This window comes from Megachile rotundata, chromosome 3, assembly GCF_050947335.1.
Source record: "Megachile rotundata isolate GNS110a chromosome 3, iyMegRotu1, whole genome shotgun sequence".
NCBI classification, from domain to species: domain Eukaryota; kingdom Metazoa; phylum Arthropoda; class Insecta; order Hymenoptera; family Megachilidae; genus Megachile; species Megachile rotundata.
Window position 1 is genome coordinate 11,712,886 of NC_134985.1, and position 1,091,691 is coordinate 12,804,576.

The 1,091,691-nt window shown below is 33.4% G+C and overlaps 15 protein-coding genes and 5 long non-coding RNA genes across 45 annotated transcripts; 11 read left to right on the top strand and 9 right to left on the bottom strand.

The window, feature by feature from the left end:
* Positions 1-24,770: 24,770 nt before the first annotated feature.
* On the bottom strand, positions 24,771-518,640 carry LOC105662131 (UPF0489 protein C5orf22 homolog). 7 transcript variants are annotated; one of them, XM_076529248.1, is made up of 4 exons: positions 518,301-518,602; positions 517,938-518,083; positions 517,108-517,257; positions 24,771-24,793 (listed from the first exon to the last, which is right to left on the bottom strand). In XM_076529248.1, the coding sequence occupies exons 1-4, from the start codon at positions 518,361-518,363 to the stop codon at positions 24,790-24,792; spliced, it is 363 nt and encodes a 120-aa protein (XP_076385363.1). In that variant the 5' UTR covers positions 518,364-518,602; the 3' UTR covers positions 24,771-24,789. The 7 variants fall into 7 exon arrangements, with proteins under 7 accessions (XP_076385363.1, XP_012137831.1, XP_076385362.1 ...); XM_012282441.2 differs by lacking the exon at positions 24,771-24,793 and adding an exon at positions 146,719-146,741; XM_076529247.1 differs by lacking the exon at positions 24,771-24,793 and adding an exon at positions 232,225-232,248.
* LOC143264131 (uncharacterized) lies at positions 411,783-422,712 on the top strand. Its single transcript, XR_013037645.1, has 4 exons — positions 411,783-411,906; positions 415,612-415,928; positions 418,085-418,388; positions 419,936-422,712. It is a non-coding gene; the product is annotated as an uncharacterized LOC143264131 (long non-coding RNA).
* A 344-nt stretch (positions 518,641-518,984) lies between the features above and the next one.
* Positions 518,985-523,820, bottom strand: LOC100882286 (uncharacterized). Of its 2 annotated transcripts, none has more exons than XM_012282444.2 (7): positions 523,352-523,820; positions 522,993-523,198; positions 522,750-522,923; positions 522,464-522,665; positions 522,195-522,390; positions 522,028-522,113; positions 518,985-521,906 (listed from the first exon to the last, which is right to left on the bottom strand). In XM_012282444.2, exons 2-7 carry the CDS (start codon positions 523,177-523,179, stop codon positions 519,269-519,271), a joined length of 3,483 nt encoding a protein of 1,160 aa, XP_012137834.2. In that variant the 5' UTR covers positions 523,180-523,198; positions 523,352-523,820; the 3' UTR covers positions 518,985-519,268. The 2 variants fall into 2 exon arrangements, with proteins under 2 accessions (XP_012137834.2, XP_012137832.2); XM_012282442.2 differs by having other exon boundaries at positions 518,985-521,948; positions 523,352-523,819.
* Positions 523,821-525,398: 1,578 nt separating this feature from the next.
* LOC100882397 (MAPK regulated corepressor interacting protein 2) lies at positions 525,399-527,129 on the top strand. The gene is made up of 4 exons (XM_012282446.2): positions 525,399-525,608; positions 526,507-526,619; positions 526,703-526,825; positions 526,899-527,129. Exons 1-4 carry the CDS (start codon positions 525,604-525,606, stop codon positions 526,973-526,975), a joined length of 318 nt encoding a protein of 105 aa, XP_012137836.1. The 5' UTR covers positions 525,399-525,603; the 3' UTR covers positions 526,976-527,129.
* Positions 525,840-526,510, bottom strand: LOC143264207 (uncharacterized). The gene is made up of 2 exons (XR_013037753.1): positions 526,067-526,510; positions 525,840-525,981 (listed from the first exon to the last, which is right to left on the bottom strand). It is a non-coding gene; the product is annotated as an uncharacterized LOC143264207 (long non-coding RNA).
* A 1,331-nt stretch (positions 527,130-528,460) lies between the features above and the next one.
* Nmdar2 (glutamate ionotropic receptor NMDA type subunit 2) lies at positions 528,461-951,966 on the top strand. Of its 12 annotated transcripts, XM_012282447.2 has the most exons (21): positions 585,958-586,405; positions 626,776-626,826; positions 689,334-689,401; positions 780,577-781,107; positions 788,540-788,711; positions 874,329-874,507; positions 875,385-875,799; positions 883,231-883,417; positions 884,360-884,498; positions 900,324-900,553; positions 920,332-920,479; positions 921,301-921,484; positions 922,034-922,173; positions 923,467-923,579; positions 926,227-926,511; positions 927,708-927,889; positions 929,367-929,602; positions 930,217-930,410; positions 934,596-934,712; positions 941,057-941,158; positions 941,664-951,966. In XM_012282447.2, the coding sequence occupies exons 4-21, from the start codon at positions 780,802-780,804 to the stop codon at positions 941,719-941,721; spliced, it is 3,387 nt and encodes a 1,128-aa protein (XP_012137837.1). In that variant the 5' UTR covers positions 585,958-586,405; positions 626,776-626,826; positions 689,334-689,401; positions 780,577-780,801; the 3' UTR covers positions 941,722-951,966. The 12 variants fall into 12 exon arrangements, with proteins under 12 accessions (XP_076386332.1, XP_012137837.1, XP_076386334.1 ...); XM_076530217.1 differs by lacking the exons at positions 585,958-586,405; positions 941,057-941,158; positions 941,664-951,966 and adding exons at positions 528,461-529,511; positions 939,291-939,810; XM_076530219.1 differs by lacking the exon at positions 934,596-934,712.
* Positions 531,051-557,981, bottom strand: LOC100882508 (uncharacterized). 2 transcript variants are annotated; one of them, XM_076530227.1, is made up of 6 exons: positions 557,876-557,981; positions 556,433-556,624; positions 554,997-555,123; positions 534,148-534,318; positions 531,477-531,621; positions 531,051-531,414 (listed from the first exon to the last, which is right to left on the bottom strand). In XM_076530227.1, the coding sequence occupies exons 2-4, from the start codon at positions 556,617-556,619 to the stop codon at positions 534,219-534,221; spliced, it is 414 nt and encodes a 137-aa protein (XP_076386342.1). In that variant the 5' UTR covers positions 556,620-556,624; positions 557,876-557,981; the 3' UTR covers positions 531,051-531,414; positions 531,477-531,621; positions 534,148-534,218. The 2 variants fall into 2 exon arrangements, with proteins under 2 accessions (XP_076386342.1, XP_076386343.1); XM_076530228.1 differs by lacking the exons at positions 531,051-531,414; positions 531,477-531,621; positions 534,148-534,318 and adding an exon at positions 554,855-554,939.
* LOC143264133 (uncharacterized) lies at positions 730,980-732,850 on the top strand. Of its 2 annotated transcripts, XR_013037647.1 has the most exons (3): positions 730,980-731,308; positions 731,459-731,703; positions 731,773-732,850. It is a non-coding gene; the product is annotated as an uncharacterized LOC143264133 (long non-coding RNA). The 2 variants fall into 2 exon arrangements; XR_013037646.1 differs by having other exon boundaries at positions 731,459-732,850.
* Positions 951,967-953,339: 1,373 nt separating the features above from the next.
* LOC100882618 (murinoglobulin-1) lies at positions 953,340-980,398 on the top strand. The gene is made up of 25 exons (XM_076529348.1): positions 953,340-953,603; positions 954,885-955,039; positions 958,053-958,294; positions 958,401-958,517; positions 958,706-958,869; positions 959,285-959,393; positions 959,608-959,841; positions 960,708-960,950; positions 961,616-961,944; positions 963,348-963,703; positions 963,782-963,924; positions 964,080-964,182; positions 965,051-965,192; positions 966,335-966,563; positions 966,638-966,843; positions 968,249-968,598; positions 970,148-970,380; positions 972,649-972,900; positions 973,558-973,950; positions 974,620-974,851; positions 976,205-976,377; positions 976,873-977,181; positions 977,717-977,771; positions 978,018-978,242; positions 979,172-980,398. The coding sequence occupies exons 1-25, from the start codon at positions 953,512-953,514 to the stop codon at positions 979,348-979,350; spliced, it is 5,265 nt and encodes a 1,754-aa protein (XP_076385463.1). The 5' UTR covers positions 953,340-953,511; the 3' UTR covers positions 979,351-980,398.
* Positions 980,399-982,069: 1,671 nt separating this feature from the next.
* LOC105662133 (ovostatin-like) lies at positions 982,070-994,396 on the top strand. Its single transcript, XM_012282450.2, has 22 exons — positions 982,070-982,337; positions 982,651-982,805; positions 983,679-983,920; positions 984,196-984,312; positions 984,639-984,802; positions 985,271-985,373; positions 985,447-985,680; positions 985,754-985,996; positions 986,290-986,621; positions 987,187-987,545; positions 987,619-987,716; positions 988,155-988,254; positions 988,680-988,767; positions 989,075-989,303; positions 989,375-989,577; positions 989,821-990,170; positions 990,736-990,968; positions 991,130-991,366; positions 991,441-991,830; positions 992,213-992,435; positions 992,900-993,072; positions 993,177-994,396. Exons 1-22 carry the CDS (start codon positions 982,255-982,257, stop codon positions 993,315-993,317), a joined length of 4,497 nt encoding a protein of 1,498 aa, XP_012137840.2. The 5' UTR covers positions 982,070-982,254; the 3' UTR covers positions 993,318-994,396.
* A 2,201-nt stretch (positions 994,397-996,597) lies between these two features.
* Positions 996,598-1,011,366, top strand: LOC105662132 (alpha-2-macroglobulin-P-like). The gene is made up of 26 exons (XM_076529349.1): positions 996,598-996,874; positions 997,190-997,344; positions 998,221-998,462; positions 998,891-999,007; positions 999,270-999,433; positions 999,902-1,000,004; positions 1,000,074-1,000,169; positions 1,000,255-1,000,332; positions 1,000,406-1,000,639; positions 1,000,711-1,000,953; positions 1,001,247-1,001,578; positions 1,002,147-1,002,505; positions 1,002,577-1,002,677; positions 1,003,117-1,003,216; positions 1,003,625-1,003,712; positions 1,004,883-1,005,114; positions 1,005,186-1,005,388; positions 1,005,577-1,005,932; positions 1,006,498-1,006,730; positions 1,006,873-1,007,121; positions 1,007,188-1,007,580; positions 1,008,033-1,008,255; positions 1,008,723-1,008,895; positions 1,009,001-1,009,150; positions 1,009,594-1,009,825; positions 1,010,110-1,011,366. The coding sequence occupies exons 1-26, from the start codon at positions 996,792-996,794 to the stop codon at positions 1,010,286-1,010,288; spliced, it is 5,118 nt and encodes a 1,705-aa protein (XP_076385464.1). The 5' UTR covers positions 996,598-996,791; the 3' UTR covers positions 1,010,289-1,011,366.
* A 2,106-nt stretch (positions 1,011,367-1,013,472) lies between these two features.
* LOC143264052 (pregnancy zone protein-like) lies at positions 1,013,473-1,029,209 on the top strand. Its single transcript, XM_076529350.1, has 22 exons — positions 1,013,473-1,013,700; positions 1,014,006-1,014,160; positions 1,014,852-1,015,090; positions 1,017,040-1,017,153; positions 1,017,645-1,017,808; positions 1,018,018-1,018,108; positions 1,018,174-1,018,407; positions 1,018,998-1,019,240; positions 1,019,879-1,020,189; positions 1,021,078-1,021,436; positions 1,021,551-1,021,642; positions 1,021,712-1,021,760; positions 1,022,020-1,022,122; positions 1,022,879-1,023,104; positions 1,023,207-1,023,412; positions 1,024,667-1,025,016; positions 1,025,197-1,025,429; positions 1,025,609-1,025,860; positions 1,027,036-1,027,428; positions 1,027,876-1,028,110; positions 1,028,587-1,028,759; positions 1,028,827-1,029,209. Exons 1-22 carry the CDS (start codon positions 1,013,639-1,013,641, stop codon positions 1,028,881-1,028,883), a joined length of 4,341 nt encoding a protein of 1,446 aa, XP_076385465.1. The 5' UTR covers positions 1,013,473-1,013,638; the 3' UTR covers positions 1,028,884-1,029,209.
* Positions 1,029,210-1,030,261: 1,052 nt separating this feature from the next.
* Positions 1,030,262-1,033,103, top strand: LOC105662134 (uncharacterized). The gene is made up of 3 exons (XR_001095513.2): positions 1,030,262-1,031,147; positions 1,031,381-1,031,426; positions 1,031,518-1,033,103. It is a non-coding gene; the product is annotated as an uncharacterized LOC105662134 (long non-coding RNA).
* Positions 1,031,417-1,042,609, bottom strand: LOC100879224 (uncharacterized). Of its 4 annotated transcripts, none has more exons than XM_012282451.2 (13): positions 1,041,867-1,042,609; positions 1,040,161-1,040,222; positions 1,039,911-1,039,984; positions 1,039,668-1,039,752; positions 1,039,499-1,039,590; positions 1,039,119-1,039,399; positions 1,038,743-1,039,042; positions 1,038,394-1,038,522; positions 1,038,102-1,038,171; positions 1,037,730-1,038,020; positions 1,037,520-1,037,659; positions 1,037,077-1,037,444; positions 1,031,417-1,036,994 (listed from the first exon to the last, which is right to left on the bottom strand). In XM_012282451.2, the coding sequence occupies exons 1-13, from the start codon at positions 1,041,936-1,041,938 to the stop codon at positions 1,036,349-1,036,351; spliced, it is 2,610 nt and encodes an 869-aa protein (XP_012137841.1). In that variant the 5' UTR covers positions 1,041,939-1,042,609; the 3' UTR covers positions 1,031,417-1,036,348. The 4 variants fall into 4 exon arrangements, with proteins under 4 accessions (XP_012137841.1, XP_003702016.1, XP_012137842.1 ...); XM_003701968.3 differs by having other exon boundaries at positions 1,038,102-1,038,258; positions 1,041,867-1,042,608; XM_012282452.2 differs by lacking the exon at positions 1,038,394-1,038,522.
* A 321-nt stretch (positions 1,042,610-1,042,930) lies between these two features.
* On the top strand, positions 1,042,931-1,044,449 carry LOC100882949 (uncharacterized). The gene is made up of 5 exons (XM_003702086.3): positions 1,042,931-1,043,406; positions 1,043,545-1,043,690; positions 1,043,834-1,043,990; positions 1,044,088-1,044,207; positions 1,044,274-1,044,449. Exons 1-5 carry the CDS (start codon positions 1,043,256-1,043,258, stop codon positions 1,044,447-1,044,449), a joined length of 750 nt encoding a protein of 249 aa, XP_003702134.2. The 5' UTR covers positions 1,042,931-1,043,255.
* LOC100883170 (intraflagellar transport protein 22 homolog) lies at positions 1,044,308-1,048,385 on the bottom strand. The gene is made up of 4 exons (XM_003702088.3): positions 1,048,215-1,048,385; positions 1,047,835-1,048,004; positions 1,047,552-1,047,751; positions 1,044,308-1,047,478 (listed from the first exon to the last, which is right to left on the bottom strand). Exons 1-4 carry the CDS (start codon positions 1,048,383-1,048,385, stop codon positions 1,047,309-1,047,311), a joined length of 711 nt encoding a protein of 236 aa, XP_003702136.3. The 3' UTR covers positions 1,044,308-1,047,308.
* Ppat-Dpck (Bifunctional Phosphopantetheine adenylyltransferase - Dephospho-CoA kinase) lies at positions 1,045,039-1,046,967 on the top strand. Its single transcript, XM_003702087.3, has 5 exons — positions 1,045,039-1,045,639; positions 1,045,726-1,046,069; positions 1,046,129-1,046,383; positions 1,046,450-1,046,632; positions 1,046,713-1,046,967. The coding sequence occupies exons 1-5, from the start codon at positions 1,045,039-1,045,041 to the stop codon at positions 1,046,914-1,046,916; spliced, it is 1,587 nt and encodes a 528-aa protein (XP_003702135.2). The 3' UTR covers positions 1,046,917-1,046,967.
* A 58-nt stretch (positions 1,048,386-1,048,443) lies between the features above and the next one.
* LOC100883280 (uncharacterized) lies at positions 1,048,444-1,055,045 on the bottom strand. Of its 3 annotated transcripts, none has more exons than XM_012282461.2 (6): positions 1,054,794-1,055,045; positions 1,053,962-1,054,008; positions 1,051,026-1,051,551; positions 1,050,479-1,050,648; positions 1,049,540-1,050,098; positions 1,048,444-1,049,210 (listed from the first exon to the last, which is right to left on the bottom strand). In XM_012282461.2, exons 1-6 carry the CDS (start codon positions 1,054,831-1,054,833, stop codon positions 1,049,095-1,049,097), a joined length of 1,458 nt encoding a protein of 485 aa, XP_012137851.1. In that variant the 5' UTR covers positions 1,054,834-1,055,045; the 3' UTR covers positions 1,048,444-1,049,094. The 3 variants fall into 3 exon arrangements, with proteins under 3 accessions (XP_012137851.1, XP_003702137.1, XP_076385479.1); XM_003702089.3 differs by having other exon boundaries at positions 1,051,026-1,051,575; XM_076529364.1 differs by having other exon boundaries at positions 1,051,026-1,051,600.
* A 506-nt stretch (positions 1,055,046-1,055,551) lies between these two features.
* Positions 1,055,552-1,058,329, bottom strand: LOC100879449 (uncharacterized). The gene is made up of 7 exons (XM_003701970.3): positions 1,058,109-1,058,329; positions 1,057,892-1,058,017; positions 1,057,722-1,057,819; positions 1,057,361-1,057,532; positions 1,057,032-1,057,285; positions 1,056,414-1,056,954; positions 1,055,552-1,056,096 (listed from the first exon to the last, which is right to left on the bottom strand). Exons 1-7 carry the CDS (start codon positions 1,058,170-1,058,172, stop codon positions 1,055,654-1,055,656), a joined length of 1,698 nt encoding a protein of 565 aa, XP_003702018.1. The 5' UTR covers positions 1,058,173-1,058,329; the 3' UTR covers positions 1,055,552-1,055,653.
* A 19,025-nt stretch (positions 1,058,330-1,077,354) lies between these two features.
* LOC143264098 (uncharacterized) lies at positions 1,077,355-1,077,809 on the bottom strand. The gene is made up of 3 exons (XR_013037595.1): positions 1,077,753-1,077,809; positions 1,077,608-1,077,665; positions 1,077,355-1,077,506 (listed from the first exon to the last, which is right to left on the bottom strand). It is a non-coding gene; the product is annotated as an uncharacterized LOC143264098 (long non-coding RNA).
* Between the last annotated feature and the right edge of the window lie 13,882 nt (positions 1,077,810-1,091,691).

Sequence of the window (1,091,691 nt, forward strand, 5' to 3'; positions counted from 1 at the left end):
TAGAGATATAGGAATTTAGTGATATAGTAATTTGGGAATATTGAAATGGGGGAACATAAATATTTAAGAATTTAGGTATTTAGGAAAGAATTATAAGAAATGAACAGCAACAATTTAAAAAAACGCTTCATAACGTTATTATATACCTTTTGAACTCATATTTACAAATTCTAATTAGTCAAAATATTTGTTGTTTACGAAAGTGATATGTACATGGTGTATTTTTAGAAAATACTTTGTATAAAGAAATGATATAAAAAACATAGATGGACTTGAAAAACTTGAAGCTGTGAGATAAGAATGTATTTAGGGTGAAATTGTGAAATATGTAAAACAAAATTAGTAATGAAAAAATAAACATCGAATGAGTTGCCCCTTCCTAAATTATGTACAGTAACATCAGAAAAATGAAAATAAATTTCTTTCATACGATAAAGTAAGTAAACCTGCGGATACAAGCAAAAGTTCCTAAAGTACTCTTCAGTAGAATTCTCACGGCACCACCTGCATGATTTCGTGCACTGTACTCATTCTTCATTCTCTAAATCGGAAAAAAATAGACTACCAGAGGAGGAACACGTAGAGTCTTATTTTTATCTTCATTAATCCGCGAGGGAACGCTATCAAGAGCCTAAATCATTTTTAACGCAAACCCATTACCGCGATAATATACAACCCTACAATCTGACAAAGCATCGTCTTATAAATTTAAAGTTTACCTTACGAAACGAAGCAATTCTACTTTTTCTATTATAATTCATACTGTTGTTATTCTTAATGACCGTCGGTGCTAAAATCTACAGTGATATCAAATTATAGTGAATTATCAATGATTATCATTTATTATTCAATTATACAATTTTTTGATAACTTAATAATGGACGCTAATTTAATTGCAGCAAATAAAGAATGTTTTCTATGAATAATATTTGCATACTTAAATTTATAATTCCTTTGTTGAAACTTTTAAATTTTGTATTAAACGCTTCTTAAGAAATATGTATGTACAAGTAATATAACTTATAACGTATTTAGAAATAAAGTAACAATAATTTTTAAGATGTGTTGCAATTACAATAAATGCATTTTCATTAAACTTTCTACTAACTTTATATTAAAATATATGTATATATTATATATAAATTAATACGTTTACTACAAGTACAAATGAAATATATATAATAATATAATAATATAGAATAGTTTATTTATACAACAATGTAATAATATATAGATATTTAGTCATATAATAAAATAATATATAGTCATACATTTATATAATAATATACATATATTTATATATATATATGATAACACAATAATATATACTTACAAATTCCTATAAAATATGACACATACTCCCATATTTATACAGCTACACAAATAAAAAATAATAAAAAAGAAATAATATCACAGCACGTAACACAGCAAACATCAGTTAAAACTCCACATATGTAGATCCACATATGTATAACATCACAGTATGTTAAATCACTAGTGTACATTTAAAAGTAAACGTCGAAACATTACACTCGCACGATTAACGTACCATGAAACAGACGAATCGAGAGCAATCGATATTTCCGTTGGTAAAAACTGTGGACTTGTGAAGTCGGCTAGGTGTCTCTTTCAAAAATTAGGCGACCCTCTGTTGTGCATATTTAAACCGGCGCGACGCGTCAACGAACTCTTTGACCGCTTGCAATTTTTACGCAGATTGTACACCAGACTAAACAAACGTATTGGACAGCAGTCGCTAATATAGTGTGTTCGAAAAAAATTGTGTCACATTTTATGAACATACTGAGTATGTGAAAATGTTATGACAGAATAAAACGATTATGTAATTTAAATTCTGTTTATTGTGTGTGAAAGAAACAGATTTCTAATGGGGCATAGAAATTTAGGGATTTAGGAACTTAGGAATGTAGATATTTGGGAGTTTGGGGATTTGGAAATTTCAGGATTCGAAGGCAAACAAATTTGAGAATATAGAAATTTGGGGATTCTGAGATTTGAGAATTTGTGGATTTGGGGGTCCAGAAATTTGGAAATTTAAGAACTTGGGAAAGTAGAAATTTGGGAGATTAGACATTTTGAAATTTTAGAATTTGAAGGCAAATTTGGGAATATAAGAATTTGGAGATTCTGAGGTTTGAGAATTTGTGGATTTGGGGGCCTCGAAATTTGGGGATTTAGGAACTTGGGAATGTAGGTATTTGGGAGTTTGGGGATTTGGAAATTTCAGGATTCGAGGGCAAACAAATTTGAGAATATAGAAATTTGGGGATTCTGAGATTTGAGAATTCATGGATTTGGGGGTCTAGAAATTTAGGGATTTAGAAACTTGGGAATGTAGGTATTTAGGAGTTTAGGAATTTGAAAATTTTAGAATTTGGAAGCAAACAAATTTGGGAATATAGGAATTTGGGGATTCTGAGATTTGAGAATTCATGGATTTGGGGGCCCAGAAATTTGGGAATTTAGGAACTTGTAAATATAGGTATTTGGAAGTTTAAAAATTTGGACGTATAGAAATTTGAGAACATAGGAATTGAGGGATTTAAGAATTTGGAAATCTGGGTATTTGGGGATTTAGGAATTTCAGAATTAAGAGAATTGGGGGCTTAGAAAATTGAGAATATAGAAATTTGGAACTCTAAGAATTTGAGGACTTAGGGATTTGGAGACAACTACAAATTCTGGAACATATAAATTTGGAGATTTAGACATTTGGGAATATAGGTACCTCGAAATTTAGGGGTCTGGGAATATAGATGTATGGGACTTTAGAAACTCTAGAATTTATAAATTTGAGGACTTAGAAATTTAAAGATTTAGGGATGTGGTACCTTAGAAATTTGGAACTATGGGAATGTGGGAATTAAAAAATTTGAGAATATAGGTATATGAAGATTTATAATTTTCTTAATTTAAGAATTTGAGAATGTTGGGATTTGGTGGTCTAACAATTTGAAGACAAAATATTTGAATACTCAACTTGGAAATCTACCAATTCAGAAACCTAAGTATTTGGACAATCAAAGTTCACTTAAAAAAACTAGAAGTGCAATTGTAAAACAGAAGTATACTAAATCCACATAAATCCTTCCAATATTCCTTCTCCATTAACCATCATCCACATGTTCCTTTCATATCACATCCTCACATGTCTTCTCTTCGAACACCAACTCAAAACTTCACTAAACCATATTTGAAATAACAAGAGCTCAACTATAGAGCTCAGATCATCTATTTAAAAACATACTGTAAACACAGTGCAAATAGCGTTTCACTTCACCACAAAATTGACCATAACTTTTTTGAACACCCCATATAAATTCGCTGGTCTCCCGAACGACACGTGTGTACGCATCCGGCAATGTCGAGAGAGGCAGGCAATAATCCATCATTTATATTAATTGCGCCCCGCGGTACGTCGAGCCTCTGCATAAATGATATCATTGTGTTTATACGGGTGGGTCGCTCTAGCCTGGTCGCATTCTCTTCATAAATTCTAATTAAGTTCGCGCGATCGAGTCGCGGAATCACGTGTGCCCGCTGCTTTTCCGAACGATGCATCCCGTTTAGAGAATTAAAGGGATTCGAATGGATCATTTACTGACTATAATTTTGAACTAGTCTAATTCGCGATTATGTAGTAGTTTAACAACTGTGTCTCGCACTGTGTTTGTTGGAGGAATCGGGGGTTTTGGCCTTATATCACCACGTGGTAGATCGCCACGTGGTTTCGAGTTATACTGCAAGATACCTCGTTTTGTTTGGCCATGTGTTAATATAATACGATACAATAAATAATCTCAATATCTTCAAGTACATTTTGCTATTTACTTTAACTACTTCTGCTATCCACTACACGTTTTTGTTCGTTTTTAAAAATTTTTAAAGCAAAATCCGGCTCTATACGATTCTTAAATATAGCCTAAAGAATATCTCTGAAAAAGAAGTATGACAAAATATTTTTCGCTTCAAACCACTGAAATTACGAAAACGCATTTTGCACATTTTTAGAAAGCACATCCCTGTCTCTCTTGACCAAAGCATAAGATGAACAAGGACCACACCAAGTTTCCACCATAAGTCCCAAAAATCAGTCCAAACTTTCCTTGTCACCGGACTTGACACTTAAAAGCCACCGAATTTCTCCATCTCTCCAATAACCTTTCACACTCGTTAAAATCGCCCGCCGTGATTTCCGATACTACAAATACCATCATGCAACGTCGTATCGGAAAGCAAACATTGGCCCGGGCACAACGTCACTTCCAGGCAAAAATGTTAACCCGAAGAAATGAAGGCATGGGCACGAAAGTGCAGGCGCACTGGAAGTTCGCAATTTAGTCATTACGGTTCCCGATGCCTTCAGTGTGATGTATAGCTTCCCTTCCACCTATGCAGGTTCTAAACGGCCCCTCCTATCCGTGATCGCCTTATCAGCTTCTATATCGGCTTAATAAAGAGGACGTCGTTTAGTCCCCGGAATAAATCGATCGGTGATTATTTCTATCCTTTTAGATCGATTTCTGATACGTGCCCCGAGAATGAGCGCGCGTTAACACTTGCAAATTTTACCTAGACCTGATCTACATACTCGGAACGCTTACGGAACGATGCATATTCGATTTGTTTTAAATCACATGTATTTATTGGAATGTATCGAGATGGGTGATTGAAAAATTTTATCCTTAGCCAATATCGTGACGCACTCGTGACACACTTTAGTTTATATGGGATGAGATCCGAATTTTCATTGTGATTAAATCTTGGGTTCATGATTGAAAAATTTTACCGTTAGCCAATATCATGACGCACTCGTGACGCACTTTAGTTCATATGTGTTGAGATTCGCATTTTCGTTGCGATCGAATCTTGGATTCATGATTGAAAAATTTCACCTTTAACCAATGTCGTGACGCACTCTAGTTCATATGTGATGAGATTTACATTTTCGTTGCGATTGAATCTTGGGTTCATGATTGAAAAATTTCACCTATAGCCAATATCGTGACGCACTCGTGACGCACTCTAGTTCATATGTGATGAGATCCGAATTTTCATTGTAATTGAATCTTGGGTTCATGATTGAAAAATTTCACCCTGTGCCAACATTGTGACGCACTCGTGACGCACTCTAATTCATATGTGATGAGATCCGAATTTTCATTGTAATTGAATCTTGGGTTCATGAATGAAAAATTTCACCCTGTGCCAACATTGTGACGCACTCGTGACGCACTTTAGTTCATATGTAATGAGATTCGCATTTTCGTTGCGATTGAATCTTGGGTTCATTTACAATTATGATCTTCACTATCGAGGATTATTATAAATGTACCTAACCTTTTAACTCAAAGAGGTAATTGTCAAGGAGAAAATTTATGTTACATCCCCTATGTATTTATCGTTGTTATTCACCATGTAAGTTAATATGTGATATACACTTTTCTGTTACAAACCACCTAGTTCCTCGAGACACATAAATGCAATCTTTAAATTATTTTTCACACAAGTGACTTTAAATAAAAGGTATCAAATATAAAATGAATGTGACATGAAATTCTGTTTCATTCTCTACCGTCCACTTCATAAGAAATTCTTCGGACGAATGATCCTCCCGGCAATCGCCATATGCCTGATGCAAGATTCGAAGTTTGAATTTTTGTCACGTATGTGAAGCCCATCATTATGAGTCGTATCAGTAATCGCGTTCCTTGGTATCGATACACACAGAGATAATTTGATGCTTCGTCGCAGGACGATTTATCAAGTTCGTGAACGGGGTTGTCGCTAAATGAATGAATAAGCGACGACAATTAGTAACGTAAGACAGTCGGGCACGCGATTAATGCGTGCAGAATAAAAATAAATAAATATATGTAAATACTAATTGATGACTATCAACAGGTTACGGATGCAGGAATGATAATGACGGTTCGATAAAATGGTTGTATGACATATGTCTATATTCATGTCACTGATTCATGTGAACGTGATATTTTAACTGAGATATATTTATAATTAATTATACACTTACTGCGATAACTGTAATGCTAATTATTTTTGGGATGTACCACACAAGGAGTTTCGATAGAGCGGCAAGACCGTTATTCGGTTTTTTAATTCGTGACGGACTAATTAGTTTAATTAGTGTACTCGATTCAAATTTCAGCGCCTCATTCAGACTTCTCAGACTTATTAATGTAGAAGATATTTGTTAATTTTTTTTAATAGTTCGCATAAACTGGAAGTTATATTCAATAATTATTGTTACAATTGATTTGACTGCGCGTTGAAAAATTATTGATACAATTGATAGTACGTTGACAATTATTGGTACAATTGATTGTATGTTGAGCAATAGTTTTAACTGTTTCGATTGTACATTGAAAAATAATTGTTACGATTCGAGTATACATGGAAGGACAACTTTTATCAAAAATTAATTTAATTTCATTTATAATTGTAATACAACTTTCATCCACATTTATCAAATCTTCCAACTTCGAGAACTAAGTCGATAAATGTCTCAAATTCGTTAAATCTATTATTTAAGATAGATAGTCCAGACGAATAACTGAATAATTAAATGAATAATTAAAATATACAATTCCCTCTATCTTTCACATCAAAAAGTTATGTACACTACCGTCCATAAGTATCCGGACACAAGCGAAATATGCATTCGCGTTGCATGAAAGTTACTCAAGTATCTGCAACAGTAACTAAAATCGATTTTTTTTCTGCGAAGGTCAGAATACTGGAACGTTTTTCGATTGATAATTCTCGTTTGGAACTCATATCTCGATGGAAAAGAAGCTACAGACGAACTAAACCGAAACTGTCGAGTGCGTACCGTTACCTCCATTCCTATCTCCATTGAGGGAACCTAAACATCTACCAACAGTTTACAAACAGTTGAAACATATCGAAGAACCCTTTGAATACGTTCTGCACCATAGAAATGAAACACAGTAGAAATGAAAATTTTTTTAGAATCGAAAGCGTTTCATTGGATTCACAAATTTGGACTTTGTACTTCTGGACATGAATTTTACTTTCACACTTTCATTGTATAATTTGTACTTAAAAATTAATTCTATTACGTTATGACACCTCAAAAAAGATAATAATAATTATTACAAATGATATGATAACCCTAAATACCTTTCGTACAAAGTTGAACTATGTTTTATGTAACGAAAACAAGTGTCCGGATACTTTTGGACGGTAGTGTAGCTTTTGTCTTCTAAATTTCGAAGCGTTACGATATATAACCTCAATTTTCAACGTAAAAATCGTTTGAACACGACGCAAACAAGAATGATGTTCGCGATTTATCGTGAACACGAAATATTCTATATCGAATCAGTGTCTCCTCGACCCTTTCGAATCCTTTCAATGTTGCTTAAATACAATGTTTTCCGCTCTTGTAACGCAAGACCGCATTAACTCGACACTTGAGCAACAGATGTTACGGATGTTGTCTGCCATGTTTCAGAAGAGCACGAGTGGCATTTGCGACTCGCAATGTATGTATACTTTGAATCATATATCCTATCCCGTATACCTTTCAACGGCCGTCTTAGCTGTTATTAAACTCTTTTCAGTGTCCCTTTAACGTACGTTTTTCATGTACGGGAAGCATAAGTCGAGGCTAGACGGATGTTCCTCATGAAAGACAGAAGAACCGTGAACGGTGTCATCGAAAGCGGGAAAAAAGAAACCGGGAGAAGAAAGGAACGTACAACTGAAGACTACATTTGTTGCGTTGATGCTTTCGTACTGTAATACATTCTTAGAGGAGATGGAATTAACTTTGCGGGCTTTTAACTGTGCGGAAGTTAAAGTGACGACGTGTAATTCTAACACTTATACGAAATGCGAAGTACTTAGCTTTTGACTTTGGTAGAGTAACCATTATTTGATTCCGAAAAGATTACTGAATGTAAACACGCGACTAGAATGTAAGAAAAATACACTTTATTTAATTACATGTCCAAAATGTATGCCGCCTTCCATCACGTAATATTCCGGTCTTTTACTTCACATTTCCTCTTCTGTAAATCGAGTAATATGTTAATAAAAATATCATGTAATATGTGTTTTGAATTCGTCTCGATGTCCTCTAAAGCTATGAATAAAAAAAATGTATGTTTCTATTTAAAAAACCTAAGGTGACCTTGACTTTGCCAAGAGAACAAACTGTTTTCAAAATTTGCTTTACTAATATCTATTGTGCACTTCATACCCTGCAAATATTATTCTAAACTTTTTTTCGTAAGGTGGCTGTAAGTGGGAGAAAAATCCTGAGTAGCGTTACAGGTAATACCCTGCATAATAAAATATACTGAAATAATAAATTTCAATTACAAAACTACACAATATTACAATATTTGCTATTATACAATTTACTATAATATAATTTAAATAATCTCATTATAATATCATAATTTACATAATCTCATACAAAATAATTAAAATTTGCATAACACTATTTAAATTTAACTTTTATCTTAAAACTAAATCAAACATGTTTGAACATCAAATAGACAACTTTATTCGAAATGTACTTATAGACCAGTACATCCTCATCTTCTTCGATATAAAAGAAAATAGTTGGCTAATAATACACCGGTAAAACAAGGATCCGTAAAAAATAAAAGCTGTCGATAATGGAAAACGAAAGCCATGATTTCCCCCGTTATGGCCGGAAATCTTAGTACTTATTTCTACGATTCCGCTTATTACTACTTCTGAAGTACCTTATAGTAATAAAACTGATTTTACCGAAGTCGATGGTTGCAGCTCTTCAGAAGCAGCAATCAATACGTGTGCAGATGCCTCATCAATTCCATGATTTATACTTTATGAACTGGATTGTAGCAGCAACAGCTTTATGGGAGTAAAATGGCGATCTTGAACGGAATCGGTACTCGAAGGTTTGCACTTGTGTAATAAAAAATCTTTAAAAAAATTCCGTTTCACTTAGATATACATATAACTCTTGTTAAGGTGTTTATATATAGTCTTTTTGTATATTATACAATTTTTAAAAAGATAAAACTATGCATTACAAGGCATCACTTATACGTTGCTTCTAATATTTTTAATGATTATTTATAATTTCGATTATGTGTAATCGTGTGATTTATTGTAATTTTATTTTACAGAAAGGATCACTAATAACACATTTACGATTATTTATAAATATGTTTAATTGATATTAAAGTGATATTAAAGGGCTTGTAAAATATATAATAAACTTAAATCTAAAAAATTTTCTAAATTTCTGAACTCCTAAATTCCCAAGTCTCCAAATTCCCAAGGTCCTAAATTCCCAGGTCCCAAAATTCCCCAGTCTCCAAATTCCCAAATTCCCAGGTCCGCAAATTCCCCAGTCTGCAAATTCCTAAATCCTCAAATTCCCAAGTCTTCAAATTCCCAAGGCCCCAAATTTCCAAAGTTCCAAATTCCCAAGTCCCCAGATACTCAAGGTCCCAAATTCCCAAATCCCCAAATTCCCAAGCCCCGAAATTCCCAACGTCCCAAATTTCCAAGCCCCCAAATTCCCAAGCTTTCAAATTCCCAAATTCTCCAAATTCCCAAGCCCCCAAATTCCCAAGTCCCCAAATTCCCAAGGTTCCAAATTCCCAAGTCATCAAATTCCCAAGTCCCCAAATTCTCAAGGTCCCAAATTCCCAAATTCCCAAATTCCCAACCCCGAAATTCCCAAGGTCCACAATTTCCAAGCCCCCAAATTCCCAAGCCTTCAAATTCCCAAATTCCCCAAATTCTCAAGCCCCCAAATTCCCAAGCCTTCAAATTCCCAAATTCCCCAAATTCCCAAGCCCCCAAATCCCCAAGTCCTTCAATTCCCAATTCCCGAAATTCTCGAGGTCCCAAATTCCCAAATCCCCAAATTCCCAAGTCCTTAAATTCCTAAATCCCCAAATTCCCAAGTCTTCAAATTCCCAAATCCCCAAATTCTCACCTCCCCAAATCCCCAAATCCACAAATTCTCCAATTTCCAAATTCCCAAATCTCCAAATCCCCAAATACACAATTCCTCCAATTCCCAGGTCCCCAAATACCCAAATCTCAAAACTCTCCAAATCCTCAAATCCCCGAATCCACAAGTCCTCCAATTCTCAAGTTCTCAACTCCCCAAATCTCAAAACTCTCCAAACCTCCACGTCCCAAATCCCCAAAAGTCCCTTCAATACATCAAGTAGAAATCCTCTCCCCTCCTATCAAATTTCCCCTAGAACCGTGCAGAATCCCAACCTGTCACAAAGTTGTCAGCACTCAAACTCCACGAGAGTGCAGCATTCACCACAATAAAGATGAACATAGGCGTAACCCTTCCGAAGCTCGGGGTTCAGGATGTATCGTGAACTTGAGAGTCGCTGCGATTGCGTCGGCGAGCGAGTCACAATGCTGAGAAAAATAAAGGGAAGGAGGAGGAGAGAAGGTGGAAGAGGTTAGAAGGAAGAGAAAAAGTGTCGCGTACACCGCAATTCCCACGGGGCAAGGACCGATTTAAACTACACACCTCGTGAACGTAACCGATGAAACCACGGGCACGGGCCTTCTTAATCCCTTCTCCCTTGTAATTTGGCCGTAAAAAAGGAAGGCCTGGTTGCCCTCGGAGGCCCCGCGGGTCGTTGCACGATCGCTCGGCCTCATTATGATAAAACACGCCATAGAAAATAGTTGTGTCCTGTTAGGTGGCTGCGAAATGATCGATGGCGTGGCGCGCCGCGCCAACGGCTTGTTGCCTCTTTAATTAGCTAATGTATTGTTGTTGGATTACGTAAACGACACGGTAAGAACTAGATTGTCCGAATAAAAATGGCGGAAGATTATGCTGGCTGATCCGTGGAACTGGAACCAGTTATGCATCCTCATTAACTGCGATTCAAAAACGAATGGTTTGAGTAGATGTTAAAATAGAAAAGGTGGAAGATGGTGGATGAGAGGTAGTCAGAATCATATGTTTATTATAACGATAAGCATTTTGTAGTAATTTCTTTTAAATTTAAACTTCTGTGAAAGTAATTGTGGTACCAGGAGGTTTCTGCTTAAAAAGACAGGTAGCAGAAAATTTGTTTATAATAATTTTGGAGAAAATTGAGTATTTTTGATAATTGGAAATAGGAGAAACCATCCCTGTAATTGAGAGAACAGATCTTTTCGAGGACGTTCTTCTTCTATATCACCTTCATATAATTATGCAAGCCGGTACTTTGCAATTCTCAAAATTTTATCAAAAATTCAAATATTTTTATAAACAAAATTCTCTGTAAACCCGGAGAATTAAACCCAGTATAATTATGCAAAGAATACTCTTAAAAAGAAAGCGCGAAAATGTTTCTTCAGCGAAATTGTCCCCTTTCCTAGCGGGAGAGACAAAGATCGTAGCTTCTCAACATCGCCAGCAGATGTCCATAATTCGGTGTACTAGATTCTTAACAAAGGCGGAGAGAAGATCGACTGAGAACCACTATAATACTCGCGCTAGAAGGCAACGAGCGAGTCTACGCCAGGTTGTTTACTACAAAGAAGGCGAGGCGTGTCGTTGAACCTGGCCAGGCATGCTTCTCCGCTCGTCTTTGCTATCTCGCTCGCTTTCAACGATCCGTTCCTCGCCTCCTTCTCTTCTTGAGCCCTTCCTTTCTTGCCACAACAGCATCCAGGAACCCCCGTTCCCATCTTTCATTGCCAAAGCTGCTGGCCAGATTTCTGCTTGTTAATATCGGCCGAACCGATAAAGTGATCGCGATTATTCGCTCGCTACGCGATATCGATGGAGATATGCGCCTTCCATTTTGGGACTGGACTCAACGTTGCACCTCCGAGCAACTTGTACGGGATCTTGATGAAACAAACCGTTTGGTAACTCTTTTTGTACAGTTTAATAAACCAGATTGGTTAACGTGGAACATTTCGAGAAATATTTTCTGATTCGTGGAACGCTTGGCCTCGGGTTATTGCGTTTCGAGTAACTGATATTTGGGCTTGAGATTTTGTTATATTAAATGAATGGGATGATCGATGATATATGTTATTTATGTAGACAATTGTTCGGATGGCTTAGGATTTGTAGTAGGAGTTCAGAAATATTTTGATGCGGGTATTCGGTGATGAGTTTGATTAAAAATACTACGCTAGTTTAAAAGTGGGAAAGGGAATGTAACATGTGGACTTGAAACGTTTCAATTTTTTAATTTCCATGTTATTGAATTGTGAAGTTTGCAAATTATCGAATCAAGCTTAAATTACCAAAACAAGGTTCAAAATTTTCAGATTACCAAACATCCGATTGTCGAAACTTCCAGGTTGCTAAATCTTTAATTTTCTAAATTCTTAAATTCCCAAGCGTCAAAATAGCCAAATGAGATCTCACGCAAACTTCCCACATCCTGAATCTTCAAATACCCTCACGCTAATTTCTCGGTACATGTGTTACCAATAGATCTTGACACTTTTCTGATTAAAATGAGACCAAACAATTCGAAAGATATTTACTTGCAACACCTCATTAGTGTAAAGTCTCAACCTTTGAAATTACAAATAAATATCTTACAAAATACGTCGTGTTTCATTTTAATAAAAAAAATGTCACAAAGTCGATAAATATTCCCTAAGAAAAAAATGAAAACTAAAAAAGTTTTATTCTTCAATTAAGATTGTTCCATCGATATTGTTTACGTTCCGTTTAGTCATATTTTTCGCTCGTACGCTAACTTCACACAATGTGGTACCTGTACGATGTAAGGGAAAGTTTATGCCCGAATTCGCTTGCATCAAGTCTCGAGTGTATTTGAACCGTGGCCGACCGGTGTGAAAAGTTGAAACCGAACGTAGGGAATCGAGGATGGAATTTTACTAGACGTCTCCGTCGCAACAAGTGCAACGTTCATGCAGATGGGCTGACTGGCAAGTTTCCAGGCCGTTTTCGTGCACCGACCGTGATATCGTTGCCATAATTTTGGCCATCCTCCACGAGTGTCGGCCCGCTCTTGCGTCCGCATTCGAACGTACGATTTGTTCAAAAGCGACGCTCGTTCCCCTGCTAAATTTACATTTGGAAGAAACTTTATGGCTTTTTGGCCAATGAGAACGACCCTTCTTGGTTGGTCCCATGATAACGAATGAAGAGGAACGCTGACGGTAATTGGTGATCCCATTGAATCGAACAGACAAGCAGCACATAATTAATTCGCGCGAATATTTAGACGCGGCCATCCGATTGTTCGGTGAATACAACCGCTGTCGGGACTCTACATTGTCTACCAAATATTTTGTCTGAAATATGCAGGAAATGATAACAAGAATAGCGCGCTTCTCGGACAACTGCATTTGGGTTGTTGGAGTCTTGCAGAGGAATGTGGCTGATAATATTGGTGGTTTTATGAGTCATTTTACAACGGTTAATTTTTACACTGGACATGAATTCACTCTTCTAGAATTCTAAACTCTTATATTATTTTCTAGCTATGACAATACCTTTCAAAGCGTCATCGATGTTCGAAGATTTCGAGTTAGCGTCATATTTTATTTTTGTGATAAACAACTAGTTTCAAACCAAATAGCAGTCACCACGCGTTTACGTGTTCGATCAAAAGAAAACGAATGTAAGCCGTCTTGTAGAAACTTACGATGACTATGTCCTAACGCGATACGAATGTTTTGGTTCTACTTTGGCACCCAAAACGCAAAAAGTCATGGGTTGACGCAACCATCAATGTCGACCGCAAGAATCACTTCGGAAGGAAGACAATGCTATTTGGTGGGATCAGGTGTCATCATGAGCTGAAACCACGCGAAAACAGTTAATACCGATCGCTACCGTCAACGAATAATCAGTTTAAACTATGCATTGATCGAAAAGCGTCCAGATTGGGCTAGAAGACACGGAAAAGTGATTTTGTAACACAACGCTGCATCACACACAGAAAACGGTTAAAGGCACAATTTCTGTGCTTGGTTGATACTCTTGTCTCCCGCCATACTCATCAGACTTGGCCCTTTCGGACCACTTGTTTTCATCAATGGCTCACGTACTTTTCTAGGAACACAACAGTTAAGACGTCGAAAAATCGATGACTGGTTCCTCTCAAAATGTGAATAATTTTTTAGGGAGGACAATTTCAAGGGCAGATGGTAAAATAGCGATGGTTCTTTGAATAAAGCATCTTTTTCCAAGTTTGTATAATAATTGAACCAATAAGAAATTGTTGTATACTTGGTATACTTGAGTTACTTCAAGGTGCAATTGCTTCCATCACAAAAAGGGTTAAATTCATTTAATTCCAGTTAGTTTAACACGACTATCTTGCTTGCTAAAGTCATCAAAAGGTCCCAAAAACAGACGGGCCAGGAAGTAAATTTATTCCTTATCTTCGCTGCCCTGTCTCTTCCCGGCAAAACAGCGAACTTACAAGACACGCACATGTCGCGCACGAATCAGTGAGTTCACGACGTGCAATTACTCTTCTCCCATTTGCCTTCTTTCTCAGATCCACGAACTTTACGCACACGCGTTCACTCGGCAAGCAGCTCGCCGTAATCGCCGATGATTGCCCTTTATTACAGCAACGGTCAAAGCACCGCCCGGAATCCGGTCCACTCGGTCCGTTCACAACGAAACGATGGATTCGTCGATCCACGAGGATGCGCCGCGAAACTCATGGCGGTCTGACCGTTACCTGGCCATGCGTGCGCCACAATGCACGCGTTTCGCCGAAATCGGCCAAAGACACGCGATCCACTCGTTCCCGGCTCGCGATCAATTGTTTCCAGGAAAATTCGACCGATCCGAGATGCTTCTCGTCGATGATAAACGGAATCTTGATTAATCGCTTCGACTCTTCCGCCATCATGGAACCGGCGAGATCAGGCGAATCCGTGTGATATAGCACACGTATTTTTATGTTTTGACATTTATACATTTGTATTTAAATATAGTTTATGTACAAGTTCTTCCACATTTTATATATATTTTAAGTTATTCTACATTTTATGAACATTTTATGTTCCTTCCCATTTTATGTACGTTGTACGTTTTTCCATATTTTATATACATTTTATGTCATTACCTACTAGTTTATCTACATCGTATGTTCTTCCACAATTTATGTAAATAATATGTTCATATTGCATACAGGTTTTAATCGTCTTAACTCTTCGACAAAATATGTGTTCACAGAATTTATGGAGTAATTATTAAACTGTAACTGATAAATTACAGAATTGTAATTATGTAAAATTCGTATATGTATATGAATACCTGATTTAGTTTCTGGTTTTTACAATATATTATAAGGAGGTGAGTAATTATGGTAATTCTGTGGGTAATTTTGGTACACTTAAACAGGGGTGGTCAGGAAATCGGTTTCTACAGGTAGATGATCGATGAGAAATTAAACGGAAGAATATAAAGATGGTTTTGGTGACATTCCTCTGTAAACGTTTAATGATAATAAAAGTAACAGCTATTAATAAATTTTTTAGAAATACTGAAGTCTTTTATTGTGGAATACTTGTTAAAGCACTATTTTATGTTTATTTGTATTCTGTCGTTCGGTTAAGCATGGGTGTAAGAATCATAATTTTTTAAAATGTAGGTCCATGTACGTGTTTGTAGAATTTATGTAGCAATCATTAAATTTCTTGTAATTATTTAAAATTCATATATGTATACAATTATTTAATTTGGTTTTTGGAATTACATTATAAGAAGATATGTAATTATGGTGGTTATGTGGGTAATTTATATCTACATGATTGAACTATAATTATTTTGAAAATTTAAGACCATGTATACGAAATAAAAAACTTAGGTTATGTTCATCAATTTAAAAATAAATTATTAATTTAGTATAAATTACTTATTTAGTATATGTAATTTAGAAGTAATATTTAAGTTCTGATTTTTGTTATATACAATGTAAATAATTATTAAGAAGAAATGTATAAAATTTTAAACCAATTTTGCGTTAATGGACAACATTTAACATACGTAAATCAAAACTATACATTACTGAATATTTCAACGTATAATCATCTTACATAACATGTTAATAAATTTCATTTATAAGCTGGTCCATTCATAAACGTCATGAATACCTCTTAGCAATTTAAATATGAGGATAAAATTGGCATTTTTAGCAAAAATATAATTTAAATTTAAATTTCGATTTAAATTTAGATCCCTTCGAAAATTTATATGCAAATTCAATGCATAATAAATAATTAAGCCGTGAAAGGATGAGTTAAATACTCATTCTTCTTCCGTATTAAATCAGTCGATATTTGGTGATACCTACACTACCGTCCATAAGTATCCGGACACTTGGTTTCGTTACATAAAACATAGTTGAACTTTGTACGAAAGGTATTTAGGGTTATCATATCATTTGTAATAATTATTATTATCCTTTTTGAGGTGTCATAACGTAATGGAATTAATTTTTAAGTACAAATTATAAAATGAAAGTGTGAAAGTAAAATTTATGTCCAGAAGTACAAAGTCCAAATTTGTGAATCTAATGAAATGCTTTCGATTCTAAAAAAAATTTTCATTTCTACTGTGTTTCATTTCTATGGTGCAGAACGTATTCAGAGGGTTCTTCGATATGTTTCAAGTGTTTGTAAGCTGTTGGTAGATGTTTAGGTTCCCTCAATGGAGATAAGAATGCAGGTAACGCAATGCACTCGACAGTTTCGGTTTAGTTCGTCTGTAGCTTCTTTTCCATCGAAATATGAGTTCCAAACGAGAATTATCAATCGAAAAACGTTCCAGTATTCTGACCTTCGCAGAAAGAAAAATCGATTTTAGTTACTGTTGCAGATACTTGAGTAACTTTCATGCAACGCGAATGCATATTTCGCTTGTGTCCGGATACTTATGGAGGGTAGTGTATACTCTTATTTGTAATAATGTAACAAAATTGAAGGCAATTATTATTTTTTTTTAATTAACTTATATACACATTGTGGTTTTCATGTGTATTGAGTTATTCAATATTCATAGTTAAAATTGCTTATAGCTCAAAATTTTATGAAATGAAACAAAATTCATGGTGCTCTAAACACGCAAACTACATATTTTCTTTACATATTAATTAATGAAATGCATCAAAAATTATAAATTGTTAAAGTACATTTTTTAAATATAAATTAAACGTAGATTAATTCTTAAACGTAAGTTTAATTTATGCAAATAAATTGCAAATAATATGCAAAAGAAAATTTCCCCCAAGAAATTAATCAAAAATAATTGTGAAGTCAAGGTGAAATTACTTCAGTATATTTTTCATGAAATATCGAAGTACGTTTCACATCCTGAAAATTCCATACTTCAGGCATGATAACGAAGTGGCAAAATACGAATGAAAGGAGTAACCAGGTTTGATGTATTTTTCTTCAGGGAGCCTTCGCGTGGAATTGTCAGTTGCCAAAGGACTGATCATCCTTCTCGTCCTCAGCCCTATAATTTGCCGAAGCACTGATTGATTCGCGTCAATACCGATTTCAATCATGCTCGAATTTGTTATAAGAATTTTTTAATCACCTGGCAGCACGCAACGATGTAGCTCGTGCATCCGGTACCTTCATTAAAACGTGCCAAAAGGAACGTTAAAAGTATTCGTATATTCTTTCTCGTGTTTTATCAAGAAACGATTTCTTGAACGTCCATTGCTGTGCTTATGCAAAACTGATCTTATCCCGGAGCCTCGTAAATCGAACAACTGCCTCAACAGATTTACGACGTACAAATTCATTAAATTTCGTAAACATTGAACTTAACGATGAATGCGCTTAAACGTTATTACGATACGGAGATGACTTTCAGCGATTGTAATTTAAAATCACTATAATTTAAGGGTTCAAGATAAATGAACGCGAGGAAAATGCCTTGATTACGTAATTGAAATATATAAAATTCAATCGCACGCCACTCGATGAGCCGTTTGCATGCATTGTATAAATCTTTTGCCAAGAAGGTTAAATTACCTGATACGTACTTACGAGATTCAGAAAATCCATTAAAATTCGCTTAAGAGCGAAGGAATCTACTTTGGCAGGAAAATTGCCGAACGAATATCGCGTGGATTATGCTTTTGATTATAGTTCACAAATTGTTCGGAATTGTACGAAATCAACGGACGAGTGTACAAACATTTTACTGAAACAATTACACTTTTTATTAAAAACAGGTAAAAAATAATTTTACTCATATAATACATACTGTAGCATAAATATATAGATTTATGTAAAAATATTAACATAAGATTTTTGGAATTTTTCTAGTTTTCAAATGGGTATCTGAATCACGCTGTATACTTATAGGTTAGTTTAATACTATAGGTTATAACAGCCGAAATAATAGATCTATGTCAAAAGTGTATAGAACCTTTTCTGTAGAGCGTTTAGAAAGCTTTATTTTTTGTTTGAAACTTTTTTCGCTAGGATTAATATTTTTAGAGATATACAGTTTAAATGTTTGGAACTTTGAAAGGGGGTGGAGCGCGGTTCGTTTAATACTACAGGTTATAATAGCCAGAATAATAGATTTATGTAAAAAGTGTATAGAATCTTTCCTGTAGAGCAGTTTGAGAGCTTTATTTTTTGTTTGAAACTTTTTTTGCTAGGATTAATATTTTCAGAGATATACAGTTTAAATATTTGGAACTTTGAAAGGCGGTGGAGCGCAATTTTTAGCCTTGTCGCCAAAAGTCCTTTTAGATTTTTTCTTATCTAATCTTTGCACAAGATTCTTTAATCCACTTGATTAAAATTTCATTGCACTCGAAATTTATCCATGAAGAACACTATACCTATTCCATGCGAAAGAATAAATTAACCCACTATAAAAATGTTTCAAACACATACAAATTGTAATAGAAGCGACAAGTTTGACCCTGCATTAGCACTCTCTATTCAGAAGTTAATAAAAAATAATATCCATTCACTATATTCACCTACGTTTCCCAAACTCGAAATTACCTCGAATGATACAACTATTTAACCACCCAGTTCAATCATACTTTCCGCCGAAAGATCGTCTCTTCCAAACATCGTCCGATATGAAAGCATCGGTGATTCAACAACGGCGACCAGCGGATCATTCATCCCCGATCAAAACAAATACGAGCAGCCGCTCTCATCCAAGCAGACGATCGGCTCGTTGCTCCTGGCGGGATCATTTATGCATCGGGTATCGTCCTGTACACTCTGTAATTACCCCGAATAACGTAATACCAGACAAATGTAAACATTCGTGTGCGTTCTATGTATTCGCAATTAGGGAAATAAAATGCACGCATCGTTAATTATACCGCTGTGTACATACCAGCGTAGAGAGGGTTAGGAATGAAAGGCAATATAGGTGGGGATGTACACTCTGGTGCAACGCTTCTTTGCATAACGCGTATGGAATTTTTTCTAATCTTTTAGTAGATGAATTTTGAAATTTTTAATTTTGTGAAGTTTGGGAAGTGGGTGATTCTAAATTTTTTGGATCTTGAAGATTATATATACATACCGAAATTTACGTAAACCTAACCTAACTGAAATACATGTGTTCCGAAATATAACTCGAAATCTGTATGTCTCGAAATTTCTATATCACATTTCCTATGATGTAAAATTTCCGGGTTCGAAATTCATATATTCCATAATTCCTACTGCCTAAAACTGTAACTCGAAATCTCTACGACTCGAAATTCTTACATCTCGAAATCTATGACTCGAAATTCCTATGTTCCAAAATTCCTGTATCCCAAAATCTCAACATCCCGAAAACTTTACGTCTTAAAATTCTTATGTCCCAAAATTTCCACATCTCGAAATCCCTGTGTCCCAAAAATCTAACGTTCTGAAATTCTCATGTCCCAAAATCCACACATCTGAAAATACATCGTCTCTAAAGTCCCATATCCAAATGCCCAAATTTCAAAGTCCCCATCTACCTCCGAAGTTCATCCAAATTTGAAAAAATTCATAAAAATCAACGAGAAAGACTTTCTTTCCCGTCAGAATTCTTCAGAACAGGTGGTCTTTGCCGATGACTGTACGCATGCACAGTGAACCTGTCAACGATGCACGTCGATCCTGTCACCGTCTCTTCGAAGATCGTCAATTTTCACAAGGCTGATATGCTTTTACCGCGTTCTGCCGCGCCTACCAGGCCGATATTAAATGTTTGCAGGCAATTTCAACGTAATCGGTACCCGCGATCCCGTTTTGCTGTTATTACAGCCGCCTGGAGCTGACGTGTCCCGTGTTCCATCGTGGATATCGAGCGTTATTAAAGCGCCTCTCTGTGCCTTTGTGAAACGGACGCTTCCGTTCAAGCAGCGCAGAAACGACTGCGATCATGCATCGCTCTTCCTTGCCACAGATCAAGGGCTACCGTTCAAGTGAAACGAGAACCACTGATGTGGTAAACTGACAAGAAAACATATCGTGCCTTCCATTTTGATGAAAGCGTTGGATTTTTCGATGGACGTCGTGTTACATTGTTCGAACGGTTTGTATTCACGATTTGTTCAGTATCGTTCAATGTTAAGGGTAAAAGTACTGAATAGGCTTTCACGAGTTTCTTAGCTTAAACAACAAAATCTGTTAAAGCAGTTGACTAACAAACTTGATATTTTAGAAGAAATAATTTCTTACGATTATTCAATACAATTTTCTTTATATTCTTTGAAAGTATAATAGCTTCCAAAAGAAGGAGCTTCCTAAATAACCAGTAGTTGAACATAATGGCTCTCCAAGTAAAACTTCACTAACCTTCGATTCTACAAGGGTCAATTTCGAAATATGAGTATAACCGTAATAAAGTATTTAAATTACCTGTATGTTCTCTAGGCATAAAAGTTCCCCGACAAATGGCTACACGTTGAATATTTTGACACGTTACAGACATGCGACATCCTGTGGTAGCGGCGCTTATATTACGCGTTGAACATCAATAAACTCGGTTCAAAACACTCTCCTTCCGATCATAATTTCTACGGGTCCAGGTTCGTTCATAAATTACGTTCCTAAGCTTATCCGAGGCGAGGCTTCTAACGAGCTCCACCAAAACGGCCTACATCCTCCATCGATCACGACCAAGTCAAACACAACCGGGAAAAGGGACATTTTCGTAAACAGCCAGCGCTCGCTTAGTTAATACGAGCAATCAAAAGGAAGCATGCCACTTCTATTCGCGAACGGGTAATTACGCGAAACGGTGAAACATTTTCGTAACGAAATTAACAGGCTACCGTTCGAACATCCGTTCTGAACGGCGATAAACGTCCGGCTGTACTTAACACGATGAAATATCAGCAATGGGAGATCATTACGCGCGATCCTCGTGAAAGCGTAATCTCTCCGACTAGGAGATATAACGATCGACAAGATTTACATTGAGCTGAGTCGAAATGGTGTTATTTATCGAGTATCTAGATTTTACGGAATTAGAATTCTTCGCGCGAAATCGAGGGTGGTGAACTGGGAGAGAAATCGGGGCGGATTGATGCAGTTTGGGATTGTAATAGAAACGGAATGTTGAAGTACGGAAGTGGAGATGAAAGTATTTTTGTTATTTGGTTTGTTTGATCCGATGATCGATGTTTTTGAGAGTACTCGTTTTTAAATCTCTAAATTCCTGATATCAGAAGTTAGTAAATTTTTTATGTTCACATATTCTCAAATTTCCACATTGCTAAATTTATATGGTCCTAAGATCACAAGATTTCAAATTTTCATCTCCAAATTTCCCGATTCTCAAATATTTCTGAATTCAATTCTTGAATTCAGAAAATATCAAGTTTCCTCATTTTCTAATTTTTAAATTACTAAAGTCTCTCCTTTCTATGTTCCTAGAATGCCAAGTTCTTAAGTACCCAGGTTCAAAAACATCTAAGTTCTCACATTTCAAAATTGTCAAGTTTTCAAACTTTCTAAATTTCTAAATTCCTAAATTCCTAAATTCCTATATTCTTATATTCCTATATTCCTAAATTCCTAAATTCTTAAAACTTTTTAAATTCCTGAACTTCCTAAAATCTCAAAAATTTCTAAATATCCTAAGTTTCTTATAATTCTTAAAATTCCCAAAATTCCTGAAATTCCTAAAATTCTTGAACTCCATAAAATTCCTAAAATTCCAAAAATTCTCTAAATTCCCTAAATTCCCGACATTCTCCAAATTTTCCGAATTCCCTAAATTCCTAAAATTCTTGAACTCCATAAAATCCCTAAAATCCCCAAAATTACAAAAATTCCTAAAATTCTTGAACTTTCAAAAATCTCTAAAATTTCTAATATCCTTAAAATTCCACAAATTTTGCAAATTTCTCAAATTCTTAAAATTCCAAAAATTCTTTGATTACCTAAAATCCATAAAATTCTTAAAATTCCAAAAATTCCAAAAATTCCAAAAATTCCAAAAATTCCAAAAATTCCAAAAATTCCAAAAATTCCAAAAATTCCAAAAATTCCAAAAATTCCAAAAATTCCAAAAATTCCAAAAATTCCAAAAATTCCAAAAATTCCAAAAATTCCAAAAATTCCAAAAATTCCAAAAATTCCCAACATTCCTAAAATTCCTAAAATTTCCAAACGTGTGCCTTAAAATATCAGAATTCCCTAATATTTAAAATGCACCTCAAAATCGATAAAAATGAATTCACCAATATATAACATGATATCATATTTCCATCTTCGCTAATCGTTTAGCCAGTGCACCATTACGTTTCTCGCCGGTTAATGTTCCTTTTAGCGAAATCCAGCAATGGGAATAAACGTTTCTCAGCCGATCGAGCTTCCATGAAGCGGCTTTCCTGGGAACATTTGCGCGCTGCTATCCTGGAACCGCATATAAATACACATCGGCCAGTGTACATAAATATCGCGAGATAAACGCGCTTGGAAAAATTCGACGCCGATGCGTGCGCGCTGAAAATTTGTTGCTCGAACGCGCACTGACCGTTAATTTATGCGCAAAAAACGCGCCGGCCAATCGACGTGCAATTTTTTCACCGAAAGATGGCTGATTAAACAGTTCTGCTTCCTGATACGCGTTGAATATGCGAGCCTTGATTCTGGTTTAGAGAGGGTACTTCATAATTCTGATACGCGCTGAGTGTTTCATGGCCCATGCCGGACATAGTTGCTATTCAGTTGGAATTATCGCTGGAGTTTATGACTAAAATGGGGATAAATTAGTCGAGGATATCGTCTTTGCTTCCCGTGGCTAATGAAAATTTGTGTTACGTTGTGATGGACGATAAGCTAAGATTACGTGTAAAATACATATATGAAATTTGCTCGTGTTGGAAATTGTATATTCAAAATACTTGCGGTGATGAATTCAATTTTTTGGAACGATTATGGGCTTTAGATGTGGGTTTGAAAGGATTTTTAGGTGTAACATTTTAGGGGAAGAGAAATTTTCTTGAATGATACTCCTTTTTTTCTTTCGAGATTATTTATAGTTTCTTGTGTGGATATATAGGGTGACCCAAGTAGTATAAAGGGGATGTAGATGGGACGATTGTGAACAACTTGTGAGACAACCTGATTGGATGTTAATGTCATTCTCTATGACCCGGAATTCTCTAATGAAATCTCTATGACTCAGAATTGCTACATTTCCAAATCTCTATGACTCCAAATTCCTATATCTCAAATTTCCTACGTTTCGAAATTTCTGTATCTCAAAATCTCAACAGCCCGAAAACTTTGTCTTGAAATTCCTATGTTCCAAAATTTCCATATTACGAAACTTCTGTATTTCGAAATTTCTACATTTCAAAATCCCTATGTCCCAAAATTTCCATATTACAAAACTTCTGTATTTCGAAATTTCTACATTTCAAAATCCCTATGCCTCAAAATTTCCATATTACGAAACTTCTGTATTTCGAAATTTCTACATTTCAAAATCCCTATGTCCCGAAATTTCCATATTACGAAACTTCTGTATTTCGAAATTTCTACATTTCAAAATCCCTATGTCCCGAAATTTCCATATTACGAAACCCCTGTATCTCGAAATTTGCACATTTCAAAATCCCTATGTCCCGAAATTCTCAAGTCTCAAAATTCCTACATTTCAAAATTTTTATATTCCAAAATTTCTACGTCCCGAAATGATAACACAAAATAAAATATATTCCATAAAATATACAAATGATACATAATATAAAATCGTAAAATATATGTATAAAGTTTCAGGTCAATAATCTCCATTAGTCAATTTGTCAGGTCAATAATCTACTAAACTGTAATAGTCAATTTATCTTTGTCTCGTTGAATATTTCTTATTTTCTTCTCTCCGAACGATATATTCGGGATTTGAGAAAAGGCGCGCTTAAAATAAACGGGCAAACACCGGAAAGCAAATATTAAACTCCGTGTGTATTCAACACCAATTTTTGGGAATTTATAAACCAGAAAACAAGAAGAGTGCTAATCCGCTGTTCATCAAGATTTGCGAAGCTGATCTCTGTTTATTGTGTGACTTACTGCTACTGTGGCGGAATATCTAGTGAAACGTTTCTATCAAATACCGTTTTTTTTTAGTAAAGTGAAGAAATCCGTAAATATTTGAAGTTTTAAATAAAGATATTTTAAGCTAGTTTATAATTTACTTCGTTTAATAAATTACAAGTATTTTTCTTTCTAGAATTGTATTCTGCAGTGTGTTTTGCTTACTTACCACATAGTTCATGAAAAAACTTGATGTCAATGTTTTCCAAGCACTTACCTACAACATACAAAATTATTATTATAAAAATATTTGTACAGTAATTGATATAAAATATAATCGTTAAGTTTCATTTAAATAAAGTCGTTTAGCAGACATTCCATTGTATAACGAATAATCTTTATTGCAAAATATTTTAAGTACACCCAGTAATTTTTAGGATGTAAAATAATAAATAATACATGACAGAAATGTTGGGATTAATAAATTGAACGTGACAGTAATTTGAACTTGTTGATATCACACCACCATACATAACATCAATTTTTATATGGAGTCATAAATAAAATACCTTTACAATGTTAAAAGTTATATTTTCAAGAAGTTCCATAACGAAGGGTGTTTGTAATACACCAAAGTATATTTGTGCAAACCTATTTTACGGAACCCTCTTATTAACCTAAAATTTTCCACACACAAATCTTTTAAACCACAATTTTCCAAACACTCAATCTCTTGATCTTCAATTTTCTAGACAACTGCATCACAGCTAATGAATTACACAGTAACAAGAAAAATAGACGGCAAAATTTTGCATATAATAATTCGCGATATAGATGATAATTTAAATATGATTCAAATTGAATTCAAACTTGAATTGCGGTGAAAGTATGAATCAGCCACATTTGAACTGCAGTATCGCAAGTGTGACAATATTGCACAGCAACGAGCGAATAATACTAGATTAAATCAAGATTAAATCTAGATTAAAGCTAGATTAAATCAATCAAGATTTCCGAAGACTTATCAGAGTAACTCACCAAGTGTTAGGTCTTAGAATACACGATTATTGATGCAAGCTACCATCGATACAATAGTTGTTCAGTTTAGAACATCCTTAAAAATAAATAACATAAGAAACATCGATGCTATACTCATCCTACTCATCTTAATTTATAAATATTAGACCTTCAAACGACATAAAGTTCTCCAGTCCTAGATATTGCCAACTCCGTCGAGTTGCACTCTGTGCATTAGCAAAATGCACGCATCGAGCATCTCCGTGGATCGATAACAAGGATCGCATACTGATCTGTCATCGGTCGAGATTTATAGGAGTCCTCGGTAGTTTACGGGGAAGCTGATTTTCCAGGAATACGATCGCCATACCGCTCCCACACCCCTCTTGAGCAGTCCCGGTGACCAGTACACGCTCGATGCCTTTGTGCGAGAAGTAGAAGGCGTTTACTCACTTCTGGCCTTGTCCTCGCTACGCTTTTGTGTCCCGCTAACGCGATTAATTATTGATAACGCGTTATGAATCGTGGGAAACGCGAACCTCGTGCTTTCTAGACAACCGTCGCGTCGCCACGAATAATTCATGCTTCGCGCTTCTGCGTTTCGTCTCGCACATTCTCCTTGGCTGCCTGACAGCATGGCGCACGTTTCGCTTTCGTTTTTTCCCGCTTTCGTTCGCAGATTCTTCGACGAACGATAGATTCGAATCGTGAAACAGTGCGTTCTTGCGACTCCTTGCTGTCTCAGCTTTTTCTATTCTTGCATGTCCTCTGTTTTTGTTTATCCGAGCTTTCGGCTGAAAATTGCGCAAAGTTTACAAAAATTAACCCTTGACTAGAAGATATTTTTCATGTTGACAGAAATTTATTAGTTGATCAGTTTGATGAATTGCTTTGAAGTTATTTCTCTATTATTAATTTTTAGTGTTGTCTGTTTTACTTCGATACATCCCATAACAAGAGTTAAAAATTGGGTTAAGAAATTAATTAAAAAATGAGTTAAAAGTGAGATTTAACTGACTCGTATAAAAACTAATTTTCAAGTAAATATAACAAATTTATTGTGTTTCACAAGTCTTAATAATTTATCCCGTTCCGCCATAAATTCGATTTCTTCGCAAGAAATGTAAATTTTCTTAATAAAAATTTGTGTAATTTTCTTAATAAAAGCCGACGAGATATTTGATAAAACGACCGAACATATTTTCGTTCTCGAAAATTTGTTAACATGTAAAATCTTGCAAGTTAAATCTCGGTACACATGGAACCACGATATTTGACTTTAATGAAAATCCACTCAGCACTCTCTCAGTACGGAAACAGCTGGTAAGAAGCCATGAGTGAAAAGCAAATGAAATGTCGTCGACTGGCTCAAGAGTATTCGCGAAGGACGATGGAGTTAATGCGCCGTTGTTTCGCGGAGTGATTCAATTAAGAGAACGTTAATTAATTAATGCGACGAGACAGACGGGTTAGGAGTTTACTTAAGCCTTAGACCCCTCGAGTCGACTCGTCAGTCGAGAGGGATAAAAAGATGAAAGCAGAAAACGTACTTCGTTTCGTACAATGAAAAGTTTAATACAACGATGAAAAGGATTAATAAAATGTTTAAACCCGATGGTGAAACAGCGTTTCAATATTTACTGTAATTTTTAGGAGTTGAATTTTAAACTGGGATTTATTCGGGCTTCGTGTTTCTTTGGTTTGTTTGAGGAGATAGAGGAATTCGTTTTATTGTGACAAATATATTGTTAAGTTATATTTGTAATATTGCATTATTGGAATATTGCAATTTTAGGTTCTCGAAGCGGATGGTGACATAAAAGAATGGTAACATATTGCAAAAATTGAAATTTATTATATTTGATTATATTACTTTAATATGTGTAAAATATGTATAACAAAAATTATTAGTAGTGGATTTGTAAAATAATATTTCTTATTTTGTCTTATGCATTTTCTATTACCTTACACTATCATCACATGTACATTCACAAAGATTCACAAAAGTTCATTCACAAAAATTGCAAATTAGTTGATAAATTTCCACATAACAAAAGCGATAACGTAAAAGGGAAAGGAATGCAAATTTTCGTACGCGCAAAGGAAATGAAAGTTAATTCAATACAATAAGTTCACATTTTTAAGTACATATTGAACTTGCACGCGAACGTTTTCAAGCGATTCTTTTGATTTTATCCAGCAGAAAATCCCCTCGATTCTGGAAGACCAAGAGGCTTGGCCAAGCCGCATCAGCTTCCTCCGCAATTACGTGAATTAATTTTAGCAGTTTTAATCCCTCTTCGTGAAGTTTCCACCGCTTAATCCTCGAAAACTCTACTCGGTCTGTAACGCAGCTTTCGTAAAAGCCTTTCGAACTTTTTGTGTCTACGGAAAAAGAACGGGGACCTGAAGAGATGGGTCGCGAAACCCTACTGCTACAGGTAGATCGATCAGTTGAACGAACATAAATATTGGGCATTCTTTAAAAGTAGTTAATATTCGAACATCGATCAGTTGCTACTGTGTATATTCTGTTAATTTTTTTTTTTTTTTTGAAGCAATTTATTTTGTAGTCATCGTGTGTAGTTGTTAATGGTACTATAAACTTTATTCAAACTCTATAAATAGTTCTGTAGAAAATATAGGGTGTCTCAGAATTAGTGTAGGTCCCTGAAATGGTAGCTGACGTGATTCTGAATAAAATTTCCCTTTGCAGAAATTGGGTTTGAAGCTTCGTTTTTGAATTATTAAGGAAAAACACGGACCAATTGGAGCGCGAGGATTATTACGCGTTGGACTACTACGCGTCGAATATCCACGCGCTGGATTACTACGCGTTAGATATTCACATGCTGGATTACTATGCGTTAGATTACCACGCATTAGATTCCTACGCTTAGAATTATCACGCGTTGCATTATTACGCGTGGAATTGCTACGCGTTGAGTATGCACGCGCTAGATTACTACGCGTTGGATATCCACACGCTGTTTTACTACGCGTTGTATTACTACACGTTGGATTACTACGCGTTGGATTACTATGTGTAGGATTACTACGCGTTGGATTATTACGCGTTGAATATCCACGCGTTGGACTACTACGCGTCGAATATCCACGCGCTGGATTACTGTGCGTTAGATATCCGCACGCTGGATTACTACGCGTTAGATTATCACGCATTAGATTCCTACGCATAGAATTAACACGCGTTGCATTATTACGCGCGGAATTACTACACGTTGGATATCCACACGCTGTATTATTAACGTGTTGGATTACTACGCGTAGGATTACTACGCGTTGGATTATTACGCGTTGCATTACTACGCGTTGGACTAATACGCGTTGAATATCCACGCGCTGGAGTACTACACGTTGGATATCCACACGCTGTATTACTACGCGTTGTATTACTACGCGTTGGATTATTGCGCGTTGCATTACTACGCGTTGAATAACTACGCGTTATCCGAAGCTGCCGCTCTCGCGTCTGCGCATGCGTAATCCTTGCGCTCTGATTGGTCCGTGTTTTTCCTTAATAATTCAAAAACGAAGCTTCATATCCCATTCTTGCAAAGGGAAATCTTATTCAGAATCATGTCAGCTATCCCCCATTTCAGGGGCCTACACTAATTGTGAGACACCCTATATTATTCTCACGTCGCAAAAATAGTCGAACGTTCTTCAATTTTATAACCCAGCTTCTTAACATAGAATTAGAGGAAGGAATTTTTCACACCTGCAAAATATAAACGATATCAATTTCACAATCGAGATCCTAACATGAAGTAAAAGGTTAAAACTTCTGCTAATATAATTTGAAAGTGTGAATTCTAAAATGTAACTCCCAGAATTCTCACCTTCAGACAACTGGATGCAAGAGACCTTCAATAATAACATCATTTGCAATCAATCCATTAATAAATTACACATTCCAGCAGCCTCTCGAATTATAAACGTAACCCGATCCTCGTCAACCAACAGGTGCAACGCGAACTGCGACCGATGGACTCCATAGCTGCACCAGCACATGTTCCGCACACAAATTCCAATCTCTCTAAACGTTTTTCCCTTTGATGCACAGATATACATTTCCAACCGCGGCTAATCGTGCTATGAGATACGTGTGACCTTTCTCCATACCGCGAGACGTATATTTACCTGAATGGGCCATTAAACGAAGGTAATTACAGCGTTTAGCGTACGGTAGTTCGCAATCGTAACGAATCGTTTCTCGCGATTTCAAAGATACAAGTCGAGTTGCACGGATCCTTATCGGTGGGATCCAAAGCAACGATGTCCACGTGAACGTTATCTCGATCACGAATCCAAGACATTCAACGAAATTCTAGCGAATCCGTGCACCGTTAAGGTTATCGTTGTCTCCGCTATCTTACCGGCACTTAATCACGTTCTAATTGCACGATGTTGAAGACGTATTACGACCTCCTCGTTAGTTACACTGTTTTTCGCTTAGTTCTGTCTGGTGGAGCTTTGATGAACGCCAGATTTTAGAACCTGCTTTTATGAGTTCTAACTTACCGACATATGTGTACTTAATTGGAAATTAAAAAATAAACAAACGACGAAACATAAATTAGGAGCACATTTATTCTTTATTTTGATGAAAATCTATGGTGATTTTAAGGAATGTATTTTAACAAAATGTGCACCTTATAATAAGAAAATGGTGGACCGGTTTGGTAGATTCAGTGTTAACCTAACCTATAATTTCTTCGGCAGTTGTGTCTGTCAGAGCTGTAATATTAAAAGAAATTAGGAAAATTGAACTGTTAAACATATTTTGAATTTATGGATTCCTGACTATGTAAATTATAATTTATATCAAACTCCAAACTCCATCGTGTGACATAGTATTATAAGTCAAAGGCCTCTGATGTTTGTTAAATTCACTGTGTATAAATGAACAAATGAATATTATATTTCTAAACGATATCTGTAGTCCTTTTTTAAATATTACAAGAATTTTGAAATATTTAATATTGTTTAATAATTTTAACATTATTTTGACATTTTAATAAATTGCGATTAAGTTCAGATTACGAGAAAGGTTAAATAAAAATGATTCTGCATGATGTACAAATTTAAAACCACATCTCTGAATTTTCAAATTTCCAAATTTGCAGCAATTATCCAAAAGAGCTGACTCCTCGCTAAAACAGACAATGAATAAATTTACAGCTCAGTATTCTTAGATTATCAAGAACCCTCCGGTATGTAAAATATGTACGAAGAGCTAAAATATCACCTGTAGGTGATGCTAAACTTCAGATTGATATATAAGTGCAATTTTGTCGTACTTCTACGTCCTTAAATCATGTCCGACTTTACGTTCTTCAAAATTAATTATAGTTACTTGTAACTGGCAACCAGCCATTTTGTATCGAGATTATTAACGTAGAATTGTAGAGTTGCGGACGCATTCATGCAACATTAAATTCTAAATTGATACGTCACAGCTGCTGTCTTCTAATACTCAATTATCCAATTATAAATTCTCTACATTTTGAAATTCTTCTAGCGTGGAATCTTAGTTATTGTGTTTTCACACAAGGTAGATATGAGGAGATCGAATACGGCAAAAGTCTTTAAAATGACTGTATTTTATAAAAACATCTATTGCTTATATTTCAACTTTTAATAATTTTGATTAAACTTTGCGTAAAAACAGAAGAAACTATTTTCTTTTTAAAAGCTAAATATTTTATTGACATTTGTTTGTAATCTATCGAAGATTCTGTAGTTGGTATTGCATCAACGACCACCATATTTATGGCGTGCCATGGCGGCAAATTTAAACTGTTTAAACGTACTCCATAACCGAACGTGCTTTGGTATTATACACATATAATAAATTTAACTTATATTTAAATTTTATATGCATATGAACTTTCTTGTTTGTAAGTATTAGGTCACTTATTAATTTCAACTCTATGTTCACTTAATAATATTATTTAATATTTCAAAAATTAGATTAATGAATTTATTACTTTCTTACACTGCTTCTTTTAAATACTGAAGTATATTGAAAATTGTATGACACTTTTTTTCTTATTAATTAGTTGTAGTAGGTCATCTTAAAAAAAAATAAAATTTTATAATTTTATAGAAACATGAGTAATATTTTGAAGTGTCTATTTTGTACATTCACAAGTAGTATTTTTAAACAAAATTCAAAAGTTTCACGTATAAAATACCAGTCAATTAACGTGGATATCTATAATATTATTCAAGCTATATTTTTTAAGCAAAAACCAGCTCTAAATTTTTAATGTCCACAGCTAGAATAATTTTAACAAACAAAATATCAGTATTTAATTCTGGAAGTTGCACAAGTAAACAAAGAGCGATTTGCATAAAATAAATTTGTCGGAACTTATGGACATAATTTATGAGAACGTTATAAAGAAGAGCGAAGGGTCATTAAAACCATTGTTCTCAAAGAACTGTCCTACGACAGGTCCATTGTAAATTTGCGGAAAAACTGCGTACGTCCATTGTAAGTTCGCTCCATTGTATTATTGTAATACTAATTTCCTGAAAGGACGCATACAGTGCGTCACCGGTGACCCCCTCGATGCGTGGTGCATCTCGAACGCGTTAATTAGCAAGCCAACAAAAACTTAAGTACCGTTTATGAACTCGACGACCCTCGACCCTCCGCAGCAACTATGAGAAATTTCGCGCAAAGAACATAAGCGAAGGAGGAAGACTCAGTGATTATTATTGGCGCGAGCAACGGACAAGAGAAGTAAGAGTAAAGAAAAGCATGGAGGAAGAGAGGGCAAAACGACGTTGGGACACGAGAAGTAGAATGATGAATTGCAAGGCGCGGCAATGAATCAGAGCCCAGCGACAGGCGGTACACCTACAAACAATGCGGGGCCCCTGTTCTTCAGGGCCCACCAAGGTTGTTCTCGAACACCTTTCTCCGTGTACGTTCAAAGCTCTGCTTGAACAATCGCCGACTATTTCCTGCTTTTGCAATTTCCTATAGTTATCGCGAGTGTGGTGGCAACGAGCTGTGCAAATGAAAACAGAACTTTTTTTTTTAGAATATTTGTCGAATGTATTAGGTTGGGGAATAAGTTCGTAGCGTTCAGTTCGTGAGGCACCCAGGCTCCCAATTTTTCGACAAGTCCCATTGAATGGAGATGATTGAGAATAGTTTTGTGGTCATAGTTCATTTTTTCAACCAATTCACGACTAGTTTGGCGACCGTCCTGCTTCGCAAGTGCTCGGAGACGCTCTTCGTCGAACTTAGAAGGTCTTCCGCTGCGGGGCGAGTTTTCGAACGTTAAAATCGCAATTTTTTAATTTTGCAAACCATTTCCGTGCTGTCGACTCACCTATGACACCTTCTCTGTATATATTGCAAATAACCCGGGCTGCTTCAGCAGCTTTTTGGTCGCGATGGAAAGCGAAGAAGAGCAGGTGTCGAAAGTGCTAATTTTTACCTCCTGGATATTCCATTTCTGAGCCTCAATAGTAATAACGAATGAAACTACTGAAAAAAACGATTAACACAGTTTTGTAGAGCAGAAAGAGCTCTATCGAATGAATATTATAACCCCTTGCAAATTGCAAAATGTCGCTGTAAAAAAAAGAAAATGTCGAAACGCTGCGAACTTATTTCCCAACCTAATAGTTAGGCTCCTGTGACGAGTCGATATTTGTTTATTTATCTGTACGACGATATAGGTTGCAATTTTGGGTCTTCTTCCTTGAAATCTTAGGGTTAGTGGGACACATATGATAATTTAAGCAATTGTGGGACATCTTAAATTTGTTTTATAGATTTTGGCAGCAATCTGAGCACAGAACTTGTCATCACCATCGATCGTCGTCGAATCGAAAACTGTGTTTTGGTATCGTGTTAAATGATGCAGAATTGAATGAAAGCACGTTGAAAGCTCTATAACTCATCGTTGAATACTTGGTCCTCGTTAACCTGAGTGAAATCTCCAATAATTATACTTGATATCATTTTCAATAATTTCAGACACGTTTTGGAATTCAATCATTTGGAATTTAAAATGAAATGTCTACCTCACATTCTTGTTCTACCTATACCTATATGTATACAAAGAAATAGTAGGTATTCGAAATTTGTAATACATGTTCGAATTTGTAAATTAAAAAATTTGATTTGTTCTGGGTCTACGTGTCTTTTATACGTTCTCCATTTAGCACCATTGGTGGTCAAAACAAGTTATTACATACTGTATCATTTCTCGCTACACGTGAACAAATACAAATTGATATGTCATGATAACCATCGGAACAATAAATTCCTTTTGAAACACGATATTTATGTTTGAACTACTTCGGAATTATTAATGGTTTGGGGTATGTAGAATGAAAGTTATAATAGGTTGTAAATATAATAAAATACTTGATACAGAAGAAATAACAAATTCATTATTTATAATTGTGATGGTAAAAACAATTTGAAAATTCATTTCGACACTAAATTTATTACAAAATTTCTATTTTTATTTTTTAGTCTAATTTCAAATATAATAAAAATATATTTTAAAACTGTAAAAATGTTACAGTTTATAAATGTATAAATTTGTAAATATATCAGAATATATTGAAATGTACTGTATTTTTATTTTAAAAATTTGATATCTATATATAATAAATTTTCAAGCTTACAAACATAGTTAAAATTAATATTGTAGGTGATCAGAAATGGTACAAAATAAATTCTTTAGTATTCATAAATACACTAATTATTAATCTTATATGTAATAGCAAGTTGAATTCACAATTTTTTAAAATATGAATGAAAACTCATTAGCAATTTTTTTTATTGAAATATCTTCTGACACAAATATAATTAAAAATAATCTACAAATACCCAGTAATTTTTCCATTTTTACAAATATTGTAATGTGTGACTCTTTAATAATTTTAACTCTGTATATTTAGTAACAAAATACCAAATAATTTTTCAATTTTTAAAACTATTGTAATGCATAACTTTTTAATAATTTTAACTCTGTATATTTTACAGCAAGTACCAAATAATGTTTCAATTTTAAAAATATTATAATGCATAACTTTTTATATAATTTTAACTCTGTATATTTAGTAACAAAATACGAAATAATGTTTCAATTTTTAAAACTATCATAATCTATAAGTTTTTAATAATTTTAATTCCGTATGTTTAATAACAAGTACCAAATAATTATTCAATTTTAAAAAATGTCGTGACGAGCAACTTTTGAATAATTTTACCTATGTACAACAAAATTGACACAATGTGATACCTCGTCCCAATAATGATTGAACCATTCTGTCAAAATAACAATAGTAGTTCGATGGGAACGAAATATCGGTTTACTGTGGTTTTCCTTTCCGCGTGCACCAAAGATTCCAACGCGTTCATAATGTGTAAATTACGTACTATCGATAACCATAATTGCACGGTGGTCATTTTGTGGCAACCGTTTGCGTCATCGTTTTCAGCATAACAGTGGTTTCCTGTTAATTGCACAAATTACACCACTTCCGTTCGTCGATTGAAAACGAACGTCGCAAAGCACCGTTTTCCGCTTTCTCTTTCTTTCTTTTCTCGTTCGCCAACGATCTCTCGTTCGCCGAGATGGGACCAGTTTCCATTCAATTTTAAACCGAACTTCCATCTGTCCTTGTGGTTGTGGCCGTCAAATGACGCAGCTACAATGTGAAGGTCGAATTTTTCAGCAACTGCATCATCCTGTTGACACTCAATGCTTAAGGATTACGGTGATAATATGAGGATTGCATGGAATTCTAAAACAGTTCACTTGGATGCATTTTCTCCTTCTGTGACATTTTTGTTATTGTCTCATTTGTTATTATTTTCGTGCTTTGAGTATTAATCTCTCAATCCTAGATGAAAGCAGATGACGCAAATTAAGGTTTCAATATTTTAATTTGGTTTTTGTTTTTTTTTTTTTTGACGCAGACATAGATAGAGATTTGAACATTTCAATTTTTGGTCAAATTTATTAGACTCTCAAATGTCAAAATTTGTCAGAAAAATATTGAACTCAAGATGTTTGAGACTGACTCGAGACGTAGGTTCGATGTTCAGATAATTTAAAAATTTTTGATACTTGAGAGTATTTTAAATTAAAAGGCAGTAAAGGATGAGAAGTTTTAGAATATCTAATTTATTGATATGTTAGTCAATATATCATTTCATAATCAAATTCATAGTCATTATAACAATCATTATTTATAAACATAATTATTTAAATATCGTATTCAGAACAATTCATAATCATTTAAAAGTCATATTCATTACAGTCCATAATCATTCAAAAATCATGTTTAGTAGAATTTAGAATAATTATCATAATAATTACTCATAATTATAATCACTTAAAAATTATGTTCAGTACAATGCATAATCATTTAAAAAACATGCTCAGTACAATTCATAATCATTAAAAAATATTCATTACAGTCCATAATCATTTAAAAATCATGTTTAGTAGAATTCATAATAATTATCATAATAATTACTCATAATTATAATTACTTAAAAATTATATTCAGTAAAATGCATAATCCCTTAAACATCATGTTCAGTAAAATTCACAATCATTCAAAAATCATGTTCAGTAAAATTCATAATCATTCAAAAATCATGTTTAGTAGAATTTAGAATAATTATCGTAATCCTTACTAATAATTATAATCACTTAAAAATTATGCTCAGTACAATGCATAATCCCTTAAAAATCATGTTCAGTAAAATTCACAATCATTCAAAAATCATGTTCAGTAAAATTCATAATCATTCAAAAATCATGTTTAGTAGAATTTAGAATAATTATCATAATCATTACTCATAATTATAATCACTTAAAATTATGTTCAGTACAATGCATAATCCCTTAAAAATCATGTTCAGTAAAATTCACAATCATTCAAAAATCATGTTCAGTAAAATTCATAATCATTCAAAAATCATGTTTAGTAGAATTTAGAATAATTATCATAATCATTACTCATAATTATAATTACTTAAAAATTATATTCAGTACAATGCATAATCATGTAAAAATCATGTTCAGTAAAATCTATATTGATTCAAAAATCATGTTCAGTACAATTCATTATCATTTAAAAATCATGTTCAGTACAATTCATAATCATTCAAAAATATTCAGCACAGTTCATAATCATTTAAAAATCATGTTCCATACTATTCATAATCATTTAAAAATCGAGTTACTACAATCCACAAACGTGAAAAATGATCATTAAATGATCCCATTCTTCCACGTCCACTAACAGCATCGTTAACCTGATTCCCCGGCATAATTCAATTCGCAGATACCGATCGTCGATCCTCGCCCCTTATTATTTAGCGAGTGGTGATCGAGCAAACGCTCCGCGCACGAACAATCGATCCATCGCAATCGGCAGCGGTAACGTGGTCGACTAATCGTAAACCGCACAACAGGTGCCGAGGATGCGCTTTATCGTCGCAGGGCCTCGGCGGGCGATTCGAGCGGGTGGGAGGGCAAATGGAACAAGACGAAAGGCAGAGAAGAAGAAGAAGCAGGAGCAAAAAGACGTAGCTGGCGTACAGCCACGAGAGGAACGTAAACTGATCGCGCAATCTGCCGGTGCGCGAGGCAAGTCAACTCCAGCCACGAAGAATTTCAATCAGTAATAATATCGCCGTGCTTTCTATCTTCCCTGCCCTCCCCCGCATGATCGTCCACCCTTTCGCCCCTCCCATCCGCCGCTCGTTTCCTCGGGGCTCTTTTTTGCCCCCGTCTCGCTTCCTCCATGCCCACGACTCTCTTCTCTAGCCGGTCCTCATGCCGGTTACAAATGGCATCATTATTCCTTAATAATTCGAGATACCGAGCGACCCGACATTTATTGTCCGCCGTGTGTACCGGCCACGGTTGAAACGGCGATAGCTCTCAGCGGTCAGCAGCTTTTTCCAATGTGCCCGGGCCTATTGGCGCGTATTTATTAGCGACCGTCCGAGCCGAGAAACGAACGATTTACGAGCAACGGAATAGACAGCCTCCAAGGGCTTCTGTGTTAGGTTCAGGGATTAAGGCAGTGTTTACATTATGCTGGTAACTGCGGTAGTCTTGGCAGTAGATTTCTACGTTTCTTGCTTTGCCTGTACCATGTATGTTGTTAGAGAAAGAAGGAAAGTAAGGACAGAAATTATTTTCTTTTAGGGTCTTTTGAGAATGTTGGAAGTTAGAGGTGTGGAAATTTAGGATTTGGGGATTTAGGAAGGTGGTAATTGAGTGATTTGAGCATTCGGCTATTTGGGGGTCTAGGAATTTGAAGGTTTGGAGATATCAGGATTTAGGAATTTGGGAATTTAGGGATTAGAGGATGTAGGGGTGTAGGGATTTACAAATTGGAGATTTAGCGATTTGGGGACGTAGGAATTTGGGGATGTGAGAATTTGGGGATGTTAGAATTTGGAATGTGGGAATTTGGGAACGTAGGAATTTGGAGATGTGGGAATTTGGGGATGTGGGAATTTGGGACCTTGGGAATTTGGAACCTCGAGAATTGCAGGAATTGGGAATTGAAGGACTTGGGAATTTGGAAGCTTGGGAATTTGGGGAATTTGGGAATTTGAAGGCTTGGGAATTTGGGGGCTTGGGAATTTGGGACTTTGGGAATTTGGAGGCTTGGGAATTTGGGGAATTTGGGAATTTGAAGGCTTGGGAATTTGGAGATGTCGGAATTTGGAGACGTAGCGATTTGGGAACGTAGGAATTTGGGGATGTGAGAATTTGGGGATGTTAGAATTTGGAATGTGGGAATTTGGGAACGTAGGAATTTGGGGATGTGGGAATTTGGGACCTTGGGAATTTGGAACCTCGAGAATTTCAGGAATTGAGAATTGAAGGACTTGGGAATTTGGAAGCTTGGGAATTTGGGGAATTTGGGAATTTGAAGGCTTGGGAATTTGGGGGCTTGGGAATTTGGGACTTTGGGAATTTGGGGGCTTGGGAATTTGGGACTTTGGGAATTTGGGGGCTTGAGAATTTGGGGAATTTGGGAATTTGAAGGCTTGGGAATTTGGAGATGTCGGAATTTGGGGACGTAGCGATTTGGGAACGTAGGAATTTGGAGATGTGGGAATTTGGGGATGTGGGAATTTGGGGATGTCGGAATTTGGGGACGTAGTGATTTGGGAACGTAGGAATTTGGGGATATGGGAATTTGGGGACGTAGCGATTTAGGAACGTAGGAATTTGCGGACGTAACAATTTGGAGGTGTAGAAATTTATGGATATAGCAATTTGGGTATGTAAGAATTTGGAATTGTAGGAATTCGGAACTGTATTCAAAAGTTAATTGTTATACTTTATAAAATGCAAGAATTCGGAAAAGTAGGGACTCAGGAATATAGATATTCAATTACACAGAAATTCGGAGATATGGTACCTGAAGAATATAAAAACTCATGGTCATAGAAATTCGAAAATATGTGTATTTAATAGTATAACAACTTCGATACGTGTTCTTCTAAACACCTAGATCACCCTTCACGCACCAACTGGTTGACATGCGTACTCTAAGAGCACGACAATCGCACGAAATTAATGAATCAGTATCACAGTCAGTGATGCTTAATGGATCAAGTAGGCTAATCTCGTTAGCATCTGAAATAAAATCCTGTCTTTGGCGCCGGTCTGTCACGTGATCTCGGTCTCACACGCTCCGATGATTTCTTATTGATTCACACTCGGGAAACTCGTTTGCTCTCTATCTGATCTTTCGAGTGTGCCGTGAATAATAATATCGAACAATAAGAAGTTTTCCGTTCCCGACGCCCACCAACGGCCCTGTTTACCGCTCCAAAACACATTCGTGTCAAGGAAGTTAATTGCAACACATTGTGACACTTTTCTTGCCTCCACGTCGTTTGATTTTTTTATCGACGCCAGTCTTTTAGGACCCGAACAATCGTGAAGCCGTATGTTACATTTCAGATTCAGATTTATTTTCGTGCTTAATATTTTGTAATTTTGACTCTAATGCCCTACTAATTTGTCACAATTTGGAAAGTATGTACTTTTTATAGGAACATTAACCCCTTACCGTACTTCGACGAGTCTCACTCGTGACGTACTTACAGCTCAAATGTGATAAATCTTACTCAAACTTTGAACATTCTTCGACTTGAAATTTATGTCTAACTATAAGTTGCATTATCAAGGATCCCTGAATGTAAAATACTCACAACATTTTAATTTTCTTTGTTCGTTTTAATGTTATAGTCCTAAGTAGTTCATTTTGACTGACGCATCCGTTAAATAAATGGCACGGGAAAGGGTTAAAAACTGCACACATGTGTTATTTTAACTAATCATGTGTACAGGACCAGTGGTTGTTCACAAGTTGGAAGAAGAAATTAGGAGGGTAGTTTGGATATCAACGTGTAGACTACTGTAGACTACACTACATATACTTTTCTTCCCAAATTATATGCAAGAATCAAAATATTCAAAAATCAAGAATTTTACCTCTGCTCCTTTTCTCTTCTCTCTTCTCAGAGACGTATTCTGCTTTGTGTTTGCGCACGTTCATAATCGTTGACTTTTGACGAAAATATTTGCGCAACGATGTTTGTACGTTTAGGGGACCGTTTCGTAGGCGCGTTAATGAGTTAATATTGGACATTTCGTTTCCTCTGAAACGTGTTTGAGTAACGAAATTCGAGGTATCTTTTGTGTGAAAAGGTTTCAGTGACGAAAGTTATGAACTGTTCTTTGGAAATGATTTTTAACTCATAATTTAGTGAGTTGTTCACATTGAAAGGTACAAAATTTAGTATGTTGAATAATAAATCAGTTTTAATTAGTTTACAAAATTTAATTCTTTTTAGGAACTAAAATATCTTGTATTTCAAATTTTACTTGTGTAAGGTTTATTTATTTTATATAGATATAAATATTTTATTATGATTGAACAAATTAATATTTTCAAAATTTAATATCCGACCTAATATCTACACATCAAGATTTACAAATGGTGTTGCAAGATTTACACTTGTATTTTTAATTTTTGGAACTCAGAGCAGTACAGTCTGACAGTGTACAGTCAGTGAATTCGGTAAGTTTGTTGTATTCTCTTCATATTATATTTAGGACAAGTTATACACTACCCTCCATAAGTATCCGGACACAAATGAAATATGCATTCGCGTTGCATTAAAGTTATTCAAGTATCTGCAACAGTAACTAAAATCGATTTTTTCTTCTGCGAAAGTCAGAATACTGGAACGTTTTTCGATTGATAATTCTCGTTTGAAACTCATATCTCGATGGAAAAGAAGCTACAGACGAACTAAACCGAAACTGTCGAGTGCGTAGCGTTACCTCCATTCTTATCTCCATTGAGGGAACCTAAACATCTACCAACAGTTTACAAACACTTGAAACATATCGAAGAACCCTCTGAATACGTTCTGCACCATAGAAATGAAACACAGTAGAAATTAAAATTTTTTTTAGAATCGAAAGCGTTTCATTAGATTCACAAATTTGGACTTTGTACTTCTGGATATGAATTTTACTTTCACACTTTCATTGTATAATTTGTACTTAAAAATTAATTCTATTACGTTATGACACCTCAAAAAGATAATAATAATTATTACAAATGATATGATAACCCTAAATACCTTTCGTACAAAGTTCAACTATGTTTCATGTAACGAAACCTAGTATCCGGATACTTATGGACGGTAGTGTATGTATTCTATATTATTTTGTGTCTCACAAATATCACAGATATTAAAAGCTTCTTCTTTTGTGATTAATGTAATTATATTTTCACAAAAGGAGCCTAAAATTTTAACTGCACGCTGTGTTAACTTTTCCCGAGAGGTAATTAATTCATTTAACAAATAGAGCGCCTATCTTTACACTCATGAGAACTTTGATAACATATGTGACGGTCAATGACATCATTATATCCAACTACCAAGAATTTATATTAGACAAGAGTCTTTAAAATTCCACCCGCTTTGTGAATCTATTTTAGAGGATCCTTTGCGTACACCATATATTAAAGCGTAGATGTTCACCGTGGATCTCCAACGAACAATAAAAAGAGTGAACAACAAATAAACCGAATAAGACAAGTAGAAGACATGACCGAAGGGAGAAAGAGGCGTTGAGGATTCAGTAACGGGGAGAAGAAACGGAAGACGAATCCTTACCGAGGACGAGCAAACGGTATAAATTCACGATTTTACAACTTCGCGGACTGACATTTATGGTTACGGGACGGCTGCATCTCGTTGGATCATTGATTAATATCGATCGACCGGCAATAAGAATCTCTTTTCAATCTGGCACCTGTTACGCACTTCCTTTCGCCTCCTTCTTTATCCGTGGATACTTGTTTTTCCACTCATTTCGCAATGCACTGATAATTCACTGCAGCAGTTGAACGATGCTGCTTTACGAGTGCTGATTATTATTCGAAATAATTGGATGAGATATTTCTTACACTGTGGCAATAAAAGGTCTCGGATAAACAGTATGGACGCGGTTTCCGGTAGAGGGTTCGATAAATACTTTTGTGGGTACTTTACGACTTGTCTCAATTGTATGTTAAATAATTAAAATACGAATAGTCAATCAATTTTAGAAATTAAATCCGTAAAACAATTTTAAAACTTGAATCTCTTAACCAAATTTAAGAATTGAATCTCTAAACAAATTTTATAAATGAAATTTCTAAATCAATTTTAGAAACAAAATTTTTAAGATGAATTTAAAAATAGAGTTTTTTGAGATGAATTTAGAAATTAAATTTTTAAGCAAATTTTAGAAATTAAATCTCTAAACCAATTTTACAAATGATACTCCTAAAACAATTTTAGAACTTGAATCTGTAAACCAATGTTGAGAATTAAATCCTTAAAAGAATTTCATAAATTGAAGTTGAAAATCAATTTTAAAAATCAAATTTTTAAGATGAATTTGGAAATTAAATTTTTAAGCAAATTGTAGAAATTAAATTTCCACACCAATTTTACAAATTTCATCCCTAAAACAATTTTAGAACTTGAATCTCTAAACCAATTTTACAAAATGATTCCTTAAAACAATTTTATAAATTAAATTTGTAAATCAATTTTCGAGATCAAATTTCTAAATAAATGTACAAAATGATATTTTCAAACAATATTTCAAAACTAATTTTTGAGTGCTGTATTACTTCAAATGAAAGAAAGATTCAACACCTAACCTAAAAACTCGACAAAACATTTGCAAGATTTCAGACAATTTAATCATAACAATCTAACTCTTAACACTCAAATTTCTCGTTTGAGAAATTTAACCTAACCTAACCTAACCTTTTACTATTCCGTTAAAACAGAGAATCCTTTCAACTTTCTAGTCGACAGAAACTCCATTCGCGTGTCATCGATAAATTCCATTCGAACGTTTCCTTCCGTCGGATAATCCGAACTTTATTTCCCAGCTTCTCCCGAAGAAAAGTTTACAAGTAAAAAAAAAATGGCGGGAAACGTCGCGATGATAAATATCCCGACGTTTCATTTCCTCCCCGTAATGGGTCCTCCTCTCGCAAAAATCACGAAAGATCTTTCAACGAAGAAACAAGGCGAGTATCTTGACGTTGGAAGACCCGTGAGAAATAGTTTGGTGAATCCTGTTCTACAAAAACGAGCTAATTACATTCCTCGTAGCAGCTTGTGGTAGAAGAAGACCCTAGAGAAAGGATATAGGCAACCCTAGAGGGATCGATTGGCGTTCAACGTCGATAAAAAAGTTTTAGATCAGGGGTTCTCGTCTCATTGGTGTGAGAGAGACGACTCGATTTTCGTAGATTCGACTTTAACGCTCGAATATTGCGAAAATGAAGTTTTTATGAGTACAGCACCCATCAGTGGACTTCAGGGTCGCTTTAGATAGTAATAAATACTCTATACAGAATAAAGTCGAATTTTCGAAGGCGCATGAGTGAGACAGACGCTGATGTACATAAACAAGATGGCCGCCGCGGGACACTCGCCTATTTAGAAATATGAAGTTATCGTTTCCACGATTGTTCGACATGCAAAGATTTGTCGAACAGATGTCAAACGTCGATATTAAACCTTTAGGTCGAGCAATGTCAGCTTGAAAACCCGTTCGAATATCCTGTTCGAGCCTGGGAACAGGTGGCGAGCCTAAATTTGAATCGTTAGATTAGAATACTAATCGAACGTCAGTTATCTCGTTTCTAGCATGCAATATGGAAGAAGAAAAAGAAGGAAACGAATTAGCGGACAGGGTAATCGACGATCGGTGATTGACGATCGGTTCACTCCTTTCTATATACCTCTCTCTAGCTCGGAATGAAAGGTAATGATAGTGCCACATAAAGAATCAACATTTAACTTCAACTGGCTGATGAATATTAATGAATAGAGGGAGCCTGACACCTCCTCGCGCGAACGTGCTGCGAAGTTAGCAGGAAAAGTTTCCCGGGTTCTTTCTCTGATGATTTATTTATTGCTGCGTGATTAAGGTATAACTAGTGTTGATCAATGTAGTCTATATCGTTTCATGTAACCTTTAACCATGTTACAGCTGAGTTACATGCTGCTATCGTAATAAATTTATTAATGAATTATTTGCGCATTTTTTAAATCGAATGTTTCATTAACCTAAGTAAATAGTGATTTGTGGAAGGTGTACGATGAGAAAGTAAAAAGTCTGTGAAATATGGCGTGGGACGGGCGAGATGGTTGATTGGTTTTGCTTCTTCTGATATCATAATAATTTCTTGTTATGCATATTTTATTACTCTTAATGGCTTTTGGGGTGTTGCCAATTAACTCGGAGTTGTTTAATAATTTAAAACTGTCGTAAATTATTGAAGTTCTCTTTTAATAATATGTACAGGAGATTTGATCATAGGTGTTCGCTTGAAGGTCTTTCAAATCGAATAGATATTTTAAAGTAAATAATTTTCAGTGCGATTCGATTAAATTCAATTAAATAGTCGACAAGATGAGTTTTCATAACAGTAGCTAAAAATAATGAAAAAGAATTAAATTTAAGAACCTAACACAATTTTGTTTTTTACAAAAATTTGAAAGTGAAATTAGAATTTAAATGTCATTTCTACAATTTCATATGTACATCAACTTTCGTTTGAATCATGGAATAAACTCAATTACATTGAATTCTTTAAATGTAAAAATTAAATTTTTAAGCAAAGTTTAGAAATTAAATTTCTAAACCAATTTTACAAATTAAATCTCTGAAACAATTTTAGAACATGAATCTCTAAACCAATTTTAAGAATTGAGTCTCTAAAAAAATTGTACAAATTCAATTTGTAAATCAATTTTAGAAATCAAATTTTTAAGATGAATTTGGAAATTAAATTTTTAAGCAAATTTTAGAAATTAAATTTCTAAATCAATTTTACAAACTAAATCTCTGAAACAATTTTAGAACATGAATCTTTAAACCAATTTAAGAATTGAATCTCTAAAAAAATTATACAAATTCTAATTTGTAAATCAATTTTAGAAATCAAATTTTTAAGATGATTTGTTTTATTTTTAATTTTTAATTATGCATTATTTGTACGTTTAGTGCTAAAACAAAGAAAAAATAAATACTATACAATTGTTTTGTGAAAACAATAAGTCAGCTAAGCTGATTCATTCAGATAATTCAGAAATGAATTAAGTTTAATGCGATGTTTAAATTTCTGCTTTAAAACACAAAGCTCATCGGTCTGAAGCTAACTAACCAATCAATACCCGACTACCTCAAGGTAACTGAAAGCCTAATTGCTCATAAGACTGATTAATCGATCTTGAGGCGACTATACAATGCTTGATTGCTTTTGAAACGCTTGACGTTTTGCTGATGACCGATAACTGGCATCCAATTCACTGGATGATTCGACTCATTGTCAATCTGTTAAAGTTCATTGCGATCATATGTTGCTAATTAAATTGTATACTTCTGTTAAATATGTACTAATTACTGAACTACTGCTTCTCTCACAAGAGATATGCTTCAGAAGCTACTATATTCTTCTTTGGGAATGAAATTAATTTCTTGTAGACGGTCACAAATTTTAGTTATAACAAAATCTTAGGTAGATTATAATTTTTATATAATCTTGTGAATTTTTATATCTTAGGCAGAATATAAGATTTTTTTATATAACCTTGTGAAAATCTGATGTATTTTATATTTTACATAGAAATATACAGTGTTATAATAAATGATAGAAATGTAATTAAAGTCATTTAAATATTTACTTAACCCTTTGCACTCCTTAATTTCTATTACTTCATTCATTTACAAAATAGATCAAAAAGGGTTCTCTATAAAATATATAGCAACAGTATGGAGTATATGACAAATACATTTTCCATTTATTGTAAATAGTAAACAAATGAAAATATATATATTCAATCTAGAAATATCTAGTGTTACAATAAATGGTCGAAGTGCCTTGAGCTCACTTAAATATTTACTTAACCCTTTGCACTCCTTAATTTCTATTACCTCATTCATTTACAAAATAGATCAAAAAGGGTTCTCTATAAAATATATAGCAACAGTGTGGAATATGTGACAAATACATTTTCCATTTATTGTAAATAGTAAACAAATGAAAAAATATTCAATCTATTTATCTGAATTATTTATAAGATCCAACAGAAATGTGATGTCAAGCCACACAGTGGTTCAAAGGGTTAACACTAGTTTGGATGTTTTAATTTTAGGTTAGAAATAAAGTACAATGAGTAAATGAAGACTGAATCGTTAAGACAAAAGTAATTTATACAATTATTCTTTATATCGATCTCAAAAAATCAGAATTGAAAATTTAAGTCTTGAAAGCTTGTACAAGAAGACAGCTAAGCAGAAACTCAATAAGACAATTTGAAATTCTTCTTTTAGAAGAATGTTCAGCAAGTCCGAAGTTTCAAAGCATCAACGATGCAGCATCTTTTGTTCGTTTTCTTCCTCGCTAGTAGAACTCGTCTGTTAGGAATTTTTATTTCGACCAGCATAGGAAGTTTTTCTTTTCTATCTTTCTCGTATTCGCGCCTAACAGCTCCGTTGAACCGAAGGTGTACCTACGCCCTCGCGATTCAGGATCCTACACGCGAGCGGAACCTTCGATGTACAGTCAACAGCAAATCTGCCTTTTCTATTTATTGGAATAGGGAAAATAAGGAATTTGGATTTTTAGAATTGTGAGAATTTTGGTATTTTAAATTTTTGGAATTTTGACATTTAAAAGTATGGAAATTTGAATATTTAAAATTATGGAAATTTGAATATTTAAATTATTGAAATTTGGATATTTAAAATTATGAAAATTTGGGTATCTAAAATTTTAGGAATTTGGATATTTAAAATTGTAAGAATTAAGACACATGAAATTTTAGAAAGCGTATCAGTATTTATAAAAATTTTGGAATGAGAAACTTGAAAATTTAGAAACTCAGAAATTTAGAAACCTGCAAACTAAGAAACTTGAAAATTTCAAAAGCTTGAAAGCTGATAGATCAGCAATTTTTCAAATTTGAACATTTAGAAACTTGGAACCTTAGAAGTGTGAAAAACATAGAAAAACTTGGAAATTTGAATCCTTAGAAACTTGGAAATTTGAATCCTTAGAAACTTGGAAATTTGAATCCTTAGAAAACTTGGAAATTCGAATCCTTAGAAAACTTGGAAATTTGAATCCTAAAAAAACTTGGAAATCTGAATTCTTAGAAAACTTGTAAATTTGAATCCTTAGAAACTTGGAAATTCGAATCCTTAGAAACTAGAAAATGTAAAAACTTAAGAGCTTGAAATCTACAAGAATAAAAAAATATTTAAACTTGCAAGGCTGGTAATTTGAAGACTAGAAAATTTCCCAACTTGCAAATAAAAAAATTAACGAATTTCAAAATGATCAAGTTTCCATACATTTATCATCCGTTTTTATATCACGAAAGTGTACACTGCGTTCGAGTGTACAGGTGCTATCTTCTCGCACTATCCAGCCGCTCGAATCCATGGCAAGTACGCCACGACAGTAACCGTGTATCGACGATTTTATCGGAACCGGAAACTGGCAGATTTTCAATAGCCAGCCTCGAGTATACCGTTCCGCCTGCAACAGGTTTAACCAATTCCTCCGACGCACCCATTGCTACCTGTGTGGATGTTATGATACTGCTTACGAGTTCTTGAGATTTTCTGACAAGAGAACACTGCGAATACTTTCTCACAGATTTGAATAGCTCTGTGGATTTATAGAATGATCCGTGATAAGCATAACGGTATGCTTCGCTCGTATCCGGCCACCCTTTTAGAACGTAATCTCGAAATCAAATTAGTACTTCCACTTATTATCGTATAATTATAACGAACAGAACAATTTTGGGAACAAACGTTTAATGGCGCAATTTACGTTCTTAAATATACAGGGGTTATTTTTCAAGTCATTTTAATTCACTTGATTTATATCGTATTTAGATTGCTGATAAGTCCACATACGTTGATTGTGGGGTTAGTTAACATTTTAAGCACTTCAATTATTTAAGTACCTGAGAAGATGGTATTAAACGTTTATTTATGTGTTGTAGATTTATAAGTCATTTGAGTCACAATTAAAATACGGAATGTCGAGGTGATTTATTTGAGCCCATTGACTATAACGTGTGACCAATTAACGTTATTGTACGGTTCTTGCACACCAATTATTATATTTTATAGTCTGAATTTGAAAACGAAGAATTAGTTATACTGTCAGATATCAGTTGAATTATAGAAATGAATAAATAATTGATTATACGTAAACTGGGTCATGCATTCTGACAAAGGCTTTCTAATTTTTATAATTAAAAATGAGAAAACAACCGTTATTTTGACGGGTTCTGTAAATCTAGTTAAAGACTAGTTTCCTAGAATTCTTAATATTTTTTGAAATCCTCTCGCTGTAATAACCTAACAATCACGAAGCAGATCGAACGTGTTCTATTTGCATTCCTACGTTACTGCGAACACGCGTGCGTTCGCGAGGAATGACGGTGCGATAATCGCAACGCGGATTCATGGGTTCGCGAATTCTTCGCTTTGAACTTTCGATTGAGCCGGAAACGCGAGTCGTCTGCTATTCCCGTTTGACGTCTATCACGCGTTTATTGCGTACTAGTGCGAATCGCACGTGACAGCGTGAGCCGTGCCAACGGAAATTCGACTCGTCACGGCTGAAGTGTCATTCTTCCGAGACTTTAAGGTTTGAAGAAACAGGAGAGGAAATTCGTTACTGAAACGTCAAGACACGGTTAAGCGTGCACGAAGTTAACGTACTTGAAACGAAGTTAAGAATCTTTCGAGATTTTGTGCTTTGATACACTCTCGAGCGGTTCTCCTTTTAAATGTTCAATTTGTAAATGTAAATGTGCTAGGTAAATGTGTGATATATGTGTAACATGCGTGTATGATTCTTACACTGTTTGTCAAATTAATACAGAATTATTGATTGGTGCACAAAAATTATTACTGTACATTGTCAATTTGGACACTTCAGTAATTCTACGTATAATACCTTGCTGATATTCCATTTTATTTTTGCAACGTATTATACACGTTTTTAATTATGACAAGCATTCCTTATTATACAAAGTCATTATACAGAGTGACTCTAGTTATACTTTATCCAAAGTTATACAGGCAACTCCATTACCAGTTTTGCTACAGAAAAACGAATGAATATTGAACCAAGTTTTCAGAAGTAGTTCTGCTAGTTTCAGTCTCGATATCGAGATGCATTTGAACAATTAAATCCTCCAACTTTCTATTTCGCTGAAGTTTCAAGCACCAAAATTCCATGGATAGCGAGGACGAACGAGCTATAAGTCAAGGCGTTAACAAGACGATACCACAGAGTGGTTTCCGCGGTTATTTGCATCGTGTTCCTCTTGTGTGCTTCGACCACGTTTCTCGTTTTTTCCCTCGCGTGTGCGCGCCTTTATGACGCGTCAGATGCTCTTAACGAAGTGAGACCCGACCGCTTTTAATTAATAGGCAGCCCACTGATCGAACGTTTTCAAGCTACTTGCTCTGTTTATCGAACAAACGAGCTTATTCACTGCAACAGAACCAGGCGAGTATCTCTACCATGTGTTAGCTGGCCTGCTTGTTAATGCAAGTATTATGTCTAGTAGAACAATGCGTTCTGTATGAGACGTCTAATTTATACAAGCCAGAAACAGTTCCCTTTGAATCTCTAGTTCAGAGATAGTACACCATTTCTAGCGTTTCGTGGTAGTGTAATTCTTGTATGAACAAGAAATGCAATAAAATCTGAATAAGTTCCACGTTTCTTGGGGTCTTCATGTTGATTGAATGCTTTGAGAACTTGATTTGTATACAGAAAGTAGAGAACGTTGTTACAAAATTGGGGGTATTAAACGAAGATTGTTTGGCTGAAATTATATCATTTGGTTTAGGGGTGACTGTTTGTGGTTTCTTGTTTATATAAATTTAAACACAAAACGAAAGAAAATTACAGCTGATACAGCTCATGCTTTCTTTACAAAAGTCGATATAATAATTGCATTAAGGTTTGATAGAATAAAAGTAGGTTTGCAGAGAAATAGCATGAAGTATTTTAATTTTAAATACAAGAAAATTAGGAAGACCTATCAAGTCTCTGTTCATGGTTTCCCCTTTATAAAAATACTAATACACACTTACATAAAAATAGTATAAAGGAAAACAAAATAAATTACAAAGATCTGCAAGTAACGTTAAAGTAAGCAGTATAGAAGACTCTAAGTAATGATTTCTTCAGATAAATAATTCAAGCATTTAAAAACAGTAATTTAAAACTATTGAGTCATCAAAAAGATCATTAAAACAACTAAGCCATTCAGAAGATCAATTCCTCGAGTTCTATTCGCTAAAGTTCAATGGCCGCTTCATAAAAGATAAATAAAAGCTTTGCTCGGTCAAAAATGTTCTGCAGTGTACTTTTGCGTTTCAAATTAACCCCCAACTTGCACCGTGAAATTCGCGTTTCAAATATTTTGTAATATTTTAGGAGCCACGTTATTATCGCGTCGACTCTAATTTTTTAAAAAGGAATTTCATAAACGATGTTTCGTTTCAAAAATGTGAAGATGGAAAGAAAATAAGGAAGCGACATTATGGTTCTAAAACCTTGGTGCTAAAACCTTGCTTCGAGATGTATCACACGCAAAAATATCTTTTATCATTTTTTAATTAAATAGTCGCGTATTCTGTATGTATAACAATATATACCGATGAAATCTTTTATAATTTAAAAAATATTAGTTTCCCTTTTTGTATTTAACATTTGATACCCTTTTTATATTTTTGATATTTGTTCCCCTTTTTTGTATTTAATATTTGATATCCTTTTTATATGTTTAATATTTGATAACCTTTTTATATTTTTGTAATTTATTTTTATTTTTTTATATTTAATGTTTGAGATCGTTTTCATATACTTAATATTGGAGATCCATTTTATATATTTATTATTTGAGATCCGTTTTACATATTTAATATTTGATAACCTTTTTACATTTTTGATATTTGCTCCTCTTTTTTTATATTTAATACTTGAGATCGTTTTCATATACTTAATATTGGAGATCCATTTTATATATTTATTATTTGACATCCTTTTTACATATTTAATATTTGATAACCTTTTTATATCCTTGATATTTGTTCCTCATTTTTTATATTTAATATCTGAGATCCTTTTCGTATACTTAATATTTGAGATCCATTTTATATATTTAATATTTGACATCCTTTTTACATATTTAATACTTGATAACCTTTTTATATTCTTGATATTTGTTCCTCATTTTTTATATTTAATATTTGATATCCTTTTTATATGTTTAATATTTGATAACCTTTTTACATTTTTGATATTTGTTTTTATTTTTTTATATTTAGTGTTTGAAATCCATTTTATATATTTAATGTTTGAGATCCATTTTATATATTTAATATTTGACATCCTTTTTACATATTTAATACTTGATAACCTTTTTATATTCTTGATATTTGTTCCTCATTTTTTATATTTAATATTTGATATCCTTTTTATATACTTCATACTTGAGATCCATTTTATATATTTAATATTTGACATCCTTGTTATAACTCTAATATTTATTTTTCTTTTTAACACAATCAAAACTTGCAAAAACGCTAGAAAACAGACGAACGAACAAAGGTAAAACACGGCCAGAATAATCGAGATTCAGAAAGGTGACTTCTAGCTTCCGGCACGAGTACCTGTTGCCACGATCCATACCGTGGACGTGTCTGAGAAACGATACGTCGACGTTACGTGACGATTATTTCTGCGTGTCCTGACAACGATTTCCTGACGGTGACACGGAATGCAAATCCCTAGCTGGCTCAACGAACGCCATCAATTAATATTGACGACGACCAAGATAGCCGAGTCACGATTTCACCTGCCATTAAACGATCTAATCCAGCTCGCGACGATCTAACCTTTTGGGATCACGTGTCGCGAACTGACGTCCACGTCGTTTCTGCCACGTGAAACGTGTTGTGTGTGTGAATTAATCGTTTGACCGATAGAACGTCGTTGAATCAGGATTTTCGTTTAATACGACGATTATCGTCAGACGGTTTATTACATATTCATTATTATCTATTAAGTTCAATAATAAGGATAGTATAATTTGCATACTTTGTAGGGTAGTTTTGATGGTATTTTTAATTTTTCTTTATTCAAAATGGGTGACTATCGTCAGTGTTGGAGACATGTCTGTAATATGTCTCATGTGGTTTTAACGTAAAGTTGCTTTCAAGATGGCGGCAGAGTAATCAGAATCGCGTTACAGCTTTATTTTACCAAACAAAATTAGCACAATTTTTTTTGGATAATTAACACACTATTTCCATAGCACTTCAACACATGTGTACATGCATTTATACATGTGCTAATAATGGCCAGCCTTCTTAACGGCGATATTTATTAAAACATTTCTCACTAGCTATAACGATGTATATTCCCAAATATTCTCATGATTTTTTCACATAAATAGATTAATACTTTTCCGTAAAGAATATGAAGGAGTGTCAGCTGATGTAATAAAAAATATATGATTCTATTTAAAAAAACATTAATGACCTTCATATGTCCTTTACACGTTCACCTACACAAAAAATTTACCACCAGCATATGCCCCTCTCAAAACCATTGAACTTCATCTAAAACATTATTTACTATGAGTAATAATAATGACGCAAATCTAGATGTCAAAATGTGGTGCACCACCCTGTATTTTCATATGACAACCCCACATCAAGTTTCAATAAATTACATATTCTGCCATGTTATTTTCAATAAAATATCTTTGAAGTTTGAAACATTTTCTCAACACAATATAAACTTTAAGAAGATTAGCCCACAACTCGACAATATCATCGATTACAGGATTCATCCATAATTATTAACAAACTTATGGCTAGATTACGCGGTTGGTCGAAAATTCACCTATTAGTTCCACGCTGGGTTTATCGGGCAGATATTAATTACGCGACGGAATTAATAGCCGTGCAGCCAGAAAGTTATAATCCAGGATTCTCGCTCCTAAACGGACGATGGATACCGGTGGAGAGCTTAAAAGTTTCAACCTTCATAGAACTTTCCTCATATCCGAGTTGGCTGGCGATAAAGAGTGCAGCTCCACGGGGTGGGCATTCTTAATTGTTGCGCGAAGAATCTTTGTATTAAAAGAACCAGATCGTTCCGTGTACTTGGCGCGTTATAAAGTTACGCGAAAACGACATGGCGCCTGTTAAGGACACCATAAACGTCGACATTGGTGTCTTTGCTACGTGATCATAAACTTTCGAGCTGCACGAACTTCGTGCCGTGATAATTTCATGCAAAATATCGTCGTGGTATTGCGTAAAGATCTTCCTTGTTTTATGCTTTTGTTTTATTCTGTTAGCTGATGAGTTGAACAGCAAGTGGCAAATTTAGAGACGTCGTAAGGTCGTAACATAATATTTATGGCATTTTAAGTTGGGGTTTAGTGTTTGGTGAGTGATAAATTTGACATGTGATTGTGTTAATTTGTGACGTGGTTGACTTTCATTAACTAGAGAATTATTAATTTTGAAAACTTTGATAAAGTTTGTTATGAGTGGTAGCTGATTTTTATTTATTGCATAATTGATACTGAAATACAAAGCTTGAAATACAAAGATTTGGTGATATATTGCTAAATTCATTTTGATTTACAGTAAATAGTGATTAATAATTATAAAATTTTACATGATATGATATAAAAGTAGGGTGGTAATGTTTGATATTTGAAGCTTAATAAAAATTAATACATAAATGTTTTTTTGATATTTTATAGGAATCTGAAAATTTCAAAATTTGGGAATTTAATTATTGGTGAATTTGAGAATTTATAAAAATATATAATTGTAAAATTAGAGAATTTGAATATTTGCAAATTTGGGAATTTAAAATTTAAAAATTTAAGAACCTGACAATTTGGGCCAATATTTATTGAAAATTCTGGCATATTAATATCACAATTAATGTCGTAACATATTATTTTTATTGTAACATAAAAAAATGAAATAACATAACCTTTTAACTTATTAATCTATTAAACTATTCACTTTTTTTTTATTAAACCGAAGAAGTAAATGTTACAAAAATAAAAGCACAAACATCTCACGAGAATTTATTTGCTAATCGAATTTCTAACTGCATATATTAACTAGATACCGCTAGAAATTATTTAATCAATTAATCCTGTTAAGGGAACACAAAAATGAAATCGTTAACGCTGTTATCAGTGGCGTTTTACTGCAATTATTTTATTAATTTGAATAGGGAAGTACAACCGAGTATGCGATTCCCACCGGATATCGGTTCTCGAAGATAAGGGGTAACAGATATCTACCTGTTTGCTATAAATACATATTATAGCCATATACATGGCGTCTCAAACGCGACACATAATTTTCCACCCACTTCCATTTGATTAAAAACATTTAAAACTAATGTTTCCGCTACTGTAAATTGAATAATACGTTAGTGAAAATGTCATGTAACATTTTGAATTTTCAGTGATTGTAATCTCGATATTCAGTATGGAAAAGATATGTATAAATCCTAAGGTGTTTTTGATATAAACGCAAACTGTTCAAATTGTTCCTTCACAGTGTCTATAGTACTTATACCCTGTAATTCTTGTCATAAACTTTTTCTCAGCTAATAGCAGCAAGTTGGTGAATCGCACATCAATTTAAAAATAACACCCTATATATAAATTTCCCAGTCGTTTATCAAGTGATTTTTCACCGAGTCTCACAAGAAAATGATTAAATCCACAAATAAAAATAAATCATGAAACAAAAGAAACTCTGTCAAAGAGGGTTAGTTGCTTTAATACGCAGCATAAAGCTGCCAGGAATGATCGATGAAGTTAAGCGAACGTCAACAGGTTCTTTGCAAACGAGCCAAATCGAAGAGAAACGACGTCGTGGATTCTAGCGTCCGACTGTTCAAGGATTTCTAACATTCTCGAGTATGATGGGAATAGGATATTTTCAACAACGTATCCTTATCGATGTCGTGATCTTCAACCTAAGAATCCTTCGACTTCTTTTATTGGCATATTGACAACTCATTGGGCCGGACAGGAGGCACAACGAGAACTTAACGACCAATAAAAGCCAGGATACGGCTGTCTGTAAAGTCTCCGAAGGAATTCCAAGTGCTGTTCGAGCCTGCCTTGCAGAAACTCTCGAACAAGTACACCCTTGCTGGTTCGCACGGCCTAACCCATCGATGGGAATGGCAATTATTATTAAAGCCGGACAAATCTTTTATAGCACCTGGGAACCATACCGATTATCGGTGGAATCGATAGCGTAACTTGCAATACGAAATATTTCTCATAAAACACAAAATCACAAGCGAAGTAAACAAAAAAAAAAGAGATCCATATCATTAAACATGCAAATTGCGTTAGTAAAAGTCAAAAAATAGATTTATATACAAATATACAATATAGTAATTAATAGAGTACTGCAGCAGTATGAAGTTATTGTAACTATAATAGTTACCCAAAGTAACTATAACCTGTAATTACAATTAGAAATTCACCCCAAAAATATGAGAAAGTTCCACATAAACTATAAACGATTAATGAATAAAATAAAATTAATTCTCAAAATAGAACTGATTGATACACCCAGAACGTTGATAAACATTCTCGTTCCGCGCGGATCTGTCCAATCAGATCGAGCGTTCGTTTCGTAGCAAATGCCCCGTGAAACGCGCGTGCACCGAGGTCTGCAAATTAAACAGTGAAATATGTTAATGGAGTTCACGAAGAGGAGGACGCGGCCGGATGGTATCTTGATTGAGGTGTCTGCTAGACGTTAGTCACTCCAGACGACCACCGGTAGGACCGCGAAAATCTAATTATCGCCGGTTTACAGCCGAAAAAACCGGCCGAACGCCCCATCCTCAATCTTTCATGGCTCGCCAGGAACGCGTCGCGATATCGCGAGGGTAACCATCTTTGTGTTCGTGCCCGAGGAAAGGAGTGGTGCCCGATGATGAAAGCCCCACCGTCGGAGAAACGCTCGAGCGACGCTAATGCGGCGTGCAGTTGGAAGCACGATGGATCAACTGGCAGTATCATGACGCAGATTAACGCCTGACCGTCTGTTTGCTTGGGAGGATCTGTTAGCTAGCCATTTTCCACAGGACGACTCGAAAATCCTATGTATAATAGCAAGTTTAATTGTAGTGGGTTCAGTAGGTCAACATTTTCATATATGACCAGGTTGGGATATTGACCTCTAATGTAGAAAAATGTTAACTATCAAATTAAGCAGCAGTGGAGTTGCTTTGTTAGATTAATAATTCTTAACCGGTTAATAATTCTTAATTTCTGGATTGCACTAGATGCAAGATTCAGTCTAAGATTAGTTCACTCTTAAATTAGTTTGTTGTCATGACATTTCAGAACATGGTGAAGTATACTTTGAGTTAAGGACTTTTTCCCCAGATGTAAATTTTATCAACAAAAATTACGAATTATTAATTGGTACACGTGATGAAAATAAAGAGGTCCATGACAATTTACTTTGATCCTGCAATCGTAGGAATTCGCAGATTCCGTTAATACTTTGTACCAAACGACACGGGATTCTTGCACCCTTTTGTGCGCCACCGTGTGACGTGCCGAAGCATTTTCAATTAGCGAGCGATAACGAAGAGTATCTCTAATACGTTGCCAATTAGCAGGCAGGTAGCGAACACCGCTCCGAAGGACAAATTGCCTTCAGTGCTTCACAATATATCCCATCCACGTATAATTGTACGGATCGAAGAAACATAGGCCATTTACGGTTCAATTAAAATGCCATCGGTCTGTGGTATAAAATCATATCCGCCGATATGAGAATACGTGTACGCACAATTCACCGTTTCTCCGGCACAGAAAATCGAGTACGATTTTGCATGGGGAAAAACTTGCGCGTTCCCACGGTTGAAAACAATTAAATTGACTGTCTGATAATTTTCTATATTCTGTTTGAAAATTTGCCAAACTGATCTGGGTACTGTAAGGAGTATTTTACATATGACACGTGTCTTGCTATTCTTATAGTCACTTATGCTATTGTTGTACAGCCATGTCTTACTATTATTCTGTGTTTATATCGTCACGTCTATTGTAGCTAACTTCGTGTTATGTTGTCACACGTTATCCTGCGTGTTTCTACCACATAACTATGAATAGCGTTATGCATTATATTATGTATACACGTCAAACATACGGACACAATATCTGTGTCAACTTCAAGATTTTGCCACATTATCTTAAGTTTGAAGAATAACGAAAAATAAAGAACCACTACATTATCACTTGTACTTTGAAAGAGATTTATAAAAGCTTATATTTAACAACCGATTTCATATTTTCCGTAAAATCACAATAAATATAATTTGCAATGATTTTCGTAAATCCGAAAACCAACAACATTATACCGGAACACCGTGAATTACCCCTAACGTATTCAACCCTCTGACCACAAGCAACCGCACACGGTAATCGACAGACCAAGAGCAAAGCCTTTAAGCCAAGAAGAGCTTAACTCATCAGTGGCATGCAGCTGCCTGCTAAAGGAGAATTTCTGAATGTCACATAGGTTGACGCATCTTAAAGCGAAGCGCTAAAGTATATAACCCTGCGAACGTTTGCCAAGTTGCCGCACTTGATGGAGTTACGAGGTTATATAGCTTCTCTTTCCAGCGCGCTCTCCAGTTTCACCAGAGGAAAGCCAAATGTGAGCCCAGATGTTTAATATGATGTACTTTACACTTGGCTGCTGAGTTACAAGACTCCGATGTCCGAGTGAAAAGCACTGACTGAGAAACGGCGTTTAGATCACATAGAATTGTTTCCGTACTGTCAACGCTCCCGGAATAGCCATTGTCTATCGTTCGCTAATGGCTTTACTGCTGATGATGAAAGAGATGACAGATCGGTCATATTTTGTTTACTATATTCGTTGCTTTTGAGAAGTTTGTGCTTTGGGATTTTGAACTAAATTTGTGAATTATCGTAAAGATGTACTTGTATTTCAATTGGTAGAGAGGTTCAATTATATTCACTTTAAGCTGAAATTCAAAGTTGCGATAAATTCAGTTTTGAACTAAAAATTGAACTGAATTCAATGTTAAACTAAAATATACCGCTTTACAATGGATTTTAATAGTACTTATACAAAATGGTAACAGTGAATGTCAAAATATTTTTAAAAGTTTGATAACATAGTATCTGATCATATGTGAAATGAGTCAGACTGTTGTCGTGTGTGATCTAATATCAACACTCGTTTATCTGTATTCAACTGAAAAGTGACAAAGTTAACATGCAACGCAATGATCTACTTCTATAAACAACGAAATAAATTGATAGTATTTCACACATAAAATGATAAGTTTCAACAATGGATTCGAGCATGTAAATTTCGTGATAGATCAAAGCGATCAAGACGCAGACACGAGAGCGGCAAATGACGGTGTAAATTATGTTTTATGGGTACGGTAAATTGTAGTTTATCGCTGGGAATAAACATGGAAGCGAGATCAATGAAATTTTTTAATTGTCCGTGTAATCTGCAAATCATTAATTATTGCTTATCACGACCGGATCAAATTTATGGATCGCGTCGAGACTGCAAATTCGTTGCAGTCCGTAACTTATTTTCTGCGGCTACGATTTGATTTCTTCGAGGGAAATGTAACAAGTGTTGGACGAGAAGCGTGTAATTTCGAAATTTTGCTCTTTTGAACGTCATGGCTTATTTGTTGAAGAGATATTTATTGTAGGTGTCTTGCGAACTCTGAAGAAAAGGTTTAAAGTTCATACAAGGTTTAATATCAAGACTTTTCTTAATACGAGATTTTTAGCGAGTTTTTGAACGCTGTTTTATTTCATAATTAATCATGTTTATACACTTTTTGTAATTTTTAAGAATCACTTTTATCACTTGTTTACTTGATAGTAAAATACATAAATAAATTTTAATAATTAAAAATTTTACTCCTCCACGTTTTTACAATTTCACTCAATGACTTTTCATATAAAATGACTTTGTTTAGTGTGAAAGTATAAATAACAGAAAATCGTCAGATAAAGGTAAAGGTAATATACAAACGTGCAATCACTCGTTTAATAATATTAATGAAAATATACATATAATTTCAACAACAGAGAAATCGATTCTATTTCAGCATTCATAATAACCACTAGCTTTCCAATGCACAAAATATCGCTTAGATCGAAACCAATACCAATTAGTATCAATTAAAATCACACCGATCCTGTTACAATTATCACTAGCAATTAAATTCGATATCAATTAAAAGTTTTAACAATTCAGCAATCACTATTTCAAATTAAAGATCATTATTAGTGGTTGCGATATCACTGTTCAATTAAAATAAATAAAAATAAAGACTCTAATAAAGATCTGCAAACAGTATCATGCACGTGCAATTTCAGAATGATGAAAAATATAGAGTGATTTTTCTTGAAACCCATTTTTCATCTGCAATGTTAAGTGATTTTAAAGTCACAGATACACTAAAAAGTTCCCTTTATCTTCTTTCGTTTTTTATTTATAAATTGAATAGCAGAAGTAGATTAACAGCATGGATTCGTAATTAAGGTTTATTGAATTGTATACATAATTATAAATAAAGTAGAATGATCGTGTTAAATAAAATTACTCAAATATGTGTATTAGATCAATATTATTAGATCATGTCTACTGATAATACTTTGAATCATGCTAACAAATTTTATGAAAATCTCAGTTTATTGAAAAAAAATCTTATAACGACTTGTAGGATTTAATTAATTTTACATGTCTAAGAAATTTTAATAATTTACTGCATAATTTGAGAAATAAAATGAAACCAAAAGGGTAAGTCGATAAACTTACTATATTCATTTTTTGTTTATTTTATACGAAGGGTAAATTTTACTCACTTTGCATTAATATAGGTTATACATCCTACACGTCTTATAAAATTAATATAGAATTAATATATTAGAAATTATTTCATATTAAATAACAAATATTATTTTATATTAAACATTAAATTCTGAATAGAATACCCTTACATTAAAAATGATATTAAAAATAATACCCTACAACCAATTCTTAGCCGAAATATCTTCGTCCACCACATTTATCAACGTACCAACTTTTGAATATGACTGTCGCACCCATTTTAAAGAGCCAAGAAAAACGTGTACGTAGAGAAATAAATCGCGAACGGTTTCCTTAGTGTAGTTTGCAATTCAATTAGCATCGAGTATTTTGCTCTGAGAGCGAAACGCATAATAAAGCCCCCGCCCTGATACGTCCACGGCATTCGACAAATCTGTTCTGCTCAAAGAGGCCGCGGAACCCTGTTAAGCTCTGATTTACAAACCAAAATTTAGTGCGTCCTAAATTAAAGCGGCAAAACAACAGTATTTATCGTGTCATCGTTTCCATCAATGTCAGAGAGCCACTTCGTCCGCCAACTGGATTTACTAAATCTTTGTGACAGTGAGTTACAAAGGAGACAAACAAGAGGACTGCTTTTCAAAAGCATTCAACTATGGCGGAAATCGGTCTTTAATTTCTTTAACTCCTTTTATTTCTCGAATTTTTTACTTTATTTGCAAATTTATAAACTGTTCTTAAATTTCGTATTTCATTTTGGAAGTTGTTCTTCACTTTTAATGTTAAATATGCATTTAACACGCAATATTTAAATATGGATTACTTGAATATATGTTCGAAATATTCTGTGACTTTAAATATTCGTGTACCTTAAACATTTCCTTATATTTAATGTGCATACATTTAACAGACATTAAATGTAGTTAAAAGTAGACATTTTGCATGTGGTACGTTGACAATTAAAATTGAAGATGAAACTGGTTCGGAAGACATGATAGGTTACGTTACGTACAAGTGATAGGTTATGCCACGTGCAATGTAGTATATGTATGCACATGATTGCCGAACATTTTTTAACAGTTACAACTGCTGTCTTATTTAGCGAAATGTGACTTATTTGTCACTATTACAGTTTATTGTAATACCACTTTTTACTTGAAAAACGTGTGAAATTGCTACGAGAAGCGAAGGATTGAACAACAGTAGAAAAATTGTTCATAACACCACTGTTTTAATTGAATTTCTAAGACTGCCATATTAGCAGCGTCGAATAATATACGTAATAAATAAATAATTACATTTCTTTTCGAATCGTGTAAATATTCTGACTAACCTATTCACACTTCTTCCCCCCATTATATTCTTTACTTTTCCCCGTTAAATTCGTCCCGTTTCTTTTATGAAGTCTTTCGGCGCTAAAATGGCTAAGAAACGTCAAGCCTTCGCGATGTTAATACCTCAAAAATTTCACCTAAAGCTGAAAAGAATTTTGTAACGGTTTATCCTGATATTTTATGCACTCAATTAGTAAATATTCCACGGACTTCGCAGGTATTGCAAAATGGCTGGGTTATTAGGTGTTAATTGTGTCTAGTTGTTGCTTTGGAATCACGCGGTTCACGTGTCTTCTTTATCCCCGACGCAATCGCTTGCGTTAATTCCAGCGGGACATCAAGAAGGGACGAGGGGGCAGAAAGTGGACCGACTGCGTAACTCGTCGCCAAGAGCTAATTGAGGGGAAATTACGAGCTGACTTATTATGAGGGAACTATTCGGCGCGCTTCGATGCGAGCCATTTCGCACTCTCTGTCAGACAAAATTATTCAGGCCACCATGCCTGGATGTTCTTGGTGCGTTCATCGTTTCCAGCCTATGCGGTGAGTTTCGTGTCGGGTATCTCCTAGACAGGAAATTGATGGTATCTTGAAACTGCGTAACGCCGGGTAGCCCGATCTTGACGAGCGGATAATCTCGTCGGGGCTGTTGACCCTTATCTTAAATGAAAACCACGCGTCCGACGGTTCGATCTGCTTGATTGCAGATTCCACGCGATACCCTGCAATCCACTTACGAGATACCAGTTGGCTCCAGGGCCTCGTTAATGTTACACGTCGCTCGTAATTGATCGTTTTGTATTATATTGTTTTGTGGGTTTTATTGCGAAGGTGTTATACAGCGCGGATGAATCGTTTTATCGTTGCGTGTATACAACGGTTTAATGCGCTACAGACGAATGTGCGCGTACCAGGTTGCTTTGTTCGGTAGCCAGCTTGGATGTAGATACGATGTTTTAAGATTGTATCTGGTAGCCTGTTTCAACGCATCTTTGTAAAGCTGACAAAATGATACTTGTTTCTGTAAGGGCGGGTCTACATTAGGAGCGTACGCATTATGGTAGGAAGATGAATTTTTTAGACTCTTGGTTTGTGGCAGGTGTATGGAACAAGAAGGCGAGAACGGGAGGAAATGATTTTCTTTTAGGGATTCCTGAGAATTTTGGATTTTGAGGTGTGGAAATCTAGGAATTTAAGGACTTGGAAACTTGGGAATTTAGCTATTTGGGAGTTTAGAGGTTTGAGAATGTGAGGATTTGGATATGTAACGATTTCAAAGGTTAGAAGTTTGGGAATTTCACTATTAAAAGGTTTAGAGATTTGGGGATTTAGGGATTTAAAGATGTAGGGATTTGGGGATGTAGGAACCTCAGAATTTAGAAATTTGGGAACCTGGAAATTTGGAAATTTAGCTATTCGGGGGTCTAATGATTTGGGGATGTAGAGATTTCAGTATTTAGGAATTTAGCTATTTGGGTATTTAGAGATTTCAAGATTTACGAATTTGGAAGCCTGGGAATTTGGGAATTTAACTACGTGGGGGTCTCAAGGTTTGGAGATGTAGGGATTTGAGGATGTAGAGATTTCAGTATTTAGGTATTTGGATACCTGGGAATTTGGGAATGTAGCTATTTGCGAATGTGGAGATTTCAAAATTTGGGAATTTAGAAACCTGAGAATTTCGGAATTTAACTATTTGTGGGTCTCAAGATTTGGAGATGTAGTGATTTGGAAATATAGGGATTGGGGGATGTAGAGATTTTATTATTTAACAATTTGGAAACTTGGGAATTTAGCCATTTGGAGGTCTCAAGATTTGGGGATGTACCAAGATGTTCCAAGGATGACCTTGTACAATCAGAAACCCAAAAATTCGACTATCTGCTAGCAAGTTTAATTGTATTAGATACTGTTAATTGTATTAGATCCATCATTTATATTTCTCGCAAACTCTTAATAATTTATCATTCTTGCAAGTAATTCATAACAATTTATAATTCATGCAAGTAATTCTTAATAATATATAATTCTTGCAACTCTTAATAATTTATAAATCATGCAAATAATTCATAATCACTAGTAGTTCCTACAAATCATTCCTAATAATTCATACTTCTAATAAATAACTAACTTATAATTTGGCTAAATAATTCCAACTACAATTCCACCAAATAATTACTAATCCACAATCTTAATAAAAATCGTAATTCTCCTACTAAGAGTTGACTGAACTTGACTGAAATTAATGAAGAATTAACTGAACGCAAAACCATTGAAAAATTCGCCGCGTCGAATCGTGCACGGAAAGTGTCGCAGGCATTTTTCCAGCCCGTCCGATCGGTCGGCATTGAAGTGAGAAAACGTATCTGGGCCGTATTAATCGCGCTGTTCAAGCGCATTAATTTTAAAACGTCCGTGCCCGATGCAACCCGGTCTCGCGATTATTTGTACACGTCCAATCGGCCACGTGATCAGCATTTTTGAAATGGTCGTTTTGCCGAAAAGGCTGGTCGGCTGCCAAGTAGCCGCTATTGGGACGGGTTCAACAGCCCCCGCTGCTCGTCCGGACCCGTCTGATTTGGCCTCATTTACGACGAGGCACAAAAATTCTTGTAAATTGGCCGTAATTTAGCGTACAATGGGACGAGTTGCGCCAGTGGTTAAACGCTCGGCCCTTCTCCTCCACGCTCGGCCTCCGCGCCGCGTTTGCAACGAGAAATTTTAGGCTGACGTACAACACGACATTCATAATGTTCAACGCTGGCTCCTTCCATCCTGCGAATCTTTGCGTTCGAAATCGACGATTTTACTCGCCTTGGTCGATTTTTATCACGACGTAAATCGCCCGAGATGAAGACGCATAAAATTATAATGGGGGTTGTTTGATGAAAGACGATGACCCTTTGCGCTCCTACGTCGAGTCACACTCGACATTACATTTATTTTGGATATTAGTAATTCTTAATAAATCTTAATAATAATAGATAAATAGATTGGGTGAATGTTTATTACTTGTAATAAATGAAAAATGTATTTGCTACATACTCTGTTGCTATACATTTAATACCGATATTACATGGTAAATCACCATAGCACCTTGTGTCATTGTCGAGTGACATATGTATCTGCCCTAACATTACCCCATAAATAATGTTTATATGTTCTAGATATTTGGTCATATACACACAACTAATTTTACGGATTCTTTTAACGGTCACGCGATTGTTCTCCATTTTTTTGGTTCGATTAGGTACGTAATCAAACAACACTGACAACTTTCTACCGGTAATGTTACAGTCTAACAATGAATATGCTGCGATATCTCAATCTATTGTTTATGTATCTCAGGACGTAGAAAGGAACGATTGCTATAAATCATAACATTGTTATACGCTTGTGTGATTAATCATGTGCATATCTAATCGGATATGCGGGAAAAATGTGTGGGTGCAAAAATTCGAAGGAAATGCGAAGATATTGCTGATAATGTGTTAGTCTTTTTTACGAATACGCAAATGATTTTTCTATCAGTAGAATATAATTAAAAACGTATAAACACGAGTGGATCTGATACAATATAAAGTAATTAAATGTAATTACAATGTGAAATTCTTTATATAAATGTAGCAATTAAGTATACCCGTTCCAATTTAATTAACCGAATGAATTAACTCGTCATGCTCGGTTAATAGGTCAATTACCTGTTTGATTTAATTCACTCACCGAAATAATCAACGATGTAATTTCGTTCGAGAATATTGTTTAACAGGTACCATCGCTCATTTTAAGAAAACAGACAAGTAGAGCGGGAAATTACAGTTTTCCATAGGAAAATAGAGATGCCAAAGAAGCAACGATAATTAATAGCGACAAAATGTAACGGGTTCACGAGCGATTACCTGGATACACGATAATCCAGGATGATCGAGCGAAAATTCATGGTTCGCGTGCGAAACGAAGAACAAACGGTCGTTGTTACGGTGAAAGCGTCGTGATTACTATTAATTAAGAAATTAATAAGCTACGTAGGTAACGGGTTGGGAACACGAAAAGATATTCCCGACAGACTCTGATGTTAGACACGCCTGAGCAGCATATCTAACGCGGATTAACTACGTGCATTCGTCTGCGTCTTGCCTTCCTCTTCCGGCTTGACCCAAATAATTTTCTCATTGGATTTTTCAATTGTTTTCTTAATAACGCAATTCTTATCAATATAATCACTCGTACTTGGAGAAATGTGTGTTCTGATGAAATACTGTTTATTTCGCTTTGGGGATTTTTGGAAAAATATTTTTTCAAATTTAGGGTAGGATAAATTAAGATTTAGGTGCAAGAAATTACTAATGGAAATTATTATTAGTAATTGTTGTTAATAGTGTACTATGATTAGTATTAATACTAGTAGTCACTAGTAAAAATTATTAGTAGTAATTATTACTGTAAATTACTATTAATAATTACTACTAATAGTACACTATAATTAGTACTACTACTAGTAATCCCTAGTAAAAATTATTAGTAGTAATTACTACTGAAAATTAGTATCTGTAATTATTATTAATAGCATATTATAATTAGTATTACTACTAGTAATTACTAGTAAAAATTCATACTTTTGAATGACTTCAGTGCTAAGATCATATATATTCATTTTCGACAAGTTTTAAAAATGTCTCACATAGATGCAGCAATCATACACATATTCTATGTAATATACAATAATAATCGTATCAATTATTTTGTGATATTTTAACAGAATTTAATTGCAAAGAAGTGCATCTATCACTTTCGGAAATTTAAAAAATGCATTCTTTCCCATTAGGTACAGTTACCGCTTCGATAACACTTCGAAAGCGCGAAATGTAAACACCATTTGGCAGGCTCGTTGATCCTAATATTAACCAAAAGATTTATCTTCCGTGGCACGCAGCGATCGTAACAGCTCGAACATCACGAAACTTTCAACAAATTCCCCGAACGCATTTCACGGGACAGAGGCCCCCATGACCGTGCAAACGATTCACGCCATTCAATGGAACGGTTCCACGATTTAATTGCACAACGAACGCGAGCCATTCGCGGGGAACGATTACGACGAAGCCATGGCGAGGGGTCGAGGGTGCCGGCAGCATTTCGGCAGCGACAAATTGAAAACACGTGTAAACGGACGGTGGCGCAAACAAGAGACACGTGTTCCACGCTGGCGTAGAAAGACGGCGGTGACAGCAGCGAGAGTTTTGTTAATCGACGCGGAGTAAGTAGCGCGTCGCCGCGCCGTCGAGATAATAAGCAACCGGGACCGAAGGACGAACAAGACCAAAGGTACCCGCCATAGGGACCAGATTCGCGAACGCTAATTGGAAACGAGCTAATTTCGCTTTCCGACGTAACGAAGCCGACGTTCTTAGTTCACTGTTGCACCCTGTACCGGGTCGATCCTTTGTTAACCCCTTGACGACTTCTGGAAAAACGTAGTATTTTTCGATGAGTCAAAATTTAATACTTTTGGTCGGTAGTAAAAAAGTATGGCGGAAAGCTAATACTGAATTGGATTTCAAAAAGATGCAACCGACGACGAAACATGGAGGTGGAAGTGTGATGGTGAGGGGATGTATTGCTGCTTCTGGAGACGACAATTTAGTAATAATAGATAAAATAATGGATAAACATTTATATTTAAATATTTTAAAAGAAAATTTACAAAATAGTGCAGATGATTAGAATGAATTAGATTTATGAATTAGATGAATTTTATTTTCAGCAAGACTGTGACGCGAAACATACAGCCTATATGTATAGTGCGTCAGTGGTTAATACCAATACTCCCCACAGGTTAGCAACTCCACCACAATTGCTCGTCTTAAATCCTATCAAACATGTATGGAAACTAGAAAAAAATGTGCGAAATGATATAACGTCGAAAGAACACTTGAAAGAAATATTAAAAAGAGAATGGTGTAGTAGAACCTGACTTCGTTAAAAGTTTGGTGTTGTCAATGCCCGATATATTGCGTGAAGTGATTCGCTGGAAGGGTTATCATACAAAATATTAATTTATAAAATTCCGGCTAAAATAATTGTAGCGATAATTAAGTGTACGAATACTTTTGTCCCGGCGATTTTTTACGGTCTCGTGAATTTCAAGTCATTTCAAGTTACTATATGACGTTGCCTTCGGTTTTGGGTCATTTGTTGTAAGTGTAATATTTAATATACAGCTATATATGATTAAACATATATCATAATACAGAAAATATTGTTCTTTTTACTTTTATATTTCAAGTGTACGAATACTTTTGTCCTTCACTGTATATTTTGAGAAAATAGAATAAGAAATTATAATTGCTAGAATAAAAGTCATCATATGATCATCAAATTTCTTGCTCTAATATTCAGTGAATACGTCAAACTTGTCACAATGAAAATTCAAATTTCATGCTAGTTTTGCATTTAGCGCAAATATCGTATATAATATAGACTAACTTCTATGAATCACTGCTAATATTATTAAAAAGAATAATAATAATAAAAAATAGATGTGGACCAATGGTTTACCCGGCCAGATGAATGCAATGCCTGTGGACTACCGGTGGTCCATGCCGGTATTAAGACAAAAAAAGTTGAAATGTTATGTATCAAGTTATTAGTGACTCATACCATATACAGTCACGTAACTCATCTTAGCATGTTCGCAAAATATATTATTTCTTAATTTTTACTTGTCATTTTGAGTTTCATTTGAAGTTTTTTAATTGTTGATTTAAAGATCTATTGTCATTTTATTTTAAATTTTTGTTACCTTAAATTTAACTTAAAATTGTTAACATTCATCTAAATGTCCAATAACACATTTTTAACATTTGACATTTTATGACATTTTATATTTTACTTTCATTTTACATTTGATTGAAAATTGTAAACTTCCTCATAATTTTCAGTTTTTTAATTCGCATAAAAAATTGTTAATTTTATTTTAATTCTCATTTGACTCAACTTCGATATTTTAATATACATTTCACTTTCTATGATAATTAATGTCTTCTCGACTCGCAACAAGAAAATATTTGCACATTAATTATAAATATTACTATCATAAATAAGAAGTATTTCATTACTCAAAAACCAGTAAAATCCCTGGCATAAACATAACTTTATCAAGAACATTCGTTCTTTCCTCACGAAACGTCTTCATCATCGCATAAACGAAACTTCAAATGCTCCATCCTATCTCGCGTCTTCACGTGATCGTAAACCGTGCACCGGAGACAGGAAAATACAAAACTGTTAATGATTATCCGTAACACCTGTAACATCGCATTCGTTACTCTGAAATGGCTCGCATAATTTTTGGTATCAGCATGGATTCGCGTGATTCCGTGTCATAAAAGATGATGCTGCTGGTTCATCCGCGTTGCAGTGTCTGCAAACCGGAAGACAGCCGATCGCGTGGAAGTATGTATCTCGTAATCGTGCGTCCTTGAAGCCAAGAAATGCACGCGGAAGTTTCTTCATGGTTCATAGGATAGGTAGCAATCGCCTATTTAACGCGCGATTTTCGATCGAGTGAAAAAATAAACTGACAGTTTCAGTTCGTTGAAAATTAATACCTGATAGTGAATATCGTTTAATTTGCAGGTACGATCCAGTTTTCCTGCTAGGTATAACACGTATGTGGTACGAACAGAGAGGTTTTGTGAATATTCATTTTGAATAAGTTAATGAATTACCTAATTGCAAAATTTAGAATTTTTATATTGATGAGTTTTAAGATGGCACAATTTTTAAATTTGAAATTTTTAGTGTAATGAATTGATAAATTTTCAAATGTTTGAGATAACAAATTATAGGATAACCAAATTACTAAAGTAGTACATTATCAAATTACTGAATTACTAATTTGCAAAATCACCAACTTCCTATATTCCTAAATTCAAAATCTGCATTTCAAGTACCCACCATTTCCAAATACCACTTAAATCACAATATTCCAATATTTACAATCCACAATTTTCTATATTTTAAAAAGCTACCTATCCATTTAAAAAATACCAGAATATTAAAAAACCAGCAAGAAAAATTCCCTCGATTATTTCCCAAGTGATTCACAGCAGGCTAAAACTCCCGCGTGAAAATTGTTCCGAAACGAGATAATACTGGCGCCAAGTGAGCTCCCTTCTTTTTCTCTTTCAACCGGCGTAGCAGCTTTAGACTTCGCCGTCTTCTTCTTCTTCTTCATCCCGTTCGTCCGTGCAATGGCATAGCGACACGCATTCGTCGCATATAATTGTCCGCGGTGCACATTGTCTCGTTCCTTCACCCTCCGCTGTTCTTCCCTCCATTCGTTTCGGATTCTACCTCGGGCTGCGAACTCGTTCGGAGAATGCCCGCTCGCTCGCTAGTGATATTTTCGGCTACGCTATTTATACCGAGAGACTGTCGGTCCTCGGGTCTTGTATGTAGGTGCCACGAGGTACGGGTCAGAGGACACGCTCCGGGAATTGCGAAAAAACGAAGTGGAAATAAAACGTGGATTTTGACGTGCCTAGGTCAGCCTGTCTTCGTTAGGCGGCTGTCGGCTTGTGTAAACATTCGACCGACGAACTTGATGAACTACTTGCACGAGTGGAATTAATTGAGTGGGCTGCTGCTTCCTCCTGGGCGCCACCGAAGAACGCCACTGCTTTCTACTCGTCTGATTGCTTCTGATAAAACGTACGACTTCTCTTTTCTGACGCGACTTAACACTGACGTATCAACTTTCTCTCTTACCTGGCACAACTAGAATTATTCAGGAATCGTTGATTTAAAAATCAATATTTTGTAATTTCACTTTCAGTTCACACCTTTGTTCGATATTTACCCGGTAAAATTATTTCTTTTACATTACGAAAGATTTTGAGCTTTTGGCGAAATTTTGTTAACCTGAGAATCGTTAACAAGTTGAGTAGCGTTGAGTAGCTGCGTATCGTTGTATTAGCTAGTTTACGTATTATTATTTATTTATTTTTTGGTTCTGCTTCAGTTAAAAATGTGGTCATTAAACGTCCGCAAATTTAGTGTTGATTAACTATGTTATATACACAGAATAAATAAATTGGTTTGAAAATTACTAATATCTCAGGTTGATGTTAAATTAATTTGTGAAATGTACGATGAAGGTAGACATTTATCCCATATGTTCATTATGTGGATGATGCACAAAAAATAAATACCCAATTGAAATAAACTGTAATTGTAACGAATTTATTAAATAATAAATGACCAAATTTAATAAATATTAAATTACCAAGTTTCCAAAGTTCCTAAATACGTAGGTCAACAAATTTCAAAGTTCCTGATTACTAAGCTCCCTAAATACCTACATGTATAAATTACAAAGTTTCAAGTTGCCACCCCGATCTCTAAATCCCAAAATTCAGACCCTCAAATCCCTATATCTTCAAACTGAAAGTATTACCAGTATCCCCAAATACTTGTTTCTAATTCATACCCAACTCCTAGATTTCCATACTCATAAATGTCTAAATTCCTCTATCAAATTACAAATTCCTCAATTACCACATGTCCCTAAGTCCCTAACTTCTTAACTCACTAATAGTTAATCCCATGAAAGAGTAACGCATTCAAACTATTCAGTCTACCAAAGATATCTAGTCTAGATTCTATCTCTGATTTCTAAGATTATTCTAACTGAACGGAGCTAGATATTTCTTTATTCAAAACCTTTATCCAGATCTAAGAACTAGATGACATGATAGAGAACTTTGAACCAGAATTCGTAATTTTACCACACTGTGAAAGGGTTAATCCAGATCCTCAAAAGTCCATAAAACTGAATGAAAGCTTTTTTCCCCTAATCTTCCGTAGGTTCTACCTGCGTCAAAAGCGGGTTAGATCGAAGTCCAAATAGCTGAGGGGTTTCCTAGTGGCACCGTGCTGCACCGAACGCTAATAACTTCCTAGGAAATTTACGATTATGATGGAAGGCTGGTTTTCGCGGCCCCGCTAGAAAGGCTGGCTACCGGCTTCGGTACCGGTAACGCTTATTATTCGTTTCAGCAAATGCGTATCTAGGAATAGCCTTAATGGTATGACGCGTACGCGCGTGAAGAATCTCGATACTTTATGGCAGTGATTATCGTTTAGCCCGTCCGTCGCGGAGAAATCGCACTACCGGCTGCGAACCGTCGCTTATTTTCGTCATTAAGCTGTGACTAATCTGCCATATTACCGTGACAGAACCGGTGGCCAACAGCCGGGACAAAGTGACAGAACTAGCGAGAGCTGGAAAAACTCTCGTTACACGGCCAATGACGAATTCGGGGTGCGAACATCTTCATGGTACGTTGCTCGAAGAGCTCCGCACCGCTTGACCAGTCTGACAGAAAAGCTTTATTCTCTCGACGCGGACATTTGTACGTCGCGAACACCGAACCGAGAGACGGACAACTCGAGACGACGATTTTGAACCAGCTGCACCTTCGTCTCGCATCCTTCTTCTTTGAGACACTCTGATTTCCTGGCTCGACGCTGCTCAACCGAATATATGCGAAAGTTTATGGGCCACGAGTTTGTTTTATCGATGTTGATGAAAACGTTGCTTTTAGCCCGCTCTCTGAAGTATGGTTAGCGCGATATATGTCCCTCTAGATTGCGGTAATTAATTTGAAAGAAACGCCCGACGAGTATCTATGACTTCCTTTATGCGATGATATATCAAACAAGGGGAAATGTAATGCTCTAGCTGGAGATTTAATACTTTGTCACCTTATTTAAACGCAGGTACTGTGCAAACGAAATGTCTATTGTAACACAAATTTTTTATAACTGATCATTAACACTTTGCTGTACTTTAATGAATCTGAAGCACTTGCGGTTCAAATGTAACTTTTTTTATATTTTTCGATATGTTGAACTGAGTCGCGTATTCGAACAGTTTGTTCATTTATTTTAAGATTGTAGCAGTAAATTATGTCTGACGCATCTGCCGAATAAATTGCAGTGCAAGTTTCATATCTTTCGGTATAACAAAAGTCAACAAGTCAAATTCGATGTAACATCGAGTTACACGAAAAGTATTAATCTCGCAAAGACACAGACCTGATTGAACCATAGAATTCAGCATGAAAATTTCATGATGAAAATATACGCAATTCCGTAGCACATATTTGCCAATTATCTGAGAGGTACACGGATGATCTCAATCATAACTTCATTCAACTTCACGGCGTCTTCTGATTTGAATAGCGCGTCGCTGGTTAACGAGCAACGAAGTCGCTGGAAAGGGTTGATGTAAACGATCGAAGAAAATGAAGAGCGATCGCGACAGCAGCCACTCGTGATTGGAGAGTGAATACAAGCAACGACAACGTCACTTCGAAGGAAATAAAAAGGGAAACGCGTTACAACGGCTGCTGCACGTGTTTGCGCTTGGCGAACGAACGAGCCTGTCCTGTTGAAGAAGGAAGGGTCGAGAAAAAGGGGTAACGAGAAAACGAAAACGTGTCGGTAGACTGCGTAACGACTTTTGCTTCTGGACGTTTTGCCCGGTATAACGGGCACGAACTTCCTTCATGGTTGCGGGGATCTTCATCATACGCTGGAATGTAAACACGGCAGGAAGCCCGGCAAACGAAGACTAATCACCCGGCCTTCCGCCATTTCGCTTCATTTTTCTTCCAGCTCTGAGTCGTCGTTTCGTTGAAAACTATGATTTGATAGTAATTGAATTAATTGCCGACGGCTTCCCGGAGTGGATCTTTAAATTAATCATCCAACTCGTTGATCCTCCTTGATATTCTTGTTTGCCTCGTCTGCTTTCGTGATACAGGGATCATCTCTGCTGTAATTTACTTCGAACGATTCGCGAAGATCTGCCTTTAATGGGACGGACTTCTTTGAATTCCTCGATAACAGTTTCTAAATATACATTCGTGGAGGAAATGCGATAAATCTCGACGATTATACACGTTATCGTCTATTAGCCACTGCAACGGTTCTCGCTTCTGTTTTGACGTGTCTCTTAGTCCTTGAGAAATGTTTGCTGCTGGTAATTTAATGTAAATTGTTATTTATGTTCTTGTTTCTCATACCTTTACTAGTGGGGAATTCTATCGATAGTTTTTTAGCGAATAATAGAAATCAAGGGTGAAATAAATGATCAGAATTTTGAAGTTAACATATCTTAACCTGAATTAATCTTCTTGCAAATGTGTAAGATACATGTTTCTTAGATTACATGAAATTCGCATTTGAAGATATTGACATTTAACTATTTTCAGCACTAGTAGATTAATTGAAATTTTCAGTACAAGTAGATTCATTAAAATAACTATGTGTTACAGAGAATACCAAACTTTCAAGATAAATTTAGATATCAACTATTTCTAAACATTTTCATCAGTATATTATTATAAAAGAAAATTTATAATATTCGTTATCCAAACAACTAAGCTAAATAACTAAATATAACCCCAAAAGGAGTATCAAAATTGAATAGCAGAATATAAAATTTGAAAATCTAATTTATGAAAATAGATTTCATTAAAACTTGCACGTAAATACTTATAAAGGAACCAACACAAAGAAATGTTACGTTTCGGTAGCATTATCATGACTTCAGTATTAAATTTCACCTTGTAACACCGTTACTAATCGTAAGTTTCACGATTACGAAGTTGACGCAAAGTGTCACGACTCAAGAGGAATTAGTATCGAATTTCTACAACTGCAATGTCGTTGGTGTTAGGTTTTACGACCCCGAAGTCGTTGATATCGAATTTCACAATATCAAGGTCGTTCGTGTCAAATTTCATGACGACGAAGTCACCGGTGTCGAGTGTCACGATTTTAGGTTCCTCGTACGTTTACGATTTCAGGGACTTCACTGTTGACTTTTACAATCTCGGTGATCATCACGTTTTACAATTTCAGGCTCATTAACTCTTTCGTGCTAAATATTTCTCATTCTAATTTATTTCTGTTTCTTGAATTAAATGGCACTTTTTTTTGTGTTATAAAATAAGTTATGTAACTCTTATTCAAGTTTTTATTGTAATTCTTTTTCAGCTATTTATATTTAACGTATAATGCACATTTGATAGAAAATAAAAAATACAGCAGATAGATAAATAAATGATAAGTTATACATTAATTCTTTATTTCGTATAAAAATTAAAGCAGATTTTAAGAATACTACTTCAACAAATTTTGATTTAACTTAATAAGAAATTTATAAAAACTTGAAATAAGAAATTTATAAATATTGATCTTCTAGTAATTTTAGTGTTAAACGTCAATTATGAATCTATAATAATTATTAATCTGCAATATTATCAGTAATCTCTTACAAGCCTATAACAATAAATTTAGTGTCATCCAAAATAATTTCTATTCTTTCAAACTTAAATTTGAATTTTTCAAAGTGGCTTACAAAGACAGCATACGATCTTGACTAAGTCGATAATATATTACAAAATTTTGTAGAAACGAATTTTATAAGTGGAGTAATATTAGCTTGAAAAGTGCAAATATTTTGGAATCAGATTGTACATGTTCGGTTTGAACCCCATTTACTGGAAACAATACGTTCCTTGCGCTTAATGAAGTGATTCCAACCATTTTACTTCCTGCTGTTCTATTTCATTCGTGTCTCTTCTATAGAAAGAGGCGTTACTAAAATAGTCGTATTACGATGCCAAAATAATTTCTTAACCCTTTCGGCTGTTCACCTTATACTAACTCAAGAGAATTCTCACGAAATTCCAATGATCTTTAGATCGTTTTCACTGTGACAAATGTCAGCACGTGTGTGTAAGTTTATACTGAACAATTGTCGTCTTTTATCAAACATTTGTTGACCAATTATCGACTTTCGTCAAATACTTCTGAATCTAAATAATCGTTTTTCTATATTATCGTCTATTTTGTCCAGAAATTGTTTAACTTATATTATCCTCTTTTGTCAGAAATTTCTTAACCTGCATTATCGTCTTTCGTCAAATATTCTGTAATCTATTTTGTCTTTTGTGGAATATTTTTTAAACTGAATCATCTTTTGTTAGACATTTAAACTAAATCATCGTCTTTGGTTAAACATTTTTTGACCTAATTGGTTTTCGTTAAATATTTTTTCACCTACATTGTCGTTTTTTGTTAAACAAAACTAAACCTATCACTACTAACACTAAAACTACCAAGACAGTCAAATGATCGATTCACAAATTTCTTATCATAAGTTACATAAAGTGTTTAAGTGATTTTCTTGAAATATTAATTTTCATTGAAAACAAGCTGAAAACTTACCAACTCAAATTGAAATCTTACAAAGCAGACAAATTACACTTTTATCTTTCCTTAAAACACTTTATAAGATAGATAAAATTTGCCATAAACAATAAATATAACTAAAGAAGCAATGAAAACTATTTTTAATTGAACAATCAGAATTATCATATGACTCACTTTTCAATAACAACAAAAATAACATACAGCTCTACGTAAGTACTTGATACTTATATTTTAAATTTAAAAACTTTTAAATAACACATCAGCGTAATCGCTAATCGATGAGTCATCGATCGATAATTCCCCCAATCCACGAATCCCTACAATCAAATTCTGCACCTTAATTTTTCAATAAAAACAGGTATCAGATAACGTCGATCAATCGTTAGCAATTCATCAATCCAGCTATATGCCCATAAAACCAGTTATATATTCCAACATCTCATAGTCACAGTGTCTATCAGTGTAATACTAGTTAGAGAATGTAAAGTTTATAAATACCCCGGGTCAAGTTACACATTTCTCATTCGGGGATACAGATGCCAATAAATCTAAATTATCCTATATTTATACCCTTTCAACGTCATCCGCAAAAGGATCTCGACATGTCACGCTACTTTCCCTACACATGTTACGAATAACGGAACCGAAGATATCTGGCGTTCTGCCTAATTGCTGACACATCGACTCGCAACGAATTACCTGACCGATTTTATGAATGCCTATTTGACATTGCGTAATTCTTTGTAAAGATGTCAACCCATGAGATGGCGCTTGACTGACCCAAAGTAAAAGAAGCTTTACGTCCATCGTGAACAATATTAGTGTAACATATAGGAAAATAAGAATAATAATGACAATAACGACTGCTGAACGCGAGTAGCACTATCTCACTCACTTCAGAGACGTTTGACTGTCATTATTTTTGGACTAATTGGTGTGCGATTGCTCGAGTCAATTCCTATAGCTAAAAATATGTCGGAGACATCCATATTTCTATTCTGATTGGAGCCGAAACGATGTGGGGCGTAGGGATATGGGAACGTGGCGATTTGGGGACGTAGTGATTTAGGGATATAGCGATTTGGGGATGTGCTGATTTGGGGACGTAGCGATTTGGGGATATAGGAATTTTGGGAATGTAGGAATTTGGGGACGTAGCAAATTGGGGGTGTGAGAATTTAGGGACGTAAAAATTTGGAAACGTAACGATTTGGGGACGTGAGAATTTGGGGATGTGGGAATTTGGGGACGCAGCAGTTTGGAGACATAGCGATTTGAGGACGTAGCAATTTGGTCATGTAGGGATTTGGAAACGTAGCAATTTAGGGACGTAGCGATTTGGGACCTAGGAATTTTGAAACGTAGCAATTTGGGGATGTAGCGATTTGGGGACGTAGCGATTTGGGGATGTACCGATTCAAGATTGTAGGAAGTCGATCATGTAAAGATTTGAAAATGGAGGAACTTGGAAATGTAGATATTCGGAAATGCAGGGATTCAGGAATATAGGGACTCAGGAATATACTAACAATATACACTACCGTCCATAAGTATCCGGACACCAGCGAAATATGCATTCGCGTTGCATGAAAGTTATTCAAGTATCTGCAGCAGTAACTAAAATCGATTTTTTTTCTGCAAAGGCCAGAATACTGGAACGTTTTTCCATTGATAATTCTCGTTTGGAACTCATATCTTGATGGAAAAGAAGCTACAGACAAACTAAACCGAAACTGTCGAGTGCGTAGCGTTACCTCCATTCTTATCTCCATTGAGAGAACCTAAACATCTACCAACAGTTTACAAACACTTGAAACATATCGAAGAACCCTCTGAATACGTTCTGCACCATAGAAATGAAACACAGTAGAAATGAAAATTTTTTTTAGAATCGAAAGCGTTTCATTAGATTCACAAATTTGGACTTTGTACTTCTGGACATGAATTTTACTTTCACACTTTCATTGTATAATTTGTACTTAAAAATTAATTCTATTACGTTATGACACCTCAAAAAAGATAATAATAATTATTACAAATGATATGATAACCCTAAATACCTTTCATGCAAAGTTCAACTATGTTTTATGTAACGAAATCAAGTGTCCGGATACTTATGGACGGTAGTGTAGGTATTCGAAGACCTAGAAATCTAGAGATATGGTACCACAAGAATATGAAAACTCGGGGATATTGAATTTTGCAAAATAGGAATATTATAACGATTTCGATACGCGTTCTTCCAAACACCTGGATCACTCTCTTCATGCGCCAACTCGTGGGTTGACATCCGTACACGAACAGAAGCGCGTTCGAGCGAGCTGCGTTCGCAGGAATGATCGCTTGGTATGCTGGAAACGTTAAATGTGAATTTAACCATGACACGAACCGAATCACTAAATAGTATCTAATATCTAAAAATATGCTCGATTTAATATCCCTGTTATCTAATCCTTGGGAACAGGTTGTGGATGGGTAAATAACAGCGGGTTGGTTTTTACTTTCGAGATGCTCATTGGATAACTTCAGGTTTATTAACAAATTTTACAAGTTTAATATGTGGTGTGATTATTATAATCATACTGATCGCTGGGGAAGTTAAATTTTTTCTGGACAGAAATTGTAGAGGTAGGTTGCTGTTTACAATGTAGAAATAGTGATTATTATAAATTTCCATACTACCAAATTTTTTTAGTTTTATTCGAAACACGTTGATCTTCAAATTACAAAATTTTTAAATTTGCAATATATTAAAAATTTAAGTTTCATACTTTCTAAATTCTTAAATTATCAAATCTTCAAATCCACAGATCATCAGGCCCTAAAATTCATGAAATTTGAAATTCCTAAAATTAAAAATTTTCAAATTTTCAATTATCCAAACACAAATTCATATATTTCAAAATTTTCCATATTCTCATAATTCAAATTTCCAAATTTCCAAACTCTCCAATTACCAAATAACCAAATTTAAAAATGACCAAATCCCTAAATCATCAAATTCCCAAATTTTCCATACTCTCATAATTAATATTACCAAATTTCCAAACTCCAAAATTACCAAATCCATAAACTGAAAAATAACCAAATCCCAAAATTCCCAAATTAAAAATTTTCCAACTCTCCAAATTCCCAAATGTTCAACTATCCAAACCTCTAAAAACATACACATCCAACTCCACATTCTCACGCTTCAAGTTTCCAAGTATCCTCACTGAAGTCCCCAAACGTCCATATTCCCAAGCCCCGAAATTCCTAAATTCCTAAACCTCACACTCGAGAAGAATTTATTCCGCCTCATATACATTCCGTCCGCAACACATGTATATTCAAACAGCTGCTGTTTCCCCTCCCACTTGACCCTCCGTCCATTTTCATGGATCGAAATCAACGATTCCCAGCATTTCATTTGTCCCTAGCGACATTGGAATATTGTTGATTCTGTCGGATCTATGAAGAGATCTATAGCGGTCGCCGCGTCCGCTCTCGGTTGACATTCTAATGCAGCACAGATAAATTGGATTGACATCTCGGATAGGCGGGATTGGCCTGGCTCCAGCATCGTATACCTTGATTAATATGCCGGTAATTAGTTAGCGGTGCAACCGCGAGTTACAGATATTATTATGCTAATTACGCCGCCGACGTTGAGTAATAGGCTGCACGTGAAGCAAACGGAGACGAGTGGACCACGTTTCTGTCGACGGGCAGTTCAACGTTCTCGAACGAATGGAAAAAAACGACGATTTTGAAAGAAGAATCGATACGTACGTACAGTCACACGCAAATCCGATTACTGGGAGGAAATATATGGTAACTGAGGAGAGGTTAATCGATTTTTAGGGTTATTTCAGGAGGGGATTCAGGAGAGAATTTAGGGATGAGGTGACAATTTGGGGTATGGGGATTTGAGGAGCTTGAGATTTCATGGTTTAGGGATTTTGGGAGTTGGGAATTTGGGGAGTTAGGAATTTGGGGAGTTAGGAATTTGGGAGGTTAGGAATTTAGGGACATAGGAATTGGAGTATTTAGGGATTTGGGAGTTTGAGAGTGTGGAGCATAGAAATTTGTGGATTCAGAAATTTTGGGACGGTTTTGGGAGATTTAGGGATGTGGGAATTTGGGGATGTGGGAATAGGGAGATGTGGGAATTTAGGGATGCGAGAATTTGGTGATATAGCGATTTGGGGATGTGGGAATTTGAGGATATAACGATTTGGGGATGTGGGAATTTGGGGATATAGCGATTTGGGGATGTGGGAATTTGGGGATATAGCGATTTGGGGATGTGGGAATTTGGGGATATAGCGATTTGGGGATGTGGGAATATGGGGATATGGCGATTTGGGGATGTGGGAATTTGGGGATATAGCGATTTGGGGATGTGGGAGTTTGGGGATATAGTGATTTGGGGATGTGGGAATTTGGGGATATAGCGATTTGGGGAAGTGGGAATTTGGGGATATAGCGATTTGGGGATGTGGGAGTTTGGGGATATAGCGATTTGGGGGTGTGGGAATTTGGGGATATAGCGATTTGGGGATGTGGGAATTTGGAGATATAGCGATTTAGCGACGTACCGTTTTGGGAATATAGCGATTTGGCGACGTGGTGATTTTGGGAATATAGCGATTTGGCGACGTGGTGATTTTGGGAATATAGCGATTTGGCGACGTGGTGATTTTGGGTTGTATCGATTTGTGGATATATCAATTTGGGGACGTACCGATTTGTGGATATAGCGATTTGGGGACGTGGTGATTTCGGGATATACCAATTTGGAGATATAGCAATTTGGAGTCGTAGTGATTTTGGGATGTACCAATTTGAGGATTTAGCAATTTGGAGACGTAGTGATTATGAGATGTATCGATTTGTGGACGTACCGATATGAGGATATAGCAATTTGGGAACGTGTCGATTTCGAGATGTACTAGTTTGGGGATATAGCGATTTAGGTATGTAACAATTCGCAAATATAGAAATATAGGAATGTTGAGATTCAAGAATGTAGGGTTTGAGAAATGGTGGCGAGTAGAAATACACGAATTTGAAAAGGTATTCGGAAATGTACGGATCCGAAATATGACTCAGAAATAGAGGTATTCGTGGCAATTTGGAGACATGGTACCATACAGCAATTTGGAGATATGGTACCCCAAGTATATGAAATAGAGGATATTCGGAAGTATAGGGATTTAGGAATAGTACAACAATTTCGATGACTCTTCTTGTAAACATCTGGTTCACCTTACTCTCGCGCCAACTGATGGGTGAACATCGGTGGGATTCAGGAATGTAGGGTTTGAGAAATGGAGGCATGTGGGAATATAGGAATTTGAAAATGTAGTATTCGGAAATGTACCGATCCGGAATATGACTCGGGAATATAGATATTCAAGATAATTTGGAGACATGGTACCATACAGCAATTTGGAGATATGGTACCTCAAGTATATGAAATTTGTCAGGTATATGAAAACTTCAATTGTTCGAAAATGTAGGAATTTAAGAAAAGTATAACGATTTCGATAGGTTCTCATGTAAACCCCTGGTTCACCTTACTCTCGCGCCAACTGATGGGTCGACATCGGTACACATCGCGACCTCAGTTCGATTAACCATTTTGTTCGTCCGTTAGCACAGGACAGGCTCGGTGAAATCGTCGGTAGCCAAGTTAAAAATCAATCGCAACAAACCTGTCGCAGAAGAAGCCGGACCCAATCGTTCGAACGTTCCGAACGTAAAAGAACGAATCGTCCGCAGAGACCCGGTAGGGCCAACGTGGAACGACTCTCGCGTACAGGGCAGGGGGCAACAAAAATGAGCGGAGTCGGAGGGACCGCGAGGCTCGAACTTCTTACTCGAGTTCCCGCCAGTATTTACGATCGCGTCGACGAGGCATCGTCGAGAGGCGGCGTGGAAACGAACAAACAGCGAGAACGAATGAGCAGCGAGCAACAGGGTAAAAAAGGGAGGAACACGAGTTGACGGCTTCGAATATCGAATGGACAGCGAGGAAGCGCGAAGATTTCACCGAGTCGAGGAACCGACCGGGACAAGATTAAAGAGGAAGAACGAAAGAGGAACGAAAGGAGGAAAGGCGATGCAAAAAGGCGACGCAGCGATCGATGAACGGGGGCTGCTTCACGAAAATTCTGGATTGTAACCGCGAGATCGAATTCCATCGGATGGGTCCCGGTGAGATTCAGCGGTAATCATCGACCGCAGCCCTCGTTTCTTGTCCCTTGCGCCGCCTCTGATCGAATTTCGAGCTTCTTAGAAACTTCGCACGAGTATTTTCACCCGCGGTGCTCGGACGCGGACACGGAACCCATGCACTCCGCTTAACCGCTAATCAAACGGTAATCACGTGATTTTCATTGAGAAATTATGAGAGCCCTTGGATTACTGTCACTGTGTACTGATTTTTAGCGATGTTGATTTGCAAAAAATCGTAGAGAATTGTTTTGATAGTTGTGAAAAATTACTGATAGGTGGTAACACGTTTGGGTTGATGCTTGGTTAATTTGGTTTTTAACTTGCTTAGTTTCTTACAATACTTGAAATATCTGAAATATTTGATGTATCTGAAGTACTGAAAATAGTTGGAATACTTGAAATACCAGAAGTACTTGAAATACTTTAAACAATTAAAATATTTGAAACACTTAAGATACTAAAAATACTTGAAATACTTCAAACAATTAAAATATTTGAAACACTTAAGATACTAGAAGTACTTGAAATACTTGAAACAAATAAAATATTTGAAACACTTAAGATACTAGAAGTACTTGAAATACTTGATACAATTAAAATATTTGAAACACTTAAGATACTAGACATACTTGAAATACTTCAAACAATTAAAATATTTGAAACACTTGAAATACTAGAAATACTTGAAATACTTGAAACAAATAAAATATTTGAAACACTTGAGATACTAGGAGTACTTGAAATACTTGATACAATTAAAATATTTGAAACACTTAAGATACTAGACATACTTGAAATACTTCAAACAATTAAAATATTTGAAACACTTGAAATACTAGAAATACTTGAAATACTTTAAACAATTAAAATATTTGAAACACTTGAGATACCAGGAGTACTAGAAATACTTGATATAATTAAAATATTTGAAATACTTGAAATACCTGAAAGAATTGAAAGAATTGAAAAAACTGAGAAAATTGAAAAAATTTGGAAAAATTGAAATAATTGAAACACATCGTGTATTTAAGAAATCTTAATAGTTTTCACGTGTGGATATCAAAATTTTGGAACTTGAGAATTTCGAAATTTCGAAATTTGGGAATTTAAGAATTTAGAACTTTGGGTATCTTAAAATTTGATAATTTGGAAATGTGAAAATTTAAAAATTTGGGAATGAGGAAATCTAGAAATTTGAAAAATAGTACAAAATAATAAAAACACAAAAAGTGTTAAGTACAAACAAGTCTATAACTTGTCTATAACTCATCTATGCAATAATGCAAAAATATAATGTTTTATTGTGTGCAGTTTTCTATAACTCACCCGTATAACAACACAAAAATCTAATTTTTGATCGAAAGTAGTCTATAATTCACCAGTACATTTCCCTTCCTTCAACCAGTTCCGAAGGAGTTAAACGACCTTTACACGTAGCAGCATTGAAAATATCGGCCACATCGAAGAAAACACACAAGACCGGTATTCACCGCTCCAAGCCGGGGATGTTCAATTAATACTTCCCAAGAATTAATATCATGTACCTATACCACTTTTGTCACACTTCATTGCTTGACGCATTTATAGAACCATTTCTACGATAAATCGTCCTCCAGTAAATGCTACTCGATGCATAATTCATGCATTTGTAACTTCCTGGAAATAACGATCACTAGTACTCGACTTAACTCGATTGCTCTTAGATACAATTACGATATCGATGATGATATTAGCTGACGAATAAATCGACACCACCGGTTAGGACTTCACACTCCAATGGACTAACGACGTTTAGAAAGATATTGGTAATAGACGAAATAAGCTGCGTGTTATATTCACGGATATTCGAAAATATTGTAAATAAGATTATGTTGGATTATTTAGATTATGTTGGGTTGCTTGATATAGAACTTGTTTCTTTGATATGTTGTCAGAGTATTGAGAGTGCAGAAGGATAGGGAGGTAGTCGTTTAGAGATATGCTGATTTGGGAATATGGAGATTTCAGAAGATGGAAGTTTGAAAATTTTTGAGAGAATGGAAAATTTGAGGAAATGGGGATTTGGAGATGGTAAAAATTCGGGGAGTATATTTTTAGAATATAAATGTTTCGAGATATAGAAATCTAGGAATATGAAAATTTAAGAATATAAAAGTTTATAAATATAGAAATTTGTGAAAATGGAGATTTGGGGTGGTAAAATTTGAATAAGTACATTTTCAGAATATGTACATTCAAACATACAGAAATTTTGTTATAAAAATATTTAACAATGTAAATATATGTTGAACACATAAGAATATAAAAGTCTATAAACATAGAAATTTGAGAAAATGGAGATTTGGGGTGGTAAAAATTGAACGCATCCATTTTCAGAATATATATATTCAAACATACAGAAATTTTGTCACAAAAACATTTAAAAATGTAAATATACGTTGAACACATAAATTAAAAACAATGAAAGAAGAGAAGAAATAAAATTGAATAGAAAGTCCATCACAAAGTACATCTACCGTTTTTACCCCCAATAATCCATCAAAAAAAAAGATAAGAATAATTTGTAAGATTACACAATATTAAGATTGATCTTTTAAATCCGATCGAACATTCCCCTCGATCGGGAAGAAGAATCGGACGGACGTGAAGAATCGCTGTCTCTTCAGGAACGTCACGTCCTCGTTGGCAATTCATTCGGATGCTTTTCTCGCGTCTGCTGCTTTCTTGTTCCGTTTAGTGTTCCGTCTTGGAGCTGTTCGTCGGCGGCGAAGACAGGCACACGTGCAAGTTTTGCGCGATCCCACGGATCAACAAGAAAAGCACCGAAGTTATCTTCGAGGTGATCGAGGCAGACATGCCGACACGTACGAACGACGACATTTTTCGTTGTTGCGCGTTCGCCTGGTTCCCGATTGCCTCCTTTCATCTTTTGGCGGATTTTCTGCACGTGTAAACGCGTCGGTGAACACGAAAATTGCAGTCGATTGCTTTCACGGCTCTAGGACACTGATTTTTCTTTTCGCAGTACCTAATGAAGACTATTTATAAAAGTAGTCTCTTAAAATAATATCAGGAAACGTTTTATTTTAAACTATTTTTGAAAACAGTCTCATAAAATAATAGTATTAAGACTATTCTTTAAAAGAGTCTCATAAAATAGTAATAGTAAGACTATTTTTCAAAAGAGTCTAATAAAAGTCATAGTAAGTCTATTTCTAAAAATAGTATCATAAAATAGTCATAGTAAGATTAGTTTTAAAAATCGTTACATAATATAGTAGTAAGAAAATTATTTTTAGAAATGGTATAAAATAGACGTAGCACGACTATTTTTAAAAATCGTCACATAAAGTAATCGTAAGAAAATTATTTTTGAAAATAGTCTCATAAAATAATCTCATGATATAGTACTAGTAAGACTATTTTTGAAAACAGTCTCATAGAATAGTAGTATTAAGACTATTCTTTAAAAGAGTCTAATAAAATAGTAATAGTAAGACTATTTTTCAAAAGAGTCTAATAAAAATCATAGTAAGTCTATTTCTAAAAATGGTATCATAAAATAGTCATAGTAAGATTATTTTTAAAAACGTCACATAAAATAGACGTAAGAAGATCATTTTTTAAAATAGCCTCATACAATAATCATAATAAAACTATTTTTGAAAACAGTCTCATAAAATAGTAATATTAAGACTATTTTTTAAAAGAGTCTAATAAAATAGTAATAGTAAGACTATTTTTCAAAAGAGTCTAATAAAAATCATAGTAAGTCTATTTCTAAAAATAGTATCATAAAATAGTCATAGTAAGATTATTTTTAAAAACGTCACATAAAATAGACGTAAGAAGATCATTTTTTAAAATAGCCTCATACAATAATCATAGTAAAACTATTTTTGAAAACAGTCTCATAAAATAGTAATATTAAGACTATTCTTTAAAAGAGTCTAATAAAATAGTAATAGTAAGACTATTTTTCAAAAGAGTCTAATAAAAATCATAGTAAGTCTATTTCTAAAAATGGTATCATAAAATAGTCATAGTAAGATTATTTTTAAAAACGTCACATAAAATAGACGTAAGAAGATCATTTTTTAAAATAGCCTCATGCAATAATCGTAGTAAGACTATTTTTAAAAGTACATTGAAATGGTTTTCGAACCTAACGTAACGTGGTCGTTACTGAAAAGAAAATTAAACTGAAACTAGAAGGACGCGTAAATATAATGCAAGAGTGTTCCCGATTTATCAAAGAATATTTCAAAGAACCATTCCAATATTATATTATATAATTGAAAACACTTGTAACAAATTTATTACCATAAACAAGTATATCTGTCATATCAAATGTAATATAAAGTGACAGCCATTTTAGTTGATACGCTGACGTTAGTGTGGCATGTGAACGTCCTAATAGAAAATGTTATAATCTATGACAAAATCTAGTGTTAAAATGTACGACATAAGTGCACATAAAATATGTATGTAAATACGTAACAAGTTCCTCTCCAACAAGATCCACAACAAGATATACACATGTGAAGGATATGTGCATGTATGTAGAAAATAATCCGAAACGGTATAAGTTAGAAAAAGAATTAAGAACATACTCGAGTTACCATCGATCCAGAACACCTCACCTACATGGTAATTTAATTTATATTTATCTACCAGTCTATTCCCGCTTCTTTTCTTCCAAACACGTTTCACATTATCTAAAATTAGCCGTCCGTAAATAATTCACAGCTTCGCCTGGTAGATAATATTGGAATATTTCCTGAAATAAACGACGAAAGAGTTATAGACTCAGAAGACGCAATTTCGAGGTAAACAGGATGCGATAACGTTATTTTTCGAAAGTGTCTGAGGACGTTCGTTAAACTTGCGATACGGTAATTGACCTGTAATTGGTCCCAATAATTGCATACTGAAATAAGTTCCGCAAAAATGAAGCGATAAGCTCGCTTGATATTTATTTGCGATTAGCATCTTCCCCATCACCACCAACAATATTATGCTCATCGTCATCATCGTTCGCGTGATCATCGTCATTATCAGAATTCCCTCGTCTCTTCCGCCTTTTTTCGAACGAAATTGCATTGTACTCGAAAGCCACGACAAATTATTTGTACCAACGTAATAATTTCGCCTAATCACGAGAACAAAGGCGACATTCGTATCGGATCCATTAAGTCTAACAGTTCTTACTTTCTACGAACGCATGTTTCATTACTTAAGTAATTAATGATTAAAATAACTTCATTTTTATCGTACATCACATACACATGTTATTATGTACTCTCATTTTTACGTTACTTATCCATGGGTTTATCATACATCTTTAAAATTGAGTGAGAGAAGCTTGATATACACAGTTGTATGTGGATATGTAGGATTATTATTATCTGATATACTTTTATATTTTCCACCTAACACAAACAAGAATCGTATGTTGTATAGTATGTTCATAAACGGTCACACACATGAACCTAGTGAGACAATCTTCATTTTATCCATAAAAATAATTATTTTTACACATATAAAAATTTACACATATCAATGCAACATGTCTGCTTCTACTAAAGTATCAATAAAATATGACTAGTGTTGTCTATTTCTAAATGAACACTTAGATAACAGGTTACAGTATGAACGCAAGTTAATTTTGAAGATAAGTGTAAATCGATTAAACCGTAATACATCGCGAAATGAAGCGAGGACAGCAGGACCAACAAGTAGTAATGCTCGAAGAGTAGCCAGCTCTTGAACGTGTTCCGGGAGCAGAGAAACCGATGATGCTGACTTCTCTGAACAATCAGAAACCTGTTTCCAGAGTGGTACCTCCGGCTGAATCCTCTTTCTCTCCATCCCTTCGTTTCGCTCGTCTTTTTCAGCCTCTATCCTCCTTTCTCCTCCGGGAAGAGGTTAGATGAGGATCGCCGTGCGTTCATCAATCATCCATTGAAACGTAACCCATGGCGTTCCATAATTAACGACTCCACCACAAACCTCGAAAAGGTCCCACGCCCAAACGAAACTCGGCCTCTTCTGTGTATCCACCATTTTGATACGCGCATGGACAATAAGTTCATGAACCCTTCTATCGTTAGCTTTCATCTCGGCACGAAACTGAGATGTAAACTTGGAACGTAGGTAGATCATAAATTAAACTATAAACTGTCGCTATAGCTAGTCTTCATTTACTGGCTGAGCGATAGTCTATTTGTTTGGAACAGTTGGGAAATGTCGGAGATGGAAACTTAATTTTAGATTCTCTTTCGTGTTCGTCTCATACAATTCCTTCAAATATTTTTCTAAACGTCAAGTTTTATATTAAACTGTTTATATTAAACATCAAGTTTTGAATAATCATCTATAAAATTAGCAAAGAAGTAAAATGAGTTAGTGTACAAGTTGGTTAGATTTAATACAGCTTAAACAAAATTTATATTGAAATTTATGCTCAAACAAACTGAACGGAATTTTTCCATGCATTCAATATGATATAATTCATACTACCCATTTCAGAAGACATTTGAGTAAATTTTGCTGTGCATTGTTTTTAACCAGAACTCAGCAGAGTAATATATCTAGGTACGTTTGATTGACTAGGTATGATTTCCAGTGACCAGAATAGAATGTTGTAGTTGATGAAGGTTAACCGATGGATTGATGGTAGGATGATTGCCTGCATAGGTGATCTCTTTAACAGAGCATCCTACACAACAAGATGGATGACTGTAGCTTTTGCATATTTTACAAAATACTCGTTCTTCAGCGGCTGTTGGCTCAATTAACACGTCTACATAAGCTATATCTCTCGCACGTTTGATGCATCTAAATTTAAAGCAAACTGACTCAAACTTTAATAACAATGAACATCAAAAAATCTCTGTGTCCGAGTTCCAATGAATTATTGAATTGTATGCGCAGCCTCAGCAGTGACGATTAAACGACGCGGAATCGCTAGGATTCCCAATAAGTGAACATAAGTGGACTGTATCCAAATGAATTTGACTTCGCACGACTAGAGTTTATTTTCCTACGTACTTGATGACTTCGAGTGTCTCTTCGAAGAATTTTTACGTTTTACAAAAGCTCGGAGTGGGCGTATTTTTGCGACATTGGAAAACAGTTTCTAATTTTCTATTGGTTCAGCTAAAATTCGGGTGGAGATGGAAATACAAATGACGTATGAAGTGGGTCTTTACCCAAAGTGACCGTAACAAAACCAAACAGTACCTCGATATGTATAGAAAACTGCGAGCAAGACTACTGCTAAGGTTAAGGGACAACCAGATGTGACTAACAATAAAAAATACTCGCTAGAACTCCTTGGGTCTTATCGCTGCTATGGGTAAAGATTTTGAAACTACAAACGTGAAGGAACAAAAAATCGTTAAAGTATCGCTACAAACTTGTACTGTAATCCTCTCTCTGTAATATGCATTCGAGGACCTAATATGAATATTTACGGTAATTAATGTCGTTGAGTAATTGAATATCGAGATCCGTTGAAAATTGTATTAATAAGGAAAGCAGTGTGGATACTAAGTAGCGAGAAAGCTTGTTAAATCGTGCTGTTGGTTGGCAGAAATGTGATGACAGTGAAATAACGTCGACAATATCCTGTACGATAAGCGAGTCCAAAGATCGGAACGAAATCGAAGGATCGCCGTTTCAGAACTCGTGGAATTTCTTAATTAAGCCCGATTCAACTTTGGGACCGCCTAATCAGATCGGTCGATAAAAGAATTTTAATGGAACTTGCAGGTCGTGTTTTCTGGGATTGGAACAATTAACGTATGTAACTTGCGTTTTTAGTTGGCTGATCTTTGGCAAACCCGATTTATTAAGCCGATTTAAAGAAAGGTCTTACTGAAATATATGTACTGGTCCGTACCAGTGATTCCTGTGCTTCCCGTTGCTATGGTTCTTCATATTTTAATTCATTTAAATTACTGTGACCGTAATTATGGTTATTGAAAATTGCAGCTGCGGGATTGCTAGAAAATAAAGAAGAAAGTAAAGAAATGATTAAAAGCAAAAAATTGTTCAATGACTTTGATGTTTCTAGGTTTTTTAATAAAAAAAAAATTGTGAATTTCGGAAAGAATTTCGAAATCTTTGAACACTCAAACTTTTAGGGTTGCAAGTTTCTACATTCATAAATCTTCTAAATTTTCAAATTCATGAAGAATTTAAGAGTGGTAGGATGGAAGAACGAAAGAATTGAATCTTCAATTGAAGAATTGAAGAATTGAAACCATAAAACTTGAAAACTTTAGAGTTTAAAAACTCGAAACTTGAAACATGAAACTTGAAACTTGAAACTTGAAACTTGAAACTTGAATCTTGAAACTTGAAACTTGAAACTTGAATAATCTCAAGTATTGACTCATCTCAAAATCTGAAAATCCACAAATCTAAAAGTTTAAAAATGTGAAAATTAAAAAAATTTAAAAGTTTAAAAATCTAAAAATTCAAATATCATAAACCTAAAAATAAAAAACGAAAATTTCCAATTTTCCAGAAGCTGATCCGGCTTTCGCATTTAATACTTTATTAAGCAATAATCCGTACCTTTATTTTTCATGCTAATTACTCGTGATTACCGAGCAACATATAATTACAAAAGGAAAAATTACTCCAGTTTCATCGCGCATCAGACTGTAAAATGATCAGACGTTCGGTATCATACGACCGTTGTACGATGAGTTTTATGAAATTAAGAGAACTAAAAAGAACCGTGAATAACTTGCCTATGAATCGTAAATGAACTCGTTGCAAATAAATACGCCTCGGGTGAGAAGATTGCAAACATCTCGTTTACGATGAAACTTATCATAAATAAATCCCGCGAATAGACTTACTGCAACTCAAATCGTACAACAAAAATGATAATTGCTCGTATACGGATTACAAGCACAGTTTATAGTTAATTACATATAGTGCAAATGAAGCACACGCGAATGTGCCTGGAACACGAACCAAATTACTCTAGATCGAACAATTATAAGTGCAATTATTCCAACATGAGCGATCGCGGATGAAATAAATTCAAATGGAGTTATAACGCATGAAATAATTACGAACGACACGATTTTAAATGGAACATAATTCCAAACGGAAATATTGCAGATTAGATGCAGCCAAGTTATTACTGGAATAATTGTGAGGTAATTTAATTACTTACTTAAAACGAGGCTGATTGCAAATTACAGGGGTTTCGATTTAAACAGAAACTGTGCGAGTAGAAGTATTTCATATGAAACTATTACGAATAACTGAATAAGGGTTTGGTGACAAATTTAACATTTTTGGGGCCTCTGGAAAATTGATGTTTATCTTATGTTTTGGTCAGGAAAGACAGGTTTACCTTTTAAAAATGTGCAAAATTTCGTAATTCTGAAGCCAAGAATAAATCGAATCACAAAACGATTATAACTTCGAATCCTTTCAGGAAACGTTTTGCAGAGTTCTAATCGCTAGTCATGAAAATAAATGTCGAACAGGGTGCTATTAAGGAGAATAAATACAGTTATTAGTCGAATTCTGGTGTACAAAGTATTTTTATCGTATGACATTAATCGAGCGAGAAATGAAATTGCTGAACTATAAGTAAAATTGTTGCAAAGGAGAATGCTACTAAAACAACTACCGTGGATGAAATTATCATGAGTAGTTACGGCATGCTGATGGTAATATTACTCTTAATTGAGATAGTACCGCAAAGTTATTCTGTCGAATTATTCATGAATCGAAATCCATATAATTACAGACGTGTTGCAGATATAAATAAAATTGAAATTCTTAAAAATGTGCGGCTGATAACAGTTATTTACTGAAGTTCGTTTATGAACTGCTTAATCATAGATGGGACAGAGCATTCTTATCGTAATTTCATGTGATTTAAGTTTGTGTAATTATTAACATACGAATGTTAATTTTGCTGAAAGGTATTTACAAGTATACAGGTATATTTATAAAGTAACAGGGTTGAGCATTATTTCGAACCTTGCGATTTTCGAGATATTTTGGCAATCTATAAAATTTGGATAAAATGAGAATAAAATCTGAAGACCAAGAATTTTTTCTTTAAATCAGACTTGAAGAATTTTAGATTATCTTAAATTATCAAATCTTAGATTATCAATCAAAGTATTGGGAAACAGATATTTCGAAGTTTTTATTCGAAGTTTTTATCTATCATTTTCCAATAACTTGTTTTAATTATTCCTACAAGATTCCATTCGAGATAAAAATTTATTCCCATAAATAATCATTTATCTCTAATTCATGAGTACCTCCATTCGAAATTTAGATGGGACGATTAGTAGAATTAATTACTTTGATTTATAACTGCATAGTCGTCGTTAGAGTACCCGAAACCTGAGGCAGTCGTTTCCAGGTTTTAATGTTTCCAATAGAGCAGCATTTAACTTGTAACTACCAACGATAAAAATGAAACTATCTATTTACTAAATCATAAAATTTCTTCGTTGACTAGAATGGTCATAGATTAATAGAAATCTTAATAAAACGTGGACAATAAAATTAACCCTCTGCAGTCGATAGCTGACTTACTGCTCAATTTAATACAAGAATTTGAAATAAATATTTTTTAACTGAATTTATAGTATTACATATAGTGTATAAATATAGTGAAGCAGGCAGTAGTGGCAATTAATAATCGAGAAATAATTTTAAATAAATTTAGTAAACTTTTCGTTTTAAGGTTAACATCCAAAATAATATTAAGCTTAAAAAATGTTAAGGTTAATATCTGACAACAGCAAAAGCTGAGTGGTCAGAAAACAAGATTGTAATTAATATCTCATTAACGAAATACTGGAATATTATTCAAATTTAGTGATAGCTATAAGCGGACAAACAGAAGTAAGGTTAACCTCAAAGATAATGTTCTCCTCAAACAAACAAAAAAAATATACTGATCGAATTGAGTAACCTCCTCCTTTTTCGAAGTTGGTTAAAAATAGTGTTCTACTCAAAAATAATATTAAACTTAAAATGTTTTAATGTTAATATACGACAACGGCAAAAATTGTGTGGTCAATGAGAAGAAAAGACTGGTATTAATATCTGATTAACGCAATACTGGAACATTATTCAAATTTAGTGATAGCTATAAGCGAACAAACAAAAATAATGTTCTCCTCAAAAATAATATTAATCTTAAAAAGTGTTAAGGTTAATATCCGACAACAGCAAAAGTTGAGTAGTTCATGAGAAACCCAGACTGTGATTAATATCCAATTAACGAAATACCGGAGTATTATTCAAATTTAGTGACGGCTATAAGCTGACAAATAAAAGTAAGGTTAACCTGAAAAATAATATTAACCTTAAAAAGTATTAAAGTTAATATCCAACAACAGCAAAAATTGAGTAGTTCATGAGAAACCCAGACTGTGATTAATATCTAATTAACGAAACACTGCAATATTATTCAAATTTAGTGATAGCCAACACAGCACTAATTACGAGACATAAGCAAGACGATCGCAGAACCAGAATACCGCGAATCAGGAAAAGCGTTCTAGGAAATAAACCATCTGAAGAAATACTTGAGCGATTAAAGGTCCCTGCACCTTGCATACTGATCTCCCTGATTGAAGATACTGGAAAATAATCCCGATAGCGTCATGTGTATACTTTCTCCGATATAGGATGCGTTGCCCGATCTCCCTCGCTGCTTTTCTTCTTTCTTTTTTCTTTCTGTGTTAGCTGCGATCTGTTAAACATTATCATCGTATACGGAACTCGGTGGGAAGGGGCGGCATATATTACGAAACCGGTAACAGACTAATGTCATGAAAACTGGCCAAACGGGTTAAAAACCGGCCGGTTGACCGTCCGGGACTAAACCGGCGCCAAACTGGGCCCCGAACTCGTTGTTCTTGGAAAACGAAGTCTCATCGGCATCGAATTAAAAATTCCTTTAGCGCCCTCGCAACCTGGACATCTTCTTTAGTCGACTTTTTGCGATATACCCTTATGAATATTGCTTGAGGTGGAAAAAATTCGAGATATGTGATCCGATTTCTTTTGGGAGATTCTCGTGTTTAATTGATTCTTCTGATGATTGTATTAATATTAGATTTACCCGTCAATTTTAAATGACAAAACTCAATTTTAAAACAAAAAAATTAAGTTAATATTATATGTTATCTTTATATTATCTGAACATTATCAATATTATCTCTATATTATCTAGACATTATCTCGATATTACCGGTATATTATCTTAACATTATCTTTATATTATCTCTATATTATCTAGACATTATCTCGATATTATCTGTATATTACCTTAACATTATCTTTATATTATTTTCATATTATCTAGATATTATCGGTATATTATCTTAACATTATCTTTATATTATTTTTATATTATCTTCATATTATCTTTGTCTTATAATATTTATATTATCCTCTAATGTACATTACAAATTTCCCTTATCTTTACATTAAATAAATTTGTATTTACATCATATTGTCTTTCAGGGGCCAAAAATTATGTTACACCTGCGCTACGAAAAACTAATAAAACACTCACCGATACGAAAAAATATGTGAACAACAATTCATAATTCAGCATACTACTAAAATCGAAAAGAAAAAGATTAATTTTTTCATCAGAATGCTCCTAAAATACGGTAGAATTTAATTGAAAGAATATTAAGACTTGTTCAGCTCATTTTAATTCGAGCTCAATTTACTTATTTAAATTAGAGTTTCTTCCTTATAAACTGAACATTACAGAAGAACTCATAAAATATCGCACACTTAACCTTCTGCCGCACTAAAGATATAATTGGACCAGCTGAAACCTTAATTTATGATACAGATGTTTCAGATAGAACGACTTCTGTTTCTCTGATTTACGAAGTTACTCAATAACCAGTTTCCGATCATCTGTTTATCAGCCGGTGGTACACTTGGTATCGAATTATATCGGGTATTTCTGAAAAATTATGCGACAGGAAATACAGCGTCTGTATTTATATTGACTCTGTAAGTTTTCTATGGACGTCAATTTTGTTCCTCTGCGATCTACAAGAATACATGTATATTTATACCTTTTTAACTCGCTGCCTCAATTTACATGTATTACGAATTTTACCTCGTCCTGAGATAAGCTCTACATCTCTGTCGATTAAGCTGACATTAAGAAACTTCTGCACATTACGAAAATATTTTTACTTTTATTTTAATAATCCACAAAAATGCACAATAATCCATGCGTCACAAAAATATTTTTCTCGGCTGACATATTTTCGGTACACATATGTTGGAATATATTATATGCGAAAGACAAATTAATGAAAAAGATAAGAAAGCTAAGGTCAAGTGTATGAAAAATACATAATAGTCAAGTTTATGATAAAGTCAAGTGTATGATAAAATAGTAAAAGAACACTTTCCTAAATTTATGTAACTGTTTCAATTATTTGTTAATACAAAAATCTGCAGTAGATCTGTTCTCATTAAGTGCACAAAAGAAAATTTGTTTGCACTCTGACAAAGGAATTATCTCCATGACATTAAAGATCATCCCCCAAAATCTTCGACTTTGATCCTACATCCTCGACTTCTGTCGAAACACGAAAAGATCTCTAACCCTCAAAGCTTTATAACGTCATAGAATCGAAGAAGGCACTTGTGGCTTGAAGAGGTCGAAAAATCAGGCTTTCGGATGAACTACAGCCATTGTAGACCCTTCACCCCATACTAACCCATGGAACTGACCGATATTTGGCTGAGCCTCTCTAATAGGGCGGATTAATGGTCCAGGATGTGGAACGAAGGGTAAACGACACGCTGGACCTGCTGGAACACGCAGGTGGCTGGAAAGAAGAAAAAAGGAAAATCGGGTTCCACTCGACGAAAGGATTGGGGAAGAGAAGAGCTTCTCGAAAGCATCGTCCATTTCGAATGACAATGGTTCGACTGATATCAGGGGGGCTCTTTGTGACTATACTGGGTGAGATATTTGAAATGTGAGTGTAAAATGTAAATGGAAAAATGACTCTGTTGGTGATCGAAATAAATGGAAACTTGTTTTGGTGGCGCAATATTATGGTAATTTTTCGTGGGTGAACGCGTAGAGGTATGAATGTCAACGTTTCCTTCAAAGTAAATTTTATGTTTTACTGCGTACTATCTATTGTATAGGGTGGCCATAAAAATGTACTATTTTGGGTGTTATACACATAGTACATATATGTTAATATGTACTTAAGGCATTATAGATTTGAGCTATTGCATATATATTTGACACATGTATGTGTAATATGTATATATGTAACTATGTATGTATATATTTTATTTATAGTTACTTTATTATATGTACAACATGTGTACATTGCTCACAGTTACATTTATATATAACATGTGTTTATTACTTATAGTAACTTCAATATACAACATATATACATTACTTATAGTTATATATTTATAGAAATAGATCGGCACACCCGGTATGCAATGAACCGGATACAAGTATCAGAGAAGCCAAAGCCCGCGAGGTATTATTCCGCAAATCGTTTGTAAGATGTTTGAAGAAACGATTGTTTCGAATCGATTCTTCGCCGGAGGTTCGAGTGTCGAAATGAAACTCTCGACGTCTGATCGAGTCTCCGTCGAGAAGCACCACCTCATCGGTACTTCCAAGTCTCTCCACAATAGTATAATAGAGCCCATTCAAGTTAAAAAGGTTCTTCACTATTCTTACGCGATTCCGCTTTAAGTCTTACCCGACTCGGTTTGAATACTTACTCGTCGTGTCTCTTTTGCTCGACAATTCCAAGGAAAAAGAAGAAAACGTTCCTTGCGTCCGCCTCGATACAACGAATTCACTGAATAAATAAATATCGAATTCGCGACAAAAGATTTGATGCTCCCTTTTCTGTCGTTTGTAAATTTTAATCGGACAACCGTGTCAAACGGTTCGTGTCGAAATTGTACGACGCGAAGAGAACACTGTTTCTTCGAATGTACTTTAAATTATAAATTATGGTGCATTTTTACTGTAAGGTAATTTTTTGGTATCCGATAGCAATGTTTGATATCAAATTTCATTTGTGTCAAATCTGGTATCAAATAGCAAGGTTTGATATTAAATTTCATTTGTGTCAAATCAGGTATCAAATAGCAAGGTTTGATATCAAATTTCATTTGTGTCAAATCAGGTATCAAATAGCAAGGTTTGATATCAAATTTCATTTGTGTCAAATCAGGTATCAAATAGCAAGGTGTGATATCAAATTTCATTTGTGTCAAATCAGGTATCAAATAGCAAGGTTTGATATCAAATTTCATTTGTATCAAATTAGCTATTCAACAGCAAGGTTTGATATCAAATTTCATTTGTATCGAATTAGGTACCAAGTAGCAAGGTTTGATATCAAATTTCATTTGTGTCAAATCAGGTATCAAATAGCAAGGTTTGATATCAAATTTCATTTGTGTCAAATCTGGTATCAAATAGCAAGGTTTGATATCAAATTTCATTTGTGTCAAATCAGGTATCAAATAGCAAGGTTTGATATCAAATTTCATTTGTGTCAAATCTGGTATCAAATAGCAAGGTTTGATATCAAATTTCATTTGTATCAAATTAGGTATCAAATAGCAAGATTTGATATCAAATTTCATTTGTGTCAAATCAGGTATCAAATAGCAAGGTTTGATATCAAATTTCATTTGAGTCAAATCAGGTATCAAATAGCAAGGATTGATATCAAATTTCATTTGTATCAAATTAAGTATTAAACAGCAGCTGTCTTGCAAAGTTTGGAAATATAGGAAGATCAATACAAGTTAGTGACACAAAAATAACATGTGTGACGTTTTCAAAATCGCAGCGTGTTAATATTCTGTTAAACACAATTTTTCAGTATTTGTCTTTTTATATTTCAAAATCGGTCATTTAACCTAAGCTCACATTTCCGAATTCAACGAACAAAGTTTACTTCGATTTTATCGAATGTGTTTGATCATGAAATCGAACTGGTTAACAAACATTTCGCGAGTTTTCCCTTGAGCGGCGTAATATTATTGAGGACTGCGACAAAAATTGAAACATGGTTTCAATTTGTTCGTATAGTCCCGTTGAGGACTGTACATTTCAACGATGAATATTTTCGTCCGATCGAAATTCATCGAATTCAATCAACACGTTACTACCGACAAGAGAATGTCGATGTTACCGATATTCAATATTTGTAATTAAACATTCGCAGCTACTAGTTTCAAAATTTTAGTACTCATCAGAGTCCTATGATCTTTATTCCTTGAAACAGTACACATCAGACGTATTTTTGTTTCAATTTCAAGCAAACAAGGTTTGAACAATATTAAGAACAAAAATTTATATAAAGGCTTTTATATAGACTTGAATTATTATGTGTGTTGAAATTGGAGATTTAATTATTTTCATTTAAATGATTAAATAGTATGTATTTAATTTTCTGTAGATTTTCAGTGACGGTTACATATTTTTACAGGAAAAAAGAAATTTTTAAAAGAAAAATGAAAAGAAAAGTGCAGGAAAATGTACAAACTTGTAAGTTGCAAAAAGTACAGAAAAGTATAGAAAATTATGAAAAATTCTTCGATAGACAAAAATACGAAAGAAATATTTTTTAACTAAATTGTCTTTTCACCTTCGACTAATAATATAAACTTGTCAAATCAGTTCACCAGTCTTGTGTTTCATACTTATTTTAAAAAGCTGTCACTCGAAGCTTTCGATTTTGTTTGCGCGAAATGAACCTTTTCGGTCGGTGTCATAAGCCTTGAAGTATAAACGAAAGATCAATGAAATTCAACAATAGGCCAAAAGATGTTGCTTGGAATAATATGAATCGTTGTCGAGACACAATCATTCCTTGACGCGTTACCTGCTGTATGCGAACCCATCGACGACCTCCTCCCCATTGTCGTCGCAAGGGAGAGGCAAAGGGGCTCACAATGGGGTCCCATTGATACGCCATCGATACCTGTGGAGCACTGATTCACGTTCGTGCTCGTGCGTCGTTTACGAGTATCTATAGATCGAATGGGTACGAGAAAATAGAATCAAACTGACATCGATGACTGTTAACCACTTAGGGGAGAGTTTCCCAAATCGGATTTAGCATAGTTTATTTCCCATAATAATACACGGTATTAATTCATATTGCTGCTTTATACTTGACACTTATTATATATTGCAATATGTAACAAATAATATTACAATATTTCAAAATGTTAATATTACGTATTTATTATTTAAATAATAAAATATTTAGTAATTAGTAAATAAGATTTAATAAAAATAAAAAATTAATACTTTCAACAGTTTCAGCGTAGCAGTCATTTTCTAATATCAAACTGAATTAAATTAGAGTATTAAGAGAATGTTAAGAATATTTGAGGATAAATTACGAACCTGTTAAATTATATTTGAACTCAAACTTTGACAGAATTTTTAAACCACTAATTTTTTAGCGGGTGAGGAAGAAAAATAAATTTTTTCGAGGCATCCTAACCTCGAATAAAAATAATATGTCACGAATGAACGTGTATGTAGCAACAATTATTGAAATATTGTTGCGCGAATATCAATGCGGTGCACCGCAGTATTTCGCTGAACGAAAACATTCGATCGAATAATTACCATCCCCTTTTCGCGTGGAGCACACGTAAATGAATATTGCAGCCCCAATCCGTGATTACATTTCAAACGGCCTCGCCTCGATTCGCGTACAAGTGTCTCGCGTGCTGGCCGCGTTAAAAAATGCGTTTCCTGCCCTCCGCGATTTCCTATTGCGAGAAACGTCCATTAAAACGAGGCTATTGTATCAAACAATGCGCGTTCCCGTTCGTACGTCCGCCAAACACGCACAAACAACGACGAGTGGCCGCAAACAACCCCCCTGCTCGTCGAACAGCACGGCAGGTATCATCGAAGTCGGAAAGAGAGGGAATCGAACGGGGAAGAAGAGTGGAGTTGCTCGATACACGGGACCCTTCCTGATCGATTAATATCAATGCAATAAATGTCAGTATCCGTCGAAGGGGAGGATTCGACCCGTGATCAGGTGTAGAAAAAATACACACCTCTTTATCCTGTGAAAACATGCGACATCTCCCTGTTACCTCGTGGCCGACATCGATGGTTAGGTCTTCTTTGTGTACCAGAGGGGTTCACGTTATATATTGATCTTTTTTGCAGTTTTATTTCTGTGGCGGTTACTTTTTTGTGTGCTCAGATTACTTAATATGAATTATTTGTCGAATTTTAGATCAGCTAATTTCTGTGTTTGCAATTTTTTGAATATCGAATTCATGATTCGGAAGAGTGGACATTTGGACATGTGAGATTAGAGAATTTGAACAATTGGAAATTTGAAAGTTTGAGTGTTTGAGAATTTAAGAATTTGAGAATTTAGGGACTTTGAAATTTGAACATTTGAACATATGAACGTATGAACGTATGAACGTATGAACGTATGAACGTATGAACGTATGAACGTATGAACGTATGAACGTATGAACGTATAAACATATAAACATATGAACGTATGAACATATGAACATATGAACATATGAACATATGAACGTATGAACATATAAACATATAAACATATGAACGTATGAACAAATGAACGTATGAACATATGAACGTATGAACATATGAACGTATGAACGTATGAACGTATGAACGTATGAACATATGAACATATGAACGTATGAACGTATGAACATATAAACATATAAACATATGAACGTATGAACATATGAACGTATGAACATATAAACATATAAACATATGAACGTATGAACATTTGAACATTTGACCATTTAAACGTTTGAACATTTGAATGTCTGAGCATTCGAGCATTTGAGCATTTGAACATTTGAACATTTGAACATTTGAATGTGTGAGCATTCGAACATTTGAGCATTTGAACAGTCGAGAATTGGAGAATCGGGGAATTTGAGAATTGAAGAACTGGAGAATAAACATTTGAGTATGTCAGCAGTTGAGAAATGAGGAACTGGAGAATTGAAGAATTGATGAATTGAAAAATTACAAAATGGAAAAATTACAAAATTGAAAAATTAAAAAATTGGAAAATTGAAAAATTGAAAAATTGAAAAATTGAGAAATTGAGAAATTGAGAAATTGAGAAATTGAGAAATTGAAAAATTGAAAAATTGAAAAATTGGAAAATTGAAAAATTGAAAAATTGAAAAATTGAAAAATTGAAAAATTGAAAAATTGAAAAATTGAAAAATTGAAAAATTGAAAAATTGAAAAATTGAAAAATTGAAAAATTGAACTCTCACCATTTCCATTGTTGACCATAACAGTGATGCACAGAGACCAGATTTGTGACATTAATGACTTTTTTGGTTGGAATAGTACAGAAGACTGATGTGATCCATGTACAGCATTTGTCACGACTGAATAATTCAGTTCGTGAAAACGTTTAGGAAACGTAGGAGTGCTTTTATCGTGAATTAATACCGAAGCAATCGTCCGCTTGAAACGTAAGGGTTCAATATCTTTATTGTCAGCTCGAAAGCTTCTCGAGCGGATGTATTAAACGGGTCTCTACGGAATGAAGTACGATAAAAGAGGCATAAAAAGACGAAGGACATGGAGGTCTGATACGTTTGAAAGGCATTAAACGTTCGATGCTACATTCAACCGTAATGTATTCTTAAATGCGTTCAGATAAAATAGATTTCAGTCACGCGCATATTAAATTTACTTTGTACAAAGAACAAGTAGCGAAAAAATCAGTTTATTCGTAGTAATTTATACGAACCTTCTACTTCTTTATTCAACAATGACAAAGGGTGTGTTTACCGTACAAAGAAATCAATTTTATAGAGATACGATGAAAGAAATAAAGATACTGTATTTATTGCAAATTCAAGAAAATTTTAAAGAACACGTAATAGATCATTTTAGTAACAGATAATTCTTCAATTATACACAGAAGTATTGTAGAAATAATTTGATTTCATTTATTTTTATTTTGTACGTTTTATTTTATTTTTAATTTAACTCTTGGGTTTTGTCCTTTAATATCGAGGTTTCAGTTAAAATTAATTTCTCCCAAAAATAAAACAGAGAAAATACTGTGCGGGTTGATAAAAAATTAAATAAGCGAATATAACTGAAAATTCAGCGATACAAAATGAAAGAACAGAACATTTTAATTTGCCATTAATCTTTTACCCGGTAGCGGCATTAAATAGTAACGAAGTTACTTCATTTTACGAGCGAGTCGCAGTTTTCATTTTGCAGTCGGCCGTTCAATCGAAAAACAACATTCACGAAAAATAAATTATTGCCAGGTGCGTAATATACGATTCGGTTTTTTACGCACCACCGTTATTTACGACATAAATTTGTCCGTCGAGTCGGTTCAATTAAGATGGGTACACGCGACAGTGTAGTTTACAGTGCGCTGTAATTGACAAAGTTTGTTAGGGAATTCGACGGAAGCCAAATCCAACGTATCGGTGACAAATCGTGGGCCCCCGGGTCAGAACGTTGTCCTCCGTGATTGGAAAACGTGTATTTGCCAGTGGAAATTCTATATTCGATCAAAGCCTACCAGCCGTGAGACAGGTGTTCGAGAAATTCGATTAAAAGGTGATCGAATTAACGTTGCTCTCCCTCCTTCTCTTTCTATCGGACGATTAAAAATCTATGCCAGAAGTAGGCTGGTTCAAACGTGGTTGGATTAAGCGGATCGATTTTATTTATCTTTTGCGTTCGTGAATTTTTATGGACCAAACATGGTTGGCTTTTGAAATAAAAATTACGACATAGATTTCATCTTTCAAAATTTAGTACCGGTGTTAAAACACAGTTGGCGTGAGAAGAGGCTAACTCAGGTGTTTAGAAGAGCTGCTATTGGCTTCAGTTTATTCTTATATTCAACTTTTAACTTTTAACTGTTAACCTTAATTTTTAACTTTGGCTTATAACCTTAATTTCTAGCTTTAACTTTTAACCTTAATTTTTAATTAAGTTTAACTCTTAACCTTAATTTCTTACCTTAACTCTTAACCTCAACTTTTATCTTTAACTCCAAACTTGAATTATTAACTTATAGCTTCTAATCTTAACTTTTGAACTTAAATTTTAACCTTAACTTCGAACTTCCACTCTTAACTTTAAGTTATAATTTTTATTTTCATCTTTAAAGTATTAATTTGAATTAACTTTATCTTTTAATCTTAACTTCTAACGGTATCAATTAACTTCAATTTCTAACCTTAAATTTTAACTTCAATTTCTTACCTTAACTTTTAACCTCCACTTCTAACTTTACCTATTAACCTTAATTTCTAACCTTAAATTTGAACTTTAAATTTGAATCTTAACTTCGAACTTCAACTCTAAACTTCAAGTTCTAATCTTAATTTTTATCTTTAAAGTATTAATTTGAATTATTAACTTCAACTTTTAACCTTAACTTCTAACTTTATCAATTAACTTCAATTTCTAACCTTAACTTCTAACCTTAAATTTTAACTTCAATTTCTTACCTTGACTTTTAACTTCAACTTTTAACTTTACCCATTAACCTTAATTTCTAACCTTAAGTTTGAACTTTAAATTTGAATCTTAACTTTGAACTTCAACTCTTAACTTTAAGTTCTAATTTTTAAGGTATTAATTTGAATTATTAACTTCAATTTTTAACCTTAATTTCTAACTTTACCTATTAATCTTACCTTCTCACCTTAACTTTTAACTCTAACTTCTAACCTTAATTTATAACCTTAACTTTTAACCTCAAATTTTAACCTTAACTCTAAAACATTAAATTACACAAAAAGTTATAATACAAGTTTCAAACATCTTCAGTACACATTCTCCATTTAGTATCCGTTATACCAGAAATAACTTTCGCAACTTTGTAACCAGATATTATCAAGATTCCTTAATTGAACGTTCATTAAGAAAATACGCTTACAAATTCGTGTTGCACTATTTGTGAATAGCACTTTAAAGCTCATTTCAAAAATCCTTAATTACAGTTGGAATCCAGTATATGTAGTAACTGTCACATTACTTTCCGCTTTCCATTTTGTTGCAACGGTCAGTGTAATCTACCGACTTGGTGGAATCCACCTTTTCAGTCCATAAACTGTTATCTAAATTGCGATTTATAAATACGTATGTACGAGAGAATGAAGTCTACGCACGATATCCGTGCTAATTTTCGTTTCGTTGATAAGTTTGTAGTTGCCGAGTTGATCAATTACAAACCGCGGAAGAAGACTTGCTCTAAATGGATACGATATGTTAATTTCTTAACATGGATGATGTGATTACGGTTCTGTATTTCTTTGGGGTTTTTCAAAATATTGTTGAGGAAGATCGTATTGTTGTTTGAATTTGACGGTGTGGGAATTGTAGAATAAGGAAATTGGGGATTAGAGAGGTTATGTGGAAATTTGGGGGTAAGGGAATTCGGAGATAAGGGAATTTGGGGATAAAGGAATTTTGGGGATATAGAAATTTGGGGGTATAGAAATTCAAGGATAAAGAAATTTGGTATTCTAGGAATTGGGGGATATAGAATTTTAGGGATGTGGGAATTTGGAAATGTTAGAATTTGGAGATGTGAGAATTTGGGAATGTGGAAATTAGGGGATGTGGGAATTTGGGAATGTGGAAATTTGGGGATGTGGGAATTTGGGGATGTGGGAATTTGGGGATGTGGGAATTTGGGGATGTGGGAATTTAGGGATGTGTGAATTTGGGGATGTGGGAATTTGGGGATGTGGGAATTTGCGGATGTGGGAATTTGGGGATGTGTGAATTTGGGGACGTGGAAATTTGGGGATTTGGGAATTCAGGAATGTGGGAATTTGGGGACGTGGAAATTTGGGGATTTGGGAATTTGGGGACGTGGAAATTTAGGGATTTGGGAATTCAGGAATGTGGGAATTTGGGGATTTGGGAATTTGGGGATGTGGGAATTTGGGAATGTGGGAATTTGGGGATGTGTGAATTTGGGGATGTGGGAATTTGGGGACGTGGAAATTTGGGGATGTGGGAATTTGGGGATGTGGGAATTTGGGAATAAAGGAATTTGGGGATGTGGGAATTTGGGAATAAAAGAATTTGGAGATAAGGACATTCAGTATACATAATATGCGAGCAAGAAAACCTTCCAGCCAGGTATCTATTTAACCCGAAAATACCAAACTTCAATAATAAATAAATAATAAATCAATCTCAAATGTCACATATCACTTGAAACACAAGAAACCATCCTTAAATCCTATCCCAATTATATGATCGCCAATTTTTAAATAACATTAACAATATTCCACAGGTCAAATAAATGACAGTCAAGGTCAACATCCGATCTCACATAACAGCATATCTAACATAGTCATAAAGCAACATGCACAGCTACTTCCACGGCCCCTGGAAGGGGTATTCAGCAACCCCTCGTACCTTCGTCGTTCGATCAACGCAATTAATGTGGTTACCTTTAATTATCCTCTTCTCGTTCGGGTGAACGTAGGCGGGCAAAGAGGGAACAGCGAGAAACAGCACGAGGGGGGAAGAAGAGCTGGTCTGGCAGAGACGTGTAAATAAAGAGGTTTATTTATACGCATGCAATTAACCGGTGAACAGATCGGCAGTTGCAGATGCAACTCGGCTCGAAGTGCATCAAGTAGCTGCTTATCCTGGCTGCAACTGCGCCACCGATATCGCCTAATAGCGGCGCGAGTATAGTATAATAAAGGCCGTTAATACGACGTTATCCAGAAAATAGGGCGGTCAACTTATCGTGCCGGCGTTTTGCCACGTTTCGGTTTGTTTTATCGGAGAGTATAAAATGCGATCGGAAAGTAATGTTGGTTTCGCGAGATCTTTGAAAGGGGATGCGTGTTACGGTGCCGTGCCGTTCGGGTTTGTTGATAAGTGAAGCGCGGTTTTTTGGTGAAATATGTTGATGCGTTCAGGGAGAAGGCTTCCTGGATACCTGAGGCAGGTGAGCGAATAACCTGCAGATCGGGATGAGTTTGGGGAGGAAACTGGTTAACTCGAAGGCCATCTTTGTGGACTTCATGCATCAACTTTTGATTACGGAACCTTACGGATTCCACGTCTAATAGATTATTTTTAGACGTCACCATCTTGCTCTAATCAAAATATGTCATAGTCCACGTAAAATTAGGGGGGGTTTAAGTCATCATTTTACCGGTTTCGAATTTGTTAAGAAATAACAAGCCTTCGAAGTTCGCAATTTTTGCCCATTTTTGCGAAAATAGGTTTCATTCACGAATTTTTTTCTCGGAAACTGCTGAACCGATTTTTCTAAATTCTTCTTTGTTTTACTCACCAAGGATTGGGCTATTTTAAAATATTTTTTTTAACTCTTTAAACTTGTTATAAAATATCGACAAATTTTAACAAACTCTTTGTTTATGTTTTTCTTCTCAATGTGGGACGTATAGGATTTAAATTAAAAACAATATAGTCATATTGGACAAAAATATGGACCCTATGTAACATTTGGACATAGTAAAGCAGACAACAATAGCAATAATAATGAGTAATAATAATGTTTAGCGTTAATAGTCAAAGATTTATGAAATTTCTTAACTAGGAAGATGCAAGACTTACTAGTCAGTAACAAAAATTCTTTCAATTGCAAAAATGAAAATTTATAAATCATTACTGTAAACCTTGCCTCTTCACACATAATAAAAATATAAAATTCGAATAAATCATTATATTTATGACGGACGATAAACCTCACGTTTTTACCTCAAGGCTTGATATTGCAATCGTTAAAAACTAATTTTATTTCATTTCCCCGCTTTCACGACTAAATTGATAAATTAACATCGTCGTATATTTTAATAACGTCATCGATTAGCAAGTAGAGGTTAGATCGTTAATTCCGTATCCAAGGAAATCACTCTTTTCGTCACCTTCGCATTCATACGTGTACCACTCGCTGAAGAAGCGTTGATTATAACAGAAAACATGTTTAAATGCGATTAGACGTCGTGTTCAATTAAAATTAATGTGATGGGCTCATTATCCATGGAAAAAGTTTACTGCTTCTCCGGCGAATGCTAAGTAGCGTTTATGAATACGTAATTATAGTGATTGAAGCAGACACCGTTGGCATGTTTCAATTAACAAACAGGCGTTAATCATTATTATTTAATGACGAAACATTAACACGTTGGCTTCTCAAATTCTTTGGAGTGTACTACAAAATGGCGTAAATGAAAATACTTCTCCTGCAAGAAAAGTATTACATAGTTTAATTGACCATTTCACAAATTTCTTATTTTAAGTTACAAAATTTGTCAAAATTGTTTTTTTAAGTTTATCGAATTTCAGTGAGATTTGTTGAATTTCATCAACGTACACAATTAATACGTATAGTAACTAATGTTTTATCATTTGTATATTTTTTAATTTTATTTTTAATAAAACTACCAAATCAATGAAATTTTAGAAATTTCGTTTAAAAATTTGTTAAAATGGTTTTCTTGAAATTCGTGTTGATTTTCATCAAGATAATTGATGTCTAGACTAACTTATATTTTATGGTTTGTTTATTTTATAACTTCATTTTTAATTTTAAAATAAGTGGTTTTAGTGTTAATTTCAAAGTGAATGTGTACCGTGCGTAATAGTCCAGAAGGTATAGTAATTTCAAAATAAATGTGCATTTCACACTCATGTTTAGAGTTAATTTGAAAATGAGTGTCTATTATGGCCCAGTAGGTATAGTGTTAATTTCAAAATAAATGTGCATTATGCACTCACGATAGGTTTAGTGTTAAATCGTAAGTGAGTAGACTCACACGTATCCTCAGTTTATCCGAACGATTTGAAAAACAGTAGCCGCGATAAAAAAAGCATCAGCAGCAAGATGCAACGGATCCCATCGATGTACCGTGACATCGGCAGCTTCACGCTTTCATTGACCAGTTTAGCTCGCCTTTCAACCGCGAGACAGGTGGTAAAACGGTCGCGTAACAAGAGGAAAATAGTATCCGTTATCGATTACACCTGGAGCTGGAGGGCTTCGATTTTCCCAAACGGGCGACGCACGATTTCACGGGCGTTAACTCGAATCGAATCGAAGCCGAACCGTCGATGGCCGCTCGATCGCAACAAGATAAATGACCGTGTGTCCGGTCGACCAGCAAACCGGCACTATTCTCCCAATTATGTGGGGTCTCCATCGACCCCGGTGTCCACCTGTCGCCGGGAACAACGTGATTGATGGACCACACGCGAGCGGTACGTGCCTGCCGTACGTTCCTCTTCGATTCTTCCTCTTCTATCCTCTTCGCTGTCACCGGCTTGAAATTTCGCGATGTCCGAGCCGCGTGACGCTTTAATTGTCTTAATGTCCTGTGGCCTTTGATCGCGCGGCTACTTTCAAGCACCTGCCTTTCATCGACCTTCCGCGAATCGCCGGATTCTGGCGAACTTCTCTTCTCGCGAAGCCTTTTGCGATTTCACCGCCTGACGTGTTCGAGCATTCTGATCCGACTCGTTGCATGCGGCGCATTTTATTCTGGGGAATTACGGGTGATGGATATGAGCAAGGTGGTCTTAAGATATTTGAGATACTCTTCGAATAACCTCATTTATGAAATTATGTCACCTTGTGGAGTTCACTCTTTAAATTTGTAGGTATATCACACTGACATACAAATAACCTATTTGTTTTCATGAGTATTTTTTTTTAAAAGAGGCAATGGTCGCATGGATATTCAATACAACTTTATTGAGCAAATAAAACCTTTTGTTGTAATAAAAATAATAATACATGTGTTCATTTTACAAACTTCAGTACTGTACTCATATCAGTACACATGTGTGATCTGGGAACACACGTGTATATTTCGTTCTATGAAAGTCAATATATGTACTCAAATGAACTGGTGCAAAATAGATTAAAAATATTAGCAATATGAAAAGATCTCTTTATATTACAAACTTTAGTACTGTACTCATATGAGTACGCTGGAAACACATATCTGTACATGCCATGTTTTATGGAAGTCCATGAATGCAATGTCAAATGAGTACACTGGGGCAAAATGGATTAAAGGTATTATTATCAGTATGAAAAGATTTCTTCATATTACAAACTTTAGTACTATACTCATATGAGTGCGCTGGAAACACATATGTATACATGCCATGTTTTATGAAAGTCAACGAATGCAGTGTGAAATGAATACACTGGAGCAAAATTAAAAGTATTATTATCAATATTATCATTTCACGTTTTATGAAAGTCAATGAATGCAGTGTCAAAATGGGTTAAAAGTATTATTAATGTGAAACGATGTTTTTCCACACAAAATCATTTCCCTATTTCCCTATCTATCTATTTCCCCATTTCCTAACGAAGAACTGCCACGATGAATCGACTGTTCTCACGCCATTCGTTATCTCTACTGACACGGGACAAATGTCCATCTGCGAGAACATCCCGTCGCATTTACTGCTAATAGCCAGAAACTATTCCCTTCAAGATTTAATACTTTGACCACTACGGTAAAAATCTTAATGGAGTCCTCTGACGATAAATGTACGGTAATTGCTGCATATTTGCGACGTAAAAATCTAACCTAACATATTAGTCGCGTCGCAAATAATGGGAAAACTTGTTGTGACTTTCGTAGATAAACACTAATTTCGATATTTTAGCTTGAAGGAGTGAAACATTAATTTTCAAAAACTCTTCAAAGAAAATTTTGTCAAAGTAGATCACAATTATTTAATTTGTATATTAATTCTGTAGTTTCATGTCTCGATGTACATGTTTAAATCCCAGTAACCGAATTCGAAATATCGAAGAGTAATATCAATAGAAATATTATACAGTGAATCGAAGTTTTGTTTCATAACATCAAAAAAAGAGAATAGTAAATTAACAACATGACTGCAACGCAAAATCTAAAAAACTATACCCTATCATGACTTCAGAAACACCTGTAATTATCTCGCGCAAATTGTAAGAATCTCAGAATTTATGTTAAAAGTTTTTTAATTTATATTCAATGCTGACATAGGAAACAAGTTCCTGAAAGAAGTCTTACATGAATGATTATTATTCCATGCTCGCGACTTATCTTGTTATCACCGATTACATGGTATCCCGTATATCTAACCAACCCAGAAAGTTTACCCGTTTCTAATTAAAGAAAGAAAAAACACGAATTACACCGAGCAAGCTAGCTTGACCAACAGGAAACACGATAAATTACGTAGATCAGTACAAACCGTTATCTGTTAAAAATCAAAGATCTAAACGAACCAATCGTAGACGCGGACATACTTCCAGCAATTATCAGCTCGATCGTACGAAGAAATGCGACACGTGGAAGACGAGACCGGCATGGTTGTTCAATTAATTAGCTGAGCCGTTAAGGCTGGAACGTCTGATGGTAGCCGGGTGTGCAATATTTCCCTTTGTTTACGATTTTCTGCAAACGCGGGGTATACAGGGTGGTTCACGCAATCAAGTCTTACTTTTATCAAGTTTTATGCTGTCAAGTTTTAGGCTATCAAGTTTTTAGGCTGTCAAGTTTTAGGCTGTCAAGTTTTAGGCTGTCATGTTTTACCTCTATCAAATTTTACGCTGTCAAGTTTTACCTCCATCAAATTTTAGGCTGTCAAGTTTGACCTCCATTAAATAATAGTTCATCAAGTTTTATGCTGTCAAGTTTTACCTCCATCAAGTTTTATGCTGTCAAGTTTTACTTCCATCAAGTCTTATGCTGACAAGTTTTAGGCTATCAAGTTTTTAGGCTGTCAAGTTTTAGGCTGTCATGTTTTACCTCCATCAAATTTTAGGCTGTCAAGTTTGACCTTCATCAAATTTTAGTTCATCAAGTTTTATGCTGTCAAGTTTTACCTCCATTAAATTTTAGTCCATCGAGTTTTATGCTGTCAAGGTTTACCTACATCAAATTTTAGGCTGTCACGTTTGACCTCCGTCAAATTTTAGACTGTCAAATTTGACCTTCATTAAATTTTAGTTCATCAAGTTTTATGCTGTCAAGTTTTACCTCCATCAAGTTTCAGGCTGTTAAGTTTTACCTACATCAAATTTTAGTCCTTCAAGGTTTGTGCTGTCAAGTTTTACCTCCATCAAATTTTAGTCCATCAAGTTTTATGCTGTCAAGTTTTACCTCCATCAAGTTTTAGTTCATCAAGTTTTATACTCTCAAGTTTTAACTCAATGTGTAGATACAAAAAAGTGTAAAAGATGAATGATACGAAGATATTGCTTATAAAATGTAAACGCCCATTTTTTAGTGCACCTCTTTTTACGTACAACAGCAAGAGAGCTGTCTAAAACAATTATTGATTTCTGCTTACAAAAGTAATTAAATTCTTGCACTGAATTTTTAAAAGAAACTTGGTCCCATGTAGTACCTTTTGAACCTACCTCTTTTGGTAACGTGATAAAGTTGCACGAACCACCCGGCATAGTCTTGAGGTGAAAAAATATAGCATCGTAAGGTAGCAACGGAACTAGGCTATTTTTGGGCCCGGTCGAGAGCCCGTAGCGTAAGATGGGTCACAGCGTGGGGTGATTTCTTTTTGGTCGGTGACACTAGATGCCGTCTAGGGGAGGTCCTCTTCGACGACGAGCGTAAAAAAAGATCGGGACCGCGGTTAAAAAAAACAGGAAGATTCGGCGAGAAAATAAAGTGAGGAGGACGTGGTTCACATCGGGTGTTGGATTACCACGGATCTACGGGTGCTGTTCCTTGAAAAGTGCAATCGAGGCCCGCGGGATTCGACGCTCTTTCTTCCCTAATTATTTCGTAACGAGAATTCGGCAGGCTGGAAAGGAATGGTTTACTTTTACGGTGTTGAACCTTTGTTCTTTTATGACAGAACTTCGTTAATTAAGGTATTAAGTGAAGAAACGTGGATCAATTTTGTCTAGGATAGTTTCTAAGATTTTTGCACAATTAATGAGAAAATTTGATTCTTCTTTGGAAACAATTTTGATATGGAATTTTTGATATAGTAGACTTTTGATGTGGACATGTTTTGTCCACATTATATTTGAAAGCAATTGTTGTTAACATTATTTTATATTTGGAAGCAATTGTAAAAACTTCACCTTCCATAATTAGAAAAAGAAGAATGTGTAATCCCTAAGCAATTTTATATATATGAAAAATGCATTGTGTTTATATTCTCCTATGCTTGTGGATAAATCTAAATGTTAAGAATCCTGCACCTCCGAACATATTTGATACTCGATCTCTATAAAATAGTACTAAGGTTATGCAACAGTCTAGCAACAAAATTCAATCGACTTTCAATAATTTGCCTAATTAAAATCGCAAAAGAAATCGGACGTACCGAATGTTTCAAGTAAGAGATGAGGTGTCATAACGAGGCTTCGATGATCGTCGGTAGCCAGACTGTTTATACACGTGCGACTAGAGCGATGCGTTGAAATATAGTAAGCAGGGGGTTAAAATAATGTTTACGCAGAAAGGAAAAAAAGAAAGCGGCCACCGATGACCACGAACAGGAGAGAGTACGTTTTTAGCTGACGTAATGCACCGTGGAAGGTGCGGGATTATTTTTGTAAGTGGTACGTGTGGTTGTTGAGTGCCAAGGAAGCTGGTTCGCGTAAGTTCCTTTTCTTTCCCGTGAGACGCTGTTGAAGGTTTCAGCTTGTAGTTACCGGTTAATGACAGCGTTATGTAAATCCCGCGTTTGACTTGTCGACAAATAATTTGGCACGCTGTTAGCGAGTACGATGATTTCGTGAGAATTGACCATTTGTTTGCTTAGTTGCTTGTATATCGAACAAGACAACTGGAGTGAAAGGTACATTAGGGAGCGTCTGCATTGTGTCAGTAACTGATGCCGGTAGCCTTGATAGTAGGTAGGCCAATTTTTGCGCTTCTTGATTTGGATGTACTGACAGATACTTGATGTGTAGGTATGTCGATGGGAAAAGAAGGTGAGGGGTATTATTTTCTTTTGGGAATTTTTGAGAATTTTCTGAATTTGGAGGAGTGGGAATTGGGGGATTTGGAGATTTAGGCAGTTGATAATTCTGGGAATTTTGGAGAATTTTCTGAATTTGGAGGAGTGGGAATTGGGGGATTTGGAGATTAGGCAGTTGGCAATTTTGGGAATTTTGGAGAATTTTCTGAATTTGGAGGAGAGGGAATTGGAGGATTTGGAGATTAGGCAGTTGGCAATTTTGGGAGTTTTGGAGAATTTTCTGAATTTGGAGGAGTGGGAATTGGGGGATTTGGAGATTTAGGCAGTTGGCAATTTAGCAATTTGGGGATTTAGAGATTTGGGTGTTTAGGGATTTCGGGACTTAAGAATGAGGGAGCTGGGAATTTGGGAATTTAGCTATTTGGGGATCTAGGAACTTGGGAGTGTAGAGATTTCGGGATATATGGATTTGGGATTGTGAGAAATTAAGGATACAGAGATTTGGGAATGTAGGGATTTCAGGATTTAGAAATTTGGGATGTTGGGATTTGGGGATGTACAGATCTCAAGGTTTAGGAATTTAAGAGCTTGGGAATTTGGGAATTGAGCTATTTTGGGATTTAGGAATTTGGGAATATAGAGATTTAGGGATAGAGGAATTTGGAGATGTGGGAAATTGAAAAAACAGAAATTGGGGGATGTAGGGATTTCAGGATTTAGAAATTTGGGATGTTGGGATTTGGAGATCTAGGTAGTCAGAATATTGGGATTTGGGAATCTACAGATCTCAGGGTTTATGAATTTGGACCCCTCGAAATTTGGGAATGTAGCTATTTGGAGCTGTAAGGATTTGGGGATGTATGGATTTGGGGTTGTAGATATTTAAGGATATACAGATCTCAAAATTTAGGAATTTGGGGACGTGGGATTTTGAATATTTAGCTATTTGAGGATATAGGAATTTGGGGATGTATGGATTTGAGGTTGTAGGTATTTGTAGATCTCAAGATTTGGAAATTCAGAAACCTGGGAATTTGAGTATTTAGCTATGTGAGGATATAGGAATTTGGGGATGTATGGATTTGAGGTTGTAGCTATTTGTAGATCTCAAGATTTGGAAACTCAGGAACTTGGGAATTTGAGTACTTAGCTTTTTGAGGATATAGGAATTTGGGGATGTATGGATTTGAGGTTGTAGGCATTTGTAGATCTCAAGATTTGGAAATTCAGGAACTTGGGAATTTGAGTACTTAGCTTTTTGAGGATATAAGAACTTGAGAATGTAGATATTTGGGAATGTACAGATCTCAGGATTTGGGAATTAGAAAACCTAGAAATTTGTGAATTTAGCCATCTGAAGCGATGTGAGAATTTGAGATTGTAGGGATTTATGGCTGTAGGGACTTGGGTATGAAAGGACCTGTCGATTTTGCAAAGAAAATTACTGTTTTCTTTTCTTGTCTTCTTTCTCCAACGACAGATCTAAATCAAAGAACGATTTGACGTTATATACAATGTTATTTATAAAATTCGACTACTGGCAAGGTTACATCAGTTACTATTATAATGTGGATGCTACCTTAGACTAGTGAGCAACTGATCAGTCAGCAAGAATATGACACATTAATGGTCAAATGGAGTCCACTAACACTAAAACTACCAAACCGGTAAAATAACCGCTCCACAAGTTTCTTATTATAAAGTACACATTTTGTTAAAATACATTTCTTGAAATAAGAATTGGTTTTCATCAAGACAAAGAATAAATGTGTGTACTGATTTATGTTTCGTCGTTTGTTTATTTATTTTTTAACTTCATTTTTAATTTCAAATTAAGTACACATTATACGTCGGTTTAGTGTTACACTCATGGAAAATTAGTTATATTAATTACCTCTCACTACTAAACTCACCTACCAAAATTCTAAAATTTACTTAAAAACAAAAACAGTCAAAATCGTTCCATTAAAATAATCTCAAGATCTAAATCTCAAGAATCTTCCAAGTTAAAAATGTTTATACTCCTCAAGAAAATCTCAGCTATTCCTAATCAAGAATCAGATCTCATATTCCTCCACACATAAAATGATCGCTATTTCGTTTTCAAATTTCATCCATGTCTTGAAAGATATTCTTATCTACGACATCCGCAGTCATCGACTCGAACATTTCCGTCGGCAAGGATTTTACACAGGATCGACGATATTTTTCTCGATTTCCTCGTCTACGTGTTCTCCGTTTATCGTCCCGATAAGAGTACCCAGAGGAGATAGTGATCTTCCCGAGCAAGAAAGTATTCCTCCGCTTCAAGAAGCAGCTAGCATTCCTCCTTCCGTATCGGTTTCAAAGAACAATGATCCAGCAGTGTCTTTGTGCGATCCGCAATGGAGTGGTCGGATTGTCGTTGATTACTGGCAAGAAACGCGGGTGAAAAGCAATGGCGAGGGAGAATACAGGGGTTGGGGTTGTCGGGGGCGCTATCAATCACAGGGTGGATGAAAGCCACGTGTTCGGGCTCTGTGACATGCCGTTCATTGCGAAATACCAGCCGAAATTCGAATCGGCCGAAATTTTGGAATTTTAATTTAACGACGCAAAAAATCGTTGTATTCGTTGAATTGCGCTGTTGTCCATCGTACACGGTAATGGAACGGAAGGTATTATTTGTCCATCGTATCAAGTATCGATTACATGCGCAATAAAAACATGCGAACGGTCAAAAGATTTTATTGCTACGCATTTAAATTACAGTTACCTATTTCGTTATTGCTTTGGGTGATGGATAGAAAACGGGATTTTTATTGGATTTTTCTTTTCGTATGAGAGCTTGTGTATTTTTGAAGATGTGATGAGGATGTAGGGAGGAAGAGATTTAAGAAGGTGGAAGGATTTGGGGAATTAGGAATTTGGGATGTGGAGATGTGGGGATGTATTTGGAATTATGGGATTTGGGGATGTAGAGATTTTGAGATTTGGAAATGTGGAATGTGGGGATTTGGGGATGTGGGTATTTGGGATGTAAGGAGTTGGGTATGTGGAGATTTGGAGATGTGGGGATTTGGAGATGTGGGGATTTGGAGATGTGGGAATTTGGAGATGTGGAAATTTGGACATGTGGAGATTTGAAGATGTGGAGATTTGGAGATGTGGAGATTTGAACATGTGGGGATTTGAACATGTGGAGATTTGGACATGTGGAGATTTGGGGATGTAGGAATTTGGGGATGTGGGAATTTGGAGATGTGGGAATTTGGGGGCGTGGGAATTTGGGGGCGTGGGAATTTGGGGACGTGGAAATTTGGGGATTTGGGAATTTGGAGATGTGGGAATTTGGGGACGTAGGAATTTGGGGACGTGGAAATTTGGGGATTTGGGAATTTAGGAATGTGGGAATTTGGGGACGTGGAAATTTGGGGATTTGGAAATTTGGGGATGTGGGAATTTGGGGAAGTGGGAATTTGGGGAGGTGGAAATTTGGGGATTTGGGAATTTGGGGACGTGGAAATTTGGGGATTTGGGAATTTGGGAATTTGGGGATTTGGGAATTTGGGAATTTGGGAATTTGGGGATTTGGGAATTCAGGAATGTGGGAATTGGGGGACGTGGAAATTTGGGGATTTGGAAATTTGGGGATGTGGGAATTTGGGGAAGTGGGAATTTGGGGAGGTGGAAATTTGGGGATTTGGGAATTTGGGGACGTGGAAATTTGGGGATTTGGGAATTTGGGAATTTGGGGATTTGGGAATGCGGGAATTTGGGGATGTGGGAATTTGGGGACGTGGAAATTTGGGGATTTGGCAATTTGGGAATGTGGGAATTTGGACATGTGAAGATTTGAAGATGTGGAGATTTCGAGATGCGAAGATTTGGGGATGTAGAAATTTCAGAATTTACAAATTTAGGGCCCTGGGAATTTTAGAATGTAGCTATTTGGAGCTGTAACTATTTGAAGATGTACCTATTTGTAGCTACATTGATTTGGAGTTGCAGGTATCCGCAGATATACAGATCTCAGTATTAAAAATCTTATTAAACTTGAGAGTTCAAAAATTCAGCTATTTAGAAGTTTGAGTATACATAAACTTCAAACAATAAACATGAAAACAGTAACACTATTAATCTTGAAATATTATTATTGATACGTGAAAATATCTTGAGATCTCACATAGCTACCACATTTTGACTCATCTTTGACAGGTGGTTCATATTTTTTTTTCGAAATCTCATCAGCACCTAGTCACGAAGGTATCTAATACCGGCTGCTAGATTTTCACGTGGATACAATGGAGCCACGTTCGGAGAACACGTGCAGCCGAATATTATTTTACCTGGACGTCGAGGTGGGAAACGAATTAGATGTCCTGGGGCGAACAGCGACCGGTTTCCGGTTACATATGGACCTCCTGAGGCTGTCGTGGTTAATAAAACATTGGTATCTACGACAGTAGTCCCTTTACTAGCTGTCCTGTAGAGGACTTAGAAAATTAAAAAAGGAAAACAGACGCTCATAAATTGTCACATATGGTATTTTCAGTGTGGGGACGCTTCGTTTTGAATTTATTATCATTATTCAAACTTCGGTTGATACCGTTTCGTTTTATTCATAGTCTCTTCGTTATATATTCGTTATGAATTCTAATTTTTTGACAGTTTATATTCAATTATTAATGCATATACTTAATTGTATATATTATACATATATTCAATTATTAAGCAATTAATATATTGAATTATGTGCAATTAGCAATGTTGTCTGAAGTACTTAGCCTTTGATTTTGGTAGTGTAACCATTATTTGATTCCGAAGAAATTACTGAATGTAAACACGCGACTAGAATGTAAGAAAAATACACTTTATTTAATTACATGTTCAAAATGTATGCCTTCCTCCATCACGTAATATTCCGGTCTTTTACTTCACATTTCCACTTCTGTAAATCGAGTAATATGTTAATAAAACTATCATGTAATATGTGTTTTGAATTCGTCTCGATGTCCTCTAAAGCTATGAATAAAAAAATGTATGTTCCTATTTAAAAAATCCAAGGTGACCTTGACTTTGCCAAGAGAACAAACTGTTTTCAAAATTTGCTTTACTAATATCTATTGTGCACTTCATACCCTGCAAATATTGTTCTAAACTTTTTTTCATAAGGTGGCTGCAAGTGGGAGAAAAATCGTGAGTAGCGTTACAGGTAACACCCTGTATATTAAAATAAAATTAAATATAACACTTGACACGATGCATATCATTTCACTGCAAGTATAATTACGACAATAAAAGAGAGCACAAGAAGTTATGCAAATGTGCACGATCAAAACACCATCCAATTACTCGACGTATAGGAAGACATTTATGAATGAAATTAAATTTTCAACGTATTGATAAAAAAGACTACTTAATACCCTTTCGTTAAGTTTATAACCACCGATTAAATTTACCAAGCTTTTAATTGTTCAGTCCATTTAACGACTTCCTTATTTACATGTGAATAGATCCCGATCATTAAAAAGAGCTACAACTGAAAACTGCTCGAAATGGAGATAAGGGAGGCGAGATACGAGGGTGTCGAGATCGAGAACAATTTATACTGACTCATGGTAGTCGATCGATCGATAGTTCACCACCGATCGAACCCTTTTCACCGGTGAGAGCTGAAATAATTGAGCTGTAGGTGCGAACATTCGAATGGAACGATATAACTATCTTTTATCAGAAGTTAATAAATGAGAAAGCAAAATTGTTTGTGGAATCGTCACTGGTGTTATTAACAGACGGTATCTGTAACATGAGAGATTAATAGGAACGCAATTTTATCACGGGGTGCGGAACTGTACATGGTGAAACATGATGTGGAGATATGTGATGTGCGCTTAGGGGCAATGGGTAGTTTTGCAATTTAAAAAATTTTGAGCTTGTTAATTTGGGGATTTGGGAATTTATGAAATTATGAACTTTTCAATTTCTTAAACTCCGACCTTATAAAATTTGAAATTTCCAAATTTTTGAATTTCTGAATTTCTAAATTTCTAAATTCTCAACTCTTCCAATCCTCAAATTCTCAAATCCTCAAAATTCCCCAAATTTCCAAATTTTCAAATTTACGAATACTCAAATTTTCAAATTCCCAAATTCTCAAATTCTCAAATTCTCAAATTCTCAAATTCTCAAATTCTCAAATTCTCAAAATTCCCAAAATTCCCAAATTTTCAAATTTACAAATACTCAAATTCTCAAAATCTCAAAATCTCAAAATTCCCAAATTCCCAAAATTCTCAAATTTTCAAATTTACAAATACTCAAATTTTCAAATTCTCAAAATTCCCAAATTCCCAAATTCTCAATTTCTCAAATTCTCAAATTCTCAAAATCTCAAAATCTCAAAATCTCAAAATTCCCAAATTCTCAATTTCTCAAAATTCCCAAATTTCTCAAATTCTCAAAATTCCCAAATTTCTCAAATTCTCAAATCTTCAAACTCTCAAATATCCAAGTCTTCAAATTTTTAAATTCCACAATTTTTCAATCCCAACCCCCTCACTTTAAATTTGCAAATTTATAAATCCTCAAATTTCTATATTTCCAACCTTGAAAAATCTCCAGTCCCTAAATTCTGATCACTAGAAACTTCCCAATCACTAAAAACCTCAAAACCTTCAAATTCTCAATTTTTATTAAACATTATAAAACCCTTACTCTTTCAAACCAGAATTTCTAATCTTCTGCTATTATAGTATTCAATATTTCAAAAATCAATTTTTACCCTCAATATGAAAAGAATCGTCCCAAATTAAATTTTAAATCAACAACACATAATTTCAGCATATATCCACTTAACAATTAACATTTCTAACTAACATTTAATATTAATCTTTTTTTATTCGAACATCAGACAATACTAATTACCTGTCTCCATTTACCATTTTTATAAATCATTTTTCTTTTATTAATTATTTCAATTTGATCGTTACTTGTTATTTTTCAATGTCAATCTCAATTGTTATAAATTGTTTCTCAACTTCAATCTCCATTGTTATAAATTGTTTCTCAACTTCAATCTCCATTGTTATTGATCGTTTTTCAATTTCAATCTCCTATGTTATTCATCATTTTTCAATTTCAAGCATCGTTATTAATAACATCTCTACACGTTGTTGAAACCACAACAGAAATTGCAGTCGATAAAATCTGTTAGTCTTTTGCCCTCTGTTTCTTTTCAACTTTTCAGGTTACAGCGTATGAATCGTCTCGATTGCAATTGATATCCATGACGATCCCTTGACTCCTTATAATCTAGAACTTACACGCTATTATTCGAGAGATAAATAGATGCATTCAGTGAAGTCCATGATGCTGACGATATTCGATGATCTTTAAATCTCGTGACTGCATCGACATTGCACGGCTCCGTCAATTCAAATCCAAGGTTAACGTCGCTTATTTCATTCGATGACTCGCGTGCACATCATGAAATGAAATGCATTGTTATTTAGAACGTATTCGAAGCGTCGCTCATAACAATCATGCGCCAAGGGGAATTTATCACGCGTCTCATTGCAGGAATCTGCTGCCTTTTCGAACGTGTTTTTATCAAAATATTATAAAACCCCGACCATTTGTGTACTGTAGTGAGATGGAAGTTCTGGGCTCAAATGGTTGGAATAGAAAAATGGTCTACCATAGACACCTACACTTACATGTACAGATCTCATGCAGACCTCATGTGTACATATAAGGCTATGGATGTTGACACTGAAGCAGCAAAATGTTCAGAAGTTTGTTATTATAATTATAGCAATTTGTCGAGATGACTTTCTTGAAATGTGTGCCGATTCTCATCGCAACTAAAGAATTAGCGTGTACGTTAAATTAAATTATGCTCTGTTGTTTGTTTGTTTATTGTGCAATTTTATTATTAATTTCAAATTAAGTGTAAATTATACACTGGTAGATTTAGTGTTAATAGGAACTACATCAGTGATCTTTTTCAAACTTGTTATTGCAAAATTACGAACTTTCGATAACTGATATAATTTACCCCAAGAAAGTACTGGACAAGGTAAATTTTTTAAGCGACAGTAAATTGTAAATTGCAGGTATTTTTGAAATAAATATTATCAATTTATTAATTTAGAAGATTGAAGTCACTAATTTGAATTAGTTATGTAATTTCAATATTCAAAGTGAATATTCATTTTATTTATTTGAAACAGTCACTGTACAGATTTTTGTTCAATTCTGAATAAATAAAAATTCGACAAACATTGCCTTCTGAACGTGATAAGTTAATGTTTATGTTCTTATTTGTTTCGCAGGTGTAGGAAAATGTGAAGACTTATTGTTAGTTACTCAGAAATTTTTAAATTTGAGAAAATTTAGAGATATGAAAATTTGAAAATAAAAACACTTAGAAAATTAGAAGAAAAATTGAAGAATTGGAGAATTGAAAAATGGAAAAATGGATGAATTGAAGAATTGAAAAATGGAAGAATTGAAGAATTGAAGAATTGAAGAATTGAAGAATTGAAGAATTGAAGAATTGAAGAATCGAAGAATTGAAGAATTGAAGAATTGAAGAATTGAAGAATTGAAGAGTCGGAAAAATGGAAAATTGGAAATTGACTGAGACATTTTTAAACTGAACAATTTAGAAATATGAAAACTTGGAACATTGAAAATCTGGGTATTAAGAGATTTAGAAATCTCAAAAAGTTAGAAAACTGAGAAATTTGGAATACTAATAAACTGAGGAACTGAGTAATTGAAAAGTTGTGAAATTGAGAAATTGAACAATTTCGAAGTTCGTCAAAATTCAGCACTTTGAAGGTTTAAAATTTAAAAATTTTGCAACTTTAACAATTGAAAATTTGCAAAATTAGACAGTTGGAAAATTGGGAATTCGAAGGATTGGAAAATAAGGTAATTGGTAAACTGGAAAATCGATGAATCGTAAGTCGAGAAATTAAAATGCTAAAAAATTTGAAATTTTCAAATTGAAAATAAGAAAATCCTCTCAAAACTACGTAATTCGAAAATGCACAAATTCAAAGATTTGCGAACTTTAAAATATGCAAGTTTAAAAATTAAAAAATTCCTTAAATTATTGACACTTTAAATAACTTATTAATCCGACTACTCTCAAGACTCCTCTCAGAGTTCAAAGCAGTTCCATTCCAACAACGAATTCCTCGATTAATATTCTCGATGCGTTGAAAACATTGGTCCATCGTCAATCTTAACTGTTACTAGAACACCTCCAGCCACAGATCTCCATGCGCATCGCGACGATGGCAACAATTGAAAAACGGATTCATTTCTCAGTCGGTTGTCTGAAACACCAGCATTAGACGAGCCCGTAAAACCTTCTTGAACGATTTACGAGGCAGCCCTCGTTCCACGTCTCCGTTTGCCCTGCCTTTTGGCGTGTACGTGCATCCAGGTACAGTTATTTCCATCGGCGCTTTTGTGCGGCGAGCTGCAACTTCATCTTCGAGGACGAAGCCTGCCAGCCAGAAGAAACCGTGTATTTTAATTGTTTACAGACACACGGGGTCTCGTTGTTTCTTCGTTCGGCCAACCAGTCTCGTACGATTTTGCGTGGATGCGTTTCGGTGCCCTAGAATTAGCCCGGCGAAAGATTGCAGGGTAGAAAAGAACATCGATGAAACAAAACGGGGAAGAGAAACGGCCGCTGGTTACAAAGTGTGGGAAAGGCGAGGCTGGCCCACATGACGCGAGAAAAGTAGTCCTCCGGTTTCTTTTATTTCACAAATATTATCGAGACTGGGCCCATCCGGTGATTTTACCAACTGCTACATTTTCTTGTCAACCGTTTAACATTCTTGACATCTTTGACGCTCTTGGCTGTATTTTCAATTGGTGCTTTAATAGTTCTGAGATACTTGCTATTTTTTATATCTACACAAAATTATAATCAAATGTGTTTAGGGAGGACAAAATTTAGACTTTCGGATGGATAGGAATTCATTTGGAAGTTTTAATTTAGTTAAAAATTGATGTTCATATGATGGGCATGATACACTTTCATGTGAGTAATATGTCCACATATGACAAATTTAAGGAAGACATTTATTTGCCCATTTATTTATTTTAATAATGTTTCTTTAGTTTTCTTCTGAAATTAAAATTTGATGATGGCATAGGTATGTCTATCATTGTGATACACTCTCATGTGAGTAACATGTCCACATATGACAAATTTAAGGAAGACATTTATTTGCCCATTAATTTATTCTAATAACGATTCTTCAGTTTTCTTCTCAAATTAAAATTTGATGATGGCATAGGTATGTCTATCATTGTGATACACTCTCATGTGAGTAACATGTCCACATATGACAAATTTAAGGAAGATATTTATTTGCTTTAATAACGTTTATTTATTTTAATAACGTTTCTTTAGTTTTCTTCTCAAATTAAAATTTGATGATGGCATAGGTATGTCTATCATTGTGATACACTCTCATGTGAGTAACATGCTCACCACATGTGACAAATTTGAAAAAGACATTTATTTGTCTATTTTTTATTTCCAAGTTCCTTCAGTTTTCTTCTTAAATTAAAATTGGATGATGGCATAGGTATGTCTTTATTATTAATTATTATTACCCCTAATAATAGCAGTGGCAAGTGAGCATGATACTCACATGTGTTCAACATATGTGACAAATTTGAAGACGTTTGCCTCTTCTATAAAAATAAATATCTGTCATAATAAACGTTTTCTCAGTTTTCTTCACTAATTAAAATTTGAAGATGTTTATATGGTCTAGATATATCCTGAACATGAATAATTACTGTTTAACAATAATAGAGAACAAATGAGAATACACTCACATGTGAATAATGTGTTTAACATTTGACGAAATTTAAAGAAGTCTTGCCTTGTTTATTATTTTAAAATTCATCTTTCATAATGAACTTAATATTTATCTTCCTCAGTTTTCTTTTCAAATTTTATACATAGTAACGTGTTTAATGAAATATAAAAATTTACACACGCGATCAAACCTGACAAAAATGGTTAAATATGGTACGATATATTTTTTCCCCAGGATGTCTAAAAAAGGTTATACGAAGATTGATAAAATGACTGTCCCCTTATGGCTGATTGCTGGATATCGTGAGATACACTCTTTCGAAGGTTTGCATAACACGAAATTATCGGCGAAAAGTGACCACGCTTTCTCGCGGTCACACGGACATGACCCAGTTTCGGTTACGCGTGAAAAAGAAGAACAAGAGAGGGTGAAACGCTCGTCAATGGCCCATCATCTTTATACCAATGACGATTTCACTTCCATCAGCAATTATTGAGAGGTTGCGGTAAATCTCGCGTGACTGCTACCGTTTGTCGACGTCGTGGTTTGCGCGTTTTGATTAATGAAATGTGTTGGGGATTTTTCAATCGTTTCTGCTATTCTTTTTCTCGTCGCGGCACCCTTGCGAAAATTATCAACGATATCTTGATGATGAATCTTAAGGGTGAAATGTAGGGTAAAATTACAATAACATAAATAATATTAGGATATAACGTTAGGATAAAGAAATAAAAATTATAGTAAAATAAATATTACAATAGTGCAAACAATAGAGTAGACACTATAATAGTAATAGTAGAATTAGAATATTAAATGAGGATAAATAATAGGATAAGCAATACAATAATAGGACAAACAATATGATATATAGTACAATAAATATTAGGATAAGATAAATAATGGCATGAATATTGCAGTAAAATAAAAAATAGGACTAAAAATTACAAGAGAAAGAATGGAATAAAAAACAGAATAAACAACATTATAAATATTACCATAAGATAAACAATAGGATGAAGATTAAAATCAGATAAATAGTAGGAAAAACATTGCAATAGAATAAATAATAGAATGAACATTGCAGTAGAATATATAATAAGACTAAACATTACAAGAGTAACAAAGGGACAAATAACAGGATAAGCAGCATAATAAATATTACCATAAGATAAATAGTAGGATGAAGATTAAAATAGGATAAATATTGCAATGGCATAAATAATAGAATGAACATTGCAGTAAAATGAAAAACAGGACTAAACATTACAAGGGTAACAATGGGATAAATAATAAGATAAATAGCATACTAAATAATCCATAAAATAAACAATAGGATGAAGATTAAAATAAGATAAATAGTAGGATAAACACTGCAATAGAATAAATAATAGAATGAGCATTGCAACAGAATAAATAATAGAATAAAAATTACAAAAATAACAATGAGATGAATAATACAATAAATGTTATTTAATATTGCAATAAGATAAATAGGATAAATTGCTATAATAGAATAAATAATAAAGTGAAAATTATAATACAAACAACCCCAAAGATATAAAAGAAAATGAATATTTTGTTTTTTATGAGAAAATTAAGTTTTAAAGTATTAACCCTAGGAAGGTGGATACAACTGAAACATTATTAAATGTAGGTTTGAAGGCTGAATTCTGCGTGTCTGGTAAGTTGACATGCGAGCGACTAAAAAGAATGAGCGACATGGTTCTTTTGATTTAATACACCAAAGGTAATTTGCATACTAATTATGAGCGAGTTAAAAATCTCATCAAGTCTTTATTCATTTTCTCATGTGGTTGTTTTTACCGAGTGTCGTTTAAAAATTTAATGATATAATCATTTTTAATTGTGGAAACATAGAAATGTAAGAATGTCTACAAATATAGAAACATGTAGAAACTTTTTGTCATTCTAAAATTTGAGGAATGGAAAGAAAAGGTGCAAATGTGGAAAGTAAGAAGTTAGAAAAAGTTAGAAATTTCAAAATGGTAAACTTATAAATTTTCAGTGAATTTGCAAACTTGATAATCTGTGAATACTTGGTTTATTTAGAAATATGGTGATTTTAGATGTTCAAACTTTTGAATCTTCATGCTTTCAAATTTGAAAATTTGGAAATTAAGAAATTCTGTAATTTAGTAGTATAGTGGCTTAGAAGTTTAAAAATTTAGAAATTTGAAATATTAGAAATTTAGAATATTAGAAATTTGGAATATTAGAAATTTAGGATATTGGAAATTTAGGATATTAGAAACTTGGAATATTAGAAATTTGGAATACTAGAAATTTGGAATACTAGAAATTTGGAATACTAGAAATTTGGAATACTAGAAATTTGGAATACTAGAAATTTGGAATACTAGAAATTTGAAATACTAGAAATTTGGAATACTAGAAATTTGGAATACTAGAAATTTGGAATACTAGAAATTTGGAATACTAGAAATTTGAGATATTAGAAATTTGGGATATTAGAAATTTGGAAACTAAGACTTAAAAATTGATAAATGCAGAATATTAGGAATTCAGAAATTTAGAAACTGAGGAATGGAGAAACTAAGAAATTCAGAAATTCAGAAATTTAGAAAGTCACAAACCTGGAAACTTAAAAGTTTACAAACCTACAAACTTCCAAATTTACAACCCCCAAACTTCTAACTGTATTTTAGTACATCAAAGATTTATAAATATAGTGATACAGAAACGGCAGTTTGAAAAATTGATCGGCCATCAGCGAGCAATAAAACCGTTAACACGTCCATGGACCGCGTTCTTGCGGGCTCAATTGGCCATCACTGTTCAGAATCATCATGAACAAACAACAAATCCTGATTCAACCTGTGACGAGTGATTCCCACTGACGATACGGGTAATAGTCGATCCATAACGCGAGCACCGCAGTTTCCTGAATGCAGCAACGGGTCCTGGTGACAAATGGCCGCGATCAGGGTCGCCAGCGATAAATTCCAAGCGGTATCGTTGCTCGGCCACGACGTGCAACCGGTTCGACCGATTCCGGATCACGATGGTCTACGGTTTACCCGATCGCGGAAGATCGATCGATATTAGCTGATAAATCCCATTATTAATGCGGTCCGAGCAAAAAGCTGATAAATTGCCGACGAAGGGCGAACGCTGAGCCGCGTCGGTCTCGCGTTACAAAACGATCCTTCAGCCTCTCCTCGAGCACAAATTTATCACCGACGATTGTCCACGATTTTCACCATTCTAGATACATTTTTGTCTTCAAGAAACTGCATCAGAGAACGCTAGACACATTGTTTCTTTGTACTTAACACTGAATCTACCAAACCAGTCAAATGACCGCTCCACAAGTTTCTTATTATAAGGTACACATTTTGTTAAAGTACATTCCTTGAAATCAGCATTGATCAAAATAAAGAATAACTGTGTGTACTAGTTTATGTTTCGTCGTTTGTTTACTTATTTTTTAACTTCATGTTTAATTTCAAGTACACATTATATATCGGTTTAGTGTAAATCAGGTGCAATCTAAATATATCTGAGCTTTCGAATTCTTTGAAGATTCGATACATGAAGAAAAGTGTGAAGAACTTTCAAAGATTGTTGTACTTCTCGTTTACCTACATATGGAATTCCCCCATAAATATTTCATTCTTCAAACAGCAAAGGATGCATTGTTCAGCACGTTTAACCGCACTCCTCCCACTCATTCAACCTCCCCTTTCAATATCCGATCGAAAGAATTCCGAAGCGAAAGGGCTGCACGCAACCCTTAGCCGCGTGTTCCGAGCAACAACGATCGAGGCACACGTGTCAACAAGACAGAATCGACGGTACACCGTTATTACCTACCGCCCTGAACGGCTATAGTTTCCCCTCTAAAACACCTTTCTCCCTTCTTTCGAAACGGAGACTTGACCTGAATCGCGGCATATCGCATCTATCACGTCGAGGAATCGCGACGAGACACGGTACGTACACGTGTGGTGCACGCACACGGCCATTTTGTGTCGTCGGTGTGTTGGCCGTTGTGTGTTCTCGTTGGCGTGTTGTTATTGCATGGCGCAAGTCGAAGCTGCAGCCGGCTGCAGGTGCACCGCTTCTCCACGCTCGATCCGGAGACGTTTCGGTGTGCATTGTGATCGAATGATATAATAAAGGCTGAAGCCCGTGGGAAACGGAGAACAGAACCACCTGACGCACCGTCGCCACCGACGTAGAAAGCCATCTACAACGATAGTCCATGTGACTGGGACTGCTGCTGTAATAACTCCTTTTAGACAACGAGTCCGTTTGGAAAAGTGCTTGAGGAGAATGAACAGTTTGGAAGTTAGCGTGTGAGAAACCTTGCTTTCATCCTATTAGCTGCTGATACTTTTGCAGAACACGAATAGATCTAAATTGATAATAAAATACAATAAATGAGGAATGAAACATTTATTGGTGAACTCGAAAGAAGCTAACATGTATTTGAACAAAAGCTTTGGTTCTATTTCTTAAGCCATTTTGATGCGTTCTATAATTCTCTTAGGTATCAGAAAAAGTTCTTCTTAATAACAATTTTACTGGTATAGTATTATTAGTATTTTTAGAGAAACTTAAAATCAGTTTATTCATTTTGAAAAATAGTACACTCAAAAAATCGTACGTATATCATTATTTAATTAGAATTTAAAAAAGTAAAAGGGAATAGTTGCGGAAAGATACAATATGGCGTCCACCGTGAACGCTGCGCGGGAAATTTAAATATAATAGCTCAGTTGTCTGGATAGTACAGATATTTACATATAGAAGAATCTAAATTTTCTTTTAATTATTTTTTCTGTTTAATAAACCACAGTAAAGATCATCTACAAGAAAAAATAATGTTATATTAAGAGTTTCTATTTTATTAATAGAGTAATATGAAACAACATACATCATAACGTCTATTTAACGATTTGACTCTGATTGGAATAATTACTTCATCGAGTACTTGTTCTTAGCCGTTCAATTTTATGGGTAATGTTGAATTTATGTTTTTCGTTTTCGTGCGATGTTTCGAGCAAACAGGCTGGTCCCCTTGAAGCTTTTATTATAGTAATTATTGTATTACATCATTACGTCGGATGTGGTAATATATTCATGTGTGTGCTCTTTTTAAGGTCCTGTTTCTGGTAATTATAGATTCAGAAATGAGTTCGTATCACGTACACACGCATGTCGCGAATAGTAATTATAATTTATAAAGGAATTCAAATTTAATTTCCATAACCATCGTATATTATGTGTCAATTTTTATATCATACGTTCGAAAAACTGCATATGCGAATATAATACCTGCTTTAGCCGGTGTAATAATGTGATCGAATAATTAGGGTAATAAAAAGACTGAAGAGCATATGTAATCGAAATGACGCACGATAACGAACAATTAAATTTCTTTTCCACCTTCAACGTAACTGTTCATGAAATTTAATAGAAAAGAAAAACGCAATCAAATGAGGTAATTTCCTTTATTAGGTTATTTCGGTGGAGATGAATGCAATAATAATTTATAAAATATACTCGTAATATTTTTAAATGTTAACGTATGGTAAAGAGAAAAATTATGTTTGATTAAATTGTTCTGAACTGTTTCTACTCAAAAAATGAACGACATGTGTGCTCTACAGTAATCTTTCTGATTTTTGTCTACAATGTTTCTACAAAAATTATATTTCAATTTCTGCGTAACATTTTGCCTCACCAAATTAAAATTCGATGAATTTTCATGGAAACACCACGCAAGAAAAATGAAAAGCACACGTGTCACATGATTGAATGATATTAACAGACAGATGATACTCGTCCCTCGCTGCATTATGAATTAGAGATATTATTTTCGGAGGGGGTGAAGGAAGATTACGGGTATACACCCACAAATTAAGGTCACTTCCATTGTCATTTTTACTTGATGAGCTCTCGAAATACATAATTGAACTCATAACTGAATATTACCGTGACCATAATGACATGGAAACGGATTGCAAGGACCACCGTAGTTGTACCAGAAAATCGACTCTAACTTAATATAATTAAATAATATTATTTAATCTCCTGTCATATATCCTATGAGATATCCTCCTAGGATAAAAGTGATAAATTTTAGGGATTATTTTTTGGATACGAGAGATCTCTAAAAGTACGAAAAACAAATCACGATCATACTCATAGATCTAACGAACAACCATGCAAAATCGATTTGCAAAATTGATTTTGTTTCACCAAAATATTTTTGCAAATCAATATTATCTAATACGGTCAAATATTATCTAATGAATGTTACCTAACAACCCGCGTTATCTAACAATAAAACGTTAGCACACAATCGTTACGAAAAACAAATACTCGAAATCGCAAACAGTCGTTTCCAGCTTCGGTCAACAACAGATCCATATTTTCATGGAAATACGCTTGCAGAAGTGGAATTGTGCATGAATTTTTGTCACCTCCCACGATCGATATACGAGGAAAGCAGCGGTATAATCTCGCGAGTCAAAACCTTCAGGAGTTATTCGAACCGTTTGCTCGCAACGGGATATCGAGGTGGTATCCTGCGGGGCACTGCGTGGTGCCGTTGCGCTATCATCCGGAGCTTTCACCATCGTCATCATCATCGTCATCTGGCAGCTCCTATTCTTACGGCCGCTGCTCTTAATGGGTCGATTCGTCATAAGTCGTTTCAACACCTTAACCGACCCGAGTATCGATTCGGACGAGATATCGCCAGATACCTTTTTCACCGAACAGAAGTTATTGTAACCTTCACACTTGATGCGATACGTAGTTTCTTTCTAGCTACATCTGTTGTATTATAGTCTTGTAGTACATCTAGTATAGTCAGCATATGCTGATAATTATATTGGATAATTATTGATAATTATATAGGATAAATATACTGTGTGACTTTCCTCAATTTGATATGGTAACAATATCCCTAAATTCCTGATTATGACACTACTCTAGGTATACTCTAGGTACACTCTACTTTGTACATTAGTACAAACTTCCTCTTGTACTTAGAAAATGCGACTGACTTATATCAAAGGCTGATTCAGAGGCTAATTTCAAATATGCACATTGGTTCCAATATTTTCTTTGCAAAATCATTTGTATATCCAGTAGCATATAAACTTCCAAACCTAGAAAATGAAGACTTTGAAACAGATCTACCCACATTCAGTATTTCAGCTCCACAGCTTCGAACCACTGAACCCTCCAGCAGGTCCCCGCATTCACTTTCCCAGATTAGACATCATCGAGATAGCCGTCGATTTCCTCTTCCACGAAGCGTGTAAGATAGCCAGTGGTTTCCTAATCCAGAAGAATGGCACAGCCGAGTGGCACAATAGCCCCGGTAATTTCTACGAGTAAACCGCGTTTACATATGCATACAAAGCCGTGGCCGCGGTGCGACAATGCCGGCACACAGGCAGGGCATCGATTTGAGAAAATAAAAGCTCTCTGTCGGAGGACGAGCTGCAGGAACGACGACTATGACACAGCGCAGCGTGCACGTCCATAGAAATGTCGCGTCCCCGGGGCGGATAGCAGCGGCCGTTTGTGTAGCCGCTTCGGGGCCGGATTAATAGCCCTTGTACTTCTCCTTTAGGCCGAGATACCGTTCCTTGCACCTCAAGTTTGCCGCGTAATCGAACCTCGTATCCCGTTCCTGTACGCGAACGCTGACAATTTGCAACGCCAAATAGGGCCGCTCATTTAACGAGCCCGCCTCGATTTATTTGCTATTTCAACGAAGCGTCGATACTGACGATCGATTCACCGAGAGCGCGGGGATTAATCACCTGGATGTATGGTTAAAATGGAAATTATTAACTTATGTAAGGGATTTTTGTTTAATAGGGATGTATAGGGTGTTTCATTTTTATAGCACTGGATTATGTGATGGGTTTTTAGTGTGGTTGAAAACGAGAAGAAAATGTATATAGGGTTGTAACTGCTGTGTTGTAAGATTATAACAGGATCAGAAATGGGATTGTTGAAAGAAAATATACAGGCTGTTTCATTTTTACCTACCTGGGTGATATAATAAGTTTTCCTTATGGTCGAAAAGGAGAACAAAATTGTATACACAGAGTCGTAACGGCTTGATTACAAGGTTTAATACGATTAGAAGTGTGATGGTTGAAAGAGAATATACAGGGTGTTTCATGTTTATCCACCAGAATGATATGATGAATTCTTACTAAGGTTGAAAAGGAGAAGAAAATGGTATATATAGGGTTGTAACTGCTTTGTTGCAAGGTTATAACAGGATTAGAAATGGGATTGTTGAAAGAGAACATACAGGGCGTTTCATTTTATCTGTACAGACGTTTATTACTACATATTAAAATAAGAACGAAATGTCATAAACTCATGGTTACGAATGCTTTGTTACAAAGATACAACAAAATTAAAGGTAGGAAAGCTGAAAGAGACCGAATAATAATCCAGTTATTTTAGTATTTTTGTTGTAACTTATGATAAAACATGTACGGTTCTATATTTATATTGTTAATCATAGAAGATACCGTAAAACGTCTTCTACATTCTTTATATAACGCTATCTGGATATATGACCGCCTGATGTATCCACTTACATAACCTCAAGCTGTAGAGAGATTTATAATGCAGCGCCGTGTAGCGGTCGTGATAGCAATTACAGTGTTATATTGTCATACATTTTATTTGTAATTTGTGGCTCTATGAAGAGTACATTCTGCTTTATTTAGAGAAACATAAGCGCAGAACAAAACTAAACAAAATATATTTAAACATTAAACGCTTTACATTCCATTAAATAATTTTCATTTCACCCCATCTTTTTCTGAAAAACACATCATCCCTCAACTTGTCACATCTCAAACTATATTTCCCCAAAAACAAGTACCTCCTAAATCAACTAAGCAAATAATCTACTGGTCCAGCTCCTAATCAAAGCAAATGATCTACTGGTCCAGCAAATTACAAAAGAATAATCGTGACAAAAACAAGAAACAATTTCGTTAGCCCAACCCATTGTCCAGCAACTGTTTACACGTGCGTTAGCGAAAAGCAATTTACAGTTGTAGATTTAAACACGCCAATTACGGATCTCTTTCACATGCAGCGAACATTCGTTATTCCAAGTATGCACAAGGCGGCGCGACCTTATGTATCGTTCCCAAGTTGGCAGCGACAATTCGCAACGCCAAATATGGCCGGTTGTTTAATGCTCGTCGGGCTTGTTTATTCGATCCGTGGCGTACAATTGAATTGCGGCCATTAAATCGAGCCGGTAGGACAGCGAGATTTCCACGCAGTGGCGAAGCAAAGGGCCGCGAACGTGAAAATTCAATATTTTACAGGAGCCGATAATCTGCTCGGATACGAGGCTCTTTATTTTCCCTCCAAGCGGAATGCTGTTCGTTCTGCGTGTACCATTAGCCCATTACCAAGCCCACGAAGACGTATGACTCTATTTTCCAGGCTGAAACTGAAGGCACAATTTGCCCTGTCAATGAAACTTATTATACGGCCGCTGTTGAAGAACGTTGCCCACGATTTAGCGGGAATTACTGACGAATTATTATTGTTTAGAGAAGCAATGATCTTGGCTGTTGAAAGCGGAGCTGTTCAAAGCTGTATGGGTGCATCGGAATAAAGTGATGAGAGTAGTAAGGATGGATGCAGACGGTTTTTTGGAAATTTTTTTGTAAAGTAGTGAGTGGTATGCAGAGGATCTTTTGGAAATTATTTTGTAAAGTAGTGAGAGGTCTGGAAATTTTGAGATTAGAAAATTTAAAAAATTGTGAAATTCACCATTTCGAAGTTTAGACATATACAAATTTCATGAATTGCAAGATATACAAAATGAAGGGTGAAGATTTGGAAATCTGTAAATTCTTTATGTTTGAATATTTGAGATTTCAGAAAATTTGGAAATTTCAAAATTCATAAATATAGACATTTAGAAACATGGGAATTCAGGTGTTCATTAAATTGCAAATGTGGAATTTGGAGGTTTGGAAATTGAAGGAATATAAGAATTTAAAAATCTGATGATTTAAATACTTATAAATGTACCAATGTCCAAATTTCAAGGGTTAAAAATTTTCAAATCTCAGAACGTGAAATTTTTTAATTCATAAGAATTTATAAGAATCCATAGAAATTCATAAAAATTCACAAAAACGTCAAAAGAATTTTGAAAATGCTGAAAAGTTCATATATTTGATAAAAGTCATAATCATAAGAATAACAAAATTACAATTAAAAAAATGATACAATCACAGAAATCATAAAATCATAATCTTACAATCACAATCACAAAAATTATAAAAATCAAAACCACAAAAAAGATAAAATAACCTTCCTAATAATCATTACAAAAACAAAACCCCCATTAAACGTCATCACTCAGCACATTAAAAGCACTAATAGATCCATAAAGAAATAAAAAAGAAGGGAAGCATCCTACCGAGAATAAACTCATCATAAATGTATCCTCGCGTCTTATGGGATATCAATTACACCCTATATTGCCGTTGGCGCGAAAATATCATTAGAATCAATAACAGCAAACCACCCTGCCCGAGGCCATCCCTCTCAGCTCGCGTACTCGCGATTCAACCCCCTAATATTTCCCTTCGAGGAGTTTCTGTGATGGCGCTGTCACTCAATGCCATTGTGTTCTCTGTTTGGACGTGCAACGAAACTTTTTCTTGTCCTCTTTCCGCCGTTTGCTTCCCTTCGCTAGCGGAAAGGAATACGGGCTAAGATCTACCCCAGGAATTTTACACACTCGGAACAAGCTTTTCATTAACAGTCAGGGGTTTTAGTTTCGAAGAAATGAATTAGTTTAAACGAAAAGGTTTTGAAATGCTGAAGGATTGATATTTCGTTGAGGAATTTAGGGGGTAGTTTCTATTTTATTGGAAGTGGAATAATATTTTTTGTAGAATTTGAAAATCAGAGATGAAGAACATGAAAAATTTTGTGTGAAGATTTTGAGAACTGAAAAAATATAGAAAAATAAAAATCTCAAGATTTAAAAGTCTAGAAATTGAAAATTCGTATATTTGCAAATTTAAAAATTAGAAAATATAAATTGAAAAACTTGAGAATTTGAAAATTTAGAAAGAATTGATTGAGTGATTAAAGAACGTAGAAACTCAGAAAAGTAAAAAAATAATTCACGAATCAAAAGATTTGAAACTTTCATTACACGATACTATAAATGTGAAGTAGACAGCAGTATTCAGCCCCATTCCCTTTTCCCTCAAGACGCAGATCTTCATCCCTTTATTTCGCTCTCATCACTCAGCCATAAAGCAGAAGCTCATATTTTCCATATCTGTCGTCGATTTCAGAGTAATATTTTTCCCGTTGCAATGACCCTCAGGACTTCTCGGTCTTGTCAAGTCGTTGGAAGAAAACGCGAAATCCAACGACACGGTCGCATCCGAGGATTCAGTTCAGGAAGGGTGGAACGAGAAATTGGAGACGTGTATACGAGAAAAATATACGTGGCCTCAAGGTCCAAGGGGCTGCGATGTTGTCTTCTGCAAGGAGGATTTGCCTTCGAGGAGGTTATGGTGGCCAGAAGGGGGAAGAAACCACCCTGCTAAGCCCTCATGATTCCACGAGATAAACCCCCATATTATGTCGCCCGAGATAATACGAAAAACCCACTGTCAGATGTGCTTCCTTGTGTACGTACATAAATGTCTACGTATACTGGGTGTCATTAAATAAAAAAGTAATCATTTAATACAAAAATATTACAACTTTTATTAACGAGTCTTAAATTTTCACTGACGAATATTCGAAATACTTTCGGTGATTTTTATGTTATTTTTATGATTTTAAAGGATTTATTTTATTTTATTATTATTACAAATAAATATTAATTACGAAAACCTTAAAATATTGATGATACGTATTAATCGTTTGAAACTTTTGTTATTTATTTTTAGCACGATGCTGAATTTTAACTTAACAATTTAGTAACAACTGAACTTAATAAAACATCACTCACATGAAAATCCTTTGTCACATAAAAATCCTCGACTCATATAAAATAAAATCAACAACATTTATACATAAGTACTAAAATTTTTCATCCCCTCATTTGTAGAATAATAAAAGAGCTCGAGCAATTTGAAGAAATGAGACAAACATCGAGTGAAAAGAAAAGGGTGCATTTTAAGCAATGAACTTCAATTTTTTAGAGTATCACGCACATCAGTATATTACAACAGCTCTCGAAAGCACCCTTCAACAAAAAAGCTACGCGTCTTACCCCATCTAGTTCTTTTGTTTCCGAACACCCTGTGCGTATACATGTACATGCACAACGATTTCACGGATGGTATGTTCAGGATAAAAATCTACGGAAAGAAAAGACCCGTCTCGACAAACAAAAATAATGAACAAACATAATCGCACTCTATTCGTGTTCAACGTGTCTCCGAAAATAATTTTCGTTTTATTACAGATATATTTTATGGACATATATTTTATCAGTCTTGTATTTTGCTGGGGTTTGTTTTTTGATGGAGTTATTCTTTACAGATTTCTATTTTGTCGAAGATTTACATTATACGGGTGTAAAATTGGTAGACTTGTTCTTTAGAAAGGGTTATTTTGTTACAGATTTATATTTTGAAGTTGTTTGTTTTATCAGAGACTTATATTTTGCAGTCGTTTATTTCATCACAGATTTATATTGTACAGTCGGCCATTTTGTCATGGACTTATTTCTCATTGACGTCCATCTTGTGATCATCTATCTTCTGACAGACTCGTATTTTACAGACATTAATGTTATTTACAAAATTATAATTTGATGACATATTGAAAGTAGAGTTCTTTAAGAATTTTGTCAAGATTAGTGCGATATTATTATTTTCGAAGACTCCGGCATAAGAGTATCTCTTTCTCAATTTTAACAATAAAAATTTCATTTGTATGAATCATATAACAGCCGTCCTTAAATTTTCAAACACTGTAAATAGACAGTGTAAGATATAGACAGTATAAAATAATTTATTCAATTTTTCTGTCTCAATATTTCATGATAAAATAAAAATTGTATTACAAATGCAAATGCAATAAAAATAACTTTGGATAAAAATTAAAAATTAGGAAGCTGAGAAGTTTAGAAATTTAGAAATACAGAAATATGGAGATTGGGAAATTAGGAAATTGGGAAGTTGCGAACTGAGGAAGTTGGGAAACTGGGAAACTGGGAAACTGGGAAACTGGGAAATTAGGAGATTGAGAATTTCGGAATTTGGAGAATGGTGAAATGGCAAAATGGCAAAATTAGAAAATTGACAAACGAAAAAATTAGGAAACTGAGAAATTGGGAAACTGGGAAATTGGGAAACTGGGAAACTGGGAAATAAGGAAACTGGGAAATGAGGAGATTGAAAATTTCGGAAATTGGAAAATGGCAAAATGGCAAAATTAGAAAATTGACAAACGAAAAAATTAGGAAACTGAAAAATTGGGAAACTGGGAAATTAGGAAATTTGGAAACTGGGAAATTGGGAAACTGGGAAATTGGGAAACTGGGAAATGAGGAAACTGGGAAATGAGGAGATTGAAAATTTCGGAAATTGGAAAATGGCAAAATGGAAAAATTAGAAAATTGACAAACGAAAAAATTAGGAAACTGAAAAATTGGGAAACTGGGAAATTAGGAAATTTGGAAACTGGGAAATTAGGAAACTGGGAAATTGGGGACTGCAAAATTGGGAAATTGGGAAAGTAGGAAATTGGGAAATTGGGAAACTGGGAAATTGGGAAATTGGGTAATTAGGAAACTGGGAAATTGGGAAATTAGAAAATTCTGAAAATGGAATATCGACACATTGTGAAATTAGGAAATTGAAATACTGCAAAATTATAAATAAAAATTAAAAATTCACCGTATTCAAAAAATTTCATAATAAAATTCCGAATAAATTTTTACAGTCAAACAAAAGTCCTCACACTAAACCTCAACTTAGCAACGTGACACCTGATGTTGAGAAGAGTATAATTTACTGAACGTATATATACGCTGTTTATAAACGGCCATCCGTCTATAAGACGGATAGAAGTGCCTCAGCTTTAGCAAAGGGGTTGAATATAAGATTACTGCTCAATAAAAGTTTCAGTTGGTTTAACGTGCCACTCACCGTGCTAAATTTACATCGAAAAAAAAGGTAGAAATAAATGATGGACATAAAACGAAAACAAGAAATACAAATAACGCGATCGTAGAACCACTCGAATTTACGACAGAACGTTAATCAGCACGAACGATTCGCGCGAGCTGCGTTAATCGAAAAATAATTTTGCGTGCAATTTCGCTGAATTAGTAATTTATTTTATAGCCGTCTGGGAGACACGCGGGACCTCGTAAAATGGCCGCAATAAAAATCGAGCGCGAACCCACGCGAAAACAAGGAGCGACGTAAGCGGATCCGAAGTCGTCTAATCGTTGCTTTCGGCGATAAAATTTCGAGCTTAGACATCGATCTTGATCTCGGTCTTAAAGAAGATTCCACGACATTAATATGAAGAAATTATAGGCGCGATATTTTGATCTTCTTTCTTTTCAAGAATTTTATTTCAAACACTGAATATTTTTCATAGCAAGCATTTTTTAAAGAGATTCAGTATGATTTTTTGAGTTTATGCGATATTTCGTGTGAACGATTTGTAAAAGACAAGGAGTTTGTGGTAGTTGCTTTTGTTTTCATTAACAATTTTATTAATACGGCTTTTGTATTTTTGAATCGTTTTCAAATTGGTTTAGTGTAATGTTTATTTGAAACTTGAAAATATAGGAATTTGAAGATGTAGAAGAAATACCTTAGAAATCTATAGAAATATGGCATGTCTATAGAAATTTGAGAATTTGGTAATATGAAGGGATAGGGATTTTTAAATTTAAGAATTTGATAATATATAGGAGTTTGGAGACATGGAAGATTGAAATTTTAGAATTTGAGTAACTATACATTTGGAAATTTGGAATTTTGGAAATTCAGCGCTAGAAGAATTTGGAAATATGGGGATTTGGGGATATGGGAGTTTGGAATTTGATAATTTCGGAATTAATACATTTTTAGATTTAGAAATTAAGAAACTTAAAAATACGAGGATTAGAAAATTGGGAAATCAGAAAACTAGGAACTTAGGAATTTAGGAATATAGAAATTTAAGAATTTAGAAATTTTGGACTTTAAAAATTTAATAATTTAAGAATTTAGGAAATTAGGAAATTGGGAAATTAGAAAATGGAAAAATTAGAAAATTGGGAAATGAGAAAATTAGGAAACTAGGAAACTGGGGATTGTGAAATTGGAAAATTAGGAAATTATGAAATTGGAAAATTGGAAAATTGGAAAATGAGAAAATGACAAAATGACAAAATTGAGAAATGGTGAAATTGAGAAATGGTGAAATTGGTAAATTGGGAAATTGGGAAATTGGGAAATAGGGAAATAGGGAAATAGGGAAATGGGGAATTTAGGAAATTAAGCAATTATGAAATTGGAAAATTATGAAATTATGAAATTAAGTAATTAGGAAATTCGGAAATTAGAAACTTAGAAAATTGCGAAATTAGGGATTTGGGAAATTGGGATATTGAAATATGGGAAAATTAGGAAATTAAAAAATTGGAAAATTACAAAATTGCAAAATTGCAAAATTGCAAAAGTGAACAATTGAAAAATAAAAAAATTGAAAAATCTCGCGTTTAATCGCCAAACATCGCCAACTCCGCGATGCAGTCAATAAAACGTGTTCGACAACCCCAGGTCCAAGGACCTTCGAAAAATCTCCACCACCAAGAATAAACGACATAGAAATAAAATTGTAAAAGCTGGTCATAAGAGCGCAATTATTGGCGCGAAAGCCGTATACGAGGCAGAAACGCGAAAACTCGGACGTTACGGTCGCGATACAACAAACGACGATTTTGATTGTCGCGTTAATGATAGCCTCACGTGAGAATAAGGGCCAATGAAACGCGGGACGTTAAAGTTTAAGCGTGCTGACACGGGGCCAAGCGAAGAAAGGGCCGTGAACGAGTGATCCCCGAGGACCACCGTGATCACGACCCTGTTTACGAGGTTCTTCGGTCATTAACAAGCAGGGCGAGAGGGGGCAGGATCGCGAGGGTGGTTGTCGAGATAAAAACGGGCCGTTCCACCGGAAAGGAAAGGGAAACGGAAAGAGGGGAGGAGAGCAAAAATCGTAACGAGGAACAAGCTGGTGGGCAGCGGTGCAATCGGCTGGTCCCGTTGAAATTCAACTCGCCTTTTTATCCTTTCCCGACGCGACTGATATAGTTTAGGGCCGCAATAAAGGTGGGACCGGGCCGCATCGATTTACGGCTTAATTAAACGCACCACGTCCGACGAAAAATCGTCGAAACGCCGCTGTTTCCTTAAAGTTCTTTAAATACGAGCCACCATGGGATCGTTTATGGCTATGAGCCGGTCCCTTTTTTCCCGTTTGCCACCGATAAAAATTTCTTTACTTCTGGCTACCCGATGCCGGAAAGGATTCTTCGCTTCGTTGATTGTTTGGGTATTCTGCAATTATTGCGGATGCTTGGATATTTTTGAATCGTAAAATTAATTGTATGGCTACAGTTTGTCAATATTTTGGTTTTATGTTTTACATTGTTAGCTCAAATATTTTTGGGAAATATTTCGGGTATTATTGCGGATGGTTGGATATTTTTGAATCGTAAAATTAATTGTATAGTAATAGTTTGTCAATATTTCGTCTTTATGTTTTACATTGTTAGCTCAAATATTTTTGGGAAATATTTCGGGTATTATTGCGGATGGTTGGATATTTTTGAATCGTAAAATTAATTGTATAGCAATAGCTTATCGATACTTCGTTTTTATGGTTTACATTGTTAGCTCAGATATTTTTGGGAGCTTTATAAACAGTGTAATTTATATTTTATTAACTTTGTGATTCCATTGAATTAAAAATCTCTCCTTCCCAAAATCATAATTTCGGACACGTAAGAATAAATTCTCGTTCAAAGAAAAAGTTACTCCCGCTTCGAAAATATCTGGAATTTATATGCAAAGATTCTTCGAAATAATATCGAAGAGGTAACCGCCATCGATTACGCAAAACAAGCATCCACCCACTTCGCTTCCGCAAAAGTAACCAGTTTTCTCTCGGTCTCGAAACACGTTTACCATCTTCCTTATAAACGGTGCCGCGGAAGCGAACGGAGAAACGAGCGAAAACATAAAGGAGGAGGGTTGGCCGAGGAGGGGGAGGGCATAAAAAGCGAGTCGCAGAGATGCAGGTCGCATCCGGCCCAGCTCGTCGCCTTCCACTCCCATTTGAATAAAAGCAACGATAAGCACATTCTTAGAGTCACTCGCAGTTCTGAATTGTTTCCGCTTCTTAAATCCCCGACAAATTTATTATAATAACTACCCTTAGCCGACGGATCTCGCGGCTCTCCGCCTCCTCGCCGCTCCGGTAGCAGCTCGTTCTCCGCTTTCGTCTTCGCGAGAGATACACTTCCGTCTTCGTTCCGCTTCCCACCGTCCCGGTAATCCTCTCCTCCTCTTCCAGCTTTCTTTTTTCGTTTCTTTTTCTTCTCGTTGCCGAGAGAACTCCCTTTTCTTCGTGGCCGCGAGGCGAAAGGAAGGATCGTTTCCACGAATAATGCGTTCGTTCTCCGCCACGCGGCGGAGGAACTCGGGATAACGGGCCGAGGCGGAGAAGGGAAGGGCATCACTTGCAATATTCCCGGTGAAAACATTACGACAACGAGTTTCGGCCTTTTTACGCGGGGCTATTCTAACGGCGCGGTGTTCAGCGGCGCCGGGAACGACGCTCTCTGTTTTCCGCAAAGACGCCCGGTTTTTTGTCGCGGATTACGCTCGCACTTCGCGGGAAACACGAACGACCCGCTTTGCAAAGCACTCGTCGAAGCGTTAATAGAGTCCCGCACGGTTTTTAGACAGCGATCGTTTGCGGAGAGGAAGAGTGGAATAGCGATGCTTGGATTCACGTTTCGCTTTTTGAAACTGAAAGAAAGCCTTTGCGGTGCGCGCTGGTTTAACGCGGTAGCAGTTTTAGATGACTGAGCTCGTACGGGTTGTATTGAATACAGCTGTTAGTCATTGTATCTTAAATAACCTGTAAATTATATAAAATAATAACATAATCTATTTATTTTCTTAAAATAAGATAGTAACAAATATGGCTGATAATTGATATAGTAGATACAGATTATAGTTGACGCAGTTGATGGTTGATATAATTGATAGTTGATGTAGTTGATAATTGATACAGTTAACAATTGACACAATTGATAGTCGATACAGTTGACTCCTGACAAAGCAAATAGTTGATATAGTTGATAGTTAGTTGATGCTTGATATAACTAACAGTCAGTATAGTCAGTAGACACTACTGTTAATAGTTGGTATAGTTGATAGCTAATATAATTATTACAATTAATGGTTGCTACAGTTAATATTCGATATAGCCAACAGACGAAATAGTTAACATTTAATGTAAGCAATGGTCAATATAGTAGGTTGTTAATATAGCCAATAATTAATATAGCCACTAATCAATATAGCCAATAATTAATGCAGCCAATAATCAATATCGCCAATAGTTAATACAGCCAATAATCTATATAACCAATAATCAATATAGCCAATAGTCAATGTAGTCAACAGTTAATACTGTAAATAGTCAATATAGTGAATAATCAATACAGTCAATAGTCAATTTAATCAATAATCAATAAAGTCGATAATCAATATAGTCAATAGTCAATACAGTCAATAGTCAATAGTCAATAGTCAATTTAATCAATAATCAATATAGTCGATAATCAATATAGTCAATAGTCAATATAGCCAATAGTCAATATAGTCAATAATCAATATAGCCAGTAGTCAATGTAGTAAACAGTTAATATAGTAAATAGTCAATATAGTCAATAATCAATATAGTCAATAGTCAATATAGTCAACCATCAATATAGTCAATAGTTAATATAATCAGTAGTCAATCTAGTCAATAGTCAATACAGGCAATAGTTAGTACAGCCAATAATCAATATAGCCAATAGTCAGTACAGTCAATAGTTAATATAGTCAACAATCAGTATAGCTAATAGTCAATATAGTCAATATTTAATATAGACAATAACCAATATAGCCAATAATCAGTATAACCAATAGTCAATATAGACAATAGTTATTATGGCCAATAGTCAATATAGACAACTGTTAACAAAACCTATAATTTATAGAGTCAATAGCCAATACAACCAACAGCATATGTAGTCAATAGTCGATACAGTTAATACCTAATATATCCAATACTTAATAAACTTAAATTTTTAATATACTCAATAATTAACATAGTGAATTTTTAATATAGTCATAATATATTACGTTAAGCATTTAGCTTGAAAATATTTTTAATTAAAAATTAATAATGCAACTTTGGAATATTTAAACTGTTAATGTACAGAAAGTATTTATACCTTATTATTATTCATTCATGTAAAATAATTTGACAGAATTATGGACAAATAACTAAAAAGAAATATAACGATAGTATACAAAATTAAAGGTACTGAAAACGTAATTGCATAACTAAGAACCAGTTTTATATTAATGTTTTAAATTCATTTATGCAAAATTAGCATCGTATTTCATTCCAGAATCAAGTTACAGTGCCACTCGGTATTTGGCCGATAGAACCGTCTCATAAAATCTTTTAATTCTACCTCTTTTATTCTGTTCTATCCACTTCCGTTCCCCTTAAAATACGCTCGTAATTCGCGCGTAAAATATTCCCTAAAATTTTCCCTCGAGAAGGGAACGCCCCGCCGGAAAATGAGGACGCTTCCGCGAAAAATAACGAGCCAGCCTCTTTTCAGTTTACGCTTGTCGACCAAGAAAAAACCAGCGTTTAAAGCACCCCGTTCAACAATGTTCCATTTGCGGCCTGAAAGATCGGTCGAAAGAGAAGTTAAATAATCCACACGACAATCGTGAACGTTGAGATGCAGAAAAGTTGTTCTACAACAACGGTCAACGGGGAACTGCACGTTTCGCTAGCAACAACGATAACTCCTTACGAGATACTTAATGTAAAACTTTTCGTAGTTTACTCTTAATATTTTGTTCACTTTTAGTATTCCGTTTTCCTTTCATTCTTTTTTTTTTAATGTTCTATAAACGTTTAACGCGTTGGTTAAACGCTTCTTTATTTGTAAGGTTATTGTTTGGATGTGTTATATTAAGCTAACAGTAAATTTGAAAAAAATTAATAATTAATATTTTAGGAAATTTGATAAAAATCAGTAATAAATGTTTGAGTAGTAATATTTTAGATTTGATGAAGTTAGAAGCTAATATTTTTTGAGATAAGTATAAAATTACTTCAAATGGATGGTCTAATATTATTTCATTATAAACAGTGTCATATACAAGTTGAATATGTGAGAGGTTTAATATGAAGACATTATACAGTCATCTGTACTAAAAAAATTAATATGAGGACTCTCGAAGATCATATGTGTTTAAAAAATTCATATGAGGACACTTCAAGATCATATGTGTTTAGAAAATTGGTATGAGGACATTTCGAGGTCATCTATGTTTAAAAAATTGATATGAGAACATTTCAAAGTCATCTATGTTTAGAAAATTCATATGTGGACCCTTCAAGATCATATGTGTTTAGAAAATTCATATGAGGACACTTCAAGATCATATATGTTTAGAAAATTGATATGAGGACATTTCAAAGTCATCTATGTTTAGAAAATTCATATGTGGACCCTTCAAGATCATATGTGTTTAGAAAATTCATATGAGGACACTTCAAGATCATATGTGTTTAGAAAATTCATATGAGGTCATTTCGAGGTCATCTATGTTTAGAAAATTGATATGAGGACATTTCAAGGTTATCCATATTTATAAAATTAATGTGAGAACATTTCAAGGTCAACTTTGTTAAAAAATTAAGTTTAAGGAAATAATGAATAAAATTGTGCTACGTAAAAACTGCTTAAATAAAATCGTACATTCACGTCTTCACATATCTATCAATATATGCTAATTCGCACATATCTTGAAAACAAAGCTGCAAATTACAGAATGTTCAAAAACATCTCTTTTGACCTAACACACATAGTACCTTTTTTATTTAGTATAATATACTGCAACGTCCCCACATATTGATTTCGTAAAAAAGTACGCAGTCAAAGGGTTAAAGACATCCAACTAAATCCCCGTTCCAGAAAGCTCCTAAAAATAAAGGGAAGCACGTCTGTCTCGTTAGTCCCCGTAAGAAAAAATCCCCCAGAAGACAAGAAGAAGCAACGTATCGAATCAATTGGTGGCCAAGGGACGAGGAAGGAAGGCGCGAAGGAAACAAAGCAGGAACGGGATTACGCGGGAAGAAACGCAAGAAGGTGGCGCCGATGGAGGTCGTGAAGGGTTCGGGGGCCTCCGACGTGGTATTTACGACGTCATTTCCTCGCTGACTGTCAATAATTTCCCTGGGGGATGTGGAAGACACCGGGTCTCTCTCGTATGCCGGCTTGCTTTCTTTCTTACCCGCCTTCCTCCTGCTGACGTCGCCGCATCCCCTTTCCACCATCAGAAGCTTCCACCTCCTTCTCACGCAAATTGAAAAGCCACACCGGCTAAAGCCGAGACGTTCTCGAGATACTGTTTCGCGGAAAAGTAATATCGCGCAGATGGAATGAGATTGCGACGGATGCTACGCGATACATACATTTTTGATAATTTGTCTTATACATCTCATACATTGTTACCCACGGCTTACGTACATTAAACGTAAACGGAAACATTAATTTATATTACTCTTCGTTTCGACAAAAATGCAAGTCATCAATTTAACCCTTGACAGGTGTGATACTCACAGTTCACATGCGATTTTAATCAAATTTTAAATGTATAGCAATTCGAAGTTTAAGTCCAATTATAATCTGCAGGGTTGCTGATTAATTGACAAAAGATTTTCACTTTATAAATCTTTGTGACATATTTGAACCTTATTAATATTGTAGCGTTGTATACTTAACAACACATATGTCAAAGGATTAAAACAAATGGTATCATGCACGTCATATGTACGTAGCGACAGACAGTAAAATAATTTAAAAACTTATTAAAGCTAATTAAAAATCAACTACTTATTAAAAATAAAATTTTTCAAGTGGATTTCAGAATTACTTGAAGTACACAGAATTTTCAGAATTTCTTAACTTTTATAATAAAAAGAAGAAGGTGGCGTGTTGCAACGTTAAAATTGAAGAAAGCAGCTGATCCTAATGAGGCATCTCCTTTAACTAATTTGCAATCAGCGCCCTCGTGGCCGACTCGCGAGGGTCGAAGGAGAACAGAAGCACCTAAGTTTCCGCACTTTCGCTGTCCCGAGGGTTGGTTTCATGACCCAGAACTCTTTAATTTCTCCGTCCCTTGCTACGGCGGTATCCCCTTTAACTCATTAGACTCAATCAATTATACGAGCGTACGGTTACAGTAGCCTCTTTTCCTTTTCTCCTTCGTAGCTCCGTCTCTCTCGTTCTGATTCCAGCAGCCCTCTGTCGTCTCGCTCAACAACCCTGTCTTAATCCCTCGACCGAGACCCCGACTGGTATCCCGAGATACCAGGGTTTACCAAGGTAAACCTCTTAGCGTCGCGACGCCTGCGAGTCAAGGTCACGAGCACCGCGAACAGAGAAGTTGGCGAACTCGATGAATGGCCCAGCATTGATCGATCATACGAATCTTACCTGCAACAGAAAACGTGTCTCGAGTTAAGGGGTGCAAACAATCTTACTTGCAAAAGCAGAGGAAAATAAGGGTAGCAAATTGATACGGTTGTATTGATTTCAAAATGTCACATTTTTGTTAGGGAATATTTATTCAATTTATGTGTTAAAGACCTTTCTCATTGTAGTAATAACTGGTTAACTCTGATAGCGGTGTTATCGACATCGTGCAGCAATTATGATGTAACCGCAAGATATCTAAACTTATTTACCTACATTAAACTATAAACATGTATAAGATACTGTGATTAATCAGTAAGTTTCTTAGGTAAAATCAATTACAACCGGCGGTCACGTAATTTCGAGCGCTTACGACGATCACTACGACCTGTATTTCACGTCGAAAAAAGAAACAATCGAATAAGAAGGAAATGGGGTTGAAGAACATGCGACGAGCCAGCAGAGTCTTACAACCTTCGTTATCCTAATCTACCATAAGCACACACGCACACACGCACGAGTCTGGCACAGAAAGGGGGACGCATTATGGCAGGGTGGGCCATTCGTTTTCTCCACGACCAGGTTCGTAATGTCGGCCGATAAGGCCCCGATAATCCACGGTCGCGTAGTGTGTTAGCCGGCAGTTAAAACGTTATCGTCCTGCATCTCGTGTTATTCGTCAGGGCGTGACGAGTGGGTGGAATTTTACGTCCGGAGGTCTCCTCTCGGTCTCCACCGTTCTATGCTGAAATAAACTCGATAATGTGAGCTTATAACGCTGGATATCCGTCCCCGATCGGCATTACGATCGACTTAATGAATCGAACGCGTGTCATGGCTCGCGACCATCGTAATTATACGTAACACACGGACAAATTAATTTGCCTGGACGCTGATCACACAATGCGATACGACGGAAACGTGATACTGGATAACGAGGGTGCGATTCCGTTGTGTGCGTTTGCATTTGCATCGAAAAACGTGTGCTGCTTGGCCAAATTGTTGGAATAAGATCGTCGGTCTTGTTAAATTGATATTAATTGTTTGGGACAGTTGCTTCTGTTTGTGATGGTAATTCAGAGTTAATATTGTGCGATTTAATTTATTTATTAACACTAGACTTACATGGAATAAATACTGAGTGACTTTTGGTGCTATTTAGATTATTTATGCAGCAACTGTAAAAATATGTTAAACGAAGCAATTCATGTATACAACCGTTCAAAATATGGCAGACATATCCACATTTTGATTGCCTAGCTCTAATATGGATTCTGTATACATATTTGTATTAAAATCTAAAATAACACATTTTTATTATCATGAAATATGTATTCTTCTTCATAACACTTTTATATTTATTTTTTATATAACACGTGAAATAAAAAATGTTAACATGATAATCCTTTTTTTTTGTTGTAACATTAAACCACTAATTTCTATAAAATTTTCAATCATTTTTTAATATCACCTTTGAATCATGTCTTAAACATTGAACTACTAACTGTAACCGCTTTTCACTTACTAAAACCATAATTTTGAATTAATTTTTAGTATCATTTCTTTTGCAAGAATTGAAATTAAAATTAAAATTTCTAGTAATCTATTATTCATTCAAGGCAATTTGAAATTCCAACGAAATACTGAATTCCAACAAATCTCGTTGAGGTACTATTCAATTTCAGCACGGAATATCTTAATCTCGGCTGCACGTGAACGTATTCGTTTTCGTAGTAAAAAATTAGGGGTCGTGTTATCGGCTTGTTAATTCCGATAAGCGTTCCTCTTCTTTATCGTCCGCCATTATGGAGAACGATAGCGACGCGACGAGGTTAGTGGCAGGAACGAAGAACCAAGGGTGAAAGATTAACGAAATAAATATGACATCGTTCTGAGGCTTGAGCCGCACGCGTTGTTTCACGCTCGACGCGATAACAAGGCGTTCGCCATTAATTACCGTGCTCTGAAATTATTTAACGACCTTCCTGAACCGACGTCGGCACGCAAACCACCGACACCGCTATGAATTGATCGAACTAATTCGTCGACGATCTGTCTGTTTATGAAACTTCCGTGTATTCCGACGGAAGTTTTAATGGAAACCACTGCTTTTTCACGATAACAATTTTGTTGCCTTTTGTATCGATGTAAAACGGGATATTTATATATTGCAAGAGATGGTTATTTTGTAGGTTAAGTACCAAATTTTTATATTTCTAAATTTTTTAATATTCGCTTAGAAGCACATTCAAATGGATAAAGATTCATTTCAAAATTCTATATTTTTTAAATATCAAATTTTTTTTATATTTGTGACTGTTAGAGTTCTATATTTCCAAATCAATGGTACAACAAAATTAATATTTTCAAACTTTTATATTTTGAAATTTGAATATCCTTCAATTTTTGTCGAATGTAGAGATTTGGAAAGTTGGAGAAAATTTAAATTTAGAGAAATAAAAATGTGAAATATTAATTACTTGTTCTATTGATTTAGAAATATGAAACCCTAAAAGTATAGAAGTTTTGGGAATGTAAAAATTTGAATAGATAACAAGTTGGATCTTTTAAAATTGCAGTATAAGTTTAGAGATATAGTAATCTAGAAATGTAGGATATAAAAAATATGGAAATATAAGAATATAGAAATATGGAAACATGGAGATATGGAAAATAAAAATATAGAAATATGGAAATATAAAAATGTATTAATTAAAACTAAAAACGAAGAAACTAAACCTTCATCTCCAGCAAAATATTACACCTCAAATTATCTATAATTTTATCAATTTTCCATTTTATATCATTCATAATACTATTAATTAAGAGCAAATGCTAATAAAGAATTAAATGAACGACTCTAAAATTAATAAATTAAATTTATACCAATTCACTAGTACATTAAATTAATTAAACGATTGAAAAAACATCTTGTGAAACAGCATAGTGAAGAAAGGTTGTTCAGAATTTCGAATTCTAACGTCGTCACTTGAACGGAAGAAACGGCAAGAAGAAGAAGAGCTGAAAGGGAAGCAGAGGGACTGTCAAGTCTTCAGGAACGCGGCTAGTGATATTATGCAGGATAGGCAGACAGGAAACGGTGTAACGTTGGTCGTAGACCCTGTATACGAGGGTGGAATATGCTTAACGTTAATTTGTACGATAAAGGAATTATTGATTTTTACTTAGGTGGCTCAGTTAAGGGTGAGAGAGGTCGGAGGGGGTGATGAAACGCCGCTTTAAAGCAGAGGTACTAATGAGATGTCTTCAACGCGACGTTCACTTCTTCCTTTCACCCATTTTCATCTCCATAATTCTTTAAACGAAACATCTTCTCGTAAATATATTGTTTTACAATACTCTAAGCTATTATAAACTGAATGCGACCGAAACATTTTTAATTATTCATTTTTTTTGTTATTTCAAGATTACAGCAGCAAAGGTTTAAAACACATTTTCTGTTTTATAATAAATAATAAAATATTCGCGTTTATTACCGAATATCTTCTTGTCAAGATTTCTTGCAAAATATATTAATAAAACTGTTTCTTTGAATTTTGTTGAATTATGTAGAAACTCTAGTTTTTTAGAGATTTAGATTTTTGAAATATTTTCTTCATATTTTTTATATGTTATTTTTTCTGCAATATATCATATGTTTAATATATAATCATATATTTGACCATAATTTATTACTAGTAGTGACACAAGCACATTTATATTTGAAAACCCGCTTTTTCTTTAACAATCACATTATTCTTTATAATTTAATGAAATTTAACAAATCTACACCAACAAAAAAATATTCAGAATTCAAAATTTATCACTCTAAAGAAATTCAACTTATAAATATCTCGAAATAGGAATAATCTTAAAAAACAGCTAATATCATTCATCTAACAATTAAATAAAAGTAATAAAATTTAATAACAAATTGAAAAAGATTACCCGAATCTCTCCCAATATTTTTCAAACAATTCTTAGATATCTCCAAAGTAGAATCTACGCCGTTTAGAAAACAGCTGACGCGCAAAATAAAGGAAAATTTGATTTATGTCACATGTACTGCATGCGGTAAGGGTTTAACCGGGTAGCAAATATGTGCATGTTCCTAATAAATTCAATTTTTCCCTGGGCGATAAAGCGTACGGGTTCAGTGCACTCTTGGCCAGCGTGTTCACCGATGAAAAGAAATTTCCTTCGCGATACGACCGCAAGCAGCCCGGTAAACCACCCTCGTAACACGGCCGGGCAAACTTTCGCCACGCGCACAGTGGCGTTGCCCGCGTGTGAGTGTGGTTCGCGCTCGCTGGCTTTGCCGCGGCTGGAAATTCGGAGTAATAGGAAAACTCCGTGAGCGGAAAAGAAGTTCAATCTAGCCGGCCGAGGGGGAAGCCTGGAAAAGCTCTTTTGACTCCTTTGATTCCGACTCGACCACCCCAACCACCTTCTAAATCTTTCTACCCTCTTCGCCGGCGTCGCCAGCGACGTCGACTCGCGCTTTACTCCAGAACGTTTCCCAACGATGCCAAGAGGATTCCAAAAGTTGCTTTGCCAATCTACCCTGCGGCCGTGAACGACGGGGCCAGTCTCGAAAAATCTCGCTACACCAACCCCCTTTCAACCACTTCTGAGGCGGCCGACCAAAGACTACATTTTCTGCTCGCGGTGTTTTGACGCCATCCTGATGCACCTTCTGCTCCTTTAGGGTTGCAAATGATGGACGGAGGGACAGAACGTTTGAACAACTTCTAAGTTCGTGTTTTGAAGGTTGTCAAAATCGTACTACTTAAGAAGTTTATGGCAGTAAAAGGTACATGCATTAATTGCTTGTTTCTTTCGATTTAAAGTACAAATATGTTATCTTTAATGAAGACCCTTAAAACGAGATTCATAAGTACTTGCTGTGAGTTAAATAAAAATAAGAAGAATTTTATACTGGTCTCTAAATTTGATTGTCATTTTGTATATGTATGAGAATTTTTGAACTTAGACACTGTCATTGATATACGAAAGATCTGTTAATAAAATTAATTATTAATAAAACTATAATGGCTTACGCAGTCAAATGTCGTCAGAACTTGGTAATATTTTTGGAAAATTAATTTCAAAGTACTTCATGTAAATTCACGAAATAATTCAACATGAATATACGAAACGAAATGAACATAATAAACAAAAATAATTATGATACGTTTAATATTTTTCTCTGTGTGATAATTATTGAAGCAGCATACGTTCATCAATACGCATACATGAGCGGCCATTAAAGTGATAATATTTTGATATGAAGCTTAACTGGGACCTTTGTTTTTTTCATGAAAGTAGTAAATCTCTTAACAATCTCGATTAGAAATAGGGTCATAGATTACCATAATGATAAAAACAATCAAGTAGCGTATCAGAAATATCCCCCTTTATCGAAACGTTTCGAAGAGCCTTTCAATACGCGTGAAAAGAAAACACACGCCGGCTTCCGCCATTTTCCGAACGGCAATCTTTCCGCGACACGAAGCGTATCCTCTTCCTTTCTTTGGTCCAGTGACGTTCACCTCATTATTTTTCCTTCATTTGTTATGCCTCATTGCCAGTAGGTCAGCGAAATACTAACCAACTTCCCGGTTATCCTTGAAAGGTCACGCGGAGAGGGTGAAAGCAGGGGTGGTGGGTGGCTAGAAACGAGAATGGTAGGGAGAACGAAGTCGATGGCAAAGAAATAATGAAACTCCGTGCCAGGAAAGTGCTCGCTTTATTGACAAGAGGGCCCCGGAGAACGGCCAGGAGGTGCGACGAGGGAAAATATAGTGCTTCCATATCCGTGCGGGGCTGTCTATCGATTCTCGACGAGTATAAAGTACTGCGATTCCGTCCGACGCCATCGCCTACTCGACGGAATAAATTTGCGATCGCCCGGGTAAAACGGGATGAGAGAGTCGCGAGGAAACCCGTGGGGAAGGGGTCGAACGGGACGTGGTACAGGGGAAAAAAGGAAAAGAGGGAGTAGGAGGAAATGGAAGAGGCGTCGAGAAAGACGTGTACGCTGGCGCCTACGATCGAGATGAAATTTTCGAAATCCCTGCTCTTTCGTCGACGTTCGCTCAAACGTTTTACGATAGTTTATGCAAATTATTTAATCGGTCCTTATTCTGAAAGTGGGGCATTTATTGTCGCGACATTTTTAAGGGTTTGATTTCAATGAAGTCTTGGAAGTAGAGAGAAAAGCAACAGAATTATTACATACATGTAGTGAATTACATATTCTGCTGAGTGTATTAAAACACGTACTATAAATTTATCATATTTAAATTTTATTTACTGTCGTATGTAAAAATGATACAACATAATCGAAGAACCTTCGTGTACAAGAATTTTAATTTAACGACAAGTTATGCAGTGGGTTGCATAAATATAACAACCCCTCATATGGTCAATGATATAAACTTGAAATAACAGTCACTATTTCTTAAATATTAATTCGTAGCATATTAACAATAAATTGCTTAAAGGAAAATTAATTTTTATGCAAATCATCTGAATGTTTATTAATATGCCAAACTTATTACATATTACGAATTAGTATTTAAAGAATATTGAACATAATTTTCAGCCAGAAAGATTAATAAAAACAATAGGATTAGTATACTTATGTAGAGTTCCTCATCATAAAAAAACAAAAAAACCTGTTATCCTCAGTATTCATTAACTGCAACTTAAACAATTTGCAAGTTGAAATTAACAAAAACTAAAGCAGTAAATAAATACTCTGTCCATATAAAACCGAGAAGAATAGAATGAAAACGAAAGAAGTGATTTTCCACGCGTGGAACGAAAAGACGGCGGAAAAACCCTTTCCCTCTTTATTCCCTGTAGATCGTTTCTGGACGAGTACGAGGAGGATCTCTTCTTTGACGGGGATCATTATGGGAGCTGATTGGCGGGAATCTTGTTAGAGGTTTCGTTTGAATAATCGCCGCTCGAACCGGCGATTTTCATGACTCGATCATCGCGTAACGACGCGTGGAAATCCGTCACGACGACGCCCCTATCGTTTCTTTCTGTTCGACGAACAATAATTTCGAGGGTCGATTTCTTGTAAGCATCATTGTCGACCATGCTTCTTCCTCGTTACATCGGAAATTCAATTTCACGTTAAATATCCTTAAACGCAAACTGTCTGACTGCGTTTCCGCGTGATTGCAGTCTTTAAATATGATTTTTGAGATTTTTATGTTCCTTATTGTTTTCATTGCTTTAACGAAATATTAATTTATGCCAATAAGTAATTGTATTATATTATTCTACATTTAATCGATGTGCTACCTTCGTATATTATTCTACATATAAAATATGTAGATACATATTTTTTATTCTATTATTGTATTATGTTAAACATATTCTGCATTCATAACGAAGTTAACTCTTACGTAGTTAAAGAAGACTCAGTTGTTCATTTGAGGGTTGGGTTCAGTTGAAGATCAAGTTTTTTCCAAATTTTGATTTGGGTCACTCTTATAGTTTCTACATTCTTAATAACACATAAAATTCCAGATGAAAAATATCATTAAAGAATACCATTAAATCATCAATTTATTTGACAGACAATGGGTTACTTAAAACAGCTAAAAAACATAAAAATTCTAAATTATTAACACTATAACTGCCACAGAGGTGCAAATGAGCTTCAGGTATCATATTTTATACTACAACATTACCTTTTATATAAGTATACATCGAGTTTTGTAACGGTAAATAATTACTATATACGCTAGTTAATGTTTCACTTTATATTCATTCATTTTTCTGTTTAATTTCAACTTAAAAATAAGTGAATATACGCCATTAAATTCTACTCTGCCAGCACATATTAAAAATGACAGTATCAAGATATACGCGCAATTCCTTACCACCCTCTTTCCATTGAAATACATGAGATGGAGGGTTGGTTGATTGTCCTCGCAAGTATCCACGAAAAAGAAAAATACGTCGGCGAGCAGCACCTCAAGAAAAACGACGATCTCTTGAGGAACCCTAAAGAAGCTCCACGAAAGGAGGATATTACAAATACGTTTAAGAGGACCCACAGGTGCGCCGGTTTACACGATCATCCGGGTTCCTTTCCAAACAGCTTCCTCCCTTCTCTGCATCCCGAAACGCCGGCGGGAAAGGTATACAGAGAAAAACCAGGAGGAGGAACGAATAAAACGCGTATCGGAGGTACGCGGCCGGCAGATCAATCTCCGCTTCTTTCCCCGGTGTGTTTGTCTGTGTTTGTTCGTGCGTGTGTGTGGCCCCACCCCCGTACGTTTTCCGATCCAGCCATCCAGCTTCTTCTTCTGGCCACGTAGACGCAGCCTAGCACACGTACAGAACACGCACGCGTGCACGTCGTCCGTAGGAAAAATATATCCGGCGTGGTCCCTCCTACGGGATGCTCGCGAGTAGCAGCCACGTTTCCGGATTTATCGAGCGTGGCCCGTGCCATTATTTCAGGGATTACCACGGGCGGTGCCGGCACAAATTTTTCACCGGCTCGTACATCGTTCTTCGACGTCGCGGAGGCAAGGAAAAATGCGCGAAGAAGGGTCGCGACGCGATCCGAGGATCAGCCCTCGGGGAGAGACGAAATTTCGAGTCCATCGCTCCTACGGATCCTAATCGGCTTTACTTTCGAGTCAATCTTCTCGCTTCTTTCTCTTTTCGCTTCCCATCCTCGTCCGCGTGCTCCTTCGAGCGTGAGCATACGAAATTCCGGCGGGACTCCTTAACGAGCCGCGTGGACCGGGCTGATAAGATTGTTTGCGGAACGGACGTTCGTTCCGTGGTACGAACACCAGATTTCGTAATTATTCGGCAGAAGGTGTAGATGTAGCCGCGTTATCGCTGCCCAGGGTGCGCTACGTGCTCGATCGCTACGTCGTTATATCGAGGATGAACGGTTATGGTTTCGGTGCCAGCTTCGAGTATGCTGGTTCCTGCTACGGTTCTTAAGAACTGCAGGTATTAATAAATAATGAACTATATAGAAACTTAAAATATATGTTTACACTCTTAGAAATTGAAAAGAGTGCTACTTGAAATAGTTGAAAAATGATACATTTTTTTGAAGACTTTAGAGGCATAAAAGCTTTCTTTGAAAGCTGAATTAAATGTGCGAAGTTAGGTTAGGTTGGTTCTCAGACTGCAATGTGTTTATAATACGTATTTATTGTCGTTTTGAATTTTCAAAAATTTTTATTATATGTGTAATAGTTTAATTATCAAGTTTTTGAAAAATTTGGAACAATAAATATGTTGCGGTTTGAGTTTTTTTCTATACACTTTCAAACCTAACCTAACATATCTTATATTTGATTCAGTTTACCAATGATAGTTGAGCAATGATATTATAATATGTGTAATTAAACTATTACACATATGTGTAATATCATTACATATGTATATAGGCTATTACATATATGTGTGATACTATAATGCATATATATAAACAATTACACATATGTATAATGAAACTATTACACACATGTTATTATACTCATTTGCACTAAATTCATTCATACAAAAGGTTAAATCATACAATATTGTCGATACACATACATGTCGCATATATGTGACGTCCACTTCATATGTGACGTCCACATATATGAGATAATAAATATTTTATACGTTAGAAAACAAATGAAAATTAAATTTTGTTGGATTATCTTAAAAATAGTACGAGGAGAATTTACAATGGAAATTATATTATTTTACAATAAAAAAATAATTCATGACAGACGAATTAAATAGGCTATTTACATAGTTGGTTAGGTTCCTTAAAAAGTTATATCTTTTTTACTAGTAGAACACTTTCTGGTCCTAAAGCATATTATAACCTCGAAGTATATCTTGCAAAATATTTTATTAATAAAATATAATGCTAAGTATAATGCAATTCTTATTAATAAGTAAATTTCGAGACATTTTTTGCAGAGAGTAATTTTAGTAATATATTAAATAATTTTCATGAAGACAAAAATATTTAAACTCGCAAGAGTACATAGTGAGGTTACACTTAATAAATGTGAATGTCAATTTTAATTCAAGAAATTTTGCATTGAAAATATACCTGTGATCAATGATCCATGTTTTAAAAACATATATCCACTAATCAATGATTAATATAGGATCTTGAATATTTCTTATAACTTATTCAAAAAATATTTGGTATATTGTATAGTAAGATTGCAATTACATATGTCAAATTAAATATGACTCTTACGTTAAATATCGTCTGATAAAACACATGCTTCTTTCGTAGTCCTAACAAACACTAGCTCACGTTTCATCTCTTATTTATTTTCCTACTGTATTTTCACAAGTAAATTGCAAAAACTGTAGTTCACAAATAAATCACCATACAATATTCCAAATTCTATAATAAATAATTAAAAACCCCAATAATTTCCAAATGTATGGAGTTCCAGAAATCTACTCAAGTGACCGAAGACACCTTATGTATCAGTCTCCAGGATAATCGGCAGGCGTGGTCACGAAATTCCTTGAAATATTTCTGTAGCGTAGCACGAGAAGGATTCGAAACGAAAAGAGCAAGCGAACGAAGTAGGAGGCCAGAAGCCGACGGAGAAGACGAAGGAGTGCTCGAATAGGAAAAAGAACGAGCTGCATCGAGGGGGTGGATGGATCGAGAGAAGGGTGGTTCGGTGTGTTCCCGGGGGCGAAAGTGGTGCGGCGTCCTAATGCGATTCCGATATCGGCCCGGACATCTCGTGAGCCGACTACAGCTCCTGTTTCCCCACCCCTCGTCGAGCATCCCCTGAACGACGAACTCACCCCGCCGGCTCGTGGACGAGAGCAGATCGGGCTGTGGGTGGCGGAAAGGGGGTGGGCCGTGAAAGCGAAGAGGGCTTCCGTAAGGGCGGGGTGGCTCGTAGAATGGGCCGATATGTATGCCGTGGGCGCACTGCTGCCACTCGGCCGCCATCTTGGAATCGATGTCGATCAAGCGGAAGGAAGGAACTTCTGCGCAGCCCGGGGCACCCGGGGGTGCACCCAACCTACCCCTCTCTACGTGTGTGCGCGCTTCCACGCACATATTCCACCCCCTTGGCAATTCTAGCCGAGAGACCTCCTCTTTCTCACCCCCGCGCCGTAAGCAAGCTCGATTGCCGCGTGCGTGAGAGCACGTACGTCGTCACGGCTCCTGCGTACATTTCTTTTCGTCCCTTCGAAAAAATGGCGTCTTTACTCTCACGGATGGAGAGAAATTTTGTTGGATACTACTGTCAGCGGATCGGGGATAGAGCTGACTTCCTTCGAAGACGGTGGAGGAATTTAAAATTTTTTTCCTTTATAAAGATTTTGGGAATTGGGACTTGAGATTTAAGGATTTTGGGAATTCTGGGGATTTTGAAGATTTGACGATTTGTGAGTGAGGGTGCTTCGAAATTTAGGTATTTCAGAATGTGAAAATTTGAGAATTTAAGAAATACCTATTAGAGAATTTAGATATTAGTGGATTTGATGGATTAAACGGGTAATAATTTCAAAAATACAATGTATAATAAAATTTTATCAAATATCCCCATACAATATTAATAATAAATATGTATCATTACGTCAAATATTTTATACTCTGTAATTACCATATAAATACATGATAAATTAATTATCATATAATTTATATAACCAAAATAGTTAATAGCGATCGAAGAAATCAAATTAATTACAGCAATCTTTTCACAGGGGTGCAAACTAAGTCACGAGTGTCATATTAAAGAGTTAACAAAGATTACTAAAGATTGCTAAAATTGTATCCACCTAAATAGACCTAAACAAAGACAATTCCATCAAATAAAGTTGTTCGTTCGTAACAACCCCTTGGTATCCTAAACGTTCCAAGCTTTCCTTAAAAAATCTCCACCGTTCAGATTCAAGAAATATCGTCGTCTACCACGTTATTTCTGTAAAACGAAAAAAGAATATCACAGGGATAACCTGGATCGTCCACGAAGAATCGACCAGGTTACAAAAGCTGAAGAGAGAAGACGAAGAAGAAGAAGAAGAAGAGGGGTGGCTGATTTATGGGATTGCAGGTTGCCGGTATAAGCGAAAATGGCGTCTCTGCAAATCGATCGTAAAAAGGATGTCGCTTGGCTGTACAATGGCCAGCTTCTCGTTCGTTAGCTCGGCTAGCGAATAAATAAAAACGGAATCGAGAGACGTTCACGGGGGTTGCTGTTATCGACTACCAAAGGGAAGCGCTGGCTGGTGCTCTCCTCCATAACCCATAAAGGATCGAGGTGATTTATAGATTATGGCGGCCGTGCATGCGATCCTCCATGACAATGGCGAAAAAGAGACGAATGACGAACAGACCGTCTTTTCTTCGTCATGGTTAATATCACTGGAACAGGAAATGCGACGTTTGCATACCATCAATCGGTGATTGAAGTTTTTCCTTTGCTTTGTAAATATTGAATCGAATATTCTGGTTTATGGACAGTTTAATACGAAATTGTAGTTGCTGATGAGGAGTACTAGCAATTTTGTGGAATTGGTAATTGGGCACATAGCTAATTATAATAGGAGGTAGACGTCCATTTTGATTGCAAAGTTTGACATCACTGATAGCTGATGTTACGTATTCGTCATTTTGATATGTAACTTCTTGCGCTGTTTTGTTTATTTATGTTTATTTTGTTATGTACCTAATAGTTATTTATCGTGTACTTTATTATGTACATGATACAATTTATCTAATTTGAAAAGTGCTGATTTAATGGATGTTACGGAAAATGAAAAACGTCATTCTCTACAATTGTTACTAACACTTTTACTAGATTTGTAAATTTTTGAATATAATGAAACAGTATAAGATTATTCATATAAGCACCATATAAACCTTTAAAGTGCCTACTAGAAGGAATTTACATATTACACACATGTAAATACTTATACATATATTACCTCGCTATAAAAATTTCCAAAAAGGATCTAAAGGATATTACAAACTGCATAGAAAATTTTAGTATAATTAATATAATAAATACAACAAATTTTAGAACATCCAGGGTCCACCTAAAATCAATACTGATGGTCCACAAAGTATTTAATATGCAATTTGATTGATAAGGACGAAAACTATAAAGAATACTTCAAAGTCATTGTATTTCATACAAGACACATTCACGTTTAATTTTAATTTCAGAAGAGGTCATTTCAAGGTCACATTCTAAATCTTCAAATATACTTGAACTTATTCTATAATTAAAATTGCATATAAACAAAATATCAACAACTTTAAGAACCCCAAAAAAAACAACTTCAACTAAAAAATAACCCCAAAAATATTATTAGCAAAACCTGACTTCCAAAAGCCACAAAAATACAAATATAAAAAATTATTTTATTTTCATCATCGCCAAAAGAGATTTAATCAACAACTAGTTTAAGGGGTTGCATCCTGTACCACTAATTAAAAATAACATTTCATGTAGAAACATTTGGCAGAGGTAAAAGGAGGTCGCGTAACGAAGGAGCAACGGCAGTAAAGTGGCGAGAAATAATCGAAACTCGGAAGCGGGGCTTAAGATTAAATTCGGTCAGTGTGCCCCGTGGGCTGAGGAATACGGAGAGTTGAATGGCTCGTGACCTTGGCCTCGAGGCTGCTAGTCTGGGGTTGGCAAGGTAATTAAATGCCATGGATGGGGTTGGTCGCTATAACCGGCAGGATAGAACGAAGGGTATCCAGGGGGATGAGGCTAATTGCCGATGCAAGGAGAACCATCCCCCTCGGTGGCACGGCAGGATCTTTCAAGGTGCTCATCCTTTGGATTATACCAGCACCTTATTAACGATCCTTTCCATCCAATAACATTCCATTGTCGAATAAAAATTCCTGTCGCGTATAATTTCAATGTCATTGTCATTGTATGACACTCACCGAGTCATTGTAATAATTACTTTTTACTTTGAAAACCTAGCAAAAATGAAGCTCCTAAAAATTTAGCATTAAAAGGATTAATAATTTAAAAATAATTTCTACATTGTAGGATAAATTAAATTAATTCAGTATTAACAATTGAAATACAAAAAATCAACAATCTAAACATAAGAGTATGTAAAATTGGAAGATCAGTATGATTCAAAAAGTTTGCAATATTTGAAGCAAGAAGAATAAAATAGTAATGTACACGAAAATGAAAATTCAGAGCAGATAAAAGTGCTGACGAAAAATTTGCAAACGCGCCGGCTAAGACCGGATTTTCGAACGATGAGGATAAAGTTTCGCGTGATGGGGAACCACTGTTCCGGAAGTAGCCCAGTTACAAATTAGCATCCAAGGATTGCCCTTGGCGTCGTCCTCTCTCTCTTTCGCCGTTCACGAGTCTCTCTCTCTCTCCGGCGATCTTCTTCAGTTGTCGTTCCTTCTTCGTCGCTCGAAACAGACCGCTGCCGGGGTCGTTCTCTTTCTTTCTGGGTTATTAAAGAAAGCCGCCTTCGGGGTCAGGTCGGGTTAGGTCAGGGCGGCAGGGAATAATGAGCGGGGAAAAGTTAAACGAGAGTATTTTTTACCGAGAGGAAAATTACGCTCGCCTCTCTTCTCCTCCCGTTTTCTTTCTCTCTCCATCGTAGTAAAAGCGACTGGAGGAGGATGGCGGATCGCGACCGAGCGATGTGGACGGAGACAGCATCAGGAAAAGGGAACCGGAAGAGCGACGGAGAAGCACGTTCGGAGAGGAAAAGGGGGCAGAACTGAGCGAGAAATCTAGGGGTTGAAGGTCTCCGGGTGGTTGGAGGGGATGTCTTCCATTCATTACCGCCGGTTACCCCTTAATGGAATCTTCGTGTCCTCATCTTTCCACTGTCCTTCCTTGCCGCCGCGCCGTGGTAATTTCTGTTTTGCCGAACAACAAGAAGTCGTTTGTACACCCGACAGGGGTGGCGACTGCCATTCAACAACACCGACGACGACTTGTACCCGCATTGTCCTTAATTTGCCCTATTTTACTCCCTCTACCGATACTATCCAGTTATCCTCCTCGATAATTTAGAAAGCGATGCTTGCGACAGAATTTTCTTTCCCTCTTTTCTTTTTTCGACGTTTTTCAGCAGGATGAAAATATTCTCAGTGATCTTTCTTTAATTGAATGAAGACCGTATGAAATTTTTTTATTATTTTTGTGAAATAATTTCTTTAATTTGTGACATGAATTAAATATGAAAACATATTGCGATGTAAATTTGGAGTTTGATGCATGGTGAATCAATGTTGATGAAGTACTATGAATCTGTTAAACTTCTGAAGTACTGTGATGTGTTAAATAATCGTTTTATATTATCACATATTATTTTCAATGCGGAAATTTTTGTTTCAAATTATTTTCTAATACAGAAAGAAAAAAATACTGTTAATTTCTAATAAGAAGAGGAACCTTGAATTATAAGTCTTTAAAGTATTTTGATAAGTATTTTTCAACTTTGGAATTACAGAAAATATATTTAATGACAAATTTTGACATTTATACATCACTTCAAAAATATAACATTACAGCAACAAAATTCTGTAATATAAAATATGAAACCAATCGTGTTAACTTGTAGTTTCACCATTAAATAATATTATAAAATGTTAAATTCATTCAACTTTCATAAAATATTTTAAAAAATTACATAAGTATAATTTTCACAAGGAGAAAGTGTAATAAAATGATAATTTTAAGACGAGGAAGAGGTTAGGTGCGAAAAGACGTTGCGTGAAAAACGAAAGAAACGCGACAGAGAGGGGCGTTGTTATACCTACTCTTTGAAGCACAGGATATCAAATTATTCTGCATAAAGGATGACACAGGTCGATGGTAATAAACTGACTCGGGAAATAATGGCATAACGAGCATAAAGTGGGGTCCGCTCGTGCAGCCGGCGAGCAAAGAGGCGGAAAAGGGGTTGTAGGACCAGGTAGGCCCATTATCCCTAGTGTGTTCGTGTACACAACAGAGTGTCTATAAATGTTTCAGGGACTCTCGATTCTCGCCGTGGTAATTTATTCGGAAAGTCACTCGCCACCTGAGTAACGTGAGAACCGACCGAGATGCATCTGCATGCAGATGTCGCGATCAGTTGGCACCCAAACGTTGTCGATTCTATACTAATTTTTTCTTTCGATCCACTTTTTTCTTGGTGCATATGGTAATTCAATTTCAGATGTATCGTATTGCCATGACGTAATATACTTACGTAATTTTTACAATTTTAGACTCTTGAATTTTTATATGTTTAAATTTTTAGTTTACATACATTCAAGTATAATATTTCAAAAATAGTACACACGCGTTCGTTATATTTTGAAAATAGTTAACAGCCTTGTTCTGAAATAAAAGCAGTACAGATCACTTGCTCTAATTATTACTTTGACTAATTTGTAAATTGTTGATATGCTGCTTCACATGAAGTGAAGGGTAGTATTTAAGTAATATTTTTATTTCAAACAAATCTTGTCAAATATTTCGTTATCCTTCAGTTAATCCCAGTCTAATAATACAATTGGACAAATTCTTACTAACACAGGAATTTGTGTCGCCCGCTAATTTCCATTGATCTTAAACGCGCTTCAGCAGAACAATCCGAGATGTCTAACGTTCAAAGAGAGAGTTCCACGAAACGAAAGATCAGATTTTGATGGTGACAGGTAACAAGAAACGATATCAGCTGGCCAAAATCTCTGACTGAAAATAAACGTTTGAACATTTGAATATCGCGTGACTAACGTTCTCTCGGAATTTCCCGTCTGCAGGGTGAGGAGATTAGGTTTCTTCGGATGGATAGGCTGCCTGGTGTCCGCGAGATAGGGACATGGGAAAGCACTCCTCCTTTTCGTATGTAGATTTTATGGAATGCCCGAGGGACACGAGGGATCTCGAGAGCAAAAGGGAGCGAAAGGGTTGAGGGAGAGGCTGGATACGGATAAGGGTTAAGATATACGCGTGGGAAGACAGTCGTCTGGAATTTTCAAGTCATGCCACGTGTTCTTTCAAACCCTGGATTGATCTGAAATAGCTTTTTTTCTGTCGTTGTCGTTGTAGTCATTTCCGCTTGCGTTTATTCGCTGTGGAATCGAATTGTGTGGAGACGATGATATTCAAGAATTTCTTTTAATCTTTCAGGATGTTAATCAAGGGTGTAATTGCTACAGGATACCATTGTTTATTTGATGTATACAGGGTACACCATTACTTATTTGATGCATACATGGTGTCCCGAAAATCATGACATGGAGTGATGTCCGAAAATAAGATTAATAATATTTTTTCAGGCTTTGCTTTTAAGTAAATTGGACTAGTAAATTGGACTATTTCAGTAAAAACATGCTTAGCAAGCAATCCATAATAATTTAGACCTGTATGTTTACTAGTAAATAATTAAATTATTTAAACTAACATGTGAGAGACTATTACATGAAGATGTTTTGAAAAGCTACCTATGGTTTTTAAAATAGCTTAAGAATTTGCACAAAAAAATTAACATATTACACTCAATATTTCAGTGTATGTATATGTGTATGCACATGTGTATGTATATGTGTATGTACATCTGTATGTACATGTGTATGCATATGTGTATGCATATGTGTATGTAAATGTGTATGCACATGTGTATGCATATGTGTATGCATATATGTATGTATTACATGCGTACGTATATATGCATGTATAATGTGTACCTATATGTGTATGTATATGTATATGTAAATGTGCATATGTAACACGTAATTATTAACATGTAACATCTAAAACACGTAACACACGAGACCTATCCCTAAAAAAACTTGTTTATTTATCATACGATATTCTTACAGAACTATCTAATAACCCAGTAAAATAAAATGTTTTTCATACAGTGTCACATTACACACAACCGTCAGAAAACTAATAATTCGATACCGACCGAAACGAAGATGAGCAGATACGCTGTTTGGTCATCGGACAACAGTTTCATGCTGGGTTGCGACTGTTTGACGGTCGTGTTTGCTAAAGGTCCGTTTACATGCGACGTAACGTCGTTAGAAAATGTGACAAGGTACACACGAACACGCTGCGAGCCCTTCCTCTTCCAGGACAAATTTACATGGGTACTTAAAACTTCGGACTAAACACGAAACAAAATTGAGAGAGGCGTACTATGATAGCTGTTGTTTTAAACACTGTATCTCTTCAAATATTAATTGCTACAGTTTCAAAGTTGCGTTATGAAAATGTATTTTAGTGTTTCTTGTTTGTGGAAAGAGAAGGAATGTTGTGATTTGTTTGGGTAATCTGCTGAAGAATGGGAATAAAGTTGTTGGGGTTATGGATGGGGAAATAATTGTATAAAATGTATAAAATGTATAAAATGTATAAAATGTATAAAATGTATAAAATGTATAAAATGTATAAAATGTATAAAATGTATAAAATGTATAAAATGTATAAAATGTATAAAATGTATAAAATGTATAAAATGTATAAAATGTATAAAATGTATAAAATGTATAAAATGTATAAAATGTATAAAATGTATGAAATGTATAAAATGTACAAAATGTATAAAATGTATAAAATGTATAAAATGTACAAAATGTACAATATGTACAAAATGTACAAAATGTACAAAATGTACAAAATGTACAAAATGTACAAAATCTATGAAGAATTATAATAAAATTTCCGTTCATATTTAATGACGTCAAGCCTACCCAGAATCATCCCCTTTATAAGCACACAAAAATTTTCTTAAGAACAGTAAGTACTTACAGGCTATTCTATGTTAACCCTTTAATTTTGTCATTTTTCTTTGTATACTTATGCAATCAATTATGTGAAAAAATATATTAACACTTTATGTTCTACATCAAAATAATAAATCTATAAATAAGCTTCCAATAATAAAAGTGATTTAAATCCATTTTATTTTCAATTTAAATTTGTATATATTTTAGTTAACTTGTGTTTCATACAATTACAAAATGTAACAATTATAATTTTCATTTCCATACGCTGAAAATTTAAAATATATCATTTGCCAAATAAATTTATTTTATATAAAAAATTTATTTCTCTGTTATAACTCATAAAAACTTAAAAATTTCTTCTTCTTTAAAATAAAGAGTTATGCAACAACCGATTGAATATTTTTATGACTCGTATTCTTATCGCTTACACGTTTAATTGTCATATCAGTAACGCACTCTTGTTTTTACAGGTGGTCCTTGACCTTGAAGAAAAGCGTTGAAAACAGTTTGCCAGTGTGAAGAACGACCTCCGCTGGTGCAAGCAGGATATGCGGGAATTAAACTTGATGACTCAATATATGGTTCAAATGGAAATTAACCCACTCATGCTCACGACCGGTGGAAATTAGGTTTAACCCTTCGCGGTCAGAAGTCGGGACATTCACAGTTGAGCACTTTTACTGTTTAGGTTATACGTCAAGAGATATTCAGCACGATCGTCGTCAATTCGTTTAATTCAGACACCGACACTTCATGCTTGAATACCCTGTTTTTCTCTTAAAAAGAAAATTTACAGCTTTGCGATTTTTTATCAGAAGCCTTTCATTAAAAATCACAAGCAAATATGACAGTATACTTTATATACTTCATGATTGTATTTAAATAAAAATTGTTTTCAATCTTTAGTTTAAACATTACGTTAAACTAAAAGTTAAGTTGACAAAATTTAATTGTACGGATTTAATAAATTTTTAATATTAACTTTTTCATAATGAAATTTGCAAAATTTTTTATTCAAATTCAACAAATAATTTTTACAAATTCTAATCAAATTAAATGAACAATTATTCCCGACTTTTGCATAACAAATGAAACTGATGATAAAAAGTAGACAATTTTATTATAATTTAAGTAGCTACATTTTAATCTCCATAAAACTACTTATTCAACAGAATCTTTGTGCACCTCATTTTTCTTAGTAGTTACAACAAATATTTTCACTAGAGTATCATAAAAAAAATGATAAATTCTTAAAGTTTGTTTAATTCAAAATAAAGTTATATAAAGTGACAATTTTTCAATAGTAGCAGTGAATATTAAAAATCGTGAGAAATAATCGAATAGGAGACTTCATTCTAATAATTTCAGAGCTCCTCTTGTCTCGAAGCAAGATCGAGATAAGCCATTATCCTTTAAGGAGCTTGCTCCTGACCCTATCTCGATTCAACTTCGATAAATCCGTGATGTAACGTAATAGCGAGAGATTATTGAACACCCTATCATTCCTGTTTCCCGTGTTGGAGGTCAGTCTTTAGTAATCACTATTCCTCCCAGTCACTTGACCCTAGAATATTAAAGCTATTATGTACAATCCTCTGTTTATAAAGCCATGCTGAGTCCGTGAGCAGTCCTTAGAAATGGATGAATGGAGAATAGATGAGTAAACACAGATCAAGATGCCCGAGGAAGAAAGGGAAGATGAATTGTAATCCAAGGTGATTGTAGCAACTCATTGATTTTGTGTTTTAATTTCGAGCAGAGGAACATCAAGTGGACTGTGGAACAAAAGATACTCAAGGCAGTTATTATTTAATACATAGGATGTCATTTTTTAATTTTTTATTTGATAATTTGGGGATTTGGGGATTTAGAGATATACAGATTTGGGGGTTTGGTGGTTTTGTAATTTGTAAGTTTGCAAAATTTGAAAATTTGAAAATGAGAGTATGTGGACATGTGGAAGTATGAACACTTGGGAATTAAGAGATTTCGAAATATGGGAGTTTGAGGATTTGAAAATTCAGTAATTTTGAAAGTTGAAAATTTGGAAATATGGGGAAGTAGAAATTTAGAAATATGGAGGTTTGAGGATCTGTTAATTCAATAATATAGAAATTTGAGAATGAGTGGATATGGACATGTGGACATGTGAACGTGTGGACATGTGGAAGTATGAACACTTGGGAATTAAGAGATTTCGAAATATGGGAGTTTGAGGATTTGAAAATTCAGTAATTTTGAAAGTTGAAAATTTGGAAATATGGGGAAGTAGAAATTTAGAAATATGGAGGCTTGAGGATTTGTTAATTCAATAATATAGAAATTTGAAAATGAGTGGATATGGGCATGTGGACATGTGAACGTGTGGAAATGTAAAAAAAAAGAAATTTGAGGATGTATAAAATCAATAATCCAGAACCCAGAAAATTAAAAAACTTTGAAACGTAAGATTGTAAAAAGTTAGAAATGAATTTAGAAACATACTTGAACTCTAAATTCCAATGTGTTAGTCTTAAATTCTAAAAGTTAATATCCGCTGCAGCCCAATTATCTCACATATCCAGCAGTAAAAGAGCACTCCGCTCCTCGATCGGCTTAAACTGATTAACGATAATCAGCGCAAGAATCACCCTTATACGCAACAGATCGAAATCAATTGCACAAACAGAAGCGAAAGAAGAAAACCGTCCGATCAAGAAGGCAACTGTTCCAACTAAACCAGTCGTCCAGCTTTCCGACTGGTTCGCGTTTGATCAGCGAGTACGAATTATCGAGGTTCGCCGAAAACGGCGTATTTCAACGTTATCACGATCTCTCGGCTCGACCTCTCGGCATCACCGATATCACGAAGATGTACGGAGACACCTGAAACATACGACGAGAGACAGCACACGTTAATGAGCACCAAGTTGAACGGTTTATCGTCAGCCCGATGCTCGTTAGCCTTATCGGCGCGGCCTAATCGAGAAACCGTAGAAAAGTCCTGAAGGAATTCACGGGGCTACGTTGATGGCCAAGCCTCGATATGAAAACGTTGCCGAACGGACGATTCTGACGTGACAGCGTGCCATAGGTCAGATAGAGTCAGCGGGAGGTCTTCTAGTCACACTTTACGACCAGATAAATCTTACCGTCTCTTCCTTTCTTCTGTCTCGAAATATTTCGACAAAAATTTTACGTTTTCATTAGACAATTTCCAGTCATCTATACATTTTCATTAGACAACTTGATCTTCCTTTAATGCGTTGAAGCTGCTGAAAATTTGATTAATAGGTAACTAATTATTGCAATATTAAGATGCATGAAAAAGGTTGAAATATATTTTGCGTTTAGCAAGTTGTGAAGATTGTAATAGGTAGTGGACTTAAAATTTAATCCTTGTAAATTTAGGTTTACCACATTGGGGCTGTAATGTCACGAGTTATGAGCCGAAGGGTTTAGCAGTATTTTTATTTTTAACAAATATTGAAATAATATTTCATCTTATGTCATCTTACTTCATCTCAAATCTTAGTGATCATACCGAGTATGAATAGACCAGAGTCACTCTAACTTCGATACTGCTATGCGAATTGAAGCTTGAAAGAGTTAAAATGAATATAACAAGTCTAAACAATCTAAGCAAAGAATTTAACAATCAAATCTTCTGCTGGTGTGACTCGAAATGTGAATGGTGTGATTTGAAGTTGGATGTAACTTGTTATCTTAAGGAATACAGCACGATAGGTAAAATTATACACCTACTTCTCGTTAGGTTGGTCGATTATGACAGACTCTGACGAGCCACGTGTTTGCCTTTCAACGTGGTAACATGTAATTACAGAGTACCTAGTACATGTTCTTCTACACAGAGGCTAGCTAAAAGCTGATGCTCTCGGTTTATATCCGACGTGCTAATTGCAAAAGATACATACTCCAGATAGAAGTATCGCCGGGAGAAGTTGCAGGGTAAACGAGTTCTCGAACGCTTTGATTCCCTCTTTCCAGCTTTTCCTCTCAGAACCGAGTCGAACAACGATTCAGAATTAACTTAACGATCCTTTATCAGCCGGTGGCTATAATTTCTGCCGTTTCTCCGGTTCCCGGGACCGACTATGCTCTTCGTCTTCCTGAAATTGATCACTGAACTCGAAAACCAGTGTCTGAAGTTTCGCTCTAATACCGTGTCGCTCGAACAGGTGTAGGAACATAATCGCCTTTTCTTCTTCTATTCTTCTACCTTTTCGTAGATAGGAATAATCGAAGTCTAAACGCTTGTTATCTCAATTTTACAACCTTCTTTCTGACCGTTGCGTGCCTTCAGTTTGAGAAACTTTGACTTACGTGTTTTATCGTTGAGACTGTTGATTTTAATGGAGGTTTTCAATTTCTATTCGATGAAATGGATTTCGGAATTAACAAGATGTGTTCTTCTGGTGAGTGGAATAATCTTATATTTCACATTCTTCTACTTGTTTTGGTTTTAGTATGTTTCATTTCTTATCTAACGAAGGATACTGTAGGGAACGATAGGTTTATAGGTTAGGTGTCATGGCTGACAAAATAGGATAACCTTATTTTAACGTAACGTTAGTGCATCAAAATAAAATTAAGTAAATTAAATATTAATATTTGTGTTTGGAAATTTTTACTATTCTTTATATATAAATAAACTAGCGTACTCTTCACAAATTCAACGGGGTATTATAGTAAATTGTGATGCACAGTTGCCACTTTAGGTTCTATGTCCTTGCCATGTTGAGATAGAATTTCATTACTGTAATGACTACACCGACTATTTTTCACCGTTACTATAATACATTATAATACCTCAACCATACTTCCTTTCGTGCGTCCCATTATCGTATATTATGTGTAAATATATTGTAATCTTATGGTGATTCGAAACACATGTAAAAATCATTTTTTATAATAGAGATCAATGTTGAGACTACAAAGGAAATTAGTACATAGTTTTTATAAGTCACGAAACTGTTTAGGTCGATGTACGATACTTCCATGACAACTTCGCCATTTTGTAGCAAATTAAAATTGAATGTAGCCAATCGACCCCGAGAAAGAGCGTGGCAATTTTTCGATCCGCAGAATACCTCCGTGGATGAGGCTTAGGGAGATCTAAACTATGTATTATATGATCACAAATAAATTACTATTATGTTCATAGGTGTAATAAACAATACGTAAGGTTTTATCAAAAGAAGTCACTGAGATTTCCTTGTGAAGATGCTTGAAATTCGGTAGGTGATAAACACGTTTCCCATTTATGTATCCAGCAAGATGGACCTAACGCCACGTACGGTTGTTTCGATTCCCTGACGAACGAAGGACAAAAGAGCAAAAAGCGTTCCAAGGAACAGTAAAAACAGAAAGAGAAGACACGGTAGAGAATGTAAGACTAGAAAGAGAGGGCAAGGAAGGCGCCCTTGAGAGAAATCCCAGGTTCTATGCGCGGGCCAAGCGTGAAAGAAGAAAGAAGCCAGTGCAGAGAAGAGGGCATGATGAAAAGAACGATGGTAGATTGTAGAGAGAAGCTGGTAGCTGGCTGGCTGGGTTGCTCTCGATGTACGTGCAACGTTGGTGGTGGTAAGGACAGTGGTGGTAGTAGCTCAGAGGGAAAAAGAAGAGGGAAAGAGGGTGGAGGTTGTGGAAGCAAGGGTGGTAGCGAAGGAGTAAGGGGTGGAGGAGAGACTGTACTAAGAAAAGCCGACACACGGGGTGGCTGGGAGCAGTGCAGATCAATGCCAGCCAGCCAGCCAGCCAGCCAACCGACCCAACCCTTCCGAGTCTACTGCTCTTCAGTTCCCTAACCCTTTACCCCCTTTTTTCCACCCCGACTTCGGCGGACTCACCCGGAGATAAAACACGAACAGCTCCACGAGCCACCCCCGCCTATCCTATCCTTTCCTCCTCCAGCTCGTTGCTTCTCTACCTCTTTTGCCTGTCCTCCCTTTCGCTCGCTCGTTCTTCTCTTTTCCTATCTGCCCCTTTTTCCTCCCCCTCCCACATTTCGTGAGCCCTCTTTCGACCGTTTCGTCGTACACACACACGCGTTACGGACGCGTACCAACACCGATGAAAAATAATAGCTGCGGCTGTTCCACCCAAGGCGGAAAGGCCGAGGGTGGAGGAGGAGGACGAAGAGGAGGAGATGCATCGGTGTAAACGCACTCGAGACGGAATTGCTGTGCAGCCTGTGCAGCCTCTGCCTTCCCTTTGACGCTTCGAATGCCGTGCATTTCAACGAGTTGCCTTCCTCCCGATTTGTTCCAGGGAAACGATTTTTTCGGGGCAACGACGCCCCATGAATGTATATTCCGACGTGCTTCGGGAGCATCCTTTGACTTGGATGATTCGGTTCCTCGAAATCCAAGGAAAACTTTCGTCGCGTGGGGAGCGAACCTACCCATAGTAATTGTTCTTTTTTTAAGGTTTCATGGCGAAGTACGTTAGTAAGTGCTGTTTGGTCAACTATAAGTAATGTGAATGCTTTTGGTGTGTATATCAAGTTCGAATCGGATGCAGCTTTATTATTGATATCTAAGTAAATCGCATTACTAATTAATGGACAATGATATACAGCTGCGAAACAGGTATTGCTGAGGGTATTAGGGAATGGAGGTCATTATAAATGGCCCAACTATAAGAGCTTTTGAGTTTCAAAATTTTTAAATCAACAAGTTTTAGAATTTCAAAACGCGAATTCCTGCAATTTTGGAATAGATACATTTTTTGAAGTTTAAGGTAGTCATATTTTAGACCCCGTAATACTTAAGTTTTCAAATTTGCAAATTACCAAATTTTGTAATTTTCTAGATTTCTAATTTGGTAATTTGGTAATTTCCTAATTTCCTAACTTTTTTAATTTCTAATTTTGTCATTTTCTAATTTCCTCATTTCCTCATTTCCTCTTTTCCTCTTTTCCTCTTTTCCTAATTTCCTAATTTCCTAATTTCTTAATTTCCTAATTTAATAATTTCCTAATTTCCTAATTTCTAAATTGCCTAATTTTCTAATTCCTCAATTGCCCAATTTCCTAATTTCTAAATTGCCTAATTTTCTAATTCCTCAATTGCCCAATTTCCTAATTCTGTAATTTTCAAATTTCCAAATTTCCTAATTTTTAAATTTTCAAATTTCGGAATTTCCTAATTTCCTAATTGTCAAATTCCCTAATTTTTTAATTTGCAAATTTTCAAATTTCTATAGTTTCTAATTTCATAACTTCCTAATTCTGTATCTTCCTAAGTTTCGTTTTTCCTAACTTCCCTATTTCTTAATTGCTTAATTGTTTGATGTACGAATTTCTCAGTTCACAAATTTCCTGATTTTCCAATGTTTCAATCTCTAAATTTTCAGGCTTGCAATTATTCAATTCCCCAATTCCTCCATTTCACAATTCTACAATTCTTCAATTCCCCCATTCTTCAATTCTTCAATTCTTTAATTCTTTAATTCTTCGATTCTCCAATTCTTCAATTCCTCAATTCTTCAGTTCCTCAAACCGTCAAATCTTCAATTCTTCAAGTCTTCACTTCTTCAATTCTTCGATTCTTCAATTCTTCAATTCTTCAATTTTCCAATTCTCCAATTCTCCAATTTTTCAATTTCATAAACCTTGTTGACTAAAATTTCAATTTTTCAAACGTCCAAATTTCCAGCTTTCATCTTTACAAATCCCAAAATTTATTAATTCCCAAACCTTCAAACTATCAAGATAAAAAATTCGAAAATCGAGTGTTTCATCTCGTGGTAATCTCCCGAAAAGAGAAACGAATTCCCTCATTTTATTTATGTAAATAAAACAAATTGCAATTACAGGAGATAAAAATGTAGCCACAATCGAGCACGTCAATTTCAGAATACTGCGTTTGACGCGTTGATCTTACTCGAAAAGGGATGAGCATCGTCGAGAGGGTCAGAGGTGGTGGGCAGCTCATGAAACGCCTCTCACAATCTGCCAGAAGTTACTTTCATGTTTCTACAGAGTGGCGGTGGCGTGGTCGCATATAAAACAAATTAATCTCGTTAGGGGGAGCGTCTACCTTTCAAAAAGCACCCCTTACTCACCCCGGTGACTCGCCACCCCGACCATTTGCCGGCGAATCCACCGACTTTGCTTCTTTTTTATCTTAATTCGTCGTCTAAATGAGAACGAAGTCGCGGTTATCGTGGTTTCGGAGGAAAAGAGAGAGCCGAATCGGGCTGAGCTTAAAAATCTTGTTCACTGGCCGACTTGGTCGCGTTTCACTTTTCTTCGCCGCCTTTTTCCCCCGTTTTCGCTTTTTCTTTCGAGACGTAGCCACTTCCCGCTTAAGCCGACATCGAGCTTTTAAATGAACACGGTGTAAGAAGTTTACTCGTGATGAAATTAGTAGCGAAATTTGCATAAAGCTCTTAACCGTTCAAGTCTTGTCTTTAAAACGGGACAACCCGTTTTTGCTGGTATCTGTGGACAACCTTTATTGTCCATTATTAGATACAATTTTATTTCAATGAATTTGTTGATACTATCTTCAAATTTTAAATGTATAGACTGATTATAGAACAGCTTTGAGATCAACATTCATTTTGGATTATTTTTTGAAAATATTAAAAAATGCTTTATACATATTCTTGTTCTTTAAACTCTTAAATCTCCAAATTCCTAAATTACCTCAAAAGAGTCCAAGATTAAAAATCAATGAGTGCCTACCTTCACCACATTTTTCACAAATGTTCTGTTCTCAGCTACCTCATAACCTCGTGTAAAGAATATATCCCGCAAGATACCACCGCAAAAGAGTTAATCACGAAGCTCCAAAAACTCTTGTGAAATACCGCAAGAAAGCTGGACGCGGACAGAAGAAGCAGCATACATCCATAGCAAAGAAATTAGAAGTACATTTGGCAAGAAACCGCTTCTGCAGACGCACCGGGTAAAGCATCCGAGGAAAAACGTCTACTCTCCCGGTCGGTCTCGTTGTCATCCTCAGTGAGTTCGCCTTAACGAAAAACAGCCGGGCAGAGATGAAAAACCGGGAAAAGCGATGGGCGGGGAGATGTCCGCGCCGCGAAGAAAACTGCGAGGAGCACACGAGCGTGCACCTCGACCGTGTGGGTGCGTGTGGGTGCGCACGCGAGGGTGGCAGAGGACACCGTGTGCGCATGCGCGTATGTGGGCGTCAATACGAACCGCACACGCTACCCTTTCTCTGTCCTTTGTCACACGTACGCGCGAACACACGCATGAGTGTACCGGTTCACGTGCACCCACACACCGGCAAGCGTGCGCACGTGTTCACCGACGAAAAGAAAATACGTGCCGGGCTTTTACGGGCGTAGCGAGCAACGCGAGCGGTTTTACTGCTCGAATAAACAGCGGTTCGATGCCCGTGCTAGGTAACACCACGGAAATTCGGCAATAGCCCGCTCGATAAACGCCCGCTACTGAAACGATCAAATTGCCGTTTTACTAAATAGTGGAAATCACTTGCTAGTTTTTTATTTTAAGTTATGATGTAGCCACTGAGGGTGGTTTTGTTGAAGTCTGTATTGACTTTCAAACATTATTTCATTTCGATGGACCCATTATGTGATGTGCTAAAGATTTTTTCAAATTTATATTTTTAAGAAGTTTGAAGTTCGACTTCATTTTTTTTTTTAATAGGACATACTTTTGAACATTCAAAGTAGTTGTCGTTCCAAAATAATTTCTTTGAATGGTCATTCGTGGTTATTCTAAATCATTCAAAATCATTCAAAATCATTTAAGGTCATTCAAAGTCATTCAAGATTATTTAAAATCATTCAAAGTCATTTAAGGTTATAAACTTGAAGGAAAATTCAAATGAGATCAGATGTTCAAAAATGCAAGTTTTTAAAAATACGAAGTTAACTTATGGTTCATAAATTATTTAGCACACGTGTACACTTCATAAAATATTTAGCGCACATCCAAACAATTTTCGGCTGGGACATTTCCTAAAAAATACAGAAATTATACCGTGTCTTCCTGTATACATTTCGCACACAAAAAGATAATTTTGGTATATAAATACATGAAGTATTAATAATTAAAGATGAAGTTTTCGTACGAAGGCACCACAGCTATAAAATTTCCCATAAAATCATCTTTAATAATCGCCATGCGCATCAACAACGATCTTCCATTTAATTATCAGAGGAGCGTCATAAAATCTTAATACCCAACATTGAAATTATCGTATAAATACATCATGATCCACGTTCTCGAACCCAACCGTTCCCGCTCCACAATCAAAACATAAAGCGTTTTTTAATCAAAAGCAACGGGAACTTCTCCTGCGGGAGCACGCAAACATTAATGCCATAACCGTGCAATCTGGCAGGACGCGGCCTCGCCTTAAATATAAATGGCCGAAGCACATCCAGGCCGTCCCACTTTCGTATTCATGCGAAAGTTTGCAGGGTCGTCTCGTTAACTTTACATGGGACCACGAGGATTCGGCTCGAACCCGCTCTCGGCCGAGCTGCACACGCGTGTGCTGTCGCGAACACCCTCGTTTCAACTACGGTCATTTGCGAACTGCCCAACTTCCAGGTAATTCGAACCATTTCGTGGAACAGTTTGAACGAGTTCAACGAAGAATCACGGATAACAGCTTAGCGTACCACGGTCAAGGTCAAGCGGATCGAACAAGGAATTTAACTGAACTCTCGAAAGACGTAGATCGTTTGTGTGTGTCAATTTTTAAGGAAACATGGAAGTGTTTTTTTGAAATCGTGTGTTCTCTGCTCTACATTAGGAATTTGAATAATTTAGGGAGCCTTCGGAATTTAATAAAAAGAATTGTACATAATTGTTTTAACGTTATTTGAAATATATAAGAATGTATTAACAGCAAAATTAATTGTTTCGTGTTTGCTTTTTCTACCAATCACTAGACTGATACATTAAGTATTTAGTGTATGTAAAGCACATTGCATATAGAATTTTTCCATGTTCGAGGTTTCTACCCATCACTACACTGATATATGAAGCATTTAATGCATATATAGCACATTGCATATAGAATTCTTCCATGTTCGAGGTTTCTACCCATCACTACACTGATATATGAAGCATTTAATGCATAATAGCACATTGCATATAGAATTTTTCCATGTTCGAGGTTTCTACCCATCACTACACCGATATATTAAGTATGTGATGCATATGCAGCACATTGAACATAGAATTTTTTCAGGTCCGATTTTTCAACCCATTACTACACTGATACATTAAGTATTTAATGTATACCCAGCACATTCTGTATAGAATTTTTCCATGTTCGTTTCTTCTACCCATCACTAGCTTGATACATTAAATATGTTAGACATATGCAGTACAATGAATACACAATTTTTCCGTGTTCGTTTCTTCTACCCATCACTAGCTTGATACATTAAATATGTTAGACATATGCAGTACATTGAATACTCAATTTTTTCGTGTTCGATTTTTCTATCAATCACTATGCTGATACTACACCATTGCCTAGATCGAAATAATAAAAAGGGTATCCCATGCTCGTACTTGCTTCTCTATTATGGTGGGCGCGTTTAACATGGGTCGACGTACGTATGAATTATTGGTTTCATCGCGGTTATATGGGGTGTAATACACGCGAATGTAACGAGATGGTAATTAATATCGGAGTAGATTCGCCGGGGTAGTTGATATTACGTGCAATTGGTGGATAGTGATTGTGCCCAAATGATTTATGCGAAGTTGTAAATATTTGAGGAGGTTTAACAGAGTCGAGATTGAATTTGATTGATTATGATTAAAGTAGTATTCTACTGATTTGTTTAAGGCAGTTGATAATGAAATTTGATAGGTATATTGTTTATATTTACAATTTGAATACAGTAAATATACTTTTAAATAAAGTTCAAAATCCTTAGATCACAAATTTTGTACATCTGATAATAGCTAGATTGCAAAATACTGACATTATAAATTCCAAGATTACAAAATGGCTGAACATCCTTCGATCAAAATCTACATATAAAAGTTCTCATTCATAAAAATTCCTATATTTAAGCTTCCTGAATCTCAAAAACCCTAGCTCAAAATTTAAAATCTCTAACTCCCTATATGACTGAAATCACAAAGTTTCAAAAGTACCGAAATTCAGAGCCCAATCCGAAGTTTGCATATGCATAAAAATTTCAGTTTGTCAAATTCTCCCTAGGGAAGACAGATTTGTCGTTGAGTGTTCCTCTCGAGCCTGCCTTTCATTTCATGAGCATTTTAAACGCACGCTTCATCGCTTAACCTCAACCCTCAACGATTTGTGTCCGACCCTAAACGGTTAAGCGATCAGCGCGAGGAAACCGCTCGGTGCTCGATGAATTGGAACCTTCTCGTTGTATCCGCGTGACATATGCTCGGCGAGCGTGAAAATCGTACACGTACACGTGTACATACGGGTGCACGCGTCGAGTGCAACCCTTTAACGAGGCAACAAGAAAAAGACGCGTTTCGAATCGTCGAACTCGATAATTGCTCCAGAAAGCAATTAGTCTATCTTCCTGATTGATTCTCAAAATGTCTCTTCTGCGCGACAAGTTTCCAATTTTCTGGGAAGCTTGTAATTATCCAGGGATGAAAGAGTGGTTTGAAATTTGTTTACGAAACATCTAAAAATTATGGTTTTATTTTTGAGTCTTTACTCAGTTAGATTTTTTACATTTTTCTGATTGGAAGGGTTAAGGGATTTAAGTGGAATATTTATTGGACTATTTGACGATAATTGAGATTTACTAATTTTTAGATTTTCTAATTTCTACCTTGACTTTTCAGTACCCTAAGAACCTGTTTCAGCACCTGCTGACACCCAGACCTGTTAATCGTATTTTTATTACATAAATTTTGTTATAGAAACGACAAAAGCACGTGGCACCTTAAAAAGTATCCACCTCACAATACCTAATTAAATCCGAACCTAAGAACAAATAACACGCTATTTTTTCACTAGTCATTACGAGTTTCTTCAGTTGCAACCCCAACGTTTTCAATAAGCGTGCAAAGATGCATTCGAAAGAATAACGGTGAACATGTCGGACGTTAATTACCCCGAGGATTTATACATTCTCATTGTTAGCAGGACTTATTCTTTCCATCCGAGAAAAACAGACAAATTTAAGACGGTTGTATGCGTTAATGAGGCAACAGCGAACGCCGCTTGATTAATGTAAATCTTTATCGAGCAATTCCGTCATAACAGAAACAAAAGGAGCACAGGAAGCTCTCCGCACTCTTCCTTGTCCTTTCGTTTACCTTTGTACTCGGCAAGCGCGAATAAATCCCAGCTAACTTGGAACAATGGCTAGTAGGTGTATTTTTACCGGTGCATTACCATAAGTCGATGGTGTCCTTCTTTCTCAATAGGAAGCACGTGGCACGGAGAAAGAGGAAAGTGATGATCAGAAACTGCCTGCCTATTATTCGAAACCGATACGTGGGCATAGGAAAAATTTTTAATCAATTTCACCGTCTTCCAAGAACAATAGCAGACATTTTCTGTTGATATCAACCCCTATCGACCAATAGGCGAGCTGCGTGGTAAGTGGACCGAACGTGAGATATGTACCCCGCAGTATTACCATAAGGAAGTGTTGAAATATGTATTATGGCTAGAGAACTACTGGAACACGTGGCGATCACCAGGTTGCAGTTCGCGTGAAACAATCGTAGAAGCTTTAGATGAACAATCGTACTGCTAATACAATGGTCGTTCGATAATTCCCCGCTCTCGAGGGGCACAGAAATTTTCACCGTCAACGACAATGCATTGTTTGCTTAAATGAGACATAATCGTACGTTCATTGTGTACATGGAGCAATGCGTGAAACGAGGCGATTCTAACAGGAAATTATATGGCGAGGAATTATGACTACTGTGTTACTCTATAGGTTCTTAGATACTGGGCTAGCGTGTTCACATGTGTGCTTAATTCCGGATTAGTAGATTTAAAGAGAAAATGTGAATAGTCAATTTTAATGGAAAATGTAATTTCCTGCTGCTGTAGAGCTTCTTTGTAGGATGTCAGAGTTTATGCATTTCGCAGAATTTAAAATGAAATATCGCATAAGCTAACTGTTAAATAGTTTGCCGTTTCATGTAAAATATCGATCCGCACGGAAAAATGTGTACAATGTGGTTTTGATTGAAATAAAGCTGCTGTGTTTCACAGAACCCCGAACGCAGGGAAATATCGAGACTAAATTTTATTTTTACTCAAAGTAGTCCAAACTTGATTTTTATAAAAAACACCCCAAGTTTGATTTCTAACAAAAATAATCCAAATATTTATTTTTATCAAAACTTTTCCAAATTTAGGTTTTTCTCTAAAGTAGTTCAAAGTAAATTTTTAACAAAAATAATCCAAGTAACATTACAAAAACATAAAATGGACAGCACTTCCCTATAAATAAAATGGACAAAATTCTCTCCTATAAATAAAATATAATATTGATTAAAAACCAGCATTTCCCGCAGTCAGCGAATTTTTCGAATTCCAAACAGGAAGTTTACTAACTTGGGAGTTCGCGTGTTAGACTCGTGCGAAGCAAAAGCAAAATCAACGAAGAGAAAGTGGAAGGAAAGAGCGATAGAGGAGAAAAAAAGAAGAAAGAGGAAGCAAGACGGAACACGGCGGTGCAGCCAGAAACTTTTTAAGCAAATTAATCAATATCAACGAGAACGGAAGTTTACGCAGGCTACGGTAGAAGAAAAAAAGGATTCCGCGAGGGAACATCCGGGCGGACCTCGCTAATTTCTTTAAAGTAGTTTGGCAATTTATTATTTTCCAATTTTCCGCAAACTTCCGGCTCTACGCCTTTATTCTATTTCGCTCCTCTATTTTCTTCGCCGACAACGGCGATAGAAAAATCTGCTTCTGTGACAACGAAATTTTCGAATATGCGAATCTAAACTTTACTTTAAAACTTGATATCTTATAATATAATATAGTTTCTTTAATATATTCACTCTTTAGATTTATTTATTTCAGTTTAAATTTTATTGGTAATTGCAATTTGATTGCAATAATGTTTTTCAACCTCACATTGTAATATAAAATAATTTAATTTAGTCTAACAATAAGTTGAGCTACCCTTAAGAGAGTTAATAATGAAATCAAATTTAATTTTATTTAAATCAAACCTAAGATTAAATTAAACTGATTCTACCTGAGATTTAAATTTAGCTAAGCAAATCTTATGATCTACATAATTTAAACTAGTAACCTAATTTTAACTTTACACAATTAAACTGATAATGTCACATAACCTAAATTAATAGATTTGTACGATAAAATTGGACCTAACATAATTTAACCTGATATAAAATTTTATTATTTAATAATAATTGAATAATAATAATTTTATTATTCAATAATAAAATTTTAATTTTATAATTAAGTGAGGTTATGTTCTAGTGATTGATTATTGAGTCATATCATTATTTTAAATTTTAAATATAATTTAACCTAATTTTATTATTTAATAATTTATTAGATTAAATAATAAAATTATAAAATTTATTATATTGAATAATAAAATTAAGTTAAATTATATTTAAAATTTGAAATAATGATATGACACGATAATCAATAGCTAGAACATAACCTCACTTAATTATTAACCTAGCAAAGTTCGACTGAGCTCATCGAAATTTAATGTAACATCAGATTTGAATAATAAAATTGAATTTAATTTAACGTAACTTACTAATTAAATATGACTGAAGTTATTAACCTAACATGATCTGGGATATTAACCTTACATAATTATTTCAAGCTCCTACATTTTCCCATTTGTATAATAGCAAAGTGCTTATTTTCCAAATATTTAAACTTCCAAATTTATACATTTCTTATTAATATTTCGAATTTCTAAATTTAAAATTCTTCGAATTTCTAAATTTTTAGATTTGTAAATTACAAAATTATATAACTTTCAAATTTTCATCTTTCATTTCCCATATTTCCAAATGATCAAATCTCCAAATTCTCAAATAGACAAATACCAAATTTTCTATTTTTCGAAGATGGAAATGAAGTTTCTAAATTATTAAATTTCTAAAATCAAAATTTTTGCGATTCCAAATTTTCAGATTTTTAAATCTTTAAATTTAATCAGTATAAAATTACTATATTTCCATGCTCCCTAATTATTAAGCAGCCTAATCTTCAAATTTTTTAATTCTCAAATTTACAAATTAATAAACTCTGAAATTCGAAGTTTTCCACTTCCCAAAAACCAAAAATTTTTAAATCGTCAAACTCCTCAACTTCTCCGTTCACCAATAAGAAATATCTAGATTCCTCAAACACTTCCAATCTTAAATTCCCAAATATCCACTCCCAGAATCCCGAAATCCTTCAAAACACCAGAAACCACCTCCGTCCGCACCGATAACAGACAGCCCCCTCAACGTACGAAAAATCACAAAATGCGTTATATTTCGTTGGAAGTTCTGAACACGAGACCCGCCAAAATTTCGCCCGGTTTGACTGTGACTCGGTACGGGCCAGGAACTTCCATTCCCAGCGAGTTTTTAACGACCGACGATGTTTGAGCGGGTAAAAGGCAACGCGGGATCGCGCAGACGAGGCAAGTTTCGGCTAACAAGGGGCTCCCTGAAAGAGTAGGCACCACGGCTAGGTATGTAAATCTCGTTTCACCGAGGTCGCACCGCCTCAACCTCTTTCCTCTTCCTCGTTCGCCTGTCTCCCCACCTCCTTCGCCAGTCCACCCCTGAGTCAGGTTCTTTCGCGGACCTACGCCGGCACAGGGGTGGATTTTAACCCTTTTTCCAGCTATCGATTTTCAGCTCGAGACGGATGAGAGGAGGGCTCGGCCGTGTGCCTTCGGCCACTCTGCTTCCACACTCGACGCCACTCGACTGCTTCAACGGCGAGACTTCTACCTGGCCACTTGTACCCTCGCTTTTTTCCTCCTTTTCGCCTACCCCGGACCGGCTCGAGTGCTTGCCCCCAGGTGAGATGGCGACTTTGTGCTCGCGAAAACGACCGTCTTCGATTGAGCCACTCGGGGAAACGCTTGCCCAAGCGGATTCTGCCACCCCAAATACCTGTTCCGTTATATCAGTGCGTTGCATACCCTTTCATTTTTAATTTCGGATTCTGTTCTTAAATTTTAGAGAGAAAAATTTGCTAGAATTTCGGACTGATTCGTAACCAATTACACTACCGTCCATAAGTATCCGGACACTTGGTTTCGTTACATAAAACATAGTTGAACTTTGCACGAAAGGTATTTAGGGTTATCATATCATTTGTAATAATTATTATTATCTTTTTTGAGGCGTCATAACGTAATAGAATTAATTTTTAAGTACAAATTATACAATGAAAGTGGGAAAGTAAAATTCATGTCCAGAAGTACAAAGTCCAAAGTGAATCTAATGAAACGCTTTCGATTCTAAAAAAAATTTTCATTTCTACTGTGTTTCATTTCTATGGTGCAGAACGTATTCAGAGGGTTCTTCGATATGTTTCAAGTGTTTGTAAACTGTTGGTAGATGTTTAGGTTCCCTCAATGGAGATAAGAATGAAGGTAACGCTACGCACTCGACAGTTTCGGTTTAGTTCGTCTGTAGCTTCTTTTCCATCGAGATATGAGTTCCAAACGAGAATTATCAATCGAAAAACGTTTCAGTATTCTGACCTTCGCAGAAAAAAAATCGATTTTAGTTACTGTTGCAGATACTTGAATAACTTTGATGCAACGCGAATGCATATTTTGCTTGTGCCCGGACACTTATGGACGGTAGTGTATATAGAAAATTTGACTGTTGGAGACTAATTTGGCTGAAGACTGATTTTTAGGCGTTGCATAATCAGGGAGGTTCCGTAATCACGAATGGCAAGAAAAACTGATTTCTATGTACAAAAATGTGGAACATATTATCGTGTTATCACAGTCAGAAATTATATCAAAAGTTTGATTTGGTATATTAACAAGATTCTTAGTATATCGCCCCTCATGTTGAAGTCAGCTGTTGCTACTACCTTATAGAACATGCTATTACAAGATTTAGTTCATCTACATTTGAAGAGAATTATTTGAAAAATAGTTCATATCAATATTCTTAACAAATTTTTTAATGGAACGTTGATAGAGTTTGCAATTTAATAGGAATATTATTATTGGTAAATCATCTTAATGCATGTGCAGGTATGTGGACCTCTGCATGAAAATTAAATTTTCGTTGCGGTCTTCTGTCTAATAGGATATTAAATCATTTTTCAATGTATATCGTTATATTACTGGTAATTTTATGGGAAATAAATGAAGGTTACGATTCTCGATAATTAACAATCGGATTGGAAGTTTGTTAGTAATAACAATTTTAGCTTATTCTGTTAATAATAACAATTTTGCTTAGTTTGTTAAATTATAAATAATTTTGCTTATTTTTTTAAGTTAATCAAAGTGTATTTTTACATAGATATTTTTTTATAATTCAATGGTTATATTATGCAAACATATTACTATTGTTATTATACAATATTATTATTGTATATTAATATTTATGCAATCAAAGCTTTGTTTAAAAGCACACAAATATTGATAAATTAATTAATGTAATATAATTATCCAAATAGTAAAATTAATTTACTAAACAATGAATAATTTAAATTAATCTTACTTCTTATTAATTTCGTTTCAATATTGAAATGAAGTACAGTTTCTCCAGTAGTACATTAAAACACGATACAAATCAGTCATTAAACTCAGACAGACGAGATTTCGCGTGGGACAAGTAATCGCCCTGTGATTTTTGCTCGGGTCATTTAGTCCGAAAGATGTACGGGGATTTTTGGGGTTGTGAAGTGTTTGCTGTGGAAGGACTGTTTTGTTGTTGAGTTAAGAAGGTCGAGGGATGAAATGATCCTTGTTAGGTCGCGGCTATTGTGCTGTGCAGCGTTTGTATGTAGAATTCGAAGGAAGGGTGGTTTTGCTTCAACTCTTTGCTTCCTATGTCAAATCTTGAAATCCTTCGATATAAAAATTTTTGAGCTATCAAATATAGTTTCCTAAAGTTTATTAAAATACTCCTCTTAAAAATTGTGTTGACATAGTATTAATTGTAATAGTATTAACTGTGATGTTAACTGTGTTATCTTTCATCAAATTGAATAATGTGTATGTACAATAATATTTAATTAAATTATTTCTACACTTTTCTTAAAAAATGTATTGACGTAGTATTAACTATGGTACTATTAAATGTAATATCAACTGTGCTAATATCTTTTACGTGTCGTTATCTTTTATCGAGATGATTGAAACGAATAAAGTGAAGGGGGTAAGTTCGTAAACGGGGCAAGTGGCTACAGGCTATTTTTATTACAATATGACCGAAATTTCTCCATTTAGTGTGCTTGTTTCCTTGTTTTGTTTCACTATATCCCCTTTTATATTTCAGCTAAGAGTACTTGTTTGCAGTATAGAGTACTTGCATAATGCAGTAAAAAGCATTTTATAGCAGATTTCTTAATAATTCTGCTCTTGCCCCATTGCACATGAAATAAAGTTTCAAAGTATTTAACTTCAAGTTACGCTCTTAGCCCATTTTCGGAGAAAGTGCAGAGCAGTTGACATTTTAAACAATTTCCTATCAAAGTCAAAATGTACAAAGAAAATTAAGGTCCTAGTTAACATTAATTAAATAGTAGTAATTGTGCAAATCGTTCGATATCGACAGAATTAAGTATTTACATAGCAGACTGAAAATACTTACGTTTAAATACCAACTCTACAAAAACCAGTCTGCACTTACCCCTCTTCACCTTATAAAATTATATTTAATCGAATTATTTCTATACTACACTTTTAATTCCAAATCCCAAATTATTGTAAGGATCAGCGTAAAATACCGAACCTCATCGAGAATTATAAGCTGTTCATTCAGGTGTACGTAACCTTCACGTACCCTTATGTAGCCCAATCTCAATTTCCCGAGTAAGGACCTCGATCGGAGTTCAACAACCCGAACGATATCATAACCATAATAACCGAAGAGGTTCGCAACTTATCCAGGATTCTTGAAAATTCGCCGAGGTTCGCAGAATACTGCAGATAATCGCGATCAGTCATGCCACACCGTCTCGACGGCCGAATTTTCTTTCTTCCATCGCGCCACCCGCCGCCTCGCCAACCCCCATCGAGATTTATCTTTCGACGATAGAACGTCGCTTCGGTTGGCTGTGCCGGTCGAAGTATCCCGTAGAGGAGCAAGGGGGATTTGATTGATTGCCAGGGTGGAGTCTAACACACGAGGGTGGTTGACTTGCGCAGATTACACACGTACGACTTCCACCCACCCCTTTACTCGCGTACGAAGATTTCGCGAAGAAAAAGAACTCACCCCGCATTTCTACGGCTTCGCGGAATGGTTTCTCAGAAAGGAGATTGCCGATGGAGCCACGGTGATACGCGGTTTTGATGACATTTTTATTACACGTGTCTAAGAATATTATTGTTACATTAGTACTCTAATTTTATTTTGCCACGAAGAGAAAAGGGGTGTTTGTCATGTATAATACAGATTATTGACAAGACTACTTAATCTTTCAATTTCATCTCTTTTTAATGTATATCATTTCATTATTAACCTGTAAAAGTTTCTTTCATAAATAATTTATTTTTCTCGTGACTGTAGCGTTTAAACTTAATTTTCTCAAAAATGTGAAAATATTTTATCATTAAAACATATGCGGTTACAACCCTTCGCTTGCAATATTATCTATCAAATCATTAATTTATAAAATAGATCAAAAAGGTGTGTCTCAATAAAATGTATTGCAATATGACTAATATATGTATTGCATGACCAATATATCTTTCATTTGTATTGTAAGATAATAAATAAATAAAAATATTCACCCAATTAAGTTACACAAATTATATCACTTTGTACAATTTGAATAATGTTCCTTTTCATAATTATTAGTAATTGTGATTTTATTATTATTAAAATAGAATTTATCTTAAGATAATAAGTCAATTTTTAAGAAAGAATTTAATTTCGATTGGAACACACTAGTTTTTACGTGAAAAAATGAAGTGAGTCTACTTTTTACCAACCCCTACAAATAACTGAGGTCCTGGTGTAGTAATAATAGCAACACTATTTACGTCAATTAAATTGATGTCATAATTGAAAGAAGAATCAAATTTGAACATCTTGAATTATTTTACAAATTGCATTGCATCTTGAATTATTTACAAATTGCACATGAAGTCTAACTGTAGAAAATATGATGTCAATACACAGGAATAATAAATGTTAATATTTATTAATTTTATTATAAGAAAATATTCGTATCTAACAGAGGTAGAGGTAAGATCTTAAAATGAAGATAATTACGTGCCAACGCCTTCAAGCCAAAAGGTTTATACCCCGAAGAATTTCGTGTCTCAAGCAAGACACGGGAAACCATACAAACTTTATGGCACACGTATCGCAACGGGGTGCGCGTGCACCCTCACATGTTCAGCCGGCATATCGAGGGGGTGCACGAGGGGGTGGGTGGGCAAAGACCAATCGGAAGCAAGCATTCTTTATCCGACCAAGTATCTTGAACGCATGCCTCACGTACGAGGCGTGGTTTGGGGCTACCCTTGCTCGAACGTCGCCGACTTCTTTCTTTTTTTTCTCCTCGGGTGTTGCATTTTGCTTCTCGCACCGCCACCGCCATACTAATGCCATGAATTTGCACCACGATGTGGACTCGTACACCTTGCTACGAATACGGATTGCCGAGTTGGCTAAAACGTGCGGAAGTTACTTTTAGAAAACTGAGAAACTTCATTTTCTTGAAACCATCTTTTTTGATTTCGTTGACGGACTGAAATATTTAGACGATTCGATCTTTTCATGATGGACATTTGAACGTCTTCGAGTATTTTCAAGGAACTTCAACTTCTACTTTCGATAAACTATACAAAATTAATGATCTTACCTCGTAATAATTAAAAAAGGTTAGAGTCAATAAGAAGTCGAGATAAAATAGTTGAAGTTAATATATTCAAGAGCAAAACTAGATTGTGTTATGTAGATCTTATTACCTGAATGTGTTATCTACAACGGAATGATTAATACAAATTATATTTTTGCCATGGTCTATGTAAATAATATTTTGTCAGAAACAAATTTCATGCAAATGTTTTTTATTCGCTCGTTGAGACGGGAGATGTACGATTCTGTCAATATGATAAATTATAGGATTCACACTTATCAGCTGCTCAGTTGACATTTCAGCATGTATTTCGCACTATTAAGTGTTATTTGCACAGGTGCACAGCGGTTTACATGTGTGTGTTCTTGCATATTTTTCCAAACTTGATGTTTCACCGACTGCATCGAATTCTGGTATTTTAAAGCTCATAATATTCAGAATTACCTAACGTTGAATTTATTTCCGACAATTTCAAGTTATTGCTATAATAAGCAATCATTTACTTATTTGCAGCTGATGAAATTCTCAAATTTAATTTCAAAGATATCAAATTCCTAAACTCTCGAACTTTTTTAAATTCGAAATCTTCTATTTTTTTAACGATGCAATGAATTAGGGCGTGCCGGTAAAGTTTACCGATTAAATGAGTCAGCAAAATTCACCGATTTAATGAGACAGAAAAATACACCGATTGAAGAGCCAAGGTTTAACGCTTTGAGTCGGTGAAATTCAAAGATTTTCTTTGAAGCGTACCGCGTAATTTTCCAATAATTTCAAGAGAAAATTCTTATCGTTTTAGGACGGCGATTTGCTAAGAGTTTAAATTGCGAAAAGAAGCGCGATCAGTGTGCGGTTCGTAACGGAACGCATGAATTCCAACGATGTTGTTAAGGGCACACACGGTTGCACGCACATGCCGCCGCCAAATTGCCGGCCGTTCCTTTTTGCACAGTTGGAAAAATTGGCAAAGGCAGTCGGTACGCCTCGTCCTGCAATATGTAAAATAATGACGGCCGCCTGAAAGGAATGCATAATGAGAGATATCTCTCAACTCGCGCACCCGGTTCGAGGCGCCTCCAACCCTTCGTCACCCACGTGTCTATCAGCATATGAGCATGCATTATCGTTACGCTGTCCACGTTACCACCAAGAAATTTCATGGAAATTTAGAACATCGTCTTCCTTGCATTCGTCTTATCCACAATTTCGCTTCTGAACTTCGTATTTGAGCGCTCATCGGTCATAATTTAAAAATATACTTCTAATTTAAATTGAAACTTTTTAGATCACGAATTAAGTTAAAATTAAAATCCAACTCGTCATCCATGTCAGCATACGAGCATGCATTATTAAAAAATTTGAAATAGCTACCAGAATTTTACTCCTGCAAATAAAATGGCTGCAGCACTTATATTCTACCGAGAACAGCTTCAATAAAATTTGTTTCAATTTATTACCCAAGAAAGAATTTATAAATCTATCTGTATAAAAATGTAGAAATTTTGTAAATTTTATCTAATAAAATATCACATGTAATGATCATCTGAAACTAATGAAAACTTCAGAATAATGTTCAGCTGATATATTCACAATAATGTTCATATTTAAAATAATGTTCACAATTGACTGAAATTAATTTGCACATTAGAGTACATTATCCAAGAACTTTTATTTAATTGTCCCATCGAACCACAGTTAAGTAATTAACGCAGCGTGCACGACGAAATTAAGAGGCGCTCATTAATAATCGCGAAGAGGCTACTTCTTTTCCATGACAACGCGATTTCGTACTGCATGCGACAACACTTTCGCGAAGAACATTCCATGGCAGATAGCTTGATTGATAATTAACCGGCAGACGTAGCAAATGATAGGATGTCGAAGAAACGACAAGATCGTTAAGTTGTCTGGGTATCGGCAAACGAACGAGAATTATGGTCGTGTCGTCGCTGCAGTTTGTGTACCGTGCCATGTGTAATTATTTCCACCGTTTGCTCGACCGGTATTCATTGTTTTTAATTACCACGAAATGAGGAGGTGATTCGAGCCAGATAGGCGCCTCGTTAGTTGGCAGAGCTACTTTTTTTCGCTTCTTGACTTTTTCGACATTTCGTCTTTTTTTTATTTATTGTTTGATCTATCGATATTTCTTCTTCTTAGAATTTTCCTTGATTTCTTCTGTATTATTTCAAGTTATAATAAAATATAAAATTAAACAATTTTATGGATAATATATTGGAAAGTTTATAGAAACTTGGAAGAGATAGATTGTCAGATGGATAGATGTATTAGATACATAAACGGTATATTAGTATATTATAAATACTGTAAATACTATATTAATATAGCCATCTTTATGTGGACATTCACACATACTAGTAGCACTGAACATCCCTCAACAGAAAATGAAATTTTAGTAATCTAGCAGAAAAATTGAATATTCTTAATACTTATTGTCTTCGACATTCTTAATGAATTTGACAAAAAAAAATAGTAATATTATCATATATTATATCCAATAATTATAACACAACAAGAATTTGATAAAACATAATAATGCACATGTAACATACAGTAATAACCTAACATAACATATGTCACCTAAAATCTGATCAACTTCACTGTTACTACAATTTATTAATTTCGTTAAATGACCGTACATCAACACTATAAAACCATACAAAACCGCTAACAATAAAAATTAAAAATATTTAAGAACATTCTGCGGGAAGTATAAAGTGAATAATTTCTAAGTGAAAAAATTTGCTGGCCAATTTCTCAAAAATCATTAAGTCGAAACACGTGTACCGAGAGAGTAATTGTCAGTCCAAGTTGAAATTTCTAACGCATCAAGATCCTACAAGCGACACAATGGAAAACGGAAGAAAGGGAGGAAGAAGAGTCGAAAAAAGCGAGCAGTTCCGAGCGCAATCGTGCTCTCGAGCCAAAAAGCGTCGGCTGGTTAACGATTTCCCGATAGCTAGTCCGCTCGAAACGCATCGATTATACACAAAGGGCGAGCTCGAAGAAATCGTTCGAGGCGAGGCAGCCACCTGTACATGCACGTAAGCCAGATAAATCTCGGGGCGAATCTCGATGCAGGAAGAAGGGAGGGTTGTAACAGGCCGCCCTATATGTATGGTAATATCGACAGGGAGGTCCCAGCGATCCAATAGCTAGCTATCGTACCCGTATTATGCGGTGACGCCGAAAAAAAAAGAACGAGCGGAGAAACGGAAGCGGAGGAAGAAGAGAGACCACGTCACGGGAGAACTCCGAGACAAACGGGAGAGGAGAAGAAGAGAAATCAAGCATGAAGGAAAGAGACGATGCGATCCATTTCTTTTCCGCTTCCGTTCGTGCGTGACACGTCATTGAACTCCGAGGTGAATTATAGAAACCAGCGGTCACCAAACTATGCTCCTCTAAAGATTTTAATCCTGTGCATCAGCCGCTTATAACGTACACTTTTGAAAAAAGGTAATGGTAACAATAGATGAAATTTAATATGAGATTTTTATTTGTAAGCAGTTTATAGTCCATAATCTTTCACCCTTACTTTTAGTTTCAAATTAAGTGTACATTGTACGTCTGCATGTTTAAGATATCTTAAGACATCTTAAATATAATTAATATGTGAAATAGTGTCTTAAAAATTATATATCTTGAATGTGTAAGTATTTTAAATACTTTAAGTATATTATATTTGTAAGATATTTCACGTACTTAAAATTAAGTCTATCAGTAAGTTGAAGGTATCAAAACAAACACATTTTAACAGCAACTAAATTGTAGTCTTTCCACATGAAACCCGAAAAGAACGTACCTGAATAATCGCTTAAAATTGGAGGCGAACGTAAACCTTGCGACTCGAATTAAATCGTTCCTTAAATAAGAACGAATTACCCTTCCTCCACCCCATTCATTCCGCAGCCCCCTATCGAGTTCGAATCCATCCGAACGCAGGAGCGTTTCAGCAAGACAAACGTCCGTCTAACCAGCCAGCCAAAACACATCGGCCTGCAGGATGTCTGAAAGGCGTCGCGCGATCGAAGGAAAGGACAAAAAGGGGGAAAAAAGGAAGAAAACAAAGAAAGTCGTCGAGAAAGAAAAATAGAAGAAGAATTCCATCGGCGGTGCCGGAGCAACAGCCGCGTTTAGAGGAAAGAAGGAGGCTGTCGAGAAACAGCAAGGGATGGCGGGACAGGGGTTGGTACGCGGTTACCGTGGCTTTATCCTCATTCCGGCAGTGGCGTAAAAATAACGAACGAACTGTCTAGGTGAGCGCTTTCGCGGGTGCGGCCCCGGGGGCTATGGGAATCGGTTGTGCAGCCCGACCGCCCCGACTCAGCCCACCCCCTTGAAGCCGTGTACGCGGCCCGGCATGAATATTGCCAATTTACGGGTGGAGGAACGTACGGTTCTCACCTAACCTCCTCGCTTCGTTCTCCGTTCGAAGCTACGTTAGCGGGGTAGCTCTTCTCTCGTCCCCATCGCAGCCCGGCCAGCTTCGCCCCCAGCCTCTCCTTCTGCATCCCCTTTTTCTCGTTTCGTGCCTTTCGCTGCATTCTCTCTTTCTCCCGGCGAGAAAAGAGCGAACGAGCGAGACCACGAGATGCGAGAGATGAAACGAGGCGAGACCAGTCCAGACCAGACCAGACCAAACCAGACGAGACGAGACGAGACGAGACGAGACGAGAGCCGGAGAAGGAGAAGGAGGAGACGCGAGCGAGCAGGCGAGCGAACGCTTGACGCGATATTGGAAAATGGCGTCGATGTGTGCGCGGAGAGTAGTAGGTGGAGGGTGGTGGTTCTCCCCCAAACGTTCTTTCCGTCCTTCTTTCTCCCTTTTTCCGCGTCTCGTGCCCTCCAATCCAACCCCCGTGCCGCGGGAGAGTGGGGAAAAATAAAATAAATTGCTCAACATATCCAATAAGGTGGCAGAGCCGTTGCCCGGGCGACGCCGACTCACTACTCTCCTCTATGCTTTCCAGAGAACCGAGAGATGTTCTTTCCCTCCCCCATACACCCTCACCCCTTTCCCGTGCACCGCTCTCTACTCTTTACCCTCTTTCTTTTTCTTTCGAACACCGCTCCCGACTTTACCTATTCAACCCCCATATCTGTTTCTTCTTCGCTCTCTTATGGTTTACGTGTCCATCTGATGCCTCTAGATTGCTCGCGAAAGTACTGCCAAATTGAGAGTTCGAGTACTCCCAAATTCGGAGTCCCAGACTCCCAAATTGGGCGTTCTAGAGTACACCCAAATTACGAGTTCGAGGGTACTTCACAAATTGTCTACTTTCGTTGACTTCTGTCACCTCTTCTGTCTTCTCTTATGAACTCTCAATTTGGTACTTGAGCATCCTTGGTTCGCTGCAGTTTTCTGGACGCTCTCTGACGAATTTTAGTTGAAAGGATACTCTCGAATGACTGGAGGACTGCTACATTTGTTATAATATATTTATTAATTAAATAGAAATGAGAGCTAGTTCATTTAATCATCATGGTTACTCTCGAGGGTAGCTTCAAATTATGGGTTTGACCTGGAAACTTTTCAATTTTCATAGGAGGACATCATAGAAAAATCATATCACAGGACATCATATTAAAAAGGAAAAAGAATAAAATTCTTAATGCTGTCTTACATAAAATTGGATTAAATCTACGTCTTCTTCAACTTATCGTACTCAACTGTTAATTTTACCTGAGTATGTTGATACTTCCTAAGCGGGCTCTTCTGCAATTAGAACGTTATTTACCATAAAAGGCCACAAGAAAAATAGTTTTATAACCGCACCTGTTGCACGAAAACATACACACAACTATTTAATTAAATACGTTATCCATAACTTCAATAATTAAAAACTTTTTACCGACATATTTTGAAATTAACACAGAGATATAAAACCTGTGGAATTCGGAAACAAATTTCAATAGAAACTTCCAACATATTTTCCTTTGGAAAAAAAATTCATTTTATGTTCGTGTTTAAATTCCGGTCTATACAGTGAAGCTTTAAATTAGTCTCACAGTTCTCAACTTCGTCGTAGCGGAATTAACAGAAGTCCGTAACAAAGGTGATCATTACATGATCAGTACAAAAGGGAAGCGGGTTTTCGGTAAGCCTTCAATTAATGCAAACTTCCTTCGGTAAAAATCGCTTTAAAATTACTTGGCACCATCGTGCTCGAGTTGTAGCACCCCCTGCCGCGACCTCGTCACTCTGCCACCCTCCGCTGAGCCCCGGGAGCGAAGAAGCTGAGGGCGGCTTTAGAAGTTCGAGCGGTATTCCAACTTTTAAAATATGTCAAATTATTTTCCTTTCAGAATCGCCTGTCGTCTAAATACATTTTCATCTTTGCCGATGTATTTAAATACACGGGGCTCGAACCGCGTCCCGGTGAATACGCCCGTACGTAAAACCCCCGAACCGCTGTCGAAGCGAAATTATTTGAAATTATTTCGTGACTGACAATCGACCGAATGCCCGGAAAACATCGGAGATCGCTGATTTTCCTGCGCGTTCGAACGAAAAATTTCGATGAATCTGAACTTTTTCAGGGGTGAGTATTGAGTTTATTGTTTGATAACAATGTTTTTTAAATTTATATATTGTATGATATTATAGGTTATATTTAACACACATATTGTACTTATTATACATATTATACATTGCATTTTATTTATGTTTGTATTTATTATACTTTCATTGGCTTTTTATGCAATTTTCTGTAATTGCGTGAATATTAAAAAATAAGTAAATTAAGAATAAACATTAATAATAAATAACAGAAAATTTTCTAATTTTTTTTGTAGATAAATATACATATATTTCAGTAAAAATTCCATAATGATTCCACCAATATAAAATTTGAAAGATTTTGAAAGGCCGTTATTTGAACAAGTTTGATTATTCTACCGTGAAAAAATTAAAATTGCAGTATTGAGAATACTGCTCGGTACCGAAACACAATTTGATGTACCACAACTTCGGAGTATGCAAGATACAATCAATCATTTTAATATTGGTGATGTAAGTTGGCCGATAAAATGAAACCACTTAACAACCTAGAGTTTGTTATCGAATTGAAAATATTTCATCAAAGCAGATAAAATGGCTGATTTAATTTCGAAACTCCTAACAGTAACTTCGTTCAAGAATAATATTTAATGTTCATAATGTACAATAGCGAACGAAGTTGATGATTACTGCACAAATATCAATTCTTAAGTGTGATGGTAATTAATATTGGTATTTATGCAACAATAACAAATTGTTCTAAAATGTAATTTTTTATATAATCAGTGATCTAGAAGTGGGAATTATAGTAGCTATAGTGAAATTGCTATATTTAGTTCCACCCTTGTTGAAACATAATAGACGCAATTTATGTACCGATGTCAACCCATGAGTTGGCGCGTGAAGTGGCTGACCCAGGTATTTATAGAAGCACATATGAAAATTTATACTATGTCTAAATTAAGTTCATATATTTCCAAATTTTTATCAGTCTACCAATGCCTATATTTCCAAGTCATATTCCCGAATCTTTGAATTTGCGAATATCTACATTTCCAAATTTCTACATCCCCAAATCCCTACGTTCCCCAATCCATATATTTCTAAATCCCTATATTTCCAATTTCTCACACGATCGAATCGCTATAGCTCCAAATTAGCTGTGTCCCCAAATTCTTACGTTCTTAAATCGCTACGTCCCCAAATTCTTACATTTCCAAATTGCCACGTCCCTAAATTGCTACGTCTCCAAATCGCTACGTCCCCAAATTCCTACATTCCCAAATCGCTACATCCCTAAATTCCTACATTCCCAAATTGCTACATCCCCAAATTAGCTATGTCCCCAAATTGCTACGTCCCCAAATTCCTACATCCTCAAATCGCTACATCCCCAAATTGATACGTCCCCAAATTAGCTACGTCCCCAAATTGCAACGTCCCCAAATTGCTACGTCCCCAAATTCGTACATTCCCAAATCGCTACGTTCCCAAATTCCTACATTCCCAAATCGCTACATTCCCAAATTGCTACGTCCCCAAATTGCTACGTCCCCAAATTCGTACCTTCCCAAATCGGTACGTCTCCAAATTAGCTACGTCCTCAAATTGCTGCGTCCCCAAATTAGCTAAGTCCCCAAATTGCTACGTCCCCAAATGTCAACGTCCCCAAACTCTTACATTCCCAAATAGCTGCACGCCCCTAAATTCCTACATTCCCAAATCGCTGCGTCTCCAAATCACTAAATCCCCAAATCGCTGCGTCCTCAAATAGCTACGACTCCAATTGGTCAGAACAGAATAGCAGCAATGACAGTCAAACCGCTACGTCCCCAACGTCCCTCAAATAAGTCAAATAGTGTTTCTTGCGTTCAGCACTTGTTATCGTCATTATTATTCCTATTTACCTATATGTAACGCTGGAAGTGTTCACAGTGAAGATATAGCCTCCCTTCGGGTCAATCACGCGCCAACCCATGGGTTGACTTCAGTACACAATTACACATGAAATAAAAACTCTTCCTGCAACGTTAGATATCAAAGCCCCACACCTTACTCTAAGAATCTCTCTCCACATAGCCAAGAGTCCTATCTTGCTTTCCGTCACTTTATATCCGCCACTGTTCCGGCGCTGAAAGTAGCCTCCACCTCTACACTTTTTCTTTCCTCTCTTCGACAGATCCTTCCGTCGTTTTCCAACGAGATGAGAGAAAGACAATTTCTCCCGGCGCCTTTCTTCTCCCTTTCGATCTCCGTTTTATGCGAAAGACGGAAAGAGAAGCATCGCTGGCTGCGTGCACGGCTTCAGGCCACGATAATAAATTGTTCGAGAACAGAACTGTCCCTTTGTAACGCGAGTAGTTTTTATAGACGCTGCTTTTTAAATATAAGGTAGGAAATATTGAGTGTCCGTGTAGGTGTTGGGTTATTAACGTTTTGTTGAGAGATAGGCTTGCTCTGACTGTGTTAAATGAAGATCTTATGGCGGGTGTAGTTGATTATTGTAATTTGATTAAGGTTGTGGAGGGTGGGATCGTGATTACTATTACAATTACAATATTATTGATTACTGCCGATTGTTGGGTTAAAAAGAGGTAACTTTTCAAGTTCGATACAAACTTTCATTTAAACTTAATTTAAGTACACCAATTTGGAAATAATATTTTAGACAAAATATCTTGTTACCAATATCTTAGACAAAAACGTAGTGATATAAGTCATATCGAAGAAAATTACGTAGATATAATTCGTAAGTGCAGTTCCCACATTTCATTATTCGCCGCGACATAAGAAATCGCGTTAAACGAGAACAACGATATCCCCAGCGCATTCCGAAAAAGAAAAATACTAACGAAAATACAGAGGGAAAGGAAAAAGGATCGTCGGAAGGAGTCGAGGCGAAGAAAAAGGGGGAGAAAATCAGCGCCCCGTAACATCGAGAGGAGCCCATACGCGAGAGAAGCAGTTAGCTTTATTGCAGCGGGCGCGCGCGGCAGTTTTTAATATCGCTTTGGCGCGGCCGCGTCTGCCAACTGACAAAAGGAGGAAAAAAGAAAGAAGAGGCGTTAATGGAGAACGTTTTCGCTCTAACGACCATGGAGAAAGAGAAGGGGGTGAAACGGGCCAAGACTACACCGGTCGAGGCTGCGGAAAGGGGTGGACCCTGGCGCCTACTCGCTGCCCACCAGACATGCTCGCCAGACCGTATGGTTTTTGTGCGAACAGAAGCGGAAGAAGGAGGTGCAATAAGAATGCAGGGAACTTGCTCGTCTCGAGGAAGTTTGGCAGAGGGCGAGGACATAGTCGTTTATCGTTCCTCTAGAAAGAAATTGCTATGGTGAGTCACGACATCGTTCGACTACTTCTTATGGGTCACCGAGCAAACTTATCGGCGATTCTTTTATTTCGTAGTTTGTTCAAGATGGTAATGAACGGTTCAGGATTCGTTTAAAATTTGGTTAGGATAGTGCAAAAGAACACAGAGTATTGAAGATGGTAATGGGTTTGAGATTGATTTATAATTTGGGGTAGACATCGGTTACAATAGGGCTAAGAATGTGGTGCTGAAGACGTTAATGAACAGTTCAGAACTGATTTAGAATTTGGTACAGACGTTACTTACTGCAATACAACAAAGAATGTAGTGTTGAGGACAGTTTTTAGATGTGTAGGTAGCTAAATATTCAAATTGTCAAATTTATCAAATCTCTAAATAAAAATGTTCGCACGTTTGAAGTTTCTTAATTTTTAACTTTTTAAATATCTACATGTCTAAATATCTAAATATCTAAATATCTAAAAATCTAAAAATCTAAAAATCTAAACCTCATATAAAATAATACAAAATAATTATAAAATTAAAGTAAAACTTGTGAGAGTTTTATGGATTTTAATGAATTCTCTGTTAATAAACTTCCTCTCGTGTCGTGCATCATTACTGATATTAATCAATCACTGTAACTTCTTACACTTCGAAATAAATATCCATTAATCATGAATGCTTAGCCATCTGTTCTTACGTGCGCATAGTTCATTGATCTTAAAACTGATCGATCTAATATAGGTATATAAATTCAATTATTAATTATCGATAGGTAATTTTTGATAATTTCGATAGCTCTTTGATAATTGAAAAACTAGAATCATTTAAAGAATGTAAAAGCTTAAGTTTCTAGGTTGAAATATGAAACAATTGACTAATTATTATAAAAAATAATTTATATAGTAGTTCTATCTTAATTACTGATGTATGTATAGTTTCATTTCAATTATTCATATAATTTTAATTTTATTTTGATTATTTATTCATTATCGTAGATGAGGGTTGTTTTGATTGATAAGGAAAATGACCTAATTGTATTTGGTTTATTTAAGAAACACATTTTTGTTTCGCTTTTTATTTGTAAAATGTGAAGATACGAATACTGATATGATATGATATAATATGTACTGCATTTTATATTTTTATGTTTAGAAACATTTCGTTGAAAGGCAAGAAACAGTGTATGCTTCAATGTATGGTACAAATGCAATAATCTCCCATAATTGTATTTCCACATTATTACTGCATCACGAAAGTTATAGTATGATAATTAATTACCCATAAGAAAAATAACTTTCTCACAAAATTTCTATATTTCTATTTCTTATTTATGATGCATTTATTTATGCAACGCAAGATTATTCACACCATTTTGCACAGAAACTAAATATTACAAAACTAAATAATTATTCAAAATACATACGTGTTCATTAGACTGCACATATATGTTCTCGGAAAAATAGGATTTATTAAATTTTGATTAAATAGGGACTAATACACAAGAATATTATTGTGCTTAATTACTTGTTGCAGATTGTGTTGTGCAATAGTGTCAGTATTATATAACATGTTTGTGTTATACAACAATAACTACTTGTACAATTATCATAAATATAACATATAATATTATTACAAATATAAATATTATATATTAAGCTAGAATTATAATATATTTATATTAATAATAATGATAGTATAATACTATTGTTAGACAATAACGTCAATAATTTTTCAGTCGCACTCATGCATCCAATTTAAAGTACGGTTACGATGCATCTTCCAAGATCTCCAAGAAATATACGGAATATCGTGTCCCTTTGTCAGCGTAAGTCATCGTCCTCGAGATCAAAGAAATGATAAATGGGTTCTGTGCTCTTTTGAACAAGAAATTTCTTGCATTATCGTTCGATCTTCTTTCATTCCATTTTATAGAAAGACCGTGCGTTCGAGCGAAATGTGTGCTGAACGTTGAAGGACGTCCGTGCACCCGTTGATCTTTGATCAAATATTAAGAATTAATATCCTGTTCCCGTTCGAGTATTGAATTTAAATCGACAGAATTTCAGTTTCGAATATAGCTCACAATTAATTGCAAGTGTCAATGTAGTCTATTATCTGTTACATAAAAACGAAAACTTTCAATTATGTTGCAAATGAATTTAGCTCAAAGTGCTTACTATATGAAAATATTCAAATCTTAAAATATTCAGGTAAATAAAAATATTCAGAAAGTATATTAGATTCAGTAAATAAGGATTGACAACTTTATCTATCGAAAAGATGAGATTCAGCTTGGAAACTGATTTTACAATTGAAATAACTGTAAGGATCAATATTTTCATTTTATACTTTTTAATGAAAGCTTGAACTATTATAATTCATGAAATAATTTCACAATGATCTTGTATCGTTTATTATAATTCATGAAATAGTTTCACAATGATCTTGCATCGTTTATTTTATCAAGTGACTAAAGTATCTCATACGTAATTAGGAAACTAATATGGCGTGGAGCACAGAAGCGCAGAAGCGCACTGCGCATGCTACGTAAAGTACCGCGAATTTTAAAAGAGCGTCTCGCTTAAATCGAACATCTACATCATTTTAAAAAAAATAATTGCAGGAAACATATAATTTTTCAATCTTTCATCTCTACCAAATATTCCAAAACCATATACAAGCTTCCATCAATTATTTTTTCCATTTTTAATAACAATGAAATAATTTCTATATTAAATGAGTTATACCTAATGGCAAGTCACCTAATGGTGATATATATTAACTATGTTGAAACAATATTTTTCGATACTGAGAGAGAAATATTTTCTAACCTAAAAATTTTTCTTAACAATCTCAACTAAAAATATATTTTAATCTAACAATTTTTCGTTATAAATTCAAGTAACACTTTTCATAAAGAATAACATATATCAATTGATGAATTAAAAGCTACATAATTTCATTTGAAAAACAAGGTTGACCTATCATATAAATATTTAAAGACGAAAGATACTTTTACCTAACAATTAACCTGAAAAATCTTTAACCTAATAATCCTATTTATCAAAAATATTTTACAACGAAATTTTCCCTAATATTTCCGTAGATCGATCTAAGCGGAACACCCAGTATAAATCTCGTCGATAATCGAGTGCGTGCATCTTTGCTCCTCAGGTCCTTCGGATTCTTGTACCTCGAAGGGATGAGGTCTACAGGGGTCGTCGAAGGCTTTAAATCCAATCCCGCCACGCGGATTAATAAAAAGGATTCACGGAGTTTAGGCCGCTTTTATTACTTCGGCTTTCCTGGGCCTGCTCTTGCAAAGAACGTTCGTTTCACCCCCTCGCCCTGTCTTTATCCGTCAATATTAGTAACAGTGCCGTGTACCGTATTTAAGGTCGTGTTTACAAGACCTTCGAGCTTGTCCTTCTGCTGAACAAAGCCGGAAGTTACATTATTAAAGTGATATTAGCCGCGGATATTGGACAAGAGGTTACGGCAGGAATTCAACTGTATTTTCGATAATAAAAACTGCATTCCTGGAGAACTTTTTAATTACGTGACCCCACGGTTCTCTGGTTTATTTTCCATTCTCGTGGGGACGGGATTCTTCACCTCAGAATATTCATTTTTATAAGGAATTTCGCGTTATTTCGCTGGTTATGTAAGAGGTAAAGAATATGTTATTGGTCAATAAATATCGTTTAAAATATAGAACTGTTCAGAGTGAAAATATTTGGCATTAATTTTATAAGAACGTATTATAACATTCGTTTTATTAATTTAAAATAGGATTCAATACTTTATTGTTCGATAAAGAAGGTTTAAAACAAAGAATAACTTAAAAGTATATATAAACTAAAAATACTTTAAAATAAAAATATTATGAAATTCATTTTATTAATAATTTTAAAACAGAACTTAATACCTTATTGTTTAATCAGCATTTAAAATATAGTACTTTAATAAATACCTTGAATAGAAATATTTACCATTAGATTCTGTACAAGGATATATTACAAAATTTATTTGAATAAAAAATTTTTGACAAAATTTTAATATTCTGTTTTACATTAATTTTATAGCATTTTAAAATAGAATGTAATATATTATTGTTCAATAAACATTGTTTAAAATATAGTATTTTACTCAAGTCCTTAAATAGAAATATGTAATATTAATTTATTAACAACGATATATTATAAAATTCCTTCTCGCAATAACTTAATATAGTGTTTCAAATAAATACTGAACTAATAAAAGTTATGCAAATGAAGTTTTAATGACTTCTCTTCGAAAAATCTGTTCTTAACCTCTTCAATCATAATTACACATATGTGGATGTTTAATTCATTTTTAAATTCATCAACCATAGGTCACCCATTGCTCTTGTTTATTATAAAATGTTTTAAGATTTATTTATATAATTGCTAGAAATTTTATAATCGTTACAGATTATTTATATAATTGTTACAGATTTCATAATCGTTATAGGTTATTTATATAACCGTGACATAGTCGTTTAAAACTATTTATAGAATTATTACCCGTTCTTTATATAATTATTATTACCTGTAAAAATATTACATTATATAATTATACAAAACATCGAATCATTCAATTACAAAATATTAGACTTTCCTAACCTCAAAATATTAGACTTTCTTAACCTTAACTTCCTAATCCGTGTAGCGGTTAAAATAACCGAAATTAAACACCTTTTCCCTCAAACAATCAATAAATTGGTCATAAAAAAAAATCTCGACGAATCTAACTTTCCCCAAACCTCGTGCCAGTATTCGGCGAATCGATTAAGGACCGATTAAATTCAATTTAGCCGCGTTACGAAAACGGAGTGAAAAGGCTCGCTTAGCGGTCGATCGACCGTGCGATTCCCTCGAATCGATTAAACGTTCACGGTGCACCGTGAACGGAATACTTGCGAGCAATTAGCCATAGCGTTAAATGCCTCCTAGTTAATCCAACAGTCGCAAGAAATCGACGTCGTCGTCGAGGAAGTAGGAAAAGAACGAGGAGGCTCCTGTTAATGGCTGTTGCCCTGTCACTACCGGTATCCGAGCGAATGAAATTCGTTCTTTCGCGTCGCATTCTCACGATCGGTCGAACAACCTTGCTTTGGAGACATCGACCGATTGCCAGATTAAATTCTGATAACTGTACTTACTCGATCGATGAAGCGAATTATTTTGTGAATTAGTTCGGGAGTTTTAGAATTTGCTGATTGGAAGAGTTTGGAAGTTGCAAACGATGGGGATTTAGACTTTTGTGGGGATGAAGGTTTTAAAATTTGAGGAGAGGGTATTTTAAGATTTGGGGATTTAGGGATTTGTGAGTATTTGAGAGGTAAGGGAGATGAGTGTTTTGAAGATCTGGAAAATGGGAACTTGAGAATTTGGGTATTAGGAAATTTGAGGGGTTGAGAATTCAGGAATTTGAGAATTTGGGTGTTTGAGTAGTTGGGGAATTTGGAATTTGGGGATTTGGGGATTTGGGAATTTGGGAATTTTGGCAATTTGGGGATTTGGGGATTTTAGGGATTTGAGAATATGGGGTTTGGATATTTTGGGATTTGGGAATTTGGGAATTTGGGAAATTGGGAATTTGGGGATGTGGGAAATTGGGAAATTGGGGATTTGGGGATTTGAGGATTTGGGGATTTGGGGATTTAGGAATTTGGGAATTTGGGAATTTGGGAATTTGGGAATTTTGACAATTTGGGGATTTGGGAATTTTGGCAATTTGGGGATTTGGGAATTTGGGAATTTTGGCAATTTGGGGATTTGGGGATTTTAGGGATTTAAGAATATGGGGTTTGGATATTTTGGGATTTAGGAATTTGGGAATTTGGGAAATTGGGAATTTGGGGATGTGGGGAATTGGGAAATTGGGGATTTGGGGATTTGAGGATTTGGGGATTTAGGAATTTGGGAATTTGGGAATTTGGGAATTTTGACAATTTGGGGATTTGGGAATTTTGGCAATTTGGGGATTTGGGAATTTGGGAATTTTGGCAATTTGGGGATTTGGGGATTTTAGGGGTTTGAGGATATGGGGTTTGGATATTTTCGGATTTGGGAATTTGGGAAATTGGGAAATTGGGAATGTGGGGATTTGGGGATGTGGGGATTTAGGGATGTGGGGATGTGAGGATTTGGGGAATTGGGAATTTGGGAATTTGGATATTGGAGAATTTGTGTATTTGGATAATTGGATAATTAGATATTTGAATATTTGGACGTTTTGACATTTGGAATTTGTGTATTCGAGAATTTAGGCATGTAGATATTTGGATATTTGGGAATTTGAGTATTCGCATATTACCATATTTTGTCATTTGGACATTTAAACATTTAAACATTTGAAAATTTTAAAAGTTGGACATTTAGACATTTTAACATTTGGACATTTAAAAATTTAGAAATTTCAGAGTTTGAATATACAAAAACTTGATAATTCGAAAATGTACACCTTCCGAAATACCTGATCCTCAAAATCAAAACTAAATATTAAATATGATAAAACTTCATCGTGCTCTACTTCCTATTATATCTGATATTCGAATACCCAATTACATAAAATTAATTAAAGTTCACCTATTTAATCTTTTCAATTATAACACAAATCATTGGAAAAATTGTTCTTATAAAATCAGCACTTAAAAACTTAACTCAGATAATAGGTCTTATTGACCCTATTCACCACTTCATTCTCCAACTCCACTTATACTATAATATTAATACAATAACAATTTTCATATTAATACCAACAAAGCATGAAAGAAAACACAACAAGCTCCCCTTATTAACTTGCAACGGCACTATCCTCAGATTTCGCATTATCAAGGTTGACCCGAAGATCATTCGTATCGGGAGATGAACCCACATAAGCCTCGATGAAACCAGATATGGTAGCGGTGTCCTCGAAATTTCATTAACAAGTTGCAAGAATAGAATATTATTCAGACGTGGCAGAGGTATCATAGAAATTTCGCCAAAGAATATCAAGAAGAGAAAGAAAGAAATCATCGAAGCATTGGTCGCAGCAGAATCCGCTTATTCAGCTCGACCCACACGCTCGGATCTCTAAACACGCAGCCGGACCGCGATATTCGCCTTGTAATTCGCTCGGTCAGATTTACTTCGTACCCTTTACTTCGGCTTTCGTTTACATCTCGTTATACGTGCCTGAGAATATTTATTTACTCGTTCCTTCTCCGACCAACGTTCTGTTCTTTGTTTCTGACGTTTCTCGGAAATGCTCGCATTGCAGCTCGGTACCCTCTCGTACGGCCGACACGAAGAAGCTTCTCCCTCGAACTCTGCCTCTTTCCACCTTCATTACTGTTATCCACCGGAGACCGCAGAACTTCGAATGAAAATTTTCGCCTCGGACCAAGCTGCTTCCGGCACGAACCGATACCATGCTAAAAAGTACCGCAGCCGTGACCTTTCCCACAGAACGGACCGCTTTCAAGCTTTTCGATAAACGCTGCTGACCCGCCAACATTTTGCTAATGGCGCCGATGAGTTCTCGGAACTGCTTACTCGGCAGTTGTAACCTTAACACGTTGCTGGCAACACTTACGAAATATTGTAGTCAGCCATTGAATTAGGACCACTAGTAATTTTCAGAATTTTTCACGGTTTTAACCCTTTGCACTCGAAGATAATTTTACTGTTTGCAAACAGCAACTTTAAAATATTAATTAAAATGTTAAATGACTTCTTTGGAAGTTATGATTTCTCTACTAATAATTTTCATTATTGTCTATTTCACTATGTTTATACATCACGTAAGTACTATTATAGAATTAATTAAATAATGCTTCTTTTAAATTATTGTATCAAATCGAATGGCGCCTAAGCGGCGCCTCTCGAGCGCAAAGGGTTAAAATTGATATTAACCCTTTGCAGTCGAAGTTAATTTTATTGTTTGCGAACAGCAACTTCAAAATATTAATTAAAATGTTCAATGAGATCTTTTGAGGTTAATTTTCACTATAATCTATTTCACTATGTTTATATGTACATCACATAAGCACTATTATAGAATTAATTAAATAATTCTTATTCTAAATTATTGTATTAAATCGAATGACTCCTGAGAGGCGCCTTTCCAGTGCAAAGGGTTAATTGAAATATGTTACCATTTAATGATCTTGAACATTGTAATATGTTCCATTTGGAATATTTGATACTTTTTTCACCTTATTGAATTATGATAAATCGGTATTAGTTGAGGTATAAGTAACAACGATGCAATTCGAATTTACTCATTTTGTAATATATTCCACTCTGAATTTCGTATGTTTACATGACACACAAATATGGTTGACATGGCGGCCATAGTGTTAATAGAATAGAATTAACCGTTTGGTCTTGAATAATTATGGCGTAATTACCAGCAGTAACAATCACTATATCACTAAACCTATTGGCGGATGAGGGCTAATTTAAAATGAATAACGAAGTCGAAAAATAAATAAATAAACAACTAAACGTAAAATTGTGTGAGTATTAATTCCTTATCTTGATGAAAATCAATCAAGAAATCCTCAAATTCTCAAATTTCCAAATGTACAAATCTACAAATTTCCAAATCTCTAAATTTACAAATCCTTAAATCAATATATACCCAAAATTATTAATCCAGAAACTCACAAATTTCCAAATTCACAAATCTTCAAATACCTAAATGTCTACATCCACAAATTCACTAATTCCAAATACCTAAATCCTTAAATCATAAATTCTCAAATTTCCAAATACCCAAATTCCCAAATTCCCAAATTCCCAAATTCCCCAATTCCCAAATTTCCTAATTTCCAAATTCTTAAATTACTAAATCCCCATATCCCCAAATCTCCAAATCCCCAAATTCTCAAATTCTCAAATTCCCAAATTCCCAAATTTTCTAATTCCCAAATTCCCAAATTCTTAAATTTCTAAAGTCCCAAATCCCCACATCCCTAAATCCCCAAATTCTCAAATTTCCAAATTCCCAAATGCTGAAATCCCTAAATCTCCAAATTCCTAAATTCCCAAATCCCCAAATCCCCAAATCCTCAAATTCCCAAATCCCCAAATCCCCAAATTGTAGAATCCCCAAATCCCCAAATCCCCAAATTCTCAAATTCTCAAATTCCCAAATTCCCACATGCTGAAATGCCTAAACCCCAAATTCCCAAATCCCCAAATCCCCACATCCCTAAATTCTCAAATTCTCAAATTCCCAAATCCTAGAATCCCTAAATCCCGAAATCCCGAAATCCCCAAATCCCCAAATCCCGAAATTCCCAAATCTCAAAATTCCCAAATTTCCAGATACCCAAATCTCCAAATTTCCAAATCCCAAAATCCCAAATTCCCAAATCCCAAAATCCCCAAATTTCCAAGTCCTAAATTCCGAAATTCCCAAAATCCCAAATTCCCAAAATCCCAAATTCCCAAATTCCCAAATTCCCAAATTCCTAAAATCCCAAATTCCCAAATCCCAAAATCCCCAAAATCCCAAATTCCCAAAATCCTAAATTCCCAAATTCCCAAATTCCCAAAATCCCAAAACTCCCAAATCCCCATAACCCTAAAACCTTAAAACCTTAATTACCAACGTAATTACTATCAATACCAATATTAGAAACAATGCTGACTCTCGAATCTCTCGTACCTCCCGCAACTTCAAATTCATTGAATTTCAATTAATCCTTAGATTCTATCATCCCCGCGCAATAAACAATCCGATAATTGACAGACGGTAATTATTAAGGTCTGTCGAGGGCGTGTTAGAAATGGCCACTAGACGGAAACATTAATCTGCATCGCGGGTTTCACAAGACAGTTGCCAAAGGACAAAACCAGCCCTGGATCATTAGAATTTCCACATCGTCGCTGATGCAAATAATTGACAGCGAGATAATTACGGTTCCTGGTCGCGGCATAATGCGTACGAACAAAAGGGCGAGGACAATTTATTGCGCACTTATCGCGTTCGCTTACGGGCGCCTACCCGATCGATTCGGAAAAATAAGGCCTGGCCTGTTATGCAAACTGTTATCCGAACGAATATGATTTATGGCGTCGGTGTGCTGATATAAAGCGATTGTCGCGTCTGTACGGTAATCTTATCGCGATCAATTTCGATACCGGTGTGCTGTACCTTCGTAATTATGAGAGAATTAATATATTTATTGTGACCGCGACCGATTCGAACGATGCTGACTTAATGCGGCAATTTTGATCGTACTTTATGGACGATGGTAACATGGTTCATGTAGACGATTGAAAATTGTTGATAGTCGATTTATTGTATGCCTCGCAAGCAGGTGCGTGAAAATACACTGTTGTTACGTTGAATTGCAGTAGTAATATCTCTTAATGTGATCTGTTTTGCAGAAATTGATCATCGATTGTCTTGAGAACTCCCACTTCAAATTTTATGTTTCAGATGTTGCTTCAAATAATTTATGTTACATTTAATGATAATAAATTGAAGTCAATTTATTTTATAATATTGCATAGTTGGGTTATTTTGTAAATTATAAGTGAGTCGTATTTAAAAATCATGTATAAATCATGTTTCAATTTAATTTGTATAATTATTTGAAATTATAATATTAACTTTTTAAATGGTAAATAGAACATCAATTTTGTCATTAAATTTCTAAATTTACTAAAATAAATTTTCTAAATTCTTAAATTTCCAAACCTCCAAATTTGTAATAATTTTCTTGAATTCTAAAATTTCTAGGTTTCTAAATTTTAAGATTGATAAGTTTACAAATCCTTAAATTTGTAAACGGTTCAATTGAAAAATTTACAAAATTACAAAACTTACAATCTATAAATGTACAAAATCCTTAAATTTTGATATTTACTTTACAAATCGATAAATTTAAAAATTCTCAAATTTATATATTAACAAATTTGAAAATTCTTAAATTATATAATTACGCATTTGCTAATCCTGAAATGTATAATTCCTCAAACTTGCAAATCTTCAAATTAAAGGATTCCTAAATTACCAAATTTACAAATTTACAATTCCATAAATTTACAAATCCACAAAATCCTAAATTACCAAATTTCCAAATTACCAAGTTACCAAGTTATCATTCTTCCAAATTCATAAATTCTCTATTTCTTAAATTCCCGAATTCCCAAATTCCCAAATTCCTAAATTCCCAAACTCCCAAATCCCCAAATCCCAAATTCCCAAATCCCCAAATTACCAAATTCCCAAGTTCCCAAGTTCCCAAGTTCCCAAGTTCCCAAGTTCCCAAGTATCCAAAATTCCCAAATTCCCAAATTTCTCAGTTCCCAAAATCCCTAAATCCCAAAATCCCCAGATACCAAAATTCCCAAATCCCCAAATCCCTAGATCGCAAAATCCCCTCAACCCAAAATCCCCTGATCCCAAAATCCCCTGATCCCAAAATCCCCTGATCCCAAAATCCCCGGATACCAAAATCCCTAAATCCCAAAATCCCAAGATTCCAAAATCCCAAAATTCCTAGATTTCAAAATCCCCTCAAACCAAAATCCCCAGATTCTAAATTCCCCAGATCCCAAAATCCCCAAATCCACAAAGTCCGAAATTTCCAAATTCCCAAATTTCAAATTTGCCAAATCCCAAAAACCGAAATCTCCAAATCCTAAAATCCTCAAATCCCCAAATCCCCAAATCCTCAAATCCCGAAATCCCCAAATCCCCAAATCCCCAAATCCCCAAATCCCCAAATCCTCAAATCCCCAAATCCTCAAATCTCCAAATCTACAAACCCCAATCCCACAAATCCCCAAAATCCCCACTTTGCGAATCTCCCAATCCCCACAAAAATCCTGAAATTTCCAAATAAATAATAAGAAAAAGCCCTCAGCGTTTGAAGATTTACCCAGGGACCGGACGCGCGTTAAACGCTGAAACGAAGCGAGCATTATATTCTCGCGACAGAAAGTTCCTTTTAACGCGGCTCGGTAGAAAGTAAAACGATTCCGCAACTTCTTGGCGAAGGAAATAGTCGAGGCAGCCGTTACGACAAAAAGCATTTGCGACCCCGTGGATACGTGCGGCATGAAAGAAAAAGAGACAGCGTCGTAGACGTTCGAGGAACGATGAAGGATGGAGCGAGGGCCATTTGTATTCATATGAAAATATTATCTCGCCGCGCGTCCTGCCTCTTCAGGATCGCTATTGGGTTTGCATAGATACTTATGCATGAAGGTAACATTGCCCGGCATTGTTATGCAACCCGCTGTAGATCCTCAATATAGATCCCCGGCTCGCGGTTCCATTCGGATTTCAAGAGCTTCGTCCTTCGGAGGATTCATCGTCCGGGACGAACTTCTAAATCGAAACTCTCTTTCCGTGCAACGCGTTGCTCCGCAGATTTACATCCTCCTTTTTTCCTTTTACGGCAACCGTGAGCGCGACTTTAAGAGCACCGCCGGATGTTGTGATGGTAATTGCGATTGGATGTACAATCGCGTTCGGAGGAAGACATTTTACGGCTACGGAATATGAACGTATTACGCTCAGATTGTTTCGTTGAAAGAAGTGATGTAGATATTGCTGAAGAATTGCGTTTGGTGCTCTTTTAGGTTAGAGTTGCGGTTTTTAGAGTAGGAGAGAAGTGGGATTCAGGAAGGAAGATGTGATAGGTAGGGTTGTAGTGAGGGATAGCTTTTTAGGATTTGAAGAGAGTTTAAAAAGGGGATTTTGGGACTTAGAACGTTGGTAGTTGAGAGTTTGGGGATTTGCGGATTGGGGAATATGGGAAGGTGGGAATTTTGAAATATGGGGATGTAGAAGTTTAGCAGTTTTGAAGTTTAGAAGTTTAAGAATTTAGAAATTTAGAAGTTTAAGAATTTGGGAATTTGGGAATTTGGGAATTTGGGAATTTGGGAATTTGGGAATTTGCGAATTTGGGAATTTGGAAATTTAGGAGTTTAGGAATTTGGGAATTTAGGAATTTAGAAATTTAGAAATTTAGAAATTTAGAAATTTAGAAATTTAGAAATTTAGAAATTTAAAAATTTACAAGTTTAGAGATTTGGAGATTTAGAAATTTAGATATCTAAAAATCTGGAAATTTAGAAATTTAGAGATCTGAAAATAAGAATCTCAATGTCATAACATTAATATCTCTGAAATAATTTAAACTCTATTTACATTTTCCTGTTTAATTTAAATTTAACCCAAACATAGTACATTTATATTTCTTTCAAGAAGTATACATATAAATAACAATATTTATTCTTAAATGGAACTAATAGTTTTCTTATTTTTAAATTTAAAAATTAAAAACTTTTTAAATTAATATTAAAATTAGAAAATTTTGCAATTTATATTAATATAAAACTTCAATGAATTAAATCTTGAATTTTTAAATTTTTAAATGGCGAAAATAAGTAGTTTTCGTGCAACTTTCATTTCATAAATTCCAAAATGTTTCTTTCACAAGAATTTCAACAGCAACCGTACAATGCACGCACAAAACAAAAACATTGAAAGGAAATTGAAACTTCAATACACCGCCACTATAATACAACAATTTTGACTCCAAGGCCTTTTGTCGCACCAATGTCTTATTTCCAACCCAATCACATCAATATCCTGTGTTACCACTCTCATGATCACCTCGTTCCCATAAATAAGAAGCGAAAAGAATGTAATTTCAAAGGGCGCATAATTTCATTCCGAAAAAGTCTCCATAATGTATGCCCTGCTCCTGTAAATGTCTTACTTTCAATCTAATTGTACACCCCATCGCAATTACAATCACGTTAACATCCTCTGGCAATTTTAAAATCGAGCTCTTACCACGATTATTGGGAAAGAAAAGAAAGGAGACTAAATCTTGACTGACGTGTTACTGATTCGTTTTATTGGAACAATTTTTCTGTAATACGTACTCGTGTTCTGTTTCATTAAGTATTCTACTACGAATATAATTGTAAGTACATTATAATACCGCACGGTGCTGTGAAAATCCTAACCTTGAATGAGGAAAATGGCGGATTTATTACTCGTTTCAATAGTTGTAGGGATCAAAATAAACTGTTATAAAAATTGGAACAAAATTTACACAAATTAAAAAAAAAAATGAGATATATTTTTTTAAATTTTGGGTATACATATGTATATTATTTTTGAGAATTTTAATATTAAAATTGTCATAATGGTCATTTGTTGACAAGTTTCTTATTTTAAATTATAAAACTTTTTAAAACACTTTTCTTGAAATTCATGTTTAATAAATTAATTATATACAGTTGTTACTTAAATATACATAATTCATTATATTTCGTTGTTTTTATCATTTATTATTGTATATATTTCTTTTATTTTTATATAATGTGTGTATTACATGATCATTGGTTTAATGTCAGTCTATTCATTTTTGTAACATTAAAAAACCTTGAAAGTACCAGAATTCTGAACTCTCAAATTCCTAAATTTATAGATTTCTATATTTCTAAACTTTTTAGTTTCTAAATTCCTAATTTCACAAATTCCTAATTTCCCAAATTCCGAATTTCCCAAATTCCTAAATTCCTAAATTTCCAAGTTCTTGAATTTCTAAATTCCAAATTACCAAATCACCAAATCACCAAATCACCAAATCACCAAATTACCAAATTACCAAATTACCAAATTTCCAAATTTGCAAATTTCCAAATTTCCAAATTTCCAAATTTCCAAATTTCCAAATTTCCAAATTTCCAAATTCCTAAATTCCTAAATTCCTAAATTCCTAAATTCCTAAGTTCCTGAATTTCTAAATTCCAAATTACCAAATCACCAAATCACCAAATCACCAAATCACCAAATCACCAAATCACCAAATTACCAAATTACCAAATTACCAAATTTCCAAATTTGCAAATTTCCAAATTTCCAAATTTCCAAATTCCTAAATTCCTAAATTCCTAAATTCCTAAGTTCCTGAATTTCTAAATTCCAAATTACCAAATCACCAAATCACCAAATCACCAAATCACCAAATCACCAAATCACCAAATTACCAAATTACCAAATTACCAAATTTCCAAATTTGCAAATTTCCAAATTTCCAAATTTCCAAATTCCTAAATTCCTAAATTCCTAAATTCCTAAGTTCCTGAATTTCTAAATTCCAAATTACCAAATCACCAAATCACCAAATCACCAAATCACCAAATCACCAAATCACCAAATTACCAAATTACCAAATTACCAAATTTCCAAATTTCCAAATTTCCAAATTTCCAAATTTCCAAATTTCCAAATTTCCAAATTTCCAAATTTCCAAATTCCTAAATTCCTAAATTCCTAAATTCCTAAATTCCTAAATTCCTAAGTTCCTGAATTTCTAAATTCCAAATTACCAAATCACCAAATCACCAAATCACCAAATCACCAAATTTCCAAATTCCTAAATTCCTAAATTCCTAAATTCCTAAATTCCTAAATTCCTAAGTTCCTGATTTTCTAAATTCCAAATCACCAAACCACCAAATTTCCAAATTTTCAAATCCCCAAATTTTCAAATTCTCAAATTCTCAAACTCCAAAATCTCAAATCACTAAATTTCCAAATTTCCTAATGTCTCAATTTTTTGTATTTTCGACATAATTTTAAATCAATGGCGCCCTATATATCGGTTGACTTAATACTAATCTAGCACTCTCAAATGAGAAGCTGTTAATTTAAAAATACATAAAATTAATACTGAAATTCCCAAATTCTCAAATATCCAAATTCCAAAATTTTCAATATTATATCTCAAAATATGTTCTTCTCTGAATTCTGTAAGTACTCTTCCCATTTTTGATCTCTTCCTTACATCTTGCATCTCTTATTACCCCTCATGTCACCACAATGTTTATCCCAGGATATCCCACTTTGCCAAATCAGAATTGCCAATCAAAATTTTAAATAAATCTCCCCTCATTTACAGAAATGACAAACATCGATAAAAGTAATTTTATATCAAATGTCCAACCAATTCCTCGACGTTTATCAAGCATCAAAACCGGCCGATTTTTCCAAGAAGAAGCGGAGAAAGCGACCCTCGGAAGTTCCGAACCGATCAGTAACCGGTTTAACAACACGGAAATCTTTGTCGCCGCGAATGAAACGATTCGCGAAGCGGATATTAACGCGAGTAACCGTCGATCGCACCTCATCGCCCCGCATTATCGTGCGATCTTGCGTAAGTTCTTAATATAGACCGTTACAAGCCGAGGGTCAGCTTCGAGGACCGCGGAACGTTCGTCTTTGAAGAATCCGTTCGCCAGAAGAATGTTCAACGAACACAGGGCACACTTTTTGCTCTTGTTGCCGTACTCACGGGCAAGGTGTGATCGAATTTCCAGTTGTCGGAACGCAGAATTCCACTTTGATTCTTCAACGTGACGTCGACTTAATCGCGTGCACAGACCCGGCTTGGCTCCTGATGGAAGCGCACCCTGTTACCTTTCAGATGGATGCTGCCTCGTCAGACACTTATTGCGATTTTCTAATACTGTGATCTCGTTTCTTTGGTTTATTTTTATTTTTATAATGAAGGAAAATTTTAGGTTTATTTTTGGTGGGGGAGGTAGAGTGGAGAAGTGTAGATGGGGTTATTTGAGGGAGAACTTAGTAGTTAGCGCTCGATAGGGCATTTGTTGAATTTGCAAGATTGCAAGTTGAATTTGAAAAAATTGAAAAATTGAAGAATTTAATGGGCTAATGACCACGGTAGTCGACGCCCTCAATAATGATATTCAACAACGACAACAACATTCAAGAATTTAAGATTTTTAAAATTTGGAAATTGGAGAAATTGAGAACTTGAAGAAATGAAGGAAATTGATGAAATTGAGAAAATTGAGAAATTAAGGAAATTGGTGAAATTGAGAAAATTGAGAAATTAAGGAAATTGATGAAATTGAAGAAATTGACAAAAATGAGAAATTTGTAAAAAATTAAATAAGACTTTTGTTTTAAGAATTTGGATACTTGAGAGCTTAGGAATTTTGGAATTTGGAAATTTGAGAAATTAAGAACATGATGAATTGATGAACTGAGAAACTGAGGAAATTATGGAAATTGAGGAATTTGAGGAAATTGAGGAAATTGACAAAATTGAGAAATTTGTAAAAAATTAAATAAGACTTTTGTTTTAAGAATTTGGATACCTTTTTGTTTGTTTAGAGCTTAGAGTCGCATCAACTTTGGATACTTGAGAGCTCAGGAATTTTGGAATTTGGAAATTTGAGAAATTAAGACCATGATAAATTGATGAACTGAGTAGAAAAAAGTAGAATTAAGTAGAATATTAAATATTTAGAAATTTAGGAATAAATTGATCTTCAAAACATTTAGATATGTGGGGAATTTGATATGGCAGACCATAATAATTATAATATTTTCAAATGCAAAAATTGTTTTTAAGAAAGTTTACAAATTTCCGAATACCTAAATTTCCAAACTCCCAAATTCCGAAATTCCCAAATACCCAAATTCTCAAATCCCTAAATTCCTACATCTCTAAATCCACAAATTTACAAATTCCGAATTCCCCAAATTCCTAAACTTTCAAACTCCCAAATTTTCAAAATCTCAAATCTCTAATTTCATAAATTTGCTAATTCCCAAATTTCTGAACTCCCATATTCCGAAATTCACAAATTCCCAAATCTCCAAATTCTCAAATTCCCCAAATCGCCAAATGTCCAAATCCCCAATTCCCCAATTCCTCAATTCCCCAAATCCCTAAATACCCAAATCCTCAAATCCCCAAATCCCCAAATCCCCAAATCCCCAAATCCCCAAATCCTCAAATCCCCAAATCCTCAAATCCTCAAATCCCAAAATCCCCAAATTCTACAATCTCGAAGTTTCAAAATCCCTAAATTCCTAAATTTAAAAATTCCCAAATTCAAAAATCTCCAAATCCCCGAATCTCCAAATCCCCAAATCCCCAACTCCCCATCTTCCCAAGTCTCCAAATCCCCAAATCCCAAAATCCCCAAAACCTACAATCTCGAAGTTTCAAAATCCCTAAATTCCTAAATTTCAAAATTCCCAAATCCAAAACTCTTTAAATCTCCAAATCCCCAATCCCCAACTCCCCATCTTCCCAAATTCAAAAATTCCCAAATCCCCAAATCCCCAAATCTTCAAACCACAAATTCCCAAATTTCTCAGATAATCCCGCCCTTCCCCCGACCATCCCAACATTTATCTTATCACCATACGAAAGAAAATGTTTCCTTCCCCGCAATTTTCCACCCTTTCCTTTTTCACGTCCAGCTGCGTATTCCATTCCGCTGCAAGAGTCCGCGCGATCAATCAACCTCGGCTAACAGTCAGCTTCGTTTCTACATCCGTTGTACAACAATAGACAAGCAGGCTGCGTTCGCGAGCATAGGGATGAGACTCAGGTACGAATAATCTCGCGTGTGTCTGTATACACGCGATCTCTCGTGTATTCGTGTGTCTGTGAGAGACGGCAACATTTATTGGACCCCCGTATGCTACTATGCAATCAATAATTACGTGGAGCTGGATTAATGCACAGGCTCCGACGAAAGCACTTGTCGGTGTTTGCGATATGAATACGGTGGTATGATTTAGTTCGCTCCCCGGGACGTTTCTAGTGGTCGAATCAATAAATGACTGTGCTGTGCTGTTGGAAAAGGATAATTAGAAGTTCGAATAACCAGGGAATAATGAATTCAATTGGTCCATGGCTGCGAATTATGTACAGTACATTGAACTTTCGAAAAGGGTGGATTCGTCTCGTGACAATGACTTTACTTTGCGCGTATTTTTGCCGAGCGATGCTGATTAAATTCGATAATGATCCGAATCGTGACGCTGTCGGAAAGGGATAATTAGAAGTTTGAGTAATTACGGAATAATGAGTCCGTTCATCCCTGCTAATTATGTGGAGTACGCTGAATTTTTAAAAGGAGTTAATTCTCGCGATAATAACCTTCGTTGCACATGGTATTTTTGTGAGAACCGATGAAATTGTTCTATTGACGTATGTTGTTATTTAAAAATAATTCGAGCAAGGTTAGGAACTATAATTTCGATTTGATGAAATAAAACAATTTTTGACAGTTAAATACTTGTGACAGTTTCAATATAAACAAATTATTTTGGTATGAAGTAGTGAATGAACTAATTGCTTGCAGCTGATGAATTATGTGAAATTTTGTAAAATGCCAGTGTAAGTTAAAAACCCGATTAGAGTTAGATACAAGTGATGTAGAAGCAGCATAAAGGGGATGAAAGGTGGCGAACGAATATAGAGCAAGAATGGGAAGATGTTACACTCGAGGTGGAAGAAACGAGAAAGATTCGACCGAAGTATGAGATTACATTACACCCGTGTGGTCTGCGAAAGAAATTCAAGCCGGCAATTTCGATTAAATTTAATCTTGCGCAGGTTTCGAATCAGACGCAGTGGCGCAATGAAACCGGAGGGCAGTCTCTGGTATTCCCCCATGTAAGTTACCTCATGGGCCTCGTGGACCCCGGCTGAAGTTACCTACGATCATCTTAAAAGGGCGGCCCCTCTCCGAAATCTACGGTTTCACATGGAACTTCCGATTAAAATTCTGCCCGTCGAGGTAACGTGTCATTCCGATTTCTGTTAAACGTTCGCTCAGGAAGCTGTTCTTTTTCGGTTCACTAGAGCTGGCAAGGTTGTTGCGTGCCAAATTCACATATTGTACTGGGTGTTCCATAAATCTCTCCACGATTGATGCATGATATAAGAATTTTTATACCTCAGATTCTTGCACATTCCTTGTTTTTTAGAAAAACTATGTTTACGTCCTCGAAAAATCGACAGCATCTTCATTTTGCACAGGAATTTTATTAATCTGGTGTAGTAAGAATTAATTTGATGCAATAAGCTTTGAGCTAACCTAATAAATCTCATTAATCTAACCTAATAAGTTCCATTATTATAATCTAATGAATTCCATAATTTAGTCTATTAGGTTTAGTCTCATTAAGTTTCATTAATCTACATCAAGTGTTAATCAAATATCAGATAACATATAACGAATGTTAGTCAAATAACGTCGAATGTCAAAATGTGTTATAAATCATTTTTTTTGTAATAGTATTACAAAGATCATATAAAATATACTGTGTAATAATGTAGCTGCAATTTTATAATACCGCACTAATTGTATTCATTAATTTATAACATTCAATAGTTAAATATCATTGTACATTTTTCGAGGTAAACATAAGGGATGCAACTACCCTTTCCAGTATTTCCAAACGATCACACGTGTCTAACAATGATCATCATTAATCGTTCAATCCACAACCTCCCTTTCCATGAACCGAAAAAATTCTCAAGTCGTTAGATGCAAACGGAAGTCATACATCATGTAAGCTTCTGCGAAGAAACTTACAAAAAAGCAGAAAGAATCTGATACAAGAAATTCGCGATGCGTGGACGCAGTTGAGGCACGTATCGATTTAACTCGATGCCAATAAATTCTGGTCGACCAGCGACAAGATACGTAATCACCTGGGCGCAAATGAATCGCGAACGAGAGAAGAAAAGGAAAAAAAATAAAATAGTTGGCTGGAGTGTAACCCGCGCTATTCATTAGCCATCTGTTCGCTGGTAAATCCATAATGACAGGATAAACTAGCTGTTTACAGGTGATTACGCCAATTATCGACGATGCCGAGCGTCCGTGGTTGTTTACATTTCGCGCAGAGTTCTACGTACGCGCCGCGTGTGCACGCACAAACCGTGCGTCTCGCATAATGGCAAATGTGTGCGCGGCGCAATGTGCATCCTGGTGCAGACTGACCGCGTGTTCGTGGCAATTTATTGCTAGCACGATACACTAATCGGGAGACAGAAGGGAGATAGCTTTGACAGCAGGGAGACCAAAGACACGACCGGATGTGTCATGGGGGCCTGCTTCGCAGTGGATCTCCAGTCCCGCTTCGAAGGTCGCTGAACAGACGCTAATGAAATGCTAACTCGGCCTCAAATCTCACTGGATCGCGACAAACGATGTTATTAACCCTCTTGGGACCGTACTGGAAAACTTGCAGTGCGTCTGCGCATGCTATGTAAATGAAAATAACCAAATGTGGAATGGTATACTTGATATGGAACAGTGCTACTCTTTCAAATCTGATAGACGAGGTAAATGACCTGGCAGACAATGATACAGTCGCTCATGCATATACAGGGTGGTATTAATAACATTTTTTATTCATTTCGCAAAGAAAGTTTATCTTCATTATCATTGATATTACAGTCATCATTAGGTGATACATTTTTGTACATTTAACTTTTGAGACAATAGTTTTCAACTTGGTAAGGGATGTGAACATTGATATTTTTTTTCTTCAATAAATTCTTAATATTTTTTAACCGTGTTAAATAGCTGTTATGTGTATGTTATTATATGTCATTTGTTATACATATGTATGTGTCATGTGTATGCTATTATATGTTATCTGTTACACATATGTACGTGTTACGTGTATGCTATTATATGTTATATGTTATACATATGTATGTGTCATGTGTATGCTATTATATGTTATCCGTTATACATATGTGCGTGTTACGTGTATGCTATTATATGTCACCTGTTATACATATGTATGTGTCATGTGTATGCTATTATATGTTATCCGTTATACATATGTACGTGTTACGTGTATGCTATTATATGTCACCTGTTATACATATGTATGTGTCATGTGTATGCTATTATAAATTATCTGTTATACATATGTATGCGTTATGTGTATGCTATCATATGTTATCTGTTATACATATGTATGTGTCATGTGTATGCTATTATAAGTTATATGTTATACATATGTATGTGTCATGTTTATGCTATTATAAGTTATCTGTTATACATATGTATGTGTCATGTGTATGCTATTATATGTTATCTGTTATACATATATATGTGTCATGTATATGCCATTATATGTCACCTGTTATACATACATATGTGTTACGTGTGCTCTCATATGGCCTAACTCTGAAAGTTGTAAAATAAACAGAAAAAAATATTGGATAAAATTGATCGCGTCATATTCGGTTATATTGGATCATTATATCGATTGTATCGTTAGTAATTTTGATTGAAGTATATCAGACCGTTAATTTCAAGTGTGGCGAACGCGTTAAAGCAAATATCAGGTCCCGTTCAAATTGCAAAATTGGCGTCCATAAAGTACGTCGAAAGTAAAAAGAACGAGTGAACCAAGATTGCGGAAGCGAGAAGACAAGCGGCATTCACTCACGTCGCGGCTAAATTATAATACGGTAATTATTATATTTCACGGAGGCGCGTTATTAACGCTACTGTACGATCCATGTTACAGTCGCAGTACATGCGAAGGCGTGGCATCGTTTCAAATTATACTCGATTCCCTTATCGCCAGAAAGAATGATCAGGAACAGTCAATTTTGCATTTTATGGGACACTGATGTTCTTTCGTCCTTTGGGTTAATGAATCGTTATCGATAATCGCGTGGTCTTGTATAGTGACGCGATTGAAATTTTAAGGAAACTTCCGTATTTAACTTATTAACGATTAAGCGGTAAATTAATATGCTGCGTACAGAGGACTAATTCTAGCATTACGGATAATTTTTAGCTATTATTTTTAACTTATAAATTAAATTTCGATTATAACTGTCAGTATTATTATTTAAATTTCAATCATCTTGAAATTATTTAAAAGAAAATTTATTAGGAACATTCGTGTTTAGGTGCAGAAAATTCAATTGAGGCACAAATCAAAGTTCTTCATCACTCTGTTTAATTAATAATTGAATTTCTATTTTTAGTAAGTTTTAAGGAACATCAGAAAGTCATTAATGGAAGAGGACTTTATTAAAATTCTTAATTTTTAATTTCAGAAATTTTCATTGAAAATTAACTTTGACTTTTTATCAGAAAATTGGTTGCTAATTGTTGTAGTTATTAATTAATAACAATCATGATGATTAGTAATTACCAAACGATATAACAAAATCTTCTTAAAATTATTCCATCAAATATCAAAAATCAATTTAACCAAAGAAATTACGTATAAAAAATTGTAACAAAAATTTACAGTTTTCGTTCATAAATACTTGAACACCCCACGTATCAATTTAACAGCACAATTTTCCGCCATACATTTTGTACTAAAAAAGCTGCGTACGATAAAGTAAATATTCACAAAAGAAACCTTACCAGATGGCGTTAACCCGAAGAGCGGTTATCGCGAACTCAATTAACTTACCGCAAAAGAACTTTATATCGTTCTACTTTGATCGCGTTCGTTACTGTTTGAAGATTACTCGCGCGACAACGTCAAATTGCGCCAGTATCTGTTACCAGTGTAACATACTTTTTGCAATTTTATAACTCCTCTTAACGAACCTGTAAATTAATAACCGTTTAAGTTTTCCTGAAAAAAATGGACTAGCAATTAATATCCATTCCGTGGTTGAGGAAAGTCATGAAAGATTAATTAATTGCTGGGTGACAAGTTCTTGAACGTCTTCATTTCGGTACGCAAATTAGGGCAGCTTGATAAAATTCGATTGAAAATTCGGTAGTCATCGACGACTGCAATAAACTGACAACTAAATTTAGAAAAGGAGAAAGTATAAAATTTAATTTTAAAAATTTACTTCGTTTCTTTGTTATAAAAATTCCTGATATTAAGCTATGTGAGGAGGTAGCTATTTTTTAATTTTAGTCGTTAAAAATCAGAAAACTTGTGCAACAAGTATAACAAGCAACCTTATTACAAGTTATAATATTTATAATTTATATATAAATATTGGTCTTGTAATAAACAAAGATAAATAATAGATTTTAAATCATACTACACAGATTAATCATACATGTATTATATTAGAATATAAAGACAGCTATTTCAAAATAATTATTATCAAGCAAGCAGTGTAATTATAGTAGCTATAATACGCAGTGTGCTTCTAATATAATATACCCAAAACAATTATTACAATTATTAAAATTATCATCAAGCTATACTTGATAAATAAATAATTAAGCTTACTAAAATTACTATTGAGATGTAATTATAATTGTTCATTTCTTTGAGAATAGTAGCAAGTCTACATTTCTCCCTATCAGAAAAATGGTTCCTCAGCTGTTAAACAATCGCCCGGCGCGTGAAACGTTTTGTATGCAAAGGTCTTTGCTTCCCCGGTCACCGTAGATGGACACGCGAGTTAGCCAGAAGATAGTCAGACAGTTTCATGGCAAAATATAAGAGGACGCGCCTTCATTGGTTTTAATGGGACGGTAAATAGGCGGGCAGGAAATTTGCGCTTTCGAGGCGCCTTCGAGCGCGCGAGATACACAGGAAAGCATGCAGGAAATTCTAAGCAAAATGGCCGGACCGGACGAGATCCGCTGATTCAATAGAAACTATTTACACTGCCATTAGACGGCCCAGCTCGCGTTACTTTGGCGCCTGTAAACACATCAGAAGAGTTCGCGAAACAGAAAAAAAGGACGTTGCTTTAACGGGCTACGAAACATCCCCAAATAAAGTTTGCACATTTTTACAGAAATATCTCGACGAAGGCTTCTTTATAATTTCTGTCATTTAAAATTAAGGGTAAGGCTCGAAGTGTAAAATGAAGATCATTCTAACGAGTTTTGTAAACCTGAAGACAATATACATTTTTGCTATAATAAATCATTTATCTACATACCACATTTTTCCAACACTCCACCTTAACCAAATAAAACACCCCGTAATAAAAATATTTCCCTATACCATGTAGCTTCCAGTCGACAAGGCGTAAAAGTTATTTATAATTTGAAAATTCGCAATGCGCAAGGCAAACAGCTACTGTCCAAACAGCGTCCAAACCAAACACTCGGTTTCATCACTATCGCAATATCCCGTAGGAAAAAGTTCGCCAAGAAGGCGTATCTTGTTCGACATTAGCTCACGGATGTAACGAGCTGTTAAACAGCGAGTTCTTTATTCTCACGAGAGCGACACACGAAGAATGTGAGCTTTTTTTTCAATGGTAGACAAAGGACCGCCGCCGTTGGCCAGCCTCGAAGTTTGCATAATTTATTCTCATAAACTCGGAAGCTTGCTTGTGTGGCCTTTTAAACGAAATAAAGACATCGCCGGTGTCTTTTTAGCCACGACCGTATGCACACGTTCGTGTTCACTCGCGTACGCGCATAAAGCTGCACGAGCATTGCCGCGTGCCATTTATTAGCAATTGTAATGAAATGCCTGTTGCGACGATAATTTAGAGTTTCTCTCGCAACACCGACAACCATTAACCTCTTGAGGGATACTGGCATGTACCTTTGCTTTTTCTTTAATTCTATTCTCACTTGGCAAAAAGATTGCTGATCAACTTTGCTTTTTCGTGAGCGCTGTAATGAGTTCTTAGGTCGTGTACAGTTCATTATTATGTAATTATTCGTGGAGTAATGCTATTTTTGTAGGACTGTTCTCACTTGGTGAAAAGATAACTTTGTTTTTTTGTTGATGTAATAGTGATATTTTAGGTTATAGTTTATTGGTTATGAGAGGTTTCATGAAATGTGCAGGTTTTGTGATTTTAATCCTGTTTTTAGTTAGTGACAAGGGGTTAAGGGGTAATTTGATTTTTTTAGTAAAAAGGGGTAATTTTGTAATTTGAGAATTTGAGAATTTGGGAATTTGGGAATTTGGGAATTTGGGAATTTGGGAATTTGGGAATTTGGAAATTTTTGAGAACTTGGGAATCATCTAGAATTTATGAATTTTTGAGAATTTGAGAATTTGGGAATTTTGGGGAATTTAGGAATTGTTAGGAATTTTCTGGAATTTGGGAATTTTTGAGAATTTGAGAATTTTGGAATTTTGGGGAATTCGGGAATTTTGGAATTCAGGAATTTGGGAATTTGGGAATTTGGGAATTTGGGAATTTGGGAATTTGGGAATTTGGGAATTTAGGAATTTGGGAATTTGGTAATTTAGGAATTTGGGAATTCGGGAATTTGGGAATTTGGGAATTTGGGAATTTGGTAATTTGCTCATTCCTAATTTGTCAATTTAGTAATTTGGTGATTTGGTAATTTGGTAATTTGGTAATTTACTTATTCCTAATTTGGTAATTTACTTATTCCTAATTTGACAATTTGGTAATTTGGTAATTTGGTAATTTGGTAATTTGGTAATTTGGTAATTTGGTAATTTGGTGATTTGGTAATTTAGTAATTTAGTAATTTAGTAATTTGGTAATTTGGAAACTTGATAATTTGGTAATTTGAGAATTTGGTAATTTGCTCATTCCTAATTTGACAATCTGGTAATTTGGGAATTTGGTGATTTGCTAATTCGTAATTTGGTAATTTGGTAGTCTTGTAATTTAGAAATGCAAATGACAAGTATAATCCGCGATACCTGATTAAACACAATATTTGTCCTACATAGTCTCCCTAACCTCAAATTAACTAAAATTAGAAACATTTAGAAATCTTTCTAAAACAACCAATCTCTAATAAAACTGTACATACTTGTGCTGCAGATTCGTTCAGTAAAGAAAGTAAAAGTACATATTTCCTTTAAAAAGTACAAAAATTCCAGCATCACTTGATCGCATCTCAATTTTGAACCCCATACACAAAACAAATCCCTGCCCATATCAATTTTACACCCACAAAATCCACACCATAAAAAGTCAAAATCGTCAAATATGTCAAAAAGTGCAACAAAAGCTTTAAAGTCACATAGAAGAAATAAAACAATATTTGAAAAGAGTCAAAATCTGAGCTAACACTGCACCCAAATGAATATATGAATGGACGTTTATGATTCGTATACACGCTATTTTCCTTTCATTCTATATTTCGTACATTCCCGCATGACGTGCAGTGTAAATGTTCCCATTTATCTCAACAATTTTAACTTTATCTAGTTTGAGTATACGACCGCAGTCTGAATCAGGTTTTAGTTAGCTAGTAACTCACCAACGGACGCATGCATGTAAAATGACACGCGGAACAGCGATATATAGAGGGTGAGACCATCGATGAATAATTTCTGTCCGACTTGGACGCTCCGAGCTGCCGCGTTGATAAATTAAGGAACAAATTTATGAATGTTGATGGCCAAGGTTTTGCGCTGTTCCAGCTCGCTCGAGAGACATCAAGGATAGCTTCGAGGGATACGTCGGTTGACTGATGGTCATTGGGTGGTTCACGTGGAAGATTTGGAGAAATTACTATGTACATAATATGCTAACTGAAATATGTACACATATTTTCAACGTTTCTTGCTTTTATTTAATTATTGCGATCGTTAACCTGTTTCGGTGAATCTTCAGTTTCCACTGACTTTTTTTATGCTATTTTCATAAAAAGCGACTTGTTTTATTTGTTAAGACTTAAAATGATTTTATATTTTAAAACTTGTTAAAATTTCATAGCATGTTGAAATGAACTGTTTTAGAGTTATTCCAAACAGTGAAAAATACACTTTGAGCTAAAATAGCCTCGCATAAACTGAAATGGTATTGAATAGAGCTGGATCTAACTGTAAATTATCAGATGAACATACCCAACATAAAATTATTTCCTTTTTCATGTCCACAGTTATTGGTACAGAGAACATAGAATTTATATTTGTTCTACTAAATCATCAACCTAATAGCCAGATCCAAATCATCGCGATGCACGTATACATCCGTACGCACGCATGTACACGAATCGTATTCAAGGTTCGAACGGTCATCGATGTGTTGGTGAATGCGTAGTGTACGGTTTGATGCATGCGAATGCGTATCCGGATCATGGGTAAATTAGCGCGAGAATTAGTGTGAGAATTAGTGCGGTACGCGCACCGACGTATACGTATGCAAGTAGATAGCAGCCGGGTCGTTGCATAACGTTAACCCCGCGTGTCGTGACTTGTAAATGCGGTGTAAAGACTGACGTGAATGTACGCACTAATGGAGGCGTTGCGGGAGTTCGTAATGGAGAGACCGCGCTGGATTAATGAATTAAAGAAGATAAGGGACGCGTGTTTCCGCGCAGAACGCATAAATACGTGCGGAATGATGCTGTTCGAGAAGTTGTGGAGGATCGATCTCCTTTCGATAATCGACTGTGTCATGAAAACTCAACGTTAATTCAGGGTGAATTCAGGATGATTTATACTGATTTAGGTGGGGTAAGGTAGCTTAACGCTAATCCTACGTATTATGCACTTAACTTGAAATGGACAATCAAGTTAAAAAATAAATAGACAAATAACAAAACGTTCTGGAATTTGGAAATTTTCAGGAATTTTTGAGAATTTGGGAATTTTGGGAATTTGGGAATTTGGGAATTTGGGAATTTGGGAATTTGGGAATTTGGGAATTTGGGAATTTGGGAATTTGGGAATTTGGGAATTTGGGAATTTGGTAATTTGCTCATTCCTAATTTGTCAATTTAGTAATTTGGTGATTTGGTAATTTGGTAATTTGGTAATTTGGTAATTTGGTGATTTGGTAATTTGGTAATTTGGTAATTTACTTATTCCTAATTTGACAATTTGGTAATTTGGTAATTTGGTGATTTGGTATACACATTAATTCTTTATTTTGATGAAGACCAATGCAGATTTCAAGTAAAGTACTTTAATGAACTGTGTGAATAATAGGAAACTTGTGGAGTGGTCATTTAACTGGTCCGGTTTTAATGTCAACATGGAGACCTGACGTCCTAAGTTTATATCAGTTACTAAAACTTGAACATGTCCATAAGGATGTTGCTTTATTCTGTGATCACATATAATCAACAATTTTCTTGTTTTATTTTATTTTTTATTATAACCATTTTGCTGTTGTTTTATTTTGTGATCACTATAAATGTTTGACTTCGTACTAGCTTATCTTCGTTACAGAATAACCCTTTGCACTCGAGAGGCGACTCATCATTTAGTTTCATACAATAATTTGAAAGAATTATTTTTAAACTAAATCTACAGGGTGGCTCACCACATTTTGCCATACAAATTTGCGTCATTATTATTACTCATAGTAAACAATGTTTCAGATGAAGTTGAATGGTTTTGAGGGGGGCATATGCTGGTGGCATATTTTCTTTTTTAGGTGGACGTGTAAAGGACATATGAAGGTCATTTATGTTTTTTTAAACGGAATCATATATTTTTTATTGCATCAGCTGATACTCCTTCATATTCTTTACAAAAAAGTATTAATCTGTTTATGTGAAAAAGTCATTAGTTTAGGAGATATTTTAATTTTAATGTCTATTTACAGAAAAGGTTCAATGCGGCGACCATTTGCATCAGAACACTTTCTGAATCAGGAAATTAATTAACATTCCGTAGTGTATAATCTTTCTGCATGTGTATACAAACATAAAGTGATATACAAACATACAAAAATTATTCGTTTAATAATATTAAATAGACCGTAACATTATGTACTCAATATTTATTGCAATATAATATAACATTCATTAGTTTTCGTTTGTTATTTATGAGAAATACACATCGTAAAATAGAAAGTGTACACATCATTTGACTAATGAAGTACTTGCAGCTTTAAAAAATCAAGTACATTATTAAATTATAGATAATTTAAGTATTGTACATATGATTAGACAGAACACGTGTTTCCTCATGTGTTATTTATGGTAATCAATTGCAAAATTATATGCCTGGAATTAGCGAGTTTCTAAACGTTCTTATGAAATTTAATATTCTATCAAACAGGTATTTCAGGGATTAAATAGTCGTTTCAATTATAACTAAGTATTATTTAAATACAGATTTATTTCTTAGATTATGTAGAAATTGAAGTAAGTCCTTTTTAAGTATGAATGAATTCTAGAATTTCACACGGATGATGAACTTCCTGCAAGTATGATTGCGGAGTAAATACTAGAAGAGATGCATTTATTAATGAACGATAATTTTCAAATGTGTAATAAAATTACTTAAAATTTATTAAAGCGGTTATAATGTAGAAAATGCTTAAATAAATGAGAAATTATGAATAATAAATGGATATATATAGGATAAGCAGAAACCAAAATTGGAAATATAAATATGGAGTTTCTGTGAAGAATAATATAGTAGAATAACATTTTTTAATGAGTTTACAATGATTCTACTCGAGAGTTCTCTGACAAAAATTGTGTATATGCTCTGAAATAATATTCAGAAATATGTTAATTGAATCTATTGCATTTCTGTACTATAAGTACCAAAACCATTCGTATCAATAATTTTGATACAAAATGATATCTTATATACTGAAAAATTTTCTTACCACTTGTAAGGCTATATTTATATCGAAAATGCATATGAAAGTGTTATATTAAACAAAAATATTTACGTCTGTATTCATACTAAATAAAATTTACGCCAGAAGATAAAAATATCAAAGCAATTTTCACGTTAAATAAAAATGATAGTTATGTCGAAGAATTTCAGAAACAAGAAGTATAAAATTGCTTCATTAAAAACACGAAGTGATTTCAAATTCAGTACGCAACGTTTGTAACATATGTTTTTTTTAAATCCACACGTATTACCATACACGACTTATTTAATCGTTATGTTATAACTTTTATTATCCACAGAATTGATTGTCGATAATATCGTTCGCACGTTATTACCGCGGCTTATAAATCGCTCGCAACCTGCGCGGCACTTAGCCGCTCGTTTGAACATGTTTAGCAGATCCGCTTGCTTAATATGCAAAGTAAAGTGAAATTTATGGAATGAGAGCAAAATGAAAGGAAAAACAGTGTTCAAGCTTTACGTAGGAGTGACTATAATACAATATACGTTATTACACGAAAGTAGTTGCCCATCTACTCTTCTTCATTCTTATAATAAACTTGTGTACCTCTAATGTTTCTCTGTAACACTTAAAGTTACAGAATCTAATGAACCTTGTGAACCTTGTGAACCTTGTGAACTTTGTGAACCTTGTGAATCTTATGAACCTTATGAACCTTACTGAACCTTGTGAATCTTATGAACTTTATGAACCTTATGAACCTTACTGAACCATATGAACCTTACTGAACCATATGAACCTTACTGAACCATATGAACCTTACTGAACCATATGAACCATATGAACCTTACTGAACCTTATAAACCTTATGAACCTTACTGAACCATATGAACCTTACTGAACCATGTGAACCTTATGAACCTTACTGAACCTTATAAACCTTATGAACCTTACTGAACCTTGTGAACCTTGTGAATCTTGTGAACTTTGTGAACCTTGTGAATCTTATAAACCTTATGAACCTTACTGAACCATATGAACCTTACTGAACCATGTGAACCTTATGAACCTTACTGAACCTTATAAACCTTATGAACCTTACTGAACCTTATGATCCTTATGAATCTTACTGAACCTCATGAACCTGAATTTTGTAAATTTGGAATTTAAGTATTTAAAGATTAAGAAACTTGGGGATTTATGAATTTGAGAATTTGGGAATTTGGGAATTTGAGAATTTGGAAATTTAAGAATTTGGAAAATTGAGAATTTGGAAATTTGAGCCTTTGGAAATTTGAGAAATTGAAAATTTGAGAATTTGGAAAATTGAGAATCTGGAAATTTCAGAATTTGGAGATTTAAGAAATTGGAAATTTGGTAATTTGAGAATTTGGAAATTTCAGAATTTGGAGATTTAAGAAATTGGAAATTTGGTAATTTGAGAATTTGGAAATTTAAGAATTTGGAAAATTGAGAATTTCGAAATTTGAGGATTTGGAAAATTGAGAAATTGAAAATTTGAGAATTTGGAAACTTGAGAATCTGGAAATTTCAGAATTTGGAAATTTAGAATTTGGAAAAGTGAGAATTTGGAAATTTGAGCCTTTGGAAATTTGAGAAATTGAAAATTTGAGAATTTGGAAACTTGAGAATCTGGAAATTTTAGAATTTGAAGATTTAAGAAATTGGAAATTTGGTAATTTGAGATTTTGGAAACTTGAGAATCTGGAAAATTGAAAATTTGGAAATTTGAGGATTAGGAAATTTGAGAAATTGAAAATTTGAGAATTTGGAAACTTGAGAATCTGGAAATTTCAGAATTTGGAGATTTAAGAAATTGGAAATTTGGTAATTTGAGATTTTGAAAACTTGAGAATCTGGAAAATTGAGAATTTGCAAATTTGAGCCTTTGGACATTTGAGAAATTGAAAATTTGAGAAGTTGGAAACTTGAGAATCTGGAAATTTCACAATTTGGAGATTTAAGAAATTGGAAATTTGGTAATTTGAGATTTTGGAAACTTGATAATCTGGAAATTTAATAACTTGAGAATTTGAAAATTTGGAAAGAAAAAAAATGTGTACTACATTTACGTGTAAATGAAATTGAAAAAATTGATTATTTCTATAATCATATAGGATTACATTAAATTTTATTTCAATTGCTCCAACCTCTTCAGGCGCCAACTCTCGGGTTACCATCGGTAGAAATATTTCCAAGCAGCGCCCGTGGTACACGCGGGTGGACGTATCTGCGTGTCATGCATAAATGATATATGCATACCATCGCGAATAACTGTGTTCCCAACACCCAAACGAAGATGTTCAATCCCTCTGTCCTCGTTTCCCATCTCCCTGTTTCGTGTCATTCTTTGCTCGCGTAATTAATAACTTCTGTTGGGCCGAGTATCATTCGGCTCCCCCATAGTATGAGTAAGTATTAATTTCGCCACGTGACACGGCCGTCTAAACTGCTTAAACGAGGTCAGCTATAAATCATTCCCGTAAATTATTCCACGGTTCATTAGGAGATGTATGGAAAAGAAATCGAGCAATCGGAGATACTCGGATCGAGACGAAAATAATTAGCGTGAAGAGGGCTGCGAGCGGAAACGTCGCGCGTGCTACTATCGCGAAGGGTGCTTCGGTATTTCTGTGTCGCGCATAAATAGCCAGCGAAAACGCCTCCGTTTGTTTGTCATTTGTACCGGTACAAACGAGCGCACGCGTGTATACAAATTGATCTACCGGCGATTTTTCGTGAAGGCATCCGGACGAGAATACTCGCGTCCGACGATACCTGTCGAGCGGAATGTTTAAGCGAGCGGATGATTAATGGAGCCGTGTATATGCCACTATCCTCTTCGTTTTTAACCGGACCCAAACTAGCGAAGCAGTTTAAACGACTGCCTGGTAAATGGTAATTTATAACGATGCGTTTTCTTACGTTTCGGATACTTCTTATTGCAATACTGTCGCAGATTGAAAGTCTACGTTATTTGATTGAATAAAAATATACGGGGTGTGCCGTTCCAATTAATCTAAGATAAACATATATGTAATAGTCACATAACGTCTGTTGATATTTTGAGGACACTTTTAGATTTGATGTTATATGTCTCTATATGGTATTTGGTGATAGTAAAATAAACATATAATATGTTACAGTTATATATAATATAATATAGGATATAATTATAAGTAACTTGTGTACTGGTTACAACTGCACTCTCACAGTGGAATAAAAGCTACATAATTTAATTTAATTTTAGAAAACAAGGTTTACTTATCACCCTTACGTGTTTATATACAGGGTGTCTAATAATTAGTGTAGGTCCCTGAAATGGAGGATAGCTGACGTGATTCTGAATAAGATTTCCCTTTGCAAAAATGGAGTTTGAAGCTTGGTTTTTGAATTATTAAGGTAAAATAAGGACCAATCAGAGCGTGAGGATTACGCGTGCGCAGACGCGAGAGCGGCAGCTTCGGATAACGTGTAGTTATCCAACGCGTAATAATGCAACGTGTGGTAATGCAACGTGTGGTAATGCAACGCGTGGTAATCCTATGCGTAGTAATCCAACGCGTACTAATACAGCGTGTGGATATCCAACGCGTAGTAATCTAGCGCGTGCATATTCTACGCGTAGTAATCCAACGCGTGGTAATTCAAAGCATAGGAATCTGATGCGTGGTAATCAAACGCGTAGTAAGCCAGCGTGTGGATATCTAACGGGTAGTAATTCAGCTCGTGGATATTCAACGCGTAATAATGCAACGCGTGGCAATTCAAAGCGTAGAAATCTAATGCGTGGCATTGATGCGTGATTCTAATCGACAATTAGAATTTAGTTTTTACTTCTCCCTTGTCCAATTAAAGACCATTTAACTTCTCAAATAACAATTAACTTTTAATCGTTATGAAAAACATCAACACTTTCTCAATTAGTTCTGCGATTTTGTTCAGGTGGAACAATGGATACAAGAATGTTGGAGTGATTAAATTAACGAGTCGTTTCATATAATTGTTCGTTAATTGTTGAATTAAACAGATATATAATGTGCTAACATATTTTCGAAATAATTATTACCGTTCCATTAAGCTGTATCAACGAAACCGTGGAAAATTATTTTTAGAATTAATGTACATCTTCACTGTACAAGTCGTTAATTGCTTTATTTATATCTAATTAATGTAAGTCTTGGATACTGTTTTTCATATAATTTTACACTATATTATTTACATAATTAGAATTATAGAAGCTAGGTTGCTGCGTGGCAGGATTAAAATTCTATCGAGTACAAAGGTTCAGAATTCATATAGTAAATTCAATTTATACTCTCAACTCTTTCAAAAAACAAAATAAGTACTGTTAAATACAGTGTCAAGAAATTGCTATATTATAACGTTAGTTATGTAGATATTATTATTTATATTATTTATACGGATATTATTATTTATATATACTATGTATTATATACTATATTATTTATAAATCATTGTAAAGACGTACGTAAGAATTCAAATTTATTTTCTGGTGAAATAATTCGATAGCTGTCACCCTTGATCGAAGAAAGTTGAGTTGCAACTTTGAAATAACCTCCGGGCTCACCTGAAATCAGAGGTAGAATTAATGTATTACATATCGGTGAACAAAGAATGTACAAAAATATATGTAACACAAGAAAGTATAATTTACATTCTCAGATAGTGAAACAAACTTTGTAACACGAAGTACATAATCCTTGTCAAATAGGTAATTTTACATGTAACAATAAACTGTCTATGTCGAATCACAGTTTTTTTGTGATTTTAGGAACATTGAGATTTGGTTTAAGAATTTGAGGATTTTGTGATTTGGGCGATTAAAAATTAGGGGATGTAAAAATTAGGGAATGTAATCTTGGAAATTTGGAATTTGAGGACTAGGATTTAAGAATTCATGGGTATATGAATTTAGGTATGATGGTTTGGGAATTTGGAAATATAAAGACTTGATGGAGTAAAAGTTTTGAGATCTAGGACTTAGATATTAAATAAGAGACGTAGATATTTCAAAAGTTTAGAATTTGAAGACTGTAAGATTTGGAGAACTATGAATCTCCAAGATAGACATAGAAATCTAAAGATTCTTGGAGTAGATTTGGTACATCAAGAATTAGTTGAGGAATGAAGGAAAACATAAAAGTTAAGGAATGTATTTGACGAAATAACGGTTTTGGAACTTTAGGATTTGAGTACCTCGAGATATGGGAATTCTAAGATTTTAGGACCTAAGATGATCCAGAAATTTGGAGACACTCGCCAGTAACCCAGTAATTTGAAAAACATGAGATGTGAGGACATTTGAATTTCCAGACCTCCACATATGAGAACCTATCAACTGAACCCTGCTAAAAAGCACCATAAATAATTAACAATCTATCGATTCAACAGATAAATCTATAAATTGAAACACTGAAGTTTGCATACAGCTGTTATCCAAGCTCACGTCGCACAATGTACGACTATCACGGTTTCAGTTGGACAAGGTTAGTATACACGTGATAGAGCAACGGTACGTAGAGTCATGTAGATAGCGTAAGCGTAATTATCGTACGTAGACAAGGGAGAAGGCAAGTCACGATCGCACCTGCTGCTCGCACTGACAGCAGGCATCCTATTGGAGGAAGCACCGGTCAGAGAACGAACAGACGGACGCACATCGATTATTGTTCTGTCTACGGCCAGGACATGTTTTGCCCTATTGACTTCGCTAACACTCGATATCTATCGAAAGGTGTTTCCTGCACGGACTCGATCACTGTCACGCACCACATCCCTGTCATTCGATCTGTCATCGTTAAGTCGAAAGGCCGGGACGCAATTGTTAATAAGATTTAAATTAGCGTGAACGATAACGGTGACATTGTAGACGAGTACATCGATGACTTGTCGATTTTCGTTATTAACTACGATGATTCGAACGGGAGATTTATTATCATTCGAAAGGAAATGTATTACACGGTTTTGCGCCACTTGCTGCACCTCCGGACAGAGGTCTGAGAGATTTTGTGGCATTACGGTTGGATGAAATTTATGCCGAGGTTATTTGAAGATTAATACGCCTGCTATCGACTGAAAATTATTAGTGCAAGGGTTTGTCGATACTTTTTACTGTTGTTTATTGTAATCATTTGGAAACCTTCATTTGGAAAGGGAGAGAAGTGGATTTAGGGAGATATGGAAGGCTTTTGGATATGAATCTGACACTATAATTTGGGAAGCTGCAAATTTAGGAGCACAGATATTTGAAGATCTAGGAATTCAACGTGCAAAGTTATTTGGAAAGTTCAGAATCTAACTTGTGGATTTTGAGGTCTTCGAATATGGATATCTATGGATTTGACGTTCCACAGTATTTACGAAGCTATGTATTTAGAAACCCAAGTATCTGAAGATCTAATGATTTAACGTCCCAGAAATTTGTTAAGCTTGGTATAAGAGAACTTTTGGATTTTGATGTCTTCGAATATGGATATCTATGGATTTGACGTTCCACAGTATTTACGAAGCTATGTATTTAGAAACCCAAGTATCTGCAGATCTAAAGATTTAACGTCCCAGAAATTTGTTAAGCTTGGAATACGTGAACTTTTGGATTTTGAGGTCTTCAAACATGGCAATCTATGGATCTGACGTTCTAATTTACGAAGTCAGCAATTTAGGTGCTGCGGTATCTGAATATTCAACATCGTAAAAATTTGTCAAGTTCGTATGAGAATTTTTGAATATTTTGATGTAAGAATTTGATTGTCTAATGTTACACTCGAGTTAATTACGAAAGTAATTAAAATTCGTAACGCGTGTGTCCTGCGTGACGGCGAACGTGTTAATGGGCATCGCTCGACGTCTCGAGATCCTCTTTCTTTCCGACAGCAGCAGCAGAGCGGAAAACAAATTGAGCTAGCGGTCGTAAAGTGTTTTCGCGATACAGAAATAGAGACGCGAGTGGTTGGTGGAACTTGATTGCGAATTTATATGCGTAGCTGTAAATACGAGCACGAACGAAACGGGTTACGACGATCGACACAGGCTTCTTATACTCGACAGACACCAGGATCAAAGAAAATATAGACAGGAGTGTCGTGTTATCCACTCGAGCGTACCGATCCTCGCCTTAATTCACAGTTTAATCGATAGCGTCGTACTTGTACGCTGTACTTTAATGACGCCATTAGAGAATTGTCGTGATTTTTTCTCCTTCTTTCGTTTTTTTTCTTTCGGTCTTTTTATTCTGTTTCTCCTTCCATTGCTATTATTGGAGTTGACCATTCTGGTTAGAGCGTCTGTCGAGAGCCATGCATCGGTAACATGCGAGAATAGCCACGGGGATCGTGTTTTTCCTTGGCCGGTTTAGTATCGAGGGAGCACGTTTCGTTTTCAGGGCAAAAAACTTGAACATGTGACGTTCAGCTTTGTTCCTTTATAGTAGACTGATCTACTACTTTCTCTAGGAGACTGTATTGTAATCGATGTTATTAAATTAATTTGATGAATGGTATAGAGTTTCTTATTATCTATTTTTTAGACGTGTTGGTGTTAATGTAGATTCAGTTACACATAATACTGTATAAATAGAGTGCTGATATTTATACATTTATTACATCGCTGTAAGGCATAAATTATGAAATTTGAGGACCATACGAATATTATGGATTACCGGTTTATTTGTGTTTTGCAGACTTTGATGTTACTTAAATGTCTGCGTAATTATAAATTACGAAGATATATTTTGAGGATATTAATTATAATTTTATAATTATTGCTAACGAACTGATAACTATTTCATAATTTTTACTGATGAATAAATAATTTTATAGTTTTTGTTCATGAATGAATAATAATTCTACAATTTTTGCTGGTGAATGAATAATAATTTTATAACATTTATTAATAAATTAATAATAATTTTAAAATCCTTGCTGATGAATGTATAATAATTCTACAATTCTTGCTGATGAATGAAAAATAATTTTATAATTTTTGCCGGCGAATGAATAATAATTCTACAATTTTTACTGGTGAAGAATAATAATCTTATAACTTTGGTAATAAACGAATAATAATTTTACGATTCACGATAACGATTTAATAATAATTTTATAACTCTGCTAATGAATAATTTCATACTCTTTCTAAATCAAATATGGAACCTGAGAATACATCATCATGTGTACGGCTGAGTGATGTAGTACATGATAATGCATGTTTACTATTGCGACATGGTCCAAATCATACGATGCAAATTACACATTGTAGCACAGTGCCAAACACGATAGACTTCCCTGGGGAAAATGACGAAATAGGGAAATCTAAACAGTTCGTTATGATACTCAAGAGTTATTGTGTATTAGGTAGTTTACTCGAGACATTTTAATATTCAGGAATTAGTTAATAATGGAAAGCAATTTATACAATTTTTGGTTATTAGACATTGTGAAACATTATGAGACATTATTATACATTACAGAATTTATTTTAATAGGTAAATAATAAACATTAATAGTGAGATAAATATTCAATAATTTTTTTCTGTAAAAATGTTTAGTGGGGTTCCCTTTCCTTATATTGCAATTATTGGTATGCAGTGTAGATTATTTAGAAATTTGGGAATTTGGGAATTTGGGAATTTGGGAATTTGGGGAATTTGGGGAAATTGGGGAAATCGGGAATTTGGAGAATTTGGAGAATGTGGAGAATTTGAAGAATTTAAGGAATTTGGGGAAATTGGGAATTTGGGTAATTTGGGTAATTTGGGGAATTTGGAGAATTTGGAGAATTTGGGGAATTTGGGAATTTGGGAATTTGGGAATTTGGGAATTTGGGAATTTGGGGAAATTGGGGAAATCGGGAATTTGAAGAATTTGGAGAATGTGGAGAATTTGAAGAATTTAAGGAATTTGGGGAAATTGGGAATTTGGGTAATTTGGGAAATTTGGGGAAATTGGGAATTGGGGAATTTGGGAATTCGGGAATTTGGGAAATTTAGGGAACTTGGGAAATTTGGGGAATTTGGGGAATTTGGGGAATTTGGGGAATTTGGGGAAATTGGGAATTTGGGAATTTAGGAGTTTGGGAATTTGGATAATTTAGGGAATTTGGGTAATTTGGGTAATTTGGGTAATTTGGGTAATTTGGGAAATTTGGGGAAATTGGGAATTTTGGAATTTGGGAATTTGGGAAATTTAGAGAACTTGGGAAATTTGGGGAATTTGGGGAATTTGGGGAATTTGGGGAATTTGGGGAATTTGGGAATTTGGGAATTTAGGAGTTTGGGAATTTGGGGAATTTGGGAAATTCAAAAATAGGGAATTTGGTAGTTTGGGGACTTGGCAATTTGAGAATTTGAGAAATTCAGAAATAGGAAATTTGGTAACTCAGGAAATTGAGGAATAAGTAATTTGCGAATTTGGAAATTTCAGTATTCAGAAATTTGGAAATTCAGAGATTTAGGAATTTAAAAATTTAGGAGCTTAAGTATTCAAGAATTTAAGAATTTGGAAATCTTAAAAATGAAAAATTGATCTCACAAAAACCCAGCTTACAATTCTAAAGAATATTAAAAAAAAGTACTAAAAAAGTTAATCTAAACAGAAAGTAATTGTATTTCTAAAAATAACCGTACCTACCCCTTCCCCTTTTATTTTACAACAAACATCCACTGCTTCTTACGCTCGAAACTGCTATAAAACACATCCAGGAATGTTAATTCATAAAAGAAACTAAACTGTCTTAAACTCGACCATAATTCCTTCAATATACAATTAACTGAAATCAGGTTTCGTTTATCGCATAGTGTATCACAATTATTTTCCTAATACCGAAAGACTGGCGCTCAAAATAAATCTCAAAAGACCATTAATAAGATAGGAATTAATCACCGCGTGTCCGTTGAAATGAATAGAACAAGATTGCACTCGAATTTCATATCGCAATAAAATGTCCGTGTATAAAATATCACGTGAATATAAGAATTTCGTCTCGCATCTTTCAATTTCTGCCTATATAAATATATCATAATTGCCTCCATCGACGCACCATTATCAAGTTACAGCCACTCCCATTGGCCATTTATTCCAAAGCAATTTCCGTTCAAATCTTTACCGGCGCATACTTGCCGGCCATTTTCTTCCAGGCGAAGATTTACACCGGATTCACTTTCATGGGGATACAGAACGTTAGATGTCGGGAAGAGTGCTGCCCTTGATATATGTTAATCAAGCTAATAATTTTGTGGTTAATTTATTGTTGATCCGCGAGCCGCATACGAAATATCAGAAGGGGCGGTTCAGCGACAACCTCGCTCGTTTGCAACGAAACTGGTTCGAGAACGGGAATCGATACCTTACAATAACGACAGGACATTTGAACGTAATTAAAGGATCGATTAATGTTAATGAGTAACTTCCACCGTTTCGCTAAAAAAATATTCAAGAAAAGAACCACCGCGTCATCCCGATTTCTTGCGCCATCTCCTCGAACCTCCGACGAATAAGGAATACGTACATATATGGCCGTTCGAGTCGTTAGTCAATTCGCTGACGGATGTTACAGTCATTAACGTCGATAAGTACTACTTCATTTTTTTCTGTACGGGCATTTTTCTTTTTTCGGTTTCTTTTACCTTGAACGAACAAGGGATATATTAAATAGCAATCCATCATGCGATAATAATAACCGATGCAGTACAGATTTAAGAGTGGAAAGAAAAATATCTAGGAAATTATACCTTTACCTGATAGCCTTTTATTGGACGAGCGTTAATTGGGGGCAATTATACTGATTAAAAATCGCGGATTTCATTAACGACTTTTTCGTCGTGATTTTTGAAAACGGTATTCGAATTTAATCTTCGGCAAAACTTTCAGAGAACGATATTATTAGGACTCAGTTACGTGGTGAATAAAATCAACTTGAACTTTTGTGAATAAAATGCATTTTTGGAAATAGGACAGAAAATTATTAACATTCAAAAATTAGACAATTAGATAGTTAGATAGTCAGTAAGTTAGGTAGTTAGGTAGTTAGGTAGCTAGGTGGTTAGGTGGCTGGTGATTAGGTGGTTAGGTGGTTAGGTGGTTAGGTGGTTAGGTGGTTACGAGTTTAGGTGGTTAAGTAGTTATGTGGTGGGTAGTTAGGTGGATTGGTAGTTAGGTAGTTGGGTGGTTAGATGGTTAGGTAGCTAGGTGGTTAGGTGGTTTGTGATTAGGTGCTTACGTGCTTAGGTGGTTAGGAGGTTAGGTGGTTAGGTAGTTATGTGGTGGGTGGTTAGATAGTTAAGTAGTTAGGTGGATATGTAGTTAGCTAGTTGGGTGGTTAGGTGGCTAGGTAGTTATGTAGTTATCTAGTTAGGTGGTTAGATAGTTAGGTAGTTAGGTAGTTAGCTAATTAGCTAATTAAGAAGCGAGCTAAGCAGCCAGTTAGCAAATTAGATAAATAGATAGTTAAATACCTAAATAGATAGTCAGATAATTAAATAGTTAAATATTTATATAAATAACTAAATAATTAATTAGATAGATAGTCACACAATTAGCTAATTAAGTAGTTAGACAGTTAGATACATAATTAAATAAACAGTTAGATAGTTAAACAAACAGTTGTCTCGTCTTCAAAAATGATTAATTTACTTTGCTTCATATGAACATATTACATATACACATATCATATACGTATCATGTATGATATCAGTTCATGACATATGAACATGTGCAAATGGTTCAAAATGAATTTCCTCAAACATAACAAATCATAGAAACAATCAGATTCTCTCATCGTCCACAACGATTTATCCATTTTCACCCAAATTCATTTTAAAAACAAACACGCACATATTGCTAACTAATTTTCGATAAGAGAAGTTATCATTCAGGCAAATTCGAAAGAAAAAATGAAGCAACTTGCCGAGAGAACTCTTTTCTCCAGGGCTTTTCTGATCTCCTCGATCAGATAAGGGACAGACTCGTTAGCGATTCGTCGTGCAGAATTACGCCGGTCAACCGAGGAAAAAGGAAGCCTCCGACAAGGTAATTATCGCCCCGTCTAGGGCCACCTTGCGATCATTGCATCCTTGCACCCAGTCGCGCAGCTAACAACGACCGCTACAAATTACAGTTTTCGAGCTGGAACGGACGATCACCGGCTTTGCATAAAAAATTACACGCCGTTTCGGAAGTGGGCCACTTCCGTTCACCTTCACGAACTGTCGCGTTTACATGGACCTGCCTTTACGCTTGCAGAACAACAACCTTTATCTCTCGTTAACGCATCGGGCGCAGAGCTTTTCTGACGCACACTAATGATATCAACTCTACTGATCTACGAATATTCATCTGCTTCTTTATTCCTCTCGAGGCACCTTGGTCGAATTAAACGCGCACGCTTAACAATTATTCTTTTAAATGTTCTTTTATGAATTCGATATATTCCGAAAATTTCGTTGCAGTTAATAAAGTTCATAAAGATGGCTAAAGTCTCCGAACATAAACTGTACATAAAAATTATTTTGAATACATTATTTTGTAAAAATAAAATATTTTCTGTGAAGCTACTTTGCAGATCCCTAATTTTACTTAAATGAAGGAATCATAAAAATGTACGACTGTTTGTAGACACATCTAGTGTCCAGTATTCAGACAACAAAATAAGAATCCACAGAACTTAATATTCCGTAATTTACGAACTCGTAGTCTGGTGCCAAGTTAAATCGCTCTGCACATGGATGTATGAGTATAGTTACACGTTTATGGTTCCCTTCATCTCTCTTTAGGACGACAAACGATGATTCACGATCATCTAAAATCTAGCCTACGGAGAATCGGGAACGGTTCCGTATATTCTGCAGGTGGACCAAGTGGTTCGCCTAACAGGAATAGATCAAAGCGTCTTCAACGAGACCAAATTGCTGCTCGCAGATGTACGTGCGATCTCAGCTACCATTCGCCTATATTTATTGCAACGCGGTAGACTTGTTGTCGCCTGCATTTAACGGCGGAAACAGTGGAAACTGGGACGTTTGTCATATTCGTGGTATTTGTGGATTTCGTACATCGATTCTGAATGTCTAACATGTTAATCGAGTGAGAAGAACGAGTTCTAATGATGTCAATTTGAAGATGACTTATTATCGTTCGTAATTATTGATAATCTTTATAAACGTCATAAATTAGCAAAAACTTACTGAACAATTGAAATGTTATTTAATGTCATGTGAAGTAACATTTGATCTCTGGGTTAAACATTACAGTCAACTAACTTATGGTGCTAAGTGCAGACATATACGACACATATGTGCATGTGTAGATGACATGAAATGAAAGAAATGCATGCTTTTTTACGTCAATACAGTGTACACACGTGCAAAAATATTTGATAAATATTTATATATATTTTTTAATATATGGTGCAAAGTGCAGACATATGTGACACATATGTACATGTGTAGATATGCAAATCATTTAACCATCTACAAATCATAATTTACAGAAACAAAAATTAGAAATTAGAAATATATAACAGTAGCAAAAAATTGGATAACAAACAAATTTTTAACAAACGAAATCTTTGTAAATAATTATGAACCGTTTTGAGAACGATACAAAGAAACGAATAGAAATCTCGAATAGACATCGTCAGGAAAACTGGAGTGCAATCGATTGATATGTTCGTACATACACCTTTTTCTGTCCGAGCAAAACAACTGTCTCCCGCTAAAAATTCAATTAATCACAGAACCGTCGATATTTCATCTGCAACAAGATGGACAGGCACAATTTGTACGTATCAGGAGCGATAAATTATTGGCCAGATACTGAATCACGACTGCAATCGGAAGCTTTGTTCTCTGTGTGTCAAAAATGAAAAAAAGGTAACACTTTCGAACATGACTGAACTACTTCATAAGTTCTGTAATGAGCGATGCTTATTAGATTAATATATGTGCAAGTTCAAAGTTTCTGAAATATGATTAACAGATATTACTCACATGTAAATTAATAAACATTATCCAACATCACAAAATACAACTTTGTGTATAAATTACCAATATTTTAAAATTTTAGATGCAAATTTAAAATTGAGCAAATTCTAAAATATCTCGCAGTAACAAAAGGCGAGCTCGTTCTTTCAGAATAAACAGCTCAATTATATCTTAAGTACATTTTTGACGACCCTATTCTGAAGAACGCACGGTAGCATTTCACGGCAGCATATACCGGTTATTTCCTCGAAAATGTACCAGTAGTCATAACGTTTTACAGAAACAACTTCAAAATTGCTCCGCTCTCAACAATGGCGGACAGCCTCGACACACGAATTCGTAGGTGAACGGACCGTGAATCGCACGAAACGAGTTTTCTCTGACGGCCGCGAATTTGTCGCGATCGCGATGCCGATAAAATTGCCTACTCGGCAGAAAACGGTGCTTTATCGCTGCCCGGAAGAGCGTCTCGAGGATAAACCCGCGAAGTTTCGCTGAAACACGCGACAGGTGGAGACGAAACGCGACAAAAAGGGACGAGAGAAGAAGAAAACGGTTATCTGGTGACGCGAGTCACGAGGAGGGAAATAAATGAAGCTGCTCGGAAAGTATTTTTGTCCGAGGCGACGATCTATTTTAAATTTCGCGCCATAATAAATCCCAGACTCACTCGCTTAATCTCTATGGCCGATAATTTCGCTATCTCTCGTCCGACGACGAGACACGATCAAAGCAGAGCAAATTAATATTTTATTTGCCGCGTGTGCGTCGATCGCGTACACGCGTTGGGCGTTCACGAACGGCAACCGAGCGAACACGTTCCAGGATAAATTCAACGCACCGAGCAGAACGATTATTTACGTCGTGAGTCGAGTCGACTTAATTAATTTTATGGAAAAATATGTTTCCTCGCGATCCGACAACCACGGTACAACGCTCGCTCGATCGAAACATTCGGCTAGAGAAAAACGTCTTTGATTAAGTATTATCCGGTGAACGCACCTGCCGACATACGCCTTTCGAATCGACTGAATACTTTTCGGACAGGGATCTGTTTTTACAAGAAATTAGTCGGAATATTGTTTTAACACTAAAACTACCAAACCGGTCAAATGACCGCTCCACAAGTTTCTTATTATAAGGAACACATTTTGTTAAAATACATTTCTTGAAATCAGAATTGATTTTCATCAAGATAAAGAATGAATGTGTGTACTCATTTATGTTTCGTCGTTTGTTTATTTATTTTTTAACTTCATTTTTAATTTCAAATTAAGTACACATTATATGCCGGTAGTGTTAAAGATCTCTCATAAGATACGTAATTAACGTACACTATGTGCGTCAGACGTATCAGACTATTATCTGTCACAATATCAAATTGATACAGAAAATTAAAATCCCATACCGATGCTGAAACACGCAAATTATAATTACACCTAAACTGAAAATTCACATACTGAAAATATGAGAAGAGTTTACCATATTTAAACTGCAAGTGCGCCAGAATAGTCACTGTAGAGGTTATGTGATATGTTGATATACGTATCTTTGAGTGTCACAATGAATTCGACTGAAAACAAATGCTATTCATTGCTATTATCTTTAGTTGAATTGTGTGTTGCAACGAGACAAACGTAACCCACGTCTCTCTATGTCTTATCATTTCCTCATCGACCCAAGTAATAATCATGTTACCTCCAAAAAAGGCACGGAAAGTATGGGCCTGGCAATAACGCTGTTCGGTAATTTTAATTAATAACCCACGTAAAATCGATAACCACAGGCTGTTAAATAGCGTGACGTATGCGTGATAAGGTTCGTCACGCTGCTTAAGATATTTCTGAGAGAATAACCGTTTAACCGTTGCTTTCTGAACGGACGTCGTTTACAAAACGTTGCAAGCGTGCGCGAGTTTTATTAACGTTTAACGCCCCAGTGTTCCTTTCTATTGATTCTTTACGACGACTTTTATCGACGATTAAGTATTACTGGCGACTCGGTGATTTCACAGGATATACCCGTTAGCCAGGCCTTGGAGTGCTTTTTTCCCCTTCTGTTCCTTTTGCGTTTAACACTCAACAAGGAAACAGCCGAGTCAAGAATTGTGTCCCGTTAGCTGGGTGTTGTTTCGTTCCTTTCGTAATGGTTTAATTGATTTCCTGAAGGAGTTTCAGTCTTAATTGATAGCGCCGAGGCAGACTGATCTCATCGTTGTTTTAGAATATCGTAACCAATCAATTACACTGGCTTAATTTATTGTTCTACGACGTTTCGTTCCTGTGATTAATTTTCTACGGTCCGATCGGACTGGTTGGACAAGTATTTATTTTAATATTAAACGTGTTCGTACAGTAATTCCATTCTGCAACTTTTATCTACGGTAATCGTACTTTATTGTACGATAACATATGCACTTTTATTAGGACACCGTATACCTAACCTAACCGTATAATGTAAATAAACAGAGTACAGATAAAGAATTGTGTGAAAAAAAAAATATTATTATTCTTTCTGACGTTAATCCGATTTGATGAAAAGAAACCGCCTTCAGAGTGATAACACGTGTGTGCATGCGCCCTATGGCACGCATGTCAGCGAAGAAGCGAGCAGGGGTTGGTCGAAAAGAAAGGGGATCTTGCGTAAAGACTTTTCCTTGAACGGGAATGCGTGAAAAGCTGGAAAAGAAATCCACGAGTCGCAGGCTGATTTCAGGAAGCTATCTCGCCACACCCAGACCCACCTCCTCCGCATCCATCAAGTCGGAATCTTGATTTCCAAATCCACCCTCTCGCGGCTGGTTGCCTTTCCGCTCTCGTCCGGACGTTTCTTCTCTTTCAGAATGCCACCACTCGCGTGACCTGCCGTCTAAACGGGCTTCTGCCATGGATGCGAAAGTCACGTTTTGCGTTTACTGATTGCCAGATGGAATTCGGTTGCTTGGGAATGCTCCTTCGTCCGTAATGACGTGGACAGATTTGGTTGATCGTTGCTGTTTTATTAGCAAAAACGTCCACAGATATCTGCTGCTTTGTGAATAGAAATATCCGTAGAACAAAGTTTTGTTGCTGTTTTATTAGCAGAAATGTCTACGGATTTTACTTGCTCTTTTATTAACAGAAGTGTTCACGGATGGACATGTTTCCAGCAATTTTGTAAAACGTATTCATAAATTAAGACTTTTCTTGCTGTTTTATTATAAGCATACGTAGATCGAAATATTTGCTGCTATTTTATTAGCGGAAATGTCTGTAGATCGAGATTTATGTTACAGTTTCATTCACACAAGTATTCATAAATCAAGAATTTTGTTGCAGTTTTATTAGCAGAAACGTAGATCGAGATATTTGCTGTATGTTTATTAGTAGAAGCATCCGCAGATGGAGATTTATGGTGTAGTTTTATTAACAGAAGTGTTCATAGATCAAGATTTTTGTTGGAGTTTCATTAGGAAAATCACTTAGCGATGTTCAAGCCATTCATAAAGGTGTGATAAATAAATCTAGAATTGAGAAGCTTGCAACGGGAAGGATGCAATTTTGTTTTTGAAAGACTGATGGATATAATATAAACCAAGAGCAGATTCCGAGGTTCAAATAAGAAATTATAGAATTAACAGTATAATTTTCTACTAAGAAGGAGAGGATTATGTACGACGAGAGTTCATTGCTCTGTAACAGTGTATGTGCTTCTGTTTATTTGCTAGATTATATTCATGTATGAATACGCAAAGTCAGGTGTACGAAAGATGGTAAATCAAGTATAAGATTTCTGAAGTTACGAGATAAAATTATTCGAAACTATTCTATAAAATAGTTAGTGCTTTACTTAATAAAAAGGTTTAATGAGATACTCAATTATAAGGTACACATTAATAAAATTTGGAAGTAAAACAATTGATACTGGGCTTATTTAGATAGAATTGCGCAGTCGCGACTAATGAGATCTGCGCAGATCCGTGCGCATGCGCAGATCCGTAAACGCATGCGCAGATCACACCAAAGTTGCATCTGCGCATTAAACATGATTATTAATCAATTAATCTTTATTCCGGTATTCATAAATAATTTACATAACCTGTAATCACACATAAGTAATCCTATAATAAAAAATTAATTTATATTTTACGTTTTAGAGTCAGTAATATTATATTTGTTCCAGTCCTTATATAATAATGATAAATGCACTGGAGTCACACAAATCAAACTGTTCGAAATAGCAGTTATGTTAATTTCATCGCAATGAAAACAATAACCACTGCATGATTAATGATAAGTTTCGATTGAGTAATTGATTATTCTCCTCATTCATTAATCATAGATTACTGATTATTCAGTAGTCACTAATCATCGAGTGTTGACTGGATTTCACTTAATAATAATCTCTAATCATTAATCAGTATTTTTTCCCGTTTCTGTCATCAGAGAGATAGTATCGAGTTGAATTCAGACGTGACCTCGAAATTACCTTCGATTATAAACATCACATACGATTAAAATAGAAGTTCACATATCGAGTTACATAACAAAAATAAACGTTGCAAAATTTATTATTTTTAATTGTTCTAAATCTTCTAACTCGTCTAACTGAAGTCATTTAATTCTAATAATGCAACAATATCTACACAGTTATATTCAAAGTTATATCACACAACTTTTATAAAATGTCCAATCCTACGCATCACCAGATTCTACGTTCTCCTGGAAACTTTCGAAATGAGACAACGCTCAGTCATGTCCCGAGGCAAGTAAATCGAGCTAAAATGGAACTGTACAAAGTACCATTTCATAAATCTTGCCCGGAAAAGCGTGCACCGTGGAGAGAGCACGGAGGGAAAAGAAAACTGTTGATAGATGAGAAGGACGAAGAGCGAGATCGAGGGTGTACCAGGACCATGGTTTGGTAGAAACATTATTTCAGACTCGGTGTATGATATTATAAACCGAGAAGGGATACGTCTGAAGAAAGATCTCTCAACGCTTTGTGCGTATAATTTCAAACCTGAGTTTCGTTAAAAATATTTCTGTTATATATCAAATTTGATATTTAAGTTTGATATTTAACTTTGATATTTAGATTCGATACGTAAATTTCTATAGTACTCCTACATTTCTATATTCCATCTAAATCTCCATCTTTCTTCCACATACAAATTAACAAGTTCATTCACAAATCTGAAGATTTAATTCGGTTTTCACACACACTGTCCTCAGAATTTAATCATACTCTAAAAGCACCTTCGCACAGAATTAAACTGTTGGTACACGAACAACCATAATTTTAACAGTGTTTACCCACAGATGAAAACAGTTATTCGAGGACGCACAGTGGATGGATAATGCAAGGAATGGGAGTTAGAAACAGAAAAAGTAAAGAAAACTAGGGATGAGCAAGCAATATATCAACGTGGGTTGGCAGAAAGACGAAGCCTTCTCCGAAGAACTACCGAGGCACGTCGTCTTCGTTCCTTTTTACCCTACAGCCAAGAAAAATCCCGAATAATCCGGCTGTACGGATTATCCTGCTTCTCACCGAACTTCCCTTGTTTTATTATAACTCGTCGGATACCGTGAACCCCGCGTCGCGTCTGGGCTTCGATTCAATTCGACCCCTGACACGAAATTTCGATGATCTATTTGTGTTGGAAAATAGATTAAACACGGTTCGATAGTTGATTTTGTGCTTCATGGTCAAAGTTTGTTATTTGGGAAAATTGAATAATAAAGTCTAATACGAGCGATTTTGTAGTGTATCATATGCATATACATACATACAAGTATGCATGGTTTTGAAATATATCATATGTATGTGTATATGGTTTTGAAGTATATCATATGTATATGTGATCTTGAAGTATATCATATTTATGTAATATTTAACATGTGTGTTTGAATAAATAATTCTACACACACCAGAATATGAATAAAGACGGTTATATATTTAACAAAAGACGATATACAATAAATACAAGATTTGAAAAGCCGATGGAGTGTTCACGAAAACAATACTGATACGTGCGACAGTTCGAGACTAACAACTTTTAAAATGCGGACGGTTTCAAAAGGTGACCCGTCGTTTGCTTCGTGCAAACCGTTAACTCACGACCTTCGACCTCGACAATATGAATATAAACCAATATAAACTAAAAATATATATAATATGTGCACCAATAATAACTAGACAATAAATTACAGAAATAATTCAAACTTAAAAACTCCACATTCCATCACTTTCATAACATCCTCTCACTTCCATAAATATTTCCCAAGATAAATACGAAAATTTCATTTTAAAATTGATACGTATGCCTCTGAGTTACGTAGGTGCAATAAACAAGGTACCAACATTTATTTGTCGCAATAAAAGCAAAATTACTCGCATAAAGATCCGATACTCGAGATAATAGAGATTCTACAGTATTTTGTCGCACTTGGATCAGAATTTATAGCCCGAGTACGGCTCGTCGACATAAGGTAGAAGATTAAAAACGATCGAGGTATCAAATCACCGTGCAGTAACATTCGTGACAAAGTTTAAACCTTCCTATCGTTCGTTTCGTCATAGCGCAGTCATATTCATCACGAGAAATGGTCAGATAGGCAATAAACTCCGAGTCGCTATAAACCGTTCGCGCAATCGTTGCAGAACGAAGAAATCCGGATTGTAAAATCTAAACATAGAATAGACAATCTTGAATTCCCGTTGGCGTTTGCTAAGCGGATTATATGGATTTGGTTGTTCGTTCTTTCAGCGGACCGACTTTGGCGCGTTTTATTACGTTAGGGATCGATAGCTCGCCGGAAATGTGGAATTTTTGCGCCAAAGCAGGATATGTAACGCGTTCGATGGTTGAGAAAGGAATTATGGGAGGACTGTTTAATGAGAGAGGAATTTTTACCCGGTCTTAATTAATTCTCCGTTGAAATCGCGTAGAAAGAAAGTCAATTTCCTTGGTTTGTGCGGTAAAATATCATTTATTAGTTGATTTCGAAACGAAAATCGAACAAGGTGATCGGTATGCAAGAATGCGATCGTTATTATCGTATCTCTTGCTTAAGATAGAATGTTCATTTAGATTTCTAAGTAGACTTTTTATTGAGCAAAAATGCAAATTAAACGATCACATTCTTGCATGAATGATAATGAGATTAGTCAAATTTGCAGTTTAACATAAAAATTCACTGAACGTTTACCTTGACACCCTCGCGAATCCCATCAACCTATCCATAGCGTAATTATCCCTAAATTCTTGCAAGAGGATTAGTAAAGTTCGGTACGTCTCTTTAATTCCGAGCGAATCAAGGACATCGAAAGAATCCGGGAACAATATCAAGGTATCCGAGAAAGCTAAATGAATTCGCGCGACTCAATTGTCCTTTCCGAACCGACTAAGCGCGATCGAAACAAAAGTTTCTCCCATTCCCGATTGTTTCCTCGTCGTCCACGAGCATTTCTTACTTCACGTTTACCCGCTTAAGGCGCTCGTTTAGGGCAAGGGCCACCCTTGTGTTCCTTCTTCCCCATTCTCATGCCGACACTCCCTTTATCGATCCCACTCCAGCGTGCCTCTCCCTCACGCTCTGCCATCCCTCCATACTCCCTCGCTCTTCTTCGCCCCTTTTCTTTCTTCCCCACGCTTTTTCTCTACCTTTCTCCGTCTACCTTATCCTTCTCCGTCCCTCTTCACCACCTAGTTACCCCGGGGAAAACCTAGAACCGGTTCCATCACCCTCCTCCTTCGCAGACGCCGCCACCATCGCAGCCACTGCCACTCGCCTCTATAAACCCGACCAACCAGGAAGCACGTATCTGCCCTTTCGAATTATCCGGCTGGCTTGTCGCCCTTTGTTGCACGCGGAATTTCGTTTAATTAAAATGAGACTGTAGGGCCGAGCAGAGGGAACGTCTTCGATTGTCGGAACGCCGCGGAGACGGTTAAATGTCTGACAATGAATATGGTCGCTATATGGTATCCGAAAGTTGGTCAAAAATTTTGCTAATTTCTAAATTTTACCCTTTCAGTTACGTACACGTCTTAGGCACTTATAACAAAATATGACGGAAAACTTAAATATATTTTAATTTTTATACATATCATGAGTTATATTTATTTTTATCGTAAGGTAAGTTTATTTTTGAACAGAAATTTTGATAAAATTTTATAAATGTTATTTGACTTCCTTTGATATTCGTATTTGACTGCGATTAGGCCAAAGGATGTAGCAAGCAAAATTTGTTTGAAAATGGGGTGGTTTCATTGTTAATGATTTTGGGGTAAGATACGATCGATTTTGGTGACAAAAAGCAAATTTGAAAATGATTGAATTTTATCGTGATTTGTAGAGAAACATCATTTGAATCCCTATGGGTTCAGTAGTTAAATTTAAGTTTCTCTTGTAAAATATTACAAAATTCTGAGACAATTTTTCTATTAATATGTATCACTTTTTGCAGACCCCTTAGAACTTTCCCTCATTAACAAATTTTTATATATAACATTTTTATCGTTTCTTAGAGTGTTTTACTCTAAGGGTGGTTTTTGACAATTCAATCAAATAAACTGTGTTTCTCCTTCTTTGTTGTTATTTGTAAAACAAATATAATAAAGAAATGTATCAATTTCAATTTGATATCATGTACACATACACGTAAGAGACCACCCTAATAGTAAACAGGTTTCGACATCAACTAGAGATTAAATCTCACGTCGATCTAATAGATGAACATTGGACAGGTAAAGCAACATAGTAAACCAAAGCAAAAAATTAACAACAATGAAAAAATAATTACACGATCAACGCCGTTTTCTCTCCCTCCCTCTTTTGATCGTGGCAGAAATTCTCATGTGACCACGCGGAAATTAGCTCCGATTACGATCTTGGGAGGTGTAAACTGGCAAAATGGCGGTGCTGCAAGAAGGAAATACATTGTTCGGGGCGGAGCGAAGCCACTGGAAAGGGCAGACCGGTGTTAATCACGTTATCAAGGTGAGGGATCAACTAATTAACACCGAGTTAATCGTTCGCTTCGCTACTCGAACCTGCCGACGTTCGATCACGTTCATTGCTCTTCATCATGTGAAATTTTGCAGAAGAAATAATTTTCATACGTTGGAAAACGTGCAAATAGATATTTTCAACAGGATTGAAAATCTAAATAGTATTTTTGGTAATGGAATACTCGATTGTGTGAAAAGTATTTGTGCAGTTCATTTCACAAAAGTTTTTACAAATTTTATAATTCTTTTTGGGTTGTTTTTTAGTGATTTCTTTGTGGACGTTACGGTCTTGTGTCTGACACGTTTTTATGAAAGAAATTTTCGTGTTCTCAATATGTCCTTAAATCTTTAAACAGTAGGTTTAGGAATAATAAGTATTACTATAATAGTAATATTTTAAAATAGTTTATGTAGCTTCATAACGTTAAAGCATATAGTTTTCAGTTGACGTTTGAAACGAAACATAATTATTGATAATTTAATAATTTAGATAGAATACATAACTGGATTAGTGAATATAAAATAAATTACCTGGATTAGAGAGCATCGAAATCATAATGGAAACACCATCGTTATGTAAAATTGAACAGTCAACAATTTGTGATAAGAAAAGACTAAAATATAAAATTATAAATTACAAGAATTTGCGTGCAAATTGTATAAAATCTGTGGATAATTAAATTCTTTTTATGACATCGCATGAGTTGTATTATCGAAAGATTGATAAAAGAGATTTATAGTTAACATGTACTTAAATGACATTTTTATTTAAAAATTTTATACCAATATAATCAACAGCTTAACTGTAAAAAATTACCATTCAATAAGAAGTATCATATCGTGAAACAGTTAACTTTAAAAATTCAATCTAAATTGTTAAATTTTAATTTTAACCTGACAAAATTACCTGTAGTGATCCCCAAAGTATCCTCAAATTAATCTGTGGATTACAACTGTGAAAAGCTACGTTACAATTTAAACATTTCATTTACTATCTTTTCAAATGAATATAATACTAATTAGGATTTTGCTCAACTTTTTTTTTAATTATTCGATGATAATAAATACGTGCTGGCGGTTAGCGGTAAATGTCGGATATAATGTTGAATATATTATTACATGTTATATAATAACAGATCAGGTAACCGAATATCGAGAATTTTTAATGTTTTTTATATGTTTTCAGTACCTTATCACATCGTTTCCTTCATACAATACATTTATTAATTTAAACTTCTCAATTAGCATGTCGAATAATTGATATATTCATACTAAACAAGATTATTATTTTTTAATTATTTAGGTACATTAAATTTGTGGCATTAATAATGATGACTCAAAATATTAATAATGGGGGACCTCGGTTAACATATTGACAAGTGTATTCAGTATTAATTATATAAGTTATTAAGAGATAATTAGTAAAGTAATTAACATCTAATCCACTCTAACCCTTTCCTTTTTGTTGCTTAGAATGCATTAGAATTTGCTTTATTCTTCAATTTAGCACTCTGACAAAACTAAGCAATAACAAAATAATTGACATATTATTTAAAGAAAATTAAATATAATTACCAAAATAAATCATTAGCTTACAAATAGTACAAATAAACCTTGTTCAAAAATAAATATCTCTGTTTGAAACTGTACAAACCACACTCAGTAAAAAGAGAAAATATAAAACTTTATAAAATAGCAGCAGTGATAATTACAGTTTCTCAATAATATATTCTATGCTCCAGCCAAAAGCTAGAGAAAGAAAATTTTTCCAAATAGATCCTTATCCGAAGAAAACGATAAACACAGAAATATTGCTTAGAAAATTCTGAATAGCCTTAATTACGCAAATATTGCACCGCACAAACGCTGACTGATCGGTGAACACAAACGAAAAGCATGATCAAGATGCAAAAACAACATCATAAGCGATACCGATCGATTCGCTGATCGATACGGTTCACCGCGATCAAGTATCTTTTCAACAACAAAGCTCACAAATATCCAAGCGTGTCTAGCAGAAATCTTTGAAAAGTTGGACCAAACCAGCATCCTCTCGTTCGCTCGCGCATGAACGCATTGTTCAGAGCTGGAAAGATGGCTCGCCTTCTATAGGGGGTGCTTTGTTCACCAGTATCCGGCAAGTTACACGAATTCATTATCGGACGTATTCGAAATAACGAATGCATATCGCTCCATTGAAAACCGCTAGGTACCGCATCCACAAGCGATCGCATCATCGAAAAGAAATCGAAACAAATACGACCCGTTCACTGTCACGGCCAAGTATCACCGTTAAGGTACGTTCACACTTCACCGTGCTCGTGAAACTCTCCCTCCACGTGTATTAGCCTCTCTAACCGATTGATCCATTATGCCTGGTGCACACTCTCTCACTCTCGGACACGCGTCCAGACCAATTAAACTAACTTGTTTCTCATGGCGAAATCCTGAGGAACGAAATCGAACGACGATGCTCAGAGGACAAGAACAAGAACGACGAAGACGACAAGGAGGACGACAACGACGACGAGCTGAAGAGGAAAGACACAGAGGAGAGGATTGCAAGGCGTCGCGGCGCTGGTCGGTACTAGACTTGGCGTTGGTTCGTTCGTTAGCTGGACCCTCTTGCTCGCCCGTATTAATTTGCTTCCTCCTCCTCTACCCCCGCCGACACCGCTCTCCCCCTTAACGGTCCCTTCCTCGGTCATCCCCCCACCTCCCCCCTGAAACGAAAAGGGGGACTTCGGGTCGCCCCTGGTCTTAGCTGCTGGCTGCTGCCAACTGCGAGAATCGAGCCATCGCGCATGCGGACTACGCTAATCACCCTTCGTCCTCTACCCCCCTTGGACTACCCCTAACCCGCACCCCGAACCACCACGTTGCGCTTTCCACAGCGGCCCCGGCTCGATGAAGGTGAGCCACCAGAAAATTAACTGGAACTACCGGCTGTCTTTGTCGACCTTGCTGGATACCGTTCCTGGCCCGTGTTACAGACCTACTTCGACCTCGTTTCTCGCGACCGTGACCTCCATCCGTTCCAAGGGATGAAGGAGATGGAAATGCCGGATGAATTGCTCCTCTTAAACGGTTCACTGCGTTTAATAGTGCTTAGAATTTGGGAGCACTGTTGTATATTTTTGGTGATTGTATTATGGAAAGGTAATTGTACAATGGAAAGGTAATTGTAGAATAGGGTAATTTTAGTAAATGACGTTTCTGTATGCGGATTTGGAGTTATAAGATTGGGGGATAGCAGAGGAATAGAGATTTGAGGATATAGGTGTCCTACTTCAGATGGGGATTTGAGAATTTGGGGTTTGAGAAGTTGGGGATTTAGGAATTTGGATACTTGAGATATTGGAATTTGAGAATTTGGGAATTTGGAAAATTTGAGAGTTATAAAGTTTGAAAATTTGGGGCTGAAAAAATTTGAAAATTTGAAGATTTGAGTTTTTGGAGTTTGAGAATTTGGGAATTTGAAAATTTGGAGATTTGAGAATTTGGGGATTTGAAAATTTGGGAATTTGAAAATTTGGAGATTTGAGAATTTGGAGATTTGAGAATTTGGAGATTTGAAAATTTGGAGATATGGGAATTTGGAGATATGAGAATTTGGAAAATTTGAGAGTTATAAAGATTGAGAAATTGAAAACTTGGGAATTTACAGATTTGGAAATTTAGACATTTGAGACTTTGGGGATTTGAAAATTTGGGGTTTGAAAATTTGGGAATTTGAAAATTTGGAGATTTGAGAATTTGGGAATTTGAAAATTTGGAGATATGGGAATTTGGAGATTTGAGAATTTGGAAAATTTGAGTTATTAAGTTTGAAAATTTGGGGCTGAAAAAATGGAAAATTTGAAAATTTCGAGATTTGGGAATTTGGACATTTGAGAACCTGGGGATATGGAGATTTGGAGATATGACGATTTGGGAATATAAAAATTTGAGAATATCAGAATTTTGCGATTTAGAAATAAAAAAATCAAGACATTTGAGAATCTATGGATTTGGGAGTCTATAATTTTGAGAATAATCAAATTTGAAAATTTTGATATACAGAAATGTAGTAATTTGTGAACTTTTAAATTTGAAAATGTGAAAATCTAAGAAATTAAAAATTTGAGTGCTTAAAACTTCGAAAATTCGACAACAGAGATTAAAAATTTAAAAATAGAAATATTGATGAATTCAATAGCTCTGTCTAAACTATTATATTCTTAGTAATTATCAGATTTGCGTAACATTGTCAAAATGAAAAAATCATGCTACAAGATCTTTGTTACTAATATGACTCCAGTGTTAAATAACTCAAAAATCCCTGTATAAAATTACACAAAATAGAAAAGCCAGAAAACTTAGTCAAAATTAAGAATTAACGAAAGATACTTTAGATAAAGAAATAAAGAGTGCGATATTTCGCACCATGCACAATAAAAATCAGTCTAAACTCCGAAGGACTACAAATCCCTGCATTTTCATCTTGCCAAGCGGATCTCGGAAGAAAATATTTCACTCTGAGCAACGGTATATAGACGTCGTGTCAGCGATTGAAGGGTCGATGACGTGATGAGACTGGCGAAGAGGGTCTGGCAGGAAACGTGGGATGGAAGCAGTACGGTAGTAAACGAGTTATTGGAAAATCGTGTGAGGGGTGTAGCGAGCTAGGTGACTCGCAACGAACTGGGAAAGAAAGGAGAGGTCAGTAATTTTTCGCCTCATTGCTCGTAAAAAGGAGACGCTTTATCGTTCCGCCGTTGAACACCGATCACGTAACCGTACGACGGACTTACGACCTTCGACTGGGAAGTTTGAAGGTGGCCCGGAGGGCATTAACACTGCACCAGCTCGTTGTAGATGTTGATCAGGGCCAATTTGCCGAGGATGAAGCTCGCGTGACATTCGCTCGATGCTCTGTCCACGACCTGATGAAATATCACCTGCTTCGAAAATTCGCATTGTCTGAATATTGTTTTTATGTTCAATATTAATATTGAATTCTGTCCGATACATTGTGGACACGCTTTTCGTATTTGAGTAGTTTGCTATTTTTTGTAGTGTAATGTCATCGAGTTACGTTTGATAATTATTGGTAAAACTGAGGTAAGGGAACTTATGGTTAACATATTATGTTCTCGACAAAGGTTCACGTAGGTTTCGATAAATACTTCTTCACAATTTCTGTAGTTTAAAATAAGTATGGAGGAGTCTACTAGGAAGGATGTAGCAACATCACGTTGACGTTATGACATAGCAAAACTAGTTTATAGTAAAACTAGCTTATGGTCCTTCATTTCGACAGAAGTTAACATACACTTCGACAAAGGTTCTATAATTTGAAATAACAAATCTAAAGTCTGTCGTTATGTGGAGTTGCACAAATCTACTATCGAGCAGCAAATTTGCTATAATAAACAGGGTGATTCCAAAAAATTGAGACACATTACCACCCCCTTTTAAACCTGTCCCATCTACCAAAGTGTAGGTAAAATGCAAAATACAGAAGATATTAAACAAATCCCACTTGAACAAAAATTTTGTGCAAATACAGAATAGAGTACATAAAGTATAAATACGAAAGATATAATTAAAGCACGGAATAAGGTTAAAATACAGAAGCGAAGGAGAAAAGGTGCACAAAGAATCGAGAGGTCGAAGATTCAGAAGTGTAGCGTGTTCGCGAGTATAAAACAGCGAAACGCTTAGCATAGTAACATCGCGGAGCGGGGGCGTCATTACTGTATTGATCGTGGGGGAGGTTCCTCTCACCCCTTCACTCCACTCTTCTCATCCCTCTCGCTCCTTCTTCATCCCGTTATGATTCGAGGATCACGAGGGTAAGGGCCGAGTAGAGAGATTCCGAGGCACAACGTTCGGAGAGGGTTGAAAGTAGGACAACGAACTTGCCGGAGTAACGAGTCTCAGATCAAAGGACCCGACGTGAACGATCCGATAATTTGGAATCGTACGCCATTACGCCTCTATCGATCGCTATTACCTCCAAATGATTCCAGAGTTGCGCGTTCCACGATGACGCACTGTGTACCAGACGTGCACGATTTTTCATTTATTTTGCGTTCGTGGTAATTAGAATTCCAGTTTATGTGTTTATGATGCATTGGGGTGTATAGGGTGGGAATTATTTATGTTAAGTAATTCATGTAAGTGATCTATGTATATAATCTATGTAAATAATCCATGTATATAATCTATGTAAGAGATAATTAAATATTATTGCTGTTTTAAGTATCTATTATGTATCTTTGTTTAAATATACATATTTTACGTTAAATGACTATAATCACGCATATATTGATTTTTTAATATATTACATTCGTTCACAACGTCAAAAAATTGATTTTAAACCTACCCAACTTAACTTCGAATTATAACTAAAATACAAACAAAAATCTATAAATATAAATTGTTTACCTCTACAATATTTAAAGAAAAACTTCTTAACAAATTTTCTAATTAATCTTTAATTTAATTGAAGAATTTAGATTAAGTTTAAATTCTTAATTGAGCATTACGACCGGTATCGTAGCATTAACCATTTGATTGGTGCAGACGATGTTGACCTCCAACGTGACGTCAAAGTTCGAAGATACTTTTTTCTTTGCTTGCAGTAACTCGCTCCTTTACATCCTCGCCGATGGTCCAGGACCCGTTGCAGGACCGGTTTGGTAAGAATCAACCGATCACGAAGGCAAGAAGCAACTGAATCACTGTGGCTTCGACCCTTGGATCGAGGCACGAGTTGCTTCGTCAGGACGTGGAATATTCAAAGAATTCGAGGGGAACAATGTGCGCAAACAATCACCGAGAGTGCATTCATTGTCGTTTAATCGGCAACAATTATGAAACTTGCACGGCAGACATTCTGTACATATACCTTCCATCAAAAAAAAATGGATGGTTTCGTTACATAAAACACAGTTGAATTTTCTACGAAAGGTATTTAGGGTTATCATATCATTTGTAATAATTATTATTATCTTTTTTGAGGTGTCATAACGTAATAGAATTAATTTTTAAGTACAAATTATACAATGAAAGTGTGAAAGTAAAATTCATGTCCAGAAGTACAAATTTGTGAATCCAATGAAACGCTTTCGATTCTAAAAAAAATTTTAATTTCTACTGTGTTTCATTTCTATGGTGCAGGACGTATTCAGAGGGTTCTTCGATATGTTTCAAGTGTTTGTAAACTGTTGGTAGATGTTTAGGTTCCCTCAATGGAGATAAGAATGGAGGTAACGCAATGCACTCGACAGTTTCAGTTTAGTTCGTCTGTAGCTTCTTTTCCATCGAGATATGAGTTCCAAACGAGAATTATTAATGGAAAAACGTTCCAGTATTCCGACCTTCGCAGAAAAAAAAATCGATTTTAGTTACTGTTGCAGATACTTGAATAACTTTCATGCAACGCGAATGCATAATTCTAAAATTTTTAAATCGCCAAATTTCTAAATTCTCAAAATCCCAAATTTCCAAGTCCCCAAATCCTCAAATTTTCAAGCCACCAAATCTTCAAATCCCCAAATTCCCAAGCCCCCAAATTTCCACGTCCCTAAATCCTCAACTCCCTAAATTTCCAAGCCCTCAAATTTCAACGTCCCCAAATCCTCAAATCCCCAAATTTCCAAGTCCCCAAATCCTCAAATTTCCAAGCCACCAAATTCTCAAATCCCCAAATTCCCAAGCCCCCAAATTTCCAAGCCCTCAAATTTTAACGTCCCCAAATCCTCAAATTCCCAAATTTCCAAGCCCTCAAATTTCCAAATTTCCAAGTCCCTAAATCCTCAAACCCCCAAGTTCCCAAATCTCCAAATCCTCAAATATCCAAACATCCAAATGTCCCTCAGAAATCTCCTTTCCAGCTACTCACGTCCACCTATTCCCAACAAACTCCTCCCAACACCTCCCCTTTTTCAAACTAAACAACGTCCTTCTTTCAATCTCCTCAATCCTCCACATCACCATTCTTCTACCACGTATCTCCACAAGAAAAAAAAACGAAACCTAGTAAAAGAAGCATCGAACGTTTCAGAATTCAAGAACGAAAACCAATAAGATTGTATAATGCGACGATGAAAGAAACGCAGAAGAAGCAGAATAATTCGAAGAGACCGATCGATATCGAACTCGCCCGGATAAAGAAATAAAAATATGTTCGGTAACTTCGTGTGTGGCCGTTATGCGGCACATCGACGATCGGTTTACCGGGACACAATGAGCACGAACACTCGGGACCTGTACCAAACAGGTTGCAAAGCAGTGGGTTACGTGAATCACGGTTGTGTCGCGTGCAATGCAACCGGAGCACCGGATCCTCACACACACAGGGACACAAATGGTTGCACACGATCGTGTTCACCATGTGTGGACACCCTGACAGCTAACACGCTCGAGCATCACGGTTAATCGGATACAGGAGACATCTGGATTTAGAGACATCTACTTTGTGCTTTATTAGTTTTCTTTAGAGTAATTTGGTTGCTTCGTTTCTCTTTGCTTTTATTTTATGTTCCTATTTTTCGGTGCTTTTGTATTATTTATGTGAATTCTTTATAGAGCACTTTTTTCATCTTTTGACGTATTTAATCCGTATTTTTTTGAACGTGGAAAGATTTCGTTTTTGAAATTATTGTTAGAAGATAATGTGTTTTAAATTGGTTCAATGTTTAAAGTCAAAGAAATTTATTTGAAGAAGTACAGTGAAATGTGACATGAATAAATAGAGAAGACCTAAAGAAACAGTATAATTTTTGTTTAAGATGTTTTCTATCTTTCTTCGTTTACAATTTAAGCAGTTATGTAATTGAACCACTTCAGTGGTTTTTTAATTGTCTTTTTAACTATACAATTTCAGTTCCTAATTTTCCTTGGTGAAGTGCAATGTTAGTATAATTCATCATTGTTAAATCTTCATACAAATTCTTCGTACAAGAAGTGTATTATTGCAAACACATTTCTAGCTAGATATTGCATGTGTTAATACAGTACATTTGTATTATTATATTCAATATCCTTGAGCCCTCCTGATCGACTCACATCACCAATTCTGATCAAGAGATTACTATAATTCGCCAATTACGTAAGCAGTCGAAAGAAGTACTTGATACAAAACGGAGGACGAAAATTTCAAAATTGCATCGGTAATGATGAATTTAATAGAACCTAAATAACAGTCTACAATAAAATTACCTTTCAATCATCAATCACGATAGTTGTTAAAACGATAAATAAAGAAACTGAAGTTAGGTATTTTCGTATCAGAAATTTTAGGTTTACCTAATGTGACATGGGAATGCACGAAAGAAATGACCACAATTGTTAGCATAATAAGAGCAACAAGTAGAACTGGAATGATTTAATGTAGCACATGATTACACAGGAAATTTGCAATTTCCATACCGTACAAAAGAAAGTAAATTACTATACGGGCACACATCTTGTACGCTCGCGTTTTTTTTCTCTCTTTCGTTACGAAGGAATAGGGTCGTCAGAAAATGCTACAGTCGTCATTTCGATCCGAAATTTCCATAGGGCGAAACGACGTAGCAATTTTACGAAGAAGGCAAAAGAGAAAGAAGGGCTGATAATGCAATTACAACGAAACGCTGCACTGCGTATGACGAATGCGATGTAAATTATCGTTTCCCGTGATTATACGGGAACTCTATAATATCTCGGTAATTTTCGTTTCTCGTTCAACTGGAAGAAATTATAGACATGTATAAATCAACAGGCATGCCGACCAGGGGGAAACAGGTACGAACACGCGTAATTATTATCTTCATAGCGGGAAACAATAAGCTGGAACCGAATGCACGGAACGTGAACATCTCTGGTGACCGATGTTTCGTTTCCAGTTTTCGAAATTACTCACCTACAGAAATATCGTTTTTAACGAAATCGAAAAGCCACCTGTCGTAAGACTTTCTTCGACCTTCACTTTTTCGATCAAACATCTGCATTTTTGTTCACACTTTTTATCCTCTACAGTGCTAAACGATATTAAAAAGATTTCATCTTGAATTTCTAGGTTGAGGTTAATTTTGCAATTTTCTTTTAGAGATTTGCACTGATATGTAACGTCCTGATATAAGAAGTTAGAGTGATTAAAAGAAGAATAGTATCAATCCTTTGAGGTTAGGTTTTCGTTAGGCTCATCCATCGAACAATTAATGTTATTCCCAACATTTGAAAGAAGGTTACTCTACAAGACATTAAAATAATTAAATATAAAAATTAAGATAAAATTTACTTATATTATATGTGAAAGCGTTTGAGTATTAAAATAATATTAGACATTACCTTATTTAATACGTAATATTAAATATTGAACACATTAAATATGTTTTGAAGTTACTTTTGGAATTTAAGAAGCTTCACATTTTGCAAATGAAAATACTATGCACAATGTCTAAATATTATAGACATAGTATATAATAAACGATGCCTACACAGAACTTAAATATACCCACTTATATTCTTTTCCGACTATAAATAAAATTACATCACAAGATAAAAATGTCGTATCCGAATATTAACCGTATTTTTCCTGTACGAAGCTTCTCAGAACAAACGACACTGGAACAAATCAGCCATCTCACGAAATTTCTCGTAATAAGACCGATAAACTGTAGAGGAACATACGGAGGTTATGCATCTTCGCAGCTCGACAGATCTCCGTAACAGATCTGCAATATCGTTGTCGTGGAAAAAGGAGCAACGGAGCACTCAGAATCGTACTTGCAACGAACCAAAGACTCATCTCAGAATGCTAAGAATGCGCGCCATTGTTCTCCAAAGAGGAGAGCGTCATTCCTATCGAACGGCGAGTACCATTACCGAAGACGTTCGATAAACGAGTCGCAAGAAACGTCCCTATCGTCGGACGTGCTTCGAGCTCGTAGCTAGAATCAAATCGTTAGACATTCCTCCGCGTGGTCCTCGTGAACGAACGATTGAGACGTTGAACGCGACGACGAAGAGGACGACTCGTGTGGCGCATACAAGGGCAGTCCTTGTTACCGAGCCCTCCTCGGCTACGGTATGCTCTTGCATCGCTAACCTTTCCTCGAGAACCACCAGGCAAAAAGTAGCAGCCATTTAACCTGTTAGAGAGTTCATCTACCAAATGAGCACCCTGTTCTGTTGCTGCGGCGAGTAACGAATTGTGGATCTTAACCGGTTACAACAAAATGAAATTAGGGGTTAAACATTTATGGATTAACAATGGAACTACTGACCAGTGACAATTTCACATTATTACACAATTTTATTGCCTTTTTGTTGACATATCTGTCACATCTTTTCCACTTCATTTTCAAGGTTGAATAATTTTTTTTCATCCATATAACATTTTTTTAATTAATAACAAAGATTAATACTGAAACTTTTGCATTCACAGGACGCAGAGAATAAAATAAAAATAGAGAAGAATATTTAATTTTAGATTGAACAGACGAAAATATTTAATTTTGAATGAAGATTGAGAAGACAAAATTATTTAATTACATAAAAATATTGAAAGGACAGAAGTGTTTAATTTTGCACAAAGAATGTACAGACAAAAATACTTAATTTTGCATAAAAATTAGACAGACAAAGATACTTAATTTTACATAAAGAATGAACAGACAAAAGTACTTAATTTTGCATAAAGATTGAAAACCCAAAAAAGACACCTCTGCGTCTCACAAACACTAGAATTGTGATAGCTATGATTCGCTCTCGAACTCTTCGGTTAAAATCGATTTTTCCGAACTTCGAAGTTTGCCCTCCAGTAAGAGCAAATCTCCGTACATTTCTCGCGTTTTCATCCTCTACCTTTCTCGTGTACTTCATCGTTTTTCTGGACACGGTAGCAGACACGCGAAAGAACGTATCACAATGCCTAACGAGTACCCTGGTGCTTGATGCACCTCGCGCCTAGAGTACAGCATGTTTCTAAAGATATCCGGTGCTTGTTGTGCAAAGTACTTCTCTATTTTACCGTTTCTCCCTTTGTGCTGGTACTTTGAGCCTTGAACGTTCGCTCGGGTTCCTTTTGTATTCGTTTTATAAGATTAAAGTAAAATTGTTCCCTGCTCAACGTGCGCCATTAGCGACACATCGCAACGGGCGCAGCTTTTGCGTTCTCGCTTTGTTAATTCTTTAATTGTCACGGTGAAAATGATTGTATCTGTTATGATATATTTTCCTGCAATCATTTTAACCCCATGTTGTATTGTGTTGCAAATATTTCATGAAGCACGTATTTTATTAAACCTTATTAATTTAGTTTTTAACCGAGTTCAATGGTTTATAAATAAATTGACAGATTAATAGAAAATATTAACCCTTGAGAACTGGAAAAATCATACAAGTTAAGATAAAAAATATTTACGACAAACAAGAAATAGAACCCGATACAAATGCAAATGTTCTTTTTCTCAAAATAACTTGGCACATATCGACCCATAAAGATTACAGAGTTGTTTATACCCCGTCGTGTAAAGAGCTTTCAACATTTCATAATGTTGTAACAGGATGCGTTTTAAGAAAAATGCGAGATATAAAACGAAACCAGTTGCTATTAATTCAATAAAGGAAAGCAGGAAGAAAGAGTACGGGATACCTACAGGCTTGATATCAAGTAGCCAGACTGTTAAATCAAGATTTGAATCGAGATGCGTTAACCACTTAGCTATCCAGGCCATTGAATTCTTTCGTCCTAAGCCTTCGAAATGGCTGTCGCCCACGTAATAAACCAAGTAGCAAGAGAGTTCGTGTTACGTGGTTTAACACGTAGGCGATAGCATGTTTCGACATTAGCATGGGCAAACCGCTTGGTTCCTTGTGGATCTAAAACGCAACCTTCTGGATTTAATTACGTTAGTAATTCGAAATATGATACCGGGAAATTTTTTCATCTGTCATTTTTTAATTAGGTTTTAGAATGAACATTGCGTAATTTTGTATGTTAAACAGGTTCGAATATTAGAATTTGATGTTTGACAAAAGAGGACACTCTGTAAACAGTTTTGCTAATACAGAATGGGTTGGGACAATTAACGAGTGGTTTTTCAGTATACGCAATTTGTTATTCCACGAAGAATTTGTAATTGTGGGCTAATGACCATGGCAGTCGATGCCCATAACATTAATCATCATCATCATCATCATCATCAATTTGTAATTTTCAGGTTATGTTCAGAATGGGGTATTTTCAGGTTATGTTCATGATGGGATTATTTTCAGGTTATGTTCATGATGGGATTATTTTCAGATTATGTTCATGATGGAGTTATTTTCAGGCTATGTTTTCGATTACATATTGCTTCGTCATTTTTCCCTTTTACATTTCAATTTTCTATCAATCGATAGTACATATAAAATATCACTGTCTTCGTATAAAATAATTGTTTGCATTGTTGCATTTTCCGCATGTATCGCTATTTTCTTGTTTATACTACTGCATCCTGCAATCTGTGATGCTTTAGAAATGTTTACAAAATTTCCAGTTAATAAAACACAGCCTGACAATAAATTACAGCAGTGTTGTTGAAATTACAATTCTTGTCAACAGTCTCTACATTAAAAAATTGTTCAAATTCAATTTCTTTGCAAATAGCGCAAAAATGTTATTCTTCTTTTCTTAGCATAAAATCACCTAGTTGTTTGCACCACTATTTTTTATTATAATTAGCACTATCTTTCAACCATTCTTTTATTACCATTAAGCTATGGATGTTTATACATTGATACGTCAAATGTCCATATATGTATATAATCTACAAAGTGACACAGTAACAAAATGAACAGATCAATTCACAATTGAGTATCCCACCGATTGACTTATTTCACAGAGCTCAAAATGCATAAATACATGAAAGAAGCCCTGAACCCTCCAGAGCAATTAAATGTTTAAGAAACGTTCCATTGACCGAGCAAAAGGTAAAAAATGTTGAGAACCGGTGCAAAGAAATTCGAAACGCAGCACGCATCCCACGTTCACGGTCAGTAAGAAGTGACTACATCGGTGCCGTGGCAAAATTTCACCACAAAAACATCTCGCGGGAAAACTGACTCATCGGAGCGTGGAAGTCAAGGAACCACGGTTGCCTGCGAACGAAACCACGCCAGGGAAATGATATTTCTCGGCTATGAGAGCGAACGAAATGCTCGCGCAACGAACGGTGCACCATAAAGATATCTAAGATTTCCATGAAACAGAGTTCCTCGTTATCTCCGACAAGGCCGCCTCCGGCCATCTCTCGATCTCGCGTGATAAATTGCGCACGAATGTACGCGCGCGGAATGCACGCTTCAGAGTCACCCACGCAAATCGTGCTGCAACGATCCCGCTAAAAAAACGATCGAAACTATCCGTGTCGACAGCACGGCCAACTCTCTAATTAAATATCGAAGTTACTACGAGTCGTGTCGAGTGCCTTGCCGAACGAGGACATCAAAGTTGATCTGCTCTCTTTGCCTCGGAGCATTGTGGAGGTGTAGCTTTCGTCACTTTCTTAGGGTAGTTAGGATCGGGATGACTCTATTTGTCGGACGTTGATCTTGAGTTCGGACGCTAGCATTTATTGTTGATCTTACTGGATACGGAATTACCTGATCCTTTTTTCATCGTATGGGACATGTGACGGAACTTGCGAAAGTAACGGCTGAGGGGGTTATTTCATTGGTTTTTTAGAATATAAGACTTCTTACTTTATGGACTGCTCACTAACAAGCCTTATTAACAAACAGAGTTTTATGGAACTTTGTTCATTAGATCTGTTGAGATTTGTCGTGCATGACACGTGTGTGTGTGACTGGTGCGAAGTTTGCCTCATGAGTCCCCCTTTTGTCTTCAGCTCTTGGTTGTTTCTACGTGGTTCTGCCTTACTACTACGTAGGCTGCCCTACGTGGTTTTTACTGTGATATAATATGAATAGTGAATAAAAAAGTGACTTTATATCGTCCCATATTTCTAACAAGATCTGAGTAATACGTTGGTGCCTTCACCCCCGCATCATTACCTATGTGTGCACTACACAGATTAAGGGGTAATCTCTGAATTTCATCTTTTAATCCGTTAATGTATATCATTGTTCCAACGTTAGCTTACTTTTTGTTTGCTTTTTCTGTAAATAATTAATTTAGCTGAATTGCAGCGTATGCAGGGTCGATTAAAATCAACCCTTTTATCCGGATGGGTTCGTTTACGTATCTGCCTGCAAATCGTTAACGATATGAGGTATTAAAAAATGTTTGTAACGAAAGTTATATTGTTTAGACCTACGAAGTGTAAAATTTTGGAGAGAATTATTTTTTATTAATATTTGCATTTGCATTTTTTATTAATCTTTGTAATACATGCATATCGAAAGTCCTACAATTCTATCTTAGATTTTACTTTGTACAATTTGCACTCTTCTGCAATTAAAAGTCTATAGTTTTTACTTTGTACAATTTGCACCCTTCTGCAATTAAAAGTCTATAGTTTTATCTTAGGTTTTATATCTTGAGTCACATCTTACTCTGTAACCACCCTTCAATCACTATAATTAAAAATGTCGTTCTTAGATTGCAGCATTTTATCTTCAGTAGCATCTTACTCTAATTTACACCCTTCAATCACTAGAATTAAATGTTCTACAGCCATCTTAGATTGCTTTGTTACCCTAATTTGCGTTTAATCATTTACGATCGACTCTATTTTTCTGATAAATTCCTACAATAACTGCGTCTTGTCGATATGATAAAATATGCTAAGGTATTTTGTGTATCATCCTGTCTCATTCTCCACTCCGTAACGGAACTCGCCCTTTTCCGCTCGGCTTCATCTTGCATCTTCATAATTCATACGTTCCGCCTAATGGAGATTTAATTTCGCCCAGTTATCGTTGCCCAAGGCACTGTTTTCATGGACGTTTTTCAATTCCTTTCTTCGAGGATTTTAATATACCTGCCTGATGTCTGAACTTAAACTTGCTTGTACGAAATACTTCATTCTAGTATTCTCGTGTGAAATCATTCTATTTTAACTAATCGTTTACACTATTTTTCAAAGGAATTCATTTCACATAGAGCAATCTTTCAAAGTCTACATAATTTAAGCTCGATTATCCCCGCTTATTCCTCAATTAATGTCAGCTGCAAAACATTCTAAATTCTTAAAGTCTACAAAGTCGTCAATAACTCGTTTGATCTTACCTATAAACGTTTAAAAAACGTTACAATGTTCTAAATCACTGTACAGTAGTCTTAAATCAAATCTTTATTGCTCGCTGGGTAATCATTGCAATATGGAGCCTTGTGTTATCACGATTGAAACAACATTCCATTCCTATTCGCTAAACTGGATTGTTTGGTTTCTTAAATTCCTGAATACCCATAACACGTTGCAATCGTTAACTATTACAATAATTACATTTTCCATGGAAAGTAAGGTTACAAAAATACAATGATAAAAAAATCAAAATTAAACTGTTTTCTGTTTAAAGTTTGAATATAGCTTTATAAGGTATCTGGCTACTTATGAGCACTTTAATCTTAAACACTTTAATAATTATTTCAATAACGAACGTGTTTATATTATTCTTAAATGAAACATATTGTTCAAACTTGTATCATATGCTCTTTGTATATATTCAAAATTTTATTCATATGTAAAGTGTATATTAAAAATAACATGTCTCTAATTATTTCACTGAAGTGCAAAAATTTTGCAAGTTAACAAAAGTGCTTCTCGCCATTTACCAAACTTACGCTATTATATTTATTTATTAAAGTAACCTAATATAGTATAATCCATCAAATAGAATATCGGCAAACGTTCCAATACTTTGCAATCGCATACAGTATTGATGGTTCCGTGCGAAAGTGTACCGCAGTCAAAGGGTTAAACTCGTTTCTGTTCAATTACAGCCGTGCCAGCTTTATATTTTCTCTTCATTTTCAAGAATCGACTGGCGTCCATTGAATTACGATTCACGGAACACCTCTTCCGCGTTCGAACCGAGAGAGAGAAGTGTTCTTATACAACGTCCACGAGTCGCCATGCTCGACCAACTTGATCCTGGCGTTCAGTTAGTAACTCAATCCTCACCGAGTAAGGCTTTTTCCGGTGAGGCTGACTCGGTTTATTTGCTTAGGAGCTCGTTAAGGCTAATCCACGTCTATTTACGCCGATCGATAAGCGATCGAACGGTAACTACCGGTGTCGGCGATACCTCGAACACCTCTCGACGACGAGAACAGCAGTTGCTTCTCCGTACAGCGATTGAATGGGAGCGGGACTTCTTTCGAAACTGACTTGGGTACAGTAGAACCTCGTTATATTGCCGTACTGACGCTGCCTATGCGCTATCTCACAAATTGCGAAAACAATAACATACGTGATTCTTGCATTTTCTATAACCTAGTCTGGTAAGAAATTATGGATACTCATATACAATAATTCATAGTGAGTACATAATAAATTGTACGTAAAAGAAAATTGACAAATTAACGTCGGCTACAGTAGAATCTCGTTATATTGCCGTACTGACGCTGCCCATACTTTATCTCACAAATTGCGAAAACAATAACATACGTAATTCTTGCATTTTCTATAACCTAGTCTGGTAAGAAATTATGGATACTCATATATAATAATTCATAGTGTGTAAATAATAAATTGTACATAAAAGAAAATTGACGTATTAACGTAAATATTAAGCTGGGTTTAAAAGCTGAAACTCAAACATTTCATAAGTATATTAAGCTTGTATAATTTTGTATAAACATGTTCCCTTCGTGTTACCCAAAATCGAGCTGCATAAATAAATTCATTTAGTTCAATTTTTCTTTCATTTTATATTCGTAAGATTTGTTTAGAAGTGTTTAGGGAAGAATTTTCAGAAAAAATGCCATGATGCTTTTAATATTAAAGGTGAAGGTTATGTTACACATCAAATAGGTTCAGAAAGAACTAATGCAGGCTATGACAGTAAAAGAAAATCATGTTGAAAATTATTGATTATGTGTTTGTCTATTGCCTACGTCAAAGAAAGAAATAACCACAGCCTTACACTAATATTTCAACATAACTTTTAATATTGAAGATAAAGGTTATGTTACACAACAAATAGGTTCAGAAAGTACTAATGCAGGCTATGACAGTAAAAGAAAATCATGTTGAAAATTATTGATTATGTGTTTGTCTATTGCCTACGTCAAAGAAAGAAATAACCACAGCCTTACACTAATATTTCAATATAACTTTTAGTATTGAAGATAAAGGTTATGTTGCACAATGAATAAGCTTAGAAAGTACTAACACAGGTTATGTTACTAAAAGACAATCATGATGAGAATTGATTGTATATTTCTCTATTGCCTACGTCAAAGAAAGAAATAACTACAGCCTTACACTTAATATTTCTACATAACTTAATACAGAGTTTCACAAAAAGATTCGAAAAAAACAATTGAAGAATTGAAGAAAAAATTGTTCCACTGCTTTCGACGTCAAATAAAAAGTACGACCAGACATTGTGAACATCAAGAACGTTGCCACACCCTGTCAATGACAATATATCAAGATCCTACTGTACATACGAGCACACTATGATTTTCAAGGAAAAAATAACGACGCAGGCATACAGTTACGCCAATCGACTGTAACTTGAATTCAAAATTGTTACCTCGGTCGTTTGTATTTTATTGTGGATAATATAACATTGTAATATAGGACTCCTGTTGACTACCGGTTTGAAAACCTGTTCCTCGTCACGATGAAGAACCGAAGGGTAGAATCTACATTCCATTTTATCGCGTTGCAAAGTGCATATTTAGGGTACGTTTTCACGTGGCGGTAAATTGCGACACTTAATACCGTGATACTAACGATAATCGTCACGATTTTTGTTAGCGTAAAAGGAATTCTACGGTTACGGTAATGGATTTGGTATCGTGATACTGGTATCGGGATAACAAATCTTTTTGATTGTGGAGACGTTTTGTGATAGTGTTGAAAGTTTGTTGTTGTGGCAAAAAGTGTGTTGTACATTTTTCATTTGTATTGCTGTAAATTTGTCATTTAGTATTTTTGTAAATTTCTCATTCGTATTTTTGTAAATTTGTCAGTCGTAATTTTTATAAATTTGTCATTTGTAATTTTTATAAATTCGTCATTCATACTGTTGTCAATTTGTCTTCCATACTATTGTAAATTTGTCATTCAATATTTTTGTAAATTTCTCATTAGTATTCTAGTAAATTTGTCAGTCGTAATTTTTATAAATTTGTCATTTGTAATTTTTATAAATTTGTCATTTACACTGTTATAAATTTGTCTTCCATACTATTGTAAATTTGTCATTCAATATTTTTGTAAATTTCTCATTCGTATTTTTGAAAATTTGTCAGTCGTAATTTTTATAAATTTGTCATTTGTAATTTTTATAAATTCGTCATTCATACTGTTGTAAATTTGTCATTTGTAATTTTTATAAATTTGTCATTCATACTGTTGTCAATTTGTCTTCCATACTATTGTAAATTTGTCATTCAATGTTTTTGTAAATTTTTCATTAGTATTTTAGTAAATTTGTCAGTCGTAATTTTTATAAATTTGTCATTTGTAATTTTTATAAATTTGTCATTCACACTGTTATAAATTTGTCTTCCATACTACTGTAAATTTGTCATTCAATATTTTTGTAAATTTCTCATTCGTATTTTTGAAAATTTGTCAGTCGTAATTTTTATAAATTTGTCATTTGTAATTTTTATAAATTCGTCATTCATACTGTTGTAAATTTGTCTTTCATATTATTATAAATTTGTTGCATTTGATGCCTTAAACCTTGTTCATATTTATAGTCCACGTAAAAATATGGACGAATTAATCTTTCACTTCACTAATTAATTATTTCAACAATAATTGTGATCTGCATTTGCTCTTCAATTTATAATACATATTTCTTATTTCACAGACATTTTAGAATTATCATAAAGTTAGGTTATAAAACAATGGTTTTCAAACCATAACAACCTTCATTACATAAAGTTTATAGGTATTTTCACACAGGTAAATGTAATAAATATTCCACAATGAACAAAAATATTTTGCACTGTATGTTTAGTGTCATTGGCGAAGATTAACTGAATAAATAAAATTATGCAATAAATATGTAGACTGCAAAAATTCCGTTAATAACAGAAAAGTGTGCGATAAGTAGCAAAATCATCTAATAGGCAGCAATCAAGAAATAACCTATTTTTAATACTTTTAAATTAATAACATTTACAGCTTACTTACACAACTTGTACATAAGAAAATCCTTTGACAGTGGAAGTAATTCAATCTCCAGGAAAGATCCATGATACCTCAAAACTGTATTTAAAATTTCATTTAAAACAACATTGAAAGGAATATCACGTTCACATTAGCTCACTAACAGATAGATCTTCTCTTAATCTACTTGTTATTATTTAATAACTCCTTTGAATTAGTGAACTTATTTCACTTGAATATTTTTGTTTATTTTTTATTTTATATTTAATTAATTTTCAGCCACTGGAACATTAAGAACAAACTTCAATTTTCACTCATTCCAATCTCATTTTCTAAATATCGCAAAGAAAATAAAAACACAACAAAAAACTCTTCAACAGACAAAAGATTAAAATCGAATCTCACCAAACAGAAGAAACGCACTTCAGAATGAACTTATATTTTTAAGAATGAACTTAAATGTAGAGACATAAATTTGATAAAGATCGAACGCCCATAAATGGCAAAAAGTCTAATAAAAATGAAAAACACAAATCACAGGAATTAAACTGGAAACCGCAACTAGTCGATTCGCGGAGAGCGAAACACAAGGAGATTCGCACCAGTGTGACCGAAAACTGATCGAGTGGTCGATCTTCGAGTCAGCCTTCCACCTGGACAACCTGAGAAGGGGTTGCAAGAAACCCGCCCTTTGGGTTTAACGTGCCCCCCTGTTCGTACACGCCAGTAGAACCTGCGCCATGGCCCCCCTTTTCTAAATCGAAACCAAGCCGAGATCCTATTCACCCTGTCCCAATGCTCTCGATCGGTGATCTATTGATCCCCACTCGACCTCTACACGCGTAATCGTATATTTTTCATTTGCTATAAGAGCGGCTCTCTGTTTGCTCAAAGGGACGATTGTCGTCGTAAGTCACATTGTCGAGGAGCGGCTTCACGCAGAGTGGTGCGGGTAGGGGAACCTGAAGGAACTTGCGATATCGGGGATCGAAATTAGGAATCTTTGCGAACTTGAAATTTGTGTAGTTATGATACTCATTTAGTTATGATACAACAATTAGAAATGATATGTTTGATAATAATTTGATATTTGATACTGACTTCACTTGTTATGTTACTTGCGTTAGTTTGAGGAATTTTGGATCTATCTGGTGTATTGGACTCGTTCTAATACTTTTTAAGTTATTTGTGTTAATTTGAGGAATTTTGGGTTTTATCTGATATGTGAACTTGATCAAATACTTATTAAGTTAGATGTATTAATTTGATGAACTTTAGCTCCTATATTGTATACAGACTTGTTCAAATATTTATTAAGTTAGATGTATTAATTTGATGAACTTTAGCTTCTATCTTGTATGCAGACTTGTCCGAATACTTAATAAATTAGATGCATTAATCTGATGAATTTTAGGTTCAATATTGTAAACAGACTTATCCTAATACTGATTAAGTTACTTGTACTGATCTGGTGAAATGTAGGTTGCATCTTGTGTATGGACTTGTGTTAATACTTATTAAATTAGATGCATTGATCTGATGAACTATATGTCGTACATTGTATGCAGGCTTGGACTAATACTGATTATGTTACTTATATTGATCTAATGAACTTTAGGTTCTATCTTGTGCATGGACTTATTCCAATTCATCTCTGTAACTTCACCATATCGTCTCAAGATTAGATCTTACAATGCGAAACGCCTACATGTCCTAATCTCTATATCTTCAAATCTTTACATCCAAAAATCCACATGTCTCAAAATTCCTAGATACCCAAATTCCTATTCATATTTCTCCAAATCTCTGTACCCCCAAATTTTTGCATCCCAAAATTTTTATACCTCCAAATCTCTATATTCAACTATGTAACTTCACCATATCGAGTTTAAATTTTGACGGTGTGATCGTACAGGTTGGGTTAAGATTATTAGATTAGTTTACCCATAATCCTATATGTCATATAACCTACAATAGTTTATAACTTAATCTAACCTATACGATTTCACCGTAAAACCGAATCTTGTGAAAATACAATGAAGTTACAAAGCTTCCAAAAATAAAAATACTATTATAACCTACAAGTTTACATAACCAATAATGCCTCATTTTATGTATAAAACTATCTATCTTATTTTATTTATAAGAGTATCTATCTTATTTTATTTATAAGACTATCTATCTCTTCATAACACATTGTACTTTTTCCTCTTTCTTAACTTTGTTTTGAAGCAAATGCACAATTCGCAGACTTCTCCGTAAGATACACGCGAGAATAGATTTGCAGGCTTGGTGGAGATCAACGGAGCGCGATCTAATGATCCATGATCGATTACCAGACATCGATCGTGGTAATAGGTATAATGACGGAGCGATATTACGGTGTAACGATAGTAATCGACGATCTTCAAAAATTTTACTGGCCAATGGTAAACACAGGGTTCTACCCGATGTAATCGTAGACTTGTGTCTGCATTGACATGAGGTAGAATGAATCTGTCTGATACTTGAATTGTTTCGCAATGTACAGTAGACTATCGTTATATCGCCACAGAGATGCTTAAACTCTATTTCCAGCTTGATATCTTAAACAGTATATTGGTGAAAAAATTTCTTGTTTTACTATTCATGTAATCTTAGAGAAAAGAGTTCGAATTTATATGAGAATCACTTATTAACATTCTGTAACTTCAGGTAAAGTAATATGAAAATTACAAGTGAATTACAATAGATTAGACTTTTGTGTTCTTTAAATAGATTTAACATTGATCTGATATGAAATAGATAGAATCATTGATCTTTTAGGTAGATCTCGCAGATGTTGAAGTAGATCTTGCAGATTTTTAACATGGTTCTTGTAGATTTTTTACGTAGGTCCTAAATCTATAACGTGTAAAATTTTCTTTTAGATCTCATAGATTCTTTTACATAGAATTCATAGAACTTTCACATAGTTCTCAGAGATTCATTAAATGAGTTTCATAAATTTTTCACATAGGTTTCATAGATTTTTTGCATTGGTTTAATGGAGACTTTACATAAATGTGACAAATATTTTATATAAATCTCACAGATTTTTTATATCAATCTCATAGATTGTTTACATATACCTCATAAATTTTTCACATAGATTCATAGATTTTTTGCATTGGTTTAATAGAGTCTTTACATAAGTGTGACAAATATTTTATATAAATCTCACAGATTTTTTATGTCGATCTCATAGATTGTTTATATATACCTCATAAATTTTTCACATAGATTTCATAGATTTTTTGCATTGGTTTAATAGAGTCTTTACATAAGTGTGACAAATATTTTATATAAATCTCACAGATTTTTTATGTCGATCTCATAGATTGTTTACATATACCTCATAAATTTTTCACATAGATTTCATAGATTTTTTGTATTGGTTTAACAGATTCTTTACATAAGTCTCACAAATATTTTACATAAATCTCACAGATTTTTTATACTGATCTTACAGATTGTTTATATGTATCTCATAGATGTTGTACATAGATGTAAATCAATTCTTTGGAACATCTTTAAACTTGAATAAAAACGTTTCTACTGTACACGCATAATGGAAAAAACGTCAAAATATGGAACAGCATACTTAATACGAAATAATGTATCCTATACCAGCGTCATTATTAAGAATCTGTTGTGTGATTCCCGTAACATCATTTTACTGTACAGCATAATAAATAATGGCTACATTTTCAAAGGCAACTAATGGCAAAACAGATGTCCGTTTAAGTTCTTCATTTCAAGCTGTACAGGTAGCAAACATGTTCTTCAGCGTTGGTCAAAAGTACTGCTTCAATCGAACATAAAACGAAACTGCGACTTCATCGCAACTCATAAACCGAACATAACGGTCTACCATATGACGATGATTAATATGGCGAACAAACGAGAGAACGTACTGATAATTCTTGCACCGTTATGGAAGCACAATATGCCATTTTCATTCATTTTACGATCGTACACTTCGCCTTTCTCGTTCCACAAATCACAGTGATTCAGCGAATTTACAAATCGCGAAACGAGCATCGCCTTTTCATTCCTTTGCGCCGTTATTTCAGGATTATCTCCACGAAACGAAATTAACTCATTAAAAAATACTTGGCAATTTACAGTCACTGATATTCTTAGAAATGTGTATCTGTCAATCTGGAACTATTCAATTTTATTGTGGTGAGATTGTTAGATTTTATTTCGAATGTTTAGTGTTTTTCGGTTCTGATGTCTAATACCTTCACATTTTCTTATTCACTATATTCTGAAATAAAAGTACGCTTAAAGTCACATGTGGGAATATAAGATTGATAAAGGTGCATATAAATTATGAAATTGTATGTGAAGTTGCAAATGAAATTATAAAATTATATACAAAGCTCCATATAAAATTATGAAATTACATATGAAGTCACAATTTGTAATTATGAAATTATGTATCTTTAGTTGCATATTAAGTTGCATATGAATTATGAATTTGTATGTGAAGTTGCAAATGAAATTATAAAATTATATACAAAGCTCCATATAAAATTATGAAATTACATATGAAGTCACAATTAGTAATTATGAAATTATGTATCTTTAGTTGCATATTAAGTTGCATATGAATTATGAATTTGTATGTGAAGTTGCAAATGAAATTATAAAATTATATACAAAACTCTATATAAAATTATGAAATTACATATGAAGTCACAATTTGTAATTATGATATTATGTATCTTTAGTTGCATATTAAATTGCATATAAATTATAAAATTATATGTGAAGTTGCAAATGAAATTATAAAATTATATACAAAGCTCCATATAAAATTATGAAATTACATATGAAGTCACAATTTGTAATTATGAAATTATGTATCTTTAGTTGCATATTAAGTTGCATATAAATTATATAATTGTATGTGAGGTTGCAAATGAAATTATAAAATTATATACAAAGCTCTATATAAAATTATGAAATTACATATGAAGTCATAATTTGTAATTATGAAATTATGTATCTTTAGTTGCATATAAAGTTGCATATAAATTATATAATTGTATGTGAAGTTGCAAATGAAATTAATATTATATACAAAGCTCCATATAAAATGATAAAATTACATATGAAGTCTCAATTTGTAATTATGAAATTATGTATCTTTAGTTGCATATTAGGTTGCATATAAATTACAAAATTATATGTGAAGTTAAAACTGCAATTTTGAAATTTTGTATACAATTGTAAAATTATATATAAAGCTGCATCCACAATTATAAGATTATAAAATCACATCTATAATTATAAAATTGTATATAAAATTACATCTACAATGACAAAATTCTGTTTGAAATTCCTTTCTTCAATAAAAAATGGAATTATAAAATAAATTATAAAAGAGAATAAAACTGCAAATACAAAAAATCCTCAAGTCCCAAATGTAAAAAATTATAAAAAAAAAGCCTCAAGTCACTCAAGTATAAAAAATGTTGAACTTGTAAAATACTTATTTGAAAGAAAATTTTGTTCTAAAGAAAATTCTGTGTTTATAATGCTAATGTTAATAAACATAAGCTTATGGTTACTAATGTTTCATTCGGTGGTAGAAGATCATGGTAATATACCGTAAAACACCTTCCCTATGTACAGCTTTTATGGAGCTTAATGGGTATCTCATGTTGATGTCTAACATCTAATAAGAGCTGTGTTCACAAACACGACCTAGCTTCGTACAGACACAGACTTAAATTCCCTAATCCCTATATTTACAAACCACTAAATTTCCAAACCCCTAAATTGCCAAATCACAAAATTTTTAAATCCCTAAATTACCAAATCTCTAAATTGATTAATCACTAAATTAAGTAGTAACTTCTAGTTACTACTTAAAGAATAAGATACACCTTCGAACAAAACAAACGAAAAAAAATGCAGCAGTAAACTAGAAATTAAAAGAAAATTTGCAAATATCAACTAAAAATGAAAAGAAATATTTGCAAACATAAAAATGAAAATAAAAATCTGAACATGCCATTTAACCACCGAAATAATTTACAAACAGTATCTCCATCCGACTAACATTAAAAGAAACGCGTTTAACCCGAACCGCTCCAAAGGGTTCCCCCGTCGAATTTTTTCGTATGCCCAGCTGCAGAAAAACGCGAGACGAGCCTGAGAAAGTGTGGCTCCCGAAAGAAGTTCGACTCCGCGCATACGTTGCACCGTCACTCGACATGCAAATTAGAGGAAGGGTGTCGCGAGCGCTCGGGGTGTCTCCTTTGCTCGCAAGTCGAAAGATCGGGTGTAGAGAAAAAAAAGTTATTGCGTAACCCCCGAGAGAGAAAGACCCTCGGTGCATAAAAAAAGCGACGCTAATTATGCGAGAACATATACCTGGGCCGTGAGACATTAATGCTAAAGTTAGCGGCATTATGCGCGTGACAGGCCGGTACACGTTAGGGACAATGTTCGGGGAGGTGGGTCACACGCGTACCTGAAGTTGCGGGAATGTCACAGACAATGCCGAGCGTTAGAATATACAGAGAAAATTCTGTTTCCGCCTGTCAGCCATCAACGTCGTTATGGTTCGTTAGTTCCTGCATTTATATTAATCACGAGCCGTCCGACGGGGTTGTGCGTCCCTGGCCGCGAAGAGCAACGCGCTCTCCGCTTTGCCCCGAGCCATTCCGATTTACTTGCAACTCGCTTATCTAAACATCTCCGAACGTCGATCCACCTGAAAATTTATAATCTCTCGACGTACCGTAAACCTCTAGAGATACCTCGTCGCGATCTTTTTATTATTGCTGTTCTCCGTTAACACGTTAATTGCCATGGGGATCCTTCGAGAGTATACTGGGTGTTTTCTGCAGTTATCCCTATACTCGAACGCGATATATACCTTTCGTTCGCATGATAATATCGAAATTTGAAATACAATTTTTGAAATTTAGGTTTATAAATGACGAGTTTGGAATTTTCGAAGTTTCGAATATTCAACTGTAGAAATTTTCAAGTTATCAAGATTCGAAGTTCTCGAATTTTCAAGTTATGAAGATTTCTAATTTGACAATTTTTTAATTTGCAAAGTTTCAAATTTCAAAGGCGCTAAATTTTCAGACTAATAATATATGAATTTCTAAATTTACCATCTCCGAATCCCCAGATAATATTTGTGGATTATCATATATTTAGGTCCACACGTGTACAGATCCGTATATTCGGATATTCCCACATACCTAAACACAATACCTCCAAATCTCTATGTGACCAAGTCCCTATATTTCCAGATGTCTACATCCTTAAATGTTTATATGTACGAAACTCTATACCCCCGAATTTTTATACCCTCAAATTTCTATATCTCTAAATTTGTATACCTGCAAATCTATACTTTCAAATTTCTATATCTCCACATCCATATGTCTCTATTTCTATGCCCCCCTCCCCCCCCCGCCCTTCCAAATTCCTATATCTCCACAATCTCTACACCCCCAAATTCGTATATCTCCAAAATCTCTACATCCCCAAATTCCAATATCCCTAAATCTCCATATCCCAAAATCTCAACACCCCTAAATTTCTACATCCCCTAATTTCTACATCCCAAAATCCATATCTCCCCAAATTACAAGATACCGAAACTCCTATGTCCCCAAATCCCCATACCTTCAAATCTCCACATCCCAAAATCCATATCTCCCCAAATTCCAAGATACCGAAACTCCTATGTCCCTAAATCCCCATACCTTCAAATCTCCACATCCCAAAATCCATATCTCCCCAAATTCCAAGATACCGAAACTCCTATGTCCCCAAATCCCCATACCCTCAAATCTCCACATCCCAAATTCCAAGATACCGAAACTCCTATATCCCCAAATCCCCATACCCTCAAATCTCCACATCCCAAAATCCATATCTCCCCAAATTCCAAGATACCGAAACTCCTATGTCCCCAAATCCCCATACCCTAAAATCTCCACATCTTAAAATCCGTATCTCTTCAGATTCCAAAATACCTAAAAAATTATATTTTGAAAAAAGCAATCGAATGACAAAACTCGACTCTGGTTCTACAAAGGCTAATCCACAGGTCATCAAGCACCCCCTATATAAATTTAATTTCCCTAATTGCCGGAATAACGAGAACTTGTCAAAGCAGGAATTATACGTGCAATTCCGCATTACATACCACGGTTATTATTTTCTTCGATTTAATGAGATGCTACGTGTAATTACACGCGGACCAATATCATCCGAATAATGAAGTCATGGCATTCACCTGTCACTTCATAACAGTCATTTCATGCAGCTTCCACTTCCACGAAATAGTTCGTAAATCAGTATGCGACAATCTCGATAATAGCCGTATTCGACCCATAAACAGAAGATTAAACCGGTTCTATACTTCGTTTTGAAGCTTGTTTTTCGTTTTTTAGTTCGGACGTTCATTAGCGTGGAATTAATAGATGTTTCTGCGGATTTCGATGGATGTTACTGTGTGCAACATGATATCGTTATAGTTTTCTTGCTTTTTTCACGGTGACAGAGAATTCTTATCTGAGAATCAAATCTAGGTTTTTTTATTCTTTAAGTCTCTAATACCCAAATTTATGAAGTCTCGAGATGTATTTGAGATTTAGAGATTTTGAGATTTTCAGATTTTCAGATTATTGTGGTTACAATTTTCGGCATTTTAGTATTTTAAGATTTTTAAATTTTCAAATTTTTCAATTTTTTCAATTTTTCAATTTTTCAATTTTTCAATTTTTCAATTTTGAAGTACTGAGATTTGCAGATTTCCAAATTACCAAGTTACCAAATTTTTAACTATGTCTATTCTCTTATTTCTCAAATTCCAAAATTCTAAAATTCCAAAATTCCAGAATTTCAAAATTCCAGAATTCCAGAATTCCGAAATTCCAGAATTCCAAAATTCTAAAATTCATAAATTTCTAAAAAATGAAATTTCTTATATTCCTAAATCCGTAAATTCCCGAATTTTCGCATTTCCAAATTCCAAAATTTCCCTAAATTTTCTAAGTGACAACCAATCAAATTTCTAGACCTTGAAATCTCGAAATTCCTATATTTCTTAATTCCCAAATTCCCAAATTTGCTTAAAATTTCACAGTATCAACCACACAAACTCCTAAATTCCCAAATCCCTAAATTTCCAAATGCAACTCCTCAATTTCTATGATCTTCAGAAACCACTATTAATCTAGTCAACCACAAACCAAACTCTTTTAACCCTCAATCTCCTCTGAAATAATAAAATCACCCTATATATCCGTACGAAATAAAAAATCACAGCTTGCTTCTGAAGCACCGTTCGACAAGGAGTTCTCTTTCCCTGTAAAAAGAACGCTCCCTTTCTCATGCAAACTCTCCTTGATGGTTCGAGCGGAGGCACGAAAGGAGGAGCACTTTTCAGTTTTAAATCGAGACCGTACGTACGTAGCCTAACGTGCGATTTGCATCACACTAGGTCAAAATGCGAGTACGGTTCCTGGTGCACGAACACATCGCCGGTTAAGTTTCAAGTATGTTCATTGTTACCAGAAAAGGGCTACCTGCTCCAACGTTAACTCTACACGGAAACTCGAAAATAGCTCACTTACGTCAGTTTCTTGGAAAATGCTTTAAATGCGTTTTTATTTAGGTTTAAAAATGAAGCTACCGGGGTGTAATATTTACTTCATTTGAAATAAAAGGTAGGTGAACAAATGATAAAATATAAAATACTTGTAGTATATTAGTAAGTAATTGGTAATAGTACAATTAGTACAATATTATTACAGTCTAGTTTATTAGTACAATATTATTAGTACAATAGTAATTCTTTATCTTGATGAAAAGCAATGCAGATTTCAGAAGAATCATTTTAACAAATTGGGTAATTAATAATAAGTAACTTACGAAGCGTCCCCACAAGTCATTTTACTAGTTTAATGATCTTACAATTAGTGTTAAAAATTCAGATGCTCAGAAGTCTGAACATTTTGAAAATTTGAACACTTACGAATTTCATGTTGTGCATATTTAGAAATTCATCAAGGTTAAATCTAACAAATAAGAATATGTCAAATCAAGTTTAGGAATTAAAAAATTAGTTATATAGTGCTCACAACTATCACTTTTGTAGACGCAATAAATGCTATCTATTCAGATGAAATCTATAACTTGACTTTCTAAACAAAGTCTTCTAAAGCATTATGTACTGTTCCTAAATCCTTATAATTCAATATCCGAATTCTAATAACACTGAGGTTTCATATTCTTGAGGTACCATATCTCCAAATTATTATATCCTCGAATGCCTATATTTCTGAGTCCCTACATTTCCGAATCCCTACATTTGCGAATACCTACATCCCCAAATCGCTACATTTTCAAATACCGCCATTTCTCAATCCCTACATTCCCAAATTCTTATACACCCAAATCGTTACAGCCCGAAATCGCTATTTTCTCAAATTCCTATATCCCAAAATCGGTACATCCCAAAATTGCTATGTCCCCAAATTCCTAAATTCCCAAATCGCTACGGCTCCAAATCGCAACACCTCTAAATTGCTACGTCACCAAATTGATAAATCCCTAAATCGCTACGTCCCCGAATCACAATATCCCCAAATTCCTAAATCTACCAAATCGCTACGCCTCCAAATCGCTATATTCCCAAATTCCTACATCCCCAAATCGCTACATCACCAAATCGATAAATCCCCAAATCGCAGTATCCCCAAATTCCTAAACCCCCAATTCGCTACGTCCCAAAATCGCTGCGTCCCAAAATTGCTACGTCTCCAATTCGCTACATCCCCAAATCGCTACGTCCCCAATTCGCTACATCCCCAATTCGCTACATCCCCAAATCGCTGCGTCCCAAAATTGCTACGTCCCCAATTCGCTACGTCCCGAAATTGCTACGTCCTGAAATCGCCACGTCCCCAAATCACCGCGTCCCAAAATGGCTACGTCCCCAATTCGCTACGTCCCAAAATCGCTGCGTCCCAAAATTGCTACGTCCTCAAATCGCCACGTCCGCAAATCGCTGCGTCCCAAAATTGCTGCGTCCCCAATTCGCTACGTCCCCAAATCGCTGCGTCCCAAAATTGCTACGTCCCCAAATCAATACATCCCCAAATCGCCACGTTCCCAAATCGCTACATCTCCAATTTCCTACGTCCCCAAATTGCTATATCCCCAAACCACTACATCCCCAAATTGCAATATCCGCAAATTCCTACATTCCCAATTTCCTACGTCCCCAAACTCCTATATCCCCAAATCACTACACCCCGAAATTGCAATATTCCCAAATTCCTAGAGCTTCTGTTATTTTACTCCAATAACGCGCCACCTTATGAATCGACGTCCGTACCCTACCTACCTACCCTACGTAATTAAACCAATCCCGACTCCCTCCCAATAAAATACCCAATTCACTCCACATTCAGTCCATAAAAACAAGCAATTGATAATTCAACTCGTGCGACGAAAAATCGTCGATAAGCAGGGTTTTTACGAAAACACTCCACGGCTGGATAATTATCGATCTTGGCGATAAATGTTGGTTTACATCGCGATCGCGTTTAATGAATTTTCGCTGTAAAATGCTTCTACCGGGACTGTTAAAAAAAAAAAAAGATGAAACGGTAATGAAGAGCAATTATAACGACGCTCGCTTATAATGCCGGCGATGCTGAAACACGTACACATGTACACATTCTCGCGCGCAGTAATTGCATTTCTTTCCATGCATTAATTCGCGATTCGCGTACGCACGCGTGTGACTGAAATTTCATTTAAAAAGCTCATTGTCTGTAACACGCACAGACTCACAGACACATTGTAACGTTGCCAACAATGATCATGAAATGCTTTCCAATTAACTGGCCATAACGAACCGGACCGACGCGATACTTTCTCATGATTTTCGAGCCTTTCGATAATCGCACGCTCACCTGGAAGATAACGTGTTTGCATATGTGCTATGCAACGTGCGAACGCAACTTTCGACGTTGATGGTCTGTGGATTATAGAAGTGAATTTTGGTATTTTCATGATTATGTGTACCCAAATTTTCAAGTTTAATTATTTATACAGTGCTTGTCTAGTTGTAAAATTTTTCAAATTCTTTGAGAATCAAGAATTTTGAGATTGTCAACTTTTTTAATTTTTCCAAATTTCCAAGATTTCCAAATGATCAATTTCTAAATTTTCAAGTTTTATTTACTACCAGAAATTTTCGAAGTTAGTATTACAAATTGTTAACTTTGCGTATTACTAAATCCCTAAATTTTGATTTTGTTAGCTTCCAAAATTTCTTAGATTTTTAAGAACCAAATGTTAAATTTTCGCATTTTAATAATTACTAAAAATTTCTGAAATGTAGTTAAAAAAACTTCATAACATTATCAAAAAATTATCCATAGTTTTCTTTCATTGTCGTTTTGAAGGGGGTTGAAAATTTCATACTCCTTGTCTTTCACTATACATTTTTAATTTTTATATTAGGAATTATTCTTTTTTACTGTAACACTGAATCTGTTAATTACTCGTTTACTTCATAATTTAATAGAGTTTCAACACTTTCTTTATGGTGTAAGTTCGTACACCAAATCGCTCATATTTCATTATCTACAACTTTTTTGCAGAGTATAACTTGATTACACGGTGCAGTGAATCTTATATGGAAATTTGCTACATCATGGTGAAGTTGCGTGCACGATGTATGCAATTTCACCAAATATAACCTTTCACTACTTTTGTTATAGCGTAATAAGAAATCACTTGTTGCGACTACTAATTCATTTCATGCTTTACATGCTACTTGATTCGAAAATTTTCACATTGATTTAATACCATCAGTTAACGTATTAATTAACTTTAATCTTTAATGTTATATATTCCATTCAAAATTTTTCTTTAAATAGATTTTGCATCACGTACAATCAATATATGTATACATTAGAGTGGCTCAAAGAAATATTTCATTCATTCTCATCCTATAAAAAATATGGTATAAGAATATCTCCAATTTTGTGCTCAAAGAAATTTACTTTCGTTTTCATGCTCAAAAAAATGAGTACATGGTATAAAAGACTCCTCTCAAACTTTGAGTTCAAAGAAATTTCTGTTCTTTCTTACTCTTTAAAAAATTAGTATGTGATGTGAAAGAAATTCTCTCAAATTTTAATCTCAGAGAAATTCACTTTCATTCTCACCCCTTAAAAAATTATTATATGGTGTAAAACAATCCTCTCAAACTTTGAGTTCAAAGAAATTTCTGTTCTCTCTCCTCCTTTAAAAAATTAGTATATAATGTGAAAGAAATTCTCTCAAATTTCAATCTCAGAGAAATTCACTTTCACTCTCACCCCTTAAAAAATTATTATATGGTGTAAAACAATCCTCTTAAACTTTGAGATGAAAGAAATTTCTGTTCTTTCTTACTCTTCAAAAAATTAGTATATGATGTGAAAGAAATTCTCTCAAATTTTAATCTCAGAGAAATTCACTTTCATTCTTACCCTCTAAAGTTGCTAAAAAGCTGCTCCAAAATTAGTATACATACAAGTAATTAGTATAGTGTAAAAAAAATCTCCCATTTAACTAAAAAATTAAAATTAAAATTTGTATGCAAAATTAATAATTTTTGAGCGTTATTAATATAAAATTCTCAATTTCCCAAGTTTCCAAGTATCTAAATTGCCAAATCCAAAAATTTTCAAATTCCCAACTTTCAAAATCCCAATTACCACACCACTATTATTATCCCCTGAAAAAATACAGGTTGCATTACTCTTATGCCTAATGATCTTAGATAAAAATCTTTCAGTATCATTACCCGTCGTTCACTACGATGATGAATGTCACGATATTTGCATTTTTCTCAGTTATTCGTACACAGAGATCATACTGATTAACCAGATCATTCTTTCCCTCAAGCTCTCCTGTTGTATGACCTTTTCGCTGGTTGTTTCTCTCCTCGTTCGTCCAACACCGACCGGCTTAATTACATTATTCAAGTGAATCGTTACTTGCAATGCAATCAGTTTTGTTTGCGTGCAGCGAACGTATTAATTTCCGCGCATTCAGAACGAGGCGGGGACACCTGCTTCCGCAATAATTCGTCTCTGTATAGGCACAGGAGTGCAGATGACGTCGAATTATAGAAATTCGTTTCAAAGATTCCCGGTCTAAACGCAGATGTGTCCGCCCTACGTTTAACAAAGTCAACTCGTGGAACGATTTCTTCGAAACGGGGAGAAAGATCGAACAAAATTTACGATTATTGCTAATTGGTCAGATTCTTGGTCATTTGATATCGTACAGGTGCATTTTTATATACGGTGGGACTCTTTTTAATTATTTTACAAATTAAGGTATGGTGATATAAAGGGAAGTCAAAATGAAATTTCAATGATAATAGACTTGATGTATAAACGATCGATTCTAGATTGTAATGAAAATTGATGTTTTAATGTATTGATTTAATTAATTACGTATTCCGAGTATAGTTAGATGTTCGGAGGTACCACTGTTGTTGTTTTTTATTTACTCGAAGAAAATTTTCAAATTTTTGAATTTTTAATATTCGATATTTCTAAGTCTCTTAATTTTTAGATTTCTACATTCAAAAAATTTTCAAATCCCTACATTACAAACGTGCAATTTCCAAACCCTACTTTACCTAAGTGTACAATTTCTAAATTCTAAGGTTTCGAATTCCTAATTTTCAGCTTGTAATGTTTCTAAATTCCTAAATCCGCAAATCCCTAAATTCATAAATCTTGAAATTTCAAAGTCGCGTTTTTTCTAAAATCCCTAAATTTCCGACTTTCTATGCTTCAAAATCCCTAACTTTCCAAATAACTTCCCCTATATCTCGAAATCCCTAAATTTCCAAATTCCCAAATTGCCAAATCATGAAATTTTCACATCTCGAAATTCCCCAAATCCCTATATTTCCAAATACCTAAATTGCCAAATCACTAAATTTCCAAATCTCTAAAATCCTAAATCCTTAAATTGCCAAATCTCTAAATTACCAAATACCTAAATTGATAAATCTCCAAATTTCCAAATCCCTAAATTCCCAAATACCTAGATTCCCATATCTCTAAAATTCCAAATCACTAAATTTTCGAAATCTCTAAATTCCAAAATCCTTAAATTCCCAAATCTCTAAATTCCCAAATCCCTAAATTCCGAAATCCCTAAATACCCAAATCCCTAAACTCCCAAATCCCTAAATTTCCAAATCCTTACTTTTCCTCAAAAATAGTAACTAAACATTTAAAAACTAAAAATTCACACCATCACTTATATACAAAAATAATATCTATTATTAGTATTATTATTAGTATTATTATTTGTAACGTAACGTTGTACTTACGTTACGTTTCCACACGACGTAATGACACAATTGATTTACCTGAAACAAATAAGCATTATGAGAAATGATTGTAGAATAGTAACATGAATTCAGAAAACAAGAGATATTAATACAGAATTGTGAATTCTATTTCATCCGCAAAGACAGCGCAAACTTCCGATCTACCTAATGGGTTGGAAACCAAGTGATTTCATACTTGGTAATGATCGAACTTCTTGGCTTGATGTATGACCGCTACGATGAGACATTACACATTCCAGTGTCTTTATTACGACACTATTCGTGAGATATGTTATTGCGTAAGCTTGCAATAAAATGGTTGTTGAAATAAAAGTACATTTCATGAATATCGAGATTTCGAAGGTAGATACATGATCTTCGAAAAAGTGAATATCAGTGAATAAAAGTGAATGAGTATGTCTAATACCACGTGGTATGTCGAATATGATGTCTTATACGTTGCGTAAATACATATGTGTATGTACACTACCGTCCATAAGTATCCGGACACCAGCGAAATATGCATTCGCGTTGCATGAAAGTTATTCAAGTATCTGCAACAGTAACTAAAATCGATTTTTTTTTCTGCGAAGGTCAGAATACTGGAACGTTTTTCCATTGATAATTCTCGTTTGGAACTCATATCTCGATGGAAAAGAAGCTACAGACGAACTAAACCGAAACTGTCGAGTGCGTAGCGTTACCTCCATTCTTATCTCCATTGAGGGAACCTAAACATCTACCAACAGTTTACAAACACTTGAAACATATCGAAGAACCCTCCGAATACGTTCTGCACCATAGAAATGAAACACAGTAGAAATAAAAATTTTTTTTAGAATCGAAAGCGTTTCATTGGATTCACAAATTTGGACTTTGTACTTCTGGACATGAATTTTACTTTCACACTCTCATTGTATAATTTGTACTTAAAAATTAATTCTATTACGTTATGACACCTCAAAAAAGATAATAATAATTATTACAAATGATATGATAACTCTAAATACCCTTCGTACAAAGTTCAACTGTGTTTTATGTAACGAAACCAAGTGTCCGGATACTTATGGACGGTAGTATATGTAATAGGATTAAATTAAGTATTGGTTAAAAATAATGTAAAAAACTGTTTCAAGTTAAACAAGTTTCTAGTTAAATATACTACAAGTGATGTGACAAAAAGATGGTGGGCTAATAACAGCTGCATGACTGTATGATGGGTTTAACATAACCTTTCTTACATTTTTAATTTAACCTGGTCTTTTAGACATGTTCAAAATGCATCAATTGTATGAGGTACAAAAAATAGTAGGATCAGTCTAACATCAATTACGTATCATTCTGTATGTTTAATTTATCCTAACCTTTCTCACTGCAACCATAACCTAACTATTTTAATAGTTACAAAAATACATTAATTGTATGAAGTAAAAACTAATGAAAGGATAGTAATCTCTAATTAGTCTAATCAGTTTAATACTAGTTCCATACGTGACACTATGTAACCAATCAAAAGCATTCCAAACCGCAATAACATACCAATGTCGAAGTATTAAAAAATATAATTAAAATGAACGTATCGTTCCGAAGCGCATCGATCAAATATCAATTTCCTGCATCGATTTCTCGTTTTCCACGCACGTTCTTTGTACGTTGAGCGAACGAATCACCTGTGATCTACCCCTTGCCTCATTGTTACACAGAATAACACACAATCGACATCTTAATCAGGCATCAGCCTAATTACAATGCCATCTTGCACGGCAGCGACGCGCGTAATTTTCCGTCCGCCAATGATAAGCAACTCGCGTCTTTCCCTACGAAATGCAAATGATTGCACCCAGCAGTTAGAGGGCTCGCCCGGCTACTCTCGAGATAGCGCGGTACGATTAAATTGCTATTGTAACGTAATCGATATCTCGATCGGAAATCGTAATTACAGTACCACCCCGTTGGCTACTTGTTTCTCGATGAACCGTCTATGCACGCGCGTTACACGCTTCGCTGTCCGTCGAAACTGCAAATCACTTATACCAACACACTCGGACAACGTGTTCACGATTAAAATGCTGGCTCCGATGGTCTTCCTGCTGTTTCTTGAAAATTGAAAAAATTGGAAATGTACGTGAGTGGATACATAACCATACGTATATAATACTTCTATGGGTACATGTATGTAGAGATAGATACTTAAGAAGGTGGAAGGATGTGTCATGGGTGGATGTGGAGGAGACAGAAATTATTTTCTAAATCAGCGATGAGTAGGTGTGATATTAGGGACGTGGACGTGGGGGTGCTATAATATTTTCTTTATTTTTCATTCTTAAATTTGGGGATGTTATATTATATCAAATTCCAAAATTCTAAAATTTTTAACGTTTTAAATTTCTACACCCCCAAATTCCTAAATTCCCAAATTTTCAATGTTCCAAATTTCTACATGGCCAAATTCCTAAATTTCTAAACTTCCAAATTCTCCAAATCTTAATTTTGCACATATCAAAATTTCAAAATTTTAAAATGTCCCAATTTCTCAATTTCTCCACTTCTCAATTTCTCAATTTCTCAATTTCTCAATTTCTCAAATTCTCAATTTCTCAATTTCTCCATTTCTCCATTTCTCCATTTCTCAATTTCTCAATTTCTCAATTTCTCAATTTCTCAATTTCTCAATTTCTCAATTTCTCAATTTCTCAATTTCTCAATTTCTCAATTTCTCAATTTCTCAATTTCTCAATTTCTCAATTTCTCAATTTCTCAATTTCTCAATTTCCCAATTTCTCAATTGCCCAATTTTTGCATTTCTCATCTTGACAATTCCACAATTCCACAATTCCACAATTCCACAATTCCACAATTCCACAATTCCACAATTCCACAATTCCACAATTCCACAATTCCACAATTCCACAATTCTACAATTCCACAATCCCATAATTCCACAATCCCATAATTCCACAATCCCACAATTCCACAATTCTACAATCCCATAATTCCATAATTCCACAATCCCACAATTCAACAACTTGACAATTCCACAATTCCACAGCATCACAATTGTATAATTTCATAATTCTCTATTATCACAAACCTACAACTTCACAACTCTGCAATATCACAAATCAACAATATCACAATTTCAAAATTTCCCAGATCTACAATTTCACAATTCTGTAGCTTTCCATTTTCATAGTGCTACAATTTCTCAATTTAGCAAATCAATTGTCCCATAATACCGCAGCTCCATAAATTAGAAACCTTGTAATTCAACAATTTTGTGACTTAATGATTTTCCAATCCTCCCATCCCATAAATCCAAAATCCTTCTATCCTCGAAATTCCATAATTTGCTTCTAAAATTAAAAACTACCGAAATTCCAATATTCTACAAATCTAACTTCTCAAAGCTCAAAACCACCGTACTTCCAAAGTTCTATAAAATAAAATATTCTAAAATATGATAATTTCAGTGTTGAAATATTTGAGAATGAAAAAAACATTCCGGTGTAACAAAAAGTATGATGAATTATAAAAGTATTTGAACAGTGTTCATAGAGATCGTAACAAGAGTTCCCTGTGCGTGCTACGTTCAGTTCATTCTAATCTGATTCAACCACGGTATCATAATTTTTCTTTGTTCAAGATGAAAGGTATATATATCAGCCTGTTTCAAATGCATGTGCATTTCGTGGAGAAAATGAGTAGTGGATATTGTGGCGTGATATCTCTCGCAAGAAACAGTGGATAAACATTGAAGATACGACTTGACCCAACGCGAAACAAGAGTTGCGTCTGAAGAAAATCATGCGATGCATATTGCCAGATAAGAAAGGGATCATTTATCGAGAACTGTTTCCACCCAGTCAAATCATCGCGGCGAATCTTTATTCGAATCACTTAACCGGTTCAGGCTTGCTTTAAGAATTAAACGACCTAGCTTGGTAAATAGAAAAGACGTAATCTCACGGAATGACTGCGCTAGACGTATTGTATAGGTAAGATTTTGGATTATAGATAATGTGTTTGGATTCTTTTGGGAATTATAGAAACTTGGGAAATTGGGGATTCATTTTATTTAGGGATAGACAAATTTAGAATCTTGGAAATTTAGGAACTTAGATTTCGACTTAAATTTCAATATCGTAGATTTGTGATATTGCGGATTGCGAAGTTGTAGGTTTGTGGTACTCCAGAGTTATGAAATTATACAATTGTGATCTTGTGGAATTCCAGAAATGTGAACTAGTAAACTACTAAAATTATGCAATTGTGTAACCACAAAGTGCATAACTATCAAAATCCAAACAAAATTTCAATATTTAACCTCAACCTTCTAACTGCCCCTACCATCTAAATTTTCTAAACCCTCCTTCAAAGCCCTCTCTGCAAAACCCTACTTCACAAGATTCCAAACCTCACCACATCCAAAAGTAAACCACCTCGAAAAGTAAAGATGCACCTTAACAATCCAAGAAACTGATTAACCCAAATCACCGCCTAACCACACAAACCTTAATACCCAACCGCAAAGACTCCCGATCATTTTCGATGATTCTTCCAGCAAACAGGAAGCGACGAAACACGAGGAAGCGTGGAGAAGTATCAGCAACAGTGTCGGCAGAAGAAGAAGCATCGTCGCGAGGAGTGGCGGACTAAATTACCCGGACGTGCCCGGGCAGATAAGGCTCCCTGTGTACGCGCATAATGCGCTACGTAATGCGTAGTCCACAGTGAGCCAGCACCCTCCTCCTCATCCCTCAGCTTCTATGTTGCTCATCCTCCTCCTCATCCCTCAGGTTCTATGTTGCTCATCCTCCTCCGCCAACACCGCTATCACGCCCGGAGGAAGAGGCAGGAACCTATGTACCTACGTATGCAGTCTGTGTACTCAGAGGCTAGGCACATATTGACCGATACGTACTGCCGGTAGCAAGATAAACAGTCCTCTCTCCATCTGTTCTCCTCGTTTCTCTATCCTCTTCTTCTATGCCCACTTTTATACTACTCTCTTCGACGGGAATCGTATGCATGTTCGCCCGATGCTTCTTACCGATTTTCTTTAGTCATTCGTTCGTTAAGTGTGTTCTATACTGTTTATTTGGATAAACAGATTTTTTGAGCTTGATGCAGGTACTGGTATTTGTTAGAATTATAATCGCAATGTCAATTTTAGAGTGTTATTGGTGTCTGCACTGTTCAGGAATGATTATTTGACCAAAAAAATTTTGTTCTAGTTTCCTGTAGGTTTCAATATTATGTTGTACGATATAAATTACTATTTGTTAAAATTATAATTATAATGCCAATTTTAGACTATTACTGGTGTGTGAAGTGCACTATTGAGGAATGATTATTTGACCAAAAATATCTGTTGCATTTTTTACAGGTACTAGTATAAATTAATACTGGTATTTGTTAGAATTATGTTACAATGTCAATTTTAGACGGGCACTGGTGTGAGAAGTGCACTGTTGGGGGATGATTATTTGATCAAAAAAATTTTGTTCTAGTTTCCTATAGGCTTTAATATTATGTTGTACGATGTAAATTACTATTTGTTAAAATTATAATTACAATGACAATTTTAGACTATTACTGGTGTGTGAAGTGCACTATTGAGGAATGATTATTTGACCAAAAATATCTGTTGCATTTTTTACAGGTACTAGTATAAATTAATACTGGTATTTGTTAAAATTACAATTACTATGTCAATTTTAGATGGGTACTGGTGTGTGAAGTGCACTGTTGAGGGATGATTATTTGACCAAAACAATTTTCTTCTATTTTCCTACAAGTTTCAATATTATATTGGTGTACGATATAAGTTCCTATTTGATAAAATCATAATATTTTAAAATAATCTTATCCTTCATTTAATATTAATATACAATGAAATAATCATTTAGAAAATTTTACTACTTTTATTTTTACTGTGGTATTAATAATTCATATAAATTTTAATCAATTACTATCCTTTGTAATTCTGATTTCATCAATTGATCGCATAATAATTAAATTTGATTACTTCTTCAGGTTAATAAGAAATTTTTGTAGAGCGTTCATTGGACCCCTTTGGTAATTTCAGTGTCAACAATTTGTTTACCATATATGGCGTTGAAATTTTCACACGAATCTCACGAATTATATCAATAATTTTACTAACAAAATTAAAAATATTCGTATTAACTATTCGAAACTTCGGATAACATAAAAAAGTACTGTGAAAATAAATTTTGTACAATAAGCAGTCTTAATATAGAAGAGTCCTGCCTCACCAAACGCGTTAAAACCGTAATTATCTCGCGACACGCACCCATAAAAGTAAAATGTAAAAAGAAAAAAGTACCGTGTCAGGGAAATGATTCAGTATTCAGGCCACCAACGCGGCTTTCTCAAGACTATGTACGCTTTCGAGGCGAATAAGGAACGCGATCCCACAGGGTTAGGAAGCAGCACAGGATACTAGTGTTACATGCACGGTAATTCTAAACTAAACTAAACGTGGATTCCCTGCAGCGACTAGATACCCTTGGCTGGAAAAAAAATCGGAGTGAAACAAAACAAGAAGAAAACCGCCGGATCGCATAAATTGACAATGGAGGGTGTCCGTGAGAATCGCAGTTTTCGTCGAATCGACGATGGCAATTCACGTTGGAAAGCGATCGTTAAGCGGAAGCGGCCTCAGGCTCGGTGTTTCAGTATCCGCTTTAAGTGGCATGGCGGACTGACCGCCGCGAGTTTACCCTCCGTTTACAATCGACGATTTTATTCGCGTGTCGCTCGATTTTATGTGGATGTTCGCGCTTCGAGCGAACGTGGATTCTTCCGAATCGATCGCTTCTGCACGTGACGCCCGATTTCGATGTCATTGAATCGGTATCCCTCTTCGGAGAATCGCAACCGACAATTTCAGAAAGAACAGGTTGATGGGTGCACATTTCGATGGAACGGGTATACATGATGATGATGGATCGGTTAAAACATTTCGACCTGGATGTTATAGCTTTTTGATGGAGAGGTAAAATCGCTCAGCATGAGACCCATCTTCTTCTTAGGTAAATATTACTTGACTTTCGTTGGAATTTGGAGCGCATGAAACCGTGTTGTAAAAGTTAAAATTGTGGTTTCGGTATTTTTTGGAATAAACACGGTGACCAATGTAATCTAAAATTTTATGGTAATTTGAAGGTTGAAGTTTAAAAATTTTTAAATAATTTTATTCTATCAAATTGTGTTAGATTTTAGAGGTTATTGGTACAAGTGGTAACCAATTACTCTATCTTCAAAATGTTAATAAAACTATGGTTATTATTGTTATACATTTTTAGTCAAAATTAGTAGTCAAGAACAGTAAAATAGGAAAGTGTAAAAACCTAACCTAAAATCACCAGTATAAGAAATTCATATAATTCGCATATAAAATGTATGAAATAACTCATATGTAACATGTATGAAGTAACTCATATGTAAAACGTATGAAATAACTCATATATAACATGTATGAAGTAACTCATATGTAAAACGTATGAAATAACTCATATGTAACATGTATGAAGTAACTCATACGTAAAACGTATGAAATATATAAAATGCATATGATCTCATATATAAATGTAAATACTTTTAAACTCGATTATTAATTTCGACTTTTATTTTTCCATTTCCCATAATTTGAAACGATCAACCTTCCATCGTAATTAATTAAATGTATGCAAGTTTCGCGTGTTTCAAAATGACCAGTAATCTAGCACATTTTCTATCAAAATATTACCTCGAAATAATTATATACAGATAACAGCAAACCGCTCTGTAATAATAATCGCAACAGAAACGAGCAATAAAGCTTTGGAGCCCAAAGAAAATTAAGAATTACACGATGTTATCCTGTATTCCAACGAACGTGAAGTGGTTCATATGTGGACACGAACGTACCAGCGGAAACGCATGATAAGCATATGCGCGTTAATGGTTCCGCAGTTTGCATTGCGAAGACAATGATAACGACACGCTTGGTCGGACGAGACACACACATATGAAAGACAATCGCACACTAGTTGAAAGTAATCTCTACGAGCTCCAATTAGTCTCTTCAACATTTATTATTTCCTTAAAAACCTGTAATCGCAATCAAATTTGTTGATACATTCATTTACTAGATGTCTCTATTTTGTACCTACGTATTACACATACACGCGTAGTCGTGTTTCCACACATGTTTCATATGTTCACATACTCTATTTTATATACGTTCATATGTTCACATACTCTGTTATGTATTTTATGTAAGCTATGATGCATGGAAAATTTGTGTTTTGTTGGAGATGTATTTGCATGTTTATAATATTTATAATATGAATGTTTTTAATAATTAATATATGCTTATATGTTAATATGTTTATAATGTTCACATGTTTATGACGTTTATATGTTTATAATATATTATAGTCGTTTAGAATTATTATATTATATATCATTTATAATATCAGTCAAACAATTATTATACTTTGTAACATTTATAATAATTATGTAGTCAGTGTTGGCTATCAATGTCAACAACCGTTCAGAACGAAGTTCGTGAATATAATTTAGCACAACGTTTGAAAGAGATTTAGTCTCCCAAATCGAGTTCCACAAGTATAGTTTCTAAAAATGCCAGAGTTTAATTTTCTAAACATGCCAATATTCATAAAGTATGATCTGACGTCTCGTAGTACTTGTGCATGAACAGCCATTTTGTGAATAAATTGTATAAAGACACATATCCGAATAAAAAACTAAAAACTTGTCTACTTACCGATATTATTAATATCGAAATATAACCTATCTCTAAGAAATGGACCATTTTGAAAATGAACTGCTGATCGAACGATAATTCGACCGATAGCGTTTGATCGAAAGGGTTTTTTTCCCCTGCGCCGACAGAAAATGACGCGGAATGGATGCTCGAAAATCAGACAGGAAAGTAACGGAGGGACGCAGAGAGAAGAAAAGGGAAGAGGTCAGAGAGGAAGGGTGCAGGTCTGCAAATTACATTGTGAAGTGCCATTAATGGCGATGTAATAGCCACAATAGCTGGCACATAACGATACGTGAACGTGCACACGCGCGCACCACCGACGTCCACCAAATGTTGCTGACGGACTAGAGCAAGGAAAGAAAGGAGGAAGAGGAAAATACAATGCCTGGTTTCGTTCATTGTAACCAATAATTACCATGTCTATATGCCGCGTACGCTGGCTTATTGTAATTAAACAAAAGCAGCTAGCGCGTGTGCTGCAACTGTTGGCGTTACGGTAACGTACGATGTATAGGGTGTTGAGAAAGTAATTTCGCGTTGGACGGATGTTTGGGAAAAAATAGCTGTCGGGAAATTAATTAAAATTCGGAAATTAGAGACGTGTCTACTCGTTAATCAAGGCATGTTATTGTTGGAAAAAATTTTATGAAGGCAGCTTGTAGATCTAATTGCTACGAGAAAGGATATGTTTCTATGTTATAGGATATTTAGAAATCATTTAATGATTCAATATTTTTCTTGTGAAAATTGTTTTTCGTGAGGTTTTACAGGTAAGGAATTTCACAAGAGTATAACTACTTTTGCCATTTTGATTAAATGTAATTTATACTTAAATTGAGGAATGAAGCTTGTGTGCACTCAAATTCATGTTCTTTTCGTGCTGTAAATTATTTTAATAATTTGTATCTGACTTTGCAAAACTTGCTCTCAAAATTTATCGTATGGTTATGATCATAAATTAATAAATTAAGATAAATTAATAAACTGGTGTATAAGCACAGCATTGCAAGCAAATTTCAGAAGATTAAATTCTCTACATACAAATCCCAAATTATGTTCAAAAATCACTCCATCAAATATACATAATGAACTTATATTTATAATAAAATGTAACACGTATGAAATACAGCACAACACAAATGTTGTATGAATAATAAAATTCATAAAATACCGATGAACTCATAAACTGCAATAGTATTTTACAAAGTGCATGAAAAATAAATAAAAATCTGACTGATGGCGTCATAAATAAATTGTAAATTAGAATTGCAGAGAATTCTTCCGATTCCTAACCGAATCAGCATCCACAGGAACCCGTATCCTGATGGAAAAGAAGATTCCTGTTCAAAATATCCTTCGAGCGAGGAATTTCACATTTTTCAATAAATTTTGTTTATATTCAACGTCGATTTAACAGAAGAATTTTTTCTAAATATTTCCAATTGTTTCGTAAATATATATACAAAATTATAGAATATTTTTTGTTCGTCAAAATCGATCGTTTCTGTTGGAAAGAAGGATAAAAAGGACATTCCAGGATACGTGACCAAAGATGAGTACAAGTACGATATTCCACCATAGAGGGAACCACTTGCTAAGCGGTGTCTTCCGAACTCAGCGCCAAATATGAAGAGAGGGAAATAGTGAAAGCTCGAATTCCTACCTTTTTCGTCCTCTGACGATAAGGCAGTAGCTTTACTGATAAGAGTGATATGAAACACATTTGGCTATCGTTGGTGAAATATCAATATTCGGTTTTGAATCTGAAATCGATTGCTCTTATGGCAATTTAGACTTGACCCCCGATGACTGGTCGTTTGGACACTTTATAGATGAATACGAAGATATTTTGCATTTTTTATTATCAAGTTCGTTGTTAATATCTTGAAATTTGTACTAAAAATTGGTTAGTGAGCCGAAAGTTTTTGGTTGTGAATTTTGTGGTTTTAAATGGGAAGAGAGGATTTGAACATGGATCTAGTTTTATGTTTTTGAATATAGGGGACTTAAATATGCATTTAGTTTTATATTTTTAAATATAGAGGATTCGAATATGGATCTAGTTTTGTATTTTTTAATATAGAGGATTTAAATATGCATTTAGGTTTGTATTTCACATCAAGATTTCTTAAAAATCAATTTAACCTATTATTATAAAACTTCTACAACACGAGTACCAGCATAGCATAACAAGAAACATAATATCATATCGTTAAATAAAACTTAAATAAAAATTGTTAAATAAAATCATATCGAGCTCCGATTACAAATAACATAAATTTAAATAATTTAACACCAAGATACAGAACCTCTGAAACAGCAAATAATTTAACAAAATTTATATCGGTCCTCATAATTATTTACGATTATCCAAATGAGTCGTAACTTCGCAGAATTCCGTGCACTTTTTATCTCCGAATATATTCAAATGTTTATATCGACCGAAAGAGGTACGGGCATAATTGCGACCGTTCAAGAGTTTACGAGCGAGCATATTACGCCAGATGATTCGCCAGCTTGAAAACCACACGGGAACGAAAAAAAGTAGACGCGAAGAATTAAAAATCACTACAATTTATACGTACAGCGAAGCATGAAATTTTTAACTGCGCCCAGATATGTTATTACACGTAATATTATATTATTGCATATTAAATGGCGAATGTCGAAACATCAGAAGCTTAACACGATCTTATTACTTATATCAGAGAAGTTTCAGTATTTGATGAAAGTTTGTGTAAAGGTTGTAGTTATAATTTTGTTTCACTCGACAATTTTATTTAGGCTAAATTTTGTTCAAAAATTTTAATCAAGAAGAGTAATGATTATAGAAAAGTTTCGATCAAATCTTGAACTTGCTTTGTGATACTTTTATGTCAAACTTTCTGTTTTTAATACACAACAACGTTAATATTTAAGAGTAAAATAAGAATTTGGATATTCAAGAATGTAGTAAAATAAGAATTTTGAAATACAGTAACATAGTAGGATAACAAGTTTTATATACAGCAGTATATTAAATAAAAAATTTGATATATAATATAACAACAAAATTTGATATTTAATAGTATAGTAAAATAAAAATGTTTAAATGCAATCGCATACTGAAATAAAAATTCTAACATGCAAAAGTATAATATAAAAATAAAAATTGAAATTACAGAAAGAATAAAAATAAAATAAAAATTGGTATATAGAATTTAGTAAAAAAAATCATATTCAATAACATAGTAAAACAAAAATTTTCATATAATAATAGTACACTGAAATAAAAATTTTAATATACAGTATACTAGAATAGAAATGTCGATATACAATATAGCAAAAAAATTTGATATTCATTAACGCAATAAAATAAAAATGATGATATGCAATAGTAAAATGAAAACCTTGTTATACGTTCAAATCATCACATATCTAATTAAACTCTAACGTAATCAATTTTTACCATTTAACATTCCCTAAAACAAATTAATCCTCTATACATACATTTCTCCCATAATAAAATTCTTATAAATATATTTCATCCGACAGAGTATAAAATAAATAAGAGCATCGCACTTAGTGTCTAACCTAACAATTTAAGAGACATTCTCCAAAGAACATTAATAATTTTGTATCGAAGAAGCAATACCAAAGTATTAAAAATTTTATTGTCATGAAAGTATCACTTTATTCCACACATGTTCCGCGTATCCAAACATTTTATTCCCTATTAGTTCTCCCATAAACCTAAACGATCGTAGAAAAACACGGAAGCCATCCGATACGTTGCCTCGGAAAAACAATAAACGTTTAGAGACAGATCGCGATAATTTTCAACAGTCCCAAGATTTCACGGTCAATTTGATCGTGACGGTTCTAAACGCATGGCAAGTGGTTCGGTAACAAAACGCGAAATTATCCGCGATTAAATTAGGATCGTAAAGGCAGAAACGGGGCTGTCTGTGCGCGGTCCGTTCGGTTTTACTGCGCGTAAAAGCGTTCGCCGCGCGGCAAACGTAACGAAACGAAACGCAACGCGTTCTCGCTCGAGAAGCCAATGGGAAGAACGTAATTAGAAGCCGCCATGGTGCAACTGACAAGAACACGTCAATTAGGCGAACGATACGAAGCTTCGTTGTTTACGGACAGCGAAAACAGCAGCGAGAACGAAGCCGTAACAGCGCTGTGTGCTCTTCCTTTTTGTTGTTGCCCCGTTTTCTTTCGGCCTATTGGTTCTCCAAATTTCGTAATCACGGCTTTTAACCCCTTTCCTTAGACTGTTGTGACGCAACTTACAATTTCAAGCGACTTTTTTTCAAAAGTGCTGTTTTGACGAGTCGTGACGCTCTCGTCAGAAGCTTCTGACACACTCGTGACGCGCTTTTGACGCATTTATAACGCATTCGTGACGCACTCGTGAGAAGCTTGTGACGCACACGTGAGAAGCTTCTGACGCACTCGTGACGCGCTTTTGACGCATTTGTGACGCACACGTGACGCACTCGTGACACGGTTTTGACGCATTCGTGACGCGCTTTTAACGCACTTGTGACGCACTTTTGACGCAGTACCTTTTGGGTTTTTGTTACAGCAGAAAATAATACGAAAAATGATTGTCTAAGACGTTTAATAACTTCCATTCCTTCAAATAAACATAATTCACTTCTGCTGCTGGTAACAGCTGAAACCATATGTTAATCGTACGTATTTTCAAAAATGTACTTTCCATGGAACACGAACGAAATGTAGTATTATACGGTAACTTTTCAGTAATTGCGATAGTGGCTGTATTATTGAAACAGTTAAATGCAACATCTGTGAGAAAATCATACCCTCATTCTAATTTACGGTGAAAATATGGGCAAACTTTTGCAAAGAAAGTAATTAAAATTCAAAAGTTAATTACATGTAAATGTGTATGTCAATTACATTTAAACGTCATGAACATGCTTATTTCCATTTCAGCTTTTAACTCACAAGCTGAGGTGATTAACTTCGCTTTCTGAATTTTTTGAAAGTATTAAATTACATGTGAAACGTTAAGAAAATAAAATAAAATATTTGTTTCATGAAATTACCTATGCGGGCGGTAATTAAGAAATTAATATTCATACTGTACAGCTTGATAATTATGCAATTACTAAGTTAATCAAATTCAATTAAATTTCATTATTAATTATTCACCTGATGTTAATACTTCGTATTACCATATATTATAGTTACTATTATTTACTAATAACGAGCAATTATTTATTATTCACGAATGCAATTTAACTGTATTGTACTTTATCAGTTATATTTCATTTTGTATTGTATTTAATTTAGATATGTTATGAAAGATGCGACAAAACTAATTTATAATTATTACAAATGATATTATAACCCTGAATACCTTTCATACAAAGTTCAACTGTGTTTTATGTAATGACCCCTAGTGTCAGGATACTTATGGACGGTAGTGTATATTCTTGAGTCCTTGCATTCCTGAATACCCACATTTTCAAATCCCTACATTCCGAAATTGCTACGTTCTCAAATTCCTACATCACCAAATCACTACGTCCACATATCACTACGTCTCCAAGTCACTATGTCCTCAATTAGCTACGGTTCCAATTAGTCAGATTAGGTCAGCAAGCGTCTGGAAAGTGAGTGAGATAGTATCTCTTGCGTTCAGCAGTAATTATTGTAATTATTATTCTTATTCGCCTAATGTAACGTTGGAAGTGTTCACCGTAGCTATAAACCTTCTTTTACTTTGGTTGAACTTTGGCCAACTCGTTGACACCTGTATATCATTTCGAAACTCAAATTATAATTAACCTCCAAATGTATCTAATACCACACCGCTGTATATCATATACAAAGTCGAAAGAAACTATAAGTGACGTAATTTCGAAGAAAACGCAAACAAGCTCAATGCACAGTATGAAAATCCGTAAACAGCATCAGATCAATCAGTGTTCCACGTAAGTACAATTACAAGGGTCGATACAACCCCCGTGAGGCAGACTTGAACCACGGAAAGGTTAACTACTCGAGAGAACATTCCTCTTCGCGTATTCCTCTTTACCGGAAGACGAAAGCAAGCGGCGGCAACGAGCACGCGCTTGTTTACACGCGCGAGCGTAAACCTCGCGGCGCGGTGATTTATCCCGCGATCGCAGCAGATTTACCGCCGATAGCTCTCATAATCGATCCTTGGCACGCAGTCGACCTTTGCTATTTGACTTCGCACACCTTCTAATCGAGCCCCCAATTTCACGGGAATAATTCCGCGCGTAGAACACGCCCGTGTAATTGATTGATTATCTTCGATCGATACTGAACGCGTGACTGGCGGAAATTGGATTCGAGGATCTTGCAAATAATTGGATAATTTTCAACTGGTCGTGAGTAAAGGACGAGCAATACTTTTGTAAAATATTGTAATAACTGTATACTTTATACTTGTATACCTTGTACTATAATATACTATAGTAAGTTTTGTATGAAATAATATATTATAGCAGTATAGTAGTATATTGTGAGAATTGCATACTTTATACTAGAATAATATATTATAAGAATAGACTTTATACTAAAATAGTGTATTGTAATAGTATATCTTGTATAATGGTGTATTGTAATAACAGTATGTTTTATACTATGATCGTATTTTATAAAAACAATATACTTCTTACTAGGATAGTATATTACGATAGTACACTCTGTGCTAAAATAATATATTGTAATAATTTTGCATTTAGTGTTAGAACAATATCATGCATCAACATGTACTTTGTACAAGAATAGTACACAGGGTGATTTTGATTTGCGTCATTATTATTACTCATAGCAAACAATGTTTTAGATGAAGTTGAATGGTTTTGAGAGGTGAGCCACCTTGTATACCTATACATAGCACTGTAAATTCAGTTACTTCAAAAACTAAGCTGAATATGAACAAATTTTATTTTATGTAAAATCGCCATTGTGATTCCTGTCACATTTTGTACTCTACAACATGGTTGATACCGTTAATATTTACTAATAATCTGCACTTAAACGTTCACCAATTATAAACAGTACATTTACTTTTGACGTACACCGATATTTACAATTGTTAGTCAAAAGAATTGTAAGAAAATAAGACAAGAACAAATGAAACAGTGAAAATTAATCACGTTCGTTAAACAGTGAAATACTGATCACTCAAGTACCCCAAAAACTTCAAATATTTCCTGAGATATTAATATTTTTCTCCCTTTCCGTATAATTCATAAAATTAGCCACCGTCAGAATGCTCAATGGTTTCCCTTCCGTATTCAACCAATATAAAATGACGGTTTGAGTCACTTGCTAAGTCCTTGCATCGTGGTAGTAGAAACCTAAATGTTTCTAGCGAGAAGTCGTTGTTGGCACAAGCTAAACGTGATCACAGGAACTTGTTTCTACGCCTAATAATAAAGAGTTCGTTAGCCCACGTTCGCACAACACGTTCCAGTCGTGTAACTGGTTGAGATCTCCCTAAATACTTGTCCGAGTATTTTAATAAACATTTCTAATTTTAGATCATCGATAGCTTGCAGGAATTCTTAATTCCCGAAGAAAACTGCTCTATCAATTGACCAGCACGCCTACGGATTTTTTCGAGGATTATAATATTCCTGACATTCTCTGCTCAGACGATAACCGTCCAATTTCCATTTATCCTCGACTTGGACGATTACCGGTGTCTAATCGTGCCGTCATCGTGGTTCACTCCCTCGGAGAGCCTTCTCGTACGCGGGGTCCTGTTTACGGCTCGAATGCCAATTAACTCTATCCACGCAACAAACGTTCTTTTTTCTCCACGTTGCGATGTTTTTTATCGCGCCACGCTAATAATGGCGTGTCTCCAGCCGGTGTCGTTAGCTTGTATCTCCATAAAGTACACGCTGGAATCCTAGTTTACATCATTCCTCTGTGGCGAGCAACCGCGCGCTGGAATCCACACGCGTCTGTCGGCTCGCGTGTTGCCAAGCCCCCATTGTATTCGAACCATACCACCAGCCATCACATCTTCTTCCATCTGAATAGAACAGTCACCTGTGTGCAATGGATTCGAATAATTGTGCACCGACACTCGATAAGGTCATCGAACGCTCGCCAATTTCCGTTAAACTCGCGAGCTTTGCTAGAAAACGAAGGTTCATAAAAGCAATTTCGAAGTTATTCCAACTTTCTGGGTAAATCTCAGATTTACGTTATTAAAGTAAAAAAATAACGTTAGAATTGAGAGAAGGTTGGGACAAAATTTTTGATGTCACGTTCTTGATTAATGTACTTCTCAGACAAACCTCACAATTGAAGACGCACTTTAAAGTTTTGATCTGGACGAAACTTTTGTTTACTTGCAGTTGGTATTTTAGTTGATCTAGATTAATGTTCTTAGGTAAACACAATTCAATAATTCCAAAATAGAAGTTGAAACAGTAGAAGTTCCACAAACGAGATTGCAAAATAAAAAAAAGCAGTAAAATTATGTAAATGAAAGACAAAGTAGCACAAGTATTTCGCAACCGCAAAATGCACAAAAAAATATTACTCGAAAAACGGTGGTCTGCCTCGAACGGAACTCCAGCACATAAATCACTTCGGACACCTTTTCCAATATTAGCAATCTGAGATCTGAGAACATTACACCTTGCTAAAAAAAAACTTTCTCATACATACACGATCAATCTGGTGAATACTATCTGCCGGTATCTATCCGCTGGCATCCTTGTCACCGTTAAAAATATTAATCGTTTTGACGCGAAGGACAGGATAAATCCCCGACACGAATTAAGTATCCGTATCCGTTCACGACTCGCCTTTCGGACACCATGATGTCCCTCGATTCCTTGCTGCCTCACTTCCGCTTGTAATTTTCTTTCACGCTAGAGAATTATGACGGGGGGATTTACAATCGTTGATCGTGATAGCGATTGATGGAACATTCTCTTTATCCGTCTCTCTCTGTTGACTTATCGCGAGGACGAATAACACAGGATTCTGATGCGCGACGCGATTTGTTATGTCGTTTAACGGCTTGTTCTACGACCCCTCGTTATCACGTTATGCCACGCTAATGCTGAACGCCTTGCGAAATGTCTTCGATGATATATACAACGTGCTTTGTTTATGAATACGCGTGCAAGCGTTCTTCAGCCGTGTTGGAAAAATTCTATGTGCTTTCCCTTTTGTAGAGAGTAATCTGCGTTTCGAAATGCAGATTATGGTGATACCAGTGATCATGAATAATTCATTGTTCGGTAACGAAACGATTGTAAATTAGATAATTATGTGCCTCTCGACGTTCTGATGTACCTCTGAACCACTGCTGACCACTGGCGCACAGATCTTCAGATTTTATTCTCATATGAGGAATGTCGACAATTTTTTATTCTAAGTTACTTGACTACATTTTTTATATAGAAATGCTAGAGTTACTTTATAAATATTTTTGAAGTAATAAAACCAGGTACAATAATTCATTCCTCAATGATATTTTAAACTCTTCATCCCTTAACCTATTACTCTTTAGCAGTTGCGTCAAAAATAATTAATCGCAATCGTAATATTAAAATAAATCATAAAACGTCAAATATTAAACATATTTTGAATTTAGTTATATTTAAAAATTGCAGCTGGTACTCAAATCTTAGTTGCAAAGCAAATACGATTTTTGTCTATGTTTGAACTATGTGTGTCATGAGTGCGACTTAATGTCATGAGCTAAGAGTTAATATTTTACATTTTTCCTTAACGATATTCTAAATCATACATCCCTTAACAATATTCTAAATTATAAACACATTAACATTATTCTAAATTATACATCCATCGACAATATTCTAAATTATTCATCCCTCAGCGATATTTTAAATTATTTCCTCCCTTCCAGGAACATTATCCAAATACTTCACAGAAGATCCTCTCCCCGTTCGAAGAAACAAGGAAGCCGTTGTGTACGATTAAAGGACTCACCGTTCGAAGCAATAGAAAGAAGAATGATTATAGAAAATATTCGTGTGTGTGCACAGGCGTGATAATTCGATGCGGTTAGGGGTTCCAGGCAAAGGCACGGAATGTAGAAATTTCTGCATTCCAAGGATACGTTCCAGCGAACAATTTACTCGATTTCTTGTAGTTTATTTACAATTTCCCTGATCCTTCTTCGTTAATGTAATTCCTCACATTCCCTCGGCCTTCACGTAGTCCCGTGTCTAATGAACGTTAATTGCGCGTACGCATAATACGCGCAACTATGCGTTTAATAAAAGACCTTAACACCGTATAAAACGTTCGTGATCCTGTTTCTCTTCGATTCCGCTTTTTAGTACTTTAATCCGGCTTTAATGAGGACCGCAACTTCGTGATAATAAAAAATGTGACAAGAATACGGAGGTCGGCGCATATCGTTGTAAATATCGTTATTAATATCGCGATGAGAGACATGCGCGAATGGTGGTCCGCGACTTGCTGGAATCGAGGAAATGTTTAAATAACCATCGTTTAGACTCGGAGGAATTTTAGAATCACAACTCTACAGGATGTAAATAATGGACTGGCTAGAACATCGTTTCATGGTAACGTGAATGCCGTTCACATTATAAAGCCGTTAATATTGTGGAAGATTGTACATTTTAACGATTATAATGCTTATTTCACTTGAGAGTGTACTCTCATTTTATCCCAAGCTTAGGTGCAGTTAATACTGTATTTCATAATTTCAGAAATATTTTTGCATGATTTTAGATTAAAAAAAAAAATTGTTGATAACTTCAGATAGCTTTAAAAATTCTACTCTTTACGTATGAAGTTGGTAATTGTTTGTATCTATCACAAAGTAATTTTATTCATACAATAAAAAAATAAATAGTCATTAAATATTGTATGGTAAATGTATCACAATCTATAAATTCAGTATGCAGTTATTTTTGTCATTAACTCAACTTCTCCCAAAAATGAAATAACTTTAGAAACTCTCATTCATTATGTAAATCAGTAAACTACTAATATTCATCAAAGAGTAATTTTACCCTTATAATATGCAAATAAATAAAGTAGTAAGAAATGGATTAAAAATTACATGTAAATATAATACGATCAATAAACTTTTGTGCACCACTTTCCATGTCTCCCATTTTTGTCTATAATTTATATAACTTTCGTTACTCCATTCTATCAAAGGGTATATTCAGACAAACACTCTCCAGGAGCATCCCCAGTCTGTTAGCCACCTTTCAGCAATTTTAATAATTTTCCTGTTGTTCTTGTCCCATTTTAAGAAAGTTTGATTCTCTGACAAAGAGTCTTATCTCGCACCGTTTGTCTTGTACATACGAAAGCGATCTTTTCACCATAAATTTGCAAAAGTGTACAACCTTACACCTAATAATCTTGTTTACTCGGATGTTATCCGCAAGGAAGTCGTATCGCGTTCGAAACAGATCGAGTCTGAAATTTTTGCGGAGCCACACTACCGGTCTAGGTAAGCTATCTAAAAGGTGATCTAAGCGGTTCACCGCGGCACGAACCGTCGAGCTTCGAGCACGGACTAATTTATTCCGCGACCATCGTGATAGCTCATTAAACTCGCAACAAGAAACGATTCGCGAGGCGGCGAGTTTCAAGAGCTCTCGGTTTCGTTGCGTCGTCACTTTTCTGCTCCCAGGATCGCGAGCTGCCCGGCGCGACGCCCTTTTCTTGGAAGCACGCAATGGGAAAGAAAATATGGAAATGGACGGGCAAGACAACGAGCTTAATTGCGCGAGATACGCAACGAACCGACGCCGGGGACGGCTTGGAAACAGTTACAAAGAAATACAGTATACCGGGACTATTGTTCCGGTAATTGCGAGAGGCTACGCTACGCTCCTGGAAGAACTGATTAACGGTCGGCTGTGATTATACCGTGAGCATAAATTTCTCCGCCAGTCTGGTATTAATAATACTTTCTGAGGCATAGGAGAGCGATAAACGTTCCTCGCCGCTCTTAACCCTTTCGTGCTGCCGGACGACGTATTCGTCGCTGAGAATCGAGAATTAACGGCCGGTGTGTATGCGCTATCGTACAGAAGTGTTTATGATACCAATTAAATTTCGAATTTTTACCCCTGTAATAATTGTGAACTTGTCAACTGATATACAGTGTGCTACATGCTGAAACCGAATATCGTTTACGACTTGTAAACTGCTGGGCTGCAATCTTTTAGCGGACTGTTTTTTGCCGAACGGTGTTAACAGGGTTTCTTCTCTTTTTCCGAGAAATTTTTTGGAGAATTAAATGAACACATGATTTTAAAATGTTGCGTTTTTCTGGTTCAATGATTTACATGAAATTTTACAAATTTTATTTACATGTATTTCTAGTATCCGCTTACATGATTTGGTCGGTGGATGTCATACTATTTATTGCTACAATTTTAAAACGAACAAAGTGTCCGTATTTTATATTCAACGACTGAATACATGAGTTGTGATTAATTTAGTTTAAAAATTCAAGCGTATGATAAATATAAAAAAGTCACCATTTGCAAGTGTAACTCAGACTCAAAGTACAGCATAAAATATTCCAGACGAGACTAAAATAAAATATAATATAAAGTTTCGAAGGAAGCCATAACGTTGAAACTTTCGCAGATGAAATGCGAATTACGCAAAAATCACGGTTAATAAATCACTGCGGTTCAAAGTATTTTATCCGAGCAAAACGGCTTCCGCCATAAACATCAAAGAATAAAAACGACAAAACGATAGCAGTATCGTACGCAACAGGGTGCGCCATAAGGGCTAATGGTCATTATTTTTGTCGGGACCGAAAAGCACGTGAGCAACGAATTTATCAGCAACGGTAATTAAACGAGTACCACCACGTGCGTGTGCTTAAATATATACATGGTTAGAGCGATTTAATATGTCGTGTGAATTGCAACAGGTTTAACGAGACGAAAAATCGTCGCGTTTGCTGTACAGACCGAGCAATTAAATGTTGTGCAACGTTTTATGCCGACGTGACTCCGTTAGGCAAACGACCAGAGAAAGAAACAGGCTCGACGTGCAAAAACGAGGTAATTAATTCGGATATTTAACTATACTTCGGCCAGTATATTTTTTGACGTTCGTATGATTATTTATTTTCGATGAAAAAGGTCGTTCTGTTTGTTCCTAGGGCTGATAATATTAAGATATGTGAAATAGAAAAGATATCTTGGTTTTTATTTTCATACTCTGATAAAATTGAACAGATAAATATTTTCTATTTTGTTGAGCTTATAAATGAAAGTGGATGATACTCAAAGAAATGCATCACATTGTAATACTTTGAAGAAGTATAAGAAGTTGGATATACGAAGGATCATATTTTAGATTATTTATATTGCAATGCCTTAAATTTCATTATAATTCATTTGCATTTATTTGGCAAAATAAAATAATTTCATTACTATTCTATACAAAAAAAAATTGGATATACGAAGAATTATATTTTAGATATTTATATTGGAATGCCTTAAATTGCCTTATAATTCATTTGCATTTATCTGACAAAATAAAATAATTTCATTACTATTGTACACAGAAAAAATTGGATATACGAAGAACTATATTTTAGATATTTATATTGGAATGCCTTAAATTGCCTTATAATTCATTTGCATTTATCTGACAAAATAAAATAATTTCGCTATTGTATACAGAAAATGCGCCGTTTCATTCGAAAAGTGCAACGTTTCGTTCAAGAAAACTGCAAGTACAAAAGACGCTCATCTCACGGAAAGATGTAATGTTAAACCGCACAACAATATCCACTTTTCCCATATCATATTGCCTCCCATTCAACGTAAATGCATTCACGGAACGCGATTCGATTCTCTGCCAATTAGTGCATAATAAGTTAAACAGTTACAGACAATTAAGCCCGATATGCCGTAGCAATTAAAATCGGCCATTCCTTTTAAACCGGCACATTTGCCGCGCTAAATAAGCAGTTAGAAAAAAGAAGCCCGAGTCGCGGAAACGGGCAATTAATTCGAGTATTTAGCCCGTGCCTTTGACGGTTCGTTTCCCGCCGTCCTGACAAATTCCACGGAATAATTTCCCTCGGTCTGGTCGCTCGGAAAAGCGAAGGAACCTCGATCTCTGCTCTCACAATCGTCGCGCGGTTGTGCACCCCTCGTTTCAGCCATTTGCATGTCTTTACGTGCGCTCCCGGAATGGCGGCCAAACGCCATGGCTGCCAGGCAAAGCGGCGCGAGGTGAGACTCGTTGTTTTCGTCAGGGTGCTTTGTCCGACGTTTCTCGACCATAAAACTCATAACGAGCGAATGAGCATCGATTGTCGCCGGATTATGCCGACAGACCTTCGCCATCGAGTACGAAATTCTTAACGAGTGCTTACGCCGGCATTTTGACTTCTGACAAAGTAAAACACTTTTACTTGGTTTTTCTTCTATTTTCTTCTATCTATTTATAATCCATAACGATCTTTTCTTTTTTGTATATTTAAGCAGTAGAAATAACATATAACAGTTTCATTAATTATAGAGTAAGGCTGTAAGTGGCTGAGGAACCCTTTTTTTATTGAAACGTTATTTTTTGATAGATCTAATTGTAAAACTATTTCTCTTTACTGATATTAGTTTTTGAAAATTTTATTAGAGAAAACGCGGTTTAGAATTTGAGTGAATTTTGTGTTATTGTGAAAGATGACTTATTGAAAGGAAATTCTAAGATTCAGAGTATAGTCAAATTTTCTCATATGTAAACCAAATGCTTCTAAAAATTAGGGTCATATGTAAGCTCATATACATATGTACTATTCATATGTAAGCTCATATATGTAAGATTGCAATATTTCCATCAACTTCTACTATTGACGATGTACTTACCTAGTTAAATATGAAAAATGTTAGCGATATCTTATTGATAGTTGATACCTAAGTTATCGATCGAGCTAACGATAACTTATGTATCAACTATCAGACATCACTAACTATTAATAAGACATCGATAACACCTCCAAGGGCCAACTAGCGATATCACGATGAGTCCGGCCATTGCAAACGAGACGAGCCGTAAGGATAACTTCCGCGAACAAACGACATTCGCCACGATATTGTTTCCGCGCCGATGTGCACGGTGAATAGTTAATTATTGCAGGCTTCTCGGCCCGCGGGACCGCTTTTGTGACGATTTTACGCCGGCACGAGCAGCCATGCCCTCTCCAGTTTGCCCGAGACGCTGCTCTCGTCGACGAACCAGCTCCGCCATTGTCTCGACATAATTACCGGGTCGAAAGGTGTTTCGCGGTTAAATTAAGCTGGAGAACTGCGTTATGAAAAGGGGAGACGAACGAGACGCCAGGGAGAACTCGTGATCGCGAATACTGACGGTCTATGTTCATTGTTGGAAATGTTTTTGACTGCTTTCGACGAAAAGGTGTCTGCACGAATTTCGGCTTTTGACGGCACAGTTGAATTTGCACGGGAAACAAGCTATTGGACTAGCTATCAGACTGCATACAGAGAGTATCATGTAACTGATAGCATGAATCAAAAGAGAATCCAAAAGGGAGATGCGCCCTTGAAGTCCACATGGGGAATTCACTGTATTCAGATTATTTGTACTGAAGCAAGATACAATTGTACAAATGGAAGAAGATACGATAAATTACAATTTCTTCGTTCATTCGAATTTCATTCCAGTCTTCAATACTTATCGTTCGACTGTTAAATTACTATAGCAAATCTGAGAAAGTAACAAAATTTGTGCTAATAACCTTCAGGTGTCTACCTAGTTCCGAATGTGGACGTGCTCTCCAATATTTTTGTCAATATTTACCACAATTCGAGTCTGTTAGACTATTATAGCAAATCTAAGAAAGTAACAGGTGTACATTTGCATCACACGTTTGTTCATCACATGCGGGTGCATTTTAATAGTTACAAGTCTAGTCACTTAGCAAAACGGTCACAAAGAGATCTATTAGAAAATCCAATTACCCAGAATTAGAATAAACCAGCAGAAAGTCATAGTCGAAAAGGTGATCGGTTCGTTTAAACCGTGTGTACAGTGACGGGAGCAACACCGAGAGAGGGGAGATCCTTGGATGGGTACGAATAATGGCGCGACATATTACGCCATTTTGTAAAAGGGGGCCTTGAAGAGCGTGAACTCACAATGCAACGGTGGGCCGTGTTTCCTCGTCTCTTTCTATTCTATTCTTTCAAGCAGTGGCTGCATCCTCGTCGTGTGGGTGCGCCAGGTAATGTCGTAAAAGCTGCTGCTGGGATAAGCATCGAAGCATTAGAGAAGATGACTTCATTCGCGCCCGCGCCCTTAGTAGCCACGGCTTTCGTCGAGCTCGTTCCGTAAGTGGCCAGAAGAATGATAATAGTAATGAGGATGATGACGACGATGATGATGATCGCGATGATGCTGTGCTCCACTCGCGGCTATTATTTCAACGTCTAAAGCTCAGTTTATACGCTCGTACCACTTGCAACCACTGATTCGTGCAATCGAATTTGTGCGAGTGGTTACTTAAGCAGACACGTCTACTTTTATTCGAATTGTAATTTTAATCATTCGGTAATTTTATTCAAGGTCCTTCTCAAACTTATGCTGATATGGGTTTTGCTGGTATGACTCATTTTTTCTTTTGCATAGTATTTTGGAATAAATTTCATTTTAATAGCTACAAGTCTAATCACTTAGCATTTTTTTTAAAAAATACATCGTAGTCGAAGGTATTTTTGCTTTTGGTAATAACTTGAAACTTTTTAGTTTAGAACTTTAATAAATATTTTTTGTTATCTGTCTATTAATTGTTACTATTGTTTGTTCATTGTGTTTACACATCATATGTATAACTCTGTAGATTTAGGTAGAAAATACATATTCCAAATTATTGTATGAATCAGACTAATGAGTGTGTCATCTTTCGAGTGCAAGGGGTCCATACTTTTTTAATTTTGCACGTAGAATCATCAGCTTGAATTGCAATTTTGGAACACTCTGTATAAAACATACATGAATACTGATATGATAAGTTTATTTATAGAAATTATATGGTATCGCACTGTTTACTATCATCTACCTTGCAGACTAACTATACCGTTTACAGGCGAATAAGTAATAATTCTCCAAAAAAAAGAACTGATTTATCAAACTCTGTTTTCCCAGCAAGACCGAAAAAATGCTCGAACATTTAATTCAATGATTCTGAATTTTTCCAGCCTGATAATCACAACAGGTAAACAACTCAGCCTCTGCAAATCGAAAGATTTACTATCGCGTCAACCATTTGCAAGCAGCCAACGTACTTCCACCACGCCGGTTGTATCGTTCTCCGCGATAAGATCGATCGTCCACGCCGCGGAAAAAAGGCCGCGAAACCCACGCGAAACACGATCAGAAAGCAAGCAAGGCTGAATGGGAATCGGTCGGCTGTAAAAGCAAAGGAAAATCGTGGGAAGTGGTGTGCGAAAAATAAGCGGAACGTGCCTCTTATTTGCTTAACGCTCGTCCGCGGATCATTAGAGGCGCGCGTTCGCCTATCAACTTAATAAGCGACGCTGAAATGCGCGAGTTTACGGGAATATGCAAATGAAACTTACGAAGGAAACGCGTTTTCTCCACTCCCACGATACCCTATACTCGTGTTACTAGAAAACGAGAAACAAGCGTGCGATGTCGAACGCAACCTGTGCACGTTTTACACGATGATTGTTGTACGCTACATCGGCGATCGGAGGGAAAGTATCAGAACCGAGATACACGAACGATATTTTTCTTGTACTGCACTTTTTTTATTGAAAATGAATATAAAGGAGTAAATGCGAGATCGTGGAAGGTCGCATCTTAACCCCTTAACCTATCATTTTTTTTGCAGTGCGTTAGATAATTACTGCAATGTTAAAATTGTCACGTTTAACAAGCTATGTTAATTATTACTCAATGTGATATTTAATGATTACTCAAACGTTGTCATTATTCTTTTGATTTCACATATATTCATATGTACCTATACTTAGCACTAGCTTTACGGAACACATCAAAATGGCGGGTCACAGATGTCTTATGTTACATGACAAAATTTACTAAGAAATTTTTGTAAAAATATATGTCAAGCTAAAGAATATGTGGAACAGTCCACATGTCATACCCAATTTATTTATTTTTCTACTTTAGTTCAAAAATATAAGTGACGACGTCCGTAAACCTAGTATTAATACCAAAAATGAACACATATGGTTTATCTACATATGTATGGAATACATATTGCTTATCTACATACGTATGGAATACATATGGAATATGAAGAGCTTAGTATTATTTCATAACCCTATAATACAAATACTCTAATCGCCCTTAACATTCAGACACATGGAATAAGACGTTAGACCCTTCCTCGAATCGCCGTATCGAAGATCGCGTCACTCGTCCCATGAAGGTTACCCATTTACAAGCCGATAAATTCGAAGAGCCGTAAACCTTCGTAACGAACAAAATACCCACGTCCATAATCCCCGCTCTAATGTAATTAATTTGTCGTAAAAGGTAGCGCTTGTCGAGATCCACATCGAGCCGCGTAACCTATCGAAGATTCGAAACGCGTCGTATCCGTGCCACGATCTTTTTTTTTCCACGAACGAGCTGATGCACCAGCATTTTTGCCTCTTCCGGCTAGTTATGGCACTGGCGTATAATAGTGGCTTTAACTGCGTTCACAAAGTGGCGTAATTTATTGCGCCATTATGCTCGGCTAAGGAGCTGGCTTGTTGCGAGCGACGACGACGGGACGCGGCGAGTCGCGTGCATGCGGACGTGATTTAAGTTAAGGAGGATGACTACCGTGTCGCTGTTACGCGGCCACGGGTTCGACCAAACCGGGATTTTCCATCGACGTTACGAGGATTACAAATGCCTCGTTTATACTTTTGATACGCCCTGTTCGCCGATCGGTTAGGGATCCATCACATTTTATAGCCTCAAGTCACATCTCACGATTTTATAGACCAAGCGATGTGGTAAAGTACAGCTTCACGTTCGAGGGTACTAATTTTCTGGAGACGTTATTAATTGTTATCGTGGGTTATAGTTCGGGGTAGACGCTTTGAATTATTGATCAGATTATAGGTACGATTATAGGGAAACTAGGTACTTATGAACTAATTGCTTCCAGGATAGTTGGTGGAAATTTGATAAAAGGAAGAGTGAACGTGAGGTGCTTGGTGTAAGGTAGATATTTGGGTACGGGTTTGGAATATAGGATTTTAAAACACTTTGAATATAGGATTTGTACATTTGGTAACTTAAGAAAATGCAATATTTCTACATTCTTATATATTTTTTGAGAATATGGGAACTTTGAAATTTGGAGATTTGGAAAGTTAAGAATACATTTTTAACTTTTGAAGTTTGGGAATTTACGAACTCGATTTGGGGACTTGAGAAATTGGTAATTTCGCATTTGAGAATTTGGGAATATATAAATTCGGTATATGAGAACTTGGAAATATAGAAATTTGGTATATGAGAATTTGGGAATGTAAAGATTTGGTATATGAGAACTTGGAAATTTAGAAACTTGGTATATGAGAAATTGGGAATTTGGAGGTTTGGTATATGAGAATTTGGGAATTTAGAAATTTGGTATATGAAAACTCGGAAATTCAGAAATTTGGTATATGAGAAACTGGGAATTTGGAGATTTGGTATATGAAAACTTGGGAATTTAGAAATTTGGCATATGAGAATTTGGGAATTTAGAAATTTGGTATATGAGAATTTGGGAATTTAGAAATTTGGTATATGAGAATTTGGAAATTTGGAAATTTTGTATACGAGAACTTGGAAATTTAGAAATTTTGCATATGAGAACTTGGGAATTTATAGATTTGGTATATGAGAACTTAGGAATTTATAGATTTGGTATATGAGAACTTGGAAATTTTGGAAATCTGGTATATGAGAACTTGGGAATTTAGTAATTCGGTATATGAGAACTTGAGAACTTGGAATCGCAGCATTCAGAAATTTGAAGCGTTCAGACCTTGAAAATTTAGAAATTTTGGACCTCTGAAATTTGAGAATGTATCGATTTGAGGAAATGAAGATTTTGAGCAATGATACTCTTCAAACATGAAAATATAGTAATTTGTGAATTTAAGGATCTGAAAGTTTGAAAATGATCGAATATTGAAATTTATTAATTAACTTTGGAGGAAATCAATTGATGAAACATTCTTAAATTATATTTTACAATTAATCATCTCTCGATGCAATTTTCTGACTGAACAATCTCAAAAAACATTGACAGCTCTCTTTCAACTTCCGTCAGTCAACTTTTCCACAAATTTCACACGAACCCAATTCCCCCCGTGTCATTTTAGTATCGCATCCATCAGTTGCATACAGACAAACCATTCACACTCTACAACCTTGAGATTTGCTTATAACGACATCGATCATTAAAAATTCCGAAATCCATCGTCGAGGTCTCCACAAATACACAAATGCAACGAAGCTTAAAAACATAGCCATTCTCATATAATTCGCCGAAGAAACGAGGTTAACAGAATGTACAGAGCATGCAACGGTATTTTCAGTAATTCTGAATGAAACGAATACCTCCCGATGGTATCTTTGACTTTCGTAGGATCAGCTCAGGTTTCGTAGCTGGTCTCGGAACTCGAAGAAATTAAACTTCACCACGGTACGTTATATCCGTTAATTTATCAACAGCGATGATCTTGTGGTCAAACATACGCAAACGAAGAAAGTATTAATCATAACTCGCAATCAGATATTCGCATGTTGCTCGTGAAGTGTTGACGTGTAATCTTTATATAGCGCCTAACTGTTTCAATGTATGAAGCTGTCACAGACGCAGATGTTATCCAGACGAATGTAACCTGTCGGTGAAAAATCAGCTGCTCAGAAAAGGGGTTGATTAATTTCTCGATCCCGTGCACCTCGTAACCGCGTGTTTCCGTATTTTGATAATTAAGTTAGCTGTCATTGTGCGATAAAAAATTCATTTAGATGTACATTAACCTTTTTTTTTTATATCAAGATTTACAATTTTTGTTTACCTTGCAAATATTGCATTTTTTAGCAAAAATATTGATATGCAGTAAGCATATTTTCATGATTTTCAAATATTGTATATATTTTTATGAAATTTATGGCTTGATTATTTTTATTGGTAAAGTAGGGCAATATTTTAATTGAATAAATTTTCTGCATTTTTGCGGTTTCATTAAAATTTCCTTCCCTCATCAAATTTTAATTAAAACATGATAACTGGAAATTAATTCTTAAAAATATTTATATTTTTACTTACAAACTAAGCTAATATTTTAACTGAATAAAATCAAATTTTAATTAAAACTTGATAACTGAAAATAAATTCTTAAAAATATTTATATATTTACTTAAAAAATAAGCTATTACTTTAATTGAACAAAATCAAATTTTAATTAAAACTTGATAACTAAAAATTAATTCTTAAAAATATTTATCCTCTTTGTATATAAAGTAATACAATATATTAATTAAACAAAAATTCTGTACTATTAAATTTGAATTAAAATTTCGTTTAAATTTAAATTATATAGTCTTACAACTATTTTATTAATATTTCAACCTTCTTCGTTATATGAAATAATTATTTCATGTGACATGTATGAGGATTATTTTAAATTCGATACTCAATGGTCAGACATTATTTTCACATTCTGTAAACGTATTATCAAAACTTATCGAATCACTTAATTAATATCCACTTAAAATAAATAAAATGTAATTGCATAAAAAGTTACATCGTACCCCAACTTGAAAAAAATCATGAAGAGGTTAGGTTCTTAAATTTTGTCCCAACTAGCAATCAGTCATATTGGCAAATTAAATCACGTCGAACTTATAGTCCACTTATCGTTCAACAAAACCTCGGAACATTTACAAATTCAGCGATTAATGAACATTCGTATTATTCCGACAGGTAACCACGCCTCTCCGTGGAATATCCGAAAAAAGAGCGAAATATTGCGAGCACTCGTATCAAAGTTAACGTTCGAGAAGAAAGATGATCAAGAAACGTTCCAGCAATCCCGAAAGCGTAATCCGTCAACTCTCGAAACACAATTGCCGTGCATTAAACGGCGAGGATCAGTTGCGCCCAATGTTTAACACGTCCGACGCGAGAATAAATAAAGCCCTTTGCTCGGTTATTTCTCGAAACGGAGAGAGACTAATTGCCGTCGTTTCGCCCGAACAAACGGAATAGTATCAACGAGCAAACGCGATAAAAAGCAGCGTGTAGAACGTACGCTTGTCAGAAACGTGGCCGGAGATAATGAGAATCGCAATCAGGCTGGGGACTGGATTATTCAGTTGGATGATCACACGATCGCCCTGGGCCTCGGTTTCGATTGCAAACAATTTATCTTTGACATGGACCCCATGGCAACCATAATCAAGGAAACATCACTCCAGAGGACAGACTTCGAAAAGAACCACGGATGAAGCATGGTTAATGCTTGGTCACCGGAAATGACGGATAACGTCACGCCTTTCTGCGAAGTCTCGCACCGGCAACGGTCTTCCTCGAAAGTCCAGAGGAACGACTTGACTTCATGATCACGGTCCACCGTGTGTGCTGTACGTGTGCGTGTGAAGGAAAGAACGGAGGTCTTATTAAGAGTAATTATGCGATTAAAGAGTTCTGTACTGGATGCGGATGAAATATTAAAACTAAGTATACAGCGCGAGAGGCCATCGCTCGCTGGATTATGATCTTAAGGCGGTACCATTGCAAGCGACGTTTACCTAATTAGTTGAAATATCGTAATGTTCGGGCAAATTTTGAACGATGCCAAATCATCGATAAACGACAGATTCCTATTAAATCTCTTGTAAATCAAATTTGTCTTGCGTTACAAATTAATCGTTTAGTTTTTTGCGAATCAAGTATTGCGTGTCGAACTCGCATTCTCGTAAATCAAATTGACTTTTAGTAAATTCATCTTCTTGCACATTCAATGTACCCTTTTACACTTTGAGTTCTTATACAGTTTTATACACCAAATTCAATTTTTTGAAAACCAAATTCATCTTCTATATGTCACCCTTGCATATTTATTTTTTTATTGATTTTTTTGGAGGTTTGGTTACAGAATTTTTAGCTTGTTATTTGTTGTGCAACTGCAGTCGTTAAATTTTATTCAGAAGAAATTGCGTGCTATTTAAAAAAATAAAATGATTCAAATTTTTGAGTTTCATAGCTCAAAAAATTATTGAAATAATATCACATTTTATTTTTAAAAAATTACTATTCATACATAAAATGTATTTTAACTTTACTAAATAATATGGTTTAGTTTAAACCATAAAGTTTAACAGTATTTTTAAAAATAATGGAGGCGATGAAGGTTATCGGGTCATTTTACGTAAACGTTGGATGGCTGGAAGGACGCTTAAAAAAGTTCCATCTCCGTGAATCGATAAAATCTAGTACATAATTTAACCAGTAGAAACTACAAGGAATCTCACCTTTCGAGGACCACAAGTACTATTATTGCTTCCTTCTAAGAAAGTTAATAATAGCGGTAACTCGTAACTCGAAACCTGACAGGAATACTCGCCAAAGCCTGTCGTATACAAAAAGTCCTTAACAGCGCATCAGCTTTGACGCCACGATGTTCGTGTGTAATAAAACCATCGGACAAAAGCATTCCACATAAAATTCTCCGAATCTTCACGGTAAATAAACTGAGTATAATAAATTCAATTTCAGGGCTACCAGACGAAGTCGATTATTAACCTACTTATTTAAATAATTATATGTAAACATTTCTTTGTATTAACATGATTGCGCACCCTTCATTACCGACACCGCACAATGAATGCAATGCGTGAGCATGATTGAATATCGATTTTGTACATCGATTGGACATTGATGCATTTTGTTTTGGAGCGAGCGCGAATGTGGTAATCGCTGAAGCTGGTTGCGAGGACCGTTGTTGTAAAGAATTATTCATTCGTTATTTAGATTTGAGGAATTACGGTTGTATTTTTCTGAACATTAAATTATTATATTTTCAGTTCCGTTTTCTATTCATTCTTCGCCGTCTTCTTACATATAGTGATTTGGTACAGCATACTTGAGGTAGCTGATCAAGTTGATAATATTTATATTTATAAAAATATATTTTGGCGTGTATCACTAAATATTCTAAGTTGTATTTTCATAGTATAGGTTTGTTTGAAATGTTTGGTAAAATTTATACAAAAAGCTGCTACATTCGAAGATTCAAACCCACTTTTCAGCTGAAACATCGTCCGAAGTATCAAAAATCATAAAGTTATGAACAAAAAAATTGTTAACAGTATAATGGGTGGTCCAACCCCTTATAAATCAAGAAAAGAATGTAGCTGCGAAAGTTCAAACCCACTTTCTGAAATCACAAAGTATATTTTAGCAAAATTAATTATTAACTTCGGTAAACGTCTTGGATCATTTAAAAGCATCGTCCGATAATTTCCGGCGATGTTCAGTCCGGTACACCAATAAACAGCACATTTTGGGCCAATAATAAGGGTTCGCGCAGTAACGGTGCACGAAATGAAAGAAACATCGAAACGATCTCGTTAAGATTGGCCCGGGTTGCCAGGTGTACGGTGTATTGACATTGAAAATTTACGGTGTGTCAGGAGGACCACTCATTACAGGGGCACCTGGGGCGGCTTAAGCACGATCATTTCTCGATCAGCGAAATTTCTTTTTTCGAAAACCGTGACTGTCGTGCTCGGACGTACGCGAGCACCGTCATTATCCTCCTCCTTCCTGCCTCGTGTCAACGCGCACGCATATTCGAAACACGAGCGCGCGTACCTCGGAGCTGAACAAGGTTAATCTTCGTGCCGGGATCTACTGGTTCGTTTAACTGGTGGCCAACTCGATCGCAATTTTCGATTGTGTCGCCCTAGACCAGAGACCACGTGTCCTGTCAGCGTCGTTTCTTCCTCGTGCACGCGACGCTCCCTCGAAAGACAGTGGGCGTGTCGATCAAATTTTCAATAGAAATCCTCGGTTGCGGCATACATCTCTTGTACAGTCAATAGAAAAGCTTCACTAGGGAAAATATTGTGAACTAGTAGAGAGAAGTCTCTTTCTGATTCTTTTTTGGAAGAAGCTTTTAGGGACTTGGTGATCTGAAATTTGGGGGATAGGTTATATATTTGAGCTAAATATTTAAATATTGGATTTTTGGGATTTTGGAAGATATGCATCTAGGATTATGTCTGGGATCTTGGAATGTAGGAGTCTAGGAATGCGGAGATGTAAGGATTATAAGGGAAATTTGAAAACCCAAAAATATGGTGATATGGGAATTTGATGAGTGAGGGATTTGAGGGTCTACGAATTTGAGGACGTAGGAATTTGGGGATCAAGAAATTTTGGTATCTGGATATTTGCTAATAGGTTACAAATTTGAGATGTGGGGATTTTGAGGATTAGGTGTCTACGAAGACGGAAATCCAGTGAACAGATGATAAGGGAATTTGGAGACCCAGAAATTTAGTGATGTACTTTTTAGTGTTTGGTGTAAAGATTTCATGATGGTGGAATAGAAATCTGAGAGTTTAGAAACTTGATGACATGCAGATTTGTGCATCAGAAATTTGAGGACGTAGAAATGTACAAATTTGGTGATTTAGAAATCTGGTGTCACAGGAATTTGAAGACAAGAAATTTTAGTAATTTTAATAACATTGCTACTCAGAAATTTAAAAGTTAAATCCAGGAACTTGATCATACAAGAATGAAACATTTGAAACCACAAAAGAAACCATGAAAAAATTGTCAAGTTTACATGTACCTCTTTGTTCACAACCATATATTGCCCGAGAGTGTACATTCGCGTGACCCTAGGTCACAATTGAGCGCCGTTTCGCAAAGACCTCCTTCAAGAACCTCGATCCCTCGCGATTACGCTGATCGGCGATCGATTAACGCCATCGCATTCGACGGTGTCGAACGAAGGCGACCCTTTAATGATAGTCTTCGAAAACGATCACGAGGAACAGTTAATCTAGATGGAGCGATGCACAATTGAAAGCTGACAACTGCGAGGAAAGCTAGAATCGTTCGGGGTTGGTTCGTTCGTTTATGGATCACCTGCGTCGATCGGTGTGTTCAATTGTTCGTAAAATGTGGACATCGTGAGCTCGATCATCGTTCGACTGATGCAATCTGTTATCGAAATTGTTTCTTTGGGAAAGGTAACCCTTATTCATTCATCTAGATTGCTAAGTATTTAATAGTTACTGCAATTATTACTGTTATGTCTATGCTGTTTGGTTCGTAAATCATTTAACGATCAAATAATTTTCTTGAAGATACTTCTTTTGTTTGAGGTACTCGTGATTTAATGGTTAATTTAATAATTGCTGGATATATGTAGTATTTAATGTATGTAATATTCATATGTAATATCTATATGTAATATTCATATCTAATATCTATATGTAATATCCACATGTAATAACTATTTCAACGTTCTTTACTAATCTTAACATTACAGTAAAAAGAAGATTAGACTATTACACACTGTTAAACTATTGAAGAAACTTACTGAGTAGCAAGTAGCAGAAACTATTAAGCAACTTACTACTATCAGTAGAAGTTTACTAACAAGTAAAGTTCTAAGTAAAGTTGTAAGTTCTAAGTTCTGAAGTCTAAACCTCAGTAATAAGCATTTCATGACTCAACACCATCAAAAGCTTAACACCAGTAATATTGCTTAAAATTTTCCAAAAGCATCTTTCCACCGTCACAAAACCCAATTACAGACCTCTCTACCAGTAAATAATTCAATATTTCGTAATAACCGTTCCTAATTACCCTAAACGATCATACTCGACGAATCTGCCAATTAGCTCAATTAAAACGTACGATTCCCTTCAGCCGAGTTACGAAACGATCTTTCAGAATCGGCTCCACTAGAAGCTCGATCGACAAAAGCGGTTTAAACGATCCTCGACGACGATGCGAGAATCGATCGCTCGTTAGGCCCGGTTTCCACTACGCAATCGTATCCGGAGTACTCTATGCTACTTGGTCGAACAAAGCGTCGGTGTTAATTGGGTCGTCGCCGTTTACCCAATAATCACGAATGATCACTCGACGAGATCGTAAATTGCTTGGCCTCGCGAGCTCATAGAGAGAGCTGGCCGACTGTTAGGTGACCGGCTGATCCAGGACAACCATAGCTCCATATTGAAACGAGCACCTGTACCGATCCATCAGGAAGAACGATCACCGCGAGATAGGAAACGATTGGACGTCAGCCACCAACGTGCCTCGGGCTAGCTTGAAAATTTGTTGCTTTAATTACGTCGAATCGACGATACATATCGTCCGGTGCTGACGAACGACCTTTTCACTGCTCCTGTGATAGGTGACCGGCAATGCATGGGAACTGTGGACAATGTGTGGAGTATTTAATACACTACCGTCCATAAGTATCCAGACACTTGGTTTCATTACATAAAACATAGTTGAACTTTGTACGAAAGGTATTTAGGGTTATCATATCATTTGTAATAATTATTATTATCTTTTCTGAGGTGTCATAACGTAATAGAATTAATTTTTAAGTACAAATTATACAATGAAAGTGTGAAAGTAAAATTCATGTCCAGAAGTACAAAGTCCAAATTTGTGAATCTAATGAAACGCTTTCGATTCTAAAAAAAATTTTCATTTCTACTGTGTTTCATTTCTATGGTGCAGAACGTATTCAGAGGGTTCTTCGATATGTTTCAAGTGTTTGTAAACTGTTGGTAGATGTTTAGGTTCCCTCAATGGAGATAAGAATGAAGGTAACGCAATGCGCTCGACAGTTTCGGTTTAGTTCGTCTGTAGCTTCTTTTCCATCGAGATATGAGTTCCAAACGAGAATTATCAATCGAAAAACGTTCCAGTATTCTGACCTTCGCAGAAAAAAATCGATTTTAGTTACTGTTGCAGATACTTGAATAACTTTCATGCAACGCGAATGCATATTTCGCTTGTGTCCGGATACTTATGGACGGTAGTGTACGTGAAACTTTATCTAAATTACCAAATTACCAGATTTTCAAATCCAAAAGTTACCAAATTCCTAATTTTTCAAATTGTCAAATTGTCAAATTGTTGAATTGTCAAATTGTTGAATTGTCAAATTGTCAAATTGTCAAATTGCTAAATTCCCAAATTGCCAAATTCCTGAATTATCAAATTGCCAAATCTCTAAATTGCTGAATTACCAAATTACCAAATTTCTAAATCTCCAAATTCCCAAATTGCTAAATTAGTAACTTAGCAAATTACCAAATTACTAAATTTCCAGATCTCCAAGTGTACAAATCTCCAAATTCCCAAATTACCCAAATTGCTAAATTATCAAATTATCAAATTACCAATTTACCCAAATTGCCAAATTGCCAAATTATCAAATTACCAAATTACCAAATTACCAATCTACTAAATCTCCAAATCTCCCAATTTTCAAATCTCCTAAATCTCCAAATCTCTCAAATCTCCAAATCTCCAAATCTCCAAATCTCCAAATCTCCAAATCTCCAAATCTCCAAATCTCCAAATCTCCAAATCTCCAAATTTCCAAATCTCCCAATTTTCAAATCTCCTAAATCTCCAAATCTCTCAAATCTCCAAATCCCCAAATCCCCAAATCTAAAAAATTGTGCAATTCCCAAACTTGAAATATTCGAACTTCCACCTTCACAAATCCCAAATTACCCGATCTCTGCCTCAATAAAAAATCAGCTTCGTCCAATATAAAACCTGCTCCCAAAAGACAGGTTTCTATATTACATTTGATCAGCGGTAGTACGACCGACGATTCCAAAACCGATACGACTGTTCGATATAGGCGATGAAAACGATATAGCAAACTTTCGAAACAGATTATCGTCCAGGTGGAGCTATCCGAGCCGTTGTCCGCGTTAGATTTCGAAAATACGATAATGACTTAATTGGTATAGATTCAGTATCGAAGTTGTATGAAAGGGGAAATTCATATTTCAAAGGATACCGTGTCGACGAGATAGTTTAAATGTTAATTATAATCCGGTCGATATCATCTGATACTCGTGGTCTGAGATACCTGAGATTCCGAAAATACGATAATGAGTTAATTGCTGTAGATTCTGGATTAACGTTGTACGAAAGGGGAAATCCGTATATCAACGGATACTGTGCGTCAATGAGATAGTTTGTATGTTAATTATAATCCTGGTAGCATTATCTGATGTAACACCTGAGGTCTACGATAACGCTTTGGATTATGAAAATAGAGTAGCGTTGAATTCAGCGAAGCTTCTGCGTCAAAGGTGTACGGATTTTTAACGATGCAATGTGTGAATTAGCCCGTTTAAATGTTAATTGCTACGTCGATCTGATGCAGAACGTGGGGTTTGAAGCATCATAAAGATGTTTGTTAAACACTTGTAGATTCAGCGTGAAATTTATATTTCATACGGATGCTGTGCATCAGGATAGTCTAAATGTTAATTATAATCCGATAATATTCCCATATTTTGTGGGATTTAGATTTTAAAGGAAACGAGAATGAGGTAGTAGAATGTTAAGCCTCATCTTTGAACTATCTACAGGATGTGGGATTGAAGGCCGGAAATAGTGATAATGTTCGAAACGTTGTAAGATAAGAGGTACGGGGAAAATATTTTAAAGGATCTAGTACAGTTTTAATTACCGTCTTGATAAAATTTTATGACTGGGTTTGAGATACGTTGAACTACGAAACTATGAAGCTGGTTGTGGCACATGTTCACGTATGAAGGTGTATTTATACATGAAATTAGCGATCAAATACATTTCTATGCAAAAGTTGATCACTAATTTATCAATTAAATAGTTCATCACTTTATCCATTCATTGATTCCTCAATTCACCAATTTATGACTTCGTCAGTTTTTCAACTTATCGATTTATAAAACTTGCAAACCTCAAAATTTGCAAATCTAAAATTTTTCTCATCACTAATACAGAAAATAAAAAATAAAAAAAATGCACAAGAGCACCACTATCACGTGTACACAATGAAACTTCTTTTTGTTACATCTAATCGTTTAAACAAAGTAACTAAACAAAAAAATCAAACAACTACTGAATTAAAAACTGCATGTGTTCTTCCTAACATCTCACCAATTATTTCCACATCAGCACTTCAACATCCAATCAATCTCCATCATTCCATTAAAAAAAAAATCTTACAGAACGGTAATATCCAAAACGTTTCAAAACTTCACGCATACATTTACTTCGAATTTTGTGATACGATAATTTCACAAAAGCAAAACTTCAAAAATGAGCTCCAGGCGTTCGAAACGTTCCATTAGCATAAAAGTCTCCTCTCGCAGCTTTCGTACCATCAGCGAATTCCTTGCAAAAAGTATCAGCAAAAAGGACAGGAAGAAAATAAACTAAAAACGGCATGTTAAACTCTGGCCGGAGTGATTCATCATCCACCTTCCACAAACACGCTCGTCCAAGCGGCGGGCATCCGCCTCAAACAAATTGATTAATAACGCTCGGTTTCCAAGCGGACACGGAATTACAGCCCCTGTACGAGGGCCAACGAATAAAGTTATTAACCGAACGAATAATTGAGGGGTAGCGTAATGGCGCCAGTGTACCTTGACATTTCCAACTGTTCCATATTTGTCTTGAGCTTTCCATCGACAGTTATTCGGCGACGCATTAATGGAGAAATTGCACCTGGAGGATGCAGGAGCCGCCCGTATATGTAGCACGAGGCGAATTAGCATTCGATATTGCCGTGCGATAACGGGAACCGTCGTCCCACAGCGTTCCATGTCCGCCCAGCGCTGTTCCCGGCGAAACGTTGTCTCTCGTACTTGATTTCACCAACGCGCGAAAAACGGCTGGTAGCTACGTTGAAAAAGTGTCCCTTTTATCGTCGTAAAGTCCTCTCGCAGCTGCCGCGCGATCCGCATTCCTTGCTTCTACACGGTAGCACGCTGTGGGTTCACCCTTAACGAGCTGCCCACCGACACGTGCGTGGAACCTGTACGGATGCTACCACTACGGATAAGGATTCGTATGCAAATTTTGCCCATTTTTTGTTTCAGCTTGGCCAGTTTCGACGACTGATCAATTCAATGATTCCTTATTGTCAAATTATTTAATTCGTGGATTTATAATTTGCCTAATTTCTGTTTTATAATTTTCTAATTTGACCAATATATGAATTTTTCAATTTCTCCAACTTTATAGAGTTATAAGCTTCTGGATTCCAAGATATCGAATTTTCCTAGTTTTCAATGAATGGTTTCTGATTTGTCAATTTTTCATAATTTTCAATAAGTAGGACCATATTGTGCTTATAACTCCCCAAAATCCCAAATTCCCAAAATATCAAATTTTCAAATTCTACAGTTACCATATCCCTAAATTCCCAAATCTCCCAATTCCCAAATTCCTAAATTCCCAAATCCCTACATTCCCTATTGTCTAAGTTCACAAATCCCTAAATTCCCAAATCCTTTATTCTCAAATCTCTAATCTCCCAAATTCTTAGATCCACATATATCAGCATTCCCAAATACCTAATCTCGAAGTTCCGACATTCCCAAATACCTAATCTCGAAATTCCAATATTCCCAAATCCCAAACCTCCCAAATCCCAAATCTCCCAAGTCCCAAATCTCCCAAATTCCAAGTCTCCCAAATCCCAAATCTCCCAAATCCCAAACCTCCTAAATCCCAAACTTCCCAAATCCCAAGTCTCCCAAATTCCTAGTGTCCCAAATCCCAAATCTCCCAAATCCCAAATCTCCCAAATCCCAAATCTCCCAAATCCCAAATCTCCCAAATCCCAAATCTCCCAAATCCCAAATCTCCCAAATCCCAAATCTCCCAAATCCCAAATCTCCCAAATCCCAAATCTCCCAAATCCCAAATCTCCCAAATCCCAAATCTCCCAAATCCCAAATCTCCCAAATCCCAAATCTCTCAAATCCCAAATCTCCCAGATCCCAAATCTCCCAGATCCCAAATCTCCCAGATCCCAAATCTCCCAGATCCCAAATCTCCCAGATCCCAAATCTCCCAGATCCCAAATCTCCCAGATCCCAAATCTCCCAAATCCCAAATCTCCCAAATCCCAAATCTCCCAAATCCCAAATCTCCCAAATCCCAAATCTCCCAAATCCCAAATCTCCCAAATCCCAAATCTCCCAAATCCCAAATCTCCCAAATCCCAAATCTCCCAAATCCCAAATCTCCCAAATCCCAAATCTCCCAAATCCCAAATCTCCCAAATCCCAAATCTCCCAAATCCACAGATCCCCGTATTCCTTGCCAAATTCCTATACCAAAAAATCTCTCCAAATTCCTATCCACATCCAAACAATCCTTTACGTCCTCATATCCAAAAATCGTTTCCAACGAAACAACCCTGTCAAGACCTCGGTACCCCAAGGAGCAACGGTTTGTGCATCGATTCACTCGAGTAAAGTGGTAAAGGATCGATTCACGTAGCTCACTACCGGCGATAAATCGCAACGTAATAAAATTCCAACCACGACACCATCGTACCTTCGGGCGAATACTTGGTCTTATCGTTTACCGGCACTGACCCCTGCGTAGTCCATTTCGTCCCTAGCCTCTCGCTCTGTCGCCAGCCAGTATCAGAATGCACCGGGAATGTTGTCTTGACGTGGCTTGATGGCGGTTTTCAATAATAAAACGAACGAGCAGCAACCGTTGCTCGTTCGCCGCCGGCGGACCGGCATGACGAAGCCTTCTATTACAGAAAATTTTATTAACGAACCGATCCCGGAAGACAAAACTCCCTGCGCCGTGAGTCGCAGTGCGTAAATCAACGCCGGGTGCCTTGATCATTAAGGCAGTTTCTCAACACCAATACTGCTGAGGACGCTGTCCTTTACTTTAGCCTTTGTGCATTTGGGTGATGGGTGTTTGATCAAGCATCAATTTTATTTCTTTTTTGTGTTATGTTACTGTCTTTATCTTTATTTTGATATGGTTAGATTAGGCTTTTTGGATATGTTTTTTAGGTACATGTGAAGGTTACGAAAAAAGTTGAATTTATACATGAACACTAATACACATACGATACACTTCAACAATTTCTTCAATTATGTTATATGAGTTTAAGTTTTATATTAATTTTCATGTTATACCTCTTGTTTATAACATAAAGAGGGTTGACAGCTTTCTGTAACAGTTTATGAATTGTTAATAAAATGTAACGGTTTGCGAACTGTTAATAAAAAAAGATACTTCAATCCACTAAAATTATATCAGTTCAAGTTTTATATTAATTTTCATATTATGCCTCTTGTTTATAACATAAAGAGGGTTGGCTGCTTTCTGTAACGGTTTATGAATTGTTAATAAAATGTAACAGTTTACGAATTGTTAATAAAGAAAGATACTTCAATCCACTAAAAACGATGTAAAAATATAACAGTCAGAAAATGGACACTTTCAGCACTCGAAAACAAAATGGACACTTTCAGCAAACAAGTACCAATCCTTTTCAGGAATTCCCCTCTCGAAGGAATCCCCTCACACACTAAGCATCCATTTAAGATTCTTCCATTCGTCACCTTTAATTATCCACTCGTCCGAATTCCCGCTTAAATCCCCCACGCAAAAAGAGTATAATAATTTGATAGGCGCTACGCTGGTAACAGCAACCTGTCCATCAGTTCAGATCATTTCGGTAGCGAGATTCTCTTCCCTCTTCTTTCTCTTTTTTGCCTCTTCTTCTTCTGCCTCTCATCCTCCGCACTCATCCTCGCAACGATAATTACGTGTAATTAGCCGGATGGCGTACCTACCCGCGGTGATACCTGGTTTCGTATGTAGTCATTACGCCTTGCATGTTCCTATGCGTAAGAATATATTTCTTGCGTACTGACAGTACCAGGACTACCCACCGAGTCCGATCCTACGAAAGATACCAGAGACCCACATACAGAATTCTCGTGAAAATTCCTTAACACTGGCCATAACTTTACGATAAAATCGATATTAGTTTCGATATTCGATTTTCGATTACTCATTTTCTTGTACAGAACCTCACAGAAATTGTTACTTCGACTGTAGGACTCTCGATTTTAAAGATAAAGTACAAGTCACACAGAATCATTAATATAACAAATTTAATGTAACCATATTTTTATAGAAAATTCGGTTCAATGATTTAACACAAGAAGGTATTCGATTTTAAGTAAAATGAAAATCCAAGGTTTGTTAAATTTTAAAGAATGAACAAAATATTCATTACAGTTGTTCTACAATTAGGTCAGAATATATTAAAATATATTTTAGCTTGTATAAAAGGGTAAGGCAAAGTGAGACAGTTTTTAACTCACATAACCTCAAAAGGTCAACATGTTATTAAATGACGCCATCATACGTGTATATTATGTGTATAACACATCATTTACGAAATTATATTAGAATACATGTAATATACTATTTAAGAAATTACTTTGTGTAAAATACATGTAATATATAATTTAAGTAATTATTTCAAGTCAAATATGTATAACCTGTACACATTAAGCAATTTCCTTTAATACAATATATGTAACAAATGCAAATAAAATTTGAGTACGGTAATATTTATAATATTAATGTAACGTACTATTTATAACATTAAATTATTTATAATATTTATAACGTATAAATAAAACATAAACTTATGTCAATATTATACCCAATACAAATGACAAACAATGTTGTACATAATATAACCCATTCCCAAGCTACACCTTGTAATGCACCTCTCAGAAATGGCCTATCAATTAAGAAAACGACATTTTATGAGCCTATCTCTTACTTTTATGAAGCTCTCAAGTGTTTCACGAAGAAAAGACACAACTGATGACGATCTTCCCACTATGCAAAAGGATCGAAGTGAATTCCTGTAACCTTACCCCCCAGGTGTTTAACAATAACGACTAATCAATGTCAAGCTTACGGAGAAACTGACAAAAATTTTGTAATGAATATACTGTTCTGTCTAACGTTGCACAGTATCGTTTACTAACAGTACTTGTCTACTAACAGTACTGGCTACACAGGTTGTTCAATGTAGCTACATGTGTATTTACATATTTGTACCGTTTATTATTCTGTTTGTGCTTACTTCCTTGGCTATTTTTCATATTTTGCCTGTCATTTTTTGGTTTTTGGGATAGCTTTAGTACTTTTCACTTATTTCTTCGTTATTTTTTTAAAAGTGTTTATAGCATTTGGTAGTTGCTTTGTCATTTTTATTTTGAGAAAATAATTTTAGAGGTGTCAATACAGGAGTTGATGTATGATGGATGTAGTGAATTGGGGATACAGGAATTTGGGGATATAGCGATTTGAGGGCTGGGGATTTAGGGATGTAAGAATTTGGGGATATAGCAATTTGGGGACGTAGAGATTTGGGGATGTAGAGATTTTAAATTATTAAATTATTAAATTATTAAATTATTAATTTACTAAATTATTTTGATTTAGTTGAATTCTTAAATTTTTAAATTCTTAAATTCTTAAATTCTTAAATTCTTAAATTCTTAAATTCTTAAATTCTTAAATTCTTAAATTCTTAAATTCTTAAATTCTTAAATTCTTAAATTCTTAAATTCTTAAATACTTAAATTCTGAAATTCTGAAATTCTGAAATTCTGAATTTCTGAAAACCTGAAATTCTGAAATTCTTAAATTCTGAATTTCTGAAAACCTGAAATTCTGAAATTCTGAAATTCTGAAATTCTGAAATTCTTAAATTCTTAAATTCTTAAATTCTTAAATTCTTAAATTCTGAATTTCTGAAAACCTGAAATTCTGAAATTCTGAAATACTGAAATTTTGAAATTGTCAAACTGTTAAATTGTCAAATTGTCAAATTACTAAATTACTAAAGGTCTATGTAAGGAATGTAGACACTCAGGAATATGGTATTCGAAGATATAGAAATTTGGAGGTATGGTACCTCAAGAATATGAAAACTCGGGAATACAGGAATTCAAAAATATAGGGATTCAGGAATAGTTCTACAATTTTGACACGTGCTCTTCTAAACAGCTGGGTCAGCCTCTTCATGCACCACCTCATGAGTTGACAGCAGTACACCTTTCACACATAGCTCCTCGTAATTTTTCTCTCTCAACATTAGTTTTTTCATACCTATCAATTACTTCTTCGTCATTTCTCTCTTGCTAAAATATCTCTGTTACATCTTTAACACGTCTGTGAAGTTTAATGAAACCCTCAATATTTACCTTGACACGTCCATTTCATTTTACAGAATTTTGTATAAAATACAAATTATTACCCAAGGAAATGATAAAAACATCATTTAAGGTATGATATATGAAACGCAATGTATCTTGGAAAAAGCAGAATCACGAAGTTCATCGGGTTAAATCCTTCACCGAACACCGAATCTGTAGATTTGTGAGTTGGAAATAAGACGCGCGTATAATTCTTCCGCAGGGATTTCTAGAGAAATCTGACATTCTTACCAGATGTCCCGAAGGCTGTGACCGTAAAATTTATCGTCGCCAATAAAATTACGATTCAATGGTGTTGCACGATGTTTCGCGTAGACAAGGCATTCCAATCAAATGTCTGCGACTTTCGTTGCGACGCAGGACATAAATTCCTGTCTACATTTACAATTACAAACACGTTGGCGAAAATAACTTATTACTTGTCGCCTATCAGCTCACAATAGAAACGTTACGCGTATAACATCGATATGAAGATTTATGTCGCTGATAGATCTTACTAGCCTTCGAATGTGAAATAACCTTTGCGATGAAATTACATGCGATTATTGCCTAGTTCTGTTAGAAAAAATATGTACATGTATGTACTTCATTTGTAGCTGTTGTAGCACGTGTCTATGGCCTAATTTTAATGTAGCGTATCGATCATTCTAACGGTTGTTCTATCGTGTTGTGGAAAATAGTGAAATTTTGTGGAAGTAAGTCATGAATGGTTAGCTTCATGTTTTATGGGGTTAGGTTGTGTAGTATGTGTATGACAGACTTTTAATTATTTAATAATTTGACAATTTGACAATGCAACCATTTTACAATTTAACAGTCTGACAATTTAATAACTTAATAATTCAATAATTTAATAATTACAAAATTTGACAATTTGACAATTCAATAGTTCAATAATTCAATAATTCAATAATTCAATAATTCAATAATTCAATAATTCAATAATTCAATAATTCAATAATTCAATAATTCAATAATTCAATAATTTAATAACTTAATAATTTAATAATTTAATAATTTGATAATTTGACCATTTGACCATTTGACCATTCGACAATTTGATAAATTGATAATTTGATAATTTGACAATTTGACAATTTGAAAATTTCACAATTTGATAATTTGATATCTCGTCTATGCAGTAATTCGACAATTCGATAACTCGATAACTGGACAACTCGAAAATTCAAAAATTCGATAACTCGATAACTGGACAACTCGAAAATTCAAAAATTCGATAAATCGACTATTCAGCAATTCGACAATTCATTAATTCGATAATTGGTCACTCAAAAATTTGACAATTCGACAATTTGAAAACTTGAAAACTCGATAATCCCTAAATTTTGAAGTAGTGAAACTTGCAAATTGCGGAATATAGAAACACCAAAAATTGCTACCTACAAATCGAGAAAACCAAAAATTTTAAGACTGAGAAATCTCAAAGTTTATCAATTTAAAAATGTATAAATTTGAAAATATATAAATACAAGCCACTTATATAAATATACAAGGTTCAACATACACATCTGAAAATAAAAATCCTCCAACATATAAATTCCTCAGCATTTCAAAGACTTCTCCAAAATGATTCACGAAAGACAAGCCAATAACTAATCTAACCTAACCTAACCATTAATTTCCCTAGCAGTTAGACGTTAACCTTCGCCTCTAAAACTGCTTCATTCGAGTGTTTTAAAGCTTCAGTAAAATCACAGAGGAACGACAAGACATTGGTCAGAGAGCAGCAACTCATATCCTGTACTTCCCAGGTGGAAGTAATTCGAGGTCAATTCGATATCGTGGAGAATTCTCGATCTTAGTCCTAGCAAGTCGAGTGTCGTATTCTTCATCGACCACTCGTGGCTACAAGTACCTTTGCACAAGATATTATTTACTGCACACCACACGCGTACTCGTACAGCGAAAATATATACGAACTCTGGCGAATGCTCCCACCCAAACAGGGAACTTTATTTATACTGAGGAAGCGAGTACTTATCCGGTGAGAAGTTATTTGACACCGTCGACGTACACGCTCGAATATTCCTGGCATATCCTCGCAAATCCGCGCGGAAATTTTTCCTTACCTCGTAGAGTTCGATCGTTTCTCATATGTTACGACAATTTTTCTGAAATTCTAACCGTGGGGATTTCGAACTTAACGTCTTTCTCGATTTTTAATGCATCGTTATTGATATCCGATGATTGGAGGATGAATTAAAATTGAAATAAGGAGACTCCACATTTGTTGACATATTTTGGGAAGGAATAGAAGTACGAAAGTTTTTGAAATATTGAGATGTGGATGGTAGACGTAGAAGTTATTTTCTGTGGCTTAGTAAAAACACTTGTGGATAGTTTGTTATAATTCGTGAATAGTTGTATTTTGAGCAGTTAGGCTTGCTGAGAATATGCAGGGTGTGGCTGATGCTGGGTATAAATGAGCACTATGTGTATACAATGTGTTTGTATACCTGAAGCTTTCATGAAAATTAAGAGCAAAAATCTGCTATATAGGATGTACATATGCAACAGAACTATTTAAACTGTTAAATAAACTTGAAACATTCTATCCTAATATACTGAGTGTCCAGAGAACCATCTACCAGAATCAACCTAGCTGTATCAACCTAACCTCTCTACATAAAATCCTATTATATTCTTTTTTGATGAATATTCAATTATCATCAACTTAACTTAAACTAACCTACATATTAGGTTATGTGGCTCTCTTTAGATAGTATGCTATTATATTCTTTTTTGATGAATATTCAGTTTTCATTAACTTAAACTAAACTAACCTACCCTCTCTCTACATAATACACTATTATATTCTTTTTTGATGAATATTCAATTATCATCAACTTAACCTAAACTAACTTACATATTAGGTTATGTGGCACCCTCTACATAGTATGCTATTATATTCATTTTTGATGAATATTCAGTTTTCATCAACCTAACCTAAACTAACCAAACCTTTCTCCATACAAAATCCTATTATATTCTCTTTGGATGAATCCTCGATTATTATTAACTTATCTTACCCTAACCTAACTTCTCCACATAACATTCTATTATTTGCTGAACAGCCCATGCGTGAACAAGAGATTCTACCTGTGTGTCATCGAACGAATAACAGAATAGAAGCAAAGATAAGCTAAATAAATACACGAAGAACACTGGCGCCAAGCAGAAAGAGCAGAGCTTCAAAGAGTAGTGCCCGTTTTTGTGCTCGTTAACCAGCATTCCTGTTCCTAATTCGACCACCCGTGTTTCAACGCATGATTCTGCATAGCACCGCCATTAAAGACGAGACTCTCGTCATGGTTCCACGGCAGAATGGTGGACGAAACGTCTTGAGACGGCGTATTCGAGGCACGCCTCTGTCCCGTTGCTAGCTGAACGGATTCCAGACGGTCAGGTTAAGGATCTAGCGAAACAACGAAACCATCTGTGAGTCGGACCTCGACGAAATACTATGATCTTTGTCTCTCTTGTGTTCATGATGGAGAGGACAAAAATTTTGATGCAAAATTTTCTTGTATCTTCTTTTTCGAAATATTTTTTACGCCTTTATGAAGATTATCCTTGAATTTTTGAACCTTGAAATTTTATTTAAAATTAAAATTTATTTCTGTAGCACTTGGCTTCTGTATCTTTTTCGCATTTTAGACATCTTTGAAGAGAATACATATGATGTCTGAAGCGTTAGTGTTTTAGTAAATTAACATAGGTGTTGATAGAATTTTACGGAGTTATTTATTTATATGTTTAGTGTTACTTATGAATGTGATATTTGGTGAAACATTTATTTTTGTAAAATAGACAGACGTTCATGAATATTTGTACACAGTAATATTTCTGTGTTTATTGTTTCATATAAAAGTTAATTTACTTATCGAGTAAAGAGATTATTTACTGAATTTACAGAACGAATTCACCATAGATTAAATGTACGTCATTCTTTGGTATTTTTACTTAATAATTCAAAAACGAAGCTTCAAACCCCATTTATGTACAAGAAAGGTTCTGCAGAATGCACCTTAGCTACTTCTGTACGTGACACCAGTTATGAAACACCCTATATAAATTATCCTTTTCTACACATAACAACAAATACAGAAACTATCATCCGAATATTAACGTATCAAAAGATTTCGAAACTAAACTTCCTAGATAACTTAATTTGGAACCCTAAGTTCTTGCCTTTCGATGTACCAACGCCTGTAACAACCCACTGGAATGTACAGCGGTTTCCGATATGCATCTCGTGCTATCCCGTATGCTGATCTTTGTCCACCGATGAAGATGTTGAAACCTAAAGATGTTGAAAACATCCTACGATTCGCAACAATTTACAACCAGGATGAACACTGGGCCAATCACTCGGAGTAATGTGATAAGGTGTGCTTCGAAATGCTAATGTTTGAAGAGGATGATGCAGCGACATACGATATGTCCACATACGAACGTCACATGTGCGACGTCTCCATTGTATCGGGAGTTCAATCTTGATATCCTAATCTCTTTGATGGCTGGGATTAGACTGCGGATATTTACGCATTTATGATATCGAGGTCTATGATATAAATAAATCAATTGTTAACTAAATCATGCATGAATATAATCATGTAATTTATATATAAATCATGTAGTTTAATTTGTAGTTTATGTATTATATGATTTATGTTTATTTTGCAGATCTTAATGTGGAATAAATATGCAGGGTGTCCCGCAATTACTGTAAGAACCACCCCTTTTCAGTTCATTGTTTATTTACAGTCCTTAGTTATAGAAATAAATATACAGGGTGTCCCACAATTACTGTAAGAACCGAAAAAGGGTGGTTCTTATAGTAATTGTGGAACACCCTGTATAATGTTTATAGACTTGTTAAAAAAAAAATTCGATGGTTTTATGTTATGATAATAGTGATTTACATTTTGAAGGTCTAATGCTTTTAACACTTTGAACGTTGTACATTTTGTAGATCATTATTCTTGTAATTTTGAGATTCGCTGTAGAGCATTTGAAGCTTGCTGAGTGACGTATTCACACGTCCATGTTTATACAAATTTGAAATTAATAAACTTGAAATTTTGAAATCTGTGTGTTTCTATCATTGAATATCTAGCGTTTAACTTGTAAATTTAATTTTCTAAGAAATTTTATTTGTTGACTTTATAAATTTGCAAATTTTATAGTATCAAAGTTTGCAACTAAACAAATTACAAATTTTACTTTTTCATTTTATAAATTAGAAACTGTGAACCCTTGAAAACATGAAAATTTGAAACTTCTTTTTCATTGATAATTTGCATAACTCCAATTTTATGAAACTAAAAGAATTATCCATAAAAAATTACCATTTAAAAATTTTTCAAATCCACCGGGACTAAGTGAATAAAAGAAAAATTGAAAATTTCTATTAACACAAAAATTGATATAACGGAAAATGCAAATACCGATAATGGACTAAAAGATAGCCTGTAATTTATATTTACGAATAACTTCCATCAGTAGATAATTATGTTCGTTCTTTTAACGCGTTACGTCGTATTCTGTGAGCAGAATGAAAAATTGATGTAGTCCTACCCTTTTGCGGTTAATTACATTTCTCAACTCACGGCCAGTTTGCAAGTTGCGTTGGTTATTTTATAAATTTTCATAAGTCTGGTGTTTCATTAACCCTCGGGCGAGGATTTAAGTGACTGTTAAACGATACTTTGTACGGAAACACATAAATCACCTTTTACCTCTCAAGTGGATCGAGGAAATGTCGTGTTTCACGGTTTCACACAGTTTAAAATGTACACGGCATAAATTCAAGTGGAATTCTGTGTAGGGTTAAAAGTTCGAGCGAGGTCTGATGACTTTTTAGACGCATGGTATTTATACGTTAATGTGTTTATGTTCGTTTCGAGTAAACTCGAAACGCTTCAAACGGTTAAATGTTTATTAAGGTTAAAAGAATTAATTTTATAAAAATAAAACTTCAAACGACTAAATGTTTGTTAAGGTTAATAGAATTAGTGCTATAAAAATAAAACTTTAAATGGCTAAATGTTTGTTAAGCTTAAAACAATTAATTTTATAAAAATGAAACTTCAAACGACTAGATGTTTGTTAAGGTTAAAAGAATTAATTTTATAAAACTAAAACTTTAAACGACTAAATGTTTATTAAGGTTAAAAGAATTAGTGTTATAAGAATAAAACTTCATCGTGATGCATTCTTGACGCAATCGTGACGCACCCTTGATATACTGTTGATGTACTTGTGACGCACTCGTGACGCACCCTTGACGCATTCTTGACGCACTCATGACGTACTTGTGACGCACTCTTGACGCACCATTGACGTACTGTTGATGTACTCGTGATGCAGTCGTGATGCAGTCGTGACGCATTCTTGACGCACTCATGACGTACTTGTGACGCACTCGTGACGCACCATTGACGTACTGTTGATGTACTCGTGATGCAGTCGTGATGCAGTCGTGATGCAGTCGTGATGCAATCATTACACAGTCGTGACGCACCATTGACGTACTGTTGATGTACTCGTGATGCAGTCCTGATGCAATCATTACACAGTCATGACGCACTCTTGACGCACTCGTGACGCAATCATGATGCAGTCGTGACACGGTTGCAACGTAATCGTAACGCACTGCTATTTCAGCTGTGATCAATGTTACTCAAATTTTTGATATGCTTCAATTTAGAGTTCGAGTCCAATTATAATTTGCATGGTCAACGATTGCATAATGCTATACTGACATAACATTTCAAGTTTGTTTGTCTGTTTTAATACTGTAGCTGTGAGTAGTTAGTTCTGACACTTTGACGAATAAATCATAGTGCAAGGAGTATTATAGTGTCTGACCACAAACGTCAGTTTCCACTGTAGCGTTCGAAGCAAAAGAACATTAAACTTACATTCCTAAATAGATCCACCGAATAATTCCACAGAAATGAAAATCAATCACCTTCCTCGCAAATCAATAATCTTAAGCAGTCCTAAAAATCCACGTAAATCCACGTAAGTAGACTCAAAGAATAATTCCGCAGAAATGAAAATCAATCACTTTCCTCGCAACTCAATAAGCAGTCCTAAAAATCCACGTCAATAGAATCCACGTAAATAGATCCAAAGAGTAATTCCGCAGAAATGAAAATCAATCACCTTCCTCGCAACTCAATAATCTTAAGCAGTCCTAAAAATCCCCGTCGTACCTAATCCATTATAAGCCACCCGTGTGAAACTTTCGAACTACGACTAAGTCATTCAACGGCAGCCGCAATGAATCTCAATTAAAACAACATTTCTCGATAGCAATTAAAATTTCACGACTCACCGATAGATCGTCCGCGATTCTCAACGGAAAAGTAATTTAATATATTTCAAGCGTGAACCATTCAACCGTTCTCTAGCCACGTAACCTTAATGGAACAATGAATGGTGCGCAGAGTCAAAGGTGGACACCATAACTTTGCCTTTAATTTATCACGGTCCGTGATCATCGGGAATTAACTCCGTGGTTGACCCACATATTTCCAAGCGGTTGATGGATAGTCATTGAAGGAAGCATGGCAGTCATCTGCTACCAATAATGGACAACCCCATAAATGGTCCTCCATGGAATTGTCATTCTTCGCCAAGACCGTATTGTGCGTAGTTTCACCTTACCTGCAACAAAAAGATGTGACAAGTTAGCTTGGGAAAGCGTGACAACTATCAGAAATTAATAGACTTTCGTTCGATGAACGCTGTGCGAACGAGGTGCCACGGAAGAAATAGCCCCCAAAAATGAAACGAAAAACTCGAGGAGAAAGCACGGGTCTGACGAGTAACGTCGCTTTCTACTGGGAACGCGATGGTCAAATTGATAGGACGTGAGGGTATTTGTTTAAACGGTGGGATAATTATACAGTAATTCGCTTGAAAGGTGGACGGTTTTCTTCTACTTTTATTTTATTGAGTTTTATGGAAGACGTGTGTGTGATTATGTTTTTGTACTTTTTTGGTGAAGCAAGGATTTGGGTGAATATTTGGGTAGAGAATGAAAGATGATAGTGGATAAATGTGTTTGGTTGTAGATTTATTATTTAAAACAAAGCTGATTTAAAGACTTTTAGGTGAAACTTTTATATGTTTTATTAGTACAAATATTGATGGGTAAATATAAAATTTTCATTTTGATAGTAGAGATAACGGAGGTTTTCTTCTTTAAAATAAAAATTTATAAAATTTTTTACATTTTATTTAAAGTTTCAAGTATATGTATTTATGGAGGGGTAAATTTACAAACTTACTGGTAATAAATTAAGACGTTTTTGAATGATTAAATTTCGAGCTTTGTGCATCTATAAAATTCCATATGGCTAGATAATTTTTCAAATTTAAAAATCTTTGTATTTTCAAGTTTCTTTGTATCTTCAATTTACAAATTTTTGAAATCGTATATTTCCAAATTTCTCTGTCTCCAAATTACCAATTACTGAATTTTTTAATTCCCTCAGATTTTAAATTTCCCAACTTTTTATGCTATTCAATTTTTAAGTTTCCAAATTGTTAAATTTATATATTTGCAAATTTTTAATTTACCAAATTTCTAAATTTCTAAATTATCAAATTACCAAAACATCAAGTTTATAAATTTCTACATTCCCAAATCACACATTTTTGAACTTCCAAATTTTCAAATTTCCAAATTACCCAAATTTTCAAATTCAGAAATTTCAAAATCTCCCAATTTTTAGAATTTTTTCTAATTTTTAGAATTTAAAATTTCCAAATCCTGAAATACCTAAATCCCTAAATCTATAAATTCCAAAATCCCTAAATTCTCAAATCCCTAGATTCCAAGATTTCTAAATTCCTGAATTCCAAAATCCCTAGATTCCTAAATTCCTGAATTCCTAAATCCCTAAATCCCTAAATCCCTAAATTCCTAGATCCCTAAATCCCTAGACCCCTAGATCCTCAAATCCCCAAATCCCCAAATCCCCAAAATCCTAAATTCCTTTATTTTAACATTTTTTATTTTCCACATTTCTAAATGTTTTAATGCACAAATTTCCAAATTCTGACATTTTTCAATGTCAAATTTCCAAATTTCTAAATTCCTCATTTTTTAATATCCCCAACTTCCAAATTTCTAAATTCCTAAATATCAGATTTCTCAAATTTCTAAATGTCCAAATTTCCAAATTCCTTAATTCTCACATTTTTAATTACTAAACTCCTGAATTTTAAATTTCCTAAATTTATAAATTCCCAAATCTCAATCTTGTTATAACCTATTAACAAAATAGTAAACGATTCCACCCTAGCCAATACCTAACCTAACCTAACCAGCACTCGAATAACCCCATAAGGTTCAACGTAACCCTACTTATACATAAATAACACATAAATAAGTAAAATGTCACCTCTCCTCTTATATACAAAATAAATTATCACTAAACAACATATCAGTACCTAACCTCACCTAACCAGCACTCGAATAACCCCATAAGGTTCAACGCAACCCTACTTATACATAAATAATACATAAATAAGTAAAATGTCACCTCTCCTCTTATATACAAAATAAATTATCACTAAACAACATATCAGTACCTAACCTCACCTAACCAGCACTCGAACGACCGCATTAGTTTCAACGTAACCCTATTTACACCTATATAATACATAAACAAGTAAAATGGCACCTCTACTCTTATACAAAATAAATTATCACTAAACATATCAGTACACATAACCATCTCTCCCATATTTCACATTCCCCTCTTAAAATCGTTCTCACGTTACGTAACACCATAACTCGGTCGTCTCTCCCAGAAATTCCTATCGCTTGAAATGTTATAAATGTAATCGTTGAGTAACGTCTCAATACCCGCGCCATTCGTCCAGACATTCATCATAAAACCTCGCATAATCCAACGCAATTAATAATTAAAATATAATATCCCTCGACGGCATACGTCTCGGTTCTATTCATTCGCGAGCGACGATTAAATCAAAATAAAAGAGCGGCCGACCACGTACGGGTTGATTCGATCGTTAAGATCGTACGGCAGCTTCTTGTACAGCTTTGAAATATGATATTTTCTAGATTTTATGCAACCTTTCCGGCTGCCATGGGACGAGCGATTTCTCTCGCTTCGTCGAGTGCTCGTTCGCATCATAATTCTCGCCAACTTAGGAGCTGTTCACCGAAATGGATATTCCGTTGCGACAGAAAATAACAACGTGTTCGCGGACAGATTAATCACAGGGCGATAATTAATTAATTTCCCGGTCGATCGTGAAAAAAGACGCAGCCACGAGTCAACGGGGAATTACAAATAACTATACCCGCTGAGACGGCAACGGGTGCCTTGGCAGCCATTAATGTATACGAGAGTTAGGTCACATGCATTCCGCGTGTAAATCATCCCCGGGACTTTTGCTCGTGTCGCTAGTGCATTAATTTTCTGCGAACGAGAAAATTATGAGGATTAAATTTGAAGGAACAGGTGTTCATTATTAGGGAAATTTAAACGGGTTGGGAAGGTAGGGTTATAAATCTGATATTGTTCGGTATAAATAGTCGACTTGAAGGTATTAGCGGATTAGAAATGATAACGTTATTAGGGGTAATTGATTTATGGCAGATGTAATTGTTTGAATGCGATAAATAAGGTGGAGAGTAAATTATTGGGTGAATCTTTTTCAGATGTGGAAAACTTGAAATTTAGGTATTTGGTGATGTAAATATATTGGAATATTAAGTTTTTAATTTATACTTGATTTGCAGATTTAGATTGTTGAAGATGTGGATATTTGAGAATGTCAAGATTTTAATTTCTGAATTTTAGTTCCGATTTTGGTAATTGATGCATTTAGTGTTTTATGGGTGCAGTGATATGAAAATGAAAATATATCAAATTTCTAGTTTGAAATTTTTTAATTTCTACATTAACAAATTTATAGATTTATTAGTTTGCAAACTGTTAAGTTCACAAATTGTAAAATTGTGAAATTGTAAAATTGTAAAATTCTTCAATTCTTCAATTCTTCAATTCACCAATTCACCAATTCACCAATGCACCAATTCACCAATTCACCAATCCATCAATCGGCCAATCCACGAATCCACCAATTCATCAATTCACCAGTTCACCAATTCACCAGTTCACCAATTCACCAATTCACCAATTCACAAATTCATAAATTCACCAATCCACCAATTCATCGATTGATCGATTCACCGATTCACCGATTCACCGATTCACCGATTCACCGATTCACCGATTCACCGATTCACCAATTCACCAATTCACCAATTCACCAATTCACAAACTCAACCATCCACCAATCGACCAATCCACCACTCCACCAATTCATTAATTCACCAGTCCACCAATTCATCAATTCACCAATTCACCAATTCACCAATTCACTAATTCACCAATCCGCCAATCCACCAATCCACCAATCCACCAATCCACCAATCCACCAATCCACCAATCCACCAATCCACCAATCCACCAATCCACCAATCCACCAATCCCCAAATCCCCAAATCCCCAAATCCCCAAATCCCCAAATCCCCAAATTCCCAAATCCCCAAATTCCCAAATCCCCAAATTCCCAAATCCCCAAATCCCCAAATCCCCAAATCCCCAAATTCCCAAACTGCAGTTAAATATAAACTCACATAAAATATAACATCAAAAAAAATCCAAGTAAAAATAACAAATACTAAACGAGCGTTAAAACATAAAAATTCACATTATCCTCCATTTTACATAATTGCCCGCCAAATAAATTGCCACCCAAATAAATCACAGTCCCTTTCAATTAACCGTCTATTTTTATTGTACCTTTTTATCAATTTATGGAATGTCGACTTACAAACTATTACTACACATACGTTGACATTATGAGTAAAATTAACAGAAGTAATTTTGTGTATTCTCTTTTTCTCAAGGAAATGATGGTTCCTATGACCGATTGAAATGATTACCGATGATTGTAAGATAGATTGTACTTCGTTATCGCAGCACTTATTTCCCATGCTCGTTTATTAACTAGCGTGTCCTTTGCTAAGTTTAATCAACTAGAACGATTTCCGTTTTACGATCCAGAAATCGACCAACATCCATTACCGCAATGGTCGATTGATCAATTTTGTAACTGTTAATGAGCAACGAGATAAAACAGGAACATATTTATCAACCGTAGGCAACGTATCCTAAATTGTATTCGATAAATAATGTTGCAGGTATATTCGAAGTTTTGTATGAAAGATAATTAAATTTGAATGAGGCGGGAAACAAGTCATAATTGATAACTTATGAAATCTATGTATTTCGCAATGTATCGTGACATTTGAAAATTTATGTTAGTTAATTTTATGGTCTGAAGTTGAAAGCAAAAATTCAATTTTTCGTTTTGTAGAAAGGTAACGAGAACGGAAATTTATAGATCTGTACTTTCAAATATTTAAGCGGTAAAATTGCAAATTTCAAAAGTAAAATTTCAAATATTCATGTACTGAATTTTCCTAACAAATTGTTTATTAAGTAGTTGATAAAGAATGTTAGATATTCATGAATTTAGTGTTAGTCAATTTAAAATAAAATTACAGCAATGAGAAAAATTCAGAATTTAGTTATTATGCTGTAGGAATTCAGTTCTGTGTATAAAGGAATTAATAAATTAATAAAATGCTACAATATCATCTCGTACAGCATATAACCAAAAAAAAAACAATGATAACCGTTTTGCCTACGGAAAGACCAATAAAATTGTAAGTTTCGTTAAGTATTTCACTCGGAAATACAGTCAGGTTTCATAAAATAAAAGACGAAAATGCATTTCGATAACAACCGATACTAGTGCGTAACAAGCACGGACCATAACGAGATTCCTGGTCTCGTAACTCATTAACAGGATCGATTATTTCGGTGGTATAATCGCGCGTCAGGACGTCGAACCAGTTTAATATGCACGCCGGGCATATACAGGCGGACTGGCGCAATTTCAGCTCGTAAACGTAAAATATAAACGCCAGTTAAGTTTTTACGATCGCAGCCGGGGATTTCACGCGAGTAAATGCTCCGCCACCTGTGGATATTGTAAAAATTATACAACCGGTATGTCGAAACGAATATGTCTGTTACACCTTACGGCTCAACGACATCTTGTTTTGGCACCGATAAATTTGATCGATTTAGCTGCCGGTATGAATATAATTAAATTGGCCGCTGCGAAACGGGATATTGAGATGTCCGAAAATTTATCAAGCAGGTCGGTTAGAAAGTTCTGTCACTTTTTATATAAATATTGTGGTGAAGTATCAATATTTTGTGTCGGATATGTAACTCTGTTTAATACTGATACAACGATGATATTTAATTAAAAATATTAAGATAAATATTTTAAGAATACAAGATATGTAGCTCAGTATAATTCTGATACAACGATGATACTTAATTCAAAATATTAAGATTAATATCTTAAGAATAAAGGATATGTAGCTCAGTATAATACTGATACAACGATGATATTTAATTCAAAATATTAAGATAAATGTCTTAAGAATAAAAGATATGTAGCTCAGTATAATACTGATACAACGATGATATTTAATTAAAAATATTAAGATAAATGTTTTAAGAATAAAGAATATGTAGCTCAGTATAATACTAATACAACGATGATATTTAATTCAAGATATTAAGATAAATATCTTAAGAATAAAGAATATGTAGCTCAGTATAATACTAATACAACGATGATATTTAATTCAAGATATTAAGCTAAATATCTTAAGGATACAAGACATGTAGCTCAGTATAATACTGATACAACAATGATATTTAATTCAAGATATTAAGATAAATGTCTTAAGAATAAAAGATATGTAGCTCAGTATAATACTGACACAACGATGATATTTAATTCAAAATATTAAGATAAATGTCTTAAGAATAAAAGATATGTAGCTCAGTATAATACTGACACAACGATGATATTTAATTCAAAATATGAAGATAAATGTCTTAAGAATAAAAGATATGTAACTAAGTATAATACTGATACAACGATGATATTTAATTCAAAATATTAAGATAAATGTCTTAAGAATAAAAGATATGTAGCTCAGTATAATTCTGATACAACGATGATATTTAATTCAAAATATTAAGATAAATATGTTAAGAATAAAAGATATGTAGCTCAGTATAATACTGATACAATGATGATATTTTATTCAAGATATTAAGATAAATATCATTATGTGTAGAAGTACCAATATTTTGAATCAAATATAATACGAAAATCAGTACAGTACCTGTTGTATCAACACCTAACCTAACTCAAAGTATTAAGACACAGATATCATGTTGAAGTATCAATATTAGAATATAAATATCGTTACGTGTATGAATGTTACATAAATGTTATTGAGTGTAAAGGTATCAATGTCTGAATTGAACATAACATCGATATAACACTGCAAATCGTTAAAAAACAAAAAAGATTATTCCCATCGCTACCACGAACACCTGTTCAACCATTTTTCTCGAAGTAACGATTGGAAACCAATCCGGTTCCTGTTTAAGGATAAAAAAATCGAATCGTTCCGCGCATAACGAGCTCACAGGGGGGCTGCTTAATAATTGCTACGTTCCTTGAACGCGAAAAATGCAAATCTCAGGAATTCATTCTGGAATTGTTGTACGGTGAAAGAGAGTAAATATCACCTTCTGTTGCATTGGTTACGGTAACTGCATCTGGTCTGATTTAGATATCTTTGATTCAGATATCTTTGATCGTTTCGACAGAGAAATGTGGCTACTGTTAGATCCAACGCTTTATGCGTTATATCAGATCGAAATCCGCGATCAGGAAGCAGAGAACTTGCAGATAAATGTGATAAATCTGAAGATTGATTGAGGTGTAATAAAATTAGAACAGGCATTTGAGAATTTACATCGGGAGCATTGCAATGATTTGTAGCTATTAGATTTAATACATATGCATATTATAGGTTATGTTATCGAACATCGAAGTTGATTTATTTCTGTTGTGGCAAAGCTACTTCTACATTTCACTACTACATTTCACTTTTTTAAAACAGTTAATCAAATGGTTAGTTAATAATTGTTACAATTATTGCAAGTAATGAAATCTTGAAATATTTCTGTTATTGAGAGATCGACTGAACAGAGGTAAAAAAATTCAATGATGCGATAGAATGACGTTAGTTAGTGATTATTGCTATTAACGATATTTCTATTAATAACAACTCAGGTATTTGGAGATGGAGGGATTTGGGAATATAGGCGTTTCGGGATTTTGGAATTTGGGAATTTAGCTACTTGGGGGTCGAGAGATTTGGGGACGTAGGAATGTAGGAATTTTGGAATAGGTAACCTGGGAATTTGGGAATTTAACTACTTTGGGATCTGAAGATTTGGAGATGTAGTAATTTGAAGATGTAGGGATTCCGGGGTTTTGGAATTTGGGAATTTAACTATTTGGGGGTCTGGAGATTTGGAGATGTAGGAATTTCGGAATTTGGGATTTGGAGAAATTGGGAATTTGGGAATTTAACTATTTGGGGGTCTGGAGATTTGGGGGTGTAGAGATTTGGAGATGTAGTAATTTGAGGATGTAGGGATTCCGGCGTTTTGGAATTTGGGAATTTAACTATTTGGGGGTCTGGAGATTTGGAGATGTAGGAATTTCGGAATTTAGGATTTGGAGAAATTGGGAATTTAGCTGCTTCAGGGTCTAGAAATTTGGGGATGTAGGTATTTGGAAATGTAGGAATTTGGGGATGTAGGAATTTCGGAATTTAGGATTTAGCGAACATGGGAATTTGGGAATCTAGCTGCTTGGGGGTCTGGAGATTTGGGGATGTAGTGAGTTGCAGATGTTGTAATTTGTGGATACAGGGATTTCGGGATTTTGGAATTTGAGAACCTGGGAATTTGGAAATTTAGCTACTTGGGGATCTGGAGATTTGGGAATGTAGGGAGTTGGAGATGTTGTAATTTGGGGATGTAGGAATTTCGGAATTTAGGAATTGGAAAACCTAAGAATTTGATAATTTATCCACTTGTAATCCAGATATTTAGGGAAAGGAAATTGTTTCTTCTATTTCTTACCACCTGTTTTCAACGACAGACCTGGTACAACCAAAGCAAGAAATTCAAAAATTCAAATACCTACTGGCAAGGCTACCAGTACCTCCCATATCAATAAACAGCGTCCGGGAAGATCAGTATTATCGTCATTAGCTATTGAAGGCGTGCCACTACAAATTCCTCAAAATTTCAACCTCCAGATTAAAAAAGAGTATTCTACTTGTACCTCGAACGTATATAAAATAAATTAAACAAAAATCAAGGATATTTTTGCACATCGCAACAACGTAAATTTAGAGGAAAGAGGAAAAGCAAAAAGAATTTAAGAAAACAGAAAAAGTATGTGGTGCATATGGCATATGTGGTGACATAAGTGCTACTTAAGAACGCCACATTTTTTGGAACAACCTGTACTGTGACACGCGAATATAAGTAATGCAAGTAGCCCCTGGCTGAAATATAGCAAATATATACTGCCATTTGTCGGAAATATACCGTTGGAATGATCGTTTTCGAACTACTCGAATCGTGTATGCAATAACAGAATCGATATTTCATCGTCGAACATGCAGTACATGCCAAATGTACTGTCGATCGATTGAAACGGTGGAATTTTTTAATTCCGGTTTTAATCCGATAATCGTGAAAAATTGCGGAGGTAAATAGGAATTATCGAGATTGTTACTGTAATGAAAGTGCGTTTATCAGGATTATTGTTAATGTAATGAACTCTGAGGGTTTCTTGAGTAAAAGACGTTTGCTTAATAACATATGTGTTTTATTATTAAGAGAAATAATAATTATTTTTGATATTTATTATTCATTTAATAATCTAATTTGGAATGGGTTGGATTTAATAATAATTACTTTGAATAATTATTATTCATATAAGAATCTAAGTTAGACTGGATTTAATTCTTATTTAGATTAAATTGTGTCGTTATAATTAGATTATGTAAATCTAATTTAATCTAGTTTATTATCTTCGTTATTTTTATTCTTTATGTTATTCAAATTTAATTTAGATTATAATCTAAGGGAAGTTACAATTTTTGTTTTTAATCCACAATTTTTTTATTAAGTTTTGACTAACACTTGTAATATTTTCAGAGCAACTTATAAATATAATTTAACTCTTTTATAAATATAATTTATCTTTATAATTTTTACCAAAAAAATATAATAGAATTTCTTGAGAAATTTATATTAATCTTTAAGCTTCATGGTGTATATTATGGTGATTATTGTATCAGTGCAATTCACTGTAATGATTATATATTTTTTTAACAAGTAATCAACATTATTTAGTCACTGTTATTACGATGTATTTGTCAAGACAAACCTTAGTATAAAGAAAAATTAATATCTTTCTGATTAATTTACTTTTTTATCTAGATTTAAAATAGCTTATCTATAAAATATTGATTTAATTTTTATAGGATTAAATTTAAGTGATAATTTTTTTCAATATTAAAATTCATCTACTGATAATTTCTTCCAATGCTAAAATTCATTTATTGAAAACGTCTTTCAATATTAAAATCCATCTATTGATAATTTCTTGAAATAATAAAATTCATCCATTGATAATTTTTTCCAATATTAAAATTTATCTATGAACACTAAAATCCATTTATTCATAATTTCTTCCAAAACAAGAACTCATCTATCAATTAATTCCTTCTAACACTAAACAGGCGGATATCCTTAATTAAATTGAAGCTATAAGTGTTTAACCGGTTATTCAAATACCTTGAAAATCAATCTTTTACTAAAAGAATGTTTAAAAGCCTACATCGCATTTTCATCCGATTTTATCAATATAGCATTGCCTGTAATAAAACATTAATAAATTTCTTGCAATCCGTATAATTAAGACACACGTAAGTATATCATTTAATCCAGCCATAAAGTTGCAAGCAGGTTTTGCAATCGCATTCAATCTTCCAGAAGCTGGAAGTGTAAATTGTTCAACATTAGCATCGATCTACTTTGAACCTGCTGCTACCGCTTACATTAAAATTAATCACACAGTAAAACCCAACAGGTTCAATGCTTCAGTGGTTATCTGAGGACAGCATTATAAATTTATACAAACATACCGCAAGATTAAAAAAAGGTTGATTAATAAAAATAATATGGAAATTGCTGTGTACTTTTCCTGTGATTGGTAGCGTAAGGTATGTTAACACGTAATGTGAACGTATAACTTGTTTCTAAATGATACAAAGCTATGTATGTGGATATTAATATTGTTTCTATGTATTATAAATTATTTTGAGATTTATTTTTATAATTGTCACAAATTTAACACGAATAAAATATAATTGTTAAACAAATTTAATACGAGTTAAATATAATTGTTAGACCAATTTAATACAAGTAAAATATAATTTTAAATATAACACTTAAAATTAAACGATTTTTTTTTTTTAACATTGGAAAGTTCATTTTTGAGGAGGTTGACAGTGAAATACAATATAAAAAGGTATTTTGAACAATGGAGAATTAAAATATTATACCAAAGAACAATAAATTATGTTACAATTTGTAAATTTGAGTATCTGAGGACTTGGATATATATGATATTTAGAATATTAAAGATTTAGAAATTTAGGAACATGGCAATTAAAGAATTTGTGGATTTATAAACTTAAAAATTTAAAGATTAGAATTTTGGAATTTTAACAAATTTGAGAATTCAAAGATTGGAATTTTGGAATTTTAGAAAATTTGATATTTAGAACTTTAGAAATTTGAAAATTTAGAAATTTGGAGATTTAAAAATTGGAAAATTTATGAATTGAAAAATTTTTTAATTTGAGAATTTGTGGATTTCAGGAATTACAAAATTTTGAAATCAGGAAATTTGACAATTTTGGGATTGGAATTTGAGACCCTAGAAATGCAGGGATGTGGGGATTTGAAAACTTGAGAATGTGGTAATTTATGGATCTAAAAATTAAAAAATTTGAACCTGCAAAGATTTGGATATTATTGTACTTAAAAATTTCGTGATTTCAAAATTTAGAAATGTGGGAATTTGCAAAAGAAACTTGCAAGAAACTTAAATTTGACAATTTAAGAATTTATAGATTTGTGAATATGAGATTTTGAATTCGTGAAACAATTATTCCTTACATATCTCCTACCTTTGAGTACAAAAAAAGAATAATACATAACAAACTTGAATAAAAATAGAACATAAACTTAAATTCCATAAAATTAATTTACACGAAAACCTCGATTTATTAATAGTCGATTTAATATCTTTACCTTAGAGAAAGGGTTGAACTTTGCATCTATGTGTCACAAGCTATTTTACGGTAATTTTATGACAACCACTCGAAACTTTCTACGTTTCGAAATCCGACATTTGATATGCAATAATCCAATACATACATTACTCTCAACTTTCTAACCAACTGCATAACATTTTCATCGTCCAGTAGAATCAATTGTAGAAAACACGAATGATATCCAAGGAGATTACTTACTTACTAAATTGCTTGTAGAATATGCGTTGTTTAAACGAATAATTTCATCGAATAAAGTACCATGTGTCTTTCCCATGAAACCTAATCCTTCCAACGTTTTACCTTCTCGATTCCAACATTATTAACCGCGATCATTTTCAAATTACTCTTTTAGCATTCGCAGTACCCGTATGAATTATAAACGCGAATGATCCTTTTTATTACCATGGATCGTATACCTATGGCGGCAATTTGAAAGATAAGCCTCGAAGCCACCTGTAACCTTTCGACACGCAATAGATGCGCATTTCCCTATTGCCCAAGGTTACCAAACGTAATCTAACTTTTCAATCTACGCATCTGTTTGAAATAATACTTTGTCACTTTTAGAAAATAAGTGATTAAGTAATGAACGTCGTGTTTTAATCGTAAGACGTTTTTGATCGATCGGTTGCCAATAGTTTTAGGTTATGTGCGTGGATATGAAGACCACAATTTTTTAAGTCACAAGTTTATCAATTTTCAGTGTTTCTAATTTTTAGATAAATTTTATAAATTTTCGACTAGGTAATTTTTCATGCATTGTCATTTTCTGATTTGTGGATCAAAATATTTGCTTAAATTTCTAAAACTGTAAATTTAATTTTTCAAACTTTGGAAGTTGTAAATTTACAAAGCATTTAATTTCTAGATTTATACAAATTTTGTGTTTGTAAATTGACAAGATTATAAATACCCACAATCTCAATATTTACATTTCTAAATTTCTGTATTTCCATATTATCAAAATTCTAAATTTTCACATTGCCAAATTTCTGTATTTGTAATTTATCAAGATTTTTAGTTTCAAAATAACCTAATTTTCAGATCTGAAACATTGCTGTATTATCACATCATCAAAATTCTAAATTTCTGACAAGATTTGTAAAATTTGTAGAATTATGCATTTACAGTCAGTGTAAAAAGTATTCGTACAGTAATTAATTTCAACAAAAATGTTGTGAAACGTCATTTATTAACAAAATTTGAACAAATAAAAAATACATACACATTCTTACATAGAATACATAGACATCTAAGAATATGTATGTATTTTTTATTTGTTAAAATTTTGTTAATAAATGACGTTTCACAACATTTTTGTTGAAATTAATTACTGTACGAATACTTTTTACACTGACTGTATATATTTCTGAGCAATTAATCGAACTTTGTATACGCTTCTTGCTCAATAAAAATTTTCCCTCCAAGTAAATTTCTTAACAATAAAATTTGTTTAAAGATCATATTAAAATTTCATGTAATCATCTCATTTGCAATAAAAATCAGAACGACCGTAACCCAGAATTAAATTCCATCGCAAGTAGTTAATGACAGTACAATTTCCCTTAAGACTACGTGAAACATAAAGTCCACCGTACTTGCAAGGGGTAGTGTGTACATCAGAAGAGTTAAGTACCAGGAAAGAAGTTGAATTTGCGATTCCGAGAAATCAAGAACGATTCCCGTGTTCAAGATATTGCATTCCGTGCGCTTGTTGAACCCGTACAATCCGACTGCCGTTGTTTCTAATTCACCGGCGAGTAAATGGCATGCGGCCGCGGCTATTTACTGTTTGTACCACTGCCGCAGGAAATTGAAGTTAACGATTCTAATGCGGATACTGCTGTACGACCTTTTAAGTTCAACTTATCATTCCACGTAACAGAGGAAGATGTTTAATAGGGCATTTTTCGATCAGGATTAAAATTGCAAAATGCAGAACAAAGTTATAATTACTGTTTGTCTGCCAATTGGAATCTTTCGGTATTTCATCGCGTAATTCTTATGAATCTTCATTAAAATTGCATGTGGCAGTATTAAATTTAATCTTATAACTTATCCGACTTAAACATGAGATCAAATTCAATTTCTGTTGAAAGAAAAAACTTTTATAAGAATTCTATTTCATACATTCATTCTATGTGTACTTCAAATTCATTCGCGCACTCTGCGCATGCGTGTATCGGTCTGCGCATGCGCGTAGCAATCTGCGCAGATGTAGGCGCAATACCGATGCTTGAATGCGCATGTTCATTTCTACAAACTCAAGATTGACTATTCTTCTTCGAAATTCTATTAATTTATACCTTATTATTAACATCTAATTAAATCTTTACTGTAATACATATATAATACATATAATATTGTGTGATATAAACTTCTCTTGAGAGAAATATTAATTCAATAAATTTTATTATCATTTTGAAGCGTGAATTCGACCTGAATCAACCTGTTCTTATATTCTGATGTAGTACAAAAATGAATGTATTGTCCATAACAGTAACCGAACCAAAGATAAAATAATATGTTCAATAACTTAATAATTTCAAAATAAAATAAACTCAGCACTTTTGCAAGTAGCGTAGTATTTAAACTGGAAGAATTTTAAAACAAAAGAACTCACGAAGTGGTTATAGTACGCAATAAATTTGATTATTCGCGATTAGCGATTGTCAGTGGCCGATTTCAATCGGCCAATCCGTTACATAAAATCGACACTGAAATATATCACGTCACCGACAACGAGAGCTTTCTCTGTAACTCGCTCGCGGATTCACGCGTAAAATTATGATGAATCGCTCTCATTATGCCGTCCATTGAAATTCATCGCGACGCGTAAGTAGACAAAAGAGGAATTCGTTTCTTCGCGAATTTCCATATAGGCAAGCATGCTTATGATTTACCGGTGATTTATCGACCGGCCGCTGCCTACGATCCTTCAAAGCGGGTATTTACATAATCCATTCTCTGCACCGGGAATGACACACAATGGCAAACAAGAACACTGTATGTAAGTGAAACGAAGGGAAAAGACTCGCAATAAAGCGGCACGATACATCAAACCGTCGTAAATTATCCTGCGTTTGGTAATTTTATAACGACTTGCGATTTCAGTTTCCTTTTTTCTCGCATTTCAACCCTTGCTCCAATAAATATCCCGGCATTTTATTCGACTTCACTGGCGATCTTTTTGTGACCCAACTAATTGCAGACTCTTTATACCAAATCTTTAAAACTCAATTTTTTAAGCAAATTTAACTTTCACGATTTTTTTAAATTTTGTGCCCTCAATTTTTGAGATTTAAGTCACAGATAATTTATGTTCCCAAAACTAAAATTTATGGATTTTTTTAAACTTTGAAGGTCGTAGAAATGAGAGTTAAATTTTTGTAATGATTTCTTGCTTCAAAAATTTTTTCAATTTCTGTGTCTTCATCTTCCATCTTCGATTTTTGATAATTTCAGAAGTTCATAAATTTGACCTCTAATATTTTCACGTAAGAAAATAAATTTTACGCGATTTGAGCCCACGTCCGATTAGATTCTAATTTGCATCCACGTTCGATCGCTAATTGGCCTCCGTAATTCTCACAGATGATTAATTACATCAAGCCATTATTTTTGCCTTCGAATCATTTCCCTGTAGCAATTTACTTACGTATGATACTACACAGTCGTTCGCCGGACATGGGGTCGAGGTAACAGCGGAAACGAATTACCTGAAATCCATTTGATTTGCCTACACGGAGTTTCCTCTGTGAAAGGCACATTTCCCGTTTTGCTAACGGTGAATGGAACGAAAAAGAGCTTGCGAAAGAGAGAACGAAGAGTCGAAAATGTTAGAACATTAATCGATGGAGTGTCACGGACGACTTCGGAAATAGTTTTTGATACATAATTATCCTGTATTTCATCAATTATTTAATGACTAATGTTCTGTGTCAATATAAATTATTTTGAATATAACCGAGGGAGGTCATGACTGGGATCGATTAATTTTACAAGAAATAACGTGGTTTCACTTAAAATTACTAGCAAATCGTTTGTAAGAGTTAATTGGAAAATTGAAAATTAATTGAATGGTCTGCAGTTTAAATACATTTTGGAGATCGTAAAAATAGGAGTTAAAGATCAGTAACGTAAGAACAAAACTTAAAAATTTAACCAGAATGTAAAATTGTAAAATGTGGGATGTGAAACTGTAAAATTTTAAAAATTGTAAAATGCGAGATGTGAAATTGTGAAATTTATAAAATTGTAAAATGTGAGATGTGAAATTATAAAATTTATAAAATTATAAAATGTGGGATGTGAAACTGTAAAATTTTAAAAATTGTAAAATGTGAGATGTGAAGTTGTGAAATTTATAAAATTGTAAAATGTGATATGTGAAATTATAAAATTTATAAAATTATAAAATGTGGGATGTGAAACTGTAAAATTTTAAAAATTGTAAAATGTGAGATGTGAAGTTGTGAAATTTATAAAATTGTAAAATGTGATATGTGAAATTATAAAATTTATAAAATTATAAAATGTGAGATGTGAAATCTATAAAATTGTAAAATGTGAGATGTGAAATTATAAAATTTAAAAAATTGCAAAATGTGAAATTATAAATTATAGCAGTTCATCACCAAGATTCATAATTTGCATCCTCCATTTATACATCATTTCGACATCTAACATGTTCCAATCGAATTTGACAAAACTTCAATCCGTCACGTTAATAAAAGGCGTGTAGGCAACCGATCATACATCTCAAGCATTGTTTTATTCGCTACCTACAGTTTGTATACCAACTGACGGTTCAATATAACCGAACAGTATTGATTAATGAAGTAACAATAAAACGACTGCCTACCTGAATCACATACATAGCTACATAAAAGATTGGCCCACGCGTGATTCCGGTTGCTACCTGTCCTCCGATTTTTCGCACTCTGGACAGCTTTGATACTGTTTCAAATGATTATTCTGCAAAATGTCCGACGACTACTAATTTATAGATTAACATATCTATGTATTACGTTTTTCATGTAAGTTGGAGAACGAATTATCAGATCGTTGGTTTCTTTTCTTCTATGCATTTCTGTCGACATTTTAAAATTGTCTAAAACGAGACAAAAACGCTTTCAAGTTTCGAGACAATTTTCATAATTGCATGTGTATTTTGTTCCATTGACACCCGCCCATAACATGAATCACACGTGTTTAAGAAGTCAGATCATTCGCGTTTTCTACCGTCTTGTTAATATTCATAGTTAAACTATTTGTATTAACACTACGTTTACGGACATTTCTTACATACCTATTTCTACGAACACTCGTCAATTTGACGCATGAACGAATACATATATTTAAAGAAAAACAACCCCTTAGAAAGCAATATAATTAAACACTACAAGAAATGAAAATGTGAGATATTTATAGAAAGTTTTTATTATTCAACGATATTTTAGTACATTGCTTTAATATTTTACATTCATATTTTTACGACCCTCTACCCTGCGAACTGCGATTTGTACTGCGACGCCGAGTCCGAACCCGGCATACCGGCTGAGCCTCGTGCGACTTCGGACTAGCGAAGTCCGTCGTTTATAAGGTATAAACTTTAGTTTCTAAACTTTAAATGCTGATAAGTCGAAAAATTTTAGTCGAACCAAATCCCATAAGTATACAAAGTATACAAGGTCCTAAAAAGCTAAGAGTGATCAGTGAAAATGAAGGGTGACCATTTTGTATAAAATCCCATGTGTCTTAAGTAGGTGTCCGTAGGTATTCCATATTAATACTTCCATATTAAAAATGAAACGAGCTTACAATTTTGAGAAGCAGCGTTTCAATTGAAACTGAACTCATCGACAGACAATAGGTGCATTTACCCCGACGTTATATTTACCCTAATTGAATAATCGGAAAAGAATCGATGCTTCCACGATGTAATACGGTTGCTCGACTCTTTTATTCACGGTATTACGCCAAGCAAGATAATCAAAAGGCTACGAGGTGCGCGTAGGTTAGGCCTTAATTGCTCATCCCGACGTGAATTATCCGGCACACTCATGGTTGAAAGCCTTCCATTGTCAGCTGAAGGAAGTGGAAGTGTTTCTGTCTATCTGGCCACCGACTGAAAAACCAACTGCCTCGCATGGGAAACTCTTTGTCTTGGGGTACATACATGGCCGCTTATCGCGGTGCATTTTAGAAAATTTCTTTATGCAACCACGTGTTTCATCGAGGCCTTTAATTACCTACCCACATAACGATACCGTTCAAGATCATCGTTAGATATGTGCCTGTTGTTCATCAATATTTAACGTTTCAACTACTTGCGATTAATATTAACGCATACGCAGCTGCTGACATAAATTTACGCAAGCTACTTCTGGTTAAACATTTCCCAGTTTTATGTGCCTGTATGAATACTTTGGCTTTTCTTGTCTCTTTTGTTTTAAATATTCATTCATTTATGGAAACTATAATTATTGTCGTTTTGTAATTATTGGGGCGTAATTTTATAATTATTGATAGGTTCATCATTCTGTAATTATTAGGTTCATAATTTTGTCATTAGGTATAGTTAATAACTCATAATTATTTATGGGGGTAGTTAGTCATTTTGTAATTATATCTAGGTGTGGGTAATCATTTTATAAATATTATTGGGTTCATAATTTTGCCATTATTATTAGGGGTAGTTAATAACTCATAATTATTAATAGGGGTAGTAAATCATTTTAGAATTATATCTAGGTGTGGGTAATCATTTTATAAATATTATTAGGTTCACAATTTTGCCATTATTATTAGGGGTAGTTAATAACTCATAATTATTAATGGTGATAGTCAATTATTTTAGAATTATTTCTAGGTGTTGATAATCATTTTATAATTATTATTAGGTTCATAATTTTGCGATTATTATTAGGTGTAGTTAATACCTTTATAATTACTATTAGGGGTGGTTAATAATTTTATAATTATTACTAGGTACAGGTAATAATTTTATAGTTATCATAAAGTACAGTTAATAATTTTGTAATTATTATTAGACACAGTTAATAGTTTTACAATTTTTATTATGTATAGTTAATAATATTGTAGTCATTATTACATATACAATTCTTATTTGTAGTTATACAAATTTTTAATCTAAAGAGAACTTTAAACCTTGTTTAAAACTTTTGTAACAATAAAACTTGCATGGCAACCAACTTTCGATTTTCTTTATTTTAAACAATTTGCAGTGAACAACTAAATATTAAATATTAAAACTAGTTTAATAAAAATGAAACTATTGAAACAGACAAAATCTTTCTCCATTCAGAACTAACCAATCTAAGAAACGTTAAGGATTTGTTAACAGATCTCCAACCACAGAAGCACCGAATGCACACAAGAAGCTCGAATGTAACATAAGAGTTAATCAGTCACTAATACAGCAATTATGTACCGATAAAAATGCCACTTTCTCTTGTCAACCCGTGAGCAACACTGAAGCACTATGTCGAAAACCGGTCAAACATGGTTTTACAACAAGGTTGCTTCGATCCGGTTGTTTAACGTGGTAGCAAAAGTTTTACGAAGAGGATTATGTTACAGAATTCCCTGCTTCTAAGAGCACTACTTTGTTCTCGCGATTTTTGCAAAAAGACCACCCAAGATCTTTAACGGAACATGTTATGAAAACACATACTGTCCTATCACATTATGGATGGCTCTTACGGATGATTTGCAATTATTGTCCGAACTTTCTGCTTTCATAAGCATGCAGCCATGTTGTTTGACGATCTTAAAATACGGAGATTCAACGGAAAGATACTGTGTCAGCAATATTATAAATTTCAGTGAACAACGTGTGAATATTTTTCTATTGTAATATAATTCTTGGGTATTAACAGACTTAAACGAAGGTTGAATTATTAATAGTCTACGTTCGTGATTATCTATCTACTTTATTTCTGCTCGGTTCACTTTCAGTTTCAACATTTCTGCAGATTCTTAATTGATCTGTTTAAGCAGTATCACCGTATCTAATGTTTTATGTATTTCTTTTGAAATAGCATCTATTACATTCAATTCACGTCAACAGTTCATACTAATTACCCGTATTTGAATTCAATGGTACATTTCTGGTTTTAAAATTAATCATTTGCATAAATGAATGTGCAGTGCTGGTTCAGAAATGTTTGCAAATTATAAAAAAAACTGAAGTACTCAGAATTTAGAAACTACGAGAATAAACTATGGAATTTTTTAAATTTATAGTTTAGAACTTTGGAATCTCGACATAATTTCAGTACCATTTTGCAATTTGTTGATAACGACTATTAAAGTACATTTTAGATTATCTTAATGATCATACTCCATCAGAATAACATGTCTGACACACTCAGACGTTTAAGACTCCAGGTAAAAATGTTTCTTACAAGCAGGCTACTCATGTTAACTAGAGCTACTCATGTGAACAAGTTACTCCTATTAAAATGTTATAAACAACCTTCGAAAGCTATTCCATCATATTTCTGATTAAATCTAAACGTTGAATATGAACAAAAATTCAGAAATAATTAAAAAAAAAATGTTCACAGAGAAATTCGAAACTTCTTTCGATTTTAATATGAAGAGCTACAATTTTAGCTGAACACTCTTGACATACCAGGAAATGTGAAATACTGAGCTTTTGACTTTGGTAGTGTAACCATTATTTGTTTCTGAAGAAATTACTGAATATAAACACGCGACTAGAATGTAAGAAACATACACTTTATTTAATTACTCGTTCAAAATGTATGCCTTCCTCCATCACGTAATATTCCGGTCTTTTACTTCACATTTCCACTTCTGTAAATCGAGTAATATGTTAATAAAAATATCATGTAATATGTGTTTTGAATTCGTCTCGATGTCCTCTAAAGCTATGAATAAAAAAATGTATGTTCCTATTTAAAAAAGCCAAAGTGACCTTAACTTTGCCGAGAGAACAAACTATTTTCAAGATTTGCTTTATTAATATCTATTGTGCACTTCATACTCTACAACTATTGTTCTAAACTTTCTTTCGTAAGGTGCAAGTGGGAGAAAAATCGTGAGCAGTGTTACAGGTAACACCCTGTATTTTACATTAACTTCTTCGTTATATGAATTTTTAATTTATTATACTTTTGTAAAGTCTTATTATTCTACGTCTGCACAGTTTCGCACATTGTGCCTACAATTTTAGATACAAAAAATTCCAATAAACTATCCCATCCGACAAAGTTAATTTACCGCATTTCCATGACGAATAAATGAACAGAAAAATCAATTAAAGACCGTAAAATATAATCGGATTACACCGAAATGTTTCCTCTAAACATGTATCTTAATTTCTCCGTAACAGGTTCGTTTGAAAAAGTAATTAGTATCATTAGCTGTGCGTTAGTTGCCTCGAATTACGTTTCCTTGCCGTTAATTAATTACCCTCTCACGAACTTGCGCCTCGAACGATCCCTCGATACCATCTCCACCGAACAATTAAATTAAACGACTCCAAAAAAAAGTACACGACAGCTCCGTGCGACATTTTTATCATCAACGAATTAACACTAGCCTCTTTTTAGGTTATACCCGATATACGATCGTGTAAACACAGAAAATTGGCCCAGGTTGCAAGTAAAAAGATCTCGAAAAAACGATAGCTCACGCTGTTCGTTCGTCGAGTGTAACGTCAATGTCTCGGTTTATTAATTTTTACGAGCATTCGTAAACGCGCATCTTCCCGTTCATGCACTCGGTTAATATTATGCGGGAACAGTTGCAAGAAAGTTCTCCGCGAATGGTACTAGGAATCGACCATTTTAGACAACAATGTGATTTAATTGCTATCCGTTCGTGATAACAGACATAATACACCACGCGTAACGAGCCGTGCCACCAACCGACAAATTAAACACGTTTTTGTTGAAAATTTGTAACAGTTGCAGGATGTGACTAAAGTAGATGAGCATTGTTGCGCTTTGTTGCGATAACTGTGCGTGAACGTTCCAATTATGGTCGTTCAATAACTAATTCAGTGGCGTAAAAGCGGTCTGATTATTTGCATTATGTGTTTACGGAGTGGGTAATACGTTATCTACTGATGTTGATGTACAAGATGGCGCGTGATCGACACAAAGTAAAGGAAGCTCTTTCTCAACCGTGAACACTACTAGTTACATTTTGGTGAATGAAAATAATGACAGTAACAACTGTCATGGAGGACTATCTCACTGAGTTGAGAGACGTTTGTGTGTTATTGTTTTTGGTCTAATTGGTGTGTGACGGCTCGAAACTACCTTCGAAAATACATAAGAGGCGGCCATTTTCCTACTCTAACTAAATGGAGCCGTAGCTGTTTCGGGATGTAGCGATTTAGGGACGAAGTGATTTGAGGACTTAGCAATTTAGGGACGTAGCGATTTAGGGTTTTACTGATTTCGGAATAAAAGGAATTTGAGGATGATCCAACCTGGGAATGTAGGAATTTGGAGACGTAGCAATTTGGGAACGTAGCAATTTGGGAATGTACCGATTTCGAAATGAAGGAATTTGAGGATGAATCAACCTGGGAATGTAGGAATTTGGGAATATAGCGATTTGAGAACGTAGAAATTTAGAGATGTACCGATTTAGAAATTTATAAATTTGGGAGAGTAGGGATTTGGGGATATAGCGATTTGGAGCTATAGGAATTTGGGAACGTAGCAATTTGGGGACGAAGCGATTTGTGGATGTACCGATATAGCAATGTGAGAATTTGGGGATATAGCGATTTGGGAACGTAGCAATTTGGGGACGAAGCGATTTGTGGATGTACCGATAAAGTAATGTGAGAATTTAGGGATATACCGATTTGGGGATGTAGGAATTTGGGGATAATCCAATTTCGGGATATAGGAATTTGGGAACGTAGGAATTTAGGAACATACCGATTTGGGAATGTACCGATTTGCGAATGTAGGAATTTGGGAATGGAGCGATTTGGGCACGTAGGGATTGAGAAATGGTGAGATTTGGAAATGTAGGCATTCGGAAGAGTAGGCATTCAAAGATACTTAAGGACAAAAGAAATTGAAAAATTTAAGTACTTTGAAATTTAGAAATTCAGAAATTTAGAGTTTGAAAATTTAGTATTCGGAAATTTAGTATTATTGGAAATTGAAAATTTAGAAATTTGGAAATCTGAAAATTTAGAAATTTGGAAATTTGAAAATTCGGAAATTTGGAAAATACAACTAATTGAAAATATACAAATTAAAAAATTTAAAAATGACAAAATCTGAAATTTGTCTAAATTTTAAGCATATAGACATTTATATCACATTCCTGTTCAAACTCAATCACCCTCGAACTTCTACCAAATTTTCCAGTCTTGCACCTCCCTTTAATTACAATTTTGTACCAAAGAATTATTCCAACGCATAAATTTCCTTTTTCATTAATTCAATTGCGTCACCACTTTCATGAGCAATAAAACAATGCTTCCAAAAATATTACCCAACTTATGAAAATTAACCACACATCTAAATACACCACATCAATTTTCAGAACACCTAAATAAAGGACTGAAATAAAGGACTGAATTATACAAACGCATAATTGTCACTTGCCCATGCAGACTACTGGTTACAAGGATATACAGGGTAACATTATTACACGGTTTCTGCACTGTTGCACAATCAGCAAGATAGAGTTGCAGCGACTGCAAATACATGATAACAAATGCAATTATGAGTAGCAAGTAGCACGCGTTAAAATGCTAAAACAGGGTAGCATGACACGACCACGGTTAACCACGGCTAATTTCTATTTACTTTTTTCTTCATTTTTTCCCCTCTTTGAAAGTGTTCGCCACGTCGAATGCTTTTCACAACGCATGACGACCGAATTAGCAAGACTAAAGGAAACTAAGATGCTTCCTTTGATGTCCGAGATTTCCGGGTGCAAAACCGCGTCTTTAAAGAACCTGAATACTTCAGTGGCTGTGCAACTATTTCCAACGAGTCTGTTTTTAATAGCACATTAATGCTGACAACGTTTCTTGCCTAGGGAACATAGCTTTTCCTTCGGAAGATTGAAATATTAGCCATGAACGCTGCTTTGCTCGCTTCTTGCTACATTTCGCTGAACACTGAATACGAAATGAAGACAGGAATCCTTAATGACAGTGAAATTATTATCAGTCTCTGCATTATTTTTACATTAAGCAGAATTATAACGGTTATCAGCTTATTTCGAATTTGATCGGACGTACAAAACTGTTGAAAATGAAGGTAGATAACTTATGATAATTAATGACCAGTTTTTTATGCAACGATGAAAAATGCAAATACTGCTTTTTTTAATGGGGTTGCATATTTTTACTTGTACTAACTTATTGGGGGATTTGTAAAAGACATTTATTAGGGGTACCGAAAAGTATTCAAAATTTCTTCAATGACTTTAAAGTTTTTCAATGAAAAATCGAAGGACTTTTTTTAAGAAGGGAATCGAACGATTGCCTTTACGCTGGCAAAAAGCGTTAGAAAATGATGGAAATTATTTTGTTAATTAGCATTTAAGATTTCTTTAGTGAATAAATGTTTTTTGCCAGTAAACAAAATTTTGATTACTTTTCGGTAACCCTAATATATTATTAAACACTTACATTTATGTTATCAGAGATTTTTATATTTATACTCATAATATGTATTATTAAGAGACATTTATATTAACCTATGATGCATAAAAAGGTTAAGATGCAATTAAGAAAATCAATATTTTCATGTGTGATGTTTCATATTTTTTATAAGAACTATGGAAGATGTGCACTTGAAAACAATGCAAGAATCGAAATTATTTATAAATAAACATTGTGATGAATAGGTTGAAGTAAATAGCTTGAATAGTTCACCACAGATCAATATACTCATTTCTTTTCATGAGGTTATTTCAAAAATTAAATTCGTATTCATCTGATTTTGTGAAAGACATGAAGAAGCGAATGAATTTATATTGTTCAAACATAAACACTGACTATATTTGATTCTGTTACGAAGAACATAAAATGAAGCGAATTAAGAGAAGGTTTGAATACCTTGTTTAGAATGTTTGAATATCTTGTTTAGAATGTGTGAAGATCTTTTTTGGACTGTTTGAATATGTTGTTCAACATGTATGAATGTCTTGTTTAGAGCGTTTGAATATGTTGTTTAACATGTTTGAAGATCCTGTTTAAAATGTTTGAATATGTTGATCAACACGTTTGAAGATCTTATTTAGAATGTTTGAATATGTTGTTCACCATGTTTGAAGGTCTGGTTCAGAATGTTTGAATATGGCAATGAAAATGTCTGAATATCTTGTTCAGAAAGTTTGAATATCTCATTTAGAATGTTAGAATATCTCCTATAAAATGCTTGAATATCTCATTCAGAATATTGTAACATCTTCACAATATTTAAAACCCTTATCCAATGAGAACGCACGATTCCCAAAAAATGTAAAATGCAGCAAATAATATTAGTTTCCGAACATTGTAGCTTAATACTTTTTTCTTAGAATGTTCCAATGAGTTGATACGTATAAGAATAAATATGTAATTCTATTAAGTTAGAAGTGCATTTGCATTATGTTGTATGCTTCGTTGCGTTCACAAAGGAAATGAAGATATAGAAAAATCAACATCGTATCCCTTAACTTCCTCAACATTTTATTCCTATCTCGTAATAAATTTAAGTAATTGCTTGAAGCACTATGTAGAAAATGAACTTCATGGTTTTCTTATCGTTCTTTTTTTACCCATAAAATACTATTATCTTTTTTATTTTGAATTTAAGAAAGAAAATTAGTAACACGTTTATTAATACTTGAGCTGTAGTACACAAGTGTTAATAATTATAAATTTAATACAGGAAATTCTTGTTGTAGAGACAATTTATTATGTTACAAAATAATTTTGCTATTTTGGAGATACATAAAAGTATCAAAGAAATAAATTGTTTAATTTGGACGAACAAATATTATGGTAAAGAAGAACTCTTTCTGACGACTACATTTTTCGAGATTTGAAGCTAATCGATTTTTTCTTTTACTATCACAATATATATATAATTACTAACGGAATTAACCAAAATAATTATTAATATAATTACAAACGAAATTAACGAATATGATTAAAAACTGTCAATGAAAATTTAAAATCTGTCAATGATACAACTGAAACAACTAATTCCATCTAACAATACTATTTGCAAATATAGTCCAAGAGTTCAAACTACGAATTGAACGAGCATTCTACAAACAAGTATTATCAAGAAGATTTATGGTACATTTGAAACAAACAGAGATTAGAAAGTTGGGTGTTCCAAATTTTTATAGAAAACTGAAATTAGCACAAATTTCATAACGACGCATACATATTAATGAAAGAAGCGTGCTAGCAAATTGCAACGCAATTACAGGCCGAGTGAAACAATTTCATTCAATGGAGATCTTGAAGATGCTACATTGCTATACGACCTGGTGGTCTCACAGTTATGCAGAAGATAGATAAAAGTATATTTGTAACATTTTTTTTCTTAACAATTGAACATATTGTGCTGGGATAGCGTCAAAATGCCATTAGGTTAGATTATAATCCGGCAATAAAATTATCGCCATAAATATTCGCTCAGTCGTAGTGCACTTTCATTACTGTGAAAATGTCCTCTTCTCACCCAGTCTTTTGCAGCACGTGTGACTCCATTTTTTGAATATGCCTGTCGTCGCTAGCTAACACATTAAATTTCATTTAGTTAAAGTTTTATCAAAATTTCGCCGTGATCCGTCACAAATTCAAAGTAAATGCCTACAAACTCATTACCGCGATTAACACTCTTACGAATATAGCCTGCTGCATCGTCCTATGTAATTTTTGAAACATTCGTATAAATTTCACTTGCGATATTAACGTGTTCCTTCATAACCGATAGTATAGTACGCCTCACGATTCTCGATCACAATCATACGACATACTCGTGTTAGTGTCGATCCCAGCACCCAACCGTCCACTTTTCTGACTCGATTGTATTTTCATTTACCTAATTTCTCTTCGTCGATCTTTAAAACCGTGTAACAATACGAATTGATCGGTGAAACGTTCTCAGTACGCCTGCATATTTAGCCTAACTACTCGCATTTTTCTATACTTAAATTATGTACCTGGATCGGAGAACCAGACTCTGAGACTCCTGATGAACCACTCTCAAAATCATATTTCGCTTATATTTATCGTACATCATCTCGTATACTGTCTTATACAAGAAAAAGTTGCAAGACCGTGCCTCGAAGTATAGTAAAATTGCAAATTTTACGATGATCGTTTAAAATCGCCGTGCGTATGATGGTTGGCGGGCGACAGGACTCGCAATTTATTATGCGCCACGCACCTGGCTGATTTAAGTGGCCCTAGATGTACGCGCGCTTATGGCAATAAGTCCTGGCTCAGAAACGAACACGGAGAGGAAGATGAACACGACGTCGCTTTGCTCTGGGAAAGTGCATGTACGTGTCGCTCTTCGTAGCGAGTCAGTTTCTTGAGTTTACAGGTGCGTCGACGTTACGCGAGCAAGCAGAAATTACGTGAATTGAATACGTTCGCGGGCAAACGTAACTATGAACAGGTAACATGCCTTACTACGAGTGTCCGTAACGTTTAAGAATATATTGCGGACGAGATATCTCGTGTTTCGCCTCTCGTCTCGCCAGGAATAATGATGAGTGCTAGGCGATAGTAGGCTTTTTTTAAACAGCTTACTTGGAAAATTCGTCTTCGTTGTCGACTGAACATCTGTATTATTTTCAGTTCTAACTCAATTGTACCGACTGCCTTTTTAATTTTCTAATTCTTCATTTTTACTTATTATTTTTCTTTAATTTTTGGGTCATGAAAATTAGCTTGGAAGCACCATGAGATGTGAAAGTTTAGATCTTGTGCCTCACAACGTCGCAACCTAACTCAGCCAAAACTCAGTTGAACCAACTCTCAATTTTTCTTAAAAAAATCTGAAACTGACTGTACACATCACATTTGAGTCCACACTTCAATGTCTCAAACTGCACCGAAGTCCACAAAGAAAGAACCGAAAGTCTTACACGAAAGCAATCTCGAGAGTCTACAAGGAAAGTCGCGGTCACATAACCGATCTGCTATCTATCGGTTGTGTTTAACACCTTTCGTACAGGAAAATAAGCCGTTGAATAAATTGTTCCAAGCGACCAGCATCTGCAAATCGAATGAGACGCAACATGTCTCTGAACAGCCGCGACGTATCGTTACACGTGTAAAGTCAATTACATAGCCGTTGTTGTTGCACGGCGTCGAGATATCGGCGATCTTATTGCGATGCAAAAAAAAAAGGAAAAAGGATCGCCGTCTGAAACAGCAGAAAATTACGTCGGGCTGCGACCGGTGTGAAACGTTAATCGCGATTCGATCGAGTATTTTGCGTGTACACGTCAGGCACGGGAAACAGAAGCCCTTAACGATTCGGGTCATCTATCGCATAACGATCGTCGATAGGCTCGTTTACGATTTCATCGATGCGGTCGCGGTATTGTCCAACGATCGGTCGACTTATCGAACTGGGTATCTCTCGGTCACTCCCACACCTGGCCCGTGAAAACGAGAACGCGGTGCCAGAAGGCCTGAACCTGGCTACACGCAGGCGACTCGACCTTATGTCTCCTCCTTTTTTTTCGCTTTGTAAATTATTGCCTTACATACGTCGATTAATTCTGTCGTTACCATAATGTTCAATGGAAAAACGATTAAGGGAGTATATATCTCAAACGTGACACGACTTGAACAAGTGTTTTGTGGGAGACAAGGTACCGGAGCAGCGAATTTGGACGTGTACCAAGGTGGAGTATAGGTGTCTTGTTTCAAAATTTGATATATTGTAATGTGATATATTAGAAATTGGTACGTTATAATATACCATAATGAAGAATTGATATATTGTAACGTATCCTGATATATTACAAACTGGTACACTTTAATATATACGTAGATATGTACCAAACATTGATATACTGTAACATATTAAGATATTAATATAATTAATGTAACAAAAAATTAATATATTATAACACATCATGACATATTACAGACTGTTATATTTTAATATATCGATATATATCAGGCATTGATATATTGTAACATGTTATAATGTAACAAAAATTACCATATTATAACATATCATGACAGATTACAAACTGACATATTAAAATGTATCGGAATGTATAAAACAAATTGATATGTTATAACGTATAATAATGTACCCAAAATTAATGTATTATAATATATAACATATGACAAATTGACTTATTTTACTATAATATATCATAATGTGTCAAAAATTAATATATTATAACATATCATAGTGCAACAAAAATTAATATATTTTAATTGATAACATGACACATGCAGACGGTATTTTACTATATATCATAATGTATCAAAAACTGATATATTATAACATATTATAACGTATCAGAAATATAAATGTAATAATTTGACACTGAACCTATAAGACAGCCAAAATGATCGTCTAACAAATTTCTTGTTTCAAGTTGAAATTTAATGTCAAAAGTGAATTTGTAGTCAATTTATAGCACTGTCAACAAGCCAGCGTTTTAAGTTATAAAACAGAGGAAATAATTCTATTGTTGAATAATAAGCTTCATTAAATAAATTCGTGTGATTACACCCACTCTACCATAATTATATAAAATATCTTTATAATAACATACGAGATATTTTTATACCATTTGTAGCCACTAGAGTCCTACTTTTGACCAATCGAGCTGTTTTGAAGTCGATTTTGTTTTAAAAATTAAAAAAATTTGTAAAAATTTGATATTTGTTCGTTATCAAAAAATGTGTCTAAAACAATAACTAATTGTAAAATGTTATTGAGTATTATTAATTATGACGATGTTCATCTTTCTTTTTTAACCGGATGCGTTTGAAGGTTATCGAACAGCAGTCCACAAACCCGCAAGGAGAATAACAACTGATCTCGAGATCCAATGGCCATTTTCTTGTGTTCTTCTACCTCTATCACGACAACAATCAGAATTGAAGCTACTTGCGGGCTGTAACTTGCGACACAATAAATAATGGACGTTCTTGTACATCCTGTCCTGTATAGAGCATCGAATGGCTGCATCTGGGGATTGTGCAAAGATTAGCTAACCAGAGGTTTGATAGTTATGATGAAATGCGAGAGAAACGTTTAATGTCTTAACCGAATGATATTCTGATGGGAAGATGGTTTCAGGAAGTTGGAAATGTAATTTGGGGATGTGAGACTTTGGAAATTTGAGAAATTTGGGAGACTTGGGATTTGGGGGGTTAGGGAATAAGGAATTTGGGAAATTTTAAATATGTGAAGTTGGAGATTTGAAAAATTTGAAATATGTGAACTTGGAGATTTAGGAAATTTAAAATATGGGAATTGGGAGATTTAGGAAATTTGAAATATGTGAATTGAGAGATTTAGGAAATTTAAAATATGTGAATTGGGAGATTTAGAAAATTTAAAATATGGGAAGTGGAAGATTTAGGAAACTTGAAATATGTGAATTGGGAGATTTAGAAAATTTAAAATATGGGAATTGGAAGATTTAGGAAACTTGAAATATGTGAAATTGGGGTCTTCGGGAATTAGAAATTTAGGAAATTTGAAATATGTAAATTTGGAAATTTGGGAAACTTGAAATGTGAACATTTGAATTATGGGAATCTGGGATTTTAAGGAATAGGAAAATTAGGAAATTTGAAATTTGTGAATTTAAAGACTTAGGGAATTGGGAATTCAGGAAATTTGAAATGTGTGTATTTAAAGATTTGGGAAATTTGAAATATGTGAATTTGAGGATTTCTGAAATATTTCCCGCCATATTCTTTCCAATCCCACCTCTGATTCCTGCAAAATCTTGAGAACCCCTGTCCTAAGATGTCCTACGACTTATGTCTACATAAGTACACGCAACAATTACGATATAAATTATTCCTATCTCCCAAAGAAACTTACTACAGAAAAATCATCTGAAGCAAACCCACGAAGTATTACGTAAAGTTTGCAGAACATGATCGCATAAAGCGACGTCAAAACGTTTAGTCATCGCGGAGTATTGTTAATGACGGACAGCTTGAATAACAACGCGAGATCGTGTCTTTTTTTCCGTCTTTTAAATGAAAAACTCCGCTCATTCGTCAGGTTGTCGACGAAACGCATTATCCATCACTGTCCAGATGGAATTTTGTTATTCAAAAGCCGATGCATCGTTAACGGTCGTCGTTTATAGTTCAATCTCGACAAGTCTCGATATTCAACGTGCTCCGATTAGCACTACTATGTTCATTCAGTCGAGGCGTGATAAAACGAAAGATCGAATCTAAACAGTCCTTCACGAGCCATTGGCGACCATTGAATTCTGGACAATCGTGTCGATATAATCTTTATATCGAAGGTCGATGCATTCACGATGGCAAACGGTATTACTTATTCGATCGATTAACACGTTCGCTGGGGCCACGTCCGTCAATTATGAAGAATTTTATCGAAACCGTACGGCATGAAAGGAGCTAAATATCGTTCAGATCGGATTTGATAATACTAAAATTACTGTCTGATCCGAGTGTTAAGGAATTTAATGTGGCAGGCGAAGAAAATTCATTCGATAGGTAGTATTTCGATAAGTTGTAACAGTTTTATTTTGCTTATCTTTCATCTCGGCGTGTCTAATGGCTACTTTCGAAATATTTATGCTAAAGTAAATTAGCTGTACGGATATTGATTTGAAGATTAAAAATTTGTAGAAACAGGTATGTGTTTCGTTAGCATTTTAGCGGGCGAAAGAGGATTTACACGTATGGGTGATACCGGTGGATGGCAAATTTTAGATTTGATTGCATTAAAATATTGCAAAATTATCTGATAAGCTGTAGCTTGTAGTAAAGTGTATGATATGTATAGTAAATTATACTATAATATGCTATATGATATGGTATATGATATGACATATGATATGGCATATGATATGACATATGATATGACATATGATATGACATATAACATGACATATGATATGACATATGATATGACATATGATATGACATATGATATGACATATGATATGACATATGATATGACATATGATATGACATATGATATGACATATGATATGATATATGATATGACATATGATATGGTATATGATATGATATATGATATGACATATGATATGGTATATGGTATGATATATGATATGATATATGATATGGTATATGACATGATATATGAAATGTTATATGATATGATATATGGTATGGTATATGGTATGGTATATGATATGATATATGGTAAGGTATGTGATATGATACGTGATATGATATGTGATATGTGATATAATATAACATTATATCATATCATGTACATATTAAACTATAACATATAGTACACGTGACAATTAATATGTTAATGTATCATGTGTGATTTAAAATCACAAGTGATTTTATTACTTAAATTTTCACATTGTTTTTCTTTGTTTTATTTACATTTAATGTATCATGTCATACAATAATTTGACATTTACTAAACGTGAAGGAACAAAACATATTTTCATTTAAACAATAAATTTTCAAATAAAAGAACAAGTGATCAATTTTAAAAATGCTAAATCTTGAAATTATAAAATTTACGTATATTAAATTTCTCTTAATTTGAACCCATACAAATATACAACTTTTACCATATATATAATATGAAAAATTTGTAAACTTTTAATTCTACAGTTTGACAAACCATCAAATTTTCTAACATCATAAAATAGAAGAACATACTGAATAAGATAGAACAATTAAAAGAAAGAATTTAAAATAAAATAGCAGAAAGATCACGTTTAACCAGGATCGCGTCATTAAACTCTTAAATCGTCAAGTTTCCTCGAAGAAGAGGAAGTTGCGAAGAAAAATGTTTCACGGAGCAACAAGAACAAGCAGCCGTAATTAAATAGGAACGGGGTTAGTGTAAGTCGGTAGTAACTCAAGCAGATTAATCTTTCCTCGAATTAACCGTAGTCGTTGAGATACCTTCATCACGAACGATTCTAACGTCCACCGGTGCCTTCTCTTCAGCATCGACGATTTTACGCGAGAGAACAGATGTTCGATGCACAGAATTCCTGTATACCATAGAAAAAAAGTGGTTGATTGCCCGCAAGGATACGCAGACTAAATAAAACTACGGCGAAAGCTATAAACTGGTATACATAAATTATGGCTACGAATGGAAACTGAATTAATTAAACGCTGAAGATGCAGGCGCACCGAGTCCACAGATCATTATATCCAACTTACCAGTATTCGTCCTGCTTATTTTATTGTACTTGCACTTAATTTGCTATCGTTCGGAGTTTATGATTTAGAATTTAGAGTAACCAAGGCAAAAAATAATGGCTCGTTAAAATTTTATTATACCCTTGAATGTCGAAAGGCTCCGCTGTGAAAATGTCAGACTTACACTTGAGAAAATGAAAGGCTATACTAAGGGGAGTGGAAAGAATTTCGTTTAAATTGCGATTTATTTGGCAGAGCTGTAATCATTCGTAATTAAGTATGGGGAGGATAAGTATACGAATCACTGGAGATGTGCTGGGTGCGTGACACATATGTGTTGATGTGAGACATCTGCTTACTTTGCGAGGGATGCAGGATGTAGGGTACTTTGTACTGTTTAGGAATTTTGAAAATTCCAAATTTCTGAATTTTAAAATTAAGGTGATTCTGTATTTTTATATATAGCTTTCTAGGTTTAAAATATGTAATTTCTACGTTTGCAAGTTTCCAAATTTTCCATTCTCAAATGCCCAAATCCTTAATTATTAAAATCCCAAGCTCCCAAGTTTGCAAATCTCAATTTTCTAAATTTTCAAAGTTTCAATCTTTCAATTTCCAAGTGCCCAAATCCTCAATTCTCAAATTCCTAAGTTTCCAAGCTTCCAAACATGAAATTCCCAATTTTCTAAATGTTCAAACTTCCAATTGCCAGATGTCCAAATGTCCAGTTGAAGTTGAAAGAACCAACAGCATCCAAGTATTCACACGTGCTCTTAAAGCTGTAACCTAGCCTCGAACCGAGATTAGGCGTCTCACATTAGGTTATACCACCTTAAAGTTCACCTTTATATATTATACCCTTCACCAACATTTCCAGGCACGAGGTCATGCATCGAAGTTAAATCATAATCGCGATGAACGAACTTTCAGTTCGCAAGAAACCTCGCAAAGAACATAAAATCCGCGTAGCCGCGTGTAAGGTAAACAACGAAAGGGTTAAAACGATAATTCACAAGATCGGTTTAAGAGAAGCTGGCGATATTTCTACAAAGGCTCTGGTGGGCCTCGTTGGATCGATAGAAATGCCGAAAGATTCTAATCGGCAGGCAAACAGAAGTCGTGACTTGGACGTCCGTCGCTACCTCTTTCGCGGCGAACGTCTCTCATATGCATCGAGGCTTCTATCGATGATCTGCGAAAAACACTCGGACTTTGCATTGACGCGGATCAAGCATCGTTCGATGTTTCGCAACGTCACGATTTTCTGTTGGTATCGAGCGCGGCGATCTATCGAAAAGCATGCGAACGGCTCACGACTTTCCATCGATAGATTCCTGTGCGGTCTGTAACGCAACCGTGTAACACGGAACTGTCAAAAACTTTTGACTCAACTTTATTTTAGATCATCACTTCTTACTATTTTTGTCATTTATGGATTAGATTTACGGACGTAAGATGGTCACTTTAAAAACTAAGATAGGAAAATGAATAAGATGGGTATGAGTTGTGAACTGTCTAAGATGATGACTCTTTACCTTGACGAAAGTTGACATACAATTTTACAAACATTCTTCATTAAGTTTTGTAATTTAAAATAAGAGATCTATGATCCGTAATTTTCACGGATTCCATAAATCTGGCCCGCCAACCATCATACACACGGCGATTTTAAACGATCATCCCAAAATTGCAATTTTACTACACTTCGAGGCACAGTTTTTCATCTTTTTCTTGTATAAGACAGTATATGAGATGATGTACGATAAATATAAGTGAAATACGATTTTGAGAGTGGTTCATCAGGAGTCTCAGAGTCTGGTTCTCCGATCCAGGTACATAATTTAAGTATAGAAAAATGCGAGTAGTTAGGCTAAATATGCAGGCGTACCGAGAACGTTTCACCGATCAATTCGTATTGTTACACGGTTTTAAAGATCGACGAAGAGAAATTAGGTAAAAGAAAATACAATCGTGTCAGAAAAGTGGACGGTCGGGTGCTGGGATCGACACTAACACGAGTATGTCGAATGATTGTGATCGAGAATCGTGAGGCGTACTATACTATCGGTTATGAAGGAACACGTTAATATCGCAAGTGAAATTTATACGAATGTTTCAAAAATTACATAGGACGATGCAGCAGGCTATATTCGTAAGAGTGTTAATCGCGGTAATGAGTTTGTAGGCATTTACTTTGAATTTGAGACGGATCACGGCGAAATTTCGATGAAACTTTAACTAAATGAAATTTATTGTGTTAGCTGGCGACGGCAGGCATATTCAAAAAATGGAGTCACACGTGCTGCAAAAGACTGGACGAGAAGAGGATATTTTCACAGTAATGAAAGTGCACTACGACTGAGCGAATATTTATGGCGATAATTTTATTGCCGGATTATAACCTAACCTAATGGCATTTTGACGCTATCCCAGCACAATATGTTCAATTGTTAAGAAAAAAAATGTTGCAAATATACTTCTATCTATCTTCTGCATAACTGTGAGACCATCAGGACGTATATCACATTGAAGTAAGCTATATCTCCAAAATTATCTGACTTTAACGACATACAGTCAGTGTAAAAAGTATTCGTACAGTAATTAATTTCAACAAAAATGTTGTGAAACGTCATTTATTAACAAAATTTGAACAAATAAAAAATACATACACATTCTTACATAGAATACATAGACATCTAAGAATATGTATGTATTTTTTATTTGTTCAAATTTTGTTAATAAATGACGTTTCACAACATTTTTGTTGAAATTAATTAATGTACGAATACTTTTTACACTGACTGTATGACGTTTAATAATAGATATGGACATTCAAAATCACTATACTTCATTTATATTTATTTAGTACCCAATAATGCGAGAAAGATTAAAATATGGCGTTGCAAGATGAATTCTAACCCGCAGTTTTACGAATTCTAATATGAATTCCAGCAAAATTCTGCAGGTTTATTAGTCAAAGTTTAATCGCGATAATTTCGCCACGAATACCTGATCGTCAAAGTACTAATTCACGTTCTAAAATATCACAAGAACTCAATAATTCGAATACCGACTTCCCTTTCCGTTTTTACATCGCGTTATCTGAATAGAATTATCGTATCCTCAATTTCCATTCCTGAAGGTATCTCAATCATCGACCAACAGTAATCAGCTATTATTTCGCTCGCACAAGAACGGGAAATATGCATTAATTATCGTGAACATTCTCAGCAGTCTTCGCAATTTGCGAACCATGCCCCCAATTTTTTGTGAGGACGAAATAACACATCGTCGATCAAACATCTGATCGAGCTAATCAAGCTTGATGTGAACAAATGATCAGTTTCAAGATCAAATCGAATGCTAGAACGCATGCCTTTTGCAACCTTTGAGTGATGATAGAGTATCAGACCTGTAATTGCTTAATGGATGTAATTAGGAAAGGTAATCGGGTATCTCGGGTTTTGAATGCCGGAGATTCGATGACTTTCCTGATTATTTCCTTCGACCGCCATTTTGGGATGTAGTGGAGTGCGCTACGGAGCGCGCGAAAATTTGATTTGATATTTTTATGTTTGTATATTTCTACATCTACGCTTCTACTTATTACTGTATTTCTATAATATATTTTTATATTTTTATATTTCTGTGTTTCTGTATTTCTAAATTTCTGTGTTTATGTATTTCTAAATTTCTAAATTTCTGTGTTTCTATATTTCTATATTTCTATATTTCTATATTTCTATATTTCTATATTTCTATATTTCTATATTTCTATATTTCTATATTTCTATATTTCTATATTTCTATATTTCTATATTTCTATATTTCTATATTTCTATATTTCTATATTTCTATATTTCTATATTTCTATATTTCTATATTTCTATATTTCTATATTTCTATATTTCTATATTTCTATATTTCTATATTTCTATATTTCTATATTTCTACATTTCTATGCTTCTAATTTTTAAAACTTCCAAATTCCAAAAATTGTCCAATTATTATACTTCCTCACTTCTCAAACTCTTATATTTCCAATTTCTTAAATTTTCAAATTTGCAAATTCTCGAATTTACAAATTATTTTTCCACACTTTCGAGTTCTAACACATCAAAATTTTCCAATCTCGATTGCTAACATTCTCAAGTTTAAAAATGTTCAATCTCTCAAATTCCTCCACATTGAAATTTTCCAATCTCAACTTCTCAATTCCTCAAATTCTCGAATTCCCACACATTAAAATTTCCTAATTCACAAGTTTACAAATTCCTAAATCTCCAAACTTCTAAATTACCAAATCCACCTTAACTTTCGAAACGTCTAAACTTTAAAGTACTTAAACTTCCATTTCTCTCAATTTCCAAACTACCAGACAAAAATTTCGCAACCACAAAATTTTCAAATAAATTTCCAAATCTTGTAAATTCTCAAATTTCTAAATTATTAATTCATCACGCGGCTTCGCACTTGATCTGCTCCCGATTGCCCGAATCGGATTACGCGTTTGAAACGTGAAATTTTTCTTACTATTGCATACACGTTGATGATCCATCAACGGCGCTTCACTGACGGATTCAATAACTGGATGAGATATGCTCGTTCTTCGTCCACTAATTGCGATGTAAATCATCGCCGGATGGAAATGATTATCGCTAGAAGGACTTCTGAAATGACTGCACGTGTTTTCTGTCTCTCTTCGTGCATAAACATTCGCAGTCTAATTACATCGTGGAATAAATAACCGTTTTCGAGAATTGAAACATTTCATATGTATTTCACATCAGAAAATTAAGATGCTTAATCACGGTGATGCTTTTTGATGAACATAATAACAGTCCGTGTTTTAATTATATAAGGTAAATTAACGTACAATTATTTAATAATAAAAAACTTGTTTTAATTATTGAATGTAAATATTTTCTTAACAATGTATACAAGCACCTGTTAAAGGGGAGGTTCGTTCAGGGAGATAAGTAAATTTAATGACTGCAATTATCAGAATTAAACTGGGATCCTACATCATCTAAATGACGATGATAAAGAAAAAAACGTGCAGATTTGCAAAGAAGTTAACAAAATTAATGCTTCTTAATTAAATTCTTGGAACAGCAGCAACCATGACTACATTTGATATTCTGTAATTAGTAATCCGTAGTTTGTAATCAACGAATGAATGATTAATTTATCGTTTGCTAGAATTAACGTAGTTAACGTGTACTTACTCTGAGTACTCTGTTTCGCAGCTGAATTATTCATTAAACGCAATTTTTTGAAGAAGCTTTTTTAGTTAATAATAATGATACACGTAATCACTTGGTGATTAATGATTCTTGAGTTAATCGTGCTCGCTAATCAGCTGCACTCGCTTTTATCATTTCAGTTATTCATTAATCATTACTGCTGGATTGTATGGTAATTGTAATCATTAATCACGAACATCAGCTGACATTAGATGGAATCACAGATCACTAATTAAATTACTTTTCGTGCAATAATGGATTCAATGTTTGTAGACTTCGTTTGTGTTCTTTGAGTAAAAGTGTGCAAGTTTGTTTGTTTATATAAGACAGTTGAGTAGAGGAATGGTAAAACGAATGAGTATTAAAGCATTGCGATAGTGAAATGATTTAAAAAATAATTTTTAAATGGCAGACTGTTAAGAGAGTAAAATAGTGAAAACAGAAAGTGAAATTATAAAATGGTTCAATATTAAAATAATTCAATATTGAAATGATACAATGCACAATTTTAAAATGGTAGACTATTAGGATAGCAAAATAGTGAAATAATAAAAAAGGGAGATGTAAAATGGTAGAACATCAAAATAATAAAAATGGAATTATAAAATGGTTCAATATTAAAATAGTACAATAATGTAATGACAGAAAAGAAAACTGTAAAGTGGTAAAATATTAAAATAATTCAAAACTGAAATGACATAAAAAAAATTTTTAAACAGTAGACTATTAAAATTGTAAAATAATAAAATAACAGAATATAAGAATGAAAAATGGTAAAATATTAAAATAATAAAACAGTGAAAACAGAAAGTAGAATTATAAAATTGTATAATATTAAAATAGTGCAATAGTGTAAGGGCAGAAAATAGAATTGTAAAATAGTAGAATATTAGAAAGTAGGTATAGTAGTGGGTTCGAGGAAAATACAGTTGTCGAGTGGTAGAAAATTAGAACAGTAAAATTGTGAGATGATAAGAGATGGTATTGTAAAATGGTAGAATATAAGAATATTATAATATTGTAATATTACAATGGTAATATAGTAAAATAGTTAAATAAATAAACCGTAAAATAGTAAAGTTGTAAAGTAGTAAAGTAATAAAGTAGTAAAGTAGTAAAGTAGTAAAGTAGTAAAGCAGTGAAATAGTAAAGTAGCAAAGTAGTAAAATATTAAAGCAGTAAACTGGGAAAGTAGTAAAGTAGTAAAGTAGTGAAATAGTAAAATATTAAAGTAGTAAACTAGTAAACTAGTAAAGTAGTAAAGTAGTAAAGTAGTGAAATAGTAAAGTAGTAAAGTAGTAAAGTAGTAAAGTAGTAAAGTAGTAAAGTAGTAAAGTAGTGAAATAGTAAAGTAGTAAAGTAGTAAAGTAGTAAAGTAGTGAAATAGTAAAGTAGTGAAATAGTAAAGTAGTAAAGTAGTAAAGTAATAAAGTAGTAAAGTACTAAAAATGGTAAAATAGTAGAATACTAAAATAGTAAAATAATGGAATAGTGAAAATGTTAAAATAGCAGAATACTAAAACAGTAAAATAATGGAATAGCAATAATGCTAAAATAGTATAATACTAAAACAGTAAAACAATGAAATAGTAAAAATGCTAAAATAGTATAATACTAAAGCAGTAAAGTTGTAAATTATTAAAATAATAAAACAGTAAAACTATAAACTAAAGAACTGGCCCTCAAGCAGCTCCTAACAACTCAATCAAAACACCAACATCCAGGCATTCACATCCCCAAAACAGTACACCTTCCAATATCCAAAGTATCGCAAAAAATCTTCCTAGAATAATGTAGCAGTACTTTTTCACTCAGTTTACAAGTACACAATACACAGTACCTACACCCTATCGACCCTACAAACATTCAACACTAACATCCCAAAACATCCTTCAAAAGCCACCAGAAAGCATATTTTACAAATCGTTTCAAGAAACTAAACAAGTTGTTTCCAAAAATCAAACCAATCATCAAAACTAACAGTAAACCATAAAAATCCTCCAACGATCAGATAAAATAAATTTGGTTGAATTTTGTCTAGTGGCAAGAAGTTCGCCCACCGTGACAGGAACTCGAGTTAGAAAGGGAGAATGGTAAGAGCACAAATGCGAAACGAACGAGTGATTCGAGTCCAGGAAACCGTTTGCGAAGCACGAGTGGCAGCCGAGCAATACGTGCCCGTTCATTGTCCGTCCTTCCGTCCGTCCTCGCAGTCTTTCACGTGATTATTTTTGCCGGTTTCAGGGCACAATGAGCGATTTCTAGCCGGCCCCATTGTTCCCCTTCGAGACGCGCCGCGTTTTGTACCGATGCCCGGCCCTAGCGCCCACTTGCATGGACAAGTTAGCTGGAATTTATTTCCTAACTCTCTGTTCCCAGCAACACGTTCGCCACCGACCGTTCCAGCTGATTTTTTCATCGGGAAACAGTAGACGTGCGAACTTCATTTGGATTTCAAATATTTGGCTTCCGTTCAGCTAGATGTAGGTAAGCGCACTTCGCTAAGGTGGACGTACGGTGTATTGATGCGGGAAGACATATTTTTTTGCAATGTTAATCGTTTGCGTTTCAAAATTCGTTAGGTTACTGTAGGTAATGCAATAATTTGGTTAGGTTAAGTAATGCAATAATTTCAATGATAATTAGATCACAGATCTGGGGGTTTCTTAATTATATTTTTGCTGACTTGGGAATTTAGGAATTTAGGAATTTAGGGGGTAGGGATTTAAGAATTGGGGAATTTAAAAATTGGGACATTTAGGAATCGGGTAGTTTAGGAATTGGGAAATTTAGGAATCGAGAAATTTAGGAATTGAGGAATGTAGAAATTGGGAAATTTTGAAATTCTGGAACTCAGGAATTAGGGGATGTAGAAATTGGGGAATTTAGGAATTCTGAAACATAGAAATTGGGGAATGTAGAAATTAGGAAATTTAGGAATTGGGAAATTTAGGAATCGGGGAATTTGGGAATTGTGGAATGTAGAAATTGGGAAAATTTGAAATTCTGGAACTCAGAAATTAGGGGATGTAGAAATTGGGGAATTTAGGAATTGGGAAATTTAGGAATTCTGAAACTTAGAAATTGGGGAATGTAGAATTTGGGAAATTTAAGAATTGGAGAATTTAGGAATTTGGAAATTTAGGAATTCTGAAACTTAGAAATTGGGGAATGTAGAATTTGGGAAATTTAAGAATTGGAGAATTTAGGAATTGGGAAATTTAGGAATCGGGGAATTTGGGAATTGAGGAATGTAGAAATTGGGAAAATTTGAAATTCTGGAACTCAGGAATTAGGGGATGTAGAAATTGGGGAATTTAGGAATTGGGAAATTTTGAAATTCTGAAACTCAGGAATTAGGGAATGTAGAAATTGGGGAATTTAGGAATTGGGAAATTTAGGAATTCTGAAACTTAGAAATTGGGGAATGTAGAAATTGGGAAATTTAGGAATTGGGGAAATTAGGAATTGGGAAATTCAAGATATTAGGTGAGGTAAAATAAAGAGTCCATGCAACTCGCAGTATGCACCTAACAATATGAAACCAAACCTAACCTAACAAAACCTAAAATCTGCCATTTTGACGAGTCAAATCTATCGATCATAATTAATAAAATTAAAGAGTCCATGCAACTCGCAGTATGCACCTAACAATATGAAACCAAACCTAACCTAACAAAATCTAAAATCCGCCATTTTGACGGGTGAAATCAATCGAAGGATCATATTAAAAATAAAGAGTTTATGCAACTAACAGTATGCAACGGTACATTATTTCCATGATTCGCGGTTCACCTTGTCAGCAGGTACTTTTACCACGGCGAAGTGAAAGGATGAGTAAACGGTGTCCTTGCCTTTTGGAAGGAAACCGTTTCACGGATAAATCGCGGGCTCTTTTGATACAACTCGATTATTGCGATCGGCGATCTCGAGATCGTGATTCGTTCTCTTTTGACGCGATATTAAACTGCCTTTCTTGAATCAGTGCCGGGGATATTGTTGGAGTGGCGTCGTCGTTAAAGTCTCGCAAGAAAATGCTAAATAGGTCTTTGAACCGGTATAAACGAGCTCTAGAGATCCGATAACAGTCCTCAAGCTCGGAGCCGTGAAGTGGACTCGCGGATGCGAGAAATCGTCTTGTTGGCGTGCGCTTTTCTACTTTCATCTTCGAGTGGACGACACTATGGAAAAAGTCGCACCGGGCTGCCATGTACCTCCATTATAAAACGCTGTTTCAACCTCGCGATTTGCATCCGCGGCGTTTTCTGATGTCGCAACCACTCTGTCGATTACTTTAAGAAGTAAATCGTCCCATTCAATGTGCTCGTGTGAGCTTTTCTGTTTTTACAGACACTTCGTGATGTTATGTTGGTTATTCTTTATTTGGAGGATGTAGTATGTGGAGGGTATAGTATGTGTTAGCGTGTATTTGCTGTTTCGGTTTGTTTGAGCAGTTCAGTTAAGGCTGGTTTCGATTTTCGGTGATTTCTTGCAGAATTAAATTTAATCCTATACTCTAGGATGTACTCGTATGTATTTACTTGTTTGGTTAAATTAACTAATTAGGAAAATTTGGAAAGCTGCGAATTTGGGGAATTTGAGGATTTGGACATTGAGGAATTTTACAATTTGGAGATTTAGTAATATAGGTATTTGGAAAATTTAGTGATTAAAAATTTTGTAATATAGGGGGTTGAAAATTCACTAATTGAAGAATTGTGAAAATTTAGGGTTTGAAGATTTTGGGAATTTCGGGATTTGGAAATTTGGGAAAATTTAATAATTGAAAAATTTGATAATATAAGGGTTTGAAAATTCGCTAATTGGAGAATTGTGAAAATTTAGGGTTTGAAGATTTTAGGAATTTCGGGATTTGGAAATTTGGGAAAATTTAATAATTAAAAAATTTGATAATATAAAGGTTTGAAAATTCGCTAATTGGAGAATGGTAGAAATTTAGGGTTTGAAGATGTTGAGAATTTGGTAATGTAGAAATTTAGGAAACTTTAACAATTAGAAAATTTGTAATATAGAGATTAGAAAATTTATTAATAGGAAAATTGTAGAAATTTAGTGTTTGAAAATTTTGGGAATTTGGAGATTTAGAAATTTTGGAAAATTTAATAATTACAAAATTTGATAACACGGGGGTTTGAAAATTTACTAATGAGAAAATTGTGGAAATTTAAGGTTTGGTATACATATTTTCTACCAATCTTTGAAAACTATAGCCTTGAAAAAGAATTGAGAAAAATTCAGTTCATTTTTGAAATAATTTAAATTATGTAAAAACTATTGATGTTATTATAAAATTTATTATTTTTTATTATTATTAAATTACTATAAAAATAATGATGGTTTTTAGCAAAACTCCCTGTGTATATGAAAGATTTATCGTCTAACTAAATGATTTAATATCAAAATAATTGCCTTAATAAAAAACTGCGCTAACTTTTTAATTGCCTCGTCTCACTGATATTCTTACATTCTATTTTTAACGAGTGCCGTAATTGAGTGTTTAATTCTACGTAACAAAGGTCGATTTTAATAAAAGTCAATTTGAATAATGTTATGAATTATAATATCTTCGGTACGTGTTTGTACTAATCGTTACGTTCACTGCTTTTTTTTAGTACATGCTGTAATGCACATTTAATTTGTGTTTGAATGGTATCTTGATCTATTATCATATAATTGTTCTATTATGGTATCTCTGTCTTACTAATCGTACCAGCCAATAGAACCATTATACTGTCAATTATACGTTTCACACACTGTATTATTTTACTTTTACGCGATCGTATCTCTTCGAAGAGAATAATTGATATTAATTTCTGTGCAAGATGCATGTAGGTTCATATTCATATTACAAACTTTAGTACTGTACTCATATGAGTACACTGGGAACACATGTGTACATTTCATGTTTTAAGAAAGTCAACAAATACAGTGTACTTGTAGAGCAAAATTAAACACTTACACTGGAACAAAATTAAACTATCGTTAATTGTAGTAAACTACCATTAAAATTCGCTCGCATCGCACACTTTCACCAAACAAAAAAAATCGAAAATGCTAAGCAGTTCCAATTCGATGGCCAAGGTTCGTGACAAAGGTAGAATAAAGTATAAAGGCAACAGAAACACGAAGAGGAGAGAATAAAAGTGACACCCGAACTTTCGAAGCATAGAAACGATTGTGCCAACGGACTAGAACCAGGACACAATAGGCAAACAATGGCCGCTCGTTACCAGAATGAATCGTGCCAAACGTTTACATAATAGATATTAATGAATAGACGGCTGACCGACAGCCTTTGAATTCGAATTCGGCTGTAAAATTAATTATGATAATTCGATGGAACGGATCGGTCGCGTTCAACGATCCGTCGGGTCGATGTCCATTCTGTTTTATTCAATTCGATATTGTTGGCCCTGGTCAACCTTAACCCGAAACGTCATCTGCTTTATTTGTTCCTTGATGGAAACTAGTAAAAGTGAACAATACTGTAAATTCTGGCAAATGTTCTTAGATAATAAGATTAGATAGAATATTAGAGACAGAGATTCAGATAGAGCAAGTATTATTATAAGCTGTATTATTATTTAGATAATAATGAAATGTTATTTCAATTTCATGATATAAAGTTACTAACCTGAATAGGTTACATTCTGGTATAAACAGAATTTATAGATTAAAGAATAGGTTAAAGAATAATAGGTTTTCTAGTTAAATAAGAGATGGATGTTGTGATATATATTCTGTGGTTATACATCAGGGGTCACTGTGTTTATGTAGAGGTTATGGTATTGTAAATTTGCAAACCTATTTTGTATGCATCGATCACATTCGTTTTCTAGCTGAATATGGATACTATTGTGAGTAATTATATTTTGTCGTCATACACCTAGTCAGAGGTTATTATACTGTATTTATGTAGAGGTTATAGTATTGTGAATTTACTAACCTATTTGCATACATCGATCACATTAGTTTTTTAGCTGAACATGGATACTGTTATCAGCAATTATATTTTGTAGTTACACATTTAGTTATTATATTTGTTGTTTTATTTTTCAATAATTCTAAATTATTTCTTATGGCATTTGGGTGGAGTGATACAAGTTTATAGAAGAAAAGTGAAGAAGTTTGATATTTGTTGATCACTAAATCAATCAAAAAATCATAATTATCTTCCTCGTTATTTTGTGGACATACATCTAGTTAGAGGTGATTGTATCCCTTGTTTTATCGTTCAATAATTTTTTATTATTTCTTACGGTATTTGGGTGGAGTGATACAAGTTTATAGAAGAACAGTGAAGAAGTTTGATATTTGTTGATCACTAAATCAACCAAAAAATCATAATTATCTTCTTCGTTATTTTGTGAACATACATCTAATTAGAGGTGATTGTATTCCTTGTTTTATCATTCAATAATTTTTTATTATTTCTTATGGTATTTGGGTGAAGTGATACAAGTTTATAGTAGAACAGTGAAGAAGTTTCATATTTGTTGAGTACCGAATTATAATAAATAATGAAGATCCCTTGTTATTTTGTGGACATACATTTAGTCAGAGGTGGTTGTATTTCTTCTTTCACTGTTCAATAATTTTTGTGTTCTTTCTTATAGTACTTGTAAAGTGTTCCAATAGAAAGAGTCCTAATTTCCACATCGTAAATCATTTAACAAACACAAGTACCTCGAAAACCAACAAAACAAAATTTAATCACATCGCCCGATTTTTTCGTATAAAGGCCACCATTCATTTCCACGACTAGCGCCCAGTATATGCAGAAGAAATTGATATATCCGGTATTATACATATTTATAGTACGCAATTAGTAAAACGACACTTTCAAAATTTATTACATTTCCGAACGCAATCTGTCTCCATGGTTTATATAATCATGCATAATCACTGGTGACTTTAACGCGATTGGCTATTAGCTGAATTTCATTAAGATCACATGTCCCGAGAAAATCGAAAGCAAACGCATTCCGTCGACTCGAAAAATGTCGCTAGAAAAAAAGACAAGGGTTCGCGAAAAACGAGGAAAGAGAGAAAGATCGACGTGACTAGCGTGCAATTAGGAAGAAAATGGACGCTGGCCGCGTCGGGAACGATTAAATCAAGCCAGACGTTTACGAGCGGCGATTACGCGAAAGAAAATTCTTTACTCGGTCACCGGAGAATAAAACGGAAAACGACTATGGGTGCTCGCGGATTTTGTAGAAGACGACCGTTAATATTAATACTGTTGACTTATGACTCAATCAAGGAATTAGTTATTGGACTAGTAGTTTGGGACATTTTTGTTTATTACTGTTAACCCCTTCAGATGCGTCAGTCAAGACCAAGTATTCAGCACTATAACATTAAAACGGATAAAGAAAATTAAAATGTTCTGTGTATTTTATATTAAGGAACCCTTGATAATGTAACTCGTATTTGCATCCCTAAATTTCAAGTTGAGTATTCAAAATTTGAGTGAAGTTTGTCACATTTGAGCAGCAAGACATTTGATTATTTATTCTTAATGTTTGGGGGTTTGAACATTTGGAAATTTGGAAATATGGCAATTTAGAAAGTTGAGAATTGAGGGTGCAAAAAATTGAGGAGTTGAAAATTTGGAAATTTTGTTATTTGGAGATTTGGAAATCTGAGAATGTGGAACATATGAAATTGAAAAAATTGAAATTTGTGAATTTGTAAATTTGTAAATTTGTAAATTTGTAAATTTGTAAATTTGTAAATTTGTAAATTTGTAAATTTGTAAATTTGTAAATTTGTGAATTTGTAAATTTGTAAATTTGTAAATTTGTAAATTTGTAAATTTGTAAATTTGTAAATTCGTAAATTCGTAAATCCGTAAATTTGTAATTTTGTAAATTATTAAATTTAAAAACTTGCAAATCTATAAACTTGTAAACTTGCATATTCACAAATACAATAATTCTCAAACTTACAAATTCGTAAATATTCGCAATCTTCAATTCCTAAATCCTTAAGAATAGACAATCCCCAAAATTCAACTGCCTGAAACCCTACAAACCAATCCCCGAAAACACAAACAAATAAATAAAAAATATCCACAATTCAAATAAATGTCTAAATTCCAAAATCTAACAATTCATAAATCAGAAAGATATTAAAGCACGAAACATTAAAGCAAGTTCACGATACTCTTTCTACGACCCTAATCAATCACAAACCCCGATCGATTAATAGAGCAGTACATCCAAATGTCCATCAAGGAACAAAACAGAACAAGTGAAACGAGAACGAAAGAGCGAAGTTTCGCGACATCTTTATTATCCGACGCGAAAAGGAACGGTCGGCGCGGATATTTTACAACGCGGTTTTCTGTCGCTGTACAATGCGGATATAGAGAACAGATTGCGTTGCAACGGTGATATATCGACGCGTTCGTAATAGTGATAAGTTAGCCTTGCTACGGTCCATAAATTGGAAATCGTAGATACTAATTTCGTGGCTCGGTGTACCGTGTGTTTTATTAGTACCGCCTTCCAGCCACCAAGCTGGTTATCCTGAATATCGTTAATGCCGATAAGCTATCGATTTTCTGCTATCACAGAACCGACCTAGCGTGTATTCTGGCTTGTTTTCGTGTTTTTCAATTGCCTACAAGCTCGATAGGAATGTAGTAATTACGATTACGAACGATTGTTTCTATCGGATATACAGACCGAGTCAATTCATTCCGCCATCTTGCATTTCTTGTAAGCTGCTGGATAGTTGCGTGGAGGAAACAATGTTTGCGCGGTTGATACATGTGGTGGGAATTTAAGGTACTTGGAAAGGAATCTGGGGGTTTTTTTATTATATTTTTACTGACTTGGGAATTTAGGAATTTAGAAATTCAGGAATTTAGGAATTTAAGAGGTAGGGATTCAGGGATTTAGGAATTTAGGAATTTAGGAATTTAGGGGGTAGGGATTTAGGAATTTAGGAACTTAGGGAGTACGGATTTAGGAATTGGGGAATTTAGGAATTGAGAATTTAGGATTTGGGAATTTAGGATTTGGGAATTTAGGAATTGGGAAATTTAGGAATTGTGGAATTTAGGAATTGTGGAATTTAGAATTTTGGGAATTTAGGATTTTGAGAATTTAGGAATTGTGGAATTTAGGAAATGAGGAATTTAGGAATTGGAAAGTGGAGAATTGGGTATTTTAGAAATTGGGGAATTTGGGTATTGGGAAATTGCGAAATTGTGGAGTTTAGGAATCGGGGAATTTAGGAATTGAGAATTTAGGAATTGGGGAATTTAGGAATTGAGAATTTAGGAATTGTGGAATTTAGGAATTGGGAAATTTAGGAATTGTGGAATTTAGAATTTTGGGAATTTAGGATTTTGAGAATTTAGCAATTTAGGAATTGAGGAATTTGGGAACTGGGAATTTAGTAATTTGTGAATATGTTATGTTGCAAGTTAAAGAATTTGGGAATCTAAAAATTTGGAGATTTAAAAATATGGGAATGTAGAAATTTGTGGATTCGTGACGTTAGAAGTTAAAGAGTTTAAAAATCTGGAAATGTGAAAATGTGAAAATCATGAAATTTAGCAATTTAAACATTTAAGTATTGTTATTTATTTTAGTTAAGAATTTATAGAATGAACTATACTTGAACGTAGTCATTTTCATAAAGAACCCTAAATTAATATGACAAGCGTTTTTTCGAATGCTTTCATATCATAAAATCAATTTGAACTTACATTCAGAAATGACCACCTCAATCAAATAGTTTTATCATCCTTCTCTCTTACATTACTTTCATATTAAGAATAATAAGCTACAATTTATACAATCAATTTCATAGAACGTTAAGCTCCAAATTGATGTACCATACCTAACATTTTACGATAATTTCATTTCATAAAATCTTAGTATCAGATATCGTTTTATTGACCAATAAACATCTTATATTACAAATATTTAATTATTTTCTACAAATTATGAGCTAGATGTAACATAAATGCTAAATTAGTGTTAAATTGATATAAATGGTAAATTAATTTAAAATTGATGTAATATGAATACTATTTTACGACTGTTTTGTGTCTGGCTACGAAAGATTTCAGAGTCCAATGGTCTTAAAATTAATCGTTATTTACTATAACTGACACATAACTATTTTGTAATTAGAATATTAATAAAACGTTCATGTAATAACTTTTGTGGAAACTTCACCTTCGAATTGATATTGCATAAGTATTATTTTATGGTGATTTTATGTCATGAAATTAACGCAAATGTCATATATTTCCACAATAAATATTGTTCACTATGATGTGAACTCTGACTAGAAACCATTTTATATTACAAATATTTAGTTATTTTTAACAAGTTTTAAAATTGCTGTAATATAAGTGTTAAATTAATTTAAAATTGTATAACATAAATAGTATAATGTGTAATATCTAAATTAGTTTATCATTATATCTGACTAGCAACCATTTTATATTACAAATATTTAGTCATTTTTAATAAATTTAAAAATTGCTATAATATAAGTGTTAAATTAATTTAAAATTGTATAATATAAATAGTATAATGTATAATATCTAAACTAGTTTAAGATTAATTTTAAATTAGTGTTATGTGAAACTGCATCCGACTATAAGGTCTTAAAATCAATCATTCTTCACTACAACTGGCAGCCATTTTGAATCGCAAAAATTATTAAAATATGCAGGAAATTTCGCGAGAACTTAACCTTCAAATTGACATGGCATAAGTGTTATTTTACGATGCTCTTACGTTATAAAATTAAAGCAGATGTCATATGCTTACTAGATTTGCTGTGACTGAGCAACCATTTTGTATTATAAATGTCCAGTAATGTTCAACAAATTTTAAGCTTGTAATATAAGTATTAAGTTAAATTAAAATTAATATAAATGCCAAAGTAGTATAAAATTAATATTAAAGTTTCGTGACATCAAACTCTAAAAGACCTGAAAGTCTAAACATCGATCATTGTTCGCTGCAACTGGCAGCCATATTCAATCAAATATACCAATAGACTACGCAGTAAATTTCGAAAGCTTCGAACTGACAAGGCGCAAGTGTTATTTTACGACGCCGTTATGCCACAAAATCGTGATAGAATTTCCACATCGGGCACCGATCGCCACAGCTGTCAATTAGCCATTTTATATTAAAAGCGTTAACGATGATTCCGCGCGGACATTTTCACCAACTTCAGGGCTTCAAATCGCAAGTGCCTTTTTACGTTCCTCTTACTTCGTTTTACGGTACTTTTATGTCATCGAGCATCACGCTTTCCATGTTTCGAAATCCGCCATTAAATATAAAGTAAGGAAAAAAGTCACGGAAACTGTCCGATATTCGTATAAAACGAAACACCGCATAATTCCCGAGAAAATACCGCTCGGTACACTTGGCATATCCGTCGTTACTTTATCTTCAATTATATTGCCGAATATAGATTCAACGTTGTGCAACAACGTTTCCTGCTAGTTAGATCTACCATCGCGGCGCTAAACATTTCGCAATAAAATGACGTGCCTAGGGATATCGTGGTCAGTCGATATTCAGCACGCTCTGAAAAAGTCTTATCTCTAGACTCCGACTGTTCGTTGCTCGAACATCGCCGATATGGCCGTGCAAAGTTGCCAACTCGTCCAACTAAAGTGCAAAGCTCGTAAAGGAACCGTAAGAAGCAAGGCGAGTTTACGGCCAATGGTAATTTTCGCAGTCAATGTGAACTAATATCATAAACAGCCACAACCTCTTCGCGTTTTACGATAATTCGCCGGGCAGTTGCTATCGTCATGGGACACCGTGGCGCGAAACATGGCGCATCTGTGCGAATAGTACTGCGTATCAGTCGAATTGATACTTTTTAGGTTTGCGATGAGTTATCTGAGCGATTATTTCTGTGCATCGGTGAGTAGGATTTTTGTTTGAGAGACTGCTTCTTTAAATTGTCGGTAGATCACCAAGGGGAAAGATTATGGGGCTTTAGATAATGGCGCATTAGATAGCTACGCGTTAGATAACCGCGTGTTAAATTGCTACATACTAGATTACTATGTACTAGTTTATTACGCGTTAGATAGATGTAAGTTAGATTATCTCGCATTGGATTGCTACACGTTAGATTACCACGTGTCCGATAGCTACACGTCAGATTACCACGCGATGAATCGCTACAAGTTAGATTATCACGCGTTGGATTGCTACAAATTAGATTACCACGCATTGGATCGCTACAAATTAGATTACCACGCGTTGGATCGCTACAAGTTAGATTACCGCGCGTCCGATAGTCACACGTTAGATTACCACGCGGTGGATCGCTACAAGTTAGATTACCACGCGGTGGATCGCTACAAATTAGATTACCACGCGTTGGATCGCTACAAGTTAGATTACCACGCATTGGATCGCTACAAATTAGATTACCACGCGTTGGATCGCTACACGTTAGATTACTACGCGTTGGATCGCTACAAGTTAGATTACCACGCGTTGGATTGCTACAAATTAGATTACCACGCGTTGGATTGCTACAAATTAGATTACCACGCATTGGATCGCTACAAATTAGATTACCACGCGGTGAATCGCTACACGTTAGATTACCGCGCGTCCGATAGTCACACGTTAGATTACCACGCGGTGGATCGCTACAAGTTAGATTACCACGTGGTGGATCGCTACAAATTAGATTACCACGCGTTGGATCGCTACAAGTTAGATTACCACGCATTGGATCGCTACAAATTAGATTACCACGCGTTGGATCGCTACACGTTAGATTACCACGCATTGGATCGCTACAAGTTAGATTACCACGCGTAGGATTGCTACAAATTAGATTACCACGCGACAGACTATCATGTGATAATCCATCATGCGTTAGATAACTACACGTTGGATCGCTACAAGTTAGACTACCACGCGTCCGATAGTTACACGTTAAATTACCACGCAGCAAATCGCTATACGTTGGGCTATTGTATGTTAACTTACCACGCGCTAGATAACTACAAGTTAGATTACCACGCGATAGATTGCTACAAGTTAGATTACCACGCGACAGATTATCATGTGATAATCCATCATGCGTTAGATTCTCACGCGTTGAATCGCTATAAATTAGATTACTACGTGTTATGTAGCTACACGTTAGATTATCACCCGTTCAATTATTATGCGTTCGCTTATTACCCGTTCAATTATTACACATTTGATTACCACGCTTTAAATAACTACAAGTTAGATTACTGTATATTACATCACTACTAGTTAGATTATCACGTGTTAAGTCATTATGTGGTAGATGACTGCAAATCACATTTTCATGCGATAAAGCACGAGGCGTTAAATCGTCATGCATTAGATGACCAGCACATAAGATCATCGACAAATTAGATAAATATACATAAGTTTACCACGTCTTTGATCGCCACGCGTTAAAGAACCATACGTTAGATCACCACGCGTTAAATTGCAACGAATTGAGTCCCCAGAATATAAGAATCCTAAGAATAAGATCGTCAGATATCATATCGGCAGTACATTACCTCGCATTAGATCACCGACGCGTTAGAGTACCACGTGCAAAATTACCAAGAGTAAGATCATCATCAACGGGTCCAATTACCACGCATTAGATCACCAATGCGTTAAATCGGCGCGAAATAGATTATCACGTGTTACACCATCAATGCGTTAAAACGATACGAGATGGATTACCACGTGTTACATCACCACACATTAGAGTACCGTGTGTTACATCATCACGCATTAGCTTACCTCGCGTTTGATCACCAAAGGGTGCCACATGCGAAATTACTAGGAGTAAGATCATCAACGAGGTAAATCACCAGGTATTAGATCAACAATGCGTTAAATCGACACGCGTTAGATCACCGTGTGTTAGATCGCCACGCTTTAAATTACCGGGTGATAAATCACTATGTGTTGCACTATGTGTTAGATCGATATTTTAGAGTGTCACGTTATATCACCATGCACTAGCAAATTTTCATATATAAGGTTGAAATTGATTATTTTAATTACGAAAGAGTAAATAATTTTTAATATAACTTTTTGAGGAAGTAAAATATATATTAATATTTATAATAAATATCCTGATGAAATAAAATGAACATGAAATAAATATTTTTTCGGTAAATCATTGATTATGAAGTATCGAAAAAATGTGTTATATTTTTACGCACGAGAAAACTTTAATAAATAAGGTTATTAATAATGGTTCATCTTAATTACGAAAATCTAAATAATTTTTAAAATAATTTTGAAGTAAACAAAATATATATTAATGATATTTGTCAGGTAAATTAGGAAAATATCCTAATGAATTAGAATGGACACAAAATAAACAATTTTTCTGTAAATCATTGATTATAAAATATTGAAAAAAATGTGTAGTATTATCACTCAAGAATAAACTTTAATAAATAAGGTTATTATAATTGAACTTCTTAATTATGAAAGGGTAAATAATTTTTAAAATAAGTTTGAAGTAAACAAAATATATATTGATGATATTTATCAGGTAAATTAAGAAAATATCCTAATGAATTAGAATGGACACAAAATAAATAATTTTTCTGTAAATCATTGATTATAAAATATTGAAAAAAATGTGTAATATTATCACACAAGAATAAACTTTAATAAATAAGGTTAGTATAATTGAACTTCTTAATTATGAAAGGGTAAATAATTTTTAAAATAAGTTTGAAGTAAACAAACTATATATTAATGATATTTGTCAAGTAAATTAGATAAATATCCTAATGAATTAAAATGGACACAAAATAAATATTTTTCCCGTAAATCATTGATTATAAAATATTGAAAAAAATGTGTTATATTACCACACAAGAGTAAACTTTAATAAATAAGGTTATTATAATTGAACTTTTTAATTGTAAAAGTGTAAATAATTTTTAAAATAATTTTTAAATGAACAAACTATATATTAATGATATTTGTCAAGTAAATTAGATAAATATCCTAATGGAATAAAATGGACACAAAATAAATCATTTTTCTGTAACTTATTGATTATAAATTATTGAAAAAAATATGCTTACCCATTTGAGTTTTATTTTTGAAATTGTACGGTGAATTACACACACGTGGTAATGGGATAATTTACACTATCGATCAAGGTTCGATCGAAACAAGTAACTGAGAAAACGATCAGATGAAGACGTTAGACGTTAACTATTTATTAACTAATTAATAAAGGAGTGAACGGAGAACATGCAATTTATAACAAATAGACTGCGTGTAACCCTTTGACCCCGTGCAAGAATCCAATTAGTGAAAACGTACATTATATGATAACGCGAGTTTCTTGCATTATCGTGGAGAACGGAGAAAAGAATGAGTTAGAATGTACCATAACCTGGTGATTTACGGTAACATGGCGATAAAAAATTGTAATTCGTAATTAAACGCGGCAGTTTTAGTTTGACTTCGAAATTAATGGTCTCTGTGCGTGAACGTCACCAATTTACTAGAAACCTTGTATTATGATGAGAATCGTATGGGATGAATTATGTTTCCGATTAATAAGAGTCAAATTACCAATTATGTTATTGTAAAAATTGTTTCAAACGTGTAGGGTTGAATATGGTATTATGTCTACTTGTTTTTGATTTTATGGAATCAAGAGTGGGAATTTAAAACTTTTTTTAGTTGGGAATTTTGAAATTTGCGAATATGCAAATTTTCAGTGTTTCAAATTTTTAAGGATTTTGGGATTATTAAATTCCTAAGCTTTCCACTTTGTGAATTTTCAAATTTTTACGTGCTTAAGCTTCCAAATCTTCAGATTCTCAAATTTTCTAAATCTCAAATTTGGGGATTCTTAAATTCTCAAATTTTCCACTTTGGAAAATCTCAAGCTCCCAAATTCCCAAGTTTCCAAATTCCCAAGTTCCCAAATTCCCAAGTTCCCAAATTCCCAAGTTCCAAATTTCCAAGTTCCCAAATTCCCAAGTTCCCAAATTCCCAAAAACCCTAATCCCCAAATCTCTAATTTCCCAAATCCCTAAATTCTCACATTCCCAAACTTCTAAATTACTAAATTCCCAAATTTCCAAATTACTAGATTCCCACATTCTCAAATTCTCAAATTCTTAAATTTCCAAATACCCAAATTCTCTAATTATCGAAATCCTAATCCTCAAATTTTTAATTTCCCAAATTCCCAAATCCCCAAATCCCCAAACCCCCAAACCCCCAAATCCCCAAATCCCCAAATTCCCAAATTCCCAAATTCCTAAATTTCCAAATACCCAAACCCCCAAATCCCCAAATCCCCAAACCCCCAAATCCCCAAATTCTCAAATTTCCAAATTCCCAAATTTGTCATATACTCCACACTGTTACAATACGTTTTACTGAGAACCCCATTCTGATCTATTTTGTAAATGAACGTGTTGGTGGGTAATAAAAATTAACTACACCGGGTTAAAACCAGGATACAGAAAAATAGATTCAAAAAAATTAATAACACCTTTGCGATCCACTCTGATCGACTTCACAAGTAAAACTTCCAAACGATAAAACTTCTAAACGAGAAGTACTTTCCTTTTAATAACAACCCTACGTTCTATTATTGCGCGTAGTCGGTCGAACTATCGATTATTACCGTAGATAACAATCACTCCTGACGAATCCTCGTTAAGCAATAATTAATCGTGTCGAATGTTTAAGCAAACAACAAGGAAAAGGAGGAATCGAGATCGCGATCTTTCTTCGTGACCACGAAACGTTTGATTAAACTGATTAAAGGGAACTGATTTCCAGCGTCGATTGCACGTTTGAGAGAAACAAATGCCTCGGCTCGTTTGATGAAACAGAAACACATTCGCCGTGTTGCAATTCTTTTAATGTACGGACATGTAATTAAATCGCGTGCCGTGAATGTTGCGAAACTTCACGTTCTCTGTATATATTACCGGCGAAGTGTAAAATACCGCAATGAGTGTCTAAACTCGCCAACTCCCGTAAAGTCGATTCAATTATCGATGGTACTGATAAATATTTAGGGAAAAGGATTGATTTTAATTACCTCAATGTACGTTTCAACGTTTTCGAAATTTAGGAAATTTTCAAATTGAATGGTTTTTGAAGTGGAAGTTTGATCACGAGAATGTTAATTTTTTAATTTTGGTCAAAAATATAATTTTGTATTATTACAGATAAACTTTTATAAAAGCCCTGAATATATGGCCTTAATAGTAAATGAAGCAAGATGACATTTTTATCAAAACTGAGTCAATTCATCTTTCTCACAATTTCACCATTTTGTCATTTTTCAAAAACTATTCCATACAGAAGCATATCTCAATTAAGCATAAAAATTTTAATATTTCAAGCAAGCATAAAATATCTCTTACAAGTATAAAAAATTTCAAAGTACGACAAACATAACCTCAAATAAAGAATATAAAACCGCAGCTTCTGTATTTACAGAAATACAGAAGTGGCGGGAAATACGAAATATTTCACAGAAGACAAAAAGGGAAGTCATCCTTCCGAGCGAATTAAAATGTATTCAATTTATTTCGATGAGTAAGTAATTTACAAACAGCGAACGTAAACTATTTTTCGCAAAAGGTATGCGAAAACGCGCGTTACAAATGGCAGGGAAAAAAGCGCATACGTAGCGTTTATAATTGCAACTTTCACAGAACTCATTTCATTGCATTTGTTCCCGAACATTAAGTCGCTGATTGCACTGTTGGCCGGGGAAAATAATCTAAAAAAGTTGCGTCAGAGATAGGAAAAACAGCGATCCGGTTCGTTATTAACTTTAATGGCTGTTGCCACGTGTGAATCGCGATTAAGCTCGCGGGTATAAATTGATCGAGCGTTTCGTAGAGAACTCGATTTCGCATAAACGAGATACGAAACAGCGAAACATGATATAATAACGTGGCATGCATAAAAGTCATTAAAGAAACGCACGATAATCTCGTTGCTCTTAAAACGGGGAAAATATGGGAGGAACCTGAAATTCGAATGCCACGTGGCTGATCGAACGTCGATATCCTTACAACTTCATTTCGGAAGTTAACCCTCTTATTCATCAATTAACGGGACTTCCTTTCAGAAAATTCTTTCATAAGTCTTCTGCGGATAAATTGAAAAATTTCGGTCAAGAGATAAATTTAATAAAATTTATCAAAAATTGTTACAAAGGCATCTTAATATTTCTTTAGTTACTTTGTTATTTTTGTTTGATTTAATGATGGTATCCTTATGAAAATTCTTTCAAAAGTCTTCTATGGATAAATTGAAAAATTTCGGTTAAGAAACAAATTTAATAAAATTTATCAAAAATTGTTACAAAGACATCTTAATATTTCTTAAAGTACTTTGCTTTATTTCTTTAATTTAATGATGGTATCCTTATGAAAATTCTTTCATAAGTCTTCTATGGATAAATTGAAAAATTTCAATCAAGAGACAAATTTAATAAAATTTATCTAAAATTGTTACAAAGGAATCTTAATATTTCTTTAGTTACTTTGTTTTATTTCTTTGATGATGGTATCCTTATAAAAATTCTTTCATAAGTCTTCTATGGATAAATTGAAAAATTTCGGTCAAGAGACAAATTTAATAAAATCTATCAAAAATTGTTACAAAGGCATCTTAATATTTGTTTAGTTACTTCGCTATTTTTGTTTGATTTAATGATGGTATCCTAATTTCACGGATGTTGAATACTTTTTTTTTTTAGAGAGGGATGAGAGTTTTTTAGCATGTTGGTCAAAATGATTTGAACTCAGTGCAAATTACTTCCTCTAGTTCTTTTCTTGGAAGCATTTGAATTTTAAATTTTGTGAAACAAATGCCAGCAAACGGCTGATGGAATGAATTTTAATATAAATATTAGTATCCTTGCGACTGGCAAATTACCCGGTGTACGTTTAAATATACCGGCGGTATTCATAAATGCGGATTACGTGCATAATGGACGTTCGAGTAACAATTTCTTTCTACCTGTTTTGTTCATTTTAATAAACAAGAAGAAGCAAATCTAAATTATTATCATGCCAGAATGTTGCAGCGTAGCGTGTCTAACGGCCATTAAAACAGTATACTTCCGTGATGCTCGTTTCAAGGTAAACGGTCTGTAGAATCGTTACAAAATACGATAAATTTACTCTCACTAATTAGGTATTAATAACTACGTGCATCGATGGAAAGTGCTATTTCTCCCATAATTCATGCAATTGCGCCAGGTGAATATAGTCGCAATGCTCGTATCTGCATAATTCGTTGAATTTGCACGTGGCATGTTATAAGTCTAAGCAGTCTCTCGTAAAATCACTACGTCGAGCGTGAATCAATCATTTTCTACGTTAACGCGAGAAAAATTGGACAACTCTTCAAAAACGTAATTTCATTTCATTTTTCCTTAGCTCCTGTTTCGCAGAAATTTCATTTTGAATAAATTATTATGGACTTACATATCGAATAAATTTAATGTGAACTAAATTATACAATTATACATCGAATAAATTCAATGCAAAGTAAATTAGAAAATTATACTTCGAATAAATTGATGTGAATTATATTATACGCTTACATAATAAGTAAATCCAACGTGAACTAAATTATACACTTGTACATCGAATAAATTAATGTAAGCTATAGTATACGCTTCTTTATTGAATAAATTAACGTAAGAAATATTTAATGTTTGAGTTATGTTCAAAAAATAGTTACAAAAAATATTGTACATATCAATCATTTTATTGGAAAAAATAAGGTAGAAAACATATACCATGGGAAGTATTTTTCTCGCAATTTTTAAGACTAAAATAAAGATATCTCGTCAATTATCAATTAATAATGTACACTAATAGCAATGTTTGTTAATAAAAACAGAGGAGGTTGATTTGTTTGTGCAACTGTATCAGCTTCAGCAGTGTGTTTTAAAATAAACCAAACACCCTATACATGCTTTTTGTCAAAAAAGATTAAAATGTTCATATAGAAATTTTGTCTATTATTATCAGTTAACAATGTACACTATTAATAATGTTTTAAAATGAAACCAAAGAGGGTTGATATATTTATGCAAATATATCAGCTCCATCAAAGTGTTTTGAAATAAACTGATCACCCTGTAAATAATTCTTCTTAAAAAAGTCTGAAATGTTCATAAAGAAATCTTGTCTATTATTATCAGTTAATAATGCACATTAATAATGATGTTCGTTAATAAACACAGAAGGGGTTGATATATTTCTGCAACTGTATCAGCTCCATCAGAGTGTCCCAAAATAAACCAAACACCCTGTTCATACTTTTTGTCAAAAAAGACTAAAATGTTCATAAAGAAATCTTGTCTATTATTATCAGTTAATAATGCACATTAATAATGATGTTCGTTAATAAACACAAAAGGGGTTGATATATTTATGCAACCATATCGGCTTCATCAGAGTGTCCCAAATTTAACAGAACACCCCATACATTTTTGTCATAAAGAAAAGACGAAAATAATCATAAAAAAAATCTCGTGAATTATAATCAGTTAACAATGTACACGTACCGAATTCATTTAAGATTTTAATTTCGGCCCAATTTCGGTAGTAAGCACGTGCTTAAGCTTATTACCCCTGGATCGAGGCTCGCGACTCGTTAACAAGCCCATTTTGCTTGAAAAATCAATCTGCCGACACTGAAAGGCCCTCGTTCAACTCGTTGATTACAAAACGGGCAACATCGGCAACGGTAGGAAGGGACGTGATCGATATCTGAACGATCATCTCGGTGTTTCAGCGCAACCCGAAGAATTCCAACGCAACCGGCCATTTCATTATCTCGTTGCACTTACAAACGAACGAGTCAAGGTGGATAGGAAGGTCGTGGAACGCGTGTACTTTCCGCGACACGAGAGCCGGGTCCACGTGTTCAATCCGCCTTAATTAAAGGTTCTCCGTAGGAACTTCATTTGTTGAACTCTGTTCGAGCTGCGAACTTGTAATATTGCCTTTATGGCCGATGAAAAGGGTGAAGGAGTCGAAATGAGAGAAAAATCAAGGGGAATGGTTCTTGGGTTTAATGAGAATTAACGGCTATTGGGGTCGGAGTTCACCCCCATCACATTTGAAGCTTCGTCGATCGGGAAGTTATTTTTACGACTATCAGAATGTTAATTTAGTTTATCGGTTTTCTCTGTTACGAAGCTACGAATTTGGTCATGGGTTTATAGTAAAAAGTGGATCAATCAGAATATTGAAATATGTTGCTCTGATGTGTAAGTTGGTGGTATCAGAAGATGCTTGATTATTGTAAATATATAATTATCAATAATTCTGTTGTAGTGAATAATGAAGTGTTAAAATGGTCTCAGAACTGCACGTGACACGTCTAACACTAACATTCTCAAATTAAATAGAATTGTATTGCATAAATTATATTGTTAAGTAGTCCATTGGATGAAATACAAAATACCTAAAATTTGAAATCATTGAAATATAAAAATTACACCTGACCACAGTGTCAATTTAATTATATATTATTATACGACTATCTCCATCATGTTTACCCTTACGTCATATTTACCCTCCACAAAATTTAAATATCCCTCAAATTTACGAATTTAACCCTTCGTTACATGCTGTTATAAATCCACACATCAGATTATCAGGGGCGGTAAAAGTAAATTTCATATTTTTAATGGATTTTAGATTTATTTCTGCACGAATTAATTGTTAATTACCGACTGCTGTTATTTTCATTTTTTCGTTTAGGGAGGGGCAAAATATACCGTACTCCCTTTAGGGTAGGAGCAAAAGCCACTTTTTCCCTGCAGAAGGGGATAACTGCCCCTCCCTGCCCCACCTCCTTCCCCCTGGCTACGCCCATGATGCTACATAAAATAATGTCCTGTGAAATTCTCGTGTTCTGACGAACGGAAATAAACTGCGTATTTCATTACGAATGAATTTTCGTCTTTCGTTATTATAATTCTGCATTTTACCTATTTAATGGAAATTGAAAAATTAGGAAATTGGGGAAATGGAAATTGGAAAATTAGGAAATTAAGAAATTAGAAAATCTTCTAGAATTTTGGTATTGGAAATTTGAAATTTTAACTCATGAAAATACGTAAATTTCGAAATCTGAGAATTCAGAAAATTTGCGAATTTGGAAATTAGGAAAGAGTTGGAATATTAGAAAATCATAAAATTAAAAAAATTAGCGAATTAGAGAATTAGAAGAGCTTAAAACAAAACAATTTAAACAAATTTCAATACACTTTATTTGTACATAACAAATTAAAACGAAATTTCGTTCATATCTTCTAAATACATAACCTCTAATTTTTGTTCGCAAGATGAACCTTACAGCAATCAATATTTGTCATTAAAATATTTGTCATCATGACCCATCACGATCGAAATGCTTATAACCCTAGAACTATTACGAAAATCCAAATACCAAGTAATTCTTTTAATAATAAAACGAACCCGACTGAAGCTTTCACTACATTGATCTCAGTTGTAAAATTTGAAAAGGTTAATACAAATACACGAGTTCACTCGTGATCGGTCAACGGAGCATGAAAACGCAAGTCAACTCATGTCACCATCATGTCAAAATATCCTATTAATTTCTAGAGTCAAACATAGAGACATAAAGATAGATCTCTCTGCGTGCTATAAAAGTATAAAAGTATTGAGCTCAATCGCTAATTAAACCCAGTACCCTGCATGTACATTTTATCTGACATACATCAAACACCTCAAAGCGATCGCAAAGTGTTACACATCCTACAAGATAATTCGCCATAAATTAAGTCATCGACACCCGGCCAAGCGCAACTTTTTACCCCTATTCGAGGCAAGAAATTTTCGCTCGATCGGAAGAAAACGCTTCAAGGTCGAACGAGCTCGGTAAATTCTGCCGACGACGATCGAACAACCATGATTATCGACTGTGCCAAATATTCAGGCCGACTGCAACGTGTCCGCATACCTTTCCTACCAGTTTCGTCGATACATGACAGACACTATACCTGTACGCAGGTAATATAATACCTGGGCCGTGACAAACGCAATAACGTAACGCCAGTTACCTTCTAGATCGCGTTCTCGATAAAATAGCGATCGATTAATTATCGCTCGCTGTGTTACTTTGCACCTGAGATCTCGGAATTGACCGTGAATGCAAACACTCTTCGAATGATACCTGATTTTGCGTTATTTGGGGAGTTGGAGATTGATTTGGGAGAAATTTCTGTTTTTCTTTTTGGGCGAAAATGTATGTTAAATGAAATAGTATTGTTAGGTGAATTTAAGGGTAGGTTAAGTTATTGTTTCACGTATTTAAGGGATTTAGTCATCTGGTATTTATTTCGGGAATTTATTCATTTATCACGTATTTTGCGGATTCTTTCATCTTGTATGTAACTTAGGGGATTTGGTCATCTTGTATGTAATTTAGGGGATTTGGTCATCTTGCACGTATTTTGAGAATTTGGTCATCTTGCACGAATTTAGGGGATTTGATCACCTAGTACGTATTTAGGACATTTGAACATTTTATACAGAATTAAGGGATTTGTTCAGTTTGTACCTATTTAGGGGATTTGTTCAACCTGTACGTATTTAGGAATTTATTCATCTTTTACCTATTTTGGGGATTTATTCATCTTGTATTCAGAATATTTCTTCTTCTACATATTTAGAAGAACACACAGTCAAAATTAAAGTTACCTAACTAATAACCTAATAACCAATTCACAAGTAGAAGTGGAAGTGTTATATATAAAAATAGAATATATGGTACTGAAAATGTTATCACATGAAATACAAATTGGTGATATGTTACTACGCTCACAAAAGAGAAACACGTAACCGAAACAGTTATCATACTCAAAAACAGTGGATATGGTACTGAAATTATTAGTATGGTACTGCTAGTATGTCTACACTAAGAAATGAGGAACATGTGACTGTAAGAGTCATTATGCATAAATAAAAATTCCAGATATGATTCTCAGTGTTATTACAACTTAGAAACAGAAGACATGGTACTGACAGTACACCTACACTGAAAAGTGAGAAATATGTCAATGTGAGAGTCATCATGCTTAAATAAAAATTGTAGATATGATTCTCAAAGTGTTACTACAACTTAGAAACAGAAGACATGGTACTGACAGTACACCTACACTGAAAAGTGAGAAATATGTCACTTTAAGAGTCATCATGCTTAAATAAAAATTCTAGATATGATTCTCAAAGTGTTATTACAACTTAGAAACAGAAGACATGGTACTGACAGTACACCTACACTGAAAAGTGAAAAATATGTCTCTTTAAGAGTCATCATGCTTAAATAAAAATTCTAGATATGATTCTCAAATTGTTGCTACAACTTAGAAGACGTGGTACTAGTTATACTATCAGTATACCCACACTGAGAAACGAGGAACCAGTCACCATAAGAGTCAGCAACTTAAAAATGGTAGACACGGTAAAGTGTTGCTACAACTCAAAAATAGAATACACGATACTGAATATGTAACCACAAATAAAAACCATAGACACGGTACTAAAAGTGTTAATACCGAAATGTTAATCAAATACGAATGTAGGTATGTCGCGTTAGTTGGCGTTCGCGACGCTCATAACGCATGTGGAACAGGAAAGCGACGGCAACGAGCGATTCCATTTTAATGAGAAAATTGCCGACATTAAACGAGCGGGTTAGCTGTCGCTGGCATTCGTCGTCTAATAACGAATTGCAGGAGTAATGCTCGCAAAAATTGTCCGTCGCGATAAGATCGAGCGTTAGCAAACCGATTTGTAGGAGAAAGAAGGATTTCTCTGGCTATCATCGATCAAACCACGACGTTCAACACGAGCAACACCGCGAGAGGACCTGTACACGTTCTCCGCGTGTGTCTGCGCCAAACAAATTCGCTCGATTTACATTTTAATTGAACAAACGAAGCCAAATGATTTATCTCGATACCGAGCTTGCGAAGCTGCAAATTGAAATCAAAGTAAAACGACCTGTGTAAATGGGAGCAAGGTGTAGCCCCCTAATTGCTTTGCGAATTTACGTATTTCCACGGGGCTGACAACCCGATGTCGCGGACAAGGATTACAATCTTCCCGCAGGATCGTAGGACGTATCTCTTCTTTCCTCGTAATTGGACACACGCGTGTTAAAGCGAAAAATAATCGAGCGGAAGCCGCCTGTTGCGAGTAATTGCAAAACAAGAATCAAACGAGAGTTATTGCGATTCGCTACGGAACGAGCTACGCGTTCTTTTCTCTTTCTCCGGCCTTTTTTCTTTCTGTTTTCGCGACTACCGCTTTCTGATTAAGTCTTCCCTTTCTGCGTTTCTCTTTCGTGCGCTCCGTGTCTGGCAGGAAATTCGTTATTCAAAACGGAGCACGTGCGCTGATTAATCGTCGACGCGTAATTCATTTACCGAGCTGCCCGAATCGTGGAAACAGTGGTTCCCATCTTACAGACGTTAGAATTATGCTGATGAAATGTGGGAATATCTTCAAACGAAATATGGACTTTTCAAATTTCTAATGTAGATAATTTTTCGAAATTTTTTATGTTGCAGTGCATTTTTATTTGAAGACAAAATTTCAATGTCTTTAAGTTTGGACGATTGTTAAAAAATATATTATCAACTAAAATTATGAGTTAATTTTTTGTTATCATTTTTAAACAATTTCCTTGCGATTTAATAACAAATAGGAGCTATTTTGTATTTCACGAAATTTAGCAGAAAATTTTTTACGTTGCAGTGCATTTTTATTTGAAGACAAAATTTCAATGTCTTTAAGTTTGGAAGATTATTAAAAAATATATTATCAACTAAAATTATGAATTAATATTTTGTTATCATTTTTAAACAATTTCCTTGCGAATTAATAACAAATAAGAGCTATTTCATATTCCACGAAATTTAGCAGAAAAATTAGAAAAATATTATTTGATGAAAATTAGAAAAATATGAGTCTGAAAATGTTACCAAAAAAAGGAAATATTACTAATATAATACAGCTTTATAACATACACTGTAATTTTGCGTAAATTGATTAAATTTGTACATTAAAAACAGAGATCACCCAATTACGTTTAACACTTAATTTGTATTATATGGAGCACAGTAATCAGATTCATTTATCAACGACATTTGCAGCGACACAACTTTCACTAATTTCATTGGAATTAAGACTTATCGATTGAACGAAGCTAAAATGCTTAATTACAACATTATTTGAAACGTATTTATAACATGTTCCAAGATCTTTTTCGCATACAACTTAATGGAATTATACATAAGATTCTTCCTTATATAGTTTTAAACGTATCAAGAGATAGGGATCAAATCAGATAAGCGAAGAAAATGCAAGGAAAATCAGTAGTCGATTAATCAAGATCTTCACATACACATCTTTCATAATCTAAGAATAGGTACACCTGAGACTAATAAATTCTTATTGTTATTCGTCTTTAAAATTCATTAATCGCAATCTGATATTACTTCCTGCTAGACTGTTAGATTGTAAGATTGAAAACAATGTACTTACTAAATACCTACCATAAAAATAAGCTGAATATATTTAGTTAGCCTTCTGTTTGAACATTCAAATATTCGGACGCAAAGAAGCGTTAAAAAATGCAATTAAAGAAAAAGAACATGTACACTTTTTTCTGTTAGAGTGAACATTCTTCGTATAATGAGACAATGCGGTACTGTGTGAAATTTATAAAACTATGGGGTGAACAATTTTAACTGAACAAGGTTTACAAGTTTGAGTTGGTTCATTTTGTAATGGATATTCAAATTTTGTTGTTGCAATATATGTTATGTGTTAGTGTTAACTACTTTAACAAACATTAATTGCAAATTTCGTAATTAACAAAATTGTTGAAAATATTTCTTATCTTTCGTAATTAAGAAAATTGTTGAAAACATTACTTATCTTTTGTAATTAAGAAAATTGTTGAAAATATTACTTGTCTTCAGTAATTAAAAAGATTGTGAAAATTATTTCTTATCTTCCATAATTCACAAAATGGGCAAAAATATTTCTTATGTTTCGTAATTAACAAAATTATCGCAGCATTTTTTACTTTTCGTAATTAACAAAATTGCAGAAAATATTTTTTGTCCTTCATAATTAACAAAATTGTTGAAAATAATTATCCTTTGTAATTATGAAAATATTCAAAAATATTCCTAACCTTACATAATTAACAAGAATGTTGAAAATATTCCTTATTATTCATAATGAATAAAATTTCTTACTGTTTGTAATTAATTAAATTGTCGACAATATTTCTTATTTTTCGAGATTAATAAAATTGTGGCAAATATTCGCATCTTTTGTAATTAACAAAAATGTAGAAAATATTTCTGAACTTTCGTAATTATCAGAACTGTAAGTACTTCTTATCGTCCATAATTAACAAAATTGTCGGAGATATTTATCTTTCGTAATTAACAAAAATGTCGAAAGTATTTCTTTCAACTTTCGTAATCGACAAAAATGAAAATATTTCTCATTTTTCGTAATTACCAAAATATTCAAAAATATTTATCTTGCGTAAGCAACAAAATTATAAAACATCCAAAAATATTCAAAAATACTTCTTTTACGTACCGAACCAAAATTAGCAAAAACATCAATAAGAAAATGTTCAAACTCCTTCTCTTACGTAACTAACAAAATTATAAAAAAAAATTAATAACAAAATATTCAAAAATATTTTTGTCTCGCATTCCTAAAAAAATGATTGAAAACATCAATAACAAAGTATTGAAAAATATTTCTCTTACACAACTAACAAAATTATCGAAAACGTCTCCTCCATAAAAAACACCAAAATGAAACTTGCAAATATAAAAAAAAGCTATATCCCATTATTCCATGCTCAGTAGCAATAACATTTGAAACTCTATCAAGAAAGCAACGACAAACTCCATTTCCAGGATAAAAAAATGTAACATCAAACACGTTTCAGTTTTACATCTCGATCCATTTACAGAGTGGGTTCGATCAGCGGGCTCGATTTCTCGCGTTAATTAAGCTTCAATTTACGCGGTATCATTGGATGGTCTCCGAATCGCAATACGCTCGGCTCCGTCGCATAAACGAGGTTCGTCCGTGTGTGCGTGAAACGCGTCAAAGCACTGTGCACGCGTAAAAAGCTTTTTTTCCCGGCGTACACGCATGAAAAGGGAGGCCCTGACGGCCATGCAGCCGGGACGAGGGGCGCAGCGGCAAAAAGAGAGGCAGAGGGTGCATTAATTAATTACAAATTCGTTAATTGCTACGAAAATGGCCGACTGGGCGTGTCCAATCGATCGGGCACCACCTCGAAAAAGCCAGCTCCCTCTCCTGCTTTTTCTGCACCCTTCGCGAGAAGGGGTGCATCCGTGGCGGGGTTGCAGAAACGCCAGGGGAGGGGAACAGACTCGAGCCACCAGAGTACGACTGTGTTACTTAATTTAATAATTACATGCTCTCGGTTTTTACGACTTAATTACCGGCTGCGAGGAACTGCCACGGACCGGTGAATGCAACTTTCATGCACAATGCAACTCCGGAATTATGCGACGGGAAAGCAATATTTCTTGAAAGGCAGACCGAAAGAAAGGATAACGTCTGCTGCCACGGAGCTGAGCAAAGCGGACCAAAGACGAAACCGGGTTCGCGTGAAAACGTAACTTTATAAGTAACGAATCGATGCGAGTAACATTTATTCAACTTCCGACGGAATTATATTTGTCGATGCGAAAAATTTCATTCTTTAAACGGTTTTTATTAGTCGAGGAACGGTGGAGAGTTCTGGGGGAGGCACGAAGAATATGGCTGCCGGGAACGAAATGGCAGTTTAGTCGTTCATTTTTAGGGAGTTTGGAGTATTTTGTAAGGTGCATAATTGAGGATTTGGGGAAATTCTTTCGGTTGCGAGCTTGGGGCTTGGGGAGGTGGGGTTTATGTATATGAGAATTGAGGAATTTGGGAATTTGGGAATTTGGGTAGAGGGGAATAGGGGAATTTGGAATTTGAGAATTTTAGGAATTGGGAAATTTAGGAATTGGGGAATTTAGGAACTGAGGGATTTTGGATTTGGGAAATTTTAGAATTAAGGAATGTAGGAATTTGGGAATTTGGGAATGGGGGAATTTAGGAATTGGGGAATTTGGAAATTGGGAAATTAGGGAATTGGGAAATTTAGGAACTGAGGGATTTTGGAATTGGGAAATTTTAGAATTAGGGAATGTAGGAATTTGGGAATTTGGGAATGGGGGAATTTGGGAATGGGGGAATTTAGGAATTGGGGAATTTGGAAATTGGGAAATTAGGGAATTGGGAATTTTAGAAATTGGCAAATTTAGGAATCGGGGAATATAGGAATTGGGTAATTGAGGAATTGGGGATTTTAGAAATTGGCAAATTTAGGCGAATTTGAGAATTTGGGAATTGGGGAATTTAGTAAATGGGGAATGTAGGAATTTGAAAATTTGGGATTTGGAAAATTTAAGAATTGGAAAATTTAGGAATTACAAAATTTGAGAATTGAGGTGTTTAGGAATTTTGAAAGCTAGGAATTTTTAGAATATTGGAATTGGGAAATTTGGGAATTAGGAAATTTAGGGACTTGACAATTTGGGGATCTAGGAATTTAAGTTTCTAGAAAGTCACCCTAAAATTTCCAAATACCTCCTTCAAAAATTTCAAAATTTCCAAGTTTAGAAATTCCAATATTCAAAAATCTTGAACACTCTAAAATTCATAAATGTGAAAACCGATAAATTCAAAATCTTTCACAATTACAACAATATAAAAACAGTCCATACTAAAATTTCTCTGAGTCCATACTTAATCTTTTCTAACCATTTCACCTTTCGGAATCGTTAAACTATAATCACAGAAACTTTCGAATTTCCTTTTCAATGGAACGAAACTTGTTCAACAGCGATTAATTCGGCCTCCTTAGTCGAGTATCTTGACTATTCACGTAGAAAATAATCTATGAAAAATGATCTCTCTTAATTCCTGCATCAGCAGTGAAACAAGAAAACGGGAAGGAACTTGAAGCTTGTACTTATGGAGCTATGCTAATAGCATGATATCAGCGAATTAGTATACAGCATCTTGTACATGCCTCGTGGAATTTTGATTCTTTAATCTTGATAACTCGCTTTAAGTGCCACGTAAAAGCAAACGGGGTTAACAGTTGTTTTAACATCATTCACCTTGTTTATGAGTGAATAAGAAAATATTCGATGCGCAATATATTGGCGAAAATATGGCAGCAGTAAAATAGTTGGTTACTTGTTCGGAAAATGTAGCTATTTCGGTTCAGTGGGTATTTTATCAGTGGCGAGATAAAGAGAAATTAGAGCAAATTATTTATTACGATGGGATATAAAAGAATATTAAATTCTATCGATAACGGTTCACTTATCTGCACGAATAGGTATAATGATCGTAAAATATGCTTTCTGGGAAGATACATGTTTAAGTGTCTTGTAACACGCTTCGTTTATACTTTGGAGGGTAAAAAGTATTTAGATCGATCAATGTGATATTTATTTTTATTTATTTGTTCATTAGTTTCATCAGTTTTATTTATGAATTTTATGAATTCATTTCGACATAACTGACATTTTTCATTGACTGTATATGCTAACCTTTAATTTTCTCAAAACAAGTGGACTTACACCACGTTCAAAATAAACGATCCACATACAGCTAATACACACTGCAAAGACTCACTTCAATACGCATTCACTAAAAACTCACTCTATAAACAGTCTACATTCAGAATGCATTTATGAATTTAAAATAATTACGCAAAAAGCACCAACTGCTTTAATCACCAATTAAATTTTGCACCCAGCCTTCTTTTAAAAGGTCACCTCGCAAAGTTTCTCCTCAAATGACAAGCTACCCAGCAATAAAACACGACTCAAAGACCTCCAGCGTCCAAACCGGAAGCCTCAAGCAAACAAACTAATAAACTAAACACGCAGTTCATAAATCTTCAAGAACTTTTCATTAATACCTGTAAATCACGTAGCGCGACCGATTCTAAAAAGAGTCAGTTATCTCGAACAAATTAATCTTTTTTTTATTATTTATTTTCAGGTCCGGCCGGTTGTTCCGCGTGCGCGTTACAGATCCTAATCGCAACACTTATCTTGATAGATGCGACTCTCTCGTTAGCGTTAGGCGAACGCGGTTCGTTGTTTGAACTTTACGAGCTGTAAAATAATTTAGCGAAGTATGCGTGGCCACAGGCTTGCACGTGCAACGAGTTGCGTGCCGGCGCAGCGTGTATACCGTTACTCCTGATACCGCTCCTGTGTCCAGGATATTTACGCGTGCCGCGATGAAGTGGTTCTACGAAATTCTACACGCGAAGGAAACGAGCCCGATCGTGCGACATTGCCCCAACTCGGGCGAAACTTATCGATGGAAGACAGGAAGAGGCACGTTTTCCAACTGGCATACGAGACCTGCATCGGCGCTTAAGCTGATCGTAAGTCATCGTTAGGTGTTCCGACGCTGTCCATCGGTAATCTCACTGATCTTTGGCTTCGTGGGTGGTACCGTTAGAGCTGGAATACGCCTTGCTATTTACCTTTTCGATTTTGTTGCGGTTTTGTATATTTACGATTGTACAACTTCATATCTTTGGAGTGCTAATTTATAAGTGGAGGTTGAATAACTGCATAACACCGATATACCTAACCTAACCGATATGTGCTTTTTACTTATTTTTAACGGTGTTACAAACTGAACGTTTATATGTGTCAGATGTTCCGAAGCGACAACCTCGTGTCATGCAAAGCCATGACATTCTAACTTTACTCTTAATACTGTACTCTTATACTTACTCTTAATATTGTATCAAAATGAAAGAAAAATATATGTATTTTAAATTTTCAAATGTGCGGTTTCATTACTCTTAAGTAGTATAAATATATAACCTTAAAAATTTAGAAACTTGCAGATTGTCTGATGGATATAAATGTGGACACCTTATGTGTCCACATGTGGTGTCCAGACATATGGTGTCCACGTATGTATCCTTATAAATATATAAATATTGTATAATAGTATAAATATATAACCTTAAAAATTTAGAAATTTGCAGATTGTCTGATGGATATAAATGTGAACACCTTCTGTGTCCACATGTGGTGTCCACACATAAGGTGTCCACATGTGTATCCTTATGTGTAGTTGAACTCTCCAAACACGACCCCAACACTGATCTTATCTATGTATTTATACATAACAATGTTATATTACAATTTAAAATGGCAACTGCTGGAATATATTTTACTACATTGTTAAATAACAATATGTCATCAAAGTTCTTACATAAGCAATATTTTAAAGTTCTCAAAAACCTGAAACCTAAATTATGAATAAATACAAATATCATTACTAAATGGTTGAGCACATAATTTTCTATTACAAAGAAATTTAATACCGATTTCATAAAACCAATTACCAAAACATTTAATTAAAGTAAATAGTAAATTACAATAGTTACAATGAAATTAAAATAATAGCTAAATAGTTGAATAATTTTCTGTCACAAATTCGACACTGTTTCCCGGAAACCTATTAAATTATTGAAAACAAACTTCATCACGAGCTAATATTTCATCAGTGAACATTTCACTCTGAACATGTAATTCTCTGGCACAAAAAAATTTCATACAAGTTTCCACAAAACTATCATCCTACCACGAATGTGTTATACATGAATATGCATCATATGCAGAATGAAAAAGTTTTTAAAATCGCCTGAATAGGGGAAAGAAATCTCTAACCAACCATTTCTCTACAAAAACATGCATTTGCATAAACATCCAAGTCTAGTTATCAAGTTGCGCCGTTTCTTCTTTATCTTGTCATTTACATAATTGTTTCCTACACTAGGCGTATCGTTTATCCTAGCCTTCGTTAAAAGGCTGTTCATTATCTGACCGACGCGTTGATGGAAACTGCAGGTACACCCGCTGCCCGATTAGTTAGTTGATTTTATGCTGACAGCGTTTGTGGATCGCGTGTTAAAACGTACTGTTGCACCATTGTGTATTTCATTCGTAGTACGCAGTGTTTTCGATTTTATCGATCCACTTATCCAATGGCTACGAATTCGATTCGAACGTTATTTTAGTCTTAAATTACGGGTAAGATGTCTTTTAATAATTCACGACGGTCGAGGAAACAAGGCTGCGCCTACGTTGTTGTTCAACGGATATATTCCAACATTTACGTAACAGAAATTCAACACGGTGAACGTTGCACATTTGTAGCGAGACAAATGGATATTTGCAGTAAAACGCGATGAAATTTCAATTATTAATGCTACGAACACTGACTGACTGCTTTTTTCTAATGATATACAGCACATTAGTGTTGGTTCGAGTTGAGATATCACAAATTCCTGAAATGTTTAGACATTCGAACGAGAGTTAAATCAAATTTTATTTTTTCGAATATAGCTTTAGTATTTTTAATATTTGGAATTTACAGAATTTGGAATCTTTAGGTTTTCAGAACTGCAAATTTTAGGATTTTGGAAGTTTGGGACGCTGAAAATCAGTTTTCGAAACTTAGGGTATTGCAATTTAGAAACTAGTATTGAAATGCTGGAAGTTTCTAACTTTACAAATTTTTTAGTTTAATAATTCGAATATTTGGAAATTTAGAAAATCGGTAGTTTAGGTATTGGAGGTTTGGGAACTAGAAAATATGAGAATCTCAAAAGTAGTGTAATTTGGAAGTATTTGGAACTTTGGTGTTTCAGAAATTTGCGAATATTTACAAATTTGAAAATTTAAAAATTTAGGAAACTTCCAAAATCCGATAACGCAGAAATTTGAAAATTTAATGAACCAAAAATTTTAATTTGACTTTTTAAATTCGGAGATCTGCAAATTCCCAAAAGAAAATATCTCTTGCAAAATCAAAAAGTACTCCTTAATGAAATCGTGAATTATTATCGAATAATAAAAGGTTTACAAAGAAAGACTGATAACAAATTAGTTGTAGCTTTCAATGAATAATTTCAAATCCCCTAAGTAGTCTCCGTGATAAACAATAACATATCAATTACAACGAGACACGAAATCCCGCATTCAGCCCGCAACAAGATCAATGGAGGTTAAGTAAATCGCGGTAACAGTAGGTATTAGTTGGTGGGTTCTTAACAAAAGACGGCCATTTGCGTCAAGCAGATACACGCTAATGCACTTATACAAAACCTATGATTAAAGCTGCCGAATGATCGCGGTCCGTAGTAGCTCGCGAAACGCAGTGCACCGCGTGCACATAACAGTGCAGTGTATGCACCCGGCAACAAAGGAGACAGCATCGCGACGTTGTGCAGCGTACAACACGCGTGGTACTGTCTGGGTGTGTGTTTGTCCTCACACACGAGCGAATATACTCGTCCCGTGTGCGGTGTGTGTGCATGCGTGGCCGACATCGTCATCGATCATCCGGCGTCACGGTAGGGTGCGTACCGTAGGTATATCCAACAGGGGATCGCATCTTTCTTCCTCATTTTTTGCCAGTCGACCATACTACCTCCCCCTACTCCGTTGATGTGTTTCTTCTTTCGGCTGCCACCACTCGGCTTCCGGTTGCCGCGATTTCCGGTTGGTGGCCGAACAGCACCGCCTCGTGCCACATCGTTTCCGGTCGGTCGGGGTAGAACGACGTCGTCATGGAGACCGACCTGCCGGCTACACCCCCTGGGCACACCCTCCACAAACATGGCCGCCTGCGCGTTCTACCCTCGATGTTTCGCCCACCCCTCTCGGCGAGCTCGTGTCAAGGATCCTAGGGGCTGCTTTTAACCGGAGGGCGGAGGCGAGAATGCCCACAGTGGCCCCAGAAACCCCATGGGCCATGGCGTACTCTGCGAGGACCCTCGACCCTACGAGTGCCACTCGTCTTCCACTGTGTCGGCGATATATAGCCCGGTATACGGGCGCTGTGTGCGTGTGCACACGGGATTCTACAGGAACCTTCATGGCCGGGGCGACGGCTGGCAACTTTGGCCCTATGGGACGTCGATTTTCGCCGTCGGTGTACACCGCGCGCTAACCGATGCTCCCTTTCGAGCGTCTGCTTGTGGAGACGCGAGACGGAGAAACGAAATCGTCACTATTCTCTCGCGTTGTTCGATGCCGGGATAAAAAGACCCGGCTCGCTTCTGAAAAGGCTCCAAAGGAGGGAGCACGACGAACGGTTCGAGCAGAGCGGATTAATTAAATTTACATGCTGCTCGCAAGCTGGCCGGGAACTTTGTTGTACGGCGTTACTGAAGCGTATTTTGCGGATTCTTTTTTTTTCGATGCTTCGTTATAAATCATTCACACTCGGCCACGCGAACGCCGTGCGTTGTAGTTTCAATTACGAACAGATTCTCGCTGCGATAATTCACAACAACGCGTTGTTGAAGTTCGCGATACGTTGACGTAACTTTTGCGGAGTTTCCGCCTTTTTTTTAGCGGAATCATTTCGCGAACACCCGGTGCGGGGCAGACGGGTCTGCCCGTTTGAATCGGCCTGCGCACACAAACGCGGGAAGCTTATATGTATCGATCCGTTCAAATCCCCATAGAAATTAACTCGAGAACACTCGGCTGCCCCTTTCGCCGAGCCACCGGTTCCAGACACGAGCACTCGTTAGAACATTCATTAATTAGCCGTAATCGAAGCCGGTTTTACTGACGCGGAATAGAAATTCGCCGGTACTGTCGGGATTTCCCTCCAGAAATTACAGGGGAAAAAGGTCAGGGAGGAGGGGAACGAGAGGGAGAGAAACTTAGTCATTCTCCTGTAAAACCATTCTTCCAACTGGCGCGTTTCGAGACTCTAACGCACTTAATTATCTGCGTGGATTGAACCGGAAACCACGGCTTTGATTCCGATTGTATTTTTCTCTCGAGCACCGTGGATTAACCCTTCGTTGCATTCCAGTGCAAATATGCTACATAAAATAGCACTTGGAAGAGATTCGAGGTAATAAAGTAGCGAATCGAAGGCAATTTAAGATTTATTGTTTTAATAGAGATATTTAGTGTGTTTCTCATGTTTATTTACAAATCGAAACATTAATATTCCAAATGTCTGTATGTCTCAACTTATACATATATGGAAACTTATGTACATATGTACCACAAAATTTTATATTCACAAATCACTGTACTCCCAAATTTCCATAATGCAAATGTTTATATCTTTGAATTTCTATGTTCTCAAAATTCTATGTTCCCGAACATATTCCTCAATTTATTAAAATCCACAATGTCTTCAGTCCATTGAATGCAATGACTACATTGAGACCATAGAATTACTTTCCATGTTATTTCATCAGTAGTGTACATTCCTGTATTACCATATTTTGTTACAAAAGATAAATATTCATTACTGTATGCATTTTTACTATTGAATACGAAATGAATTTTTTACATTGAGGTCTCCAAAAGACCTTGAATAAGCATGCAGGACAATGCTCATTAAAATTCACCTAAAAAAGGCAGGCATTCAAAAGTATTGAAGTCTTAGAAATTCCCAAAAAATACATTTCGCATAACGGGTAAATCGGTCTGAAACATTTATTCCCTCGAAAGATTATTCAAGTAGCTCGTCTTAGATTCACCCTGTATACAGCATTCAGTGGAATCAATTCATTAAAGGCGGTCACGCGATCGTCTTGGAAGAAGAGAAACGGCTTTAAATGCATTCAGCGATCGCTGAAACCCCCGACCCTTAACGTCACCCCGTCCCCAGCGTTTCCGTCAATAACGGAACGGAAAGTTTTCATAGAAGAAGGTATTTCGTCGCGGCTGCTTAAGATTCATCTTGAATTATGATCTTAGCGCCGCGGAAGGATCCAGCCGAGCAGCTGGAACCCTTGAAAATGTCGGGGGTTCGGATACGGGGTTCTCAGGCGTCGCGACGCCGACGCCGGGCCGACGAGTATCAACCGCGTCGACAGTAACGACGTCGTCGTGCCAACCATCCGTAACGACAAAAGAGAGGCGAAAAACCGGTGACAAAAGGTCGTCGCTGGGCGCACTCGAGAAGAGGGAGAGAATCCATCCTCGTAGGGAAAAAAAATTCGGGCGTCGCGCCGCTCTCAAGTGGACGCCGACCGAGAAAAAATCCATACCGGGGCACGAGGGGGCGGAGTCAGGTACGCGCTGGAGAGGGTGCGACTCCCTTTTTGGGGTGCACGGGGGCGAAAATGATAATTCGTCGGCATAGCAACGCCCGTCCTACCCTCTCGTTTCGATTCTTCACCAGCCCGTATACAGGGTGTACGAACTTTATCCACCATTTTTCTAACATTCGCGATTATTTTTAGTAACAAAATTATTAGTCGAACAGAAATTATTCAATATTCAATATTTATGATAAGTAACCTTATTGGACACGTGTTATTGTTTATATGTAGGTTTTTTGAGTGATGTATGAAGATTTAAATGTAGTCATTTTTATTGACAACATGGTTTAAATACAGTCATTTTTTAAGGACCTAAATATTTAGATGTAGTCATTTTTATTTATATGTAAATGTTTAGGTACAGGCATTTTTAGTGACTTACATAATTAAATATTTTACATATATTTTATACATATTTTCTAGTGTGATATACATACTTAAATTCAGTCATTTTTATTGATACGTGATAGTTTAAATATAGCCATATTTTACTGACATGTAAATGTTTAGATACAAACATTTTTTAGTAACATATAAATAGTTTTATATAGTTATTTTTTAGTGACGTGTAAATATTTAAATACAGTGATTTTTCAAACACGTGATGGCTTAAATATAGTCATGTTTTATTTTAGTAATTTTTAAATAACATATAAATAAAGGTTTAAATATATTCATATAGTATTATTGATATGTGCATGTTTGAATATAATCATTTTTTGCTGACACAGGAAAGATTTTTGCATGAAACTTTCAAATTAGTAATTTTGCTGAAATATCAAGAAAATACGGTAGAAAATTATTTTATTTCAATCCAATTACATATTCAACACTGAAAATTTCAGACTAGCTAATCTATCACATGAATAAAATTATTGAAGGAATGCAGCGATAGCAATAATACCATTTGCATATGTTATTAATCATATTAAACGTGGCATGCATGAATATGTCGTCGATCATATTAACCACGACATGTTTGCTCGATATGTTAGATATTATACAAAACATTGTATGTTCTAATATGTTAATAACGTATTTACATAATGTGTTTCTAATCGTATTAAACGTGACATGCTTGAAGAATATGTCATCCATCATATTAAACACGACTTGCATATGTTACTAATTATATGCAACGTTGTATGTTTTTCTAATGTGCTAATAATGCATCCACATTATGTGTGATTAATGATATTCAACGTCACATATTTGATATATCAATTATCATGTAAAATGTATAATTACTAACATATCGTGTAAACTTGTTACGTTTAATATGATTGATATTCTTCAAACATGTCACATTTCATACTATAAACACGTTATGCAAACTGTATGAAACATGACTATTGATATATCAATGATCATCGATATACTGATATGTCATGTGTGCTGTGTTACATAACACATATGTGATGTGTTAATAATCATATGAAGAATAATTTACATAATTTCTTATTAACCATACTGATTACATCTCTACATTTTTAATTATATTAACAATGATATATTTACCACAAATAACACGACAATAATAATTATAATGCTTTACACAAAATATTGCCATAGGTCTATTTGTTTTTTAACTATATTTATCACTTAAGAAATATATTGTACTACAATTTCAGCTTCTAATTTCACAGTATGTATGAATCAAACCCTGACACAGTGTTAATAAACCTACTAATTGAACAACCCTAATATTATCATAAATATGACTTAAACTAAATCCTCCACATTAAATATCTATTTATCTATTTATCCACCCAAGGATGGATTGAACCCTCCAGGATAGTTTGCTTCACTCATATCAAGGTCACAGCATAATCAAATTACCATTGAATGAAGATCTGAATTAAAAAACCCTACATAAACAAATAAGGGATGAATTTTTGTTCGAAACATTTTTAGATTAGAGACGCGACAAAAATGGTGGATGTACCAGATTGTACACCCTGTATACATGTATATGTATATATTCATTTCACCCTACCTGTCTCGACCCGCCAACCCTCCTACCCTTATTTCCATCCCCTCACACCACGGATCCAGACTCTCTACCACCTAGTGTTTCGGGGCCGAACGAATGGCGCTCGTGAAATCGCGTTTTCTTCCTTTTGAAGATCTTCCGACGGGCGCACTTGCCACCCTCGATCCCTCCATTAGGAGAGAACACAGGGGTGAAACGCGAACGAAGAACGGGCAGAGTGAAGCAAAGGGTGAACGAGGAAGATAGAACGATACATAGGAAAAAGCTGGTCTGGTTGGCATAGCAACTGCTGCCTCTGGAAACCCTCTATTCCAAAGAGGACACTCGGCTGCTTGCTTCTTCGGCAAGGATAGGAAGAAGGCAGCTGGATAACCTTGAAAAGCACCTCCTTTAAGGCCGCCGCATTCGAGGGAAGCATGGCTGGGATTATGCAGAGGGTACAGTATCGACGTACTATCACTGTGCTGGCCTATGAAGATCTTTTGGAATTTCTTTTTTTGATGTGGATGGACGAGGTTTATCATGTTGTCGCTGACTGTTATTTTATATTTTATCATCGGTACAATTTCAGGAAAATATATTCACATATTTTTAAATTTTTTTAAATTAGTATAGTCACATTTTTAAGTTTCGAATTTGTGAATTATGAAGTTCTCAAATTTCTAAATGAGGAAATCAATGAAGTGTCAAATAGTTAACAAGCTTCCAAGTTGACGAGTGACTACTTCTCTTTCTATTTCTGTATTCTGAAATTTCTGAAATTTACAAATTCGCGCCTGAAGTTCACAAATATTAAATTCTCACATGCCCGAGTTCTCAAGTTTCTAAATTCCTAAATTTCCAAGTAGCTGAATTTATAAATTTTCAATATTCTGAATTTCTACATCCTCGAATTCTCATATGGGCAGATTCACATATCTCCGAATTCTCATGTGTGCACATTCTCACATCTCAAATTCGCAAGTTTCCAAATTCCTAGACTGTCCAATTTCCAAATTCCCAAAAATCTAACCCTCAATTTCCCACATTCCCAAATTTTTACATCCCTAAATTCTCACATATCCAAATTCCCACATCCCCAAATTCTCACATATCCAAATTCTCACATATTAAATTCCCACATCTCCAAATTTCCAAATTTCCAAAACTCTAACCCCCAAATTTCCCAAATTCCCAAATTCCCACATCCCCAAATTCTCATATGTCCAAATTCCTACATCCCCAAATTCTCACATGTCCAAATTCCCACATCCCCAAATTCTCACATCTCCAAATTCCTACATCCCCAAATTCTCACATGTTCAAATTCCCACATTCCCAAATTCTCACATCTCCAAATTCCCAAATTTCCAAAATTCTAACCCTCAAATTTCCCAAATTCCCAAATTCCCATATCCCTAAATTCTTACATACCCAAATTCTCACATGTCCAAATTCCCACACCCCCAAATTCTCACATATGCAAATTCCCACATCCCCAAATTCTCACATATTAAATTCCCACATCCCCAAATTCTCACATATCCAAATTCCCACATTCCCAAATTCTCACATCTCCAAATTCCCACATTTCCAAATTCTCACATATTAAATTCCCACATCCCCAAATTCTCACATCTCCAAATTCCCACATTTCCAAATTCTCACATATTAAATTCCCACATCCCCAAATTCTCACATGTCCAAATTCCCTGATCCCCAAATTTCTAGCCTCTCAAATTCCCAAATTCCCAAAACTCTAACCCCCAAATTCCCACTTCCCCAACTAAAATTCTAACCCTAAATTCCTAAAATTCTAACCCCAAATCTCCCAAATTCCCAAATTCCTAATACTCAAATATTATACCCAAATACCTAATATCTTAACTTTCCAAAATACTTAAAACTTATCTCCAATATATCGCCACAAGGAATACGTTGCTAAATATTTGAATTAACCGAGTCGCCAAAGACTCCTAACTGTTTTTTCATTTTTTCGCGGAAGTTCAAGCCTCGGTTTTTCCAATTAAGACGCAAACGGATCTCCGTTCTCGGATTGTTCGCGTTAAAAAAGGAATGCGCATCGTCACGGCGGCAATTTGCCGTATAAGGAAATAACATCCCTTTGCGAGAAGGAAGCTTACGCATGGATTACGCGCGAAATATGCAAATACCTGGTCAGACGACGGCGGGAGGATGTCGAAGATCGGCGCTTGTGCGAGTATAAAATTTAATGAACATTCCTTCTTGAATTGAATTTCTCGGTACACGCCCAAAGAATCTACTAAAGAGAGTCAAAGAGAAGGGATGAAAGAGGAGGCGGAGGAGGAGGAATTGTAAGGAGATCCTCAAGACAACTCTTCGCTTCCTTTTAAGCACGACACCTTTGAATCGCGGCAGATAAAGAGGGAAGAGGGAAGGGAGGACAAAGAAAGGAATGCTGGCCGAGAGGAGGAAGAGAGAATAAAAAAAATGGAAGAAAAGAGAAGTCCTTTTGGTGACATACGTTTGAGCGGCATAACGAGCCGTCCACGTAATAATAATACTGGCCTGAATAATGGAAACGCGGACAGCCATGAATGTCACGTTGTACGGCCACTTAAACGGATCGTATATATACCGTTGAAAATTCAAATTTATTGTAATACCTCGTGAACCGCTTTTACGATCGGTACAATTTGTATGCGCAAAGTATCTCGGATAAACGCTCGAATGAAATATCAATAAAGACGAGAATTTAATTACCAAATCAATGGTGTGTTGACAAGGTAAGGATTACTTGAACGTTGCGCTGTTACAACGTTAAAACTACAAATTATTTTTTACAAGTTCCCTTCGATATTTTTTATGGTTCACTTCAAGAAATGTTTATGTATATTTTTTTATTCTGGGTACGTTTGAAGGATTTTTGTATTTATTTATCTAAATATCAAAGTGATTTTTTGATACCTGCTACATTATTTGATAAATACATTTTTATGCTAGCTGTTTCATTGTTTGATAAATGATTTTCTATGGTGGCTGTTGAAATTTTTTTTGTGAGTATGTTTTGAAATTGTAGTAAAATAAATTTTCAAATTTCTATATTTTAGAATTCTCATATACTCAAATTTCCATATCCCTAAATTCACACAACCCCAAAATCCCACATCCCCAAATTCTCACATATCCAAATTCCCACATTCACAAATTCTCACATCTCCAAATTCCCAAATTTCCAAAACTCTAACCTTCAAATTTCCCAAATTCCCAAATTCCCACATCTCTAAATTCTCACATCTCCAAATTTCCACATCCCCAAATTTTCACATATTAAATTCCCACATTCCCGAATTCACACAACCCCAAAATCCCACATCCCCAAACTTCTATATCCTCAAATTCTCACATCTCCAAATTCCCATATCCCCAAATTCCTACGCTATCAAATTTCCAAAACCCTAATCCCAAAATCTCCCAAATTCCCAAATACCCAAATTCCCAATACCCTAATCCCCAAATCTCCCAAATTCTCAAATTCCTAAATTGAAAAATTCCCAAATCCCCAAAACTCTGATCCCCAAATCTCCCAAATCTCTCAAATCTCCCAAATCTCCCAAATTTCCCTAATCTCCCAAATTCCTAAGTTGAAAAATTCCCAAATCCCCAAAACTCCCAAATTCCTAAGTTGAAAAATTCCCAAATCCCCAAAACTCTGATCCCCAAATCTCCCAAATCTCCCAAATCTCCCAAATTCCCCAAATCTCTCTAATCTGCCAAATTCCTAAGTTGAAAAATTCCCAAATCCCTAAAACTCTGATCCCCAAATCTCCCAAATCTCTCAAATCCCCCAAATTTCCTAAATCTCCCTAATCCCCCTAATCTCCCAAATTCCCAAATCCCCAAAACTCTGATCCCCAAATCTCCCAAGTCCCCAAATTCCCACATCCCCAAAATTGCTACTAAAATCTCTTACAACAAACTAGAAAAGCAAAAAATATTTGCAGCAATGCAGCAAAAGTGAGTAGATTAAGAGAACGCATAAAAAGAAGACAATTATAGTTGGAACGTAAACCGCGGTCGTATTTAGCCACAGGTATAATTAAAACGTTACTACTCGTTACTATGCAAAAAAGGTGCTCATGCATATGCAAATTCGCATAAAAACTTTCATTCCATAGTTGCTCATTTCAGTCCATAAATATGAACGTGTATCTATTATGTGGTATGTTGACGACTGCCTCTACTTAATCAGACCAGACATATCTTCGAAACCAGACTAAAATTTTCACATTTGTATGCAACATTTAGTAGCAATGTTTTTTTCATATTTTTTATTATTAACGCGTTCAAATAAAATATATGAAATATGCTTTAGAAAAAATTGTTTTTAAAAATGTATAATTAAAAGTTATACAAGATATTCAGTTTTTATAGTCGAGTTAATATAATCAAAGTTAAGTTGCAAAATTGGGTAGAATTTATTAGTTTCCATATCACGATTATTAATGATATAGAAGATGAAATAAAAATTCATCATAATAGGCTTTAGCAAGTAAATACATATTTAATAAATATGTTAAGGACTATGATTTATATATATATTAAAAATATAGAAAAGGTCGTGAAACGCAAATATAAAATTGTTATACGCAGAAGTGTAGTCGACGCGTCCGATCCGCGTGATCGCCAGGAAGAGAAGAAGGAACCTATGCAACGTGCATCGACACGAACGCCAAAAAACAAATGAACAACGCAATATCGTTATTAACTTTACCACGCGATGATTGCCGCGTATTTTGAACGAACATACTAACAAAATAAATAAATATTCTTCTTTAATGTGATTTGGTATTTATTTGACTTGCTGGATTGTAAAGACTATTAAAACAATAATAAATCCTAATAAGTCTTTAATATTAATTACGATGACTATCAAACTTCATCGTACTGAAAATATGACTCAGGTTCACATTTAAATCGCAACCATCAGCACATGATGATTATCACAAATGTGACCGAACATTAATCAAGAAGTTAAAATGAATTAACCCTTTGAGGATATTTTTGCGTTTGCAGATAGCAACCCTAAAATGCTTTCCTGACAAACTTAATAAATAGTCTTGAAGTTATTATTCCAAGTTTCCATTGCTATTTATATATCACATAGCACATTTAATTAAAAAATACTTATTTCATATTTTGTTGTTTTATATCTATTTCAAATCGCTGAATTGAATTGAAGCGTGAGTCACCCTTTGAAGGAGTTAAGGAAATTAAGAATGAATTATCGATATCGTTACCTAATGAACGTTAAATTTTCTATTCGGCGTCGAAATGATCGCACTCATGAATAAAACAACTTTAATATCAGGGGAAATGAAATATAGATGGACAGGTGTGGATGACCCTGCTTCTTGCTTATCTTAATTGTCAATTAAGTTTCGGGTCGCATGTACGGGGCTAATGACACGCCCACTCAGCTCGATACCGTCATCGTCCTCGTCATCGTCTTCCTCGTTGTCTTCTTGCCGGTGGATCGTTCGCTGCTTAGACCGATGCCACCCCGATTACGTATTCTGGACGTCTTAATTAGTCCGACGTGTAATTAGTCGAGCACCGCGCATCTATCAGCTCTGTTCGTTCACGATCCAATACCCTCCGCTATTCTTAGCTCCTTTCGTAGTCGCAATTTGTTTTGCGGACGGTTCACGCGTGCACGAATTATTTTTTATCGTGTTAGCCCTTTCGCTACGGTTATCTTCTTGATACGTGCTTGTGTGGTAGTTTCGTTTAACACTTTGACGTGTTACGTGACTGGCGTTATGTCATTTTAATTACGATTAATACAGTATTCTGATAATTAGGATTGACACGGGATTTTGTAACGATTGATACGTGATTTTATCACAAATACAATTTTAATGGTAGATGTCATTTATTTTCGTGTAATTTGTCGATATTATAATTTGTAAGCTTTTATTTATCGTTATTATCATTCTTCTATAAAATTGCACTTTAAACTTATTTTTATTTATCGTTATTATGAGATAAACTACTGTAAAATTACAATATAAAATTATTAGATTATATTTGTAATTTAATGAGTTAAGTGTGTTAGTCTATTGGACTATCTTTAACACTACACCTACCAATGTATATATATTTGATTTAAAATTAAAAATAAAATTGAAAAATAAACGATAAAACAAATATATTCTTTATCTCAATAAAAGTCAATATAAATTTTAAAAAATTAGCTTGACACATTTTGTAACTTGAAGTAAGAAAATGGTAGAATGGTTATTTGACCAGTTTGGTAGTTTCAATGTTAAGTATATGAGAGTTGAATGACAATAATTGTGTATTTAAAAACAATTTCTGTATTTATTAGATTATTGGACTACCTTTAAGCACATGGGGGTTAAATGACAATAATTGTGTATTTAAAAACAATTTCTGTATTTATTGCATTATTGGACCCATTTATTGCATTATTGCATTATTATCCTTAAACACATGAGGGTTGAATGACAATAAATGTGTACTTAAAGATAATTTCCGTATTTATTACCTTATTAGACTACCCTTAAACAGACGAAAGTTGAACTTTCAAATGCGACATTATATATAAAAAAATTATTAATGAAAATTGCAGTCTGACATTGCTCATCACGACATTTCGTAAACATATAAATAAAAATGAATGTTTTCTTAAGCATCAACATTACTATACTATTAATTTCAAGTTTTTTTATTAATTCGTACAAATTAACATGTTGTTTGTCAATGTGTACAAATACACATTTATATTATTCATTTTATGAAATTATACTTTGAGGTTCATAATTATAATATATAATGAAATGAAATAAATAATTAAACGCCTCGAACACACGTAAAGTACGTTTTCTTCACAAAGTCCCACAAGAATTTACAACATACAGTTAAAAATCGCGCCAATATATTTTCATGTCCAGAAAACATGTAACCCAACGCACGATCTGAGAAGTAAAATTACAAGGTAGCCAAAACTAATCATAAATAAAAAATCTCTCATTGTCAACGGTATGTAATATTTAATTTATTCCATTAATTTCTTATCGACGAACAAGCATCGTGAAAATCCACGACATGGTACGACGAAAAGCAGAGTTATTAGTACCTGTCGCGAGTCCAGCACTTTTTATCTGAAAAGTTCAACATTTATGCTCACGCGACTTGCATCGAAGCAAAAAACACGAGCAAGACGCCGGTTAATTAGCGTGTCGGTACTTCGAAAGAGCGATAAATCATGAAAGGGCTCCGCTAGAAGGAACTTCGGGATCTGCATACTAAACGGTAGCAAAGATATATGACCTACTTTATGACACCTTCGACCGTGTGTGCGTGAAGACGATAAATTTGTGTACGTGCGTACGAGTTGCCTCGTGACACGCGAGGAGGTCTTTTTGCTTCAGAAAAAAGGAAAACGATTACCGAGATTACTGCTACCTGGTGCAGGGACAAGGTGATCCGCCGATGCAACTGTGCATGAAGGTGTTGCACGATTGCATAACCGCTTACTCGTATAACTGTATAATTAATAAAGTTGTTTGGAATCCCTGCTGTTTGCGAATGAAAACATACCATTTATCTTGTAAGCTGTGTATCAAGCTTGTTGCAAACTTGGAAATTTATGACCTTTAGGATCAATGAAATGAATTTGTGAATTATACTAGTTTTAAAACTTCTGAATTAGAAATTTTTAATTCTCTCATTCTGTCGTTTGAAGTTTTGGAAATTTTGTACCATGCAAAATCTGATGCTAGTTCCAGCGTTAAGAATCGATATTTTTGAAATAGTGACAGTAAGAGTGACAAGAAACACCTCATTCGCACGAAGTGCATAATTATTCAGCTTTTAACTTAATTAGACGTTCCTCATCATTTATCAAGCAATGCAAAGAATCGTATCGTTAACTGTTCGCCATAAGTTTTGCGAGGCCTGATGTATGGACGTAATACCGTGAAATAACACTGTGGTGCGTAGCAAGGTCCGTGTGCAACTACGAGCATAATAGCCTCTTGTAAGCGTTATCTTCTAAACATTGAACAATCTTATTAAAATTAACGACGCGAAATTGCTGCTTAAATCACCCGTAACAACGGTAATCAAGCATGGCTTGTTCCGAACGCAAATACTTGAGGAACGCAGCGCAATCGAGCTTTCGATCACATGCGAACCGCTAATGAAAGGTGAGTACGGATTTTCACTCGCGGAAAAATGAAAATATTTCGCAATATCCAGGTTGGTTTTTCTTTAGTTTGCAAATCGACTGATTTTAATTGTAGTATGCATAATTTTAGTTCTGTAACGAGTACTCAGAGAGTAAGTTACGTCTGAGGTACACGGAATAAAGTGCTCCGAATTCATTTATATGCAAATCGCTTCGCTTTATGAGGACCATTAATGCATATTCACGTGTTTCTGCGGGCAAATAAATATTACTGAAACCCATGAAATTTCAGATTGTCTTTCTCGTATTTTACTTTCATGTCATTTTTGTTGCGACAAGTGTTGCTCGTTAAATTGTTGGGAAAGGACGAAATTATTCACGCATCTATTTTCTACGATAGTTAGTTCCTGGATAGGTTACTATGCATACAAATACGTTTATAATGCAAAACAGTCAACGAGCAATGTGAAATTTAATATTTTAACAGAATGTTTAGGTTAATATTATTTAGACACTTTCTGAAAATTCTTCACTTTTTGCTTGTCAGATTCATCATAATTCATATGTGACTCGTATGGTTTACATTAGGTCCCAGTATGTAGTTACTTGTCATAATTACATATTAAAGTATGAAAAATGTAACATACATATAGGTACATATCGTGTAGGTACATGTGTGGCAACATATTAGCTAACTACATCGTTTGTGCACATATGTAGGTACTGTTATCTAACTATATCATTTATGCACATATGTAGCTACATATTATTTAGCTACACCATTTATATACATATGTAGCTACATATTAACTAACTAAATCATGTATGCACATATGTAGCTACATATTATTTAGCTACACTATTTATATACATATGTAGCTACATATTATCTAACTAAATCATGTATGCACATATGTAGCTACATATTATTTAGCTACACCATTTATATACATATGTAGCTACATATTATCTAACTAAATCATGTATGCACATATGTAGCTACATATTATTTAGCTACACCATTTGTATACATATGTAGCTACATACTATCTAACTAAATCACGTATGCACATATCTAGCTACATATTATTTAACTAAATCATGTATACACATATGTAACTATATATCATCTAGCTGCACGATTTATGCGCATCATACATGGCTACATATTGTATGGATGCAGTACATATGAGCATATGTAGTAACACATTATGTAAGCACATAATTTATGCACATATGTAGCTACCTAGTATGTGAATGCATAATTAATGCACATGTAAAACTACATATTATATAATTGCATGATTTATACACATATGTGGATGCATAGTATATGAATACATCATAATGCACATATACAGCTACATGTGTAAGTACATGATGTATGTGCATATGTAGCTACATAGTATGTAAATGCAGGATTTATACATATGTAGATACATATTATGTACCCATATGATTTATACACATATGCATCTGTATGTGTAGGTTCATTATTTAGGTGCATATGCATTAACATATTGTTTAAATACGTGATGTATGCATATGTGTAGTTACATATTTTGCAAGTATATCAATGATACTTATATGTAGGTACATAATTTACGTGCATGTGTAGCTACATATTATATAACTACATAATTTACACACGTATGTAGCTACATATTGTACACGTAGAAAGCGTTGAGCATAAAAAATAGCGTGCATGTAGATACAATGTATATGTCGTTAATAACCGTAACAGTCGACGCGACACTATAAAAATTTGCACGAAGAAAGAACGCAGAAGAGATCTGATATCGACGCGAAATTCCTAACCACACATTTCTGTGTAAAATTACAACTAATTAAATGTCTGACTGCGCGACACGGTGATCAAGCCGTGAAAATATGTCCGATCGTTACGATTGTATAAATCTTCAAAGTTTCACTTTGAAATTGCCAAGCTAACAACCATTCAATCGTCACTCGAAAATAACATCCTATTACAACATCAATATCTGTTGAATCAAGCGGAGCCGGTATACGCGAGAAATTTACGAGCCGATAGCCATCTCCGCGTGTTAACGAATTAACGAGGAACATTAAATTCGCGTCTCTTGTTTCGCCGTTAAAATACACCGGAAATATCTTGAATAATGGCCGCTTCGTTTCCTTACGAGTCGAATTATAAATATTAAAATGACCTCCGAACAGAGTAGCTCCTCCGCTGAATTAGAATTGATAATTAACTGCGAACTGGAACATGTAAGGGAACGAAGTATTAAATAAACGCGCAATGATGTGCAAATACTTGATCATTCCTTAAAACAACTTCCTACCATCGTACTTCAGATCTCGTAATACGTCTCAGATATTAAAATTGTATGTACATTAATTGGTTTTAAAGACAGTTTTTAAATTGTGAAAATACCTTCACTACTTGTGCAAATTTATCCACATACTCAACTTTCATAAATGAAAACCGATGTTTCAGAAATATACCAGATACTGATCAAATCTATAAGATCAAACTAAATCCTATAAATCTCATCGATAAAATTCGTGATGAAACCTTCATCAAGTAATATCCGAGTAAGATGGAATAGGTGGCCACTCCCAAAGAGAATTACATAAGTAAGCCCTGCACATGCATTTCCATCCGTTGATGTATTACGTGTACCTGCGTGAACACCTACATACTAAGAGGACCTGGGACCAGTCAAGCCGGTCTCGCTCGGTTCCTGGTTCCTGGTTCCCGGTTCCCGTCGCATGCAAAGACAATCCTCTTCCGAGAGGCTCGTTCCCGCCCCGTTCCACGCTCTATCAACATTTTGCGTGACAACGAGCTTCCTACATACACGGTGTTCGTAAAAACATTCAGTGTTTATACGGTGCTTTGAATACACTTTGGACTCAATCCTTCTAAGTCAATGTTGTGACTTGGCAAATAAATCGTTGTGGAAATAAACATTCATTAGAAGAGGAAATACAGAGATTCAATCGTTATGAGGACTAGCGAAAGAATTTTCGTAAAAATAGAGGAGGTCCTGTTTTCAAGAGTTTGGTAAAGTTTGCATCTTAAGATGACACATGTTGGGGAACTTTCAGGAGAAACTTGGCCTACTTGAGGTGTTCATGAGAAAAATCAAACATTTTCCTAACTTTTTTGTAGTTATTTACATTTGAAAAATTTTATCTTTTATTTAGATGTGAACTGCTAAGTGTGATATGAAGTATCGGATTTGGAACATATATTAGTAGTCACTGAAAATTCTATTGAGTGTTTGCACTTGTCAGGCATGTTATGGTTATAATTATGAAACACTTTAACATAAGAATAGTAGGAAAATAGTACTTCTACAGCATCGAATGTTATGCCGATATTTTTTTTCAAAAATTCAATGCAACTCTCGTACTAAGTGTAAATACAGATCTCCATCAGTTTTGATGACGAAGTATAAATGTCCGATCTGCAACGATTTTGAAACAGCGTATGAAATTTCTATTTAAAGACATGCAGCAAAACTTTCATTAGCACATATGAAATGCATATCTGGTATTTCTTCGTTAAAGTAATAGGCTGACATTTTCAATACGTGTAATAGTAAATAGATCCGCAATCTTTGATTAATGACAACTGACTGAATGCCGATGAAATCTTGTGCCATACAGCGTGTATGATTATTGTGAGGTGATATTTAGAACGCGGTGGCAGACATCTTGTGAGATGAGAAAAATTAGTAAATTGATGATTATACTGGTGGACAAAATTGTTTATATTTCAGCAAATGTGATGTTACTTAATATAATGTATCTTTGGAATGGATAATATAATGTATCCTACAATGTATCCCACAATGTAACCTGTGATGTATCCTATAATGTACCCCACAATGTAACCTGTGATGTATCCTATAATGTATCTTACAGTGTAGCCTATTATGTATCCTACAGAGTATGTATCCTACATTATGTATCCTAGATTGTATCCCATAATGTACCCTATAATGTATATCACAATGTATTCCGCAATGTCTTCTATAATGTATCTCACAAAGTATCCAATAACGTATCCTACAATATATTCCATATTGTAGCCTATAATGTATCACACAACGTATCCCACAATGTAGTCTATAATGTATCTCACAAAGTATCCAATAACGTATCCTACAATATATTCCATAATGTAGCCTATAACGTATCACACAACGTATCCCACAATGTATTCTATAATGTATCTCACAAAGTATCCAATAACGTATCCTACAATATATTCCATAATGTAGCCTATAATGTATCACACAATGTATCCCACAATGTATTCTATAATGCATCTCACAAAGTATCCAATAACGTATCCTACAATATATTCCATAATGTAGCCTATAATGTATCACACAATGTATCCCACAATGTATTCTATAATGCATCTCACAAAGTATCCAATAACGTATCCTACAATATATTCCATAATGTAGCCTATAATGTATCACACAACGTATTCCACAATGTATTCTATAATGTACCTCACAAAGTATCCAATAACGTATCCTACAATATATTCCATAATGTAGCCTATAATGTATCACACAACGTATCCCACAATGTGGTCTATAATGTATCTCACAAAGTATCCAATAACGTATCCTACAATATATTCTATAATGTAGCCTACAATGTATCACACAACGTATTCTACAATGTAGCCCATAATGTATATCATAATGTATCCCACAATGTCTCCTACAATGTATCCCATAAAGTATCCTATATCGTATCCTATAATGTAACCCACAATGTATCCTATAATGTCTCGTATAATATATGGTATAATATATCTCAGAATGTATCCTATAGTGTATCCGATAATGTATCCTATAATATCTCCTATAATGTAACCCACAATGTATTCTCTAATGTCTCCTATAATATAATCGACAATGTATCCTATAATGTTTCCTATAATATATGCTATAATATATCCTGTAATGCATCCTATAATGTATCCTGTAATGCATCCTATAATGTATCCCACAATGTATCTTATAATGTCCTATATAATACAACCCACAATGTATCCTATAATGTTTTCTATAATATAACCCACAACGTATCCTACAGTGTAACCTATAATATACCCTAAAGTGTATCCTACCTGCAGTGTACCAAACAATGTATACTACAACGTACAATACAAATATTGAACGATGATTCTTTGTACACCATATATATCGAGAAAGAGGAAATACACTTGGAGCAAGGCAACTCGAGATAAACACGACTGTCTCGTTTGAAATTTGTTCTCAACCGCTACCGGTTTATTGCTTTATCTATGTGGACGTGTACTTGAAATCTCACACGACAGACTGTGAAAACAGTTACGTGCCAACGTGCAATTATCGAAGAAGAAACGATGAAAAGAGCGGAACATTTCTTTTTTCGAAGGAAGCACCTGCTGAATTTAATGAAAAGAACGGGTTGAGGCGCTCTATAAATACTCCGCGATCGCGATTGACGCTGACCAATGAGTTTATACTGGCTAGGAGGATTTCATGACGGAGGCGAATTAATTGACTAATTAATTGGGTTTTTGGTGTTGAAGTGTTGTTGAATTTAGGGCTTGGGGATATGGGAATTTGGAAATCGGAGGATTTGAGAATTTGGGGATTTAGAGATTTTGAGATTTGGGGATTTAGTGATTTGGAAATCTGGGAATTTAGAAATTTAGGGGCGTGGCAATTCGGAGATGTGAAAATTTCGAGATATAGGAATTTGGGAATCTAGGAATTTCGGGGTGTAGCAAATTGGAGATATGACAATTTTGGGATGTGAGAATTTGGAAATGTAGGAATTTGGAGGCGTGGAAATTTGGAGATGTAGCAATTTGGGGATGTAAAAATTTCGGGATGTGGAAATTTGAAAATCTAGGAATATGGGAGCGTGTTAGTTTGGGGATGTGGTAATTTGAAGATGTAACAATTTCGGGATGTGGAAATTTGGGAATGTAGAAATTGGGAAGTGTGAAAATATGAGGATGTAGAAATTTGAGGATGTGGGAATTTGGAAGTATAGAAATTTGTAAATTTGAAAATTTAAGACCTTGAGAATTCAGAAAGTTGAAAATTCGAGTTCGTGAAAATCTAGAAATTTGGAAAGTTGACACCTTGGGAATTTGGAAATTTAGGAATATGGAAATTGGGAATTTTAAAATTATGAGAATTTGGAATTTTGAGACAAGAATTTCAAAATTTATAAATTTTCTAAGTAACAAATTTTCTATTCTCAATTTCCCAGATGTTCAAACTCTCAAACTTCCAAAGCATACGACCAACATTTTACGAATCACCACAAGTGTAATAACATACGAGTTCATTATTAGCAACAATATGTGATCAACAATCCCACCCATCTCATACTAAAAATACTCCAACAAGTTTATCTACATAATTCTACCGGTTGTCGAACCTCTCATTATTCAGACTACTAAGTAAAAAGATGCAACAGCACTTGATATAATTACAGGACGGAAATGATGCGATTCAAAAATGACAGGGTAACAAAATGGACGCGTAATAGTTAATGCTGCTCGAGGCGTTCGGATATAAGCCGTGTCCAATAGGAAAGTGTTCTTCACGTTTCTTCATCATTGTAGCTAGCTTCATTAAGGTTCAAAAGACTGTATTTCTCGACGTACGTTAATATCATTTAGACCTTTTATAAAACTGCCATGATGGCACCTAAGAACACTTTTTTATTAAACACGGTTTATAGAAGCTTCAACGTTAAAACAGCAATAGATTCAGTAATCTATCCAAGTAATAGATTCAGAAATTTATGTCTTTTTTGTCAGTAGATTAAGCGATGTATGTCTATGTTTATTTTCTCTTAATTGAATGCGTATAACCTCAAAACTTAAAGCTTCATATCAAACATTTTATAGTAAGATTCTATAACTTAACATTTTATAGTTAATAAAAAAAGTTAAGTATGATGAAGTTTCTCATTTGTTAAAATGGTTAAAAATGATACTAAGTCTGTTTTTATATTATATAATTTTCATGAAGGTGAAAAAAATAATAAATTTGATAGAGACATGTATGACATATAATAACGTTAGATTAAAGTATTACAGCAGATTCGTGAAAGAATGAACAAAACTGTCTAAATTATTAAATTTGCAAGGTTTCTACCACTTCAAAGAGGTGTACTCCATCAAAATTATTTTTATGTCCTACTATCCTTACTATATCAAGTTTGCACCAAATTTCCGATCATGTGTTCTTTCAAAGTACAGTCACATTAATGTTTAGACATTTTATAAAAAATAAAGAATATACAGGGTGGCTCACCACATTTTGCCATCTAGATTTGCGTCATTATTATTACTCATAACAAACAATGTTTTAGATGAAGTTGAATGGTTTTGAGAGGGGCATATACTGGTGGTATATTTTTTTTTGTAGGTAGACGTGTAAAGGACATATGAAGGTCATTAATGTTTTTTTAAATGAAATCATATATTTTTTATTGCATCTGTTGATATTCCTTCATATTCTTTACAAAAAAGTATTAATCTATTTATGCGAAAAAAACATTAGTTTCATCTAAACTTCATCTAAAACATTGTTTGCTACGAGTAATAATAACGACGCAAATCTAGATGGCAAAATGTGGTGAGCCACCCTGTATAAAATATCGACATCTAACTGTAATATTGACAGCTGTAACTCTAACGAATAAAAGCAAAGATATGGGTGGAAAGCATTGAAAGATGGCGGGTTAAGAAAATAGACACATAACGCATGAAATGTATGTAAGCAAGAACGATCGCAAGAAAAGAAGGCGAAGAGAGTGTCGTTTGATTCCTAGATCTAGATGGCTACATCGGCCACCTACGGTTCTTGTAATGATATCGATAATGTACGTACCTAAAAACCCTCGACCACTAGGAACATCGAGATGGAAACAGCTGCTGATTGCATTCATCGTAATGGATCTCTGATCAAGGTACACGGCAAATGGAAGCAGCAACGGTCTGTGTTTTCCGTTGGCCCACCTACCGTTCCAAGTAATGATACCGATGCTGAGTCAGTAGAAACATACCTGAACAAACATAAGCCACGGTATATAAGCTATGTGAAGGATGCGAGGCTTCCTGAATGAGTCGCGTGCACGCACGGTACGTTCTCTTTATAAGAGCAAACGAATTGCGACAATGTCCTGTCGTGTGCTGCAACTCGCTCGTATAATTTGTCGTTAAGTGACGTTATCGCGAAACGAAACGGTGGATGTGCTTCCGATATGAAATTAACACATTGCAGGGCGGAAATTATTGAACGGTAATCAATTAAACGCAGTCGTATTTCGATGAGGTGACTTTTGATCGCTTGACGTTCGACGTGACTGATTATGCAAATTACAGCTGGTACTAATTAGCTACTTCGAAGGGTTATGCTCTTGTAAAATATCAAAATTGAAATATGTTTACGGAAATGAAATATGCGAGTGAACCTTGTAGAATAGGTTGAATTGAAATGTGAATATTGATATAAATATAAATGATGTATTTTGTACATTTAAATTGAGCTTGATAAATTTAGTGATGAATATTTAAATTCTGACGGGTTTGTGGCATGAATAGAGTAAAATTATTTCAGACAAACTTATGACAGAAATTTTGAATAAAATATGTTGAAGTGTGGTAATAAATTAAGCATATTTCTGAGTAAAGTGAAAATAAAAATTGTAAAATATGTTAAACTAGTAAATTTGCTAAAGCAAAGCTATTATTTTGAATAATCTTGAAATATAAATTTTGAATGAAATATAGGAATAAAATAATAAAAAAGTAAAAGAATATTAGAACAATACATTGTAAAATATTAAGTTTGAGAATATTGTAATAATTTTGTAAAATATCGGAATAAAATATTACAACAAACGTTGAACTCGATGTTTTCAATGTGTAATTTTTGTTTGCATAATAAAATTAAAATAATTTATAACGTTGCAATTGTAGATCTTATCTTTATAAAAAATTTAAAGATTTTTTGAACTTCCACAATGATTTTCATAGAAATAAAGATTAATTTACAAGGTTTCTTTTTATACATAAAACCATTACGAATTTTTAGAGCATAATAAATGCGCTAAAATCTAATTACTCGTGTAATAAAATCTAACACGCAGACAATATTTAAACATCTTTGTAACAAGTTGTGTCACAAGCTCATTCGCGCCGTCGGCAAACGCTAAACATTAGAAATTTCAACTTCCAAGATAAAATAAGCTAATAAAAATTAATAACAGTGCTTTAATAAAAATAGTCGAATAAAATTAAAATTATCCAAAATGTGTAATTATCAAACTATTGAAAATTTTCTATAAATGAGTTCCTTTGCATTTAATAGAAACATAAAATTATTAACAAGGAATTTTTTAGTGCCACAAGAATTAACAATATTCATTACATCCACCTTTTTTTCATTTAATTTCATCATTGCAAAATTCTGTGAACGATAAACGCAACAATTGCAGAAAAAAGCAAACACAAGTCCAAACTTTTTTAATAATCAATGAATTTCAAGCTAATAATTACATCATTTATTAGATATGTTCTTTAAATTTGTAACGAAGCATAATACGGGTAATGGAATTTTAGAACTCTAAAATTTAGAAATTGTGAGGTGATCAAATTATGGAATTCTGGAATTTTAGAATTCGGGAATTACGAGATGTTAAGGTTTTCAGATTCGGAATTTAGGAATCGTAAAATGTTAAGATTCTGGAATTTTAAAGTTTAGAAAATATGAGGTGTTGACATTTTGGAATTTTGATACTTCAGGATTTAGGAATTGTAAGATGATGAAACTATGGAATTTTGGAATTTTAGAAGGACTTCAGAATCTCAGAATCTAGAAACTTCGAGAATAAACTATGGAATTTTTTAAATTTATAATTTAGAACTTTGGAATCTCGAAATTGAAGCATAATACGACATAACATATTTTACACAAATTAAGCGCGAAATTAGTAACTACGAATCAAGCAGAGGCAAATACGTACAATATAAAATAATTTCAGCACAATTTTACAATTTCTTGATAAGGACTCATAAAGTACATTTTAGATTATGTTAATGATCATACTTCGTCAGAATAACATACATGGCACACTCAGACGTTTAAGATTCCAGGTAAAAATGTTTCTTACAAGCAAGCTACTCATGTTAACTAGAGCAACATATATGAACAAGCTACTCCTATTAAAATGTTATAAACAACCTTCAAAAGCTATTCCATCATATTTCTGATTAAATCTAAACGTTGAATATGAACAAAACAGAAATAATTAAAAAAAAAATTTTCACAGAGAAATTCGAAACTTCTTTCGATTTTAATATGAAGAGCTACAATTTTAGCTGAACACTCTTGACATACAAGGAAATGTGAAATACTTAGCTTTTGACTTTGGTAGTGTAACCATTATTTGATTCCGAAGAAATTACTGAATACAAACACGCGACTAGAATGTAAGAAAAATACACTTTATTTAATTACATGTTCAAAATGTATGCCTTCCTCCATCACGTAATATTCCGGTCTTTTACTTTACATTTCCACTTCTGTAAATCGAGTAATATGTTAATAAAAATATCACGTAATATGTGTTTTGAATTCGTCTCGATGTCCTCTAAAGCTATGAATAAAAAAATGTATGTTCCTATTTAAAAAACCCAAGGTGACCTTAACTTTGCCAAGAGAACAAACTGTTTTCAAAATTTGCTTTACTAATATCTATTGTGCACTTCATACCCTGCAAATATTCTTGTAAACTTTTTTTCGTAAGGTGGCTGCAAGTGGAAGAAAAATCGTGAGTAGCCTGTATATTTATAGAGTATATTTTATTAATACTTCGATTTCTGAATCAGTAATCCCTGCAACGTTAAAATTGAACACCGACAATATGAAAGAAATTCTGAACGGAAAATTGAGATATGAAAGGCTGTTTCTAAATAACGATAATTAACACAATATTCTGCAGAAATACATTTATAGCTACATAATAAATAGATAACATCGAAGAATAAAGCAGCTGACTTTGCAGACAAATTACTGTTTGCCATTACCACATAGCACCGTCTGCAATCCGTGAATAATATTCTCCAGATTTATTCTTCTTTGATTTATTCGCCAATAACGAAATAAAGTTTATCTATTGCCAAGGAAGTCAGTTATATTCGTTTCTGAACAGATATACGCCTTGGTTTTATCGTGAGCTACGATCATAAATGACATGTAGACTCCTTTATTTATTGTTCAGCCATTGCATAAAATACGAAATATTACCAAATCGTTTCTTCCATCTTTGAGTACACAAGGTCGTACACGGGGTATGTTGGTATTTTATTTTTAACTGGATAATATTTCGGTAAAAAAGTTTCACATTTTCTTTAATTCTGTTCATTTTCAAATATTTATATTGCAAAGATTCATAAACTTGTAGAGTTTTAAGTCATCATATTTGTAAATTTGTGAACTTAAAAATGAATTCGTAAAGATTTGAAAAGGTTCAAATTATACAATATTTTAAATGATCAAATTCATAAGTTGTCAAATTGGAAAAGTTTTAATACTTTTAAAGTTGAATATTTTTAAACGTTTAACTTTGAAAATTTTCAAATGTTCCGAATTCTGAGACTCTCAAGTTTTCAAATCTTAGGACCCTTAAGTTTTGTCATTTACAAATCCACAATCTTTCTATATGTAGATAATTTACATTATCTATAAATTTTTAAATTCCAAAACATTAAAGTTACTTCACTCCTAAACTCCTAAATGTCTAAATTCTCAAATTCTTAGACTCCCTAATTTCCATATTCATAGATTCTTAAATTTTCGAATTACTAAATTCTCAAATTTCCAAATTTCCATATTTCCATATTTCCAAATTTCCAAATTTCCATATTTCCATATTTCCAAATTTCCAAATTCTCAAATTTCCAAATTCTCAAATTTCCAAATTCTCAAATTTCCAAATTCTCAAATTTCCAAATTCTTAAATTTCCAAATTCTCAAATTTCCAAATTCTCAAATTTCCAAATTCTCAAATTTCCAAATTCTTAAATTTCCAAATTCTCAAATTTTCAAATTTCCAAATACCCAAATTCCCAAACCCTAATCCCCAAATGTAACAAATTTCCTAATTTCCCAACTTCTAAATGCTCAAATTTCCAAAACCCTAATTCCCGAATCTCTAATTTCCTAATTTCCTAAATTCCCAAATTCCCAAATTCCCAAATTCCCAAATTCCTAAATCTCCAAATTCTCCAACTTTTCAATATTCATACTACCCAAATATCAAAATTCTAAAATTTGCGAACCAGGGAATTCTCATACCTACTACATTTTCGTCAACATTAAATTAAGAAATAAATACCTAAAAATAGTATTCAACATTAAAAAGACAGAATGCTAAAACCCCAGTAATAAAACAGGTAACAAAATGCGTTAAAAACTTGTAAAAATATGAAAAAATAATGTATTGTTATACAGTAATATTTTGACAGTTTCATTAACTTGAAAATAATTATTTAAACGCGTAAAATAATCAACGAATGATTACCGACGGATAGGATGCGTGATTTAGGCCTAAAAAACGAGGCTACTGCAACCAAATTTGTCTAACACCTTGTCACTTTCGTTCACAAAATATTTAATAGTATTTCTTTTTTTACTCAAATTTTCTATAATATATAAATTATATTTATTTTGATGCAACATGTAGAGAACATTTATTGTGTGCAATGTATAAATGATTTATAAAAACATTTTACTAGTCTAAAGTTTCTATGTGCAATTCGCTACTGTTAAATTTCAACAAATGATAAAAATACAGTAATTTTTAGAAATCAGATATGAAAATATTAATAATTTAAATGAAATTTTACCGAATTATAACAGTTGAGTAAAGAAATTTTGAATTTAATTGTGTTACTAAATTAAACGATCCAAAAAGTACATTTAGAATCAAATTTAATAAATAAATTTAACAGTTCACCAAATCAATTCAGAATTTGAGAAATTAACAAAATATATTCAGAATCTAATTCAGTTGTTAAATTAAAACTAATAAACACGAATAGAATTTAATTAAGTAATCTAGCAGATGAATTTAGAACTTAATTTGTCAATTAAACTAAACAATTCAACAAAAAATATATTAAACAATTTAGCAAATAAGTATAAAATCTAATTCAACAGTGAAACTAAACAATACACCAAATTAATTCAAAATCTAACTGAACAATTAAATAAAATAACCAAACATATTTAGAATGTAAATATTAACCCTTGCATCTTATATTATATCACAGTGTAACATGACAAAGTTACATTATAATTTTATGTATCAATAAAGGAGTGAAAAATATTTACATGAAATTTGATATTATATCACAATGTAACATAATAACTTTAAATCTTGATAAAAAGATGGAAAATATTTATATAAAATTTTATACGTTACATCATAATGTAACATAACAACGTTAAAAGGATGAAAAATATTTATACATATACAAAAGAATAATGATAGAAAATATGAAGTCAATTTTACCAAGTAACATTCTTTTTATCACAAAACATGATCACACAAGATTCCTAATTTCCACGTTTCAAGTACTCATAACAAAAAAGAAGAAGAATGAACATTTTCTAATTTGCACGCAACAATTATTCGTCGAATTTATCGAATTCCATGAAACAAGAATGTTACCAGAATATGTACACCGTACATGCTCGAAGATGATCTTTAAGACATCCAATTTAATCGCTAATTGGATATTGATTTCTTGCAAATGATACGCCCGTTCTCATCGCAAACAGGATCTTTTATGAGCATAAATTTCTAGCAACATCGAAATTCCATTTGAACGACGACCATTCGTGAATCGTGAACGATCGATTTGAGAAAAATTTTACAGCGATAAGGCAGAAGAAACAGTCTGAATCCTCGGTCGTAAATGGATTTCGTTCGTAAAATAAGTATTAAACGAATTTATCAAATTTCGATAATTACCTCGCGATTAGTAACACTGTAACTAAACGGTTGAATGAATTATATCTTTATTCTTATGCGCCGACATTTTGACGACCACGTGTCTCGCGAAACCTACGCGCCATTTTAATTTCGTTTTACACTCCACGGTTGATTGCTAATAAAATTGTATTGGAGAATCTCTGTTTAGGTATGTAGTTACGTTATATTAATAGTTACATAAACAGTACTATGTTGTGTAACGAGTTATTTAATTAGCGTTCGATGGAACTGGAGGGTTGAAATTTTATAAATTTTAGGACTTTGATAGTTTGGAATTCGAGAAATTAGGAGTTTTGCTAGTTTCACGCTTTAGTATTCGGGAATTGTGAGATGTTAAGATTTTCAGATTTGGAAGTTTGCGACTTTGAAATTTACGAATTGGGAAACATTGAGATACTGAAGTTTTTGAATTATTGAACTTTAGAGGTTAGAAAATATGAGATGATGGGATTTTGGAATTTAGGAAATGTGAAATGATGAGACGATGGAATTTTGGGACCTCAGAATTCGAGAATTACTAGATTAAACTATGGAACATTTAAAATTTTGGGATTTGGAACTTTAGAATCTCGAAATTGAAAAACTTGTAAATTGAAAAATTTGCATATACATAAATTTAGAAATTTGAAAAATTGGGGACTTGGAAGATTGAAATTAGGAAAAGTATAAAATTCAGAAATTCGTTAATTCAGAAATTTAGAAATGCAAAAATATTGATATTCAAAAATTCAGAAATACAAAAATACTAAAATTCAAAAATTTAGAAATCCAGAAATTGAAAAATTCAAAAATGCAGAAATTTAAACTTCCAAAAAATCAAACATTCCAAAATTGCAAAATGCCAAAATTTCAAAATTCAAACATTCAAACATCAGAAAACTCGAACACACGTCATCACACAAAAGAAGCCACCGATACACAGAAAACAGTGTCCCAAATCGCAAGGGTTAAAGTGCAAACGTGTTAAATACATTATCGACATTCTCGCAAAAATTGTACCGACGTAAATATACACGGCATCGGCAGCCGTGTGGAAACTTAGCAGCAAACATAGTAAGTAATCGCGCATAAATCCGTACCGGACAAAAGATTCGGAGCGAAAGATTCAATTGCAAGCACACACCAACTCCGGGAGAAAAGAAAAAAAGAACGTTGCTCGGCTTAAGACAGATAGGATCTTTCGGTTGGGTAGTAGCCACGTTTCAGAAACGATAAGTTCTGGTTCTCGTTCGGCCAAGATAAACGAGACGATAGTAATAAACGGTACGCGGTTACGCTACTATAAGGGGGAGGCTAAATTATTGCAGCCTGTCTCGCGTTATCATTTCGTATCGCTTTATCTATTACGCTATTGTGGCGGCGTTGCTTGGGTGGCAGGTCCTTTTGCTAAATCGACCTATTATCCAATATAGGAATTATTGTTCTTGCTGTTGTGTGGTCCGTGCCTGCAGAAATTTTATCGGAATGCTGAAAATATTTTACAGTCGCTGAGGTTTTTTCTTTTGTTTCGATGCTGGATGTACTAGCAGTTGGATTTTAAACGCAGTCGAAATGGTAGTAGCGGAATATTTTTATTACTGTCTTACTAAAGGAATTCTATGTTATAAAATTATACCTGTCATGATAATATGGTTAGGCTTTTTTAGAGATTCTTTTCCAACTGGTCTGCAATTTCATTTTGATCTTGTATACTTAGATTTCCATCTTCAGAACTTGAAGGCAAGTTTCAATGATTTTCAATTCGCTTCTTTTACAATGATAGTAAATTCCAACTATTTTCTAATTCACTTATCGAGGGATCCTGAAGACTTTCTTTGTCTTTAACACTTTGCACTCCTTAATTTCACCTACCAACTCTTTAAATCACAAAATAGATCAAGAAAGAGTTTCTCAATCAAATACAACAGTGCGAGTATGTGACAGTGAATATGTGACATGATCATTTATTATAAGTAGTAAAAGAATGAAAATATATGTATATATATTGAACTAATCTGTTTATCTGAATTATTTATAAGGTCCAAGAGAAATGTGATGTTGAACCATACTTGACATAGAAGTAAGAAGGATTAATCTCATTAAAGTAAAGTAAAGTTCAACTTCATCTTCTAATTCACATTCTTCGAGCTTATGCAGTTGCTGGCCATTGAATTAGGATCACTATAATTACACGTTTTTCGTAAAATTAAAGGTCTGTTCAAATTATAACAATATTTACTAGCTACCAATATAACTACTACAATTTTTCGAGTAAGCTGATATTTTCTATGGCATTCAAATTATACCTGACGCGCTATCGAACCTAACCTAAACGGACGGCCCTTAATCACTCATCATATAATTTATCACGATAATAACAAACTGCTATGTATATATTGTTGACAATGTATTTACTAATAATTTACATGACCTAAGACAACTTTCCATATGTGACATAATATTGTGGCCATAAAAGTGTAATTTTCGTACGTGATCCTAATTCAATTGCCACGGATCATATAATTCATTATTCTCAATGGCAGAGCACTCCATTGATACATTTTTCACTTGTTGCAAAAATTCAGAGATTCGCAATAATCTTCCCATTTTTAAAGCTTGTAAAATATTCTTATATGAAAAAGAATCCGACCCCATTTCAACGACTGTAGTATACAAAATGGCCGCGTGAATATATCGATGACTATGTCACATCGCGGCCATATTTATGTGACTCCAGATGACGCGTGTCAAACTTCATAAAATATCGAGAAATCTGTCTAAATATCTAACAAACGATTTCGGGATCACTAAACAAATTATAGAACACTCCACTTTCGCAATTATTTAATTTGGTAAGTATTAAAGCAGCCATAATACAAAATTTCTTCGATTCCAAATAAATGAAACAAAAATCATTATAATGTATGTATGACATCGTTAGTTATCAAAAGTCATCACATAATTGCGAAAAATAAAGTATGAATTTTAAAAGGAAATTATAAAACCAGTCATGCACGGTTCTAGTATTAAAATGACATCTACCTTGTTGCAGTCACCATGATTGGGTAATCTACTTTAATCGGTCATACAGTTACTCACATTAAAGTAAATTTGGTACTAAATCAAGTAGTCAAACCTCAAATTATTCAGTAAAATAATAAGTAAAAAGATGCAACAGCACTTGATATAATTGCATGACGGAAATGATGCGATTCAAAAATGACAGGGTAGCAAAATTGATGTGCTCGAGGCGATTAGATATAAACCGTGTCCAATAGAAACTTGTTTTTCACGTTTCTTCAACATTGCAGCTACCTTCATTTAAGTTTGAAAGAATTACAAGTGTATGTAGTTATCTTTAAATAATATACCTATCACTCAGATGTTTTTATAAATATACAATAATACAACTTTGAAACGATCCTCAAACCTAAAATTAAATATAATTTCTCGTTGAAAGAAACTTGATATACCTTGAAAATACATTGAAATATTTTTGAAAATTTCAAGAAATGATTTTTAATACAAAATCGTTCTTTTTAATTTTTGTTCGACACCATTCAAATTATATTAATTATTTATGTCTTCATTATAGACGTAGCTGAATGAGAAACTTAATTCTCAAAAAAGATTTTCAGATCTTAATTTTGTGTACACTAAATGTACGCAATTATAAACAATGCTAATACAGTTTTAAAAAATATAAACTGCAAAAACTAAGACGTATTTTTGAATGAATACCAATTTTTAATTAGAGAAACTGTATTAAAAATATACTATTAATTTTTAAGTCTAGCTGAAGCTAAATCTAGCTTATGGCTTTTGCTTTATACATCTCGTTACGCTTTCTAACAAAAACGTAAAGATTTAGTGAACAAATAGACCAGCGTAAGAAAAATTTAGCTGTCCATTAAGAAAATTGCCTTTCAAATTTAGAGAACAAATTACTGCTAAATAATACGTGAACGTTCGTAGAGCAGCTGCTTCGAACAATTAACTTGTCGAACAGTTCGACAGACTCTGATTCCCTAAGTAATACTTGAGCACACATAATAATCTATATTTTCTATGACTGGAAGCAGGTTGACGTGAAAATTATAGGATGAATCGGAATCAGGTGATCGAACTGCCGCACTGAATTGCATTAATCGAACTATCCTTCATAGATTATACACGTTGGTGAATGTGCCAACATTCGAATCTAATGTACCCAAAATAAAGGCATAAATGTGAATTTCATTTGAGAAAAACTTGACCAATCTTAGCCAATTACCACATCCATTACTGACATTATGTGGCCACTGTATATTTATAGCAAGTGTCTATAAGGCCACCACTTCGTGTTTTATAAGTTTCTGTTCAAACGTGCCTTACAGATGATATTCATATATTTCGAGGCTTTTAGTGCTTTACACGTTTTTTAATTATAAACACTTTTTTAATAATAAACGTAACCAGTCGAATACTGTAGCTAAGACATCAAGTCCACATCTGTTTCCCTATCTAATCAATTTTCGTACAAGAATTTCTCCATCCTGGAAAGTAACAAACGTGGGCTGAAACTAGGGAACTACGTTTGATATACACAGCAAAATTATCAATTTTGAAAGTGCAATTAGCACTCGAAAGAATGCGTGAAGATAAGGCGAAATAGCGTAGAAAGCGGCGAGTGAAAATCACGAACGTCAAAATGATAAGAAGCGAACATTGCATCCGACTGTCCGTTTGAAACACCGTTGAATCGGTCAGGCCGATCGAGAGACAAAGTGCAATTAATTAGAACGGCGTATCATTAAATTACACGTTGCCGCATTGGCAAGTACCGACGTATCTCCATATTTCAAAATGTTCCGATAGGCTGGCAGCGAGCGCGGTACCTATCGACGTCTAAAGTGCGCCCTCTCATTATAAGGTAGCTCCACTTATCTCGATGACGCAGCTCTCTTTTTTAATCGACCACTAACCGATCGATCAGCTCGCGCAAATCATGCCAAGAACACCTTGCGACTGACTAGGTAGCCGGTCATCGACGCCTCGCGCCGCGCCGCAGCAATTTGTTTAATCAGCGCTGTAGATTAATGACTTCGGCAGGCCAGTCCCTTTTCCCGGGCAAAATTACTGATTTACGATTACATTTATTACGCCAATTTTTATTTTTTTCTGCCTCTAATGGTTAATTTCGTGGATAACGAGCTCAAGGAATTTTCGTGCCTATCCACCGTTCACACCTTCGGGACACATTTCGGTTATGGCTAAATGAAGTTTTTAGATCTGCTTATCTCGACTGGTTGTATTAACGTTGCATTCTTCTGTTAATTCCACCGGTAATCGAAAGATCCGGTTTATGCCGTAAGCTGGCTTCTTTCACTTTGATCGAATCGCGAAAATCATTTAGCGAACCCTACCGACAAATTGTTGCGATTAATCACGAAATTATCGAACGTTGGCATTTCAGTCGGATTATGTGGAGACCTGGAGATTTTACTATTATTAGGAACTGAACGATTTATCTGCAGTTGAATTAGAGTTTAACTTTCGTACCCTCATTCGATTAGTGAATCCACGAATCTCTCCAAATTAATCCAAATTAATTTTGCTTATTAACTTCATTTAAGCAAGAACCACATAGGGTAATTTTAGCACTAGTCGTTTACCTCTTAGCCTCCTGCTCTGAAATATCGCGTCACTCACAATCAAAACTTCATACGCGACAAACCAGGTGCCTGGAATTAAGTTTTCAGTTCAATTCCGATTATAATCTACACGGTCAAGAATTGCTGAATATATAATGCACCAGTAGATCAACTTTCTTTACTTGTATGCACATTGTAGCAATAATTGGCTAGCTGTGCACGACGCAACTACCCAGAAAATTATAGGTTAACTAGTTGGCGTTCAAGATATACACGTTGTTTCAAAACTAGTTCAGTTGACATCGTCGTATAAAAGTACTGTTTAATACAAAATTTTCGTAGAATGTAAAACAGCATTTGTTGGATGTAAATAAGTTTGATGAAAACTTATAGTTAAATATATAAGCATTCTTCATAGAACTTATAATATAAGTGTCCTTCCTGCGTTCGACCTGTGTACATGTTGATTCAAAATTTCATTTCAGTTGACATCTGTCGTAAAGTACAAAATTACCGCTTATTCTGTAGAATTTATGATAGAATTAGTCATCACTGTACAATGTTCATCGCGCATCCGCAAAAGATTTATAAAATGAAATGCCTAACCTCTGAAAAGAGGACTACCCCCTTCACTGATCAACCGAGTAGCTGACTAGAACAGTGAACCGACTAGAAACAGAGTCATTCAAGTAGGTGACTAGAGTGCTCCATCAAATAAAATGGCGTAGACAGGTTTCAGGAATATCCGATTGGTTTATTCCCAGGGAGATAAGATCGAAGGGGAAAAAAGCGTTGTCCAGCACAAAAGGCACCGGCACGCTCGTAAAATCAAACGGCAAATCGGCTCGTATCCAGGTGTATTTGATAGCGGGCTTATCAGGCACGCGAACAACATATACGGTGAATCTGCTTTCCGTGATCGGTAGCAAGATAACGCGGAATATTTCAGGCGTTTAGGGGGCGCATCGAGCGCGAACGATCGACGGATTTCGCGGCGAGCATCTGGCCAGGCTATCTTCTCCACGGCAGAATTCTTCTGCTCCGAAGCTTTTTTCCGCCGTTGACCCGATAAAATCACGAACACGTACCGATTTCTCTCCATGGCCGGGAATATCCTTCGACGAGCCGGCGTTCGAGGAGCCGCGGATTCGGCGAACGACTCGGCGAAAGAATGCAACGAGAATGCAACATTGTTGGTTGCCGGATGGTTTGCACGTGACAGCAGGCCAGCAATCCGGGAAAGGAAGTTTCTTAACGGCACGTACGTGCCAACATACGCTCACGTACGTGCCGATGAGTACCCGACAACTTACGTGCCCTCGGGATACCATCCTTCTTGATGCGCTCCTGCTCTCGGACTCCTTATCGATGCGGTAAGAAAGAAAGTTTCGAGCTTAATGGAACATGCCGCCGATAAAAAAACAATATGATACCTTTATTGGTTACGTTTCAAGCGCGCTGGCTGTTTTTGAAATACAGTCCGCTTGGTAAAAGCATGTACGCTAAAGGAGGATTGCAAGAACCATCCGTTTCTAGACGTTCTTCCTTCCTACATCTTTACCCTACTATGGTCTTTCGGCTCTTTTTCGACATGGTCAGATTTTATACATTTCACCCTTATGTGGACTCTTAGAATATGGTCGATGGCACACGTGATAACGCGCGCACTTCTTCATGCGAATCGATCGATCGAGTATCATTAGCTCAATAATGGTTTCAATCGAACGAAAGGTTCGTCATAGGTAACGAAAATAGGAAGGGAGATTGAAATTTATTATTTAACATTGGAAAAGATCAAAGATGGCTTCAGATAAATATTCAAATTCCTCCGTAAAATAAATGAAGAATAGCAATAAATAAGGCTGAAGCTGTAAACACTGAGAAAGTTTCTAACGAAAATATTATTCATCGTCAAAATATGTTAAAACTGACGAATAATTGTAAAACTACTTCCATCATCAAACACCATAAAATGTGATGTCCCATCATCTAACACTCGTTCCCAATAATATTTTGAAATTTATTGAAATGCAATCTCGTAATAAAAAAAGGACTTGTCCCACTTTCAAAACAAACGTCTGAAATGTTCTACAAACATCTGAATAGCTCGTCCTTTCTCCGCATGCCACAGCTCTCAGTTCACCTTTCCTAAGTGCAACTGTCATTGGCGATGATCGAATGAAGAAATCAATGGCGGAGGCATAAAAAGGCGGGAAAGAAAGGCAAAGAGCTTGTAACGAGGCGAGAAGAGCCGTAAGGCACGATAATATAGATTAAGTGCGCATTGATTGGCTCAATAACGTCGTTCTCATTGCGCGAAGCGTTATTATCGGTGGCTAAAGAATTAACGCGTGCATCGTCAGCAGCAGCAACAGCATCAATGGTCGGCCATTAACGAGCGGAGTGAAGCGTACGCGCGAAAAACGGCATGCTACGTGTGCTGGCTAATAGAAAAAAAAAGTTCTTGTTAACAGAGAGCGGAGCTGGTGCAACCACGGAGCACGGTACGAGGAAAATTAAGGAGCCATTTACAATTACGATGAGAGGTTGATGGTAGCAACAGTACCTAAAGCTCATTAAGGGGATACGGCGACTGTGCAACGTGATTATGAACGTTGATTGCGTATGTGTAACTCAGTCGCCGGCAGCCGACCTTAAGAAGCACGGTTAATTGTAAATGAAACACGCTGCAATTTACCATGTTTAATTGAAACTACGCGCAACAAGTGCCGCTGATTGGTTTCTTTGAGGGACGCGAATGATTAATGCGTCTAGTTCGATCGATACTTACCAACGGAAAAATTAAATGGGACGAGTATCTTCGGTTCATCAAAATACCAAGCTGCAATTGCGCTTTCATGTATTTTTCTTTTCTGATGAATAACGATGAACCGGTTCTACGTATTTTGGTAATTGTCGAAACGATTTGTTCCAGGAACTTGGAATTATGTTAATTCACACGAAATTAGTATGTGAATTAATCTGATAAGCGCTTACGGTGACTGGCGTGCGAAAGTTGCATTAAACATTTTTAATGCCGTGGTGTTCGCGTTTAGTGCTTCTTTGAGGAATTCTGCTTGAGATTAAGACGTAAGACGAGCGCTTCATAGTTTGAATTGAAAAATTACTTCGTCGGATATTTTGAAATGAAAAATTGCCATCTTGTAAGATATTTCGGGTTGAGAAATTAATTCGTCGGATATTTTGTATTAAGAAATGAGTATTTCATGAGACACTGAACTGAAAAATTTTGGGAGATATTTTGAACTAAAAAATGAGGTACTTCATGAGATAATTTAAATTAAAAAATGAGATATTTCATGAGATATTTTGAACTAAAAAATGAGGTACTTTATGAGATAATTTAAATTAAAATATGAAATATTTCATGAGATAGTTTGAACTAAATAATGAGATATTTCATGAGATATTTTAAATTCAAAATTGAGATATTTCATGAAATATTTTAAATTAAAAAATAAATATTTAATAAAATATTTTGAACTGTAAAATGAGTACATCTCGAAATATTCTAAATTTTGAGTACGTCACAAGATTTCACATTAAAAAATGAATACTTAATAAAATATTTTGAATTGACAAGCTACCTCATCAAACAGAGAATTTAGTCAAATATAATACATAATTCTTACAATATTTCGAATAAAAAGTTTTAACAATTTCGCAAATCATTTTCATTCCTCTAAAATTTGAAAATTTCATTTTAAAAAATTTCTATAGCTTTAAATTAACATTTTATGGGTGCTAAACTACTTGTAAAGAAACTTGTCTCCAATTAAAACGTGTACCGCAATAAAATTATAGTAACGTGATCTTAAAATGGATGTAGTCATGTATAAATCGTCGACAGTTATCGATGCATCCTGTATAATGCATTCTAATTTATCCCATAATTTACTATATCTGTTGTAACTGAATACTGTGGAATTTAGCTATCTGTTGCTTTTATCTGAAGAACATACACCTTGCTAATGGCATTTGGAATTTTAATTAACACATTAACGAACGCAATGGATTTGTCCGTATGTAGAACAGAACTACTTTATTTTCAATTATTAACGATCCTTCTATTTTTCGATTTAATTTCTGCACATCATATCCTGCGTTATTAAGATGATATTAATAATCTCAGTTTATTATAATTCCTTAACACAACTGTCAAAAATCACATTTTATTACAACTTTTATTACGAGCAATTAACAATTAGTAAAGTAATAACATTTCACACCTAGGCAGAATAATAAATAATTTATGAAAGATTTCATCGTTTGTACAATAGCAGAAGATTATTTATTAACAATTAAAACTCGTGCACAAACAACCAACAATTAGCTTAAACTTTGATGAATGATATACCAAATAATTAGTGATCCAAATTACTCTTACCTTGGTGTACCTCATAATTATCTAAATAAATTTCGATCTCTTTAAATAGCAGCAATAGAATAAATTATGCTTCTTATAAAATGGTAGATAACTCCATTGAGCAATTTGTATTTACACAGCGAACACAGGCAGTTGGCTATAATTTTCATTGTTTAGATAAAATTACGGTATATAATTACAGAAACAATAAGTCGTTAAAGCTTCTCATGCTATTCGACAACAATTTGCAATGCATTGTTCGAATTTATCTGGATCATCAAAGAACCTGAAGTAAATCAAGTTTCGTAATTAACCCGCACAGAAGAAGATACGATGAATAGATATTAAGTGATCTAAGAAAACATGCCTTTCATTCCTGAAAGAAGATAAAAAAAAACGGCAGAATAGCAGATTGAAAAGAAGAGAAAAAGCATGGCCTCCTTGGCCGTGTTTCAATTTCAACGTAACGTTTGTTTTAAACGCAACTTAAAAAGCTTCATAAAGAACCGTCTTCTTTGTTCCCTATCACGTTTCCCATAAAAATGGAAACAAGAGAGGTACAGTTGCAACGATAATTGCACGGTTGCTTACTAAAAACAGACAGATTAATTACCTCCGGTAAATACAGCTGGCGAACACTGAGGTCGCATACTTTCAGTCACAATCAAGTATAAACTCAATGCAAAAATTAAATACGAGGATAATAAATATTCCGCGAAATTGCCAGCACTGAAGAAAGGCTGTTAAACCGTAACCATGAGCATACCTAGAAAATTGCAACCTGATTCACGGGTCTTATGACCATTTTAAAATTCTAAAAAATACAGAGATAATTGATATAAAACTCGAATTGTTATGAAAAACAAATAAAAGTTAAATATATACAATTTAATCTGTCTAATGAATTAATACGTAATCTAATGTAGTTTGTATAATTTCAATATTTTTATTGTACTCTATAACATCCACCATTTAGCAAATGTTCACTGTCGTTTTAATTTTCAGGATCATCGTCATGTGTAACACATGAGCCACAACTTTTGGAATATCCTGTATGCGTCTGCTTTTATTGCATGTTCCTAACATATTCGAGTATACAATATTTCAACGTATCACTATATTGTCATATGTCATAGGTCACACATGACGACACATGTCACATATGATTTGGCACATATGTGATAACAGAAAATGGGGCATAAATAAATATACTCTGGTACATATGTGATAACAGAAAATGAAGAAATATAAAATATAAAAAAATATGGTGTACGATATTCTTAAAAAAAATGAATGAATATAGTGAACATGTAAGATCAGTATCAGTCAAAATATGTTTGAAGCTTCCTGCCTATTTCCCTAAAATGAAGTGTGGTTAAACACGTATAAGTGATTCAGAACAGTGTACGTCAATAAGATAAAAATCAGCGAGGTGCGATTTTTTCTACATAATTATCACATTCAGTTTTTCAAGCTATCAGTGCAGAAAGGCTGTTGAAAGAATGAGCGTCACACCTCGGGACGTCGGGTTAATCCGCTGACGAATCTTCGGATCCTATCTGGTACGATGTCGGACAACGAATTTCTAAAATAAGTGCATCTTCGTTACCCGATGGCAGATAGAGGGAAAAAGAACCGACGAAACAGGAAGTAGCCTGTAATATGGAGGAAGGGTAACGGAGGAGGGAGACAATAAAAGTGATTATCCTTTGAGTGGAGAAAGGAAAGGAAAGAAAACGCGCGCTGAAGATTCCGCAAATGGTAAATGGGAAGCTTGTTAAATTTTATTGACATTGCTGAGCCAGCACATTCGGAACAAGAAGCATCCGATTCCATTAGAGGTGGGTGGGGGAGCAGGAGAGAGAAGAGGGACAGAAGTGTCCCTTTCCTTCGATGCTGACTGAACCAACGAGACAAAGAAGCTCGCAGAATCCCAGAAAAAGCGTAGAAAGAGGATTCGGGGAAAGGGTGCATTCCGTACTTGTACCGATCCAATTATTCCGAAGTTCCGACGGGATATTCGTCGGGTTACACGAAGAATATACACCGGACAGATACCGTAAAAAGTAATCCGCGAAGAAAATGGCGGACGAACTACGATTATGCCCTCTGTAAATGTCCGCAACGCTGCGACGAAGCATCGGGCAATTAAAACCGACCGTATTCCGCGAGGAGAATTGAATTTAATATTCAAAGGCCTGTACGTATACAAAAGGCCATTCGGTTACACGAGCAACGATTAAAAATCGCGATACCATCTGCGTTTAAGGCGTGCATCGCGGAGAACGAAAAAACGAAACTGAAACGCGAACTTAACACGCGAGCCAGGTAACGAGATGGTTCGATTCAATCCCTGAGGTCATGGCTGGGGCGATATAGAACCATGAGAAACTGAATAGATTGGACTCGTTATGCAGTAATTAGTGATTCGTTATTATTTAAAGACCGTCGTTACGTACCGATGTCAACCCATACGTTGGCGCGTCAACCCAGCTGTTTACGAGAGCTACGATTGTATTGGACTACTTTACTACGATTGATTTATAAGTAAAGAATGTAGTGAAAGAGTGTTATTGCCGCAAAAATAAATTTGAAGAATTCAACAGATAATATAAATATTAGAAATATTGTAAGATTGATCGTTTCATGGAGCTTTGTCAACCTATGAGTTGGCACGTGAAGAGGGTGAACCAGGTGTTTAAAAGAGTACGTATCAAAATAGGTATACTATTCCTCAATTCCTATATTTTCAAATTCCAATATGTCTGAGTTTTCATATTCTTGAGGTACCATGCCTACAAATTTCTGTATCCTTGAAAATTGGTATTTCCGAGACCTTACATTCTCAAATTAGTACATGTTGAAATACCTACACTTTCTTCAATTCCGAATACCTACATTTTCAAATTTCTATATTCTCAAATCCACCCATTTCTCAATTTCTAAACTTCCAAATCCCTATATTCCCAAATATCCAAATCTCTATAACCCCAAATTTCTACATTTCCAAATCAGTACATTCCCAAATTGCTACGTCCCCAAATTCCTACATCTTCAAATTGCTATATCCCCAAATTCCTAGAATCCGAAATCGGTATATCCTCAAATTGCCACGCCCCCAAACCGCTATGTCCCTAAATTGCCACACCCCCAAATCGCTATGTCCCTAAATTGCTACGCCCCCAAATCGCTATGTCCCCAAATTGCTACGCCCCCAAATCGCTATGTCCCCAAATTGCTACGCCCCCAAATCGCTATATCCCCAAATTGCTACGCCCCCAAATCGTTACGCCCCTAAATCTCTCCATTCCCAAATTCTTACATATCCAAATCACTACAGTTTCAAATCGCTATATCCCCAAATTCCTACGTTCCCAAGTCGGTACAACCCCAAATTCCTACATTCCGAAATCGGTATATCCCCAAATTGCCACGCCTCCAAATCACTATGTCCCCAAATTGCTACGCCCCCAAATCGTTACGACCCCAAATCTCTCCATTCCCAAATTCTTACATATCCAAATCACTACAGTTTCAAATCGCTATATCCCCAAATTCCTACATTCCGAAATCGGTATATCCCCAAATTGCCACGCCCCCAAATCGCTATGTCCCCAATTTGCTACGCCCCCAAATCACTACGTCCTCAAATCACCGCATCCCTAAATCGCTCCATCCCCAAATAACCACGACACCAACTGTCCAAAATAAAAAAACAGAAAAATGGACAGTTCAACAATTGCTATCATCAACTCCCAACTTACCAAATCTCTAAATTTTCTAAATAAACTAAAATCGCTAGAAGCTTGCACCAAATTTCCCTCGCTGTAATAAGCATTCTAGGACCTAACATCATATTTAAATTACAAATACACCTGGCAAGGGGTAATTCCGATATATAAACAAGTTTCGTTTGATACACGCAATTGATGTGCAAACTTTCTGAAAATTGTCCACTTCGTACCACCATTCGCCAACAAGCCACGCATACGGGTATCATTTGAAGATCAAAGACCATCTTTGAACGCGAATGCACAAACATTCGCAACGTAGAGAGCTCGTCACCCTAATTGCTGTCCATTACAGACTATATGCAGTAATTTTTCAACGCGTATTTACCTTTGTCACAGAGAAGTTTCAAATGGTACTTTTACCTTTCCTTCGTTCTTTCTGCGGCGCGTCGATATCTGGTCAAGCTTCTTTGAAAAGCTGGTACCTAAAGAGATCGTTACCTCTGCAACCTTTTGCTTATAAAAAGCTTCGGATACTCGAGATCTCTTCAACTTCTGAATGGTGCATCTGTCGTACGCCTTGAAGCTCGATCGGCAACCGCTGTTATTTGCTTGCTTATAAATTCGCAGTTAGCCATTAAGCGTGTAACAGACGTTCGATGCTTTGTCACACAAAGAGCCTTTGTTTGACCGGGTTCCTTTGATACTGCAGATTCAAACAAGTGTGCACCGGCGAACTTTTATCTTTCTTCAAAAATTCAACGCGGGTAGCGGAGGAAGCACGGAAACGTCGGTAATTATTCGGTTGTTAATAATTTATGGGGTTCTGTAACTGTGGCGCGTAACTGCATTCGAGGAACAGGGAACGTTTCATTTCTGGGGTTTATAGTTTGTCAATTTGCGGAGTTGAGATATTAAAAGCAGAAGTTATCGAATTATTGAATTTAGGAATTTGGAAGAGTGGAAATTATCGAGTTGAAGTTGGGAATTTAGAGGTAGAGCAATTATGAAATTATTGAATTTAGAGGTTTGAAAATGTAGAAATTATTAGATTACTGTATTTTTGAATTTAGGGATTTAGAATTATAGATATTATCGAATTATTGAATTTGGAAATTTGGAAATATGGACATTGTCGGGTTGTTGAGGCTGGGATTTTAGAAGCAGGGAAATTATCAAATTAGGTCATTTAGGGATTTGGAAATCTAGAAATTATTAGATTATTGAATTTTAGAATTTAAAGGTAGAAAAATGATGAAATTACTGAATTTAGGGATTTGGAATTAGCAAATTAGCAAATTAGTAAATTAGTAAATTAGTAAATTAGTAAATTAGTAAATCAGTAAATTAGTAAATTAGAAAGTTGGTAAATTAGAAATTGGTAAATTGGTAAATTAATAAATTAGTAAATTAGTAAACTGGTAAATTAGAAAGTTGGTAAATTATCAAATTGGTAAATTAGTAAATTCCTAAATTCCTAAATTACTAGATTACTGAATTTCCGAATTACTGATTTACTGAATTACTGAATTACTGAATTACTGTATTACTGAATTACTGAATTACTGAATTACTGAATTTCTGAATTACTGAATTACTGAATTTCTGAATTACTGAATTACTGAATTACTGAATTACTGAATTACTGAATTACTGAATTACTGAATTACTGAATTACTGAATTACTGAATTACTGAATTACTGAATTACTGAATTACTGAATTACTGAATTACTGAATTACTGAATTACTGAATTACTGAATTACTGAATTACTGAATTACTGAATTACTGAATTACTGAATTACTGAATTACTGAATTACTGAATTACTGAATTACTAAATTACTAAATTACTAAATTACTAAATTACTAAATTACTAAATTACTAACTTAATAAATTAGTAAATCAATAAATTTGTAAACCATTAAATTACACTATTTTTCAATAAATAACACTACTTTAGTTCAAAATCATTACACTTTAAGTAAATAGATAAATATAATTATATTAGAATAAATCAAATATTTTTCTAATTCACTGAACAGAACACATTTATTAAATTTCATAATAAAATTCCTATTGCGTTCACTCCTCATTCCGATCCCCTCAAAATTTTTCTACATTTACGTATTTCTGAATTATCCATCAATAAACGAATCCTACAAATCAATAACAAAATTACATGAAAAATTATAGCCGTCGAAACGTAAGCAAAGAATCAAACACATCGCACAGAAACGGCGAACAAAAGAGAGAGGACAAAAGTTTTCCACAAACACCTCGAACAAAAATCAAGCTGCCGGTCGTTCCTCTTCCTTCCAGCTATCCACACATTCGCGACCTCTCAAAAAAAGCAGACGTACTATAAAGGGTACGGTAACAAGCTTTCTGCTTTTCGCATTCACAGCGCGTTAATTAATTTTCGTGGTAGGCCAAAAGCTCCGGTAATTGGTGGCGTAATGACGTTTTCTCTAATTATGCAACACCGTTGCAAACACACGAGGGAAACTCGCGCGTCCTCGACATCTCTGCCTCCCCGTTTTTTTCCTCTCTCTCTCGTTTTCCCTCCTCTTTTTTTCTCCCGCCGGGTGCTCTCTTAATCTCGCGAGTCCATTATCATTATTAACGTTAACGCGAGCGTTTAACAACCGTGGATACGTTTTTGTCAGACGCACGGCCAGAAAATCCGCGGTTTTAATGTCGCGAAAGCTCGACAAAAGGAGAACGAAAGAAACAGGAGGAAAGGAGAAAAAGTGTATACACTAGCGTCCCCGAAACACGGCACGTTGCGACTCCGAGAGTCGCGCCGGTTGAAAAGAGAACTCGCGAACAAAAAACGAGGAGAAAAATGAAAAGAAACGAAAGGGGTACAGGAAGAGAGAAAGAGATCCGTATGCTTTGAGTTGCTGGGAGAAAGGTGCTAAAAGCGTCGGCATTTATTCGACAAACGCCTCCGCGCTGCGCGAGCTTTCACCACTTTCTTCGTCTTCTTTTACCTTTTACAGTCGCATGCACTATCCGCGAAACCACCGCCGGAACTGTCGCCATTACCGGAACAGCAATTCTGTTTGCACACGCTCGTTAAGAACCGAGTCAAAACGGACACAATCTGGATATCTTTTTCAAACGATGGGCTCGCTGCGGATACGAAATGCTTTTTCTTTTAAATGATGCGAGACATTGTTTCCGGTGAAATTTTTGCTGGAGTACTCTGCTGGATAAACTTAGGGGTTCGATTGCTTTTATAGTGATTACGTGTGGCTCTCGTTTTGAGAATACTGAAATGAGTATGGTCTGTCACAATGGATGCTGTGGATATTGTTGATGTTGAAGTATTGTTAGTAAATATGGATACAGGAGATTTATAAGTTTAGTTGGAAGCAATACAATTTTCACATTTACAAATTAACGATTGATCGAGTTCAGAAACTTGGAAATTATCGAGAGTTTCTACAAATTCATGTTTCCAAATTAACAAATTTTCAAATCACCAAATCCCTGAATTACCGAACTTCTAAGTAATTACATTCCTGAATCCTTAAATTACGAATTCTGAGGTGGCAATATTTACAATCTGTCAGATTCTCAAATTGCAAAATTTCAAAGCTCCTAAATATCCAAAAATCTGCATCGCCAAATCGGCAAATCTCGAAATTCACACATTCATTAATTTCCTGTAATCAAATCCCTGAAATCGTAAATTACAAATTCTGAAGAAATAATAGTCACTATTTATCAGGTTCTCAAATTACAAAATTTCTAAGTTTCTAAATTTACAAAGACCAAACTCTCCAAGTCCTTGAACCTTCAAAGACCTACATTCATAAGTCCCTAAAACTCCAAATCTCTATATTACAAAATTATATTACAACTATATTAGCAAATCTTCCATTTCTTAAATCCTTAAGTTCCCAAATCTTTAAATTCCCAAATTCGTAAATATTCAAACTCCCAAATCTTTAAATTTCCAAATCAACCAATTCCCAAATTTTCAAATCTCCAACTCTCCAAATTCTCAAATCTTTCAATCCCCAACTCTCCAAATTCTCAGATTTCCAAATTTCCAACTCTCCAAATTCCCAACTCTCCAAATTCCCAAATCTTTCAATCCCCAAATCTCCAAATTCCCAACTCTCCAAATTCCCAACTCTCCAAATTTCCAACTCTCCAAATTTCCAACTCTCCAAATTTCCAACTCTCCAAATTCCCAACTCTCCAAATTCCCAACTCTCCAAATTCCCAACTCTCCAAATTCCCAACTTTCCAAATTCCCAACTTTCCAAATTCCCAACTCTCCACATTCCCAACTCTCCAAATTCCCAACTCTCCAAATTCCCAACTCTCCAAATTCCCAACTCTCCAAATTCCCAACTCTCCAAATTCCCAACTCTCCAAATTCCCAAATCTCCAAATTCCCAACTCTCCAAATTCCTAACTTTCTAAATTCCCAAATCTTCAAATGCCTAAATCTCCAAATTCCAAATCTCCAAATCCCAAATCTCCAAATCCCAAATCTCCAAATTCCAAATCTCCAAATTCTTTAATCCCTAAATCCCCAAATCTCCAAATATCAAAATCTCCAAATTATTAAATCCCTAAGACCCCAAATCTCCAAATACCTGAATCCCTAAATCCTTAGATCTCTAAGCTCCCAAATCTGGAAATCCCCAAATCCCTTAATCTCCAAATTCCTAAATCTCTAAATCTCCAAATTTCCAAACCTCCAAATCCCCAAATCTGAAACCCTCAAATCCCAAACCAGTGTAAATATACACTGATACCTTCCATAATAACTAACCTCAATAATAATAATTAAATTCACTAATAAGTAACATATAATGCGTAACAAATGACGTCTAACGAAATACCGTGTAATAAGCGATGTGTAATGAAATAAGATGCAATAAGTGACGTGTAATAAAGTAAGATGTATTAAGCGACGTGTAATAAGTAACGTGTCAGTATAATCTTGAAGGTTCATTGGAAAACTAAAAACTGCTTTCCATGAAAATAGATTCGGAATGCTCAGGTGTGGAGGCGAGTGCTAGTGGCCTATAGCACCTTTTTTCTTCGACTTCGCGCTCTCACACGTTGGCCGTTAAGGGAGGTTAGTTATACCGGTTGTCGGTGCGGATTCACGAACAAACGGGGACCGGTTCCTTTCCATTGAACCGATCTGTTCAGCGACCGGGGACCAAGTTACGTATCGCAAAAAAGGTACAGACCCGAGAAAAAATTTCTGAGAACAACAACATCCAGCCAGACGCGTAAACTTGAATCGAAGAGTTAAAATGGTAAACGATGTACACCCTCCTCCATAAGTCATGGGACACCTGCTACTCGCGGTTATATATTAACCTTGTTATTTGTACATTTTGTACTATAAATTTAATTCTTTACTTTGGAACTCTCAATTATTTATTAATGCTGTTATTTATAGATTTCATGCGACAAATATAATTTGTTGCAAGATTATGTATGTATGTGGTACGTATGTGACGAATTGCCTAAATATTATAATAGAAAGAGCTATAAATTATTTTTTTGTTGAATAGAATTTTGTGGATTAGTTATAATTTATATTATGTTCACTGAATTCTGGGGAGCATAATATTTTCATATAAATAATAATAATAAATTAAAATAGAGTAAAATTCTACAGATTCTCCCTTATGAGATTAATGTCCATTTAAAAGTATATTTCAAATAAATTAAATAAATTTCAATATGTAAATTGATAAAGGTACAAATGTTTAACAAATGCAACTTGCTACAATTCAACCCAAATGCATCGAACATATAAGTTACTTAACAAAGCCGATCTTTTTCGGAGTTCAAATTTTTATCTAGATACAACGATCGACTAGCGCTAATTCGATTGTAGAAACCAATTTGTGCCAATTGCGCGATCGTGTGAATACAACTGCAAGTTTATCTCAGACGATAAAGCTAAAATCGTAAATGCAACTTTGCTGTAGTGAAAGCAATGGGAGTACCAACAATCTTGATAACTGTAGTTCATTCTAACTTTATCGGATAATAATAGTCTCGTGTGTGCTTTTAGGTGGGGCATATGTGAATTTCTACAGGAGTTTATGAGGAATACGATTTTTGTATGAATATTGTTAGATATTATTAAATGTTATTAAATGTGAATATTATTAAATGTTGTTAAATATGAATATTGTTAAATATTATTGCATGTAAATATTATTAAATGTTATTGAATATGAATATTATTAAATATTATTGAATATGAAATATTATTAAATATTGCTGAATATGAATATTATTAAATATTATTGAACATGAATATTATTAAATAATATTGAATATGAATATTATTAAATATTATTGAATATGAATATTATTAAATATTATTGAACATGAATATTATTAAATATTATTGAACATAAATATTATTCAATGTTATTAAATATAAATATTATTAAATATTATTGAACATAAATATTGTCAAATATTATTGAATATGAATATTACTAAATATTATTGAATATGAATTTTATTAAATATTTGCACGAAAATAAAAATTCATACAGCAAGAACCTTTACAGGATGTCGAACAACACACTGAAAATATAATAAATTCTATACATTCTTAAAAATAAATCCTCAAAATCAATAAAAAGTGGTGACCATTCAGAACCTGAAGAGGATATCGAAAGTACCATAAATTTAACTGATTCAATACGTATTTTACAATTTCTTTCCCTTCTAAACCTGCAGAATATGGAATATTGAGAACCTGAAGAGGATATCAAATATTCTAAAAATTTCACCAATTCAATACATGTTTTACAATCTACTTTCTCTGTAAATCTGCAGAAACGAACATTGAACGACCTGAAGAGAATACTGAAAATATGCTAAAAATTTAACGAATACATGTTTCAGAGTTCCTGTACTAAATCTGTAGAAGCGGTGAACGTTCAGAACATGAAGACACTATGCTAAATATTTCACTAATCCATATTCTACAATTTCTCCTCAATCCATACAGATTTATACCTTAAAAATGTCCAAATCTAAATACGTATTTTAAAATTGCCTTACTAAATCTGTAGAAGTGGTGAATGTTCAGAACCTGAAGACACTATGCTAAATATTTCACTAATCCATATTTTACGATTTCTCCTAAATCCATACAGATTTATACCTTAAAAATGTCCAAATCTGCCTACGTATTTTAAAATTGTCTTTCTAAATCCGCGAACGATGAAAATATGCAATCAAACTAGAAATACCAGAGCGAAGTTCATTCTGAATTACCCTGTCCCTTAATTTTATACGAGACTCCAGTGACACGTCGTCCGAAGACCCTAAAATATTAACAAAACCATAATCTGGCAAGACAGAAGAAGACGACACTGATTTATCGAGTGTTCACTTTGCAATGCAACGATCACAAAAGCAACGAAATAGCTGGCGACAAAATCTTTCACACGTATATACGGTGATGTCCGTGGCCAACGTGAAGGCAGATCGGTACGGGCGACTAGTACGCCAGCAGAAACACAACGAAGTAGAAGAGGAGCATAATGGCACCAAAGGCGAACACCTGGTATCGTATCAAATATCACGGTCACGTATACGCGAGGAGACGAAAGTTTTCGGCTGTTCGCCGTATGATCGCGGAACTTACGATTATCGTTGTGGAATACTGGAGGAATCAGGAGGAGCGGCCACTAATGGCGGTGTACCGACACTGAATCTGGTTCAAAGACCGGCACGACCCACGTCGGTTGCCCGGCGAGCTCGTAAATTCAATTAGTCGGCGAATATCTCCGAGACCAAGGCGAGTACCAGCCTTCTTCTTCTTCTTCTTCTTCTGCTGTTGCTTCTGCTTCTCCTTATTCTCCGTCCACCCTCTCGGGTCCTCCTCTTTATCTCGACCGAACGGGAATTCGCCCACTTTTGTTCTTTGTTCCGTACCACTTCCTTTTGCTCGCGTTACCCTCTCCGCTTCCTCCTTTATGCCATAGCCCTGCCACGTCCACTTCTTATTCTTTGTGCTACCTATTCTTCGTCAACGCTGCGAAAGAGTTCCAGGATAATACTCTTCGTGCGTAGGAGTCTTACGGGGACCTGCTATGGTGCTCGAGATTTCAGCCATCACCTGTTTTCGCTGTTCAAAATCCTCAACCGGCCAATTAGGGACCGTATGTCGGAAAGGTAACGCATCTTTTTTTTAAGGAAAACTAGCGCCATCTATTAAATATGTTATCTGAAAGTATACCTCCCCTACAAAACAATCATTGGAAGCGAGCAACGAATTGTAAACTTATAGCGTTTAATGCGACAGAACCTTTCGTCACCGTGTCACAAAATCACGGGCAAGCTGGAATTGATTGTAACTAGTGATGAGACTTGGTGTTTCAAGTATGAACCTCAAACAAAAAGCCAAAGTGCTACGTGGAATTCTCCAGGCTCTCCAAAATCAAAAAATTGCGATTCCAGAAGTCCCGAGAGAAGTCAATGTTATTTTGCTTTTACGATTCTAGAGGAATTGTATTTCGGGAATTCGTTCCATAGGGACAAAATGTTAATGGCGAATATTATCTGCCGGCTAATATTTAACGATCGGAAGAGGGTAATGATCACTGGGGCTACCGTTGCATTAGCCTGTTACGAATGGTCGATTTGGAAGATAAAATTTGATGAAGTGCAAATGTAGCAAGGTAGCACTTATCATTAGGAAGATAGATTTAGAAGATAAAAGTTGATGATGTGCAAATGTGAAGCAAAGTAGCATTTATCATTAGGCGAATATTTATGCGTTTATGATGTGTGGAAGTCTGTGCAGAGGGGGAAATCAGATTGTTGCATGTCTTGTTTTGGGTTTTGTTACAGGTTGTAGATGGGGGGAGATTTGTTCAAATATAATTTAATGTAAGTTATTGATAATTGATTTTGTTTAAAATTAGTTGTAACGTGTATTAATACTAGTGGACACTATTAATATATGATATTATTGAATATGAATATTGTTAAATATTATTAAATGTTATTAAATATGAATATTATTAAATGTTATTGTATATGAATATTGTTAAATGTTATTAAATATGGATATTGTTAAATATTATTGAATATGAATATTGTCAAATATTATTGAATATGAATATTGTTAAATATTATTGAAAGTGAATATTGTTAAATATTATTGAAAGTAAATATTGTTAAATATTATTGAAAGTGAATATTATTAAATATTATTGTATATGAATATCATTAAATATTATTGCATGTAAATATTATTAAATGTTATTGAATATGAATATTATTAAATATTATTGAATATGAATATTGTTAAATATTATTGAATATGAATATTGTTAAATATTATTGAATATGAATATTGTTAAATATTATTGAATATGAATATTGTTAAATATTATTGAATATGAATATTGTCAAATATTATTGAATATGAATATTATTAAATATTATTGAAAGTGAATATTGTTAAATATTATTGAAAGTGAATATTATTAAATATTATTGTATATGAATATCATTAAATATTATTGCATATAAATATTATTAAATGTTATTGAATATGAATATTATTAAATATTATTGAATATGAAATATTGTTAAATATTATTGAATATGAATATTATTAAATATTATTGAATATGAATATTGTTAAATATTATTGAAAATGAATATTGATAAATATTATTAAATATGAATATTATTAAATATTTGCACAAGAATAAATATTCACGTAGTAAGAACCTGAAGAGTCATTAATAGATTACAAAAATATTATCAATAACACTGAAAATGTTTTATTTGTGATACTTTTTAAGATGACATCAAAACCTGGTTCGGTTGTCGTCTCTTACTTAAGGTACCCAAGTTTATGAATACGAAACTGAATATAATGAACCAGTACTAAATAACATTATATGAGAAATTTTTAAAATGAAGCAAAAATAGAGATTTGACTCTATCTAAAGATTTGAATAATAGAGACGACCAGATTCATCCTGAAATGAAATTTAACCTAGTTACGCCACTGAGTACTCATTTCATAAATCTGTGTCATACGTGCTTTTGCACGGTACAAAATTGTCAGTATCGAAGTACAGTAAAACATTTGCTGGCAATTTCGATAATATAAACCTGGCAGGAGTAAAATACTGTGATTTCTAGGGCAAGAAGTTGTGCATGCCTGGCAGGTGAAAGAATGAGGAGGTTAAAGTGCCGAAGGAACACGATACCGTAGCAAATAGCTAATTCGTACTCTGTGTGAGCACGATCTCGTCTTACCACACAAGTGGAACTCGAAGATCGTTTCGACATCGAGAAATTTTTGCGGAAAATGTTTATCGATTGACACATTTACAATGATTGTGCGATCGATATCTGACATGGGAATTTCTAAACGTTCTGGCGTTTCGAAACGGCTTTTAGAGATGAAAGGGTAGAGAAAATGGCGGAATAACTGCGGTTGGTGAATTTTAATAAATTCTGAAAGTATTAATCATTTTATTCAGGAAATTGTATGGTCAATTTTTTTTAGTAACTTAAAATTCAAAATAATAAAAAATTTAGAAGTGAAAAATAATTACTAACAATTAAACGTACCACATAATACAGACATAAATTGACATAAAATTACATATAAATTATACAAATCGTAAATAAATGAATACACTTATTAACCCTACGATTTAATACAAATAACATGTGATTAAAACCGAAAATAAAATCACCCTTATAATTTAACGCAAATTACGCATAATTTATGCAACGCCTCGACAAAAATTCAAGAGAATAATTTCCAACGCTATATTTACTTTTTAATGACACAGCCTGCCACAGAAAATCAACGGCCTTATATTCAGGCCCGAAGATATAAATCAAAATCCCAATGCACGAGATATAATGGAAAAGCTGCCAATTAATATTTCGCTAAAAATATCGACGAACTATTAGTCAAGCACGCCGAAAAAACCCGACAAGTCATTACTTTCGTACGCCACACAGTCAAGCAATTGCCACTTGAAACATTCTTTACAGTATTTTACGTGAAACTTGTCGGTGCTGATTAAGATAAATGGACTACCCCGGTGTACCGAGTGTACAGGGTGTTTCTAGTAACTAGGACAAGTTATGAAATTGTTAAAATTGTTAAAAGTAGGGGTGGGTTAAGTATAGGATTAAGGAGAAAATAATTGAATAGTATAAGAAAGTTTGTGAGGGTTGAATTTCTGTGAGGGTTGAGGAGAAGGTTGAGTAATGTAGGATTTATAAAGATATTTCTGTAAGGGTTGAAACGAAAAGAGTTTTGTAGTACAAGATCTATGAGGGTTGTGTTTGTAGAAGGGTTGAAGAGAAAATTTAATTAAGAAGATGTGTGGGTCTGTGACTCAACTCATTACAAAATTAATAATGTAGAGTTAATTAGAATTGTATTTTGATTTAATTATGAATTTAATTAGATGGAGTTAATCAAGTTTATACTTTAGTTAGGCACAAAATTAATCAAATTTATATTTGACTTAATCACAAGATTAATGACATCAAATCAATCAAATTCAAGTTTGAGTTAATCACAAAATTAATTATATCAAATCAATCAAATTCAAATTTGAGTTAATCACAAAATTAATTACATCAAATAAATCAAATTCACATTTGCGTTAATCACAAGATTAATCATACTAAATTAATCAAATTAAAATTTGTGGTAATCTCAAAATTAATTACATCAAATCAACCAAATTCACATTTGAGTTAATCACAAGATTAATCACACTAAATTAATCAAATTCAAATTTGTGGTAATCACAAAATTAATTACATCAAATCAATCAAATTCAGGTTTGAGTTAATCACAAGATTAATGACACAAAATTAATCAAATTCAAATTTCAGTTAATCGCAAAATTATTCAAATCAAATCAATCAAATCCACATTTGAATTAATCACAAAATTACTCACATTAACTTACTCAGACTTATATTTGAGGCAATCACAACGTTAATTAAATTTACATTAAAACTAATCAAATAGTCAAACAAACTCTCTCAATCAAAATTTATTGTCCAAGTTAATTACTGTCACAAACATCAATCACCCAATGACAAATAATATTAATAAATATTTGAAGGTATATCTAAAAGTAAGTAAACAATCTCACAACGATCATAACTAAACAGTTATGATGAAACAAACTAATTATTAATTAGAAAATGTTAGAATGAACTTCGAAATATGCGTCCCAGTAACTAGAAGCAGCCTGTATAGGTGTGCCCATCTCGAGGCGGGTTTGCAAATCAATGTTCCACATTGGCTACTGGCAGACTGCAATAAAACGTGACAAGCGACCGATAGCGAGCATCCTGATGGATCTGGCGATGCATTCACGAATGTACACAGCCATCGTAAGGCACAATGCAAAAGTTTTGCATGAAAAGCACACGTCAGCAGAATCATGGAAGCACGAAGCTAGCTCTCTTTCATGGCGTAGGTGGTTCATCGATCATTGCCCTGTACATTCGATGGGTCGAACGATTCCCTTGGTATTGGTTATTGATTACGTATCGGGATGATTACACGATTGAGAAAGAAGGTCTCGTAGAAAAACAGCGGATCGGCTTCGACTTGTAATCTCGAACTTATTTTACTGTTACTTAATGAAACAGTAATCTGTGTGCCTTTCGACCGGTTAACTCGGAATTAGCCACTAAATTCAGTATAAACGTGCCTTACTGTAAGGTGTGTGGTGTAGTGTAAGACTATATATTACAACGCGGACATGCTAGTAATTGCTTTGAAGTGAGTTTATCCCGTTTGAGGGAATTTTAAATATCAGATCGATAGGTGGAAGATGTTTGGGGACCAAAGTCAGTAGGTGTGTGATGAAATTTAGAAATTGTATACAAACCCATATGTAAGTATAAAGTACTTACGTATCTATGTAACTCATATGTGAGTATAACGTACCTACGTATCTAAGTAACTCATATGTGAGTATAAAGTACCTACGTATCTAAATAACTCATATGTGAGTATAAAGTACCTACACATATAAGTAACTCATGTGTGAGTATAAAGCACCTACGTATGTAAGTAACTCATATGTGAGTATAAAGTACCTACGTATCTAAATAACTCATATGTGAGTATAACATACCTACATATGTAAGTAAATCATGTGTAAGTATAAAGTACTTACGTATGTAAGTAACTCATATATGAGTATAAAGTACCTACGTATCTAAATAACTCATATGTAAGTATAAAGTACCCACGTATCTAAGTAACTCATATGTGAGTATAAAGTACCTACACATATAAGTAACTCATGCGTGAGTATAAAGCACCTACGTATCTAAGTAACTCATATGTGAGTATAAAGTACCTACGTATCTAAATAACTCATACGTAAGTATAAAGTACCTACATATGTAAGTAACTCATATGTGAATATAAAGTACCTACGTATCTAAGTAACTCATATGTGAGTATAAAGTACCTACGTATCTAAATAACTCATATGTGAGTATAACATACCTACATATGTAAGTAACTCATGTGTAACTATAAAGTACTTACATATGTAAGTAACTCATGTGTAAGTATAAAGTACTTACATATGTAAGTAACTCATATATAACTACTTATGTTCTTGGTGTGTATACATATGGAATACTCATATGTAAGTATAAGTACATCAAAGGTATTATCAAAGGTATATTTACCCAGTACGTGAGTGCTACTCTACCAAACATCTGACCACAAATGTCAGTGATTTGAAATCGTAAAATTATATTTGAAACGACTGTCACCTCGTTAACTCATTTTTCCATCTGTCCGCACAATTATTCGTATTCCAAGTATCGAGACGCATACGGTGCAATTATCGTCCGTATACGGGCAGTCATTTTGATAATTGAACGTCATTATCTTTAACAGGTCGCGAAAAAATCGTCGCATGTGTAATAAAGCTTCTCGCATTAAACCCACTTACGGTGCTCGTGGACCGAGTTATCTCGATAGTAAAATGAGCGTAAACGTTTATCTGCCTACACGGAGAATTTCGCGGCTTATGGCCACCATTCAACAACGTTGTTTTATACGACTTCCTGTTGTTTCCACTGTTGTTACGTGTCCTTGCTACACCATTCCTTACCGCACGAGCGTCGTTGAACGCCCATCGTCAATGAAGATCTCCGTCTACCGACTAATGAATGCGAATTCAAATCGGAACAGCAACGCTTCGCTCGCCGGATAAATTCCTAACATTTTATTAAAACACTGAATCAAAAATATATTGATAAGGCATTTGATAAGAGTGGAGGTATGGAACCTTAAAAAGTTGTTTTATTACATCGCAGAATGGGGATTATGAGAATATTGAGGAAGGCAAGTATCGATTTACGGAGTATTGATTTACGAAATGGTGGGATATGTGCACAGTGCTTGCATGTATGCTTGCGAGCATGTGACGTTGAATAGAGATTATGACGACGTTGGAGATGCAGGGTTAATTATTTGTTAATTTTTGGGTAGTCGATTTTTACCGTTAGATTGAGAGATTTCTGGATGGAAATTTCGAAGTTTAGGAATTTTGGGATTTGGGAATTTTGAGATTTGAGAATTTTGGGATTTGGGAATTTTGGGATTTGGGAATTTTGGGATTTGGGAATTTTGGGATTTGGGAATTTTGGGATTTGGGAATTTTGGGATTTGGGAATTTTGGGATTTGGGAATTTTGGGATTTGGGAATTTTGGGATTTGGGAATTTTGGGATTTTGGGATTTGGGAATCTTGGGATTTGGGAATCTTGGGATTTGGGAATCTTGGGATTTAGGAATCTTGGGATTTGGGAATCTTGGGATTTGGGAATTTTGGGATTTGGGAATTTTGGGATTTGGGAATCTTGGGATTTGGGAATTTTGGGATTTGGGAATTTTGGAATTTGGGAATTTAGGAATTTTGGGATTTGGGAATTTTGGAATTTTGGTGTTATTGGATTTGGAAATATTCGAATATGGAAATCCTGGGGTTTAGAAATTTTGAAATTTAAAAAGTTTGGGATTCGGGAATTGTAGAATTTAGTAATCTTGATCTTAGAGATCTTCACGAACTTTTAACTTTGAAATTTGAAAATTTTGGGATTTGGAAATCGTGAGATTTACGAATCTTGGGTTTTGAATATCTTGAGGCTTAGAAATTTTAGAATTCAAGAACTTATTTGTTTAGAGTTTGGAAATTTACAAGTTTAGAAATTTAGAAAATTAACAATGTTAGGAATAGAGACAACAATATTATGTGAATTTATACATATATCTTTAACTACAATAATGCATTGTTAACCCACAATTTATAATAAAAGCATTTGTCTTTTCTTCAACGTATATACTTCTCATTGATTGATTTATAATTGTGCATCCTATAATGCTTTTTCAAAATTAAATTCTACAGTTAACTATTTAAAAATACAAGAAACATAACGTGACTTTAACAATTACGCTACATTATTTCTATTAATGTAAAAACGTTGTTTCACCTCTTGCACTATAATGACTATCATCGTGACTCGTTCCTTTCTCACATATTCAATACGTCTGAATATTCCATTCCATTTAAGTCTAATTGTAATTTACACAGTTCAGAGTCACTAACTACAAAGTAAGCATGACATTTCACCCTTCTTCGTCTCAACATTACAGAAATGAATACTTCGTTATGTCTGACGCACCTACCGAACAAATTGCAATGCAAGGGTTTAGACTTGTAAAAGACTCGCACATCGCAAAGTTGCACTAAATGATTGCAAATGTCAGTTTCGGATGACGCAATTTTCTGTTGAAAATGTTGCTATGAATAATGATGCGCATCCTAGCAGAACCAGCATAGTTACAAGACTGTCAGTCATGATCATTAATTATTCTTCAGATACATTGATAAAACAATTTGCGACCAGTATATTTCTCTGTCGAGACTACCTGGACACAGTAAATTTATTTCTTGAAAATTTCCATTTGTGATTCATAGTAAATATATGGACATTAAGAAAACATTTACGTGTGTAAAATTGTTTACATATGTAATTTCACACGAACTTTGCAAAGGGGATTTTAAGTTACGAATTATGAATCAATATTTCAAAATTGATGAAAATAACAGATGTGTAGAGAGAACAAACTTGTGCTAGATTTGAGGATAAATTACAAATGGCGACACTGATTGTAAATGATGTATTTGCAGATGCAAATAGTATTCTAAAGAAGAAAAGATAGACATGTTATCAGTTTATTTTGAAACTGAGAAAAGTGCTACATATGCAGAAAGATTATACTCTACGGAACGTTAGTAAGTCATTAATTTCTCGATTCAGAAAGTGTTCTGATGCAAATGGTCGCCACATTGAACCTTTTCTGTAAATGGACATTAAAATTAAAATATCTCCTAAACTAATGATTTTTTCACATAAATAGATTAATACTTTTTTTTAAAAAACATGAAGGAGTATCAGCTGATGCAATAAAAAATATATGATTCCATTTAAAAAAACATTAATGACCTTCATATGTCTTTTACACGTCCACCTACAAAAAAATATACCACCAGCATATGCACCTCTCAAAACCATTCAACTTCATCTGAAACATTGTTTTCTATGAGTTATAATAATGACGCAAATCTAGATGGCAAAATGTGATGAGCCATTCAGTATATTGATAACTTTTATATCAAGTGTAGAAAATATTTATTTCTTCTTAACAATCTAAAATAAACTCAACTGCTAGCGCCATGTCTATGGTGATATTAGTTAAGGGTTAACTTTAACCGCTATGGCACCCATATGTAGATAATGATTGCAATATAAAATAACTTTTGTATTATTAAGAATTTGGTCATTTATCTGATTAAAAATACTCGTATTAACTTTCTGAAACTATGGAAACTAAGATATTATGCAAATAGTATCGTTGTGCGAAGATTCGTTGAAAATGAAAATACTAAGCATGGCAGTTAATGCGTTAATGTAAGAGTACAAGATTCTAGGTACAGAAACGAAACTTTTGGACCAGCTATTGCTTAGGAAACAATGCGTTAACTTAAGAAGAGTAGAAGATTCTAGGTACAAAAAGCAACAAAACTTTTGGGCCAACTATTGCTGGGAAACAATTGGTTGTCGAGCAATAGCGCCAAAAATCTGAAAGAGAATCACCGACAGCGCGGCGCCCGTGAATGGCGTCGCCCACGTAGCCGACATTACCGAGCGAATGGCAGATTGATGTTAACACTGAAAAATAAGTCTCGTGGGCGAAGAAGTCAGGAGCGGCTCGTGTTATTTCGTGCTGGATTTCGCGACGTTTCTACGATCTTGCGGAGAACCGTGTCCCATGAGTAACCAACGAAACTGCCCTTGTCTGCTATCTTGTCTCGCAGCGATACGGATCTGCCATTTTCTCATGAAGCGTACAACATCTCGGTCTGAACTCCACCCACAAATCTGGCCGTGGTACGAGACGTAATACCAATTGCGAAATTTGCACACGGGTTTTGCGTAACACGCGGCCAACCACCGCTGCACGTTCACGCCATTGTTCTAAGAGCGATCTTGCCGACTGTGCCTCGGCAAGTATATTGTTCGGACAGGTAAATGAAGAGGCTTGATATTTATTGGACGTGGCCGTAACGTATTGCCCACGCGTATTCATAAATTCATTTTGCGCCGCCTTGTGAAACCGGAAGAATATAAGGAATCTGAAAATTTACGATCGGTCGAGTCACGATGAGGCTGTGTTTAAATAAGCTGTTACCATTTTCCTCTCGTTCTTCATAATTCTCGCGTATCGCCGTTGAATGGCGAGCAACGTTGAATACGCGCGGCCTTTTTTCCACCGGCTAAATATGTCCCTGAACGTTTAACGTTGGACGATAATTGGTAACATAAGACCGCGTTGTCCTTTCTCGCGGAAGACAGTCTAGTGATTAACTGTGGTTAGCCACGATGAAAAGACCCCTTTCTTCCTCGCGTCAGTTTCCCCGAGCGAGTATGCTGAATATATAATCCTATTTAATCGGTAATATGACGCTGTTTACGGTGTAATTTACGAAGTCGCAGATTAGAACGCAACCCAACCTGGAGATTGGAAATTGATATTCGATTAATTGGTTCGGGGTTTATGGCGCTATTGTTTGTTTCTTACAGTAGGGGAAAGTAACCGGGTGTCGCACCGGTATATTGTTACAATCGTTACAACAAAAAAGCCGTGAACAATAGGAGTGCAATAATTCATTGCAATGCAAATCACCACCTTCACTTGTTATGCAAAAGAGTCGTTATGCTTTTTTGTGCAGTTCAAGCCAATTTTCGTGGTTTCTGATCAAATAAATTTCTATATCAATACTTTTTATTTAATCTTGTTCTGCAACGGCTGTATACTTTTTACCATTTTGCATTTCCGGGTCTTAACACAACTGGAATCTCCTTAACCTGCAAAAAGGTTGAAAGGAAAAAAACGTGGCAACTATCGCACCTAGCAATCTCTCGCAGAATGATCAGAAGAAGGCAATATGAAGGCGTGAAATACGAAGCCGAAGGAATTTTAATAAGCGAGAAAGTATCGAAAATTTGCTGAGAAAGCGGCAGGTTTGCGAAGAATTTACGAGCGCCGAAGAGGCCAGGGAGAAATATCGATCTTCATAGATCGAAACGAGGGAGATGATAAGAAAAGAGGCACGGGGCGGTGAAAGAAACTGCAATTTATCGAGGAGAAGCCGGTGGTTCTAATATACCTTAATAGATATCCTATCGGCTGATTGGGGTATTTCACGGTTGCTAGCGCAACCCTAAATGCGCAGCTCGGAGCTGGTGTCGGCGGATGCGCGCTATTAGAGGCTCCGCGCATCGTTTTACTGCGCAGTAAATGCAGGTATAAGGCGCGACTTTTAAATTCACTTGTACCGCGCCGTGGCGCTGAATTAAAACGCGAACTTTATTGCTCACGACCGGTTGTTCTCCGTCTCGCTTTGCATCCACAGCCTCGGGCACCAAGCGGAGAGCTGTTCGTCTGGTAGCAAACTTGTAAAACAGCGGACTGGCTTCTGTACGGAAATGATTTGCGTCCCGGTGACACACGCGGAATATCAAGTAACCAGTGTAACTCCTCTCTCGATCGATAATGTTTCGTTAATGTTGCACTCGCAATTAGCCCCTCCAGGGTTACATGAATCATTAATTATGATGTGCCTACCGTTTTGATACATAACGTGGGCCCTTATTTATAGCAGGAGTTCAAAGAGATTTTAAATGGCTAGTTGATTGGGTAAAACACGCGAGATGAGTTAAGTACTGCTGTAACATTGCTCGGAGAGGGTTTAAATTGCTACGAGGAATTTATAAATTTGAAATTGCTATATTTATAAATTTCTTAATTATAAAGTGTTGCACTCTTGAAGGATTTAATTTTAGATTACTTAAATTTTCAAGTTTAAAATTTATTAATCTCTAAATTGAAAAATCGTACTTTTTAGTAAAATTACTTATTGTAAAATAATTATTTACATTCTCATATAAAAGATGTTATACAATAGAGGACACGTAGAGTGCAAAAAATAAATAAAATTTGTACATTCTTATTTTAAATATTTAAAATAATTCAATAATTCGAAAATGAATAAATTAATTTAAAACTAAATAAATACTTATATTTTTTATTTTCGATAAATAGTAACCTTTCTTAAATATAATACTTACATCTAAAATATTCCATTTTAGAAAATTGTCTCATTATTCTTTCGATATTTTGAATCAAACAGAAATTAAAGTACCAGAATTTTCAGTTAGCATATTCAGGACACGCGATAAACATATTGCACCTAATTACCGCCAGAAGAACATAATCGATGGTAAACGATATTCCAAATGAGCGCTATTAACGAATGTAGTCGCACTTGGCAGCAAAATTGAAATTAAAAACAGGTACCCATTTAATTGCAGTCTTGCATCCGATAAACATCGAAGGCCATTAATAATCCACATAGTAGAGACCGTGCTAACCGCAGTAGCCTTTTATTGCTACATGATCGTACAAATTATTTTATATTACATTATTCTCGAAATTTATACTGCAATTTTCACGTTTGCATTACCACTATCATTTCTTGTCCATCTTAATCGTCTTTTTATCTGATTGAAATAAATTCTCGGAGTCAATCGCCACTAATCAACATGTTCAATTAATTATTTTACCATTAATGTAGCGCTTATTCGTTTGATAAATTGTAGGTAAACGTGATATTTGACCTGAGCTTGAAAGTAAATTAATTGTGCAGGTGATAACAGTACTATGCTGTATATAAGATAAATGCGTTGAATAAAATATAACATATTTATAATTGAGGTCGTAGAATTTCAAGATATTGTCAAATTGAATCATTAAAAAATATTATTTATATATTGTTGGTCAGTGTGATGTACTGTTGGAACTATGTGAAAATTATTTTGATTCTGAATGAATAAAACAAAAATAAAATTCATTGTATTAACTTTTTAGTTATTACTTTAAAAGTCATCACATTGTTGAAGAAAAAAATGTAACATGAAGTAAGACTTCTTAATGGAATTATAAAATCTATGAATTTTACTAGTATGGGAGTTGTAGCATTAATAATACTACATTTACCTCCACCCTCTAGTCAAGTATTAATGCAAAAAAATTATGCTGTGAAAAGAAATTTCACAATCTTGATTACAGAATGAACTATGACTGTTTTTATAGAAATTTTCATTTATACCTCTCCAAAGTATAAAACTACAGTTGTTCATTCAACGGTCCATAAAATATTAAAAAAATTATTTCAAAATGAAGTTATGCTATTAGAAAGTTATACAACATCCATCAAATTTATAAACCGATTTTTACAAATATCGATCATGTTTATCGTCTAGATAAGGTCGTGAAACGGGCTTAAGCAGCTGATCTGTGTTGAGTTCAGCATTACAGTTATGTTGGCATATTATGGTACACCCTGCATGATGCATCCATCAGAATTCCAGAAGGGGCAATAAAGTGCATTAGAAAAAGATCGTAAACATATTCGAAGGTTCAGATAAATGTACTGAAGTTAGCCCACGAGATGTAGCAATTTGGAGATGTAGCGAATTGAGGATGAAGGCGATTTGGGGATATAGAAATTTGGGAACGTAGGGATTTGGGGATGCACTAATTAGGGGTGTAGAAATTTGGGGATATAGTGATTTGAGGATGCACCGATTTCAGAATGTAGGAATTTTGGGATATAGTGATGTGGAAACGCAACAATGGGGGTGCAGCGATTTAAAAATGTGGGAATTGGGGAATATGGGAATTGGGGAATATGGGAATTGGGGAATATGGGAATTGGGGAATATGGGAATTGAGGAATATGGGAATTGGGGAATATGGGAATCGGGGAATATGGGAATCGGGGAATATGGGAATCGGGGAATATGGGAATCGGGGAATATGGGAATCGGGGAATATGGGAATCGGGGAATATGGGAATCGGGGAATATGGGAATCGGGGAATATGGGAATCGGGGAATATGGGAATTGGGGAATATGGGAATTGGGAAATATGGGAATTGGGGAATATGGGAATTGGGGAATGTAGGGATTGAGAAATGGTGGGTTAGGTATTCGAGATTATAGGAATTAGGGAATATATTTATTCGGCGATATAAAAATCTGAAGATATGGGACCTCAAGAATATGAAAACTTAAGGATATTGAAATTCGCGAAATATAAGAATATAGGAACAGTATAACGACTTCGATACGTGCCCTTTTAAACACCAGGGTCAGTCCCTTTTCGCGCCAACTCATGGGCTGACACCGGTAGATCAACAAGCACACTGCTGAGGAGCCTAATCTTTGAAAACGACGATCACGGCGGACATAATACGGAAAGATTGCAAAGATTCGTGGTTATAGCGAAATCAATCAATCGAAAGACTTATCCAGCTACTGTGGCTGGATAAGAATAAAACTCGTTAAGCTCTAAGGCGCATAAAAGTACAGCTCGTTGTTACGTTTCATAAAACATGAAATATGTGCCATCAAAAGCGATTTTTCTTACGTTTATTGCACGATGAATTCTATTACGCTAATTAGAACGCTTTCATAATGCCTGGAATTCATGAAGTACAGACTATAAAACACGAATTTTTATTTCTTATTTTCATAGCAATCAACGCGTGCCGACGAATCGTATCGTAAAATTATTATTTACTGCGTTTAAGTCCGCGATCGATACGGAAAAATATTTAAATCGGGTTCAATCTCCTTATTTTTTTTTATTGTGTTTGCTGTTTTATGGCTTTGTGAATTGCATCGAACGTTAAGAAGGATGTGAATAACAAATAGGTCACTTTTGAGCGGGATAGGAGAGGAATATTGCTCCTCTGAGTTATGATTATTGTACTAATTAACACTAATAATTATGAAGTGTAATTATTTCCTAGGGGTATCACTAATTGTGTGAATTTTGTACCGTTCACTTTTTAACCTAGAAATATACGTTCTTTCAAAATAAAATCACGATCTTTTGACTACACAGGGTGGCTCACCACATTTTCCCATCTAGACGCAAATCTAGATGGCAAAATGTGGTGTGCCACCCTGTATATTATTTTTGCTTATTGTAATTGTACAAAGTGAAAAATTGCAAGTGGGAGAAAAATCGTGAGTAGCGTTACTGGAAACACACTATATGTTAAACAACAAATCAGAATCATAACAATTATAATTATAACAATGTAATTCAATGTAATTTTTTAAAATCATAACAATGTTCATTTATAATAATATTATAAACTTTTTAATATTTTGAACTTTAATATTTATAAATATTGAAACGTAACAATGCAGAAATTAGAAAATTTACAAATTCTGTGAATCCTAAAAAAATTCCAAACCTACAACAACCGTATTTGGTCAGGCCTAATGAGTCTAAAAATGATTGCAAAGGTAGCAAACCTATCATTTATGGGTTTGATACGATAAGATCGTCGCCATAAAAAAAATATAGCTATCTATCAAGAATTTCCATCTGCCGTACACCTCTATTTATCGTATTAGCAGTTAATTATTGGCGCTGTACCAGGACGATCTGATATTACGAAATAAGATCCTAAAAGGCAGGTGCGCCACTCGAAGGACATCTTTCCCGTAGGACGAACAACGCGATCGTTAAGATCTGGAACAAGCGTGTATGCACGCATATACCGTTCATATTCGTACGATTCGATATCGATTGCGTAGACAATGAATAGAGAGAGAGTGCGATAAAAGGTGTCCGATGTTTCGTGCATGAGAAAAAAAACAACAAGTATCGTGGCAATTAATCTCGTATTTATGCGAAGTAATGAATGTAGATAACGATCGTATGCGAGAAAAGACCTTTGGGGAGAGATTCGTTTGCGGGAGTAAAGGATAGAAAGGACGCAATTAAAAAGCGGGACGTAAACGAAGGTAAAAGCGGGAAAACCTGCGCTGTAATTCTTAAGTGACACTGTTGCAGGTGAAAAGGGCAAAATGGAACGAAATACGAATTATAATGTGATGTAAATGAATTATAACGATTCAGTTGTACGCAGTTTGTAAAGCAGACATCTTTATCACTGAGTGAGGTGGACAAAATGGCCGCTTCACGCATGCGCAGACGTGAATGCTATAGCTAATTCTCATGCAAAATTACATGAATGCATTCAAATTTTTAGGCGATTATTATTTATTTAATTTTATATAATTTCAAATTTATATAATTATACATTTCGAAGTAATAACCAACTGATTTGTTAGGTTAGGTTTCTGCAGCTCACTGAAATTTTTATTGTTGTGAAAGAGTTAGCAAGTTTAAATTATTTAAGGTAAGTTTAAAACAAGTTTAAGCTGTCTTAAAATCTGTATTGTTTTTCAACGAGATAAAAAATTAATTTTATATAATAATTTAATGTTATAATAATATTTTAATTCTTGCTTTACCGTTCATTTATTTGTGAATTTCAAACTAAGTGAGCATTATGCAGATAGTGTTATTATCAGTCGCCGGTGTTCATAAATGTACACATTTCTAAATTTATCAAATCAACGGACATTTAAAGGTTAACAATTTGTAGAAACAGTTCGTACAAAAGAGCCTAAAATTTGCCCTAAAGGTGATACTGGCAGAGCAATAAAAAAAGGGAGAAAGTGAAGCGATCGGATATGCATTACAGAGGCAAATGAGATACGACTAGGAGCGATAAGATCGTTGACAAAAGAGAAACGAAGATTTTAAGGAAGGAAGCCATAACTCCGCGGTGTAACGAAGTCTGCTAGTCGATACGATACCGTTTATGCTTTGTTTGGCGTGTCCGGTGTAATAAAAGAATGCAAATCTTAGCCGGACGGGGATTTATCTGGACGCTGCCTCCGCCACCGGATCCACGGTATTTCCGGTCGCCAGTGCCGTCGCTTATCGTTTAATTAGGGAGCAGAACGTTTTAGGCGTGCGAATTTTTTTTTCCTCCGGTTTTGCACAAACCGTCCTTGCCTTCTCGAACCGTCCTTTTTCTGCACACGAGGGGAGGGCTCGAACGACCCAGTTAGTAATCGCGATGACGACTCGGATTCACCAAAAATATCGTTTCCTTACGACCTCCGCCCTCTTTTTGTTCGACTCGAAGACGAAACAGATGCAGGTGATAGCAGCGAGAAAAGAGGATCCTCCCAGGATGAGATACGCTTCCTGATAACCGCTATCCGGTTCATACAAATTCGTAGGTGGAGTTCCAGCCTGAATTATCGACAACGAATGTTTCGGGGCTCGAAATTTAACTTATAAGATATATGTACCAATTACGGTGCCTTCGTATTAATATTATCGATGGAGATACGCGCTGTAGGTTAGCTTAAATGAAATATTTTTAATTAAATGTGATTAATTAACGGATGAGATCTGAAACGGGAAACGTTTTATTTTTATGTGATAGAATGTTGTAAGTGTTGATTATAGCGAGGTTTGTAAACATGCAGAAGTACCCATATTTATACATACATGGTACCATATAGGCATATGGTACGAATATGGAGATATGGGGATTTAAAGAGGGGATGTGAAAATTTGGAAATGTAGAAATTTACGAATATGGAAGATAGAGGCGCACATAGGAATTTAGACAGACAGGAATCAGATGATACAGAAACTTAACGGTATTAAAAGCTATTCAGAAATGTAGGAGTATAGGTATCAACAAACCTAGGTATATGGATTTACAGATCTAAAAATCTAAAAGCTTGGACATTTAAGATAAATCTAGAACCTAGATACGATCGAAACCTAGAGTTGTAGTAATCAAGCGATCTAGACATTAAAAAACTAAATGGACAGTTAAGAAAATACGAAATGAAGCTAACACTTGATCTCCAGACGTCGAAGACCACTTTTCATTAAATTTTCAATGTAACCTTTCGCACTCCTTTCAAATCAAAAAGAGTTGCCAACTCTAAAGAAAATATTATTTCGTTGATTCAATGGAAGCTTTACCAGTAAACTCCATAAACTTTCTATAGGATTTAAAGGCGCTGCCATAGAAAGTGATTTTTAAAAAAATCGACAGGCATTCTTCAAAAGTAGCATTCACAATAATTTGAATGCAATTAAAGAACATCGTAGCGAATCGGTTATTCTAGCGATGGTTGGAAATCGGTTAATAGCGCGAATTGTTAAGGATACGAAAGGACATTGAAAGGAACGGCAGTCAGAAAACTAGCGGCAGACCGAAGCCGCAGATTAATTAAGGTGGTCACAATTAACAGTAATGAAAGGGAATGTTTCAACTACCTCGTTTTGAAGAATCCCGCTTCTGCCGGGCACGTTCCTTAATCGCAATTAACCGACTGCGAAAGTAATTAAGACCAAGGACCGTCGCGTCGCCTCGGCGAGTGTAGAAATGAAGAAAAGGTTCGGTCGTGACAAAAAACAAAAAAAAAATAACAGAGTGAATAAGACGGCCGTCCGCAGGAACCCTGTAATTAAGGTGTCTTAATTGGACGCTTTCGCCTGCCAATTATCCTCGTGATTCCCTCGAGGAATAGCTTTGCCTGTTAACCCTATCACTGGGAAGTGGGTCATCTCTGGTTCGATGAATAATCAATGAATAGCCAAGTATTATGCGCACGATGATCGATGTACGTACCTTCTTCATTTTCATTCGACGCACCGTTTAACCTGACACAACGGTATGCGATTACATTCAATTTCAATACGGGTGAATGCAAAATGGTCACCGCTGTTTATTATGGAACATCATTAATCTACGTAACAGTTGACAAGTTCGATTATTGAATTCGATTTCAAATCGGTGGTCGTTGCGAATGAAAGTTTGAGCAAGACTACTAACCTAATACTGAACTGATTCTGAATATCAAAATCGAAAGCTATCTTTAGGTCTACAGTTTTGAAAATTCGAAAGTTCGTACATTCACAAATTTCTAAATTCGAAATTGTTTAAATCTGTAAATTTGAAAATAAGTGATCTTACAGATTTACGAGAATCTGTGAATTTCGTAATTTCTATAACCTCTATTACAGATATAGAGGTTTCATCTTAAAATGTAAACTGTCTACATTTACAGATATCTAAATTTCTACATGTAAGAATTCCTCGTTTCAAAAATCTGCTAACTTGAAAATATCTCAAAATACGAGTTATAGATTTTGAAAATTTATATGACTGAAGATTTATAAATATAATTTGTAATAACGAAGATCAGTTTGATTTATCGATGCGAATTGTTGAGGACACAGACAGGGTCGATCTCCGATAAGAAGCCTTCCCGTTAGTGTAAGATAAAAAAGAGGACTTTCGGATGCCGCAGGAGCCTCGGTGCGAAACAAGGACCGACCTAATAAATTATGCATCGCTCGCCCTTCTGACATTAAGCTGACTTCAGGCATTGTCTTCGACGGCCATTGGAAGCGCACACTTACAAACAGTCCAAGGCTCGCTAACCTAACCTTTGTGTTCGATAATAAATGGCCGCCTCGTGCTGGGAACTAGGTATACCTAACCAGCCGGTGTCTTGCGCTAAACGAACGGAAAAAGGATTTGCTGGTGATTTTGAATTATGTGGATAGCAAAAATTTCTGCTAACCGAGATGTGGGGGTGGGACAACACCGAATGAATGTGTTTACATCAACTTTCTAGGTTCAATATAGAGAGGTTACAAGAATAGGGGTTGATTATAAACATAGGAGGTGTACACAGTTGATTGGAAGAGGTATGTGATCATACGGATGTTATTATTAGTGTGAGGACTGTGTTTATCTGTTTCCTGGGTTCAGATTTTGGAGATTTGAAGATTTGGAGACTTGAGAATTTGGAGATTTCGAGATTTGAATATTTGAGGATTTGAGGATTTAAGGATTTGGAGATTTGAAGATTTGAGGATTTAGAGATTTATGGATGCGGACATTTAGGAATTTGGAGATTTGAGCATTTGGAGATTTAAGGATATGAAGATTTAGAGATTTGGAAATTTAAGGATGTGAAGACTTAGGGATTTAGTGATTTGAGAATGTGGTGATATGAGTAATTAGAAATTTACCTATTTGGAAACTTAGAAATTTGGACATTTAGGTATTTGAAGACTTAGAGATTTGGAGATTTAGAGATTTGAAGATTTAGAGACTTGGAGATTTAGCGATTTGGAAATTTAGGTATGTGAAGATTTAGGGATTTGGAGAGCACTTAGTTAGGTGCCTTCATTTTCCAAAACTGTTACAAAATCATTGCGACTCATATTTTCAATAAAAATAATCTTAAAATATCACCTATCCATATCTCCAAATATTCTTCAATTCCTAAAATCTTGTCTAACTTATCCAACTTTCCAATTTCTAAATTTTCAGTAGTCCAATTTTTCATATCTCCAAATAACAAATAATCTCTCTCTAAGATTAAGGATTCTAATGTCAATAATAATAAACTAAAAGTACTCAGAACCTGAAGACTCCTTGGTTGTCATTGCTGCTACCTGTTGATCTGAACCTATACAAAGTGTCTACAGATACTAAAATCAATATATCAATATCATATTATCAATAATAGCATTGAGGTCCAATTATCTCATATTCTAAATGTACTTCGAATGTGAAGACTCCTTGGCTGTCACTGCTGCTACCTGTTGATTTGAACCTATACCAAGTGTCCGTAGGTAGATAGTGTCTATATTATCAATCATCAGTATATCAAAATTTTAGTATCGATACTAGACTTGATTCGAAGTCTACTTGTCTCAAATTCTAAGACCTAACCTCAAACAAGAATCCCACATACGAATGTTCAAAAGTGCCGTCCAACAGTGGACAAATAAAAAGCAGATCTCGTGTGCGATTGATATTCACACCTGTCGCTTTTTTCAAGTGGCACGAAAGAAGAATTGTCCAGGCGAGAAGAAACGTTGCCGGTTGTTTGCCGAGTTCGATGTCTCGGCAATAGTCGTTCGCGGTAACGAAAAATCATTTGATCGTGCCATAAAATCACGTTGGCATTTATTGCCGCGCGTCTTGCCCTCGCCGTGCGTAGTCCATTTGTAAAACAAATGCGAACTCGTTCCTGAGCTCGTTGCCGCCTAAGGTTGCCGCTCGTTGTCGCTCGTATGTCCCTTTCACAATTGCCAAGACGCAAAAATACCGAGGATATATACGGTTTACGGTCATCCACAAATCGTTTCGACAATGGAGGAAATGCTTCTTCGTTTAAGGCCAACGCGAAACTGCTTTCCAATGCATGAAGACATCACGTTGCTTTGATAAGAGAAAATCATTTTTCACGAGATATCAGGAACTTGTTCACCTTCGATTGCTTCATGGGGTTGTTCGAGCCTTGGATAAAATGAATTGATCAACTATACTGCTCTATCAATTTAACACTTTCATCGACGGGTATATGCGGTATATTCATGACTTCGGTAGTTACGTTTGCGAATGTATGGTTTTTCCGGGTAATCGATGTGTGCGTGATTTGAGCGCTGTGAGTCTTTCGTATCGGGAAAAGGAATATTCGAATTTTTTGGGAGATGCTTTTATGAATTTATAATTCTACGAACTTAGAAATTTCTAAATAGTTAAGATGTCTTTGCAGGAATGTTTGCAAAGGAATTTTAGGAAAAATGCAGGAATTTTTAGGTGAACATTCAACTTTCTGAATTTGCAGATTATTTTCAAAAGTTATAAGTTACTTAATTTTCAAATTTCTAAACCACTAATTCCCTAAGTGTCCAAATCCTGAGATCTCAAATACCCCAAATAGTTAGTTACGTTCCTAAATTTCTACATCCAGAAGCTTGTCGGTTCGAAAATCCTCAATTCCTCAAATCCGCAGATCCTCCAAATTTCTATACCCATTTTCAAGATCTCCAAATTCCTAGGTCCTCAAATCTCCAAATCCTCTAAATTACTATACCCGCTTTCAAGATCTCTAAATTCCTAGGTCCTCAAATCTCCATATCCTCCAAATTATTATACCCACTTTCAAGATCTCCAACTTCTTAGACCGTCAAATCCCTAGATCTTCATATTCACGTGTCACGTATCCCGAGTCCACAAATCCCGAGTTACCGAAATTCATAACCCCCCAAATTCTCAAATCCGTAAAATACCCTAAGAATCGCCATATTGAAGGCCGTATTTTTTCTTAAAAAAAGCATCTTTTAACGTTAACTATACCATCAGCTGTACCATCGCATAAACTCCCAAATGGAAACCTCTCCTTATCGCACCCCATCAACGCTTAAAAATATCTCGAATCTTTAAAAATAATTTATAATCCGTTGCAAAGTACCCAGTCAGATTGGAGGGTACCTGTAATATACTCCATCCGTATACGTAATTGTCCCCAGACAATTAACCGGTGTGGGTAATCATTCAATTAAGATTCTTTGGCACGGAAGCAGCTGCGAAAGAATTTCACCATATGAGAGGATTATTCCCTCACGGGTTTCTGTACGCTGTTATTCCCCGTGCTGCAACGAAACGTCAAACAAGATCCGCGTGTTTTCGCAAACCGACCCGCCATACAGCGCCGCACAAAAACCGCAGCCAGCTCCTTTTAAACCGTAATGCAGTCGCTTAGTAACGGTTGCAGTTCTTCTATAACGTACTGCTCCTCCTGTCATTAGTGTGTTTTCAATGAAAATTAGAAGCGACTCAATCTGTATTCCAATTGTCCGTTAAGGGACAGCCGGCACTACTTTTAAACGAAGCGCGGAGAAAAACCCTTTGCCATCTGTCGCTGAACAACGACAAAAAGTATAAACGGTTCGCTGCTTTGACTGTCATCGGGTTTTTCTTACTCGAACACTGGCCGTTTTTCTCGGTCGGTTCCTACTGTACCCTGTCAAACCATATTCGACACGAACGAGTTCGTCTCGTTTCTTTGAAACATTAGCCTTTTCCGCGGTTTCAGCCACGGTTTTTCCTTCAACCACGGAATACTTCGACCTGTCGCCACGACTAAACAAACGAGCTGATTAACGTCCTCAGACCTTCCTATCGATTCTTGACGAATCGGCTCTCGCCTTTTGCAGAACATCTGGTATTTATCGGCCTGCTATCCGACACGCGATCGCTTCTAATTAATTAACCAAAAAATCACCGTTAATTGGCTGACTTCCTCGCGCGTTGCTTTCTCTAATCTGATCACTTGGAATCTTATCGATGCACAGTCATGTATTATGACACTCGGAATAACACGTTAATGACCAGAACACTGATCGATCCATTAAAACTATTCGCTATCGATTGTCGGATCGGTAGATTGCTTTTCTATTAAGTCTTGCACTTGCTTATTAAATTATTACTGTGAAAGTAGCCATATTTATGTAATAGGTAGTTGCTTAAATAAAATAACTAAGGAATAGCGTAGTGAGGTAATAGAATTACTTATAGTAGTAAAATAGAATATCAGATTAGTAGTAGAACAGAATATTAAAATAATACAATAGTAGAATTTACGTAACTTTGATGACTTAAAAATATAGTATTCGTAATTTCATATTAGCTTCTATTTTTATTTTTGCATACATGTTTACATTTATTGGAGTCCTCAAATAATGGTACCATTAGGTTTAGGTACATATTAAATCCCACCCTAAACTGAAAAGAAAAAACAAACATCAATCACCTAACACTCGTTTAAAAAAATTTAAAAATAATCCCATATTTAAAACAACTCAAGACCAAAAGAGCCCTCCGCACATGGAACGATATAAGCAAAATAACGATATTTTTTCAGAATATTCAATAACAAGTTATCGTTAAAAAAGATCATGCTCCCTTTCAATTTTCAGGCGTTTTCAATTTCCGAACGATCTTTCCGCATCATTGTCTGGTATCGCTCGGTATCAGAGTACCGGGTTGCACCGCAATTTCTCTTTCATGTTCTCGCGTTTCTTTCCCGACAACGTTCCAAGAACGTTTCGCCGGGCTTTTTTTCCTCTCGTCGCAAATAACGAACCCGGATAATTGGTATTCCTCCGTGGCGCTGGTCTTTTCACGTATCGAACAAAAGGTGTGATGAAAAAAATATCATAACGACGATCGGTCCTTCTTTTTCGCGTCTCGAGACCCGATAGTTGCCACCTGTCGGAGTTGGCTTCTCGCCGTTCTGTTCGAGACACGAACAGGCAGAAAACATTGCGATAAAAGCGCCGCGCCAAATACGGCAGAGTCGTCCGGGACATAAAGCTTGTTTTGAGGAATCATTAGAGGCGAAATAAAATGCGGTACTCTCCCTGTGCTACCGTGTCCGGTTCGAACAGGCACGTATATAGCCTTATGGCATCGGTACCTTCCACGGCTGTCGAGGGACAAACGTGTTCCTTGTCGGCACAGACATCACGTAAATACGACATCCGGCCCGTACTCTCTTACAATTTCATCTGATCTAGCTGAAAATTCTTTGGATCCTGCATATCCAATCAACTATTTCGGTACGGCGAGTCTCACGCGATTTCATTGGCCGAATGTGCCACGAAATACTTGTAATTATTTTAGTACATACTTTATACTGTTAATGTACTCGTATTAGCATACTTTAATTGTTAGTATATTTATATTAGTGTATTTTATATTAGTATCTTTATATTAGTACACTTCAACTATTAATATCAGTACATTTAATACATAAGGTACTCTAACACACGGTTTTTTTATGAGCTGTTTGTTTTGAAACTGGAGCTCTATTTTTGCAAAAATTAAAAAGATGGTAGTAGATAAGACTTGATATAATATTCACATCTGTATGCAATCTATCAAAAAAGAAATCACTGACTGTTATAATAACATTTAAGCAGTTCAAATTTGGCGCCATCTTAGTTCAGCAAATGGCGCTATCTTGGCTCAGCAAATGGCGCCATCTTGGCTCAGCAAATGACGCCATCAAGTAAGTTTTCGGATTAAGGAAAAATTCAAATTCAAACATTAAAATATTAAACAATAGTTCAGACATTAAAATATTAGGGAAAAATTAAAATACTAAAACGTTAAACAAGAGTTAAAATTAAAAACTTGTATAATAATATTCATCAATGTCTGTATTTTTATTCTATCATTCTACTCTTCTTAACGTTTTCTTTATGTCTTCGCGGTTGTCAACAAACTTTATAATCCTTGCCACCATAATATACAACTCTATATGTATGCATAACGACGACGCAACCGTAGCATTATGCGCCATAACAAAGTAGAATTTTGTAGATATAATAACAGCACGATAAATTTGAAAGTATAATTTTTAACTGCGCATATCTATAATCACAAGATTTGCACCCATCAAATTAATACATTTTTAAGATAACGCTAAATGAATGGGCGTGACCCGAACAACTCGAACCATTTTTTAATTACCGCTTTCGTGAAATATGAACCATAAACATGACAACGGGTAGCATTTTCGAAAATTTCATCTACATTAATTATATGTTTACATGATCCAAGTTACCTGTGTTCGTATACGGCAAAAGGCAGATGACAAAACTTGCTCGTTCGAACCGTTAACGATCTTGAAGACGATCGTCGATGCTATGCACGTGTGACCCGTTTTATCCCAATGATATCGCGATCGATAACAATCGTGACAACCGTTACTCACGCTCGAATTCGAACGGTTTGTTGGTCGATACGACTGCTGTCTAATTATGTCTAATTAACGTCGTCATCCAGACAGAAAACGCCAAATAAACACAATTTTTACTTTCTGCTAAAATGAATTTTGGCTGAATTTTTCGTGGATAAATTTATTCTTTTACTAATAGTAAAATATTGAAGTGATAAAAAAGAAATTTCAAACAACTGGTTTTAAATAGTAAAACTTGTTTCGTGCGGAGGATAGAAATAACTGAAGAATCGAATAATAGACTACTAACTGTTTCGATAACTGTTAAATTGATTGTACAGTGAATGTTAGCATAACTTTGATCATGTTCAATTCCATAAAAATGCAGTAACCTCTTCCAGTATTAAATAATTGACAATTCCAGATAGTCGTATATGTCCAACACGTGTACCCAGGAAAAAGATGATTGAGAACGGTTTCTAATACTAAAATCTGAATGACAGATTGAACAATAAAGGAACATGAACATAAACAATTAGTTTTCACAATTCAACGTTGAGCATGCAGCTGCATGTGAACATGACAAAACCATCAACCAACGGACAGTTGGTATGTTACGACTCAATATATCAAGCTTTGAAAAAAAATTATACGACTTTAAAGATGTAGGCGGAAGCCATTTCGAACACGCGCTTTAAGGAGAAACCACTCGTCCATAAACCGAATAGCTTTATTACAAAAGTCGTTCTAAAGCTAAGCTCTAAATATTATTACCCGGTTTAAAAGAAAACTATAAACGGTATTAGTGATTGCTAAAGAATTGAAGAAAAAAGTGAGGGCTAAAAAATACCAATGGTGTTTTTATTATAAGAAGGAATAAAATAGACCTCTTAAAAAAATCTGAAAAGTATTTCTAAGTAAACTAAAATGTGAAATGTTGCATAATTAAAGTGAAACGTAAAGCGTTTCTTATCTAAACAAAAACTTAAAGTGTCCTTTAACTAAACTGAAACATAAAGTGTTCCTTAACTAAACTAAAATCAAAATGATTTTCAGCTAAACTAAAACTCAAAGTGACCCTTAACTAAACTGAAATATAAAATGTTCCATAACTAAACTGATACTTAAACGTCCCTTAGCGAAACTAAAAAGTAAAGTGTTCCTTAACTAAACTAAAATCAAAATGATCCTCAGCTAAACTAAAACTTAAAGTGTCTAACTAAACTGAAACATAAAATGTTCCCAAACTAAATTAATATTCAAACGTCCCTTAACTAAACTAAAAAGTAAAGTGTTCCTTAACTAATCTGAAAAGAAAATGATCCTCAGCTAAACTAAAACATACAACATACCTTAACCAAACTAAAATTTAAAGTGATCCCCAGCTAAACTAATACTCAAACGGCCCTTAACTAAACTAAAATAAAAGTGTTCCTTAACTAAGCTAATACTCAAACGCCCCTTAACTAAATTGAAACGTAAAGTGTTTCTTAGCTAAACTGAAACGAAAATGTTCCTAAACTATCCCAAACCGTAAAAATTTTTTAAGTCGATCAATATTTAATGGACGGCGTTACATAAAGTTCATAAAGAAGCATATATTTCTGCCAGCCAACGCACTGGCTACGAACCAAGTTTGAACACATCCGGTTGCATAAAGGTCTCAGCTTATTATTCTTCCTTCTTCGAACGGTCATGTACTCGTGCGGTTTGAAGAGAAAATCTAACAGCTTCCCTAGCGGCGTACGTGGGCGAATGTATACCGAAGATGGTCTTAAGAAGTGAATCGTCGGTGCCTAGGCAAACAATTCAACTTATCTCATGAATCAACGTTGATTCTTGGGAACGGAGTTGTTCATCGAGCATCGGTGCCCTCGCCTCGGTAGTCGGTAGATTCGAGAAAAAAAAGGAGAAACGTTACTTGAGAAAGTAAACGACTACGTGGTTAGCGAGCGGATGCTAAACCGTCTGTGACACGGGTATTCGATTAACCCCGTGAACTCTGTCTAATGCTGTTAAGAAACGACGAATATCTTCTTCGTATTTGGATTTCACCTTCTCTGCTATCATTTTCGCGGTTTCCGTGTCAATAAATATGTGCGAAAAATTATGCTATTGGATTACCGACGCAGGATCGGATTCAATCGCTGCAGGCGCTGCATACTAATTCGTTTAAGAGGAATACACAATTAAGGATAAAGCTATGTACCGTAAAATTACAGTTATGCTATATCGGTTTGGAGCTGAAAGTTCAATATACATTTCATCAATATTCCGAATACTAAATGGATGATTTATAGCAATCAATTATTTTTAAATTTTAATTTTGATGAGAGTCTTTGATGAGAGTCTTTGATCAAATCTGAAATCTGTGCACTTATATCAATTTGAAGTCTAACATTTGTTGAAAAAATCCGTTCGTTTCGACATAAAGTTGATTGATACATAACCTCAATGCGCACTGTGCCGAATAACCTATACAACTTTCATATCAGCCAATTCGAACTACAAATCACAAAAAATTGATACAGTTTTCTTTAGCGAGCTTCAAGCTTCAAGTCGATGTATCGTACGAGTAGTTTCTCGATACTTTTATGTCATAAAATTGTATCAGACTTCGACTGTTTCGAGATCGGCCATTTCGCGTACAACAGCGACAATGGCGTATTCCCATCGGCACACCTTTTCCCGCAACATACGCTGATCGATTGTCGCATTCACTCGTAGCGATACGTCAATGATTAATTGCCAGCACCGTCGATTAACACCGAGTTCCCGGGGTTAAACATGGCCTTCGCGAAAATAGAAGGATGCGTTACCGTGGGAGAAAAGAATTAAACCGGCACCTGGTGAAATAAATATGTCCCGTGTTCGCGGTCGTCGGCTACAATCTTGTCTCGCCGTTGCCTCCGGACGCTTTCAAGAAGCCTGGAAGGCTGAATAGATCCGGAAGATCGCTTAGACGATAATTAACAGCGTACACCGAAGGTCGAGGCGAGCACGACTAATTAACGCTAACCAGAACGCTTTGGAGTAGGCGAGTTGATCCCGGTGGATGAGGCGGATCCCGAGAAAAGACTCCAACTCTATTAAATAAGTAGCCGCGGTAATTAGTCGTTAATTACGATATGCTATCAAGGGAGCAACCGAAAGAAACTAAGTATACGTTCTTTAAATCGCTTGCGTCATTTCGTGGAAATAGTGACGATTCGAACAAGACATATATATTTGGACAAATAAGTTTTTTGACATATATGGAGACAGTACGCGGTTTCTTCGTCACAAACGTTTTTAGGCAATTTCCATAGTTACATACCCATTTTGTTTTCTGTTATATACCCATGCACTGATTGAGTCATAAGAAATGAACAATATGAGCTAGATAAAAATAAAATGGCTCTGTTCATCAGTAATGAGGTTATGTGGTCAATTTCATAACTGTACGATAATTCTTCATCAAGAAATTATCCAACTATCGTGCAGATTTGGATGTTAATATTTCCCAGACGTGAGGAGGTTCATAGATCGTTTCCTAGAAACGAGACGCAAGGTATGGAGGACTAGCATTCCCGGATTCTCGTAGCGAAAGGTTGCTCTCTGAGTTATTGCCCGTGCATCGATCCGAGTTTTCACTTTAACTTGACCGGCTATAGAACCGCGACATTCCGTTGCTCGCGATCGCTGTGCCGGTTGTTTATTATGCGTTTGTCTTACTTACGCATCGTTCGCTATTTATGACCGACACAACTAAGTTTTCCGTAAATTATCTCGCGACTCCCTGCTCGTAAACGCCGACCAACTCGGTATAATGCATACTCTTCAAACGTATTTGGTGCCGTGTTAATCGTCGAGAAAGAAAATTCCTCCTTGTTTTAGATACTATCTTTCTTTTGGTACTTTCGAACAACTGCTGCGGATTTTTATGTCTGGTGAACATGTCTGGTTGATTCGCTGATTGCCGATGAATTTACGGTTTTCTGGGAATGTGTTGTTTCACTTGATAGATTAGGTAATAAAATGTCTAAGTTTAGGTTACTTAGGTATTTAGAGACTTAAAAATATGGACAGTTATTTAGATATTAGAGACTTAAAAATATAGAAATTTCTATTTTTCAAAATTTCAAATCTTTTAGCTTTCAAATTTGGTACTTTAAGCCTCTACCACAAAAAATTGAGAAATCATCAAATTAATAAGTTACAGACATTTATGGATCGCATATCGTTTCAAGTCTTAGCACAGCAAAGTAAGTGTTCCATAATCAAGAATTATAATTTGAAAAAGAATATATTCCATAACAGTCTATTTTATCTAACTTGAATCTCCCATTCGTTTCGTTGTTTGAGGCACAGTCTTTGTCCGACTCTTTGCATAAATAGACAGACATTATAGATCAGTGATGGACAGATGCATGTAACTGTTGTGTCACGTTCAGAACGACGAAGTAGACGTGTGGCATCTTTCCTAATCCATCGGCGTAGAATTTATTCTGGCTGATGTCCTCCTTCATCCACTCTCGGATAAGCATATAATTGATTGTGAAGCGTGTAATTTATTCGTTCGTGCGAGTGAGTTACATTGTACCATGAAACACAAAGCCTCATGGATCTCGAAAGCCATCCCGTTTACCAGTCAGTATTATTAGACCTCTATTTCCAGCGTTGGCGAGTACCACCGGAGAGAATTATCGCCTAAACAGCTCTTGAATTTCACCGAACGACCGTCGCGTAATTATTCAAAACCATTAACACCCACGCGGATTAATTAAGAAGACATTGTTATTCTTGCCTTCGATTTATCGATAATTCGAATGTACCTCGAGCCTCCATTTAATGCTTCATTATATGCAATCTGTTTACAATAAAGCTACACGCTATTAGCTTAATGATATTCGGTCGTGATAAAAGTTACCGTGTAATAAAAGTTAATGTTCATTGTAATATTACATTAAATCTTGAATCCGGTCTTTCGACCGGTTCAGATCTGTCTTATTTATAATTAATAAAGTTAATATGCATTACAGTGCCTATTTTTATTCGGGTAGAAAATTAATATTCATTTATATTTCATGGTTCATTCATTTATTTTTCCACTTGCTTTCTGTCTGCTGTTTGCATAGCAACATTACTGACCTTTTGTCACATAATTCAAAAATAGGCAGCCATATTAATGTAAATCGAATATGAATAAATGTGATGGTAAATGACAAGATAGTCGTGTGACGTATTAAACATTATACGTAAATATTTGTGTTGTTATTTTAGTATAGTTCGTACACGAACATATTTGAATTCGCTGCCATCTGAGACCAACATGGCGGCGAGCAATCGTAGGTACTTTCTGGAGGATCACAGTGGAAGAAACAAACTTTCTCAATAATTTCATCATTCTTACACTTATTTTTTTTAAATACTGCAAGAAATTTGACTTATAACATAAAACCCACATTCCTTTTTGCACCCAGTACCAAGATCTACCACAATTACGAAAAATAACACGATTCGAACAACTCATAAAGTTCACCCTTCCCAATAAATCAAACGATCATCCGCAAGGTTGGAACGCGAAAACCGTTGAAACCTTGAAAATATAAATCTTGCGGAGTCCCTTAATAGCGTTACCTCTCACCACGGTTAATTTTGCATGCTGTCACACGCTAATGGATTCGCTCTAAAGTTCGGCGAAGATTTCGAGGAAACGCATCAAAGTACATCGCGAAGAAAAAAAAAAAGAGTCCTCTCCAGCGCCAGCCATGAATCTCGCATCTTTGAGGCTCGTAATTTCGCGGAAAATTACGCGCTTCTGAAATTACGAGATTGTTGTAGAACGGATAAGTCGACGATCCATCATCGCCTCTCGGGGCTCGTTCAACCGAAATTTCCGCTAAGAATTTTACGTTGGACTCCCCTCCTCCGCTTTTACTCTTTGCCCTCTTGCTTTATCGCGGCTCGTTCCTGGCACCGTTCTCCCTGCCGGCACGTCGCCATTTTTCCCCCGTTTAGCGCGCAAAAATCCGAGATTTACAGCGAGGCCTAATACGCTCGCGACGAGAAGACGATCGTGCATCATCCGAAGCTAGCTGCAATTTATTATATGTATAATCGAGCTAACGCGCACCGACTCCATTATCGTGATGAACTGTACGCCGAAATCCGAACGCCGGGACACAGACTCGTGAATTATGGCCACTTGACCCTATCAACAGTGCACTCGTAGCTTTTGGCCAGCAGATAGCAACGCTAATGGATAACAGCCCTTCGATCCTGGCAATTCTTCAACGCAACTTTGCTTCTTTGAAAAGAAAATATTTTTAACACTTTTATTTTTATGTGGGATTTATGGACCCTCTGATCTGGTCCATATTTTACGCGAAATCTGTACGTGATAGTAAAAGTAATTTACGGATCACATTCTTACGTGATGATGGAGTCATTCGCCTTACAAAGAAATGGTAATCTTATTCAAAAGTATAAACAACGCAATTATTTGGACACTTGTTGACGAATAAAATGTAACAATTATTGTTTCTAAATTCAATAATTTAGTATCTTTGCTGTAATTTAACACTTTAATGGCCGCTCACATGTTTGTGATGATTGATGAACGTAGGTGGTTGCTGTAATAACTATCACATAAAGGAAAATATTAATAATGACGTAATTGTTGTTTTCGTTAGTTTCGTGTGTACGTTCGCACACGTCGAACTGTTTCCTGAATTCACGCAAAGTTTTTTTAAATTAATTCTTCAAAAATATTGCCGACCCCTGGCGACATTTGACTGCGAGGCGGTCATTAAAATGTCAAAGAGCATTTAATCGATTTTAGCATGTCTTTGTTCGTGAAATAACTGTAAAACCCACAAACAAAGCGCAAAGAATTGTACAAAAATCGGTCCTGCGGATCCAGAGAAATTCGCGAACGAACGTGCGACCGAAATTAGGTCAGTAGGTTCGGACAATACATTAATTCATTTGAACAATGCTGCGTACACACGCATCGAATTGAGAACCTCCTCTTTTAAAAGTCGGTTGAAAAACACGACATCGAAGCGTTCATTTTGAACGGATGAACCGAGCGATAATGTCGTGCACCGTTGCAGCCGTGTCTGAACCGAAATAAAAAGAAAAGGAGCACAGCGGCAATTTGGCTATGTAAGAAATTGATTTTAATTATCAAGGGGGTTTCCTGCGAGACGGAGAAGGGAAGAGTTCGCATGGTACGATACGACGAGACGGGAATAATTTGAGGCGACATGCTTACGAAATTCAGGCCCGGACTGATTACGGGACGAGTTAACGAGAAACGCGATACTCCGAGGAAATTATGAATTTACAATTCGGCCGGTATCTTTCTTCCTGCGATCCGATCGGAGATCGAGAAAAAGAAAAGAAAAGGGAAGAAAAAGGGCAAAAAAATTGTAGGATCACCGGGCCCTCGGGGCCGATCTTATCCCTGACGTTGTGCCATCGGCTGCCTACGCACGAACGTCCCCGGTCTTGACGGACGTCTGAATGTGCATGCGCGCAGCTGCGTTTCACGCGAGACACCCACCGGCAATTATGCGCATGGTGAAACGCACCAGGGTGAAAAAGAAATCGCGAAAGACTATGGCGGGAGCCATGTTGGAGAACCGCGGCTGCAGAACGCGACGCGAGTCTCTACAGGGCGGTCCAACTTCCACAACCCTGGTAACTTATGAACTACCCTAATGATACTTGCCAAACGTAGTGAGACTCTTGGGAGAACTCGAATTGCATTTATTCTTAATGTTATCTGTTACAGGTCTTTTGGATTTTTTAACTTGACATTATGAAGAGTAGACTCGTGACACCCAGAAATCATTTAAACATTAAATTTCTAATATGGAGAATTTGATATTTCTTTATTTCTACATTTGTACATATTTAATTGTGTATTACATACTAATTTCAATTTACATTAATTTTATTTATGTTTTGTTATGAAGTATATGAACTTGCCAGTGTCCTTTTAGGAACAAACCTACCACATTTGCTTGGAGTTTACGGTGTCCCTAGGCACGTGGCTTTACCACTATTTTACCTAGTGGTAGCGGCCCTGGCAGTCGTTGTTTTCCCCACGACGAAATTATACGGCGGATTATCTGGTCGCCTGGTTGTCGGCACGGCACTGAAAGCGAACGCACACCGGTTTTTGATCTTACCGCGACGATTTGTACCCGCGATCCACGCTAAGAAGAACGTGCTCCGTTCTCTGGACTGGCGAAGGGAACAGTATCTCTCTTTCTCTTCCTCTTCCTTTCTCTGTCTCCCGTTTCTCTTTCCACCGCTTTTTCTCCAGTTCCACGAGAAGAGAGGAGTCTCCGTTGGGTAAAGATCTGCTGCCGTCTCTCAGCCGTTGACAAATAGTCGTCGTGGTCTTGTCCGCGTATACAGGGTGGTCCACCCAACTTGCACATTCTGAATAATTTCTATTTTGCGTTGTAGACAAGCAACAAGAAGTTCTTTAGAGACACGTATGTACATTTTCGGATGGAGACGATTCAGACAAAGTCAAGTTTTGTAGTTTCACGTTATAGCAATTTAAACGAAATACTTTAGGTAAAATTGTAGACGTAATGTATTTTGAGGGAAATAGTATTATCTTGCTTATTAGGGTATATTAATAGTAATAATTGTTCAGTTGTTAGTTTAGTTGTTAGAGACAGAAATTTGACAGTTTAATGTATAGTCAATGAACAATAGTTTTGAACACTAACTCTTCTGATATATTTTCATGTAAAGTTTCAGCTTCTTGCAAATTCGATAAGTAATGTTAGCAATTTGCAAGTTTGCAATTTCATCTAAAGAAGCGAAGGTGACCACATGTCGGTACATAGGGGAACTAAGAATGTTCCCCTGGAAATTATACAACTTATATTCGTAGAACTTCCTCCTGCAATCAACAATTTACTACTTATTTAGATTCATCACATCGAGGGATTCATCCTGTATAGCCACACATTTTATATCCACCAGTTATGTGCCCGCCCATTATATGTTCACCCGTTATGTGTCCACCTATTATATGTCCACCCGTTACGTACCCACCCGTTATATGTTCACCCACTCTGTATCTACTCATTCTGCATCCGTTATATCTACACGTCATATAGCAACATGTAGATATATCCGCACGTATGTCCACATACTAATATACCCACGTGATATGATGATACGTTATGCAAATATATATCCGTGTTATCAGGATACGTTGTATATCCACATGTCGTATATTTGTAATGCAGAGATAAAAATGATCTACAAAAGTATTAAATTGCAGTGAGACTCATAAATCGTGTGGTCGCAGCGTTAGATAACGGTGCATATCACATCGAGGGTTTATTAGGTTGCATTCTATATAGAATCCACCCTAATCCCTGCCGTAGCGAAATCCCACGTAGTTCATTTGTTGTGCAGAGGTGAATGTGAATCGAAAGAAGTATTTAGGTGTAAAGCAAAACTCGTAAATCTACGTGTGCTGTCGCAGCGTTGTATGATCACACATGTCATATGGAGAGTTTACCAGGTTGCATTCTACATAGAATCAATTAGATTCACTTTAATCTTTAACTAGAAGTAAAAGGTCCTACAAAAAAATTCATTTGTAGTGTAGAGGTGAACATGAACCACAACAAATTATATTAAGTTATAATGCAAAAGTAAATCCACGTGTGGTATCGCAGCGTTATATGATCACACATGTGGTACCGAGGATATATCAAGTTGCATTATACATAGAATCGGTTAGATTGACTCTAAACCCTACCTAGAAACCCTAGAAAAAAATCCCACAAAATAATTCATTTGTAATGCAAAGATAAACATGGTCCACAAAAGGTATGAAGTTATAACGCAAAACTAAATCCACATGTGGTATCGCAGCGTTACATGATCACACATGTCATATTGAGGTTCTGGGGTCGGTGCACCTTGGACCCTAGCTAGTTACGCCAATGTGTCAGCAGTTCCCAACAAAGTCCGATAATGAATACCGGTACTTCGGCCTATGGCGGTTAGAAAAATCAAACGATTATTTCTGCTGGCCGATAGTTGGCCGAGCATCAGATTTACGATGCTCCAAACGGAACGGCGATATTGCACAACGGTGCATTCCAGTTCCAAGCTGTTGCTCGACGGGCCAGTTAGTTTTATTACGCATCTGGCTGATGTAATAATAGAGCCAGGGCCCGAATATGGCCGTCCGGCATTTGAATATGGAGCCGATCGTGAGCGCATGAGCGTGAACGAACGAGCGTCGTTGCTCCATCGCGAAGAAATGTAAAAACGGGGTTGTTCGCCCCCAACTTTCCAGCTCACGTGCAAATCGAATGCCGTGCATTTTCCATTCTGTCTCGAACCGGTGTTCTATAGTGGGAAGCGATTTTTCTCAGGCCAAGCAAAATGACCGTTCTCCGCGTGGGTATGTTGACGCGGTATCAGCCTTGCAAGGCTGCTTCTGACAAAGCGACCTCGCTCCAAGTCAGATAGTAAACTCGTTGTAACATGGCATTCTCGATCGTGCATTGAACGAATCGCAATGCCGGGACAAGCACCAGGGATATTGTGCTCTTATTTTTATTCAGAATCCAGCCGGCTGTTACGCGCGATCATTTGGAAGCTACGAATAAGAGCGAACGGTACATGCACTCGGAGGGCTTTATCGAAAGTTAATATCGTAAAGTTATGGAACCGGTTAATATCTGATAGACTATTGACACTTAACTGACGGATTGATTTTTATCTGTCTTTATTGGTTTTCACGTAATTTTTAAGGAATTAAATAAGCATGTATTTTGTGTTTTGAAGCGTTGCAGTTTTATTAGGTAAACAGTTGTTTATTCAAGTGTATAGTATTTGTTAGGGGTGACATTTTGCTCAATATTGATAACAAAAATAACAAATAAATTAAAATAGCAAATTTACCTTAAAATAGTAAATAAAGTACAAAAAATATTAAATAAAATGCAACATTAAAATGAAAAATTTGTTTAAAAATAATACATACAATACGACCTTAAAATAACAAATATTAAAATAGTAAACTTACTTTAAAATAATAAATTTACCTTAAAATAGTAAATAAAATACAAGTGCTAAAATGCATCTGTTTTAAAATATCAACAAATATATCAACGAACTATTGCATCATACATTCACCATATTATTTCTAAAAAATAATATTTATAAGTGTGAATCGAAATTGCGAGTCGATGAATAGCTGGCTGCCATTATCTATCATATCTCTATTCTAATTTTATTCACTACGATACCTAACATCGTGTACTTACGATAAATATGTTAGAAAAACGAGAAAGTTCATTCGACTATCCACATATTTCAATAGGGTATATATAACTTCCTGTCAGGCTGATACATGTAATCGTGATAAAATGTATAGGTCGATAAACGATAAAATTTTCCGCGTTATTTCGCTGTATTCCATAAATTAAGAGAAGAACGATACTTCTAGTCGATCAATGCTTTAAAGCGTGTGATTTTACTGCATGCAGCGTAGAAAGGTAGAAAAGCGAAGTATATAGGGTGTTTAAGGAAAGTGTATCAACAAGTATCGACCATAAATACAATAATACAATATCGAACTCATTTAGCATATTAATTCTGTTAGCTTCTTAACATTGATGTTCATTTTGTAAAATGCAATAACTATTTCTGAAGGATGTATTACGAGTTGCAAATGATAGGACAATGTTAAATTGGAAATTTGTAAGTATAAGATGGAGGTTTGTAGATTTGTAGAATTGTAGACTTGTGGAATTGTAGAATTATAGAATTGTATCTGAAGAATTGAAAAATTGAGAAATTGAGAACTTGAAAAACTGAGAAATTGAAGAATGGAAGAACTGAAAAATTGAGAAATTGAGAAACTGAGAAATTGAGAAATTGAATAATTGAATAATTGAATAATTGAAAAATTGAAAAATGGAAGAATGGAAAAATTGAAAAATTGTAGAAGTGTAGGCCTACAAATTGATAGATTTGTGGACTCGTGCACTTGCAAGCTTGACAATTTGCAAATTTGTGAGTTTGCAACAATCGAGAGTACAAAATTTGAAATTTTCAGAAGTGGTTATTTGAATATTTAAATTAATACGCATTTACATATCACTACATAAAATAAAAAATAAACAAATCAAAGTAAAATAACAGAAGCAATAACTAACCCAAAATCATTGATTCGAATATCCATATTTATAAAATCTTATTTATTCATTTAAATGAATTTGTAATTCGTACATGTATTTGTAATTTGACTAAAGTACATATGGACACCCTGTAGATATAAATATTTGTTTGTGGGATTGCTTGCTAGGAGTGGATACACGTATTACTGGTACTTGCGCGTAAAAAATACGCAAATGGATGGTTAATACGATTCACTTGTTTTCGTGCCAGTTGGTGCAACGCTGTATTTCATCGAATGGTATGTCTTATAGGCTATCAAGCGTTACAAGTTTATATTTTACACGCGAAAATTGTTACTTTAACGTGTACCTACACGATTCCTTCGAGAAAATGGATTTTTATTTTTATGAGATTATGGGTGTACAGATGTAAACGTTTCCGAGTCAAAGTTCGAAAGTGAGGCAGAAATGATCATTTTATTATTTTAAATTCTGAAGATTTCAAATTTTCAAATTCTCAAAATCTCAAAATTCCAAATTCTAAAAATCTCAAATTCTCAAATTCTCAAGTTCTCAAACTCTCAAATTCTCAAAATTCTCAAAATTCTCAAAATTCTCAAAATTCTTAAAATTCTTAAACTTCTCAAAAATTTCCAAATCCTCAAATTCTCAAATTGCCAAATTCTCAAGTTCTCAAACTCTCAAATTCTCAACTTATCAAAATTCTCAAAATTACCAAATTTGAAAATTCTCAAAATTCCAAATTCTCAAAATTCCTAATTCTCAAAATTCCAAATTCTTAAAATTCCAAATTCTAAAACGCTAAAAATTCTCAAAATTTCAAATTCTCAAATTCTCAAATTTTCAAATTTTCAAATGCTCAAAACCCTCAAATTCTCAAATTACCAAATCCCAAATTTCTATTGTAAATTTTGACAATACCAAATTTCCAAATTTCAAGATAACCCAATTACCAATTTTTCAAATCACGAGTCAACTTACAAATTCATAAATCTAAAATTGCCAAATTGCCAGAATATTAAATTTCAAAATTCCAAATATTCACACCTCAAATACTAAAATTCCAAATTTCAACTTTCCCAACTGCCTAACACCCTAATTCCTCAAATACAAATCCACGATTTGTTAAATTTTGAAATCCCACTTTAGCTACATTACTCAAAATACATCACCTATCCTTAAGATAAAATAAGCAAAATAAAAATGTAATTTCAATAAATATTATGTTGATAATATACCAGGTGTTAAATAACTTAGTTCACAGCTACCTATCCTACTAAAAAAATTTCAAAATAATTGAAGAAGACCAATGTCCATTGAAAGTTTGTTTTAGCGTATCATATAATGAACAACGTAACATGCTATACGTCTCCCTGCAATTATATCCCTTTCCGTAATCACAATTGCAACAGCTGCTTATTTGAAATAACATTTTCTTATTTCGGAACGGTATCCCCGGTGGTTACCAAGATATCATTCACACCGTAAACACAACTTAATTCTATACACCACACTTCTGGGACAGATGTACGTATTTACCGTCCGTCACGATCGCAATTCCCGTCTCTCTCTCATCATCATCATCATCATCATCATCATCATTATCATCATCATCATCATCATCCAGATCAGACCTCCCGGCAATACACGTATCTCTGTCCAAGAATCTAAAAACGAGTCATGCGAACGTATGTAATACCAAGAATCGAATGTAATTGGGGGAGGAAACGCGAGACCACTTCGAGCGCTGCTCATGGCAACGCGGACTTGTGCATTTACTCTTCACCTTAAATGCATCCGTAATTTCTTCGAATTACGTTTACGAAACTTTTGCCTACCGCTTAAGTAACCCACTTAAGACATCTGCTCTAAACTCTGGAAAATTGAAGAGTTTGGTATGCTACTGAGGCGATTAAGTTGTTTCTTGCGTTTGAGGTCTTCACATTTGTACGTTTGAATTTTGAAGTTCTGCAGGTGTCAAGCTCGATAATTGTAAAATTTATGAAGTTCAGTTTACAAATTAGAGGTCTGTGAATTTTTACATTAGCTCTTTGGAGCACGGTGGGATTAAAAGTGTCTCGCTTTTTTTATGTATTTCACGACATAGTGGGACATTTTTAGTCCCTACTGCAAGAAATCTTGCAGTAGCTGCATGTGCATAGGTCAATATTTCGCCTTATTTACGGATTTCCAAACATCCACGCTCTCAAACTCCAAGCCCCTAAATTTCTCAATTGCCCAACTCACAAATCCCCACATACTCACATACGCAATCCTCAAATACTCACATATACAAGCTTCCAAATCCCCAAATTCTCACATCTCCAGATTCCTATATTCCCAAGTTCCCAAATATCAAAATTCCTGTATTCCCAAATTCTCAGATTCCCCAAATCTCCAATTCCCCAATTCCTAAATTCCCAAATATGCAATGCCCAAATTCTCACATATCCTAGTTCACACATCCCTAAATTCTCACACCTCCAGATTCCCATATCCCCTAATTATCTAATCCCGAAATCCTCAAATCCCGAAATCCTCAAATCCCGAAATCCTCAAATCCCGAAATCCTCAAATCCCGAAATCCTCAAATCCCGAAATCCTCAAATCCCGAAATCCTCAAATCCCGAAATCCTCAAATCCCGAAATCCTCAAATCCCGAAATCCTCAAATCCCGAAATCCTCAAATCCCGAAATCCTCAAATCCCGAAATCCTCAAATCCCGAAATCCTCAAATCCCGAAATCCTCAAATCCCAAAATCCCCAAATCCTCAAATTCCCAAATCTCCCAACATCATACACACTCGCAGACAAAACTCTTCAGCCATCACTACACCCCCGAAAAATAAACACATTTCTCAGAAAAATGCTTTCTATAAATTTTGCTAGATTAAATGTATCTCCACATCCACAATTCAATCTCCCTGCACTCCAAATAAAACAAGAACCACGAAACTTTCGTCCGCGACTGTATATCAGTCTACCAGCACACACATTAAATTTGTGCATATCGCCAAGAGTAAATGAGTAAAATACCCGTTTAATTCGTCATCGTTTAGCCATTTGACCATACGGAAGGTAAAAATGCATTTTAATCGGCGTAAGATACCGATGATTAAGTAATTCGAATACACATACGAGGGAGAACCGATTGTTCGGCGTAACGAGCGAAAGTTGCATAACTCATCGAAACTATAGTCAGCAGGCACTCCCCCATTATGAAATTCCAGTTTAATAGGCTTCCGGCTAAGCGTGCGTGCCTGATCGGAGCCAACGGCCTAAATTCCATCCGATCCTGCTCTAATTGTCATTCAAGTTGCCGCGCTCAAGTTTTTCCAGTCGAGTTTTTCAACCATGATCTCGCAACAAGACAGCCTAAGCGTGCTGCGGCGTGCTTGCTAAATTCCAACGAAACAAGTCCACCAACCACGGATAGCGAACGACATTAAAAATAACATTTTATAATATCGGACTATCGGGCCAGTCTATAAATTTATCATTTTATTCGGTCGTACGCTAATCGTGGAATCGATTAACCGCTGTTCTGAAGTAACTTGCATGCGGCGATATTACCGCCGTGGGTTTCCTCTGTGGTACTTGCGGATTTTTACTGTTTCGAATTTTTGAGTCGTTTAGTTTGTAAGACTTTGAGGTTTAGGATATAAAAATATATTAAATTTGAAAATATGAGCTCCTATGATTTTCCAAGAACTTAGGTTTTAAAGTTTCTTAGTTTCAAAAGATACATATGATTTTTATTTGTAAATTATTCAATTTTTAGCTCTACAGATTTTCAAACTTTTTATTAGATAAACTTGTTAACTTCTAAACTTTAAAATTGTCAATTTTCAAAATTTCAAAAGTTTACATTTTTAAGTATCTAAGCTTGGAAACCTCCCAATTCCTAATGTTGCAAATTTACACATTTTTAAATTAACATATTATTCAATTTTTAATTATTAAATCCCCAACTTCCTAAATTCATATATTCAACAAATTTCTAAATTTTCAAATTTAACAATTTCTAAATTTCTAAATTCCATTCCCTAAATTCCCCAATCTCTAAATTTTCTAATTCCCAAATTTTCCATTTCCCAAATTTCCCATTTCTCAAATTTCCCATTTCCCAAATTTCCCATTTCCCAAATTTCCCAATTCCCAAGTTTCCCAATCTCTAAATTCTCCAATCCCTCAATTTCCCAATTCCTACATTTCCCAATTCCCAATGTTCCCAATTTCCAAATTTTCCAATTCCCAAATTTAAGAATTCTTAATTTCCCAATTTCCAAACTTTCCAATTCCTAAATTTCCTAATTTCCAAATTGTCCAATTCTAAAATTTCCCAATTTCCAAACTTTCCAATTCCTAATTTTCTCAATTTTCAAATTTCCTAATTCCTAAATTCCTCAATTCTCAAATTGCCCAATTCCTAAATTCTTGAATTCCCAAATTCCTATATTAACAAATTACTAAATTCTCAAACACCCAAATTTTCCAATTCTCAACTTTCTAAATTTACATTTCCCATATTACTAAATTTCCAAAATTTCAAATTTGCAAACGTTCAATCCTCTATAGTCCCAAATCTCTAAATGTTCAATTGTATAAATAAACGTTAACAAATTCTTAAATTTTATAAATCCTCAAATGTTTAACTCCCCAACATTCATAAACCTTGCAATTTTCCAAATTTCCAACTTCTTATATTCATTAAAAATTTGCAATTTCCCCATTACTATCTAAACTTTCCAAATTACTAAATTTCCAAATCTCCAACTTTCAAAAATTTCAAATTTACAAATTTTTTCATTTTTATCTATGGAAGCCAGATTTGTTGTTGACTGTACGTGCAAACGTGTCACGATACTATCGTATCCTTTTCATCGTATCAGGAAGTTGCAATTAAATACGAGTTCACACGCGATGACCGACAGACGGGATCTGCGGCTACGGTCGTTCGGCTAGATTAGATCGATCTTCCGAGACCTTCGGACCGGTAAGAAACGATCAGCGATCATTGAAATAATTAACTTCCGTCGATATTGTAGTCATTCAATTGAATAAGAATCATGGACTTGACATTTCTAAAATATTTCCAATGGATTATTATTAATTTTCACGTAGTATAAATTTCCCAAAACATCAATTCATAGATGTGCAATCCACAATATCCCAATTTTTCAAGTTGTTATTTTGTTTTTGTTTTGTTCAATTTTTCAAGTTATTTGAGGACTGAATTTCTAATTTTGGAGTTTCTAATGTCAACATTTTTTAAGGTTATGTTTTCAAATTTTCAAATTTGTAGATTATTAAATATTCAAGTCTTAATTTTTCTCAACAACTATGTCCTGAAACTTCCAAATTTCGCTAATTCCCTAGTTTCCTAATTTACTAAATTTTCCAAATTTCCAAGTTTCTCAATTTCCAATTTTCCCAATTTCCAAGTTTCGCAATTTCCAAGTTTCCAAATTTCCAAGTTTCCCAATTTCCAATTTCCAATTTTCCCAATTTCCAAGTTTCTCAATTTCCAAGTTTCCCAATTTCCAATTTTCCCAAATTCCAAGTTTCGCAATTTCCAAGTTTTCCCATTTCCAAATTTTCCAATTCCCAAATTTTCCAATTTCCAAATTTTCCAATTCCCAAATTTTCCAATTCCCAAATTTTCCAATTCCCAAATTTTCCAACTCCCAAGTTTTTCCCATCTCCGAACGTCCCAATTTCTAAATTCCCCAATTCCTAAATTATCCAATTTCCTAATTTCCCAAATTCCCAAGTTTCCCAATTTCTAAATTTCCCAAATCCTAAATTACCCAATTTCCTAGTTTCCCAATTTCCAGTTTTCCAATACCCAAATTTCCCAAATCCTAAATTTGCCAATTCCCTTATTCCCCAATTCCCTAATTCCCCAATTCCTCAATTCTCCAACAGCCAACGTCCCAAAATCATCTGCATCATGTCTCAAACATGGTTCCTTAACACCATTAGACAAACCAAAAACCTACTGTACCTAACTCCAAAGAAAACCCGCACCCACGCCAACGCACACACATGAAATTAACAAACATAAATTCAATGAACATAAAGTAACAGTGGCTGCGCCCATTTTACCCAAACCATAACCAGTGATCAATCTCAAGGTGATACCGAATCATTAATAACAACGACAAAGTAGAGAGTAGGAGGATCTAGATGTCATGTCAACGTTACTAATTTCTCCAGGTCGAATCGTGTCAGGAAGCATTCTGGCGATCGGTCGACGTCGATGTCGGCTCCTTTTAGTCTTTTCTTGAAGAAACAACCGATATGTGTAGAGCAACCTGACGACGATCGTGATATGCCAACTAGCGCCCACGCTCCTGCGACTTGAGACGTGTTCCTGTGCTACGTTGCCGGCCATGACCTGCCATCACCTTCAGCACTCTTTAAAGCAACACCCTTTTATTTCCTCCCGTTGATTATGCTGCCCCGCGTAGAAGAACCGTTGCCATTCCTACCTATTGTCCCTACGTTTCTCAAAATATACTTGTACGCTTTCATCCAGCCACCGCTAATGATGATGGATCGACCGGTTGATGGAATCAGATACCCACCGCTGAGGGAAATAATTGGAACGTGATAGGCGAACGGATAGGGATACAACGATTGCGAGCTGATTGAATCCGAAATGAATTCATTTCTGCCGCAAGTAAAGCGATTATTTCCTCGAAGGCTGACGACTTGTATCTGGCATTATGAGAAACGACAGAACGAATAGAACTTGCAACGCGCACAAGATTGATACTGTGAATTAATCGGAAGAAAATGGAGTGAGATCTTTTACCCTACTTGAACGGTCATTCTTGTATAGGGTGCTCTATGGTAACTTACTGAAGTTGTATGTCATCATTTTACGTCATTAATTTTATCATCATATGGAATCGTTTATGACTGAGTGGAAAGTTCAAAATTGCGAAGAAGAGGAGCAAGAGTTTAGATTCGTTATTAATATTTCGTAGATTAATATCCATATTAATATCCATAATATCCCATTCGTTAGAATATCGACAAGAATTTACATAAGAACATGTTATAACATATGTGTACATGTGAAAGTATATACTTCAAATTAGTAATATAAATATGTTTACATACACTGTAAAAATATATGCTTGAAAATAGCAGACGAGTACAAACAATTTGGAACACCCTGTATATACGGTATGATTAGAGTTATAGATAGCTGAAATGACAGACAGATTCGTAATATGAAAATTGTTCTGTATCTTGATGTACATAGATCTATAACTTGCTGTACAATCAGGTGCAACGATAAATATTTAATGTTTAATATTTTTTTAATTACCAAATACTGAGATTGGTGGGCTCTTTAATTTCTGGATTTTCTGAATTTTTAAGTTATTAAATTTCCAAGTTGTATTTGCAAGCTATCGAATTTCCAAGATATCAAATTTCTAAGGTATCAAATTTCTGAGATATTAAATTTCCAAGATATCAAATTTCTAAGATATCAAATTTCCAAAGTATCAAATTTCTAAGTTATCGAATTTTCATGTTACCAAATTTGTGAATTAACAAATTTTTAAACCTCTAATTCTATACATTTTCAAATCCCTAAATTAAAAAATTTACAAATTACCCTATTTTCATGCGCAAATTTCCAAGATATCAAATTTTCAAGATATCAAATTTCCAAGTTATCAAATTTCCAAGTTATCAAATTTCTAAGATATTAAATTTCTAAAATATCAAATTTCCAAGGTATCAAATTTCTAAGCTATCGAATTTTCATGTTATCAAATTTCTGATTTAACCAATTTTTAAATCTCTAATTCTATAAATTTTCAAATCTCTAAATTTAAAAATTTACAAATTACCTTATTTTCATGCGCAAATTTCCAAGATACCAAATTTCCAAGATATCAAATTTCCAAGTTATCAAATTTCTAAGATATTAAATTTCGAAGGTATCAAATTTCTGATTTAATCCATTTTTAAATCTCTAATTCTATAAATTTTCAAATCCCTAAATTTAAAAATTTTCAAATCCCTAAATTTAAAAATTTCCAAAGTACCCTATTTTCATATGCAAATTTCCAAATTATCAAATTTTTTAATTAATAAGTGTTCAAACCTCTAATTCTATTAATGTTCCAATCCATAAATTTCTAAATTCCTATATACTCACATTTTCAAATCTCTAATTTCATAAATTTTCAGATCTCTAAATTTATAAATTTCTAAGCATTCAAATATACAAATGCTCATATTTTCTGCATCCTATTAATTTTAAATGCTCACACTGCATCCAAAAATTTTCAAATACTCATATTTTCTGCATCCTAAAATTTAAATTTCCAAATTCCAAGTTTCTCAAGTTCTAAACCTTCTCAAATTCCTAAATTAAGGTCTCCAAATATTTCTAATCTCCAAACCTTCAAATTTCCAGATTTCTAAATTCACAAAGCTCAGAATTTTCGCGGAACCCTAAACGATAAAAAAATCAATCCATTCGTTAAGTGTTAAGATGGTAATCGAGAAGTCTCGATGGCTGACTATTGCGTTCACCATCTACTGCAATGTCTCCCACTATACAACCATATTCTCTGCCAGCAATTGGACCACATCTTCCTGGAACGTGTACCATCGTCGACTATTGGATGGCAGAGAAATCAAGGCTACCAATTAAACGACACCAGTCTCTAACGTTCGCTTTAGGATCTCCCGAGCTCACCGAACCAATTCAATGCGTTACACATGCGAATGTAGCTTGATGCAGTCACGAAGTGTTATCGGAACCAATCTGAGACTTCACGCCTTCCACTCGCACCAGGCGTTTATGCTAATTGCGCACGACCTTCGCTGAAACCGATAACTTCACCTGTAAAAAGTGCTCCATGTTCGAAAAATGAAATACCGACATTCATTTTTCAAGGTTCCATATTAGCTAATTATAATGGTGACTAGCGATGACGTTATAAGCTAGCCTAATTCAAAAATGATCACATCACTTTAATACTTAAAAGTTGTAAAACTTTTGTATGCATAAATTTTAATCAATAATAATTTAAAAATTTAATTTAATGAAATTTTAATTTTGTGACTAAATTTTTTTAACACATTGACTGCCACACTGAAACAATTGAAAAGTGCATCAAGTAGTGTTTTAATTTTTAATAAATTTTATCAATTATTTTCACAATATCTTATTATATTTATTTTCCATAGATCCTTCTAATTAATGCGAGAATTTTTTCTGAGGAAAGTGAACAAGTTTTCAATAATTAGATCAGTTTAGCAACTTAAGTGTCACCCATATATGGATCACGTGACAGTCAACGTGTTAAAAATTCGTACACTGAATTTGAAAATTCAAGTCGATACTTTTGAATGATAAAAATCTGTTAATTCGAAAGTTAGCAGCCACTAAAACCGTGGTCAGAGCAAGTGTTTGACTTGTTAAGGGTCGTAATATCAGAAAAGCTGAGAAACGACGAAGGTATAAGCCATAGATAAGAAGGCGAAGAAAAAAGATAGGCTAGCACGAGGTTGAGTTAGAGGTAATTTCACGCGTGAACGTGATCAAGACAGTTATCTACGTAACCGACGTAAACTGCGAATAACTCAGAGGCCAGCCAGTCGCGATACAACATGCACAGACGGTTATTCAAACAGCGTAGCGAGGAACAATTTGTGTTCTACAACCCGTGAACTTTTCTCGGGTGTTCCTAATGCGGTGATAAACGTTCCGTGGAAAAAAAGCAGGAAATATAAGCCGCGCTTACATTACCAGGAACAAGTTATGCGATTAAGACACCGGCTGAAAATCTCGACGTGTTTCAACCATACCGGTATTCAAAGAACCACGTCGAGTCTCAGCCACGGCAGGTATTTACTACTTGCTATGGGAACACATTACGTCGATTGCGTATTCCGTCACATCGGAGCTGTCCTTTTTTCCAGAAATTCGACGAATTCCCGAGATCTCTGAACGTGGACAACGGAAACGGCCCAATTACGCAAGTGTTTTCGTGCGAATCCCCTGGAAAAAGTATCGTTATACTGCGACCTGAGGAATCTCTTACTCGCTGACTCGGTGGCGTTTCTTCGGAGAAAACTCGCGATCACGTTTGTCGAGAAGCTATCGAAGAAAACGATCGCACGTAATTAGCCAGACCACGCCGAACTAAACACTCCCGGGATCCGAAGACACGTGTGGCTGGCGACGCGTGTAATTTGTAGTTGGATGTTTCTTGGGAAGGAACATTGGCGTAACCGGCTACGGATCAGAATGTGCACATGGAGATATAACGTGTGGCCACATTTCCGCGAACCTGAGTAATCTAATTGAATTTAAATCAATTTAAAAAAATTTTTATTGAGAATCACTCGGTCTATAATAAAGAAACTTTAATTTTTTAACCTTAACTTTGTCTTCAGAGTCAGTGGACCTCTGGTTGTATTAACACCTGAAGACCAAATGGGTGAACACTTGCAGGCTCGGACAATCACCAGATTTTCTATGTACTTTGAAAAAGTTCTTTAGTTTGATCATTAAAATGTAGACGTCCTTCCGAGTGACTTTTAATAAATTCATTAGTGAAAATACACTAAACATATTCCAACAAGAACCATTGAATCGAATTACGTGGACACCTCAGTAGGTCTATCATATTTGGTTAAAAGCGAAGGAGATTGGACCAGATGAACTTTTAAATCTAATTGAAACTTGTGAATGAAATTTTTGAATTTGAAACGTGGCTTTAGACAAGTGATGACACTTTTGACAAGTCATAGAACATATGACGACGGCGATATAACGCGTGGCGATTCTCTTCGGTCAGAACTTCTAGTTACGCCGTTGTAAGAAGGAAGGTCGTAGTGTTTCGAGGGAACCCCAGGCGACTTCCTTAGTTAGGAACACTTTCGCATAAACCGGTGATTCAGATTCTTGAGTCCGCAGAAGCACGAAACGTGAAATACGGAACAGAAGAACACGTGGCATGAAGAGAGGGGCGTGCAAGGAAACCGAGTTTACGAGATGATTGTCCTAGAAGCCCTATTCATTCGGCATGGAATCTCCAAGCGGATCTCTATTGTAGATTATTGCGCCATTGTCCATTGTCGCGATCCCTTATAATCGAACTTCCTCGATTCTTTCCTTGGCGACCACGAAAAAGAGAGTCAACGGCGAATGAAAATTCCTTATGACCGAGGGAAAAAACATCCGATCTAAATCACTGGTACATTCGGTCATTCAGCGATACACACTGGTGCGCGCTTTGGAAAAACTTCGCCACAGTTAACTGGTTAAGGGAGTAACACTAGTTATGAAACACCCTATATTCTTGTATACCTAGATACCTAAATTTTGAAATACGATAAGTTGCTAAAAATCAACGAATTCGATTTTGGCCTCCCCAGATTTACTTTCCAGAGTACTTTCCCTAGGGAAGTGAAATTTGCTGATACATCGATATCGCGAAGTGATTAAATAAAGCACGCAAGTATCAAAAACCGAAAAGTAACAAAAGTTGGTGCATCCTGTAGATCGGCGATGCAAATCGATCCGCACCCGATCGACACCTGCGCGTGGGTACACGCGATTACGTATGTATAACTTCGACGAAAAGCGGTCGATGGCATCGTATTTTAGATCTTATCACGTCGATATTCTACCCACGGTGTCCGATCTTACAGCAGGGCAATTATTATTAACCGGCAAATTTTTGTCCCCGTCGTAATTCACTTTAATGGCTACACGTAGGTATACTTAATGATCGAGAACACTAGGGGACGACTTTCCTACATTTCAAGCAATTAGAAATGATACGTATACCATTCCCCGAACAAACATAGCGATTTTTGCCTCGTTAAACAACGTTTACTTCGATACGTGATCAACAATCGATGAACAAACGATATCGTGCAAGAACAATTTAATTGTTTCGTTTACTGCTTCGGGAATATAAATTGCTTTAATCGATCATGAAGTTCTGTAATAATTGCTGTAGGAGCAAATTAATTAACTACATATTTTTCTTATTCTTTGTTTCTATATCAACTTTTAATTTATCGACGACTTGTACTGTGTTTTTCAGTTTAAAATTATTGCGTTGTGCTGAATTTTTAGAGATATCACTGAAATCTAATATGTAATAAATTAAAAATAAGAATGCAACTTTCATGGTTTCTTAAAAAATTTAAAATTGCAAAATTTTTTTTGAGGAATGCATATTAGTTCAGTAATGTAATAAACAATGTAGTCAGCAGAATCAGTATAGTGTGGTCAAAGTGCGAACATACTAAAAGAAGCTATCAATAACAGATTTTAAACTAAATTCTCACATATCCAAATTCACTAATTCCCAAATTTCCTGATTCCTAAATTTCCCCATTCCAAAATTTCCCAATTCCTAAATTTACCAATTCCCAATCTTCCCAATTCCCAAGTTTCCCAATTTCCCAGTTTCCCAATTTCCAATTTTCCAATTTCTAAATTTCCCAATTTCCAAGATTCCCCATTTCCAAGTTTCCCAATTTCCAAATTTCCCAATTTCCAAGTTTCCCCATTTCCAAGTTTCCCAATTTCCAATTTTCCAATTTCTAAATTTCCCAATTTCCAAGTTTCCCCATTTCCAAGTTTCCCAATTTCTAAATTTCCCAATTTCCAAGTTTCCCCATTTCCAAGTTTCCCAATTTCCAATTTCCCAATTTCCAAGTTTCCCCATTTCCAAGTTTCCCCATTTCCAAGTTTCCCAATTTCTAAATTTCCCAACTGCCAAATTTTCCAATTCTCCAATTATCAATTCCCAAATTTCCCAATTGTCCAATTATCAATTCCCAAATTTCCAAATATTCAATCCCCAAATTCCCCTACATTCAAGTTCCCAAATTCCCCTATTCCCTTATTCCCCAATTCTCCGATTCCCCAACTCCCTAATTCCCCTATTCTCCACTTCCCTAATACCCACATTCCCAAAATCCTCTCCATGTTTCAATCATACAACAACCGCATAACGATGAAATAAATATATGCGTACCTGTCTGGGTCACATCTGCATATTTTACAAAAGTATACGCATAAACCTTCGCAGTTTCGCGATGAGCAGCTTGCGTTATACAAATTTGTAAGAGAGTAAATCAAGTGTTACATATTTTATGTAGGACTACCCTAGTAGAGTCCTAGATAATTCAGCAAAACGAAATTAGCATAACACCTGCTTACAGGTGATGTATAGATATACATCATATAGTGCTATGAATATAATACAATAGTCAGTGACCATTTAGAGTCACGAAACGATTTGATATGTATCATATATGTAGATACGCTAAGGAGGAGTTAAGAAGTTAGCACGATGTATTAAAATAGAATAATACTGCTAACAATGTGCTTGGAGTTGGTCCCTGAATATCGCATCTTATTTTGGTTTAGCGTTAAATTTATTTTTTTTATAATTGAAAATCGTTTATAATAAGTTTTTCAAGTACCAAATTTTCAACTAATTCTTTGAATTTACTAATTTTCAAACATCTAAGTCTTTCAGTTTACAAATTTTCAAATATCCAAATTTTCAATTTCAAAATTTTCAAATAAACTTACTAAATAAACATACGTTGAAGTAGATACACGTAGTGAATATATGTAGATATGTGGAACTAGGCACACATACGCGGAAGTAGATACACACACACAAGACTAGGTACACACATATGGAACTAGATATACGTACGTGGAGATAATTAAACATACGTTAAGCAAGGAATACATATGCTGAACTAGGTACACATACATGAAACTAAGTACATATACGTAGAAATAGGTACACGTACGCGGAAGTAACCACACATTCATAGAACAAGTTACACATACATAGAAAAAAGTACACGTACATAGAACTAATGTCCTGGACGGCAATTACTGTCCATAATGGATATAAGCGTCCATTTGACTTATTAAATGTTAAAGTGAATTATTAAACGTTGAAATGGACAGTAATTGCCGTCTGCATGAATTATTGAATGTTCAACTCGAATTCCTTCGAAAAAAAGAAGTAGGGTTACTCATCACTGTTTCAGAATTTCAGCCGACTGTGGCTATCGACGCAATCGAAATGTATGCACGGAACAAGGAATGAACGGAAGCACAGGGGTACAGAGAGGTCTTGACAACGGCATAATTCGCGTGCTTCACTCACGGAACACGGACATACATCCACGATAATTCGAGAAACATAACTCAAGTCCCGGCGGAGCGGTACATCACGGCCATCAGTCTCTTGGCAGATATCGCCGCGGCTCACAGTGTCGGCTTTCCTTTGCTACTTTATCTGCCTCTTTTTTTTTACCCTTCTCGTTCACTCTACCCTTCACCTTCCGCAACTTCTACCCCCCTCCTTTCATTCTACTTTGTAGACTAATCGACTGTGACAACTTTCCATCGACGCTTACTATCTTTCGTGTTTCGACCCTGTAAACCGATACTCGAACACGTTTTAAGTCTACTTTTAGTTTCCGATGACGGCCATCTTTCGCCAAGGCGATTTCAAAATCAACTTTTATTGTATAATGATGGTGATCGTATTATACAGGGTGGCTCACCACATTTTGCCATCTAGATTTGCGTCATTATTATTACTCATAGCAATGTTTTAGATAAAGTTGAATGGTTTTGAGGGATGTGCTGATGGTATATTTTTTTGTAGGTGGATGTGTAAAGAACGTATGAAGGTCATCAATGTTTTTTTAAATGGAATCATATATTTCTTATTGCATCTGTTGATACTCCTTCATATTCTTTACAAAAAAGTATTAATCTATTTATGTGAAAAAATCATTAGTTTAGGCAAAATGTGGCGAGCCACCCTGTATAATCATAAAACTAATTTGCAAATAATTTCACGCAAAAATTTATTTAACAATTTCTCTTAATACATTTTGAAAATTGCTTTTGTATAAAAACACAGTTGGAACTGAAGTTAAAAAAAATATAATCGTATAAAAATTACTGAATATTTTTATAAAACCTATGATACATAAGTTGAGAAAAATCATGAATTATAAAAACAATTAAAAAAAATTAAACAAGTGTTATTTAAATGATTGGTTGTATTGAAGTACCACCATAATTCATACGACTAAATGATTTGAAACGAAATTGCGTTAAGTGAACGTATCGCATCATTGTCAAAACGTAACCCCATTGTGAACAAGATATAAAATACGATGTAACATCTTCATAGATGTAACACGATCCGTCGAGTTTAAATATCTGCATTAGGCTTCGTGTTCAGAATGGAGGAACAATTATTCATATCGCTGAATGACACGCATACAAAGAAACCTGACAGAACAATAAAACCAGTATACTCCATGAATCATGCTCAAACATTATGATATTTTATGTACATTACGGTCGTGCGATACAGTGTTCGAACTTTCAATACCTCTCGAACGTGTTTCACGTAATGGTTCCAGGTGACTTTTATCGCGAAAACAAGTTTCGATTTCAATATTAGTACAGAGTTTGATAATGATGTTGTAACACACGCACGAAACAAACGATGAAACATGAATACTAAATAATGTAGATATGACACAACGAATTACACCGTTTGTCATTGGTTATTAAATGAAATCAACTATTTTTGAGAAGTGTGGACAGGATTGACGTATAATTTTTACTGCGAGAGGAGAAAATTTAGTGGAACAACTTTTTAGTTGTATCATTGAAAAGGGAAATTGGAGAGAAGATGTTGAAGAGCGAATTGAGGATTTGGAAATTTGGAGATCTGGGGGTTTGGGAATGTTGAAAATGAGAATTTAGGAAATTGAAAGCTTGAGAATTTGAAAATTTCAACACTTGAGAATTTGAGTATTTGTAAATTTGAGAACTTGGAAATTTGGGAATTTTGGGAATTTGGGAATTTGGGAATTTGGGAATTTAGGAATTTTTAGAATTTTTAGGATTTGGGAATTTTGAGAATTTGGATTTTTGAGAATTTAGAATTTTGAGAATTTGGAAATTTTGAGAATTTGGGAATTTTGAGAATTTGGGAATTTTGAGAATTTGGGAATTTTGAGAATTTGGGAATTTTGAGAATTTGGGAATTTGGGAATTTTGAGAATTTAGAATTTTGAGAATTTGGAAATTTTGAGAATTTGGGAATTTTGAGAATTTGGGAATTTTGAGAATTTGGGAATTTTGAGAATTTGGGAATTTTGAGAATTTGGGAATTTTGAGAATTTGGGAATTTTGAGAATTTGGGAATTTGGGAATTTTGAGAATTTGGGAATTTTGGGAATTTGGAAATTTTGGAAATTTGGGAATTTTGGGAATTTGGGAATTTGGGAATTTGGGAATTTGGGAATTTGGGAATTTAGGAATTTAGGAATTTTTAGAATTTTTAGGATTTGGGAATTTTGAGAATTTGGGAATTTGGGAATTTTGAGCATTTGAAAATTTCACAATTTGTAATTTAAAATTTCAAAATTTAAAAGTCTGAAAACTTAGACTTTTGGAAATTCACAAAAATACTTTTAATTTCTAAAACTTGAAAATGCAGAAAATCAAACATTTTGATATCCCAAAATTTAAATAATTGAATGCTTGGAGACCACGTATCGCCTATCCTAAGTCTCCCTTCAACATCAAAAAACAAAACTTTATTTGAAAACTTGGAGAACAGTGTATACTCCCTAAAATTTCAATGATTAAGCGTTAAGATAATTAAATTCACAATGATCAAATAAAGCGTTGAAAGCTGGTCTCTCCCTCCCCTCCTTAGGAAGCGAAACACGAAATCGTCGTGTCCCTTGACACGACATTTGCATTTTACACCGTACAAAATAAGACTAGCAAGTATCCATGACGAATCGTAAATTACGTCTTTGAAAGTGAACCAGTTCGATGCTCCATTTTAATTATAATTTGCACGCAACGCATGTAGAATGTGTTAGCTAGCAATTCGTATGTTGCGTTGGTTGTATAGATAAAACGAAAGAATAAAACACACGGTGACGACGATGCGCTCATCGCACAGGCGCAGAGAATTATTTTTCACTTGACGACTGACGAGGGTTAAGTGTCTACTTTCGTGGCGATTAGCATACATGAGCACGCCACCTTCGGTGTACATTTAGGATAGCTGTAGCATAATGTTACATGTGTCCTCTCGTACCGAGACAAGCATCAGAAAATTGTCGACAGGTGGCATGAGCTTTCCAAGTCCTAACATTACCGTTGCGTGATCTCGACTTACGATGACTTATTGCCCGTAAAGAATGAAACGGTGCGATTAATTGAAAAACTACGTATACGCTTTATATCAATAGCTCCGGTGTCAACAACTTATTTCAATGTCAATCTATACGAGCAGTCTGCCATATTTATCAGATTTATTAAATGTTTTTATCCTTGTCGTTATCGTAACTTAATTATAATATTCTAAAAGCGACGTTTAAGATCTGTACGTTTTATATTGAAACATTAAAAAAATAACATCGTATACATATAAAAATAACATGGAAACATATTGGAAATATATAAAAATAAAAATAAAATATAAAAAATATGTAAATACTAAAATAAAAAAAATATATATATTTATTTATTTATTTAAAATATATCATTTAAATTATATGATTTAAAATATAGATATTATACGAAGTAACATGTTTCATTATTTAAATGTTAATTTTTTAATATAAATTTTTCGATAATTAATTTTAATAATCGGTTGTATACGATTCATATTTGGATATTTGTAAATGTGTATAACGTTATTTTAATGACGTTCATTTATAGTGCATGACGAGAATAAAACGGTATTTACAACTTACCTTATTGATCCGTTGTCCTTATGCTTGCCGATGAAGAAGGTTGATACGCCATCAGCCATCTGATTTGCCCACGGTGGTTTGACCCAGATCAAGTGTTTCAAATGTCCCGCGTATGCAGCCGGCAATATCCAGTTCTCGATGCTTATTTCACTGTTACAAAAAATACGTTTATTATCTCAACAAAGTACTTTAAAAACTTACATTTAAGCATTTAACAATTACAACATTATTAATACGATAAATAATCTTAAAATATACTTAAAGCAAAAAATATTACATTTTGATGAAACAATAAAATTAAATTTACATATCATACTTAATTACATGAAATTTTCATTATATAATACAATATAATTTTCATTATATAATGCAATATAGTTTTCAATATATAATACAATATAATTTTTATTCAAATTTCTTAGTAGTACACGCTTTTTATATTATAAGCTATTAGATATAGACAGACTTAGCGACATAAAGATGGCGGGTGTAAGAATCTAGAAATTTCTGGAATACTAGAAAATAATAAATCGAACAAAACTTTTTGTTAGAGAAATTTAGAAAAGAAGATAATACTATTTCAAAAAATAATCAGTATATATCAATTTATATACTTGTAAATCGTTGTAGTATTTTAAATTATACTGCAACAGTTAATTATTGGTTATTTCTACTTAATACAGACTATGATATTTAATGTCATTAATATGAAGAAGAAATATGATGTATCTTTGAACGTTCTTAATAAGTAAAAATATGTACATATACATGACATACAAATTTAGCACAATAATAAAAATCTATTACTTTAAATAATTAATGTTGATTACCTGAATAATTGATCTTTATCCCACACGGTATCCGCCAACATCGTTTTCGGAATAAGCATATCGGGATGAGAATCCAAATGCACGAACACGTTTCCTTCAAACGGAAGATGCTTCGATCCCAAACAACGATAAATAAACGGCAAAACCTAAGAAGATATTGAAAAATTCACGTCTTTCGAAAATATTTGAATTTAAAAACTTTGACAGTTTCAACTTCAATTTGCAACGCACGTTGTCACGTGACCAATACGTCATTGGTAGTTGGAGCGCCGAAAGCGCCCCTAGCGTGCTAACGAAGAAATCTCGACGGAGCAAGTTACAATGTAAACAAACTTGAAAGACGTTAATCATTCAAAAACTTACTTCGTCGTGGGATTCTACGACGTAAATTGGGATCCGTTTGAAGTACTTCCTCGAGAACGACATATTTCTAATCACACACCGAACGAATGTTCACGAATGAACGTAATTTGCAAAGAAAAAGATCGATAAATTTACTAATTAACACCATACAACACTCGCGAACGCGATTAAGAGACTCCTTCACACGAAAGCACGTGGTGACCGACTGAAGTATACTAGGCGGGCTGCTCAAACGATTATTTTGCGAATAAAGGACGGACACAACAAGCGCGTACCCCAAATTCTCACGAGACGAGTTTCGTAAGGTGGTTTTTTTCGTCTCGTTCCCCTCAAAGAAACTCCTTAGAAACCTGATCTACCTAACTCACAACCGGCATATGATATCCAAATAAATAAAACCATTTAACATTTCTGTTTAATACAAACTAGAAGTATTTAATTTGTATTTAACATTTAACTCGACCTTAATTACTTTAACGTCTATTGAGCTTTATTTATGATTCAATACAAAGACAGCAACAAAATTAAGTATCTACTACATGCAAATGTAAAACTTAACTATTTCAAATGAGATGTTTAATTTCCCACTATTTGCAACTAAAAAATGAATCAAATACAAAGATATTCAGAAACACATTCTATATCTCAGAATTTTAAAGATTGTTTAATAAAAAAATTCCAATATAACAGGTTTCATACGAATTTTATTACAAAAATGAATTATACATATTCAAGATATTAAAAAAGAGAACTGTACTCATTTATAGTATTAAAAAGTTGTAGCAGTATTTATGTTATTACAAATGTACATTACTAACCTTTTGTTACGACGTTATCAATTCAAAATTTAATTACTCGGAAATCGAACATGTGCTTAACTGTACAAAATTAAGTTAGACTGTCTCTTAGGAACCGACCGACATTATTACTTTTAACTTATAACTTACAGTTGCTTAATAGCATTAATATTAATTACAATTCCTTGTGCAATTATAGAGCATTTCCGAAGTATACAGCTCTAAATGTAATTGATCAGTCTGAGCTCTCAGAGATGATAAAAACTGATCAATTTCTATTTCACGTTCGTGAATATTTTTATCCAATGAGTAGCGAAGACTAGTTTCATTTTGTACATGAGTAGAATTTGAAAAGTAGCTAGGAACATTTGTACAGTTGTCTGTTTGAAAAGTAGAAGGAACAGTATGCATATAGTTGTAGAAAGGAATATAATATTGTGTATTTAAAGATTGATTCTGTTCAGATTTATGTACGTCATAAGCTCTAGAAACATTCATTGTATCTGATAAATTTTTATCATCTGAATGCTTCTGTGATACATTTTTTGTTAAAGATGTATTAACAGATTTATCACTATTCAATGTATCAAATCTGCAGGATTCAGGAGATTTATATAAATGTTTATTACTTTCCATAGATCTTAATGGCAGTTGTTCTATTTTTACATTGGATGGGTTTTCATGTAAATCAATGTCATTGCATAATCTATCAACATCACGCAAAGTATTGTTTGTTGTAATTTTAGATGAAGTCTTTTCTGTCTTTTTAGCAGCATTCACTTGTGTTCTATTCGTTTTCCATCTGTGAAATTTATTTTTTGAATACACTTTTTTACTCATCTTATACTCCTTAAGATCGTCGGTCTTATTTGAGGAAGTAGAAACGTTATTTTGTAACCTGTAGCATTCTAATTCTTGTGTATTAACATAATCATTTTGTGCAGACTTTGCTAATACTAAATTATTAGAATTATATTCGTCACTTATTTTATTCTGCTCATTTTCATTTATAGTTATGCTTTTCTGTTTAATATCTTTTTCAACGTCTATCTGATTTTGTAAGTCAAATTGATTTTGCATATCTTTTGAATTAGTATCTGCAGCCTGACTTGATTTATCGCTTAAGAATTCATTTTGTACTGTTGATAATAATTCATCAAATAGTACATATCCTATTCTTAACTTTCTTATCAAATTATGTTTTTTAATTTCACTAATAAACGCCACATAATTCACTATTTGCAGTAGTTTCTCTCTAGGATACGGATCTGATTTCAAATATCCTAATGAATCACGATAATTATTTAGATTTGGTTTCAATATCTTCAGATTTGGCATGTATGAATCATGCTCAATCGGATACGGGAAATGTGCATTAAATTTTTGTCCAGATACTCGGTGAGAACTTTTAAAATCCTCCATTTCTTTATACATGTCAACTAAATTTCCACGTAATGTGAATCCAAAATATGAATAAGTGTCATCTATTTCATCATCGTTTCGTATTTCCGGATAGATGCACAAAAGAGCGTGCTTCTGTATTTTGTAGAATATTTGAAGCATTTCAACATGTTCATGATAAACTAATTTTTGAACTGACTCTTTCATAAGTTTCGATGTGGTATTTAATACTTCAATTTCAAATTCTAATTTTTGTTTCCATGCATGTGCTTCTTCCAATGACTTTTCTTCTTCAAAAAGTGACTCATTTTCAGATTTATTAAAATTTTTCATTTGTTCTAATATATAACCATTTAATTCTTTTAAACAATAAGTATCTACAAAATCTGGAATCTCATCTGGAACCATTACTATATTACTAGTTACATTATCATTCTCTACACAATGATCCTTCGGTAATGAAGAACTTTCTTGTAATATTTTATAGTAACGGTTATATTCTAAATGTTCGATAATATTATCAATATCGGAGCTGGATAAATTGTCTTCTTGGATATCAGTCAAATCAACTTCAAATAATGTATTTTCATTAGCTTTTTCCCATGCAGATAAATTGCTTGATAGAAAATTTAATTTAAAATTGTGTACAACTTTTGGTTTAGATGAATTGTATGAACTTGTAAGAACAGTATCCTCTTTATTGCTCTTAATTTCCTGAGATTCATCAATTTTATTCGTGTTTTGTTCAAATAAAGAACTGACTTTTATTTTATGAGGCATGTTAGGTAATATTTTTGAATTAAGAGCATTTTTCTGGTAGTTATCAATATATTTTGATGTAACATTTTTCACTTTATCTCGGTTATAACATTGCGTATTGTCTATACTTTTTTCATTTATATCAAGTGTACTTTCACTATCTTCTGAATGTATATTATTTCGTAATTCCGTATTAACAGGGTCTGAAGATAATTCATTTGTAACATTAACGTCAATCTTATTTTCGAGTTGATTTTCTTTAACAAAATCCGATTTTGCACAAAATTTTTCGAAGAATGTACTGGACGTACTCCAAACGTCATTTGGGTAGCACGGAGGGAGCTTTAAAACGTAAAAATTTGGACCACCAACAGAATTTAACAATTCTTTAAATGTTTCAATTTCATTTTCTGCCACTATTGTGATAGAAATACCGTAAGATCCATAACGTCCAGCTCTTCCTATTCTATGTAAATATGTCGGCGCATCATTGGGCAAATCAAGATTTACCACTAAGTTAACATTATCCACATCTATACCTCTTGCAGTTAAGTCAGTTGTTATCATTATTCTGCATTTAAAACTTTTTAATTTATTAATCGCATCAAGTCTTTTTGTCATATCTTGATTTCCAGCTATATAAGTTGCACTAAAACCCATAGAATTAATTTTGTTACATACCGATTGAGCTCTGTAATCAAATAATTTTCATTTTAAAAGTGAATATTAAGCACAATTCCTTAAACCTACAAAAATGTTATTATGTTTACCTTGACTGATAATTTGAAAAAGCTAAGCACTGCTTAAATGGAACAGAGTTCAATATTTTTGTCAGTTCATCTACTTTTATTTGGACCTAAAATAAAAAATACATGCATAAAAATATAAAAAGATATAGTATGATAACTACAAATATATATTTGAAGTAACACCGAACCTGTTTCATAGCATTTGGATGAAAAGGAACAATCGCTACAAATTGTTTTAGTCCAACAAGAATTGGTTCATCATTATCTGAAGATGTGACAACTGGAGAACACATGTATGTTTGTAAAAATGTTTCCAAATCTCCTAGATAAGTTGCGCTTGATGCTATGACTTGCTTATTTATTGGTAATTTTGAGAAAATAAAACTGAAAATGGTAATGTAATTTTTCTTATCTATGTAATGAATTTAGCCTAATATAATTTTATTAGTGTACTAACTTGATATCTTTCTGAAAACTAGTTTCCATTAATTTGTCTGCTTCATCAAGAACAAATAACCTAATATTTTCGACATTTAAGATTCCTTTATCAATTAAATGTCGAATCCTGCCTGGCGCGCCAACAGCTACATGACAACCATTCAATTTCTTCTTATCTTCATCTATAGCTATACCTCCTATAAACACTTCAACTTTCAAACCTTAAGCAATAAAATATATTAATTTTTTTTTAGCATATTCCACTAATTTTTAATAAATAATTCATTACCATCTGATAAAATTACCTTTCATTTCACAACCTACAGATGAAATCACTTGTGAAATTTGTATGGCAATTTCTCTAGTAGGCGCTAATATTAATACTTGTATAGATAGTACTTGTACATCAAGCATTTCAAGTGCTATTACAGAAAATACTAACGTTTTACCTGTTCCTGACTTAGCACGCATTATTAAATCTGCAATCAATTTTAGTTTAAATTACTGGAGCTAAAACAAATATATACTAAAGTTGAAGCTATATATACCAAAACCGCATCGTCCTAATGGAATAGCTTTTAACTGAATCGGTGATGGTTTTTGGAAACCACAAACTGATAATCCGTCGAGGATTTTCTGCGAAAAGCCCATTTGAAAAAATGTAACATCTTCTTGTATTTTAATATCCTTTGTACGTGGCTTTTTACATATGTCATGTGCAATAATATGGGACATCCTTGTCAGAAAATTAATGCTATATATTTAATGAAATATAAAAAATAAGTTCAATATGTTGACAATAATTAATAAAATAATATAACACATACTTAAAGTGATTAATGATCAATAAAGTGTATAATACTGATTATTAAAACTGTTAATAAAAGTACATGTAAATACTACTTACAAAGTTACTACTAAACCGGCATATACTTTGAATTATATAAAACAAGGTTATGATTTATGTCATTTTCATATAAAGCATATTTCATATAAAATACTTTGATACTTCTTTTTTACGTTTCTGTATTTGTTATTTATAATCCAATCAATTTTATCAAATTGGACAATTTAAATTACAGTAATGCAGTTGTGAATTTACTATACTGTGCATACTCGTGTGAAAATCTAGTTTCCTTAGGGAAAGTGGTTGCCAATAGCAAGGGATTCCCACCATTTACTATAGCACCAGAACATTAGTACGTATTATGCCAAATTCACAAAAATTGACAAGTAACAAAATATTTTGAAATGAATGCTTACTTCTAAAAGCAAGCTGATTTTAACAAAAACCTAATAATAGTTCGCTGTTTAATCTCGAGGGAATATGAATCTGTGGTGTGGATGCTGGGATGATACCACAGTGGCTCGAAAATGAGCGCCACCTACTCTATCTTGGTATAAAATTATGAAACGCTTCCCAGAAGTTAAGTTTAAGGGTAACAGTAGATTGCTTTGATACCGACTATAACGCGATATGAATCGACTACAATATAATTTGAATCGACAAACAGATCATACCACCGATGAAATACTGTTAAAAACTGGTAACCATAGGAAGACCATGTCTTACAAATAATATGGTATTTTCTAACATTCAGTGGAAAAAGAAGATAAATTAGTAAACTGCATTAGTAAAACAGATAGATCTGTCAATATTGATGCTTCCTACTACCTAACAATCTTCACCCTAAGGTCAAGGAACTTCAAAATCTAAATACTCTCGAAAATAAAGGCATGATTAGTCTTGTTATATGTATAGTAAATATTACTATTTTATTAGTTATACCGACCATCGCTAGATGACAACAGCGGTACTGTTTCCAGACTGCGCGTGTATAAATTTAAATTTTTTATAATACATATAAAAATGAGACTTCCAAAATACTTTCTACTTTTTAAATTAATCACCTTACAATAACTCATTTTCTTTTATTTCCTTATTATGTATTAAATTACCACGGTAACGACATGAATACAAAATTCATCTTGTACAAAATCATAAAAAACTGAAATACATCGCATCATGCTGACAGTAAATGATTTTTAAAGATACAAGTTGTTGTATTACGTAAACATAGAAATTTTAATTTAAATTCCTGCAACCACGAGTATTATACTGATATTTCCAGTTCTGGTTGATATAGCAGAGTGTGACGCGCAAATGATAAGGTGCTTTTAAAGACCTGTCAGTATAAAAAAAATCATAAAAATTTGTCTAACTTGTACTTCGTCATGGTCATTAATTCTGCAGAGAAGTATGAAAGTTTTTTACGAATAAGATGTAGCTTTTTTTTTCAATTGATATTTTGTTATTTATTAATAACATTGACAGTGAAATAATTATTAGAGTTAAACAAATATTATGTAAACAATATATTAAACAATATATAAATGAAGTACAAAAATTGAAGGGTATCCCAAATTTAGGAGCGTCAAACGGAGGAAGTCTTGAAGACCCGGAAATTTTTCTAAATTTTTAACTTTCTGAATTTCCAAATTTTCAATCTTCTAAATTGACAAATTTCTAAATTCTCACATTTCCAAAGTTTGAAATAATTAAATTCCTAAATATCCGAATTCGTAAATACCCAAACCCCCACATTCCCAAATTCCTAAATTATTCAATTTTCATACAGCAATATTTCAAATTTGCAAATTATTAAATTTGTATTTCTTCAATTTTTTCTACTGACAATATGTACATCTTTGTGACTATAGCGATGATTTATCAGGAAAATGATAAGGAGCCGTAATTAGACCTTCCTGATTAGACGACTGAAAAATGCATCGCGTGAGTGGTCTATCGCATGCCTCGTCTGTGGACGAGATTTTATTGAATGTCGGTATTTCAGATCGTACGATATGAATTCTCATAAGATGATTGGTCTATCCTATACTTCATTTGTGCCACTGGCCTATCGCCATTGGCGTTACTTTCTACGTTACCAATCGAGCGCTGCATTCGAGCTATTATTGTTGACAGTTCTCGGGGAAAGCTTCTTGCAGTTGTGCGAGAAACAAACGCTTTCTTCGTGCAACTAGTCGACTGTTTATTTTCTCTGAAATACACTCGTAGAAATTGAGTAGATAACCCGCGGAGAGTAGCAATTTCCACAGAATTCCGGTGTTAAAGAAGCTTGACGCAGAAAGAAGAAAATGAGGTATTTATCGAAAGAGTTACTTTCTTCGTTCCCGCGTCTATATTTTGCCGTTTCATTTTAATCTTCATCCTCCATGAAATCGTTTTCCACCTGGATAATCTCATAGCAGCCTTTGGCAGATTGCCAGTCGGTCCATTGCTGTAGCATACAGAAGCAACAGCGTTAAACGAACGAGATAGGAACAGGCGGGAATCACAAAACATTGCATTAGCTGTCATATTGGAACCGCCATTTTTCCCACTGACATTATCTCTTCGAAAGTTAGATGCATATTATTAATTATTTTCCAGCTTTTCTGACTGATCGAGTATTTTGAAATACTTTCATGCGTCCCAGCTTATTGACAGTAATGTTCTAGCCCTGTGTTTTACAGCTGTTAAGAGAAGGAAATGTAATTTGATGTGTAAATTGAAAAGAAATTTTGAGTATACGTGGCTGCTGACAAGAAAGATATATACCCTTGCATGACAGTTATAGATGAATATCATTGAACTTGAGATTACTCATTTTTTTCTATTGCCATATCATTTGTAACGAACAAATATGTATTTACTTTATTATATTGTAATATGATATATGTGTATACGTGTCATTGCATATAACAGAAGGTTATATGCTGTTCAATAAAATGGCGTCCATTTCCTTTCACTGCACAGACTCTAGCTGTTATAGCGCATACGTCAATGAATTATAATTAACGTTTTCCTCATTTGATATTTAAATTTTACATGCATGTTTTAACCTTTTAGGTTAATGGTCGATTTCACATCGATATGTTCCTTGTTCAGTATGCCGCAATTAATTTTAATTGCCTCAAAGGCGTCAAATGCTGGAATTAAGTAAAATATTATATGACAACTTGAACGATTAAAAAAATTTACGAAATGGTTTGTTGCAGCGGTCGATCACAAATGACGGCGATGAATGGGAAGAGACCACCCTCTATCCCATCGCGATACCAATCTGAAATTATAGCTCAACATTTTGATTTAATTAAGTATATTTATGATTGTAAGCACCACGTTTTATTCACTTTCAAATTGCTCCAAATTTATTGTGGTTAATTCAAAAACTTCTTATGGTTATCGTTACAGCATGGAATAGTGTATCCAAGGAATTCGATATGTGTAATCAGCCACACAGTAATTCTTCTAATTATAGAAATGGAGCATCCGTTACATATTACCAGGAACGAGAACCTAATCCACAACTTAAAGGTGAATATTGTTGTTTATTTTTACGTCTGAAACCATATGTTTATAGTAATTGTGATTGACGTTGGAATTGTAGATTTCGAACCTTTCAACCTTGAAGCTTGGTGGGGACAACGAGTTGTTCAAAGTATCACTAGAAGTTCAAATTCCTAGTGCCAGGCTCATCGTATTGATTACAATCGAACATTCTCAAATAGGCATAAGAAACAGAAAAGATAAATTCAGAGCTGCCGGAGAAAAACTTTTTCCATTTCTAGAAACAATTAATTGTATACTCGAATACAAATAATGAGAGGAGGATAGGTATAGGTATAAATAAGTATCTAGCAATCAATTTTGAATCTTTTGATAACAAAGTAGAGTATTAGCGAATAATCAAAGAAGAATATTGAAAGGGAAGAGATAGGGAAAGAGCAGGGTTATGAAATGGCATTCCTCTGACGTTTTATCATATTTTAATATAATATTGCCTCTTCCTGGATATTTTTACTCGTCGCGTTTTTTAAAAGTATGTTACTGGTATAATTGGACATAAGCCTGTTTCTGATATTATCTTTCTACAATTTGAGAATCGATGCATAAATATTAAGAAATATAGTGCATGTCGAAGCTATTTATTTTATTTGCCAAAAAGCAAACGTAATTGTAAGAAATAGTTTGTTACGAATGAAATTTTCGTTGTTACTTAAGGATAAACCTAGTATAATTATTGATCTTTTTATCTGTTTTGTAATTAAAACTTGAACACGGAATGATAAACGGAGAAATTCTGAAAAAATTCCATCTATTTCGAATTAAAGGAATCATACGAGAGACGAGCTGAGCTTTTAAAGTTTATGCATACATGTATTTTTCCAGAGATTGCATTTCAGATTTTTAATAAATTTTTCCATTTATACGTATATAACGAAATCGCACTTCAATGTAAAAGCATAAATATGTTCTGAGATTATCTAAAAGAAAGTTTATTCACGTACAAGAGTGTAGTGAAACGCACCTATATCTTTGACAACAAACGAACAACCTTTAACTTTTACTCAAATAGTGTGATATACATATAAATATATTACAATTTTAAATACAATTAAATATTAAATATTAGTTATGTACATTTATTATATATGTATGTATGTAATGTACAACCATGCGTGTATAACTCTTCTATAAGATCCATCTCATAACGTTTTTTAATGATAAACAACAATAACGACTAACGTTTTTTGTAAACACGTGACATCTTTACCAATTGCTACTAGCGGTATTTTTTTATGTACAATTCAATACCATGAGTATTACTACGGTTATGATAAACCTAGTTCGATACTGTTACGTGTTACGAGCATTGTTGTAATATTAGGAATTCGTGCACCTCGAAAAACAATAGGCATTGTTGTGCATAAGCGTTATTGAGTTAGTATCTTGATATAATCAAATATTTCACTATTATCACAGTATCGTGAGTCTTTACCGATCATGGTTTGAGCTTGATTTATTGCGTTAGATTTTAATATCTTGACCGTTCGTTCCAGGTTCCAGAGATTTCTCTCTATCGCACGTTTTTCACTATTGAGCATCTATATTTGATTAAATAAAGTCTACATTTTGTACCAATTATAATGAAAAAATCATTGTACTTTTCTCGATTGTATTGTATGAAATATAAGAAATATATAAATTAACCAAGCTTTAACATTATTTCAAATAATTGTCAAACTTCTGGATGCATGATACAATCACTAAACTTATAAATTTGTAACTTTTTCAAACTTTGAAATTTACAAATTTCTAAATAAAGTTATATAGGAATCTTTAATTTTATAAAACGAAACAACTTAAAATTTTCAAATTATTTTTTCAGGGCTATATAATGAAATTGTAATATAAAGTATGACTTGTAAATATAAAAATTTGTATTATGTTAAAGAGTTGCATATATAAGTTTAAATCAATTATTTTTTAATATTGTAATATCATAGAATATATCGTATTATAAAATGTGTAGCATTTATACGATTTTCTTTCAATCACTGGAGTTAATAAAATCGCGAAGAGAAGAGCATAAAGCAAAAATCTAGAATTGTGTGCACTCACCGTGACGCCAACGTTCAAACGCGAAAACGAATTTATTCCGGTCATTGCAGTTTGTGTAAAGTTATTGATGGTTTTCACTTTAATTGTTTGCGTGCTGCAGGGTATTCCAGTCTGTTTGATGTTCACAGACGCGTATATGTTTTTAAATAATATTAACATCCTGTCTAACAATGCCTTTTCGTATTCATTTTCGTCATCGACGAGTTCTATTTTAATTGGCATATCAATATTGTTCGAAGAAATTGGATATTTTATTTTCATTTCGCGATCGTTTGATAATCTCAATATATACTCTTCGAAAAGCGCGCCATTTGAATGCGATTCAATGCAAAGCATTTTCCCGCGCTTATCGATCGCGCTGCTGTCGATATCGAACTCCCGCTTTCGATTATCGTTTTCAAGCGCGGTAGACAGTTTGTACGTTTCTACATCGCTCTCCGAGTTACACTTATAATTAGTGCTTTTAATTAACGAATTTGTGTGTGTTTTTGCATTCGAAGCATTGTCTGCGTCCAACGTCGACTGATTTGGGGAGTTCTCCGTATAATTCTGCGAATTTACTTCATTTTCACGAGATGCAACTTCATCGCACCGTTCGGTAAGTCCTTTGCTAACTTCGTTACGAGTTTCTTGCAATATCTGAAACTTTTTAACGAGTTTGATGAGAATTTTCTACTTAAGTTCAAGATTGATGTGAAAATAATTATAATAGTAATGATTTGTTGTCATGAAGTATGAAATGTGTCTTTTTGTTCGTTAGTCTGGAATTTATGGCGGGTTCTATTTTCATGGAAAAATACGTTGTTGTATAATTATTTGAGAGATTCTTTTATTATGCGATGAAAGGTATTATTCATAGTGACTTTTATGTAGAATTATGGTCGTAAATTGTTAGAAAAGTTTTTCACGCTCTTGCTAAAGTATCGACTATTCCTTCATTCTGTTTTCTGAGATTAAAAACAAAATGGCGGACATCAGTCAGGTACAAAATTGATTTACATTGATCGAGAAAATGTGATTTTTTTGAACAATTTATTAAGCTCCTTTATTTTATATTGTTATACTATAAATTTTATTGTATAAAATAGCTTTATATTTATTAATTTTATATTATAATAAATTATAGAATAGTATAATAAATCGTTCCAGAATATAATTTTTGTAAACTGTATCCACAAATGTAATTTTTAATAAGCATAAAATTTGAATTATTTTTAACAACAGATATAGCATTCTATTTGTTTAATTTTAAGCTTTTGATCGATTTACATTTTCGTCTCCAATGTTCATAACATGTTTCATAATTTTGAATATTTCAAGGGAATTATTTTATAGAAGAGAGGGGTGGTTCCACAGAAATCAGATAATTATCCTGAAAATAATCATAGTCTCTTTTTATCGCTAAAGTAATTAATCTTTCACTTTTATACACGTACAAATATAATTTATTCAAAAGGTTCTGCGTCAAAGGGATTGAAGTTAACGTTTTGTTAAATTTATTCACTGCGATATGAAATAATTCTTTCAATACCTCATTGTTAAACTAAAAAGTACATTCGCCTCGTTTAATTAAACTCATTCTGATAATGAACATCGTGGCTTAATGAAGCACACGATACCGAACGTTAAATTACGTGTACGCAATAAAAGAGTACAATTAGTTAAAGTATTTATGAAAGTATAAAAAAATTGTGTTGAGAGGACTTTGTGATAAAGGATATACTAAAATGATATTTTAATGAATCAAAACGAAAATTTATGCCTGAAAAAAGATCTCAAATGGAAAAGAAGCGAAACGGGGGTGAATTTATCTACAGGGTGACTCACCCCATTTTACCATCGAGATTTGCGTCATTAATATTACTCATAGCAAAAAATGTTTTAGATGAAGTTGAATGCAATATTTTTTATTGCATCAGTTGATACTCTTTCATATTCTTTAAAAAAAAGTATTAATCTATTTATGTGAAAAAATCATTAGTTTTGTACCCTGTATACTTAATATCAATTTTATACTTGTTCAATATTACATTTATTTCCAAACGTACTAAATCTATTCTAAATACATGTCCTGCACAAATACACAAATTGTAAAAAAATATTTTACACATATTAATATATCACATGGACAAATAATTACAAGAACTCATTAATACTTCCGAAATATCTTTTCTCTTTCCGATCACTATCAGCAAACCCTTTTGATCAATCATGCTCCCCAAGAGAACAAAAATAATAAAAAACGTGATGTCGGTTCGTAAAGACCCCTGTGTCTACATTAGTTACAAACGTCTACCTCTGTCACGGTTTCCCTTTGAACCAAGAATCAAAGATTCATACTTTCCTTTTGAGGCTTTTCACCAGTTCCCTCAGAACTGAATTCTGCTCCCTTAATAAAACCAGCTCCGGTTCGTCCTTTCTATCCTTAGTCCAAACGAGATGCCTCAAATTCTTCATGCTCTCCTCGTATAAGTTTTCTCGTTCGGTCAAGTTCTTCAGCGCTGTTTCGACCGGATGTGTTTGACTCATACAAACGGATCTTGAAACGGTGAATAACACTCACCTTCGGCCACGAGCTGACAGACGGAACTCACATCCACGTCGAAACATTTGAAAGTTTCGAGCAGGTTCGCAAGTTCCAAACTTCGCTTTTCGTATTCTTGTCGAGAGGATTCGTACGTTCGTATATCCTCCTCTAATCGTGTTTGCTGTTAACAAAAAAGGTTTGTTTCTCAAACTCAGATTTTTGCTGCATTGTTCGGACACCATGGAATTTTACGCTTTTGTTTTGTAATAATTTTTTCTATTTATAGTTATAATTATTTCATCAGGACGAAGTCAACATTTGTCTTTACACAAATTTTAAAGAAATATATTATATACTATTTATTTCTATTATTCTTATTCTACAATTCAACAACCAAAAATAGTATAATTTTTCAGCTATGAAATAGTTTAAAAAATAAGTATTTTCAAGCTTGAAACTTTCAAAGGAACGTAAAAATTTAAATACGTATAAAAAAATGCATGTAAAATGAAACGGAGGTGCTGGTCTTTTGTGAGTTGCTAAAAGTTTAATAAAAAAAATACGGTTTAAGGAGTTAAAGACAGTACTCGGAAATTTTTCTCCGTTAGCCACCCGAGTCGTTTGAAATTCGGAGTTTTCACGGATACTGCATATTCAAAAGGGCCGCAAAAAGAGGTGACAAGTTCGATTTCGCGTATAAAAAAGGCGATGTTTCAAAGAGCACACGTTCTCCAACGTCGAGCCGTCTGTAAAAAGGCTGGCTACAACGGCAGAATGCATATCAATTAAAATAGTACTTTGATGTCGGTTTACGATGCATGTAGCCCCGCTATTGCGTCCTAAACTTTTTGAACTACTGTCCATCCTACCAAGGAAAATTCGAACATCCTTTGTTATTTCACATTTCCGAGGCAGCTCGTTACGTAATTGTAGCCTTTCATTTCGTAACTTAAAAGTTGTACGTAGAAAGAAATTCTTTATATTCTCTCAAAAATAATAATGCCACGAATAAACTGAAATTTCATTCGAATAATGAATCTGACGCTTTCATGTTGAAAAACCAGTTTCGTTTTTTGTTTCCTTACTGAAAATTCTGGAATTGTGTCGTATTAACTCGTTCAGAACCAAAAAATAATGATCTTTATATGTAACATTTTTTACACTTCAGAAAATTGTGTATGACGGAAGCGAGAAATTACTGTAACAAAAACGTTGAATGATTATGGTTTAACAATAATAAAATATTGTATATGTATGCAAAGATGTGTATATAGGGCTTTGCAAACAATTCAGTTACATGTCTTGATATTTTCAAGGTTTATTATGAGAGGCGATATATCGCGCGACAATACTGTGCATGCTAATTTCATGTGTAACGATTTAACATGTGGCAATATAACGCGTAGAGATTTAACGAGTAGCAATTTAACGTATAGATACTTAATACATAGTAATCTTGCGCATTGCAATTTAATGCGTGGAAATATAACACGTGGCGATATAATGCATGGCGATATAATGCGTGGCAATATAATACGTGGCGATATAACACGTGGCAATGGAACACGTGACAATGTAACGCGTGGTAATATAACGCGTGGCAATGCAACGCGTGGCAATGCAACGCGTGGCAATATAACGCTTGACAGTATAACGCGTGGCAATGCAACGCGTGGCAATATAACGCGTGGCAATGCAACGCGTGGCAATATAACGCTTGACAGTATAACGCGTGGCAATGCAACGCGTGGCAATATAATGCGTGACAGTGTAACGCGTGGCAATGCAACGCATGACAATATAACGCGTGGCAATGCAACACGTGGCAATATAACGCGTGGCAATGTAACGCGTAACAATATAACACTTGGCAATATAACGCATGGCGATATAACGCGTGGCATTGCAACGCGTGGCAATATAACACGTGACAATATGACGCGTGGCGATATAACGCGTGGCGATATAACGCATGGCAATGCAACGCGTGGCAATATAACACGTGACAATATAACGCGTGGCAATGCAATGCATGGCAATATAACACGTGACAATATGACGCGTGGCGATATACCGCGTGGCGATATAATACATGGCGATATAACGCGTGGCAACATAACATGTGGCGATATAACGCGATGCAATGTAACGCGTAGTGTTATAACGTGTAGCAATCTAACGCGTTGTAATTTTACACGTGGCGATATAACGCGAGGCAACAAAATACATAGTAATCTAACGCGTGGTAATTTATCGCGTGGCGATCTATCGCGTATCAATCTACGGCATAGTGATTGCACGCGTTGTAATTTAACGCGTAGCAATTATACGTGTAGCAGCTTAACGTGTTGCAATCTAACGAGCGGCGATGTAACGCATTACTGTGCGGTATGTAGCAATTTAACGTGCAGCAATTTAACTCAAGCTCCTGAAACACAACGTTCGTTACGTCGATACAGGTAAACGGAAGTAATAAAAAATTATGAAACGAATTTCTTTTCACGACCGCAACATAAAGAAAAAAAATTACGGAACAAAAACTTTTCTCCCGGAGAAAAGGTTGCAAATGAAACTTTGTATCAACGTAACGTTGGTTCGTAATGGTTTATACGATTGTTTTCTAGCAGTTCGCGTCTGTTCAACGTGTTTCCATATTAAATTTGTAGCAATTGAGATATACACTTTAATACGCTTTTTTACAATGTACCTTCTCTTTGCTTCCATTGTATAACTCGACCAGTTCTTGAAACTGTTTCTCCGCTGTTTCTTCAGTAGTCTTCAAAATATTCTCGTATTCTCGTTTAGCCACAGCCACCGCGTTGTTGCATCCAATTTTGTTGCTGGAAGTAAACCGTACAATCCACCAGAAGTTTTCTTACTATATAGCGAAAGATAAAATTCTTCATTTAATAGCTGTAATAACTTCAATGATGTTGCTGAGATTTTTAATATAGACTTAGGATATTTGATATAAGTAATCCCGAGGAAATTGCTGGTACAATAAAGGCTCATTATAATCCTTTTAGTACATAATTTTTTTTATTGCAAATACAAAATTTTAGGTGAACGGATACACCAATAATTTTTGAAGTACTAGTTTTCTCTTCTTCAAACAGCAATTTTATCCTTCAAAAAATATGACTGAATACTTAAATTTTTTTTTAAATTGTTATGTAAAATAATTTTGATATTCTTTCTTTCCTAATAAATAATTTAATTATTTTGATTTTATGGTAAATAAAAAGCGAAAACTTGTAATATTTGATATAGTTTATAACTCATAGCATTGAATGGATATAATTTGCTATAATTTTGAAGGTGCTACTCATAAGTAGTTTTAGAGTATGCTTTTTTGAAGTACGAGTGCAATAAAGAAAACATATTGATATTCCAAAAGATTACACCGTGAAAATTCAATCATATGTAAATTGCCCGATACGGTTTAACGGACTTCAAGATATCCGATAGATTTATTCAATCGGGTCGTATTGAAATATCTTATTTTCCGCGTGGCAGAAATATCTACCTCTTCTTCCTTCATATAATACAATCTTGGAAATTGCTTTTCACGTTTCAAAATCCGACAGCGAAAAAATTAAATTAGCTTAAGAGCTTACATGTCAGTTGAAGCTTTTTAACATTTTTGCTGTGGATAATTGCTGAACTTCAAAATGGAACTTCATAACGTGACTTCGAATTTCTACATTCTTAAACTGCATAATTTGTTTCGTTCGATTTTTGATAATATACCTTGGTCAAGGTTATTTATTATTTTAAGACAAAAATGTAAACGAGAGATTTTTGTAATTTTTATGAATTCTTTTTTCGAGAGCATATACAAATTTACGAGTAATATAAACTTCATGTTTTGGTATATTTATAAATTTATAAATTAGATAAATTATAATCTCATGTGCTTTTGCAGATTTATAAAATAAATGGTAATTTCATACACATATGTAAATTTGCATGTATACATATGTAGACATATACATGTGTGGACTTAGAGAACAGAATAAATTATAATTTCATATGCGTTTATAGATATATAAATAAAATAAATTATAATCTCATATGCATTTACAGATTTATAAAGCAAATGATAATTTTGCACATATATTTTGCAAATAAAATCAATTGTATTTTCATATGCATTTATAAATTTGTAACATAGTATTGTTTGAATGTATGTTTGCATGTATGAATTTTAAAATAAAAACATTCTTATACATATTCCTGAATTTATAAATAAAATTGTTAAAAAAATGCATTCATAAATCAAATGAATTACATATTTACATGTATTTATAAATTCATAAATAGAACAAAGATCTGAAGACGGTAAAGTAAATCTTGACAATAGTACTAAGAGATGTATTGAAATATAGTAATTGTAATATACACGTATTGATTCGAAAAGTATTACTGGTTGTTGACGATCACGTAGCTTCGTCAAAACTTTCTATCTATTGCGTGCACACATCGGCCACGTTTTCTCAATGAGGAATGAAAGTGCATTATAAAGTTGATAAACAGCAGCGATACTCGAGAAATACTGTAGAGTGCGGCGATAATTTCAGAGTAGGAATCCGGCGTTAAGGAACTTCGACTCTTTCACGGAATATCAATCTTCCGAAACTTTTTGATATCAATATTTTAACGAGTCACGAACATCGATAAAACTGAGGTGCTCAGAAAACTTGTTAAACGAACTAACGAGTGATTCAGTACATTTTTCACTTGAGACAAGTTCAAATTATTTAAATTAATTTGTGTAATTGGATTAGGTTCAAGTCAAATTCAAGCTGCATTATAATTGCATTATAACAAGTTGCATTTTTGATGTGTAAACAGAATTTTTTAAATAGTAACAATATGTTATTTCATAATAAAATATTAAAAATAATTAATATAATTATTATTAAAGCAATATTGTTACGTTATATTGTATTATAATATAATATCATTATACATATGTACACATATGTATATGTATATTAATATAAAATAATAATATATTATATAACATATGTATGTCATTATTATTTTTATTATTATTTATAATAATTATTGCTTAATGTAATTTTGCAATGTTAATCACTCTGATATATGATCTATGATATACGTATGACATACGATATGTGGTACACAACATATGATATATGGTATATGATACACAACATATGACATATGGTGTATGATATACGATATATGATATGCTTTACACGATCTCCAATATATGATATATGATATGCTTTACACGATCTACAATATATGATATATGATACGCTTTATACGATCTACAATATATGATATATGATATGCTTTACATGATCTACAACATATGATATATGGTGTATGATATACGATATATGATATGCTTTACACGATCTACAACATATGATATATGATACGCTTTACACGATCTACAACATATGATATACGATATGTGATGCACGATATATGGTACACGATATATGATGTCCGACATATGATGTACGATATACATGCCACATACGAAACACGATTCTTAAATATTATTTATAATATTTAATATTAACATTATAATATTGGTACATTAGTTCTAAATTAATTAATAGAAATTATATGATAACATGCTATAATACATACGTGAATTCTATATAATATTAAAATACAGTGGCCCGATTTTGTTCTTTAAAATTAATAACTAGTAAATGTGTTTCTAATTTATCAATTTCTTAATGAGACAAAATCCAACAGGGAAAAAAGGGCTAAAAAATGTGGTATATTGATTACGTGAGAAAATATTCAGGAGAGTGATTGAAATGAATTTTACAGTTTAAAGCCATCGATTTACCGGTTTACAGTTTACGCAGTGGTTAAATTGCTTCATTCTGAATTCCGTTTAACATAATGTATTCCTTCGGACACTTGCTCGCTCGGAACAGCGTCAAGTTTTACTAATTTACGCGTATTTGACGGAATTCCGTTTGAAATATTAGTTCATGTCTCGCGAAGATTATTTATCACATTATTCCATACTGCATTCTAGTGTAGCAGGATGCTTTGCTACCATTTCACCATATGCATGTATATTATAGCATTACAGGATTCTATGAATATTAGATCAGAGACTACGAATTAGGGGAAATTTCATTCTTATCAATCTAGTAACATTAGTATCAGTTTGAGAAATGTACAAATATCTACAGTAAAATAAAATTTATAAGATTAGCATGCAAATTGATCTCATTTAATCTGATTTAAACTTAAATGGTCATTCACATAAATAATATATGAATATATTATTTCAATTAAATTATTTTTATGTGATCTAACTGAAAGAAATCATACGTTATACATAATTTAGTATAGAGTGGTATTAACGTAGAATAACATACAGTAATAAACTAATATAATAGATGTTTCAATTATCAAAATTATGAAGTAAAACCTTTCTACACATTTTTCTTGTACGAAATTGAAAGAGAATGGAATTAATGAAAAAGACGAAATTAATTCACATTTATGTGTGGTTTACATACAGGGTATTACTAAATACAGGGTATAACTTAATAGTGAGTAGTGTTACAGGTAACACTTTGTATTCATATGTGCACACACCTGTAGATTCACTTAATTCTTTCAAAATTTTAATACAACATCATTACTTTAATGACTTCATTAACTTGTTAAAGCTCATAAAACATATCCACTCATAAGATAAATACAAATAAAATATAATGTTAATAAATTGATCCTTCAAATCACCTCCCTTATTCTTCGTGTCTCCCCACATCTTTCTATCAAAATTAAAAATCGTCTAAAAAACATCATAATCCCATACGTCGAACTAAAACTACTCCAAAGAAAAAAATTCACCGAGAGATCGTAAAAAGAGCGCAAACTTTGTGGAAGACATCCAACGTAGCTGCAAAAGTTAAAAATAGAAGAGCTCCATCGGGATATCGTTTCTCAGGGAATTACCACGACGAAGATTAATTTGATCCGTGAAAATATAACACGTAGAAACTTTTATAAATATAGTTTCATTAGGTTCGGAAGAGAACACGTAACTTCCTAAAGTAACACGTACAAGACGCGTTCCAGGGAACTCCGGTCTCAATTTACGGTATCTTTGTCTCAATTTCTCAACTGTTCGTGAGCGCGATGTTTCAACTTAATCGGTACGAAGATATTTGTCAGTGTTCCTTACAAGTTTGTCGTTTCCCTTTCGTCAAACAAGCCTGTCGTACAGCCTCCATGCTGACGCAAACACAATCCCGCTTCGAAGCTAATATGCGATGCAAATTTCTCCGGCAACCGAACACAAACTGTATCTATATTTGCTAACCTTAACTGCGAGATGCTCGAGGGTTATGACCGCAATGTGCTTTCTTCATATTTGTTCAACTATTATTTTTTAGTATTTATGGGGTGTTAGAAACTTAGGATTTTTTAAGTTTTGGAATTTATGGTATTTATAGAATTTTTTGAAGTTTTGAGATTTTTGGAATTTTCCTAATTTAGGAAATTTAGGAATTTAGAGAAATGGAAGTTTGAAATTAAATTGTTAATTTTGAAATTAACAATTTGGAATTAGGGAGTTTAGGAATTTGGAGATTTGGACGATTGAATTACTGAACTCTTGGAACTTTGGAACTTTGAAAATTTCAAAGCTCCAAAGCAAGTGATAATATAGAAGTTTTAAACTATAGGAAATACTAGAATTTGAGAAATTAGGAATTTGTACATTTTGTAGATTTTAGAATTTAGGAATTTGGGAATTCAGAAATTTTGGAGTTTAGGAATTTAGAAATATAGCAATTTAGGTATTTGGAAATTTAGAAATCTAGAAATTTAGAAATTTAGAAAATTGAAAAATGGAAAATTAGAAACATGGAAAATGAGTAATTTAGAAATTTAGAAAATGGGAAAATGGGAAAATTAGAAAATTAGAAAATTAGTATTTTGGGAAATTGGTAATGTAGAAATTTGGTAAATTGGAAAATTGGTCATTTAGAAATTTGGAAAATTAGAACGTTGGTATATTGGAAAATTGGAAATTTACAAATGTGCCAAATTGGAAATTCGATAATTCAGGAATATGGGGATTTGGAAAACTTGAGAATTTGAGTTTAGAAATAAAAAAATTTTCAAATTAACTTATATCATCCCCTAAACTCAAAAATAAATGTATGTCTTATACTACTACCCTTAAAATTAAACATTCTACTATTAAACTAAAAATCTTTTCTAAAAAATGACAAATTATTTGAAAAATAATAATTGAAATAAATAATGTCCAGAAGAAATACCAACAAAAATAAAAAATAGCAATTAAAACAGAAAAATTGTATACAAACTCGTCAACAAAATATCGTTCACCAAAAGTGAACAGTTTCACGTTCAGAATCGAAAATAAACGTAAAATTGCGAAAATCATAGATTCCGAAAAATACGGGGTCGTCATATTATTGAGGTAGCTCTGGGAAATCATCGAAACGGCGCGAAACGGAGATCAATTTTGAATAGTTCATTGTACCAGTACCTTCGCTGAATCCAGTATTTATGACATTACGAAGGTGATTCCAGTCAGGATAGCAAACTTGTGTGCATGTAGCCGGTTGTTTCGCTGTTCGTCGAAAGCACAATCGCGTTGATGAACAGGACTCTGGTGTTGATTTGCAAATTATGAATGAAATCGAATTGCTTCCTTAACGAGAACGCTATCGCGTTATTCGCAATAAAATGTTCTGGAGACGGAACAATTTACTGCTCGAGAAAAACGGTATTCAATTTCGAAACTTTACGCAATTCATTCTGCCTGATACAATTAAACGCTTCGCGCCTTTTTACTTCAATTACAAAGTAAATATAAAAAAGGTATAGTTGCTTAATTTTTAGACCGTGACATCCAATTTATCTCCGTCACAGGACTTTTTACAGTCACCAAAATTTTATTTCGTGTACGTTTATTATCGTTGCCTTTCAAATTAATTTATCATATTTGTGAAATATGTGGACAGCTCCTGAATTGATTTTTTTTCAGTTATAAATTTTGTAATGCTACTAAGTGAATTTACTAGACTACATCATTAAAATAAGTTGCAGAAAGTTTTTGAAGTGCGATTAAATTACATATACCGCAACAATATTAATTGCAGGTGTACCACAATTTTCGAATTAAGACTCTACCGTATAAGTTTAATAACTGTTAGTGAATGCTTCATAAATTCTCAAATTTCCATGCTCTCAATTTGCACTTCTCCTAATTTCCAAATTTTTAAATTTCGATTCTTCGGAATTTCGAAGATTCAAAATTCCACTTAAAAGTCTCACATTTTAAAATTGCAAAATTATGCAAAATTTGAACTAGTATTGAAGAAACTACATGAAAATAATGCTACAAATATTTAACTATCAAATTCTTGAGTACCTAATGTACTATTTGAATTTTCTGCGTCTGAAAAATTATGCAATAATTAAAAATGTATGAGAATTTCCAAACGAATCTTCTCACGAAGTTGATCAAAGCGTAACTTCACAAGAGTTTTCATCTTCGTTTCTCTTTGACAATCTTCTAAAGTCTTACATTTTCTCTGTTTGATCCGCTGACAACCTCAATTCTGATTATGTACTGAAAAATGCGGAAGAATTGTGTTACAGCGAAGTAACGTTGATCAAAGGTGTTGCATGTTTAAAAGATTTTTGAATTTCATTTTTATCTTTACTTCACTTTGATGATTTGTCGAAGTTTGGTTAAATTCTCCGCTTCTGCATTTTCTTTAAAGTTCAAGTTTGTTTGCGTAATTAAAAATGTGAGAAGTTTCTGAAGTAGTCTTCTTATAATGAAGTAGCAAAGAAAATATAATTTTAGATGATCTCCGTGCATTTTAAAAGGTGTCAGTTTCTAATTAAAAAAGTATAAAATAATTTGCAATTCTTTGAGTATACGTTTTTAGGTTGGGTTCAATTAACTCTTTGTGTAAGGGAATCTTTCAATTTCTAATGCAAAAATATGACGTTCTGAACAATTTTTTCTAAAATAACGTAACTAAAAATATATTAATACGTCAATTTACTTCATCATGTCAACTGTAAAATTATGCCCTTTTTAAAAATTTCTTTCTTTCATACATATTTCTTTCACATAATTAAACTAAATATCACGTGTCATTTTTTACTACTGCGACAGTGAACAGAATTCTGTAAATTACGAGAATTCTACGACACAGAAAATCTGAAATGAAAATTATGCTATTTAAATATAATCCTAGAACGTACGAAATTTCAGCTTGAGAGACGAATATATGTCATTTTTTTCGAAGAGGTGCAACATTATTTGAAATATTCGCACAAGGTAGCGCCATGCAATTTAAAACGTTGACTGGTACAGTGAAAGCAGACGTGTGTAGCAAGTCACATTAAAAGACTAATTATGAGGCATTAGTAGTCGGACGCGATTAAGGCTGTGGTTACAGTACATGCATTTTCTGACGAATAGTGTAATATCATCGCTCATGTAATTTTTTTGCTTTATTTTTTTTATCTGTCAGGAACTGGCGCCACTGTCACCACGAATTAATTATAGAGTGATTTTTGTAATGGGAATAGATTGCTTTAGGAGTGAATTTTGAATCCCTAAGGATTTATTGGCTTATGTTTAAGATTAAATTAAGATTTAATTTAATTTAAGATTAACTTACTGACCCTTATCGGTCGTGAGTCACCTCTCACGTATCAACACTTCTTTGGCGCTGAGGTCGCACGTTACATGGGAGGTGACAATGATGGAACCTGTCGAAATCCTAATTTTCGAGAAGGTGAAATTGCGCGATATGGAACGTTATTGACAACAGACAATGAGGATAGATTAGATGGAAAACTACATATTTTGCAATTTGATGCTGAAGGAAAACATAACGATTAGTATGTTCTAATCGTAAGTTGCCTGAAGGAGGAGGAGCTACACTTCTGTGAAACGTGCAACCATTCCTTCATTGTTTCAAAAAATATACATTAAAAACTTGTAAATCATTATTCGAAACTCATATATTTGTAATATACCTTAAAAACAAGAATGTTACTCTTATTATACTGCAGATTTTTCACATATTTATCGAAACCAGTTACAACCTACCGAGAATCACATACAAAATACTAGTGACTGTACAAGAAACTAGCGACCGATAAGGGTTAATATTGTAACAATTGGTATTGCTGACTGACGCATTTGACACGTAAACCATATGGCAAACATATACAAACCGAGCAACATGTTTTGATTATGAAACTAGTTTCGTTTTTGCGGTGAAATAAATTTATTTATCAAATGAACGAAACGAATCGAGCAAAGAGAACTCAAAGCGTTCATGTAGATGTCAAACTGGTCGCCCTGGAAATATGCACACATTTGCAATTTCGCACAAACTGTGCGATTAACAAGGGAATTCAATTGGCGCGACAATTTTATTGAGTGTTACGTTACTCGTGACATCGAATAAACAAACGGTTTAAAGAGAAAATCTCGGAAAATCCGATGAAAACGTAACATTGGTAAAAACAAATATACGTTTGTAAATCGCAGCCTGTGTCTCGTCGCGGCAATAATTTTCCACTGCCAGCAGTTTTGTATAACAAATATTTGTATATTCGTGCAAATATTTATATGTCACTGCTTTGAATTAGATAAGTTAATTTCAATAACAAACTTACGTGTTTGTACACAAGTATTCGTTCACTTCTTTTGAAGAAACTTTAAAATTTATTTTTTAAGATTTATTATGACTATTATTTATGATTACACGTACAGAAATATTTGTTTACTGTTTGAAAGCAATATTCTTAAAAATTAATTATGATTGTTATTTGTAAGGACATACTCCTATTATGCATTGAAAACTGCATGTTTTTTCATAAATTTACAAATCTTTCGAATGATCAAAATCGGAAATCTATTTTTTCAGGAACTTGAAAGTAATTTAGAGATTTCCAAAGTTTCAGTATTTGAAATTATACCACTTCAACATCCAAGATATTTCATTAAATATTATCTGTGAGCAATTGATTAACCTAATGAGTTCGTTATGAGTTCATTCTCACTCATCAAAGTCCACCTTTTCGCTTAACACCGAATTTCAATTAAACTACAAATTCAAGAAAGTAGTAGCATCAAATCACCGTCAGAATCAATAACCCAGCAGAGATCGATTAACGAGCAATAAGCTTGCCAATTCATTCATGAAACGTGCAATTTTCGCTCAATCAGTTTCGTTATTCACGGGCAACAAACTCCGTAAGTGTTTCGATACGCACTGAAAACTATAATCGCCGCGGGAAAACAGAAAGTCAGATGATTTAGCTTTGATCGGTGACGATTCATCAATACCGTTACGATTGGTTGGTGGAGTCGCGTAAACGTCCGATTCCGGTAACAGTGAATTTACGGTCATGCAAGCCATGTAAACTGATATTGCCCGGGTGCTTTCTGTAGTCTGTGCTCGACATGTTGAAATATATCCTTACGCTTTTGAATCGGTGTCGAATTTCAAAGCAATTCTCGATTTTTTTGCTACGTGTAATTGTCGAATGCGATTCCTGGAACCACTCGATCTGTATTTGTTCGTTTGTGTGTTTGACTGTACCAACCCAGAATTTTTAGTCTTTTCGTTTGAAATTTTGACGTTAGAGTTGCGAGATACTCTAAATTTGCTGTATAGATTTTGGCGGCGATTCGATGAAAGGAACATGTCAATCAACGTCAATCGACGAATTGATAAAAAACCGTGTTTTGGTACCGTTTTCAATAGCTTTTGATTCGTAGAATCGACTGGAAGCTCGCGAAATTGGTAAATGAGAAAATGGGAAAATCAGTAACTTGGAAAACTGGAAACATGGAAAATGGATAATTTAGAAATTTGGAAAATTGGAAAATTAGTAATTTGGAAAATTGGAAACAGGGAAGATTGGCAATTTAGAAATTTGGAAAATTGGTAATTTAGAAATTTGGAAAATTGGAAAATTAATAACTTGGAAAATGGGTAATTTAGAAAATTAGTAACTTGGAAAATGGGTAATTTAGAAAATTAGTAACTTGGAAAATGGGTAATTTAGAAAATTAGTAACTTGGAAAATGGGTAATTTAGAAAATTAGTAACTTGGAAAATGGGTAATTTAGAAAATTGGAAAATTAGTAACTTGGAAAATGGGTAATTTAGAAAATTAGTAACTTGGAAAATGGGTAATTTAGAAAATTGGAAAATTAGTAACTTGGAAAATTGGAAACATGGAAGATTGGTAATTTAGATATTTGGAAAATTGGAAAATTAGTAACTTGGAAAATGGGTAATTTAGAAAATTGGAATATTGGAAAATTAGTAACTTGGAAAATGGGTAATTTAGAAATTTGGAAAATTGGAAAATTGGAAACATGGAAAATCGGTAATTTAAAAATTTGGAAAATTGGAAAATTAGTAACTTGGAAAATTGGTAATTTAAAAATTTGGAAAATTGGAAAATTAGTCACTTGGAAAAGTAGAAACATGGATAATTTTTGATTTATCAGAAAATTGTACTTGTCGAGAAAAAGTACATGTAGAAATATTACCGAAACGTTACACGAAAATGAAATGTTGATTTTATATACAGAAGTCAATGCAGGTGCACATAAAATTGGATGAAGATGACAAGAATTGTATTGAATGATGCACCAACCACAGTTTATCACATCGAATCGATCGACTTGTGGTGTATTCTTTTTTTTATATCGACTATAATCCAATTCCTGTTCGTCGAGTCGTGGAATGTTCTGTATACACGTTCACCAGCATATAAACTGCAATATCCAGAAGTTTTTCATACTAAAATTGAATAAAAACGCTCGGAAACTCTTCTGCACGTTATTTCTCTTCTTTTTTTTCATCGACGATTGTTCACCACTCTATGACGTAACATTACTACTATATTTATAACATCGATATAAACCACAATAAATTGTTTCATACTTGTTATTTTACTATCTGTCGATCACAATGAAAAACACTGCACTCGTCTTTATTAGCACTTAACGATCACACTGGGATGTGAAACGACCCCAGCCAATTTAGCTTCCATTTTGGTCACTTCATATTCCGGAAATCTGAATGAATAGCTTTTTTTGAAACACTGGTATTTTTGTTGAAACTGTTATATCTCGTGTACATTCAGTTAAAATGTTCTTTATATTAAAATTGAAGGAAGTTTCGAATTTTTTTGTGAAAACCTTCATTGCTTAATTTCTTCATGTTTCTGAATTTTTGTTCGTAACGTTTAAATTTACTGAAGTCAGCTATGAAGTATGTTAGAACAACTTTCAAAGGTTAACGAAGATTGTTTCAAGGTAAAATGAGTAGAGTCTCAAATAAAATGTTTCTTTGTGGGAAATATTTTCATTGATTGGAGTTTTAAACGTTCCAGTGGGGTAGTTATGTTAAGGGTGAATATATTATCAGTTATATTCATTGATTATTGATTACAATAATGCTCAAATTGTGATTGTAAATCCTCCCCTAATAATAAAATAAACAAATCTAATATCTTATTTAATCGAATATCCCGATAGTCACCGTTGATAACGAAATGGTTTAATGGAACTATTTCACCTAAAAAATTTAACAGGAAGATTCACGGCGGGAAATCTGTAGAATTTGAATGAGAAAATCGAGAAGAATTTATTGCAGCGATTCTATCACGAAATTAAAGCACGATCGTTCAACCAGTAGATTTTCATCGATCAACTTTTTCCACTTTTATTTTCTTGTCGCTTTTCCAATTTGGAAACCGATAATAATTTATTGCCAACGTTGTAACTTCTCTCAATATTCTCGCGCACTTTAGCGCGCGTTTTCGCATCGCGTTACGACGCGAATTCAATTAATTTATCGCGACTGAGATGAACGATGGAACAGCACGGCTATCTCTTCAACAACGGGGCTTTCGCTGATAGCGTATTCACACTCGCGAACATCGTGTTACCTGTGAACTAGTGAACCTGGTTTCCATGGTGTTACTTGTTATGTTACGCTGCGGTACACATCGTGTGTAATGTAACGTTAATTTCGAAAAACAGGGGTGATAGAGATCAATGGTTAGGTCAAGTCTGGGGACTGCACCGAGTATTTTCGGGGATTTTTGGGACCTGGGTAGAAAATTAATAATCAGGTCCTTGCTCATCTTATTTTGTTCTTTAATCAGGAGACACATGGGCAAATGAAAATTTCATAATTCTAATAGTTTCAAAAAGCAACATTTTGTCATACTTTTTTTTACAGACATTATTCAGACTATACTTAAGAGTCCTATAGAGTCCGATTTTACAATTTCGCTTTAAAAATTAAAAAAAAGAATGTTTCTATATACTTTCGTCCGTTATGAAGTTTTAAAAAGTTTTAAAGACGAAATTGGACTCCATACGACTCTCAAGGAGAGTCTAAAAATATTGCTTTCTGAAACTATTAGAATTACGAAATGACATTTTGTACATTTTTGGGAAGCAAACATCTGTTTTTGTCTCTCCTGACCAATAGTCAGACCAAAATAAAATAAAATAAAATAAGCAAGGACCGTCGGAGCGAATCAATTTTCCACAAGAGGTCTCAAAAACCAGTCCTCAGTTTGTCGCCATGTTCCATGTTAATATTTTTATCATATTTGAATCTCCGCTTAATTTTTGTTATAATTTTCAAGATACTTAAAACATCTTAATTTGCTTGATTTGTTTTGACGATGTAGTGATAACTAATTAGGGTTGAGGAGACTGTTTAGGAGATTGTAGGTTAAGGGGCTGAAGATGCGAGGATGGTATTATGTACAGGATTTATGTGATAATTGAGTTGAAATTCCCTAAATTGGAGAAAATCTGAAATATACGCGAACACGATATATTATTTCTTTGGGATTAATGTGTCAACGTAACGGTTTTGAAATTTACAAATGTTCGAACTTACGAATTTAAAAATTTTGTATCTCATATTTTCAAATTAGTAATATGAAACAAGCTCGTGAAATATTTCAATTCTTCGAACGAAGTATTCCATTTCTCAATTTAGAATATCTGACGGATTACCCATTCATATTCGGTAATCTGAATTATCGAATTATCGACTTTCATATCGGTTGGCATGGAATGCTTCGAAGAATCACTGAAATGCGTCATCTCGCTTGAAAATTTAAAAATCAGTTCAGTAAATCGCTCAAATTGCAGAAACCTGTAGAAATCCCCTAGATATTATACAAATGATTATTATTTTTGCATATTCTCTCATTTTATGAAAACTAATAAAAACTATGGTGCATGTTTTGTATACTCATGTATTTCATGTATTTATTATTTTGTATACTCATGTATACTATTTTGTATACTCATGTATTTTGTATTTCATGTTAGATTCCATTTTTTTTGGTCGAAATGTCTTTATCAATGATTTTTGCCGGCCTTATGCATAATAGGTAACTTTCCAAATTTTATCATTTTCAAAATACAAAATGAAAATAGTACAAATAATATAGTTAATAGAGTTGATACAGTTAATAGAGTTGATACAATTAATAGAGTTAATACAGTTAATTACAAACAATGCAACTAATACAATTAATACAAATAATACAAATAATATAAAAAGCACATATAATACAAAAAATACAATTAACACAAATGACACAAATAACACAAATAACACAAATAACACAAATAACACAAATAACACAAATAACATAAATAATAGAAATAATACAAATAACACAAAAAATCCAAACAGTCCAAATAATCCCAATAATCCAAATAATCCAAATAATTTCAATAATCCAAATAATCCAAACAATGCAAACAACACAAATAACAACAAATTTGCAAACAGAAGTAACGAAGTATTTCACCAGTTCCAACAGAGTTTTCTATTTCGTATTCAGACTTTTATCCCAGTTTGCCCTCGGTAATTGACAACAATTCACAGTGAGGCGAGCAGACGACGAATTATTTTATATTATTTCCTGTACGATCCGATAGCGGTACGTGCGCCGAGAACGGAAAAAAAAGGAGAAGGAAAGAGTGAGGTCGTGGACCGTGAATCGCGCAAACGAGATCGGTTTATCAATGGCACCTGCTTCGATTCGCCGTTTCCCGGTAAACAACATTGTAAACTGGCGATACGTGGTTGTAGTTGACATGCAAATTGCACAACCCTTTGAGGAATAAAACATGGAATTGGATCCCTTGAAATTAGTTCGCGCGTTAATTAAGAAGCCCCGAATGGGCTCGTTTAGGCGCGAGTGGATCGGCCAGTTCGGCCATAAAAGAGATCGCGTAGAGGCGAGCCTTCGTAGACGTTGTTAATTATACGCGTTTATAATTAAGCGTTTCGAGACATCCGAGATTTTCGCAGTCACGAAACGAAGCAACCAGAAGCCCTCGTAATTAGCGAAACGATACTTGACAATGAAACAGAGAAACCGGGACGGATTGTTAGAGCAAACAATATGAAATTAATTAAGAACTTAACTCTTTGATTAGGAAAATGTAATGTTTGTTATTCCTTGGAAATGCACAAAGTATACAAAACGTCAATTATTAGCTATCCTTGCTAGGATCCATTTTTGAGGTTATGTTTATGACGATGATTGAATTATGTATTTGTTGTATTAAATGCTATATGATACTTTGTGTGATAAGAAATACTAAAATGCTTTTAGTATTGTGAAAAAATAAAAATTATCCATATTCTGTACATACATAGATATGCAGTTTTTATGTACAAAGGAAAAAAATTAACATTAAAAAATTAAAAAATATTTGTTATCTTCTGATAAATTTCGTAAACAACTCCTTGCAAACTCTTCTTCATTATTAAATTCATCGTCCAAAAATTTCATTAATTCACATTTTTGTCTCTAAATAAGTTTCTGAGATATCTAACAAAAAATATTCTGCCCCTTTGAGTCCTGATTTCAACCCCTCTAAGTAAAGTTACAAAAAAGCGTCTATTAAATGTTTAAGAACTACAAAACTGTTCATTGAATTTGACACTTCGAAGTGGTTCTTTGTTAGCTGTGTTTATCTAACAATAAGTATTGAGGGATGTATCGTATACCCTGTATATTTCGCGTTATAGCATCGATAAATTCAAGGAAAGGGGAAAATAACCGTAAACGTAAGACGAGAGAAAGCGAGGATAATACGAAAGGAAAGTTTGAAAAATAAAACTAGTAAAGTCGAAAGTGTCGTGAACAATGGAGAAGGAGGATGCGCTGACTTACCAGAATCGCTTTGTAAAAGTTTCACCGTTGTACGTATAAATCTTCTGGCATTTTGTCGAATTTTAACAACTCCTTTTTGCTTCTTACGTAGATTTGGATAAACGAATTTATATCTCAGCTCGCAAGCCGTCGCCAGATTTTAATAACCATCATAGATCGAAAATGATAATCCTCGTTTCCGATGAAAACTGCCGCCGAATTAATTACTTTCGGCTCAGAGGTCTGTGACGTGAATACGAAATTAAATCGCGATTATTAAAATCACCATTCATCGGATTTGTAATTTAACATGGTAACCGGGTGTTTCAATATTAATTTGCAATAATGAAACTGCAATGCATTTAATGGGTTTTGTGTGTGTGATGTTTGAAGAATCTTTTTTGTATTAGAATACATCTTTGATCATTTTCAGGGAATTGTTATTGTTTCTTTTTAGGAATTTTTGAAAACTCTTGGTATAAGGTTGTGGTAGGTACTTAATTTCTCTTAATAAGGGAAATATGAAATTTTCATGTATAATCAAAATTTTTGATTGTATGCATTTCTGAATTTCTGTTTCTAAATTTCCAAGCTCCTAAATTTGTTAATTTTTGAATTTTTGTATTTGTATATTTTTGAGCTTGAAAGTTTGTAAATTTGTGAATACGATCATTTTTCACGTTTTAAGTTTTTAATTTTCAAAGCTTCAAATTTTTTAATTTCTACATTTCTAAATGTAGAAATCTAAATTTCTAAATTTTTTCATTTTTATGTCTCTATATTTTTAAATTTCTAAATTTCTAAATTTTTAAGTTTCTGTATTGCTACCTTTCTAAACTTTCAAATTTCTAAATTCTAAAATTCTGAACACATTAACAATTAACATACATTAATACATTAACAAGGTTTACTAAAAATACAAATATTTTATTATCAATTACTGACAGCAAATACAATAATGGCTGCCCAGGTGCTTCTTTGATAAAACATTACTAAATATCGAATGCAAACTAACCGTGCAGTCAGTAAATGTCGAATACACAGAGCAAACACTGTCGATAAATATTGACAATATTGACAATATATATTGATCGCTGTAGGACACCTTTTGTGTACTCATTTTTATCAAACTGTAAGCTGCAAGTTGACACGATGTAAACATTTTGAGACATTTTATGTCACTTTAGTCTTTCTACGTTTTCAAATGTACCGCTGTGACGTATGACGACCTTTCTTTTGTCTATAAATTTATTTGAAAATTGAAAATTGAAAAAATTGGAAAATTCAAGAATGAGAAAGTGGGAAAGTTCAAGATTTGGAAAATTGAAAAAATTTAAGAATGGAAAAATTGGAAAATTTAAGCATGAGAAAATGGGATAATTGGATAAATTTAAGAATGGAAAAATTAGGAAACTCAAGAATGCAAAAATGGGAAAATTTAAGAATCGAAAAATTGGAAAATTGGAAATGGGAAAATTAGAAAGTTGGAAAATTGAACAATTGAAAAATTGAAAAATTGAAAAATTAGAAAATTAGAAATTGTATATGTCAAATTTCAAATTCCCAAATTCCTAAATCCCAAATATTCTGTAATACTAAATTCCAAATTCCTCTCTCAAAATGTATTACATTGACATAACATTCAAACTTTTTTTCTCTGTTTTAATATTGCACCAATGATTAGTTAGTTCTGATTAACGCACCAAATAAACTTAAATATCAAAGACAACAGACAAATGTCTATTACATTATTTTCATTAACACAATAATTCAAAGTTACATCATAAAATTATGTAAGTTAAAATTTCTTAAAGATACTCCTTACAAAATCCACTAACAATAAAGCTCCTACAAAACTGAGAAACCAATGGCATTCATTAATATTCTTAAAGAGTTCTGCAGCTAATTAATTCTGCATTTAATATGCACGCAAAGATGCGCTATTACTCAAAGGAAACAATTACTAGATCAAAATTAAAACACGATTTAGTGAGGTACGTGGCACTGAGGAGACATTTCGTGAAGCTGTAAAGTACATCCTGGCATCGAATTATTAATGGGTCTGCGATGCTGCTCTAAGCACTGTGGTATTTAACACTATAGTGGGAATTAGAAGTTCCATGGCCGTGCACACTGGGAAATATGGCCGACCAATTATACCTCTGCTTGCTTGGATCAAACTTTGATGCTTTGTCTTTCTTTGAAATACAGTAAGAGTACTCTTTGTTTATAAAGTAAAATATTCTTTGATATCTTTTGATATTTATGTAAGGTAAAAACTGCATATTGCTGCACATGTTTTATGCTCTTTTTATAATAGTCATTTTTTAATAATACAACAAGATTATATAATTGATTTTGTATTTATATTATACATAAATATTGTACTATATTTATATTATATTTATACTGTAATTATATTATGGTATAATAGTATTTACATGCTACATATTCATTTTTATTATATATTTTTATTATAGTGTATATACTACATTTATTTTATAGTATATTTGATTGTACACATACACTTACATATAAATAAATGAGATTTTCGAGTTGGTCTAAGTAAATCAATTCCGAAATGCAATGTTAAGAAATACTAAATAATTATTAACGAAACTGTTGCTTCGACCATGTTGATTTTTTGTGATTCTATAAATGAAAAGTTTTCTCCTGATTTCATTGGTAATTGTATGTTTCTTACTAATGTGAACAAACTATTATGTAAATCTTGTTTAAAAAAGTATGTCATATTGACTTACACATTTCTTTTCTATAAGATGATTTTAGAAAATAATAATTTATTTTAAACATATAATAATTTATCTACATGAAATCTCTGTTATATGTTAACGATTGGGTTAGGTCTTAGTACAAGAATAATTATTGAAATAGTTAAATAATACATTTAACTTCAATATTTAATGGTTTAGGCTAATAGTACCTTCTGTTTGAAAACATAGTCAAAACAAATCGATCTGATAAACAAATTTCAAAATTTATAAACATATTCAACAAAAACTTGTCGTGTTAACAGCCACAAAATGAGAACCTTGATTTCCAAGCTTCCTTTCCAAGGGGAAGTTACAAATTAGCTGCTAGATCAAGAAAAATACGTAGTTGCATCTAATTATGCACCGAACCGATGTTAGTTGTTCGCATTTCGGTCTAAAGGATCATATACGCGTTTGATATGCGCAATGGTGTCTAAACCACTCGCAAAATTCCAATTACAGCGCGGATCCGGATCCGTGTAATTCTAAATATTCCATTTCCTCGAGCCTGTGGCCGACATGTAATAATCCGTCGATAGCGAATTAGCCGGTGCTCGCTATTGCTATGTGACGTAAATAAGCCATCAAATTTCCATAATTGTGTTAATAGTTAGTTGCTTATTCGTGCGTGACTCATGGTTTCGTTCGAAAACACGTACCAATACATTTTCTCGCATTGTGTCATTACCAGTAACGAAGGTCCAAAAATCTATGTTCGAAGCAACAAACTCGAACAAAATCGATAAAATTGCTCATTTGCTTTGAAACTGTGGGGAACTATTTATATTCATTTTAAAATTTGGTTCGGTGAGAAGAGTTAAAGATAACAAATTGTGATGGATCGTGTCTAATCACAATTCGACAATAGCTGACACACATTCTTCACGATAAAGTGTGTTATTCATTTTTAGACAAATTGTATTTATATAAGAAAATGATGTATGCATAACAAATTATATGTTAATAATATGTACACAATGTGTGTACGTAAATAGTATGTACATAAATTTTATGTTAATAATATGTACACATGTGTGTATGTAAATAGTATGTACATAAATTTTATGTTAATAATATGTACACATGTGTGTATGTAAATTGTATGTACATAAATTTTATGTTAATAATATGTACACATGTGTGTATGTAAATAGTATGTACATAAATTTTATGTTAATAATATGTACACATGTGTGTATGTAAATAGTATGTACATAAATTTTATGTTAATAACATATACATACACTGTATGTACATAGTAAATATATAAATTTTATGTTAAAACATAAATTGAATATTAATAGCATAAACATAAATTGCACATTAATATTTACATAAAGGTGGCACAAAAAAGTTGTTTTCTTCCCTCTCATCTTCCTCTGACCTCGATTTCGTTATGAAAACAAACTGTTTTCGAATGGTTTTTTACCAATTTGCGTGATATGTATAGTATACACCCTGCAGCTCTTGTAGCAAACATTTTTTTATCAGAAAGAGGGTGAAAAATCATGTGTCGCGTTAGGGCAATAACCAGTTCGTTCTTTTTTCCGCGCAGAATTATCTCTGTCGGTTGTATCATTAATATTGGAACAGGGTGTATGCGAAAGGAGTAATCCATCAAACAAAAAAATTGCTGTCTAATCGTGCTTGAAAAGTCCGCTAATGGCACGATCGAAACAAAGTCAGCGTAGCGTTTAAATTCATAACAGAAGATCGAATGAACAATGGCGAGCGAATATCGTTCAGTATATTTTTCACATCGATAATCCGATTGTTTTAGTCGACGATCGCGAATCCGCAATTGAGTTTCCTATAGATTCTCAGCGAATCAAATTGTGCCAATGCTCGTCGATTCTCTCTACCTCGATTCGATTCTTTTCTCTTCGTTCGTGAAAAACGATGGCTCGATTCTTCGGCTAATCGAGATTCATGGAAAACAACGTGTCCCCGTAAACCTATGTGCTGAATGTTAATTAATTTAATCCCCTGTAGGTACGTCCTTCAACGCGATGGAAATCCATGCAGTTTTAAACGAGATTTAATGGATTACCATTAGTGTAATTAATTCTCCAGGTTCATAAAATATACTTCTCACTTTCATTTCCTTTACAGTTTTTAAATTGTATCAATTTCTTAACAACAAACGGTTATCTTATTTTTTTAGCTTCAAATGTAAGTCTCAAAAGCGTCAATTTTTGTACACTTTTAAACTTGCGTAGATATTTTATCACTTTCACGAATTATTTATTTTTCAAGAGGTTGTGCCTTTGCTAAATAGTTGTTTGAATCAAAAATTTTTCACTTGTATAAAATATTTCCGAGATGTTAGAAATAGAATGTGACAATATGAAGACAACTATAATTAGTAAAATTTACCGAAAGATACACCAGGAATTTATTTAACGTGTCCTTATATGAGGCCATGAAACGGTTAAATTAACAATATAGTACAAGTTTATATCCAGGATTCGAACTGTAAATAATGAACGTTCACAAAATAAGCAAGAATCTCGAATTAATTTGCACGTACCTGTTGAAGAGCTCTTTTTGCTGCAAAAAAGCGTTTCGCCAATGATCCTTCTCGATCACTGCGTTCGTTAATCGGGAATTCAACTCCGTTCTCGTCCGCAAAGTATCGTCGTTGATCTTTCGAAGTTCTAGAAGAATCGGTTGATATTAATTTCTTCGCACTCGCAATCTTCATTCAGCTGGCGAGCACCGACGCAAACTCCGTTGTCCAAACTTTCGAATGAACTTTTTCATCAAATTCTCTCTGCGCGTTCGTTTTCGTACGCTATTCTTTAAAATGGCACTTGGCTATGTTTATAAATTTTAATCACGGTGACTGTACATTTTTGATTAGTATTTTCAGTACGAGATGCCTAAATGTCATTTGTAGCAAATAATTGATCACAGTGGAATTGGTGCACTGTTCCTATAGGAATTTCAATTAGGACATTCCACGGAGAACCCGAGATGATGTACAAATTCTACAACAGATACCCTCATGTTTCAGTTTTTTTAACCCTGACATACTATCAAAAATACAACGTTATGGTTCATCTATGTGGAGGCTGATTTTTAAGAAAGATCAAGAAACTTTGATGAATTTTTATGAATTAATAAAAGATCATTTTTTGTTATGTTCTGACGCCTAGTTTAGACATCATAAAACTTGTTTAATACGTATTTCATTAAAATTGTTATTAGTAAATTCTTAGGCTTGAAATAAAAAAATTATAAATCCAAAGACTAAATCCTAGATATCATTCTAGTTAGATCTCCAATAAAGGGTAAAACTTCACTGTCTCTTAATTAAACCTTGATTTCAAAATAATTATCGATTTCTAATGTTTCCATATTTAACTTTCAAAACCTTGCTTGCAGTTCAGGTCGAAATCATACAATTCAGCTTGAATCAAAGATTGCCATTAATTTAATTAAATATTAACACTAGTCTAAGCACACAATGCGCATTGACTTCAAACATAAATCAGAAAACATTTCTAAAATAAACACAGGTTCACTAGAGACCTAATTCCGAATAAATCGCTTAAAAAAATTCATCTCAGTGTAATATTAATCGAAACAACCGCTGAAAATTCGATTTCCTAATTGAATCAATTCGATATCGAATAAAAATAAGCCGTATGAAAACAATTACACATTTCTGACGAGTGGATTAACGAGCATATTGAATTTCATGAATCGATACAAGAAATGTCCCACAGGTATATTCGTATCGATACTTGGAGATAATTTGAGAACACTCGAGATAAACTGCTGGTTTCTTTTAACAAGTATCAAACTTGCCAGCAGTTTACCAAAGTGCTCTCACGATTAAATAATGCCTGTTCGAAACGATTTGATATTCTAATTTAAACGATTTCGCGGTTAAACGTCGATGTTCGCGATAGGTCGGATAATAAGAGAAACAGCAAAGACGTAACTTGTGCAGCTACTTACCCTGATTTTGCAGTTTTACACGATTAAACTCGATTTCTTGGCGGCTCTGAAGTTGCAAGTTGAGTTGAAAAGCTCGCTCGAGCTGGAAAAATTTCGCTCGAAGTTCACGGAAATCCCGACGCAATTCCGAGACTTCTGATTCCCTCCTTTGCAATTGCTCCTCGAGATATCGCTGCTTCTGTTCCATCCTACCTGTAATTACTTTAATTAAGTCACCAATGCCGATTCTGGGAACAGACCCCTTAAGAAGGGTGTTTGCCGCTTTAAGAAGGAAACTTCTACGGGCTTGTCGCGACGTTAAATCACGACGTAATTGAATCGTTGGATCTTATCGTTTGCGATTCCTTTATTCGATCAGATATAATAATGTACATCCGAGAGCAAATCTGGGTTTCGCTGAAGAATGTTTGGAAATTTAATTGTACAAATTTAGAAATTTAGGGGATTTAGGGATTTATGAATTTTAAAAGATGAGAATTTAGGGATTTGGAAATTTTAACAGTTGGGAATTTGGGGATTTATCAATTTTGAGAGATGGGAATTTGGGGATTTGTTGATTTTCAATGATGGGAATTTGGGGAATTATGAATTTGCAAAGTTGGGAATTTGGGGATTTCTGAATTTTGAAACATGGGAATTTGGAGAATTATGGCTTTGCTAAGTTGGGAATTTGGGGATTTCTGAATTTTTAAAGATGGAAATTTGGGGATTTCTGAATTTTGAAACATGGGAATTTGGAGAATTATGGCTTTGCAAAGTTGGGAATTTGGGGATTTCTGAATTTTGATAGGTGGAAATTTGGGGGTGTATCAATTTTGAAAGATGGGTATTAGGGGATTTATGAATTTTGAAAAATGGGAATTTGAAGATTTATGAATTTTGAGAGATGGGAGTTTGGTGATTTGTTAATTCCTAAAGATGGAAATTTGAGGAGATATGTATTTGCAAAGTTGGGAATTTAAGGATTTATTTAGAAAGTTTGGTGTACAAAAATTTTGGAATAGAGAAATTAAGAAATTAGTAAACTTAAAAAACTTGAAAATTCCATATTTCTAAATTAAATAGGTTCTAAATCGTACCTGATGTGTTTAGAAAGTGACGTTGGAAATTTTGAAATTGTTGATTAATTATTCGAAAATTTGAAAATATGGAAATTTAGTAAAAGAATTTGTGAGCTGCGAAAAAAGTTAGTCCTGTCACCAGATTTCACCCTTAAAGTTGGACTTTACCCTTAAAATCCAAAGAAACCATACTGTTAAAGTGTTTAGAACACATAAATAGAAGAAAAGAATGTACGAAAGCCATCTATCGATAAAATCTGCAATCACGTATTTGCTAACCCAATTAACCTAACTTTGCTAATCTAATGCTAACCTAACGCGATCAATCGTATTTATCAAGTATAATATTTCACGAAGGATATAATTAAAAACGTGATATTACCAGTTCGTAATTTCCGTCGATAGACTAAAAACAATTTCAAGTACAGTTGAGATTAAATAGCGATTGATTTTCTGATCGCGTTGACATCACAATCTTTGGTTCGATCATATCTTCTGAGAAGTTAGACAGAATCGTTTTATTAAGATCGATACGGCACATCGATAAAAAAAAAGGAAATACGAGTTCAATGGGCTATGAACGACTGGAAAAAGCATCCTTTTGGCCGAGCGCTTGCGAGTTCGAAGCAATTAATGCCTCTCGTTTAATTTTACGCGAACGTACAGCTTTTTTTTTCATCGAGAACGAATCGCACACGCACCAGCAATCTTTACGTTCTGCGTGTCTCTGTAATTAAAAAGCATGCAATTGCACGCTTTTGTTTTTCTCTTAATAAGAAATCTCCGTGTTTGTCGCATTTAAGGGAATTAAGGCCGTCAAAGAACGAGGTAATGGAACTACGTGTGTTTTAAACGATTTATAATATTCTGCAGATATTGTTGGTAATTGGAAAGAAAGAAACGTCGAAATTTTTCTGTGTGGGAGGAAAATATGGAACACTCGAGATTAATAGAAATGGAAACACTTTTTTTATATTGTAATATGTTTATATTGTAATTCAAATTCCAATTTGTATTTAAGGTATATTACAAATATACGAGTTTTAAATAGTTATTTATAAGTTTTTAATGCACCATATTTTTTGAAACAATCTCCAACATGAAGGAATGGTTGCACGTTTCACAGAAGTGTAGCTCCTCTTCCTGCAGGCAACTTACAATTAGAACATACTAATCGTTATGTTTTCCTTCAGAATCAAGTTGCAAAATATGTAGTTTTCCATCTAATCTATCCTCATTGTCTGTTGTCAATAACGTTCCATATCGCGCAATTTCACCTTCTCGAAAATTAGGATTTCGACAGGTTCCATCATTGTCACCTCCCATGTAACGTGCGTCCTCAGCGCCAAAGAAGTGTTGATACGTGAGAGGTGACTCACGACCGATAAGGGTCAGTAAGTTAATCTTAAATTAAATTAAATCTTAATTTAATCTTAAACATAAGCCAATAAATCCTTAGGGATTCAAAATTCACTCCTAAAGCAATCTATACCCATTACAAAAATCACTCTATAATTCATTAATTCGTGGTGACAGTGGCGCCAGTTTCTGACAGATAAAAAAGAATAAAGCAAAAAAACTACACGAGCGATGATATTACACTATTCGTCAGAAAATGCATGTACTGTAACCACAGCCTTAATCGCGTCCGACTACTAATGCCTCATAATTAGTCTTTTAATGTGACTTGCTACACACGTCTGCTTTCACTGTACCAGTCAACGTTTTAAATTGCGTGGCGCTACCTTGTGCGAATATTTCAAATAATGTTACACCTCTTCGAAAAAAGTGACATATATTCGTCTCTCAAGCTGAAATTTCGTACGTTCTAGGATTATATTTAAATAACATAATTTTCATTTCTGATTTTCTGTGTTGTAGAATTCTCGTAATTTATAGAACTCTGTTCACTGTCGCAGTAGTAAAAAATGACACGTGATATTTAGTTTAATTATGTGAAAGAAACATGTATGAAAGAAAGAAAACTAGCAACTATAACGTGCTAAAAAAATAAATAAAATACTTATAACAAAATTAGGAAGATATAGCATGCATTTATTTCTTAGTTCTTATTAAAATTTAAGAAGTAACAATTGTAACCAACTGCAAGTGCCTCATACATTATTTATAAGTACCGTATTGCATTATAGAGTGTCTAATGTTTTATTCGTGAATCAACGCTGTGCATGGCTGCATCGGGGTAGTAACCATTGTAATAGAAATGTGAATTGTCAAATATAAGTCTTAAACAATTGACAACCAGTTGATAATATTGCTCGTCTTGCAAAGTCCCCATTTTCATCATCAAACGTTAGAAAACTGAATATTTGGTATTTTCGTAAATTCTTGAAAATTCTATTTCTGCAGTATCATTTTCTTTCAGTGACTAATAAGTAAAGAGGAACTCGATGATCGAGTTAAAGTATTTGCAAAATCGACGAAAGGCCGTTCCTGGAAGTGCTCGTTACCACGATAAGTTCGCGAAAGAAAAATGGAGCGTGGATGGAGATGATCTTCTCTGTTTCACACTAACGACTCTTCCATTCTCATTTCTCTGCGTCACGACGTCGGCGTCGTCGACGTCCTCGGGCTTGTTCTCGTTATGAAATATGCGGCTGCGTTGCGAGCACACGGTCACCGCGAAAAAGAACAGAAACTCGATACAATGTCTCGACACGTTAATCCTTCGGGACTCCTTTCTCCAATTTTCTCTTACATTCCGACCATTTCTGAGACCTCATCTCGCAATCTCTTTGAAAATATTTTTTTCTATAAATTGTGCATTCCTTTCTGATTGAAGTACGTTTTATTGGCCAATGAGCACTGTCGGTTCTTAAAGGAGATATTCTGTTATAAATCTGATATGTATAACTGAAATCTTGTTGCATAAAGAAATACGCAAGCGAAATCTTTTTATATAAACATAATGTATGTAACTAAAATCTTGTCATACAAATTTAACATATGTAATATTTTATTATACAAATACGATGTATGTAACGAAAATTTTATTATACACATCCGATTTTTGTGACGAAAATTTTATTATGCAAGTCCAATGTATGTAACGAAAATTTTAGTATGCATATCTAACACATGTAGGAATATTTCATAGCACAAATGAAATGCTAAGAGACGTTGTAAATTATCACTATTGATTATTTATGGTTTACAGCAAATCGCATTCACAACTTCTATTCATGTACACCAATGAAGTTTCCATGAATACACTTTTTCCAAAGCTAAATTAAATTTTTATCTGCAAGTCAATTCCTTAAAAACGTTAATTTAGCTTAGCCACCGTTTATCATAAGTCTAGTTCGTAACGCAAATTTATTTTTACAATACAAATCAAGAGACATTAAAAATATTTTCATTTCGAACACACGTCCTGAAAAATTCTATTATCTGTGACCTATTATGTGACCTCTATTATAGGCTTCCGAACAAGAATTATTAGAAACCTTGCAGTATATTTCTCGATACGGTAGAATGTCTACGCACAAATCTCGTATCGATCCTCGGAGTAATAATGCCAATCCCAAAGAAATATTTGCCCAATTATCCGCTCGCTTCCGCAACGATTCGCACGGTTTTCTGATAAACGGAACAGCTGACGTGGCAATAAAAAGGACACATAACGAGGTAGCCGTGGGCTATCAAATAGAGCTAACATTTCTGCATCGAGATTATTGCACCCGGTAAATTCCTGTACGCGTTCGGGGACAATACAGGGTAGGATTTTATTAAGAACGGAAGAACTGCCGCGTCTCCATTTTTAGACGTTTAGTATTCGCGCGTTGTTCCAGACGGAACATAATCAATGAAAAACTGAAGTATGAAAAATGATCTGTGAAGGGTACTGAAAAGATAATACTAGATGATACTATTGTACGTTGTAGTAATATAATACTGTTATATATTATGTAATAGGAGTATGATTGCATATTGAACATATAGCATATGGGACATAATATGATATCTATGGTATTCATACGAAAATAAGAGATCCATGATGTCTATGACGTTCATCTAGAAATATGAAATTTGTGATATCTATGGTATTCATACAAAAATAAGAGATCCATGATGTCTATAACATTCATCTAGAAATATAAAATATATAATGTCTATGATATTCACAAAAAAATATGAAATATATCTTTCCCTTATAAAAATCTTTATACTCCCAAAAATAGGAAGATGAACATTCTATAGAATGCATTCAGAAATTTGAAAGAGATACTTGATTTTCTCGAACACCACGATCTCACACATTACAGGCACATTGTACAGAATAATCAGACGGACAATTACGAACGCGATCATGTCAGAGCATTCACAACGGATACGTTTCGGGTGTATCTCGTCGGCAATAATTGATCGCTGTCGGTAATTTTCATTAAACGTACGACAGTAATTGCCGCGGGCTACGATCGCTAGAAACGATCGCAATCGATCCGAATGTTCATGTAACAGCATGGCGGCTGCACGCGAAGAAAGAGAAACGCTTCTCTGCTGTTAATTAATTGCTCTTGAAAGTAGTTGAACGACCGTTCTGTATCGAAGAGGAGATTTTTAAGGGAGCAACTAAACGAAATCGTTCCGCAAGAGTGAAGGGTGGAAAAAATGAGACCAAAGCAACGTCGCTCGAAGAAAAAGGAAATAGAAAATATTCGGGTTGTTTCACAGAGCTGGCGTTGGGGTTTGTGGAACCCGGGACAAAAATCGATGTCGTTTTCGACGATGTTTGACGTGAAATATGTATAGTGATTCTTATTAGTACTCCTATTCAGAGGGTTTAATCTATGAAGCAAAAATTATATTAATAGATATCGTGTTTTTTGAAGTGACAAACTATATTTTCTCTTCAATCAGAACGCATATTTTATGAATTTAAATTTAATTATTTATTGCATATTGAAAACTATAATATAATGTAGTAATTCTACATTAATAATGTATATTAAAAAATATTTATAACAATTAGAAAGCTCTGAAAACTTCTTTGATTTGAAACAAAATTTACAAGTCCCTACTTTTAATATCTTTTAAAACATATAAATTTAAATACAAAAATGTTCACATAAATTCTATATAAATTTGTACACAAAAATTTTCATATGAATTCTATATAAATTTGTACACAAAAATTTTCATATGAATTTTATATAAATTTGTACACAAAAATTTTCATATAAAATCTATACAAATTTGTACACAAAAATTTTCATAAAAATTTTTTATAAATATATAAATATATATAGTATACAAATTGCCCTAAAAATTCTATACAAATTGTATATAAATTTTGCTCTCCAACAAGAAGTTCAGGGCAAGTGCTGAATTTTCGCCACACCAGAAACGTCGATACTGTTTCTCAACGATTAGACGAAACAATATTTTGAGATCGTGCAACGATCGTTGCGTTTAAACGTTAACGTGTCGCGTTAAATTTCGGATCAACTATCCTCTAAGGAACTATCGAAATGAAAATAGCAGAAATAGGCGTGGAAGGAAAACCACGAGTTTCCCACGGGAAAGATAAGCGAGAAACTACGGTAAAGGAACGTAGATGTTGGACCAAGGATATCATTTTCGTTTGGGAAATAGAAGCACCATTGACGTCTGTGGAGGAACTTTAAAGTGAGATGAGTTTAACGTATAGCGACAGAAATAAGAAATGGTGCATGTATGCACGGTTGGCAAAATGGTGGGCCAAAATGGACTAGGGATATTGGTGCTAGGGATGATTCAGGTAGGGGAGGATCGACAAACCTTTTGGTTTCTAAATAGCAATTTTTCTTAATTTATGAGTAATACGTTTGGAATTTGGAGATTTGAGAATTTGGGGACTAGCAATTTAGAGATCTGAAAATTTGGGGATTTAAGAATTTGGGAATATGAGAATTTGGACATTTGACAATTTGGGGATCTGACAATATGGGGATTTGAAAATTTAGAGATTCAAGAATTTGGGAATTTGACAATTTTGGGCTGTGAGAATTTAAAGATTTGTAAATTTGAGGATTTCAGAATTTGGGAACTTGAGATTTGGGGGATTTGATAATTTGGGCATTTGAGAATTTGGGTATTTGACAATTTGGGGGTTTGAGAATTTGGAGATTTAAAAATTCGGGGATTTGACAATTTAGGACTTTGAAAATTTGGTGATTTAAGAATTTTGGGATTTAAGAATTTGGGGATATGACAATTTGACGATTTGACAATTTGGGAATCTGAGAATTTAGAGATCTTGAAATTTGGGGTTCTGAGAATTTTGGAGGTTTGGAAATTTGAGAAAATTGAAAATTTGAGGATTAGTATGATTATTTGAAAATTCAGAGACTTAATAAATTAAAATTGAATAGTGAATATTGAATACTGAATAATGAAAATTGAAAATTGAACATTGAAAATTTTAAAGTTTGACAATTTGGAAGTTTGCAAATTTGATAATTCGGTAATAAAAATTTAATCGTTTGATGATTTGGAAGCTGAAAATTTATAATACGAAAATTGAGAATTTAAAATTTTTAGACAAAAATTATGAACGAAACCAAAGCCATACGTAACGTTGTTATCATAATTACAAATTATCTGAAAATTACAACAGAAAAAGCATCATCAAAAAATAAAATATATATCAAAACACGATTTTACATTTATGGGGAATCTCACCAAAGAATTGATCGTTCATGGTGTGAAAAATACTATTTTCGCGCTAGCAAGAAATGGTTTCCTCGGAACGAAAGAAACCTTTTTAGAACAGCTTTATATCTTTTCGTAGAAGGGCCGACAAGAAAGATATATATACATGTTTTGTGATGGAAATGTATCAAAAAGGATCGGAAACAATTTGTCACGAGTGCAGAATTCCTTTATGCATGGGGTACATATATTATCATAATAAGGCTCCATGGAAATTTAAGAAATTTTTAAATTTGCAAATTCGTACAGTTTGGTATTCCTTTGTTTTCGAATTTATACATTTGAAATTTCTAAATTTAATATGTGTATGTGTACATTTCTAAATTCAATATGTGTTTGTTTTTTAAATTTGAAATTTTCTTATTTAATATTCCTAAATTTCTAAATTTACAAATTCACAAGTTCTTAAGTTTCTAAAATTTTCAAAATTAACGAATCTCAAAATTTTCGAAGTTTACGAATACCAAAATTTCCAGTTTCCCAAATTCACAAATTCCAAAATTTCCAATTTTCCAAATTTACTAATCCCAAAATTTCCAATTTTCCAAATTTACTAATCCCAAAATTTCCTATTTCCCAAATTCACAAATTCCAAAATTTCCTATTTCCCAATTTCACAAATTCCAAAATTTCCAATTTCCCAAATTTACTAATCCCAAAATTTCCAATTTCCCAAATTTACTAATCCCAAAATTTCCAATTTCCCAAATTTTCTAATTCCGAAATTTCCAATTCTCAAATTCGGAAGTCTGAAATTCTAATTTCCCAATTTTGCCCAATTTCCCCAAATTTTCCGAAATTCCCAAATTTTTCAAATTTTCAAATCTTTACTTCCAAAAATTCCCTACATACGTTTCCTAATTATCCAAATCTCCAAATTGTAATTCCTACATTTCTTATTTTTAATGTTCCCAAAGTGCCTAATTTTGCAAAAATTCTTTTAATCTCACTTCCTCAAAGAAAACAGCATGCTTACTTATATAAAATCCGTCAAGAAAATTCTGCACCGTTTCATCAGAAGAAAAACTTGAAGTAATTTCCCTCGAATCACCGTTCTGTGTTCTCTAACCGCAGAAATCGATTCTTAAAAGTTTGCGCCTTTTTCAATTATCTTCTGCCCACAGTGCCTTTTAAACTTCTCCCAAGGAGTTGCACTCGTTTACCTTTATTTATTCATCCTGTGTATTCATTTCCCTCGTTGTCCTGACTTGTTTTCCGCTTCCAGAAAATCAGCAGCTGTTTGAAAGAGATGAAAATTTTCTTATCGCTTTGCTATTTTCTTTCGTAAACTCTGGCAATCATTTTGTGTACTCGCTTTATTTTGCATCGTTTTTATTTCGGGGTAATTGAGAATGCTAAATAATTACGATTTTATTTTCAATTAAAGTAAGTTGTTATTTTACTGATTTTTGAACAATAATTTTGTATGTATTATTATTAGTATTAATATTATTTTATGTTTTTGAGAATTTTTATTAGATCAGGTATAAATTGATATTAGTAAAAATGTGTGAACATAAATTTGTATTTTTGTATTCATATATTAATAATACTAAAAATTTATAAACAAAGATATATACCTTTATGTTCATATATTAATATCAATAAAAATGTATGAACATAAATTTTGTACCTTTGTATTCACATATTAATAGTAATCAAAATTTATGAACATAAGTTTGTATCTTTGTATTCGCATATTAATAGCAATAAAAATTTACAATCAAAAGTATGTATTTTTATATATTAATACTAATTAAAATTTATGAACAAAAATATGCACCTTTATACATCTTTGTCTTTTAATATTAATAAAACTATATAAAGATCACTTCGTATTCGTATATGAATATTAATAAGAATATATAATTATAAACGTGAAAATTAAATTAAAATTCCACTTCGTGTTGATATGAAATGAAAATTAATTTCATAAAGACTAATATTACACAATCTGAAACTGAATTTGCATAAAATTTGTTTTAAATTAATTAAAGAAGTTTAAAGTATAATATTAATTACAGTTAGAAGAGAATCAATGTTGCATGTTTTCATTTTATTTTAAGTATTTGACATTTAACGGGACTTAAATATCAGTATAAATATCGGTATAAACATCAGTATAAATATGAGTATGAATATTAGTATAAATAACAGTATAAACATTAGTATAAATATGAGTACAAGTATGAGTATAAATATGAATGTAAATATGAATGTAAATATGAGTGTAAATATCAGTGTAAATATCAGTATAAATATCAGTATACATATCAGTACAAATATCAGTAAACATCAGTAAATATCAGTAAATATCAGTACTGAAATATCACTATAAGTATCAGTAAATATCAGTAAATATCAATACTGAAATAATAGTATAAATATCACTATAAACCTTCAAACATCGACCATAACGAGCATTTCTAATTCTGATTCTGAGATTCTATTCACTGCGTGACACAGCGAAATCAAGATGGCCGCCAGTTTACCGAACTACAGAATGTTCCCATGTAAACAGCAGAGAAACCCTAATAACAGCAACAGGTAATTGCTCCAGAAATGTTTCTCCTTAATTAAATCATTATGTCATAAAAATTAGAAAAACTAAGAGAAACAGTTCTTGCAGCTAATTTAAGGGTGCAAGTGTTTAAACATCAAAACAGAAAAGTTAGTATTTGTTGAAGAGTAATTGCTCGCAACTAGTAACAAGTTTTCGAGACATCGCATTTCGTTGAAATCTCGTGGGAATTCGCGAGCGGAATAACAGGAAGCATCCGAAAGACAAACAAGAAAAATGGTTCGGAAGAGATTCTTATCAAACTACGCGATACCATGAGTTCGTCGCATAATAAAGGAGACTGTGTGCGCAAGTTCGTTCTAGGAAACTTTTAATCTATTCCGCATTGTATCGAAAGGAGAAAAAAAAGATGCAGCCTGAATTCGCAACGCGCTGCGAAACTTGAAAGATTCCCTAGAACGTGTATTTCAAGTGTGATGTTGAACGATTGAAATTGTTTCGAAAGTGTTCCCCTCGACTCTTCCTGGAAACTTCAATTGAAAAGATATCTTCTTGTACGGAAGTACCAATAACATCGCGTCACTTGTAGGAGTAAAGAAATGGAAGTTCTTCAATAAAAATGTTATTTGATTTAATCGAGTACTCGATGTTTCAGTTATTCAGATATGGAGTTAGTATTGGTGATAAAAACGATACACGAATTAACATTTAAATTTTTAATAAACCTTTACATTCTCATAATTATAAGTTTTCAAATATTCACAGTTCTAAGTTTACATTATCAAATTTGGTGTCAACAATTTTCACATTTTTAAATTTGAACTTTTTACATTTTTATATTTCGAAATTTCCGACTCTTCATCACTTCCACCTTTCTAAATTTTCAAGCTTTGATTATTGGCAATTATCCTACACTTCCAAATTTTTAAATTTTCAAATTTCTAAGCATCCAAATATCTTAATTTCCAAATATTCGAATTTATGAATCTCTGAATCTCTAACTATTTAAATCTTCAAATTTTCCAATTTCCAGATCTCCGAATTCCTAAATATTTAAATTTTCAAGTCACCAAATCCTCAAATTTCTGAATTCTCAAATCTCCAAATTCCCAAGTCCTCAAATTTCTGAATTCTCAAATCTCCAAATCTCCAAATTCCCAAATTTCCAAACCTTCAAATCTCTAAATCCCTAAATTCTCAAATCTCCAAATCTCCAAATTCCCAAGTCTCTAAATCTCCAAACCTCCAAACCTCCAAACCTCCAAATCTCCAAATTTCCAAATCCCCAAATCCTCAAATCCCCAAATTCCCAAATCCCCAAATCCTCAAATCCCCAAATCCCCAAATCCTCAAATCTCCAAATCTCCAAATTCCCAAGTCTTTAAATCTCCAAACCTCCAAATCCCCAAATCCCCAAATTCTCAAATCTTCAAATTTCCAAATCCCCAAATCTCCAAACCCCGAAATCTCCAAATCTCCGAACCTCTAAAGCCCTAATTTCCCAAATTTCCATCCCCTAAATTTCCAAACCTCTCAAATAGCATAATTCTCAAATTCCCAAATCTCCAAATCTACAGTTACCAAATTCCTTGCTTCCCTCCAACCATCATGCCCCAATCCTTTCCATCGACAGAACTGTCCAACCGAAATGAAGATAGAACTGTCCGTAAAAATCCCTGTCCCAGATTTTCGTTAACAAAGAAAAAATCTCCTGGTCGTTAAATTTTCAAATAGATAGAAATAATTGAATTTGTAGGAGTAAATATTCCGTAGCAGATTGTCAGTCCAATTTCATCGAGTCCTTGATCCGATTGTTCGTTAGCCCGTAATTCTGTCGCGTCTCCCGTTCTCTCTCGAATTCTCGAGAAACACCGCTAATAGCCGAACGTGACTTCATAAAGCAACCTAATGTTTTGGTATCCGCGTATTTCGAACGTGTCGAGGAGGGATTACGAGTTGTGATCTCCTTAAGGACACGCCAGGAAAACAGATGAATCGCAGGATATCCTGCTTGAACTTAATAATCCGCCGCGATCCGCCTTCAACGCTCGTTCATGTTCTTGTACCAGCTAACTGCTATGGAATAACCGAAATGGCTATTACAACTGGTTAAATGCGAAACAACACTCCTTAAAATGGAAATTAGTGCCTGGGATATCGGTAGAATCGCTATGATCGAAACGTTGCGATGCAGCTTCGAGATTAACGAGGATTAATCGATGATTGTGTTTACTTCCTTAAACGTTTATACGAGTTAAACTGATATTTCGTGTTTACGCTAACGAATTGTGATGGGATTCGTATGCAAGTTGGTCTGGTAACATATGTACAACTAGATGGGGATTATGGGGATCTAGATTCTGATAAATATGGAGTAGTATGTTTCAGCTAATATCTCGTATTTGAAGGTTAGAATTTTCGGTTTCTAGTTGGAAGATATTTCGCTTTCCAAGAGTATGGGATTTCAGATTTCAGGTTACAGATTTTCAGATTTTTTAGCTTACACGTGTTCATGTTTTCAAATTTTCAAGTTTTCACATTTACAAGCATTCAAGTTTCCAAGTCTTCAAATTTGAAAGTATTCAAACCTTTAAACTTTCAATTTTTTAAGTTTTTGAACTAGCAAGTTTGCAAGTATTCGTGTCTTCAAGTCTTCAAGTTTTCAAATTTTTAAGTTTTCAAGTTTTCAAGTTTTCAAGTTTTCAAATTTTCACGTTTTCAAGTTTTCAAATTGCCATGTTGCCAAGTCTTCAATTCTTCAAATTTTCGAGTTTTCAAGTTTTCAAGTTGCCAAGTCTTCAATTCTTCAAGCTTTCGAGTTTTCAAGTTTTCAAGTCTTCAAATTTGCAAGTATTCAAATCTTTAAACTTTCAATTTTTCAAGTCTTTAAATTAGCAAGTTTGCAAGTATTCAAGTCTTCAAGTTTTCAAGTTGCCAAGTTGCTAAGTCTTCAAGTTTTCAAGTTTTCACGTTCGCAAGTATTCAAGTTTTCAATTCTTCAAGTACTCGAGTGTTCAAATTTTGAAGTTACAGGCCTTTAAAAAGATATTGAAATGTTGAAATTTTTATAATATTTGATTTTGAAATGTAATTATATCTGAATATTGACTCCTTTAAATTTCTAAATTTCTAAATTCTCAATTATCAAGTATCCAAATTTTCAGATTTTCAAATATCCCTTTGGCTTTCCAAATTTCTCAATCTCTTAATCTATAAATCTTGAAATTCTAAGATTCTTAAATACCTTAATTCTAAAATTTTCAAATATCCAGATTTTCAGATGTTTTCCAATTTTCGAATTTCAATATTTTCAGATTTTCAAGTTGTCAAGTTTCTAGGTTTTTGGATTTTTAATTTGCTAATTATCAAATTTCTGTAATTTATCAGCTATCCAGACCTTCATATTTTCAATTTCCTTAATATTCAACCCCCCAAACGTATAAATTTTCAAGATTTTTCATTTTGAAATTTCTCAATCTTCCCAAGTTCCGTACGCGATAAAATACAGTTTAGTTACAGTTCGATTAACAATAAGTGGTTGCTGAAACGTGAAGCACGAAATGGCGGGTATAGAAAAAGTTGACAATGGACACATCTGTTGGTACCTCCGATAGAAACTAGAGGAGTAGAAGAAGAAGGCAGAAAAAGAGTTCTCTTTTCAATTTCAAGAGGGGAGCAATTCTCTCGAATGCTTCTTTTCACCATTTGTTGGATTGTGCGCTGATCTTTTGGAAAAATACTACTAAACTAACATCGTAGACAATATACGTTGCTCAATTTATGAAAGGGGATAACATAAGGAGATACCATAACTAACATAAATAACGGAGGGAAATAATAATTAGGGTAACTGGGATGTTCGGATAATAGGAACACAGTGATTTTCCCTTTGGCAATGATTTTTTCTGAAATAGCCGAAGCTCGCGTTTAGCTAAGTGGATTTGATCGTAACATTACATTTATTTCGGTCTGTAGTCGTGATTAGGTCGTTTCGAAGTTTCCTGCTTCCGCAAAACGTTCTTTCGTTTATTTTTGGTATGAAGGACAAATATAATATACGAACAAATACATAAATATATATTCAAATATAAAAACATGTAATTGAATGTACATATAATAAATATAAATATGCAAACGAATGTAGATATACATACAAATCATGTATATTCTAACCTAACCTAACCATGTAGCATTAATCGGGAATATTTTGGGAATGATTTTGATGTGTTTGCAATTTATGTAAAGTTCTAAAAAAATATCTTTTGTTCTTTTTTTATTTAAATACTTAAATATACTGATACAATTTTTGACATATTCTATTAATTCTATAATTTTATGAATTATTTTTTGTTATTTTTCTTGTGTTTTTATTCGACTGCAATTGTGTAATGTACAGGGTAAAAATGATACAATATTGCTTTTATCGTAAAAACAAAATTAACATAACTTGAGTTAGTTATTGTAAATATAACTGATATAACACGAATAAAAGATAGTAAGTTATTAATAATAATTAAGCAAAAAAGGTTTTGATCATTTAGTAGTTTAGTAAACCTTGAAATCAGAATATTCAATTTAAAATATTTTCTTAAATAACGAAAATTGCTAAAAATGTCTAATTTTGTTTTAGATTCAAAAAAATTGTGTCTAAATGTATTACCCAATGATTGGCATGTCGTTTTGTTAAATATAAATCGATTTTTATAAAGAATTTGGAAATAATGAAAATAATCGTTCTAAGGATTATTAAAAACGTTAATATATTTTATTTAACGTATCTCACATACGTTACAGTTTAATTACATTCAACAGATGGCGTTGTCGTTGCTAACCTATAAAATTGATACAACCTTAGTAACAATTATGAAAATAATTAGTTATGCATGATTAGTATCTCTAAATTACCAACTAAATTAAAGCAAATTAAAGCTAATTATCTATTATCTTATTAACTAATACAAATACAATGACCTTAACACAATATTCAAACACACAATCGAAATTAATAGCAAATAATCTTCCCTCTTATTCTATGAGACTATTTACCTAAATACCACCCATCTCCATGAAAATTCCTCTTACCATTACGTTCAGCAAATTCCTTATAATCGTTGCATAGCAAAAGTGTCCGGAAATTTTGTTCCAGCTTCTGTCGGATCGACGAACGAAGCCTGAGCAAAGGCATTATTTGAATAATTCCTTTGTGCCAACGCCAGGAAGCGTTCCTCAAAGGATGAACTATTTTCTTACGACGTTGACGACGAATTTTTTTCTTAGCTTAAGTTTGGCAGTTCATCTTTTGATACTAACTACATTAATTTTGTTGGAATGTTCAACGTTTGTCTGAATTTTAAAGTCGTGCTTACAGTTTCATCTTTTTTGTTTATTTAGAAGGTTTTGGACAATTAACCCTTGACGCTCCAAGTGTGCCTCACAAGCAGCACCTATAAGCGCCACATTATTCAATTATGATTAATATAAATATTGTAATAAAAATTATATTCTGAGATGAATGAAGATTGTTTTGAATAACTTCAACATTATTATTTACATGTCATTGTAGCATTTAAAATTTGACACTTAAAAACTTGCAACTTGTGAAATATGATGAAAATAAGTTGGAGTTACAGGTCGATATTTACAATTAAAATTCGGAGCGTCAAGGGTTCCTTGCATTCATATGTTGAGTGTACCAACATCACATTCCTCGGGCGTTACAAATGGCTTGAATAAGAATTTTCATTTATTTACTATTTATAATAAATGTAAAATTTGTCTGTCAACAGTGTGCCCACAGTTGCAGTACATTTCAATGACAACCCCTTTCTTGGTCGATTTTGTAAATTAGAAAGTTGAGAAATTGAGGAGTGCCAAGGGTTATGATTGAAGTAAATTTTATGGCACCCGAGATTTTTATATTTAAAATACTCTAAACTTCAGTTACAAAATATTAAACAATCTTGATTGGTTATAGTTAGATATTCTACTCAACTTAAAATTTCCATTATTTAACTCTGAAATTACAAATTCATCCGAAGGAAACCTATTAAACCGCCATCGCACTTATACTAATGTACGGAACTTGTACCTAATCTGTAATATTAAACAATCTTGATTGATCATAGTTGGATATTCCACCCAACTCAAAACTTTCATTATTTAACTCTGAAATTACAAATGTATCTAGAGGACCGAAAACCTGTTAAACCGTTAAGATGAAGTGGGGTAAGTTCGTAAACGGGGCAAGTGCGTATACAGGCTATTTTTATTACAATATGATCGAAATTTCTCCATTTAGTATGTTTGTTTCCTTGTTTCGTTTCACTATATCCCCTTTTATATTTCAGCTAAGAGTACTTGTTTGCAGTATAGAGTACTTGTATAATGCAGTAAAAAGCATTTTATAGCAGATTTGTTAATAATTCTGCTCTTGCCCCATTGCACATGAAATAAAGTTTCAAAGTATTTAACTTCAAGTTACGCACTTAGCCCATTTTCGGGGAAAGTGCAGAGTAGTTGACATTTTAAACAATTTCCTATCAAAATCAAAATGTACAAGGAAAATTAAGGTCCTAGTTAATATTAATTAAATAGTAATAATTGTGCAAAGCGTTCGATATCGACAGCGTTAAGTATTTACATAGCAGACTGAAAATACTTACGTTTAAATACCAACTTTACAAAAACCAGTCTGCACTTACCCCACTTCACCTTATCACGCTTATACTAATGTACCTAATTTGTAATATTTTACGACCTGACAATTACCCTACCAAAAATGTTCCGGTTAATCTCGAACAGTCATCATTTCCCGTATTGGAGCTCTAACCGATAAATCCCATCTCTTGAATTAATTAATATCCCATCGCAATATAACTAACGTTTACGAGTCACATCTGGTCTTCCACGGTACCGCGCAATTTCTACTCGAGTCATCGAACGATGATCGATCTCGTCAGTCAATTTCAGTCGAACGAGCCAGCAATAACTAGCCCCGCAGAGCTGTCAATGTACAAGCAGCGAAGATGGAAACGTCCCTGGTCCCTGGTACGCTTATTGACGGCGATTGCCAACATCAAGCAACGCTGTTCGAGTATTCCTATTATAATTGACGCTTTTGATCCCCAAGTGATGGCTCGCCTGTTCATAGATTCACTACACCCAACACAGATAACGCATTTCCGTTTCACGGCTGCCACGACAAGGCTTCTGTAAGCCGTTTGCTTTTCACGGCCACTGGGGAGATGATCCAAATCCGTTATTTGTGACTCACAATTAGTTTCAACACCGTTCGCTGCAACAGATTGGCTGCTTTATCTCAAATTGGCTGATTTTACCGGCCAATTTACCTTTAACTTCTCTGGAAAATCGGGCGATTTGTAACGGACTAATTGTTCTTTAGTTAATTCCTCTTTAGTTTTTGTAGTAATTTATAGTAGCAAGTTTACTTTCGCGGTTTTTTCTTGGCAGTATTTCTTTCGACTATTTAGAGCTACTGCGCATATTATCTGCGCAACGTGTGCCTTTCCAAACCACTTTTTAAGTAGCAATTTATGAAAAGATAAATGTATAGTTTTAAATGCTAAATCTCTTTTTAAGTTTGTATGTTTAAATGTAAACATTATTTATATGTAGAGGAATAATTAATAATCTTTCTCGTTTAAAATATTCAATTTGTATTTGGTACTATGTGACTTGAATTTGGCGGTCAATTTAATTTGTTTATATACAGTTATGTAAGTACGCAAAATATCTATTAAACTTCTTAATTTGCAGCAGTTTCAATACTTTTTATTACGGTTAAATTATGGAAATAATATTCTGACGTAACTTTAAACTAGTTTTTAATTTTATAAAGGTACGCGAAAGCGGTGAATAAGAAGTTAAGAACCCTTCTGGTTCTTTTTTGTAACAGCAGCACGGTGTTAGATGAGGGTTGAAATCTTATTATGATTAACCCTTCACGAGATTAGAGCCATAGGAACGAGTGCATTTTAAACGAATATTAAATGCAAATTTCAATCTTCAAGCTGCTGCCTTATTATTAAAAATCACTTAAGCGTTCCATTGTGAAACGTTCTTGATCATCTTTTTGAATATTAAAGCTAAATAGCGAGACCGTATAACTTAAATGAGCTATCGAAATGTTAAGAAGAAAAGTTTTGCATTAGTTTTTTTATTGGGTGTTAATTCTTAAATTCTCATTTTTTGAGAAGACAAAGTTTATAGATTTTTAAAGGGCAAATGCTCAAATTTTTGAAGTCATTAACACTCATTAAACGTTCCCATTTATAAATTTTTTAATTTCCAAAAATACGAGTTTCTAAATTCTCTACTTTTCAAATTCTGAGATTTCTAAATTTCTAAATTGCTAAATTCCCAAATCCCTAAATTTACAAATTTACAAATTCCCAAATTTCCAAATTTCCAAATTCCTTAATTCCTAAACTCCCAAATTTCCAAATTCCCAAATTCCCAAATTCCCAAATTCCCAAATTCCCAAATTCCCAAATTCCCAAATTCCCAAATTCCCAAATTCTCAAATTTCCAAATTCCGTAATTCCTAAACTCCCAAATTTCCAAATTTCCAAATGTGTAGATTTCTAAATTCCTAAATTTTCAAATTCCTAAATTTCTAAATTTCCAAATTCCCAAATTCCCAAATTCCCAAATTCCCACATTCTCAAATTTCCAAATTTCCAAATTCCTTAATTCCTAAACTCCCAAATTTCCAAATTTCCAAATGTGTAGATTTCTAAATTCCCAAATTCTCAAATTCCTAAATTCCTAAATTCCTAAATTCCTAAATTCCTAAATTCCCAAATTTCCAAATTCCCAAATTCTTGAATTTCCCAATTCCCAAATATCTAGATTTCTAAATTCCCAAATTCCCAAATTCCCAAATTTTCAAAATTCCAAACTTAAATGAACTATTGAAATGTTAAGAAGAAATTTTGTATTAATTTGCATACTAAATTCTCATCTATGTTACTCAAATTTGAAATTAAATTATTTCTTTCTCTTTTATTATTACCAATACGAAAAGTGTTCGGTTTACTGCTCGAACTTTAAACAATCTATGATTTTTGTTACCGATATTCGTGTAATTATAATATTCTGCATAGTTCAATTTTTTATTTCTACATCGTAAAATCTTTATTAGTCAAATTATTTGAAAATAATTTCGCAGACAAATATCTGAAGGATTCGCGTCTGGAGACCTCGATAGCCAACAAACGTTGATTACATCAACAATCAAAAGCGTTTATAAACAAATTTTTACTCGAAACTGTTTACAATTCCTTTTGAAGCTTCCTGTACACTGAAACTTACGAAATATTTTCCAAACGACAAACTCTCACGAAACTTCTGTACTTCCGTGCTCAGCGTTTATTGAAGCATTCAACCAAAATTCTTCCGTCGAAAACGAATCAGAAATTTTGTGGCCCGTAAAAATTCTCGCACCTCGGTAATTCTTCGTGTCTCTTGACATCTTTGTGCATTTCATTTTTGCTAGAATATCCACAGTAACTTGCGTACGCTATAAAATATAGTAGGCGTTTACAATTTTTCTGGCGTTTTTGTGAGTTGGTCAACCGTGGGATATTTATGTACTAAAAATTGTAATCGTTGGGTAATGTTATTGTAGCTTAAGTTCTGTTACTTTGAATTTGTTATTCTTTTAAAAAAGATTAAAACAAATTTTCTTCTGCTTACGAAAAGGGATAACTGTTTAGATAACTAGGAGACTATTGAAATGATTGTTCAAATCAAAGAAACTATTGTTATTTATTTAATGGTCATTTAATTTAGTCGATAGTTAATTCTCTTATTGTTTAATTTTTATTTATTGCATCTATTTTGATGAAAGAAATAGCTATTGAGATAGCTAGGAGATAACTATTGAGATAGTCAGAAGATAACTATTGAAATGATTGTTCAAATCAAAGAAACTATTGTTATTTATTTAGTGGTCATTTAATTTAGTCGATAGTTAATTCTCATATTGTTTAATTTTTACTTATTGCATCTATCCTTATAAAACCGACGTATTATATTACTTACGATATAATTGACCGATTACATCAATTAAGACATAATTAACTAATTACATCAATGATTAATTTATTATTTATCAACCGTAATTCAATTACAAATAAATTATAAATGAATAATAAAATAATTCTTAAAGAATTGTATCACCGCTAACAATTTACTATTAACTTTGTCTCAACATGTAGATCATTTTGAAAAACCCCTTCCGAAATTTTAAACCATTTGTTATATGCAACAACGGAGAATATTAACTCCAGCATTGCAACAGTTGAAATCGGGAGGTTTGCATTGATGATTGACAGTAATGTAGCATTGTTGATCGATATTTCCATAAAGCCAGTTGTGTGTAGCGCGAGATATTCGTGAGGTATCTCGCATTAGGCACATACACGATACCATATGACGCCTCTGCTCGCATTACAGGCATACATCATGGAGGTATCCACACGTAAATATCGCATTTTCGTGTACAATAATCTTTAATCCTTTGATTACCGCGGTAAACGTTCGCCATCAAATCCGCTTTATTTATGTAAGTTGTCTGATTAGTATCTAATATATTAGTACAAATTGCTATAATTTATCACGCTCACTATTACGGAAAATTGTCTTTATCACGTTGCGTATTTATTAATCGTGAAATTACTGATAATACTAGGATGGTTCCATATGAGCGTTTTACGATGAAACTAAAAATTTATACTTTATAACCAGTTAAGCGTGTTTGACAACTATATCCGTCATGGAGATGTAGCAGAATTTTGTGTCATCACGACTATATCCGTCATGCGTAAAATTTTGTTACAATTTGATATTTAAATTGTAACTTTAGCGAAAACTAAATTTATTCGTAAATTGTAATATGTTTAAAATGTTTAGAGGTCAACACGAAATGAAATAAACAAATAAAAAGTGTAAATGATTTGAGATGGATTCATAAATTCTTGAGAGCTAACTCGTCATCGATTGATTATCGCGACACACACTGGTGCGCGCTTTGCAAAAAGGTAACTGGTTAATATACCTTAACATCAAAAACAGATTATTATATGGGTCATGTTAGTATGGACATTAAGGGCGATTATTCTGTTATTAAATACAGTTATTATATAATACTGACAGAGTTTGACGTGCAGTGGAATAATTACATATTTCGAGCACACTTAATAGTATTTCATATATACTTAATAGTATATATTTCATATATACTAAATCTGGAGATATGAGACATCATTAATATGAAAACTCGGGGATATAGGAATTCACAAATATAAGGATTTAAGAATAGTATACCGAACTTGTGTGTTGACATCGGTACGTTTCATTTAACAGACACCAATATACACATAAAATGGTTAGTTATGATTGAAAATATCATTTCTATCACTTTCAAAAGCTTTACAGAGCGCAGCCCTCATATTAAAAAGCTGAATTACTGTAATTTTGTCGACAATTTTTATGCGAATTCCATAATCAATTCAAATGTAAAGAACCTCAAAATGTCTATTCATTTAAAATGGCCTCCAAAAGGCTATTCAAAAATATTAAAATAAATGAATGAACGATAAATTTTACGAAATACAGTGATTCATATTGTTTTAACGCAAAGTGAAGGTTGTTGAAATTTTCCAAGTAAAGAAAACGATGATCCAGCATCCATTATCGAGCAAAACACTTTAAAAGATGGGTCAGCGATGGCGGTATAGTCCGATTACGAAAGTGAGAAGGAGATGAATCGTTCAAAAATTATGGCTCGTTTTAAAGCGTGATATCTCGGTAACGGAATGTCGTATCGACGCGAAATGAAATCCATTTTAAAGTGGAAGACCTTTGGCTATTAAAAATGTCATCGTAGCGTAATAATTTCTTTACTGCTTTGTGGTGGGATATTTAATTTTCTTTATCCGACGTCTACGTTATCGTTAATCCCCCATTGTATTCTGTTATAGATACGCTGCGTTATAACGCTATGAAATTCTTGCACTCCGTCAAACATTAATTAATATCACATTCTATATATTCTTTAATATCATGTTCTAATTATTGAAATTGTTTATTATATGGTCATTATTTCTTGTCGTCCTATTTCAGAATTTTCATTATTTTTACTTTACTATTTAACTATTTTGCTATTGTGTATAAATGTATGTACATGATATATAAATTATTATGTATGGTAATATCTTACTGTTCTGTATAATAAGGATGAGTAACATATAAGTGATACATGAATTATTATGTATGATAATATTGTATTGTTTTGTATAAACCGAATGGTTAATATAATAAATAACGTATGAATTATTATTCATGATAATATTTTGTTATTCTGTATAGGAGAAACATGAAATATATAAATTATTATCCATAACAATATTTTGCTGTTCTGTATAAAAGAAACAGGTAGTATATGTGTAAATAATATATATAAATAATTGTCTATAATAGTATTTTGTTATTTTATCTGAAAGAAACAGATAGTATATAAATAATATATAAATTACTCTCTATGATAAAATTTTGTTATTCTGTATAAAAAAATATAACACGTAGTACATAAATAATATACAAATTTGTTATGTACGATATTATTTTGTCATTCTCGAAAAAAAGTGGATAATATATAAATACCGTACAAATTATTATGCAATGATAATATTTAGCTGCACTAATTTACTTGGGTGAAATAACCACCCTCCGTCAATATATGTTTATATCTGTGCTATAAAGATCAATGACCTCAAATAACTGTGTGCACTGTGTGTTATAGACCGAATGATTAATAGCATTATTTATAATGCTCGACCAGATTTGGTTTGCATTATACATACCGGTAGGCTATTATGAATAATTTTCGTATTAATCACTTCGCCTATAGCATATACATATGATATTCTCTGGATTATGGCTTTGATGGCATACGCAAAACTATTGTAATTTCTCTGCTGTGACAGATTCACAAATTGTGACCATTTTAAGGATTTTTGGTAATTTAAAACGCCAAATTTGACAAACAAATATTTTATAGTATTTTATAAATATTTGATTAATTTCTCAAACTGTAATATTCAATACAAATATCGTTTACGAATTTATTTATTCAGGAATATAATATTCATTTGTTCAGTCATCTACATTTGATACGTTAGGTAATAAAGCAATACGTAATAATAAAGTAAACATAACGTATGAAATAAGAATTATTTAAGATTTTCATATATTTCTTATTACACGATGTGACAATTTGTTGCAACGTTTTTTGTACTTAATGAATGTCTGTCATTTTTTATCCGATGTCTAGTTTCTTCCTATCAGTTTCCTGTCACGTCTCATAAAGTGGTCTGTTATTGTGTGGTGCGATCACGTGTGAAAAGATGAAACATCCAGCCACAATAGACACGAACTGTGCCAAAGAAATATACCGGTGAGTTGTCCTAAAGGAGCTTTGAACCATCCCGACAAAGATGAAAAGAAATTGCATTCTGTGCCCTCGGGAAAGTACGATCTAATCTGTGTAAAACCTAATAATGACGGTAATATAGTTGAAAGAATTATTATCGTTTAAAGTTACAAAATGCCGTAGAAATTACCTCAATTGTTGTAATTCAACAGTGGTTAATCCTGCAATTGTAGAAGCTCAACTTCAACGGCGGTATAAATAATTTCAGGTCTCGGAAATTCCACTTGAACGAAATTAATTTCGCTTTCAAATTTATCTGATATGAAAATCTTCGTTTCTCGAATGCATGGAATTTTGAGAGTAATGAGAAGCTTTAAGGTTTATTATCGTTTCAGTAGAGTTTCTGAAAATTATGATGGTTCTTAAATTTTTTATTATTTTCGATTATTTTAATTTTTAAATTGCGAAATTGTGACATGACACGAAAGTCTGATAGTTCTGCAATTTTTTAGTATTTTGGAATATTTATACTTTTGAACAGGAAAATTGTGAAGACATAACATAAAATTCTGATAGTTCTGCAATTTTTTAATGTTTTGCAATATTTATATTTTCTAATAGTGAAATTGTGAGGACATCACCTAAAATTTTGATAGTTCTGCAATTTTTTAATGTTTTGCAATATTTATATTTTCTATCAGTGAAATTGTGAAGAAATAACATAAAATTCTGATAGTTCTGCAATTTTTTAATGTTTTGCAATATTTATATTTTCAAACAGGGAAACTGTGAGGACATAACCTAAAATTCTGGTGGTTCTTAACATTTTGGAAATTTTCGAAATCTTCATTTTTAAATAGCGAAATTTTGAGAACATAATTTAAATTAACTTCTGTATATTTTTAGATCAATCATTCAATTAAAAAATTAATAAATTTGTTAATTCTGTAATTAGTAAATTTCTACATCTACAAATTTACAAGTTAACAAATTTCTACATTTACAAATTTACAAGTTAACAAATTTCTACATTTACAATTAACAATTAAGAAAATTAAATATTTGACAAATTTCTACACTTAATTACAAACTAAAATACTTCTATATTTCTAAATTTTTAAATTTGACAATTAGAAGATGTATAAATGTACACATTTAAAATGTCTACATTCCTAAATCTCCCTCATCAAAATTTATTAACCCACAAATTAAATGTTCTCATATTTCCAAATTTCTAAATCCTGACATTTTACGTTCCCAAAATTTCAGTGATCATTTATTTCACGACTATTCAAAATTTCACACTATTCCTATAAATATTACTTTCAACTCTTAACACTGTAAAAATAACTGCTCCCAATTCTGTTCCCAATTGCATTCGTAGATCAAGGGTCACGATGAACCGAGCTTCGTTCGAGATTTAATATTTCCGTCGATACTCTTTGATCGTATTAAAATTCCGAGAGTTCTTCAAAATGATTGAAATTTTTCAGATTCCAACAGGTATTTTGAGATGCAAAACCACTGGAAGAGACTGAAATTCCAGGGATTCCTAGCGATCCGTTACAGCACCCGAAATCTCCTGATCTTCACAGTTTTCGAAGACTTTTGTTACTCTTTGCAGAATTTCCAAGTTCCTTTGGACATCTGTGCCATCGAAATTGCCGATGTTCTGTCTAACTAAGTTTATTGACGTCCATATTGTGTCCTTTGGGTGTTTCATCGACCATGGTATATGTACGTGCCACAAAGTTCTACGCATCTCGGATGCAATAGATTTTCATTTTAAACACGGTAGCATCTACCTTACCCGAGTTAATAGGTACAGTGGCGCGACGATATATTGTCACGTGCAATATTTTTGTGTAAAGTTTTTGCACGAGAAAAATTCTTTTATGTCTCGGTGCTAATATTAACTTTCGTATTCTGTATTTTGCATTTTTTATGCGAATCTTGTATTTTGTATTTTATATTTAGTATTTTGCATTTTTAATGCGGGTTTCGTATTTTGTATTTGCTATTCTATTCTGAGGTGTAATTTAATAATTTATGAATTTGAAATTGTACAAATCTCCAATTCTTCCATTTTCTCATTTTCTAATTTTCTCATTTTCCAATTTTTCCATTTTTCCATTTTTCCATTTTTCCATTTTTTCATTTTTCCATTTTTCAATTTTCGTTTTTTCCCATTTTCCAATTATTCAAATTAACAATTTTACAATTTCAGAAATTTTCAAATTCTTAAATTCTCAAACTCTCAAACTATCCAATTCCTTATTTCCCAAATTCCCTAATTTCCTAATTCCCTAATTCCCTAATTCCCTAATTCCCTAATTCCCTAAATCCCAAATTTCCAAATTCCCAAATTTCCAAATCCTCAAATTCCCAAATTCCCAAATTTTCAAATTCTCAAATTTCCAAATTCCCAAATTTCCACATTCCCAAATTCCCAAATTTCCAAATTCTCAAATTCCCAAATTCCCAAATTCCCAAATTCCCAAATTTCCAAGTTTCCAAGTTTCCAAATTCCCAAATTTTTAAATTTCCAAATGCGCAAACTCTCAAATTCTTCAATTCTCCAATTGTCTAATACTTCGATTCTCCAATTTTTCAATTTTCTAATTCCCCTATTCTCCAATTTTACAAATTCTCAAATCTCCAATTTTGAAATTCTAAAACTTTCAAATTCTCCAATTCCAAATTTCTCATAAATGTAGTGGTAGGTTGATGTAAAAATTTGTAAACAAGTAATCTAGAAATAAAAAATATCAAAAATAGAACAATGACATGGGTATTTAAATGACATATAAATTATGGAAAACCATCTTTGAAAGCCATAAAAGTTTGAAATAATCTGAAAAAGATTAATAAATACAAAGATTAAACCCTTGAATAATAAATCATTTGTCAGGTACATCAGAACTAACTATTCGCCACAACAGCCACAATATTAAAAAACAAACAAACAATTAGAAAAACAAACTTGAAATGTTATGCCTATTTAGTATTACACAATCCATGCAAATTAAATTGGACTCGAACTCCAAATTGAAGCACATTAAAAATTCAAATAAAATTGATCACGAAGTACGAGTGCTTCAGACTCGTCAAAACAGCTCAAGGATTTAAAAACTGAAAATCAAACAATTCGAATTTAAAAACTAAAAATCAAACAATTTGAAATGAAAAAATTCAATAATATGGAAATTTCGTACCCACCAGAATCACAAGCAACGATCTCGATCAATGATCAATTGAAGTAAAGTTCAGTTCGATCAGAAAGTTATGATCAGCCAAACTGCTATCAGAAAAGTTGGAACCACCTACCAGAAAGGAGTTAGGTGACAATGACAAACGTTCGGGAGGGTGGTCCATGGTTATTCACACCTATTTCAGGCGATATTTTCTTGATAGGGTGTTCTCCGTGAGGGGAATAAAATAGCTGGAGGACAAGCTTTATCTTTGCATTGGTTTCCGTACACGCCGGAAGCATACTCGTGTCTTTCGAACGGATTTGAACGCCCGCAGAAACTTTCTGCGTGTCGAGAATCGAACTGCGAATCGTGCTAGGAAAAGATTCTGTGTTAACTGTATTTTATTCGTCCATCGCCCGCAGCAAAAGTTCCTGCACTTACCCAGAGATGGTAACGTGATTTTTATACATCGTATCTCGCGATCAGCAGAGCTTATCTGCCGTGTGCTTCAGTATGGCGTGTCATCGAACTCGAGAATACTCGAGATTGCGTTATTAACCCCTTGCACTATTTTCACGAGTTTGACGCACTCGTACCTCGGCCGTGATCAATTTTACTCAAATTTTTAATAAGGTGAAGTGGGGTAAATTCGTAAACGGGGCAAGTGCGTATACAGATTTAGGGAATTAGGGAGTTAGGGTTTTATTCAGAAAAACTAGAGACTGCGCAGTGAATTTCTAGTGGATTAAGTATGTGAATAATGCAGAACAAATGGAAGATTAGTTTGAGGTTCTTTGTTTAGATTTTTCGTTTGTACTTCGTTTAATTAAATATTTTTTTAAACATTTCTTGAATTTATTAAATATAATTAATGATACACTTGTTGCAGATTTTATTCGTCAATAGATTTGATGATTTTTTTTTAATTAAAAGTTCTAATTTATATTTGATACTCATATCAATTATTTGAAATAAAAAAAAACTTATCATTGAATGTTTTTAAAACTTCAAAAATTTTTACTTTCACTTTACATTAAAAAAATTCAAGTTTTTTTCAAAAGTCACTAAATATTAATAATTTTAGAAGAATGATATAGGCAAACAAATTAAAAGACAAATTTCGAAACTTCATCATACATATTTAATCCTAAAATTTCTTCTTAAATAAAACAATTTTAATATTCGTTACAAGGGTGTCAAAATGACGAAACTTGTGTGAAGGTGTAAAAAGGTTTTAAAACGTAATTACGATACACAGATCAAAGATCACATTAGTAGAAATCCAATTTGTATTTTATATAAACTCGTTTTAACTCGGAAGAAGTCACTGTTTAGTTTGTCCCAATTCGATGACTGTTGTTTCAAATCACATAAACTTAATCCTAATGGCAGAAGTTTGTTTTACTTCCCTTAAACTGCTTGAAATTTGTTTCGTATTCTACACACACTAACTTGTAGAAACTCCTTTCGAGATTGTAGATTATAAATTTGGTTTGGTCGTGGAGAAGTTCGTCTCGAATTATATTAGCTGAGGACGCTGTTATTTGTACCGGTGCGGAGAGTTCTATTTGGGCCACGCTCTGTTAATTTGTCCTTTCTGAACGAAATAATGAATAAATAAATTATATTTGATATTCTAGTATTTTTGAAATTATTGGGGATGGTTTTAATCGGAATAATTTTTTGATAAATACTGTGATTATCAATTTGATATGCGTTTGGGTTTTCAAGGATGGGAACAGCAATGTTCTGAAATTTTTAGATGTTTATAGATTTGAATATCGAAGTTTTGAAATTTCCAAATTTATCTGTTTCCCATTTTCCAATTTTTCAATTTTCCAACTTTCAGTATTTCTAATTTTCCGATTTTCCGATTTTTCAATTTTCCGAATTTATGGTTTTTCAATTTTCCTATATGCCAATTTTCCAATTTCTCAATTCTCCAATTTTCCAACTTTCAGTATTTCTAATTTTCCGATTTTCCGATTTTTCAATTTTCCAAATTTAGGGTTTTACATTTTTCCTGTATGCCAATTTTCCAATTTCTCAATTCTCCAATTTTCCAACTTTCAGTATTTCTAATTTTCCGATTTTCCGATTTTCCGATTTTTCAATTTTCCAAATTTAGTGTTTTACAATTTTTCTGTATCCCAATTTTCCAATTTCACAAATTTCCAAATCCCGAAATCCCAAATTTCAAAATTTCTAAATGTACAACGTTCCAAATGTCCAAATCTCAAAACTTCAAAAATTTCAAATTTCTCCAAAATCTGGTAATTTCCCAAAAGTTCCAAATTTCTAAAATTCCCCAAAATTCCAAATTTTCCAAATTTTCAAACTTCCAAAATTCTAAATTTGCCAAAAGTTCCAAATTTCCGAAATTCCAAAATTCTAAAGTTTCAAAACTTCCAAGTTCCCTCTCCAAAACACCTTCCGTTATCCAATTAGTTCAAACTTCACGTGTAGAAAACCGACACGACACCCTCGATACCCCCGAGCCCGAAATCGTAGGTGTTCGTCGTACTTCGTTTGATCTCGCATAAATTCGTTTCGGATCGCACTAATTCACTTGATCCGAAGGGTCTGAGGCTTCAGTTGGAACTTCGCATCGAAGCGTGCGTGTCACCGTGATCATTCCGTGATCACCGTTCTAATTTATTCGGGTTCGATCGCAATTACGGTTTCCTCACCTCGGTACAAGGCATTTATCGTGGCTCCTCTTTGATTGTATCGTTTCGTGTATCCTTCCTGTGTCTGTGTTCCTACACCGAAAGAAGAAGAGGGACGAAGAATGAACGAAACGAATAGGACGACGTCCACCTGACCGACTCCATTTATGCGAGAAAGCGTCTTTCGGTGGCAGGAAACGAGCCACTCCTCCGTGACAAATGTTGATAACGAACGACCAGTACGGTGGTGTCTACTTTCAAAGGATCAGCTTGATATCGAGGCAATTATCAAGGGATTTCTTGCCTCTTTCGGACAAATCGCTTTCTCGGAATGTCTTCCTCTGGCTGTTATGATAATCAGGTAAGATTCTTACTTCCGATTTAATCGTGGATAAATCATCTTGCGAGACTTGTCACTTCTTACTTTATTAGCGAGTGATTATTTTTGAAAAATGATCACTTTTGGATGTAATCAGAGATTAAGCTGCTATGGTAGTAGAAGCGCTGATTAAATTTGGGGTCGAGATAAGTTTGGGTATCCTGGAGAATATATGGTGATGAGAATGGACTTATTGCTTTTTGGGGATTTTGGGGGATGAGCACGTTTGAGATAGTTAGGGAGCTTGAGATTTGAGGATTTTGGGATTTGGGGATATTGGAATTTGGGATTCAGGGGATTTAGGGATTTGGATATCTGGAGTTATGGGGATGTAGGGAGTTAGGGATGTGGGAATTTGGGGATGTGAGAATTTGGGGATATGTGGATTTGGGGATGTGAGAATTTGGGGATATGTGGATTTGGGGATATGTGGATTTGGGGATGTGAGAATTTGGGGATATGTGGATTTGGGGACATAGTAATATGGAGATGTAAGAATTTGGGGATATGTGGATTTGGGGATGTGAAAATTTGGGGATATGGGAATTTGGAGACATAGTAATATGTAGATGTAAGAATTTGGGGATATGTGGATTTGGAGGTGTCAGAATTTGGGGATATGTGGATTTGGGGATGTGAGAATTTGGGGACATGGGAATTTGGGGAGATAGAAACTTGCAAGTATAGAAATATGTGAATGTAGAGATCTGATAACATGGGAATTTGGGAATACATGAACTTGGAATTTGAGGACGTAGTAATTCAGTAACATAGTAATCTACAGTCACAGTAATTTGGGCATAGAAAATAGCGTCTTGAGAACATAAAAATTTGCAATTATAAAATTATAACAATTTAAGAAAATATACCCAAGAAAGAACGTTTAAGATGCAGTACTCTCTCTGTTAATAACCTAGTCAGTTATCAGCAGCCACAAAAATTTCAGCGTTTGGGTAAAGAATGCATCCTTAGTAAAAACTTGAAAATATTTTGCTTCTCGAGTGGAAACATGCATGCACCGTAAAAAGATAGAAAAATCTCGGCGACGGTGAGGTATTCTTGCAAAACGCAAGCGGTCCAGTGGGAAATTAATGTTCTCCGCGTAGAAAAGCATTTTCAGCGACATCGACTACACGTGAATAAAAGATCACAAGTATCGACTACATTTACCCGTTGAAGAGATTAATATTCCTTTCAGAAACTTGAATACGACAAAATTACCGTTAAACTTTTCACTGGAAAAGCTTGCACGGATACTGCTTTTATTTGTTTATTCATGAACAAATATTGATTTCGTACGAAAGTGACTTTAATATGCGTTATTTATCAACGTGTGCACTGGTGTGTACCGAACTATTCAAAACATGTGTACGGTGTAAAATTGATACGGTCTTTTGGGTCGCGAGGGACCCATTGCCATTTTGTCTGCTTAGGAATGTTTGTTGCTGCCAAGGAAGTGCGAGAATAGTAGCGTATACAGCGATTCTTATTGTGATATTGTTATTAATATTTGTTAATTAAGAAATTTTGAACTTTCAAGAATGTCATGTTTCCTAATTTTTTAATTTTCTAATTTCAAACTTTTTAAATTTCTAAATTTACTATTTTTCAAATTTACAAATTTCGAATTTTCCAATTTCCCAGTTTCTTAATTTTCTAATTTCTCAATTTTTCAATTTTCAAATTTTTCAGGTCTCATTTTTCAAATTTTTAAGGTTCCAATTTTCTAAATTTCCAAATTTCCAAATTTCCAAATTTCCAAATTTCCAAGTTTCCAAGTTTCCAATTTCCTAATTACCCAGTTTCTCAATTTCCTAACTTCTCAATTTTTCAAATTTTCCAATTCCCCAATTTCCCAATTTCCCAATTTCCCAGTTTCTCAGTTTCCCAATTTCCCAATTTTCCAAATTTCTAAATTTTGGATTTTCCAATTTCCCAATTTTCAAATTTCCAATTTTCCAAATTTCTGAATTCAAGGTTTTCCAAGTCTCCAAATTCCCAGTTTCCCAATTTTCCAATTTTCCAAATTCTCAATGTCTCATATTCTCAATTTCTCAATTACCCAAATCCCCAAATTTCCATTTCTCCAGCTTTCCAAATTCTCAAATTCTCGAATTTCTAAATTTGCAAATCCCCTAGTTCCCAAATTCCAAAATTCTCAAAATTATGTAAAATTATACTGTAAACAATTTATTATAATATACTTCCATTTCTCTAATAATCATTATCTTAAATCTTCCTTCGAAGTTATTGTTATTTTTTGACCTTTTTTAACCAAATAATTCCATACATTTTCAATTGTATTTAAATCTGGTGATCCAGGTTGTGGATGTGGCACTCAAGGGCAATTAACAGATATTCCAGAATTATCCTGGCTTTATGTTTCGGATTATTACTTCGTACAAATTTTAACGTGTTTTCAGTGTTCATTTCAGTTACATCTGTCATATTCAGAGTATTATATACAAATTGTTTGCTGTTATCTATAATTATACAAAGCAATATTGTAGAACTCTGCGGTGTACGAATATTCAAAGAAATCTCTGAATATGTTTATATTTTTTGGTCCTTTAATAATGCAATTAAATAGTAATATAATATATAATATATAACAGTTATATAAATAGTTATTTATGTAGTATATAGTTTATTTATAAACGTATTGTAAATACAGCTCAAATGCAGGCTTTAACAAGTTTAAAATATAACGTACAAGGTAAAAATGGCGATAATTCTAATATGTTAGCAAAGCTGTTATTGCGTTCAGTGCATAAAGGAGAAAAAGCAAATACACGAATACAATAAATGCACAATTAATAATAATAGAAATTGCATGACACGGTAACTCGTTAGAGCGTATCATAAAATCGCCATTAAACAACTGAACAACGTTAACGATCCCCTTTCTCACATACGTATTACAAATATAATTGTAACATAATATTATTAACTTAATCACGTTTAATGTCAGTATATTAATTATTAAAATTTATGACGCAACTCTGTTAACAAGAAATCCATACAACATACTGTTGTCGACCCACGAGTTGGCGCGTGATCGACCCAAAATAAAAAAACTATGTCTATCCCCACTGTAAACACTTCCAGCGTTACATTTCGGCGAATTAGAATAATAATGACAATAATAACTGCTGAACGCAAGTAGCATTATTTTGTTCACTTTCGAGACGTTTAACTGTTATTGTCTTTATCCTAAACGGTGTGTGCGACTGCTCGAGTCAATTTCTACTGCTGAAAATATATTTGAGGCGTCCAGTTTTCTTTTCTGACCAATTGGAGGCGTAGCACTTCTAAACACCTGCGTCAACTACTTTATGCGCCAACTCGTGGGTTGACATCGGTACAAGGTTAAAATATAGACATTTCTAATATTATTTATTTAGTCACATTTAATGTTGCAGTATATGATTATTATAATGTACTGTATGACATGAGTCTGTTAATAAGAAATTCAGTCAACATACAAGGCTAAAATACAGACAATTCTAATATTATTTATTTAGTCACATTTAATGTTGCAGTATGTGATTATTATAATGTACTGTATGACATGAGTCTGTTAATAAGAAAGTCAGTCAACATTCAAGGTTAAAATACAGACAATTCTAATATTATTTATTTAGTCTCATTTAATGTTGCAGTATATGATTATTATAATGTACTATATGACATGAGTCTGTTAATAAGAAATTCAGTCAACATACAAGGTTAAAATATAGACATTTCTAATATTATTTATTTAGTCTCATTTAATGTCGCAGTATGTGATTATTATAATGTACTGTATGACATGAGTCTGTTAATAAGAAATCCAGCCAACATTCAAGGTTAAAATACAGACATTTCTAATATTATTTATTTAGTCACATTTAATGTCGCAGTATATGATTATTATAATGTACTGTATGACATGAGTCTGTTAATAAGAAATTCAGTCAACATTCAAGGTTAAAATATAGACAATTCCAATATTGTTTATTTAATCACATATTAATGTTTAATGATTAAGTCACATATTAATGATAAATCTACATTAATGTCGCGTTACATTATTACAATGTAATGTACGACACGGCTCTGTTAATAAGAAATCCACGCGCCATTGTTGTTCATAATGGCTCGATATTTTCGCGTGGCATGTTTTTCACTAAATTGAAGGCATATTCTCGAGGTAAAGACGCAACGACCTTATTATTTCTTGAATAAGCTGCTTTGTTCCGTACAGTCGAAGTTTTATTTTTATATACGCCACACGCAAACGTTGGAGGCTGAACTTCTTGAAGTGCATACAGTACTCATTAAAACAAATAAAAAGGTCATCATGAAGACGTTACCAAACATCATTATTTTCGGAGTTAAAAGGCCTCTTCAACTTTGTACTAACAGCGTGTAGTTGCGTGGTAGCGTTCAGAGGGTAATGGCGGGTTTTATGGGGAAAATGTAGGAGAAGAGAAAACACGAGGTTGTTTTTTGGATGACGAAGTTAGAGATTTAGAAGGTTGGTGTGTATGTTGAAGTTCAACATAGGAAATGTAGAGCTTGAAATATATGAGAAATTTTGTAATTTGGGAAATATGGGAGTTTTGGATTTGGAAGATTTGAAGAGTATGGTAATTTGGAAATTTGAAGATTTGAGGATATGGAAATTTGGAAATTTAATTTGGGGATTTGGCAATTTGGGAAAATTAGGAATTTAGTGATAATTTGGTCATTTGACAATTTAGTAAATATAGGAACTTGAATATTTTAATATTTGAAAATCTGGAAATTTCGAAATGTCGAAATATAGAAATTTAGAAATTTAGATACTTAGAAACTTAGAAATTTAGAAATTTAGAAATTTAGAAATTTAGAAACTTAGAAATTTAATAATTTAGAAATTTAGAAATTCACAACATTTACAAATTCAGAAGATTAATAATTCGGTAAGTAGTAAATAGAAAATTTATGTAAGTAGAAAATTTGGGAAATATGGAAATTTGGATAAACTTCCACTTTATTAATTCATAAATTTTTTAATTTCCAAACTTACAAATTTTGAACTTGAACTTAAATTAAGAACCTGAACTCGTACTATTTAAACTTGAAAGAATGTGTGAAAACTTATGAAAATTGATCTGCAACATCAAATCCCTTTTCGCCACGTCGCATTTATTTTTAACTATAAGTGCTTTCTTCAAAAACTTAGTCCATAAAGATTTTTCTCAATTTGGAATATGGCATTATCTCTTTAACGCCATTTTTATACCTCCACTTCATGCAACGACGTCAACGTTCGAACTTCAGTCATTACCATTTTGCAAAATCCAATTTCCCTTTCCTGATTCAGGGTATTCTCCTACTGACTTCTTTCTCCACATTGAAATTATTAGTAAAAACACGGAAACCGCAGAAACTCTCTTTAGAAAAGTAACCATTTACATATATGAACTTTTACCGCATGTTTAACGGTTCTCTGGAGGAATCTGTAGAGGACGGAAAACTAAACTCGGATATAGGAATTTATTCCACGAAAGGAAACTCCACCCATAAAAATTACCAAATAATTTATTCTCTCGCATCAAAAACAGGATTTTTCACATAGTTTCTGTTAAAATTAAATTAAATAAACAGTTTAAGTAAAACAAGTTTAAATCTTAATTTAGATGAGAATTCTTTCACTCTTTCAATTTGTTGTATATTGACCTTTTCTGTAAATAGACATTAAAATTAAAATATCTCCTAAACTAATGATTTTTTCGTATAAATAGATTAATACTTTTTTGTAAAAAATATGAAGAAGTATCAGCTGATGCAATAAAAATATATGATTCCATTTAAAAAAACAATGACCTTGATATATCGAGAACATGGAATAACAATGACGCAAATTTAGATGGTAAAATGTGGTGAGCCACCCTGTACATTCATATTCTGATGGCTGAACTTTATTATATTGCTCAAATAGGAGTTGTAAGACACCCTGTATTCTTTAATAATTTTCCACCGTATATTCTAAGATTTGTAAAAGGAAAAGACACCTGACTAGTTGAGAAAATTTGTAGAAATTAAAAAATTTTTAATTGTTAAGCTCACGTGTCCTCAAGCTCCCATGTCACATCAACCCACATGCAAAATCTACGTTTCCTAGCGATTTACGCGTGCAACCATATGCTTCTGTAAATAAGTTGTAATCTTTCCCAAGAACAAGAAATCGTGGAAACCCATATTAATAAGAGATATTCGAGATTGTTTAATATAACATTCATGAGTATAATAGTATACACCGCGTGATAGGGTGTTTCTCGAGAACATGGAAATATGGAGTGCAAGAATAAGAGGGGTAACTTTGTACCAAGGGCACCATGAATAAGAACTATCTCGCCTGCTAAGATGACACTCCGAGAAAAATATCTTTTGTTGTTTTCCCCGCGTAGAATGTCTTCCACAGCTTTCTTTGCATTTCCGGCCAGACGACCGTATTGTGTGGCGAGTTTACCGAAACATTTCTCTTGCTATACTTTTATAAGAAGCTTACCGTTATGTTTTATGTTTAAGAGATGTACCATTATTTCTTTTGCTCGCCTTTGAGGGTTGTATTACTCCCTTTAAACAAGAAAATTGAATATTGTTTTGTGTTATCAACTTCGATTTTACTTGACATAAAGTAACATAACTGGTACTTGTATTTAGCAGTTGTACTTTAGTTACACTTTTGTGACTTACTAAATCTTTTTGTAATAAATGACTCATGTTTCTATTCTGTCCTTTCTATTATGGAATTCTGTATTTTTAATATTGTATGACTTTTCTCTGTTGAGATATAATAATGGGAATTTTAACTTGTCCAAATTACTGTACTCTTTATCACAAAGCCAGTCGTATATCAAACATTTTTGCAAATTACACAAATTAAATATTTATCTTCTATTACTATAAAATATTCCATGTGAATCTTTGTCCTATGTTTTGTTGTTTTAATATTTTCATGATTCCATTTTATTTTACTTATACTCAATGTCGAGTTTCACTTTACGTCCAAATTATTTTTCCGAACGAAGCAAAAGAGTTTGCAATAAAATAAGGAATGCAACAGAGACAGAGAAACGTTTTCGCTCATAATAAAAGTTTTGGAACTTCCTAGTAAATATGGGCGTGTACGATTGTTTTAAGTTACTGGAATATTAAGAGAGAGCAATGAGCACTGATCCGAAAAAATAGATAAAAGCGTTGCTAGTTTGCGAGGATGAGTGATAGGGAAATCCAGGATTTCCCGAGAGATGGTGAATTGTGGAGAAGCGGACGGATATTGTGGAATATTTGTCATCTGTTTTCCTGCAAACAGTTTCCACAGGCGAATCATCAGCGCCAACCCTGTTCGAGGTCTGCGTCAATCATTTCAAACGATAAAATTAAGAATTTCTATGACGAAAAATTGTGGAGCGAAATTTCGCGGAAATGCGATGCCTGTGTTCCTCGAAATTTTTATCAAATAGCAGACTTTCATGTTACTGTGGTATATTGTTTATGAATTTTAAAATTGATATTACTCCCCGTGTGTTAAAATTTGGAGATTTTCAAATTGATATTTCTGAATTAAGAATTTTGTAAGTCTTTAAAATTGATATGTCCATATTTAGGAATTTTAACATTTTCAAATTGATAATTCTGAATTAAGAGTTTTACAAATTTAAAAATTGATATATCTATATTTAGGAATTTCAACATTTTCAAATTGATATTTCTGAATTAAGAATTTTGTAAATGTTCAAACTGATGATTTTAAAAATGATATTTCTCAAACCAGCACATTTTACAACAAAACAATACAATAATATTTGCATTACTCTATATATTTTATGCAAACTAAATTTTTATTATGACCGTCGCTCCAATTCGTTTCATCAATAAAGAACATAAATTATCGATAAATACATACGCGCGAAATAAACCAAATGCCTTGCTGTTTCTTTCCAAAGCTTAACAAATATTCGCGTATCCGGTTAATAACTGAAAAAACATTTCAATGCACCATTGTTTCGATATATTTGAATTGCATGCACACCACGGCGTGTATTCCACGGCCAACAAAAAAATATTTATTCCAGCCGAGTTTACTAGAAATTTACAAGCACTCGATTGATCCATTTCCCGCCGGTAAAACAAAAGTAAACATTGTTTGTTTCACGTTCATACAAAATGTTTACGTTCTCTTAACAACAACGATACTATTTGTTCCGCGAAAGACTAGTATTTCGGCATGAAAAAATTTTGTTTTGTCCCACGAAATAGTATGCAGCGACTATTTATTGTCGCTTGTTGATATGATTAGTTTCTGGATTAGTAGACTCAAGAGTATTCATAGTCTAAACTTTTAGTTTGTTGCTATAATACTTTTTAAAACGCTGTTGATGACATCTTTCAAAACGCTATTGATTTCGAACGTCATCTTTTATTTTTGTGGTCGTCTAGTTTCAAACTAAATACATAGTTGCAACGCGTTTTCGTGTTCGATCAAAAGAAAAACGCGAGTGTGTCTTATGAAAACTTACGACGACTATGTCCTAACGCAATACTTGTTTTGGTTCTACTTTGGTACAAAACAAAAAAAGTCATGGGTTGACACAACCATCATCGACAGCAAGAATCGATTCGGAAGACAATGCTATTTGGATTCAGGTGTCATCATGAGCTGAAACCGCGTGAAAACAGTTAATACCCATCGCTACCGTCAACGAATAATCAGTTTGAACCACGCATTGATCGAACAGCATCCATATTGTGCTAGAAGACACGGAACAGTGATTTTGCAACGCGACACTGCATCACACACAGCGAAAACGGTTAAAGGCACAATTTCTGCACTTGGTTGGTACTCTTACCCCTCCTTCCACACTCACCAGACTTGGCCCTTTCGTTCCACTTGTTTTCGTCAGTGGCTCACGTACTTTTCCAGGAACAACAGCTAAGATGTCGAAAAATCGATGGTTTCTCTCAAAATGTGAATAATTTTTTGGGGAGAACAATTTGAAGATGGCAAAATGTATAGCTAGCGTTGATACATTGAATAAAGCATTTTGTCCTTTTTCCCAAATTAGAATTATTTTTTTTTAAATTAAGAATTGGAAATTATTAAGTACTCGGTACATTTGATAAACCTGCAAATTTAGATTAGAAGAAATTCTCAAAATTCCAAATGAAAGGCACTCGTACAAATTCTGTGCCACAGCAGAAAATTGATCAAATAGTTCCACGTTTTAAAATCAGGCACCCGGTTATTTTTCATTATGAAATACATACTTTCATCGATAGTTTACAGATTGTTTAGATGCAATATATTCTTGCACGCCGTAATTACTAGCTCGTCGTTAGGGAATTTATCGTAGAAATTCTATTAAATTGGCGATTGAGGTATATCCGTGCACATTCTTTTGAACCTGCTCGAAGCTTAATAGCTATTTGCGTTATAAAATGCCCTAAGTGTATAATTGAAATAAAAGGTATAGCTTCAATATTACGTCAATCTTACATTATATCTCCTCTCCACAGTAATTTACAAGTAGAAATTAGATTTCGTGATGGTTCTTTTAAATAGCATAACGCTTTAACACATACGAAAGTTTTAATTGGAATGTATAAAAAGTTACCGAAACACCCGACCGTACTTTAAAAATTAAAATTCAGCCTGAAGGAAATAGAATAATGAAAAAGTTTGCGCGAACTATTTTTATGCAAATTTTTGAGAAACAACAGAAAAGACGTTCTGGTTAAACAAAGCGGCACAGTTTTCTGTGGCGCAAAGTGGTATAAACGCGGCTAGGGAGATAAACAAAATGTTTGTTATCATTGGCGCTGGAAAGAGTGGCTTCGGGCGGGAATACTTGTGTCATCGTCCGATTTGCAGTATGGCGAATACTAGCTCTTGTACTATTAAGTATTATTGTATCGTTCACGATCCGAAATTTGGAAATCGGAGGTATTGATAATATTTAGTTTGTAGTATATCATTGTCAAATTATTAAATTGTTAAATTGTTGAATTGTCAAATTGGAAAATTGGAAAATTGTCAAATTGGAAAATTGTGAAATGGTCAAATCGTCAAATGGTTAAATGGTCAAATGGTCAAATGGTCAAATGGTCAAATGGTCAAATTGTTAAATAGTCAAATTGTCAAATTGTCAAATTGTCAAATTGTCAAATTGTCAAATTGTCAAATTGTCAAATTGTCAAATTGTCAAATTGTCAAATTGTCAAATTGTCAAATTGTCAAATTGTCAAATTGTCAAATTGTCAAATGGTCAAATTGTCAAATTGTCAAATGGTCAAATTGTCAAATTGTCAAATGGTCAAATTGTCAAATGGTCAAATTGTCAAATGGTCAAATTGTCAAATTGTCAAATTGTCAAATTGTCAAATTTTTAAATTTTCAAATTGTCAAATTGTCAAATTGTCAAATGGTCAAACAGCCAAATTGTCAAATTGTCAAATTGTCAAATCGTCAAATCGTCAAATTATCAAAATGTGAAATTGTCAATTTATCAAATTTATGGATTCCTAACTAAAGTTTTCAAATTTCCATATTCACCAATTCCCAAATTCTCAAATTTTCAATTTTCTAAATTCTCAGGTTCTGAAGTTCCGACACTCCTATATTCCTAGGTTCTCAAATCCCCACATTTTCCAAATCCTAAAACTTTTAATTTTCCAAATTCTCAAAGTCATATTTTCAAATCTGCAGCTTCCCAATATTCCAAGTTTCTCAATCTAAGTATTTTAGCTCTTCATATATTCCTAACACATCACTCTCCGAATAAACATTTATGAAGCTCCCTATTTATTACACCAAAAATATCTTCCTCTATTATCAAAATTTAGCTTTCGCTCTTCCCGTTCATATGTCATCGAACTTCTAAAATTATACCAGCATTTCGCATTTAGACGTGACTCTCGAATCTCATATTTGCATCCGAACGAAGCCACACGTCCCAGAAACGTCAGTTTAAGAACCGCAGGATCCATACTGCTTACATCCATTGACATGTTACGTCGCATATCATCGAACGTATCAATAGTATTTTCATATGCAGGGTGCGTTCGAATGCAAACCTTTGGTCCATGACGTTCCTCCACGCACGATGGATCGACATCGAAATTGAACGTCGAGGTCGATACTCTCCGAAAAGTTTTTACGTCAAAAACCAAAAGATATACGAAGCATGTCACTTCGAAACTGCGCGTTATCGAGTTTTCCGCTACAACTCGAGTACTACCTTGCAGCAACGTACTCACGAAGTTTCTTCGGGAAATTAACGAAATCTTCGAAGTTACCTCGATCGACAAGTTGCTGCAAGTTGATTAAAATGTTTGGGCGAAAGATGTGTCACTTAAGATATATCGCTTAAATCACTTTACTTCGTTAAGGAATTTTTTCCTTTTCGAAGTTGAGTTGCCCTTAATAGCCAAGTTGATTTATCAGGAGCGAGAATTAAACAGTTACGGATGGAAATTGATAGTGCAGGTTTCCTGTAGGGGGAATGAAGTTGAAGGATGGAGTCATGTACCGATGTCAGTTGGCGCGGGAAGAGAACACATGTGTTTAGAAGAGCATTTCCAAATCCTTACATTCTTGAATCTCTATGTTCTTGAACTCCTATAATTCTGAATGCATTTCCAAAGCTCCACATTTCCAAATTCCTTCATTTATCAATTCTTGTATTCACGAATCAATATATTCCTAAATACCTCCAGTCTCAATCATATTTTCAAACTCTTACATACCCAAGTGGCTATATCTCCAAATTCCTATGTATTAAAGACGCCACGTGCTAGAATCCCCATGTCCCCAAATCGGAACATTTCCAAATTGCTATGTCCCCAAATTGCTATGTCCCCAAATTGCTATCTCCCCAAGTCGCTGTCCCCAAACTACTACGTCCCTAAGTCGGTACAGTAAATTAATTATCCTCCAATTTTCTTCTTTACGCAATTATACATTAAAATACAATGAACAGAAACTTTCAATGAAGTGATATTAATAATTGTTTCCGTATCTGTAGTACTTCTTATGTCTTCAACAGAATTCCAGCAATTTTCCAGCGAAATACGCGAAAAGTCACGGATTTGCTTACCAGCGCAATAATTCGCAATAATCAGTGAACGTAGTAAGCACATTAATGCGCCTCTCCAATCTGCTTCTCACTTTATTACTACCTGGAACTAATGATACTAATTCAAAATAAGCATATTAACACATCTCTCCAATTTTACCATTCACCTCTCGCCCCAACAATCCCGAAAGTTCAAAGGACCGTCTAACAACGCACTCCTGGAAACTTGGCTACATTTCTCAGGTGTATTAGTTTCTACTTCCTTTAGCTATTCAGAACACACTACCACCACTGTATTACCATTAACATGAAACATAATTTCCTTTTCATATCGATCAGACTGTGCAATCGTTGCTATCTGTGATCTTCATTCGTGATAAATATTAAATGATAGGAAATTATTTGAATGTTTGAAGATTTGGGATTTTTTAAATTTAAGTTGGGCGATATGGAAATTTAGGAAATTTTGTTCTAGAATTTTGGGGTGTGGAAATTTTGCCCATTTGGAAATTTGGAATTTTGGAAATGTGGAATTCTGGAAATTTGGAATTTTGGAAATTTGGAAATGTGGAATTTTGGAAATTTGGAATTTTGGAAATTTGGAATTCTGGAATTTACAAAATTTGGAAACTTGGAAATTGGAATTTTGCAATTTTGGTAATTTGAAATTTTGGAATTTCAGGAATTTTGGAATTCTGAAGTTTTCGGAAGTTAAAAATTTTGAAATTCGAGGAGCTTAGGGAGTTTGGGGAATTTTGGGATTTCAGAAATTTAGGGAATTTTGGAAATTTGAAATTGTGGAATTTGGAGGATTTGGGGAATTTAGGGAATTTTGGGGACTTAGAAATTTGGAAATTTAAAAATTGGAATTTTGAAAATTTGAAACTTTGGAATTTGGGGGATTTAGGTAATTTATAGATTTTAGAAATTTAGGGAAATTTGGGGATTTTAGAAATTTGAAATTGTGGAATTTGGGGATTTTAGAAATTTGGAAATCGGAATTTTGAATATTTGAAATTTTGGAATTTGGGGAATTTTTAAATTTGGGGAATTCTGGAATTTTGGAAATTTGGAATTTTGGTAATTTAGAATTTTGGAATTTTGGAATTTCTGAAATTTGGAATTTGGGAAATTTAGAGAATTTTGAAATTTGGGGAGTTCTAGAAATTTGGAATTTTGGAATTTTGGAAGTTTGGAAGTTTGGAATTTTCGAAATTTGATAATTTAATAATTTGGTAATTGATAATTTGGTAACATTGTAATGTGGTAATTTGGTAACTCGATAATTTAGGAATTTGGATATTTTGTAACTGGGTAACTTGGTAATTCGGTAATTTGTTACTTTGAGAATTTGAAATTTCCCTATTTTTTGTAGTTAGGAATTTAGGAATTTAAGAATTCAGGAATGTAGTAATTTTGTACTTTTGTAATTTTATAACTTTGTAAAAAAGTTTGTCGAATTTGAAGAAATTAGACAATTCGTGATTTGGTCATTTGGACCTTGCAAAGTTTGAGAATTTAAGAATTCAGGAATAATATTTAAGAGCTTACAAATTTAAAGATTTGAGATTTTTTTGAAATTCTGAATTTAAGAAACTGCTAATTTATAAATATGTGAAATATCAGAAGATTAAAAAGTTGGAAATTCGTACATCAAATCAGCTCTTCACCTTGTTTATCGCTAAATTCCAAAAAGCTCGAAGAGCACTCAGTAGAACGCACTTAAAAACTTACAAACTGCAAATCGCCCAAGGCTGCAGTTATGGCAAAAGCTTTCCCTCTCATAAAACCAGCAAAAATTCTGAATGACGGCTCCAATTTACGATAAATTGTAAGTACCGCAAGTGTATTAACGCACCGGTTCAATTTACCTTTCACCTCACCTACTTTTAGGCGATATAAAGTTCGAGTAAGACCACCTAAGAGCATATCCTTAGCAACTTACAAACTTCATATTATCTCATGTTGAATTCATCAGTGCAAACTTTCCTCTGAACCATGAAACTTGCAAAAATTCGAGCTATCGATTCTTGTAAACACAATAAGTACATTAACGCGCATACTCAACGAACCCTTCACTTTTTCAGTGTACACACGTGTACTTAGTCTGTGTACCTAAAAAAAGTTCAAATAAGACCACTCTACTGCGCAACCCGTAGCAATTTATAAATTTCACATCCTCTCATGCTTGATTTATGATGCTAACTTTTTCCTATAAACATACAATCCGCAAACATTGTAAATAATACTGTGTGTGATAAATTGTGGACATGGTATCTACATTAACACATTTGTTTGGATGAATTTTCAGATACCTTTGAATTTTAGCAAACTGAGGTAAGATCTGATAGTACAATGACAATCCATGTTAAGAATTCATATTTTTACATAATTTGTGTTAGGTCAAAAATTCGTAATAATTTAAAATATTTTTAAATAAATGATAGTTTATAATAAATTGCAAAAATGTGTGTATAATACTTAATGTTTTGTTCAGTCTTTTGTTTAACCTATCTGATGAAATTTGCTGCCATAAATTAAGTAAGATGACTGTGGAAATTTTCAGACGTTAGCATTTTATACAACTTCTTCATCGATAATAAATCGTAACATCTAGAGATTTAACATTCAATCTTTAACTTCAGACTAGCTTCAAGTGTTCAAACAAAGCTGCGATGTACTCATCGAAGTTCCGATAGTGTTGGTTCTATCTGTGCAAACTTATGCTTGATGTAAGACTTGAAAAGATTGTATGCTCAGGTGTTGGACGCAGCTGTAACAATTTTCCTCTACGTAAAAGTCGAACTTCTTAACAATGACAGTTTACATTAATTGCAAGTAGCTTAACATCATGTCTAATTGTTTACTTGATAAAACAAGTGAAAATCTTGTTAAAATTTTTAGATTTTAGAAAGATCAAGTAAGATTAAATTTGCAACGAGACTCAAATACTGAGCACACACAAATAAAGTTTGCAAATAATAAACGTAATCTACAATAAATCGCGATAACATAAGTAGCATATCACTTAACATTATGTCCAAGTTTATATGTAATTCAGCTCCGGACTTATGGAACATCAAACAACTCAATGGGGCAGCCATAACAATAACGTTCTATAAAACTTTAAATCTTTCAAATAACGATTGCTATACTAAATCGTAAACACAATAGTTACTTCAATGTTCACTGTTCACATAGCTGTAAAATTCAGGTAGGTCATCAAAGACACCCAGCAGCGCACCGATATCAATTTATAAATGTCTCATGAAACTTGTGGAACTTAAATAACAAATAACAACGTAAAGTAAATAACAATTACAATAAATTACAAATATAATAAGTAGCACATCACATGCCTTTGTATTAACAAAGGCATTGCATAATATAAGAACATGAAAACATAGTAATTCAATTTTATTTGTCGTTGTAGAGTGGGACTCAAATAGTCCTACCATGTCACATGAGTTCATATGCGCCTGCAGCTATTGCAATATATCAAGGAGGATCTAAAAATGTCCAACTTTTTGATGTACGCTGGGACATTTTTAATTCTACCGTGACCTAAAAACTCAAAATCAGTTTTTGATGTAAGCCTCCTTTGAACCTAGAAAGAATGGAATAGGGCTACCCCTAACAGATACAGTTTTCAGTGTTTTTATCGGCGGAAAGTTTTGTTTGATATAAGAGTTAATAGATTATTAAATGTCCAAGAGTTGTGCTTTGTTTTAGCAGAAACGTGTATACATAACTTATATTTGACCCACTGAAAATTCATCAAGACTACCTCATGAAACAGTCATATCAATTAACATCTCTTAATGTCATGTTCAGCTTCATATTTAATTCAGTTCTCAACCTGTGAGACATCAAAGATAGCCACCCAACGGTGCACACATAACCTATACAGCTCCACTTATAAAACTATGAAATAATCGCAATCGATAATACATCGCAAATATAAGTACCACGTCACTCAACATGATGTCCAATTTTTGATGTAATCAAATCTAGAAAAAATGAAATAGGACTACCATAAGAGTTGCTGTAGTTTGCACAGTCTTTGATCGGCGCAAAGTTTTGTCTGATACAAAGATAAAAAAATTGTTGAACGTCGAGATGTCCAGAGCTTAGATATCGTTTCAACAAGAACGCGTATCCCTAACTTATCTTTGGTCCGTCCTTATCAAGACTATTTAACGGAACAGTCATATCAGTTAACATCATGTTCAATTTCATATCTAATTTAGCTCCGAACTTTCAAAGATCAAAGGCAGGCAACGGGATAGCCATACCATTCCACTTGTGAAACTTTCAAAAAACAATCGCAGTCTATGATAAATCGCAACTATAAGTAATACATCATTTAACATCGTGCTTCATATCTAATTTAGCTCCGAATCTGTGAAAGATCAGAGATAGCCACTCAACGGTGCATCTATAACAGTACATATCGCTGGACTTGTAAAACTTCCAAGTAACAATCGTAATCGATAAGAAATCACAAATATAAATAGCGCATCACTTAATATCATGCTTAATTTCATATTTAGTTTAGCTACGAACTTGCTAAAGATCAAAGACACACAACGTGGTACCCATGACAGTCCATACCGCTCCGCCTGTGAAACTTCCAAATAATCACAACGATGTTAAATCGCAAATATAACTAGCACGTCACTTAACATGCCATTCAATTTTGATCCATCCAAACCCAGAAAAAATGAAATAGGTCTAGCCATAAAGTTGCCGAAGTTCCCAGAGCGTCTGATCTATCGGCGGAAAGTTCAGTCCGAAAAAAGCGGCAGGAATTATAAAATGTCCAGGTGTCGAGGCCGCGGATATCGTCGCGAAGAAAACGCGATCGAGCCCCTGTTCGAGTTGAGGAGTGCAACGCGTGCGCAAGTGGTTGTAATCAGGGGTTGTGGAGGGCGATGGCGGGGGCGCGGTCGCGGGCATAGGAACGTCACACTTCAGTTGGGTTTGGTTCGCGTTTCGCGACTGGCCATCCGCGCCTCGAGGCTCCTTTTCACCGTTCGCGATTTCGTTTTGATCGGCACTCGTGCGTGTTCCGATTTTCCAGTGAAGTTCCAGTGAGGTTTCGTGCAAAATTCAACGGTAGCTGCGTTCAACCAATTACGCATGGATCGCATGTACGTGATCGTGAGTGCACCATTTTAGTGATTAATAAGAGACCTCGAAGTTCAACAGCCCGCGAAAAGTAGCGAGTTTGTCGATCGAACGAGTGAAATCCTTTTAACGTTCGACCCTGGTCTTTGAACAATGCTTTTGTTCGATGACTCGGACCTTTTGCGAACTTCTTTCTGTTCTTTGCAGACTGTCCTTGATGCGACTATGATAGTTCTCGCGCTTCTAGGATGCGACACTGTTTTGTTCGACTGGCGTTGTTCGAACAGCTGTGTGCGGGATGCATACTGATCGTAGGAGCATTACGACGATTTCTTGGCGTTATTTGAGTTCAGGATTCTGTTTAGATCGTTGCTTTTTACAGTTTTGATTGGGATATTATTTTTTAACTTTTTCGAGTAATATTGGGATAATGGGTATATTCTTTCTTGCGGTATATTTATTTGGAAAAATGTTGTTATTGACTTTAACGTGGCAAAGTAAAATAAAAATTAGTTGACAGAAAATGATTTTGATAGTTTTGTTGATAGTTTTATTTATTTTTGTAGAAATACAAGAATTTATAGAATATTTGACATAGAATTTAACGGGTGATTAAGTCTGCAATTTTTAGCCCTTTTATTGCACGATTTTAGGAGTTTTAACTGGAAGATAGTTTTAGACTTTCTTCCAGTAATATTGGAATAATAATAATGGGTATATTTTTTCTTGCATTATATCTATTTAGAATAAACATAGGTTGTTGTTGATTTTTAACATGAAATAAAAATTTGTCACTTGACAGGAAAAGATTTTGATAATTTTGTTAATGATTTTATTTATTTTTATTGGAATACAAGAATTTTGTGGAATATTTAATAGAAAATTTAACTAAATTTTCTAAATAGTTTAACTAAATTATTTAATAGAAAATTTATTAAAAAATTGGAAGGTTAAATTTGCAATTTTTAACCCTCTCGTTATGTTATTTTATCTGTTTTGATTGAAAGAATATTTTTTAACTTTCTCGGAGGATAATGCTAACAGATGAAGTACAATCATACGTTTTATCATATGACTAAAAATTCAATGGATATTATCATATCCATTCAATAATATAATCATTGATATATGAATACTACGATTATTATGATTCTAATATAATATTATACTCTTTAATACTTTTTAATAATTGTTTAACACATAATGAAAGTTCGGTAATAGGAATACGTTAATTTTCAACACAATTTAGATCATAATTAGAATAGATAACGTTTTGAATAATTACTTTCATAATCAATCATGCAGTGTGTTTATGTTTCCAAAAATGCAATAAATTCACAGCATATTCGCTACAGAATGAAACATTTTGTTGTATGAATTTATGAATTTTACAAAAACACATTTTTGCAATATTACAATGAAAATGTATGAATAATAACAAAATTATAACAAAAAAATTTGTTCTGTATTTCAAATTTATTGCAAGAAAAATTTTTAATTATTTTAAATGAAAAATTGTAATTAGAAAAGGGGGAAATATTTTCGATAAATTTAATAATGAAATGTGCAAATGTAATTGCAATTATCATTGAACATTTGTGATTATATTTATGAATGGCACGATACGAACCTTGCATTGTATACCATATTTGTACGATTAACAAAGGATTAATTACTACTATACTTTTTACGGTGTATAAGGCATTCCTCATTGTTTTCATTTCTAATTATCTTCAGAAGTGGTTTCGAACAACCATTCATAATGCATTAATTTGCTATACTTTTCATGGTATACATAACATTCCTCATTGTTTTCGTTTCTAATTATCTTCAGAAGTGGTTTCGAACCATTCCTAATGCATTACTTTGACCCAACAAATTCTAGATATAGATGATACATTTATCGAATTTGAGTTGTGTGAAGTATTATAACCAACCCTAGAGGAAATAAAGTTAGTATAACGCTAAAGATCAGAATCTTAATTAAACTGTACTCCGGAGACAACGGTAACCCTTTGCTACTGTTGATACATTATTAATATAATGTAGCACGTAACATTCTTGCTCATAACTCGGGGTAATTACACGCAGCCAATGTTCAATATTCCGAAACGTATTGGTAATTTGCTGAAGCAAACAGAAGACTATATTAATTATAACTTTCGTCATACCATTACTATTAACATTAATAAACGTTTTCAGATATTAAACTATTACACAAAATTATTCAGTTAGAATTTTAGTATAATTTTATCAAACTATTATATAAAATTATACACTTAGAATTTTAGTATAATTTTATCAAACTATTACACAAAATTATTCAGTTAGAATTTTAGTATAATTTTATCAAACTATTATATAAAATTATACACTTAGAATTTTAGTATAATTTTATTAAACTATTATATAAAATTATTCACTTAGAATTTTCATAGCAATGGTAACAAATTTTTAAATATAATAAAAATGCATTCTAAGGAAATGTAAGGAAACGTGAAAACTTGTAATATATTTTGAAAAAAATTTTGAAAATGTGCTTCTTCTCAAAAGAAAGATTCATAAAGTTTTATCTTCATTTTGGTCACAGTGAACGGTTTCGAAAGAAAATTGTGTTCTAAGGAAATCTAAGGAAATATGAAAAGTATTTCAAACAAGTGCTTTTGCTTAAAAGGAAGAGATTACATCTATTTTGGTTACTATAAACAGTTTCAAAAGAAAATTGCACTAAAATTGTTCTAAGGAAATGTAAAGATATATGAAGATTTCAATATAAACTCACTTTCGAAGAAAATTCAGTAAGGCATAAAAACTGAAAGTACACATTGAAAATTATTTTGAAAGAGTGCTTTTTCTAACAAAAAATACTTTATGAATATTTCCTTAATCTCAGAAATCAATTTCAATATAAACTCACTTTCAAAGAAAATTCAGTAAGGCATAAAAACTGAAAGTACACATTGAAAATTATTTTGAAAAAGTTCTTTTTCTAACAAAAAATACTTTATGAATATATCCTTAATCTCAGAAATCAATTTCAATATAAAGTCCAAGGAAACTCAACAAAACTGAAGCTCATAAAACAGTATCTCATGAAAGGTATCTCAGAAAAGTACTTTTCCTCAGAAAGTGTTTCATGAAAAATTGTCTATTTGCTGATCAAAACGCGTGCATGATCATTCCATCCGATAGGACGCGGAGGCAATAAATGAGCACTATTTCGGTCGCACGATTTCTGCCCACAGGCGGGCAAATAGCCCGCGAGCAGGCGTCCACATCGAAGACGCAGGTTAGCCGAATCTGTGTAAAAAGCAAAAGCGTTCAATAGTCGCAGGTGAAATGCGGGTGAAATCCCGATAAAAACGAAGTGGATACGGTTTTCTAGTGACCAAGTTGGCTTGCACTCGAGCCCTAATGGAATTTTTGTTCGGCGACGCGCTAAAACTCTCGCGATTTTCTGCTTCCATTAATTTTAATCCAGATTTTTTTCATCGGCCTCGTTCCTTTTTTCGTCTCGCTCGAATTGCCGCGGGAAACACCGGGTCGAATGTTGCCGATCGCAGACGAAAGTTCAATCCTTGATTGCCTTAATTGCCGCTGATATTGAATTATTTTTCATTCCTTTCTTTCTATTCCGAACAAACCGTATTTCTCTGGCGCTCTTAAAATAATTACTGACCTGCCGAAGCTTCGATACATTTTATTTCAAACGAGGAGAATCACAGTTTCAGATAATACATTTACGATTAACTTGTTATTTTTCATTTAGAAGTAGAAGTATTTTTTGTCACAGTTCGTTCTGTATTTTAGTAGAGTTGATTGGGTCATTTAATTAGAATAAACGTTAGGACGTTTAATAATTTTAGATAATGTGTGAGCTAATTTATTGTATTCAAGTTTAACACTGAAAGTACCAAACCAGTTACTTCACTTGTTCCGAATTTTTTAATTTCAAATTATAATATTTATGAAGCTTTTCTTGAAATCTGTCTCTTATCGAAGTAAAGAATTATTTTACATAATTATTTACATTGTTAGGTTTGTTTTATTATTTTTTTGTTTTAGTTTTAATTTGAAAAGTGTGCATTAGAGACCAGTAAGTTTAGTGCTAAAGAAATCAGTTTTAAGTAATTCTTGAATAAAGTGATTGAAATAAAATAAATATAAACAGTTATTTATTTGTTGTGTACATTCAGAATTTAACAAACTTCCAATGAAATAAAAAAACGATTTAATCCTTAACGCTCCGAGTTTTAAATGTGAATATCGCAAATCCAACTTATTTTCATCGTACTTCGACTTGCAAGTTTTTAAATTTTTAAATGCAATTATGACGTGTGAAAAATAATATTAAAGACCTTTATTCATCTCGGAAGTAATAGAATTTTTGTGACAATTTTTGTATGGAATTTGAGGCGATCAAGCGTTAAGGGTTAAAATAATAAGTTACTGAATTTGTTATTTTTATTTTAAAAATAATCCAAAGAGAAAATTCGCCTTGTGCGAGAAATATGTACTAATTTTTCATTTAAATTAATCACATGCTTAAAATTAAACGAACAATTTTAGTAATATTGTTATTGTATTTATATTTATTCTTTTGTTAAAAAGAAGAAAATTTTTCTTCTCATTTTAAAGAAATAAAAATAACCTCCCTTGATATACTGTTTCATACAAAATTATGCAATTCACGTAATGATGAACTACGAAGTTGTGTTTGTAATACTGATATGACGAATAACGATGAACCACACGCAACAATTCGCATACCGTGAATTATAATGGAACTGATGAAAACGATATCAATGATAAACCGATGACTGCGTTTTGTATTTACTAGGATTATCGGATTTAATTGATTCGCCGCAAATAATACGGTCAATCCACAGTTATCAAATTAAAGTCAATCAAACATCGATTACTGTAACTTTAATGGAGAGAAAATTTGGTATTTATAACAGTCATTGACACTAGAACAAGCCAGTCAATAAATGTGTATAGACTGCAGTATTTTATTTCAAATTGCTTTCATTTTTTTTATTATCATTTATCTGGTTTTATATTCATTTTTATTGAGATTAAGTTTTCTTTGTTGGTTTGTTAAATTTATGAAACGTAAAGGGTACTTATGTTTATGAAAACATATATTTATGTTTATGATAACTGACTTTTTATTTGTTAAATTATTCTTTAAATTTATACGTTAACAGCTAAATTCTTGTTTTATAATAATTTCTGCAGCAAAAGAGTTGATTAAAACTGGACATGTAACACGTTTCAGTTAGTATAATCATCGATAAAAAATCAATAATCATCTGTTGTATTTTAATCAATTTTTCTAAATGTAACTTATTTTCCACTTGTTCAGTCATTCCCTAAATTTGTTACATTAGCAAATGAATTTTAGTTTCACAATAATTTCTGCAGCAAAAAAGTTGATTAAAACTGGACATGTAACACGTTTCAGTCAGTATAGTCATCGATAAAAAATCAATAATCATCTGTTATATTTTAACCAATTTTTCTAAATGTAACTTATTTTTTATTTGATAGAGAGTTCTTTAGAGTTGAGATTTTTTATGTTTTTATAGATTTGATAGTAGGTTATCAGACATCGAGTCGTTCGCATTGTAAAGCATCATTTTGTTAAAACATAATTTATAATAATCAATAAAACAGTTTATAATATTTCTCATTAAAAAGCATAGGGTTAAAGTTACAACCATTCTACTCGTTTCAATAAGCTTTTTTTAAATAATTGCTGTAGTATAATCATCGATAGAGAACCAATAGTTGTCTGTTATATTTTTATCAATTTTTCTAAACATAACATATTTAGTTATTACATTGACAAATTAATTCTGGTTCCATAATAATTTCTGTAGTAAAATAATTGATCAAAGCTAAGCATATAACAATTTACAATCTATTTAATCAAAATATCAATCGTCTCTTACACTTTTATTAATTCTTTTTCGCGATAGAATTCAAGTGCTCAAACTTTCCATCCGACATTCACAATTCTTTACCTTATTTCTTACCTCACTGACAGTAATGATATTCTACATTTTTCATCTCATTTACCTTTTCTTTTTTAATTATCCCATCCACGTTAAATTTACAGCGACGATGACCCCGTGACCTCCATAGAGAACCTTCGAAAGCGCGAAACCGTGTATTTCCAATTCGCTTTTCCTTCATCGCCACGCGATCTCCTTTCATAAAATTCCAACCGAACTAGAGCTCGCGTCAAATTACCACAGAAAGCAAGTAACGAAAAAAGCTGTGACACGAATTCGCGTAGAAATTAAAGTCGTATTTTGCGATCACGCGTTGCTTATCGAACATGTGAATCAACCGGAGTAAGATCTGTTTCCATCGATTTTCGATGGTTTGCAGTGAAACAGAGTTTTCATAAAACTACGGGGGATTCAGTGAAATTGTCCTAACTTTTGATACGTTATCGTAAACAAGGATTTCAACATCTTCAAATTTTTGTTTGAACAGTTCGAATTCGGCGCAAGATGTCAGATTATAGTAATATTCGGATATATGACACGAATTTGTCCTTATATGACCGCCAGTTATCTTCAGCAATTGTCCGAACTGCTGACTCGGATGAACTATCGATTTATCGAAACAAGAGAAATATTTTTGGATTTTAGAATTGTTGAAGTACGATCGAAATAACATTAAGCACGATTACGTTTAATATTCAGTATTAATTTTAATATCACATTTACTATTACTATTATTATTATTAATTTTAATTACTATCAATTTCACATCTCATTTAATTACTATCAATTTTACATCGCATTTAATTATTATAAATATTACGCTGAACGTGCAAAATTGCAAAAATGGAAAACTTTTAGGGATACCGAAAAGTAATCAAAATTTTATTTACTGGCAAAAAACATTTATTTACTAAAGGAATCTTAAATGCTAATTAACAAAATAATTTCCATCATTTTCTAACGCTTTTTGCCAGCATAAAGTTCGATTCCCTTCTTAAAAAAAGTCCTTCGATTTTTCATTGAAAAACATTGAAGTCATTGAAAAAATTTTGAATACTTTTCGGTACCCCTAATATGTATACGTTGAACTACATTTGAAACTCTCAACAATAAAAATAAAAATATAAAATCATACAATACTAACGATACATCGATAAAAATAATAATATACGATATATGAATTACGAGGTAAAAATTGAAATTTTCTATCTTGCTCCATTTCTCCCATAAATGACATTTGGCTCTGAGAAGCTTCTGTAATATGGGTCTCTAATGTTCCCGAATTTTTCTGCGTCATTAAATAGAAAAAGCAGGGGAAAAACAGGAGTCCCAATTTTTCCCCGTGACCCACTAGAGATAGAGGGTTCACGCGGTGAGCGATGTTTTTTTTGGACACCCTATCAAATGACGTATCGCGAGTTCCATTTGGCTAAAGGGCACATTTGACCTTATTCGCTTGAATTTTCCCCATAAGAAATGTTCTTTTACGTCATTACACGCATTTGCACGACAAATTCAAACGTTTCGGCATTCGAGCGTTCGGTATATTCGACAAGGTATTGCAGAAGGTAGACGAACCGAGAAGCTCGTAATTTCGCTACAAATTTCAGGAATGTTTCGTGATTAACGCCACGCTTCAGGTGTCAAGCGTCATTTAACGGTGCACTGTATTATTAATGACTACGAGAGTCGCTAAATTTTCTCCGCATCTTTGCGAGTAAACTTCGATCCATTGGCCGGAAGTCCCCTTTTAGGCGTTTCGCGTTAAACGGCCGACACTTGAGCCCCGAAAGAGGCATCACCTAAATCCCGTCGTCGCGAAACAAAGCCGATGGGATTCAATCTCAAGGGTGATTTTCAAGTAAGCGTTGCGTTTCAACGAACCGGGAATTTTCCGTCGCGTTTACGACAAACTAACGGAGGCAAGAATAACCGAAGCTGAGCATGTTTGCGACGACACTTGGTACACGTTCATTCTGCTAATTGCATTTTAAACGATAGTGTGCGTGGTGTTTGATAAAATAACGGAGCCGGAGATAGCTCTGTGGTTGAAAAATCAACAGTTGTTTCCGAGATGTGGACTGCATGGGATCGGTATGCATCGATGGGTGGAAAAATTCTTGTTATATTGCTACGTGCGGAGTTTTGTAATTTGCTGAATCGAGGGAGTTATAGTGATACTGGAGGTGGAGAGGGGACTTGTGAATTTGGGTATCTGTACATTTAGAAGTTTAGTAATATGGAAAACTGGGGATTTGGTAATATGGGAACTTGGGACAGAGGGTGCTTGGTAATTTCAAAATTTTGAACGTTTGGAAATTATAGAATTTGGAATATAGGGAATTTTGAATATCGAGAATTGGAAAGCTTAGGAATTTTATAATATTAGGATTTCGGAATATAGGGAATTTGGTAATTTAGGAATTTGGAATATAGAGAATTTGGAAATGTAGAAATTTGGGATATAAGGAATTTGGAATATGAGAAATTTGGTAACTTAGGAATTCGGAATATAGGGAATTTGGAAATGTAGAAATTTGGGATATAGGGAATTTGGGATGTAAGGAAGTTGGAAATTTAGGAATTTCGAATATAGGGAATTTGGAAATGTAGAAATTTGGGATATAGGAAATTTGGGATGTAAAGAATTTGGAAATTTAGAAATTTGGGATGTAGGGAAGTTGGAAATTTAGGAATTTGGAATATAGGAAATTTGGGATATAGGGAAGTTGGAAATTTAGGAATTTGAAATATGGGGAATTTGGTAACATAGGAATTTGGAAATATCAGAATTTGGAATATAGGGAATTTGGAAATCTGCAATAAACATGTACATATAATCTACACACACAGTCAGCATATGTAATTGACGTATATGTAAAATAATCGTATATGAACATATACATATAGTTGACACATATGTATGTATGATCTACATACATAGTCAACATATGTAATTGACGTATATGTATAATTAACATATATCATTAACATGTACAATGAACATATACATATGTATAATCAGCATATATGATCTACATATACAAGATACATACGTACTTGACATATATGTATGATAAACGTATATGATAAAAAATACTATCATTGTATTGAATCGATATATAAAAATTAACATATGAGATCAACATATGTAACGAACATGTATGAGTTTTTAAACCTGGAAATTTTCAAATCGTTTGACTGCAACATCCTGAAATCTATTTGATACAATTAGCAAATAAATGAACGAAAGGCTGTTACAAAATTTATGGCAACGAGTTCAGTTAATTCAGTTAAGGGATGTTACACTACTGGGATTTGTTTCGGCAAATAAAATTACCATACACGTAACGAAGGGTTTATGTCGAACATTTTACAGAATAAAACGTAACATCGAATCCCGTGGTTTTGCAAGTTCGATTTCTTTTCACCTCCAAAGAAAAATAACCTTCGGTCGATGGTTAAAAGTTCTCGAAAACTTTGAATATATCTTGAGAAAGCAGAGAAATTTCTTGCGCGAAAGAGGTAATATTAAACAGCTCTTTTTTCCCTGTTGGCGCGGAGGTATTGCAGCTTTAACGCTGCTTTATCTTCATCGGATGAAAGAAAGCACACGAGATTAATCCGGTTAATTGAAAAATATAAATCAACGGGAGGAAAGAAATCGTCTCGCGGATATAACAGGAAAAGAAAACGGGATACTTATAAATTCTATCGACTGCTCGCAGTCTATGACCTTCTTTTCTCTTTCGAACTTCCTCCACCTGATGAAGGAAAGAGGAAATCTGAGCGACAGAGATCGCGACTCCTGTCACGTATCGAAGGATAAAGGTGCCAGGAAGCACGCAGCTCTTTCACCAATCGATAAAGACATTTTTATCTGTCTAAACCAAGCGAATCTAACTCGACGACGTCACGGAATCAAAACATATACGTATTCGATGGATTTTACCGCTTTGTAAAATATTAGACTTTTTCTGATCCGCTATAGCTTGATGGATACCCAGAAATTTATTTAAGTCGAGTGTCCCTCGTTATTTATGGAGTGATAATTTTCAGCCTTTCGCGGACCATTTTTATTATTTGAATTTGAAATTTTATAGAGGTGAAATAATGTCTCCCTTTCTTCTTGTTAGATCTGGATCAGTGGCGGGTAAGCGAGAGAGAGGGCGGTGCACGGACGTGCAAGTGACGTGCATTCATAGACTGATGGATAGCCAATTTTTCTATTTGAAAAATTGCAGTTTTTCTGCGTTTTATTGTTATAAATCGACGATCCAAATTAGGAATTTGTAAATTATTGGATTTTTACGGTTTTGGATTGATTTATTTATACAATCGAATATTAATGAATTTTGAATCGTGAAATTTACGATGTTTGAATACTTAGAACTGAAAAATTGTAGATTCTTTTGTTTTTGTATTCTGGTGATCAGTACAAGGAAATGGTAAATTAGCAAATATACAGGGTGTTATCTGTAACGCTACTCACGATTTTTCTCCTACTTGTAGCCACACCCTGTACGTGTTTTCAATTTAACCTGTGTAATTGTTGATTAATAAGTTTGAATATTGAAATTTAAAAGTCAAATTCAAATTTATAAATTTACAGCTGTGCTCCATAAATTTTCAAATTCCCCATTTATTAAATACACAAATTTTTAATTTCCAAATGTTCAAGTTTCCTGCACCTTCAATTTTTTAATTTTTAACTTTGTAAATATTTAAATTTCTAAATTTTTAATTTTTGAAAATCTCAAATTGCTGTATTTCTAAATTTCCATTCCCAAATCCTAAAATTAGAATTTGTCAATTTTTCAAATAGTTAAATTCTTGAATTCCTAAATTGTTAAATTTTCAAGTTCCCAAATTTTCAAATTTCAAATTTCCTAAATTTTCAAGTTTTTAAATGGTCAAATTCCAACCTTGCAGATTTCCAATTATATTCCAGTATAATCCAGTTTCCCAAATTTCCATCTACTGATATTCCTAAATTTCCACCATACCACCCGAAATTCCCAATTACTAAATTTTCCAGATACTCAAATTCCCAAATTTTGAAAGAATTCGATAGCTATGAAAGGAAAAATGTATCCTTCATTAACGTGATTGACAACGTCACATTTTTTCTGAACCACACTCTATCTGCGGAATACCCTCTCGAATTTTATCCGAGTGGAATTCGATCGCTTATGAATTGGCAATTTTCAGCTCTCGATGGGTTATTCCATCCTCTAAATCCAAAGTTTAGCACTGACGAGAATAAAATGATATACGAATCCCGCTAGGTTTTGCTGCTTGGTAACACATTGTATTTCTTTTGAAGTACACTTCGCATGAGAGATACTTCAAGCTTATCCAGGCTTGAAAATCGGCCATTTATGGATTGACAGTTTTTAGACTTTTAGGGATTATTTTATCCTGTGAATATTGCTTGCGTATGTGGGTTACATATGTTGATCATATAGGTTGATTATGCATATATCAATTACATATGTTGTGTGTGTATGTAAATCATATATGTTGATTGTATTTTTTTATATGTTGATTACATATGTTGACCACATACGTTGATTATACATACATATATGTTAATTACATATGTTGACTATATATGTAAAATGTTGATTATATATATATATGTGTACGTGGATTATATATGTTCATGACATAGGTTGATTATGCATATAGGTCAGTTACATACATATGTGATTGTACATATATGTATATCATATATGTTGATTATAGATATTAATTACATATATTCATTATATATATTGATTATATTTTTGATCATATACGTTGATTATATATATGTATATGTGGATTACATATGTTGACTGCGTATGTAGATCATATGTGTTGATTATACCTATGGAGGTTACAAAATTTCATTTTCAATTTTATTTCATAAATTTTTCAATTGCTCTGAGGACCTCTTTAATTTTAATTCTTGAGCTCAAACTTTGAAAGCACTTCTTATACCCCATATATGTACTACATTTTTAGAGAGCGACAGTGAAAAAGATTTTCTTTAGAGGCACCCTAACATAATATATACAAATGTAATTTAAAAAAAAGTCGCCATTTCTAACCTTAAATATTTGAGATTAGAATTGATCCCAAAATCCCAAATGCCAATTTTAGAAGCATAAACAAACCGGTACATTTATAACAATTAATAATTGCAGTAAGGGATTATGGACTAAAGGATCTCTGAATATGTAGTGACGTATTACTGAAGCAAAAGTAACAGTGGATTTTACATCAATGATTATTTTTCACGTTTGTTTTTGTTTTCTACGTAAAGCGCTTTAAAATGCTAAACGTGTGAATCACCGTAAATACGTTTTCAATAAGACCGATTTAACGTCGTCGCGAACAACGCGAAACAGCTGATTGATTATGGCTTCCATAATCGCCTCAATACCGTTGCACGCGGAGACAATCGAGTATCGATTTCTTCGTCGTGCTATGTATCTTCGCTGAAAGCCATTCGAAAGGCGACACAATTATCGACTTTGTTGGTAAATCTTGTTATTCCTTATCGACTTGGTTATTGATACGTTCAATGTGGCAGTTTGTTTTGTGCACTTGATGCTACGGGATAAACGAACGCCATATTTGACGATGAGAGATAAATAAACTTTATCGGATTTTTATTTACTTTCACTGCCATGTTACACGTATGATATTTAATTTTTTATGTAGATCTGTTTGTATTGCTACTTATTAATATTAGTAAATTTGATATCTCTAAATTTTCAAAATTTCCAAAATTCAAAAATAAGAAATTCCTAATTTCCAAAATCCCAAACTCACAAGTGTCCATTATTCGAAAATTTCCAAGATTCTAAATTTCCAAAATTCCAAATTTCCAAAATTTCAAATTTCCAAAATTCTAAATTTCCAAAATTCTAAATTTCCAAAATTCCAAATTCCCAAATTTCCAAATTTCCAAAATTCCAAATTTCCAAATTTCAAAAATTCCAAAATTCCAAATTTCCAAATTTCCAAAATTCCAAATTTCCAAATTTCCAAAATTCCAAAATTCCAAATTTCCAAATTTCCAAAATTCCAAATTTCCAAATTTCCAAAATTCCAAAATTCCAAATTTCCAAATTTCCAAATTTCCAAATTTCCAAATTTCCAAAATTCCAAATTTCCAAAATTCCAAATTTCCAAAATTCCAAATTTCCAAATTTCCAAATCTCCAAATTTCCAAATTTTCAAATTTCCAAATTTCCAAATTTCCAAAATTCCAAAATTCCAAAATTCCAAATTTCCAAGATTCCAAATTTCCAAGATTCCAAATTTCCAAGATTCCAAATTTCCAAGATTCCAAATTTCCAAAATTCCAAATTTCCAAAATTCCAAATTTCCAAAATTCCATATTTCCAAAATTCCAAATTTCCAAAATTCCAAATTTCCAAAATTCCAAATTTCCAAAATTCCAAATTTCCAAAATTTCAAAATTCCAAATTTCCAAAATTCCAAAATTCCAAATTTCTAAATTTCAAAATTTCCAGAATTCCAAATTTCCAAAATTCCAAAATTCCAAAATCCCAAATTTCCAAAATCCCAAATTTCCAAAATCCCAAATTTCCAAAATCCCAAATTTCCAAAATTCCAAATTTCAAAGTCCAAAATTTTCAAACTTCTTAATTAATTTTTTAAGTCCATATTCTTGTCTCTCCACCACTCAGAGTCCTAAATTATTAAAATCTCATTATATCGCCAAATTTTGCACGAAATATTACAATTTTACGAAACAATATCTCAAAAGGGAGGAACACTCGCTTTCATTAAAAAAATCACTAATTCTTCGTGTAATCGTAATATTAACAGTGAGTGGTTCTACATTGCTTGTATTTAGCACTGTCTGCAAAATTGCAACGTTAATTAACCGAGTTCCAGGAAGAAGATGCCGGAAGCGTAAACTAATTAACGACGGATCCTTTTTTTCGCCAGCATCCTTTTCACCTATTTCTAGCACGTCCACACGTATCTTAATTCGTAACTTTCTACCACCATCTGCGACTTGCACCTTTGATCATTTTGAAATTCTTCAAAATATCTCGGGTTCGCGAGAAACGTGACGTTTCGTAGAATTTGATCTACGGAATCCTCGAAGCTTAATTCATACTGAGAACTTCCTGCAACGTTATATTACACAGGAAACTTCTGGTGAACGAAATTTAACTGGAATTTAATTCGAAGCGAAAGTCACGCTCCGAATTTGTTCGCACGAATAGGGTACTGTGTCGGGGTCAGTGTCACATGCGTCGAATATGTGGAATGTTTCACATATGAGTCTTTTTTATTATGTTTCACATATGAGTGTGGAAGTTGGTATTTAACAATTTTTACATTCTTTGGTATTTTAATATTTTTTATTTTGATATCATCAGGTTGCGAGTTTTGCAAATAAAATTCCTGGTTACTATATCTCAAAATAAGTTCACAGAATAAATTACTAAATTCTGGTATGTTACAATTTGGAAATTTTTTTAATATTAAAGTTTCAAGTTTTTAAGGATTCACAATTATAAATTCAAAAATTATGAGACTTCCAAAAGTTTGTATTACCAAATGATTAAATTTGCATATTTCTAAATTCGAAAATTTTCAAATCTTTCAGTTTTTAATAAAAATTCTGAATATTCGAAGCAGTAATTTTCTAATTCCCAAGTCTCAAAATTCAGAAACATTCAATTTCCATTTTCAAATGACCAAATTAAAAAATTTTCAAATTTGAAATTCTTAAACTTTTGAGTTCTGAAATTTCCAAATATGAAATTCACCAATTTTTAAAATCTCACGTGTCCAAGTACGAATTTCTTAAATTTTTGCATGTATGAAATTCAAAATCGAAGTTCTCAGATTTTCAAATTCCAAAATTCCAAAATTCCAAAATTCCAAATTTCCAAAACTCCAAAATTCCAAAATTCCAAAATTCCAAATTTCAAAAATTCAAAAATTCCAAGATACTAAATTTTCAAAGTTTTAAAATTTCAAAACTTCCAAATTTCGATAATTTCCAAAAATCAAAAATTCAAAATTTTCGAAATTTTAAAAATTCAAAAATTTCGAAATTTAAAAAAATCCAAATTCCAAATTTCAAAAATTTTCAAATTTCCAGAATACCAATTTTCCAAAATCCCAAATTTTCAAAATTTCTAAAATTCCAAAGACTCGAAATTTTCCAATATCGCTGATTCCAAGAAATTCTTAAATTACAAACTAGTGAAATTCCTGACCTCCAAATCGAAAAGAAATTTACTCAACCCAGCTTACAGATTGAAATTAATGCGTAAATTAACCGAAGTAACACTTTAGCTGGGAATTCTGACGCGGTTAGCCTGCCCGTTCCTCTGGCCGCGTGTTGGTTCAATTTACATGCACTGTTTGTTAAGTTTAAAGCATTCACCGTCCTTCGAATGGTAAATAAATGTTCCTAAATAGCTGTTCATTATATCATTCTCCAATTACTGCAGATGCGTTGCGTTATTTTACTGCAACTGGAACATCTAGTAACTCACGAAACATGAATTATTCTGGTCTGAAATACTATCGATGATATAACAAAGCAGATTAATATTTATCGGTATAAAATGATCGGATTAATAATTATTTATACGTTGTTTGATATTAAATGGGCCATTTACTATCACTGAAAGTGTGATATTGTCCTGTAAATCATTCGGTAATGTGCTTAATATAAAATGGCTGCTTGCCAGTTACAGCATGTGGTAATTAGCTAGAAAACACATGGGATTTAATTCTGTTTGGTTGCAATATTTCGAGCATTCGATTTGGAAGATTGCAACGCACGGTTTTGTGATATGAGTACACTGAGAAATCGCATTTTTGGTAATTTAGTCGAAACTTTGAGTTTAACGAAAGAAGATATATTGTTTAACTTAATGTTTTTGGTATGAAGTGATTGCTAATTCAAAATAAAAAATAATCAAGTTCAAAGTTCTTTAACGAAAGAAGATATAATGTTTAACTTAATGTTTTTAGTATAAACTGGTTGCTAATTCAAAAATAAAATTATCAAGTTCAAAGCTTATAGGCTGGTTAAAATGTTGACGGTCATTTTGTTATCAATGAGCAGAAACTTTTTAGTGACAGAAAAATTGTGTAAGAAGTTGTGAAAATGAATAATAAATGAAAGAAATAATACTTTGGCCAATAATATATTTAATATGTTAGTATAAATAATTTAGAGAAAATTGAATCTTGAGGAACCCCACGACTTTGTGTTATTTACAACACTCGTTTATTAGTCAAACAAATCTTAAATCACATTTACAATTAATAATCTCTCGCACAAGGTAAATACTATATTTGTAATATACATATATATTATTTACTATGAATGAATCGTTTGATGCATAATTTCACCAATTTTGAACGAAAGAAACATCTACATAATAAATTCGTTTCTATATTACAAATTTACTTAAAACAAAATTGTAAAAAACTTTAATTTTCAATACAGTGAAAACTGAAACTGAAAATTGAAATTATGGAAGATAAAAAATGTTTCAAACAATTTAATTAAAAATCAAATACGCAAGTAAAAATACAGGATTTTTGTTGAATATTTGCAAGAGAGTGTAACAAAGATTTAACTCCTGATTTATAAATGAATTTAACCCTTCGTTGCATAATATCATCAATTTTGAATGAAAGAAACATCTTTCAACTTTCATAAAATAAAAATAAATTCGTCTCTATATTTCGAATTTATTCAAAACAAAATTGTAAAAAATTTGAATTTTGAACAAAGTGAAAACTGAAACTGAAAATTGCAATTATGGAAGATAAAAAATGTTTCAAACAATTTAATTAGAAATCAAATACGCAAATAAAAATACAGGATTTTTGTGGAATATTTGCAAAAGTGCAACAAAGAGTTAAAAATAACTATGTAAAAATTGCATTTGACACATATCAATATTTTCCGTCAAGTGACGTCATGTGTGCAGTACATTCGCTGTTCGAAAATTTTCACAATTTTTTCGTGTTTCTGTATGAATTTCCTTTCTAAATATCATAATCACGTTACACGAAAGAAAAATATACCACTTTCAACACACAGCGATTTATTTCTTTCAACGAGTTCTGTAATTACGCTTGTTTTCTATTGTTTCCGGTATAGTGACTCTCAAGCGAGCACAGATTAATAAGAGTTACAGAAAACAAACGAGGCCGTCATTAATTGCGTACAAAAACGGAGCTCACCTTTTAAACACTTTGACCCAATTAATTTTTACCTCTATCTGTGAACTAATGATGATTTACAATGAAGCGTTATTTATATCCACGGTCAAGTGTGAAGAGATATCTGATCTTCAACATTGTAACGAACGTGGAATATTGGAGGACCATCGATGATTGGAGTGAGAATTTTTGAAGCGGTAGAAGACGTGTACTTGTAGCGTGTAGAATTATGAATTGAAAGTGTAGAAGAAATATATTTTTTTACATTTTTTAGTTAGTGATTTTTTGGAATTTATAAATTTTCATATTTTGAACTTTCTATTTTCAAATTTTCAAGGTGTCAATTATATATTTCCGAATTTTGGAGTTTCGAAATTTTGCAGTTCTTCAATATTTAAATTTTCTAATTTGTGAGATTTCGAAATTTCGAAGTTCCAAAATTTCCATATTTCTAAATTTCCAAATTTGTGATTTCCCAAATTTCTACATTGCTCAATTTGCTCAAAGGTAACCAAACTTACCTAACCTCAAAACCTACCGGCAACATATACTTAAAAATGAAAAATATAGTTGAACCAAATAACCAAACTGTATCGCAATAAAAATCAACACACATTTCGAGAAACAGCCTCAACAAATATTCCAAAAGAAAACAAATTTGTAAAACCGCTTTGGTTCCAGCGTTAAAAAACCACCCCTTCAGAGGCTAACCCATAACACTCGCTTCAAAAGCAAATACATACGAAAGATTATTTATTTGAACACACATTTTTAGTTAGGATGTATAAAAATGTATGGCATGCACACTTTTTCATTTTATTTATGGCTCGTGTTGAAACGTCACTCTCAGTAGCGAACCGTTACAAGTTTCGTTCGAAAACATTTCTTTACCCTTTTGCTCGTTTCGTGTGCGTTGGACACGAGATCGGCTTGTTAATTAAACGCGAATCACTGGTGGAGAGGCAAGCACAAAGGGACGCACTAAATAACCTGCTTGTTGCGAGGATTAATTACTTTGTACCCGTTGGAATCTCATCTTCTGAATATCCCCGATCGTGAAAGGGTTCCTCGCACTTGTATCACAGTCGTTTGCCCGCCGATGAAATAAGCGATTCATGAGCTCTCGTAGAACTCTTATGGATATCCTCTTATACTGAACTGATTCCACTGTTATCGGTTCTCTAGCAATTGGATCGCTTTGACATTTGAAAGGAAAGGTTCTTGAAATGTCTGAACACGTTGAGAAAAAAGCAATGGAAATTGACTGACTGGATTTTGCAGATTACGTTCAATTTTTATGGGATTTTTTTAAGGGCTGTTGAATGTATAATTAATAGCGTGAGATTTTGATGTCATGAAAATTCAGAGTGAATTTTAGAATATTTTGGAGATTTATTTGAATATTAACAGATATTGCTTTCATTTTCCTTTTCGAGCTATTCAGGGAAATTTAATTTCTTGTTGTGAGTCCAACGTGATGAGTCTAACGTGACGCACTGACGATGTAAACATTATAAGTTTTATAATAGTCTTATAAATCTTACATCATCAATACATTGTAATTCGAAATTTAATTGTAATTTATGTATATCAATGTAAGGTACTGACAACATTTTTATTTTCTCTGTTTGTTTTAAGATTTTAGCTATGGACAGTTTTGACGTATTTAACACATAAATTGTAGAGCACGGGGTTAATTTAACCTTGTTTCATTTAACTTTGTTAATTGTAACTTTGATACTTTATAATTTAGACGCGGATTATATTTTCATTTGACCCTCATCCCTCTCTTTACATAACAAAAATACGATTTTGTAGCAACGTATTGCATTGCAGTTTTGATGAAGGGTGGGTTAACCCTTTACTGCATAATTTGTGTAATTTTTGAACATTTACAAATCATAGTAACAGAAGATATAATAATAAAATGTTAATCATTAACAAAAGATTAAAAAATTTTTATTGTATACGTGAGATTAATAAATATGAAGATTTTTAAGTTTATATTATTATTCTATACTACAGTATTAAATGTACGACATATGTATACACCTGCATGATATACATGTGATTCGTTTGTAATACATGAAGAATTTACTTGTGCAATATTGTAAAATGAAACTCTACAAATATTTACAAATCATGGTAATACAAAAACTGTAGTAATAAAATGCTAATACTAAAAAAAATTATTTAAAGTATAAAAGAAGTTTAATACTTGTTTAATGAAATATGATATAACATTGTAAATTCGTACATCTTGAAAGTTTATGTAAGCTATTCATTTATTTTGTCGTCAAATAATATTTTCATAAATAAAAAGCTGTCTTCATAATTTTATTGCATTTTCATAATACACTTCATAATATATTGCACTTTTTATACCAAATATGAACTTCGAAAGGTTTCATAATTAGAAGATAGAAGTCAGAAAAATTTCAACTAAGTGAGTTGCAAGTTCACTCATTTTTCACAACTTCATCACCATTTTTAGGAGGAATGACACGTACATTTTTCATTTCACAGAATATGCAGAATCATGTGTAGAAATTTTTCGCTCCAAAAGAAGTGTAAAATTTCCTCTTCTTTAACATTTTCTTCTGGAAATTGATTATTGATCGAAATTATTTACATAATTTAATTTTTTTATAACGAAAGATGTTTCAATATTTTGAGTATAATTTCTACTCACAGAAATCAGTTTTTATTTTAATTTAGATTAAAGTAACGTAATTTTATAAAACTGAAACGTAGGTTTTGCATAACATTCTCATTTTGATTTAATCTTTGAGGGTGTTTTATTTCTGTATTGCAGTCGAATAAGCGGAATTTGTTGCTATGAATATTATACCGTAATTTTAATAAAACGCACAGTTATTTTGCAAGGATTATTCGGTAAAAATTGTCAGTGCTCAAACATTTACTGAATTTGTAATAAAAAAATACCAATATTTGCTGTAATGAAATTTTATAATTTAATATTTGAGTCCATTGCACATATTTTGTTTATAGAAAAGTTAAATATTATTTCAACAAGTTTATCAAATAAAAAAAATTAGATATTAAACAGTATATTAATAATATATTTGTAATTTCATATTAAATAGTGTGTTTCTTATATTATCGCCAAAAATGCCACTTAAGGGAGATTTTTAATAAATATAATTAATCACAAATTGCAAAACTATATTAACCTCAGATAATCGAATATCAACATGGATAAAAATTCAAATATTTAAATACGATTCACAGCTTAATTAAAACTAAACTACTATTTCACATATCATACATTTCTAATTCTAATAACAATCTTCCCCAAAATTAGTTACTACAATTACTATTCAACGCTTTAATAATTGAACTAAAAATTGAATCCTCGTACAATTTAAATTACATCTGTAATGCATTTCATCCTCCAAAGTTACAAAAAATAACCCATAAAAAAATACTCTTTTCAGTTACCAGTATACAACTACTATTTCAAATTTATGCAACAGAATTTATTCGTAAATTCTGTCGAATGGAACAGTTTTTATGCGTTACAGGGAATACGCGTTATTAGAGGTGGTTGAATGCAGTATCGAGCAACTTGTACATTTTGCGGCAAATAAATTCATCCAGTGTGCGTTGAACCAGGTCCACCGAGTCGAGGCTTTTATTGTGACGGTAAAAATTGTCAGCTAACTCTTTTAAGCCCGCCAGTGACGACACCGAGATGGTACAAAAGGGTGAAATGAATATAACCCTGGGTTTGGCGAGGTTAATTGCGCTACTCGCTCGAGAAGCCACGTTTTTACGGTTGTTGGAATGGCTATGCAAGCTTTTTCTCGACGTGCACTGTAACTCACGATAAATAAGTCGAATAGTAAACGAGCCGAGTGCAAAAACGATACATGACACTGTGGATATTTAATGTATTACTGTGCCTTTTCTCTTAGGACGCTTTTAAAGACCGTTTATGCTCGCTGCGTTCGTGTGTATCGTTCTTTTGCGTCATACAGGGCGTTTCAAAGGGCTTGAAAAGTTTCAATGACGGAGAAAAATATACTGTAAATATGCCCTGTTTATTCTTCGTTATGAAGCTTATTCATTCAGTGTAAACGGTTAATCAGAGTTTTTCGAAATATTTGTTTATATGGATATTTTGTGTACTTTATAATTATATGTTTACTTTATAATTTACGTTATTAATATTTTACTGTATATATAATTATAGGTCCACATAATGATTTTTTCACATAAATAGATTAATACTTTTTTGCAAAGAGTATGAAAGAGTATCAGCTAATGCAATAAAAAATATGTGATTCCATTTAAAAAAACATTAATGACCTTCATATATCCTTTACACGTCCACCTACAAAAAAAATATACTACCAGCATATGTCCCTCTCAAAACCATTCAACTTCATCTAAAACATTATTTGCTATGAGTAATAATGATGACGCAAATCTAGATGGCAAAATGTGGTGAACCACTTTGTATATATTAATGTGTGACTACCACATGCTAGATCTCCATCTCAAATCTTCATTTGAAAAATTTAAAAAAATGCGATAGGAGCGAGGTGATTTGTCCGATAAATGACAAATTCGCAGCACACAGATCAGTTAACGTGATCAATAGTGATCACATCCGTTGAAATTTTTCTCACTCACCGCCCAGGCACGTTCGATGCTAATCGACGTTCTTGAGATATAGGCACAAGGCTTTTCGTGGTCGACGCGCCATTTTGCAGTCAATATAAGGAAGTCCGTTGGGGTGAACAGTTGTTAATCAGCGGAAATAGGTCGACACGTGGTTGGAATGCATGCTCCTCGTATCCGGTCAATTTTTTTACCGACAGACAAAAAACGAGATCAAAAGGAGGATACCGAACTGCGCTCTTTCAGACGGAATTCTGTTAGCTGGTTACCAGATCGACTGGACCCTATTACGACATTGTGTGAACACGATAAAAAGCAACTTCGAGAACGGTCAATACGACCCCTTTATCCTGCTGAAATTTCCGAGGCGACTTTTATCGCTTTTGATGGTTTATAATGTTACTTAGCTTTTTCTTTCATGGGCGACTTGTATCTTCGTAATATCTCTGTCTGATCTCGTTTTAATGTCTCTTTCTATGAATGCTAAATGAAATGGGGAGATGAGGAGAGAACGGATAAAGAGGTTTTATAATAGGATTTGTGGAATCGTTTCAGTAATGTTGTTGGGTTGTTATTTTATTTTGGAGAACGTAGAAGGATTTTGGTATCTTTGATGAGATAAAATGACTACCGTAGTGAATTTAATTATAATTAGAGTGATGCACATTATAGACAATAATAACTTAAGTTTTTTTAACTTAATTCAGTGATGTCTCATTTGAATTTATTTAAACCCTTTAATTTCATTTACTCAAATTATTTTATTTAATTGGAAGTATCTGATGTGAACTTATTTTAATTCATTTAATTTATTTAAACTAGTCGAATGAAATTTGTTTAAGATATTTATTTTGTTTCTAAAAAGCCTTTAAACTATTCTATTCAAACTTATTTGAATTGTTTTAAATTATTTTACTCAATTTGCTTAAATTGATTCGAATTTATTTAAATTATTTCATTTAATTTAGTCAAACGATTTAGTTAAAATCTAATTGTTTAATTTTCAAATTGTTTCATCTAATTTACTCAAGTTATATTTAACTTACTTCAAGTACTTGGTTTGAATTATTCGAGTGTTACGCTCAAATGTATTTATACACGAAAATACATATTAAATTTTATGAACACTTAACGACAATGTTCCACGTAAAAGTTAATAACGAAAAACGAATTAAAAGCCGTGTAGGACAATACTAACAAGTTATTTCTTTTACAGACCCCAGAAATGGACTATAGCAGTGTGAACAGAGTCGTCGTTCGAGAACGAGTGAGTCAATGCTTCTACTATTGATTTCTTTTATATTTCGAAATTTCATTGTTCTCGGAGGCAACGGATTTTAAAAGCTTGTCATATTATTCATTGTATTAAAAGTCCATTTAGTTTCTATATATTTGAAGTGCACTTTTGTACAAAGTAATACTAAACGATTCTGGTGAATATAATTTGATATCTAGATAACAACTTTATATTTCACATCGTTTCTGATTTTTATGGAATTATTCCTTTCCTCATTTACACTACCATTTATTTCAAACAAAATTACTTAGACGGATGTTGAATACACATTTTCAATTTATTTTTGAAACGAAAATAAAATGAATAAGTATCGAACTATGTACCGATACTATCTCGATAAAATATGGCGGGCAAGCACGGTAATCTTTTATAATATAAAATATAAAGCTCAAGGGTCAAGAGCAAGCATCTATTACTCGTAGTATGATTTTTGGGACCTCCAGCGGAAAATCAATACCCTCTGGCGGTCCTTGTTTATCCTAAGTTACGCAGACTCCTAAGTATGGTCTAAAGAATATCTACGAAAAAATGTTTTTGACTTAACAAAATGATTTTGGTTTGAAGATATAATACATATACTTTAATCTTGATAATTTACTTTTTTAGAAAATTTACAAAAAATGTAATTTCCAAATGTTTCAAATATCGTATTAGTGCAAAGAGCGCATGGTGCCTAAACTTGGCACCTTTTATTTACGTGTAATGTACTTTTATGGGATTTGTTAATACTCTTATAAAACGTGAAGGCAAAAAAGTGCGAATCAAAATATATGAAAACGATCGTTCAATTGAAACGGTGAGCGAGTAGAGTGAGCCATGGCGCTGATCTACGATGACATTCGCGAAAGCCACTATAGTGGACCGTCGTACAGAGAGATGGTATCCGCGAAAGCCACTGTAGTGGCGCGTCGTGCCTAAAAGGTTAACCCTTTACCCTACAATAGCGTCACACTCATAACGCACGCTACAGTTCATACGTGACAAACCAGACACGTATTTTCATCGCAACTGAATTTTGGATTCACTTCTAATTATAATCTTCGCAATCAAGGATCGTCGATTGTGAAACGTTCCTAACTTTTCAATTTTCTTTATTTGTCTTCATATTGTAGCAATAATTAGTGAGCTGTGAATAACGCAACTGCTTAGAAAATTGTAGGGTAAGAAGTTAAATGTAGAAAAGTTTGATTCAGACTGAAGAGATGAGGTTAGCTTACATTTATTCTATCTTTGAAAAGAGCGCTTATTTAGTAGAAAGCAAAGTAAGCTTAAAAAGTAGAAAGCGAAATTCTGTAATAACATAAAATCATTTATATTAATCATACACATATTTATGTAGGTTTCGTAATAGCATAATCTATCAAGATAAAAAAACTCGTTAAAATCCCAGTCACATTTCAGATGCTATCCCTGCAAGAAATATAGTACAATAACTTAAACATGACCATCTCTATCTCGATCCTATTTAAATATTTTATCTTATGAATAAACCGAGATACGAGAGTATCCTCGTATACGAAAGACACTTAATCGAAATTCATCGAACTTTCGTGACATGGTACGCCAAACGTCTAACGTCGAAACTATTCTATGTACAAAGTCGATTAGCAAAGTTGAAATATTTGTTACCGGATCGCTGTACGGCTTCTAGTCGTTGCGACATACTCGAGTTTCGATTCGAAACGGAGCGCATTGGTTCCGGACGAGTGTTCAAACGACAATTCGTTGCTGTCCAATTCGTTTCTTTTTTTTTGGCTCTTTTTACTTTCGATACGAAACCTCTTTGTAACGCGTTATTCTCCCTCTAAAAAAAGTGCTTTGATATTTGTGCGTCAGAGAAGCAGCGAAATCTAGTTACACATTCGGTCTGTAGGATTAAATCGAAATTATTGGAAATTTTGGCGTGTACGTCGAATTTTCAAATATATAAAAATATGAGAAATTTAGAAATTTAGAAATTGTAAATATTAGGAGGTTAGAGATTTAGATACTTGGGGGGTGCGAACTTCGAAGATTTGGAAATTGTGTAATTTGTAATTTGGTAATTTCGTAACTGGATTTTGAAATTTCGGGAATTTTGGAAATTTGAAATTTTGGAATTTCGGGAATTTTTAAATTTGGGGAATTTTTGACATTTTTGAATTTGGCGAATTTTGGAATTCTGAAACTTTGAAATTTGGGTAATTCTGGAATTTCAGGGATTCTGGAATTTCAGAGATTCTAGAATTTGGAGAATTCTGAAATTTTGGAATTTGGGGAATTCTGGAATTTTAGGAATTCTGGAATTTGGAGAATTCTGTAATTTTGGAATTTGGGGAATTCTGGAATTCTGGAATTCTGGAATTTGGAGAATTCTGGAATTTTGGAATTTGGGGAATTCTGGAATTTTAGGAATTCTGGAATTTGGAGAATTCTGTAATTTTGGAATTTGGGGAATTCTGGAATTCTGGAATTTGGAGAATTCTGGAATTTTGGAATTTGGGGAATTCTGGAATTTTAGGAATTCTGGAATTTGGAGAATTCTGTAATTTTGGAATTTGGGGAATTCTGGAATTCTGGAATTTGGAGAATTCTGGAATTTTGGAATTTGGGGAATTCTGGAATTTTAGGAATTCTGGAATTTGGAGAATTCTGTAATTTTGGAATTTGGGGAATTCTGGAATTCTGGAATTCTGGAATTTGGAGAATTCTGGAATTTTGGAATTTGGGGAATTCTGGAATTCTGGAATTCTGGAATTTTAGGAATTCTGGAATTTTGGAATTTGGGGAATACTGGAATTCTGGAATTCTGGAATTTTAGGAATTTTGGAACTTGGGGATTTTGAAATTTTCAAAATTTGGAAGTTTGGAATTTTGGAAATTTCATAATTACATTATTTAGTAATTTGGTAATTTGGTAATTTGATATGTTGGTAATTTTGTAATTTTGTAATTTGGTAATTTAGAAATTTGGTAATTTGGTAATTTGATAATATACTAACTTAACTTAATAATTTGACGACTCAGTGACTTTAATAATTATGTGCCTTCGTAATTTGTAAATTTAGAATTATAGAAATGTGTCAATAACATATGTTCAAACATTATTTCTCCATACACAAATAACACACACATCCGTACTAAACGATTTAAAAAAAAATGAGATGCATACGTAGCTTCAAAGAAAACAGTACGATATTCCACGTAACCAGCTCCACGTAACATTTCATATTTAAACAACCACATAAATATTTGTCTTAACGCATTCATTCTGTTGCCCATTTAGTGTCTGCACGCATAAGGTAAATTGGCTTTTACGCGTTTAATATATGATTATCGGTTGCTTTAATAAATCAATTCACGGAACACAAACGTTTCGATGATACGATAATAACTCCAGGGAGCCAGAGTTTATCGCGCGAATACTAATTTTCCGAGGAATTAAACTCTCCAAGCTGGAGATGTTTCAAATTTTCACGGGATTTTCGTGAAAGAGATTCGTTTTCTCTTTCTTCTCGCGTAATATCCTTCTTTCGTGATGTTTTTATAGCGAGTTATTTCTTTCAAAACGAGGAATACAGGTGTTGAAGCTGTATGCGCTTAGTTTTTTATTCGCTTTTTATTTCATTACATCAATGTTTATTTTTGTGCTCCTCGTTGGATCAACATTTTTATCGATTATTTCTTATTTGATAGTAAATTATTGATGTCATTATTGATGTTTTAGTATTTTCATAGTGTGCGTACTTGCACAGAATGTGTATTTATTTCGATTAAAGTTTTTAATTAATTTTGTATAAAATTAGTATTTTACATTTTTTAGTGTTAGAAAAAGTTTACAGACTTTTTGATTGGTATTTCATTTGTCTGATTAAAGTTGCTTTGCGAGATAATTAATAATAATAATTGATTGACTAATAATAAATTAACAATAAAAATTACAAGATAATTTCGTACAAGCAAAAATTTTTAATAAATTTGACACAATTACTTTACTTTTTTATTTAATAACAGTAAAGTAGGTTACAGATGTTTGATCAGTAAATTATTTGCTTCATTGAAGTTTCTTCAATTCCGCAATAATTTTCTGAATATACCAGCAAAAATTTTTTAATGAAATTCACACAGTTACAGCTTTCTATTTTTATTTAATAATGGGAGAAAGTAGGGCACCGATTTTTTACTAGTAAATTACTTGTTTCATTAAAGCTTCTTTAATTCCGGAATAAATTTGTGAATATACCAGCGAGAAATTTTTAATAAAACTGGCACAATTACTTTACATTTTTATTTAGTAATAGAATAAATTATGTTATAGATTTTTGATTAGTAAATTTGTTCGATTATATTCAGGAATGTATAAAAAATTCCTGAAAATACGTGTAACTGTTAAAAGAGAAACGAACGTTCTAAATTAATATTCGATAAAAGTATTTGTCCTAGTTCATATTTACCAATGTCATAATTTTTAAACTGTCGCAATTTTAAATCGAGGAACCAATTCAGTCAGAGATTAATAAATAGAATACATTTAAAAGCGTCTCTATACGCCTTTCACAGTCAAAGGATTAAATTAATCCTCGAGATATCGATATAATATTAACAACCAGCAGTTCATGGTTTCACCTCGCTCAAATATGGAAGTAAAATACGTCCATGTATATAAAAATTGAATATCGTGATCGCATTCATGATACGTTCTGATCGTTGTTGAAAGTTCGGTTAAATCTAAAAATTAATTCCACGAATGTTATATTTCGATGCGAATTGAAAAAGCAGATATTAATGAGCAGAGATGAAATGTTGCAAAAGCGCTTGGATCACCTGAAACACTTTTATTCCGCGTAAATAGTGCAAACTGCTGTACGAATTTCTATGCATGGACAAAATTGGCACATTTTCAAGTTAAATACGGGAACAGTATGAAAGCGAATTGCGTTTTATATACTGCTAAAAACGTGGGGATTTTTTAAATCTCATTTCTGATGGTACGAATGAAATTTGATTGAATGAATTTCGTGACATTTTATGATGGATCTTATTTAAAATTTGGGTATATTTTATCATGCGAAGTTTTATTATTGTTTTACATCTTACATAAATTGATTTTTATGTATTGTTATTCCAAAGTCAGAATCTACTAAAAATGTAAATGGTGCTATAGTTCTGCACAATTATTTACAATTAATTAATTAATTAATTAATCTACAATTAATTTTTCTCTAAATTAAATAAGTGAAGCCCTCAGCACACACTTTGTTACACAGTTCTATTTCAGTCGCGTAGAAATACAAAATGGCAGCCGAAGAGCTTGCATTTTTTGAATTTCATTCAAACTCTTCGGCTGCCATTTTGTGTTCCATAACGATGACGGAACTAGTAGAAATGAAATTTCAAAGAATGAAATTCACTGAACGATTGAAAGAATTCTTGTTCAGATCCTAACTTAAAGTAACTTGATGAAAGAGTGAAACCCAATAATTTCATTTCTACTAGTACCATCGTCGTTATAAAACATAAAATGGCAGTCGAAGTTCAATTCAAGAATTAAATTCACTGAACGTTTGAAAGTATTCTCCAAGTTCAGATCTTAACCTAACCCAATCTAACTTAACTTAATTTAACGAAAACGTGAAACCTGACAATTTCACTTCTACCAGTTATATCGTCGCGATAGAACACAAAATGGCAGCTGAAGAGTTCAGTTCAAGAATTAAATTCACTGAACGTTTAAAAGTATTCTCCATGTTCAGAACTCAACCTAATCTAACCTAACCTAACTGAATCTAACGAAAAACTGAAACCTATCAATTTCTTCTATCAGCTTTATCGTCCCAACAGAACACAAACTGGCATTCAAAGAGTTTAATTTAAAGAACGAAATTCGCTGAACGTTTGAAAGAATTTTCCTCGTTACTAACATAATCCAACTTAACCTAACTTAATAAAACAGTAAAACGTCAGTCGAAGAAATGAAATCTATCAATTTCACTTCTACCAGTCACATCGTCACGACAGAACACAAAATGGCAGCCAAAGAATTCAGTTCAAGATTTAAATTCAGTGAACGTCCGAAAGTTTTCTCTGTTCGCAGTCAAAACAAAGGTGACACGTCGAACAAGTGTTATACCATTACCGAATAGCGGTAATGCAATCTCATGATGTTCTTTCGTTGAACGATATCGAGTACCGACACGATGATCGAAGCCTTTTCGCGACACTGTTCAGTGAACCGTATCGGACGGAAGTATTTGGTCCATTAATCTCCCCGGTTGAGTAGGATCGATCAATTAACGTCGATAACGCGTGCAGGATAATTCCGGGTTACCAGAGAAGTGGTCGTTAACTCTACGCGCTTTTTCTATGGCTGCTGCTTTTTGCTCCCGGGAAGAAAGAGACGTGCTTTCGTGTTACGTGCAACCGAGACTGCCTCCCTTGGGAGTCAGTTCTTTCTTTTATTTTTCTTGCTTCTTACCTAGGAAATTGATATACAACCTACGCACCTGAAGATTTTTCTGCTTTAAGGATTTTTACGTACATGCAATGGTATATTCTATGATTTTTTATACACATATTTATTCAGGTGTTGCGATGTACAAGAAGTTGAAGGCAAATTTTGAAAATAAACTTTGTGATATGAGAAATCAGTTCTTTTCTTCCTTCTATCCTTTTTTTGGTTCTTTATCAAAGATAGGAAGTTGACATGAAATCAACGCACCTGAAGGTTCTTCTATTTTTAGGATTATTAGGTACATGAAATGGTGTACTGTTTTGTAGAAATTTAGGAATTGGGGGTTCTATAATTTGGTTATCGGTTTAATAATTTCTGAAAATTCGAAAATATATAAATTTGTGGATTTGTAAATTCGACATACAATAAATTTGTAAATTTGTACATTTGTGAAATCGATAGAGTGTAAATTTGTAAATATGCAATTTTTTAAATTCGACAGAGTTGCAAATAAATTTGCAAGTTTGTAAGCTTCTGAATATGTGAATATATAAGTATGTAAATTTCCACACTTCTACGTTATTAAAATCCACTATGAAAGCCCATATGACCACGAAATTCGCAAACAAAGTTAAATAATTGAAAACCTTGTAAATGTGCAAATATGCTCATATGTCATTTCGGGAATTTGTAAAATGAAAATTATTTCAAAATATTTCCCACAAATTTCCACATTAAAAAAATCCAAATTTTCGAGATTTCTAACTTTAAAATTTTGGCAACTTGAAAAATTCGAAAGTTTAGAAAATTAAGTTGAAATATTTAAAAACTGAAGAAATTGAAAAATTGATGTACTAGAAAATCGAAAAATCCAAGTGCATAGGAGTATGAAAATTTGAAAACTTAGGAGTTTGTAAAAATTTGAAAAGTTGGAAGTTTGCGAATATAGAAATTTGAAAAGTTGGAATTTTGCGAAAATAGAAATTTGAAAAGTTGAGACTTCGCAGATTTAGAAATTGGAAAAGTTAAAAATTTATAAAAACCTTTCGTGTTACGTCGAGCGAAACTACTTTCGTGAGGAGTCAGTCTACTTTTTCTTTTTCACGACGCTTCTTAACGAAAGCTAGAAAATTGATGTACAACCTTTGCACCTGAAAATTCATCTACTTCAAGCCTTGTCCGATTGCCTGTAAAGTGTTGCACGCTCAGTTCTTCAGATGCTCGTATCTTCTTCAAGGAGTTAGAGCTAAATTGCAGCATCGCACAAAAAATTTCTACCTACAAATCGCAATCTTCGAAAATTTAATATTTGGCAGCTTAAGATTGACAAAATTTATAAATTTTAGAAATTCCATCATTTTGGACCTTGTATTCTTTTCCACTTTAAAAATTTGTTAAATTAAAATTTTGTAAATTTGTAAATTTGTAAATTTGTAAATTTGTAAATTTGTAAATTTGTAAATTTGTAAATTTGTAAATTTGTAAATTTGTAAATTTGTAAATTTGTAAATTTGTAAATTTGTAAATTTGTAAATTTATAAATTTGTAAATTTGATCATTCGAAAGTTTGCAAATTTTATTTCTAAATTTTCTAACTGAGAAACTTAAGAATATGATTTTAGAAATTGGAAGGAAGTTTCAAAATTTGCGAACTTGTTTATAAATTTATAATAGTACAAGTTTATAATTTCATCACGTTTTAAAATTGTTCCACTGTTCATTTTCAAAGACGATTGTTCAACAACAAATCAGAATTAATTGATTTAATATTACTTATAATGGTATAGGTTTATGCTAACATCAATCTATAATTTCATCACGTTCTAAAATTGTTTCACTGTTGATTTTCAATGACGATTATCAAACAAGTCATAATTAATTATTCATAATAGAATCAATTTATAATTTCATCACGTTCTAAAATTATTCCATTGTACATTTTGGTGATTGTCAAACAAGTGACAATTAATAGATTTAATATTATTTATAATAGAATCAATTTACAATTTCATCACATTTTAAAATCGTTCCACTGATCCCTTTCAACGTCGATTGCTTAAAATCATTCTATTCTTCATTTTCAATAACAATTGTTAAACAAATGAAAATCGATAAATTTAATATTATTTATAATATTATTAACGATAGTAAAAAGATTACAGAGGACGTTCTCTATTAATTAAGAATAATAGAAAGTGCAATAGGTGCTGCAAACGCATTATTCATTCGTTAAAATCGTTATATCGGAAATATTTGGTTGTATCTCATGGGAAAAGCTGAAACATTTTTCGTTCATATTTCATGCATTATACCAGTGCTACACGTTCGACAACATGTAAATGCAAATTTCATCGAATGGATGAAAGTATACCTTGTTACAATATTGAAGCAACGGGAGTGAGAAAAGAACGAAAGCGCACGAAAAAACCGCACGAATAAAAATTGGATATTAACACGATGATTGCAAAATCGATTATCGATGATCAATATTGGGAATTCAATTTGGTAAAATAATTAAAAGCTGCGCGAAGGAAATTCGGGATACTAGTGAGATCGCAGTAACAATTTGAAATGGTAGATTGAAATGTTGAAATAAAAATATGATACTCGATATCAACGATGTTTATTAATTAATATTGTCAAGCCATGTTTGATATGATTATTTGTATTTTCACTCGTTTATTTTGTAAAGGGGAATAAAAATTTGTTTACTGAAAGCAAAAGTAGTAATAATATATACTTTCAGTATTTCGGAGAGATATTTTCCATATTTTTAGCCTTCAAATATGAACATTTTGTAATTTTTTTACTTTCAACGTTTTCTATTTCGATGTTGTTAAATTTGATACGTATCAAAATATTTAGTTTTCAAATTTCCAACTTTAATGAATCTCAAATTTAAAATTTTTGAACTATTAATATAAATAATGTTAAATCCATTAATTCTGATTTTTTGTCAAAGGCTAAGTACTTCACATTTCCTCTTCTGTAAATCGAGTAATATGTTAATAAAAATATCGTGTAATGTTTTGAATTCGTCTCAATGTCTTCTAAAGCTATGAATAAAAAAAAATGTATGTTCCTATTTAAAAAACCGAAGGTGACCTTGACTTTGCCACGAGAACAAACTGTTTTCAAAATTTGCTTTATTAATATCTATTGTGCACTTCACACCCAGTAAATATTATTCTAAACTTTTTTTCGTAAGTGGGAGAAAAATCTATTAAATCTATTAGTTATTAAACAATCGTCGTTAAAAATGAACAATACGAACATATTAAAAAGCAATAAAATTAATCGAATTTGGTAACACGCCGCGATTTATTTCCCATGTTTCACGCTTTGATTAATCGCTTTGAAGATTAATCTCATTATGGTAAACTATGATCAACAGCGCGTTTGAGCGCCATTTCGGTATTGCAAACAATAAATACAAGCACTCTACTGAATATCTGATTTCCTAATTACAAATTAAATTTGCCACGTTGTTTCCATTAGTTCAATTGACTACAGTTTTGCTGCAATCAGCATTATCACAATTGGCGACATAAAAGGAGGTTTTTACCTACAGTATTTGAGGACTTGAAAACCGGAAAATTCGCATACTTTTCACTTTTTATATTTTATAAAAGTTTGACGAATTTAAAAAAATTTTAATTTATATAAAATCTCATGAACTTGAAAATTTTTAAATTTGGTTTGGAAATTTTTAAATTCAGAAACTAGTTTGTTTTCTAAATATTTTTAACTTTGAAAATTTGTTTTGATAATTTTTAAATTTAGAAATTTGTTTCTTTTACAAATTTCTGAAGTCAAAAATTTATTTGAAAAATTGCTAAATTAAAAAATTTGTTTCAAGCATTCCCATATTCATACATTTGTTCTTTTAAAAATTTAATAATTTCAAAAGCTTGTTGAACTTGAAAACTAAAAAAATGTTGATATTAATAAATTTCTAAGTTTAAAGACCTAAAATATTCTGCCCCTCTCCAATTACTTTCAAAAGTTCCTACCCTCGTAATTTTACAAACTGAATTATTAGCATTCAAAATTAAAACTCTAAAATATGTTCGTTACAAACAAGAAACTCTTCCTCCCAAAGTTTGCAATAGTTCATAAACTACCTGGCACTTCTCCCTTATTTATCCTCCCTTCCTTCCGCATTATTGTTTCACGAAAACATTGAATATAAATTTTTCATGAAGCGAGTAATCAGGACGAGGAACGAATTTTCTCTTTTCACGAACGAAAGCACGTTTCTTTTTCCCATCAAAATGTTAGTCCTCGGTTCCCCTGGAAAATGCTTGCTCGTCTCCCAAAGGGACACCTCCCTTACTTTCGAATTATCCCTTGGTCACTCGTCTCCACCCGATTATATATACCGAACTTGTATTAGCTTCGATGTAGAAAACATTTTCTTTCTCACTTTTTTCTCATCTTTTTGCAACGTTTCTGCGCTTATCTGCTTTCACCCTCGTTGCAAACACCCTTATCTCTTCGTAGCGTGTGTCCACTAGATGAGTTGACGGATCGAATCTTTATAATTCAGTTCCTTCCCCGAATTCCAAAAATATATCAGGACTATATCTAGATATAACATATTTCTGGAAACATTTCTATATTTTTAGAAATTTTTTTAGTCTATATTGTATACAGTTCCTAGCCATCGAACTACCATTATAAAATTTCAGCATTTTTCACGTTTTCCTTAAAATTAAAAGACCTGTTCAAATCGTAATATTTATTAGCTATTAACATAACTACTACTGTACATAACATTAACACATGTTAATATCTTGTATCATCTTTTGCTTTGGTAGCTTTCTGGCATGCTCATACATGGATCATATGCTTTATATCTTCATTATTTTCCCAAATATCTGTAATTCTTTTCAATTCAAATAATGTGGTTGGAGAGTTGTAAACTAGTCTCTTGAGTAGGCAGACATTTTCTATGGCAGTCAAATTTCACCTGATGCACTATCGACACTCCTAACGCAAACGCACGGCCCTTAATCGCTCATCACCCACGTAATTTATCACGATAGTAACAAATTGCTATGTATATATCGTTATCGACGTATTTAGTAATAATTTGCATGACCTAAGACAATTTTCCATATATGCCATAATGTTATAGCCATAAAGTGAAATTTTCCTACGTGCCCCTAATTCGATAGCTAGGGACTCTAAATGTAATATCTCTATGACATAATTAATTTTAACGTACGTGCGCACGCTATTGCATTGATATCGATAACACCTGTGAGTCTAACATTGCCCGTACCTCATCATTTACACAACAAACGTCCGGTCGAAACAATTGCATTCCTCACATATTTTCAGTGGAGATTAATTATCAACATATTAATTTCCATGATTAATTTTAACCATTTTACATGGTTAAGGCCATGACTTTCCTTTCTATTTAAAATACGTTCCTGTGTTTCGCAACTAATCCTTCGAATCGGTAACCGAATTTCGTCGGAGAATTTGCTTCACAATTACGACGACAACCGAGCATTTCAACACAATTCAATTCGTTACCTTCCATCACTTCGTTTCGAGCTGCAAAAAAATCCAATCCTTTGTCGATCTCGGTTAAAACCCTTCAACGGGCGCATCTATTCAATTCCACGAGCACTTCATCTAGTTAACGCAGCGTATATGCCTCTTTAAAAACCTGTTATCTCGCAATTCTCTCAATTTTTAAAGCTTCGAAACTCGTGCAAACGTGCGACGTATAAATAGTGTATTCTGGATCGTTACAAAAATTCTTTGTTAAGTCTTAGTGCTATAGCGAGAGGATTAGACCTTGATGTAAGTTTCTATCGACACAACAATATACCGTGTTTAGTTTCTACGGACATTTTATATAGGTTCAGATCAATATGTTCCTGTAGCAGCAATAACAAGAAGTCGTTACATTCTGTCGAGTATTTTCAGGTTATTATTCACATCTGGTTGCCAGAATTAATCTCTGTAGAGTCCTCTATTCGCAGTTTCCTATTCGAGGTATTGCTCGCTTTTATTACTCGCCACCTTTTGGAGGAATAGACCGCATACGTCACTCGGGTTTTCATTTTCACCAGAATTTGTGTATCGAATAGAAATCAGGAACTGTTTCCCTCAGCCTTGTTCGTAAAAATTGCACGTCCACACCAGGCCTTCATCTTGTGAAATAAGCAATCGAGATAGACACGAAATAGAAAGGAGGTAGCTCCAGAAGATCGGATACATAGACACGAGGTTGTTCGCTTCGAAACATCGGATACAGACACACAGTCGTTCAGTTTGGAACGTCGTTAAAAATAAGTAGAGAGCACATATCGGTGTTATACAATTGTTCAACCTACAGTCCACTTATAAAGGACTTCAAACGATATGAAGTTGCTCGCGTTTAATTGTCGCTAAATATGGCGGACTGCGACGTATATACAAGATCCATAATACGAATTATTTAACGTATTATTTATAACATATATTATTTAACGCGTGATCAATAATGTAAATTATTTATCCTAAAATCGATAACACAAATTATAAACATATGATCAAAAACATAATTTATTTGACATAAGGTCTGTAGCATAAATTATTTAACGACGGATTCATAACACGAGTTTGCCAGTGAAAATGACACCGTAAAAGCTTTGGTTAACATTATTTAAATTATATTAAATTAACGAACGAGATTTTGTAAACAGAAAATAAGTGAATTCGCAGCTCAACTCTTGTTCTACAAAAATCATAACTCGTTCATTGTTTAATCTACAGTTTACTTATGAATATTAAAAGTTCAAACTATATAAACTTCATCGCTAAATATGACCAACGCTGCGACGCATACACTGTTTCAAAAATATATCTCCTCTCGTCATCAACAAGGTAGCACGAGTCAATATCTGTAGGCATGGAAATTAACTAGCTCGGTATTTTTCATTAGAGCTCGGTTACCTGATAAACGCAATTTCCGTGAAAAATTCACCGATAGTTTCACGTGGGTAACGCTTGCCGTGGTTCACCACGGAAATTTCGATAAAGCGTTCTCTGATACGTTCGTGGCCTGTTCTTTACACAAGAATATTGCACATATTATTCACACTGAACTTCACGTACTTAATTACAGCGGAACGTGTTATAATAAAAATCGACATTATGCTTTAATACTTTAATATTACGGTGGAATTAAATCCACTATGGTTAGTAATTTTCTTGTCAGTTCTGTTGGAAGTGTATAACATTTACATCTCATTGTAATTATATTTTTATATTTTCTACAATTTTGAAGACGTACAGAATATAGTAATTTTTCAATATAGTAATGTAGATCATTTTTATACTTGAGGAATTTTTTGATTTAAGAGAAATGTAGAGATTTTTCGATACATGAAAAATTGACAATAAATAGCTGATTAAATGTTACGTAAATTAATAGATTAATTTCATTTAAAAATTATTTAATGCTTAAATTTCAGTCACTTAAAAATTGTGTAAATCATGAATACTGAAACTTCAGTTGCTTAAAAATTATTTAAACCTTGAATACTTAAATTTCAATTGCTTAAAATATGTTTAGATCATGAATACTGAAACTTCAGTTGCTTAAAAATTATTTAAACCTTGAATACTTAAATTTCAATTGCTTAAAATATGTTTAGATCATGAATACTGAAACTTCAGTTGTATAAAAATTATTTAAACCTTGAATACTTAAGTTATAATTACTTAAAAAATAGACCTTAAATAATTAAATATCAGTTGCTTAAAAATTCTTTAAACTTCAAATATTCAAGTACCAGTTACTTAAAAATTATCAAACTGTTCAATACCACCACAAATACCAATATACCAGAATTTTTCCCTCAAAGGGGAAATATAAATCGTCTGAACCGTGTGAATTATTTCCATCGCACAAACGAAAACAGAATTCATTGTATCCATGATAACGGTATAAACGAATGGTTCCATGAATACAGAGCTAAAATTTTATGGTCGCAGCAATCGCGTTTATGATCGGTTGGGCCTGAAACGCGGGCCAAAATGTTCGATCCATCTGTAACAAGGCGACCATAAATAATTGTTGATGGTGTAACCGGTTGACGATGAATCGTTATTGATTCTCAAATGGGCCGTACTCTATGGGCAGTTAAAACTTGCTGCAATAATTCATGTAGCATCAAATGATTTCTCACTGTCGCCATGGGAGTCTTTGTCTTTAAGCGCTATTTGAAGCATTAATCTTCCGGGTGAAAAATGCTTCGTCCTAGAATTCGATTGTACAGGTTTCGCGGAAGTTTGGTCTTGATTAAAGATATTGAACGTGTGTTCGAATTTGTACTATTATTTGTTGATAAATGTAGAATCGAAATAATCGAGGCTGACGGATAAATGTTTTTTGGGAATAACAAAACAATTTAATAATTCAAACAAAAGTACAGAAATCAACTGAAGAAGATTATGCAACAATTTTTCGGACAACGTACTACTTCAACCGTTATGACAAGATTGTGGGTAAATTGAGAGGAGAACCTCTCAGACGCCATCTCTGTTGAGAAAATAAAGTACAATACGACAAGACTGACCCGCGACGCCACGCCGTTTTCCTCATTCTCTCCCGATTCCCGCGTAAAAAGAAACAAATGCCATCCGATCCTTTGTTCGCTAATTTTTCGCGCTAAATCATAGTAACGCCAAACTCTCTTGGCGCCAATTGTCCGAGTCGCCCGCTCGCCCGATCGCGCCCGATCGTACCCGACTACCCCCGAACAAACCGATCCCTCATAAATATTTAAGTAACTTTAGTTAGATCATTATTTGTTAGATAGATAGATAGATAGTTAGATACATAGATGGATAATTAGATAGATAGATAGATAGCCAGTTAACTATTGGAAAAATAGTTTTGAAAATTAAAGTTGTTACGAATTTAAAAATGAATAACGTTTGTATAAATCTGAAAATTTAGAAATTAAGAAGTATGTGGTTTGGTGATTTAGAAATTTGGAAATGAACAAACTCAGAAATATACTACAAATTAAATATCTATCTTTGTTCAGTAAAAAAATTCAAGAGTAAATAATTTCTTCATACATCAAATGCGACATTTATTTTAAGTTTTCTTATAAAACTAAATTGTTACTTCTTATAAATATCGTAGCGTTCCAAACTCGAATATATTAAAATTGTGACATCCTAAGCACTTATTTCAATTTTTCTTATTAAACAAAAATTGCTACTTTCTATAAATAGCGTACAAGTCTCAAGCACGATAAAATTACGATAAATATAAAAAGTGATTTTCCCATTAGCAATAAGAGTAGTAATTTTATCGAAAATCTGGAACAGTACGACACTCGGAAGTTGTTTACCTCAGACATCGTTTGATCGTATCAGACATAAGGGGCTTGTTTAAGATACCAGCAGACCCATGTATGAATTCTAGCTTCCTGTACAATTTCCTGCCGCGAGATTCGATTTAATCGAAGCCCTGTTCGGCGTAGTTCAACGATATCGTAACCACTTTAAGCTGCACGGCACTTTAACGCACTCGTGGAGTAAATCGACCAATAATCAATAACAGCCAGCGAGAAAGCAAGAAAATATCAGTGGTATTTAGTCCAACGTTTGACGAACGTCGCGATATGTCCGACTGAGAGATAAATTGAAGTATTATATTTGATGGCAATTAACGTGAGAGATTTAACATTTAAGGGGTTGTTTTTTCTATATCCTTGATTTTCGAGTATTTTAGAAGAGAATCGAATAAATAAGTACTTCTGGCTTTAAAGTGTTGTGGGTTTAGTAAATGAATGCTATTTTTAATAAAATTTTATGGAATTATTCATTTATGTGTTTATTCATATAAACATTTTATATGTTTAAATGACATGAACATTCATAAGTGATATTAATAAAGGTAGCAATAAGTACATGTTTTCTATAAACAATATGTAGAAAATATGACGATGCAAAATGATGTATGAAAGAGAAAAAGAGAAAATGGTTTTCAGATTTTCATTAATTATGAAACGTGATATTAACTTTGAATGCAAGCATAAAGCATAAAATACGCGAGATTGCATAGTGTATTTTATGTAGCAGATTTGCAATGGGGTACAACGAGTTTTGGAGATTGTGACTCATGTTGATAGTATTTTTAATTGCGATTATATTTCGTACATGATAAGCGAAAAGTAATAGTATGTACGATTTAAGGTAGTGAATAACAAGCAGTAAAAATATAAACCATCTGAGGTAATTAATAACAGAGAGTTATAATATGAATTATCTAAGATAATGAATAACGAAGAGTAATAATGTAAATTATCGAAGGTAATAATTAACCGAAAATAATGATATAAATTATCAAAGACAATAATTTAGAAAAAGTAATATGATTATTTAATTATGATATAAGATTTAATGTAAACAATCTTCATATTTTTTAACGTGTTTTTCACAAAAATAAAAATAGAGATCGACATATGAGTTTTTAGAAAGTCTATTTTATCTTTTTATTACATGTGAAAATTTCTAAAAATTATCTCTTCTACGTCTAAAAGATCAAATTCCAAATATTTGCTTATAATTTCAATGTAAAAATTAAAGTATTCAATTTATATGTACACACAAAAATTCACAGTTTTTTCATCGAAAAGAAATGTAGATTCTAAAAAATATTTCAAAGGAAACAATACCTACGTCATTTTTCAAGTACTTTAATTTTGGCTTCATAGAAACTTGTCAAAAGTTTATTATTCTTGGTAAACAAAAAATCTTACATTTTCCCTCGTCAATCAGGTATCTGATACTCTGTCATTCATTTTTTAAACGCTCCTTTGTAAGAACGTTGTAAGCAAGAATGTAAAACCATACTTCATCCGATTGAGACTTCGACATCATATTCCCCTCAATCAATCACAAGTGTCAGCAAGTTAAAATTGAAAGATACCATCCACAAAGTATACGCAATCCTCGGAGGTATGTGGGAATAAGGTGTAATCATTTATGTTTATCCCCTTTATTGTGTTCGGTAAACATATAACCAAACTTGTTTGTCGTGTATTTTATTTTATGACGATGCTATTTTTCTCCGTCTTATATTTTAGTGGAACCGAATCTCTTCATTTATAGCAAACAGAAGAGTTTCTTAAGTTTCTTCTGACATTTGGTGCAAATGTAAATGTATAATTGTCATGATCATTTTTTTTTAGTAAATATTTATGATATATGGCTTTTGAATTGGTAAAATTTTATATTCAAGATACGTAACATAATTGGTGTGATAATTTTGTTTCGTTGAAATTTCTGGTTTGTTAGTTGACAAATTTTCAAATTGTCTAATTTTTCAAATTTAAAAACTTCCTAGTTTCTCAAGATCACAAATTTTTTACATCCCAACGTCTTAAATCTACAACTTTCAAAGTCCCAAAATTTTATAAATTCTTGAATTTCCAAATTTGCATATTTTCAAATAGGAAACCTCCAGATGTTTAAATTTGCAGATTCTCAATATTACCAAATTTTTAAACCCTCGTATTTTCACATTCAGAAATTGCTTAATTCCTATATTTCTAATTTCTTGAATTTCCAAATTCGCAAGTTCTCAAATATTCCATATTCCCAAAATTCTAAATTGTAAAATGTTCAAAATTTACATATTTTCAAATTACGTATTTCCAAGTTTAAATTTCTAAATGTCAATATTTCAAATTTTAACTTCTAGTTTCTAAAGTGTCACATTTATGAGCTCGCAAATTCAGCTATCAGAAATTGTGATACACCAACATATTTTTCTATCCAGGTTGCAACATTAAAGAATTTATTTTATCAGTTTTTTACTGTTATTTATTTCTATCTATACAGATAGAAATCACTACAATCATTCCGCTAGAAAGATTCATTTCATGACAAACAAGGCATTAAAATATTTGCACGCAGCAAATAGACGTCGCTAGAATATATGTATAGAAAACTAGAGCACGTTTTAAAATTCAAAATATTGACATTAAAATTATTCAGTAAGAGGATATGTATCCGAAACTGGGGAACATAAGTATTTACAAATGTGAACATTGAAAAATATTTGCAATTTAGTTATTATTAACTAAATTATGTATCCGAAACTGGGGAACATAGATATTTACAAATGTGAACATTGAAAAACATTCGCAATTTAGTTATTATTAGCTAAAAAATCAAAATATCAATTTAGTCGTGTTTTGTACGTGGATATATATTTTCTTTGTGGAAATAGACAAGAAAGAAAATTAATATTCAACAAGAAAAGTTAGAAAAAAAAATGTATTATGACTGGAAGGTATTTTTACAGGTAGCAGGTAAAACTTATAAGACAAAAAGTTCTTCAAAAAGAATTCTTTTGAAGTTGTCCTCCTATTATTAATTATTTCTATTAGCTGTTTCATTATGTAATACATCGTACAACACTGTGAATTTAGTTAAGAAATACTTCAAATCATTGTATTAAACAAAAATGTGAGTCACCGTTCGAGTTAAACGATTAAACATGCTTTGTAAACAAATGAAATTTACACAAATCTTGCACTAACAAATTAGTCGGAAACATCAATTCACGTATCTCTAATAATTTCCGTGATATCCAACAAATATTACACTCCTAACATTGATGTCTGATTTTCAACCCCTCAAACATTGGCAGTTACGAGAACGTACGTGTCTAATAAAGCGAGGAATACATGCCGATGTCAACCCACGAGCTGGCGCGTGAAGAGGTTGACCCAGGTGTTTAGAATAGCACCGAAATCGTTATACTATTCCTGAATCCACATATTTCCGAATTTTTGTATCTTCGAGTTTTCATATTCTTGAGTTTCCATATCTTCAAATTTTTGTGGACTTGAATAGCTATACTTCTGAGTCCTTATATTCCTGAATCTCTACATTTCGGAGTACTTACGTTCCCAAATTTCTATATTCCTGAATCCCTACGTTCCTGAATCCCTATATACCCAAATCGCAACGTCCCCAAATCGCTACGTCCTCAAATCGCTATATTCCCAAATTCCAACGTTCCCAAATCGCCACGTCCCCAAATCGCTACGTCCCCAAATTCCAACGTCCCCAAATCGCCACGTTCCCGAATCCCTACATACCCAAATTGCTACGTTCTCAAATTGGTATATCCCCAAATCGATATATTCCCAAATTCCAACGTCTTCAAATCGCTACGTCTTCAAATCGGTATATCCCCAAGTCGCTACATCCCCAAATCGCTATATCCCCAAATTCCAACGTCCCAAAATTGCTACGTCCCCAAATCGCTATATCCCTAAATTCCAACGTCCCCAAATCGCTATATCCCGAAGTTCCAACGTCCCCAAATTGCTACGTCCCCAAATCGCTATATCCCCAAATTCGAACGTCCCCAAATCGCTATATCCCCAAATTCCAACGTCCCCAAATCGCCATATCCCTAAATTCCAACGTCCCCAAATCGCTATATCCCTAAATTCCAACGTCCCCAAATCGCTATATCGCCAAATTCCAACGTCCCCAAATCGCTACGTCCCTAAATTGCTACATCCCGAAATTGCTACATCCCCAAATCGCTACATCCCCAAATCGACACATCGCGAAATCGCTTTGGCTCCAATCGGTCAGAATAGAAATTATAGACGTCTCCTACGTATTTTCAGCTGTAGGAATTGACTTGTGCAATCGCAGACTTATTAGTCCAAAAACAATGACAGTCAAACGTCTCTGAAGTAAGTGAGATAGTGCTACTTGCGTCCAGCAGTTGTTATTGTCATTATTATTCTTATCAGCATGTATGTAACGCTGCAAGTGCTCACGGTGGTGATAGAGCTTCTTTCACTTTGGGTCGACCTCACGCGCCAGCTCGTGGGTTCACATCTGTAACAACTAAGTTTCACCAGAATTAATAATCGATATGATCGCTTGTAAATTATTCACTGTACACACATTATTCACTGTACAAGGTGTCTTATAAGTAGTGTAACTCCTGATAAGTAGCTAAGATAATACTGAACAATAGTTCTTTTTACAGAAATGAGATTTGAAGCTTCGTCATTAAATTATTAACACGCCGACCCATTAGAAAGCGAATAGCATACATAATTGAATACAAAAGAACCTAATTACAGGAAAAAACCTAGTTTCCAATAACGCTGACTCCTAATACATTATTATAAAAAACTAATATTGCTAATTATCAAAACTAAGGTAACTGACCGTGATTAGAATTCGCCAAATCATGATTTAATGATCGACATCAATTAATTAGTTTAAATTGAAATGCCTGCGACACGATGGTCAGAAGCGTTAATGAGCACCGATTGATTTTTCGACGAGATATCGAGTGATGGAATCGAAATTGAACCCGTCCACATTTGCGGTCCGAGTTCGGGGCACGTCGAATCATAAAACGGAGGAACGTGACCGGCGTCCCGACGCTAGAATCTAATTACCGACGCGAAACAGAAAGATCCAGCCGATGTTCGTGACGCGTTCATTGTTATTCAAATTTAATTATCAAACGATTCTTCATGCGATCAGCTTCTCCGCGAGACTGGCTTCGCGCTGTCTGAATTAATAATTTCGAGTGGAGGAAAACGACGACTGTCTCCTTTTTTATTCGTTCCATTATCAATTTTCTATTTTCAATCATTCTTGATGAAAGTCGAACTTGCGTTCCAGTCACGATTTATCGAGAAAATTTTCTGCTGTTTGTACCTTTATTGCAGACTTTTGAATAGCAAATTTTGTGTATTCTTTGGGGAAAACGCAGGTAGATAATTTTGTGAAGATTCTCTGGGGAGGTTTTCTACTTTTGGGAGTTGTTTTTGAAGGGGGATGAGGTAGGTAGCTGGAAATTTAGGAGCTTGGGAATTTAGATATTTGAGAATTTGAGAATTTGGAAGGTTGAGACTTTGACAATTGCAATAATTGAGAATTTGAGAATTTGGAAGGTTGAGACTTTGACAATTGCAATAATTGAAAATTTAGGAATTTGGAAGGTTGAGACTTTGACAATTGCAATAATTGAGAATTTAGGAATTTGGAAGGTTGAGACTTTGACAATTGCAATAATTAAGAATTTGAGAATTTGAAAGTTTCAAGAATTTACAATTTGAGTATTTATAAATTTGAGAATTTGGAAATTTAAGTATTTGTTAATTTGATAATTTGGGAATTTTGAGAATTTGGAAATTTTTGAATTTGGAAACTTCAGAACTTTGAAATGTCAATAATTTAGAAATTGAGTACTTGTAAATTTGAGTATTTGTAAATTTGAGAATTTGGGAATTTGAGAATTTGGGAATTTTGACAATTTTGAAAATTTTGAGGGTTTTGAGAATTTTGAGGATTTTGAAAATTTTGAGAATTTTGAGAATTTTTAGAATGTTGAGAATGTTGAGAATTTTGAGAATTTGAGAATTTGAAAATTTGAAAATTTGAAAATTTGAGAATTTGAGAATTTAAGAATTTGGGAATTTTGAGAATTTGGTAATATCAATAATTTGGAATTTGAGTATTTGTAAGTTTGAGAATTTGGGTATTTGAGCATTTGAGTATTTGAGCATTTGTAAATTTGAGAATTTGAGAATTTGAAAATTTGAAAACTTAAAACTTCCCAAGTTTTTGCTTAAGTTAAGTATTGCTAAGTTAATTGTCCAACAGGAAATTTGTCAATTTGTGAACTTTGTAATTTAAAAATGTTGTAAAATTGAAAAAATTAAAAAAATCGAAATTTCAACAATTTTGTAGTTAGGGGATATAAAAATTGGAAAAGGTGTTTTCTAAAAATTCCAAAATTAATGCATTCCTCGTAACTGCGTCAAAATACTGTTTTTACCTTTCATAAATAAACATTAATATTTCTACAAACGAACGTAAATGTTTCTGTAAGTAAACGCGAATATTTAAAAGCTACAAGTGAAAATAAATATTCCCGTAATATAAATGAACGTAAATATTAAACACGTATTTCTCGTAAAATAAAATAATTTTTAATATCAACAACATAAAATAATTATTTTAATTCCGCTCTTTGTATACATTCAGGACGAAACGCGTTAAAATTGTTTATTCATTAATTGTCAAAGATCAAAGCTATCATTCTCCGGAACGTTAAATAATTTATTTGACAACACAAATTATCGATAGATTTGTCCACGTTCAATTCGCTCCACATAAATATTGTATTTGTGTTTTTAAAAAATACTGGAACCAATCGAATGACCGAACTAATTAAACGCCAACTCGTTGGAATCAATCAAACATCCGTCCGTTTGAACTAAATTTTAAATGGAAAACACCTTCCGTCCGAGTATCGATATTGTCTGTAGTTGAAATACGTGAAAGCTTTCAAGTCTGTGTACTTTGCCGCGTCGGCAATTTTCAGTTGCATTTGATAATTAATTTCACGATTAATAAACGCGTGATCCGTGCAATTTCAAACAGTGTCGAAACCGGCGTTGATTTCAGTGAGCTACCATTTCCTATTAAAAAATCGTCGTTCTTGACTTGTTATTGATTAAATGTCCAACTTGTAATCATAGCCTGTATTGGGAAAACGTAAAGATTTACAAAATCGATAGGTTATTTGGTAAATTTTAAACGTGCGTAGTTGTAGCGGTTATCGTAATCAAATAATCGGTTTTTATTGAAGTTTATTTATGTAGCAGTAAAGAATTTTTTATGCATTTATATAAAGTTTCTGGTTAGTATTTATATGAGTAGGTCTAATTTTAAGACAATTTTATGACGAAACTGAAGGAAAGTTCTTTCTCTATATTTAAAAATCTTGAAATTCCTAAATTTGCAAAATGAAGTGTTGTCACATTTGCAAATCCCCAAACTTTCAAATTTCTAAATTCACAATTTTTCTCCTTTCCAATTTTTTTATTGTAAAATTTCTTGGTTTCCAAATCTTTCAGTCTCCACACTTTCCAATTGTGCAATTCTTCGATTTTTTATATTTTCAATTCTTCAATTCTTCAATTCTTCAATTCCTCAATTCTTCAATTCTTCAATTCTTCAATTCTTCAATTCTGCAATTCTTCAATTCTTCAATTCTTCAATTCTTCAATTCTTTAATTCTTCAATTCTTCAATTCTGCAATTCTGCAATTCTGCAATTCTGCAATTCTGCAATTCTTCGATTCTTCGATTCTTCGATTCTTCGATTCTTCGATTCTTCAATTCTTCTATTCTTCGATTCTTCGATTCTTCGATTCTTCAATTCTTTAATTTTTCAATTTTGTAAGTGTCTAATTCCTCATTTCTTTAATTCTTCAATTCTTTAATTCTTCAATTCTTCCACTCGTTAATTTTTCTATTACCGAGCTTCCAAATTCCTATTTTCGAATTCGTCAGAATTTTTAACCTTTATATTCTTATATTGTTACACTTTTTAAACTTTTGTATTGTCAGTTTCTCAAATATCCGAATCCCAAAATTTTCAAGTTTTCAACCTCCCTATATTATCAATTTCTAAACTTCCAAATCTGCAGACTAGCAAATTATGAAGATTTCTAAATTAAAGAACGTTAAACCCACATGTACATGTTAATGGCTGCGTCCCTTGTGCAGCCCATCGCATGCTCTTCGATGGGCATTCAATCTGCCCATCGCTGGTATACACGATACGAGAGGTAATGAAGTCGAGTATCTCTTCGAATTTTTCTGCTTCACTGACTATTAAACTTCAACCGTATTATGAAGTAGTTCGGAACCCTTATGCCCTTGGTTTAAATACGAAGACCAGCGATCATCGTAGATTGTGAGCATTCCCGGTCGATTTTCCACGTAAGTGCCGTTCGATCGTGCTGTTGCATCCCCTTCCCTTGTTTCTGGCAGAGTTATGCAGGTGAAAACGAGATTAGCCAGAAAATTTTGCGTAATCTCGCTAACTCCTGTCACGTTTCCCTGTTATTTGTTAGAAGCTGCTTACGTCGCTTTAATCTCTGGCTATACTACTAGCTCCGCTCCAGATATAAATATCTCGACTACTGCATTTGCTTATCTCTTTTACATCCTGCGTTATTTTAATACTGTGAGTGTTAGTCTGGACGGTATTGTTGCTCGTTTTATTGCGGATTATAGGATTTTAATTAAGTTATTTCGTAATGATGTTATTAGGGAGAATTAATGAATGATGTATGTTTAATGATATTTGCTTTTGTATTCAACGTTGTGATATGATTTTTTAATGCGCTTGTGGATATTGTAATAGCTACCTTTAATATAATTTTAATTTTGAGTTATTGGATTATTATTGCCATTATTTATTTAAAGGTACGTATTTGCTTTTTGCCTTTCGTATATTTGAAATAAACTTTCACGAGTGAAAGATTAATTTTTTGACGTATAAATTGAAATTTTCTGTAGTATAATAAATACTATTATTCGATATTTAGCTATTGATTGTACATTTTGTAGAAATTTACTAGACTCTAATATTACTGGAATGGAAAATATAAATTTCAAAATAAAATCTAGTTCTTGCATATAACAATTATAAACTTTTGCATGAAATAAATCAAAAGTATGTAGATTAACATCAAACGCTAGCGAAATCAAAATTCTAGTAAAATGAAAATTCAGCAGAACATCCAAAGGATTATCAATCATTTTGCCATTAATTGGACTTTAAAAAGCATAAACGTTTTATCTACTTTTACATAAACAAGTTCTAGAATTAAAAACTAAATACAAAAGTTCGAAACAGTCTGTACATGTGTTTAAAAACGCCAAACTACACGGTTCTGTGTTACATAACGATGCTTACTAACTCCTTGATAGCCAGTATCCAGCCAACCATCGCGGAACTAACTTTTGGTCTAGTAACAACTCCCTTCTAATCAAGTCGAAATTCATCTACACGTGTTGTTCCAAACGTGTTTGCGAATTTTCGCGATACTGGGCGGACTTCCAAAGGATTTTGTATCACAAAATTAGTAGTTGACACTTTAACTACCACATCTATCAAATGACGAATACTACACTTTTCAGATTATCATATTACCTTTTATTACTTTACAAATTATTTTAGTTAATTATCGAATTAAGTTCGTAAATGGTCAAATTGTTAAATTCGCAAATTTTCAAGTTTTTCAGTTTGTAAGACTTTCAAATTTTTGAAGTTCCAAATTATTAAATTAGTGAAATGCAAAATTACCAAAGTGACAAATTGTGAAATTGTTAATTTGTCAACAATGTCAAATTATCATGTTATGGAATTATCGAATTTCCAAATTATATTATGATCTCATGATCTTCGTTTCACAATTTACCATATTCTCATTTTCATTGTATATGTTGGAAGTAACGGACAAAACAAATGAACTGCGCTATGCGCGTCCGAACACGCATCACGATGCTTTGTCCTACAGTTACAGTTTTACCTTCGTCTACGAAGCACCGCGCATTTTGTAAAGACATTTTTATATTATTAAAGTATTTTCCGTTCACCTCAGCACTGCAGTTTATTTTCCTGGAGCTAATCCTAACAGGTTATGGGCCCAGACACATTCTGGTCGCGTGTGGAAAATTAAACGAACATTTTTTAGTACGACGAATTTAATTCGCGATAGTGCAGTGAGTGTGAAAAGTTGTGAAAAGTTAAAGTTTTTGTCAAGATGAGTTCCTCAACTTCAGTGCGCATCGAACCACTCGGAAAAGACAATTACGACACGTGGAAAATTCAAGTGGAAGCTCTACTGATAAAAAACGACAACTGGAAGTACGTTAATGGCAATAAAATACGACCCGACGTAACTCAGGGCGAAGCGGCAACACAATGGGACGAAGCGGACGCAAAGGCAAGATCCGATTTGATATTAGCAATTAGCCCGTCCGAAATTAAACAAATTAAAAATTGCAAGACATCGAACGAGATCTGGAAGAAATTAGAAGGTATTTACCAGTCGAAAGGTCCGGCGCGAAAAGCGACGCTATTGAAGCAGCTTGCTTTGCGAAAAATGGCAGAAGGCGACGACGTGAGATCGCATATGAACTCTTTCTTTGACGCGGTCGACAAATTAGAAGACATGGAGGTTAAAATCAACCCGGATATGCTCGCCGTTCTTCTGCTGTACAGTTTACCCGGTTCGTTCGAAAATTTTCGGGTGGCCATCGAATCCCGAGATGAATATCCGACGCCCGAAGCGCTTAAAATAAAAATTTTAGAAGAGAGCGCTGCGCGAACCGATAAAGCAAAAGAGTCGAGTGATAGCGCGATGTGGGTAAGAAAATTGACCAAGCCGGACAGGTCAAACACAGCGCAACGGAAGCGCCATGATACCGCAACAGAAGAGCCGAATAAAAACGCGAAGGAAAAACTACGTTGTTTCCGCTGTAAAAAGATAGGACATCGAGTTTCGGAATGCCGCGGACTGTTCCGCGGGCAACGGCAGTCAACTGCAGGAATGGCTAAAGAAGATTTTTCCAGTAGCAGTGCACCAGGAGCGAAGGAAGTCGCTTTCCAGGCCGACCAACGCATTCGCGAAAAGGGTACAGAAGGGAAATGGTGTCTCGACAGCGGCTGTTCATCCCACATGAGCGGCGACGCGTCTTCTTTCGTCGAGATGAAAACGTCAACGTGCGATACGTTAAACCTCGCCAGCAGCGCATCAACACAGGTGGAAGGTCAAGGTACAGTGCGATTATCCATAAAAGACTCGAATTCGCGAAAAACTATAGAACTCCGCGACGCGTTGTTCGTTCCCGACCTTCGCATGAACCTTATGTCGGTCGCGAAAATTACCGATAAGGGATGCAGTGTTCTGTTTAGAAAGCATAACGCCACCGTGTTTGCGCCCGACGGGGAAACAATTTTCACCGCTGACCGACGCGATAATTTATATTATGCACAATCCGCGTTTTTTGTGAGCGATGCAAATTTAAAAACGGTAAATGATATGGAATTGTGGCATCGGCGTCTCGGTCACGTTAACGAGGAAAGTTTGCGAAAAATAAATCGCGATAAAACTATACGCGGCGTTTCCTTCGGAAAAGACGAAAAACTACCTACTTGCGAAATCTGTTTGCGATCAAAAATGACAAGATTACCGTTCCCAAAAAGTTCGAACCGTGCCGTAGGTGTTCTCGAGATAGTTCATACCGATATATGCGGACCGATGAGCGTCGAATCGATCGGCGGCGCGAAATATTTTATATTATTCATTGATGATTATACGCGATGGTGCGAAGTCTTTTTCTTGAAACAAAAGAGCGAAGCGTTATCTGTTTTTAAAAAGTTTAAAAATTTCGCTGAAAATCAAACAGGCGCGCGAATAAAGTATTTGCAGTCTGATAATGGTCGCGAGTTTCTCAGTAATGAGTTTAACGAATACCTAAATTCGTGCGGCATTAAAAGACGATTGACCGTAACGCACACGCCTCAACAAAACGGTGTAGCCGAGCGTAAAAATCGAACATTAGTTGAAACGGCGCGATGTTTACTTCTCCAGGCGGGACTGTCGAAGCGATTTTGGGCTGAGGCGATAGCGAACGCGAATTATACGCGTAATAGACTACCGTCTCGCGCTCTCGACGGCGACAACGCTTATTATCGATGGACACATAAAGTACCGGACGCGTCGTATTTCAAGGTTTTTGGTTCGAAGGTCATAACCCGAGTTCGAGACCGTCAAAAGTCGAAATTCGAACCGCGCGCGCAAGAGGGAATATTCCTCGGTTATTCGGATGAAACAAAGGGTTTTAGAATATGGCTTCCCGACGAGAACCGCGTCGATATATCTCGAGATGTAAAATCGGCAGACGAGACGTTAAAAGGGCCACTGAAAATAAATTGCGAAGAGCGAGCGAGAAACGAGAATTCGTATTCCGAAAATAATGTAGAGATAGATATTCAAAATGATAAAACAACCTCGAAAGTCATGGAAAGCAGGGATCAGTTGAGAAACGATAGTCAAACAATCGATCGCGAGAATAGTATCGTTGAAGTGCCCATAAATCCTTCGCAACAGTCCGATTCTATTCCGACACGCGTGAACGAAGTCAGGTACCGGGTAGGTAGGCCACGAATTATCCGGACCGGGAGCCGTGGTAGGCCGAGAAAAGTACGCGGTACGGTCGAAACTCAAAACGATATTCAAAGTGATTCTCAATCTGAAGGAGAGAACGAATTATTCGAAGACGCCGTATCTTCGCATCCGACGGAATCAGCTGGTATGGCCGAGATACCGCTGCAAACCGCGCTTTCCGGCCCGGATAAAACGGAGTGGCGTGTCGCGATTCGGGAAGAAATAGCGGCGATGTTAAAGAACGACGTATGGGAGATCGTTGAACGCCCTCGTGATCGCGAAGTCATTGGGTGTCGCATGGTTCTCCGCGACAAAATAAACACCGACGGACAGGTGACGCGGAGGAAGGCGCGTTTAGTCGCACGCGGTTTTGCTCAGCGCCCGGGTTTAGATTACGAAGAAACGCACGCGCCCGTTACGAGATTGAGCTCGATACGATTGATAATAGCTCTAGCCGTCGAATACGATATGCAAGTCCATCAATTGGACGTGTCAACTGCGTACTTGAATGGAGAAGTCGATAAAGATATTTTCATGACGATTCCGGACATTCTCCCTGACGCGTTGCGCGACATCATATCGGACGGACCCGTAGAATATAGTGATAAGGCGCGAAAAATGCTAAACGAATTATCGAGCGGCGATAAAGTATGTAAAATAAAAAAGGCTTTATACGGTTTGAAACAAGCGGGTAGGCAATGGAATAAACGCCTCGACGAAGAATTGCGAAACATGGATTTCGTCCCCCTCCATGCTGATCCATGCGTGTATATATTGCGAAAGGGGGAGCAATTTCTCGTTCTTGCCGTATATGTAGACGATATAGTAATAGCCGCGAAAGATTTTAAATGGTTAGAACGCATTAAGAAACAACTCATGCAAAAATTCGAAATGACGGATTTAGGGAAGATCGGACATTGTTTGGGTATCGAATTTGAGCACAACGGTACGGAAATAAAAATGCGGCAAAGCGCGTACACGAAAAGAGTTTTAGAAAAATTCGGCATGTTAAATTCGAATCCCGTGACGTCACCGATTGATCCTTCCCAGAAACTAACCAAATGCGAAAAACAAAGCGCCGACGTTAAAAATTTTCCGTACAGGGAACTCGTCGGATCCCTTATGTACTTGGCTACGGCCACACGCCCCGACATCGCTCATGCGGCCAGCAGTCTCAGCCAATTTAATTCGTGCTACGACCGACAACATTGTATCGCGGCAAAACGCGTACTACGTTACTTAAAAGGAACAATTGATCGCGGGATACGATTCCAAAAAGGCGACGGTATATTAAGGGGTTACGTAGACGCCGATTGGGGGTCGAGTTTGCACGATCGAAGGTCATACACCGGATTTATATTTTTGTTAAACAGCGGACCTGTAAGCTGGGAATCGCGAAAACAACGCACGGTTGCGCTTTCCACGATGGAAGCGGAGTACATGGCATTGTCGGAATCGACGAAAGAAGCAGTGCATCTGCAAAGTTTTTTAAAGGCCATAGGAATTTTTAAGCAGAAACATGTACCGATATTCAACGACAATCAGAGTACTATCGAATTGGCCAAAAACCCAACTTTTCATAGCCGTTCGAAACATATAGACATTAGACACCACTTTGTAAGAGAAAAATTAAAGGACGGCGAAATAAAAGTTTTTTACAAAGCGTCAAACGATCAGATCGCGGACGTATTAACAAAAGGTTTAACCGGCCCGCGTCATCAGAAATGTACCGCGTCTTTTATGTATAACGATCGACATTGTAAATAAATGCGTTGTAGTAATTAATTAGCGAAACATTGTATACATCAGCGATAAGCGTACATCCTTGTTTTGAGGGGGAGTGTTGGAAGTAACGGACAAAACAAATGAACTGCGCTATGCGCGTCCGAACACGCATCACGATGCTTTGTCCTACAGTTACAGTTTTACCTTCGTCTACGAAGCACCGCGCATTTTGTAAAGACATTTTTATATTATTAAAGTATTTTCCGTTCACCTCAGCACTGCAGTTTATTTTCCTGGAGCTAATCCTAACAGTATATTCAAAGAAAATTTTTATATACTTAAAACTGTTTCTATTATATATCTTGTAATAAAATAACTAATAACATTATTTCGTATAATAGCAATATAACTATCATACAAAACATACATAACTATCATACGAAACTCATACAATGATCACGAAATATGACTATACCTGAATTAAAAAATTAAAAGAAAATCGTGTAATTTATTAATAGACAGAAATGCATCGAATTCTAATTAGGCTTTGAAGAATTTTGAAGTCTTTTTCCATAGTGATTGATGTGTCGTTAACTCACGTCAAACATCAAGCAGGAACCACTGGAACCACGAATCGATTTTCCGAATAAAGAGCGTATACATCTCCTCACCAAACTACTGCACGATATATTTCGAAATTCAAGAGAAAGCTTAAGTAAATATGGACTGCTGTCTTACTGTTAACTTGTTTAAGTTGAACATTGGAGTACCAGGATTTAAGTTAGCATTAAGTACTTGGACTACTGTGTATATTTATCTTTAGCAAACAAAATAAAAATGTAAATAAATGAAAGGTAATATGTAAAGTAGGGTGTAAGGGAAAGGAAGATACATTTCAAGAAGCGTATTTTAACAAACTAACGTATTTTAAGAACTTACCCCACTTCACCTTATTACTATTTCAATTATTATAATAAATTAGTAAAAAAGTCCGCAATAAATCCAGAACACAAAGTTTCCAGAGCACCCTATAAAAATAACTGAATATTTTTAATGGTTTTACAATTTTCCTCATTTTTCCTCTGGCGCTCATAATCAACTTAACGGCCGCGCGTTCGCGAAGTCTGGGACATTTTATACTAAACGGCTTTTTGGTAACAACTTTTTCCCAAAACGAGGCTCCAGTTTACCGTTGTTCAGTTTGTGCACGTTTCGCTTTAGCGCGTGTCACACGTAATGAAGGATAAACACGGGAAAAGCTGCAAACTGCTTTCATTTCCTGCCATTCATTTCGTGGCGTGCTTCTATTTTGGTCATCAACGCCTCGTCACCTCAAAATCTAACGACTTTAAAAGCGGCGTGCACAATTACACAGCCGCTGGTATACTGACAAACGATATTCCGTCTGATAGGGCCGCTAAATTTCCGGTAATCCTGTTTCCGTCGAGTTAATTGCGTCCGTAGCGGAGGCTGCAATTCGATCTTGCTTCAACGATCAAATCAACCTGCAATTCGAGCGATATTCATAATCCATTCGAGCATGTCGGACGTCGGCTGCCAAACGAACTTTTCAATTAAACGTCCACACCTTTGATTTTTGTTTGTCTCGAGACGAACGGAATTAAACGCGAGGCTGTAGCATTGAACAGGCAACTGCACGGCGCTCCAGTTAATGCCGCCATTTTGTAAACACGCATAATTGCTGTTACTACATTTCATGCTGAATATCTATATTTTTTTTCTGTTTTATGAAAACTGCTCTCGTGAGGCGTTGTAGTTAAATTTTTATTTTTGCAAATACAAATATGGGATACGCTTTATTGTACACACACCATTTTTACAGATTTATTAAAGTGCATATTGCACAGACTATTGAAATTTGTTAATTACTTTATGAGAAGCTTCTGCTTTCAAGAAACTTTGAATGATGAAGTTTGTGTAATTGAGTCAAGATTTTACGTATAGGTTTCTGCGTTAGGTTAGGTTACTGTTCGTTCGAAATACTCGTGTGAGATGTTGCCATTTTATAAACATAGATAACTTTCAGAGATTTCTTGTATAATAAAGAAAATTGTAATATTTAAATTATTTTGAGATGAAACTTCAGATGAATTTCATGCAATTAGATTGTTAAGAGGTTATGTTCTTTTTCCGTATGAAGAACACGTATGAAATCAGATCACTGCTTCTTATAAACACGTAACTGCAAATTTTAAGAGACTTATTAAAATATGTATAGTGGAATTAACAAAGTTGAAATGTTTGAACCGATTTATGAGAAATTTCTATTTTAATGAAACTAGAGCAATTGCATGAAATTAGGCTGTCAATGAAATTCGACACGTCTGACTGAATTTACATTCACATATGAAATACATGAACTGTGGTTGAAATCTCTATTTCAGTAATTTTGCGAGTTATGCAACTAATTTTGAGAGTTACCAAATAGTGTCCTATACAAAATTGAAACTCAGTTTTACAAAATATTTTGAAAAATGTTTATTCAGATGAAACACGTTAGAAGAAGTAACAATATTATTACTGATATTGTCAGAAAAATTGACCGATATAATTGAACGACTTACAATGTTTATTCGATTATGATAAAGTTACATTTCATCGATTTTTGTTGACAAAGGTGATTAAAAATAGAACAATAGTTACTTTCAATTCTGGTACAACAACGGGGTGAGCGATAAGTATATAAAATACGGAAACCACCGTGAGCCAGATAAAGTGTTAAGCTATTTTTAAGCGTAGCTTGAAGCTCTTTCCATCGAGACTGCCGCACGTTTCCTGCGCTGTCCAATTTCCGTTTGGTCTCGAAATGGAAATCTTATTCTCGAACCTTTGATATCCGGCACAGCGGGTGTATTACAAGAACGTCTGTCGCGTACAGATGCAATTTCGAGTACTCTTTTTTGTCGTCAGTTAAATTATACCAGCCGTCGACACGAGGGAAAGTAATTTTATGCTCTCATGTAACGTTCTAGTAGGATCGTCGATCTTTATTTGCCCTCATTGTCGGAAGGATATGTGACGTGTGTGAATTAGTGCAAATTACTGAAAATAAAAATCACATATGTGACACATATGTATATGACAGCAATGCGCTACAGATTATGAACGTTTAAATTAGTTTTTTAAAGGAATTAAATATTTGTCTACATAAATGTGAATTTTATTCAACTACATGTAGGGTAGGCATAGTTTTAAAATACTGCAGCAAAATTTGTTGACAAGGTAGATGTATGAAAAATTGTGTTTCTCTAGAATTTTGTTGTGGATCATCTTCGACACTTTTCATTTAAGAAAATATTTATCCTTGTAAAATTTAAAAAATATTCTCAGGATCTTCACATGGAAACTGAACCGTTCAGTAGAAGAGGTTAGGATTGACACTAGCGCCATGTTTACATATTATAACTCTATAATGTCCTTGTACCATGCTAGTTGTAATGTAATGCAGTATCGTATTTACATGCTTATTTCATGAATGATAAAATCTGAACATAAGTGATTAGTTTAATTTGTGAAGTATAGACAAGGTATAATGCTTGAATGACATCTTGCTATTACTGGAACAAAAAACATAAAAAAATGACAGAATATACAGTTGACCTGTGATTTAAATATAAAAATTATTTATTACTGTTATAGTTCCATTACCCAAATAGTATTTCGTATTTGCAGCAGTGATTCTTAATATTAACATGATGCTTTGGTCAACATATTTCCTCCCATAGAAAAACTCCATTTGTACAAAACAGTTATATTTCTCAAATTAAGTAACATTAAATGAATCTTACGCAATGAACATTAAATAATCGGTTCAGATCCCTGCAGAAGCATCAAAAGAAATTTGCCCGTCAGTTTAAACGAAGTTTACAACACATAAACATCTGGTTTTCAGCTATTTCGTTGTGACGTCAGCTACATGATACTAGTAACGAAATTGCTAGGACTTAATGAATAATTTATTTACTTCTCGCACACAGCGAATTACTAAAAGCAACCGTTTAATAACGTCGGAGTTGACGCAAGAGCCCTATAACGTTCCTTTACTGGTATAAACATTTTATGCTCGGAAAGAAAACACGTTCTGCGTGCCGTAATCGAATGAATCTCTTTCATTTTCAACATAATTAAACTGTGCTTTTAGTCCTTGTAAACATGGGCCCAGAGGTGGAATTAGCTACCTGAGAACGTTTTTGTATTTAAAACAAAATTTTCTGCGTTTACCAGAATGTATCTCGTTTGAATAATTCATAATAATGTTTTTAGGAAGACACAGTAGTACTTTTATACAATTTAGTTTTTCGACGGAAAATATGACGGATAATTGCAGAGGGGATTTTCATTCGATGATTTTTAGAGATTTCAGGGGATTTGTAAATCTGTGTTGGGATTTGGAGATTTTCGGATTTGGGGTTGCACGAATATTCCATTTGGTCCAGTAATTGACTCGAGGACTCGGAGATATGAGGATTTGAGGATTTAGGAATTTCTGCAAGCGAGGATACAGGTACTTGAGAATGGAGGAATGCAGGAATTTGTGGATGTAGAAATTTGAGGACATGGGTATTTGGGGACATTGGAATTTATGGATTAAGGCTTAAGGCTATTTGAGGGTTTAGGAGTTTGTAGAAATTTGGGGAAATTGGAATTTTGAGACGTAAGGATTTGGGGATTTGATGATTAAGGAATTTGAAAATGTAGAATTTATGGATTTGGAAATTTGGGAGCAGAAGTATAGAAAAATAGAAAAACAGAGAAACAAAGAAACAAGGAAACAGAGAAATAGAAAAATAGAAAAATAGAAAAAAAAAGGAAAATAAAATGATAGAAGTTATTCGAAAATTTGGAATATTTGAAACACAGTCCAAAAATTTAGAAAATCTATAAAAATTCTCAAATTTAGGGATTTAAAAATTTGAGAATTTGACGATGTGGAAATTAAATAATTCAAAGCAAATGAAAGTTTGCAAAATCATAAAATTAGAATAAATTGAAATTTAAAAATATAGAAATTCGCAAATCTGAAAAACACAAAGTTTATGTGTCCTAATCTGGAAGAAGCTTAGAACGCAGTCAAGTATTACACGACTTTCGTAAGTTGCTCTTCGAATCATAGAAATTCAAACGTATGCAAACAATGGTAATTTCCGATTAAGTGCTTAGCAGTAAACGGAATGTATAAAGGGATTCAGGAACGCACAAACTTCTGCAATTGCAGTTCCCTTATCTTACAAACAGGGCAATTAAGTTATCATTTTAACGAGAAGCCTCATGAGTATAAGGCTTGTTCTTGTGAACTGCACAGCAACTGTATAAACGTTTGTGTGTATATACACCGTCATAATGTTCAAGGTGAGGAGATCCGTGGTCGAATAAAGTGTCGTAATAAATTAAATATAGAACGAGTAAACTATTTATTCAAGAACGATTACAAAATGCACAATTAAATTACGTGAGGAAGATCCGAGAACAAAATTGAAACGAAACATGCGAATGTAAGAAGAAATATTAATGATAATCAATTCCGTTAGATGGAGACAAATGTAAATGTTAATTCGTGTATCGTTTTTATCACCAATACATAATTCATAGTATCTTGAAAACTCTTCAACCAATTTCATCGTACTGATCTCTGCAGTTATCTTCCTTTCGACTATAATTAACGAAAAATAATAAAAAATAACTAGGATTGATATAGATAGGTTAGGTTAGGTAAATGAGGTCATCTACCTTTTATTTACCTCTCAATAAACGCATAAATATTTTATGAACATTCTCAATAAAAATTCATTCATGTCGTTGGAATAACCAACCAATTTACGCTAACGAACGATAAGCTCCAACAACGTTTCAATTTACGCTAAAAATGTTTATGAAAAATTCATGTAATTATTTTTACAAAATACGAAGGTTGAGATTAAAAATTTTATAAGTATTTTACGTTACTATTGTATTATTGTATCATTAAATTTTTATGCGATTCATTTAATTTTTTTGTGGGATTGAAAATGGAGGATATATTTTTATGTTATTTCATTTTATACAGTGATTTATTTGAAACTTATGTATATTTATTCTATCATTTTTGTCATTTATTTTATTACTTCTATAACTCTATTTTATTCCTATGATAACATGTATTATATTGATTTCTTGATACAATACAAAATTTATATGAAATAAATATAGTATATTTATTCTTGAGATAGAACATTTATTATTAGTACATGAAATTTATAACAACTATGTTCTATTTTATTACTAACATTCAAAATTTATGTAAAATTAGTATGATCTATTTTTTATCACTTTTCAAAATGAATATAAAACAAGCATGATTTATTTTATTATTATTTTAGTCTTCAAAATTTATGTAAAATTAGTATGATCTATTTTTTATCACTTTTCAAAATGAATATAAAACAAGCACGATTTATTTTATTATCAGTCTTCAAAATTTATGTAAAATTAATATGACACATTTTTTATTATTTTTCGAAACATATATGAAACATGTATGGTTTATTATTTATCACTATTTAAAATTCATATTTTAGTATGATTTACTTTTTCGTCCATATACAAAATTTATGTAAAAATATTTTTATTTATTTTATCTATTCAAAATTCATATAAAATAATTTATTTATAGCTGAAACACCAAAAAAGCACATAAATATAAACTAGTTTTAATACTTCACTATTTCATGGAAATTTCGAACAAAATTCCCTGTTTCAAAACAAATACGCGTCGTGCTCTGATATTCTAATACCATTTACCTTCTTTCCGTTCCGTTTCAGTTTTGAAAACTCGTTTCCGATATCTTCACTGCAATCAGTAAAATGTGACCACGCGGTGCTTTGTTCTGTTCGTATTTCGTCTTTTGTTTTTATTTAGAAACGGTACATTTGTAAAACGCGCGTGCATCGTTGCACCTGCGAATACGATACATGTAGCTCTGAAACTGGAGTACACTTTGAGCCACCCACATTGTACCCAGTAACATATCTCTCTAATTGTAATCAGAAAAATGCCGTAACGCGCATTACAATTAGATTGCGAATGGTGTGCATTTACACGCTCTAACAATATATTTTCTTGTGAGCGCGTTGGTTTTACATGTTTTATTATGATAACTTTACTTTATTTTTTGAACATTTTTAGTATAATGTTTTGTATAATTATATTTAGTATAATGATACATGGTACGTATGCGGAATTTAGTACTAAATTTTCTAGGTTAGAATGCATACTTAATTTGAAATTAAAATGCGTGATTTAACATTAAAACTAGCATATAACATATACATACACAATCCAAAAGATCCAATCCTTCAACTACCGTCTCAAAAATAAATCTCCAAGAATCCCCAACAATTCAGCACTCTCCTGTTATTTATCGCGCCGTAAAAGTGTTCAAAAAATGCCGCTCGGTCGGACAATACGTCGATCCGCGATGACGGCCATAATTTTTCGCAACATATTATATACCCCTCGAATCGTCATCGACAAGTGTGCTACATTTTCAAAGAAAAAGTACGACGAAACCAGCGCCGTAAATAACGGAGGGAAATGCAGTTTAAACGACAACGCATTAATCACGAACGAGGACGAAACGAGAAATGCTCGTCGTTCGGTGAACGGGAAAATGTGGAGGGAAAGAAAAAGGGACCCACATTTTTGTTAGCTTTCATGCACGTACACGCGCGATCCTATTCAGGTCACACCCAGAAGCTTTCGCAACAATAATTCTCAAGCTTGTACGGATAAGGACTCCAGGAACAATTATGATGCCACACCGGAAGGATAAAAAAAAGAGAAGAATTTCTGCGCTATGCTCGGAGTCATTTGTGCTGTTTTGTGGAAACGACGAATAATTAACGCAAAGTCCCTCGCTCTCTGCTTCTGGATACGAAATGATAAAAGGAAAAGAGCGGTTGAAAAATATTTGCATAAAAGTTTAAGGAGTTCTTGAATCACGGATTCGCGAAATTTCAAACACACAGCTGCTGTCACGTTATAAAATATTCGGAGGAGCTAGGTCAACTTTTTCCTTCGTAAATCCGTATTCATGAGCTTCTGCTGTATTACGCGCTTTAAAATAATAAGAAATTACGAGTGGCTGTAAGATTTAAGCGCTTCGAATTTGTTTTAGTTCTTTGCGCAGTCGTACATTCGTGATTTAATAATTTCAGAAACGGAACGGGAAAATGTGGAAAATCCTTTAGGTTGTGTGAGGTTGTTTTTGCAGCATAATGGGTTGGTAAGAGTGTTATATGAATGAGGTTGGTAAGAGTGCTGAATGAGGGAATTTAGTATGAGTGAGATATTTTATAGGTTGGTATAAATGTTGAAAGAAGCGAGAATCGGGGATTGCCAGGGTTGAACAGAGTACTATGCATTGAACGAAAAAAATGACTCATTGTTATATTGAGTAAAATGAATTAAATATTGATATTATATTTGTTAACTATTAAATATATATTAATATTATACAAAAGGAAATCTTCAATATTTTTCTCTCACAGCATGAAATTTGGAAGTTTGTGTGCTTTTATGGTAATTTAACGGATTCGTAAATTTTGGAACAGGAAAATGTGGAAGATTGTTGAGGAAGCATGAAAGGGTGCTTTTATGGTAATTTAACAGATTTGTAAATTTTCGAACAAGAAAATGTGAAAAATTGTTTAGGAAGCATAGAATTTCGAAGTTTGTGTACGTTTTGACATCTTAAATTGTTAAATTTGTAGATTTAAAATATTGTAAGTTCGAAAATTTGGTATTTTAAGATCTTTGAATTTGAAATTAGTTAAAAACAATTTTAGACTGTGATTAAAATATGAAATTAGTTAAAAACAATTTTTAGATTATTCACGTAATTTTATAAAATATCCACTGTAAGGGTCAATTAAGTAAAAATAAACTTACAACTATTGTCCAATGTGTATAAACGAGAATAGGTCTGAGAACTCGATCAAAAATTTCCTCCACATCCCTTTGTTCCCCGACTGAACTTCTCTCAATTCTGTCAATTGTAATCCACAGATCCTTACCTTTAACATTCTGTGAAAACATTTCCATTACCATGTAGAACTTCGTACAAAACGATTGCAAAGATAATACGTCTCTCGACAGTTGATCGATTTAATCCTGCGGTGAAGAAACGAACATCGTTCGGTTTTGAACGAAATTTTCTATCGTACTTCCTTCAGCGTTTATTATTTTTTCAGTTTGCTATCCGTAACGATCGTTGTTCTCGGCCAGTGTGTTATTACCGTGGACAACGATTGCGGTTTCATCCGCGATTTCGTTTCCCTCGATCCGTGGAACTGGACCACGTGGGTAAAAAAAAAGAGGCGAACGTCAGATCGTTAGGGGCAATTTGATTGCCCGGGCACGGGGAACACGGGGTTGGCCGGGAAATTGAACCGTGGACGGCTTGAGGGTGGACTTCAATTAACCAGGCCTGCCAAAGACATTTCGAGGTCGACCTTAATTTATTTTGGTTTATTGCACGGATAGAATTGTTTCGCTGTGATTACACCGACGGATGAAATGATAAGAGATAGCTCCGAAAGCTTTTAATTATACACGGACAACAGGGTGTAGTTGATTTTCGACATCGCGATTGTCCGAGGTATACCTTGCGTTATTAAAAGCTAGTTCACGGATTTGGGATTCATGAAATTGGAATTTTTAAATCTTAACTGCGCAATTTTATGAACGTACTAGATTTTCAAATATTTTAATTCTTATTGCTTTATTCATTTATAAATTCAATTCTTATGCAAATTCTTGGGGACGTTTCTGGGATGAGTATAAAAATTGTTCGCCTTTTCGGGTATCATTCTTTGTACTGCTATTATTATTTATTCTTACATCTTTACTGCACTATTCTTACATCATTATTTATTTCAAATGAAATAATATTCATTTAATTATTTATGACTTATATTACGTAGGAAATAAATTTCTGAACTACCAAAACTAATTTAGTTATTAATTGAAATATCTCCTAAACTACTGATTTTTTCACATAAATAGATTCATACTTTTTTGTAAAGAATATGAAGGAGTATCAGCTGATGCAATAAAAAATATATGATTCCATTTAAAAAAACATTAATGACCTCCATATGTCCTTTACACGTTCACCTACAAAAAAATATACCACCAGCATATGCCCCTCTCAAAACCATTCAACTTCATCTGAAACATTGTTTGCTATGATTAATAATAATGATGCAAATTTAGATGGCAAAATGTGGTGAGCCACCCTGTATATCTGAATTACGTTCTCCCAAATTCCTAACCTATAACTCTGCAAACACCACTTCATCTTTCAAGGTATCTAAATAAAGTGTCTGCAAACTTATTTACACAAACTATTTCCATTCATTTGTGAAATTAGGAACTAATTTATGAAACCTCCAAACTCCCAAATATTTCCTAAATTGCTGAATACAATCAAAATTAAATGCTCTTTACATTTAACTCAACATAGCTTCAAATTAATCTGTAAAATAAATTCGATCGTAAATTCCTTCTCCACATTATCGTCGCTGCAAATAGAATTAAATATCCTGCAAACATCGGTAAACATCGAATATATTATATCCGAATACCGCGTTACATTCAATGTATACAAAATCGAAATCGATCGGAAGCATGTCGTACAGCGATTCGTGTATTCTGTCACACTCGTAAAGAGTTTTACGTATAAATCCGTGTTGAAAAATAACTGGTTGCAGTTGTATCTGACACATTTGCGTTGTGTGTTGCGTGTTACAGACGCTCGAAAGTTATTGAATGCATCAAGTTACGTATTATACGACCGAACCGACGAAAGTTTTAATCGATGCACAACACCGTATATTCTATAAACGAAAGGACCGTGATTAACGACTTCGAAACTTATGGTTTTCTGACCTCCTATCGTATATAATGTAGTGGTTAATTACATGCCGCTCTCGCACTGGGAAAATGGAAGGGATTGGAAACCACTGTTAACCTTCTGAACACACTTGGAAATTAATCTTTCGGGTAGATAATTTTTAATTTAAATTCTTACTTCTTTCTGGTTCATATTTAATGCGAGTTATGACTGTGCAAATTTATTTAACAGTGCTGTTAAATATTTAGTTTTGAAGTGAATATAACGTGACAACATAAATAATTACTGAAGATAATGTCTTCATAAAATATGGTAGATAAACTAAACTTTGTAGTAATTTAGTAATTTTGTAATTTAGCTGTGTAGTCATATTTATTGTAATTTAACAGTAATTTAGTAATTTTATAATTTAGCTGTGTAGTAATTTTTGTCGTAATTTAACAGTAATTTAGTAATTTTGTAATTTAGCTGTATAGTCATTTTTATTGTAATTTAACAGTAATTTAGTAATGTATTTAGTAATTAATTATTCATAAAATAAAAATTTTGTTTTCAATCATTTGTGAAATAGAAAAAAATGGAATATTTTACCATGCTAATATTTCCAGCATTTTATTTTCATCTTAAAATCCGAAGGCAAAATTGGTTTTATTAAACAGTATACGTAATACTTGACAACGTGTCGCACGTCATTTGTTCTAAAATCGATCATTGTTTGCTGTCAACATTTAGCCACATTATACTAAAGCGCTAATGAAATGTCATTTATATCAAACTTTAAGCTCGAACATTTTCGCTAATATAAACCCAACTCAAAGCGTTCATATTTCAAAATAAAAGGCACGCAATGGAAATATTCGTGTAATAACTTAAAACAGAAATGCTTCTTGCATATAAAATTTGATTAAATTTATTAAGAAAATTATTATGGGTAGTCAGTTAATTAGATTGATGTTAAAATGCATTAGACTTTAAGAACAGTGACTAATGATATTTTATTATTTAAAATATTTAAAAATTTTCAAATGTATTATTCACTTTTAAAAACGTGTATCTGTGTGTTTTATTATTTTCCAGCGAGACGAGTACACTCGACACAAAAGCATCAAAACGATAAATACAAAATTTTATACAAACATCAAACAAATAAAGCATCTCTTAACCTAACAAAAATAATCGAAATTATCATCCAATAGACTGAAAACTAATTTTCTCACTAACATTTTCAAGAATCTTCTTTCTCAACTACCCAAAAAAGGAATCACATAAAAAAAAATTGTATCCACATTTCCCATTCGATTTTCCAAGAGAAATCCCATTGTCGGTTATACGCTAATTTCAGACACATTCTGTTATTTCTCTATTCTCGCGAAACGCGTCTACCTGTTCATGTATCAGAAACGTTAGTTACTGCACCAAGGTTGAATATTTCAGTGTTTAATCGTAACGGACAGAGTTTGGAGTTACAAAGCTTAACGTTACAGGATTGGGAGTTCAGAGATACCGCTATATAGTACATATCTACTCGCTCAAAGATATACAAGGTTCTGTTATCTCTGTTACAGTGCAATACACTATTTTTTACGAAACACGTGTCACAGAGATTAATTGTGTGGCTCGAGAGACAAATATTTTAGTAAATACGAAGTTATCGAGAAATGGCACCGTTCTGTTCGCTGTTTTATAGTTTGGGATCAAAGATATATTTTGGATGTTTGCGAGGTTGGAAATGAGGAAGATTTCTATTAGCTATTTGGGGACGTAGCGATTTTGGGAAAAAACGACTTGGGGATGTAGGGATTTGGGGACGTGGTGATTTGGGGACGTAGCGATTTGGGGACGCTGAAATTTGGGGATGTGCCGATTTGGGGACGTAGCGATTTGGAGATGCACCGATTTGGGGATGTATTAATTTGGGGGTGTAGTGATTTTGGGATATAGAGATTTGGATATGTAAGAACTTGGGAATGTACGGATTCGAGGATATAAAAATTCGGGAATGTAGGGATTCGGTGCTGTAGAAATTCGGGGATGTAGGGATTTGGGAATGGGGGAATTTGGAAATGTGGGAACTTGGGAATATGGGAATTAGGGAATATGGGAATTTGGAAATGTGAGAACTCGGGAATGTGGGCATTTGGGAATATGGGAATTGGGGAATATGGGAATTGGGGAATATGGGAATTGGGGAATATGGGAATTGGGGAATATGGGAATTGGGGAATATGGGAATTGGGGAATATGGGAATTGGGGAATATGGGAATTGGGGAATATGGGATTTGGGGAATATGGGAATTGGGGAATTGGGGAATATGGGAATTGGGGAATTTGGGAATTTCGGTATTGGGGAATTGGGGAATATGGGAATTGGGGAATATGGGAATTGGGGAATATGGGAATGGGGAATATGGGAATTTGGAAATGTGGGAACTTGGGAATATGGGAATTTGGGAATATGGGAATTGGGGAATATGGGAATTGGGGAATATGGAAATTTGGGAATTTGAGATTATGGGAATATGGGAATATGGGAATTTGGGAATGTGGGAATTTGCTAATGTAGGTATTAGGAATTATAGTAATTGGGGAATGTAGGGATTTGGAAATGTAGGAATTCGGAAATGTAAGGACTCGGAATATAAGTATTGGACGATACATAATCTTGAAGATATGGTAACTCAAGAATATGAAAACTCGCTAACACAGGAATCCAAATATATAAGCATTTGGGAATAGTATAAATAATAATATTGATAGGTGCTCTTCTAAGCACCTCAATCACTCTCTTCAGTTCTTCAACTCATCGACATCTGTAACTTATTATACTTTCTTGCTATTTAAAAATGACAACCAGTGTCAAGCTTCAACTTCAAATTAATTCCCAAATTTCCAATCTTCAATTTTACTTTATTAAAACATGTAAAAAACCTTTTTTGCTGCTCCTAAAAATAGGAATACCAAGACTGAAACATTGATATGTATCATACGTAAAAATTTCAATTTCGAACATTTCACGCAGAAAATTCATTCTCTATGTTTAGAATTCCCGCTGGTCACTCACGTATTAAATAAAAGAGATCGAAAAACGTGGAAACGAAAGAAAAAGGTGTTTGAACGTGGAATCTCTCTTGCGAAGAATTTTTCGTACTTTTTCTGTTCTTCCGGATCTATCACCGTTCATCTTTCAATATTGCCATCATGCTCATTTTCACCGGATCATTATGCAGATACCTTTTCGATCTCTCGCAATAGCTTTCCTTTCATTTGTACCATACACTGTTTCTGAAACGTTGCTCAACACTGTTGCACGAGATTCAGGAACGTGAGTTGAATGATCTAAGAATGCTTCTCCTACGAACAAAGCGATTCTTGCTTCAAAAGATTCTTGATTCACGGTTTTGTTCTCGCGAAACTGCGACGAAACTGTTTTGATGGTAGACGCGCATTGACCTGTGTTTATTTATGTTGTCATAAAAGTGTCTGAAGATACTGTGGAAATTGTGTGAAACTGAGTCAGACGTAGAACAAACGAAATTATATAATAAATACTAGAAAATGTACTATATGGTCATAAGATACAACGTTCTAAAATAACAATTAAATTTTTGCATCGGATATTTTATTTTTGTGTCATTTTTAAAATTAATGCTTTTATATGTATAAAGAAATATTATATATGCTACACGCGACTTTTTGTGAAACAGTAATTACTAGTTAATTACATTAAAATTTCGATTTATGTAATATTAACACTGTCAGGTTTATTACCAAAATTACCAAACTCCAAACGAATATAAATCTTATCAACTTCAAATGTACATAAGTCTCAAAAGCGTCAATTTTTGTACACTTTTGAACTTGCACAGATATTTTAACACTTTCACGTATTATTTATTCCCCAAGAGATCGTGACTTTGCTAAACAGTTGTTTGAATAAAAAATTTGTCGATTGTATAAAATATTTCCGAGGTGTTAGAAATAGAATGTTTGTGACACTATGAAGACAACTATAATTAGTCAAATTTACCAAAAGATACACCAGGAATTTATTTAACGCGTCCTTATATGAGGCCATGAAACGATTAAATTAACAATATAGTACAAGTTTATATCCAGGATTCGAACTGTAAATAATGAACGTTCACAAAATAAGCAAGAATCTCGAATTAATTTGCACGTACCTGTTGAAGAGCTCTTTGCTGCAGAAAAGCGTTTCGCCAATGATCCTTCTCGATCACTGCGTTCGTTAATCGGGAATTCAACTCCGTTCTCGTCGGCAAAGTATCGTCGTTGATCTTTCGAAGTTCTAGAAGAATCGGTTGGATATTAATTTCTTCGCACTCGCAATCTTCATTCAGCTGGCGAGCACCGACGCAAACTTCGTTGTCCAAACTTTCGAATGAACTTTTTCATCAAATTCTCTCTGCGCGTTCGTTTTCGTACGCTATTCTTTAAAATGGCGCTTGGCTATGTTTATAAATTCTAATCACGGCGACTGTACATTTTTGATTAGTATATTTAGTACTAGATGCCCAAATGTCATTTGCAGCAAATAATTGATCACAACGGAATTGGTGCCAAGTTGCTACCGGAATTTCAATTAGGACATTCCACAGAGAACCCGAGACGACGTAGAAATTCTACAACAGTTTGATCCTCTCAAGTTTCAGCTCTTTTGATCCTGATGCACTATCAAAAGTGTAACGTTACGCTTCATCTATCTGAAGGCTAATTTTTAGGAAGGATAAATTTGATGAACAAAGAAACTTTGATAAATTTTTTAGAATTAATAGATGACCAATATTTTTTGTTATGTTCTGACTCGTAGTTTAGACGTCATAAAACTTGTTTGATACATATTTTATTAAAATTGCTATTAGTAAATTAGGCTTGAAATGAAAAAATTATAAATCAAAAGACTACATTTGAAATTTCATAAATTACAGTTAGATCCTCAATAAAGGACACCACGGAATCTTAATTAAACCTTAATTTCTAAATAATTATCTATCTCTAATATTCATATTCGTTCACATGTATGCATCTTTCAAAACCTTGTTTGCAAATGACTAGTAGTTCTTCAGTGACCACAAAGAATTCCGAAACTTATTAATCTCGTATTTTTGGTTAATCTACGTTTAATAGGTGATCAGAAAACAGACCAAATGTATAAAATCTTCCCTTTAACTTTGCTCTACTAGCAATTATAAAATGCAGAAACAACTAATACTTCAACGATTACATTCTTCGAGCACTTTCAATATAAATCAGCAAATTTCATGTAAAACAGAATATTTTATTACGAAAATGATTATTGGATTTTCATTTCGAGGCAATTTAAGCCAACGATGCATGTGAACCGAATTATAAAACAGCTCATAAGTTTTTTATTTTTGAACGAAAAATATTTGCGTAGAAATGAAATCAAGCAAGAAAATATTTTCTGAAAAATACGTTCTTATAAATATTCGTGTTTGATCGGAAGATTATTTGAATCACACGACGAAATTATTTAGATTTGAATTTATTGGCAAAGTAATCGATCGAAAAATTATTATAAATATTATAACGTTTATAGCAGAAATAAATGTTACGATTTGCAGGAATAAATGCATGATTCATTGTACGTTTACTGTAACTACATCGTATAATAGCACTTTAAGAAAGTTTCCCGTGAGTTTGAACCAACATAAAATTGGTTTGAAAGGAATTCTTTAGTGAAACGATTTCAATGGAAATCGATTCGATTACTTGACCAATACCTGATACGTAGTATTAAGGGCAGCATGTCTTATAGGAGATTATCGCGATCGTAATCCTATGAATTACTTCGCTTGAAACTTCCGGAATCCGACTGGAATTGCCATTAGGATGAATTATAGAATACAATACTGGAAATGTTAAACCGCTATCGAGTCGCTGTCGATGTTGTATCGTACATAGTTGGATACAGTTCACGTGAAATTATTGGACTGTTACGTATCAAGTGGTTGGTTTTAGCAATGGAAATCTGGTTATGATTCGATAACGTGCATTTGAGAAATTGGAAAGTTTAGGAATTTCGAGAATTTGTGAAAAATTGAGAATTTTTAACTTTTAAGAATTCCCAGAATTTTAGAATTTGAGAATTTCAATAATTTAGGAATATTGAACTTGAAGAACTTCAGTGATTTGTAATATGATACATTTTTAAATTTACCTGTTTGAAAATTTGAAAACTCGAATATCAAAATTACCTCTCTGATATTATCACAATTTACAAATTTGAAATTTTTTAACTATACCTTCAAACAGCCATCCACTACTTTGTCATCTGCCTTCTCTTACATCATCATTTTCATAAAAAGTACTACCTCGCTCTACATAATGCGCCATATCTTCCCTTAACATCACCATTTTCTCTACCATCACTTACAATACTTCTCTCCCATCTCCGATCACCACTCGTTCTTACATTTCTTACCCTAGATCTTGTCGCATACTCCATCGAATTTCAATTTCAAGATCACAGTTGAACTAATCTCTACTATTAATTAAATTGCTCTCTTAGCATTTCGTGCCTAATTGCGAGACATTCCGTTGCTTTCTATCAACGTTAAAGCTTGATAAGGATCACGAACGACGGAATTAAATGGACTTTCGACCGCATTCTACAACTTTCGGAAGTTCTGTTTTGGGATTCAGTGTACTCTTGGGTTTACATCCTCGATTGAACTTACATCGATTTCTGAATGTTAACTTCCATTACCTTCGGTAGTTTCGGTCCGAAGTAATGTCAGGATAAGCATAACCATCGAATGCTCTTTCAAAATGCACTCAATGGTTAAGATTATTGTAATGAGGTTCGAACGGAGAAATTTTTGCTGGTAGTGAACTGAAATAATTTTAAGATTACTTCAAAAATAATTTTTTATTACTTTCGGAAAAGTTTCATTGCAGTTGTGATTAATATTTTAAAAGCAATTTAATGAGTTTGATTGCGTAAGGCTTCTTTTCGAGTCGCCTGAAATCAAATCCACTTAAGTACAGTTCACTTACACAATGGATGAAAATTTTAATGTTTTTTATATTTTCTTCTATTTTAATTATAGTGAATGCAAAGATAAATATGTGTAGGTTAATAATATAACAGTCTGAATTCGAACAGAAAATTAACAGGTAACTGTGAGACAGTTAATAATTTGAGAGGCGATTATTTAACAAATAATTGTAAAGCAGGCAACTGTTTCACAGGTAATTGTGCGTCAGTTAATAATTGAGCAGGTAATTGTTTAATAGGTAATTATCAGGTAGTTATTAATCGGACACGAAATTGTACAGCAGGCAGTGTTAATAGTTAGAGAGCAAGTTGTGTAATAGGTACTTGTCAGACAGTTATTGAACAATTGTATAATAGGTGATATTAACAACCGGAGAGGTAATTGCTTGATAGGTAATCGCCAGACTTATAAATCAAATTACATACTAGAAAACTGTCAGACAGTTATTAATCTGACAGACAGTTATCTGTCAAGTAGTTGTCAGACTATTATTAATCCAACAGACAATCATCCATCAAGTAATTGTAAGACAGTTATTAATCTAACAGACAATGATCTATCAAGTAACTGTCGGATAATTATAATTTGGACAGGGTCTAGCAGGTAATGTTAATAATTGGACAGGCAATTGTCTAACGGTCATCAATCGGACAATTACCAAATAATTGTCAGATACTTATTAATCGAACAGGCAATTGTCTGGCATGTGATGCTAATAAGAGAGACAATTGTTTAATAAATAATTGTCAGACAATTAATCAAACAAACCAGGTGAAATGCGTATTAATCATACAGGAAATTATTTAGCACATAATGCTAACCGAACAAACAATTATCTGCCAGTTAAGCGTCAGATAATAATCATACAAGCAATTGTTTCACAAGTAATTGTCAGGCAGTTATTATTCGAACAGGCAATTATCTAGCAGTTAATTGTTAAACAGTTAATAATCGCACAGACAACTATTTAACAGGTACTTATCAAACGGTTATTACTGGAAAAAACCATCTACCAATTATTAACTTCCTTAGTTCAATTACACTTTTAATTATTAAATTGTAAGAATAACTCGACAAATTTTTCACCCTCTAAAAATTTAGTACGTGTTACAAAAAATTCTGTGACAGCATCAGATAAAAAATTCAAATTATCAGATTGAAAAATCCGAGTCTTTAAATTATTCCGAACATTTTTATATTTCGACAGCGTGATAACGGAATATGTTTGAAATATTTTTGAATCAGATAAAATTCAATACCAGAAAAGACGGTACTATTATTTCAGTAAAAAAGATTTGTAAAATTTTCATTGTCAGTTGTATAGAAAGGTTCAATTTTTATTCCATGAATTTTTCTTTGTTCTTTTTATGCTTAAATCTATAACAAAATATAGAAAGCCATATGCAGAGTGCGCTTTCACCTCCTAGATCCAAACAGTAGTACAAAAGTTTATGTTTTATTCAAGTTACAAAAAGCTGATCCGAAAACCTACAGAATTGCAAAAACAGTGAGGTTTTTGGATTACCTTCGTTTATTGTACCGTGTTTTTGCATGACGTTATTTTTACAATATTTCGATGCAGTTGTTGCGGTGCGTATTTTGTAACTCGTTAAAAGGTTTCACAATATTTTACTATATTCCATACGTTCAACGCTTCAGCACGATTCCTTTTTTCGGAAATGAAATTTTGCGTGGTCAGAGATTTGCAAGTAGAACGAGTCCGAGTTTAATCCGCCCGGTGCAAGCCTCAATTAGTAGTCAGACATAAAGTAAATTCTGCATAGACTTTCCACCCCCATTATATTTGCATGGTAATCGTTCATAAATTGTTGTAGAAGCGTTAAAAATAACCTTGTTTACGAACTAACTTGTTTGACCATTTTAAAGTGCTAAATTTATGTGTGCTGTTGTGCTGAATTTTTTAACTATGGAGCTGCCTTTGCTTTTATACTTTTTAATCGTTTATTTATTCATTTATTTGAACATTTATATGTTAGTTTAGAACCTTAATTTAATTTTTCTCTCAGTATAAAATCATAACTCAACGAATCTTATATATAACAAAATTGAAATCCTAATTAGTAGAAGGACCCGTCCGAGTCATAAAACTATCTTCTACTTTAAAATTATAAACACAAAGTTTTTATGAATAGCCAATAACACATAACCAGAGTACATTCGATCCAAAAGTGACACAATTTCGTGACCAATCGAATATTTATGCAAAACAGTTCCGACGAGATTTAAATCAAATTTCGTTTTGCTTTAAAATCTACTTTCATCGAAATCACGAATTACAGGCTATTCAGAAATTACGGTTGCGCAAATGCAAATCTGGATTCGTGCTTGATTTGTACCACGGCCGCACAAATATTTCCGCGCAAAATCTGGGTGTTCTCGGAAGAGGTGAGTTTCCACGGAGTTAACTTAAGCGATTATGCCTGAAAAGTAGTTCGCCGGTTTTTCACCCAACCATACAGATTTTAGTATTTCTTTTGGAAATGTTTGAACAAAGAAATGCTGCTTCTTATTTTTACCGGGTATTCGCAAATTTATTTATATTAAAATATAAATTTATTTATCTTAAAAACTATTTTTGCCTTTTTTTAAATTGATAATTTGCACAGGGTCATTTTACATTTTTAAATTTTTAATTAATGAAGTAAATTTTTAATTTCCAAATTTCTAATGAAATATTTATTAATATAATAAATTATTGGAATTAATAATTATCTCAATAAATAATTAACTCAATGCACTAATTCACTCAATATTCTCACAATTACACTTTTCTTAACACTTACACTTTTGTCATTACATTTTTGTCATTACAATTTTCTTAACAGCACTTTTTATGAAACGATTTAACACAATCAAAATATTATTAAAATTTGCAACACGAACGTTAAAGAGATGAAGCTTCTCAGTCATTAAACGCAAACACGTAAATGTAAAAGCAAATACACTTTGGTATCGCACTCCTCTTACCGCTTAACCAACATAAATCCTATTCCAGCGACAAATTGATTCGCAAGAGAAGTAAATACGGCAGCATATAGTTGTTGTTCGAAAAGTTCTGGCGTATTTTCTTTTTACGAGCGAGTAGCATCGGCTCTGTCTTAAAAGGAAAAGCTCGTTATGTACTTTGTCCGCTGTCGGTTGTGGCTTACTCCTTAAAGGAAGAGTAAATACCACGTCGTTAAAGTAGCCAGAAATTCGTCGTGTACTCTGTGTGTGTACTTACGACCACAATGGCGAACTGAATGGAAAGAAAAGTGTAATATAGCTAGAGGTAACAGCGAAAACTTGCTGGAAGTTTGACGATCTAACGAGGTGTCGATGGACCGTTTCGTATTTTCGTGGAACTTGTGATTGCTGGAAGTGCAACTAATTAACAGGCCACCCGCTGCTTGCGTTCCATGCAATTTCACGCGGCGAAGTTTCCCGCTGAAATTTTTAAGAACGATTGAAAAAGTTTTGGTTACTTTGTAACACTCAGTCATGGAATAATGAGGACCAACTTTCATTCCACCGTGTCTTCGTTCCATTTCGATAACGCTTCTTAACACTGGAATTACCAGAGAAGTTAAAATGACTTTCCCGGGGGACCACGTTTTAAATTACTGTATTTTTTAAAGTTACTTCACGTGGAAATATACAGTCCTCGGACCACGTACGAAAATTTCACTTTTATGGCTATAACATTGTGGCATATATGGAAAATTGTCTTAGGTCATGCAAATTATTACTAAATACGTTGATAACGATATATACATAGCAATTTGTTACTATCGTGATAAATTGCGTGGGTGATGAGCGATTAAGGGCCGTGCGTTTGCGTTAGGAGTATCGATAGCGCGTCAGGTGAAATTTGACTGCCACAGAAAATGTCTGCCTACTCAAGAGACTACTTTACAACTCTCCAACCACATTATCTGAGTTGAAAAGAATTACAGATATTTGGGAAAATAATGAAGATATAAAGTATATGATCTATGTATAAGCATGCCGGAAAGCTACCAAAGCAAAGGGTGATACAAGATATTAACATGTGTTGATGTTATGTACAGTAGTAGTTATGATAATAGCTAATAAATATTACGATTTGAACAGGTCTTTTAATTTTAAGGAAAACGTGAAAAATACTGAAATTTTATAATGGTAATTCGATGGCTAGGAACTGTATACAATATAGACTAAAAAAATTTCTAAAAATATAGAAATGTTTCCAGAAGTATGTTATATCTAGATATAGTCCTGATATATTTCTGGAATTCGGGGAAGGAACTGAATTATAAAGATTCGATCCGTCAACTCAGCTTATATAAATAAATAAAACACTGAATTTATATAAATAAAAATTGGGAGCAAGAAAAAATCTATTGAAATATATCTATTTCTTATTAGATACAAAACTATTTATATTATGAAGCTTTTTTTTATCAAATATTGATTAGTAATAGATTGATTTTTGTTAAACATGTAATTCAACATGTTTTTATTTAAAAAGTGAACTGTGAACATCTAGTGTTAAGATATTGAATGTAAATATATGGAAGATATACATTGCGATGTTTGTACAACTGTCGTTTGAAGACGAAGAATTTTTGATATTTTATGCGAATAAGGAAGTCTTTAATTTGTAGACTTGTAGGTTTAATAATATTTCGATTTGAACGCTGTGCATTGTGCATGCAGTGAGGTAGGATAGAGAGAAAGATACACATTGCAGGTACATATTGCCTTTTCATTTATGTTGCCGGTTGAGCGAATTTTCTCTCGTACGGATTTTCCGGTGTATTGCTGAAGCTTCTCTATTATTATGCATAGAGATCTATGGAAATTTCGGGTTTTTTGGTTTAGAAGTTTGGTCATTTGGGAATTCGGTGATTTGGCAATTTGATACTTTAATGAATTGGTGAATTGGTTAATTGAAAAATTGGGAAATTGTAAAATTGGAAAACTGCGAAATTGGAAAATGGGAAGAAAGAAAAATTAGAAAATTGTTAAATTGTAAAATTGTAAAATTGTAAAATTGTAAAATTGTAAAATTGTAAAATTGGGAAATTGGAAAATTGGAAAACTGCGAAATTGGAAAATGGGAAGAAAGAAAAATTAGAAAATTGTTAAATTGGAAAATTGGAAAATTGGGAAATTGGAAAATTGGAAAACTGTGAAATTGGAAAGTGGGAAGAAGGAAAAATTAGAAAATTGGAAAATTGTAAATTGGAAAAATTTTAAATTAGGGAAATGGAAAATGGGAAAATGGGAAAATTGGAAAGTAGAACAATTGGTAATTAGGAAAATTCGGAATTAGGAAAATTAGAAATTTAGTAAGTTGGTAAGTTGCAAAGTTAGTAATTTAATAATTTGGTAATTTACCGATTTGTTGATTTAGTAATTCTGTGATTCGGTAATTTAGCAATTTGGTAGTTTGGAAACTTGGTAACTTGATGATACAGTATTTTCATAATTGGATAATTGGGTAATTCATTAGTAGATACATTTGTAAACTGATCTTTGAAAATGTATTAATTCAATAATATATAGTGCAATAATTTAAGAGTTTGGAAATTGAGTATTTTTCAAATTTATAAAATTCAAGAATTTCAAAAATCATTATCATTTAAAAGTCATGAAACTTGTTATTTTGGTCAGTTAATGAAAAAAAATCTAGTACCTGTTAAAGCAAATTAAAATTTGTGTAAAATATTAATTTGTTAATTTGCGAATTTACAAACTTAAAAACTTGGATATTTCGAATTTACAGACTTAAAAACTTGCATATTTCGAACATTTGGAAACCTGAATACTAAGAAATTTATAAAGTTGGCTTTAGCGTGTGTTACGAAACTAACTCTACGTTAGAAGTAAACATATTAAAGTATATGCACATTTGCACTGCAAATTTCCTAACCTAATCCCGTTTTTATTCTCTCTCTTGTTTCCAAAAGAGTCCTAAATATTACTACGTATTTATTTAGGTCAAACATTCATGCAACATCGACACTTAGTGTCAACCGCAGGTTATAACTAAACAGGACACATCCCTGCATGCTCTTGAAAACGTTCCAGACTGTCTGGAATAAATTTCTACCTAGATGTGCATCGTTCCATCCTCGGTCTAAGTATGCTCTCCAACCTCGAGTTGGTTTTTTATTCGAATCGTTAGAATCATTCTGAAGAGGCGTGTCCTTTCGCCATAAACGCGATTCATGTGTGTAGAAGTTGACAATGAATTTCAATAAACGGAACTTGCGTATCGGGGTTCGATTCGACGAACATGCAGGTTGCCGATGGAGGTCGAGTATCGATGTTTCAAGACATTTCATCTTCCCGAAACAATTTTTCATTGATGACCTGGATTTATGAACTCTTCCTTCCTTTGATACTCGGTTTGTTTTATAGTTTTCGAACTTCTTTTATTTCGCCCCCTGCTGGAATTACTGTTTGCTGCGTGAAATGTGCTGGTTTTGTTGAAGTTTCCTTCACAAGTGGGTCAACTTCATTTTGAACTCTATATAAGCGGTACAGTTGAAATTGTTCGTATAATTTTCGAATACAAACTGTGGGTACATGGACGTTGTTCGTATTTTATTTTGGGATTTTTGGGCAGGGAATTGTGAGATGTAATAATGGAATTGATAATGATTGCATTAATCGATTGAATTAATCAGAATTACACTAACGGATTCAATTAATGAAGATTTTCTTTAATTGACTGAATTAATAAGATTACATTAATTGATTGAATTAATCAAGATTTCTTTAATTGATTGAATTAATCAAGCTTACATTAATTGCTTGAATTAATCAAGATTTGTTTAATTGGCTGAATTAATAATAATTGCTTTAATTGATTGAATTAATAAAAATTGCGTTATTTCATTCTATTAGTAAGAATTCTATTAATTGTTTGAATTAATAATAATTGCTTTAATCGACTGAATTAATAATAACTGCATTAATTGATTCAATTAATAAAGATTTCTTTAATTGATTGAATTAATCAAGACTACATTAATTGATTGAATTAATGGGGATTTTTTTTAATTGACTGAATTAATAATAATTGCATTAATGATCGAATTAATAAAAATTGCATTACTTGATTCTATTAGTAAGAATTGCATTAATTGTTTGAATTAATAATAATTGCTTTAATCGACTGAATTAATAATAACTGCATTAATTGATTCAATTAATAAAGATTTCTTTAATTGATTGAATTAATCAACATTATATTAATTGATTGAATTAAAAAAGATTTTTTAAATTGATTTCATTAGTAATAATTGCATGAATTGATTACATTAATAAAAATTGCATTAATTGATTGAATTAATGAAGATTGCTTTAATTGATTGGAGTAATAATAATTGCTTTAATTATTTCGTATTCCAAAACATTGTAATTGAACAAACTACAACCTCATGTGTTAGTTCCTAAATTCTAATATTTATAATACGAAAATATTAATTAATTAATCATTAATTAACCAGAAATAAAAATATTAAAAAATTTGCAAATAAGAATAACTAAAACCAATTTGAGAACTTGAAAATTTGCAAACATCTCAATTCGAAAATTTTGCCTTTTCTCTAAACACTTGTACTATTGAAACTAAAACCAAATGGAAGCCATTTTTTTTCAAAGTTTCAAAGTTTCAAAGACATGAAAGCTTCCACCTCAACTACTTCATCCATCACAGACACATCGAAGGGTACTTCAGAAATTTGTAAAACCGCTTTGAGAATATTTCAAAGCGCCCGAAAATCGAATAATTCGAAATAAACACAGCCAGAACGCGACGTTGATTTGTTTTTACCACGAAAACTCGTACAGTTTGGTGACAAGCCGCATGCGAAAACATTTTTGAAATAAAACGAACACGAAAAAGGCATTACTCAAGTTGGACGATCTCGAGACAGGATGTCGATGAGCGTAAAATTTGAAGTACACAGCTGGTCGTCAAAATGTTTAACTTTCCTACCCTTTCAACTTTCTATCAAGTTTCATCTTACAGCCGTTTTAGTATCGTGCTCGTCATCTTTTCAAGTGCCGACCACTTCTTGGAACTAGAATGTCACTCTCATATTTTAAACTTCACCGTGCCCTTACCGTATTTTCACTTTATTTCTCGTCAGAATTTCTTCGCTTCGTTCCTTACAATTTCTCTCTCTTCGCGTGAAACTTTTGTGGCTTTCCAGAATGTTAAAGATGTACCTCTATAGCGCATGAAGTGTGTCTCTTTAGGTTCTAGAGCATGCATATACCGGGTGTGCATTATGGACCACTGTTTATCAGATGTAGACGAAAAATTATGAAAACAAATACAAGGGTGTTGTATTATATTTTATTAACAAGGTATCAATTCTTTGTATTTGCAATATTTTTTGGAGAATTGAAGGTGAGTTACTAGCACATAGTATATGTATAGTCAAATACTCTTCCTTTCATATTTCAAGTCATGCAATCTTAAACCCCGTTTACAGTTAAATGTAGTCTCTCACAATTAGAGTAATTCTATCAGTGCTTCTGCAGGGGTTATTGCAAGACTACAATGGTTATGATTAATTGCATTATTTACATTACCACGTAGAGTATTTGGGGACGTCGCGATTTAGAGATGTAGCGATTTGGGGGTGTAGCAATTTCGGGATGTAGCAATTTAGGGACGTAGCGATTTGGGGACGTAGCGATTTGAGGACGTGGCGATTTGGGAACGTGGCGATTTGGGAACGTTGGAATTTGGGGATATAGCGATTTGAGGACGTAGCGATTTAGGAACGTGGCGATTTGGGAACGTTGGAATTTGGGGACGTAGCGATTTGGGGACGTTGGAATTTGGGGACGTAGCGATTTGGGGACGTAGCGATTTGGGGACGTAGCGATTTGGGGACGTAGCGATTTGGGGACGTGGCGATTTGGGGACGTGGCAATTTGGGGACGTTGGAATTTGGGAACGTAGCGATTTGGGGACGTAGCGATTTGGGGACGTGGCGATTTGGGAACGTTGGAATTTGGCGATATAGCGAGTTGAGGACGTAGTGATTTGGGGACGTAGCGATTTGGATATGTAGGGATTCGGGAACGTAGGGATTCAGGAATATAGAAATTTGGGAACGTAAGTACTCCGAAATGTAGAAATTCAGGAATATAAGGACTCAGAAGTATAGCTATTCAAGCCCATAAAAATTTGAAGATATGGTACCTCAAGAATATGAAAACTCGAAGATACAAAAATTCGGAAATATGTGGATTCAGGAATAGTATAACGATTTCGGTGCTATTCTAAACACCTGGGTCAACCTCTTCACGCGCCAGCTCGTGGGTTGACATCGGCATGTATTCCTCGCTTTATTAGACACGTACGTTCTCGTAACTGCCAATGTTTGAGGGGTTGAAATCAGACATCAATGTTAGGAGTGTAATATTTGTTGGATATCACGGAAGTTATTAGAGATACGTGAATTGATGTTTCCGACTAATTTGTTAGTGCAAGATTTGCGTAAATTTCATTTGTTTACAAAGTATGTTTAATCGTTAAACTCGAACGGTGACTCACATTTTTGTTTAATACAATGATTTGAAGTATTTCTTAACTAAATTCACAGTGTTGTACGATGTATTACATAATGAAACAGCTAATAGAAGTAATTAATAATACGAAGATAACTTCAGAAGAATTCTTTTCGAAGAACTTTTTATCTTATAAGTTTCTGGGTTGCTATCTGCTACCTATAAAAATACCTTCCAGTCATAATACATTTTTTTTCTAACTTTTCTCGTTGAATATTAATTTTTTCCTTCTCCATTTTCACAAAGAAAATATATTCACGTACAAAATACGACTAAATTAGAATTTTGTTCTTCTAGTTAATAACACATCTGGATGAGTTCACATCTATACATGACCCTTTTAAATAGAAAACGTCGACTTAAAATAGCCAGCATAAATAGTTCTTTTTTTGCCACAATATTTGCTTCACTTAACTAAACACTTTTTACCTTTACCCTTTTCACTTACTATTAAAAATGGGACAGTTATTTCTTTATGAAAGTTGTTAGGACGGTTTCATTATTATGCAGAGTAGCAACACCCTGTATACGTAATAGAAACGAAATCTGGGAGGAACAAATTTTCCAAGCAGAATCGTCGTGTTTCTGTTGCCAACAGAATTTTTATCGACCTTTTCATATCCGAGACGTATCCAAACTTTAGCTTCTTTCTTCGCAAAAGTTGCATCCCAGTAGCTGGATATTGTTCGTAAAAAAAGTTTCTGACGTAGTAACACATTTCCTTGTAAAAATATTTTTCGAGCACTTTTTCAAATTCTAAAATTAATGTAAATATCTTGGCAAGTTGAGAAGCAAGGAATTTAAGGAATTTGGCTTCTGTGGATATTGAAATTTAGGATTTAGGATTTTAGAAATAGAGAGGTATAGAAGTTTATGAATATGGGGATATAGGAATATAAGGATTTAGGAGTTTAGGAATGCAAGTACTAAAAATGACAAGGATTTAAGAACATAGAAACTTAGAAATATGGAGATTTAGAAATAAAGGGTTTTGAGAATGCAAAAATATAGAATTTTTGGGCTATAAGAATCTAGAGCTCCTAGATGTATAAATTTAGGAATAAAAAAATCAGATAATGTCATGTACATCTCTAACATTGCTCACCTTCATTCAAAAGTAACATCTTCCTATCTTATTTCCACATCTCCATCATCAAACAACCGACAATCGAAATACTTATAAAACTCCCACAAAAATACTCAAATAAGCTTAAAACGATAATCCTTGTAACTAAACTAAGGACAATACGAATAAATTATTAAAAAGCAGCCACCCAAAGTCAGCATCTGCCCCACATTTTAAAAATACACACGAATTTAACAGACACATCAGTTTCATAAATGAAAATTTCCACCGGTTCAGTGATCAGAGTCTATAGGGAGCATAGTGGGGGTTCTAATTACAGTTGCAGTATGTATTACTCTACATATGTACATTTGCGTATTCATTTTCGCAACGGCAGTCAGCGCGTTAACCATTCAGCCGCTATACACACGCAATCAAGCAACGAACCGAGCCATCTACGAAACTTCTGAATGACCCCGGTATGGAACACCACAAACTTAACGGCATTTCAACGGAACACTGGAAGGCTACCCGCGTGTGTTTTCCAAAGGGTTGCACGCGGGAAGGAAGTTAGGCGCGTGTAACGTTTACTCCGGTGTGGCTCGAAAACGGACAGGGAACTTGCTACCTAATGTTCTCTTCATTAACCGGCCGAGTGCATCGCTGAAAGCACGGCTGTGCATTAATATGTACATCCAACGGCAAATCTCGACTCCCTTGGGAAAATGGCGTCGGGAGAGAGGCCTAATCAGCGATTGCCTTTTCCGTTTGTGCGAATTGCAAATTTTGCAGTGTTAGATGTTTTGACGTTGGTAAATGTACGAATTTTTGAGTTGAGAGGATTTGGAGGTAATAATTATGTGGATTTGAAGGTTTTTTAATTGTGGAGGTCACGAATATGGAGATTGGAAATGTGGAAGTTTGGAGATTTGGAGACTTGGAGATTTGGAGATTTGGAGATTTGGAGATTTGGAGATTTGGAGATTTGAAGATTTGGAGATTTGGAAATTTTGAGATTTGGAGATTTAGAGATTTGGAGATTTGGAGATTTGGAGATTTGGAGATTTGGAGATTTGGAGATTTGGAAACTTGGAGATTTGGAGATTTGGAAACTTGGAGATTTGGAGATTTGGAAACTTGGAGATTTGGAGATTTGGAGATTTGGAGATTTGGAAACTTGGAGATTTGGAAACTTGGAGACTTAGAAACTTGGAGATTTGGAAACTTGGCGATTTGGAGATTTGGAGATTTGGAGATTTGGAAAATTGGAGATTTGGAAACTTGGAGATTTGGAAACTTGGAGATTTAGAAACTTGGAGATTTGGAAACTTGGCGATTTGGAGATTTGGAGATTTGGAAACTTGAAGATTTGGAGATTTGGAGATTTGGAAACTTGAAAATTTGGAGATTTGGAGATTTGGAAACTTGGAGATTTGGAGATTTGGAGATTTGGAGATTTGGAGATTTGGAGATTTGGAGATTTGGAGATTTGGAGATTTGGAGATTTGGAGATTTGGAGATTTGGAGATTTGGAGATTTGGAGATTTGGAGATTTGGAGATTTGGAGATTTGGAGATTTGGAGATTTGGAGATTTGGAAACTTGGAAACTTAGAAATTTGAAGATTTGGAAACTTGGAGACTTAGAAACTTGGAGACTTACAAACTTGGAGATCTGGAGACTTGGAAAGTTGGGAACATTGAGATTTGGGAAGTAGAAACTTCACAAACTTTACAATATTCAACTTTACAATGTTCATCAATTTATAAATTTGATAACCTCTACATTTATGAATTTTAGAACTCCCAAACTTAACGATATAGAAATTTTTGAAAATGTAGGAATTTACAATGTCAAGACTTTAAACACCTAAAATCTTGAATATACAGAAAATTTATAACCCGACTAATTTCAAGCCTCCGAAATGATGAAATTGTCTCAGTTTCAAGTTTACACGCTTGATCCCACAGAATCAAAGTGAAATGCTAGAGTGCTATGCTTTCGGTGGTTCCATTAAGAAGAAGGTTACGTTGCATCAAAGTGTACATGTTTTCGAATGATTAACCTAAGATGCAGTCATGCATTGAGTCGCCTCTCTGTGACGGAAGTATTCACGTTTGTAACCATGCATCCCGAATTCTGTTCGTACGAGCGACACAGGCATTTCCTGAATTATTGCTCGCCAATTGCCGGATGACATTCGTCGGTTAGGTTTCCTGCGGGGGTGTTCATGTTTGCACCGTCATGAATGAATAGCGCTACAGGCAATAAATGTGCTTTCCGCCAAGAATCGCAACGCTTATACATTATCTGAAACTTTTGTCATTTATAAATAATTACGTGACATAAAATTACAAATCGTATAATTTCTGAATTTTAGAATCTAATAAAACTGTAAATCGGTTAATTTCATTTTATTGTGATTCATGTGATAGAACGGTTCGGTTTTGATACTGTAGAGTCCCTGGTTGTTAGGACCACATACGAAAATTTCGCTTTTATTGTCTTGGGTCAGGCAAAATTATTACTATAAATATTACTATGTTACTACAAATTTTGAAGAACGATTGAAAAAGTTTTGGTTACTTTGTAACATTCAATCATGGAATAATGATCAACTTTCATTCCTCCGTTCGTTCCATTTCGATAACGCTTCTTAACACTGGAATTACCAGGGAAGTTAAAATTACTTTCCTGGGAGACCACGTTTTAAATTACTGTATTTTTTAAAGTTACTTCACGTGGAAATATACAGTCCTCGGACCACGTACGAAAATTTCACTTTTATGGCTATAACATTGTGGCTCATATGGAAAATTGTCTTAGGTCATGCAAATTATTACTAAATACGTTGATAACGATATATACATAGCAATTTGTTACTATCGTGATAAATTGCGTGGGTGATGAGCGATTAAGGGCCGTGCGTTTGCGTTAGGAGTATCGATAGCGCGTCAGGTGAAATTTGAATGCCATAGAAAATGTCTGCCTACTCAAAAGACTAGTTTACAACTCTGCAATCACATTATCTGAGTTGAAAAGAATTACAGATATTTGGGAAAATAATATCTATTGGTTTTTTGGTTTGAGTAAAAATTTGGTCTTTTATGACCTCCATAGTTAATGTCAGCATACATTAGAAGTAAGTATGTCTTTTCTATACAATTTTATTCAGAATTTTGGCTCTGTTACGTCATGATTTAAACCCGCATTTCGTCCGATGGCCTACTTTTTATATTTATACAGTAGTTGCAAAAGTTTCATGCAGGTACTCCTTTCAATTGTTAATCGATTAGATTGACCTATCGAGTACTCTGACTGGTTTCTTCCGACTTTTTAAATAAATTTTAAATGAACGGAAGATCTTATTCCTTCTCTTTACTAAGTCCTTGGATATATTTGATAGCTGGTACTCGTTATAATACCTGCTTTATTAAAGTATTAGAAATTTAAATCTGTTCTGAAGACAAAGTCTTTTCAAACAAAATCGATACCCAAAGGTTTAATCCATTATTAAGAATTTGTGATTTGTTTTTGAACCAGCAGTAATCAATTCTTCGTTAATTGTAAGTGTTAGTTTTATTATATTCGGTAAATTTTTGTGAATTCGTCGAATATTGTTATTTTTATTCGCGTGTTAAAAATGTATGAATTTTTTCATTTTCAGGTGGCTCCTTAACCGGTGCTTCGTTTTATACCTTGTCCCGAGCAACTTCATTTCGTCCAGAAATTAATGTAAGTAATATATAATATTACATATTATTTCTTATTTTCTATATCATTCTCCTTCAAATTTGCGAAAAAAACTGTCGCAATTTTTTCTCTTAAATTTAAAGCAGAGTGCTACGAGCAAGTCACCCTTGAATTGTTAAAATCGATTATAAAATGCAGTTTATAAAAATAATTAGATTAATGAACGATTAAAATTATATTATAACTTAATCGAACTCGCAATTATCACATTTATATCGTTCGAAATATGAAATACAGTTTGGTTTCATAAATAAAATCACACAGTAATACATTTTTATCGATCGTTAAAAAATTTTCAGTATTAATTACATTATTTTATTTTCTTTGTGAATATTCTACTAATTCAGATGTGCCTACAAACTGTTATACAGATTTATGTTTTATTATAAAGTCAATTTTAATATTCTTATCAGTTACATTTAAAGTTACACTTCATTAAATTCCACTGAATTTATAATTTTTAAATGATCAAGCTTATAAATATTGCATGCAGCTCACACGTCTTTACATCTTTATTCAACCTCAGATATTTTATTTATATTAAAAATACGTATTTATACATAATTATACGTGTTCATATATATTCATTACATGTTTATACATATTTATCCGTATTCATTAACATTTATACATACTTACACACATTTACACATATTCAAAAATATTTATACTTATCCTCACACTTTTATTCATTTATCACGTTTTATTTATACTCCCTTTAATATGCTTTCAGCGCGTATTTTAATTTATTTTAAAATTTCATTGAATTAATGCGATATTTTCTGCAATTATTTATACCCTCTTGCATAAAAGGATTTTAAATTTCATGCATTTCATTAATTAAAAACTGTCGCACACATTTCTTCCAATGAATTATAATATAAAAGTAACAAATAAATATCATACCTTTTTACTAATATATGGTTTGCAAACGCGGTAAACAGGTAATTTATTATCTGTAAAATGAAGAACTCATAGACAAGTGACATTCAATCAATCAATCAAACAATCATTCAAACAATCAAGCGAACATTTAAAACTTCATAACAAACAAAAGTATATAGAAGCATTTTTTAAAACGTTTTTAAAGCGAAATTGCAAAAGTTAAGATTAAATTATAATTTTTCCCAAAGATATATATATACTTTAACTTTGATAATTTATTTTTTTCGAAAATTCACAAAGAGTGAGCCACAGTGGCGATGTGCAATCTACGATGACATGTAAGCCACTATAGTGGTCCATCATGCCTAAGATGTTAATTGATAAAAATAATCATAATGACACACTTCATTTGAAAATCCTTCCATTGCATCGCAAATATTTATTACAATGTAACAGCAATAAGAAGAGTAATAAGAAAAGTCAATGAAGCTTCTCTAAACACCAATAAACGCTGATTTCGCAATTTGCGTTTATTTTGGAAGAAATTGCCTGCAATATTCGTAACTACGTTTGTTCGTTTCCAATCTATTAACGATGAAAATTAAATTCATGCGCAAACCCTACGAGCTAGAAAATTCGATTCCAGCATCGGCCCTTAGAGATACACCTCTATGTAAATAAGTCGCGAAATTGAAATCGAGACGTTGAATTTGAAATCGAGACCGGTGTTTACACGGAACGAACGTTATTCCAAGGAAAAATAAGGCGTTCTTTTAATCGATGACGATTGGTCGGAAGGAACGTGAAAGAGGGCTCAGAGTTTTACTCGTACGAAATTGCTTTCCCGCTACCAATTATTTACACCTGGAAATTACCCGATCGAAGTAGTGCAATTTCATCTTGCAGCTTTTACGATGAAAATGTTCGGAATTTTTCTTTACTTTCACTGCCAGCGTTTGTGACGTTCATTTGCCCGGCAAATATTCGAGAATTTTATAAACCAGGTTAATTCAATTATTTGCAATTCTGGAAGTGTTTAATTAATTTTGTAGAACGTGGTTGTTTCTGTTACGCGAAGTGTTTGTAAATTTCTGAATTCCCATATTTGTAATTTTCAATATTTCTAATCTTTTAAATACGTTACTACTATATAAGCGTTTAAGAAAATATTTCCAATTATATCTTTGAAACTGGAAATTTTAAAGGTAGGAAATATAAGTAAGTTGAAAAATTAATTGTTTCTATTAATTTTTATTGCGTACCATTTCACCCAGTACAATTATAAAGATCCATCACATAAATACGACAGTAAGCTCAGAGCGTCCCAGACATCATGCAATAAATAATCGAAGATATCTAAAACCGTACAATGAATTCTGGATGATAAAGCTGGGGAAGATTCCTGTGACGAATATTTGTCGATGAAAAAGTCATACAGGTCAGTGGTTGACAAGCTTTTACTCGGAAATAAAGTCGTCGAACAGCGTCAAGATGGTTTCAATAATGGAGGCTTCATCTTTTCGTGGCAAACCACGCGGTTAACGTTCTTTCTCCCCAGCTTTTGTCCATCGAACGGTATTCTCGTTTCTTCTTTCATTCCAAGGATATTTCCTTCCTTTCGCCGTTATTTTTCCTTAGATTCGAGCTCCATTGTGAAGATCCGCCCGTTTAGAGAACTGTCGATGTTTTTCCGCATGCGAGCCCCCTTTTGTTTCCACGTGTTTCTCTGTTTTCGATTTTGAGCCGAAGAATATCGTCCGCTTGTGGTTTCCTTAACCTCGTTATCGTCCATATGCATTCAAACGACCCACTTTCCGTGTGATAATGCTTGTTCGCCAACTTGGCGCCGTTAACTCGGGCCTCTATTTCGTAATCCGACGTATCTCTCGCTCCTCCAACGAAATTTTATTCCTTTATCGCTGAAATTTGACTGAGGCATTATTTAAACTAGCGTGAACGTGCATCGCTGTTAGAAACTTTGACACTGAAGTTATTTCTACACTTTGTTTATTATTTATTGACATTAACCTCTTAGGTATGACACTATAGTGACTTTCGGAAATGTCACTGATAGCCACTGTGGTGGCTCACTCTACTCACTTGCTGTACAATGAGCAATAACTGAAACATTTTAACAATACCGAAGAAAATGTTCTTTAATATACGTCAAGGTCATCACGACATTACCACAAAAGTATCACAATATTAACTTGTATGTAGGATGCAATCGCTATATCCTTATCCAGAATAAATATAACCTAACCAAACCACATCACTCTTCAGTCTAAATCAAACTATTCTACATTTAACCCCTTAACCTACAATTTTCTAGGCAGCTGCGTCATTCACAGCTCACTAATTATTGCTACAATACGAAGACAAATAAAGAAAATTGAAAAGTTAGGAACGTTTCACAATCGACGATCCTTGATTGCGAAGATTATAATTAGAAGTGAATCCAAAATTCAGTTGCGATGAAAATACGTGTCTGGTTTGTCACGTATGAACTGTAGTGTGCGTCATGAGTGTGACGCTATTGTAGGGTAAAGGGTTAACCTTTTAGGCACGACGCGCCACTACAGTGGCTTTCGCGGATACCATCTCTCTGTACGACGGTCCACTATAGTGGCTTTCGCGAATGTCATCGTAGATCAGCGCCATGGCTCACTCTACTCGCTCACCGTTTCGATTGAACGATCGTTTTCATATGTTTTGATTCGCACTTTGTGCCTTCACGTTTTATAAGAGTATTAACAAATCCCATAAAAGTACATTACATGCAAATAAAAGATGCCAAGTTTAGGCATCATGGGCTCTTCGCACTAATACGATATTTTAAACATTTGGAAATTACATTTTTTTTGAATTTTCTAAAAAAGTAAATTATCACAGTTAAAGTATATCACATTTTTGAGAAGAATTGTAATTTTCTATTTAAACTGTAATTTTTGCGCAACTTGTATGTTCTTTAATTAGTTTGTTTGTACTGGAATTAATGTAAGACCAGAGCTAAGTTTGATTGTAGATACGTAGTTACGACCGTGCCGATTTTCGTTTCGCGGATTTTGTATACATGTGTAATTAATTGAGGGAACGATTGTACTGTGGAAGTAGAACGAACCAATATATGGTCAGCCATTCGAAAACTAGTACAAACCGATAAAAACGATAAATTCTACCATAGACGTTGTAGAACTTTGATAAAAAAAAGTTACGCAGCAACTATTTCGGGTGAGATGCTCTTTCAAATATTGATTGCAATGATTAATGATAACACAAGGTTATGTAACTTTTTATATAGTTTCACGCGATTACATGAGATTTTGGAATTTTGCGACTTTTGAATTTTCGGGTTCGGATATTGATCTTTTGGCATTTTGGAACTTTTACACTCTAGGAGTTTTGAGATTTCGGATTTTTTACACCTTGGAATTTTATAACTTTGCAAAATCTGAAAATGTACCAATTCTAAAATAATTTCAATTTTATTTAAAATGTATGTAACATATAAATATAAGCATTGTTTATATGCATTTATACATATGTATACATTGCTAAACAATTAATTGTAACAATTCATTAATTAATTAATGATACAAAAATTTTAATGGCGCAAAAAATTGTTTAATGCATGTTATAAATAATATACTATTTAATACATCCAGTATTTGAGAATGTTATATAAACCCTATTTATATCGTAAATATACTGTTATACAAATATAAATATTAACTTCAATCTATTATGTTATGTTACGTTGTTATACACAAAAATTTATATTACAGCTCCTAAACATTTGTGAGTAAAATTTAGATTAAATTATTACATTAAGAGTTAGATTTCAAATAGTACATCATCCGTAATTAAGAAGTCGAAATAGAATGAACAATATAAACTTCTCTCAGAGCTCTGAAACAACTTTTCAATATAAATCGAAAGTAATATCTCATCCCCGAACCGTACAGCAAAGCGATATATCACGCTTCCGAAGCAGAAGTTAAAGTTCCTTCGATTTGAAATCGCAATACACACCCCCGTTTCCCGATTTCGAATCGTTATTAAAGTACGTGAAACGGAGAAATAAGATTCGATACCAGAAGCAGCGATTAATGAATTACGTGTCACGAACGTGATTATGGGATTTGCCGGTTTGCGAACGAAAGTATGAAATCGAAGGGTAGAAATTGCAATCCGTAATCTTCGATTTGATCGCCTCGATTCCCGGGGTGAGAATTTTAATTAAGCGATCCAGCTCCGGGGAAAGGTAAACGGAATGTAAGAGCTTTGGCCACGATCGAAAGTTTGCTCGGAAATTTAACTTGGTTACAATCGCGTTACAACAAACGGAAACAGAAATCGAATATTACGTTGAATCGTTCTTCAACGCTTCGGTAATGTTTATTCGTTCCACTTTCGCGACGGTGTTGTTGTTCATGAAATTCGATCATTTCCCGTGGAACATTTCCAATAGAGTTTTTCAACTACATCGTTGCTCGCAACTTCTGAGAAACTTGCTAAGTACTTTTCGTGATTAAGTATAGTAATTTTCTTGCTTCACTAAATATCTATTTCGTGAACGCATAATGGATATTTATTTTTAGTCTACAAAATAAACGATAGAATTCGTGTACTCGTTCGTTTTGTATCCTGACAAAAATCTAAATTCAGGTAGATTCTAAAAATATATTTTAAACAAATTTTAACAAATTTTGTAATTTGACATTATGTTTATAATTAAATAGTAGTTTAGTAGCTTGTCAGTGGCTCATTGATTATTGATTATTGAAGAATTATTTGATTATTGATTATTAATGATGGATTTTGTTATTGAAGATTATCGATAGATTTGGTTATTGGTTATTAATAATTGATTTGATTATTGATTTTTAATGATTGATTTAATTACTGATTATTGATCTTTGATTTTATTATTGATTAGTAAACCTTAATTTGAATATTGAGTATTAGTGATTGATTTGGTTATTGGTTATTAATAATTCATTTGATTATTGATTATTAATGATTGATTTAATTACTGATTATTAATAATTGATTTTATTATTGATTATTAATGATTGATTTAATTACTGATTATTGATCTTTGATTTTATTATTGATTATTAATGATTGATTTGAATATTGCGTATTAGTGATTGATTTGGTTATTGATTATTAATAACTGATTTGATTATTGATTATTAATGATTGATTTAATTACTGATTATTGATCTTTGATTTTATTACTGATTAGAAAACCTTAATTTTAATGTTGAGTATTAGTGATTGATTTGGTTATTGGTTATTAATAATTGATTTAATTACTGATTATTGATCTTTGATTTTATTATTGATTAATAAAGATTGATTTGAATATTGAGTATTAGTGATTGATTTGGTTATTGATTATTAATAATTGATTTGATTATTGGTTATTAATAATTGATTTAATTACTGATTATTGATCTTTGATTTTATTATTGATTAATAAAGATTGATTTGAATATTGAGTATTAGTGATTGAATTAGTTATTGATTTTTACTAATTGATTTCATTATTAGTATTAATAATTGATTTACTTATTGGTTATTGATATGATATTAAATATTAAATTTTATAATATACAATTTATATGTAATACATATGATATACATATGTATATAAATTTACAAATAAACTATTTTAAACTATATAATAAATATTGACCGAAGTGCCTTATCTGACGTGTAAAGATCAAGTAATTTAAGGTAGGAAACGTGTCTATCTTATAAGTTTTACAAATTCTGGTACGAACAGTCTCGGGTGCTCGAATTTCCGAAAGTAGTATAGTATATCTAAAGTTTCGGAGTACTCGAGGACTTAGGTAAATTCGAAAGTTTTGCAGGTTTCGGGATTAAAGTCAACACCTCTCCAGGATTTTATGACGGAATCTAAATTGTCTACAACACGAGAAATCTTTCTCTTTTGTTCTAGATATTACGTAACATTTCTGAAGATTACGTCGTTGGACGGAACTTCATTAAGAGATGTTGACATTTAGATAAGAAAGTAATTAATTTTATCCGTTTAGAATCTACGTCGATAGTAATTAGCTTTCTCATAAAATATCCTCTGTAATTTCTTCTTCGTTCTCGTGATCAAATCTTTTATGTTTATTTATTGTTGTCTTTACGTAACGAGTTAATTATGAACAAATTTATGTATAGGAAAATTTCTTGTCTTGCAGCAGATTCATTAATTTTTGCCTGCTATTCAATTTATATTGTGTAATTAGTAATTATCAGGAAACTGAGATAAATCTGTTTGTGGAATAAAATAATAATGTTGTACCACGTTCGTGGAATAAATTAGTAAGGCATTAATTAATTACCGATTAAATTAACAAGGAACTGATATTTTTACTTAATGTACTATTACATTTATTTTTATTATTCATTTAGTGTACTATTAAATTTATTTTTATTGTTTATTTAGTGTATTATTAAATTTATTTTTGTTATTCATTTAATGTATTATTAAATTTATATTTGTTATTTATTTAATGTATTTTTAAATTTATTTTTATTATTCATTTAGGGTGTTATTATATTTATTTTTATTATTCATTTAATGTATTATTAAATTTATTTTAATTATTCATTTAATGTATTATTAAATTTATTTTAATTATTCATTTAATGTATTATTAAATTTATTTTAATTATTCATTTAATGTATTAATAAATTTATTTTAATTTAATGCACTATCAATTTTTGTTTAATTTATTCTGTCCTAATTTTAAAATTGGTACCTTCATCGCAGAGATTACAGAGCATCCCAAATATAATTTTCCCAATAACCCTTATCTTACACGAAAAAAATATAAATAATACAAGAACCCTTGATTTCAATACCTCCCTGTTGAAATAACATCATCAAAGCAAACGAGATTTTTTCAGTTTAATTAAAAGGATCCTTGCGTTGTTATTAAAAACGCTTTTCACCTTGGACTCATAATTACAATCAGGCAACGATTAATTATCGTGTCTTCGGAAATCAGTCTAAAATTAAATTTTGTTATGAAAATGTCGTGAAGCTTCTACCATCCACCTCGCATTAATTCTGAATACTTACACAACACTAATTACTTTAAATTATTCCCATTAACAATCTTGCAACACATTTTACGAAAAATCATAATCGTATTCTCCAAAACAAACAAAAATCGATCGAAAGTCATTCGATAAATTGATTAAAAATGACATCAAAAATAAAATAACAGATTATCCTAGTTTAAACTATTTCGTTTTATTTGTCTTCACTCAAGTATTCTTATTCCTAACCTTAAAATTGAAATGCACAACGCCATTTTCTATATTTCATCTCCAGCCATTTTACAGTCAACTGGTGTCAGTTAACTGTATCGAATTGCAATTAAAATTACAACAAACAGCAAACGAATACAAGATTTTCAATTGGTTTTCGACGAAACATTAGACTTTAGATATCGGATCATTACTCTATTATCGGTGAACGATAGGTATCCATTTTCCTTATCCGCACGATTTCTCTCGTCTCTTTCGATGGTTTTTTTCGCTTCATTGCTCGGATTTTTTTCCACGATTTCTCTTTTCGGTACTAAAGTTTCCAAACGAACGTTGAAACGCGTTGACTGGGAAAAGGGAGGCTTCAGATATCGGAATCCGAGGAAATGATCGATCTCGAGCAGCGATTTCAGGAATACCGAAGCGTCTGACAACGGACAACGAGATTCTTGAAATCGTTGCTCCTTTGACATTCGTACCAGAACCATGTTCCATCGATATACCCGGTTCTCCATGAAAATCCGTCTTTGAATAGCTGGGACAATGCTAAGTCATTCGTGCTATCGAAGGACTTAAATATTCGTATTATTGAATTTTCCTTTTCTTTGCATTCAATAACTCAATGCAAATTGCGATTTGGAAAATCCTCGGACACAGATATTTTAAGAGCTGATTTATATTTCACATTAACATGAAGGTAATTTATATTTCATTATTAATTCCGAGGTGACTTATATTTCGTTGTAACAAAGTGATTTAATAACGAGATGATTTATAATTCATTACTAATGAGCTTTTTTTTAAACAAATTAATTCTTATGAATTGTGCTTTGAATTTTAATAAAAATGTATATCCTTGGCAAGTATAAATTAGTATGAGATTGTCCACATTTTCAAAGGTAGCATATTTAAAAAGCCCGCCAAAAAGGACAACCACAGCCTCTAATGGCCACCTAGAAAATCAACAACACAATGAATTGTTTTTTCACAAAATAAATAACTCTTGCACGTTACTGGTACTAGTAAAGTGTTTTAAAATTGTAAAGAAGTTTAATTATTAAATACGTCTATAATTTTTCTCTATAATAATACCAGTACCATTTTCTCTGCAATAACCTTAACATAACTAATGCCTCAAGCCACAATTTTCCCAACTAACGCTATAATTTTCCGAATTCTCCTGCCAAAAGGATACAGGCTGAATTTTCAGCTGCATCGAAATCCTTGAAATTCGAACGTGCTCAGCGCAAGAATATTTTAAACCCGGAATGTGGGTCGAACGTGAAACGAGGACATCGATATTAAACAAAACCGTGGGGGCGATATTCGTATTAGAAACAAGAATATCGATCCCAGGCAACGCTAAGGTACATTTTTACCCTAAGAAATATTAAAGGACTCGAGCTCCTTTATAATCGACGATGGCCCAATACTTCATCCTTAAGCAAGACTTACGCCCAGTTCTCTTAAACGTATGTTTCCTTGGCGTATAACTTTGTACTTTTAAAGATTTACGCGATAATCCGCATAAATCTAAGACCAACAAATTCCCTGTATTTCAGGACCTTAGTTCCTGTAGTAGATTAAGGATTACAAAGTTTATCGCCTCTAAAAGTCAGTAACTAGCGTTATTTGGTTCGTTCGCGAGCTACGCTATTTTTGGGCTACAGGCCAAAGTATTTATTATCAACATCTTTTGGTATATCCAACGGTAAAAACTTGACATAAATATATTCGAGTTATTCTACATTTGATACATTAAATACTTGATGTATGTACATTATCAACTATATATTTGACTTAACAATAGCTTCACATTTTTCCTAACTTTATTCCCTGACAGAAGTTACATGTCTGACGTGAAGAAGCATTTCTGGAAGAGGTCCAGTTTTTAACATCCACAAAATTCTGCCAAACTTCAACAGAAGACGTTTATTTTCTCGTTAATATTAAACAGCCCAGAAACACGCAATTTGTCAGAATTATAAAAAGCACGCATAACCATCATGAGATAGCAATTTTTAACATGCGCCTTTAAAAATGGAGAACGACGCTCGAGGGGCTCATCGTGCTTCTTTTACCGCACTTGCTCCTCTATTACGATCCTTTCGATCCGGACATTGCCCGAAAGTAAAAGCTGCTCGTCAAAATGTAAATCTCTTAAATTTCGCGGAAATATTCCCCACAAACGAATGCTCTTCTCGGAAGAAAAAGTATTCCGGATCCTAATTTCCGCGCGAAGCTTGTTTCCCGGCTAAGATGTGACAGGGCCGATTAACTCGGACGGTTTCGAGACGCGGAAATTATTCGGAGGACCAACGAAAGTCGAGACAACGAAGACGTAGCCGGAAGCTTTCCGCTGTACAGTCGTAATTATATGAAGTCCCGAGGTCCTTCGGGATGGGGAACTAGGACGATACGTTGCAAACGCTGACAGATGTAGCTCGACTTGAAAGATGGGAAGAAACAGCAAGGCTACGGAAACGTTTCCTATGTGACCTTCTGTTGAATTTCTGACAATTTACTGCTGGGATAAAGCGAAACTGTGTTACACGATATTGTACAATCGTGTTCCATCAGTACAAATTTAATCTTTCGATATGCGAGTCTAATTTTGCTAAATCGTTTGTGGCTACATATACTTTTCGGTTGAAAATTGTAGTCTATACAGGGCGGCTCACCACCTAAATTTGCGTCATTATTCTTGAAATACAAATTTGTTGTAAAGAAATTATTTATACATTTGGAGTATTGGCGTAAGAGTATATTTACTCGACGTATATTAATACATTTACGCAAAATATCATATGAAGGTAACGAGAAAATATTGTATTATTGATTTACCAGAAACAAACTGCATTGTTTACAATATTCAGTAAAAAAATATCAGTCTTCTTTAGGAAAGTTCAGAAATTCTTAAAGAAGCTCAAATAAAGTAACCTAACCTAAGTATCAACATTTTCAATTTCATAGAATTATTTCACATTAACTGTTTCTATTATGGCACCATAAAATGCTTATTTAAGAGTGGACAATTATAAACCGCAAAATCCGAAAGAAGCATTCAGTTTGATGAACTCTTGAGAACACTTGTGCGAGATTCATAAAAACTTCCTACTACAATGGGAGTCTAGCTTGACTGCAAAAGGCAATTTTGTACACGGTCTTTGTACTGTAGTATTATTCGTTTTTATTTGATAAAAAGGCGTGTCAAATATACGAGCACCTACGTGTAGTCATTACGAAAGAAAGTCTCGAAAGGGGTTATGTTCGTATCATAATTCTTTGTGGCAGTCCAGTTAATAACAGGGCAGACTTGTTATACTTTACAGGGAAACCTTGAACTATGTGCACTTTATGGAGGTGATTTAAATTCCGCAAAGTTATGAGAACCCCTTTGCATACAGATGCGTTTCTTTTTTATTAAAACAAGTAGCTATTTGAATTAAAACGCAACATGAATATTCAGAATTTGAATAAAAATGAATTTTGAACTTCAATTCCGAATAATTTTACCACGGTTCTACTATTTAGAAAATGACAATAGATAATAATAGAAAATAATTTTCTTATAAATGTACTTTCAAATGCTATCAATTAACCTAATAGGTTATTATACTTAACCTATCAGTATAATCGTATGACTGTTACAGTATGCGACATTTATCACACAAATGAGTTTAATATTGCTGTAAACGGTGGAAGGTTAAGTTACTTTTGAAAAGGTAGGAACAGCAAGATTTTACCTTGGTAGAATTTCGAGATCAAAGTTTTGATTTGTGACGTACGAATAAAAGTTCCAGAAGTCGGAGAAGAATCTCAAATATCGGGAAAGTTTTATCAAATGTTAGAGAGCCAACTGGAAACGAATACTTTATGTTCTGTTGGTATAACATTCTCCAGTTCTTCGATTTCAGATCCTACAGGATTTCATTTTTCAACTCTCAATCAATCACTATGTTTTACTTCTATACTATCAATTTAGTGTCTGAAACTTCTCTTTGATCTTGTTTCAATGCAAATTCTTGTAGTTGACATATATACATTTGTACGACTTCAACACGTTCTGTCTACTATTTATAATATTGATCCTTAACATCGCAACAGAAATTAATTATAAAATTATAGACAACTGCACATTGCAGTGAACGTTTAATTCATCGTCCAGTTTTCCCAAATATCAATGAAGGATTCAAAGACATCACAGCAATCCATTAGACTGTCCTAGAAATTTGACAACGCGACAGTAATCGAACAAACAACAAATCAATCAAAGGACGTTTGTTCTAGGAAAAATATTGCTCGTTTTCGAAACTTTTACGAGAGAAGTTTCGATGACAAACGTCAAACAGCAGTCAAAGGCTTTCCTCGAATGCTTTGGCTAAATCGACACGAACAATAGAAACTCGGCACGATCTGTCGATTTTTACACCCGGTCGTTGTCACCTTTACCGTATAGCCATATTTTCCCGCTGGCGATCCTCAGTGGTGTTGCATTTTTCATGGAGCAACAGATCCAATCGCGAAGATTCAGTCAGAGCGTGACAAGAGTTTCCCGATCGAGCGAGCACTCGCTAGAAATTTTCTGTCACCGGTCGTTCGACCGTGTACGCGAAATCGACGTTGTCGCATGTTTGGAAGAGCGGAAGGGCAATGTGTTTCGGGAAGAAAATATGGCCGGAATGATCGGCGTTTCACTTTTTCTTTTTTCTTGTAACGTCGGGTTGGAGATTACGGAGACCGATAGCGAGGATTATAACGCTGTGGGAGGTAATGAAATTTGGAAATTTTTGTGGGAACATTTGAAATTATTGGTGCTGAAATGATACATTAGATTAGCACGTCTATTCACATCTTATAGAAATTATAATTAATTTTTATATTACTTTTAGACTTCGTTTTGAATTCGTGTATTTCTTTTGAATTTCGGTGTTTCATGTTTTCTGTGTAATTGAATCGTTTATGTATTGCGTTTCTTAAATAAGCGTTTTCTTGACACATTGTTGTCACGTCACTTCAACCACTGATCTCTTTTCCTAACAGAAATTTGGGAATGTGGAAATGTAGTGATTGAACAATGTAGAAATGTAGCAGTGTAGCAATGTAACAATGTAGCTATATGGAAGTTTAGCAATTTAGCAATATGGCAATACGGCAATTTAACAATTTAGCAATATGGCAGTGTAGCAATGTAGCAATGTAGCAATGTAGCAATGTAGCAATATAGCAATATGGTAATTTAACAATTTAGTAATGTAGCAATGTAGCAATATGGCAGTATGCCAATTTAACAATGTAGCAATGTAACAATGTAGAAATGTAACAATGTAGAAATGTAGCAGTGTAGCGATGTTGCAATGTAGCAATGTAGTAATGTAGCAATAGGGCAATGTGGCAGTGTTGCAATTTAACAATTTGGTAATGTAGCAATGTAGCAATATGGCAATTTAGAAATGTAGTAATAAAGCAATGTAGCAATGTAGCAATGTAGCAATGTAGCAATATAGCAATATAGCAATATGGCAATGTAGCAATGTAGCAATGTAGCAATGTAGCAATATAGCAATCTAAAAATCTAAAAATCTAGAAATCTAGAAATCTAGAAATCTAAAAGTTTAGTAACTAACTTGAAATTTGGAAATTTAGAAATTTAAATATTCAAAAATTGACATAATCTAAACTTGAAAAATTCAGAATGTTGAAACCGAAGAACTCAGAAATCTCAAACCATTTCTCTCACCTTCACACAATAACAATACCTACTAATAAAAATGATATTTTCTACTTTCTTGTATCTACTATAACTTAACATTTCTTTCACACCTCAAATAACTATTACAAGTCCTTTATATGTATTACAAAGGCTTTATAATCCATGATATAACTACTGCTACTTTTTCATTTCACTTTGTAAATGTAAAGTCTGGACATCATCGAAGGACGGAAAATTTTCACCCGTAACCAGCCATGAAATTCTGTATCAGTTCAGGTGATGGAAGAACAAAGGAAAATGTGGGTATCTCCGAATAAATTGCATTTAAAAAGTTTCGCTTTGACGTAAAACGAACGGATCGGAACACACCGTAGTCTGCGTGCGTGATTCCCGCGAAGTGATATTAGCAACTTTGATGACTTTTCAATATCGTGGAAAGAAAGTTTTTCTTCGAGTTAATAAACGCGAAACGGTTTAAGTTGTTCGTTACAAATTTTATTAATTTGTGGTGCAAAAGCAACTTCTTGTAATTTCTTGGTGCAAACGAAAGCTTCTTCAAGCGTTTTGGTTCGAAAGATAGCTTCTTGAAGCTTTGTGGTTCAAAAGAGAACTTCTTGATGCTTTTCAGGAAGATTGTAAGCAAAAGGAAGATTGTAGCAAACTTAGATCCTTGTAAATTTATTAAATTGATAGATAATCGCTGTGAAAAAAATTAAGATGTAAGAGTATAAGGAAATCCTAAAGAAATTTAGGATTTCTAAAATTGTTTAAATGGAAAATATTTATTTATTGTTGTACTCTTATTGTTAGGTTATGTTAGGTTCAATAAATTGATAAATAAAGTGTTTGAGTGGTAAATATTTATTTATTGTTGTGCTCTTATTGTTAGGTTATGTTAGGTTAAATAAATTGACAAATAAATTGTTTAAGTGGAAAATATTTATTTATTGTTGTGCTCTTATTGCTAGGTTATGTTAGGTTCAATAAATTAATAAATAAATTGTTCAAAGGGAAAAATTTTATTTATTGTTGTACTGTTCTTGTTAAGTTATGTTAGGTTAAATAAATTGATAAATAAATTGTTTAATTGGAAAATATTTATTTATTGTTGACCTGTTATTGTCAGTTTTTGTAAAGATTTAAAACTACATTCTTTTTTTTCAAAATTCAAAAGATGCAATATTTAAGTGAATGTTTGAGGTTAGAAATATATCTATTTCAAAACAGAATATTGATTCTGTTCTTCCTTTTGAAACAAGTTCAAATTTTATACCTTAATATGAAGTGATAAATATTAACAAATAGTCTTGCAATTATAGTCAACAAATATTTAATACACTTCAAAATATTCCAAGAATGATCACCAGATGTGTGATCACGCTTTCAAGAATAATCGTCTTATATTTAAAAAAAAAATCAATACCGAAAAATGTAAATTTCCTTAAAATTCGATTTTATATAAAAACTGAAATCTACGAACTTCATAAATTACTACATAATTAACTGCATTTTCGTACACGCGCGTCAATCCCAAATTTTACCTCGTTGCAGTTGACGTTACTGAATTAATTTTTGTCGAGCTTCTTCATTTTGCTTCATATTAATAACAAACTTTACAATGCACACAAATCTCTCGCTTGATTTTAATTTCGCAACCCGTGAGAGATTTTTAAAACTAAATTCTGCCATTCATAAGTCCGTAACATAAAACAATAACATTAAATTTCAATGAACAATAACCATCAAACGGAAATTGTCTTCAGTTTATTTCCCAAAACCGTGACAATACAAGAACCAAAATACGACGTTGAAAATTAGGATTTCGTAGAATGCTGGCGCTCGATACCGATATGTGCACGCTCGGTACCCAACCATAATTGGGTCTCGGCGGTCGATTTCCGTGCGTGGTAACTGCCTAATCGCGGACGTATGTATAACCAGGTCTTGTACGCGATTCAGTTTGCGAAACGCAAACGTAACGTCGTCGTATGGAGAGGTGTAGCAGAAAGTGCTCAGCTGTGGAACAGGATTAACATTAATACGACGCTTGCTCGTTGACCCAATGGATGCGACAGGATTGCACAGAGCTACGTGAACCGATTTTCGAACGCGCCGTCCTTGGAGATTGGTCGTTCGGGAATAGTGTTATCTCTAGTTATTTAACACTCTCGTCCGCGCAATAGATATCTCACTAGGGACAGGAATTATAGCGACAGTTCGGTGACTTCTTTGCAGGAACTATGCACAAACTGCAGGGAAAGTGGATAGTGGTATACAGGTCAATTGGAGGACTGTGATATAGTTTACTAAATTTCTATTATTAATTATGATAATGTTGGATGTGAGTAATAGAATGAATACTAGAATGAGTATGTGAGTAATATATAAGTAATAGGTATAGATGACAACTGGTTACAATTTTTAGAGGTTAGCCTACGAACTAAATCAGCTATCGATGTCAATCTTTCAGTTGGTGCGTGAGCGATCCAAAGTAAAAGAAGCACCACCGTGAACACTTCCAGTGTCACATATACGTAAATAGGAATAATAGTGACAATAACAACTATTGAACGCAAGTAGCACTATCTCGCTCACTTGAGAGACGTTGGACTGCCGAAAATTCAAAGAAACTTGGAAATTTAGAAACTTGCAAATTTAGGAATTTAGAAACTTGGAAATTCGCGACTTTGGGACTTGGAAATATGGAAATATGGAAATTTGGGACTTTGGAAATTTGGGATTTTGGAAATTTGGAAATTTGGAAATTTGGAAATTTAGAAACTTGGAAATTTTTGACTTTGGGACTTTGGAAATATGGAAATTTGGAAATTTAGAAACTTGGAAATTTGGGACTTTGGAAATTTGGAAATTTGGAAATTTAGACACTTAGAAATTTTGGACTTTGGGACTTTGGAAATATGGAAATTTGGGACTTTGGAAATTTGGAAATTTAGAAACTTGGAAATTTTGGACTTTAGGACTTTGGAAATATGGAAATTTGGGACTTTGGGACTTTGGAAATTTGGAAATTTAGAAACTTGGAAATTTGGGACTTTGGAAATTTGGGACTTTGGAAATTTGGAAATTTGGAAATTTAGACACTTAGAAATTTTGGACTTTGGGACTTTGGAAATATGGAAATTTGGGACTTTGGGACTTTGGAAATATGGAAATTTGGGACTTTGGGACTTTGGAAATTTGGAAATTCAGAAACTTGGAAATTTGGGACTTTGGAAATTTGGAAATTTGGAAATTTAGACACTTAGAAATTTTGGACTTTGGGACTTTGGAAATATGGAAATTTGGGATTTTGGAAATTTGAGATTTTGGAAATTTGGGACTTTGGAAATTTGGAAATTTATAAACTTGGAAATTTTGGACTTTAGGACTTTGGAAATATGGAAATTTGGGACTTTGGGACTTTAGAAATATGGAAATTTGGGACTTTGGGACTTTGGAAATTTGGAAATTTAGAAACTTGGAAATTTGGGACTTTGGAAATTTGGAAATTTGGAAATTTGGAAATTTAGACACTTAGAAATTTTGGACATTGGGACTTTGGAAATATGGAAATTTGGGACTTTGGAAATTTGGAAATTTAGAAACTTGGAAATTTTGGACTGTGGGACTTTGGAAATATGAAATTTTGGGACTTTGGAAACTTGGAAATTTGTACATCTGAAAATATAAAAATTCAAAAAATTGAGAATTTATAAATTTTGTAATTTCTACATTTCACAATCCACAAATCCAAAAATTAGAACCTTGAAATTTTAAAACCTTAAAAATAAAAAAATTTAATAATTCAAATTGTTAAATGTATTAAAATTTGTGTGTTCAATAATATAGAAATATAAAAGTTCAAACATTCATAGAAGAAGGGTGTACACAAGCACACAAGAAAGATTTTTGTTTAATTTTCCTATAACACTTATTTATTCAGAGTTGCGTGTAGGATCAAGTCATGCAAAATTGCCGTTTGCCACTGCAGTGATGCATTTTTGTGGAAAGTTCAACCACAGAGTGACAGAGCTTGTTACAGAATACAAGGTTTTACTGTCGAGTAAAAAATTCTATTGTTCATTTTTTATTTTCAACAGAGTTATATTTCGACCCAGTTTTTAATCCGACCGTTAATAATTTAATCCGTTCACAGTAAAATGTTGATCTGACCACTAAATTCGTGATTTTATCCTGCACTTTGCTTTAGGGCCACTTGAATTTTATTGTATGAGTACTGAACAGTCATTTTGTGGTTACTGAAACTTTAACCTTTTGTACTACTTAATTTCTATTACCTACCAAGTTCTTTATTTACAAAATTGATCGAAATAGGAGTTCTGAATGAAATTGCAACAATGTGGAGTATGTAACAAATTTTTCATTTATTAAAAATAGTAATAGTAAGTAGTAATAGTACTAATAGTAATAGTAATAGTAATAGTAATAGTAAAATAGTAAAATATCTCCTAAACTAATGATTTTTTCACATAAATAGATTAATACTTTTTCGTAAAGAATATAGAGGAGTATCAGCAGATGCAATAAAAAATGTATGATTCCATTTAAAAAAACATTAATGACCTTCATATGTCCTTTGCAAGTCCACCTACAAAAAAATACACCACCAGCATATGCCCCTCTCAAAACCATTCAGCTTCATCTAAAACATTGTTTGCTATGAGTAATAATAATGACGCAAATCTAGATAGCAAAATGTGGTGAGCCTATTTCCTATTTATCTGAATTATTTACAAGATCTAAGAGAAATGTTGAGCCACACTCGACATAGGAGTGCAAAGGGTTAAAACAATAATATAAAGATTGATATTGTTAAGAAATTTTTATCTGCAGTGGTACATGTATTTCTTACTTTCAGTATGATTCTAATTTCTTGAGAAACTTTTACCTTATTTTCACCCTTACACCGCTTTAAAACATCCAAGCCACTAAAAAAGACTTGAACAACGAACTGAACATTTCAAACAATCCTCACCTGCGAAACACTCGCAACCATACATTAATATTCCGTTCTATATTTCACATCCAGCAGCGCCGAAACCATTTATTATCGCTTCTTTCAGTGAAAGCAGTAATTTTGTCAAAGATTTGCACATTGAACCCGCGCAGGATTTACGAAATGACCTAATAATTCATAACCGAAGCTGGGAGCTAAGCTTACAGTTCCTTAATGGGAGATATAAATTACTTTTACAAAGCGTATTCACGAATGCGATTCCGCGATGTAACGAATGTGTTTGTCGAGACAGTTCATGCATCAAAAATGGATACAATCGTGTAAGAGGATTTATATTTGCTCCTTAAATCACCGATACCGATAGTTCGGATAAGCGAAACCGATTCACGAATGTGATCGTACGAAATCTTAGCGGTGAAATACAGGTTCGAGCATAATACAACAGTAATCTTATGATAGACGTTGAGGACACGAATTGTGCTTCAGGCAAGTGGAATAATAGCGTATCTGGTCAGACATGAACAAGATCGTCGGTGAATACGGTGGAATACAGGCAACCTAGGCTCAGACAACTGGAACATGATCGTTTGTGGTCAGACACGAGCACGAGGATATTCCTTGAGCAAATAAGTAGAATAGGACTGTTCTTGGCCAAACAAATAAGCTCTGCTTGTGTGCATGACCATATGTCCTTTATTAACCACAAACATACTGGGAGATCGACCCGAATGATGCTTGCATTGTTACTTATCAGATTTCAGTGAAACAGGTTATGTTGAATGTATTACGTAATTGTAATGCTCTTTAATTCGAAGCTTGTTAAATTGTCATAATTGGTGTTCGCATTTAAAGATTTGGAGATTGTGAAGTTTGGAAATGTGAAAATTTAGTACTTCCATCTCTCTGTATTTGAAGATTTCGATATTTGGAAGCTTGTTAATCTGCAAATTAGTTAGTCCTCGAATTTAAAGATTTGGAGATTGTGAAGTTTGGAAATGTGAAAATTTGGTACTTCCATCTCTCTGTATTTGAAGATTTCGATATTTGGAAGCTTGTTCATTTGCAAATTAGTTAGTCCTCGAATTTAAAGATTTGGAGATTGTGAAGTTTGGAAATTTGAAAATTTAGTACTTCCATCTCTCTGTATTTGAAGATTTCGATATTTGGAAGCTTGTTAATCTGCAAATTAGTTAGTCCTCGAATTTAAAGATTTGGAGATTGTGAAGTTTGGAAATTTGAAAATTTAGTACTTCCATCTCTCTGTATTTGAAGATTTCGATATTTGGAAGCTTGTTCATTTGCAAATTAGCTAGTCCTCGAATTTAAAAATTTGGAGGTTAGGAAATTAAAAAATGTAATACTTCCATCACTCTGCATTTGAACATTTCTATATTTGCAAGCTTGTTAATTTGCAAATTAGTTTTCGAATTTGGAGGTTAGATTAATAACTATTATTCTATACATCTATATTTTAAAATTGGCATATATTTATATTACTGTATTTCAAAATTTTGTCAATTTGAATAAACAAGTATACTACTTGTGTATAGAAATAAATCAGAAATATAATTTATTTTTCGTCGTTCTAACTTCAGAAATTAATTCTCACCGTTCTCAGTTACAATTTACACAATATGTTAGCTACATCGTTATCAGGGATTGCATGGAATTGCATTTGCAAGTTGTACCTTTCACGTAGAGGATGTTACGCGAGTTCTAAGCTTAGTATTACCGATGGAATTCAATTCACACTTTCAGTTGAAATACAAGTGTGTGTTTCAACGTTACAACCTTCAACAATCGTTCCTCTCCATTTCAAACGAATTTCTCATTTCAAACGAACTTTTATTTAGATTTCATCTAAAAAACAATCTATTTGATTCAGCGATGTGTAATAATAATAATATACCATAGTTTGCAATGAACTTATAATAACAGAAATAAAATACGTTGAATTTTATGAAAGTAAAATAAGTTTCACTGATAACTATGAGATATCGGATTTTGAACTTTGTTTTAACTTTGATCTTGATCTTCTTCATAAGTGTTTAACGTCTTGTTGAATAGAAAGTTTTACTTTTACTTTAATTTTATTTTTGGTATTTCTAATTAAAGTTTAGGAAATATTTGAGAATTTCTACGCACATTAAGAGAAATTCAATATTTTGGCGTTTGAGAAATATGCGCGACATCGGGTACGAAGAATGGGGGCAGAGCTGCAATAAAAATGGTTTGCACATATATATAGCTTATTCAGCACGAAAGAATTCAAATCTTCTCCAATGAATTCATCTCTTTTCTTTCTTCCCCCTTTCGATAGAAAGGTATCTATCAATCATTATCGAGGGACGGGAAATTTTCTGCATTATTAGGTACAAGTTTGAAATCGTTACGTCAATTAGGGAGATATTTTCAATTTAAAATCGCTGAGTTTGGCGATGTGAAAAATTTGCGAATTTAGAAAATTGGATATTTTTGTGGTTTGAGGAATTGTAAGCTTAGGAATTTGAAATTTTGGAGATATGTTCTTTTTTTGAATTTGTTTGATTTGTAAAGGTGGTAATTTTAACTTCACAGATCACTAGATTTTCAAATACCAAAATTTTTAAATGCAAAAGTTGGAATTTATTTAGAAAATTAAATTTCCAAATTTCCAAATTTCTAAATTCCAAAATTATCAAATTTCCAAATTTCTAAATTCCAAAATTATCAAATTTCCAAATTTCCAAATTACAAAATTATCAAATTTTCAAATTTTCAAATTTTCAAACTTTCAAACTCTTAAACACTAAAAATTTCAAATTTCTAAATTTTTGAACTCTCAAACCCTCAAAATCTCATATTCTCAAATTCTCAAATTCCCAAATTCTCAAATTCCCAAATTCCCAAATTCTCAAATTTCCAAATTCTCAATTCTCAGATTGTCAAAATCCCAAATTCTCAAATTCTCAAATTGTCAAAATCCCAAATTCCTCAAATCTCAAATTCTTTATTTATTAAATTTAAAATATCTCAAATTCCCGAACTTCTAATTTCTCAAATTACCTAGTATATAAGTTCGAAATTTTCAACTTTTCAATCATTCAAAAATCTAATTTTCAAAATGTTTGAATTTCAAAATTTTCAGCCATCACAATCCCAAATCTACAAGCTCATATTTTCCAAACTTTTAATCCTTATAGGATCCCAATTGTCAAATCTCAAATTCCTGGAAATTCTAAAAATTCTCAATATTCCATAATTTCTAATAATTCTAAAAATTGTTAAAATTTTCAAAATTGTCAAAATTCGCATGATTCTCCAAGTCCTTAATATTCTCAATATTTCCAAAAGTATAAATAGAATCAAATTTTTAAACTTCTCAATATTCTAGAAATTCACAAAATTCTCAAAATTTTCAAAATACTCAAACTCTCAAAATTCTCAAAACTGTAAAAACTCTCAATTTTTTAAATTCTCTAAATTCTCTAAATTCTTCAAATTCTCCAAATTCTCCAAATTCCTAACCCCGTTTAATCGAAGCATCAAATAATTCAAGACCTAAATCTCCAAATTCTAAAAATTCTCAAATTTCTTCATCCCCAAGTCCACATACACCACACTAAAAGAGTTTTCCACACCATCCTGTCCCTCAACAAAACTGCGCTTTCTTCGACTCTCACATTTCTTTATAAACTCTCGATCATCGACCACGTGTTCATTCTTCTTCCACACTTACAAAGCTTAACGACTTCATTGGACAGCTTGTATTACTGTCTACGAAGCGGCGAGGCGTACCGTTGTTTTCCGATTCGTTGCGATTTCCGATTTCCGCGTGCAGTCCCCTCTTCCGTTTTGCTCTTCGAGTTTCGTTTGTGTTCCCTGGCCGCGCGATATTGCTTTTGCCTGTCGTGTGTCGGCAGGCAATCATTCGGCTTTGTAAGCCACACCGTGGAAAAGTTTCACTTCACCGAGATATCCCTTTCGTACACGAAGGATTCCAAGTTTCACGCTCGAGCCGTCGGATTTTTGGGACGATTTATCAACCATGGGATATTTGAAGCGGGAAACCCTGTTCAAACGTTAAATCTGTCACTTGCATTCGTACGACGCCGCGAAATAAAACGCATTCGGAAAATATTGCTATTTTGACTGATTGCAAACATAGTCATAGATAAAATAGTTGTACGTGATTTCACTGGGAGATCTATGACTTTTTTTCTAGTTGTTAGCTCTTCGGATATGGATGTTTGAAAATTTGTGAATTTGAAAGTTAATAATTTGGAAATGGGAATTTGGTAAAATGATAATTTAAAAATTTAGTGAGTTGATATTTTGGAAATTAAGTGAGTTGGTAATTTGGACATTTGCTGTGTTGATAAATTGGGAATTTCATGAGTTCATAATTTGGGAATTTGATCATTTGCATATTTGGTATTTTGGAAATTTAGTATATTGGTGACTTGCACATTTAGTAAGTTGATAAATTAGGAATTTGATAAGTTTATAATTTGAGAATTTGGAGAGTCGATAATTAGAAAATTTGGTTACTTGATAGTTTGAACATTTCACAAGCTTAATTGCTTAATATTTATATTGCAATATTTACATAGCAATATTTATATTGTTTAATTTGTACAATTCAATATATTCAACAAAAATATTACACAATATATGCAGTACATAATTTGTATAATCTAATACATTTTATAAGAATATCACAGAATACTTCAATACGATCTGTCGGAATAAAAATGTAGGAATGAAGGCAGTACATTAAAAACAACCAGCGCGAACGTGATTTCAAAGTGAATCACAGTTTAATCTTTCGTGAAATGGAGAGATACACCCGCGAAGAAGCTAGACATTTCTTCTTCTGGTACAAAACTCCTTCGTTTCAGCCATCAGAACTCCTTTATCGACTATTTCGGTCCCAACATAATTACACGAAACAGAGAAGCTAGGGGGAGACGACTTCTCAAGAGTTGGCGAGTCGGTGTCCTTTGTTTTCCGAAGCCGTCGCGAACTTGTTCGCCGAAACTTTCCATGAAAAAGTTATATAAACGAAATACGTTATAATGAAACAATGTCGTATAAGAAGAGAGACGAGAAGTGGGACCTTTTCATTGAATTGTGGAAAGGGAAAAAGTAGAGGAACATTTCGATGGCGGAGGATCACCGTCCGCCATAGTTAGTGACGATTAAACGCGAGAAACTTCATATCGTTTGAACTCCTAATATTCATAAGTGAACTGTAGGTTGAACAATGACTAAGTTATCCTAATATTCATAAGTGAACTGTAGGTTGAACAATGACTAAGTTATGATTTTTGTAGAACAAAAATTGTGCTGCGAATTATTTTCTGTTTACAAAATGTCGTTCGTTAATTTAATATCATTTAAATAATGTTAATCAAAGCTTTTACGGTGTCATTTTCACTGGCAAACTCGTGTTATGAATCCGTCGTTAAATAATTTTTGCTACAGACCTTATGTCAAACAAATTATGTTCTTGATCTTATGTTTATAATTTGTGTTATCGATTTTAGGATAAATAATTTACATTATTGATCACACGTTAAATAATATATGTTATAGATCATACGTTAAATAATTCGTATTATGGACCTTGTATACAGGTCGCAGTCCGCCATATTTAGCGACGATTAAACGCGAGCAACTTCATATCGTTTGAAGTCCTTTATAAGTGGACTGTAGGTTGAACAATTGTATAACACCGATATGTGCTCTCTACTTATTTTTAACGACGTTCCAAACTGAACGACTGTGTGTCTGTATCCGATGTTTCGAAGCGAACAACCACGTGTCTATGTATCCGATCTTCTGGAGCTACCTCCTTTCTATTTCGTGTCTATCTCGATTGCTTATTTCACAAGATGAAGGCCCGGTGTGGACGTGCAATTTTTACGAACAAGGCTGAGGGAAACAGTTCCTGATTTCTATTCGATACACAAATTCTGGTGAAAATGAAAATCCGAGTGACGTTTGCGGTCTATTCCTCCAAAAGGTAGCGAGTAATAAAACCAATACTTCGAATAGGAAACTGCGAATAGAGAACTCTACTGAGATTAATTCTAGCAACCAGATGTGAATAAACTGAAAATACTCGATAGAATGTAACGAGCAGCGTTATCGCTGCTAGAGGGACCTATTGATCCGAACCTAAACAAATCGTCCGGAGAAAACCGTATACTATCGATAGAAACTTGAATCTAATCCCCTTGCTATCGTATCCAAAGTATCGTATCCTAAACGAACATTTTATCGAATCGGGTAGAAAGAAAAAAATAGTGGAACATTTTATCGGATCGCGAAGAAAGATCGCATGATCTGTGGGTGAATTTTGGCGTCTCGCCAATGATGCGCATCCAGTTGGCGGGTTACACGGTAATTTTCACCCACCTTGAGGACTTTCGTCGGACTTTAGCCTGCCTTTCTTTCTTATGCGACCGCAAGAAGCATCGGGTTCGAGGCTGAATTCAGTTGAACAGACTCGATGGCGGCGGTAACTTCGTGGTTTCTTTTGATTTAAGACGAACGAAACAAAAGAGTACGGAGAAGAAAGGATGGGCTCGCTACGGCGACGAGGTCTATTAACTTTAAATTGAGCGAAAAAGGGGAACGACTTGGAGAAATCTTGAATGGCTTTAAACTGGGGCATATATTAAATAAGTATATATCTTTGTCGTTGAATTTATATACTGTTGTTATATAAAATTAAAATGAAAGGTTTTGTTTTATTGAATGAAAGTTAATTTGAGGAAGAATCAGTATTCGTGGCGATACTAGTATTCGTCGTATATATCACATTATGTTAAAGGCAGTTACTGAAATAATTAATGTAGTATGATTGAATTGAATACATAACTGTTTAGAAAAACATCTTTGTATTTTCTACAAACTACAAACTTCTTTGCTGTTCAGTTAGGGCAATTCATAATATTGATTTCCTATCACGTTAGATTTCCTAACAAGTTAGAATTAAAATATCTCCTAAACTGATGATTTTTTCACACAAAGATTAATATTTTTATATTTTTTATTCGAAGATTTGTAAGCACTGCATGTTTTTATTCTCCAGATGCTCAGATCTCTGGGTCTACTCTCTTTCCTTTAATTTTTCAAGGTATCTTCCCTTTCATCTTTTTTTTCGGAGGTCGAGGAAATAAGGGAGAAAATGTCTGTATCTGAGTTTGATGCTGAGAAGCATGGGCCGTTGATGCACGATGAATGATTTATTCGAAGAATTTCAGGATACGTTTTGGAAAGGTATATTCAAGGCACCGTCTTTTCGATCTACAAATGGATATCTCGATAAGTATGTTGAGTGGAAAAGCATAATGTCGGTAGGGGTTAAAAAGATGAAACGCAGCTGCGTAAGATAGGATTTCACCCTAAGGGGAAAAAAATCGATGATTCTAGGTAGCCATTTACTGAAGATTTATAACTTTTTTCACACATAAACACGTCCAAATTTATTAAATGTACCAGTCTATTTTATTCTGTTATTAACAATAGTAATAATAATTATATTTAATTTATTACTAATTCAAATTTATTAGCAATAATTAATTTCATGTTAGGGTTTTACGTCGCATCAACATCGAGGTCATTAGCGACGGCTTCTGCATTGATTTTATATTTTAAAGAATAGATCGGTTTATTTGAGGAAATCTATATTATTAATTTACTTAATTTCGAATTTCAATCATTGGCTATAATAAAATCCGTGTTGCTTCATTTCTCAATTTTTTGATAAATATGCAAAAAGACGATACAGTCAAGACAGCTTCATAAACCTATCTAGTTTGAACGAAATCTGCATTGCTTCATTTCTTAATTTTTTACTAAATATTCAAAAAGACGATAAAGTCAAGGCACCTGTACTGTTCGGCCGCGAACCGAAGCCTTTGTCGCGATCAAGGAATTTACAACAGGGTTCAAGTGGTTCGGCGCGCGGACCGCCGTGAACCGTTCATACCTCGAAATACGGGTCACCGAGGACCCTTTTGTCTCTCAAATCCTAGCCGAACTAGTCTTACTGTAAACACGTGCGTGTCATAAATCAGCTAACAGCTGTACCTCTCTCTTTAAACAATTTAACGAACGAAAGCATAGAATTTTTCCTAACCGTTACCTTCGGAAACGCGAGGGTATTTAGGCGATCTTTCGTACAACGAAAAAGACAGTCGAACGTTGAAGCTTACACGGTTCGGATCGAGAGTTGAAGAAGTCAATCGTGACTTAGAAGTTTCCGCGTAACGCGACGTAGCATAGCCAATGCAGGGTGGTTCGGAAATCATTCACGACGCCATTCGAGTGAGACCCTGCACTCCTCGAATGGGCCACGGTAGGGTGGTTAAGTCACACACTGTATACTGTTCGTGCGAGTCCTACACCCTCGAACGGGCCACGGTAGGGTGGTTAACGTACACACACTGTACACTGTTCGGGCGAGCCCTACACCCTCGAACAGGCCACGGTAGGGTGGTTAAACGTACACATCAACATGATCTGAGTGAGTCCTACTTCTCAACTCGATCATCGTGAATAATCTCACGCAACGTGAATTATCACTCAAAACGAACAACGCTGAGCGAGACTCTGTTCTCCTCAAATCGAACGACATTGAGCGAGACCTTGTTCTCCTCAAAACGATTCTCATTCAATACGCAATCAACACAACGTAAACATACTCGTACACATTTTCACCGTAGAATCATTAACGAACACATATTTTTGTAAGGGGTTTTTTATGCCGCAAGGCTTTTTCCCCTAATTCGAATCGCTAGAGCCAATAAACGATCACGATTTGTCAGGCTCAATTGTGTCTAAACAATTTTTATTTACCCTCTTCCTCAATCGAATTCATCTATTCCTTGAAACACGAAATTTCTCCATGTTGGACAGATTTCGACGATACATTTTTTGGTGCCTCCTGTGAGGAATGAGCGGTAAAACGGTGAAAATGTGTAAACGAGTGGGAAAAAGGGTAACTTTCCCGATTTCCTAATCGACGGCCATCAGGCCCAAACCGTTACACGGTTAATCGTTCGGCTCTCAGCCTTCAACAAATTACCATATAGGTAATAGACCTCAGGGTCGCATCATCCAACTAGTCCATACGCGGACTCTCACGCAACCCAATCGGGTAAGACCTAGCAATTAATGGTTCTTAACCTTTTTTGCCACGATGGTCGAACTTCAATATTTTGAAGTAACAATCCGCATCAGCACGCGGAGTGTTATCGTGACAAGCTACACATCAGTGGTCAGCTACACGTCGCACTCTTAAAACATCACCACGCCGGTGAAATCCAAGACGATCATGGACAATCATCACCTGGGAATTCTCTCGCATCTGCTACCCGCTGCTGAAGACGTCCGTCAGTGAAGCTAAGTATTCTCTGCTATATTTCTCGATAGCTGTTAATCTAGTTTCACGCGAATAATTCTGGACGCGATCGTTTGCGAATTCAAATTACAAATCAGAAACGCGCATCGCTTCAGAGACGGCTCATTTCGAATACTGCCTGGCGAATAGAAAATCCGATCAAACGAGTTTAAATTCACGATTGACTCACGTTACCGAATAGGTACAAGAATTCGGAAAATTGCACGACGAGCTCGCGATTATCGACCAACCGAACGATTAAATCAAAAGATTAAATGATATCATTAAGATCGAGAATCAGTATTATGCTATACTAAACAAAATCGGATCGATGACAACCGCCGGGACGTCATCAACGTAAATTAACGATACATTCCGTAACGCGGTATTAAACACAACAATTACCGGTAATTGAATTGCCTGAATTCGACGGAAACATCGATAAATGGATTTCTTACAAAAACTCGTTCACGACTATGACCAGCGAGTATACGGATCTCTCCGATTTAGAGAAACTTTTGTATTTTACGAGCTCTCTCCAAGGCGATGCGCTAAACAAAATTTTGCCTTTTAACGCGAGCGCGGAACACTGTCATAACGCGTGGCGGCTTTAATCGAGCCATACGAGAAACGATGTGTTCTCGTAGTTAATCATTACGACACAATCCTTAAATACAAGGGTTCAATATTACTCGTTTGCGACACAAATGAGGTAATAACGTCAAGCATGTTTCGTTACACATGAGCAACCTTTGGCAATTACGACAATTCACATCATCACGATGTATCATGTTTCTCCTGCAACACATGTATCTGATTTAAGTATTCGACCTTTTCAACAAACGTCAATTCTAATTGTTCCATGGATCTAAACAAACACGCAGTTTCAAAATGCAGGATAATTCGTATACCGTTGTAGGCAAAGTTATATTATTACTCTAAAAGAGTGTCCGACGGGTCCTTCGACCGTCGCTTTAGCGCACTACCTGCTTCACACTTACCTACCCTAATGGTCATAAAACCATTGCAAATGCGTTTACACGTATTTTTCCCGTAAAATGGGCTTATTATCCATTCGTTTTCTTCAACGATTGATCGCAATAAGACTTGCTTTCAGTTTAAAAGTCACGTTCTTTGCAATTGACTCTTTCTAACTCTAGCGCTATCGCATACATTCGAATCAAATACTGTTGGCGCAAATAACGACAGAACATTCATATTATTCTTATAGAATTCTGGTGATATATATCATATCATTTTAAAACATTTTGACACATTGATCAGGATTCGATTATTCAAGAAAGAGTCTGCGGAAGTACTCAATCTCTCGTAACTTCATGAACCAATATTCTTGCACAGTAACGAAATGGTACTTTAACTTCTTAGAACTGAACATAACGTTAACGTTCATTATTTTTGAAAATGAAATCAAACTCTGCATGTCTTAAAAGACAATCACGAAAGACGTTATCTTACATTCATCTTCTTACATTTATTCAAAATCGTATAAATTGATAAAAATCAAAATTGATAAAAATTCAAAAACCATTCTCACATATGGTTGAACAATCGGATGACCGTCAATCATTCTGCAGATCTTAACATCATTGGTCGTAATTACGGATTTGTACCACGAAATATGACTAATTTCATCAGACTGTCAAAACGAAAAACCTCATCTCAAAGTACATCTCATTGATACTATCTCATGTCTAACAAGAAGTTGCCGTCTTTGCAATTGTAAAGATTCTGTTCAGGTCACCTCTTTAATAGAAAATGAACATTGTAAGATACTCCTTGTATCTAGTTTGCTTGGAAATTTATACTCTAGTATTTGTATAAATGAATTTCCGACATTGACTATCAATGACGTCATAATTGCTATTCTGTAAAGGATCATATTCGAATTCATACAAGATTTAATTTCTTATTAATAGCTTTTTCTATTTCATTATAAACGCATCGACAAATGCATTTCGATCAAGTTTCACATAATTAGGATATGTTGACATTTCGAGAGAATCTAAAATTAATGTCTTCATCATCTATGTACTAACAGATAAACCTGTTATGATTGCTCAAAAATTCAGCAAGATCAAGCTCTTTTGCTCGCAGACGTTAACTGACAATAGTATTTGGACGAATATCGTAACAAAATTCTCATACAAAGGATTGCAGCATCTTACAAACAAATATTCTAATCGAATACCGTCCATATAATTCCAGTCTAATAATGTTTCAGTTTTATTAGAATCTTCAAATTCAATGTACATGACGTCACATATTCAATTTTCATGTACTTTCAAGCGAACTTCAGTGAACATCAGCACACATTGAACTCTATGACCATTTTAAGGTTTCATCTAATCTCTAAAATCAACGTATAAATATTCTATTCTTGTTATTCTTAAATAACTAAGGTTAACGAAATCTAAAATTTCATCTTACGTTGATCGAGATTCATACTGGCAAATATCTAACCTGAATTGGCTCATCGGGGGGAGCTCGTTAATTCCCCAATTCATGCAAAATATACTGTATCATGTATAATTCAATTCACTTCAGTTTGTACTGCAACCATACTTCAATTTAGAAAGTAAAAATGAACTACAAGTGTAGCATTTTCCAAAAGTTTTTCGTTTGCCTACCACGTCAAAGACTCTACGAATTCCCACTGAGATTATATTTCAAAAAAATCGTAATTCGATTCAAACGAAACTTCATCGTTTAACTGTTTCTCAAACTATTAGGGATTCTCAATAATACGAGATCGATTGTAAAATTTACTTACAGTTTCCTTTTAAGAAAATCCAATAACGTTTCTCAAAACACGTGGAACAACTATTCATGCTGGTAAAAAGAACAAGACCGATCGCAGGTATACAGATGGTCATAAACGAACTTTTACTCAGTAAAAACTCGGTGTCAACCTATTATCGGCTGGAGTCAAGTACAACACATGGTCATCAACGACACACTATTGTCGTCAGGTTTCGACCCTCGATTTAAAAACTACCTGATGAGACCCTATCCATCTTAATGGGCACGGAGTCCTATTTTTCATCAATCGTACATTCTTTTGTTACGAGATTTACTTTCGTTTAGTTTCATGGAACAAAACATCAGAAATACCTCTATAACGTTATTATCGAAATCTATAATACAGATTGACTTTGGTCATTGTTCATGATCAAACCTCATAGAACATTCCAATTCTGAAGATTTACGGACTTCTCGAATTGTAGATTCTATATAACATGACAACAATTTACAAGTACACGGAATTCACTTTGAAGATATCAAAATATCACAAATTCATGTTAGTAAAACATTTCAAACGATCACAGCGGAGAACTGTGCGCGCAGGAGAAATTAAACGCAAAACGTGTTATTGTACGGGCAAGTCAAAAGAGCAATTTATCGAGGAATTGCAAACGCACTTCGGCATCGGGGGGAGCAAAGGGCAGTCGACTTGCTTCTTTGAATCCTTTCTTCAATGAACACGGATTACTTCGCGTCGGTGGACGGTTTCAAAATGCCGAAAACTCATTCGCAAAACCACACAATTCTTTCAACGTCATACCATTATATTAAAGATTCAATTATTCGTAAAACGCATGAACGTACGTATCATGCTGCTATTCAGTCGAAAATTTATATCATAAGACATCGTTTCTGGTTCCTCGACGGACAAAATCAAGTTCTGAAAACTGTAAGTCGGTGCGTTCGTTGCGTTCGTTTTCGACCATCTCCGTTGCAAGGCAAAATGGCCGATCTACCTAAATCGCGCGTCGAACAAACCGCAGCTTTCACACACACGGGTGTTGATTTTTTCGGTCCGCTCTTCATCAAAGAGAACATATCGAAATCGAAATAGTATAAACGCGTGCGGCTGCGTCTTCATTTGCATGTTCGTTAGAGGAGTATACATTGAAATCGTGAATGACCTTACAACCAAAGGGTCTCTCGGCGCCTTCAGACGTTTCATTGGGCGTCGAGTTATACCGATTCATGTGTACTCCGATAGCGGCACAAATTTTGTAGCGAACTTCTTTGAAAAAGTTAGCACCTGCGCATATACTAGTCGCTCATCCGCTCACAATGCTGCCGAAATATAATCATCTTTTAGTTCCAGAAAATCGTCTAACTTCCTGCAAAGTTATCAGTAAGGCACGACAAAATTTCTGGAACCGGTGGTATCAACACTTAACGAGTAGCAAAAGCGCCAGAAATGGCACAAATCCAGCGGACAAATCAACATCGACGCAGTCGTCATCCTGATGGATGAAAATCAGTGAAGCATACGATGGAGATTGGGCAAAATAGCGGAGATACATCCCAGTAACGACGGAGAAGTCCGAGTCGTCACAATCGAAACCGCTAACGACATCGTCAAACGCAACATTACGCAACTGTGTCCATTACTCGAAACCATTTGAAATCATTGTACCGTTTATAATTAATTATCCATGTGTACAACATACAACACACCAATCGCAACACACAAAAACATTGCTCGTTGCACTCGCAACGGGGGGAGTATGTTCGGCCGCGAACCGAAGCCTTTGTCGCGATCAAGGAATTTACAACAGGGTTCAAGTGGTTCGGCGCGCGGACCGCCGTGAACCGTTCATACCTCGAAATACGGGTCACCGAGGACCCTTTTGTCTCTCAAATCCTAGCCGAACTAGTCTTACTGTAAACACGTGCGTGTCATAAATCAGCTAACAGCTGTACCTCTCTCTTTAAACAATTTAACGAACGAAAGCATAGAATTTTTCCTAACCGTTACCTTCGGAAACGCGAGGGTATTTAGGCGATCTTTCGTACAACGAAAAAGACAGTCGAACGTTGAAGCTTACACGGTTCGGATCGAGAGTTGAAGAAGTCAATCGTGACTTAGAAGTTTCCGCGTAACGCGACGTAGCATAGCCAATGCAGGGTGGTTCGGAAATCATTCACGACGCCATTCGAGTGAGACCCTGCACTCCTCGAATGGGCCACGGTAGGGTGGTTAAGTCACACACTGTATACTGTTCGTGCGAGTCCTACACCCTCGAACGGGCCACGGTAGGGTGGTTAACGTACACACACTGTACACTGTTCGGGCGAGCCCTACACCCTCGAACAGGCCACGGTAGGGTGGTTAAACGTACACATCAACATGATCTGAGTGAGTCCTACTTCTCAACTCGATCATCGTGAATAATCTCACGCAACGTGAATTATCACTCAAAACGAACAACGCTGAGCGAGACTCTGTTCTCCTCAAATCGAACGACATTGAGCGAGACCTTGTTCTCCTCAAAACGATTCTCATTCAATACGCAATCAACACAACGTAAACATACTCGTACACATTTTCACCGTAGAATCATTAACGAACACATATTTTTGTAAGGGGTTTTTTATGCCGCAAGGCTTTTTCCCCTAATTCGAATCGCTAGAGCCAATAAACGATCACGATTTGTCAGGCTCAATTGTGTCTAAACAATTTTTATTTACCCTCTTCCTCAATCGAATTCATCTATTCCTTGAAACACGAAATTTCTCCATGTTGGACAGATTTCGACGATACATGTACATATAAACCTATTTAGTTCGAATAAAATCTGTATTGCTTCATTTCTTACTTTTTCGTTAAACATGCAAAAAGACGATAAAGTCAAGACACCTACATAAACTGTTTACACGTCACAAGGAAATTCAATGAAATTTCCTGGGAAGTTCCTTCAATTAACCCATCGCGAACTAATTAATTTATAGAATTCCGGAACGCCCGTCGAACAAAACATACTCCGGCTCTTTCGATTTCGTTCCGGTCTGAAGCCGTGTTAGAAAAAGAAGGTAATTGATCGTCGTGAGGATCCTCGTATTTTCCGGGAACCGTGGAAAAGGAATTGCGGGAGTATAATTCGCGGAAAATTGCCGGGTAAAGAGCGGAGGGACTCTTAATCAGAGCAGTCGGAACTTAGGTGAACACACGATGTTGACGTCGCCGACAAGCTTGTCTGTCAGCGATTCGAAAGTTCGGCGGATGTCGGGTCATGAACTTTCGCCCGGAGCCGTTTCGTTGGACTTTTTCGTTCGTCGCCTTAGGGATCCTGGGAACTTCGTTATTTCCGTCAGAGCTGCAACTTCTGGCCCGTCGCCTCTGTTCTCTTCGGCACTTGTTAAAACATTTGCACGGGGAAATCGAGCCGGCGAAGTTTGTCAAGGAGCCGGTAACGAGCGAAAAGATCGTCCTCGAAAATTTAACGAAACGGACCGTGTGCCGTGAAATTCGATCTGGAACTCGGGAAAATATTTGCGGACGAGTCTCCGTTATCCGTTTGACCACTGCACTTTGGACAACGTGTAGACAGAGCTGAGTTCACTGTGCGAATCCTAGTCAAATTCGGGGAAAACTCACTTTGTGGAATTTGAGTTATCTTGTGCAAGATGGTTCTTTGTGTATGAGAATATGAAAATGACTGTGGGGATGTATTATAAAGGAGACGTGGTTTTGAGGACTGATATGGAAGGATTTCATTAAGAGCTCATGGAGGACTTATCCTGTAACGTACTGATGTCAACCCATGAGTTGGCGCGTGATGAGAAAATTGTAGGTTAAGGGATAATTTTAAATATATTTATGGGCTTTGAAGATTAGCAAAGAATGATTTCATTAAGAGTTCATGGTGGACTTATGCTTTAGTGTACCGACGTTAACCCATGAGTTGGCGCGTGGTAAGAAAATTATAGGTTAAGGGTTAATTTTAAATATACTCTCGGGTTTGAGCTATTAACAGATTTAATTGACAAGGTTTTATGCATCAGTCTTCAATATAAATCAGGTGATAGATAACTGTATTGAAAATTATTTGTGAATTACAGAAATGAGAGGATGCAAAACTTGATACACTAACTATAATATTAATATCTTTGGTTTAGAATTAAACAGCATTTACAGGTACATCGACCACTGATACTATCTATAGAGTAAAATAAAAAAACTCTAAAAGAAAAACATTGACCGACACAAACGTGTTATATCTATGATTTAATTTAACATATATTCTGTTAATATATCCTTCCTATATTAAATTAAATTATATTTTTTCCTGTATTAAATTAAATTGTTTTCTTGATAAACAGCAGCTATTGTTTATATTACACTTCGAAAATTCTTGAATTATAGTGTCTGTGTTTGAAGTATGGGATGAATATGTATTATGCGCTTCCAGTAAGTTGGCAGCTGAACCAATAGAGTCGGCATAGCTTTTGACTGCCAACTTACAAAGCACGCATGGTACTTGGAAACTTTGAATGTGTATAATCGAGTACGTGTAGATAACCTACGGCTAGAGATAAAGATAGAGGGAGAAGTTTCTCGTCATTTAACTCTGATTTTGAGAGATATGGAAACAAATGTTTTTAGAGTTGAAAATTTCTGATTTTTCAAGGTCGACATTTTGAAAGTCGGTAAATTAGATTCTTAAGTATTCCTTTTTTTTAATATCTAAAATTCGAAACTAGAATTTGTACGTTTGAAGATTTGTAAATTTGAATTTGAAAAATTTAAGAGATTTAATACACTTTCAAATAATTACATTTAACGATGTCTTCATAAATTCAAAAATTAAATAAATCACAAATAGAAAATATTTCGAATTGAATTTACTAACTGTAGTATTTAAAAACGTTTTCCATGTTTTAACACCGTGCGTCGTGTAAATACTTGATTCATAACTCAAACACGATGACAATCAATTGGAATAACGAATGAAGAGAAAAGTTGTGTGTATACAACATTTTTACTAGTGTTACAAAGCAGTATTTATCGCCAATTTTGATACAAAACAATCTGAGAGAAGGTTTACTCGATTCTGCTGGTACATTGTTTAATCCCTTTCCATACCCACATACGTGTCCACAAGCATATCCACATATGTATCCACATGTCCCCACAGATTTTGCATGCTAATATACGCTTTAGTTTATACAATCACAAAGCTTATACAGTTAACATTCTACAGAATTACTAATTTTCATGCACATCAAAGTGCAATAATAACTGCTTTAAAATAATTTTATGCAGTGTAATATTATACTAAAAACTTCGGTTATGTTAAAGAATAAAATGCAGTTGCATTTATTGAATGCATCAACGCATCTATACAAACTGTATCAAAACTAATTGTAAGTAAGATCATATAAACTTAGAGTGTAGTATACCACATTTTTTTCTGACAAAAACTTGTCTCACTTTTCAGAATTTCTTTGTATACTACAGAATTTCGTTATAGCGCCACTGATTGAGCAGAAGTAAAAAATTGGTTGAGATTGCTAAAATATTGGGACAGTCAGAGAATTTTTTGCTTCGATATTACTCCAAGTGTCTCCACTATTAGGTAGATATCTTCGAATATCCAAATAAATGTGGTAATATGACGAAAGTCTACTGTATCTTTTGTTAGAAATCATGATAAACATGCAAGTTCTGTCGATCAAACAAGAATTATAATTTTTACTGCGAAGAACATGAAGTCGAAAGATGTCTGTCGATACCTAAATAGTTTTAATCATAATTGGTGCAGCGACACGAATCGATACAATACACTTGACTCCATGCTTGAAACTTCGAGGAATTCATGTCGATCACAATGCAGTTGCTCGTTCGAGTTTTGCACCTCAATGTACCTATAGGATTATTCAGGAATAATGTTCTTACTTTATTTGAAAGTCTATAGTTGAATTGTATAATCAGTCTGTGAATTCTTCAAATGTTTCCTTGTTAACGAACAGCTTAAATAAAACCGTAATTGTTAAAATAATAAACGAAGTATGTCTCGGATTACAGATTTTTTATGAGCTTTATTTATCGTAATCCTAATATATCACAATTTTATTCGAATAAAGATTCGACCAAACAATTGGTCAGGTTAGGTTAATGTTACTAACAGAAACATGGTTTCCAATGTAATATATCTGATATATGGAATAAGTACATTTATTTCCATAAAGCGTGACAATCAGTTAAAAATAAAATAAGTTAAATGATTTGGAATATGTATAAATATGATTATTTAAACATAGGAATGTTTTATTAGCATTTAATTATTTTGGTATGATGTATTGGTTTCTGAGAATTTCTGAGTAAATTCAATCATCACTGCAGCATCAAATATATTAATGAAAATTATATTAAACATGACATGTTTAATATCTGAAATTTCCATGCGATTTTAAAATTAATTAATAATAAATAAATAATTGCATGTTTCTTGTTAATTTGAACAAATTTATAGGCTCATATACTTCTTTGGCATAAAACGACATTAATAAATGTATTTAGTAACTGATCCCATGAAATTTTTAATTCTATCTCTAAACGGACACCTTACTAGAAACGTAATCTTTTTAATACAAAATACTTTTAACTTCTATTATAGAATTCGGACCAATACATTGTCATTTGTCGTTTCTTGTACAATAATTCATAATTTCTAACAAAATAAAATAAAAATGCAATCATTAAACTAATAATTAATGAGTAGATTCAGCTAGTAATTATTTAATAAAGTGTTATGCATATAATAACATGAAAAATGAATATTGTTTTTGAATAATCCTGTACGTCGAAGGCTGCGACAGGACGTGCAGTTGTAGGGTGGTTATCTCTTCCGTCGAATCGAGTCAAGGGGCCAAGGTTACCTTTATTTCGAGTAGTATTGGCTGCTGGTATCGTTCCTGCTCCAATGATCCAATCCCATTTCCGCCAACGTCGTGTCGCACCCAATACAAGTGGAAAAAATGCAAACTGAGCCAGGGTTCGATAATCACGAACTCTTTATCCTTTTAACTATGGATTTCAGGAATTTCCACTTCACTTTCGTCACGGATTTAAACTCGACCGCGTCAGAACGTGTAAATTATTTACTACAATCAGATTCTACTTTTGTTCACTTTAAATACTCGTACATACTTGCACTATTTCTAAATATACTGATAATTACTTGTCCGATTATTAGTTGGTTGGAAATTACATGCTAGATAATTGTCTGTTCAATTATTGAATGTCTGACAATTTGCTGTTAAACAGTTATCTGTATGACTGTCAACTGTTTAACAATTAACTGGTGGATAATTGTCCCTTGGAATAATAACTGTCTGACAATTACCTGTAAAACAATTGCTAGTATAATTATTATCTGACGCTTAACAGGCAGATAATTGTTTGTTCGATTAACATTATGTGCTAAATAATTTCCTGTACGATTAATAAGTATTTCACCTGGTTTTTTTGATTAATTGTCTGACAATTATTTATTAAACAATTGTCTCTCTTATTAGCATCACATGCCAGACAATTGCCTGTTCGATTAATAAGTATCTGACAATTATTTGGTAACTGTCAGATTGATGACCGTTAGACAATTGCCTGTCCAATTATTAACATTACCTGCTAGACCCTGTCCAAATTATAATTATCCGACAGTTACTTGATAGATCATTGTCTGTTAGATTAATAATTGTCTTACAATTACTTGATGGATGATTGTCTGTTGGATTAATAATAGTCTGACAACTTCTTGACAGATAACTGTCTGTCAGATTAATAACTGTCTTCAGTTTCCTAGTATGTAATTTGATTTATAAGTCTGGCGATTACCTATCAAGCAATTACCTCTCCGGTTGTTAATATCACCTACTATACAATTGTTCAATAACTGTCTGACAAGTACCTATTACACAACTTGCTCTCTAACTATTAACACTGCCTGCTGTACAATTTCCTGTCCGATTAATAACTACCTGATAATTACCTGTTAAACAATTACCTGCTCAATTATTAACTGACGCACAATTTCCTGTGAAACAGTTGCCTGCTTTACAATTACCTGTTAAATAATCGTCTCTCAAATTATTAACTGTCTCATAGTTACCTGTTAACTTTCTGTTGTAATACAGACTGATGGATTATTGAACTACTCATATTTATCTCCATATTCACTATGCTTAAAATAGAAGGAAATATCAAAAACATCCTTGATCATCGAATCTGCAAGGTGTCTCTTTTCTGTAATTTTTGCACATCACTGAACGAAAATAATGTATCAGAAATTGCAAATTTGATTTTTCCGTGTTATCACCCCTTTGAGTTTGCTGTAAGGTATCCTTTGAATGCGATAACTAATTAGATTTCACTCGCTCGCGCGAGGCCTGAATTTTCTTTCCCGTAATCTACCACCAGTTCAGATCGTGATCGTGTTAATTATAAGTTAATTTAAGTTTCATGCACACCTTTGACCGCAATTCTTTGATACATTATGCAACGAAACTTAAAACTATCAAGTATAATATCCATTTATTTTTAAAAACAATAACCCATAATAGCTTTGTGCTTTTACGATTAATTTATTATTTACTCTCGTATCATGGAAGGTGTCGCGCATTTTACGCATGCACAGAAGCGCATAATGGAACAGGTGATAAAGAAAGTAGCAAATTAAGAACAGGAAGTTCCATTGTTACCTCGGTGTTATGCAAATGCACAGAGAGCGAAATTATATTTGAGGCTTAATGGTTTGCTGAACAACCAGGTCGAGTTAAAATTCTGTAAACACCTACATCCTTATATGTTTAAACGTAGTTTAATTGAATTATTACGCGGGGCGTATTTAACGCGCCCTGTGTTGCACTACATTAACCATATCGAAGTCATTTGAAATTCGGAATATTCGCGTGTAAAAGCAAGAGGTTTATCGTATCAGAGCGATCAAACTTTCGATACTGTCTACAAAGGTTTTACATCTAACCTGTTAAAAATTTACAACATATTGCATAGAATTTAAAAATCTGGATCTGTTTCAAACATCTGTGAGAGAAATGTTATTGTAAAGTTGCATTTGAAACTAGTTTCGATAAAAAAAATATGAAAAAATAATTTTGTGGAATTTGAAAGAAAGGCAAATATTACAACGATGAAAGAATAATTCTCAAATCGCAAACGAATTAAGTTGGTACTTTGCTTTGTTTAAAATTCATGTGAACAAATTTATGGCACTTTAAATTTCAGAGCTGCTGCAAATTTAAATGTAAATTTTATGGTACACTCTGTATTAATCTGCGCTATTTGTATTCAATATTTTGAGTGCCATGGCACTCGTGACATATGCATTTTCATTAACATCTATTATTCATTTCAGCAGGAATTTTAACCTCTCCAAACATTATGTACATTGCACTGTACAATTAATTAAATTTACTTTTGCGGTATACATGTCAGAGCATTTTTAGTACCAAATGTAAATGTTGCGACAAAAATATATTGCTTCAACTAAGGTAAGAGCACCAGTAATTAACACTGTACCAGTACTTGACACTTTTTCAAAAAAAGTAAATAAATAAGGAAACCACGAGTTGAAATACATCAAGCCTCATTAATCAGTATACTGTCACGTTTCAGTGGCTTAATTACGAACTATTGTGCATATCCGCCATTCAAAAATGTAATAGCAACTGATTAATCAAACTTGCGCACGGCTCTTACAATTTTTCAGTGTTTTCTTATATAAATCTCTAAGTATTTGGTTGAAATATAAGTATTGTAAGTTCGTATTATTTAATCATTGTGAACAAAAAGATTATTCGTTTATGTTGTTTGAAACTTAGAAAGAGGTTTATTTATTAAAATTGGCAACAAACAATGCTAAATTGTCTAAATACACTCCGTGTCAACTACTGAAACTTGTAATGGTGTATTATTCAGTAGTTGACATGGGGTGTCAACTACTGATTTTGTTCCTCTGTCAATTTTGAGATGTCTCCTATAAAGGGTAACTTCAGAAATTATACAGAAAAGACTGCAAGCGGCTGTGGAAGATGTCCGGCTCCATAAAACTCCGTATAAAAAGGTAGCTAGGAAATTTAGTGTTCCGAGGGTAACTTTAAAATACAAGGTAGAAAGCAAATATCCAATTAAAAGAAACACGGGCCCAGTACTGACTGATGCAGAAGAAAATGCAATAAAAAGCTGATATGAGGATGCCTCCGATATGAGAAGTGTTCGAACTCTTCATATTAAAAATTTATTATTAACTCTTCATATTAACCCGTAAGTAATTATTAAATATTTTTTTGTAAACTTACTCAAGAATAATCTTTTTTAAATGTTCAAAAAAATTCTGTATTCACACATTATCAAGACTAGTTCATTAATTGGATTTTCTTCCTATGTCAACTATTGAAACAAAAGGATGTCAACTATTAAATTTTCTGTTTTCGCTGGGTGTCATCTATTGAATCAAATTTTACGTTTTGAAGAAAAAAAGAAAAAATTAACAACCGCCATCAGGAATGAATACTTGTAATATAATAGAATAGTGCAGCGACTGCTAATCATAAATTTTCCATAAAGTGAACTTAGCCTGAGCCGTGTGTACAAATAAACAAAAAATTCCTTAAAGTGTCAACTGCTGGTACCTTTACCTTACTTTATGCGCCAACTCGTGTTTTGACATTTGTAGAATAACCTTAAAATTTGATATCTTGAAAAATCCTGCAACGTGCCCAAATAGAATATGACAGAAAAATTTCTGCGTGCATTCATACACGACGCACGTATCCACATCGTAAATATGTTATCTCGCATAAAAATTTCCGCTCGTACAACATAAATTTTTACTACTGTGAATCTCTGGTTGGACGCGTTAAACGCGACCATAGAAGCGCTTTTGGTATTAAAAAAATATACCAGTGTAGTTCTTGCTTCCATTTCGCAGGAAAGTGCTGTTCAAACAGGTCCGCATATTTACATGCCTCAAACGGTTCCAGCGAGATTCGACGTACAGTAACATCCTCTGTCCAGAAATTCAAATTCGATCAAGTCGAAGACAGTTTATAGAGAATCGATCTGTTCCGTATGCCGTTTGAATGGCTAACAGATTCCTCGAGCATCCACAAAGGAAAAGGGAAAAGAATGTCGGATGGAGACGTGACTGAAAGTTCGCGAAGATTTCTTACTGCGGTGAGAATTTAGTTCTGAGAGTCGTATAATACTTAATGGAGATAGTAAAAAATTTTATCTTGGCCCTAGAGACTATTTCGAGGGTGTGTAAAACACGACCCTATTCAGTTGTACTCGTTAACTTTTGATCATCACATCGTTCTGGATGGAACATTTTGCTGAAAATAATTGCGCGAAATTGAAATGGATTTATGTGGTAATAGATCATTAAGACGGAAATTGAGAGAGAATTGTAGTGGAAGAAGTTTGAAAGATCTTGGCCAGTTCTGCACGTTTCAGCAATTTTGGGGAAATTAAATTGAACTTCTTTAGGAAATTTTGTGTCGAATATTTTTACTAAAGTCTGAGTACTACTAAGGTATTTTTATATTTTTTGAAATTTTGAAATATTTAATATTTGGAAATTTGTGAATTGAGAATTTTGAATTTTAGAAGTTTGAGAATTTGGGGATTTGAGCATTTGAATGTTTCAAAATTTGAGGATCCTGCGAATTAAGGCAATTTAGTTATTTTCATACTTGAAATTTTGAAAATTTAGGAATTGGGGAATTCAAGAATTTGTAAAATTGGAAATTTGAAATTTTCTGGATTTGTAAAATTGGAAATTTGAGATTTTTAGGATTTGGAAATTTGAAAATTTACCTAACCTCTGAAAGTCTAGCTATTTGGAAATTTGATATTTAGGGATTTGAGTGCTTGGAAAAGTAATTTAATAACAATGTAATGTCAAACAAATTCCGAGTAGTAAAAGATCTAACACACTTTGACAACAAGGTTCCATAAAACAGCACTTACAGCACATCAACTTGAATCTTCAAACTTAACGAAAATTGCTACGCGAACATTTCATCAGTATTCTTAATACAAAATGGCTGGCTGTCAGTTACATCGAACGTTCATCAAATTCGAGGCATATAAAGCCTGACGTGATTTGCTCACATAACCATATTTCAGCCTTTCCATATTTTAACGCTTAAAGTTCAAGATCATGTAAAAACATAACCTCAATTCACATATTATATTGTACATTATTATAAGACTATAACTATACTATATATGTCTGTAACATGTTGCGCCATATTTTTCTTCGAAATTTCGAAGTTTTCGAAGAGATCCCAGAATAAAACCTGTAAAATTGATAACTGTACGACCTCTCATACAAAACAGAAACTTTTTCCAAACTTTCGAAGTCCATCAGAGTCATTAATTCAAACAATTCGGAAAGCGTTCTCGCACTAAAAGGAGCAGAGCTCGGTCTTGTACCTTGACTTAGAGTACCTAGCGAGTGATTTATCAGAATGCAGCCTTAATTTAGATCCCCGGATCCAGGATAATCTTGCTCTAAAACTTTTCTGCAAGTGAAAAACGATGAAGTTTTATTGGAAAAGAGGGAAAAGTGGTAGAAGTTGAAGAAACTCTTTAAAATGGGAGACCCATGAAAGAAAAAAAGAAACGTGTACCTACTTTCGGAAGATTCATTTATCTCCGCTATAACATCGAAACTCTGTCGTAATAAATTGTTTCAATACACGACTGTTATATTTAGTTTTAGTTTAATTTCTTTTTTTACGTAATATGAGAGGTAATAGTGTTTATTATTTAAGCAATGCGATCATTGGAGCTGAAGATAGGGTGGCCCGAGGCAAAAATCAATTTTATTTTCGACGCTATTGGAGACTGCGTCAGTGAGTTCAATTGACTCTCGTTATATTGCTACGGGAGGGCTGCACCAATTGACAATATAGAAAAAGCTCCTTTCATGCAGCTCGGAAGCCGGCAAATTGGAAAATTTCGGAATTGATTAATTCGACGAGTGAACATTTCTAATTTGCCGAATTTACGGATCGGGGAATTTTGAAATTTGATTTTCGTACGTTTTTACGTTCAGAATTTATAGTTGCAAAAATTTTTATATTTGACAATTTAAATTTGAAATCTTTTCAATTTTAGAATTTATAATTGTAAAAATTTTCATGTTTAAAAAATTGAATGTGAACTTTTCGATTTTAGAATTTACAACTGCAAAAATTTTATATTTCAAAATGGAAGCTTAAGAACTTTTCAATTTTAGAATTTACAATTGTAAATTTAAAATTCGAGGAATATAATAATCCCCATAATTAAATTTACTAATTTAAAAATGTCTATCTTGGAAAATTTAGTATTCGATAATTTGAGAAGTTGAATATTTGATAATTTAAGAATTTGTAAATTCGTACATTTTTAAACTCATGAAATTTTAATTTTGAAAATGACTGAATTAATAAATTTTTGTAGTGAAATTTTCTAAATTTTGAAATTCGAAACTTTCAATTTTCAAGTTTTTTTATTTTAAGAATGCAAAAGTTCCAAGATTTCTGAATTGAAAAAATTAAATATGAAACAATTATGAAAACTACACAGAACAAAATAAAAACAAACATTTCCAAATTCATTTTTGGAAAGTGATAATATATAAAACTCCTGTATTTACATTCAACCCCGCTAGTGAATTAAATGATTCGTGTAAATGCGAATTTGGAGATGACATTTTTACAAAGTATAAATGCGTTTAATTTCATAACAGGATATTTGATTATGACGTATTCAATTAAAGCTCGCTGACACATTGACAGAAGCGAATTAATTATGCAAATCTGGAAATGTTTCAGATTTAAATGCAACCACCTAAATACGATATTATTTATTATTTATTAATGTAATACTGATATGGAAAGAAATTCTTAAAAAGTACTTCCTTTGTCATTTTACGAAATTTTAGATAATAAAACGTTAATAATATTTAAATATTTTTTAATAATATTCCTTTTAATTATATTTAAATATTTATGTTCTCTTAACATTTGAACATTTTCGTTCTTTTAACATTCTATTAATATTTTATTCATTCAATAATTAATTTACTAACTTAATTTATTAATAATTAATCACAGATGAGATTTTTTCAATTACATTCTCACTGTTGTAATTATTCTATAAACAAAAAAATAAAAATAACTAACAAAATTTACGAAATTTCATTTAAGCACGTAATTCTGTAACAAATAATATATCTACATAAATTATTTATGTATAACTCTTCCTCGGTTTAAAATTGCATTTTGTGTCGCCATTTTTGTATCTAACGAGATTACATCGCCGTAGTTTTTTAATTACGTGGATTTATAGCTGTTTTAAAAGAGTAAATTAGTTTCTACCTGAACGTGCATAAATCTTCTTGCATTAGCTTCAGTTTTGATTACAGATACGGCAAACAGTGGCTCGTACATGTTTATTTTCATATCATACATTCTCGCTGACAAGACAACGAAATGAACAGAAAGTTCTTCAGCTTTGTTCTCTTCCTCGTTGTTTCTTTCCCTACTTTGATTTCTTCTACTGAAGTGTCTCGTTGTTGTTTTTGTTCCAACGTTCTTCTTATTTGGTCTTCGTTTCCTGGTTTGACTTCCTTGCTCCTTTTACTGTTCGATACCGCTGATTCCGTTTGTACTTCTTTAAATCCCACAGATGCTTGTTTACTTGACTCCTCTTTTCAATTCTTTGTTAATTGTTGTCAGTGAATAATAAAATAGAAGGTGATTTGTTTTGTACATACGCAAATATATGCGTTTCATTATGTATTTAATTATGCATACAAATATGAATGTATAGACATGTTTAATTACTATAACCACACGTAAATATATACATATATTTAATTATTCTATACTCACATATGTTTAACCCTTTGCACTCCGTTGTCCCCTCTGAGGGGACATTTTGAATGACAAAATAAACTTTCGGAGTGGAAAGGGTTAATTGTCATTCACGCATATAAATGTATACACACATTTTATTAATTTTTAATAGAAATTATTTTAAATATATAACATAGATTCTTCCTATTCAATTTAATATTTAATATTTCATTGTTAATTTGAATATTTGATATTTCAACATACATATCAACATTGCAATATCAATTGTAATATTTCATATTTTAATATTTATTTTAACGTTCATGCACCGTTAATTTTAACATTTCGTACTGGAACATCAATTTTAATACTCCCCATTTCAATATGTACCAATATTAAATTTTATAACCTTCACCTTATAATTTAACATTATAACTTGAATTTTCTATATTTATCATATCAATGTTAAATTCTAAATCAATTTTAAGATTCATCACTTTAACATGTATTTTTACATTGAATCTAACGTTCACTTTATAATTTAACGTTACAGAATTAATTTGAATATTTAAAAATACACTATTAATTTCTATATATTCATCATATTAACATCAATTTTAATATTCATCGTTCTCATGAATTTTCATGAACATTCATTTTACAATTTAACATTGTAACATTAGTTTCCAACATTTAATGGTATAAATCAGTTTCAATAACATCAATATTAACATTAATAATATTAATATTACTGATATTAATCAGAATATCAGTTTCGATATTCATCGTTTAATATTGGACATTCTAACATTTACCTCGCAATTTAACACTTAATTTAACATTAACATTCAACAGTATAATATCAGTTTTAATATTTGCCATTTTAACATCATATATTTTATATATTTTTGCTAGAGTCATTATATTTCATTCATATTTCTGCACTACATTTTTTTATTACCGAGTAACGAACAGTTCGTCACAGAAGACGGCGAGGCTGAAATACGAAGCATCTAAAAATAGAGGGACAAATATAAAATCCGGCTTTAGATTAGCTAATTACTTCGCGGCACGGAGCACAGTATAAGGAACGAAGTTTTCCGGATTTACGTTTGAAAAGAGGACTCTAAACAACCTCGAAAGGGATGCAGGAACGCGGAAGAATAAAATTCCACCCCGGAGAAAGGACAATAACCGTTTCGGGCTGAAAGCGCCTCAACCTGCCAGAGACCCTCTCGACTCGAAAATTTCTCAAACTCTTTATACGAACGTTTCTTGCGAGCATCCTCTTTTCCGGTTTACAAAATCTTGTAGTCTACATGTTTCAAACGCTTTTCAATCTAATCAGAATGTTATTTGTCCATGCGATTCATGCGTTGAACCTCCCACCTTTTCGATTGATCGTCTCTGTATGTGCGTCGTCAGCAGTAGTGACGATTAAACAACGCGAATCGTTAGAATTCCCAAGTGAATATAAATTGTCTATACGATTATTAGCTGTTTAACAATTAACCGGTAGATAATTGTCCCTTGGAATAATAACTGTCTGACAATTACCTGTGAAACAATTGCTTGTATGATTATTATCTGACGCTTAACTGGTAGATTGTTTGTTCGATTAACATTATGTGCTAAATAATTTCCTGTACGATTAATACGTATTTCACCTGGTTTGTTTGATTAATTTTCTGACAATTATTTATTAAACAATTGTCTCTCTTATTAGCATCACATGCCAGACAATTGCCTGTTCGATTAATAAGTATCTGACAATTATTTGGTAATTGTCCGATTGATGACCGTTAGACAATTGCCTGTCCAATTATTAACATTACCTGCTGGACACTGTCCAAATTATAATTATCCGACAGTTACTTGATAGATCATTGTCTGTTAGATTAATAACTGTCTTACAATTACTTGATGGATGATTGTCTGTTGGATTAATAATAGTCTGACAACTTCTTGACAGATAACTGTCTGTCAGATTAATAACTGTCTGACAGTTTCCTAGTATGTAATTTGATTTATAAGTCTGGCGATTACCTATCAAGCAATTACCTCTCCGGTTGTTAATATCACCTACTATACAATTGTTCAATAACTGTCTGACAAGTACCTATTACACAACTTGCTCTCTAACTATTAACACTGCCTGCTGTACAATTTCCTGTCCGATTAATAACTGCCTGATAATTACCTGTTAAACAATTACCTGCTCAATTATTAACTGACGCATAATTTCCTGTGAAAGAGTTTCCTGCTTTACAATTATTTGTTAAATAATCGCCTCTCAAATTATTAACTGTCTCACAGTTACCTGTTAACTTTCTGTTGTAATACAGACTGATGGATTATTGAACTCATATTTATCTCCATATTCACTATGATTAAAATAGAAGGAAGTATCAAAAACAGGATTTCCAAGTGTTTAAGTGAACTGTATGTCAGAAATGATTTTGATTTCGTATGACTAGAGTTTATTTTGTTATGTAATTGATGACTGTCTATTCGATCTTTTACGTTTGACAAAAGCTCTGTATTTTTGTAAAGTACATTAGACATATTTTTGTGAAGTACATTAAATCTGTATTTTTGTAAAAATACATTAGACATATTTTTATGACAATGGTGAAGAATACAGTTTCTAACTTTCTATTGGTTTAGCTAAAATTCGGGTGGAGCTGGAAATGCGAGTGACTGCAAGTAATAAAAAGCAATGCCTCCACATGAATAGAAAACTGCAAACAAAAGATTGCTAAGGTTAAGTGACAACCAGATATGACTAACAATAAAAAAAATACCCTTGAACCTTTTTGCTACTGGGAGTAAAAAAATGATTTGAAAGTATAAATGTGAAGGAACGAAAGCACCGTTAAACTATTGTACTGCCAAAACTTGTACTGTTTCTGCGTAATCCTCTCACAGTAACATGCATTCTACGACCTAATATTCTCTAACAACCTAACATCAATAAATATCTTTTTTTACGTGCCACGATTCCTTTCACTACCCTCTTGTCAACCGTTCGTGAAATTTTCGGGCAAACGTTTCGCGGAAAATGGCAGTTACATGGCGGGAAAATTAGTCTCGACGGGCAATTTCGACAGCAAACAACGATGCTCCGCGGTTAACGTTTCGCTCGTTAACGCGTTGCCTCGTTGCTCGCCTGACTCGAAATTAACCCGATAAAAATACCTGCAATTCATTATCTCGGTATTAATCTCGCTTTAACGTGTCGCTGGAGTAACTAACTGACCGGTTAGACGAGGGTAACGCGGATAGATAAGGAATGCAATAAATTATTGTCGCTGTTATGGCTTTCCGTGAGGGATAAACATTAAACATCTGAGATTATATTGCGATGATACGTTTATCTGGACGGGGTGTATGGGGACTTCATAGAGACATTGTGCTTGAAAATTGTTAATTAAGTTTTGGTTAATTGGCTGTGATTGTAAGGGTTAATGACTATCACTTGCGATATGTAAGTTGATACAGTATTATAATAGAGTCGCGTCTGTGGACTGTAGATTTATGTAATTGCATTTGAGATCTGTCAAAGTATGCAAACGTGATGTATAAGCTGATATGCTCGGTCTCTAACCGCGGTTAAATCAATTTTGCATGTGATTTAGGTCAGTTATGGCTGGACGAAATGTTTGACGAGGAGATTAAGATACTTAGAGGCTTAGTGACTTAGTTATTTGAGCGTTTAATCATTTAATTGTAGAGATGTTTACATGTTTGGACGTTTAGAAGGTGAAAAATTTATGAATTTAGTTATTAAGGAATTTAAAAATTTGGATATTGAAGAATTTAAAAATTTATACATTAAGAAATTAAAAATTTTAAATTTTAAATTAGTGTTACCAGATTTCCTAATATAGAAATCTGGAAATTTGGTATTTAGAAGTGTCGAAATATTAAATTTTGATATTTATAAATTTGGTATTTAAAAGTGTCAAAATACTAAATTTTGAAATTTATAAATTTAGTATTTAGAAATGTCGAAATATTAAATTTTCAAACTTATAAATTTAGAATTCTAGAAATTTTAAATTCCAAACTTTTCACAATTCAAAATAAAAATTTCCAAACTTTCATATTTGCAAATTTAGCAACTACTTTTTGGAAATTTTGTAATCTAAAAATTTACAATTTCAATGATTCAGAAGTATGGAAATCTCAAATTTTTAAATTCAAATATTTGATATTTAAGTTTACCAATATGGAATTTTAATTTATAATTTTACTTTTGATCTGCAATTCATAATTAATAGTTTTAATTTGCAATTTTGATTTATAACTTTGCTTCTGACCTACAGTCTTAATTTCTATACTAATTCACTGAATTTATAAATATAAATTATTCCCACAATAGAATCGTATTCTAAACACGATAGAGCTGTTCCTGCAAACGATTTTCTAATTATCGCGGTATCATAACAACAGCAAATTCTCTCGCAGTTATAAGCGTGGTTGCTACTTCAGAAACTATTCTAGCCACCTTCGTTTCAAAACTATCTCTATTAATCACGAAATATTCCATTCATCTTTATCCATCACGCTAACATACCACTTTTCGTTAATTATGCTCGGAGGAGACCAAAATGAAATCACGCCAAGCTCAGAAACAAAATTAATCTGCTAAAATTGATTGTTTCTCAGCATTCTATTATTCTCGCAGTTGTGAGAGTGTTTCGTACAAGGAAACTGGTTGTACATTTTATTTAACGACAATCTACTTCTTTTTCTGTGTGTTTTATGTATATTATGTATTATTTATATTAAATTTAGTATTAAACTATAGCTATGAAGTAGTTGAAACATTCAAATTGAATTTAGTTAAAAAATTCAAATTGAAGTTACTTAAAACATTGAAATTAAATAACCATATCTTCACTAAACGACATAATACATTTAAATACAACCATTTTCTATATGGCGTTTAACCTAAAAAATATTTGCGTAAACTTTTTTATCTTCTTCCAACATTGAACATATATGCTGAAGCGCACACCGCAATAAAGGCGCATAATTTAAATAATCTACTTTTAATCGTTGGGTTTTATGACATTTCCCGAGACGAAATTACACACTCTTCTTCCTAGAATCTCCATGTTCGTGTCCTCAAACACTTTATTCTCTGGAACTTCGGGCTGGAAAATGTCATAAAACTTAACGATCTAGTGTTATTATCTGGGGCAAATGAGTAAAGCAGAAATACATATATTTATCGAATAATTATTATTATTATGCAGGGTGATTCGTTTTAATGTTCCTCTTCAATTACGCGTAAAGGGTTTGCTGTATAAAACCGTTGGGACGAAAATTGTTCGCTTTATGTGACACTCGGTAACAATTATTTTGCTATTTTGTTTTTCAATTATAGCCATTTTCAGTTTTTTTTTTTTTTTTATTAAAATTACTAGGTTTAAGTTTTACATTTTATGTAATAATCTATGTGATAATTATTTTACTATTTTCCTCTTATACTGAATCATGGTCATCTTGAGTTTTTTTAGAAAAATGACTAGGTTCAAGTTTTATATATTATATCACAAAATTTTGTTGCTGTACTTTTGTCGAAATTTCTGTCATATATTATTGAGATCAAGAATAGTAGAGGCTTCAATATTTATTTCATTCTTCATATGCAACAATTTAAACGTAATTTAAAAATTCTTCAAAGTAAACAGTTTCTTTAAATATCACAGTAAATATTTTGAAAAGTACTGTTCAAATATTTAGTATTGCTTTAAATATCTACTTTAGTATTACTCTAAATATTCGAAAGTGCGAAACTGCATCTTTAATCGAAGTACACCCGAACCGATTTTAAAACCACTTTAAAATTCTGCATAATTTTCTGGTTCGGACTATAGAGTCCATAAATTATTCGACGTTTAAGTACGATTGGAGTAAGAAAATATTCCACGATCTTCGATTCGAGAAAGAAAAACGCCGCAGAGAGCTCGAAGATACCAAGATGGCGTTGTCCATTGTCCCCGTCTCTCAATCAACACGAGAAACAATGCGAAAACGTAGAAAACACTTGGCTGCTCAGCATGCCGGTGTCGCCGTGAATGCTCGAGATTTTTTCCGAGCATTTTAAGAGCCATAACGTGGAAACACGAGATAGAGAAGGACGAAACGTTACGACGTCGTTTGCCAGGACGATTCGCATAATCAGCTGGCGCACCGACGCTTCGTCTTCGTTTCACGAAACGAGAACACGCCTCGAAAGCGGCGTACTACGATGCAGCAGACGATAAAATGATGTGTATTAAAAAAGGAGGAGCACGGGGAAAGAAAGAGAGCGGAAAGAGCTGAAGCAGGAGCTGAACAGGGTCAAAATGGAAAACGCCAGCGAAAGGGTGAACAAACGAAGCGTTTTTACTAGAGGAGACCTTCGATCGACCGAATGCAAGCATCTGAAAAGCTCCGGTGATATCCCGACTGGAAAAAGATCGGGAGTTTGTCAGTTGCCTTTGACGACAAGCTAAGTAACGAATCGTTCGAAAAATCGACAGCTAAAGTAACGTCTTTCATGTAACCGGAGAACATGGTGACTTTTCATTTTGAAACTTGTTTTATGAACACGCTGATCTTTGACCGAACCTTTGGAGCGTGACATTCTTTTAAAGTTACAGAAAAGAGAAATGAAGGTTCTTGCTCTGATATCTAATTTAGAAATTTTTATTTACTGAGTTTTTGGTTTTTATATGTTTGGAGAACTCAAACTTTCAAAGTTTGGGATTCTGAAATTTTGAAGATTTGTTAACTTAGGTTTTAATAATTTTAGGTTTTCAAAGATTGGTTAGTAGAGGTTAGGTTAGATTTTAGAAATTAAGAATGCTATTTTTAATAGTTTGAAAATTTGAAAACTTAAAGATTGAATAATGTGAAATCTACAGAAGGTTAGAAATTGAGAAATTTGAAAACTTGGAAACTTGGAAACTTGGAAATTTGGAAATTTGGAAATTGAGAAATATAGAACTCTAAAAATCTAAAAATCTAAAAATTTAAAAATTTAAAAATTTAAAAATCTAAAAATCTAAAAGTCTAAAAATCTAAAAGTCTAAAAGTCTAAAAGTCTAAAAGTCTAAAAGTCTAAAAGTCTAAAAGTCTAAAAATCTAAAAATCTAAAAATCTAAAAATCTAAAAATCTAAAAATCTAAAAATCTAAAAATCTAAAAATCTAAAAATCTAAAAATCTAAAAATCTAAAAATCTAAAAATCTAAAAATCTAAAAATCTAAAAATCTAAAAATCTAAAAATCTAAAAATCTAAAAATCTAAAAATCTAAAAATCTAAAAATCTAAAAATCTAAAAGTCTAAAAGTCTAAAAATCTAAAAGTCTAAAAATCTAAAAGTCTAAAAATCTAAAAGTCTAAAAACCTAAAAATCTAAAAATCTAAAAACCTAAAAATCTAAAAATCTAAAAATCTAAAAATCTAAAAATCTAAAAATCTACGTGCCTAAAAATCTACGTGCCTAAAAATCTAAAAGTCCAGAAATTGAAACTACTTCATAAAAAATCTCCAAAGATAAAACTTCAAAATATAATCTTCCTCTCTCAGTAATATTTCACATGAAACGTGCACTTAAACGATCGTAAAGAAGTCGTGTAAAAGATCGTAAACATGTAATACAAGAAATAAAACTGTAAACCACGTTTTCCTAATGTACCCATAAGTATTTAAGTTGCCTGTATCATTTTTTGCTATCGATTGACTTTTTCTCGTAAACGTACACCCTCGATCACGTTTCATGTGCACAGTCTGGTATAAAAATAGAGAACATCGTCAACTTCTGCAACAAATTACGAAAGCTAAAAAGTTCGAGTGAAAGCAAGTACGTTTCGTAGCAATAAAGTTTCTATGTAATTTACAGAACCACTTGTTCCTGAGATTTTTTGCACTTTGACTTTTCTGTCAGCACTCATTTCAATGGAAGTTTGTAGGTACGTGAAGAATCGAAATAATTTCCACCGCTTTCAATCTACGTGAAAACTCGATAAAAGTATCTATTAAGAAGACGATCTCCGGAACTTTCGGAGTCTAAATTTATGAAGTGGAAGAAACAACAAATCAAAAGTTTAATGTTCACAAATTATTTTAGTTTCAGTATTTTCATCAATTTGGTAGTCAATGGAGGTAGCAAAAATACTTTTTTGTAAAGAATATGAAGGAATATCAGCTGATGCAATAAAAAATATATGATTCCATTTAAAAAAACATTAATGACCTTCATATGTCCTTTACACGTCCATCTGCAAACAAAATATGCCACCAGAGTATGCCCCCCTCAAAACCATTCAACTTCATCTAAAACACTGTTTGCTATGAGTAATATCAATGACGCAAATCTAGATCTAAATGTGGTGAGCCATCCTGTATATTACAAGAATAAAAAGTGAAATTTGTAAAACATGAAAGTTTGATGAATTTTCGAAGAGTAACTTAAAATTGTTCCAAAAAAGTAAAGTGAACTGTACTTGTAAATTACAATATCGAAAAGCACAAACTATTCCTTTGAAATTCATCGGTAACTCGATATTTTTCGATAAATCACGGGCGTATCGTTAAATTGTCACGGTAGAAGAAACTGGCGCACAACGGTTCGTTTTTCAGCGACAATTCACGAGCGTGAAATTTGAATATCTCCTGTGAAACACAAATCTCTGGGGAGTCGTGGGAATAGCATTAACCGATCTTCGCAGCTCATAAAACACGTACGACCGTCTTAAATGGAAATTCCTCTTTCGTATACCATCCTTTCAACCTTGTCGGCTTCTTTCTCGCCCCGTCGGATTCGTATTCTCCGGTAGCGCGAATTCACGTAGCCCGTTGAGAAACGGAATCTCGTCGCGATTGGCTCGAGTTATGCCAGGAATTCGATTATCCTGGCAACGAAAGCGAACGATAGCACGATCGAGAGACTGTGATCGGTTTGTTCGTGTATAACAACGAATACCGTTGAGAGAAACTGACGATTATACCGTGCTCACTAATCGTTTCGAACATTTACGCACGTCACGCTGTCGTGAAATTCACGAACAGTTTTGCTAATATCTACTTTTTGCAAAACTAATTCATTATCGGAGAATAAGATAGGGATAATCAAATATAAATTCCTTTTGTAATATTTACTATATTTAATATATTTAAATTAAAAAAGTTACAAGTTAAAAAAATTAAAAACTTAAATTAGAAAATTCAGCATATTTATGTTATATTTTATTCTGTTGATTTGGTATAGGTTAAGGGGAAGTAACTAAGTGTTTAACTTTTCGGCATTGCGGTTCTCTTCTTTTGAACCCTCTCGTCAGGGCCATATCGAGTGCCTAGAACCATGTTTGGCTCACGAACTACAATTTGGCCAGTGTCGCCATATTATCTTCAAAACTAGAGGACGACGGAATATAGTTAAGATATTAACATTTATCTATTAACACTTTAATGGCCGCTCACACATGTGTGTGACGATGATGAAGGTTGCTTTAATAATTATCACTCACAGGAAATTATTTGTTATATTAAATATGTCGTAATTATTTTATGTGTACGTTCGCACGTGTTGAATTATTTCGAGAATTTACATCCAGTTTTTTTAAATTAATTCTTGAAAAATATTACCTGGCGATGTTCGACTGTGTAGGTGGCCATTAAAGTGTTAACATATGAACATACAGGAAATGCGTATGAACGTGCAGAACCAAAGAAAATGTACTCACGCTTTGACTATTACACATGTTACATATTGTACATATTTAACTTTAATCTAGATGTGATGACGTACAAGTCTAATAAGTTAAGAGAAAATAATGAGTTACTGAGCAGATTAGTCTTTCAGTTCACACATAAAAAAATTATATAAAATATAAATAACTCATGGTACTACAGAACAAACGTTGTATCAATAAACTATAAAATATATAAATCTTGTTATATAAGCTAATCTTGTTATAACAAGGTTTACACGACGAAATGACACTTACTGATTTCTTATTCTAAATTGCTGAAACCATCAATATGTTCTTATTGAAACATTAACTTTCTACAAAAAACAATTTTATGAATTAATTTATGTTTCCCTCCTAACGTATTCATTACACGTTAGAAAGAATTATTTCTACTTAGAAATGATCTAAAATACTCATCAAATGTCCACGGTAATTTTAATTAGAAGTACGGTCTCTGTTGTTCGAAAAACGGTACAATTTCTCCAAGACTCACACGATTAATCGAAATGGATTTCTGCACGAGATGTTTACAGGGAACGCGAACACGCGACACGCAGCATTTGAATCGAGGCGTTCAAACGATTTAGATTGTTCAACGACTACCTCGTTGAATAGGATTCACGGTACTATGCAGGACTTTGGTGTCTTCGAAATACCAGCGTGCATAGGACACTTGACGAATGCCCCGAATGTTGCGAATTGTTGTCTGCGAACCGTGTAGCACAGCTTTGTAATCTAATGCTTCGTTCCTCGCTGAACGCTGAAGACACCGGACATTTAGCAAGCCTGTCTGGACACCGGCCAGACCTTAACTCTTTAGGGTTAAAAACTGTCACACATGGCGTTTTACACATGGTGTAGATTTACCTTTTGTCTAACTTTTTACGCATGGTGAGATATATTTTAACTTTGACTTTTTGGGTGGGCCAAAAACTGGTTCAACCTTTGTCTAGCTTTTTACGCATGGCGAGATTTATTTCAACTCTTGACACTCGAGAGGTTTGGGTTAATACAGCAATTTGAAATAAAAGCTTGAAAATTCTTGAGGATTATTCATTTTTGTAGTGTTAATATTTTTTCAAGGTAAATGTACATCGTTCTTGAAACTACAACCTTAGTATATGTATTAGAATGTTTTGATATTGTATCAATCTTCGAATGTTTTGATATAGTAATAAAGTAAATATTCAGGCGACTGAGCTGGGATATTCTGTGTATTTTGTATGATGGAAAATGTAACTCGACACCTTACTAATTTCTTAAACAAGCTTATGTAATAATAAAAATTCTGCTGCTAATTTTTTCGTCTAAATTTTATAATAATTAAGATTTTTTCTTTGCCATACAATACTGATTATTTGTCTCAAATTGTTTCAATGAATTATTAAATGGTTAAGACTTCTAAAATATTGTTTAAATTTTAAGGTAGTCAATATTCTAAGATAAGGATCTTTAACGTTGTAATATTGTTTTCTTGACACCATCTGAGCAACTAATTCTCGCGTAGATTTTCGAGAGGTAATACTCGTCTCAATAATGAGATTTCAAAAAACGTCGTTGGCATTCGCCGATATAATTCACGCTTGTCGCTATTCCCATCACACGATCAGTTGGATCGACAGTCGCCTGACACTCGACAAATATAAAGTCTAGTGGTGCAGAAAATTAGAATTCCTCGATGCGCCCTTACGGACTCAATGATCCTGCATACTGACTTGCATGCGAATGAAAAAGAATATCAGCACTCAAATATTTCTACGTATTTTTTCGTCAACGAATTTTTAAAATCTTCTCTAAAATCTTATTTCAAAAATTTCAATTAATTTCACTTAATTTGTGAATTTGTTAAAAATATTTGTTAATATGACTTAATTTCAATCTCTCAGAACAATCCGTACGTGTGAACAGTATATTAAAATTTTTCCCTGAAAGAAAGTGACCTTCAATTTCGCAGTTCGTATGAATTTTTCGTGCAGGTTTAGCAGGATCCGAAACTGCTTTTGTGAGCCATGACTATTAGGTTTTTCTCAGCCTGCACGTTTCACAGTTAACCCAAAAGAATCGCATGCAAATGGACACAAATGTATTCTTCAACTTCGTAGCGGTATTTCAATTTTTCATTGACGCAACTGACGGCAAAGAGAGAGCTCGATCGACATCCTTTCCCGTTGGCAATAAAATGTAAATGTAATTAATTTTTTTTCGCGAACACGGAGCTTTGGTGACAGTGGCTGCCGGTATATCGAACCAAAGAGACACTCTGCTGTATGCAAAGTTGCTCGACGCGTGTCTGCCGCGAACCAGATAATGGAATGGAATTACGATTGTCCTGCTGAAGACAATACACCATGTTCTAGACACTGCAACCACGTTCATGGGGCCCCCATCGAATACGACGTAGCGTCTATTAGCCGTAAACAATGCTGTAACGATAATGAAATTCATCGATCTGAAAAATACGGTGCCTGATTGGACTGGCTGAAGGGAATCTAATCCTCTATCGGTTGGTTTAGATTTTAAGGAAAAGGATGAAGAAACCACAGTATACTTTTCATTGTTTATTTGCAGATAAATTGTATTTGACAATGTTTTTTAGAGTGGGGTTGTAGGTGATGTTCGTTATGTGGTATACATATTTATCAATTTGAATTTAATAAAATTTAATATTTATATTGTAAACATTATATTGTAAGCATTAAATTTTATATATGTATGTTGTAAGCATTATATATTTTTATACAGTAAATATTAAATATTATATACATATATTGTAAGCATTATATATTTTTATTCTATAAAGATTAAATATTACATACATTGTATATTATAACATTTACCATATTATTATTATTGTATTACATTATTTAAAATATAAAATTAAGTACATGAATTGTTAACATAATACTGTTCACTGTGTTGAATATCTGTTAATATTAAACTTCCATTTCATGTAAATTCTGACTCGTGACATAGTTTTCAATTTGCAAAATTAAAATAACAAAGAATTAAACAATTGCATTGAAAAATTAAAAATTCTTACAAGCACAGAATTAAAAAATTCAAACATTGAACAACTCTCAAATTTGCAAATATCAAATTGTCTAATGTTATGCTCATCGAGTCCCTAAAATTAAAATTTTGAAAATCTGCAAAGAGCAAAATGCTTTTTGCAAAAAGCTGTAAATCTTCCAGAGTTGTATATTTCTAGACTTTCTTTTACAGATTTTGCAATCGTTGTGATAGTCAATGTAAATCCCAAACCACGGTTACCAACAGAACTGATCGAAATACGAGTCACGGCAGTATCTAAACGCAAAACAGAAGAAAAACTGTTGCCCTAGGCATTCGCGTTTTCAGTGATACAATGGAACGACCCGGTTTTCCGCTGACTGATGACAGCGACAAGCGACAGCCCAGTTTATGGACGATTTTTGCAAATCACGGTAAACTGCGAGCCGTACTACAGCAATAGATCTTTACTGTGCGTTTATGGGAATGACAGACGTTTTTTTCTTTTTATTCGAACTCTCTGTCACGGAGCTATGAAAAGGATATTGCAGCTTGAGGCATAGCGATTCGTACAACGTTTCTTTTATGAAGGAAATTGATTAACGAGGACGTTTAATTGCGATCGTTGATGACGAAATTACATGTATAATAAAGAAAGTTTATTATTAAAAAATATTACTAAGTATGACAATATATGTCGTATGACCACATATGATCGTTGATGACAAAATTACACGTATAATAAAGAAAGTTTATTATTAAAAAATATTACTAAATATGACAATATGTGGTATTACTAAATGTGACAATATATGCCATATGACCACATATGATAGTTGATGACCAAATTGCACGTATAATAAAAAAAGTTTATTATTAAAAAATATTACTAAACATGACAATATGTGGTATTACTAAATGTGACAATATATGCCATATGACCACATATGATCGTTGATGATAAAATTACACGTATAATGAAGAAAGTTTATTATTAAAAAATATTACTAAATATGACAATATGTGGTATTACTAAATGTGACAATATACGTCATATGACCACATATGATAGTTGATGACAAAATTGCACGTATAATAAAGAAAGTTTATTATTAAAAAATATTACTAAATATGACAATATGTGGTATTACTAAATGTGACAATATATGCCATATGACCACATATGATAGTTGATGACAAAATTGCACGTATAATAAAGAAAGTTTATTATTAAAAAATATTACTAAATATGACAATATGTGGTATTACTAAATATGACAACATATGTCATATGACCACATATGACATATGTGGTTCAAACATGCATCTAACCTAAAAAATTTTCCCTATTCTAATTGAACGAAAACATTCATGAGAAAATTTTCATGAGTCAACGATACCGTGAAGCATCTTCTTTTTCGATCATAATTCTAACAGAACAGCGGTGATTCATGAAAGCATAATTTAATAGGACGATGACGCATTTCGCGTAATGCGCATGTCGTTCATAAATACAGTGGCCGTTTGGGTCACAACGAATAACTTGGTGTACGTGATCCTTCTACAAACGAGATTCGATTTTGCAACTCTGAAATTTCATGCCCGGTAATTCCCTGGCAACTCGGGCTCAGAAGTTTACTCTTTCTGATAAATTTCAGCCGCGTTCAAAGTTTGTTGGGGGAAATGGTGGCCTACAGCGGCGTGAATGGCTCTGGCGTCTCTGTCTTATCCCGGTTGTTCACTTTCTTTCCTTGCAAGCTTTAATGCAGGCACCTTGTCCGAGATATTGGCAGGAACAAATATGCGTTTCGAGGAGAAATTGTGGCAAAGAGGAATATTTGGTTTCTAGGAATTTCTAGGGGTGAGGATATTTTGGAGATTTGGGAAATTAAAAATGGGAGGTTGGAGAAGGTAAGATTTTTTAAGTGGGAAAATTGGGGGAATATATGAGTTGAAAATTTGGGGATTTGGAGGTGGGGTAAAGGAAGTATTTTGAAATGTAGGGAATCAGAGGAATTGAGAATTTTGAAATATAGGGATTTGGAAGTTAAAGAAGTTTCTAGGTTTGCAAGTATCTTGGAAACATAGCAAATTAAAAATGTTCAAAATCATACAGGAATATCTCATGTGGCAATCTATTTTGACAATTTAACGCATATTTGTCACATAACATTCTGATACATCTTATAATCCAAAACTAACAAATAAACTTTGTAAAAATCGCTACGTTAATGCAAACATAGAATTCATGAATAAATTATAATTTTACAAAGTACGAAAAGTTTTCAGCAATCATTTTTATTATCTAATAAACCGAATTTTCAGAAAATCGCTTCCCAGAACATTTTTAAGTTTTCCCATGCTGCCTAAATCATATTACCCTCTATCGCCCTCGAACTTACTACACCTAAACACCTAGTTTCAAAAACGATCATGCAAGATCGAATTTTCTCTGTTCATCCAACGTTCCAATCTCGCCCGTTGGAATTTTCTCCAGCAAACAAAACGCGAACATCCATTCAAATCGTCGCAAGATCGTGTGATCGCAAAGGAAATCCTTCCATGTTGCTATCTCTAACTAACTGTCAGTCATCTGAACGACTGTGAAATAGTAATCGCATTGATTTAATACTTGTCCGTGATCTCCAAACGACTGAGATAAATTTTACGTTCTTTATCGACCTCGTATATTTTGTGCCAACGAGAGCGTGCTTTGATGTATTGCATAATATGCATAAATGCATGTGCATTTGATATGCATAAATTTTATATCGCTTTTGATACAAGCTTGTGATTCTGCATTTGCAAAGAAAGTTTATGTACGAAATATTATGTAGATAATTGTGGAGTTTCTTTGTACAGTACCTTAACTAGATAAATTAAATAGAAAGTAGACAAATTTTAAAAATATCTTTTAACATATTCTGTAAAGAAATTTTTGCAAATGTTTTTATTCTACCAAATTTGTCGTTGGAAAATTTCTTTCATTTGTGAATTGTCACTTCTTTAATAGTTTTTTAAATGTTCAACAAAATATTTGCACCCCAGCTTTGAAGTCTCATTTCAACCCTTAAATATTGGAAACTACAAAAAAATATTATAATATGTGTAATAAATTTACGAGTACTACATGTCATACGTGTTATGTATAATTCAATCGTTGACTGTGTAAATTATAATCGGACCTGAACTTCAAATTGAAGAACACTAAAAATTATAGTAAAATTAATCACACTTGAAGTACGAGTGCGTCACATGTCAAACTCGTTAAGGGGTTAATAATACTTAATATGAAGCTGAACATAGTAAAATTCAGCTTGAATTTCTCACATCATGATCATAAAACAGAGACACGTATAATCCCGCATTATATTTCTTCGTTCGGGCTTATACAAATAAATAAAAGCGTCACTGGTGTTTGAAAGCGTCGGATAGTAACTCTCCAAAAAACAACGGTTGATGTTGAAAGTCCAGGTGAAAAAAGCGCACGTACCAGAGTTAATGGTAGACGGGTTTTAGGTCGAGGATGGAGCAATCGCGTACTACTTTGAGGTGAGCAAAGTGGAAATGCAAGACGGGTCCCCACTATCCGTATAACTTCTCCGTAAGCTCGTTATTGTCGGGGTTGGCCAGCGGATAAATCCGAACTCATGGCCGTTGCCACTTTTCGAAACGCGAAATCCTTGTACACCCTTCCGAGAGGTGTTATATATCCCCAGGGAAACGCATTGTGTACATTTCGCGAGCTGAGCACTCGCGGCTTCGAACAGCGAGAACCGCAGAATCGTTAAATTTATGCTTGCTGCGAAACTTCACGCCCTCAGGTTGAATTTATGTCGGTTCACTTCGATGAATTTGATTGAAATTACTTGGGGCTGATTGTACGAACTCATAATTAATTCGGGTGTTGCGATTAGGTGCCACGTATGGTGACCAGTTCACACGTATGATGGCTAGCTCACATGTGTGGAGATTAGTTCACATATGTGGCGATTAGTTCACACGTATTGCAGTTTGTTAACATATGTGGTAATTATTTTATAAGTATACTTAGCTCGTATAGGTATTGCAATTAGGTGATGCATGTAATAATTATTTCACATACGAGCACATGTGTATATGTTGATACATATGATAATTATTTTACATATGGAATTAGTGCATGCGTACTGCAATTAGGTGGCAGATATAACAATTATTTTGTGTGTATGACAGTTAGATTATGAGTACGATGATTAGACAGCATGGACGATGATTAGTTCACATGTATGGCGTATTGCAATTTATTGGCACATATGATAATTATTTCACACATGTGATTAGTTCACACATACTTCAACCAGATGACTGATATGACAATTTGTGCATATAATAATTAGCTTAAAACTATAAAAATTAGTTGGCATGGACAAGTATTAGATCACACATATGACAATTCCACATGTTGCTATTAGTTGACACATATTACAATTGTTTTACAATTAGTTCATGCATATTGTAATTAATTGAAAGGTATGACAATTATTTTAAGCACATGACAATGAATTTACAAGTTTGACGAATGGTTCATATACATACATGATTAGCTCACACATGTTGCAATCAGTTGACATATATGACAATTGTTTTACTGGAATATTTTTTGAATAATTGTAAGTATCTACGTTATTTAAACTAAGAAAACTTCCAAAGTTAATATCAATCTTAAAAATTTATTCAAATTTTATAAAACATTCTTTTATATTACTTCAATACTTTTTAAATAACTAAACTAGATTTTAAATAAGCATTTACTTCAAATTTAATAAAACGACTTGACCTTTTCAAACCAGCTACTTGTCTCAACATTTAATTAAAATTTTAAAAAGAATATTTCCTAAATTCACATCCACACTTTTCTCGCACCAATTGTCTGTAACAAAATAGCGAAATATTTTTGTGAAATTTTCGAACTCGATTTTTGCCAAAGTGCAATTTTAAGGTAAAAGCCGTTGTTCTCCATTTCCAATTTACTTTTATATGAAAAATCATACTGCACCACGCAATATTCATTTTATACGAAACGTTTTCGCTGAAAAATTTGTAGCACCGTTTTATCCTCTGTCTTCGATCTATCTTGCGTCGTCAGTCGTCTTATTTTCGAAACTAGATTTTCCCGAAGATCGCGTCTGAAATTCTGTAATCATAATTGCATTAAATTGCGTCTAGCGAACCCGTAAGAGCTCTTACGTTCGGATAAAATGGAATTTACCTTTCTCAGCCTGTGTGATCTCGATCGAAGAGGAAATGAAATTCCGTGGCACGGTGAATTAATGCCATCGCGCGACACCGAGCGTATTCTTTTGTCGCGTAAAATGTTCCGCTTCGATGGAAAGCGAGTCACTTGTTAATCTCGCGACGCGAGACGTGAAAAACGATATTTCGACTGAAGTTTAGTCGATTTGTAGTCACTGCGGCGAATTAATGTATTTACTGGTTTGCTCGAAACTCGTATTTTCAACGAATCCGAAACTATCTGATTGAGTCCAAAAGTTGGATGTTCATTTAAATCCACGATGAAGTTACGAACTCTTGACGTTCATTTTGTTGATAATCGTGTCATTAAATTTGCGACACCAAAGTTATAATGTTAATAAATTTAGTGAAGAAATTCTGCGATTTACTGAAACAGATAGATAAAATTAATTAAATTATTATTTATTGTATGCGATGTTTTCTTTGTGCGAGGATTTAGTTTTTTCACAAATGTGAATTTTATAGAATGCAAGAATTCTCAAATTTTTCGTTTAATGTAATTTTTCATTTTCATACACTATGTAGACATAGTGTTCATGCAGAACGATATAATTAATTCATAATTAATAATAAGATTTACATTGGTATCTCAAAAAATGTAAAATCAAATCATTTCAAATTTTTGTTCAACACAATCCTACATTACATTTTCACTTTTTCTGTACAATAACACAGTTATGATCAAATAAAGATAAACGAAAATTAATATTTAATTTTTCGAATGATATCGATTTGAAAAAGTCTCTTCTACAAGTTGTTTTCAGTTCCGCAAAAGTACAAAATTGCAAAACTCCATTTTTTAAATGTTCAACTCGAGCAGCACATCCGTCACTAAAAACGCCTATGGCAGTGAATCCATCAATCGTTTCTACCAATGGGAATTGTGCAGGGACAAAGCCCGAATGTAAAACAAGAAAATTTGATGGACTCCAGAAAGTACGTTGTTCACATGGGTTCAGCAAGTATCATATATTGAAAACTGTATGAAAGTTGAAAATTAATGTATATATTATTTTTTATATTTCTCTGTTTGTATAGACATCTATAGTTAGTAGACATTGAATACTAGCCATTAGTATGTAAGAAGATTAAATAGCTCCTATTAATATGTACTGTTTCTGGTACGTATGTATACATATACATATGTAGATTGATATACATACACATATGATATACAGCTTCACATTGTATATAAATTAATTAAGAAACCTTTAAGAATTGTAGGAATAAGTGTAATCTGAAGGTTGTATGAAATTATGTGTGCTTTTCAAAGCCTTTATTCTAGTCTTAGCTGTAGGTATTAATTTAAGTTAACTGCTGCACCGCAGTTGAAAATCAGGTAGCACCTTTCTCTTCAACAAATCTTAACAAATATCAGTCTATTTCTTATTCCTAGCTCCAAGTAGTTAATCAGAGTATTTTCAATTAGATAAGTGAAATTTTTAATAATATAAATGATAGGTTTGTAAAGAAATATGTATCACATATATGTGACGCATATGTGGATCACTATCCACATATATGTTGCAAATTTTTAACAATATAAATGATAGGTTTGTAAAGAAACATGTATCACATATATGTCACACATATGTGGATCGCTATCCACATATAAGGTGAAAATTTTTAATAATATATATGATAGGTTTGCAAAGAAATATGTCGTACATATGTCACACATATGTGAATCACCATCCCCATATAAGGTGTTAAATTGTCGTAAATTTGCATTTATATTGATCTCATCAATTGTACCGTTGATTTCACGACAAAAGTTCGTTGCAAAAAAGAAATAGATTCAAGTCGGTCGAAGATTGAAATTCGTCTCAGCTTCGCGGTTCTCAATTTATCTTTATTTTCGTGGTCGACTTCTGTTCCCATTTGCTCGCAACGGGCGTCCCACCTTGAAACCAACATCTTCCCGTCGTTTTTCATCGTGGGACACCAACAGACAGCTGACCCTCTTCGAATTCCACGTCGAATGGAATGCAAGCTGACAGGGATGGCATAAGAAGGTTCTTTATCGACCGAGAAACCCATAGGGTGTTTCTTGGTTTGCTACAAACACGATGCATAGATACCCGGTGAACTTGTTCCTTTTACCACGGTCAGGATCATTCGATTTCTTCTCATTACTCGATGATGGAGTCCTTTGAAAGTTGTATGGAATACGGGCACAGTGAGATGGCTTACTGCAGCCTTCCATTCGAGGGTTGCTCTCGTTTTATTGAATTTGCCACCCCCGTTGAGTCGCGGACCGGTGACAAATGGCCAAAGTGTTTCGAATCAAGATGGCTTGCAAAAACTGACGGTTTAAATGAATGTCTACATCCTAAGACAGATTTACGGCTTGCTTACATTAGTGGAACGGCGGTATCATCACTGTTGAAAATTTCAAATGGAATGAACGATGTAATTTTTGCTGAGAAAATGTACTGTAATCATTTTTAATACTAGGTTTACGAATGTGTAGAATTTTCATTAAATGCACAAGGAATGAAATAAATAATTTATTATTCTTCGTCTAGATGAAAGTTAATATAAAGGTATCTCAATTTTTGTATTTCAACAAGTGTGCCAATTCTTAATTTAAAAAAATAATATTTCAAATTTGAGAAAAAGGATAAAATGCTTTATTCAAAGTACCAACGCTAGCTATACAATTTGCCATCTTCAAATTGTCCTCCCCAAAAAATTATTCACATTTTGAGAGAAACTATCGATTTTTCGACATCTTAACTGTTGTTCCTAGAAAAGTACGTGAGCCACTGACGAAAACAAGTGGTACGAAAGGGCCAAGTCTGGTGAGTGTGGAGGGAAGGGTAAGAGTACCAACCAAGTGCAGAAATTGTGCCTTTAACCGTTTTCGCTGTGTGTGATGCGGTGTCGCGTTGCAAAATCACTGTTCCGTGTCTTCTAGCACAATATGGACGCTGTTCGATCAATGCGTGGTTCGAACTGATTATTCGTTGACGGTAGCGATGGGTATTAACTGTTTTCACGCGGTTTCAGCTCATGATGACACCTGAATCCAAATAGCATTGTCTTCCGAAGCGATTCTTGCTGTCGATGATGGTTGTGTCAACCCATGACTTTTTGCGTTTTGTACCAAAGTAGAACCAAAACAAGTATTGCGTTAGGACATAGTCGTCGTAAGTTTTCACAAGACACAGTCGCGTTTTTCTTTTGATCGAACACGAAAACGCCTTGCAACTACGTATTTAGTTTGAAACTAGACGACCACAAAAATAAAAGATGACGCTCGAAATCAACAGCGTTTTGAAAGATGTCATAGCAAGAACACAAGAGTTTGTGAATAAACGTCTACAATCCTGAAATGAAGAATTATTATCCGGTACACCTGTTACAATGATAGATCGCCATTTTAAATGAGGGCCGCCATTTTAAATTGAATTTAAAATTATGATACGCTATTTCCGTGGCTCGCCTTCAATAACTGTGGGAATTGCACAAATATCGATTAATTGAATATTTACATCGAATTAAATTACATTATATTCGTACGGCATTTTCGCATAATTTAATAAATCACAATTGACATGTAATTTCAATCAACTGCAACGAGACGAATAACAAAGGCAGATTTCGAATACCGTGAATATTTGATCAGGAACAGCATGAAACGTTTGATCGAAAAATTGACACGATTATACACGAAGATTGAAATACAGTCACTTGATTGAAATTAAATAAAATTGATTGGAGCAAAGATTGTCGGACAATGTACATAGACGTACGAAGTAGATCGAGTCCTACTTGAATCCGACATGTGTTTACTCTAAAAACGATTCAAACATAGCGCGAATAAGAGCAGATCTGACACGACAACATTTCATTCGAACGTGGAACGAGATTGACATTGTTTCAGAAAATAGAATAGGGAGATTTTCACGAAACAGAGGATTCAGAAATTAATTCGGATATTCATTCAATCAGATATATTCTCTGCCGAAGTTTAATCAAGCTTTTATTCTGAGTTTCATTGATTCTGTGGTAACTGATAATAGTTGATGTAATGCTTACTGTAAATAAATAACTATTAATAGTTAGCGGAATATTTATTAGAAATTCGCTATAGGTGATTGTTAATAGATTATTTATTATAAACATGCAATAGCTAATTGTTAGTAGAATATTTATTATAAAAATGCAACAATTGATATTTATTGTGAACATACAATAACTGGTTGTTAATAGAATATTTGTTACAAACATCCAAGAGTTAATTGTTAATAGATTATTTATTATAAACATGCAATAACTAATTGTTAGTAGAATATTTATTATAAAAATGCAACAATTGATATTTATTGTGAACAAACAATAACTGGATGCTAATAGAATACTTGTTACAAACATCCAATAGTTAATTATTAATAGATTATTTATTATAAACATGCAATAGCTGATTGTTAGTAGAATATTTATTATAAAAATGTAACAATTGATATTTATTGTGAACATACAATAACTGGTTGCTAATAGAATACTTGCTACAAACATCCAATAGTTAATTGTTAATAGAATATTTATTATGAACATGCAATAGCTGATTGTTAGTAGAATATTTATTATAAAAATGTAACAATTGATATTTATTGTGAACATACAATAACTGATTGCTAATAGAATATTAGTTACAAACATCCAATAGTTAATTGTTAATAGATTATATTTATCATAAATGGAATATTTGATTTTATCTATACATTCAATTTTAATTTCATTCCATAAATATTATTTTAATCAAATTGCTCTTAATATTAAACAGATTTTGCACATGTTATTTAACATGTAGAGAATATTTTCTTTCTCTACTGTTTTTATTACAATTGCACGAATATCTCGTTTCATAATTTCAGGCTTTATTTTCAATGGTACAAAAACTGCTGTATTTTTAGTTCACCGTCTGGTAAAGAGATATTCAAAGTATTAAAAAGCACTGTCTCGAAACCGTGTATGTTGTTTTTCGCATCAGAAATGGAGGAAGAATTACATGCACTGTTCGCAACCTCTTAACAGTATCAGGTAACGCCTGCATGCTGAGTAAAAAGTAACTTAGTTGAAAGATAAACGAGAAAAGAATGTTGTGGTGTAAAATTTTAAGAATAATAATCTGTGATAAATTAATATAAAATAACTACCTGTTACCGAGTTTTGAAATAGATTCCATGATTCACATTGGAAACAGAAATTTTTCAATTATTCGATTAAATTAAATGACGTAAATCGAAATTAATCACCTGGTTGAATTAAACTATGTAAATCGAAATTGTCGTCAGTTAAATCTAAATTGGTAATAAATGTAGTCCACATTAAATTTGGTTTAGGAAAATATATAAAATCTGTTGCTGAAAATTTCTTAAGAAAAGAAAATAAAAAATTCTGTCCTTGTATTTTTATTGTTAAAATGTTTACTTTTACCCACCTTTTTAAACTTGTGTAAAATCGATATCGTGCAAATTAAGTATGCATATAGGGGAATAATATTTGAACATTTTCATTATAATTATTAGATATTTGATTGTTGACATAGGAGTAGTGACAGGTTAAATTTCTTTTCGATCTGAAAAAAATTCGAATAACAGTTCCTTAAAAGTAAAAGAAGTTTCGTAACTGCATTGAATTCTTTGTCACCATTAAGTCTACGTATTTCACACTTTGAGGCGGTGAGTTAATTGAATGTAATGAACATGACAGAATTACGTTCAGGAAAGTTACAATCTTAAAGGGTTTTCATTGTCTCCCTGAATTTTCACTTAGTTCATTAATTTTACCGCGGAACTCGTTTGAAAGAAAGGGGATTGAAAGGTAAATTCCAAGAAAATAATTTCCGGAAGAATTTAGTTAAACATTCTCGTTGAAACTACCTGAAACAATGATTTGTTTCCTCAAACAACGCTAGAAGAAAATGTAACGCCTTTAGTGAGAGATCTATTATCACAAATGAATATTATTTTTAGAACGATCTAATATCAGAAATTAATTAACGTAAGATCTGTTGGTTCTTAGAATACAATATCATAACGAGAGGATTAGTCCTCGTTTCAACTTTCTATTCATATAATAAATCATTTTTATTTGTATAGATATAAATCATTTTTAATTTGTATAGATTCAATACGTTCCTGTAGCAGCAATAACACACAAGTCACAACTTTCAATCGAGTGTTTTCAGTTTATTCACATCTGGTTGCCAGAATTAATCTCTGTAGTAGAGTCCTCTATTCGCAGTTTCCTATTCGAGGTATTGCTTTTATTACTCCACCCTTTGGAGGAATAGACCGCATACGTCACTCGGATTTTCATTTTCACCAGAATTTGTGTATCGAATAGAAATCAGGAACTGTTTCCCTCAGCCTTGTTCGTAAAAATTGCACGTCCACACCGGGCCTTCATCTTGTGAAATAAGCAATCGAGATAGACACGAAATAGAAAAGAGGTAGCTCCAGAAGATCGGATACATAGACACGAGGTTGTTCGCTTCGAAACATCGGATACAGACACACAGTCGTTCAGTTTGGAACGTCGTTAAAAATAAGTAGAGAGCACATATCGGTGTTATACAATTGTTCAACCTACAGTCCACTTATAAAGGACTTCAAACGATATGAAGTTGCTCGCGTTTAATCGTCGCTAAATATGGCGGACTGCGACGTGTATACAAGATCCATAATACGAATTATTTAACGTATGATCTATAACATATATTATTTAACGCGTGATCAATAATGTAAATTATTTATCCTAAAATCGATAACACAAATTATAAACATGAGATCAAGAACATAATTTATTTGACATAAGGTCTGTAGCATGAATTATTTAACGACGGATTCATATCACGAGTTTACCAGTGAAAATGACACCGTAAGCGTTGGTTGACATTGATTAAATAATATTAAACTAACGAACGAGATTTTGTAAACAGAAAATAAGTAAATTCACAGCATAACTCATTTTCTGACGTTCCTGGCGGAATATTGTAATTTTCCCTGGTAAAATCAAAGGGTTACGATAAATTTGTTGATGAAAATTATATAAAAAAATTCCAAGAGAACCATTTCAGTAAATATGATTTATTTAATCAGATTACGCGGAATGAAAACGGACTATTTGCCTGCACAATTTTTTTTGTGGAAACTCGTTATGAGGGACGTTGCGAAATGCATACACGAAATTTAGCAGATTTCTGAATGTTGGATTCATTTTACTAGCCGAGGGTCTGAAAACTGAGAAGATTGAAACTAACGAAATATGAACGGAGATGTAATTTAATAATCAATGTATGCATATTAGCTGGAGCAGGAATGAAAACATTTAATATTACATATTTTAATAAAAAATTTCGACGTTTAATTTTATAATTCAATATTCGATATTATGGAGAAGTTAAGTTTTATATTTGTGGCCTTTCTGTTTTTCTTTTTGTTTAATTTAATTGCGATTATATTCGTCTGTTGAGCTTTTTAATTATATGAGGTTCTGAAATTGATTCACAAATTGGGAATTTGTAAACTTGCAAATTTTTAAATTTGTAAATTTCTAAATTTCCATATTTCCAGATTTCAAAACTTACAAATTTCTAAGCTTCCCCATTTCTAAACTTCTAAATTCCCAAATTCCCAAATTTCCAAATTTCTAAGCTTCCACATTTCTAAATTCCCAAATTCCCAATTTCCCAATTTCCCACTTTCCCAAATTCCCAAATTCCCAAATTCCCAAATTCCCAATTTCCCAAATTCCCACTTTCCCAATTTCCTAATTCCCAAATTCGTAAATTGCCATATTCCCAAATTTCCAAATTTCGAAACTTCAAAATTTCTAAGCTTTCACACTTCTAAACTTCCAAATTTCCAAATTTTCAAATTTATAAACATCTAGATTTGAGAATTCTTAAATGAATAAACTGAAAAATTTGTGAATTGAAGCATTTGCAAATCGAAAAATTTAATGCGCCATATTTCTAAATAAAAGATTTGCAAACTTACCAATTTCTATATTTAAAAACCCCCAAACCTCCAAATTCAAAAATTCGTATTCTCCTAACACCATTTGACAACACATGCTCTGCTCCATCTCTCACGTTTGTACCGTACACAAACGTTCATATTTCAACTAACATCAATCACGTTCGCCATAAAGTTCGAAATCATAAAATAAAAGCCAGAAGCACCTGCTCCAGACATTTCATTCATATTTTTCCCAGAATTCTTATTCCTGCGGATTCTGAAATTATCTAACTTTCAGATTATTCCGTGACATCCCGAAGTCCTCTCACAACTCTTTTCTCTTTTCCCACAGATTATTTCGTATACGTACAAGATAACGGTGCAATCTTAATTAAATTTTTATCCGTTGAGGGCCTGGATTTGCGCAAACGATGCGATGAAACGCCAAAATCCCATAAAAATGAAAGAGAGCCTTTCACAAGAGAGTAGAAAATTGAATAAAACCTTACAAGAAAAGGAAAATGGTTACATCGTCTTTCTTATTATTTCTAATTATTTTTCTGATCCCAGAGCGCAGATTTTATTACTTTCGGTAATATTGACAAACGTATCAGAAGGCTAAATCTGAAATTCCCTTCTTCGTGGAGGCTTTACTTTCAGCCCCTTTGTTTTCTTTTCTTTCTTCTGCTATCATTGTACCGCTTTCCATCTTTCTCGCTTGTTCAATTTCGTGCACGATCCTCTTTCTTCCTTCTGTCACTTTGTTCTTCCCTTCTAGCTCCTTCATTTTTCTTTGTTTCATCACTTTCATTTTCTGCCTTCCTTCCGCGATTCTCGTCATTGTTCACTTTTTTTTTACCTCGGATGATATGGCTTTATTCGTCCGATTGAAACTTACGAATGATCTAAAATTTAATAGGTTTGTTAAATTTAATACTTTAATTATGTTTAATGAATTGATTAAACTTTCGTGACGATTCGAAGTCGTTAAAGTTTTATGCTGATTTGAAGTCGTTAAAAGTTTTTTATTTTTCTAATAATACAATAAAATTCTAATGATATATTTATTTGTTTCTAAAAATCATTCACAAAAAATGTATTCTTTATGTCATAATTTTATACGTACACATTTTACGTATTCTACATTATTTCCATATATTCTCCTTTACTTTATTTAGTATATTCTTTAACAACTATTTAGCATAAATTCAGCACGAATGTACAATATTTTTATTAGTTCAAACATGAATCACACGAAATTTCGATATTATTATTTTAATTTAAGCGATACTTTACGTAATATTGTACTGACAAGAAATTCTAATGTCTCAAGTTTTATTTCTGAAAGCTTTTACTGAAAGTTTTATTTCTGAATGTCACTGAAATAGAATTGCGACTTAAATCTTTGCAAACAAATAGTGAAATTCAATTTAGCAACTGAAATTTGATCATGTTCGTCTATGGATTTCAAAAAAATGCAAGAATAAATCTAACAGAAGTTTTCTGATGTCAGTACCAAGTATTTTAAGAATTCTGTTTCAAGTCACATCTTCCTACCTTCGAAAACTTTCAGATGTATTAAAAATTCTTAAAAGGGACCAGGAGATGTTACCTGATAAATATGGAAAATGCAACATCCACTTTTGATAAGAGAAAAATTTTCAACGAATGTAGTTCTTGTATAACAGAAGCAATAAAGAAAATTTGTGATGATTTCAAAAAATTCTGCAAGTTTGCGATACCTAAATATTGTAAACCAAAAATAAGTAACAAAAGAATTTTTAAATGATAAGAAAAATTCGACAAAATTAATAAAAAGTGAAGTAATACTTTAATAATATAAGTAAGACAATTTTATTAATTTCAGTAAAGCAATTTTTAGTAAAGTTTATCTTTGTCCATTTATATTAATCTTTTCTCAAATAAAAGATACAAGCATAACATTTTACATTGCGCAATAAAATATAACAATTTAAGTAGCAAAGTCAAAAAGCAAGGAAAATCTTATTAACAATCGAGAATTTAATATATAAAGAAACAATATGAAACTATTAGAAACAGCAATTTTATTCTCTTTTTCCTGTCGAAACTCTGGCTTTCAAAGGTTCTTTCTTTTTTCCGTCCAGGATGGAATTAAAGTTCCTAAAGATAAAAGCTACGTGAAACGTATTTCGAGAACGAATCGATAAATCAATAAAAGAGTGCAATATCTAGACTGATATTTGGTTCGATTGGACTTTAAATGGCTCTTGAAACGTTTCGTACAACGTGTAAACCAGTTCGGCGATTAACACGGCATTCTTGTTAACTTGGACCATGCAATTTCCGGCAAACCTTGTTACACACACAATAAAACAACGGAAACTTAAGACCAAACAGTGGTAGGCAAAGTGTGCTTGCTCTAATATTTACGATGCTTTGCAAGAACTTGGCGATTAGCTTTGCTGAAACTAATATTTGTGACGTTTTATGAGATATATGTATAAATCGCAAATAAAGGTTAAAATTGACGAGTAACTGTAAACATAGTCAAAATTGAGATATTCAAAATTTGCATCACAGATGAGTGTCAAGAAGAAATATTAATACAGAATTAATATACAGAAAATATATTTACATAATAAATGTTGAATTTCCACATTGGAAGTGGCAATAATAAATATATTAAGAAGTCGATAATTATGAATGTTAGTTTATCGATTACTTACATGATGCCACTCGTTTTAATTTAGATTCTCAAATGTTAAATAAAATAATTTTCATATTTTCATTCGTTTTGTGAATTGCTGCATTGCTCACGCATATAAAATATCGAGTTATATAAGTGGTCCTTTCTTAATCTTTCTTGAATAATAAATTTTATAAAGTACATTAAAAATCAGTGTTAATTACTGTTATTTTATTTATATTAATAATTTCACTTCTTCGATAAAACCCATACCATATTTCCATTAATACATAATGTACATAATAAAATTAAGTTTTATAATATATGTATTAATAAAATAAAATATACAGAAATTTGAAGATAAGTTGAAACATAGAAATTTGAGAACGTAGCAATTCGAAAATACAGAAATTTGAAAATTTGGATTACGAACCGGTTTGAAAACCTAGAACTCTAATACAAAAATCTAAGAAATATAGGTAACTATAAATATAAATAGTCAAAAGCATAACAATTTCCAAAGAAAATTACAAGATATAAGAAATACGAAAATCGAGAAATAGAAACATAAGAATAAAAAGATTTGCAAACGTAATTTTATCGCGTTACGTGATCAGTAAATCCGTTGCTCGGTTGTCCCCTCTGAGGGTACATTTTAAGTGGCGAAATAAATCTCCGGAATACGAAGGGTGAAGTTACATAAAAATATAATACGAAACAATTCTTAATTCGTACAATCAACATAAAAAATGTCTAATACCAGAAAATTCAATAAATTTCAATGCAACTCTGTCTGTAAGGCTTCAAGAATTAATAAAAATTATAATATCAACCCTTGTCGGTTGTAAGCCACCTCTCACGTGACAACACTACTTCGGCGCTGCGGTCGCACGTCACGTGAGAGGTGACAATGAAGAAACCTGTCGAAAATCTAATTTTCGAGAAGGCGAAACTGCGCGATATGGAACACCATTGACAACAGACGAGGATAGATTAGATGGAAAACTACATACACAGTTTGTCGGAAAAGTAACAGAACTTCTTAAATTTAAGGAAAACTAGCGCCATCTATTAAAACAATATGTTATCTGAAAACAGTCTCCCCTACAAAACACAACAATCATTATTGGAATCGAGCAACGAATTGTAAACTTATAGCGTTTAATGCGACAGAACCTTTCGTCACCGTGTCACAAAATCACGAGCAAGCGCAACAAATTGCTGGCGTTGAATATTGCGAGGATCTTATCAAAACAGCCAGACGAAACTGTACATTCCTGGAATCAATTGTAACTAGTGATGAGACTTGGTGCTTCAAGTATGAACCTCAAACAAAGCGCCAAAGTGCTACGTGGAAATCTCCTGGCTCTCCAAAATCAAAAAAATTGCAATTCCAGAAGTCCCGAGAGAAGACAATGTTAATTTGCGTTTACGATTCTAAAGGAATTATACTTCGGGAATTCGTTCCACAGGAACAAAATATTAATGGCGAATATTATCTGGGTGTTGTAGAACGTTTGTGGAAGAGGTTTCGTATGAGGCCCGAATATTGAGCGCCGGGAAGTTGGTTCCTATTGCACCATGTCACAGAGTAATGCACCATGTCGTATAACTGTCGCTGTTCGTGAATTTTTGGCGAAAAAATAAGTCTGTGTGCTTCAACATCCTCCATATTCGCCCAACTTATCTTCATGCGATTACTTCCTTTTTCCAAAATTGAAATTAGCTATGAAAGGAACGTTTGATGACACTGTTACATAAGTTCCTTTATCCTATTCCTCACTTGTTTCTACTTATGCTACCAAATCACTTATAAATTTAAATATCCACCGATATTCCGACCTATAAAAATCGAAATAATTAGAACGAATAATTCGTCAGAGTCATTAACCAGATTAAGACTTAACAAAAAAAATGGAATGAAAGCAATTCATTTTCGCGACCGTCCAATTAATGAATCAGCGAATCCCACAAAAGAACTGTTTGTCCCGTTAAGTATCGCGAAAGATCAATTGGGTATAATGATCGATGCTATTATCTCGAGATAAAAATCAGCGGCTCGTATTTCCGTGGATTTCTTAGGTATCGGATTTCGAGAAAGTGAAGCTTAGATCGAGACAGACGATCGTGGTAAACCGAGATCCCCCGTCGAGAATTCCTGCGGTTCAACGCGATCTGAGAAGCCCTGAAGCCCTCTATTAAGGAACACTGACCGCTCTGTATATAGCAAGGTTCACCAGCTTTGCATTAATTAATGAGAGATACCTGGATCGCGAAACATCCCAACATATTGTACAACAAGAACCCAAGATACAACTTGGCTTAACTGACGCTTAATCCTTTGTTGCACATTCACAAGCCTACGCACTTACATTACCAAATGCAACGGTAAATTCTGATCAAATGTTCAATATGCATTATCTGAAAGTTTAAGTGTAACTATAATTTGTAGTGTCAGGAATTGCTGAGTTTATAGTAGACATAGTATTGTAACTTTCGTTATTTGTGGAAATTTTGTAGCTGTACTTTGATGAGCTTATGTGACGCACTCGAAGCATAAATTACAATGATACATTCTTTCGAATGTTTAATGTGCTTCAACTCAAAGTTTAAGTACAATTATATTTTATATGACAAAGGATTGCAGAATAGAAAGCAGATGTAGCATTTTAACTTTCTTTATTTGTTTAAATTATGTAGCTGTACTCTGACGAATCTGCGTGACGCACTCATGGTATAAATTACAATGATAAATTTTTTCGAATGTTTAATATGCTTCAACTCAAAGTTTAAATACAATTATATTTTATATGACCAAGGATTGCAAAATAGAAAGCAGATGCAGTACTGTAACTTTCTTTATTTGTTTAAATTTTGTAGTTGTACTTTGACAATCCTGCGTGACTACAGTGTAAAATGCAAGGATGAATTTTTGTATCGATAAAATTCAATTTAAAAAAAAAAGCAGTAGTGTCTCATAAAAATAAATATTATTGATAAGAATCTTAATATCCTTTTTCAAATTTAGAATGTACTTTACTGCATCTGTATGCATTCTAAATCTCTCAAATAGAAATTTTATAACTGAATTTAATGCGATTCGATTCTCCAAGAAATGAAATTTCTACCGATCTTCAAGTTTCATAAAATTCTGAATTTCACAAGTTCATAAAATTATGTTTAAAGACACCAAAACTGCATAAAATCATTCTACAGTTTGTATTCGAACTATGTAAAATAAATTAAAATCCTGAAAAATTATTATTTAAATTATTTTATAAAGAAATTGAAGGTTGAATTTTATTACGAAGAAATTTAAGTATGAACAAAATTTTATAATAGAGAAATTTAATTATGAATGAAATTTTGCTACAAAGAAATTATAGACATAATTTCACCATAAAGAAATTTGCTTATAGACATAATGTCACTATAAAGAAATTTGCTTATAGACATAATTTCACTACAAAGAAATTTACTTATAGACATAATGTCACTAGAAAGAAATTTGTTTATGGACATAATTTCACTAAAAAGAAATTTGCTTATAGACATAATTTAACTACAAAGAAATTTGTTTATGGACATAACCTCACTACAATGAAACTTGATTATAAATTTTGTTACAAATTTGTAAAATGATACGAATTATATTGTGTTCTTGATACCATACCACATTTTACCATTAAAACTACCGAAGCAGTGAAATGACCATTTATCAAGTGTTTTATTTTAAATTCTAAAATTCGTTAATATAATTTCTTTCGAGTATGTGCTGATTTTCAAAAAAGTAAAAAAGTAGTGTGTACAGATTAAAAATTTATGTGTACCGCTCGAGCCAATTGTTCTTACCACCGAAAATAGTGAGTCTAGGCGTCCATTTTCTTATTCTGACTATTTCTAACCATCTGAGTCAACTTCACGCGCCAACTCGTGGGTTGTCATCGATACATTAATTTACATTTTATCATTTTTATTTTTAAATCCAAAGTAAGTGTACATTACACCCTAGTTTAGTGGTAAATTGCGTATGTAACTGAAACAGAAAATCTGTTGCTTCTTTTACCTATGCATCGCATCCCAAACGGTGCTCCGATGCAGAAAAGGTATTCCCATTCTCATTCTTCTTTTTAAACGAGACTATCCGTTATCTCGTGCAATGCCTGCACGCAAGTTAATAAAAGCTACACAGAGTAGATAGGGAAGTGCTACTACTTGTTATACGGATATTTATAAGGGGTATTCGATTGAGAGGAAACACGTTATCCGATTACAGCTTGATTAAACTGCTCGCACGGCGAAGACGTTAATTAACGTTGTTACTGCCAACCGCGATTAATGGCCACAACTACCGGCTTCTTCCAACGTTAAATAAACGCCGTAAATTCGCCACTATAATGATTTAAGACACAGCACGCTTCTTAAGTGGAGAAAAGAACTAATTTTTTCATCCACCTTTTCTCGATACTCTTGTTATTCTAACGAGATGTCAGCCGCGCGATTTATTTTCCCGCTAAGTATCAAGGGTGAAGGGGAAAAATATTATTCTCTTGGAAAAATTATAATTCGGTAATTTAGCTAACAGAAATCTGATTTATGAAATTTCACATTACTACGATCAGTTAAAAAGATCTTTTGTGTGTACTGCAAAAATTTCCGTAGACAAATAGCATTAAAGTTGTCGATAAACAGCATCAGTTTAAATATCGAGGGGTGAGTCGATAAAAAGATAAATACATAAAATTGCAAATTCCTTAAGAAGCCATTAAACCATCGTTTATTCCACCTTTCATCTTCTTCGGTAATAAACAACCCCTATCGCCACATCCTTTATCGTTCACCTACAGGGCTGTTATCAAAAGCACTTGCCAGATATTCGCTTCCGCGTTGAAGAATTCGAGCATCACGTGTTGGGAGATTTATCCTTGTAGTTTCCAGACTGTCTGGGTAGATAAGTGGGCATCGAATACAGTTTGCAGAATGCGAAGGTATTTCGAGAACGAGATACCTGAAATACTTCTCGCAACGGAGCATCAAAAGGCGTATACGAAGGATAAATCGTTTCAGAAACAGCATTCTATTTTTTGATACACGAAAAACTATATGTAACCTATTGTAGGGAAAAGTTTATCAAATTTCTTGTTACACTTGTTACTGACATTCGATGTACTTGTTCGATATTCGAGCCTCATACGAACGACCCTCAACGTTCCACAACACCCAGATAATATTCGCCATTAATATTTTGTCCCTGTGGAACGAATTCCTGAAGTATAATTTCTTTAGAATCGTAAAAGCAATTTAACATTGTCTTCTCTCGGGACTTCTGGAATCGCAATTTTTTTGATTTTGGAGAGCCAGGAGATTTCCACGTAGTACTTTGGCGCTTTGTTTGAGGTGCATACTTGAAGCACCAAGTCTCATCACTAGTTACAATTGATTCCAGGAATGTACAGTTTCGTCTGGCTGTTTTGATAAGATCCTTGCAATATTCAACGCCAGCAATTTGTTGCGCTTGCTCGTGATTTTGTGACGCGATGACGAAAGGTTCTGTCGCATTAAACGCTATAAGTTTACAATTCGTTGCTCGATTCCAATAATGATTGTTGTGTTTTGTAGGGGAGACTGTTTTCAGATAACATATTGTTTTAGTAGATGGCGCTAGTTTTCCTTAAATTTAAGAAGTTGCGTTAGTTTTCCTACATAGTGTGTTTTGTTATCATCTTATAATAAAGGTAATTATTCTTATAATAACAGTATATTGCAACATAATAGTGATTACTATAATTCACTATAAGATAGTAGTTACAATATATTGGAAGATAATAATGATAATAATTATGTAATATATTATAAGGTAATAATAAAAATAAATTCACTCGATGAATATTTCCTAGTATCTCTTCTAAAAGTCACAATTTTTAATAAAAGTTTCATACAACAAATAAAATATTGTATTAAGAAATTATTGTATATCGAATTTTCATTTTAATTTCATTTTAATTCCATTTTAATTTAACCCGAAAGTTACAGAGATTCAATAAATCAATTTAATGACAACCTACGTGACTTTTGTTCAAAACTTAATAAAATTGTCGATACAGTTAACTTAAGTAGAACACTCAAAGCAAGCCGAGAGGTTCAGACACCATTACGGTTAATCTTCTTATTTCGAGTCAAGAGTAAATATTGAAATTCTTGTGGTGAAATGACTTCTACACAAGGAAAAAAAAAGGGAAAACACGAGAGGTAGTTGAGTTGAACAGCTTTCACAATGGAAACGTGTCACGCGAAACAAAGGAAGAGTGCTTCAATTTCTTTTCAACTTGCAATTACTCGTCTATTAGAGTTTCTTCCTTAACTCTTACAATTACGGTGCGGTATTTATGGAAGTAGATTGAAGCTAATTATGACTCAGTTTTTGAGACTGATTTGGTTTGGACGGAAACGTGATCTTATTTTGAACAGTTATGGTTATGCAAATGATTTTAGATTACAAAGAATAACACAAATGATTTTAGAATTTTTTAATTTTTATATTATAAGTTTGATGATTAAAATTTTTAGAATTATGGAAAATTTGCAATTCTTGAGGTTTGTTATATTGGTGTTTTGAAATGTAAATTAAAATTTTTGAGGTTTTGTCAATTAGAATTTGTAAGATTTTGACATTTAGAAAACTTGATGTTTTAGAATATTGTGACTTTGAGATTTTTGAATTTTAGGGTTTTGGGTGTTCAGAGTTCTGGGGTCTTAGAATTTTAGAATTTTAGAATTTGACAATTTGACAATTTTACAATTTTACAATTTTACAATTTTACAATTTTAGATTTCCGAGATTGTATAATCTTAGGATATTAGAATTTCAGAAATTTTCTAATTTTTCTAATTTTTGGATTTTACAATCTTAGGACTTTAAAGCCTTTGAAAGTTTATAATTTCATAATTTAAAGATTTCAGAACGAAGCTATGAAGTATCGGAATTCCAGAGCCGCTGAATACTCTAACCTATAAAACTTTGTGACTGACGAATCTTAGAACCTTCAAACTTTCTAATACATTTCAAGTTTTTAAGATTTCAATTCTGAAACTCTCAAGCATTTCAAACTCTTGAGGATCTAAAAATTTCAGAATCTTGAAACTTTAGGATTTTCTTGTGAAGAGTTGTTCTGCCAATTTTAGATGTTTGATTGGCTATTGTCTTCGCTTGTTCGTTCTACTTCCGTTGCGACGTTTCGTGGGGTAAGTTCGTAAACGGGGCAAGTGCATATACAGGCTATTTTTATTACAATATGAGCGAAATTTCTCCATTTAGTATGTTTGTTTCCTTGTTTTGTTTCACTATATCCCCTTTTCTATTTCAGCTAAGAGTACTTGTTTGCAGTATAGAGTACTTGCATAATGCAGTAAAAAGCATTTTATAGCAGATTTCTTAATAATTCTGCTCTTGCCCCATTGCACATGAAATAAAGTTTCAAAGTATTTAACTTCAAGTTACGCTCTTAGCCCATTTTCGGGGAAAGTGCAGAGTAGTTGACATTTTAAACAATTTCCTATCAAAATCAAAATGTACAAGGAAAATTAAGGTCCTAGTTAATATTAATTAAATAGTAGTAATTGTGCAAAGCGTTCGATATCGACAGCGTTAAGTATTTACATAGCAGACTGAAAATACTTACGTTTAAATACCAACTTTACAAAAACCAGTCTGCACTTACCCCACTTCACCTTATATTAAACTTGAACATCTTCTATTATGATACGTATCTGTGAACAGTAAATCAAGTTCCAAGTTTCATTTCATTTTAAAAATAAGTTCAATACTTTAATACAAAATTCATTTAATGTTAAAATATTTGGTAAAATATATTACTCATTTGGTAAATGAATTTTATCAAATAAATGTTCTTTCCAGAGGTCTCGTCAATAGAAATGAAGCATAACGAAGTTGAATATAATTTTCAACAATGACCATTCTCCGATTTAATCGCAATAAACAGATTGCAATTTTACTCTGTAATAATATTCCGTTGTTTTTCGTTTATTGTTCCTGAAACAAGCGACGTTTCTCTCGAACTGTAAATTAATAAACGAAGCCGCGTAATTCGCGTTTATCTCCAATCGATCGAAATTTAATGCTATCGATTATGTTGGCCACAGACAATCGAATTAATCGTCATTGAATACCGCATGGCTAGTATCGAGAACTGTTAATCGATATCCTTACAATTAATTATTGCATAATGGACCTCCTACGTTGTCGAAAACACTGGTGCAAATTTATTAAGATTCATCAAATTTGAACATTTTCATTTAAATTTAGTTACTCAAAATAATGTAATTTTTGTTAATCGAGTTTTTTTTTTTTATGTTTTATTTGAACAGTTTTAAATTACTTAATCTACGTTTAACAAAAATTAGGCGTTGTTATTCGATATCCTACTTGTACTTAATTATTGCAGAATTTTAGCGAATTTATAATAATATTTATATCACTAAATTAAGGTAAACGTTGTTATACATTCGCTGAAATATTTATTAATTATTAAGTTAGCAATCACTTTCATTTAAATGTGCGTTACTCAAAAAAAGATGTAATGTTTTTTCAATTTTACATCGAACTTTTTTGATGTTTTATTTGAACAAATTTGTATATCACTAATGTATGTTTTTTAAAACATTCTATTGCATATTGCTACCGTTTTATGCAAACGGAACATCTGTAACGAAAAAGTTTAAATTACATATCTATCTGTTGTATTTGAAATAAAATGTACAAAATAATTTGAAGTTGCTTGAAAATTATAATTAATGAAATCGTTTATTACTTCAAACAATTACTTGTTGTTTTATTTCAGTTGTCTAAAACATTTTATTGAAATATTAAAATATACAATAATTTAATATCTTCAAATAAGTTACTATTTCAGATGGACATTCATTTAATTTCAAATAAAATACTTCAACAAAGTTTATCATAATATTACAAGGAATAAAATGTACGAAATAATTTATTACTTCATTTGAAATCAGTCCCAAATAATTAACTGAAATATTAAAATATACATGTACAACATACGAAACAGTATACTGTTTCAAATGATTCTTAATTTTATTCCAAATACGTATATAAAACATTTCATACAATATTTCAACAAAATTTATTGAAGTAGTACACTGTATAAAATATATGAAGCTACTTGTTATTTTACTTCGAAGAAGTCTACAATTCTCTGAAATACTAAAATGTACAAAAGCAGCAAATTATTCTGAAATAATAAATAATTTATTCTTTATGTTATTAGAAATAATAATATAGTTTATTCTTCATGTTATTAGAAATAATAATATAGATTATTATATAATAATAAATGAAACAAACTAAAATTAATAAATAATATAGATTACTGTTTCAGAAGATCATCGCATCGAATAAAATGAGCCTAATGTCTTCCATTCGCACAAAATGCTTTTCATTCCCGTTTACCGTGCCAACAAACTTTCCGTTACAGGAATTCTTAAGCACGCACAGTACGAAAGAAAAATATGGTCGTTGGTGGCTATCGAATTTTTTTCGCTTATTTAATTTCGTTCCATGGCACGATTTCGTTTCTCGGCTAACAGCATAGCTTCCGGCACTATATTATCGCAGTGAATGGAACGAACCGACCCCTTTTCTATTCCACCCCCGCATCGTTTCCTTGTTTTCGTGTTTTCTGGTTTTTCCTGCATTTTTCATCTGCTCGTTTTTCCCTGGTCAGAGATCAGGATAAATCGCGCATGCGGCCACACATCGGCGAAGAAATACACTGCGTGTATACATCTGTTCCGTTCAAAGAAGCTTCTTGTTTCTTTTTTACGAACCAACATCCCGGGTAAAAAGGGTGCGTTTCGCTCGTTTTTAAGGAGGGTTCTGTAAGAAACGGGTGTGTTCGATTCGACGTGACGGTTAATGCGAAATAACCCACCGTGAAACTTTTATTTTCGTGTCTTATCGTGTGATGTACCATATGTGAGGTTTCCGGTTATTCTTCATATAGGGGAAATTGAGGGTGAAGTGTTATGTGTATGTTGTTAATGGCGTTGTTAAATTTTAGTGGGTTTTGTTACATGATTTTTCAATTTTGAAGAAATGTTCTTTTGACTAAGTATTAATAATATTTAAATAGGAAGACTAATATGTTAATAATAATATTCTAATGAGAAAATTAATATAATAATTTTAATGTCGAAATAGGAATATTAAGAATATAATAACAATGTTCAAGTAAAAACATTGATAAAACAATGTTAATGTTCAAGTAAGAAGATGAATAAAATAATATTAATGTTCAAGTAACAAGCTTAATAAGATTATATTAATGTTCAAATAAGACGATTAGTAAAATAATAATAATGTTCAAGTAAAAACATTGTTAAGATAATATTAATGTCGAAGTAACAGTTTTCGTAAAATAATATTAATATTCAAGTAATAATATAAGTAAGATAATAATGTTCGAGTTAGAAAATAAATAAGATTATATTTATGTTAAGATAGGAAGATTAATAAGATAATATTAACGTTCAAATAAGAAGATTAGTAAGTTAATAATAATGTTCAAGTAAAAACATTGTTAAGATAATATTAATGTCGAAGTAACAGTTTTCGTAAAATAATATTAACATTCAAGTAAAAATATTAGTAAGATAATAATGTTCGAGTTAGAAAATAAATAAGATTATATTTATGTTAAGATAGGAAGATTAATAAGATAATATTAACGTTCAAATAAGAAGATTAGTAAGATAATAATGTTCGAGTAAGAAAATAAATAAGATTATATTTATGTTGAGATAAGAAGATTAATAAGATAATATTAACGTTCAAGTAAGAAGATTAGTAAAATAATAATAATGTTCAACTAAGAATATTAATAAGCTGATAATAGTGGAAAAATATCTTTTTAATGAAAAATAATAGAATATCAAAAATTTTGCAATATTTCGAAGACACTATAGAAATTGTAAAAGACATAGTTTGTAGGGAGTTTCATTTATTTTAAAATTTTCGTTTATGTTCGACAAAATATTAAGTATTATTATTTTACTTATTGACTACAATTAACTACAATATCAATTAGAATTACATTAAGTAGCCTATTCGTAACAAAATATAAAATGAGGTTATACAGAAAAAGTGAGGTTAGAACGGAAGAAGCTATTGGATGTGCTTACAGCCGAACACAATATGCTGTTATAATTAAATTAACAAAATGAATGAAAAATGATTCAAAATTGAAAAAGTTAAATAAATAAAAAACGACTAAAAATTGAAAAAATTAAATAAATGAAAAATGACTAAAAATGGCAAAAATAAATAAATAAAAAATGACTAAAAATTGAAAAAATTAAATAAATGACAAATTACGAAAAATTGAAAAAAATAAATAAATTAAAAATTACTAAATTATAAACGTATATTTGAGTTAAGTACATAATCGTTTAATCGTCGAAATATTACTTGACACTCAGTGGCCCACTTTCGTCGCTGCGAATATGGAAGACGAATATTTGGATAATGATATTTATACAGGATCATAATTTCTCAGTAAGACGCCACCTGCGTATTACGTCAAATCTTGATTTCCTCAAGCGAATATTCACGCTCGCAACTAATTCATATCCTAATTCGATGAAGATGTAAAACTTACTTCGTGTTAAGTTCCAACAAGGGGAATACATGATTACGCAGGTTGTCGGAAGGAACTTACGAAGATTCACGGTTGCCGACGGTGTTGGCCTTTTGTTCGTTAAGGAAAACCCACGGAAATATGCACCTTGGAAGAGGGAATTATTCATATGAACCCTGAAACGACAAAGGTTGAAACAATCGCGGGAACGAAGCGGTATAAATCTTCAAACTGAAATCCATAATTTCGTAACCGCAGTTGCGAGAAACTTGCGACGCGAACACGTTTGACGCGGTGGCACTTTTCATTTAACACTTGCTACCACATTCAAGTTGTTGGAAATTGAATCTAGCAACATTTCAACAAGTTTTACTATTTTACATCTTTGTTTCTTACAATGATCTCATTCAGAGCAATGATATAATCAAAATTGCATAATTGAGTTAATATAAAATTATTTATAAAATTCCTGTAATTCAAAATTTGTCATATGAGAAGTAAAATATATGCTTCATGTACGACAAAACGTATTATGTTTGATTTTATGAAAATAATTCATATTTTCATAATATCTCTGCCTCCTACTGCAGTGATCTCCTTCGATCTTCAATAAAAATTGCACAAGTAAATTAATATAAATTATTCATAAATTGTTGTAACTCAAAATTCTTCAAAAGAGAAGCAAAACATATGTTTCATGTTCAACAGAACACATTATATTTCATTTTATGAAAACAATTTATACTTTCATAATATATCTGCCTCCTACTGCAGTGATGTCATTCGATCTTTAATAAAAATTGCACAAGTAAATTAATATAAATTATTCGTAAATTGCTGTAACTCAACATTCTTCATAAGAGAAGCAAAACATATGTTTCATATTCGACAAAACGTATTATACTTCATTTTATGAAAACAATTCATATTTTCATAATATATCTGCCTCCTACTGCAGTGATCTCATTCGATGTTTAATAAAAATTGCACAAGTAAATTAATATAAATTATTCGTAAATTGTTGTAACTCAAAATTCTTCACAAGAGAAGCAAAACATATGTTTCATGTTCAACAGAACACATTATATTTCATTTTATGAAAACAATTCATACTTTCATAATATCTCTGCCTCCTACTGCAGTGATCTCCTTCGATCTTTAATAAAAATTGCACAAGTAAATTAATATAAATTATTCATAAATTGTTGTAACTCAAAATTCTCCATAAGAGAAGCAAAACATATGTTTCATATTCGACAAAACGTATTATACTTCATTTTATGAAAACAATTCATACTTTCATAATATATCTGCTTTTTACTGCAGTGATTTCATTCGATGTTTAATAAAAATGGCACAACTAAGTTAATACAAATAATTCATAAAATTACTGTAACTAAAAATTCTTCATAAGAGAAGAAAACACGTTTCACATTTTACAAAACATTTTATATTTAACATCATGATATCAATACTATGACATGCTAAAATACCTAAAATAATATTTTCACTCCGTACAGTACAATATTCCTCGAAGAAATGATATTCTCCTCTCCGTCCACTTTAATCAGTGTCAAAGAAAAAAATTGGAAACTGTGCGAGTGAAATGTTTACCGAGAGAATTTTTCACACCATTTTGTCCGCGAATCTCGCCGACAAACAAGATGGAGTAAACGCGTGGCCCTTCTTGCCATTCACCGGCATCTTCGACGGAGAATTAAATCGGTTTCCAACAGCTGCGTCGTGCTTCTCGTTAGCACAACTTGGTCCACTTATTCTAAGGAGATTCCGGGGATTTACGGGAAATCATGGTGAATTCCACTCATCGTGAATAATTCAATAGACCCATGCACTTTGCATTAAACGGCACGGTAATACAAGCAAACGGACGCGAACACTTCGCTGTTGCTTCGTGAAAACTTAACTTGCGAGGCTGCAATGAAAATTCCGCGTATCGATTACGATCTGACTGGAATATCAACGATTCGCACCTTTCGATATCCGTGAAGTGGCCGCTAACACGTGGGATATTTCTGTGAATATTGGATGAATTAGGAGATTTGGGTCGAATAATTCATTGGGTGACTCTGGGGTTGGAAAAAATTCAAGGATGTTTTGTGAGGAAACATCAGTTCGTGAATGTATGATGGCTTTTTGGGGGATTATTTGGTCTGTAAGAAATTTAAGATTTTTAGATTTTGGAGTAGTGGAATTTTTTAATATTACAATAGTGGAAGATTTGAATTTATAAATAGTGGAAGGTTAGAGCCTTTGAACAGTAAAATTTTTGATCATTGAAATGGTTGAATTTTTGGACATTGGTTTAGTGGAAGTTTTTGTACTTTGAATATTGCAATTTTTTAACTATTGAATATTGGGATTTTTGAAGCATAGAGTAGTAAAATTTTTGAACCTTGAAGCAGTGAAATTTTTTATCTTTGAAAGATTAGAATTTATTTAACCTTGCAATAAATAAAGTAAAAAGTAAATAAATGAAAGAATGAATTTTTGAATCTAAATAATGAAAAGATACCACATGCAAAGATAATATTGAAATAGTGGAAGCTTTGAACTTATGAATAGTAAAAGGTTAGAGCCTTTGAACAGTAAAATTTTTGATCATTAGAATGATTGAATTTTTGAACATTGAATTAGCGGTATTTTTGAAACTTTGAATATTGCAATTTTTTAACTATTGAATATTAGAATTTTTTGAGCTTTTGAATATTAGAATTTTTTAAGTATAGAGTAGTAAAATTTTTGAAACTTGAAGCAGTGAAATTTGTTATCTTTGAAAGATTAGAATTTACTTACCCTGGCAATAAATAATTAAGTAAAAAAGGAAATAAATTTTGTAATGTAAATAATACAAAGACATTACCAGCATAGTTTAGATATCGTACATTCAGTTGCATAAATAAAGTAAAAGTTATTTCACGCATGGTTAGAAAGCAATATATTACATCGTCGAATATGGTCTGCTTTCGGAAATCTCTCTGAAGACTTAACGATGCGAAAGATCAAAGGAATAAATTAGCGCAGAACAAACTTCTCTGCCATAATATCGAACGAAATTCATTGAAACAATTCGAGGTTGGTTAGTGATTTAACATTGGCGGAATCGCAGGCAGTAATTAATTCAACAATGTACATTCGATTTTACAGTATCGGTATTGTTCGATATCCCCGTTATTTTAAGATTTACGCGTACACATATTTCCCGTTTATTTTTCTCTGGTCTTTTTTTTTGCATAGAGAATGTTGCGAGAACGGGATCGCAATAAATCCACGTAATTTGCGCGTATTATTTCTTCGAACGATGAAAATTTAATAACGCTTGCGATATTAGTCGGCGGCGATTAATATCGAACGTGGTCGATCGATACCCGCTTCGGTCACTGCTACCACTTTTTTACCCTTTAAATTATACCCTTAATTAATAATTTAAAAGATATTATCGACGGAAAAGTGGTACAAGTATTAATATTACGTATGTACTTTACGTAATGTAACTTTGTGGATTATTGAAATCTCATTTTGGCTGTCGTGAATGAAATATTTGATATATTAAATGAACAAATGGATCAGAATTTTAGGTTATTCGATTTATTTTAGTGAGGGTGTAATAAAAGGAATATTCAAATAGATATGTCATTAATTATATGCATAGGTATTTTTATTATTTTACCAATGATTATGAAGCTTTTATTTTATTAAATAATTTACATAGATACATAAGTATAAATTTAACCTAATATATATTAATTGTTATTAATATAAATTTAACCTATTTATATTAATTGTTATTAATATAAATTTAACCTAACCATTGTTATTAATATAAGTTTAACCTACGTATACTATTTATTATTAATATACATGAATACTTATTTTAATTATTATATTAAGCATTTTGAACAACGAATGATTTCGTCAAAGTTTCAACTTTTTTAATTTAAAAACAAATGTGTCCAACATATATAGTTTGAGTGTTAAAATCAAGGAACCTTTCTCACATTTTTGGGACGTAATTCAGTTCCCCCTGAATGTGAATAATTTAATTTATTATCATGGATTATCACAATTCACCGCATAGAGCTCAAATCGCGTTAATACCAGCTGACGTCATCTTGTAGGGTCAATACTAAGTAGGGAGTTGCAACTTTGCTTATATGGTAGTAGCTGCACATAAATGTACACTTTGACTGCCACGTTATCCACATGTAAGTGACGTTTACATCATACGAATCACATATATTATTGAATTGAAAATACTCATGGGTTTAATGTATTTAATGCTATCAAAGAATTATAGGTTTAGTATATTTAATAAGATGAATAAGCTTGAAATATTGTGACATATTATGATTTTTTTTGGTAACTGATTGCCGTGTCGCAAACATCTATTCGTCTCGGCGTCACAAATGTTTCTCCCCGATGAATATATTATAAAATACATTGCCCGTCACACGTCATACATTATAAAATACATTGTACACCATACATCACACATCATTACAAAATACATTCCCTACAATATTAACTATTTGAATAATGAATATAACTGTAAATAATAAAAATAAAATATTGTAAAAATATTCGTGAGAAACAAAAGAAAACTACCCCGAAAAATTATCAACTATTTCAGTAGGTGAATCAACGCGTTAATCACTAAAAATACTGAAAATGCCACTATTTACTAACTCCAAACACCACTCGAAATATCGTCATTTTCCAAAGTAGTTACCACTTCCAAACTCTACATGGTAACAGAAAACAGAAAGCTCATCCAGAAAATGGTCTCGAACAAGAATGATCTTTGTTGCAGGAATGCCGCTGCACGATGAAGGGCTGTCGTGGCGCAAGAAATGTCCATTCGAGCGCAAAAACGTCAACGTGTCGGGGCTGAGCTGCCAGAGATCCTCCTGAATGGAAGCGTGCGCTTCAAAGAGGGTTGCAAGTGCGAGAGAAGCAGACGATAGGCCGGAGAAAAGGGCCACTATCATCCCCTAACAAGCGTTCCCCTGCTCTGGGAGTCGTAACGGAAGAAAAAATGACTAGGCTTCTGTACGCGTTGCTGTCGCTGCTGTCGGTGGCGTGCAGCCTTCAAAGCGGGGGTGTAACCAGGGGTGGCAGCCGCATTCAGATCGGTACCAGCGAGAGGGGAACGCATTCAAAGGGCACGGGGTTGTTCGGGGGACGTGGACAAGGGGCAATAAAACTCGGCGAGGGGAGATTTCCAAATTCGACCAGGCAATTTCGACCGTTCACCACCACTACGACCACCCCTATGCCCATGAAATCTACACAGGCGCCACAAACTTCCGACAAGAATCGTTACAACATCACCTACTTGGAGGTATGTGTTATTTTAGTGGTAGTTAACCTCCTAGGCTTTTACCTGGCTCCGCTTCTCTGTCACAACTCGAATTACGTGCAAATAGCACTACAATGTGTGACAATGCTGTTCTCTTAGCGAGAAGATTGAAATTTTGATGATTAAAATATAATTTTTCTCAAAGATATGATACATATACTTAAACTTGAAATAAAATAACTATATATTTAAAATTTCAATGAATTAATGCGATATTTTCTGAAGTTACCAAAATATAGGATAAACAAAGACTTATGCATTTTATAGCATAAGTTTTAAAAATTCCCAGAAAATCATATTCGAAGTATTCGGTCCCCAAACTTAACCTCTTAGGCACCACTGAATTTTGCACGACGCTGTTTCTCTGTATGGCAGATTTCGAATTACGCATAAATAATACAATGTGTGACAGTACTGTTCAAAGCGAGTACATTGGAATCGAAATGATTAAATTATAATTTTTCCGAAAGATATACATATACTTTAACTCTGATAATTGACTTTTTTCGAAAATTCACAAAATATATTTCCAAATGTTTCTAATATCGTATTAATGCAAAGAGCCCATGGTGCCTAAACTTGGCACCTTTTATTTACATGCAATGTACTTTTCTGAGATTTGTTAATACTCTTAAAAAACGTGAAGACAAAAAAGTGCGAATCAAAACATATGAAAACGATCGTTCAATTGAAACGGTGAGAGTCAGTAGAGTGAGTCATAACGCTATGTGATCTACGATGACATGAAAGCCACTATAGTAGATCGTCGTACAGATGGTCGAAAGCCACTATAGTGCCTAAGAGGTTAACGAAAAGCAGTAAACCAACCAAGTTCAATCTTACACAAGTTTTCTGATCATCTACCACGAAAATCTTCGAAATTTCACTCGTGTATCAATAAACTGTCTTCGGACCTTATAATAGAACCTTAAAATAAAAATTATTTCATCCTAAAGAGTTCTTCATCAAAAGAACCTCGTCCAGTTGACATATCAGTAAATTAAGAATAATGACAGTGTTAAACCTGAATCTGATATAAATACAATAAGCTTGAGTTCATCAAATCCTCTCAGACATTTAATTCACCGTGTCACACGTACGCAAACTGAGCGAACTGTACTCTGTTACCTGTTCAATATATTTGGATAATCAATGAATTTGTTATAATTTGAATTACATGCTCTATTTATATATAATTTACATGATCAATTTGTATCTTCTGGAACGAACATTGATAGTGTTTCTTCAGCTCAGAAAACGGAAATCGAGTATTCAGTTTCCATTTACTCGTAGTGTTTTTAGCATCTCCCTGTGCATTCTTATCCACAAAAATCGGAGAAGCTTTCGAGGAATGAAATTAGGTGACCTTATTCCTTCGAGCGTTCCGTAGCTCCGTATTTCGAATAATTTCGTTGTGCCGATAGTTTCAGCTACAGTAATCAGGACAACATTCCAACCTAGAATTTCTGTCAGTAAACAGAGATGAATTTTTGCTTGGCTTGAAGCGACTTCTTTTTACCGTGTACGTCGTTGCGTTCGCTGACTTTACGAGGAACCTTAGTCTTCTCTCGAAAAAGAAGCAATAAAAAATTCAACAGATTTCCGGGAACGTAGAAGAAGCAATGTAGTTTCTTGCTTTGGATGAAGATCGATACCATTCAATAAATAATAGCTTCTTGCGAATCGGGTACGAATTTCTCTGAATCTGGAGAATGTATTTTTACGTGGTTGAAATTTTCTTTGATTCAATTTGTGGAGTTTGTACATTTTAAATTTAGCTGTGCATTGTAGATTTAGATGTATTTTTTGAAGTGGTAGAGATTGAAAATTGTAAGTGTGAGTTAGAGTAGAAGCTAGTAGAAATAGAAGCAAATGAATTAGTAAATGAATTACATGTCAGTGGATATTGAGGGAAAGTTATTGGCTACTAGGACTTTTGTGTAAGTGGAATTAATTCAGTGGTAATAGCAGCTTTGCAAACTCCGAGAGGTGGCAATTTTAGAATGATAATTTGGAAATTGACGATTTAGGAGAGTGAAAGAATTTAGAAATATGGGAAGGTAAAATGTGAAGAAGAAATTTTGGAACTGAAGAATTTAGAGATTTTGGTATTTAAGAGTTTGGGGAGAAATGTCAATCTGGAGACTGGTGCATTATTTGGAGGATTGGAACTTGGGAAATTTGGGGATTTAGGAATTTAGGAATTTGGGAATTTGGGAATTTAGGAATTTAGGAATTTAGGAATTTGGAATTTAGGAATTTAGAAATTTGGAAATTTGGAAATTTGGAAATTTGGAAATTAGGAAATTGGGAAATTGGAAAATTGGAAAATTGGAAAATTGGAAAATTGGAAAATTTGGGAATTGGGAAAGTGGGAAATTTGGGAATTGGGAAAATGGGAAAGTGGGAAATTGGGAAAGTGGGAAATTGGGAAGTTGGGAAATTTGGGAATATGGCAATTTACGAATTTGGGAATTGGGAAAGTGGGAAAGTGGGAAAGTGGGAAAGTGGGAAAGTGGGAAATTGGGAAATTTGGGAATATGGCAATTTACGAATTTGGGAATTGGGAAAGTGGGAAAGTGGGAAATTGGGAAATTTGGGAATATGGCAATTTACGAATTTGGGAATTGGGAAATTGGGAAATTGGGAAATTGGGAAATTGGGAAATTGGGAAATTGGGAAAGTGGGAAAGTGGGAAATTGAGAAAGTGGGAAATTGAGAAAGTGGGAAATTGGGAAATTGGAAAATTGGGAAATTTATGAATTCAAGAATCATTAAATTTGGGAGGGGGGTGAGAATTTGGAAACATATCAGTTTAAGTATATTACAACATATTTGTGATTTTAAGAATTTGGAAATTAATGGATTTGAAAATTTGGAAATGTCAAAATTTGAAACATTTGAAACTTTATAATAATAACTAAAAAAATCGTAACACTATTATCCACTAAAAGTTTACCAAATGAGAATAGAATCGAAGTAAAAGTACATCTAATTCAATATAGTTCATCAAAGATTCAACAACCTTTACTCCATACCAACATTTATATTCTCATATATAATTACATCCGTCCACCTTCCTTTATACCGCACTAAAAAGCCCTTCAGTATTTTAATTATAACTGCAATGTCCAACAAATCTTCCACTCGAAAATTAATATCTCATTCCCCGTACATTCTCATTACGATAGCAATTGCACCAACACTAGGCAACTCGTTGCTACGTAAATTCAATTCCGTAAGAATAACCTCTATTTCCCATTAATTACACGACACAACCAGTTGGTCCTGAATCTTTTTTGCATCCACTTTTTCACGGTCGACGACTGAAATATTAGCCTCGTTGTAATTACAAACTCCTCCTTCCGTGAGCTACAATTTCCTATGGTAATCGTTTCGAACACACCACGGAAAGGTGTGTCCAGCTTTCGGAAGTAATTATACCTTTCCCTCGGTTCAATCCCCATTACTCTCGATCCTCGATTCTCGTCGGTGCGAAATATCGCTTTCGATCAGCTCTGCGGGTGACATTTAATCATCGTAATGCACCTTCCATGAATGCATTCTCGACGTCTAAATAACGATTAACGTCGTGATCATTTCGATTTAATTCATCTTTGATCGTCGCTATTATCGAGTGAATTTTTAGAAGACAATTCCGAACACATTTTATTTAACATTCGATTGTTTGAACGTTTTGTATCTAGATGCGGAATTCGAATGTGGGCTTTGGGAATTTGGGAATATGGCAATTTACGAATTTGGGAATTAGGAAATTGGGAAAGTGGGAAATTGGGAAATTGGGAAATTGGGAAAATGGGAAAATGGGAAAGTGGGAAAGTGGGAAATTGGGAAATTGGGAAAATGGGAAAATGGGAAAGTGGGAAAGTGGGAAATTTGGGAATATGGCAATTTACGAATTTGGGAATTAGAAAATTGGGAAATTGGGAAATTGGGAAAGTGGGAAATTGGGAAATTTGGGAATATGGCAATTTACGAATTTGGGAATTAGGAAATTGGGAAAGTGGGAAATTGGGAAATTGGGAAATTGGGAAAATGGGAAAATGGGAAAGTGGGAAAGTGGGAAATTTGGGAATATGGCAATTTACGAATTTGGGAATTAGGAAATTGGGAAAGTGGGAAATTGGGAAAGTGGGAAAGTGGGAAAGTGGGAAAGTGGGAAAGTGGGAAAGTGGGAAAGTGGGAAATTGGGAAATTTGGGAATATGGCAATTTACGAATTTGGGAATTAGAAAATTGGGAAATTGGGAAATTGGGAAAGTGGGAAATTGGGAAATTTGGGAATATGGCAATTTACGAATTTGGGAATTAGGAAATTGGGAAAGTGGGAAATTGGGAAAGTAGGAAATTGGGAAAGTGGGAAATTGGGAAATTGGGAAATTGGGAAAATGGGAAAATGGGAAAGTGGGAAAGTGGGAAATTTGGGAATATGGCAATTTACGAATTTGGGAATTAGGAAATTGGGAAAGTGGGAAATTGGGAAAGTGGGAAAGTGGGAAAGTGGGAAAGTGGGAAAGTGGGAAAGTGGGAAAGTGGGAAATTGGGAAATTTGGGAATATGGCAATTTACGAATTTGGGAATTAGAAAATTGGGAAATTGGGAAATTGGGAAAGTGGGAAATTGGGAAATTTGGGAATATGGCAATTTACGAATTTGGGAATTAGGAAATTGGGAAAGTGGGAAATTGGGAAAGTAGGAAATTGGGAAAGTGGGAAAGTGGGAAAGTGGGAAATTGGGAAAGTGGGAAAGTGGGAAAGTGGGAAATTGGGCAATTTGGGAATATGGCAATTTACGAATTTGGGAATTAGGAAATTGGGAAAGTGGGAAAGTGGGAAATTTGGAAATTGGGAAAGTGGGAAAGTGGGAAAGTGGGAAAGTGGGAAATTGAGAAATTGGGAAATTTGGGAATATGGCAATTTACGAATTTGGGAATTAGAAAATTGGGAAATTGGGAAATTGGGAAAGTGGGAAATTGGGAAATTTGGGAATATGGCAATTTACGAATTTGGGAATTAGGAAATTGGGAAAGTGGGAAAGTGGGAAAGTGGGAAATTGGGAAATTGGTTTACCAATATGTGATTGAATGACGAAATTAAACTGTAACTAAAGTATAATTTACATCTTTAACCCTTGAGCTACAATGACGAGCTATGTTCGTGACGAACTTGAAGTTTAAATATGGTGAAGAGTCACAGTATTGTACAGTTAGGATCCAAATCCTTTATGAAACACATGATAACGGGAAAAATCCAAACTGTTTTATATCTTATATGGAGATGTGGCAGAATTTTGTGTCATAACGACTATACCCGTCAAGTGCCCAGGAAAATTTAAGACATAGACATTTTCTAATTATAGGAATTTGATGATCTAGGCGTTTAAAGATCTAGGGATTTGATAACACAAAAGTTTGAAGACCACATTTGGAATATTATAATAATTTGGCAATCTACAAACTCAATGGTCTGCAACTTTCAACACGTAAAAATTAGGTAATACAAGGATTTTATGACATAGTAATATCGAGATCTAGAAACTTGTGAAATTAAAAAATTTTAAATCTCGAAAATTCAAAAACAACATTCAGAAATTCGGAAACTTCAGAACTCACTTACCTGCACTAATATTGCTATGAAATAAACAAATTATCATTGAAATTGTCTTCGAAATACAAGAAATGTCCCTTTCGCCTCCATTTCTTCTCTATTGTCTTCACAAGAATGTATAGAAGAAACCGTTCGCGGAACACGAATAAAAGAAACGGATATAATCAAAGGGTAATAAAAGCCTGAAACGAGAATAGAAATTAAAGCTTGAAAAATTAGTACACGAAAGAAATTGTCGGGAAAGGAGCTAAAAGATATTGCAAGAAGGTGAATGAAAATATAATGACAGAGAAAAGAACAATTACATCTCCATTTCGCAACGTAATGTTGAAGTTATAACAAAAAATGGCGGCAATTACGGTACAGTTGTTCGGAAAGTGGGTCGTGACCGGCTAATTGCGCGTAAGAAAATGATTTACACCTCTAATTAACCATATGGGAACGAAGGAGAGAAACGTAGAAAGGGCAATGTTCCTCTCGAATAACCGCGAACTTTCTCAGGAAGTTGGTCTCAATTATGGCACCGGTCGCAGGTTGCCGGCAAAAGCTTTCGAGGTAAAAAGATATAATCTGATCGAGAAAAGTTTCGACGTGATAGGCAGAAATGTAACTTGGTGTCCATTCTCTGCCCATGCTCCATTCATCTGACCCGATCGATTCGCGCAACAGGTGTTCGCTGACCCATTCTCGCTATAATAAAGTGAACACGTTGAATGCATTTTTTTCGCTTGTTTAAATACAAGATTACTGTATTTTGCTGAAAATGTGCCACCATCGAGAGAAATTCTTCTGATTTTATATTCGCTCGAATATAGCCTAGGTTATTAACGCTAGGTCTACGGACGCGTCATTTTGACGCATTTGGAATTTTTTTAGGAAAATAAAAACCGTTCGCATTTTTATTTTACTGTACTGACTTTTATCCGTTGAACGAGGTAAATATTGAAGTCTATTTTCTTCAGAAGCTTTGAAATATTGAAATTTGCTATGTCGTCCTATCTCTATGGATATACGTCAATCTAACGCGATCGTAATGTAAATAAAATTTTTAGTAAATTAGTTTTACCCATGCAAAAATTACAACAATAATAAATATGAATGCACCGACAATACCTTATAAATGGCGGACTTTGCTAGTTCGGAATCGCACGCGACCGGCTCAGCCGGTATGCCGGGTTCGGACCCGGTGTCGCAGTACAAATCGAAGTTCGCAGGGTAGAGGGAAGTAAAAATATGAATGTAGAATATTAAAGCAATGTACTAAAATATTATTGAATAATAAAAACTTTCTATAAATATCTCATATTTTCATTTCTTGTAGTGTTTAATTATATTGCTTTCTAAGGGGTTGTTTTTCTTTAAATATATCTTCATGCGTCAAATTAACGCGTGTTTGAGAAGAGTCATTCATTGTTTACATTAATATTACATTACAATATGGCATAATTATAAACAATTATTATATGCATTCTCTATATAATTTTTAACGATTTTTGAGCACTTCAAATCCAGTTATATGTAAAGGTAGTAATTATGTGTTTAGTATAACGTTCAAATTACCTTCGATATTTAATATTTAGAATAGTTTCATACACTTAAAAATTATATAATATAATAATATCGTACATTTTAAAGTGATATAATATAATTATATATAAAAATTACATGAATTACATAAAATTATGCATATAACGGTTTTCGATCATTTCGAATTCAGTTATACGGAAACGTATCGATGTTGCATCCACTGCTGTTCTTGTCACGCGAACGTGTTTTTGTGTGTAACAGGTGGGCATGGTTGTGCCGCATAAGTCTTTCGGAGTGAGGGAATACACAAAAGCCGTGACATCAGCTGTACATTCGCTCCAAAAAAGCACCAGAGGGCCGAAATTAAGGTTTTTCGAAAGATACGACATTCATGTGAAGGTGTCTATGAAGGCGTTAACACCCAGTCCCACTGGTAAGTCTTTTAATCGTTTCATGTACTTCGTAAATTTGCTTAACAAGGCCGTCGTAAATCTTATAGAAAATTTAAATTTCCTTTTAACTGAACAATTAGAAGTTTAAATAGTATTAGTGTTAATACAAAATTAAAATTTAAAATGATAGATAAAGATCTTTTTAACATCTGAAATATTAGAACCAATTATATCATCAATAATTTATTTTCCATGTGACTACTGCGTTAATATTTTAATTTTAAGACATTTTCAAGGTTTGAAAGTTTAAAACTGAAAATTAGTCAATTGTTTAATTAATAATTTGTCTCTAACTCGATTTAATCCTCTAATATGGCACATAGTCATTTCTCAAATACGGAAGCACATAACACTGAAAATTAACTAATAACATTATTAATTTACCTATAATATAACACTTAACGTGTTCATATTTTAGTAATAAATCTGGAATTTAACATTGAAAATTACCTAACTATGCCATCAATAATTTACCTATAATACGTAATTATGTCATTAATAATTTCTCCTAATGCAACACCTGACGTGTAAATATTCTAATAATAAATCATTCACTAAACTTTAACATTGAAAATTAATTAATATCATTTAATAGTTCAGTTCAATTATTAATTAATAGTATAATTGATTAATTAATAGTTTGCCTCATTAAACAATATGCTAATATCTGAATATTAAGATTAATATTTTAATAATAATTCACGAAACTAACATTGAAAATTAAACAATACATTCAATAGTTTAATTTAATAATTTATCATTAAACGAAACAGTCAATACATCAATGCTTAAATATTAGGATAGAGCTCTAAGCTGTTACAATAACAGCTCTACCAAAAGCTAGCGAAAAGCTTTGATAGAATTCACAGTGTGACAAGAGATGAAAGACAATTACTTCGAAATTAATGAACCCGAATTACCGTGACGGAACTTCTTAATCAATAACTTCACCTTTCGCGCACAATTTCAACAGCGTCTCCTAGAAACTTAATTCTAGATAGGGGACTCGAAATAACAACAATTTACACTTTAATGTAGTATTTGTTAGCGAAACGTTTCGCACGTGACGCAGCTTCCTCCGAAGTTGTTAAGTATAATAGAATCCACGCACGAGGACTTCTATTCTGTTTGCAAAGATCCTCTGCCGCGTTCTCTGTCTTATTGTTCTCTCGATAATCCTGCTAACGAGAGTAAAATAAACCAACGAGGAATCAAGAATTGCTCGAGAGCTTCAATTAATTCCGTTCGCTAAATTGAATTACTATGAATGAATACTACGAGGGCTCTGATAAAAAGAATTTCATCTTGGAAATGGGTAAAATTGTTCCTCAAACATCGCCTCACTTAATCATCTGCCTTTGCTTCATTTCTCGAAAGGATTAAATAGAAAAGATGTAAGGACTGTCTGTCTGGTCGAATTCAATTATCCAAATTTGATTGCTCGTTGAAGTTTGTTCTTTCTGAGCGACATCGATTTTTGGGGAAATTGTCAGCTTCTTAAGTTTATTGTTTCTTCATTTTATTGTATTGTATTATCACATTGTGTGTGATTATCGAATATTCACATACATACATACATACATACATACATACATACATATACATACACATATGCGTACATACATATACATACTTACATATTCATACATACATATGTATACATACACACATATGCATACATGCATCTACATACTTACATATTCATACATACATATGTATACATACACATATGCATACATGCATCTACATACTTACATATTCATACATACATATGTACATATACATACACACATATGCATGCATGCATTTACATATTTACATATTCATACATACATATGTATACATACACACATATGCATGCATGCATCTACATATGCATACATACATATGTATACATACACACATATGCATACATGCATATACATACATACTTGCATATGCATACATACACAAATACTGTTATAAACATACATAAATTCGTACCTACACAAACTCATACATACAATGATAAATTTATTGATATGTAGACATCCTATTCATTACATGTTATAAAAATATATAAATTATTAGACATAAATTTCTTAATTTCATAAAAATATATATTGTAAGACATTTCTGTAGAACCATAATACAATATTAAATATCTGTATTTTATAAAATGACGAGGTAGGAAGGATCTCGTTGACCAGGCACGTATCAGAAAGTGTACTTAATCCGCCATTTTGTCCACTCGCTGTATACCGCCATTCGAAAGTCGTTGAATCCCGCCGATGCGACGTGCAAACAAGACGGAAGTGCAATGCAGATAACCGTATCTCGAGGAACTCGTACAGATCGCAAGAAGGAAACATGTTGAAGTAGGTTCTCCGAGTGACGTCAGACGGGAACAAGGTGAAGGATGATAACGAATCCATGGGGAAGCGGAACTTATTTACGAGGCAACCGTAAACGCGGCCGTAGCCACTTTTTCGCTAAAGCTCCCTGAACTCTTGTGAACCGTTTCATTTCTAGTGAACGTTCCTTCGGGACGAAATGAAATGAGCTGTGTAAAAAAAAGCATAATAGAGCTTTCCAGTATCTCAATCGACGGTTTTCCTCGTTTCGATACGATTAAGAGCTGAACAGCAGGTGGATGAGGAGGTAAAAATGAAATGACTCTTGGTGAATTTCTTTTAACCTTTTGTGACGTCAGGCAACTTTGACATCGTACATGTATGCTGCGGGCTCAGAAAATGGATGGTGGTCATAGTTAACTCTTTGCATTATCTACTTTTTTTATTTGTTCCTGACGAAGTTTTTTGTGGTTTAGTAATTCTTTATGGATAATTATTATGTGTTATAAGCAAATATGTCTTTGATGTAACGAGATATTTTTTATACTTATCAAATATATTGTGAGTAAATCATTAAAAATTAGAGATAAAGGTGCTTGTTGTTGTGAGAAATATTTTGTTGTTTATCAATTTTGAATCATTTGAAAAATATTGTTTTCTATCATTTTTCATTTTTAACGAGAGTAAACCATTTTTAATGGTTAGATTAAGTAAGTCATTCTTAATGGTTAGGTTAGGTTCTGTTCTAAGATCCTAAATGGTTAGGTTAGGTTCTATTCTAAGATCCTAAATGGTTAGGTTAGGTTCTATTCTAAAATCTTAAATGGTTTAGGTTTACTTAAAAATAGTTTACTTTCATAATGAATGAGAAATGAAATTAAAAATTAAAATTTATTTACAACAAAATATTCCTCCAAAGTACCTTTATGTCTCGAATAAACGATAAATAAAAAATAAATAAATATATACCTTCATTTCAACTGAGTATTTGATATGATAAATAAATATGCCGGACATAATAAGCAACGTTTAAACAATCGATACACCAAACAGCAGGGACTGAAACAATAATTTTCCAAGTATTAAAAATTAATTAGCAATATAGCACATGAAGTACACTCTCGATGTAATGAATATTTTCAACATCGAACAAATACATTTCGAACAAAGCCACCAACGAAAAACAATTAAAACGGTATTTTTCAAAGCACTCGAAATTGATTGGCTGCAAAACATTTCCACGCCAGTCAGAATTTTTATCGTCCCCTGCAAAAACTGCGAACCATAGAAGATTAAAATAATATTTGTCAAAGCAGTTTCAATGAAATTGGCTGAAACCACTATGGAACAAATATGTATCTGCATGGTCCCGAATGCATAAAATTGAATTCTAAAATTGATACCATTTTGAATAGTTGAGTTCTGTTAGCGAATTATTTCTCGATAAAAATATCTTGTTTCGTGATATTTTGAACACTAGAACTGCATTTTATCGAACGAGATATTTTTTAAAGGAAATAGGTTTTACTGCATCGAGTGTGGTATACAAAATGGCCGCGTGGGACATCATCGGTGACTAGGTTACGTCGCTATGTTTGTGGCGTCACATAATACGCGTGTGATTCTCATAAAAAAATATCAATAAACGTATTTAAATGTGTAATAAACTTCGGGTTTGATAAACAGATTATACGTTTCCATTTTGATGTATCAGTGAATATGATTGGTATTTGTATAATTGACATTATATACATGGTACAGAATTATTTTGCAGTCCCTGGCTATCAAATTAGAAGAACAAAATTTCACTTTTACAGCTGTAACAGTATATATGGAGAATTGTCTTCGATAATGCAAAATTATTACTGTAAATTTTACTACAAATTTTTAAGAATGATTGAAAAAGTTTTGATTACTTTGTAACACTCAATCATGGAATAATGATCAACTTTCATTCCTCCGTTCGTTCCATTTCGATAACGCTTCTTAACACTGGAATTACCAGGGAAGTTAAAATTACTTTCCTGGGGGACCACGTTTTAAATTACTGTATTTTTTAAAGTTACTTCACGTGGAAATATACAGTCCTCGGACCACGTACGAAAATTTCACTTTTATGGCTATAACATTATGGCATATATGGAAAATTGTCTTAGGTCACGCAAATTATTACTAAATACGTTGATAACGATATGTACATAGCAATTTATTACTATCGTGATAAATTGTGTGGGTGATGAGCGATTAAGGGCATTGCGTTTGCGTTAGGAGTATCGATAGCGCGTCAGGTGAAATTTGAATACCATAGAAAATGTCTGCCTATTCAAAAGACTAGTTTAAAACTCTCCGATCACATTATCTGAGCTGAAAAGAATTACAGATATTTAGAAAAATAATGAAGATATAAAGCGTATGATCCATGTATGAGCATGGCGGAAAGCTACCAAAGTAAAGGGTAATACAAGATGTTAACACGTGTTAATAATATTACGTACAGTAATAGTGTATCACGTGTAGCTAATAAATTATGCCATTACTATCTGAACAGACCTTCTAAATATAAAAATGTAAAATGAAGTACGTGAGAAATACTGAAAAGTAATGGCCCTAATAATATAAAAGTCACATCATCGCGGAAAAAAATGTGACATGAATTTTAAAATGAAATAAAACCAGTTTCGGCTGGTAGTGTTAATCGCATTAAGCAAGAGTTTCAAGCATCCGAGGCGCGAACAAATTTCTGAATGAAAAATTCTCTCATAATTGAAGAGGGAGTCACGGTTTTTACGTGAATGAAACGTTTCCACTGAGAATTCGCGATAAATGGAAAGTTAAATGAAATTCGCTGGAATTCGAACGGGTATAAATTCCGGGACGACTTTCGGCTTGATCCTACTTAAAGGACAGCATATGGGACTCCGTGGAAACTTCTGTCTAAAGTGATTCGAGGGCAAGGAATCTCGTGGCCAAGCTCGCCGCGGAATAAATCCGTAGAAGTGAGTGCGGCTCGTGCCGCTGCAAAATCGGCGAAACTCCAAAGAAAAATCGCGTTTCCATGAAAAGTTTCGAGTTGACCGAATATGGAGTAAAGATGGTGAAATTTTATGATTATTCTGGAACGGATGAATTGATGCACGGACGTTTGGATTTTCGAATACCTTTGATGTGGGTGAAGCTTTCATTCTGATGGATATTCGGTCTTCTTAAATTTTAGTTGAAAGAAGAAAACCTCGAGTAGCTGCAATCCAAATTTTTGTTTTAGCTTCATTTTGGTTTTAAACTCATTTTTGATTACTTTTTCATTTGTATTACATTCCTTTTATATTTTAGCTTGAATTATATTCTCTTTATTACTCTTTCAATTTTCATTTTAATTACCTTTTTAATTTTTTTAATTTTAATTTTAATTACCTCTTTTATTCTTTTAATTTTGATTTTAATTATCTCTATTTTAATTTTAATTTTATTTGTCATTTCTATTTTTTTTTATTTATAATTGTAATTATATTTCACTTGTTATGTTGATCTCAAAGATATGAAATTAGGAATACTGCGAATAAAGCCTAAATACCATGAATTGAAAAATACTTAAAGATACCTCTCAGTTTAAACACTGTTATCGCTATGAAAGCAGAAAGAGTCCAGAATATTTTGAAGTAAACGGGTGGAACGAGGTAAAAGGTTCTGTTTTAGTTCAGGTATCAGAAAATCTTGGTTTGTGTACACTATGGGTTACAGAGGGGTCGTAAATCTTCGTGAGATTTTAGCAGAAGGTGTCAGGATAAAAAGCGAGGATGATCTTAGAGATCGGTTATTTTTCAAGACGTTCTTTTATGGAGGTACCAGTTTTATTGCAAAAACGTCGGAAACCGTGTCTGCGGTCATTTGAACGGACGACAGCAAGTTTCTTGGTTATTTCGTTTGCTTCTTCGTCAATATAAATCAACGACGCGCATCTGTCAGCATTTTTTTATGTCGCAGTCATAAATCAAATTCCTTTGATCAAATGCTTAGTTAGGAACATTGAATATAACGTGGACATTTATCTTTTTCTGTAATTAATGATGTTGATGGATTAGTTAAATGTTTGTATTTATATAATTTGTCGCTTGATGCAGTTATGGAATATTAAAAATAGTGCATACGTTGAAAATGATTATTAATTTTGATGTATATGTATAGGTGCTTTTGTAAATGTATAATATGTGTATGTAACAAATGTAACGTAGCAATTCACGTATGTAACATACGTGACAGAATATTGTGTATATATATGCAACAGAATAATATGTGTAACATACATGACAGAGTAACTTACATGATATGCTTTTGTAACGGAATAATGTACGTACATAACACATATGACGAAACAATTTACATATGTAACATATGTGACAAAATAATTTACATATGTATGCATGTAGTAGAATAATATATGTATGTAAGTAACATAAATAACAGAATAATATGTATAAGTAATATACATGCGACAGAATGTTGTACATAATGCACTTATGTAGCAGAATAATGTACATATGTGACATGTGTGATAGAAGAATTTACGTATGTATTTATGTAACAGGGTATTGTACATATGTAACATATGCAACATAATAATTTACACAGGTAATATATGTATTAAAATAATGTGCATGTGTAACATATGTAACGTAATAATTCACATATGTAACATACATATGTATCAAAATAATGTACATACGTAATGTATATAACATAATAATTCCCACATATGTATTAAAATAATGTTAATGTATGTGTAACATATGCAACATAATAATTCACATATGTAACATACATATGTATCAAAATAATATACATACGTAACATATGTAACATAATAATTCACACATGTAGCATATGTATTAAAATAATGTTAATGTATGTGTAACATATGCAACATAATAATTCACATATGTAACATACATATGTATCAAAATAATGTACATATGTAACATAATACTGATTTTGCTTTATAATCGTTTTATAACTGTTTCAATCACATATTCTTACACCAAAAATTGCTAAATGTCGCTTACTTGAAATGAAATAATGAAAACAACTAAATTAAATTAACTAATAAAAAATTCAAACTACTCCCTAGTTATAAGTTTAATAACCTAAATTTAATAAATAACCTAAATTTTTAAATGAACATTACAAAGAACTAAAATACTATAAAATTATAGAATCTACTAAATTAGAAGTTTAAACTAAATTACAAGCTTAAATTATTATGCAATCCTTAAAGTTGCAAATATTAAAAATAACTATCAATGTCATCTAATATTTTCGTAATCAACCTTGACATTAAATTGTGTATATTTTTGTATCAAGATATCCCGAATGTAAACTTGTAACAAAATGTCTCGAGGAAAGGTAAAGACAGCATGGAAAATGTTCTTAACAGCATTCTCCCGTTAGCATTTTAAATAGATTCACGGAGCAACGATGTCACTTTGTAAGAAGCTTTCGAAGCTACCTAAGTAATCGATTGATTTATGGAAGCTCGACACGCGCGTGTTTCCCATATTTTCGGTACGGGGGTGAAAAACTGAACGAAGATAAGCTTCATCTGCGGTCTGACGTTGGATTTGGGGGATGAAATAGCATGCCGTGAATGAAAGATCAATATACACTACTGACCAAAATTTTCGACTACTGTCTTCTAATGTATCGTGAATTATTATCAATTAATCATAACAGGATTATAATATTTTAATTCAAATGTACTCAACATCCATTATCTGAGTTTATTTTTGCAAGTAATTTGGAAATTGAAAATTTTTGAGTTTCAGAAATGTGAAAATTTGAGAACTTTTAATTTTTTTGTATGAAGATCTGGGAATTTGGAAATTTGACAATTTAGAAGTTTAGGAATTTGGAAATTTAGGGATATGGACATTTTTTAATTTTTACTATTTTAATATTTTTAAGATTTGGGGATTTGGAAATTTAGAGATTTAAGGATTTGGGAATTTGGGGATTTAGGGATTTGGGGATTTGGAAATTAAGGGAATTGAGGATTTGGGGATTTAGGGAATGAGAGATTTGGGGATTTGAGAATTTGTAGATTGAAGGATTTGGGAATTTGTGGATTTGGGGATTTGTGGATTTGGGGATTTGGGGATTTGGGGATTTGGGGATTTGGCGATTTGGGAATTTGGGGTTTTGGGGATTTGGGGATTTGGGGATTTGGGGATTTGGGGATTTGGGGATTTGGGGATTTAGGGATTTGGGGACTTGGGGGTTTGGGGATTTATGGAGTGAAAGATTTGGGGATTTAAAAATTTGTATATTGAAGGATTTAGGAATTTGTGAATTTAGGGATTTGGGGATTTGGGGAGTGGGAGATTTGGGAATTTGAAAATTTAGAAATTAAAGGATTTGGGAATTTGTGGATTTGGGGATTTAGGGATTTAGGGAATGGGAGATTTCGAGATTTGAAAATTTAGAAATTGGGAATTTAGGGATTTGGGAATTTGGGAATTTGGGAATTTGGGTATTTGTGGATTTGGTGATTCAGAGATTTGGGGATTTGGAAATTTGGAGATTTGGAGATTCAGAGATTCAGAAATTTAGAAATTCGTAAAATTCGGAATTTGTGAACTTAGAAAATTGAAAATATAGGAATTTGAAAGTTTGAAAATTGAAAATATAGGAATTTGGAAATTTGAAAACTGCAGAATTTGAAGCCTACAAAACTCTAAAACACCAAAGTTTCAAAATTCCAAAATCTAAATCTTCAAAAGCCAAAAAATTTGAACTTCAAAAATTCCAAAATCCAAAAATTTGAAAATCTTACAAATTTATAAAATGTGCATTGAAACTTTTGTCTGATAATGTATGTTTCCTCTTACGCCATCGCTTTCCGAATTCAGCACGATCGTATAATAAGATCAGACATTTTTCATGCATACCCAAACTCATACGTATTATGAATAACATTCAAACATTTTATCAATAATAAAATCTAAATCCTTTGAGAATTCTATCGTATATTATAGTGTTTCTTTACGTTCAACGTATATTTTTCTTTTACGTTATTGTTATCCTTCCTACTTCAATAAAATAGTATTCCATATTTTTTTCCTCGTCAAAGATACACAAAGCCACGTGTAAGCAAAACTACCGCATAAAACTTTTATTCCTTCGTTTTTATTGATAGAAATATTGACAAAAAATCAGATTCAGCTATCGAAGGAAAGCTTGAGAAATGAAGCTCGAGGAGTGCTGGATTAATGGCTCTGAAAGCTTCGTACATTGAGAAAAATACTTTTGATATTTCTTGTCACACGTCAACTTAATATCAGTTGGTCATTTTAGATCTGGCAGTTTCATTTCGTTAAAACACGATAGGGAGTGGGTTGGAAATAAAATATTTAGGCTTAATATAAAATCATTATTTATAAATTATAATCAAGTGTACGTAATATACATAATATAATCATAATCAAATATACATCAAATAAACATAATATACATAATATAATCACAATCAAACATACATAAAATACACATAATATAATCACAGATTAAACGAAGTAATATAAAAATGTAATAATCAATTAAATATTTAATATGGAAGTAAATTATAGAATTACAATCATGAATTGATTATAATAAATAATACACATAATTAAATATTTAATGTAGAAATTAATTATAGATGTATAGTCATGAGTGAAGTATGAAGCTTAATACAAAATTATAATTATAAATCAAATATGTGGAATGTGATCATAAATTAAATGAAGAAATATAAAAATGTAATAATCAATTTAATATTTAATATGGAAGTAAATTATAGAATTACAATCATGAATTGAGTATAATAAATAATACACATAATTAAATATTTAATGTAGAAATTAATTATAGATTTATAGTCATGAGTGAAGTATGAAGCTTAATACAAAATTATAATTATAAATCAAATATGTGGAATATGATCATAAATTAAATGAAGAAATGTAAAAATGTAATCATTAATTAATTATTTAACATGGAAGTTAATTATAGAACTATGAATTGGGTATAATCAATATTATGCATAATTGAATGTTTAGTATAGCAATTAATTATTTATAATCTAAAGAAACATGATATACAATTAAATATTTCATGCGAAAATCAATTATAGAGTTGCATTCATGAATTACATGCAAAACTTCTCTGACAACTTTCAATAGAAACTAAATTCAAACCAATAATCATCAAGAATAATTGATTACTTCTAAAACTACTTAATAATTACTAAATACACTAATTTAATATTTTATTTATAGCATTCATTCATTCTGAATTAATCAGAAATTAAAAAATAACATTTCCATACAATATGCAATTTAAATATCACAAGATCTCAATTAAATTAGTTTCAACTCAACAAATACACTAATTTACGAAATGAATATAATCACCTTCGCTATGATTACTATGTTGCGAAGTAACAAGCCTGAGACAGTTAATCAACACGAAATCGTTCGTTTGAAACAGATATTTCGTGGCTGTGTTCCCCTCCCACAGACGCCAGCTGACTTTTGCCCATAATTTAATTATCGCTAACGAAGCAACTCACGAATGCGACTCTAACTCGCGTGCAAACGTTTAGATAATTTTCAGTCCATACAAAAGGTGACATCGTAAATTTCCTGGCTGAAAAGAGTCGATGGCTGGACCGTGATAAAGGCTTATCAGGGCTTTGCAATGGTTCTGCTTCACCCCTTTTATAGGTCACACTTGTTTCGTACCGCCTGTGGCCACAAACGAGCCATTTTGGTGACAAAAATTCACCGATCGTGTGCTTCGATTACGTCCTTCGTGACGTAGACACAAATTACACGTAATTTATGGAACATCGTCTAATAATGAGCATGATGTGACGATAAGCAATGATTTGTTAGTCGGTTTTGATTGTTTCATTTGATAATATTGCGAATTAGTGGCGGAAGAGGCCATTTTAAGATTTTTCTTCAAATTAATATTTAAACGTTTAAAAAATTGTTTTCGTATCTTTTTATTTATAGATGCATTTTTTATGAATGTAAACTGGTATTATATAAACAAATATTCTTTAACACTAGAACTACTAAACAGTCAAAATGACTGGTTTCAGATTTTTCATAAACTTGAAACTCATATATTAGAAAAATTGGAAACTTGACACTAGTAAATTGTCAAGATGCATACTTGAGACTTGGTACTTGGAAAGGTTGAAAACTTGAAACTCATAAATTAGAAGAACTGAAAATTTCAGACTGGTAAATTAGAAAAATTGCACACTTGGAACTTGGGGATTAGAAGAATTGAAAACTTGAAATTTGTAAATTGTGGAGATTGGAAACTTGAAACTCGTGTATTAGAAAAATTGAAAACTTGACACTAGTAAATTGTCAAGATGGAATACTTGAGACTTGTTAATTGGGAGGGTTGAAAACTTGAAACTCATAAATTACAAGAATTGAAAATTTCAGACTGGTAAATTAGAAAAATTACACACTTGGAACTTAGGGATTAGAAGAATTGAAAACTTAAAATTTGTAAAATGTGGAGATTGGAAACTTGAGGTTTGTTAATTGGAATGGTTAAAAGTTTGCAATTTACAACCTTTAGAAAAATTAAAGATCTGAAACTATTAAACTAGAAAAATTGCACACTTGAAACTATTAAACTAGAAAAATTGCACACTTGAAACTATTAAACTAGAAAAATTGCATACTTAAAACTTGAAAATTAGAAAAATTTCAATCTTGAAATTTGTAAATTGGAGAGATTGGAAATTTGAACCTTGTAAATTGCAAAAAATGAAAACTTTCACCTTGCAAATTAGGAAAATTGAAAGTTTGAAACTTATAAATTAGAAAAATTAAAGATTTGAAACTATTAAACTAGAAAAATTGCACACTTGAAACTTGCAAATTAGAAAAATTTTAAATCTTGAACTTTGTAAGTTGTCGATATTGGAAACTTGAAACTTGTTAATTGTAGAGATTGAAAACTTGGAACTTGTTAATTGGAGAGAGTGTAAACTTGAAACTTGGAAATTGCAACGAGTGGAAACTCTCATCTTGTAAATTAAAAAAATTGAAACTTCTAAATTAGACAAATTGTAATTACTATATCGCCATTTAAAAAATTCAATAATTTATAAATTCAAGAACCCGTAACCTCAAAAACGTCGGCCCCAATGAAATATAAATATAAATTCCTGAAAAATACCTATAACCTCAAGAAAAAAATTGCCAAATGTATCTTGTAGAACTAACAATTATAAATTCCTTAAAAACTTTCCTAATAATGATATTACTTTCGACTAGTTAATACAGTTATTACCGATTAACTGAATTTCGTAAGTAGAATTAATATTATATTTCTTTAATTGATTTCGAATTTCTCAACAAAATTCCTTGCTACTGAAAATATATCCATTCTCTGGGAAGCTTCCTATGTTCCGCGATAATACCGTTAGTTGCATGTAGCTGTAAAACGAGGGCAGCTCCTGCAGACTGTGTTATAAGAAAATTTAATTCGATTGAACGCCACGTTTCGCCATCAGGAAGAAATGAAAAAGGTTTAGTTACCTTACGCAAATCATATTACCATTAACCTGGACGACAGCCAGGCGCCTCCGTAACAGCTACTCTCATGTACGATATTTACTTCGTATTTTCCGGGTGTTAGAAAAGTGCTGTTAATCAATTCCAAAGCAAATAGTATCAATGAAGCTCACTGAACATTTACTTGTTTATTTACGGAATATCTTCGTTAAAGTTATATTCGTTTTGGATGAATGGGAAATACATTGCTATATTATTCAGCTATTTTAGGTTTATTTTATTCGTTATTGGTTAGATTAATTTGTTGTTGATTAGGATATCAGTATTTGAGATTAGGAATCAAGTTTTAATAATAAATATCGTTTATTGTTGAAACTGTTTTTAAATTGGAAAGCAACGAAGTTTTGGCACATAACCTATAAAAAGTGAATGCTGCATTTTCTAGTATTTCAAATATTTATAGTTCAAATATTTCACGTATTATTTGTAACATTTGTGTTTCTATTTCATATATTAATTGTAACATTTATATTTATAATATTTCTAATATCATATTCAATATTTATATTTCTAATATTTCATATATTATTCCTAATATTTCTTGTATTATTTCTTATGTTTCTATTTCTAGTATTTCACATATTATTTCTAGCACTTATGTTTCTATTTCATATATTAATTGTAACATTTATATTTATAATATTTCTAATATCATATTCAATATTTATATTTCTAATATTTCATATACTATTCCTAATATTTCTTGTATTATTTCTTATGTTTCTATTTCTAGTATTTCACATATTATTTCTACCATTTATGTTTCTATTTCATATATTATTTGTAACATTTATATTTATAATATTTCGTATATTATTCCCAATATTTACTGTCCTATTACTTTATGTACTATGTCTAATATTTGTATACTACATTATTTCAATATCACATACTGAATATTATTTTCATATATAACACTACTAAATAATATTTAATGTTAGAATTTTTTAATATTACAATATTTTGCTAATTACTCCATAAACAGATTAAGACCGTATTTAAATCAGTTTATACACTAAAGTTCCCCAAGCAAGATGTTAAAAGGGTATACAACGGAAAAGTTCGTAAAATTTATCAGAATATCCGAGAAATGTACAAACCGAAGGTATAATAAAACACTATGACTTTATTCATCGTTGGAGAATGCTGTATAATATATTCCATCCCTAGAGGGGATCAATAAACATCCCCATAATTTAAATATCCTCTAGCGTCTTCTCTTACGTAACAGAAACAAAGCCAGAGTATTCAAATTAAACAAGCAAACTTTGCACCTTCGTTACTTGGACAATGAAGTCAAAGAGCTTACGATTCTTTTAGTTAGCTACAGTATAAGCCAAAGGATTGAAGAATCAATTGTAAATTATTCACCATTTTCATACTCGTTGCGACCAATGCTGTTGCAGACAATTATGGAGTACTCTAATTACTTCCTTTTATTTTCATCCTAATTATTTTTCTTTGCTTTGTACTCTCAAACGATACGTCTTGATTTATATTCTTCATTTTCGGTCGAAGAAAATCAGAATAAATATTATCTTCGGTCTCGTGGAAGTGGTGTGCAAATACATTTCAACCCTTTAAAGGGGATGAATCTATGTGCAGTACTGGGTAAACGTGTGTGGCCATTTTATTCATAATTACTTTGTCGTGGAAGTCAGATAATTTATATTTGGTCTGGAAATTGGGACGATTGAAGGTTTTGAGTGCTTTAATTTGTGAAGGGTAAGTTTTTAAATTGCTGAATTTCTGTATTTTTGTATTTCTAAATTTCAAGACTTAAAAATATTAAAAATAACATTTTCAAAGTGAACATAAAAATTTGAATACACTTTTTTCTAAAAGGTATGCATTCTTATAAAAATTCGAAGAATATTTCCTATTGAGAAAAACTACTCAGGTTAGAGAATGTCTAAATTCTTAAACTTAAATATTGCAAATAACAATTTACGAATCTCGCACAAAAATTCAAATTTAATGCAAAAATATCCGAGCTTAATATGAAAGTTCAAACACTCCACCAGAAAAAACTTGGAGCAAAAGAACTTCGAATCTTCCATCTCTGGAATTTAATTCACACTTCATAAAAAGCCCATTATTCCCCCTTCTAATTTCCATATATCTATTACATATAACAGATAATCCATTTCAAATAGATAAATCTATAAATGCTAAGGCACTTTAATTTCTTTCATCTCTTCTATAAAAAGACTATTTAACAATATTATTAACACAGGATTATCCAAGCGATTTCCATTCGTACACATTACAAGGAATGTTAATAAGATCTTTATACGAAGCCCCATAAGAGACGAGTACGGTTAAATTTTAATGTATGTAAATGGAATTCAGGCCCGAATCATTCTTTCATACCGCTGTTAATCGCTTACATTATTCAAACGAAGGTAGAGCTTTTTGCCCGCTGTTATTAGATCAGCGACGTCTCCGCGAATTCCTTTATCTTCTAATTTGTCCCACTGCATCTGACGGGTTCTTTGCTTTCTCGATTACTTGCGAATTACGTCTCTGGCTGTTGGACGCTTTTTCAAGTTCGTTCACGTGAAACTAACTTCCTAGCATAAATTAGTCTGCTAATTTTCCGGCACAAGGTAGTCGATAGCTACCAGTCGTAAAAAAGTTAGAGATGAATGTACATTGTTTGGTCGTAAAGTGCATATTACGGCGAGAGGAATAGACCTTGGTACAAGTTTTTAGCGATAAGTTTAGCGTTTCTTCACATTTTCAAGTCAATTCTTTACCCGGAGCAGCAATAAGACCGAAGGAGTCACATTCTAGTATTTTTTTATTGTCCACATATGTGAACTCACCTTAGCAGTAGAATTTTGTTCGCAGTTTTTTATATATGTGGAGGTATTGCGTTTTATTACTTGCTTAGATCACTTTGGGGAAAAGACTCACTTCATACGTCACTTGCATTTCCATCTCCACTCGAATTTTAGCTGAATCAATAGATCTTAATCTTGAACATCTGATCCTTCGTATCAACATCTGAAAGGTTTGATAAAACTTGTGAACGTTGTGATTCAACTTGTGAATATTTGGAAACTTGATGGTCTAAAAATTTGAGGATTTCCAAGTTCGAAAATTTGATAACTGCAAAATCTGATCATTCGAATATTCACAAGAGGGATGTGGAAGTTAGAGAATTTTACGATTCATGAATTTAAAGAAACAGAAATCTGAGAACTGGAAAGTGTACATGTGAGTCTTTATTGAAACAAAATGTTCATTGTACCCGATAAAATATCCTTCATACAAGGATATCAAATTTCTCACCAAATTTCTCCTTCAGCAATATAATCTGACCAAAATCGTCCGTATCAATATAATCTAACCAAAATCATCCTTATCAATATAATCTGACCAAAATCATCCTTATCAATATTACCTGCCCGAAATCATCCCTGCCACTACCTGACTCAAATCATCGAGTCATGCGGTTCAAACTAACGTGCTAATGATCACGGCATCAAGATTAACACGGTCAGATCGATAAGCCGAAATAACTGGACGATTATTAATCTCGGGAAACAGAAGCGACACATTGTCCGTGTCCATGGGCCCCATAAAGCCGGAAATGGTTTAACCGCAGAGCAAATTGGACGTCCAGGTGAAACACGGACCCCGCAACAAACCGAATCGATCACTCAAGGTAATTTTCAAACGATCGTGATAAATTCACCTAGCCTCGATATCAGTTTATCGGGTTGCGGGAATAATTCGTACATCCGCGACAGAAATTCCTTCCCCGAATGTAACAAAACGGTGCTCAGAATGAAATTATGGCGATTTTTATTCAACCTATCCGGTACAGCTGCCCTGAGAGCGGAAATAACTTATCTGCTTGGTGTGGTGTTGTCTTAGAATAATGCCGACGCTTACGGACTTCCATTCTGATCTTCCGATTTTTACGCTGAATGCTGTTTCGTGAAAAACTTTGCACACCGAAAATTTGTACGTTGATTTCAAATTATAGATTTGGTAGTTTAGAAATCTTTTTTATTTTAATTTGAAACGTTGATTGTAATGTTAGTACAACTTATATTTATATTATAGAAAAATTGTAGAGGTTAACTGTAGGGGTAAATTGATATGCTGACATTTTGTACTGTAAACTGATTTATTTGTTGTTTGTTTATTATTGCCTTAAATCATATGAGATTTATACGGCAGTCATAAAGTGCACAGTTAGGTAAACTGATTTGTATATATAAACTGATTAGAGCTATACGTTTCAAGTTTATTTACTTATTACGATAAACTGTTGCAGGGACAGATTGATGTGGTGACATTTTCTAGATGTGTACATGTATGTCGATTAGGGAAATATAATCCGAATTTATTATTTAACTATTTATTATGATAGATGGTTTATACAGGGACAAATTGATGTGACATTTTCTAGATGCTGTGTACATGTATGTCAATTAGGGGAATATGTTTCGAATTTATTTAATTATTTATTATGATAGATGGTTGATACAGGGATTAATTGATGTGGTGACATTTTCTAGGTACATGTGCATGTACAAATATTGCAGAGCAAGATTTTCAGAAATTATTAGTTGACGTTATTACAGTAGAAATTGATGTGGTGACATGTAGATGATGTGTGTATGTATGTCGATCAGTGATAAATTTTTAGATTTTATTATTTTTTGATTGTAATGTTAGTACAACTTATATTTATATTAAAGAGAAATTGTAGAGGTTAACTGTAGGGGTAAATTGATATGGTGACATTTTGTACTGTAAACTGATTTATTTGTTGTTTATTTATTATTGCCTTAAATCATATGAGATTTATAAGTTAACTAGTAAGTTAATAAATGATGCTTGAAATAGTACTTACTTTAAATTTCATAATTGTTTGTGCTAACTTTTCAAGAGGTTATGTATGCAATTTAAATTTCAAAATTATAAATGTTACAAATGAAATACTTGTGAAGAGGTTATGTAGTACGCAATTTAAATTATAAAATATAATATGCTGCAAATGAAGGCATCATCAGAAGATTATTATACATACAGTACAGAATTGAAATTGCAAAATATTATATGATACAAATGTAACTAAAAATAATACAATAAAAAATACATGAGTACATAAGGACAATATAATAGTAACCATCCTTCTTTCCAAGTTTACTCCTATAATATCTAATCAGAGAAAAATGATTGTATTCTTAATTCTGAATTTATTGATGTATTTGAAGATATAATGCACGTGATATTTGAAATAGATGTCCAAAGGACATCCTAAGCTTCTTCCACAGGAACGACATTTTCAGCAGGCTGACCTCCGCCCAAAATTAATCACTTAACACACAATGGACAGATTCTCCCGCGACATGGAACAGCATAACCATTCATCAGATATTGCGGTTTCTATCAGAATAGATGTTAAAAGACGGTATTCCCTGATCGATAATATTAACAATATCTCCAAATCGAATTTATTATAAAATAAATATTTTCAGAGCAAGATTCTCAGAGGTTATAACGATAGATAGTTGACTTTATTAGGATAGAAATTGCTATGATGACATGTAGATGCTGTGTATGTATGTATGTCGATCAGTGATAGATTTTTAGATTCTATTATTTAACTAGTAAGTTAATAAATTATGCTTGAAACAGTATGTAATTTAAATTGCATAATTGTTTGTGCTATAAATGAGGAACTAATGAGAGGTTATGTAGTATGCAATTTAAATTATAAAATAAATTAGATTGTTTTAAAAAAATGATTGCAATCACTGTCGGTATTAACGTGACGTACATAAACAAATTTTCTTTTATACAGTATAAAAGCATAAAACAACGCACCATAATAAAGTAATCGATACATTGTCGAATATCGTATACAATCATGCACATCTTATGCGAATTTTTAATTATACCACTGGCTAGCAAAAACATCTCGTTAAAGCTGAAACCCCACAGTTTAAACTTAAAGCAAATATTTACTATTAACATACCACAGAATATTCTTTCCCCAGAATGTTGAACTTGTTTAAAGTAAACAAGCCGAATGTTGACCGACTGATCCCTTTCAGCCATATTTCCACGAATTCTTGGAATATTCTCCGAGTGACTGTCACTCTGATGAGCGATGTTAGAAATCGCATGATAGGGCTTGAAAGGATAGAAGCGTGCTGGTAGCTGTGTTGTTCCAGTTTTGGGTCGCCGGTTCGATATAGGCGATGGTCGAGATGGAATTGTCAATTTAGAAGATAGCACTATCCGTTCGTGTGATGGATGATTGTCGAAGACAACTGGTACGTGTACGATTTCATTGATGTGGAAGATCGGATAGGATACTCATGATTTACCAGATTGTATTTTGGTAATCTTTGATAAACTGTTTAGCGAAGAAACAGATATAGGATGTAGAATGCGTATGAAGGTGTAGAATGCATATGGGAGGGAGAATGCATATTACAGCGAGAGGATTAGACTTTACAAGTTTTTAACGATACAATAGTTTCACGGTTTTTCATTCCTTCATTTGTAATTTCAAATCTATTCTTGACCCAGCGAGAGGACTCAAGGAGTTATCTTCTAGCGAATATTTTTTATTGTTAGTCATATCTGTGAACCCTTAACCATAACAGTAGAGTTTTGTTTGCACTTTTTTATACATGTCGAGGTATTGCGTTTTATTACTTACTTAGGTCACTTTGGAGGAAAGACCCACTTCATATGTCACTCGCATCTCCATCTCCACCCGAATTTTAGCTGAACCAATAGAAAATTGGAAACTGTGTCCCTCGCCAATATCACAAAAATACGCCCACTCCGAGTTTTTATAAAACGTAAAAATTCTTCGGAGAGACAGTCTCGAGTCACCAAGTACATAACAAAATCTAGTCGTTCGAAGTCAAATTCATTTAGATACAATCCAATTTGTATTCACTTGGAAATCGTAACGATTCCATGCGTCGTTTAATCGTCACTACTGCTGACGCTGCGACGCTCATACAACAATATTCAAATGAAGACAGTTGAATAAAAATAGTTGAAATGTCCATTTTGTATTCAGTCTTGACTATGCAAATTATAATTGGATTTGAACTTGAAGCGCATTAAAAATTTGAGTAGGATCACATTTGAACTGTGAGTATCATGAATTAAAATTGTCAAAGTTGCGTTCGAATACTGTCAAAAATTGATACTGTAAGAAAATAATAAATAGCTGCAGTGATAATAATCAATGGTTGGTGCCACAAATTTGATTTAGTGTGGAGAAATCCTGAAAATTACCATAAGGTTAAATTTTACTTCACCTCAAGTTTGCATAATAATTCAATATTCTTGCATAATAGAAAGATATTAAAAAATTAATAAGGTTGTCTAGTAGACATAGAAATATTTAGACATTCTTGAACAGTTATCAAGTGCATAGCAAAATAAATTCTAATTCGAAGTCAAATTCATTTAGAGACAGTCCTCTTATATTCATAAGAGTAATCATAACAATTCTATCTGTTGTTTAATCGTCACTTTATATTGCTGGCGTTGCGACACGCATACAGGAAGAATTTGAATTAAGTTTTTAATTAAATCTGTTTTACTCTGTGAAATATGTGTATGGGGATGAAAGTGAAATGTATGTGAAAATGAATGTGGTTCAAAATTATAATACACTGAAGATCTAAAAAACTGTAAATCGAAGTTATCTTCAATTAAATTAGTAAAACTACCAAATTGGTTATTTTGGTAATTGGCAATTTAGTAGTCTAAATAAGAAAGTGTTTGATCTTATTTTAATCAGAAAAATGTGAAACGATAAAAATTTTATAACAAAAATTAAATTATTTTTGTACATATATTTATATAAATTTTTCTATATGTATGATTTTCCTAATTCTTTCTTGGCATTCACTTTACTATGACTTCCTAATATTTTCCACAAACTAAAATTTCAAATATTATTCATATATTTTCAGTCCCATAAAATGTAATGAGGTAATTACGAACGAAATCTGTAATTCCGATTTAACCTCGTTAACCACCGAATTGACCTAACATGAAATAATTAGTTTCATTAGCTTCATCGATTCTCAACCAATCCGTGATAATAATCTCATAACCTGGGTCGTTTTAGGAGGAAATTGCGAAAAGAACTAGTTATACTTTGCTCCTGGTAGAGTGCCTTTTCCCAGATTATACTCACGTTTTTTTCTATTAATATTGATAAAATTAACTTGTTAATGCTTTGGTATGCTTAAATAATTAGGACATCTGAAATAAACGATTTCGTACTAACACTGAACTTACGTACAATAAAAGCTTATTTTTATATTATAGCTAATGTAGAAAAATAAATAAATAAAGAACAAGACATGAATTAATTTTTCTCTTAATATCAACATTTCAAAAGAAAAATCTCATTAAATTTTGTTTCTTGTGTTTCAAAGAAACTTACAGTGTCTCTGATTAATTTTTATGTTAACTCAACAAACTTTTATCTTTGATTTCTAATTCTTTTATAAAACAATGTTTATCATTGAAACACACCTAAAAATGTTGTAAATGAAAAGTCCATGGAAATTATTGTAAAAGCTTACTAGAAAGTAATCTGTTACCAATAACAAATATCATTTAATTGCAATATGACGCGGCCAGAAATGTATGAAACAAATAACTGCATCGAAAATCTGTCGAAAACAGTTGAAGCGTTGATTGGAATAAAAAATATTGGCTGTGTTGTTATTTCTTATCGTCGCAAAAAACGAGTAATTGTTTTTAATAGTTTCAATGAAAAGTTATCAATTGAAGATATTTTAGGACAAAAAATGAATATTATGCTTGGTACTATAATTTCATTTTAACAAAAGAAAAACTTCAATTTTAACTTAAACACTCAAATAATTTCAGTGTTGAGTGCATCATTTTTTTAACTCGTTCACATTATTTTTTTTTTTGCAAAATTAGATACAATTTAGAAATATAAATTATGTTCTGTTTTATATTTATATTATAGTTTAAATTATATTCTATTTTATATTTATATTATAGTTTAAATTATATTCTATTTTATATTTATATTATGGTTTAAATTATATTCTATTTTATATTTATATTATAGTTTAAATTATATTTTAATTCACATTTGTATCAGTTTAAATTATACTAAGTTATATTGTAAATTGCATTTTTCTTTACATTTTAAATAATATCTCAGTTTAAATTACATTTCATGTCATTTCAATTTATACTCCAAATTACAGTCCAATTTATATTTGATTTACATTTCAAATCATTCCTTAAAATTATTTACAACAAAACGTAATTTTACGAAGTTTCGTTTTGTTCAAACTTATATTTCCAATTGATTATATACGAAATCTGTAGTCTCGTTTTTTAACTACATACTCCATTATTATCCTATGCATCCTTTTACCGTAAGAGCTATTGATGTTAAGCCTCTTAAAATTAAACCCTTTCTGATCAGGTGCCATTTTGGCTGATCACTTATTACTATCTACCGGATAATCTAATATTATCGTGTGATTATGTCGGTGATGATCATTGATTACTTAAAATCTGGTTAATCGTTTGACGTCGGAGGGATAAGGGTAGTTACCCCCAGCGATCAAGCGTTCTTGCAAGCTGCCGCCACCTGGCGAAAGCTCTCTGAACATTTTTAAACACCCCTGTTGTACCGCGTGATTTTAAATGTATCCGTTAGGGGTGGTTTAATCTATCATTCGAGAAAAACCAACGAACTTTTATTTCGAGAATTTTTGTTGTGGATAAATATTCGTTTATCGAAGAAATATTATCAACACGCTTTTTTAATACTATTAACACACTTTATTGGAATTCTTAAATATAATTTTAAAAAATTTGAATTAATTACTTTTATTCTTAATAATTAAAATTTTAATCGTTTAGAAGGTATTTTTGCTACGGGCAGATGGCGACTTTAAAACCTTCTGAAACTTGATGAATATTGTTGAAGTTATCATTTCTGTTTATTAATCGCTACATTTTTCTGTTTTTTTTTTTCTACATACTATTTACGTATTATATATGCAAAATGCAGATTTAGTTAGAGATTACCTATGTCAAATTATATTAAATCAAATGATCAGCCACGTTTTGAGTGTCAAACCCATGGCCTGATATATGTATAATCACTGATTTTTAAACAATTTTCAGAAACGTTCCACAAATTGCAATCGATACATTAAGAACAAGTTGTCTTCGAATCTGATAGTGATTATTAATCCATGAAAATCCAACTTTCAATCTGTGGAAATAGTGAAATAGTGAAATAGCGAAATAGTGAAATAGTGAAATAGTGAAATAGTGAAATAGTGAAATAGTGAAATAGTGAAATAGTGAAATAGTGAAATAGTGAAATAGTGAAATAGTAAAATAGTAAGATACTAAGATAGTAAAATAGCAAAATAGCAAAATAGCAAAATAGTCAAATAGTCAAATAGTCAAATAGTCAAACAGGAAAATAGGAAAATAGAAAAATGGGAAAATTAGTGAGTTAGGTAATTGCAAATTTAGAAAATTGGGAAATTGAGAAATTAGGAAATTGGGAAATGTGGAAATGTGGAAATTGGGAAATTGAGAAATTGGGAAATGGGAAATTGGATAATTAGGACATTGGGTAATTAAGAAATTGACAAATTAGGAAACTAGGAAGTTGAGAAATTGGGAAATTGGGAAATTAGTGTATTGGGAAATTGGAAAATAACAGATTTCGAAAAGTGGAAAATTGGAAATTTGGAAAATTGATAAATTGGGTAATTGGGTACTTGGGAAATTAGGAAATTGGAAAATTGGGGAATTAGGAAATTGGAAAATTGGGAAATTAGGAAATTAGGAAATTGGAAAATTAGGTAATTGGGAAATTAGAAAATTGGAAAATTACTGATTTAGAAAAGTGGAAAATTGAGAATTTGGAAAATTGATAATTTGGGTAATTGGGTACTTGGAAAATTAGGAAATTGGGAAATTAGGAAATTAGGAAATTCGAAAATTGGAAAATTAGTGTTTTAGGTAATAGAAAAATTGGAAGATTAATGATTTAGGAAATTGGGAATTAGAAATTTTTGAAATGTAGAAAATTAAAAAATGAATAATTTCGAAAATTAAAAAATGGGAAAATTCCAATATAAGATAATTCATATAAACATAAAAAAATGACAAACCATGGAAATAACATAATTGTCAAATAGTCAACATGATACATGTCCTCATCCAAAGCAACTATACATTGCATTCGTGTATACATAAACCCCAAGTTGAATCGTCGCAATCAGCAACCGTATTGACGCTCAAACCGCAAAAGTTATCACGAATTTCTTATCGATGCCAAACTAAACAGAAAATCAAGATACATTCCAGAAGTTGAAGAAACCAAGTAGAGCACTATAGTTTACCATTTCTTCCGTGGCGTTCAAGTTTCTTCTCAGTTCGTTGTTCCACTCGCTGATTTATACGCCTTTCGCGACCCTTTCATCGAGACAGGGATTGAATTTGATCTGAGGCTTGCTTGCGGTGTGCAGAACCACTTTATCCGCTCGTGTCACTGACAAATTACCAATTAAACCGCGAATGAACCGACCTCTGTATCGTCATTTCTCTTTAACCGTCCCTGTTGTTCCACTCCCTTTGTTCTTCTCTTGCAATCTACGAGGATAAATTGATCGTTAACGTTTTTCTGCCTGATCAATTACTTCTGCAACGTTATCTGATATTCCGATCAATAAAACAGCCATTTTGTGGATATCTTTATGAGTCCTTTCATGCAGATGTTAATCATTTTTGTACAAAACAGATACTAAGATAGTAAAGGGGAAATGGGGAAATGGGGAAATGTGGAAATTGGGAAATGTGGAAATGGGGAAATGTGGAAATTGGGAAATGTGGAAATTGGGAAATGTGGAAATTGGGAAATATGGAAATTAGGAAATTAGGAAATTGACAAATTAAGAAACTGGGAAATTGAGAAATTGGGAAATTAGTGTTTTAGGAAATTGGAAAACTACTGATTTAGAAAAGTGGAAAATTGGGAATTTGGAAAATTGATAAATTGGGTAATTGGGTACTTGGGAAATTAGGAAATTGGGAAATTGGGTAATTGGGTACTTGGGAAATTAGCAAATTAGGAAATTGGGAAATTGGGAAATTGGGAAATTGGAAATTTGGAAATTTGGAAATTTGGAAATTTGGAAAATTGATAAATTGGGTAATTGGGTACTTGGGAAATTGATAAATTGGGTAATTGGGTACTTGGGAAACTAGGAAATTGGGAAATTGGGAAATTGGGAAATTGGGAAATTGGAAATTTGGAAAATTGATAAATTGGGTAATTGGGTACTTGGGAAATTAGGAAATTGGGAAATTGGGAAATTGGGAAATTGGGAAATTGGGAAATTGGAAATTTGGAAATTGGAAATTTGGAAAATTGATAAATTGGGTAATTGGGTACTTGGGAAATTAGGAAATTGGGAAATTGGGAAATTGGGAAATTGGGAAATTGGGAAATTGGGAAATTGGGAAATTGGGAATTTGGGAATTTGGAAAATTGATAAATTGGGTAATTGGGTACTTGGGAAATTAGGAAATTGGGAAATTGGGAAATTGGAAATTTGGAAAATTGATAAATTGGGTAGTTGGGTACTTGTATTGTAATTGGGTATTATAATCAATTACTTGTGCAACATTATCTGATGTTTAAATCAATGAAACAACCATTTTGTGGATGTCTGAATGAGATTTGTCCTTTGACGCAGATGTTAATCATTTTTACACAAAACAGATGTATTATGATCAATTACTTGTGCAACGTTGTCTGATGTTTGAATCAATGAAACAGCCATTTTGTGGATGTCTGTATGAGATTTGTCCTTTGACGCAGATATTAATCTTTTTTACATAAAACAGATGTATTATGCTCAATTACTTGCGCAACGTTGTCTGATGTTTGAATCAATGAAACAGCCATTTTGTGGATGTCTTTATGAGATTTGTCCTTTGACGCAGATGTTAATCATTTTTGTACAAAACAGATGTATTATAATCAATTTAATTTTTATATTTAATTTTGAATATTGTAAAAGAAATTTTTTTACAATTTTTACAGCTGAATATTTAGGAAGTTTATTTATAATAATTTTAGTAATTACCTATGTTATTGTTTTTGTTTAATAAACTAACACAGTTGTCTAATATTTCTTTGATGTTCAAGGTAAAGTATTCAACAATTTCTGCTAGTAACTTTTCTAGTTTTGTATAAAATTAAAGCAATCGTGCAACGAGAGATTAATCACAAAAATTTTAAAAATATATAAGTTTAAAAAGAATGAAAAATGTGATCTCTTCAGTCATTCTTTGAATAACTGATCTTTACCATTTTTAATAATCTTTAATGTAGTCTTTACTTTCTCGTATAATCTTTCTCTAATTGTCTTTGTAAAGTAAGTCTTTTTCGGAACACCCAGTATGTAGGTCAACTTTGTGTTCGAACGAACGGTTTATGGCTCCCCATAAACGAAATTGCGTAGGGTGCGGTCACATCGCTTGTGGTCATGGTCAAATTCGATGCTCAAGGTAGCCGTGTAATCAATCCAAGTCTGATCTAATTTCTGCCTTGTCAAACAGTCAAAGACAAGGTACGTAAACTATTCGCATACTACGTGTACTAATAGCCAGGCAACGTTAACACGATGAAAATTGACAAAGTCGATGATCGTCGCTGATAGACAGACGCTGTTCGAAGTTCGAAATTAAAAGTGAACTTTCTCAATCAACGATGACCGAGGGCTTTGGAAGTATGCGAAGAGTGTGGTTTTAATTTCCCGCTATCGTAAAGTATTATGGGGAAGAAGCGTATTATTGGAAGAGTTCGGAAGCCTGAAATTATCTGCAGTTTTTTAGGTGTTAGTAGATTTTTAAGTAATAATAAAAATGATTAATATCACGTATTTAATGGTACTTTTGATATTTTCCGATGTAACTGATCTTTTGATTTAACTGGACAGTTCAGTTAAGCACTCTTCTTTCATATTTCAAGTCGACGTTCAATCTTGAACATTATTCATGATTAAAAATAATTGTTCACTGATTGAATTTGATGTGTAGTTTTGACATAATTAAAAAATTTATAAATCTGTAGATCTATACATCTATATGTTTAGAAAATTATAAATCTTGAAGTCTAGAAACTTAGAAATTTAAAATTAGAAGCCTTAAAATCCAAAAACATGAAAATGTAAAGTTCAAAAATCTACAAATCCAAAATTTTGAAAGTTCAAAAATCTAGAAATTGAGAAGTCAACGAAACTAAAATCTAGTAACTTGGAAAACTGGGAAGCTGAAAATCTAAAAATCTAAAAATCTAAAAATCTAAAAATCTAAAAATCTAAAAATCTAAAAATCTAAAAATCTAAAAACCAAAAAATCTAAAAATCTAAAAATTGTAATATGAAATTCTCGAACCCGAAACCTCAAACATAAAATTGATTCTGTAATTAACAAAAAATCACTAAAATCAAAAAATCAGAAAAAGCAATTATTATCCAAATGTGTTTCTTCACCGAAAAACAAATACGGAAGGCAGTATCAGTTTACAATTCCCTACTCTATTTAGCATTCTTATCTTCCGCTTCATCAAACGGAAGAAATTTCAGAGTATAGATTTCCCCTGAAATATCTGCTTTACATTCATCGTTCGTTTTATCGAGCGTAAGATAGGTAGGTAGGTATTCTCCATAGACAAGGAATTTGTAAACCCTTTTCCTTGTATGACACCCATTCTCCGTAGCTCTTATCCAAGCTTATCAGCAACATTATATACGGTCGATCGATGAACGAGTATCGCAAAGAACAGGGATATTTCGATCGGAAAAGCTGTTTCAACGAGCTACCGCCCTCACAGATAAATTTCATTTTGTTACCGTGAATGGTTCACGGACCGACAGATTTCGTCTCGCTTTTGGAGAAGTTCAGCCATTGAAGAAAATCTGATGTTACCTGGCCTCGTTCAACGACGACACTTTCGATGAAATCGAGGCTCCTTTCATCCCGTTGCTCAGCCCGATTTTCGCCTCGTGAAATTTGCCTCGACGAGGGAAACCTGAAATCGACCAGAGCAACCAGTTCAATGAATAAGAAGGAGATAAGAACGGGATGGATGGCAGTTTAGAAACTGGGATGCTAATAAAAGAACAGAAGGAAGGAGGACTTTTAATTTTACGCTGGAAGATTTTATCTGGTTTCTTTTCAAAACTTCGCTGTTGAAGGCAAATATATTTCGCTCGGCGCAAATGTAGGTTGTTGCGTACGCGTCACACGGTGAATTGAATGTCTGAGAGGATTTCATGAACTCAAGCTTATTGTATTTATATCAGATTCAAGTTTAACACTGTCATTATTCTTAATTTACTGATATGTCAACTGGATGAGGTTCCTTTGATGAAGAACTCTTTAGGATGAAATAACTTTTATTTGAAGGTTCCATTATAAGTTTCGAAGACAGTTTATTGATACACGAGTGAAGTTTCGAAGATTTTCGTGGTAGATGATCATAAAACTTGTGTAAGATTGAACTTGGTTGGTTTACTGCTTTTCGTTAACCTCTTAGGCACTATAGTGGCTTTCGACCATCTGTACGACGATCTACTATAGTGGCTTTCATGTCATCGTAGATCACATAGCGTTATGACTCACTCTACTGACTCTCACCGTTTCAATTGAACGATCGTTTTCATATGTTTTGATTCGCACTTTTTTGCCTTCACGTTTTATAAGAGTATTAACAAATCCCACAAAAGTACATTACATGTAAATAATAGGCGCCAAGTTTAGGCACCATGGGCTCTTTGCATTAATACGATATTAGAAACATTTGGAAATATATTTTGTGAATTTTCGAAAAAAGTAAATTATCATAGTTAAAGTATATGTATATCTTTTGGAAAAATTATAATTTAATCATCAAAGACTTGATTCCAATATACTCGCTAAGAAAACAGTATTGTCACACATTGTTTTATTGTTGATATTCAAAGTCCAATTTTTAAAATTAAAATAATTGCAATAATAACAGATGAAACAAATATACAAATGACGATAAATGACAACAAGAATATCTGAATCTCCACGGTATTCGTGAAATATCAAAGTCTTCACAGAATTCGTGAAATATCAAAGTCCTCAAAGAAATTGTGAAATATCCAAATCTCTACAGATCGTTTCATAAAAGAATTATCTTTCAAAATAATTGAAAACTCTTATTAAAGTAACAAACTGCTATCAGAATGACTCGTATACCATTAAATAAACATCAAAGAATTCCCCTCTGAGATACTCGAAAACAAATCGGATTTAGATGAATCAATTATATCGCTACTCCAGTCGATCTCGAAATGTGCAAATCAATGGAAAGCAATCGAGTCCGAACGCACTTTGACGACCGTTCTCCAATAAAGCAGATTCATCCCGCGTGAAGCTGCGAGTCGGACCATTATCCTAGCTTAAAAAGAGGTTTGATTAATTTCTTGCACGCCTCGCTTTAATCCGCCGGCAGTATGCTCGAGGAAATCAATCAGTCCTGTAGTAATGCACGTGGAAGCCTCGATCGTGACCATTCTGAAAGGAAGTCTTTAGTCGGATCATAATGGATGAATGTATTGATCTACCGAGTGTTCGAAAATGTCGAAACAGCTCGAACGCTCTGACTTCGATTGATTGGTTTTCAGTATTTTCATTTGGACTTTTGATTTTTAGTGATAGCTTGAATATTTTGACTTCGATTGGTGTCTTTATTTCTTCTTTTGATTTTTAGTAGAAATCATTCTTAAGTTGGAATAACTATCATTTTTCTCGAATTATTTTGATGTTTGCTAGTTATACTTTCACGTTACTTGCAAGTAGATAATTAAAAATTATTTGTAATTGGATAATTTGAAATTATTTGTTATTAGATGGTTGAGAATTATTTATAATTAGATAATTTGAAATTATTTGTAATTAGATGGTTGAGAATAATTTATAATTAGATAATATGAAATTATTTGTAATTACATGGTTGAGAATTATTTGTTACTAGATAGCTGAAATGAAATAATAATAATGCGATGACATGCTAAATTGGTGGAAATTTTCAGACCCCAATATTATTCTAATAATGTCTGTTACATATGTTACAATTATTCGCAATTAGCTAAGCAGGATAAAATTGTGCAATGGGTATCGTGCTATGCTAAATTAATCAAAATATTTGTTTGACATATTTTCACGTTATTTAGCCTTCTTAATTATATTATTAATTAATTATAATTATAAATATATTATTGTAGTTAGTAATATTGTTTAAAATATCATTCGTATATGCAGTGTACTCTACAAACTCTGTCTGCCTTAATATTTTAGTTATTTCAAACAATACATAAAAATGTTGCTTACAAAAACTATAGGTCTTAAGAAACTGAATAACGTGATATAAATGATCTTGTAAATAGAGACGCATAAAAGATATATAGTGATCACTTTTATTTTTTTTTAATGGAGTTCCTAATTTTTTATGCTGTATAGTAACCGCTATATCTTCTCTATGCTTCCACTTACGAGAACAGAGTTTATATCACATTACTTAGTACTTCAAGCTCTATAACTTTTGTAAGTAACATTTTTTCATATTGTTTAAAATAACCAAAATATTTAACTGGACAGAGTTTGTGGAACGCCCTGTATATAATTCTGTATATTACCGTATATTATGCACGCTGTATAGTAAAAACATTTTATAGTATACACACTGTACATTATTTCCACTCAATAAAATATTATTTTTCCTTTTCAATGTAATATTCTTACTTCGCAAACTATTACTTTTGCTTTCCAAGGTAATATTCTGACTTCGCAAACTATTATTTTTGCTTTGCAATACATTATTCTTGCTCTGCAAGGCATTATTTTCGCCCTGTAAAACATTGTTATGCTACAAAATATTTTTGCTCAGTAAAATATTATTCCTGCTCAACAGTTGACGTCAAAAATATTTTACAAAATCAGTGAAAGTACACGTAGCCATAAAACCTTTTTCTGTGCCCATTTCTCATTTATTCTTCAACGAAATTCAATCGATGACTTCGATTACTGACCAGACATTTTTAGAGCACCCTGTATACCGATGTTTCCATGACTGATCAAATCGCGCAGTCGATCAATCTTCGCTGGTTTTACCTGTACGGAAAGGGTATTCGATCGTACGAGAGCAACAAAAAGCCGGGGAAATTAGACGGTGACGGTAATGGTGCTTTCCAACGTAGTGTTACCCCCATAACCTTACCCCCTGTATCGCTCAGACTACTTATGCGCGATTTCTGATAATGGACTCTGCGACGGCGGGTAAAAATGCTCTTTCTTTTTCCTGGATAGTCATAGCATAAAGTACGTGTATGTGCATTGACGTCGATGTTTTTATCCTTATAGGAAATCGATAAGTTGCGGTATAGACGTTTATACTCTTGTATTAGAGTGCAGTCGTAAAGTCGTTGCTAGTTTGGTAAATGAACAAGAAACTCTTTGACGATGCGTAGAATTATTTATGATGGCGTTGTGCTGCGTTTCGATGCTGAAATGCTTGATAAAATTACGTATTTATGGTTCAATTAGTGTAACTATGGATTTGAAAGTTAGGGTATTTGGAGATATGGGTTATTGGAAGTTTAGAAATTTGGAGATTTAAGAAACTTTGAGATTTGAAAAATTTGGAAATTTAAGAAGTTTGGAGATTTAGGAAATCTGGTATTTGGAAATTTTTGGGACTGAATATTTTCCACATTTTTTGGAAAATTTGGCAATTTTAAGAATTAAAGTTTGGACATTTTGAAATAGGGAGTTTCAGAATTTTGGGATTTAAAATTTGGAAATTTTGGAATAGGAAATTTAAGAATTTTAGGATTTGAAATTTGGAAATTCTGGAATAGGAAATTTAGAAATTTTAGGCTTTGAAATTTGGAAATTTTGGAATAGGAAATTTAAGAATTTTAGGCTTTGAAATTTGGAAATTTTGGAATAGGAAATTTAAGAATTTTAGGATTTGAAATTTGGAAATTTTGGAATAGGAAATTTAGAAATTTTAGGCTTTGAAATTTGGAAACTTTGGAGTAGGTAATTTAAGAATTTTAGGATTTGAAATTTGGAAATTTTGGAATAGGAGATTTAAGAATTTTAGGATTTGAAATTTGGAAATTTTGGAATAGGAAATTTAGAAATTTTAGGATTTGAAATTTGGAAATTTTGGAATAGGAGATTTAAGAATTTTAGGATTTAAAGTTTGGAAATTTTGGAATAGGGAATTTAAGAATTTTATAATTTGAAATTTGGAAATTTTGAAATAGGAGATTTAAGAATTTTAGGATTTAAAGTTTGGAAATTTTGGAATAGGGAATTTAAGAATTTTATAATTTGAAATTTGGAAATTTTGAAATAGGAAATTTAAGAATTTTGGTATTTAAAATTTGGAAATTTTGGAATAGGGAATTTAAGAATTTTATTATTTGAAATTTGGAAATTTTGGAATAGAAGATTTAGGAATTTTGGGATTTAAAGTTTGAAAATTTTGGAATAGTGTGTTTAAGAATTTTAAGATTTAAAGTTTGGAAATTTTGGAATAGCGTATTTAAGAATTTTGGGACATAAAATTTGGAAAGTCCAGAATAGAATATTTGTCAATTACAAAATTACAAAATAAGGAAATTTCGAAATTCTTCAAATATAAAATTTCAAAATAGAAAGTTTGAGAATTTCAAAGATTAGAAAATTTCACCATTCGAGAATTTGTAAAATGTGCAACACATAAAAAGCCACCAAGCGAAAAAAAAGCAAGTTCACAAATTAATTTCATATCCAAAATCGCAATAAAATACTTGACTCTCACACAATAATGAAACACTCTATCAAATATTGCATATAAAAATACAGCATCCATTCTAGTATAATAAAAATGTTACGACGATATTTCATTATCCTGATACATGAAAACTGAACATTTGTACAGCACAGTTTACTTTTTAATAAAATGAAAGATACATAACTGTTATTCGTAACATATACGACACTGGAACAGTTCGTGCATGTTAACGATCGTGACAGGAAATAAACAACAACGTTTCCCGAAGTGCAACCAGCAGGGAATACGTCGTAAAGTGAAAAAGGGAGACGAGTATAAGAAAATTGAATCGATTCGTTGTACTCTCAGGGGTGCAACACACCGGGGGTTGTAGAGTTGTCGCTGCGGAGACGTTTTTATATAGTTTTATTTCCTGTACGATAGATTGTATACAGGATGGAAAATGAGTCACTTAGAGTAACGTGTAATTCGATAGATCTTCATATATAAAATGGCGGAAGACGCTGATAACCGCGTTTTGTCTTCTCTGCTGAACGAATGTAGTCAATTTGATGTGGCGCGAAATTTAAACGTCCCTTGGGGTACGGACGTTAAAGGTAACCACTTGTGAGACGAAATACGGAGTGAAGTTTTGTACTTTAGTCGTGAAATGTGATTTTGTGGTTTAATGGCGGTTTATGTAGTGTTTCATAGAGATAGAATGTTCAATATTACAATGTTAACATTTAATGTTTGATAATATTAATATGTAATGTTACATGTTAATAAGTGTTACGTGTAATATACAATGTTAATATGCAATGAAATAGAATAGAAATTTAAGGTTTTATGTAGTTGAAAATTTGGAAGTCTAGATTAAAAATTTGAAAGTTTAGAAATTTCAAATTATAGATCTCAAGACTGAGAAATTTGAAAATACATAAACTGTAATTATTTCAATTGAAAAATTTTTATCTTTGAAACTTGAAAATATATAAAAAAAGCACTGAAATTTGAAAAGTCAACAAAATGAAAATTGAAGGACTTGAAAATCTAATAACATAAAAATTGAAACAATTAAAAATTTCCAAACGTAAAAATTCCAAGACTTGTGTATTTTAAAATATAAAAATTGAGAAACTTGAATATTTTAAAATATAAAAATAGAGAGATTCGAATATTTTAAAATACAAATATTGAAACTTGAAAATTTAAAAATATAAAAATTGGGACTTGAATATTTTAAAATATAAAAATTGAGAGGTTTGAAAATCAGAAAATGTTTAATGATTTAAACTTGAAAATATGCAAATCTAAATCATAAAAATTTAATAATTCAAATACATGAAAATTCTAGAATTTCTACAGTTCTTAATCTCTGACAATCGTATTTCATATCGTACATCAAAAATTACATCATTAACGGTACAAACAATTGAAAGTTTTGAAAGTTATATTGAAATTAGGCTAAGTGGGTACTAGTAGTAAATGTTCACTGAATTTCAAGCTTAATTCGAATTTGGAATTAAAGGCTCTGCGAATCTGAAGTGGTTATTGTCGGTTCTGGGTTTAACTTGCGTAATCCAGAACTTGTTCAACTTGATAATAATAATCCTTTGTCGACGTCTCAAACCCATCACAGATAATTTTCATTTCCTATGCAGTAATGCATATATAAATATCAATAATTAAATACAATATATTAAATTCATTTTTGATAAAGCATTATTTTTAACCTTTAAACGAACCACGATAGTGAACACTTAATTGTCTCGATGTCCTCTAAAGCTATGAATAAAAAAAATGTATGTTCCTATTTAAAAAACCCAAGATGACCTTGACTTTGCCAAGAGAACAAACTGTTTTCAAAATTTGCATTACTAATATCTATTGTGCACTTCATACCCTGCAAATATTGTTGTCAACTTCTTTTCGTAAGGTGACTGCAAGTGGGAAAAAAATTGTGAGTAGCGTTGTAGGTAACAACCTGTGAACTTAATCAATAGAACAAAACATTTCTGACCTAAAATCTAATATCCAAAATCTAACCTAACCTAAAATCTAATATCCAAAATCTAATCTAACCTAAAACCTAATATCCAAAATCTAACCTAACCTAAAATCTAATATCCAAAATCTAACCTAACCTAAAATCTAATATCCAAAATCTAACCTAACCTAAAGTCTAATATCCAAAATCTAACCTAACCTAAAATCTAATGTCCCAAATCTAACCTAACCTAAAATCTAATATCCAAAATCTAACCTAACCTAAAATCTAATATCCAAAATCTAACCTAACCTAAAATCTAATATCCAAAATCTAACCTAACCTAAAATCTAATATCCAAAATCTAACCTAACCTAAAATCTAATATCCAAAATCTAACCTAACATAAAATCTAATATCCAAAATCTAACCTAACCTAAAGTCTAATATCCAAAATCTAATCTAACCTAAAATCTAATATCCAAAATCTAACCTAACCTAAAAATCTAATATCCAAATCTAACCTAACCTAAAATCTAATAATCATTATTCTACAAATTCTTTCTTAAAGCAAATCCCAATAATTTCTAAATAAGTCCCTCTTTTACAGAAGCCATATTTCTCTTCAAACATTAGTCAGAAGCTGATAATGTAAAAATCTTTTCATTCTAACCCGGAATTTTGCTGAAAGATTTACTAAATTCCCGATCACGGAACAATTCAAGCTGGATTCCCCATCCTCCTTTAAAATAATAGGAATATTTTATCGCGACGGTTTCTCCAACCTTCTGCTAGACGATTTTCCCGGCAGATTCACACGAATGCTTGGAATTCTGCCGGGAGCTTCGGATCTTGTCAGCGATCGGGTTCGCATAGGACACAAGCGGAATTTTCGAAATTTCGAAAACCACGAAACTGCTCCCGCGGGCAACGTTTCCTTCGAAACGACGAATGTGTGGTCCTGGGTACAAAAATCGAAAACATGTTTTGCCAGAATTTACATGCGTACGCGGCTGCGCGTTTTACCTTCCGTTTCCCTGAATATCATCGGGCGACGTGGAATTTGCAATTTTATGCAATTTACTTTGCATCCGATCAATTTCATACGAGTGTGCTCTATTATTTTAGTGCTTAACGGCACTTCTGACGGTTTAGTTTTGCATTCGCGTGCGTAGGGAAAGCTTTTGTAAAATTTCTGACGAAAATTTGGAAGTTTAAGTACTCTTTTTCTGCGACTATTTTTTAGATTCTTTGAGAGGAAGTTTTATAGGTTGACTTTTATATGCGATAAATATTTGTCGAATTTTGTTTAAATTCTTTTAAAATATTCAGTTTGAACATTCAATATTGTAGAATTATTTGTAGTATAAATTAATACGTTTATTGTTAAAGATTGAACAGTTAATTGTAAAATTATTAGTTGCGTGAATGAATTATATTTTATAAAAATTGAATAGTATATTATAAAATTATTAGTAATACAAATAAATAATGTATGATTAAAATTGTACTGTGTATTATGAAATTATTTGTAATATAAATTAATGAAATATTTTTAAACTTGACCAGCATATTGTAAAATTATTGAATATATGAATTAATTGAATAGTATATAACAAAATTATTAGTAATATAACTAAATAATATGTGACTACAATTGTACTTTATATTGTGACATTATTTATGCCACAAATTAATAACACATTATTAAAATTGAAGAGTATATGACACAATTATTAATAGATTAATAGTACCTTAATAAAATGCATAATATAGCAGATTCATAGTATTGTATTAAAATTGAGAAGAACATTATAAAAGTTATTAATAACATAAATAAATGGTGCATTATTAAAATTACAGAGTACATTATAACAATTAGTATTAATATAAATTAATAGTGCATAATAAAAATTGAACAGTATACTGTAAAATTACTACTAACACAAGTTAATAATATAGCATTAAAATTGAGCAGAATATTATAAAATAAATAGTACAATAAATTAGTGAAACATTATTAAGAATAAACAATATATTATGTTAATAATAAATCAATAGTATACTATTAAATTTAACAAAATATTGTTTAATATAATCATTGAAGTACTAATTACTTAAATATTCTTTGTATCTACTTTAATAATAATTTCATAAAACATTATAGATTTTAATATTAAATATTTAAAAATACAATTTAACTTTTCCATAACAATACGTATTATAACAAAAAATTACTTGGCCCTAAAAAAGTTTAAAAATAGTGTTTCGTTGCCCATAAATTGATAAACGATGGTATAAGGGCTGTTACCTTCTCTGACTCTTGCTTTTTGCATCGCACACCTGTTGTACTTCTTCATTTTTTCATTGTTTGTGTTCCATCGTGAAAAGCTACGAGCCTCATTGTTAATTAATGAAGGCTTTAAAAGCGTGCATTCATCTGGTGATGTATCATGAATTCCCAAAGCAACGTGAAGTTAATCTACCACGGAAGAAACATTTATCGTGATGGCCCATAAAAGTTGATAATCTGCTGATGGAAAATTTTGAATATAGAAAATTTCCATAGGTCATTTTAAAATATAGTTAAAATCGTTCATGGAAAAGTTTTCACCGAAAAAATATCTATTAAATATGCATTACTTGTTATTAAAAATATATCTACTAAATATGTATTACTTGTTAAATATATATTTTAAATATTATAAAATAATTTATATTATATTACAAAATATATTGTAAATATTAAAAATATATCTACCATACATGTATTACTTGTTATTAAAAAGATATTTACCAGAATTGAAATATTTTATGGGTTCGACAACAGAGTTTTCGTACATAAATAAATTCAGCAGAACAAAACTTAAAAATGAAATAAAAATATGGAATGGTATAGAAGCACTAAAACTGAATAATGGCGTTCATAATTTGTTCTGCGAAACCATTTATAAAAAAGAATTTGATAAAGTGAGTGCAGGACTTTCATTGTACGAAAAAGTTGAAATATAGTATAGAACTGTAAAAAATAGTACTGATAACAATTTTTTCTCTAAACGTTATCAAAACTTGGAAAAACTGAACAAGGTCAATTGTAGAGATTTTGTGCATGCATTGTATTTTATAAACTTACAGAGTTTTAGTGAAATAAGAAATTTTATAACTCGTCGTAAGAAATTAAAATTTTTGGTAAGAGTGCAATTTTAAGAAAGAAGTTAATGGAAATAATCTTCAGATTGCCAAATGCATTTTTAATGTTTTCCTAACGAAGTTCATCTTGTTCAAAATTCTATTTCATTTCCGACCCATCACTTATTTCGTTTGCAATTCATAGCAATTCATTATAAGCTGAATGTATTTTAAAATACGTGGTATTTTGAGAAGAAACCTAATGAAAGTACAGATTACGAAATACGTCGTTCTTATTATTATTCTGAGAGGATTCATCTTATTTAAAATTCTATTTAGACTTCTTATTATCCAATTTTCGGTTGTATTACAATTTGTTATAAAAAGGCAAAATGTTTGTTGTAGTACGAAGTATCGTAAAAAAGAACTTAACGAAAATCTCCAGATTAAAACCTTCCATCTTTTTATCCCAGAAGTTTATCTTCCTTCACGTGAACGAATTGTGACTGCCACAAATCTTTGTCTTAAAAATTATCTTTAATCAGGTACTTTCATTTCGAGGCCGAACTTCCAGTCGTTTACTAATTGGCACGTAAAAACGCGCGAACAAAGGGATCCTTTAACTCGGCCCAGCTAATTCTCCTCTTTACCTTCCCTTGTTCAGCTTGAATAAATGACTTCACACATGAACAGTGACGTATCGGTGCAAACAATACATCTGTCGTTAACGGTCCTCCATGCTATCGATTGTATTAGGCGGAAAGTACTCTTTTGTGCGAGCGCTGCCTTTAACGGAATTATACAAAACCTGGTTTCACAAAACGGAATCGCAAAGAAGTGGTATGTGAATGAAAGCGGATCGTGAATTTCGAGAAATATCTTTGAAAAAATAGCTGGCTCGCGTTTGTTAGCGTTTCCTTTTGACTTGTGTACTCGAAACAATGTTCTCGATGTTTGAGCTACGCACGTTATTTTCCCTTTGAACAAAAACTGATGCATACCACAGATCGTTTATATGTACGTTTTTTGCGCAGTTTGTTGTTCATTTATAATGTTCAATGCATGTCTCAGTGTCGGGAGTGATGATTAGACGACGGGTGAAATCATTAGGATTCCCAACAAGTGAATATAAGTTTTGACAGGCCACACGTGAGTAGCACATTCATTTGTAACATTACAAATGAGCACCCATGAACAATTTAAAACAAGCCTTATTTAAATAAAAATTGTGGTAAGATTATTATAGAAGGGTGAGGATTAAACTGCTTAATCTTCAAGTTTTTTAACTTTAAGATATTTAAATATATGATTGGATCATCAAGATTAAAATCAGTTACATATGTCACATATGAATACGTATGACTCATTTGTAACATTACAAGTGTGTATCAATGAACATTTTGAAACAACAAAACTTGTTTAAATAAAAATTGTGGTAAGGTTATTAGTGGAGGGTGAAGATCAAATTGCTTAATCTGCAAGTTTCCTTACTCTCAGATATTTAAATTTATGAGATTTTCCACATTAAAATTAATTATACATGTCACATGTGAGTAGCACATGTTATCTGTAACATTACAAATGTACACACATGAACTTTTTAAAACGACGAAACTTGTTTAAATAAAAATTGTGATAAGATTATTAATGGAGGATGAAGATCAAACTGCTTAATCTTCAAAGTTTCCTAACTTTCAGATATTTCAATTTATGATCAGATTTTCCAGATTAAAATCAGTTTTATATGTCACACATGAATACACATGTCACATTTGTAACATTACAAGTGTGCATCCATGAACATTTTGAAACGACAAAATTTGTTTAAAAAAAAATCTTGGTAAGGTTATTAGTGAAGAGTGAAGATCAAACTGCTGAATCTTCAAGTCTCCTAACTTTCAGATACTTAAGTGATTAGATCATGGAGATTAAAATCAGTTACACATGTCACACATGAACACACATGTCACATTTGTAACATTACAAATGTGCACCCATGGACAGTTGAAAACGACAAAACTTTAAATAAATACTTTAGTAATGAAAGGTTAAATAAAAATTATGGTAAGGTTATCAAAGAAGGGTGAAGAATGTGCGTCCAAACGTCAGCAATATTAAGTGACGATGCGTCAAAATTAAAATAAGTTAAAGTTAAGCGTTAAAGTTAAAATAATGAGTGGCATCTTTATAAACAAAAATTTTATTGATTGAGATCTTAAACATGCCAATGTAAGTAGGTAATTAGGATGCAGATATTCAGTGATAAATATTCACGTAAATATTCAGAGATAAGTTAAATGAAATTTATTACACTACACTTTATTACATTTATTACATTTATTACAGTTCGTCAATTTGCAAAAGAAAACCAGTAACATTTTTAATATTTCATTAAAAAATTAAGTGGAAATGAATATTAAGTGAAATAAATAAACAAAGGAAAATGAAAGGTTCTCATTTTTTAAATAATATTTCCAGTCATAAATAAAGAAATTCCACAAACTATTGTCGCGAATTTCTGATTTATATTTTTCATACAATCTCCACACGTACAATTCCTTTCATATCATCAGCTACGTGACAGTTCGCGTATCACACTTGACAGTTCGTTTCGCTTTTATTAAATTCAAGCCGATTATATGATTGTCGTTCGTTTTAAATTGAAAACTGCAACTCGACGCGTTCGAAACTTGCAATTGTACGGTGTTCCATTTTACACTTGAATCTTTGCAATTAGTTTATTTTTTTCACGAGTCGAAAGCAATAATCGTTATTCACTCGAAGCCGGAAACTTTAGGCAAGCAATTTCCGCGCAGCGCCCAGTTGCTCCAATTAACTGCGTTTACTTTGGCCAAAAGATTGCTCTTGGAACTGAAAGTCGATAATTGGAACCAAAAAATTTCGAAACTTTTACATTCCCACGTTTTTCAAATTCCTAAGTGTTTATACTTTTTAACTTCCTAAACATAAATTAACCTAAAATCTAACGCAAACCCAAACCTAAGCTATCTATTCTAAATTAACCTTCGACTCTCAAAATTTCCAATTCATAACACATTTATTAAAATTTTACAAACCTTTCGATTTTTGTCTGATTTAATTATTACCTACTTGTTTTTAAATTGTTGTATCGAATAATTCCTTTCTGTGACCATCAAACAGCAACTATAACCTCTTTGGGACGTAAAGCTTGTAAGCCTCTTATGACTGTTCTGTTTCAAAGTTCGAGTTTCTGTGACATTCGGTGAAAATCGGACTTCACCAGCTATTGTTAAACATTAAAATCCAGTAGCCAAAGCATTTTACAACCTGTACTCTATGTTTTCCACATTTTTTGTATTAAATTACTTAGGTTAAATATTCAGTTACAACTGTAACCGTAATTCCATATTGTTTAGCACGAATGAAAATATTTTATTTAGTACGAAAAGTATTTTAAAGAATTTTATAGTACTTTCTTCAGTAGGAGTAGAATGTTTTAAAGAATTTTATAATATTTTATTCAACACGAAAAAAATATTTAAAAAATTTTCATAATGGTTTATTCAGCACGATTCAAGTATGTTAAAGTTTATAGTATTTTATTCAGTGCAAGAAAAACATCTTAAAGATTTTCATACTGTTTTATTCAACACGAATATTTTAAACTATTGAGTACGAATTTCCTTTATAAGTTCACAGTATGACAACTTTGTAAGACTTCTTAGAAGTCAAATTATCATCAAAAAAACCTTTCCTCACGTCACAAAGGAATATAATCCACCATTTCTCGTCTATCGAACAACGATTGTATTTCACACTCTCTGTTGAAGATTATTAGTACTCTAGGCATCTACTCCGCTTTAAACTATGCCAGAGTTTCAGGGTATAACGTGAAAACAGAAAGGAACATCAAAGGCATGCAACGGAATCTTCTTCCAGAAAAGAATCGTACTTTCGAAGTCGAACTTACCGAACGAATCGTGTTTTGGCCGTAAAAGGTTCAGTTCCATGCCAGAGAAGCTAGATAAGCCAACGTTCTTCTTTTTCCGTTCCTTTATAAAAGCATCGATGTTGGATGAAAGTACGCTCCTATTTTCTTACGCCTCTGTGAAAGTCCCTTGCGAGATCCGCACCCTGCGCCACGAAAGGGTGAGAGATTCGAAACGTGAGACTACAATCGAGGATCCTCGATACTCGCAGGGTAAATGCTGTTCCAGCTGAGAATTCTTCGATAGCCAACGATCGAGTATTATATTCGACGGATTTCTCTGCGAACGATTGGACGGAAGTGATCGCTTATTCGCGAAATGGTCAATTTATTCCGGAATTTTTTTTATTTCATGCTAGTTTTCGTTTCATTTGATGGTTCATGACTGGAGTAGGAATATTTAGAGCATTCATAATTATTTAAATGCAATATTTTATGTTATTCGTATTTCATTTTTATTTTATCGTGTTTTCGACCGTTTTATGTTTTATTGCAGTTTAAGTTAGGTTAGTTATTTTTACATATTTTATAGTATTATATTTCATTTTATTTTGTTGTGATTTTGACTGTTTGATGTTTTATTGCAGGTTAAGTTAGGTTAGTTATTCTTCAATATTTAATGCTATTCTATTTAATTTTTAATTTATTTCATTGTGTTTTCGACTGTTTTATGTTTTATTGTAGGTTAAGTTAGATTAGTTATTCTTAAATATTTTATATTATTCTATTTCATTTCCATTTTATTTCATTGTGTTTTCGACCATTTTATGTTTTATTGTATGTTAAGTTAGGTTAGTTATTCTGCAATATTTTATATTATTCTATCTCATTTCCATTTTATTTAATTGTGTTTACGGCCATTTTATGTTTTATTGCAGGATAAGTTAGGTTAGGTTATTTTTCAATATTTTATAGTATTCTATTTCATTTCATTTCATTGTGTTTTTAACCGTTTTATATTTTATTGCAAGTTAAGTTACGTTAGGTTCTAACTATTTTAGCAGCTGAGTGTTTGAGTGTATTATTATTCTTTCACTTGATTATTACAGTGCACTATAATAATATAATAATACGTTAGTCTTATTAATTATTTACTACTTACAATTTTATTTATTTATTTACTATTTACAATGTTATTTATTTATTTACTATTCACAATTTTATTTATTTATTTATTATTTACAATGTTATTTATTTATTTATTACTTACAATGTTATTTATTTATTTACTATTTACAATGTTATTTATTTATTTACTATTCACAATATTATTTATTTATTTATTATTTACAATTTTATTTATTCATTTATTACTTACAATGTTATTTATTTATTTACTACTTACAATGTTATTTATTTATTTACTATTTACAATGTTATTTATTTATTTATTATTTACAATTTTATTTATTTATTACTTACAACGTTATTTATTTATTTACTATTTACAATGTTATTTATTTATTCACGATTTAAAATATTATTTATTTATTCACTATTTGCAATTTACTATTTTATTTACTATTTTACAATCCTCTTCTACTTTGAATCCTATTCTCTGTAGTCAAACGAGCGTTACAAACATGAAGCACAAAATACACAAATTTCACAGTATATCATTTTATACAATAACAGCCTTGCAGCAGCCAGAATTGCTTCGTGCGTACAACTATAAATTTAGAAGATCCTTATTTCAGGATAATTACGAGTGTGCTTTCCAAGAGCAAAGGGTTGACTTCGAGGGTTGTTCAACTTTGAAACAAACTCGTTGGATCTCGTGACGCCTCGATGTCGACACGAACGCTTATTACATTAACATAAAAATGGTTTCTACCCCGTACGCGAGAATGCGATAGCAGAGGGTGGGTTTCTTCATTTTGGGGTGGTCCTACGTGCCATAACCCTATATCTATGAAATAGTGTACATATAATGTAGCTTTAGCGCGATCCGCAAAAAGATGGAGTGAGTTTGCTAACGGGGGATGAAACTATCTTAATTTTCGGTTCTTTTCGTTCACCATTCATTTCTACGAGTATTCGAATAAATTTCATACGAGTTTTGTGAGAATTTAAACATTGCCTTGATGAAATTTTTAATTGAACTTTTTCGAAACAGCATCCTGGCGAAATGTTATTGTTAAGTCATGAATCCTTTTGAGCAGGAACAGTAAATTTTAATATTTTATGAAACAAACTGGCCGTTATTGGGATCCTTGGGTAGAAACGGGTTTAATGTAGTCGAGTTTAAGGGCAAAGGGAGAATAATTAAAATGGCTTTCATAAAAATATTTTATATTACGTGCGAGGTTTAATTTTTCTTATGTTGACTTATTATTTTTAAATCACTGTATTTAATGTTAGTTTCATTTCTGTAGATGTTATTATTTCTTATAATTTTAATTTCCTTTTAACGATTTCTATAACTGTAATTTCATTTTTGCAATTTTTATAATTCTTCATATTTTTAATTATAATTTTACGATGTGCATAATTTCTGTACATTTTGTTTTTTGTAATTTGTGTAATTTTTTATAATTTCAGTTTTACTATGTAACCTCTATGCAATGATACACATGTCCATGTACACACATATATCTTGTACAACTTTGACCAGAGATTTATCAGTGGAATTTCAGACTTTTCCATTTTGGAAACACCAATATTGTCGGAGGATTATTCCAAAACCACTCTGCGGAAAAGGTTTTGACATCTGCTGTGTACAAAAGTTTTATTCTTCTCCATTTTTAAAGCCGTAGTATTATCGCATATTTCAAATATATCTGAATACTCTTCAGCACTTTTTAAATGCTTATACAATTATATCTATTAACTATCATATAATATGAAATTGTTTCTAACTAAAATCTATAATAAAATTAATGTGAAGATTTTAATCAATGTATTTCAATAATTACATATTGTTTAAATTATTATCCTTGATATAACCTGCAATTTTTATTAATCTAATTTTGTAAAAATTAGATTGATAAAATAGAAAAAATAAAAGGGAGTGAAATGGAATTTTATAAATGTAGGATATTAAAATTTTGTAAAAACAGGGTGTTAAATATTATTTCATGAATGCAGGGTATTGAACATTATTTCATAAATGCAGGGTATTAAATACAATTTTACGACCAGGTATTAAATATAATATAATTTTATGAATGTAAGGTATGAAACATAATTTTATAAATATAAGGTATTTAGTTTGAAAGCAAGATTACGCTTCTCGTTTTAGCAAAATTTCAACAATTACTGGAATCCTATTCGGACTTTATTACGAAGGATATTAAACTACATTACCGAATGTAATGTATTAAATTGGGATGCGCTAGCGGCAACGTAATTGGTTCTAGAACCTCGTTCCTTATATAGCATCTGTTCATTTCAGATTACACCGAAGTACATGTATTTGGGGATAATGCACTTTAGAGCCGCAATCCTGAATTTAGACTCTAGAGAGAGGGTGTTGATCAACCTTCAATAGAGTTATTTGAATAGAAAACTAAGTGTCAATATAATATTTACTAATCTAGTTTATTATTTACCTGTATATAAATACTATTTTGTACGTCTAATTTATTATTTATCTACACATAAATATTATTTGTAAATTATTTATATATATACATAATTATTTTTAATATATAATTATTTTGAATACATTATTTTTTTAAAATAATACATTATACATTAAAATTATACATTATTTATCTGTATTTAAATCTAATTAATTATTTATGTATGCTTAAAAACTATTTATAAACTTAATTTATTATTTATCTGTGTATGAATATTATTTACAAACCTAATTGATTATTTATCTGTATAGACAAATTATTTGGCACATTATTACTAAGAACGACTTAGTAATTTTATTAAGAAAAATTGTTTATTATAGTGTTCATACATAACAGCATACCACAATGCATATTATTCTCTATATTTTTATATTATAAAAACAATATATTAAACACAAATTAAGAGAATATAAACTACTATAACAGATTAGAAATTTGAACTTCAGAATGATGATTTATATAATTAATTAATATTTAACATCATTTAGATAAACAAATATAACCAGACAAAAATTACAAAATTTAAAATGAATTATACTCTATGTATATTAAAGTAAAGAAAAAGAATGATTGTATAGTCCTAATGGTATTAATAAAAATGAAATGTGTAAGTCTTTTAATAACAATTTCTTAAAATCGCCTAACCTTGAACAAAGTATAACCGGTTATCGAAAATGTAAGGCGTTGAAAATATCAGTAGCTGCTGCGGAGAAGCACGATTCTTAGAAACTTCTCGGGAACTTCGTAAAAGTGACGTTAAAGTGGTTCCACCGCGTCGAATAACGCAGGAATTAACAAAGTTCCGTGAAACTTAACCTAAGTTAACCGATATTTTTCAACGAAAACCTACGTTCTCACTTTTTCCGTTGAAAACAGAGAAATATTACCTGACATACCAGTACACTTTATAATCCATCTCTCGCTATACATATAATAAACCACGTAATTTCTTGTTATACAGTAATCATTCTATATAAGGAAACCTTTCGGGTCTGTTTTGTGTATATTTTTGCAATGGGAAATCTTATTCAGAATCACCTCAACTACCCTCCATTTCAGGGACCTACACTAGTTGTGAGACACCCTGTATATTTTAATCGATGAAGGTTTGTTTAACAAATTTCTGATCACATAATCTGATTCACGTCTGTAGAAGTTTCTGATTAACCTAATCGCAGAAATAGAAGAATAAGAATCGAAGATAATGTTTAAATTACAGGAGTGAAGCGTTTCGAGGAAAATAACGACGTCGTTGTTATTTACTTCGATAAATTGTTTGATGAAAAAACCTGTGTATCCTTCAGGATAATAAGGGAAAACGTTGTCGATTATCTTGAGCCAGCGAATGTGATACTTTATGATTATTATCAACAAGAACTTATGGTGTACAGCGTGAGTTTTCACTGATTGTTTAATATACAAGTGCAACCGTTGGTGTAACTAAAATGCAGGGCACATTTCAACCTTCGCGTATTAGAAAGTAAAAAGATTTGAAAGTTACAAGTTTTCAAAATCTGAAATTTTTGGGTTACCAAATTTCTCAAATCTTTATCTTTCAAGTTTGCAAAGGAAAATCTTATTCAGAATCGCGTTAACTACCCCCCATTTCAAGGACCTACACTAGTAGTGAAATGCCCTGTATATTATGTGCCATGTATTACCTTGCTATATAATTTTGCATTTATTAACGTTAAATATTTACATATAGAATTAATTACTTTCGGATTTGAATTTTAATGCATATTGAAAATTTTCGTGAGAGATATAAATAGTACCCCTGTGGCTATACGCTTTTTCCAATATTGAATTTCAACGACCGCAATAGTGATGTTTGGTACAATAAACATCAGGACAATATTGTGTACCTTCACGATGAATTTCTGTGTTTCATTTTTTAATGCAATCAAATACTCGACAGTAAATCACGGATTGAATTTCATTAAATATTTCTCATTGATTGTGTACACGCTGCAATGTGTACACAGTGATTTTCATCGGCTGATGTTTCGTCCTGAAAATGGGTGCGAAAATATCAGGAATTAAAATGTTGAAACTGTAACGTCTTTGTTGCATATATGAAGAAGTATAAAATTATATGTAACAAAATATAAAATTATAAATTGCAAATTATAAATCAAATTATTTATTGAAGATTACAAAGTAAAATTATTAATTGTAAACTGTAAATTAAAATTATTAATTGTAAGTTGTAAAGTAAAATTATTAATTGAAAATTGCAAGTTCAAATAGTAAATTGGAAATTGCACATTAAAATTATTAATTATAAACTGTAAAGTAAAATTATTAATTGAAAATTATATGTACAAATAATAAATTGTAAATTGTGCATTAAAATTATTAATTGTAAATTGTAAAGTAAAATTATTAATTGAAAATTGCAAATTCAGATTATAAATTGTTAATTGTAAATTAAAATTATAAATTGCACATTGTAAAGTAAAATTATTAATTGAAAATTAACATTATAAATTATAAATTGTAAATTGTATAAAATGACACATTAAATATCGATTAAAAAATATTAATAACACCGTGACCAACGTAGGTCTTACATTTAAACAGTGAATACAAATGCAAAACTAAATAAATCAAAAATGAAAAATAAATTGTTTTTACTTTAATTACATACCAAGTATAAAAATGCGTAAAATCTAAGAGCATTTAATGACATAAAATCCTCTAATTACAAACCAGTATTTGTCAAATATTATCATTGTACCAACAAAGAAGAAAAACCGTGAACATCTTTTCGCTCAGTCTAAAAAAAAAACATATAAAAGTACCCAGTATATTTGAACGCGTGTTCTCAGTTGATTTGCTACAGCAAATATATAGTAAAGACAAACCAGGGCTCTTAAACCCCGGTTACCTCGAAGATCAACCGCACACTGCATCAGCGGTAAAACGTTTCCGGTCTTACGGAAGAAAGTAGGGTGAACCACAACTCTGAGGGCTGCCATCACCCATACGGGTCACCCTCGTTACGCCTAGCAATGGAAATGACTTGATGCATAAGTAATTTCTGCATGGTATCTGGGCGCCTGTGCTATTTGCTCGAGTAAACATAGTTAATACCAGGGAACTAGATACCGACTGATCATTCATCTCTGCCTTAAGTGTCCTACAAGTTTGACTAAATGTTTGACTTGAATTTGTAATTGTCGTTCAACCATTCGAGCGTTTCCTCTTATCAAACGTATGAATTTAATTAAATCTCTAAACCGCAGATGTTGATATTTTATATGAATGTTTAATTATTCGAGTATTTACTGCATTGTTTAATCACGACATATTGAGGGAAAACATTTTTTAATTTATTCATAATGATATTTGGTGATAACGAAAGGAAATATTTATATAATTGAATACCAATAAAATATTGATTTAATCATATTTCAAAAATATTTGCGGTTATATGTAGGATGTACATTAAAATCTTAATGTATATTTTTTATTGACATTTGAGATATTAGCATAACGTGAGATAGCTAACATATCTCAGAAATAATCTAATACCAATCTCTGTAATCAGAGTTCTTCTAAACTTCAAACTCATTTCTTAAAAACAAATCATTTCTAAAAGCAAATTTTATTTAATATTCACATGTATCTGTAACTCCACATATCAAACTACCTCAGTAAGTCTTACAAGTCTAAAACAGAATGTAAAGCATAGCAAACAAGTGGCATCAAAAGCGCCAGGCATAAAAAGAGCGAAAAAAAATTACTTTCGCGGCAAACGCAAAGATCAAAGGAGCCGGAAACTGGGATTTATATCTGAACCGGTGTCGGTGCCCTGCGCCCCTGTATTTTAATTTTGCATCGCTGACTCATCGGGACGCGAAGGACCTTTCGAACGCGTCCCCGTGAAAAAGTAATCGTGATGGCACCCCACCCCGTGTAGAGAAATGAGAAAATAAAAAAGAGCGTCGTTCCGAGGGTGTCCGCTCCGCAAAGAACCGCGCATATCAGGGTGCGCGAAAGTTTCCCAAGGGTGTTAGTGTCAGTAAACACCGCCAGGGCGACAGTTGGCGCGCTTGGGAGCGGTAACCAAGGTTACGATGCGCATGGGCAATGCCAGGATTCGGGGCATCCGTTGTGGAGCACACTACGGGGGTGGTTTTTCGCTTTGGCACACCCGGGCGGCTAGCTGGGCGGTGTCTGCAGCCTTCACTTTCCTCCTAAAAATCGAAGGCTACACAGCTAGTGGCCGTCTTTTTTTCTCTCTCTGTCTCTTCCTTTCCCTCTGTCGTCTTCTTGTCCGTCGCCTGGTTCCTCTCGTGTTTCGGCCTGCGAACCTCCCTTCCTCCCCCTTTCTGTTTTTCTCCGTCGAGGTGACACGTGTCACACGGCCAGGACAGCTACGCGAGTGCACGTGCATGCTCGTTCGCGCCAAAAAAAGTGCAAGTGAACGGTGTCGACGGTCATGTGACACTCGGTCACAGGGGAGCCAGTTCCTGGGGAAACCGAGCCGATCCCGAGGGAACCGCCGGAAGGCGGATCGGGAAGTCCTTCGCTGCGCCAGCGAAACTTCCCGGTCACGTGATCGCAGTGAGGGTTCGCCGAAGAGGGAGGGAGCTGTGTGCCATAGTCGGCGATCCTCGTTCCTCGTGGAACAGCCTATCGTCGACCTGTTCCGTTCGAGGACTTCGCCGATTAATCCTGATCGATTATCCGCAATCGTGATCAGTTGCCCGGTAACCGCGTGTCTGCTCGCTCGTTGGTGATGTTTGTTTACCGTGTGCGCGATCTGCTCCGTCAGAAAGCCGATCAAACGGGAATCAGCTTGGAGGAGTCATGGTGACAGTGAAACTGATTCATGCAGATACACGCTTTTGGAGAATTACTGCCTCGGCCAAAGCGATATACTCGAATGTCTCGATCGAGATGTGTGTTGTCCAGGTGGCAGGCTGACCAGTGTTTACGTAGACTCGACCGATGATTCACCGGAGCTGCGTTTCGATTTTGAATCGGGATGACCTGATTTCGCCGGGGAAGAAGGAAGATCGATTGCGAAACAGTCGAACCTTGACACGCTTCAGGAGCAGACGATAACCGAGTGTGTCGTCTCACGATAACACTGCCAGAATTAGCCGGTGTACGCCGATGTGGACGATCCTGTATGCCCCTGACGAGGTATTTCACGAGCTTCGTCGATCTAGCGACAGGCTCTTAACCGACGATCGTGCGTCGCAGGTGTGGCTTAGTTTCTTATTCGTTGTTGACGATGGAACCTCGAAACGCGATATTTTCACCTGACTTCTTTCCACGGACAGTTTCATGCGACGTTAACTATGCAGGTGTTATGGAGCCTTTCTCGAGTGCCTGCTAAAAGATCGCGTGCGTTCCGGAGGCTCGCTTTAAGTTGCTAATTTAATTACACTTTAGGAAAGTGAGTTTCACTCGAGCGTGCTCTGGTCTTTACCACCCCTGCGGGTATATTTTCGAGATCGACTTTTGCGGTCGGCTGGTCGAGATGATTGATAGCTATCGGTTTAGATTTGGATTAAAGTTGATAGACGTTCTGCGGGGGATCATTCGTTCTGGGTAATTAGTTCTGAATGCAAATTTTGATCGATGCAGTTTCAAATAATGCAGCGGCAGTTATGAAATTCGGTTTTGATATCTTTCCACATTTTGCGGGCTGCCTTGGTAAATTTGGCCAGTTCTCGTTAACGCGTTAGCGAACATCGGTGACCAGCATCACAAATTTAACCCTTCGTGGTCTGCCCTATATTCGCAATCTCGTTCCCGTCGAATTACATAGGTATACATACGCAATCAAAGTACCTACGCAGGGTTAGCGATGGTCATACAGAGTTATCCTCTCGAATACTTTTCCGAATAACTGACATAGCTTTCGAAATGCGACGCATCACATTCCGAATACGCTTCACCGAATTCGACGCTATCGTTGGAAAGCTGAAGCCGAATTTGATTTTCAGTCACACTCGTGACATGCTGAAATGTGTTATTGAATTACTGTTCGGCAACGGATTAATTCAACGAACTTCGAGAAACTGTTAACAATTGCAATGATTTATTCCCACTTTTGAACACACTCTTTTTCTACCGTTTAAATCTCATTTCGTATGTTACACCTGACCTAGTTGTTCAAGGTTTAAACATTGTGTTGAACAAAGCTCTTAACTTCCTTTTTCCTTCTTCAGAGAATGTTTTTGAAAACGGTAAAGTGCTAGGAAAACTCATTACTTCCACAACGAACACTGACTCTTGCAATCATATTCTATTCTCTCGTTTCTTTTATGAACTTCAGTTTCTTTTGTCTTAAACATCTGGTGCACCTTTTTGATGATTCTATTTTTATTTAATTAAGTTAAACTTAATTTTTTATTATGTCAGATACATTTTCGTGTATTTAATTTTATAATAAATTCACGTTACTCTCGTCACTGAAGAAATGTAATTATTAATGTATCGATGCTTTTACGTCAATTGCTGAAATCAGTTTTTACTGAAGAAAACGTAAACTATTATTCATTGTACAAAAATACAAATATGTATTACAATATTACAAAGATATAAGTATTGCAAAAAATGTAAGATAGTAATTTTATGAGATGTAAAATAGAAATCGACTTTGACATTCATTTCAGAAAATGATTCAAAAACATAGCAGAATAACAATGTTAGTTTATTTAAAAACTCTGTACTTGTTTACGAGATTCGATACAAAGCAGTAACGCGAAATAAAATATCCAACGTTAAACATAAATTTTGCTTCCTCGTATTTCTGCCTGTAGAACGATGTGGCTGATACTGTGATCTCGGTGGTGCACATTTTTCAGAAGCACGAGAAACACTAGGAGGTTGTAATTTTCAGTTCAACAATTTACATGAAAAAGCGAGCTGAAGCTGACAAGCGTTCAACGCAATAAACGCCGGAAAAAAACATCAGAGTTCTGTGAGGTATCTTCGTCGTGGGTGTATGAGTTTAAATTACACGTGAAAAAGAACGTCGAAGGCAAAGAAACGCAATTATTAGGTCGGTGCACATCAAATGGAGAGTTAATATATAAAATGTCTGATATTTGAGAGCGTAAAAGTATGAAAGTGTTGGAAGATATTGGTACATCAATTTGTAGTTTGAAATTTCATTAAAGTTGTTATTTTAATGGGGGGTAATTGCAGTTGCGGAAGTGCAAATACGAAAAGGGGGGATGCATTTAGGGGCATGAGAAATTCTTTAATTTGGGCACTTAGTTTGGATATTTCTCTATTTATTATTTAAAAAATTTTAAAAGTTTGAAATTTTGGAATTTTTGTCAGTTTTCAAGTTTGGAAAATTTGGCAATTTTATGTTTTATAAATTTTTACGTTTGAAGAATTTGAAATTTGGGAATTTCTTATTTATGAATTTTCAAGTTTGGGATATTTGAAATTTATTGTGTAAATTTTCAAGTTTGAGAAATTTGACATTTCAAATTTTTTGTTGTGTAAATTTTTAGATTTGACAAATTAAAAATTTGTGAATTTCTTGTTTTGTAAATTTTTTAATTTGAGACGTTTGAAAATTTTGAATTTCTTATTTTGTGAGTTTTCAAGTTTTAAAAATTTGGCAATTTTATATTTTTTGTTTTCTAAATTCGAGATTTGAAGAATTTGAAATTTTTTATTTTAGGAATTTTTGGGTTTGTAAAATTCAAAATTTATAAATTTCTTATTTTGTAAATTTTCAAGTTTGTAAATTCCGAAATTTCTGAATTTCCTATTTCGTAAATTTTCAAGTTTCGAAAATTAAAAATTGTTGAATATCCCATTTTCTAAATTTGCAAATTGAAAAATTTGAAAATAAGTAAATGTACTATTTTCAAATTTCTTAACTTTGAAATATGAAAAATTGTATTTTCATTTTCATTTTTTTACTCTAACTTTCTTCAAGTTTTTAAACAAATTTTTAAGTTACTTTAAATTTCACTAAATTTCTCTAAACTTCTATAAATTCTTCTACATTTCTATTATTTTCCTTAAAACATAAAAAATAATAATAAAAAAATTCACTTTAATCTGACTCAAATAACAGATATTATTTTACTATATTAATTATAGTATTATTGTTACTAAAATATTATTATTACTAAAAATAGTTGCTAGTAATCAGTAACTTGTTGTTTCTACTAATAAATAAATTACTCAAAATTCTAGTCATTATTAGTGATTATTAATAATTATTAGCGATTATTGGTAACTATTAGTAATTAGTAATTATTAGTAATTGATAGTAATTGTCAATAATATGTAACTAGTTAAAAATTGTTAGCAAGCAATAGTAACCAGTAACTAGCAAGTGAATGTTAGTAATTTTCATTAATCTCAAACTAGATAGTAATTGTTAGTAATTTTCAATAATCATTGATTATATAATAATTGCTAGTAATAAGTAATTAATTAGTAATTGTTAGTAACCAGTAATTAGGTAATAATTATTGGTAATCAGTAACTGGTAATTATAAGTAATTGTTACTGAAGAGTGACTAATTAGCAATTGTCAGTAACAGTACCTAGCTAATAATTGTTAGTAATTAGAACTAGTTAGAAATTGTTATTAATCACTACCTAATTAATAATTGTTATTAATTATGAGTAATCAGCAACTATTTACTAATTTATAGTAATCAGTAACTGTTTACTAATTGTTAATAATCAATAACTAATTAACAATTTTTTCTAATTATAACTAATCAATTATTCAAAAATTTTTTAATTTCCAAGACAAATTCAGTTATTTAGAAATCCAAAAATTGTTATGTTACATTCCAATTCTATAGAAATCTAAAAATTATTAGATTATAATACAATTATTAAGAAATTTTTTAATTTCCAAGATAAATTCAGTTATTTAGAAATCCAAAAATTGTTAGGTTATTTACTAATCATTATTGATAATCAATTATTAGCAATTATTAATAATCAATAACAAATTAGCAATTACCAATGATCAGTAAACGATTAATAATTGTTAATAACCTGTTTTATCTATTTATTGTCACGACAGTAAAATCCCAGAGACCCGTAAAATTGTCGAATTATATTCCATCAGCTCCATCGCACTCGAATCAACGGAAGTAAGCTACACGCTCGGTTGAGAGTACTTGACCCTTCGTTACCGCCATGTATACCTTGGCCATAAATCACCCTGAAAGGCCTCCCTTACGCCTCGGCCACGCTCCAAAAAACGTCAGAAATTTACATTCAGAAGGGTGTGGCCTTCAAATCTCGAATTATAATTGTATTTCCGGCCGAAGGACCACGATAAGTGGAACGCGAAAATTCACACGCTGGTGAAACGCATGAATCTTTCGAGTGCCATCTGTTGTTCCGGACGATTTAGGTCATCGTTCGAACAATTGCTGAAGTACAATATTTTATATAGCGCGGCTCGTTGAAATCGTGGCATGAAGCCGTTTAGTATGGCAAACAATTTATTTACAAAATTATAACCTTCGATAAGAGAATGTTTTTCTTTAAAAATTTTTGAGATTCGGATTCTTTTGTGAACTATTAGAAAGATTCAGGTTTTTTGATTAAATAATAAATAAAATTGGGTAATGTAATAATAATATTATGATGTATTATAGAGGGAAATATTGGAGATTTTTTAATATTATTGTTGGAATATGATATAAAATATTATTACATTATAATGTGACAATATTACTGTGTATTTGACATTTCATATTATAATTTAATAATAGTAAGGAATATCAATACTTCTCTTATTAATATAACAATATAATTATTACATTATATAGATATTGCATATTACATTACATAAATATAATACATATTGCTTTGTTAAATTATTTTTTACTTAATCAGAATGAGTCTTATGTTTTTCTTTTATGTCTAATGTTTTATGACAAAGTTACTATGTTCTATTGTACAAGATTCGGGTTTTTTGATTAAATAATAAATAAAATTGTGTAATGTAATAATAATATTATGATGTATTATAGAGGGAAATATTGGAGATTTTTTAATATTATTGTTGAAATATGATATAAAATATTATTACATTATAATGTGACAATATTACTGTGTATTTAACATTTCATATTATAATTTAATAATAGTAAGGAATATCAATACTTCTCTTATTAATATAACAATATAATTATTACATTACATGGATATTGCATATTACATTACATGCACATTATACATATTGCTTTATTAAATTATTTTTTATTTAATCATAATAACTCTTATTTTTCCTTTTATGTCTATTTTATGTTACTATGTTATAATACCACATGATAGCATGTTATAGTGATAATATAATAAATTATTATTATTATGCAATATTGTAGTAATATAATATTGCTAATATTATCAGTGATGAATGAGTAACAATTAAACTGATAAAAATATGTGTCATAAATGACTGTCTTCAGAAATCAAAGAAAACTTGAAATTTCTTTAAAAATTCAATTACTCATAAATTTTTTAATTTCCAGGATAAACTCAGTTATTTAAAAATTTAAAAATTGTTAGGTTATAATTGAATTCTATAGAAATCTAACAATTGTTAGGTTATGATTTAATCATTCAGAAATTTGTTCATTTCCAGGGTAAATTCATTTATTTAGAAATCCAAAAATTGTTGGGTTGTAATTCATTTATTTAGAAATCCAAAAATTGTTAGGTTATAATTCAATTTTATAAAAATCGAAAAATTCTTAGATTATAATTCAATCCTATAGAAATCTAAAAATTGTTAGGTTATATTTCACTTATTTAGAAATTCAAAAATTTAGAATTGAAGAACAGAAAATTTCGAAAATCCATAATTTCCGAATTAGAAACACAAATATATAAAAACCATGTAACTTTCAAATATCTCATAACAAAAGTCTTAAAAAGTATTAATTTTCAAAATGACTAAAACTCTCGACTCCGATTCAAATCACCATAAAATAAACTTCGTCTCTAATCGTAAGCAATTTCTTTACTTCCTTCCTCGCAAATGAATTCCACATCGGCGAAAGAATAAATGCTCATCCATAATTTCATCTCTGTTACAAGAGGAATTCCAATCACCGAGTCTAATTCACCGATAAAAATGCCCGCAACGTTTCCCTCGAATCTTGCTATTTCGCCATTCCATTATTGCAATTTCACGATAGACGTTGTCAGTTTAAATGCTTTCACGTCATTCTTCCGTGCATTTCTATTATCTCTCTCGGTTGTGTCGTATAAAAGTGCACCACAGATGTACGAAATTATTATCTCCCTTTGTTCCCGCAGGATTCAACGACGTTTAACGTGCCACGTCGTATTCACCCTGTCATATTGTTTGCTCGGCAATTTACGACGTGTCCGACTGACTCGATTTTGTGTTAAGGAGTCGCATTCATGCGCTGTCGCTGACGTGTCACGGATTAATCGTTATTCGAACTGAATTTTCTTGGCTGTTGCGCAAATTTCCGGTCTAATTGATTTTCGCGCGCGATAACGTTCATTTGTGTCAATTACGCTGGCAACTTAATACGCGACTTTCCCGCTTGATAACTTATATTGCGTCGCAATTGATTAAATTTTATCGCGATAGGATAAAATGGTGATCAAACGTGTGGAGGAAAATTAACTCGAACGGAGCTTAATTTGATACAAAGTTGGGATTCAAAGTTATGTTTGGATGGGATAGAATATTGTGTAGGGTAGAATATTGTGTTGGTGGTTTGAAAGTTAGAGTGTTTTACAAGGTAATTTTGGAATTCAGAAATTTGATGTTTTAGAAATTTGGGGATTTAGAAATATGTAATTTTAGGATGTTGAGAATTTGGGAATTTTAGATTTTGGGAATTCGGGAATTTGGGAATTTGGGAATTAGAGGATGTAGCAATTGGGGAATGTAGGAAACAGGGAATGTGGGAGTTGGTGAATGTTTGTATTGGCGAATGTGAGAATTGGAGAATATAGGAATTGGCAGACGCAGGAATTGGAAATCTTAGAATTGGAGAATATAGGAATTGTTAGACGTAGGAATTGGGGAATGTTAGAATTGGAGAATGTAGGAATTGGGAGATGTAGGAATTGGGGAATGTTAGAATTGGTGAATATGGGAATTGGGAGAGGTGGGAATTGGGGAATGTTAAAATTGGAGAATATAGGAATTGGGGAATCTTAGATTTGGAGAATATAGAAATTGGAAGACGTAGGAATTGGGGAATTTGGGAATTGAGGAGTGTTAGAATTGGAGAATATGGGAATTGGGAGACGTAGAAATTAGGGAATGTTAGAATTGGAGAATATGGGAATTGGGAGATGTAGGAATTGAGGAAGGTTAAAATTGGAGAAAATAGGAATTGGGGAATGTGGGAATTGGGAGATGTAGGAATTGAGGAAGGTTAAAATTGGAGAAAATAGGAATTGGGGAATGTGGGAATTGGGGAATGTGGAAATTGGTAAATATGGAAATTGGTGAATGTGGAAATTGGTGAATGTGGGAATTGGTGAATGTGGAAATTGGTGAATGTGGGAATTGGGGAATGTGGGAATTGGGAGATGTAGGAATTGGGAAATGTGAGAATTGGGGAATGTGGAAATTGGTAAATATGGAAATTGGTGAATGTGGAAATTGGTGAATGTGGGAATTGGTGAATGTGGAAATTGGTAAATATGAGAATTGGGGAAAGTGGAAATTGGTAAATGTGGGAATTGGTGAATGTGGAAATTGGGGAATGTGGGAATTGGGGAATGTGGGAATTGGGGAATGTGGGAATTGAGGAATGTTAGAATTAGAGAATATGGGAATTGGGGAATGTAGGATTTGGGGAATGTGGGAATTGGGGAATATGGGAATTGCAGAAATGTGGGAATTTGGAAATTTGGAAATATAGAAATATTGAAATTAGGGAATTTTAATGCTCCGCAATTTTGGAACTTGGGAATATTAGAAATCGGAACTGACGTAATGTTTAAATTTTGATATTTGTAAATTTCGAAATCCGTAATTTCCTGAATTTAGAAACTTCAAAATATCGAACTCATGAAACGTTTTTAATAATAATATTCTATCATACTCTCTAAATTACATTTCCCAATACCAATTATAATTGTACCCAAGCGTTTCTCCGTTCCTACTTTAATACGTAATCTACATTTTCATTAAACAAATAATTACACAATTCAAAACTCGAAACGCAATTATACAAATCTTTATACATCCATCGTTCCGTCGTTCGACGAAGAGTTAACGAGGGTCTAATTAAAGGACGCATTGATTAAACATCGGATCTGAGCTGTAGCAGTCTGTAAACATCGTTAATGGATCGCTGCTCGTTCATGATTCATTTTCATCCCTTCCGAACGGGTCATTATTTCTACCCCGTGTTGCACGCCATCGATGTCAGCATTCTTTGTCAACCGAAAAGTCGGTCATGTCTCGCCCCTTATAAATTTCTGTTCATCTCTGTGACAGCAAGTTAATTACGCACATCCCTTTTCCGTTTGCGAGCTGCTATCGGAAAATAATTTCTATCTTCCCTCGTTTGTTATTGACGGGGTTGAAATACGAGATAAGTTTGAGATATTCTTGGTGAAGCGTAATCAGGATCAAAACAGTTTCTTGTAATGGATTTTGCTTTTAATGAAATTTATTTCTCTCTTCGTTACAGTTCAGAGTGTGAACTGTGCATTTATTACACAGAGAAGTGTTTTTGAAGGGTTGAAATCTTCCTTTTTCTTGCTGGGATAGTCTTGTTTGAAAAATTTAGTTGTACGCCTTAGAAGGAGAGATAAAGATGTCAACCCACGAGTTGGCGCGTGATCGACGCAAAGTAAAAGTAGCTTTAACCTAGCCGTACATTTCCAGCGTTACGTAGAGGTAAATAAGAATAATTCTGAGAATAACAACTGCTGAAGGCAAATAGCATTATCTGACTGACTTGAGAGACGTTTGACTGTCATTGTTTTTGGCCTAATTGGTGTGCGACCACTCGAGCCAATAAGTGAGAGTTATCTATTTTTCTATTCTGATCAATTGGAGCCGTAGTTATTAGAGGCTGTACCGATTTGGGGATATAGGGATTTGGGGATGTACCGATTTGGTGATGTAGGAATTTAAGGACGTAGCGATTTGGGGACTTGGCGATTTGGGGACGTGGCGATGTGGGAACGTTGGAATTTGGGGATGTAGCGATTTGAGGACGTAGCAATTTGGGGACGTGGCGATTTGGGGACTTGGCGATTTGGGGACGTGGCGATTTGGGGACGTGGCGATTTGGGAACGTTGGTATTTGGGGATATAGCGATTTGAGGACGTAGCAATTTGGGGACGTGGCGATTTGGGGACGTTGGAATTTGGGGATATAGCGATTTGAGGACGTAGCGATTTGAGGACGTAGCAATTTGGGGACGTGGCGATTTGGGGACGTTGGAATTTGGGGATATAGCGATTTGAGGACGTAGCGATTTGGGGACGTGGCGATTTGGGGACGTTGGAATTTGGGGATATAGCGATTTGAGGACGTAGCGATTTGGGGACGTGGCGATTTGGGGACGTGGCGATTTGGGGACTTGGTGATTTGGGGACGTGGCGATTTGGGGACTTGGCGATTTGGGGACGTGGCGATTTGGGGACGTGGCGATTTGGGAACGTTGGTATTTGGGGATATAGCGATTTGAGGACGTAGCAATTTGGGGACGTGGCGATTTGGGGACGTTGGAATTTGGGGATATAGCGATTTGAGGACGTAGCGATTTGAGGACGTAGCAATTTGGGGACGTGGCGATTTGGGGACGTTGGAATTTGGGGATATAGCGATTTGAGGACGTAGCGATTTGGGGACGTGGCGATTTGGGGACGTTGGAATTTGGGGATATAGCGATTTGAGGACGTAGCGATTTGGGGACGTGGCGATTTGGGGACGTGGCGATTTGGGGACTTGGTGATTTGGGGACGTGGCGATTTGGGGACTTGGCGATTTGGGGACGTGGCGATTTGGGGACGTGGCGATTTGGGAACGTTGGTATTTGGGGATATAGCGATTTGAGGACGTAGCAATTTGGGGACGTGGCGATTTGGGGACGTTGGAATTTGGGGATATAGCGATTTGAGGACGTAGCGATTTGAGGACGTAGCAATTTGGGGACGTGGCGATTTGGGGACGTTGGAATTTGGGGATATAGCGATTTGAGGACGTAGCGATTTGGGGACGTGGCGATTTGGGGACGTTGGAATTTGGGGATATAGCGATTTGAGGACGTAGCGATTTGGGGACGTGGCGATTTGGGGACGTGGCGATTTGGGGACTTGGTGATTTGGGGACGTGGCGATTTGGGGACGTGGCGATTTGGGGACGTTGCGATTTGGGGACGTGGCGATGTGGGAACGTTGGAATTTGGGGATATAGCGATTTGAGGACGTGGCGATTTGGGGACTTGGCGATTTGGGGACGTGGCGATGTGGGAACGTTGAAATTTGGGGATATAGCGATTTGAGGACGTAGCGATTTGAGGACGTAGCAATTTGGGGACGTAGCGATTTGGGAACGTGGCGAATTATGGACGTAGCAATTTGAGGATGTAGAAATTCGGGGATATAGCGATTTGCGGATGAACTCATTTGGCGATACAGGAATTTGGGTATATAGCAATTTGGAAATGTAGCAATTTGGGGATATTACGATTGGAGGATATAGAAAGGGGACGTACTGATTTAAATAAATTTTTGAATGAATCTCTTATACCATATATATTTTTAAATTGTAAGAGAAAAAGAAAATTTATTGAGCCCCATTAATAATTATAAAATCCCGATTTCATCAAAGTCGATGTTAATGATCATTTCGAATATTTGTAATTACAAAGCAGTCATCATGTCGCTGTAACGTGTATCGTTTATTAGATTAATGCATTTATTATTCACTGGATTATACAATAATAAAATATGTATTCATTTTATCGACACATTCGGTGCACGTTTAAAAAACGTGGCTCACAAACTGGTTCATTTATTTACTGTCAAAAGCTTTTTATAATTAATTATATCATTTCGGATGAGAAAGAAGGTGGAAGTTTTTAATTGTACCGAATGATTTGCATTTAAAGTTTACTTTGTTTTTACTGTTTGAAGCGCGTTGTTGTATATTCTTCACAGAGTGCAGAAATATCGTATTAAGTTCAGAGCTAATTGGATTTCGCGTTGCGACTTTTGGAACAAGCTTTATTAATGAAAGCAATTATCGTTCGTTTTAATGCATCTTGTTATCCGTAAATAGGTTCGGAAACTATTTTGATTATAATTTGACGTTCTCTGAAATGCGTAATTTTATTTATTTAAATCGTTAATTTTATATGCAAAAAGAATAAAAGTTAGCTAACTTTACGTATAATGATATGTGACAATAAAATATTAAAATTATTCAGTACAAAAATTGAGTTTTTAGTATGCTGGATAATAACAATACAGAACAATAAAATATTAAAATTATTCCTTAAAAAATTGAGTTATTGGTATGCTATTATGTATTGGAAGAATATTCTTTGTGAATAATCGTGTTTATTACTTGCTATCGTGAATAACTTATTCAGAAGGGGTTTAATCACGAATTTTAAGATGAACTTTTCCGGAACCCCGAGATAAAGAATTTCGCATCGAATTCCATCTATTTGTATTAGATTAAAACACCTCTGGGACAACAAGACTACGTTTGCATACAAATAGGCAATTCCGAAAATTCGTCTTCGGCTGCTTCATTAAAAGTATCCTAGTTTCGAATAAAGTAACACAGAAACAAGCGAACCTGCATTACGCCTTGAAAGTGTTTTTAATTCTTCCTTTTCCCTCACTCCTTTTGTCGTGTAAAGATGAATCCTTTGTACCTACCCCTAAAAGCAATTCCTTCAACGTTACTTTCGTTGCTCGATGCAAAGCTTCTTCATTAAGCTGTAAATTCTTTTAATATTCCATTCTTGCAATTTATTACATTATTAAAATTGTCATTCTACATCGAACACCATTTCTCTGTTTCGTTGAATTTTTTTACGATTCTCCAATTTTTTATCAAGAACTCGTATCTCTTTTACACGAAAGGATTCTGAAATTCTGAAATTTACTGTAATCGACATAACGTACTGATTTTATCAAATATTTGAATCAGTTGAGAGAATGCTTTGCCAGCTCTATTCATTGTGATTAACGTAATTTAGGAAAACATTTACTTTCCTATCAGACGCTTTGATCAAATATTTTGATCACCTCGTGTGAAGCAAATGGTTTATCAGAGTTCTCTGTATTTATGATCGATATAATTAATGAAGTCTATTTTCCTATCAAATATTTTCACTGGGTATTTTGATCAAATTAGGTTAGGATTACGAGATCTGAACTATTGTGATCAGGTCTCTGGTGAAACAAAATGGTTCCTATTTTCTGTATCAGCTGTAATTAACATAATGAGAACGTTTATCAAACGTGTTGATCGCTTGAAGTTACACAAAATTACTCGTTTGCTTTTATTATAATTAATATAACTAATGACAAAAATTTTAATTTTTATATTTTCTAAATAATTTGAATATCATAGGAGAACCACAAAGATTTTCGAGCTCCCAAATTAAACTTCTGATTACCTCAAACGAGACAAAAATATTAAACTCCTTCTATATTTATTCTATCATTGCTGAAAATATTTTCCTCTCAAATATTTCAACGAAATTTCACACTCTCCTAGATATTCCCCTAATTATCATTTTGTAGAATGCTTTATCTTTCAAAATTGATCGAAACTAATATAATAAAAAAAAACATTTCCTTCTAAAGCCCTTTAATCACCCAACAAGAAAAACTTCTAAGTTTCCCTACTTTTCCGGAACTTCTGATAAAACATCGAGGACGAAAATTAGGATTTTCTTCAGATCTAAAGAACTGTCTGTCGCTACATAGCGCACGCATTGTGGTGACATTGATTAATCTCTTGATACCAGTCGATAAAGTCTTACTCCCACGCATCTACCCTTTGTTCCTCGATGTGTTTTTCTCCTGTCCCTCCGCACACACCATCAAGATACGTAATTTTGATGGGATTGGCCTTTGTTTGTCGGGATCAAATATATTCTCCGACCAGGGTTCAAAAGTTAATCTCATTTTTCTATGATTTACAAATTAATCTTCTGTTACCATCGATGGGGGAAAAAGTTTTTAATTAGGTCACAGTCAAAGGGTTAACTTCGGGGATTTATCGTGGGAAGTTTAAAGCACTTTTTAAACCCTTTAAAGCACTTTTTTAATCGTATGAGGTATATTTTTTTGTAGTTAGGCACAGATAGGTTTTCTTTATAGCTACTGGTAGATTTTACAATATTTTTCAGATTTTAGAAGAATAATGAATTATTGGATAGTTGTAGACACTTTGAGAATTATTAAGGAAGTGATTTAGAAAATTATGGTGATCAAGTCTCCCCATCTTTGTAATCAAGTATACTCTTCGTTAAATGTACTCATTTTCATAAACGAAATTTAAATTTAATAATTGAAACAGTGCAAAGTTGTTGAAAATTATAGGTTAATCGTAAACAGTTAAACAAACATTACATAAGTAGTCATTTAGAAAATTGTAATCATCAAGTTTCACCATCTTCGTGATCAAGTATACTCTTCGTTAAATGTACTCATTTTCATGGAGAGATTTAAATTTAATAATTGAAACAGTGTAAAGTTGTTGAAAATTATAGGTTAATCGTAAACAGTTTAACAAACATTACATAAGTAGCCATTTAGAAAATTGTGATCATCAAATTTCCTCATCTTTATAATCAAGTATATCACTATAAGTTCGTAATCACCTTCATTAAAGGATACTTGCGACGAAAAGACGATATTTAAGTTTAGTAATTAACTACAGTGCTTAATTACTGATTAACTGTAGGTAACCGTACTTTAAGAATCACTGTGTAAGTAGTAAAGTAAAATGTCAGAAATGATTAATTGTTCAGTAAAGAAGAGATACTGCTATAGTTGACAATCACTTCAACTTCTCATTTACAAATATTCAATAACTAAAAACAGTATTTGATTATTGAATAACTTTAAGTTGATAATATCTTAAACATTATTGTGTATTTAAAAAAGTATACAAAATAGAAATTATTGTTATATGAACGAGAAAGTAGAATTGTGACTGTATCGCATATTTGATAACTACAACTCCACTTTTCACTTACAAAGAACATTTTTATAATTACAGTATTTGATTCTTGAATAATTGCAGGTTAAATAACAGTACTTCAAGAATTATGTAACTAGTAAAAAGAACATCAGACAGTTCATTATTAATTCTATCAAGAAAGAAATAAAACTTATCGCGTGTTTCCGCCATGTTTGTCGATCAAATGCACTTTTCGTTTACGAAGAACAATTCAATAATTGAGAACAGTATTTGATTATGAAACAGTTATAGGTTAATTGAAAACACCTTAAGAATCGTTATGAACCTTATAAAGTATAAAAAACATCAGCAATTGGTAGTATATCAATCAAAAAGTAGAATTGTAAAAATTGACTATCGCGTGCTTCCGCCATATTTGATATTCACAAGTCAACTTCTTATTTACGGAATAATTCAATAATTAAAAATAGTATTATATTATTGAACAGTTACAGTTTAACTGAAAACACCTTAAGAATCATTATGAACCTTATAAAGTATAAAAAACATCAGCAATTGGTAGTATATCAATGAAAAAGTAAAATTGTAAAAATTGACTGTCGCGTGCTTCCGCCATATTTGATATTCATAAGTCAACTTCTTATTTACAAAGCAATTCAATAATTAGAAATAGTATTATATTATTGAACAGTTACAGTTTAACTGAAAACACCTTAAGAATAATTATGAACCTTATAAAATATAAAAAACGTCAGAAATTAATATTGTATCAATGCAAAAGTAAAATTGTAAATTGACTGTCGCGTGCTTCCGCCATATTTGATATTCACAAGTCAACTTCTTATTTACGGAATAATTCAATAATTAAAAATAGTATTATATTATTGAACAGTTACACTTTAACTGAAAACACCTTAAGAATCATTATGAACCTTATAAAGTATAAAAAACATTAGCAATTGTTAGTATATCAATGAAAAAGTAGAATTGTAAATTGACTGTCGCGTGCTTCCGCCATATTTGATATTCAGAAGTCAACTTCTTATTTACGAAAAACCATTCAATAATTAAAATCAGTATTACATTATTAAACAGTTATAGTTCAACAGAAAACATCTTAAAAACCACTATGAACCTAATAAAGTACACAAAACATCAAAAACAACTATGACATCAGTGAAAAAGTAAAACTGTAATTGACTATCGCATGTTTCCCTTACACTCGACAATCGCAAGTCGACTTTCCATTTACGAAGAACAATTCCTTTCTCGTGCGTGCGTGAGATAGGTATTTCGTTGTTCTCTGGATATTACGTTCGCCCCAATGTTTGTGGAAACGTTGGGGAAACACGTAGCCAATGTTTGATTGCTCCAACAACTCGCTCCTGTTTGCTTTCATTTTCGTTCCCGTAAATTTTGTTTGCCGGTCGTGCTCAAGAAGGCTTTAATTCATAATTGAGCGTGAACGCTACTCGAATAATCCTTTAAAATGTTTTCGAGATTGTTCGTAATACTGCGTCCTTTGTTCTCCTTGCTTGCTGTTAAATGTTTGGTAACAGAGTGTAATTAAAGTACGTGGCTCGTTACATCGGTATGAATTTTTTGTGGATTCTTAAAACTGGAGAGAGATCTTTTCTTGTTTGTGTAGTTCAAAGACTGGGAACTGTAGGTGAACAAATATGCAGAGTAGAGATGCAGAACTACGTTTACTATGGCGGAATGTTTACTGTGTTAGGTGCATGTTCTGTTTTCACTTCGAGTGTTTAATACGTAGATATTAGTATGTGTCACAGGTATCTTGCTCTTTTATGTAATGGGAGACTTTTGTTTGTTTGATTATTGATATAAAGCAGTGATGGTATATGTGGATTTCAAATTTTCGAACACAGAAATTTGTGAAAAGGAAAATATAGATTTATGGATTTGGAGGTTTGGACATTTGGAGATATGGAGATTTGGAGATTTGGAGATTTGAGGATTTGGAGATTTAGGGATTTAGAGAGTGAGAAATTTGAGGATTTGGAAATTTAAGGATTTGGGTATTTGGGGTTTGAGGATTTGGAAATTTGGGAATTTGGGAATTTGGGAATTTGGGAATTTGGGAATTTTGGGATTTGGGGATTTGGGAATTTGGAGATTTGGGAATTTGGGAATTTGGGAATTTGGGAATTTGGGAATTTGGGGATTTGGGGATTTGGGGATTTGGGGATTTGGGGATTTGGGAATTTGGGAATTTGGGAATTTGGGAATTTGGGAATTTGGGAATTTGGGAATTTGGGAATTTGGGGATTTAAGGGTTTGGGAATTTTTAAATTTGGAGATTTAGGGATTTGGGAATTTGGGGATTTAGGGATTTAGGGAGTGGGACATTTGGGGATTTGGAAATTTGGAGATTTAAGGATTTGGGAATTTGGGGATTTAAGGAACGTGAGATTTGGGGATTTGGAAATTTGGAAATTTAGAAATTTGGAGATTTAAGGATTTGGGAATCTTAGGATTTGGAGATTTGGAGATTTGGAGATATGGAGATTTAGATATCTAGAAATCTAGAAATCTAGAAATCCAAAAATCTAGAAGTCCAAAAATCTAGAAATCTAGAAATCTAGAAATCTAGAAATCCAAAAATCTAGAAATCCAAAAATCTAAAAATCCAAAAATCTAAAAATCCAAAAATGTAGAACTGCTGAAACCTAGTAATACAAAAATCTAGAAATTCAAAGATCCAAAAAGTTATCAATGCAAAAACCAAAAAATGTCAAAATCTCAAAATGTCGAAATTACTTTAAATTCATCGCATCATATCAGTCCCCAAAAACTGAACATACTTTGAATTATTCAGAAAGGTGCTCGAATCATCCATCGAAAGAATCGGATTAAAGAATTTGTATGCTAGGCTTGCTGAAGTAATATTTTCCCATTAGGAAAAAAGAAACGTAGCAATCATTTACGGTCTTAGGTTTGGGTCACGCAACTACCGCGATAAATTACGAGACACAATCCGTATACAGGGTGGCTCGTGACGACACAAGAAAACGCTTAAGGAAAAAGACATTTGAGGTGAAAGATGACATACTGTAATTGCCTACTTCGGGTATACACAAAATCTATTGCCATCTCAACTACTTTAAACTAGAATTCCATTTTCGCGTGTCGCCACGAGAACAGCGCGCAAACATTCGCTTGTCTGAACTGGAGCATGAAAATTTGTTGCTTGAGTTTTAATGTGTACCAATTTTCATTATACTGCGCTTTTTTTCTGTGAAATTATTTATTATTTTCTGGCACAAAGTTGCAGTTTTAACTTTTGAGTACTGGACATTAAGGAGTTGAAAATACAGAGTTCGAATTTTGAGGATTCTTCTTATGATTTAAATATTTTTATTTTGACGAAGCATTCGAGTTTGTTACTTTAGGTAGAAAATATTGAATTCTTTATTATTATATGATATTTTTAAAACTTATATGGTACTTCAGATTTTTCTGATTTAAATATTTTCACTTTTACAAAGCATTCAAATTTGTTACTCTAAGCAGAAAATATTGAATTTTTTATTGTGTAACATTTGCAAGACTTATGTGGTATTTTAAATTCTTTTAGCCCCAATATTTTCACTTTCACAAAGCATATTTGTTACTCTAAGCAGAAAATATTAAATTTTTTATTATTTCATATTTCCAAGATTTATATGGTATTTTAAATTCTTTTAGTTTTAATGTTTTCACTTTTACAAAATATTCAAATTTGTTACTCTAAGCAGAAAATATTAAATTTTTTATTATTTCATATTTCCAAGATTTATATGGTATTTTAAATTCTTTTAGTTTTAATATTTTCACTTTCACAAAGCATATTTGTTACTCTAAGCAGAAAATATTAAATTTTTTATTATTTCATATTTCCAAGATTTATATGGTATTTTAAATTCTTTTAGTTTTAATATTTTCACTTTTACAAAGCATTCAAATTTGTTACTCTAAGCAAAAAATATTAAATTTTTTATTATTTCATATTTCCAAGATTTATATGGTATTTTAAATTCTTTTAGTTTTAATATTTTCACTTACACAAAGCATATTTATTACTTTAAGCAGAAAATATTAAATTTTTTATTATTTCATATTTCCAAGATTTATATGGCATTTTAAATTCTTTTAGTTTTAATATTTTCACTTGCGCGAAAGCATAAATATTTGTTACTTTAGGCAGAAAATATTGAATTTTTTATCATTCCATATTTCCAAGAATTATATGCTATTTCGTTTCAATATTTTCACTTCCACAAAGTACAAATATTTGTTACCCTAGGTAGAAAATATTAAATTTTTTGTTATTCTACAATAATGTTTTTTCAATTGTATCATTTAATTTTTATTTTCAACCCCACTTTTAATTTTTTAATACAAAAATCTTCTTACAACTTCTTACAAAAGAAGTGTTCAACGTAAACAAACTTTCCGTACATTTTACAAGGATGTAATTTGATTAATGTACCTGGAGCCAGAATAATTAATAAAGAGCGTAGCATGAATTATGGATTACGATCGCGACAGAAATACAATGAATTTTGATTTTCAACCCCACTTTTAATTTTTTAATACAAAAATCTTCTTACAACTTCTTACAAAAGAAGTGTTCAACGTAAACAAACTTTCCGTACATTTTACAAGGATGTAATTTGATTAATGTACCTGGAGCCAGAATAATTAATAAAGAGCGTAGCATGAATTATGGATTACGATCGCGACAGGAATACAATGAATCATTCCTTATTTACCAGGCGTTATTTACATGCATCTATTCCGCGAAACATCGTGGTTTCGACTTTTTCGCATTGCCCGAAAACCTCGGCAAACAACTTAAAGCGGAAGCGCTCTTACCAAAATATCGAGGTAGTGCACTTCGCGAAATTGATTTCGCCAGGTTATACCTCGTCAGCGACTCGCCGGTGCCAAAATATCCTGATTATTTCTTGTCGTTGTTTTCTCATCGGGTACGACTACGGTAAATCTTTTCTTCGATATAATTTAACTGGACATCCTCTGCTCGTCAATAATGTGGTCCAATAATTTTCGGCTAGAAATCTGCCAATACCGATTTCAAGGTAATTAAACGCGATTCCGAATGAAATTTAATTACCGTGCCTGTTATCGAACTGCCTAATAAGTAATTTGCGTGTACCCTGGGAATGTGTAGATAATTTTTTGTCATTTCGACGGGGAATTCAATGATTTTTTTCGTTAATTGAAATTCGATTTAATATAGTTATCTTTAGAGTATGTTGAATATTCAATATTAACTTGATATTAATTTTGTAGTTGTTCTTTATGCAGATATGTTTATTTATCTGAAAGTTTGTTGAAAGTGTATTTACGGGTAGATCAGAAGACATAGATGGTTAGTATGATATTACAGGGTGATATAAAAATCATGAGATAATTCTACATGAAAAAATAACACGAAAATGTAGAATAAAATTTGTTATATAAGGTTTGGTTTTTGAGTAAGTTAAATTCGGAAAATCGTCAAAATATTTGTAAGAATAAATTCTTTCTATTTCTTCTTTGTAAGAAGAAGCTCAGTCACTAAGCTCGAAGCTGTCGCTCTCGCGTCTGCGCATGCGTAATCTTCGCGCTCTTATTGGTCCGTGTTTTTCTTTAATAATTCAAAAACGAAGCTTCAAACCCCATTTTTGCAAAGGGAAATCTTATTCAGAGTCACCTTAACTACCCTCCATTTCAGGGACCTAAACTAATTGTGAGACACCCTGTATTTACCTAAATTCATTATAAAAATTTCGTACATCAATTTATCACATTATTTATAACATTAATTATATTCATTATAAACATTTCGTACAATAATTACACTTACAACATACATTAATGTATAACATACATCAGCTGTTTAATTAATGTAAAACTTGTTAAAATCATCTTTACATAATTTTTTTTTCAAACATTTGACAAACTACAACTTTCATAAAAGTCAACATAGAAATGTTCGCAATTTACACAATTTCAAATACAGTCTCTTACAATTTAGATCTTCTATATTGATTTAAAATATATGTACATAAAAATCGCAGGAAACGTAATTCACGGTTACCACACAGTTCAATATCACAATGAATCCCGCAAGAAAATTGAACTCGTGCCACAATTTACACGAACGATAGCAAACGTTTTAAATAATTAATAGGGAGTACAAACACCGTTCGTTTACCGACTCATCGATTTCGATTAATAATTCTCTCCTTCGTGTTCCCCGTATCGTTGCGCCATTTGTCCATATAGAACTGCGAATCATGCAAATGGTCGCTGAAATTGAAACCGCGAATAAAGAAACCGACGATAAACTTTCGAATATCCAGCGGAGATTTATCCGTCTTTTCTGCGGCTAATCTAGAAGAATTTCACGGGGTCGGAGAAAACGGGTGAAAGGAACGTTAGGCTCCGTCAGAAAACGACATTTTTCGAGGGGTTGATTTCAGCCCTTCATCTGACTCGACGTTTCTATTCTTGCTGAAATTCGGGAGAATGGCGGAATGCCGGAGAAGAAAGTATGTTTCTCAATAATCGAACCCTTTGAATTGACCAGATATCGTTATACTTCGTAATGGCGGGCCAGGGTGGCCACCCCTCTTTCCTTTCTGACGATCGAGAGAGACAGTGCGGGGGGAAAAATGAATCGAGTTTATGAGGTTTGGCAAGAAATATGGTCTTCGACGAGGATTCAAAGTCTAAATACGATCTCGATGGTGATTCGCGTTGAATATTGTGGCAGTAATAAATTACTCTTAAGTAGCGGTGGTTTATGTTGTTGGCAATTTTAGAAGTTTAGTTTACAAGTTTATAACATTTTGGTATTTTGGAAGCTTTGGGACTTTAGTGCATTTTCGTGTTTTAGAAGTTTTAAACTTTTATAGGTTAGAACTTTTTAGAAGAGACTTTAGAAGTTTTAAATATTTTGGTATTTTAGAATTTCTGAACTTTAGGGCTTTTTTAGTTTGGGACATTTTTATATTTTAGCAAATTTTGAATTATATTTTCATATGGTGGAATTCCTACATTTCCAAATCCTGAATTTTTCAAATTTTAAAATGTTTAATTTTCCAAATTTTCATATCGCCAAATAGGAAGTTGAAGAACTCAAATTTTAAAGCTCTCTCAATTTTCAAATCGCTACATTTTTAACTTCCTAAATTTGCAATATTCCCATAATCTTAATTTTTTCGAAGTTCAAAACTTTGTAATCATTTATTTTTGAAATTTTTTAGTTTTTCTAGGTTTCCAAATCTCCAAGTCCACTGTTTCCCAAACCTTCCACTTTCCAAATTTTAATATTTCAAAAATTTCCTTAATAATTAAATCCCTGAATTTGCAAATCCCCAAATTCTCAACTCCTTGAATTTTCAAATCCCCCGTCTTTTTTCTCTCAAATTTCAAAATTTGGAAAGCTTTCAAATCCTCAATGCCCCTAATTTCAAATATCGCTGAATCTTTGTCTCCCAAATTCTCAACATTTCGAAATCTCCAAATTTAAAAATTCCAAAGTTCTCAACATCCCAAATATCCAAATTACCAAATTCTCTATTCGTCAAATATTCAAATCCCCAAATATCCAAATCACAAAATTTCCAACTCGACAAATTCTCAAATCCTCAGTTTTCAAAATTTCTAGCTCCCTAAATTCTGAAATCCCCAAACCGCCAATCCCTAAAACATGCAAATCCCCAAATCCTCAACTCCCAAAATATTCACATCTCCAAATCCTCAAATACTCAAATCCCCAAATCCCCCAAATCCGCCAAATCCTCACCTCTCAAAATTGAAAACTCCCCTAAACTCCAAAATTTTGTCCAAATTTCAGAAATCTCCATCTTTAAATCCCCAAGTCTCCAAATTTACAAAATTCCTACTAAAAAGCTTAAAATTAATAATATTCCAATCAGATATTCCACCATACCGATACAATGTTTCACTCAAAAATCACTTTGGACGTTATTATGTCACCTTGTTTCATCACACCTAGTATTATGGGGGATTATCCTGAATCACAGTCGAGTTCACGTGGTTGAATATCCAGCATAACGTCATATTGAAATGCCTGGCCGAGTAGCTTAGAGATTTAGGGGGTAAATTCAATCGAGATCTATTGCGGCTGATAAAACGCAACAAGCCACGGTCCAACGTGTTCTTAGCAAAGGAAATTGTTGCCACGACAGGAAATTGACGATCACAAAGCTCTTTCTTTGAAGGTTCAACATTGTGGTCGTGCTTTCTCGCAGTTCGTTGAATACAGGATTTCACTCCACATTTATTCTTCTCTAAACCGCGCGACGATTTTATGCAATTTAAGCTTCTTTTAATATCGTTTCGTCTTCGTTTCGCGAATGATTAATTACGTAAGATAAGGGAAAGGTATCAAAGGTCTTCATTATTGAAATTATTGCAAATTTTATATTTTTTAAATATATTTCTTTATATTTTATGTAGGTCTGTGTAATTTTATGATATACATTTTGGCGTAAATTAAAATTATACTCGCTTCATTATTTAAATTATTATCAATTATATTACATTATTAATTATTGTAATTAATATTTTATGCATTGGTTCAATACTTAACTTGAATTAATGTTTAATGCAGATGTTTCTATGAATATTTAAAAGATCAATGATCCTTATATGATAGATTAAAATTTTAATATATTCATTGTTGAAATTATTATCTTACATTTAGATAAAATTATTATATTACATTATTAATTATTATAATTAATATTTCATGCATTGGTTCAATACTTAACTTGAATGAATGTTTAATGCAGATGTTCCTATGAATATTTAAAAGATCAATGATCCTTCTATGATAGATTAAAATTTTAATATATTCATTGTCAAATTATTATCTTACATTTAGATAAAATTATTATATTACATTATTAATTATTATAATTAATATTTCATGCATTGGTTCAATACTTAACTTGAATGAATGTTTAATGCAGATGTTCCTATGAATATTTAAAAGATCAATGATCCTTCTATGATAGATTAAAATTTTAATATATTCATTGTTGAAATTATTATCTTACATTTAGATAAAATTATTATATTATTAATTATTATAACTAATATTTCATGCATTGGTTTAATACTTAACTTGAATTAATGTTTAGTTTCTATGAATATTTAAAAGATCAATGATCGTCAATGAAGTCATAATTTATTCGTTACTCAAATTATCGTTAAATGTCAACTAAAACTAATTGACAATATTAACATCAACAGTCACCTAAAATTAATTTCAGTCACAAATTTAAAATTCAGCAAATATTCAAAAGCAAAAATATTGCAGCACAAGATAAAAATGAAGATAATACAGAAAAATAAAGTAATTACAGTAGCAGAGTGGCATGAAAAGTAATCCTGTGTTACGTCAGCTAAAATTTGTGAAATATCGTCGGACGCTGTCAAAACCGGAAGCCAGGAAAGTTCGTAACGAGGACATTCTTCTTCCAAAATGTTTGGTTCATGTCACCGAATGGCCACACACTCTAAGGATAGCAATGGCCGCTAGTCTGTGAAATATCGATTAACGATGCTTAATTTCTCACGAACCGTGACACGTCGACGATTCTACCTTCAATTATCGAAGTAAACCTGCTGTGCTCTCGACTAGCCAGTTTGTTTGCCTTGGAAAATCCTATTGGACGAGAAATTGGTTTCACGTATTATATAGCTTGTCTCTATTTCTATTCGCTATAACGTAATTGCGATGATTATTTCGATCATTTTCACAGATCTTCTTCGTGTATCGTATGTGAAATTTTCATTATATATCTATACACAGGTTGTCATTACATAAATCTGTATATTGTTCTTCATTGTTAATTTATATACACATTTTCATTATACTAATGTGCACAAATTTTCATTATATGAATCTTTACAAACATTTATGAGAATAACAAGAGTAACTTCTGACAATTACACTTCTTAAATATTAAGCAGGCAAATTCCCAAATTTTTTAATCCTCTAAGCCATTAAGGTATGCCTCAAAAAACAACACAGCAGTCACACACAAGTGTTACACCTCCACATAAAACGCTGTGCCCTAAATTGAAAAGATACCCCAAAAAAAAAGATGTCCCATTTGTACAACGATCAGACGACTGCGAATCTCAGCAAGATCTTTGATACGAAAAAAAGTCCTAAAATTCAGAAGGAAGTGATCAATCCCATCTCGAATTTTGAACAAGGTGCCATTTGTAGAAGCACGCAAATGAAATCCCCCTAGGTGATTCGGAGAAACGCAATTTCCCTAGGATAGATCAGATTGGATTTATTTGGCGTTCGTATAAAGTGCCGATAACACGATTCGACGAGATATCCCGTTGCGTCGTTGATACTCGACAGAAACTCGTCGATAGCCGGCTGCTCGACGTTTCGACTTTCCGTCAGGATTATCGGGATAAAATTCACCCTCCGTGTCCGAGCCGGAGCTGTCTCATGGTAGAGGTCTTCTTTTATTTACACCGAGCCACCGACCTAAATTATGGCGTCGTTGATACCTTCCGCAACGAAACTTTCCACGATTTCCCCATTCTGTGGCCGTCATTAACCTTCTCCCATGATCTTGCGTTTAAATAAACATTTCCGCTATTCTCACTGTACCCATATTTTTACTGTATTTCTGATATATTGTATTTCTACATTCTCTACGGTGGACGTGCAAAGGACATATGAAGGTCATTAATGTTTTTTTAAATGGAATCATATATTTTTTATTGTATCAGCTGATACTCCTTCATATTCTTTACAAAAAAGTATTAAGCTATTTATGTAAAAAAATCATTAGTTTAGACGAGTATGGTACGTGACGCACTCATAATTAAAATCTGATGAACTTCTTTGGAATTTTGAGTATGTTTCAATTTGAAATTTGAGTCCAACTATAGTTTGCAAAATCTCTGAATACAAAATTGACATGACAATTAAACTTTCGTTATTTGTTTTAATATTGTAAATAAGAATAGTTAGTTCTGACGTACCTAACAAGTAAATTGTACAGCAAGGGGTCAATCAACTGAACAATACCTTTAAATGAAGCTCATTTATTTATTCACAAATCTCGCGAATAACAGCTACATAAAAATTCTGTATAATCCAGAGTTCACAATTCTCGCTTAATTTCTGCTGACCATGTACAGAACACAAGTTCGCAGAGTGATCCGCGTAGAGCCAGTTTCTTAACAAACTTCCCGTTGCTATCTTTCGTTGAGTATAACTTTAGACCCACTTTCCACCGGCAATTTCGCGACTACGTCGTTTGGAAACTTGTCTGAGTTCCGAGCAAACAGACTCGGATATCCTAGGTAGCCAGCTGAAGAGTATTTAACGCTAGTATCTTGATCTTAAACCCTGGATGAACTCGATACAAGACGCGCAATTTTCATTTGCAGTATTTGTTTTATTCGGTCATTCAAGATTCTCTCTGATTCCCGCAAATACTCCATATTGATTGATTCCTGATAGCAGTCAGATTAACCTTTGCGCTTGTAGTTATCTTGGACAGGTTTGCTTTGCTGATCAGGATTAGTTTTCGGTGAACATACATTAGTCGCTAATTAAACGAACAAACATTTGATCATCCCCTAAGCAATGTTGTCGCGTGTGTTAGATTAAGTTTGTGCAGGACAACGCTACGAATTATCGTTACGAATTTTTGACTTTTTAAAATATTGGTATTAACAAAGTTATTTTACAATTTTATTATTTTAGTATTTCCATGATTTTATTTTATTTATATACGTTCTATTTTGCAATTTTAATATTTTAGTTTTTACTGTTTTACTATTCCTAACCTAACTAACCTATTGTAACAGTAACCTAACCTATTGTATTTGACTGTTTTGTTACTCTGTTATTTTTTAATATTTTGCTATTTTATTAATTTCTTATTTTGTCATTTTGTCATTTCTATCATTTTTGTATTTTATTTTAAATTCTGTTATTATTCTGTCATATTACTATTCAAGTATCAACTTACCATTTTATTGTATTATTTTATAGTTTCACTAGTTTACTATTTTATCATTCTATTATATTTTTCATTTTCCTTCAATTTAGAAAGTAAAACTGTATCGAAGTAAAAACTTTTTTATTTCAATACACAATCTACTATTTTACTGCTTTAACATTTTACAAAATGCTTTCACTATTCAACTATCTCATTATCTGACTAAACTACTATAACGTTGTTTAATTATTAAACTATGTTACAATAATTTTATACCACGAGTTTATTATTATATATAAGCAGTCTTTTAAACTTATCTATTAAATACATTAAATAATATACATATGTGTATACATGCATATGTATGTGTACATATGTGTATACAAGCATATGTATGTATGCGTATATACATTTTTATTGTATACATACATATACATAACATACATGCACATTATCTATTTAATACAATAAAATATATTTGTTAAAAATTGCCAGAATTAGCTATTAACAAATAAAATTCTCCAATAACAAGAACCACAGCAATAAATCAATATTTCAATATAAACCAAACCAAAATAACATACAACCACTGTCTAGAATTTCCAAAAATCGTTCCTTTAAATACACATAGTAAATTCCACAATAAAACAGCACCCGCACGAAAGCTCTGTTACGAAGACAAGGTTCCTCTCATATTACGAAGGATCTTCCAACACTTTATCTTACTCATTACCAGACAAAACATTAGTTCACGGTATGATTATTGTCTCCGGTTTAATTAAACCGGACGAATAATCCTCGGCACGAAACAATGAAACAAAGCGGACTAAAATGGATAGCGAATTTTGCAAAGGATGAAAACAAGGGTCGATATGACCGGTCTAAAGTAACCCACCGTTTGATAGGTTTCCGTAATTACCAATTAAGTTGGAATTACACGGTGCGGCGGCTCCTGTCAGCCTACCTGACGAAAATCTCAATAATTACCTTCGTTGTGATTCTGACGCTCCAGATCCTCGCACGAAATTATCGGGCGTCGGCTTAATTGAGGGCCCCGTAATTACTTCCAGCCAATCTTATCGGCGTTCCACGGAAGGCGTACTCGATTGTACCGTCGAAACTTTCCGGCAACCAACCATAATGACTTTCTCTCGATTTGAATTCGCGTCCTGAGTCGTTGCTCAACGGAAACACGGGACGTTTTCTCGTTAGAACTACTGAAAGGACCCTGAATTGTCTTCGAGTTTCTGGTATTTCACGTTGTTACTGGATCGGACGATTCCCCGTGAAACTGAAGCGAGACCCGATGGAAATTTATACATGATTCTTCTCTGTTCTCGATCACCGCCGGAATATTAATGTCATTTTCATTTGAATTTTTAAACGAGGCTCCATCGTCGAAGCGAGGGACAGCGGTTTACGCAGACATGTTTATCTTTTGCAGCGTCTTCCGAAACATTAGAAAGGCGAAGTTCCTCGAACACCGTGCAATCAAATCGTCTTCCTCCATCGAAACATAAAGATCGTCGCTTAGATAGTGATAAGCAACAAATCAAAAGTGTCTTACGATCCGCAATATAGAATCTTCCGAATAGTCGACAATCTTGAAGTGTGTTCATAGAAGCACAAATCATCAGCTGAGTTCAACTCTAAACAATATCAACGATCAATAAAACATAGCAATATATCGAGTCGTTTTCCGACGATGTGCAGAATGCGAAAAAAATGCACGGATCTCATTGTCTCGCATCGATCGTTCAAAGTTTCATTCCCGAACCATTGACGATCCACGAAGATCTTATCGTAATCCTTAATTTAACTTTCGTAAGCCACGGCTTAAACTCGAGAGGCTCTTTTTCGTGCAGCGAAATGACTCGTCGTGAATGAGGATCGGAAAAGATGCGAATCGAGCTTTTTCTGATCGTCGCCGTGTTCGTGGTCGCCGGCGATTGTGGCTGGAGATCGAGAACCGGTGAATCCGGCGCTCACGAATCTTCGAGACGTCGGAATGGATCGCTTCCGACTTTGACCATCGGCCTCATAGTGCCGCATACCAACTTCGGCGTGCGGGAGTACACGAAGACCGTGAATCGTGCGGTCAGCAGCCTTCACAAGGGTCACGCGAGGATGAAGGAACAGGCCAAGTTCAGCTTTCTGAATATGTACAACTTCACTGCTGAATCGGTGCGGTTGACCATGATGAGGCTCACGCCGAGTCCAACAGGTAGATATAAAGTATTTCTGACAGTTAACCTCTTAGGCAAACTTTGCCTTTCGCGATGTCTGTGCTTCCATGTTCACTGTGTTCCGTGCTAGTGGTTTCCATGTCATCATAGAATACGGAGTGGCTGTCTGACTCGCTCACCGTTTCGATTGAAAGATCGTTTTCACATGTTTTGCACTAGTATACAATATTTGAAACATTTAGAAATTACGTATTTTGTGAATTTGCTAAATAAGTTAAAGTATCTTTGGGAAAAATTCTAATTTAATAATTACTCTGCTGTACAGTGAAGCAGCGTAAAGTTCACACATGCCTACGAGGTTAATGTAAGAAATTTATTAAACGATTAAATATGTTAAATATGCAGGGCTGAAGGTATAGGAAGAATAGAAGGACGAATGATAAAGAAATTAAATAATTTTAACTATATTGAATATTGAATATTTGAACTGTAAAATAGAAGAATATCATTTTAAGCTTCATCAAATTTTTCTGAAGTTTAGAAATGAAAAATGTTTAATGAATTTTATTTTATGATTCGAAAGAGTGTAACGATATCAAACTTTTCAGATGACCAAAGTATACCATGCACGAGTTTTTGAAACGCACACAAAGATCGACGTAACGTCGTTTAAACATTATCGTTAGGGGATAATTAAGTAAGCTAAATATTGACATTACAGTGAAAATTCACAGTCAACGTCGCTCCTGTTTTACAGCGTTAACGGTATTATAGATCCCTCTTTTGATTATCAGCCTTCGTTAATCGAATTATCAGCTCTTTCCCGACTCTTGACGGCACGAAACTTACGCGTAGCCGGATTCTATCGAATAAATCAGGCTATCGAGCTGCTAATTTAATGCCATTCTGTCATTAAAGCGGATTCCGCGTCGAACGAAACATCGTGCATGCGCGAAACGAGTTATTAAAGGGCTTTCATTAAGTAGGTCGAGTATAATGAAGCAGTACCGAACTGGTAATTAGATAATACGCGTGATCTGTAATTCTTCCCCTGCATATGTTTACGATGTTTCGTAACTGAATTTTATAAAATGCGTGCAGTTAAATATTATAAAATTATTGCAATCTACACAAATAATATTTGCAAAGTTATTTTACATAGTTTCGTTTACAACATTATGAACTTGCTTATATATTATAGTTGAGGATATTGTAGTTGAAAAATTATTCATTATAAGTATATGATATATGTACAATTCACACATGTGTAACTATGTAATTATTGTATATGTGTACATATGCATAGCTATATGTATAATTTGTCATATGACATATGTATACATTATACATATAATAATTATATGGTGCATGTCCACATGTGTGACTGTACAATTACTGTCTGATATACATATGTACATATGTGAAATTATACGTATAATAACTATATGATATTAGTACACATGTGTAATTATACAATCACTATATGGTATCTGTACACATGTAATGTTATGTAACCAGACGATATACATATGTATAGCATATGTTATATGGTATATGGTCATGTGATATATCGTCACATATGTAGCTATATAGTTGTTGTATGATGTATATACACATGTGTTACTACACATTCAATATACCTGTACACACGTGTAACTGTATAACAATTATATGATCAGTGTACACATATAACTACGTAATATATGTGTACATACACATGTGACATGTGTGCACATACGTATGTATAATAATTGTACGATGCAAGAATATACGAGATCGTTAACAATAATTTCAAAGCTACAATAAATTTGCATCGATAATCATTTCCACGTTTAATTGCTCATTAAGATACATTTTATTCAACTAATTGCAATTATAATTCACAAGAATCAATAGAAATAAACTCTCTACAGGAGCCATTGCACTGAAAGTCGAAATTGCTACATGTAACGCAGTAAATTATGGGATATGATTGTTCTTGTTGGCAACTCGCTATGCGCATTCTCTATGTTCATTTCGAAATGATCATGTCAGGCAGGATGAATATCAGTTATTGTTTCAGTGTTTCGAACATGTGTCAGTTTGGTCGACTTGTGTCAGCCACCTGTAACGAATGTCGACGATCAACGAAACTCGATCTTGCGTCTGAAAAACATTTCGTTTAACTGTGACACGTTGCGAACAATAACATTAGTCTGGAACTGGTATGAAATTAATCTTGTAAGCTCAGATTTCTGTGGAATAGATATTTTTGAGGTTAGATGCGCGGGAAAATTAATTCTTTGAAGACGAAATTGTGTACATGCCAATAAGAGAAGATATCTGAATTAATTTTTTATTACAAATTTTATTTACCTTCGATGATGAAGTTATAAGTTAATTTTAAGTTAGCTGATTTTAAATAAATTGAATTTTAAAATAATTTGGCTGATTTCGAACAAACTTTATTTAAAGTTTAGGTCATCTTGAGTGAATTTTAAATGAACTCAATTTTAAATTAACTTAGATAATTTTAAATAAACTCAATTTTAAATTAACTTAGATAATTTTAAATAAACTCAATTGTAAATTAACTTAGCTAATTTTAAATAAACTCAATTTTATATTAACTTAGATAATTTTCAATAAACTCAATTTTAAATTAACTTAGCTAATTTTAAATAAACTCAATTGTAAATTAACTTAGATAATTTTAAATAAACTCAATTTTAAATTAACTTAGCCAATTTTAAATAAACTCAATTTTAAATTAACTTAGCCAATTTTAAATAAATTCAATTTTAAATTAACTTAACTAATTTTAAACGAACAAATTTTAACCAAACTCAACTTAAAATTAACTGAGTTTCGTTGAATAAGTTTTAACTAAACTCAATTTAAAATTAACTAAGTTCAATCGAACAAATTTCAGTGAAACTCAATTTTCAGTGAATTAATTTTAATCGAGCAAATTTTGACCAAACTCGATTTTAAATTCACAAATTTAAACAAACTCAAATCACCTCTTTTTCCAAATAAAATAAACACCATTCTACAATTAATCACAAAATAAACCAGAAACGAAAAGTCGGAATGAAATAACAGAAGAATAAAATAGAATGAATCTCACTGTAAATATTGTACGTCGAAGTTGTTTAAAAATGATCGAGCATTGTATCAACATGAAAGAGAATCACGATATCTGGAACGATACGAAAAAGATTTTATAGAGAATCCTTCGATGTAGGTCACGTTTGCTTCTTTCTGAACGTTTCGCGAAATCACTTCGATAGGAGTGCTTGTTACAATAACGACGGTATAAGACAGACTGTGAAAAATAAAACGGATTCTATTTCTCTTTCACGGAACTCAAGCACGAACGTGCTCCCGGGGTTAGAGCAGTGGAAAAACTCGGGGAATTTCTCGACCATAAACGCGCCGCAGGAATGCATGACACGTGTGGTCAGACATACCAATAGTCAGTTTATCAATTGTGGTTGGAAAGTTAATACGAGAGCGAGTTATAAAAGTATTTATTTGCTGAAGATTTTACGCTTGTTTTACGATTTTATATTGTTCGTTCGAGTAGAATTTGTGGAATTAATTTCACTTCTTCAGTATTCTTCTTTTCTTTAGAAGAAAGAAGACATTTGAAATAATTTGCATTTAATCTTTGAATAATTGTCGATAGATTTAAATAGAAACAATTTTTCTTTTTGCGAAGCATGATATCAATATATTTTATCGTATTTTTCTTTAAGAAGTTCCTTAATTGCATAATCTTGAAGTAAATCGAGAAGGATCATTTTAGTTTGGAAGAAACTTTATGCAAATCCGATAAGCCTTTCCTACCTAATCGTAGATCGATTCATAGTTAAAAGTCACAGCTACCAGAGAATCGATGAATATTCCACGAGGTGAATCTAAGAAAATGCTAAACTCTTCTTTTTTATTTAAATGTGATGCAAGAATTATGCAATTCAAACGAGAAAAGTGTACGTCTGATTAAACGTGTTACAGAAAACGTGATCGAGTTCATTGAAGTATAAAAATGTTACAAAATGGCTGACTCTTTAACCTGTTTCGAAACGTCAATTTAATAAAGCAATAATTTAGAAATTTAAATAATTTAACAATTTAAATGAGAAATAGTTAAATTAAATAAATGATAAACTAATTAGCAGAAATAATTTAAATTAAATGAATGGTAAACTGATCGACTGAAATGTGTAAGTTCATTACAAAAATTTACATATGAAAATTTAATTTATTTATTATTAAATATTTTAAAATTAACAAACTTCGTGAATGATGAATAAAAGGTACGATGAAGAATTATTGGAAATAATTTTTGCAGAAATATTATACTCTGTAATTAATGTAATTAACATAATTTCGTTTGTTTTATATTATAAATTATATTATTTATATTATTTATATAGGTTTATATTACAAATTCTGAATTTCATATTTCAAACATTTCAAAGAACGTTACTTCCACTTAATTAAATCAAAACTAAAGTATTCCCTTTGTATTAAATCAGATTATAATTAAAATATTTTGCTTCTATTGAATTAAATTATAATTAGGGTGCTTCGCTTTCATTTGATCAACGTTCCATTGAACATACCATAATAGTATGCATCTAATTTGTTCTGCAGATAATTTGATAGTATCCTAACAAACCATAAATATTCATAATACGCGTACAGTATGATGCAAAAATTTAATATAAATTTTCGTCGCAAAATTTCACATTTGACATAATTAAATCAAACGAATTAAACTCAAATTTAAATAATTTGTTGGAATAATTGAAATAATTTAACTGTAATTAAAGTGTAGTTAGGTAACTTCAATTCTATTTCATTATAGTCCAATGTACACCACCGTCCATAAGTATCCGGACACTTGGTTTCGTTTCATAAAACATAGTTGAACTTTGTACGAAAGGTATTTAGGGTTATCATATCATTTGTAATAATTATTATTATCTTTTTTGAGGTGTCATAACGTAATAGAATTAATTTTTAAGTACAAATTGTACAATGAAAGTGTGAAAGTAAAATTCATGTCCAGAAGTACAAAGTCCAAATTTGTGAATCTAATGAAACGCTTTCGATTCTAAAAAAATTTTAATTTCTACTGCGTTTCATTTCTATGGTGCAGAACGTATTCAGAGGGTTCTTCGATATGTTTCAAGTGTTTGTAAACTGTTGGTAGATGTTTAGGTTCCCTCAATGGAGATAAGAATGGAGGTAACGCTACGCACTCGACAGTTTCGGTTTAGTTCGTCTGTAGCTTCTTTTCCATCGAGATACGAGTTCCAAACGAGAATTATCAATCGAAAAACGTTCCAGTATTCTGTCCTTCGCAGAAAAAAAATCGATTTTAGTTACTGTTGCAGATACTTGAATAACTTTCGTGCAACGCGAATGCATATTTCGCTTGTGTCCGGATACTTATGGACGGTAGTGTATTTGCTTAATAAATTAGAACATGACCATTTAGAGAATTATAGTTACTCGTAATTTGCAAAAATATTGCCAAAATATCAACACAAAAATTTGTATATAAAATTTGAATTGTTTAAAAATTTTTAATTTTTACACTTCTCTTTTCAATTTCTTGAATATCGCCCTTTTTAAATAGCGCGTAATTGTTATCGCACATAATTGATTTATGACAATAATGCTATGCAACGTATTAACATAAATCTTATTCAGTTAACGGATTATAATGTGCCGGAATTATAATAGACCGTATGCATTCACAATTTGCATAATATTGTAATATTCCACGTGGAATAGTAATACGTGGTAACTAAATTTATTATTATTATACAGCTTAATACATTATGCACCATATTATTTACGTGTGAATGATGCCTATGTTTCGTTACAAGTTTCATTCTTGATCAGAGTATGACAGAATTGATTAAATAAAACCGTTGTACTTCAGAGTACAAAAATTGAAATTATGAAACTGAAATTATATTGAAAAGCTCAAGTTATAATTATTTATTGATTAAAATTATTAATTAAATACAACCGCTACACCGCTTTCGAGTACAAAAATTAAAATTATGAAACTGAAATTATTAAAACCTTAATAATTTAAAAATTATGAAACTGAAATTGTTAAAACCTTAATAACTTTAAAATTATGAAACTGAAATTATTAATACCTTAATAATTTCAAAATTATAAATTCCTGGAATATCCACTACATGTTTCTGCAAGTATGCTACATAAAAGTATATTAAAGAAAGCTTTCCTATTTTATGAAACCCGAATGAAACATTCCATTGTTAATAAACGTACGTAAAACATTAATTCTGTGGAGTTTATTGTATTTTATATTTTTACTGAAAGTTATAAACCCCATAAAATGCTTCTTCAAATTTTATAAAGCACGACACAATTTGTCAAACGTAATTGATGAAAATCCAAAAATATTTCTGTTACAAAAACGTCAAGACACAAAGTAAATCTATAGATAATCATAAAAAATTGAAACACTTTTGCTGTCAAAAAATAATAAACGCTTTCACTTTCAAAATCATGTTCGCTGAATCAGAAAAAGTATCTACGAACATGTGCCATATATTTCGTTCCGATAATGCCTCGTTAAATGCGAAGAAGATTAGTCAAGCTCTATGTAGAACGTCGGAGATGGATAATTTCGGGCAATAACGATCGATAATGCCTGTGTGTTTCAGCAATTCTGCACTCACTGTGCAAGGAATTTCTGCCGACGAACGTGTCCGCCATTCTGTACCTGATGAACTACGAACAATACGGTCGAAGTACTGCCAGTGCTCAATACTTTTTGCAGCTCGCTGGTTATTTAGGAATTCCAGTAATTGCTTGGAATGCCGATAACTCCGGATTAGAACGGGTGAGTTCGCCTAAACGTTTTCCTTTCACTGTATTTCGCAGAAACAAGTTTGCCAAACTTTCCTCCGGTTGCTTTACAAACAAGGTTCATAACATTTAGTTTAAAAAACTCGTTTTAAGTTTCTGAATTTAATTTACTGAGTCAGACATTCTTCAAGGATGAAGAGTTAAAAAAAAATACTTATTTTAAATTGTTATATTAAACCGAACGAGTCAGTCACGTTTCAAGTATGAAGAGATAACAACATTTATATAAAAAAATATTTATTTCAAATTGTTGTATTAAACCAAATGACTGAGTCACTTGTTAAGATCGTAAGTCTAATAACGTTACAAAAAATAGTTATTTTAAATTGTTGTATTAAACCGAACGAGTCAGTCACGTTTCAAGTATGAAGAGTTAATAACATTTATAAAAAAAAATATTTATTTCAAATTGTTGTATTAAACCAAATGACTGAGTCACTTGTTAAGATCGTAAGTCTAATAACGTTACAAAAAATAGTTATTTTAAATTATGGTATTGAACCAAATGAGTCAGTCACATTTGAAGTGCTACAGGTTACTATTTAGATTAAAAAAGTATTCCTATCAAATTATTGTATTATATCAAACAAGTGAGTCACATTTTAAGTACAAAAAATTAATAATGTTTAAAAAGATTCTTTTAAATGTTGACACCTTGTAAAATTCTGATAAGATTAATTTAAACGTCGAAGTAAAATCTAATAAGCGTTCCATCACTTATATGAACAAGGGTAAGAGGCGGTGTCATTAGTTCACAGGAGGTAATTTCCAGCGTATCTTGAAGCACTCGACACGAATCACACCTCTGCCACGAAGATATTCAACAAGACGCCTCGAATTTCTGTTTTCAGAGAGCCTCGCAGAGTAACTTGCAGCTGCAGTTGGCACCCTCGTTAGAGCATCAAACAGCCGCGATGTTGAGCATCCTCGAGAGGTACAAATGGCACCAATTCAGCGTGGTTACCTCGCAGATTGCAGGACACGACGACTTCGTGCAGGCTGTCCGGGAGAGGATCTCCGACATGCAGGACACCTTCAAATTCACGATATTGAGCGCAATTTTGGTCACCGAACCGCACGATCTGCTCGAACTGGTTAACAGCGAGTCCAGAGTGATGTTGCTTTATTCGACCAGAGAGGAGGCCACCCATATCTTGAAGGCTGCTCGCGATTACAAGATCACCGGGGAGAATTACGTGTGGGTGGTGACGCAGAGTGTTATCGAGAACCTGCATACACCCAGCCAGTTTCCAGTAGGAATGCTCGGTGAGTTATGCGAATTAACGATGTTGCGATAAACCACATCCCGCTATAAGCTAGAATGGGGTGGCTTCGCACTTTCGCACCTTCTCTGACGATCAATGGTAATTTGGTTTGCGTTTAGTTAAAGAGATGCGAAGGATTAAAGACCTTGGGAGATTAGGTTGAAGATCCTAAGCTAAAGATTGGATTAATGACATCAAAGTAGTTGGACGATAAACAAGTTAACCCAAAGATTTCTAGACTCATTCGAAACTACTCTTTGAATCTTCCTCGCTGTCTGAAGATTTTCTATACGATTTCCTTAACTATTCATGGGTTTATTTCCTGTTAGCTGTTTATAGGATCTTAGATTTCTCATATGCTTCTCCCGGGTTCATAAGCAATTCATGGATTCATAGGTTTCGTACAAGCTCCTCCTTCATAAGCAATTTTCCAGATTCTCTACAAGCTCTTCATCTTTATGTTCTTCCCAGATTCTTCATAAACCTTATAAACTACACTTTATAGATCTTTCGCAAGATTTCCTGGGTCCTCTATGAGCAATCATGGATTCGTAGGTTTTCTATGAGCTCTTCCTAGGTTCATAGGTTCCTTATGAGCTCTTCCTGGGTTCGTAGCTTCTTTACAAGCTCTTCTTGGGTTCTCCATAGGTTATTTGCAGATTCTCCACAAGCCATTCATAGGCTACTTCTGCATTCTACTTAGGTTCTACCTAACTTCTTGTCTAAACCCTATACTCTATAGATCCTTGACAAAATTACTTTAGGTGCTCTATAATCAGTTCATGGATTCATAGGTTTTCTGTGAGCTATCCCTGGGGTCATAGTTTCCTTATGAGTTCTTCCTAAGTTCTCCATAAGCTATTTTCATATTCTCTACAAACTCTTCATAAACTACCTCCACATTCTATCTAGGTTCTTTATAAACCTTGTCTATATCCTACACTCCATAGATTTTTCACAAGATTTCTCTAGGTTCTCTTTAAGCAATTCATAGATTCATAGGTTCTCTATGAGCTCTTCTTGGGTTCAAGGTCCCTTATAAGCTCTTCCTGGGTTCTCCATAAGCTATTCCCAGATTCTCCACAAGCTCCTCATAAACTACTTCTACATTCTACCTAGGTCCGCCATAAACCTTGTCTAGACCCTCTACTCCATAGATTCTTCACAAGATTTCTCTAGGTACTCTTTAAGCAATTCATAGATTCATAGGTTCTGTATGAGCTCCGCCTGGGTTCATAGATTCCTGATGAACTCTTCCTGGTTTCATACGTCATAAACTATTTCCAGATTCATAGTAAACTCTTTATAAGCTACCTCTATATACTAGATTCCTCACAAGCCTTGTATAGACCCTACTCTAATCTTCATCTCACCTAACCTACACTCTGAGAAACTCAAAAAAGCTTGAAGAAACCCTGCTATCTCCAAAAATAATAAATCCAAATAAACAGAACAAGTGTTAAGACATTCGCACGTTGTTTTTCATTTAAGAAAAATATAGCTATAATTATAGTGTCGCAAACTAGGTCAGGCCGAGTCTCTAAAACGGTGGAAGACCAAACTTCATTAGGCAAAATTAAATGGTGTCAAATAGAACGTCACGTGACGCATACGTTGCCTCTAAAATGGCACTTTGAGAATATCTGGGTCATCTCTAACGAAATTCGATTTTCTTTTTAACTCGCTCAATTCTTCGGTTATTTCGAAGAGATTCAAAAGGTACAAGCGACGAAATTTATGAGATATTTTGAACGTTGCTATAAGTACCTCGAGAACCGACATGAAAAATGAAAATGCAGCTTCGTTTAATAGAAAATTGTTTTTGCGCTGTATCGTTTTATAGCTTTATCTTGGCTCAGTTACGTGGAACAATACTGAACGCGTGAGTGAATAAATTGACTTTAATATTTCAAGCATCAACGAGGCGCTTTGATGGACATCGTGTGAACGCAATTGTTATTTTGATCGATACGATGGATTTGAACAATACACGAAACCCGGTTTTACGTGTGCGAATAAAACGAATGATGTATTAAGAGGAATATTTGCATTTGTGATGAGTTCCTAGTTTCTGAACGAAAACTTTATTTCTGCTCTGCATTCAATATTTGAGGGAAAGTTTTATTCTAGCGAGTTTTATTTTACTGTAAGCTTAATCCCGCTGAATTCGTAATTTCGAACAAAAGTTTGATTCTCGTGGATCTGTGATTTTAGTCGATTTTCGTATTGCGGTTCAACTTTTAGCTTCGAACTAAAATTTGATGAGCGATCTACATTTTTAGGGAACATTTCAATGCAACTAAATAGTATTATACGTAAATTTGACGAGTACTCTAAATTTTTAGGTAAATTTGTCAGTAAATAAATTTGAAGAGTGATGTAAGTTTACAGGGAACATTTTAATATAACTAAACATTATTCTATTTAAATTTGTCAGTAGATAAATTCGACGAGTGATGTCAATTTTTAAGATACATTTCAATGCGACTAAACACTATTACATGTACGTAAATTTGTTAGTAGTTAAATTTGAAGAGTGATGTAAGTTTACAGGGAACATTTTAATGTAACTAAACATTATTCTACTTAAATTTGTCAGTAGATAAATTCGACGAGTGATGTCAATCTTTAAGATACATTTCCATGCGACTAAACATTATTACATATACGTAAATTTGTCAGTAAATAAATTTAAAGAGTGATGTAAGTTTACAGGGAACATTTTAATATAACTAAACATTATTCTACTTAAATTTGTCAGTAGATAAATTCGACGAGTGATGTCAATTTTTAAGATACACTTCAATGCGACTAAACATTATTACATGTACGTAAATTTGTCAGTAGTTAAATTTGAAGAGTTGTGTAAATTTATAGGCAACACTTTATTGCAACTAAACATTATTATACATAAATTTTCAAGTAATCAAGTATCAAGTAATCTGAATTTTCATATAAAATTTCAATGCGACTATTATACCTAAATTTAAGATAAACTGTAACTTTTCAAAACGATCTTTGATGTGCGTCAAACAGATAAAAATGAATTAAGTTAAATTTCACCGAAGAAGTTATAAGATTTTCGAAGATAAGAAGCACGAGGTATATTTCTAATGGAATGGGTCGTTTATTGGAAAATTGTGCTGGAAATAATGAGAAAGTCTTCCTCTCTGCTTCTTGAAAAATGTTGCCTGCGTTCGCAATCTATAATTTTTCGCTAGCTAAAGCTTTTCCGAGTTTTAATTGCTTATTGATTAGATTCCAGCGGTGTTAACCCGGAGAACTTAAAATTGGATGAAATTTATAACCTTGCTGGGAAATGGAACTGTTCAACAAAATTTATATTCGGGGAAATAGTTGCATTTATATGGGATTGCAGGAATTTACGGATGTGAAGATGTAGAAATATAGGGGTATAGGGTTATAGGTGTATTATAGGTCATTAGGATGTGAAGGTATAGGAATATTAGGAATATTAGTAATTTAGCAATTTAGCAATTTAGCAATTTAACAATTTAGAAAATTAGAAAATTAGAAAATTAGAAAATTAGAAAATTAGAAAATTAGAAAATTAGAAAATTAGAAAATTAGAAAATTAGAAAATTAGAAAATTAGAAAATTAGAAAATTAGAAAATTAGAAAATTAGAAAATTAGAAAATTAGAAAATTAGAAAATTAGAAAATTAGAAAATTAGAAAATTAGAAAATTAGAAAATTAGAAAATTAGAAAATTAGAAAATTAGAAAATTAGAAAATTAGAAATTTAGAAATTTAGAAATTTAAGAATTTAGCAAGTTACCAAGTTAGGAATCTAAGAATCTAAAAATCTAAGAACATAATTCTTCAGAAATATATAAATCTAGAAATTGACGAATACACATTCCGACACAGTACATAAAAATATTTCTTTTTTACGATACAGAAAAAAATTCCATCCCGCAAAAAATATTTGCTCTATGGTACACGTGAAATTTCAGCGGAATATTGAAATACAGGTAGTAGGACTACGACCCACCATTTATAACCATAAAAAAATCAATCGCACGTTTCGTTCGTTATGCATCAGAAATCTCCGATGAGAAGCGAAGAACTAATATTTCAAGTAATATTTCTTCTGTAGCCAGAATAGATTCGAGGTATAACATATACCGTTCGATATATTCCCGTAGGACAGAGTTCGATGAATTTATTCCTCGGAGGAGGAATAGGAATCTCGAGGAAGGCATCAATTTCCGATTTCCGCGATTCTCACACCGTTGCCGAGTGTTCTTTTCATCGCGTTCGCTGCCCACTCGAAATATCGAGGGACGCTCTAATGATCGCGAAACCGGTATTTTCTCCATTTCGATTGGGATTAAATAGACGGAGTAAACGTTGACTTTCGCTACTTGAGGATCACCGCTCCAATAAAACAACGACCAGCTTCTCAGCCGCAGGGGTTCGAATAATTAACCGACTCCTGGACTTAACTGATTAATATTCTTTTTCGTTAATTTTGAACGAAATGGAGATTTAAATTTTAGTTGATTATTTGTAGTTGAAAATTAAAGTATAATTTTTAATTTAAGTACAGCAGGTTTTAATATACGTATTTATTAAATAAGAACAGCAAATTTCAACATATGTGCATACTACACAAATATGGCATATTTAAACATGTGTGCATATTACATAAATACAGCAAGTTTAAATATAAGTAAATATTAAATAAGAACAGCAAATTTCAACATGTGTGTATGCTACACGAATACAGCATATTTCAACATGTGTGCATATTACATAAATATAGGAAGTTTCAACATATGTGCACCTACACAAGTACAGCAAATTTCAACATATGTGGACATATATTGCACAAGTACTGCATATGTATATCAACATGTGTGTATACTACACAAGGACAGTAAGTTTCTACATGAGTGCATACTAATAAGAACAGCAAATTTTAACATATATGCATATTACACATGTACAGCATAATTCGACATGTCTACATACTACGTAAGTACAACACATTTCAACATACGTGCATACTATATAAGTATAGGTTCTTTCCACACGTGTGCATACTGTGCAAGTACAGTCAATTTCAACATGTGTGTATGCCATACAAACACAGTCAATTTCAACATATGTATATACTATACAAGTACAGCCAATTTCAAAGTAAATACTACATAAGTACAGTAAATTTCAACATATCTATTAAACAAAAGCAGTAAAGTAGATAGTACATCAGCACGGCAAATTCCAAACATACCAACCGAATACCAACATAACAGAAACGTGACCTAACCTAACTACCGTGAATACCCTAAGTAATGCGAAAGAAAATGGAAACAAAGTTTATATAAATTAATTTTCCTTGCCGCAAGTGCAACGTAAAAAAGAATACGTTGAACAATTACATTATCGTAAGTTACATTTCTGTAAAACACCTTTGTTCCGAACGTGCATATACGTTTCTCGGTTGCTTGAGCAAGATTTACGTGCAATACGAAACAATCTGCACCTGAAACAACTGTATACCCTGAAGGATCTTTTCCCGTGGGTAATTTCACGAACCTCGGGGAAGAAACTGCGCACGGTAATAACGTTTATGAAACGAAATTACCGCAGCAAGGGGCCAACCTTTCTCTAATTTCACTGAAATTTCTCTTTATCTCTGTTTCGCCATTTCGCGCGCACATGATCCTGTCGTATATTTTTTCCCACCGACCCAAAATTCTCGTGCCAGTGTGGTCGATGTCGGTGATAGAGGAGTTTCAAAATTCAATAATTTCAAGGTAGAGGAAAAAAAACGCGCGGTAACGATGTCACTTTTCCATCGGGTTCGCTGCGTGGGAAAATCGAGAGAAGTGACAGAAATACGCTCGATTCTCGCAAAATCGCTGTACTGCGTGGATAAAAATCCTATTTTATGAGAGCACAGTTATCGAAAACACCCCTGAAACGTGCTTCTGTATATTCGGGCTAATTGTTCGGTTTTTGTTGGTGTTAAAATATTATGCAACTCATTTGGTGTTTTTTTTAGGTGACTTCGAGCTTTCTTGTTGAAACGTTGAATACTTGGCACTGTTTATTTTTGAATGGATTTGTTAGTTTTATTTATTTAGTCAGGTCTATCAATATCCCAGTTTCCTAATTTTTCAATTTCTCAATTCTTCAAATCTCTAATTCTCCAATTTTTCAATTTTCCCAATTTCCCAATTTCCCAATTTTTCAAATCTCTATTTCTCCAATTTTCTCATTTTCCAATTTTCTCAATTTCCAAATTTTTCAATTCTCTAATTTCCCAATTTTCCCATTTTCCCAATTTCCAAATTTCCAAATTTTCCAATTTTTCAACTTCTCAACTTCTTCAATTCTTTAATTTCTCAATTTTCTCATTTTCCAATTTTTCCAATTTCCCAGTTTCCCAGTCTTCCAGTTTCCCAATTTTCTCATTTTCCAATTTTCCCAATTTTCCAGTTTCGCAGTTTTCCAGTTTCCCAGTTTGCCCAATTTCCTAGTTTCCCAATTTTTCAATTCTTTAATTTCCTAATTTCCTAATTTTCTCATTTTCCAATTTTCCAATTTCCTAATTTCACAGTTACATAATTTCCCAAATGCCCCTTTTCCAACTCTCAAAATTTATGCGATAAAATATTATGCGATTCATTTGATATTTTTTTACTTCACTTCGAGCTTTCTTGTTGAAACGTTGAATACTTGGCATTGCTTATTTTTGAATGGATTGATTTGCTAGTTTTATTTATTTAGTGAAGTTTAATCAGTCAGTTAATAAGGAATAATTAATTAGTTTTGTTTATCTCAAAAAATTTAATTCCCCTCATAAAAATTGTTAAATTTATTTTTAAAATAAAAGTAGTGAATAAACGTATAAAAATTTCTCCTTAGTAATTAGACTAATTATTGGTAATTTAATAATATTAAATTATTAATTGTTGTTAGTAAAATAATAATATTAACTTATTAATTGTTGTTAGTAATTTAATAATATTAACTTATTTACTGTTAATGGTAATTTAATAATATTAAATTATTAATTGTCATTAGTAATTTAATAATAGTTTGAGTATCAGATCAATATGTTATAGCTATTAATTTAATCATGTTTTATTTTAAACTTAAATGACTTATCCTACAAAATTAATACAAAATTTTATAAATTATTACATAGTAGTTTAGTCACGTTAAATTCGTAATTGTATCCAATCCCCCTGGAATCCAAAGTGTTAATTAAATCAGCGTCGCCATAGTTTCCCTGTTTGCTCATCGATGCCAACAATAAACCAAAGTATATTGTACTCCAGTTAATTAACTCTGTAATCAATAAATTTAATTCCCGTAACTTTCATCCACTGATCGTCAACTTAAAGGTACATTTAATTACGTTAATAACAGTTCCTTGTTTTATGTGTATTTTTAGGTGTGCACTTTGATACAAGCACGGAGAGTTTGGTCAGCGAGATCACGACGGCGGTGAAGGTTTATGCATATGGCGTTGAGGATTTCCTGAATAATCAAAACAATCATCACCTCAGTTTGAATACACAGCTCAGCTGCGAAGGGAGTTATGGCGAATCTCGCTGGAACGCTGGAGATCTATTTTTCAAGTAATTAGAAAAATATTTTAATATTACTTATTTGGAAATTAATTACGAAGTTTGCAAATGTTAAAAGCGAGAATAAGATTACACGAGTTAGCTTTCAAGAATTTATGAATCCATCTAAAATCATTTACACTTTTTATTTGTTTATTTCATTTCGTGTTGACTTTACATAGAAATGTAGAGTTAAATATTTGGGTGTTTGGACATTTGTTAACATGGAATTCTAGAAAATTAGAAAATTAGAAAATTAGAAAATTAGAAAATTAGAAAATTAGAAAATTAGAAAATTAGAAAATTAGAAAATTAGAAAATTAGAAAATTAGAAAATTAGAAAATTAGATAATTAGAAAATTAGAAAATTAGAAAATTAGAAAATTAGAAAATTAGAAAATTAGAAAATTAGAAAATTAGAAAATTAGAAAATTAGAAAATTAGAAAATTAGAAAATTAGAAAATTAGAAAATTAGAAAATTAGAAAATTGTAAGATTAGTGATTAAAGAAATTGGAAATTAGAATTTCAAAAATTTAGAAAATTAAGAAATTGGAAAATTCAGAAATTGGGAATTCAGAAAGTTGAACAATTAGCGATTTATGCAGTTGGAAAATTGTAAGTTTAGAAATTTAGAAATTTGCAAGTTAAGAAATCTGAAAGTTTGGAAGTTTAGAAATTCAAAGATTTGTTACTACAAAAATTTCCAAGGATATACAAACTTGAAAATGTAAATTAAAAATTGAAGTAATTTAGAAGAACTTAAAATTTTCAAATTGATATGTAAATACATCGACTACTTGTTACTTCCCATCACTGCCAACTATTTGGCAAAATTTAACTAATGTAAAAAAGTTATACAAAATTGGTGTTTATAAAAAGTAAATCCGAAAATAACAATTTTTTAAACAAACTATAATTGTTTAAACTATAACTGCCTCTAATCTTTGTTCAGATATTTAAAGAACGTGTCAGTGGAGGGTGACCAAGGAAAACCGAAGGTGGAGTTTACACAAGACGGTGTTTTGAAAGCGGCCGAACTGAAAATCATGAATCTCCGTCCGGGTTTAAGCAAACAGCTCGTCTGGGAAGAGGTGAGTCATTTTCATTATTTTTTATCGATTCCACGACGTGAAAATTTGCGAATTTGCATCGACAAATTCGCAACGTTAACGCTGGATATTCTTTGTCCTGAACACCAACGATTCAATCTGGTACGGGTTAGCCGAGATCAGCATAAAGTCTGATGTGCAAGTCCTGAAGCGATTCTCCCAGGGCTGGAGGCCGGGAAATATCAGATTCCTTGAATGGGAGAGTTCACGTGGAAAAGCAGAACAGGAAAAAGAGTCGCGGTCTCATGATTCCAGAAAGAAAAGCGAGCTACCCTGATTTATTCGGGTTTCTTTTATCTAAACTTCATTTTTACGAAACCTATTGATTCTGAAGTTTTATTTTGAGTAAACAATTACGAGACTGGTATATAAAATTGTTGTGAACTGAATAATTCAATGATGGGCTTTTGTTTGAAAATTTTTGTCGACTGAAGTTGGGATACGTGTAATGTGATATTGTTTTCAAGTTTCCTAGTTTTCTAGTTTTTTAGTCTTCTAGTTTTTTAGTTTTTTAGATTTTTAGTTTTCTAGTTTTCTAGTTTTCTTGTTTTCTAGTTTTCTAGTTTTCTAGTTTTCTAGTTTTCTGGTTTTCTAGTTTTCTAGTTTTCTAGTTTTCTGGTTTTCTAGTTTTCTAGTTTTCTGATTTTCTAATTTTCTGATTTTCTAGTTTTCTAGCTTCCTCATTTTCGATTTTCTTGGTTTCCCAATATTCTCATTCCCCGATTTTCTTAGTTTCCCAAAGTCCTCATTTTCCAATTTCCTAGGATTCAATATCCCAATGTTCCAATTTCCCAATTTCCCCCCTTCTTACACCATCAATTCCCCAATTTCCCCTTTCCTTACTCTCCCAAATTACCAATTTCCTAGTTTCGAAATTTTCCAATTTCATAATTTCCCAATTTCTTAATATCCCACTTAACCTATTTCGCAATTTACAATTTTCCAATTTCTCAACTTCCCAATTTTCCAGTTTCCTAATTTTCAACTTTTCCAATTTCCCAATTTACCAGTTTTCCAGTTTCCCAATTTTCCAATTTACCAGTTTCCCAGTTTCCCAATTTTCCAATTTCTCAGTTTCCCAATTTCCGAGTTTCCCAGTTTCACAATTTCCCAATTTTCGAGTGTCCCAATTACCCAATTTCTCAATTTCCCAGTTTCCCAATTTTCCAACATTCCTTTTCCTACTCACCCAATTTTCCAATATCATAGTTTCACAATTTTCCACTTACCAAATTTCCAAACTTCCCAGTCACCTAATTTCCCAATTTTCCCATTTCTTAATATCCTACATTCCCTATTTTGCAATTTCACAATTTCTTACTTTCCAAATTTTACAATTTTCTAGCTTCCCAATTTCCCAGTTTCCCAATTCTCAACTTTTCCAATTTCTTAGTATCTCAATTACCTATTTTCCCAGTATTCCACTTTTCTAATCACTTAATTCACAAATTTCTGAATTTCCCAATTTCCTAATTATCAATGCAACAATGTATCTTAAATAATAACCCTCTTATTTAAATTTTTTTATCAACTATAATTGGAATGCGTGCAATATGATATTGTCTATAATAAACTTGCTCAAAATGGTATTTTTATGATTATTTAAAATCACGATACGAAAGGATGATTTAATCATGTTTAATTTCTAATAATGAATAGTCTCTGCATTATACAATATTTCGTTTTTAGTAACAAGTAATCTGTCGTTTTCAATACAGCATTTTTAATAACAAATAATCTGTGCGGTTCTTAAAACTTTATTTCTTTGGGTATAGTATCGAAGTTCATTTAAACGCTCAACGTCTCTAAATTAAAGTTTCAAGGTCATCCAACAGCTGACCTCGTTAGACTTTCAAGTATATTTAATACTTATCATTTTCACCCTCGATTTTCAAGTTCATTCAGTGTTTAAACTCTTGAGACTGAAACTTCAGGTTCATTCAGCGCTTGACCCCTCCAAATTAAAACTTCAGGTTCATTCACTGCTTAACCCCGTCAATTTAAAGCTTAAAGTCCATTCAATGATCAATCAAAAGAGGTTTTCGTTAAATTCATACTTAATATCTTCAGTTTCACTTTCAAGTTCATTACGTACTTAATTTCCGACTATACGACAGCGAAAGAAACATCAGCTGGATTTGACCGTACGCTCGATCAATACTGGCGAAACAATAATTGAAGTACGGACGTACTTGTTAAAAAAAGATACCGTATTTTGTTTTTTTTTTTTTTTCGGAACAAAATACGCTTTCCGCCCGACCGAATATTGTGGGAGGATGAGCAAAATATAAAATAGAACTTGTTGGTATTTCGGTCGCGTTTGCAGGAACATTTTGTTCATGTTACGAGGAATTTCTTCGGAGGGTGTTAGTAATTTGAAAATTAAAAAATTTGGAGGTTTCATAATTTTGTAAGTTGGTAATTTAAGTATGTGAAAATTTAATAATTTGATAATTTGGAAGGGAAAAATTTGGATATTTGAGAATCTAGTAATTGGGTAATTTGGAAATTTGGAAATTTGAAGGTTTGTAAAATTGAAGAATGTATAAATTAGGTAATGTACAGGTTATAGAAAGTGGAAATATACTAAGCTAAAAATAACACAGTCGGTATAGAGGAATTTAAAGCATTAAACATAAAGAAATTTGGAATGTTGGAAATTTGTCAGTTTGTTAATCTTCTTATTTTCCAATGTTCTAATTTCCCAATTTTCCAATTTCCTAATTTTCTCATTTTTCAATTTTCCAATTTCCTAATTTTCTCATTTTTCAATTTTCCAATTTTCCAATTTTCTCATTTTTCAATTTTCCAATTTTCCAATTTCCTAATTTCACAGTTAGATAATTTCCCAATTGCCCCTTTTCCTACTCTCAAAATTTCTCAATTTTCTATTTTCCCAATTATCAAATTTCCAATTTCCCGATTTTCTCACTTTCCAACTTTTCAATTTTTCCAATTTTCCAATTATCCAATTTCCTAATGTCTTAGTTACATAATTTCTCAATTACCCCTTTTCCTACTCTCAAAATTTCCCAATTCTCCAATTTCTAATTCCCCAATTTTCTCACTTTTCAATTTTCCAATTTTCCAACTCACCAATTTTGCAATTTCCTATTTTCTCAATTTCCTAATTATTAATGTCGTCATTTAAATTATTAAACAAACATTAAAGAATTTACTAATTTAGAAACTTAACCTCATAATTCAAGTCCTTATAATCCAAGAAATGTAACACTGTAAAATTTCCAAATTATTCATTCATTCGTCATAATTCCACCGCATTCATATAAACCCATTCAGTTATTTCTCAATTACCGCAAATAGTCCACCGTCTTTAAAGCAATAGAACGATTAATATTCAAATTCCATTTCGTACAAACTCGTATTCACTCCTCCCCATTCAAATAATCTTACGAATCAGTTGCCCATAAATATTCGTGCTCAGCTTTTCAATTTTCCGTGAATGATACTGTATAAAATGTTTTCAACCACGCGAGTCTTCGTTTGAAAACCACGTATTCAGCAATTCTATGTTTCTCCCTTTCATCGGACACGATTCATGTCCATAAAAAGAAGATATCTTTCTACAAATGCAATGAAAATGTTTCCACGATAGTACAAATTCGCCGAAAAAAAGTGAAACGTTTCTCGCACCTCGTCAATGGGGCAGATTTCCATCGCGACGGATTAAAAATGTCCATTTAATTGCGGTGAACTACGGCCACCGCACTGATAGCATTTTAGGTAGAACAATTCCCGGATTATCCTTGCATAAACGTACTCTGACCAGCACACCGAGCTTCCGTTTCATCCATTGCCGAATCCTCGGCTTTTCTCTCTCTTAAAGCTCCGATTTCCCGCCGCTTTTCGCTCATTTTTTTCTGATCTCGCCATTTTACGGCTTCCTCTTTTGTCTACGGACTCGTTTCTCGCCTCTATGAATCGCTGGACCATGGCTCTTTTCTTTTGTGCCGTTGTAAATGGGTATTTTTCTTTTCCTCCTTGATAATGACTCGAACGCGAACTGTTTTTCGGAACAAAGACTTTTCTTGGACGTGCTTAATAGCTCCTGTTAATGAATTATTTATTGCTTACGGAAACTAAATAAGTTTCGCGAAATTGCCTGGAAAATTTTGTAGTCCACTATTTTTTTACGGGTTATATTAATTTATATGATGTACAATTTCATTATTTGTTATTTATTTGCTATTATCGCAAATAGTCGTGTACTATGAATTTTCAAGGTGGATTTTCAATTAACATTACAACTATTGATAGTTGGTACAATTGGTACACTTTATTGTCCCTTTTATAATCTTCTTCACAGTAATTTTACATCTGTTTTTCTTTTCATATTTATAGACAATTTACAAACAAAAATTGCATTTGATTCTTTTAATACAATTAAAGGTTCATTAAGACTCATTATTTGAATAATTTTTGTAGTAATCATTTTTGAAATTTTTTAACCTTAAGTGACCTTGATTTTTTCAGGAAAATAAACTGTTTTAGAATTATTTGTTTTTATTGACATTTATTGTGCACTCTATACCCTGCATCTCTTGTCTGAACCTTTCTTTAACATATAGTTGCAAATGGTTCAAAATTGCTTCACGTTTGACGTCCCTGTGTATTGTACATTTGTAAGCTTGTACACTTTGTACATCTTTATTTAATATATATATTATAAGTTATATTTAATATACAAGTTATGAGCTATATTTAATATATAAATTATAAGTTATACTTAATATAAAAGTTATGAGCTATATTTAATATATAAATTATAAGTTATATTTAATATATAAATTATAAGTTATATTTAATATATAAATTATAAGTTATAATTAATATATAAATTATAAGTCATATTTAATACATAAATTATAAATTGACCTGTCCACTAATTAACTACAAAATGAAGATCTCGACCCACATAATTTTCATCGAGATGATGGATTTTATCTATTGTTTTCCTTCAAGCTGAAATTGCAGTGACAAATTACGATACCAGAGGAATTGTTTCCGTGTCGATAGGCACGTAATTCCGGTTCATTGAAAGAAATAATTAAAAGGCACGAAAGAAACTCTCGAACTCGATAGCTTTAGGGGCGAACGAGAGATGATAAATAGCATCGGAAGTACGAGGGTCGAAACCACTTATTCGATCTTCGTGGCACGATGAAACTAATTTCACTCGAATTTAAGTCTCAGCTTTCAATGTTGCATTACAGAAGGTGTTACTCGCTGATTGGTTGAGACGTCTGCAACTTTCGGTTTGACATCTTGGTTTTAACAAAATATTAATTAATAACCTCGAACGTGAAACAGAGATGTGTAAATAGTACCGATACATAATTACGATGCGTAAGGTTATTCGCATCATTTTATCGTTTGGATTGTATGGAGTTTGTCCAGCAAACTCGGCAACGAATTAGTAATTTCGATTAATTGTTTATCCAAGCGCGTCATTTCCGTCTCGCTGGTAATTATGAATGTCCAAATAGAGTCGTCGATCGGACGAAAGCGAAATTTACGGCTCTAAAACGATCGCACCGGATCGATGATTCGCATCCACTCTGAATATTTGTCGTGCAGCTTTCGACCTTCAATTTCATTGTCCGTCGATTTCCAATCAGCGACGATCCATTTCGCAATCGACATTTTATTTCGTGGCCGATCAGAGACGGGGCGTGTTTAACCAGGCAACGATGAAAATCGGTGTTTTCAGCAACGTTCCAACAGGACACGACTAATTAAATCCGAAATGGGATTTCCTGCTATTCCATCAACGAGCTATTTATGGCCTGTCGATAACCACGTGAAATTGTAGCCGCTGCGGATGAAACTAGCGTACTATGTATACATATATGACTATAGCTAGGGAATTACCGAACTAATTCGGTTACTTTCTGTGAAGAAACCTGCTTTTTAACTTTCTTTGTTGCGTTGTAATTAGTTACGAACGTTTTCCAATTTTGTTTTCATTTTCTATGTTAATATTCATTTTCAAGGAACCTTCGTATTAAAGTTACAAATTGCTACATGCTTAGTTTTACACGGAGGTTTGTCATCCACGTTTGTTAACCTCTTAGGCACGACACTATAGCGATGGCAGTTTAAAAACCGGGATGCTAATAAAAGAACAGAAGAAAGATTTTATCTGGTTTCTTTTCAAAACTTCGCTGTTGAAGGCAAATATATTTCGCTCAGCGCAAATGTAGGTTGTTGCGTACGCGTCACACGGTGAATGAATGTCTGAGACGATTTCATGAACTCAAGCTTATTGTATTTATATCAGATTCAAGTTTAACACTGTCGTTATTCTTAATTTACTGATATGTCAACTGGATGAGGTTCTTTTGATGAAGAACTCTTTAGGATGAAATAACTTTTATTTTAAGGTTCTGTTATAAGCTTCGAAGACAGTTTATTGATACACGAGTGAAGTTTCGAAGATTTTCGTGGTAGATGATCAGAAAACTTGTGTAAGATTGAACTTGGTTGGTTTACTGCTTTTCGTTAACCTCTTAGGCACTATAGTGGCTTTCGACCATCTGTACGACGATCTACTATAGTGGCTTTCATGTCATCGTAGATCACATAGCGTTATGACTCACTCTACTGACTCTCACCGTTTAAATTCAACGATCGTTTTCATATGTTTTGATTCGCACTTTTTTGCCTTCACGTTTTTTAAGAGTATCAACAAATCCCACAAAAGTACATTACATGTAAATAAAAGGTGCCAAGTTTAGGCACCATGGGCTCTTTGCATTAATACGATATTAGAAACATTTGGAAATATATTTTGTAAATTTTCTACAAAAGTAAATTATCAGAGTTAAAGTATATGTATATCTTTGGAAAAAATTATAATTTAATCATCAAAAACTTGATTCCAATGTACTTGCTAAAAGAACAACATTCTCACACATTGTAGTACTGTTTAGGACTTCAACCACATCCCAACTACGTAATAGAACCTTGAAACAAACAAGAGTTAAAACAAGCGATTCCTTTTTTAAAATTAACATCATAGCTGCTCTCAAGCTACTGCAGGTCATAATGAGCTTTAAAAAGTCAGTTTCATTCTGCGCTTTATCAAAGATTAATAAAAGTCTTCCTTTCGTTAAAATTAAATTACGGTAGGATCGTTAGCTATCAAATTTAATCAGCCGTAAAACAACGTTTACACTATTTTACATCGAAAGGAGGTCAGAAAAAGTTTTCCATCTTCCTTACTCTGAGATAATATTGTACAGCTGGTTTCGTGGATTTATTTACAATTTATACATCACGTATGGGAGAATACATTATGTGTAATAATCACAGAGTGGCACTTTTTACATCCCTTATTTCATACTGACGATTTTAAGGGTGTTTCTTCTTATGATTTTTGTAAAAAATATAAAAGAAAATAAAAATTGCAAATTCAAAAGCTCGAAAAATATATTATAAAATGCTAAAATTCACAAATTATATAGAAATTTGATCTAAAACTTGAATCCTTGAAAACTTTGAAATTTTTTTATTTTATTAACTGAAATTTGACAATTCGAATATTTGCGAATATTTAAATGAATTAGGTGAAGTAATTATGCAAAAAATTCTAAATTCTAAGCATATATGTCTCACACTTCAAACTCCCGTTATATTGGAATAAAATCGCACAGACAAAAAGTTCTCGCAATTGACAGTACATTGAGTTAATCAAAAGTTTTTTTTGAGGGTGCCACTATATATGACCCACTCTGTATTTGCACCAGTTTCAAACAATCTTTGCTGTGGTCATGGCCGCGATACGGCAACATTTAAAGGATTCGCGAGGACGAATCGGGATCGAGTTTATAACGAACCCCGACGTCGACGAAGATTGGTCCTGCATGACGTCAGCGAGATCAAAAGGGGTTTGTTAGAAACGGAGGAAAATTGTTTTTCACGACAAAACTTCGATCACCTCGATTGTCTCTGGATTCGTTTATCGTAGCACTTTAGGCAGCAGATATTTCTGGGAAAAGTTGAAGGTCCCACATATTGCACGAAATCAAATTTTTATAACACTTGACATAGTTTTTACATCGTCTCTTAACTTTTTACGTATATTTTGATGACTTTTATTGATAAAATTAGGAAGTGTCGTACGGAGACAGCTTTTTAACGTGCACTTCATGTAACGATCGATCATTAAAATGTCATATGCATACATGTCATACATATATGTACATGTCATATAAGTGTCGTATAAATAATGACTGATTTTTGTTTGTATAACATTGGAGGAATTGTTATACTTAGGAATTTGAAAATATAGAAATTTGTAATTTTAAAAATTTCAAGAAATGTACAAAAAGGATTTACAAACGTAGAAATCTGACTATACGATAATACGAACTTGAATATTTAACAAATTTTATAATCAATGCTACCGTGAATTCAAATGGGAATTTGTCATTTGTAATAAGATTATATTAAATAAGATATGTATTTGACAAACACTCACATTCCAGTTTTCAAAATTATTTTTTGTTCCAATGTTTCCCCACCTATCAAAGTTGACACATAAATTTACAAGGCATACGATAAAATTAAGATACAAACTTTGCAGTTAATGTTTTAAGAAATTTAGTACAGATTTAGAGAAATTAAGAAATTTGTAAATTCGACAATTTCATAATTTGCAAATCTGATAATCGCAATAGTCCCACTCTTATATGCATCACTTTTATGCATCTGATTTGTGTAACTTTTCAATCTAACAATAAGATCCATAACCTCCGAGTCTAACCCTAATCCCGACTCCAAACCCTAAAAACAAGAAAAAGCAACCAAACAGTTAAATCTCACACCCCATTGCCATACCTTTCACACCAAAATACACATTTGTTCTCGAGTATAATTAGTATAAATCGTTATCGTGTCAACCATGACTTCTTCGATCCCCGGATTACCCCGTTAATAATTCGTCACTGGAAAGTAGTAATCCGCGTCGGATTAACGGACAATTAATCAACCGATGGAAATGGATTGACTCGATACCTCCGGTTGCGATAATAACGGTTCGACCCTGGCATTCTCGTGGGCACGTAAAGGATCCCCGATAACGGACACGTTATGCGCTCCTATTAGCGATGGACACGCGTGCCCGCGTGTGTGGCATCGCCAGAACTCAGCCACGCGATTCACACATGCATCCTCGGCTAATTAAGGAAATTGCTCGCATTGCGCTGTTGGTGGACAGACGTTACCATTTCAGGACTCCAACTTCGATTTCCGGTGCGAATGGGAAAGTTTCCCAGGATTTTAACGTTCTGAAGCTTTCACTCTGCGACGCGCGTACATTCATATTCCTTTAAAAATTATATGAAATACATGAAACTATACAGGGTGGCTCACCACATTTTGCTATCTAGATTTACGTCATTATTATTACTCATAGCAAACAATGCTTCAGATGAAGTTGAATAGTTTTGAGAGGGGCATATGCTGGTGGTATATTTTTTTTGTAGGTGGACGTATAAAGGACATATGAAGGTTATTAATGTTTTTTTAAAAGGAATCATATATTTTTTATTGCATCAGCTGATACTCCTTCATATTCTTTACAAAAAAGTATTAATCTATTTATGTAAAAAAATCATTAGTTTAGGAGATATTTTAATTTTAATGTCTATTTACAGAAAGGGTTCAATGTGGCGACCATTTGCGTCAGAACACTTTCTGAATCGAGAAATTAATGACTTACTAACATTCCGTAGTGTATAATTTTTCTGCATGTGTAGTACTTTTCCCAGCTTCAAAATAAACTGATAACATGTCTATCTTTTCTTCTTTAGAATACTTCATTATGAAGTGATAACTCACCGCATCACCGTATTCATCGTATTAGAGACGTAACAGAGACAAAATTTAATATAAATAAATGTGTTACAAGCACATTTTCCGTTCTACTTCATTTATTCACAAGGTTCTTCAAACCCCTTTAAATTGAAAATGAAGACATTTATATTGAATTAAATATTTCCACCTGACTAAATCTATAAATTACCTTTGTCAGTCCAAACATTCTTCAACACGAGTTTCCCATTAACCCTAACACATAACCAGCAGATCAAACGATCAGTCTATAATGGAATTAGGTTTGTTGGACGAACTACAGTCTTGGAAGTAGACTTCCTAATTTCGCTTTGCGAACACTGCAATCAAGACCAAGTTGCGAAACTTGGGAGTTCCAGATAATTATAATTATAGCTCACTATGGTGATAATCGGGTCATTTAACGAGTACACGCGAAGGTGAGCCACAGTTGCATCGTCAAGTACTTAGGAAAGCACCTCCGGCAACCGCTGATAGAAGTTGTGACATTTGGCGGTCTTCCAATTACGGAAATGTCTCTCATAATCGTTAAGAGAGAATCTAACAGAAGTGAGTTGCTTGTCTATGGGATTGTAACCTGGAACTTGCCGGAGGCTGAACCCCATGGAACTGGCTTCTGGATGAAGTTTTACGACCACGAATTGACTCTACTGACCGGAGTCGCGGTAGTGATACAAGATGGAGGAGATGTGCGGTAGGGATACAAGATGGAGATGTTCGGTAGAATTTATGGGGACGATTTTGGGAGAAATTTTCTTGGGAAACTTAGGAGAGGACTAGTGACGTTAGGGAGATATTTGTATGGAGGGCAACGTAGAAATATTGAGGTGGATTGATAGGTATGAAGGTTTTTGGAATTTTAGAAATTTTTAGGTGGAAGTTAGGGAATTTTTTATTTGAGACTTGGAAAGATGGAAGTTTAGAAATTTGGAGTATTGGGAAGTTGTACGTGTTGACATCAACAGTACGTGGGAACTTTGAAAATTTGGTTAGAAAAGAAAACTTTTGTTAAAGCACTATAAATGTTTGAAATTTGACAATTTGACAGTTTAACAATTTGCCCGTTTGACAATTTGACAATATAACAATTTGACAATATAACAATATGATAATTTCACAATTTGCCAATTTGACAATTTCACGGATGGACAGTTTGACAATTTGATAATACAACAATTCAACAATATAACAATACAATTTGACAATTCGACAATTCGACAATTCGACAATTTAACAATTTGACAATATAACAATTTGAAAATTTGACAATTTGACAATGTGACAATTTGACAATTTGACAATATAACAATTTGACAATTTGAAAATTTGACAATTTGACAATTCGACAATTTGACAATTGGACAATTGGTAAATTAGAAAACTGCAAGATTGAAAAATTAGAAAATTGGAAAAAAGAAAAAATGGAAAATTGGATAATTGGAACATTGGAAAACTGCAAAATTGAAAAATGAGAAAATTATGAAAGTGAAAATGGAAAATTGGAAAATTGCAAGATTGGAAAATTGAGAAATTAGAAAATTGAAACATTGGAAAATTGGAAAAATGGAAAAGGGAAGATTGGAAAATTGGAAAGTTGGGAAATTAGAAAATTGGAAAATTGAGAAATTAGAAAATTGAAACATTGGAAAATTGGAAAAATGGAAAAGGGAAGATTGGAAAAATGGAAAATTGGGAAATTAGAAAATTGGAAAATTGCAAGATTGGAAAATTGAGAAATTAGAAAATTGAAACATTGGAAAATTGGAAAAATGGAAAAGGGAAGATTGGAAAATTGGAAAGTTGGAAAATTAGAAAATTGGAAAATTGCAAGATTAGAAAATTGAGAAATTAGAAAATTGAAACATTGGAAAATTGGGAAATCAGAAAATTGGAAAATTGAGGAAATGGAAAATTGGAAACTTATAAATTTAAATATTTAGAAATGCAAGAAATTGCAAATATGGCACTTAAAAAATAAGGTACTTGAGATTTAGAAGTATAGAAATGTACAAATTCAAAAACCCAGAAATTCAAAATTTGTAAATCACCCCATTAAAGTTCCAACTCTTCGTACAATTTTGTTCACCCCACTAAAACAGCTTCAACAAAAACAACACTAGAAACAAATATTCATCGAAACACATGATTCAAATTCAGCAAATTAACACAGGTCACACGATTCAAGTTTGAATTAATATTTATACGTATACATATAATCGCGCAACTGTCGCTATTTCGAGCTCAGCACCGCAATAAATAATCCATTGACCTTTAATCAAAATTCAACCAAACCAACCGCATCCAACATATCGCAGATAATTAAAGCATCGTACAACTATAATTGTCGACAGAGTCGAGGGAAGAAGTTTGTTGCCGTTAATATACCATTACAAACACCATGTCATCCGGTGAAGTAATAAACTAACTAACAAGCCATAACACCGCCTCTAATGTATGACTGCTAATGGAACGTGATTAACAACGGCTTTCTAACGAGATCGTGCGGTATACAGGAAACTTTCTAGCAAGTTTCATCCACAATTGATAATGTCCGAGGCTTTTCACCGCGTACCACATCCTTGTGAAAGAGTATTCCGTCGTTGGGTTGACGAAACTGTGGTCAGTAGTGTCAGAAGTTTCTAACTGGTTTGATTATGGTACATTCGGGTAACACGTTGCCTTCCTTTGGATAAATACACATACACGATCAAAGTATTTTAGTTCTCAAATTTTCGTAGACATAGGCTTTTGCATTTATCAAATTTCTGGGAACTTCAGAAATTCTGGATGTGTAAATCAAGTGTGACGATATTTAGATTTTTCAAATTTTCAAACTCTAAATTTATGCATTTTTTATGATTTTAAAAACTCCAAATCCTTAAACTCTTGTATTTCTAAATCTCTGAATTGCAGAATCCCTATATTTCAATATTTCCAGATGTCTGTACCTTTAAATACCTAGATTCCCATTTCCTTGCATTTCTAAAACTTAAGTTCTACAAATTCCTGGATCCCTAAATTCCTAGATCTTCAAATTTCTAGATCTCCAAATTTCCGGAGTCCCAGATTCCTAAATTCCTAGAGCCCCAATTTCCCAAATCCCCAAATTCCTAGAGCTCCAAATTTCTAGATCTCCAAATCCCTTGATCCCCAAATCTCTAAATCCCCAAACCTCTAGATCCCCAAATCCCTAGATTCCCAAATTCCTAAATTCCCAAACCCTTAGATTCCCAAATTCCTAAATTCCCAAATCCTTAAATTCCCAAGTCCCTAAATTCCCAAATCCCTAAATTCCCAAATCCCTAAAATCCCAAAATCCCAAATTCCCCAAATCCCTAAATTCCCAAATCCCTAGATCCCCAAATCTCTAGATCCCCAAATCCCCAGATCCCCAAACTACTAAATTACCAAATCCTTAAATCCCCAAATCCCTAAATTTCCAAAATCCCCAAAATCCCCCGAACCCTAGATCTCCAAATCTCTATATCCCCAAATCCCTAGATTCCTAAATCCCTAAATCCCTAAATCCCTAAATCCCTAAATCCCCAAATCCCCAAATCCCTAGATCCCCGAATCCCTAGATCCCCAAATTTCTGAATCCCTAAATTTCCATATCCCTAAATTCCTAAATCTCCAAATCTCAATTTCCCTAAATCCGCTCCCTGAATCAGCTTCGTTCCACTAAAATTTTAATTTAAATTTCAAATAAAATCTCCAAGAAAAATCATTATACCACAAGAAACCCACTTCTATAGACGTATAAAAGTGACAGGAATTGATGAACATCAAACAATAATTCCATCTCAACATCAATTTGATCACCCATTACTCTTTGATTTCCCATAATCCACGCTTACACGGTTTATACGACAATAATGCGTTTTTTGCCCTAGTCTCCATAAAGATTTTACTGCGTCACATCGAAGAACCATTTATTTTTTCTCCTGCCGTTGTGCGACCGGAGCTTCGTTTCGTTTACGAGTATCCGAAAAAGCCACCGAACTTCCATTAAATTTCTCATTTATAGCAGCTTTATTACATCACGCGAAAGACGTATGTACGTTGTTACATGATCGCACATCCCTGCACCTTCGCGACATCCACCACGTAAATGACACGTGAGAATTAATCGAGCTCGTTATTCACGCTCGAGAGTCACCCTGCAGCAACTTTTGATAACCGGATGAAATGACAACGTATTTATATGCAACGCGATTCGTTAGCACCGTGGTCGCGATAATGAACATCATGATTAAACGGCGGATCATTAGTTTACGGAGCTTGTTACGTGAACTGGTAACTCAAATCGAGTAAGCGATCCTTTTCAATGAAAACATTCCGACATCTTATCCGCGGCGGCCATTTCGTGACGGCGGACACTGTAGAGTGAGGTTCACGTTTAATTCGTGGTGTCGGATTTATATTCGTGTATTGTAATGATTCAAATGTTACATTACGAGTTTATGTGTTCTTAGTGTTTATTCTTAATGTGTATTGATAATATTACAGGCATTATTAATGTATATTAATAATATTAATAAAATTTGAAATTTTTTTAGTCTCAGATTCTTGAATTTTTTCAAATTCTTACATTTATGAGTTAGTAAATTTTTAAATGCTCAAGTTACAAACTTTTAAACTCCCAAAATACTAAATTCGCAAATTTCTAAATTCCAAAATTATTAAATCCCCAAATTCCTACATTCTCAAATTACTAAATCTTCAAATACCCAAATTACTAGAATACTAAATTTTCCAATTTCTGAATTATTGAATTATTAAATCTCCAATTTTTTAAATTCCAAAATTCCTGTATACCAAAATCCCTGAATTGCGAAGTTACTAAAACCCTAAATACTCAAGTTACCAAAGTTCTAAATCCCCAAAATACTAAATCCTCAAATTTCTAAATTTCCAAGTTACTAAATCTCCAATTTCCTAATTTCCAAAATTCCTATATAGCCAAATTCCTGAATTGCGAAGTTACTAAAACCCTAAATACTCAAGTTACCAAAGTTCTAAATCCCCAAAATACTAAATCCTCAAATTTCAAAATTTCCAAGTTACTAAATCTCCAATTTCCTAATTTCCAAAATTCCTATATTCACAAATTCCTGAATTGTGAAGTTACTAAAACCTTAAATATTCAAGCCACCAAATTTCTAAATCCTCAAATTTAAAAATTTCCAAGTTACTAAATCACCAATTTTCTAAATCCCCAAATTTCCAAATTTCCAAATTACTAAATCCTCGAACTTCCAAATTACCTAGTTACTAAAACCCCCAATTTTCTAAATTTCCAAACTAGTGAATCCTCAAACTCCTAAATTCCCAAATTTCTAAATCTCCAAATTTCTCAGTTTCTAATTCCTTAAATCCCCAAATTCCTAAATTCCCCCTAAAAAATTGAACAACTGCGCACTGCACCTTTTTCATAAAAAATGAAACAAGTATATGCTGCATAAAACAAGGACACAAATACAATTAAAAAGAATGCTAGTCGCCACATATGGACTCATCAATGTCATCACATATGAGCACATAAATGTGTACCAGTCATCACACATGACCTTACAAAACTGCACCACTCATATGATCTTATTAAAGTAATCTTGTCATACGAACTCACATAAAAAAGTACTATCTTTACATTATTATTTTTCTCTATTAAATCACACGAAACACTCACTATTATTTTTCTTTATTAAATCACACGAAACACGTATGTATCTCCAAAACTCACACATACTATATCGCGCGTATACGTTACCCCTGACATTATCCAATTTTCTTTCTCGCAAAGTGTGAAACAGATACTCCTCGTAAACCGAGACGCGAATGAAAATGCAAAACTGATGTTTCATGAAACTAGCATACAGTGTTTCAAGGTAGCCCGATATATCAACCCTTTATCCTCGTTTGTGCTTACAGATCGGTGTCTGGAAGTCCTGGGAGAAGGAGGGTCTGGACATCAAGGATATCGTCTGGCCTGGAAACACCCATACGCCTCCTCAAGGTGTGCCGGAGAAGTTTTATTTGAAAATAACCTTCCTGGAGGAGCCGCCGTACATCAATCTCGCACCCCCGGACCCTGTGAGCGGAAAATGTCTGATGGATCGCGGAGTTCACTGTCGAGTGGCCAAGGAGTCCGACATGGTCGGGTAAGTCGAAAATATTCTACAGCCCTTTTCTCTCGGAAATCTTTGCCGGTCAATGAAGCCCAACGGTCTTTCACAAGCTGTGAACACACCTTCGAACAGCTGATTTATTTTCTTCACCCTTTGTGAAGGGTTTCAAAGCGCTCTTATTAAGCGCCGGCGAAATTTTTGAACCCCTATTTGACGCTTGGGGAAAATGGTACGTTTCGATTGTTAGATTGGAATGGAAGAATTGGATTATATGGTTTTGGGAGTTTGGGGTTCGGGGGTGTTTGAGTTTAGGTATTTGGGTATATTGGAATATGAGAATTTGATAATTAGGGAGTTTGGGAAGTTGAGAAAGTGAGAAAGTGGGAATATGGGAACTTGGGATTTGAGAATTAGGGGATTTGGGAATTTGGAGTTTTGGGAATTTGAAAGTTTTGGGATTTGGGGTTTAGGAATTTGAAGATTTGGAGATTTGGAAACTTAGAAATTTGAAAATTTTTAGACATTGTGAATGTGGAAACTTAGAAATTTGAGAATTTGAGACTTTGGGAATTTGGGAATTTGGGAATTTGGGAATTTGGGAATTTGGAGATTTGGGGATTTGGGGATTTGGAGTTTTGGAAATTTGGAGACATTGTGAATATGGATACTTAGAAATTTGAGAATTTGGAAATTTGGGAAATTGGGAATTTGGGAATTTGAGAATTTGGAAATTTGGGAAATTGGGAATTTGAACATTTGAAACTTGGGAATTTGGGAAACTTGAATATTTGGAAACTTGGGAATTGTTAAATTTGAGAGTTTTGAGATCTGAGAACTAGGAAACTTGAGAACTTGAAATTTTGGAAATTTAGTGACTTTGTGAATTTGCAAAATTGAGAATATGTGAATTTGGAAACTTGGGAATTTGAAATTTTGAGAAATTGGGTATTTAGGATGTTAAGAATTACAAAATTTGAAAATTTTGGATTTAAAAAATGTAGGAATTTAAAAATTGAAAACTGAGAAAATTTAAGAACCTTAAAGCACAAATCTAAAAATATGAAAATTAAAATATTTCATAATTCAGAAACGAATTGCTACACAAATCTGAGTATTTAAAAATTTATGAATCATGGTATGAATATTTTGCAAAATTTCAATTTATTGTATTTACATAATAAAAGTAAATAATGATACATAACATTTACAATGTATGTTACAGAATTATTGCGTTGATATACATATTTTCATGCAAGGTTAAGAAGACAAAAATGGAATACAATTCTCGCAACCATTTTTGTATTCAAATTCGACGAAGAAACGTGTATCGTATTCTTAAATATTTCAGTGTTCTGAGTTTCACATACTGCGAATACAGTTTTCAAAATCTAATTTACTTCCTTCTTTCGGATCTTCTTGAAGTCTGGTAACATTTTTGAACTCGTAAGAAGCGAAGTCGGAAAGTTAAGTGTATTTGCATTAAAGACGGGATGCGTGCTCCATTTTTATATTCTTCTCGAACAATTTTTGACACTTTACTCTTTTGATAAAAATCATATCATTTGCAATAATTATTATCTTTTTTGAGGTGTCATAACGTAATAGAATTAATTTTTAAGTACAAATTATACAATGAAAGTGTGAAAGTAAAATTCATGTCCAGAAGTACAAAGTCCAAATTTGTGAATCTAATGAAACGCTTTCGATTCTAAAAAAAATTTTCATTTCTACTGCGTTTCATTTCTATGGTGCAGAACGTATTCAGAGGGTTCTTCGATATGTTTCAAGTGTTTGTAAACTGTTGGTAGATGTTTAGGTTCCCTCAATGGAGATAGGAATGGAGGTAACGCTACGCACTCGACAGTTTCGGTTTAGTTCGTCTGTAGCTTCTTTTCCATCGAGATACGAGTTCCAAACGAGAATTATCAATCGAAAAACGTTCCAGTATTCTGACCTTCGCAGAAAAAAAATCGATTTTAGTTACTGTTGCAGATACTTGAATAACTTTCATGCAACGCGAATGCATATTTCGCTTGTGTCTGGATACTTATGGACGGTAGTGTATGTTAGTACACATGTCTCACAAATATTATATGAAATGATGGCACTTTGCATATTGCAATATAGCACGAGGATACAAGTTCAACGGAATTATAATATGGAGAGGTCACATACCTCTAAATACAGAAATAAACAGAAATATATCGGACGTTGAAAGCGACTATCCTAAATAGTAGTTACTTAGTTTGGAAAATGTTTCCCAAAGGACTCGTTCGCGACATGTTTAACGTCATTAGTCGCTGCACGCGAACGACTCGCTTTTTCCCTTGCAACACGCACTAGGGAATATTTCCCTCGCTTAATTTTGCATCAGATCCCAGCAGATCCAAATTATGGTGTTATTTAAAATCTCACGAGCGTTTTATGGAGTTACGAAGCTCATTAAAATTTTTACAAACCACAGCAGTTTTATTTGATATCTCTATATATTTTTTGTTTAAATATGAAAGGGTAAGGGTCTTTTCTAAATTCCTATATTCCCAAATTTTTTACTTTAAATAATTGCAACACGAATTTCGTTCCATTTCAAAAGACTTCAATTCTATTTTTAAAATAACAAATTTGTCCTTAAAATAAAATGTATTATCCAAATGAAACTTTAAATAGCTGCACACTAGAAAGTCCGCAATAAAATTTCAATTAACGAAAAACAAGATTCATTGTATCGTAGAAAAATGATCAAATTTTTGAATATCGCGGCAGAGTTATACAACAAAATGGCGTATTGATATAGTGACGTAGAAACGATGAATATAATATTGACGTCACGAAAGAGAAAGTATCGGAGGAAAGATATCGGAAAGAATATTTACAGGAATGAAATCGTTCCTGTCAAGTTTCACAGCTTTGAACTCCGCGACATCGAACTTTTTCACCCTGAAGTTTACAACTTTCCTACTTTCGAAGCACTTGGATGTACTTCCGAATTTAACAAACTCGGCACACTTCTTCCGAGCTTCGTACTTTTACGAAATTATCACATTAATTACGTAGAAGTAATTAAAATTAGTTCGTATGAAAAGTATTCATTCTTTAATTCCTTCCCATTTAATCCCTCATTAATTCGCTTTATTCAGCAATTTCTGCCAGATCCGTTAATTTAATGGTATCGGTTTCATTTACAAAAAGAAATCGGTTCAAATTAATTTCATTCGTGATTTCGTCGCTTTTGTCTTTAATTAATATTTGATTAATAATAATCGAGGAAGCTTAATACTCGCCAATTTGATTAAATAATCAAGAATAAATTATTGATACACATAAATATATTTTTCTTTCATTAAACTTGCAGATCATCAAATAATTATCTTTCAGTATTTCTAGTTCTATTTTCAAGCAGTATCGAATTGGCTTTACACAAATAAATGTTCGTTTACATAAAGTAATACAAAAATTGATTAGTCTTAATCACATATACTAAATGAACATTTACATACAATAATTTGTTCAATATTTAATAACTTAATATTTGTTTGATAATTTAATAAATGTTCTTAATATTTTCATTATAATCATTCATTGTATTTTATCATATTCAAAATACCATAATTTCACCAGAATTTAGTTTTTGTTTCACTACAATCTAATTTTATTAACATATTTAAAAACACATAAATTAAACTCATTTCCAATTACATTGTTGTCAAATTTAATTTTATTAACATATTTAAAAATACATAAATTAAACTCATTTCCAATTACATTGTTGTCAAATTTAATTTTATTAACATATTTAAAAATACATAAATTAAACTCATTTCCAATTACATTGTTGTCAAATTTAATTTTATTAACATATTTAAAAATACATAAATTAAAGATATTTCCAATTACATTTTTTCCAAATTTAATTTTATTAACATATTTAAAAATACATAAATTAAATTCATTTCCAATTACATTTTTTCCAAATTTAATTTTATTAACATATTTAAAAATACATAAATTAAACTCATTTCCAATTACATTTTTGCCAAATTTTCGTATTTTAAATTGGGGTTACCGAAAACATTACGGAACATTTGTAAAAAACAATGCTCGAGAAATATCGTCCACGTTCGTAATTAAAAAATCACAAAGCAAGCTTCCCAGAATTGAGCAATATTTTCAAATAGAGTAATAAAGAAAAGTGAAGTTAGCTTCAGAAAAAAAGCAGCTCAATTACAAGCCAGAAGAGGAAATTCGTGGAGATTACCGGCAGCCGGAGTGTAATTAAAAATTCCGGTTGTCAAGCGAACTTGTCCCGTGCTCTTGTAAAAGAAAATGCTTTCGTTGTGCTGGAAAAAAAAATTTTATTCCAGAGATTCGTTCAAACGTTCGTTGCAGGCTTAGCGATGGAATCGCGTAATTGAGAAAGCCAGAATAGAAGCAATCAAAAAGCTTGGAAATTGCTGAGTTGTGGTTGCGACTGCTCTTGTTAGCTTGTATTTGCCCAGGATCAATAAATTGTCAGGCAAAATCTTATGACAGTTAAAGCTTCCTTTAATTACGACAATATTTGCAGCAAGCAAGACAATTTGTGTTTGTTAAACTTCTGCTGAATTTACGGTGCAATTGTTTACTTTTGTGTTTGCTGTGTTAAGGGCTGAAAAATTAGATTCGTGAGAAAATAATGGAAAATTTTAGTAATTTATTTTGGGTGATGATTTTGTAATAAAATTTAGTTTTTAAGCATGTGTATGTTTCTTAATTTGTAAACCTCGACGTTTTTTTCTCCTTTTTAAACTTGTTAATATTTTAGTTTTTAAGCTTCAGAATTTCATAAGTGTTGAACTTGCAGATTTTTTAATTTTTAAACTTGGATATATTTTAGTTTCTAAGCTTGGAAATTTGTACATTTTTTTAACTATATTTTGTGAATTATCAAATTTTTCAGTGCTTAAATCATGTATTATCAAATTTTCAAATTCCAAATTATGAATTTTCTGACCTCCAAGTTTCAGAATACTTAACCTCTAAATTTACAATTCTAAAGAATTGAAGTTTTATACTGCAAAGTTTCTTAATATCCAAACTTGCAAATTTTCAAATTATCAGAGTATTCAATTTTAACCTACTAAACTTTTAAATTTGTTAGTTATAAAGTTTGACACTGAAATTTTTACATTTTCAAATTTCCAAACTATCAAAGTCATAACTTCAACCATTTCAACTCTATTAAATATCAGAAATAATAAAAAAAATATAAAATTGACAGTAATCAAGTTTAATATCTTATTACATTACATAACCTATACACATATCATCTCTTATATTAAAACTTGAGTATCAGTTATTAGAACATTTTCAAAATTGAAAGTAATTCAGTTAAATATCTTATTACATTACATAACCTATACACATATCATCTCTTATATTAAAACTTGACTATCAAACAGTTATTAGAACATTTTCAAAATTGAAAGTAATTCAGTTTAATATCTTACTACATTACATAACCTATACACATATCATCTCTTATATTAAAACTTGACTATCAAACAGTTATTAGAACATTTTCAAAATTGAAAGTAATTCAGTTTAATATCTTACTACATTACATAACCTATACACATATCATCTCTTATATTAAAACTTGACTATCAAACAGTTATTAGAACATTTTCAAAATTGAAAGTAATTCAGTTAAATATCTTATTACATTACATAACCTATACACATATCATCTCTTATATTAAAACTTGACTATCAAACAGTTATTAGAACATTTTCAAAATTGAAAGTAATTCAGTTTAATATCTTACTACATTACATAACCTATACACATATCATCTCTTATATTAAAACTTGACTATCAAACAGTTATTAGAACATTTTCAAAATTGAAAGTAATTCAGTTTAATATCTTACTACATTACATAACCTATACACATATCATCTCTTATATTAAAACTTGACTATCAAACAGTTATTAGAACATTTTCAAAATTGAAAATAATTCAGTTAAATATCTTACTACATTACATAACCTATACACATATCATCTCTTATATTAAAACTTGACTATCAAACAGTTGTTAGAACATTTTCAAAATTGAAAGTAATTCAGTTTAATATCTTATTACATTACATAACCTATACACATATCATCTCTTATATTAAAACTTGAGTATCAAACAGTTATTAGAACATTTTCAAAATTGAAAGTAATTCAGTTTAATATCTTACTACATTACATAACCTATAAACATATCATCTTTTATATTAAAACTTGAGTATCAAACAGTTATTAGAACATTTTCAAAATTGAAAGTAATTCAGTTCAATATCTTACTACATTACAGAACCTATACACATATCATCTCTTATATTAAAACTTGTGTATCAAACAGTTATTAGAACATTTTCAAAATTGAAAGTAATTCAGTTTAATATCTTACTACATTACATAACCTATACACATATCATCTTTTATATTAAAACTTGAGTATCTAACAGTTATTAGAAAATTTCCAAAATTGAAAGTAATTCAGTTAAATATCTTAAAACATAACATAACCTATACACAACCTCCAAATTAAAATTTCAGTATCTACCAGTAACAATAAAATTTCCAAAAGCTCTAAAACTAAATAATATCCGAGTATCTACTTTAAAGAAAAGATTTCGTAAAATAGTATAATCTTAGAGAGAAAACAATTTTCTGAAGGAAAGCACCGTAACCTACATCTCGTTCTCGATCATTGCATCACGTAACCATTGTCGTAAAAGGAAAATCGATTTCTGTACGTTTTTCTTTTACGTTTACGTTCCCTCTGAGTGAAACGTTTCTAGTTTGTATAAGGTGTGCGTGGCGAAGAGAAATAACGATACGAGAAAGCAGATGTGAGAAGCGGATAAAGTTAATGGACAAACGATGAGTCTTCTGGTTCTCAGGGACACAGAGAACGTTAATTCGATGCCACTCGTCCTGAAAATGGCATTCTTGATCGATCACGCTGGAAAATGTTCACTGGAAGATAAATCGAGAACGTACTCTTACACGAATGTCGGAAAACAAGTTCCTGTCAAGTTTAGAGAACATTTGTTGCGGACATGTTAACATTTTTGCTGCCTGGATGAAACTAGTGAAGATTTTAATGGATTACATTTTCATTTTTAACGGATCTTTATTTATTATTATCTAATAATATTGTATGGCTAATTCTTATTAATTCATCGAGTCTACTGTTTTGAAATTAATTATTGTATCATTGTCAAAAAATTTTAATTCATCAACCACCTTCTGTTTCAAAGTCATTCCTGTTTAATTATTTTCTGATTTAACTTGATCTGAATGATTGTTCACATAACCTCGCATTTACTGTACCAACGTTAATTATTCCTTTGTACCATTATTATTGAATGTAACCTAATGAAATTACCAGTGAAATTAATTAATGAATTCATCGAGTAATTCTACATCAGTTATTTCTAAGTAAATCTTTTCCTATTGCATTAATAATTAATTTAACTTCATTCATCGATTAACCTAGTCTTTCAAAGTTAATTATTTCCATGTATCGCTGTTAATTAATCTTACTTCATTAAGTCATGAAATAATTCTACATTCACAACCTCTAAATAAATCCTTTACCCCTGTCGTTATTAATTAATCCAACATCGTTAATTTAACTAAAATGTAACTGCATCTACTGTTTCGTAGTTAGTTCCATGTACCACTGTTAATTAATCAAACCACATTAATTTATCAACTGAATCCACATTCAGCATCCTAAAATGAATCTCCTCCATATATCACTAACATTAATTTATCTAATAATCTTGTTTCGAAGCTAACATACAATTATTCTAGCCTCATTCACCTAATCTACTATATCAAAGCAATTCTTTCCTATATTACGTTAATAATTAATGTAGATATATAATTAAAGTTAAAACCTAACTTCATTTTCTCTCAAAATCTATCAAATCTACCAAATAATCCTATATCTACCGTTTCAAAGCTAATCATTCTCACGTACCGTTATTCATTAACCTAATCTCATTAATGCATCGCGTTATCCTGCATCTACAACCCCAAAATAAATCTTTTCACATTGCATAATTAATTGACCGCGCCTCATTAGTTTATCGAATAAACCTGCGTCTAGCGTTTCTGAGCTAATCATTCCCACGTACCATTATTCATTAACCTAACTTCATTAATTCGTCACGTAACTCATCAACTACTGTTTCAGAGTTAACTGTGAAATACTATCTTTTGCATATAGGTGACTATCACTTAAGGAGAGTGGTCCGCGGCGGCCATCTTGCTTTACATCAGCGTCTGTCTCACTCACGCACTTTCGAAAATTCGAATCCGAAATGAATTCCTCTTAGCAGATACTTTCATATGTTATAAAAAAATATTCAAAATTCCATTTTAAAAAATTGGAAGTCACCTTCGTTACTAATGAACGTATTTATTAAAAATAAAAATTGTTCTGTTAAAAAGAGAAATGTATGTTTCAATAAAAAAAATTGAAAATGCATATGAAAACAACAAAAATGCATATGTCATTTTGTTAAAAATAAAAAACAGTACTAGTTTTCCTTTCTTTTATTTTTTTCTAATATTCGCTGTTTAACGAAAGCTGTCTAGTAATATCCTGAACACCCTATACGAGAGACCACAATGCTGGGACGTATTTAAATGCTTCACAGAAACGGCACACATTCGATATCCGTTGATCTCGTGAATAGATATTCGCCTGTTCGAATCGAATTTTGAAGGTTTTACGGCGGAAAACGTTTCCCACGCAAAATTTCACCGGCATTCTCCGCGTGATGGTCGCAAAGGGAGCTTGTACTTCAAAAGAACCGCGTTACTCAAGCGGCCATTAAATTTCCAGTAAGCGTGATCGCTCGAACGCCTCGTTTCACCTTACCATATTAACGTCCTGAGCTACTACACCCTCGAGAACTCTGATTTTCTTCAATATTACACGAGTCTGGTTCATAGTTAATTCCTTTGGCATTGATTTTATGGTCCAACAGTTTAGAACGTTTTATTAAATCGTCCGATATGGAATGTTGGAAACAAAGCAGATATGGGATAATTACTTTAGGAAATCTTATATCTCGGTTAGGAACTATTTTATCTTGGGGTTGAAGAGTATAGGTTTTGAGTATTGCTTTTGAGAGTTTAGGAATTTGGAAATTTGAGGGATTAGAAATTTAAAAATTTGAAGAGGGGATTTGGAATGTCAACAATTTGGATATTTGTAGATTTTGAAATTTGGGAGTTTGGAAATTTGAGAAGTGAGGGATTTGAGGGTCCAGAAATTGAAGATTTTGGAAATTCGAGAATTTGGAAATTTGATGGATTAGAAATTTCGAAATTTGAAAAGGGGCTTTGGAAATATAGAAGTTTGGAAATTCGAGAATTCGGAAATTTGACAAACTAAAAATTTGCTGATTTGCAGATTTGAAAATTTGGGAATTCGAGAACTTGGGGTTTTGGAGATTTGGAAATTTTGAAATTATGAAAATTGTGACTGTAGGAAGTTGAGAATTAAAAATTTTGTAAATTAGGAAATTTACAAACTTGAGGAATTTGCGAAGTTGTGGATTTGAGAATCTAGAAATTTGGAAATTTGGAAACTTTCCCACCTAAAAATTAAAAAATGAAGGAATTAAAAATCTTCTATCAATCATACAGTTAATCTAACATTGTAAACAAAAATATATTATTGGACTCCTTTAACACAATTAATTACCAAAATTTGCTACATAACAATTGAATCTATACACTGTTTTATTGTCCAACACTCCAAACCAATCAAAATCATCTATAAACCATCACTCACTTCCCATTTTTCACAGTAATTTCACTTCTGTTCTCCATTCTACAATTTGACTGATTGATTGTTTCACTGTTACTTTCTACGGTACAATGATCTTTCTACTTTATAACTTTATAACTATCAGAATTACACATGCATGCATGATTAATAAGGGTTGAAATTAATTGTACAGGATTCAAGAGTCAGATAACGAGTCATATATTATGTAAAATAGGAAAACTTGTTGCCTAAGGAATAAGATAAGGCATGCTTTAACGAACTTTCGCATAATACTGTGAATGTGTAATTAAATAAAACAAGTAATCAAGACAGAGCTGTTCTTCAACTTAATTACACGATGATGTAAGAGTATTTTAATAACGAAAATTTATGTTCATTTCACTCAAGAAATTGTGTGGAATATTAGGTTCTTGTAGGTGAAATAATTTCGAGAATGGAAAGTCGAACAAATTTGGCGAGTAGTAAATTGTTATATAATTACAATAATTATATTAGAATCTTGTGAACAAGAGAATATAAGTATACTGTATTTAAATTAATTTCATTTCAAACGACTAGATTTTGCTCTGTACTTGATGACTGTTCGGGAGTGTCTAAATATTTCCATATTTACTAGGCAACCTAATTAATTTCTTAATACCTTTTAACTATGCAAAAATATTGAATTACTATGCAAACTTGAGGTGAAGTAAAATTTAATCTTATGGTAATTTTCAGGATTTCTCCAGACTAAATTAAATTTGTGGTACCAATCATTGACTATTATGACTGCAACTATTTATTATTTTCTTACAGTATCAATTTTTGACAGTATTCGAACGCATACTTTGACAATTTTAATTCATGATACTTACAGTTCAAATGTGATCTCACTCAAATTTTTAATACGCTTCAAGTTCAAATCCAATTATAATTTGCATTGTCAAGACTAAATACAAAATTGACATTTCAACTATTTTTATTCAACTGTCTTCATTTGAATATTGTTGTATGAGCGTCGCAGCGTCAGCAGTAGTGACGATTAAACGACGCATGGAATCACTAGGATTTCCTACAAGTGAATACAAGTGGATTGTATCTAAATGAATTTGACTTCGAACGACTAGATTTTGCTATGTACTTGATGACTCGAGAGTGTCTCTTCGAAGAATTTTTACGTTTTACAAAAGCTCGGAGTGGGCGTATTTTTGTGACATTGGTGAGGGACACAGTTTCTAATTTTCTATTTAGCTAAAATTCGGGTGGAGTTGGAAATGCGAGTGACGTATGAAGCGGGTCTTTTCCCCAATGTGACCTAAGCAAGTAATAAAACGCAACACCTCGACGTGTATAGAAAACTGCAAACAAAAGACTCCTGCTAAGGTTAAGGTTTCACAATCAGATATAACAATAGAAAAATACTCGGTAGACTCCATGGGTCTTATTGCTATTGCGGGTAGAGAATTGACTTGAAACTACAAACGTGAAGGAACGAAAATGCGTTAAACCCATCGCTAGAAACTTGTACTGATCCTCTCGCTGTAATATGCATCCTGCTTTCTTACAGAACGATATTTATCATGCCAACAAATCGAGCAGGTAACAGTTTTCTTGGTTGAAAGGGTTTTCTGGTTCAGGTTGCGTCGTAAGGATCAGAATGGACAGCAACAAGGTAAAGAAAGTGACCAAAGTAGTTTACGATGACGGCCATAAGAACTCTCAGTCGCAGCTGTTGTGTATTGAAGTTTCGTGGACGAAACTCTTTCCCCTATTTCGCCGCTGTTGTTCTATGCAATTTACGTTGATGCCACGTCGCTGTTTCACCGGAAAATGTTGAGAAAAAAAGAAAGCAAGCCAACATCGCGAAATTTAGGGCGGGACGTCACTTCGAGTTAAGAAGTTTCGCGTGTCCATCGAGCTACTCTTTCGATACTATTTTGTTGAAATTTTTTCCGTCACAAAGAACATTTAAGGTGCTTACGAAACACACTGAAGTTTTCCTGATCGAAAACATTACTTTTCGACGAAGTTACAGAATAAATTACGAAGTTTATTCAATTTCTGTCGCGTGACGTTCTTGCTTGAAACTGTTTTTCAAGAAAATATTGTTCGCGAGCAACCGGTCTTTAGATTGTAATTTCAGCTTCATCTTGCACTGGTACACTCTCATTATATTGCCGGATCAGCTTTTCTTTCATAGTTTTAAAAATGTAGACATGATATAAGGATATGAATTTTTTTAAGAGAGAACTATATTTCTGTTCTTTTTGTTTACTTAAATTTTATGACTCATGACACCCATATAAATTTCTGTAAGAATCCATCATTTATGTTATTAAGAATTTATTCACTTTCATAGTTAAAAATACTCGCATTAATTATTTTGAAATTACAAAACAAATTTTGTCGAATAAATATAACAAAGCATTATATTACAAGCATGTGAACATTTTGTTGAATAAATAGAACAAAATATTACACTATAACCATTAATAAATTTCCTCAAATTAATGTAGCAAAATATTGCACTACAACCATAAATAAATTCTGCTGAATAAATATAACAAATATTATATTACAGGCATATAAACATTTTGTTGAATAAATAGAACAAAATATTACACTATAACCATTAATAAATTTCCTCAAATTAATGTAGCAAAATATTTCACTACAACCATAAATAAATTCTGCTGAATAAATATAACAAATATTATATTACAGGCATGTAAACATTTTGTTGAATAAATAGAACAAAATATTACGTTATAACCATTAATAAATTTCCTCAAATTAATATAGCAAAAAATTGCACTACAACCATAAATAAATTCTGCTGAATAAATATAACAAAACATTGCACTATAATCACAAATAAATTTTTTCGAAATAAATATAAAAAAATATCATACTACAACCTCGACTAAATTTCGTCAAATAAATGCAACAAAATAATTATGAAAATATTTGATAGTATTCATCAGTCTCAAATTTTAAAAGATTCTAATTAAACCTGCATCTGCTTCAGTATTAAATTGTATAATAATAAAGACGTTTTGCATAATAATGAATATATTTTATTGTACACCCGGTACAATTTAAGACGAACTTATCACACCGATAAAATATAGGAAAGATACAGTAAGCCGTTCCAGAAACGATTTTTTTACGATCATAGGCGGTCGATATCACGCTGCATTTTATGATAAAGTAAAAATTGGACACCCTATGCAGTAAATGTATTTTCGATACTCCTTCAACCGAGAAACCCGCTTCTCAATATTCCGTTTCCATTTTACACGCACAGGGTGTCCTTTACGGTTTCCTCGAGGCTCTTCCTGGCTGCAAATTCCGCGTCATCGACCACGGCTCAGCAACGGGGATATATGAGCACCAGGCTACTTCCTCTTCCGGTTTCTGCGTCCGTTCTTTCATGGAACTCGACCTGTCTATGAATCGGTTTTCATATCGGTTTTCTAGGGAATTGTGCCTCTTCCATCGATCGCGAAAACGAAATTCTGCCATTTGACGGCACATGAAAAGTTTAAAATGAAAGAATCTTGTTAAATCATATTTTTAAATCTTTCAATCTCCAATTACTTTTATTTAATTCTTAACGGTCAGATTGAAGTTTGAAAAGCTTTAGCTCCAACCACTTTATATTTTAAAAGTCTACTTTTCCTGAAATCCCGGTACTTTTATTTTTTTTCAAACTCGAGTGTGTTGTATTTCAACTCTTTAAAATTGAAAAAAATTTTTATTTTCCCGTGCAGAATTTTTTAAATGCTTTCACGTTTCTAAATTTGTTCATATCCGACGTTTAAATTTATTGACCTGTGAAATATTTTGTTATTTCCATGAGAGACTTCTGGCCGATATATTCGCATAAAACAAAATTTTTCACTATAAATTCATCCAACTTCCCCTTCAGGAATAAATCGTGATTTCGTTAAAATCGCAATTTAATGAGAGAGTAACTTTACGTAATAAAGCGTCATGTAACGCGACGTTTGTCCAAGGTTTTTAATCAAAATTAATAAGTTATTTACCTTGTTAAAAATTTCTTTGACGTTGCGACTGCATCGAGCGATAACAAGCTCGTTATTTACTCCCTGTAAATTTAAACCATTAAGTAAATACCCTTTTTTTAATATATTAATATCGCACTGACATTCATGATGTTTTAGCTGCATTTAACTCGAATTTACCGAGATTCGCAGAAGTGATATGTAACTCTTTTAAGATTAGCGAAGCTGTTCACGTTTCTTGTATAAATCTGAATCTTTCTTCTTAACTCGGCTACGTGAGATCCACGTCAGGTGCTTTAAAAAGTGGTTGCTCTTCAAAATGCATAAGAAATGATCCAGTCTCTTGTTTCTCATTTTTACTTTTGCGCTGTATCGCTTTTTCATTCTTGTAAAAAAATGAGCAAGACTTCTCCCTTCTAATGTATTTGAATTAGTAATGAATTTCACGTTCGAATTTTCACGAATTTGGGGATTTGGAAATTTGAGAATTTGGGAATTTGTGGATTTGGAAATTTAAGAATTGGGGAACTTGGGGATTTGGAAATTTGAGAATTTGGGGATTTGAGGATTTGGAAATTTGAGAATTTGGGGATTTGTGGATTTGGAAATTTAAGAATTGGGGAACTTGGGGACTTGGAAATTTGAGAATTTGGGGATTTGAGGATTTGGAGATTTGAGGATTTGGAGATTTGAGGATTTGGAAATTTGAGAATTTGGGGATTTGTGGATTTGTGGATTTGTGGATTTGGAAATTTAAGAATTGGGGAACTTGGGGATTTGGAAATTTGAGAATTTGGGGATTTGAGGATTTGGAGATTTGAGGATTTGGAAATTTGAGAATTTGGGGATTTGTGGATTTGGAATTTTGAGAATTGAAGGTATCGAAATTTTGGAAGTTGCAAGTATGAGAATTGGAGATTTGAGACTGGGAAGCTCAAAAATCGAAAACTTCACGTGTACGAACCCTTTTGTCCCCCACTGTACATAAAATATCACAATTATCAATCACAGAATCGTTGACAACGAAAGCGTTCCCACTGTTACGGAAGAATCACAAAAGAAGGATACAATGATTCGAAGTCCTCGGTAATCGATTTTTACGAGCTTTCGCGTGCAGCTTCCCACCTGCCATTTTACATGCAAGCATAGTCTGTTGCTATCAGCAGAATTGTCCAACCAGCGTTGGCTTACCACTTAAATACCGTGACCTGTTTTCTTCGGCTGTTGATTGCAATTTTCATGCAGTTCACAGCCCACAATGTTACCAATGGGTTTTCATTTAACGAAAACGCCGCTCGCGAACTTGATACTTCCGAAGATAAGTCGCCATAACTGTTAAAGGAAACTGGTAGTCATCGATCAATTTTATGCCCGTTGTTTACGATTATGTCGGAAAGAATCGAAACGTAACGGTGTAAAGACTTCACGGTTAATACGTGTGCTTTACTGCGATGGACGTTTACGAGCTTACTTGTGCTTCAGCGTTTATTTCCGCCTTTAAAGGGGCCTACAACGGTTTATACTGAAGGGTTAGCTACTAATAAAACCTTTGAGAGATCTGTTAAAACGGAAGAGGATTCTTTTGTACGGTTAATTCATTATTTATTGCACTACTGAATAATGGAGCTTAGTACAAGCTTTAACTTAAGGGAAGTACACTACCGTCCATAAGTATCCGGACACAAGCGAAATATGCATTCGCGTTGCATGAAAGTTATTCAAGTATCTGCAACAGTAACTAAAATCGATTTTTTTTCTGCGAAGGTCAGAATACTGGAACGTTTTTCGATTGGTAATTCTCGTTTGGAACTCATATCTCGATGGAAAAGAAGCTACAGACGAACTAAACCGAAACTGTCGAGTGCATAGCGTTACCTCCATTCTTATCTCCATTGAGGGAACCTAAACATCTACCAACAGTTTACAAACACTTGAAACATATCGAAGAACCCTCTGAATACGTTCTGCACCATAGAAATGAAACACAGTAGAAATGAAAATTTTTTTTAGAATCGAAAGCGTTTCATTAGATTCACAAATTTGGACTTTGTACTTCTGGACATGAATTTTACTTTCACACTTTCATTGTATAATTTGTACTTAAAAATTAATTCTATTACGTTATGACACCTCAAAACAGATAATAATAATTATTACAAATGATATGATAACCCTAAATACCTTTTGTACAAAGTTCAACTATGTTTTATGTAACGAAACCAAGTGTCCGGATACTTATGGACGGTAGTGTAAGTTTAAAAATTTATATTTGGAATCTACGGTTCGAATATAAAGGTTTTACTTATGAAGAGCAAATTTCTATTTGATTTTTCATTTGAGAATTAGATTAAAGATTTTATTTAGTTATTAGTTATTATATGTTTAACTATAATATTCACGGTGAGCTTTTATTTTTGATCGACCTCACTCGTGGGTTGATATCTGTATATTATTATTTGAGCGTTTATTTCTAATGTCAAATTATGTATGTATTATAAGTTTAGTTTCACCGTTAAACTTGTTGCTAAGTAAATATACCATGACCAAAGTGAGCAATATATTTGACTAGGGGAAAAATGTACACATAGAAAGTTGGATCGAATGCAAACATAGTTTAGACGGTCTCCGTAGTTTAAGCGACATCTGTCAAAGTTGCACGAATTTCTGGCAAGTTTCGTCGAACTTTGACGATGTCAATCCGGAATGTCAGGGTACGTTCTACATGGTTAACTGGATTTTGCGTGAATCGAGTTTAGTCCAGTACTTTGCCCTAACCGAGTTCTATGAGGTTTGAGGCGATGGTGGTTTTCTAACAGTATGTCTCTGTCGATCACACTTTCCCTATTTAATCGTTTGCCAAAATACTACATACATTTTTAACGTTATTTTGTAAACTGTGACAAAGTTAAAATATATGTCAAGGTTAAGTCACGGCAAAACTCTCAATTCAAAGTTAATATAAAATTCTTTAGGTTTACGACTGTACTTATAACTACATCTTCAAATTATGCTTGGTTATAGAATTTCATCTTTAAATTACAGTTTAATATACAGATTGCTCAAAAATGACAAATTTTAATATAAAACAAATTTAATTTAAGACAAATTTTGTGTAAAACACAAAATAGCTTTTATAATCACGCAACACAATTAGCTCTTCAGAGCGGACATCTTGTTTGATACTTTAAAGGTTATGTCTGAAGTATTAATTTGACTTCGAAGTTAACTTTCAGTTCTTTTGTAAAGCAATTGTGTTCAAATCTAACATAATCTTTTTTTCAAGAGCACTTTAATTTCATGATAAATGATACAGGAACAAAATTAATAAAAAAATTAATTTTGTATTCAGATTTGAATGAATTACTCTGTGTGATTATAAGAAACTAATCTTTTTCGATCATTGAATTTTCAAAACATCGATATATATAATTTCAAAAGTTTCAAACAACTGAAACGTTAAAAGGAAGAAACGAAATAACATTTCCTGGATAATAATACGGTTCCAAGGAAATTAAGTTGAAAAATAGCCTCTGTAAGGTTCTTCCTAATATAATTCGTTTGGATTTCTGATTGTCAGTTCTCCGATAATTCAATGTGAAGGTACAGTAGTAAAAAAGCTTAGTGGGCCAAACAGTTCTCTGGAAATAAAGCGTAGAATAGTGATGGAATCTCTTTGTTCCTCGAGTGGAGTCGATATGGCAGAATGCCAGTAGAAAAGAAAGATAATTGCTCTTAGTGTTCCCCGATAAAAACGGAAGGTGAACCATTCGCGTAGAATAAGAGAGCGAGCAAAAATAGTTTTCCAATAACAACTTTTCACTTTCTTCGGCAACTCTGTACTTGTATTTTATTAATTTTAGTATTTAAGAAAAATTAGATGAACTGATTAATGTGGAATTTTAGTTGAAGATTAACTGAGCTTTCTTCAGGTTGTCCCTTTTTAGAAGGAAATTATTTAAAACCTAACTTTACTATTATTTTCTCCTTTGTCATATTTTACTAATTCCTACAAAATCTCGTTTTCTTATACGTTTACATATCAGACGTATCGGTTAATAGTTCATAATTCTATTTTTTAATAAAACAATACTTTGTAAATTTTCATCCAGAGCAATCCAGCGTAGAAAGAATTAACCAGTACACCTAGTAAACGAGTACATGTTATTTCAAAGAGAACCCCTCTAAATTATTCGCTAAATTCAAATATTTCCACACTGTTCAAATATGCTAAGAGCCCCGAATAAATTTTCATGCCAAATTTCCTTTCCAAATATCTCTCGTTTGCGTTAAAATTTTATATAAAATAACGCAACTAATTTTCCCAGTCATATTTTACTAGTTCAATTTACCTCGTAAGTGCATAAATTAATATAGACACTGCTATAAACGCACGAAGCCCAGTTAGCGCTGTAACAACACAGAACTGTTATCTAAATTCTGAATTCAGGAGATGTAGGTATACTTCTGTCTTGGTCTGTATATTCAGAGGGCAGTTATTGCGATATTACTAGCCCTTGTCGGTAGCTAAATTCGGGCATAATAGCCCCGTGGGCAGCCGTTGCTTCTTCGTTTGTCTAACGCCTGCGTCATTAAAGCCTGTTTCCCCGCAAATTTATTCGACAATTACGCTTGGTGTGTTGCATTAATTAGGATACATTCCCGTTGGACGGACATCTTGCAATCAGCAAGCATCGCTTCACGATCGATGATACCTGTCGCACGTGAATTCCTGCCTGGATTAATATTGTTGTTGTTAGTAAGCGCCATTGATGATGATGCCACCAGACTCCATATTAGCTGTCACGGTTCATCTGCCGCCATGTCAAACGCGTGATGTACAACATGGGAGCTGCATTACACAGGAATTTTGTACATGATCAAAAAGAATATTTGCATTGATCTGTTATAGCGTTTGTGTCGATAGATAGCGCTTGTTTTCGTGTTTTGTGATTGCTTACGAGGAATTTTACTGTGTATAAAAGTGTTTCAAGCTTACAAGGCATCCTTACAAATTTATGAAGTTTCAAAATTATATTTGATTACTTAAATTTTTAATTTCCAAAATTTTCAAAATACTAATTTCTAATTATCTACACTTCCAAATTTAAAAATCTTCCATTTTCTATATTTCGCAATTCCAAAATCATCAACTCTGTAATCTCCCAAATTCTGTAATTTCCGAATTCCAAAATTTCGAAATTACTTATTTTTAATTATCTAAAATTCCAAATTCCGAAATCTCCAATTTTCTAAATTTCCCAATTCCAAAATCATCACCTCTGTAATCTTCCAAATTCTGAAACTTCCAACTTCCAAAATTTCGAAATTACTTATTTTTAATTATCTAAACTTCCAAATTCCGAAATCTCCAATTTTCTATATTTCCCAATTCCAAAATCATCAACTCTGTAATCTCCCAAATTCTGTAATTTCCGAATTCCAAAATTTCGAAACTACTTATTTTTAATTATCTAAACTTCCAAATTCCGAAATCTCCAATTTTCTATATTTCCCAATTCCAAAATCATCAACTCTGTAATCTTTCAAATTCCAAAATTTCCGACTTCTAAAATTTCTAAATTCCTCATTCCTATTTATCTAAATTTCCAAATTTCTCAAACTTCAAAATTCCCAGTTCTTCACCTCCCTAAACTCCCAAATTCTTCAACTCCCAAAGTCCTCCCCTTTCACCAAAAGAAGAGAACAGAAGTCAAGCAATGACGACTTCCACTCCTCTCCGAGGCTAATTATCAGTTCAAATAATTTCAATCTCTGATCACGAGAACAAAATACTTGTCAATAATCGAACAAGTTTTTTGTCGAGACAATCGTACAAAGTTTTGTCCAGGGGATGATCAAGAAACGAGCTACCTTCGCTTACGTGTCGAAGGGATGTAATAAAACGTTCTCTGGAGGAAACGAACCATGCTGTTGCTCAGTAGCTGTCGTTTTTCAGGGTGGACATCCAATCGGCGCAGAAGAACGAGAGCTTTTATCAATGCTGCAGTGGTTTCTGCATCGATCTGCTGCAAAAGTTCTCTGAGGAGATAGGCTTCACTTACGAGCTTGTCAGGGTCGAAGATGGCAAGTGGGGCACACTAGAGGTGAGTACCAGTCAATTCATATCGGTAATTATCGGATCAATCCAATTATATTTGATAGGTCTGATAAGGATCGATTTACGAGCTTCGGAATACGATATGACTGTTATAATTCTTGTTATCGCAAAGTGTTTAAAGAAATTTATTATGAATTTTTATTTTTATTTTATTTTAAGGGTTATTGTATATGCATGTTTATTTAAGGGGAATAGATTATTTATTTATTTTTGTAAATTATTTTTTTAAATTATTTTTAAATTATTTTATAAATTATCTTTGAAATTATTTTATAAATTATTTGATAACTTATTTTATAAATTGCTTTATACATTATTTTTTTAGATTATTTTATAAATTATCTTTGAAATTATTTTTTAAATTATTTTATAAATTATCTTTGAAATTATTTTTTAAATTATTTTATAAATTATCTTTGAAATTATTTTATAAATTATTTTATAACTTATTTTATAAATTGATTTATACATTATTTTTTAAAATTATTTTATAAATTATCTTTGAAATTATTTTTTAAATTATTTATTTCCTTTAAATAAATAACAATGTGTATAAGTATTGTTATAAATGAAGTTATAAATTATTGTTAATATTAATATTTGCCTTCACCCCCATTTTCTCGCGCCTACAACACTTCTCCCTTAAGTACACATATCTGAACACTGAAAACGATCGGCAGAACGGTAATATAATCGTCGATCGCCGTTTCTGACGAACATTACGACCCCTTATGGTGTAGTTACTTGATACAGATTGAAGCGATCAAACGAAACATAAAATTTCATAGCACATTCGTTCGTGCACAGAACGGAAAATGGAACGGCTTGATTGCGGACCTTGTAAACCGGAAGACGGACATGGTGATGACGTCCCTGATGATTAATTCGGAGCGGGAGGCGGTCGTTGACTTTACGGTGCCATATATGGAGACTGGTATTGCTATAGTGGTGGCGAAGAGGACTGGTATCATATCCCCTACTGCCTTTCTTGGTGAGCAACTTCATTGCTTATTTTTATTAATAATTATGTTTCATCGATGATACTAATATTATATCGATAAAATTGTTACTCTGACAGGTACATTTACATTTGCAGGTAAATGTACTCGTTAATGACACCATTCTTGGTCATTTATTTATTTAGAGTCATTAATCTCTTGTCACATGGGATTAGACTCGTCGTATCGAGGTTTATATGTGACAAACAATTTGCATTTGCTCGAGGTTAATTCAATAACTATTATAATTTAATTGTAAAGTGTAGAAAAGATCGAGAGGTTAGAAATGATAATTAACATAACTCTGAAGTATCATTTTTCTAAATACCTAAAAATACTACAATGAATCACAATTTTCGTAAGAAACAGGTCCTCATTCCAATAAGATTCCCAATAATTAATTTCTTTCCTCAAAAATTTAGTTGTGAACAATCTTTCGTATTCCAGCGGTACAGTTTGTAGTTTGAGTTAGAAAGCAAGAGAAAAGGTCTATTGTCCCGGTTTGGAAATAAGAGTTTGAACAATAGAATGGTTGTTTCCAGAACCATTTGACACCGCATCCTGGATGTTGGTGGGCATTGTGGCCATCCACGCAGCCACAATCATGATATTGCTGTTCGAATGGTTGTCGCCATCCGGTTTCAACATGAAGGTAAACCCTTCAGGCGCTGCTCGGAGACCGGTACTATTAATTTCGCTTCTTATTAGAGCTGTGTATACTTTCTCGACCTAACAGCACTCAGAAATTAATATTATTCACCGGACAATGTTACTTCCAGTGACACTGCACTCTATGAAACTGCAATACAATAAAGAGAGATTAATTATGTGACGGTGGTTTTTGCACACCTACGCCATTTTTCTTTTTTCGAAGTATTGAAACCTTTTTTTTATTGTCGATGTTTTGAGTTTAAAGTGCTTATTGTGTGCATGGTTTTATGCGATATTTTGCTGTATGTGCATATGCATGTTTCATGTTCATTTATTTTCAGTAATTAGATTTAGGCATCTACGTTTATTTATTATTTAATTAATTATTACTCACTAATTATTTAATTTTGTATTTATTATTTTAGTTTTACTACTATTATTATTTCACTGTTTTTCATTGTTTTATTATTAATCATCTATTTGCTTATTTTATTATTAGTTATCTATTGATCCATTCATTTTATTAATAATTGTATTATTTATCTATTTAATCTATTGTCAAGCATTCATTTATGTAGTTATTTTATTATCAATCATTTTTATTCGTCTATCTATTCTATTATTAATAATTTTTTTTATTCGTATATTTTATTATCAATCATTTACTTATTTATCTATTTAATTGTCAACCATCTATTCACATACCTATTTTATTATTAATTTATATATCTATTATAATTTACCTTTAATTTACATATTAATGTAAGAAGAACCATTCGTTTTAGCTTCAAGTCTTCAAAAATATTTTTGCTAATTTATCCGCAAATATTCTGACATATTTCCATAGTTTGCTCTTCAAACAAACAATTACAGTTAAAAATCTCAATGGGGTTGATACAGCATATTTATTCCATTTTTCTTGTACAGTGCTTTCTGTACTTCTAACCTTTTTAACTTAAGTTTATTATAACCTAGTCCAAAAATGAATTACTCTTAAAAATTATGTTCAAGTTTCATTCACTTATATCCCCTAATAAAAATAACATAAAGCAAAATGACGTGAACACTTCAGAACGAAAGTTTACTTCAAAAGTAAAGTCTATGAAGTGTCGATACAATAAACTGTTCGAAACTCTTCGAATTTTATCGGTTCATCTTTTTTTCATGCCTTTACGCTGTTTCAACCCCACACTGTAGCATGTAACCCACTCCATTTAGAGAACGAAACGTTTTATTATTATTGCATTATTATCGCAACGCCGTCCGCGAACAACGACCACAAAATGGACGAAAACGAAGGCCTATGTTTTTTTGCCGGTTACAGAAGAATCCATCGCCCAACCATCGATTCTCTTTCTGTCGGACGTATTGGTTGGTCTGGGCAGTATTATTTCAGGCAGCCGTCCATATCGATTCTCCCAGGGGATTCACAGCCAGGTCGGTAAAACAATTTCTATCGGAATTAAAATCTTTGTCGTGTATTAATATATTTGCAGCGGCACGCTTGTAGAACGGCGATAAAGAAAGTAAGCTGATTAACGTTTTCTCTGTTCTTGGCGAAGAGTCATCGAACACGGCGAGATGCGCTTATCGCTGGAAAACGCGTTTATCTACATTTTCATTGCACATTAAGCTTTCCTCTTTCCTTCGCCGTTTCACGAGAAGACGGTGCTGCGAATTGTAGTTTGACGATAATTTTCTTCGGCGCCCGGAGCGTTACATATACAATTACTGATAGAAATCTCGTTTTAAACGATTTAACGTCCAAAGGAACTGGGTCAATTAAAAAATATACAACGTTGCGATTGGAATAAAAATTGATGAGCTTTTTCTTATATATTAATCCCTTGCACTGTTTTAAAAAACACACATACGTGTCTCGTGACACACTCGTACTTTGTGATCAATTTTATTCGAATCTTTTGTATACTTCAATTTGAAGATCGAGTTCAATTATTTGTAGGGTCAACGATTGATAACATTAATTGACATAACGTTTCAACTTTCTTTATCTGTTTTAATATTGTGGCTGTGATTACGCACCTGACAAACAAATCATAATGCAGGGCTGTAGAAATATTTCTTCAGCAGGAAGAAATTAATACATTAAATAGGAGGATGTATTAATGCAGAATTAACTGAAAATAATTATAAATAAATTAATATTGGGGTTAAGTATAAATAATTTGTGATGAATTATAAGTAGATTAATTCATTATTGTTTCTGATTTGTGCTCAAACTTAGGGCCTTAAATTTTATATCGAAGATCGAAGATTTTAGAAATTTCTTATTTTTCAAGCAGTGTCAAAATAATTAATAAACAAACTAGTTATGGAAATTCTTAATTTATTTAGTTTATGAAAATTTTAATATTAATTTTAAGTTAATGGAAGTTAATAATAAACTTATCTGTCAATTTATACATTATATGACTATATTATCAATTTACATTTAAATTGATAATTAAATACAAAGACGAATAAATGAAAAGTGAAATATTTATAATAAAATTGCACAGGCAATTATTATTTAAGTTCACAAAACTTGATTTCTCTGAAAGAAAAAATTGTACAATTTAAAATTTTGAGACTTAAAGTAAATCATTCTGATCTACATACTTAGATCTAATTTAGAAATGTCAAAAGGGAAATTTTTATTTATTTTTCGAATTTTTCAACTCTCCACTTTCTAACACCAGACAACAATCAATTATAATTTCTTCTTGTTCAAAAATTTAAAGGATATGCACTCCTTCATCGTTTTAAATACCATATTGAATTATGTAGAATTAATCCTACACGTATTGTATATACTTTTTATTTGAATAAAAAAGATTGATTTATGCAGAATTAATCCATATATGTAATGCATATATGTTTTATTTGAATAAAAAAGATTTATCTACCTTCTGTATCTCACACACAATATGCAAATAGAACTCCAACAGAAAAATTTGATTTTTGACAGAGTTGTTTCAGTTTTTGGGAAACCAATATTTGCTTTTACGTTGTATCACGTTACACCGCGTTTCAATGAATAACTCGTATGTTGACATTAAACTTTTTTGAAAGAATAAATCTGCAGTAGAATTTCAAAACTTAATTAATACATACTCTTGTTAATATTTACTTAACAATACAATTTACTAAAGATCTGTTACAAGCTCGATGACAATTTATGCATTCATACTTGGAAACAAAAAGCAGCGACAAATCTTTGCGAATTTAATTTAATTTTGAAATTTGAAGCAAATGTCACATGCATTATAATACGTAGGTTTTCAAATTTAATTTAATTTTGAAATTTAAAGCAATGTCGTATGTATTATAATAATGGGTTTCTGAATTTAATTTAATTTTGAAATTTAAAATAAATTTCATATATATTATATTAATAAGTTTCTGAATTTAATTTAATTTTAATGTTTGAAGCAAATGTATGTTATAAAAGAACGCATGAAACTGTTAAAATAATCGATTGGTTAAATAAAATTCGCAATTTGTAACTTTGGCTCGAGGTTCAGATTTTTGAAAAATAAAATTTGAAATATAATATTGTAGGACGCTTAAAGTATTCAAATAATCGTTTGAACTCCAGCAGAATTTCTACTGTTTGAAACTTTAAAGGTTCAGATTTTTGAAAAATAAAATTTGAAATATAATAATATAGGACGTTTAAAGTATTAAAATAATCGTTTGAACTCCAGCAGAATTTCTATTGTTTGAAACTTTGAAGGTTCAGATTTTTGAAAAATAAAATTTGAAATGTAATATTGTAGGACGCTTAAAGTATTAAAATAATCGTTTGAACTCCAGCAAAATTTCTACTGTTTGAAACTTTGAAGGTTCAGATTTTCAAAAAATAAAATTTGAAATTTTTAAAATAATCGTTTGATTCAGTAAAAATTCACAGTTTGAAACTTTGAAGGTTCAGATTTTCAAAAAATAAAATTTGAAATTTTTAAAATAATCGTTTGATTCAGTAAAAATTCACAGTTTGAAGCTTTGAAGGTTCAGATTTTTGAGAAGTAAAATTTGAAATGTAATTTATGGAACGATAATATGGCACGTATGTTTAATTCAGATTCATGACGAACGTGTGGGCGTTGTTCGCCGTGGTGTTCCTGGCCATTTACACTGCCAACCTGGCCGCTTTCATGATCACGAGGGAGGAGTTCCACGAATTTACAGGGGTGGACGATCACCGTTTGGCGAGACCGTATTCCCATAAACCCATGTTCAAATTCGGCACCATACCTTGGAGCCACACGGACAGCACCCTCGCCAAGTACTTCAAGGAGATGCACGCATACATGAAGAAATTCAACAAGAGCAGCGTTGCTGAAGGAATCGAGACGGTTATAAGCGGGTGAGGGTAGAATACCAATTATAGTAAATTGGGTCCATCCTACAACATAATTTACTTATATGAAGGTTCCAACCTTTTATTAATCTGACGTTCTCAGAAAATTATAATATTAACGTTAAACTACTGTGGTTAACACTTACTTCAAAATTGGAAATGAAGAGGAAAAATGAATAAGTAGCAAGATATTAATTAATATGTAATATCAACTAAAATATACAATTAATACCTCAACGATATATAACATACGTTTCAACGAAAATTTGTAATTTAGATAATTTATTAAAATTGAGTATATTTAAACTTTAAACAAGTCATGTCTTGTTAGCGCCAAATATTAATTTTTAGTGTACAAACAAATTTCACGTGAATTGTACCGTAGATACATAACATAAATATTTAGCCGACGTAAATACACGTAACATAAATATTCAGCTAACATACACGCATTTCGTAACATAAATATTCAGCTGATAGTACCGCATAAAAATGCAAAATGCGAGAGAAATATAACTTTACGTTGATCAGTTTTACGAAGCTCATAAAAGTATGAAAATAACAGAGAAATTGTTTAAACGGTAATTTGAGTAGCAGAACCATTTTGAAGTTATAATGTGTCTAATGTCTCTCGGTTATTGTACGGCAATTTGAATATCTCGATGCTTAATGCACGAATATTGTGCGACAATGCATACAGAGTTTGTTATCGAAGTTCCGAACTGTTCGACCCTGCTTAATTCGAAAGCCAGCTCGCTCCGCTTTCGTCATGATTATTGCTATCTTGCTGCATTTGCTACTTGATTAGTGTTATTCTGGCGCGGCACTTAGTTCGCGATAATGTCTTGCGAAGACAAGGATTGGAGTCCGAAGCATGAGTTGGGTAAACTCTGATTAACTTTGAGAAGACTGTGAAATGTATTCCGAACTTCTCTAATGTACGGGGCTTCGCGAACTCTGTTCATTTTCGTTACTTTTAATCATTCTTTCGTTTAATTTAATTAGGGATCAAAAGAGTACGAGTAAGAAGTCTTTATATTATAATATTGATCGCGTATTTCGGTGAAGTCATTCAATATGAAAATACGTCTGCAAAAGCTTAAAAGGACAGACAGAAATTAATTTATGATTTTATCTTGCCAATATCTGACTTTCAATTCATGAAATTCACTTATTTTTAAAAATATGTATTTTTGTGCTAGGGAAATGGACGCGTTTATCTACGACGGAACTGTTTTGGATTATTTGGTGGCGCAAAACGAGGACTGCCGATTACTGACTGTGGGATCATGGTACGCCATGACTGGTTATGGCCTGGCATTCTCTAGGAATTCCAAATACTTGCAGATGTTCAACAAACGTCTACTGGATTACAGAGACAACGGTATGTCTTCTATTGTTTCGACGGAAGTAAATAAAGAATTCCTCCGGTTTTATTATGTTATACGCGAAGTGAAATGGAGAGACTTATCTGCGTAAATATTAAACTGGCAAAGTGAAGAGACATCGGATGCTTGGAAATGGAAGATTCTTTGCTATAGATTTTATTTCTGTGTTCGACGAAATTTTTATTAGCTTTTTTTTGTTAATCTGATGAAAATATTACGCGAAACGTTGTTGAATTGTTAGTTAGAGAAGCGGAGGGTATTTAGATTGGACAGTTTTTTTAGTTGAAATTTGCATATTTTTAAATGTTTCAATTTGGAAATTAAAGTTGGTGACATTTTTGAAGGGAAATGTTTCATATCTTTGTTTTATCAATTTTTAGGTTTTTAGATTTGTAGGTTGATAGGTTTGTAGATTTGTAGGTTGTTAAATTTATAGATGTGTAGATTTGTGGATTTACAGATTTAGAGATATATGGATTTATGAATTTACAGATTTATGGATTTGCAGATTTGTAGAGTTTTAGATTTTTAGATTTTTAGATTTGTACATTTCTAAATTTCTGGATTTCTGGATTTCTGGATTTCTGCATTTCTGCATTTCTGCATTTCTAAATATCTAAATAACTATACTCAAATATTTCCAAATTATTAACATTCTTAACTTACAAAGTTCCAATTTTCCAAATCACCGAATTTCCAAATTACCAAATTTCCAAATTTCCAAATTTCCGAATGTCCAAATTTCCAAATTTCCAAATTTCCAAATGTCCAAATTTCCAAATGTCCAAATTTCCAAATTTCCAAATTTCCAAATTTCCAAATTTCCAAATTTCCAAATCACCGAATTTCCAAATTTCCAATTTTCCAAATCACCGAATTTCCAAATTACCAAATTTCCAATTTTCCAAATTTCCAAATTTCCAAATTTCCAAATTTCCAATTGTCCAAATTTCCAAATGTCCAAATTTCCAAATTTCCAAATTTCCAAATTTCCAAATTTCCAAATTTCCAAATTTCCAAATTTCCAAATTTCCAAATCACCGAATTTCCAAATTTCCAATTTTCCAAATCACCGAATTTCCAAATTACCAAATTTCCAATTTTCCAAATTTCCAAATTTCCAAATTTCCAAATTTCCAATTGTCCAAATTTCCAAATGTCCAAATTTCCAAATTTCCAAATTTCCAAATTTCCAAATTTCCAAATTTCCAAATGTCCAAATTTCCAAATTTCCAAATTTCCAAATTTCCAAATTTCCAAATTACCAAATTTCCAAATTTCTAAATTTCCCAATTTCCAAATTTCCAAATTTCCTAATTTCCAAATTTCCAAATTTCCAAATGTTCAAATGTCCAAATTTCCAAATTTCCAAATGTCCAACTTTCCAAATGTCCAAATTTCCAAATGTCCAAATTACCAAATTTCCAAATTACCAAATGATTAAATACAAAAGCAAAGTATTTAAAATTTCAGGGGACCTTGAACGTCTCAGGAGGTACTGGATGACTGGTACCTGCAAGCCGGGTAAAGAGGTTCAAAAGAGCAGCGATCCCTTGGCACTGGAACAGTTCTTATCCGCGTTTCTTTTACTGATGATGGGAATTCTTCTAGCCGCAGCCTTTTTACTTCTCGAACATCTGTATTTCAAATATGTCAGACAGCATCTGGCACGAAGCGACGGTGGCGGCTGTTGCGCACTTTTCAGCTTGGTAAATTTATTTTTTGCCTGTATAATCTATCTTCGCATCAGAATATCGAAAAACCAAACGTCCATATATTGAAATATTTTATTTATTATATGCAGCATCATGCGATTCTTGTTTATCATTTTCACTGAACAATTCATATTTTTCTTTACTGAATGATGAATAAAAGATTGATCAATTGATGAAAAAATTATTGAGTCTCCTTTGTCAAACAAATATCCATCAAAATTGATATTAAATAAAAATCAGAAGAATTTGCGATTATTCAAAGCAAACTGTTTCAAGCTCAATTTTCATTTAACTTGCAAATAAAATTTAATCTTAAATATATGGCTGTTCATATTTAAAAATTGTTATACTTGTAAAAATTCTTACATAGTTTATTAATAACATGAGAATGTCTTTCCCAAATTGTTAAATATTTGACATGATTATTACGATTGTATTGTTTAATAATTCAACATGGTTGATACTTTAATTATACTTCTTTTTATTTCATACAAGAATCATTTATTCATCTTATAGAATAAATGTATAATATATACAGATTCTTTCTATTTAAATTTTCCACTATATTTGAGTACTTCGATCCTGAACATTAAACACGCTTTTTAAAGAGTATGGGAAAATCGCTGACGTTTCGAGGAGCAGTTTACGAGGCGCAGGACATCTTGAGGTACCACAGGTGCAGAGACCCCATCTGCGACACTCACTTGTGGAAGGTGAAACACGAGTTGGACATGGCAAGGATCAGGATAAGACAGCTGGAGAAGGACTTGGAAGCGCACGGGATAAAACCTAGCCAGGCCAAGTACGTAAAACTCCGATTAAATTTTATCTTCCACGAAAGTACTTTGACACCTTCGGATCTAACGATCTTGAACAACCCGTTCTGAACATTGACATAATTGTCTGAAACTCCAAAAATGGCAAACCTTAACAAAACGATTTGTCAAAAAAAATGAACTAATGTTTACTTACGAAATCCTCGTACTCGACATATTCCTTGCTTGTTCTCCGAAACTCCGTTATCCTTTCCAGTCTTCTTGAGTCACGAAATCTTACGAAAGCGGAAATGAACCCGTGACGAGAGACCCACGCATGTCACTGCATAGTTATTTTACCTGTCCTTCGTAACAGTTTCAAGGATTCAAACTCGATTTGTTATCAAGACGCCGTGTCGCACGTTTTTAGAACACGTTCTTCGGTTGGACAATTAACGGGTCGATCAATTAAGGCCATGGTTGGGCGTAATTTCATGACGATGGTACGTGCGAATCGAGCTTAAATCCTGACCTACTTTTCTGACGTCACTTGGAGCCTGGCTCGCACAGCATGCACACCTATCTACAAATACACGTTGCTGCTCCGGAAGTCCTGGGACATATTGACTTTCATGTAAACCATGAAAAATTGAGGAATAATCTTGACACTCGTGTTACATTGAAAATATTGCATGAGCTCTTTCTTGGAGATGTTCAAGCTCGGTTTATACGGGGCTCTTGTAAATAGACTGATAGTACTTTTAGAATTATAGTACAGTTGCTAAAATTTGTATTTTATGTGGAAACTTGAGGTTGAGGAGAAATTGTGCTAAGAGGGTTTTGAATAATATAACTTTCAAATATTTTATACACTCAAATGACATAACCTCTTCTTTTATACACAAGTTTGTGCAACATATTTGTTTATGCACAAATTTTGTACATGACATATTTCTTTACATACGAGTTATTCACATAACATACACTGTCGTCCATAAGTATCCGGACACTTGATTTCGTTACATAAAACATAGTTGAAATTTGTACGAACGGTATTTAGGGTTATATCATTTGTAATTATTATTATTATCTTTTTTGAGGTGTCATAACGTAATAGAATTAATTTTTAAGTACAAATTATACAATGAAAGTGTGAAAGTAAAATTCATGTCCAGAAGTACAAAGTCCAAATTTGTGAATCTAATGAAACGCTTTCGATTCTAAAAAAAATTTTAATTTCTACTGTGTTTCATTTCTATGGTGCAGAACGTATTCAGAGGGTTCTCCGATATGTTTCAAGTGTTTGTAAACTGTTGGTAGATGTTTAGGTTCCCTCAATGGAGATAAGAATGGAGGTAACGCAATGCACTCGACAGTTTCGGTTTAGTTCGTCTGTAGCTTGTTTTCCATCGAGATACGAGTTCCAAACGAGAATTATCAATCGAAAAACGTTCCAGTATTCTGACCTCCGCAGAAAAAAAATTGATTTTAGTTACTATTACAGATACTTGAATAACTTTCATGCAACGCGAATGCATATTTCGCTTGTGTCCGGATACTTATGGACGGTAGTGTATGTACAAATCCTTTACACAATCCATTTATTACTAATCTTTTACATAACCTATTTGTGGAAAACAATTACGAAAGCTCATTAAAACCATAAATTTGAAGATTTGAAGTGCGTGTCCTAAGACTTTTAAAGCAGTAACGTACATAAGCGTGTATATACGTTTGTATATACACTTACGAAATGTATATTAATATCGTGATAACGGCACGAACGTATCGTTCATTTCTGGTTATATTCTTATCTATTTCCGTCGTTCTTTATGCACACTGGCGATCGTGAGCTTGAGACTACCCTGTATGATGAATTGAAGTTGTTAAATCGATAAATTGCCTGACGAAGTCCTCAAAATCAATTGAAAATTGTTAGAAGTTTACTGTTAAATATTGTAGATATTTTTAACCCTTTGCATCCGAATTCGACAATTCAACCCTTAACTGATTTTACGTTCTGTTCCCATAAATACATTTTATTTATAGGTAAAGAAGTAAGTACACTTATTACTTTATTTATGAAATGAAGTTAACTTTTTTTTAAATAAAATTACGGTAAATTGATAAATATCAGTTAAGAGCATGGAGTTGAACATAACCTAACCTAATTTTTTTTTAATAAAATTTTGATAAATATCAGTTATGGGTTAGCATGGAGTCGATTCGAAATTAAAACTTTGAATTAATTTAATAGTAGACGTAATATAAAATAAAAAGTTGATGATTAATTTATTATTCTATTTAAGTTTGAATTTATAGAAATTTTTTAAATACTACAGAAATGTAGTCTTAATATTCGAGTGCAAAGGGTTAATTTGTACAAAAATAGATCTCATAGAATTTTGTTGGTTCCATAGTTATTTATGTTAGTTTAGTAAACTAATCCGTTTCATCTCTTAGATCAGAGCAATAATGTTTGATCTTATTTTATAGACGTAGATATAGATAGTAACTAGTAATAAAACTTATCTACTTTAAACTACAAATCCAGATTTATCAACATTCTACAGAAAAAGACCTGTTTTACAGAAATCACTCAGCACGATTAATCAAATTCACTTCGCAATCAAAGTTCGATCGCGTTCTATAAAAATATTTGAACTTCGACGGAATTTTATAGAGAAATTTAATAATAAAATTTTTTTTCTGACTTTCGAAACATCTCTGCGAGATTTCTCGAATGGACATTTTATTTCACAATTTCACGGGTGAATTTTTATCGAGATATTTTTCAATCCCAGAATATTTTCGATCGGATAGGAAAATTTACACCAACTAAGTGGATGGTCTCAAACCCACGATCGATAGTGTATTATCGCTGCATCACGTACGAGACTGTTTCACAGCGAATTGGCTTCGAATTTTCGTTTATATTAAGAAGTTACGCCGTGGAATTGAGAGAGGAAACGGAACGGGAGAGGAAAAATGTACGCTGGTTGTTGAAAAGCAGAACTTCTCAACGACACGAGATCTCAACGGACTTCTTTAGTTCACTGCTGAAAAACTTTCTTCTGAAAACTTTAATCCTAGAATAAACCCGGGGCTGTTTGCAGAGAATTCTAATGCATTGTTTCAGTCAATCACGAGTACTGTTCAATCGAACTTGCTATGAATACGGATCAAAATGTTACGATGTCCAAAAGCTAGCTTTCGTCCTTTTGTATTGCCATGTGTTTGTGATTCGTTAAATTTTTTTTTATTATCTACTTTTTGTTTCTCTGTGAAATACGCGATGAAGCAGACAATTTTTCGACATTCACTGTTATACAGGGTGAATCATAACTACCTTAGCTTAACTAAAAAAAAAAAAAAATAATAACTACCAAATCATAACTAGGTGTATCACCATATTCATTCAGAATTTATTCCATTCATTCAATACACCATAATTCATTCATTTTCATTCAATTCGTCATTTTGCTGAAAATTATTAGTTATGTGAAAAACCAGAATGCTTTAAAAAATTTTCCTTGTGCTCATCACTAATGGAGGGGTAACTTACAAATTATTGTTAACAATTTACATTTTTAGAAGAGATCAGTCTACTCAATAACTCGTTGTCTTTTGTTAATTTAAGGTGAAGTGGTAAATTCGTAAACGGGGCAAGTGCATATACAGGCTATTTTTTTTTAATACTATAATTTTAATATTTTTTTAATATTGTAATTTATATTTTTTTAATATTGTAACTTACATTTTTTTAATACTGTAATTTTACTACTTTGCTAACATTGCACTTACAGTACTTTAACTTAATATTCCGTTACTTTGGTTTTATATTTCATCCACCTTTTAACACCTACATAAAACCATTTTCATTTTCTTATAAATTTTATAAAAAATCATACTTGACGTACATTTTATAAAAAATCGTACCTGACGTACATTTTATAAAAAATCGTACCTGACGTACATTTTATAAAAAATCGTACATATTTTATTGAATTACTGTTTCATTCTAAGTACATTTTCGAATATTTCATCGCTCCCAAGACTATTTTCCTACTATCAAAAATGAAACAAGAAAAGTCAAAGTCGAGAGTATGCAATAAAAGAGAGGAGATCTCGTGTCGAGAGGCATTGTTGGAAAAAGATGAGATTGTTTGATGATGGAACGACGCGATGGTGGAAGATAAGCCAGGCACATATCCACGTCGGCTTTTTTAAAGGAGGAAAACCGGAAGTCTCGGCTGGTGGCGAGGATGCTTTCAAAGCTCGGACCGCCATTCACAACCGGAGTCATTGGCGGTGGAAGCTCCGCATCCGCTACCGCCATACTTCGATTCGTAAGTCCGCAACACCCACAACACGTAAGAATGCTCAGCGACGTATGAACCGACCATACCTCTTGCAATTTTCAAATGTTCCCAAACCTAGCAAACGTAGCTCGAACCTAACTCACGGAAAAACACGGAAATCAATTTTCAAGTTCAACAATTTGATGACAAGTCCTTATGATGATGAAGTAGATGAAATTGAGTGCCTGACATGATTTGATGATATAAGGTACCGCTAAATAGTTATAATAGGGGATGAAGATGAAGCTTAAAGTTTGATAAAAAGCACTGCACAGAATTTTCATTAAAACGTATGAAATTTGTTAAAAATTATATAACACTTCTTAAAAACAGATAACATTATTCTAACAATACTTTTTCATGCTTAACTATATTTTTAATAACATGTTTAATATTATACAAATTTCAACATGATATACTATTCCCAACAGTGTTTTTATTAATATTTTTAATATAAAGTAACCTGACATTGATGACAAATATAATGATACAAGTACTTACGATGCTACAATAAACTGTAAATAATTGAACTATCCATCAAATAACTAGTTATTTTATATTAAGAATATTTATGATACACTTCCGTTATCTCCTTTAAACTTGAAAGTTAATAATTATTAAGAATCGTGTCATACGTAATATAGCAACACTTCAAGTTTTTCGTTGGTAAATTATCGAATTAAATTTGAAGCGTGATATGTTAAACGTTATCGAACGCCATCTTGAAGAATTGCGCCGCTTGACTAAGCAATTCTTTCGAACCAGCCTAATACGATTTTATTCGCGAGATGTACTTACTGGGTCACGGAAACTTGGCAAGGAAACAGATTTCGGCTGCCAAATATCCAGAAAAATTCACGCTTGTTTATTCACCAGCTGGTGTCACTTCGAGGCGGACAGCATTTGCCATTTAAAACGAACCCAGACGAAAGTGTTGTGCAACATATGGTACAAACAGGGTTTCTGAGATGGTTTGTAGATATAGTGGTGGTAAAACCAGTCAGGCGTGAGAGAACATGAAATTCTATCGCCCAAATACGAGTTTAATAAATATACGAGACGATAAGCTTATAGAGTTTATAGAGTTTATAGTTTTCGAGTTATGTTGTCGTCAAATCAGAACTCAGCTGGATGTTGTTTTAGACGTTTATTTTTATTCAGACTATTACAGTAGCTCCCGCACAGATTAATGTTAAACTAGGACTGAGTGTCGAGGTCCGTCGAAGGGCCTTCTTATATACTACAAATTTGAGGGGGTGGTAGCCCAGTGGTAGGGAGAAGGTCCTGGGAAACGAGGTTTTTACACAAAACCATAATTATGTAGGGGTAACGGAACACAACAGTAAATTTATGGAAAGGGGTTTTTCGTGGTCTTGTATCTACAGACATTATCTAATGGCGCTGATGGTTTAGATTGATAGGCGAGTCCCAAATCTTGGGACCGAGAGCAGTGCGATAAAGACCGAGAAGTTATGGGGGTTTCTGGAAAGCAGGCAAAGTCGGAAGATGGGAATCTAAGGGTTACTCGACAATGTGGACTTGGAATAACAGATTTTTAGGTGCTCTTACAAGGAGAAAGAGTGACGAAATAATTCGAGATGCACAACGCTTGAAAATGGTGTCATTGATAGCCGTCACGTCTTAACCCCTTAATTTATGACCGCGTTGTAACGGTACGTCGTTTACACGAACCACATGTGGCTTTAACAATTTCACTGTTGCGTTATCTGCACCGAGATAGCGAATTAGGTATTACGAGACTTTGCTATGTTGCGGTGAGTTGTGTAATTGGGAAGGCAGAGATTTGGAGATAGGGAAATTCGGAAATTTGGAAAATTTGGGGGTTGGAGAGTGAAGAGCGTGGAAATTTCGGGGTTGAAAATAGAAAAGTGTAGAAATTTGGGGGTTGGAGATTCAAAAATGTGGAAATTTGGGGGTTGAAGATTCAAAAAAGTGGAAATTTGGGGGTTGAAAGTTGAAGAGTGTAGAAATTTGGGGGTTGGAGGTTCAAAAATGTGGAAATTTGGGGGTTGGAGATTCAAAAATGTGGAAATTTGGGGGTTGAAGATTCAAAAAAGTGGAAATTTGGGGGTTGAAAATTGAAAAGTGTAGAAATTTGAGTGTTGGAGATTCAAAAATATGGAAATTTGGGGGTTGAAAGTTGAAAAGCGTGGAAATTGAGTGCTTGAAAATTTTATATTTTAAAGTTTCCAAACTTAAGAAATTTAAGGTGTTGAAAATGTAATATTTGAAAATTTAAGAGTTTAAAAATCTGGTGGTTGAAGACCTAAAAAATTTGGAAATTTGGAGGTTTGAAAATTTGATATTTGAAGATTGCAAAATTCCGAAATTTAAAATTGTGAAAAATTTGCAATTTACCAAATACCCAAATCTTCAAATCTGTAGGCACAAAATTTCCAAATTCTCATATTTCCAAAGTTTTCCACATAAAAACTCCCACATTCGCTCTTCCGTACTTAAGATCTTGATTTATTCAATCCAGTTTATATACTTTTCCTTTGAGACTGTATGTGACCCAGGTTTGTCAGCAGATTTTCTCAAGCAAACTTCCCAAATCGCACCCTGCGGGCCATAGAACTTAATTTACTGTACAATGTGCTGCGTAGGCGACATATTTTTCGCGTTTTCATGGGCGTACAATCAGGAAACCGTCCTAAAAATTCGGTAACACTTTTACTTTGTCCATTAGAGTGTTAAAGCAAAAAACAGTACCTGGCCATCGAATTAGGACCACGTGTGTAAATTTCATTTTTACGACTATAACAGTATGTTATACATATGTTATGTATATAGAAAATTGTCTTAGGTGATGTAAAATTATTACTGTAAATTTTACTATGTTACTACAAATTTTTAAGAATGATTGAAAAAGTTTTGGTTACTTTGTAACACTCAATCATGGAATAATGACCAACTTTCATTCCTCCGTTCGTTCCATTTCGATAACACTTCTTAACACTGGAATTACCAGGGAAGTTAAAATTACTTTCCTGGGAGACGACGTTTTAAATTACTGTATTTTTTAAAGTTACTTCACGTGGAAATATACAGTCCTCGGACCACGTACGAAAATTTCACTTTTATGGCTATAACATTATGGCATATATGGAAAATTGTCTTAGGCCATGCAAATTATTACTAAATACGTCGATAACGATATATACATAGCAATTTGTTACTATCGTGATAAATTACGTGGGTGATGAGCGATTAAGGGCCGTGCGTTTGCGTTAGGAGTATCGATAGCGCGTTAGGTGAAATTTGAATGCCACAGAATATGTCTGCCTACTCAAAAGACTAGTTTACAACTCTCCAACCACATTATCTGAGTTGAAAAGAATTACAGATATTTGGGAAAATGAAGATATAAAGCATATGATCAATGTATAAGTAAGCTAGATACAAGCTACCAATGAAAGGGTAGAAATACAAGATATTAACATGTGTTAATAATGTATAATAGTGTGTATCTAATAAATTTTCATGTATCATAAAGTATCATGCGCATCTAATAAATTATATCATTCATACAGGCCTTCCAATCTTGAAAACGTGAAAAATGTCAAAAATTTATACTGGTAACACTGTAACATTATCTTCTTCCTGTAAGAGCACATCTGAAATTCCAAGCCTTTTTGTCAAAACAAAAGTCAGCGCGTTTCTATAATAATTTATAATTTATAATTTATAGCTATAATAATTTACATGCAATGTGAACATTCTAGCTTGTAGGTATTGGAAAAAAGGTTCCTACGTCGCTTTGATGGCTGTCTTGGGGTGCACGCAAAAATCGACGAGTCAGTGCTTCTGTTCTTGATCATTTTGTGAAGTGTCTGCGAAAATTGTCATTCTGAACGTAGAAATGTCGATATATACGTGCACTGCTGATAGAAAGGGGATTATCGGTCTCGTGAGGCTCGTTTGAGGTCACTTTCCTATAACGCAAGGGGGGATATCCTAAAATTATCTTTTGTTAACGTAAAAGTCATAGGTAGATGTTGCAACACTTTTTTATTCGATCTGTTAAAACTAAAAATTATAAAAATTCAAATGTACCTTGCACATATTTGCACTTTCAAAATATAATAATAACTTAAATATTTTATATTAACTGTTTATATTAAAATGTTTGAACCAATCTCTTTCATAAAATTGAATTTACCAGCTATTTCAAATTGATCAGCATCTTAAATCAACATATGTTTCAACATCCACAAATTTTCGCGTAAATACAGAAATTGGTATCGATCCAAATTAATGTGCACACAGATAATATCTCCGTGGCGCGTAAATCCTTCAGCTGCCATAAATCAAAAATGGAAAACGGTAATCGAGAGCGTCACGAGGCGATAACAGTGATAGAAAATTGAAACGATAAAAGTAACGATAGACTAGCTGCTTTTGCTTGGTAGTTTAGTACGTCTGCATACATGCAACTACTATTATATTACATTTTTTTATACCTATCTTTCTAACATTCTCTCTCTGTTTGAGATCGTGTTTTCGTATCATATCGATCTGCCCACTTTTTCATGTGCTCTGAAGCATGGCATGCGAGTTCAACGACGAATTCTCGATCGGCTCGTGGCGACTGTATCGAAAACGCATAGCGAACGATAAATCGTCCACGATGGCGACAGCTCGACAGTGCAGCAGGGCGATTTATTCTGGTCGAGGAAATTGCTGGGAATTAGGAAAAGCCAGGGAAAGAATGTAGCGCGGACCGAGTCATTTGTACAGTGTGTGTCGCCTAAGAATAGAATCTGTCCTGTTTCCTGAGGAAACCGTTAGGGGAACACTTCTTTTGTGAAATCGACGGGATTATTATAAAATAACAATTGTACAGGAGTACAATTATCGTTACACATTCGTACTGTTGCCGAATACACCCTTATCACAGAAAATTGCAATATAAAGAGGGAGGCAGAACCTCTTTCTCCAAAATTAGTAGAAATTTCTCCAAAATTAAATTGAAATTATTATGATACGAAATGTAATTATTTTATTCTGTATAATTACTAAAAATAATGAGTATAGTTTTGGGAAGTAAATCATATTTATGTATCCCTGTTTTGAAAATTATTATATAAAAATATACTCATCTTTAAGGAATAGAATAAGGGTACAATTATTTAAAATAAATTTAAAAATAAATAAACATTTTTTCTTATACATATACAAATAATGTTGATGCAACCTTTCCTCATATTAATACTTTCTTAATATTGATATCTTTTTCTTTTAAAATATATTATGAAATATGAAAATATAAATGTATTTCATTTTATTGAATAATATCAAATATTTCTTCTTCTGTTGACGTCACATTTACACTTGTAATACGTATAAATTAATTAATTTTGAAAAATATTGCAAAAAATATCCTACGATATTACAATTTCATTTATTGTTAATTTAATAATGCAATCCAGCAATTAACAATTACTGTCTCTCGCTACTTGCATAACATTTTTAAACTACTTTAATTAAATGTCACGTATTTACAATTTCGTGTAACAGTTGTCTTTCGCAATTCGCTAGAGTTTTAATTAAACAATTTGAAATTGTCGCGTGAAGAGAACCGTGAGAATGTTGTATCATTGTAACAAAATGATGCCATATTCCGTGGAATGAAGGATACAATTGATTGGCAACGAGTGAATTCAGATAGAATTATTTCATGGAATAACAAAGCCTCCAAACTAACTTTAATTAATTTGCTGACATATTTGGATTAATTCATTAATTTGAGATTATGTCTCAATTATTTTATAATACTGTGCAGATAGAGAACAATGTATGCAGGATCAATTACGATTACTATATTTCGTTCAAGTGACTTTGTTAAATGTTTCATAAAAAAACTTCTAACAAATAAATCACCATAGTAAATTAACTGTATGTATAATTAATATGTATATATATAATATTATATATTATCATTTTTCTTGGAATATTCATTTTTACTGAAATATTATGAAGAAGTCACACTTATAGGTTATGTTATTCGAATATTACACGTTTCGTAACATATACTTTGATATTGACGATTACAGATTTGATTTTGATATCAAAGTCATCTACATATCTCAGTAAATAAATCTATTGATCTCTATCCAATAATAAATCTATCTTACACGAAGTTCATTTTAAAAAACAAGGTTCCTAAAGATTTTCTCGTAGCATCATATCTTGGATTCTAATCTTAAGCGACTCATTCTGTACGTGTGTCTATCTATCTATCTATTTATAGGTAACATAAAATTCGTTTTCTTTGGAAAATCGTTGCATAGATATTTTGTTGGATTTAGATTCATCGACGCCATCGATGTCGCAAGGCCACGGGACATGACTAGGAATCACGTCGTCAGCACGGAATATTCGCAGAAGTTTTTGCCAACCGAAATCTACAGGTAATTACACTACTTTTACTCTTTCAACCAAATAAATTGTGATAACAAACTTTGCTGTAACAATTAATTTTGTAATGTGTTAATCGCGATTTTAATATAGTACATATAGTGAATAGTCAATACAGTCGTTAGTCAATACAGTCAATAGTTTAAGCATCGTTTAAAAACATAAGTGCACGCATAATGAGTTTGATAATTTTTACCTTCTTCCATTTTCTGTGAACAACATGTCTTTCTGTTAATTTATACGAATTATCGATTAATTTTTAGGGCTTTATAAAAATTAATTCTGAATGTATGTTACTTTTATCTAACTATTTTCGAAACCTTGTAATCTCTTTTGTTCATTATTTAGAAACAGTATTTATTTCCTAGAATATCAAAACTAATCAAATATCCCACCCTCTGTCCCAAATTCTGTCACAAAATCCCACAACCAGTCCCCAAAATCCTAAAAAACTAGATAAAATTATTTCAAAGACATCTCAAAGTTCAATCCTTTCAGGATTCCGGACGAAGGTGCAACCAGGACGGAAATCGCCGAGATGGAAACAGTTCTGTGATCTTAAAGAGCCGGCTGCGATTGCCCAATCCCTCAGGAAGCACGGAAGAGTCCCCAAAGAGCGAATCCAGCTTCTCCTTCATTTTGGACAACGAGTTAATGCCTCGTAGCCTCATCGAGGCTTCTCTTGTCACGAATCGACGGTGTCCAATCGTCGAACGAAGTTTCTGAACCATCCTGCTATGTGGACAGTCTTCGAGCAAACATGAAGATACGGGTGAACGTTCAGTGCCTACGAAGAAGCTAACAAAATCGAGATTCGATCGTTCCCCTCTCGAATTACGTATTTCCGATTGTCGTATCAAAGCAAAGTACGCTTTGGAGGTGCACCGCCAAGTGCCAGTGTATGGTGTTCACGTTTTGATTGCGTCCAACCTATGGGATGCTCTGAGACCATCTTTTTGGAGTTTACGGTGTTTGCACCTTGACGAGAACCTGTGAAACACGATTTCTTGAAGAAATTTTTAATTCTACCCACGTTCCGTTGGATGAAACGCTGGGAGGTTAGGTTTGTGGAGTTTTCAACGGGTTGTTTTAAGTGTTAGGCTAAGTGGCCGATTTTTATACGTAATTATGCCATATCAATTTGAAGCTTTTATACTAATTATACAAATATTTTATTGTCGTAGTGAATTAAAATTTATAAAAAGTTCTTCGTTTCGAGATTACAGTTGCGATGAATACGTATATCATTTAGAGAAAATATTTTATAGTATGCTTGCAAATTCGTATACGAAGCGATATCTAATTTTCAACGATGTGTTGCTTCTAAAGTATAGAGCCAATTGCTGTTGTAAATAAATCGGCCATTTTGTCAGCAAGCTCGTAGCCGGATTTTTGAACGTCTAGCTTGGGTAGAAATTTGTCTCGTGTTTAAACGAAACGAGTGAAAGATTAGTCACGAATCGAATGAACATAAAAAGCTTTACTATTATATTTTATTATTTATTCTCTTGAAGTAGATGTCGCTCAGTTTCGACACGCATCGAGAAAAGAGAATTCGATGTATAAATTTTTGAATACACATTAAAGAACACTTTCTTATCGTTGAAGATGTTACTCGGTTGCGTATATCGAAAATATAATCGTGGATTTTCGTGTACTCGGGCATGGTTCCATTCGAAGAATTCAGCAAGTTCGTAAATTCGACAAGATCGAAGAATTCGATCGAGAATAAACGCTACTTATCGCAGTTCCAAAATACGTTGAAAAGCGATTCGGGAGAAATTGAAACTAAAACGACGTAAAATTCAGGCAGCAACAATGCAATAGATAGTTATTGAAATTCCTAAATCTTTTGAGAGTCTCGTTGAAACTTTGTACGAAACTTCAGCCCGTTTTTTTTTGCGAAATACGAAAAGGAAGGCGGAAAAATAGGGCGCACATTCGAGCCAACGACCGTTCGTCAAAACGAACGCTAAGGCGGAAACGCTGCTGAAAACCAATCGACATCTTGATGGAAAATGTCAATGTGTACCATAATGATGTAACTATGGCATTCGAGTATGTCATATATACATATATACATATATACATATACATTATATTTAATACGTAATGTACACACGAGATACTATTACACGTTAAGTATGTATATTGTGGTAAACAATGAAATATTCTAAAAGAAACCCACTTCGAGGACGTAATATGCTCAACAAAATGTACATGTAATAAAATTCACCGGGTGTTTACGATTTAATGAAATCCATCGAGGAGTGTCAGGTGTCGTCACAAATTTTTAGAGGAAATAAATGAAATGGAGCGATGATGATTGTCGCTTCAAATAAAATGGCCGGTGCAAAATATTGCGGAACACAGAAATTAATACGATTATATTAATATTAATATTAATACATGTGCATTAATAATATAATGTATCAATATTAATATTAGTGTGTTAGCATTGTTGACAGCGATGAAAATTAACATGCGTCATGTATACTACATTAAAAACTATTAAAGACACATAGTCAATTTTTAGGTTATCTTTAGTTCCGATCCTTTTAATCGGTTATTTAGTAGAGCTTACAAGTTAATTTTATATTAAGAACATTCAAAAGTTACTGCTTTAACTATTAACTGATTTACGAATTTACCGTGGCGGCCATTTTGAAAACATCTGAAGCGATAGCCGTCGCCATTTCGCGTTCAAAATTCGAACAACAGAGAATCAGGACTAGAAAAGCGCAAAAAAGGCTAAAATTAGAACATTACAATACGCAACGGTGCCTGAGACTGAATCTCATCGTAACCCTTTTAAGGCGGAATATTTTTTAGCATAAACGAATTTCATCGGATGGAAAAACTATAATATAAATCGACGTCCTGACACTTCGCACATCTCGCTGACGAAAATTTATCCTCGTAAGGAGTAGTTGAGAGAGGCCAAAGTTCTTCTATAAGACAACAGAAAACCGAGCAACCAAGAATATTGTATGCGTGTTTCTGTGTGCGTGAGTGTGTGCATTCGTATGAATGTGTGCGCGTGGGTGTAGGAAAAATCGACAGTGATAGGTTTAATGTTCTAAAAAACTACGTTCGCTGTACATAGAACGCATTGTACCGTGTAAGCCAGAGTGAGTCATAGAAAAGTAGTTGTTTGGGTTGGTTTTGTTCAACAGTTTTGCTGTACAAATGCTGCGATCTATCGAATACTGTAAGTACTATTTCGGACATAATCGACATTGTGTATTGAGAGAAATATGGACTTTTGGAATTTATGTTTGAATGCAAAATTTGTTCAACATTGAAAAATGTTTTTAGACTCTCATATAACAAATTTGGTGAATTGGTCTAATATAACAAGTTTTGTAAAAGAGATGTCCAATAGATTTGCTACTTTTTTAGAGTCGCTTTGTGTTGAATGAACAAAAAATTGTTAGAAACGATTTTATTAATTATGATGTTTGGAATTCATTTCTATTTGACAAAATACAAGAAATTTTTAGTATACATTTTTGTATGATATTTGTAACAAAATGGAAGGAAGGGTCAATGGTTTGACTTTGAATTTTTTAATTGAATCTATGTCAATTTTTATCACTCTTGGAACTATAACTATTTGAATACTGTAATAACTTGTGCCAGTTAGTAGATATTAGAAATTTAGAAATCTTAAAATTCTCAGATGATCAATTATTAAATTTTCAAATTTCAAATTTTCCAAAATAGACCTTTTAATTCTGAAACATATTTTACAAATTTTCAACAAGTTACTGATGTCTCTTTAAATTTTAAAAAGTACTAGATTGTCAAACTTCACAGTTTGATCATTTTCGAATACCTGAACTACCCATGTCCTTAAATTCCAAATTTCCAAATCTCCAAATCTCCAAAACTCTAAATCTTCAATTTCTAAAATTTCTAAATTCCTACATCCCAAAATTCCAAATCTTCAAATCCTCAAATTCCAAAATTCCTAAATTCCTTCATCCCAAAATTCCAAAATGCCAAATTTCCAAATCTCCAAATCTCCAAATCTCCAAATTCTCAAATTTTAAAATTCATAAATTCTCACATCTTAAAATTCCAAAATTCCAAATCTCCAAATCTCCAAATCTCCAAATCCTCAAATTCCAAAATTCCTAAATTCCTACATCCCAAAATTCCAAAATGCCAAATTTCCAAATTTCCAAATCTCCAAATCTCCAAATTCTCAAATTTTAAAATTCCTAAATTCTTACATCTCAAAATTCCAAAATTCCAAAATTCTAAAATTCCAAAAATCCAAAATTCCTAAATTGCTACATTTAAAAATTCGTATATCTCAAAACTTTTAAATTCCCAATGTTCTAAACGCAGAAATTACCAAATTTCTCAAGTTTGCAAATTTCTGAATCCCTAAATTCTCAAATTTCTAAATCTTTACATTTCTAAGTTTTCAAGCTTCTAACTTTTTAATTTCTAAAATTTCCAAATTTGCAAGTTCCCTAATTTCCAAATCTCTAAATATCCATATTCCTTAATTACAAAATTCTCGTATCCCTAAATTCTCAAATTTCCAAAAGCCAATTTCTCCATATTCTTCAACTAAAAATTCCTCGAATTCATCAATTCCTAAGTTCCCAATTTTCCAAACTCCAAAATTTCCAAAACCAAACTCACCCTTATCTAGTTACAACACGAATCGTATCGAAAGAAACCTAATTTTTAAAAAAGATTTCCTAAATTCATCAAATGCTTATTTCCTATGACTCCGGCTCTTATGGCTTACACTGTCAAGAAATTCCACTCGAAAGCACTCGTCTCGACTCCTCGCGTCTAAACAAAATAGAAATGAACATCGACAAGAATATTCCCCGAAAATCTCAGGAACATTCGAACGGAGAACACGATTTTACAAAATCGAACTGAAATTCGAAATGAATAAAATTTATCACCTTCACAAAATTCTATTGGCTAAATGAAGAAAATTAATTCTTGTTTCGAGGACGAGACACGAGTGCTCCGTTCAAAACACAATTCCAACGATAGCACCTTGCTATCGAAGAACATGTTGTTACTGTTGTTGTTAAAGATAATGGAAGTGTTACATTGTTAGTCGCGAGAGAGAGAGAGAGAGAACGAGATTATTAATTACTATTCCTCTGAAAGCTAAGAAAAAGAAAGAATATCGGATTGAATGTGTCGATCATGCTACGATTAACATCTCTATCCGCTACTGTTAACACTTTAACGGCCACACATTTTATGGGATCTATGATCTTTGTAATTTTATATTAATTCTCGTTGTATTAAAGCGTTGATTATAATAGTAGTAATAGCGATACGGTACACGATAATACGGGTTGATAGGAATACTAAGGACTGATTTCTTTCATTTAAATTATTATTAAATTGTGTTAGTTTCAATCCAAATTAGCGTTGTTTTGTTAATTTTTTTTTTATTGTGAAATATTTTTATTTTATTCGGTAATAATTTGAGCATTGTTGGTGGCTCGTGTGTGACAACCATAAATTCAGTACAAATCGAGTAAATTAGGGAAGGTTAATATTATGTTAATGTTTATTTGTAAATTTAATTGTAATTTTAATTTTAGTGGTTGGTTTTAATAATTCAGTTTAAATTTCGTGAATTTTTTTTTTTAATCGATTTGGATATTCATTATCGAGTTTTGGGAGAAATTATTTAATTGATACAATTATATATACATTTAATTAATAGCTGGATTTTCTTACGAAAATTAGTAACGAACGTCCGTTTGATTAAATTGAGAGTTCATTATTAATCTTAATGTCTCCCACTTTATTTCTTTAAATTTCAAATATTCTTTTCAATACTATTTTCATTAAATCAACATTGACAACGTGTTAATATAAATTCTTACTGTTCTTGTTAATTAAATTCTTCAACGTGTTAATATAATTTTAATAAATTCTTTCACTTGTTAATTCAAAGCACTGTTAAGTTAAAGCATTGTTTCCTTTTATTTAATGTTAAGATTTAATTAACTCATATTGAATATGCAGCGTTAGTCACACATGACCCCAACGCACCAATTTTCTTTTCATAAATATTTGTCGTAAAAAAGTATTTAAAAGAAAATCTCACTTTCTCTTTCAATTGTATTTCCTCTAATTTCCTTATGATTATACATAATTCACAAAATTCCATTTACAGAACTACGTTCGATGCTATTTACCTTATTTTACTTGAAAATGCGCTGTAAAGTTACCAATTTCCGAACTAACAATTAGTACTATAAATAAAAATAAAACATAAAAAGCCACGTATCAGAGTGACGATTACACGACAGCTGCCGTCAAAGTGTTAAATATTTAAAAACACATAAAAAGCTTTGCCCATATTCTCGATCGACAGAGATCTACGCTGTTTCCATCCGACACAAAATGAGAGATTCCTTTCCACCGTGTGCGCACTCGCCACCGATCGTTTAAGATTAACCTGATGTAATTCCTCGCAATTGTTAGACGAAACTCGATGGTGCGTACAGGGACGATGATTTTTCTATAACCGAGCATGATTTTCATCCGAGAATTCGCGTCGATACAACGAACAGGCTTTTGGGATTCGCTCGGGAAATTCATCCTCGACTGCTCAATCGTCAGCGGACTACATTTCGATTTCATTTTAAGTTAGAAATTTAAGTCCTGGAAGTAAATTTGGATCTTGTAAACTTACGGACTATATAATTAATTTTACTAACTTTTGGCTAAACTTGGGACTGTATTGTTTAAAATTCGTTGCTTATATTTTTTTAAATTTACAGAAATGGTTGATAAAATTTTGGATTTTTACGAGATATGAAATTAAATATGCTTTAAGAAATATTATTTTGACGAATATTCCAAGTTTTGTCAAAAGTTGGTACAAATGAAACTTGACCCTTATCCAGGTTTAAAAATCTTTTGAATTAACAATTACAATATTTACCAAAATTTTACATAAGAAATATTTTTTAAAAATGGTTATGTCTTATCACCATCACCAAATTAAATGAATTACATACATTTACAAGTAATACAAATAAATAAATTTATTTTAATTATTAAAATTTATTATTTTAATTTATTTTAATTACAAATAAGTTGCGATAAGGGTGAAGTTTATTTATGAATGTACTATTATAATAAAAGCAGTCCTCAATAGTTTTGGTCGTCGAGAACAGAGTCGAAGTTTAAAATTGAATTTTCATCGGCGATCACGAGTTCTTCCTTTCGAAACCCCTCGACGAATAACGAATCACCGTGTAAAATATATTTTCATAATTAGAAAGAAAAAATAACGAGACGAACAGTCGGGACAATTCTACGAACCGAAAAATCGTGCGCACACACGAAATAGCGGCCTTAAATAATAATTTTTCAGCGTCGTACTCGTGATCTCCCGAGACTCTTGTACCCGTAATCGTAGATTAGTTGTTCTGGAATGAAAGATTGGCTTTTCTTCGCCGATTTCATCCAGGAACGTGTTCCTCGCACGCTCATTCCCTATTGGGACTCTTTCGATCCGTTATTCGTTGCGAATTTTTTAAGAAAATGGGCAAATCATAGCAATCGAAGCCCTGACAGAATCAATAACAATAATGTTTAGGATAATTTTAAATTGTGTTATATTTATTTATAATTTATTTTATTCGTTTGAGTGAGATTTTTTAGAGAGGGAATAAAGCTCCAGCACTAAAAATGCAGCTCCATACCATCAAGCTTCATTGTGTTTCATCGTTGGTCTCATATTACTTATTTTTAATTGTTCATTCGGTTTACGTCACACTAATTTTTGTCTGTTACAACCAGTAACATATATCATGACTATATCCGTCATGCGTAAAATTTTGTTACAGTTTGATATTTAAATTGTAATTTTAGCGAAAACTAAATTATATTCGTAAATTGTAACATGTTTAAAATGTTTAGAGGTCAACACGGAATGAAATAAACAAATAAAAAGTGTAAATGATTTGAGATGGATTCATGAATTCTTGAGAGCTAACTCGTCATCGCTTGATTATCGCGACACACACTGGTGCGCGCTTTGCAAAAAGATCGCCACAGTTAACTGGTTAAAGTACATTCCTCAGAATCAGCATTGATTTTCGTCAAGATAAAGAATAAATGTCTGTGCGAATTTATGTTTCGTCGTTTGTTTAGTTATTTTTTAACTTGATTTTTTTATTTCAAATTGAGTACACATATGCTGGTAGGTTCAGTATTAAACCCTTGATATGCAATTTATTTGTCAGGTGCGTCAGTAAAAACTAACTATTCATAATTATAATATTAAAACAAAGAAAGAAAATGAAAAAGTTATGAGCATTTTATATTCAGCGATCCTTGATAATGCAAATTATAGTTGAACTTAAATTTTAAGTTGAAGAGTATTACTTTGAGTAAGATTTATTATATTTGAACTGTGAGTACGTCACGAGTGAGACTCACCAAAGTATGACAAGGGGTTAATAATAATAATTTCAAACTGTTCTTGAGAGCTAACTCGTCATCTCTTGATTGTCGCGACACACACTGGTGCGCGCTTTGCAAAAAGATCGCCACAGTTAACTAGTTAAACACTAATATCTTGTACACCCTACTGCACAACCGATTTAGTATAACAAAGCTTGTATTCCACGAAATGTTCATTCTCAACAAAAATGGCTATTTTCAAGTATGAACCCGTATATTTATTTTCACAATCGATGAATGCAGATCGAAAGAGTCCAAACCACGTCCGTGATAAGTCTAAAACCGCATTTCTCAGTGGACTTTAAAATTAGATTAGTGAAATCGTCATCCATGATGACCGATTTTCGTGCCGAGAGACGAAGAAAAAAAGGATATAATTCAAATGAAATTCCGATTGCTGCGACATTACGATTATACGTATGATAACAAATGCGTGTACACCGGCGAGCATGGTAGGCTTCCTTACAGCTCTTCGCTATTTGTTGATTTTTGATTAGTGAATTTTTGAAATTTCGAATTTGGGAAGATAAGGATCGGAAATTTAAGGACTGTGATTTCGGGAAACGGGTGAAAGATTTAAAAATTTGGACATAGTTTCAGTAATTTTTAAATGTGAAGCAATTTAAGAAACTCATCTTTCTTCAAATTCTTTTTATCTTTAGTATTCTTCGAATACTTCATGTTTGATTCAAAAAGATGATGTCAACATTCAAACATTTGAAAATTTGACGAAATTTGACGGAAATATAAAAAGGTGGAAATTAGAGGATACACAGATGTTCGAAATATGGTAATTTAGAAACTACTACAATTAGAAGTATAAAACCGAAAAACTTTGCAATTTTATAATTTCGAAAACTTGCAAGATTTATAAATCCAAAAATTCGAAAGTTTACAAACCATAAGTACTTGCAAACAAAAAAATCCAAAGGTCCAAAACTTTTGCAGGTTCAAAAACTCGTAAAATTGAAAATTTGAAAATTCTCTAGAATCGAAATAAAATAGTGAGGTGCTCGTTTATCTTCGTTCTTATAAAAAGGAAGCCTACGTTGCACCCTAATATACAAACGGTATAACGAAATACTCTGTTTGCATGTATACTCGTGCGTGTACTCATCTATGTGCATACCGATGTCAACCCACGAGTTGGCGGGCAGACCCAGGTGATTAGAAGAACTGCCAATTGATCAGCAAAATGGATGATTCGTATTTTCGGCGATATATTGGCTCGAGCAGACCTATTAGGCCAAAAACAATGACGGTCAAACGTCTCGAGAGTGAAATGTTACTTGCGTTCAGCAGTTGTTATTGTCATTATTCTTATTTGCCTGTATGTAACGCTGGAAGTGTTAGAGCTTGAAGATAGAGCTTCTTTCACTTTGGGTTAAGGAGAGTGTCCCGCGGCGGCCATCTTGCTTGTATCAGCGTCTGTCTCACTCATGCACCTTCGAAAATTCGACTTTATTCAGTATAGAGTATTTATTACTGTCTAAAGCGACCAGAGCACCCTGTAGTGAAGTCCACTAATGGGTGCTGTAGTCGTAAAAACTCCATTTTCGCAATATTCGAGCGTTAAAGTCGAATCTTCGTCTCTCTCACACCAATACGATGTACGAAGGAGACAAGGCGATTTTGTAGATTCAACTTTGACACTCGAATATTGCGAAAATGAAGTTTTTACGAGTACAGCACCCATCAGTGGACTTCACTACAGGGTGCTCTGGTTGCTTTAGACAGTAATAAATATTCTACACTGAACAAAGTCAAATTTTTGAAGGTGCATGAGTGAGACAGACGCTGATGTAAAGCAAGATGGCCGCCGCGGGCGCCAACTCGTGGATTGACATCTGTAACAGCGGTGAAATTTGTTGATTATCATCGAGAACTCGAAGTTGTGTCGAGTTTCGCGCTTCTACGTCTTCACCATCGAGGATAATTAGCGGCCAACAGGAAACCCTAGGATTAGTGTTAGACCAGCAAATAAATTTAGCGAAAGAAACCTCGCCAACCGGAAACCTTTTTCGAACGCCTCGAGAGGCCGTGTATTTGTGTCAGCGTACGTTCTTTTTTTCATGGGAACGTTAACATTATTGTATTATAAAAAAAACGATAAATTAATGGGAATGGAGTCGATTCGAGTATGAAACCGAGAATAATAACGATGTTCGCGAATTCCGTGAAGATATCACGGGTTTAATGGAGAACGAAGAATGATCGTTGACCAATCATTTCGCGGAATGTGCGAACGATGGCTTTTAAGGAACATATGTGGCACATGATTGTATGTTGTTTCAAATAAAACATTGTTGTTTTGTATACTACAGCTGGTGGTTTTTATTTTTTTGAATATAAGGAAGAATATTTAGGATGTTCTATGCTCAAGCAGTAGGTGTAAAATGTAGAAAACAACCCTTTATATTTGTACATTTTTGTATGTCATTGTCAAATGTTGAAATTTGTAGGTTTGTGATTTTTTGAGGATTCAAGTGAAATTTTGAAATTCCTACATTTCCAAATATTCGAGTTTCGAATCTTTTAAAACGCAATTTTCCAAAATTAGTGTGTTTTCAAATCGTGGTTTCTAAATTTTCAAGTTAACTTATTTACAAATTTACAAATTCGCTAATTCACAAATTCACTAATTTACAATATCACAAATTCACAGATTCATTAATGCACTATTTCACAAGTTTATAAGTTCCCACATTTCGTAAATTTTCAAGGTACTAAGCTTATAATTTTGCAATCATTCAAGTAATAAAATTTTTGAATTTTTACATATCTGGATTTTCAATTTTCAACTTTCTTCAAATTGTCCAATTTGCATATTTTCAAATTCTCATGTTTTTCAATCTCCCAAACTCTCAAACTTTTAAATTTTCAAATCGTATCTAGATGTGCAAATTTCCAAATATAAAAATCCTCAAATTTTACAAAATTCTTACATTTTCGATAGACTGAAATATTCAAACGTTCATTACTACGCTTCTAAAAATTTCGCATGATATTTCTGAGTTACTTATAATAAGAATACTTCTAATGAACATTATTTTCACTTAAAATTCTCTGGCTTCGTCTAAACCTTTTTATTTTCATCCAAAAGCCCCTATTTTCATCTAAACATTTCTATTCACATCTAAAAGACTCTGTTTTCTGAATTGCGTCTAATTAACAGCAAAGTCGTTTCCGTCGCTATCGACCATCGGTAAATAAACACAAAAACTACTCCAAAAAAATTTGTTCAATTTTCAAAACCTCTATCTATCAAAAACACTTTTTACCTCCGAACTATCCCCTAACAAAATTCAACCTCATCCAAAGAAGAGAAGTTTCATTGACATTTTACGTTTCGTTGATAAAACAGGTAATATCAAAACAAAAATTTTCTTCGTTTCTCGAAAAATCCTTCTCGCGAACATTATTTTTATGCAAAATGAATCTTTCTGCAAAATCTCAGATCGCCAAGAATAAATTTGAAAAAGTGCATCCTCGCAAGTAAAATATCTATAAACGAATTGAAACGGATTGATCTTTATATCGAAACACTTGATTCTACGAACGAGCGATTACGACAAAGGTCATTCGATCGGAATTCGAAAGAAAATTAAACGCGGATTGTGTTCTAATGGTATCAGTGAAATTCTTGACCCTTCCCCTGGAGATTCAGGGGGTAATAAGAGGGACCGAACGAATATCGTGCTTTCAGTCTGCACACAGCGTGCAATAACGTATATCGGCACGTTCTTTAACGTGCTTTGTATTTTTATCGTAATTCGAGTATTCGATCGACGGATTTAACGTAGAACTAGAAAATCGAATATTTCACTGAAAACATGCGTTTATCGAAAATAAATGATAGAGACAGTGTATGAGATCATTCAAAATGGATAAATTTGTGTTTCTGGTGCTTTGTTGTTTTGTGGGATTTTTACGTTGCTGTGATGCTAAAGCGGTTATAAGGTAACTTACCGGTGATTTTCTCCATTTTCGAGTTTAATTTCGTGGATGAGTACAAGATTTTCTATAATATTTTAGACCTACATTTTGCGAGGGTGCAAATATTGATAATATTTTTGTTAATAGTTTATTAAATATGGTTAGTGTTATTCAAATATTTGCATTGAATTTTACAATAATTTTTGTAGCATTTAAAAATACTATATTATAATATTATTAGATTTTGAAATGTTGTGCAAGAATTTTATTGCTAGATCAAATATCTTATTAATATTAATATTAGAAAAATAATTTTTTGGACGCTTTAATGACTGAACTCTCGTTTCTTTATTTATAAACGCAGATAATATACAAATGCATCATGCTATAATTACAGAGAACCTGTTTAATATAAGAAGAGGTCTAAAATCTGATTAGCTATGAATTAGTTGAAGTATACTGTATCAACAAACATTATGATTAATAAAGCTTTGTCGTTCGTTCTTGTACTGCAGACACTCGCGGCCGCCATTACTATATACACCATTAATACATACGTTTAACTAACCGTTTTAAAATTACAATTTTGTGAGCTTCTGTTGTAGCATTTTTCGTACGTTATGAAAGTAACAATAATTTTGTTACCGAATGTCTCCCTACATAGATTAGGATTAAGTAATAATCAATGATTAGGAATACACGAATATTACTAGCAAAGATGGCATTATCAAGGATTTAGTTAATTTGTAAAATTTCCAAAATCCATGAAACTTTTATCTGCAAGCAGTCGTCAAAGATGAATATATATTTTTTGAATCTTTGAATGTATTTCTATTCAAACAAAAATTAATCCTTTTCGATATCATCTCTTTAGTAAAAATTTATATTTCGTGATTATTCGAACCATGTTTAACTCTGTATCTTCTTAAATATAAAACTTTTAGTTACCTTTACATTTTGCAAATTTTAATTTTTACAGTTTTACGTAAAATTTAATGCATTTAGTTGTCGCTACCAATAAAACTACTAGAGGAACATAATTTGATACGTGACAATATTATTCATTTCTATTAATCGCAATTCATTATAATAATTATATTATAAGTAACTAATTGTAGCAATAAAAGTATGGAAAAAAAATAGAATCGTAAAAATAGGGTAAATAGTAACAGTTAAAATCACAAATGCATAACAGTGGCCACCAAAGTGCTAAATAAAAGTTTATTTACCACCAAATAAATTTCAAGAATTAAAAAATGGGTAAATTGTTTCAAAATTGGACATTTAATTCTGCATTATTTTCAGGGGATACCTGTTTACAGCACCCAAACAACTTCCAGCAGGTGAAACTGTGAGCGGATGTTTGTCACTGCATAAATTAGAGCCTCCGGCTCATATTCTTCTCGAGCTAGTGAAAGAAGATGAAGTATTGTCGAGAACTAACACCGTATTAACATCAGGTAAATAGATATATATGTTACCGTGAAAGACCGAAATTGGAGAATGTCGACTTTCATCGGTGAATGTCAACACATACCAAATAAGTCGGTGAAAGAACTCTGTCATGAGTCGTCATGACACAAAATTCTGCCACATCTCCATGACGGATATAGTCGTCAAACACACTTAACTGGTTAAGGATTATTAAAACCAAAGAAAGCTCGAGTTACTTGATTTTCAGTTAATTTGTTATCTCTCTTTCCCGACATAATATTTCATTTTTCAGTCTCATATTTGTTCTTCCTTATTTTGCTAGTCAATCAATCGACATAAATCGAGTGCATTCAAGTATATTTTTGTTATCACAAGCGATAAATATGCATACATGTATTTGTATCTATATAATTACCCGGAAGATTTTATATAACTCGTAGGTCTATAGATAGACATGTTTATATTGTCTTGTCCACATTTGTAATTTCTGATATTGAAGAGTAAATTATTGATGGTCTACGATATTTAAATTGAAACTTATTGTTAACTCTAAAATATCATATATAGTATTAATGATGCATTAATAATTAATTTTTGCAAAACAGTTAATAATATTGAATTATAGTTACTTTAACATTTAAGACCTGTCTTATTACCATTTCTTATTCATTTTAATTTTGCAAAAGTATGACCATTTTTCTAATTTCATATTTATTATATTAATAACAAATATTTTTATATTTATACATATACAAGTTGCAATGCAATTTTTTATTTTTTGTTCACCTATTTACTAGAATGACTACTTTCAGGCTTCAAAGGATTTCTCTTTCTTTCATTTCATTTTGAAAATTAAACACAGATTGATTAACGATTGCATAAAAAAATAATTGAACATCTTTTCACTCAATTAATGTTTCTCCTGGGTTGATTAAATTTTAAAACTCATCTTCCCGCGCTTTTTGTTTGTTTCGATCATTTCCCGCCTGTCAGCCATTTTTGTCACGCGACAGGCGCTTTAAACAAATCGTAAATTGAAATTGTAGTCGCTTCCTGCGGGGACACTGAATTGGTCAACTCCCTCTCTGCAGAGGAAATAAGCAATTGCTGGAATACATGGGAAACCCATTTATATTGTTATGTATGGGGTTAGCAATGAAAATTGACCGTTTAGCTTGATCAAACTTCAACTGATATATCGCCAAGAAATCTCAAGACGATGATATGCATCTATCTATTATGCTAGCTTAATAATAATAATACATTTTTTAGTACAAGTTATTTAAAGTCAAATTTCACAATGCAATTGAATCTTCCAAATTAAATAATATATTATTAAATTAAATAATATCATTATTAAATTAAATTAATATGTCATTATAAGAATATAAAATAAAATTGAATTATAAGTAAAATTTTGTAAAATACAAAAAATGTTGTTATGTACGAAACCGTGTTTAATTATAATCAGAGATTATCCAATAAATCGCATAATAAACGTAGTACATTATACCCGTTAACTGACATTTCGTATAACAAACAAACAAAATCCATTCATCGCAAAAAATGTACTCGCAACCGCTGTAGGTTGTGAACCCTTAATAATCAACTTTGAATGACATCGCCATTATCGTATCAGCGCTCAACATCAAAGCAACCATCGCCCCTTTGCAATTTATTGATGTAACTACATTCGCGCAAAAGGATGCCCTTAATCGATAAATTGCTACTAAGAACGCTATTCTAAACACGCGTCGATTTATCTAATTGCTGTTCTTGCAATTGCATACACATTCGCTAATCACAATGATATTTGTATTTGGTATCGCTTGCACGAAAGTTGTTTCGATGCAACGTGAGTTTAGTGACCCGTGTAACTTTTGAAAAATTTTTAAGAAACTGAAAAATTTATGTACACTACCGTCCATAAGTATCCGGACACAAGCGAAATATGCATTCGCGTCGCATGAAAGTTATTCAAGTATCTGCAACAGTAACTAAAATCAATTTTTTTTCTGCGGAGGTCAGAATACTGGAACGTTTTTCGATTGATAATTCTCGTTTGGAACTCATATCTCGATGGAAAAGAAGCTACAGACGAACTAAACCGAAACTGTCGAGTGCATAGCGTTACCTCCATTCTTATCTCCATTGAGGGAACCTAAACATCTACCAACAGTTTACAAACACTTGAAACATATCGAAGAACCCTCTGAATACGTTCTGCACCATAGAAATGAAACGCAGTAGAAATGAAAATTTTTTTTAGAATCGAAAGCGTTTCATTAGATTCACAAATTTGGACTTTGTACTTCTGGACATGAATTTTACTTTCACACTTTCATTGTATAATTTGTACTTAAAAATTAATTCTATTACGTTATGACACCTCAAAAAAGATAATAATAATTATTACAAATGATATGATAACCCTAAATACCTTTCGTACAAAGTTTAACTATGTTTTATGTAACGAAACCAAGTGTCCGGATACTTATGGACGGTAGTGTATATATTTCTTTCATTATGTTGATGAAAGCATCGAACACTTCTCGAGAGCAGAATATATTAAATAATGCTAAGTTACTATAAATACTCTGGCAGATTATAAATATAAACTCTGAATAAATTGTGATATTTTATAGCGCGGTATAAAGTCGAATAGTTGCAAACGTAACAAATTAATATTAATTACTCGTTCGAATATGAGCTCCAATGTTTTGCAATTTTGACAAAACCTGAGTAAATGTTCGAAGAAATCGTTCGATGTCGTTTTGTAGAAATGTGAAATTTATAAATAAAAATTTAATCCGTTAATCCTATAAGGATTTTGATCACACCTCCAAAAGTACTAATTCATATATTTGTCTCTGTATAACATAGTGAATTGTTTATAATTCAATTAGCATGCATCTCAATTTTTGCAAGACAATTTATGAGATCATTTTCAATTTTCTTTTTTTTATTTCCAATCGTAATGAATCCATGATAAAAATGTTATCAGGAAATTTTGCTGATGTTACTAGTATTTTTGAACAGGTATAGAAACATGTCTGGAGCTCCCAGTACCGATGATGAGATACCGAAGCGCGTTACTTCGACTTACGATCAAATTCGACAAGTATCCCCATTACAAAGTGAACGCGGAAGAATATGTGGAAATCCTGCGGAATTCTCTTCTCGCATTCGTGGAAACTGATAAACGTGTTTATAAGTCTGGACAAGACGTTAATATCAGAATCCTGATGTTGAAAAATGATTTGAAGCCTTGGAAGAAACCGGTAAGATGCTCTCTGTTTCTTTTTGGAATTGGAACTGTCGCACACTTGACATGTAATTAAGACATACGTAATGCCACAGATGAAGCATTTAATCTGTCGTTCGTAGATTTCGAAAGTGTGGATTGAAAATCCGTCGGGGATCAGAGTAGTGCAATGGTCGAATGTGAGCACCGAGAACGGGATGGCACAGTTGAAATTTCCTTTGTCGATGGAACCGAGTTTGGTAAAATTCAAATTTTATTATTATGTAATAAAAGGTGGGAACATGTAGTTGACAACTCGTTGGCATGCTTATATTAATTAATTATTAACACTAAAACCACCAAACGCTCCACAAGTTGAAATCAGCATTGAGTTTCATCAAGATAATTCACGAACTTCTAATATTTACATAAGAATTGTTTGTAACAGGGAACGTGGTCGATTGTTGTGGAAAAATACGCAGATTTCGAGATCTATGAAAGAACGCAGTTCGAAGTGAACAAGTACGTTTTACCAAGATTCCAGATAGCAGTAACTTCACCGAGCTATGTACTTGCAGATACAGAGAACGTCACGTGGAATATCTGTGTCAGGTACCATTACTGCATTATTATTATAATATTTTTCAAACATTACAAATTTCAAGATTAACTCGTTATCAAAGGAAAATTTATATATTGTATTAAAATTACGTTACATCCTCGAGTCTGTAAATAAATGTAATTTCTTCGCGATGACGGTAGGGACGCTACCTAATTGAAAACTGAAATATAAAATAAAAAGTTTAGTAATTCATATTAAATATTTCCATATAAATAGATATTCATGTTAAATATTGTATCACAATTTAATAATTCCTACTAACATTGTATTGTTAAGGAATGAAAACGTCAAAAAGTTTCAATAATTAAAATTGAAGAAAATGGTGGACCTAAGAGGTTCCATCGCGATTCAAAGAGTAAATCGTAACTTTTACATAATTGATTTAACTAACGATTAACATTACAGGTATAGTTACGGTAAACCCGTAAAAGGTACTTTGTTATTGAAATTAACTCCGCACACTCCTAGTTGGAGAAGAAAACCTAACCTCACACCAATTCGCTACGAAACAGAAGCAAGTATTACTTCTCTATCATAAGATGAGACTTAAGAAAGTACTATAACAAATGCGACTACTAAATTATTTACATCACTCATTCACACTTAGTTTGATAAACAAGAAAAGTAGTTTTCCTTGACGCAAAACTTACCCCTTTTTGAAGCTCCACGATTTCATCATGTTTCCTTTTTCCTATTTATTGTTAAAAAAGTATGAATTATCCATTCAGATGGATTCACCAGACGGATGCACCGAATTTACACTTTCTGGGACAGTTCTCAACTTGGCACGTTGGAACGTAGCTCCGAATAATATTGTTCTACTCGTAAATTTCACCGAAGCAGGGACAGGAGTGAAAAAAACTACCATTAGTCGGTCCGTGGTTAAGCACAAGGCTTTGAAGATAGAATTCACGCAGTACATGCCGAAATACTTCAAACTGGACCTGCCTTATCATGGAAAGGTAAACTTTTTGTTTGTCATCGAATCGAAAAGTTAGGTTGTTTTCGTTAAATTAAGGTGAAGTGGGGTAAGTTCGTAAACGTGGCAAGTATGCAGGCTATTTTTATTACAATATCAACGAAATTTCTTCATTTAGTATGTTGTTTCCTTGTTTTGTTTCACTATATCCCCTTTTATATTTCAGCTAAGAGTACTTGTTTGCAGTATATAGTACTTGCATAATGCAGTAAAAAGCATTTTATAGCAGATTTGTTAATAATTCTGCCCTTGCCCCATTGCACATGAAATACAGTTTCAAAGTATTTAACTTCAAGTTACGCTCTTACCCCATTTTCGGGGAAAGTGCAGAGTAGTTGACATTTTAAACAATTTCCTATCAAAATCAAAATGTACAAGGAAAATTAAGATCCTAGTTAATATTAATTAAATAGTAGTAATTGTGTTAAGCGTTCGATATCGACTGCGTTAAGTATTTACATAGCAGACTGAAAATACTTACGTTTAAATGCCAACTTTACAAAAACCAGTCTGCACTTATCCCGCTTCACCTTACATCAATTTATTTGTTCACACTGTAGTTTCTAATAATTAATTACATTAACTGTTCATATTAATAAATTACTTGAATTGATTATTAATTTTATTAACAATATTATTAATGTAAATAATTAATAGATTAATTAATCTGATTATTATCGATTCATTTTTATCGAAATTATATTTAATTCAGAATTAAATTGTTCAATCATTTCTGATTGAAAATTATTTTTAAAAACTTGCCAGATTAATTTCAAGATCATGTTCTTAAATTGAAGAATTCTTATAGTTAATATTGTTTATTGTGATTGTACACTTTTTGCTTTGCAGTTACGAGTTTTTAAGCAGGACGATACTCCCGCTCCGAACGAGAAGATTCAACTTTGTTTAAAAGTACTGGGAAAAAACAAATTGTTGCTGGATATGGTCGAATGCCGAGATTTTACGACGTCCGCTGACGGTTTTGTTGATTTTATCGTACCACCTCAACAGAGGAATGTTATTTTGTTGAGTTTTCTTGCCACTGCCGTTGATTACCCGATGAAATATTATTCGCCGGAGAAACGCTGGAGGGTACAATTTTGAAATTTTAATCGATTACATAAATTCTTATTGAACGTTTCTTACTTTTTCCGTGTTTTCTCTATCGAAAGAATTATTGTAGTCGATCAAATAGTCCACGGAATTAGTAAAATTAATTATATTAGATTTAAATAAATTTTCTTCCTGAAATATAAATTTCAGAAAAATCCTTTTTTATGTTTGCAAAATGATTTTAAACTTCTAAACAATTTTATTATGAAATTTTATATCAGAGTTTCTTCCCCTTTTTTTAGTTTTTGATATTACATCAAATATTTGCTAATCAAAAATTATATTCAGTTAGCTGAAAAATAATAATTTAAAAAATTTTAAACTTGACAATTTTCGGACTTAATACAAATATTTAATATCATTGCGTACGAGTGGTTACACCTAATTTCACATTTAATATTTTTGTGATATCTCCCGAAGAAAATATTTATGAACTCTTTTTAGATGACATTTTAGTCTCTTTCCAAGAATTAATTATTACCGACAATTTCTACTTATTTATTATTTATTAATTTAATTAGTTTCTTCTTTCAAGTGAAATACACTTGTATAACCTATAAAATGCGAAAGGAACCGTGCTACATAAAATGAACTCAACTTACAATTTTTGCTAATAGTTCGTATAATCACTCGTACATCTTCAGGTGTTCATGGATCAACCATCAGCACAAATTGACATCCATCCTTGGTTCTCCGCATCTAATAGTTACTTGGTTGTAACCAGAGGAACTCAACCCATCGTATGCGGTGAAAAATACTCCTTCAACGTGATGTATACGATGCCCTCAAACATAAAAGACAATGAATCGATTTTATTCCACTACTCTATCAACTCCAAAAGTGGGATCCTGATATATGGCCACGTAACGCATAAGCCAGGTCATGACACCATATTGAACTACTCGGAATTTCGCAATTTATTGGGTAGCCTCAAATTTTCAAACAGAACCGATCAAGACCCCGTTGTACACAGGTAAAGTTCATGATATTTGTTTTCTATATTTCTTTATTGTTTTCAATAATAGATTTGTAAGTACTATTTTATAATATTATGGCATGATGCGATTCTCTCAATTCTTCAATTCTTCTATATTTTTTTCAAAGTTCTTACTTCTTTGTTTTTGTCAAAAATTTTTATTTTTGAAGACTGTCGCATGTTACAGGGTAATGCAAATTTCTATATTTTTTCCAAAGTTCCTACTTCTTTGTTTTGTCAAAAATTTCTGCGTTTAAATATCAATTTTATAAAAACCAGTCTGCACTTACCCCACTTCAACTTATTTTTGAAAGTTCCTATTTGTAGATGTAATTCATAACAAGTAAAACCCATCACAAGTGCAACTTAATGCTTTCAGTATGAATAATCATGATAAAATCATGTAACCTTTAATCCTTTGGACTCGGAAAGCAACTTACCATTCGGTTTAACAAATTCAGATAAATATTTTTTAATTAAAATAGTGTCGAACACGAGACATATGTACTGAAACGGGAAATAAAGATTATAGATCAATTAAAAGAAAAATAATAACAAAAGTGCTCATGAAACTTTTGGAAAATTTTGGAGTTGCTACTAGTCGACAACAAAGATACCCTCGAGTGCAAAGAGTTAATGCTTTCAGTATGAGTGTCGAATATACATAGTCGATTGGTATGAATGACATAAGTTCCTGACAACCTATTCTTATTGTTACACAGAAATTAATAATCGATTCGACTATGATTGCTCATCGTGAAATGGGCGAAAAGTAATTATGGTTGTCCAACACAAAGCGTTGCTATTTTATAATTTACATTTTTGGTATTTTATAACGAAGCTAGGATTTCGAAATGAAAATCGAAATTACATTTCAAAATGAAAAGATAATTGTACATAATTGTATCACAATTAATAAATTAATCAAATTAGAAATAATTATATTTCGTGTATGAAAATGAAATCGGAAAATAATTCTAAATAATAGAATTAAAAGATTTAAAGCGTTTAAGATAGGTCCCCACTTAAACTAAGCAGAGAAAATCTAATTTCGAATTTCATTCCGAAATGAAAAACCAAAGGAATTGTACGACAATTATTTGATGAAGAAATGTTGAAAAATTTGTCAGTGCATATTTTTGTGAACAAAGTTATTTTATTTACGTATGAATATTAAATTACATCGGCCATGAGTGATGGATGTCCGCAGATAGAATGGACATTGGTGTGCATTATTGTACATACTTCGATACTAATAATCTTTTTTCATCTAATTAGAATGTTATCGGATTTTTCAACCAGTTTACTTGTTTCATTACTGACATTATTATTATAATAATATGATCTAACAGAATAAGATCCTGTAAAAAACCAACTGTGTCAATATTCTTTTATTGCAGATTTCCGTTAAGCGTGAAAGTAACATCAAGCATGGCGCCAATATCCGAATTACTGCTCTATTACGTGCGATTGGACGGCGAAATCGTGGCTGCTACTTATACAATCGAGGTTGGCCATTGTTTCGAGAACAAGGTTAAAACAGCTTGGCACACCGATGCCCGAACACCAGGATCAACTACTCAGTACCACGTGGAAGCTGCACCATGGTCTCTCTGTGGAATATCAGCCGTAGATAAATCAACACTTTTCTTAGACGGATCGAAATCTAATTTAATCGATGCCGCTAAAACGTTCGAAAAATTGAAGTACCGCGAGTTTTCTTTCCTGACCTCTTGGCGGCAAGCTAATTGCCAATGTATGTTTCTCATTGCTGCTTATAAATTTTGTTTTTATTCTCACGGTGTAAATACATAGGAATTTTTGACTTGTACAGCGGAGGTTCTGATGGAAGATACAGAAGAAGAGATCGGTCATCTACCGCGTCCTGCGACGTTTCTTAGTTTCGAAAGACGAAAAAGGCGATCGACTACGTATAATAGGATAATTGAATACGTAAACGAAATGCAAGCTTTCATTGTAAGATGTTTTTGAAATGGTATTTACAATCTCCCAAATTTCTAAACTCGAATATTTACGACCTTCTAAAATTCTAAATTTGCAATTCCCTAAATTTCAAAGTCTTTCATCATCAATTCACTACATTCTTATAAGTTTCATTCTCTTTTTTATAGGATTTCGGAGTGATTGTGATGAGCGATTTAAAACAGACAACACTACCGTGCACGCTAAGTTTTAAAAAGGATACAAGGATGTTTCAGATGTCGGCTGACACTGGCAAGTACTTACTAACATTAACTTTTCTTAAAGTATTTACTAGCATTAAATTTCTTATTACATTAACATATTATCGATCATCATTTACTAATATTTCAAACTGATATCAAATTTAATTAACCCGCGAGTATTACATTTTCCGTAACGACCAAAACGACGTAATTATTAATATTTCAAATCCATATTAAGTTTAATTAATCTACATATAATTTTGATTAAGGTGAAGTGAGGTAAGTGCAGACTGGTTTTTGTAAAGTTGGTATTTAAACGTAAGTATTTTCAGTCTGCTATGTAAATACTTAACGCTGTCGATATCGAACGCTTTGCACAATTACTACTATTTAATTAATATTAACTAGGACCTTAATTTTCCTTGTACATTTTGATTTTGATAGGAAATTGTTTAAAATGTCAACTACTCTGCACTTTCCCCGAAAATGGGCTAAGAGCGTAACTTGAAGTTAAATACTTTGAAACTTCATTTCATGTGCAATGGGGCAAGAGCAGAATTATTAAGAAATCTGCTATAAAATGCTTTCTACTGCATTATGCAAGTACTCTATACTGCAAACAAGTACTCTTAGCTGAAATATAAAAGGGGATATAGTGAAAGAAAACAAGGAAACAAACATACTAAATGGAGAAATTTCGGTCATATTGTAATAAAAATAGCCTGTATACGCACTTGCCCCGTTTAAGAACTTACCCCACTTCACCTTACTAGGTATTTACCAATGCATCAAATCTAAATTTAATTAACATGCTGTAGCAAAGTCCACACATTTAGCGCAGCATCCAATACATCACACTTAAAGTAGAATGATTGTAAGCGTTGATTTTATAATGTTCAACCAACATTTCTTTCCAGTAATAAATTTCGCGATTGCCGCCGCTGCGAAGTCATCAGTGGTGGACCTGGAATACATTGACGAGGGTTATGATCAGACATCTACTCTGGAAAGTAGATCGTACTTTCCAGAAACGTGGTTATGGGAGTTGGTGCCTACTGGGTATGGCCGGTTTCTAACACCTTAATTATTATACAGTAGATTTTTCAAGTGTGACACATAAAACATTATATCTTTCGAAAATAGAATGCGAGGAATATTTCTGTCTCTATGTTTCTCTTTCACAATATTCGAATTAAGTTAAAGGTCTAGGCGAACTCAGAACTGACTTTTGGGACCTCTGAAAATTGATACTCTCTGGTCCTTTTTTATCTTACGTTGTTTTAATCAGCAGAGACAAGGTTCAAGACAAGGTCCTTATCTCTCCTGACCGTAACTCTGGTCCTTTTTTATCTTATGTTGTTTTGATCAGGAGAGACAAGGTTCAAGATAACCTCCTCGTCTCTCCTGATCAAAGCTCTAGTCCTTTTTTATCTTATGTTGTTCTGATCAGCAGAGACAAGGTTCAAGACAAGGTCCTTATCTCTCCTGACCGTAACTCTGGTCCTTTTTTATCTTACGTTGTTTTGATCAGCAGAGACACGGTTCAAGACAAGGTCCTTATCTCTCCTGACCAAAACTCTGGTCCTTGTTTATCTTATGTTGTTTCGATCAGCAGAGACAAGGTTCAAGACAAGGTCCCTGTCCTAATGAAGACAACGTAAGATAAAGGACTAGAACGTATCAATTTTCAAAGGTCCCAAAAATCAGTTCTAAGTTACCATATAACCCTTTGCACTCCTACGTCTCCACATTTCTTTTGGATCTTACAAATAATTCAGATAGATAGATCGGTTGAATATATATTTATTTTCATTTATTTACTACTTATAATAAGTGAAAGATATATTTTTCTCATACTTAGTTACAGTTTATTTTATAGAGAACTCCTTTCGTAATCTATTTTGTAAATTAACACTAGAACTTCTAACAAGAAGAATAAAAAATAAAATGAAAAGGGAAATAAATAAATACTAAAGCATCAAGTAACATATAGAACTAGCTTTTACTTCAACAAAATATGACAGACAGTTCCATAAAATCACGACAATAACATTTTTTAATATAAAATGAGAAATCTGAAATCAGTCATTTTGACTGGTTGGTAGTTCTAATGTTAAAGAGTTAGCAGGTGAAGGAAATTAATGAGTGCAAAATCCTTAAGATTTCCTTGCATTAAACACGTGGTAAATTATTGTTCACAGGAGGGAAGGTAAAATAACAATAGAACGCACGCTTCCACACACCATCACCGATTGGGTCGGCTATACAACGTGCATTTCACCGATACATGGCCTGGGAATAGCGCCACCGACCACCATAACGTCGTTTCAACCATTCTTCCTCGATTATAGTTTGCCGTACAGCGTGAAACGCGGTGAAATGATGCGCATGAAAGTCTCCCTCTTCAATTACATGCAACATAGCTTGCCTGTAATAATTCATTGATCGAATGATACGCGATTGTCGTTAAACGAACGTACTTCATAAGACGATCTGATATGCAGGTGGCTATCAGACTGGAAGAAATGTCGGGGATCGATCTGCATTTGTCGCTTCCGACAGCGTCGTTCTGCGTGGAACCACGAGACAGCGTGATCCACGAATTCGTTTTACGACCACGGGTTATCGGAGAGGTTAACATAACTGTCTCAGCTTACATAGACTCTAATTATTCTGAACCTTGTGGTCCGCAGACTTTGGTATTTACTAGGTAATTAGAACATTTCATATTAGATACGAGTTCTTTTTACTGATAAGTTGCAATCGAGTATATTCATGCGGGTATAATGTAATTTCTTTAGATAAGTGAATAGTTGACAAGTTTTTCATTTCGAATGTCTGTAATACCAGATTTATAGATTTCAGAATTTTCTTATTTCATTTAGGAATTTTGAAACTCAAGTTTTGGAATTTCGAAATTTAAAGATTTAGGGATTTCGAGATCTGGGGAATTAGGGATTTAGGGATTTAAGGGTTTTGGGGATTTAGGGATTTAGGGATTTAGGGATTTAGGGATTTAAGGGTTTTGGGGATTTAGGGATTTAGGGATTTAGAGATTTAGGGATTGAGGGATTTAAGGGTTTTGGGGATTTAGGGATTTAGGGATTTAGAGATTTAGGGATTGAGGGATTTAAGGGTTTTGGGGATTTAGGGATTTAGGGATTTAGGGATTTAGGGATTGAGGGATTTAAGGGTTTTGGGGATTTAGGGATTTAGGGATTTAGGGATTTAGAGATTTAGGGATTGAGGGATTTAAGGGTTTTGGGGATTTAGGGATTTAGGGATTTAGGGATTTAAGGGTTTTGGGGATTTAGGAATCTAGGCATTTTGGAATTTGGGGATTTTGAGATTTTGAGATTGTGGGACTGTGGGATTGTGGGATTTTGGGATTTTGAGATTTTGGGGATTTTGGGATTTTGGGATTTTGGGACTTAGACATTTAGAGATTTAGGGATATAGGGATATAGGGTTATAGGGATATAGGGATATAGGGATATAGGGATATAGGGATTTAGGGATGTAGAAATTTGGAGATTTAGGGATTTAGGGATTTTGAGATTTTAGGACTTTGGGATTTAGAAATGTAGAAATTTAGAAATTTTGGAATTTAAGAATTCAGACATTGAGGCATTGATACATTGAGACATTGAGACATTGAGACATTGAGATATTGAGACATTGAGACACTGAGACACTAAGACATTGAGACAGTGAGACGCTGAGACACTGTGACACTGAAACATTGAAATACTGTGACATTGAGACACTGTGACACTGAGACACGGTGACACTGAGACACTGAGACACTGAGGCATTGAGACACTGAGGCACTGAGATATTCAGACATTCAGACATTCGGGCATTCAGAAATTCAGACATTCAGAAATTTAGAAATTCAGAAATTCAGAAATTTTGAAATTTAGAAACTTAGAAATTTAAAAGTTTCAGGATTAGATAACTAACTATATAAAAATATTAGAATTTAAAAGCTTGCATTCTCAACGAAACTCAAATTCACGCTACTTCTAAATAGAGAAATAACTCTGTCAGTCTATCTATTATATCATATTCCTGACGGTGTTTTATTTATCTATCAATCGCTTCTTCTTTTAAAGGGACAAAATAGTGAAACCACTTTTAATTCTACCTGAAGGTTACCCAATGGAGAAAACGGAAACAATGTTACTTTGTCCGATGGACTTTAATGATGATTCCACGTTCATGTGGGAAGCTGCGTTCCCTGAGGATGTGGTAAACGACAGTGCAAGAGGTTACGTAAATTTGATAGGAGACATTTTAGGACCAGCACTCCAGAATTTGGACAACCTCGTTCAATTACCGCGAGGCTGCGGCGAACAGAATATGGTTTTATTTGTGCCAAATCTTAACGTGATAAAATATCTCGATGTTCTACAGATCAAGAAACCTGAACTCCGAAAAAAAGCGATCAAAAATATAGAGAAAGGTACGTGGTATACATTCTATTTGTCGCATTTACTTATTCGTTTTAATTTTGTTTAGAAATCTCTGCGTACTGCCTTTTTTGCGGATTTCGAATATCTTATCTCGAAATAAAATGTTTGCTGTAGGTTATATATTTTTATGTACTTGTATTCTCATTTGTTATAGTGTTGGTGAAGCAAACTTTAATTGAATTTTGGAATTTTGGAGTTTTGGAATTTTGGGATTTTTTGAAATTTGCAATTTTTGGAATTTTAGAATTTTGGGATTTTGGAAATTTGGTATTACAGAATTTAGAAATTTGGAAATTTGGAATTGTGGAATTTTGGTTTTTTGGAATTTTGGAATTATGGAATTTTGGAATTTTGGAAATTTGGAATATTGGAATTTTGGAAATTTGGAATTTTGGAATTTTAGAATTTTGGGAATTTGGGATTTTGGGATTTTGGAAATTTGGTACTACAGAATTTAGAAATTTGGAAATTTGGAATTACAGAATTTAGAAATTTGGAAATTTGGAATTGTGGAATTTTGGTTTTTTGGAATTTTGGAATTATGGAATTTTGGAATTTTGGAAATTTGGAATATTGGAATTTTGGAAATTTGGAATTTTGGAATTTTAGAATTTTGGGAATTTGGGATTTTGGGATTTTGGAAATTTGGAATTTCAGAATTTAGAAATTTGGAAATTTGGAATTACAGAATTTAGAAATTTGGAAATTTGGAATTGTGGAATTTTGGTTTTTTGGAATTTTGGAATTTTGGAATTTTGGAATTTTGGAAATTTGGAATATTGGAATTTTGGAAATTTGGAATTTTGGAATTTTAGAATTTTGGGAATTTGGAATTTTGGAATTTTGGAAATTTGGAATTTTGGAATTTTAGAATTTTGGGATTTTTGGATTTTGGGATTTTGGAAATTTGGAATTTCAGAATTTAGAAATTTGGAAATTTGAAATTACAGGATTTAGAAATTTGGGAATTTGGAATTGTGGAATTTTGGAATTTTGGAATTTTGGAATTTTGGAAGTTTGGAAGTTTGGAATTTTGGAATTTTGGAATTTTGGAATTTTGGAATTTTGGAATTGTGCAGTTGTGGAATTCTGCGATTGTGCAATTGTGCAATTGTGGAATTGTGCAATTGTGGAAGTATGGAATTGTGGAATTGTGGAATTGTGGAATTGTGGAATTGTGGAATTGTGGAATTGTGGAATTGTGGAATTGTGGAATTGTGGAATTGTGGTATTGTGCAATTGTGGAATTGTGGTATTGTAGAGTTTTAGCATTTTGGAACGGGGGAATTTTAGAATGTCGGAACTGTAGTGTTTCTGAAGTATAGAATTCTAGAATTGTAAAATTGTAGAATTTTTCAATTTCGGAACTGTAGAATTTCTGAAGTGTGTGATTGTAGAATTTTAGAATGTCGGAACTGCAGTTTCGGAATTTTCGAATAATACTAACTATCCTTGACATCGCTCGTCAATGACGTAATATACTAAAAGTCTGAAAATGTATTACGAATATTAATCGCTACCGGTTTATACCAAACACAGGATACCAAAGACAGCTAAACTTCAGGCGTGAGGACGGCTCATACGGACCATTCCAAGCCGGTACAAATTCAATATGGCTAACTGCATTTGTGTTGAAGTCTTTCGCCAAAGCCCGAGATTTAATTTATATCGGCGAACGGCATCTTTATCAAACAGCGGAGTGGATTATCACCAAACAATTGAAAAATGGTTGCTTCCCGCGAATTGGTACCACTTTCCACAAACCGTTGCAGGTTGGTGAAGAAAGGCGATACGTTTACAATGTTATTTGAAAAATCAACTATGTATCAAAGACATTTCGTAAATTTTCGTTTATAGGCTAGATTTATTAATAATTCTTAAACTCTTGACTTTATAGAAATTTAAGAAAAGCATTATTTGACTTTATGAAACTTTGAGTATAAATCATACTAATATTCAAAATACATCACTGTATGTGAATTGATTTCGGTTGAAAAATTCACTTTGTAATAAAGAAATGTTTATTTTTCTTTATTAGATTTAAAATTTTTAGTTGTATATCGATTTAAGAAGAACATAATTGTATTTTCAAAACATGCTGACATTCGATGTGAATAATCCTAACTGAACTCAAGTAGCATAAAATCAATACTTAGTTTAAATTTATGAAATAATCAATCGTAATAAATACCTAAAAATCAAACAAAATGATTACTTATACAGAGTGTTTCGTAACTAGTGTTACTCTCTGAGAAGGTAGAGGAATGTCATTCTGAATAAAATTCTCCTTTGCAAAAATGGGGTTTGAAGCTTCGTTTTTGAATTATTAAGGAGAAACGCGGACCAATCAGAGAACGAGGATTATTACGCGTTGGACTACTACGCGTCGAGTATCCACTCGTTGGATTACTACGCGTTGGATATCCACATGCTGGATTACTACGCGTTAGATTACCACGCATTAGATTCCTACGCTTAGAATTACCATGCGTTGCATTATTACGCGTTGGATTACTACGCGTAGAATATGCACGCGCTAGATTACTACGCGTTGAATATCCACACGCTGTATTAGTACGCGTTGGATTACTACGCATTGGATTACTACGCGTAGGATTACCACGCGTTGCATTACCACGCGTTGCATTATTACGCGTTGAATTACTACGCGTAGAATATGCACGCGCTAGATTACTACGCGTTGGATATCCACATGCTGGATTACTACGCGTTAGATTACCACGCATTAGATTCCTACGCTTAGAATTACCACGCGTTGCATTATTACGCGTTGGATTACTACGCGTAGAATATGCACGCGCTAGATTACTACGCGTTGAATATCCACACGCTGTATTAGTACGCGTTGGATTACTACGCATTGGATTACTACGCGTAGGATTACCACGCGTTGCATTACCACGCGTTGCATTATTACGCGTTGAATTACTACGCGTAGAATATGCACGCGCTAGATTACTACGCGTTGGATATCCACATGCTGGATTACTACGCGTTAGATTACCACGCATTAGATTCCTACGCTTAGAATTACCACGCGTTGCATTATTACGCGCTGGATTACTACTCGTAGAATATGCACGCGCTAGATTACTACGCGTTGGATATCCACACGCTGTATTAGTACGCGTTGGATTACTACGCATTGGATTACTACACGTGGGATTACCACGCGTTGCATTACCATACGTTGCATTATTACGCGTTGGATTACTACGCGTAGAATATGCACGCGCTAGATTACTACGCGTTGGATATCCACATGCTGGATTACTACGCGTTAGATTACCACGCATTAGATTCCTACGCTTAGAATTACCATGCGTTGCATTATTACGCGTTGGATTACTACTCGTAGAATATGCACGCGCTAGATTACTACGCGTTGGATATCCACACGCTGTATTAGTACGCGTTGGATTACTACGCATTGGATTACTACGCGTAGGATTACCACGCGTTGCATTACCATACGTTGCATTATTACGCGTTGGATTACTACGCGTAGAATATGCACGCGCTAGATTACTACGCGTTGGATATCCACATGCTGGATTACTACGCGTTAGATTACCACGCATTAGATTCCTACGCTTAGAATTACCATGCGTTGCATTATTACGCGTTGGATTACTACGCGTAGAATATGCACGCGCTAGATTACTACGCGTTGGATATCCACACGCTGTATTAGTACGCTTTGGACTACTACACATTGGATTACTACGCGTAGGATTACCACGCGTTGCATTACCACGCGTTGCATTACGACGTGTTGGATTACGACGCGTTGAATAACTACGCGTTATCCGAAGCTGTCGCTCTCGCGTCTGCGCACGCATAATCCCCACGCTCTGATTGGTCCGTGTTTTTACTTAATAATTCAAAAACGAAGCTTCAAATCCCATTTTTGCAAAAGGAAATCTGATTCAGAATCATGTCAACTACCCCTCTATTTCATGGACTTACACTAGTTACGAAACACCCTGTATGCTCTACACCGTTTATGTATATTCCAGGGTGGTCTTCAAGACGATAGTTCATCGACAGCGTTAACAGCCTACATTCTAATCGCTTTGGTCGAATCTGGAATAACATTGCCAGAATCTCTTGTTACCAATGCATTAAATTGCCTGGAAAAAGGAATGGCGAATGGCAACGATAGTCCTTACGCTACGATTCTAACTACGTATGCATTAGCCCTGTTGGGATACCCGAAAGTTAATGCTAGCTTGAAATCAGTGATGGACCTCGCTACGCGTTCATACAATGTAAGAATTTCTTAGCAACCAAAAATAGAAACTAAAATACACGAATAATATACTATTAATCAAAGATTGAGGAAAAAGAAGGAGATAAAGATTAACAAATTATATACATTTGAACAATACTGTTTCGTATCGAATAATTGAGACAAAAGATTGAATATAACCGTGAAATAGAATTTTTTATCTTTCAATTATCGCATTTTACAGCTCTAGGTGATTGTCACAGCAATATTTGGATAGAAATTTTTTGCGATAACCGCATGTAAAAGACACTGAAAATTTTATTGTATGTGTATTTAAATTCTTATTTTAATATTATTTAGAACGTTTAATAATATATCAAGATTTACATACATTATTATTATTGATATTACTATTATTATTACTGCTATTATGGGAGTATAATATGAGAAAAATGACAACTTAAAGAGGTATGGTACCATAAATAAACCTCGACCCTCATCGAGTTAAATTTACAGTTCAAATGTGACAAATCCAAATCATATTTACATAAAGAGTTTCAAATTCGATACTTTATATAATTGAAGAACGCCAAATTTAAAATATACATAACATTTCAACGTTCCTTTAACGCTGCAGTAATAATTACAACTCTCACTGCCGAAAAAAAAGTTAATATTAATTTTCCGTGGATTCAAGGACTTACTTTGGTGGGAGGACAAAACATGGTCGTCGCTGAGTTTGAGCATCGAAATGACAGCATACGTGATTCTCACGTTGGTCAAATTGGGCGGGAACGATAATTTGACCGAAGCTTTAAAGGCCGTCCGTTGGATATCGAAGCAAAGAAACGTCGAGGGTGGTTTCAAATCTACCCAGGACACGATTCTTGGTTTAGAGGCGATCAGCGAGTACGCTATGGTCACGAGCAGTAAAAACACCGACTTGTCCGTGCTTCTAACAGCTATCGAAGTTGATCGCGTGCATAGATTGTATAATGACAATCGTATGGTTCTTACGCAAATTCGTCTGCCTGTTTTACCGACGTCCATTGAAGTTTCTGTCGAAGGAGAGGGCTGCGTTTTGGTACAGGTAACATGCGTCATTTTCGTTATTTCCGAGATTACGCTTTGCTATTTTTAACAAAGATGACATAGGCAGTGCATCAAATACAAACTCAAAGATATGAGTGCTGTACAGCGTCGTTTGTCCAGATTAAACCTGGAGTGTCTTAAACTCACTATACTTTGTTGATTCTCCTTCACTATATTTTGTTGATTTTTCGCTAGGTTTATGGATATTTGATGTGCAGTTGTAGATTGAAAATAAAGTGCAATGATAAATATTTAAGCGATGATGAAGTGATGTATACAATTACTCTTTGTTTGCAAGTTTTGATAAAAACATATTAATTGTGCAATTTAAAATGAGGAATATAAGACGCTTCATTTTGATCAGATCCGTAAACTCGGTATCAAACTTAATTCATTTTAATTTCATACAGGTATTAAGAGTGCTTCGTAAAGAATGCACAGAATTTAAGAGAAATATCGTATTAAAAGCAGAATTTTCAATTACTTCTAAACTTTCTTGATGAGACATGAGATGCGTTCCATAAACCTGCTTAATGACTGCTCAATAAATGGAAGTTAGATATTCGTAAACTTTTTGACACTGCATATGCGAAGGCGAATTTGTCCTTTCCAAGGAATTTTCCTTGCATAAAAAGTTACAAAATTGTTTATTTTTGTTGAATTTTAGACCAACATCAAATACAACGTTGCACACGCAACTGGTTCAGATGCGTTCGACCTTTCGGTTTCTGCACGATCTGATGCATTTGCGAACGAGTGTGCGATGCAAAATGTAACGATTTGTGCACGATATAAATTAGCAGACGGGGAAAGCAACATGGCGTTGCTTGAAATTGGAATGATAAGTGGATACGTGCCTGATCGTGAAAGCTTACAGTCCTTGTTACAACCAATGTCAAGTAAGTTCGATATTTTCTTAATGAAGAACAAAAACATTAAGTTGATCAGAAAATTATCTATTACTGTAGGTCCCTGAAATGGGGGGTAGCTGACGTGATTCTGCATAAGATTTCCCTTCGCAATAACGGAGTTTGAAGCTTCGTTTTTGAATTATTCAGGAACAACACGTACCAATCAGAGGGCGAGGATTATTACGCGCTGAATTATTACGCGTCGAATGTGCATGCGTTGGATTACCACGCGTTGAATATCCACATGCTGGATTACTACGCGATAGATTACCACGCATTAGATTCCTACACTTAGAATTATCACGCGTTGCATTATTACGCGTTGAATTACTACGCGTCGAAGATCCACGCGTTGGATTACGACGCGTTGAATATCCACATGCTGGATTACTACGCGATAGATTACTACGCGTTAGATTCCTACGCTTAGAATTCCACGCGTTGCATTATTACGCGTTGAATTACTACGCGTCGAAGATCCACGCGTTGGATTACGACGCGTTGAATATCCACATGCTGGATTACTACGCGATAGATTACCACGCATTAGATTCCTACACTTAGAATTATCACGCGTTGTATTATTACGCGTTGAATTACTACGCGTCGAATATCCACGCGTTAGATTAGTACGCGCTGAATATCCACATGCTGGATTACTACGCGATAGATTACTACGCTTAGAATTACCACGCGTTGCATTATTACGCGTTGAATTACTACGCGTCGAATATCCACGCGTTAGATTAGTACACGCTGAATATCCACATGCTGGATTACTACGCGATAGATTACTACGCGTTAGATTCCTACGCTTAGAATTACCACGCGTTGCATTATTACGCGTTGAATTTCTGCGTGTAGAATATGCACGCGCTAGATTACTACGCGTTGGATATCCACACGCTGTATTAGTACGCATTGGATTACTATGCATTGGATTACTACGCGTAGGATTACCACGCGTTGCATTACCACACGTTACATTACTACACATTGGATTACCACGCGTTGGATAACTACGCGTTATCCAAAGCTGCCGTTCTCGCGTCTGGAAATGCATAATCCTCGCGCTCTGATTGGTCCGTGTTTTTACTTAATAGTTCAAACACGAAGCTTCAAATCCCATTTTTGCAAAGGGAAATCTTATTCAGAATCACCTCAGCTACACTCCATTTCAGGGACCTTTACTAGTTGTGAGACACCCTGTATATTTTAATCGATAAAGGTTTACTTAACAAATTTCTGATCGCATAATCTGATTCACGTCTGTAGAAGTTTCTGATTAGCCCAATCGTAGAAGTAGAAGAATAATAATCGAAGATAATGTTTAAATTACAGGAGTGAAACGTTTCGAGGAAAATAACGACGTCGTTGTTATTTACTTCGATAAGTTATTTGATGAAAAAACATGTGTATCCTTCACGATAATAAGGGAAAACTTTGTCGATTATCTTGAGCCAGCGAATGTGATACTTTATGATTATTATCAACAAGAACTTATGGTGTACAGCGTGAGTTTTCACTGATTGTTTAATATACAAGTGCAACCGTTGGTGTAACTAGAGTGCAGGACACATTTCATCCTTCGCGTATTAGAAAGCGAAAAGATTTGAAAGTTACAAGTCTTGAAATTCTGAAATTTTTGGGTTACCAAATTTCTCAATTAACTTTCAAGTTTGGATATTTTCAAATTTTTTTATTATTAAACTTTGTCATTTCAAAAGTTCTAAATATTGTATTTTTCAAAATTAAGAAGTTTCAAATCTCTGAACTTCGAAATTTGCAAGTTTCCGACTTTCCAGCTTCCCAAAGTCTCAAATTTCCAATTCCCAAATTTCCGAATGCCCAAATATCAATATATCCAATCTTACCAAATTCCCCATTTCTTTTCTGATTAAACCAAAGCTGTTGCCTCTGGCCCACCATGAAAACGAATTCTATTTACACCAATGGCAAGTACTCGAAGAGAGTGTAACCATGATTCGAACATATGTGAATAATTGCAGAACTATAAAGTCCCTTCAATGTGCAGTAGTGCGGAACCGATCGACGAACAACCGATAACAGATGTATCATTCAAATTAAAATCGATGAGGCAGCCGGTAGAGATAGAATTAAATTCATCATTCGTTGATACGAAACAAGAAGTAGCCATTCCGGAAGGAATGGAAGGACCAGTACCAGTTTACGTTAAACCCGAGACGATTGATTACAAATTGGAGACTACCATAGCTACCAATGGCTTGTCCGATCTTACTCCGACTCTTGGTATCGAGGATCAAACGGTACAATGGGGAGAACAGGAACCTGTACAGGTATAGTCGACATCAAATTGTACTAATGGCATCATAAAAGGTACAAGGTGAAGTGGGGTAAATGCAGACTGGTTTTTGTAAAATTGGTATTTAAACGTAAGTATTTTCAGTCTGTTATGTAAATACTTAACGCTGTCGATATCGAACGCTTTGCACAATTACTACTATTTAATTAATATTAACTAGGACCTTAATTTTCCTTGTACATTTTGATTTTGATAGGAAATTGTTTAAAATGTCAACTACTCTGCACTTTCCCCGAAAATGGGCTAAGAGCGTAACTTGAAGTTAAATACTTTGAAACTTTATTTCATGTGCAATGGGGCAAGAGCAGAATTATTAACAAATCTGCTATAAAATGCTTTTTACTGCATTATGCAAGTACTCTATACTGCAAACAAGTACTCTTAGCTGAAATATAAAAGGAGATATAGTGAAACAATATTAATCAACTTTTCAAAATTGAATTTCTCGACATACTGTATGTTTATCGTTTATCTATATAATTTAGTATGAAAGGCACAATTATTTACAGGAGGAGTTTGACAGTCAAATAAGAAATACGACAGACATCGAAACGGACGATGCGTGTAAGTAAATTTCAAATATTTGGGTGAAAAGTTTCAAATCTAACAAATGTAATAAAAATCCTATTACCTATCATATTAATTATAATTTTACAAGAAAAATCATTATAAACCAAGATCATTTAATCATACTTACACTTTTAGAACATAGACAGGAATATTTGCTAACCTAACCTAACCTTCTGACCACGTTACGTCCTATAATAATTATGCTATCAACGTTTTTACTATTTACTGTTTTTTATTTAGCGCCAACAGGAGCAGAACAGTTTTGTCCTGTATGTATGGAGAGTCTTCCATCAGATTTCACAGAAATTTATTGTTCGGCAAGGAGCGTGGTGAAGGCGGCAATCAGACGATTGCGAAAAACAAGAATGTTATTGGATCTGCATGCATCACGTGAGGTTCAACGTCTTCGATCCGCAGTCGAGTTTTATTTAAGTCCAAACTGTGTCTGTGTCCCGCTAGATACACGTAAGTATTCAATTAATATTGATAATTAAATCATTATAACACAGAACCGATATTACAGTTTTAGACTATACATATTGTATACATACTGTATATAGGTATAGTCTTAGTATACATATACGTATAGTCTTAGGTGGTAGAGTATTAGTCTGCGCGAAGATGGCAATATAACGAGAGTCTGCTGTATAAACTTAGTGCATGGATATTTGAGAGAATAGTAAATTATTTTATTGGTAACATTATAAGTATAATATCAAATAAGTATTTGGAAAATATGGGGATTTCAATTTAGAAATTTAGAAATTTAGAAATTCAGAAATTTAGAAATTCAGAAATTCGGAAATTCAGAAATTCAGAAATTCAGAAATTTAGAAATTCAAAAATTTAGAAATTTAGAAATTTGGAAGCTTGGAAATTTGGAAATTTGGAATTGCAGAATTTAGGAATTGGGAAATTTGGAAATTAGAAATTTGGAATTTCAGAATTTAGAAATTTGGAAATTTGGAAGTTTGGAAATTTGGAAATTTGGAAATTTGGAAGCTTGGAAATTTGGAATTGCAGAATTTAGAAATTGGGAAATTTAGAAATTAGAAATTTGGAATTTCAGAATTTAGAAATTTGGAAGCTTGGAAATTTGGAAATTTGGAATTGCAGAATTTAGAAATTGGGAAATTTGGAAATTAGAAATTTGGAAATTTGGAAATTTGGAAGCTTGGAAATTTGGAAATTTGGAATTGCAGAATTTAGGAATTGGGAAATTTAGAAATTAGAAATTTGGAATTTCAGAATTTAGAAATTGGGAAATTTAGAAATTAGAAATTTGGAATTTCAGAATTTAGAAATTTGGAAGCTTGAAAGCTTGGAAATTTGGAAGTTTGGAAATAACACATATGTTCTACGATACCTCATATAAAAATGATATCTTTTTGCAGCCGCAAGTCTAGCATTGATCATAAACATGGATACCGACTTTCTCACATCCCAGGAACAAAAACAGAGCCTGAACGGTTCCTACCATATATATGGCCTGCCCCCAACGAGCGGTGTGCCTTGTAAAGTGGCAGAAGCACGATCTACATGTTCAAGTAAAGAAACGGTTCAATGCACATAAGTACAAGGACATCCTCTGTCTATGGTTGAACTGATAAAATCATGTAACGTTTAATCCTTTGGACTCAGAAAGCAACTTACCATTCGGTTTAACAAATTGAAATAAATATTTTTTAATTAAAATAGTGTCGAACACGAGATATATGTACTGAAACGGGAAATAATGATTATAGATCAATTAAAAGAAAAATAATAACAAAAGTGCTCATGAAACTTTTGGAAAATTTTGGAGTTGCTACCCGTCGACAACGAAAATACCCTCGAGTGCAAAGGATTAATGCTTTCAGTATGAGTGTCGAATATATAATACATAGTCGACTGGTATGAATGACATAAGTTCCTGACAACCTATTCTTATTGTTACACAGAAATTAATAATCGATTCGACTATGATTGCTCATCGTGAAGTGGGCGAAAAGTAATTATGGTTGTCCAACACAAAGCGTTGCTATTTTATAATTTACATTTTTGGTATTTTATAAGGAAGCTAGGATTTCGAAATGAAAATCGAAATTACATTTCAAAATGAAAAGATAATTGTACATAATTGTATCACAATTAATAAATTAATCAAATTAGAAATAATTATATTTCGTGTATGAAAATGAAATTTGAAAATAATTCTAAATAATAGAATTAAAAGATTTGAAGCGTTTAAGATAGGTCCCTACTTAAACTAAGCAGAGAAAATCTAATTTCGAATTTCATTCCGAAATGAAAAACCAAAGGAATTGTACGACAATTATTTGATGAAGAAATGTTGAAAAATTTGTCAGTGCATAATTTTGTGAACAAAGTTATTTTATTTACGTATGAATATTAAATTACATCGGCCATGAGTGATGGATGTCCGCAGATAGAATGGACATTGGTGTGCATTATTGTACATACTTCGATACTAATAATCTTTTTTCATCTAATTAGAATGTTATCAGATTTTTCAACCAGTTTACTTGTTTCATTACTGATATTATTATTATATTACCAATCTATATTAGTATTTGTATATGTTTCTATTGGAGAAATACATAAACGATATTGTAACCCAACATATGGAGTTTAAGAATTTTTGTTACACCTGATCTATAAAAATAAAATGTTCTTTCCCAAAGTATTAAAATACCAAAATAGGACTGCGAAAAGGGATGAGAACCATTGCATAGTCGAGCAATTGACAACGGTGCTTGACCTGTTCAAGGTTGAGAAGAGTATACATGTTATAAAAATCGCTCAAGGAGACTACATGTTATCATGCCTGGCAACAGCAATTTCCCTTCTTCTTTTTGCTTCTTTGGCCAGATTACTATTCCTGAAGATTAATGTACAAAAACTGCAATTTTTAACATATCTAAATATATACAGTAAAATCAACCAGTAAGTTCACACATTTAAGCATCAGTCTTGCGTTTTATTACTCGTTAGTGTGGAGACATCGCCATTTATGTCTGATACTAACTCAAATTAATTGTTGATTTAAATAAAATTACAATAATATAACTGTCAATTTGTTAATAAATAATAAGATAATAAAAATGTGTTCTTATTCAGCCACCCTTTATGCTATACCAGTTTTATTTAATGTAGATATGCACTAGTATATACTACTGATACTAATTGTACTTGTTCTACTAAAATTCTATTACAATGTCTTTTATTCTATTCATCGCTTCACATTCAACTAACAAAAATTGTGACTAATCATTTGCAGTAACCACTCCTTGTAAATGATTAAATGAGAACGATCACAAAATAATATTTGTTAACCACTTAATTAAAAAAAAGTTTCTGTACCGTTTAATAATAACTATCTTGTATTTAGATAAAAGTTGTCACATTACATGAACTTTTATTTTCCTGCTTCGATAAATTGCGTTCAACGATAACGACACTTGATTACTGCGGCGTATATTAAGAAATGTTTTATAGATTTCACATTCTTGTGACAAAGGTCGGTTGAGCAAAACACAGAAAAATATGAAAAAGAAGGTAAAAGAGTATTTTAATCGGAATCCGCTACCTTCAAACCGTTCAGTACCCATCAGAAAAGTCTCGGTCAGATACCAAATAAAAAAATGATGTAACACGAACCTACCGAACCTGTTTAATATTCTCTCTGTTCAGTACATTGCTTCCAAGCTAGTCTTAAGCAATTATACCAATTTTTGTTGAACCTTCCGATTACAAAATGCCTAATTAAGAAATTTACAACCTTTTAATGTTTCAAATATATCAGTTTTCAAACTGAGTGATTTAGAAATTTTCAAATTTAGAAGATTAGACATTTGTGAATTTCCTATATCACAAATTCTCAGTCTTAGGTATTTTCAAGTTTACAGTCTTTGTAAATATTTAATTTACAATTTTCAAGATCACAAGAACTTCAATGTAAGGCTTATTAAGCTGCACATTTAAAAGCGTTCTAATTGAAAAATTTTTAATAACATAAATTCTTAAGTATCGGATCATTTAGATTTTCGAGTTAAAACATTTCTCAATTTTTGATTTTACAAACTGATAAAATGCAAAAGTTATATGACAATTATCCAACGTAGGAATTTTTATAAATAGTCATTCTCAAATTTAGTGGCTCGGAAACATGCGAACTTAGAAATTTTTTAATTTACTAACTTTAGAAAACACAAATTCTTAAATATATTGAATTTGTTCTTTTGCTTCTACTTGTTAGAGTTTCAGAAGGATATAAGAGGGAGTGTACGAATATCGCGCTTTCAGTCTGTGTTCAGCGTGTCGACCGCGTATCGACACGTTCTCAATCACTTTTTATACAAAATTTGTATAACAAACGTGAAAGGAAGCTGCGAATTTGAGTAACACGTGAAGAGCATGTATGCGCGCACGGATTATCAAAAATAAACGCTAGACAAAGTGAGACTAACCAAACAAAATGGATAAATTAATGATATTTGTCCTGCTTTGTTGTTCAGTGGGATTTTTACAATGCAATGCAGAAAATTCGGAGAAGAAACGGTAATTGATCATTATTCGTTTAAACTTTTATCGTATTTGTGAACTTAATTTATGAAACCATTTAACTCGCGCATAAATGACTGTCAGTGGTGTTAAGACTTGACTTTTCGTTGTTTTGTGTCATAAAAATGGCTTAAGAAAGTTTGTTAACTTAAAAATAAGTTTGAAAAATTAATGTAACAGTGGAGGATCATATACATTATTAAATAAATAAATCAAATTTTCAAATAAATTATGGATCTCTCGATTTTTAAATTTATCGTCGAAATAGTAGATAGTTTAAAAACCAAGCCAAATGTTGTACTGTTCCCAGGGGCTATGTGTTCTCAATACCACACAAACTTCCAATTGGTGGAAATACAACAGGATGCATATCTTTGCAAAACGTAGAACCTCCAGCGTATATTGCTACCGAATTATTACACCAAAAGAAAGTAATTTCGTCTGCTAGCTACAATTTAACAACAGGTAAACAAGTATAAAATACTAGTGGCTCTGTAGATCAGGTGTCTCACGCGAATTCGAGTATAAATTTGAAATTTCGAGTACCTAGTATAAATATGTAGAACAAGAATGGGATGTAGATACTTTAAAGTAGTTCCGAACGATTAAACGTGTCTGACACTGCTGAAAACTATACAAAACATAATTGTTGCTGATTTCACGACTACTCACATAAGTGACAACCACGTGTTGTCGACAGCGATGAGTTATAGAGCTTTTAACAACGTGTGGTGCCAAAACACGGTTGTTTTATCGATTCGACATCAGTAACAGGTTCCTTTCGTTAGATTTTGTCGGAGTGTCCCTCAAATTACTTTCCGAATCATAAGACCCAAACTTGCGGCTTATGCGTGGTGCAGACAAACAAACAGAGTGGTTACAGGAACTTCACTATATTCAGCATTCATTGCAACATACAAAGCATAAAAAATGTGATAATTTAAAAATCCTCGCACCAATATGTGCAAATTTATCTATAAAATAGCTATCATTCAACGTCTGTCCCTCTATGTTTTTCAGTCAGTCATTTTTGAAGTACAGTACTATATATTTATCGAAAAATTTATGAATGTATAAACATATAAAAATTGATAAATATCGCAGTCTGATGTCCAATTTATCGTGATATTTTATAATTACTTTGAACATGATATATTTTTGTCTTTCCAATCACCGCGTACTTACTAATGTTTCACGCAAGGTTAAGATTAATTAACCGATAATTGATGGATGCTGAGGCAATAGACTTATTTCATATTATATCAGGAAATTCTAGAAATGTTTAAACCGGTTATGTTTACAAAATAATACAGTAAGTAAACTGTTATGTTGAAACAGGTACTAAAGCATGTATGAAACTGAATGTTCCGATGATAAAAACAACGGATGCGAAGATTCGACTTACGATCAAATTTGCTAAATACCCTGACGATGTAGTGTATGACGAGAGAAACGTTGAAATTACTCAAAATTCCCGCCTCATGCTAATAGAGACGGACAAAAAAATTTACAAGCCTGGTGAAGAAATTAATATGCGAATAGTACAATTCTATCAAGATTTCACGCCTGTGTTGGAACCGGTGAGCAATGAATCTACATATTTTGGTTAAACTATGATTCATTTCTGAATTTACATCATTCAAATATCAACAAAATTTCACAAAAATATATACCCTTTATTATATAATTTAGTGTAAAACATTTAGGACATTTCATTCCGACGAGTATTTTATTGCAAAATGTTTCCAAATTTGTCATTTATGGAAAGGAAAGTGTTTTCTACATTAAAGCGATACCTATAAGCAATATCGCTGTTCAAATTCTATATTTTCTATACAATATCCATCGTTTACAGATTTCACTTGTACAACTAAAAAATCCGATGAATAATGTAGTGATGGAATGGAGAAACCTGAGTACGGAGAATGGGATGAGGCAGTTGAAGTTCCGTTTGAGTTCGGATATAAAATTGGTAAAATTCAAGTATTATTAAAATCTTGTTGGTGTATAAACACATCAATATTTTTCTTGCAAAATGATCGTCTTTTCATAGCAACAAACAATAAATCAATCAATAATTTATCCTACATTTACGTGTCCACTAATCCCTAAATCACGAAACCTTTAAATCTGCAATACTGTCTTTCTAGATTTCATGATTTCCAAATTTCTAAATCTCCAAATTCTGTACATTCTCAAACGTCCAAATCTCCAAATCCTGTGATTTCAACATATCAAAAACCCCAAACTTTCCAAATCTACTAAAGCTGCTCGTTACACAAAGATTCTTTATAACAGGGAGGATGGTACATTTGGTCGAAGATGTACCCAAACGTCGAGGTTTATTATCGCGCTCATATTGAAGTAAGAACTGAAGGTTTTTCAAAGTTTGAGATAAACATAGTACCACCGCCCTATATACTGGCAGATGCACCGAAACTCACATGGAAGATATGTGCCAGGTATTGTTATTACACGTTTCTTGTAATATTTTCCAAACACATTTTTTAGAAATTGATCCTTCCAACATTCATGACTTTGGAAGGTCCTATTCGCGCAGGTGAATTCGTCTTGACACACTTTCGCATAACATTAACAAACATAACATTCTGTTCACAAAACTAGAAATCATCCCAATTTCTCAAAAAATAGTGCGAATATAATAAGTTGATATAGGTCATCATTGGAAATAAAATACAGCGAAATTCGTTACTCTTTCATTTTCTTTTGATTCTGTAAATGAAAGAAGCCCTGGCCTACATTGCCAGACGCACCCCGTATAGACAGGAAAAATTTACAGACAAGTAGATCATTCCCTTCAAGAAATTGTCTTTAAGTTAATAATTATTAAACAAATCCAGTTCATGTTTAACCGAGCCAGGTATCGTCATTTTGTGCAACTTTTCAACTGAAGATGGAAAATATTACAGATACAATAACGATGTGCCGGCAATAGGTACTCTGGTGACAAAATTAGTTCCGTACGCACCTAACGCGACAAACTCCTTTGAAGAATTGGTTAAAAAGATCGTGGTAAGTGTCACGTTCTTTTTTTTGCATCACGTTTTATACGCAGCTACGGAGAATTCGAATTGTTCGTTCACAGGTGAATTCACCGGATGGATGTACGGAAATTGTAACTTCCGGGGAAATTCTTAGTTTGAATCGGTGGAGTAACCTTGCCACAGAAATAGTTTTGACGGCGAATTTTACGGAGTACGAAACAGGAATTACGCGAGGTGACGTTTCTAGGACGCCGATTTTGTACGAAGCCATCAAATTAAAATTCGCACCGACCATGCCCAGATACTTCAAGCTAGACGTGCCTTATCAAGGAAAAGTAATGTATTTAGAAATAAAGAAACTTTTCCCAGCTTTCACAAACGTTGTCAGACAATATATTTTTGTTTCAGTTAATAGTTTTAACACCGGACAATACTCCAGTTCCAAACGAGATAATTCAACTTTGCTTGCATACCACCGGAAATTATGACTTTGTTCGACACGTTCACGAATGTCGCAATTTCACGTCTTCTTCAGACGGTTCTTTTGACTTTATCATACCACCCCAACACAGAAATACCACTTCGTTAAATATAGTTGCATCCGCTGTTAATTATCCAACGAGACATTACTTCAAACCTGATCACTGGAAGGTAAATGTTACTTTAATTGAATACGTATTAAATAAATACCGAATTAAATGGAGTTTCGATTAATTTCCTTTGCTTTCTATTTGTTTGATACTCCTGCTTTATTTAGAAATTATTTAACATATTTCATTTATGAATTGGCTAGTATATTTGTTATGTATCATTTACTTGTTTGAAAAGGGTATACCATCCCCATTTAGACAAGTTGTCAATTATTTAATGCCACATAGTCCAACATAGCAACCTACGTACTGCACACGCCATCGCATTTCACTTATTTTTTAATACTTTTTCAGAACTTCATGAATCAACCTACAACGCAAATTAACTTGTATCCGTCATACTCTGCATCTAATAGTTACGTAGTTGTGATCCGAGGAAACGAACGCCCCGTATGTGGCAAAAGCTATACCTTCAACGTGATATACACGCTAAATGAATATTCCGAAACCGGTGATCCAATTATATTCCACTACTCTGTAAATTCGAGAAGCGGTATTTTGTTGGACGAATACAAAGCACATCAGGCAGATGTTAATGCAGAATTGCACTATTCGGAATTTAACAATTTATTAGGTGTCCTGAAGGTTTCTCCGAACAGATATGATCTGGATCCTCTTGTATACAAGTAATTTATATATTTTTCAATTATATCATATTTATATAATTATATAAGTAACTATAATTATATCAAACGAGGCCAATTACAACATGTTTCATAATTTTTTGTAAACTATACATAACTATGTAAAACATACATATGTCAAGAATAAGTTCCGTTAGACAGTTTTGCACTGTCAAACTATTAACAATGACATTAATAATTGCAACACTAGATTTTGTTAACAGAACACTATTTTAGCGATCAGATACTAGTCATTTGATAAATACCCGGTTTTGAAGACGTTGAATTTAAGCTGTCCGAGCGAGCGGACATTTATTGAGCGGGCATTTGTTGAACAAGCAACGTTCTGCGTTAAAATTAGCATGCATTAACACATATCTTCGTTTCAATCAGATTTTAGATAATCAAGTAATATACTAATGATTGTTTTCTATTAATTACTACTTTTGTATAAGTAATACTTGCGAGTGAGGACATTTTGAACGGGTATTCATCAAACGGGTATTTCCCCAGCGGAAATTGCAGTGTAAAATTATCATTGCATTGATATATACTTTGTTATTGCCAGATTTCAAATAACCATTGAAATAACACCAACCATGGCCCCAATGTCCGAATTACTGGTGTATTATGTGCGATCGAATGGTCAAATCGTGTCTGCAAGCCACATGATAGACGTTGGTTATTGTTACAATAACGATGTGAGTGCCGAATGGAGCACCACCGTTGTCCAAAACCAAGGGTCTTCTGTTAGATTCAATATAAAAGCTGCACCAGACTCTCTTTGTGGGGTATCGATTGCCAAGAAAACACCACCCCTTCTAGGATTAACAGATAATTTCATAAATTCTTTGGTTGTATTTGAATCCGCGAAGGGAAATAATCCAATTACCATGGAAGGCATTACCCTGCAGTCTGATTGTAAATGTACGTTTCTATAAACTACTTATGCTATCTGTGTAACTGAATTGTCTAAGTAACAGAAAATTTAATTGTACAGATTTTACGGGCCATCAAGATGAAGAATTTTCAGATAACCGAGTAGATGTTTTAAATAACGGACCAATTCAGTACGTGAATGAGATGCAAGCTTTCAGTGTAAGACATTTTGATTAGCTCTTTTCAGATTACTGAATTTTTAAATTTCTTAATTTCCAACCTTCTAAATTTCTAAATTCCTAAATTTTTAAATTATCAAACTTTCTAATTTCCACATTATTAAATTACAAAATTTGCAAGCTACTAAACTTCATTATTTCCATATTTCTAAATTTAAAAGTGAGTAACATTGAAATTCCCAAATTTGTTGAGGGTCCAAAAAGTATTATCGAATACTAAATATCCACGTTTATAAATATACGTATAATTGTGGAAGATGATATCTCTATGTTCTGTAACTTGTGTTTCAAAAAATAAGTAGAATTAACAAAGAGGGATATACGAGAACGAATGAAAATAAATATAATCAATTGATATTTCTTTTATCTTCAATTTACATGTCCAATTTTTTATAAGCTTTCTTCTTTTTTCTGGTAGGATTTCGGAGCGCTGGTGATGACGAATATGAAACAGTCCACACAATCATGTTCACAATCATTTACAAAAAAACTGGCTGATAGAGATGCGCACTCACTTGGCAAGTATTTTTACATTTACCCGATACTAATAATATCTTAAGCAATAAATATGATATATTTGCTCGTTGTTAATTTCGACGTGGTTATCAATGATAATCTTTCTTATACAAAGGTTAAAAAAGAAGTCTTAAGTAGCATTGTACAACTGATAAGTATTTTTAAATTTATACGATTTTTTATTTGAAATAATTACTTCTACGTTTCCAAATTCGAAATGATTATTTCTACACGAAATTCCAAATTTCCTAGCTACCGAGTCTTTGAATTCCCAGATATTTACTTTTCTAAATTTCTTTTTGAGAATTTCAAAATTGTACTACTTGCACTAACATCGGAGAGTTAAGATAAAAATATTGAATTGCGTTAAATTTACAATTTATACAAAAATATTCTGACTCTGCATTAATAGATTCCGTATTTGCAGACTTATCGATTAAAAATAGGGTGGATGAAATTTCTCTGCTTAAATCACACTTCCCGGCAATATGGGTGTGGGACATGCAGCTTGTTAAGTATGAATTATTCTTTAATACTTAAATTGTTGTACAGAGTACCTTCATTATACACACCAACTAGATGAGTACAGATACTTCTTTAAATCTTTAATACTTACCGATTATGATAAACAAAATTTTCATAAAAATTGCTTACATTCATTACACAAATACGAACAATATCTTCAACGTTAAATACTTTCCAAATTATAAATAATTTTCTCCTAAAACCGGAATATTAGCTTCGATTCATCAAACTTAAACATTCCGTAAAAACTCGCAAGAATTTTAGAACTCAGGACTTCTTGTAAATTATTTTTCACAGAAATACAAGCATTATAACGTCAGAATACACAGTTCCGGACCAGAGAGCTAACTGGGCCAGCCATGTGGTATGCATTTCACCGAAACATGGTCTCGGAGTAGCGCCCCCACGATTATTACAAGTGCATCGACCTTTCTCCTTCGAATGTGACTTCCCACCTGTCATGAAGGTCGACGAAATAGCAGACGTGAAAGCCCGTCTCCACAACTACATGGACCGGAAAATACCTGTAATGACTAATCCATTAAATGAAACGTACCTATCACGAAACGCATATATTTTATAAATCGATTTTCTCAGGTGGCTGTCCAGACGAAAATACACGGGTTCAATGTCTCTCGTTCCTTGATGAATGTCTCGTTTTGTATACAACCACGAGACACTGTAAATTACCGATACATTATAGAGCCACGGAAGGTTGGAACGTTTAATATTACAGTTGACGTTTCCATTGACAGGAAGAACCCTGAAATCTGCGAAGAATCGGGCGTGCCTGACTCACGGTAATTCAAATTCGACGGTATTCTATTTTATAGAATTAGAGATTTCTATTTTATAGAATTAGACGATTAGATTTTCATATAATTACGTTACTCGAGGATTTTCACTAAATTTACTCCCTGTTATATAGAGGATTTAATTTATATAAATATAAATGGCCGACGAGATGCTCGTCCACGTGATGATTAATTATAAATTGTATTTTCAATATTCATTTAACTATCTGCAGTTCGTTCTTTTTCAAGGATCGAGATTACGAAACCAATTACAGTTGTGGGCGAAGGTTACAAAACAGAGGACACGACCACAGAGTTGCTTTGTTCGACGAACGATTCTTCTGCTTTGCAGTACACTTTCGATGTGACATTCCCTGATGATGTCATAAAGGACTCTGTAGAAGGGACGATATCTATAGTAGGAAACATTCCAGGACTGACATCCAACAATGTGAAAGAAATTGTCAAAATGCCGACAGGCGGTGGTGAACAGAACGTAGCTAAGATCCTGTCAAATATATTCACGATACAGTATCTGGATTCTCTGAGGACCAAAAACGTCGAGATTCTACGAAATAAAATAAAAAATTTGGAAGAAGGTACGTAATTGATACTTCATTTCCTGAGGGTCAAAACCAAAAATCTAAATCATCAAAATAGGGTCTAAACCAAGTTCTTCCAGTTAATCAATTTTTATATACGAACTTTGTAAGTGTTCGTGTTTCTCTACTTTTTTAAAGAGTAAATAGTCTTGGATTAGTCTCTTGGATACGGAATTGCTTTTTTAAATTCATTTTGCTTGCAAATGTATAAGGAGGTCAAAAATGCAGTTAAACCTTGTAATATGTCGTATTACTTATCAAAAAACATTGTACAAATTTCGAAACTGTATTTCAAGGGTTGTATTCTAGTTACCGAGTTTACCCTACTTTCCCAATTTAGTGGCGAGAATCCCGAAAGTATTCCTTGACATTGTAAACGCGGCGAGATGTGTTATAGAATTTTTTGAGATTCTTTCGTTGCGAATCCTAAGTACAGAAAATAGAGAACTAAAAACGTTCCGATGATTTGTGTGTGGACCTACGTTCAGAATGCGTTTATCACCGTTTAGTAACAATTATTCTTTTGTAGCTATTAATTACTAACGTTTTATGCCAAACACAGGATATCAGACGCAGTTCAACTATAGACTTAACGATGGCTCGTTCGGAACATTCCAAGACTCTAAAAGTTCAATATGGCTGACCGCGTCCGTGGTAAAAGCTTTTGCATTGGCTCGAAAATACATCTACGTCACTGAATCTGGACTTCAGCAAAGTGTAAACTGGCTTGTGAAACAACAATTATCTGATGGCTGCTTCCCCATTATAGGATCACTTGTTCACAAAGATATGAAGGTTCGTGAAGAACAAATAGAAAGTTAGACTAAACCGGATAGTTTAATAATTTAAATCTTTAGAATTGCATGATTATTTACAATTATTTGGATGTTTTCTATAATAAATTCTGACAACGATTCTGATGATGAAAACGTAAATGTAATATGTTTGTTTTTCAGAGTGAAACTGATGATTCATTAACGACAGTCTTCGTTCTAATCTCGCTGCTAGAATCTAAACTCGAAGTGCCAACCGCTACGATCAAAAATGCTATGAATTGCATAGAAAGATCTAAGCTTAATTACTACAATATTCTTTACACCAAAATTATGACTACATACGCACTCACTCTGATGGAACATCCTCTTGCAAAAGCTGCCGTACAGGAAATGCTGCGCGTCGCTAAAAATGAAAATGTATGAAATAAATCACTTCGGATACCGTTGTATAAGCAGACTTTAACGATTAACATTTTCTTCATGAATTTAAGGATGTAATGTGGTGGGAGGACCCAGAAAGGAAGTCGTTAAGCTCCAGCATCGAAATGACATCTTACATGGTTCTCGCGATGGCCCAACTCGGCGATCAGAATAAGAAAGATGCTTTGATGGCTGTTCGTTGGTTAACGAGACACAAAAACTCCCTTGGAGGATTTGTTTCTACACACGACTCAGCACTTGCTTCACAAGCAATCACTGCGTATGCGGTATTTGGAGGCAGGCCAACTACGCAGTTGTCTGTTTTAGTGATTACTGATGATCTGGATCGTCCATGTAAATTGGACGAAGAGACCAGTCTGATACCTGAGTATGTTGATCTTCCAAAAACACCGTCTTCCGTTGATGTTTCAGTCCATGGTGACGGCTGCGCTGTAGCACAGGTAAAGCGTTTTCACCATTGCTTTTTTCTTGTAGTTCATTTTTAACGCTCGAAATTTCTGTTTACTCCATTCCTAATATTATAGGATTAATCAAAATATTAAGCTATTGCAGGCTTATTTAAGGTATTAAAGTAATTTTAAGTCTAAAAAATGGCCAAATCTCTTAAGGTATTTTTAAGTCTGAAAAATGGCCTAATCTCTCTTATAATAGGTACCCAAAGTTCAAACACGATTCGTTGCAAATTCAAAGTTTTCGCATGTGAATTTAAATAATCCATATCACACTTTACCCAGTACTTTTAATACCTATTTTGACTTAGAAGACAAAAATTGTAAATAAAAGGAAATAATGTTATGAATGTTTATATTGCTGCAATTATAGGTCAACGTGAAATACAGCATTCTACCTCGGCCCAGTCAATCTTTCGACCTGTCAGTTACTGTCAATCCGATTGTCCCCGACAAATGCGACGTACTAGAGCTTCAGGCTTGTACCCGATACAAGGGGTCAGATGGTTACACCAATATGGCTATATTGGAGGTTTCTATGTTGACCGGTTACGTGCCAGTTCGAGATAGTTTGGATCAGTTACTTACATCGCGAAGTAAATCTACATTCTTAACGAAGTAGAAATATTAGGTTGATCAGAAAGTTATATCGGAATGTATTTTTCGACGGAAGTCAATTCTTTTGATTCCGAAACAAAATCAAATTCTGTCAAATCCCGTAAAATATTTCGAAGACCGTGGTTCACTCGAAATAGAGCACCGTGTAGATAAAGTAGTATGAATATTTGTGAGAGAAGCGTCACACATGCAATTCTCTTGCGTATTAACAAGTCTTTATGCACAAAATTTTCGGCAGTTATAGCTTCGTTGAAAATGACATTTACTAATCGTCACTTACTAGAAAAATCTATTTTCTAATGCTACGGATTGTTCAATATGTTTTCGCATCTAGACGTTGTTTCAATCAAACGCAGTTACCCATTTGAATCGGTAGAACTTTCCGATTAGCCTAATAGTAAAAATGAAATAATATTAATCGTGAATAATATATGCGTAACAGAGATACAGAAGTACGAGATTAAAGAAAATAAGCTTCATCTTTATTTCGAGAAACTTATTAAGGAAGTGACCTGTGTTTCACTCAAGATAAGAAAACAGATTGAGGTGTACAATTTTAAGCCATCGAATGTGAAAGTTTACGACTATTATCGTCCCGAGCTGAATGCAATGGCCGTAAGTCTTTAAGTTACTAATTTTGTTGTTGAGTTATTATCGTTTACTATGAAGGAGCAATCCGAGTAATGTAAAACAATTATAATGAATATAAATGCTTTCAGACGTATACAATTAATCGAGGGTGTAATAACACAGAACTGCTCGACAAGTATGTAAAACTTTCAATTTACATGCTAGTAGAAGATATCCTGGGAACTGTTGCCACTTATAATGGTAAGATAAAGGATTCAGAAAGAACCTAACCAGCACAGCTACCACGAGTCCATGAACACCAACAGCTGCAACTACTTTTATACCATACAGAACAGAAGTGTAGTTGATAATTGCGTCGATATAATTTGATGTTAGTTATTATTTTAAATACTGATTGATTATCCACATATTACGACTAAGCATTGTTCACTAGGAAAGCAACAATTGAATTAAACGGACGTTAAGAAAAGGAAGGTTTAAAAATTGAAAAAATTTGGATTCGAAATTGGGGGTTTGGGAATTATATCATTGAGATATTTGAAGGGTCGAAGATCTCGAAATGTCAGGAGGTGAAATCTTAGGCAATTCGGATATTTGAGGTTTAAAAATTTGGAAATAGGACATTTCAATAAAGTAATAAATTTTTATTCCAACAATTTTGCATCTTTGGCTAGCTCTCGACAGTTTGAGAAATGTAACTAAATCCACTCTGGCTCTCGAACACAAATATTTGTACATAAATTGATTCGATGAAGAGACCTCTTACTCGATATAAATTCAGCTATACAATTTTTTCGGAGGAAAAGAAAACAAAGAACACTGCAGATTGTCCTATATACTTAGATCAACTTCTCTCAAACATCACCGGTGTTTACTGTTCCGCAAAATTTGTAGCCAAAGTGTATTTCAAAGCAAAGTATGAAATGCAAACAATATCGAATCTGAGTCCACCTCGAAATACATAATAGTAAATGATTATGTACTATGAACAAGTTCAATTTCAAAAAAGAAGTATTTTTCTCTGAATTTTTGAATTTCAAAATTGAAGAAATTTTCAATTTCCCAAGTTCAATATTTTTTAGAACTGCGATGAGAAATTGGCTTCGCTCCGGTGTATAAATTTCATTAATTTTTACTTCACGAGATGTATGTAATTCCATTCCTTCTCCGTTCACAATAATTTATGTTAATCAATTTTTCATGAGTAATCATAGAATAAGTGATCACGTGTTTACCTTATAAGAACATAATTTGTTATTATCTTCATTATAACTGTTAAAGAATAATTTCTCTGCGTCTTCTCTTAATAACCTGGTTGAATAATAAATAAAGCTTTTGATTTACCGAATTGCACAATTTCGTCTTATTATTTATGCAATACCTTTCTAGACATAATAATTTAAATTTGCCCTATTCGTTTTTATATATTATTTATATTGAAAGTATGTAAGCTGTGGAGAATATAAAAAGATATAAAATATTTTTATACATATTCTTATGAACAAAAGGAAGAATAAATGAGAGAAATAAAAAAAATAATTGGAATAACACAAAATTATCATTAATTGATAATTTCAAAATTATCATTAATTATCGTAAATTATCATTAAAGTTATCATTAATATATTCAATTTTATATTCAAATTTATATTCAAATATCACCACATTTAATTGTAATCATAATCCAGAAACTGGTCGATGTACCTTAACTGTACCTAAGTACGAGACATCCAATCAAAATCTAGTTACAAAACCTATTACTAACATTTTCTATGATACCCGGCATTAGATACACGTCGAGTACTTCACATATCATTTTCTGAAGCACCCGGCATTAGCCATGCAACGCCTAGTCTCCACGTCTAAAATCTTTGGCACCCAGGCTAATTAACAGTCCTAAGTTGGCCAACTATCAAATAGGATAATCTACATAGCATTAGTCACAGGCTACAACTAGGATTACGAAAAGGGATGAGAACCATTGCATAGTCGAGCAATTGACAACGGTGCTTGACCTGTTCAAGGTTGAGAAGAGTATACATGTTATAAAAATCGCTCAAGGAGACTACATGTTATCATGCCTGGCAACAGCAATTTCCCTTCTTCTTTTTGCTTCTTTGGCCAGATTGCTATTCCTGAAGATTAATGTACAAAAACTGCAATTTTTAACATATCTAAATATATACAGTAAAATCAACCAGTAAGTTCACACATTTAAGCATCAGTCTTGTGTTTTAATACTCGTTATTGTGGAGGTATCCCTATTTACGTCTGCTACTAACTCAAATTAAATGTTGATTTAAATAAAATTACAGTAATATAACTGTCAATTTGTTAATAAATAATAAGATGATAAAAATGTGTTCTTACTCAGCCACCCTTTATGCTATACCAGTTTTATTTAATGTAGATATACACTAGTATATACTACTAATACTAATTGTACTTGTTTTACTAAAATTGTATTACAATGTCTTTTATTCTATTCATCGCGTAACATTCAACTAACAAAAATTGTGACTAATCATTTGCAGTAACCACTCCTTGTAAATGGTTAAATGAGAAAGATCACAAAATAATATTTGGTAACCACTTGATTAAAAAAAAGTTTCTGTACCGTTTAATAATAACTATCTTGTATTTAGATAAAAGTTGTCACATTACATGAACTTTTATTTTCCTGCTTCGATAAATTACGTTCAACGATAACGACACTTGATTACTGCGGCGTATATTAAGAAATGTTTTATAGATTTCACATTCTTGTGACAAAGGTCGGTTGAGCAAAACACAGAAAAATATGAAAAAGAAGGTAAAAGAGTATTTCAATCGGAATCCGCTACCTTCAAATCGTTCAGTACCCATCAGAAAAGTCTCGGTCAGATACAAAATAAAAAAATGATATAACACGAACCTACCGAACCTGTTTAATATTCTCTCTGTTCAGTACATTGCTTCCAAGCTAGTCTCAAGCAATTATACCAATTTTTGTTGAACCTTCCGATTACAAAATGCCTAATTAAGAAATTTACAACCTTTTAATGTTTCAAATATATCAGTTTTCAAACTGAGTGATTTAGAAATTTTCAAATTTAGAAGATTAGGCATTTGTGAACTTCCTATATCACAAATTCTCAAACTTAGGTATTTTCAAGTTTACAATCTTTGCAAATATTTAGTTTAGAAATTTTCGAGATCGCAAGAACTTCGATGTAAGACTTATTAAGCTACACTTTTAAAAGCGTTCCAATTGAAAAATTTTTAATAACATAAATTTTTAAGAATCGGATCATTTAGATTTTCGAGTTAAAACATTTCCCAATTTTTGATTTTACAAACTGATAAAATGCAGAAGTTATAAGACAATTATCCAACGTAGGAATTTTTATAAATAGCCATTCTCAAATTTAGTGGCTCGGAAACATGCGAATTTAGAAATTTTTTAATTTACTAACTTTCGAAAACACAAATTCTTAAATATAAAGAATTTGTTTTTTTGCTTCTGCTTGTTAGAGTTTCAGAAGGATATAAGAGGGAGTGTACGAATATCGCGCTTTCAGTCTGTGTTCAGCGTGTCGACCGCGTATCGACACGTTCTCAATCACTTTTTATACTTTCAACATATTCAAAATTTGTAGAACAAACGTGAAGCGAAGCTACGAATTTGAATAACTCGAAGAGCATGTATGCTCGCACGGATTATCAAAAATAAACGCTAGACAAAGTGAGACTAACCGAACAAAATGGATAAATTAATGATATTTATCGTACTTTGTTGTTCAGTGGGATTTTTGCAATGCAATGCAGATAATTTGGAGAAGAAACGGTAATTGATCATTATTCGTTTAAACTTTTATCGTATTTGTAAACTTAATTTATGAAACCATTTAACTCGCGCATAAATGACACTGTCACTGGTGTTAAGACTTAACTTTTCATTGTTTTGTGTCATAAAAATGGCTTAAGAAAGTTTGTTAACTTAAAAATAAGTTTGAGAAATTAATGTAACAGTGGAGGATCATATACATTATTAAATTAATAAATCAAATTTTCAAATTAATTACGGATCTCTCGATTTTTAAATTTATCGTCGAAATAGTAGGCAGTTTAAAAACCGTGCCAAATGTTGTACTGTTTCCAGGGGTTATGTGTTTACAATACCATATAAACTTCCAATTGGTGTAACTACGACAGGATGCATATCTTTGCAAAACGTAGAACCACCAGCGTATATTACTACCGAATTATTGCACCAAAGCAAAGTAATTTCCACTGCCAGCTACAATTTAACAACAGGTAAACAAGTATAAAATACTAGTGGCTCTGTAGATCAGGTGTCTCACGCGAATTCGAGTATAAATTTGAAATTTCGAGTACCTAGTATAAATATGTAGAACAAGAATGGGATGTAGATACTTTAAAGTAGTTCCGAACGATTAAACGTGTCTGACACTTCTGAAAACGATACCAAACATAATTGTTACATATTTCACGACTACTCACATGAGTGACAACCACGTGTTGTCGACAGCGATGAGTTATAGAGCTTTTAACAACGTGTGGTGTCAAAACACGGTTGTTTTATCTGTTTGACATCAATAACAGGTTCCTGTCATCGGATTTTGTCGGAGTGTCCCTCAAATTACTTTCCGAATGTCACAAGACCCAAACTTGCGGCTTATGCGTGGTGCAGACAAACAAACAGAGTGGTTACAGGAACTTCACTATATTCAGCATTCAATACAACATACAAAGCATAAAAAAATGTGATGATTCAAAAATCCTCGCACCAACATGTGCAAACTTTTTTATGAAATAGCTATCATTCAACGTCTGTCCCTCTATGTTTTTCAGTCAGTCATTTTTGAAGTACAGTACAATATATTTATCGAAAAATTTGTGAATGTATAAACATATAAAAATTGATAAGTATCGCAGTCTGATGTTCAATTTATCGTGATATTTTATAATTACTTTGAACATGATATATTTTTGTATTTCCAATCACCGCGTACTTATTAATGTTTCGCACAACGTTAAGATTAATTAACCGATAATTGATAGATGCTGAGGCAATACACTTATTTCATATTATATCAGGAAATTCTAGAAATGTTTAAACGGGTTATGTTTACAAAATAATACAGTAAGTAAACTGTTATGTTGAAACAGGTACTAAAGCATGTTTGAAACTGAATGTTCCGATGATAAAAACAACGGATGCGAAGATTCGACTTACGATCAAATTTGCTAAATACCCTGATGATGTAGTGTATGAGGAGAAAAAAGTCGAAATTACTCAACATTCCCGCTTCATTGTCGTGCAGACGGATAAAGGAATGTACCGGCCTGGTGAAGAAGTTATTATCCGCGCATTGCAATACAATCAAGATTTCACGCCTGTGAATGAACCGGTGAGCAACAGACCCAAATATTCTTCCCTCAAAATCTAAATGATTTATTTTCTGAAGCTTATTTTGTTTAAATGGTTACATACACTTTTTAAATGAATTTTAATTAATGAAACATATGTGCTTTGGTTAAACTATGATTCATTTTTGTATTTCCTACATTATTCAAATATCGACAAAATTTCACATAAACATACCCTTTAATTATTATACAGTTTGGTACAAAACATTGAGGGCATTTAACTCTGACAAAAATTTATTATAAAATATATCAAAATTAATAATTTAGGTCTTCTAAAGAAAAAAAAATGCATTGTGCAATTATGGTTTCACTTAAAAAATGGTCGTAATGTTTTCTCCATCAAAGTGATATTTAGATTTGCAATGTCGGTGTTAAAATTTGTTTTCTACTCAATATCCGTCGTTTACAGATTCCATACATGTATATAAAAAATCCGACGGATAATACGATAATTGAATGGAAAAAGCTGAGTACGGAAAATGGGATGAGGCAGATGAAGTTCTATTTGAGTTCGGGTGCGAAACTGGTAAATTTCAAATATTCAAATTTTATCAGTAAATCAATCAATAACTTACCCTACATTTACATATCCACTAATCCCCGATATTACCAAACCTCTAGATTTGATGATTTTTAAGTATACTAAATCCCTAAATCACAAAATATCCAAATTTTGTATATCCTTGAGCTTCTAAATCTCCAAATCCTTTTACTTCAATATCATCAAAATCCGAACATTTCCAAATCAACCAAGCTACTAAGTGCTAAACGAGGATTATTCATAACAGGGAAAATGGGTCATTTTGACGAAGATGTACCCAAACGTTGATCATTATACTCTTTCTCATTTTGAAGTTAGAGCTGAAGGTTATATAAACTATGAGGTAAAAATAATTCCTCCGCCCTATATACTGGCAGATGCACCAAAACTAACATGGAAGATATGTGTCAGGTATTGTTATTACACGTTTCTTGTAATATTTTCCAAACACATTTTTTAGAAATTGATCCTTTCAACATTCATGACTTTGGAAGGTCCTATTCGCGCAGGTGAATTCGTCTTGACACACTTTCGCATAACATTAACAAACATAACATTCTGTTTACAAAACTAGAAATCATCCCAATTTCTCAAAAAATAGTGCGAATATAATAAGTTGATATAGGTCATCATTGGAAATAAAATACAGCGAAATTCGTTACTCTTTCATTTTCTTTTGATTCTGTAAATGAAAGAAGCCCTGGCCTACATTGCCAGACGCGCCCCGTATAGACAGGAAAAATTTACAGACAAGTAGATCATTCCCTTCAAGAAATTGTCTTTAAGTAAATAACTATTAAACAAATCCAGTTTATGTTTAACCGAGTCAGATATCGTCATTTTGCGGAACTTTTCAACTGACGGTGGAAAATATTACAGATACAATTACGGTGTGCCAGTAAGAGGTACTTTAGTGACAAAGTTAACTCCGTACGCACCTGATGGGACAAACCCCTTGGAAGAGACGGTTAAAAAGATCGAGGTAAGTGTCACGTTTTTCGTTTTGCATCACGTTTCATACGTAGCTACGGAGATTTCGAATTGTTCACAGTTGAAGTCGCCGGATGGATGTACTTTGGAGACAAAGATAATTCCATGTGCACCTAAGACGCCAAATCCCTTTGAAGAGGTGATTAAAAAACTCGAGGTAAGTGTCACGTTTTTCTTTTTGTGTTACGTTTCATACGCAATTACGGAGAATTCGAATCGTTCGTTCACAATTAAATTCACAGCATGGAAGTACTTTGGTGAGGAAGTTAACTCCGTATACACATAACGCGCCAAACCCCTTTGAAGAGATGGTTCAACACGTAAGTGTCACGTTTCTCTTTTCGCGTAACGTTTCATACGCAGCTACGGAGAATTCGAATCGTTCGTTTACAGTTGAATTCACCGGATGGATGTACGGAAATTGTAACTTCCGGAGCAGTTCTTAATTTGGATCGATGGAGTGTCCTGCCCATCGAAATAGATTTGACGGCGAATTTTACGGAGTACGAAACAGGAATTACGCAAAGCGATTTTTCTAGGACGGAGATTTTGTACGAATCCATCAAATTAAAATTCGCACCGACCATGCCCAGATACTTTAAGCTGGACGCGCCTTATCATGGAAAAGTAATGTATTTAGAGATAAAGAAACTTCCCAACTTTCACAAACGTTGTAAGACAATATATTTTTGTTTCAGATAATAGTTTTAAAACCGGACAATACTCCAGTTCCAAACGAGATAATTCAACTTTGCATAGAAACCACCGGAAATGATGACTATATTCGACACGTTCAAGAGTGTCGCGATTTCACATCTTCTTCTGACGGTTCTGTTGAATTTATCATACCACCCCAACGCAGAAATACCACTTCGTTAACTATAATTGCATCTGCAGTTAATTATCCAACGAAATATTACTTCAAGCCTGATCACTGGAAGGTAAATGTTACTTTAAATGAATACGTATTAAATAAATTCCGAATTAAATGGAGTTTCGATTAATTTCCTTTGCTTTCTATTTGTTTGATACTTCTATTTTATTTAGAAATTATTTAACATATTTCATTTATGAATTGGCTAGTATATTTGTTATGTATCATTTACTTGTTTGAAAAGGGTATACTATCCCCATTTAGACAAGTTGTCAATTATTTAATGCCACATAGTCCAACATAGCAACCTACGTACTGCACATGCCATCGCATTTCACTTATTTTTTAATACTTTTTCAGAACTTCATGAATCAACCTGTAGCGCAAATTATCTTGTATCCGTTATACTCTGCATCTAATAGTTACGTAGTTGTAATCGAAGAAAAGGAACGCCCAACATGTTTCAAGAACTATACTTTCAACGTGATGTATACGCTACCTGATTGCACTGAATACGACAGTCCCATTACATTCCATTACTCTGTGAATTCGAGAAGCGGTATTTTGTTGGACGAACACATAACACATCAGCCAAATGTAGATACAGTATTGGACTATTCGCAGGTTGACAATTTATTGGGTGCTCTGAAAGCTTCTCGAAAGAGATACTGTCTGGATCCTCTTGTACACAGGTAATTTATATATTTTTCAATTATATCATATTTATATAATTATATAAGTAACTATAATTATATCAAACGGGGCCAATTATAATATGTTTCATAATTTTTTGTGAACTATACATAACTATGTAAGATATACATATGTCAAGAATAAGATCCGTTAGACAGTTTTGCACTGTCAAACTATTAACAATGACATTAATAATTGCAACACTAGATTTTGTTAACAGAACACTATGTTAGCGATCAGATACTGGTCATTTGATAAATATCCGGTTTTGAAGACGTTGAATTTAAGCTGTCTGAGCGAACGGACATTTATTGAGCGGGCATTTGTTGAACAAGCAACGTTCCGCGTTAAAATTAGCATGCATTAACACATATCTTCGTTTCAATCAGATTTTAGATAATCAAGTAATATACTAATGATTGTTTTCTATTAATTACTACTTTTGTATAAGTAATGCTTGCGAGCGAGGACGTTTTGAACGGGTATTCATCAAACGGGTATTTGCCCAGCGGAATCTGCACTGTGCTAAAATTATAATTGCATTGATGTATACTTTGTTATTGCCAGATTTCAAATAACCATACAAATAACACCAGACATGGCCACAAGGTCCGAATTACTGGTTTATTACGTGCGACCGGATGGTGAAATCGTGTCTGCAAGCCACGTAATAAACGTCGATTATTGTTACAATAACAATGTGAATGCCGAATGGAATACCACCATTGTTTATACACCAGGAGAAAATGTTAAATACATTGTACAAGCTGCACCAGACTCTCTTTGTACAATATCACTCGTTGAATCAGTACCTGATCTACCCGGAATACCTTATTACAAGATTGATGATAACAAAGTGTTCAGCGAGGTGATGAACAATAATCCAATTTCTATGGAGGGCATCATGTTACAGTCTGGTTGTAAAGGTACGCTTTCTTGCACTATTTGTATCTATATAATTGTATTGTGTAATTAATAGAGAATGTTAATTGTACAGATATTACGGACAATACAAAGAAGAGAGAACTTGCGGAAAACCGAGTGGATGTTCTGAATCATGGGCCAGTTCATTATGTATATGAGATGCAAGCTTTCAATGTAAGACATTTTGGTTAGCTTTTTTTGAATTATTGAATTTTTAAATTCCTAAATTTCCAACCATGTAAATTTCTAAATTCCTAAATTTTTTAAGTTACCAAATTTCCTAATTTCCACATTATTAAATTACAAAATTTGCAAGCTACTAAGCTTCATTATTTCCGTATTTCTAAATTTAAAAGTGAGTAACGTTGAAATTCCCAAATTTGTTGAGGGTCCAAAAAGTATTATCGAATACTAAATATCCACGTTTATAAATATACGTATAATTGTGGAAGATGATATCTCTATGTTCCGTAACTTGTGTTTCAAAAAATAAGCAGAGTTAAAAAAGAGGGATATACGAGAACGAATGAAAATAAATATAATCAATTGATATTTCTTTTATCTTCAATTTACATGTCTAATTTTTTATAAGCTTTCTTCTTTTTTCTGGTAGGATTTCGGAGCGCTGGTGATGACGAATATGAAACAATCCACGCAATCATGTTCGCAAGTATTTACAAAAAAACTGCCTAACAACGAACCGCCCTCACGTGGCAAGTATTTTTAGATATACTCGATATTAATAATATCTTAAGCACTAATTATGGTATATTTGCTTGTTGTTAATCTCGACGTGTTTATCAATAGTAAACTTTCGTATATAAGGGCTAAATAACAAATCTTAAGTAATATTATCCAAATGATAATTTTTAAATTTATACGACTTTTCATTTAAAATAATTATTTCTACATTTCCAAATTCGAAATGACTATTTTTACATAAATTTCCAAATTCCTGAGCTACCAAGTTTTCTACTTTTCTAAATTTTTTGTTAAGAATTTCAAAACGTTACTACTTGCACTAATATCGGAGAGTTAGGACAGAAATATTGAATTGCGTTAAGTTTAAAATTTATAAAAAAATATTCTGACTTTTTCATTAATGGATTCCGTATTTGCAGATATATCGGTTAAAAAAAGTATAGCTGAAATTTCTCTGCTTAAGTCATACTTCCCGGAAACATGGTTTTGGGACCTCGAGCCTCTTGAGTATGAATTTTTCTTTAATATTTTAACTATATTTAACATATATCTTGTTACCTTCCGATAGTTTTCATGAAAATCACTTTCTCGATGTCTGAACAAGTGTATTTGAAATAACTCATATTTCAACCAGATACAGTCGACAAATATATCGTTAAAAGAAACTGAAATTGTGAAGAAAAACAATATTTCGTAAATATAAAATATTTATTAAACAAATATTACATCTTACCTATTAGCATAAACGCTCTTCCAACAAAATTGCTTATATCTCATTAGACAAATATGATAATGATATGTGATATGAAATATGATATGAAATATGATATGAAATATGATATGAAATGTGATATGAAATGTGATATGAAATGTGATATGAAATGTGATATGAAATATGATATGAAATATGATATGAAATATGATATGAAATATGATATGAAATATGATATGAAATATGATATGAAATATGATATGAAATATGATATGAAATATGATATGAAATATGATATGAAATATGATATGAAATATGATATGAAATATGATATGAAATATGATATGAAATATGATATGAAATATGATATGAAATATGATATGAAATATGATATGAAATATGATATGAAATATGATATGAAATATGATATGAAATATGATATGAAATATGATATGAAATATGATATGAAGTGTGATATGAAATATCATATGAAATATGATATGAAATGTGATATGAAATATCATATGAAATGTGATATGAAATATCATGTGAAATGTGATACGAAATATGATGTGAAATATGATATGAAATATGATATGAAATATGATATGAAATATGATATGAAATATAATATGAAATATGATATGAAATATGATATGAAATATGATATGAAATATGATATGAAATATGATATGAAATATGATATGAAATATAATATGAAATGTGATATGAAATATGATATGAAATATGATATGAAATATAATATGAAATATGATATGAAATATAATATGAAATATGATATGAAATATGATATGAAATATGATATATTTCGTAACGCTAAATATTTCGCAAACTATAAATCTTTCTAATCAGTAGCTTCAATTCATCACTCTTAACCATTCTATAAAAACTCGTAAAAAAGTCAGCGTTACATTTTATAACTGCATGTAAATTACTTTCCACAGAAATATGAGCAATATATCAATAGACCATCTGTACGTACCGGACAAGATGGGTACTTGGACCGCCCATACAGCATGCATGTCGCCAACACGTGGTCTGGGAATAGCACCAATACGAATCTTACAAGATAGACGACCTTTCTTCTTCGATTATGACGTACCACCTGTTACGAAAGTTGGCGAAATGATAATCGTGAACATCACCATCCACAACTACTTGAACCGGAAAATACCTGTAATGACTAATCCACTAAATGAAACATACCTATCACGAAACGCATGCACTTCATAAATCGATTTACTCAGGTCACTCTCAAGATGAAAATGGACGGATTCGATGTCTATCGTTCGCAGCTAAATATATCTTTTTGCGTACAACCACTAGACACATTACACTACCAATACTTTATAATACCACGGAAGATTGGATTATATAATGTTGTAGCTCACATTTCTATTGACAAGGAGAATACTATATTCTGCGCCGGACCAGATATACCTGACTCACGGTACTTAAGTTTCCATTGTATTCTATTTTATACTTAAACGATTACATTGTCATTTAATTACGTTACTCGTTTTCACTAAGTTTAGTCTAAGTTATTTATCTCATTATAAATGACGGCCGGGATGTTCGTCCCGATGATTAATTATGAACTGCATTTCTGATACTGATTTAACTATCTTCTTTTTCAAGGATCGAGGTTACGAAACCAGTTAAAGTTGTGGGAGAAGGTTTCGAAGTAGAAAGATCGACCACAGCGTTGCTTTGTACGGTGAACGCTTCTATTGATTTGAAATACACGTTCAATGTGACATACCCCACCGAGGTATATGTCATAGAGGAGACTATAGAATCGAGCCTGTTTGTGGTAGGAAATATGCTAGGATTGACACCTGATAATTTGAAAGAGCTCGTCAAAGTACCGACTGGCTGTGGTGAACAGAATATAGCTAAGTTCGTGCCAAATATATTCGTGATAACGTTTATTGATACTCTGAAGATCAGACACATCACGATGCGAGGAAGTGCGATCAGTAATTTGGAACGAGGTACGTAATTGATACTTCATTTCCTGAGGGTCAAAACCAAAAATCTAAATCATCAAAATAGGGTCTAAACCAAGTTCTTCCAGTTAATCAATTTTTATATACGAACTTTGTAAGTGTCCGTGTTTTTCTACTTTTTTAAAGAGTAAATAATCTTGGATTAGTCTCTTGGTTACGGTATTGCTTTTTTAAATTCATTTTGCTTGCAAATGTATAAGGAGGTCAAAAATGCAGTTAAACCTTGTAATATGTCGTATTACTTATCAAAAAACATTGTACAAATTTCGTATCTGTATTTCAAGGGTTGTATTCTAGTTACCGAGTTTACCCTACTTTCCCAATTTAGTGGCGAAAATCCTGAAAATATTCCTCGACATTGTAAACGCGGCGAGATATGTTATAGAATTTTTTGAGATTCTTTCGTTGCGAATCCTAAGTACAGAAAATAGAGAACTAAAAACGTTCCGATGATTTGTGTGTGGACCTACGTTCGGAATGCGTTTATCACCGTTTAGTAACAATTATTCTTTTGTAGCTATTAATTACTAGCGTTTTATGCCAAACACAGGATATCAGACGGAGCTCAACTATAGAGTTAACGATGGTTCGTACTCAACATTCGTAAACTCTCCAAGTTCCATATGGCTGAGCGCGTTCGTGTTAAAAGCGTTTGCATTGGCTCAAAAATATATCTACATCAGTAAAACTGAACTTCAGCAAACTGCAGACTGGATTGTGAAACAACAGTTGCCTAATGGCTGTTTCCCCATGATAGGATCACTTGTTCACAAAGATATGAAGGTTCGTGAAAAACAAGTAGAAAGTTAGACTAAACCGAATAGTTTAATAATTTAAACCCTTAGAATTGCATGATTATTTATAATTATTTGGATGTTTTTTATAATTGAGTCTAACGAAAAAATGGAATACATCTGTTTTTCAGGGTGGTCTTGAAAATGACGATTCAACGGCGCCACTGACAGTCTTCATCTTAAACTCGCTGCTCGAATCGAACCTTACAGTACCAAACGCTACAATCGAAAATGCAATGTCTTGCATAGAAAGAGAAAGGGCTTATCTCAACAGTAGCCTGTACACCAAGATTATGACTACATACACACTCACTCTGTTGAATCACACGACTGCTGAAACTGCCGTAAAGGAAATGCTGAACATCTCTAATTCTGGAGTGGTATGTATTAAGTCACTACTTATAAGCACATACAGTTGTATTTAACTTTTTCTTTGTGAATTTAAGGATACACTATGGTGGGCGGACTCGAAACATAACTCATTAGGTTCGAGTATCGAAATGACATCTTACATGATTCTTGCGATGTCGCGGCTGTGCGAGGGTAAAAATGCGACTGACTCTGCGAAGGCTGTTCGTTGGTTACTGAAGCACAAAAACTCCGCTGGTGGATTTGTGTCTACACAGGACACAGCGCTGGCTTTACAAGCACTTACCACGTATGCTGTGCTAGGAGGCAGTAAATCTGTCAATCTGAATATTTCTGTGAAAGCAGGGCAACTAGAGCGTTCATATAAATTGAAGAATGACACCGCTATGACACCTCTGGTTGTTCGTTTTCCTGATAAACCGCCTTCAGTGAACCTTTTAGTTCAAGGTTACGGCTGCGCTGTGGCACAGGTAAGGTTACGCCATTGCAAATTATAATTTACATCCTCGATATCGTAGCGGTACATTAATTTATTGTTCGCTTGTTGCAACAGTTCAGAAATTTCGGTTCGTCATTTTTAGAGCTTGTAAAGTATCAGAATTAGGTATTGTTCCTATGGTATACAAAATGGCCGCGTGAGACAACATCGATGGCTATTTTACAGCGCGACCATGTTTAGGTTGTGACGCCATATAAGCATGCGATCAAATCTCATAGAAAGAAAACGTTTCAATATCTAATAAACGATTTCAGGTTCGGTAAATAGATTACAGATACTTTTAAAAATACGAAAAAACTTTGAAAAGTACCACTTTGACATGTACCAAGTGGATCTAATGATTTCTGTCATATGTTCACTCCACATTGTATTTCAGTTTTCAACAAGTTTCACGAATTGTATATTTGTTCTTGCTCGATTTAGATCAACGTGAAGTACAACATTCTACCTCAGCCCAGTCAACATTTCGACGTGTCGGTTACTGTTCGATCGGTTGTCGCTGGCAAGTGCAACATACTTGAGTTTACACCTTGTGCCCGATACAAGGGGTCAGATGGTTACACCAATATGGCTATACTGGAGGTTTCTATGTTGACCGGTTACATGCCTGATCGAGATAGTTTGGATCTGTTACTTACATCACGAAGTAAATCTACATTCTTAACGAAGTGGAAATATTAGGTTGATCAGAAAGTTATATCGGAATGTATTTTTCGACGGAAGTCAATTCTTTTGATTCCGAAACAAAATCAAATTCTGTCAAATCCCGTAAAATATTTCGAAGACCGTGGTTCACTCGAAATAGAGCACCGTGTAGATAAAGTAGTATGAATATTTGTGAGAGAAGCTTCACACATGCAATTCTCTTGCGTATTAACAAGTCTTTATGCACAAAATTTTCGGCAGTTATAGCTTCGTTGAAAATGACATTTACTAATCGTCACATACTAGAAAAATCTATTTTCTAATGCTACGGATTGTTCAATATGTTTTCGCATCTAGACGTTGTTTCAATCAAACGCAGCTACCCATTTGAAGCGGTAAAACTTTCCGATTAGCCTAATAATAAAAATGAAATAATAATATTAATCGCGAATAATGTATGCGTAACAGAGATACAGAAGTACGAGATTGAAAATAATGATCTACATCTTTATTTCGACAAACTTGTTAAGGAAAACACCTGTGTTTCCTTCAAGGCAAGAAAACAGATTGATGTGAACAATTTTAAGCCAACGAATGTGAAAGTTTACGACTATTATCGTCCCGAGCTGTACGCAATGGCCGTAAGTTTTACTAACTTTGTTGTTGAGTTATTATCGTTTATTGTGAAGGAGCAATCCTATGTAGCGATGTAAAACAATAATTTTAATGAATATAAATGCTTTCAGACGTATACAATTAATCAAGAATGTAATACGACAGTACCGACCACTAAAGATGACAAATTTTCAATATGCGTGCCGGTAAAGAATACCACAGGATCTGTCATTATAATACCAAACACAGTAGATGATGCGAATACTACTGATACAAATAAGGTATAGTTGGTAATTGCGTCGATATAATTTGATATTAGTTATTATTTTAAATACTGATTGATTATCCACACATTACAAAGCATTAACTAGGAAAGAAACAATCGAATTAAACAGGAAGGTTTAAAAATTGAAGAAATTTGAATTTGAAATTGGGGATTTGGGAATTATATCATTGGGATATTTGAGGGGTCGAAGATCTCGAAATGTCAGGATGTAGAATCTTAGGCAATTTTTATATTTAAAAGTTTGAAAACACGAAAATTTGAAAATTTGAACATTTCAATAAACTAATAAATTTTTATCCCAACAATTTTGCATCTTTGGTTCTCGAAAGTTTGAGAAATATAACTTAATCCACTCTGGCTCTCGAACACAAATATTTGTACATAAATTGATTTGATGAAGAGACCTCTTACTCGATATAAATTTACACAATTTTTTAGGACGAAGATAAACCGAAGAAGGAACCTGATTGTCCTGTATGTGTAGATAACCTTCCCTTGAACATCACCGATGTTTACTGTTCTGCAAAATCCGTAGGCAAAGTATATTTCAGATCAAAGAGTGAAATGCAAACAATAACGGATATGAGTCCATCTCGCAATGTTAAACGATCACGTTTTATTACCAAGTTGAAGATAGACCCGGATTGTACCTGTTCAGTGGTAGAGAAAGGTATGTATTTGATTAATATACATCGATAACTATACATGGTCACATGTGTCCGCTGGATGGTGCAACTTGCGTGCACCAATGGATACTTATGAAAACTTCTAAATTTCTACAGTTCTAATTTTCAAAATTTCTACACCATACAATTTTTTAATTTTTATCTTCATTTTCTGTATTTTGGTACTTAAAACATTTCTTCAAGAAACAAACACTCTTTGAAATAATTGCACATGTCATCATGCTTGTATCGTTTATAACATATTGTATAAAAAAATATATTTTTACAGTCGGATATTTGGCGTTAGTCGTAAGCAAGGACAAAGACTATATCCCGACGAAACCTAAGGAACTGACATTGGACAAATCATATATAATATACGCTTTGCCCAATATCGAAAACCTGCCCTGTGAGGTAGCAGATGCTCGGGTAGCTTGTTTGAAGGAAAAACGTTTGGATTGTTTATAAGCATTAAATTCGTGGGTGCATTGATCGAGTTTTGGAATATTGGAATATTTTAGTACAGACATTAATAAATAATTAAGTGACTTATATTTGCTCAACAGAATATCCTTGATAGGACATTGAAATAAATACAGAATTAATTCAATTTAACAGCATATTTGTAGGTTTCACAAAATTTTTAATACTAGAAACCTTAATTTAAAAATTTTGAAAATCCTGTATTTCCAAATCCTTAAATTCCCAAATTTCTAAATACTCAAATTTCCAAATGTTCAAATTCCCCGGTTCTTAAATTCTCGTATACTCAAATTCCCACATTTCCAATTTTCCATACTTTTAAATTCCAACATTTACAAATTCCAATTTGAGAATTTGGAAATTCAGAAATTTGAAAATATGAAAATCTAGGCATATGGAAATATAGAAATATAGAATCATTAAATTTTTAAATATAAAATTTGCTGAATTTCCAAGTTTAATAAATTCAGAAGCTCAAGAAATTCAAAATTTGTATTACTCGAAAACTGACAAATTTGAAAATTCCTTAATTCAGAAATTCAGTGATCTAAAATTGGTAAATTTGGAAATCGAATGCCTTCCAAATTTATAAACCTTGAAACCAAATTTTCAAATTGGAATATTGAGTAAAAAATCCCCCGATGAATTAATTCTAATTTAATTCGATGGATTTATTGTAACTCCAATAATGTTATGTCTGCCTCAAAAATTACATAGTAACTATAATTCTAAACCATGTTGCGTTTTATCAATATAACAGAGATCAAACTTCGATTAATATTGATAAATTGACCTAGCTCGTGTGTTTTATATCTGAGTGTCTGTGTCCAAAATTTCAGTGATAAATTTCATTTCTTTTTCACGAAAAACATATGTAATTTCATTCTTTCATTATTCATAATAATTTATATTAATCAATATATTATGAATAACCATAGAATAAGCAAATACGTTCGTATCATATAAGAACATAATTTGTTATTCTCATTATAATTGTTCAAGAATAATTTCTCTGCATTTTCTTGAATAAACTGGCTGAACCATAAATAAAGCTTCTACACAATTCTGTCTTATTATTTGAATACCTTTTTATACACAAAAATTTAAATTTATACTATTTGATCTTATATTGTTTATACTGAAATATGTTAGCTACAAAGAATATGAAAAAAAAATATTTTTGATAATGTATTTTTATCCACGAATTTTAGAGTATTGGCTATCATTGTATCTATTGACAATTATCGAACCTAGGAACAGTTATAACTGAATATAAGGTGAAGTAGGGTAAATGCAGACTGGTTTTTGTAAAGTTGGTATTTAAACGTAAGTATTTTCAGTTTGCTATGTAAATACTTAACGCTGTCGATATCGAACGCTTTGCACAATTACTACTATTTAATTAATATTGACTAGGACCTTAATTTTCCTTGTACATTTTGATTTTGATAGGAAATTGTTTAAAATGTCAACTACTCTGCACTTTCCCCGAAAATGGGGTAAGAGCGTAACTTGAAGTTAAATACTTTGAAACTTTATTTCATGTGCAATGGGGCAAGAGCAGAATTATTAACAAATCTGCTATAAAATACTTTTTACTGCATTATGCAAGTACTCTATACTGCAAACAAGTACTCTTAGCTGAAATATAAAAGGGGATATAGTGAAACAAAAGAAGGAAACATACTAAATGGAGAAATTTCGCTCATATTGTAATAAAAATAGCTGTATACGCACTTACCCCGTTTACGAACTTACCTTAATATATATATAGTTTATTTTCTAGCATGAGCTTTTTTACAGCGAAAAATAACGATGAGTTGTTCTTTCTAAATTCAATTTAGAATGATTCAGATTAACATTGGAGAGTATCTAAAGTTCTCATTCTTTTACTTAACAAAATTGTTTTAAAGGTAATGCGATTAAACGCTCGCGAACCAGTATGGAGACAGAAAAAGAAAACAAAATGGTATCTACTCGATTTAACGCATCGTACCGGTTAGCTATAAGGAAAGTCTTACAACCTTGTGAGATAAATAAAATAAAATAACAACCAACAACTTATCTTTCTTGTTTTTTGCCTTTGGAACATCTTTTCTGATCTGGAAATAGCTTTAGAGGGTTCTCAAAGCAGACGTGCGATGTGTAGAGCAGAAATTTTTGTTCGAAGAGGATTGTTATTGAAATTAGTGATTTTTTTTCATTTTCAGATTGAGAGTTTGCTCGTCAAATGTCTTTTCCTCAATTTTAGCAGACATTTTTAGATCAGATATGGAAACTTGAAAATTAGGAAATTTGTTGTTTTTCGAAATCAGTTTTTTTCGAATTTAGTGATTTAGAATATCTGAATTTAGGAATTATTAAACTGATTAAATTACGAAATTGGAAAGTTTCAAATTTCTTGTGAAATTAAAAATCATGAAATTTAATAATCGGTTTAGAAGCTTACGAAATTAGTAATCTGCAAATTTACTAACTTTCAGAAATTCACAAATTTAGTGATTTTGTAAATTTCCGAATTTAATATTTACATTTACTAAATTGTGAAATTAGAAATTTTCAAATTTAGCGATTCAGAGACATGAATTTAAAAATCTTCAAAATTTCCTAATTTTAAAAATAGAAAATTCTTAAATTTACCGATTTAAATGTTAGCTAACATAAAAATTTGTAAATTCCTTCCAAAATCTCAAATTCCCAAGTTTAGCAATTTTTAAGTTTGCAAATATAAGAATATTCATATTCACTATCTTTCTCGAGCAGAAATTTTTAAATTTAACGATTCGATTAGAAATCTTGAAATTCACTAATTTTAAAAATCAGATATTCTCAAATTAATCGACATAGAAGCTATCTTATGCATCTTTAGAGGTTCCCAAAATCGACTTAAAAATTGTGAACTCAGAAATCTACAACTTTACCAATTTTCGCAATCACAAATTCTTTTTCAATTCATCCAATTGTTTCTAAACTTTCAGTTGCTGAAAAAACTTATTTCACACGGCTAAATCTTGCATCTGCAACATACTTATTCGGTTACTGCCTTTGAACCTCTACCATCAAAAATAATGTGAGAGAAAGAAGTTTGACAGCAAAGGATTAAAAAATTTCTTCTACCCACGTTTCGACCATTCTTAGAGATTCACAAGGTTATAACAGGGCCCGAGCAGATATCACGTTTCAGTTCGTCTTCTGCTTGCAGTAGGAACGAAAGTGGTTGCTTCTTCCTTCATAATTTATAGTAGATTCGAAAAAGAGCTTCGGATTCTTCGCAAAAGGCATGTAAACGTACCTTCCGTGAAATATAAACGCACAGTGCACAAAATCGATGCAAAATGGATAAATTGTCAGTGATTTTAGTGCTGGTTTGTTCTGTAGGAGTTGTACATTCGTTACCGTAAGTATTTTCGACTTTTGAAACATTTATTAAAATTTGATTTATTTGTAACTTTTGGATATCAAAATTTAATCCATAGATTTCACATCGAGTAGGTAATTTTAGCACGTTGTGAAGCTTAATATGATTATAGACAATCTTATTTTTCCCCTAATGCACAAGTCAATTAAAATTAATATTAATATGAAATGCACATAAATTGCTTCTAAGATTTTTTCACTGAACTCAGCTATTAGTTGAGTTACATTGATCAAATACTAATCTACATCTGACTGAATAGGAATTAAATTTCTGACTTTTTACAGGGCATTCTTGGCCGAAGTACCTGAACTGATCATAAGCGGGAAAAATTTAACATTCCGCATAGATCTGTTGCATGTTGACCCTCCAGCTAGTTATTACATCAATCTGTTTGTACACAGGAGGTTGATATGTCAAACCAGAGGAGATATGCCACCAGGTAAATACGTGTGTACAAAAATAAGTAACAAAAGTAGAACAATAAGAAATGGAATGTTATTCGACGTTTAACTGTACTCGCAGTAAAAAAGAAAATATTTAATTGAACGTTGCGTACTATGTTTTAGACGGATAATTTAAAAGATGTTAAGTGAAGATTAGTCGCGATTATTCTTTGACAAAGATACAGTTATCTCTGGTAAAGTTAGATCGTTCATCTGAATTTGTAATTAAAAACGATCTTGCGCGCTGTAAATGATCTTTTATTTATAAAATAACCTTATTAAAAAATGGAAGATCAATTTTATTTATAAAAGAGCAATGTTTATAATAACAAAAAAATTGGCAAATTTGCAGAAATAATAAAAAATTGTTGTCGATTTAAAATCGATAATCAAAAATGATTATTCTTGCTTTTTTTCAAAGCTTCAACGACCCGAAGTAGCAAAAAATCAATAAGTAAAATCTTATAAAATTTCAGAATTCGAAAACTCCATAGTTGAGAAATTCTGAAATCCCTAGGTCAAACTTCGAATTTAACGATATTATTTACGTCGAGTTAGTTGAGTTCGTTCAATCTCTATTTTCATTCTTCCAAGAGTGAAGTTAGAATTTCCAATTGCTTTTGTCACTCGTATGCTGATGCTTCTTCATTATCGATAAATTCTGTTGTTACGTACATTTTTTAACAGATAGAAAGGCGCTTGCCACGCTGTACGTACCTCCAACGGAACCCACAACAGGCATACTTAACATAACTGTCATTGTACCAAAGTATCCTAATTTTCTGTCCGGAGAAGAGAAGAACGTCACTATCGTAGATAAGAAAATAGTCGTCTTTATGGATACAGACAAAAAAGTTTACGAGCCAGGTGAAATAGTTAGAATCAGAATTATCATAAAACAAGAAAGTGACACCGAGGAAGTGACGGTAAGTGTTAGAGTAATATATGTATATTTCTACATGTGAGAACAAACCCGTTTTGTTTAAAGGTCAGATGACAAATTCGGGACTGATTTTTGAGACTTACAGAAAATTAATGCATGCTAGTCTTGTTTGTCTCGCGTTGTTTTGGTGAGGAGAGACAAGGACAGATACAATATACAAGCAGTGAAAACTCACGCTGTACACCATAAGTTCTTGTTGATAATAATCATATCACATTCGCTGGCTCAAGATAATCGATTTTTCATTAAACAATTTCTCGAAGTAAATAACAACAACGTTGTTATTTTCCTCCAAACGTTTCACTCCTGTAATTTAAACATTATCTTCGATTATTATTCTTCTACTTCTACGATTAGGCGAATCAGAAACTTCTACAGACGTGAATCAGATTATGCGATCAGAAATTTGTTAAATAAACCTTCATCGATTAAAATATACAGGGTGCCTCACAACTAGTGTAGTTCCCTGAAATGAAGGGTAGCTGAGGTGATTCTGAATAAGATTTCCCTTTGCAAAAATGGGATTTGAAGCTTCGTTTTTGAATTATTAAGGAAAACACGGACCAATCAGAGCGCGAGGATTACGTATGTGCAGACGCGAGAACGGCAGCTTTGGATAACGCGTAGTTATCCAACGCGTGGTAATCCAACGCGTAGTAATGTAACGTGTGGTAATGTAACGCGTAGTAATCCTACGCGTAGTAATTCAATGTATAGTAATCCAACGCGTACTAATACAGCGTGTGGATATCCAACGCGTAGTAATCTACCGCGTGCATATTCTACTCGCAGTAATTCAACGTGTAGTAATGTAACGCGTGGTAATCCTACGCGTAGTAATCCAGTGCATAGTAATCCAACGCGTACTAATACAGCGTGTGGATATCCAACGCGTAGTAATCCAACGCGTGGATATTCGACGCGTAGTAATCCAACGCGTAATAATGCAACACGTGGTAATTCTAAGCGTAGGAATCTAATGCGTAGTAATCTATCGCGTAGTAATCCAGCATGTGGATATTCAACGCGTAGTAATCCAACGCGTGGATATTCGACGCACAGTAATTCAACGCGTAATAATGCAACGCGTGGTAATTCTAAGCGTAGGAATCCAATGCGTGGTAATCTATCGCGTAGTAATCCAGCGTGTGGATATCCAACGCGTAGTAATCCAACGCGTGGACATTCGACGCGTAGTAATTCAACGCGTAGTAATGCAACGCGTGGTAATTCTAAGCGTAGGAATCTAATGCGTGGTAATCTATCGCGTAGTAATCCAGCATGTGGATATTCAACGCGTAGTAATCCAACGCGTGGATATTCGACGCGTAGTAATTCAACGCGTAATAATGCAACGCGTGGTAACTCTAAGCATAGGAATCTAATGCGTAGTAATCTATCGCGTAGTAATCCAGCATGTGGATATTCAACGCGTAGTAATCCAACGCGTGGATATTCGACGCACAGTAATTCAACGCGTAATAATGCAACGCGTGGTAATTCTGAGCGTAGGAATCTAATGCGTGGTAATCTATCGCGTAGTAATCCAGCGTGTGGATATCCAACGCGTAGTAATCCAACGCGTGGATATTCGACGCACAGTAATTCAACGCGTAATAATGCAACGCGTGGTAACTCTAAGCATAGGAATCCAATGCGTGGTAATCTATCGCGTAGTAATCCAGCGTGTGGATATCCAACGCGTAGTAATCCAACGCGTGGATATTCGACGCGTAGTAGTCCAACGCGTAAAAATCCTCACCCTCTGATTAACGCCCTAAGTAAGATAAACAAGGACCAGAGTATGCCAATTTTCTGTAGAGATCCTAAAAGTCATACTCGGAGTAATTGGTGCTTGATATATCTTTTTGATATTTGAATATATCGAATGTATATTTTATTGGTATTTGAATTTCTTGTTTAAAATTACAGTTCCCAAGACTATGGCTTACAAATCCGGTGCGGAACGAACCGCAAAGTTGGAAAAATGTTTTTGTAAGAGGGCTTACTATTCGACCTTATCGTTTGCCACAAAATGCGAAATTGGTAAAGTTTAAATCTTATATATACACATTTTTTATATATTCCATTGAAGAAAGACAAAGTGTCGTTACATTTGAAATGGGATCTATTAATTTATTACGTCATTAATTAATTTATAACTCATTTGATAAGAGAATATTATTGAACGGAATGGAAATAACCGAAACATATTTTTAATAAATATTCGAAATTTATTTGACCTGCGGCACATTTTCGCACCATCAATGTATGTCTAGTAAAATATTTACGATCGTAAAATATCAAAACAGTCGTCGACATTTAGCTGTTTGTAGTTACTGAGTACATTTCCAATTTATAATAAGAATATTAATGAAACGATCGCTAAACTTCTAAGTTGTGAATTTACACATAAGTGATATTTTATAGCAACTTTATATCATCACCATAATTAAGTGATATACACTGTTTTAGTTATGAAATATGTGCAAAATATGAGAAGCTATTGATTTTTATACAAGAATATTTTATAACAGGGAAATTGGACGGTTTCTCTGCAAGTATACCCCAATCTCCACATCGTTAAAACTGCTTCGTTCTTAGTAAAGAAGACAATTAAACCAAACTTCCACGTAATAATATATCCACCATCATTCGTACTCGCGGATCAAACGATTACTAATTGGACGATCTGTGTCAGGTATCGTATTTTTATCATATTTATCGTGTAGCAAAAATCGTAAGAAAATTCGTATAAGTTAGAATCGAGCACAAAATGTATTACACAGAAGAAAATTTTTGTTAAGCCACACTAATGAACGTAGTATCAGAAAGTTTGATCGCGCTATTTTACAGTATTTTTCCAATGTTGCGCTAAATGTGCTAATATACTAACGATTAATATTGCAGGCGTGAAGACGGATCGTTTCCACAGGGTAATTTGTTGTTAACCTTAAATACGGACACAGGTGTACGTGGTACAGTGAGCGAAGAAGCAAGAGTAAGTGATACGTTCTTCCTTTCTTATATCATATTGTCGAAACAAAATATGAATTCTTCATTCAGCTGAATCCACTGAATGGATGCTACAAATACACATACGAGGGTGCAATTTTCAATATTGATGAATGGTATCAAATGCCAAAATATGTTATACTAACGGCCAACTTCACCGAAGACGGAACTGGGGCTAAAGAGGGTGTGAGTAGTCGTACGAAGATCTACAACGAGGCCTTGAAGTTAAAATTCAGACAGGGTGTAACACAGATATTCAAGCTGGGATTACCTCATTTTGAAACGGTATTTTTTTATTTTATCTAGAAATCTTTGCGGTCGAAACTTTGAAGAAGGAATGATCGTAACTATGAAAATAAAGTGCTAGGGGTGCGATTATGGATAGTGGTGCATAATCGAAATTTTGTTGGAAACTAAAGTTTACTTTGGGTAATCAAAACATCTGTATTCTTCAATATTGTAAAGAGCAAAATGTTTGTTTTATATTCTTAAACTTTTCGATTTCTACATTTGTAAATCTGTATATTTATAGAATAATAAATTTCTAAATCTATAGATTTTCTAAGTACTAAATTTCTAGGATATTAAATTTAGAAATTTGTAAATTTCCAGAATACTACATTTTTAGAGTTCTAGAGTTCTAGATAATCTAAATTTCTAGAATTCTAAATTCTTATATTGAACATCACAGAATGTTATGGTTTCCTACATTTATAAAATATTATAGTAACTATTATTTTTAATTGGATAATCGCTATATGACCGCAGATTCATTCCTTCGTCTCGACTTTGAAGAGTTGCATGATTCTTGATGTTATTTATTACTAATTTATTATAATAATCAGTGTTATTTATTATTAATGTTTGCTTTACAGTTAGAAGTTAAATTCCCAGACGGTACCATGGCTCCAAACCAGAACATTCAGTTATGTTTGTCTTTGCAAATGTACCGGCAGAAAGGAAAAGAAGCGAAGGAATGCAATGATTTTAAATCGGATCGTAACGGCTTGGTTACTTTTGTCGTACCACCTCAGCTCCAATCAACTAGGAAAGTATTTGTCAATGCTGTTGCCACGGATTATTCAAATGTAACTAAAGAAGTAAACCATACGAACATAGTAAGTATTATTTTCTATTACAAATTCTTAAATAATCCTGTTGAGTGTGTTCGGAATACTTGCTTCAATGACCTTGACTTTAACCTTGAGCGTATATTATAGATGTTGATCCGATAATTTGATCGCGGTTCATTGCAAATTACCCAGAAGCACCAAATTGAATATGTTGTACTTTAAGGAATTATATATTTTTAAATATAGAAAGTAAATATAAATAACTTCAAATATAATAAACTATTTAGTTTGACATTTGTTTTAAAGAAATGCATTCCGGTGAAGGTGTGATAAAACATAAAGAATGAATAATATAAATAACACGTATACTCGTTGAACGCAGTTGACTAGAAGGTATAACACAGAAATACATACATGTATATCATCATTTAATCGAAAACTTTATTCTTTTAATTCAAAAATTAAATTAAATGTTACATTTCCGAAGTAGCCGTAAAGAAAAATGACTAAATATTGGTCAGCTTTATTTTGCTTGATTCATCATAACATTTCGTTGAAATCTCTAAACCACACTCTGAAATCTCTGAACGACAGAGACGTTTCTTCGCCAACGTCAACAAAATGTTTACCCGTTTCTGGATAATACACATATTCTTCCTAACTCATAATTCGTATATTTTCAGCCAATTATGACGCAGCCTACAGCGAAAACCGAGTTACAAATCAAGCATGCACCATCCGGCAACTATTTAGTTATATTCCAAAAAGATGAACACATCGAATGCAAGAAAACATTTAGCTTCACCGTGTTATATACATTGAAGGATATAAACAAAAATGGTGTTGAATTCATATACAATATCTACCGCTCAACAGACACTTTATTGGAAAGCTCAGTACTACACGTCCCTACAAGTGATTCAATATTTGACTATAGCTTATATAATGTATTGGGTAGTAGACGCAGTATACTCAATTCCAATCCTATTTACCTGTAAGTTTTACTTTGTTCTTATTGCAAACAATTGTTACCTTGTGTAGCCTGTTTCAAATCAATTATATGCACATCAATTTACATTCTTTGTAGAGCTTTTCCGATACAACTCTTTTCGGGGGTGTCCCACTTGGACACCGACCGATTGGACGCGTCCCGATTCGACGCGTTCCAATTCGAAGCGGTGCCGATTGGACGCGTCCCAATTCAAAGCTGCTAGATTAGGTTAGGTTAGGTTCTATAAGCTCTGCTTTGAATTGGAACGCGACCAATCGGCACCGCTTCGAATTGGAACGCGTCGAATCGGGACCGTCCAATCGGACGGCGTCCAAGTGGGCATCACTCCTCTTTTCAAGCCATTTTTCGATTAATTTCAAGAGTCGCGCGCTACTGTTACTAAAAACTACTTCCAGTACTCTTTATAACAGTTGCACAAAGTTTGAATCAAATCGGTGTTGCAAAGTTGATGTCTTCTTGCTATAGTGTCTTGGGGTGGTTCAAATTTTTTCACTTTCAAAAAATTAAAAATTTCACCTCTAACTTCGAGAGAATTTTTACATTTTAATTTACATATACACTAATAACATTCCACATTTTAATTTTCACACATTGAGAATTGTTTTCGAATATTGATCTTCAGAGGTGAGCGAAAAAAAGAAATCTTACCCACCCTTGTTATGACACTGCTCTAAACACATGTATATAATTTATTTTTCATTTCTTATTCTCCTAATACAAGTATTCTTTTAATAATACAAATTTTATCTAAACTAATTAATTAGTACTAGAAAACTGGCTCCTCAGAGTGTCTAAATAATGTCACTGTAAATTAAACTGCACGATTCATTCGAGCATTAATATATTTCTATACTCATTTTTTTCGATCAGGTTTAACATTAACGTCACCGTAACACCAAATATGGCGAAATCATCAGAGATAGAAGTTTCTACCACTCTAGAAACGCGGGAGAGGGTGTCCGACGTCGCCAAGTTCTTCGTCGATCGCTGTTTACCAAACCCAGTTACAGCAATGTTTATTGCTGCAGATCGAACACCAGGATCACCCGTCAAATATGAGGTTCAAGCCGCACCAGGATCGTATTGTGAAGTTTCGATCGTTGAGAAACCGCTATCTAACAATCCTCTTTTGCAACCAAATGTAATAGATTTTGATCAGGTGTACAACGAAATAGAAGAGAAGGTAGTAACCTTCGGCGGAAGCATCGACGTAGATACCGATTGTGATGGTAAGTTTTTCACTTACCAAGTAAGTGAAGTTTAACTTCAAATTTCTTAATAATAATATAGAAATATAAACTGTTGTTTATAGCATCGATGTAAATGGTAAATTTTAATTTTAGGATCGGAGGAAAATATGCCTGGTAATACGACGGACAATTCTGAGGTGACTTGGAACTGGAATAGGAGAAAGCGATGGACTGGAGAAACTCGAGTAAGTTTTTATAGCAATGGTTGGTAAGTTAGGTCTTAGGTTAGTAATTTGAATTTTGGTATTTTACAGAAGTTGTGTTATGAGGAAAATATTGTCGATCAGAAACCAGAGGAACCTGGTAAGTATTTAATAACTTTGTCAATTATAATATTTTGAGTAATAATTACGATGGATGGAACAAAAGAGAATTCATTGTTAACCCTTCAAAAGAGAATTCATTGTTAACCCTTCAAAAGAGAATTCATTGTACACCCTTAGTTAACGCTGAATTATGAATTTTAAAGTTGTATTGTAAAATCAGTTATTTTGAATTGTATTTCTAGTGTCAAACACTGAAAAATATATATTCAATCTAACTAATTATATTCGCTTTGCAGTAGAAGAACCAGAAGTGCAATATATCGACGATAATATTGATCCGGAAACCACTGTTAAACAGTTTCCACAAAAGATTTGGGTATCGGAGTCGTTGCAAGTTGGGTATGATTCAATTACTCTTTTATACTGTATATTACTCTCTTATAATGTATATTAATTATGGTACGCCAGATTCTTGTTACATCGCGAAGAAATTGTAAGAATTCTTGAAATTGGTATAATACTAAATTGACCAAGAAGGATTTTTCTTTCATAAATTAAAAAATAAAATTAAAAGCAAATGAATAGCGATGAGAAAATACCATTAGTGTGCTTAATTAGGCAATATAACGTTTTTATTCGTTAGAAGAAAATGGTCAATTTTGTCGTGAAAGTATAGTTTCATTAAATCACTGATTAGTTATAACTAGTATCTAAAAACTTATTGTATGTTGTTAGTTTACATTTTTCAAATTCCTAAATTTCTAAGTTTCCAAACTTCCAAGTACTTATTTCTGTCTTTCCAAGTTTTCAATTTTCCAAACTTTTAAGCCTCCACATTTCCAAATTTCCATTTTCCAGTTTCTACATTTCAAAGCTTTTAAGTTTCCAAATTCAGAAGTTCCCAAGTCAAGTCTACAAGTTCCCATGTTTCCAAATTTCCATATTTCCAAGTTTTCAAGTTTCCGCATATTCAAATATCTAAGTATCTACATGTCCAAATTTCTAAGTTTCCAAATTCCCACATTTTCAAGTTTCCACATATTTCATCCTTCACATTACCAACTTCTGCACATTCAAATTTCTACCTTCCCTAAATAAATAGCAACTGTAATAATAATAAAATAGCAACTGTACCTAGTAAATTCTTGTTGACAGAGCTAATGGTGTAGGAACGCTAGATGGTAATCTTCCTAATTCCGTGACTGATTGGAATGGCTACACGATATGCACATCACCGTATGGTCTGGGAGTAGCAGCGCCAGCCAGCATATCAGCGTTCCAATCATTCGTCTTTAATTATGATTTGCCACACAGCGCGAAACTCGATGAGGAGATAATCGTCAAAGTCCAAATTCGCAATCTCGAGCAGCACAACTTACCTGTAAAAATCTATTAATTAAACGAAACCTATCTAACATAAATTCACAATATAAATACCTACACAACATATATACACAACTTCATAAATCGATGTGACACGCAGGTAAAACTCGAGCTTGAAAACATTCCGGAAATCGAGGTAGTTGGATCGGAGCTGACACAATCATTTTGCGTGGGAGCATTAATAGGCGAGGAAGTTGAATATACTCTAAAACCACGCACCCCCGGAACAGTGAATGTAACTATTGTCGCTAGTATGGATATGCAAAGTGATGTACCTTGCACCACAGCGGATTTGAAACCTTTACGGTAATTATATTGAAAACTATGTAAGGTGAAATGGGGTAAGTGCAGACTGGTTTTTGTAAAGTTGGTATTTAAACGTAAGTTTTCAGTCTGCTATGTAAATACTTAACGTTGTCGATATCGAACGCTTTGCACAATTACTACTATTTAATTAATATTAACTAGCACCTTAATTTTCCTTGTACATTTTGATTTTGATAGGAAATTGTTTAAAATGTCGACTACTCTGCACTTTCCCCGAAAATGGGGTAAGAGCGTAACTTGAAGTTAAATACTTTGAAACTTTATTTCATGCGCAATGGGGCAAGAGCAGAATTATTAAGAAATCTGCTATAAAATGCTTTTTACTGCATTATGCAAGTACTCTATACTGCAAACAAGTACTCTTAGCTGAAATATAAAAGGGGATATAGTGAAACAAAACAAGGAAACAAACATATTAATGGAGAAATTCCGCTCATATTGTAATAAAAATAGCTGTATACGCATTTGCCCCGTTTACGAACTTACCCCACTTCACCTTAATTTATGTGCTTGTTTAATTTCATAATCAACCCCTTGCCTTACGATTTAATTTCCACCTGTATGTCATAAATAACAGCAAAATCGTCTTATTTATGTTTGGCCTGGTAGACTTACGTCTTTGAGGCGTCATTGTAAGCTAAAGGGTGAACTGATCGTTTTTTCAAAGTAGCTAGACGTGGTAGATAAGTTGTTAAATATACTAACATTGACTTAATCATTGTTCCTCACATTTGTTTAATTATTGTATCTAACTTTGATTTAGCACTGAAACTAACAAAATAGTCAAATGGCTGTTTTATAAATTTCTTATTTTATTTCATAAAATCTGTTGAAGTTTTCTTGAACTATACATTGACTTTCATGAAGACGAAGAATTAATGTATATAAGAATTCACGTCTGCTTTATTTCTGAACTTCATTTTTAATTTTTAAGTATACATTGCATGCTGGTAGGTTTAGAGTTAATTATAACTTCTCTGTTTCTTTGAAAGGATGACATTGTTTTACAAATTTCTTCTTATAAGTCATAAAATCTGTTGAAGTTTTCTTGAACTATACATTGTTTTTCAATAAATATTCATCTTGATGAAAAACAATGATGAAGATGAAAAATTAATCTGTATATTAATTCATGTTTTCTGTATTTATTTCCAAACTTCATTTTTGATCTTCAAGTACACATTATACACCGATAAGTTCAATGTTAATCATGATTTCTCTGTTTCCTTAAAGAGACACCGTTACAAAGCAGCTCGTAATAGTACCTGAAGGTCAACCAATCGTAAAAACGAGGACATCGTTAATTTGTCCAGAAGATCAATCTCGTTCATCTTCGATCAGCTGGAACGTGACATTACCCGACGATAGAATACCAAATAGCGAAAGTGCATACTTAAATGTGGTACCAGACGTTGTGGGGTTAACATCCGAAAATATGAACAAGCTTCTACCAGTACCGAAGGATTGCGGTGAACAGAACATGCTTCTACTGATATCAAACTTCTTAGCGTTGAAATACATGGACGCTTTCAAAGTGAACAATCCGGAGATCCGTCAGAATGCGGTTTTGAATTTGGAAGATGGTATGAACTTCAAGTTTTATTCCTTTCATTTGCTTCTAATTTTAGAACTTTCTGTCATTTTTGTTAATCTTAGAATACAAATCTAGTTTTATACTAGATGTTGAAAGTATAATATACTAGATTTATAATGTACTAGATATAATGCATATGAAACTGTTAACCATTTTGTGTCGAACACAGGATATCAAAGACAGTACAACTTCAAACTTACGGATGGTTCATACGCGCCATTCGTAGACGGTGATAGTTCCATATGGCTATCAGCGTACGTGATGAAGTGGTTAACTAAATTTGGTGGATATACTTATGTCAATGAGAATGATCTTCGCGCGACCAAGAATTGGATTGTCAGCAAACAGTTGGACAATGGCTGTTTCCCTCTGATTGGCTCAATTGCTCGCAAAGAAATGAAGGTAAATTAATAATGAAAAATTTTACCAATAAAACATAACAGCATTTTGATAATTCCACAATAAAAAATAGACAGCGTCAATAAATATTTATTTTTAATTCTTCGTATGTTTTAATTGATCGTTATAGTAATAATGTTTATATTGAATAATTAGATTTATATTGTCTATTTGTGTTCCAGAGTGGTCTTCAACGGGACAATTCTTCACCAGCGTTGACAGCCTACGTCCTTCTTTCTCTGCTCGAATCTGGAGTTTCAGTTTCTGATCGCGTTGTCACTGACGCTGTATCTTGTCTAGAAAACAAAATGGCTTATCTTAACGACGATCTCTACGCTACGGTTCTAACCACATATGCATTTGCTCTGCAGAAACACAGAAAATCTCAAGATCTGCTAACAAAACTGATGAACATCAACTCTCCTGGAAGTTCCGTATGTATAAAAAATTAAATTGCTTCCTAGAAACTTCGTACCATTAAAACGTGTAGTAAACATGTAATTTTAAAAATATGGCATTGTTAGTTGATTCAGTTGTATAAATATAACCCTTTGTACGTTTAATGATCTAGGTTTTTGGAAATTAGTTAGTATTCCTTGAATATTAATTTGTAATATATACAGAATAAATTGTCAAGGAAAATTGACGTGTTAACATAAATATTAATCTAGGTTTCAAAAAGAACTGATTCTGAAAATCAGAAAAACTTCAGAAGAGTTCTGTAAATAAATCTTGTATATTTTTTTTATGTCGAGCTTCGTGAGCAAACTTATCAAATTCACTAACTGACTTACGAAAAATGGACTTGCACCGACACGTTCTATGTTTCATAAAATTCGCCTACACCTTGTTCTAGAAACAATCGGGTCTACTAGATGACCCAACATGATCACTAATAACAAGGTGCATATGACCTTAGATACTCTACCCGAAAGAAATATTCGTTACGTTCATTTGATCCATTCTGACCACGATTTTCAACCAGAAACTTGGATTAATAACAGAGTTGTATTTGTGCAACGGATCACAAATCGTATATCATATATTACATATCATATATCACATATCATATATCACATATCATATATCACATATCATATATCACATATCATATATCACATATCACATATCACATATCACATATCACATATCACATATCACATATCATATATCATATATCATATATCACATATCATATATCACATATCATATATCACATATCATATATCACATGTCACATATCATATGTCACATATCATATATCACATATCATATATCACATATCACATATCACATATCATATATCACATATCACATATCACATATCATATATCATATATCATATATCACATATCATATATCACATATCATATATCACATATCATATATCACATGTCACATATCATATGTCACATATCATATATCACATATCATATATCACATATCACATATCACATATCATATATCACATATCATATATCACATATCATATATCACATATCATATATCACATATCACATTTCGTATATCATGTATCATGTATCACACATCATATATCATGTAAAATATCATAAATGATTAAATTAATTAATTCTCCTATGATTTCAAGGATCTACAATGGTCGAATTACGCGGATAACCCGTCGTGGGCATTGAGCGTTGAAATGAAATGTTACACGATTCTCACATTGATGAAATTAGGCGGAGAGAAGAATCTGAACGAGGCTTCCAAGTCTGTTCACTGGATATTAACTCAAAGAAATTCCATGGGTGGATTTGTAACTACGCAAGACACCGCAGTTTGTTTGCAGGCACTCACAGAATACGCCATTTATTTGAACAATCGCAACCTGGATTTGACTATTCACCAAAGTGCTAGGGAAATGGATAAAGTATTAACATTGCGGAAAGCAGATCGTTTGACTTCCTCGCAAGTTCGTCTACCTGTTCTGCCGACGACCGTAGGAGCGGATGTTTCTAACAGCGGCTGTGCTATAATACAGGTAAGGCTTTTTATTATTTCATTTTTAGGAGAATAATTTTCTAAGGTGAAGTGTGGTAAGTTCGTAAACAGGGCAAGTGCGTATACAAGCTATTTTTATTACAATATGACCGAAATTATAAAAATGTATGTCAATTTTCTACTTTAGTTCAAATTTAAATAAAAGTGGTCATCAAACATCCGTAAAACTAGCGTTAGCTAATGTTGTTTGTCTTTTTCGTAGATTTCATTGTATTAAAAAAGTAGATGTTTTTAAATTGAAATAATTTTTCCGAAAATGGAAGTAATTTTGTTTTCCACCTAAAAGGATAAATTACTTGAAATATTTCAAATTATTGTTTTTTATATTATTTCTGTTAAATTATGGAATCATTTTTTTGTCACTACATTTACATTAACAACATATTACACAAATTATTCCAATTTTCAACAAATTTTCCAATTTTAGCTCGAAACTAAGTACAACGTCGCATCTGCAAGCCCTCGAATAGATGCTTTCGACTTCTCACTTGATGTCCACTCTGAAGACGACTCAAGCGAGTGTAAAACACTAAATATAAACATTTGTGCCCAATATAAATTAGCAGACCGCGAAAGCAACATGGTTCTACTCGAAGTTGGATTATTAAGCGGATACAAGGCTGATTTGAATTCCTTGGAATTGCTGTTACGCTCGTCACGAAGTAAATTCACTATAAATTAATTATATTTGATTCATTATAAATTCATCATATTCTTAATACGGATGAAAAGTATCGGGTTGATCAGAAAGTTGTAATATTTTCATAGGTGAACTACAATCAATTTTTAAAGAATTATTATTAAAAAATAGCTGACTCAAAACGGGTAATGTTGCAAGTATCAAAAACACACAAAAAAAATTCTACCTTTTTTTACTGGTTATACATATTTGTAGTTGTATTTTATGTGTAATATTGTATTCAGTTCAATGAACCTTTATTTGCAAAATTGTCGTTCAAAATAATATTTATTAATACTTCAAAGTATTCCAGATATCAGACATTCATAAAAAATATTTATAGATGCTAATTATTTTGTGATGAACTCGCGAGTTGTTTTAACTTGTTGTTTACTTGTATCACAACTTTCTGATCGTAATCATGAAAATGGCATAATGACAGTAATAATGTATTGACAGGAGTGAAACAATACGAGAATCCTAACGATATCGTCTACATATACTTCGATAAATTGACTGAAGCAGAAGAGTGTGTTTCCTTCAAGACAATAAGAAAAGAGTTGGTTAATAATCTCAAGCCAGCAAACGTGAAAATCTTTGATTATTACCAGCCAGAGTATATGACGCCCAGCGTAAGTTTCTAACAAATATTTAGTGTAGATGTGTAACAATAATTGTAACAAATATGAATGTTTTCAGACCTATCAGCTTCCTTCACAGTGCAGTAAGAATTTACCCTCACTATCTTACAGTTAGAGGTAAATTATCTGAAGAAAGCGGGGAGTCTAAGAATTGAAAGAATGAAATAGTGTTGGAACAAATAAACTACTTTAAGTCACTGTGATTTTGGTAACTGCCTTCTTGACCTTTGCTTCCTGATAAATTCGCCATTCGCGGTGATGGGCTAATTATTTGTGCACTATTATCACCGGATAACGATTCAAATAAATCAACTTGACCTTAAGTGCTTAAGAATATTTCAGAACAAAGAGAGTAAGACTTATTCCTCTGTATTTAGAGCTTCGAGGCTCTTTAAAAATGGAATTATGTATGAGAATAAAATTCTACTCTTTAAACTCCGATATGTGTGTATTTCTTATTTCTCCATTTTTTGTTCATAAATAATGTTCGGGTAATGAATAATTAATTATTTTGTGTCATCATTGCGATACGTACATGAGCCGCCTATGTTAATTTTACTGCGCATGCAAAGTGCAATATTTCGGCACTTTGACGGCGTAGTATGGTTCCTGAGGCATTTAGAAACAAATTTCTATTTGGGTTTGATGCGTTGCGATGCCTCATAAAGCCAGAAAATGAATTTTTGTCGAATTCGGTCGAAAGCGGCGAGCGGCGGAACTATGAAAAACTAAAATTTTGATTTTCTCCGAAATTAGGCAATTTCACGTATTTCTGAGGGTCAGAAATTGTTCTGCGACCTCTCTAGAACCTATATATTGCCACAAGAACCTCCTCAGAGCGCTAGAAAAGAAAATAAAAAAATAGGTCAAAACATGGACTAAAAAATTGGCGTCCATCTAGCGGTGAAAGTTGGAACTACAAAAATATAAAAATACGATTTTCTCGAATATTAGCGAACTTTGAGTACTTGTGAGGCTCAGAAAGTGTTATGTGATCGCATTAGAAGCAAAATAAAGCAATAAAAGTTCCCTGAAAGCTTTAATAAAGAAAATAAAAAAAATGTCATTTTATGGTGAAAATTTGTGGCACCATCTAGCGGCGAAACTGCAAACTAAACTGAAAAAACGTATGTCCGAACGCGCGTTAAGGGGTCAAATAAAAATTGATTTTCTGGGCTTAATAGGCAAAAAAATGAATAACTTATTCAACAAAAATTGCTTTAAAATGTCTAAAGAAGCATACTACGTCGTCAATGTTGCGAAATATTACTTTTTATATTTTTCCTTAACGCGTGTACGGACATACGTTTTTTCAGTTTAGTTCGCGATTTCGCCGCTAGATGGCGCCACAAATTTTCTCCATAAAATGACATTTTTTTCATTTTCTTTATTAAAGCTTTCAGGGAACTTTTATCGCTTTATTTTGCTTCTAATGCGATCACATAACACTTTCTGAGCCTCACAAGTACTCAAAGCTCGCTAATATTCGAGAAAATCGCATTTTTATATTTTTGTAGTTCCAACTTTCACCGCTAGATGGACGCCAATTTTTTAGTCCATGTTTTGGACTATTTTTCTATTTTCTTTTTTAGCGCTTTTAGGAGGTTCTTGTGGCAATATATAGGTTCTAGAGAGATCACAGAACAATTTCTGACCCTCAGAAATACGTGAAATTGTCTAATTTCGGAGAAAATCAAAATTTTAGTTTTTCGTAATTCCGCCTCTCGCCGCTAGATGGCGCCACCTGTACCGTTTTGGACCGAATTCGACAAAAATTGATTTCCTGGCTTTATTAGGCATCAAAACGCATCAAACCCTAATAGAAATTTGTTTCTAAATGCCTTAGGAACCATACTACGTCGACAAAGTGCCGAAATATTCATTTTTTATTTTCCTTAAATGCGTGTTCGGACCCTCACTTTTTAGGATCAGTTTTTTCGGTGATTATTCGTTCGTGGCAAGTCCGATTAAAATTTTTGTTTTCTATGTCCATCTGGATGTACATACGCATGTGCATGCAAAATTTGACGAGAATTGGTTGAGTGGTGCAAAAGAAAAACGCGGGCAAAGAAGTTGCAAAGTCAAGTATAAAAGCTTCGCTCGCTCAATAAAGTTACTAACTAATTACTTAATTAAATATAGGAAGACAATTCCTAGAATCCTGTGTTGATCATCAAAGCCGTCGGTTAAGAAGAATTCTGTGATCAAAGCCGTCGGTCAAGAAAAGTTCTATTTCCAATTCTGAATAAATAATCAATACTGAAAGCAACCATCGTTTTATCGTCTTGAATTTTATTTTAAAAAAGGATTTTAACATAAAAGAATTTTATATTAAAAAAGGCGCGAAAATGTACCTCTTGACAGGACATTTGAGAGGAAGTAAGTACCATCAGTTTTCTTCTGAGCGCGCGCAAATATATATAATTTCGAAAAACACGTAAGAATGAAACTTTCGAAATACTTTCAATTTTCTAATAATAAGCTACAATCTTTACACTAAGTCATTATCTTTCATACCATTTCCTCTAATAATCAGTTTACGTGAATTCTTTCCACGAAAACCTCCCCTTGAAGAAAAACCATAAACTGAACTGGATAATATTTCACAACAGGTCAGTCAAAAGAAGAACACCACAGCCAGTAACACAAACGTTTCATGTAAGTGAATGTATTTTACAATCTACAACAGTTACACGTACAATCAGTGTTTATTTTTCCTTTTTTATTTACCGTTACATTTTTAATTTAGCGCCAACGGGAGCGGAACAGTTTTGTCCTGTATGTATGGAGAAGCTTCCCTCAGACACCAGAGACATATATCGCTCGGCAAAAAGCGTTGTTAAACTGTCGATCGGGCCATTTTGCGAAGCAAAAACGTTGGATCTGCGTCCCTAGAACGTCTTCATGCCACGATCGAATTCACTTTTAAGCCCGAATTGTTCCTGTTCACCGTTAGATACTCGTACGTACTCGATTAATGCACATCGATAATTAAACCATCATATCGATACATATATGACACGTACGTTTTACAATATCTCGTATAAAAAAATATCTTCTTGCAGCCGGAAGTCGAGCGTAAACAAGGACAACGACTTTCGCGCATCCGGGGATCACAAACAGACACTGAACGGCTCCTATTATATATACGGTTTGCCCCGATGTGCCCTGTAAAGTGGCAGAGGCACGATCTACCTGTTCGAACGAAGAAAAGATTCCATGCGCATAAGCATCAGGGTTTCCTGCTTCATGGTTCAACTGATCTTGTAACATTTAACCCTTTCGATATGGACGTTATACTTAGTCGATTAGCTGAACGATGATTACATTCAAATAACTTTTGGTTTTATTACATTATGCTTCATACTTTAGCCGTTATGGATGACTATAGTCGCTTGACTACAGGTTATATCTGCACTGGTTCATCATGAAATGATCTAAGAGCAACTACAGTCGTCCAACGTGAAACGTCTACATATCAGAATAGGAAGTATAAAATTGTGACAATTAGAAAAAAAATTTCTTGTTGAAATTTTGTGAACAGAACTATACTATTTGTTATAGGTTAGCTCAAGCGCCCGGCGAAGAACTCTCGGGTACATGTGTGTTAAGGCGTGAAGCGATGAGACGAAAAATTTAAACTTAGAAATTTGGAAATTAAGAAACTTTGAATCTCCAAATTTCTAAATTGAGAAATAGTAGAAAGCATGAAGACTAACCATACCAAAAGGATTAAACTTCACAAAATCACAAGTAGGCAAGCGATGAACGAGCTATATTCTATTGCGTTTTTGTCTAAAACGATCGAAATATTGTTGTAAATAAAATACTTCAAAATTCTATACTGATAGATTTAGCTGTTGCTATACTATGAGAAGGCAACGTAACAATACTTTTCGATGTATGTACACTCTGAATTAACATTCATTGCTTGCCGTTTTAATCACAGCTTAACTCGAAACATTTGACGCGAAACACATGTAGTGTTTACATCAATGTTGCGATAAGCGAATGTGATGAAAAGTCAGAACTGCGATGGAAAATTGATCTTGTATTTTGTATGTGAGAATATGTATATGCGTGTAGGTGTCGGAATTTCGATTACAAGGATATCACGCTATTTTTCTAACTTCACGCGAGGTATATACATAATTCCACTGTTTCTTTATCTACAATAATTTATGTTAATATTGTGAGTAATGATAAAATAAGCAATCGCATGTGCAGCACACGTGTGAACATAATTTGTCGTCATTGTCACTATAGTTGTTAAGGATTATTTTTCCTTTTGTAATGAACTGACTGATTTATGAATAAAACCTTTGACGTATTAAATTGGTTAATTTATTCTGTTTTTATATATTATATATTTATATAATGTATATGTATTTATATATTGACAAGTGAACACGCAAAGAAGCGAATATCGGTTCCTGTTACATATCTATTTATTATCTTTTTCATCTGATCTGCTACTGAAATAATTATTACAAATTAACAATCACTTCTCGAACTTTTACTACATTATATATTATTCTCTTACAGAGGACTGTACGGTTATCTATTTATTAGTACGGTTTTTATTTATTATCTAAGAGTGTTGTCGTTTAATGCTGATCGGTTTAAAACACAGTTCTGAACATCTACGGATCGTGAGTTTTTTTTCGTACAATGTTCGCTTTATTTTTTTTATTTTCTTTTCTTATATTAATTATTCGTACTATCTACTACGAACACCCATGTTTATTGTTTTTCAGCATTAAATATCTAAACCGTATCGACTGTGGAAGTGTAGTATTATCTCTATAATCATTTGTAAACGGTAAGACGCAGCTTCCTCGAAATAAATAAAAGATTATTTATACTGTCCGCTAAGAAACCTACTGGTCGCAATATGTCGATACAAAGAAAAACGCATAATTGCATCAGGAATGAAAGGAACGTTGAAGAATGTTTATAGAAATTGGCAGTAGCGTTTTCAGTTCAGTCGGTAAGAGATTTTTAACGTATTCGATACAAATCAGGTATCTCGTACTCGCCTACGGAAACATTCGTTTTGAGAGAGTATAGTACATTACGCGTACTAATAAATAACGATACAATGTAGATCAGTGATGGGCAGGTGCCCGTCGAACAGCTTACGTGGATACGGATTTTCAAATTTGAGCATTTGTAAATTTAGGAATGTAAATAAATTCCCAAATTTTTCAACTTTCAGATTTTTAAATTTCTAAACTGTAATTTTTAGATATCTAAATTTAGGAATGTAGACATTTGGAACGTCAAATATGGAAAAAAATAGAAATTTCAAATTTTCCAGTTCTCAAATTTTTAAATTGAGAAATCTAAAAATTGTAAACTTAGAAATTTAGAAATTTGCTCATTTGAAAAGTTCAAATTTTTATATTGAATCATCAGTGCCCTTGGGAATAGTTACCCGTCGCTACTAGAGATTACAAAATCTTAATCTCTAGCAGTTAACTTAAAAATCGAGACGAATGATAATAATACTTTGTTACAGTGGGATTCTTATTAACATAAGTTTGCATAAGTAGGCATATACACTTAGAAATTTTGTAACTTTCGATTTCTTGCTTTCTGTGCACCAATAATCTCGCATAAATTTTAGTTTAAAGTTCTGGAAAATGATAAAATTATCACTGATACAACAATACTAGAAATAAAGATTCTAAAATGTACAGAAGAGTAACAAGTTCAAATCCCTAAAGGAGAGCATGGTGGATACATACAAAAACTCATAGGAAACCACCTTGAGAATGTAAATTAAAAATATACCTTCTGAGTGGTTATTTCCAGCCTCTTTATAATGTCCATCATTTCACATTTCCAATGAAAAGTAAACTTTCTTCAGAATATATATTTTCAACTACAGATCCAACTGCAGAAGCTTGGGAAAATTTCTCCCTTTAGATATCCTAAATGTATATGCTCCCTTAATGTTGGTGTATATTTGCCAAAGTAAAAGGAAAACCATCGTATCAACGTACTATCCACTTTTTTGCCGATCTGAGACACACATACACGTTTACTTTAATATTTACCGATAATGGAACAGCGTTGCCCAGGCAGAACGCAAATACTGGGACGAAATGTTGGCCCAATATTGTTGGAACGTTGGCCGAACGTTGCTAGCAAGTACTCGAACAATAGTAAATGCACACATGTTTTAGTAAATGCACATATTTTAACAATTCTGTAACAGTATGATACAATACTTAATATTAATATAAAAAATCAGGGCGATACAAAAAGTCTGATATGTAATATCAATATACAAGTCAAATGTTGATTCGCGAATCATTCTAACGTGTATAGTATTCGTATCAATAATGGATACTACCTGCTAATATGAAAAATAAAAGTATCGATGTGTGTGAAAGAAATAAATTGTATATATTATAGTGGACTCTACTGTCAACACCATACAAAATGTTTAATACAATATGTAACTGACTTATGAAACGCTTTTGGAAAAAAGCGGCAATAAAATAGTAATACTGTAGTATAGGCAATACAATATTATATCAATATTAGATGAACGTTAAAATACAGATATCGATGGAATAATCGAGCCAATATAAAAACTTATTCTAAAATAAAGTTCTACCTGGGCAGTAATATTTATATAATATTTACGTTGAATTTCGTCATACCAATTAGCATCACTGGTTGACAGATTTTACTATCAGAAAGTGTGTTCGCAAGGAACATGATGCCAAATAAAACACAAAAGCAATAATAAAATAAAGATAACTGTGCTTGTGCGTTTCATACATGAAAATGAACGAAAACAAAGAAGAAATGAATTAACTACATGAAAAATAACAATATAAGACAGAAGCTCTATATTAAATTATACGCGGATTTTGTATATTCTTTCCCTCTTTTTTATGAAAGTATAAAATATTAAATTGTTCCTAAGATATTGTTAAATCAGTCAGCTTTCCCGTTAATACTGGCAAGCATTGGGCATTAGTAACGAAACATCAGTTCAAACTAAAAAAAGTTGAAATGATGCGTATGTGTTTATATTAATATGCTACTTTATTTTAATTTATAAATATATTATTTAAATCTTACTATTTTTAATTATCAATTACACATACAATGCCATCAGACTCTAACTGAATAATTAAGGTAAGTTCATTCCGCACCAATTTAATAGGTATATATTAATTATATAGTAGTATGTTATATCATAACACGCACTAAAATAGTATATATTAAGGATGGATTTAATATAGAGCTTGTCTTTCTTACACAATTAATAATAAAACTAATAATAGTGTTAACGAATTTATGTAAACGATTTACTCTTTCAATCCGACCCTCGTGCACCATAGTGCAAAGAAGTCAGTCAGTCTATACTGATTTCTAGTTACCGAATATACGTTCATAAAGGTACATGTATACGATCACCGTGTAAAAATCGTCATTGACGACAAACACATTATTGATCAGGCCCAATAATGCGTGTTGCGACTGTTGAAACATTCGTTAATGTAATTCAGATGCATCAGACATAGAGGAACTTACGTGAACACCGGTACTATAACGTTTTAATAGATTTTAGGAGCCGAACGATCATTGATGGGACCACTGGTTTTTCTCAAAGAGGTACCTTTTCGTATCTGATCCATAAGAGAGTCCCTAACTTGTAAAGGATCCATAATAGGTACACGATTACCCATTATGCGTCTCACGCTCGCTGATCTACTTGTTGTATTATTGCCTTGTAAATTCTGTTGCTGTTGCGCTAATTTAGCATTTAATGTTTCAAGAAAACCAGACGGTGTTTTGGAATTTTTACTTATCTGTTGTTCAGAATGTTTCCTTGCAGATTTAGGACTGTTACTTGTGTTATTACCAGTTGTAGTATTGTTACTATTGATAAGCTTAGCACTAAGAACGGCCATAAAACTTTGACCGACCCCACCTGGACCTTGCCCTTGAATGTTAACACTCGTACTGACTCCCGTCACCTGCGTGGTATTTGAACCACGTTCTTGAGAAGCTGAACGAATGGCTGCACATGAACGTTCAACGCTTGATCGAGTAACTTGTAGTACGGTATTATGTGGTAACGTAGCAGATGTATTATTATGCGCTTGTGTTTGCCCTGTAGCTTTCCGTAAAAGAGAAGGGCTAGCAGGAGTATGGCGCAGTTCTGTAAGGGTTCTCACTGTTTCCGAGACTGATATAGATCTGCAATATGAAGTAAATACTATTTTACACCGACATTTTGCATGTTATTTAAGTACTTTTTCAACAAAGAATGGTCTCGTACCGTTGAGGAGTAGGGCTAGCTGTTGGTGAAGAACCTTCCAATAAAAATGCTGGTGGTGGGGGGAGATTCTCAACCTCATCACAAGTATTATCGGTGCGTTCATCATTAGAAGTCGTTGAAGGATTATTAAATGTAGCAGTTATGATAGTAGATGTACGTCTTGTTGGCGGAGGAGGTTTAATCGCTTGCTGCATCGATCCTCTTCGAATCATTAAAGTAGATGCAGCACCAGGTACATTCCAAGTATTCTCATTTTGATTTTGAAGCGAATGCGAATGTGGTATTGTAGTTTGACTTCCATATCCACTGCTAGATTCAACGCTAGATTCTGAAGTTTGACTACCGCCATCTTTTTCCGTAACTTCAGTCTAAAAATATAAATTTGCATGTAAAAATGTAACTTGTTAAATTCAACAGACAGAAGTGCAAGTTTCGATATTTACCTTCTCGGCTCCTGGTGTTGACAGTGATGCAGGAGGTGGTGGTAACGGTAATTGCATTTCTTGAGCTCGACTTGCAGCTAAGTTCGCTAATTCATGCATATTCACGTACATAGGTTGTTGAAGTTGATGAGTTGCTAATTCTGCATTACATTATAATGTTACATATTATTTACATAATTATTAAAATAATTAATAAAGATAAATAGAAACCTTTTGCTAAATGTGCTGGCAGTGGTAATTTAGGTTTGCCCCGAGGACTTCCTGGAGGTTCATTCTTCAATGGAACTGTAGGTCGTTCTAAACTGGAACATCTATTCGGTATAGGAGGACGATTACTACCATTATTCCTACGTAGTTGTACTCTGGATGCTTGATTAGAGGAAGAACATGAAGAGGAAGAAGAAACTGGAGAAGCAGGTTGACTATGACAACAACCACTAACATCCGGAGCTTGGAATGTGTAGACGCTGAGTGCTGGTCTTTGATGGCCTTTTTCATAAGCTACAATAATAAGTCGTACGATATTAATGAAACGAAACAATTATACCATTTTTAAATACAAAATTCAATTAATCATCTTACCAGAAGATATAGTATGCGGCCGTTCGTTGACTGTGTTCTGATTTTGCCTATCATATTGAACTGACGTTTCCTGCAAGTCAGGCCAAGTAGCAGTAGTTACAGGTCTTGTTGTAGTACAACCAGTATTTTTATTAGTTTGAGAAGACACATTTGATACCTACGACAACACAATTTATCTTCAACAACATAACAAAAGCATTCATATTTGATTGATCAATGCTCTGTTTAGTGTTGCAAATAGAACAAAAAAATCGTGAAATGCTAGCAGGCAGCTATTTCCTAGCAACCTTACCTGATGTTCAGAAATTGGTTGTGTATACAATGTGTCCTGAGAAGTGAAGCCAGAGTCACGGGAACTACCGTTTGCCAAGTGGCGCAGCGTCATCAAACCGCTGATGCTGGAGGGCCTGACACCGACAGACTACAACGAGTACAACATCGACTACCACATACACTAAGCCGATGCCAAATGGCATTCATGCTATAATCTACGAGCAACTACTTGCTTCAAACAGCTAGTGCACATACAGTGAAACTAATGTGCCATGCATTATAAAAGCTAATATTTTTAGTACAATGACTAAGCAGAAAGAATGAAAATTTAAAATTTCAATGTTTTCGTGTTTTGTAGAAATTTTCACCTGAGAGAGCGATCTATGCCACGGATGTCCAGATGGACTTGGGTGACTTTTGCAGGAACCACTGCTGCTACTTGTTAAAGAACTGATTGAACACATTGAACTTTTCCGTGACCCAAGAGACAAGGAAGGGCTCGATGGAGGTGTAGCAAGTGACCATTGTGTAACGTCGCAACCTTTTATATCTGTTATCACTTGTTCTGATGCAGGTGGTAAATGATGTGGAGAGGCTGCATGTCGTTGTAATTGATCAGAAACTTCTTGAAGATGCGTGAGTTCCATTAGCATTGCAATTTCCTCATCCTAAAGTTCATATGCGCACATTGTTAACATTATTATTGCGAAATTATTTGTATTAATTACAATTCATTTTACTAACAAGTACTGGTTTCAAAAATCTAGCAAGAAGACAATATCTGCCTCTTTCTTCAAGTAAAGCTGCTCGAACAGCTTTTCTTTCAGTTTCTTCTAAACTTAAACGTTTCTCCTGAACTACTGCAGCTGAAGATTCTAACATTCGATTCAATTCGATGTCCCCTGTTAATGAACCATATCCTTGAGTTTGTCCTTGTAAATGTTGACTTTTACGTGCTTTTTTCTTTTGTAAACGTAAAGTATCAGTAGATCGTTTTCTTAATTCTGCTTTTGCTTTTTTGTATTCTGAAATGAATGTAATTTTAAACATAATAAATATATAAACAAAAAATACATTTAAACTTTATAAACGATCTTTATAATAAATTGAACTGCTTTACTAACCTTTGGCATGTTCCTTATCTAAGTTTATTAAGGATTTTTTCCAATCTTCTAATTTTTCTTGAAGAGGTAATACCAAGCAGTCCATTATAGCACTAATAACAAATGATTCAAATAAAAATGGCAATAACTAACAACTCTAAATTATTAGAGTGCAATGTCAGACAATTACCTGGTAAATGATTTCATGCGTGTTTCTACTGCTTTATGCCTAAGACATATCCGTGTTAAAGCAGTACCAATCTCTTTCGTTGCACCTTGATTATAAAAATTGTTCATTTTTAAATAGATATATTATTTGTTTAAATAAAAGAATTTAAGAATAATTAAGATACTTTATAAATGAAAATTAAAAAAGATGTACATTTATATGTAATATTGTAAATATTGTAAAAGATATTGTAAAAAATGTTACCTCTTGCATTAGTAGCAGCATCAGCAATTTTTTGAAATGTTTCAAGATATGCAGATACAGCCAAAATAGCAGCCCTAAAATAATATTACATCACTGTAAAATTTTTAACTATTACATTATGAAATTTTATTTAGTATTATTATGTATGAACCATATTATATAGAAGTCTATCATAATTTCTATATACAAATTAGTTTATTAATATCATAAAGGTCAAAAACAATTAAGTTGTAATTAGTGCAGTCATTACCTTAAACATGAATGTAATTTAGTTGCTTTTGAAATTAAATCTTCCCATAATGGAGCCCCATTCTAAAAGCAAACATATTTATATACATTTTTATTTATAAAAACAATTATATATATCTTGTAAATGTTATAACTAGTTTATGTATGTTTCAAACATAAATTATGTTCTATACAAATATTTCAATATATTAAATAGACTCGTGCAATCGTGTACGCCTACCTATCTTCGCAGATTAGATAATTTTATAACTCAGGAAACTATTTTGATTACAATATTAAATGATTCTATAATTGCAAAAGTAATATGCGCTTTGATGAGTGAATGGTTAGCATATTTTTTATTATTATCATATATTTATGATATATTGCATCAAGTATCTTGAAATTGATTCTTACATACTGTGAACTTATTACTAATATTTATACACTTAAAGTATGACAAATATAATACGAAATATTATATTTAACAAAAATATAATAACATATACAAACAAGATGTGAAATATTTAATAATTACATATAGATGTGAAATATTTAAAAATTACAAATATTTTTTCTATATGTGTTATAGTTCATAGATCAGTTTGTTAATAGATTACCAATTTACATTAATTTATTAATTAATTATTTTGCATATAACATAAGTTGATTCTTCTATATTTTGTGCATCTTGATTATTCCTTCAAACATTAATTTATAAGTAAATATCAAGTATACTTTATTTTCATATTATTCGGATGCTACAGCTTCATAGGCTCCACTTGAACTAGATCCATATTGTACAATGTATTATCACATGGTAACAGTTAAGTATGTCAGAGTTGAATTTGCTCTTATTTCCACAAGAATTACATTACCATGTATATCATGTTTATGCATGTTACATAGTGTCATAATAATAAATTTACTAAGATTCTATATGCACTATTAATAATTAGTAAAAAAAAGTTAATTTTATTAAAAGTTACAAAACAAGTATGAAATACAATAAATAATACTGTATTGAAATTTATAATAGATTAGAGAGTGAGTAAATCGAATAATTGGAAAAGAAACAAATGCATAAATTTGGGTAATTTATAATAGGAAGATATAAGCGAAAATAATTAATTAACTGTGAAAAGGTATTTTATTTTCAAAATATGTGAATTGTACTTTTATATATGATTTTAAAAAGATATGCAAAATATACAAATTGGATATACATTTTTGTAGTTTTCTAGCAGCAAAACAAATTTTTCATTTTGATATATTTCATCAGTAATTTACAAACACATGTATTGCATGAACATCAACAGTCTAATTAATATTCCATATTAATATTCTCAGGTAATATTATTATATTGCTCGAGTAAAATAAATGAAATTTCTGTTCTTATGTGAAATTTGAAAAATATTTCGTCGCTGTACCGTAAAACTAGGCCAAGTATAAATTAACTTTCTTCGTCCTTTTATCGCACTAAAATATCTGACTCGTTTCAAAGATTATATCATACGAAAAATAATATTAAAAGGAATATGCTGTCTTCTTCGCTTACAACGATTTCACAATATTTACGACATACAAGGATCGGTGTATCGGCGATGCGTCTTTGCTTGCATCATTACTTGTGCAAAGATACGAAACATACAAAAATAATGAACAGCAAAAACTGCAGTCGCTCTACAAAATAAATGTCGAATCTTGATACTGTCGACATTACTTACCTTCATGTCAGTTATAATCTGTTGAAAAAGGCCACCCAAAGCACTGCACTCCCTCTCAATTGTTGCATCCATCTTTTAGACTGTTCGAAATCTTTTTGTGTTACTTGGCCCCAATAAAGTTCTTCCGCATTAGAGTTGCAGGAAAGTTCACTTCGTGTCATCCATGTAAAAGCGTACAGAATTTTCGTACGAATATCGGCGATTCGGACAATGCGCCATTTTCGTAACAAGAGATTACAGTTTGAAGTAATACGCAAAAATACAATCAACTATATTCACATAAATTGCTTTTTTTATTATATACTCTGATTGATCTCGAATGGATTGATTCGAAAATCGAGCAATCACTATCAAAGTTTTATGAATACTTGCTCCGATTTGAAATCACAACAACGATTAGTTTCATAAAGAACGATTGTAAACACTAGGGACGGGTTTTACGACACAACACACTCATCTTGACGAGTATGGCTCACGTTTGCATCAATTGTTTTCGTTGCAATATCTGAATATCGGTGCCCCCTACGACGACCCCGTTCTAGAACTTTAAAATCGAGGATTCGGGGTATATCTAATCGTTATTCAGGGTAACGGCTCTCTTTACCCCTCTGACACGATCACTTCCGGAGTGTTGACTATTGAAAGAGGACATCCTGCATCTTTGCTCACTCATTCTGATTGGTTATTCACCAGAAGTATGGGGAAATGTTTGCCATACGTAGATTCTTATCTAATATTCGTTCCACGAAAGATCATACTCATCAAATGACAAATTTTTGTTTATTCTGCGCACGTCAATTCTGATTGGTTCGAGCAAGATCATTAATGAACAGTAATGCGCATGCACCTTCGCACCGTTCTCGACGCTGTATAACATATACCCGATGTCTTTTTATTTTCCACTTGCTTAAAATAATAGAAAACTTGATGTTGTAAAGATTAAAAAATTTAGGAATTTAGAAACGGAGAATTTGAAAATTTTAAAGATTGATAACATAAAAACGTAACAATATAAAAACACAAAAACATAAAAATTTGAAAATTTAAGTCATAAGTTTAAAAATGATTGTTTTCGAAAATGAGTTTTGGCTCATAAAAGTTTTGGATGTCCTATCGTACATCATTATCAATATATACGTTTTATATATTTTGTCTACCATGTATATGGTGATATAGTAGAAAGCACATAGTAAGTGGGACAATAATAAGTGGTGGGGAATCTAATGAAGTTAGCTGAGTTGCGCAAATTGAGTATGATCTATCGTGGTACGAACAATACTATCATTGTTCCTAGATTAACAGGTTCTTTATTATAAAAGGGAGTTTATAAACAGAGAATTTACGCATATTTCAAACGAAACGACAAATTATTTTAGAGAGCTAAAAAATATGAGTCTTGTAATTAAATATAATAAATCGTTTTACGATATTTTATGGACGTATATCGTCGAATTAGGTGAAACAACTTCTAGCATTTTTAAATTCATTGCTGTCGTTGTCGTAACTGGAGTTATTTCATACACACTTTACCGTTTTCATGGTAGCTATATTTTGAATTTTCAAATTTTTTTTAGTAGTCAAAGATTACATCGTAATTAAAATCTTACTAATTAATGTTATATTTTGTATATGTATGTATTACAGAATATGGAGAAATATTTAAAATTTTTTATTTCAGAATATCATTATAAAAAATTTATAAGCGCGTCAAAACAAAATTTTACGCAATCGCAAGTCATAAAAAATTATAATCGTTCCTTCGCTCGATGCCAAAGCATTATTAGTCATAAAGAAATGTTGAATGCGTTAGAATATGCAGCTAATGTAAATAGAATAAAAACTATTTATAAAATCATATTCTAAATTATAATAATAGGCTGTACAAAAAATGTTATTTTGAATAATATTTATAAATCTTTCATCTTATTATTTTATATGTTTACAAAATATTTATATATTTGTTTTAGAAATGCTCTGAAAAAGTGTATGCATTAAAGTGCATTGATGTAGTAGTTTGTTGTCCACAGTTATTAAATATAAGATCTCCATTAAATGGTTTAACACCTTTCCATCGTATTTGTTTCCAAGGACATACATATTTAATAGCATTTATGTTAGCAAAAGGTGTGCATTTATTAAAGTAATACAAATTTGAGCATACTATAATAGAAATTAGTTATTAATTTATAATCATTCATACTTGTTTATTAAATTTGTATAGGTGCTGATCCTTTTGCTACCACTAATAGAGGGGAAAATGCTCTATGTATGGCTGTTTATCATTTGCTTAATAATCCAACAAAAAATGACTTTTCATGTCTTGAAATGCTCTTACAAACTGGTTAGTTATTTTTTATTTGAACCTTCTGATTTTTAAATTTATGTTTTAAGCTTTATTTTTCTACAGGATGTGAATTTGGTTTAAATAATGAATGGTATAGTACTTTACTAAAGATGGCCTTTAATAATAATCATACAAAATTAGCACAATGGTTAATTGAACATCATAGTACATCATCATATAAAATCTTACGATGCTCTTCTTCACCACCAATTACAAACAATTATAAACTTAGTATGTAAATTTGTATGAAACAATTACTTTGATACTGTATTCATTATATGTACAATTTTTAATTTTTAAATTGTCAATTACTTACAATTAATTTATTAATAAATATATAATATATGAAAATTACAATTGTTATTAAAATAACGATTGTAAATAATAAGGAATAAACAGAATAAATATATGATTGTATAATAAAAATACAAAGAAAATATTATTTAAATTAAGAACATTATTCAACGTAATTTTAATAGTTTCTGACAAATTGTATTTATATTTAATATTTTAAACTATTTAAAATAAAAGAATGAAACAATAACATCATATATCGACTTTTATTGTTGAAAAATTAAACAATGTGACATTCTTCAATATTCGCGCTTAATGGTAACGTCGTCAGTAGATGTTCAAGGAAAACAAATGCGGAGGAACTTATCTATACTGATAGTAAAATGCTTATTCTTTGACAATTTATTACGTCACGCAATATCCAATTATCATGTGAAAATGTTAATATACTAAGTATAACGTGACATGTGTCATTGTATCAACGGATATAACGCCGAAAAATAAAATTGAAGGTTAAAGAGATTTTAGTTAACAATGGCAAATACCGGTTTATTAATTTTAACGAATCCTACAAAAATAACAAAATTATTACCAATAATTAAAAATCATGTATTAAAAACTCTGTATATTCAATACTTTCCGGAAAAGAATATATTTTCTTCTCGAAATCATACATTTACAAATTTTCCCTGGAAAGTAAGTTCTTATGCTCAAACTGTTTCTAAAATTTATATGGATACATCCACTGTATCTCCACCACTAGATATTCGAGTATTACTTACAAGTATTAAAAATCCTAATTTGTCAACAATAAATACCAAGAAGCCTGTGGAAGTTGTTATTTTTGACCAAATTTATAGTAAGAATGAAGCTTCTACATTCATACAAGAGTATCTAGCTAATACTTCTATGGACTGCAGTTTTGTTACTTTTGATGATAATCAGGAAGAAGAAAAGGTAAACGACACTTGTATGAATCAGGATGGTATTAATGAGGAAAAAATTTATAAAAGTGTAGTACTTGGTGGTACATTTGATCGAGTACATAATGGACATAAAATATTTTTAAGTGACGCTGTATTGCGTTGCTCAGAAAAACTTACTGTTGGTGTAACCGAAGTAAACATGTTGTCTAGTAAGAGACTTTTATACATAAAAATCATACAATTTTTTTATTCCATAAACAATTATATCTTAAATAACATGTTTTATTTTATGCAGAAAAATTATTATGGGAACTTATAGAACCTTGCTGTACAAGGATCCAAAAACTTAAAAACTTTTTAGAAGACATTGATTTGACATTGACATATGATGTTGTACCAATAACTGATATGTATGGTCCAACTAAACATGATCCCACATTTGAAATGATAGTAGTTAGTGAAGAAACTAAGCGTGGAGGAGATAAAATAAATGAAGCACGTATAGAAAACAATTTAAACAAATTGGACATACATGTTGTGAAACTAGCAAATGATGAAAACCACAGAAATCATGAAGAAAATAAAATTAGTTCTAGTAATCACAGAATAAGATTGCTGGGTACACAACTTCAACCTCGGGTATTTATTTTGTTAGATTTTTTCTAATGTAAAAGTATTAATTTTTGCATCATTTTTAGAGAATAAAAAATAAACCTTTAAAACCTTACATTATTGGTTTGACTGGTGGCATTGCAAGTGGAAAATCATCAGTCATTGAAAAAGTAGAGAAATTGGGTGCTGGTCTTGTTAATTGTGATAAATTAGCACATGATTTATATTTACCTGGTAAAAAATGTTTTGATGCAGTAGTTGGACATTTTGGTTCTACTATCTTAACATCAGATGGATTTATTGATAGAAAAATACTTGGCAACATAGTTTTTAATGATAAAGTAAGTTCATATGTCATATTTTTTGTGTGTTCTGTAATTAATATCTGAAAATAAATTTGTTTGTAGGAACAGTTAAATAAATTAAATAACATTGTTTGGCCTATAATTTTAGAAGAAGCAAAGAAACAGATAAATGATTTTTATACAAAAGGATTTGATGTAATTGTAATGGAAGCTGCTGTATTAATTCAAGCTAATTGGCAGGACTTCTGCCATGAAATTTGGACATGTATTATTCCACAAGAAGAGGTAAAACTATAATATTCTGTGTAGAACTGTTCTTGTTTTAGTGATTGTACAATTTATTTCAATTATTTATAATATTTTAGGCTGTAAGACGAGTGATAGAAAGAAATAAATTAACCGAAGAAGAAGCCAAATTAAGAATTCAAGCTCAACCAAGTAATCTAGAACAGGTTAATGAAGCTAATGTAGTAATATGTACTTTATGGAGTCATGATATCACCCTAGAACAAGTGCAAAAAGCATGGGATGAATTAATGGTATTTTTATCTACACAAACAAAAAAGTAATAGTGTATTATTAAATTATCAGTTATAATACATATACAAAATTTACAAATATTTTTGTACATAACAGTGTTTATTTTTAATAACCTATGCATTAAGTACAAATTACATTTTATCATTTATAATATATACTTTTAATAACTTCAACTTTAGAATTAATGTTTAAGACAAAATGTACGGCAGATTTTTTAAGGGTAAAATTGTATTTTTTTAAATTGCATTTTTTAATTATTTAGTTTATTGATTATGCATAAAATACGTTACAATATGTAAATATAGATTTCATACGAAATAATTTACTGGAATGAATAAATAAAAAATTATTTCATATGACAGTTGTTATTCCTTCACCCCATATATAAAAATGTTATATAACAATCATACAACACATTACATTATTTTGTAAATAATATGCTATTAATTGAAGTATTCTTATCTTCTTGTTCATTATAATTGTGCATTTTGCTAAGTATTGTACTCAAGAATGCGGAAAAATCAGCTCTTAGTTTATTTCCACCACTTTCTATATTGCATTTTACATGGGATACTTTCACAAATGTTGATGCTATATTTATTATAAAATAAAAGTATACCATCTTAATATGAGAATGTTAAATATTATACACATTCATACTTACAAATAATTTTTGATATCTCAGGATTTTTATTTTCAGGATCATAACAGAATATTACACATTTGTCTGGACCTAATTTTATTTGGTCAATAAAATAATCATATAATTGTTGAAGTACTTTTAAACAGTCGTTTGATCTTTCACTATACACAAGTATAACACCATGTAAATCTTTTCTTATAGCGGGCCAACAATTTTCAAATCTAAAACATTTACATCTTATATACTATACATTTCCCATTATTTTTGTAAATAAATACGTTAAAAACGAGAAATTTTAATATACTTATGATCTCCACTACAATCCCACAATTCGATATCTTTCGTAATATACTTATTATCCGCACTTATATTATTTACTTCAAATTCTAATATTCGAGCACCTTGAGTTGGATAATAATCGTAGGGTACTTCTGTAGCATCCGCAAGAAAATTAGCTATCGTTGTTTTACCACTCTAAAAAATATTTTCAAAGCAATTTAAGGTACAGAATATGTATATCATTTAATGTAAATGTATATGTATATATAGATGCAAATACACATTAACTACAGTTTCTAATTATACATTATTCTCGTGTATGATAAATAAACCTAACACAATAAATTGATTATATTAACAAACATCATATATTGATATACATTAGCAATAAATGTTAAATATTACCCTAATGGGTCCAATAAGAACTATCTTTAGTGGCTGCATATTTATGTATACTTGGTGTACATAATTACTATCACCCTTATTGTTTGGAAAATTGTTACCATAGTAACCATAACTTATACCTATATCTACTATTCCTGTATCAAGTAAAATGTAATAAATATGAAACTTCATACATATTTAATTAAATATTACGAACTATTTGATAATGATAAACAATAACAGCACAAAATTTACTTACATATAATAATTTATTGTGATACATTAAGATTTTAATTCGAGTATGATATCATGATGTAAAAGTTTAAATACAAAACACTGTAAGTTTGAAAAACACTATATATAAAAGTAGACCATTTTTAAAGAAAAAACATTTTCTTCTGAAAAATTATGATTTAAATTACAATACTTTCATTAATAATTTATTAACTTACAGTTGGTTTTATATTGGTATGGAAAATATAATATTACATCGAATTCAAATAAAAATACATTAATTACATAATAATAATGCAGTTGTATAATATTTTCAGAACATGATACTGATGTGTCAATTTTGTAAAAATACAATTAAACATATAAAAATATACAAATTTATCAATAAAAGAAATTAGATCATCCTAATCATTGTACTTGCTATACTATTTGTAATATTTATTCATACTGTAATATTAAACTTTACTGAAAAAAATACTTTTGTAAATTTTTCATAATAAAACCTTACAGCATTATTGCAACAATTAAATTGTTAGATTTTTTACCATAATCTATAGTAATGCATATAATGTACAATTAAAGTGATCAAACTGAACTTAATAATGACGTTAATATCTTTAAAAAAAAAAAAAAAAAAATAAGTCAATTATTTATATGTCATCCCCTTTTAAGCCATCGGTTGTTCTTGAGGTACTGGTACAGTTTCATCTGGATAGCTTAAACCATATAATGCTAAAAGTGCAGATTTTGCTGCTATTTTCTTGGCGTCTTTCTTGTTTTTGGCTGTAATATATGTACATATTTTTTATTTTTTTTTCTTTTATGCAGACAATTTGTAATAGATGAGATAAAAAGTAATAGCGTAATTATTTATATATGATATTTTTATATTATGTGTCTTAAAAATAGTATGCAATTTGAAAACTGCAGATGTTTCATGCAAAAATAAATACAAAATACTTCTGTTACTTAACAGTAAGATTCATTATCAGTATAGTATAACAAAACTTCATCATGCAGGAAAATTTACATTTATTAATTTCACATCATTCTAATCTTAATGTATGAAATACATATACAAGTTATTAAACTAAAATTAAAAATTGGATTACCTGTTCCTGTATATTCCACACCATCAATGTCAACAGCAAGAGTGAACATTGTGTTAGGTGGATTACTCGAGCGATTTAACTCTACGTATGTTAAACCTGGTCTCATTTGATTTAACAACATAACAGGATGTATGTTTGTTGCATTTGGCGGTAGTTCTTTCTGAACTGGAGCTTTTGGAACTTGAGAAATTTCTTTTTTAATTCCTTTTACAGGTGATGGTAAACCTGGCCTTGGAACTGGGACAGATGTCCCTTGGTTATGCCATTCAAGGAAAAGCTTATATAATGCAAAGCTGGCCAACGAGCTCCACGGAATTTCATTACTTTCATCAATATTAGTATCAACTGCCATTGCATTATCTTCATTACTATCATCTTTTGATGTGTTTAATGTGTCTGTAGGCTGGTTTGCTTGCCCGTCTGATTCAGCATCAATGCGTGCTTTTAGGGATGCTGCAGTCATTTTCTCAAGCAATAAAGCCTTTAGAGCATTTTCAGCAGCATTTTGACGGGCAAGAGGTTTGGACAATCCTTGTCCAACATAGGTTTTACCATCGAGCTGTTTTTATTTACATTACATTAATAATAATTTCTTCACATCTTATAATGAAAAAAATAATAAAACTATATTTTTTAAAGTAAAACCTAATTTAATAGGCGCAATTCAATACTTCAACATATTTGCTACCACCATTCACATGAAAAATTTGATATTATCCTTCATTCTATTTTTAGTATAATTATTTATTACCAATTTATTATTAGTTAAAGTTTCAGAAAGTTAAAACGGGAAACAATATTATGTTTGTATGATATATTAATGATAAATAAATTTATTTTTAAAATTAAATGTCCATTACTATGTATCTGTGAGATGTGGCAAAAAATATGTTTATAGCATGCTTAAAAGAGTAGAAAATATGATTATATTCTAAGTACCTCTGCATGAACAAGATACAATGAGTTTGGCATAGGTCCTTGAGTTTCAGGAAATGTGAATTGCACTCCAGCTTTCATTTCATTCAATACCATAATTGCATTTTTTGGTTGCAACGTTTTTCTCAAACGTTGGTTCAAACGAAGTCGCTTCAACTTTTTACTTACTCTAACTAAAGATATAAATTTTATTTCAATATTACTAAATTAAACTTTAAATATTAATTAATCTTCTTCTATGTAAGTATCAGTATATAAGTTTTCACACTAATTATGAAAATGTTACAGCTCAACAATAAACTACTGGAGCAGATAATAGTATTATAATTTTCAAATTTGCGCAGTGATTTTTCATCATTTCATAAATAACATAGTCATTTAAACATGATAAATTTATATCATAATTTTTTATATTTTCGTAGCTATTTTTCTGCAGTTTGAAACAAAATTAATGTCAAAAAAATGAGTTTTCTCAAAAATATTTTTAAATAAAGTTTAAAGAAATTAAATTTAAAAACAAAATAATTAGCATTACTTAATAGTCACTTACATCCAGGAGGTTTACGTCTCCACCTTGGAACTTGTTCCTGCATTTCAACGTCGGTATTTTCAGGCACTTGATTTTCATTTTTTACTTCAGGTGTATTATTATTTACTGGTGGTGTAGGATTAGAATTGGTTGTTACAGGAGTTGCTACAGTAGGAACTGATGGTTGAGAAGACGAGACAGGATTAACTGGTGTTGGTATTGGAGGAGGTTGCTGTTGAGTCTGAGAAGGTTGTTTCAAAATTGGTTTCAATCGTTGAGGTTGAGGTTGTGGTGGTAGTTGATGTTGTAATTGAGGCTGAGGTGGAGGTTGAGATTGTGGTTGAGGTTGGACTTGAGGAGAACTTGTAACTTGTTGTTGTGGTGGTTTGATTTGCTGCGGTGATTGATTGATTTGTTGCTGTTGAACCTTTGCTTGCTGTACATTTCTTGGTGGTGCTTGTTGCCCCTGTGCTTGTTGCTGTTTAAATGCTTGCACATTTTGTACACCACCCGGCTTATAGTTGCTCGATTGGTTTGCAGGTGTTCCCTGGAAACTTCCTTGTTGATTGTACTGCAAAACATAGGGTGGGTCGCCGCTACACAAGGAACCTCTATGGTTGTGCTATCCCACCAAGGTCTAGCATCGTATATATACTCGAAAGCAGTCTAATGCTACCCCCATAACTCATACCAGCCAAATTGCTTTTACGACCAATATTTCTTTAAAACTGAACTGAATTTACAAAACCTTTCAATTATAAATAAAAGACAAATAATATATGCAAATATATATTTTGCATATTATATTTAGACAGATAATATTAATCACAAACAATTCTTATGATTTAAAATAATATCAAAATTAATATAAGTTATTAAACTGCATATGTTTTAATAATTAAAACATATGTAAATTATAATGAGCATTAATATATCTCAGTAATTAAAGCAAACATATTTTGTTTTGCATTTCATAACTTCCTACTAAGAAAAATATTATAATTTATGTTATGTAAATATCAGTTCAGCAGAATACCAAAAATATGGCCTATGGCAAGTTATGCTATGTGGGTAACCGACGATCTAGCCCCTGGCTGAATAGACCTCCTCGGTATTGTTGTATAGCTACTAGTTCCTGCATTGCAGGGAAAGGGAAAGTAGGGACCACTAATTAGTACATGCAAATGGACAAAATATTGAAAACAACAAATGGAACAACCATATATTTTAATTACAAAAAGTGTAAAATATTTTTTATAACCTTTTTTTTTCTCTACTTCAATATAATTTAATGCAATAACTGATTATAAGCTTATAAGTTTTATTCATAAATTGTAACAAAACAAAAATATTAAATTGTTAAAATTTCTAAAGGAAAATTTTGATGTGTATATGATTATCGACATCATAAAAATATTGTTAAAAAATTATTGATTCAATATATAAAAGCCTATTTAGATGATAATTCATATTTACATATTTTTAAGGCATAAAAAATGTGAATATAATATGTATTAAAGTTCTGTTTTAATATTTTCAATAATATGTTTTATTCTCTACAAATAATATGCTGTTAATTTTTTATATCAAGCTTTGGATATTATATAATGGATCTGAAGTGTTATTTAAAAGAAATTTATGTAAAGTATTATACAGGGTAATTTTCTTACTAGTAGACTCCAAAGGACCTGCCACTAGAGCAAGGAAAGGAAGAACAGTCAAGCAGTACATTTGGCTGCATTTCTTTTGAAGTCTACTAGTTTGACAAATCTAATACACATAATCCTAATATAAAACTGTCAACAATAACTATACTGGTACGATTATTTTAATACCATATAACTACAAAAAATAAAATTTTTAAAAAATCGACAAACATCTGATTATTTTAATCTAATTATTAATTTTGTATGGTTATCTTGTAAATTATATGATACATTACATATTTATCATATACATACTATACATGATAACAATATAAAATACACAGCTAGTCTGAAATAATCAGTGCCTTCTTGCAAAATTTCATTTTTAAAATATGTGGTATTAGACTAAAGGTATCAATATTTTATTACACTTTATGAATTATTTTTTAAATTGTAGAATTCTAAAGTGTTAAATGTTCTATGTATGAATTTATTGTTCATATGAAAAGAAATACACAATTAAAAACATGTTTTACAGTGTACAGTGGTTAATAATTTAGTAGTCTCATTTTTTAAACAAATGACATTTTCTTGCATTTATTAAGTAATTTATAAGACAAAAATATTCTTACTATAGATGTGTTAAGAAAAAAATATTGTATCAAAAACAGTTTACGTTAAGTACTTTATCCTTTCAGCTATTGTCAAACTAAAAATTATTAAGTAATATAATTTTATGAGGTAATTTCAGTGCATTAGTTTGAAATCTGACTTTTGAATGAAATATAGTATAATGAAATACTAACATAAATATAAATATAAAGCAACCAACAGGTGAAGCATTGCCCATAAGGATCTTTTGTGTGACTATTTCTGGGAGCTTATGAAGGATAAATGCAAAATTAAAAAAGTTAATCAAATAAAATTATTTTACCAATTAATAAAACAGCATTTCACATGTGTTGATATACCAAATTTTGAGGTATATAAAATACTTTATAAATTGTAAGTAGACTGTAAATGTTTATGATATAGCAATGTCTACAAAGCATCAAACCTGCAGTCTTCAAATTGCACAATTTACATATGCTTTATAGATTGTGATATATCATAAATGCATAAAAATTTGCTGAGTAATTATAACATAGAAACTACTATGAATTTAATTTAATGTGGTTCCACTTGAGTATATATATTTAAATAAAATAACTATATATTTATATATATATAAAACTACATTTTTCAAAATCTTTCTAAATTTCTTATAAAATATTATTACACGAAAGTTATTACCAAAAGAATACAACTTACAGCGTTTTGACCTTGGTATCCTGCATTTGGATTATTTTGGTTTCTTGCTGCAAATGTAATTTAAATAAAAATTATTGTTAATTGTAAATATCAGGATTAATGCCTAAAGTTTACAGCAATAAAACTTTATAATAATGACAAATTAGGAAACAAGTTTTTTATTTGATGCTTTGATTCCAAATAATGAAAGTATGTCATCTGGTAAACTAGTTTTTCTACTTGGTAAAAAAAACTCAGACCACTCACTCTAATTTGAAAAGAACAAATGAATATTGTTTACAAACACTGTGAGTTATAGTATTATGTAGTGTATGGTCTTATGTCATAACATTAGCCTTTGTTTTGTATTTCAGTTCAATATTTAGTGTTTGAGTAAGTGTACACAAAAGGAATGAAAAACTAAATGTGAACATGATTGATACTCTGAATACTATAAACCAGATTAGCATTTCTTAACTGCTGGATTGAAATGAAAGAAATAATGACAAACTTTATTTGCAATTATAAACAAAACCATGTACATAATAATAAATGTTCTATATTGGTAATATAGTAAAACCTAAAACAATTTGAAATTATTTCAGTACATAGTTTCTAAGACATTATTGTAGCTATTCTTATAATTCTACACAAAGCATACAAAACTACTAAACCGATCTTCATTAGATGACGCCATTCTGTATAAACTGCTATATAGATATTGATTTTCTCTATTAAATTTATTTATACTTATATAATTATGAAACATAAAAATATGGGTACGTACATTTATTAAATATAAAACATTACAGTTTGTCTTCTTATTTTAAATATATATTCAAATATTACTTACCATTGGCATAGCCTTGGCTTTGTCTGTTTCTCGTATACATATTGACTTCTAACTTTTTGGTGAAATTACGACGAGTGTAATTGTTTTCGGAACACAGAACGCATAAAAATACTGTTTTTTACTACATACACTGTAGGAATATCGTAAACTCTCAATTTATGGTAAATACGGATAAGTCTTTATACGTCGTGTCCGTGTAAATTGGATACAACTTACTTTCTCGTTGCGGAGAAATAGGAAATGACGTTATTTACCATTGTCGGAAATGGAAAGTTTGCCATATTGGACTCAAAGCGCATGCGTAGCTAATTTTATAAATTAAAATAAATTCAAATTATTCTCTTTGAAGTTGAAAATTAAGTAAATTAAAAATAAAAATATACACTTTTTAAAGTCACATGCAAAAATCAAATATTAAGTAACATATTAAGTAAAAAAGATTAAAGTTTGTTACTCGAAATTCAGTTTATAAAAAATTTATCAGCAAAATATTTGTTATATTTACAATAAATACGAATAGTTGTTATTCGCTGTCTATTAAATATAGCATATACATTAAAATAAACAGTTAATTCTAATGACGGTAAGAGAAATAACAAAAAATTGTTGATTAAGTACAACACTAATATTTATAATAACCATTAAATATACATAACTCAATTTTTGTATAATTTTGATAAAAAGTTTGCTTTGCGTGAGTTTATGTATAAACGAAGTCAGAAAAAATTCGTTAATATATGGTATTAAAAAGTGAGGAATATATATTAGGTATTTAATTATAGCAATAACAGTCATAACACATTTTACAAGATTTCATTATTTCCTATTTCAATAAAATTGTATTGTAGTATAATATAAATTTAAAGTAATCCCTCCATTTCTTGCATAAATTGCATATATGCATCATCTTTAGTTTTAGGTTGAGTAGTTCGTATTGGTTGTGTTTCTGGTATTCTTTCCGTAAGTCTGGATAAAATACTCGGTTTTTTCTTATCGTCTCTTTTTACACGAAGAGAAGTGGGAAGAAATCTCGTAACATCTGCTGCCAAATTTCTAATTTGCGGCTTTGCTTCAATAGTCGTAGTACTTTTTCCATCTTTATCTTTCCTATTAATTAATTGCGGTGCAGCAGAAAGAACATTGGGTGTTTTTGGCTGTGATCCACCTGTAGATTGCGTTTGCATTTGAGGATTTCCTATATTCGACATGTTTGATAAATTTGGCATTTGCATTTGTGGAGGTGGCATTCTAGGCATACTTGGAGGTCCAGGTCTCAACATCCTCGGCATTCCTGGTGGTGGACCTGTACAACAATTATAATCATTTTTTATCAAATACTGATAGCAATATTACTTGTTACCTCCTTTTTACTATAGTGTAACATAATTACGTTAATTACAATATAATAATATTGTATAAGATAATAGCGCTAACAAAAGTACGAACTTTTGATTATAGTTGAAAAAGTAAGCTAGACAACAAGTTAATAGAAACAATAAGTAGTGGTTTTTACATAAGAAGATAGAAAATTATTCAAAAATATGATTTTATAATAGCCCATATAAGTTTTGAATAGCTATGATATCTTATAAATTTCTGTATGTATTGCAATATTCTTACCAGGAGGTAACCGAAGACCAATACGAGGTGGCGGTGGTGGAGGCATTCTTAAATGTAAAGGAGGTGGTGGTGGTCTATACATTAAAGGAGGAGGTGGCAACCCCATAGGAGGCATTGTGTGAGGCTGTGTGTGCTGAGAATGCGAATGCGAAGATGTATGCTGATTATGGTTTGAAGAATGATCTGATGCTCCTGGGGGTTCAAGATCTTCTTCTTCTGCTTTATTATTAGTAGATTTGTTATTAGATTTTGAATTAGATTCATTTTCTGCTTCAAGTAACGACAGTCGAGCATTTAGATCTTGAGCTCGTTCGGTTTCTCGTTTTTTATGAACAACTTCCATTTCGCGCATAAATTGATCAATATCTTGTCCTGCCATGGCTAACATTTTCTGTTGTAGAGTGGTTGGTTTCACCTTAGACATGTCCCTTTCTTTTTCTTTCTCTTTATCTGTTTCTTTATCTTTACTATCTGATTCTTGCTTATCTTCTTTGTCATCTGCAAATCGAATTGTTCTCGATTTTGGTACTGCATCCTTAACCTGTATGTATTATACATGATTATCCCATAATTCGTGTACAAGGATTAGTCACATAACGAACAATTTTAAATACTTACCTTTTCAGGTATATCTTCGTCATCACTTGATAAATCTGGTGGAGGAAAAGGTGGTACTCCAGGAGGTTCTTTGTTGGGTGCTAATGTAGGCATGGAGGGAGATGCTGCATATGCACTTGTTTTCTTTAAAATACTTGGTGGTATTGGAATATTCATCAAAGGATGGTGTTGTGGTATATAGTGTGGATGAGGAGGATATATATGTGTTGGTGGTTGTGGCATATCTGGCAAAGGTATTTGCGACGTTAAGGAACCTGAAAAAAATGTCTTACATTAACCAAATAAAAATATGTATTGCAACTATTATCTGAAATATATTCAAAATGCACCTGAATATATCCGAGATATGTCATTACCAGCTGATGGCAGAGGAATTTCGTCAACTTGTACTTGCTGTGCATGTCTAACAGCTTCGAAATATGAAACTAAATCTATCCTTCTACGTTCATACTGTATTAATTGTTCTTTCAATTCAGCCCATTTTTCTTGATCATCTTTTGCCTTCAAATGAAAAATAATACAATATGATAAACATATGATAATTTTACAAAACATAACTTATCAATGGACTATGGATGTTTATACATTTATAATACATCAGAATTCTTAAACTATGTACTTATCAATATTAATTTTATCTTACCAAAAATTTTGTAGGAAATTTATAACCATAATATCTGAAGTACTTACATACATTTTTAAAACACGATCTAAGGTCTCCTTTAATTTCTTTCGTTTGTCTTTTAGAACTTTTTCATTCAAAGGTGGCGGTTGCATGACATTGTATTCTAAAAATGATACATACAGTTAATAATGATTTTCCACATAACAACTTAGAAAATATTAAACTTTAAACAAACCCATCTGATCTATCTTTTCCATTTCTTCAATAATTTGAGCTGGGTCCTTGCCCTTTAAAACTGCAGCTCGCACTAATTGTCTTTGTTTCTTATTTTTCTTTAATTCTTTTTTTCGTGCTTCCTTACCTGTAATAAGTTTATGAATGATTGATCATAATTGTTCATGAGCTTATTCATTTAAAAGAAACTGAAATGCTTGGTTATGTTATTTACTAACGTGCTTGATCAGTGGGATTCATGTATTTCCCACTTTTAGTGGTGTTTATCGAACGGCGACCCATGTTTTCTTACTTAGATAGACTAATTGAGATATATTTCAATGATATATTCTTACAAACTTTATGCTACATACATCATTATTTACATTCATTCTGATTACACATCCATCGTTAACATTTGATACGTACACTCAAGTACAAATCTGGCTTCCCTAGGGAAAATGGCAGTCAAGGGTAAGAGGTTTTCACCGCTCACTAGCGCTAGTGTATTAGCGAACATAATGTCTAATTCACAGGAATCAACATATAATAAAATCTCAAATAAATACTTATTTTATTACTAACAATTTATTTTGGTATTATTTTCTAAAATTTTTTTAATTGCATTTCATGCATTTAACAATGTTTAGTCATCCAATAGTAGAAAGTAAGAACTAGTGGAAATAAACTTATAAGATACTAATATTTTCGATTTATAAAACAGTAAAATGTTTCAAATAACAATATTACATGGCTTGATGTGTTCTACATGTGTTAGCAAGATAAAAACACTAAATAAGGTACATTGTTTTCGGAATTTAGTTCTATTAATTCACACCTTCTATCGCTAGATCGGTAATCGTTTTGAAGTGCATAAAATACAATTTCTTTAATTTTCGACTACAATGCTCCGAGTTCACTGTAAAGACATTATTCCAACTTTATTGCGCCTGTGAAATTTTGAGCATCAACTAAACGTAAAAATACTTTATTTTGAATATTTTATCGAAACAACTACTTGTTTCGGTAATTTCGTGTCTGATCGTTAGGTGGTACTAGCTGCGCCATTTTCCGCGGATGCTATTGCAGGTTGCAGGGATCTGTTCCCTTGGACAGCCATATTTGATAAACTTTAATTTGTAAATTCAACACCAGACGGCGCGTCTACATATTTCTTCAACCGCCATTTGGAAGACGCGTTGTTTGAATTGTCGTGTGTCCGCTTCGTAATTAGTGAAATACTGTGATTTTAAAGTGAATATCCACTGCAGAAATATGATAATTGGGGTGAAGTAGACGCAGTCTTACAATCTTCTGATTACTTCATCTTTTTTGGTGAGTATTATACAAGTATATCAATAAAACTTTTTTTAACGTATACTCATATAGTACATATCAAAATACAAAGTAACTTTAAAAATTTATCTTTTCTTGTTAATTATGTTAACATGTATTGTGTACGTACTTATTTGTTAAATTATTACCGCAGATATTATATAAGTAATTATATTATAAAAGTAATATTAAATCAGTTTCATATTATATTAAAATTATATGTATAAAAATGGGCGTGTACCAATCACGTGACGTCCATTATTGGCGCCTTTTTAATGGAAGACATCTTGTGTACTTATTATTCAAAATTTAATTATTGTACTACTTTATAAAAAGGTATTTACGTATTTCATAAAGTTAGTAAATTTTTATTGTTTCTCTTTTTATGTCAAATTATATTTTCCTAAATTTATAAATATACAGCATTATAAATATTGGTAAATATACCAGTTGTACCAATTTATTCTTCGAATAAATTTTCAGGATGAATAATTACTACTCTTTGTACCGTTTCCTCGAACAAATTTTCTGGACGAATAATTGCTACCGTTTATAAGTTTATACCGTTTCCTCGAAAAAATGTCCGTAAAGCGGTGTCAATAATGGGCTAGATGTTTAGCTCGATAAAATCAGCAATTGCTCGAAACGTGGCAGCAAAAAGTGGTAATAAAGAAACATGCGGTGTAACGTTATCTTAGGAAGTAAAATTCTAACAAAGTTACACGTCCGCGGGAAAATGTGGTTTCATGTTTCATTTACCACAAAGATGCATACAATGATAGACGTTTGCGATAATGGGAATTGTCGCTGGTTACAACTCATGCTCACAATTTTGAGGTCACGAAAATGTCGACTTCTTGATAAGCTCGGTAGTTTAATAATACATTGCCGTCGAAACTTTTGAACTTAACTTTCCGCAATTTAAAGAGTATTATTCAAACGGAAATACTGAATTATTTAAGTGCTTTACCTTTAATTTTTCTCGTCTTTCCAATTAACTTTTATCGGAATTTTAATAATAATTCTTTCACTACGGTTCTCTTTAAGAAATCAATTTGCTCGCATAAAAGTTCCAATTTGAGCTGATATTCGATCATTCCTTTGATCTCCTCTTTGTTACTTCTTCCGTTCATAACTCCGATTTTGAAGATAATCTTTTCGTATGACAAAGATAATCTTTTTATACGATAACGAATTTCTTTTTTATTCATTCTAGTCGACATGAAAGATGTACCTATATCGATAGATGTACAGCGGTACATACGTTATTGATCCTTTAAAAAATTCCTTCGTTCGAACGAATATTTTACGAATGCATATACGCGTTTAATTAATAAAATATACAACATTTCTCTCGATAAATAAACAAAATTAAACGATATCGTTAAAGCTTCTGTTCGAAATATTTCACTTTCGAATTTAAAATACGTTTCATAAACTAAAATTAAATGTGTCTGTTGTTTCCAGTAAATATCATTTACAAACCAATGCATATATCTGCATGAAAAGCTTCATTATGAATACGTTTATTTAACAAGTTATTATGTGCATATGTTATATTAACTAGTATTGAATCAGTTCATAAATTCGTGCATATTTTGAGAAGTTTTTGAATAATGCAAATAAAGCACATTTTACAAGCAAAATAAAATTGAAGTTTAATTGATTTATTTCTGTACACTTCTGATAAAAATTAAGTCTGTTTCGTTTGATACGTACATGTAATTAATAACTTTATTAGAAGTTTGCAAGTGGTATTCGATGTGAAATCATTTTAATTTAATATGGATAAATATTAGAAACACGAATGAAATTCAAGCTTTTTCGTCGTTAACCTCCACTTCAGTGCATTCTTGGTATGTATTAAAATTTTATTTGAAACGCCAAGCAGGTAATTAATTTCTCTCTAACAAGTTTATAATTAGCTTAGAGCCAAATAATTTTGATTAGTACAGTTCTTAGATAAATACGACTGCAAAGAATTAACATTAGAAAAATAGAAATGAGGTTCTTCATTGTTGGCCTCCATTTCATATACTCCTGTTAAAAAAACAAAATTTTATTTGAAATATGAAGCAAATAATTAATTTCTCTCTAACAAGCTTATAATTAGCTTAGAGCCAAATAATTTTGATTAGTACAGTTCTTAGATAAATACGACTGCAAAGAATTAACATTAGAAAAATAGAAATGAGGTTCTTCATTGTTGGCCTCCATTTCATATACTCCTGTTAAAAAAACAAAATTTTATTTGAAATATGAAGCAAATAATTAATTTCTCTCTAACAAGCTTATAATTAGCTTAGAGCCAAATAATTTTGATTAGTACAGTTCTTAGATAAATACGACTGCAAAGAATTAACATTAGAAAAATAGAAACGAGGTTCTTCATTGTTGGCCTCCATTTCATATACTCCTGTTAAAAAAACAAAATTTTATTTGAAATATGAAGCAAATAATTAATTTCTCTCTAACAAGCTTATAATTAGCTGAGAGCCAAATAATTTTGGTTAATACAGTTCTTAGATAAATACGACTGCAAAGAATTAACATTAGAAAAATCGAAACGAGGTTCTTCATTGTTGCCCTCCATTTCAATATACTCCTGTTAAAAGAAAACAAAATTTTATTTGAAATATGAAGCAGATAATTAATTTTTCTCTAACAAGCTTATAATTAGCTTAGTCCTAAATAATTTTGGTTAATAAAGTTTTTAGATAAATATGACTGCAAATAATTAACATTAGAAAAATCGAAACGAGGTTCTTGGCTTTTATTTCAGCACACTCCCGACAAAAAAATTATTTGAAATATGAAAGTGGTAATTAATTCCTCTTCAGCAAATCTAATTGGGTCACTGCGAAATAATTCTGATTAGTAAGTACAGTTAGATAAAAACGCCTGCAAAGAAAAGGAAAAAATTCAAGGTTCCTGCTGGCCTCCATTTCAGTAGGGCTACAAGTAGTCGAAGCACTTGAGGAATTTATCGGCACGTGACGTTGTTATCAGAGTCATTATTCGTTGGAAATATACGATAGCGTGTCGGGTCCTATTTGACAATGCCATAAAGTGATCCTGATAGTTGTATCCAGGTATCGCTGCCACCTACACCCGACATAAGTTTGTTGCGTTTCACTTTCGATTAGCCACACACCAATCTATTTCTGTAATCTTGACAAGATTTCAAAGGGTCTGTCACCCTTTGTCACCTGTCTTGGTACATAACAAAGCGATATGGTCCTCGTCTTAATTGACATTGATCGGACGTGTGTGTCGGTTCGATTAGTGTAGCGGATAGTTTGAGCATCGATGCGAGCTCGTTCTTCGACATATGGATGTGGTCAAATAATCGAAGCGACTAACACGTGGACGAGATGGGTCTGATCAATAATTGCCGCAGATTTTTGAGCGTAATAACGTGGCTCTCTGCTCAAATTCTGCCATTTTTATTGGAGCTGCGATGCCGGAAGAAGAAAGTTTCGTCTGTAACGAAGGAAGTTTAACTTTATAAGACTATTCAAGTGTAATGTTTGTGCTTAATAAAGAAAGGGATTAAACTTTACTTGGTAACATTGTTTTGTCACTTTTTGAATTTCTTGTTCAAAGAATTAGTGAAAACTCGGGGCTAACGTTTCTGAGACCAATTATAATTTAAGCAACGTTTCTTGATACCATATTTTTATTTCACCGACATTTTTTATTGATATATTTTTACAAGAACAGTGAACGCTGTCCCTTAATATATTTTTACTGTCTGATTAATTGGTTCTGACTGACAAATAAATCATATTGCAAGGAGTTAACCTAACCTGTACATATAGCGTTGCATTTGTTTCTCTACGAACATTTTATTTGTTTATATCTGTCGCACTCTTGCACCTTCAATAAATTAAACTTCATATTAAATATTATATTAGGTATTAAACTTCAACCTCAGTTGTGGTGCAATTACGATTTTGACGTCTCTGAACTGTAACGAACGTCACGATTACAGGTCAAAGGGTTAAAAATAATAAAAATTATGCACAATAAGTCATACTTTCATCTTCTTCTACAATTTATGTTTCTCATGAAGTCAGCAAGGTAGTTTGATTCTGTTTCTGTAAGTTAATCGCTCACAGGCGGCTTATATAAAGCTAAGATTTCTTCGCTTTGTAACCTGAAATTCGTCGTTTTGCTGAAGGTGTTACGCAGAAACAGTCACTTCATCGAGAGTATCCAAGCTCTCTGACGAGGTAGCACAGTTAACCTGAAAGCTTGCCAATTAATCGAAGCGCTGTTGCGAAGTAATTACGTACAACGAGAAGAAAAAGTAGGTCTCAGGACCGTATCAAAGTAAACTTAAACGAAACGAACGTAGTTTTCGGGGTAAACGGAACGTTCTGTGTCTTTGAAATTTAATTAGGTTTCTTTGAACAGAGGAGCATAGAACAATATAAATTGAATATCCTGTTGCTCTTATAGCCTTGCACGCCGGAATAACGAGTTTAGGAAGCACTAGCTTAGTGACAATTTAGTACAATGATTTTTGCATTATGGTTCAGCTCTAAATGCATATTCTATGACTTCTATTTCAAAGTTACTTTCGCGCAGAGGTGCATATGTTCGAAATCAGTATTTTTGAGTGAAGATTTTAAACAATTTTTTATTATTTGAAGATTCTACAGAATTTATTTTGTAGATACTTTCAATATTTTCTTACTTTCATTATTTCATTATATTGTCATTACCATAATAAATTTTGTAATGTTTAGATTTGAAGAATCAAGAATTATTGTAATTTTACCAAATTTCTTCTGTCATTTCATAATAATTGTTATAATAAATTTTTGAATTTCTAAAGATTTTAAAAAATAAATAATCAGAAAATGTCTACAGATTTGAAGAATCAAGAATTATTGTAATTTTTCCAAATTTCTTCTGTTATTTCATAATAATTGTTATAATAAATTTTTGAATTTCTAAAGATTTTATAAAATAAATAATCAGAAAATGTTTACAGATTTGAAGAATCAAGAATTATTGTAATTTTTCCAAATTTCTTCTATTATTTTATAATAATTATTATAATAAATTTTTAAATTTCTAAAGATTTTAAAAAACAGGTATATGAAAGAAAATAAAAAGAAATAATTTGAATCTAAATGGAAATGGAAAAATTCTATGTATAACGAGATCTTTGTCTAAAGAAGAAAATATGCAGCAATTATCTAAGATTTCAGACGTTTTGTTCTACTTAAAATTGGTTATTTCCCGCCATTGTTCCTTGTTCATAGTTTAATCGACTTCTACCACAGTTTCAGTTCACATTGTCACGTTAAATAAATAATGAAAGTTCCATTAGTTCAGAAAGTTTCTCTAATGTTAGAGCTAGACACCCAACAGTAGAAGAATAATTAATTCAAACCAGAACAAGTTTAATATTCATGAAAATTACCTTTAGTTGAAAATGAAACTGCGGCACCCAATATATCGCATTTTTATTAACTAAATTAAAAGACCGCTTTAACAAATTTTATATTAATAAAATGTGTTAATTATAAATTTCATGAATTTAACAAGCCTTTATTAAATTGTAATGAACGTAAATGATTTAGTAATTTATTTTCAAGAGAACGTATTCGTTTAACAATTTCGATATTTTTGATTTTTGGGGATTCGCGTGTTCTGAAAATGTGAAATCGTGAAAATGTTACATGAAATTTTCAAGTCAATTTGCCGAAAGTCAAAGGTGACATTACATAAGTAAATTTGTGCGCTCTGAAACGTTTATGCAGCTAGTTTTCTCAAAAGCATATTTTTAAAACGCGTGCCAAGAATACCTATAAAAGGGAAGAACCAGTGTTCCTGAAGATTTTCACGTTTTTCCTCTATGTCAAAGGCTTGTAGGATTTTTTATTTCCATGTATGTATTATAACATTAAAGTTACCGAACAGGTCTTTTGACGCAACAAAGTTCCTTTTTTAAATTACACAGTCTATTAAGATGTTTATCGTGTAATAGGTCTTTTGATGCAAGTTTTCTTTTTTTAAATTACAAAATCCATTACGATATTTATGTAATCTTTTATGAAGATGGAGAATCAAATATTAATTCATGTTTTATCGTTTGTCTATTTATTTTTCTATTTTATTTTTAATTTCAAATTATGTCGAATATTAATATTTATTAATATTCTTTAATACAATACTTAGTAATATTTATTTTTTATTTCAAATTATACGTAGTTGAAGTGACGTAATAAAATTATATGCAGAACGAAGAATATTTATTTAATAAAGCAATACAATATATGAACGTTTTAATTGACGCGAAAAATTGCAAAGAACAAAATTCGTACAATATTAAAGTAGTAAAATTATAGTACAGTTCAATATTAAAGTAGTAAAATCAGAGTACAGTGAAACATTAAAATAGTAAAATCATAGTACTGTGAAATATTGAAATAGTAAAATCATAGTACACTAAAATATTAAAATAGTATTGAAGTTACAGAAAAGTGAAATGTTAAAATAGTAAAATCACAGTACCGCGATATACTAAAATAGTAAAATCACCATACACTAAAATATTAAACTAATAAAATCATAGTACAGTGAAATAGTAGAATATCGAAATAATTAAACAGTTAATCAGAGGTTCTACTGTCAGCTTATTACCTCGGGTATAGTCTCAAAGAAGATTAAATGGCGGTACTCTGTCGTTGCAATCAAATATTAATTTAAATGAATGTTCACGTACTACCAAACTGCAACGAGTTAATTACTTCGTAGTTAGTTTCAATGTAACAATATTTCACGATGTCATTGCATACTATACTACTCTGTTGGTACAATTTCAACTTCACGACGAATTATTAACCTAAAGAAGGCCATCTTCTTTCAGACGAAGATAATAAAATATATAAGTATTTTAAAATAAAATATATAGCGTTTCGCGACTTTTCATCGTCTTGCGTTTCATAAAGAAAAAGAGTTTAGAACAATAGTTACGCAGTATAGTGTACAATAGGTATCAGAAAACATACAATCCGAAAACAGTTTGTTTTTCTGGCGACATCGAGGTCACCACGGGTTTTACAAACAGGATCACATTTTTTGTACCGTGTTGAATGTCGAGATGAATTCAAAATATTGCGTGATATTTCTTCTAACATATTGCTCGATTTTTAACAGAAATATTTTGTTTTTCGTATTTGATTTTAAGACGGTATACATACTGGGTGTCTCAGTTTTTCCGGCAAAACTTTGCCGAAGTGTTCTGTACGTAAAAGTAAGAAAAAAATGTTATATGAACATTTGCTCTTCAATGTTTTATTAACGAGTTATAACTAATAATACAAAATTATAATGAACTGGCATTTCGTCGACACAGTGTACAAACTAAAAAGAAGAATGTTAAAATTATTAATCAAATAGTAGGTCAACTTAATAACTTCGTAATAAAAAGAGCAGGTATCAGTAATGCAAATAAAATTATTTATTACTTCTCTTAATGCAAAAGACATTGATTTATGAGATTTGATGTAAACGCTCGTGAGAGAATGTACAGGTAGTAAATTTGTACATCCAGAACTACATACGACCAAATATTCTACCAGTTTAATTAAACTTACTCGAAATGGGAATTAAATAACACATCTCTATCGCTCCTACGCATACAAATCAGCTCGTAAGATATTTCTGCAAGTGCAAAGCTAACATCAGACCAAAAAGAAGAGAAATACGCCAAGATTAACCAGTTAAGTGTGTTTGACGACTATATCCGTCATGGAGATGTGGCAGAATTTTGTGTCATGACGACTATATTCGTCATGCGTAAAATTTTGTTACAATTTGATATTTAAATTGTAATTTTGGCGAAGACTAAATTATATTCGTAAATTGTAATATGTTTAAAATGTTTGGAGGTCAACACGAAATGAAATAAACAAATAAAAAGTGTAAATGATTTGAGATGGATTCATAAATTCTTGAGAGCTAACTCGTCATCGCTTGATTATCGCGACACACACTGGTGCGCGCTTTGCAAAAAGATCGCCACAGTTAACTGGTTAAAGTACATTCCTCAGAATCAGCATTGATTTTCGTCAAGATAAAGAATACATGTCTGTGCGAATTTATGTTTCGTCGTTTGTTTAGTTATTTTTTAACTTGATTTTTTAATTTCAAATTGAGTACACATATGCTGGTAGGTTCAGTATTAAACCCTTGATATGCAATTTATTTGTCAGGTGCGTCAGTAAAAACTAACTATTCATAGTTATAATATTAAAACAAAGAAAGAAAATGAAAAAGTTATGAGCATTTTATATTCAGCGATCCTTGATAATGCAAATTATAGTTGAACTTAAATTTTAAGTTGAAGAGTATTAGTTTGAGTAAGATTTATTATATTTGAACTGTGAGTACGTCACGAGTGAGACTCACCAAAGTATGACAAGGGGTTAATAATACTAATTTCAAACTGTTCTTGAGAGCTAACTCGTGATCGCTTGATTATCGCGACACACACTGGTGCGCTTTGCAAAAAGATCGCCACAGTTAATATAATACTTATACAAAAATTATCATTGATGAACATTGTTAAGGTTATTACACGGCGAGGCTTAATTGTGATTCAGTACTGTTTCATTCTATAGAAACTTGCATCAGAAATTCTATTAGTTTGACGGAAGTTCCGTAGAGAATTGGAACATCGTACGAACGTGTCGCAAACGTTTGCGGTAAATCAAGTACGCTGAGAACTGAAACGCAACAATCCTTCAAAATGAAACGAGAATCTCGATATTTTGTGCGTTTGCTGTCGATAAAAATACTTCACTGTTATTCACCGCACGGACAACACTTTTTGAGGTTACTCGTAAACGTTATAGAATTTTCGCTTGAAAATCTTGCGCAGTATAGTAGTGGGAATCCATTATGGGTCAGAAATTGATTGATGAGTTTCGGAAACTGATTGATGACTGGGAAATGAGAGGATTGATTTTTAAGTAGGTCTAATTGGGGATACGGGGCGGATAGAAGTATAGAGATTTGAGATTTAGGATTTGGGATTTAGAGATTTAGGGATGTAGGAATTCGGAAATACGGGAATTTGGGGGTATAGGAAATTGCGGGATGTAGATATTTGGGATGTGAGAATTCAAGAATGTAGGTAGTTGGGGATGTAGGAATTCGGTGATATAGAAATTAGGAAACATAGGAATTTAGGGGAATAAGAATTCGAAAATATAAGGTTTTGGAGATGTAGGATTTCGGGGATATAGGAATTTAGGAGTATAGGTATTTGGAGATATAGAGATTCGGTGATATAGGTATTCGGCTATATAGGAATTCGGGGATATAGAGATTCGATGATGTAGGTATTTGGGGATGTAGAAATTCGGGAATATACTGGTTTGGGGGCATAGGAATTCGGAAATATGGGAATTTGAGAGTATAGGAATTCGGGGATATAGAGATTCGATGATATAGGTATTCGGGGATGTAGGAATTCGGGGATATAGGAATTCGGGAATATACTGGTTTGGGGGTATAGGAATTCGGAAATATGGGAATTTGAGAATACAGGAATTCGGGGATATAGAGATTCGATGATATAGGTATTCGGGGATGTAGGAATTCGGAGATATAGGAATTCGGGAATATACTGGTTTGGGGGTATAGGAATTCGGGAATATACTGGTTTGGGGGTATAGGAATTCGGAAATATGGGAATTTGAGAGTATAGGAATTCGGGGATGTAAATATTTGGGATACGAGGATTCAAGGATGTAGGTACTTGTGGATGTAGGAATTCAGGGATATAGGAACTCAGAGAGATAGTAATTTGGAAATATGGAGACTTGGGAGTATAAGAATTCGGAAATGTAGGGTTCCAGTGATGTAGGATATCGGAAATATAGGAATTTGGAAATGTAGGGTTCCAGTGATGAAGGATTTCGGAGATATAGGAATTTAAGGATATAGGTACTTGGAGATATAGAGATTCGATGATATATGTATTCGGGGACGTAGGAATTTGGGGATATAGGAACTCAGGGTTACAGGGATTCGTGTAGAAATTCAAGAATATAGAAATATAAAGAATATAAGGATCTAAGAATTTTTAAGTAAACATCGCGATATAATTCACGCGTTTCTTTTACAACATACACGTTCATTTTAAATATTTCATTCAGTCACAATTTATAATCCTTAAATCACTTCTAAAAATTGAAAATTAATATTTGTGAAATGTTCTATGTTACTATATTATATGTCCCATATTATTTTTAATAATTTCTGATTTTCAAGCTGAGCAAAGTAATATAACACTTAATTAGGTTTTTTCAATCACCTGTTTATAAAACATGTTACAATTGTTTTACCTGTTGAGTGTAATGCAGATTAAGTATTAACGTTTTAAGTGTATAAACACACACACGTGTTTGTTTTCTAGTAACAATAGCGAACAATAATTACCGCATGATACGTCATCGTACACGGTTAAATGCATTTCACGAATTACGCTAATAATCTTGTTTCGCGTAATTTGATAGATTAAAAAGATTAGCTAGTATAATCAATTTTTAATCGTAACGAGGTTGCAGTCCACCGTATTAGGTGGCTATATGTTAATTCATTCTGTTAGAGCAGCGATAACCTGATAATAAAACCGTGGATTGTATAACTTGATTTATCACATGTTTCGTGATCGTTGAATAAGGTTCGGTTAATGGAAATCGCTAATTTTATAAAATTGTTATAATTAGACTGCAGATGTTTGCGCATTTATAGAATAATAGAGTATTTATAGCATTACGTAAACTCTGTATTAAGTATACGACGATATAAGCTGTTCAGAATGCAATTTAACACAGCTGAAAGTTATAAAATATTATAAATCGGCTATGTAGAAGGAGAAGATATGTATTTACATAAATTTTCATAATTATAATGAATTTGTAACAGATTATGGGTAATTTATAGACTCTACGTTAATTAATTTATCGTGATCTCAATTATTTCCTTTTTGTTAATTAAAAGTAATTTTATGTGAATAATGTTCGTTAATTTGATAACAAACTTTAAACCGCTTCAGAAATAAATAAATTGTTTAATTAATTACTGTCGAAAGATTGAAAGGTTTAATAATTAAACATTCTATTGCATTATCACCAGAAAGTAGATTCATTAATCATTTTTAACGCTAAAGATAATTTATAAAAATTTCAAACTTCACGTTCTTCATTTATGTTACAAAAATGATTGATTTATTGTTGAAAATGAGTATTCTATTGAGATAAATCATGAATAATATTTAGTTATTTATTTAATTAATTTTTTAACACTAAATCTACCAAAAAGGTCATATGACACTTCCACAAGTTTTTTATTATAACTCACAAAATTTGTTAAACCAATTTTTTAAAAATCTTCACTAATCTTCATGAAGACAAAAAATTAATGTGTATATTAATTTATGTTTTATCATTTGTTTATTTATTTTTTAATTTCAGAGTAAGTGTGCATTGCACACCAGTTTAGTGTTAATTTGTCAAAATTCGAGAAATTAAAAAAAATGTTGAGAATTCATTTTATGGTAAACAATTGTAATACACAAATATTTGAACAATTATTAATTCAAACTATTTAACATGTAAAAATGTAAAGTGAAATATACGAGAAAAGGTAAATTGTATAAAAGGTATGAAGTACCAAGCTTTGAAAGATTAAATAAAATTGATAAATTATGAAATACATTTGAAATTTGTTATATTCGTTACGTGTTAAAGGAACTATTGATCAAGAGTGCGCATAGAATATTCTTCAATATCTGGGGATTTGCATCAATTTGCAGCAATCCAGTACAATTTAGGGACATTTGCAAGTGCATGGTTATGGAATTGCGGTTACGACGGAGGAAATTGGTTACACAATGGATTAATATACCATTATGTAATATTAACCACCAAATAATATATACAATATCGATATTTCGGAATCAATGTAGCATGTCATATATCTAATATTAATAAACGAATAATTGTTTCATGATTGCGTATTACGTCCTTGAAAAGGACGCCACAAAACCGACTAATATTACTAAATTTATAATAAATTGTTACATTAAATTTATAGTAATATTTACAGTAACAGTAACATCATATATTTTCTATTTTAATTAATAGTATTATTTTAAATTTGATCTGATAATATTACTGGTAATATAATTATATTGCTGTTAGTTTCATCTAATAATATTGCTTATATAATTACTATGAATTTAATACAATAATTTATTATAAATTTAGTAACTGTAACATTATCAGATTAAAGTAACAATAATATTAGATTAATTATATAAGCAATATTATTAGATAAAACTAACAGCAATATAATTAGATTACCAGTAACATTATTAGGTTAAACAGTAATACTATTAGATGAAATTTAAAATAATGTACATAATGTTTAATTAAAATCTTCATAACAATTAACCACACGTAACATTAAGATTCAAACAAAATAGTAGAAAATTAGTTAAATATTAATGCATCACGTAACAATACGAAGCAAAAAATCCCAAAGCATCCAACAATAAATAATGCAAAGCACAAATAAAATTATTCCATAATCCCTCAATAGACCCTGCAGCACAATGCAGCGTTTTCACAATAAAGCTTTTCAGGAGCTTAATTATCAGATGCAAGATTAAAATGTTACAAATTCACACGTATCGCGAAGTAAACAGACGAATAAATAATTTCACAGACAAGGGATGTTTCAATGAATTATTACCCCGAATAAGTCAACTAGTCCCCGTTGGATGGTCGAATAATATTATTTCGACATTCGAGTAAACGTGCAACTGGTAGTGGAAAAATAAATGTCAAATGTCATGAACATACCTCACGCATACGGGCGGTACGTAATGCATATTTTCATGAAATCAAACAAATGCATTGCATGCATTGTGGCAACAGGCGTGCGAACATTGATTTCCGATACACGATACACGTTTTACACAAGCATCTTCTCGATCTGTCCCTTTTCTCCCTTTCTGTTTCCGCCATTTTTCCCTCTCTGCTGTTTCAACCTTTTCTCTCTTTGCTTGCACTTTTTTCCGCGTATCGTATAATACAAGTTTTTCCAATAAGCCTTTTAGGATGCTCTTTTTTTTCGTATATAATAAAACTCGCTTTAATTCAGGAAACTGCCTTCTACGCTTTTCAAATTGCGGACAATGTTGAAAACAGATGAATATTTATGGAGAGAGAATTCTTTCGTGCTATCGTTTTCTATGTTCCTTTAAGTAATAGGATTTTTTAATAAGAAGTTATGAAATGTTTTGCTGAATTTTTTTTATAATTCTTCATAAAGTAATTATTTATAAAATAAAGAGAGGTTCGATGTACGGTTAAAGTACGAAGTTTCATATTTTTATTCATTCATTTTCATTAAAGTGCGATTCATCTCACATTTCAATTCACTTGTTTTCGTTAAAATATTCCTTTTGTATTTTAATCAGTGAATTTTCGTTAAAATACGATTCATTTTATGTTTTATGCGCATTTTCATTTAAATATGATTAATATTTTAATTCTCACGTTTTCATTAATATATGATTCATTTTATATTTTAATTCATTCCGTCGGATATAGAATGTATGTAGATGTATTATACATTGCTGCTTGATACAAGTAAAAAATAATGAATAATAGTTAATGGCAGAAATGGAAACTGTTAAAATTCTTGGAAAAAGTAACTTTTTATTAATACAATAATTATGCTCCAATTTAAGCAATTAAAAATCACTAAATTTTTAAATTTTAGAATTTTGGGATTTTGGAATTTTGGAATTTTGGAATTTTGGAATTTTGGGATTTTGAAATTTTGGAATTTTGGTATTTTAGAATTTTGGAATTTTGGAATTTTGGAATGTTGGGATTTTGGAGTCTTGGAGTCTTCGAATTTTGGAATTTTGGAATTTTGGAATTTCGGAATTTTGGAATTGTAGAATGTTGGAATTTTGGAATGTTGGAATTTTGGAATGTTGGAATTTTGGAATGTTGGAATTTTGGAATGTTGGAATTTTGGAATGTTGGAATTTTGGAATGTTGGAATTTTGGAATGTTGGAATTTTGGAATGTTGGAATTTTGGAATGTTGGAATTTTGGAATGTTGGAATTTTGGATTGTTGGAATTTTTGAATTTTGGAATGTTGGAATTTTGGAATTTCGGAATTTTGAAATTTCGGAATTTTGGAATGTTGGAATTTTGGAATGTTGGAATTTTGAAATTTTGGAATTTTGGAATTCAGAAATATTGGAATACTGGGATTCTAATAGAGCTGGAATTCTTGGAATTGTAGAATTTGTACATTTGGGAAGAATTTGGAATTCTGAAATCTAGGAAGTTGGGAATAATAGTTCCTGCATCTGTGAATTTATCATTTTAGGAATCGCGAAGCTAAGAATCGAGAAATCAAGAAGTTGTAACTTGTAGTATCCTTTGAATCTAAGAATTTTTGAATTCAAAAATTTCAGTCTATAACTGAAATCTAAAAATTATGAAATCCAACAATTTTCAAATGTAAAAATTTCAAAATTTCAATAATTTCAATAATTTCAATAATTCAATAATTTCAATCCATCTATCAAATCTACAAATTATTAATTCATTAAAAAAACTTTTAAATTCTCCCTTGCCACAAAGAAATCATCATAGCAAAAATGTTGAACATTCTCTGAAATTCAGTATTTTCAAGAACGAAGCGTCATATAAACACATTTTGTTCTACATTTTCACCATATTTTCTGATGCGGAATCAGCAGTTTCTACTTTTGCCAGAAATTTCGTGTCACTCTCGTGCATACAGGGATGAGGTGGAACAGTTGTGGAGTGCATCTTCTTTCATGTCCTGGATTCAAAGTTCAAAAGAAGATCAAATGTACATAGATATGTTCGTATTGTTCCTTCACGGCCAATAAAGATTGCTGCTTCCTTCCGCGCTTCTACGGAGAACGCAATATGCAAATATTGTGAATATAGCAGGAGCTCTGTCATTGACCATAATATGCGGAATATAGCGTTTCAAGAAACAAATTTTTTAAATGTGCTATGATAAAGTAAATATTGTATTTAATATTGCAATTGTGTGAATGGGTAATACAAGCTGGGATAAATGATGTGTTTAATTTTGTGCGTTTCAAGTAATTTGGTTGAAGTTTTTAAGTGATTGTTAATTTAGATAAGAGGATATATTTGAAAGCGAGATAGGCTTGTTTCGAATGAGGGAATATAAGGAGATAATTTGACAATATTTTTAATTAAAAATTTTCAAGGTTCCAAATTTTTGAACGAATAAATTCTCAAATTTCCAAATTCACATCCGAATTCTCAAACTTCTAAATTCTGAAATTTCCAATTTCTCAACTTTCTCAATTCTCAATCTTTCTAATTCTCAAACCTTCAAATTTCCAATGTTCCAAATTCTCAAATTTCTAACTTCTCACACTTCCAATTTCTCAATTTTCCAAATTCTCACACGTCCAAATTCTCAATTTTCCAATTTCTCAAATTTCCAAATTTTCAGTCTTATAAATTCTCAAATTTCTAACTTCCCAATCTTCCAATTTCTCAACTTTCCAAATTCTCAAATTTCCAATTTGTCAACTTCCTAAATTCTCGATCTTCCAAATTCTCAATTTTACAAATTTTCACATTTCCAAGTTCTCCAACTTCAAAATCCTCAAACTTAAAAATCTCAAATTTCAAAGTTATTCCACTTCCAAATTCTCAATTTTCCAACTCCTCAAAGTTTATAAATCTCAAATTTCCAAATTGTTCCACTTCCAAATTTTCACACTTTCAAATTCAAAATTTTCAAATCACTAAACTTTCACTTTTTCCAATATCTAAATGTCCACATTCCTAAATTCTCCAAGTTTCAAAATATTCAAAATTTCCTTATTCCTAACTATATTAGGATAGTATCCAAATTCATAAATCTCCATCTTCAAAAATTTCTTCTCCATCTTACAAATTTTCCAATTCTCAACTTTTCCCATTCTCAAATCCCAATATTTCGAAATTTTTATTTAAAGCAAAAAACAAAAGCATATGAAACCTTTTTACTATTCCCCACACACAACTTACATCGTCAATCTATTACATAAATTTCTCCCGAATCAATAAATCAAACTCCTAGCAACACAAAACGCCATAAAGAAAAAGAAACTTGAAATAAACGAAAGTTTCAAGGGAATTCCCAGGGAAAAATATTTTCCTACTCTTCTGTTGCTTCTTCGAATGTCAGATTTCCATCGGGGCCGAAGTAAAGGAAAAAAGATGCCGAAGTGCTTCTTCCGGTCAACGAACCCGGAGATTGAACAGATTTTCGATAACCAGACTATCGGAAATTTGTAGTCAAATATTCTGCTGCATGTTCATCTCGTGTGTAATGCTAAAATGAACAGACATTCATTATAATTATCTTATCGCTTCATCCCTTTTAAATCCTGTAAAATTGAATTTCTTTAAAAAAAAAAGAAATGTTCTTTCATCTCTGTATTTCAATACCAAATTTTAAAATGAAAATATTGCAGTTTTTATTCTTGCAAATGAATGTAATGTGCTTTATAATTAGCTACGTGTTGTGTTAAATATTTATGTTATATTTTTATGACATATTTTATATATTTATGGCACATTTATATTATGTGTAATTTGTTCTGCAATTTTCCTTTTTACAAACGACTACAATATGGCTGTATTATCAGGTTGCATTCTGTTTTAAATATTTATATTACATGTTTGTAATATATTTTATACATTTGTGTTATGTTTGCATTATGTTTGTATTATGTGTAATTTGTTCTGCAATTTTTCTTTTTACAAACGACTACAATATGCTGTATTATCAGGTTGCATTCTGTTTTAAATATTTATATTACATGTTTATAATATATTTTATAAATTTGTGTTATGTTTGCATTATGTTTATATTATGTGTAATTTGTTCTGCAATTTTTCTTTTTACAAACGACTACAATATGCTGTATTATCAGGTTGCATTCTGTTTTAAATATTTGTATTACATGTTTGTAATATATTTTATAAATTTGTGTTATGTTTGCATTATGTTTATATTATGTGTAATTTGTTCTGCAATTTTTCTTTTTACAAACGACTACAATATGGCTGTATTATCAGGTTGCATTCTGTTTTAAATATTTATATTACATGTTTGTAATATATTTTATACATTTGTGTTATGTTTGCATTATGTTTATATTATGTGTAATTTGTTCTGCAATTTTTCTTTTTACAAACGACTACAATATGCTGTATTATCAGGTTGCATTCTGTTTTGAATATTTGCATTACATATTTATAATATATTTTACGTATTCAAGTTACGTTTATATTATGTTAATATTATGTTTTATTATTCTGTCCTGACATTCGTGGAAGCACTTTTATACTTGTTAACAGCGCGAAAGTTTGAGGTTAGTTTATTGGGGATGAAATATTTTCGAAAGTGCGAGATCAAAGCGTGAAGGACACTTCGAAGTAAAATATAAGGTTCCAGCTTCTTTTGTACGAGGAAGCACAGAAATAGCCAATTATTTTCGTCTCTGATATTATTTTCATAAACTGTTCATGCGTTCAACCGAAAATAATTACTGTTTGACGTCAACGAAATTCTTCGTTCAACGATACACTGAAACCGAGTGTCTCGTACTTTTGCGTCAACAGCTTCGTTACTTGACTTTAATTCCTTCTTTCTCGAATTGAAGATTTTGAGAAAAGAGAACTTCGTGTTATCTTCGTGCAACCGTTTCTCGCTTTCGAACACACTTTTTAAAGCGTGAACGTAATTAACCTTGATTTGTGGAAATAATTCAAGAAATTCTTTCGTTAGTTCAGTGTAATTTTTTTCGAAAACGTATTCACGATAATTATTCTGTGTAAATTTTTAAGGTAAAAGTTTCAACTGAGAGGAATGGACGCGTGGGATTATTAAAGAACTTTGATTTCAATCTCTTTGAAAATTCTTGGTAAATTGTTTTCTCTGAAAAATATATGAGTTTAATAATTGAGAAAGAGTAAAACTAGGAAAACTATTTTCACATTTTCAGTAGGAAACTTATCTCTTGTAACATCAAGCTTTAATAACTTGACGAAAAGGAAAGTTAGATTCCATTAAATTTGCGTCTCTAATTAATTCTGTGAGTAATAGATAATTATAAGCTCGTTATTGAGAGATTAAATACAAAAGCTACATCTGCATCATATATCTGCATCATAACCTAGAAAAAAGAAAGATTAGTTTCTTTTAAACCTTCATCCCCCATTTAGTCTCATAAATAACAGATAATAATTATAAATTCATGGTTGAATTGTGTCATACATTCTTCTTGCATATGATTCCTTGAATTGTTTAGCTGATTATTGATCGCTCGAGTAATCTAAAAATTACACGAAAATATTTACACTTATGGGAAGCAAACGGGGTGTACACGTGGACATGCAAATGCGTGTGCATCGATACTTACACTTGCAGAACTAATTATAGCGGTTCATATCCATAATTAGAACGAGCACTGGCGTAAATATTGCGACGGGGATGACACAGTGCTAGTAGTTATCGATTGACGCAGAAATCTGGTTCCAAGTACAAGGACAAGGTTCTGGTACTTCCTATTATTACTGCCTTGTTCATACTACTTAATTAAAACAAAACAGCTGTGGTATAATTATTTTGAACAATTATTTACCAACGTTGAAAGCATTCCGGTATAAAATTTTAGTACTAAAAATAAGAACATGAAAATATGTATAGATTAATATAATATCGATGATATTTGTATTTGTATTTAATTTCATTTTCTTAAAGTTGTAAATACTAATATTATGTAACTTATAATTTAGTTGTAAATACTAATATTATGTAAGTCATAATTTAGTTGTAAACAACTATTTTATGTAATTTATAACATATTTGTAAATATTTATCTTATGCAATTTATTACATAAACTATCTACTATATAATTTATTCATAAACTATCACTTATATCTACATGTAACAAATGCAAGTTACATGATTTTCACAGCCACGCACTAATTTTGTAAATTTCCTCTCATTAACAACAAGCACATTACTAGTTGATAAAAGTGATTATTTTAATACAAAGAAGTCATGTAATATAAAACATAATTATAAACAATTTTTAATTTCTAGATGAAATACATAATTGCATAGTATTTTCGTAAATTCTCACTCACTAACAGCAAACACATTACTAATTAATAAAAGTGACTGTTTTTATTACAAAGACTCTCATATTAATCACATTAAAAACGAAAAGATTTTGATTTATTACAAAAATATATGAAATGTATAAAAATGTATGAAAATGTATGAAAATGTATGTATATATATTTTCTGAAAATCTATGTTTCTTTTTCTTAAATAGTATATTACCTTTCTTTTACAACTGCATAATATACCTGTACCAAATCTGGTTAGTTCCGTAACAGTACATTCGGTTATATATCACCAGTCAATCCGTTCAAAGTCTATGCAAAATAAATCACGGCTTCCAGTCGAGTAATCGAAATGAAATCTGAGCGATTGGAATCATTTATTTCACCGTTCAGGAGGCTATCAGCACACGCTCAATTTATATCACTTATCTTTTTCAGGTAGAAACTCTTCCCTGTTGGCAGGAATCCACTGAAATCTATCAATGTTCGATCAACCTGACCGTTCAGTACCCTTCAAGAAAGAGGATTGACCGTACAGGAAACATAATCTCTCTCGTCCAATTCGGTAAGTGGTCATTCTTTCTGCTGACGAATTATTTCGTACATTTATCTTCGAGTTTAAGACGCGAATATCGATTCTGTGGAAGAAATTCTACAGCGTTCTATTTCCTTTTGCAACGTAACCTGAATAGGAGTATTTATAGTTTTCATTGTTGGTTTTATTTGTGTTAGAAGTTTGGTATATTGATCCATATATTAGTTGATATGTTGATATATTGATATATTGATATATTGATATATTGATATATTGATATATTGATATATTGATATATTGATATATTGATATATTGATATATTGATATATTGATATATTGATATATTGATATACTGATATATTGATATATTGATGTACTGATATATTGATATATTGATGTACTGATATACTGATATATTGATATACTGATATATAGATATATTGATACATTAATATATTGATATATTGATATAGTGATGTATTGATATACTGATATATTGACATACTGATATATTGATATATTGATATATTGATATATTGATATACTGATATATTGACATACTGATGTATTGATATACTGATATATTGATATATTGATGTATTGATATACTGATATACTGATATACTGATATATTGATATACTGATATATAGATATATTGATACATTGATATAGTGATGTATTGATATACTGATATACTGATATATTGATATATTGATTGTTATATTGATCTATATGCAAATATATTGACTGATGTATTCATTGCTATTTGAACATATTGAGTGAAATATTAATTGATACATTGATTGTCAGATTAATTGATATGCAAATATATTGACTGATATATTCATTACTATTTAAATATATTGAGCGAGATACTGATTGGTATATTGATTGATAAATTGTAAATATATTAACTGATATATTCATCACTACATAAATATATTGATTGAGATACTGATTGGTATATTGATTGACATGTAAATATATTAATAGACGTACAAAATATATTGATTGCTCTCTAAATATATAGTTTGGTATATTTAATCGATACATTTTCTACAACATCTTTTCCTATTAATTCTGAACGTGTTTTAGTTCAAAAGTAAAAAATATAAGAAAATGTATTACCACTTATTAAATTACTAATTAAATAATTAACTGAACTACTGAATTATTGTTTAAAAATACAATATTATTTATTTAGCACTACACTAAATATTTATTTTTAGACTCACAAATTTGATAATGTGACATTTATAATTAAAATGTATAATTGTGATAATGTTCAATTTGTTCATTTTCTTTTATGACAGATTTTCGAGTGTGGAGGTGCAAGTAATAATTTACTAAATGTTAACTTTTGTCGTGACGAAAAATAATTGTATAAATTAATGTATGTTTCACTCCTCACTATGCTTTATTTTTAACGTAAAAGTAGCCACTCACAAAAATTTGTGAATCTAGTGTTAAATAAAACGAACAATAGCTAACGAACAATAACAGAGAATTTGATCGTTTCAAGAAAGCTCTGAGTCCTCGTTAAAAACATATTCGACAAAGGGTTAATTTCTCGTATTAACCCTTTATGTCAGGGTTGAACGACCGCACACATGAAAGATGCGGTTTTATACGATAAAATCGTCGAGGTACTCGAAAGATCTGAAAATCGTGATGAGTCGAAGTCGAGTACATGGAAATGTCGGTCGAAGGGATTATACCTCTGTTCCCGGGTCAAAGTAACCCTTTTCGTATTCATGTTCTCTGGTAACCGTCCTCGGAAACCTCTCAGCTCCGGCACGTTCGTTCGTGTGCCCTAGAAATTTATTCTAACTGTCTCCATTTTATTCCACTCACTCTAACCAGTGCACCATTGTTGCAACAATTGCGCGGAAAACAAGAAAACACGTGTACGATCACGCGATGCTGGTTGCAGTTAGATAACAAATAACATGCGGCTCTGAATAGTTCAATTTTATTCATGATACCATCTGCTCTCGTTTTTTGCGCTGGAAAAGTTGCCTTTTATTTCTTTTATGATTTTTTCTCTTGTGGTCAGATTTTTTGAGATTGTTCTTTGGTTAGGAGGGATATTCACATTTTTACTACAGTTGTTTATTTTAAGAATTGTTTGAATATTGTGTCAAGGATGCTGATGTATTTATGAATTTTTCTGTAAATATTTGTGGATGAAAATTATCGAGATATTCCCTTTGCTATTTGAGGTTATGTACATAATACTTTTGCGATTATATGAAATTTATCGAAATAAGATTTGTTCAAACAAAATTTATTGAAGCAAAATTTTCTTTAGCAATAAATCTACTGATGTGCAGTCCAAATTAAATAAATAAATGATGAAAATAAAATTTATCATTTTACCAGCTTTTAAATTTGTTAAATAAATAAGCAAATGATAAAATATAAATTAATATACATATTAATTCTCTATCTTCATAAAAACAAGTAAAGAATCGCTGTAACAAATTTTATAACTTAAAATAAAGCTCTCGTAAAATAACCATTTGACCTCCGGTAATTTTAGTATTAATAAAATACCTGTTCACATTTGTCTTTAAACCTCAAACAACGGATAGTTTATTCAACTGCAGTATAAAACTATATTTTCATTTCCTACATTTGAAACATTATTTTTCCAGGTTATTTTGTTCAGAAATTTTTTGTTTAAAAATTTCTTATTTTTAATCGAGATGTAGCTTCTCTGATCCAGGTCACGAATGATCCGATAAACTCGATACATTTTATAATTTTTATCGAAACTTGATATCAAAAATTTTACTGCTAATTCTGTTAACTCATATATTGCATACTTTATAACTTCTTGTATTCAAGTTAAACTATGATCTTAGTTCTACATATTTTAAGAAGTATATTATTATTTTTAAGAAGTAACATAATTGACCACAGTTTGCTTTGACATTATAAATAAAATTATTAAATAGAATTTTAATATTGATGTTAGAATTTAATATTTAAAATATATGTTAAAATTAAAAATTAAAAAATTTTATTTGATATGAATGTTAAAATTTAACATCGCAATGAATAATAATATTATTATATATTTAATAATATAGTATATGTATTACATAACAATACTATTTATAATATAGAAGCAAAATGTGATCAAATCAGATCACTTCTTAAAAATAATAATATACTTTCTAAAATGCATAAAACTTAGAATGCAGTTTAACTGAAATAAAAAATGTTATAAAACTTGCACTTTATGAATTAACAAATTCAGCAGTAAAATTTTTTCTCTCATGCAATGTATAGTACATAACACGGACATTTCATCAAATAACCCCAGCACGAGACGGAAGAATGGTTCGAATAATAAATGGATGAAATTTAGCGAGTGCATCAAGCAAAGTATTACATTAGGGATCTAAGTGATGATGGTACACCACTGGTACAACACATTTCCCTAAACAGATTCACGTAGTTGTGGGATCTACAAGACTTTGCGTATGCAAATTTTTCGCAACTACGTGCCGAGCTAAGTTTATGATCCATGTTTATCTTCGTTCTTCAGAATCCTCATCTTTCTGCAAGTTCTTAACATTGATTATGGATTCCTAAAGTGTTCCAGAATTTAATATGCAAGCCTTTTGCGTCGAATTTAATTAAATATAATTACTTCCAATTGCAACATCGTTATATCCTCATTTCCTAGAAAGATACGTGTAAACTCTTTTTCATAAATGATATATTAATTTTATGAAAGCATATTCACTATTAGGTTCAAGCATTATCGTGGTTCATTTTCATAAGAAGATAATTAATAAATTAATCTCGAGGAGACAACTAATAAAAAGTAAGAAGTACAAATTACACGAATGTCAATAATAATTCACTAATATTCAAAACTAAAATTAGATAAGTTAGACAAAATGGTAGTCAAGTCTTGAAAATAACATATGGTAGAAATAATAAAGTAAAACATGACTCCAAAGAAACAGTTCAAATATAATATTTTTACTGGAAGAATTATGGCGGTACACAACGAACTGGAATAGATAGCGCCGTTAACTATTGATTTATTAATTGCTCGAGGGTTCGCCCGAAGTCCCGATTCGAGGAAACATGTATCTCGAAGTTCGTTAGAAATTTAATTCAATTTAAGTTTCGTTGAGAGCAATCTGTATCACTGAATGAACAATACACCATTGTGAAGCTGTGATCAAATCTTAGATCGATTTCTGTGTGACTGACGGGGTCGGCTTCTGTTCTGAAATCAAGTTAATCAAGCACCCATAAACAAAAGTCGATCGCGCGTCTCGAGTCCATTTATCGTCATCGATCTCATGGTTAATCATGTTGCAGCTATAATCTCCTTATACATATATCTTTCATACAATTTAATCGACTCGCTGGAAACACCGATTTGTTTGTGCTTCTAACAGATGTTTTGGTATAGGTAACATGCGTTATTTTCGAGATCTGTTATGCTCTGCTATTTTTAACGAAGATGACATAGGCAGTGCACCAAATACAAACTCAAAAATATGAGTGGGTACAGCGTCGTTTGTCCCGATTAAACCTGAAGAAAGGGGTGTCATAAACTCACTATATTTTGTTGATTTTTCTTCACTATGTTTTGTTGCTTTTTCGCTAGGCTTACGGACGTGCAGTTGTAGGTTAAAAATAAAGTACAATCATAAATGTATAAGGGATGATGAAGTGATTTATACAATTATTCTTCGTCTGAAAATCTTGACGAAAGCATCTTACTAATTTGTGTAACGTAAAATGAGGAATCTAAGGTGCTCCGTTTTGACGTGATCCGTAAACTCGGTATTAAATTTAATTGAATTTAATTTTATACAGGTATTAAGGATGCTTTTAATCAGGGCATTGTTTCGCGAAGAATGCATAGAATTTAAGAGAAATATTTGATATTATGTTGAAAGCATAATTCAATATTCTGAATTACTTCTAAACTTTTTTGGTTCTGAATGGGTTCTTGGGTATTTTGAAAATTACGTTTACAAATATGTGTCTAAATTCCTACGCTTCTAAATTTGTACCATTCCAAATTTTTATGTCATCAAGTTTATAAACTCCACATACGATCAAATTCTTAGAGTTCACAGGTCACCAAATTCCAAAGTCTCCACATATCTCTAAAGTTCAAAGTCGCCACCTATCTCTAAATTCTAAAGTCTCCACATATTATCAAATTCCAAAGTCTCCACATATCACTAAATTCCAAAGTTTCCACGTATCATCAGATTCCGGAGTCTTCATATATCATCAAATACCACAGTCTCCACATATCATTAAATCCCAAAATCTCCACATGTCATCAAATTCCAAAATCTTCACATATCATCAAATTGCAAACTCTCTATATATCATCAAATTCCGAAGTCTCCACATATCATTAAATCCCAAAATCTCCACATATCATCAAATTCGAAAATCTTCACATATTACCAGATTACAAATTCTCCACATATCATCAAATTTCAAAGTCTCAAAAATCTCCAAATCTTGCAAATCTCACAGACCTTAAATTCTCGATCCATCCCTAACTTGTCGAATTCCCAAAAGTCCAGTAAATGTATCGAGTGGCAGATCTTTTCCGTGTTGATTGCCATGTTTTTCGTAAGGGAGAGCAGAATCTCGAATGTTATCCTCGACTGAATGTTGTTACGGTTGGCAATGGACTAAGGGCCAAGAAGAACGCAACAAGGCGGAAATTTAACGAGCTTTATCCGTCGAAATATCGAAAGGCATTCGGATCTGTGCTTCCAGACGCGAATTTTAACTTTTAATCTTTCGGCTACATCTAATCGTAATGTATGTATCAAGATCAATGAACCGGAGTGAAACGAATCCTTGGCTAGGAAGATTGTGTGGATCCCTCGACCGCTTCATCCAACTTTGCCAATCGTCCTTAGTGGTTCTAGTATATTTGAAAACTTTGGTCCAGCACGGACGAGATATTATGTAGACGAAAAATTTACTAATATTACAGTGCGGATTAGAAGAAACGATGGGGTCAACGAAACTCATAGAAAACGTTCCAAGAATTTTTTATTACGAATTTTGTTATGAAGTTTGATTAAAGTTTAAGCCAATGGATATAATAATATTCATATGCTAGCGCTGTTTCTAATAATAGAATAAATGACATATGATATATGATGTAGGATACATGATATACGATATATGAAATACGATATGATATGTGAAGCAGGATATATGAAACATGATATATGAAACATGATATATGAAACATGATATATGACACATGATATATGATTCATGATGTATGACATATGATATATGATACATGATATATGAAACATGATATATGACACATGATATATGATTCATGATGTATGACATATGATATATGATACATGATATATGAAACATGATATATGACACATGATATATGATTCATGATGTATAACATATGATATATGATACATGATATATGAAACATGATATATAACACATGATATATGATTCATGATGTATGACATATGATATATGATACATGATATATGAAACATGATATATGATTCATGATGTATGACATATGATATATGATACATGACATATGACATATAGTATAAGACGTGTGATAAATGATGTACGACATATGAAATACAATATGTGATATATAATATATGATATATGATACGTGATACATGATGTATGATACATGATATGTGATACATGACATATGATACATGATACATGACACATGATACATGATGTATGATACATGATATGTGATACATGATACATGATACATGATACATGATACATGATACATGATACATGATACATGATACATGATACATGATACATGATACATGATACATGATACATGACACATGATACATGATATACGACATATGATATACGATATGTGATGTACGACATACGATATATCATATTTAAAATAATAAATAATAACGATATTTGTACACTTGTGTAGTATATAACAATGGTGTCTGTACACTAATATGGTGTCTAATACCGATATTTAAACCCTAATACGCAATAATAATAATTTAATTATTTCATTTTATTAGTTCATCGAATCTCACTTAATTTAATATTTTTTTAACGAAAAATTTTGTTTTTAATAACATGAACTTGTACAGTAATAAATGTCTGTGCACATAAAAAAACACTTGAGGTTAATTAAATACTAAACGAATCGAGGACGAGAGTTTTCCAGACATACTCAGTGATCTGTTTAAAATTCGGTACTTCTCGAAAATGTTGACTTTGCCTTTAAGATCGCGACGTGTTCACCTGGAAGAGAATATTTTATGTTTTATCGTTTTATCGCGTCCCATCTTTCGCTGTCTTTGAAGCAAACGATGAAGCAATTTAAATAAGTTAAAGTAGATTAAAAGCTCCCTGATGGCTTGAACTTACTGCGCCTCTAAAGGAATTTTGTGCATGAAAAATAAATCTCTTTCCGTGATTGACAATTTGATCCTGCTTACAGTTTAAGCAAAGTATTTGGAAATTTTATATGCTTTCGGAAATTGATGCACAGGAATAATAATCGTAGAATATTTTCGTCTTTTCTTCGAAAATAACATTGTTTACTTTATTATTAAAAACTTTTCATCAAATTTTATTTCAGTACATAAAAATTTTAAATCTCTTTTCTACATAAAAATTAAAAGTCTTCTATTCATCATAGATTTGAATCTTATCGACCACAATAAATTATGTACTGCAATTTCGAAATATTTTAAGTATAATATTAATTTCTCTGTCTATAGCGAAATAAAGTAACGAGAATTCGCTTTGTCCAGCATCGTACGACTCTATTTCACCTAAAATTCTCTCTAGCTCTATAAATTTCGTATTCAAGCCGTGACTATGGTAATGCAAACAGAAAGATATAAATAATAGTTCTATGTTGTCTAGGAAAAGTGAACGCTACATAATTTTCGCGGCTTCCCCGAGCTCAGTTTCCCAGATTTCGTCGCAGCAACGGAATCTCATTAAAAAGGCCAAAAGTTATCCGTCTCTTGAGCATAACACGTTATACATTCGAAACTTTCGTTTCCATAAATCTTTCGCAGGTGTTATTATTGCGATTACGCAGTTTGCACCGGGCGTAAATTTAAGTATTTTTCAAGAGTACCTTGTAGAACTTAATTGTCCCTACTTCATTTTATTGAAAACAACAAAATGCTAGGCATAAAATACAATAAAGAAATCTGCATTTCTTTTAATCAACGGTGTTGTGTTTTTAAAAAAGTTGACTTATTTTTAGAAATACAAAATTATACTGTCAATTTAGGAGAAGAAAATGTGGGAGTATTAGAAATTATTTAATGTAGAGTATTGAATATTGACTGCTATGACAATTTTAATTTTCCACATTTTAAACAATTTCTGCACTTCCATCAAATTTTATTTTCCACCATAAAAAATGAATACGTTCACCAATAATCGAAATATTCATTGAATAATTTGATAAATTAAAATAACGATGAACCCAACATCGCCCGTTAATATAACAAACGATTTCCAGTGAATAAAGCGAGTTCAATTATGCCGAGATAAAAACTTTCTCATAATTTGTTCAGGAATAACAATAAAAAAAAGATAAAAATATGTGATAAGGGAGGTATTATTCAAAATAATAACACCAGCTTGATTACAGCGTTATAAAACATTTTTCACGGTTTATTTGTAACATTTACCTGCAAAAGAGAAAAAATACCAGGAAAAGTGGATTACTGTTCAAAAGCGTTAATTAAAAGACACCATAAAAGCGAGCTTGATGACGATGGAATAAAACATTTTCGATGCTTTATTTGCGATATATGTTTATTACAAAAAGGAATAGATGAAATTTATTTACGATCAAAAACTTTGTTTCAGCAATTAAATTATCATGGGAATATATATGATAAAATTATAGTACCTTTTAACAATTGATACAGAAACGAGAGTATTATTAATAATATTAATACTAATAATAAATCTATGCATGAAATATTAATATCATTTTTATATATATAAAATAATAATATTAATAAGTTCTTTTTATTGTTATAATAGTAAAAAATTTCAGAGATGTAAAACAGAAAAGGCATTGAAAAATGATTGGAAACAATGTAGCAAATTTTACTTAAATACTGAATATTACTTTTCTTACTTGACAATAAATAAAGTGTTGATAATAAGAGAATTATTACCAAATATTTATTATCAAATATCTAATATTTGGTATCAAATAATAATAAATATTTAGTAATGAATAAAGTGATGCTGATAAAAAATTGTTACACATTTTTGATAATAATTAATGATTGTTATCAAGTATCAAATAGTTATTTCTTTATTTCATTTTTATCCTTAGATATCTATATTTGTGGACACTTAAATTCCTAAATTTTTCTATCTGAAGATCCCCAAATTTCTATATTTTTATATCTAAAGATCCCTAAATTCTAGATCTTATTATCAATTATCAAATATCTTATAGCTATTTCTTTACTTAACTTTTACCCTCAAATATCTATGTTTCTAGACACCTAAATTCCTAGGTTCCCAAACCTAACCTAATCTGACTTATCAATATTAAGTTAGTATTAGTAATTTTCAATATTTCCACAACCACAAAATAAATCGGTCCCAAAAGTGTTACCCAATTTCCAAATCTCCACATACCCAAAAATTCTAACAAATCAACGAGTATATAAAACCTAACCTAACCTGACTTACCAATAGTAAGTTAGTACTAGTAATTTTCAATATTTCCACAACCACAAAATAAATCGGTCCCAAAAGCGTCACCCAGTTCCCAAATCTCCGTATACCCAAAAACTGTAAAAAATCAACGACTCTTCTTTTTAAAAATCTCTTTCGCCATATTCCTTCTCCGGAAAACAGATTTGTGCCCGACTGTACGCATGAGTGGCACTCTGCGATTGCGAATTTAATAGTAAACAGCATAAAGCCTTTGCAAGGAACTAAAGTGAATACAACGTGTCCTGTAGAATATCGTACAATATATACGGGTACATCGATGATTTGTCGATATCTAAAGCCGTTCTGTTGATTGAAAATCGGTCAAATACGATCCACGAATCCCCGTAGTCTGTCCTCATCCGATGCCTTCGGAGTGGCTGAACGTGATCCCAACTACGTCTGATTTTACCTCCGGCTTAGTCTGAAATTTATACGTTGGTTGGTTCGAGGATCTTTAACAAACGATTGCTCCTCCGTTACGCGAGCTTCGACGTCGGAAAATTGCATTTACCTGCAGCTCTACCGATGCATTCTGTTTAATATTCCGAAGCCGATACAGCTGGATAAATTACGTTTTCAGAGGATAATGGGAGAGAATGGTTCATTTTAAAATTGTGCGCATCAGAAATGTACCTTTACAGCATTAATATTGTGGGCATAGAGAAATTGGGAGATAACGCGGTTCAGCATGTGAATTAATAGGGAGATATGGCCACGCTGTATATTGCCCAGCGTGAGAGTTTCTGGTTGTACGGATAATTACTATACCGCCCGAAGAGGCATACTGTTGCAGCATTGGATATAATGTTGGTAGATGTTCTTATATGGCCATGTATTACATCGCCATGTGTGAGAATATCTGTTAAATATTTGTTAGGTAATTATGTGCTAAGTTCATGCGAATTGCCACTTATGTGTTAAATTATTGTACGTTCACTGTATTAGAACATGCTAGATTATTACGCGTTGGATTTCAACACGTTGGATTACCACGCATTGAATTTCTACGCGTCAGATTATCAAGTGTTGCATTTCTGCATGGTAGGTTACTGGGTGTTAAATTAATAAGCAGATTATCACGCGTTCAATTATTTCATGTCAGATTACTGCACGTTAAGTTAATAAGCGGGAGATTTCCATACGTTCAATTTCTACGAGTTGGATATCTATGCGTTACTACGTGTTGGATTTCTACGGGGTAGATAACGATGAGTTACATCATTGTTACGGATAGAACTGGCCAATTGAGGCATTTCAGAGCATGGGATGAGAATTTAAAGATAAACATAAGATTTAATGAATTTAGCGGGGTTTTCGGGGACGACTGGTCAAAAGCAGCAGGCATGGCGAGTTTCCATGCCTCGAAGCCCTACGTGCACGGGGAAACCTGTGGCCGTATTCGTCGAACACCATGAGTGTCCCGGCATGAAAAACACCATCGTAGCACCGGGGGTAACCAATCCGCCCGGGAGTGGTGGTGCTCACCAAAACACCGAGGGCCACTCCGCTCGGGAGAGGTGAGAACCCGGGCGGGGGCGAGCTTGCTTGCCCTGCGCTCCGGCTAGCTGTCTGCGGGATCGGTCGCACTCGAAGACGATAGATAATTAATTTTTCTAAGAAATGTACACGTGCGTGGTGCACGTGGCAAGGGCACGTGGCAAAAGTGGCACGTGGCACATGCTCTGAAGTTCCGAGAAAAATGCCAATTAATAAGTATTTGATCCACCGCGAAATGCCGGCGAACCCAGGTGCGCACTTCGGCAGAAAAGAAAGACACTCCTCGGCGACGTCTCCTGATGCGTGATTTTCGAGAAACGAGTACAAAGGCGTGGACCGCTCCGTTTGACGGCGGGTACCGGCAAGTGCCGGCGCGACATCGGTATCGGCGCGCGGCGTGGCGGCGCGGCGGCTCGGCCGCAAAGGGCGGGCGGCATCGCAAGGATCGGTCGTAGAGGGATGACCGCGAAGCCAAGGTCGACGGAGGGCACGTGGCAGATTTCGAAGAAATCGGGTGGTTGCTAGGAGACGTCGTAGGGGAGTGAAACGTATAAAATAGGCGAGGGCACCGGGCCCGCACTTCACTTCGATTCATTCTCTTATATTTGTTGCTACGCGTTTCATTCTTTATATTTGTTGTTACGAGGCTTCACTTATAACTTGTCACTACGGGACGTACTTGTTTTGTCATTACGGACTTTACTTTATATTTTGCAAAGACTTTCGTTGCGGGATCAAGTATTTCGGCTTTGATTGTAATATTGATGTCACTCGCAGACTAAATTATAATACGTGTGTTATATAATAATTGAAATAAACTGTGCGTATTCACCGTCGAAAAATTGAGTTGTTCTGATACAATCATCATGCGTTTGTTTATCTTGCTGAAATTCTACCTGTCAGATTACTGCACGTTAAATTAACAAGCGGGAGATCTCCACACGGTGAATTGTTTCACGTAGGATTTCTAAGCATTGAATATTTATGCGTTACATTACTGTGTGTTGGATTTCTACGGATTAGATAACGACGCGTTAAATTATCACGCGCTTATTTACCTCGCGTCGGATTTCTGCCTGTCAGATTACTGCACGTTAAATTAATAAGCGGATCTCCACACGTTGAATTCTTTCACGTTGAATTTATACGCATTGGATATCTACGCTTACATTACTACGTGTTGGATTTCTACGAATTAGATAACGACGTGTTACATTACCACGCGTTTATTTACCTCGTGTTGGATTTCTACCTGTCAGATTACTGCACGTTAAATTAATAAACGTCAGATTACTACGTGTTGCATTATTACACTTTAGTTTACAACGAGTTACATTACTACAAATTAAATCATCATAATAATTGAATTGTCTTGAGTGATTGTATGCTGGATTATTACGCGTTAGATTATGCGATAAACT

What these genes read in the sequence shown, in the direction of transcription:
- LOC105662131 (XM_012282438.2), bottom strand. Translation starts at nt 518,363, where the DNA reads ATGTCGTTCTCGAGGAAGTACTTCAAACGGATCCCAATTTACGTCGTA. An exon ending in TCGTAGAATCCCACGACGAA is followed by an intron (nt 518,084 to 518,300) that starts GTAAGTTTTTGA and finishes ATATCTTCTTAG; the next exon opens with GTTTTGCCGTTTATTTATCG. An exon ending in AAGGACAACGGATCAATAAG is followed by an intron (nt 495,532 to 517,107) that starts GTAAGTTGTAAA and finishes AACGCAAAATAG; the next exon opens with AAATTATTCAGAATGTGCAA.
- LOC100882286 (XM_012282442.2), bottom strand. Translation starts at nt 523,179, where the DNA reads ATGTCCCATATTATTGCACATGACATATGTAAAAAGCCACGTACAAAG. An exon ending in AGTTTTCAGAAAGATATCAA is followed by an intron (nt 522,391 to 522,463) that starts GTTAGTACACTA and finishes TACCATTTTCAG; the next exon opens with TTTTATTTTCTCAAAATTAC. An exon ending in TTTTCAAATTATCAGTCAAG is followed by an intron (nt 521,949 to 522,027) that starts GTAAACATAATA and finishes ATTTGATTACAG; the next exon opens with AGCTCAATCGGTATGTAACA.
- LOC100882397 (XM_012282446.2), top strand. An exon ending in AATTAAGTATATTTATGATT is followed by an intron (nt 526,620 to 526,702) that starts GTAAGCACCACG and finishes TTATCGTTACAG; the next exon opens with CATGGAATAGTGTATCCAAG. An exon ending in ACCTAATCCACAACTTAAAG is followed by an intron (nt 526,826 to 526,898) that starts GTGAATATTGTT and finishes TTGGAATTGTAG; the next exon opens with ATTTCGAACCTTTCAACCTT.
- LOC100882508 (XM_076530227.1), bottom strand. Translation starts at nt 556,619, where the DNA reads ATGGAACAGAAGCAGCGATATCTCGAGGAGCAATTGCAAAGGAGGGAA. An exon ending in TGTAAAACTGCAAAATCAGG is followed by an intron (nt 555,124 to 556,432) that starts GTAAGTAGCTGC and finishes CGATTCTTCTAG; the next exon opens with AACTTCGAAAGATCAACGAC. An exon ending in CAAAAAGAGCTCTTCAACAG is followed by an intron (nt 534,319 to 554,996) that starts GTACGTGCAAAT and finishes TTCGCTATATAG; the next exon opens with TAAGAAAACTTCTGGTGGAT.
- Nmdar2 (XM_076530217.1), top strand. Translation starts at nt 780,802, where the DNA reads ATGACTAGGCTTCTGTACGCGTTGCTGTCGCTGCTGTCGGTGGCGTGC. An exon ending in GCTGGAGATCTATTTTTCAA is followed by an intron (nt 883,418 to 884,359) that starts GTAATTAGAAAA and finishes ATCTTTGTTCAG; the next exon opens with ATATTTAAAGAACGTGTCAG. An exon ending in CCCAGGGGATTCACAGCCAG is followed by an intron (nt 923,580 to 926,226) that starts GTCGGTAAAACA and finishes TGTTTAATTCAG; the next exon opens with ATTCATGACGAACGTGTGGG.
- LOC100882618 (XM_076529348.1), top strand. Translation starts at nt 953,512, where the DNA reads ATGAGATCATTCAAAATGGATAAATTTGTGTTTCTGGTGCTTTGTTGT. An exon ending in ACGTGGAATATCTGTGTCAG is followed by an intron (nt 958,870 to 959,284) that starts GTACCATTACTG and finishes TTAACATTACAG; the next exon opens with GTATAGTTACGGTAAACCCG. An exon ending in CTGTGTCCCGCTAGATACAC is followed by an intron (nt 978,243 to 979,171) that starts GTAAGTATTCAA and finishes ATCTTTTTGCAG; the next exon opens with CCGCAAGTCTAGCATTGATC.
- LOC105662133 (XM_012282450.2), top strand. Translation starts at nt 982,255, where the DNA reads ATGGATAAATTAATGATATTTGTCCTGCTTTGTTGTTCAGTGGGATTT. An exon ending in GCGTCGCTAAAAATGAAAAT is followed by an intron (nt 991,367 to 991,440) that starts GTATGAAATAAA and finishes CATGAATTTAAG; the next exon opens with GATGTAATGTGGTGGGAGGA. An exon ending in TCAGTTACTTACATCGCGAA is followed by an intron (nt 992,436 to 992,899) that starts GTAAATCTACAT and finishes TATGCGTAACAG; the next exon opens with AGATACAGAAGTACGAGATT.
- LOC105662132 (XM_076529349.1), top strand. Translation starts at nt 996,792, where the DNA reads ATGGATAAATTAATGATATTTATCGTACTTTGTTGTTCAGTGGGATTT. An exon ending in GATAATTTGGAGAAGAAACG is followed by an intron (nt 996,875 to 997,189) that starts GTAATTGATCAT and finishes TACTGTTTCCAG; the next exon opens with GGGTTATGTGTTTACAATAC. An exon ending in ACATGGAAGATATGTGTCAG is followed by an intron (nt 999,434 to 999,901) that starts GTATTGTTATTA and finishes AAAATATTACAG; the next exon opens with ATACAATTACGGTGTGCCAG.
- LOC143264052 (XM_076529350.1), top strand. Translation starts at nt 1,013,639, where the DNA reads ATGGATAAATTGTCAGTGATTTTAGTGCTGGTTTGTTCTGTAGGAGTT. An exon ending in GGTTTTGAATTTGGAAGATG is followed by an intron (nt 1,025,017 to 1,025,196) that starts GTATGAACTTCA and finishes TGTCGAACACAG; the next exon opens with GATATCAAAGACAGTACAAC. An exon ending in CAGAGTATATGACGCCCAGC is followed by an intron (nt 1,028,760 to 1,028,826) that starts GTAAGTTTCTAA and finishes GAATGTTTTCAG; the next exon opens with ACCTATCAGCTTCCTTCACA.
- LOC100879224 (XM_003701968.3), bottom strand. Translation starts at nt 1,041,938, where the DNA reads ATGGATGCAACAATTGAGAGGGAGTGCAGTGCTTTGGGTGGCCTTTTT. An exon ending in AGATTATAACTGACATGAAG is followed by an intron (nt 1,040,223 to 1,041,866) that starts GTAAGTAATGTC and finishes GTTTGCTTTTAG; the next exon opens with AATGGGGCTCCATTATGGGA. An exon ending in GCCGCATACTATATCTTCTG is followed by an intron (nt 1,038,021 to 1,038,101) that starts GTAAGATGATTA and finishes TTATTATTGTAG; the next exon opens with CTTATGAAAAAGGCCATCAA.
- LOC100882949 (XM_003702086.3), top strand. Translation starts at nt 1,043,256, where the DNA reads ATGAGTCTTGTAATTAAATATAATAAATCGTTTTACGATATTTTATGG. An exon ending in CACACTTTACCGTTTTCATG is followed by an intron (nt 1,043,407 to 1,043,544) that starts GTAGCTATATTT and finishes TTTTTATTTCAG; the next exon opens with AATATCATTATAAAAAATTT. An exon ending in AGCATTTATGTTAGCAAAAG is followed by an intron (nt 1,043,991 to 1,044,087) that starts GTGTGCATTTAT and finishes AAATTTGTATAG; the next exon opens with GTGCTGATCCTTTTGCTACC.
- Ppat-Dpck (XM_003702087.3), top strand. Translation starts at nt 1,045,039, where the DNA reads ATGGCAAATACCGGTTTATTAATTTTAACGAATCCTACAAAAATAACA. An exon ending in CGAAGTAAACATGTTGTCTA is followed by an intron (nt 1,045,640 to 1,045,725) that starts GTAAGAGACTTT and finishes TATTTTATGCAG; the next exon opens with AAAAATTATTATGGGAACTT. An exon ending in GTATTATTCCACAAGAAGAG is followed by an intron (nt 1,046,633 to 1,046,712) that starts GTAAAACTATAA and finishes ATAATATTTTAG; the next exon opens with GCTGTAAGACGAGTGATAGA.
- LOC100883170 (XM_003702088.3), bottom strand. Translation starts at nt 1,048,385, where the DNA reads ATGAAGTTTCATATTTATTACATTTTACTTGATACAGGAATAGTAGAT. An exon ending in GATTGTAGTGGAGATCATAA is followed by an intron (nt 1,047,752 to 1,047,834) that starts GTATATTAAAAT and finishes TAAATGTTTTAG; the next exon opens with ATTTGAAAATTGTTGGCCCG. An exon ending in TGAGATATCAAAAATTATTT is followed by an intron (nt 1,047,479 to 1,047,551) that starts GTAAGTATGAAT and finishes TAATAAATATAG; the next exon opens with CATCAACATTTGTGAAAGTA.
- LOC100883280 (XM_003702089.3), bottom strand. Translation starts at nt 1,054,833, where the DNA reads ATGTATACGAGAAACAGACAAAGCCAAGGCTATGCCAATG. An exon ending in GATACCAAGGTCAAAACGCT is followed by an intron (nt 1,051,576 to 1,053,961) that starts GTAAGTTGTATT and finishes TATGTTTTGCAG; the next exon opens with TACAATCAACAAGGAAGTTT. An exon ending in TGTGGAATATACAGGAACAG is followed by an intron (nt 1,049,211 to 1,049,539) that starts GTAATCCAATTT and finishes CATATATTACAG; the next exon opens with CCAAAAACAAGAAAGACGCC.
- LOC100879449 (XM_003701970.3), bottom strand. Translation starts at nt 1,058,172, where the DNA reads ATGGGTCGCCGTTCGATAAACACCACTAAAAGTGGGAAATACATGAAT. An exon ending in GGAAAAGATAGATCAGATGG is followed by an intron (nt 1,057,820 to 1,057,891) that starts GTTTGTTTAAAG and finishes TATCATTTTTAG; the next exon opens with AATACAATGTCATGCAACCG. An exon ending in TGGTCTTCGGTTACCTCCTG is followed by an intron (nt 1,056,097 to 1,056,413) that starts GTAAGAATATTG and finishes ATTGTTGTACAG; the next exon opens with GTCCACCACCAGGAATGCCG.